Source organism: Heptranchias perlo, chromosome 13, assembly GCF_035084215.1.
Source record: "Heptranchias perlo isolate sHepPer1 chromosome 13, sHepPer1.hap1, whole genome shotgun sequence".
NCBI lineage: Eukaryota > Metazoa > Chordata > Chondrichthyes > Hexanchiformes > Hexanchidae > Heptranchias > Heptranchias perlo.
In genome coordinates, this window is record NC_090337.1 from 35768362 (window position 1) to 36658489 (window position 890128).

General features: G+C 42.0%; 1 protein-coding gene and 1 long non-coding RNA gene across 7 annotated transcripts; one reads left to right on the forward strand and one right to left on the reverse strand.

Annotated features, from left to right (window-relative positions):
* Nucleotides 1-101370: 101370 nt before the first annotated feature.
* On the reverse strand, nt 101371-817070 carry LOC137331497 (inactive N-acetylated-alpha-linked acidic dipeptidase-like protein 2). 6 transcript variants are annotated; one of them, XM_067995329.1, is made up of 17 exons: nt 816941-817070; nt 806475-806566; nt 736647-736724; nt 654174-654274; nt 522300-522834; nt 445669-445954; nt 429990-430109; nt 415450-415600; nt 329542-329682; nt 314327-314419; nt 301004-301200; nt 288058-288189; nt 235503-235649; nt 202059-202154; nt 128550-128643; nt 124171-124369; nt 101371-103675 (listed from the first exon to the last, which is right to left on the reverse strand). In XM_067995329.1, the coding sequence occupies exons 5-17, from the start codon at nt 522824-522826 to the stop codon at nt 103465-103467; spliced, it is 2394 nt and encodes a 797-aa protein (XP_067851430.1). In that variant the 5' UTR covers nt 522827-522834; nt 654174-654274; nt 736647-736724; nt 806475-806566; nt 816941-817070; the 3' UTR covers nt 101371-103464. The 6 variants fall into 6 exon arrangements, with proteins under 6 accessions (XP_067851430.1, XP_067851429.1, XP_067851432.1 ...); XM_067995328.1 differs by having other exon boundaries at nt 736647-736727; XM_067995331.1 differs by lacking the exon at nt 806475-806566.
* Nucleotides 121095-123991, forward strand: LOC137331498 (uncharacterized). The gene is made up of 3 exons (XR_010965510.1): nt 121095-121197; nt 122972-123062; nt 123160-123991. It is a non-coding gene; the product is annotated as an uncharacterized lncRNA (long non-coding RNA).
* Nucleotides 817071-890128: the final 73058 nt, after the last annotated feature.

The following is an 890128-nucleotide window of genomic DNA, read 5'->3' on the forward strand; positions in this document are numbered from 1 at the left end:
TTATGATGGAGGGAAGGTCATTGATGAAGCAGCTGAAGATGGTTGGGCCTAGGACACTGCCCTGAGGAACTCCTGCAGCAATGTCCTGGGGCTGAGATGATTGGCCTCCAACAATCACTACCATCTTCCTTTGTGCTAGGTATGACTCCAGCCACTGAAGAGTTTTCCCCCTGATTCCCATTGACTTCAATTTTACGAGCGTTCCTTGGTGCCACACTCGGTCAAATGCTGCCTTGATGTCAAGGGCATTCACTTTCACCTCACCTCTGGAATTCAGCTCTTTTGTCCATGTTTGGACCAAGGCTGTAATGAGGTCTGGAGCAGAGTGGTCCTGGCGGAACCCAAACTGAGCATCGGTGAGCAGGTTATTGGTGAGTAAGTGCCGCTTGATAGCACTGTTGACGACACCTTCCATCACTTTGCTGATGATTGAGAGTAGGCTGATGGGGCGATAATTGGCTGGATTGGATTTGTCCCAGGACATACCTGGGCAATTTTCCACATTGTCGGGTAGATGCCAGTGTTGTAGCTGTACTGGAACAGCTTGGCTAGAGGCGCAGCTGGTTCTGGAGCACAAGTCTTCAGCACTGCAGCTGGGATGTTGTTGGGGCCCATAGCCTTTGCTGTATCCAGTGTACTCAGCTGTTTCTTGATATCACGTGGAGTGAATCAAATTGGCTGAAGACCAGCTTCTGTGATGGTGGGGATATCGGGAGGAGGCCGAGACTGGTCATCCACTTGGCACTTCTGGCTGAAGATGGTTGCAAACGCTTCAGCCTTGTCTTTTGCACTCATGAGCTCAGCTCTGCCATCATTGAGGATGGGGATGTTCACGGAGCCTTCTCCTCCCGTTAGTTGTCTAATTGTCCACCACCATTCACAACTGGATGTAACATGACTGCAGGGCTTTGATCTGATCCATTGGTTGTGGAATCGCTTAGCTCTGTATATAGCATATTGCTTCCACTGTTTAGTATGCATGCAGTCCTGTGTTGTAGCTTCACCAGGTTGGCACTTCATTTTTAGGTACGCCTGGTGCTGCTCCTGGCATGCTCTTCTCATTGAACCAGGGTTGATCACCTGGCTTGTTGGTATTTAGCAGAATTGGGAAGTAAGGGGTGTTACAGCATAGCAGTGGAGGGATATGTTCTGGCCTTCAGAAGAATTGGGGTGAAGATGCTGGAGTTTTGCAGCACTGAAGATGTGGTCCTGAAATTTGTCAGTACTGGGCAGTGGACCACTGAGAGGTCCTGTGCTTTGGCACCAGTGTCTAAGGGGAACCTGCAGTTTGACAACACTGAGAGGTAAATGTGAGGTTTGGCTCATTGCAGGATTGCTGGGGTCAGACAGCACTGAGGGGAGGAGGTAGGGTCCCAGGGTTTAGCAGCACTGTTTTATAAGATCCCATTGCACTATTCAAAGAACAGCATGGAATTCTCCTGGTGTCCTCGCCAATAATTCTCCCTCAACCAACATCATCGAAGACAGAATATCTGGTCATTTATCTCATTGCTGTTTGTGGGACCTTGCTGTGATGAAGAGGATATAGGATCAGAGACTCAGCTCAGAGTTGAATAGGGCTTCGAGGTTGCAAACAGTTTGGTTTAGCCTGAGACAGTGACCAGGGAGAAGGATGGAATTTGTGGTACGGCTATGGAGTAAGACAATGGCTTTGATCCTCCCACTGTTCAGCTAGAGGAGATTGAGGTTCATCCAAGACCAAATAAGCACACTGACAACACAGAGGCAGTGGAGGGGTCGAGAGCGGTGGTGCAGATGTGGAGCTCGGCATCATCAGCGTACATGTGGAAGCTGATCCCACGACTGCAGATGATGTCATCAAGGGACAGCATGTAGATGAGGAACAGGAGAGGGGCAAAGATATATCCTTGGGGGATCTCCAGAGGTAATGGTGCTGGGGTGGGAAGAGAACCCATTGCTGGAGATCCTCTTACTACGAATGGATAGGTAAGAGTGTAACCAAGTGAGGGCAGTCTCACAGAGCTGAATAACGGAGGAGAGGCATTAGAGGAGGATGGTGTGGTCGACTACGTCAAAGGCTACAGAGAAGTTTAGGAGGACTAGGAGGGATAATGCACCATGGTCATGGTCACAATCAAAGAAAATGTAATTTGTAACTTTGATTGGGGCCATTTCCATGCTGTGCTCGGGCACAAGTCTGATTGGAAAGATTATTTGATTGGAAATATTTTGAAAGGAGTTATGAGGAAAAGTAATAGTGCTCTCAAAATCTGATTTTATGATGTTCTGTATTTATTTTATGATATTTCGTTGTACCAAAAATTAGACCTTTTTTGTTCAACCAAGGGCCTGGATGTATTAATAAACTTTCAGAATTTTAAGTGTAGACGTGTAGATCCATAAATACAAAGTGCTATAAAAAACATTGGGGTGAATTTTAACCCCAAAGAACGGGTGGTTTGGGGGCAGGAGGGGGGTTAAAATAACAGGTTTTTGCAGCAGGACTGCATCCCGGCTCCAACTCACTCACTTCTGGGTTTAACCCAGGCAGGTTTGTATGCTTGTGGAGAGCAGACACCAGGAAGTCCCGCCCCCACTTAAAGCCGGCGGGCTGATACTTAAAAGGGCAACGTATCTCACTGAGATACTAGAGGTACTTAATATTTTGTGTATTGGAACATTAAAATGAATTTAACCTTACCTGTTCGGGCTTCCCATCGCTTCCGAATCACGTCAGATGAAAGCAGGCAGGAAGGGCCAGATCCAAGAGGTGAGTGCCTTCATTGCACTGCTTGTGGGCTGGCGGAGCAGGAGTGCTTCATCCAGGCCCAACAAGCTCACCTGGTCGACAGGAACCCTGCAATCGGCTGCCCACCACCACCGCGCCCCCCACCCCCATCTCTGACTCTTCACCCGACCTCCAGCAACCTCCGATCTTCTTTCCCGGCCCCCTCCCCGATGATCTTCCTCAGCCGATGATCCTTCCCTCCGATCCCTGGCTGCGGCCTGCTACAGCAGGCCTTCCTGCCGGACAGCCAGCCAATCAGGCTGGCTGCTGGACGCGAAACCCGGAAGTGAAATTGATTTGCCTTATTAAGGTTGCGAGCCCACTTACCGTTTATGCCCGTTTAAGACGGAAATTAGGAGAAATTTTTATCTCTCAGAGGGTCATGAATCTTTGGAATTCTTTACCCCAAAAAACTGTGGAGGCTGAGTCATTGAAAACATTCAAGGCTGAGTTAGACAAATTTTTGATCAGCAAGGGAGACAAAGGATATGGGGAAAGGGCGGGAAAGTGGAGTTGAGGTAAAAATCAGATCAGCCATGATCTCATTATATGGCGGAGCAGGCTCGAGGGGCCGAATGGCCTACTCCTGCTCCTATCTGCTATGGTCTTATGGTCATCTGGGTTTCGCACCCGAACATCTTCCCTCCCCACTCCCTTTCCAGCTCGAAGTTAAAATTTACCCCATTCTACCAACAATCTACTGAGCATATGTTGCCATCCCTTATTTTGGTATTCCATTGAAAATGATGGAAGGAAAATAAAGTGGGTTCTAAAAGTGGTGTACGGTCCTCCCCACCAAATTTTCATTTAAAGGTGTCAGCCGTGGTTCAGTGGTAGCACACTTGCTCTGAGTCAGAAGGTTGTGGATTCAAGTTCCACTCCAGAGACTTGAGCACAAAATCTAGGCTGACACTCCGGTGCTGTACTGAAGGAATGCTGCACCGTCAGAGATGCTGTCTTTCGGATGAGACATTACACCAAGGCCCCATTTGCCCCCTCAGGTGGATGTAAAAGATCCCATGGCGCTATTTCGAATAAGAGCAGGGGAGTTCTCCCCGGTTTCCTGGCCATTATTTATCCCTCAATATCACTAAAAAAAATCACATTGCTGTTTGTGGGATCTTGCTGTGCTCAAATTGGATGCCCTGTTTTCTACATTACAACAGTGACTACACTTCAAGAAAGTACTTAATTGACTGTAAAGCGCTTTGGGATGTCCTGAGGCTGTGAAAAGCATTACATAAATACACGTTTTTTTTTGTCTGCACTCCACCCAGGTGATACTTAATGTCCAAGCAGTAAAGTCAAAAATCTACCTCAATAATTTGTAACTGTATGACTGAAAACTGGAAAGAATATAATTAGAATCTGGCAGATTGTTTTCAAAACTGAAACTGAGCTTAAAGATACATAGACATTAATTAACACAAGATGTCATAATTAATTGGTATTGAATTATTGAGAACCAGAGGCACTGGTGCATGTCCTAATTAACTTCTTCCACTTTCAATTGAGAAATTATCTTTGTTCTGTAGAAAAAGCTGCATGCATACTACAAATCATTAATTAGCAATAGCTCTATTAAAAAAGAATACCTTTCTATGAAATTTGCCTTCATCAAATATCTCTGCAACAGTACTAGGCATAACTAAAAAGTGCTGTTTAAATAAACACATAAAATTCAAAATGTCCCTCTTAATTTGATTAATGGTAGTCCTTCCAGAATGTCAAAAGATCACAAAGTAAATAAGGATGAAAAAGCCCGTTTGGCCCATCTTAATTCATCCACACGAGAGTTTGTAATGATCCCCCCCCCAACCCCCCCTCATATTGTACATTCAATTATTTATTAAATGATTCCACGGCTTTTGCCCCCACTATCTGGAAGTCTATTCCACACATCGATCACACTTTATGTGAAGAAGAATTTCTTGATATCAGTCCTAAAATTATCTTTAACTAGTTTGAACCCATGACCCCTTGTTCTATTCCCACAGTGCAATTTAAAGTAATATTCTGGCTTTTTCTATACCCTTATCAACCTTTCATACCTTTATAGCATTACCTCTGTTGAGACATGGATTAGGGGAAGAAACAGTGTGAAGACATATCATTGCCCAGCAATTGACTTTGTATTGTGTAGATGCAAATGATGTCACTCAAAACCACATCTAATCTCGTTAACTGTTAAAATACTTAAGGCATCTTTGAACTTATTACTTGGTGAAAGACAATCAGAGCCATCAAGTCAAAGGGAAGTGGACAAAGACACAGTGATCTGCATAAGATAAAGCCCTGGAAAAATATACATAAGATAATTAGCTTTGAACTTGCTACTTGGTGAACAACAAACGGAGACAGCCAGTCTAGGAAACAAAGATGAATCAAGTAGAGGGAAGTCACACTACTTGAAGTCACATAAAACTGTTGGACTATAACCAGGTGTTGTAAGATTCCTTATATTTGTCCACCCCAGTCCATCACCGGCATCTCCACATCATCACTCTAGACGGGACACAGTAATCTGTGTGAGGGACCTTGGAGTGCATGTCCACAGATCCCTGAAGGTAGCAGGACAGGTAGATAAGGCGGTTAAGAAGGCATATGGAATACTTTCCTTTATTAGCTGAGGCATAGAATAAACATTTGCCTGAGGAAGGAGAAAATCTCCGAAAGCTTGTGAATTTAAAATAAAATTGCTGGACTATAACTTGGTGTTGTAAAATTGTTTAGAATATAAGAGCAGGGAGGTTATGCTGGAACTATATAAAACACTGGTTAGGCCACAGCTTGAGTACTGTGTAGAGTTCTGGTCACCTCATTACAGGAAGGATGTAATTGCACTAGAGACAGTATAGAAGAGGTTTATGAGGATGTCAGCAGGACTGGAGAATTTTAGCTATGAGGAAAGTTTGGATAGGCTGGGCTTGTTCTCTCTGGAACAGTGATGTGGAGATGCCGGTGATGGACTGGGGTGGACAAATGTAAAGAATCTTACAACACCAGGTTATAGTCCAACAATTTTATTTGAAAATCACAAGCTTTCGGAGGCTTTCTCCTTCGTCAGGTGAATGTGGGAATCCTTGAACGTTTCGCATTTATATTCAGAGAACAATACCTGGTGATTACAGAATCTTTCGAACTGCCCGTTGTCAAGGCAATCAAAGTGTTCAGACAGAGAGGTGTTACCTACAGGACCACCGAATATACAAACGGCCAGAACACTAAACAGAGAGAGAGAGGGAGAAACATCCGAAAGGAAGAGAAAGACAGAGAATGACCCGTTGTATTAAAAACAGATAACTTTTATTCGCTGGTGGGGTTACGTGTAGCGTGACCTGAACCCAAGATCCCGGTTGAGGCCGTCCTCATGGGTGCGGAACTTGGCTATCAATTTCCGCTCGACGATTTTGCGTTGTCGTGTGTCTCGAAGGCCGCCTTGGAGAACGCTTACCCGAAGATCGGTGGCTGAATGTCCTTGACTGCTGAAGTGTTCCCCGACTGGGAGGGAACCCTCCTGTCTGGCGATTGTTGCGCGGTGTCCGTTCATCCGTTGTCGCAGTGTCTGCATGGTCTCGCCGATGTACCATGCTCCGGGGCATCCTTTCCTGCAACGTATGAGGTAGACAACGTTGGCCGAGTCACAGGAGTATGAACCATGTACCTGGTGGGTGGTGTCCTCTCGTGCGATGGTGGTATCTGTGTCGATGATCTGGCATGTCTTGCAGAGGTGGCCGTGGCAGGGTTGTGTGGTGTCGTAGACGCTGTTCTCCTGAAAGCTGGGTAATTTGCTGCGAACGATGGTCTGTTTGAGGTTGGGTGGCTGTTTGAAGGTGAGTAGTGGAGGTGTGGGGATGGCCTTAGCGAGGTGTTCGTCGTCATCGATGACATGTTGAAGGCTACTACGCCATGTTCTCCGCAGCCTTCAGACAGAGCGGAGGTTTTAGGAACATAGGAACAGGAGTAGGCCATTCAGCCCCTCGTGCCTGCTCCGCAAAGCGATCACCCAGTCTACATTTGGTCTCCCCAATGTAGAGGAGACCGCATTGTGTGCAGCGAATACAGTATACTAAATTGAAAGAAGTACAAGTAAACCGCTGTTTCACCTGGAAGGAGTGTTTGGGGCCCTGGACGGTGGAGAGGGAGGTGGTGTCGGGGCAGGTGTTGCATCTCCTGCGCTCGCATGGGAAGGTGTCGTGGGGAGGAGAGCGGGTGTTGGGGGTGATAGAAGAGTGGACTACGGTGTCGCGGAGGGAGCGGTCCCTTCGGAATGCTGAAAGGGGAGGGGAAGATGTGTTTGGTGGTGGGATCACGCTAGAGGTGGCGGAAATGGAGGAGGATGATACGTTGAATGTGGAGGCTGATGAGGTGGAAGGTGAGGACAAGGGGGACCCTATCATGGTTCGGGGAGGGAAGGGAAGGGGTGAGGGCAGAAGTGTGGGAAATTGGACGGACTCGGTCGAGGGCCCTGTCAACCATAGAGGAGGCGAATCCTCGGTTGAGGAAAAAGGAAGACACATTGGAAGCACTGGTGCGGAAGGTGGTATCATCAGAACAGATGCGACGGAGACGGCGTAACTGGGAGAAGAGAACAGAGTCCTTACAGGAAATGGGGTGGGGTAAGTGTAATCAAGGTAGCTGTGGGAGTCGGTGGGCTTATAATAGATATTGGTTGACAGCCTAAACCCAGAAATGGAGATAGAGAAGTCGAGGAAGGGAAGAGTCGGAGATATGAACATACGAACTAAGAGCAGGACGAGGCCATTCGGCCCCTCGAGCCTGCTCTGCCACTTGATAAGATCATGGCTGATCTGATTGCAACCTCAACCCTACTTTCCTGTCTACCTACTATAACCTTTGACTCCCTTGTTAATCAGCAATATCTAACTCAGCCTTAAAAATATTCAATGGCCCTACCTCCACCGCTCTATGGGGAAGGGAGTTCCACAGACTCACGACCCTCAGAAAAAAATTTTTTCCTCATCTCCATCTTAAATGGGACACCCCTTATTTTTCAACTGAAGCCCCGAGTTCTAGTCTCTCCCACAAGAGGAAACATCCTCTCAGCATCTACCCCTTCAAGTCCCCTAGGGATCTTATAGGTTTCAATAAGATCACCTCTCATTCTTCTAAACTCCAGTGTATACAGGCCCAACTTGTCCAACCTATCCTCATAAGATAACCCCCTCATCCCAGGAATCAGTCGAGTGAACCTCCTCTGAACCGCCTTTCTTAAATAAGGAGACCAAAACTGCACACAGTATTCTAGATGTGGTCTCACCAATGCCCTGTACAACTGTAGCAAAACATCTCTACTTTTATATTCCATTCCCCTTGCAATAAATGACAACATTCTATTTGCGTTCCTAATCACTTGCTATACCTGCATACTAACTTTTTGTGATTCATGTACCTCAGAGTTGTGCAATCTCGCTCCATTTAAATAATATACTGCTTTTCTATTCCTCCTGCCAAAGTGGACAAGTTCACATTTTCCCACATTATACTCCATCTGCCAAATGTTTGCCCATTCACTTAACCTATCTATATCCCTTTGCAGGCTCCTTATGTCCTCTTCACAACTTACTTTCCTACCTACCTTTGTGTCATCAGCAAATTTAGCAACCATACATTCGGTCCCTTCATCCAAGTCATTGATATAGATTGTAAATAGTTGAGGCCCAAGCACTGATCCCTGTGGCACTCCACTCGTTACATCTTGCCAACCTGAAAATGAGCAATTTATGCCTACTGTCTGTTTCCTGTTAGCTAACCAATCCTTTATCCATGCTAATATGTTACCCCCTACACCATGAGCTCTTATTTTGTGTAGTAGCCTCTGATGTGGCAACTTGTCAAACGCCTTCTGGAAATCCAAGTACACCACATCCACAGGATCCCCTTTATCCACGTTGCTTGTTACTTCCTCAAAGAACTCTAATAAATTAATCAAACACGATTTCCCTTTCACAAAGCCATGTTGACTCTGCCTGATTGCACTAAGATTTTCTAAGTGCCCTGCTATAACCTCCTTGATAATAGATTCTAGCATTTTCCCTATGACAGATGTTAAGCTAACAATTTCCTGCTTTTTCTCCCTCCTTTCTTGAATAGAGAATAGATGGACCATGTGATCAATCCTTTGTTTCTTAACCTGTCCCATTACCGCCTTCCTTGCCTTGTACCATCATCCTTTTTGTCATCTAATCACTCGTGCCCTCTACCCTATCACAGACCTTCCCTTTTGTTCTTTCCTCCCCTCCCTCCCCCATTCCCTGGCTCTCCACTTGCTCAAAAACTTTAACTCTTTTAACATCTTCCAGTTCTGACGAAAGGTCTTCGGCCTGAAACGTTAACTCTGTTTCTTTCTCCACAGATGCTGCCTGACTTGCTGAGTTTCTCCAGCATTTTCTGTTTTTATTTCAGATTTCCAGCATCCGCAGTATTTTGCTTTTGATCCTATTTGCTTTGTTGCTTGCTGCTCTGCAGTAGTTAGATATGCTCAATGTCAAGCCTACTAAGGTCTAATTCAACACATGTCTATTTTTCTTGTCTGCATTAATTTCATCAGTGATTGTTCTGCCTATTTACATATTTTGTAATTTCTGAGCTGCCTCTTCCAGTTTGCTGCCTCTCCTGTTTGGGTATGAAATTTGACCACTTTGCATTCAATTTGTGAACCCAGATCATCAATGTAAATTATTATCCCTGTGGAGAACCTTCACCACACGGACTGCAGCGGTTCAAGAAGGCGGCTCACCACCACCTTCTCAAAGGCAATTAGGGATGGGCAATAAATGCTGGCCTTGCAAGCGACGCCCACATCCCATGAACGAATAAAAAAAAACAAAGCTCCTCAAATGAGTATTTATAATTTCCTACCTTTCAGTTAATTTCTTATCCTTTCCCAAGCTTTACCCTGAATCCCCACAACTTTAAGCTTAATTGACAGCCTTTTCTATGGAGCTTTATAAAAAGGCTTTTAGATGATAAGATACACCAAGTCATAGGGCTTTCCATTGATTTTACTTGGGATATCTTTGTTTGGGGAGGGCATGTTGCTCATGTCTTTCCTTCTGAATAGTTAGGAAAAGTAGTAACTCAACATTTATTATTTTGTGTTTGTCCTACATTGAGTCCATTTGCAACTTTTAATTATGCTCTGATTGCCCTCTTACTGTTGTGGTACTAAAATATTTTTTTTAAAAAGCTGTTATGCTTAGTCTCAGCTGCTATTCCTTTTTTAGGTTTCTCTTTGCCCCTCTGAACACCCTTTTAAAGTTTTCTGCATTTTTTATAATCATTTCAGTAAGCCACTTTCGTTTTCCTCCTGCAGGATTTATAAAGGCATTTTTCCTCTTTAATCGCACTTTGAATTTGTTTTTTAATCCATTGAGGTTCACATTTGTTTCGTCTGAGCTTGCTGGCTTTAAGATTGTGTTTAGCCTGCATGTTCAGCATTATACCTTTAAAGATGTGCCACTCGTATTCTACTAAGTGTTGTTGAAGAAACTTCATTTTATTTACTTTAGTCGTTCTCACATTTCACTGATTTAGCCCTTTTAAAGTTATGTATCTGGCTGCTAGTCTTAGGTATTTCCAACCCCCAGACCATGTTAAACTCCATCATTCTGTGATCAATGTTGCCCAGGGGTACTACACCTTCCATTCCATGTACATTTTATGGATCTTTTATAAATGCCAGATCAAGATGAGCATTGCCCCTTGTGGCTTCTTCAATGCACAGAGTGAAGAAACAGTCGTGCATTACATTTAACAACTCTGACTCTAAACCACTTGGGTTTTCCAGTTTATTTTAGATGTACTTTTTATATTAATCATTTTGAATTCTCTCTCAGCTAAACATAAATAAAAGAAATACAATTGTGACCATTTAGGATACATTACAAAATATAAAGATTAAATAATGTCAAATTTCAAAATGCAATTTTTTTGTTACATGTAAATGTTGTATTTGCTAAATAATTAATCCTTTTACTATAGTAACTTATGTTACCTTTTTCATAAAAGTTGTCACAGAAAAAAGCTGAAGAGCCTGAAACTCCTCAAGCTCAACTCTGGCACTGGAATGACTAGCCTTGTTTTCAATCGTGAAAAAAAAACCTCCACCTCCTGGAGATTGCTTACACATTAGTACTTGCTGGGAGCCGTAGTTTGCCGTCTCATTGAACTGTCATAGTGATAGATCTGAGAACCCCCTGAAATCAAGCCTCAAGCTTCTCAAAGGTTAGATCTCTGACTGAAAATATTATTGTAAACAATTTTACAACACCAAGTTATAGTCCAACAATTTTATTTGAAATTCACTAGCTTTCGGAGGCTTCCTCCTTCCTCAGGTGAATGTTGTGGAATGTTGTGGAATGTTTCCACAACATTCCACAACATTCACCTGAGGAAGGAGGAAGCCTCCAAAAGCTTGTGAATTTCAACTAAAATTGTTGGACTATAACTTGGTGTTGTAAAATTGTTTACAATTGTCAACCCCAGTCCATCACCGGCATCTCCACATCATGAAAATATTATTACAGACATTTCAAATACTTAAGACAACAACTTGCGTTTATATAGCACTTTTAACGTAGTAAAACATCCCAATATGCTTCACAGGAGCGTTATCACACAAAATTTGACACCGAGCCACATAAGGAGATGTTAGGACAGAGCTCAAAGAGGCAGGTTTTAAGGAATGTCTTAAAGGAGGACAGAGAGGTGTAGGGAGGGAATTGCAGGGCTTAGGGCCTCGACAGCTGAAGGCACGGCCGCCAATGGAGGGGTGAAGGAAATCAGGGATGCACAAGAGGCCAGAATTACAGGAATTCAGAGATGTCGGAGGTTTGTAAGGCTGGAGGAGGTTACAGTGATAGGGAGGGGTGAGGTCATGGAGGGATTTGAACACAAGGATGAGAATTTTAAATTTGAGGCATTGCTGGTCCGGGAGTCAATATAGGTCAGCGAACACAGGGGTGATGGGTGAATGGGTGCGAGGCATGATACAGGCACTAGAGCTTTGGATGAGCTGAAGTTTACAAAGGGTGGAAGGTGTGAGGCCGGCCAGTTTAATCAGTTTCTCGTCATTTTTTTGTCTATTATATTACAAACCTTATTTTCAGTACTAAGTTTCTCAGCTACTGAGAGTTAAAGATGGCAGGCAAAAAGATATTTTGAATAGTACTTTGAGCGATTTTATTGCTTGATTTTTTTATTGGTAGCTTTTGTTGCTTTCTGATTCTGGATTGGTTATTTTCATAAGCCTTGAAGAGATTTTAATTTGACATTTGTCTACCTGCTTTTCGCACATTTGATTGGTATGTTGCCTACCTCTTCATATGTAAATTGTGACTGCTTTACAAATGAAATTTCAGCCTATCAAGTGCAAGTGTGACCAAAAATTTCGCATTTAAAAAAGCATAAAATGTGATGGGCAAAACACACACCAGGTGCACTTACTTCCTGTAACACTTTTCTGTCATACTGGCCCAGCATTTCCTGAAAAATTGCGCCGAAACAATCAGATGTGATGTGATGTGATTAACGCAAAAAATCGCATTAAGATCAAGGAAATTCGAGCGTGACTTACGCCCGTTTTTACGCTACGCTCAAATTCCCTTTATGCTGATTTTGTGAAACCTCCACTGAAACACCTTGCCCTTCATTAACGTAATCTGCTCCCCATGTAGAAGTTCAGCTCACATAAATTTCCTCAATTTACGCCAATTCTGAATGGGCTGGGAATTTACACCAAAAATTTTAGACAAATTATCTCACAAATTTTTAAAAAATTTCTCCTCACTAAGATTTAAAATGTATTTTCTGTATCTTAAATGATTTACATTAAAAATGGAAAAACAATTGTATTTGCTGTGCCTCATGCGCATACATTATGGCTTGATGTTTTTAAACTTTGATTTTCATGCATAAAAAGGGATGTAAGGAAGGAATATCGCTTAAGTTTGGTGTTTTTCTCAGTTTGCACTAATTTCCACTTGTTTTACAATCCAGCATCAGCTAACAAATTTCTCAGGAAATTTCAACGTAACTCACTAATGGGAAGATTGGTGTCAATTTCAATGTAAATTTCAGCGTAACCTGCCGGTTATGCCATTTCAGGAAATCCCGGGGCACTATTTCTGTTATATCTGTCGATCACACATAAACGTACTTGCTTTAACCTTATTATTGTTACCTCTGGTTTGCTGATTCTTGACGTGATTCATTCCCACTCTGTCCGCTTTGCGCTAGTCCTCCCAAATACTTACCTCTGAGTGACTCACTGTCACCTGATGGAGCCTTTGTCATGCCAGTTGTGACTCTACAGTCTTTTTGAAAATATTCAGCACAAGTTTATAAGGAACCACACTTGTAAATAAATAAGTCTCCGGGCTCACTGAGCAACTAACACTTCCAACACCTACTTTTTACTAATTTACTTTACACCGTACAAAATCACCCTGCACTCCTCCCTTTCCCATATCTCACCTCCAATTCCCTCTCCATCTACCCACCTTCTTGCCACACTCTGCCTTTCAACCTAGCATACTACTTCCTCTGTTAGCGATCTTCCTATTTCAACAGCTGTTTTCTCCTAACAAATTCAGGTCACATACACAAATTCCAAAACCAACCAACAAGCAATCCTTTTCTCTATCCTTTTCACAGTGAGCTGTCAGCACAAATCAGCTGGTAATTGGACAGTTTGCTCAGGAATTGATTTTGGCCAGACATCAGTTTCTAGTGGCCTGCTCCTCTCAAAGGAGAGGTGCATTGCTGAATGTAGAGCTCAACTGAAGGCTGCTTGTGGACTGGGAGAACATCGAGATTCCTCAATAATGTCCTCGAAGCTTTAGTTGAGGAAGTAATGAGGAGGAAGAATATATTATTTCCATCAAATGGGAGAAGGGTGTTCCACCATACTGCCAGGGAAGCACAATCTGAGGTGGCTGAACATGTCAATGTCCACAGTTTAGCCTCTCAGTGCAGAAAAAAGTTCAATAACCTGACTTGGGCTGCTAAGCTAAGACTCCCATTCACAAGCTTGTTGTCATTGTCAGCACAGCCCAGTACCACTTTACTGTAACAGCACCAATGGCCCTCTGCTGCCACTTCCAACTCTGCTACTGCTCTCACTATTAATGCTCTCTCTTGCTCACGTTTGATGCTTCTGCAGAATACCAAACTATTCTACTCTCATGCACAGATGTTCAAAAGTTTCCAGCACACCACTCACTAACTCCCTTTCTAACTTGATGGGTGAGCTGTCAGCACAAATTGCGCTGGTAATTGGACTAATGAGCTCAGCCAAAACTCTGCTGCCCGTATCCTAACTCACACCGTCCCGTTCACCGGGCTTCCGGTCTGGCAATGACTCGATTTTAAAATTCTCATCGTTGTTTTCAAATCCCTCCATGGTCTTGCCCTCTACCTATCTCTGTAACCTCCTCCAGCCCTACAACCCTCCAAAGTTTCTGCACTCATGCGCATCCTTGATTTTCATTGCTCCATCATTGGCAGACACTTCTTAAAATCTATCTCTTTGACCAAGCTTTTGGTCACCTGTACTAATATCTCCTTATGTGGCTCAGTGTCAAATTTTGCTTGATAATGCTCTTGTGAAGGGCCTTGGGACATTTCACTATGTTAGAGGCGCTATATACATGCTGGTTGTTGTTGTTGTTTCCTCTTGCAGGATAAACTGCTGCACAATGCCAGGAAGAGGATCCACACTGGAGGAGGTACTCCAGCCTTTTACGTGCTCTCATCTGCTGAAGTGGCTGCTATGGATATTGTAGGCAGAGAAAGAGCCACAGCTGTTGCAGAGGGCAAGGCAGGAAGAAGCATTCCACATGGCGCTCAGCCCTATAACCATCCACTTCTCATCGCTTAACTATCCCCCTTGCTCAGTCTATGTCACAGCTTGGTGCTTCATTGAGCACTTTTTTGAAATGATATATCATTGCCTCTAGTTACCAAACATTTTCTCTATTTTCCCTCCAGGCCCTGATAAAGTCCGAGCTCACTGGCAGTAGAGGAGGAGGAGGATGACACTGCGACTGAAGATGCGCCATCACTCACGTTTTGGCTTGCAAGCACCAGCTAGAAAATGAACACCCCAAGACCTTAGAGGTCAGCACCGGACAATGCACTGAGCACGTGTACAGGAGCAAGGGCATGAGGAGATGACCTCTCAAGACACAGCTCACCAGAGGGCTGTAGAGAACAGAGGTGATGACTTCCAGGGTCCAGTTTCAAAAGATGAGTATTAGCTGTGTACCAGGAATTATCAGGTGCAGTGGACTGCCTGTCATGGGGAAGGGGGTGGCTATGCAACATGGTGGACAGTGTGGAGGTGTATACTTCCAACTTGTGTGTGACACTCTTGCCTGGCATGGAGTCACTGCAGTCTACCATGGAGTGTATGGTGATCCCTATGCAGATTCAAGTAGGGTTCACTAACCAGGAGTCTCTGGTGCCAGAGGTAGCATCTCTCAGGGACGCACATACTGAGGCCATGCAGACTCTGGGCTCCACCATTTCCTCCAGATTACGAAGCTTGAAGGAAAACAAGGATAGGGGCTTCCAAGACTTCAAAGCGCCCCTGAAGTCCACTTTCTCGCAAATCAGTGGGAGTGAGATTCAGAAGGCTTGATTTTCGAGAGAAATAGCGAGTGCGTTGGGGGCGGCTCTGAAAATCACAGAAATCCCGAGCGGGTTCAGAACCCGGCTCCAACCCGCAGACTTCCAGGTTCCCCACTGACGCGTCTAGGTCAGTGCGCCGGCGCTTCACGAGTGCAGATGTCCCAGCGGCAATTAAAACCAGCGGGATGATAGTTAAGAGACATCTTTAAATACTTGAAGCACTTAACTTTGTCCACATTGAGGCAGGGGTCCACTTTTTAAACATCCTCAGCGTGTTTCCCATGCTGTGGGAAATATTCCATGTTCTACCAGACGTGTTTCAGCCAGCAGCCAGTTGGACATTCAAATGCTTGTTTGACAGATGTGGGGAAAAGGTGAGTTCTTGCTGCAGGGCACTCAGTTCTTTCACACAAACTTTTGGCTGCGAGATCTTTGTGTTTTCACTGAAAAGTCTTACTTTCCACTCACAATTCTTCTGTTCACACATATTTAACAACTTTTCGGACCCCCTCAAACTCACACCATCAGGATGGGGGGGGGCGCCACGGCTGCATTCACCGCTACATCCGAGGACGAGCAACATTGCAAGCCTCGCCAGGCACGGCGTGCAATTCCGCCACTTGCAACTCCACAACACAGTGCTGCGCCACAGGCACCTGCACAACAGCACAGAGGGCAACGGAGAGAGCGCCACTGCAGGAGGCACTACCCTTGCCAAAGGGTCAACAGACTGAGGCTCAGCTTCCTGGACCTCTCTGAGGAGCAGTGCATACGGAGGCTCAGAGTGAGTCGCCAGGTAGACGCAGACACCTGCAGCCTCCTTCATGCCAAGCTGCTCCTGACTGGGCCGAGTGGCATCTCATTACCCGTCGCCATCAAAGTTACCACTGTCCTCAACTTCTTCGCTTCCGGATCATTCCAGGGTGCCACCGGGGACATCGCCGGGGTCTCTCAGTCGTCTGCACACAAGTGCATAAGGCAGGTCATCGACAGCTTGTTTCGCAGAGCCTCGCAATACGTCAACTTCACCATGGACGACCTCAACCAGATGGAGAGGGCAGCGGGATTCCACTCTGTGGCTGGCTTCCCATGGGTGCAGGGTGTAATCGATTGCACCCTTATAGCAATACAAGCACCTTCACATGAGCCAGGACTGTTCATCAACAGAAAGGGGTATCACTCCATCAACACTCAGCTCGTTTGTGACCACTGCAAAAGATTCCTTCACGTGTGCGCCAGATTCCCTGGCAGCTGCCATAATTCCTTCATTCTGAGGGAATCCAACATCCCGCCCCTCTTCCACACACTAAACACCCTTAAGGGCCGGCTCCTTGGGGACAAGGGGTACCCTCCCCTGCACACGTGGCTCATGGCACCTCTGAGGAACCCCATCACCGAGCAACAGCGTTGCTATAACGACAGCCACATCGCCACCAGGTCTGCAAATGAACATACTACAGAGTGGGATGCATTATAGTAGTGTGTTGCACAACATGGCACAACAGAGAGGGATGCCGCTAGAGGAGGCCCCATCCACATCTGCCATTCACATTGAGGAGGAGGAGGAACCTGTTGGCAGAGCAACAGTTCACCTGGCTGCTCGTGAGGCCAGGGAGTCACTGATATGTGAATGGTTCTCCTAACGTCAGGAAGTGTGAAGAGTCTAGTCCTCAGACCACCTAGAAAGAGCAGTGCCCAAACTAGGCCGCCCAGCCCTCCCTGCACAAAACAGTCCTGCAACTACACATACACCCACTGTGAAGTGACCCAATGGGTGGCATCAAGTGTCGCCGTTTATGGTGAACATCATGAAAGGGTGCTATCACAAAAGTCAGTCAAGAATGGGCAAGACGTGGCAGAAGTGGTGACAATCATAACATTTAATGTGACTTTAACAAAAAATATAAATGAAAAACATGACCATCTGTCAAACACCCTTGTGCATCCCCTTCGTGCTCACAAAACCTTTGCCTTTCTCTTACGACTACTTCTAAGTGGTGCATCCCCTGTGACTGCAGCAGAGGTAGTGGCAGATTGCTCATGTTCAAGCCCTGACTACTTAGATGCTTTGGGACTACACCCTCTGGTTTTCGGAGCCCATGAGGGCTCCACCTGCATCTGTGCAGGGGCAGACTCGGCCACCTGAAGAGGAGGCAGCATTGCGGGTACTGGTTGAGAGCAGGGCAACGGGTGAGACGTGGGAGCGCTTTGAGTGGCATCCCCACTTCCATGTCCCCTTTCGCCATCATCCCTCCCCTGGGCCAGGGTGACATAATTCCTACCACTCTGCTGGACAACAGTTTGGAGGACACGCAATGCCTTGTAAGGCCAGTGTTAGTGTATCTGTCTGCCTAAGGCAACAGAATGTTGTTCACCCTGAGTCCGAACAGCTGTTGTCAGTGCCTGAATGGACTCATTTGTGAGCCATGCTTGAAGCTCAACAGAGGCTAGCCTTCTCTCCATCACAGATATTCCCGCACTTACCTGTGACACTATCTCAAACAGTTGCTCACGTCCCTGCGACACTATCTCAGAGAGTTGCTCAAGTCCCTGTGACAGTATCTCAGAGATTCCATCCCATACCTGTGCCACCATTCCACCCATGCAGGAGTTGGTCTTCTCCATCCTCTGCACTGTGGTGGAGAGTGGGCATGGCACCTGTTCCAGAACCTCGCAAATGTTCTGCTTCTCCTTTTAAAGGATGGCCCCGGGGTTCAGCATCTGCGTCCAGTTCAGCAGAGCCTGGAGAGGAGTGCTCCCACCGATGTGGACTCTCCACAGCTGCTCCTGCCACCAGTGTCTGCTCGTGCTGCGTGTGGTGACACACCAAGTGCCAACCCAACTAACTGAGTACCAGGATCCACCGAGGTGTGAGTATCCATGCTGGTGGATGGTTCGCTAAGATGTGACGATGCGCCCTCAGAGGCCGGGAGCTCCTTTGACGAATCGCCCTCTGCCGTCACTGCAGTCGCTGAAGGCCCTGCAAGAGAACAGAAGGCAATATTAAGCATCATCACAGGTGTGTCATGTTGCGATGAGCATACTCAGGTGTTGAAGATGGCAAGGCATATTAACGTCAATTCATATTGTGTGTGATGAATGTCAAAGTTGTGTCACCAGATGTTTTTGGGGTGCCAGTATCGCCGTCCCCGACGGACAGGCACTCGAGGGTGCGGCTGAGCTCCAGCGCCTCCTGCTCCGTGTCTGTGAAGACCACTACTTGTTGTGGCCCCCCTGCAGTCCTCACCCTCTCCTCCTAGAAGGAGAGAAAGAACAGACACGTGAGTGAGTAATGGTGAAGTGGCCAATTGATGAATATACTGCTTTGGGTGAGGCTGACGGTTAATCCAATGCTATCACATTGGATCAGGATTGGGGTAAGTGGTAGTGGTGAGGTGACTAATGGGGAGGTGAGGAAGTGCAGGTAAGTTGAGGATGAGCCTTAAGTGGGTGTGAGGAATAATGTGCAGAATGAGTTTTGGGGGGGGGGGCGGTAAAGTGCAACACAGAATGCAGGAGAATCAGTAAGTGTACTCACTTTTGCTGACCTAGTTAGGTCGTTGAAGCGCTTCCTGTGCTGGATCTAGGTGCGGGAGATGCTACTGCTACTGGTGACCTCCTCTGCCACCTCGAGCCAGGCCTTCTTGGTGGCAGAGGCAGGGCACGTCCTCTTGTCCGCAGGGTAAAACACTTCCCTCCTCCTCCTCACCCAGTCCAGTAGCACCTGGAGTGAACCTTAGAGCAGCCTTGCCCCTTGCTGCTCCATTGTGGTTTCTGGGACTTTGCTCCAGCAAAAGCCTTTGGATCAATGGCCCTATAAATAGAGCTCCTCCAGCTGGCAGCCTGTGATGCGGGTGCGCAGTCTGCCCGCTGCGCAGCCTTCCGACGGCAAACCCAGAAGCCACGTTAAGTGGCACCAATTCAATTGCGATCACGTGGGAAATGGACATTTTTGATTGGTCGGGTTACCCACGCGCCAATTCACCGCGCCCCCCCCCCCTCCACTGCCATCCCGCCTCCATTCTAATATCTGGGCCCTAGAGTCTGCTCTCCCGCAGATCAGAATGAGAGAGACAGTGGCACTATGGGAGAGGAGCACACTGTCCTCTCGGGATGAATGTTGTCCATAATAAACCTCAGGTTTTTCTCCTGCCATCTCTGAAATAGTGCTCGGAGGTGACTCGTGCAGCTCCCGACACCAAAATATTGTACTAATAATGTAACTCCCCGAGTCTGTGTAAGGCTTCATGGACTTTCACTGGACGGGCCAAATATGCTGTTTCCTTATTGTAGCTTCTATGTATTTCTATATATTTCTCCCTGCATTCCATTTCTGTGCTTGCACCACCATATAGGGGGTACTTGCCTAGATGAGTGGATGACTGGTGTTGCATTTGGATTTAGCTTTACTTTATAGCTTTCCAGCATGCAACCAATACCATCTGTCATATCACTAGACTTTTTAAGTATGTTTGAATGTGAAGTATTTATAACTTGGTCTACCTTAACATTTTTTGTTACCAGGCCAATTTCCATACAAAATTTCTCATTTAGAATCACTTTAATGTCACAGTTAACCACATGAAATTTCAAAACATATTTCTTCCCAGTAGATACCTGCCAGTTTCTTTTGTTGCTCTGGAGTGTTTGATGAATGATTCCAGTAAAATAGGCAGTGAGCCTCCAGGGCCTGATCCAGCTATTCTACACTCCGTCCAGATGGATCCCCTGGTGAAGATCAGTGAGCCTGGCAAAATAATGTAAATGACCACAAGCCTGGAAAATTAGCTGAGGTCGGAAACACAGACTGGTAGTGCGCAGAAATCCCACCACGCCAAAGATGCACCTCAATTCCACAACAGCGAAAAATCTAGACTTTGACGTTTTACTGCTTCTTTCCATTGTATCAGCATCACTGCTGTTTCTAACATCTGATTTGCATCTAACTGTGGACATTCACCCAAAGCCTCGTCTAGTATTCCCGTTGCTAGTTTGTCCGATTATTTCTTCTTTGGGCCTAACTCATCCATACTCAGTTTCTTGCTAATCTGTGAACATCAGTTAAGAATGCTTTTGCAGGCTCTCAGTGTTCCTGTTTTATTTTATAGAATAAGTCCTTTCATAAATCACATCTTTCTTGATGCCAAAATGCCCATCGAACTTTCCTAGCACTGTGACATGCTTTCCATTTCGTCATCTGTCATATTGAATGGTATGAGAATATCCTTTACTTTATCAACCACGCATTAAATCAGTACATTTCATTGTCTAAATTCCATTCTATCAGCCAGTTCTGACACTATATAATAGTATTTCCATCTAATTTTCCAGTTCAGCCATTCCTCAAGCTTGGAAAAATTAAGTTTCCCTGGAGGAGCTATAGCAAATCACTTCAGTCATACTTAGTTTTGCTTGACACTTAATTCATGTTTCAAACATCCTGACACTGTTGCACTGGCAGCACATCTGGCTTTGACTTTCCTGCTTGATGTTTACACTGGCTTCTGTTTTTTTTCTTGTTTAAATGATACATGGATTTTAGCCAGCAGCAAGCAGGGAAACAAACTCCTTGGCTTTATTACAAGTAAAATTAGTTGATCACAAAAACAGGTAAACCTAATGGATCAAAAAGAATAGAGATTCATACAAAGATATCCATTGCACGTGTCTGCTTCTAAGAAGGTGGGAAAACCTTGTTTAACGTTCACACTGGCCTCAGGCAATCTGACTGCGATCAATTGAATGACCATTGAGCTGTTCTGGTGCTAATGATTTTTAAAACCTATGTACATTGAAGGCTGGTGGCACAATTATTAACACATAGAAATTTTACCTAGAGGAACTGCTTTCAAACCCAACCCAGATTAATAGCACCAAAGCATTTTCTCCGTGCCAGCTTCAAGGGTTCTGACTAAAATGAGTTAGGGCAGTCTCAACCAAATTCCTTTGTGGGTAAAGGTCCATAGCAGAAAATTGGCAAGTCATTCAAGGGGCCTCAAGAATGGCTGATGTGGGAATCTGAAAAATTCAAAAAGCAGTTGGCAATGTTCTTCTAAGGTAAAGATACACTATCAGGGCTGAGTACAAAGGTTTTACACTGTACATGATGCATGCTATACCTGACCTGGGAGTGCTAGATATCAGCGTTGCTGCATATGGTGTTAAAATATTGCAGTTCTCAACACTGACATCCTTTATTTTGATAAGCTTAGAAATACATCAAAAATATAAATTAAAAAAATTAGAGGCAGATTTTCCTACACCTGTAGCTGGAGCTAGCGGATTGCTTGGGTGCAGTGAATACAGGCATATCAGGCAGGCCCCTAAGAGCTCCCTCGATTTTCTATCCACTAATTTACAGCCATGCAGACACCAGCACCCCACACCAACCCCACCAACCCCCCCACCACCCTCCCCAACTCCCCCAAACCCTCCCACTCCCTCACCCCACACCTATTTTTCCTATATTCGCTAAGCCTAGGCAATCCAGTAGCCTCAGGCACAGGAAAATCTGCCTCTTAATGTACTGGAATAGAAAGGCAGCAATGTGCAATAGTACATCAATATGCCCTGCCATGAAGTGATAGGGCATTGTTTTTGGCCCTCAATTCCCCACATGGTAAATTTAAATCTTAAATGGGTCTCAGGGAACTCGCCAAGATATGGCAAGGCGCTTCTCCAAAGAGAGGATGTGGAGATGCCGGTGATGGACTGGGGTTGACAATTGTAAACAATTTTACAACACCAAGTTATAGTCCAGCAATTTTATTTTAAATTCACAAGCTTTCGGAGGCTTCCTCCTTACTCAGGTGAACGATGTGAAAAATGGTAAATGATTTTTCACATCGTTCACCTGACGAAGGAGGAAGCCTCCCAAAGAGAGGAATTCAAGCTGTGATGCTCTCACACATTTCCTACTAACCAGCTCAACAACAATATTGCCAGAGGTGGGTGGTGGACGGCCAGATTACCTGTTCACCACTTCCGCTGAAGAAACTGCATGGCAAAGACAGAAGCCTAAACTCAGCAGGAAAAATACATTAAAAAAATTAAATTAAAATACACATTGTAAACATTTATGTACATAAGAATATGCATCTCGCCAAACAATAAGAAAACACATTTTAAACATATATGATTATTTAAAATTCCAAGCCCAAAAACAGGATTTCAACAACCAAATAAGTTAATTTGAACACTGTAAATTGAAGCACACTCCCACAGATGCTTTGCAAATTCCACTGCTCCCTGGTGGATTACTGCTAGAAGGGATGGGGTCAGAAAGACACACTGCTACACATAGTCTAGTTGTACCCCCACATTCGCTGTTCTACACAGCAGTCCAGGAGACCACAAAGAATATGATGGGACTCACAATCCCTGCAGACCAAGGCCAGTACCTATTGAGCTTGCCCACGGGGAAAATAACTCTCCGCTCCCCGCTTCCCCCCTCCACCCCACTCACCAGCAAATCATAAGCTAATGCAGCTGCTAGGAGCAAGAAGATGTGTAACGTCCCTGTGGCAAAGTGCAACCCTCCCCACAACAACATGTGGATGAAACACTCATGCGTCATATGCCAGTCAGAACAGGCTGTATGTGAACTCCAACTGGATCTCTGGAAGCACCAGTCAGTCTGGAGCCCTTGTCTGGAAATCTATTCCATCCAGACATCTGGACCTGCACACCCAAACTGCTCAGAGAATGGAAAGAACAGGTTAACTGGGAACACAAGCTATCAAGGATTCTCTTCCATTCTACTGGACAGTGAAAGTTCCAGATGGAGCAATAACCCTGTCCAGCAAAACCCTTGTACAGGCACAAGCCTACAAATTTCCCTGACTTAGCTGAATCTTGACAAACACAATCAAATAATCCTGACTTCCAAAGTGCATTGTCCCCAGATTATTCTTAACTGTATCATCAACTTCAATGTGTCACTGGACATTTTAACAGGGGAATCTCCTTAGAATTCAAAACTCTGGTGTTTGAACAGGAATCTTAGCAGAAATTACATTGAACAACTAACATGAAACAAAACCTAGCCATTAAACCTCACAATATAAAGGAGTTTAAAAACCTGTTATATGTGATGCTGTTGCATCACGAAATTGTATGGCAAAGAATTTTTTGATTTTGTAATAACTATCAACCTTGCCTGTACTTTTCCAAGGATACGAATTTACAGGCAATGCATGTGCCAAAAGAGCTGTGACAAATAACCCTGTTACATGGAATTGCTTGTACGTACACACTAGAATCTAACAAACCAGTAAATTAAACTGTACATATTCATTGCAAATTAATTCTTATCACAGACTCAATCTCCAGACAGTCATGAAATTATCGAAGTGTTGGTGTCTTTTCTCTTTCACTTCTGTAATCAGAGTTGCCCATTAAATGCAATGAAGAGAAACATTCACAGCTGTACCAACTATAACTTACCAGTTACTCACTAATAATTTGTTAACAACAACCTGCATTTATATAGCACCTTTAATATAGTGAAACGTCCCAAGATGCTTCACAGGAACATGATCAGATCGATACTGAGCCAAAGAAGGATATATTAGGACAGGTGACTTAACGGTTGGTCAAACAGGTAGGTTTTAAGGAGGGTCTTAAAGGAGGAGAGGTTGAGGGAAGGAATTCCAGAGCTTAGGGCCTAGATGGCTGAAAGCATGGCCTTCAATGGTAAGGCAAAGGAATTGGAGGAAGCACTAGAACCAGAGTTGGAGGAACGCAGAGTTCTCGCAACAGGTTACAGAGATAGAAAGGAGTGAGGCCCTGGAGGGATCTGAATGAGGATGAGAATTTAAAAATCGAGACTTTGGTGGATCGGGAGCCAATATAGGTCAGCAAGCACAGGAGTAATGGGTGAACAGGACTTAGTGTGAGTTGGGATACGGGCAGCAGATGAGCTCAAGTTTATGGAATGTGGAAGAATTGGAATAGACGAGCCTTGGTAACAAAAGCATGGATGAGCATTTCAGCAGCAAATCGGCAGAGGCGGAGACGGGCAATGTTACAGAGATGGAAGCAGGTGGTCTTTGTGATGGAGAGGATATGGGGTCGAAAGCTCAGCTCTGAGTTAAATAGGACACTGAGGTTGCCAATGGTCTGGTTCAACCTGAGATAGTGGCCATGGAGGGGGGTGGAATCGGTGGCTATGGAACGGAGTTTGTGGCAGGGGCCAAAGACAATGGCTTCATTATTCCCAATGTTTAATTGGAGGAAATTTTGACTCATTGATGCGGACAAGTAGTCTGACAACACAGTGGCAGTGGAGGGGTCGAGAGATATAGTGGTGAGATAGAGCTGGGCGTCGTCAGCGTACATGTGGAACCTGATGTCATGTCTTAGGATGATGTCACTGAGGGGAGCATGTAGATGAGAAAGAAGAGGGGGACAAGGATAGATCCTTGGGGGACTCCAGAGATAATGGTGCAGGGGTGGGAAGAGAAGCCATTGCAGGAGATTCTCTGGCTATGACTAGAAAGGCATGAGTGGAACCAGGCAAGGGCAGTCCCACTCAGCTGGACAATGGAGGAGAGGCATTGGAGGAGGATGGTGTGGTCAACTGTCAAAGACTGCAAATAGATCAAGAAGAATGAGGAGGCTATAATCCTTTCTTTCCCACATATATACATATCAGCTCCATTAACATCTGAGCTGATGGCTTGTGGACTAAGAAATACAAGGAACAGTTTATCTGCTGAGTGCTATAGATGAGGGAAAGTTAGACATTATTGGCTGGGTTCTTTTCCTGTTGGTGGGTTATTAGCAAAACAGAACTAACACTTGCTCATCCACTGCAATTTCCTCCTGCATCCCTCATTACGTAAGCGAAGGGCAGATTTGCAGCGCAAATACCACTCCTCATAGATTTACCACTGATGAGAGGGAAGGAAATTCAGAGATGCAGTGTTTGTACTGCTATGAGCCTCATTACATGTGTTGTTTCCCACTGTCTGGGGAAGCCTTACTGTAATCATAAGCCATATCTGCAGAGAATAGCTCTGATCATCAATCAACCATGCTGATCATGGGATTAACCCAATTTAATGTCGATAGCCTTCTTGTTCTTTTTTTAAATTCTTACCCTAAATTTTCATTATTGAAAGGGGGAATTTCTGGAATAATGAAAAATTCCAAATTATTCAATCCTGCAGTAATATCACTCATATATGGTTTAAGTCAACTGAAAAACGACAATGTGTGTCAAATGAAGAAAAGGTATTTGAATGAGTACTAAGTAGTACATGTAACCTGTGAAACTCTTTCTTCATAGATCTAAAAAAAGGTCCAAAAACATTTTAACCATCATTATATGAGCATCCCAAATAAAGAGGGTGCCCCTGGGCAATCTTCTTCACTTTGACGCCAGCAGCTTGCGTTTCTATAGCCTCTTTAACACAATAAAATGTCCAAAGGTACCTCACGAGCGGTGGACTGATCAGCAGAGGATTTAGGAGGAAAGGAGAGTTGGCTGGGGGCATAGTCATAAAGGTAGGTTTTGAGTAAGTTTTTAAAGGCAGAGAGGGATGTAACAAAGGGAAGAAGTTTAGCAAGGGAGTTTCAAAGGGTAGTTTCAAGATGGCTGAAAGCTCTGCCACCACATGAGGAATGCTGGGAGAAGGGATGCACAGGAGCCTGGAGTCAGAGTACATAGAGCACAGGCTGGGGCTTAGAGCTGGAGGAAGGTGCAAAGATAAAGTGGGGCATGGCCACAGAAGGATTTTTAAACAAGGACAAAGCTTCAGTATTTGGTGTCGTGGGAGACAGTGGAGGTCCATGAGTACAGGAGTGCTGGATAAGTGAGACCAATTCAAACAAAAAATGTACAAATGGTCCAGTTTTTAAAAAATATTTGTTTATGGGATGTGGGCGTCGCTGGCGAGGCAAGCATTTATTGCCGATCCCTAATTGCCCTTGAGAAGGTGGTGGTGAGCCGCCTTCTTGAACCGCTGCAGTCCGTTTGGTGAAGGTTCTCCTACAGTGCTGTTAGGAAGGGAGTTCCAGGATTTTGACCCAGCGACAAAGAAGGAAAGGCAATATATTTCCAAGTCGGGTTGGTGTGTGACTTGGAGGAGAATGTGCAGGTGATGTTGTTCCCACGTGCCTGCTGCCCTTGTCCTTCTAGGTGGTAGAGGTCGCAGGTTTGGGAGGTGCTGTCGAAGAAGCCTTGGCGAGTTGCTGCAGTACATCCTGTAGATGGTACATACTGCAGCCACGGTGCACCGGTGGTGAAGGGAGTGAATGTTTAGGGTGGTGGATGGGGTGCCAATCAAGTGGGCTGCTTTGTCCTGAATGGTGTCAAGCCTCTTGAGTGTTGTTGGAGCTGCACTCATCCAGGCAAGTGGAGAGTATTCCATCACACTCCTGACTTGTGCCTTGTAGATGGTGGAAAGGCTTTGGGGAGTCAGGGGGTGAGTCACTCACCGCAGAATACCCAGCCTCTGACCTGCTCTTGTAGCCACAGTATTTATGTGGTTGGTCCAGTTAAGTTTCTGGTCAATGGTGACCCAAAGGATGTTGATGGTGGGGGATTCGGCGATGGTAATGCCGTTGAATGTCAAGGGGAGGTGGTTAGACTCTCTCTTGTTGGAGATGGTCATTGCCTGGCACTTGTTGGGCACGAATGTTACTTGCCACTTATCAGCCCAATCCTGGATATTGTCCAGGTCTTGCTGTATGCGGGCACGGACTGCTTCATCATCTGAAGGGTTGCGAATGGAACTGAACACTGTGCAATCATCAGCGAACATCCCCATTTCTGAATAATCATTGCTGTTGACGGAAATGATGGTTTATGAAACATTCTATGGAAATCACCTCTCATAAGTGCCGCAAAAATGAGTTAAAACAGCCACAACTGATTCTCAAAACTACTGCTTCTCGACATTTCCTGTTATGGCCTCTTGCACATCCCCGATTTTAATCGCTCCACCATTGACAGCCGTGCCCTCAGCTGCCTAGGTCCTAAGGTCTGGAATTTCTTCCCTAAACCTCTCTGCCTCTCTCTCTCTCCTCCTTTAAGACGCTCCTTAAGCCTACCTTTTTGGTCAAGCTTTTGGCCACCTGTCCTAATATCTCCTTATGTGGCTCGGTGTGAAATTTTGTTTGATAACGCTCCTGTGAAGCGCCTTGGGACATTTTACTCCATTAAAGGGGCAATATAAATGCGAGTTGTTGTTGTTGTTGTATGCATGCACTTTTGATAATTATTTTGCAGACATAGAAATGTGAACATATTGCAAAACACATATTGTGACCTGTGCAGGAGCCCTGCGTATCTGTTGATGTAACTGCATTTTCAGTTCAAATCTGAAGCCTCCAAAGTGAAGCAGTGCTAGGATTTGCAATGAATGTGATTGCCAGGTGAAAGCCATTGAAATCAGTGGTCCCTTGATGCATTTGTTGAAAATAGCTCTGGCAATAGCTTAACTAAAGACACAAAATGCCTCAATAAAGACAGCCCGAAGCATAGAAACACAAATTCTTATTGGTACAACAAATTATAATGTGAAAATTCTATTGTGGTTTCAGATGCTCAAGAAGAGTGCAGAAAAAGCAGCTAAAACTGGTTCTGCCTCACCAAACCAAAATATTCCTTTGTAACAACATAACATTTTAACAATATTCTCTACCTGCATCCTCAGTTTCTTCCTCCTCTTCTATGGAACTTGGAACAAGATCTTGATCACCAACATCCTGCATTATGATTCTTTCTACTGTTAAATGCTAGAAAATAATGAACATATTTATAAAATCTGGCATGGTTAGAACTTGCCAAGCAACACAAAAAGTCAATAATCGCCTTTCATACTGAACTTTTTAAAAAAAAACATTACAGCATAGATCTGAGACAAAGGTTTCACTGCAATCAAATATCTGTAAACCTCTAGTAATACAAACATGTTCAGCATAAAAATTCTAATGAGCAAACAGCAGTACCCCAAAATATATATGGAAGGGTTGTAATAACTCAACTTCCATTAATGTCCTTTACCAATATTACTGATGAGGAGAGATATTTTTATCCACCAAAATGAGTTCTACAGCAGGCTTTATAAAAGATAGGTCTCCTTGTATTGCACATCATTTCCTTACTGCATTGCAAGACTCAAAGGAGCTAATTTTCCTTTCCATTGGGAATGCTCAGTATCCAATTGCAAAGGACAGGAAAAGGGAACAGAGACCCATGATATCCCCATTTCGTTGCCCTGGGATTTCCAGGGCATTCCCTGGAAGAGGGAGTGGTGGAGTGTCTGCACGTATAACAGGCACAGGCAAAGAGCAATAGTGGAAATGAGGTGGCTTGCAGCATTCCTGCTCTCCTGCTTCAGTCCTCCAGGTTCACCTGAAAGGTGGCCATTTTCAGGTTGTCCAAGAGGTTGGCGATAGATCTTGCACCTCAGATTGGAGGCAGCAAGGCAAGGGAGGCCCAAAAAGGTAAATTAAATCCTTCTATTAGTTTTAACAGTGTCCCCGTGGATCTTTGAGCTCAGGGGCCTTCTCATTATTGTTTTTGTACAGCAGCAAAAACGGCCTCAATTCCAACAAACATTCCCGCTGTTTCAGGCCTTTCAAATTTGCAATACTGACTGTTCTTCCAACTGCCTGAGGCGGATGGCCCTGCCAGGGGGCGGACCTTACATCAGACATGCATCGGGGTAGCATAATAACCTGAACCTGGAAATACAGGCGATTTCAGGTCAATGCAGGTGGAGCACACTTTGGGTGCGCTCCATCTACCAAACACTCAGGCACAGGAAGAAAAGGAAAACTGGTGCCAAAAACCTTTGCTAGTACTGCCCTGTAACGTGAAGTGTGTAAGAGCAACCCTGGGTGATCCACTTGCTGAATTTTCCTTCCTCTGCTATGAGGAAGTACTTAATCTCTGCTTGGTGTTTGTTTTGGCAACTTAATGTATTTTAAAAAGGGAACCCGGCAAGATTTCTAAGTAATATTTTTGATAAAAAGATTCAGAAAACCATCTTTTTAATCACAGTTTTAAAAATGATTATTGTTAAACAGCAGAGATAATTTCAAGGGCTCCATTTTCCCCTCACCGCGTACAAGCATTAATTTGTAGATAAACTTCTGCACTATGACATTTTAATGGGGTTACTGGAGTGAGCCTTTGGCTTAGTAATAGCATACCTGCCTCTGAGTCAGAACCTGCAGAAAAATAAGGCTTCGTGGTGGGGGAGAGAGTTCTAGATTTCCACTACCCTTTGCGGGAAAAATTGCTTCTTGATTTCACTCCTAAATGACCTACCTCTAATTTTAAGATTATGCCCCCTTGTTCTGGATTCCACCAGCAGAGGAAATAGTTTCTCTGTATCTACCCTATCAGATCTCTTTATCATTTTAGGAACATAGGAACAGGAGTAGGCCATTCAGCCCCTCGTGCCTGCTCCGCCATTTGATAAGATCATGGCTGACCTGTGATCTAACTCCATATACCTGCCTTTGGCCCATATCCCTTAATACCTTTGGTTGCCAAAAAGCTATCTATCTCAGATTTAAATTTAGCAATGAGCTAGTATCAATTGCCGTTTGTGGAAGAGAGTTCCAAACTTCTACCACCCTTTGTGTGTAGAAATGTTTTCTAATCTCACTCCTGAAAGGTCTGGCTCTAATTTTTAGACTGTGCCCCCTACTCCTAGAATCCCCAACCAGCGGAAATAGTTTCTCTCTATCCACCCTATCCATTCCCCTTAATATCTTATAAACTTCGATCAGATCACCCCTTAACCTTCGAAACTCCAGAGAATACAACCCCAATTTGTGCAATCTCTCCTCGTAACTTAACCCTTGAAGTCTGAGTATCATTCTAGTAAACCTACGCTGCACTCCCTCCGAGGCCAATATGTCCTTCCAAAGGTGCGGTGCCCAGAACTGCTCACAGTACTCCAGGTGCAGTCTAGAATCATAGAAGTTTACAACATGGAAACAGGCCCTTCGGCCCAACATGTCCATGTTGCCCAGTTTATACCACTAAGCTAGTCCCAATTGTCTAACGAGGGTTTTGTATAGCTGCAGCATAACTTCTGCCCCCTTGTACTCTCGTCCTCTAGATATTAAGGCCAGCATTCTATTTGCCCCCTTGATTATTTTCTGCACCTGTTCATGACACTTCAATGATCTATGTACCTGAACCCCTAAGTCCCTTTGGACATCCACTGTTTTTAACTTTTTACCATTTAGAAAGTGCCCTGTTCTATCCTTTTTTGATCCAAAGTGGATGGCCTCACATTTGTCTACATTGAATTCTATTTGCCACAGTTTTGCCCATTCACCTAATCTATCAATATTGCTTTGTAATTTTATGTTTTCATCTACACTGTTTACAATGCCACCAATCTTTGTGTCAAACACTTTTTTAAACACTTCGATTAGATCACCCCTCAACCTTCTAATTTCAAGGGAATACAAACCAGGTTCATGCAACTTCTCCTTATAATTTAACCCTTTAAGCCCTGGTATCACTCTGGTGAATCTACGCTGTACCCCTCCAAGGCCATTATACCTTTCCTGAGGTTCGGTGCCCAAAACTGAACACGGATCTTCAGATGGGGTCTGACCAAGGCTCTGTACAACTGAAGCATCAATTCTTCACTTTTGTATTCCAACCCCCTTGAGATAAAGGCTAACATAAAGCCTGTTTGCTTACTTTTCATACAAATGCACTAGCTTTTAGTGATATTTGTACATGGACACCTAAATCCCTTTGCTCCTCCACAGCTCCTAGTCTCTCACCATTAATAAAATATTCTGATTTGTCTTTCTCGGATCCAAACTGGATGACCTTACACTTCCCCACATTCAACTCCGTCTGCCATAGTTTTGCCCACTCACCTAGTCTGTCTATGTCCCTTTGTAACTTCCTGCTCCCATCTACACAATTTACTGTGCTTCCTAACTTAATGTCATCTGCAAACTTGGATATTCAACTTTCTTTTCCTTCATCCAAGTCGTTAATGTATATGGTGATATGCTGAGGCCCTTGTACAAAACCACTTTTTACAGCCCAAAAATCAGGGAACGTTCCCTTTATCCCTACTCTCTGTTTCCTACTTCTCAGCAAAGTATCAACCCATGTCAGAAGGGCAGTGGAATTGTTCCATTGGCTCAGATTTTCAGTGGGGGAAGGATATGCTGATGTTTTGCTTGTAATTGGAGTTCCCTTGTAGGGGTAAAGCAGGGATATAAAACCACTTCAATAAGTTTTAGTCAGGAATCAGTTGGTCCTACATGCCAAAGTAAGTCTGAGACACAGCCTGTTAAATTGTGCCTGCTAAAAAGAAGTCTTTTCTTCCTTCCTCAAGAATGCTGTTGAGTCTGTGCAATTCTTATCTGTACCTGGACTGAAGTGTATTAAGGAAGACCAATGTGTTTGTAGCAAATAAACTTGGTTCAGTTGTTTAAGAAAATCTACATCTAACTGGTGCTAATTACTTTGCATCATTCATAAGTCAGAACCTTAAGGGTCTTAAATGTATCCCCAATAAATAGACCTCCTCCCCTTACACTGAAGCACAAAAGCCCTGCAACAGATGTTGCCCTGAATTATGCCTATTTTAGGATCGATTTGGGGCAGATTTGATTTTAATGGGATGAAAATCTTATGGGTTCTACAATGGGCAGAGGATCTGCTTTGGAGGTTACTCCCAGCCAGCTATGTTAAAAATTACCCTCTGACATCTGCACCCACTCCTTACAGCCCACTTTTGGTTGGCATGGGCTCAAAGGAGCTATTGCTTGAATGCACAGTGGCATTCCATTTGAAAAAATAGTTGCTAAGTGTAAGGGCATTGCAATAATTTGAGAATGCACATAAAACTGAGATACTTCTTTACAGAAACATTGGAATTTTATGACATCTGCTGACTGAAGGCTTTCAAGAAATGTAATTTCTTTTGTTGAATATTTCTGAAAAGATTCAATTGGGAAAAATGATATATTCATTTCTTTAGGGAGAGAATGAGTTTTCACGACATGTATCTATTCAATTTTTTAACAAATGTTGTTTCATGTACTTAACAGGGCAGACAGCTAAATGTAATTGAATTGCTTTCTAATTTCTTTTGGAAAAGTTACATTTTAAAATTTTTTTCTATTGGACGCTTTCAACTAATGTGCTTTCTTTGTGCTTTTAAGAAGGCAACTAAATGGAACAAAATTGCTTTACTATTTTTATTTTGGGATGGGTTAGAATTTTTATGATGTACTGTCACACAGTCCTACCGTCTCATCACCGCCTTCGTATGACACACACTAGCCTTCGAACACTCCGTAATTCAAACACTTTTCTTTAAACACCACACAGTACATTTGGTTCAACTATACCTAGAGACTCTCCAATTCCCGTTTCCATTCCCTGCCCCTCTCTGGGCCCTGCACTTTTATTCTCATTTGGCTGGAGAAGGTCTCCGCTGCTCCAGCAGTAATTACTTTTTAAAGGTGAGGTTTATTAAAGAGCCATACCCCTCCTCTTAAAGATGAGATTCCTAAAGGGCCATACCCTTACTCGGGGATCAGGCCCCTCATCAGCCTGTGGCGGACATATCAGCCCTCCATCACCCTGCTACAGTATCTCCTGAAGGTTTTCAACTAATGTCTCCAATACAAACAAGAGCTAGATGAAACAAAAATTGTCTAATTACATGTTTAGAAAGTACTGGAGTTAAGAGAAGAAAAAATATTTTGTGGCCATAAAAGGTACATACTGCTTATATAACTTAATTATATTGACTCCTCTATTGAATCTGGCGTTGTAACAGCAACTCAGTATGCAAATAAATTTAGATCGATACTTTTGTATGTCTACTTCTGCAACTCCTCTTACTGAAGACAATGCAGTATTGCAAATTGCATTGTTGTATTAAAGAGATATTGTGGCTCTTTAAAAATTGTTAAGCAAGCATTTTCTGTCTTTTGAAATAAACGGACAATATAATTGCATAATTTATGCTATTTTGTGTCACTTGCAACGAACTGTCTCATGCAGAATCGTAGAATGATACAGCACAGAAGGAGATCATTCCGCCCATCGTGCCTGTGCTGGCTCTTTGAAAGAGCTATCCAATTAGTCCCACCCCCCTGCTCTTTCCCCATAGCCCTGCAAATTTTTCCTCTTCAAGTATTTATCCAATTCCCTTTTGAAAGTGACTATTGAATCTTCTTCCACCACCCTTTCAGACAGTGCATTCCAGATCATAATGACTCGCTGCATAAATTTTTTTTTCCTCATGTCACCTTGGGTTCTTTGGCCAATTACCTGAAATCTGTCCCTCTGGTTACTGAACCTTCTGTCTCCAGAAACAGTTTCTCCTTACTTACCCTATCAAAACCCTTCATGATTTTGAACACCTCTATCAAATCTGCCCTTAACCTTCTCTGCTCTAAGGAGAACAACCCCAAATTCTGTAACTGAAGTCTTTCATCCCTGGTACCATTCTAGCAAATCTCCTTTGCATCCTCTCTAAGGCCTTGACATCCTTCCTAAAGTGTGGTGCCCAGAATTGGACACAATACTTCAGCTGAGGCCTAACCAGTGTTTTATAAAGGTTTAGCATAACTCCTTTGCTTTTGTGCTCTATGCCTCTATTAATAAAGCCAAGGATCCCATATGCCTTTTTAACAGGCTTCTCAACTTGTCCTGCCACCTTCCAAGACTTGTGTACGTATAACCCCAGGTGTCTCTGTTTCTGTACCCACTTTAAAATTGTACCATTTAGTTCATATTGTCTCTCTTCATTCTTCCTACCAAAATGAATCACTTCACACTTCTCTGCATTAAATTTCATCTGCCATGTGTCTGCCCATTTCACCAGTCTGTCTATGTCTTCCTGAAGTCTGTTATTATCCTCCACATTGTTTACTACATTTTTGAATTTCTTGTGTTCTTTCTCTTCTTATAGCAGTAACTATTCTCTTTTTTGTAATCAGGAAGTGCTGGTGGTGGAAGTGTAAGACCTCCCCATTTTTAAAAATATATCTGATAACTGACATGGAAAGAAGAGGAAGGTGATGGATAGCTGGGAGTTGGATGGAGTGCTATATGAGTTGATAATGATGGAAAGGTAGTTCAGTTTTTGTGGGAGCAGGATTCATGGGGTTTGGGAACATTGAAGGGGTGCAAAAGCTGAAAGAATTGGAATGGGGTTTGCAGGTTGTGATGTTTGTGAGCACTAGGGAGCGATGGTCTGGTAGAAGTGGGAGAGTATTGACAGAGTGTGGTAGCATCTTAGGGAGTCCTGTGGTGTGGAAAATGGAACCTGGTATATGTGAGCACTGGAAGGGTGTTGCGAGTGGAAGGGTGGACTAATGGATGTGGGAATGCTAGAAAGGGATTGCAGGGTGTCACTGATGAAAGCCCAGTGATACACAAATTTTCTCCTGTTGTGGGGTTGGGGGGGGGCGGGGGTTGGAGAATAAGTGCTTGTCACGTGAGAGTAGGAGTAGTGAGAAGTGATGGGGGTGTATGGGTGCTCCTGAGAGGAGAGGAGGGGTGGCTGCCATGACAGGTAGCAGCAGAGAGGGAGGAGGCAGCATTGGAAACCTACTTTTTAGTATCTCCAAGCTAGTTGGCATAATGGACAACAAAGCTACCTACTTGGAATAACAGCTGGGAGATTCCAGAAATAAGTAAGCAACAACATCATGTACTTATGCTTAATCACCAATTTTGTGCCTTCTATTATGAGGCTGCCATTTCCCCCACCCTTCTAGTTCTAAAGAGGGCATGCTATATTTCCTTTGGGAATTTCTTTCTACCTTCATTTTAGGAGGATGAAGAAAAGCAACAGAGACACACCAAGGTGGTCAGTCGGCATCAAAGAAGGAATAGCACCCACTCTGTCCCAAATACCTCCACATCAGAATATAAAGAACAAGGCTCTCCTACCTACAGTTGTTTCATGAGCACAAAGGAAGCCATGAACGAGTTATACTGCAGACAGCAAATCAAATTATAGCTCACCTCCATCATTGGCACCACATTGCTAGTAAAGGTCACAACCACCCTAATCTTTTATGGTAAGGCATCATTCCAAGCTACTACTGGGGGCATTCACAGTGCTCAAATGTATTAAACAAGTCACAGATTCAATTTTTGCTACAGTAAATATTTGGTACACTTCCTTTTGGACAATTTACAGCTACAGGTCAGGGCACTGCAGTTTTGCAGAGTAGCAGGATTTTCCAAAGTCCAAGGACTCAGATGACACTACTTGATTATGCACACCACTTTGACCATTGCCAACAGGACACCAACAGGAAAGGATTCCACTGGCTGAATGTCCAGCTAATTTCTGACTGGAAGCCCTTCATCGTGCAAGTGAATGCTTGCTTTCTTAACAGCTGCCTTAATGCATTCATTTTAAGATAGTCTACCGTGCCAACACTTTAACCCAGAAGGGCAACTCTCTGAGAGGCTCCTCAGAGATCAAGACTATCCCCTTCAGCTATTACTGATTGCACTTGTGTGCTTTCTCAAGAAACCAGCAAAGCATAAGATTCATTCATCCACCACAGTCATCACAGAGCACAGAGTTGGAGTGTTGAGGGTGAGCTAGATCAATCTGCAGGTGCATTGCAATATTGTCCAGCTAGTCTCCAGGATCATGGTTGAGTACTGCCTACTGCACAACTCTGCCCTAAAAAGAGGTCTCATCATGGAGGCCCTGGAGGAGGAACTACAGGCAGCAAAGGAGCAGTAGCAGCTTGAAGGGGATGGGGAGGAGAGACCATTACCAGCTGCAGGAGACATTTATTCTTTTCCCAGAGGAAGCCTTCTCTCGATTGCCACATCGGGACAATGCCTTAACAATCCTGTTTGCATCTTCCCTCCTCCTTCCACAAATATGCCATCAACTACAGATCCTTTCCTGTGAGTGAGTCTCTGGTTAGTCATTTTAGGCTGCGAGTGGGCGTAAGGGCCTTATTTGGCTGTTTTAACTGAGGTAGCTGTTTGAAAAACATTTTGGGGCAGATTTGATTTTTCTTTATGCCCCTCTGGAATACCCCACACAGGTTGGAGCTGTCCAACATTGTGCGCAGGTTTGCTGGCAGGCAGTCCAGTGCACTAAGTAGCTTGTCATGCACAAACATCAGTCTTCTTCTATATGCTGGTCTCTTGAAGTCAGCATCTTTGCCCTCTGCAGAAGAATAGGATGTGGGCTCGCCCTCTAGTGAGTTGGTTCTTGAGCCGTCCTATCCCTCTGCTCTTGCTCACCTGTGCTCGGTGAATCTTCCACTGCAGACCCCTCTACCTGACCCCCTACACTATGTGGGGTGCCAGTTTCTGAGCTGGTGCTTGCAAGAGTAAGGTTGAATGATGGTGTGTGTTGAGAACGGCTGTCCTCCTCTTCCTCTGCTTGAACAGGCCCCTCTATTTCTGCTGAAACTGGAAGGTAAAGGGAACATAGGAATAAGGGTTAGCAATTAGTGCCAAGGGTAAGCAGAGCCAGATGAATGTTAGCTTGAAGCAACACCACTTTGACATTCAGAGTGTGTATATGGAATTATTTAGAATCATAGAATGGTACAGCACAGAAGGGGGTCATTCGGCCTATCGAGCCTGTGCCGGCTCTTTGAAAGAGCTATACAATTAGTCCCACTCCCTGCCCTTTCCTCATAGCCCTGCAAATCCCCTTCAAGTATTTATCCAATTCCCTTTGGAAATTTATTATTGAATCTGCTTCCACCACCCTTTCAGGCAGTGCATTCAGATCATAACAGCTCGCTGCGTAAAAAAATCTCCACATCTCGCCTCTGCTTCTTTTGCCAATTACCTTCAATATGAACAAATCATCTGTCGAATGTTCTAATTTGACAGGCCATCTGTTTGACTTCATTCGTTTCATTGGATTGAATTCAACACAATTGTTTTTTGGATACACTTTGCTGGGTTTTGAAACTGTTCACTGCCTTCCTTCCATTTTTTTTTAAAAAGGACGTACCAGTAAGTCATCAAAAGCAAGAATCTGATAAAATCCTGTTGCTGAAAGGACTACCTGCAGCAGTGATGAAGCCTTCCAGAAAGAAAAGGTTCTTAAGTGATTTGGGACAATGCAAGTGATGTTTGAAATGTGCCTCCAAAGATTTGCCCCTTTACCTCTTATTTGAAATGGTCATCTGACTACAAAAGAAACAGGATGAAGAGAAAATACTTTTTGGAACTTATGTAATTTTGGAATCCAATACTATTATTAATGAATTCTAAAGGGGAATTTATCATAAGAATGTTTTACACACCTGAACTTTTCATGAACATGATAATTAAAGTACTGCTGATAAAATCACCATATCAATGCTGATTCTCAGTGATTCTGCACCAAAAGCATCATTGTGAATTTTACAATAAAGATTTCACCTTTGTGCTATGTATAATGGCTGTCAGCTAGTGTTGCCATGGCAACAGTCTGGCTCTCTCCTACATCTGTCTAACTCAGTCAACCACGTACATCAGGTTGCAATCAAGTGCAGTTCCCCTAGAATCCTGTAGTCAGTATCCAATTATATTTGCATATTCATTTCCTTAAGGCACCAATAAGTTACAAAAAGTGTACCATGAAACTAACATTTGCTGAACGCAATATAAGTAAAACTATGCCCTGATAGTGGATACACAAGCACATTGCCAACTTAGCACATTCAGGCAATTAAAGAGCTCCACATTGAAAAATAAAAATCTAAATATTAACTGCACAAAATTTGATAACAAAAAAGTATTATCATTGAATCTTAACAGGTTGTCAATGTATGTCTTTAATCGATAAATATGCTTTAAGAAATAATAAAACAATAAAAAGGGTAATCAAATCAAAATAGGAAATGTGCACCTTTCCCTTATTTGACAATTTCTAGCAGTAATTTAGTTTGCTACAAAAACAAACAGTAGTGGAACTAAATTATACTCGTATGTATTTTACTACCTCTGTTCCTTCTAGTTCTATGACCGGACTGAATCTGAATTTACTGGCTTACCTTCACAGCTTCAACCTGAGCCAAACGACATCGTTGCAGCAAATCAACAAAAAGATAAATCAATAGCACCTTGGAATGGAAAAAAAACAAGACCGAGGTCAAACCAGTATGATTTGGTCACTCAAATATTTTCTCCCTGGATAAGAATATTAAAGTTCTTACACAATTCAATTTTTCACCCTTACAATTAAAACATTAGAAATATGGATCCATCAAAGAATCTTTAAAAATGCATTATACTTGACCCACGTAAGTAGTCCAAAAAGTAAATGTCATGTGCAGTACTGATTTTTAAAAATGCCCTATAAGGAAAGCAACAAATGGCTTATAAAGAATTTTCCATTATTTGAATTTTGAGCACTCAGAAATGTTGCATTATATGAAATGAACTGAAGTTACAAGTAATTTTGATTGTCAAACATTTTTGTTGCATAGATACTTTCATTTTTTTAAAATTATAATTCATTCCACTGGAATAAATACAAACAAGAAATTAACAAAAATAGACGACACATTTTCTGGAGAGCACCATACCTACACATCCAAAAAACTATGTGAATTAGACAAAAATAAAAATAAATTAACAGTGGAACGAACAGCTAACCAAGATAAGCAAATAAACAAATAAAAAGGTACCTGACTTCATTAACAAATTCTGAAAAGAAATTCTTAGTGATAAGCACATATTAAGTCAATGCCTGGTCAGGAATTTTAATAATGGATGGGCATCCTTTAATGGAATTTGGACATGGTATAATTAAGAACTTCTGAAAAAGTTGGAACCCAAAACCTGATGATAATCAAGTCATTATATTTAAATGTTTTAACAGGCAAATCTAAATATGTCAAGAAAAAAGCATTCCAAAATTGATGAAGAAATGATTGAGAGTCAGGTACTTGACAGGAAAAAAAACCCTCAGTTTCTGGTAAGATATATATAGTTGTGACAGTTGTTAGTTTGTTTATCAATTGGGTTTTTGTCAGTGTTCCTGAAGATTATGTTGAATTCTTAATTGAATAGTGGAATTAGAGAGGTCATCTGCAGAAGCTAAGTGTGAAAGAGAATATGAATACACTTGTGCTAATAAAACCCGCAACACACTGTGAGCAATGCCGTGTGTGTGTGTGTGTGTGTGTGTGTGTGTGTGTGTGTGTGTAAAATCATACAATTAGTTAATTGACACTAATAACAGTCATTCTTCAGACTACTCTACAGGCAGTGAAATAAAATATAGTGCCTACACTTATAGAACAGTTGTGACACAACCAGTGTTTATCAAGTTTCTCTACTCTCCTCGGCAACAAATTAACCCCAAAAATCAATCCATTACAGGTGTCAATTAATGGAAAAATGAATACCCAGCATCTTGCAATGTTTGCTACACTTGGACGGTTTTACAAAATACACTGGTCTTGAATTCTACTTTTTGTATGATTAGACTTCTAAGTTCAATTCCTGTAAATATTCTTTAAATAAATTCAAAATCAAACCAGTTTGATCAATATGGTTTTAATTGTAAGATGCATCTGTCACACTGCTTTCTACAGTCCTAAAACAGTAACAAATTCAACTTTTATAATTTTGGACCTTCAAAGCATAAATGGAAAATAAAAATTATTCGCAGCAACATTTTCAGACACCACTTGACATGGAAACATTTTAACCCAATAGGACTCTACAGTATTTCCTTTTACAATGAATAATTTTTAGGTTAGTATACCAGCTACTCAGACTGGCAAAGGGTGGGAAGTGGTGTTTCACAGGGATCGGTGCTGGGACTACTGTTGTCCACAATTTAGATTAATGATTTGGTCTCGGGAATCGGAAGTACAATTTCAAAATTTGTGGACGACACCAAATTGGGGGGTGTAGTTAATACAAAGGAAGAATGCGTCAAAATGCAAGAAGATATTAATAAACTTGCAGAATGGGCATGTAATTGGCAAATTAAGTGTGAGGTAATGCATTTTGGTAGGAAGAACAAGGAAGCCACATATTGCTTCGATGATAAATGGGGTAGAGGAGCAAAGGGACCTTGGAGTACAGATGCACAAATCACTAAAAGTAGCAATGCAGATTAATCAGGCCATTAAAAAAGGCAAACGAAGCACTAGGGTTCATTTCTAGAGGAATAGAATTGAAAAGCAGAGAAGTTATATTAAACTTGTATAGAACCTTAGTTAGACCACACTTGGGAGTACAATTCTGGTCTCCAAAATACAAAAAGGATATAGAGGCATTGGAGAAGGTGCAAACAAGATTCACAAAGATGTTACCAGAATTGAGAGGATATATTTATCAGGAAAGGCTGAACAGGCTGGGGCTCTTTTCTCTAGAATGTGCTCTTGCGTTTTGACGCATTTTTGCTTTGTATTAACTACACCCCCCAATTTGGTTCCATTTAAGGGGAAGCTAGATAAGCACACGAGGGGGAAAGGAATAGAAGGGTATGCTGATAGGGTTATATGAAGTAGGGAGGGAGGAGGCTCGTGTGGAAAATAAACAGCAAATTTTCAATGTCAAATCAGTTATTTGTGGCAGTCACTGTATGAATTACCTACCTGCATAAAGAATCCAATCATGAATGAAACCAAAAATGGCTGCAGTCCAGCATGTGCAACTGTGCCGGGCAACCCTGCAATAATAAAAAGAAATGCTGTTCACAACTTTTCAGACATAATTTCTTTTACACACAATATCAATTTTTACTGGCATAGATTTCCAACAGGATCAACTGTAATTTTCATGAGAAACATAACACAAGTTTTTCAACACAGAAGGGGGTAATGTAAGAAAAGGCAACAAGGGCATAGATCAAAGATTTCAGATCGGAAAAGCAATGATAGGTGTGAAAAGGCATGGGCCTCTCATTCTTAGCTGGTAATCTGTTCAAAGAACTGGAATTTGTAAAACATCAAATAGTATTGCATCCAGCATATGGTCAAGTGGAATAAGGAATGGATTTGAAACTACTGAAGCAATCAAAATTGGAGACATCAGAACCATTAAGAATGTCTGTGCACAGAAATGAAAGGGGCTATCGCTAGATGAAAGACCATAAACAGAGATAGTAAAGGGGCCTTTTACATTCCATGGTTCGAGTCTTTTCCACATCAAAGGGTCTCCAGTTACATCATCAAAGCCTAAACTATCAGTCATTGAGGTATATTAATGATTGACGCAGAGCAACAGGGAGCGATTGGACAAAAAGAATGACACTCCCCAAACTTACGTCCTATTGGTAAAACAATATAAAAGAATGAGAGAAGAACAGTCTCTTGACCACACAGCAGTCACAAGGAACACACACTGCAGTCGAACATCATGTAAGAAGAGGACCTCGGGACACAAGAAGCTGATCACTTCTGAGCTGCTTTAATGAGTAAAATCCTTGATTTAAAGGTTGTATGATTTGCCTGATGTGTGTATGAATTATTAAGTCATTAAATAATAACATTGCAAATTATTAAGTGTATAACAGGATTTTATAGAGGAAAGTTATATGTATGGTTTGATTTTACTTCATGAATGCTGGTATGAACTATGACGTTAAATAGTTACTTTTGATTAACGAAACTACTGTGAGTGAGAGTGACTTTCTTTGCTTAACTATTCATCCAGTTCCAAGAATCACAGGAAATAAGGAATACCCTACAGGATGCAGCATCTCCCTAAAGCTAACAGAGTGATCGCTCTAATTTTTTCAAGGCAAGCCCTTCCATTTCAATAGGCTCTCTGTGCATGGAAAATGCACATAGGAAAGCAGACCTTTATTTTTGTCTGCTGGGAGTTGCAAAATTTGAGGAACCAGCAGCCTTTAAAGGACACTGCTCATTATTAGAGGGAAGCTCACTATTTTCTCAGCCCATCACTGAAGGAAGGTATGAAAGTAAATATGTGCAATGAAACCAGCATCTAAGATTCCTATAATTTAGTAATCACTCCTTCAAGGTCTTGCTACAGGAGATACAGTAAAGGAGGTATTATTGTATCACCCCTTGGCTTCAGGATCTTGAGACGACTCCTGCAGGTGAGCTCCATATAAACCAGAATATACCTTTACCTGCCCGATATCCTAGTGATTTGTAGTAAATCCATGGATTGGACAGAAAACCCTCATTACTGTATTTCGGCATACTAGTTATATCACATGCTCTTACATGATGTACTTCGATCTCAGATGGCAGTAGAATAAACAGTTCACTAAACTGAGGTTTATGGTAAAGGATTTATTAGACAGGAAATGGATAAGTGAACAGTAGCAACGATGCACCATAGATTTACAGTAGTTACAGGCTTGACGATCCCTCCTCGGAAGATAGAAAATAGCAAGCAGTTGCATCCGCTACACTAAACTGGACCAGACACAAGGGGCATGATTTTGGTTTGGAGCCAGGAATCCAGCGGGTGGGTAGATATGCGCATGGGGAACCCAGAAGTCAAGTGAGTGCGTTGCATTCTGCTATCGCAACTCAATTGAAGATAAGTACTTGTTCCCTACGCACCAGGCAGCCAGATTGACAGCCTGTCGGGAGGGAAAGGAGCCACAAATTGGAGAGGCGGGAGGGAGAGATTCATTGTGGTCCTTGGAAGAAACTAGGGTGGGAGGAGCGGGTGGATGTGGATGACATCGGGTGGGCCTTGGAGAAGATCGGGGGGGATGGGGTCATCCGATCGTGAGGATCCTGTCACGCCAGATGAACTTGTTGGGCCTGGATGTAGCACTCCTGCTTATCCTGGCCCACAAGCAGTCCAGTAAAGGCACTCACCTCATGGATCCGGCCCTTCTCGCCTGCTTTCACCTTAACTGAATCAGAAGCGATGGGAAACCCGAACAGATAAGGTTAAATTCATTTTACATTTCTAATACTCAAAAATTTGAGTGCAACTATCTCAATGAGGTACATTGCCCCTTTAAGTATCGGCCTGCTGGCTTTAAGTGGGGACAGGATTTCTGTTTTTTTGTTGCGGGCGCACCCTATCGCGCCTGGGTTAAACCCAGAAGTGAGCACAATGGAGCCTGGATGCAGTTCCCACTGAAGAATTCAAACATTTTTACCACCCATCCGCCCCATGAAAATTTTACTGAGACAAAGGAAATTTAAATGTTGTCTCTGCAACGCAAATAAAGCAGCCAATGCAACATATACACAAATAAAAGCCACAAGATCATCTATTTGAATTGAATAGCTTGACAGCTTTCTCAGATATATCATTTGTATTCTGGGGCGATTGTGTATCAAAACAGACTGGGTCATTGTCTGTCATTACTACTACAAAATTCCCATCCGACAGCTCAGCAGCGACGATGGGGTCGAACAAATTCACTCCATTGTTTTTGGTTCTGTACTAGCCTGGCCACTTCAGTTATCTGTATCCCTTTCTGTTACAAATCACTCTTGACATTGTCTAACCAGCGCTTCCTTGGACTTCCTCGGCTTGTTTCTTGTCCAAGCCATCTTCTTATATCATTCTCGATTCTTTGCATCCTGGATACTTCCAGTATTTCTTTCAACCAACTCATCTCTGCTGTTGGCATCTTTTGCTCGTCAAAGTTTCTCATGTTCCAACACTCCTCCAATATCATCTTTTAATGCAAGCTTCATCACTGCTTCCAGTACTAGATTAAATAAATCAGGCGACAGTGTGCATCCTTGTCTCACCCTAACTGTTGATATAAACCATTCCATTAGTTTCCTATCCACTCTAACAGTGCTCAGAGACATGTTATAGATGTCTTCTATCAGTCTGACAAGTTTCTCAGGAATACCATACATCCTCAAGACATGCCATATCCCTTCTCGCCATACACTGTCAAAGGCCTGCTTAAAATCTATGAAGTTGTTGTAACAATGGATGTCATGTTCTATAAATGTCTCCAAAATCTGTCTTATCATGAACAGTTTGTTCTTTATTAAGTACCACTTCTATGTATCTTTTCATTCTTCTCTGCGGTATCTTAATAAATGCTTTTCCAGGTATACTCAGTAAGCTGATTCTTCTGTAATTGCTGCATTCACTCTTGTATCCTTTTTTGAAGATTGGCATTATCACCTTTCTCCAGCTTCAGGTACTTGCTCTTCTTCATAAATGTTGTTAAACAGTCACTTTACAGTATGTTCCTCACCCACCTGCAACAACTCTGCAGTTATATCATCAATATCATGAGCCTTGTTCTTAGTCAAACTATCAACAGAAATATTTACATCATCTTCCAAGAAATCCAGCATCAACTCCTCTCCATTTGTACAGGGCAGTTTCTCCCAAATTGATTCATCCACCATGCTCTGTACATTGTATAAATCTTCAAAATATTCTTTCTACCACTTACTCCTCGCCTGTTCATCCTCAATTATTTGACCATTTAGGTCTTTCACTGTAGCCATTTTAAATTTGTAAGATTCACTTAGTTCTCTTATCTTCCGATACAGCTCCTGTGTTTTGTTTCTTTTGACATAATCTTCTGCTTCTTTGCACTGATCGTTTATCCAGTTGCTCTGATCGCTATTGGGTTTAAACTTTATTTGTCTGGTTAACCTGTTGTATTCGCTCTTTACGTTGGGATCTTCTTTATGCTTCTCTTAAGATTTCTTCATTTTTCACTCAACTCAAGGACATCTTCTGTTATCCACTTACATTGTTTTTGAGACCCAATAATTGTTCTGCAGTTCTTAATATTCAACTTTTGATGGTGTTCCACGGCTCTTCTATATCCATTTATTCAGTTATTGCAGGTACAATGGGCTCAATATTAGCACCCACTATCGGGTGCATTCCTGGCGGTGGGGCTCCGAAAATCGGGGAATCCCGGAACGGGTCGGGAGCCCGGCTCCAACCCGCCCACTTCCGGGTTCCCCACAGACGAGCTGATGTGCGCGCGCAGCCCCCACATGTGGGACTCCCGCAGGCAATTAAAGCCAGCGGGGTGCCACTTAAAAGTATTTATTCTGGTATTTCAGCTCGTTAACAGACCTGATTAAGGAGATATTTCAGGAGGGGTGGGATTTTACAAACAACTGGGACTGTTTCCCATACTGGGGGAAACGCTCCCAGTTCAAATGGACGTGTTGCAGCCATCAGCCTGTGGCAGCTGCAAAGGTCCATTTGACAGGTGGGGGGGGGGAGGGGGGGGGAGACCCTCACTCATTGCAGGAGGCCACTCTGTCACTTTGGACAAAGTTTGGCCTCCACCACCCTCCTCCTAACAATAAAATTCACAAACTTGCACACTTGCCCCGGGGTCCAGACACATGTACCTACCTTGCGGACCCCCTCAGATATACATCTTCCGGATGGGGGCCGCCATAGCTGCAGTCATGACCTCCACAGAGGGCGAACACCATCACCAGCCTCGCCGGCCACGCCGTCCACCTCTGACACGTGGAGCTCCACAAAACGGTGCTGTGACACATCCACCTGCACAGCAGGAGGGAGGGCAAAGGCAGAGAGAGATGCGTCGCAGAGGGCACTACCCTCGCCACAGGGTCCACAGACCGAGGCTCAGCTTCCTGGACCTCTCTGAGCAGCAGTGCACACCGAGGCTCAGAGTCACTCGACATGTAGTCGTGGACATCTGCAGCCTCCTTCATGCCGAGCTGCTTCTGGCTGGCCCGAGCACCATCTTCTTACCTGTCGCTGTCAAAGTCACCACTGCCCTCAAAAACTTCTCCTCCGCATCCTTCCAGGGTGCCATCAGGGACATCGCCGACATCTCTCAGTCGTCTGCACAAAAGAGCCCTGCAAATACACCTACACCCACTCTGCAGTGACACAATGGGTGGCATCAGTTGTGGGTTTTCATTGTGATCCTCAGGAAAGGGCATTATTGCACAAACCAGTTAAGATTCGCAAAGACGTGGCAGTAGTGGTGCCAATATAATATGTGATGTGAGTTTCTCAGAAATTAAATAGAAGTAAAAACCATGACAAACCCTCAAACACCCTTGTGCATCCCCTTCATGCTCACAATACGTTTGCCTTACGCTGCCTACTGCACATATGTGATGCATGCCCTGTGGCTGCAGCACAGGTAGTGGCAGGTTCTGTGAGGCTGATCATGAAAGAGATGCATGAGAGGGTGAGTATGAGAAAGATCCATGAGATTGTATGACAATTGGGTTGAGTGGTAGTGGTGGGATGAGTACTGGCGAGGTGAGTAAGTGCAGGTAAGATGAGGATGAGGTTTGAGTGGGTGTGAGGGGTGATGTGGCAGAGTAGAGTTGGCAGTGCAGAAGGAGGTGTGGGGTGGGGGCGGTGATGTGGCAGACGGAGTGTAGGGGAATGAGTAAGTGTACTCACTCTGGCTGACCTACTTAGGTCATTGCAGCGCCTCCTGCACTGTATGCAGGTGGGCGATATGTTGGTAGTGCAGGTGACCTCCTCTGCCACCTTGAGCCAGGCCTTCTTGGTGGCAGAGGCAGGCCGCTTCCTCTCGCCCGCCGGGGGGAAGTTCTCTCTCCTCCCCCTCCTCCTCACCCCATCCAATAAGAGCTGGAGTGAGGCATCATTAAACCTGGGAGCAGCCTTCCCCCTGGGCTGCTCCATGCTGTAATTTTTCCTATTTCTTGCAGCATCAGTCAGTGGAGGACTGCCCCTTTAAATAGAGCTCCTCCAGTTGACAGACCTTACTGCGCATGCGCAGTCCGCCCGATGCACAGCTCAGCAGCGGGGAACCCGGAAGACCAGGTAAGTGGCTCCAATTAGCGTGCGATTGCGCACGGGGCAGACTGATTTCACCGGGCACGTTACCCACGCGAATCCGCCGCCCTGGTAATATCGAGCCCAATGTTTCTCATGTGAGTCAAGAAGTTGTGGATTCAAGCACAATCCATGATTTGAACACATAATCTAAGCAGACACTCCCAGTGAGTGCATTTTGAAAGTGCCTTCCTTTGAATGAGGTCTTATATGCCTGATCCAATACTTCAGGTGGGCATTAGAGATCCCATGGCATTACTCGAAGAAGAGGAAGGAGCTGTCCTAGTATCCTGGCCAACTTTCCTCCCTCAACTTATAAAAAATTAGATTAATTGGCCATTCACTTCATTGCTGTTTGTGAAATCCTGCTGTGCACAAAATGGCTGGTGTGTTCCTACATAACAATAACTACAGTTCAAAGTAGCTGATTGTATGCAAAATGCTTTGCGTTATTTTTGAGAGATGTTATCAGCTGCTGTATAAATGCTTGTCTTTATTTTATTTCACACATCTAGAATAATAAACACTTTTCCTTTATTTACCTAATATGGAAACCAAAATGCTTTGGGGTATTGGCTAGCAAATTGGTAGACTAAGATGTTTGCACTGAAAATAACAAGACAGGTTTATGAACAATTAAAGCTCAGCATATAAATTCCAGCCATTTTCCTTTTATAAGGTGAAATGATATGCCACAATAAGCAGCTCAAGTTATTCAACAGTCACCTTCCATTCATCGGCACCTGGTGGCTTGACACCAACCCTCTGCCTGTAGCTCTTTATGTTCTTTTGCCATAAAGGCTGATTGTTCTGTTCTCCTGTTGAGTTCCACGCCCCTCAGTGACCCAGTATAGAGTGATGGTGCTGCTGAGGGCATACTTCTACACATTAAAAGACTTACTAAGTGGAAGTACTTAAGCTCTACCAAGTGGGTGCACTTAACTCTTACCGCAGGGCTGCAGGCCCTACCATTGTTTAGCTTAATACTGTGAGCCCCTATGTTATCCAGGCTTTAATTAAAGACTGCAGTCCTCAATTTAATTAATGCCTGGATTCTGACACTTCACCTCTGAACCTTAGCCCCAACTTGTTAGTGATAAAGCCTATCTGAATTTGGCTTCACTAAATAAATTGTTGCCCTGACAGGGAATTGCCCCCCTAAACTAACCTCATTAAATTATTTTTTTAAGCAACTGCTGTAAATAAATTCTGATAGGATTCAAATAAATAGCTAGTCAACTGACAGCTATTAAATCATTTATTGCATAGAATCATTAAGTGCATAAATTAACTATAAAACGCAGGGGAGAGATGGCTGAGAGGAGCACTATAAAGCGCGGGAGAAGCAGCTGAGAGGAGCACTATTATGCGCGGGAGAAGCAGCTGAGAGGAGCATTATAAAGTGCGGGAGAAGCAGCTGAGAGGAGCATTATAAAGCGCAGGAGAAACAGCTGAGAGGAGCATTATAAAGCGCAGGAGAAACAGCTGAGAGGAGCACATAAAGTGCGGGAGAAGTGGCCAAGAGGTGTGCAATAAAACAAATGCAGGGAAAAATCTGGAAAAAAAATTTCTGAATCTGAAAAAGTGACGTCAGAGCAGAGGAACCCGAGGAATTACAGATAAGTGCTTAATTTATTATATAATTAAGTCAAGTGTTTAATTAATTCTATAATTACACTAAGTGTTTAATCAATCAGATGTAAGGGATAAAATTAAAATTTAACTCAATAGAGGATACTAACATTAAAGGGTTCCGAATTTCATTAAATTAAAATCTGGTATATATAAATCATAAATAGGAGTTAAGGAAATAACAAAATAAAGAAGAAAGCACAGGTACAGGAAGGGGAGAGTGTGACTGTTAGTCAGCGGGGTAAGGGGAACCAAGGGGAGGTAGAGGAGGTGGTCCCGCAGATACTGGTCCTGTCCAACAGGTACAATGTACTTGCTATCTGTGAGGATAAGGATGCATGCTGTGGGTTGTGGTCAGCTAGAATGCCATGGCACCATGGAGCAGGAGGCAGTCCAAGGTGGTGGGGGTTGTGGGGGGTGGGGGGGGGGGAAAAGAGAGCACAATAGAAAGGCTGTAGTCAAGGGGACTCAATAATTAGGGTGATAGATAGCATCCTCTGCAGTTGCGACCAAGAGTCCAGAAGGACGTGTTGTCTACCTGGTGCAAAGGTGAATGTTATCTCGGAGCAACTGGAAAGGAACTTGGAAAGGGAGGAGTAAGATCCAGTTGTCGTGGTCCATGATGGGACAAATGATGTAGGGAAGAAAAGGGAATATGCCCTGCCACGGGAATATCAGAAGTTAGGAACTAAATTAAGAAACAGGACCTCACGGGTGGTAATCTTGGGATTACTACCCAAACTACGTGTTAATTGGCCTAGGGATAGGCAGATCAGGAAGGTGAATGCGTGGTTGAAAGACTGGTGTGGGAAGGAAGGGTTCCATATCATGGGACACTGGCACCAGTACTGGGACAGGAAGGAGCTGTACCACTGGGATGGGGTCCACCTAAACCGGAGTGGGACCAGTGACATGTGGATAGGATAAATGGGCCTGTCGCTAGGACTTTAAACTAGTAAGACAGGGGAGGGATCTGGTGAAGATAACATAAGTCTGAAGAAAAAAGAAATAGGAGATGAGGGTAAAGGTCAAACCAAGTAAGGAACAAGGGTAACATACAGAGTCAGGGAACAAATACAGTTATAGAACATGAGTACAAAATGACTTAATTGTTCCCCTCACTATTTTTAATAACAAATTAAATTGTCTCTACAGCAACGTGCACAGCATCTGAAACAAAACGGGGGAATTGGAGGCAATAATTCGTAGCGAGGAGCCAGATGTAGTAGGGATAACTGAAACATGGCTACATAAAAACAGGACTGACAGTTAAATATTGCAGGATATAACATATCTAGAAAGGATAGGAAAGGAAGAGGGGGTGGAGTAGCTGTACTAATTAGAGACAACATAATGGCAATAGAAAAAAGGGCATAAATAATATTAAGATTCAAACTGAATCCAGATGGATTGAGACAAAGGATAAGAAGGGATCGATCAGGTTAACAGGCATATTTTACAGACCACCTAATAGTGGAAGGGAAGTAGAAGAAGAAATATGTAGGCAAATCTATGAAATGAGCAAAAAACATCAAATAATAATGAGAGATTTCAACTATCCCCCAAATAAACTGGCAAGAAGAGGTAGAGAAAGGGAATGGAGAATATACAGTGTGCACATGACTCCTTTCTTACCCAGTATATGAGAAGCCCAACAAGAGAGGAATCACTACTGGATCTAGTAACGGGAAATGAACCAGAGCGGGTAAGAGCAGTAAGCACAGGGGAACATCTAGGCAATAGCGACCATACATAATAATGTTTAAAATAATGACTAAGAAAGACATAAGTTAGACAAAGACCAAAGTTATAGATTGGAAAAAAGCTAATTTTGAGGGGATGAGAATGAAACTAGGGAAGGTAAACTGGAAAAAAATTTTGACAGAGAGTGGGAAATATTTAAAACGATAATCAAGAGAGTTCAGGAGAAATATAGTTCTCTAAAAAGCAAGAACAAACTAGCAAATAATGAAATACTCTGGAAGAATAAAGAGATATGAGGAAAATTGAAACTAAATAAAACAGGCATACTCTAAGTACATAGACAATAAAGGAAAGGATGACAAAAGGGAATACGAAGAGTTTAGGAAGAATGTCAAAAAAGCAATTAGGAAAGTAAAAAGGAACTATGAAATTAAGTTATCAAGGAATAGAAAAAGAAATAGTAAAGTATTCTACAGACACAAATAACAAAAGAAAAATCAGGATAGGGATAGGGTCACTAAGGGATGCATAAGATAAACTCACAGGTAATGACAGCAAAATGACTGAAATATTGAATAGTTACTTTGCCTCAATATTTACCGGGGAGACCAACAAGCTGGGCATGACATTAGAAGAGGAGATCAAAAAAAGGTATAAAGACATTGAAGATAGAAAGGGGGGAGATAATTGATAAACTAATCAAACTTAGAGAGGATAAAATGCCTGGTCAAGATCGATTGCATATTAAAAGAAGTTAAGGAAGAGATAGCAGAGGCACTATTACATATATATAAAAATTCATTAGAAAAGGGAACAGTGCCAAAGGACTGGCGGGCAGCTAATATTATTTCTATATTTAAAAAGGGAGATAGAACAAGTCCAGGGAATTATAGACCACTTAGTTTAACGTCGGTGGTAGGAAAGATAATGGAATCTTTACTCAAGATATAATAGAAAAACATCTAGAAAACGAAAAGAATGAGTAGTTAGCACGGATTTCAGAAGGGAAAGTCACCCTTGACCAACCTTATTCAATTCTTTGAAGAAATAATAGAAAGAGTAGGTAAGGGTAATGTAACAGATGTAATATATCTGGATTTTCAAAAGGCCTTTGATAAGGTACTGCATTATAGACTCATGACTAAAGTCACAGCATGTGGAGTCAGGGGACAGGTAGCAGAATGGATTGCCAGCTGGCTGCAAAACAAAAAAGAGACTAGGCGTTAAGGGTAGCTATTCAGACTGGCAAAAGGTGGGAAGTGGTGTTCCACAGGGATCGGTGCTGGGACCACTGTTCACAATTTACACCAACAATTTGGATTTGGGGATCAGAAGTACAATTTCAAAAACTGCCAATGACACGAAATTGGGGGGTGTAGATATAATGCAAAGGAAGAATGCATTAAAATGTAAGAAGACATTAATAAACTGCAGAATGGGCATGTAATTGGCAAATAATTTCAATATAGACAAGCATTTTGATAGGAAGAATAAGGAGGCCACATATTACTTGGATAATAAATGGGGCAGAGGAGCAACCGGATCTCAGGGTAGAGATACACAAATCACTAAAAATAGCGACGCAGGTTAATCAGGCCATAACAAAGGCAAACCAAGCACTGGGGTTCATTTCTAGAGGGATAGAATTGAAAAGCAGAGAAGTTATGTTAAACTTGTATAGAACCTTGGTTCGACCACACTTGGAGTACTGTGCACAGTTCTGGTCTCCATATTATAGAAAGGATATAGAGGCATTGGAGAAGGTGCAAAAAGGATTCACAAGGATGATACCAGAACTGAGAATATTATACTGATCAGGAAAGACTAAACAGGGGCTCTGCTCTCTTAAAAAAAAGAGAAGGCTGGGGGTGACCTGACCAAGGTCTTTAAGATAATGAAGGGGTTTGATAGGGTAGACGTAGAGAAAATGTTTCCACTTGTGGGGGAGTCCAAAACTAGAGGTCATCAATATAAGATAGTCACTAATAAATTCAATAGGGAATTCAGGAGAAACTTCTTTATCCAGAGAGTGATAAGAATGTGGAACGTGCTACCACAAGGAGGCAAATAGCATAGATGCATTTAAGGCAAAGCTAAATAAGCACATGAAGGAGAAAGGAATAGAAGAATGACAAGGTTAAATGAAATAGGGAGGGAGGAGGCTCATGTTGAACATAAACGCCAGCATAGACCAGTTGGGATGAATGGCCTGTTTCTGTTCTGTAGACTCAATGATAAATAATAAAATAAATTCTCAATTGGCTTGAATAAATAAATAACTTCATGAGGATAGGATGGAAAAATGTAAGCAAATAAACACTCATATGCATTGAATAAATTTAGTGACTAGATATTATGCCCAAATGAAACCACTATGCAATGTATCAAATAAATGTAGCTAATCAACTTTGTCCTTTGATTAAGCTGCTACCTTTGATCACACAGCTCCATTTATTTGAGAACATTATTCACATTAACTTATTGCTTCCCTTACCAGAGGCTATTGTCCTCCATTCCTATATGTTATTCGTTGTTTAGCACCACTCTCGACATTCCTCTCATTTATTCTGCTGCTGCTTCACCTGTAATGCCGAGTTCCTTCCTGTTGCATTGTCCATAGGCTCCTGTTCCCCCCCAGAATCCACTGAAAATAGTGTAGTGCTGTAATAATGCTCCAGAACTGCCAATAAAACAAGTATTTCTGGGAATTTGTATTTTAACAATGAGCTCTGATGACCTAATAGAATTTCACAGAATGATAGATTTTACAGCACAAAGGGAGGCTATTCAACTGCAGCTAAAACAATTTCCCTGACCTTTCTCTGTATCTTTTGTATTCTTCCTTTTCAAATACTTATCCATTTCCCACTGGGCATGAGGGAAGTGCATTTCAAATAACATTAATGGAGAAAGATATAAACCCAGGGATTGTACCAATCTTTATGTTAATTTTGTTGTTTTACGAGCCCAGTGATATTAGCCACGTTCATAAAAAAAATTATACATATTTTTGTCACAAAAACATCACCCTATAATGGACACAGCAAAACAAAAGGAGGCTAATATTAACTTGAGACACCCTCTAAGTTTTGTTAGAAATGTAAAACAAACCTGGAAATCAATATTAGATACAGGTTAACAAGATTAATACATTGTAGGTTAAGATGAAATAGCCTTACCTAATATTCCTGTTCCCAAGATACAGGCAATTGAAATGAAATCTGAAAAAAAAACGTAAAAACATGATCCCACTAGCTATTCATATTCATTCACTATTATATGTTGAAACACTGGAGTTTACCATATAAACAATGGAACATAATTATCTCACATAAGATGATAGATTTTCCGATCCCAGTGAAAAATCAGTCCAAAATTTCCAGAAACAAATGCAAAGTTGGCCAGAAGCATGGTATGCCAATGGCATTCATTTGCTCCATGTGCAGCATTGACCTTGTGCACTTTAGGTGAAACCCAAAAAGTGCAGGCACTTAAATTTAAGTGGCCATAATGCATAGAAACATTTCTTAGAGGCTTTGGAAAGACTCAAAACACATTTCAATCCATTGGCAGTCTTTGCCAAAACTGAAGGGGAAGAGGAGAAAGAAATGATAAGGAAAACTGAAGTGAAAGGAAACCCACTGTGCAGCCACCAAACAGAGAGCCTGGAGGCAAGTGGCAGAGCAGCATAGCACCTGACCTCATTTCATGGTTAGTGGCGCTGGTTGTGGTGCTCATGAGGAGGGCTTGCCACTGTCCCTACAGGACAGCACTGCAGCATGCTTAGGAGATGGAAGTAGATTTAAGGCCGCGGTTGACTATTAATATCATTGGCTGTTTCTGTCCTATGATACATGTTAATTGCAGGTGCCCTTGCAGCAGATAACACAGTCTGCCTCTCTGCTGATCTTACACCTATGAAACCAGTTCCCACAATCACCACCAGGCCCTGCAGTTGTGGTTGGTGGTATCATGGCAGTATAAAAATCAGAGATTACTGACTGATGGTTTCCCTAATGTGCCCATTTTTCACCAATGCCACTGCAACAGTTATTCTGTATTTATGTTCAATGTGTAGTTTACAAGAATAGAACAAATATTAACCTTGTCTTATCAAATAAAGCTATCTTCACCCAATGTCTGCAAAATTCAGCCATAAGGAATCAAGGACTTGTCAAATTGTCAAATTAGGGAGAAGCAACAGCAGCCAGAGACCAGGGTCCACAATGTGCTGCTCAAAGGCACTTCACCTGTTGTATCCTTCACATTTCCTTTTCTAGAGTATGCTGTACAAGCTGGTGATGGACTGGGGTTGACAAATGTAAAGAATCTTACAACACCAGGTTATAGAAGAATAATTTTATTTGAAAATCACAAGCTTTCGGAGATTATCTCCTTCGTCAGGTGAGCGTGGGGCTCCTTGAACGTTTCGCATTTATAGTCAGTGAACAATACCTGGTGATTACAGATAATCTTTCCAACTGCCCGTTGTCAAGGCAATCAAAGTGTTCAGACAGAGAGGTGTTACCTACAGGACCACCGAATATACAAACGGCCAGAACACAAGACAGAGAGAGAGAGGGAGAAACATCCGAAAGGAAGAGAAAGACAGAGAATGACCCGTTGTATTAAAAACAGATAACTTTTATTCGCTGGTGGGGTTACGTGTAGCGTGACATGAACCCAAGATCCCGGTTGAGGCCGTCCTCATGGGTGCGGAACTTGGCTATCAATTTCTGCTCGACGATTTTGCGTTGTCGTGTGTCTCGAAGGCCGCCTTGGAGAATGCTTACCCGAAGATCGGTGGCTGAATGTCCTTGACTGCTGAAGTGTTCCCCGACTGGGAGGGAACCCTCCTGCCTGGCGATTGTTGCGCGGTGTCCGTTCATCCGTTGTCACAGTGTCTGCATGGTCTCGCCAATGTACCATGCTCCGGGGCATCCTTTCCTGCAACGTATGAGGTAGACAACGTTGGCCGAGTCACAGGAATATGAACCATACCTGGTGGGTGGTGTCCTCTCGTGTGATGGTGGTATCTGTGTTGATGATCTGGCATGTCTTGCAGAGGTTGCCATGGCAGGGTTGTGTGGTGTCGTGGACGCTGTTCTCCTGAAAGCTGGGTAATTTGCTGCGAACGATGGTCTGTTTGAGGTTGGGTGGCTGTTTGAAGGCGAGTAGTGGAGGTGTGGGGATGGCCTTAGCGAGGTGTTCGTCGTCATCGATGACATGTTGAAGGCTGCGGAGAACATGGCGTAGTTTCTCCGCTCCGGGGAAGTACTGGATGACGAAGGGTACTCTGTTGGTTGGGTCCCGTGTTTGTCTTCTGAGGAGGTCTATGCGATTTTTCGCTGTGGCCCGTCGGAACTGTCGATCGACGAGTCGAGAGTCATATCCCGTTCTTACGTCATATCCTCGTAAGGAAAAGGAGACCTCTAACAAGCCCCCTTTCTCCATTTGCCGTATGTGGGGCCACTCCCACCACAACACTGGGCCTGCCGCCGTGGCTTACCAGGTGGTCCCAGGGAGTGGCAGGAATAGGGGTGGTCGGGAGGGAAACTGGCTGAAAATCTGGGGGGCCCCCACCACCAGCATTTGCAGGAGGTGGGTAGGGAAGGAGCAATTTATTAACCCTTAGCACTGGTGGTCCTGAGGAGGGGTATTAAGGTCGGGCCAGTGAGGTGGCAGTAGACTTCCCTTCACAATTTCGCCCCTTTTCCACTGCTATCTTATCCAATAGCAGAGGACAATTCAGCCCTAAATATGTGGTTGTTAATTGGATTGAAAATTGTAGGCCGAGACAATCAATTACTTCATAGAGCACAATGGTTCTTCTGCTACTAGCACCAAGAACATTTATTTTGTGTAAAGTAATCCTTTAGGATTGAATAGCAGAGCTGTGGGGTGGACAAATGCTCAGGAGTTTCAATTGGTTACCTTTGCAAGTCAGGGAGCAATTATGCAGAGTTTTCCTTCAGACTAAGTGGCATAGAGATCACAATTGTTTACGCATAATCTGTGGAAGCAGCAGGCTTAATAGGCTTTTCTCATTTTATTCTTTTGGCTATATTCTCTGATTTTGTTTCCATGGGAATAGTTTGACAAGAAGCTCATGGAGCTGACTCAACTACATACACCCATCACCCTAATTGAGGCCCCAAAGAAAGAAATAAACTTAATTGGCACAGTATTTGATTCTGAGTAAATCACGATCGCATCAGATACCCTCAAGCTCAGGGTGGTTGTCAAGTTTAATAGATGTGGTAAACCTTGAAAGTATCAGATAAAAAGTTCTATTTCGACAGTTTTCAGATTTGGTCTGGAGGAAAATTCATCTGTAAAACAAAATTTATATACACAGGCACACTACAGTAGAATTCTGAGCTGGGAGAGACCCCTGAAGAAATGCCTCAAATGTGCATTGGTACAGGTCAATTTGAATTTTTTTTGAAGAATGCAGCATAATTATAAAACCATTTTACCTTTTAGCATTTTTTCTGCATAATTGCAAGTGCATGAATTTCACATATTGACTACATGATAAGTACCTCACAGCATTTCCATTAGTTAAATTGAGTTGGAATTAAAAATAAGTTATATATAGATGTGCAGGAATGCTGCCATAATACTGTAGTGATAATGTTACCAAAGGCACATTTAAAATAAGTACTATTCCTGATATTTCAAGGATCTTCATGTAGTTGCACAGAGACTGCTATAGGACAGAACTTACATTGGTTCAATTAATTGAACCAGCTTTTTAAACATATCCTTTGGCTACCATAAAGTTAGACAGTGCAAAATGAATTACCGTGAAATTAAAAATGTCAGTATTAAACACCCAAGACTGGGTTCTCCTCTTCAGGGCTACAAGGGGATCTCCCTCTTCAGGAGGGCCTATGCCACTGTTTCCTGGGGACCACAGCTACTTTTCATGTGGCGGCCCCAGGAAGTGGCAGTAAGTGTAGACAGGAGAGAAATCTTCAGGGACCCCCCACCGCCTCCCCACACTACCATTTGCATGTAGCAGGTGGGGAAGGAGAAGACAGCAGTGGTTCTGGCAATGGTGAAGGGAGGAAAATCCTGGTTGGGGAGGTGATGCAGTAGTAGGCCTCACCGTCTGAACCTTCCCTCATTCTCCACAGCAATTACAGGCAGAATTGCAGTGGTGAATTCCTCCCCAAATCTAGAAAAGAGCACTTTTCACCTAAACAGAAAACCTGTCACTGCAACAACGACCCTGTGGTGGGCTGTTAAACATACAAGTTCAAAACTTAAGCACTGTAGAGCCCACCGAAAAGAAAGGTTCAAACAAGCTTTGGAATTAATTGAAATCATTTGTAATTTATAATTGATGCAATAACAACTTGTATTTATATAGCATCCTTGGTGTAGTGAAATGTCCCAAGGCACCACAGAATCGTAATCAGGAATAAATTGACACCGAGCCAAAAGAGACGACATTAAGACAGGTGACCTTGGTCACAGAGGTAGGTTTTTAGGAGTGCCTTAAAAGGAGGAGGTAGAGGTCACGTCCTGAGGATGTTCTAAAGCGCTTTACAGCCAATAAACTACCTTTGAACCGTAGTCATTATTGTTTTGTAGGGAAATGCAGCAGCCAATTTCCCCACAACAAAAATCCCACAAACAGCAATGAGGTGAATGGCCAGTTACTCTGTTTTGGTGATATTGATTGAGGGATAAATGTTGGCCAAGACAACGGGAGAACTTCCCTGCTCTTCTTCAAATAGTGCCATGGGATCTTTTACATCCACCTAAACAGGTTTAATGTGTTATCCGAAAAACAGCACCTCCAACAATGAAGTACTCCCTCAGTTCTGCTCTTAAATGTCAGCCTAGATTATGTACTCGAGTCTGAAGTGTGACTTGAAAACACGATCTTCTGACTTAGAGGCAAGAGTGCTACCAACTGAGCCAAGCCAACACAAATACCCCTTCATGTCAATTTTGTGCAGGGACATGCTACCAAAGATCATTGTCTTAGGTACAAACTGCATTTTAATTGTTACTCCCCTGAGCATGTTTCATGAGAGTGCTGAGCAGGTAGAGCGAAGAAAGGATAGGTGGCAAAATATGGTCCACAAGCAGAGAAACTAGAACACCCACACCCAGAGGGGGATAGTGTGGGTGAGCAAGTGACCAGACCCAACACTGACAGTGAGGGTTTACAATCAATCAGTGTTATTGTAATAGTTTCTCTGAGCACCAACATGTTCATTTTTAGAGAACTATCGAGGACTGATGACCTATTTTACCTGAGTTATAGGGGAATCACACATAATAGCATAGAGAAAGAAAAGACTTGCATTTATATAGCACCTTTCATGACCTCAGGATGTCCCAAAGCACTTTACAGCCAATGAAGTAGTTTTGAAGTGCAGTCACTGTTGTAATGTAAGAAATGCGGCAGCCAATTTACACACAGCAAGTTCTCACAAACAGCAATGTGATAATGACCAGATAATCTGTTTTTTAGTGAGGTTGGTTTAGGGGTAAATATTGGCCAGGACAACGTGCAGAACTCACCTGCTCTTCTTTGAAATAGTGCCATGGGATTCTTTACATCGAGCTGAGAGGGTAGACAGGGCCTCATTTTAACGTTTCATCCAAAAGACGGCACCTCTGACAGTGCAGCACTCCCTCAGTACTGCACTGGAGTGGCAGCCTAGATTTTGTGCTCAAGTCTCTGGAGTGGGACTCATACCAACAACCTTCTGACTTCTTTTTATTCGTTCACGGGATGTGGGCGTCGCTGGCGAGGCCAGCATTTATTGCCCATCCCTAATTGCCCTCGAGAAGGTGGTGGTGAGCCGCCTTCTTGAACCGCTGCAGTCCGTGTGGTGACGGTTCTCCCACAGTGCTGTTAGGAAGGGAGTTCCAGGATTTTGACCCAGCGACAATGAAGGAACGGCGATATATTTCCAAGTCAGGATGGTGTGTGACTTGGAGGGGAACGTGCAGGTGGTGTTGTTCCCATGTGCCTGCTGCTCTTGTCCTTCTATGTGGTAGAGGTCGCAGGTTTGGGAGGTGCTGTCGAAGAAGCCTTGGCGAGTTGCTGCAGTGCATCCTGTGGATGGTACACACTGCAGCAACTCGCAGAGGCGAGAGTGCTAAAAACTGAGCCACAGCTGACAATGACAAATTGCGGTTCGATAGTTTACTCTATCAGTGAAAGGACTGAGCCAAGCCTTAAAGAGAAAGGAGCCAGCACTGACCCCAACCCAAAACTGGATGCTGTTATAGTGGGATAAAGAATTATTAAGAGGCATATGTCCAACCCTTATGGAGACAAGAATGAGTGCAAAAACTCTTCAACTAACTAGCAGAGCTGACTAGATAGAGTGGTAAGGAAATCCCAGAAAGAGTGGAACCACAAAGCTCCAGCAGAAGTAATGATGTTACCTGCAAACAACGTATTTAGCATGGGAAAGATTGCCTGATAAGATGCCTTTGTTAATGAGTAGAATTGTTGTAGACAAAGCTACCATATCTAAGGCTGCCAACAGGAATATTATTGTACGAATAATAGTGGCTCCTGATGAAGGTTGTCAGCTTATTGGAAAATGAATAATTTTATCCTGTAAAACAAAATTCTGTGCACAGTTGTGGAACATTTGGCAGAGCTAGTTGGCATAGCAGGGAGAGGGAAAAGTGTCTTCACCACCAGTGATAATTTCAGCAGTACACTGAATTTACTTTTTGCAATTTCAAATAAAATTAATTATATTTTGTCCCCAGTACGAGTAAGAGGAGATCACATTCTGGCCTGAGGTCAAAGGTCACTGCATTTTAGAACTGATGCAACTACACAATATAAACATTTCAGATGTTATTTCTTCATTTGAAATAATAACCATGGAGGCATTTACTGGATATTTACAGACTAACAGCCTAAAAGCAATTTTAAAACTTCTGTTTAAAAGAATCATTTTACTGCTCTGATGCTTTTAGGTGGCATGGTATGGAGCAGTGTTGTTTTACTCGATTAAAATTAGAAGGAAAACACTCATCTAAAAACAATTATATTTTAACAACTAAATTAAAATTAGAATGATTTAATTTAGGATTCAAATTATTGCTAAGACTAAGATATTGGTCAGTAGTCTACAACTTTTGGAACAGATGTTGAAAATTGTAACTGACAAATAAAGACATCACTCATTCAAGCACCAATTTATTATTTCTTAACATTTCTTGTGACCTTGTGAAACAATTGATTTTTTTAATATAAAACAAGTTTGATAAGAAAAAATCCTGAAGGCAAATGAAAATGTGGAAAGCTAAAATTATGATTAAAATTTAGGGCAACACACTAGACTAAATCTAAAACTAAATTAGTTTTGAAGACTATTAAAATGACTAAAACTCAAGGTCCAGAGATGAAGCCAAAAGTAGAATTATTTCTAGAACACTGTACTGAGCAATACAAAACAGGAAAGACATATAGTTCAATTTCTAATTAACTCAGCACAGACTATCTCAATTGCAGCAGTTCAGGAGTAATACAATAGCTATTTCATGACTTTACTGGAAGAAAGTGTGGGTGGATGACAGGTAATAAAAGATCAGACTCTATTATGATACTCCTCTCCATGATCATATGGTCACTTGACAGAGGTACTAGAAAGCTCCTAGTGCCCATGCAATCATAGCTCAGTACAAGCCATTGCTTTCAGGAGTGGTGAATAAGAGGAGAAGATTGGAGGGAAAATGAGTCAAATCTACAAATCAGCCCTAGAGAAAAGGAGAAATGAAAAACAGGTAAGCGCATAGCCATTGGCAAGGTTTAACGGTTAATACCTTCTGAGAGAGACAAGTTATCTAAAATCAGGAGTTATTGGTTCAGGTGTCCAAATATACTTCTTATAAGCTACATTTTTCCAATGTTCTGTCCAATAAATTACAACCAGATTTAAAACTGAGTGACTACACAAGGATTAAAAGTTGATCAAATATTGCAGTCTGTAGCAACGAGCCTTGAGGCATCTTGTTTCCTATCTCATACACATCCACACCTCCCATTCTGATGAATCTTATAATGCAAGTCTACAGATTCTACCTAAAGAAATGACAGCAGTTGTAAAGATCTAGTTTATTTGGTATGACTGTGAAAAAAAGTAGCAAATGTCAAGACACGAGGCGATCAACAGTGCTTGACTGATATCATCATGACAGCTGTATTAATGTTCATACAGCTGTCTCATACAAGAGATCTAGTATTACAGATTACAATCTTGATTTGGTCAAAATGACAGAAGGAGACAAATAAGCAGCAGAAATTAAACATGTTAGAGCAACAGAAATGTCAGGGTTTCTGACCAACAATAAAGTAACCAGTGCAAAATGTGTTAAGTCTACCATAAATGCATGGTAGACAGCAACATTTTGCTTGGTTTGCAGACAAAGTAGTCAACCAGAAAACAGATATAAGGATTGTATTCAAGAATTTTGCAATCTTTGCCCACAACTCTTCCTTTGCAAGGTTTGCTTCAGTATTAAATAGAGTTTATTGCAATTAACGAAAAAAAGTTGAAAAAGGCAAAACTGGCATAATTTCCATCCATATGATATTTTCAAAAGTTTATTCCACTGCAAACCACAGACTTGTGTGAGAATGGTCTATACTATTTGTTGCTGTTAAAATCATTCATAAGAGGTGATTATGGGCTGACAATTGAGAAAATTCAACACGTACCTGGAAAGCAACGGAGTCAGTGAGGGGTCGTGAGGTCATGACTTTGTGGTCGGGCAATTTTTTAAGTCAGGTCTTGACCAAAACTAACTGCAAATAATATACTCACTTAACTTTTAAATTCCTGATCATGATCGCATTGCTCTTTTGAGCTCTGACATTAGCAGCAATGGAGAATGTTGTCGTGGCTGTGCTGTGCATGCAGCCGTGAAACATTAGCTCCCTGGGCCCCAGACCCCTCGTCTAAAATTTTGCCTCTGGGGACCAAGTTGGCCAAATCTGGACTTTGACCACTACCACCATCGCCACCTCCCCCACCCCCCACCACGAATACATCTACTGTAGCGTTGCCTCTGTACCTGGATAATCACCAAGCACTCATAAAACAGGAGGCAAGACAGAAGACAGAACTCGAAGGGAATGTACATTTGCTTATGGAAATTCATATACTAGTTAGAATAAGTAGCTTGATGCCCAGGGATAGTGATCCTGTCAGAAATCATGCTTTAAATGCTTTACTGTTGCATTTCTCTGGTAAGTAATGGCACTTTCCAAACACGACAAATAAATTTGCAGTCAGTCTTTCAAAATGTTTTAAGTCATCAGAGTACTGGACAAAACAATATAGCATTACATTGGTTTGCTGCTGATTGAGGGTCAACATTTCCATCACTGCAAAGAGGCTTCAATTTTGCCGCAAAAGAATAACAGCATCAGGTCCCAATCCACTCCAGGGCCAGAGGGTTGGTGTGAGACCCATTAGAGGAGGTCGATCTTCTCTGCTTCAGCTCAACACCCATAGAAAATAACTCCTGTGCAGTGGTCATGTTTAGTTTAAGTGTCTCTGACACTTTATAAACTGAAGCAGAGCTTATTTAAATGTTTTAATATGGCAGATGCTCCTCCTGCCCAAACTCCCGGTACAGTTAAAAATTACTGGCCAGAAGCAAGACTCTGCATATACATGTAAGCATGCATTCACAGAGGTCGCTCCTAGACCTGAGAGTCAAATTTGCAGCCAAGCAATATAAACAAGATATTGCTGGTCACAAATCAACACTGTAGCTGCTGATCTGAGAACCGTAGCCAGAAGGAAAAAGCCGAACAGGAGTCTTGTGCTTTAGTTGGGTTTGCCAGAAGATTAACAATTCCCCATTTCAATTCACAACTTTGTGGTGCAAAAAAGGTAATCTTTAAAACACAACTTCATATTTGAATGAATTTAACAAATAGTCTTTACAATTCAATGCTGCATGTTTTGGAGGGGAAAAAGTGGCAATCTACAGCTAAACAATGAGGAGGCCACTGCCGATACTGCTCTTAATTGGCAACTGGCAAGTATTGATGGTGGTGGTGAGGTGGCTCACCACCACCTTCTAAATGCTGGCCTTGCCAGTGAGGCCCACATCCCATGAACGAATAAAAAAAAAATTCCTGAAAGCAGGATTTCATGGTGGGGGGGGGGGGGGGGGGGTGGCAGGACAAACCTGCCTACCACCACGCTGTGGTCATTTGTACCAAAATTTCACCATTATGTGTCAAAAGTTATTTTGTAAATTTTTTACCATTACAAAATGTTTTTTGCTAACATGCATAAGAAATCCACAGCACAGTAACTGTGACATACCATCAAAATATTGCTTCACCATTTAAAAATAAATTGCAAAAAGAGAATCCTATAAAATACCCTACACCTTTGCTAGGCCAGTGAAAACAAATCTGGGCAAAACTAAATACTGGGGATGAATAAACTTGCACTCACGGTTGCTACAGCTATAGCTATCTACACTGCTGCAATGGCACAAATTCAAAGCTGTCGAAACACAATTCTGGAAATTAACACAATAATAACACATAAGAACAGAAAATGCTAGAAATACTGAGTAACTTAGGCAGCATCTGCAGAGAAAGAAACAGGTCGATGACTCTTCGTCAGAACTGGAAAACTTGTGTTAATGAATCCTTCAATTTGTGTTATAAACTTCTTTTAAAAATAGCTATTGAATATTGCCACTATTTTTTTTAATATAAAGACAGTGGCCTTTGCCAGAAGCACTTATAACATTTAGTTCCTCCAGCCATTTATTCTCTAGTTTTAAATCATTCCATTTTCTGGCAGTTTTCATTTTCAACTCAATGACGTTACAAATAAAATTAAAGATTCTAGGGACAAAGTCAGCAAGTCATTCTGGATGCTCTGAGAAAGCATCTTCACAGCCTTAGGTGATGGCAGTAGCTATTTTGATTTTAATTATTTTTCCTTCTGTTGCCAGGTGCCAAGCCTACTTTTGATTAAATTCCTTATGTCTTTTCTCTCCTGTCAAGAATAAAGAAAGAGCTCCATTAAGACTTTTTACTGGGAGCAGTACGATTTTGATGAACTCCCAAAATATAAAAATTGTGCCCTAAACAAAATGCAATTACAAAACTGTAATCAAAGCATAATATACTGTTGCAAGTTTAAAATAAGTACTAAGAAGCCCTGGCCAAAGGCTAACCTCGCCAACTTCCTTCCCATTCCACTCACCCCAATCACCACTACCCCTTTCATTCTGCCAACGGATCAATCACTGCCCTCCTTCACATTTCCCTGCAGAATGTCCGTTCATTCATGAACATGACCCTTGCATCCATAACATAATCGCGATGATTCCACTGACATCCTGGCTTTGACTGAAACATGGCTCATGGATGGTGGCACCTTGCCCCTTACTAAAGCCTCCCCACCTGGCTACATTTTCCACCATCTGCCACACCCAAACCACCACTGTGGTGGTGTGGCTCTTTTCACAAAATCGCACTTTGGGCCCTCCCTCTACTCCTCTGCCACTGTTCCACACCTCTCACCTCTCCTTTAAAATCATTGTTGTCTATCGCCGGCCGCCGGCCACCCATTTTGCGCTCCCGCTGAAGTTGCATTTCACCCCAAGTCCTTCACATGCTTTACCACCGTATAAGTCAAGTGGTACTTCCCATTTGACAAGTGTTCCATATCTATGGATTTGTACAAGGATCATGAATTGTACCAAGAGTCATTTTACAAACAGAAGTGGGGAATGGTCTTAAATCAGCACAAATAACTTTGTAAAAACCCACAATATTTTCAGGCTGAAAAGGTTGTTACACAATGTAGCTGGCATTTTATTTTAATAAGCTTCAAAACTTCTGACAAGAGTTAACTCTAATCTGAACTTAATTTGGTTTGAGAGTTTCTGTTTCACTTTACATTATCTAGTTTATAGCTATTGACAAATATTTTGTGCAGTTTGAAAAAGTGACAAATGTAAACTTGGACTAAATTAGTTCAAATTAGTCCTTTATTAACAAAAACATATGACCAAGTCCCGATATACTTCCCTGACATAAAGATATTTATATTTCAGCAGCACTAGTTATAACAATATTTTGCACCACTGAATAAATATAAATCACACAAGGATCTCCTGCAGTGTTGTCCATGGAAAGGCAGGACAAAACATAGTTTCCTTAGGGTATTAATGATGTTGTAGGTTTGGCTACGGAGGTGTATAGCGCGCTAAATTGGGCCGTGTAGCACCCATTGTTTCGGCGCTACATGGCCTCTCCGACATTCAAGATGGCGTCTTGGATGCGCACGTTTCCAGCACGACGTGTGCCAGATGCCATCTTGGTATAGGAGTTTGCGCAGGCGCAGATAATGAACGCTGGAATCATGTAAAGTAGGGAGAAAATGGCTTCAATCAGTGTGCAACACTGATTTAAAGTGATACACAGCATTTTGGGACTTAACGCTCAACTCAACACACAAGTCTTAACCCTGGCCATCTGAATGTATTTTAGAGTGCCTGGAGGACCCCCACTAGTGCTATTTAAAGGGGTCGTGCAGGATTTACAGATTAGTTGCTGGATTATTGCTTCTGGCTGCCAAGACATTTGTAACTGTTTTTCGAGATCTCCTACACTTGAATACTAGGACACGGGGACATAGCCTAACATTTAGAGCCAGGATGTCCAGAAGTGAAGTTGGAAATGTTTCTACAGGCAAAGGGTGGGAGACGTTTGGAACACTCTTCTGCAGACGGCAGTTGATGCTGGCTCAATTGTGAAAGTTAAACCTGAGATTGACAGATTTCTGTGAACCAAGGGTATTAAGGGATATGGGACTAAGGCGGGTATATGGAGTTAGGTCACAGGTCCACCATGATCTCAATGAATGGCGGAACAGGCTCGAGGGGCTAAATGCCACTGCCTCTTGATATGTGCCACCTTCTCCTGCAAGAAAGCGGGACGTGTGTCTGGGTGATGGGCCTGTCATGATTGAATAGCTGCCAGTGTGTGTGGCCTGTGAGTTGTGGGTGGGCGGCTTGAAACAGTGGTAATGTGTAATGGTGAGAGAAAGCATCTGGTTGGAAGAGTTGAATACTGATGGAAAGAGTTTGTTCGTATGTGGGAGATGGAGGGGTGTAGTGCGTGGTGCAGTTGGTAGGACACGCCACTTGACAGTTGACCTCACTCACCTTGACCACTCATGTCAGAGCATTGAACTTCTTCCTGCACTACACCCATGTTCATGATGCTGTGCACCTGGCATTAACTTCGTCCTCCGTTGCCCCCCCACTGCCTTTTGGATATATGTCTGGAGGGCCTCAGGTGGGCCAAAACTTGCGTCCTGCCTGCGCAGGGGCCATTGGGCACAGGGTAATAGCACATCGTGCTACGTATGCCCCCCCCCAACCCCCACCTCTGCCTCCCCTGCGGAAATAGGATGTCCCTCCTTCTGTCCACCTCTTGCACCAAGGTCTGTAGTGCATCAGCAGAGAACCTTGGTGCAAGCACTCTCGCAGGCCTGGTACCAACTCAGATTGGCAAATTGGTGAACTCTGGCATGCAGATTGGAGGATGTGGGATTTAACCAGTGCGCAACCTTTATTCAATGTTCTAACCTAATTCATCAGTGTGTAAGAAAAGGTTGGGACCGGCATCTGTGTTTTATGTGTGTGATGTCTGATCTCCATTCAGACTCCATGCAGACAGTAGACTGTCATTTTCAGCAAATAACAGGTACCAGCTACCTTCAAGAGATTTCTAAGAAACATCCTCCCTTTAAGAGATTGAGCTCCCTCTGGTGGTGGAAAGTGCAAATTACATTAATTCCACGTGCAAGGCCTGAAATGGAACGCTGATTGCAGGTAAGTCCTCAGGTGGGCCAAAACTTGCGTCCTGCCTGCGCAGGGGCCATTGGGCGCGGGGTAACAGCACATCTCGCTACCTATGCCCAAAAACGGCCCCTATCCAATTTTTCCCCATAGTTTCTAGAGCTTAAGAAGCTCCATCTGGTAGAAATGTGCACCAGGTGTGACCGGAGGTGGCGGGAACACACAACAGAATGAATCTCTGTAGGCTGTCAAAACAGTCAGGAAAAATTAATTATTGGTAACTGTGACAGGAAAACATTTTTAAAAGGTATTCAGAAGGAGCAGGAAGTGCTAGAGCATGGAAAATAGATCTCATGGGACAAGGAGGATGATGGGAACAAAATTGGTCTCTCAGAGAAAAAAAACTCAGAAAAGTTTCTTACACATAGAAAGGGAAACATTGGTCTGCATCCTTGAGCTATGAGGCTGTCTGAATAGTGTTGCTGTGAGTATAGCAATGGGATTTGTAGCTTCTAGACTCTAGGGAATAACCATGTGCTTCTCTGTGATTTAGTTATCTGCCCATTATTCATCTGGAAACACAAACAAATACTTTGGTTCTGTCTTCATGGGAGAGGACACAAATAACTTCCCAGAAACGCTAGGGAACCAAGGGACTAGTGGGAAGGAGGAATTAAAGGAAATTAGTATTAGTAAAAAAAAAGTGCTGGAGAAATTAATGGGGCTGAAAGCCAATAAATCCCCAGGGCCTGATAATCTGCATCCCAGAGTACTAAAAGAGGTAGCCATGGAAACAGTGGATACATTGGTTGTCATCTTCCAAAATTCTATAATTATGGAACAGTTCCTGCAGATTGGAGGGTGGCAAATGTAACCCGACTATTTAAAAAAAGGAGGGAGAGAGAAAACAGGGAACTACAGACCGGTTAGCCTAACATCAATAGTAGGGAGAATGCTAGAGTTTATTACAAAGGATGTGATAACAGGACACTTAGAAAATATGAACGGGATTAGGCAAAGTCAACATGGATTTAATAAAGGGAAATCATGTTTGACAAACCTACTGGAGTTTTTTTGAGGATGTAACTGGTAGAATAGATAAGGGAGAACCAGTGGATATGGTTTATTTGGATTTTCAGAAGGCCTTTGATAAAGTCCCACTTAAGAGGTTAGTGTGCAAAATTAAAGCACGTGGGATTGGTGATAATATACTGGCATGGATTGAAAATTGGTTAACAGACAGGAAACAGAAAGTAGGAATAAATCGGACTTTTTCGGGGTGGCAGGCTGTGATTAGTGGGGTACCGCAGGCTTGGGCCCCAGCTATTCATATTATATATCAATGATTTGGATGATGGAACCAAATGTAATATTTCCAAGTTTGCTGACGACACAAAACTAGGTGGGATCATGAGTTGTGAGCAGAATGCAAAGAGACTTCAAAGCGATTTAGACAAGTTGAGCGAGTGGGCAAATACATGGCAGATGCAGTATAATGTGGATAAATGTGAAGTTATCCACTTCGGAAGGAAAAACAGAAAGGCAGAGTATTATTTAAATGGTGATAGATTGGGAAATATTGATGTACAAAGGGACCTGGGTGTCCTTGTACACCAGTCACTGAAAGCAAACATGTAGGTGCAGCAAGCGGTTAGGAAGGCAAATGGTACATTGGCCTTCATTGCAAGAGGATTTGAATATAGGAGCATGGATGTCTTACTGCAGTTATACAGAGCCTTGGTGAGACCACACCTGGAGTATTGTATGCAGTTTTGATCTCCTTACCTAAGAAAGGATATACTTGCCATAGAGGGAGTGCAGCGAAGGTTCACCAGACTGATTCCTGGGATGGCAGGACTGTCGTATGAGGAGAGATTGGGTCGACTTGGCCTGTATTCACTCGAGTTTAGAAGAATGAGAGGGGATCTCATTGAAACATATAAAATTCTGACAGGGCTAGACGGACTGGATGCAGGGAGGATGTTTCCCCTGGCTGAGGGGTCCAAAACGAATGGTCACAGTCTCAGGATACGGGGTAGGACATTTAGGACTGAGATGAGGAGAAATTTCTTCACTCAGAGGGTGGTGAACCTGTGGAATTCTCTACCACAGAAAGCTGTGGAGGCCAAGTCACTGAATATATTTAAGAAGGAGCTAGATAGATTTCTAGACACAAAAGGCATCAAGGGGTATGGGGAGAGAGCAGGAATATGGTATTGAGATAGAGGATCAGCCATGATCACAATGAATGGCAGAGCAGGCTCGAAGAGCCGAATGGCCTACTCCTGCTCCTATTTTCTATGTTTCTATGTTTCTATCTTTGCTGACCTAGTGAGATCATTAAACTTCTTCCAATATTGCAAAGGTGTCCTTGCGGTTATAGAGGTCCCATTCATACCCTCAGGCCTTCTACATGGCCCATGCTACTGCATGTGATGGCATCTTCACTAGTATTCGAACTACTGAATCCTCCTTTCACTAATTTAGGAGAGCAGCACTTCCGCATCAGCCCCTGAAAGGTTAGATGGTCACCTTTTTCCTTCTTTAACTCCAGCCATTTTAGTCCCTCTTTCAAGTGCCTGCTCAGTCCTTTAACTGAATGGAGCCTTTTAAATGCAGAAGCTGCACCCTTGCATCAAGTTTATTAAGTAAAATTAAATAGAATCAAGAGCAAGCACAGTCGATTTCAGTAGATTGCATCAAAAAATACTTCATTAATCCACCATGTCCTTATCAGACCATTTTCTGGACAGCTGCTGATGTTGGGACTGCTTGTCTTCTTCTCAGTGCTCCAGGACATGAACTTGGCCTTGAACACTCTTGCTAGCCTCACTTCTGCTGTTCCAATGTTTTACATATCTGTAGCTTGCCAACGTACAGAACACTGGTGAAGGAGTCAAGACCAGCCAGAGTTCCAGCGGATGCCTTTAAATGCTAACGTGATTAACAGTTATGTTTAATTGTGAAATATAACTTTTTGATATTCCTTTTTATGCCTTCTGCTGGACAAGCTGGCTTTACAGACAAACAGCTCAGTGTCGCATTTCCCTAACTCCCCACCATCCCCCAGCTACCACCCAAGATGCACCAATACTGCCGCAGATGCCTGTTGGCTTCATACAAGTTGGCTGACCTTGGAAGCTCCACGGGTCACTGGGTCATCAGGCAGAGCATGACTCCTGCTCCACCGCAGTTACAGCAGCAGAGCGAGATCATAGATTTTCAGCCTCATAATGTGTACACAAAGACTATACCCAGCAAGCAGCAATCAAATCATAACTTCAGCAGATGATCTGCGAAAACTGCAAATGGTGTAAATGGTAAATATATTCCTATGTTTATGGGTTGAAACTAAACAGAGCCCAGATCTGTCACACTACCATCTAAATTCTGGTCATTGACGGTGGCCTGCGCAGGTTAAACAGCTTTTCAGCTCCCCTGAACTGGGCATACAGTCCTTCTGATTTTCTGAAAGAAATATCTTCAGCATGGCAAGCAATAACAGGCAACATGGATCGCAGAATTCATCCCTTTGTGATGGAAAAGCATCATACACCACTTCATTAGCAATCAATCTACCAGGCCTTTCATCGTGGAGCTACTTAATCATGTTGATTGATTGTTGAGAGTCAAACTTGACCAGCAGCTCCCCCAGTTCCCCTTATCTGCTTGCAGTGTCAACGGCATTTGTCAGATTGACTTAAGACGTATGGGTCTCCATTTTGTTTTTATAAAAACATTTTTCCTGAATTTTGTCTTGTGGCAATGATCATGTCCATAATGCTTTGCTTGGATCAAAATCCACACAGGATCTCTGGCAAGACATTGCCTGTGATGGCCTCATTCAGACTGCTCAGGAGTACCCTGGCAAAGATCTTCCCAGTAACAAATAGTATAAGTCATGGTGGTTTTTCACACTCAGAAAGGTCACATTTATGGTTACTGGCCATTGTGAATCTGAACCAGACCATTCACAACTTTGCCATCCTATTTGACCCTGAGCTGAGCTTCCGACCATATATCCTGTCCATTACCAAGACTGCCTACTTCCACCTCCGTAACATCGCCCGTCTCTGCCCCTGCCTCAGCTCATCTGCTGCTGAAACCCTTATCCATGCCTTTATTACCTCTAGACTCGACTATTCCAATGCTCTCCTGGCTGGCCTCCCACCTTACACCCTCCGTAAACTTGAGCTCATCCAAAACTCTGTTGCCCATATCCTAACTCGCACAAGTCCCATTCACCCATCACCCGTGTGCCCACTGCAAAGGCCTTAATGCCTGTTTCAGGCATGAGCCCTGGATGCCTATTCTTTGTGTACACCAATATGGCAGGCACTGCACTTCTGGCTCATAATGAGTGTGTGCCTCCTGCCCACCATATTGGTGGCTTAGGGGCCTGTTTAATGCCCGAAAAATGAGCCAACGCCATTGAATTTAGGGCCATAGTTTGTACTAGAAACTGACCTAACCCAAAAACAGTCTTAAAGAGCAATAATATCCATTTTAAAATAGCATCAATGCAAGGCATAACGTGTCTTATGAGTATAACCGTTACTATTTTTTCCTATTGTTTTCTGACAACACTGTCGTACATTGGATTGCAGTCCCAGAGATATCAAGAATCTGATATCTCACCCAAGTGGCCATATGTATGAGCATAGACAGGGGGTGTCGGTCGGCAGCCTATTCATTCATGGTGGATATTATGGTCGAATGTGATCCTGTCCTACCCTGACACCCATGATCAAATGTTTCACAGCAGTGGGTCAGTAAATAGTGATGAACCCGAGCTGATTTTTCCCTTTCCTTGCAGCACTGAGGCTAACTGTAGTGTTCACTAATGTTGCCATGACTGCTAAGGAAGTCTTGCTGCAATTGTACAGAGCTTTGGTGAGACCACACCTGGAGTATTGAGTGCAGTTTTGGTCTCCTTACCTAAGGAAGGATATACTTGCCTTAGAGGCAGTGCAACGAAGGTTCACTAAATTGATTCCTGGGATGAGAGGGTTGTCCTATGAGGAGAGATTGAGTAGAATGGGCCTAAACTCTCTGGAGTTTAGAAGAATGAGAGGTGATCTCATTGAAACATATAAGATTCTGAGAGGACTTGACAGGGTAGATGCTGAGAGGATGTTTCCCCTGGCTGGAGAATCTAGAACCAGGGGATATAGTCTCAGGATAAGAGGTTGGACATTTAGGACTGGGATGAGGAGGAATTTCTTCACTCAGCGGGTAGTGAATATTTGGAATTCTCTACCCCAGAGGGCTGCGGATGCTCAGTCGTTGAATATATTCAAGGCTGAGATCGATAGATTTTCGGACTCTAAGGGAATCAAGGGATCTGGGGATTAGGCGGGAGAGTGGAGTTGAGGTCGAAGATCAGCCATAATCTTACTGAATGGCGGAACAGACTTGAGGGCTGTATGGCCTACTCTGTTCTTATTTCTTATGTTCTTATGACTGAAATCAGTTCAGTTAGTATGGGCGAGAATCAAACTTGAGGGCCATACAGATCGGAAAGGTAAGAATCACACCAGTTGATGAATTTACTCACCAAGAGTGTGAAAACATGGATTCATATGAAATTCCTTTGTCCGGTATTTTAACAAAGCAACTAAAATAGCAGGCAAAGGAATTTCACATCAACGTGTTCACAAAATCGCAAAGTATAATTTCATTCTCTCGCTTGAAGCTGTAGGACCTGTAGAAGATGAGCATGCCAACAAAAATGCAAGTAAGATATCAGTGGGACTATGGTGCTACTATCAATGTTTTAACAGAGAACAAATATCTGAAACTGGTTGATGATCCAAATGGCAGAGAATGTCAGGATTCTAACACTGCATATCTCATATTAAACAAAAGAGAAGTGTAAGCATTCAGAAAATTGTAGCATTGGGTCTGAAACTGGAGACCATCAAGAATTTTCAGAACCTCTCTGTCATTACTGACCATTTGTCACAATTCTTCCATCTTTTGGCTACCTAACCAGATATGATGCAATTGCCATTGTCCCATATTTTTCCAATATAGACCAGTTCTAGGTATAGTCAACATATATAATGTCTGACAGTAATACAAGAACATTATGATGATAGATGGTTCATGAAAGCCAACAAAACAAGATACCATGGCCAACTACCAAGATGTATTCAAAGCAGCAGGAAAGTTAAAAGGCAATCAGCACTTTCAAGTTGATCCCAAAATCCGACCTAAATAGTTGCCAATCAGAAAACTACCTCTAGCTGTCAAAGGATTTAGCAAGAAACACATTAACGAGCATGTTGATATGAAAGTTCTTGCACGGGTGTCCAAACTGGTTGGATCTCTTCAGTAGTGATGGTAGTGATGAAAGAGAATGCTAAAGTACAGCAACCATGTATGTCAATCCAAAGCCACTTAACAAAGGCCTCAACACAATCACAACCCATTTGGCAACATAAATGTCACTCTGCCTCAACAGCATTCATTCATTGTCATAGTTGTAAAGAACGGGTTGGGCATGTTGTATTGCTTGCTGACTACCTTTTCAACACAAGTTTGGAAGATAGAGATGGTTGCACACAACTTTTGGAAATTATTCAGCTCTTGAGGAATTTCAGAGAAGGCACTGGTAAACCTGTAGGTAATCACTGACATGGCAGCTGACTATGATGCAAATGAACAGGAACACAATTGGAAATTAGAAGCCCTGTTGAAGTTGCCAAAGGTAACCACTCCTCATTGTGACGTACTGAAGAAAGAACATGGCTTTATGCGGAAATGTCACCATGAGAAATGTCTGGATGAGAGCATGGTAATCTCCCTACCGCAGATGCATTTGTCCATGACAGTATTGGTAGGAGTCACCACCGCACAGTCCTCGTTGAGATGAAGTCCCGTCTTCGCACTGAGGACACCATCCAACGTGTTGTGTGGCACTACCACCGTGCTAAATGGGATAGATTCAGAATAAATCTAGCAGCTCAAAACTGGGCATCCATGAGGCGCTGTGGGCTATCAGCAGCATCAGAATTGTATTCCAGCACAATCTGTAACCTCATGGCCTGGCATATTCCTCACTCTACCATTACCAACAAGCCAGGGGATCAACCCTGGTTCAATGAGGAGTGCAGAAGAGCATGCTAGGAGCAGCACCAGCGTACCTAAAAATGAGGTGCCAACCTGGTGAAGCTACAACTCAGGACTACATGCATGCTAAACAGCGGAAGTAACATGCTATAGACAGAGCTAAGCGATTCCACAACCAACGGATCAGATCAAAGCTCTGCAATTCTGCGACAACCAGTCGTGAATGGTGGTGGACAATTAAACAAATAATGGGAGGAGGAGGCTCTGTAAACATTCCCATCCTCAACGATGACGGAGTCCAGCACATGAGTGCAAAAGACAAGGCTGAACCGTTTGCAACCATCTTCAGCCAGAAGTGCAGAGTGGATGATCCATCTCGGCCTCCTCCCGATATCCCCACCATCACAGAAGCCAGTCTTCAGCCAATTCGATTCACTCCACGTGATATCAAGAAACGGCTGAGTGCACTGGATACAGCAAAGGCTATGGGCCCCGACAACATCCCGGCTGTATTGCTGAAGACTTGTGCTCCAGAACTAGCTGTGCCTCTGGCCAAGCTGTTCCAGTACAGCTACAACACTGGCATCTACCCGACAATGTGGAAAATTGCCCAGGTATGTCCTGTCCACAAAAAGCAGGACAAATCCAAACTGGCCAATTACCGCCCCAACAGTCTACTCTCAATCATCAGCAAAGTGATGGAAGGTGTCGTCGACAGTGCTATCAAGCGGCACTTACTCACCAATAACCTGCTCACCGATGCTCAATTTGGGTTCCGCCAGGACCACTCGGCTCCAGACCTCATTACAGCCTTGGTCCAAAAGAGCTGAATTCCAGAGGTGAGGTGAGTGACTGCCCTTGACATCAAGGCAGCATTTGACCGAGTGTGGCACCATGGAGCCCGAGTAAAATTGAAGTCAATGGGAATCAGGGGGAAAACTCTCCAGTGGCTGGAGTCATACCTAGCACAAAGGAAGATGGTAGTGATTGTTGGAGGCCAATCATCTCAGCCCCAGGACATTGCTGCAGGAGTTCCTCAGGGCAGTGTCCGAGGCCCAACCACCTTCAGCTGCTTCATCAATGACCTTCCCTCCATCATAAGGTCAGAAATGGGGATGTTCCCTGATGATTGCACAGTGTTCAGTTCCATTCGCAATCCCTCAGATAATGAATCAGTCCGAGCCCGCATGCAGCAAGACCTGGACAACATCCAGGCTTGGGCTCATAAGTGGCAAGTAACATTCGCGCCAGACAAGTGCCTGGCAATGACCATCTCCAACAAGAGAGAGACTAACCACCTACCCTTGACATTCAACTGCATTACCATCGCCGAATCCCCCACCATCAACATCCTGGGGGTCACCATTGACCAGAAACTTAACTGGACCAGCCATATCAATACTGTGGCTACAAGAGCAGGTCAGAGGCTGGGTATTCTGCGGCGAGTGACTCACCTCCTGACTCCCCAAAGCCTTTCCACCATTTACAAGGCATAAGTCAGGAGTGTGATGGAATACTCTCCACTTCCTTGGATGAGTGCAGCTCCAACAACACTCAAGAAGCTCGACGCCATCCAGGACAAAGCAGCCCGCTTGATTGGCACCCCATCCACCACCCTAAACATTCACTCCCTTCACCACCAGCGCACAGTGGCTACAGTGTGTACCATCCACAGGATGCACTGCAGCAACTCGCCAAGGCTTCTTCGACAGCACCTCCCAAACCCGTGACCTCTACCACCTAGAAGGACAAGAGCAACAGGTACATGGGAACAACATCACCTGCACGTTCCCCTCAAAGTCACACACCGACTTGGAAATATATCGCCGTTCCTTCATCGTCGCTGGGTCAAAATCCTGGAACTCCCTTCCTAACAGCACTGTGGGAGAACCTTCACCACACAGACTGCAACGGTTCAAGAAGGCGGCTCACCACCACCTCTCAAGGCAATTTGGGATGGGCAATAAATGCCAGCCTCGCCAGCGACGCCCACATCCCATGAACAATTTTTTTAAAATCTCTGAATCTTCAGTACAAAAATACAATGAGGATGTTGTTCTACAAGCAACGCTTCCGAAAGATGACGGCACGTATCACATGCAAGGAGGTAGCCTGGGGCTTATATCTCATAGCCTTGTTTTATTTGAAGCCATTTTGAATTTTAAAAATCTAATTATTGCACTCAAGCAGCTACAGAGAATGATGCCACATCTTCAAAAAAATAATTTGATGTGGCTACAAGGGAGAAAATATTGCTTGCTGACATGTTGAGCAGAGTGTACTTACCTCACATGGTCAGAAAGGTTGACAATGAGGAAATCATGTTGACTAATGCACATTGTGCTATAACATTCTTTTATTATATGAAAAAGTAGTTAGAATTTTACAATTGTGAATCTTTACCAGGACAAATATCTTCTACCAGTATCTCTTTCATTGTGCCAAATTTCATAGAAACATTTTTAAAGAGGGCATTCAAACTTATCCTGAAGGGACACAAACAGCAAAATGAAATTCAAGATATATATTTATAAATATCTCGAAACAATCGTCCGTGTTGTCAGCTGTAAACAAAAAATAAACAGTACGTTTTATCCTAAGGTATTGCAATCTAACTGATGATTGTACCTTAAAGCAGGAAAATAAAACTGCAGCTCCCAGAATACACAGCTAATTAGTGAATGTCACGTGGTACATAAAAACAATAAGTCTTCAATAATAGATGACAGTTCTTCTATTTGTATTTATATTAACTATGGAGGCTGGATGAACACCAGATTTTTAATAAAATAGACGTTTATACAATAGTTTGCGTGCCGCTATTATATCAGCAAATATAGATATATATACAATGACATACTGCACATAAAAGACTTACAGCATTGCAGGTATATTATTCGGAGTTTCCACGGTTTATCTTCGTTCTTCCTGGTGGCTTTCCAGGATAACGGTCTGTAGGTGTTTCGTGAGGCAGTGCTGGACTTCTGGTCAGGTGCCATTGCTTCTCTCCAGCTCCGGATCGCACGGAGACTCCCCTCGAGACCGGTGAAGAGCGTGGCGTGCGCTCACCGCTGCGCAACGCACCCGCCGAGGATGCACCGCTTTAATCAGCATTCTGTTGTCTTTAGTTGTTTATTCATTCTAAATCCTGCTGCCTTTTGCGAAAATTAGTTTAGGTCAAAACGTCTGAATTGTTTACAAAATGTTGCAACTTCAGTTTATGTATCCAGTTATAATCCAACTTGTTTTTTTAAAAATAGTTATATTGCTAGTTTACATTACCTAATCTCCAGTATCTATTTCTATGACAATTTTAAAGGAGCATTCATTGCTACCCTTTTGCGAAGTTTTCAGGCTGGAACCATTTTTCTTTCAAAAAGTGTATTTTGGAGTTATCTTTCTACTTTCAGGAAGTTTCTCTTCTGTACATTTCCTAATGGTCAAGAATTGGCAATGGCTAGAATTGAATAATGCAAAGCTCTGTTGGTCTCAATTTCAGATGCAGACTTGTCTTTCACCGTTATGGTGCAGAGTTCTCGAGCATTCCTGGATTGGGGGGAGGGGCACAACAATTTGGGTACATAATCATTCCGTACATGATCGAAATTTTGAGTCCATGGGATTGAATTTCATGTCTGGTGTACATCACAGGGGGCATCCGTTCTGCCCAACCAATGGGCTCGATTTTCGCAACCCCGAGCGGGTGTGTTCGTGGCTGGGGGGCTGCGAAAATCGGGGATTCCCGGGGCGGGTCCGGGATGTCATGGACATCTGCAGCCTCCTTCATGCCGAGCTGCTCCCGGCTGGCCCGAGCACCATCTTCTTACCTGTCGCTGTCAAAGTCACCACTGCCCTCAACAACTTCTCCTCCGCATCCTTCCAGTGTGCCACTAGGACATCACAGGCATCTCTCAGTCATCTGCACAAAAGAGCCCTGCGAATACACCTGCACCCACTCTGCAGTGACACAATGGGTGGCATCAGTTGTGGGTTTTCAAAGTGATCCTCAGGAAAGGGCATTATTGCACAAACCAGACAAGATTCGCAAAGACGTGGCAGCAGTGATGACAATATAATATGTAATGTGAGTTGATCAGAAATTAAATATAAGTAAAAACCATGACAAACTCTCAAACACCCTTGTGCATCCCCTTCATGCTCACAACACATTTGCCTTACACTTCCTACTGCATGCCCTGTGGCTGCAGCGCAGGTAGTGGCAGGTTGAGTGAGGCTGACTGTGAAAGAGATGCATGAGAGGGTGAGTATGAGATAGAGCCATGAGATTGTATGAGGATTGGATTGAGTGGTAGTGGTGGGATGACTACTGGCGAGGTGAGTAAGTGCAGGTAAGATGAGGATGAGCTTTGAGTGGGTATGAGGGGTGATGTGACAGGGTAGTGTTGGCAGTGCAGAAGGAGATGTGGGGTGGGGACGGTGATATGGCAGATGGAGTGTAGGGGAATGAGTAAGTGTACTCACTTCAGCTGACCTACTGAGGTCATTGAAGCGTCTCCTGCACTGTATGCAGGTGCACGATATGTTGGTGGTGCAGGTGACCTCGTCTGCCACCTCGAGCCAGGCCTTCTTGGTGGCAGAGGCAGGCCGCTTCCTCCCGCCCGCCGGGGGGAAGATCTCTGTCCTCCCCCTCCTCCTCACCCCATCCAATAAGACCTGGAGTGAGGCATCATTAAACCTGGGAGCAACCTTCCCCCTGGCTGCTCCATGCTGTAATTTTTCCTATTTTCTGCAGCATCAGTCAGTGGAGGACTGCCCCTTTAAATAGAGCTCCTCCAGCTGACAGCCTATGCTGCGCCCCCTGTGCAGCTTTCCAGCGCGAAACCCGGAAGCAAAGGTAAATGGCTTCAATTAGTCTGCGATTCCGTGCAGAGCACCCCGATTTCACTGGGTGCGTTACCCACGTGCCCAGTTGACCCCCCGCTGCAAACCCGCCGCCCTCCTAATATTGGGCCCAATGAGTCAGTGAGAGGCCCTAGCCATTTTCGGGGTCGGCCCTTATTTAAATATAATCGGTGAGCTGCTGGAAAATCTGGTGGGGTGAGCGCTACTTGAAGGCAGTCTCCACCCCCTTAAAGCAAAGTGCACGTTTCCATGGTGGTTAGTGGAATGTGATAGCCATGCTGCCTGCTGCTTCAGAAAATCACTTTCCTTTGGGGGCCCTGGACAAAGTCATGTTGCCTGCTGCTTCAGAAATTTTATAGGACCCTGAGTTTCTCTGATGTAGCCATGAAGGTACTTATAGAGCAAGTGAGCAGCAGGAAGGATGACCTCTTCCAAGCACATAGGTGACAATTACACAGAAAAATTAATCAGCAGCAATAGAAAGAGCTGATCAATGCCATCAGCGTTGTTCCCAGGATCTGGCTGTACTGCAGGAAAAAACCTAATGACCACACTAGGACTGCTAAGGTAAGATTCCCTTTCACATCTCTCATTCTCTGCACCACCCTACTTCAGTCCCAGCAATCAACAGGGATTCAGAATGAGAAAATCCTGTCTGATCAAACCCTTTGGGGGTAATTTTAACTTTTAGCGATAGTGTAAAACAGGTGTATAATGGATGGGCCGTCCATTATACACCTCTATTGAATCACCTGTTCTACACCATCACCAGAAGTTAAAATGATTCCCCCTTGACTTTTTTGAGGAAGTGACATCCCAGGTGCACTATAATGTGGTGTACCAAGACTTTCAAAAGACATTTGCAAAGTTCCGCACAAAGTTATTATCTGGAAAATGGATAATAAATTGGCTGAAGAATAGAAAACATCAAGTATTTCTTACAGAAATTATGTCAGGGTAATGGGAAGTATTGAATATGATGTCCCAGGGACCACTATTGCTTCTAATTTATATAAATGGCATGGCTTCACAAACTTACAGTAAATTGACCAAATTGCAGCTGATACCAAACTAGGAGGGGCAGTGGATTCAGAGGAGGCAGTTGAGAAAATACAAAATGAGTTGGACAAAATATTCAAATAGGAAATGCGGAAGCCAAATTGCGCACAGCAAGGTCCAACAAACAGCAATGTGTTAATGACCAGATAATCTGTTTTTAGGTGTTGGAAGAACTCCTCTGTTCTTCAAAATAGTGCCATGGGACCTTTTACGTCCACCTGAGAGGGCAGGTGGTGCCTCGGTTTGACCGAGAAGGACTTGAACCAACACTTTCTGACTCAGAAACAAGAGTACTACCACTGAGCCATGGCTGACACCATGCAGATAATTGGCAAAAGAACCAGGGGGGAAATGAAGAGAATTTATTTTATGCAGCGAGTTGTTAAGATCTGGAATGCACTGCCTGAAAGGGAGGTGGAAGGAGACTCAATATAAACTTTCAAAAGGGAATTGTATATATACTTGAAAAGGAAAAAAATTGCAGGGCTATGGGGAAACTGCAGGGGAGTGGGACTAATTGGATATCTCTTTCAAAGAGCCAGCACAATATGATGGGCCGAATGCCCTCCTTCTGTGCTGTATGATTCTAAGATTGTACTTCACAAATCTGCTTTATGTTGCAGTACTGCTAGTGTTGCCTGTACGTACCATTCAATTCAATGCAAGAGTGACAAGTATGCACCCTACAAACTTGTACAAATTTCAGTGAAATTTAACTTTGCATATCACAGGAATGATAAAATTAAATATGGGACTGCCATCTAATTTTCTTTTACACAGTTTAACACTGAAGATTTCATAAGTATTTTAGGGACTGGTCTTGATTTTGGTTTTACGAATTATTTTATAAACAATAGAAATTCAATAAATCTTTAGGCATTATTTACACTCACACACACAATATATATATACCCCTTTGTGACCTGAATTGGATGGTGTGTCTTTTGACACCACACATGCGCCTTTCCAATCTTCCAGTGTGTGGAATGAAAACACTTTAGTGAGATGAGGCCAGATAAAAATTGTTAAGCTGTTTTTACCTTATAGACAGCAAGTGAATGTATAGAGTGACAGTTATAAACAGAACTCACTCACTTCACTTAACTTCCAACCCGTTATCGTGAATAAAATTAAAAATAACAAACCACACCATTCTATCCACATTTGTGGGCTAACAACTTTTTCTGGTCAGCCTTCTGCTCCCTGACTGGCTTTGAGTTTAGAATGAGCAGGTTTTCCATCATGAGGCCAGACTCCCTTCCGACTGACTGATTCTGAACATGGATTTTTCTTCTTCTGACCACAGTGAGCGGGTGGGCCGTCCCTTTGACTCTTCCCTGTTCAGTGACTTAGTGACTTAGTTCAGTGGGTAGCGCGAGAGAGTGGACCTGAGCAGGAGGTCCAGGAACCACTCCCTATAAAAGCAGCAGGGAATGCGGCGGCGGCAGTAATACGAGAGAGCGGATCTGAGCGGGAGGCCCAGAAACCACTCCCTATAAAAGGGTGAAATCAAAAACAAAACAAAAAAAAATCAAGGAGTGAAGTCACAAGACAGCAGGTAAGTGACTGATTGGTGAGCATTACCGTTTATTTGCTCTCTAAGCTTGGGCAGTGGTTTAAACTAAAAGCTGGGAAACTATAACTTGCTATTACTTTATTAAAATAATAACTTAAACTAGATAAAATAACTAATTAACAAAACTAAAAATATCGAGTGAATAAAAACTTTAACTAATTAAACATATAAAACAAGGATAGGTAGGGATAGCAGGGCAGGTAGTGTGTCATAACTGCAGCACATGGGAGTTGGTGGAGACCAGTGAGATCCCGAGCAACCACATCTGCATTAAGTGTCTGCAACTCGAGGAACTTCGGCTCAGAGTTGTTGAGCTGGAGTCCGAGCTGCAGACTTTGTGATGCATCAGGGAGGAGGAGATTTATCTGGACACTTTGATCCAGGAGGCAGTCACACCCCTTAGGTTAGGTAGTAGTTTAGATTTGGTCAGTGGTCGGGGACAGGAGGATGTGACTGCAAGTCAGGGAGATATGGGGACCCAAAATGCAGTGATGGTGGAGTCTCAGCCTTTGAACTTGTCCAACAGGTATAAGGCACTTGCTACCTGTGTGGTTAAGATGTGGAGATGCCGGTGATGGACTGGGGTGGACAAATGTAAGGAATCTTACAACACCAGGTTATAGTCCAACGGTTTTATTTGAAAATCACAAGCTTTCGGAGAATCTCCGAAAGCTTGTGATTTTCAAATAAAACTGTTGGACTATAACCTGGTGTTGTAAGATTCCTTACCTGTGTGGTTAAGAACAAGGACTGCAGTGGGGGGGGGGTTCAGGTAAGGGTAAATTTATAAGTCTAAAGACAAAAGTCAAGGCAATAGAGCAGTGTAGCGATTTGACTAAAGATAAGCAGTGTGTGTCAGGAAGGGACAGAGAGTTTAGCAAATAATGTCAAATTAGGGAAAAATAATAATAAGTTAAAATTAAAGGCACTTTATCTGAATGCACAAAGCATTATAGACGAATTAATGGCACAAATAGAGACAAATGGGTTTGATTCATTTCTGGACTCAGCCATTACTGAGATGTGGGAGTCGATTTTAGGATGGCCGAGTGGGTGCGTTTGTGTGGGGGGGCTCTGAAAATTCAGGATACCCGGGACGGGTCCGGAGCCCGGCTCCAACTCGCCCACTTCCGGGTTCCCCAATGATGCGCTTAGATGCGCGCGCAGCCCCCGCATGTGGGACTCCCACTGGCAATTAAAGCCGGCGGGATCCCACTTAAAGCAATTATTTTGATAGTTCAGGTCGTTTGCAGACCTGATTGGGAGGATATTTTAGGAGGGGTGGGATTTTCATCTAAACTGAGCATGTTTCCCATACTGGGGGAACACTCCCAGTTGAAACAGTGTTGCAGCCACCAGCCTGTGGGAGCTGCAAAGGTCCATTTGACAGGTGGGGGGAGAGACCCTCACTCATTGCAGGAGGCCACTCTGTCACTTTGGACAAAGTTTGGCCTGCACCACCCTCCTCCTAACACTAAAATTCACCAACTTGAAACCTCAACCCCGGTGTGCAGACACATTTACCTACCTTGTGGACCCCTCCATCGTACATCTTCCGGATCGGGGCCACCATAGCTGCAGTCATGACCTCCTCGGAGGATGAACAGCATCACCAGCCTCGGCGGCCACGCCGTCCACCTCAGACACGTGGAGCTCCACAACAGTGCTGTGACACATCCACCTGCACAGCAGGAGGGAGGGCAACCGTAGAGAGAGATGCATCGCAGAAGGCACTACCCTCGCCACAAGATCTAAAGACCGAGGCTCAGTTTCCTGGACCTCTTTGAGGAGCAGTGCATACGGAAGCTCAGAGTCAGTCGCCAGGTAGTCGTGGACATCTGCAGCCTCCTTAATGACGAGCTGCTCCTGGATGGACCGAGCAGCATCTTCTTACCTGTCGCTGTCAAAGTCACCACTGCCCTCAACTTCTTCGCGTCCGGATCCTTCCAGGGAGCCACCGGGGACATCGCCGTGGTCTCTCAGTCGTCTGCACACAATTGCATAAGGCTGGTCACCGACGGCTTGTTCTGCAGGGCCTTGCACGATATCAACTTCCCCATGGATGACCTCAGCCAGACGGAGAGGGCAGTGGGATTCCACACTGTGGCTGGCTTACCACAGGTGCAGGGTGTAATCGATTGCACCCATATAGCAATATGAACACCTCCACACGAGCCAGGACTGTTCATAAACAGGAAGGGCTATCACTCCATCAACACTCAGCTCATCTGTGACCACTGCAAGAGATTCCTTCACGTGTGCGCCAGATACCCTGGCAGCTGCCATGATTCCTTCATCCTCAGGGAGTCCAACATCCGCCCCTCTTCCACGCACCCAACGCCCGCAAGGGCTAGCTCCTCGGGGACAAGGGATACCCCCTGCACACGTAGCTTACGACACCTCTGAGGAACCCCATCACTGAGCCACGGCATCGATATAATGACAGCCACATCGCTACCAGGTCTACAATTGAGCAGGCTATAGGGCTGCTCAAGATGCGCTTCAGGTGCCTTGATCATTCTGGGGGAGCGCTTCAATACGTGCCACACAGAGTGGGACGCATTATAGTCATCTGTTGTGCCCTGCACAACATGGCACAAGAGAGGGGTACCACTGGAGGAGGCCCCATCCACATCTGTCACCCATATTGAGGAGAGGAGGAGGAGGAGGCGGAGGAGGAGAAGCAACCCATGGGCAGAACAACGGCTCACTTGGCTGCTCGTGAGGCCAGGGAGTCACTGATATGTGAACGGTTCTCCTAATATCAGACAGCGTGAAGAGTCCAGTCCTCATCACCTGGACAGAGCAGCAGCCACACCAGCCCCCTCCACTGCCCCTAGCAAGAAACAGTGGTGCAACTACACCTACACCCACTGTAGAATGACCCAGTGGGTGGCATCAAGTGTGCGTGTTCATGGTGAACCTCGTGAAAGAGACTTATTGCACAAGCCAGTCAAGAATGGGCAAGACGTTGTGGTAGTGATGATAATAATAAGATTTAATGTGAATGTGAAAGAAAACAAATATAAATAAAAAACATGACAAATCGTCAAACATCCTTTTGCATCCCCTTCGTGCTCACAAAACCTTTGGCTTACGCTTCCTACTACTCCGTGGTGCTTCCCCTGTGGCTGGAGCAGAGGTAGTGGCAGGTTGCTCTTGTTCACGCCCTGACCAATTAGATGCTTTGGGCCGACGCCCTCTGGGTTTCGGTGCCCGTGAAGACCCCTCCAAAGACTGTTCCACCTGCACCTGTGCAGGGGCAGATTCGACCACCTGGAGAGGAGGCAGCATTGCGGATACTGGTGCTGGTTGAGAGGGGGGCAATGGGTGAGACGCGGAAGCGCTTTGAGCGGCGTCCCCACTTCCATGTCCCCTTTCACCATCATCCCTCTCCTGGGCCTTCTGGCATCTCTTCTCCTGTCAAGGCAAAACACAGAGAGGCGTGATTGAGTGATAGTGACCCGATGCATGCATTGGTGTGGGTGGGGGTGGCCGTGAGGGAGATGCATGGGAGGGCGCGTTTGAGACGTAGCCATGAGATTGTATGAGGATTGGGTTGCGTGGTAGTGTTCGAATGGGAGCGGTGAGTAAGTGCAGGCAAGGTGAGGATGATAGTTGAGTGGATGTGAGGAGCGATGCGAGAGCGTTGTGGTGGCAGTGCAGAAGGAGTTGTGTGGTGGTGGAGGTGATGTGGAAGACGGAGTGTGGGAGAATGCGTAAGTATACTCATTTTGGCTGACCTGGTTAGGTCATTGAAGCACTTCCTGCACTGGACCCAGGTTCGGGAGATGTTACTGCTGCTGCTGACCTCCTCTGCCACCTCGAGCCAAACCTTCTTGGTGTCAGAGGGAGGCCACCTCCTCCAGTCCACTGGGAAAAATGTTTCCCTCCTCCTCCTGACCCCATCGAGCAGCACCTGGAGTGAGGCGTCTGAGAACCTTGGAGCAGCCTTGCCTCTGGGCTGCTCCATGCTCCCAATTTGGTTGTTTGCTGCAGGAGCAGCATTGGAGGACAGCCCCTTTAAATAGGGCTCCTGCTGCTGGCAGCCTGTGATGCGGGTGCGCCGTGCGCCCGCTGCGCAGGTCTGGAACGGGAAACCCGGAAGCACACGTAAGTGCCTTCAATTAGGCTGCAATCGGTGCGGAGCACCCCGATTTCACTGGGCGCGTTACCCACGCACCCAGTCGACCCCCGCTGCCAACCCACCTCCCTCCTAATATCAGGCCCGTGGTTGCAAGGTGACCAAGGTTGGGAACTACATATTCCAGGGTAATTGACTTTTCAATAAAACAGGCAAAATGGAAAAGTGAGGGGGTTGGCCTGATAATAAAGGATGACATAGAGACAGTATTAAGAAAGGATCTAAGATCAGGAAGTAGAATCAGTGTGGGTGGAAATAAGAAATAACAAGGGGCAGAAACATTGGTGGGAGTAATTTATAGGCCTCCTAATAGCAATTATACTGTTGGAGAGTATTAATCAAGAAATAAGAGGAGCTTGTAACAAAGGTAATGTAATAATCATGAGGGACTTTAATCTTCATTTAGACTGGGCAAATCAAATTGGCACAAGTAGTTTGGAGGACGAGTTCATGTAATGCATTCGAGAACAATACGTCATGTAACCAACCAGGGAACAGGCTATTTTAGACCTTGTCTTGTGTAATGAGACAGGGTTAATTAATAATCTCACAGTAAGGGATCCTCTGGGGCAAAGTGATCATAATATGATGGAATTTCACATTGAGTTTGAGAGTGACGAACTTAAGTCCGAAACTAGAATCTTAAACTTAAACAAAGCCAATTACATAGGTATGAGGGGTGAGTTGGCTAAGGTTGATTGGGAAATTAGATTAAAAGATGGCAAACATTTAAATAAATATTTCATAATTCTCAACAAAAATACATTCCCATGAGGAATAAAAAGTCATTGGGAAAAGTGATCCATTGGTGGCTAACTAAAGAAGTTAAGGATGGTATTAGATTAAAAGAAGAGGCTTATAATGTTGCCAAGAAGAGTAGTAAGTCTGAAGATTGGGAGAGTTTTAGAAATCAGCGAAAGATGACCAAAAAATTGATAAAAAGGGAGAAAATAGAATATGAAAGTAAACGAGCAAGTAATATAAAAATGGATTGTAAGAGCTTCTACAAGTATGTAAACAGGAAGAGAGTAGCAAAAGTAAATGTGGGTCCCTTAGAAGCTGAGATAGGAGAAATTATAATGGGGAATAAGGAAATGGCAGAGATGTTAAACAAGTATTTTGTATCTGTCTTCACAATAGAAGACACAAAAAGCATACCAGAAATAGTGGGGAACCAAGAGTCTAATGAGAGTGAGGAACTTAAAGTAATTAATATCAGTAAAGAAAACATACTGGAGAAATTAATGGGACTAAAAGCTGATAAATCCCCTGGACCTGATGGCCTACATCCTAGGGTTCTAAAAGAGGTGGCTGCAGAGATAGTGGATGCATTGGTTGTGATCTTCCAAAATTTCCTTGATTCTAGAATGGTCCCAGCGGATTGGAAAGTAGCAAATGTAACCCCGCTATTCAAGAGGGAGAGAGAGAGAAAACAGGGAACATCAGGCCAGTTAGCCTGATATCAGTGGTCGGGAAAATGCTGGAATCTATTGTTAACAATGTGGTAACGGGGCTTTTAGAAAATCATAATATGATTAGGCAGAGTCAACATTGTTTTATGAAAGGGAAATCGTGCTTGACAAATCTATTAGAGTTTTTTGAGGATGTAACTAGCAGAGTAGATAAAGGGGAACCAGTCATGCAGTATATTTGGATTTTCAAAAGGCATTCGATAAGGTGACACACCAAAGGTGTGGGCTCATGGGGTTGGGGTTAATATATTAGCATGGATTGAGGATTGGTTAACGGACAGAAAACAGAGAGTAGAAATAAACGGGTCATTTTCGGGTTGGCAGGTTGTAACTAGTGGGGTGCCGCAAGGATCAGTGCTTGGGCCGCAGCTATTTACAATCTAAGGAATCTTACAACACCAGGTTATAGTCCAACTGTTTTATTTAAAAATCACAAGCTTTTGGAGGCTTTCTCCTTCGTCAGGTGAGCGAGTGTGGGATTCCATGAAAGGTTACCGCATTTATATTCAGAGAACAATGCCTGGTGATTACAGATAATCTTTCCAACTGCCCGTTGTCAAGGCAATCAAAGTGTTCAGACAGAGTGATGTTACCGACAGGACCACCGAATACACAAACGGCCAGAACACAAAACAGAGAGAGAGGGAGAGAAACATCCGAAAGGAAGAGAAAGACAGAGAATGACCCGTTGTGTTAAAAACAGATAACTTTTATTCGCTGGTGGGGTTACGTGTAGCGTGACATGAACCCAAGATCCCGGTTGAGGCCGTCCTCATGGGTGCGGAACTTGGCTATCAATTTCTGCTCGACGATTTTGCGTTGTCGTGTGTCTCGAAGGCCGCCTTGGAGAACGCTTACCCGAAGATCGGTGGCTGAATGTCCTTGACTGCTGAAGTGTTCCCCGACTGGGAGGGAACCCTCCTGTCTGGCGATTGTTGCGCGGTGTCCGTTCATCTGTTGTCGCAGTGTCTGCATGGTCTCGCCAATGTACCATGCTCCGGGGCATCCTTTCCTGCAACGTATGAGGTCGACAACGTTGGCCGAGTCACAGGAGTATGAACCATGTACCTGGTGGGTGGTGTCCTCTCGTGTGATGGTGGTGTCTGTGTCGATGATCTGGCATGTCTTGCAGAGGTTGCCGTGGCAGGGTTGTGTGGTGTCGTGGACGCTGTTCTCCTGAAAGCTGGGTAATTTGCTGCGAACGATGGTCTGTTTGAGGTTGGGTGGCTGTTTGAAGGCGAGTAGTGGAGGTGTGGGGATGGCCTTAGCGAGGTGTTCATCGTCATCGATGACATGTTGAAGGCTGCGGAGAACATGGCGTAGTTTCTCCGCTCCGGGGAAGTACTGGACGACGAAGGGTACTCTGTTGGTTGCGTCCCGTGTTAGTCTTCTGAGGAGGTCTATGCGATTTTTCGCTGTGGCCCGTCGGAACTGTCGATCGACGAGTCGAGCGTCATATCCCGTTCTTACGAGGGCGTTTTTCAGCGTCTGTAGGTGTCCATCGCGTTCCTCCTCATCTGAGCAGATCCTGTGTATTCGCAGGGCCTGTCCATAGGGGATGGCCTCTTTGACATGGTTAGGGTGGGAGCTGGAAAAGTGGAGCTTCGTGAGGTTGCCCGTGGGCTTGCGGTAGAGTGAGGTGCTGAGGTGCCCGTCTTTGATGGAGATTCGTGTGTCCAAGAAAGAAACCGTTTCTGAGGAGTAGTCCATGGTGAGCTTGATGGTGGGATGGAACATGTTGATGTTATCGTGTAGTCTCTTCGGTGATTCTTCGCCATGGGTCCATAGGAAGAAAATGTCGTAGATGTATCTGGTGTATAGCGTTGGTTGGAGGTCCTGTGCAGTGAAGAAGTCGTGCTCGAACTTGTGCATGAAAATGTTGGCATATTGGGGTGCGAATTTGGTCCCCATGGCTGTTCCGTGTGTTTGGGTAAAGAACTGATTGTCGAAGGTGAAGACATTGTGATCCAGGATGAAACGGATGAGTTGTAGGATGGCATCTGGAGATTGGCTGTTGTTGGTGTTGAGTACTGAGGCTGTTGCAGCGATGCCGTCATCGTGGGGGATACTGGTGTAGAGTGCCGAGACGTCCATCGTGGTGAGAAGTGTTCCTGGTTCAACCGGTCCGTGGGTGCTGAGTTTTTGTAGGAAGTCTGTAGTGTCGCGATAGAAGCTGGGGGTTCCCTGTACGATGGGTTTCAGGATGCCCTCGACGTATCCAGAGAGGTTCTCACACAGGGTTCCGTTGCCTGATACGATAGGACGTCCGGGTGTGTTGGCTTTGTGTATCTTTGGGAGGCAGTAGAAGTCTCCCACGCGGGGAGTACGTGGGATGAGAGCACGTAGGATGCTTTGAAGGTCTGGATCGAAGGTCTTGATCAGTTTGTTGTGCTGGTGGGTGTGTTCCTTGGTCGGATCTGCGGGTAACCGTCTATAGTGTTCCTGGTTGTCCAGTTGTCGGTATGCTTCTTTGCAATAGTCCGTTCTGTTCTGTATGACGATGGCTCCTCCTTTGTCCGCTGGTTTGATGACGATGTTGCGTTTGTTCTTGAGAGCGTCGATGGCGTTGCGTTGTGCTCGGGTGACATTCTGGACTGTCTTGTGAGTGTGGCTGATGAATCTGGCATTGACGCATTTCCTGACAGCTTGAGCATACATGTCATGCTTAGGGCAGCGACCCTCCGGAGGAGTCCAGTTTTACAATCTATCAATCTATCAATCTCGACACCACATTTACAATCTATATTAATGACTTAAATGAAAGGACCAAGTGTAATGTACCCATGTTTGCTGACGATACAAAGCTAGGTGGAAAAGTAAGCTGTGAGTAGGACACAAAGATTGCAAAGGGATATGGACAGGTTAAGTGATTGGGCAAGAAGGTGGCAGATGGAGTATAATGCGGGGAAATGTGAGATTATTCACTTTGGTAGGAAGAAGAGAAAAACAGAATATTTTTAAATGGTGAGAATCTATTAAATGTTGGTGTTCAAAGGGATTTGGGTGTCCTTGTGCACGAACACACAAGTTAACATGCACGTACAGCGAACAATTAGGAAGGCAAATGGTATGTTGGCCTTTATTGCAAGGGGGTTGGAGTACAAGAGTAAAGAAATGTTGCTGCAATTGTACAGGGCCTTGCGAGACCACACTTGGAGTACTGTGTACTGTTTTGGTCTCCTTACCTAAGGAAGGAAATACTTGCCTTAGAGTTGGTGCAACGAAGGTTCACTAGATTGATTCCTGGTATGAGAGGGTTGTCCTATGAGGAGAGATTGAGCAGAATGGGCCTATACTCTCTGGAGCTTAGAAGAATGAGAGGTGATCTCATTGAAACATATAAGATTCTGAGAGGGCTTGTCAGGGTAGATGCTGAGAGGCTGTTGACCCTGGCTGGAGAGTCTAGAATTAGGGGGCTTAGTCTCAGGATAAGGGCCATTTAGGACTGAGATGAGGAGAAATTTCTACACTCAGAGGGTTATGAATCTTTGTAATCCTCTACCCCAGAGAGCTGTGAATACTCAGTCGTTGAGTATATTCGCGGCTGAGATAGATAGATTTGTGGACGCTGGGGGAATCAAGGGATATGAAGATCGGGCAGGAAAGTGGAGTTGAGGTTGAAGATTAGCCATGATCTTACGGAATGGCAGAGCAAGCTCGAGGGGGCATATGGCCTACTCCTGCTCCTATTTCTTATGTTCTTATTTCTTATGACTTGCCAGTAAACCTGTCCATTAAACCAGCTACCTGCACCCTCTCCAAAGGTGGATTCTAACCAGTCTATCTTGGCAACTACCCCGTTGAGCTCACATAAAGTGAGTCATCCCAACAATAATGGGTATAGATGATCATTGAAATATCTAAACTAACTTCCTTTGTGTAAAACACTCTGGTTTAAACACTTCATCTAAATCCTATGCTGTGTCCCATCTCTGCTGCCTTGTGAATTTAACCCCTTGAGAGCTGCATTACTGTTAACAGTAGTATTTTTAACAAAGTACACCAAGATCCTCCCATGGTCGCATGGACTGAAAAATGATAGTAAACAATACATGAAATGTACTTTGGATAAACTAGTGAAGGCAAAAACCCTGGAATCATTTAAGAAATAATCTGATGCGCAATAAGAGGATTTTATGGTCTTGCTGGATGGATTAACTAAAATGGGCCGAACGGTCTTCTCATCCACAATTATTTTACGACCTTGTGAAACAAAAAAATTGAAAACAGTATTAAAAATACTGCAATGTGCACATAACATGATGCCAAGACATAGATGATCACTTGTGGTACCACCACAATCCTACTATCTAACTATGCAGTTAGAATTCTTCAATTGTGGTTTGGGCCACTGATTTGAAATAAACAAAGCTGAGCTGGAAAAAGTTCACTACTTTGTTAGTATCAAGCATTCAGGTGATCACTGTCCCTGTAAAACACCTTTGAACCAACATGTCAGTGGAGCTTAGAGGACCAAACCTTTATGTGATTAACCTTATTGCAAGTCATTAACTTTTAACTCCCACACCATCCTGTCACCAAGGCCCCATTGAAGAATGCACTAAATTTGCAGGCCAAAACTGCTTTAATGCACCACCAGGTTGCATCCTAGGTGCATCCCTGTTGGTACGCACAGCTGCCATTTGGACGCGAACCACAGGATTTCCCCTTGACCTACATACTTCGGTGAGACCATCCCAGCACTTAAGCCAGGATGCATCACTGCTCCACAGATTTTTGGCCTCTTAATTTTTTAACTTCCCATAAAAAATGTCATATATTGAAGCCACAATGTAAATGAATCAGAGAAAAAGAAAACCAGAAGTCAGATTTATAATATATTGGTTTATAATTATTTTCAGTTATTCATTATTGAGAGTTAAATAGGCACAGTCCAGAAAAGATAAATAGACGTTAATATCCTGTGATTAAGTTTTTGCAAATCATTTTATACTGTTTACTGAGCACGTAAATTTGTTGAGACAACAATGGGGCTTCTTTTGGCCTTGCCAGATGTGCAATAAACAGAATATTTGCTAACACTACAGTTCTTTAGCCATCCAGCATTTCCAGTCATTAATAAAGTTATAAAAGTAAATACATTTCAAAATAGATTTAAAAGAGTTGAAATGGTTTATTAATTACCTGATTGTGAGTCCAGCATTCTCAGTAAGAAATATGTTGAAACAGAATTACGTAGTAAGGTCATTCAATTGGATCCAGAATTAGTTTTTTTTTTACAAGTTTTGTATAAAATAGCTTATTTTCTATTGAGAGTATGTATCTGCTGTGACAAAATCATTGTGTTATCAAATCATATAAATTATTTAAAATAACACAAATACTTTGGGTTTTAAGTGATGTTACAAATGGAAATCAAACTCGAAACTTGCCCCATTTTTGGCTGCCACTGCAGATACACAACTGCCCCGATATTTACGGGGAGGCTGGGAAGATGCGGGGGCGTGCGGTTGGACCTCATTATAATATTTTTCTTCTGTTTCCCGCCCGGCAGCTGGCCAAATTGACAGGCCCTTGAGGACTGTCCCCGGCAATCGGGAGGGGATCGTGGGCTGCAGATCGGGGCTTGGGGGGCAGATGGTCAGTGATCGCTGGGCAGGCTGCTGCTCGGGGATTGGGGGGAGGTGTTGGTGATCATGGGGCAGGCTGCAGATCGGGGCTTTGGGTGGTGGGGGGGTGGTGTTTGCTGATCACGACAGGGGCTCGAGAGAGGCCGCGACCGGCAGAAGGCTTCCTTGAGAGGTCGGGGGAGCACTCCTGCTCCTCCTGAAAGGAGTGCTATAAAAACACTTACCTTCTGGAGCTGGCAGCTCCTGCCTCCAATTAGCTGTCAGGTTTCCTGAGCCTTGGCAAACCCGGCCAGCAGCAGTTAAATTTAAATCAGGCACCCAATTGCCTGGTGGGAAGCTGATTTAAATATGTTAATGAAGTGTCCTGCCTCTCCAGGCTTTTCAGTATGTTTTATGAGTTTTGTTTTGATTTCATTCATATGTATACATTTATAAAAATAAATTGATATAAACTCCTGTGTACCAACCTATAGTTATTGCAACTTAAAACATATGTTTAGTGGATGGATTTCAGGACAATTAAATTTTATGCTAAAATCACTACTCTGAAACTATTTTGTGAATTATATGAAATTGGGCTGCAGTAGTGCATCTACCAAGAATTCAATTAACCAAAAATCCAACTATTTACAATAATCAAATCATAATTTTTTTAAACAACTGTTCCAATTTACAGTTAAAACTCCAGGTCAGTGCCACCAATATGCTGTATTATTTTTATCATGAACTAATTTATTTTGTGCTTCTATGTTGTGAGAAAATGTGTGTCTCTGTAGGAGATGAAATTGGTTACTCAGTGTTCTGTACCTGTACTTCAGCTGCCTTTTGGGGTTTAAGCTTTTTGAGAAGTAATGGTGAAAAACACAAATGTGTTAAATACTCAAAATTCCATTAAAAAATGTGTACTTTAATTAAAAATAGAATCCATAACCAATAGTACCTCGTATACATTTTGCTGTGTATAAACTATATATTCCTGATAGTATTCATATATTTTAAAAATGTTTTAGATTTCCATATGTGCAGTGATACAAGGTTCAATCAGTTAGCCTTGTAACTTGCTCAACCAAACAGCATAATTAATATAGTGTGAAAGAAATAGTTGTTTTGTCATATAACAGCATTCTTCCATCAGGATTATTTAGTCAATTAAACCTATTTGTGACTTAATTTACAGAGGAAAATTGCATAGGCTATCTTTCAATGATAACATTTATCAAAAATATATACAGAATGACAACAGACCTTTTTTTGCTGTGCGATGTAATGTGTATGTGATGTGATACACTTCGAAAATAAATCAAACTCAAATTAATTGTAACAACCCATGTAATTTAAAATGTATTATACATTTACCACAGAAATTTTAACTGAGTCTCTGTTTTATCAAATCTTCCTGTTTACAGATGTACTTCTCGTTATGCTTTTCTGTCTCATTGTTGAATGAGGCTGGTTCAAACTCATTGCCTCAAGGGAGATTGAGCCTGCTACCAAACAAAAGATCATTTATTTATGTGAGACATGATCTATGTCAGCAAGAATGCTCCTCCTGGCACCACAAAAATACTGTGGCCCACTGGTAGCCTCGTCCCCCCACCCTACTTTTACAAACTTCAGGCTCGGCTTGCTCAAGGAGCTGCCAAATTTTTGGTCTGCAGTTCAACCGAGCTGCCCGCTAGCGCTCACTGAATGATGCTTAGGGTATTCTAATGAGGCCTGAATCTAAAAATGGTTCAGGCCTCCCAATGAACCCCCTAACTGGCGGGCACAGCAGATGCACCCTCAATTTTGCACTCAATTTGGGCGAAATTTGAAGAGTAAATTCCATTCGTTTTTTTTCCTTTCCCTAGACTTAAAGTAATCTGCCATGAGGTAGTCTGATCAAAAACTAAAGACAGCATATTACCATATCTCAGAAATCAAAACCCTCTATATTATGAAATAAATGCATTGTTTCCCTGCTTTGTCAGGACTTTGCCACGTTTGAGTGATATATACAAAAATGAGCCCATGTTTTCCTGATGCTAATATTAGTTTGTCACACTTAGATAATTCTTCTCTAACCAGTTAGTTTCTATTATCAAACCTGGCTTGTAAATCTCTTATCATGGGTTGAGTTAACCAGCACTGTTCCGTACTGGACAATCGTACTTATTGTCTGCAGATCTTCATAAAAGTACTGTCTATCTTTTTATACTCCTATATCGACAATGATAACAGAAAGTCCTCCATTGGCATTTCTTAAAATTATCTGGCCATTTCAGAACTTCACTCCATTTAGTTATAGAATTCTGCTTAACAGTAGTTCTATTTTTTTTTAAATCAAAGTGACTATATATAAATAGACTTATTTTCCTTGAAATGCATTTGGAAAAAAAAGTAACCATTGCTCTGAAATTATGCTATGGGTTACTGGTGTATGAATGCTTAATATAGTTGACTGGAATTCTATGAATTCCTTCCTCTATTATTTTAATGTAGGCATTAACTTGTTTTAAATGATTGAGGTAACACCTTCACTAACTTTCGCACGCTAGTACCACACATCATAATTTAAGGGCCAAAAGTTTTAACTGTGAATAAGCTGAAAGATCACTTAATATTACAGTAATTGCTTGTTTATGAAGCGAGCAATTCTGCAGGTATCTGAAATTGCATGTAACCCAACATCTTTTGAAAAATCAAATTGTGACATTCAGCCAGAATTTGCTGTTAAAGTAATGGTGAGGCGAATGGCGCTCGCGGTTATTTATGCGTAAATGCTACAGCAACTTCAGGCGAGAGGCAGGCATGCCTTTAAACACGAATATCTAAAAGTTGCTGTCCGAGATGCACCGCTCCAGCGTGAGCTTCGCAAAAACTACATCTCACTGTCTGCCTCACCATTGAAATGCAGTGAACGGCGTGAAGTTGCTGTATTTGCGCGGTAGATATGAACTAACCTCGCCACAGAAAGTTAAGTCTTGTCCATTTCAGTCTAAGTACCCTTTTAATGACATGATAAGCATTAATTACTGTTAGGCAACCTCTCTGACACTGAGAATTAACTATTACAAGTGTGGTGTCTCATTCCTTCAGGTTTTAATTGTTATTGAAGATTTTAAAAGTGTAATATTAAAAACTTTTCCTTTCTGTCTCTTTATTCTCTCTCTCTTAATCCAATCTTTCTTTCCCTCTCTTTATTTCTCTTTCTGCACCTGAATTGACATTGAATTCACCCACTCTAATTTACACTTCCTTCTCAGTCCTTGTGCTGTTAATTTCACAATCCTTCAATCTGATTGGTTAAGGAGATACACAGTTTCTTGCCCTGTTCACTCAGGTCTCAGATGCCCCGTTTCCCTCGTTGCAATGTTATCAGCTCGCACTTTCAGCAACTTGCCACACAAAGTATTTAAAAACCTAAATGGGCAAGGGCAAGTCTAACTAATGGCAGACGCCGTTAGATGCCCTGCCACAGCAAATTATGACCCATTATTCACAACTTTTTTATAACTGTATCGCTAAAATTCTTTCAAATTACTTCCTGATTTTGGAACAACCAAACAAAAATTGGAACTTGCAATTTTTAGTTTCTGTTATATTCATGTCTGATGGTTTATTATTTCTATTAAATTTATCCTCCAGTTTTAAATGCATAGTCTCCTCATTGTTAAGTCCCCTGAAGCATGCATGATTCTTCAAGCAAGAGGTTATGTATGCAGAAAAATTGCTGCCAAGAATTTTACGATGATGTATTGATCTATCCATTGGAACCATATTTTCCTTTGTTTGTTAATTTTTGTGAAAAAAATACACATGCATAAACAGGAGTGTAATCCCAGGAGAAAGCATTAACGTATGTTTAGCGCTGCAATGAGAATTGTTGCCATCAAAAAATGGGTGAAGGAAAACTAGGAAAAAGTAAAATAACATAACTTGTTACATTTTTATTAAGGTCAACTGTAAGCAACATGTGAAGAACTATGCAGTTGGGTGGGGCGGAGGGAGGAGAAGGGATATAAATGAAAAATGAGTACTAAGCTCCAGATCAAACCTGGCATTAGTGAGGTTCATTGTTAGGAAGATTTTAAAATATCAGCAGAGCTGCAGAGGTACTGGAAAAATAAGCAGGAAATTACATGGTCACCTTAACACATAAAATGATTTTGAAAAAATGATCCTAGGTACTGTGCTGCCCATGTGTACACTGTCTGTCTTGTTACTGTACTTCAATGTTTATGACACTGACTTCCAATAACTGTTTATCAAAGTCTACTTTGTTGTTTTTAGCTTCCATCACTTCATATTACAATATTTGTCAATCCTACTACAGAGATTCTAAAGCTTTACTGTGCTGCATTTTAAGCCCCATTTTCAAGTTTTTCTCTTTGAATAGATCAGTAGTTACACGCAGTTACTTTATCATTTTACTGTCCCTGATCTCCATTTTTTGAATGAGACTGCTGATTTCCCCTTGTTACTATTGCAGTAAAAAAACAATGAAAAGTTACCCACTCTAGGGTAGATTTTTTTTCTCTGGGTGGCTGACAGGCACGGTGGACTTCAGTGCCTGTGAGGAAGCGGCAGCCCATATTTTTCTTTCCCGAGACATTTGCATGTTCTGGGCATACTGAAGGTGAAGGCCCACCCAATGGCTGGCAGGTCTGTTGAAAAAACGTATGAAACTAGAGCATAGCTGAAGGGCCTGTGAGATCGGGGCCTTTTGGTTGCTGTTTGGGAACAGCTGTAAAAAGGTCCCAAATTATCCATGGAGGAGGGGAATAAAATAAAGTGCCAAATATGCTTTTCTGTCTCCAGTGTGCCCTACAGATCCTCAATCCCTGGGGAGTCCACTGATAGGCACTGCTGTGCTGGAATGCTGAATGGTCACATCTATAACAGAATTACATGGCCAGCCTGTATCACTCCTTCCATCTCATTTAAATAGCAACACGAGGCCTGCACCTATGACAAGCAAGGGCTCAGTTATGCTTGATGGGAAAGTCCTAGGAGATACTGGGGGAAATGCAATGGGGAAGACCTGATGTGTCAGGTGTTCAGTGTTCTGTTCCATTTGCAACATCGCAGATAATGAAGCAGTCCATGCCCACATGCAGCAAGACCTGGACAACAAATAGGCTTGGGCTGATAAGTGGCAAGTAACATTCGTGCCAGACCAGTACCAGGCAATGACCATCTCCAACAAGAGAGAGTCTAACCACCTCCCCTTGACATTCAACGGCATTACCATTGCCGAATCCCCCACCATCAACATCCTCCGTGTGACCATTGACCAGAAACTTAACTGGACCAGCCACATAAATACTGTGGCTACAAGAGCAGGTCAGAGGTTGGGTATTCTGCAGCGAGTGACTCACCTCCTGACTCTCCAAAGCCTTTCCACTATCTGCAAGGCACAAGTCAGGAGTGTGATGGAGTACTCTCCACTTGCCTGAATAAGTGCAGCTCCAACAACATTCAAGAAGCTCGACACCATCCAGGACAAAGTAGCTCACTTGATTGGCACCCCATCCACCACCTTAAACATTCACTCCCTCCACCACCAGCGCACCATGGCTGCAGGGTGTACCATCGCCAAGGCTTCTTCAACAGCACCTCCCAAACCCGTGACCTCCACCACCTAGAAGGACAAGGGCAGCAGATACGTGGGAACACCACCACCTGCACGTTCCCCTCCAAGTCACACACCATCCTGACTTGGAAATATATTACCGTTCCTTCATCGTCGCTGGGTCAAAATCCTGGAACTCCCTATCTAACAGCACTGTGGGAGTAGCTTCAGCACATGGACTGCAGCAGTTCAAGAAGGGTTCTCACCACCACCTTCTCAAGGGCAATCAGGGATAGGCAATAAATGTTGGACTTGCAAGTGATGCCCACATACCATGAACATCAATTCCCCAGGCACAGGGAGAGGAAAATCTACCTAATAGCTTCAATTTGTCGATCCCATGCTCTTGCTGAGGCATGGGGATCAAGACAGTGCTACAATAATAAAACTCCTGCAAGGAGCATGGGGAATTGGTGAATTTACCCATATAATCAGACTCTAATAAACGTTAAGTCCCTATAGGGTCATGAGGCAATTTGTAACACAGAATATATCTTTTAATTTTCAAAAGACAACAGCAGAGAGACATGGGGCTCGAATTTAGCAGGCCTGCGGGTTCCCAGCGGGTGGTCCTCCGGGAGCGTCGAAAACGCGAACGGCGAAATTAGTGGGTTGCCCACGCGATCGTAGCAGGCAATCCACTAATAGGATCCAATTACCTGCTCCTCCGGGGTCCACGGCGCTGGCCTGCGCGTCGGGCGGGCTGCGCATGCGCAGTACGATCTGTCAGCTGGAGGCTCTCTAGTTAAAGGGGCAGTCCTCCACTGACAGATGCTGCAACCAATGGGACAAATTGCAGCATGGAGCAGCCCAGGGGGAAGGCTGCTCCCAGTTTAATGATGCCTCACCCCAGGTATCATCAGATGGGGTGAGGAGGAGGGGGAGGACACAGATCTTCCCCCCGGCGGGCGGGAGGAAGCGGCCTGCCTCTGCCACCAAGAAGGCCTGGCTCGAGGTGGCAGAGGGGGTCACCTGCGCCACCAACATATCGCCCACCTGCATACAGTGCAGGAGGCGCTGCAATGACCGCAGTAGGTCAGCCACAGTGAGAACACGAAGTCTTTCCCCTACACTCCGTCTGCCACAACACTGCCCCCACCCCAAATCTCCTTCGGCACCGCCAACACTATTCTGTCACATCACCCTTCATGCCCACTCACACCCCATCCTCATCTTACCTCCACCTACTCACCTCGCCAGTACTCATCCTGCCACTAACACGCGACCCAATCCTCATACAATCTCATGGCTCCATCCCATACTCACCCTCTCGTGCATCTCCCTCACGGCCAGCCTCACTCAACCTGCCACCACCTGTGCTGCAGCCACAGGGCATGCATCACATATGTGCAGTAGGCAGGGTAAGGCAAACGTCTCGTCAGCATGAAGGGGGTGCACAAGGGTGTCTGAGGGTTTGTCATGGGTGTTACCCATATTGAATTTCAGAGCCACAAACAGCACACATTATATTGACACCACCACTGCCATGTCTCCGCGAATCCTGTCCATTGTGTCCAATAATGCCCGCTCCTGGGTATCACTATGAGGACCCACCACTGATGCCACCCATCGTGTTACTGCAGAGTAGGTGCAGGTGTATTTGCAGGGCTCGTCCGCGCAGACAACTGAGAGACATCGGCGGTGTTGCCGGCTGCACCCTGGAAGGATGCGGAGGAGAAGGTGTGGAGGACAGTGGTGACTTTGCCAGCGACAGGTAAGCAGTTGGTGCTGGGGCCAGCCAGGAGCAGCTCAGCATGAAAGAGGCTGCAGATCTCCACGACTACATGTCGAGCGAATCTGCGCCTCCCTGTGCACTGCTGCTTGGAGAGGTCCGGGGAGCTGCGCCTCGGTCTGTGGACCCTGTGGCGAGGGTAGTGCCCTCTGCGACGCGTCTCTCTCTGCGGTAGCCCTCCCTCCTGCTGTGCAGGTGGGTGTGCCGCAGCACCGTGTTGGGGGGCCCCACCTCTCCGAGGCGGACGGCGTGGACTGCGAGGCTGCTGGGGCTGGTCATCCTGTTCGTCCTCCGACGATGTCAACGCACCACCCATCTGGCAGGTGTTGGTGTGAGGGGTTGTGCAGGGTAGGTGGGTGGGTCCTCGGACTGGGGCTGCGGTTTCGTGTCGGTCTGTCCTCTGGCTTGGCGGGGGTTGGTGGAGGGCAGGGGTTGCCCTATGTGACGCGGTGGCCTCCTGCATGGGTGAGGGCTCTCCCCCGTGGAGCGCACCTTGGCACCTGCCACAGGCTGCTGGCTGCAACACGCCTGGTTTGAAGGGTCCTGTTTCCCCCAGTGTGGGAAACTGACTGCTTTGACCGTAAAATCCCACACTTCCTCTTTTGACAGCTGCTTCAGCTCATTAACTGACCACAACGAGCAAGGTAAGTACTCTCAAGTGGAACCCCGCTGGCTTTAATTGCCTGCGGGATTCCCACCAGCGGGGCTTGCGCGCGCAGCCCCGCACGTCAGCGCGGTACCCGGAAGTGGCCGGGATTTCGTCCGAATCCGGTCACGTGATCGGAGATCGGGATTTTCGGGGCCCCCCCGCTGGAAACCCGCAGGTAACCCGACCCTAAAATCGAGCCCATGATTTCAGTGAGATTTTCCAGCCTGTCAGTGTGATTTTGTCATCTTGTACTTGTACCCATTCCTTAAAACCCATTCTTCCAAAATAAACATATTTTTAGAATACTGTATTTGTGACAATAGATTACAAGCTATTGTAAAAGTACATTATTTATCTTATGTCAGTGTGTGTATTATGAGATTGTCTATCACATTGTGAAGTTACATTATACAACACTTCTACTGTTATCTCACATTCAATCTCTGCTTTGTTACATTGTATTGTTATATCATACAATTTCTATTGTTATTGTATTCTGTCCCTGTAATTATTAACTCTTATTCTCCAGTATCTTTATCGCAGTGTGTCTCACTCTGTAATATTATGGTAATGTACTATATTATTATCTCTGGTATATTATTTTACCTACACTGAGTTTCTCACTCAATATTGTACAATATTTAATCTCTGTTACATTGTTTTATCTCAGTCATTTTTGATTTCTGTTGTGTTAGATTCTATCTCTGTTACAGTATCTGGATTTATATTATCTATATTATTATTTTCATATTATGTACATCACATTCTGTAACATAAAAATGCAAAGAGTGGTCTGGGAGATTGCAACTGTAATCAGGATGCTGATAGAAAAAAATGGTACCTCCCAGAAATGTTGAGACTTGGAGAACCTAAAATAATCATTTCATTCAGAAAAATGCTGCCAGTGATGACGGTAGTGAATATACAAACAAGGTGCAAAATGGGCTTTTCGCTGCTCAGTCATTTTGCAAATATATTACACACTCCACCACTGGATTCATTAAGTTTTCATCATGTATATAAGCTGCATACTTCCTTAGCTGGTCGAGAAGTGTTACAGGATCATTAATACAGGCCAGTAGTTGTTGATAGCTCCGGTTTGCCCAAACTAAGAACTCATCATTTGATGATGATGTCTGCAAACTCATATCTTACAATAGATGTGGTTTACTGCCCTGATAAGATTATTTATTAAATGAAGAAATAGAGAATCTTCTGTGTATATACATGAGGTGGTCCAAAGACATTTCCTTTTCATGGCTTTGAAGAAGTCAAACTGGTGGAAAAGTGTTTCTAGCATGTTTAGTTTCTCAGTTGGACCTAAAAAAACATATTATGTGGATCTTTCAATTCATTCACAATTAGGAAACAAGTGTACTTCAAATTTAACTTAAGCTGGTAAATGAAAAAATGACACTATAACTTTTAAACTTTTTTGATCACATTGTTGTATAGAAGTGTTGCAGAAATACCCTGAAGGACTGGACAGTGATCTGCCACATTATTGAGTAAAAATCATTATTCCATTGTTTCCTATTGTATATCTTTGACTAGCAAGTACTTTTCGATTTTAAAAAATTAAGTACTGCATATTTAGTTTCACAATATGCATTCAATTGTCAAAATACAATAGTTCAGCTAGAACAGATACTATTACAATAATACACTTTTGCAAATTAATCCAGAGAAAAAAAAAGTATTTCTTGTCTGTTGCATTTGACAGGTAAAAAACGACAATTGTGGGCTCCCTGTTCTAGACAAGATTTTTTTTTTACAAATATTGTACCATTTTATGACATTATTCCACAGGTTGCAATGAATAATACTCTGTACACAAGGTAACATACACCTCAATCTGAAAGGCACATTATGCTTTTATAACCTAATAAAACTCTCTTAAGACTTTGTCAATTTAATTAATTGCCCATTTTGAGGTATCTTATAATGAAAATAATTAAGTGCTTATACAACATTCATTGGCTTCGTTGTTCAGTCTTTTAAATGGATTGAATGAATTATTTCTGTTAATGTGCAATTCCTTTTCCCAATCTTTCCAACCTGACAATTAACTATCTTTGAAGGCTGGATATATCTAGTCATTCCATGACCTAGTCTCCCATAATTAAGATCTACTGCTATTCCATTATTATCCAATGGACTGCAAATAGATAGAACTATTGTGTCTGACTCAGTAGTTAATGCTAACCACTACCTTATCAGTGAAGATCACCATCAAATGGTATTTTGCTTGTGTATTTGAAATCGGCAGCATTTTTCATCCCTGTTATAAGTAACAACATGTCCTTTGGTAAATTTGGGTATCACTTTTCGGTGATGCATCTAACTTTGAAGAGGAAAATGGTCCTCCCTTCACCATTGCACATTTCTAAAAGTCGGTTTGTTTTTTTGTATTTTGAACATTTTCAAACACATCCAAGCCTGCCTTTAAATAAACCTGAGCAGATCTAATGCTGTTCAGCACCATAGACAGCACTGGGAATAGAGTTTGGTTTGTCTGTTGGAGTCTGCAGTGATTAAGGGCCTCTTTCACGACAGAGAATTGGTTTGACGGCTCATCGAGATGATGCAGAATATTTCTGAAATACAAAACAATATATGTTAATTGTAACACATATCCAAAATTGAAATGTTTTCTAATGCTGTTGTCATATTCTAAAATAGTTTGTAAATTGGTTGTATGGAATGTTTATTAGATTTGAAATAATAGAAATAAAAGGAGTTATAATATTTTAATTTTTGCCGTTAGTAAATGTGTATACTGTCCCTTTAAATATGGCCATATGTTTGACTTTCAGGCTGTGTGTATTGTCCTGTTGTACTTATATTTTGCTTGAAATCAGCTTGGGTGGAGAAGGGAGGAGGCTGTGAGTTTAATAGCACAATAATAGTTACTTCTGAATTGAAAAGATATTTCTGTTAGTTTATCAGTGTTTTCACCTGGAGCAGAAGCCTTCAGAAACCATTGCTCTTGTGTTTCAAATCTCACAACAATAAAATAACAAGGTGTAGATATGTTTTGCAACTTGTATTCAGGTATAATCATACTTGAATCATGGAAACAAAGCTGGAACATAATTCCTTCACTAAATTTAAGATAAATAAATGAGATCACAAGTGCTAACTTTATAGGCTGTTAACTGCAATAGTTTAGAACTAGGAGTTAAATGTAAATATGGACAATAAAGAATAGGAAAGGTTTGTGAATAGATACCTCATTTAATCCCGATGTGGAGATGATGGTGATGGACTGGGGTTGACAAATGTAAACAATCTTACAACACCAAGTTATAGTCCAACAATTTTATTTGAAAATCACAAGCTTTCGGAGGCTTCCTCCTTAGTCAGGTGAATGTCAGGAAATCCTTGAACCTTTCGCATTTATATTCAGAGAACAATACCTGGTGATTACAGATAATCATTCCAACTGCCCGTTGTCAAGGCAATCAAAGTGTTCAGACAGAGAGGTGTTACCTACAGGACCACCGAATATACAAACGGCCAGAACACAAAACAGAGAGCGAGAGGGAGAAACATCCGAAAGGAAGAGAAAGACAGAAAATGACCCGTTGAATTAAAAACAGATAACTTTTATTCGCTGGTGGGGTTACGTGTAGCGTGACATGAACCCAAGATCCCGGTTGAGGCCATCCTCATGGGTGCGGAACTTGGCTAACAATTTCTGCTTGACGATTTTGCGTTGTCGTGTGTCTCGAAGGCCGCCTTGGAGTACGCTTACCCAAAGATCGATGGCTGAATGTCCTTGACTGCTGAAGTGTTCCCCGACTGGGAGGGAACCCTCCTGTCTGGCGATTGTTGCGCGGTGTCCGTTCATCCGTTGTCGCAGTGTCTGCATGGTTTCGCCAATGTACCATGCTCCGGGGCATCCTTTCCTGCAATGTATGAGGTAGACAACGTTGGCCGAGTCACAGGAGTATGAACCATGCACCTGGTGGGTGGTGTCCTCTCGTGTGATGGTGGTATCTGTGTCGATGATCTGGCATGTCTTGCAGAGGTTGCCGTGGCAGGATTGTGTGGTGTCGTGGACGCTGTTCTCCTGAAAGCTGGGTAATTTGCTGCGAACGATGGTCTGTTTGAGGTTGGGTGGCTGTTTGAAGGCGAGTAGTGGGGGCGTGGGGATGGCCTTAGCGAGGTGTTCGTCGTCATTGATGACATGTTGAAGGCTGCGGAGAACATGGCGTAGTTTCTCCGCTCCAAGGAAGTACTGGACCACGAAGGGTACTCTGTTGGTTGCGTCCCGTTTTAGTCTTCTGAGGAGGTCTATGCGATTTTTCGCTGTGGCCCGTCGAAACTGTCGATCGACGAGTCGAGCATCATATCCCGTTCTTACGAGGGCGTCTTTCAGCGTCTGTAGGTGTCCATCACGTTCCTCCTCGTCTGAGCAGATCCTGTGTATTCGCGGGGCCTGTCCATAGGGGATGGCCTCTTTGACGTGGTTAGGGTGGGAGCTGGAAAAGTGGAGCATCGTGAGGTTGTCCGTGGGCTTGCGGTAGAGTGAGGTGCTGAGGTGCCCGTCTTTGATGGAGATTCGTGTGTCCAAGAAAGAAACCGTTTCTGAGGAGTAGTCCATGGTGAGCTTGATGGTGGGACGGAACTTGTTGATGTTACCGTGTAGTCTCTTTAGTGATTCCTCGCCGTGGGTCCATAGAAAGAAAATGTTGTCGATGTATCTGGTGTATAGCGTTGGTTGGAGGTCCTGTGCAGTGAAGAAGTCGTGCTCGAACTTGTGCATGCAAATGTTGGCGTATTGGGGTGCGAATTTGGTCCCCATGGCTGTTCCGTGTGTTTGGGTAAAGAACTGGTTATCGAAGGTGAAGACATTGTGATCCAGGATGAAGCGGATGAGTTGTAGGTTGGCGTCTGGAGATTGGCTGTTGTTGGTGTTGAGTATTGATGCTGTTGCAGCGATGCCGTCATCGTGGGGGATACTGGTGTAGAGTGCCGAGACGTCCATCGTGGTGAGAAGTGTTCCTGGTTCAACTGGTCCGTGGGTACTGAGCTTTTGTAGGAAGTCTGTAGTGTACTCCCCACGTGGGAGACTTCTACTGCCTCCCAAAGACACACAAAGCCAACACACCCGGACGTCCTATCGTATCAGGCAACGGAGCCCTGTGTGAGAACCTCTCTGGATACGTCGAGGGCATCCTGAAACCCATCGTACAGGGAACCCCCAGCTTCTGTCGCGACACTACAAAGCCAGAGAGAGAAAGAGACCCGAAAGGCAGAGAGAGAGAATGTCCAGTTGTATTAAAAACAGATAACTTTTTCTTTCTTTCTTTTTCCCTGCTGAGTGGGGTTACATGTAGCGTGACATGAACCCAAGATCCCAGTTGAGGCCGTCCTCATGGGTGCGGAACTTGGCTATCAATTTCTGCTCGACGATTTTGCGTTGTCGTGTGCGCGCAACAATCGCCATACAGGAGGGTCCCCTCCCAGTCGGAGAACACTTTAGCAGTCAAGGACATTCAGCCACCGATCTTCAGGTAAGCGTTCTCCAAGGCGGCCTTCGCGACACATGACACCTGAAGAAGGAGATAATCTCCGAAAGCTTGTGATTTTAAAATAAATTTGTTGGACTATAACCTGGTGTTGTAAGATTCCTTACATTTGTCCACCCCAGTCCATCACCGGCATCTCCACATCAGTTCCTTGGAATAGGGCTTGAACTGGAACTTTCTGTCTCAGGACAGGAGTTCTACCATTCTGCCAAGCAATGTGGAATTGTTGCTTTGTAACTGAAAATATGAACAGAATAAAGGTTAGAACTATAGACGTCTAAAGAACAGAAGGAAGCCATTCAGCCCATCATGCCTGTACCAGCTCTTTGCTCGAGCAATTCAATGTTAATCCCACTGCACCACATTCTCCCCCTAGCCCTGTATCTTCCTCTAATTCAAATGTATATTAAATTTACCATAAAAGATGCGATGGACTCTGCCTCAACCATCCCTATGGCAAGGCAGTATATACTCTAACAACCCATCCTCTCAATCTCTTAGTGACAATTTTAAATTGGTGACTCCTTGTCATTGACTCCCTAACCAGAAGAAAGAATCTTTCCTTATTCATGCATTCAAAATACTTCATAATTTTTTAAAAATCCATACCTTCTCTGCTCCACTGGAAGGAGTTCCAGTATCTGAAGTTACTGCTCATAACTATAGCTTTTTTATCCTGGCATAATCCTGGTCAATGTATGCTGTACACTCTCTATAACTTTAATATTTTTTTTATAATGGGGTGCCAACACTGCACAAGGTTCCAACTGTGGCCTGATTAATATTTTGTTTGATGAGTGGAAATGAAAATCGGCCGGCCAATCCACAACAGTTTTATGCCCGGACAGCAAGTTGAAAATCAACCCTCATGAGTAGCTCAGGGTTAAACAAGATAGACGATGACCTGACATGATTCCAATGCATCTGTGCTAAACATTTATGATCTAAAGCTTTGTTCATAGTGCCATATTCTATGAGAAGCTTTGAAGTATTACAAAAGGCACAATGTTGCAATATATATATATGTTATAATGTTGGCTGGCAAATATAAGAATGAAGTTTAAAATCTGGACTGTATGTTTGTATTTGTGCCTAGGTTTAGTATCACAAAACTCCACAAAACATACCTGATCAGAAGACACATTCAAGCATTTTTATAAACGATATTGGTAAAGAAGTCATTTCTTCTTTACGGCTTAAGAGACATCAAATACCAACTTAGTGACAGATTTTACTGTTCATTTGTAGGTTTTGCCAGCAAACATTACTTTTACACTGTGTGAACAAACAGCAAGCATCAGGATAAAGTTGAAGAAGCTTTCATTGCCAGCTTGTTTAAAAATAATGGTTATTTGACTGGACGATTTAAATTTAAAAATTCGGTCAAATGAGCAAATCCAAAAATGCAGCTCTCTTTGGATATTCTGAATCTAAACAGTAGATATTGTGCTGTCAGTTTAAGCTATTTGCTAACCGATCACAGTGATATCTGAATGGTACAGAACTATTTTATATATAAACCCAAGTTAAGTTCTATGCTGGGTATTTATTTGTTCAAGTTATAAATATAAATGACCACTTGGCTAACAAGATGCATGAAACTGTGATAAGACACCAAAAAGGAAACAAATACATCGTTGATTGAATGTTAATGAAATTAGAACACACGTGTCATTTTAATGAGTTTTTCACAGTGACACAGTGACTGAGGAGAGTCTGGTGCTGAACTTCAAATTTGATTAATAACCTGAGGCTACATTCTTGAAGGAGATAAAGTACCTTGTTGGTGTCTTAATACACCAACTGGTAGACCCGTGCAAAAGGAATCCAAAAAAAGACATTTTCCTCCTTTATGAATCATTTACAAGCTGATAAATGCATACATTATTGATGGAAATACTGGCTTCATTGTCAAATATTCTCTTTGCTATCTACTCTGATTTGTATTGGGTCAGATTTTGCTGTAAAAATAACGGTGAGGCTATGTGCAAATTGGACAGCAACTTCCAGCGACCGCACATGCGTAGTTAAACGGGGAAATACGGAAGTTGCTGTCCGAGATGCGATGTTCCTCCAAAAGCTGCGCGGAAATGGCATCTCGCTGTCTGACTCCCCGCTCAAATGTAAATGTATTAATCAGCATGAAGTTCCTGTACTTACCTCATAGATACGGACTAAACTCGCCAAAAAAGGTTAGGGCTTTTCTATTCCAATGTAAGTACCATTTTAATGGCATGATAAGTCTTATTACTGCCAAACAACCTCTCTGGCTCTGAAAATTAACTTTTACAAGTGTGGAGTCTCATTCCTTCAGGCATTAGTTATTGTTGGACATTCAAAAAAAATTTAAATAACATTTTTTTTTCTTACTGTCTCTTTTATCTCTAACTCTTAATTCAATCTTTCTTTCCCGCTCTTTATTTCGTTTACTGTACCTGATTTGACATTGAATTCACTATCCTAACTTACACTTCCTGGTTCAGTCCTTGTGCTGCACATTAAGGATTCTTCAATCTGATTGGCTAAGGAGATATACAGTTGCTTGTCCTGTTCACACAGGTCCCAGATGCCCTGTAGAGGGTCTCTAGTGGATCTCTAACTTACAATAACTTGCCATAAAAGCTCATAGCTCGATAGGCATGTGCAAGTCAGTTAGCGCCATTTTTTCACCCTCACAGCAAAATCCGGCCCATTATTTACTGCTGCAACAACTGCCAAAATCATAATGCTTTAACTCTTTTATTACCCCATGTTCTTTGCTCTAAAAAGAATTTCTGCAGAAATAATTATGTAAGTCTGTAATGCGAAGTATTGCAGTAGAATTGTTTGGGAATGGAAAATTATGGGATCACAGAGCAAGGCGATATTTTGTAGCATTCTCTACTAATGTATGAACTATAAATGTGCGATTTATTTTCCACTACAGAATGCTACTCACCCTATCTTAAAAGTTTGATTGAAAAAACCCACAAATATTAAAATATTAAAATAAATGGGAGAAAATATATCAGCAGTTGTCCAGTTTTTAATTCTTAGATGGCTAAAATTGCTTTTATCTGCTTATACAAAAAACATTTGTTATATTTTATTGCTTTAAAATGATTCTGATTTGCAACAACTAAATCATTATTAATAAAAGTCTAGACATTCTGCATTTTATTACGACTCTAATTCCACATCAACTAAGGGTACTATGGTCATTGAGAAACTATTGCTTAATATTAGTTGTTTTTGTGAAAGTTTGTAGATTGTGTTCTCATGAAAAGATTCCGGACCTGATCTGCATATTTGAAATAGGACCCCGCTTCCTTCCTGCAGGTGTCCTGCTTGCCTGCTCAAAAGAACAAGTTAATATGGGGACACAGTGGTAGAGAAGCAGGATTGGAGGGGGTAAGTGACTCCCGTTATTTTAATTGCCCTCCTGCCCGTTTTCCCGCCAGATGGAAGCAGTTAAAATTGGGCCCCTTGACTCGGTTTCTCTCTTCATAGATGCTGCCAGACCTGCTGAGTGTTTTTCAGCATTTTCTGTTTTTATTTCAGATTTCCAGCATCCGCAGTGTTTTGCTTTTATATTCAATATGATCTAGGATTCAGAAATACCAGAGGCTAGGAGCCAAGTATATAACTTTCAAGGTGCTCAATGAGGGAACAAGGCCTGGATCTCAACTACCAGGGTTTTTTTGGCAGGAAACCACACTGGCAAGTTAATTTCCTGTGCCTCATTTAAATCCTACCAGCCAACTTCCCACCCATTCCGGGCATAAAGTTGTACTAGCTGCAGGCCTGTCTTCGACACCAGGTAGGTGGTGGGATTGGCTGTCAGGGCTGTCTCGCGGGGGTCTCACAATTGGGATGGGGAGAGGGCGAGTCCACGACAGGGGAGGTTCTAAGCTTTCCTTGTGAGGACTGAAGAAGCACTCCTGCTCCACCTGGCCCCACAAGGAAAGTTACAAAAACATACCTGTTTGGGCCTCCTTAAGCCCCGATCCTCTTCCCCGCTGTCTTCACCTGGTGGGAGGCATCCCGCTCAGGCCGTCCATTGGGACCTGACATGGATATGTGAAAAAGGACCCTGCCAGCTTTGGGTGAGTGTCCTTTCTGCCTGCTGAGTAGGGCAGGTTAAAATTGGGAATGGTCAGCTTCTGGAAGCTCCAGGGCAGGTAAGTAACCTGGATGATTTTAAATGTCACCTGCCTGGTTTCCGCTGGACAGGTAGGGTCAAAATCCTCCCCAAGTTAAGCAAATTAATTGTGGAAGGTTATTCAATAATACTTAAGCAGAACACCTTTAAAGATATGATGCTGAGCATGCAGACCTAGAAGCAGCAAGCTCAAATTAAACATGCATGACTTTAACTGGATTAATAAACAAATCAAAAGTGAAATAATGGGGAAAAATGAACTCTATAAAACCTGCAAGGAGAAAAGGGAAAAGTTGAAAATAAGAACATGCAGAAACTTGTTGAAAGGTTGATCAAAGCTGCAAAGAGAGATCTAGAAAAAAGCAATGCAGTAGATGCAAAATGTAACAGTAAGAAGTTTCATCAGTACTTCAAGAGTAAGAGGACAGTCAGAGAATAGGTGAGAACCATAAAAGACGCAAATGGACTCGAAGCAGAGGATAACTAAACTATGGCAAACAGTCCAAATGATTACTTCCTTCAAGTATTCACAAGGGAAGACTTGAAAAATGAATGATTTTGATATAAATGAGATGGAAGTCTGAGGGCTCAAACCCAGTAAATCAGAGCAATAGGTGGTATTTATCCCAGAGTGTTAAAGGAGAAGATTTGTGAGGCATTGACAATCACTGTAATGGAGTTACTGGACACTGGAGAGGTAGCAGTAGATTGGAAACAGGCTAAGGTGGTGCCCATATTCTAAAAGGGCAGCAAATCAGACACAGACAACTTGACCCATTAGTTTTAGTTCAATCCCATGTAAAATAATGGAATTATCAGGTATAAACTTGAAAATTATCTGTACAATAATAACTTGGTAAACAGCCTTCAACATGGATTCAGAAGGGGAAGATCCTACGTCACCAACCTCCTTAACTTCTTTGAGGAAGTGACATCAAAGTGGACTGTGGTAAGCCTTCTGATGTGTTTTTCCATAAGCTTCCAGAAAGCATTTGAAAGAAAGACTTACATTTATATAGCACCTTTCATAACCTCATGACATCCCAAAGCACTTTACAGCCAATAAAGTATTTTTGAAGTGTAGTCTAAATGGGGTAGAGGAGCAGAGGGATCTGGGGGTACAGATACACAAATCGCAAAGTAGCAATGCAGGTTAATAAGGCCATAAAAAAGCAAACCAAGCACTGGGGTTCATTTCTAGAGGGATAGAATTGAAAAGCAGAGACGTTACATTAAACTTGTATAGAACCTTCATTAGACCACTCTTGGAGTACTGTGAGCAGTTCTGGTCTCCATATTATAAAAAGGACATCGAGGCCTCGGTGAAGGTGCAAAAAAGATGTATTAGAACTGACACCAGAACTGAGAGGTTATACCTATCAGGAAAGATTGAGCAGGCTGGGGCTCTTTGCTCTAGAAAAGAGAAGACTGAGAGGTGACCTGATAGAGGTCTTTAAGATTATGAAAAGGGTAGATGTAGAGAAGATGTTTCCACTTGTGGGAGAGACCAGAACTAGGGCCCATAAATATAAGATAGTCACCAATAAATCCAATAGGGAATTCAGGAGAAACTTCTTTACCCAGAATGTGGTTAGAATGTGGAACTCGCTACCACAAGGAGTAGTTGAGGTGACTAGCATAGATGCATTTAAGGGGCAGCTAGAGGAAGAAACACATGAGGAAGAAAGGAATAGAAGGATATGATGATAGGGTGGATGAAGTAGGGAGGGAGGAGGCTTGTGTGGAGCATAAACACCTGCATGGACCTGTTGGGCTGAATGGCCTGTTTCTGTACTGTACATTCTAAGCAAAAGACAAAAAACCCCATCAGTACTGCACTTCCAGCCCCCTGCCAGTTCTTCCAGATTTATCACAAGTAATGCGAGAGCCCTGCCACTCCAAAGTTCTCCAAGCTCAAGACCACAATCCCTGAGTATTCCCAGACACCAGCGCTCCAACATCCCATTCTCCACAATTATCTGTAGTTCTAGCCCTCTTCCCACTTTCACCAAGGCTGCGGTTCTCCCTACCCACTTCCTCCCATAATATGTGTTGTCTCACATCTTCCTGTGTGTCCAGACCTTAAAAATAAAGGTAAGAGCTAAAGACTGAATACATCAGTAATTGAACATGTTTGCGAGTCAGATTTAGACACTGGAAATGTACAAAAGATAGGGGAGATAGAGGGCAGAAGAGATTCACAGAAAGAGTGAGTCAGAAGCAATGAGGAAAAGAGACAGATTAATGTAGGCACCATAATGAGATAGCAAAGAGAGAAAGAGAGGCGGGGTGGAAGACAAAGACAGAGTGACACAAAAAAGAGAGATTGGGAAAGAAGCAGAGAATTAATTTCAGGAAGAGACACAGTTTTTTGCGTCCATCAGCTATGCCACAGGAGACAAACTATATATTACACTGTGCATTACATAGTATATAATGCTCCTATGATTAAAAAATAGCATATCCTTCTCTTTTGTACCGATATCCCTGAAAGCTCAGCCATAGAGATCTGAGTTGCCAGATTGGCAAAGACTGTCTTTTGTGACTTTGACAAGCTTGGCAATCAGTTGCATAATACCCAAAGGGAGGGCTTCACTGATTTTGTTGATGCCATTAGGTTTATTTTCCTGCAGATTAGTGGCTATACAGAGCAATGCCTAGTACTAGTAGTATGGCAGGAATACGTTCTGATGCTCAGGATAGCAGCATATGGATGACCTCGCTCCAGCGCTCTTGTATGCCTGCACATGTAGCAAGAAAGAAGGCAGGGCGAGGTTACCCATGCAACAGCACAAGATATGCAGCCTGCAGCAGGTCCATCTCAGCACATAGCTTGGATAAGATGAGACACCTTAGTCATATTGATACAAAGTATCTAATCACCTCATGTACTCCTACCACGCAGATAGCATTTAGGAAGAACTCTAATTAGCTTTGAGTTCACATTTCACATAGGGGCACTAAGAGGGTCCAAAGTGGTAAGAGGCATTAGGCATTTACACATTATAGGCAACTCCAAAGTAAGTGTTTTCAAGAATAAATATCCATAAATTGTTTCCAAAAAAAAATCCCCATTTGTAGCCATCACTGGCAGCAGGGCACAGAACGGACTGATTGATAATCCACCTCCTTCCCACCCAAGTCAGTATAGAATGATGGAAAATTTGGTTGGTGATTGATCCTAAAATGACTGAAAATACCATTACGAATGTTTCTAAACAGCCTACACTTGCTTGACCTAGTGGATTTATGCTTACTGTACTCTTGGAATATTATATTCAATGGAGGGGCTCTATTAACAGAGGCTGTCTTTAAAAGAGGAGTTAATTCATAGCTCAGTACTTATCCAAACATCTTTAACTGTAGAGTTAACATCTAATTTAATTTTCCTTTTGGTGACATTGCCTCATAGCATCATAATGTGACACTGCGTCCAGTTTACACTACTATTTGCACTCCCATTATATGTACTGTTATTACTTGCTTGGAGCATTGGCTATTGCTGCATTTTGTGCTATTGCAACAAACCAACAAGTATGTAGTAAGCACCACATGAGGTGTTCAACTAAGCAATCTGGAGAAACTATGTGCTCATTGCCTGTGGTGTAATTAAGACCACATTTTCCACAGCATTAAAGCCTGCAATTGCATATAAAAACCTGCTGTGCCGGGAGCCGCCAATAATCCTATAAAAGCAGCAGACTTCATGCTGATAAGACACTAAGGATTCTGAACTGAGAATCAAGCCAAGGGAAACAGTCTAAATGCATTCATAGACAGCAAGAACATTTCATAGACTGGTCTGATGTTTACTGTTACCATAGATTTAAATTTAATGAACAGATATCATATCATCTCTGCAAATAGTTAAAAGAATTTGCAGTTATTCTACAAATGACTTCTGACCGGTGGCAGTAAAGGTGACTAAAGCCATCACTGCTTTTTAGAGCCCAGCTGGTGCCACTTTTGACATGAGTCAAGCTGCAGTGTTAAGGCAGATCTCTGAGGCTACTTCTGCTTTGTGTAACTGAGCTGATTGCTACATCTGATTTCCTTTGAATCCTCTCCCTTAACAACAAAGAACAAACATAATGGGGCTGATTTTCGGATGGCGGAGCGGGTGCGTTGGGGGCTCCTAAAATGGCGGAATCCCGGAGCGGGTTCAGAGCCTGGCTCCACTCCGCTGACTTCCGGGTTCCCTAGTGACACGTTCGGGTGCGCGAGCAGCTCCCGAATGCGGGACTCCCACCGGCAATTAAAGCTGGCAGGATGCTGCTTTAGATAGTTAGGTAGATAGTTGAGGTACTTGAGAGACCTCATTGAGTGGAGGTTTTGGCAGGGGTGCAATTTTGAAGTATCCTCAGCGTGTTTCCTGTGCTGTGGGAAACACTCCCTGTTGGAGCAGACGTGTTTCGGCCAGCAGCCAGTGGGAGATGCAAAGGATTATTTGACAGGTGGGTGGAAAACCTCATTTATTGCAGTCGGGCACTCTGTCACTTCAGACAAAGTTTTGGCTGCAACACCTTTGTCTTTCCACTCAAAATTCTCAATTTATACCCAAAACTCTTCTGTGCAAACACATTTACCTACTTTGTGGACTCCCTCAAACTCGCACCGTCAGGATGGGGAGCGCCATAGCTGCATTCATCACTTCATCCCAGGACAAGCAACATCACCAGCCTTGCCAGGCACGCCGTCCACCTCCACCACGTGGAGCTCCACAACACAGTGCTGCGCCACAGGCACCTGCACAACAGCACGGAGGGCAACAACAGAGAGAGCGACGTCGCAAGAGGCACTACCCTCGCAACAGGGTCTACAGACCGAGGCTCAGCTTCCTGGACCTCTCTGAGGAGCAGTGCATACGGAGGCTCAAAGTTAGTCGCCAGGTAGTCGCGGACATCCGCAGCCTCCTTAATGACGAGCTGCTCCCGGCTGGCCCGAGCAGCATCTCTTTACCTGTCACTGTCAAAGTCACCATTGCCCTCAACTTCTTCGCCTCCAGATCGTTCCAGGGTGCCGCCGGGGACATCACCGGGGCCTCTCAGTCGTTTGCACACAAGTGCATAAGGCAGGTCACCGACGGCTTGTTTTGCAGGGCCTCGCACTACGTCAACTTCCCCATGGATGACCTCAGCAAGACGGAGAGGGCAGTGGGATTCCATGCTGTGGCTGGCTTCCCATGGGTGCAGGGTGTAATCGATTGCACCTATATAGCAATACGAGCACCTCCACATGAGCCAGGACTGTTCATCAACGGGAAGGGCTATCACTCCATCAACACTCAGCTCATCTGTGACCACCGCAGGAGATTCCTTCACGTGTGCGCCAGATACCCCGGCAGCTGCCACGATTCCTTCATCCTCCGGGAGTCCAACATCCCGACCCTCTTCCACGCACTGAACACCCGCAAGAGCTGGCTCTTCGGGGACAAGGGATACCCCCTGCACACGTGGCTCATGACACCTCTGAGGAACCCCAGCACCGAGCAACTGCATCGATATAACGACGGCCACATCGTTACTAGGTCTTCAATTGAGCATGCTAAAGGGCTGCTCTAGATGCGCTTCAGGTGCCTTGATCGTTCTGGGGGAGCACTTCAATACACACCAGACAGAGTGGGATGCATTATAGTCATGAACATGGCACAACAGAGAGGGGTGCTGCTGGAGGAGGCCCCATCCGCATCTGCCACCCATATTGAGGAGGAGGAGGAGGAGGAGGAGCAAACCATGGGCAGAACAGCGGCTCCCCTGGCTGCTCGTGAGGCCAGGAAGTCACTGATATGTCAACGGTTTTCCTAACACCAGACAGTGAGAAGAATCCAGTCCTCACCACATGGACAGAGCAGCGGCCACACCAGCCCCGCCCCCCCACCCTGTGCACAAAATAGTCGTGCAACTACACATACACCCACTGTGGAGTGACCCAGTGGGTGGCATCAAGTGTGGGTGTTCATGGTGAACTTCATGAAAGGGCCTTATTACACAAACCAGTCACGAATGGCCAAGATGTGGCAGTAGTGGTGACAATAATAATATTTAATGTGCCATAAACAAAAATCAAATATAAATAAAAAACATGACAAACCATCCAACACCCTTGTGCACACCCCTTTGTTCTCACAAAACCTTCGCCTTACGCTTACGACTACTCCTATGTGGTGCCTCCCCTGTCGCTGCAGCAGAGGTAGTGGCAGGTTGCTCTTGTTCATGCCCTGACTGATGAGATGCTTTGCGCCCATACCCTCTGGGTTTTGTTGGCCGTGAGGGCCCCTCCAAAGACTGCTCCACCTGCACCTGTGCAGGGGCAGACTCGGCCGCCTGGAGAAGAGGCAGCATTGCGGGTTCTGGTTGAGAGGGGGGCAACGGGTGAAACGTGGGGGCACTTTGAGTGGTGTACCCACTTCCATGTCCCCTTTCGCCATCTTCCTTCCCCTGGGCCAGGCCCACACCACTCTCACCCACTCTGCTGGACGACAGTTTGGAGGACATGTGTGAAGCCTTGTAAGGCCAGTGCCAAAGTATCTGCCTGCCTGTTTAAGGCAGCAGAATGTTATTCACCCTGAGTCCGAAGGGCCGTTGTCAGGGCCTCAATGGACTCATTGGTGAGCCGTGCTTGAAGCTCCATGGAGGCTAGCCTTCCCTCCATCGCAGACATTCCCGCACTTACCTGCGACATTATCTCCGAGATGCCCTCATGTCCCTGTGACAGTATCTCAGAGATTCCCTCATGTACCTGTGCCATCATTCCACTCATGCAGGAGTTGGACTCCTCCATCCTTTGCGTGATTGTGGAGAGTGCGCGAGGCACCTGTCCAGCCCCTCGCAAATGTGCTGCTGCCCCTAGATCATTCTCCTTTTCATGGATGGCCCCCAGGGTTCAGCATCTGTGTCCAGCTGAGCAGAGCCTAGAGAAGAGTGCTCCCACCGAAGCGGACTCTCCACAGTTGCCCCTGCCACGTGTGTGGTGACTGGCCATGTGCGACACCAACTAAGTGAGGACAGGGACCCACCAAGGTGTATCTGCGTTGGTGGATGGCTTGCTCAGATATGACGGTGCCCCTTCAGAGGCCGGCAGGTCCTCTGAGGAATCGCCCTCCGCCATCACGGCAGTCGCTGAAGGCCCTGTAAGAGAACAGAAGGCAATAATAAGCATAGAAACATAGAAAATAGGAGCAGGAGTAGGCCATTCGGCCCTTCGAGCCTGCTCTGCCGTTCAATATGATCATGGCTGATCCTCTATCTCAATACCATATTCCCGCGCTCTCCCCATACCCCTTGATGCCTTTTGTGTCTAGAAATCTATCTAGCTCCTGCTTAAATATATTCAGTGACTTGGCCTCCACAGCCTTCTGTGGTAGAGAATTCCACAGGTTCACCACCCTCTGAGTGAAGCAATTTCTCCACATCTCAGTCCTAAATGTCCTACCCCGTATCCTGATACTGTGGCCCCTCGTTCTGGACCCCCCAGCCAGGAGAAACATCCTCCCTGCATCCAGTCTATCTAGCCCTGTCAGAATTTTATATGTTTCAACGAGATTCCCTCTCATTCTTCTAAACTCGAGAGAATACAGGCCGAGTCGACCCAATCTCTCCTCATACAACAGTCCTGCCATCCCAGGAATCAGTCTGGTGAACCTTCGCTGCACTCCCTTTATGGCAAGTATATCCTTTCTTAGGTAAGGAGACCAAAACTGCACACAATACTCCAGGTGTTGTCTCACCAAGGCCCTGTATAACTGCAGTAAGACATCCTTGTTCCTGTACTCAAATCCTCTTGCAATGAAGGCCAACATACCATTTGCCTTCCTAACTGCTTGCTGCACCTGCATGTTTGCTTTCAGTGACTGGTATACAAGGACACCCAGGACTCTTTGTACATCAACATTCCCCAATCTATCACCATTTAAATAATACTCTGCCTTTCTGTTTTTCCTTCCGAAGTGGATAACTTCACATTTATCCACATTATATTGCATCTGCCATGTATTTGCCCACTCACAGAACTTGTCTAAATCGCCTTGAAGCCTCTTTGCATCCTCCTCACAACTCACGGTCCCACCTAGTTTTGTGTCATCGGCAAACTTGGAAATATTACATTTGGTTCCCTCATCCAAATCATTGATATATATTGTGAATAGCTGGGGCCCAAGCACTGATCCCTGCGGTACCCCACTAATCACCGCCTGCCATCCCGAAAAAGACCCATTTATTCCTACTCTCTATTTCCTGTCTATTAACCAATTTTCAATCCATGCCAGTATATTACCCCCAATCCCATCTGCTTTGATTTTGCACACTAACCTCTTATGTGGGACTTTATCAAAGGCCTTCTGAAAATCCAAATAAACCACATCAACTGGTTCCCCTTATCTATTCTACCATCCTCAAAAAACTCCAGTAGGTTTGTCAAACATGATATCCCTTTCATAAATCCATGTTGACTCTGTCTAATCCCGTTGATATTTTCTAAGTGTCCTGTAATCACATCCTTTACAATAGACTCTAGTATTTTCCCTACTATTGATGTAAGGCTAACTGGTCTGTAGTTCCCTGTTTTCTCTCTCCCTCCTTTTTTTAAATAGGGGGGTTACATTTGCCACCCTCCAATCTGCAGGAACTGTTCTATAATCTCTAGAATTTTGGAAGATGACAACTAATGCATCCACTATTTCCATGGCTACCTCTTTTAGTACTCTGGGATGCAGATTATCAGGTCCTGGGGATTTATCGGCTTTCAGTCCCATTAATTTCTCCAGCACTATTTTTTTTAACTAATACTAATTTCCTTTAATTCCTACTTCTCACTAGTCCCTTGGTTCCCCAGCATTTCTGGGAAGTTATTTGTTTAATTGCTCTGCCATTTCCTTGTTCCCCATTATAAATTCTCCCGTTTCTGTCTGTAAGGGACCTACATTTGTCTTCACTAATCTTTTTCTTTTTACATACTTGTAGAAGCTTTTACAGTCCACTTTTATGTTCCTTGCAAGTTTACTCATATACTCTATTTTTCCCCTCTTAATCAATCCGTGGGACCTTTTTTGCTGAATTCTAAACTGCTCCCAATCCTCAGGCTTGCTACTTTTTCTGGCAACTTTATATGACTCCTCTTTGGATCTAATATTATCCTTAATTTCTTTTGTTAGCCATGGTTGGGCCGCATTTCCTTTTGTGTTTTTGTGCCAGAAAGGAATGTATAACTGCATGTATAAGCATGTTGACAGATGTTGAGGTGCTGAAGATGGCAAGGCATGTTAACATCAATTGTTATTGTATGTGCTGAATGTTAAAGTTCTGTCACCAGCCGTTTGTCGGGTGCCAGTCTCGGCGTCCCCCGCGGACAGGCACTCGAGGGTGCAGCTCAGTTCCAGAGCCTCCTGCTCCGCATCTGTGAGGATGACTAGATGTTGTGGCCCCCCTTCTTGTCCTTGCCCTCTCCTGTGCATTCTGGGCTCTCTGCCCCCAAAAGGGGAGAAAGTAGAGAGGCGTGAGTGAGTGATGGTGACGTGGCCAACTGCTGAATGCATTGGTTTGGGTGAGGCTGACCATGAAAGAGATGCATCAGAGGGTGAGTATGAGTCAAAGCCCTGACATTGTATGGGGATTGGGTTGAGTGGTAGTGGTGGGATAAGTACTGGGAAGGTGAGAAAATTGTGAGGAAGTGCAGGTAAGTTGAGGATGAACTTTGAATGGGTGTGAGGAGTGATGTGATAGAGTAGTGTTGGCAGTGCAGAAGGAGTTGTGGGGTGGGGGCAGTGATGTGGAAGACGGAGTGTAGGAGAATGAGTAAGTGTACTCACTTTGGATGATCTCGTTAGGTCATTGAAGCGCTTCCTGCACTGTATCCAGGTGCGGGAGATGTTGCTGCTGGTGACCTCCTCTGCCACCTCAAGCCAGGCCTTCTTGGTGGCAGAGGCAGGCCACTTCCTCCCGTCCGCTGGGTAGAATATATCCCTCCTCCCGCTCACCCCATCCAGTAGGATCTGGAGTGAGGCATCAGTAAATCTGGGAGCAGCCTTTCCCCGGGGCTCCTCCATTCTATAATTTTAGGTGTTTGCTCCAGGAGCAGCATTGGAGGACTGCCCCTTTAAACAGGGCTCCTCCAGCTGACAGCCTGTGATGTGGGTGCGCAGTCCGCCCACTGCGCAGGTTGACGACGGGAAACCGGGAAGCCACGGTAAGTGTCTTCAATTTACTCGCGATCGTGTGGGGAACGGACAGATTTTACTGGGTGGGTTACCCATGCGCCCAGTCGCTCGCACCCCTCCCCCCACCGCCATCCTGCCTCCCTGGTAATATCAGGGCCTGTGTGTTTTTTTCTCATTTCAGGATTCCCAGTGAGATGGGACCCACTGACTGCATTTATATGATCTTCATATAAAAGCTGATGAACAATTTCAAAAAAGTTGACACAACCCCCAGGAAGCTATGAAATATAGGTATCAAATTTCAAGATTTTTGCATATTTGTTCTAGGGGCGATTTCAGGTTCATTTATATAAGATGTTCCTATTATGTTAAATTTGGCTAACAAGGGGTTAATTCCCAACACCACACAAGCTATCTAGGAATGTTAACTAGGCCTGTTAGCTGGGACCAGACAAAGTAAAGGTATTTCTCGCATACCATATCAATTTGAGAGAAGAAGGTTCATTAGTACATTTGGAGACATTTGCACCTGCAATGTTAGAGTGGCTTCCTTTCACTGAACACAGCATGCGTCTTAGCTGAACTGGTCATGTAAGTGTCATGTGGGGGGGGGCGGTTTCTGATTAGGAGTTTTGACTGGCAGCTCAACAAGCCAAACCTCATCAAAAGGAGCTTGGGAAGGGTCAGAGGATAGCTTAGTCTTCCCATGGTCTGTCTGGAAAATGCAGTCTGTTGTGAGATGCAGTTTTGAAACAGTCAGAGAGGCAGAGAACTCTTTCTCTAAAATTAGTGTTCGTCAGTTCAGCAAATGCCGACTTGTAAAGTGATGTTACGAGGAGTGAAAGGAAATAGGTTGAATTTCAATGAAAACTGCATTCTGTTCAGTTGTGCACATAAAATAAACCAGTTTGTTAATTTACAATTGACCTCCTCTCACTAGAGTGCTCATCAATCCACTTTCTGGAAGATAACAGAAATATACTTGGGACATATGTGAGATCACAGCACACATACCAGACTCCTGGGTCAGGCTATTGTATGGCTAGATATGGGCAATAAAGGTATATTCATAATCATAGAGGATGCAGTGTTTCCTTACCTAAGTGACTGGTAGCGCTGAACCCAAGAGAACATCCAGTGCTGATTCCAAAATTTGAAACAATTGATTCTGCTAATATAATTAATTTACAGCTCACAGATTACTGGGAATACAAATATTGTCCCAAACTTCTATTCCAATTTATTCTCAAAACAATTGCACTGCATTTAAGCAGATTTGATACTAAAATGATTACAAAATATTTAATGCATGACTATTCCAAATACACGCTACCATAGCCTAATCAGAGTCTGTAATTGGATTTGAAAGCTATGCTATCATATCACTAAAAGCTACTGATGTTAATTGGAGAGTATTGTTTACAGCTTTTATTATCGAGTCAGAATTATATCAAGATAGATTACGAATAGCATTTCTGAAAACTCTTTTCTGGATGACGTGAGGTGAAATTTGTCCAAAGAAGCCAAGGTCATTGACTTCTGCTTCTAAGTGTTGAGCTTTCAACCCTGACAAACAGGAAGGCCTAAAGGGAAAGAATACTTTGATCCAAATTAAAGACTGAATTTAAATTATGGATGTACCCTTAATGATCTAAACTTGCTTTGTTGTCTGAAGGTCACCAGCTGTAAATTACACCTAAGCCTCCCTGTTTACAGATGAAGAATTGCCTTATTTATAATGCTTCAGCTGACAGATCTGGTTTAACCAAATCAATACTCGCTGCAGTACTGTGAAGAAAAATGTCCCGAAGCTTTTCTTTCTTGCCCCACAAATGACTGCACTTCTGCTACTGGGACTAAATACATTGGAAAGGTTTTTGTGTGGGTATCTTCTCAGAGATATCAAGATTGATTCAAAAGCCTATTTCTTCTGACTTACAATCCATTCTTGTTTTTAAATATGATAATAAATTTATAAAATGCACAAAAAAATCAATTTCTCAGAAAGTAGGGCTATTCATCAAAAGAAGCTATTGATTTATTGAAAATGTTACCTTTTTTGCAGAGTCTGGAGTCCCACTAAACAGAAGCTGTAATCAAAGCTATTTACAGCCTTATTCCACATCCCACAATGGACTGTAACAGTTTATTGACTTGTTAGTATAATTCTTATTACTCTAAAAACCTTAATAATGAGACAATTTCTAGAAAGAAAGAACTTGAATACATATAGTGCTTTTTCATGTCTTTCAGGACATTCCGAAGTGCTTGACATACAATGAATTGCTTTGAAGTGTCGTCACTGCTGTTGTGTAGATGAATATGCCAACGATTTTACACATAACAAGATCCCACAAACAGCAGTGAGATCAAAGACCAGTCAATCTCTTTCTGATGGTGTTGGTTGAAGGAAAAATGTTGCCCAGGATACCATGAGAACACTGTTCTTCTTTAAATAGTGCTATGGGATCTTTAACGTCCACCTGAACCACAAGAACAGGAAGGCAGGGCTTTAGTTTAACATCAGCACTGCACCGGTGTGTCAATGTGTTGGCCTAGTTTCATGGAGTGGATAATCCTGTGATATACTGCCCCAGAGATGAGAGTGGTACCAAGTGAGCGCAGTTGACATTTTACAAAGAGCACTTAGAAATGTGTTTAATCATACTCAGAAGGGTAGATTCAAAGAATAAAGTTAAAAAGTAAATAGTTGCTTTGCAGTCCCAGAGCTAATTTGTTATCTATCAATGCTTTAATGTGGAATCAAGTTCCTTTGCAAGATGCACAGTGTATCATTATAGCTGCTTGCTTAGGTTGGATTCTGAGAGATCGATGAATTGGCATCTAGATTTTAAACTACTAAATCCAGCTTCCATATCCCAGCAGCTGAATCATGGAGTCATGAAAAACGGGGTCTACAATTCTACCACTAGGATAGGGAGGAGGATTTAGCGATGTAAACATTTGGAATTATTTTTTGTCCTAAAACTTCAAACTTCTAGCATGTTCCCATTGTGCCTGCTTCACAATTCTAAAATACAAAACAAGAGTTTTGCCTTATCTACACATTATTAAAAAGAAAGCATTGCAGTTAAAGTATTAAATGTTTTAATTATGCATTAATTAACTATGCAAGCATTATGTGCTATTATTTACAATATTTTTCTTTCAATATCTGCAACAGTACTTTATCATGTTCAGAGATTTGAAAACTCAATCATAATCTTGCCTCAGTCTGTGACAAATATAGGAATTTTTCTATACCTATAATAGCCTGGTGGAGCCTGTTGGATGAGGAAGTTTTTCTCCAGGTTCTGCAGCACATTGTTCAACATTCTCACATGGGCAGGGTCTCGCTCCTTTGGATCATTAGCTGGACGCATTTCATCTGATTGAAAAAGTTGCGCAGTTTCCCTCAGTGCACTTGCCAATGCCAGCATTTGATCTGAAGCAATGCTTTCATCTTTAAAAAGTAAAATATATAATTAAGAATTACAACCAAAAGTAACAGCCAAGAGAAACAGCACAAAACATAAAACAAACACAACCTTTTAAAACATTATAATGCTGTCATGAGGTCTTTGCTTATTGTGGCATGATGGATTATGATGGATTATAATTGTTTACAGAAAAAAAGTCAAACTTACAAGAATATCCACATGGTACGAGTATAAAGCATTCAAGAAAATATTCAGGATACATTTAGCACAAAAACTAAATTTGATGTCAACAAATTCTAATGTCATACTCTGGGAAGGACAGGGCAATGGAATGTAAGCAATGAAATAGCCTGAAAAACTGGAGTAATCTATAATTTGGGGCAACAAAGAGGTGAAAAGATGTACAGCAAAGTTGGCATATTCTCTCAGTTCACATTCTGCCAATGGTCAAAATGGCAGGTGTCCCTCTCACTTGAACTTGTAGGCACAATAAGTCCTGAATCACAGTGCCTTCAGCAAGAGTTAATATACACATTGAAATAAATCTAAAATGTAACCATCCCCCAAAAGAGCCACGCTGGGTAAAGGACAGCAGGATACTGAAAATATGCTGCTGCCAAACAAATATGTAGCAATAATTTACCTAATAAGGCCACTTGTCAAACCTTGTGGAATTACACATTGCTCTGAAGTAACTTATTGATTCAACCTTTGCAGTTTGTGATGGGAAGATAGATTTGCTGCTAGTAAATGGTTCCCTCTCTTCAAGTACTGTCCTTCTCCCTTTCAAAACTGTTGTTATTACCCCTTCTCAAAAAAACCACCCTTGGCGCCTCTGTCCTTGCAAGCTACCACCTTATCTCCAACTTCCCTTTCCTCTCTAAAGATCTTGAATGTGTTGCCGACTCCCAAATCTGTGCCCGTCTTTCAAACTTCATGTTTGAATCTCTCCAATCAGGTTTCTGTCCTGCCACATCACTAAACCAGCCCTAATCAAAATCACAAATGGCATCCTTTGTGACTATGACCGTGATACGCTATCCTTCCTTGTCCTTGTCGACCTCTCTGCATCCTTTGACATGGTTGACCACACCATCTACTTGGTCCCCTCCCTTTCCTTATCTACATGCTGCCCCTCTGAAATCCAGTCCTGGATGAGCTGCAATTTCCTTCAGTTAAACATTGGGAACACCAAAGGCATCATCTTTGCCCCCACCACCAGTTCCAACCCACCCCTCCCCTTCAACTGTCCCAGATTGAAGCCAATTGTTCACAACCTCAGCATCCTATATGACCCTGAGCTGAGCTTCCAGCCCCATATTCTCTCCATCACAAAGACTGCCTACTTCCACCTCCGTAACATTGGCTATCTCCACCCCTGCCTCAGTCCATCTGCTGCCAAAATCCTCATCCATGCCTTTGTCACCTCTAGACTTGACTATTCCAATGCTTTCCTGTTCTCCATACTCCAGAAACTTCGGCTCATCCAAAACTCTGATGCCCATATCCTATCCCACACGAAGTCCCGCTCATCCATCACCCCTCTGCTTGCTGACCAATTTAAAATTTTAATTCTCATGTTCAAATCCCTTCATGGCCTCATCTGTGACTATTCCTCAGCAATTAAAATAATTTTTAAAATTATAGACAGTAAGCATAGCATATTTACGTGCTATACCACTGTGCCATTGAGTGCAAAGACACAGACAGGGTAAGATAAGGCAGAAAAGGAAAGCTTATGTCAGACACCGAGAACTCAATACTACAGAAAGCCGAGAGGAGTAGAAAAAGTGCAGGGGTGAAATTAAAAAGGAAATTAGGAAAGCAAAGAGAGGGCATGAAAAAATATTGGCAAGTGAAATCAAGAAAAACCCAAAGATGTTTTGCTTTATAAATACATTAAGAGCAAGAGGATAACTAAGGAAAGAGTAGGGCCTATTAGAGACCAAAAAGGTAAGCTATGTGTGGAAGATGTTAGTATGGTTCTTAATGAATACTTTGCGTCTGTCTTCACAAAAGAGAGGGACAATGCAGAGATTGTAGTTAAGAAGGAGGAGTGTGAAATATTGGATGGGATAAACTTAGTGAGAGAGGAAATATTAAGGGGATTAGCATCTTTGAAAGTAGATGAATCACCAGGGCCGGATGAAATGTATCCCAGGCGGTTAAAAGAAGCAAGGGAGGAAATAGCGGAGGCTCTGACCATCATTTTCCAATCCTCACTGGATATAGACATGGTGCCAGAGGATTGGAGGACTGCTAATGTTGTTTAAAAAGGGAGCAAGGGATAGACCGAGTAATTACAGGCTAGTCAGTCTAACCTCAGTGGTGGGCAAATTATTGGAATCAATTCTGGACAGGATAAACCGTCACTTAGAAAGGCACGGAGTAATCATGGACAGTCAGCATGGATTTGTTAAGGGAAGGTCTTGTCTGACTAACTTCATTGAATTTTTTGAGGAGGTAGCAAGGAGGGTCAATGAGAGTAGTGCATTTGATGTAGTGCACATGGATTTTAGCAAGGCTTTTGACAAGGTCCCACATGGCAGACTGATCAAAAAAGTACAAGACTATGGGATCCAAGGGAGAGTGGCAAGTTGGATCCAAAATCACTTTAAATCTATGCCCCCTGGTTATTGACCTCTCTGCTCTGTCTAGGCCCCTCATAATTTTGTACACCTCAATTAAATCACCCCTTAGCCTCCTCTGTTCCAGTGGCAGGAGGCAAAGAGTAATGGTCAACTGGTATTTTTGTGACTGGAAGGCTGTTTCCAGTGGGGTTCCGCAGGGCTCAGTACTAGGTCCCTTGCTTTTTGTGATATACATTAATGATTTGGACTTAAATATAGGTAGCATGATTAAGAAGTTTGCAGATGATACAAAAAATGGCCGTGTGGTTGATAGTGAGGAGGAAAGCTGTGGACTGCAGGAAGATATCAATGGACTGGTCAGATGGGCAGAAAAATTACAAATGGAATTCAATCTGGAGAAGTGTGAGGTAATGCATTTGGGGAGGGCAAACAAGGCAAGGGAATACACGATAAATGGGAGGATACTGAAAAGTGTAGAGGAAGTGAAGGACCTTGGAGTGCATCTCCACAGATCCCTGAAGGTAGCAGGTCAGGTAAATAAGGTGGTTAAGAAGGCATATGGAATACTTTACTTTATTAGCCGAGGCATAGAATATAAAAGCAGGGAGGTTATGCTGGAACTGTATAAAACACTGGCTAGGCCACAGCTTGAGTACTGTGTATAGTTCTGGTCACCACATTACAGGAAGGATGTAATTGCACTAGAGAGGGTACAGAGGAGATTTACAAGGATATTGCCAGGACTGGAGAATTTTAGCTATGAAGTAAGATTGGATAGGCTGGGGTTGTTCTCATTGGAACAGAGGAGGCTAAGGGGTGATTTAATTGAGGTGTACAAAATTATGAGGGGCCTAGACAGAGCAGAGAGGTCAATAACCAGGGGGCATAGATTTAAAGTGATTGGTAGAAGGATTAGAGGGGAGCTGAGGAAAAGCTTTTTCACCCAGAGGGTGATGAGGTCTGGAACTCACTGCCTGAAAGGATGGTAGAGGCAGAAACCCTCAACTCATTTAAAAAGTATCTGGATGTGCACCTGAAGTGCCGTAACCTACAAGGCTACGGACCAAATGCTGGAAAGTGGGATTAGGGTGGGTGGCTCATTTTTGGCCGGCGCGGACACGATGGGCCGAATGGTGTCCTGAGCCATAAATTTTCTATGATTCTATATTTGACCACCACGATTCCCCACATTGTGAGTCTCTAGAGACTGTCAGACTGTCCAGGGGAGGGATTGCACTGGATGGAACACTGAGCAGAACTAAGTGGAAATCTGAGGGCTTGTCACCCCACACACCACCTAGCAGCAGGGTCAAGAAAAGCACTAGCAGAGGCGGGAAAGAAACAGCTTGCCTGCTTTCTTATTTGGGAAATGAAAATGTTGTTACGAGGATCGAAAGAGCAGTCTTACTAAATGGGAGAAAAATATAAATACAAATTACTAAGTAATTTAGAAAATGAATTTGTCACCTGTATTATGCTTTGATACTGATCAATCACTTGTAACTCTCTCTACATTTTTAATTAAATAGTTTAAAGTTTAACTTCAAATTTAAATTAATAATAATACAATCACTGCACTGTCAAGAGGCCATAACTTAGAAAGAAACACTACCTTTGAGTTGTTGTTGAACCTCCAGGGCTACATCCAGAACACTGAAAGGGAGAACTGGCTCATTGGCGATACGCAGAATCATTTCAGCTGTCAACTGCAACAAACAAATCAAAAGGTGTAGCGCTGGAAAAGGCCTTTACTTAGGAAGAAATCATTCTATCAATAGCATTATATACAGCAACGGGAAAATATAAATATTTTAAACAGAGTAATAATACTGCTTAACCATAGATTATCCCTTTACCATAATGAGCAGACAGAAAAGAGGCAGTGATTTTGTTTTATTAATATAGTCTTACTTTTTGGATAGTTTCTTCATAAAAACCTTAATAGCTCCTCGCAGAATGAAAATTTGGAAACACCCACTCCCTCAAAAAAAACTATTTCAGCTGATTTTCTGAATAATTCAATATAATGGGGTTTTGAAAGTAACCAGTATGGCATGAGTATATATAAGTCCCGAATTTTAATGTCACTTGAATTAATTTCAGAGCTAAAGGTGCTTTCTATTTTGGAGGACGATATTTACACCAAAACGAAAAACATTAAACACAGATCATTTACATTTATTCGGAGACTATTATTTTTTCCATCAGTCAGCTGTCAGACACATCTGGAAACCTAGCACCAAGCTTAGCAATCTCCACATCAATGAGAACTCTACAAAGCAGAATTTCTGTTTACCTGATATGGAGTGCACACCTTCTCCCTGTAGGGACACAACCCACATATCCAAGTCCAGAGGTACAAATTGACAACTGCCAAAAATTTAAGGGAACCCCTAAGAGCATCCAGAGCTACTGCTACCGTTTAACCAGTTTAAATCGTGTTGTTTACCAGGGCACATCATTGGTTTACTTTCTGCTGTTGATCCGGTTAGGACCACCCTACCTGTTTGCGTCAAATTACTCAATAAGAGGAAATGACAACAGTGGAAGAAGTCAAGAGGGATACTATAACAGTTAAGATAGAAAGAAAAGAGATAACAGACAAACTAGCCAAACTTGAGAACATGGCCCTGGGTACTGATGGACTACATCAGCGGATACTCAAAGAAACTAAGGAGGAGACAGCAGAGACACCAGTAACGATATATGGAAAAAGAAATAGTGCCAGAGAACTGGCAAACAGCAAATTTCTAATTTCTATCTTTAAAAAGGGAGATAAAACTAACCCAGGGAACAATAGACCAGTTAACATAACACCATTGGTTGGAAAGATACTAGAATATTGACAAAAAGATCAGATAACAAAACATTTGGAGATGGAGAATACAATAAAAAAGTCAGCATTTCTAAAAGGAAGGTCATGCTTAAAGAATCTTATTGAATTCTTTGAAGAAGTAACAGAGGGGGAGAAATTGAATTGCGTCGTACCTGATTTCTGGGTGTTACGTAAGTGTTTGGAGGTTGAATTTTGGGAGATGAATTTCAGGCGATGGCATCCCACGCCCAACATCTCCGGAGGGCACAGCTGCAAAATTGGAAGTCGGCTGCAAAATTGGAAGTCGGCGACTTCAGAATTTCCAGCGCGCTTTCCTGAAACGTGGTATTGATATATATGGTAATTAGGGGCCCAGCGCCCGTTTTAGGTCCCCACTCCCAAATTCGGCAAAATCTGGGTATAGCATGCGCTGCACATGCTCCACTCAGTTTTTCAGGGTCTACTGCGGCCTAAACAGCGGTCATTATAGAGACCACTGGAGGCAGCCAATGAAATAGTGTCATTTTTTTTTACTTTCCTTAATGTAGTGTCAGGTGGAGCAGGAATGCTTTTCCTGACTCCACAACAGTACTGTGGACTGCTGCAAGCTCGGACTCACCTCCCTCTCGTTTGCCTGCCTCATAGCCAACCAATTTTACAAAGTCCCCAACCTGAAACTGCATTGGGCCACATGATTGGCATCAGCAGCTCACCTGTTTTATGGAAATGAGGGCCAATAACATAAGAACATAAAAAAGGAGTAGGCCAAACGGCCCCCCAAGCTTGCTCCGCCATTCAATAAGATCATGGCTGATCTTTGACCTCACCTCCATTTTCCCGCCCGATCCCCAAATCCCTTGATTCCCAAAAATCTATCGACCTCAGCCTTGAATATACTCAATGACTGAGCAACCACAACCCTCTGGGGTAGAGAATTCTGAAGATTCACAACCTTCTGAGTGAAGAAATTCCTCCTCATCTCAGTCCTAAATGTCAACCCCTTATCCTGAGACTATGCCCCCTAGTTTGAAACTCTAGCCAGGGGAAAAAGCCTCTCAGCATCTACCCTGTCAAACCCCCTCAGAACCTTATATGTTTTAATCTCTCATTCTTCTAAGCTCCAAAGGGTATAGGCTCATTCTACTCAATCTCTCCTCATAGGACAACCCTCACATCCCAGGAATCAATCCAGTGAACCTTTGGTTGCACTGCCTCTAAGGCAAGTGTATACTTCCTTAGGTAAAGAGAGCAAAACTGTAAACAGTACTCCAGGTGTGTTCTCTTCAAAGCTCTGTACAATTGCAGCAAGACCTCCTTTCTCTTATACTCCAACTCCTTTGCAATAAAGGCCAACATACCATTTGCCATCCTAATTGCTTGCTGTATCTGCATGTTAACTTTCTGTGATTGGTGTACAAGGACACCCAAATCCCTCTGAGCACCAACATTTAAAAAATATTCTGTTTTTCTAGTCTTCCTACCAGAGTGAAAAACCTCACATTTCCCCACATAATATTTTTTTATTATTATTCGTTCATGGGATGTGGGCGTTGCTGGCGAGGCCAGCATTTATTGCTCATCCCTAATTGCCCTTGAGAAGGTGGTGGTGAGTCACCTTCTTGAACTGCTGCAGTCCGTGTGGTGAAGGTTCTCCCACAGTGCTGTTAGGAAGGGAGTTCCAGGACTTTGACCCAACGACGATGAAGGAACGACGATATATTTCCAAGTCGGGATGGTGTGTGACTTTGAGGGGAACGTGCAGGTGGTGTTTTTCCCATGTGCCTGCTGCCCTTGTCCTTCTAGGTGGTGAAGTTGCTGGGTTTTGGAGGTGCTGTTGAAGAAGCCTTGGCGAGTTGCTGCAGTGCATCCTGTGGATGGTACACACTGCAACCACGGTGCGCCGGTGGTGAAGGGAGTGAATGTTTAGAGTGGATGGGGAGCCAATCAAGTGGGCTGCCTTGTCCTGGATGGTGTCGAGCTTCTTGAGTGTTGTTGGAGCTGAACTCATCCAGGCAAGTGAAAAGTATTCCATCACACTTCTGACTTGTGCCTTGTGGATGGTGGAAAGGCTTAGGGGAGTCAGGAGGTGAGTCACTCGCTGCAGAATACCCAGCCTCTGATCTGCTGTTGTAGCCACTGTATTTATGTGGCTGGTCCAGTTACATTTCTGGTCAATGGTGACCCCCAGATGTTGATGGTGGGGGATTCAGTGATGGTAATGCCGTTGAATGTCAAGGAGAGGTGGTTAGTCTCTCTCTTGTTGGAGATGGTCATTGCCTGGCACTTTGTCTGGCGTGAATGTTACTTGCCACTTATCAGCCCAAGCCTGGATGTTGTCCAGGTCTTGCTGCATGCAGGCACGGACTGCTTCATTATTTGAGGGGTTGCGAATGGAACTGAACACTGTGTAATCATCAGCGAACATCCCCATTTCTGACCTTACGATGGAGGGAAGGTCATCAATGAAGCAGCTGAAGATGGTTGGGCCTAGGACACTGCCCTGAGGAATTTCTGCAGCAATGTCCTGGGGCTGAGATGATTGGCCTCCAACAACCACTACCATCTTCCTTTGTGCTAGGTATGACTCCAGCCACTGGAGAGTTTTCCCCTGATTCCCATTGACTTCAGTTTTACTAGGGCTCCTTGGTGCCACACTTGTGTCAAATGCTGCCTTGATGTCAAGGGCAGTCACTCTCACCTCACCTCTAGAATTCAGCTCTTTTGTCCATGTTTGGACCCAGGCTGTAATGAGGTCTGGAGCCGAGTGGTCCTGGCGGAACCCAAACTGAGATCGGTGAGCAGGTTATCGGTGAGTAAGTGCTGCTTGATAGCACTATCGACGACACCTTCCATCACACTTCTGATGATTGAGAGTAGACTGGTGGGGCGGTAATTGGCTAAATTGGATTTGTGCTGGTTTTTATGGACAGGACATACCTGGGCAATTTTCCACATTGTCGGGTAGCTGTACTGGAACAGTTTGGCTAGAGGCGCGGTTAGTTCTGGAGCACTACAGCCGGGATGTTATCAGGGCCCACAGCCTTTGTTGGTTCTAGTGCACTCAGCCGTTTCTTGATATCACGTGGAGTGAATAGAATTGGCTGAAGACTGGCTTCTGTGATGGTGGGGATATCGGGAGGAGTCCGAGATGGATCATCCACTCGGCACTTCTGGCTGAAGATGATTGCAAACGCTTCAGCCTTGTCTTTTGCATTCACGTGCTGGACTCTGCTATCATTGAGGATGGGGATGTTTACAGAGCCTCCTCCTTCCTTTAGTTGTTTAACTGTCCACCACCATTCACGACTGGATGTGGCAGGACTGCAGAGCTTTGATCTGATCCGTTGGTTTTGGAATTGCTTAGCTCTGTCTATAGCATGTTGGTTCTGCTGTTTAGCATGCATGTAGTCCTGTGTTGTAGCTTCACCGGGTTGGCACCTCATTTTTAGGTACGCCTGGTGCTGCTCCTGGCGTGCTCTTCTACACTCCTCATTGAACCAGGGTTGATCCCCTGGCTTGTTGGTAATGGTAGAGTGAGGAATATGCTGAGCCATGAGGTTATAGATTGTGCTGGAATACAAATCTGCTGCTGCTGATGGCCCACAGTGCCTCATGGATGCCCAGTTTTGATCTGTTCGATCTGTTCTGAATCTATCCCATTTAGCACGGTAGTAATGCCACACAACACGTTGGATGGTGTCCTCAGTGTGAAGAGGACTTCGTCTCCACAAGGACAGTGCGGTGGTCACTCCTACCAATACTGTCATGGACAGATGTATCTACAACAGGTAGATTGGTAAGGATGAGGTCAAGTAGGTTTTTCCCTCAGGTTGGTTCGCTCACCACCTGCCACAGGCCCAGTCTGGCAGCTATGTCCTTCAGGACTCGGCCAGTAGTGGTGCTATCAAGCCACTCTTGGTGACGGACATTGAAGTCCCCCACCCAGAGTACATTTTGTGCCCTTGCTACCCTCAGTGCTTCCTCCAAGTGTTGTCAACTTGGAGAAGGACTGATTCATCAGCTGAGGTAGGGCAGTAGGTGGTAATCAGCAGGAGGTTTCCTTGCCCATGTTTGTCATGAGATTTCCTGGGGTCTGGAGTCAATGTTGAGGACTCCTAGGGCCACTCCCTCCTCACTGTATATCACTGTACCACCACCTCTGGTCGGTCTCTTCTGCCGGTGGAACAGGACATACCCAGGAATGGTGATGGAAGAGTCTGGGACACTAGCTGAAAGGTATGATTCTGTGAGTATGGCTATGTCAGGCTGATGCTTGACTTGTCTGTGGGACAGCTCTCCCAATTTTGGCACAAGTCCCGAGATGTTAGTGAGGAGGATTTTGCAGGTTCGACTGGGCTTGGTTTACATTTGTCGTGTCCAGTGCCTAGTGGTCCATCCGGTTTTATTCTTATTATGACTTTTTGTAGCGATATTGTACAACTGAGTGGCTTGCTAGGCCATTTCAGAGGGCAATTAAGAATCAACCACATTGCTGTGGGTATGGAGTCACATATAGGCCAGATCAGGAAAGGACAGCAGGTTTTCTTCCCTAAAGGACATTAGTGAACCAAATGGGTTTTTAAGACAATCCGGTTGTTTCATCGCTACCATACCGATACTAGTTTTTTTTATTCCAGGTTTCATTTAATTAATTGAATTTAAATTCCCCAGCTGCCGTGGTGGGATTTGAACTCATGACTCCAGATTATTAGTCCAGTAATATAACCACTATGCTACCATACCCTACCATCTGCCACCTTCTTTCCCACTCACTTAACCTATCTCTATCCCTTTGCAGACTCTTTGTGTCCTACTCACACAGTTTGCTTTCCCACCTAGCTTTGTATCGTCAGCAAACTTGGATGCATTATACCCCAACCCTTCATTCAAGTCATTAATATAGATTGTAAATAGCTGAGGCCCAAGCCTGCCAACCTGAAAATGACCTGCTTATTCCTACTCTCTGTTTTCTGTCCGTTAACCAATCTTCTATCGATGCTAATTTTCCCCCCACCCCATGAGCCGTAATCCTGTGTAACAACCTTTTGTGTGGCACCTTATCGAATGCCTTTTGAAAATCCAAATATACTACATCCACTGGTTCCCTTTTATCTACCCTGCTAGTTACATCCTCAAAAAACTAACAGATTTGTCAAACACGATTTCCCTTTCATAAAACCATTTTGACTCTGCCTAATCATATTATGATTTTCCGAGCCAAGGCTCAATTTGGAGTGAGCCTTGGGCCAACATATTCTGTCGTGCATTCCAGCTGCGCCACCCACTTTGCACTTGCTTCCAGCACAAAACCAATTTCTCGGCCAGAAAGAGTGGACAAGGGCAATGCAATGGATGTTGCACACATGGACTTTCAGAAGGCCTTTGATAAGATGCCAAGTAAGAGGCTCATTGCAAAGATCAGTATATGGGGAGTCAGGGGCCAGGCAGCAGATTGGATGTCTACAAAATAGAAAACAGAGGACAGGATTTGAGGATAGTTTCTCGGCCTGTCAGAAAGCGGGACATGGTATCCCACAGGGATCCGTGCTGGAACCACTGTTGATCATGTATATGTAAAAATGATTTGGACTTAGAATTTTAAGGTATGGTGTCAAAATTTGCAGATGATACCAATTTGGGGAGTATAGCTAATAATAAGGACATGAATAGGCTAGAGTGGACAGATATATGGCAAATAAAATTCAATATCGCAAAGTGTGAGCTGGTTCATTTTAACTGCTCACCTGCCCCGTTCACGCCGGGCGGGTTGGGTTAAAATTAGTGTCTATATGTCTTGATCAAATTGTTACCCATGTAGGAAAAGAGACTCGCCTCATGCTGCTTGATTAAATAATACAGGTTCACTGCAAGCTGAAATTTGCCATTTTCTGTCAGAAGATGGCTCTCCAATTGTTGATGTGAGAGCTACACCTAACATACTGCAGCTATAAACAGAGCCCAAAGTAGCACTTTCAAATGGAACATTTAATTGTAGAACATGTATGTTATTTGCTGAACCAAGGTTTTGATGTAACTTCTCTTAGATTATTACATTTAATTAAATGACATACTGAATTCCCCCACATCGCACACTGTGGGGTAAGTTTTTTTCTTCACCACCTGGATGGTAATATGGCAGTCTGGTAATCCACCCTCCTATTATAGAACCCGTCCGATTTTCATTCCATTGATTTCAATGGGCGATCTGCTCTGGCAGATTACCACCCAGGCAGTGAAGACGCAGATTTACCCTATGTCTTCCCTAGGACTGACATCAGTGTATTTCCTGCTGGTAGCATCCAGGATCTGGATTTTCATCTGAGCAGGTAGTGGATTACTGTTGCCCATAAATCTGTCTATTTACTGTTGGGGTAATTTCCATTATCAGTGCTACCTAGCAGATTACAGTATTTAAATTACAACCTGACTGTTCTGCAGTGTTAACACCAAAAACGTGGCTTGAAAAGACAGGGTTGGGAAGCTGGGAACCAGCTTTTAGTTGTTTAAAGTGGTTAGTGCTCCTGGCTCAGTGCTGGAACAGCTATTTGTGCTAACCTGCCCCTACTACCCGACAGACCTGATTGCCGTGTTCCTGGCCATGCCTGGGAACCAGATTTAAGTTCTTTAAAACACATATTGTCCTTTTACTTTAAGAAACATAAAGCCAGTTGCTGGACTACAGCTGGGAATGCAGCATTCTAGCCTTTCTTGGGGAGGGGCAAGGTAAGCGTGGGAAAATGGCACCAGCTCTCTGAAAAAGCCATGATGCCAATGCAATCATCCATGACAAGGTTATAGATGGCACGGGCCATGTTCACAAGTGCATGGTAAGTCTGGAGGGAAATAGAGAGAGGAGCGGTGATTATCGATCTGCTGGCAGAGTCCAAGGCAGCAGCAGCGGGTGGAATGAGTGGGATAGGAAGCATGTTAGCAAAATTAGCTCCCAGCAAGCATGCTGGACGGGAAGTTTGGTGAGAGAGGAGGATTGTGCAGTTGATGTTGCTGCTTGTAAGAATGCAGACATGGGTGCCTCAATGGACTCATCAGAGATTGCCACGATAGGAACAAAGGGTAGCTGCGAGCTAATCCAAGGGGGATTGAAGCCTGGGACGGCAGTAGGAAAGTAGAAAGGCAAAGGAAGGGTGAGTTTTTAAACAAAATAAATTAAGAGAAAATAATAATATTAAATCCAAATGGTGAAATCACCAGTCACAGAAAACATCTAGAGAGTCAGTATACATATTTGAACTCAACATTCACCTGGTCTCAAAATAAGCATCAGAGAAATTCTGCCCAACAATCGTGCACATCCTGGACCAATAAAAAATTAAAAGGTGCAACTTATTGGGACCGAAATCCTTTAGATCCGTTCCACTATTGTTAATGTGACTGAGTGGGAATGCACCCATGGCCTCCATTCGTGACCCTGTTGAACTATGGTGGGCCAACTGCTACAACCATCACATGATTAAATGTCACATGATCAAAAGTCCAGGAATATGTCCAACCAGAGTTGGTAATTGTATTTTCCACTGGAAAAGCCTCCAGAAGTGCACTCACTGGTAATTCTGCCTCTCAACAGCTTCTGGACTCACTTGCCATCAACAAATGTCTACAAACCTGGACATTGGTTCATCCATGCTCCAAGCTGACTCCACGTGTCTACAAGTTACCTTCATCGCATCACAGGACCTCTGACATTAACTTTTGACTCCTGCATATCACCTCTTCCCTATCTTCTGTTTACTATCTTAATCTTTGGCATACCTATGGGGTAGGGACAGGGGAGTGTGGTAAAGTACATGAGAGGGGAGAAATGAAAGGTGGCATTATTGTGTGACAGAAAGGGGAGGAGGCAGGCAAGAAGGGCCAAGATGGGGGCAAGACAACAGAAAAAAAGGGAAATATAAGTGATAGGCTTGGGTCTGGTGCGGCAGCCAAAATGTGCATGCTCAGAGGGAATTTAGGTTACATAGGTATGCCAAAGATTAAGATAGTAAACAGAGGATAGGGAAGAGGTGATATGCAGGAGTCAAAAGTTAATGTCAGAGGTCCTGTGATGCGATGAAGGTAACTTTAGACACGTGGAGTCAGCTTGGAGCATGGATGAACCAATGTCCAGGTTTGTAGACATTTGTTGATGGTAAGTGAGTCCAAAAGCTGTTGAGGGGCAGAATTATCAGTGAGTGCACTTCTGGAGGCTTTTCCAGTGGAAAATACGATTACCAACTCTGGTTGGACGTATTCCTGGACTTTTGATCATGTGACATTTAATCATGTGATGGTTGTAGCAGTTGGCCCACCATAGTTCAACAGGGTCACGAGCGGAGGTGGATGCATTCCCACTCAGTCACGTTAATAGTGGAACGGATCTAAAGGATTTCGGTCCCAATAAGTTGCACCTTTTAATTTTTTATTAGTCCAGGTTGTGCAAGATTGTTGGGCAGAATTTCTCTGATGCTTATTTTGAGACCAGGTAAACGTTGAGTTCAAATATGTATACTGACTCTCTAGATGTTTTCTGTGACTGGTGATTTCATCATTTGGATTTGATATTATTATTTTCTCTTAATTTATTTTGTTTAAAAATCTCTTTGGGTGAGCCACATGTCCATGAAATTCTAGTGGTGACTCTACCCTTTCAGGGGAAGCTCTTGGTTTATTCTGCTCCATGTAACACCACATTACACCTTAGAGGATACAAAATAGACCAACAATGGAATGAATATACAATTATTCTAGAACTATAGTCCCTTACTGCTCTAATGAGCTAACCATAAATGGCATCACCTGACAAGGGCACACCTTTTATACTAAACAAAACTAAAAACTAGTTACTACTTCTGGTAAGTACGGCAACCACACACGTTGTCATTTTTTGTAATGGCTATCACCAGTTCCAAAATGCTACATGCATTGCTGTGGACTGATCATTCTGATACATGATACTGCACTCCATCAATTTGATCAGCTGAGTTGTCAAATAAAGAAAAGTTCTCATTAAACATATAGCCACAGCTGTGGAATAATATTTATGGAAGCAGCCATGTGCACATGGAGAGATAAAATTTATTCACATTATTACATAAAAATTCTTGATCTATCATGCGCATTATGAAACACTCTACCAGACACTTCACTCAAACTGTTGTTTCATTAAGATTAATTAATAATGCAAGTGGCTTCCCTCAGGTATCAGTATTGTCACAATTATTCAGTGCAGTCCAACTACCAGATGAAGGCACTCTGGGAAGAGAAGGGTGGAATACTTTGTTGATCACTATATTGATTACAATCTCTTAAATTCATTTTTCAAATTGGACACGAGTCAACTGATTAAAGATGATTCCTAGGTCCTTACTCAATGATGCGGTTCAAAGCTAATACACTTACCGTTTAATTATCTTTTTTTTTGATTCATGCGGGCAAACTGAATGAGAAGATTGCCAGTCCTTACACTAAATATATAATTAACAGCATATGAGCATCTTGCTCCAGGCAAGTAAAATTATGTAATCTTGGCTATTAGAAGCTACTTTTTATTTCATTTATTTCTCACAGCTATTGCACAAACTCATATCTTAACCATTCTTGATAGAAGTGACACTACTTTACATAAAGCACGTTAAGTTGAATAGAATTTTGAAACAACAATGGAAAATCTGAAGAGAGTAATGAATGGAGATTTTTGTGCTTTAAATTCATGAGTGGAGAATGTGTCTGGTCAGATATTTTATGAGTTAAATATCCATTATAAGTACCAGGTACTTTCAATTCAGAGAAATATTATGAATTGTAAAGTGCAGCATTTGAAAAAGCCAAAATGGCACTGCTCTAGTGAGCCACAAAGAAACTAACATTACTTTATAATAAATACTATTGCAGAGAAACCAAGCATGACATCATGTAAAAGTTATTTTAGATTTTCCTCCCATGTTGAGTATTTTTGCCCTTTTAAGCACCATCAGGGGATATATTTTGCTCTTTATACAAAGCTATAAAGTTAAAGAAAAACCTCCATGTAAAAAGCAAATAAATTTACAGACAGTGCAGAATATGCTCCCAGCTATTTAATGACTGCTGCCCCAAGTTAGTTTCCCATTTGGATTAAAATAACAAAAGCCTTAAAATCCAAATGTCAAGAATGGTAAAGAATGATTATATGGAAAAGTCATCTTGTCATTTGCTTCCACATATTTACACACTTATTCATATAGACAGAGAAGGTTGCTGAAGCAGTATTGTTTATCTGGTATTCTTTTACCAGGCTCCCAGATGTTCAAGATTGCTGTAATATAACTGTATGGAAGAAAATATGTAGCTGTGGGAACTGTAACAAAATCTAAATCAAAATCATAGAAAGCCTCACTTGCCAGGTCTTTTATTCTGTACAGCATCATACAGCCAATATATTGACACACAACTGAGGATTGCATTTTTGACCTTCTGAATTCAATCCAGTCAGAAAAGACTCAATCACAAATTCCCGAATTAGACAGCACAATTCTCAGAATATGTTTATGAAAGAATATATTTTTCAAAACAGGTAAGTGCAGATCCCCATTCTGTGCACTCACTCATCAGAGTAAATGGGAAAAATCTTGAAGCAATTTGTTAATTTGTGTATAGTGTACAAAGTGAAAAGAAAATGACATTAATATTTACTCATTTAGTCTGTAGGTGCTGTCTTTGTTGATTACTTGAATAAAGTTCACCTTCAGGGAACTACTTTGTCACTGTGCGCATGTCTGCATACTCGTAGATACATCTTAAAAGATGGCTCCTCTATAAACTTTAAACAACTCAATATCAGTAGTAACCAATGTACTATCCGAGCCTGATTATTTATACTCATGGTCTTGTTTACTAAACATTTTAAATTCCACTGAGATTTAATCATGATATTTTAATGAATGACAAACTCATAAATGCACTGTGTATTTGGATAATTACACATTCACTTCAACATAAAAATCAGTCTTAAGTATTGCTTAGTTCAGTGATTTTGGTAAATGAGCCAGGAAATACACACAGTTGTTTAAATCAAGATTGTCTGTGATTAACAAAGGTGTCAACCTTGGCTCAGTGGTAGCACCCTTGTCTCTGAGTCAGAAGGTTGTAGGATCAATGCCCACTTCAGGACTTGAACTTAATCTCGGCTGACATTTCAGTGTAATACTGAACGTGTACTATGATGTCAGAGGTGCCTTCTTTCAGATGAGATGTTAAACCGAGGGCCCCTCTGCCCTCTCAGATGGACATACAAAATCCCAAGGCACCATTCAAAGAGGAGCAGGGGAGTTCCCCACGTGTCCTGGCATTAATCTCATATGTTTGTGGGACCTTACTTTGTACAAAATGACTGCTGTATTTTCCACGATTACAATAGTGACTACACTTCAAAAATAATTAATTGGCTCAGAAGTGCTCTGAAATGTTCTGAGGTCATGAAAGGTGCTATATAAATGTAAGTTCATTCTTTCTTCTTACCCTTCTGCAGCACAATCTTCGCAAGTGCTGCAGACCTGTCCAAGGTTCTGGAGGAGTTTACCAGAATAGTTATTTTTCCATTTTGATAATGGCATTCTTTACTTCATGCCCTATAAAAATGAATCAAACTTAAGTAGTAAAGTCACTTCTTTTATTACTTTGATCATGCTTGTCTTCATATAATTCCTGTTAAAGTACTCTGATGTTTTGTATTTATTCACAGCCCTTTTAGTTTAATTTGTTCAGTTCACCTGGGTCATGATGTATGTTTTTTTCCTTTTAAGAATTGTAGGTAAGTAATTTATAAGGAAGCAGAGAGGGAGAAGTGAATTGCACTGGTCACTATGTAACAATATCGTAAATACATTCAAAAAATGTTTATAATGTCACAACACATACTGACCAAAGCTATTTCCCCCGTAGTTCCCATGAAGGCCATTCCTCTCAAATTATTCTCAGTGCAGTAATAAAACTAACATGGGATGAACTTGCCGCAGGAAGTACAAGTTTTTGGTCATATATAATTTACCAATAATTCTAAGCCGAACAATATATCATGGTAACCCAAAAGTAAGTTAGCACAGAATATGCTCACATGAAAACACAATTCTCACAGTAACCAAATAGACAGAAGAGTGAATAATGCAATAAAAGAAATGACTCTGCCATTGAAGTTTCATTTCCCTTGAAACTTCCGTTCAATGTAATTTCCTTTCTTTCAAAAATTCCTAGAAGACTTTTCCAAGATTACAAATGTTTGGTGAAAAGATGTGTTTAAAATTGGCTGCCATTCATCTGCATTTAATTACATTTCTCTCAATTTTAAATTTCACATGACATCCAAAACTCAATCGAGGTTCTATTTTGAATTATGATTGATGAGCAGTATTACAGTATTTGGATGGGCATGCTACGATAGATGGCTGGGCAGGTTGTGATCTTGTGGTAAATTACATTCCTCGCTACAATGTATGTCAATAGTTTATATGTCAGTATTCATATAAAATATTGCCAGTTTATTTCTCAAAGCAATTCTCTTAGACTAAGGCTTAGATTTGTAGTGTTAGTTGTAATTAAGGACACTTCAGTACCATATTCCCTTAGCTCTGAGGAGGTAATGGCATGGGCAGATGACGGGGTGCACACTGCACCCTCCTGTTAGTGTTGTTTCAGGTAGCAGGTAATATTTGTGCTGTGTGCTCATTGTCATGAGTCAGGCATGCAGCCAATGCTACCTGCACAACTCATTGGCCGCACGTCCGTGTGGGAGGCTGGATATTGGGCTCTCTGATGACACTTAGGGCCCGATGTTAGCAGGGCTGCGGGTTCTCGGCGGGGGGGCTATCGGGCGCGTGGGTAACGCGCCCGGTGAGATTAGTCAGCTCCCCGCGTGATTGTAGCACTAATTGGATCCACTTATCTGCTCCTCCGGGTTCCCCACTGCTGATCTGCACGTCGGGCGGGCTGCGCATGCGCGGTAAGATCTGTCAGCTGGAGGAGCTCTATTTAAAGGGGCAGTCCTCCACTGACTGATGCTGCAACAAACAGAAAAAAATCACAGCATGGAGCAGCCCAGGGGGAAGGCTGCTCCCAGTTTAATGATGCCTCACTCCAGGTATCAATACGTGGGGTGAGGAGGAGGGGGGAGGACAGAGATCTTCCTCCCGGCGGGCGGGAGGAAGCGGCCTGCCTCTGCCACCAAGAAGGCCTGGCTCGAGGCGGCAGAGGAGGTCACCAGCACCACCAACATATCGCCCACCTGCATACAGTGCAGGAGGCGCTCCAATGACCTCAGTAGGTCAGCCAAAGTGAGTACTTACTCTTTCCCCTACACTCTGTCTGCCACATCACCGCCCCCAACCCCCATCTCCTTCTGCACTGCCAAAACTACTGTCACATCACCCCTCATACCCACTCAAACCTCATCCTCATCGTACCTGCACCTACTCACCTCGCCAGTACTCATCCCGCCACTACCACTCAACCCAATCCTCATACAATCTCATGGCTCTATCTCATACTCACCCTCTCATGCATCTCTTTCACGGTCAGCCTCACTCAACCTACCGCTACCTGTGCTGCAGCCACAGGGCATGCATCACATATGTGCAGTAGGCAGCGTAAGGCAAACGTGTCGTGAGCATGAAGGGGATGCACAAGGGTGTTTGAGGGTTTGTCATGGTTGTTACTTATATTGAATTTCTGAACAACTCACATTACATATTATATTGGCACCACTACTGCCATGTCTTCGCGAATCTTGTCTGGTCTGTGCAATAATGCCCTTTCCTGAGGATCGCTATGAAGACCCACAACTGATGCTACCCATTGTGTCACTGCAGAGTGGGTGTAGGTGTATTTGCAGGGCTCTTTTGTGCAGACGGCTGGAAGGATGCGGAGGAGAGGTTGTTGAGGGCAGTGGTGACTTTGACAGCGACAGGTAAGAAGATGGTGCTCGGGCCAGCCAGGAGCAGCTTGGCATGAAGGAGGCTGCAGATGTCCACGACTACATGTCGAGTGACTCTGAGCCTCCGTGTGCACTGCTGCTCAGAGAGGTCCAGGAAGCTGAGCCTCGGTCTGTGGACGCATCTCTCTCTGCGGTAGCCCTCCCTCCTGCTGTGCAGGTGGATGTGTCACAGCACTCTGTTGTGGAGCTCCACGTGTCAGAGGTGGACGGTGTGGATGGCGAGGCTGGTGATGCTGTTCGCCCTCCGAGGAGGTCATGACTGCAGCTATGGCGGCCCCCATCCGGAAGATGTACATCTGAGGGGGTCCGCAAGGTAGGTACATGTGTCTGGACACTGGGGTGAGTGTGCAAGTTGGTGACTTTGATTGTCAGGAGGAGGGTGGTGGAGGCCAAACTTTGTCCCAAGTGACAGAGTGGCCTCCTGCAATGAGTGAGGGTCTCCCCCCACCTGTCAAATGGACCTTTGCAGCTGCCACAGGCTGACAGCTGCAACAGGTCCATTTGAACTGGGAGTGTTTCCCCCAGTGTGGGAAACAGTCCCAGGTTGCTCTAAAATCCCACCCCTCCTCACATAATCCCTTAATCAGGTCAGTTAATGACCTGAACAAGCCAAATAAATACTTTCAAGTGGCATCCAGCTGGCTTTAATTGCCCACGGGATTCCCACCAGTGGGGGCTGCACGCGCACGCCGGCGCGTCAGCGGGGAACCCGGAAGTGCGCGGGTTCGAGGCGGGCTCCGGTCCCGCTCCGGGATTTCACGATTTTCGGGGCTCCCCCGCCAGGAACGCACCCGGTAGCGGGTGCTAAAATGCTGCCCTTAATGGCAGCCAGCACCTCTTGAAGGTGAGGTGCACTCTGGCTGCAAACAACAGGAAGACAGTTCTATACACAAAAATGGCTGCAGCAAGTACTGAGAGGGCATCAAGGTTTTCCGATGCTGTCTTGGAAGCCCTAGTGCAGGAAGTGGATAGGAGGAAGGAGATCCTGATCTCCCACCCCTCCCACCAAGGGAGGCAGAAAACCCCCCTGGCAACAACTCCGCCGCCAATGGGAAGATATCGCAGAGAACATCAATGCCAGGAGCTTGGCTTCCAAGCCGTGGCTGCAATGCCGAAGGAAATTCAATGACCTCACCAGAATTATCAAGAAACTGCTCTCTTACTCTTTGCTCACATCTCTGCCATCTCCAGCCTCACTACTCACAATGCTTCCCATCACTCTTTTACAAACACTGCAACAAACTTCACTACACCTCCTTCTGCTCATACTCACACTTATCCCTCACTTTTCCACATCTCACATCTGACACACTGCATACTATTTATTAAAGCATGACAGGCACATTCTCGAAACACCTCACAAGACTGTCAACAACATACTCCCTTCTTTCTTGCAGGAGAAATACAGCCACAGCTCCAGTTAACAGGCTGCGGAGGAGGCCGAACCTGCCGGCACATCCCTTCCCCCTTGAAGAAAGCGTACTGGAAGGGACGGATTCTATGTTCCTAAAGCATTCTTGGATGAGCTGCTCTCTGAGAGCTCTGGTAGCTAGGGACACTGGTGGTCAATGCTTCTCTTGCTTTTCGTCCTCCTGCACTTCTTGTTGCCCAAGTGATGTAGGGGCTGGTCCCTCACGATGGTGAAGTTATGGAGCATGCAACAGACAACCATAAATCTGGATACCCACTCAGGGGTGTACTGCAAAGCTCCTCCAGAACGGCCCAGGCAGTAGAAGCATTCTTTGAGCACGCCAATTTTTTGTTCGATGATGTTTCTGGTAGTGGATCTCACTGTAGGCATGCTGTGCGTCTGTGCCCAGGTTCCTGACAGGAGTCATGAGCCATATCTATAGGGTATAGCCCTTGTCATTCGGTAGCCAGCCTGTAATGTGACGGTTTGGCTGGAATATAGGCGGCACAGAGGACTGGCTCAGGATGGAACAGTCATGACTGCTGCTGGGATAGCGGGCACAGACCTACATAATGCGCTGCCTGTGGTCACAAAACAGCTGTATGTTGAGGGAGTGGAATGCCTTTCGATTGATAAAGATGCCAGGCTGGTGATAGGGAGCATGCAAGGCAATGTGGGTGCATTCTATGGCACCTTGCACCCTGGGGAAGCCTGCAATGTGGGCGAAGCCCACTGCTCTTTCATCCTGTTTTGCTCTGTCCATGGGAAAAGTAATATAGCTGCTCCTCCTGGTGTAGGAAGCCTTGGTGACCTCCTTGATACAATAGTGGACTGAATACTGCGATATGTTACCTGCTGCAATTTGAAGGTGCCCATCGCATAAAGGTTAAGGGCCACAGTGACCCTGACAGCCAAAGGCTGTGTTGTGCATGCCCTGCAGCAGGTGACATAGCTCGGTGATAGCTTCCTTGGTGAACCAAAGGTGCCTCATACATTGCTCCTCCAAAAAGGTTCATGTAGGAGAAGTGCTCCCTGAATACCCGCTGTGGGTAATGCCTCCTGCGCAATGCCCTTTTCCTGCTCTCTGCTATCTTCCTTGCTGCCATCCCTCCTTCTCCAGCCCCAAAGGCAGCCCTACCAAACCACCATGTTATAAGGCAGCCAAAAACAGTGCAGCACCAGCAAAATCTTCTTCTCAGCAGTCATAATTAAGGTTGCAGTCTGATAACAGGCCAAAAAACACTCACAAGTCAACCAGCAGCCTGGAATTACGTGAAACAAGTTGCTGGGCGAGTTTAGCATGTGGCGAATCGGGCACAGGGGCATACCAAAATCAGAACAGGTTCCTCCAACAAGGATGGCACCCTAGTTTGAATATATTAATCTGTAGTTCTGGCTTGTGCTCTAGACAGCTACAGAGAAGCACGATCCAATACGGTGGAAGGCACACTTCTGGCTTGTAATTAATGCGTGCTTTCTGCCTGCCATATTGGATGCTTATGCGCCCGTTTAGCGCCTGAAAAAGAGGTGCTGCACAATTGAATTTCTGGACTAGTATGTACAAAGATTGTATGCTAACCTTGATAGAACATAATATAGTCATAATTTTAAACAATGTTATGAATAGTAATTTTAACTTAAACATTTTGCTGTGCTGTAAATTGCATCTGCACACATCACCACTTTATTATAACTACTATTTTAAAATTTGTAATTCTGTGCTAAAACATGAAGCCTGACATTTAGGTCATGGTCGAATTTAAGAATACCATTGTAAGGAAGTAAATCTTTGCAATACCACAGCCCTGTCACACTTGGGGAATTCATTACCACTTATTTTATTTTATACTCTTCACCAACCATAGTACTATGATTGTGAGTCTTGCTTCTCACACCTAATAACTGACAATAATGTCACACTATGAAAAATTAAGTTCAGATGTAAGAAGCAGAACAATGCCAATGGCTTTATTTGTAGACATATATATTCCAACTGAATTATAATACAGTATAGATCTGTGCATACAGCAGTTATGTATTGTTCTCCACAGATAACTATTATGTAAATGTGCTGTCAAGTTAAGAAAAGATGTTCACGTTGAAAAGAAGCATAAGTTGTTCAACGTAGGATTATGACTGAGAGCCAGTTCAGTTGCTATTTGTAAAACTGGTTAGTTAGGATTTATTGTATATAAATGACCATTCTCAAACATATCCAGACAACCCAAGTTCATTTTTGAGGTGGGGGGTTTTGCTATAGTGATTTCCAAAATTGCAGCTTTGAACCTTTTTTGTACTTTACATGCACCTATTTTGTGCTATATTACTCACAGCTTGAACAGTTAGGATATGATTTCCAGCATTAGAAAAAAAAAGATTTCGAGCCTACCGATAAAACTAACAGGAAAGGGCATCCAGAAATAAGGCGAAAGGTTGGATATACTTGAAAACTACCAATCTATTCTGTATCGCTTGATACTTACAGCCATAATTTTGTGAGGATGGCAAAAGCGGGATTGAGCTGGTTCATGCACAGGATCACCTGAGCCAGCAATTCACCAGGTATTTTGCATCAAATTTTGCAAACAGGAATCTCACCCAGAATTTAAATAGGCTACTGGAACATGAAAAGCTTACCCAGGGAGCTTAGCATGTAGCACACTTGACTAGGGATCCGAAAATCCAGCACGACAACAGCTCTTGCAGTTTGCCACTAAAGGGAGAGTTGTAGTGATAGAGAAGTGGGCTAATTGTTCACAATTGCACAGTAGCAACATGTGGGAAACAATGCTCTTTAATGCTTAAGAGTTGGAGCTCCTTCGGCAAAGTACGTGTACAAAATGAGAGAACCCTATTTAGGTCTGAAGTAAACATACAAGTGCAAACTGGATAAAGGGAGGTCACCAATTGAGTCAATGTAATCACCCAGGTCCCTCATACCTGGTTGTCAATTGAGGAAGGAAGTTTGTGGTATCAGGTGGAAAGTGATGATAAGTGTGCTTTTCCACACGTCTTGTGGGGCCTTTGGCACATCACAAACCGAACTTGGGAACTATTACACCTTCTAATTCCATTGGTTTCCAGACCTCCCCTTTTAGGTCATCTTCTGCCATGCATCATTCACTGCCCAATAAGATGGCCAGATGACCCCCTCATAGGCCTCTGCATCTTCTACTCTTAAGCTAGCCACTAAGAAATGCACAAGAGAGGCATGGGGTGAACCACTCTTGATTTTCTTTCTCTCCATCCCATTGGGAAAGTTTCTAACCTTCTTTTGGGCTTCTCCTGGAGTGGTACAGACAACTTGCCATGTGGGAAATCGTGGCAGTGAACTGTACAAAAGCACTTTTGGAAAATAAAGCTACTCTTAGCAACATCCTCAGTCTGGTAACATTTTAGTTTTTGTTACCTGCTGACTTTTCATTCTCAGGTTTGTAATGAAATCTACTATATAGTAAGAGGACATACCATATAAAGATAGAAACATTAACAGTTCTTCCTATTAACAGCTCTTTATCATGTCAAATTTTGCTAATCTGCATTTTGAATGATGAAGATACGACCATATATATAAAATACCTACGATATGGATTTTAAATGAGCCATTCTTGCTTAGATTGTTTTTTTTTGTCTCTGATTCTCTAACTCAGTGGTTATGTGCATGAATAGCTTTCACTATGTTGAAGAATATCTGTTATCAACCTTTGAGCTATGGAAAAGTGCCAGTATAGAATCATAGAATCATAGAATCATAGAAGTTACAACATGGAAACAGGCCCTTCGGCCCAACATGTCCATGTCGCCCAGTTTATACCACTAAGCTAGTCCCAATTGCCTGCACTTGGCCCATATCCCTCTATACATATCTTACCCATGTAACTGTCCAAATGCTTTTTAAAAGACAAAATTGTACCCGCCTCTACTACTGCCTCTGGCAGCTCGTTCCAGACACTCACCACCCTTTGAGTGAAAAAATTGCCCCTCTGGACCCTTTTGTATCTCTCCCCTCTCACCTTAAATCTATGCCCCCTCGTTATAGACTCCCCTACCTTTGGGAAAAGATTTTGACTATCGACCTTATCTATGCCCCTCATTATTTTATAGACTTCTATAAGATCACCCCTAAACCTCCTACTCTCCAGGGAAAAAAGTCCCAGTCTGTCTAACCTCTCCCTGTAAGTCAAACCATCAAGTCCCGGTAGCATCCTAGTAAATCTTTTCTGCACTCTTTCTAGTTTAATAATATCCTTTCTATAATAGGGTGACCAGAACTGTACACAGTACTCCAAGTGTGGCCTCACCAATGCCCTGTACAACTTCAACAAGACATCCCAACTCCTGTATTCAATGTTCTGACCAATGAAACCAAGCATGCCGAATGCCTTCTTCACCACCCTATCCACCTGTGACTCCACTTTCAAGGAGCTATGAATCTGTACTCCTAGATCTCTTTGTTCTATAACTCTCCCCAACGCCCTACCATTAACGGAGTAGGTCCTGGCCCGATTCGATCTACCAAAATGCATCACCTCACATTTATCTAAATTAAACTCCATCTGCCATTCATCGGCCCACTGGCCCAATTGATCAAGATCCCGTTGCAATCCCAGATAACCTTCTTCACTGTCCACAATGCCACCAATCTTGGTGTCATCTGCAAACTTACTAACCATGCCTCCTAAATTCTCATCCAAATCATTAATATAAATAACAAATAACAGCGGACCCAGCACCGATCCCTGAGGCACACCGCTGGACACAGGCATCCAGTTTGAAAAACAATCCTCTACAACCACCCTCTGTCTTCTGTCGTCAAGCCAATTTTGTATCCAATTGGCTACCTCACCTTGGATCCCATGAGATTTAACCTTATGTAACAACCTACCATGCGGTACCTTGTCAAATGCTTTGCTGAAGTCCATGTAGACCACGTCTACTGCACAGCCCTCATCTATCTTCTTGGTTACCCCTTCAAAAAACTCAATCAAATTCGTGAGACATGATTTTCCTCTCACAAAACCATGCTGACTGTTCCTAATTAGTCCCTGCCTCTCCAAATGCCTGTAGATCCTGTCCCTCAGAATACCCTCTAACAACTTACCCACTACAGATGTCAGGCTCACTGGTCTGTAGTTCCCAGGCTTTTCCCTGCCGCCCTTCTTAAACAAAGGCACAACATTTGCTACCCTCCAATCTTCAGGCACCTCACCTGTAGCGGTGGATGATTCAAATATCTCTGCTAGGGGACCCGCAATTTCCTCCCTCACCTCCCATAACGTCCTGGGATACATTTCATCAGGTCCCGGAGATTTATCTACCTTGATGCGCGTTAAGACTTCCAGCACCTCCCTCTCTGTAATATGTACACTCCTCAAGACATCACTATTTATTTCCCCAAGTTCCCTAACATCCATGCCTTTCTCAACCGTAAATACCGATGTGAAATATTCATTCAGGATCTCACCCATTTCTTGTGGTTCCGCACATAGATGACCTTGTTGATCCTTAAGAGGCCCTACTCTCTCCCTAGTTACCCTTTTGCCCTTTATGTATTTGTAGAAGCTCTTTGGATTCACCTTTGCCTGATCTGCCAAAGCAATCTCATATCCCCTTTTTGCCCTCCTGATTTCTCTCTGAACTCTACTCCGGCAATCTCTATACTCTTCAAGGGATCCACTTGATCCCAGCTGCCTATGCATGTCATATGCCTCCTTCTTCTTTTTGACTAGTGCCTCAATCTCCCGAGTCATCCAAGGTTCCCTACTTCTACCAGCCTTGCCCTTCACTTTATAAGGAATGTGCTTACCCTGAACCCTGGTTAACACACTTTTGAAAGCCTCCCACTTACCAGACGTCCCTTTGCCTGCCAACAGACTCTCCCAATCAACTTCTGAAAGTTCCTGTCTAATACCATCAAAATTGGCCTTTCCCCAATTTAGAATTTTAACTTTTGGGCCAGACCTATCCTTCTCCATAGCTATCTTAAAACTAATGGAATTATGATCACTTGTCCCAAAGTGATCCCTCACCAACACTTCTGTCACCTGCCCTTCCTTATTTCCCAAGAGGAGGTCAAGTTTTGCCCCCTCTCTAGTCGGGCCATCCACATACTGAATGAGAAATTCCTCCTGAATACACTCAACAAATTTCTCTCCATCCAAGCCCCTAATGCTATGGCTGTCCCAGTCAATGTTGGGAAAGTTAAAGTCCCCTACTATTACCACCCTATTTTTCTTGCAGCTGTCTGTAATCTCCTTACATATTTGCTCCTCAATTTCCCGTTGACTATTTGGGGGTCTGTAGTACAATCCTATCAAAGTGATCTCTCCCTTCTTATTTTTCAGTTCTACCCATATAGACTCAGTGGGCGAACCCTCGGATATATCCCCTCTCACTACTGCCGTGATGTTCTCCCTAATCAGGAACGCAACTCCCCCTCCTCTCTTACCTCCTGCTCTATCTTTCCTATAGCATCTGTACCCTGGAACATTGAGCTGCCAGTCCTGCCCCTCCCTTATCCATGTTTCAGTAATAGCTATAACATCCCAGTCCCATGTACCCATCCATGCCCTGAGTTCATCTGCCTTGCCCATCAGACTTCTTGCATTGAAATAAATGCAGTTTAATCTAGACTTCCCTTGGTCTTTGCCCTGCTTTCTCAGACCATCTGTCCGGTCATGTTTTGTACACTCTCCCTTACTGCCTTTTGTTTCTGTCACCATTTTATTTCCCACTGACTTCCTGCATCGGTTCCCATCCCCCTGCCACATTAGTTTAAACCCTCCCCAACAGCACTGGCAAACACTCCCCCTAGGACATTGGTTCCAGTCCTGCCCAGATGTAGACCATCCAATTTGTACTGGTCCCACCTCCCCCAGAACCGGTTCCAATGGCCCAGGAATTTGAATCCCTCCCTCTTGCACCATCTCTCAAGCCACGTATTCATCTTAGCTATCCTGTCATTCCTACTCTGACTTGCCCGTGGCACTGGTAGCAATCCTGAGATTACTACCTTTGAGGTCCTACTCTTTAGTTTAACTCCTAACTCCCTAAATTCAGCTTGTAGGACCTCATCCTGTTTTTTACCTATATCGTTGGTGCCTATATGCACCACGACAACTGGCTGTTCACCCTCCCCCTCCAGAATGTCCTGCAGCCGCTCCGAGACATCCTTGACCCTTGCACCAGGGAGGCAACATACCATCCTGGAGTCTCGGTTGCGTCCGCAGAAACGCCTGTCTATTCCCCTTACAATCGAGTCCCCTATCACTATAGCTCTGCCACTCTTTTTCCTGCCCTCCTGTGCAGCAGAGCCAGCCACGGTGCCATGAACCTGGCCACTGCCACCTTCCCCTGGTGAGCCATCTCCCCCAACAGTATCCAAAACGGTATACCTGTTTTGGAGGGAGATGACCGCAGGGGACCCCTGCACTGCCTTCCTACTCTTCCTCTGTCTGTTGGTCACCCATTCACTATCTCCCTCAGTAATTTTTATCTGCGGTGTGACCAACTCACTGAACGTGCTATCCACGACTTTCTCAGCATCGCGGATGCTCCAAAGTGAGTCCATCCGCAGCTCCAGAGCCGTCAAGCGGTCAAACAATAGCTGCAGCTGGACACACTTCCCGCAGGTGAAGGAATCAGGGATACAGGAAGGAGCCCTGAATTCCCACATCTCACAAGAGGAACATGACATAGCTCTGGGATCTCCTGCCATGACTTAACCCTTAAGTTAGCTTAACAACAACTGCAATGTCAGTAAGGTTGTGATCTTCACATTTAACTACTTGGAACAGTATTAAGTTGCTCACTGGAATTTTAAACTAGTTCTGTTATCAAAAACATTTGAGGAGAAAAGTGAGACACAACAGGTTGAAAGATAAGTATCAAATATTCTTAGCCCTATGCATAGTGACATTATATTGATGGAAATATGGAAAATATTTCTACAGGTGATTGCCAATACTAATGGTACAAATATATACGCATGCACAAAGATTCACATCCATATCACCAGGAAACCTTAAAGAACATTCAGCTGTAGTTGTTAAAAATTACACTTTAATTTATGTAAGAATTTAAAAATATTAGAAGTCACAATAGATATACTTTATTTAATTATAAAGATTACTGTAAATAAATTTTAGAAAATAGCGCTCTTAAAAACTAGCCCTCATCTTTAGTTTTAAATTTGTAACAACATCCAACTGTGCTATTCATAAAACTTACTTAGCACTTTTGAAACTAAAAAAAAATGAACTGAATTATTTGACTGAAGTCTCACTGACCAAAGTAGCTGCATTTTTTTGATTTCTTTTTGCCGAAAGTGGTAATGCTGTTAGTTTACCATCTTGGTTCCTACCCATGTACTTTGTTGGGAGATGATGATATCATTGCTTACTGGAACGTCAAGTTCAGGCAGTCACTTTGGTAGTCAGGAATCCTTCTGCAATTATTTGCCCTTCTTGCCATCAATAAACTTTATTAAGTCAAGCAGGAAAACAATGAAGATTCAAAATTTCCTGCCGTCATTTACATCATTACCTCTCAACAAAGGACAATGGTGACAACTTTGTTTAAATGAGTTTTTCATAAGAGTTACAAATATGGTTAAGCAACTTGTGTTGCATAAAACTCATAGCAATTAAACATGTAATAACTCTTTGATTTCCATTGAAAATAAGTAGTTCTATCTTTGCCAAGGATGATATTTTAGGAAATTAACCTGAAAAGCACCAGGTATAACTCAAACTATTTTTCAGTTCGTTGTCCCCATAATATTATTGTTTGAGTTCAGAGTTGATTAATTTATAATAATGGAGTAGAATTTCCCCCCCGAGCTAACTCTGGGCAGCTGGCTTGTGGAACATGCTGGCTGGCCGCCCAATAGCCACAGCGGGAAGTCCGGTTCATTTTGAAGGGTGGGCCTCATTAGCACTGAGCTGGCGGGCTGCAGGCGCAAATCAAGCACCCTTGGGCAGTGCAATATGGGATGGCCCTGCCGACCTCCAGGTCACAGGATATTAGGTACAAAACTGCACAAATTCATCTGTTGACCCATCACACTTTAGCAATCACAATATGTAAACTGAAATTGCTGTAGCTGCTAAAATTCACCAGAAAAATCACATACTAATGCTTTCAGCTGAAGATTCATTCAGGTTGATTCATCTCAAATATTTGAGGTTTATTCACTCATTACTGTTCTGATTAGTTAATTCAGTGTGCCATTCAAGTCAGCATACATTTTATTTACACCAGTTTGGTAGCTGTGACTCTCCTATTAGTATTTAATTCTCACCTCAGTATGACTTTTACGCCTATAACTGGAACATTGAAGTTCACGACTTCTTTATGGATTTCAGAAGAAAGCTTTCACAAGCTGTACTGGACTGTCAGTTAAATGTGCTGTATTAGCTGGTGATTACAGACCATGCAAAAAGAAACTTAATAAATCTCTGGACCAGAACGCTTTCAAATATTTCTAAACAAGAAAAAACATTTTCCTACTAACCACCTTTAAGTAAAACAAATTCACACAGATTTGTTTTCCATGTATCTTGATGGCAAAGCACACAGCAAGATATTTAAATAATATAATTGTGCAGTATAACATTGTATTATGTTATGATTCATGGGAAGCATTCAATCATTAATAAAAGATGAATAGCTAATGATTCATATGTTGTGGTCAAAATCAACAAATATTTTGGATCTGTGCTTTCATTTTTTTACTTGATGGGTTTTGAATTCATGCATTATTCACAAAATTTCAACAAGCAGTAAATTAATACCAGGACACCATAAAGCATATTCAAATTAAATCAGTTCAATATTTGAAACACACTTTGAGGCAAGCAAAAAAGAAAGTTTAAAACAATCTTGATTATTTGGCCATTCATAGTTGTGATACAAATGAAGCATTTTGTCTAAGATTTAACATGGTATTGGCTTCTTCAATTCTCTCAATACCCAAGAGGTTAAAAACTAGTTTCACTCACAGAAATGATGTCTCAGCTTAACTTCTCACAAGTCTTACAGATTTTATTTGGTTTCTCTGTGCCTACTGATTGAAGGAGGGAGGCAAGACATTCAATTCAAATACAAACATCTTGTGATAGGAGGCATGGTTAGTAAGTTTGCAGATGACACCAAGATTGGTGGCATCGTGGACAGTGAAGAAGGTTATCTAGGATTGCAACGGGATCTTGATAAATTGGGCCAGTGGGCCGATGAATGGCAGATGGAGTTTAATTTAGATAAATGTGAGGTGATGCATTTTGGGAGATCGAATCGGGCCAGGACCTACTCCGTTAATGGTAGGGCGTTGGGGAGAGTTATAGAACAAAGAGATCTAGGAGTACAGGTTCATAGCTCCTTGAAAGTGGAGTCACAGGTGGATAGGGTGGTGAAGAAGGCATTCAGCTTGCTTGGTTTCATTGGTCAGAACATTGAATACAGGAATTGGGATGTCTTGTTGAAGTTGTACAAGACATTAGTTAGGCCACACTTGGAATACTGTGTACAGTTCTGGTCACCCTATTATAGAAAGGATATTATTAAACTAGAAAGAGTGCAGAAAAGATTTACTAGGATGCTGCCGGGACTTGATGGTTTGACTTATAGGGAGAGGTTAGATAGACTGGGACTTTTTTCCCTGGAGAGTAGGAGGTTGAGGGGTGATCTTATACAAGTCTATAAAATAATGAGGGGCATAGATAAGGTAGATAGTCAAAATCTTTTCCCAAAGGTAGGGGAGTCTATAACGAGGGGACATAGATTTAAGGTGAGAGGGGAGAGATACAAAAGGGTCCAGAGGGGCAATTTTTTCACTCAAAGGGTGGTGAGTGTCTGGAACGAGCTGCCAGAGGCAGTAGTAGAGGCGGGTACAATTTTGTCTTTTAAAAAGCATTTGGACAGTTACATGGGTAAGATGGGTATAGAGGGATATGGGCCAAGTGCAGGCAATTGGGACTAGCTTAGTGGTATAAACTGGGCGACATGGACATGTTGGGCCGAAGGGCCTGTTTCCATGTTGTAAACTTCTATGATTCTATGATTCTATACAACCATTCCCGGTGATAGCCAGATCAGATAGCTCCTACCGAGAGTGAGAAAAGGAAAAGAACCACTATGCAATAATATTACTTACATCATAATTTAGCACAGCAGAACCATTTATTATTTTCTATTACAGGGGGAGCTATCTAAATTTAACTACTATAAACTATGGGCTTTAAATTGGGCCATGTAGCGCTCATTTTGTAGGCGCTTTGCGGCCTCCTAAGGACCCAAAATGGCGTCCGGAATGCATGCGCACTTCTAGCGTGACGTGCGCCAGACACCATCTTGGTAAAGGCATTGACGCATGCACAGATAACGATCGCCAGCAGCATGTAAAGTAGGGAGAATATGCGGTAGATCAGTGTGTAACGCTGATTTAAAGGGACAGATGCGATTTCGAACTCAACACTCCAGCCAACGGATCATGCAAGATTTACAGGTTAGTTACTGGGTTATTGCTTCTGGCTGCTGATGCATCTGTACCTGTTTTTGGAGGTCTCCTGTGCTTGAATACTAGGACTAAGGGACATAGCCTAAAAATTAGAGCCAGGACTTGCAGGAGTGAAGTTAGGTAATGCTTCTACATGCAAAGGGTAGTAGATGTTTGGAACTGCAGTTGATACTAGCTCAACTGTTAATTTTAAATCTGAGATTGATAGATTTTTGTTAACCAAAGGTATTAAGGGATATGGAGCTAAGGCGGATATATGGAGTTAGGTCACAGATCAAACATGATCTTGTTGAATGGTGGATCAGGCTCGAGGGGCTAAATGGCCTACTCCTGCTCCTATCTTCCTATGTTCCTATAATAAAGTTTCAATACGCTACAGGGAGTGGGCTGGCTAGCTGACAGGCGACAACAAGGGCACTGGTGGAGTGGCAGAGGTGGGACAGGAATGTTGTCATCCTGAGAGGGGACAGCAGGTTCATGTTCCATGGAACCACTGCCACTTGCCACCTCCAGTTATGCACCACCTTCTCCTGCAAGAAAGCGGGATGTGTGTCAGAGAGTGTCCTGCAAGGTTGCGTGATGTGCCTGTCATAGGTGAAGTGCCCGTCATGATTGAATAGCTGCCAGTGTGTGTGACCTGTGAGTTGTGGGTGTGCGGCTTGCAACAGTGGTAATGTGTGAGGGTGAGAGGGAGTATCTGATTGGAAGAGTTGAGCACTGATTGAAAGAGTTTGTTGGTAGGCAGATGATGGGGGGCGGGGGGTGTAGTGCATGGAGAGTGGATGTGACTAGTGGTGCAGTTGGTAGGAGATGCCACTGACAGTTGACCTCACTCACCTTGACCACTTGTGTCAAAGCACTGAACTTCTTCCTGCGCTGCAGCAATGTTTGTGGTGCTACGCACCTGGCATTGACTTCGTTCCCTACTGCTTCGGGAGTATATGTATGGAGGGCTTCTTGCCCCGCTGTGGATATAAAAGATGCCCCTCCTTCTGTCCACCTCTTGCACCAAGGCCTCTAGTGCATCATCAGAGAACCTTGGTGCATGCTCTCTCGCAGGCCTGGCACAAACTCAGATTGGCAGATTGGTGAGGTCTGGCGTGCAGATTGGAGGATGTGGGATTTAGTAGTGCGCAACCTTTATTCAATGTTTTAACATAACTCAGCATAGGGATGGGACCTGCATCTGTATTTTACGTGTGCGATGTCTGATCTCCGTTCAGACCCGTATCTAATATTTTGCAATGGCTGCCTTTAAGTGGTGCAAGCCAATTGTGATATCAGGGCCCCCCATGCAGGTGAGCAGCCACTCAACAGTGCAGCTAGGCCTGGTTGCTCGCAGCTATCAGGTAAATCACCAGGCAGCACGAACGTTACGTGTTTTGGGGGTTATCCAATTTAACCCCCTATATATCTTACTGCAACTATCCCAATGGGGGGGAGGTGCCATTTCATAAAAAAGAAAGTACAAGTGAAAACACTGTCTGGGAGATTGCCAGCTCCAGTTCACCTGTGGCAGTAGACTGAAACACAGAAGGCAAAAATATCTAAGGTTAAAAAAAGAGTAAGGAAATCCAACATCAAAACAATAGCCTTCAGCTGTACTTCATAAAAATGGATTTGTGAGGGCCCAGTAGCAGTGTACTGTGTCATAGACTGGGAGACTCGAGTGCTGAGTGTGGCAGAGATTGCAAATTAATTGTCTGGGACAGTTCAAATGCATGTGTCAGAGGAAACTGATTCACCTCTGAGTCTTCCAGTATATAACATAGCCCAGTGGCGTGCATTATCACCAAGTCATTTTTATGAACTACAGCTAAAGGCTATTATTACCACACTTCCATCCTTACCTAAAAGTGCACCTAAACTTAACTTTCATTGAGCTTAAAGGTCACAAATTATTCCAGTCAGGTTGTGGTCCATCTGAGTAATGCTATGGCTTTAGAAATGAGTGTAGCTTATGCAGGTTTCTATTAGTTGGTGGACACGTGAACATACTTTTGTTAACAGCTAACAGTTTAAGAACAGGAGGTCTCATCACAAACCCATCTCATATTGTGAATAAGAATTCACACTGTAGAATTTTAGATTCAGTGATCATTTTTCCTGTATTGTTCGAGATACCAAAACTGATCATATAATGCCAGTTACAAAATGTTAAAAGGGGGAAAAAATCTAATGAGAAAAGTTAAGACAATAGAACAGTGTAGTGACTTGGGTAAAGATAAGCAGAGTGTGGCTGGAAGGGACAGAGAGTTTACCAATAATAGTGCAACAAGAAGTGAGGTCAAAGCAGGAAAAAAAATGGTAAAAAGTCAAAATTAAAGGCTCTATATCTGCATTCGTAACAAGATAGATGAATTAATTGCACATCTCTGTAATGGCTATTAGGGTTTGACCTAATAGCCATTACAGAGATGTGGTTGCAAAATGACCAAGGGTGAGAACTAAATATTCCAGGGTACGTGACATTTAGAAAAGACAGACAGAATGGAAAAGGAGGGGGTGTAACCCTAATAATAAAAGGATGACATAAGGACAGTAGTTGGCTCAGAGGATCAGGAAGCAGAATCAGTATGGGTGGAAATAAGAAATAACAAGGGGCAGAAAACATTGGTGGGAATAGTTTATAGCCCCCTAATAGTAGCTATATTGTTGGACAGAGTATTAATCATTAATCAAGAGTAATACGTCATGGAACCAACCAGGGAATAGGTTATTTTAGATCTTGTATTGTGTAATGAGATAGGGTTAATTAATAATCTCACAGTAAAAGAACCTCTGGGGAAGAGCGATCATAATATGATAGAATTTCACACTGAGTTTGAAAGTAATGTACTCAAGTCAGAAACTAGAGTCTTAAACTTAAATAAAGCCAATTACATAGGTATGAGGGGAAAGTTGTCAAAGATAGATTGAGAACTTAAATTAAAGGTTTGACAGTTGAAAAGCAATGACAAACATTTAAAGAAATATTTCAATATTCTCAACAAATATACATTCCATTGAGAATTAAAAACTTCACAGGAAGAGTGATCCACCCATGGCTAACTAAAGAAGTTAAGGAGAGTATTAGATAGAAAGAAGAGGCCTATAATGTTGCCAAGAAGAGTAATAAGCCTGGGGATTGGGAGAGTTTTAGAAATTAGCAAAGGATGACCAAAAAAATGAAAAAAAGGGAGAAAATAGAATATGAAAGTAAACAAGCAAGACATATAAAAACGGATTGTAAGAGCTTCTACAAGTATGTAAAAAGGAAGAGAGTAGCAAAAGTAAACATTAGTCCCTTGGAGGCAGAGACAGGAGAAATTATAATGGGGAATCAAGAAATGGCAGATGCGTTAAACAAATATTTTTTATCTGTCTTCACAGTAGAAGACACAAAAAGCATACCAAAACTAGTGGGGAACCAAGGGGTAAATGAGAGGGAGGAACTTAAAACAATTAATATCACTAGAGAAATAGTACTGGACAAACTAATGGGACTAAAAGCCGACAAATCTCCTGGACCTGATGGTCTACATCCGAGGGTTCTAAAAGAGGTGGCTGCAGAAATAGTGGATGCATTGGTGATGATCTTCTAAAATTCTCTGGATTCTGGAACGGTCCCAGTGGATTGGAAGGTAGCAAATGTAACCCCGCTATTCAAGAAGGAAGGGAGAGAGATAACAGGGATCTACAGGCCAGTTAGCCTGATATCAGTCGTCGGGAAAATGCTGGAATCCATTATTAAGGAAGTGGCAACAGGGCACTTAGAAAAATCATGATATGATTAGGCAGAGTCAACATGGTTTTATGAAAGGGAAATCGTGTTTGACAAATTTATTAGAGTTTTTTGAGGATATAACTAGTATGGCAGATAAAGGGGAACCAGTGGATGTAGTATATTTGGATGTTTAAAAGGCATTCGATAAGGTGCCATATAAAAGGATGTTACACAAGGGTAAGGGCTCATGGGGTTGGGGTAATATATTAGCATGGATAGAGGATTGGTTAAAGGACAGAAAACAGAGAGTAGGGATAAACGGGTCATTTTCAGGTTGGCAGGCTGTAAGTAGTGGGGTGCCGCAAGGATCGGTGCTGGGGCCTCAGCCACTTACAATCTATATCAATGACTTAGATGAAGGGACTGAGTGTACTGTATCCAAGTTTGCTGACGATACAAAGCTAGGTGGGAGATGGAGCTGTGAGGAGGATACAAAGAATCTGCAAAGTGACAGGTTAAGTGAGTGGGAAAGAAGGTGGCAGATGGAGTATAATGTGGGGAAATGTAAGGTATTCACTTTGGTTGGAAGAGTAGAAAAACAGAATATTTTTTAAATGGTGAGAAACTATTAAATTGAGAGAGACTTGAGTGTCCTCGTATAAGGAACACAAAAATTTAGTATGCAGGTACAACAAGCAATTAGGAAGGCAAATGGTGTGTTGGCCTTTATTGCAAGGCGGTTGGAGTACAAGAGTAAGGAAGTCTTTCTACAGTTGTATAGGGGATTGATGAGACCTCACCTGGAGTATTGCGTACAGTTTTGATCTCCTTATCTAAGGAAGGATATATTTGCCTTAGAGGCGGTGCAACGAAGGTTCACCAGATTAATTCCTGGGATGATAGGGTTGTCCTATGAAGAGAGGTTGAGTAGAATGGGCCTATATTCTCTGGAGTTTAGAAGAATGAGAGGTGATCTCATTGAAACATATAAGATTCTGAGGGGGCTTGACAGGGTAGATGCTGAGATGTTATTTCCCCTGGCTAGAGAGTCTAGAACTGGGGGGCATTATCGCAGGATATGGGGTCAGCCGTTCAAGACTGAGATGAGGAGGAATTTCTTCATGCAGAGGGTTGTGAATCTTTGGAATTTTCTACCCTAGAGGGCAGTGGATGCTGAGTCATTGAATATATTCAAGGCTGAAATGGATAGATTTTTGGACTCTAAGGGAATCAGGTGATATGGGGATTGGGCAGGAAAGTGGAGTTGAGATCGAAGATCAGCCATGATCTGACTGAATGGCGGAGCAGGCTTGAGGGGCCTACTCCTGCTCCTTGTGTCTTATCACATCTCCTTTGTCTTTCACAAAACTTAGCTAATTCAAACCGGTTCCAGCCAGCTCAGGCCAGCGACTGAACTCAGGTTACTTCAGTTCAAAAGTTGCTCTTGCCTGTGTGTTAGCAGCTGATGTCTCAGGTTACTTTCTGCAGCCCCTGGCCAACATCTTCAACATTTTAGTAATACAAAACAACATACTAAAACATATCTTAAGAATTTGTTTCTGTAAGAACTATGAAACATTTCTTTAAGAACATAAGAAATAGGAGCAGGAGTAGGCCCCTCGAGCCTGTTCCGCCATTCAGTCAGATCATGGCTGATCTTCGATCTCAACTCATTGAATATATTCAAGGCTGAAATGGATAGATTTTTGGACTCTAGGGGAATCAGGTGATATGGGGATCGGGCAGGAAAGTGGAGTTGAGATCGAAGATCAGCCATGATCTGACTGAATGGCGGAGCAGGCTCGAGGGGCCTACTCCTGCTCCTATTTCTTATGTTCTTAAAGAAATGTTTCATAGTTCTTACAGAAACAAATTCTTAAGATATGTTTTAGTATGTTGTTTTGTATTACTAAAGTGTTGAAGATGTTGGCCAGGGGCTGCAGAAAGTAACCTGAGACATCAGCTGCTAACACACAGGCAAGAGCAACTTTTGAACCGAAGTAACCTGAGTTCAGTCGCTGGCCTGAGCTGGCTGGAACCGGTTTGAATTAGCTAAGTTTTGTGAAAGACAAAGGAGATGTGATAAGACACAAGTCCTTATTTAGAAAAGGAGTAATGAGGTAATGCTACCTAAGTCCTTGGGACAGAGCCAAGGAGGAGAAGACACAGGCTAAAGCGAGCAAGCCTAAACCAAAGGGAGAGAGACAGCGCAGCTTGAAGAGATAAGATTCGGAATAAGAATGAAGAATCTGGGGCGTGGAGCCAGAGCGAAGACTCCGGAGACCAACCATCGCGGAAGTGGAAGAACCTACGTCAGGGACGTAGAGACGACGTATATTCTGTGACCACTCAGGGAGTGTCAGAGAAACATCAAAAGAGAGAGAGCGAAGACTCCAGAGACCAACCATCGCGGAAGTGGAAGAACCTACATCAGGGACGTAGAGACGACGTCAAGAGAGAGAGAGAACGGAATGCCTGGCCAGCGTCAGCTCTCCTTTTTGGGTATTATCCTTTATATTCTGTGACCACTCAGTGAGTGTCAGAGAAACCTAGTGGGTGTACGTTTAGATCCTAGTTTGGGTATAAAACTGTATAACCTGGTGCAAACTGCATGTCTATATCTAACCAGACGTATAAGCTATATGTATATGATCTAACGGCGTGAATAAAGTGAATTGAGAGTTAAGAGAGAATTGACTCTTCTTCTCTTTGTACTAAGCCAATAACCGTAACCAGTGACCTTCTGTCAACAAAGTATTTCAAATGGAACATTACTGAAACTTAATTCAAGCAATGACTTGCTAAAGGGGTCCCGGTTAAACAATAATGTAGCTATAACTGTCAGCTATCCTGAAACCTTCACCACTCATGCACTTTATCACATGTCCAAACAATAACATGTACTATCCATGATGAATCTGCCTATCTGCCTATCTCCATCCTCAATGATGGCAGAGTCCAGCACGTGAGCGCAAAAGACAAGGCTGAAGCATTTGCAACCATCTTCAGCCAGAAGTGCCGAGTGGACGATCCATCTCGGCCTCCTCCTGATATCCCCACCATTACAGAAGCCAGTCTTCAACCAGTTCGATTCACTCCACTCGTGATATCAAGAAATGGCTGAGTGCACTGGATACAACAAAGGCTATGGGCCCCGACAACATCCCAGCTATAGTGCTGAAGACTTGTGCTCCAGAACTAGCCACGCCTCTAGCCAAACTATTCCAGTACAGTTACAACACTGGCATCTACCCAACAATGTGGAAAATTACACAGGTATGTCCTGTCGACAAAAAGCAGGACAAATCCAATCTGGCCAATTACCGCCCCATCAGTCTACTCTCAATCATTAGAAAAGTGATGGAAGGTGTCGTCGACAGTGCTATCAAGCAGCACTTAATCACCAATAACTCACTTTGGGTTCCGCCAGGACCACTCGGCTCCAGACCTCATTACAGCCTTGGTCCAAACATGGACAAAAGAGCTGAATTCCAGAGGTGAGGTGATAGTGACTGCTCTTGATATCAAGGCAGCATTTGACCGAGTGTGGCACCAAGGAGCCCTAGTAAAATTGAAGTCAGTGGGAATCAGGGGGAAAACTCTCCAGAGGCTGGAGTCATACATAGCACAAAGGAAGATGGTAGTGGTTGTTGGAGGTCAATCATCTCAGCCCCAGGACATTGCTGCAGGAGTTCCTCAGGTCAGAAATGGGGATGTTCGCTGATGATTGCACAGTGTTCAGTTTCATTTGCAACCTCTCAGATAATGAAGCAGTCCGTGCCCGCATGCAGCAAGACCTGGACAACATCCAGGCTTGGGCTGATAAGTGGCAAGTAATCTTCGCGCCAGTCAAAGTGCCAGGCAATGACCATCTCCAACAAGAGAGAGTCTAACCACCTCCTCTTGACATTCAGCGGCAATACCATCGCCGAATCCCCCGCCATCAACAACCTAGGAATCACCATTGACCAGGAGCTTAACTGGACCAGCCACATAAATACTGCGGCTACAAGAGCAGATCAGAGGCTGGGTATTCTGCGGCGAGTGACTCACCTCCTGACTCCCCAAAGCCTTTCCACCATCTAAAAGGCACAAGTCAGGAGTGTGATGGAATACTCTCCACTTGCCTGGATGAGTGCAGCTCCAACAACACTCAAGAAGCTCGACACAATCCAGGGCAAAGCAACCCGCTTGATTGGTACCCCATCCACTACCCTAAACATTCAAACATTCACTCCCTTCACCACCGGCGCACAGTGGCTGCAGTGTGTACCAACCACAGGATGCACTGCAGCAACTCGCCAAGGCTTCTTCGACAACCCCTGCCAAACCCGCGACCTCTACCACCTGGATTGTGGGAGAACCTTCACCACATGGACTGCAGCGGTTCAAGAAGGTGGCTCACCACCACCTTCTCAAGGGCAATTAGGGATGGGCAATAAATACTAGCCTTGCCAGCGACACCCACAACCCCTGAACGAATATTAAAAAGAATCACGCTTTCAGTAGCTACCAAAAAGACAAAGTTTTACAGTATTTTAAGTTTTGGTACCCTGTATGCATGTTTTATTACAATACATGCAAGGTGTTTTATTCCAATATATTTTATGAAAATGATAACCTTGAAAACAGCACAGTTTTGTATCAGAACAGATTATTCTTCTGTGACTTGCCACCTCTGATGCCACACTTCCACTCTCTAATAATCCACATCCATTCTTCTACCTATACCTAAAATTGCAACTGAAGCTAACTTTGATTGAGCTTAAAGGTCACAAATGGCCTCTGGCCCACGTCAGTCTGGTTCAAAAACAGTAGATGGTAATCTTAATTGTCGGGTTTGCAGCACTGACATCTATGTTTGTGTGCCAATTATACATGGGATTTAAATGAAATTGAAATGTGCAATAATGGCACTTTAAATAATCGGAGTCACTTGTCAGGGTCTTCAGATCATGATGCAGAGCCAAAATGGAAAGTAGCAGCAGCAGAAGTGCCAGTGAAAGGCCAAACAGGAAAATTACCCTCTGACAATGTGACAGCAATAACATACAGTGTTTCTGCACTGTGGAGGCAACAGAGTATACACAGGTCTTCCTAAGATCTGCCTCTTATGCAAGAGAAACATTTGAATTTTGTTTTTAAATACTAAATGTTCAGATTGTGGGTATTGTTGTGTTAGTATGTGCTTCACTAACTGTACTGTGCTCTGATTTATGGATTTTGTATTGTAGCACTGTAGTTATGAATCACAGCTTGTCTCTTTGTCATATATCAAGAAAAGAATGACATTAATTAAAAAGAACACAGACACTAAGATCTATAGGTTAATGTCTTACCTAGTAGACTGTTATCAGTCAGTTTTTTGTTCATAAACCTGCTGCCTAGTTTGGAATTAGCAAAGATAAATGAGCCACAAATGAATGGCACATAGTCCATTGGCATCATAAATCACATTAACATTAACTGAATGGAAACTTTCCTTCTTACAGCAGTACGAGTTCATCAAAGATGTAAAAGGGTTTTCTGGGCACAACACTGGAAAAATCATGAATGGTAAAGAACAGTTCTCAGATTTCCTAATCTCAAACAAGGCAATTTAAGAGCCAATAGCATGTTCTCCTCAGGCATGCAGCGATGCCCAGCTGTGCAGCAACACCCAGCCATGAAGCGATGCCATGGGAAATTACTTTGGACATTGCAGGAGTCTGAAAGATATTCACGACTTCATAGAATCATAGAATGATACAGCACAGAAGGAGGCCATTTGGCCAATAGTGCCTTTGCCGTCTATTTGAAACAGCTATACAATTAGTCCCACTCCCCTGGTCTTTCTCCATAGCCCTGCAAATTTTTCCTCTTCAAGTATTTATCCAATTCCCTTTTGAAAGTTATTATTGAATCTTCTTCCACCACCCTTTCAGGAAGTCCATTCCAGATCATAACAACTCGCTGCATAAAAAATGTTTTCCTCATGTCGCCTCTGGTTCCTTTGCCAATTACCTTAAATCTCTCCTCTGGTTGCTGACTCTTCTGCCACTGGAAACGGTTTCTCCTTATTTACTCTATCAAAACCCATCGTGATTTTGAACACCTCTATCAAATCTCCCCTTAACCTTCTCTGCTCTCAGGAGGACAATCCCAGTTCCTCTAGTCTCTCCAAGTAACTAAAGTCTTTCATCCCTGATACCATTCTAGTAAATCTCCTCTGCACCCTCTCTAAGGCCTTGACATCCTTCTTAAAGTGTGGTGTCCAGAATTAGCCACAATATTCCAGCTGGGACCTAACCAGTGTTTTATAAAGGTTTAGCATAACTTCCTTGCCTTTGTACTCTATGCATCTATTTATAAAACCAAGGATCCCCTACGCCTTTTTAAAAGCCTTCTCAACTTGTCCTGCCACCTTCAAAGACTTGTGTACATACACCCCCAGGTCTCTCTGTTCCTGCATCCCCTTTAAAATTGTACCATTTAGTTTATATTGCCTCTCCTCATTCTTCCTACCAAAATGAATAACTTCACACTTCTCTGCGTTAAATTTCATCTGCCATTTCACCAGTCTGTCTATGTCATCATAAAGTCTGTTACTATCCACCTCACTGTTTACTAAATTTCTGAGTTGCGTGTCATTTCCAAACTTTGAATTTGACTCAAGTCCAGGTCATTAATATATATCAAAAACAGTAGCGGTCCCAACACTGACCCCTGGGCGACACCACTCCATACTTCCCTCCAGTCTAAAAAAAACTGTTCACCACTACTCTATGCTTTCTGTCCCATATCCATGCAGCCACTGCCTCTTTAATCCCATGGGCTCATGTCATCTCTGGCTCTTTTGCCAATCACCTTGAATCTGTGCCCTCTGGTTACAGACCTTTCTGCCACTGGAAACAGTTTCTCCTTTTTTACTCTATCAAAACTGTTCATGATTTTGAACAGCTCCTTAAGTCTGTTACTATCCTCCACATTATTTACTGCATTTCCGAGTTTCATGTCATCTGCAAACTTTGAAATTATACCTTCTATACCCAAGTCCAGGTCATTAATATATATCATAAAGAGCAGTGGTCCTAATACTGACCCCTGGGAAACATCACTATATACTTCCCTCTTGTCTGAAAAACAAACATTTACCACTACTCTGCTTTCTGTCCCTTAGCCAATTTTGTATCCATGCTGCCACTGTCCCTTTAATCCCATGGGCTTTAATTTTGCTAACATGTCTATTATGTGGTACTTTATCAAACGTCTTTTGAAAGTCTATATACATAACATCAATCCTCTCTGTTACTTCATCAAAGAACTCAATCAAGTTTACAAGGAGAGCACTGGGGTCACCACAATGGGAATATCTGGTGTTAGCTTAACATTTCTCATTTTCTGTTAGCTTCTCACATTGACCCATCTGGCTGTCAAAAAAGAAAACATTTCAGATTGATCAGCAAAACCTATGCAACACTATAAATACTGAATGATGCCTGCCTTTCTCAAATATTTAATGACCTTACTAGCAATCGTTTGCTTATATTGTGAAGCTGGCAGAACATAAAAAGGTAGCTATATATACCAAGTATCACCCAGTGCAGAATGGAGTAAAGACCATTTTTACCATGTTTAGCTAAGGTTTTTGTGAATAAAATGAAGTTTTGTGTGGCAAATAGAAAAATGTCAGCACATAGAATATCAACTAAAATTATATTGTAAATATAAAGATATTTTTGAACAAAGATGGCTTAAGCTTTCTGGCGCTGTCCCACTGGTTTTCTGATTTGGGCAATTGAGGCTGGAATATGCTCAGGGATGTGCTCCAGAGTGTCCACCTTCCCCTGTCCTGGAAGGCATGCCCGGCAAAATAAAACATGCCCACTCGTATACGGCATGACAAAGGTAGAAATATAGCCTCTGCTATTTTTTCTGCCATTTGTTCAGTTTTAATGCTGGATGCAGAGGCTGTCTGTTAGGTTTTAATGTCTGGCGTTCAATGGTCAGTGGAAGAAGCATTGGAAGTTTAATCACTGAGGGCCTTTTGCAAGCTGTCTTAGAATGACAGTGTGCATTGGCCCAGCAGGAAAATTTTTTAAAAATACATCTTTACATTCTTCAGGCAGTCTTTTTCCTTCTGCTGTGGCAGGCCCTTGAGGCCTAATGCAACAAATCTCCACCCAGTCTGGTCTGACTTCCTGAGGAGGCTGCAGAGCTCGCCTCCAGAATGCAAATGACCCCAGGGCTGAAAAGTTGATCAGGGTAGGGAGGCAGCTCCATAGTGGGTGGAGATCCTGACCCATTGGAAATTTCCCCAATCAGAAAGCCTAAGCCAATATCTTGGATCTTGTAGAAACCAGCTTATACACACGTTTTGCATGTCCAAATGGAATACTCAATAAAACTGATGACCAAGTTCCTATCAAACACAAGAATATTACTAGTAAAATACAACACAGAAAAATACTGATCAAAGGTCACCGTAGTGAGATGAACAATGCCGGTTGGAATGATTAAAAGAAATATAAAAAACAAAATAAATGACATGCTACAGAATTTCTGTGCATTGCTGTTGTTTCAGGATTTTTGACCATAATGTAAGGATTTGAGAATGAATTACTTTTAATGTTGGGATTTTTAAGTAAAGTGTATTTTTTAAGTTTAATAAAAAGGCACTTGGACGAAAGATGGTTAATATGATAATTGGATTTTGTTTCCCCCGGAAGCTAAACAATAAGCAGTTCATTAACTTCTCTTCCCATTACAACAGTAACTGTACTTCAAAAGTACTTCATTGGCTGTGAACCGCTTTGGGACATCCCAAGGTCTTGAAATGCACTATGGTTCGTTCTTTGCCAGTTTGTTCTTTCTTTCTTTTAGCAATTGAAAAACACCTCACACCTATTGTGCTGCAAAGCCCATTGATCCCTGTCAATCTGTGAAGAAGGAGATAAAAAGAGAAAGCCAGGGACACAGGTTGAGAGGCTTTTTGAAACAGGAAGGCTGCAAGGTCAGTCAGGATTTTAAACAGGGAGCTGCAAAAGCTTTAGGCAGACTCAAGTCAGAAATGCTGGAGAAACATTTAGAAGCCATCTTATTTAAGTTAAGTAAAACAGTCTGCTGACGTGAGAAAGCATCATGTGTTCTTTAATTTGCATTATATTTCGCCAAGGTTTCTTCGCCAGCACCTCCCAAACCCGCGACCTCTACCACCTAGAAGGACAAGAGCAGCAGGCACATGGGAACAACACCACCTGCACGTTCCCCTCCAAGTCACACACCATCCTGACTTGGAAATATATCGCTGTTCCTTCATTGTCGCTGGGTCAAAATCCTGGAATTCCCTTCCTAACAGCACTGTGGGAGAACCTTCACCACACGGACTGCAGCGGTTCAAGAAGGCAGCTCACCACCACCTTCTCAAGGGCAATTAGGGATGGGCAATAAATGCTGGCCTCGCCAGTGATGCCCACATCCCATGAACGAATTTTTAAAAAAGATAAGTTGTATTGTTTCAACAAAGTGAATCTGATGCTCAGTACATTCCCTTGCTGTGAAATAAAGCACTTTAATAATTTGTTTCAAGCTTTGCCTCACCAAGTCAGTCTTTGGAAAGATTGATGAAAGACACAAATATCTGGTTCAAGTCACAAGGGGGTACTATTACTCTACCCTGAGGTCATGCAAATATAGGGCAGTATCAGTCAGCAACTGACACCACTGAACTGAAGATGATATCTACAGCAGACCCCAATTTTAACAGTTGCCTACTGCACAAGGTTACATGAATTAACCTTTAGCTGAGTGACTAAATGTATTTATTTGTTGTGCTATTGGCTTTTAAGTCATGATCATGTATATTACTGTACTAATATCAAAGGGATGAATAATTAATTTACCAAGGGTTTCAAACCATTGGAACTGGTGCAGTCATAATATGGGATGTAACAGATGTTTACTTTGTATTTCACTGTTAATAGATAGACAAAAACTGAATGCAAGAGATGCTTATCCTTACAAACAAGGATCCTTAACTTTTTCATGAATCCCCAGTCATTAGTAACTTATCCAGCTGTAGTTAAATCATTACTGAAAGCTTTAGTTTAAAATAAAATACTTTTACTTTCTGCTTAAGCTCACAACCAATCAACTGTCCATTGAGCATCATGTTAGAGGGCAGTAGTTGTATTGACTATTTTCTTCTGAAAGATAGTCAGAAAATTGCTTGCTACAGTGCTTTCACTACTGGCAAACACTGCCCCTCTAATGATACAAGAGTAGCCTCAGGGTATACCACAACAAACTATTTAAAAACAAACTGGGAGAGGGGGAACATTGGGACATGTTATAAATTACAAAATCAATTGCTGTTTGTTTTACTCCACTATAGAGTAAACTAAATGTAACAAGTAATTTTTCGCTGCAAATGATATTCCCTGAAGTGGAGTGTTCCAATGGTACAGTAATGTAGATTGTACTTTATAGTTTAAAACCTTAGAGGTAAAAATTCCAGAAGCATCTTTTTGGAAGTTGGTTTCCTTATTGAAGTGAAATAAATATATTTAGTTAAATTTATTCTTATGGCATTCATTTCAATAATTCATACACCAGACTACTCTGAAAGACATGTTTAAAGTGGCTGAACGTTACATTCCCCTGAGTTAGGTATGGTGAAGAAACAATAACTGAGCTGATGAATTCAACAGGGAAGACTTGTATGTAATTCCATTTACCCTTTTAATAAGTGACAGAACCATAAGTGCCTATAAAAGATAGCACATTGATTCCAATATATAGCTGGATGGCCTTTCAGAAAAGCAACGTTGCAGGATACCTCTGCAATTTAACTTAACTCTGTTATGACAATGTTGGCCCTTTACATGGAAACACTGAAACAGGCATCCAGCTATTTGTTGAGTAGACATGATTGAGATCCTTACAGCCCAACTGCAGAAAATATTTCATACGATGGTAGCTATGGTTTGAATTGTAGGCTTATTTAATTAGAAATGCCATAAAAATTCAAGTTAATTTCTTAAAGGTTATATCAAAATGAACTAAAGTGAAGGGAAAATAGTTCCAACATGCAGTTTTGGAGATAAGCTAGTCAGGATAAATAAACATTTGTACCATTAGTTGGAGGGTTATCTTCCCAGCTAGAATATTGTACTTGTTTAATTCCTCTTTAATTAAGATTAGGTATGTATGAGAAGTACTGATGATAGGATATTATAATGAGCTCTATGATATGTCACATGTACTATTATGTGCAAGTGAACCACTGTGCAGAACAAAGGTGTTTAAAGCTGGAAACTTGAGAAATATTGTACAAAGAGCAGAATGCAGAAAACAGAAATAATTTAAGATTGCTGAAATAATAAATACTATTTTATTCAATATTCTTCATCTGCCATGAATAATTGGTTTCACTGTGTTGTAATCACTACTTTACAGAATCTGCAGAAAAAATATTTTGCTTCATGTGCACTTCTAGGTTGGAGTTTATTCCAAAGACCAATTGGGGTAGAATTTCATCTTCACCACTTGGGCGATAATCTGGTGGAGCGGATCGCCCACCCTCTATGGAACCTGTCCGATTTTTATTTCATTGATTTCAATGGACTGGCAATCCGCTCCACCAGATTATCGCCCAGGCGGTGAAGGTGAAAATCTACCCCATTATGTTAAGGGGCACAAGTAAAAAAAAATACGAGGGAAATCAGGCAGAACTTTTTCACCCAAAGGGTAATAGAATTGTGGAATAATTAGGCAGGAAGGCCATTGCAGCAGACAGTGTAAATCGATTTCAGAGACAATTTGAATGCACTTCTGGAGAGATGGGATTGAAAGATACAGTGAAATGACAAGTAAGTGAGATTGACCTCACTTGTTTGATTTTTTTCCTGTTCCTAAAAATTCTTATGTCCAAATTGAAAATTGTCATTTATTATTGTTATCTTGTACCTTGTAGCATACCTTGTGAAGATGCATCTTACTTTTGAAGTATTGGAATTCTTTTTTGTTCATTAGATACACAGGCTCCTGGGATTGATATTGAACCATTTCCAAATCTCAATACATCTAACAGTACTTAGCACAGCTTTAGCAAGAAGCAGACTTCTTCATTAGTAATGTCAAATGAAAACATTTCAATTAGTCCAGGGATGCTCGCCATTTTAAAAATAAACGTATTTCCACAATTAGGTCCTTCTATACCACGCATCATGTCCATTTGAAGAAGGGAGGGCAGGTATTTTTGTTCCTTTGCCAAAGCTGCTCTTGAAGCAGGACAGTTGTAGGTATGCATGAGTGGCCAAGGTTGATTCAACTAATTTTCTTTTTTCCCCCTAAATAGCCTGCATAAGTTTTGGAATTCAAGAGTATGAGAAATTGATGACATAAATCTACATCCTATTATTTTGTTACAGCTTGTTAGTGCACCAATGTACTTCGCCACCAGGAAGGCTTTACACTGTAAAATAACTGACAGTTCAACAAACACTGGATGGTACAATTACCACACAACTGGCTGTACCAGTCAACGATAGCTAGCTACACTCGAGTTATTGCTTTTTTCCTGCCACTAGAATTAAAATGTCAGGATCAGAGTCAGTTGTTTAAAAATGCAGTTTCAAGACCATCTGCTTCTTGTACGATCATCTGGAGAGAACAGTTGGGTACAGCTCTGAATTGGAGCATTGCCAAAAATTAGCAATAGGACACGCCAGAAGAGGCTAATAGAACTGAGGACCAATAAGACACTGCATCAGTAACTGGAATGCTCTGAAATGAGAGATAAATAATGTAGTGCTTTGGAGATAAACTGTTAGCAGTACCAAAAAATGTTAATAATGTTTTGAATTATTTAGAGGCCACATTTGGTAATATAACTGAAAAAGTTTCCTTCAATGACAATTTTAGCTAACTATTCATATTAACATCATTACCATTTTAAATGTAGCTCCCACCTCTCAATGTGGTTTGTATTCCAATGATGTCAGGACATTAATTGAACAAAATGTTTGACTCCTAGTATTGCAGAAAGCTTAGACGGACTCCTTAATTGCCTGAAGGTGGTTCAGCACTGTCTGCAGCAAAAAAGTTTGGGAGAAAACTGCCAAATAACTTATGATCTTATGACCAATTATTAGTATTTACAATCTCCAGTTTTCAGGTTCCAGTTTTTGTTGGATAATTCCTTCCTTATCCTTTTAACAGATTCATAAAGCTCGAGACAGTAATATGTCTGAGGATTAACTTCATTTATTCTTTCTTCTAAACATTCATCATTCAACATTCCACACAGAATAGCACACATCAGCCTCACGTCTGAAACAATCTGTGCATGGAACTTCTAGGGGGAAATCGCGAGAATGGCTTATCTAAGCCTATTCACGTACCTGGTCTTATCAATGAACACTGAACTGTGGAATTCAATTCCTAAAACACCAAACCAAAATGTCCAGAATTCCATGCAATAAAAATAGAATTTGACATGTTCCGTCACTGTAATCCTGATAAAATGTTATCTAGATATGTAACGCAGCCCATTAAATCAGACCACCTTTCCTCCCCTCTTTGCTGGAGTCTTTCTCCCAGGATTGTAACTCATAAGATTTATATTTTAATTGGAGAAAACTGATATAATTCAATTGATATCATATTTTTGCATAGTTAAACACAGACACTGTTTATAGTTACAGAAATGTGATATACAAAAAAAACAAAAGGCATGTGCAGCACAAATTGATTCAATTATCTGCAGCTACAATTACATTACTGCTTCATATACCATAATACAAGTTTGGCACAATAGCCTCTTCTTAGAACAGGCTGCCATTTCTATCAATAGGAAAATTATATTTTAATTTTATTGGAGAACTATGCCATTATTTTGATATTGTATAACATGTTTTGTACATAATATGCTGAATTTAAAATATTAGACACAAAACATGCTGTAATGTTTCAAAATATAATCATCATGAGAGTTTTTTTCATCTTTCTTTACCAAAGTGAAGACAACTGTCCACCTGAACCCATAGCACTCAAAATAACATGGGGGTAAATTTCTTAGCGGGGCGGGGCGCATCTCTCACAGAAATCCCAGAATAACTGCATAAACTGAAATTCACCCCCAATATACAAGAATGATTCAGTGCAACAGGACTACGTGGATATGTAGGTTAACAATATAAGCAAATTATTTTCACTTCTTTCTTCACATAATGAACTTTTAAAAATTAAAGAAGTGTCCTGTCTGATGGACATCCTGGGGGTGCCATGGGTTGCTGTACCAATCAGCTGTATCACAGAATGGTAGGGTGTGGTTTGTCAAGTACAATTTCCCACATTTCATGTTCTCAATCTTGACCAGGTAATTAGGGGAGGGTAAATGGTGGACAAATAGTTCCTAACTGGGAGGTGTAGGCAAGTCATGTGGGCTGCTCTTGCATACCTCTAAGAAGCTGATGACAGGGTACTGATGGAGGGTTGGCGGGAATCTACTTACATATTTTTACACACCTTTACGTGGTGTAGGAGTAATTTGGGGGAGGACAGAATGGGGGGGGGGGTTGGGAAGGAAGGACACGTTTTTAAAATTAATCTCGGTTTTATGATATTTACAAATCACTTCTAGAATAAATAGTTTAATGGTGCTGGGCTGAACAAAAATCTGTAAATTGTGAAATTATTGCTTGTTAAATTTCTTTAAATTGCCCTGAAGTTTAAGGTTTTTATTGTCCTAATAAAATCTTTTTTTTTACATTAGAAATGTGAACACATTTTATAAATTATTTTATTTTGTTCATCTCCATTGTTCCATATCTAACAAAGTTCTAGTCTTAGGCTGTGAAGGAACATGAAGCTGCTGCAAGTGCAGGAACATCAAACAGGGATGTTCAAGCAACCTGCTATGGAAACAGTCAGCATAAAACATACTGGCAGGGATCATTCGGGTCTCCAACACCAAATTAGCACCGATTCTTGCAGGACTAAGCTAAATGCCACTTATTTTATTTAAAAGAGCCCTTCGTATGACATAAACTCAACAATAATTAGTCACTTCACAACATGCATTATTTAAAATATTACCAAAAAATGTAAAATTAATACATTAATAGGTTTTTAAGTTAAAATGACATTTTACACTAGGTGGCACAGTGAGTTAGAACATGTTCATTTTTCCTCAGGAGACTTGGGTTTCAATTGCACCCACACTAATCCATCTGTATAATTAAAAGCTTTGTGTATAACACACATCTCCAAATCTGTACAAGTCTTAAAGACTGCCACATGTATGTAGCACAAAAACCATCCCTCACATTTTTCTGATTGATGAAAATAATCACTATCTGTTCAGTTCACCATCCTGACTTGTTCAAAAAAGTAGGAACTCTACCACTACTGATCACAAATGAGGAACCAACACAAGCCCAACCTTACCAAACACTTACATGTTTTTCAAAAAGTTACCAATCAGTAATCAGCAACTGCCACAAAATAAACTGATCATATCGCTTAAACAATTTTTTCGACCTGCTATGAACCATCATTTTCCTTTCTCATGCAGAACTGCACATGGAGCTCAAAATAATGAACACCAAAAAGTTACATAATTCTGAGGAAAAATAGCTAAACTCAGCCATTTAGTGTTAGAAATGTTTGCAAGAGATTTCCACAATACAGGTGCCAGAGTTGATAATTGGGCTAGCACTGGGATCTAGCATAGTTGGACTGGAAACAAAGATTGGCCAAGAAAACAGTAAATGAGCAATGGCAGGCCTTCAAGGCGGAGATAGTTTAGGTACACCAAGCATATTCTCATCAGGAGGAAAGATAGAGCATCCAAAGCTAGAGCTCCCTGGAGACAAAGGAACAAATAAAATTACTTGAATCTTAAGCAGATTTTCTAAATTGTAGGTCAAATGTATTAAAATATTTTAGCTGTGTGGTCTGTATCTTCCAGCAACAGTGAGATCTGCAATTTTTTTTTACCTTATGCCAGTCATGTGATATTTTGCTTCAATTCATTTGTGTATTATATTGATGAGCAAATGTTGCTTGCATTCAGGCTCCATAGTAAGCACAAGAAAATACACTGCAGGTCCAGAACTACCCATGAGAAATACCACCGTTGGTCTATTAGTGGGATCAAAATTTCCTCTCTTTTTCCAGTTAAAAGAATGTTAAGTGGAATCAGTTTTAAAACATGCATTGTAGTTCTTATGGACATGAATACATGGCATAAACTGACAATAATTTGATACTCCCTCACTCAGGGAGACCAAAATGAAGGATAATGTAGGAAACTGAAATGTTCTCGGTGCCATGGAGTATGTTCTTCTGAGATTGGGGTTAAGGCATTTCTTTGGACACTGCATAAGACATTTTTCTTTGTATCTGACCCATGTAAAACATTAACCAGATGTGCTTGAGAAATGTTCCTTTCCCCCAAAATTATATCCCTCACCTTGGGCATTTAAAAAAATAAAAGTGTGAATTACTGCAAAATGTGATCACTTTTCCATTGACTGTTACTCTTGCTCTTGTGACTATAACTTTTTTTTAAACTGTTAACCCTTCGGCTTAGAGCATTTCTTGCCAATTAAGGGTGGGCAATAAACACAGCCTTGCCAGCATTACCTCTATCCCAAGAACAAATTTTTAAAAAGATGTGTTAAAAATGTAACGTTATTGTCTAAGATTTAGAATGGTGTTGACTTCTTTAGTTCTGTCAGGAGAAGTGGCTAAAAATTAGCTTCACTCACAGGAATGACATCCCAGCTTAACTTGATACAATTATTACAGATTTTCATCAGCTTTTCTATGTCTGCAGTGCGAGGGAGGGGCTAAGCCTTTCAAACCAAATACAAAGATCTTTTGGTAATTTTTAAAATATCTGTTTATTTAAATATTTTATTTTTTGAGAAATGTTTCCTTTCTTTTGTATTTGTTATGACATAAATGTTATTTTTAGTCATAAAAAGGGGGCTGGGTAGAAAAACCCAATTGGCTGCTGGTAACAATTTGAAAAAATAATTATGTCCAATTTGATTGGTTCATGTTATGATAGCTGTTGGTCACAAATTGGTAGCTTTGAAGAATTGAGTGCTCTGATTGGTTGGCTTTATGCAGTTTCCTCATTCATGATTGGCAATGGTAGCTTTTACTATCTGCCTAATGACAATCATATTTAAGCAAACTAACATGATTAAATGACAGCAATTTTTTTTGCGATCATTAAAGTGCGACAGATGTAACACCCTGAGTGTGATGCAAACATTTAAGATTTGATATACAAAATTAAGGTGCGATGTGTGCAATATGCACTGTTTGTTTATATAGAGTGCTTGTATTATATAGAATTGTATTATATAGATTGTTTGTATTATATAGAATTGTATTATATAAATTGCTTGTATTATATAGAATTGTATTATATAGATTGCTTTTATTATATAGAATTGTATTATTGATTGTTTGTATTATATAGAATTGTATTATATAGATTGTTTGTATTATATAGAATTGTATTATATTGATTGTATTATATAGAATTGTATTATATAGAATTGTATTATATTGATTGTTTGTATTATATAGAATTGTATTATATTGATTGTATTATATAGAATTGTATTATATAAATTGCTTGTATTATATAGAATTGTATTATATAGATTGCTTTTATTATATAGAATTGTATTATTGATTGTTTGTATTATATAGAATTGTATTATATAGATTGTTTGTATTATATAGAATTGTATTATATTGATTGTATTATATAGAATTGTATTATGTGGATTGTTTATATTATATAGAATTGTATTATATTGATTGTATTATATAGAATTGTATTATATTGATTGTATTATATAGAATTGTATTATATTGATTGTATTATATAGAATTGTATTATATAGATTGCTTGTTTCTGTTCCACCGTCAAAGAAAGCTCAAACCAATCAGCCAAGGGAGACAAGAGTTTCAATAAACCTTCCAACAGTTTAAGAGTTATTTCTCAAGTCTATATCTGTCAAGGTGGCAAAAGTGATCTGCAATGGAACTGAGCTGACTGTTAAATATAAGTTCCTTATTCATAAATAAAATACATAACATTATTTATTAGATGAATGAATTACCTCTCACCAACCAGCTGGGTGTACTCGAAACTTTCCAAAATTATATCTTTACCATCATGAGTAAAATAGACATCCAGGCTGCAGTTAATAGTGTATGAGAGGGGACTTTTTTTTCAGTGGTTTTGGAGATGGATTGAAGGCTGTAGCTATCAGCTCTTGAATAGCCAGTGAGTAAGGTGATCCACTCTTACTAGTTCCTGGGTTTTTTACACTAATAATTATTTATGAATGTTTAGTTTCAGCTTAAATCAAGAAAGATTTTGTCCCCTCTTTTACGACAAGACCGTGGACAGATTTTCCTTTGCAGTAACACCAGTTCCTGGCATGACTGCAGCAAGTGATGGAGGAAAATGGTGGGGGGAGCGATTATGCCAGCACCTTGACACTTGACACCACTTCTATAATTTCCCGCTAGAAATTACATTGGATGTACAACATGTCCACTTCAATACGGATAGGAATATTGTAATGAGACACAAATCACATTTAGGCGCCAGTGGGAGCCAAAAAGGATGGCTTAATTTTTACTGACGTTAGTAGACATTTAGGTTCATCAGGGTCTTAGACAATTGGAGGTGTAGCAATAGTCTTTGGATTGATGGATAAGAAAGAGAGGTTGAGCTGGATGTTGTCAGCACACATGTGGAAGTTGACCCTGTAATTCCTGTTGATGTCAACAAAGGATAGCATGTAGATGCTTAAGAGGGGACCAGCTATGCACCCTGGGGATACACTGGATATTCACAACTGAGTCTCAGTGCTGTGGGGTAAGAGAAGCAGTGAAGGAGGCAAGGGGATAGTAGATACGGAAGGAGAAGAGAGCAAAATGCACAGAGCTGGATGTGCAGGCAGGGATGCTCAAATCTAGTTCTGTACCATTATGCATGAAGGGCAGTGGAGCAAGAATCATAGAAAGGTTACAGCACGGAAGGGGGCCATTCGGCCTATCGAGTCCGCGCTGGCTCTATGCAAGAGCAATCCAGCTAGTCCCACTCCCCTACCCTAACACTATAGCCCTGCAATTTTATTTCCTTTCAAGTATTTATCCAGTTCCATTTTGAAGGCCATAATTTAATCTGTCTCCACCACCCCCTCGGGCAGTGCATTCCAAATCCTAACCATTTGCTGTGTAAAAACGTTTTTCCTCATGTCACCTTTGGTTCTTTTGCCAATCACCTTAAATCTATGCCCTCTGATTCTTGACCCTTCTGCCAATGCGAACAGTTTCTCTCTATCTACTCTGTCTAAACCCTTCATGATTTTGAATACCTCTATCAAATCTCCTCGCAACCTTCTCTGTTCCAAGGAGAATAACCCCAGCTTCTCCAGTCTATCCATGTAACTAAAGTCCCTCATCCCAGGCATAATTCTAGTAAATCTCTTCAGCACCCTCTCCAAGGCCTTCACATCTTTCCTAAAGTGTGGTGCCCAGAACTGGACACAATACTCCAGTTGTGGCCAAACCAGTGTTTTACAAAGGTTCATCATGACTTCCATACTTTTGTACTCTATGCCTCTATTTATAAAGCCCAGGATCCCGCATGCTTTTTAACCGCTTTCTCAACCTGCCCTGCCACCTTCAATGATTTGTGCACATATACCCCCAGATCTCTCTGTTCCTGTACCCCTTTTAGAGTTATGCCCTCTAGTTTATATTGCCTCTCCTCATTCTTCCTACCAAAATGTATCACTTCGCATTTTTCTGCGTTAAATTTCATCTGCCACGTGTCCGCCCATGCCATCAGCCTGTCTATATCCTCTTGAAGTCTATCACTACCCTCCTTACTGTTCACTACCCTTCCAAGTTTTGTGTCATCTGCAAATTTTTGAAATTGTGCCCTGTACACCCAAGTCCAAGTCATTAATATACATCAAGAAAAGCTGTGATCCCAGCACCGACCCCTGGGGAACACCACTGTGCACTTCCTTCCAGTCTGATAAACAACCGTTCACCACTACTCTCTGTTTCCTGTCACTTAGTCAATTTCATATCCATGCTGCTACTGCCCCCTTTATTCCATGGGCTGCAATCTTGATGACAAGCCTACCATGCGGCACTTTATCAAACAGAAGTTACAAAATTATCAACAGCACGAGTTCAGATGATAGGGAACACCATTAGGGTACAAAATGTGGGCAGACTCTATAGCTGCCTTGGAATTGTGGGATCAAGGCCAGTTGGAGCTCGGAGGTTCCAGGTTCAATAGAAAGGTCTGGAATCAGCCTGAGGGTGGAGATGTTGGCACAGATTAGATGACAAAGAGTCTGGCGTTTGGTCCAGAAGGAATCCTCCTCAGCGACACAAAAAAACTCATCCCAGAAAACACCTTTAGTTCAGAATTTTTATCAGCTTAAACTGTATAAGGAAACTGAAAAAAAAAACATTGATTCTCATGGTTTTATTCCGCAATTCATGCCTCACAGTTGTCTGTAAGTTGTGTCTGGTTGTCACGTGACATGGCTTGCCATGGTGCACCCCACACACACACAGACACACACACACACACACACACACAAACGGGTTTCCTACCTGTCAATAATATTTCAGGCAATCACCATTGTTCAGTCAACAATGATTTGGTGAAATTTATTCCTTTTTTATGGATATGATATTTTAGCCCATTGATAGGACATATATTTTGCATGTTTGACACGTGCACAGATGCAAATATTTTTAATTATATAATAGACATCAAGGTTCCACCTAATAGTATATGGATTCTTTTAAACAGGTACTCATTAACTAATGTTCAGTTTCAGTTCAAACATTTGTAAGGATTTTGGACATTTGGTCAAACCCCATTTTTCTCTTTTGAACTACTGGATAATTCAACATAAAGGGTTAACCAGTCCCTTTAAGGATTTGGACATTCACTTGGATAGTATATTTACAGTACATTTGAAAGCAAAGGTTAACTTCCTCTGGACATTACAGTACAAATGCACAATTGCAAAACAGCAAAGTTCAGACCGTTTAAACTGGATAGTTGGACATCAGTTTCACACTGCAGGAGCAATACAGTACAGAAACTGTAGACAGGCTGCAATCTTCAATAACAACTGATAAGGAGAAGCTTCCAGAAGGTTTTTGATGTCAACAACAACTGCGAAGGACAAAGAGCTGATAGGACACCTGGCTTCACGTAGAGGGGAGGATATAAGGGGTTCATATGGTCCATGAGTGGTCCAACCAGCCATCCATCTTAATGTTATGGACAAATTGGGCCTTCTTGTAACTTGGTTCACACCTATTTGCTCTGAAGCAGATAAAGATAAGACATCGTAGCAGTCAAAACAACAGACAACCTCGGAAAAGCTGGAAGAAGCTTCAAGAGTTAACGACTGCAGCATGAACTCCTCCAACGAGACTTTGTTTCTGAACTTTGACAAAAAGACTTTGATTCTGAGCTTTGACCAAACCACTTTGTCTCTAATCTTTGATGAAAAGACAAACCTTGATGAGAAGAACCTCGACACATCATTCAACGATGCACCTGTTACTGCAGCAATTGACACCCTACTTCTAGACCTAGACAGCTGCTTTCATGCTTAAGTTGTATATGCTACTTGCTCGCTTTGCTTCATGCCTGCTTATGTGCTCTTTTAAATCATTAAATAAAGAACGTTGCGAACCCCCACTTGTATCATCGGGTAGAGTAATCCACGTATCGATTGAGTTGCTTCATGTTTACGATGTGCTCTTTTTAAATCACAAAATAAAGAATCACTTTGATTCACAAAACGTGTCAGGTGGCTTTCTTTGTCTGAACTATCATCCAGGTCCATGAATCTCTGGGAAAGACCCTAAATTCCCTACATGTTCAAAGGTATACGTCCGCTGTCACCATAAAACCTATATTAACTACCCCATAGAGAATCTACACAACAGAAGGTTAGAGAACAAATTTATGAACCTATTTCAACTTTTGCTCTGATCATTATTTTTAAATTATTTTTGATATCTGGAGAGAGTGCAGCTGTTAGCATTTCCATGTATGCACTCCTTTGGGGTAAGATGAAGATGGTAAATGAACTGAAGTTGTTAAGCATTCATGATCCAGCCTCTGGGCTTCTTTTTCAAGAATTTACCTAATCTACTACAAACTCTTGTGTAATGCCTTCGTTGTGTTTTTGTGTTTTACTCAGATATTTATCTCATGCTCAGAGTCAAGGATCCCTCCTGTAAATGAACCCTCGCCAACCACAAATTAAAGTTTGACCTTGTACACGCCAAATCTGATAATGATGTAAGCCTGGGGGGTCAAAAAGAAATCCTACTACTGCATTTAGCCTGCTGAATGTATCACAAGTCCTCTAATTTCCATCAAGACTTTGGAAAGTGAAGGAATAAACATTCTCTCAGGCTATGAATTGAGCGATAAACTATGAACAGGTTTATTACAAAATGACAGATAACAAAGTATCAATGAACAATTCAGCATTTTACAACGTTTTATGGAATATTTCTATTCCTTCTTGAAGACAGAAGGTAGTAAACAGATGAGATCCGTCGCTAATTCCCTTAGCAATACTGGACTTCAGTTAGCATCCCTTAACAACTTTATGCGGTTCTTAGCCTAATCTCCCCCCAGTTGTCCAGCTTTCCACTTGATGGCCTCAGAAGAAGATATGAACCGGACTGCTCGTGATACACTTTTCAACCTTTTTGAAGTTCAACCATGAACAACGAAAATTAAAAATGAATCTTCTCACAATTGCATCTGGCTGTCAAATATCCACAGGATTTAAAACACTGGAGGTGCTTGCTGGCCAGGGTTTACCTCTCATACCCTCAGAAGTTAAAATTTGGAATATAGGAAAACAAGAGCTAAGTGAGATCAGAGGCGGATAAAGGAGGGCCCGAGAGCGGGAGAGCTGAGCTAAGCGAGATCAGAGGCGGATAAAGGAGGGCCCGAGAGCGGGAGAGCTGAGCTAAGTGAGATCGGAGGCGGATAAAGGAGGGCCCGAGAGCGGGAGAGCTGAGCTAAGTGAGATCGGAGGCAGATAAAGGAGGGCCCGAGAGCGGGAGAGCTGAGCTAAGGGAGATCGGAGGCGGATAAAGGAGGGCCCGAGAGCGGGAGAGCTGAGCTGAGTGAGATCGGAGGCAGATAAAGGAGGGCCCGAGAGCGGGAGAGCTGAGCTAAGGGAGATCGGAGGTGGATAAAGGAGGGCCCGAGAGAGGGAGAGCTGAGCTGAGTGAGATCGGAGGCAGATAAAGGAGGGCCCGAGAGCGGGAGAGCTGAGCTGAGCGAGATCGGAGGCAGATAAAGGAGGGCCAGAGAGCGGGAGAGCTGAGCTGGGCAAGGTCGGAGGCAGATAAAGGAGGGCCAGAGAGCGGGAGAGCTGAGCTGAGCGAGATCGGAGGCAGATAAAGGAGGGCCCGAGAGCGGGAGAGCTGAGCTGAGCGAGATCGGAGGGGGATAAAGGAGGGCCCGAGAGTGGGAGAGCTGAGCTGGGCAAGGTCGGAGGCGGATAAACTGAGACCAGCGGCGGAGTTCCAGAGGTGACGTCACCAGTGAAAAAGTGATGCGGCGCCGGAGAGGCAGCTGATTGGTGAGTAGGTTCAGGTGAGTATTTCTGTTATTCTACAATGTTGTAACTAAAATAAAAAGAAAGATAAGGTCTGCAGGTCTTATAGCAAGTAGGGTTTTTTTAGTGAATCAAGGTCCCTAGTGCAGTTAACATGCTCTAAATTAAGAGTAATTTAAAGGAGTAAACTCCTTCAGGGAGTAACTAACTAACTTAATCTAAGGCAAGTCATGGCAGCAGAGTTTGCAACCATGATATGCTCCTCCTGTGCAAAGTGGGAAGTCATGGACACTACCGGTGTCCCTGGCGACCATCTGTGCAGGAAGTGTGTCCAGCTGCAGCTACTGGCTAACCGCATTTCAGAGTTGGAGCTGTGGGTGGATTCTTTTTTTCATTCGTTCATGGGATGTGGGCGTCACTGGCGAGGCCGGCATTTATTGCCCATCCCTAATTGCCCTTGAGAAGGTGGTGGTGAGCCGCCACCTTGAACCGCTGCAGTCTGTGTGGTAAAGGTTCTCCCACAGTGCTGTTAGGAAGGGAGTTCCAGGATTTTGACCCAGCGACGATGAAGGAACGGCGATATATTTCCGAGTCGGGATTGTGTGTGACTTGGCGGGGAACGTGTAGGTGGTGTTGTTCCCATGTGCCTGCTGCCCTTGTCCTTCTAGGTTGTAAAGGTTGCGGGTTTGGGAGATGCCGTCGAAGAGCCCTTGGCGAGTTGCTGCAGCGTGTCCTGTGGATGGTACACACTGCAACCACTGTGCACCGGTGGTGAAGGGAGTGAACGTTTAGGGTGGTGGATGGGGTGCCAATCAAGCGGGCTGCTTTGTCCTGGATGGCGTCGAGCTTCTTGAGTGTTGTTGGAGCTGCACTCGACCAGGCAAGTGGAGAGTATTCCATCACACTCCTGACTTGTGCCTTGTAGATGGTGGAAAGGCTTTGGGGAGTCAGGAGGTGAGTCACTCGACGCAGAATACCCAGCCTCTGACCTGCTCTTGTAGCCACAGTATTTATATGGCTGGTCCAGTTAAGTTTCTGGTCAATGGTGACCCCCAGGATGTTGATTGTGGGGGATTCGGTGATGGTAATGCCGTTCAATGTCAAGGGGAGGTGGTTAGACTCTCTCTTGTTGGAGATGGTCATTGCCTGGCACTTGTCTATCGTGAATGTTACTTGCCACTTATCAGCCCAAGCCTGGATGTTGTCCACGTCTTGCTGCATGCGGCCTCAGACTGCGTCATTATTTGAGGGGTTGCGAATGGAACTGAACACTGTTCAATCATCAGCAAACATCCCCATTTCTGACCTTATGATGGAGGGAAGGTCATTGATGAAGCAGCTGAAAATGGTTGGGCCTAGGACACTGCCCTGAGGAACTCCTGCAGCAATGTCCTGGGGCTGAGATGATTGGCCTCCAACAACCACTACCATCTTCCTTTGTGCTAGGTATGACTCCAACCACTGGAGAGTTTTCCCCCTGATTCCCATTGACTTCAATTTTACTAGGGCTCCTTGGTGCCACACTCGGGTCAAATGCTGCCTTGATGTCAAGGGCAGTCACTCTCACCTCACCTCACTTTCGGAATTCAGCTCTTCTGTCCATGTTTGGACCAAGGCTGTAATGAGGTCTGGAGCCGAGTGGTCCTGGCGGAACCCAAACTGAGCATCGGTGAGCAGGTTATTGGTGAGTAAGTGCCGCTTGATAGCACTGTCGACGACACCTTCCATCACTTTGCTGATAATTGAGAGTAGACTGATGGGACGGTAATTGACCAGATTGGATTTGTCCTGCTTTTTGTGGACAGGACATACCTGGGCAATTTTCCACATTGTCGGGTAGATGCCAGTGTTGTAGCTGTACTGGAACAGCTTGGCTAGAGGCACAGCTAGTTCTGTGGAATCATCCGCGATGCTGAGATTATCGTGGATAACACGTTCAGTGAGGTGGTCACACCGCAGGTAAAGGTTATGCAGGCAGAAAGGAAATGGGTGACCGCCAGGTAGAGTAAAAGGACTAGGCAGGTACAGCAGGAGTCCCCTGGAGTCATCTCCCTCTCAAACAGATATTCCGCTTTGGATATTATTGGGGGAGATGGCTTATCAGGGGAATGCAGCAAGAGCCAAGACCACGGCACCACGAGTGACTCAGCTGCACAGGAAGGGTGGAAAAAGAATGGGAGAGCAATAGTGATAGGGGATTCCATCGTAAGGGGAACAGATAGGCTTTTATGCGGCTGCAGACGTGACTCCAGGATGGTATGTTGCCTCCCTGGTGCTAGGGTCAAGGATGTCATGGAGCGACTGCAGGACATTCTGAAGGGGGAGTGTGAACAGCCAGAGGTCGTGGTCCATATCGGTACCAACGACATTGGCAAAAAAAGGGATGAGGTCCTGCAAGCAGAATATAGGGAGTTAGGAAATAAATTGAAAAGCAGGACCTCTAAGGTAGTAATCTCAGGATTACTCCCAGTGCCACGTGCTAGCGAGAGCAGAAATAGGAGAATAGACCAGATGAATGCATGGCTTGAGGTAGTAGGAGGGAGGGGTTTAAATTCCTGAGGCATTCGGACCGATTCTGGGAAAGGCGGGACCTGTACAAGCTGGACGGGTTGCACCCAAGCAGAACCGGGACAAAATATCCTCGCGGGGGCATTTGCTAGTTCTGTTGGGGAGGTTTAAACTAGTATGGCAGGGGGATGGGAACCAAAGGGCAGGTAGAGATAGGACAAATTCAGACCAGGAAACGGGAAACAGAAGAGCAGTTAGTGACATAGTTAGCGACTCAGAAAGGCAAAAGAAGCAAAGGTTAAATAGTGTTCAGCAAAGGAATTTGACGGGGTTAAAGGGTATATACTTCAATGCAAGGAGTATTACAAACAAAGCAGATGAGCTAAGGGCACAGATGGACACATGGCAGCATGATATCATTGCTATAACGGAAACCTAGCTTAAAGAGAGGGATAATTGGCAGCTCAATATCCCTGGATATAGAGTTCTCAGGCAGGATAGAGTGGGTGATAAAAAAGGAGGGGTCGGATTATTGGTTGAAGAATCAATTACAGTTGTGAGAAGGGATGATATGCTAAATGGATCATCAATTGAGGCCATATGGGTTGAGCTAAGAAATAAAAAAGGGGCAGTCACTCTACCAGGAGTGTGCTATAGACCCCGAATAGAGAAAGGGAGATAGAAGAACAAATATGTAGGCAAAGTTCTGAGTGCAAAAATAAGAGGGCAATAATAGTAAGGGACTTCAACTACCCTAACATCAACTGGGATTCAAACAGTGTGAGGGGCACAGAGGGCGCAAAATTCTTCATCGGTGTCCAGGAGAACTTTTTTAGCCAGTACGTGACAAGCCCAACAAGAGGGAATACAATTCTAGATTTAGTCCTGGGAAATTAAGATGGGCAAGTGGGTGAGGTGACAGTGGGTGACCATATTGGGGATAGTGACCACAATTCAGTTGGTTTTAGCATTATTATGGAAAAGGACAGAGTTAAATCAGGAGTAAACGTTTTAAATTGGGGGAAGGCAAATTTTACAGAACTAAGAAGTAATTTGGCAGAAGTGGACTGGACACAACTATTTGAGGAGAAATCAGTGGCAATCCAGTGGGAGGCACTAAAAAGTGAAATTCTACGGGTACAATGCAGACACGTCCCCTCAAAGAAAAAGGGTGGCACTGCCAAATCTAGAGCCCCCTGGTTGTCTAGAAGTATATGGGGCAAGATAAAGCAGAAAAAGAAAGCTGATGACTGTCACAGAAAGCAAAATACTGCAGAAAGCCTAGAGGAGTATAGAGAGTACAGGGATGATGTAAAAAAGGAAATAAGGAAAGCAAAGAGAGGGCATGAAAAAAATTAGCTAGTAAGATTAAAGAAAACTCAAAGATGTTTTATCAGTACATTAAGAACAAGAGGATAGCTAAGGAAAAGGTGGGACCTTTCAGGGATGATAAGGGTAACTTGTGTGTAGAAGCAGAGGATATGGGTAGGGTTTTAAATGAATATTTTGTCTCCGTATTCACAAAGGAAAGGGATGATCCCGACATAGTAGTTAAAGAGGAGAGGTGTGAAATATTGGATAAGGTAAACATAATGAGAGAGGAAGTACTAGAGGGACTGAAATCCTTGAAAGTTGATAAGTCACCAGGGCCGGATGGATTGTTTCCTAGGATATTGAAGGAAGCCAGGGAGGAAATAGCAGATGCTCTGAGGATCATTTTCCAATCCTCCCTAGATACAAGGGAGGTACCGGAGGACTGGAAGACTGCAAACGTAGTGCCATTGTTTAAAAAGCGTACGAGGGAAAGGCCGAACAATTATAGGCTAGTCAGTCTTACCTTGGTGGTGGGCAAACTATTAGAATCAATACTGAGAGATAGGATAAACTGTCACTTGGAAAGGCATGGTTTAATCTGGGATAGTCAGCATGGATTTGTTCAGGGAAGGTCATGCCTTACAAATCAGATTGAATTCTTTGAGGAAGTGACACGGAGGATTGATGAGGGTAGTGCAGTGGATGTTGTCTACATGGATTTTAGTAAGGCATTTGACAAGGTCCCACATGGCAGACTGGTCAGAAAGGTAAAAGCCCTTGGGATGCAGGGAAATGTGCCGAATTGGATCCAAAATTGGCTCAGTAACAGGAAACAAAGAGTAAAAGTCGATGGATGTCTTTGCGAATGGAAATCCGTTTCCAGTGATGTGCCACAGGGCTCAGTGTTGGGTCCCTTGCCGTTTGTGGTATATATTTAATGATTTGGACTTGAATGTAGGGGGCATGATTGGCAAATTTGCAGAGGACACAAAAATTGGCCGTGTAGTTGACAGTGAAGAGGATAGCTGTAGATTCCAAGAAGATATCAATGGGTTGGTGGAGTGGGTGGAAAAGTGGCAAATGGAGTTCAACCCGGAGAAGTGTGAGGTAATGCACTTAGGGAGGGCAAACAGTAAAAGGGAATATGCAGTAAACAGGAATATATTGAGAGGGTTAGAGGAAGTGAGAGACCTTGGAGTGCACGTGCACAGGTCCCTGAAGGTGGCAGTACAGGTAGATAAGGTCGTGAAGAAGGCATATGGAATGTTCTCAGTTATTAGCCGAGGTATGGAATACAAAATCAGGGATGTAATGACGGAACTGTATAAAACGCTGGTAAGGCCACAGCTGGAGTATTGTGCACAGTTCTGGTCACCACATTACAGCAAGGAGGTAATTGCTGTGGAGAGAGTGCAGAGAAAATTTACAAGAATGTTGCCAGGGCTTGAAAATTGCAGCTACGAGGAGAGATTGGATAGGCTGGGGTTGTTTTCCTTGGAGCAGAGGAGGCTGAGAGGTGACTTGATTGAGGTGTACAAAATTATGAGGGGCCCAGATAGAGTAGACAGGAAGTACCTGTTTCCCCTAGCGGAGAGTTCAAGAACCAGAGGACATAGATTTAAGCTGATTGGCGGAAGGATTAGAGGGGACATGAGGAAAAACTTCTTTACCCAGAGGGTGGTGGGTGTGTGGAGTTCGCTGCCCAAATTGGTGGTAGAGGCAGGGACCCTAAACTCTTTTAAAAAGTATCTGGACCTGCACGTAAAGTGTTGTAAGCTGCAGGGCTATGGACCAGGGCTGGAAGGTGGGATGAGACTGGGCACCTGGTTGTTCTTCGAGCTGGCGCGGACACGATGGGCCAAATGGCCCCCTTCTGTGCGGTATCTTTTCTATGGTTCTAAAAGGTAACAACACAGTGACTTGGCCAATTCAACAGACTGATAATCCGTACAGCGAATAGGAAATAGTTCCAAAAGCATCTATTCAAAATCACAAAATAGGCGGCAGCCCATCTAAGAGCTGCAAGATATAAATCCATTTGTCACCTAGTTCTAAAACCCCGTTGGACTCAATGGACTCTTGACAGAACAAAGCAAGCAGATTAGCAAGATTGCAATTAAAAATTAACATATTAACACCTTCCAATAGTTTATCTCTGTGAACTTCTGGGGTTGTGAATTTTAATCAATGACTTGGATGGTTTATGTACTAAAGATGTTACTTAAGATATTTACTTATACTCTACACTTTTGGATATGCCACCCATATACATCATGTTGGAAAATAATAAAACAAATATCACCCATTAAGCAGGTGCATTTAACTGAATAACTCAGATCTTAAGTTCCTGCTATTTTAAGGATAGTTTAGAACTATTTCAATGCAGCATAAGTCCCTCCTTATGTAAGTGCTTGAATAGTTAAGTGATCAGAATGTATGAACTCAACAGTTGGTAAAGGTATGGTGGGCTACTATTGCTCAAATGGTTATTCTGTAAGATTATGAAATTAATTTTTTACATTTTAATGAGAAATTATAATGAGATTAGCTCAAATTTATTTCTATAGTAAGATTAATATTGTATTCTGAAATGTTGGGTCTGCAAATAGGAATGATTTTTCTTCCTCAGTTTATTTTCTAGAATAGCAAGAGAATGGATTTTATGTCTCTTATCTCATGATTGAAGAATGGGGTAGACAACTAAAAGACCAGATTGAAGGTGAGACAGTAAAATAAATTCAGTTCCCTTGCATTTAATCATTCATATCAAAATTTTAATATATTGCTTTTGTTACTTGTACTTAAAATTTACAGTATACCAAACACCAAATTAGTTACACAATTCCACACAAACAGCAGTTAAGCCGAGCACAAATCACCAATCAGAATGAACTATACTGAGTCCATCAGCTTCTCAGCTCAGTTTGACTGAACACTCCGTGATAAAAATTGTTCTGCGCCACCGTGCCATAATCTGAAATCATATTTTACGTGCAGAACTATACTTACACTGCACAAGTTCCTTGTGACCTTTGCTGTAGTCTTTATTACTGGTTTAAGCTACAGCAGTCATCCCCTGAGAGAGGTGGTGATCTGTGCTGGAAAGCCTACAAGGGCTACAAGGGCTAACATCACCATTTTTAAACCACCATAAAAAGAACTGAAAGTAGTGAGTGACCTTATTTCTTTTTTGTGCAGTGTTCATCATTCACCGACACTGCAGATATCTGAGGGAAAAGCTCTGGGCAGCAAACTTTCAGGTTTTGGCAATTTCTCTCTGCTGAATGTTGCGCATTTTTCAACTCATCAAAATGTACAGTTACAATGGGAAGAAACTGAATTTTTGTACAACCTTTAACTTAATTATAGAACACTGTATAAAGCTGACAGCCGTTGAGTGATGTATTCACACATCTATGATCATTTTGACTTTTCACTTGTGTGATTTTATCACACCACTGAAAAATATTTTACTACAGAGTAAATAGTGCACCAATTTTTCCCTAAGCAGAGCATCGGGCACTTATGAAAGGGTAAAATGGATACTTCACAGAGTAACATGACACAAAGCAATAATGTTCTTGTGCCTCATCCTTTTTTCAGACCCCTGCTTAAACGCATCCATAGAAATGGGACAAAGGTCTTCCCAGAAAGAAGGCAGGCTGGAATAACAGAGTGATGAAAGTGAATAAAATTACGTTTCTAATGACTGTTAAGGTGCAACACCAAATAAATGGACATTTTTCCACTCTGATTCTGGTGGGTTTGGGGCCTGGTGTAATATCATTGTCCAGGAGCATCAAAATGAACACTCAGAATGTTCTGTGGCAGATTCTAAGGTTAGCTCGAACTTTCTAGGATGGAATAAAATATATTGCCTCAAGGTTTGTGTTGTGATCAAGTGAAAAATGGAAAATGCTCTCTTCCACCAATGGGTGATCATAATGAGGGAAAGAGGTGATACATTTATATAAACTAGTCACCTGTCTAAAAATACATGCCGGTTCTGTGACAAATGAGCTGTCAATTTGGACCCGGAGGCCAAGCAATCAGTGTCAGACATAGGCTAGCAAACAGTTGTTAGGTTTTAATAAACTGATGTGTCAGATCCTGACTATATTTACTGTAGTTACAACACAGATAAAACACCACCAAATTCAGGTTAGCATGGATGAAAGAAGTTCAGGAGTAAATAGGAGAAATAGCTCATTACCCTAGATTTGCGCAGCAAGCACCAATGAGCATCTCAGCTAAGGAGAGTCAGGGAACTTCAGAGACCTCTACTGAGTCCAAAACAAAAAAACAACGCCTGCCAGCAACATAACAACTGGCTCGTGTGCCGCGTAAACACCAGCATGGACCAATTGGGCCGAAGGGCCTGTTTCTGTGTAGTGCATTCTACGTAACAAAAGAGTTTTCTTTGTGATTGAATCTAGAGTTTGTACTTAGGTGTCAAGGATAAATTTACTATATCAGATATTTTATCTTCTGTCTCTTTAATTTAATTCAATTATTTCTTTGGCTGTTTATTTAATTTTTTTTTTAGTTACAATGACTTCCAGAATACTAACTTAAAATGAATGAAGTCTGCTTGCCTGCATGTGGGCGTGACTTCTCTTCCTGACAGACTTTGTGGGCGTATCTTCTATTCTCACAGACATTTCCATGCGCATCAATTTACCCTGTTCAGAGGCTGGGTTGACAGCGCACAATTCTTTAACAGTTCAAAATCACGCAAGTTGATGCCATTGAGCCCGCAGTAAGTACACTTGTAAATTTAATTCACAGGAGCAGCAGTGATCGTTGCTATGCCGCTCTGGCCCAATCTTTTCTTCACTTTCTCCACTTTCTCCAGTGTTTCAATATCCTTATTGTAGTATGGAGACCAGAACTACACACAATACTCCGTGTGGTCTAACCAAGGTTCTATATAAATTTAGCATTACTTTCCTGCTTTTATATTCTATTCCTCTAGAAATGAATCCCAGTACTTTGTTTGCACTCTTTATGGCCTTATCAACTTGTGTTGCTACGTTTAGTGATTTATGTATCTGTATTCCCAGATCTCTTTGCTCCTCTACACCATTTAGTTTTTTACCTATCAAGGAATAAGTGACCTCCTTATTCTTCCTACCGAAATGAACCACCTCATATTTTGCTATATTGAATTTAATTTGTCAATTATCCACCCACTCTACAAGCATATTTATTCCTGTATTTTGGTGCATCCCTCTACATTATTAGCTATACCTCTCAATTTGGCATCATCTACAAATTTCGACACCATACCTCCAATTTCAGAATCCATTTATATATTAAGAGAATAACAGTGGTCCCAGGACAGATCCCTGTGAGCCGCCATTTCACGCTTTCTGACAGACCGAGAAACTTGCCTTAACTCCCAACCTCTGTTTTGTAGACACTTTTCAATCCATTCTGCTACCTGGCCCCTGACTCCAACACCCTGACCTTTGTTCTGAGTCTCTTATGTGGCATTTCATCAAAGGCCTTCTGAAACCCCAGGTATACCACATCCACTACATTGCCCTTGTCTACACTCTCTGTTATTTATTCAAAGAACTAAATACAGTTAGTTAAACGTGGCTCTCCTTTTAAAAATCCATACTAATTTTTTTTATTATATTCTCCAGCTCTAGATGTTCTGCTACCTGACCTTTTGACAAAGATTCCAGTATCTTTCCTACCACTGACGTTTAGCTAACTAGTTATAGTTCCCTGGCGTAGTTCTATTTCCCTTTTTGAAGAGAGGAATTACATTTGCTGTTCGCCAGTAGCTCTGGCACTATTTTTTCCATTGAATTTTTTATATGGAAACTCATTCATCTGCTAACTCCTCCCTAGTTTCTTTGAGTAGCCACGGATGTATTCCATCGAACCTGGGGTTTTGTAATCCTTAAGTTTGGCTAATTTGTCCAGTATCTCCTTTTTTTTCCTATCTGAATTGTTGTAATATCTCTCTTGATAACTTCTACCATTGTCATTTCCTCTTTGTTAGCCTGTTTAGTGAAAATGAGGCAAAGTATCCCTCCCATTTCAGTATCACCTCCTGTGAGTTTATCTTGCTCATCCCTTAGTGGCCCTATCACTATCTTAATTATCCTTTTGCTATTCATGTACCTATAGAATACTTTACTATTTCTTTATATATTCTTTGACATTTTCAATTTATATTTTTATATTTCCTCTTTTCCTTCTAAATTGTCTTTTTAACCTCTTTCTAGTTCCACTTCTAACCTGTTTTAATTTTATACCTGATATAGGAAAATGCACCTGAAATGTAGATTGTCTGTTCTCTCCGTAGATATTGACTGACTTGCTGCGTGTTTCCAGATTTTTATGTTTAAATTTCAGATTTCCAGCATCTGCAGTATTTTCCTTTCTACCTCCACAGAGAGGTATGTTGCTCTTCCTTAAATATATCTCTTTTTTATCAGATGTGATTAGTAAGTTGGGCAATTGCACGTGGGAAATTTGTTAGAGATGCTTGTCCCTTTAAGAGATTTCCATTCTAAACTTTTCCCTTTGCTCATTCTTCATGTAAAGCTTCACATAGTGTTCTAACGAAAGATCATCAACCTGAAAAGTTAACTCTGTTTCTTTCTCCACAGATGCTGCCTGACTTGCTGAGTATGTCCAGTGTTTTCTGTTTTTATTTCAGCTTTCCAGCATCTGCAGTATTTTGCTTTTGACGAAGTGTATCATCCTTTCTTTTCTACCAATGAGACAAAATTATTTGAGGGACTCTAAATAGGGATTTACCACTGACTTCTTTTCAAAATATTAATAAAGCACATTTTTCCCACAGTAAGACTTTTAGTCCTCATTCCACGTCTCCTTCAACCATGCAATATTAGCCAGAGAGGATTAAAATAGCTTGCAGAGGAATTTCAACCTCGTGTATATTAATTTTCAGATTTATTGGACATCTACTTTTCTGCACTAATAAACAGATGCCCTGTGTGTGCAATAATATATAATGGAAACAAGTAATAACACATTTGTAAATTATCTAATTTTTATACTTAGCATAGTGAAAAGCTCATACTTTTAAATTAAAATTAAAAGTAACTAATAAATTAATACTTATTAATACCCTGTTTCTGAAGATGGAGACTGAGGCAAGAGGAGGGAGGACAGACGTATAACTGGCTATTCATTCCTGGAAGCAATATGAGCCACTTAGCGGAATGACGTACTGCAACTAGATATAATCACTGATTAGATATATTTTCATTAATAATAAGAATAAATTATTTATAAGTCTGTCTTTGGGAGTCATATAAAAAATGCATGTAATGAAAGGGCTATTTTGTGTGGGTTTTTTATGCTTGGGGTAAAATAGATGTTGTTATATCAGACAGTCTCATGGAGGAAGTGCTATTCTAGAAGCACCCAAGAGATTAGCACCCTTACTTTATTGGCAATTCATTTTATAACAGCATTTATTTTACCATCAATAATAAATTGCTGGAAAAAATTGCTGTAACATGAAGTATCATAGGTATCAATAACCCTGCATTAACATTTTATGTAACTAAAAATTACATTTTATTATTTAAGGGCAATTCCACCATAATTATAATTTTATGTAACCTCAAAGACCACTTAATGTTGCAACTAGTTTTTATGTTGAATTGAATATATTTTCTGATGTCAGAACCTACAGTTCATTCATTGAGGTTTTAGACTCTGATGGCATTGTACTTGTACCGGGAAATCGTACTGCAATTTTTTCCCCCTTCTTTGTTCAAAATCATATATATAATATCACTATCTGGTCTTCTATTCTTCACTTGCTATAGTTCACACAACATAGCCCAGATTCTTTGGGACATCCCAGGAATCAACACAGAGGATGCTGGTTTCCAATAAGATCTGGGCCAGTTCCAGATACCTGTACTATAACTCCTGTCCAGCAGATGGCAGATGTCATCACACAATCTAGTAGTGACGTACTTCATTTTTGCAATATCTTTAAACGCCTCCAATTAGGGCATGTTCGCATAAACATGTTCATGTTACCGTACTCCAGGCATAAAGACATTTTGGTCGTTAGTAATTTTCTGCTTGAGTGTTACAGTAGATTATGTTACAAGTCTGGCAGGCTGTACTCAGCATGTTGATTCTGCAGCATGTTTGTATTGTGGAGGGTGGAATTGTGCAACACAACATTTGAATCTTGTTCATGCAGTATGTAATTGGGTGCCTGATTGGGATTCCATTGTGTAGATTAAAGATCTGTTTAAAATCTAGAGGCAATGCCATGAGGAGTTATTAGTAAAAGACGTACTTGGTACAGGTGTAGTCTGGCATGGAGTAAATCCTTTGTTAATGACCTCACGAGGATAAACAGATGTTTATTTTATGTGACCAGAGGTGCAGGCCGACACTATAAATGAAATATTTATACCAACCAACTCTGGAACAGGGGCAGCCCATCACTGGCCTTCCAGCTTAAGGCATCCAGACAGTATATATAGTGTTGGCCCTGGCTCACTCCCACCTAGGGGAAGCCCCTTTACTGCAGTTTCTGTCTTCTTCCAAGTACTGGTACTGGTTTCTACCAGCAGTATGTAGGAGCTGGCAGTGGTGCTAAGGGGTGGGGGCGGGGGGCGGGATCAGGAGTGGTGCTGAGGGTGGGGAACACCAAGAGTGGAGCTGAGGAGAGCAGTCGTGTGAGGATGAGGAGAAAGAATAGTACCACTGCGGAATAGGAGGGAGAAGAATACCAGCTTGAACTGGGGGAGGGGGGAAAATGGGTAAGAAACCCTGGGCCATCCGAAGCAGATTTTGAGTGTTAGTAACAGTAGTAGTACCACACAGCTTTTTATATGTGGCCTACATGCTCCAACATAAGCAACTGAGCGGCCCACTAAGAATAAATGTTTGGACATTGCTGCTCTAGAACATAAAAACAAAGGCTATATTTTGTAATATGCACTTTCTGTGGTCTTTAAAAAGCCAATTAAAGTGTTGTACCCACAGTATGACAAAACAATTTTCAATCTAGAAAATTCTTTCCTTCTTATTGACACAATCCTTTCCTCAATTCTTCTCCTCTTCCGAAGGTGCCCAAATTCCCATTCATCATGTGTGAGCCAAGTGAGTATACGCTGGCCATGGGGGTATCTTCACCTGAGGTTCACATTCCTTGTACTTTCCAGCAGGGGTCACTGGATAGCAATCAATGGCAGAAATACTTCCATTCTGCAGTCCAGAGGTGCTGAAGCTAACTATGGTGCCTCCACTGCCATTACCCCATTTTAGATCAACTAACAGCACAGGCCAGTGATTGAACCTGAGACTATCCTGGTCCCTATGGCTCAGTACCACATCACACAACACATTTACCCAGTGAGCTAACAGGGAGTCAGTTCCCTCCCCAACCCCCAACAATGTTTGTTAATCCACAACGAATAGACAGTTAATTCTGTGAATGAAGAAATTGTTAAACAAATGTTACAAGTTGTTAATCTGGAATATGTTTGGAAACAGCTCAATTTTTAAATTCAAAGCAAAATCACATTTAAAGTCTGTTATTTACTGCTGCTCTGCATTACAGGGAATCCATATTATAGCCTATTTTCCAATGAATTAATGTATTCATGGATCATACAACTGCCATATCTGACAGCTGAATTGCTTGATTAGTTTTCAGGTCTCATAGGGTTTATTTTTATCTCTTAACTAATTTTAACAAAAAACATAAACCCTGGTGCAATACCACTAATGGACTATTCATCTGTTTGTGGCGCTGTTCAAGTATTGCTCCCATCCAAAAATTAGGAAATATCTCAACAATCAGCCTCTTTTTGTACACCACTCTATTAAGAAAGCAATCGTAGCCCTGTATTTTCATACACCTAACTACATACACTTCAGCAATGACCACTAGCAGTAACAGCAGAGTAAAGTAAGGGATTACCAAGTTGGTGGCATCCCTATGGTAAAGTGCAACCTTGACAATATCAATTTATACTCCTAGGGGGAGTGTTTGCTAGTGCTGTTGGGGAGGGTTTAAACTAAAGTGGCAGGGGGATGGGAATCGATGCAGGAAGTCAGTGGGAAGTAAAGTGGTGACAGAAACAAAAGGCAGTAAGGGAGAGTGTACAAAACATGACCGGACAAATAGTCTGAGAAAGCACGGCAAAGACCAAGGGAAGTCTAGATTAAACTGCATTTATTTCAATGCAAGAAGTCTGATGGGCAAGGCAGATGAACTCAGGGCATGGATGGGTACATGGGACTGGGATGTTATAGCTATTACTGAAACATGGCTAAGGGAGGGGCAGGACTGGCAGCTAAATATTCCAGGGTACAGATGCTATAGGAAAGATAGAGCAGGAGGTAAGAGAGGAGGGGGAGTTGCGTTCTTGATTAGGGAGAACATCACGGCAGTAGTGAGAGAGGATATATCCGAGGGTTCGCCCACGGAGTCGATATGGGTAGAACTGAAAAATAAGAAGGGAGAGATCACGTTGATAGGATTGTACTACAGACCCCCAAATAGTCAACGGGAAATTGAGGAGCAAATATGTAAGGAGATTACAGACAGCTGCAAGAAAAATAGGGTGGTAATAGTAGGGGACTTTAACTTTCCCAACATTGACTGGGACAGCCATAGCATTAGGGGCTTGGATGGAGAGAAATTTGTTGAGTGTATTCAGGAGGAATTTCTCATTCAGTATGTGGATGGCCCGACTAGAGAGGGGGCAAAACTTGACCTCCTCTTGGGAAATAAGGAAGGGCAGGTGACAGAAGTGTTAGTGAGGGATCACTTTGGGACCAGTGATCATAATTCCATTAGTTTTAAGATAGCTATGGAGAAGGATAGGTCTGGCCCAAAAGTTAAAATTCTAAATTGGGGAAAGGCCAATTTTGATGGTATTAGACAGGAACTTTCAGAAGTTGATTGGGAGAGTCTGTTGGCAGGCAAAGGGATGTCTGGTAAGTGGGAGTCCTTCAAAAATGTGTTAACCAGGGTTCAGGGTAAGCACATTCCTTATAAAGTGAAGGGCAAGGCTGGTAGAAGTAGGGAACCTTGGATGACTCAGGAGATTGAGGCCCAAGTCAGAAAGAAGAAGGAGGCATATGACATGCATAGGCAGCTGGGATCAAGTGGATCCCTTGAAGAGTATAGAGATTGCCGGGGTAGAGTTAAGAGAGAAATCAGGAGGGCAAAAAGGGGACATGAGATTGCTTTGGCAGATAAGGCAAAGGTGAATCCAAAGAGCTTCTACAAATACATAAAGGGCAAAAGAGTAACTAGGGAGAAAGTAGGGCCTCTGAAGGATCAACAAGGTCATCTATGTGTGGAACCACAAGAGATGGGTGAGATTCTAAATGAATATTTCACATCGGTATTTACGGTTGAGAAAGGCATGGATGTTAGGGAACTTGGGGAAATAAATAGTGATGTCTTGAGGAGTGTACATATTACAGAGAGGGAGGTGCTGGAAGTCTTAACGCGCATCAAGGTAGATAAATCTCCGGGACCTGATGAAATGTATCCCAGGACGTTATGGGAGGTGAGGGAGGAAATTGCGGGTCCCCTAGCAGAGATATTTGAATCATCCACCGCTACAGGTGAGGTGCCTGAAGATTGGAGGGTAGCAAATGTTGTACCTTTGTTTAAGAAGGGCGGCAGGGAAAAGCCTGGGAACTACAGACCGGTGAGCCTGACATCTGTAGTGGGTAAGTTGTTAGAGGGTATTCTGAGAGACAGGATCTACGGGCATTTGGAGAGGCAGGGACTGATTAGGAACAGTCAGCACGGTTTTGTGAGAGGAAAATCATGTCTCACGAATTTGATTGAGTTTTTTGAAGGGGTAACCAAGAAGATAGATGAGGGCTGTGCAGTAGACGTGGTCTACATGGACTTTAGCAAAGCCTTTGACAAGGTACCGCATGGTAGGTTGTTACATAAGGTTAAATCTCACGGGATCCAAGGTGAGGTAGCCAATTGGATACAACATTGGCTTGACGACAGAAGACAGAGGGTGGTTGTAGAGGGTTGTTTTTCAAATTGGAGGCCTGTGACCAGCGGTGTGCCTCAGGGATCGGTGCTGGGTCCGCTGTTATTTGTAGTAATGATTTGGATGAGAATTTAGGAGGCATGGTTAGTAAGTTTGCAGATGACACCAAGATTGGTGGCATTGTGGACAGTGAAGAAGGTTATCTAGGATTGCAACGGGATCTTGATAAATTGGGCCAGTGGGCCGATGAATGGCAGATGGAGTTTAATTTAGATAAATGTGAGGTGATGCATTTTGGGAGATCGAATCGGGCCAGGACCTACTCCGTTAATGGTAGGGCGTTGGGGAGAGTTATAGAACAAAGAGATCTAGGAGTACAGGTTCATAGCTCCTTGAAAGTGGAGTCACAGGTGGATAGGGTGGTGAAGAAGGCATTCAGCTTGCTTGGTTTCATTGGTCAGAACATTGAATACAGGAGTTGGGATGTCTTGTTGAAGTTGTACAAGACATTAGTTAGGCCACACTTGGAATACTGTGCACAGTTCTGGTCACCCTATTATAGAAAGGATATTATTAAACTAGAAAGAGTGCAGACAAGATTTACTAGGATGCTGCCGGGACTTGATGGTTTGACTTATAGGGAGAGGTTAGATAGACTGGGACTTTTTTCCCTGGAGAGTAGGAGGTTAAGGGGTGATCTTATACAAGTCTATAAAATAATGAGGGGCATAGATAAGGTAGATAGTCAAAATCTTTTCCCAAAGGTAGGGGAGTCTATAACGAGGGGACATAGATTTAAGGTGAGAGGGGAGAGATACAAAAGGGTCCAGAGGGGCAATTTTTTCACTCAAAGGGTGGTGAGTGTCTGGAACGAGCTGCCAGAGGCAGTAGTAGAGGCGGGTACAATTCTGTCTTTTAAAAAGCATTTGGACAGTTACATGGGTAAGATGGGTATAGAGGGATATGGGCCAAGTACAGGCAATTGGGACTAGCTTAGTGGTATAAACTGGGCGACATGGACATGTTGGGCCGAAGGGCCTGTTTCCATGTTGTAAACGTCTATGATTCTATGGTATACTTAACTAGGAAGAGCGATTATTCAATAAACTGCTAAATAGAATGTAACCGACGTCAGAAAATAATACACAATAGTACAGAAAATAATGCTGATGTATACTTTCATTCTGAGGAAAACATAACACAGCTCTTAGATTTAGTTGGTGGTGATCACGGTCACGTTTTGGGATTTCCGATTCTGTCACTGAGGGATCTTAGTATATTACATGTTAAAAATGCTACTATTGAATGAAATTTAGCTCATGATTAAATCCCTTGATTAAATTTACAGGACAATTTCACAGGTTTCAGACAGGACATCTCAACCAGCATTGCTGAAGACAATAAAGATAATTTGACATTCTAGTCATTGTTCACATTCAGTGCTGCTGCAGCAATGCTATTCAGCTGACAATGGAGTCAGGCTTTTTAGAAAGAAAGAGAACTGTGAAACCTTGAAGCAGAAAGGCAGCAAAGTGCTCTAAGAAGAGTGACATACTAGAGAGAGGTGTTAGAAAATTAGCTTTATGTTGATCAAAACCACACATTGAAGTGAAGTAGAGTAGCTGTGTTCATTACTTTATATTATTATGCAAAGGCAAGTTGTATTGATGGAAATGATTGTAACTGTTCTTCTGTATGCTTAACTGATGGGAAATAAAACAGCTCAATGTTTCGCATCAAGTCTCATCTCACCAAGTGTTTGTTCAGCTCGCCTTGAGAAAAAATGAAGAAATACAGGCAAAAGTTATGAATATCTGGTCCAGATCACAAAGGGATACTATTGTTACATTCCTGGGTTATGCTATCATACAAGTAGATATAGCGCAGTGTGAGCCAACTCCTCTAAAGGACGCTCAGACTGCTTAAGGGAACAACTAACACCACTGAACCCAAGAAGGGATCTACAACAGATCTGAGTTCAAACAATCACCTTTTAAAATGAAACATGTTAATTAAGGAGTCTAAAAATAAAAGCAAATATTCTTGTACTGTTCTGAAGCCACATAAAATCACTTACTGAACATCACATCGTCCATGTGCACCAAATACGCACAATTCATCGTAATGATTCACTGCAGCAATAAAGAAACAAATGCTTTACAAGTTCACACATGGTGAGCCATGTGCACAGAATCAAACTCTAGTCCTTTAGCTTTCAGAGTGCGAGAAATCTTCTTACCTTAGCAACAGTTTCGTGAAGACTAAAGGAGGGATCTAAGGCCTCTATCATTGATGCGTCCTGAATTAGAAACGCTTCAGATAGAAATCCTGGCCCCTGTGAAAAAGCAGAAACAAATACAGCTGAGATAGTGCAATTAATGTGCTTGGTTGGCATTTGCACATCATTTGGAATGTTATACAGTGATGCCCCATTATATACTTCTCCAAACATGGAAGAAGCTTTATGGACAGTGATAAGGAAAGCTCATTACACAGTTTTAGAGGGTATTGTACATCACAAGTTATAAGGAGGCGATCGTCCTATTAATACTTTTGTGAGGTATAACAGTCTATTCTCCAAGCAGGATGGAAACTGAAAGGTAAAGAAAAATTAAATGCAAAGTAGTTCTTTTTCTCTGATTTGACAACCCAGAGTGTATACTTGCATAACACTACCTAAAAATAACATAAGCTACTCTGATTTTAAAGAGGCATTTCTTCATAAAAGTGCTGCAAGACACTGAAATTAGAGTAATTGAGAGACAAACTGAAAGCTCTATTTAGATGTCATAATTATTGAGGCACTGCTACATCTGAAACAAATGTTATGGAAAAGCTCAGATTTTTGTACCCTGTACCCAGAAGTCTACCATTTGATGACAGTCTGGTATGTAAATGTAGCCATCTGAATTTCTTGTATTTGAAATTTTTGTCAAGTTCCGCAGTTACACGCTAAGCAGGTCAGGCAGCATTGGAAGAGAAAGGAAGGTAGGGTTTCAGGTCTTATGACCCTTTGTCAATACTGAAAAAAGCGGCGCAGGGAACGAATCGGCCTGAGGCCCACGTAATATTGGGCCTCAGGCCTCACTACCATCAAGGCGGCGAGCTGCGGATACCTAATGGGCATCTCCAGGCAGCTCACTGGAGAAGAGGACTCTAAGTTCGGGGCACTGTGCTGCCAGCAGCAGCCCTCAGGTAACTCCTTAAAAGGGACTGGGAAGGATGGGCATTGGTCGGCGGCAATCGGGAAGTGTGAATAGCAGGTGGCGGGTGGATAGCAGAGGTGATCGTGTCGTGACCGGTGGGTTGTGGTGGCGGCGAGCGGGAGGGGTGGCGATGGCGAACGTCGTGAGGGGTGGGTTGTGGCAGTGGCGAACGGGAGGAGCGGTGGTGCGAATATGTCATGACGGGGAGGGTGGGGGGGCTGCGATCGGGGGCAGGGGGGGAGGGGAGCGGTGGCTAGCAACGGCCCATGTGGTTTGAATGCGGAGAGGAGCACTCCTGCTCGTCCTGGCTTCACATTCAGGTAAGTGTATTTTAAATACTTACCTTGTTTGTTGCGGCCTGCAGCGGTTCCTTTTAGGACCACCTGTTAGGCCGCACATAGACCTGTTTGCCTCAAGGCAACCCAATATTACAGAGGGGGCCTCAAACAGGTATTAGGCCCATTTTTGCCTGTTTCAGGCGTGGGCCCTGGACGCCCATTGTTTTGTACCTCCAGCTCATAATAAGCGTGCACTTCCTGCCTGCCATATTGGAGGCTTAGCAGGCCGATTTGCTCCCGAAAAACTAAGCCTTAAACTTTTCAGCCTCCAATGGAAGCATCTGAAAGGTGACCTTTTGGAGGTGTACAAGGGTATTGAAAAGGTAAATCTGGAATACTCCTTTAAAATTAAATTGCAAGAATAGGACAAGGGGATAGTTCAAACTAGGAAAAGGTAAATTTAGGACTGATATCGGGAAGTTCTTCTTTACACATGGAATGGATTTCCAGTTAAAATGATGGAGATGCAAAACCCTGGAATCTTTTAGAAATTATTAAATGTTGCAATAGGGAATGTAAGAATTTTCTGGACAAATAAACTAAGATGGGTCTCATCTGTAATAATCTTGTGATCGTTGGCTGGAAAACAGCAACTGAAAATGGTCTGGGTTTAGCTTGCGATCAACACTGAGCATATGTCCAAAATCCTGTTTAGTTTTTCTGGGGAAGGGTTGGGCAGGGCGGAAACATCAACAGCCTATTTGGCAATATGTTATTTTGTGGTTCCATAACCAAATTAAATATCTAATTGTAATTCATTATCCATTATTTTTACATTAAGCAATAAGCTTTATCCATATGGCAGACAGATTGTAGTATTGCCCATGTGAAATCTTGAATATACTCAATGATTTTACACCTGTAAGATCTATTAACATTGCATATGCAAAACCTTAATTCACTTTATGTCCTTATGATCTATGATCATGTATTATTTTCTCATTTACTAAGAATCACTACGTATTCTCCTGTTTACTGATGCAATAATAAAAAAAATTAACTACAAATGAAAAAAGCTAATGGAATTTACCTGCAAGATTAGTCACAAGGCTTTTCAGCATTTCAAAAATAGCATATACAGTTGTTGGAAGCCATAATATTACATGATAAATTATAGTAAACTTATTAATTATCCTAAGTTTTTCCATTGACTGTGCTAAGACCCAATTTTGCGATTTGTAAGAGTCTTTGGAAAGAAAATACAAGTTTCTGGAAGAGCCAAACTAATGGATGGAATTTGCTGAAATTCACTAAGGGCTTTTGAGTTACATTTTATAGTAACGTTAGTGTAGGAAAGTAATTTATATACCACATGTAAGGTGAATTACTTTTGAGTACAGTTTAACTCACTGAGTTCTGAAAGACACTGTCAACTCTCAGAAGTCACTTCTTTTCTACCTTGTAATTTTCATAAAAACATTTTTTTTTACAATTTCCAAATTTGATTATAGTGTGCAATTAGGAAAATGCCAAGGACCATAGAATATTTAATTTATAGACTAAACAATAATTAGCAGTCCTGCTACATTTTTAATTTTGAAGCAGAAATTTAGCCTTGAGCTTCCAAGGATTATTGAAGATAACACATTTGATATTAAGCAGATCTTTGGACCATGACTTTTTTAAACAACAAAGGGAAATAGATATGGAAAGCTACCTAGGTACACAAACAGCGAGTCTTGTCAATGTCTCAGCTGAATAGAGATCACCATTTTAGTTGCAGTATAGCCTGCAGTAATGTACTCTCTCACAGAGACACAAGATGACGAGGAGATAACAAGGCTTTGAGATGTAGCTTTGTGTTAACAACATGTATCTTACGCAGAGCCAATTAATCAGCAAAGTAAGAAAATTAAATACCACTATTTATAAAACTAGATCATGATGAGGGACATTTGAACAGAAGTGAACCAGAATTAAATAACCTTGGATTCAAGAACAGAGGGTAGAAATTTTGCTCCTTCATGGGGTAGAATTCTAGGGCAGGCGTGTTGCAGGAACCACAATTTAGGGTAGAACACAGATCGGCCAGATTTCTTCTACATTAACAAAACTGCAGAATATTCCAATAAAGGAGGAGTGGGTGCTTCTTCAGCTTGCCACATTTACAATGGACACTCCTGGCTACTCTCAAAATCCTGCCGGACGCACTCCTGATAGGTACAGTGGAACCTATGTTTGCTAGGAGCAGGCATAGATTCTGCTGTGTGCTCAACATTCCAGACTGGACCTAGGGAAGAATTTTTTAAAATTTAGCCACGCCTTTATCTGCAGGTCGATGTGGCCTCTACTTGTCCCACTCAGAGTGGACTGCGAAAAAATTCAGACTTTGGGTAGTACTGTTAGATTTCTTAGTGTGATTATCGTTTTCATGTCCACATTTAATTAGTTTTGTTTCACATTTACAAAATGGCAAGTAACTTATGCAAACTGTTGTATAACCTTTAAAACCTTTGTGGAAAATTGATGTCAAATTGTGCAGAACCAAATCAACAGCTGGTGAACGGTGAACTACAAAAATAAATTAAAACTGTAGAGATCAGAAATATTTGTTCTACATAATGTGGCTTACACAGACCAAGCTGTACACTCCTTGATAGTCTCTGGTTTCATTAAACGATCACGAGACATTTATGGTTGAAGGGGCAATTTGGCTCACGCCAGCTTATTCATCCGGAAAACAACCGACAATTCCCCTATCACAGCAGCCAACTGTTTCTTCAATGGCCTCAGGGGAACTCATACCAGCTGATCTCAGGAGGATCAATTACCCTCCTCAAGAAGTCCACTTGATTCATTAGGTGCAGAAGACTGAGAAGAACCTCGGTGGGCCCTTGCCAGGCTTTCTCTCTGTCACAGGGGCACGGTGCCACTCCGACATTATGACTGACAGTTTGGGATGGGCGCCACGGAAGCATCCTGGCAGGCACAATGCTCCCATCCTGGCCACGTAGATGACCACACTCCTGCAATTTGGCACAGGGTATGTGTCTTCAGACAGACGGTGGAGGAAGAGGGGGGCGGTGGAGAGGGGGGTCAGCTTCATGGCAATTGCGCTGGCAGAGTAGAATTCCCAGGAGCTATAGAGCCAGTGCTTTTACTGCTGGTTATATGAAACAGTGGTCCTGCTCTATTTTTCATTTTGCTGCAGGAACTAAACTCCAAGCATTTATCACTATAGTACAGAGTTAGCATGACAAATGAGCTCTCTATATTTTTTCAGATAGTGAGCCTCTTAGACAATGACAAGAAATACAAACTGAAAGCTATCTAATGTTGGGTACAGCTATATACTAGTGAACTTTAGTAGTGTTTTGGCTCACAGCCTAAAGTCCTCTAATTAATTCAGATCAATTGGAAATTGAACGATTTGCACGTTTCAAACACGGGTTATCTCTGAATATACTTTGATTCAGTGCCTGGATTTTTATTGGGAAAAAAATTGCTTTAGATTCTTTTTCAACTTGGACCCACATTCTTCGCTTCTTTTAAGTCCCGTGGTGCTAATTAATTGATTCATTTATCTGTCAGCTAAATATGTTGATCCCCTATAATTACAGTCTATGCATCCCACTGAGAACTGATGCTTTAGTATAATCTCATTGCCAATTTTCCCATTTGCTCTTTAGCTCCAAATGACTGTTTTATATTATATATACTACCAAAGCCCCTCTGGGATTGTTCATGAGTAGTCCTATAGTGTAGTTTCTGAGCCTTACCCCTGTCCAACTATAATCTAAATGTGACACCAATTTGCCCATTATTGTAATCCAGCAAATTTATTGCATCAATTTCCCACATCACTGACATAAGGTAAAAATATTACACATCTTACTGATAGTGAAAAATGCAGGCCTCACAGAAATAATATTTATAATAATGTTTTCTTACCACTTTACAAAACTTGCTTAATGATGCAAGAAATTTAGTTTGATTTTCCATCCCCAAAATCTCTTATTTTGAGTGAATTACATTATAATTTTGTACAATTTTGTCCTACTTTCCATGATGGAATTGCAGTACTGAAGTATTTTTATTTATTTGTAATTATTACACACATGTACTTTTGTCTATGAAATTTCAATATAGCTGCTCAAAGAAATTAAAGAAAATTATTTGAGTGATTTGATTGGTTGGTTTTGTGCTACTTACCGGTTTGTGAATGATACCTTGAAAAACAATTGAGTGATTTTAACCAATTGATTTTGTGGTGGTGACTGGTTATTGATCTGTAACTTTCCTATCTGTCTGGTGAATGGATTTGGCTTTTGATTCATTTCCATTTAGTCAATGCAATATTTTAACCAATCAGTATGTTTAACTTAACAGAGTTGGCAGTTTTCCTATCATGTTGTTTTTGCCCACCATGTCACCCCCTTTAAGGTGCATGAATATATAAAACTGCAAACAGAACATCAATCACAAGAACAATACATTTTTAAAGTGTTGTAAAAATGCTGCAACAAATGGAATTCTGAAATAAAAACAAAAAATGTTGTATTTCCAACATTTTCTATTTTTATTAGATTTCTAATGTTTCACAGTGCAATTAATGAAGACCTACTGGTCAGCAACTATTGAACGGTTATCCAGGCATGATAACATGCAATCTTGGTTGTAGTGACAATTAAGCATCTAATAACAACAGAATCACTATTATATATATATTTGTGATAACTGCAGACTATTACAACAAATAAGTACAAATCAGATAATGAATACATTCAATTACTTTTATACTTAATACTTGAAGCACAAGTCATTGGATTCATTGTGTTATCTGAGTATAGTTCCTTTTTGTTATGCAGGGCGAGAGTTCAAAGTTAATACAATAGGTTGAATCACACAGTGAATTATTTATGGTAGGTATATGTGAACAAGAAATGAACTGCTTTTTTGACAATCCATAAAAAACAACTTTTTTTGCTGAAGGTCTGTCAGACCTTCCATATCATGGAGAAAATATGTCAGCATAATATAATTGTCAAGATTGATGACAGCAAACACAGTGAAATAACACCATCACAACTACACTGCACAAATACCCAGGTTATGTGGTGAAATGTGAGACAGAAAGCTAATTAGAGGAGGAGGCAACAACCTCATGCTTTAATCATCTGTCTGTCTCCTGTTCCAGTGTAGAGCCTGCAATACCAAACATTATAGTCATCAGTAAATAGATCCAGTTGGTTCTTTCAAAGATGAACGTGACAATTGCTACTGCACAGCTAATTGCCCATATTCCCTCTGGAAAGCTGTGGGTTTGTCATTTGAATGATGACCATGGTGACTGTAACACAGCTGCCATCATTTCTTTCTATGTTTCTAACTTTGTTTCTGACACTGCTGAGATCATTAGTAGAGTTAACTGCAATAAAAGCATTACTGTGCCAACCAACAGGAGTGATCAGCTGTGTAGAAATATCAGCAATTGTTACAGGGCTGGTAGTCCTAATCCAACATTGCAACAGGGTGCTACGGCATTTCTTTTTATGATTTATGAACAACTCATCATGAGATAGTTGCTAGAGAGAGAGGTTTATTGTACTTACCTGTAATAATTGGCCCGATTTTAACTCAGGCCAGTTTTCAGCAGGTGAGTAGCTCTTCTTGGCTTCACAAGGAAAGTTAAAAAAAGGTAAATAATAGCTTACCTTTTTGAGCCTCTTTTGGCCCAGATTCTTTTTGCTGGTGATTTGGCCTGGCGGGAAGCTCACTCCAGCTCCTGCTCAGGCTGCCAAGTTAAAATTGCAGCAGGGTCCCGATGATGTCATTGGGAACCAACATGCATATCTAAAAAAGGAGCACGCTTGCTTTGTGTGTCTGGCCTTGCTACCTGCAGGTTAAAATCCCAATCGGTTGTTAATTGTATCCATGTGATTTATATCAATTAGTGCTTATTGTATTCAGATGGTACGTATCAATTGGGAACTCTCTCGTATCCATTGAGAAGAGAGCTGATCTAGGGTGTGGGGATGGTAATGTGGATCTCTGTGAATAAAGGCTTGAAGCAACTGAAGACAAGTCTCTAGTATTCTATCCTTCACCACCTGGCTATCCAGTTTAGAACAACGGTCAGCTTCCAGCAGCTCCAGGGCAGATAAGTAATCTGGGCAATTTTAATTGCACGCCCTCCCTGTTTCCATCAAGTGGGTAGGGTTAAAATCACCCCCAATGATTTCAGCAACATTACAAAAAGAAGACAAAGATGTTACAGCCAACCAATTGAACAGAAATTGTCACAGAGGAGATTTCTTCCTTCTTAGCTTTTTAATGCATAAATATATAAAAACAATAAATCAAAAATAGAAAGAAACCAACACAAACAAAAATATGAAATAAAATATGCAATTTCAAGGAAACAAATCTGAATAAAACAAACTAGGAAATATGAAATATATAAAAACAATGCAAAGACATAAGTTAAACCAAAATACTAAATAAAATATAAAATAAATATTGAAACAACACATCAAAAGGAATATAATGTAGCACCATGTACAGGTTGCAGGTGCTCCTTTGCTATTTCTCACATGGTTTGTATATATTATAGTTGGGGCATTTCGGGGTGGTGTTGAACAGAGATAGGATACTTCCCCAAAGACAGCATCAAGCCACAAAACCTATGAACAAGTCAGTATACAGTGTTACAATTCAGGCTCTTCCCACTCTGTTGATTTTCATCATACTATATTGTAGTTTCCATAAGTGGATTACATCCCCTATGTGAAGATTATGGTTCTTGACATGCTGCAAATGTGAGCTGTGTGTCCTTTTTACCAAGATACTTTGCACTGAATTTTGCACGGATTTCCCACCATTCACTCAACAGGCCAGATTTTGCTCTGAGTGGCAAACGAATGGCGGCCGCCATACGTTAGGCTTGAACTTGCCCATAGACTTTTCATGGGCTTTTGCACTGCAAGTTCCCCTTATCAGGTCCTGAAGCCAGCGGGGTGCCCTCTCCAGGGCATCTGGGACCTGTGTGAATGGGGCAAGCTGCCGTGTATCCCCTTAACCAATCATAATGAAGCATATTAATAAGCCATGCAGACACAGAACCAGGAAGTGTAAGTTAGAATAGTTAATTCAATGTCAAATCAGTTACAGAGAGTGAAATAAAGAGAGGGTGAGAAATATTGAATGAAAAGGCAGAGATAAAAAAGACAGAAAGAAAAAGTAAAAAAAATTAATTTTATTTAAAATGTCCAACAACGATTAAAATGTGAAGGAATGAGACTCCACACTTGTAAAAGTAAATTTTCAGTGCCAGAGAAGTTGTATGGCGGTCATTAAGACTTATCATGCCATTAAAAGTTTGCTTAGACTTAAAAAAACTTGATGTACCTTTTTCTGGCAAGATTATTTCATTTCCATCAGGGCAGTAGAGGAACTTCACGTTGTTGCAGTCATTTCAACAGTGAGATCTCCCCGTGAAGCTTCTGGAGGAGCACAGCATATGGCACAGCAACTTCCGGATTTCCGCGTTTAACTGTGCAAGTGCAGTCACCGGAATTTGCTGTCCAATAGGCACTGAAATAACAGTGAGAGCTGTTAGGCTCGTTGTTATTTTTAGAGCAAAATCTGGCCCTCTTCAATATGTGAAAAAACACCATGATGTCAGGCTGTATTATTCAGGCAAAAACTACACATTGGATTTATTTAGAATAGGATTAGGGTTACACAGATGTAAAAGAATACATCAAAAGTCCAACAGTATGAATACTTACAAACTAACAAAAGTTGAATCTGTCCATTAAATCTTTTAAAAAATCTTCGATAGAGCATAATTCTCTTACAGTCCAATGAACTGCAAGATTTCCTGATCAGACCAATCCAGGTATGGTAGCATAGTGGTTATGTTACTGGACTAGTAATCCAAAGGCCCTGACTAATAATTTGGAGACATGGGGCCCGATTTTAGCAGGCCTGCGGGTTCTCGGCGGATGGGCTAGCGGGCGCGTGGGTAACGCGCCCGGTGAAATTAGTGGGTTTCCCGCGCGATTGTAGCATCCAAACCACTAATTGGATCCACTTACCTGCTCCTCTGGGTTCCCCGCTGCTGATCTGCGCGTCGGGCGGGCTGCACATGCGCAGTAAGATCTGTCAGCTGGAGGCGCTCTATTCAAAGGGGCAGTCCTCCACTGACAGATGCTGCAACCAATAGCAAAGATGACAGCATGGAGCAGCCCAGGGGGAAGGCTGCTCCCAGTTTAATGATGCCTCACTCCAGGTATCAATACATGGGGTGAGGAGGAGGGGGAGGACAGAGATCTTCTCCCGGCGGGCGGGAAGAAGCAGCCTGCCTCCACCAGCAGGAAGGCCTGGCTCGAGGTGGCAGAGGGGGTCACCTGTGCCACCAACATATCGCCCACCTGCACACAGTGCAAGAGGCGCTCCAATGACCTCAGTATGTCAGCCACAGTGAGTACATGTAATCTTTCCCCTACACTCCGTCTGCCACATCACTGCCCCCACCCCACATCTCCTTCGGCACTGCCAACACTACTCTGTCACATCACCCCTCATACCCACTCAAACCCCATCCTCATCTTACCTGCACCTACTCACCACGCCAGTACTCACCCCGCCACTACCACTCAACCCAATCCTCATACAATCTCATGGCTCTATCCCATACTCACCCTCTCGTGCATCTCTCTCACGGCCAGCCTCAATCAACCTGCCACCACCTGTGCTGCAGCCACAGGGCATGCATCACACATGTGCAGTAGGCAGCGTAAGGCAAACGTGTCGTGAGCATGAAGGGGATGCACAAGGGTGTTTGAGGGTTTGTCATGGTTGTTACTTATATTGAATTTCAGAACAACTCACATCACACATTACATTGGCACCACTACTGCCATGTCTTCGCGAATCCTGTCCGGTTTGTGCAATAATGCCCGCTCCTGGGTATCACTATGAGGACCCACCACTGATGCCACCCATTGTGTCACTGCAGAGTGGGTGTAGGTGTATTTGCAGGGCTCTTCTGCGCAGACGACAGAGACATCGACGATGTCCCCGGTTGCACCCTGGAAGGCTGCGGAGGAGAAGTTTGGGAGGGCAGTGGTGACTTTGACAGCGACAGGTAGGAAGATGGTGCACGTGCCAGCCAGGAGCAGCTCGGCATGAAAGAGGCTGCAGATGTCCACGGCTACATGTCGAGTGACTCTGAGCCTCCGTGTGCACTGCTGCTCAGAGAGGTCCAGGAGGCTGAGCCTCAGTCTGTGGAACCTGTGGCGAGGGTAGTGCCCTCTGCGACGCATCTCTCTCTGCGGCTCCCTCCTGCTGTACAGGTGGATGTGTCACAGCACTCTGTTGTGGAGCTCCACGTGTCAGAGGTGGACGGCGTGGATGGCGAGGCTGGTGATGCTGTTCGCCCTCCGAGGAGGTCATGACTGCAGCTACGGCGGCCCCCATCCGCAAGATGTACATCTAAGGGGGTCCGCAAGGTAGGTACATGTCTCCGGACCCCGGGGTAAGTGTGCAGGTTGGTGACTTTGACCGTCAGGAGGAGGGTGGTGGAGGCCAAACTTTGTCCCAAGTGACAGAGTGGCCTCCTGCAATGGGTGAGGGTCTCCCCGCCCCCAACCTGTCAAATGGACCTTTGCAGCTGCCACAGGCTGACAGCTGCAACACGTCCATTCGAGCTGGGAGTGTTTCCCCCAGTGTGGGAAACAGTCCCATGTTGTTCCAAAATCCCACATAGTCCCTTAATCAGGTCAGTTAATGACCTGAAATACCTAACTAAATATTGTCAAGTGGCATCCCGCTGGCTTTAATTGCCTGCGGGATTCCCACCAGCGGGGGCTGCGCGCGCACGCCGGCGCGTCAGTGGGGAACCCGGAAGTGGGCGGGATCGAGGCGGGCTCCGGTCCCACTCCTGGATTTCCCAATTTTCGGGGCCCCCCGCCGAGAACGCACCCAATAGCGGGTGGTAAAATCGAGCCCATGAGTTCAAATCCCGCTATGGCAGCTGGGGAATTTAAATTCAGTTAATTAAATAAAATCTGGAATAAAAAGCTAGTATCAGTAATGGTGACCATTAAATTACCGGTTTGTTGTAAAAACCATCTGGTTCATTAATGTCCTTCAGGGAAAGAAACCTGCCATCCTTGTCCAGACCCTCAGCAATGTGCTTGATTCTTAAATAGCCTAGCTACAATCCTGCTACAAAAACCACACGGACTGCAGCAGTTCAAGAAGCCTTGCTTTCAATGCCTTGCCAGTGATGCCCACAGCCCATGAATTAAAAAAAAGACAAATGTTCCTGCCTTCTGCATATCGTCAATACATTGCCTTTAGACACAACTGAAGCTAAATTGATGATATGGCAGGCAACTTATTGTACATATTTCCTATCAACAGGCCTCTGGATATAGAATTATCAAATCAGAGCAAGGGGTTCATATCCCCTGTGTGTATCAATTGGGGCTCTCTTGTATCCATATATAAGAGAGCTTATCTAGGATATGGTGTGTGTAATGTTGATCTCTGTGAATAAAGGCTTGGAAGCAACTGAAGACCAGGCTCTAATATTCTATCCTTCACCACCAGGCTATCCAGCTTGTAACAACTGACACCCATTGTTTGCTTTACTTAGGTATTTAAACCTGTTTAGAAGAAAGCTCATCTCAATGGCTCAGCAACTAGAGAAAATTAACACATCTGTTAGCTTGTATTCTTTCGCACCTATCAGCCAATAGAAACTATTCCCTGTCTGATTATAATTTACAAATAAGATACCTATTTTTTTTTTAAAAGATCAATAATTTGATTAGTTTAGAGTTCAACACCTATTGGAGCTATAGTCCAGCCAACCCGGATGCATTCCCTAGAGTAGATACAATGAGCTTCCTCGAGGGATATCACTGGCTGAAGTTGATTTTAAATTCATAGTATAACGACCTAAGATTTTATAGGAAAAAAGATATAATGCAGACATTTTATGATATGAAGCCAGATGGAGCTTTGCTAATGTCGGTGGTGAGGAAACTTTTAGAGACAATAATCCAGGACAAAATGAATTGGCACTTGGAAAAGTATGCGCTAATAAATGAAAATCAGCATGGATTTGTTAAAGGAAAATCGTATTTGACTAATTTGATTGAGTTCTTTGATGAAGTAATGGAGAGGGTTGATGAGGGTAGTGCAGTTGATAATGTGCATATGGACTTTCAAAAGGCATTTGATAAAGTACCACATAATAGACTGGTTAGCAAAATTAAAGCCCATGGGATTAAAGGGACAGTGGCATCGTGGATATTAAATTGGCTAAGGGACAGAAAGCAGAGTAGTGGTAAATATTTATTTTTCAGACTAGAGGGAAGTATACAGTGATGTTCCCCGGAGGTCAGTATTAGGACCATTGCTCTTTATGATATATATTAATGACCTGGACTTGGGTATAGAAGGTATAATTTCAAGTTTGCAGATGACATGAAACTCAGAAATGTAGTAAACAATGTGGAGGACAGTAACAGACTTAAGGAGGTGTTCAAAATCATGAACGGTTTTGATAGAGTAATAAAGGAGAAACCGTTTCCAGCGGCAGAAAGGTCGGTAACCAGAGGACACAGTTTTAAGGTGACCGGCAAAAGAGCCAACATGAGGAAACATTTTTTTTTTACACAGCGAGTTGTTATGGTCTGGAATGCACTGCCTGAAAGGGTGGTGGAAGCAGATTCAATCGTAAATTTTAAAAGGGAGTTGGATAAATACTTGAAGGGAAAAAGTTTACAGGGCTATGAGGAAAGAGCAGGGGAATGGGACTAATTGGATAGCTCTTTCAAAGAACCAGCGCAGGGACGTTGGGCTGAATGGCCTCCTCCTGTGCTATGCCTACTATGATACTATGAGAAATATATGCACAGAAATATAGGTCAGTGTCATGTACAAAGATATGGTGCCATATGATTGCATTTTTTTCCACAGTTGAATGTAGATTTATGCTAGGTAAGGCAATCCAACATTTCAATCCCTAATATGAGACATCTATTACTATTTCAAAGAATTGTATGAAACATACATTTCTAATGCAGAATATCATCTTGAGCACAGTAGGATTCCCTGTGTTTACCTGCTTTTAGAGTTTATAAAAAAAAAGAGGCACATCTGCAAGGTTCCCTTCATTCCAATATTTCCATATTCCTGCGGCTTCATTTCCAATCTCTGATTTTTCACTCTTCAAACATTCGGTCCGTTGAACATATTGGTTGTTGTCAGTGTTTAAGCTAAGATAGAACATTTCAATTTCTATCATTTAAATCATCCATATCTTAGTTTCTTTTTAAAGCTTTTCGTTAAGTCTTATCTCTTGCTTCTCCTGGCATAGCAACCTAAACCTGATTTGTGACTGGGTCTTGGATAGTACTGAATCTTTATAAACTATACTGGAGTGTCAAATTGGGCATTTGGGACTGGCAAAGATGCAAAGCCCAGCTCAACATGATTGTAACCAGATGAAAATGGATCTGCCTCATACACCACCTGAGTGGGTCATTCCATTCAGATTTTACATGCTGAGTCTCCAGCAGGTTTCTTTCTTACAGGAAATGTTACACATTTTCCACTCAGATAGCAGAAATTAGAAACACATTTATTTTATAGCATTACAGGTGAAAGACACATTACTTCAGATTTGAAGGATTGATTCTTAGTATAATGTTCTCCTTTAATAGAAATGAATTAAAAACATAAAAATCTTGTTCTATGTTCTAGATTCCAGTTTGTAAATATATTCTGAGGGTATTACATTTTGTGTTCCTGAGGTTCAGTGTCAGAGATGACTTCTGTAAATGAGCTCCTTATTAACTAGAGCGTGCCTTTAATTGCTCAAAATCTAGGTAATTGCAGGGAGTCCAAGAATCAAACAGAGAACCCTTGACAGCTTGGAGGGATTTTAATTGGGTGGGTGGGAGGTGGTGATCATCATACCTACCCTGTGTCATCAGTTTGAGGTCGAGGCTAACTCAGGCCTCATTTACATCCCTCTGGCTAACTGCCTGCTTGAAACAGGTGGAAAGAGACAGCTGACTGGTTTTGGGCAGGTCATAATTGCAGGGCTTGGAAGCTGCCCACCACCACCAAAATATGTTACGGGGTGGGGGGGGGGTCTGTTTCGCGAGTGGGAAGTGGCAGTGAGCCCAGCTAGCAGAGGCCCAAGCGTTTCTTGTGGGGCCTGAAGGAGCACTCCTACTCTTTTGCAAACGCTAAGGAGAATTTTTGACTTATCTTAGAGAGCTTCCTCTTCTTCCTCACCAAGTTTTACTGAGTGGAGTGCCCACAGTGGGCACCCTGCTCAGGAGGCCGTTAAAATGGCTTTGGAGTCCTAATTGCATCATAGGACCCTGATTTGCATGTATTCATGAGGCCCCTGCCTGGGCTGTGCTGAGGCATGGAATATAAAAGTTAAGATCTAATGGTGCATCTAAATAAAACCTTAATAAGAACACGGTACTGTGTGCAGTTTTGCATTCAACACTTGGAAGGAAGTTGAGGCAATAGAGAGGGTACAGCACAGATTCACTAGGATAAATCAGATGCCTGGAATGAGAAATACAAATACGAAGAAAGACTTGAAACAATGAGGCTGTTGTCATGTATGGGTGCTTTGATAGCAGTATTTAAAATTATGAAGGAATGGCAGAGGGTAGATAGAGATAGATTGCTTCCAGTGGTCGAGGGGTCTGGAATCAAGGGACATAGTAAAAAGATTAAATGTAAAAGATGTAGGACAGAGACCGGGAGAAACTGTTTTACACAGAGGTTGTGAGGCTGTGGAATGCATTACCAGTTAGTGATTGAAGTAGAACCCATTTCAACATTTTAAGAATAGGTTAGAGAAAAGCTTAAACTAAACGGAAATAAAGGGACATGGCAATAACTAGACACATGCGATTAGGACTACTGCTGGTGTGAAGGATAAACAACACCATGGGCTGGCTGGACCAAACGGCCAGTTTCTGTGTTGTTATCCGGTCCGGACGGGATGCATCCTAGGTTGCTGAGGGAAGTAAGGGTGGAAATTGCGGAGGTACTGGCCATAAACTTCCAAACATCCTTAGATATGGGGGTGGTGCCAGAGGACTGGAGAATTGCAAAAAAACTGTTCAAAAAAGGGTGTAAGGATAAACCCAGCAACTATAGGCCAGTCAATTTAACCTCAGTTGTAGGGAAACTTTTAGAAACAATAATCCGGGACAGAATTAACAGTTACTTGGATGAATGTGGATTGCCAGCATGGATTTGTTAAAGGCAAATCGTGTTTAACTAATCAGATAGAATTTTTTGATGAGGTAACAGAGAGGGTAGATGAGGGCAATGCAGTTGATGTGATGTATATGGACTTTCAAAAGGCATTTGATAAAGTGCCGCACGGTAGGCTTATCATCGAGATTGCGGCCCATAGAATAAAGAGGGCAGTAGTGACATGGATACAGAATTGGCTAAGGGACAGGAAAAAGAGAGTAGTGGCGAACGGTTGTTTTTCGGACTGGAGGGAGGTGTACAGTGGTGTCCTCAGGGGTTTTCTTGATATATATTAATGACTTGGACTTGGGGTACAGGGCACAATTTCAAAATTTGCAGATGACACAAAACTTGGAAGGGTAGTAAACAGTGAGGAGGATAGTGATAGACTTCAAGAGGATATAGACAGGATGGTGGCATGGGCGGACATGTGGCAGATGAAATTTAACACAGAAAAATGCGAAGTGATACATTTTGGTAGGAAGAACGAGGAGAGGCAATATAAACTAGAGGGCACAATTCTAAAAGGGTACAGGAACAGAGAGATCTGGGGGTTTATGTGCACAAATCATTGAAGGTGACAGGGCAGGTTGAGAAAGCAGTTAAAAAAGCGTATGGGATCCTGGGCTTTATAAATAGAGGCATAGAGTACAAAAGTATGGAAGTCATGATGAACCTTTATAAAACACTGGTTTGAACACAAGTGGAGTATTGTGTCCAGTTCTGGGCACCGCACTTTAGGAAAGTTGTGAAGGCCTTAGAGAGGGTGAAGAAGAGATTTACTAGAATGATTCCAGGGATGAGGGACTTTAGTTACGTGGATAGACTGGAGAAGCTGGGATCGTTCTCCTTGGAACAGAGAAGGTTGCGAGGAGATTTGATAGAGGTATTCAAAATCATGAAGGGTCTAGACACAGTAGATAGAGAGAAACTGTTCCCATTGGCAGAAGGGTCAAGAACCAGAGGACATAGGTTTAAGGTGATTGGCAAAAGAATCAAAGGTGACATGAGGAAAAACTTTTTTACACAGCGAGTGGTTAGGATCTGGAATGCACTGCCTGAGGGGGTGGTGGAGGCAGATCCAATTATGGCTTTCAAAAGGGAACTGGATAAGTACTTGAAAGGAAAAAATTTGCAAGGCCACGGGGATAGAGCGGGGGAGTGGGACTAGCTGGATCGCTCTTGCATAAGGCTAGCGCGGACTCGATGGGCCGAATGGCCGCCTTCAGTGCTGTAACGTTTCTATGATTCTAATGTAATTCCATGTAAAAATACTCCATTAGTCTGTGGCTTAGGCTATAAGTTATTAGACTGATTTATTGAACAGTGAGCAGATAAATGAACGACTACAAGAACCATGAATTATCAGCAATTATACCATTTCAGGATATAGAAAACAATAAAGTCCCTTTGCCTGCATTAACACTCAAAATAAACTGAACCTTGAAACACGACCCCTGATTGGTGGTTCACTGTGGATCTACCATAATGTATCTGGCCGACCCTATCTGTGATGGCTTCAAAGAGACTGCTGACTTGATGCAAATGAACCTGAGAGATAACTTCAAAGCACTTTGGGGATAGAATAGAACAAAGGAAATTAAAAATGTATTTCTCAAAATCAAATAGAGCAGCTCATCAAATATATACTACAAAAAGATCCATACTTGTGTTTAAATTGAATGGCTAGAGACTTACCTGGGAACAAATTATCCTGCCCCACCTATTTGCTGCTGGAACAATCCAATTGATGCCCATTAGTAGGCATATTTCAATGACAATGGACCAATTCCAATTTACATATGTAAGTCCCCCGATATCTATAATTTGACTTTGGGTCAGGGGTGTATTGAAGCTATTTTCTTTAACATACCTTACTTTTAACTCTATGCATAGACAGCAGCAAATAACATAACAAATAACAAGAATGCTTCAATTTTGACACTAAGGGTATCTTATGACAGTGATTTAAAGGAAGAATGAGAGAAGTGCTGTAAGGCAGGGGTTAAAACCCCTTGAGCATTGTGAATTTAAAACCTACTGGACATTTGGACATTCAAGGGTAATACCGTGTCCAACATTTAGACAGAAAACATGGTTTTCCGGGCAGAGGCGGATGCACTATAAAAATGGATGTAGCGGTTCAAAAGTACAGAGAGAAGAAGTTGCCAAGGAAAAAGGAATGGTTTCCCATAGAGGACCATCAGCCATACCCCTCTGAAGTATACGGTGATAGGTGGATATGTATATTAGAAGAGTGGCCACAATTAAAGAAGCAGACGAAAGCCATTTGGCTACTTGCCTATAGTAAACAAAAAGAAAGTGACGAGAAGGAAAAGCAAGGGTTAGAAACAAAGGTATCTAATCTAAAGAGGGAACTGGAAGAGAAGAAAGAACAATTGGGAAAGACACTTGATAGTTGGAAACAGGAGAGACAGAATAGTGAAAAACGTATACAGACTCCACAGGGCCACGTAGTTAAAGAAAGTAATTTGACCCTAAATCAAGCAGCCCAAAAAGAGACATTGGAAAAATAGGGAAAAGTAGAGAAACAAAGAGAAGAGATTGAGAAGGCGTGAGAAAAAGTGTACCAGCAGAATCAAAAAGATGGTAACCCGGGAATGAAAAAGAAACCAGCAAGATGATTGTTAGGCTATGTGGCTCACTTCTGTGTGCAGAAAAGTGAGGCCAAAATGGGTGATGTAATGAAAGAGGAAGAATAGTCTGAGGTGTTATTCATGAATTCAATAAAGGAAGCCGAGGATTTACTGGGACTTTCGACTGGTTTTTCATTGCCTCCTTCCCCCTTTACTCTTTGTCATTACATCCCTCCCATGTACCAACAGAGTAAAGAGTTACGAATTGTGCAGGAGGTAATGGGCTTGGGTGAGGATACAGGCTGTGAGCTGGAAACTTTTTGAATTGGTACAGAATGGGGTTAAGTCGCAAACATCAGAAATTGAAAATTGGTTTAAGTGAAAAAGGATAAATTAGTCTGATGGAATAGAGAAGGAGAAAGCAGAAGATCCGGTCTCTTTTCTGCTGTTCAACAGAAGTTTTTGTTTTCAGTGTACTGTCCCTTTAAAAAGCTGATGTGACTGTTACTGTCTCTTTCAAAAACCCGTGTGACTGTTTCGATGATGCAACTGGCTGTGGCTCTGCCCTCTTTTTTTTAAGACAAAGAACGTTACAAAGATTTTGTTTAACTGTGAAAGCTAACTTTTCCTTCTGTTATATTCAGTAATTTTACAGTCTTTTGGAAAAGACTAAAAAAAAGAACAAAATGAAAGATGATGTAATTTACCGAGTTTAGGTAAGCACGTGCTATTTTTGATAATTTTACCTGTTCTGTGTTATGTTAAGTTTAAGATATTGGAGTTATTGAGGTTAATTAACCTATTAAATTGTGAAAAACAGACTTTTATTGTGGTCTGTGAAATTCTGGTTATGGTAATTTATGTGATAGTCTCTAATTCCGGACATGAGATTATCACATATGGTAATTGGCATTTTGAATTTCTTAAATGCTTAATGATTTGAAGTTTAAGTTGTGTTGGGTATTGGTGAGTGTGAATTGATGTCTTAAAATTTTAGGAGATTGTGATTCTATTGGTTGTGCCGGAATATGATAGCTGTTGGCAAACTGATAGCATCCTTTTGATCTTGTGATTGACTGTGAAAAAAAGTGACTGAGAAAAAAAGGATAAGATTAAAGGGTCTCCCGCTATCTCTCTGACAACAATCTGGAGAAGTCTTGTAGTTGGACTATCTAAGAGTCAATAACATTTTGGACACCTCTTAAATTAATACTAAATGCTTTAAAATGAGATGAATGAACTGAAATGCTGTCTTCCTGACAAGAATGTGTTTAAAATTAATAGCGATGTTACTAATGATATCTGCTTGTTTTAACAGATTTTATTATCCAGAATTCAATCATATTAGGATCTTTGTGCAAGTTATCACTGTTTTAACAACACAAAGACTTTTTTTTGAAGAAAAAGATAAAATGCAGCTTTAAAGAATTACAAGTTACAGTTGCTGGATGGTCTCTGGTTATAAATCAATTTGAACTTCTTCAAAGCATTTTGTGCTATTGTGGGTGACTCCTACCCCATCCCTTAAGGTTTTGACAAGCATGAAGTAATTAACTCTTACTTCTGCATTCTTGAAGTTAATTTGGACTGTACTAGTTTTTTTAACAAATTACTTTGACACCTTTTGAGCTGTCAGCATTTCAATTATAGAATGGTAAGCCAGATCAGCTAGCCAGAAAGTTTGAAATTGCCTAGAAGTGTGGGAACCACCTGCAGCCTTGCAGGGCCAGATATATGAAGGGCAAATTCCTAAGCTATGAGTCCCATGAGCTTTTAAATTTAACATGGGACGATGAGTGAGAGTTCAAACAATCTGAACCCTCCTTACCTGAGGGAATAGATAAAAACAATTAAAAAATAAAGAGAAGGACTTGGAGTTGGAAATTCCAAATTCAGCCATCCTATATATATCTGTGTGTGGGACAGACAGGGTTAATTTCAGACAGGCTGTCAGCTCCAAAAGAGAGAGAAGGCAGAGAAGCTAGGCAGTCTCATGTTGCTCAGGAAATATTTTTCTGGTTTGCTTCAGTTAAAGGGATTATCCTTTAAAACAGATCATTTAGTGCTATTGTCGCAATGCTTTAGTTAAGCGTATAAAGATTTTAAGTTTCTTAATTCAAGTGGATATTTTCCCAGTGACAGAAGGAAATAATGATTTAACAAATTAACCCATTGGGCTCTCAGGAAGAGCCACAATGATTTTTCTGTGTTTTTTTTTTAAACAGGGGACCATGGTTTTCAGGACCATAAAAGTGTTGGTGCAGGAAGTGATCCAGTGCTGTTAAGAATTTAAGACCTTATCTGCAGAGATCAGCAGATATCAAATATCACAGCATGGTGACATTGGGACTAAGACTTTTCCTCTCAAAGGCTCAGCTTTAACCAATTCAGGATTATTTGTTATTTTCCGAGACAGAGTGCTCGAGGAGAGGGGAAATATGGGGGTTACCTTTGGAAGTAATTACAAGCACTTCTGTCTCTACTGTAAAAACACCAAGCCTGGACATAATTTGTTTATGAAATTGAAACTGATAAGATAAATTGGTATGAGTTGCTGTTCAAGCACTTGAGAAGGGAAAATTTACCTGAAGTTTAAGGGGATAATCAAATTTATTTAAAATAAAAAGGAATCCAGTTTAAGTGGTTACTGTCCAAGGCTGTGCATCAAAGAAGAACATTGTACATTGACAAGTCCTGTCAGTCCAATAATACAGCTCTCTAGAATTGGGATAATTTTGAATTGATTAAATGGACTCCAGATATTTTGGGGGAAAAAACAATTCAAGAAGAATTTAGTAAAAATAAACAAAAATGTGTTAAGTATAATTCGTACTTGGTTGGGAACATTTCGTCTTATTGTTTAAGGGTTACTGTAAATATGGTATAGTAAAGTTCCTCCAGCGGTCTCATGAATGAGATGAAATGGTTAATTGATAGCTTTCTCTTGGAGATGTTTGTGTCCTTGCCTATACTGAACAATGAGAAAACTGCATTTGATAGCCTGGCCACTACCCGAGACATCGGAACCACGTAGAGGGAAATGAAATGGTTAATATGGCTTAGGAGAGTGAGAAAACATTTTAACCAAAGCACTGCCACATTTTCCATGGAGAAACCGACTAATTAATGAAACAATCAGGATAGAGCTAAACACACTGATACCTATCAAAGGCATTGAAATTAAAGTAAAGAGGGACATAGAAATTTGGATTTCCAAAGTCAGGGTTGGGTTCTTTTGAGTTAACAATAAAATTAGGACCAAGGCTAGGGAGCTACCCTGCCCAACCCTAAATCCAGGAATCGGAAATGGTCTGGTGACTTTTGAAACTCGTGAATGGTTGTATAATGATGTAAGATAGTAATTATCCAGACTCAGCAAGGAGTTCGTAATGATGTCCATTATGGGTTGGTACTGATGTTAATATCCCTATCAGAGATAGCTTTTCCACCAGGGCTATGTCTCCTGGCCCACAGTAAATTATATAGTGCAATGCTGCAGGAAATAGTACATGACTTCCACCAATGCAATGCAGGTTGGGATTTAGACCAAACATAGCCCCACCACCTTAGAAACCAGGCCATAAAATACAAAAAAGAGGTGTAGCTGAGTGGGCTACTGCAGGAACTTCAGCATGGAATAGATTAGATATTGAATCAGTGTGGGAACATGATGAATCGATGCAGAAACAACTGAAGGGTATTTTACAAGGCATGATTAAGGTGGATAGAGATCTGATATATGAAACTCAACAGGGTACAGTATCAATAGCCGAAATAACAAAAGACACGGAGCAAATAATGGTAAGAGTTAATAACATAATGAATGGAGGTAATCGGAAGCATAAGGACCAGAATGTATCCAAAGCCATCACATGCAGCACGTATGGGGGTTTTGTATTAAATCAGATACAAGGATTGAACAATATAGAGTATAACAAGATCCCAAAATGGGTTACTGAAAAACTTTTACGGGAGTGGTATAAAGCAGACTATGACCTATGTAAGGCTAGAAGATATAGAACAGTATATCTGGTCTGAAAACCATGTAATACCACAACAGGAACAATGGTTCTCCCACTGTTGCTTGTATTGCCTCAAATACGGGACAAATCAAGGGAAGTATTTAGCATACAGTCAGTGGGTGCACTTAAGGGGGATACATTTAAAGAACTCATCACCTTCCCCAAACATCTGATAAGGGGATACGAAGGAGATTGGAACGGGGTGGACCTATCTTGTTGTAGACTGGTGTTGGGACATGGATTTGTTGATGTGACATACTCCAGCGGAATACGTCCACCTGCAGGTTCACCTTGGGGAATGAGGACCTTGAATACCTTATGAAAGTTATCAATAGGTGGGTTGGTACCACGTGGCCTATCAAACCCAAGGTCGGTACTGTATAACCACCAGTGATGTTACATTCAGCCATGGTACCACTGTATGTCCTATCACTTATTTCTCTTTCTTTCTCACCCCCATGGAAATTACTCAGGTTAGGGAACATACTCTCATACCAATGCGACCACACAGTGTAATGGAAATTCACGTTAATCTCACCCTACAGGAGGAGGCATTATAAGCCATAGTACCCTTTGGTCACCCTATTCCTCTGTTATCATTAAGTCTTAAGACAATATTGGCATGTTCACATGCATCACTTCACCAACTGGTTAAAATGAAACAAGCCAAAGTGCTTCTGGAACAAAAGATACAAAAGCTCGGAGACCATGAATGGTGGTAAACAGCATATAATGTGGGACAACACCCTGGGATCAAAATAATTTGTATGGCTTTAATATGTACGCAATGTATACTAGTGTTTATTATGATAATTTGCTTATGTGTAATGTGACATTTAATTAGAAAACACGGAAAGAAAAATTATTTTTGCGTATGTCACATCAAACCTGTCCTAAATGGGAGCCAATAATAATATAAACTTAACAACCAAGGACAATGCTCAAGGCATAAAGTGGATCAGTCCGAAGATCAGGCAGACTAACTTGAGGAGGAACTGTAAGGCAGGGGTTAAAACCCCTTGAACATTGAGAATTTAAAACCTATTGGACTTTTGGACATTCAAGGGTTAACTGTGCCCCTTTGGACATTACACTTTGGATTAAGAAAAGGGTTAATATTACCCCTTTAGATATTTGGACATCAGTATAAATTCAAAACTATAAATGTGCAGAGACTTCAACAAGCTTTGGTTTGCAAAATAGCTGATAAGATTCCATACAATGTAGCCAAAAACTACTGAGGCAGCTATTGTGAAGACACGCAAAGCCTTGAGAGAGAGACAGGTCGCCATGGCAGCACTGATAATAGAAGCCTATCACATTCCGAGTGTCTGGAAAACATGAGACTATTGGACCTGGTTGTAACTGTCAATCACTGAAGCCTGTTTATGGTCGAGGCATGGCAAAAATGGATGATTGGGCAAAATGACACTTTCCATAATATTCAATGCCTCATTGGGCAAAAACATAAAGGCATCATGGTAAATTCGGCACCGCAGTCGATATGGGGCCTAACAGAGCTCACCTAGAGGGAGGAGATCCAACAAAAACAAAGGAAAAAGACTTCAAGAGCTGAACAGCTGATCACCCTTCACGCCTTGAAAAAAAATCCTTGGTTTTAAGATTATATGTATTACTTGATTTGCTTACTGCTCGTTTAAATGTATAACAGGTAGAGTAAGGTTATATGCTTTGCTTGATTTGCTTCATGCTTGTGTGAACTTTTTAAATCATTAAATAATCACTTTTGATTAACGAAACTACTGTGAGTGTGACTTTCTTTGCTTGACTGTTGTCCAGGTTCAAGAATCACTGGAAATCACGTTTATCCTGCATTACTTTCCCTGCAAAGGACAGTCTGTTGGACCTCCTGAGCAACCTATAAACTTAGGCAGAGACTTTTTTAATGTTCAGAGTGCAATTCAGATTCTGCAGCATAAATTGTGTGCTGGCAGCTGCAAAACACATTGTGTAGCTACAGTGGTTTTTTTTATGTACATGCAAAAATTGTTTTATGAGCGAGATGGGCAGCACTTCACATAGAAAGTACTTCCCTTCAGCTTTTCCTTTCTTTAAACAAGAACAAAACTTAATCTACATTTGAAGATGAGAATCACAATGCTATTGAGCTGTGATTAGCTTTTTCTCACTGTCAACATCAGTGGTTTTCTATCAGTCTTCTGACTGCATTTAAGAGCACTGAGTGGCTAACATTTATGTTTTGTAGTATAAATGGAAAATGCATTGGCCTAGATTTTTCATTTTAGTGAAATTGAGATATATCTTCAGCATAGCAGGATTTTGGTCCACCACAAAGTTGAACTCCTGACCTAGGCCGATTTTCCGGACTAGGAGTGGGGGTAGGGGTGGAGAATGGCTGTGATAGGCCGCAGAATGCAGCGCCACAGATATAAATTCACAAAAACATTTTTGAATTTGCTGCAACATTTAGCAATCAATTGCATAGGCGTTTGATCCATTTAAATTTTAAATGGCCCCTGTGCCTTCTATAGCAATGCTGGGAACCAAAGAGGAACAGGAGTCCCTTGAGTCCAGCGTTGCCATGGCACAAATGATGGCAAATATGTTGGATGAATGTTATTACAAATACCCACCCATGCTAATGATGCGCCTTCCCCGTAAACTCACATACTGTGGCAGAGGACAGTGCCGAAGGGTTGGATCTAGTGGATGTCCATGCCACATGGGTGGATATAATAAATATCCCCCATTCCCTCTGGCAGGAGAATTTAGAAGTGGTGATTGGCTACATTTGCAAAACAAAAAGGCACTGGGCTGGAGATGCAATGATTCTTATCCTGTTAAGAAGCACCAATTTATAAAAAAATATTGGAACAGTTGTCAGTGTCCTCTACTCAGAGTATATGCTTTTAATTCTTTGGATGTTAAGAACTTGCTGTGAGGGAGTCTCAATATGACACACTCAAAACCTATCAGAAAAGAGATAATCAAATTACACAAAAAGTATTTTTTTCACATTCCTTAACAAGTCAAATCAGTAGCCATCAGGTTACATGATTTTAGATATTTTCTTATTTTTTGATTTATCAATAAACTTAATTATAACAAAATTTTCTAAGAAATATCTTCACACTGTTAGTTTCTAATTTTTTGTTCCTATCTGAATAATTATACTGGACCGAGTATTGACCAACAGACACTCCTTTACAGTGGAAATAGTTGAGATTTATGACTTTACACTACTGTACTTTTCTACTGTAAAACAGGCATTTTGTCAAGATTAAAGGGCACTATCATCATACAATGGTGGGCTGTGAACCTTTCTTGCTTGTATGTCAGATACATTAGACAATGATGTATTTATATCATAAAAGAGAGACACTGGCCCCAATATTTTGCGAGTGTATGATCCTGGCAGATATGCTGTGACCACACCGGTGCCCTCCAGCACTATCCCCTGCCACAGTATGTGAGTTTAGGGAAAGGCACATCATTAGCATGGATCTTGTAGGTGTCTATGCCACAAGGGGCACACAAGGGAAAGGAAAATCGGGCGAGATGTACAATGGGTGGCCAATCCACTGTTGCCAGTTTTTTGCCCAGTGGTGAATGTACCCCAACATTTTTACAATGCATTTCCTCTTTGAGATCAGGTGAGCTAAGAGTTTTCAGAACATTTTCAAGCAAAATGCAGTGACCTATCCAGGGATTTTAGCTTAAAAAATGAACAATCTGGTATTTCCATTATTGATGTTCACATTAAAATTATAACTGAGAGTGAGAAGAGGGTCAGGAGTAATTTCTTTACACAAACAGTTATTTGAAGCAGAGGAAGATGTAGGGCTATGGGGAAAGAGCAGTGCAGTGGGATTAGTTTTGGATTGCTCTGGAAAGGAGCCAGGGCAGAAACAATGGGCCAAATGGCCTCCTTCTGTGTAAACATCTACAGTATTATGATTAAATTAAATAGGTAGAGTAGAGTCCATGGCAAGAAAGGATTGTAAATGGTCTATGGAAAGAATGAATTCAATGGGTCGAATGGTCTTTTCTCATTGCATGCATTATAACAATGTTCTTAAATTCTTTAGATCTTAAAAAGCCTCTAACTAATCAGCACTAAATTTGCTTCATATGGCAATTCAATGTTTGATTTTAAGAATATTTTTGTACTTGTATTTAGGTTAACTTACTGTTCTTTCACAGAATTATAGTAAATGTGCACAATCTTCGTTTTGAAAAGCTCCTGTAGATGGAGTGAATTATACACAATTCAGTGGCAGGCGATAGTAGGCAGCTGTTCTTTGACTAAGTATGATCCTGTCATTACTAGTATGGCCTTAATCAAGAAGCATCTGTTTTCTTTTGTTTTGTTTTCATGAATATTAAGGTTTTTATGCCTTCTGATGCGCATCAGAAAACAGCTTTACAGATTAATTGTATATTGACCTTTTTACAATCTAAAGCCCAAATTAGAATCAGAATTTGTTGCCATATTAATTTTTTATTCAAGCAGAAAATATGTTATTCTCAGTTTCACTGCAAATAATAACCCATGATTGTTACATTTATTACTTGAAATTTTAAATATAATTCACGACAACAACCTTTATATAGCATTTATATAGTGCCTTTAACGTTGTAAAAATGTCCCAAGGCCCTTCACAGTGTGTTGTCAGACACTGAGCCCCGTAGCGATATAAGGACAGGTGACCAAAAGTTTGGTCAGAGAGATAAGTTTTAAGGAATGTCTTAAAGGAGGAGAAAGAGGTAGAGAGGTGGAGATGTTTAGGCAGCTGAAGGCCCGGCCGTCAATGGTAGAGTGATGAAAATTGGGGATGCGCGAGAGGCAAGAATTGGAGGAACGCAGAGATCTTGGAGGGCTGTAGGAGGTTACAAAGATAGGGAAGAACAAGGCCATGGAGGGATTTGAACACGATGATGAGAATTTTAAAATCAAGGCGCTGCCAGAGCGGGAGCCAATGTAAGTCAGTGAGCACAGTGGTGATGGGTGAACGAGTCTTGGTGCAAGTTAGGATACGGGCAAGTTTATGGAGGGTGGAAGGTGAGAGGCCAGCCAGCACAGCATTGGAATAGTCAAGTCTGGAGGTAACAAGGGCACGGATGAGGGTTTCAGCAGATGAGCTGAGGCAGGGGTGGAGATGGGCGATATTACGGAGGTGGAAGTAGGCAGTTTTGGTGATGGAGAGGATAAGGGGTCAGAAGCTCAGCTCAGGGTCAAATAAGGTTGCGAACAGTTGGGTGGACAGTGGCCAGGGAGGGGGATGGAATTGGTGGCTAGGGAACAGAGTCTGTGGCGGGGACCAAAGACAATGCGTTCTTTTGGAAGGTTGGTTCCTTTTCAATCAAAATAGGCCTGAAACAGGAACCTCCCAATACTATTTGTGGCCCAGGATATGGTAGCAGCTCTTAGCACCCATGATAAAAGACAATTGAAAAAAAAACACAAATTAAAAAGCCATTGCAAAAAAGAGCGGAAAAAATTATTTTGGAGCTCTTTTATGCATACAGATTTACATTTTAAACCCACTCCAGGTAGGTGAGCTGAACGCAAAGCAGGATCAAGTTGTAAACAATAGAAAAATGTGTGCATTAGCACTTAAATGTATTATTGACATATTCAAAGATTCAAATTAAGCTTTTACTCAAAATGGGTAAGGGCAATTCAGGTTGGCCTTAACCCTGAATGGAAAATCAGACTGGCAGAATTTCAGTGAGGACTGGATGGGATTGTACATCACCAAATGTTCTGGTCCTCGTCCACCCTAATTGCACCAGTGGGAGCGATTATGCCAGCTGGAAAATATATAACAACACGACACAGAAATAACTGAACTTTGCAAGAAGTAATTTCAAATAACATATGGTATTTCATAACAATGTTTCATTCAGCCCCTCCTCCTTCACTCTTTGATTTGTGAACTGTGAAGCTATTTTGTGTTTGTATGTTGAGGTTTTGCTAAAAGGTATGGACAGCTACATTAGTTTTCCATATTTTCAGTGCCAATTTAATGAACTGAATGATATGTCAATTATGTCTGTTGTCTGCTATTTCAGTCAGATATTGATTACGCTTTGCTGAAGTACTACCACAAGCTATGTCTGCTACATTGCTGCAACAGCAAACCGGTAACCATTCAATCAGTGCTACATTGTAGTATGAAATTCTGCAATTCACACAAGTAGAGTTTTCGAAGACATGAAGAACAAAATTACATGTAACATATCATACTCACTATACTAAAACTGCCTGAAATCTTTTCATTGAAGGGAAAAGAACATGAACCCTTCCAGCACTAGGGGTGAATTCACTTATCTGGCTGCTGTTGAGTTCCAGAGGCTGTGGTAAGTTTACTTATCTAGTTGCTGCTAGGTCCCTTGTGTTTTTATGTACGAACTAGTCGGGGGAAAAAAATTGGATAGGGCCTATTATTGGGCAGGGATAGCAGGATCCCCTATTACCCCGCGCCCAATGGCCCCTCGCAGGCAGGATGAGACTTTTGTCAGGCCTGAGGACTTACCTGCAAGCAGCGTTCTGAATCAGCGTTGAATGAGGATTCAATACAATTCGCACTTTCCACCAGCAGGGGAAGCTCCAATCTCTTAAAGGCAGGCTGTCTCTTAAAAGTAGCTGGTGCCTGTTATTTGCTGAAAATAACAGTCTGCTGTGTGCATGGAGTCTGAACGGAGATCAGACATCGCACATGCAAAACACAGATGCAGCTCCCATCTCCATGTTTACAAACTGATGAGTTATGTTAAAACATTGAATAAAGGTTGCGTACTACTAAATCCCACATCCTCCAATCTGCATGTCAGTTCTCACCAATCTGCTGATCTGAGTTTGTACCAGGCCTGTGAGAGTGCGTACACCAAGGTTCTCTGTTGATGCACTAGAGGCCTTGGTGCAAGAGGTGGACAGAAGGAGGGACATCCTATATTCACAGGGGGGCAAGAGGCCTCCAGACATATACACAAAAGGCAACGGGAGACAGCAGGGAACAAAGTCAATGTCTGGCGCACAGCATCATGAACATGAATGCAGTGCAGGAAGAAGTTCAATGCTTTGACATGAGTGGTCAAGGTGAGTGAGGTCAACTGTCAAGTGGCGTCTCCTACCAACTGCATCACTAGCCGCATCCACTGCTCCACATACTACACCCCCCCATCACCCACATACCAACAAACTCTTTCCATCAGTACCTCAACTCTTCTAATCAGAAGCTTCCTCTCACCCTTACACATTACCACTGTTGCAAGCTGCCCACCCACAACTCACAGGCTACATACACTGGCAGCTATTCAACATGACAGGCACATCACCCAAACACACATCCCGCTTTCTTGCAGGAGATAGTGGCACATATCAGGAGGCAGCAAATGGCAGTGGCATTTAGCCCCTTGAGCCTGTTCCGCCGTTCAATGAGATCATGGTTGATCTGTGACCTAACTCCATAATCCCTTAATACCCTTGGTTCACAGAAATCTATCAATCTCAGATTTAGAATTCACAATTGAGCAAGCATCAACTGCCATTTACAGAAGAGCATTCCAAACTTCTCCCACCCTTCGCTTGTAGAAGCATTTCCTAACTTCAATCCTGCATGTCCTGACTCTAAATGTTAGGCTATGTCCCTTAGTCCTAGTATTCATGTATAGGACACCTCCAAAAACAGTTACAAATGATTCGGCAGCCAATGCAATAATCCAGTCGCTAACCTGTAAATCCAAGCATTGGTCCCTTTAAATAGTGTTGGTGGGGGTCCTCCAGGCACTCTAAGACACGTTCAGATGGTCGGGGTTAAGACTGTGCGTTGAGTTGAGCGTTAAGTCCCAAAATGGTGTCTATCACTTTAAACCAGTGTTGCACACTGATTGTATCCATTTTCTCCTTACTTTACATACTTCTGGCTAACTCCTATACCAAGATGGTGTCTGGCGCACGTCAAGCTGGAAACATGCGTGCGCAGCCAAGACGCCATCTTGGATGTTGGAGAGGCCGTGTAGCGCCGAAACAATGGGCACTACACGGCCCAATTTAGTGCCCTCAATCTCTTGTGGCATTGCACACAAGGGAGTCAAGACCAAGTGCAGTATTCAGGTCAAGCAGGGTTAGAGGGTGGAGGGGGTGATAATTGGACCAAGGCGGAGAGGAAAGATGGGGAGAAGGGGAAGTTCAGTAGCGGTAACTTAACTTTAAATGCAAAACAACTGTAAGTTTCTACTTAAACTGTTTATATACAAGGTTAATTTTTAAAACAGCAGAAGATACGTAAATCAAACAAACATTGAGGGGAAAAAGATTGTAGTTGTAATGTTTAAAACCGTACCAGAATATTCACAATTGCTATGTGGAACACAAACCTGGGTTTTCTTCATTCATTCATGTGAAATGGGGGAATCGCTGGCGAGGCCAGCATTTATTGCCCATCCCTAGTTGCCCTTGAGGAGGTGGTGGTGAGCCGCCTTCTTGAACCACTGCAGTCCGTGTGGTGAAGGTACTCCCACAGTGCTGTTAGTTAGGGAGTTCCAGGATTTTGACCCAGTGACAATTACAGGCAAGATGTGACACCCTAGACATTGAAAACTTTTACCACAGTGCCACCTTCGGGTATAACTTGTACTATAGGCAGTATCATGGATATGACCATAAGGTAAGATGACCATCAAAATTTCCCAGGCAGCAGTTATGACGCCTTCATTTTAAGTCAATCCACAGTACCCGTATTATTTAATGAAGAAAAAGTGCACGGATGACTTCTGACAACTATGAGATAGCCACAAACAGCAACGGCATACACGAGGCCCATGGAGCCATCAGAATTATCAAAAACATTATTGGATTCTTGAAGCAGCACTTCAGTGGCTTAGTCAGATCAATGGGCATCTTACAATACAGCTTGTTAGAGTATCCAAGATCATCGTAGTCTGCTTCATACTCCATAACTTTAACATCCAAAGAGGCATTAGCATGGAGCATATGGAAGACAATCACACTCAAGTGAGAGTAGAGTAAGACAAAGATGAGAGTCCTTTTGTTGAAGAAACTTTATAGGTTGAAAGAGCCATATGTCAGGCTCTCATTCACAAGACCTTCACTTAAGTACTCCATCCACTTAAAGCAATCTCCACATGTGCAAAATGCAATGGCAAAGGCAACATTGGCTTCTGCACTAAACCACCTGCCATGGGTCCTATTCCTTTCATCGGCTATTATCTTATTCCACATCATCTCAAGTGAAGTCTCTGGATATAGTTGATATGAAGTGACTTCTGTATCTGCCTACTGTTTATTGGCTCAGTGCTTCTTCTTGGTGACAACGTTTGTTGTGTTTGCTCTAGAACCTGTCCTAGTGCTCCTCTCCCAAGGATAGATATAAGTAAGGTGGCTGGCAGTTAGGTATCCATGGCCTCCTCGAATTGTGATGTCCAAATCTCAGGACTCTACAACTGAGGGTTGATGTGAGCTGGTTTCAACACAAATGAAAAAATATCCCTGGAGTCGGAAACTCTCACTTATCCTGTGATATACTGATATTAAATTTGGTCTGCAATTTGTCAAAATTAATATGCAGTAAATTAATCTGAACTTTTTAAAACAGTAGAGGACATTCAAACATATTGATCTCTTTTATTGAGGAGGGGGATAGATTTGGAACAATTAATATTTTATTCAGATTTAATTAATAATACGGGCTTCCTGGAGGTACCAAAATTGACATAAGAACTGACTCTCTATTCAATGACACATTTGCACTCCACACTTGATGTTGGTGCTTCACAGTTGTCACCGTACCAGTGCTAGATATGCAGTATATGCCAGCAATGCAAATTGTGATGCTAATAGTGAAACCACCTGGAAAAGATGGTGCTTGTGACACATATCAGCTGCAATATAACTGAATGTGACTTGACAGTGCAAGTAAACTGTCCACAATGCACTGTGACATTGCATCCACATTAATTACTGTGGTGTTGAATATGCATATTTGCATTAGTGTGAATTTGGTTTGTAAATTGTTGTAGACTGGACGTCACAGACTATTTGCTGTCAACAAACATGGCTGGGAGAGGAATAAGGCTGAATATTTGTTCAGAATTTTACATTTTCAAAAGCAGCTTGGTGCAGGCACAGGATTTATAATATTTTAAAATACAAAGGGCGGGAAATTCATCTTGGGCAAAACGGGTGTTGGCGAATCAGCTGCCCGGCTTACACTCTGCCCGGTTTACGCTCCAATGACTTTTGGAAAAGAAAATCGGGCGGAATGCAAAACAGGCTGCCGATTCGCTATCGCCATTTTGTGCTACTGCGCAAGACGAATTTCAGCCCCAAAGTTTATTCAAACAGGCAGCCCCAGCTTTGTATATTTGTGTTTTATAGGAATGGGTGGTATGTCAGTCAGTGTGTGCTCGAGGGTATGTGAGCAGGACTTATGAGCTCCAGATCTACAACCCCCCCTCTCCCAAGGGGTATGAGTAGATAGTATAGCCCTACATCACTAGCCACACCACTCCAAAAATGTCACCTTTTTGACACAAATAACAATAGTACAATTAGAGTTTACAGAATACATTCCGATACTTGAGCATCTGGGCAAGGTTGGGGTGGGGGGGGGAAAGAGGGGAGAAGCAGCGTAGGGTTAGTTCCACAAGCTTTGTGCCATCGTTTTCTGTAGGATTTTGACCACAAAACACAAGGGAATACAACAAGTTCAACAGTTAAAGTCAATGCCATGATTTACATTGAATCTGAGAGAGGGTAATCCAGGAGATTTCCAGTTCCACCTTGGATGGTACAAAGCCATTCACTGAGCGTAAGGAAGGATTACTAATTGCAAACTGTAAACTTATTCCACATTAAAAAGAAAACCACACACAAATGGGTCAATGCAACATCAGGCTGCAATGCTATATGTGTGTCTGTTAATGAGCTCAATTCAAACGCTGTATAGTGTATGTTTTAACAAACATATCTCCTTTAATTTACAGCTATCCCAATGTATGTATTAAAACAAAGCATTAAGCGATGTAAAACAGGGGAAACCAGCTCACCATTTCACTGCAGCTGCTTCCCCACTAAATAGTTATACTCATAATGAGCTACGGTAATAACTTATGCTATTGTTTTTTTCCCCAATTGGACCATTTGTACAATAAATTCATTTCCTGCAGTATATTTAGCAAAATTGTAAAATGACAAACTGGGTTCCTGTGGGTTCTGACAAACCAAGCAGCACAAGTCAAACCATAAAAAGAATAATTACCATTGATGTTTTTGACTCCTGATATGCAAATTGAACAGTTGGCACTCCAAGATGATTTATGAAGAAATCACTGTTTCCTTCCACCTGCATTGAGTTGACCTTTCTTCCTGAACACTCTTCATGCCTTGTACAGTTTAAAGAAAACCTCTGCAAAACACAAAAGCAGAAGCAAAATATGAACACTACATTCTGGCAAACTTTAAACATAAGCAGAAATTTGACTAAAATCAGTGTGAGTAATGGAAAATTTTATATGAATAATTCACAGATAACAAACTGTTCTAAATTCCTGGATGACAGATCTTTCAAGGGCACTAAGCATGTTCTTCTCAGAAGTGGATGACCGCTTCACGTGTATACCTATATCTCACAGGAGGCTAGAAAGAGGAAAGAAAGTGCCGTCTATGCTGATGGATCATGAAGGCTGAGGCTTTGCCATGGCAACAGAAAATAAGAATAATCGATCATTCCACAGCAAAAATCTTCTCTTTTTAAAAAAAAAAATGATGTGAAAGACAAGGCACAAAGTAGCCACTGTTTAATTTCCCAGAGGTCTTTTTACTAGAAAAGGCCTTTTCTTTTTTTTAAAAAAGGTAACACTTCTGAGTAGGTAGATATGGAAGTGTATTGAGACGAGAATTCTTATTGTTTTATATGTCATATTTTTAGTGCAATTTAGAATTCTGTGACAACTATGTGCCTATATTGTTCTCTCAGTCTAAGTTTAACTGAAGTTGCCATGCGTAAACTGGTGAACAAAACCGTAAGAAACTGGTACAGATCTTTCTTCCATTTTTACAGCAGTTCGTGGCTTTCATGATGCAAACATAAAAATTGGCAAAAGCTGGTCAACAGCTTCAAAAAATCTGAGATGGCACTACAAAGTCCCTAAAATTAAGCCTGCAATATATGAAAAGAAGTAATTGCACTGCAACAGAATCATAGAAAATTTACAGCACAGGAGGAGGTAATTTGGCCCATCGTCTCCACACTGGCCGAATATGAGCCACCCAGCCTAATCCCACTTCCCAGCACTTGGTCCGTAGCCTTGTAGGTCACGGCACTTCAGGTGCACATCCAGGTACTTTTTAAATAAGTTGAGGGTTTCTGCCTCTACCACCCTTTCAGGCAGTGAGTTCCAGACCCCCACCACCCTCTGGGTGAAAACATTTTTCCTCAGCTCCCCTCTAATCCTTCTACCAATCACTTTAAATCTGTGCCCCCTGGTCATTGACCTCTCTGCAAAGGGAAATAGGCCCTTCCTATTCACTCTCTCAAGGCACCTCATAATTTTGTACACCTCAATTAAATCATTCCTCAGCCTCCTCTGTTCCAAAGAGAACAATCCCAGCCTATCCAACCTTTCCTCATAGCTAAAATTCTCTAGTCCTAGCAACATCCTCGTAAATCTCCTCTGTACCCTCTCTAGTGCAATTACATCCTTCCTGTAACGTGGTGACCAGAACTGTACACAGTACTCAAGCTGTGGCCTAAACAGTGTTTTATACAGTTCTAGCATAACCTTTTCTTATAGTCTATACCTCAGTTAATAAAGTATTCCATATGCCTTCTTAACCACCTTATCTACCTGTCCTGCTACTTTCAGTGGATCTACCTGTCCTGCTACTTTCAGTGGACATGCATTCCAAGGTCTCTCATTTCCTCGACACCTTTCAGTATCCTCCCATTTATTGTGTATTCCCTTGCCTTGTTTGCCCTCCCCAAATGCATTACCTCACACTTCTCCGGATTGAATTTCATTTGCCACTTTTCTGCCCACCTGACCAGTCCATTAATATCTGCCTGCAGCCTACAGCTTTTCTCCTCACTATCAACACCCCCACACAGCCAATTTTTATATCATCTGCAAAATTCTTAATCATTAATATATATCACAATAAGCAAGGGACCTGGTACAAAGCCCTGCAGGACCCCACTGGAAATAGTTTTCCAGTCACAAAAACACCAGTCGACCATTACCCTTTGCCTCCTGCCACTCAGCCAATTTTGGATCCAATTTGCTACTCTTCCTTGGATCCCATGGGCTTGTACTTTTTTGACCAGTCTGCCATGTGGGACTTTGTCAAAAGCCTTGCTAAAATCCATGTAGACTACATCAAATACTCTACCCTCCTTGTCACCTCCTCATAAAATTCAATCAAGTTAGTCAGACATGAACTTCCCTTAACAAATCCATGCAGGCTGTCCTTGATTACTCCTTGCCTTTCTAAGTGACTGTTTATCCTGTACCTCAGAATTGATTCCAATAGTTTGCCCACCACCGAGGTTAGACTGACTGGCCTATAATGACTCGGTCTATCCCTCGCTCCCTTTTTAAACAATGGTACAACGTTAGCAGTCCTCCAATCCTCCGGCACCACGCCTGTATCCAGTGAAGATTGGAAAATGATGGTCAGAGCCTCCGCTATTTCCTCCCTTGCTTCTTTTAATAGCCTGGAATACATTTCATCCGGCCCTGGTTATTTATCTACTTTCAAAGATGCTAATCCCCTTAATACTTCCTCTCTCACTATATTTATCCCATCCAATATTTCACACTCCTCCTCCTTAACTACAATATCTGCTTCGTGCCTCTCTTTTGTGAAGGCAGACGCAAAGTATTCATTAAGAACCATACCAACATCTTCTGCCTCCACAAATAGGTTACCTTTTTGGTCTTTAATAGGCCCTTTTCCTTAGTTATCCTCTTGCTCTTAATGTATTTATAAAACATCTTTGGGTTTTCCTTGATTTTACTTGGCAATGTTTTTCATGCCCTCTCTTTGCTTTCCTAATTTCCTTTTTAATTTCACCCCAGCACTTTTTCTACTCCTCTGGGTTTCTGTAGTATTGAGTTCTCGTGTCTGACATAAGCTTTCCTTTTCTGCCTTATCTTACCCTGTATGCTCCTTGACATCCAGGGGGCTCTAGATTTGGCCGCCCCACTCTTATTCTTTGTGGGAACATGTTTACTCTGCACCCCTTGAATCTTCCCCTTGAATGCCTCCCACTGCTCTGACATTGATTTACCTTCAAGTAGCTGTTTCCAGTCCACTTTTGCTAAATCACTTCTTAGCTAAGTAAAATTGGCCTTTCCCCACTTGAGAACTTTAACTCCTGTTCTATCTTTGTCCTTTTCCATAACTATACTAAAACTAACTGAATTATGATCACTACCACCAAAATGCTCTCCCACTGATACTCCTTCCACCTGCTCAGCCTCATTTCCTAAAACTAAATCCAGAACTGCCCCCTCTCTTGTTGGGCTTGCTAAGTGCTGGCTAATATTGGAGGAAAAAAGTCCATGAAAGCCTGAGAACAAAAGCTTTAGTTAATTTTCTTTTCTGTTAAGGAAAAAATGTCTAATAACAGAAAGGCACTTGAACCTGGTCTTACTGAACATAGTCAGGGCTGTATTCAGCAAATTTAGAATTGTACATACACATTCCAAATGCTGTTCCCACCCCTGATGCCATATCCTACAACATCCCCCAGTTCACAAAGGCATTCTCCCTGTCCAACACCTGCAGGTTACAGAGACACACTTTTCCCCCAGCTAAATGCCAGAATAGGTGAAAATGAACTGCCCTCAACATCAAGGCAGCATTCAACTGAATAAGGCACAGCAACAATAACTTGTATTTATGTGGCGCCTTTAATGTATTAAAATGTCCCAAGGCGCTTCACAGGAGTGTTAGCAAACAAAATTTGACACTGAGCCACACAAGGACATACTAGTACAGGTGACGAGAAATTTGGCCAAAGAGGTAGGTTTTAAGGAATGACTTAAAGGAGGGGGGAGAGGTCGAGAGGCGGAGAGGTTTAGGGAGGGAATTCCAGAGATTAGGGCCTAGGCAGCTTGTAAGAGAATGCATTATACAAGCTTTCTGTATAATATTGTAAACCTTGTTAGGGAAAAGCGTTATGCCAGTTTTCCCTGTCCAAGGCTATCCAAAACAAGTTTTTTATGATTGTGTGCAAGAGAAGGACTCTGAGTAATAAGCATCTGATTTCATGCTCATCTCCTGTTCATAACATGGGTAAAGGGGGTTATCCATACTTTACCCATGTATGAGGTACTTTAGACAAAGATAAGAGTTGTTGATATCTCGGAGGCAACTAATCATGAGGGAGGTGGTAAAGTCACATGTTGTGTGTATGAGGGAGTAGGACTGATGGCAACCTCATGAGACAGAGAGAATGAGTGATGGGAGGCCCATATACAGCTAATTGTCTCTAAAACGTACATAAAGTTGGGAGCATCTTTATATTGATTAGAACATTATCGGATCAAGGCTGGACCGCTGAACTAATCAAAGACCTTCAAGAGGTGCACGAGATAAATAGGGCGGGAAAGTGAAGTTGAGGTAGAAGATCAGCCATGATCTTATTAAATGGCGGATCAGGCTCAAGGGGCCGTATGGCCTACTCCTGCTCCTATTTCTTATGTTCTTATCAATCTTTGTAGGAACATAGGAACATTGGAACAGGAGTAGGCCATTCAGCCCCTTGTGCCTGCTCTGCCATTTGATAAGAACTTGGCTGATCTGTGATCTAGCTCCATATACCTGCCTTTGGCCCATATCCCTTAATACCTTTGGTTGCCAAAAAGCTATCCATCTCACATTTGAATTTAGCAATTGAGCTAGTATCAATTGCCGTTTGCGGAAGAGAGTTCCAAACTTCTACCACCCTTTGAGTGTAGAAATGTTTTCTAATCTCACTCCTGAAAGGTCTGGCTCTAATTTTTAGACTGTGCCCCCTACTCCTAGAATCCCCAACCAGTGGAAATAGTTTCTCTCTATCCACCCTATCCGTTCCCCTTAATATCTTATAAACTTCGATCAGATCACCCCTTAACCTTCTAAACTCTAGAGAATACTACCCCAATTTGTGTAATCTCTCCTCGTAACTTAATCCTTGAAGTCCGGGTATCATTCTAGTACATTGATAAACTTTGTCAGGTTGTATTCATCTTATTAGTATGTTTAATTGTATTATTGTATTTTAACATCTTTGTTACTTATTATAACTTCTTAATAAACCTATTATACTATGGAACAAAATACCTTGCAGCCTTTTTGCATAAAATAGATTACATACACAGCTGAAGGCATGTCTGCCAATGGTGGAGCGATTGAAATCGAGGATGTGCAAGAGGCCAGAATTGGAGGAGTGCAGAGATCTCAAAGGGTTGTAGGGCTGGAGGAGGTTACAGATATAGGGAGCGGCGAGGCCACGGAGCGATTTGAAAACAAGGATGAGAATTTTAAAATCAAGGTGTTGCCGGACCGGGAGCCAATGTAGGTTAGTGATCCCATGAGTGTTCAGTGAACTAGAATTGATGTGAGTTAGGATACGGGCAGCAGAGTTTTGGATGATCTCAAGTTTATGGAGGGTGGAGGATAGGAGGCCGACCAGGAGAGCATTGGAATAGTCAAGTTAAGAGGTAACAAAAGCATGGATGAAGGTTTCAGCAGCAGATGTGTGAAGCAGGGGCGGAGATGGGCGATGTTACGGAGGTGGAAGTAGGCGGTCTTGGTGATGGAGTGGATATGGAGTCAGAGGGTCGTCTAAGGATCAAATAGGAACAAGGAGTCTTAGCAAAATTGAGCTCAATGGAGTCAAAGGGAAAACCCTCCAGTGGCTAGAGTGATACCGAGCGCAAAGGAAGATGGTTGCCGTTGTCAAAGGTCAATAACTGCAGCTCCAGGACATTGTGGCAAGAGTTTTTCAGGAAAGCGTTCTTGGTCCAATCATCTTCAGCTGCTTCATTAATGACTTTTCTTCTGTCATAAAATCAGGAGTGGGACTATTCGCTAATGATTCCATTCACAATTCCTCAGATAATGAAGTAGCCCATGCGAGTCTACAACATCCAGGATTAGGGTGACAAATGGTAGCTAACATTCAACAACAACAACTTGTAGTTATATAGCATCTTTAACGTAGTAAAACGTCCCAAGGCATTGCACGGCAGCGTTATTAGACAAAATTTGACACCGAGCCACATAGGAGATATTAGGACAGAGGTCAAAGTGGTAGGTTTTCAGTGGCAGCTTAAAGGAGGAGAGAGGGGTAGAGAGGCGGAGAGGTTTAGGGAGGCAATTCCAGAGCTTAGGGCCTAGGCAGCCAAAGGCATGGCCGCCAGTGGTGGAGCAATTAAAATTGGGGATGCGCAAGAGGCCAGAATGTGCCAGGAATTGACCATTTGAAACAGGAGAAAATCCAGTAATCTCCCCCTGACCTTCAATGGCACCACCATAGCCAAATCCCACATCATCAACATCTTGGATGTCACCACTGACCAGAAGCTTAATTGGACCAGCTATATCAACACCGTGGCTATAAAAGCAGGGCAGAAGTACCAAGACTCAAGTCAGGACTGTGATGGAATGATCATCACTTGCCTGGAAGGATGCAGCTGCAACAACACTGAAGAAGCTCAACACCATTAAGAACAGAGCAGTCTGCTTAACTTGTGCCCTGTTACTAGACCCAATATCTATCATCTCCCTCACGGCGGTTGTAGTAGAATTCACTGCAGCAACTCACCAAGGTGACTTTGACAGCATCTTCCTGCAATCACTACCACAGAGAAGGTCAAGAGCAGAAATTTCATGGGAACCCCATCACCCCCAAGTCATACGTCATTCTGACATGGACATGTCTCACCGTTCCTTCCTCATTGCTGGGTCAATATCCTGGAACTCCCTACTTAACAACATTGTGCAGGCACCATCAGCACGAGGACCATAGCAATCAAGAAGGTTAACCACCACCATCTCAGGGTAACAGAGATGCCACCTTGTCACCGTTGTCCACATTCTGAGATCAAATAAAACAAATCTCCCATTCTTGGTTAACAGAGACACTCTCCCCTTCAACAGCTCTCATTTTACAGAGACACTCTTCTCTCCACCCCCATCAGTGATACTCTCAAGCTTTCCTCTATTCCCGCTCGCCCACCCAGCAGCACTCTTTGCATCCCCTAGGGCAGTTGTTGGACTCCATCCCCTATCCCTGTGCCATCCATGGGCTTTGATCTCTCAGTCTGCATCCAACCCAGTTCAACGCTCAGGCTTTCCTCTGATGCCTAACACCAAGTGTCAGTTGGGCTTTCCTCCCGTTCCCAAAAATGTCTCACTCAGGGTCTCCCCTCTTCCACTCCTCCAGTGGCATTCTTGGCCTTCCATCACTTCTCTCTTGCTACAAAAATGGTGCTTATGCTTGCCTTTCTCCTCCCTCCCCCACAAGTGCAGTTCTCAGCATACTCTGTCTCCCCCACCAGTGCCACTGTCAAGCTTCCCCCTCTCCCTCTCCCCCACAAGTGCAGCTCTTGGACTTTCTTCTCTCTCCTTTCCATTAAGCGCCATTCTCAAGCTTTCCTCTTTCTCTCTCCACCTCAAGTGCAGATCTTGGTCCCTCTCCTCAGCGCTGCTCAATTGTTACTGTTCCAATTTTGAATGCTGCTACACACTGTGGTAGGAACTCTTGATCTTGTAGAATCCCCTAACAACTGCATTCAAAATTGGACCAGCAAAAACAGGAGGTCGCAATCCCACAGTGGCACTATGGAAGGAGCTTCATCCATAAATGTGGATGCATGGATAATGTACATAAAACTCAGCAAACATGGACCTTGAGATGTATGAGCTTTACTCCCATGCTGCAATATTTTAGCAAAAATGAGCTTATTAAATATCACTAAGGCCTTGTTAAAAGCCAATCGGCATAGTATCTTTGCTCAGCTTGGGCTAAAAAAGAGTTTAATTACAAAAACATATTCAGAACTGTGAGCTTGTAGTGCGAAGGGTGAGTAAGATGTCAAAATTTCTCAACAGCACTGGCAGAAAGGGAACAGTGTAACAGAGGTTTCATCCGCAGCCTCCGGCAGCACACAAATCACTGCAGCTGGGGAGACATATTAAGAAGAGGTTAATTGCAAAGAGCTTCTTGTGCACTCTACAGTTGAGTATCATAAAAGTCTATTGGCATATTTATAGTTAAGGAGCTATTAGTTGTTTTACCTTGTGCCTAACAACTGCCCAGGGTCAAATTTGGTGTACTTTGAATAAAAGCAATTTTTTGTCAGCTTCTTTTCAGTATATTGAAAGAATGACAAGCTACAACAAATATTCCAAGCGGCATAATTTTTTTTAGTGAATGAATAGCTGTGATATTTGAGCATAAGTGTTCAATATGCTTTTCTGCAGTGCTTTAAAGTGCTCAAGTGATTTGTGAACTTCAGCTTACTACTTCCTTATGTGCCCTCCACCTAAATGTTCCCCTAGTTGAGGGAACAGTAATGGAGGTTGATGGTGAGCTGAGCAGTGAGCTGCCTGATGCTTTGATGGCCTGCTACCTGCATACAGACTAACCCTATCTGCCAAGTGTATCCCATGCTGTGGACTCAATGCTTTCCCATGTGGTGCCTGCAGTCACGATGTGGCACAGAGCTGGAGGTGACATGATTACCATGTCTCTTTGTTTGCTTTTCCATGCGTGTTGCTGCAGGAGGCTACCACCTCATGAGGTGCAAAGATTTGTTGGAATGTAGAATAGTCTTTGAATCCCTCCCTAATAGTCAGCCCTAAGCTTTATTCACTTTAATTCCTTCTTGGCCCTTGTTTCCTGGGCCCAAAAGCATCCATAGCAGTAGTGTGAGAATTCAAAAGAGATGCTTGTGCTGGGCCCAAAAATCCAGAAGCCACTCTCCTGCTAGTGCCCTCCACCACTGACTGCTGGAGTATGTCGGGTCAGTCAGAGGCAGCATGGTTCCTGCACAATTATAGGCGCATCTTAGGCACCCACCAGTCCCAAGCTGCCAGAAACTGTAAAACAGCAAAGGGGTTGATACAATTTTTAAAAAAATTCTCTTCTTCTTCAGGGTTCAGGCCACTTCTCAGACAGAAGGGCTCATTTGCGTCCTTCTGAGATGAGGTGTACAAGCCTCCAGACTTATGCCAGGTTCTATTTGGGCCGGGGAAGTAGGAAGTAGGCAAGCATAGGGCGTCCCCGCCCCCGGCTTCACTCCGTCCATGTCAGTAGCCTTGTAAGGAGTGGGTGGATACTCTGCCTCTTACAAGGGCAAATGGGAAATTCCAGATTAGGTCAGGACCCGGCAAACGTGGATCGTGGCCTATTTCTGAGCTGTTCCACCAGACCCCTGCCAGAGTTACAGTGAGAGTCCACCAGGAAAGCCGAAAAAATTGCTATGTCTATAGCCTGTGTATGCCACTGATGTTGCACTAACTCAATTGCAGATTATAGTGCAGGCAACTGTTGTTCCATCCCTTGCACTGCCACGGATATGTAGTCAAGTGCTTACTCAACACAAACCATGTACTGTAACATCCTCTTTTCAAAAGAGGGCCACAAGAGGTGAGAACTTCATAAAGTAATTAGTCATTGGGCTGGATTTTGCTCTGAAAATAATGGTGAGGCTTACAGGGCTCACTGTTATTTCAGTGCATCTGGTACAACAACTTCTGGCGACTGCACATGCGCAGTCAAACGTGGAAATCTGGAAGTTTCTGTACCAGATGCCCCACTCCTCCGTAAACTCCGCGAGTACAACATCTCGCCGGCTGACTCACCATTCAAATGAATGGAACAGCGTGAAGCTCCTGCATTGACCTGATGGATATGAAGCAGAGGGCGCCGTTTTGGATTCAGTGCCCCATGAGAGGAACTTGCCATGAGAAATAAGAAGAATAGCTTATGGGTAAGTGCAAGTCTAATGAGTGGCGGGCACCATTCGTTCGCCGCTCAGAGGAGAATCCGGGCAGATGGTTAAAGCACTTTGAGACAATTTCACTACAACGGTATTATATCAATGCAAGTATGATTTTATCCTGAGGCAATTCAGAAGGGCCATGCAGTATGCTGGACTTTCACCAAGGACCAGCTGGCCTCGCTACACACACCACTTCTGCTACACATTCATCACATTGACCTGCTCTTCAAGAACATCACTAAATAATGGGATGAAATGTGTCAGTATCTGGGCTTCTTAAACAGATTATCGTTTCTGTTGAAATAGTGGAAGGAAGAATTTCAAACATGTTTGTAGGTTACTATTCCATAATTTAATTTCAGGACCTATGTGAATCAATAAGTCACATGGCATGACAATCATTTATTTATGTATGCATTTACATTATTATCCTGAAAAACTTTAAACTTCATTTGCCACATATGTCCTTATAAGAAAGGAGAATTTTCTTGCCTTCACTTCATTGCACAGTGGGGTTTTTTTGCAGACCTCCCCCTAAGTCCACATGGTGGTGGATCCCAAATTCATTCTATCAGCAATTGAATATATTTGCTGGGTCGCCCACTGACCCATAAAGTACAATACACCTCTGAATTACATCTTGATTGTTGAACGTTGCTGTACAGAACTTCTACTTAGCCGTTCCCTTTAGGATCAGCGTACTCCATAGCTGGATAAAAGATTACACAATTTATAGCAATTAAATAGCAATTTATAGGTTCAGTGTGAACACAGCATGTTCATAGGTAGTGTCTGCTTGGCTGGTTCATTGTTGCAAATGCAAGTGGATTTGAAAATGATGGAGACCATGATTACAAAATGGCATGCAATTGCCATTTCAAAATGTGTCCGTAAAATGCTACAAAATAAAGGCTATTAACCCATACTTTGCAAAAAGAATAGAATATATAAAGCTGTAAATTGAAGAGGGCTGAGAAGAGTAGTAGATCTATCAACCCATGCTGTGATATGTACCTTGCTTGTCAGCAATCAGTGATATTCATTTTCTGGTCTGGAAATTATCTAACATTTAACTAAGTTCTATTTCATTGTGCTTCAACACATTTTCGTTGGTATTGTGAGGTATTCTGTTCTCCTTGATGCATGTATTTTTTTGTTCACTTTTTTTTTGTTTTGATATGTTGGGCTCAATTTTAAAACCGAGCCAGGAAGGAAGCGGGGGGAGGGTCAAAGTGAGAACTTACGGTTTTGAAGTAAGGATGTCTTTTTTTTGTCAGTTTCCCATCCGACTGACCGGCCTGATTGACAGGCTGGTCCCAGTCAGACGGGAGACCAGCCAGGGACAGGATGTGTTCAGGTAAGTCTTTGTTTGGGGGGGGGGGGGGGGGCGGCACGGGTGGGCACAGGAGCATCGGTTGTCCGCGGTCGTTGGGGGGTTGGTGCAGGTGGGCTTGTTGGGCCTGGGGGAAGCACTCCTACTCCTCCAGGCCCACGAGCTGTGCCTTTCTAGCCACCTACTTGTTAGTCTCGGGCCTTCTCGCCTCCTTTTTAGGAGGCATAATCTTAGAATAAGGGGCTGCTCTTTCAAAACTGAGATGAGGAGAAACTTCTTCACTCAGAGGGTGGTGGGTCTGTGGAATTTGCTGCCCCAGGAAGCTGTGGAAGCTACATCATTAAATAAATTTAAAACAGAAATAGACAGTTTCCTAGAAGGAAGGGGAATTAGGGGTTACAGGGAGCGGGCAGGAAATTGGACATGAATTTCGATTTGAGGTTAGGATCAGATCAGCCATGATCTTATTGAATGGCGGAGCAGGCTCGAGGGGCCGATTGGCCTACTCCTGCTCCTATTTCTTATGTTCTTATGTTCCTTTGACGAGGCATAAAATAGAAGGCCTGGGAATCCCGGACCCCCAGGGTTGAAGTCGGGAAGTCCAGAAAAATGGAGGCCTGAAGACTCCTTGAAAGGTTGTAAGGCCCGGCCCGCCTCCTGGGAGCATGTTGATCCAAGCAGTTAGCATGTCTCTGCAGAGTACAGAAAAGTGTCCACTGTATCACAGATCCAAAGTGTCTGATTGTCTCCAATAGCATATTCATAAAAACAAATCCCTTGTTAACTGAATGGTGGTGATTGCCTCAAATATAACTGCACAGGTAGAAAAACTATCAATGAACAACCAATCACAAAGCCAACCAATGAAGTCATTCAAATGTTTTTCAAAATGGTTTCAGCGGTTATCTTCATTTCTCAACTACCCTAGAGATGGTTCTAAAAATAAGATTTAAATATTCATAACTTCTTTGCCAAATGTTGCACTGCACAGACAGGCTTCAGCTGTCTAATTTAAAATCTATTATATATGGCATTGCAACAGTATTATATCAGTCTCAGCTCTCCTGGTCAAAAGGTCATATTTGTTTTTCTAAACAAAGATTTCTTGGAAGATGAGGAAACTAGAGTGTTCTTAGTCAGGTATAATGGAATTAACACTATTGAGTGGTTTTCCAATGATACTTTAAGTCCTCTTAAATCATAACTAGCAATTCTATTCCCAGATAACTTTTCTCAAAAATAAAATGAAAATGGTACCTTCAAAATATATTCTATAATTAGATGGAATCAGATAGATTTGCTGTAGGATATGGTAGCATAGTGGTTAGTAGGCCTAGACTAATAATCTGGAGACATGAGTTCAAATCCTGCCATGGCAGCTGGGGAATTTAAATTCAGTTTTAAAAAAAAAATCAGGAATAAAAAGCTAGTATCAGTAATGGTGACCATGAAACTACTGGATTGTCATCACCACCACCTTCTCAAGGGCAATTAGGGATGGGCATTAAATGCTGGCCTTGCCAGTGATGCCCACATCCCATGAATGAATAAAAAAAAATTAGTTGTTTTTAAAATTTGAATTAATGTTGTTTGCAATAAATTACATTGTTAAATGTAATTTATTGCAATTTTTAATAGTTCTTTTTCTGAAAACTTTAAACCTATAAAATTAAAAGTTTTGTGCCTGACGTATCTCTGCCATGTTCATAGGGCAGGGGAAAATACTTGAGAAGTCCAAATGGCAAAACATTCAACATGTTCACAAGACATGATGCATATCGATTTATTTAAATTTCACATTTTCTCGCCTGATTGCTGTCATGGTCATGCTGTTACGCATCATGGACTCAAATAAATAAAGCAACAAATCAATGTTAACTGAACCAGACTGAATCACAGGCTGGGAAACTACCAGCAAGCAAAAAAGGGTAACAATCAAAAAGAGCAGCAAGCACCACAAAGCTACCAATGAGTAACCATCAAGTGCCATAAAACCCACCAATCCAATTGCTCAAAATATTGTTCGGCAGTCATTGCTCTTTTTCAAGCCACTGGCAATTAACCAGGCGGGTGAGCAGTTAAAATACCTCGGCTTACTTACCTGCCCGGGACTGCCCGATCATGATTTTTGTTCAGGCTTCTGCATGGGTGGCTATGCCGTGGATTCTTCTGCATCCCTTCTGTGACAGCCTCCCGGAAACCATACCTAACTTCATGCCGGTGGGTGGGCAAGGGCCGCCCTATTTTCTGGAGGCTGGCACGCGATTCCCACCCATTTACTGTCTGGAATGGGCAGGAAGTGGACCGGCAGCATGTCAATAAGGCCCAGGAGTTAAAATACCACAGGTTTTTTTTCTGCTGCCGTGAGTGAGTTTCTAACTCATCCGCCTGCCCAAAACTCACCCGGAGTTAAAGCCGGGGCCTAAATCTCAGCCATAAATGCACTTATTTCATCTTAGAGATACCTGCAATGACTTTTCTCTGCGGAGCCTGACCCTTTTATAGTGGCCTGGAACTCTGCTAGGTTCCCACAGCTTTATTTGCTTAGTTGGGCTGTCCTCTGATATTTCCTGGACTCTGAGCATGCTTCATTTCAGTTCACAGCTTGTGACATTTATAAGTCTGCCATTTTTATGTCTGGTAAAATCTCACTCTTCATTGGCACACTAAATGAAGTTAGGAGTTTATGCAGCTTGACTTTATTTATTTATTTCAACAATGAAGATTTGAAAAATAAGGTTGAAAATTCATGGCCCAATTCTGTTTCTTTATTTTTGCAATCTCCGCTCACTAAATAAAGTCAGGCTGCACAAACTCCCAACTTAAATTTCTTTCCCCCTTAGCCAGTACAATATAAATGGGTGAAGAGTGAAAATGTTTGCAGCTAGCTAAACAACAACTTTGAAGAAGCTATCTGTAGCAGGTCTCAAGCTTTACTGCTTCCTTCTCGGAGCACATATATCAATCCAATCTTTATATAAGTTTTTAATTTGATTACTGGGCAATGAATGGGAATACAGGCACCAGGACAACCCCTTCCCCCACTCAAATCATGCCAGATTACAGAATGCTCCCAGACTCACCAGCCTCCAGGTCCTTGAGTGCTACCAGGCACCAATTCAGCCCCAGCTCCCCTCCTCAAATCATGTCTGACCACAGTCCCTGCCAGTACTATCAAACTCCTTCCCCTTGCTACCTCATCCAGGCACTGCCAGAGCTATTGGGGGCAATTTTAATCTAACCTGCCCATCAGGAAATTAACGGGATCAGGTGGAAAGCTGGATTTGCAGCCCAATCGATATTGAAGTCAGGTGGAACAGGCTCAAGGGGCTGAATGGCCTACTCCTGTTCCTATGTTCCATAGGGTTCTTGCACTTTGTATAATCCTCTGAATTGTTCAGTTACATTATTGCTTTGTAACTCACTTGTACGAAAAATTGCAAGCTAATTATATGAGCCATATTGAGCAGCAAATGAAATTTGAACCATCCTTTTCTCACAGCATAAAGCTAGAAAGATTGATCTAGATCAAAGTTTGCTCTGGAAAATATGAGTTTATGTTAAACATAATGCTGTTGGTGCTGGGGAGATGGAAGGGGAGTTGGGTGTGAGTACCTGGCTGTGTTAGTGTCCCATATCATTTAGAGCAAAATCTACTATGTAAGTGCACTGAGCAAATAATTGCGCTGCCTATGTGGAGCCCCAGAGTCAGCCATTTGAGTGAAGCAAATACATTCCGTAGGTGTCAAACACGGGAATTCCTGTGGAGTGCATCTGTCAGCTTTATATACATGGCAACCAGGAGCTGTTGCTTTACTTTTAAATATGCACCTGCTGAGGTTTGCTCTGTTCTTTAACTAATAATAAAATTCAACAGGGACAGGCTTAAAAATAAACCAATTCCAGACAGGCATGTATACATGGAATACTGTACAAAACTCAGTGGCAAGTCACTGTTCTCCTGAGGGTTTTTGTGTTTCCCCCACACTCTTAGGTCATTAGAGTCTGTCTATTTCACTCACGTGCCTAATTGCAGGACTTTGTGGCTGAGATCTGCAACTGCTAAGCAATTTGTCATGTTTTAAACATTGCATCGCATTTACTGGTTTGGGCACTTAATTTGAAAGTACTTCTCCAACAATATCCTTTAACAACCTTCTCTATGCACACATTTACCTCCAGTCACCAACAGCATTCTATATGACTTTAACTGCAGTGTGTTATCCTTCTTTATTCCCTTTGACCTCTCTATGCTTTCAGCACACCAACCTCTTCGTTACCTCTCCTCCTTTGATTACTCTCACATGGTTCCACTCCTACGTGTCCCAACACTGTTCTTCCTCCAGTGCCTGAACTGTAGCCTCTGTTGTATCCCAGGGTTTGATCCATGTTCCGTTCCTGTTCTTCATCTAAATATTGCCTATAGGCAACATTATACACAAGCGTGGATTCAGCTTTCATATACATGGTGGCGATACCCAGCTTTACCTCTTCACCACCACCATCCGTGACTCTGATTGTCACTCTGCTGTCAGACTAACTATCCAACATCAAGTTGTGGATGAGCCAAAACCTCTTGCAGCTCAAGATTTACAAGACATAAACCATCCTACTCAGCCTCTACCAAACACTCTGCACCTTTTACCCTGATCCCACCTATCTTTCTGGATGCCTGGTCAAGCTCAATCCAGGACTGCACATCCTTAGTGTTCCACTCAACCCTGACCTGAGCTTCAAACCCCACATCCAGCCCATCACCAAGACTACTTACTTCTCCCTCCCAAAGATTGTCCATCTCCATTCCTTTTTCACCTCTCCCACATTGAAACTATCATTCATACCGTTGTCACATCCAGGAATGACTTTCCCAATGCCTTCCTCCTGAGCTCCGCCCTCCATATTCTACAAATCATTCAGTAGTCCATTGCAGGCATTCTATGCTTGATACTCACCTATCATCCCAGTCCTATTCTGCTGCTCTTGGACTTAAGGTAGCAAAGATGGTGGCAGGATCACGTCAGGATGGGAGAGAGCAAAGGTTTTGTTGGGGACAAGGTCATTAAAGGTGAATGTGAGGGAGTGGTTGAACAGATTAATGACTGCAGAAGTATTGCAGTGAATGGAGAGACAAAGGCTAGATTTAGAAATGCAGTTTGAAGTGACTTTGGTGAGAGTTTTTTCCAGGGGCAGACACAGAAAGAAGTGGGATTGGAAGGGTGTAGAGGGACGTGGATGGTGAAGGATATAAGAAAGTGGTCAGAGATAGCCTTGCCTGTGATAGAGAACATGGGAGTAGAGAGGCCACAGGAGATGGCGAGGTCAAGGGGGGATCCATGAATATGGGTAAGAAAGTTTATATGGATAAAGAGATTTAGGGTGGACAGCTGGTCAATCTATTCAGAGGAGAGAGGGCAAGAGGAGCAGAGATGAAGATTGATATCTCCGAAGATGAGGAGGAAAAGAAGGAGAATATATCAATGAGAAACTTGTGAACAGGAACTATCTGGAATAATCTGCCTTTGGATTTTCCGTCCTTCCCTATATGGAAACATATTGTAGGAACTTTCAACGGATGCCCAAAATGGGTTTGAAGTGGGCGAGACCACTGGGTCGCTCGCCCAATGACGTCAGCGCAAGGCACGAATGTTTTTCAGGTTTGTGGCTCATTTTAATTTGATGGCTGAGCGCTCAGTGTGAATCGCACTGGTAATTGAACAGCTCACCCATTAGGGAGAGGGATTTTGGGTGGGACTGACATCAGCTCCTTGTGGCCTACACCTCTTAAAATGGAGATGCAAAGCTGATCTGGGCTACGAAGATAAGCCTTCCATTCACAGTCTTGTCATTGTCAGCACAGCTCTGAACCACTTTACTGTATTAGCACCAATGAAAATCTTGATTGCCCCTGCCTTTCATCCAATCATTCAGTTGCCCTCCTCCTGCTGCCACTTCCAACTCTGTCACTGTTCTCACTATTAATGTTCGCTCTTGCACACACCTGGTACCAGGCAAACTATTCTACCCTCGTGCACAGATTTTCAGAACTCTTCAGCACGCTACTCACTAAAAGACTCCCTATCCTCTTACATTGAAGATAACAGCACAGAAACAGGCCATTTTACCCAAAAGGTCTGTGATGGTGTTTATGCTCCACACGGGCCTCTTCCCACCTTACTTCATCCCACCCAATCAACATATCGTTCTATTCCTTTCTCCCTCATGTACTTATCTAGCTTCCCCTTAAATGCATCTATACTAATCGACTCAACTACTCCATGAGGTAGCAAGTTCCACATTCTCACCACTCTCTGAGTAAAGAAGTTCCCTGAGTTCCTTATTGATTTCACTAGTGACTATCTTATATTTATGGCCCCTAGTTTTGGACTCCCCCACAAGTGGAAACATCTTCTTGTTTACCCCATCCAATTGCTTCATAATTTTAAAGACCTCTATCAGGTCACCTCTCAGTCTTCTCTTTTCGAGAGAAAAGAGCCCCAGCCTGTTCAGTCTTTCCTGATAGTTGTACCCTCTCAGTTCAGGTATCATCCTTGTAAACCTTTTTTGGGCTTTCTCCAGTTCTTCTATATCCTTTTTGTAATATGGAGGCCAGAACGGTGCACAGTATTCTAAATGTGGTCCAAATGTACTCTACCATTACCAACAAGCCAGGAGATCAACCCTGGTTCAATGAGGAGTGTAGAAGAGCATGCCAGGAGCAGCATCACGCGTACCTAAAAATGAGGTGCCAACCTGGTGAAGCTACAACTCAGGACTACATGCGTGCTAAACAGCGGAAGCAACATGCTATAGACAGAGCTAAGCGATTCCACAACCAACGTATCAGATCAAAGCTCTGCAGTCCTGCCACATCCAGTTGTGAATGGTGGTGGACAATTAAACAACTATTGGGAGGATGAGGCTCTGCAAACATCCCCATCCTCAATGATGGTGGAGTCCAGCATGTGAGTGCAAAAGACAAGGCTGAAGCGTTTGCAACCATCTTCAGCCAGAAGTGCCGAGTGGATGATCCATCTCGGCCTCCTCCCGATATCCCCACCATCACAGAAGCCAGTCTTCAGCCAATTCGATTCACTCCACGTGATAACAAGAAACGGCTGAGTGCACTGGATACAGCAAAGGCTATGGGCCCCGTCAATATCCCGGCTGTAGTGCTGAAGAATTGTGCTCCAGAACTAACTGCGCCTCTAGCCAAGCTGTTCCAGTACAGCGACAACAACTGGCATCTACCCGACAATGTGGAAAATTGCCCAGGTATGTCCTGTCCACAAAAAGCAGGACAAATCCAATCTGGCCAATGGCCACCCCATCAGTCTACTCTCAATCATCAGCAAAGTGATGGAAGGTGTCGTCGACAGTGCTATCAAGCGGCACTTACTCACCAATAACCTGCTCACCGATGTTCAGTTTGGGTTCCGCCAGGACCACTCGGCTCCAGACCTCATTACAGCCTTGGTCCAAACATGGACAAAAGAGCTGAATTCCAGAGGTGAGGTGAGAGTGAATGCCCTTGACATCAAGGCAGCATTTGACCGAGTGTGGCACCAAGGAGCCCTAGTAAAATTGAAGTCAATGGGAATCAGGGGGAAAACTCTCCAGTGGCTGGAGTCATACCTAGCACAAAGGAAGATGGTAGTGGTTGTTGGAGGCCAATCATCTCAGCCCCAGGGCATTGCTGCAGGAGTTCCTCAGGGCAGTGTCCTTGGCCCAACCATCTTCAGCTGCTTCATCAATGACCTTCCCTTCATCATAAGGTCAGAAATGGGGACGTTCGCTGATGATTGCACAGTGTTCAGTTCCATTTGCAACCCCTCAAATAATAAAGCAGTCCGAGCCCACATGCAGCAAGACCTGGACAACATCCAGGCTTGGGCTCACAAGTGGCAAGTAACATTCGCGCCAGACAAGTGCCAGGCAATGACCATCTCCAACAAGAGAGAGTCTAACCACCTCCCCTTGACATTCAACGGCATTACCATCGCCGGATCCCCCACCATCAACATCCTGGGGGTCACCATTGACCGAAAACTTAACTGGACCAGCCACATAAATACTGTGGCTACAAGAGCAGGTCAGAGTCTGAGTATTCTGTGGCAAGTGACTCACCTCCTGACTCCCCAAAGCCTTTCCACCATCTACAAGGCACAAGTCAGGAGTGTGATGGAATACTCTCCACTTGCTTGGATGAGTGCAGCTCCAACAACACTCAAGAAGCTCGACGCCATCCAAGATAAAGCAGCCCGCTTGATTGGCACCCCATCCACCACCCTAAACATTCACTCCCTTCACCACCGGCGCACTGTGGCTGCAGTGTGTACCATCCACAGGATGCACTGCAGCAACTCACCAAGGCTTCTTCGACAGCACCTCCCAAACCCGCGACCTCTACCACCTAGAAGGACAAGAGCAGCAAGCACATGGGAACAACACCACCTGCACGTTCCCCTCCAAGTCACACACCATCCCGACTTGGAAATATATCGCTGTTCCTTCATCGTCGCTGGGTCAAAATCCTGGAGCTCCCTTCCTAACAGCACTGTGGGAGAACCGTCACCATACGACTGCAGCGGTTCAAGAAGGTGACTCACCACCACCTTCTCAAGGGCAATTAGGGATGGGCAATAAATGCCGGCCTCGCCAGCGACGCCCACATCCCATGAAGGAATAAATAAAAAAAAACCAAGGTTCTATATAAGTTTAACATAACGTCGCTGCTTTTGAATTCTATTCTCCTAGATATGAACTCCAATGATTTGTTTGCACTTTTTATGACTTTGTTAACTTGCATTGCTACTTTTAATGATTTGTGAATATGTACCCCTAGATCCCTTTGTGCCTCCATGCCATTTAGACTCTTATTTTCCAAGGAGAATGTGGCCTCCTTTCCCTCCTGCCAAAATGCACCATCTCACACTTATCTATATTGACATTCATTTGCAATTTACACGCCCATGCCGCAAGTTTATTAATGTCTTCTTGTATCTTGTCGCAATCTTCCTCAGGATTAACTATACCCCACAATTTGGTGTCATCTGCAAATTTTGATCTTGTGCTTCCGATTCCCAAGTCCAAATCATTTATGTAAATGGTGATCAACGGTGGTCCCAGCACTGATCCCTGTGGAACACCACTTCCCACCTTCTGCCAGTCTAAGTAACTACCTTTAACCCCTACTATCTGTTTTCTGGCCGGTATGCTATCCATTCTGCTACTTGCCCCAGACTCCACATGCTCTGACCTTAGTCGTGAGTCTACTGTGCAGTACTTTATCGAAGGCCTTTTGGAAGTCCATGTATATTACATCCATTGCATTACCCTTGTCTACACTTTCTGTTACATCTTCAAAGAATTCAATAAGGTTGGTCAAGCATGTTCCAATATCTTTCCTACCACTGATGTTAAGCTAACTGGTCCATATTTCCCTGGATTTGTTCTATCTCCCCATTGAATATAGGAATAACATTAGCTGTCTGCCAGTCCTCTGCAACTACTCCCTTTTCTATTGAATTTTTATATATATATCCTAGTGCCTCTACTATATCTTCCTTAGCTTCTTTGAGTATGCGTGGATGTAATCCATCTAGACCCGGGGTTTTATTATGTCTAAGTTTGTCTAGTTTATTAATTATCTCCCTCCTATCTATCTTAAATGTCGAGATATCCTCGACATCTTGCAGAAGAAACTAGTGCAGAAGAGAGGCTCCATCCTTTCACATGTTCTTATCAGCTGAAGAAACCGCTATGGATATTGTGGGCAGAGGGAGTGCTCGAGCTGTTGCAGAGGGCGATGCAGGAGAAAAAATGCCACAGGGTGCTCGGGCCTATAACCATCCACTTCTCATCACTTAACTATCCCCCTCACTCAATCTACATCACAGCCTTGTGCTTCAGTAAGCAAATGCTCCTTTGCAACTATATCCCCTTGCTTCTAACTACTTTTCTATTTCCCCTTTCCAGGTCCTGATGAAATCCCGGACCCTTTGGCAGTAGAGGAGCAGGCGGATGCTGCAGCTGAAGATACACCATTGCTCATTCTTACATTTGCAAGTACCAGCTGAGAAATTGGCAATCTGCCATCTTTAGATGGTGACTTCGAGGGGTCCGCACTGGGTGATGCACTGATCACAAGCGTGCAGGAACAAGGGCAGGAGGAGAGGACTGCTCACCAGAGGGCAAGCTTGTGTCCTAGCCCTGCTGTAGGGGGCAGAGATGATGACTTCCAGGGCCTAGCTTACAAAAGTCAAGTATTAACTGCATATCAGAAATTGTCAGGTACAGTGGACTGCTGTTGGAGGGGCTATACAACGTGTTGGGGAGTGTGGCACTCACGCATATCATGGAGTCTCTGCAGTCTACCATGCAGCATATGGTGATCTCTATACAGACTGCAGTTCGATCCACTAATCAGGCACCAACGCTCATTTTTTGGATGAGTGGGTGTTCCCAAGTCCAAAGCTCCCCCCTCCCCTTGTTTTCAGGCTAACTGTCCTTGATGGTATGGTTAATGTAGGTATGAGGAACTGGGGTTACCAATGCATGTCCTACCACTCAATGATGTGGCATATCATTGCTGTAATACATAGGACCAAAGCATCTCCCTTCATACTATTTCTTAATTACAGACAATTTATAGTAGTAACTCAATATAAGGGCTCAATAAAACGAAACTTTCTATTACTTCAATACTCAGTGGTCCATTTTCTCTAAACAGGAATTTAATTGAATTTGATTTAATAACATGAAGCTGAGACTGGTGGGGAAAAGATTTCCTCTGTGTGCTATGTGTTATGAAAAATGTCTTTCTGCTACTCCTGGTACAGAGAGGAAATCTTCCCTTGGCTCACTTACTTGTACCAGATTATCCACTAGAGAATAAAGGAGATGTTACACTTACATTTTCTGAGCCTTCCTCCTAGATCTCCTTGATAACTCAGCAGGTTTAGGTGCAGAAGCTTAAGCTACATAAAGACAGAAATGTTCCAGGTTCAATCCCCAGTCTGTGCTGAGTTAGCTGATCTTAGCTGAATGTAAGGAGTCTTACAACACCAGGTTATAGTCCAACAGTTTTATTTGAAATCACAAGCTTTCGGAAGATCGGAGGCTGAATGTCCTTGACTGCTGAAGTGTTACCCGACTGGGAGGGAACCCTCCTGTCTGGCGATTGTTGCGCGGTGTCCGTTCATCCGTTGTCACAGTGTCTGCATGGTCTCGCCAATGTACCATGCTCCGGGGCATCCTTTCCTGCAACGTATGAGGTAGACAACGTTGGCCGAGTCGCAGGAGTATGAACCATGTACCTGGTGGGTGGTGTCCTCTCGTGTGATGGTGGTATCTGTGTCGATGATCTGGCATGTCTTGCAGAGGTTGCTGTGGCAGGGTTGTGTGGTGTCGTGGACGCTGTTCCCCTGAAAGCTGGGTAACTTGCTGCAAACGATGGTCTGTTTGAGGTTGGGTGGCTGTTTGAAGGCGAGTAGTGGAGGTGTGGGGATGGCCTTAGCGAGGTGTTCATCGTGGTTAGGGTGGAAGCTGGAAAAGTGGAGCATCGTGAGGTTGTCAACCGCAAGCCCACGGACAACCTCACGATGCTCCACTTTTCCAGCTTACACCCTAACCACGTCAAAGAGGCCATCCCCTATGGACAGGCCCTGCGAATACACAGGATTTGCTCAGACGAGGAGGAACGCGATGGACACCTACAGACGCTGAAAGACGCCCTCGTAAGAACGGGATATGATGCTCGACTCGTCGATCGACAGTTCCGACGGGCCACAGCGAAAAATCGCATAGATCTCCTCAGAAGACAAACACGGGACGCAACCAACAAAGTACCCTTCGTCGTCCAGTAATTCCCAGAAGCAGAGAAACTATGCCATGTTCTTCGCAGCCTTCAACATGTCATCGATGACGACGAACACCTCGCTAAGGCCATCCCCACGCCTCCACTACTCGCCTTCAAACAGCCACCTAACCTCAAACAGACCATCGTTCGCAGCAAATTACCCAGCTTTCAGGAGAACAGCGTCCACGACACCACACAACCCTGCCACAGCAACCTCTGCAGGACATGCCAGATCATCGACACAGATACCACCATCACATGAGAGGACACCACCCACCAGGTATATGGTTCATACTCCTGTGACTCGGCCAACGTTGTCTGCCTCATACGTTGCAGGAAAGGATGCCCCGGAGCATGGTACATCGGCGAGACCATGTAGACACTGCGACAACGGATGAACGGACACCGCACAACAATCACCAGACAGGAGGACTTGAATGGTGTCTGAACACCATTCAAGTCCTTTGATTGCTTTGATAACGGGCAGTTGGAAAGATTATCTGTAATCACCAGGCATTGTTCTCTGACTATATATGCTGTACTTTTATGGAATCCCACACTCACCTGACGAAGGAGGAAGCCTCCGAAAGCTTGTGATTTCAAATAAAACTGTTGGACTATAACCTGGTGTTGTAAGGCTCCTTACATTTGTCCACCCCAGTCCATCACCGGCATCTCCACATCACGATCTTAGCTGAGGCAGAGAAGGGGTGTTACAATTGGGCTCAGAACACCTGAAGCAGGGGAAGAAAAATTAGTCACGGTTCATGCTACTGATCGCTATCCAGTGACCCCTGCTGAAAGTGCACTTGAGGAGAGGATTCCACTTGGTTATGATGACTCTTATGATGGAGTGGCTTGCGAACATCACTGTGAAAGCTCACACATAAATAATGGGTACTTGGGTGAGATACCAAAGGTCGTCTGGCACTGAATAATAAGAGGTCAACACCTCCAGAAAAGAGGTGCAGAAAAAGTTCTCCTGCTGTAAAGCAGGCAAGATTTACTATCGTTCCACTGAGTTTCAATTCAATTGCTGATCAAATTTAAGATTTTCTACATATTGGTTAACATTTGTGTCTGGTCCAATTTGTTTTTCTGCTGAAAATTAACTATTATTTCTGAGGTATATTTATGCAGTTTAAAAGAATACAGTCCTTTTCATGAATCTGAAATTTGCAAAAGGTGTTAGAAAATATACTTTCTTGTAAAAAAAAGTTTCGATAGAAAATCCAAGCTCCTAATCGTCTGGAATCTGACAAAATCTTTTCCCCATGCGTATTTTGGGTCTCAACCCTTTAGCGAATTATGTGCATCTATTTTGATCCTGTGACAATAGAGGAGGTTACCCACACAGGGAAAAATAAAGAACAGTTGATGCTTCACAGAGGCAGGAAGGCTTTGCTCTAGCCTTGACTTAAAACTAAGATTGAAAGGTTTTCTATTAATTCAAATAAATACCTACACTCAAAAATGCTCAAGTAAGTCCAAACATTCTGAAACATGCTTCTAATTATTTACATTTTCAAATCAGTTTTGAAAACAGTTCCATGATTTATGCATTGTCTGGCTGAGAGTGGATAGGAAGACATCAAACTGCACATGAATCTTCCTGATAATACAAGGCTTTCTGTATTACCTGTGAGCCAAACGTAACTTTCTACATCACCAAATTTTTTAAAATTTAAATCCCAAAAGATAAATTCCACTTAATTCTGATCAGGTATTTTAGGTACTTATGAATTACTTGAGCCAATAACTGCTAACAGATTACAATAATTTATGCTTCATTGCATCTTATCCCTAAGAATGTCTTGAACACAGAAACTCCAAAGTTTTGTAAAATTAACACAAAACAGATTTTCTCCAGACTTATTGGGGGTAATTTTAACTCCTAAGGGCAGGTGGGGGATTAAAAATTTCAAAAAGGGAAACCCGACCCTAACCCGCCTCCAAACCACCCACTTCCAGTTTTAACGGAGGCGGGTCGGGGACAACCCGCTCACTAACATATTTTAAGGAGGCTGCGTGTCTCCAATTTAACTCAAGTTTTATTTTTAACACCTGCAGGCTGGGATTCCTGGGCATTGGGAATCCCGGAAAATGAAAGGAGGCAAGAAGAGCTGGATCCATGAGGTAAGTGCTTTTATTGCACTGCTGTGGGCCAGGAGGACCAGGAGTGCATCCCCCCAGCCCAACAAGCTTACCTTTAAAACACTCCCAAGTTGGAGCCCCCGCGATTGGCCAACCCCTGGCCTCCTACGATGTTTGACTTTCCCCAAGCTCCCGTAATGTTCAACCACCACCCCCCCCCCCCCCCCAGCCAATGACCAGACTCTCACGATCCAAAGACCGAAGATCCCGATCCCTCCAACGACACTGATCTCTCCCCGACCCCCCGCGATCCAAACCCTGAAGATCCTGATCTCTCCCCGACCCCCCGCGATCCAAACCCTGAAGATCCTGATCACTCCCCGACCCCCCGCGATCCAAACCCTGAAGATCCTGATCACTCCCCGACCCCCCGCGATCCAAACCCTGAAGATCCTGATCACTCCCCGACCCCCCGCGATCCAAACCCTGAAGATCCTGATCACTCCCCGACCCCCCGCGATCCAAACCCTGAAGATCCTGATCACTCCCCGACCCCCCGCGATCCAAACCCTGAAGATCCTGATCACTCCCCGACCCCCCGCGATCCAAACCCTGAAGATCCTGATCTCTCCCCGACCCCCCGCGATCCAAACTCTGAAGATCCTGATCACTCCCCGACCCCCCGCGATCCAAACCCTGAAGATCCTGATCTCTCCCCTCCTCCCCGCCACGACCCAAACTCTGAAGATCCTGATCTCTCCCCGACCCCCCGCGATCCAAACCTTGACGATCCTGATCTCTCCCCTCCTACCCCCCGCGATCCAAACCCTGAAGATCCCGATCGCTCTCTGATCCCCCGCGATCCAAACCCTGAAGATCCCGATCGCTCCCCGACTTCCGCGATCCAAACCCTGAAGATCCCGATCTCTCTCTGACCCCCCCGCGATCCAAACCCTGAAGATCCCGATCTCTCTCTGACCCCCCTGCGATCCAAACCCTGAAGATCCCGATCGCTCTCTGATCCCCCGCGATCCAAACCCTGAAGATCCCGATCGCTCCCCGACTTCCGCGATCTAAACACAGAAGATCGTGATCGCTCCCCGGCTGCTTTCTCGCCTGACAGGCTGTGAATCTGGCTGGCTGTCAGGTGTGAAAGCTGTTGAAAAAATTTAAAACAAGTCCTGCCGTCAAAATCGGCAGGATCGGCGGGAAACAGTTACTTCCAGGTTTCCCGTCTACAAATCTCTTCCCGCCTCAGAGTTAATATCCAGCCCATTACATTTCAAGATATTATTGATCTCATTTATAATAAATACACCTTCATTTAATTTGTAACATCTAAAATTCTTTTCCATATATCACAAATACCTAAGTGAACTTCAGTAAATTTCATTCAGATTACATTCTGACACATAGGGCCCGATATTAGGAGGGAGGCGGGTTGGCAGCGGGGGTCGACTGGGCGCATGGGTCACAGGCCCAGTGAAATCGGTGTGCTCTGCACGCGATCGCAGCCTAATTGAAGTTACTTACGTGTGCTTCCGGGTTTCCCGTTGCAGACCTGCGCAGCGGGCGCACTGCGCACCCGCATCACAGGCTGCCAGCAGCAGGAGCCCTATTTAAAGGGGCAGTCCTCCAATGCTCCTCCTGCAGCAAACAACCAAAATGGCAGCAGGGAGCAGCCCAGAGGCAAGGCTGCTCCACGGTTCTCAGACTCCTCACTCCAGGTGCTGCTCGATGGGGTCAGGAGGAGGAGGGAAAACGTTTCTCCCAGCGGACAGGAGGAAGTGGCCTGCCTCTGCCACCAAGAAGGCCTGACTCAAGATGGCAGAGGTCAGCAGCAGCAGTAACACCTCCCGAACCTGGGTCCAGTGCAGGAAGCACTTTAATGACCTAACCAGGTCAGCCAAAATGAGTATACTTACTCATTCTCCCACACTCCGTCTTCCACATCACCTCCACCACCACACTACTCCTTCTGCACTGCACCTCAACGCTCCAGCATCACTCCTCACATCCACTCAACCTGACCTTGCCTGCACTTACTCACCGCCCCAGTTCCTATTTGAACACTACCATGCAACCCAATCCTCATACAATCTCATGGCTATGTCTCACACACACCCTCTCCCATGCATCTCCCTCACGGTCACCCCCACCCACACCAATGCATGCAGCGGGTCACTATTCAACCATCACTCAATCATGCCTCTCTGTGTTTTGCCTTGATAGGAGAAGAGATGTCAGAAGCCCAGGAGAGGGATGATGGTGAAAGGGGACATGGAAGAGGGGAAGCCGTCTCACCCATTGCCCCCCTCTCAACCAGTACCCGCAATGCTGCCTCCTCTCCAGGTGGTCGAGTCTGCCCCTGCACAGGTGCAGGTGGAGCAGTCTTTGGAGGGGTCCTCACGGACTCCGAAACCCAGAGGGCGTCGGCACAAAGCATCTAATTGGTTAGGGCGTGAACAAGAGCAACCTGCCACTACCTCTGCTCCAGCCACAGGGGAAGCACCATGGAGTAGTAGGAAGCGTAAGCCAAAGGTTTTGTGAGCACAAAGGGGATGCACAAGGGTGTTTGACGATTTGTCATGTTTTTTTATTTATATTTGTTTTCTTTCACATTCGCAATAAATCTTATTATTATCACCACTACTGCCACCTCTTGCCCATTCTTGACTGGCTTGTGCAATAAGTCCCTTTCATGAGGTTCACCATGAACACGCACACTTGATGCCACCCACTGGGTCATTCTACAGTGGGTGTTGGTGTAGTTGCACCACTGTTTTGTGCAGGGGGCAGGGGAGGGGGCTGGTGTGGCCGCTCCTCTGTCCAGGTGATGAGGACTGGACTCTTCACACTGTCTGATGTTAGGAGAACCGTTCACATACCAGTGACTCCCTGGCCTCACAAGCAGCCAGGTGAGCCGCTGTTCTGCCCATGGGTTGCTCCTCCTCCTCGGCCTCCTCCTCCTCCTCCTCGGCCTCCTCCTCAATATGGGTGGCAGATGTGGATGGGGCCTCCTCCAGCGGCACCCCTCTCTGTTGTGCCATGTTGTGCAGGACACAACACATGACTATAATGTGTCCCACTCTGTGTGGTGTGTATTGATGGGCTCCCCCAGAACGATCAAGGCACCTGAAGTGCATCTTGAGCAGCCCTATAGCATGCTCAATTGTAGCGATGTGGCTGTCGTTATATCGACGCTGTGGCTCAGTGGTGGGGTTCCTCAGAGGTGTCATGAGCCACGTGTGCAGGGGGTATCCCTTGTCCCCGAGGAGCCAGCCCTTGCGGGTGCTAGGTGCGGAAAGAGGGGCACGACATTGGACTCCCTGAGAATGGAGGAATCGTGGCAGCTGCCAGGGTATTTGGCGCATACATGAATGAACCTCATGCGGTGGTCACAGATGAGCTGAGTGTTGATGGAGTGATAACCCTTCCTGTTGATGAACAGTCGTGGCTCGTGTGGAGGTGCTCGTATTGCTATATGGATGCAATCGATTACACCCTGCACCCACGGGAAGCCAGCCACAGCGTGGAATCCCACTGCCCTCTCCGTCTGGCTGAGGTCATCCATGGGGAAGTTGTTACAGTGCAAGGCCCTGCAGAACAATCCATCGGTGACCTGCCTTATGCACTTGTGCGCAGACGACTGAGAGGCCCCGGCGATATCCCCAGTGGCACCCTGCATGGATCCGGAGGTGAAGAAGTTGAGGGCAGTGGTGACTTTGACAGCGACAGGTAAGAAGATGCTGCTCAGTCCAGCTGGGAGCAGCTCGTCATTAAGGAGGCTGCAGATGTCCACGACTACCTGGCGACTGACTCTGAGCCTCCGTATGCACTGCTCCTCAGACAGGTCCAGGAAGCTGAGCCTCGGTCTGTAGACCCTGTGGCGAGGGTAGTGCCTTCTGCGACGCATCTCTCTCTGCCGTTGCCCTCCCTCCTGCTGTGCAGGTGGATGTGTCACAGCACTGTGTTGTGGAGTTCCACATGCCTGAGGTGGACGGCGTGGACAGCGAGGCTGGTGATGCTGTTTGTCCTCCGATGAGGTCATGACTGCAGCTATGGCGGCCACCATCCGGAAGATGTACGTTTGAGGGGGTCCACAAGGTAGGTAAATGTGTCCGCACACCGGGGTTGAAGTTCCAAGTTGGTGAATTTTAGTGTTAGGAGGAGGGTGGTGCAGGCCAAACTTTGTCCAAAGTGACAGAGTGGCCTCCTGCAATGAGTGAGGGTCTCCCCAACCCCCCACAACCTGTCAAATGGACCTTTGCAGCTCCCACAGGCTGGTGGCAGCAACATTTCTGTTTCAACTGGGAGTGTTTCCCCCAGTACGGGAAACACGCTCTGTTGAGATGAAAATCCCACCCCTCCTAAAATATCCTCCCAATCAGGTCTGCAAACGACCTGAACTATGTAAATAATTGCTCTAATTGCCGGTGGGAGTCCCACATGCGGGGGCTGCACGCACATCTAAGCCGGGCTCCGGACCCGCTCCGGGAATCCCCGATTTTAGGAGCCCCCCCAACCATGAACGCACCCGCTCGGCCATCCGAAAATTGACCCCATGATCACAAACAGATGTGCATTTAATACAACAGCTACAAAACATTTCTGAATTCACTTTAAGTACTTACAGGTTTTGAAAACAATAGTTTCTTAACAATGCATATATTATTTCACAACTGTGGCCTAAGTATTTTGATAACTATTAAGAGCATTTAACAAATAAATGCAACATGGTAACTAAAAACCAATGTGAATACCTCAGCCTACTCGTTGTGATTCATCAACACTAAATAAACCTATGCTAACCCCTGACTAACTTTAGTATATTAGGCATGTTTCACTCATTTGTCACCCCTAACTATCATTCATTTCTGCATAATATAGCTCAAAACATAGAGATTTTTAAATATCATTTGATTCATAAGCTCTAAATGGAAGAGCTCAGAAGCTCAATTCAGGAACCGCATTTTCACTGCAATTATAAAACCACCATATTTGCAAACTAGCTGACGACATAAGGACTAATAACTTCAACTCAGGTTGAATCATGACAGAGAAGTTGCAAGTAATTTGTCAAGAGGCCAGCACTTCACTCACGCTCTCAATGAAGCGAGCTGGGGCGTTATTGTTAGACTGTGAATGCTGTGAATGAATAAAGCTGTTGTGAGTAATATGGCTGCCTCTCTTGAGTACACAGCCATCTGTCAGTTGCTGCTGCTTATGTTCCATTGACCTTGGCATCCTTATGCAGCCGTTACTGATAGGAGTTGTCAGTGAAATAGGTGATTCAGGAAAAAAGGCTGCGGGCAATATGCTGAAAATTCAAAGTAAGAGATTAGAATGCTAAAAAAAGAAAGTTCCTATTGAATTGACAGGTGTTTAAATTGTCTTTAAAATACCTCATGATTATAGATTTAAAATATTGATTCCTTGACGTAATTACAGGCTGTATGTTGGTCATTTCTGAGAGCCGAAAAAACATCCAGATTTACCTAAGATGCAATGGCAGGCTTTATATATAAGTCTAATCCAAATTCAGTGTTTCAATATGAATAGTTACAAAATTAATTTAAACCTGTGTAGTGGCAAAGGGAAGAAAAAGACAAATTTATACTTGATGCTGATATATCATTTTACTATAAATGCAAAAGGTTTCATCTTATGTTTTAATTCAAAACTCAAATTTTTATTTAGAGCAAGAGTTCTTCATATCAACTGAGGAAATGGAATATGGAGCAAAAAGATGAAAAGCAATGTTAGCCTCTATTCATGATGTTTGTTTATTGAAGATTTTTGAATATTTTGAAACATTTTGAGAGTTAATTTGTAATGAGATGGCAATTAGACATTGGATCCCAGCAACCAATTTTATAAAAGTATAGCAATTGAGACTTTTTATTCACATTTCAATATCTCATCCCTTTCAACAACATAATGCAGAAATAAGTATTATTTATGTAGAATCTGCATTACAGGCCAACAATATCAACACAGTAAGATTTCATGCAATCGTACAGATTTTTCACTTTATTGCAGCTAGAGATTCAAGTGAAATAGAGGAAAGACCCAATCATAGGATTCTTAAATAGATCATCCAGAACAGATGACACCAAGCCTTTCGCTCTGACAAATTGGGAAAAGTAGCTCACACAATATTTAAAATGGAAGTTTTTTTTAGAAGCCATGAAAATCAAAATAAATTGGTAACAAATGGAGCCATTCTGAACCTATACAAAATATGGATAATGCACAAGGCTGCAACAGTGGTACTTTAATCCAGCTCAATGATGAAATCGTGAGGTTCAAAGTGATACTGTCTGCAGCACCTAGTTCGATTAGAACTAACTAGTGCAATTCTTTACCAAAATCCTATTTTAGGCAATAAATAAAAAATTGAAGGACTAAACCAAAATGGTTTTACTTAAACATTAAAATACCACAGGGTAGAAATTGGTATGCATTGTGCCCATTTGTAGGAGTAAAACGGGCGCGACGCATACCAATTTAGCAGTGTGACGGCCTGCACCGAATCTGCACAGGTATTGGTCCCACTGTTAAATTCGTGGGGCCCATTTTGTGGGCATTCTGAGCGGCCACCTAAAACAAGCATTAGGCACCTTGAATATGTAAAATTAGTTACCGATGGGTAGGGCAGGCCACGTTACTGCCCTGCTCAGGCTTCTTCAGCGGCCCCCTGAAAACCTTTCCGTGCGCCAGGAAGAGCAGTGGTGCTCCCCCGACTCCACAACACCGGTGATCGCCCCCTCCCCACTGTCCGCTCCGACCCCCCCCCCTCCCCCACAAACCCGAGGGCCGCTGCTGGCGAGACACGTAGCCTGAAATTGATTTTTCTCGTGCGGTGAGCTGATTGTGGAAGCGTGGCCAATGCCAGCAGCTCATCCTGAATATGTAGATGAGGCTCAAGGACCAATTCCTCATGATGCTTGGGGCCTCTTGGTTCGGGCACATGTCGCCGCCAAAAACGGGCCCAGGCCAAAATCTACCCTTCTTATTTTTGGAAAATATTTAAATGTAAGGAATTTTTTTTAAAAAACCTTCACTACACCTATGAGCACCATGAAATGCAGCCTAAACCCAATATGTGGTACTTGTTACAAGGGCTATTGTCAGTGGAATTGCTGTTACAATGCAACAGGGATGGGTAATTTATTTGAAGTTTAAATTAAGCCACAATGTCCCTTTTTGGAAATGCTTATTTATATTTGGATAATTTTCCAATTCTCTTTGCTCTTTTGAGGACGGTGACTCATGCTGGAGTATAGTTCCATGGATGCTGTCTCCCTCTGGTACCTCAACCAAGTGAACAATCTTCATGGGCTCAATTTTGAAATGGAGCTGGGAACGGGACGCCGGGGTCAATTTGAGGTCAGGAAACCCATTTGTATGAGTTTCCCGGATGTCCTTACGATTTTGATGTAAGGACATCTTTTATTTTTTTTGTCGGTTTCCCGTCCGACTGACCGGCTGATCTCAGTCGGACAGGAGGCCAGCCAGGGAGAGAACGTCTGCAGGTAAGTCTTTGTTTGCATGGATGGGGGGGGGGGCGGGGGAGCATGGGTGGGCAAAGGGCCAAGGTGGGCAAGAGGCACGGGTGGGCAAAGGGCCAAGGTGGGCAAGAGGCACAGGTGGGCACAGGGGTCGCAAGTCATGGGGGATGGGATCGGGGGTCAGTCACGGGGGAGGGGCGGGATCAGGGGTCATCGCGCGGGCCCGCGATCGTTGAGGGAAAGGGTCAGAGGATCGGGGTCGGAGGCCGCGATCGGGGGGGCGGGGGGGGGGGGAGGGGGGATCGGTGCAGGTAAGCTTGTTGGGCCTGGAGGAAGCACTCCTGCTCCTCCGGGCCCAGAAGATGTGCCTTTCTAGGCACTTACCTGCAGTCTCGGGCCTTCTCGCCTGCTTTCACAAGGCGTAAAACAGAAGACCCGAGAATCCCAGCCCCTCGGGGTTGAAATCGGGAATAAGTTAAAAATGGAGGCCCGCCCCCATGAAAAGCGGAAATGGGGGGGTTAGAGGCAGGTCTGAAATGGTGGCAATTTTCCACCTGTTTTTTACATTTCAAATCAAGCTCCATGAATCAGCATAGATAGGCTAGTGGTCTGTGAGGGAAAAGAATCATAACCAAGAAAGATTCTATCCTCAGAGGCCAGTTGCCCACAAAGTATTTTCTAGCAGAAGTGACAGGATAGCAATCTTGAGTATGAACTCTGACTAACTTCCCCCCATTTATCCCAAAAGCACCAATACCAGCTATAGTATTTCTACTGCCACTCATCACATGCCATGCATGGTCACAGTTTTCCTTCTTTCTTTCCTGTCTGTCCATGGATGTCACTCCAACAAAGATAGGTGACCTCCAAATAAGATAAATAAATAGTTTCATTGTGGTTATTCAATGCTGAGTCTAGTTTGAAAGGCTTTTGGTTTTTTGGCAGCCCTTATAAAGATTATCTGTGCATTCATAGACAAGGGTTTGATATTCCAATCTTAAGTCATGTGCGAATGATCCAAACTTTGGATCAATCAATTTCAAGGTGCACAGCTACCCAATTACTAATTTCTAATGTTCATGTATAAAACACTAGTTAGGCCACAGCTTGAGTACTGTGCACAGTTCTGGTCATCATATTACAGGAAGGAAGTAATTGCACTAGAGAGGGTGCAGAGGAGATTTACGAGGATGTTGCCAGGACTGGAGAATTTTAGCTATGATGACAGATTGGATAGGTTGGGGTTGTTTTCCTTGGAACAGAAGAGGCTGGGGGGTGATTTGATTGAGGTATACAAAATTATGAGGGGCCTAGATAGAGTGGATAGGAAGGACCTATTTCCCTTAGCGGAGGGGTCAATAACCAGGGGTCATAGATTTAAAGTGATTGGTAGAAGGATTAGAGCGGAAATGAGGAAAAGTTTTTTCACCCAGAGGGTGGTAGAGGCAGAAACCCTCAACTCATTTAAAAAAAAACCTGGATGTGCACCTATAGAGCTGTGACCTGCAGGGCTACGGACCAAATGCGGGAAAGTGGAATTAGGCTGGATGGCTCGTTTCTCAGCCGGCGCGGACGTGATGGGCCGAATGGCCTCCTTCTGTGCCTTAAATTTTCTATGATTCTATGTACATGTGCTTGGGAGGGGGATGGGCTTGGTAGCTCCCATACTATATATTCAAACATATTATAAGGTAGTGAGAAAGTAGACCACACAATAAATATCTCTGAAAGTTAAATGATTGCAAAATGGTTATTGTTGGGTAGATGCTGTGAGAGACAGAACTTGGACCTGTCGCTTCTGTGCTAGGAATGAAAGTTCTAGACGCAGAGTCTATTGAGTTATTAGAGGAAATGATACTTAGACAACACTCACATTGATGTGAAGGCTGCAGGAGACCTCATGTTACAGTTGCTGAGGTCAGTCTCAGGGTGATCAGCCCCCAGGTCTTCCTAGTTTTGCGATACAATGGTCTCGTTTTTATCTTGCAACTGAAAGGCCATTAGATCATGATCTGTATTCAATGAACTTTACTCTTGGTCTATACTAACTTCATTCCACAGATTTGGTATCAGTGGTCTCAGGACATAACAAAAACTGTCTTGTCTCCCCACATGTACAGAAAAGATAAACTTATAGTCATCAAACAGATAGATTTATCTACCAGGTCAAACATACGCAAATGACAAAATAACTAACTTTATAACGACAATGATATCAACCTCACAAGGGGCCTTGGAGATTTGGGGTAATTTTTGGACATTTTCCAGAATGCTGTTGCGAAAAGATTCTGGTAAAGTTGTCTGTTACAAAATGGAATCTTTAACATAAAATGGATTTTTTAATAAATCCTTTCCTGCTGGCATTCCTAACAATTATGAGTCAGATTTTTGATAACATGATTTTATTTCCATGTATGTAGCCTATGAAGTCAGATCAGGAATATAGCAAGTCACAAATAGCAATTAAAGTGTCAAAACTTCAGCGATTTATATGTTTTGTAATGTAACTTTATTTTTAGAAACTAGGATTGTTGTGACTTGCAATGGTTGCATTTAAACCTGTATTTTTAATCTGAATTTGTAGAGGATCACTGGTCTGCATTTGGCCTTTTTCTTTTATCTTTTTCATCTGTATAGCTCCTATATGTGGTTATATTGCGTGTGCATGTATCAAAACAGACTAGAATCCAATGAAGTGAATAGAAAAAAATATTTTTTAACCCACTAATTTTTTTCTGTTCAATTTGCATATAAGTAGAGTGGGTTGCATATAACATTTACATAGATTGTCACATTTTGAAGAAATTAGATTTTATGCAAAAAAAATTCCGTTCAACTATATTCTGATTCTTACGCTCTCCAGTGAGCATGGTATACTGTTATTCAACCAGGATGGGAAAGGCACTCTCAGCCAGGCATATCTTTTGATTCAGAAAAGAGGAGTATTTTCATGTTATGGCATAAAACTCAGACATTCTTTCCTCCCCCTTTTCTGAGAATTGGTGAAGTTCAGATATTGAAAATAAACAGATATATACTGTGTCTCGGAGGAAGAGATCAATATTGTCTGCAATTTGAAAAATGGACAATTATAGTTCAACAATAGACAGATGTAGGCTTGAACAACACTGAATTGACTGAGACTATTCCAAGTAGAACACAGTTTTCTTGAAGATACCCAATCTACTATCGATTTTGCAGCCATTTTGTCACCTGCTTGTCCAAGCGTAATGCAGATGTGCTTACCAAGTCTTGGAACTTTTATAGAGTGCTGGGTGGGCAAGCTTTCCCAGCAGTTATTGACTTAGTCTTCCCAGCACTAAAGGTAACATACCATTTGTCAACTCGCTGTCCAATTCTGTCTATATCTGTCTGCAATGAGATGGTGATTAAACACTTTGTAGAGACCAGAACTTGGAATAGGACTTGCTGAATGGGTGATGTACAGATTGACAGAGTAGCTTTTCTGTATATATTTCTACTAGAAAATAATTACAAAATGTGCTAATTTTAGAGTGACTGCACTGATCTTCTCCCAGAAAATGTGAGATATCATCTGACATCTCCCTAGCACCCCTAATGGCACCAAAGAACTCCTTCGCCACAAATTAGTTTATTCAGCAATAAAACCTTCTAAATACATTAACACATTATTTTTTTACAAAGAAGTATTAGAAACTATGGAAGATTATTGACAATATTATATCCAGTTCTTTATGAAAGTCATATCTTCTTTAGCAACAGGGTAACATATAGATCCCCCCCCCCACTCTTCAATTCTAAGGATTCCCTACTTTAAAATTACTGGCCCTTGTCTGATTTTTTATGTTATATTTTAAACTTTGTAATGGAATACTTACTACAGTGCGCATATGATTAAAACAAAAATGAGTGGCTCATCAGAACAATGTGCCGCATTAACTACAGCACATTTTATAATGCTCTGATTTGCCCTCAATTATATTAAATGTGGAACAAACATAATTTGAGAAGGACAGATAAAATGTAGCTGCCGTACATTATAGTCATAATCTGAAATAATCAAAATATTTCAATTCTTTTAATTCTGTCTGTTTGTTCATTAACATCACAGTAATTGGAAGCAAAACTATCCTTAATTGTTTTTTTTAATCCCTGCACCATTGTTTAATTCTGCACTAAATCTTTTAATTGGAACAAGCAAGAAATGCAAGCTTGGAGTGCAGTGGATCCTACATGTGACATCTGCTGGTATAATTAGGACCAAGCAAATTAAATGGAATCTAGCCATTGCCCCTATAGTCTTACCACCAGCAATTATTTTGCTGTGACAGTTAATTTAAATTGATGCTGAGTAAAAAGACTGTGGTTTAATTAATTACAAAAGACTTCAGCTATTAAAGTGCAACTGCTACACAAAATGTTCCATGCTCAATCTTTCAGCAGACAGCTGTGTAATCTTCAAACTCATCCACCACCTTACTCACCAACAGAATTCATCTTACCCTAAGGCCAGGTGATAGCTTTCAAATTTATGCACAGAAAGGGAGAGAAACTCCTTCATTCATTACATTCACCCTCTGCAGAAAATGAGCATTAAAAATGGAGAAATTTATTGATTTTGCACAAACAAAACATGCGTCCACTTTCCAACACATCTCCTAAAATTCCTCTCTTGTAGAAGCTGGTGTAACAACAGTTAGCAAATGTTTCATGAAAAAAGACGTGTTCTTTATTAAGGTGTTGTTGAGATGCAATTAAAGGAAATTCCTGCAAAATTCCACATTATTAGGTTCCCCATGTCAAATGTGTATCATGTTCAGATGAAATGTCATCAACCTGAAACGTTAACTCTGTTTCTCTCTCCACAGGTGCTGCCTGACCTGCTGAGTGTTTCCAGCATTTTCTGTTTTTATTTCAAATTTCCAGCATCCGCAGTATTTTGCTTTTGTTTTAGAGTATTATTGTGTTTGATCAAGCTTGGTATTAGATTAGTAGAAGCAATAGATAAATACGTCATGTGAAACAGCGGGAAAGCAGAGATAAATACATGGGGGTAATTGGAAACCGAACCCGTTTGACTTCAATTGAAAGTAAAATCGGGCGGGGTATAAAATGGTCAGCAGATCAGATCCCATCAATTTCCTGCCAGGCTGATTAGGTTAAAATTAGCCCCACAGGGTGGCCCAGAGCGTGGAGAAAGCCCCAGGCTGTTCTGATGACAAAATGCTCCATATGTCACAAACACCTTGTGGGGCTCCAGGACATGCATCACCATTGATGTCAAGTACATTATTTATATTTCTGTAATACTACATATCTTCATGGGAAGGTAGAACTGAAAAGTAGTACTACACACTTCAATAAATATGTTCACAATGCATTACAAATGATTAAGTACATATGTTAGTAACAGGACTCCCAAAATTTAATAAACCCACTGCATGGTCAGATTACATATTACTTTGCTCTTGATACAGGATTTCAAGTTCAGGACCCAAAATGGATTCCAGAGAATCAGATCTATTTTCAGATTGTGGTATGTCAAAAAGACTCTTCTTTCTAAAGTGACCACAGGAGGTGCTTCTACTGACGAGCTTTTCTCTTCCAAATGTAACAATAAAATGTTGGCAGTGCTAAGCATGTATTGGCAGCTCTGTACGGCAATGAAATCTTCTATTGAGGGCCTATGGAATTCTATATTTTAATTGTGAATTGTGTGCGCAGGTCTAAAATTAAAGATATTAGAAAAGAATATTCTCCATATCCTAATGAGTTACTGATACTGAGGCACAGATCTGTCAAAGGCAGTCAGAATATTGACCTTCAATTTATGTCAGCAAGCAGCAAAGCATATTATTGTTATTTTTTCCATGTCCTATTATATGGTGATCCCACATGATTGGGGGGAGAAAACTGAAAATATTCCTTTTGTAAACATGTTTGATTCAAGTACAGTGAAATGCTTGCATCTTTCATTACTGTATATCTCAGTTTGAAATTGTGTTTGCAAATATGATAAATACATAAACAAAAATTTAAGGCATTGCAATCCGAGCTATAACTTGCATGTTCTTTGTCTCTTGCCACATTACTCCTGATCTCATTTTCTTTTCATTGTTTACAGTAATAACGACCATTCCAGGGGTTGGGGACGTATGTATCTAGGGGCTGTGACAGAAAGGAACGGTCCCATCAATAATAATGCCAACAAGGCTTGCAATTCTATTAATACTAAACAGAAGGGCTGCCGACACAGTCTACTCATGTTAATTCCAAGTCGCTTCATTTTAATTACTGGATAATTAAAATTCGAATTGCACTCAAAAGGGTCCTGTGCAATTGTAATGCAATTGCTTAATTCAAATGACTGGATAATTTGACATTTTTAGACAAAAACAACTTTGAATTATCAGGAGTAGACTGCACAAGACTGAGCACATACAGGGACTTGTGGGTATAATCTAGATTGTCACACTCTCAGCTGAACCATTAAGCGCAAAAACTGCACAGTGCACAGCCGCATTAATAAAGTTTCACAGATTTCATCTCATTAAGTACCTTGTAAGTGGTTTAGCATCAGTATTGCTGATGCATTCTGATTGGTGAATTGTTAGTGATTTCTAACAAAATCAATCTCACAGGAACCACACTGTTCAAAATAATGCATTCCTACAAATTAATTTGCAGGTCATGGAAAATAATAGACCTGATCACATTGTCTGTACAAAATGAGGAATTCCTTCCTCCAAATGTCACAAGTGGACCTAGCTTCATTAAAGAACGTTATTGTTCTATAAAAAAAACACAAGTTTTTTTTCCATCCAAGGACCAGATCAATAGGATTTTAAAAAAAATCTATTTATAACATTAAAATTAGGTAACATTTTAATCTTTTGTTGATATGAAGTAAAACAAGAACTTTCCCCAAAGATCAAATTATGAAACATGTAATTTGTATTGTGCTCAAAAAGCTTGTAACAGCTTGTATCTCTGCCCACATGTCAATAAATCTGACAAGTTTAATGTTCAGTATGCTGTCATGAGAATGTTGGGTTACATTTTGTGCATCTTGTAACACAAAGTTAAAAAATGTTTTGACAAGCAGTCTTAGCAAGAAGCCAAACCAACTGGTGGAATATGTCAACACTGCCTGATGTGCTGACGTAGTGCATGGATTTTGCTGAACTACAAGATTTAAAAAAATCTACTGAGTTGACCCTTATTTAAAACACAGAGTGAATTCACCCACTCGAATTTACACCTCCTTCTTAGTCCTTGCACTGTTAATTTCACAATTCTTCAATCTGATTGGCTAAGGAGATACCCTGTTGGTTGCCCTGTTCCCATCGTTGCAACAGTATCAGCTCGCACTTGCCACGTAAAGAATTAAAAAACCTAAATGTACAAGGGCAAGTCTAGCTAACAGCAGATGCCTTTAGATGCCCTGCCACAGCAAATTTTGGCCCAATAGTTTTAAGTGTCTCGTGTTGATTGTATTATTAGGGGAACTAAGTGTCCAACAGTGTAAGGAAGATGAAATGATAACAACACTAAAGAATCCTAAATTAATAACTATATTTATTGATATTACCTCAACTTCTTCACATAATGTCTCAGTAACCCTTACCAACCAGTTCCTCCAATGACAACATCATTACCATTTATATAAAAATACTCAGCAACAGTTAAACAGTCACACAAAGAGTAGGATGTTAATGCTATATGCACTTTCTAGTTATTTCATTTTTAATAGCAATCCAAATGGCACCAATCCCTCTTTAAGTCAATGTTGCACAGTAAAAAGAGCAACGCATTTACATCAATATTGCTCCAAGATCGACTATAAATGAAATCAAATATAATAGATTTAATTATAATAGGTATCAGTGTCTTGCAAACATTGACCAGTAAGCATTTCAGGAACTGTTTAATCTACATATTCCACTCTCATATGGATAACACATTGTTTGTGAGCCCCAGTGCTTGAAGCGGGATGCTGTGAGCAGGTATGCTGCACACACACTTCTACAAATTAGTAGTCTACTTCTATTCATCGTCTTTATTCCACTTCCATCCCTGTCATCTCTCCTTTTTTCTGTATCCTCTTTCTCAATTTAACATTATACTTATTTTTTTTTATTTATTCAGTTACTGAATGAACTTTTGCTCCTCTTTTTCCAGCATCCCTCCATTAATTCTGGAGTCACAAAAGCAAAAATTGACCTTTAATTGACTAATATATGGTTGCAAAGCTCGTTTTTCACCCAAGTGAGTGAACTGAATATTGAAGTTTAACTGGTTGCAATGATGAGGTCGAACGTCTGACATTTTGGTCAGGCTGAAGCAAGGTATTGTGAGCACTCAGCAGGTTACAACTCAGAAGGTTTTGTGCTAATAGGAATTTGCATATAGAATCATAGAAAGTTATGGCACAGAAGGAGGCCACTCGGCCCACTGTGTCCATGCCGGTTGAAAAAGAGCTATCCAGCTTAATCCCACTTTCCAGCACTTGGTCCGTAGCCCTGGAGGTTACGGCACTTCAAGTGCACATCCAAGTACTTTTTAAATGAGTTGAGGGTTTCTGCCTCTATCACCCTTTCAGGCAGTGAGTTCCAGACCCCCACCGCCCTCTGGGTGAAAAAGTATCTCCTCAGCTCCCCTCAAACCCTTCTACCAATTACTTTAAATCTATGCCCCCTGGTCACTGACCCCTCTGCTAAAGGAAATAGGTGCTCCCTTTCCACTCTATCTCATCCCGTCATAATTTTATATACCTCAATTAAATCTCCCCTCAGCCTCCTTTGTTCCAAAGAAAACAAACCCAGCCTATCAAATCTTTCTCATAGCTAAAATTCTTTAGCCCTAGCAACATCCTCGTAAAATCTCCTCTGTACCCTCTCTAGTGCAATCACATCTTTCCTGTAATGTGGTGACCAGAACTGTATGCAGTACTCAAGCTGTGGCGTAACCAATGTTTTATATAGTTCTAGCATAACCTCCCTGCTCTTATATTCTATGCCTCGGCTAAAAAATGTAATTACCACGTATGCCTTTTTAATCACCTTATCTACCTGTCTGTCCTGCTACCTTCAGGGATCTGTGGACATGCACGCCAAGGTCCCTTTGTTCCTCTACACCTCTCAGTATCCTTCCATTTATTGTGTATGCCCTTGCCTTGTTTGCCCTCCCCAAATGCATTACCTCACACTTTTCCAGATTGAATTCCATTTGCCACTTTTCTGCCCACCTCACCAGTCCATTGATATCTTCCTGCAGTCTACAGTTTTCCTCCTCACTATCAACCACATGGCCAATTTTGGTATCATCTGCAAACTTCTTAATCAAGCCCCCTACATTCAAGTCCAAATCGTTAATATATATCACAAAAAGCAAGGGATTGAGTCTGAGCATTGTGGAACCCCACTGGAAATAGCCTTCCAGTCGCAAAAACACCCGTCAACCATTACGCTTTGCTTCCTGCCACTGAGCCAATTTTGGATCGAACTAGCCACTTTCCCTTGGATCCCATGGGCTTTACTTTTTTGACCAGTCTGCCATGTGGGATCATGTCAAATGCCTTGCTAAAATCCATGTGCACTACATCAAACGCGTTACCCTCATCGACCCTCCTTGTTACCGCCTCAAAAAATTCAATCAAGTTAGTCAGACACGACCTTTCCTTAACAAATCCATGCTAACTGTCCTTGATTAACCCGTGCCTTTCTAAATGACGATTTATGCTGTCTCTCAGAATTGATTCCAATAATTTGCCCACCACTGAGGCTAGACTGACTGGCCTATAATCTCTTGGCCTATCCCTTCTCTCTTTTTAAACAACGGTATAACGTTAGCAGTCCTCCAACCCTCCGGCACTACGCCTGTAGCCGGGGAGGATCGGAAAATGATGGTCAGAGCCTCTGCTATTTCCTCCCTTGCTTCTTTTAACAGCCTGGGATACATTTCATCCTGGCCTGGCAATTTATCTATTTTCAAAGATGTTAAACCCCTTAATACCATTCAATATTTCACACTCCTCCTCCTCCTTAACTACAATCTCTGCATCGTCCCCCTCTTTTGTGAAGACAGATGCAAAGTATTCATTACGAACTATACTCAAGTCTTCCGCCTCCACACATAGGTTACCTTTTTGGTCTCTAATAGGCCCTACTTTTTCCTTAGTTATCCCCTTGATCTTTATATATTTATAAAACATTTTTGGGTTTTCCTTAATTTTACTTGCCAGTATTTTTCATGCCCTCTCTTTGCTTTCCTAATTTCCTTTATAATTTCACCCCTGCACTTTCTATACTCCTCTAGGCTTTCTGCGGTATTGAGCTCTCGGAGTCTGACGTAAGCTTCCCTTTTTGCCTTATCTTGTCCTGTATGCTCCTTGTCATCCAGGGGGCTCTAGATTTGGCAGTCCCACCCTTTTTCTTTGTGGGAACATGTTTACTCCGCCCCCCCTTGAATCTCCCCCTTGAATGCCTCCCACTGCTCTGACATTGATTTACCTTCAAGTAGCTGTTTCCAGTCCACTTTTGCTAAATCACTTCTCAGCTTAGTAAAATTGGCCATTCCCCAATTTAGAATTTTTACTCCTGTTCTTTCTTTGTCCTTTTCCATAACAATGCAAAATCTAACTGAATTATGATCACTACCACCAAAATGCTCTCCCACTGATACTCCTTCTACCTGCCCAGCTTCATTCCCTAATACTAAATCCAGAATTGCCCTCCTCTTGTTGGGCTTGCAACATCCTAGCTGAAAAAAGTTCTCCTGAATGCAATTTAAGAATTCTGCGCCCTCTATACCTTTTGCACTGATTGTCTCCCAGTTAATATTAGGGTAGTTGAAATCCCCTACATTAATGCCCTATTGTTTTTGCACTTCTCAGAAATTTGCCTACATATTTGCTCTTCTATCTCCCTCTGTTTGGGGGTCTATAGTACACTCCCAGCAGTGTGACTGCCCCTTTTTTGTTCTTTCGCTCAAAACATATGGCCTCATTTGATAATCCTTCTAACATATCATCCCTCCTCACAGCCGGAATTGTTTCTTTAACCAATTTTGCCACCCCCTGCCTTTTTTATCCCCCTCTCTATCTCGTCTGAAAACCCCGTAACCAGGAATGTTGAGCTGCCATTCCTGCCCCTGTTTAAGCCATGTTTCAGTAATAGCTAAGATATCAGACTTCCACGTATCTAGTTGTGCCCTTAGCTTGTCTGCCTTATTCACTATACTCTTTGCATTGAGGTATATACCTTTAAGCACTGCCATACTTCTCTGTTGTCTAGTTTCTAACCTTTGTTTCTTCTGCCACAATATGGCACAGAAGATCAAATCTATTTTGTTATTTTTTTGTATAAACTTTATTATTTTCACAAAGAATGGTTGTATAACTAAGTAACCTCAAAGACTTTGAAAGTGCAACATAATTAACCTTAAAGTCTTGTGGTCTCATTTGAGTGATGTACTAACAATATTAAAGAACTGATTTCATTATTCAAATTATGTTTCTATTTCATTTTTTGCTAAACTTGTGAATAGCTACTGAAATTTTTAAATACAAAATGATGTACCGAATTAATTTTTTTCCCCCATTTGTCAGGTTTTACTTTTGACTGTTTCATCTTTTAGTGTATTTGTGTGAACAAATCAAGGGATACCACTACTAGAATGGAACAATTCTCACCTCACACAAGGCCAAAGGAAAATGTACAAACAAACACACAAGGCTAGAATGTTGGAAATATCAGCTGGAGATGAAGGCGTAACATGTTCACATAGAGTGACATCGAAACTACAGCCATTCGGCCCAATAGGTCTATGCCAGCGTTTATGCTCCACACGAGCCTCCTCTCTCCCTACTTCATCTAACCCTATCAGAATACCCTTCTATTCCTTTCTCCCTCATGTGCATATCTAGCTTCTCCTGAAATGCAACTATGCTGTTTGCCTCAACTACTCCTTGTGATAGCGTGTTTCACATTCTTACCACTCTTTGGGTAAAGAAATTTCTCCTGAATTCACTATTGGATTTATTAGCAACTATTTTATATTTATGACCTCTAGTTTTGGACTCCCCCACAAGTGGAAACATTTTCTCCAAGTCTATCCTATCAAACCCTATTATTATCTTAAAGACCTCTATCAGGTCATGCCTCACCCTTCTCTTTTTTTTAAAAAGAGAAAAGAGCACCAGCCTGTTTAGCCATTCCTGATAGGGATATCCTCTCAGTTCTGGCATCATCCTTTTGAATCTTTTTTGCACCCTCTCAATGTCTCTATATCCTTTCTATAATATGGAGACCAGAAATGTGCACAGTACCCCAAGTGTGGTCTAACCAAGGTTCTATACAAGTTTAACATAACTTCTTTGCTTTTCAATTCTATCCCTCTAGAAATGAACCCTAGTGCTTGATTTGCCTTTTTTATGGCCTTATGAATCGCTACTTTTAGTGATTTGTGTATCTGTACCCCTAGATCCCTTTGCTTCTCCACCTGTTTAGACTCTTATTATCCGAGCAGTGTGGCCTCCTTATTCTTCCTATCAAAATACACCACTTGACACCTATAATAAAATTCATTTGCCAATTAAATGCCCATTCTGCAAGTTTATGAATGTCTTCTTGCATTTTAACGCACTTTTCCTTTGTATTAACTACAACCCCCAATTTGATGTCGTCCACAAATTTTGAAATTGTATTTGCAATTCCCGAGTCCAAATCGTTTATATAAATGGTGAACAACAGTGATCCCAGCACCGATCCCTGTGGAACACCACTTCCCACCTTTTGCCAGTCGGAGTAACTACCTTTAACCCCTACTTTCTGTTTCCTGTTTTGTAGCCAGTTTGCTATCCATTCTGCTACCCGTCCCCTGATTCCACATGCTCTGAACTTAGCCATGAGTCTGCAATATGGTACCTTATCGAAGGCCTTTTGAAAATCTAAATATATTACATCTACTACATTGCCCTTGCCTGCTCTTTCTGTTACTTCTTCAAAGAATTCAATAAGATTGGTCAAGCAAAACTTTCCCTTCTGAAATCCGTGCTGACTACTCTTTATCATATTTTTATTCTGTAGATGTCTTCCTATTATATCTTTGAGTAAAGATTCCATTATCTTTCCTACCACCAACGTTAAGCTAACTGGTCTATAGTTCCCTGGATTTGTTCTATCTCACTTTTTAAATATAGGAATAACATTAGCTGTCCACTAGTCCTCTGGCACTATTCCCTTTTCTAGTGAATTTTTATGTATATGTAATAGTGTCTCTGCTATCTTTTCCCCAACGTAATTTAATATTTGCAGATGCAATCCATCCAGACCAGGGGTCTTATCCTCCCTAAGTTTCATTAGTTTATCAATTATCTCCTCCCTATCTACCTTAAATGGTTTAATATCTTTTTCGATCTCTTCTTCTAATGTCCTGCCTAACTTGTTAGTCTCCCTGGCAAATACGGAGGCAAAATACCTATTGAATATTTCTGCCATCTCGCTTTCGTTGCCTGTGAGTTTATCTTGGGCATCCCTTAGTGGCCCTATCCCTTTTCTGATTTTTCTTATGTTATTTATGTGTCTGTAGAATACTTCACTATTTCTTTTTATATTCCTTGATAATTTAATTTTGTAATTCCTCTTTTTTTGACTTCTTTCCTAAACACTTTATATTCCCTTGTGTCATCCTCTACTTTACTGTCTATATAGTTAGAGTATGCCTTTGTCTTTAGTTTCACTTTTACCCTTATCTCTTTATTCATCCATAGTGTTTCATTATTGGCCAGTTTGTTCTTGCTTTTTAGAGGAATATATTTCTCCTGAACTCTATTGATCACTGTTTTAAATATTACCCACTGCTGTTCTGTTTCTTTGTCTGTCAATTTATTTTTTTCCAGTTTACCTTCCCTAGTTCCATTCTTATCCCATCAAAATTAACTTTTTCCCAATCTATTACTTTGGTCTTTGTCTTACTTACATCTTTCCCAATCATTATTTTAAACCTTATTATCTTATCATTGCTATTGCCTAGATGTTCCCCTACATTTACTTCTCTTATCTGTTCTGGTTCATTTCCCATTACTGGATCCAGTAGTGATTCCTCTCTTGTTGGGCTTCTCACATCCTGGGTAAGAAACGAGTCATGTACATACTGTAAAAACTCTATTCCTTTTTCTCCTTTCCCTATCTTTTCTTTCCAGTTTGTTGGGGGGTAGCTGAAATCGCCCAGGATTATTATTCAATGCTTTTTAAAAAAAAAACTCATTTCATAGATTTGTCTACATCTTTCATCCTCTACTTCCCTTCCACCATTAGATGGTCTGTGCAATATACCTATTAACGTGATTGATCTCTTCTTAACCTTTGTCTCAATTCATATGGATTCTGTTTCTATCTTAATGTTACTTATGTCCCTTTTCTCTATTGCCATTATGGTGCCTCTATTTAATATAGATACACCACCCCCACTTCTTCTTTCCCTATCCTTTCTAAATACATTATATCCAGCAATATTTAACTGCCAGTCATGTTCTTTATGTAGCCATGTTTCAATTAACCCTATTGTTAATTGTATCCATGTGATTTATATCAATTAGTGTTAATTCTATTCAGGTGGTGCATATCAATTGGGAACTCTTGTATCCATTTATAAGAGAGCAGATCTAGGGTATGGTGTGGGTGTAATGTGGATCAAAGGCTTGGAAACATCTGAAGACCAGGCTCTAGTATTCTGTCCTTCACCACCTGGCTATTCAGTTTATTAGACCAGGCTCCTTACTATGAATTATTGTCTCCAGTTCCCCCGCTTTGTTTCAGATGCTGTGCACATTGCTGTACAAACAATTTAATTTGTTTTAATAATAGTTCCCCTCCCTTTGTTTTTAAACAGTCATTTTGTACTTCTGTTCTATAACTGTATTTGTTCCCTGACTGTTAATGTTACCCTTATTCCTTAACTTGGTCTGACCTTTACTCTCATTTCATATTTCTTTTTTCTTCAGACTTATGTTATCTGCAACAGATCCCCCCCCCCATCTTACTAGTTTAAAGTCCTATTGACAGTCCAATTTATCCTTTCCGCTAGGACACTGATCCCACTCCAGTTCAGGTGGAGCCTGTCCCAATGGTACAGCTCCTTTCTGTCCCAGTACTTGTGCCAATATCCCATGTTGCTGTCCATTATTTTAACAAATAGGTTGACCTATTTCAGTATGTAGTACGGTAGACATATAGCCTACATAGCTCCACTGAAATATTTTCATAATTCACCTGCATGTAAAAAAGGTTAGATCATTCTGCAAAGTCATATCAGCTTATATTGGTAAGCTGAATGCTTCTTGTACAATAATGTTAATGGATATACCATTGATTGTTTAGTTTACTGACGTGAGTTAAATCTTTATACTCACTCCAGTCATCTTTATCGTAGTACAGTACTCCATTCACTTAAGCCTGACTTTCATTGGAAGATTTTCTTTGTACACCTTATGTAACAAAATCATTAACCCATTTATAAAGAATGGATTCATTATTTTGTTGCACAAAGCACAGAGAAGAAATCTTCTCCAATTGAGTTTTGTTAGTTACCAGTCAGCTGAGAGGACCTCATTAAAACAGATAAAATCTTGCTGAAAAGAAAGCATATTTCATACTAGCCAACCTATAACTCAGCACTGGTTGAGAAGGACTTGCAGAATTCTCAACTGTTCTCCTATCAAGAGAATCATACTAAACGGCAAGGTAACAAGAGTGGAAATAAAAATTTATCGTAAAATCTACTTACCATTTGAACAACATCTAAAATATCTGTATCCATCTCCTGACTCATAACCTGAATCAATGGGGTAAAAAATCGTCCCGGGTGGGAGTGCAAAATGAGCGCTAGCAAATCGGTAGCTCGTTTTACACTCCGTCCGATTTTCTTTTCCATTGTGGCAGAGTGTAAAGCAGGCTTCCGATGTGCTGTTGCCTGTTTTGCACGATTGACCAAGACAAATTTCTACCCTGTTTCTTTTAGTAGACAATGGGAGACCACGGAATGGGGGCTTCCAGTACTCTTTTTGCTTCAGAGTACAGTTCTTCTGTCGGCTGCTTCACGCGCCTGACCGTAAATCCAACCACCAAACTGGGTATAGACCCAAGAGAACTGGATAGAAATGCTCCACTGATGGCAGCTAGGGGCCCCTAACTACAAAGATAAATGCTGATGGCAGAATGTGCTCACTTCCAATGATCAAGTTGTAACCTCCACCTAACTTTAACCAATAACCCTGTGAAAAGCTAATTTGAAACACTACTTCACTTCTGAAGCTTTGCAAGAAATAAATTTGTGAACTTCTAATGTTGAATATCGTGAACAGAACAAATAAATGGGTTAATGCCTTAGTTAAAGTAGGTAAAGGAATTTCATATGAACATATTAAGCATTTCTACACTAATATTCACACAGTGTTATTTCAAGGACAGAATGTTCACACGTACAAACACACACTGAATTCACCCTGTGAATATAGTTGAGTTCCACAACAGTATAACACAATCTAATCCAAGAATTATGGAGCTACATGACTTTTTCAACTAACTCTCAATTGTGGCCTTATCTGCTACTTGTGGCATAGCAATTACACCAGAGAGCAACAAGAAATGGTAATAATGGAGACACTAAAGCTGCCCTGTCATTAATATTTTAATAACTATAAAATTCAGCCATACTTGATATAATGTAATAAATTATTCTCTTCATATTAACATCTAAAGTCCATCAAATAGGTCTGGAATTAGTTTAACAGTCAGCACTCTGCAGTGTTTTATTATCTGTCAAAAATGCAGTGTTCTTATGTTGGATGGTGGGGGGGGGGGGGGGCGGGTGGCGGTCGGGGTTGGTGGGAAGGGAAGAAAAGGAAGATGCATCTTTAAATGCTGCTCCTATAGTGTGTTGGATTTAAAAAATCTCATGCTCCTGAAGCAGAGTATTGCACTGGGAGCATGTATTGAGAATTTGGGTAGGAGGTTAAAATTAATTGATGGAAAATCTCATGAGACCAGCTGGCTTCCTGCCCAACTCCACAGTAGGAGTAAGTATTGTGTACGTTTGGTAAGACCTTATTTGAAATACTGCATTCTGGTTTAGGTGCTCCACTATAGGAAGGTTATATTGGCCTTTGTGAGCAGGACAATACCTGAAATAAAGGAACTTAAGTAAATTTGAGAAAGTGTGTAAATTTGCGTTATATGCCAGGGAATAAGATTAAATGGTGATCTGAATATGATGTTTAAAATAAGGAAAGGAATAGATAGGCTAGTTTTGGCCTCTCTATTTGGGAATCCAGATAAAGGGACAGAAATTGGTTTCAGCATGTTATTGTGCCTGAAATAGGTAACGCGCTCGGAGTGTGAGCCAGAAGCCTGAGGCTAGTCCCAAGTTAGGCCTTGGGCCTCATCTGCATACTTCCGGCAAATTGCGGGTGCCAATCGGGCATCCAGAGGCAGCTCACCGGTTTGAGGATGACTAATTTGGGTTGGCTGCCTTGCTTTAGGTAAATCTTGAGAGAGAGGAGAAAGGGAGGGGGGCTAGCGTGGAAAGGCAGCAGCCCACAGTAGTGCTCTGGAGCCTGGAGAAGCACTCCTGCTCCTCCTGGCTCCACACGAAGGTAAGTTTAAAAGAGAAAACCTATCTTTTAGGTGGCGACTTTCAGCGGTCCCTTTAAGAACCGCTGGTTAGGTCGCTGAAGCATCTAAAAGACTGAGTGGAGCAGGCCCAGTGCATGCTCTGCTCAGTACTGACCAATTTCTGGGATGGCCCCTGAAACAGATGTTAGGCCCCTCATTCGCATATGCAAGGAGGTCTAACGCATGTTTTAGGCGGCCACCAGGAACACCTGAATATTGCCTGACCCAACATGACGCTGGACTTGGAGCATGGGAGACAGCACCCGGAAATTGGTGCTTAATGCTCCCATTCTATGCCCGAAAAATAGGCACAGCAGAGTCCAATTTCTACCCCGTAGTCTTAAAATTTTAATTAAGGCAGTTAATTATAAATCCAGAAAAAATTATTCACACAAAGCATTGTGAGAATATGGAATCCACTACCCCAAGCGGCCATTGATGCAGAATCAACTGAGGTGTTTGGAAAAGGCCAGCTAACAAAATGGGGGAGCAGACTCAATGGGTCGAACGTCCTTATTTTGCTCCTATGTTCCTAAGTGCTGCAAATCACTGTTGTGATGGAAGTTAGCTAACCAAATAGCAGTCATGGTTTTATGTTTACCTCCTGGCACAATCTATACTTATTTAATAAAATGAAGTCAGCACAAATGAAGGAGTAATTTCCACCTCAAAAGAAAAGGAAATAAATGATCACAATGAATGAGGCCATACCTTAGAGTCTTAGTTATGAGGTGGGGCTAATAAAGTCTGTAGACATCTTATGGGTCCTTTTAATGCCACTTCCTGACTAACCAATGACAAAATGTGCTTTAGGAATAAGGGAAGATTGAACTCCCCATACCCAGTTTCCTTTCTCTCCATCGTCTCTCCCCCCTTCAAATTTTGTCTGCCACAAATGGTAAAACTTATTCTTCAAGGAAAGCCCCTCCACCAAACAGGAATACTGGTTATAACTCAGGTTTGAGTTTGGGTCTCCTAGTTAAAGGTGCAGTATTTTCCTGCCAAGACTACTGGGCCATTTACTTGTATAAATATTTCTAAACAAAGTAGATCCACCGATTACAAAGAAAAATGACAGCCAATTACTGAAAATTAGTACCCTATAAATATTCGTGACTGTCAAGTGGCTGAAACACATATGCATGTCCAGCGATTCACTTACTGGAACTGAAATTCCATGCCGAATCCACTGATCTCCTGTCGTAACTCCGACAGAACACCCAGGATAACGTTGTTTCTTCCCATTCCCTGGGGGTTACACTGGTCTCCCGCTGGAGTTATGGCAGGAACCTGGTGGAACCACTGCAGAATTTCAGCCCCACTATTTTTAGTGGACCTCAAGTACACATAAGTAGTAATAAGCAATTTATTTTTCACTATTGTCAATTTATGTCCTCTGGTCCTACTTACTTGGTGTACTTCAAATCAATAATCCAGCTGTACTTCATTTATACCATTTAACATACTGCATTCTTTATAGACTGTAAAATATAAGCTTCTCCAATCTTTTTGCATAGCTTATCGCTATTACACTGGGATCAGTCTTGTTGCTCTTTTCTGCACCCTTTTAATGCAAGTTTATCTCTTTGTGGCTTGGCAATCAAAGTAAACATAATTTATTCCAAAATGAAGAACGATCAGTGCATTGTAAAGCTTTAGCATTACTTCTTTAGATTTATATTCATGTATTCTGGCTATATATTTTAACATTCTATTACCTTTCAAAATTACTTCACCACATTGTGTGAACATTGAAACTGATTACTATTAATCCCAGGTTCCTTTCAAAATCTCCATGTTAATTCAATTCCATTGTATGCGTATGTTCCACATTTGTTTGAATTGTGTGCAATACTTAACAATCATCAGTTTTACATTCCATTTGCATTTGACTGCTGGATTGCATAACCAGTCCATATGCTTTCACAAATCTTTTGCATCATCCTGTGTCTCTACTGTTCTCCCTATTTTCTGTAATCCGCAAAATTCAACGGCTTACCGTTGGTTTGATATCCAGATCATTTTGTACAAGTGGAAAGAATGACAGGTTAAAAAGAGAAACAGTGAAATTAGAAATTTGGAGCATTTAAAAAAGTACCAGAGAAACAAACCAGCAAAGGAGATACAGACTGGAAGAAACAAAAGCACAAATGAAAAAAAGAGAGATATTGCAGAGAGAATGAAGGGAGACAGGTCTCATTATGTGGACTGGCAACAGTCCAGTTTTTGAAAATATCCATTGTCATATATATTATTTTTGACAACAGCATCTACCAGTGTGATCAGTACACACAGATCACAACAAAATTAAATATTTAGTTTTACCATACATGCCATTTTGGCTACCTGTCAAATGGAACATACCGTGTTTATAACATCTGCTGCCAGTTGCCGAAGGGAAGGTGACGCCACTGTGTTCAGGCTTCCATTTCCCACAACAGGTTTGAATAGGTTAATGTAGGCCACAGCATTATTCTGCAGAACATGTTCCATCTCCTGAAAAATAGTAACAAGCCTACTGTATTAAATAAAGAAATAAACCAATTCATTTTCCAGTATTTGTTTCTGCCTATTACATATCCTTCCTACCTGCAAGTTCATGTGCCATTTTCAATGGGAGAGTCAGTAACGTTCCAAACCCCTCACTTCTAACTTAACCCACATATGCAGAGTTTCGACAGTTTTGGAAATCATATGATTAAAGGTAAGACACACGTCGATATTGAAAAACCCACTGCAAATTGAAAATTCTTACTGCACAATCAACTTCTTGTTTTTTTTTAATGGACAAAAATGAATAATAATCCTGATGCTCAATTTCATCTTACTGGATTCAACAATTATATTCCAGTTATGTCATTTGTTAAGGGTGCAATCGACAGGGTGAAAGTAAGTTAATTATTATGCTGGATATTCAAAGCTTAACAATTATGTTACAATTGTTGATATGATGAACATATCAACATATGATGAACATATCAACTCTGTAAAATATGTTCTTTTTTATTTTCATCCTGCCATTTGAAATTATGTTCCACCCACCATTCCCTAACTAAAAGTGCAGCCAGACTGACCTCCTCCCTTATCATGGTGGTATGTATCTGGTCTTTAAGAAATATGCTAGAGTGGGACACGCTAACTCACCGGCAGGAGAAATTACCAAGCACAAACAACGAAAAGTGGATATTGTTATTAATTGTTGCAATGTACTCAGATTTTCAATGTCATTTATAAAATCAGGAAAAATGTCTGGTTAGATGGGCTAGAATAACACTACTCTTTTACATCTGGATTCAAGTCCAGGAAAGAATAGGAAGTCCTAAATTCAAGTCCAGAATAAGAGCAAGATGTGGAGACTATAAGTTTAAACTGAAGAATTTTGACCGTTTCAAACCTAGTGGACACAAATTGCCCTTAAAATCAGCCTTATGATTCCCAATTGATAACTTGTGAGTTAAAAAAAAAGGTGCTTCAAGGGGCTCAGATAATTTCCATTTTCAAGAGGAGCACGTGCCTAATGAGAAAATTCAATGAAGTTCAGTGAAAATCAGACAAAAGGTTTTTAAAGTAAGGGAAAGTAACGTATTCATGAGTCCATAGGGCATAAAGCGCACCAATTATTTGAATTTCTAGAACTTTGTGCAAAATTTGATCACACCCGTAAACCATGCTGGCAGCTGATTATAATGGGCCTTCCTCTGTTGCCCAACCCTAAATGGTCCCGTACTTAAATCCTTCCCAAGTCCACACCCTCCCAGTGCTCCCAGACACCCAATCCCCACTCCGGGGTGCCAACTACCCTCCCCCAAGTATTCTGATGACTTGAGCCTCTCCATGTGCCTACATGACTCACCCTTTCCCCAAGTACATCAAGGCACTAGGCCCAAGTTCCCAGCGACCCCATTGTGATGACCACAAATGGCCCAGGCCCCAACCACTCAGATTTAACTTTTTCTATATTGGTTGGGCATCAAAACTTCCTACCAATGTAAAACAGATGACACATAATAGAGTGATTGTAACTATTGGACGGCCAACTGGCTGAATGCACCGGCAGCCACCCATTTTGGGAGTGAAGAGGCCAGAGCCATTTTGAAGCCTGGGCCTCAATTAAATGCCACTGGTGAGCTGCCCACCCTAAATGGGCGTCCCGATGCAGTTCGCTGGCCGCCGGGCCTTCAGCAAGGTACGTCCAGGAGTGGGGAGATGTTGTGAACGCGGGGGAGGCGGGGAAGCCAATGGTGGCAGCAGCCAGATTATTTTTGTGAGGCTCAAAGGCTATTTTTGTGAGGCTCCACTTGCCCCACAAAAATAATTTAATACTTACCGTTGCTATTTGGCAGCATGGCCAGCGAAAATGGTTGGCGAGTGCACAGCACATGCTCCGATCAGTTCTATCCGAAAATGGCAATTGGGGTCCTATGTACATCATAGGACTCCTATTTGCCTATTAAAAAGGCCGTACAACTTGAAACAGGCAGGGGCTTCAGACAGTCAGTGTTAGACCACACCAAAAGTGTCAGCAGGCACAGCGTCGGTGTTAATGGAGCAGTAAGTCTACCAACCCCATTTTGAGGCTGTTACTGCTCCGTTAACGCCGATTTCAGCAAGTTAAAATCGACCCCACGCAGTGCTCACAGGATACTTTGACAGGAAACTGGTTAGCCCAGAGAAATAGGAGTTTCTTTGAACCTGTGGTAGGCTAAGAGTTAAGATTTAATGTCATATTCTTCCTTCCAAAATCATGAACTTAGGAAATTCTAACAATTTATTTAGGTACAAGGATCATCAAGTATTATTTAAATATTTAAATTGCATTCTAGAAACAGTGCTGCCAACAAGTTTCGTGTTGATCAAGTGGAATGAATAAACATCAATTTTATAGAAATGTGTAAACTGTGTTACTTAGTCTGTCAGAATAAAATATTCTAATTAACAAGTCGCCACTGTGTGCATCCTTTCTGAGTCACCAAAAAAACTTAGAGATACCACTTCCTGACACCCTCGATAATATCTCACATACATTGTAACTTTTTACAGCCTTATTTGTGACTGTCAGTGCACAGTATGAACGGTAAAATTACCATTCACACATAGTGGCGATTAATATTGATGGCGACTAACACAAGCCGACTGTATTGTTGTCCAATTATACAAATGTTATTTCTCGGTACAATTCTTTGAGTGCTAAATATTCTTTGCTGCTTTTAAAATAACACATGTATTTTTCTATCATTTAGCAGATATTAACGTGCTTTTTATATTTTATTCAAAAGGGAGGTAAAGTCTCAGAGCAGTACTTTTTGCTCCAAGTATATAACTATATAAATCTTCTATCTATCATTCATTTTATCCATTACATTTAAAGCCAAGCACTTGAGCATCACATTTTTCTACACACAAATTTTGCCTCACACTTAAATTTTATTTTCATCAAACAGTGACAAATCACAATTGAACAAATAGCAAGCACACCAATTGGAACTGGGCAAAGCAGGTACAGAAACCCCCAATAAAAACTAAGGGCACGTGAAAACAGCCATTCAATAAGGAGCAGTCAGCTAGATTTACCAATATTTTCTGCAAAACCTTTCATCACTAACTTGGACTCTCCGTACAGTCAGAAACTTAGTACTGGAAATAAAGTGTGTAACATAATAAAGACATAAAAAGTTACAAGAATATGATTAAACCTTAATTGCAGCATCTTTGTGTGTTAAAAAAGTGTCGAAAAAACATTTTCTGTCAGAAACCTATGCAACTCGGTGATGCCTGAGGCTTGGGTTCTTGGGGCTTCCAAAAGAATCACTGTCAACTGATGAGCATTAACAAGATAGCAAACTAAGCTTGCAGCATACAACTCCCAGAATTTTTATGTGACTGACAGCAAGACTGCCCATTCACAGTGTGTGTCAGCTGTTGTTTGGAAGTCCAGTGATGGTAAAATACTTGTGGCAGAATGCCAGGAAACCGTTATGTGCGGCTTTAAATTAAATATAAATTTATTTCATTTTGGATTAAAACATCAAAGCAACATAAAAAAATTACTTTTGAACTTATTAATTGGTAATTTTTGACAGAAAAATATGTATATGATGTATGTACAAGGGGTTATTTATACAATTTATGTTTATTTCCTGATCCAAAGACAGGTTTCCTCCCACTCCCCACTCTCTCTTCTCACCCTCTCTCTGGAATGCTACTCTGATTTAATCTCCAGTTGTAATGTGGAGGCCTCCATTTAGGTTTCTGGGGACCCTAGTGCCCCTGCATTGTCTTTGATCAGCAAAAGAACATATTGTCACACTACTCTGGTCCCCAAGAACATTCTACTAGTTAAAATAACAAAGCAGCCATATGATCCCGAGACACCCTTGTCTCCCATATTTCATGCAGAGATATAGTGGCAAGTATGGGGAACAAAATTATTTCTTGATGCATCCACCTACAATGAGTAAATAAAATACTATTTTCCACAAACCAATCAAAACACACTTCCTTCATATCTCATAAATTTCTTTCCAAATAGCTTTAGCAGAAATGTGCTCCCTTCTCCCACTGCTAACCCATTCTGAGCAACATTATGGGCGATCTGATATTTTATACATATATAATGTTTTACATATTAAAATCTCTACATCCTCCTTTATACTTTTCATTGTTAGTTGTGTCCACATCTCTGTCACATTTATTATTCCCTGTGACACCTATCGGTGGTGGTGTAATAGGACATTATAATTGTACATATGCACAAATGTCCTGTCCATCACATACAAATTTCTGTGTCACATGATGTGAAAATAAAGTAAAATGATTGGACCTATTTAGGAATGCAAGTGTCTCCTCCCTATCAGTATTGTCACCAGAGATCTCTGGAGACACGGAGATCCAGAATGGCTGGTTTACATTGTGGTAGGAAACTTCAAAAACAATATTAAATATTTTCAGAACTGTTTTAATGTGAACACTGTAAAATTACTTGGCACAAAATGTACTCCTCTAAATTTCCTTCCCCCTTTAAACTGTACATGACAATGTAGAAGAAAAGGAAATACAAGATCATAGACTACTTCCCTATTCATAGTGTTCCTGAAATAATAAACTACTGTAAAATTTATATAGTATTCTATTTTCAAGCAGAAATGCTACTGAAGCCCTTAAGGAATTAAACCCACTCTAGTCTAAAAAGCCATCTCTGTCAAATTGAGTTTAGGCCTCTAAGCTATGAGATTTTGGCAGGTTAGCTATTAAAACTTGAGCAAGAGCAATTCTATAACAACATGCTTTCCCTGTGCCTGTGACAGTACAGCACAGGAGTTAAGTCAGGCCAGATAATGAAAATCAGTAGCAATTGAAAGCTTGTAAGATTGGTAATGGAACTGCCGGCAGAAAGACATTGCTAGTATTTTGAGCTGGATCAGCCTCGGACTGACTGTTAGCAGGGACTTAGTGAGAAATATCTGAAAACATTTTCTGCAAGTCTCAACGAAGCCCTTGAGCTCATCTTTCCATAGTTTGCTTAAAGGTCGTGTTCGTAGACATACCTGAGCTTGACTAATCTAACTCTGAACTCAGATACATACTACAGAAAACAGCAGCAACATTTTGGAATCTGTCAACTGTATTCCAATTCCCACCAATATCCCTTTGATGACCTCTGTTACATTTTTACAGTAATTGTTTTTAAAATAGTAAGATTCGAAATAGGATAACTGACTGTTGCTTCAGGTATACAGGGTTTATTTTGATAATCATGGAAATGCTGGCAATATTGCAATGGCTGAGTGATTAACTGGTCTAATTGTAAAATGAGTATTGCATCATTGCCATCAACAATATATTTCAATCCAGCCTCCAGAAAAATCCTTTCAATATCATTATTGAATTCATATCCCATTCTGGTCATTAGTAAAGCAAGATTGACAATTTATTGCTGAATTATTGTCAGTTTTGTGTTGTGAATTTGTTTCCAATAATGGATAAGGATTATTAAAGTTCAAAGGGTATTTTAGCATTACAAATAGGAAAAAGTGAAGGAACCTCAAAAAATTTGGGTACATTTTGAAAAAATAAGTTTCTGTTTGGAACATCAGAGGGAATGTTCACAGTTATTTAAATGGAGTTAAAGTTAACATTGCAGCAATATAAACAGTTCCAGCACTGGCATATAACAAAGGTAATGACCCACCTGCCACAAGCACCAAGTCGAAAGTAAAGAGTTAGGTCAAGGTAGTGCAACAGATTCAGGGCAAGAAAAGGCAACAGAGTTTCAATTCGATTTTTTTAAAACTATAGTTTAAACTCTACCGTGGACAAGAATAGGTTTTTACATGGAGGCATTTTAAAAATTATTTAAATTTTAAAATTCATTTTCAGTGCATGCTTTTCATCATCTTCCTAACTTTACATGGCAAGGTGCAAGCAGGAAGGAAATTGCTCAAGGGTGGGATCGATTTCTCCTTATTAAAAATGAAGGATGTTTTTGCAGTGTTAACAAAACAGTTAGATTTATTAACCACTAAAGTAATGTTGAAGACATTTCTCCACACTGGCTAGTCTCTACTACTGGCCCCACTATAATCCCCTATCCAGGCTTTCATTTAATTAATATCTAATCTGACTGACTCTTAAAGTGTTGTGGAGCTACATTTGACGCTACACGGTGTCTCCAACATCTAAGAGGCATCATGGATGCGCACGCACATTTCCAGCGTGACGTGCGCCGGACGGTATCTTGGTATAGGAGTTAGTGCATGCGCAAATACCAAACGCCGGAAGCATGTAAAGTAAGGAGAAAATGGATACAGTGTGCAACGCTGATTTAAAGTGATAGACACCATTTTAGGATTTAACACTCAACTCAATACACAGTCTTAATCCCGGCCATCTGAACGTGTCTTAGAGTGCCTGGAGGACCCCTACCAGTGCAATCTGAAGGGACCATGCAGGATTTACAGGTTAGTGGCTGGATTATTGCTTCTGGCTGCTGAGATTTTTCAGGCTGTTTTTGGAGGTCTCCTATACTTGAATACTAGGACTAGGGGACATAGCCTATCATTTAGAGCCAGGAGTGAAGTTAGGAAATGCTTCTACACACAAAGGGTGAGAGAAGTTTGGAATGCTCTTCTGCAAACAGCAGTTGATGCTAGCTCAACTGTTAATTCTAAATCTGAGATTGATAGATTTCTGTGAACCAAGGGTATTGAGGGATATGGGGTTAAGGCAGGTATATGGAGTTAGGTCACAAGTCCACCATGATCTCATTGAATGGCGGAACAGGTTCGAGGGGCTAAATGCCACTGCCACTTGCTGCCTCCTGATATGCGCCATCTTCTTCTGAAAGAAAGTGAGACGTGTGTCTGGGTGATGTGTCTGTCATGGTTGAATAACTGCCAGTGTATGTGGCCTGTGAGTTGTGGGTGGGCAGCTTGCAACAGTGATAATGTGTAAGGGTGAGAGGAAGCATCTGATTGGAAGAATTGAGTACTGATGGAAAGAGTTTGTTGGTATGTGGATGATGGGGGGTGTAGTGGATGCGGCTAGTGGTGCAGTTGGTAGGAGACGCAACTTGACAGTTGACCTCATCCACCTTGACCACTCAGATCAAAGCATTGAACTTCTTCCTGCACTGCATCCATGTTCATGATGCTGTGCGCCTGGCATTGACTTTGTCCCCGCTGCCTCCCACTGCCTTTTGGGTATATGTCTGGAGGGCCTCTTGCCCCCCACTCCCACCGCCCCCCCCGCCATTCCCCCGTGGATATAGGATGTCCCTCCTTCTGTCCACCTCTTGCACCAAGGTCTCTAGTGCATCAGCAGAGAACCTTGGTGCACGCACTCTCACAGGCCTGGTACCAACTCAGATTGGCGATGTGGGATTTAGTAGTGTGCAACCTTTATTCAATGTTTTAACATAACTCATCAGTTTGTAAACATAGGGATAGGGGCTGCATCTGTGTTTTGCATGTGCGATGTCTGATCTCCGTTCAGACTCCGTGCAGACAGCAGACTGTTATTTTCAGCAATTAACAGATACCAGCTACCTTTAACAGATTTGTTAAGGGACAGCCTGCCTTTAAGAGATTGGGGCTTCCCCTGCTGGTGGAAAGTGCGAATTGTATTGCATCCTCATTCAATGCTGATTTGGAACGGTGCTTGAAGATAAGTCCTCAGGCTTGATGAAAGTCTCATCCAGCCTGCGCAGGGGCTATTGGGCGTGGGGTAATAGCAGATCACGCTAGTCCCTCCCAATAATAGACCCTATCCAGTTTTTCCCCTAAATCTTTAAGATGCTTCTTCTCCCAGGTCAATGAAGCTCACTGAATGGACAAGCAGGGGCTGAGGCCCCATTTCTCTATCAAATACAAAAAAGAACTTATCACAACATGCCAGCCTATGATCACAATCCAGTCACACTAACGTGATGACTGCAGGCCCAGGCTGAGGAATGTTGCTCTACTTTTCTGAGCCAGCAGGAGTATGTTTTAATGCATGTTGTCTCCCCCTGGAAGCTCTTGAGGTAATTCTGCTACTGACAAGAATGTTGAGTTTTAAATATCTATAGAAAGCAATTTTTGCAGGGGTTATATGACAGAAAGGACGTGCATCACTTGGAATCTGCAAAGGGCATTGAGTGCTCTGAGGGATAAACTCCAATCAGACAGAATCCATATTGTAGGAAACTGACTGCTAGATAGGTTATGGGCTTAATTATTCTCTTCAAAAATTGAAGGAAGTTTAAACTTCCACAGCAGAGGTAAACTTTAAAACAAATTCTTGACTTTTACAAGGAACATCAGTGTAAGTATAAATAATTGCTTATGAATTATTTCTATGAGAACACAAGAAAGCATGGGAACAAGAAAGGGCCATTTGGGCCTCATGTCTACTTCTGCCACATACAGTGTACAGTCTACACAAACATTGACTTCATTGCACCCATTTAATCTGCTGAGAAAAAAATTTGCATAAATACTCCGAGATAATCAAATAAAACTACAGGATGCCCATCTGTGCCCACTGTTCAACTCTGATTTGCTCCCCTCCACAAACAACATTCCCATCCACCCCAGCTGCAAACTAACCATTCTGCCACATAGAGTATTTGATCATTTTGTTCTATATTCCTTCCTATAACTTGCAAATGTGCATTTATTTTTTAAAAATTCATTATTAGTATGTGGGCATCGCTGGCAAGGCTGACATTTATGCCCCTATCTAATTGCCCTGAGAGGATGGTGGTGGGCCTTCTTCTTGAACCAATCCAGTTTTTTGAAACCCCTTTGAAAGAGTAAAATTATTCATCCAGCACTGCTTTTGTTGGGAGTCCATTTCAGATGCTCACTACTCTATGGGAAAAATAATAACTTCCAATATCTAATTTAAACTTGTGACCTTTGCTTCTGTATTCACAGTCCAAGTTAAGTAATTTGCTTACATTGACATCACCCAAATCTCTCAGTACTTGGAGGAATCCAGGCTTGGGGATAGTTAAAACGGAGCGAGAGGCTAATCCATTCATTTCCTGTCCCAATCTGATCGGCAGCAAGGAAAGCCACCCAAAGCCATTGGGGTCCTTTTTAAATATGCAGATCAGGCTCTGATGACATCATCAGGGTCCAATCTGTGATTTTAACCTGAGGCTTGAGTGGGGGAGCAGTGGTGGCAGGGCCAGAAGAGACCCAAAGAGGGAAGTTTTTTTTTAGTTTCCTTGTAGGTCAGGAGGAGCAGGAGTGCTCTTCTGGGTCCCACAAGGAAACCATGGGCCTCCCCTGCCAATATATCAATTTGAAAATCCTTTTTCTCATCTACAAATGCCCCCACTGGCTCCCTCCAACTTCATTCCGCTTTATGTTTCTGCTTGCACCTTCCACCCTTTTGACTGTCACCTGCTCTAATCTCCCTTTCTCTTTGTTCCATCTTTATCTGCAGAGCCTTCAGCCTTTTTCAGCCTATACTTTGCAATGCTAACCAGGACATCTGCATCTTGCTCCCTCTCTCCCCTTCAAAGGCCTCCTCAAAATCAACCTCTGATCTTGCTTTTGGTCACAACCCCATATCCTTTTCTCTCCTCTTCTCAATTTCTGGTTATTTTTCACTACTTTAGGGTGTTTCATTACATTAAAGGCACCATAATAAGTGCAAATTGTTGTAGCTTTTATGATCTCTTGCTACCATAATGAAACTACTAACCTTAACCTGGTGTGATACCCTAATAAGTGTAATCTGATCACTACCTTCTGCTATTTTAAGATGTTTGTCCAAGAACACATAGGGTTTTATTTTTGTTGCAGTGCTGCAAAACTGTTCATGAATGCAATCTTGCAGCATACAAGGCTATGTCCTTAAACCCATATTAGCTGTGGCTTGCTGCTAATTATGGAGTGAGGGGGCACAACCACACTGCCTCTTTGGAGCAGTGTTAAGATGCAACATGGTAATTATTCAAAAGAAAATGCTCCTTAAAATATAACTTTTTTTTTTAAAAAAAAGCATTTTCCATTTTTATCATCAACCTTTGTTCTACAATCAGGAAGAACGTTTTTCCTTTAGCTTTTCTTTTCTGTGTGAGACCATCCCATTCCCATCAGACAAATCTAATTATATACCTCAGATGAGAAAATGTGACATAAACACAAGCAAATTAACTGATGACTATCAATGTGGAAGAAAACTGCTCCCTGCTACTGAAAATAATCATTTTTTTTCACCATAAAACCATGTGTCAACATGTAATCCTCCCCCTCCAATTCAGGTCACAGCAATACAGAGTGCAAGTAACAAAGGTGCCATTTAACTGAAAATGTCAGATCACATCAGAAATTGTGAAAGCAAAACATCTAATCCCAAGTTTAATTTACTCGTACCTCACTAATAAATTATTCTTTTAGAATTTACACTATTGTCTTAATAGTATAATCACTGTACGTCTCACTGTGATGTCAATTAAAGGTGAGACTGAAGTATTTTTATGTTGTCATCAATGCAGAATAATACTATCTCAGGCAGTAAAAGAAAGGCATTATTTACAACTGAATAATATAGATCGTATATTTAAAACAATAGATAGCAGAAAGTAATTACATAGCTGTAATCCAATCAAAGCGTCCAGAAGACGTCATAAACCGCAACAGCAGAGCTCAAGGGGTTTAATGAAAGTCATCTAGATTCAATGATTAGGTTACAGCCATGAATTCATTCTCTCTGTCTATTATTATTTGTAATAAATGCTGGACATTTTAGCTCTCTGTAATTAAGTTTGTTTTTTCTCATGTTTCAGTGGCTGAAAGCTGTGTAAGATAATGTTCAATGTCAGTGGATTTCTTTTCTCTGTTTAGGCTGTGATTTTCCTGCTAATGGATAAAAATGCTTTTCTTTTTATCTTGTGATAAGAAGTAATTTGACAGAGCTTTTATTTCTTTATTGCGGTTAAGGTGTTACTTTTTTAGTCCCTTGTGGACTTCTAGTTGACAGATCAGAAAGTGCAATATAATGTTCACAGAAGAGTATTAAAGATTTTCACCAAGGGCATTACCATGGATTTACAGAAAATAGTCTTCGATTACGAGAACTGTTAGGGAGAGAAGTTCGACTTCCATCCGAAATGGATGCTAAGTCGGAGGTGCAGCTGCTCCTTCCACCCATTCGTGATAACATGAGGCCTGAACCAGACCCAGATTTGGGCCTCATCATGTCGCCAGTGAGCTACGGGTGGCAACCAGGCATCCCGTTCCAGCTTGGCGGCTCTGGGCGGTGCAATATCGGGGTGCCACGGAGGCTGACCTAACCAGCAGGAAGGTAGGCCGGGCCCAGGACAGTAGCGACCCAAATTATTCTCGGTAGCCTTGAGCACTCCTGCTCCTTCTAACCCTACAAAAATAATTTTTCACGTACCTTTTTGGGGCCCCTTCCTCTTCACTGCCCACTACAACGAAGCGGAGCGTGCAGGGTGAGCCCTCCGCCCATTTGTATCTGAATTTTGCAACGGGGTCCGACTACCGGCACAGGACCCTGATTTACATATTTAAGATGGCCACCTTTGTGTGCGGCTGCATCAAGCTGTGCATAGACCCTCGGTACGCAAACACAAAGTGTCACTACGTGCTGAGGTTCTACCTGTCCCCGGTGTTGAGAAGGATGGGCCTGGCCACGCTGCCACGGAACGCTCCGTCCAGTTGGACCGTTCCGCCCCACCTGTCCTTCGTGGAAAAGTTTGTGCAGAAAAACACCTTTGACCACAAGGCGATCAGCAAGTGGTCTGCACGTAACGTCCTCGAGACCCTGCGGGAAAAGGAGATGGTGGATCCTGTCGGTTGGTTCCCCGAGCAGACTGTCAATGTCATTTGGCAGAACGCCTCATCGCCAGAGCTTTCAAACAAGCACCAAGACCTAGCTTGGCTGGTGGTGAGAAGGGCCCTTCCCGTCAGATCCTTCATGTACTCCCGGACTCTCAGCGCCACCACGCGCTGTCCCAGAGGAGGCTGCGGTGGAGACGAGACCGTCACCCATCTCCTTCTGGAATGTGCCTTTGCAAAGAAGGTCTGGAGAGAGATGCAGTGGTATCTGTCCAGGTTCGTCCTGAGCAGTTCCGTAACACAGGATTCTGTGCTCTATGGGCTGTTCCTGGGGACGCACACTGAGACGGACATCAACTGCTGCTGGAAGACCATCAACTCGGTGAAAGACGCCCTTTGGTCTGCCCGAAACTTGCTGGTCTTCCAGTACAAGGAGCTGTCCTCGACCGAGTGTTGCAGACTGGCACATTCCAAGGTCCAGGACTACGTGCTGAGGGATGCACTGAGGATGGGTGCGGCCGCTGCAAAGGCTCTGTGAGGAAAGGCAACCATTTAGAGCCTTCCCGCCATTGTATACCGAGGGGCTGCAATCAGGGAAAAACCCCCTTGGGCAGAATGTAAAATTCAAAATTGATGTAATGTACCCGCAATGAATCTGTAATGAATCACCTGTATTGATTGTGATGCAATGATGCACCCTAGAGTGTCATGAACTGTAATGATGTCCAATGTCAGGTGAATGTTTCACCTGAGGAAGGAGGAAGCCTCCGAAAGCTTGTGGATTTTAAAATAAAATTGTTGGACTATAACTTGGTGTTGTAAAATTGTTTACAATAGTCAAGACGCTAAGTGAAGCTGCATATGAGTGAACAGTTTCCAAAATATACTAATTATGATGTATTGTTTTTGCACATTACATTCCTAAATAGCCTGTCTGAATACATTTTGCAATGACAAGATGTGTTCTTCACAAGAAGAAAAGACAATTTTTTTTAAGAGTACATCATAATCCCTACCTCTGCCCACTCATATGAGCCAATATTGCCAAATGTACTTCCTTCCCAGGAACAAAACAAAATGCTGCGGTTTGGCCGCCATCTTCTCCTTATAACCTGGGACATCGTAGTTTTGATTATTTCTGTAATGATGGAAGTACTGCTGGTCCAGAGTTCTTCATTATTGCCATGGTGACTGCCAACAATAACATACTTATCTGGAAAGAAAAAAAATCACTAATCATCTTCATACATGAAAAACAGGAAATAAATTTAATAAATTAGGTATTTAACAACTAAAGCTTATTTTTGATTATCAAAGGACCGTTGATTAATATCTGCACAATTGAACTGTGGAATTGTATGCTGTTCGTAGTCTGAGGTCTCGCAGCAGGACAAGTAGGAACATCTACCACTGAAAATCTCTAAGTTTGATAATCCTGTAACAGCTCATGTTTTCTCTCAATATTTTTGTCTTTTAACACAGCTAAAAAAATGGGTTTCCATCAGTAGACTGACTCTCCTATAAACTGAAACACGCACCATGTCATGAATGAGATAGCATGTCCAGGATTAACAACTGGTTTTAATTTTGATATCAGCCACTGGAGATCACATTGAATGCCCATCATGTTCCCCTTACTCCTTTGAAAGGCGAAAATAGCACACTGTCAGGGCAATTGTAAGGAAATATAGGTTGTTATTTAGGGGAACCAGGCTCGAAAGGGTTGATAAGTCAAAGCTTTAGCAGAAACTACTGTACTATAACATAGACTGCTTTTAAATTAACTTACTACAGCAAAAGGCACTAACAGCCATGAGAATCTTGTTATTGCAAACTAAGGGAAGAACATAATGGTTCCCCCAACTCCTTCAGACATACCGGAATGCTGAAGCTAGCCATCTCCTGTTCACCTTCGAGGCCTATAGGGTGATCTATCAACTACAGGGACTGACGAACATTATGCTATGGATAAAGAGAGATAAGGGGGCCACAAGGCACTGTCTCTTCTATGTGATTGGATAAATTAAAAGGGAGTATTTTGGAAAATGCCTGAGTGGATGTATTTTGCCGCAGTTCTGTTTTTTTTGGGGTATAACTGGGGAGTCTGAGCCTTTGTTAAGTGTAGCGGTCAAAAAAGAAAGTGCAAGGCCGGTAAACGAGAACGAGAATACGTGCATGAAGGAACCGGGAACGAGGTCGTGGCTTCTACCCAAAGGACAACAGGGTAATAAAATTCTCAATTGTGCTTTGTAAACTACTGCTTAAATACTGTAATGTATTGATTCTTGCTTGTACTAAATAAAGTCATATGGCTATTAGCCATTATGGTATCAGTCTCGAACATTGAACAGAGAGTCAAAATTGACTACACAATGTGCTCTAGCTAAAACTAATATTCAGCTTAATTTATAGTAAAATGCACAGAAGCAGTAAAACACAGGATGAAATTTTGGCCCAGTTGCTGGTGGCAAAAACAGGGTAGGGGAATCGGAATTATGGATAAAAATTGCTGCTGTTGGATTTCCACCCATTCAGTGCAGCCCAACCACTTCCATTTGGGAGGGACGTCTGAGCTGGAAGCTCTCACCCAAGGTAGGTGAAAGTTTTACTTAAATATTATAATAGGTAGATATTGTACACAATTGAGTACACACACACATTCCTGATTTTCATAGCAGAAAGCTGAATTGCTCAGCCCATATAAAATGGGTGTTGTCAGTTGCTCGGATGTTGGGTGCTAACAGGAAGTCAGCATTTTCAAGGGAAGCTGCCATTTTTGTCAGACAAATTTTTGGATGCTTTTTTGTCTTTCTTCAATGACAGCAAAGTCCCAATAATTCAACTCCACGATGGCACGTCTGTTGATGGAAGTTTGGACATAAGACATCCAACTGTGGCAGATTCGGTAATCCAACCAGGCATGTTTGCAATACTCCAGGTCACTGTTGTTGATTGACTGGTCAATCTGGTTTACTAATGGAATCTGGAGAGGTAGATCCTTTGCTGGAAACTGGCATTTGCTCCACTTGGCAAAAGCCTGATGGGAAGGTGGCCCTACCTGGACAAGCAACAAGAAGTTTATCGGTGAGCTGTATCTTGTTTTTGCTGATTAAATTCCAACAGTATCTCTACACACATTTGCGTGTCTCTAAACCTTGGTTCTGCCAACCTGCACCAAAGCTTTCTGGGCTTATGTAAATGGGATGTGTTCCAACGTAGTGTGTAAACAACTGGACTAAAAATAGATTTCGTAGTAGCTTGAATTAGAGACTCTTAAACATGGTAATGACTTTCTGAGCATGTCAGACAACCAGTCAACCAACAAAAATCCATTTATTTGAGGTCACTTTTTTAAAATATTGGCAGTATCAATTTCAGTTAATGAAATTTATACTGGCATCGGGTGTGGACAGTCTTTACCCACTATTACCCTTAACCCTGGATCCAAATGTACAGGCCATGTGCATGGACTATGATTTACCAGAGAAACCATGACAGAGTTGTGCTGCTTGCTTGCGCCTGAACTCAAGCCAAACTCCCCCACAGGCACGTCATTGCCAGTGGCAGTAAAGGTCACAACACTTTCAACATTTCACGCTCATTCCAGTATGTATCAGGAGACATAAACAACTTTGTTCATTTGCTATTCACAGATGCATCAAGTCTTATTTGTCAGAGCAGGCAATTCGATAAGGTGCCACACAATAGGTTGTTAGGCAAGATAAGGGCTCATGGGGTTGGGGGTAACATATTAGCTTGGATAGAGCATTGGTTAATGGACAGAAAACAGGGAGTAGGGATAAATGGGTCATTTTCAGGTTGGCAGGCTGTAACTAGTGGGGCACCGCTTGAACCTCAGCTAATTACAAAATATATTAATGACTATGATGAAGGGACTGAGTGAAATGTATCCAAGTTTGCTGATGATACAAAGCTAGGTGGGAAAGTAAGCTATGAGGAGGACACAAAGAGTCTGCAAAGGGATATAGACAGGTTAAGCGAGTGGGCAAGAAGGCGGCAGATGGAATATAATGTGGAGAAATGTGAGGTTATTCACTTTGGTAGGAAGAATAGAAAAACAGAATATTTTTTAAATGTTGAGAAACGATTAAATATTGGTGTTCAGAGAGATTTGGGTGTCCTGGTACAAGAAACACAAAAAGTTAGCATGCAAGTACAGCAAGCAATTAGGAAGGCAAATGGCATGTTGGCCTTTATTGCAAGGGGATTGGAGTACAAGAGTAAGAAAGTCTTACTACAATTGTACAGAGCTTTGGTGAGACCTCACCTGGAGTACTGTGTACAGTTTTGGTCTCCTTATCTAAGGATGGATATATTTGCCTTAGAGTTGGTGCAACGAAGGTTCACTAGATTAATTCCTGGGATGAGAGGGTTGTCCTATGAGGAGAGGTTGAGTAGAATGGGCATATACTCTCTGGAGTTCAGAAAAATGAGAGGTGATCTCATTGAAACATATAAGATTCTGAGGGGGCTTGAGGAGGTAGAAACTGAGAGGTTGTTTCCCCTCGCTGGAGAGTCTAAAACTAGAGGGCATAGTTGCAGAATAAGGGGTCGGCCATTTAAGACCGAGATGAGGAGGCATTTCTTCACTCAGAGGGTTGTGAATCTTTGGAATTCTCTATCCCAGAGGGCTGTGGATGCTGAGTCATTGAATATATTCAAGGCTAAGATAGGATAGATTTTTGGACTCTAGGGGAATCAAGAAATATGGGGATCGGGGCAGGAAAGTGGAGTTGAGTTTGAAGATCGCCCATGATCTGATTGAATGGCGGAGCAGGCTCGAGGGGGCGTATGGCCTATTCCAGGTCCTATTTCTTAAGTTCTTATATCACTTTTCCCCTGGACACTAGGCAACATCATGAGAAGGCCCTACACTTTTATCAAATGGTAGGATTCCCTAAAGGCAAGGACAATGATACCGATGTTGCTGTATCAGCTTCTGCAGTCAATAGTTACGCCTTTATGAACTACAAACCTACCACTCCATTAATGTTTATCTCATCTTTGACCATTAGCATAGCATCAGGCAGATGAATGTTTGCCTTCTAGGCAGCAGTTATGAGATCTTCTTAAGGCAATCTATCATGCCCCCATTATTTGACTCAAAGAAGAAAGCAAGGTTGGCTTCTCCTAGTTAATGGCATCTCTACAACACTGACAAACAGCTGCCAAGCGTAGATACAATGGAGTGCTTTGAGCTATAGAATAACTATTAAACACGCCATAGGCACCTTGAAACAGTACTTCGAATGATTTCCCAGATTGGGGATGTCCTACTCTATAATCCTGCAAATATCTCCAGGATCATCAGGATTTGCTGTGTGCCACATAACTTTGTGATCCCAAGAAGCCTAAGTATGCAGCATCTATAAGAAGAGGACAAACAGCCAGTACGTGCCGCCAAGCCACGTACTGCCCGACCGTGGGCAGGAAGCAGCTACCAACCTCCGGTAAGTTTGGGGAAGGGGGTTTCAGGAGGAGGAAAAGGATGGAATATGGGGAAGCGGAGGCTTAAACTTTCTATGTGGAGCCCAGAGGAGAACACCTGCTCTTTCTGACCCCATAAGGAAAAGTAAGAATTTTATCTGGAGGGCCTTTTCAATTTCTTGATCCTCTTCATACTTGCCTTTACCTGGCAGGAAAGCTGCAGCAGCTTCCCCAATTAGGCCGAAGTTAAAATTACTGTCAAGGCCCAATTACATCATCAGCCCCTTATTAGCAAAGTGAATTAGAATCCTGCTGACTTTGCACGGGCAGCTTAGCCACTTGTCCAGAAGCATCCATTAAAATTGGGAACGGTAGATTCTGGGCTGTTTTCCAGTGGGTAAGTATCCGGGGCATTTTAATTGCCCATCCATCGGGTTTTGTGCTGGGTGGGTAGGATTAAAATCCACCATGTGTTTACCACTAAAATTTCAACTGCGAAGCTTTATGCAATGCATCTGTTTAAAAAAAACATTTTCCCCTTTAAGCCAATGATCTCACACTTTGTGAGGTGTGAATGTTGGGTATTACCATTTTTCTGCAAACATCTGTTTAAATGGTTCAGCAATCAGAGTAATTGAATTTGTCTATTCGACATTCTGTCAATTTACGTACATTCACATTTCAAGCAGTCCAAGCCACAAGGCAACTTTTGACTATTAATGTCTGAACAGAGGTGTTAACACAAACAACGAAAATCCATCCAGGACAGACATCTCCCATTGTTGCGCTGGGATCATGCAGCCGGATTCGTGTATTGGTCTCCACAGGCACAGAAACAATGGGCTTCACCCACAGACATAGCTAGCTAAAACCAAATCACATTTAGCCTGTCTGTCTGAAGTCATAAAAAATATAATATAGAAATCTCATAATTTTGCACAACCCTTTTGATAACACCAGAAAAAAGTCTAAATCGTGTTACATAATGATTGTAGAAAAACTTCGACACATCTGTCTGACTTGTCTCAAACATTCACAAATAGAACCTTTTTAAAAGGCAAACTAGATGATAAACTACAAACGAAAATGCAACTGGATTGCATAGGAGCTGCTCTAAAAGCTAGTGACATTCTTAAGTTGTGAATGAAGGTTGTGAACCTGTAAGTTCATAGGATTCACTCCCACCGCCTCCTCCTCCCACCCTCAAGTACGCAGATACCCCAATCATCAGGATGGGGAAGTGGGATGCTTGCAGACCTTTTTCTATGTTGTTGCATAGCGATAAGTGAAGATCTCCCTCCCTCCTGGCAAGGATATATGTCATTTCATTGTCTTTTCGACTGAAATCTAGAGCAAGCAATAGCAGAACTTGTGGATGCAAACCTATCAACTCAGCAATCACGCAATATAGCAGAGCAATGCACCAAAAACACCATACAACCAGTTTCTTGCCTAACAACTGTGGCTACACTTGAAAAGTAATTCATTGGTTATAATGCATTTTGTGATGTCCTGAGGACATGAAAGATGCTACATGAATGCAAGCTCTTTCATTTTTTTATACTTGTACATCAAATACCTGTTTAATTTTTATATCGTATTTATCAACGTTTGTGGGGGGAGAAAGAACTATGTAGATGATGGATGAAGCCAAAGCAAAGCAGGGAGAAACTTAGGGAGTAATTTTAACCCCCAGGGCAGTTTTAATGGAGGCAGGTTGGGGACGGGTAACCAACCCACTCTCAGGAGGAGAGTCAGTCACTAAAATATTTTGAGGAGGCTGCGTGCCTCCAGTTTAACTTAGCTGTTAGTTTGAAAATTGTAAACAATTTTACAACACCAAGTTATAGTCCAACAATTTTTATTTGAAATCTACAAGCTTTCGGAGGCTTCCTCCTTCCTCAGGTAAATGTTTGAACGCTGACAGGCCAAGTTTCCCAGGCCTCGGGAAATCCGACAGCAGAGGGGAGGCGTGAAGGCCGGATCCATCAGGTAAGTGCCTTTACAGCACTGCTTATGGGCCAGGAAGAACAGGAGTGCTTCCCCCCAAGCCACTAAACTTACCTATTTCCCTCCCCGTGACCGAACCCCCATGATCGGCTGGATCCCTCTGCCCCCACCACGATGGGACCCCTGTGATCAACTGAACCCCATCTCACACTTTGTCTGGCTCTCCTCGCACACCACCCACACCCCCCCCACCCTCGCAATGTCTGACTCCCCCCACCCGACGTCCAACTCCCCCCAGCCCTCCCCAGTGTACGGCTCCTCCCACCCCTCTCCCCGATGTCCGACCTTCCTCCACTCCCCCCCCATGTCGGACTTACCTCTGCTCCGATGTCCAATCCCCCCCCACCCCCATGTTGGACTTACCTTTGCTTTGCTCCCTGGTTGCTTTCCCACCTGACAGCCAGCCAGTCTGTCAATCTGTTAAATTCAACAGGACCTGCAAGAAGCCCTTACTTCCAGTTTTGCCGGACGCAAATCCTTCCCCGTGCTCCCTGCCCGCCTCGCAGTTATTATCGGGGCCTTAGTATCTAATAATGCTCAAGATAATTATCAAGCAGATCACCACTGTAGAAATTCCAACTCAATGTCTCTATGAAATACAAAGCATTATTGCTTTGCTACCAGTATTTTGACCTTCGTTCTAAAAAATTCTCATTAGCATGCTGCCAAACACACCAAACTGCTAAGCCCATTTAAACCACCCCAAATGATGCTGAATGCTAAGTAGTTTCATACTGACAGTGTGAACATTTTAATAGCTAAAGCAGTGTACTTTATCTGGGAATAAAACAAGGTCCCTACAGATCTATTATCTTCACAACTCTAGCAATTTTTAGCCTTTCAGATTTGTGCTTTGTGCAGAAGATAAAGCAGAAGTGATCTTAAAGAAACAGTGCTATCTTTAGCACCAGAGGTCTAAAATGGTCCACTGGTACAAAACATCACAACTGTTAACTATATGTTAATTAGACATCAACTATATAATTACACTATTAATTTTATAGCCATTGTTCAAATGTGTATGCACGTTATGTTACAAATTAGTTTGACATACTTACGTTTAAAACAAACTTACTTTAATGAAGGACAATTATGATGTAATATAATCACATTTACAGATGTAGGTGGTGCAGTTTTTTGGCATAAAATGATGCTTATGAGAAATATTAAAATAATAAGACTTGTTTCAAACTACATCAAAAGAAAGTTTATATATAAACTATAATCTCAGCTGATTCAGATTCAGATTATTTTAAATGGTGCTTAAATGTATTTAACATTGCAGTTTGGGTTCCAGCTAGGCGAAACTCTGTTTACATTGATTGGCTCCCGCATCCCAAATGCTTTGTAAACCAGGTTTGACGCCACACTGGATTTACACTCCACATGGTGCCAAATCGGAGCAGAGTGAGATTAACCCCACATCACCAAAAGAATGAAGGGGAATATTTTACATAGAGGGTTGTTAGGACATTGAATGCCTTTGCAGAAACAACTGTGGAAGCAGAATCCATAGTAACTTTTAAAAGGGGAGTGAATAAATAGTTGGAGAGAAAAAAGAATTAAAAGTTTATGGGGAACGGGACTAAGAGAATAGTTCTTCCAAAGAGTGGAGCACAGGTGCGATGGATTGAATGGCCTCCTACTGGAGCAAGAATAGGCCCTGAATCTGGACTTACACTTCAAGTTGAGTATCAGTGTAAAGCTGAAATTGTTTTGCTAATACTAACCTTGCAGCTAATTGCACATTTTTCCTGTTTTTTTTCTGCTTTTGGAAATTGTACCAAGTCTTTTAGCTTCACTGAGTCTAATAATAAAAAAAATCTTAGTGGAAGTTAGCCAAAACTTGTGATTTAGCAGATGAATAGGGGCTACTATTTGGTAAACTTGTTAATATAACTAATTTTTCAGCTTTATACACTGATTTACTAAATTATAACTAAATTAGATTCATCATTACTTTGAATTAACATATTGTTCCTGTAATAAATCAGGAAACTAAATGTAATTTTTTTGCAAATCTTCCATGGTAGTACACTCTTAAGAATTTCATGCGAGTTTAACAAATTTAAAGGCTTTGAACTTAAAACATTTTTTTCTGGAAGTTTTATTTCTTGTTTTTCAATATCTTCAAGAATATACTTGTCTTATCTGCACTGATGGTGTTTAAATGTCTTTCATGTCTCCCCACATCTTTTGATTACATCAGTCTGAGGTATACAATTTCACAATGACACTCAGTCAAGGAAATGAGAAGGCTTTTAACTGCAGGATTTAATAATCCTATTCCAAAATGTAGCTCTGAATATAAAGCATCAGAGGTTATTTTAAAGCAGCGGACAAATGAAATGGACAACTCATATTGTAAGTACAACATTTTAGTGTAAGATTCATACATACAAGGCATAAACCCTCTTAATAATAAGCAATAAAGCTTCCAGGATAGGGATAGCAAATTCCTTTTTAAATAATTTTATTTGTTAATTAGCAAACACATCTAATCTATCTAGAAATCTACCTGCATCTAGAAATCAGGCAATATATTGTTTGGTCAATTAAATAAACCTTATTTGGATGGTGTAGAATCATAGAATCATAGAATCATAGAAGTTACAACATGGAAACAGGCCCTTCGGCCCAACATGTCCATGTCGCCCAGTTTATACCACTAAGCTAGTCCCAATTGCCTGCACTTGGCCCATATCCCTCGATACCCATCTTCCCCATGTAACTGTCCAAATGCTTTTTAAAAGACAAAATTGTACCCGCCTCTACTACTGCCTCTGGCAGCTCGTTCCAGACACTCACCACCCTTTGAGTGAAAAAATTGCCCCTCTGGATCCTTTTGTATCTCTCCCCTCTCACCTTAAATCTGTGCCCCCTCGTTATAGACTCCCCTACCTTTGGGAAAAGATTTTGACTATCGACCTTATCTATGCCCCTCATTATTTTATAGACTTCTATAAGATCACCCCTTAACCTCCTACTCTCCAGGGAATAAAGTCCCAGTCTGTCTAACCTCTCCCTGTAAGTCAAACCATCAAGTCCCGGTAGCATCCTAGTAAATCTTTTCTGCACTCTTTCTAGTTTAATAATATCCTTTCTATAATAGGGTGACCAGAACTGTACACAGTACTCCAAGTGTGGCCTCACCAATGCCCTGTACAACTTCAACAAGACATCCCAACTCCTGCATTCAATGTTCTGACCAATGAAACCAAGCATGCTGAATGCCTTCTTCACCACCCTATCCACCTGTGACTCCACTTTCAAGGAGCTATGAATCTGTACTCCTAGATCTCTTTGTTCTATAACTCTCCCCAACGCCCTACCATTAACGGAGTAGGTCCTGGCCCGATTCGATCTACCAAAATGCATCACCTCACATTTATCTAAATTAAACTCCATCTGCCATTCATCGGCCCACTGGCCCAATTTATCAAGATCCCGTTGCAATCCTAGATAACCTTCTTCACTGTCCACAATGCCACCAATCTTGGTGTCATCTGCAAACTTACTAACCATGCCTCCTAAATTCTCATCCAAATCATTAATATAAATAACAAATAACAGCGGACCCAGCACCGATCCCTGAGGCACACCGCTGGACACAGGCATCCAGTTTGAAAAACAACCCTCGACAACCACCCTCTGTCTTCTGTCGTCAAGCCAATTTTGTATCCAATTGGCTACCTCACCTTGGATCCCATGAGATTTAACCTTATGTAACAACCTACCATGCGGTACCTTGTCAAATGCTTTGCTGAAGTCCATGTAGACCACGTCTACTGCACAGCCCTCATCTATCTTCTTGGTTACCCCTTCAAAAAACTCAATCAAATTCGTGAGACATGATTTTCCTCTCACAAAACCATGCTGACTGTTCCTAATTAGTCCCTGCCTCTCCAAATGCCTGTAGATTCTGTCCCTCAGAATACCCTCTAACAACTTACCCACTACAGATGTCAGGCTCACTGGTCTGTAGTTCCCAGGCTTTTCCCTGCCGCCCTTCTTAAACAAAGGCACAACATTTGCTACCCTCCAATCTTCAGGCACCTCACCTGTAGCGGTGGATGATTCAAATATCTCTGCTAGGGGACCCGCAATTTCCTCCCTAACCTCCCATAACGTCCTGGGATACATTTCATCAGGTCCCGGAGATTTATCTACCTTGATGCGCGTTAAGACTTCCAGCACCTCCCTCTCTGTAATATGTACACTCCTCAAGACATCACTATTTATTTCCCCAAGTTCCCTAACATCCATGCCTTTCTCAACCGTAAATACCGATGTGAAATATTCATTCAGGATCTCACCCATCTCTTGTGGTTCCGCACATAGATGACCTTGTTGATCCTTAAGAGGCCCTACTCTCTCCCTTGTTACCCTTTTGCCCTTGTAGATGGAAATAAGAATTCACCAGATCACGTGTTCCAAAATAGCTAGTTGAATTATATGAAAATGTGTCACTAACACCTGCTAAGCAGATTTTCATTCAATCAAATTAGCAGCCCACACACGAAACATATGGTTATCTACAATCAGTGCTTGTGTGCAAAAGATTTAGTCTTAGCCCATTTAGTGGACCAAATGTTCATTCAGATTGAACTATGAAAGTAGCAGAAGGAAATGGATTTGTTGGTTGACAGTAATTACATTAGGCTTTGCTTCAGTGCTATGGCTGCAGCACACTTCCAATAGAGATATAAAGATAGTAATCTGAGACAGTGAGGTGGGTCTATAAGGAAAGTTCCAGCAAAATTATTCAGACAAAAAGTGATTAGCATTGGATTTATGTATCTTTATCTTTTGAAATGCATCCTTGATTTACTGCATGAATTTTTTATTTTGTAGGAACTTTATATTCTGGCAAGTGTATTATGCAGCTTCACTTCAATCAGTGTCCTGTTGTTTTTCATTGCCACGAACATGGTCTTTAAAGAGGAAGAGAAATTAAGAGAGAGAACATTCTGTTCAAATGTCTATTTGAAGAAATGAATGGAACCACTCTGGGATGCCTTTCTCCCTCAGTGATATCAGGAAGAAAGGGAAGGTGGAAGATTTCCTTTGAGCAGCAAATTTGAAGTTTTTTTTTAAAAGGCTACAATTGCTTTTATTCATTTTCTTCACTTAGACAGTTGAACAGAATGAATTCCCTCTAGACTTTCCTTGCCCTTTAAGACCATGATTATTGACTATGAAAACACAGTACACTACAAGATGGTAGGACTGCTCACCAAAATGAATTTTTACATCAGTTCCAGCGTGAACTGTGGCTCAGTGGTAGCGCTCTCACCTCTGAGTCAGAAGGTTGTAGGTTCAAGTTCCACTCCAGAGACTTGAGCACAAATCTAGGCTGACAATACTGAGGGAATGCTGCATTATCAGAGGTGCCATCTTTTGATAAGACATTAAACCGAGGCTCCGTCTGACCTCTCAGGTGGACGTAAGAGATCCCATATCGAAGAAAAGCAGGGGAGTTCTTCCCAGTGTCCTGCCAAAATTTATCCCTCAACCAACATCTCTAACAAACAGATTATCTGGTCATTATCACATTGCTGTTTGTGGGACATTGCTGTGTGGAAATTGGCTGCCGTGTTTCCTACATTACAACAGCGACTATACTTCAAAAGTACTTTATTTGCTGTAAAGCGCTTTGGGACATCCTGAGGTCATGAAAGGCATTATATCAATACAAGTCTTTCTTTCTATAACAATAAAATGCCTACTCTCAGGCCATACCCAATGAATAAATGTCCACTATGCACATTATTGCAGATACAAGAATAGGGACATATCTGCTGCCACAGCATTTATTGAAAGGAACATAGGGATTGCTAGACGAAAAAAGACCAAGGTCCATCTAGTTCGCCATCTAGCATTCTGGTAGTCACATGATACAATGATAATAGAGTTGTTGACCAATCATGACAATCAATCTCCATCAATTAACCTACAACAGACCCAGGCATAACACAAGGAAAATTCCATTGGTGGAGAGCTTTGGGAACCATAGGTCTAAAGTTACCTGTTCCTTCCAAACATGCTACTCTTACCACATGTCATGACTCAAATTACTCATATACTGTATCCCAAATGTTATTTTCTGAAAGAAATCCATCTCATTTGCACTTAAATGAATCAATAATAACTGCTTCCACTGTCTCCCTGGAGAGCCTGTTCCATAGATTGACCACTTGCTCACTAAAACAAGGGGAGAAAGGGGCACCAGTGCTGGAGGTGATGAAGTAATATACATGCAACTTTCTTAAAGAGCTGGTTATTCATGGAAAAAATTGGAGTGGACTAAGCACTTCAACTGCTTGACAGATTCAATTTTAATTTAATGGTCATGGTAGAACAAACAATATCTCAAAAGCTGACTTGTGGTACGCTTCCTCTCAGTTAATCACATTTGGTCTAAATGCTGCACTCAGTAAAACCTGCTACAGCAGAAATGAAAGCAATGAAAGGTAGCGAAAAATCATTCTGTACTTGCAAGGAAATTATTTCATGTGAACAGGGATGCTATAAAGCACAGCAAAAGTGCAGCACCAATTACTGTCACACATCCTAAAGATGATATTGTGGCATATCTGATTTTTATAGGTTTCTCTGTAACCAAATTTCCTCTCAATCTGTGATCTGTCATTGAACTGAAAACCACATGCCCAGTGAATTTTACATAGGAAGTATAACTGACTGAGACCATTAGAACAGTACCACACAATAAGATAAATAAATAAGGAATTTAACAAGAAGAAAAGCAATATTTAAAATTGTGGAATATTGTTACTGTTGCAGAATTACTATATGTTTTATTACTATATATTTTATACTAAACATTCCTATAAGTTAGCCTACAACAATAAATAAGTTACCTGGGTTGATAGATCCTTTCAGATAGCCAATTACGTTCTGAATCGTCCTATACTCTGAGAGTGTTCCCACCTCAAGCCTGATGGTTTTACTGACTGTATTCAAAATAAAACAGATAGAGACTTAGTAATGGCTCAGAGACATACACACTTACAGGGAATTCGCCACAAAATTTTGGCATTTTGCTAATCTGTGTTCTCTATGTTATTACCAGTTTCAAACCAATATTTAACACAAACCTGAATGCATAAAAATTGATTAGACTATAGTAGGTTAGTCAAGTATCAGAATCAGACCTAGCACAATAGTGAATCTGTCAATCCTTCTGTCAACAGCATGTACATAAACATGCAGTAGCATTGGCCATTTGAAATTAATTCTTAGTTACATTTTATTATCATTAAATTTTTACATAGACTCTAATTACTTGGTTATTTTTTGTAATTAAAATAACTGGTGTTTGCGTTGGTCAAAGCATCACCTTCACACTATTCAGAAAGTTGTTTTGCAATCATTTATTTTAAATAAATCGTTTGGTTTTGAAGTACCACTGCCAGTGATAAGCATGTCAGTGCAATAGTTTTCTGAATGATTTTGTCCATGTTTTCCAGAAAAATCTTGGGGGTGAACAGTTAAAATGCCGTTAATGTAAAATGATGCTTTCATGAAGCACTACAGCTCTAATGTATAAAATGTCTGGCTTTTAAACATTTTCAGACAGCGGCAATCAGTTAATTCAATTGCTGTCTCATATCTGTTCTTTAAGTTGCTGTCAATCAGTCACCATTTCACTCAGAAGCAGCAATCACTGATTGACTGCTCACAGCTAGTCACAAACAAATGTGCAAATGAAACAATAAAGCAGCTCCTACACCTCTGCTCACATTTGTTTTGAGGGAAAAGCTGTTCGCTGTTATAAAAGTACAATATGAAGAATGAATTTGATTATGTATTTTTTCAGAGTCATTTAAAATACAAAAAAGGGAAAACTTAAACAAAATTAATGAATTAGCTGCACCTTAGAAAATTAACAATAAAGTCAATAGAAAATTAGTTGCATCTTAAATTTAAAATGGACTGTGAGATCAGGCAATGCAAAGGACAGCGTCACTCCAACTTTAACAGGTTACCGAACAAAGGAAAACTCCTTTGCTTTTCTCAAAGGGTGACTTCCGGTGGGATTCAGAAAGTTGTCTTTCACCCATTTATTTTAAATAATATGTTAGATATGGAATTCTCCACAAATTAAATCTAAACAAATTCAAAGATTCCAGAACTTTAAAGGGCCCTTCCCTCCACTCCACCACACATCATGCACCAGACAGGTGCAGCATTCCCAAAGTGTGCTACACCTGTAAAAGCCTAGGCGCACCAAAATTTCCTACCCGAGGGTGCACCAACAATCCAGCTGCACCCTCAATGCAGAGCTGCTCCCTAGTAGGGCCCTGTGCTGGAGACCGGATTGGAAATAAAAGCACAGCTGCAGGTTAAGCACCTTATCATCGACCTCAGGGCCTTCCAGCTGCTCTTGAAGAGCATCAACTAGAGGCCCAGAGCCCCGAAGATTCTGCTAGAAGACAAGAACAACCAGAAAACTGTTGCCAGTTTCTTCTTCGGGTTGCCCTAGAGCATTTCCCAGGCATTCCTGTCTGAGGATGCTCTATACACTAACCCCAGCACCAGCTTTTCTAGAGCATCCCTATGTTTGGGTACCCCATTCCTAAATGTAGTGGAAAATGAGCCTGGTGCACTTTCGTGTCTCATTCCAATATGAACCTATTGCAGTTGCAGGCCCAGTTACACTCATGAAAGTCCCCTGAATCCTGGGTTAGTGTTATGGCGGTGGAGACCTAATGCAATGGGTCTTTGCTCCCTTTTCATCTTCTTTGCACTGTTCCCCAGGCTAAGCAATGGGGAAAATTAGGGTGTTTTTTGGATTTATTTTCTTCCATAACATGAAGTGATAAGAAACAATATTTAAGTGATGAAAGCCAAAATGGCATCACCCCAAATTCTAGGTGATGGGAATAGGAACTTACAAAGGGACATAGACAGATTAAGTGAGTCGGCAAAACTGAAGCAGATGGAGTTTAACGTGGGGAAGTGTGAGGTCATCCACTTTGGATCCAAGAAAGACAAACTGTGAGAGACTAGGAACTATGGAGGAGCAAAGGGATTTGGGTGTACAGATTCACAAATCACTAAAGGCTAGTGCACAGGAAAAAAAAATAAGCAAAAAGGCTTATCTCAAGGGGGCTGGAATACAAAGGGGAGGAAGTTATGCTTCAGCTGTACAAAGCTTTGGTCAGACCCCATCTGGAGTACTACATTCAGTTTTGGGCACCGCACCACAGGAAAGATGCATTGGCCTTGGAGGGGGTGCAGTGCAGATTCACCAGAATGACACCAGGGCTTAAAGGGTTAAATTCTGAAGACAGGTTGCATAAACTTGGCTCGTAACATGGTGAAACAGCCTCGAGGGGCTGAATGACCTACTCCTATTCCCATGTGAACTATTTGCAAATTCTGCCATGAATAGTTAACAACTTGTTTTAAAAAAGCATAAATTAAATCACTGTCTTGGCAAAGGACCTTTCAGTCTACTCACTATTACAATTATTATACAGCTATTCTTTGCTGCCAATAAAATAGAGAATGAAAAATATAGGAACATGGAGAAACACATTAGAAGGGTGGTTAGAGGAGCAAAGAAAAACCAAAGCGAAGTATAGCTGAGGCAAAACACATCAGTACAAAATTCTTTCAGTAGTTCAATAGTAAGAAGGTTGTCAGAGATGAGGCGAGAACCATAAAAGAAGCAAACAAATTTGAAACTGAGGATGACTACAAGATAGTAAATATTCTGAATGATAACTTCCTCCAAGTATTTACAAAGAAAGACATGAGCAGCATGCATTTCCAGAGCCAGCCAAGGCAAAATTAATGACTTTGATATCAATGAGATGGAAGTATCAGATACGCTAGAGGGGTTCAAGGCCAAATAAATTTCTAGGGGTAGATGATATGTATCCTGGAGTGCTAAGACACAAGGGAGGACACTTGTGAGGCACTGACAATCATTATGAGGGAAACAGTGGACATTGGGGAGGTAGTAATGATACAAGCTAATGTGGTGCCCACGTTCAAAATAGGTGACACAGACAAATATAGACCCATTAATCTTTCATCAATCTCCTGCAAAATAATGAAATCAATTATCTGGACTAAACTTGTGAATTATCTGTAAAATATTAACCTGGTAAACTGCAGTCAACAAGGATTTAAAAGAGTGAGATCCTATCTGATCAACCCCTCCTTGAAAATTTTTGGGGAAGTGACAACCCATGGGTCATTCAAAAGTCATATGACATGTACCTAGACTTCCAAAAGTCATTTCACAAAGTTCCATATAAAAATTGATGTACGCACTTGCCATATAGAAGGCTTTTAGTTAAGTTCAAAGCAATGAAAATGTAAGGTAAATCTTGGGAACTGATAAGAAATTGGTTGAAGGGTTAAAAAAAAGACCATTTTTTAGGTGAGTAATGTCAAGGTGGAATAGAAGTACTGAGTGGGGTGCTGCCCAGGGATTGGTGTTGGGACCACTATTGTTACTAATTTACATCACTGACTTGGATTCAGAAATTCAAAGTAAATTGGTTAAATTTGCAAATTATATCAAGCTGGGAGAGACAGTAGATTCAAAGGAAGTAGCTGAGAAATGACAAACTAAGATGGAAAACAAATACAAGTGGGCAGAATGATGGCATTTGAAATCTAATGCCTACAAATGTAAAGTACTACATATAGGAAGGAAAAATGGGCAACACACATACTCCATGAATAGTGATGAAATCGCTCAGGATGACGTTGAGAGAGACCCAGGAGGCTTACTAGACTCAATGTTCAACAAGTCCAACCAATGCAGCAATTAACAAAGTCAATAAATGATGACTGATATAGCCAAAACCGTATAATTCAAGTAAAAGGAAGTCATGACTAAACTGTTCAGACCGCACTTTGAGTACTGTATCTAATCGCCAAGGCACAAGAGAGACATTAGAGTGCTGAAGGCAATGCACAGAAGAACCATATGCCTGATCCCTAGTGTTAGAGGTCTGAATTATGAAGAAAGACTGGATAAACTTGGTCTTTCAACCTTGAAAGGAAGCATCTTACAGGTATATAAGATAGTTAACAGTATGGAAAAGGTAAATCCAGAAAATTACTTTAACTAAATTGCAAGAGCTTGACAAGGGGATGCAAGTTCAAATTATGAAAAGGCAAATTTAGGACTGATTTCTGAAAGTTCCTCTTCACACAAAAAGTGATCAATATACGGAACAGACTTCCAATCGAGAAGTGGAGGTGAAAACTGTGGAATCATTTAAGAAACGACTAGATACTGCAAAGGAAGAACTTTCTGGATGGATGAACTAAGATAGGCCAAACGTCTTTTCATCTGTAATTATCTTGTGATCCTGTGAAATGGTGGAGTTATAAGACAGTAATTTAGCTAAAGTATTCTTATTGGAACATAAACTGAAAGATGCAGCTCAAATGGTAATGAATATTCATAGAACTCAGATTGAATTCTGGCTATGGTTTTGCATAAAATGTTGAAGCAAATCCTCAAATGAGGACTTCATCATGACATCATCCATTTCATGGACTCTGTAAACTAGATGCAATTGTTGCATACAAATTCCATACTGGAAATAAGAGATGTCATAAGCACGGATTCAAATAAAATGTTCATGTTCCTCCAAAAATATTAAGACAGAACTTTGAGCTTGGTCCTCATTCCCTTTTATATTCCTGATGAGACCCTCAGGATCCATTATTTGAACTCCTAATTTCAGCCTTTAGTCTAGACGTCCACAGCTTCTGATGTTTTGGACAATTAAGTTGAATACAAAATACTTTTAAAAGTTTAAAATAATGTACTGTTGACATGAAGTGTTGGGAGACTATTCAGGCCAGTTGTGAGGTGAGTGAGATGTGTTAGGATGACATTTTCTTAAATATCTCAAAGCTGACTGGGATAAACTCAAAATAAAATATCATTTGATTCACAAAGTGAGTCCTTCTTAAGTTGTATGGGCTTATTATAAATAGTAATTCACACATTCTGCAATGGAAATATCCACCACTTCAAAAACCCAGTAGTGCTCTCTCAGCAACTTTCTCGCTTGATTTGTCTGGAGACTTGTAGTTCTGTCCCAATCTGCTGATTTAATTAAGAAGATCCCATGTATTACAGAAATGACTGCTGAGAGCCAATACTAACTCTAACACATATTGCTACTGTTTGACCATGGGCTTTTCAAAGAATTTAAGGCTCTGGCCACACTGTAAAATAAGGTACCATAGTTTTCTGATTTCTACCTTTTAAATGATTGTTATTTACAAATTTTAGTTTGGCAACTGACTCACTCTTCCTTACCCATTTTAACTCTTTACCATTCCTATTGAGCAGAACAGGCAAGTGACTGGCTGGCATGCCCTGACAATGCTGTTTGTTTCAGCCTCTTAAAGTGCAGAAGCAGCCCCTTCACTTTCCTTCCTTTGTGAAAGCAGTTAATACCTTTTAAACATCAAGAACAAGATCAGAAACTTGATGTGCAAGGAATCACTGGTTTCAACTTATGACCTACCACCCCATGGCATAGTATGTCATGACACCAGTGAACTGGGTCACTCACTTTTAAAGGTATTTGTTCAGTGATATAATTTTGACAAACTGCTATACTAGATAATATGGAGACTGAAAGAATAGTCCACTAGTCATGTAGGAAGAGGAGGTTTTCTGAAAATTCTAAAGTCTAGTACAAAATCCTATTGAATTTTAAATATCAAAGGGAACAATTGAGTTACATTTCTCAGATTCTGTACTTAGATATTGAATGTGCTATGCAGCTTTAAATTGAGGACTTCTACAATGGTATTCCCTTTGGCAGTGCTTTAACTATGAGGAATTCAAGTGTGGAAAAATGGTTAAATTCCAACCATAAGCAAACATTTTTTTTTCAGTAAACTAAACAAATGTGTTAATCACACTATTATCTGATGAAATTTCCTGAGCACATTAAATTTCACTGAGGATGGACAAAAGCTGTATGCAAAAATGAGCATGGGAGTAAAATTGTAAAATTCATGAGCTTAAATTCATTTATCAACAATGACATAAATAATCAGAACCAGAATTTAAAAATTAATTGCCTTTATTTAATGATGTTGTTATTAATGCTACAGGTTTATATTGTAATATCTGCCTGTGAATGCAAAATTATGTGTTTTTAAAGCTTACTCATTGAGTTTACATTTATTTTGCCAGTCACAGTTTTGCACATTATTTTCACAGATAATTTAATTTTTCCAACAGTAATTCAAAGGAGACAAATAACATTCATTTACAAAGGAATTTTTAAAAAATCACTATTGATGCTATTTGACTTTCTTCTAATTCTGGTGCTTGGTTTTCAGGTATCATTGCAGCATGCAGGCTGATTGCAGGCCATAGCACGTAGCTTCCCAATAGCAGTGAGAAGTTAATGCACACAGTATTACACATTCAGATGAAAATAAACTACCTTCCAGTTTTTCTTTCAATAGACCATCAGTGTGCACAATATCATATCAGTGTTCAATAGGTGGGATGACTTGTAAAATTGTTGCATAAGACTTGCACACCATCCCATGGGTTTAGTGCAGCCTCTTCATCTTGGAACGTTATCCTACCGCTGAATCAGGTCAATATTTTTTAAAACTAGTAGCTGGAATTTTTTTTTAGAATACAGAGATTATCTCGTGGAACTGGGATACATAGCAATATTTCATCTCAGAATATCACTGAATATTAAACAGTGAACAAAATTTAAAAATATAATATACTTCTATTAAGCTCACAAATGTGACATTTACAGCATTATGCTTGTATAATGATTATAAAAATAGTGCCTTTCATCTTCAGAACAATGAATGTTCCTTTCAGTCTATGCGTATTCAATATATAATTTCTTTTCCTTTCCCCCATTCTTTAATTAATTCCACAATCTCTGTGAAACAAACAGGTGGCATTGGGGATTGCCACCTGTTTGTTTCACAGATCAATACATAAGGCTGTGAAACAGAATCATTGTGGGGGTCTGAGAGGCATTGTCCACTGAGTGCGGAACAAAACGAGATACACAGTGGTGTTCAGCAATTCAGTCTTGGGTATGAGATGATTTGTGACCCAATTTGGAGCAATGATTTGCATGGAGGCTAGCCAGCAGACGGAAGCTAAGAGAAAGAGGCAAACAGAGAAGTAAGATTGGGTTTTCAGGACGATGAAAACTGAGAAAGTCACAAGGAACTAGGGCAATTAAGAAGGAAGAGAAGGGAGAGAATAAATATGGAGGAAGACGAGCTGTGATGGAGAAGCGACAGGTGTCGGCAGCTTGTCCAGAATATTTAGATAAGGCCCAAGGCTGGCCCAAAATTGAGCCTCGGGCCTCATCTGAATTGCATCCCCTTTCCATCAATTCCAATTGTCTTCATTGTTGTTACATTTTTCTATATTATCTGCTTCCCTGGCCAATCTGTTCCCCATGTTCACAACGATTTATAGTTAAAACTGCGTATCATCCCTCTGCTAAGCTTGAGTCAGTGTCCCTTGCTTCCAGACTTTGTGGCCATCTTAAATATATTATCAGGGTTCATTATATCTTTCCCTTAATGATCTTGAAGACTTGAATATCTCCCTTGAGCCTTTTCTTCTCCAGAGTAAATAATCTCATGCTCTTCAACCTCTCTGCATAGTTCAGATGCACTAAGCTAGTTTTCAATTTGGCTGTTTTTTTCAGCACAGTCTTGATCTCCTTGCTATAGTAAAGAAATCAGAATTAAACACAGTATTCCAGGTATGACATCCCAGTTTCTTGTACAGACTCATTATCACCTCCTGGGATTTGTGTTCTACCCCACTGGCTATAAATTTCCAAGATCCGGTCAGCTTTCTTTATTGCTGCTGCAAATTGCACTGTAGATTCAGTGTGCTATGCACCAAATCTCTTTCCTGCGGTGTATACTGTTGCCTACAGCCATTTAGTTTATATTTCCCACTGTTGATTTCCCTTCCTCCGTCCTTTTTACTCTTAAAATATTGTGCCAGAAAAAAAAATAAACTAAAAAGGTTTCTGTGCTTGGTAAACTATGTTCAAGTAGCTTACTACAAAGTATCTCTGTACTCTGAATAACAGTGAAATTAAGCCAATTTGGCATTTGAAAATTTAGCACTAAAAATTTTAAAAGTCTGCTCTCCTAAATCAACAGTGCCTTATGTTTTACTTAGAAGTAAATTCACCTGAAAATACCAGGATTTTGTGCACTATAATTAATAATAAATCCTTAACAGTGAGAACATGGTTTAAAAATCTACTGACCTTCAGAAGTTAGAAGGATTAAAAGATGTGTCCTAGCTCTACATTTAAGAATACAAATAAACCTTGATTAAGGTACTCTGCAGTATTTAGTATTCTAGCTGCAATGCATTAGATGCAATTTCACTATAGGGAAATGCAATGCTTCACCATCAAAGAGGATTCCCACTTATCATCTTTGACAACAGAGAGACAAGTTCTGGGTAAAAACTAGGAGTGCTGAATGCAGCTCAACAGCTAAGGACGCCGGTAGTAAAATTAAACTGGTCAACCATATCAATCGTTCTGTAATGAGGAAAAACAATTTCACTGCAACATCAGCATTGGCTCCCAGATGTTAACAAAGGGAGATGAATGAGATTTATCAATCAATACTGAAAATGAGGATTTAATACAAAGGATTAGGAGAGTTTGTGTAGCAGAATTCTGATTGCAATGAAAAAGAACTGTTTACAGCTACACTTTGATCAAGCTCTGAACAATAAAAAAAATCTGCACAGTACGCCAAACATGGCATCTTTGGTGACTGTCAACTTATCCTAACAAAACAAATGCAGTAACGCAAGATTTGCTTTTGGTGGGATTGACTAGGCTAAGTCAGACTACAAGGGAGGTCTTTAATTATTCCACATGGCAGCAGCATCTGTCAAACAGTTGAGCGTAATTCAATATCTAGTACAACAATGGAAATACAGATTTATAAACAATTAATGGTGTCTCTAGTGCTTTAGTCTGTGTGAAGTAAACAGAATGTGCAAGGAAACAAAAAGCATGACATATATATCAGTCCCTGGTTTGGGAAAACAGCAACAAGTCCAGGTTTGGATCCAGGTCTACCATCTGTACACACTGAACTACATTGCTTCATTAGTGATTCATCTTGTACAATCTTTAAAGGGACAGTTTTGCAGTCACACAATAAAGGAATTTGGGGTTCATTAATCTTAATTTGATCACAGAGTATGATGCATATTAAAACTTGGTCAAGGACAACCAGATTTGAGTGAGAATACCCTAATAACATGTTCCAATGAAACAGGTGTCAAACAATCTTCTGCTTCAACATGTTTGTGGAAATAGAATGCACTTTGCAGTTTGAAGCAATTATAGAGAAAATAGATGGTACATTTTAAGGATCTGCCTGATATAATGAGCCGGACATTGCTTGTAAAATAACAGTGAGCCTAACAGCGCTCACCGTTATTAATGGGCAAATCGAAGAGCAAGTTCCTGCGACTGTACATGCCGGAACTGTACATGCAGTTAAACGCAGAAATCCAGAACTTGATCTTCCTGATTCCCTGCTGATCTGACAGCTGCGCATTAAAGGGACATCGCAGGCACAAATCAATGGACCAGCATGAACCTGCCCGACTGGAAACTAACTAATCTTGCCAGAGAAAAGGTACGCTGAGTTATATCAGGTCTAAACTAACTTTTAACGGCGTGATAAGTATTAATGACTGTCAAACAAACTCTTGGGCACTGAAAATTAACTTTTAAAAATGTAGAGTCTCATTACTCCTGATTTTAATAGTTTTTGGACATTTAAAAAAAATGTAATTAAAAAATTTTAAATTTTATTTTTTTTAACTTGTTCTTTCTGTCTCTTTTATCTCAGTCTTTTAATCTTACCTTCTCTTTATTTCTCTTTCTCTATCTGATTTTACAGTACATTTACTAATCTTATCTGACACTTCCTGGTTCTTTGTGCGGTTTGTGAATGAGATTCACTTCCTGGTTCTCGCAGCATGGTTTGATTCAAGCTGAATGGTGGAGGGGACAGAGAAATCCTTACCCCACTCACATAGCCCGGGAAAGAATGCTGCAGTTTTTTGAACACGCATTCGAAATAAGTTGCTGCCAAAAAGACCACGGTATCTTAGTGGGTGAGTTGAAATCTAAGAAGCACCACTCAGAGCAATTTCTGGGCTAAAATTTATCCAAAGGGCAGACCCATCAAATAACATACAGGTGACAACATAGGACACAAACAAGTAACAGTTTGGAAGTGTCTAAAAAATTGTGAACAAAAAATAGGATAAACAAAGCACACCACATTCTTCTGATGGTCCATTAAGTAAATGCGCTCTGTGGTGTGGCAATGATCCCTACAGATCAGGAAGGCCCAGTATCAATCACTGGTCTGTGCTTAGTTACATCAACAATAAAACATCAATTAGCTAGGGTGGTGATGGGGCACAACAACTGGTCTCTAAGTCTCTGGGTTAGGAAGTCGGGGAAAAAAATTCAGGCAAGATTTTTAAAAAATTCGTTCATGTGATGTGGACAACGCTGGCAAGGCCAGCATTTATTGCCCATCTCTAATTGCCCTTGAGAAAGTGGTGGTAAGCCGCCTTCTTGAACCGCTGCAGTCCATGAGGTGAAGGTTCTCCCACAGTGTTGTTAGGTAGGGAGTTCCAGCATTTTGACCCAGCGATGATGAAGGAACGGCGATATATTTCCAAGTCGGGATGGTGTGTGACTTGGAGGGGAATGTGCAGGCGGTGTTGTTCCAATGTGCCTGCTGCTCTTGACCTTCTAGGTGGTAGAGGTCGCGGGTTTGGAAGATGCTGTCGAAGAAGCCTTGGCAAGTTGCTGCAGTGCATCCTGTGGATGGTACACACTGCAGCCACAGTGCGCCAGCAGTGGAGGGAGTGAATGTTTAAGATGATGGGTGGGGTGCCAATCAAGCGGGCTGCTTTGTCCTGGATGGTGTCGAGCTTCTTGAGTGTTGTTGGAGCTGCACTCAACCAGGCAAGTGGAGAGCATTCCACTGTGCCTTGTAGATGGTGGAAAGGCTTTGGGGAGTCTGGAGATGAATCACTCGCCGCAGAATACCCAGCCTCTGATCTGCTCTTGTATTTACGTGGCTGGTCCAGTTAAGTTTCTGGTCTATGGTGACCCCCAGGATGTTGATGGTGGGGGATTCGACAATGGTAATTCTGACTCCTAATCACTATCTAGTAACCCTGCTAGAAACTGTGCCTGAGCGGATGTTATGTGAAAACATGTCTGGGCTTAGTTGTGATGTCCCATAGTTGAATAGCCTCTAATGGTTACCATCTAGGTTCCCACATAAAGAATGGCCATTTTGACCAAGTGCCAGAGAGCTAAGAGTCTCTGTGAAAATGAACCCCAGCACAAGTTATTGGGTTCAAAACACAAGTGGGAGAGGAGGGGAAAAAAGAGGGAAAGAGGACATTTATGTAAGATTAAAGGGATACAGCACTTAATGATGGCATGATATCATAGCAGCTCTGACAAATTTTCAAAGCAAAAGTATAAATTGGTTCTGTGGTTGTTGCCATGGCTGTGACTGTAAGAGCCACTTTAATCCTTTAGCTTAGCTCTCCTGTTCATCGGTGGCAGCACGGTTGCTAAGGGAATATTTGTGTAGTGCGTGGGTGTGAAGAGAACACAGCTGTTAAGAGTTTAAGCAGTAAGCATGCTGTGTTGTGCCTTCATAAGGAGTGAAAATAGACCTGTAAAATTCATGCCTCGTGGGTGTTATCTCATAGGCTCAATAATGCTGCCCGTGGCATAAAATATAATCTCTCAAACAGGGGCACAAAATTGGATTGAAAAGTAATAATAGGTTCTGTCTGCACTGAATTCAGTAAGATATCAGGCCTGCTGAATGACTGTCTTCAATTACTCAATGTATGTGACATATACAGCATATATATCATTATTTGTTCCTAATTTTATCCATTTTGATTAAAGCATTTTTTTTTAAAGTACTTCAGTTGTCAATGTTGTTCACCGTCTTTCACACTCTGTACAAAATATTTTTCTACAAGTTAGGTCTCTTTCCAATTACTTTTTTATTTATCTTTTTCCCTAAAGTCCTCTTTTACCAAGTTTCCTGATGGGCAACCAGTTTCAAGACTTCCACCTGTACCTCTCTGAACTACTTGATTTGAGGTAAACAAGTGATTTCCCCCCGCCCCACCTCACTCTCAGAAGCATCACCCATCCAGTCATCCCCGCTCCAGACTGAGATCTGGAACCCATTTTCTAATACTCAGAAGTGCAACTTACCAGCACATTAATCAAAAATAAAACTGAAGCAGTCTACCAGCTGCTTCATCCCAGAATCTGAGTACCAACAGCACTAACTGAAAGACTTAACAACAGTCATTACTTTTTCCTGAATAAAATATTCCTAACACTGTTTCTTTCTTTTTCCAAGATATGAGCAGTTACACTCAGTGGTTCTTACCTGGCTTTAAACAACCTCATCTTTCAAAACCTCTCACTTAAAGAGGACAGCTTTGCTGATATCTCATAGCTCTATATTTTATGGGAATCCTTAAGAAGATACTTAATGGCAATATCTACTACATTTTAATTAAAAAGAAAAAAAAAAGTTCAATTTTCCCCTTTATTCTGAATCTGCTTTCCCTGGAGCTTAATTCCAGTTTATTTGTTTCCTAAAATTGTCATCAAAACAACACACAGAGAGGGTGAGTGACAAATGGTTTTCATTCTGTCCCCTCTCCAATACTATCCAGCTCCTGTGTGATGTATGATCAGTTTTGATCACACCACACTGCCTCTGAGCAACTTTTGGTCTCCTCACTAGATATGGGATTTGAGCCTCACCAATTGACACAAACACTGACTTAGCTGGCAGGTAGGGCACTCCAGAGGTCGAACATTTATTTTCAGGAGCAGGATTATCAAGTGAGGTGTATTAGTGGGTAATAGTTACTTTTCTTGATCCTAAAGTTGTTGTTCACAAAACAGGACTATCATTGCTGGTCTGTCAGGGTCAGTACCTGTTATGAATTCAGGTCAGTCATAGGCACCTTCTCAGGTTTAGTGGAGTAAGTCGCTCCCATAAGGGGTTTGCACATCTTACTTTAATGGTAGTTGACTCACACTGCCCTGTATCTATTTGCACGATAGTGGGACCCAGGGCTGTAACAGTGGAGCCCTATTGTGACCTGAACCTGATAGCCACGTCTGTTGCATGTCCATTTCTTCACTCTCTCCAAAAGCAGACTGATGAACACTAGGTGAGGCACGGCTTGGTTTGAATTGTTAAGTTGTTTTAGTCCACAGAACATACAGAGCAATAATTATGACCAGATTTATTTAGTTCAGTCGATACAACTTACCTCCATGCAATAATGTGACAATGACGTACACACCTTGCTACCCACTTCCATGGGTTGCCTTGCTCAACTTAAACAAAATACCTCCTCTGGATTCTGCCTTTCTGCCTCAGCTCCAGCTTCTTTTGTAAAAGCTAGACAGTTTTTTAATGTATCTGACATTCTGTTTTATTTCCTGACTGTTCACAGTAAAAAAATCATAAACCTTCCAACAGGGGTGAAAGGTGTTTATTAATTATGGACAGAAGTCATCAAATTGCTTATTATTTACAGTCTCTGAGGAAACAACATTAACACTATCTCATTAACTTCTTAACTATCTACCACACCCCCCGCCTTTTTCTTTTTACTTATAGTAATACACTATGCTTTTAAATCATTAAAAGTAAGTCTTCTGCAAATCTTCTTTGTGGAAAAATGGTCATAAATTCCTGAAACTTGACAATACCATTTTATATACATGTATAACATTAGAACAACAGGATGACTAGCAGGGATGAAAGAAAAAATATAAAAGAAAGAAGAAGGGAAAATAGTTTGGGGCATTTTTCACTGTGATACAATGACAACGCAGAACCACATGATCTATTGATTTAGAAAACGTTAATGAACTAATGCCAATCAAACTTATTTAGCATGAGCCAGGCCACTACAATCAACAAACTGTGCAGAATGGTAGTGATGACAAATACATAATCAACAAAAACAATATCAAATATTATCCTACTTCTGTGGAATAGCTGATAACACATATACACACAAAACGTGGATTAAGATTACACTTCTGTACTTATTTTCTTAATTACATTTTTGACATGAAAATTTCAGTTTTCCTTCTTCTGAACTCTAACTTGCCTTGCTGCATTGAAAGATAGTATCAGTAATTCAGATACAAATTAACTGACAAAGCACTGACTTGTTGAATTGCTAATGTCAAAAGCAATATCCAGCGAACAGGCAGCATCACTGTGAGCAAGAGTATCAAGGATATTAGAATGCACTTTCAACAAGTAATGCCCCTTTAACTAAGACTATTCATTCTTAAATTAATAAAAATACAAACACATCTATGTCCCTGTAACTCACCAAATATTTAATCACAAAATATAAATCTGTATTTTTTCTTTAAATTGAAATACAGTGCTTTCAGTATTGCAACATTGGTCAGGTGTTCCGCTAGTCTCTGGACCACAGTTTTTATTTCCTTTATCAGTACCATGGCACACAGACATGACTTTCCAAATGTCAAACCCAAACTATGTTCTTTTGACTTCCAAATGGGGAAGAAATTAGTTCTTCCTTCGCTTCTTTTTCTTCTCACTGCATTTGCATTCAATGGTAATTATGCAGATCTGCTCAAATAAACTAATAATTGATGTTAATTCTATCCGCTACAATTTGAAACAAAAGCTCATTACCTCGGATCTGCAGCAAGAAGCTGCTGCGTTATGTAAATCAAAGCAGGAAATCTATGCCAGTTGATTACTAATGTACGTATGAGAACAGTACTGCAAGACTCACTGCTTTTCCCATCTAAAATGGGCATAAATCATGTCACAAGTTTTGTCAAAGACCCGCTGCATAGAAGGATTTGCTCATTTACTTATAAACAAACATGCATCAATAAAAATTCATTAGTTGCATAAAAAGGTGTGTAACTGCGTTTGTTACCTGTGCTTGAATTAGTGAGAGGAAAACATCCATTTCCATTTGCCTCCTCAACTGATGAAAGAAGTGCTTTAGCCAGAGATGCAGCAATTGGTTGAACCAGCAAAGACGTAAGATTTGTTCGATGTTCTCTGAAGCTTCCATCTTTGAAAATCACAAAACACAAATTAAGGCAACATGGGGGCGATTTTGGTCTCTTTACCACCCTATTTTTCAGTGAGAATGGGGCGTTAGTGAGACCTAAATTTTATTTTAAAAACTTAAATCTTCTAGCTCGAGGCCCGCCCGCTGCTGTTTCCAAGCCAGCCTCAACTTAGGCAGCCAGTGCTCCAGCCAGTAACAGGCACGAGCCTCATTACAACACACAAATTGGGGTCCTATGATGTCTTTAAGACCTCAGTGCCATTTTGGTATAATATAGTATGATACCCACACAGTGATGGACCCGCCCACTGCACTGTCAGAATGGCCTTAACGGGATCGCTGGAAGCAGCGTTGTAAAGGTTGAAAAATAGCTTTCTCCGGTTTTCTTAGAAGCAGGATGATGATAATTGCTCTCTCTGCACCTCAAAATTTTAATTTTGATGTTTGCTGCTCCGTTCCGCATGATCAAACTGGCCCTCCCCTTAAACCCATTGCTGTTATCTCTGCTCCACGGATGGGCCAAAGGATTTCCCAAACCCCCAAAATGGTGAGCTTGCTATCAGCACTCAGATCATGCTGGCAGCTTGCCACTTCAATGCAAATGAGGCCCAACCATCAAACTGGTTCAGGCCTCTCACTGGTGACATTGGGCAGGCTAATTTGAATTTATTTGAAAATGAAGGATGAATGAGCCAGCGCAATGTTTTCAGCTTTAAACCCTGGGGTCAAATCCCGCCTCCGCTGTTGAGAGAATGTTGCCTTGCTATTACATACAAACATACAAATTAAGAGCAGGAGCAGGCCATTCGGCCCTTTGAGCCTGCTCTGCCATTTGATAAGATCATGGCTGATCTGATTGTGACCTCAACCCTACTTTCCCGTCTACCTACTATAACCTTTGACTCCCTTCTTAATCAGAAATCTATCTAACTCAGCCTTAAAAATATTCAATGACCCTACCTCCACTGCTGTCTGGGGAAGGGAGCTTCACAGACTCACGACCCTCAGAGAGAAAAAATTTCTCCTCATCTCCATCTTAAATGAAAGACCCCTTATTCTTAAACTGTGTCCCCTAATTCTAGTCTCTCCCACAAGGGGAAACATCCTCTTAGCATCTACCCCTTCAAGTCCCCTCAGGATCTTATATATTTCAACAAGATCACCTCTCATTCTTCTAAACTCCAATGTATACAGGCCCAACTTGTCCAACCTTTCCTCATAAGAAAAAACCCTCATCCCAGGCATCAGTCGAGTGAACCTTCTCTGAACCGTCGCTAAAGCAATTATGTCCTTTCTTAAATAAGGAGACCAAAACTACACACAGTAATCTGTTGGTAATAAGCATCCTCGAAAATAAATTTGGAAAGGCTCAACCTTTTCTTAGTAGGTTTGAGTTTATAACCCACACTAGTAGTTTCAATCAAAGAGTCACAAGGTTAGGGAATGTGTAAATGGGAAATTCATGCTGGGGGTGTGTGTGTGTGTTGGGGGATGGGGTGGGGTGTGTGCTTTTTGGGTTTGAGGCACATAATTGGAGTTTTGAGAGCCTTTTTGCGGGCTTGTTCTGTTGCTGACGTCAGGTGGCAAAAGTGGAAGAATATTCCAGTTATTAATGTTAACTGCTCTTGAAAACATTCACCCAAAAATAAATAATTCTGGACCTACTCTGTAACCGTTTACACTTTTATAGTCCTCCTTTACCTACATAACAACAATGATTGCACTTCAAAACTGAATTGATGTGAAGTGCTTAGAGACATTTTGACATGATAAAGTGCTATATAAATGTATTATTTATTCGCATTTAATTTAATTTTGCAACGCTTTCAATATTTTATTTGATGTCTTCTTCAAAATCTTCGAAGTGTATGTCAACCATTTTTCTCTCTTTTTTCCTTTTTAATTTTCCTCTGTCTTTTTCAGTTTCTTATTTTAAAAAAAATTCCCTTATATCACATCATTTATTTTTTTTAGCTTTTATAGTCGGTTATTTCTGCATTCATAGTCTCTGAGGGGAAGTGCAGCCTTCTGAGGCACTGATGGCAGAAAAGCCTAAGTAAGTCCTTCTTGGTTTGTAGACCCTAGTAAGTGGATATGTGCATGTAGGGAAAAGACACCTTCTCAGAAGCCTCTCTCAGAGCCTCTAATCTAGCATCTTCCATGTCCTCATCCTCCTCCTCTTCATAATATAAGGAAAGAGGTAGTCCCATTAGAAAACCCATGTTCCCAAAGCATAGCAGACCAGGCAGCAAAAATCCTGACCTCCATTTTTCAGTGTGAATGGTGTGGGGTGATAGACAGGTGAGAATTGCCCCCATTAACTTTAACAGTACCAGCTGGAGGAGACAATTACCTGAACAGGGTACCACATATGAAAAAGTGATCCACTATTCAATATTGATATCCTTGTCATTGTTGAGCACAAATATTTGATCTAAAATATAAATAAAACAATCTTGCATGGGGGAGGCAGGGTTAACCGGGTATGGCAGTCTTTTATTTCAAGAACGCAAGTTCAAATCTACCCCAAAACTGATAGAATGAAAGTCACCCTGTCAGCTGGCTGTAAAGATCTTATGTGAAATAAGTCTGGCATTCCTTTCCAGATCCTAGTTGGCATGGGACTACAGCACAAAGCTGACACAAATTTACAGTATCAATCACTCATAGGATAGCTGTTGTGGTAAATAGAAAAATGTCACACTGCTGCAGCAGATGGTGCTGTGGTAAGGTTAGGGCTGAGGCAGAGCAGAGGGAACTTCACTCTGCATCCATATACCTGAGCAAGGGGTGCTCGATTATGACAATAGGCGAGCACAATTTAACTTTGGCAGGGGCATAAAACCGTAGCAGATCGGTCGCCCGTTATACACCCCACCTGATTTCCCTTTCCATTGAAGTCATTTGAAAAGAAAATCAGCAGGTGTGTAATGGGCCACTGATCTGCCAGCACCTGTTTTGAGCTCCTGTCCAAATTGAATTTTGCTCCCTAAGTGCCTGAAATGGAAAAGCACTGACATCCTTCAAATTGTTGCGTAAAAGCTGCACAAAAAGAAGTTAGAGAAAATGAACTTGCATGATGCACTGCAAATGCTTTGGTCATTCCTCTGCTTTTTTTTCAAAAAAATTAATTAAAGAAATAAGCTTTCAGACAAAATCAGATATTTAACAAATGCACCAAACAATACTTTGAGGGATTTGAACATTATGCAATAAAGTAAAAGTTTCAGCTAGAAGTAGAATTTTAATTTTTCTTTTCAAATATTCTATCAAGTCAATCACCATTGTCTCTTTGTAGCATAACAAATAAAAAATGTCTTGCAAATATTTTTTGTTCATTAATCCATCACCATATGTAAGAGTCTCCAAATTAAGTTGCTGAGAATTCCACGCAGGCAGAGTTTCTGTTTGCCTAATACGGAGTACAATCTCTCTCATCCCACTAATACAAGTCCAAAGAGCTTAGGCACAGGTAGAAAAAAGCCCAGAATTAGCAACTTCCAGGTGTACATAGAAACATTTCTGGAGTTTCAACTGTACAAAATCACTAGTAAGCTTCCTGCTGCTTATCCAACTAAAACCACAATAAACGTTAGGGCATTGCATTCCAGGATTATCTGGAGTAATGTAGTAGTGATTCCAGCCCCAGTGACACATCCACCCTTTCAGCCAGGCTGGTTAATCATCAACTTGACTTCAGACACTCAGGTTACCTCTCCTTCACCATCCCCATCTCCCCCCATCCCCACCACAAAGCAGGATAGTCACTAAGTGGTTATTAGACAATTGAGAATCCGACAGACAGCAGGTACCAGGAACTCCTTATGAATAGTATAGTGAACAGGATAACCCACCATAAAACCTGTGTTGCATGGCTAACCTTCTCCTCACTAGAGCTTGGACACCCATTATATCCCACAAAATGGTGGTTCCACCAGTTGGTAGGTGCCGACCCGTGTGTGTTCTCATACCCAGCCTTTTAACAGCTGTTGTGCATGCCGCAGTGTTTCCTTATCAGCTGTACAATGGACACCTACCTTCAACAAGGTGAAAAGACCAATGCATGACACCTTGTGATGTGACAGCCACGTTGATGCCCGAATCCAATGTCATGTACCAGGCATACTTGTCCCCAATTGCTTAATCAAGATCCTCAGGTTTGTGCAAAAAAGTGTGCCCAACATGAGGCTGAATCCCCCTCCAGGGTGATGATTGGCAGATTGGTTTAGGCTGGAGGCCACACTTCTTTTAACTGTTCCTTCCTTTTGCCTCAAATCCACCTCACAGCACGATTCTAGATCTTATATGTAGGCATAAAAAAAAGCTTTCTGTTGCTTTCTTAGGATTTCTGAGCCAATAAGGAGAATTGGTTGGACATGTATCATATACAGCACTTGCTTAACCTGCATTGCTGTCGCTGAAGAAAATGGAGTATTGACCAAAATGATTCTTTCTTCTTATTAGCATAATCCTAAAGCACTGTTCAAGCTAAATTTGGCATTCACCAGAACTTTCAAATACTAATAAAAATTAACAGTTGGTACAGGTGCATCGTGTCTTAATATCTACAAGATTACATTTTGAACTGTGCAAAGTCATAACACAACACATGGGGACACTTACCATCATAACCCACTGGCCAGCCCATTATCTAAGGTGAAGAGTAGACTGCACAAGTTCCTAAGGAAAGTCCGCTAACAACACTTCTGAAAGAACTGCAGCATTCTTTTTTACAGATGAAATTGCACTGTTGGTGGACTGACTTGGGACTATGGCAAATAGGTGAGAATAATGAAAAAATATTCTTGATGTTACGGTAAAAAGCGTTGGTGTTGCTAAATGTGATGCAAACACATTCTTATAGAGATGCTAATGTAAAAGAATTTTGCCTTCTCACCAAGATGCTAGAGGTGATAAATAAAATTAGAAAACAAGATAAAACTTCTACATACTGAATAAGGAACTCCGCCCACGATGAATTAAAATGGCTTATTTTCTGACAAAACACTATTTATTCTTGGTACTTAAAAATGACATCTTTTTTTGCTGTGGAAACAATGACAATTTATAGGAGACTCAAAGTTGACAAGATCCTACTGAAGCACAGGACATTTTTTTTTAAACACACAATAAATTATTGCACATACACATATGGAATCAAAAACATTATTTTGGAACTAATTTCAAAAAAGATGCAATATAGAAAACGCATACAGACAATTTAGGTGACAAATAGTCAAATAGTAATAGATTGTCATTCTTGCATAGTGAGTATTTCTCAGTATTTCTTAAATCAATGACACTGTGACACATTAAAAACATTAAGTCCTGTTAAATGGTTTTATGATTAACTGACACTAACTGCAATCATCATGCCTATCTGCTGTTTGTCAGTAGAATTCACAATGGTTCTTCCAAATATAACGAGCCTACTGTTCCTTGATGAAAATCTTGTAAACAACAGATACTGGCAACGTCTCTACTAAATGCAGAAATATATATTTTAATCAATTTGTAAAAATTACATATAGCTTTTCTAGGTGGGCTTTTGGTAATACATTTTAATAATTTGAATGTAATAATTTTGAAGTAAAAACAGTGTAGGCAAAATAAAATTGTAAAGATAAAAAAGATGCTCCATTAATATCCTGTATATATAACTTGAAGGAGTAACAAATCATACTTCATAAATGCAGTACTCTAACTGTCAGTACAACTGATAACTGCAATACACCTGGCAAGGGAGGTGACATTTATAAAAGGTCTCAAATCATTCAAGAAAATACTTAGTGAATCTTTTATCTGAGGGTTGGGATTTGTCTGGGATAGTATAATTCTTATTTTGAATTTTTCAGCGGGTTCTTTGTAATCCAAGACTGAATAACCTCATTAAGACTTTAAAATGATATTATATACAGCAATTCAGTATCCTCCAATAAAACTTCAACTTCGATGGTCTACGTGGAACAGTCTGCCTCAAACTGATTGTTAATCGATACATTGTCATATAAGGATTGTTACGGGAACATCTCTAATTTACACACTCAAATTGATGTGAAACATTTGCTTACTGAAGTGAACGACATCAACATCACAGGATTTTAACAGTTACCAAATTTGGTAATATTTTTCTTATTCTTTAGGCAAAACACAGGACCCTTCCTTCTGGATCTAATGTTCAATGGTATTCTTACATAAATGAAAGTTGTTTCTGGTTATTGCAGGGAGAAGGAAGATCAGCTGCTTATGGATTTCCATTTGAAGATCACCAAACCATTGAAAGTTTCCTAGCAACTCAGATTTGATTGAAGTGAAAAATTAGTACTTTAATCCTTGTACCATTACAGATAATAGTATCATTATCATTGATGAGTTAATCGCATTTTGTAGTTGAGGAATATGTTTTAGTATGTATTTTATATTGCAAAAGTAATGGGAATAATAAAAATATACATTCTCATTGCTGGTTCATATTTAAAAACAAAATGGTCTTATATACCAAGGGGATTTTTTTCCCCTTTAGAAAGACACTACTAACTGGATATCATTGTCCTATTCCATACACTGTATACAAATGGCTTAGCGTCCAGCTTAAAGTTTTCAGATCTCTTGAATGTTCCAGTTATTTTCATCCCATGAAAAATTAGAACAAGTCATAAAGACTTTGATAGTGTGATGTATGACTTTGGTAGCAGCAACAAACGTACAGCATCAGGTGATTAAATCTGTGCCATTGGGGATACAGAGCGTTCTTGTACGACCAGTCACCTTAGATGACCCACTCCGGTGGCAGGCCAATTCATTGGAGATCTAATTTGAAATGCCAGAAGTTTTTATGTTTGATAAGCAATTCTGTAACCCTTGGAGAACTAATTAGGTATAACAGATTACAAAATATGGAAAACTTACCTCAGATCTTTAAAAAGGATATCATGTAAAACCATGAGAAATATTATAAGACATAGTAAAATTAAAAATATGTTTAATTATCAATGCTGCCCTATGAACAGCATTTCACATCCAACTGTTATGCATTTCTAGCCTTGATACAGAGACATAGAAACAGAAAGAAAGTAGGAAAACTGGAATAAATTGATACTCTATATGGAAAGTTAGTTATTTCTTTTTGACAAACGACTGAGGAACAATTCTTGGTTTGCCCTCGGGGTTTCATGTAAACCATAAAATACTTAGGAATGTGTCCCTTCTCCTTTTGGCTATATTTGCCTTCTGTGCTGGAGAAGACTTCATATATCAATAATTAGAGTATTATTAAAGTGGTAGTAATAAGGAAAGCTTAAAGCAGCTATCAAAACTTGACAGAAGAAACTTACAGAAGCATTCCCAATCCTGCAGTTATAATGTCTACTCATGTACTGTGAGACAGCATGTATTTTCAATCAAACAGATCAGCAAACTGGACCCAATATTAATACAAGTCTAAGACATCAAACAAACTATACGTGACCAAGTCAATAATTCTCAATAAAATAGACCACGATGGTGTCCAATGAGTTGTAAGCTCATTCAGTCCTTGGCTTGGTAATCACATTTGAATAACACTCGTGCAAACAAGTAGTAATAGTAGTTGGGGAAGCTGTAGATAAGTAGGAATCTTCATGAAATGAGAACAAGTTGCGTAAACTTGGTTTGTATTCCCTTGAGTTTAGAAGGTTGAGTGGTGATCTGATCTAGGTCTTGAAAATGATAAAGGGACTTGATAGGATAGATAGAAACTATTTTCTCTCGTGGGGAGAATCCAGAACAGTGGGACATTCAGGAATGAAATTAGGAAGCACTTTTTCACACATAGGGTAGTGGAAATCTGGAACTCTCTAGGTCGGGCTATCAAGGGATATTGATAGCATTTCATTATTTCTGTCATACATGGGCCGAATTTTGCTGTAAGCGCCGTTCGTTAGACTTGCAGTATGTGGGAGTTTGTGGATATCGAGAATGTCCCAAGCAAATGCATCTGCAGTAGATGTCTCTGCCTCGAATCTCTCCAACTCAGAGTCACTGAGCTGCAGTGCGAATGGAGACATTCCAACACATAAGAGAGGAGGAGGAGTATCTGGACAGTTTGCTCCAGACCTTGGTCACACCTCGTAGAGAGGTACAGGATCAGAATGGGGTTGGTGTGACCGATAGTGTACAGAGTAAGGGGAACTCAGGTGAGATCGAGAACGAGGATCTGCAGAAACTGATCCTATCCAATAGATACAATGCACTTGCTACTTGTGAGGATAAGGATCAAGAGTGTCAGAAGGTCAGCCAGAATGCTGACCATGGCACCTTGGAGCAGGAGGCTGTCCAAAGGTGGGGGGTGAGGGGGGGAAAGAGGAGGAGGAGAAGCGTGATGTGGTAGTTGTAGGCGATTCAATAATTAGGGGGACAGATAGCATCCCTTGTAAGCAGGATTGAGAGTCCCACATGGAATGTTCCCTATCTGGGGCCAGGGTGAAGGACATCTCGAAACGGCTTAAAAGAATATTGGAGAGGGAGAGGGAGGATCCAGTAGTTGTTGGGGCCAATAACATAGGAAAGAGTAGGCAAGAAGTTCAGACAGTACCAGGAGCTAGGAGCTAAATTAAAAAACAGGACCTCAATGGTTATAATCTCTGGATTATTACCCAAGCCATGTGCAAATTGGCGTAGGGATAAGCAGATTAGGGAGGTGAATACATGGCTGAAGGAGTGGTGTGGGAAAGAGAGGTTCCATTTCATGGGACACGAGCACCAGTACTGGGACAGGAAGGAACTGCACCATTGGAATGGGCTCCACCTGAAACGGGCTGGGACCGGGGTCCTAACAGAAAGGATAAATAGGGCGGTCACAAGGACTTTAAACTAGTATATATGCGGGGGGAGGGCTCAGGTGGAAAAGGTAGTATAAATAACAATTCAAAAACAAACAAAAAGGAACAGAGTAGAGTGATAGTCAGAAATTATGCTTTAGGCACTACAGGGTAAGGGAAAACTAAAAACTTACATCAGTAGAGAGAAATAAGAAATGTGTGAGAAAAACAACAATACAGCAGAAGGACAGGTTGGGGTGTGTGGCCCACAAAGTATACAAACGTACAAAGTATAAGGAACAAATTGAATGAATTGCAGGCGCAAATGCAACTTAGAGGGTACGACATGATAGCCATTACTGAGACAGGGCTGCAAGATCGTCAAGGCTGGGAACTGAATATACCAGGTTACAAGGTCTAAAGGAAGGATAGGGAAGCTGGTAGAGGGGGAGGGGTAGCCTTACTGATTAAGGATCAAATTACTTCAATGATGAGAGAGGATATAATGACAGGTAAGCAGGCAGTGGAGACTTTATGGGTAGAATTAAGAAAGAGAAAAGGATTTAAGCCTGTAGTGGAAGTTGTGTATAGGCCCCCTGGTAGCAGCTGTGAAGTGGCAGAATGTATAAATGCAGAGATTAGACAAGCATGTAGCAAAGGCAGATTGGTTTTAATGGGGGATTTTAACTTTCATATAGATTGGGATAAGCAGATGAGCTCATGTCAGAAAGATAGTGAATTTCTTGAGTGTGTTCAGGACAACTTTCTGCAACAATATGTCTAGAACCAACAAGGGGGCAGGCCATCTTAGATTTAATAATGAGTAATGAGCCAGATTTAGTTAACAGCCTAATGGAGCATGAACGTTTATCTAATAGCAATCATAATGTGATCGAGTTCATCATTGTGTTTGAAAGGGAGAAACCCGTAACAGCTACTAGATTCTAAATTTAGGTAAGGCCAACTCCAACGGGATGAGACACAGACTGTCCACAGTAAACTGGGCAAATTTGATAATGGGTAAAATGACAGAAGATCAGTGGGACATGTTCAAAAAAGAATTTAACCTGATACAGAACCAGTTTATACCCCTAAGGGGCAAGAGCTCTACTTGCCAAAAAAAAAAAGCCTGGACAACAAAAGAGGTAAGAGACAACATAAAACTAAAAGAAAAAGCACACAAAAAAGCAAAAATTAGCACAGATCCTGGCGACTGGGATACAAAGAACAGCAAAGGGCGACAAAACAGATAGTAAGAGCTACAAAAAGAGTATGAAAAGAAACTTTCAAGGGATATCAAAATCAATGCAAAAAATTTTAATGATTATATTGGGAAAAAGAGGGTGGTCAAGAGCAATGTGGGCCCCTTAAAAACTGATAATGGTGATATTGTAAATGAAAATAAGAAAATGGCAGACATGTTAAATAATTACTTTGCATCAGTTTTTACAGTAGAGAAAGAGGGTATCATGCCGGACACCCCAAGGAAACTAATTTTGAATCAGGGACGAGGATACACCATAATTAACGTAAGCAAATTAACAGTAATGAAAAAAATAATGGCACTAAAGAGTGACAAATCCCCAGGACCAGATGGTTTCCATCCCAGGGTTTTAAAGGAAGTAGTGAGAACATTTTTTTTTATTCGTTCATGGGATGTGGGCGTTGCTGGAAAGGCCAGCATTTATTGCCCATCCCTAATTGCCCTTGAGAAGGTGGTGGTGAGCCTCCTTCTTGAACCGCAGCAGTCCGTGTGGTGAAGGTTCTCCCACAGTGCCGTTAGGAAGGAAGTTCCAGGATTTTGACCCAGCGACGATGAAGGAACGGCAATATATTTCCAAGTCAGGATGGTGTGTGACTTGGAGGGGAACGTGCAGGTGGTGTTGTTCCCGTCTGCCTGCTGCCCTTGTCCTTCTAGGTGGTAGAGGTCGCGGGTTTAGGAGGTGCTGTCGAAGAAGCCTTGGCGAGTTGCTGCAGTGTATCCTGCAGATGGTACACACAGCAGCCACAGTGCACCAGTGGTAAAGGGAGTAAATGTTTAGGGTGGTGGATGGGGTGCCAATCAAGCGGGCTGCTTTGTCCTGGATGGTGTCGAGCTTCTTGAGTGTGGTTCGAGCTGCATTCATCCAGGCAAATGGAGAGTATTCCATCACACTCCTGACTTATGCCTTGTAGATGGTGGAAAGGGTTTAGGGAGTCAGGAGGTGAGTCACTTGCCGCAGAATACCCAGCCTCTGACCTGCTCTTGTAGCCACAGTATTTATATGGCTGGTCCAGTTAAGTTTCTGGTCAATGGTGACCCCCAGGATGTTGATGGTGGGGGATTCAACGATGGTAATGCCATTGAATGTCAAGGGGAGGTGGTTAGACTCTCTCTTGTTGGAGATGGTCATTGCCTGGCACTTGTCTGGTGCGAATGTTACTTGCAACTTATGAGCCCAAGCCTGGATGTTGTCCAGGTCTTGCTGCATGCGGGCACGGACTGCTTCATTATCTGAGGAGTTGCAAATGGAACTGAACACTGTGCAATTGTCAGCGAACATCCCCATTTCTGACCTTATGATGGAGGAAAGGTCATTGATGAAGCAGCTGAAGATGGTTGGGCCAAGGACACTGCCCTGAGGAACTCCAGCAGCAATGTCCTGGGGCTGAGATGATTGGCCTCCAACAACCACTACAGATTGTCGATGCCCCAACTATAATCTTCCAAAGTTTTCTCGATTCAGGAACAGTTCCTTTAGATTGGAAAATTGCACGTCACTCCGCTTTTTAAGAAAGGTGAGAGAGGGAAACCAGGGAATTATAGACCAGTTAGCTTAACATCTGTTGTCGGGAAATTACTAGAGTCTATAATTAAGGATAGTGTGACTGAACACCTTGAAAATTTTCAGTTGATCAGCGAGACCCAGCATGGATTTGTAAAGAGTAGGTCATGCCTGATGAATCTGATTGAATTTGTTGAAGAGGTGACTATAAAGTAGTGGACAGGGGAATGTCTACGCATGTTATTTATATGGACTTCCAGAAGGCATTCGATAAAGTCCCTCATAAGAGACTGTTAGCTAGAGTTGAAGCTCATGGAATTGAGGGCAAATCATTGATCTGGTTAGGAAATTGGTTGAGCGGCAGGAGGCGGAGAGTAGGGATAATAAGCAGATACTCAAATTGGCAGGATGTCACTAATGGTATCCCACAGGGACCTGTGCTGGGGCCTCAACTATTCACTGTATTTATTAACGACTTAGATGACGGGATAGATAGCCACATATCCAAGTTTGCCGATAACACAAAGTTAGGCAGCATTGTAAGCAGTATAGATGGAAGCATAAAATTACAGAGTGATATTAATACATCAAGTGAATGGGCAAAACTGTGGCAAATGGATTTCTATGTAGGCAAGTGTGAGGTCATCCACTTTGGACCTAAAAGGGATAGATCAGAGTACTTTCTCCATGGTGAAAAGCTCAAAACTGTGGAGACCCAAATAGACTTAGGGGTCCATGTACATAGATCGTTAAAATGTCACAGAGAGGTATAGAAAATAATCAAAAAGGCTAATGGAATGCTGGCCTTTATAACTAGAAGACTCGAATACAAGGGGGTAGAAGTTATGCTACAGCTATACAAAGCCCTAATTAGGCCACACCTAGAGTATCGTGTTCAGTTCTGGGCACTGCACCTGAGGAAGGATATATTGGCCTTGAAAGGAGGGCAGCGTAGATTTACTAGAATGATACCTGGACTCCGAGGGTTAAAATACGAGGAGAGAATTCACAATCTAGGGCTGTATTCCCTGGAATTTATAGGATTAAGGGGTGATTTGATCAAAGTTTTCAAGATATTAAGAAGAACAGATAGGGTAGATGGAGAGAAACTATTTCCATTGGTTGGGGAGTCTAGGACTAGGAGACATAGCCTAAAAATTAGAGCCAGGACTTTCAGGAGTGGAAACACTTCTACATGCAAAGGATGGTAGAAGTTTGGTACTCTCTTCCGCAAAAGGCAGTTGATGCCAGCTCAATTATTAATTTTAAATCTGAGATTGATAGATTTTTGTTCACCAAAGGTATTAAGGGATATGGGGCTAAGGAGTGTATGTGGAGTTAGGTCACAGATCAGCCATGATCCTATTGAATGACGGAACAGGCTCAAGAGATTAAATGGCCTACTCCTGTTCCTTTGCACCTGCCCATAGACTTTCTCTGAGCTTTTGCACGGCAAGTTCCTGTAAATTAGAAATCCAAAAAGCACGATGTCCTCTACAGGGCATCTGAGACCTGTGTGAACAGGGCAAGCAGCTGTGTATCTCCTTAACCAATCAGATTGAAGCATCATTAATAACAGCGCAGTCAGAACCAGGAAGTGTAAGTTAGAATAGCGAATTCAATGTCAAATCAGGTACAGAATGCAAAATAAAGAGAGGGTAGGAAAGATTGAATTAAGAGACAGAGATAAAAGAGACAGAAAAAAAATAATGCCCTACAATAATTAAAATCTAAAGGAATGAGACTCCACACTTGTAAAAGTTAATTTTCAGTGCCGGAGAGGTTGTTTGGCAGTAATTAAGATTTATCACGCCGTTAAAATGGTATTTAGACTTGAAATGACACAACTTTTTTTGTGGAGTTTAGTTTGTATCTATCAGGTAAGTACAGAAACTTTACACTGTTCAATGGGGAGTGAGACAGCGAGATGCCATTTTCGCGTAGCTTTTGGAGGAGGATTGCAGCTTGTACAGCAACGTCCAGATTTCCACGTTTAACTGTGCATGTGCTGTCACTGGAAATTACTGTCCGATTTGCAGATGAATAATCATGAGCGCTGTAAGCCTCACCATTACTTTTACAGCAAAAACTGGCCCATTATCTTTAAAACTTTCAATCTCATTCCAATCCAGATATTTACCCATTTCTTTTTTTGAATGGATTAATTGCTTTTGAATTAACTGCTTTGCTAGGAGTCTATCACACGTAGCCACACATCTGTGGGATTAAAAGTTTCTTCTCATATGTAATCTTTATTGAGGCTAGTACTTGTGTCATCATATTCTATGCTCATAGTCTGACCATCCAATCGCTCAGCTGGTTAAGACAGTGAGTAGAACATTTAGAACTGAAAGGCCCAATTCTGATCCCTGGTCTGTGTTATATTAGCTGAACTCAGCTAGGTAGCGATGCAGTCATTGGGCCCAAGAGTCCTGGGTTAGGGAGGAGAAAATCAACTTGAGTTCCCATTTCTGATCACTTTCCTGTTGGAAAAGAATGGGGTAGGTTTTTATCTTTACTGTCTGGGTGTAAAACATTACCTGGGCAGACCACAGAGAGGAAAATTGGGTAGAGAGGATCACATGCTCGTAACTGAGCCTATCCAATTTTCTTTCAACTTATTTAAAAAAGAAACAAAGATGTTTAAGAATAAATCTATGTCTCTCAGCATTTTAAAGAACTGCTACAGCTCTCATAAGAAACATAAGAAATAGGAGCAGGAGTAGGCCATACGGCCCCTTGAGCCTGCACCGCCATTCAATCAGATCATGGCTGATCTTCGACCTCAGCTCCACTTTCCCGTCCGATCCACATATCCCTTGATTCCCTTAGAGTCCAAAAATCTATCGATCTCAGCCTTGAATATACTCAACGACTGAGCATCCACAGCACTCTGGGGTAGAGAATTCCAAAGATTCACACCCTTTGAGTGAAGAAATTTCTCCTCATCTCAGTCCTAAATAGCTGACCTCTTACCCTGAGACTATGTCCCCTAGTTCGAGATTCTCCAGCCAGGGGAAACGGCTTCTCAGCATCTACCCTGTCAAGGCCTCTCAGAGTCTTAAATGTTTCAATGAGATCACCTCTCATTCTTCTAAACTCCAGAGAGTATAGATCCAGTCTACTCAATCTCTCCTCATAAGACAACCTTCTCATCCCAGGAATCAATCTAGTGAACCCTCATTGCACCGCCTCTCAGGTAAGTATGTTCTTTCTTAGGTATGGAGACCAAAACTATACACAGTACTCCTGGTGTGGTTTCACCAAAGCCCTGTACAATTGCAGCAAGACTTCCTTACTCTTGTATTCCAATCCCCTTGCAATAAAGGCCAACATACTATTTGCCTTCCTAATTGCTTGCTGTACCTGCATGTTAACTTTCTGTGTTTCGTGTACAGGGACACTCAAATCCCTCTGAACACCAACATTTAATGGTTTCTCACCATTTCAAAAATATTTTGTTTTTCTATTCTTCCGACAAAAGTGAATAGCTTCACATTTCCCCACATTATACTCCATCTGCCACCTTCACTCACTTAACCTGCCTATATCCCTTTGCAAACTCTTTGTGTCCTCCTCACAGCTTACTTTCCCATCTAGCTTTGTATCGTCAGCAAACTTAGATACATTACACTTGGTCCCTTCATCTAAATAATTAATACAGATTGTAAATAGCTGAGGCCCCAGCACCGATCCTTGCGGCACCCCACTAATTACAGCCTGCCAACCTGAAAATGACCCGTTTATTCCTAATCTCTGTTTTCTGTCCGTTAACCAATCCTCTATCCATGCTAATATATTATCCCCAACCCCATGAACCCTTATCTTGTGTAACAACCTTTCGTGTGGCACCTTATCACATGCCTTTTGAAAATCCAAATATACTACATCCACTTGTTCCCCTTTATCTATCCTGCTAGTTACATCCTCAAAAAACTCTAATAGATTTGCCATACACGATTTCCCTTTCATAACACCATGTTGTCTCTGCCTAATCATATTATGATTTTCTAAGTGCCCTGTTACCACATCCTTTATAATGGATTCCAGCATTTTTCCAACGACTTGTGTCAGGCTAACTGGCCTGTAGTTCCCTGTTTTCTCTCTCCCTCCTTTCTTGAATAGCGGGGTTACATTTGCTACCTTCCAATCCACTGGGACCATTCTAGAATCTAGGGAATTTTGGAAGATCACAACCAATGCATCCACTATCTCTGCAGCCACCTTTTTTAGAACCCTAGGATGTAGGGCACCAGGTCCAGGGGATTTGTAAGCTTTTAGTCATTTTAATTTCTCCAGTACCTTTTCTTTACTAATATTAATTACTTTAACCAGGTGTGTGGGGCCTAAATGGCAGAAGGGGCTGCACAAGAGGCTGGGGTCAAAGGAATGGAGAGTTTGGGCGGGTTTGTAGGACTGAAGGAGATTACAAGGATAGGGATGAGTGAAGCCATGGAGGGATTTAAGCACAAGGATTAGAATTTTGAATTTGAGGCATTATGGGACCATAAGATAATGTTGGTCACCAAGATCAGGGATGTTCAATGAGCAGGATTTGGTGTGGGATGGAAACGAACTGCAGAGTTTTGGATCAACTGAAGTTTACAGAGTGTCAATGATGGGAGTCCGGCCACGAGAAAATTAGAATAGTCGAATCTGGAGATGACAAAGGCATAAATGAGTATAATTACCTAAGCAGTGAGGAAACAGTTTCTGGAAATGGTGCTACCAAAAATGTACCAATGCTTTACCAAAAATGTCGAAGTCACAACCTTGTGTAAAGATAGGACAACCTTGATTTAAGGGTTTTGTTTTCTTTCTCATGCAATTTGCTGGTTATCAGTAGAACTGAATGTCAATGGTATTGAAGCCATTCCAGTGGGTACTAAGTATAAATGTGGTGGTTTGGATCAGACTGTACACCTTGGTAGCCATCTTTTCCTGGTGTATAGTTAGTTGTTGTAATTAAATCTGATACAGTAAGTGAGAATATGTGAATACCTGAACTCTCATTTATGACTGGCATGGAAGTGTGTGATATTATCTCAGCATGTCATTGCAATCTTGGAAAGAATTCCAGGATGGTAGTTTCAAATCATATAGACTGTATGACATTCTGTATTTTGAGACATATTCACAATATGTTCAGCTATGTAAGTAAAACAGATATTAACATAACCAGGTTCATACCACAAGTACTTGTGGGTAAGATAAGCTTACACCATTCAATAATTGAATGTGGGGGTGACGTAGCTGATGTGCACATTCATTGATTAATCATAATTTCCACTGAACTCTGGCCATTATTGTAGAAAATGGATTGTACACTGTGTGAAGGCATATTCACTCATTGTGTACTATAATGACAGAACTGTGAGAATTGTAAGCAGCATAATTGAGCAATCTACAATAAAAAAAAGTCTTCAAATGAAACTGTAATACAGCAACATTTTTTCCTCCTAAAATACATGAAGCCTTGTCAAAATTATTTATTGGAGGCACTGAGACAAAATTGTTGCACTGAAAGCAGTTTAAAGCAGTTAGTACAACAAGAACTCTCAATTAGTGTCACTTCCTCTGCACTTACATTGAAAGCAGATTTAAAGCAGTTGGAACACAGTCATTAAGGAAGCCTTAAACTTTCAGGGAATATTTCAGGCAGAAACAGCCTGTTCATAGTATTGACTGTTAGGACACTTTGCACTGGAGTCTGTATGACATTTTGTAGATAACATTTTCACAGTTACTGAAGCCAACAACCACCTAGAGTTTTCTTTTCCCTCAGCTAGCTACATGCAGAGCTATACAGAATTAATCTCTACTAAACTGTGATACAACATTATAAAATTTTGCTTAGGGATTTCTTTGATCATTGCTATAAATGATAATTTTTCTGTCATGGCTTAGTTCCAAGTAACAAAGTCTCATAATCATGTAGTTCTGTTCATCCTAAACTTATCCCATGTGACTGGAGCACAGATCCGATCTGATTGTTTTAGTGCACTTCTGATGGTTTTCTGAGGCAGCTGTATTTAAGCTTAATCTAAGTAAAACTGCACTTGATCTGGCCTGATTGGCTTCGCAATGGGGATGTGATTGAATCCCCGGCCCAGATTTGTGAACAGATTGTTCTGTGTCTAAATGGTTCATGTTTTTGTGACTTGTGAAGTAGCTGGCAAAGACTTGATTCCCTCCGTATATAAAGGAGAATGGCAGTAATGAATAAATGACAAAGGATTTTAGTGTCTAAAGAAAATGCCTGTACTCAAAGTAAAGCATTTGATATATTTTTTGTAATCATGTTTCCACACATATTATAGGGGTAGTCACATTAAAGGCTGATTAACCCATGAGCATTGATTCTTTGGCATCTCGCACTATGTTATAAATTCTTGCAGTAGTAGCAGAAGAGGATTGCTCCTGATCCTAATGTAATTGATCTAACAGGGATAAATTCCATTTTTTTTTCAATTAATGAAGGAAAATAAAAATACCCAATATATAGGATTATGTTAAATTCAAACAGCAATGAGGATTTTGTCTGTAAAAGGTTTTTTCTTAAACATTCTATTTTTCAATTAACGTTCATGATTTCACTTAAATTCTGTGGTTCAAATCCATTTTGTTAACGCAGTTAAGATACAGTGTCCTGTGTTTCTTTCAGTTTATCTCCTCGTGCTGCGTGCTTTGTATTATTTTTGTAAATTAGGATGCATAACAACAAAGTGCAGACAGAGACAACTGTAACAATGATGAGTATCTTACACATTTCACTTGTGGCTTCCACTCAGTGTGCGGCTGTTATTAACATAGCTATTAAGGACTGGAATGTATTTTGAGGGTATATGATTAGAAGTCAAAACAAATTATTCTAAACTTGCAAAGATAATTGGTGAGGTCACATTTGGAATAGTTTGGGCAACCTATCTTCAACAGGACGACATGTTGTAGAAGGCTCAGCGAAGAACAGCAAGGATGATTCCGGGCTGTGTGTTATGAGGAGAGACATAGTCTTAATAAGTCTTATTAGAAATAATAATAAGAGACTTAGAGAGACTCAAGATATGGGGTATGCCATTTAGGACTGAGATGAGGAGAAATTTCTTCACTCAGAGGGTGGTGAACCTGTGGAATTCTCTACCACAGAAGGCAGTGGAGGCCCAGTCATTAGATGTATTCAAGAAGGAGATAGATATATTTCTTAATGCAAAAGGGATCAAGGGATATGGGAAAAAAGCGGGAACAAGGTACTGAGTTAGACGATCAGCCATGATCATTTTGAATGGCGGAGCAGGCCCGAAGGGCCGAATGGGCTACTCTTGCTCCTATTTTCTATGTTTCTATGAAATAACGTATTTTCCATGGAGGAAAGGAGAGGTATGGGTGGAGCTAAGAAATAACAAGGGGCAGAAAACACTGGTGGGAGTAGTTTATAGGCCCCCTATTAGTAGTTATACTTTTGGACAGAGTATTAATCAAGAAATAAGAGAAGCTTGTAACAACGAAAATGCAATAATCGTGGGGGACTTCAATCTTCATACAGACAGGGCAAATCAAATTGGCAAAAGTAGTTTGGAGGATGAGTTCATAGAATGCATTCAAGACAGTTTCCAAGAACAAAATGTCGTGGAACCAACCAGGGAACAGGCTATTTTGCATCTTGTCTTGTGTAATGAGACAGGGTTAATTAGTAATCTCAGAGTAAGGGATCCACTGGGGAAGAGTGAACATAATATGATATAATTTCACATTGAGTTCAAGAGTGATGCACTTAAGTCCAAAACTAGAGTTCTAAACTTAAACAAAGCAAATCATATAGGTTTGAAGGGTGAGCTGGCTAAGATTGATTGGGAATTTAGATTAAAAGATATGATGGTAGATAAGCAATGGCAAACATTTAAAGAAATATTTCATAATTCTCAAGAATATACATTCCATTAAGAAATAAAAACTCCACGGGAAAAGTGATCCATCCATGGCTAACTAAAGAAGTTAAAGGGATGACGTAGAGATGCCGGTGATGGACTGGGGTGGACAAATGTAAGGAGTCGTACAACACCAGGTTATAGTCCAACAGTTTTATTTGAAATCACAAGCTTTCGGAGCTTTGCTCCTTCGTCAGGTGAGTGCAGGGTTCCATAAAGGCACAGGATATATAGTCAGAGAACAATGCCTGGTGATTACAGATAATCTTTCCAACTGCCCGTTATCACACCTCGGCAGAGAGATAATCACAGCAATCAAAGGAGTGGATGGTCAGACAGGTTAGTCAGGGAAACATGACATCCAAGAATACTGAATACACAAGGGGTCAGATAACAAAGAGAGAGAGAGAGAGAGAGAGAGACCCAAAAGGCAGAGAGAGAGAGAGAGAATGACCAGTTGTATTAAAAACAGATAACTTTTTTTCGCTGGTGGGGTTACATGTAGCGTGACATGAACCCAAGATCCCGGTTGAGGCCGTCCTCATGGGGGCGGAACTTGGCTATCAATTTCTGCTCGACGATTTTGCGTTGTCGTGTGTCTCAAAGGCCGCCTTGGAGAACGCTTACCCGAAGATCGGAGGTTGAATGTCCTTGACTGCTGAAGTGTTCCCCGACTGGGAGGGAACCCTCCTGTCTGGCGATTGTTGTGCGGTGTCCGTTCATCCGTTGTTGCAGTGTCTGCATGGTCTCACCAATGTACCGTGCTCCGGGGCATCCTTTCCTGCAACGTATGAGGTAGACAACGTTGGCCGAGTCACAGGAGTATGAACCATGTACCTGGTGGGTGGTGTCCTCTTGTGTGATGGTGGTATCTGTGTCGATGATCTGGCATGTCTTGCAGAGGTTGCTGCGGCAGGGTTGTGTGGTGTCGTGGACGCTGTTCTCCTGAAAGCTAGGTAATTTGCTGCGAACGATGGTCTGTTTGAGGTTAGGTGGCTGTTTGAAGGCGAGTAGTGGAGGTGTGGGGATGGCCTTGGCGAGGTGTTCGTTGTCATCAATGACATGTTGAAGGCTGCGAAGAACATGGCGTAGTTTCTCCGCTCCGGGGAAGTACTGGATGACGAAGGGTACTCTGTTGGTTGCGTCCCGTGTTTGTCTTCTGAGGAGGTCTATGCGATTTTTCGCTGTGGACCGTCGGAACTGTCGATCGACAAGTCGAGCGTCATATCCCGTTCTTACGAGGGCGTCTTTCAGCGTCTGTAGGTGTCCATCGCGTTCCTCCTCGTCTGAGCAGATCCTGTGTATTCGTATGGCCTGTCCATAGGGGATGGCCTCTTTGACGTGGTTAGGGTGGAAGCTGGAAAAGTGGAGCATCGTGAGGTTGTCCGTGGGCTTGCGGTAGAATGAGGTGCTGAGGTGCCCGTCTTTGATGAAGATTCGTGTGTCCAAGAATGAAACCGATTCTGAGGAGTAGTCCATGGTGAGTTTGATGGTGGGATGGAACTTGTTGATGTTATCGTGTAGTCTCTTCAGTGATTCTTCGCCGTGGGTCCATAGGAAGAAAATGTCGTCGATGTATCTGGTGTATAGCGTTGGTTGGAGGTCCTGTGCAATGAAGAAGTCGCGCTCGAACTTGTGCATGAAAATGTTGGCGTATTGGGGTGCGAATTTTGTCCCCATGGCTGTTCTGTGTGTTTGGGTAAAGAACTGGTTATCGAAGGTGAAGACATTGTGATCCAGGCTGAAGCAGATGAGTTGTAGGATAGCGTCTGGAGATCGGCTGTTGTTGGTGTTGAGTACTGAGGCTGTCGCAGCGATGCCGTCATCGTGGGGGATACTGGTGTAGAGTGCCGAGACGTCCATCGTGGTGAGAAGTGTTCCTCGTTCAACTGGTCCGTGCGGCTGAGTTTTTGTAGGAAGTCTGTAGTGTCGCGACAGAAGCTGGGGGTTCCCTGTACGATGGGTTTCAGGATGGGATTAGGTTAAAAGAAGAGGCGTATAATGTTGCCGCGAACAGTAGTAAGCCTGAGGATTGGGAGAGTTTTAGAAACCAGCAAAGGATGACCAAAAAATTGATAAAAATGGAGAAAATAGAATGAGAGTAAACTAGCAAGAAATATAAAAACAGATTATAAGAGCTTCTACAAGTATATAAAAAGAGTAGCGAAAGTAAACGTGGGTCCCTTAGAGGCTGAGACAGAAGAAATTATAATGGGGAATAAGGAAATGGCAGAGATGTTGAACAGATATTTTGTGTCTGTCTTCACAGTAGAAGACACAAAAAACATACCAGAAATAATTAGGAACCAAAAGTCTAATGAGAGTGAGAAATCTGTCCCTAAACCCCTCATCACCTTTAAGACCTTCTTTAAAACCCACTTCTTTGACATGATCCTCGTCAGCCCTGCTAATATTTCCTTCTTTGGTTGGGCACCCATTTTCTTGATTACAACTCTGTGAAGCGCCTTGGGACCTTTCTCAACATTAAAGGTGCTATATAAATGCAACTTGTTGTTGTTATGATACTGCTCTGTCATTACTTCATTCAGTAGCAATCAAATCAAGAGCTGTAAAGGTGCATCATGTACATCGGTCACCAGTGCAAAGCTTGAATCAGTGCTTGGTTTTGTGTGACTCAGACTTAAAGTAGAAAGGAGCTGAATCAACATCAGTTATTAATCCAGGGTGCCCCATCAATAAAGTTACTTCATCAGCGTGTATTAATTCAGCTTGCTAATATTATTGGGTTCAGTAATTCCTTTCAGCCACTTATTCCGATATCATCGAAACTGAGATGAACAATAAATAAAGGGGAGAGTAAACATAATTGTGATTCAGAACCTCGACTATTGTTGGCTTCACCCTGCACAAACAATTGGGAATGAGAATGGAATCCGAGGCCAAGGGGTAGTTTCTGTCTGGAGCCAAACAGGATAGCTTCAATCTTACTAAAATTAAGCTGGAGAAAGTTCTGGCCTAACTGAGCTGGGGAAAGTTCTGGCCGAACTACAACTTGACGTCCAACAAACAGTCAGACAGCAGAGTATTAGTGATAGTGTTGAAGGGGGTTGTGAAGATTACATAAAATGTACAGCACAGAAACAGGCCATTTGGCCCAATAGATCCATGCCTGTGTTTATGCTCCAGAAGAGCCTCCTTCCTCCCTACAAAATCTAATCCTATCAGCATATCATTCTATTCCTTCCTCCCTCATGTGTTTATCTGGCTTCCCCTTAAATGCATCTATGCTAGTTACCTCAACTACTCCTTGTGGTAGCGAGTTCCACATTCTAAACACTCTCTGGGTAAAGAAGTTTCTCCTGAATTCCCTATTGGATTTATTAGTGACGACCTTGTATTTATGGCCCCTGGTTCTGGTCTTCCCCACAAGTGGAAACATCTTCTCTACGTTTACCCCATCAAACCCTTTCATAATCTTAAAGACCTCTATCAGGTCACCCCTCAGTCCTCTCTTTTCTAGAGAAAAGAGCCCCAGCCTGTTCAATCTTTCCTGATAGGTATAACATGTCAGTTCTGGTATCATCCTAGTAAACCTTTTTTGCATCTTCTCCAATGCCTTCCAAATCCTTTTTATATTATGGAGACCAGAACTGTTCACAGTACTCCAAGTGTGATCTAACCAAGGTTCTGCAAGATGAACATAACTTCTCTGCTTTTCAATTCTATCCCTCTAGAAATTAACCCTAGTGCTTTGTTTGCTTTTTTATGGCCTTATTAACCTGCGTCGTTACTTTTAGTGATTTGTGCATTAGTACCCCCAGATAATTCTGCTCCTCTCCTCCATTTAGATTCTTACTTTCCAAGGAGTATGTGGCCTCCTTATTCTTCCTACCAAAATGTACCACCTTACTCTTATCTATAATGAAATTCATTTGCCAATTACACACTCATTCTGCAAGTTTATTAATGTCTTCCAGTATTTTGTCGCCGTCCTCCTCAGTATTAAGCAGTGAAATTAAGATGTGAAAGCTGAAAGCTGACCCATACTTATGACGTTCCATCATAAGGTCAGAAGTGGGGATGTTTGCTGATGATTGCACAGTGTTCAGTTCCATTCACAACCCCACATATAATGAAGCAGCCCGTGCCCACATTCAGCAAGACCTGGACAACATCCAGGCTTGGGCTGATAAGTGGCAAGTAACATTCGCGACACACAAGTGCCAGGCAATGACCATCTCCAACAAGAGAGAATCTAACCACTTCCCCTTGACATTCAATGGTACTACCATCACCAAATCCCCCACCGTCATCATCCTGGGGGTCACCACTGACCAGAAACTTAACTGGATCAGCCACATAAATACTGTGGCTACAAGAGCAAGTCAGAGGCTGGGTATTCTGTGGCGAGTTACTCACCTCCTGACTCCCCAAAGCCTTTCCACCATCTACAAGGCACAAGTCAGGAGCGTGATGGAATACTCTCCACTTGCCTGGATGAGTGCAGCTCCAACAACACTCAAGAAGCTCGACACCATCCAGGACAAAGTAGCCTGCTTGATTGGCATCCCATCCACCACCCTAAACATTCACTCCGTTCACCACCGGCACACCATGGTTGCAGTGTGTACCATCTACAAGATACATTGCAGCAACTCGCCAAGGTTTCTTCGACAGCACCTCCCAAATCCACGACCTCTACCACCTAGAAGGACAAGGGCAGCAGGCACATGGGAACAACACCACCTGCACGTTCCCCTCCAAGTCACACACCATCATGACTTGGAAATATATCACCGTTCCTTCATCGTTGCTGGGTCAAAATCCTGGAACTCCCTACTAACAGCACTGTGGGAGAACCTTCACCACACGGACTGTAGCGGTTCAAGAAGGCGGCTCATCACCGCCTTCTCAAGGGCAATTAGGATTGGGCAATAAATGCTGGCCTTACCAACGCCGCCCACATCCCATAAATGAATTTTTAAAAATTAGAATGTAGAAAGAAAAATGTTATTTCATTTTTATTTGAAATTGTTTAGTCTTCTACTATGGGTTAAAATTATAGTAATGAAGTTACTAATTGAGCTTTTTGACTATAATTGTAACACATTTGTTTCATAAGAAATAGGAACAGGAGTAGGCCGTACGGCCCCTTGAGCCTGCTCCGCCATTCAATAAGATCATGGCTGATCTTCTGCCTCAAGTCCACTTTCTCGCTCTATCCTCATATCCCTTGATTTCTTTAGTGTCCAATAATCTATCGATCTCAGACTTGAACATATGCAACGACTGAGCATCTACAGCCCTCTGGGGTAGAGAATTCCAAAGATTCGCAACCCTCTGGTTGAAGAAATTTTTCCTCATCTCGGTCCTAAATGGTCGATCCCTTATTATCAGACTATGCCCCCTACTTCTAGATTCTCCAGCCAGGGGAAACGACCTCTCAGCATCTATCCTGTCAAGCCCTCTAAGAATTTTATATGTTTCAATGAGATCACTCTCATTCTTCTGAACTCCAGAGAATATAGGCCCATTTTACACAATCTCTCCTCATAGGACAACCCTCTGATCCCAGGAATCAATTTGCAACCTTTGTTGCACCCCCCATCTAAGGCAAGTATATACTTCCTTAGGTAAGTAGACTAAAACAGTACACAGTACTGCAGGTTTGGTCGCACCAGAGCCCTATATAACGGTGGTGTAGTGGTTATGTTACTGGACTAGTAATCCAGAGACCTAGACTAATAATCCAGAGTCAAGAGTTCAAATCCCACCACAGTAACTAGGGAATTGAAATTCAATTAATTCAATAAAATCTGGAATAAAAAAAAACTAGTACCAGTAATGGTGGCCATGAAACTACCGGATTGTCGTAAAAACCCATCTGGTTTACTAATGTCCTTTAGGAAAGGAAACCTGCTGTCCTTACCTGGGCTAGATCTATATGTGACTCCAGACCCACAGCAATGTGGTGATTCTGAAATGACCTAGCATTCAAGAAGGTGGCTCAGCACCACCTTCTCAAGGGCAATTAGGGATGGGCAATAAATGCTGGTCTTGGCAGCAATGCCCACATCCCATGAATGAATTTTAAAAAAAATTGCAGCAAGACCTCCTTACTCTTATACTCCAACCCCCTTGCAATAAAGGCTAACATACTAATTGCTTGCTGCACCTGCATGTTAACTTTTTGTGATTCGTGTACAAGGACATAAGGACACAGGAGCAGGAGGTACGGCCCCTCAAGTCTGCTACGCCATTCACTAAGATCATGGTCAACTCCACTTTCCTGCCCGATCCCCACAGCCCTTGATTCCCCTAGAGTCCAAAAATCTATCTATCACAGCCTTGAATATACTCAACAACTCCGCAACCACAGCCCTCTGGGGAAGAGAATTCCAAAGATTAACAACCCTCTGAGTGAAGAAATTCCTCCTCATCCTCTTTAACAATTTCTTGGTCATCCTTTGCTGATTTCTAAAACCCTTCCAATCCTCAGGCTTACTACTCTTTTGGCAACATTGTAAGCCTCTTCTTTCAATCTAATACTATCCTTAACTTCTCTAGTTAGCCACGTTTGGATCACTTTTCCCTTGGAGTTCTTATTTCTCAAGGGAATGTATATTCGTTGAGAATTATGAATTATTTCTTTAAATGTTAGCCATTGCTTATCTACTATCATATCTTTTAATCTAATTTTCTAATCTACCTTTGCCAACATGACCCTCGTACCTACGTAATTGGCTTTGTTTAAATTTAAGACCCTAGTTTCAGACTTAACTACATCACTGTCAAACTCAATATGAAATTCTATCATGTTCGGATCTCTCTGCCCCAGAGGATCCTTAACTTTATTACTAATTAAACTTGTCTCATTACACAATACTCGATCTAAAGTAACCTGTTCCCTATATGGTTCCTCTTGACATATTGTTCCAGAAAACTGTCTCGAATGCATTCCATGAACTCATCCTCCAAACTACTTTTGCCAATTTGGTTTGCCCAGTCTATATGAAGATTAAAGTCCCCCACGACTATTGCATTGCCCTTGTTACATGCTCCTCTAATTTCCTGATTCATATTATGTCCAACACTATAACTACTGTTAGGGGTCCATAAACTACTCCCACCAGTGATTTCTGCCCCTTGTTATTTCTTAGCTCCACCCATACTGATTCTACATCCTGATTTTCTGAGCTAAGATCATTTCTCACTACTGTCTTTATCTCATCCTTTATTATCAGGACTACCCACCGCCCCCCCCCCCCACCACCTCTTTTCCAATTTGTCTATCTTTTCTAAAAATCAAATACCCTCGAATATTTAGTTCCCAACCTTGGTCACCTCGCAACAACGCCTCAGTAATGGCTACTAGATCAAACCATTTATCTCTATTTGTGCCATTAACTCATCTATCTTGTTACGAATGCTTCATGCATTCAGACATAGCGCCTTAAATTTTAACTTTTCACTATTTTTCCCTGACGTGACCTTACTCACTAATGCCCTATTACCTTTGTCCCTTCATGACACATTCTGCTTGTTTTTACCCAAATCACTGCTCTGCTCTACTGCCTTGACTTTTCTCTTTCGGCTTATAAATTCACCCTTACCTGAACCCTCCCTCCCCTCCACCAAACCCCTCCCCCACCCCGCCCTTGTTAGTTTAAAGCCCTATCTACTGCCCTAGTTATTCAATTCACCAGGACACTGGTCCCAGCCCAGTTTAAGTGGAGCCCGTCCCAACGGAGCAGCTCTCTCTTTCCCCAGTACTGGCACGAGTGCCCCATGAATTGAAACCCCTGTTTCCCACACCACTGTTTCAGCCACGCATTTAACCATCTAATCTGTTTGTCCCTATGCCAATTTGCGCATGGCTCGGGTAGTAATCCAGAGATTATTACCTTTGAGGTTCTGCTTTTTAATTTGGACCCTAGCTCCTTAAACCCCTCTCAGCAGAATTTCATTCCGAGTTCTACCTATGTCGTTGGTTTCTATTTGGACCATGACAACTAGATCCTCCCCCTCCTGCTCCAAGTTCTTCTCCAGCTGCGAGGAGATGTCCTTAACCCTGGCACTGGACAGGCAACACAGCGTTTGGGACTCCCGGTCACAGCTGCAGTGAACAGTATCTATCCCCCTGACAATACTACCCCTAATGCTACCACATTCCTTTTCACTCCCCCCGACTTGAATGGCCCCCTGTGCCAAGGTGCCGTGGTCAATTTGCCTATCCTCCCTGCAGTCCTTGTTCTCATCCACACAGGTAGCAAGTACCTTGTACCTGTTGAACAAAGGCAAAGTCTGAGGCTCCTCCATCACTGCATCTGGCGTCCTCACAGTCACATCCTCCTGTCCCTAACCACTGACTAGCCTAAGAAGTGTGATTGCCTCCTGGGTCAAAGTGTCCAGATAACTCTCCCCCTTCCTGATGCATCGTAATGTCTGCACCTCAAACTCCAGCTCAACACTTACTGCAGAAGTGGTTGCCTGGGATCACACTGCTCTCCACAAATTCTCACATGCTGTAGTTACGGCACATCACCTGCACTGCCAGACCCATCCAACCTTGTTTTATTTATTTAATCATTCAATGTGTTTATGTAATTAATTGACTTGGTTTATTTTTAGTTTATTTTTAAACTGATTAATTTATCTAGTTTAAACTGAACTAGTTTCCTGCCCTTTTTAACTGTTTAGTTTTAAGGCTTTTCAACTAACACTAACAGACTAACCACCATTAAAGACACTAACCATTAAACACAATAACCACTAAAAACACTTACCAATAAACTAAATACTTACGCTGACTTACCCTCGGCGCTCCTCTGTGACGTCACTTTGTCTTTCTCTTGATTTTTTTAAATTTCACTGCTCAGATCTGCTCCTTTTATTGGCCAATCAGGTCCGCTATCCCCACTCTGTGGATTGGCCGCTCAGATCCGCTCTCCCTGCTCCTTTTATTGGCCGCTCAGGTCCGCTATCCCTGCTCCTTTTATTAGCCACTCAGGTCTGCACTCTTTATTGGCCGCTCAAGTCCACTCTCCCCGCTCCTTTTATTAGCCGCTCAGGTCCGCCATCTCCGCTCTGTTTATTGGCCGCTCAGGTCCGCTATCCCCGCTCTGTTTATTGGCCACTCAGATCCACTCTCCCTACTCCTTTTACTGGCCGCTCAGGAGCGCACTCCTTATTGGCCACTCAGGTCCACTCTCCCCGCTCCTTTTATTGGCCGCTCAGGTCCGCTCTTCCTGCTTCTTTTATTGGCCGCTCAGGTCCGCTCTCCCTGCTTCTTTTATTGGCCACTCAGGTCCGTTCTCCCTGCTCCGTTTACTGGCTGCTCAGGTCTGCTCCCTGCTCCTTTCAATGTTTAGCGTGGTGTTGTGCACAAATATTCATAATTAAACACTACCCACTACAAGGTTGTGTTCTTAGCTGCCAATCAAAGGTAAATTGAATTCTTTGATTTGGATTCTGTAGGCTTTGCAGATAAGGATATATCTTTAGCAGATATTCTAAAGGTTTATGTGAAAAACTTTCAGGAGATGGTCTGCAACAAGTCTCAATGTCTGCTTCTGTCTGAGCATGTAACATTTTTATTTCAATCCGAACTCTGACCACTTTATACAACATTATAAAAATGTGATGCTGATCAACACCTCTTTGAAGTTCCTTAGCTAAAGATGTTGGAGTAGAGTTTCTATTTTGGGCGCAATCAACAAATTGGGCGCAAATTGCGCTTGAAATTGCACTTGGTAGGTTACAGTTCACGTTTCCGCTAAAATTCATTTGCACAATCACGAACGTAAAATTCGCGCAATCTAGCAGAAACTCTAGGCCATTGCATTGGTTGTTTTGGCACATGCTTTCCACCACATTACAATACTAAAGAAATAGATTTAAGAATTCTAAATTTAATCTTGATATCACTAATCATTAAATTCCATACAACGTGCGCATTTTTATTGGGGTAGGGAATGTTAACTTGCAGCGGGTTTCCACTGCTGGTTTCAGTTAGATTTTTGGGTGCCAGTTTTTTGGGTGGAAATTAGCATTGGGGGAATCAATTTTGTGGCACGATCGCTCGCACCCGATCTCACCCAGAAGTCAGCTGGCTGCCAAATTGGAAGCTGGCAACATCCAAAGCGTCCACATTGCCCACCCAAAACAGGCATTAGGCACTTTGAACAGGACTCCGCTCAACATTCATCATATATTGGGTGGAGCTTGCACTGCGCAGGAGTGCTCCTCCTGGCTTCACAACAATACTGCGGCCCCCCCAGGACCTACCCGCAGGCCGGCTCGATTTTGGAGTCAGCCCATTTCCCTCAGGCCCCAACCAGCGAGCTGAATTGGAATGCCCGATTTGGATTTGCAGCTCACTAGTTTTATGCAGATGAGACCCGAGGCACAATTTCCAGCGAGCTTTGGCCCGATGTCATCGGGCGCGCGTTCTAGTCACGTTGTCCATTTCACGCCAGTTTCTGACACGACGCAAAATTCTCTCCTGACCGTTCTTAATCTCTTTCTGGTGGAATTTTCAAGTTGTTTTGCCTTACAGTAATTTTGCTACCGGTCAATGTGATTAGAATTGATTTCTGAAATGAAGAACTTTTTATGAATTTTTTGAGTTATACTGGATCTGAATATAGTATTCAGAAATTGCAGTTGAAGCTGTCGTGTAATTATAAAAGTTTTGTTTGAGCATATAAATCACAGCACAGACTTAACAGTAACCACTGCTGCTGGCATGATAGAGTGCATTGGACTTAAATGCACCATACCATGCAACAGCACTGGTCAGTTGCAGCTTTGATTCTAGCTCTGATCTCAGCTGCTCTTCTGTGTAGTGGTGGGGAGAACCTTAAGGGGAAGAATCCTCAGGTTGATTCAAAGTGGCATAGGCAGATGTCTGGGAACAGGTTACCTATCTGGGCATCCTCTGTGTATGGCATTGGAAAATTAATGCGAGGAATAAATAAAATAATTTCACACCAATGAGCAAAGAAAATTCCGTTAATACAGACAGGAGACCTGTTTTACTGGTATACTTTTCTCAGCTGGTTTTTGTGCCTTAATCTCAGCTGTAGGAGACAGAGCTGTTATGAACCTCATTATGAACAATGAAGTTCTCAATGTATGTTTTGATCTTTGTATTTGATTTCAATACTTTACATACAATGTAATCCTGAGATCAGGGAACGTAATTGTTCTGAACAAGGATCAAGCCTAATGTTCTAATAATAGAGCCTTCAGTGATATTGAATTATAAAATATAGCTCACATTGCTCAGTAGCTTGCCTGTGTGTTAACATCCACTGCTGATAATACCAATATGACTGGTGATCAGGCCAAAGCTGGATAAAAGGTCCTAGACCAGTTTTGGAAAGTAAAACTAATATTTATTTCAGTTATAGATCATTTACTCTTGAATTTGAGTTCACGTCCTAAATATTTTTACTTTCCTTTTTGTGTTTAGCATCTTGTACAAAACATAATGTATTCCCGTCCACTTGTCTCCATTTGGAAGGTTGATATCTCCCCGTTTTAGGTTGTAGCTCTTCTCATCCTGAAATTTTCACTACAGGCCAAACATAATGAATTTATAATGGTCTGGGTCCCAGGAGCTACTTTTCATGCAGTTATTCAATGATTTCATCAGACAGTCTGTCAGCCACTTTATGCCTCATGCCCTTGTTTTTTTAAAAAAACTACTTTTGTTTGATCTTCAAATGTCTTCTGTCTTTGGCAAAAATAGGCTCAGTTGTTTTGCACTGCTCATAGTTTTCTGTGGCATGGGTCGTGACAATACAGCAGATTCTACTTGTGTTCAGAATACAACAACTTGCACTTCCATAGTGCCTTTAACGTAGAGTTAGGTTAAAAAACATTCCTTGTACCTGCTGCATAGAGCAGGAACTGTACTAGTGAGAGGGAGATCCCTTCTTCTTATGGAGAAGGTTCTTTCTCTCATGTCTCTACATACACCATTGTAGACACTGGGCTGGAAATCAGCGGCAATGACTGCCAAGCCTAAACTAATGGGCGAGGACCATGCAATATTGGTCCTCGAGTCATCAGGAGGCGACCGGTGTACTGCGGGCACTAGTCGCGCTGAAAGAGGCAGTGCTCACTCCGACTTAAAACCATAGAGACAGGTACTGGTAAAAAGCAAATTTAGGACAAATTTACAAGTTTTCCGCACAAAGTGATCAACACATGGAATGGACTTCCAAGTACAACTGTGAAGGCAAAAAACTTTGGAGTGATTTAGGAGACTGTTGGATACTGTGATGTGGGTATTGTAGGATTTTTTAGATGTGTGTGTTAAGAGGAGCTGAAAGGCCTTCCTCATCCATATTTATCTGGGGTATGGAAGAGACTGGACTATGAAGAAAAATGTGTTTAATATCTAATTCATCAGTCTCAAACATCAGCTGTGAAAAAACAACATATTCTGTGAAAAAGAGATTTTCCATTCTTCTGAAATGGTTTATTTTAAGATATTACCAAGCCTACAGCTTTAATATTACATGTACATTCTAAGGAAACAAGAGTTTCATTACAGTACTACACAATCTACTCTAAAGGAGAAATTCTACAAAGGTCTACATTGCCGAATGTTGCACATATAATATGATGCCTAGGTGGGAAGAAGATAGCTGTAGAGAAGGAAGAAATTGCCATTGATTAATTAATTAAGCTGAATGATAGGATATTTGCCTGTAAACTGTTTTCAACAGTGTGCAGTAATGTTATCCACAAATCAATGTTATCTTCTGGCTACTTCTGTGCTTGGTATAAACTTTAGTGTTCATGGATCTCCTCCATTACTGCATCATGAAATTATAGAGCTGCAAAGTGAATTGCTAATGACTGTGGGCCATGTTTCCATCAATACCTCACAAGCACAGAATTCAGTTCAATAAGGTTTGACTTTAAAATTAGATACAAATGGTAAACAACCTCTTCACATAGTCAACTATACAATTTGCATTTAGGAAAATACGGCTATGTATTTGATTGGAAAATCCTGTAGACATTAATACTTTCAGTTTGGAATTTGTTTTGTTTCCATATACAAAAAAGGGTAGGGCAACAGAATGCAGAAAGAAATTATTTGAAACTGCAAAGCTTCCAAATATCTGTGTAGTGTCAGTATTTAGCTATATTTATACTACCATGTCATACAGGATTCCATTCACATTAAATTACCAGCCCCACACATGAACCATTTTACTTGACCAACCAAAACATTAATGATTTTCATTAGACACTTATAACAACCTAATGTCAATGCTAATTTATTAAAATATAGGAGTTTTTTCTCTTAAGTAAAATTAATGTTGTATGCTGTTTATTGGAGATTTTCTGCAAATTCACAACATATACAGACCAGAAGCAACGGCATAAATCAAGCACCATTTCACTTCTTACAGTCTATGCAATTTTCTTCTTTCTAAGATGGCAGTCAGCAATCATTACTAGGCTGAGGCTTGCTCTGGTACTACTAGGTTATTTACCATAACAGAAAAAAATGCATTAGTAATGAGTGCTCATCTACAGTATCCATATTCATTACAAAATGAAGACAACTCTACAGTGCAAAATCATTTATCAATAAAGTACTTTACAGGGCATCTTCCACATCAGATACAATTTGTTTTCATTATGCAAGTCTGATGTGCCACCCTCTCCATTCTTTAGCCATTTCAGTACACTGACATCCACAGCGGTACAGGTTCTCTTCAGCATTCCACCGTTATCCTGACAATACATCTTCTAGAGAAAGTGATGTCAACAATGTATTATGCAGACACGAGTAAATATGGCTTCATTAAACCATTAACTCAACTGTATTCAGCTTCAGGTCATCCAGATACATTACTGTCCATTTAATGGTGGCAAATGAGTGTTCCTGGTGTAGATATCTCATTTTTTTTTATTGAGCTCTGCAGTGAATATTTCTACATTACAATTAGTTACACTTCAGCCAGTTTTTCATTGAATCCATAACAGTTCATTCACAACCGTTTTATTCCTGCTGCCATGGTAACAAGGGTAAAGTGTTCCCGAAGAAAGTCTATTAATACTATTGCGACATGGAGAATTTCCATTCGTTAATAATACAAATAACTTGTGCACGAAGTGGTTCCTATGACATACAAGTATAATTACTATGTGCAGTGAGGGTTGAAAATATAATATAATAACCATTCATTTTAATGAAGAACATTTTGAATGCCTCTTTTGAGCTTTAATTTGGAAGAGCCAACATTTATTGAAGTATAGGGAATGATGAGGGAGAAAAATAGAAATACGAATTATATAATTTTTGAAGCAGAATGCAAAATAAGAAAAAAAAGTCCCACTCATAATGAGGGAAACAGAAGGTTTATTCATCAGTAATCTATTTAACTGTTGACAAATATTGGGTGCATGATCTACATGCTTGCTTATGCTTCTAACACATAAGACAAGCTTAGCGGAGAAGTCTGGATCTCAAACACTCTATAAAATAATAGGCACATCAAATGACAAGTTTAGTGCAAGTTTGGCACTAAATGAATACTTTGCATTGGTCTTCAGTAGAGAAGAGGATGCTGCCAATGTAGCAATAAAGGAGGAGATAGTAATGATATTGGATAGGATAAAAATAGATGAAGAGGAGGTACTTAAAAGGTTGGAAGAACTCAAAGCAGAAAAGTCACCCGGTCCAGATGGGATCCATCCTAGATTAATGAAGGAAGGGTAAAAATTGCAGAGGCACTGGCCACAATCTTCTAATCCTCCTTAGATATGGGGGTGGTGCCAGAGGACTGGAGAATTGCAAACCCCTGTTCAAAAAAGGGGAGAGGGAATTACAGGCCAGTCAGCCTAATTTCAGTGGTGCGGAAACTTTTAGAGACAATAATCTAGGACAAAATGAACTGGCACTTGGAAAAGTATGGGCTAATAAGTGAAAGTCAGCATGGATTTGTTAAAGGAAAATCGTGTTTGACTAAATTGATTGAGTTCTTTGATCACGTAATGGAAAGCGTTTAGAGGGTAGTGCGGTTGATGTGTATATGGACTTTCAAAAGGCATTTGATAAAGTAACACATAATAGACTTATAAGTAAAATTAAAGCCCATGGGATTAAAGGGACAGTGGCAGCGTAGATATAAAATTGGGCAAGGTACAGAAAGCAGAGAGTAGTAGTGAACAGGCTGAAGGGAGGTACACAGTGGTGTTCCCCAGGTTTTGGTATTAGGACCACTGTTCTTTTTGATATTATACCCAAGTCCAGGTCATTAATATATATTAAAGTTTGGTAGATGACACGAAACTCGGAAATGTAGTAAACAATGTGGAAGATAGTAACAGACTTCAGGAGGACATAGACAGACTGGTGAAATGGGCAGACACATGGCAGGTGAAATTTAACGCAGAGAAGCGTGTGATATATTTTGGTAGGAAGAATGAGGAGAGGCAATATAAGCTACATGGTACAATTTTAAAGGAAGTGCAGGAAGAGAGAGACCCGGGGGTGTATGTACACAAATCTTTGATGGTGGCAGGACAAGTCGAGAAGGCTGTTACAAAAGCATTTGGGATCCTGAGCTTTATTAATAGAGTCAGAGTACAAAAGCAAAGAAGTTATGCTAATCCTTTATAAAACACTGGTTAGGCCGCAGTTGGAGTAGTGTGTTCAATTCTGGGCACCACACTTTAGCAAGCATGTCAATGCCCTCAAGAGGGTGCAGAGAGATTTACCAGACTGGTATCAGAGATGAGGCACTTCAGATATGTGGAGAGACTGAAGAAGCTGGGGTTGTTCTCCTTAGAGCAGAGAAGGTTAAGAGGAGATTTGATTGAGGTGTTCAAAATCATGAAGGGTTTTGACAGAGTAAATAAGGAGAAACTGTTTCCAGTGGCAGAAGGGTCGATAACCAGAGGACACAGATTTAAGGTGACTGGCAGAAGAACCAGAGGTGACATGAGGAAACATTTTTTTTAAGCAGCGAGTTGTTATGAATTGGAATACACTACCTGAAAGAGTGGTGGAAACAGATTCAATAATAACTTTCTAAAGGATAAATACTTGAAGGGTAAAAATGTATATGGCTATGGGAAAAGAGCAGGGGAATGGGACTAATTGGATAGCTCCACCAAAGAGCTGGCACAGGCACAATGGGCTGAATGGATCAAAATGGTGCAATCCTAAATATATATTACTGCTCACTATCATAGCTCAATAAACAGTTTACACTTCTTTTTATATAGGATAGGGAAAACCCTACATTACTGGAAGAGAAAACAAAAGAATTGCCAACTGTTTAATGACCATCTTACAATTAGTTTTTTTCTGATTGTGTAATTTTATTAAAAAGAGTTTAGTTTGAAGAAGCAGATTATAATATTTCATCATTGTTATAATAAATTTGATTTCTTCTATCTACAAGTGAAATATAATGATATTTCAGGACACCACGATATAAAAAGAAATCACAAATGTGTCATGGAGTTTGTAGATCTGAATATACAACTGCACAGAACGCTTCATATCCAATGAGATACTTTTCAAGTGTAGTTACTGTTGTTTTGTAGACAAATGCGGCAGCCAATTTGTCAACAGTAAGATGCCACAAACAGCACAGAAATAAATGGCCAACTCTACTATGTTAGTGATGTTGGTTGAGGGACAAATGTTGGCCATACACCACAAGAACTGCACTTCTTCGAATATGCCATGGGATTTTTAAATCCACCTGGTTTCATATCTCATCTAAAGACAGCACCTCTGACATTGAAGTACTCCCTTGGTACCAAGGGAGTACTCCAATCTAGTGTCAGTCTAGATTACATGCTCAAGTCCTTGGGAGTAATTTTCACCTTCACCATGGAACTGACAAGAGCAAACCACCTGTCTGAAAATTGGGCGGGTTCTATAATGGGTGGGCAATCCACTCTGCCAGTTTACTGTCCATGCGGATGATGGTAAATATTACTCCCCCCTGAAATGGAGCTTGAACTGTGACCTTCTGATGCAGAGGCAACAGCACTAACACTGAGACAAGGCTAACACTTGAATTAGAATGAAATATGCAAGCGTTGCCAATGTTGTAGGTACTCCCAAAGAGATGGTCTGTTTGGAACTATGAAAAATACAAGATAATGCTGTACTGTTTAGAGCACTTGATCGTATTTCACTGATTTAAAACTATAACATAACAATTACAAACCCATTTACAATATTTTGGTAGAAATCAAGCACCTGGACTACAAAATTCCATGGCCTGGAATTTCCTCCTTCGAAAGGTAAACTCAAAATGCACCCATTCTGTTGAAGTTAGTATACGTGAATTAAGACCTCGTCGACTTTAGATGGGAGGCTTAGCCATCTGTCCATAAGCATTCATTAAAATCAGAAACAGTCGGATCCGGGTGGCTTTTCAGTGAATAAGTAACCCAGGGCATTTTTACTGCCCACCTGCCCTGTTTAGGATTAAAATTCCGCCCCCCCTTTCCCCCAGACAAAGGTGGCTTCTAGGATCACTCTGCTCTCTCAAAGCCCAGATTTAAGAATAAAAATGTCTTTGGATCTGTTTCAGGCTAGAGTGTTATAACGCTTGTGCCTCATAAACAAAATTACAAGTAGCACAGAAACAAAACATAATATTGATCCTCTATTTCTAAAAGCAGAAATTTTATACTTATGCCATAAATTTGCAATATTGATCAAGGTAGATTTAATAAGAAAGCTGCTGTGATCTGGTTAAAGAACTACACATTCCAAAAGCAAATAACAATACCATGCTGGTGAATCTTGAGATGACAGCTGACTGCCTTCCTAGCAACAGGGACATTTCAGACACTAACTGGTTACATAGCGGGCATCAGCCAATTTGCCATGCTGAAGTACATCTCTTAATGTACGCTGCTGTAGTGAAGCATGTTGATCAATATACACCCTTCCCATGACAGTTCAACAATGGATTAATAAAATACAGCCTATGCAGGTTTGTTACACTTCACGAAGGCAAGAGATTATGTCCACATCACACTCCACTACAATTGTGACAGCACACAAGATTCTGAAGGAGTTTAATTTTCCAGACAGCAGCATCATGACAACTGCCAACTAGTTAATATTGTTGCCAAATACGCTCCTTTCTGCTATAACTTGCACATTCTGTATACTCTGGCAAAAGCTGGAAAGCGGTGTTCTATAGGAATCGGTGCTGAGACCACTGTTGCTCACAATTTACATTAACAATTTGGATTCAGGAATCGGAAGTACAATTTCAAAATTTGCAGGCGACACCAAATTGGGGGGGAGTGTAGTTAATACGAAGGAAGAATGCGTTAAAATGCAAGAGGACATTAATAAATTTGCAGAATGGGCTTGTAACTGGCAAATGAATTTCAATATAGATAAGTGTGAGGTGGTGCATTATGGTAGGAAGAATAAGGAGGCCACATACTGCTTGGATAATAAGAGTCTAAACGGGATAGAGGAGCAAAGGGATCTAGGGGCACAGATACAAAGTCATTAAATGTAGAGACACAGGTTAATAAGGCCATAAAAAGACAAATCATGTACAGGGGTTAATTTCTAGAGAGATAGAATTGAAAAGCAGAAAAGTTATGTTAACCTTGTATAGAACCTTGGTTAGACCACACTTGAAGTACTATACACAGTTCTGGTCACCATATTAGAGAAAGGATATAGAGGCACTGGAGAGGGTGCAAAAAAGATTCATTAGGATGACACCAGAACTGAGAGGGTATCCTTATCAGGAAAGGCTGAACAGGCTGGGGCTCTTTTCTCTAGAAAAGAGAAGGCTGAGGGATGACCTGATAGAGGTCTTTAAGATAATGAAAGGGTTTGATAGGATAGACGTAGAGAAAATGTTTCCAAGTGTGGGGTTGTCCAAAACTAGAGGTCATCAATATAAAATAGTTGCTAATAAATCCAATAGGGAATTAAAGAGAAATTTCTTTATCCAAAGAATGGTAAGAATGTGGAACACGCTACCACAAGGAGCAGTTGAGGTAAACAGCATAGATACATTTAAGGGGAAGCTAGATAAGCATGAGGGAGAAAGAAATAGAAGGGTATGCTGATAGGGTTAGATGAAGTAGGGAGGGAAGAGGCTTGTGTAGAGCATAAACACTGGCATAGACCTGTTGGGCTAACTGGCCTGTTTCTGTGCTGTAGTTTCGATGTAACTCAGATTAAGGACTAGAGTTGTGGCCTTTTGACAAGGTCAAACTGTCAGTGGGTAGGGAAGGGTTCTGAAAATGGGCATTGCATAAGTTTTTTTTATACATACTAGTCGATTCCCTGTGGCATTGCTCATGTTGAGTAACAGGACATGTTGTTTTATAACAATCAGGGTGTTAGGAACAAAATGTGATGGGTGGGCAGGTGGCTGGAGCCCAATGAGTCCGTGGCGGGAGGCAAGGCATTGAGGTCAGGGAGAGAAGATACTGAAGAAAACTTTTGGGGCAGGAAGGAGGCCAGGACCACGAAGGTGCAGGGAGGCCACACAAGCTACAGCGGGGCCAGTGGCAGAGTGAGATTCCTTCCATTCACCCCAGGTAACCTTAGAATGCGATGCCCTAATGGATAGGGTGATACTATCTGGAGAAACAGCAAAAGACTTACCAGCTTACTAGCTTGGTTTAGAGATTCTAAAGCAAGGTTATAAGTTTCCAAACGTCAACACCTGCATACCCCCCAAAAAATTCTCCAGTCACATTTCAATTGCAAATTTAGAATCAACATAGGAGAGAGGTTTATATTAGTTTTATTATTTACAATAAAACGCAATCAGGACATTGACAATGGATTGCACAAAAATAGAAACTTCCAAATGTTCACAACAATAGTCGGGATAGAGTTTCACACCTCATTCAATAGTTTACCAAGCTTTGTTCACTGAACAAGCTCTGGTTCTGGGAACATTAGTGCCGATTAACTAATTCCACGGACCATAAACTGATTCAAGTTTTTCACTCTGTTTATTGCGAAAACCCATTCTGGTGCATTCGCAGAGCACTTTACTAAATAGCTAATGATACCAGATTTTTACTGTCTGGTTTTATCTTCTACTGAACAATGGATAGCCCACTGGGAAAAAAAAACACACTGCCATTTGAAAAGCAAACTGATGGCAACCGTAATTAGGACAGATGTATAAAATTAGAGGACTAAGCTGGGCTGAACTGGATAACCAAACTCGATGTGAACATTTATGTACTACATAGAATGGTTATAGCATAGGAGGTGGCCATTTGGCTCATTGAGCCCGTGCCAGCTCTTTATAAGAGCAATCCAGTTAGTCCCATTCCTCTGCTCTTTTGCCTCCAATTCCTTTTTGAAAGCCACGATTGAATCTGCTTCCACCACCCTTCCAGGTAGCACGTTCCAGATCATAACTACTCACGGCGTAAAAAATGTTTTCTTCATGTCGCCTTTGGTTCTTTTGCCAATCACCTTAAATCTGTGTCCTCTGGTTACCAACCCTTCCGTCAATGGGAACAGTTCCTCTCTATTTACTTAATTTAAACCCTTCATGATTTTGAACACTTCTATCAAATCTTCTCTTAAACTTCCCTGCTCTAAGGAAAACAACCCCAGCTTCTCCAGTCTATCCACGTAACTGAAGTCCCTCATCCCTGGATCCATCTTAGTAAATATTTTCTGTACCCTCTCTAAGGCCTTCACATCCTTCCTAAAGTGGACACAATACTCCAGTTGTAGCCGAACCAGCGTTTTAGAAAGGTTTAACATAATTTCCTTGCTTTTGTACTCTATGCCTCTATTTATAAAGCCTAAGATCCATTCTGCTTTTTTAACCGCTTTCTCAACCTGTCCTACCACTTTCAAAGATTTGTGCACAGATACCTCCAGGTCTCTCTGTTCCTGCAATTCCCCCTTTAGAATTGTACCACTGGAACTACAGTCACATTGGATCTTGTAACAATCAATTCCAAATATTTTTATCTTGTGGTGCCATTTTTTACGCATTAAAACCCTTTATATTGGCACTAGTCAAACTCCCCCCAACACCTTTGAATAACACTTACATGTATCTTCGCATGTTACTCAGTTGTTAATACAGCATATGTTTGGATCAATGGAAATTAGATTCATCTACCTAGAAAGATTTGAGGATAGGAGGAGCCGTGGTGTAGATCTGAGGAGCTGTACCAAATTACAATAACCGTCTACTTTTGAACAATCAAGCCAAAGATAAGCAAACCCAGACCCACAACCTGATAGTTTTAATATCCATGGTCCTTAGGCTGCATTCAACCTAAACTCAGGAATTACATGACAAATTATGTTTATTTCCAGGTTAGGCAAAGCCCATCACAATTCCCCATAAAACTTGGACTACACCGTAAGTCTAAGTCGCATAATGATGTACCAATGTAGTATACATTAATAAGCAGTATGGTATCCTCAGATTGTGCTATGTAACCTTTCCCCGATAATTAAAATTCAGTGGTAAGTGCTTGGAAATGTTCTTGTGGTATCATTATTAGTGTACATGTCACTTGCCTTTGGTTACCCTTGTAGATGTGAATTCACAGACTATTAATAACATATTTCATGTGCATAGTATAACTCACGTATAATTTCTATCCCTGCAGTACATTGTTTTCTCCCACTTTTGCCATAGAACAAACAAAAACAAAGGCAAGGAATGACTGTTGGGTCAATCAATGCTCACTCTACCCACTGGATGGTGCGATCTCTTAGAACGCCCTCCCCAATCACTAGTAATGGTAACTACTCCGGGAGGTAAAAAGCAAAGCAAAAAACCTGTGACCAGTTTCAAGAAAAAGTTTGGGAAATTCCTGCCTGACTCCATGAGTAAAATCCAGGAAACAACTGTCATGATGCATCACTAAACAAAGTCCTCCTCTCTAAAGAACTTGTGAAGTCCCTTTCGAAAGGGATGCAACCATATCTACCGGTAACCTATTCCAGAGGGACCAAGCCTTCAAGAAAATAAATATTTCCAAGTCTTTAAGCCTGATTCTTTGCCTACAGATTTTGTAGGCATATCATCTAGTCCTACTATCTTATCTATTTTGGTTATTTAAATCTGCTTTATCCAATGTCTTTATAGTTTTAAAAACTCAGACATATTCCCTCTAAAACAAAAACAGAAAATGCTGGAAACACTCAGACAGCATCTGTTGAGAGAACACAAGTCAATGTTGCCATGCTTCCTCTGAGCCTCTCTCCAATGTGAATGATCCTAATTGTCTAAGCGTATCTCCATGACTAAAAGATCTAACTTGTTTACTGATGTAATATTCTTTTTCAAAGTGTCTGTGAAAATAGCACAGTGGTTCAGGTGGTGGGATTCTAGTTGTTTCAATGGTGAAGCGGTTCCCTGGTCTTGTCAATGATGATGCAGACTTTCTGGAATACACCTGAGATTGCCATCCATGGACAAATACTATTTCTTGGGATTATTATTTCTTGGGATCTCCAAGTGAAACCTGACCTTAGTATCACAAACAATATAGGTACAGTTCTCGCAAACTCATTTATCCCGCTTATATCATCAGAAAGTGAAGTCCCAGTCCCTTCTCTGCACATTAATACCAAACACTTACTATGTATGTTGACGTCAATATAAACTCTGGCACACTTAATTCAACAATTATCATCATTTATATGGCCCTTATCTTCGTGTGTGACACAGTAATATAATTTTGACCATATTTATAATGCGAATGAGAAAGCCTTGTTTCTTTTAAGTGCACTAGGCTAAAAATTACTGCATCAAGGGACAACCATGTATTGGGGGTAAACAACGTAAAGACTGTGTTTCAATTCTTGTCACCGCTGTGAGCCAAATGATATACCACGTCTCTAAATATAACTTGGGTTTAGGCCTGTCGATCACACATAACTACATATGTGTTTAAAAATCAATTTAACCTTTGTTTATGACAGACTTCAAGTTTACCAGCGTAGGTGCAATATGACCCTAGCAGTAAGACGACACCGCACTACATTCCCACTATGGGGAAACCTTACCAACAGGACACAGTGATTATGTCTGTCCTAGGAACTAGGCCAGCCGAGGTTTTCTTTCTTCCTTGGAGGATTCACTGTAGCTCCCCGTCTCGGTATAGACCCTTTCCCAGCTCTTCTAATCACTGCTACGTGACAGCTCTGATTCAACTTTCTTTTGCTTCCTCTGCTTTCACATGAACTTCATGACACATTTCTGAGCAGATAGAGCTCCAATGCTGCTGGTGTCCTTGCAACCAGCATTGGTAAACAATAACTACCTTTCATGCAGCGTATTCTCTGCTTTCAAGTTTAGGAGTCATTCAACTTACAGGTCCACAGACCCTTTTCATACATCCAACCTCAGCATTTCCCAGAAGGGCATTTGCATGCTCTCTTATTTGTTTCCACAGGCTTTATTCCCATACAGCACCATCTGCTCAAGTATTCCAGACATTGATTAGGTTATTTTACAATATTATGGCCTAAACTACATTATGATGTTCTTTAAATGAAAGGTTAACATGTCACGCAGTTACAATATAAAAACAGCAGTGATATCACACTAAAAGGTCTTTGGAGAATCAATCAGGCCTGCTGTCATCCTGATTAACCCTTTCGATCTTAGTCTCTGACATTAATCCAAAACTATTATCCAGTACCACCAACATGACTGGAAGAGATAAGCAACAGTTTTTCTTAAGTCAAAAAGAACATGATTCGCTTATGTTGACAAAATTAGAATGGTTTCCCATGTTGACATACGTGGGTAGGACTATATTTGGTCTGAAGTCTTGCTGGCAATTCTTTAAATCAATCTCAATAGGCTCTACTTCTCTCCTAAATGACTGGTGGTGATTTTAGTTTTGACAGCAGTGACACCTTCGTGACGTCAGCAATTTCAAGTGCTCATGACAGGGAAGCAGTTTTTCTCTTGTTGGTTTGTAGGTTGCAGCCTCAGATGAAGGTTACAGCCACTGGACGAGAGTTACAAAACCAGCTTGCACACGCACAGTTGTTTTAATATGGACCCAGCTACTTTACGAAGTGCTCCACAATACAAGTGGGGCTGTTTCAACAGCAATGGGAGCTACAGCTGCTATCGCAGAACTGCTTCAGGAATTGGGTTCTGCAATGTAAACGCAGAATTACTGGAATCCTGCAGCTTGTTACTGCTTGATATTGGTATGGCTTTTTAATTTGTTTTTAAAACATGTGTTGGGTCATACACTACATATGGCATACACAAGATGCTTACAAAATCTGCTCTATTTAAATTTAGATTCTTGAAAGTGCTAGGATGAGAGTGCTGAGATGGGAAATGAGAAAGTATGCACAAATCTAACGAGGGGAAATGAGTTATGAAAAGCTTAGCTAAAATTGAATGATCTCTCTGGGAGTTAATTCAGTGACATCTTAATACTAATAGACTGATCAACAGAACATACCAAAAATAAAAAAGGCCAATTTCTACCAGTGTGATAGAATTAAAATACAGTAAACCAAAGTTATAAGATTCATTCCTTTAACAACACTTGAGATATACTGGGGCAGAAATCGCTCCGAGTGGCGAGGCAATGTTCACCGCAGCTCCTGCAAATTAAATTAATTGCTTGAAATGAACTTTTAAAAAATTTGCACTATCAACCCAGCCTCTGAATAGTGTGAGTTGTTGCACAGCTGAGAAGTGTGTGAGGAGAGGACACGCCCACAAAATCTGTCAGGAAGAGATGTCACGCCCAGAGATTCAGGCGGCATTGCTCAAGCAGGCGAGCAGACTTCATTCATTTAAAGTTATATTCTGTATGTCATTGTAAATAAAAATTTTAATTTTTTTTATAAAAAGCCAAAGAAATAATTGGATTAAAGAGATATTGGGAAAAATAAAAAAACACAATTTTTTTTAATTTAAATTTTTTTTTAATGACCAAAAATTAAAATAAGTAGTAATATGAGAGTCCATATTTTTAAAAGTTAATTTTTAGTTGCTTGGCAGTCATTAAGACTTAAAGATTTAGTTTAGACCTGTTTTTTTTTATTCGTTCATGGGATGTGGGCGTCGCTGGAAAGGCCAGCATTTATAGCCCATCCCTAATTGCCCTTGAGAAGGTGGTGGTGAGCCGCCTTCTTGAACCGCTGCAGTCCGTGTGGTGAAGGTTCTCCCACAATGCTGTTAGGTATGGAGTTCCAGGATTTTGACCCAGCGACGATGAAGGAACGGCGATATATTTCCAAGTCGGGATGGTGTGTGACTTGGAGGGGAACGTGCAGGTGGTGTTGTTCCCATGTGCCTGTTGCCCTTGTCCTTCTAGGTGGTAGAGGTCGCGGGTTTGGGAGGTGCTGTCGAAGAAGCCTTGGTGAGTTGCTGCAGTGCATCCTGTGGATGGTACACACTGCAGCCACGGTGCGCCGGTGGTGAAGGGAGTGAATGTCTAGGGTGGTGGATGGGGTGCCAATCAAGCGGGCTGCTTTATCTTGGATGGTGTCGAGCTTCTTGAGTGTTGTTCGAGCTGCACTCATCCAGGCAAGTGGAGAGTATTCCATCACACTCCTGACTTGTGCCTTGTAGATGGTGGAAAGGCTTTGGGGAGTCAGGAGGTGAGTCATTCACCGCAGAATATCCAGCCTCTGACATGCTCTTGTAGCCACAGTATTTATATGGCTGGTCCAGTTAAGTTTCTGGTCAATGGTGACCCCCAGGATGTTGATGGTGGGGAATTCGGCCATGGTAATGCCGTTGAATGTCAAGGGGAGGTGGTTAGACCCTCTCTTGTTGGAGATGGTCATTGCCTGGCACTTTGTCTGGCGCGAATGTTACTTGCCACTTATCAGCCCAAGCCTGGATGTTGTCCAGGTCTTGCTTCATGTGGGCTCGGACTGCTTCATTATTTGAGGGGTTGCGAATGGAACTGAACACTGCAATCGTCAGCGAACATCCCCATTTCTGACCTTATGATGGAGGGAAGGTCATTAATGAAGCAGCTGATGATGGTTGGGCCTAGGACACTGCCCTGGGGAATACCTGCAGCAATATCCTCGGGCTGAGATGATTGGCCTCCAACACCCACTACCATCTTCCTTTGTGCTAGGTATGACTCCAGCCACTGGTAAGTTTTCTCCCTGATTCCCATTGATTTCAATTTTAGTAGGACTCCTTGGTGCCACACTCGGTCAAATGCTGCCTTGATGTCAAGGGCAGTCACTCTCACCTCACTTCTGAAATTCAGCTCTTTTGTCCATGTTTGGACCAAGGCTGTAATGAGGTCTGGAGCCGAATGGTCCTGGCGGAACTCAAACTGAGCATCGGTGAGCAGGTTATTGGTGAGTAAGTGCTGCTTGATAGCACTTTTGACGACATCTTCCATCACTTTGCTGATGATTGAGAGTAGACTGATGGGGCGGTAATTGGCCGGATTGGAATTGTCCTGCTTTTTGTGGACAGGACATACCTGGGCAATTTTCCACATTGTCGGGTAGATGCCAGTGTTGTAGCTGTACTGGAACAGTTTGGCTAGAGGCGCGGCTAGCTCTGGAGCACAAATCTTCAGCACTACAGCTGGGATGTTGTCAGGGCCCACAGCCTTTCCTTTATCCAGTGCACTCAGCCGTTTTTTGATATCACGTGGTATTATTAAGCGTAGCTGTTTGGTGGCGTAATTAATTATTTTCCAGCTGGCAAGTTGGCGCTTTTTCAATGATTTCCCCGATTGCAGCGTGCGATGTCCCTTTAATTCGAAGCTGTCATATTGCCAGCGAACCACTAGGAGCAAGTTCCGGATTTACTGAGCGTGTGCGAACGCATACTTGCTCCTCCATTTCGCCACTAACAACGGAGAGTACTGTTGAGCTCTCCGTTATTTCGGGAGAGATTTCTGCCCCAACATTCCTCATTAATAGCTTCCCTTTCTCACACCTAAATATATTCAGAAAATATAAAATAAAACTAAAACATAAAAGGGATTGAGCAATGTTTAGTCCACGTTCATTGCTTTTTCCAAGACCAAATGATTTATATGTTCTCTTTTATTTTTATTGTTTAAAGCTTTGGTTCTGACAGAAGCAACTTGAGAGAATTGCTTAGAGCTGTGATTTTTATGTTTTTGTTTGAGCTAACACACTAAAAGGTGAAAGTGAGTTGAAGATAACCATCAACGGGAGGCAATGTAAACAGCTTGTGGTGGAAGCTCCTGTTCCCAGACTTGCAACTCTGTTGTCGTACTTACTCTGAATGGAGTATTGGGAAGTAAGGTATATAAAGTTGCAAAGGTACTAAACTCAGGCAAGATGAGGCAAACTGGTTGCACTCCTAGCTCTCCAAGTGGCACCTAAAGATTTGAAGGATTAACAGTTGATGCATAGCTAAAAGTGGCGAGTAGCAATATTATCTGTGGTATTATCAGGAACATAGTGTCAAAATACATTTACACTTGGTTAAAAAAATTCACAGGTGCCATACAGTGGTAATGAGAAGTACAGATTTAAAACATGGAACAAGGCATTAATTGTAATACTGATCAGAAGGATTAAGAAGCAAACCATGTTTACTTTAAGAGTTCTGAAATCGCAAATAATAAAATTAATTTGTTTGCCCGAAGCCTAAGTTAGGTGCTGGTATATAACTGATTCATTCAGTTTAGACTTTAATGTATCAATTTTTTAAAAAACGTGTAGAGGTTTTGTGATTATCAAGCTGATGAATGTCATTTCTGTATCTTAAGATATAACTAGGTATTTCCTGATTCTACATTTATCACAAGTTTGGATTAGTCCCCCAGCAGGAATTTCCTCAAGGCTTCCTGCTCCTGCTCCAACATAACTTTGGCGGAAGTTTAGTGGAAACTCCGTATATGCATATATACAGGATGGAGCAGGAGAAGCCGTGAGGAAATTCCCAGTGCCCATATTTAAATCTGTTGACTAAGAATCATGAAAAAAACAAATTGAATACATTTCAGACCAAAACTTCCTTAATCTACGTACCATCAAATACAATAAGGTATCAATCCATCTGAATGAGAGTGTGAAAGAAATAAATTAAGGACATTCCAGACAGAAATTCTTTTTTTCTCTGAAAGACTGCACTTGACTCCTGATAAGAGCAAGTTGAAATGATAATAATGATGTTCTCCACCTTCAGTTATATTTCTAATATTTTTCCATCATATCTGCATTTGCCACTTGGATACCTAGAAGTAAAATCGTGCATATTATAGTTGGCAATGGACCACTTTTTTATTTTGAGCATTACCTTTTCTACTTTAGAGGGAATAGGCTTGATAGGTTGAATGGTGTTTTCTCATTTCGTAACTTTGTTATTACTTTGCCCAACAACATGCCTTAATTCCAAGCTCAAAATAGCTTATTGATGCTCTTTTCAGGTTGTCCTCCGATCCCCCACCCTCTGTAAACTTCAGCTCATCCAAAATCCTGCTGCCTATATCCCATTCTGTGCCAAGTCTCACTCACCCATCAATTCTGTCCTTGCTGACCTACATTGCTTCTCGGTCCAATACCTCAACTTTAAAATTCTCATCCTTCTGTTTAAGTCGCTCCACAGTTTCATTCCATTCTATCTGTGCAATCTCTCCATTGCTCTGACCTTGGCCTCCTGTTTATCCTCTCGTCTTCCACTCACCTAGACCACATATTCTAGAATTCCCTCTCTAAACCCTGTCAACTCTCCATTTCCCTCGCCTGCTTTTAGACCCTCCTGAAACCTCATCTCTTGGACCAAGCGTTTTGGTCACCTCCCCTAATAACTCTGTCAAATTTTGTTCTTTCTGACTCTGAGAGACACTTTGGGATGTTTTTCTACCTTAGAGGTGCTACATATATCTAAGTATGTTTTAGGTTAAAATGGCTACTGTGTTTAAAACGTATCATGTATTGTGACCCCTTTGGTTATATAGCATGTTATCTTTCATAAGCATCCTGCCGCAAATTATTCTGTTATAGATGAAAAGTGCAAAAATACTTTGTCAGTCTAGACGGAAAGTTACTTATAATTTCCAATTAAGCTCAACTGAAATGCCACCTTGATACCTTCTGGATAATAATATTTACTAATTTCTTCCACATATTGATCAAATAATTATCATCTTCAGCTAAGTTTACCAAAACACTTTCAAATGTACAAGAATTATGGAGCAAAACAAATATGTTGGGATTATTTTTCCCAATCCAAAACACACACATCATAAAGGAGGTTTATGTAAATGAAAAATTCAAGTAGATTTAACTTCCCTTGTCCCAACCACATGGTGTTAGCACCTGCTTTTTTTTACAAGTGACATTTATTAAATAAACTAATGCATGCATCTTATAAGAAGAGGTGTACTTACATCAACCAGTAATACAGCAAGCACTCTCTGACATCATATGTATGATCATACTGCTGTGACAGGATTGATTTAGAAGAAAACAGACACTCAGTGTGGAAATCCAGTTCAGGATGAATATGGAACAGGGACCACACAGAAAGATGGAGATACAGAAGAGAGAGAAAAGGATTAGTTTAGAATAGAAACTAATACTGTGAGCATAAGATATAGGAAACAAATAATGCAAGCTTCATGCAGTTTGCAGTGATTTTGAAACTCCATTTATGAATAAAACTGTTTGCACTTACAACACAATGAAAAGACATTCAATGCAAAAATAAAAACCTGTACACTTTAAGAAACACGACATTTTAAAGATATGGCAAAGTATTTTCACTTTTAGACTCTATTTATATCTCAAATACCAGTATGGGCCATGACTTTGATGTATGATGGAAAATAGTCCCATATTGTACAGGAATGTTTAGATTTGAATTTTTTTACAAATTTTCTGTTGAAAACTTTTAGAATTGTTGCACTTGCACTCTGTTAAATTTCCAAAATGTGTGCACTCATTCCCATGCGGAGGTTTTCAGCAGTAACCAAACTCAAACACATCAATGCACAACAGGGCCAATTTTCAAAATATTCAGATGCTGACAGGCCATTTGGACTTTTTGAAAGTATCAGCAGTGAAAAAGCTGCTTTTCAGTTGGAAGTTTTCAGACAAAAAGAACAATAATATTGTGAAGATACGTGACACAAGGCAAAGCTAAACAGTGAGGCATCCGCCTTTGATATGTATATGGTGGAAATGGCAATTTTGGAATTTGGGTGGACTTTCAAAAATCCTCATTCATTGATACATCAACAAGCCATTTCTTCATAAGTTACTTTCACAGAAATGACATTTATTGATTATGGTGATTCTGAGGCTTGTCAAAGTATCTTTGAAGAGGGACTTCATTATGTGGAGAGACTGGAGAAGCTGGGGTTGTTCTCCTTAGAGCAGAGGAGACTTGATAGAGGTGTTCAAAATCATGAATCGTTTTGATAGATTAAAAAAGGAGAAACTGTTTCCGATGGCAGGCGACTTGAGAAAACATTTTTTTTTACGTAGAGTTGTTATGATCTGGAATGCACTGCCTGAAAAGGTGGTGGAAGCAGATTCAATAACAACTTTCAAAAGGGAATTAGATAAATACTTGAAGGGAATAAATTTACAGGGCTATGGGGAAAGAGCAGGGGAGTGGGACTAATTGGATAGTCCTTTCAAAGAGCCAGCACAGGCACGATGGGCCAAATGGCCTCCTTCTTTGCTGTAACTAACATGGAGCTGCTTTCCCTGGCAGTTTGAATATGCTACTTATGTTTTCCAAAAATACAAGTTTTTTTGGCAAAATCAACGATTAGGGCACAATTTACAGAATCCAACAGTAATTTATACAGCCAAACTTTGTGCGTGAAGCATTTAAACCATGTTGGAAAATGTTCTCTGGTTTGCTGCTTTCTGCTTGATTCCCATGTCACTGACTCTACCCATCCTTCAGAGCTCCTCTGTTAACCTTCGCTGGACTAGATTAGACCAGCCCCTCAAGCTTCTATTGCTGCTCCTGATCTTGTGTGCACCTTCCTACTGTTGTTCCTCAGACAAGCGCTCTCATCTGCACTGATCACATGCATTTACCTTTCACCCTCTCCTGGCTCCCTGGACTTCACTGCTGTCAATTAAATGCAATATAAATGCAAGTTCGTGCTGTTGAAAAGTCTTTTTTAGTTTCGGACTACCCCAACTACTTCTGTTTTCACTTTTACTAAAACACCTCTGGAAAACAAGTCAGAAAACAATAAGAAATAATACATTTAAAACAGCACTGAATGCAGGCTCACTGTGCAATCGCACGTTAAATAGTGCAAAGGGAAAATGTAAAATCCTGAAATGACATCACCAATGTTTAGATTATTGTCTTGTAATCTTCTGCAAGTAGTGACAATGGAGCATTAAATTCACAAAGGAGATGGAATGAGGATTTTTACTTCAAAGACACAAACAAGATGGAGATAATGAGGGATAATTCATTTGAAATGAATTAGAATTATGGAAACTTGCTTGGTTTAAATATTTGAAGCTCAAGAAGATGTGTTCAAAGCAAAAAAAATTGCATTTACTGCTGCAGAACAGCAGATTTCTGGTTGACAGCTCACCCATTGAGCAAAATTTGCAGTGAGATTTACTTGTAAAAATGACCTTCCATTAGACAATACCAACTTTAATCTACCTTTGTTGTCAACTGTTGTTCCCTGTGGAAATTCTCACACTGCAGAGTTCTTAGTCAGAAGACAAGGGGCGACATAGTCTGCAGATAAGGCTGCACTTCAGAGGCCATATATGTGAACAATGCTGTTTAATCAAGTGCTTTGGTGAAAAATTCTAAGCAAGATTTTTATCACTTTGAAAAGAAATCTATGCCAGAGATAATAGAAAAGCTAAAGATCAGTGTGCGTTTTAGTTGTTTCCTGCCTTTATAGTCACAAATTTAAATTTAGTTGGATACGAACACTGGGACAAATGACGTCAGTTTTTGGTCAGACCTTGCTGATGAGCTGCATGGACTCAGATTCTTCCTTGCATTGTATCATTACAAGCTTTGTACAAGATGTTATAGTTCAGCTCATTATGCTCATCCAGTAAGTGACTCTCTGCGGGGGTAGTGACTCTCTGCGGGGTTAGTGAGAAGGGTTATGGAAGTTAGTTGTTCAAAAAATAAAGAAAATAAAGGCAGTGTCACATTTTGGGACTTTTGATCATTTTTTCTTCACAGAAAGGATTTGGAAACAAGTTTAAGTGTTGGGTTTTAAAACAAAGTGAATTTGCACAGATGATTAAAAAAGCTGCAGACATTAAAGATGTGCATTAAAGGCCGGTGAGGGAGATTGCAGAATGTCACAGCTCAAGGTTTATTTCAAGCTGTTACAACGAAGAACCCTTGGCGAGTTGCTGCAGCGCATCCTGTGGATGGTACACACTGCAGCCACGGTGCGCCGGTGGTGAAGGCAGTGAATGTCTAGGGTGATGGATGGAGTGCCGATCAAGCGGGTTGCTTTGTCCTGGATGGTGTCGAGCTTCTTGAGTGTTGCTGAGCAACATAAAGAGATATTAGGACACATGACCAAAAGCTTGGTCAAAGAGGTAGGTTTTAAGGAGCGTCTTAAAGGAGGAGAGGTAGAGAGGTGGAGAGGTTTAGGGAGGGAATTCCAGAGCTTAGGGTCTAGGCAGCTGAAGGCACGGCCGCCAATGGTGGAGCGATTAAAATCGGGGATGCACAAGAGGCAAGAATTGGAAAAGCGCAGAGATCTTGGAGGACTGTAGAGCTGGAGGAGGTTAGAGAGATAGGGAGGGGCGAGGCCAAGGAGGGATTGGAAAACAAGCATGAGAATTTTAAAATCGGGATGTTCCTGGACCGGGACCAAATGTAGGTCAGCAAGCACAGGGGTGATGGGTGAACGGGACTTGGTGCGAGTTAGAATATGGGCAGAGTTTTGGATGAGGGTGGAAGATGGGAGGCTGGCCAGGAGAGCAGTGGAATAGTCGAGACTAGAGATAACAAAGGCATTGATGAAGGTTTCAGCAGCAGATGAGCTGAGGCAGGAGCGGAGACGGGCGATATTATGGAGGTGGAAGTAGGCAATGTTGATCATGGAGAGGATATGTGGTCAGAAGCTCATCTCAGGGTCAGATAGGACACCAAGGTGGTGAAGGGTCTGATTCAGCCTCAAACAGTGGCCAGGGAGAGGGATTGAGTCGGTGGCTAGGGAATGGAGTTTGTAGTGGGGACCGAAGTCAATGGTTTTGGTGTTCCCAATATTTAGTTGGAGGAAATTTTTGCTCATCTAGTACCGGACAAGCAGTGTGACAAATGAGAGACAGTGGAGGGGTCGAGCGAGGTGGTGAGGTAGAGCTGGGTGTCGTCAGCATACATGTGGAATCTGATGTGTGTTCGGATGATGTTGCCAAGGGGCAGTATGTGAATGAGAAATTGGAGGGGACCATGGATAGAGATCCTTGGGGGACTCCAGAGGTAACAGTGTGGGAGCAGGAAGAGAAGCCATTGCAGGTGATTCTCCGGCTACGATTGGATAGATAAGAATGGAACCAGACGAGCGCAGTCCCACCCAGCTGGACGACGGAGGAGAGGCATTGGAGGAGGATGGTATGGTCATCCGTGTCAAAGGCTGCAGACAGGTCGAGAAGGATGAGATAGTTTACCATGGTCACAGTCACATAGGATGTCATTTGTGACTTTGATTAGGGCCGTTTCAGTACTGTGGCATGGGCGGAAACCCGATTGGGAGGGATTCAAAAATGGAGTTGCGCGTAAGACGGGCACGGATTTGGGAGGCGACAACACGTTCAAGGACTTGACAGGAAAGGGAGGTTGGAGATGCGACGGTAGTTTGCAAGGACAGAGGGATCAAGGGTGCGTTTTTTAAGGAGGTGGGTGGTGATGGCAGATTTGAAGGGGAGGGGGACAGTACCTAAGGAGAGGGAACTATTAACAACGTCAGCTAACATGGGGGCCAGGAAGGGAAGTTGGGTGGTCAACAGTTGGGTGGGAATAGGGTCAAGCGAGCAGGAGGTGGGTCTCATGGTCAAGATGAGCTTGGAGAGGGCATGAGGAGAGATAGGAGAGAAACTAGAGAAAGATGCAAGTTCAGGGCTAAGTATTTCAGTTCAACTTTGGAAGGATAGAGGAGGGCCTGATATGCAGTTCAGAACACGAGGGGGTCTTATTGTTACACCTTCAGGTTATGCTATCTTATAATTAGAAATTGGGCAGTATGGGAAACTTCCTGAACATGGGCAGCTTACAAGAATGGCTCGCACTGCTGTACCCCATAAAATATCTAAGACAGATCCAAAATTTGGAACAGATATTCTTATACTGCCCTAACTGCTTGACGGCATGTTAGGACCATTCTAATTTTGTTGACATAAGTGCCTTAAGTGAAGCACGTTTTTTTTGACTTACAAGAAGCTGTTGGCGGTGACAAGAATTGAAACACAGTCTTTATGTTGTTTTCCCCCAGTACACGGTTGCCCCTTGTGCAGTAAGTTTTGTCCTGGGTGCACTTAAAAAGCACTGCTTTCTCGTCCAAGGTATAAATATGGTCTAAATTGTAGTCCCATGACACACATGAAGATAAGAAGCCCGCGACATAAGTGGTAATAAAAGAAGCCTTTAAAACAGTCAGGAAGTTAAAAAATTGTCGAATTAAATGTGCTAGAGTTCACGTTATTGACGTTGGTATACTTGGTAAGTATTTGATGTTAATGTGCAGAGAAGGGACTGGGACTTCACTTTTCTGTCAATATAAGTAGGATGTCGACATAAACCAGTTCGAGACAAGTAGGTAGGTCAGTATAATTCAAAATTATGCATGTTGTTTCATTTTAAAAATAAGTTCTTTCTGTACCATCAAACTGAATCTAGTACATGTAAAACAACCAATATTTTCAAGCTCTGAAGTCAGTTTGCACTACTCTGTAAATTGGAGAGTTTTCACACAATCTACTTTTGTGTCCAAATATAACCACTACTTCCGAATTTACAGTGCCTTCTCTTCTACTTTTATTATCCTTGGTGCTATCCTGCATATTAGGCCTTGGTGCTTCAGTTTGGTTTCTCAATTAAACAAAATGTGTTTTAAAGCCAGAATTTTAAGATAGAGCATCAGCCATATCACCAAAACAGCTGCATTTAATAAAATATTAACAAGTACACTGTATATATTAGCATGTCTGGGGAAAAGTAATTTCTTACATAGTCAGTACATTGGAAGTTCAAATGTGTCCCAAAGCCATTGCTTCTGTGCCCTTAGTGGTTTAATTTTGCAAATAAACGTGGTTGCTATTTTATAATCTTCAAAGTTATTTTATTTAAAGTGGCAGTAATAGCTTTTGTGTGCTAATATTTTTCCTCATTTATTGTCTGAATGTGGTCAGCATTTATTGCCCATTCCTATTTGTCCTTGAGAAGGTAGTGGCGGTGGGCCACCTTCTTGAACCGCATTAGTCAATGTGGAAGATGCTCCACAATGCTGTTAGGTAGGGAGTTCCAGGATTTTGACTCAGCAATGCTGAAGAAACGGAAATATATGTCCATGTCAGAATGGTGCAGAAAATCAGCACCATATTCTCATATATTGTGATGTTTTAGTTTAGCATGACTCACAATTTTACAATTTTGAGCCACTCCTACACATCAAGAAAAATGCATCATTTTCAACATTTTTGGCCGTTCTATAGAGCTGAGTTATACAAGCATTAATACACATGCACATGCTCTTCCATGCACAGAATAAACTTAAGGGCTGGTTCCTTGGAGACAAGAGATACCCCCTGCAGACGTGGCTCATGACACCTCTGAGAAACCTGTGGGAGAACCTTCACCACACGGACTGCAGGGGTTCAAGAAGGCGGCTCACCACCACCTTCTCAATGGCAATTAGGGATGGGCAATAAATGCTGGCTTTGCCAGCGACGCCCACATCCCATGAATGAATTTTTTTTTAAATTACAATATAGCTTGGAGATTCCTGCAATCATAAGTGTTTACAGTGGGTCAGTAGTGGCCCCCTTGCGGTCATTGGGGCCCTTAGTCACAAAGCATTGGTCGACATGAATAGAAAGGGGCTTTTCTCCAACAATGTGCAGCAATTATTGACAATGTAATATGCAGATTGGTGCCCATTTCCCAGAAGCTACTTTCATTTTACTGCAATCATCTATGCCAGACTCATTTGACTGTAAAGGAAGACTGAAAAGACAAATCCTTTTTTTAGGACTGATTAATGACATCCTTGCAGCAGCCATGGAAAGAAGCAGGCTGCAGATAAAATGAGGCTGGACAAGAGTAGATTAAAGCCCAAAGCCTCCATAAGCGTTCCCAAGAGAGAACTGACTTGGCTTAGGACCTATGTCAGGGCATTCTGCTATAGATGCCCCTGGACTTGCCACATGCACAATGGTGGATGATGGTGTCAAGCACTCTTCCTGCCTGACTGCATAGGTTTGGCAAGTGGACTCGATCATGCTCCTATTTGGTACTTTGGACAGACTCAAGTGATTCTTGTGGTACAATTTTAGCCCCCAAGATCAGGTGGGTTGGGGGCAATCAAAATCGGAGAGTGGGAACGAATCCCGGCTCCAAGCCGCCGACTTCCGCTTTCGACCCAGAAGCATCTGGGTACGCGCCTGCTTCAGGAAGCCAGAAGTCCCGCTGGCAATTAAAGCTGGCGGGCCAATATTTAAAGCAGTAATTAAGAGAGTTGAAATTGTTAAAGTATTTAATTTTATGTTTATTGAGGCAGGGAAAGGATTTTAACTCTGCCTCAACTTGTTTCCCGTGACCTCTGAAAGACACCATGGAAACGGAGGCGAGATGGAAACGGAGGCGAGTTGCAGCCGGCAGCCATCTGGACATTTAAACCAGTGTTTGGCAGATGGGGATGAAAAGTGAGTTTTTGCAGCAGGGCAATCAGTTCTCTCAGACAAACCTTTGGCTGGGAATTCTGTGTGTTCAGACTGAGATTTCTTTGTTCACACTCAGAATTCTTTTGTTCACACATATTTGCCTACATTTTGGACCCTCTCCAACTGAGATCATCAGGATGAGGGGCGCAATGGATGTATTCACCACGACATCTGAGGAAGAGACACATCACCATCCACGCACAAAACAGACTTAAGTGCTGGCTCCTTGGAGACAAGGGGTAATCCCTGCAGACGTGGCTCATGGCACCTCTGAGAAAACCCACCAGCGAGACACAGCATCGGTACAACAGTCACATCACCACCAGGTCTGTCATTGAACATGCCAGAGGACTGCTCAAGATGTGGTTCTGTTGCCTGGATTGATCTGGGGAGCCCGTCAATGCTCACCAGAAAGAGCGTGTAGAGTAATAGTCGTCTATTGCGTCCTGCACAACATCACTCAACAGAGAGGGTCACAGGTGGATGAGATCCCATGCGCTCAACAAGCAGTTGCAACTGCCATCAACATTAAAGAAGACGAAGAGGAGGATGTGCAACCCATCGGTAGAGCAGCGGCTCACCTGGCAGCTCACGATGCCAGGGAGTCACTCATATTTGATAGATTCCCATAAGGAGATCTGCAAAGTGAAGATAGTCAAGTTCTCAGACCACCTGGAATGAGCACCAGCCCCCCCGCTCACCCCCCCCACCAACCCCGGAACTAAACATTCCTACAACCAGACATACGCCCACCGTAAATGAGTGGCATCAAGGCTCGCCATTCAGGATGAAGCACGTGAAAGGGCGCTTTCACCAAATGGACTCAAGAATGGTGGTGAGAATTTTTTTTTAAACAGTTCATGGGATGTGGGCGTCGCTGGCAAGGCTGGCATTTATTGCCCATCCCTAATTGCCCTTGAGAAGGTGGTGGTAAGCCGCCTTCTTGAACTGCTGCAGTCCGTGTGGTGAAGGTTCTCCCACAGTGCTGTTAGGAAGGGAGTTCCAGGATTTTGACCCAGCGACGATGAAGGAACAGCGATATATTTCCAAGTTGCCATGGTGTGTGACTTGGAGGGGAACGTGCAGGTGGTGTTGTTCCCATGTGCCTGCTGCCCTTGTCCTTCTAGGTGGTAGAGGTCGCGGGTTTGTGAGGTGCTGTCGAAGAAGCCTTGGCGAGTTGCTGCAGTGCATCCTGTGGATGGTACACACTGCAGCCACGGTGCGCCGGTGGTGAAGGGAGTGAATGTTTAGGGTGGTGGATGGGGTGCCAATCAAGCGGGCTGCTTTGTCCTGGATGGTGTCGAGCTTCTTGAGTCTTGTTGGAGCTGCACTCATCCAGGTAAGTGGAGAGTATTCCATCACACTCCTGACTTGTGCCTTGTAGATGGTGGAAAGGCTTTGGGGAGTCAGGAGGTGAGTCACTCGCCGCAGAATACCCAGCCTCTGACCTGCTCTTGTAGCCACAGTATTTATATGTCTGGTCCAGTTAGGTTTCTGGTCAATGGTGACCCCCAGGATGTTGATGGTGGGGGATTCGGTGATGGTAATGCCATTGAATGTCAAGGGGAGGTGGTTAGACCCTCTCTTGTTGGAGATGGTCATCGCCTGGGACTTGTCTGGCATGAATGTTATTTGCCACTTATGAGCCCAAGCCTGGATATTGTCCAGGTCTTGCTGCATGCGGGCTCGGACTGCTTCATTATTTGAGGGGTTGCGAATGGAACTGAACACTGTGCAATCATCAGCGAACATCCCCATTTCTGACCTTATGATGGAGGGAAGGTCATTGATGAAGCAGCTGAAGATGGTTGGGCCTACGACACTGCCCTGAGGAACTCCTGCAGCAATGCCCTGGGGCTGAGATGATTGGCCTCCAACAACCACTACCATCTTCCTTTGTGCTAGGTATGACTCCAGCCACTGGAGAGTTTTCCCCCTGATTCTCGTTGATTTCAATTTTACTAGGACTCCTTGGTGCCACACTCGGTCAAATGCTGCCTTGATGTCAAGGGCAGTCACTCTCACCTCACCTCTGGAATTCAGCTCTTTTGTCCATGTTTGGACCAAGGCTGTAATGAGGTCTGGAGCTGAGTGGTCTTGGCGGAACCCAAACTGAGCATCGGTGAGCAGGTTATTGGTGAGTAAGTGCCGCTTGATCGTACTATCGACGACACCTTCCATCACTTTGCTGCTGATTGAGAGTAGACTGATGGGGCGGTAATTGGCCGGATTGGATTTGTCCTGCTTTTTGTGGACAGGACATACCTGGGCAATTTTCCACATTGTCGGGTAGATGCCAGTGTTGTAGCTGTACTGGAACAGCTTGGCTGGAGGCACGGCTAGTTCTGGAGCACAATTCTTCAGCACTACAGCCAGGATGTTGTCGGGGCCTATAGCCTTTGCTGTATCCAGTGCACTCAGCCATTTCTTGATATCACGTGGAGCGAATCGAATTGGTGAAGACTGGCTTCTGTGATGGTGGGGATATTGGGAGGAGGCCGAAATGGATCATCCACTCGGCACTTCTGGCTGAAGATGGTTGCAAACGCTTCAGCCTTGTCTTTTGCACTCACGTGCTGGGCTCCACCATCATTGAGGATGAGGATGTTTGCAGAGCCTCCTCCTCCCATTAGTTGTTTAATTGTCCACCACCATTCACGACGGGATGTGGCAGGACTGCAGAGCTTTGATCTGATCCGTTGGTTGTGGAATCACTTAGCTCTGTCTGTAGCATGTTGCTTCCGCTGTTTAGCATGCATGCAGTCCTGAGATGTAGCTTCACCAGGTTGCGCCTCATTTTTAGTTGCGCCTGGTGCTGCTCCTGGCATGCTCTTCTGCACTCCTCATTGAACCAGGGTTGATCCCCTGGCTTGTTGGTAATGGTAGAGTGAGGAATATGCCGGGCCATGAGGTTACAGATTGTGCTGGAATACAATTCTGCTGCTGCTGATGGCCCACAGCTCCTCATGGATGCTCAATTTTGAGCTGCTAGATCTGTTCTGAATCTATCCCATTTAGCACGGTTGTAGTGCTACACAACACATTGGATGGTGTCCTCAGTGCGAAGACGGGACTTCGTCTCCACGAGGACTGTGCGGTGGTCACTCCTACCAACACTGTCATGGACAGATGCATTTGCGACAGGTAGGTTGGTGAGGACGAGGTCAAGTAAGTTTTTCCCTCGTGTTGGTTCGCTCACCACCTGCCGCAGGCCCAGTATGGCAGCTATGTCCTTCAGGACTCGGCCAGCTCGGTCAGTAATGGTGCTACCAAGCCACTCTTGGTGATGGACATTGAAGCCCCCACCCAGAGTATATTCTGTGCCCTTGCTACCCTCAGTGCTTCCTCCAAGTGGTGTTCAACATGGAGGAGGATTGATTCATCAACTGAGGGAGGACGGTAGGTGGCAATCAGCAGGAGGTTTCCTTGCCCATGTTTGACCTGATGCTATGAGATTTCATGGGGTCCAGAGTCAATGTTGAGGACTCCCAGGGCCACTCTCTCCTGACTGTATATCACTGTACCGCCACCTCTGGTGGGACAGGACATACCCAGGGATGGTGATGGAAGAGTCTGGGACGTTGGCTGAAAGGTATGATTCTGTGAGTATGGCTATGTCAGGCTGTTGCTTGACTAGTCTGTGGGACAGCTCTCCCAATTTTGGTACAATTCCCCAGATGTTAGTGAGGAGGGCTTTGCAGGGTCGACTGGGCTTGGTTTGCCTTTGTTGTGTCCGGTGCCGAGTGGTCCGATTAAATTCAACGATTTAATGTGCATTTAACAAAAAACAAAGAGAAATGAAAAACATGACATTTTGTCAGACGCCCTGTTTGCATACCCTTCGTGTTCACAAAACCTTAGTCTTTCTCTTCCTACTACTTCTACATGGCTGCATCAGAGGTAGTGGCAGGTTGCTCATGTTCATGCCCTGACTGATTAGATGATTTCAACCTACGCCCTCTGGGATTTAGAGCTCGTGAGGGCTCCGCCAAAGACTGCTCCACCTGCAGAGGGATAGTCTCTGCCATCTGGAGAGAAGGCAGTATTGCGGATACTGGTTGAGAGGGGGCCAACAAGTGAGACATGGGAGCGCTTTGAGTGGAGTTCCCACTTTCATGTCCCCTTTCGCCATCATCCCTCTCCTGGGCCAGGGCCACATCACTCCTACCACTCTGCTGGAAAACAGCTTGGAGGACATGTGTGATGCCATGGAAGGCCATTTCTAATGTATCTGTCAGTCTGTTTAAGGCGGTAGAATGTTGTTCACCCTGTGTCCTCATGGCCGTTGTCAGGGCCTGAATGGACTCATTTGCGACCTGCGCATGAAGCGCAGTGGAGGCTACCATTCCCTCACGTATCTCCACCACTAGTCCACTAATGCTGGAGGTGGACTCCTCCATCCTCTGTGCTAATGTGAAGACTGAGGGTGGCACCTCTTCCAGTATGTCGCAAAGGTGCTGCTGTACCTCAATCATTCTCCTTTTCATCGATGGACCCCGGGGTTCAGCATCTGCGCCCAGCTGAGCAGAGCCTGGAGAGGAGTGTGCCTACCGACGCGGATTCTCCACAGCTGCCCCAGCCACCAGTGTCTGCTCGCGCTCATTTGTAAGTGGTGCCTCATCAGGTGACAACCCAACTAACTCTCTAGTAGGACCAACCAAGGTGTGAGTATCTGCGCTGGTGGATGGCTCACTAAGACATGACGGTGCACCCTCAGAGGCAGGGAGCTCCTCTGAGGAATCGCCCTCTTCCACAGCTTCTGTCCTTGAAGGGCCTGGAAGAGAACAGAAGACAATATTAAGAATCATCACAGATGTAATATTGCGGTGAGCATACTGAGATGTGCAACATGTGAATCATTAATAACATCAATTCATGTTGCGTGTGATGAGTGTTAAAGTTCTGTCACCAGACGTTTGTGGGGTGCCAGTCTCGGCAGTCCCGATGGCCAGGCACTCCACCGTCCGGCTCAGTTCCCAGGCCTCCTCCTCTGCCTCTGTGAGGACTACTATTTATAGTGGCCCCCCTCCAGTCCTCACCCCCTCCCGAGCATTCTGAGCTCTCTTTTCCTACAAGGGGAGAAAGTACAGATGTGTGAGTGAGTGAGGGTGAAGTGGTCACTCGATCGATGAATTGCTCTGGGTGAGGCTGACAATGATAAAGAGGTGCCTCAGAGGGTGAGTACACGACAGATTTATCACATTGTATCAGGATTGGGGCGAGTGGGAGTGGTGGGTTCACAATGGGGAGGTGAGGAAGAAAGTAAAGGTAAGTTGACGATGAGCCTTAAGTGGATGTGAGGAGTGATGTGATGGAGTCGGCTTCGCAGGGCAGAGTGTGAGGGGGTTGGGCGGGGGGGGAGGGGGGGGGCGGGGGAGTGAAATGCACCATAGAATGCAAGTGAATCAGTAACTGTACTCACTTTTCCTGACCTGGTCAGGTCATTGAAGCGCTTCCTGCACTGAACCCAACTGCATGAGATGGTGCAGCTGCTGGTCATCTGGGCACTTCCTCCTGTCCGCTGGATACAGAATCTCCCTCCTCCTCCTCACCCCAGCAGCACCTCAAGTGAGGAGTCACTGAACCTCGGCGCCGGCTTAGTCATCTGCTGCTCCATTTTCAACATAGACTTCTCACTCCCACAAAAGCCATTTGTGCAATGGCCCTTTAAATACTCCAGCTGACAGCATGTCATTCAGGTGTACAGTGTGTCTGCTGTGCAGCTTGGAGACGCCAAACCCGGAAGCCACATTAATTCCCATCAATTATGTCGCGATTGCCTGAGAAAAGGTAGGAAATTTTTTCCTGGGTTTCCCACACGCCCATTGCCCCTCCCCCCACAACTGACATCATACCCCTGCAGCGATTTTGTTCAGACCACAATATGAAAGTCCTGTAAGATCCAAATCCCTCGGCCTCGTGGTTAAGAAAGAAACCAAACTGACTTTCTGGGCAAATTCCTTCTGCTTTTATGCCAGCACTACTTGCTCATCATCACTTGTGTACTGTAACTCATCTGATGTTACCTCCTCAAGCTCACTATGTAAATCCGATTGGGGATGTGTAGAGTTTCTGCTGTTTTTGAAACTTGGTGAGAGTAATATGGGTTGACGTGAGGTACTGGTTTGCTTAGAGCAAGTAACAGTGCAAACTGGGTGTTCCTCCAGGCCTAAAACGAGAGGAACATATGTTATAATGTTGTCTCCAAGAACGCTTTCAAAAAACACTTTCAAAATCCCAAGACTACTTCTTTGATTATAGCAGAAGATGGCACATAATAAAAGGGACTAGATCCAAACTGGAAGAGGGCCTTATATTTATTATGTGTCAACTTGTGGTGTAAACAGAGAAGTAGTCTTGGGATGTTGCCAGTTTAAGGAGCATGTAACAGTGACAGACTTGTGCCCAACCTGTAGTCCATGGTGTGTGTCATGCATCGTGCAGCTAGATTGTGTTAGAAGATTTGCTGTGTGAAGCCCCTTTAAGATTTTAATGAGACAACAGTTGCAGTTTCAGATGTAAACTGTAGCTTGTTTTTGTGGCATGTTTGCAATATGGTCATGCATGGTGAGTATTCAAAGGGCTGTAAAGTCATACAAATTCTTTGGATGGGGCAGCAGTAAAAGACCAACAGACTAAGAGGAAACATGTTGTGGCATGCACATGTGGGATGGCTACTTAGCATTGGAAGATGTAGGGCAGTCTTACCTTGACCATTTTTTCAGGTATGGCATCTTCTTACTCGCTTGGAGCCCAGTCTTTTGGGTGTTGTTGGCTGCACTCATCCATTAGCTATCATCTGCCAGCTTTGATGCACCAATCACTTCTGTGGAGGATGGCCTTCAGTGCCAAAGAGGACAGCTTTCCTTTTCCTCACTTCCTGCAGCAGCTGCTCAGGTGCAACATCAGTAAATCTGGCAGTGTGCAATTCATGAGCTACTGGAATTCTTTAAATCAGTGGCCCTCATGCCAATGCTGTACTAGGCAGTTCAATATGCAGGTGAATGCTCACACAGACCAATCGTTTACATCCTATTATTGCACAAGAACGTGAATTTCCAAGCTTATATTCTTGCAGATGATGATGACAAAAAGTATTAATAGCTCAAGAGAAATTCTATTCTCCAAAGTTATAATTTTAACATTCCTTTTTCCCATGTCAGAAATATAATTTCTTTATCTTCAGGTGTGCAATCACATTCATCTTGTGAAATGTTTTATAATTTAAATACTCTGTGTAAGTTCTGAGAGGAACGACATCAAAGCTAACTAACAGCATCACCTTTGAAATTACCAGGCCATTATTGCTAGAACTCATCCTTAACCTCTTTGAAATGTATGTGTGCACAGCAGTTTAGAATTAACACTGCAGTGTTGTAGTATTGTAATAATAACAGCATGAAAAAACTATGAAAAGACAATAACTTGCATTTATATACATGATAAGACCATTAAGAGCTATTTAGCTTATATTGATTTTGGCAGAACAGCAACAACTTGCATTTAAATGGGACTTTTAATGTAGAAAAAATGTTCCAAGGTACTTCACAGAAGCATAATCAGACAAAAAAGGAGTCATTAGGAGACGTGACCGAAGGCTTGGTCAAAGAGGTAGGTTTCGTGGAGGATCTTAAAGGTGTAAAGCAGAGAGGTATTTAGGGAGGGAATTCTACAGCATGTCCTAGTTGGCTGAATGTACGGCCACCAATGATAAGTTAAAGGGAGGGAGGGATGCTGAAGTCGGAGGAACGGAGAATATTGGGAGGAGGAGTTTGTAGGGCTGTAAGAGGTTACTGAGATAGAGGGGCCAAGGCCATGTAGGGATTTAATCATAAGGATGAGAATTTTAAATTAGAGGTATTGGGGACCGAGAGCTAATGTAGGTTAGCAAGGACAGGAGTGATAAATAAGCTGGATTTAGTGCGGGATAGGATTATGGGCAGCTGAGTTTTGGATAAGCTGAAGTTTACAGGTCGTGGAGGATAAGAGATGGGCCAGGAGAGCATTGGAATAGTCAAGGCTGGAGGCAACAGAGAGTTATAGCAGCAGATTGGTTAATGCAGAGGCAGAGGCAGGCAATGTTACAGCACAATCCAAGCCTGTACTTCCCCCTATCTCCCTCCTACCAGGAACCCACTTACCTTCTTCTCAGATGATTTAACAAATTCTACACTGACTGAGCTTAGCAGTTTACTCTATATGGACAATTTTACTGGGAGTGCATATTGGGAAATCACGGATTTGCTTTTCTTAATTTTAAAAGAAATTGAAAAGAAAAGTCAGACCGCTCTCACAAATCCACAACTCTACAGATGAAGTAATTCCACCACAGCTCACACTTAGTCTGCAGTTTCTTCAGCATATAATCATGTATTCTGGTTCTTTGCTCCTGATTGCTCAAATAACTTCCCCGTTTCTAATATAATTTTAAATACTTCAACTGATTCCACACAAATCTCTTCGCTAGTGCAGACAAACTAAGGTCTCCAAGCTTATCTTGATAGGACATATTCTAGCATTTAGATTAAGTCCTAGAATTATTCTTGTTTTCATTCTTTGTACCCTTTCAAATACCTGTTCTCATGGAGACCTCATGAGGTTGATTTTAACCCTGGGTGGATATTGGGCAATGCAATTGTACTGCCTGTTCGATGTCCTTGACATGGGCCCTGTGTCGTTTTGAGGGCCAGGCCTCATTTCAACATTGCTGGTCAGCTGCAAGTGCTATTATGGTGCTCACAGGCAGCTCACCAGTTGAAAAGAGGCAGGAATTCCAGCGGCTCCAATGCAGAGCCGAGCCAGAGATTTTGTCCTCGAGGGTGGGGCAACACGGCAGTGGGCTGGAAGATTTTGGTGGGGCCAGGAGGAACACACATGCTCTTCCTCGCCCCACAAAGATCTTTTTTATCTGAAAACAAAAACTTAACCTATTCCTGAGCGGCCTGCAGCGGTCCTTTTAAGAACCTCTCATTGGGCCACTCAACACTTGATGCCATGTGACGAACGCATTGCCATTAAAATTGTGTCAGGATCCTATATGTCATAAGACTCTGATTAGCATACTAGAAATTGGCTTGCAACTGAAACAAATGGGCACCAGGGCTGCCCAAGCAGAGACCCCAACCAAAATGGCGATGGGCAGGAATGGTACAACAAAATTATTTCCTTGGATTTATATCATCTGGCTATATACACCAACCTATTGGTTGCTTTAACAGTCACAGCCTTATATTGTAAACACATATTGAATGACTGGTTGTCTATCATGCACACGATTTCTCTCCCTCCACATTCTTCAAGGTTAAACCCCTTATAAATATCTAAAATTTTCAGCATGTTTTAATTACCGTACATTTTTTAATGCTGAATGTTATTTGCAACTTGTCTACCCAGAAGTAAGGTTTTTGAAAATCTACATAAATGATATCCAATTGATTGGCACAGCCTGGCTTGTCACACAATTTTGTATTATCAGCAAAGGTAGACATACTACTTCGAATTACCTTATCAAGGTCATTGTAATAGGAGAGACCACAGGAATGATCCTTTGGGATTTCACTAGTCATGACTGACAACTCGACAATTACTATTAATAACTACCCCCTGGTTTCTATTGTCAAGTCAATTTCCTATTTGACAAGTAACTTCTCCCTTGATCTTTTACTTCAGCTATGAGGCTTTTGTCAAACGCTTTCTTGATATAAAATTGCAGATCATCTGCTGCATTTCCTTCAGAATTAAATTCACTTCCATCAAAAAATTCCAGAAGCTCCTTTGTGGATAAGTGCACCACTGTTGAGCCATGCAGATCAGAAGGACCCAGGTTCCCGCTAAGTTGGTATATCTCAGCTGAGGTGCTACAATTGATCTCAGTGTTCCTCGGCTCGGGAGGAGAAAAAAAATCAGCCAAGGTTCCCAAATATGATCTCTATCTACTGACCCTGCTGGAAAGTGTGCACATGGGACATGGATGAAAACATGACTGTGGTGCCTCTATAGTTGAATAATCTGCCAATATGCAGTTAAAGAATAACCACTTGGGAAAGGTATCGATGAGCAGCTGGCACCCATGAAACAGTATTCCATCAATATTTAATGACTTCAAGCATGGAGGGGAGAAACATGCAGGACAAAATAACACAACACAGATTATTAAAGCACTTAACAATAAATGTAGTGAACAACAAAATTTCAGAATAGGTCTGTTATAGAGGTGATAATTTATCATCAGACTTTAAGATAAATAAACCATGATTCATAATGTTGCCATACTGTTCTTCATAACAGACCCTGAAAATAATGTAATGCAAGAGACTCTGACCTCTTCTACACCAGTGATGTCTAATGCTGACAGACAACAATTTATACAAGACAAGGAAAAGAAGAACACTCCAAGAAGAAACTGAAAGTGATTTAAAATTAATACGATATTTGTCAACCAATGAGGAACAGACAGATTTGTAATACCACAACAGCTTTGACACAGTTGTCACATTTTTATTTTGACTGTCAGATAACAGCAGGGATTTATTCCAGGGGCCTTAAGAGGCATCGTAGGGAGATAAGACATGTGGCTAAGAAACCATGAATAAGAACATGCAAAACATATATTAACAGCAACATTTTAGACTTCAAAAGACAAAGTCAAGACAATGAAGCAAATAAAGTTGAATCAATTTCTGAAATAGTTACTTGAGCACCGAGTACTTTGGAGTACATGTTCCCAAGTCAATTATTAAAACTTTCTGGCTGCATAATATACATTGAGTTGGGGTTATGGACACTTAAATTTGGAGATATTACCATATATACAATGGTTGATGGAGAGGGACCCACTAGAATTAATAAACATCAGAGCATAGGAAGTAACAGTTTCTTTCCACTGCCCTCACTTACAATTAATCTATCAAGGCCCAAGCATCAACATTAAACCACTGGGGCCTAACCCTTAACAATCAAACTAAATATGGCCAGATATTAAATTTTCCATGCTGCTTATGGAAAGTAGCTTGAAATAATTTCAATCATAAGACAATGGGGCTTTCATTATACGCTCCTTGTTTATATTATGAGCTCTGGCTAATTCCACTTTCATGCACAAAAATGTGCCCGGGGAATCTCCTTTCCTTCGTTCATAATGAACATCATGCACAGTTCTTCTGACTTCTCTGCCTCCCAAACACATTTATGAGGACAGTAGGGCTGTTTTTCTTCTGCCCTGCTCCCAACATGCGCCTAAAAACAGATGTAATGCAGAAAAAAATGGGCACTAACCATTTGCTCCCATTCTGATCCTGAATACTGCTGCAATCAAATTTCCTCTTATCACCTTTCTGGTGTCTGCACCTGACTGTGCCTGAAGAGGGCGCAGCAAAACAAATTGCACGCAAATGTCTAACAGAACCTTTTAAAATTTTAACCAACTTGCCCAGCGGGATCAGATCACTTCAATGGAAAGTAAAATCGGATGGAGTGTAAGACAGGCGGCCGATTCGATCCCATCAGTTTCCCGCTGAGCAGGCTACGTTAAAATGACTCCCCCCAAACCCGGCACTCAAATTTCCTGCTCTAGCACTTGGTACAGTTCAGGGACTGTATGTTCTCCGTGCTTTCCGTCAAATGCCATATGGGAAAATAAAGTTCTGCATCTTTCCAAAAGCACAAAATCTCAGGATTAGAGTTATTTTCTTTTGAGAGACTCAAAAACCATTGGTGCCTTGTTAAATCTTCTGTCAATAGAACTACCAGACTGTCCATTGAAAGCAAGAGGTAGCAAAAGATTTTGCAAGCTAAAGCTAAGCAATGTCATGTCTCAGTACTGCCATGAAGATGAGGCTCTAGTTTGGAAGCCAAGCATTGCAAGGCTAAGTTAAAAAAAATTCTAGCAGATCTCCCTTAGCATTGATCACAGGTAGTTTGGGGTCAGAAGCATGGTTGCGATGTCTAGCTGGCGAGCAAGTCTGTGTCTTTAAGGCACTGCTCTAAACAGGTAAATCCAGGTAACTGTAGCTATTTGTAACCTGCTAAGGTCAATCAGAGGATAGTTGTAGCTGCTTGTCATTCAGGTTCCAGGTCAACGACAGCCTTCTTTTTCTCTTTTTAAAAACAAATTGTTTTAAACTTGTAATGAAGTGTAATATTGTGAAGCGTTATGTCTCGTGTGATGTTTGTAACGTGATAGATATATGCTAAATTCAAGGCTTTTATATATATTTGGATTAAGGGGGAAAGAGTATCTTTCTGATTAAACCATTATATTACTACCTTATTCTGGAGTATTACTTTAACAACTTATCAGCAACTATCATGATTGCATGTAATTTCAATCAGGAAAGGTGACTAATTTACTTTCAACTTAAAAGTGTGTTTTGAGAAAACAAAAGATTTTCATAAAATACTACAAAAATGGGTTTTAGTTTATTCTGTGAATTAGGGCAGCTGTTCTGTGATCCTATGTAGTTTTATGGCATGAAACATTATAAATATATGGAATATTGTATTTCAAACATCATCTGACAGAAAACCATTTAATCTTCTAACTGCAAACGATATTTAGTTCTAAAAGTATTAAGGTATTAGCATAATTTCCCCATACTGCAAAAGAATGAGCTTCAAACTAAAAGTAAAATGCAAGATGATCCAAAATTTGGGCAAATTCAGGTGATCAAAATATTGTGTGCTATTTGCTAAAAGGTTTCATTTCACATGTATGGGCCTTCATTATTCCAAAAATACATAATACCACGTAGTAACATGGAAAAAGCTTTTGTATTTCCATGGAGCATATTTTCTCCATTCACTAGTAACAAAAAAATGGCCATGAGCAAAAAATAGGGAAATCTACTAAATAATCATACCAACTTTCTTTGCAAACATTAGTGTAAACAGAAGAAAATATACCTATGTCTCTAGGTGGTATCTATAGTCAACAACCAAAAGACAATGACCTTTATATGTCTGCATTCTATGTTAAGCATTATATTAAATCAGTTGTCACTGGCATACCATCAGGTGACTAATTTGAGTGTAATTACTAAATGAGACCCTTATCTTCCTTCTTGCTTGCTCCTTTGTCTTTGGGGGTGTTTGTGAGGGAGCCCACCAATGGGTGCAAACTGCTTGATACTTCCTCAGTCTTAAATGGAGGTTGAACAGGTTAAGATGAAGGTTGAACATCACTTACTCCAACTAGCTAATGCCCTATAGATGCTCTATGCCCATGTTTGTTGTGAAGGAAACTTTTCTGACATTAGTAGCTGTGCTAGGCAATGCATTGCAGGAGGCCCTTAATATCTTTAATTCAGATGACTTCCTATTTATTTAGATAACACATATTCTCATTTCTTGGCTGGCTAATGTCACCCAAGTGACTGGTTTAATGGAAAGAACAGTAATGTAACAGGTGTCAGCATTCGAAAGAACATTCATACCCACGATAGGAATGTTAATACATAGCACATAAACTTAAGTGGTTTCAGGTCTCAGATTTACCAGCATATTAGTTTGATATCAATTACAATGCTCATTCATATTCCCTTTTTTTAAAAAGCAGTCAAAGCAGCCACATGTTCAATAAAAAGGGTTGGAATGACAACTCTCAAAAGTATGTAATATTCAAATAAGAATGCAAATTTGAAAGCATAAGGCAATGCCACTGTGCAACTTATAACAAGATTTCTAAATAACCCAAGAGACACTTTTTTTCACTGAGTAGGCATACCTGTCAGTGGTGTTAAATTAACATGGAAAACCAGTTTGAATTTCTCACATCTTGAGATAAATTAAACAATTTTAAAATAAAGAGATGGAGTTTTCAAAGTCTAATTCCAATTAAATAGATTTTTAAAATGTTATCTCAAGGTTACTGCCTATGCACCTATATAAGAGGACACAAATCATTTTACATAAAGAAACAAAGTGCATCTTAAAGTCCTTGTTGACTTCTGTTTTTGACGATAAGACAGTTCCATAATCAATACCACTAGCATTTAAATATATGCGAGTTTGATTCTGTCTAAAAATCCAAATCATCTACCAAATTAATAGTTAGCAACCAGCTATTTATTTATATTATTAGAAGTCTTGCATCAAGTGTGCAACCGCAGGGTTTCACACCTCAAAAGTTTCAATAGTGCAAAAAATCCTGATTGGCTCAAATAGCCCATTAAATTAAAAAAAACACACAAATCATAAACCATGCTGATAAGTTCAAATGTACCATTACCTTTTTTAAAAAAGAACTAAAACCAATATATTTGGGGGAAAAAGTGTTATTACATCTCTTTGTAAACATGTGATTCACACAGAAGCGAAGAAGAAAACTCAGAAATACCCACCAATTAAAGATAAAATTAAATCAGTCAAATCACTCAAATTGTTGTGACTTCTTTAAGCAGCCATGTTGATTCCTCACCTGGCTGATTATATATACCAAGAAATACAGGTTAGAATGTAACAAGCACACAAAAAAAACAGAAATGTACAAAAAAATCTTCTGACTTTTAATACAATTGTCCATTGAAATCTTTGATGTACCCTCATAGCTACCTCCTCTCAGTGACATTGGGCTTGAATTATTTTCTTTTCCTAGAGCTTGCTTTATTTCACTGGGCCTTCCCTCCAAAAAAATGTTGGGTTCCTGAGCCTGCGCAACCTCAGGACAATAGATCCAACAACAACAAAAATGAATTGATTTTACCACCCAAGTTAATAACTCTAACCAGTTATTCAAAGAAGGAAGCTCTATAAATGTCTATACCAGTCCATTTTGAAGAGAGAAAGTTTTCGCTAAGCCGTGACAGTCCAGATTTAGCTGGCATCTGTACTGGATTCAAACAGAGATGGAGGGAGAGAGCTGGTGGGGGGCGGGGGGAGAGGGAGAGAGGAGAGAGAGAGAGAAATAGGCCATCAATCTTATAAAAGAATGAGCTAATTTCATGCTGAGTGCTGCCCAATTGGCCTCCATTACCCTGAATATTAATTCTGTCCATTTACTTTTATTATTTAAGAGGAGCTTTCTTTTGTATGTGGAGAGTGTTTTGGGCAATGCTTCAAGAACTCCTCCATCTACTATCTCTATTATTTACTTCAGAGTTTAGACAGTGTACTCAGAGTGTGCTAGGTTGTTTAATTTATAATCCATAATGTTTATGTTCAGTGTTAGGTCCTGGAAAAATGAATTAAGTTTTTACATTTTGCAAAATGAATATTAGTATATTAATATTGAATGGTTGTCACTCAGCGTGGGTAAATTATAGAGATGATTATTCCACATTATTTTAAACAAATTGTCAGCTCTCCGTTCTTCTTCTTTATCTGTTATTTCTCACAAGCTGATTGGGCTGCCAGATTTCTTATGTCTCTTTGGTCTCCCTACCTAAGGAAGGATATAGGAACAGAAGTAGGCCATTCAGTGCCTGCTCCGCCATTTGATAAGATCATGGTTGATCTGTGATCTAACTCCATATACCTGCCTTTGGCCCATATCCCTTAATACCTTTGGTTGCCAGAAAGCAATCTATCTCAGATTTAAATTTATAAATTGAGCTAGTATCAATTGCCGTTTGCGGAAGAGAGTTCCAAACTTCTACAACCCTTTGTGTGTAGAAATGTTTTCTAATCTCGCTCCTGAAAGGTCTGGCTCTAATTTTTAGACTGTACCCCCTACTCCCAAAATCCCCAACCAGCGGAAATAGTTTCTCTCTATCCACCCTATCTGTTCCCCTTAATATCTTATAAACTTCGATCAGATCACCCCTTAACCTTCGAAACTCTAGAGGATACAACCCCAATTTGTGTAATCTCTCCTCGTAACTTAACCCTTGAAGTCCTTGGAGGGGGTGCAACAAAGGTTCACTAGACTGATGCCTGGGATGAGAGGTTTGTCCTATGTGGAGAGATTGTGTATAATAGGCCTGTAATCTCTGCAGTTTAGGAGAATGAGAGGTGATCTCATTGAAACGCAAAAAATCCTTAGAGGACTCGACAGGGTAGATGCTGAGAGGCTGTTTCCCCCGGCTGGCGAGTCTAGAATTAGGTGGGGGGGGGGTCATAGTCTCATGATAAGGGGTCAGCCATTTAGGAACGATATGAGGAAAAATTTCTTCACTCAGAGGGTTGTGAATCTTTGGCATTCTCTACCCCAGCGGGCTGTGAATGCTCAGTCGTTGAGTATGTTCAAGACTGAGATCGATAGATTTTTGGACACTAAGGGAATCAAGGGATTTGGGGATAGGGGGGAAACTGGAGTTGAGGTAGAAGATCAGCCATGATCTTATTAAATGGCGGAGCAAGCTCGAGGGGCCATATGGCCTACTCTTGTTCCTATTTCTTATGTTCTTATGTCATTGAACATTTAAAGGCCTCTGGAAAAAATTTCCTGCTCAGCAACAGATGCATTATGAGGTCAACAGGTTATGTGGTGGTCAAGGACCATTATTTTTCCTGCTATTTTGTGAGAGTTTTTGGGTGCAAAACAGGGGCATGGCCTATCAACTTCAATACAATTAAATTAAAGGGAATGATCCACTTTCTAAAGGTGGGATGGAAGTTGTAAGAGATGAGCAAATAACTGAAAAAAGTAGTTATAAATAGCAAAAACATAAAATGTTACAAATCTACAGAACCATCACTTTTGTAATACATTTAATTATGAGTATGAATGGTTATAAATATAATTTTGTATAGCACCAATGTTAAATATTTAATATAATAGGCATAAGAGGGATACAGTGGGAGAAATACAGAAAAAAGAACAGATGTGAGGAAAAAGAGACATCGAGTAAAAATCAGGCAAGCAAAGAGATAGAGATACAATAAACAGAGAAAGCATGTCAGAGCCATTTATAATGAGAGTTTTAAAGAGTGGAAGAGAAACAAAGACAGAGAGGTGGAAAGAATTGAAAGACCAAAAGACAAGCAGAGACATAGTTAAATGAAGACAGAAATATAACCCGTTACATTTTTTTGTCTGTAAACAACACGATAGGAAATTTAATTCTTTTATTCTGATCCTTGGATCAACAAGTCAGTTTACTGATGAAGCCCACCAATTTTGACCAGTTGGCAGAGCTCCATTGGGAAGCTGCCACCCTTTTGAAATTTACTGCAGCCGTTCCTGGGAAAGAGCTAGTGCCAGAGCAGCACAAGGCAAGCCATTGACCAGGCCCGACAGTCTTCCTTGCTTCTCAATTCCCTTATCCCCACCTCATCTCCCCCAAAATAAGCCAACTGTTTATTATTAAGACACCCAGATTTTGGTTAATTTTCATCTTAATCCAAAAATGTGACTAAACCAAAAGTCCCAGAAAAGATCCACAACAAATAGATCTATTGTGGCCGAGTACAGTATTTCAATACTGGGATAAGAGGTAGAAGGCTGGTTAAAGCACAAGCTTCGGCTCAGCTTCCATAATACATTTTAATCGTTAATAGAGAAACACACACACTGTCCAATTTCAGACAAGAAGATAATGTTTTGGAAATTTAAATTACAGTCTAAAAACATCTGACTTAATAGGGACTAATGCTCATTCAGGAACTGAATAAAACAATTTCAATATTCTCTGTATTAATAAATGTCAAATTCCTCATTATTTATCCGCTAGTATGCAACTCCGTCTGCTGACGGTAACTGGCAGGACTGAAACCGAACGTCCCAAAACTTTCCAAGTTGCAGTAATACTTTGCATTGAGCTTGTTCAAAATATAAGATACGAGCCCTGATTTTGCATGGCTGCACTGGTAGTGCCGAGGCTAGCTGGGAACAGCACACCTGATTTGCAGCACGCTGCATATCATAATGAAGAAAACTGGCATGCAAATGGGAGCTGCATTGCCAGCCTGCACACGTTTTGTTTTAAAACTGGTATTATTCAAATTTCAACTTCCAGTGAGTTCCACCCTCAATGCTCACCTCGCCCATATAAAACTGGTGCATGACTATCCTGGCCTGAAGCTGATATTTAAAGCTAGGAAGAAAAAGTAAATTCTAAATTGGTGTATTTTCTTGAAGAAGCAGTGACATCCAGTTGCATTTTGTTCCCTACATTAGTTTCCATGACTGGAGGGCACCCATGTTTGTATATTAAAGTTTTTTTTAAAACAATACTTTCTCACAATATTGTTAAATTGCAGCAATCACAGTGCTGAAGGTGGGAATTCTTTTGGACGTTTCTATAGTACCCCAGAATTTAGATGAGTAAGATGATGTCATGAGAGCGCACTGAATAATGGTTTGATAACACTGGAGGCATTGGGCCGGAAATTGCTCTGAGCAGCGAACCAGCAATGCTCGTTGCTCATTAGATTTAGAGTTGTCCACAAAGTTACCGCGTTTCTTTTGGTGGCAACTTCCTTGAACTGCGAGTTCAAAAAACTTCAGCGCTCTTTCCTGGGCTGTGTGCGTGGTGAAAGGATCTCTAAGGCCCCTCAACCAATCAGCTTGAAGCAAGCCACGCTGTGAGAACCAGGAAGTGCAGTTCATTAACAAACCGCGCAGACTAAAAACCAGGAAGTGCCTGATAAGGTTAGTAAATGTATTTTAAAATGACAGAGAAAACAAAATAAAGAGAGGATAAGATTAAAAGACTGAGATAAAAGAGACAGAAGGAAAAAGTTTTTAAAAATTTAAATTTTTTTAAGAACATTTTTTAAATGTCCAAAAACTATTAAAATCAAGAGTAATGAGACTCCAAATTTTTAAGTTAATTTTTAGTTGTTTGGCAGTCATTAAGACATAACACGCCATTAAAAGTAAGTTTAGACCTGATATAACTGAGCGTACCTGTTTTGTGGCGAGTTTAGTTAGTTTCCAGCTGGGCAGGAGAGCAAGTTGGCGCTGGTCCACTGGTCGCAATCGGTAAGGTCCCTTTAACGCAAAGCTTTCAGATCACCGGCGAACCAGGAAGAACAAGTTCCATCTGTGTTTAATTGCGCATGTGCGGTCACCAGAACTTGATCTTCTCTTTTGCCATTAATAATGATGAACACTGTTAGGCTCACGTTATTTTAAAAGCAATTTCCGGCCCATCATTTCCACATCCACCTCAGGATCCTCATTTACTGACCCAAGTAGCCCTTCCTGAGTTCTCAGTGGAGACCAGTCAGCTATCAAACAGGGGGCCGGGTGCTATGCCACTCAGTCATTTGTCCTCAGATACCATATTGTGCCTCCACCTTGTGTTTCCCTTTGCAATGTTGGCAAAGGCTATCAAATACTTAAAATCCAATGTATGAATAATAAAGGTTGAAATAATATGTCACCTTTTAGTGGATGCATCCCTTTAAATTTGAACTGCTGGTCAGATTTTCACATACCACATTAGGCTAGCTACCAGCACCAGGCCCAATCTATATTGGGAGCTGATGTTAATTGTTCAACCCACAAATTGCATGTATCAGTGCAGTGTGCTATGGGATAGCCTTGCTCTGATGACCATCCATCTTAGCACAGGTTTGCCTGGGGGTGGAAAATCAATGTTTTATGGGTAAGTTTTATGAATGCATGCTCCCAGGCTGAAGCCTTAAAATTAGTGAGCAGAAAATTTTGGAGAGCATGCCCCCAATTTCCCAATATGTGCTCATGGCAGTTGATCTTTCAAAAACAGGCATCAGATTTCCTCATGGCAACTAAAACAAAGCAATTGAAATTGCCATTATTTGAATGACTGAAGACAACTACACTGATCAGAAAGGTAGCAGGGTTGGAAAAATCTCAACTTAAAAATATGGTCTGCAAGGTACTGTTAGTTCAATGTTTGGTAAAACGAATCTGCTGACAGCTTCAAAGGATAATGCAGCTTGATAGAAAGAACTTGTATTTATATACCACCTTTAATGATCTCAGGACATCCCAAAATGCTTCACAGCCAATGAAATACTATTGAAGTGTAGTCACTGTTGTAATATAGGGAAACCCAGCAGCCAATTTGTGCACAGCAAGGTCGCACAAACAACATTGGTCAAGGGATAGATATTGACCAGGACACTGGGAGAACTCCCCAGCACTTCTTCAAAAGCACCATGGGATCTTTTACATCCACCTGAGAACGCAGACGGGGCGTCGGCTTAACTTTTCATCTGAAGGACGGCACCTATGAGAGTGCAGCAGTCCCTCAGTAGTGCACTGGAGTGTTAGCCTAGATTATGTGCTTAAGTCGCTGAAGTTGGGCTTGAACCCACAACCTTCTCACTTAGAGGCAAGAGTGCTACCACTGAGCAAAGGCCGACTGTTCATGGCCTATTATTATTCTAATCAAACATTTAATGTTTTACAAAACATAAGGTTCAATCATATAAATTCAGATGTAATACAAGATGAGTTGAGCTCAGTCTCAAGTAAAAAAATTGTGATTGTGCATTCAACAGAACTCAAAGGCTCAGTTTATATAAAGGCTACACACAGAGTTTGCAGTTCCCTCTTCATCGATTTCATCAATTCTTTCCTCCACCTCCTTAAAGTCACTCCCCAACCCCCCAAAACACACAGTACCCCATCCTTGAGGAATGGCCGACTTCGAGGAGGGACACAATAGGAACTATGTTTCTTTACAAATCTTCATTTACGTCTGAAACATTATGCAAAAAATTAACATTCCAGCAAGTCAGTACAATTAAAATGTACTTGAACCCATTAATATTACAATTACATTGAATCCTTTCATGAATACAATTATGAGCTCATCAACTAAGGAAAAGCAATCCACATCAAAACTGTTAAGATCTGATTTGACTCTTTATGAAAACAGCTGTCTTCATGTGAGCAAAAAAACCCATAAAAAGATCAAAACACCATGCAATGTCATTATTTTTGTCAAAATAGATATGCAATATTGATCAAAAAGAGAGAAAACCACAAAGAAATAAACATTTCAGCTGCAAATAACTTGTGAACAGCTTGCTCCTCACCATCAACACCATTTGAGCAATAATGCAGCAGGTGCATCTCTATTACACCAGCTTCATATTCCATCAAGTTCCCTTTCAGGATGCTCTAATATATGAACTTTTTTTAAAAATCAGGTGCATTATATATACATGGACTACAGTATTTGTAAGGCTCTTTGCAGGTGGATCTTACCTCAGTCAGAAACTTTGCAAAGTTCATCCAACATAACCCTGAAGTAAAGATGTAATTTACAACATAAATACTGCTTTTTAATTTTTCAGAGTTTTGCGATGATTTACACATTGGTGGAATTCTTGAACTTTTTACTTACATAGAATATGTGGGAGCGCAAATGTATGTAGAGACTGTTGGCACAGTTGCACATACTTTTTGTGTGTTACATGCACGAGGATTATGGTATTTAATTGGCAGTGGCCATAGAAGGAAGAGTTGCTATTTTTGTGTTGTGGAGGGCTTGTATTGTTACCTTCCCTTGTGCTTGCGCCTCCCTCTATGGGGATGTGCTTTGACGTTATTTAAAGGAAAAGAATGAGTCAAAGACACAGGAAACAGCAATGTAGAAATGAGAGAAGGAGAAGAGTGTAGCAAAAGAGTGTCATACCAACATGTTAAGTGTTCGTTCATTAATATTGCCAACAGCAATTTTAGCCACGTGTGTACTGGACAAATTCTTTCAAATTGGCCACCAATTGGCGATTAGGAATTTTCTGATTTTCCATGTTAACTGGTCAAGCACCAAAAATTATTTGAATTTTTTTGGTAATGTAAATAAACAATTTCTAAAAAGGAATTAAATACTTTAGTATAGATGAGGAGATAGTTAATAGGGTCTGGAAAAGTTGCAACAGTTCACAAATGTTCAGATAAAGTTTAAGAACACAAAACAATGAAGGGGAATGGATCTGGTGGAACAAACAAAAATGATGTTGCTTGCCAGCTGATACATTGCTTACCAAAGCTGGAAAGTAAGCCATCCCTAAGCTTTAGGCAAATTCAGCTATACAGGAAAGGGTTAATAGAAAATTACTGTACCATAAAAAAGGGGAAGCCTACTCTGCTGAAGATTAAGAATACAAACTGGGGTTGAAAGCAGAAAATAGCAAAGTAATTACAGCTAAATTACTTGAAATGTTGCAACAATGGAGCTGTGATTAGTCATTTTTCAAATGAACTACTTAATGTTCTGTAAGAGTGACTTTAACTGTTGCACGAACAGCACTATATCATGAAGGAGCTTTCCACACAGACAAAACCATCTGCTTTGAATGCACTTAAATGAAGAATGTTGAAAATGCTGAAGGGTTGATATGCTGTGCAAAAACCCATGCCTTACACATTCATTGGGGTGACTGACAACTCAGCTCATTATGGTTTTGTTTACATAGCTAATTTTGCTCCAGAGAACGGAGCAATTTGGATGTACCTGAGGTTATGAATATATTATACACACACACACGCGCGATTGTAATTGCAGGAATAATTCTAAACCAGGTGAATTTTGCAGTATCATGTGCAGAAACAAAGACGGGAATTAATTAAGGTAAACATTTTCACACTATGGAGCATCTCTTATATACATTTATGGTTAAGTGTGAGCACTTCTTGGCTAAATAAGTACTTGTATCAAGCAGTGACCCAAGTTGGTGCAAGAAACTGTTTTGTAGCTAAGGGTACTCATAAATGCCATTATAAATCTGGAAATTTAGAATACTATCATAGAACTTTGCAGCATAGAAGAAAGCCATTCGGCCCATTGTACCCGTACCAGCTCTCTCTATTTCGTCCCAATCCCCTGGTTTTCCCAATACTTTTTAAATTTTTCTTTTTCAAGTATTTATTAATTTCCCTTTTAAAAGCTATTAGACATACTATGTCCTAACAACCTTCTGCATAAAAAATTCTCCTAATCTCTCTAGTTACCAACTCACCAACCGGTGCAAATTGATTTTCCCTAGTTACCTCAACAAAACCCCTTATAATATGAACATCTCTATCAATTCTCCATTTAAACTTTTTTTGTTCCAATAAAAAGAGCCCCAGCTTCTCTAATCTCGCCTCATAAATGGTACCATACCAGTAAATCTCTTCTGCACCCTCTCCATGAGTTGACACCTTAAACTGTTGAAGCCCTCATACATGCCTCTGTCACCTCCAAACTCGATTACTCCAATGCTCTCTTTTGTTGGCCTCCCACTGTTGATATCAATGAATGAGGCTGCGCAAATTAACACAAGGTGTGATGGTGTGTTGGTTCAAAGTGGCGCTTAGCTATTTTAATAGAGATATATTTATCATAACTGTGTTGTACAAGACACATTTTGTTTATACCATTTAATATTAGTTTTGAAGTAAGCCATCTGTGTCTATTAATTTTCAATTTGAATTATTGTGAAGACCATTTAATATTGCTCACTAGGTTATGAGTTTATTCGTGCTTTGCTCCATAGGCCAGAAATGGCCGATCCAACAATAACAGGAAGATTCTCGTCAAAAAATTTACCTTCATTGCATTAGTTATTTCTCAAAAAAAATACCACGGAATACAAATTGCTGCCCCTTAATAAAATGTGTCAGGTATGATTTGAAAACCTTTTATTCATCTGAAAATAGAGAAACAAAAGGGAAAAAGGGACTGCTGGTTAAAGAGAGAGCCTAGATTTAGATAAGTATGTGTGAGACTGCTTGATGAAAGTGCAGTGTACACAATTCCAAGTAGAAAATGTACAGTTTTCACCATTGGGAACTCATTTGAAATTTGTACAAGAGGTTGCTTCTCCTCTGGTGTAATGAAAATGATTTCCAGGCACTTGTCCCACCTCCAGCCCCATCAATGACTGACTAAACAATGAAAATGTTTCTGATTATAAACAAGCATGTGCAGAGCAGTTCACGAGATCATAGTCCATTTATCTCCGGGAGTCAAAGTATGCTGTTCAGATTCTGTAGAGAGATTTAATATGCACTTATAACCTGTGATATACCTACAGTGCTTGATAGTGATACTAAATGCAAAAAGTGAAAAAATATTTTCTTCCCTGGCACTGATATCCCTCATTTTGATAAGCACATATATCCTCACCACACTGTAACCCCAGAGAAAAATTAAGTAGGATTCTCAATAAACCTCATTCAAATATATAAACATGTCCCTGTGGGATTGAACTCCTCCGATCCAACATTAACAGGAAAGGGCTGCCAAGACATTGGGCTCGATTTTTCGCACCCCCGAGCGGGTGCGTTCATGGCGGGGGGGCTGCGAAAATCGGGGATTCCCGGGGCGGGTCTGGAGCCCGGCTCCAACCCGCCCACTTCCGGGTTCCCCAGTGACGCGCTGACATGCGTGCGCAGCCCCCGCATGTGGGACTCCCACCGGCAATTAAAGCCGGCGGGGTGCCACTTAAAGTAATCATTAAGGTATTTCAGGTCGTTTAGAGACCTGATTAACATGACATTTTAGGAGGGGTGGGATTTTGCGAACAACTGGGACTGTTTCCCGTACTGGGGGAAACACTCTCAGTTGAAATGGACGTGTTGCAGCCATCAGCCTGTGGCAGCTGCAAAGGTCCATTTGACAGGTGCGGGGGAGACCCTCACTCATTGCAGGAGGCCACTCTGTCACTTTGGACAAAGTTTGGCCTCCACCACCCTCCTCCTAACAATAAAATTCACAAACTTGCACCTACCCTCAGATGTACATCTTCCAGATGGGGGCCGCCGTAGCTGCAGTCATGACCTCCTCGGAGGGTGAACAGCCTCACCAGCCTCGCCGGCCACGCCATCCACCTCAGACACGTGGAGCCCCACAACACAGTGCTGTGACACATCCACCTGCACAGCAGGAGGGAGGGCAACGGCAGAGAGAGATGCGTCGCAGAAGGCACTACCCTCGCCACAGGGTCTACAGACCGAGGCTCAGCTTCCTGGACCTCTCTGAGCAGCAGTGCACACGGAGGCTCAGAGTCACTCGACATGTAGTCGTGGACATCATGCACCCTCCTTCATGCCGAGCTGCTCCCGGCTGGCCTGAGCACCATCTTCTTACCTGTCGCTGTCAAAGTCACCACTGCCCTCAACAACTTCTCCTCTGCATCCTTCCAGGGTGCCACTGGGGACATTGCCGACGTCTCTCAGTCGTCTGCACAAAAGAGCCCTGCAAATACATCTACACCCACTCTGCAGTGACACAATGGGTGGCATCAGTTGTGGGTCTTCACTGTGATCCTCAGGAAAGAGCATTATTGCACAAACCAGACAAGATTTGCAAAGATGCGGCAGTAGTGGTGACAATATGTGATGTGAGTTGATCAGAAATTAAATATAGGTAAAAAACCATGACAAACTCTCAAACACCCTTGTGCATCCCCTTCATGCTCATGACACGTTTGCCTTACGCTTCCTGCTGCACATATGTGATGCATGCCCTGTGGCTGCAGCACAGGTAGTGGCAGGTTGAGTGAGGCTGACCGTGAAAGAGATGCATGACAGGGTGAATATGAGATAGAGCCATGAAATTGTATGATGATTGGGTTGAGTGGTAGTGGCGGGATGAGTACTGGCGAGGTGAGTAAGTGTAGGTAAGATGAGGATGAGCTTTGAGTGAGTGTGAGGAGTGATATGACAGAGTAGTGTTGGCAGTGCAGAAGGAGATGTGGGGTGGGGGCGGTGATGTGGCAGATGGAGTGTAGGGGAATGAGTAAGTGTACTCACTTCGGCTGACCTACTTAGGTCATTGAAGTGCCTCCTGCACTGTATGCAGGTGCGTGATATGTTAGTGCTGCAGGTGACCTCCTCTGCCACCTCGAGCCAGGCCTTCTTGGTGGCAGAGACGGGCCGCTTCCTCCCGCCCACCGGGGGGAAGATCTCTGTCCTCCCCCTCCTCCTCACCCCATCGAATAATACCTGGAGTGAGGCATCATTAAACCTGGGAGCAGCCTTCCCCCTGGGCTGCTCCATGCTGTAATTTTTCCTATTTCCTGCAGCATCAGTCAGTGGAGGACTGTCCCTTTAAATAGGGCTCCTCCAGCTGACAGCCTATGCTGCGCACGCGCAGTCCGTCCGCTGCGCAGCTTTCCAGCGGGAAACCCGGAAGCACAGGTAAGTGGCTCCAACTAGCCTGCGATTCCGTGCAGAGCAGCCCAATTTCACAGGGTGCGTTACCCACGCGCCCAGTCGACCCCCCGCTGCGAACCCGCCGCCCTCCTAATATCGGGCCCATTATGTTTGGTAGACACACTTCAAACCACACAAATCATCATCAGTTAAGAGGAAATCATAGAATCATAGAATGATACAGCACAGAAGGAGGCCATTTGGCCCATCCTACCTGTGCTGACTCTTTGAAAGAGCTGTCCAATTAGTCCCCATTCCTCTGCACTTTCCCTATACCCCTGCAAATTTTTCCCCATCAAGTATTTATCCAATTCCCTTTTGAAAGTTATTATTGAATCTGCTTCCACCAGTGAATTCCAGATCATAACAACTTTCCACGTAAAAAAAATTCTCCTCATCTCGCCTCTGGTTCTTTTCCCAATTATCTTAAATCTGCGTCCTCTGGTTACCAACCCTTCTGCCACTGGAAACAGTTTCTCCTTATTTATCATATCAAAACCCTTCATGACTTTGAACACCTCAGTTAAATCTCCCCATAACTTTCTCTGCCCTAAGGAGAACAACCCCAGCTTCTCTAGTCTCTCCATGTAATTGAAGTCTCTCATCCCTGGTACCACTCTAGTAAATCTCTTCTGCTCTCTCTCAAGTACTTCCTAAAGTATGGTGGCCAGAATTGGACACAATATTCCAGCTGAGGCCTAACCAGTGATTTATAAAGGTTTAGCATAACTTCCTTGCTTTTGTGCTCGATGCATTTTTAAAAAAATAAAGCCAAGGATCCCATGTGCTTCTTTTTTTAAACAGCCTTCTCAACTTGCCCTGCCACTTTCAAAGATTTGTGTACATACACCCCTAGGTGTCTCTGTTCCTGCATCCCCTTTAAAATTGTACCATTTAGTTTATATTATCTCTCCTCATTCTTCCTACCAAAATGCATCACTTCACACTTCGCTGCATTAAATTGCACCTGCCATGTATCTGCCTATTTCACCAGAATGTCTATGTCCTCCTGAAGTCTATTACTAACCTCCTCAAAGTTTACTACATTTCTGAGTTTCATATCATATGAAAACTTTGAAATTATGCCTTGTATACCCAAGTCCAGGTCATTAATATATATCAAAAAGAGCAGCGGTCCTAATACCGACCCATGGGGAATACCGCTATATATTAAACTCGAGTCTGAAAAACAACCGTTCACCATTACACCCTGCCTTCTGTCTCTTAGCCAATTTCATATCCATGCTGCCACTGTTGCTTTAATCCCACGGGTGTCAATTTTGCTAACAAGTGAATACATGAACTTAAATATAATCAGACTTCAATCCCACTCTTTTTGGGAGGTTAAGATGGCAAAATCGCAGAGGAACCACAGTGAAATATGTCATTTTTAATTATAAGACTGAAATATAATTGTTTATTTAATTATGTAACTGTTGAAACATTACTTAATGATTATTTTCATTCCAAAAGGGAACACAAAATTGTTCTGAACTGTTTGAAATAAAAATAATGATATTTGATTTGATTTAATTAATTATATTTGGGCTTTGTCAGCCTAAGGAATGGAACATTTTCCTCCTTTGACACCCTTGCCAAAGGTCTCTGAGCATGTACCATTGTGGATAGGAAAATCACAAGCAACACACCCTTGATTTTTTGATATTTGCTCACTGTTGACAAGTACTTGGAAAATTTACCCCACAGTGTCACCAAACATTCCAGGATAGTTACGGTATAGGCCAGGTAAAGAGTAAAATACCCACTACTCTGTTACAATAATTGCCAGGAATTTTCTCAGAGCTTCTCCCACTCCACTACCGTAACTTTGGCAGAAATCGCAGAACTGGGGTTTCATCTGTAGCTATGGTGGTAAATCAGGGGAAACCGAAGAAATTCCTGGTAAATGTGCCTTAATCCCAACTTCAGCACACCTTGTACTGCATCAGTGTGAATTTTTCCATTTTCCACAGCAATTATCCTTGTAGTCTCTCAGAATAATAGATATAGAAATTTTATGAGATTAATCAAACACTAAAGTCTACACAAAATCAGTTGTTAGCGTCAAGTATCTTGAAATAAGTCTCTTCAGGATTAAGACTCCTTCAATCAAGTAGCTCGGCAAATTTTTTAAAAGTGCTTTTCTCATAACCAAAAAACATCAATAAGATTTTTTAAATTGATAAACTTCAATTAAACTCCAATGGAGATCACTAAACTCTATATAGAAATTACAGAAATGAAACTAGAACTATTGAGCATGCTGGGGTACTTTAGAGGTCATTTGATGTAAGGTCACTTCCCAATGAGTCTTGAGGTCCCTTTTATCCATCCCTTCTTCATCAGACTCATATTCTACAATGTATGTATATAAGGAGAACTTCAGTGAGTCAGAACTCTAAAATATTTTGTATAATTATTTAGGAGCACACTGTAGTTCGGTAGAGCATTGTTCTTTCACTGCTGGGAATATGATTCAAAAGCAATCGAGACTGGTTAAGTGTCTACTGATGGCTGTTACCATTCTAAGTTATGATGTGGAGATGCCGGTGATGGACTGGGTTTGACAATTGTAAACAATTTTACAACACCAAGTTATAGTCCAGCAATTTTATTTTAAATTCACAAGCTTTCGGAGACTTCCTCCTTCCTCAGGTAAATGTTTCAGGAGCTCCTTGAAGCCTACGCATTTATACATCATGTATAAATGCGTAGGCTTCAAGGAGCTCCGGAAACATTTACCTGAGGAAGGAGGAAGTCTCCGAAAGCTTGTGAATTTAAAATAAAATTGCTGGACTATAACTTGGCATTCTAAGTTAAGTGAAGAGATTGGAGAGTCAGTTCCTACTAGATGTAAGTACATAGCACAAAACTATATAATTTAGCAATAATTGGCACTAAACAGTCTTACTCGATGAGCTCAGTAAGAGAAATGGGAATGTCACAATGATTCAACAGGGTTTGTGTTTTAAAGCTGACATTAGTACTATAACAATCAAGTTTAGAGAGAAAGCTTTTCCTTACATTTGCGACAGACCTGCACATACCTGCTGCTGACACAAATGCCAAAACCGGAAAAATATTCAATTTCTCAGTGCTGACAACGTGTTATTCTCCTCCATCAAGAGCAAATATTGTGTGCCAAACACAAACCTTATGAATCACTGGTAATTATTTTTTTCCAGTAGTTATTGCTAGGACAAATGATATGTTGCTGCAAGTGATTTGTTATCACTCAGATATTGTGATTTTCATTGCTTCTGGGACTTTTTATGTAAAATTGCAGTATCCAGGCAGCAAATCATACAGCACTTGTTTGAGTTTAGAAAATCACAGTATTTGCCAAAAGATCTCCGTTGTGCCATTTTCTCCTCTAGTTGTTACATTTTAACAACAAATATCAAAACTCTCTTTCACTTACTGATACTAGGATAGCCTGGTGTAGATGGATCTCCTCCAGGGTTCAAAGAAATCCAAAATGTTTCATCACCAATCCTCTCTGTTTGGGGTGAATCACAGGGGTCAATGTAGACCAATGCTCCTCCAAAACCAGCCTCCAATAATAAAGACAACTGTAACGACAGAAAGCACAATTTGATTATGTAGTTATAGGTTCAAAATCTTTTAGTTAATTTAGTGGAGCTAAATAAATAATTCTAAATGTTTGTTAGCCTTTCCAATTGGAACCTTAATTTGCAATCCAATTAATCATATGTTGTGTTAATCCAGGTCATTCTAGTCATTTCAAATGCATTTTCTGATGACTTGTTATTATGGAAATTGTGGAAACGTCATTATGAAAACATGCCAACATGTTCGGAACAAACAGTCCCAATTTTCACTGCTTACTTATTTCTTGACTTCAGCATTGAAGACAAATATATTTAGTGGTCCATGAGATATGCTCAGGAAATCCAAAGACCAACTATTCATGAAATATGTCTGAAATAGTGTTTGGTAATTCCACACAGTTTCTAATGAAATATGCTTCACTTGAAGCTGGCTGGAGATGAAAACAGTTACATGTAAGACTACAGTGTACGCTGAAACCATGATTTAGCTTTTAGCTATGACAGCTGCACACACTGTACTGATTATTAGTGACATACGGAGCACTTAAAACATGTTAACTTTTATGTATCTGTTTTATTCATAGGAGTGATATTACCATGGCATCAAGTTACACTTGTTACAAAGCCAAATTTGAACACTATCACTTCACAAAAATGCTTCCAACTGAGTCTGCTGGAGTGGAATGTTTAGCAAGATTCATAAGCTTTATTTAAAAAAAAGTTTATTTTAACGGGGTAAGATTTTATTAAGACTGTATGGTAATTAACAAACTTTTGAAAAATATAATTATAGTCTGGAAGATGGTCTTAAATTGTCTCCACTGATACAAATCAGAATGAATTACATCTCTTCCATGTACAGTTAATTCTCGGCTTTCTGCGGATACTACAATGGTCAAAATTTCAAGCAATGCTAAAAAGACTATTCTGATCAATAAAAGGGTTACATTCAGAATAATTTTTATTGTACTGTCCTTGTAACAGATTTTGTGCATACTTGAAAAAAAATTGCATGAAAAATGGATTAAGTTAACTAAAACATTTATTTTTCATGAAATCCATTTACATGCTAGGATTAGAGGAAACGAATGTTGATACCACTGAAATCAATTAATTACATGGGGTTTTACCATTTTAATCCTAGGGATAAAGCAGCTCTTCTAGAAACAAGATTTGGTGGAGGGGGAAGACAATTAGTGCTCCAATTATCAAGCCAAATAGACCAAGGGATGAGGAACAGCTTTGGTACAATGAGAACAGAAATGCCTCTCATACAATTATGATGAGGCAAGCTTGGAAATATCAACTTCACAATCAGTATGTGGAGGAAACTGAAAGCAAAACAAAGATTTACTATAAAAGATCTTTCCAACAAAATTGAATACCAGTGAGGGAACAGAAGTGGTGTTGATATTTTAGCATTGTTTTACCAGAATAAATCCTTTGCATTACAATCCATAGAAATATAAAATGTTCAGTTTCATTAACCATAAACCACAATCGGACGGAGACTTAGCAACATAGGAACAGGAGTAGTCCAGTCAGCCTCTTGTACCTGTTCCGCCATTCAATTAGATCATGGCTGATCTGTATCTACCCGCCTTGGTTCCATAACCCTTAATACCCTTGCCTAATAAAAATCTATCAAATGCAGTTCTGAAATTTTCAATTGACCTAGCCTCAACAGCTTTTTGGGGAGAGTGTTCCAGACTTTCACTACCCTTTGTGTGAAGAAGTGCTTCCTGACATCACCCCAGAACAGCCTAGCTCTAATTTTAAGGTTATGCCCTCTTGTTCTGACTCCCCCACCAGAGGAAATAGTTTCTATCTACCCTATCAACACCTTTAATCATCCTAAACATCTCGATTAGGGAACACAAGCCTGGACTATACAACTGTCCTCATAATTTAACCATTTTAGCGCCAGTATCATTCTGGTGAATCTGCGCTGCACCCCCTTCAAGACCAATATATCCTTCCTGAGACATAGGCTGAGATTCTTTTCCCAGCATTGGTTCCGGAAGGGCAGGGTCTCCACCTATCCCTCTGACACCGCTGGAATCCCGACCAAGTTTCCTGGATCATGAGTCATCTCGTATGCAAGGTAAAAAGCATGTCAGTGTGCTCATTCTGCGAGCTTCAACGATATTGGAAGACTATGTTATAACCCTGTGTGATTCCCCATTGCAACAAATACACATTCTTTCAGATGAGACGTTAAAACGAGGCCTGGTCTGCCTGTTTCAATGGATGTAATCAATCCTATGGCACCAGTCAAACAACAGGGGTGTTCTCCCAGTGACTCTCAACATTATGAAAAGAAAACTATTTTAAACTAGAACAGTAAAGAAAAATATAAAAAACATTTATCCCTCAAACATCACCACCAAAACAGATTACCTGGTTATTCATTGCATTGTGGGATGTTGCTATGTGCAAACTGGCTGCTGTGCTTGCTTACACAACAGTAACGACACTTCAAAAGTAATTCATTGAATGTGAAAGACTTTAGATTGTCCTAAGGATATCATAGGTATGAAAGATGCTTTATAAATGCAAGTTCCATCCTTCTGTGGCATGCCAATTTTAACTAAACTAAAAGCGATTGTCAGAATAATGATAAATGTGATTCCATGTATTGTAATTTTTGCAACACCCAGGTATACTTAATTGCTGAATACACAATTTTTGTGGCAGTAGCTTATGGCTCAGGTAGACAACCAGATGCTCCTCTGACATATACATGTGGACCATTAAGTCTCGGGTATAGTCTGGATTGGTTTGCGCTGGATCTGCGCACATGTTTACAAGTGGATTTGCATCATTGTAATCCATTATAAATATTAAACGCCCAATGAACTGAAGGAGGCCATGTGGAATGGAGGTGGCTGTTGGAGCAACTGGAAAATGCGATGGGCAAGTTTTGTTTAAGTCTTAAATGCACTTTTGATTTTTTTTTTATGTTCTTTCAATTTTAAATGTTATTTTGAGAAGTATACAGTGTAGTAGATGAGAAATGGTCATGGCGGCAATATGCCAGAGATTTTCTGTTTTTGGTAGAATGTAACTGATTTACTTAAACACAAGCATCAGAAATGATACTGCAGCAAGGGTTCTGGAATCTGAATGGTTCCCAGTCACGATTGTGGGATCTGATTGACTGAACACACAGATTGAAGGACAGTGGTCTCTGGGACATAATTAGGTGAAGGAACTCTCCTACACCACAGCATTATACCACATAGATATACATTCATACAGACACAAGCTATTTTTCTATAATATAAAAAATTTCGGCTAGTAAATGCTGAATGCTTCTTACCTGGAGCCTGGAAGTTACAAGTATTTTCCAATTCCCTCAGCAAACAGCAATTAAATTTTGATTGACCTGAAGCTGTGTTTACTTAATAACAATGATAGCTTTTTTCTTAAACGAACACAGCTCCATTTCAGCAGGAGAAATTATGTCGTATAACACTCCTGTCCTTATAAAGTGGTGTTTCATCTGACTGATCACCAGCAATGCCACAGGAGATCCGCTGTATCTTACATCTGCACACACTTCTGGTCTGCATCACTTTCTGCTGTAACTTTTTTGTCACACCTTTGTGTCAATTTTCTCCCATTATATATTCCTATTTATAATGGGATTAACCTATATATGCTTGTTAAGCTGCACTTACAGCCTCCTTTGCTGGAAGACTGACGGAACCCCTGGAGAAATGACATAAATAGCTGTTTATATTGCTTTAATGCTGTTTCTCCGAGATTTCCGCTGATGAGAACTCCTACGGAAACTGCAGGCACAGATATCTAATTCCAATAGCCATATTTTGCATATCATCTTTGAGTGCATCCTCAGCATTAAGACTGTATCTTAATTAAAGGCCACTCATTTATGGTTTCTGCAGATTCACAGAATAATGACCAAATTTGTGGTACTGAATTCTCAAAGCACCAATAAAAATCACAGAATTCGAAATATTCAACCAGTGGCCCTGATGTTACCTCCTACATGGCATAAACACCCCATTTCTATAAAATGGTGTATCCTATGACTCACTGCTATGGGAGATCTCCCATAAAAAATACATACAAATCTATTCTAGTACACATACATATTTTAGATAAACACACAGCTTTCCCATGGCATTGTTCATAGTGAGTCAGAGATTACAAAGTTTTATAACAGTAAGAGGGTTACATGAATAATGTACTGTCAGGATCACTGATTTATGGTGACCGAATAAGTTAAATTTTGTTTACATTACATAGCATTCTTCGAATTTTGTTGTTTTGAAGACTGAATTTTGCAACTGCTCAAAACTGCAAAGCAGTAACCTTAATTATTCTTGTATTCCTAAAAGGAGGTCTTTTTAAATGTATGTTTAATTTTTTTTTATATCTCTTAGCATCTCTTAATGCTGAGAACACACAGAAAGATAGTATGCAAGAGGAACCAGGTTAGAGGTAAGTACAACAGGAGGACACAATCTAGGGCCTGACTTTCCTCGGTTTCTGATAGACCTCTGCGAATATTGAATTAATTGGTTTGCAATGGTTCCTGAAGAAAAATATAATGCTCATTGGATAAATAAAAAGCACAGCTACATTAATAAATATATAGATTGCACTCTCACAGTCTCTGCCTCTCTGGAACAGTTAATAAAATGTATTTTATTTTCAAGCACCTAAGCTCAGTTGGCAATTTTTAAGTCTAATGGGAAACAGATTGGAGGGGACGGGGCTTGCAACCAACATCTTCTATATATGGCCAGTTTTCTGTCAATCATAAATACTTCCAGTCACGTCCGAAATCATTAGCTACTTGAGATAAGAGTCCCAAAGAATTTTTAGAGAGATACGGTTAATATACAAAAAGATTAACTCACACAACTTTTTGATATTTTCCGCTCCAAAGCTAATATTATTGGATTGTGCTGTGCTGTTTTACATGTATAAATGGGTGCCTGAGGTTCCAATATGGTGGGAAGCACTCATTCTGGCTAGACGTGCACCACCCATCGTATTGGTAAATCTCCTTCAGGGCATGTGCCTGAAACAGGCATTAAGACCTTTGCATATGCAAATAGGGGGCCTAATGCCTGTGCATGCTGCAGTCAGTTTCTTCAGTTGCTTGGCAGCCAAACTAGCAGTTCTTAAAGGGACCGCTGGAGGTTGTCACCGGAAAGGTAAATGTGATGTTTTTTTTTTAAACTTACCTTATCTTGGGGCCGGGAGGAGCAGAAGTGTTCCTCCCGGTTCTACATTAAATCCACAGGCCACTGTCAGCCACCACTTGCCCCCTCCCAATTGCTTCCCCCACCACCCCTCCCCCAGGATTCTCCAGAGGAACTCAATCGGAATCTAAGCCAGCCGAACTTGCTGCCTCTTGGCACTGGCAAGCTGCCTCTCGGGCTGCAGCTAGCACCCGCAGCTTGCCAGTAATAAGCAGGAAAGGCCAGTAGACCAATTTGCCATGGTCCTAGTGCCAGCCTCATGAGAAGCTTGCAGCATGCGCTGCAATGGATCGTGCCACGATTCGGGCACGATTCAATTTCTAGGCCGACATGTTCAGATTAGCCTTCACCTAATATTCAGTTCTCTGGGCAATGACATCAAATGTAAATTCAAACTTTTGTGAGGCTAAAGCCTTAAAAAAAATCAATAAATTTATTCAAAGGCCGTTAAGAATTAAGTTTAATCCTCTTATTGTGAAATATGTACATTTTAATGTCTTTATGTCATGAATCTTATTTTGGACATTAAGAATTTCAGTTACTGAGGAAAGGTGTTTTGAGTGATTCAATTGGTTCATCTGCTTCTTTGCACTGAGAAAATTGGTAGGCTCTCATGACTGGTCATTTAGGATTTGTTGTTTTCGTAAGTCCTTAGTCGGTTTTCGTTGATAGTTTTCGAGCCACTTTCTTCACTTTTGATTTTGTATGTGCTATACCACTTCAGTTCTGATTTTTTGCAGTTTAATTTTTGGCCAATCAACCAAGAGCGATGGACAAAGTAAGATGTTAGAGGAAGTGTTACACAACTGGAAGGTTGTGCAAATGAAAGACGTACATGCACACACGCACATGATACACTTTGTTAGTGTAATTATTTTTATTCACAATATCTATGCCCATCTGTTATGCAATGAAGATCAATTCTTTGTTCTTCAGATCAAGCTTATGTGTTTTATTTTAATCTCAGTCAGCAGTTACTCTCTCGACGACACAGTGAAAGTACTGCCATTTATATGCTTACCCAAAATCCATTACAAAAAACTCTAATCTCTGTTAATTGATTATTAATTACAAAACCCTTTGTTTTTCCTAACAAAATTGGATTTGAGATTTTTACAAATATCATAAAAGGATTATAAATTGCTTGAAGTGTGACAATGATCTACAATGTGATTCTGACTTGTAATACTGAGTGTTGAAGTTCCTGACATTAACCATCTGCCCCATCTCACCTGCTTAACTAAGTCATCAAATGTCTGATCTCATAAAATTATCTTGCTGGGATAGAGTGACAAATTTGAACAGGAGTACAGCTGTAGGACTTTTCTCAATCTATATGGTTGACATAACAAAATAGACAGCAAAAGTAGGTTCATTCAGTTAATTCACATGCTGAAAATTTCACGTTGCTGTTGATTTTCAAATATATTGTACAAAACTATATTGATCGTTGTACCAAGTTAAAAGGTCTTGATTCTCAAATTCCACTGTCATTTACTGCTGCCTACCATTTGTTAAAAGTAAATGTCTAAGGCAAAAGTGCCTCCTAAATACAATAAAAAATAAATCCGTTATGTACTCGCCCACTTTAAACATTTTGAACATTTCCTGCTCTTTGGAGTTTTTACTTACATCAGAAATATTTTGTATTGTAATAAATCAATTGTGATGACATTAAATGACAGTATGTTAAGTCTGAGAGTGATGATTGCCTTTTGTGAGAGGAAAACACCAGTAAAATGATAAATGAAGTTCTTCACATGGATTTAGTCTACACTTCCCAGTTCTATTGTAAACAAACTACGATATGCCTTCGAAAACAGTTTCAAAAGTCACATTCTCAGACGTTACCTATGCTTTTGGAAAAAATAAAGACATGCTCGTTGGTTTTAATTTTTGAAAACATGGTAGTGTATTATAATTTTTATGTCCCTTCATTCATAAACCTAAAATTTATCTCACTATAAAATTAAAACAAAAATTATATATTGATTTCCAGGCTGGTGACAAATGTCTTCTGTCTGAGTGAGTTCAGCCAGTATACCATGAGATGAATACGCTCAATTCTGCCATTTATAAATAATGCAGTTAATGTTTACAGGCTTTACTCTTTGTTATCTTCTGATATTCATTTATGTAGTGCCCGTTTAATCAACAACCAGTTCTGAATAAAAGAGAACAGATGTATCTGTCTTTATGATTTAGACCTATATGTATAATATATAAATATATATGTATGTTCAGTATTTCCTAAGTTTACCTTTCAACCATAATACTAGTTGACTTCTGACAGTTTTGTTGATTGTAGAGTTGCCACATTTCCAGGTCCACCACTGTTGCTGGAGAATGCAGTAGTTACGTCTCAATGGTTATAATGTCACTCATTTTTCTTATTAGAGGAAAAACTATAGTAGGTGCACATTGTTTTCTTCTAGGATTCAGGTCACTGCTCCAACTGCCCCCAAAGGTCAACTCCAGGTCACTGCTCCCTTCCAGTATCTGTGCCCCTTCATGATTGACTTCAATCCTGTGGTTGCATCTGAAATTCCCCACCTTTAATGGACGTGCACCCAGAGATACACCTGTGCTTAGAGCATGCCCCAAACAATCAAATGAGCAGTCACCCGAATTACAAATGTAAGGACTCTTACAACACCAGGTTGTAGTCCAACAGTTTTATTTGAAATCACAAGCTTTCGGAGGCTTCCTCCTTTGTCAGGTGAGTGTGGGATTCCATAAAAGTATATATATAGTCAGAGAACAATGCCTGGTGATTACAGATAATCTTTCCAACTGCCCGTTATCAAAGCAATCAAAGGACTTGAATGGTGTTCAGACAGGGAAACATTACATACAAGACTACCGAATACACAATCGGTCACAACTCACAGACAGACAGAGAGAGAGAGCGAGAGAGAGAGAGAGAGAGCGAGAGAGAGAAACCCAAAAGGCAGAGAAAGAGATAGAAAGAGATAGATGCATTAAAAACGGATAACTTTCTTCGCTGGTGGGGTAACGTGTAGCGTGACATGAACCCAAGGTCCCGGTTGAGGCCGTCCTCATGGGGGCGGAACTTGGCTATCAATTTCTGCTCAACGATTTTGCGTTGTTGTGTGTCTCGAAGGCCGCCTTGGAGAACGCTTACCCGAAGATCGGAGGCTGAATGTCCTTGACTGCTGAAGTGTTCCCCGACTGGGAGGGGACCCTCCTGTCTGGCGATTGTTGTGCGGTGTCCGTTCATCTGTTGTCGCAGTGTCTGCATGGTCTCGCCGATGTACCATGCTCCGGGGCATCCTTTCCTGCAACGTATGAGGTAGACAACGTTGGCCGAGTCACAGGAGTATGAACCATATACCTGGTGGGTGGTGTCCTGTCGTGTGATAGTGGTATCTGTGTCGATGATCTGGCATGTCTTGCAGAGGTTGCCGTGGCAGGGTTGTGTGGTGTCGTGGACGCTGTTCTCCTGAAAGCTAGGTAATTTGCTGCGAACGATGGTCTGTTTGAGGTTAGGTGGCTGTTTGAAGGCGAGTAGTGGAGGTGTGGGGATGGCCTTAGCGAGGTGTTCGTCGTCATCGATGACATGTTGAAGGCTGCGAAGAACATGGCGTAGTTTCTCCGCTCCGGGGAAGTACTGGACGACGAAGGGTACTCTGTTGGTTGTGTCCCGTGTTTGTCTTCCGAGGAGGTCTATGCGATTTGTCGCTGTGGCCCGTCAGAACTGTCGATCGACGAGTCGAGCGTCATATCCCGTTCTTATGAGGGCGTCTTTCAGCGTCTGTCGGTGTCCATCGCGTTCTTCCTTGTCTGAGCAAATCCTGTGTATTCGTAGGGCCTGTCCATAGGGGATGACCTCTTTGACATGGTTAGGGTGAAAGCTGGAAAAGTGGAGCATCGTGAGGTTGTCCGTGGGCTTGCGGTAGAGTGAGGTGCTGAGGTGCCCGTTTTTGATGGAGATTCGTGTGTCCAAGAATGAAACCGATTCTGAGGAGTAGTCCATGGTGAGTTTGATGGTGGGATGGAACTTATTGATGTTATCGTGTAGTCTCTTCAGTGATTCTTCGCCGTGGGTCCATAGGAAGAAAATGTCGTTGATGTATCTGGTGTATAGCGTTGGTTGGAGGTTCTGTGCAGTGAAGAAGTCGTGCTCGAACTTGTGCATGAAAATGTTGGCGTATTGGGGTGCGAATTTGGTCCCCATGGCTGTTCCGTGTGTTTGGGTAAAGAACTGGTTATCGAAGGTGAAGACATTGTGATCCAGGATGAAGCGGATGAGTTGTAGGATGGTGTCTGGAGATTGGCTGTTGTTGGTGTTGAGTACTGAGGCTATTGCAGCGATGCCGTCATCGTGGGGGATACTGGTGTAGAGTGCCGAGACGTCCATCGTGGTGAGAAGTGTTCCTGGTTCAACTGGCCCGTGGGTACTGAGTTTTTGTAGGAAGTCTGTAGTGTCGCGACAGAAGCTGGGGGTTCCCTGTACGATGGGTTTCAGGATGCCCTCGACGTATCCAGAGAGGTTCTCACACAGGGTTCCGTTGCCTGATACGATAGGATGTCCGGGTGTGTTGGATTTGTGTATCTTTGAAGTCCCTCATCTCTGGTACAATTCTAGTAAATCTCTTCTGTACCATCTCTATTGAACACAATACTCCAGCTGAAGCCTAACCAGTGTTTTATAAAGGTTTAGCATAACTTCCATGCTTTCATACTCTATGCCTTTATTAATAAAGCCCAGGATCCCTTATGCTCTTTTAACAGCCTTCTCAACTTGTTCTGCCACCTTCAAAGATTTGTGTACATACACCCCCAGGTCTCTCTGTTCCTGTACCCCCTTTAAAATTGTACCATTTCATTTATATTGCCTCTCCTCATTCTTCCTACCAATATGTATCACTTCACACTTCTCTGCATTAAATTTCATCTGCCATGTGTCTGCCCAGTTCACCAGTCTGTCTATGTCTTCCAATAGTCTGTTACTATCCTCCACATTGTTTACTACATTTCTGAGTTTCGTGTCATCTGCAAACTTTGAAATTATACCCTGTATACCCAAGTCTAGGAAATTAATATATATCGAAAAGAGCAGTGGTCCTAATACCAACCCCTGGGGAACACCACCCTATATTTCCCTCCAGTTTGAAAAACACCCGTTCACTACTACTCTCTGCTTTCTGTCCCTTAGCCAATTTCGTATCCACGCTGCCACTGTCCCTTTAATTCCAAGGGCTTTAATTTTGCTAACTAGTCTATTATGTGGTTCTTTATCAAACCCCCTTTGAAAGTACATATACAAAGCATCAACCGCACTTGCGTTTCAACCCTTTCTGTTACTTCATCGAAGAACTCAATCAAGTTAGTCAAACACAATTTGCCTTTAACAAATCCGTGCTGACTTTCATTTATTAGCCCATACTTTTCCAAGTGCCAATAAATTAGGCCCTACACGGCATAAACACCCCTATTGTTTTAGAACTGCAATATCCTCTGACGCACGGTGAGCAATGTGCTAGTAATATATTAAAGTCTTCCATATATCATATGCATCCTGTAAGCTTCATACTTATTCCTCTCACACTTTAGCCATCACACGTCAGTGTATCTTTTGATTTATCGTGAGCAGCCCCATGGGAAATCTGCTAGCATTTATATTTTCTGTTACAGTACAATGATGAATGACTAAATAAAAATACATTCAAATTTGAGTTATTGCCTATGCATATTGGAAGATTACATCAAGACAAGGCGAGGAGTTACAAAATAGCATCCTTGCGGTGGAACTTAAAAGGAGGTATCAGCTTTATTTCCTCATTCAAGATTTGCATAATCTGTGCTTCATTTACTTTTATTTTTGAATTTTAACTCATAAAAAGATTGAAAATTCTATTACATTTCTATCTATATTACAAAACTGATCACGCAATATAGAATAAAGTAGTGTATTTTTTGGACTTAATGGTTTTTCCCTTTGGTAAAAATGCAGTACCTGGTTGGTCAGACTATGGGTACTTCCAACACTGTGCATCAGCAACGTCCATTTCCATTAAATTTGAAGTCATTATTCAGGCATATCACTCCAACTGCATTTGTGTGATTGTTTCCATTTCTTGTATCAGCCATAATTTATGGCACCCGAGTGTCGATTTAGTGCTAATTTGTGCTAACTTATGGGTGTTTTCATGCCCAGACAAGCATTTGGAGCCACAGTACCTAATTATCTTCCAACTTAATCATATCAGGGTGAAAAAGGTAGGTGACCTATCTGCCTCAAGTGGTTAATTTTTCTTTTTATGAGCTGGCACTATACTCCGAAAACGCTCGTTACTGGTTGATGATTGGGGTCAAAGCAAGACTGAAACATAGCAGTCAGCTCATTCATTATATCTGGAAACAATAATGTCCTTTGTAAATTAACACCCAATTGGTCTTGTAGGTCCAAATCAGGCTTTATCAAAGCCTTTATCTAAGGTTCAAAAAGAGCTTCCTTGATGTTCTTTGCTTATATCTTTTATCCTTCAGCTGACCAAAAGGATTTAACTGGCATTGTATCTGGACTAACATAGTTAATACTTTATTTCTTTAGTGAGAACCATGGAAACCTTCTCTCAAAAGCTTTGATCCCATATTGAAAAACATCAAATTTACAGAGGTTGCAGGAAGTAACCTGCACATGTGTTTTTCTTAATACCTCTGATAGACCTCTTGTGGTCATGATAAGGTAGAGGATGCACTGTTTTACAAGGACAGGAGCATTATACAATGCAACACACAATGTATTATTTTTCTGCTGAAGTGTGGTGTGTTGTCCCTTTAAGACTACCGGATATAATGTTGTTCATTCTTGAAATGAATGCTTGGATTTACTACAGGTCAGACAGGCTTTCTTTCTCTTTCTTTTATAAGACAGTTAAGGCGACAAAGTCTAATTGTTTAAGTGAACAAAGGCTGAGGTCACTCAGATTATTTGTTGGTTGGTGAGGGAACTGTAGAGATATGAATGTACTTGTCAGTTTCAGGTTGCAGTTCAGAAAAGAACGTTTTAAGATTGTTTTAAACTGTAAGAAAGTGTGATGTCTGAAGTGTGACAGTTGCATGTGCAAACATACTTTTAAAAAATTTACACTAGCAGATCACCAGAGGCAATACTCACAGTAAGTCAAACGATTTGCAGTTTTATAAGGACAGGTGTTTTATACTATGTAATGCACAATGTATTATTCTACTAAATATGAAACTATGATTAAGATCACAATCAAGACTTGCATAAGGGGAACAATGTAACAGTTTACACACTGAAATATTTAAGTACTTCTGAACATACCACAATAGGACAGAATATCATAGATGGATGGATCCATTTTTTAAAAATCAAATATGATAAACATACGAGACCAACAAAAATACACAGACTAGCTTTCTGAAAAATGCCATTAAAACTTTGGGGGAAGAGCTGAACTGAAGTTGACTGGTGAAAAATTAGATAATCACTTAGTTACCATTATATGGGACTGAACGATATTTCAACAATATGTATAGCCTGTTGCAATTATTCTATATTGTTTCCCACCACCTCCATTCCTCTGGTGGAACTTTGGTGGGGGTTGGGGGGTGAGTGTTATCATTGTGCAAACATCTGACCCACCAACAGCTATCTGGCTACCCTGGCCGCTGTCACTGTGCGATCCTCCGGAGGCCACAACCCATGGGCTCAGGGACATGCAGGTCAGGATCCTTCAGTTTCATGGGCATCTTGTCTGACCACTAGAATTTTGCCACTTTAATCAGTGTACTGTAGAGCACTCCCTGACCTATTCAGGCATCAGAAGCATGCTATAAGCACTCCAATGGTCCTCTTGACCACGTGCAGGTCGTCGCATGTGCACAGTTGTACCTTTCCTGTGCTGCGTTGCTTGTGATGCGGAATGGTGTCATTAGGTAGGTTTCAGTGGTTACGCTTTGTCCCCCAGAAATCATCCACGTCCTTCTCCCTCCCCGCTGAATAAAGTTATTGACGACGGAGCGGCGAAGGACAAAGGCATTGTGAGCGCTTTCCTGATGTTCTGCGTTGATGCAGGATCCTCAGATGGGCATCACCGACAATTAGACTCTTTAACGAGTGGTAACCCTTCTTGTTGATGTTAGGTGACAGGTTCCTAAAGTGGGGCCATCTACTTTGTAGATTTATCTGACTTAGCACCTTTGGGTATATGTCTTCCATCTCAAGAATTTATCAGGTTTAAATCTGTCTAGGACCTTCTTGCAAGTGACATCAACGTTATTGAGCTTAGTTGCAGAATCTCCTATTTCAGCTGTGACTCAGTTGGTAGAACTCTCGCCTCTGAGTCAGAAGGACCTGAGTACAAAATCTAGGCTGACACTCCAGTGCAGTACTAAGGGAGCACTGCACTGTTGAAGATGCCGTCTTTGGATAAAACATTAAACCAAGGCCCCGTCTGCCCCCTCAGGTGAATGTAAAAGATCCCATCTCCTATTTCGAAAAAGAGCAGGGGAGTTATCTTTGGTGTCCTGGCCAATATTTATCCCTCAACCAACATCACTAAAAATAGATTATCTGGTCATTATCACATTGCTGTTTGTGGGAGCTTGCTGTGTGCAAATTGGCTGCCGCGTTTCCTGCATTACAACAGTGACTGCACCTCAAAAGTGTTTGATTGGCTGTTAAGCACTTTGGGATGGCTCAAGATCGTGAAAGGCGCTATATAAATGCAAGTTTTTCTTTATGTCGGCACTCTACTGGTGTCTTCTTTAGTGACAATTTCCAGGAAAAAGAAATACTGCACCAATTGGGTCAATTGAGACATTTGAAGGAGAATAAAAGTTTTCACCCAAAGAACCCATTTGTAAACAAATCTCTGAAATTAAAAAGGATGTATTAATGGATAGCTTTTATACCATAAATGCTAAATTACTGATGAGTACAAAATGCAATTGGGTATTATTTTACAAATGAAAATAGCATTTTATGAAAATATTTTATTAACTTTGTCTTTCATGTTCATATTCTTTTCAATGGTTTTCTGATTGATTATCTGTCATTTTGCATTTCAAATAAAATCAGTTAAAAGCAATTAGCATATTAGGAATTTTTTCTTAATGTAAAAAGTAAATCCCAGAATATTTTTAATTTACTTTACCTTATACAATAAAGGCACCTGTCCAAGTTTAATTAGTGCAATTTTTTTGGTAACAATGGTACTTGATTGAAGTCGGAGCAGATCATCAATTGTTCCATACTGTACATCTATGATCTCCGCCTGAAAAATCACAAGACATAGGAAGTGTTTTCAACATTCATGAAACAGTTTCTGCTGTTGCATTTGTCAGTGTGGCCCATTAATTGTCTAGTTATCAGTAACGCAATCAAAACTGGTACAGGTATTAGTTGAATACTTAAGTTTTGAGTAGTGAAAAATATGAATGGAGTGTTTCTAATCTCTGTCAAAAAAAAAGGTAATATAATTAATTTAATACACCATGAAAGTTAAACATTTGAAAGTTCTATGGAAAAAGGAAAAATAAACAATAATGTTCTTTCTAGTTAGGAAAGAAAACTATCCTTATTAATGTAATTATTTTTTATTATCCAGTTAGCATTGTTAATATAGTTGTACCCGTTTATTTGCAACTCGCCTGATTGCAATTCCCGTTTTAACGCAACCAATTCTAAAGTCTGTTTCTTTCCTTATACTTACAATTGTGAAAAGTTTATTTTATAGCAATCTCATTTATTGCACTTCCTGCTTATATGCAAGTGTGGTGCGCAGGAATTCTACTTTATTGAGACTTATCACCTTTGAACCTGAGACTTTCACTTTTCAGTCTGATTGGGTTTGGTGGTCAATACACCCAAGAACCGGTTTGACCTGGTTTCCATCTGTTTATTAGTGTTGTGTGGTTGAGGAAGGAATGGAAGTCAAATTTCCAGATGGCTCAACAAAAAAAGTGCTGTGACTTATCGTTGTGTGAGCAAATGGCTGTTTTGAACAGAGTGAAGGAGTTGAGGATTCAAAAGTTAATCACACAGATACATGGCATTTCTCAATCTCGTGTTTCTAGACTCTGAAAAGGAAAGCGGACATCTTGAAGGACTGGGGAAAAAAATAAGAACCAGGATAAGAAAGAGACACATGAAAGTAAGATGGCTGGTGTTGATGAAGCACTGCTTAGGTAGTTTAATCATAAAAGAGCTCAGAAAATCCCGCTTGACGGCTGCCCGTTAAAAGCTAAAGCTAATGAACTGAGCATGGAAAGCTTTGAAGCATCAAATGGATTCCTGTGCCACTGGAAAGTGAGACACAACCTTGTTTACAAAAAGCTGTGTGCTGCAAAAGCGGACAGTGATAGACTCGCTGCTGATACATAGACTGAGGAAATGTTGCTGGGTTTGTTAAGCAGATTATCCACCCGACTGCATTTACAATGTGATGAGACCAGACTTTTCTATCTTGCCTTGCCTGATCAAACCTACGCAAAAAAAAAAGGTGAGTGGTGGCAAAATTAAAAAAGAATGCCCAACATTGTTGCTGTGAGCTAACAAAATGAGCTCAGACACGGTGAAACCTCTCGTGATCGGGAAAAACAATTAAGCAGGTTCCACTGTTTTCAAACAGATTTCACTAAGGGAAAACTTTCACTAACAAACAATCCAAGTGATAGTGGCAAAATATTCATTGCCTTACTGAAATTATTTTGTATCTTTTGGAACAGAAAGAAATGGGAGGTGAATATTAAAATTTAAATTTTTAATTAAGGCAGGTGTTAGCCTTGGCTCAGTGGTAGCCTGCTCGCCTCTGAAGCCAGAAGGTTGTAGGTTCAAGTCCCTCTGCAGGACTTGAGTACATATTGAAAGAGCCGGTCACTGTGTAAAGATACACCAGGAAATGTCGCCTGTCTGTCGTTGAGAAGTGCCCTTCTTCTCAGGGGATTCCCACACACATGTGATTGCTCAGATCTGTGATTTTGTCCCACTCCGTCTCATTCCTTCAATGTCAGCCTTACTTCAGTTTACAACCTTGGTTTGTGTGTGAGCATTCTCGTGATTTACAAGGGTGATATCAGAACAAAGATGATACCAGATGGGCATGTAATTGCCAAATGAATTTCAATATAGATAAGTGTGAGGTATTAGATTTTGGTAGGGAGAATAAGAGGACCACATACTGCTTGGATAATAACAGTCTAAATGGGGTAGAGAAGCAGGGGGATCTGGGGTACAGATATACAAATCACTAAAAGTAGCGATGCAGGTTAAAAAGGCCACAAAAATGCAAATCAAGCACTGGGGTTCATTTCTAGAGGAATAGAATTGAAAAGCAGAGACATTATGTTAAAATTGTGTAGAAACTCGGTTAGACCACATTTGAAGTACTGTGAACAGTTCTGGTCTCCATATTCTAAAAAGGATATAGAGGCTCTGGAGAAGGTGCAACAAAGATTTGCACGGATGATTCCAGAACTGAGAGGTTATACCTAGCATGAAAAATTGAGCAGGGTGGGGCTCTTTTCTCTAGAAAAGAGAAAGCTGAGGGGTGGCCTGATAGAAGTCTTTAAGATTATGAAAGGGTTTGATAGGGTAGATGTGGAGAAGATGTTTCCATTTGTGGGCCATATATATAAGATAGTCACTAACAAATCCAATAGGGAATTCAGGAGAATCTTCTTTACCCAGAGAGTGGTTAGAATGTGGAACTCATTACCACAAGGACTAGTTGAGGTGACTAGCGTAGATGCATTTAAGGGGAAGGTGGATGAACACATGAGGGAGAAAGGAATAGAAGGATATGCTGATAGGGTTGGATAAAGTAGGGAGGGAGGAGGCTCGTGTGGAGCATAAACACCGGCACAGACCAGTTGGGCCGAATGACCTGTTTCTGTGCTGCACATTCTATGTAATTCTACATAATCTAGGCTGACACTTCAGTGCAGTACTGAGGGAGTGCTGCACTGTCAGAGGTGCCTTCGTTTGGAGGAGACATTAAACTGAGATCCTGTCTGCCCTCTCAAGTGGACGTCAAAGATCCCATGGCACTATTCGAAGAACAACAGGGGTGTTCTCCTAACACCACAAAAACAGCTTAATTTGTTCATTTATCTTCTTGCTGTTTGTGGGGCTTTGCTGCGTGCAAATTGGCTGCCACGTTTCCCTACATTATAATGGTGACTACAGTACTTCATTGGCTATGAAGCGCTTTGGGATGTCTTGAGGTCATAAATGGTGCTATATAAATGCAAGTTCATTCTTTCTTTTAATTTGCTTTAATTTTAAAGGAACACAGAATATCTATAATCCATGCAATTTAATTAAATACCTGTTGCTGACAATGTACAGTGGGAAGCATTCATTTCACAGTAATAATCAGATCAGGAGATTGTTAAATGAGTGTGGGTTTGACAAGTAATATCAGCCACCAAGGAACAATTAGAGCTATTAAGGAACTTTTTAGTCAGTTAGTCTATTTGTTTATTGGTGAGAAGACATATCTTTCTGCATTTATTTTTCCCCTTACCTTGGTCTACTTGGGCCATGCACTAACTGTGGCTGACCAGCTCACAAGCCTCACCCTGAATTAGTTGCTATCACATGCATAACAGTGTAGAGTGATGCCTATCCAGCTGACTGTCTCTTTCCTAAAAAAATTGCCCAAGTTGTGCTCAGCATTTCCTCACAGTGGCATGACTGAGATCAAAAACTTAGATAGCAGATTGTGGCCACAAACCCACTTTGTGGCACTGGCCACTGTTTCTCTAACATAACATCCAGTTAGAACAATTTATGATTCATGTCTACTTTGGGATTATTGTAATTGTGTCAGTTCAGCAATTTTTGCCAGGCAAGTGAATATACGAAAGATGCATCTTACAACCCCGACATTAGTCAACGAAGAACATATCCCTCCAGATCAGATACAAAGAAATTAGTGGTATAAATTCTGGACCTACTTTGTCTGTTATTTCAGTTGGCCCAATTTAAAAGAGTAGTCTTTCTCTTATGGTGAATTTGAAACCCGTTTACATAATATTGGCTGGAAATATCTCCTATTAATGTTTTCAAACTTTGTTCAAATACAGCTGTATATACCAATTCATTTAATCAAGGATAATAATTCTAAAAGGGGAAATAATTACCCAGGAGCAGCAGAAGGGATACCTAGCCGATTTGAACAGCTGGACCTCATTAACATGCCGCTGGGCAACTTCCTGACCAAAGCGGCCTTGAAGTCGGCTGCCCACTCATTAAAATGGGAAAGCAGGAGGCCGCCACCGGGAACCAGAGGGAATGGTCCCTGACACTCAGGTAAGTCTTTAGGATTGTGGTTTGAAAGGGATCGCGGTCAGGAAAGTGAGGGAAGCTCGGGGCAGGAGAGGCCCAAGATTTTTCTGTGGGGCTACGAGGCTCCAGTTTCACTGCCCCACGCCCGTATTTTTGCCCGGGGGGGGGCGGGGGTTAAAATTCCCCTGAACCACCCCCCAACCCACCACCAAGAGTTGCTGGGTTAACAGCTACCTTGAAGAAAAATAAATGCAAATTCAAAATTGTATTCCCATGTATTTCAGACAGTGATAGTAAGTAATATCAATCCATCATCCAGTTAAAAAAATTGCCACTCATCTTTTCAACACAGTAAAATGATGACTTCTAAAATAATTTTCAAATAACTTTCAGCTATGTCATTTCTTAAATCCTTTGGTGTAGACCTCGATTTATGGAGTGGACTAATATCTAATATTGCTAGGTGTTACAATGAGATGTGTGGCATTGCTTTAACATGTTACTAATAGCCCTGAGGAAACATTAATCTTCACATTCAGTGGTAACATTTAGCAGGGTACTTTCATAACATAAAACTGAACCTGGCTGAAAGCTGGACTTTTTAATTAGCTTTATTATCTGTACGGCCCGCATTTCCACTCCAAGGACAGCTTTAAAGGAAAACCGCACTGATGTTAAGAGTTTGAGATTTTTTTCCAATACTTAACAATTTTAATATTAAATTAGCTGAAATCTGCTCTCCATCAGATTTGTAAAACTAGCTGTAGTTCATTCAACTGAAATGGATGTATTCAAACTGAAAGTAAAAAATGGGCAATATTTTAAAGAGTATATTAAAACTTCATTATGGCAAGTTGAAAATTGTTATATTCTAAATTATTTACTGTGCAGAGGGCCTTGTATAGTTATCAGAGATACCTTAACCAGAATTTCTTAAGCACCAAAAGGCAAGTACTGGTATACATCACATGCAAGGTATATTCCATTCTACTCGAGATACACAATTTATACAGAGAATCATAACATTTACACAGCTCAGGATCTGAGATACTTGACAGATTAATTTCAACTCCTTCATCACCATCATTGCCCATCCTGCTCACAAATATCGGCTTATTTGCCATTGTGTGTTTATAATTTACTCAGTTTACACAAGCAAGTTTTCAAAATGTAAACCAATTAGTCTGTCACAGGATAATATCAAATATCACATGGGCAGCTCTATCTTTCCATCACAGTCATACAACTTTGGATTTGAATTATTCAATTAAATCTATAAATCCAACATACAAAGCTTGTGCCTTATTGATGATTGGACATTAAGTTAAAGCAATTATTTTTAATTTTGCATCCAAGAATCTATAAGTACCGACTGTACAAATGTGCACTACCAGCGGGGAGACTTGCCGACTGACATTGTACATCAGGAAACTGTGGGTGCACGCCCCACAATTTTGCAACCATTACAGTTAATAGATGCAAAATCATGGGTGGCACTCATCATTTCCCTAATATATGTTGCCAACAGACAAGGCTCCCTCAGCTGCAGTAACCATTTATAAACTTGGTCCTTTAACATCTACAGAAGTGTATACATTAAAAGTTAGCATGCACTTGTACATCTACACGTTTATAGTTAGCGTGCACTTGTACATCTACGCCACTTCTATAGCTCTGCACAAGAACAGCGTGCAGGAGTGATGTGACTTTCTGGAAGTCAATGTCAACAATGGCCCTCCGAGCCAAGAAAACAGCTGTATGAGCTTCCATGGCAGCATTGTCAGCTACCATGGAAGCTGTCAAAGCCATCAGCAGAAGTTCCATCATGGTGGGCGCCATTGCCATGTTCATGGAGCTGATCACTCTCTCCATGTTGGACAGAATGGTCTCCATGCTCTACGCAAAACCTCAACATGAGTTGGAACTGGACTCCTCCATTCTCTGAGCCTTTACACACAGGTTCGCTGGAAGGATACCCCGTGAACCTAGCATTTCCTGGTATATGCGCATCAGCCTTCTTCAGTAGCCTGGGCCCTCGAAGCCTGCATCTAAGTCCTCTGCAGCAGAGCTAGTATGTGACCTTGCCTTCTGGCAAACTAGCACCTGTGGCATCCTATTCCCCTATCCTACCTCCTGCACACTTGTGGCCATGGACTACCCCCTAAATTACATGTGGTGCCAGTCTCTGAGCTGGTGCTTGCTAAGGTCAGATCGAGTGACACTACATCTGCAGGAAGGCTGGCCTCCTCTTCCTTAAGTGTCACAGAGACATCAACATTTTCAGGACCTGAAATGAAAGAGAGGGACAAGGGTAAGCTTTTAGTGTGAAGCGAGAGCAGAGAGAGATGAGTGGCTGCTGAATGCAAGTGCAGTTTGTCATCCAGTGTATATAGGGTGACATAGAAGTAAGAAGGGAAAAAGAGGAAAAGGTGTGAGTAAACCCTGCGAAAAGTCTCCTCCAGCATTGCCACTCGCCATGGCTTGACTCTGCCCCTGCTCATGATAATCAGCATATTATCTTCCACAAGGGACAAGGTACGTACACTGGCTTAGCCTCCTCTGGTCGCAGCCTCCTGCCGCATGTTCTGTGGCGACCTTCTCTTGCAAGAAAAAAGGGAGTTTCTTAGTGACAGCCTTCTGAGGTGTTTAGAGAATGTGCCTGTCATGATTGAATACATCATATGTTGTGTGTAAGGTATGAGGAAATGAGATAGTTGTGAGAGCAGGAAGTGCAAGTGTGTTAGAAGTAGGTGGAGTGGTGTCGTGCAATGACTGTAGAAGAGTGAAGGGAAGCGGAGGAGGGGAATATTGTGAAGGTGTGAGAGCAGAGCAGGAGGGCAGTATTCTTACCTTGACAACTCTGGTGAGGTTATCGAACTTCTTTTGGCACTGGAGCTATGTCCTGGGAGATAAGATCCTGGCATTAACCTCTTCTGTGACCTCTTCCCAATGGTGATAGAGGTGTTGCCTGGAGGGCTTTCTGGCCTCTGTGGGAACAGGATCTCCATTATCCTGTGCACCGCCTGGACCAGGACCTCTTAAGTGTCATCAGAGAACTTAGCGGCCAAATCTACAAATCTTGCAGCCATTTCTTTCTTATGAAGTGTTCTCTGCTGTCTGCAGTCAGAGTGCACCTCTGCTTTAAGAGGTGCTGGCTGCCTTTAAGTGGCGTCAGTTAAATCCGATTTCTGCCCCGTGCCCGCAAACAGACGTGTAGCCAATGAATAGCGGGTACCACTGGCTGCATGCCTGACTCATTATAACAAGCTGACAGCTCCAATTTAATATAGTCCCTGCGGCCACGTGAACGGGCATGTTTTTGGGCTTAATCGAATTTGTAGGTCTTCAGCTTGGATCAGAAAGCGAATAATGCTTTGTTTACATTTGTGTTTATCCAGCTTTCCTTTGAACCATAGTATCATAGTAGGTACAGCACAGGAAGAGGCCCATTCGGCCCATCGTGCCTGTGCCAGCTCTTTGATAGAACTATCCAATTAGTCCCATTCCCTTGCTCTTTCCCCATAGCCCTGTAAACCATGTCTCAATTTTCAATTGTTGTTCTCAATTGTTTGTCTTGCTTTACAATAATCAGATATCTGCAATGGATTCAAAATACTGAATTAAATTTTATCCACAAACAAAGCACATATCAACACTTGGTCATGCTCCCCTCTCTCCAGGGTATAATCTCTGATGGATGCATCCTAGTGAAACACATCAAATCAGCCACAGACACTGAAAGATCCCCTAAAAATCGTTGTTTCACAGCCAGAGATGGGAGTCATGATACGATTTTTTTTGATAACAGTAATTGTTAATACAACTGTGATCAGGCAGCAGGGCTTCACCTGCAGAAACTCTTTAGAAGAATCACAAATATTTTCCTCTGCTGACAGCAGCGGTACAAGTGAAATGTGTTAATTTGAAATTGGCAGCATGCAGGCATCTATGCTGAATGCTTGCTGTTGTAGACTGCATAGAAGTGCTATCCATTGTTTTTGGAGGGGGATAATAAATAAATCACAGAACATTAATGAACCATCCACTCCTCCCAGCAGAGAAGTTAGAAAGTGAGATTCCTGCCTGATGACCACATAATTTCAGCAATGTCCTGAAGGAGAACAATATAACTGGTCCTCTTATTGGGCAATCATAACGATGCATTGATAGCAGTCGCACGTTACTCTTATCTAGACTGTGCCACATTTCTTGGTAATAAATCCTCCCAATTGCACAAGGAGTTTGCATGGACTCCCAGCACAACACTAGAATACAAACAAAATAAAAATGTTGTCAAGGTGGTCCAGTGGGAGCAATGATTTAATTTAGAATGTAAAAGTGAGTGCTTTTGACCTTTGAAATAAAATGATTTGGAACACTGAGTACACTGTTAATGGACTTTCTCCTGTTAACCCATTGCCATTGTTTATTGTAAATTCATAACTGCAGGCCACATTCATAAAAATAACAGACTGACATCTCCATAACTGAAAAGTGTGTGTTAGATGTGAACTAAACACGTCCCAAACTACCAAATTTTCTAGCATAACTCCTGCAACTCCACCTCACAAGTATTTGTATGTTATTTCTTTTCTTTTATTACGCCCTTCTTAAACCTGTTACCAGGGAGACAATAACAAACAATCTCACAATATGTATGATGAAATAGGTTTGAGGCCGCAGGTGGCTTTCCAAAATCTCATGTATTCTGCTTGAATTAAAAGGACAGCTACCAGACCAAAGCAAGACCAAATTGTTTCATATTTTTCACAGTACTCTCATAGATACTAACAAAACATGTCTTGAATCAAACATTTTAGTATAACAACCTCACCTCGAAAAAATTCTTACATTATTTTCTCTTCTTCTAGGAGGCCCTTAACGCCTCTCATCATTCTGTGACAGAGGCAATAATCAGGTAGCTTGTACCCAGGATTATCTTGCTACTGCTCTTGAACAAGCCACTAAGGTATATGAGAGTACAGGTTTATTGGCCTCCCTTTAGGAGCAGTAATGCAAAATCATTGCACAGTAAAGAAATCAGACCCAGTGTGCCACACAACTGATTGCAAAAGGCTTAAATGTTAAAAATGATGAAACATCTAAATTATATTAACATAATACTGTGATAATAGTAATCAATATCACCCAAAACTTGGAAGTGTAGTGAACAGTGAGGAGGATAGTAATAGACTTCAAGAGGACATAGACAGGCTGGTGGAATGGGCGGACATGTGGCAGATGAAATTTAACACTGAGAAGTGTGAGGTGATACATTTTGGTAGGAAGAATGAGGAGAGGCAGTATAAGCAAAAGGGTGCAACTCTAAAGGGGGTGCAGGAACAGAGAGACCTGGGGGTATATGTGCATATGTCGTTGAAGATGGCAGGACAGGTTGAGAAAGCGGTTAAGAAAGCATACGGGATCCTGGGCTTTATAAATAGAGGCTTAGAGTACAAAAGCGAGGAAGTTATGTTGAACCTTTATAAAACACTGGCTCGGCCACAATTGCAGTATTGTGTCCAATACTGGGCACTGCACTTTAGGAAAGATGTGAAAGCCTTAGGGAGGGTGCAGAAAAGATTTACTAGAATGGTTCCAAGGATGAGGGACCTCAGTTACGTGGATAGACTGGAGAAGCTGGGATTGTTCTCCTTAGAGCAGAGAAAGTTGAGAGGAGATTTGATAGAGATGTTCAAAATCATGAAGGGTCTAGACAAATAAAGAAAAACTGTTTCCACTGGCGGAAGGGCCGCAAACCAGAGGACACAGGTTTAAGGTGATAGGCAAAAGAACCAAAGGCAACATGAGGAAAAACTTTTTTGCGCAGCGTGTGGTTAGGATCTGGAATGCACTGCCTGAAAGGGTGGTGGAAGCAGGGTCAATTGTGGCTTTCAAAAAAGAATTAGATAGGTACCTGAAGGAGAAAAATTTGCAGGGCTACAGGGAAAGAGCGGGGGAGGGGACTAGCTGGATTTCTCTGGGAGAGAGCCGACGCAGGCTCGATGGGCCGAATGGTCTCCTTCCGCGCCGTAACCATTCTATGATTCTATAACCATCTACTCTTCTCTATCCAGTATCTAGATTTAATCCAGTTGCTCTTCCAAAGTCTACAGCCACCTCCAACGTGAGTGGGAAAGCCCTCCAGTGGTTGGAGTCATACTTGACATTAATGAAGGCGATTGTGGTTGTCAAAGGCCTATCATCGCAGCCCAAGGATATTGCTGTGGGAGTTCCTCAGGGAAGTGTTCTCTGCTTAACTATCATCAGCTGCTTGATCAATGACTTTCCCTCCATCATAAGCCCAGGAGTGGGGCTGTTTACCAACGATTCCACAGTGTTCAGATCCATTCACAATTCCACCAATAGATGAAACTGCCCACGCCAGCCTATAGCAGGACTTGAACAACATCCAGGCTTGGGCTGATGAGTGGCGGGTAACTTTTGTGCCACATAAGTGCTAGGTAATAATCATCTTGAACAAGAGAAAGACCATCAATCTCCTCTGAACTTCAATGATACCAGCATCGCTGACTCTGCAGCATCTATATCTTGGGGGTCACTGTTGACCAGAAGCTTAACTGGACCAGCCATTTCAACAACATGACTACAAGAGCACGGCAGAGGCTGGGTTCTCTGCAACAAATGACTCACCTCCTGACCCTGCAAAGTCTTTCCACCATCTATGAGACTCAAATCAGGAGGGCGATGGAATACTCACTTGTCACATAGATGGGTGCAACTGCAACAACGCTCAAGAAACTCAACACCATCCAGGACAGAGCAGTTCGCTTAATCAGAGCCCCTGCCACTGGACTGAATATCCACTCTTTCCACCACTGGGGCAAAGTGGGTACTGCATGTTCTGTCAACAGGAGGCACTGCAGCAACTCATAAAGGTTATTATGACAGCAGCTCCTTCCCCTGCAACCTCGACCACAAAGAAGGACATGCAGCAATGTCAGAGGAACATTTACACACCATCCTGACATGGGCATTCATTCTTCGTAATTCTGTTCCTTCATTGTTGCTGTATCAGTTTTCTGGAACTCCTTACCTACCACCATGGGAGCACCATTAGCACAAGGACGGCGGCGGTTCAAGAAGTCATCCACTGCATTCTCAAGTCAACTAGGGATGGCAATAAGGAAGGTCTTGCTCATGTTGCAAAAAGTACAAATACTAGTTGTACAATCTGATTTTCCTATATCAATAAGATCAGGACAATGGAGAAAATAAATTTGAGACTCCTAGTCCACAAAATTGAAAGAATTCGCCACATGTAACGAAACATCACATAAAGTAACATTAAGAGCTACATTTGGTGCCACACCTCAAGCCAATAAAAGTCATTGAATCTACTGCAGGAGCAAATCTCATCTGTAGAGCTAAACTGATCTGCTCACGACATGTACAATTACATGCTTTTCCTGCTCTGTTATAAGTTGAAATTTAATAGAGTTGAACATGTACCCTTGCCAGAATTATCAGGCTTCCTAGCAGGGGGAAACAACATACACAGCTGGAACAAGATCACCTGCTGCTTCTGTAATATCCCTTAGCACCATGTACACAGATGTTAACTAAAACTTGTTAACACAGCAACTTGACCATCAATTGGCCCACTGAATTTAATTTATCCTTTGTGTGTGCATCTTTTCTTCACTCACTCAACCTGGTAGAATGTGTGTGTACTCATCACTCCCTTAAAATATAACCTTTAAGATAGATTACCACTGGTCCTCATAATGATATACCCTCAAATTTTTCACAATGTGGAGAGGGTCCAAGGTCGCCACATTTGGAGATCCATCTGACTATGGGCTATTTGCCTTACAGATTGGAGAAAAGCTGAACTCTAAGAGTGGCAAACTTTAAGTGGTCCGCAAACTCTTAACAGCTTCTGTGAAGGAATTAGTTGTGAAACTTTTATTTGTTCACCTAAGATTTAAGTGTTAAAGATGTTCCATACACTAAAAAGGCATAACCTAGATCAAATCTAGGCCAGGAAATCAGCAATATAGTGGGCACCGGCATTAAGCTATAGATAAGATACAATGGTTGACAGATATTTTGTGAATAGCCTTGTGTCTGTTCATATGGTGGCAGAGCATGTAGAGGGAATTTACAATTAGAGTTTGGGAAAAATATCCTCGGCGTATAGGTTGTTTAAGCACAAGACTTAATTCAGATAACCGATTAATTTAATAACAAACTGTAGGAAACACCATACGTAAATGCATACTTTTGGACTACAGACTGCAACCATTCCGACAGGTACGCTACCAAGATATTGTTCAGAACTTTTGCTTTTTTTAAGTATTAAACTATTATGGCAAATATATACTAAGATTGAATCTTTCAATTTTTTAGGGCTCATACCTAAATCTGGAGCAGAGCCTCCTGTGTGATTGATTTTTGGGTAGTAGCTCTACAGTACTTGACTGCAGTCAGATGCATGCCTAATAATTTAGACAGAAGATTATTTAACCCAATTCTGACTGCAAAACTAGAAGATATGAATACAAAAATTGGTAAACTTCAAACAAGATGAGACATGAAAAGAAACTTATCCCCTCACCACAGAGTACTGGATGTGTGGAAGAGACTCCCAGTAAAAGCAATTAATACAATGCCATTCATTTATTTAAAAAGATAAATATCTAAAATTATGATTCTAAATTATAATGATAAAAATGAATGATGAAATACTCTATGGTAAACAATGGTTCATAAAATCATAGAATCGTAGATCACAGAATGTTGTGATTATGGATGAGATACCTGTGAAATGTAACTAGGCAAGAGTTGTAAGTATGGGTTTTAAGGTACAATTAATAATCTGGACTTTTATTCGATTAGCTTTGGGAATAGGGGATAAATGTGTCCAGCTTTATCTTCTTTGATGTTTATGTGTGGTTAGTTACTTCCTTCAGGACAGAAAGTGAATTGGGTAGTCTTATTCACGACTTCTGCTCGAAACAGAATCTATGGACTGAATGGCCTTTTCCCATTGTAAACACATAACTGGATCACTAATGTCCTCCAGGGAAGGAAATCTACCACCCCTATTCAGTCTTGCTGACATGTAACTCCAGTTCCATATTATGTGGGTGACTCTTACACCCTCAGGACACCCAGGGATAGACAATAAATTCTGCCTTGCCAGTTTGCCCACATCCCAAAAATGAGGGGAAAAAAAATCACTGAACTTATACATAGTAGTCATGGATTCATATGAATGTATTCATGAAGAAAGAGTGCTTGAAAATCTGAAGGTGCAGGCATTCACTTTCTGATCTACAAACCAGAGGCTACTACAAACCTGACATTGTGGAGGTGGCTATCTGTGAAAAATGATCATTTGTGAAATCTGGTATCAAAAATGCACTAAACAGAAGAATAACTATTGTGGGATTAAAGACTATTAAACACTTAATGAAATACAAACATGCATAAAGTACAAATATACAATTTTCTTACAAGTATGTCAATAATTACCAAAAACTTGATATACGACTATGTTCAACTGTTTTTTTTAACACACACTATGACTTTTGATTCATAGCAATCTTTTTATAGACATGCAATTAAAAACAACAAGAAATGTAATTGTCTTATTGAGTTCCAAACAACTTGTCATGCTGATGCTATTGTAAGAACTTTGACACAGGATCACTAGGTACCAACATCCCTACTGGTAAAGCTGTTAAGCCAACTAAGTATATATCCAGCCTGTGAAATCATTGAAAAGTGACACCAATTTAACTGCTGGAGGGGTAACACTAGTCCCTTTCACTTTGATGAATTCGGTTTATTGACAAAAGAGCTACATTGCAATAGAGATCTTCTGTTTCTTGCACCCAAATAGTTGGGGGATGAGGTTTTAGTTGACTGGAGAAAGGACCAAGAATACATAAAAGCTAAATCTACAATCAATTCATAGTGATTAAAAAGTTTAGCATCCACCTTTCTGAAAGCATTTATTACTTTTATGTAGATAATTTATTTTACTGTTAAATAGGAACATGAAGTCAAATTGCTGTTATTTGGTAGTATTATTTAGAGGAAATAGCATCCAGAAAATATCTTCATTTAAGTCTAATCACCTCTTGTTTATGAAAAAAATAATGAAAAGATATACCTTTATTGCTAATTGTGAATATCCTTTTAAATTTGGGTTGAAATTAGGCAGTGAGAAAAAGAGACCTTAAACTGGAAGATGGGATCATGCATTGGGTCATATTTACATGTGAAAATTGGGTTATTTTGAAAAACAATACTTAAAATTGATGACAAATCTGGGTAATATCATTGGAGAAAGAAGGGGAGAACTGGGGAAAAGGAATTAGAACGTGAAGTGAGATAAACACATTGTACACTGCCTGTCCATCAAAGGTGTTACTAACACTAAAAGGTGTTATGTTGCCTTACAAACAATGTAGAAAATAAAATTAAAGAGACAATTTAAGTCATGACTCATGACTAAAACCTAAGGAATAGAAATACTCCCTCTACGTTCTTAAATAACTGGGCAATATCACTGAACTGAGGAAATAAAGGTGAACTTATCAAGCAATGTAATTATTCAAATAAAGAATTCATAGTCCCATGCACTACTGTGACCATTTCTAAACAGTATAATATGTACACTTACTGCAAGTCATATACATGAACCCACTTAGTGCTGTGCAGATTGTTCCCCAACACTGGAATGGTTCAGGTTCTGCAATGCTATAAATATTTTTTAATGTTCTAAAACAAAGCATTTATGGATTTTAAGTTCTGTAATGATTATGAAATAAATATCACAGTCTCAATTTTACAAAAATAGAGACACAACTGTCAGAGGGAGAGTATCTCATCTTATCATGTAAATATTTTCCAGATTCCTATCTACAACCCAGTACCTCAAATTAGTCTTGCAAATTCCCAACACGACAAGTTTCAATCATTCACAAGGATTTTATACCTTATGAGTATTGTTGCAGTTGAAGTGGAAAATACAGATAATGGCAGGAAATAACATTGTTGCCTGTAATTTTGTTAAATATATTTTCTGCCAAAATATAAAAATATGTACACAAAAATGTTCGATTTTAGTGCATTGCTGACCACTCCCTCCAGCATTACACATAGAACTTTGTTATTTCACTCTTAAAAACTGATAGGTATGGGTTATATGGAAAAGGCTGTTGACCTACATATCACTGAACTGAAGATAAATGTCACCTTTCTTTGCACAACAAATTACAACTAAGTTCCAGTGTATACCATTTATCTTGATGGCATTAAGTAGGTTTTTGAGGTGGATTTTAAGAATTATGAATATTATTTAGACTGTTACCAGGGACCACAAATTGGATCTCTCACAAAGACTGACTTATGATAGATGTACATGACTGAACTGCAAAGGAAGATCATACAGCTCTGCTATGCAGAACAAATAACCTTGTCAAAATATTTGGAGCAATTCCGATTTTACCAGGCAAATGAAATACCCTAAAATGACAGGGGGAATTGGTTTCTAACACTTTCATTACCTCCAGAGATCCTTTGGCAGAATATGCTGCATAGGAATAGGGAAGGTCATTGTTTTCCTTCTTCACACGTGGGGCTGAGTATAGAGTACTGCATTGCTGTCCGCTGGGATAAAAGCACTGGCTGCTATTTGTCAGAATGATTTTGTTTTGGTCTGTATCAGGCAAGCTGAGAAGAACTGTGTAATTTACTAAGTGGATTTCTGTTAAACCAGATGCAGTCCACTGCTCCATAACATGTGCGGCAGAAGTCCCCCGGTCTGACTCAGCAGCAAACCGTGTAAAATTCCTAAACAAGAAAAACAGAATAATTACTTTCAAAAGATATATTTATCACAATTATGTAAAAATATCTACATATAACACTGATATTATATATATATATATTTATATGGATTGAAACACATACAAGTCAACATTTCATCAAATAAAAATTGCACTGTTTTCATTTTTTATGTTGCAAATGCAAAACTGTTCATTTTTAACTTTAGCTAGTCAATTTCCCATGACATTGCACAGGGGAAATGGATGACAAAGTGCAATATTCCAGCAAACAGGGTTTGAGGGAGGGGAGATACTGGAATATGGGAAGGGAAGGATAGATAAAGGGGAAGTATAGAGCGAGGGGAAGGAAAGGGCAGGAGAGGATGTGGGAGAGAGGGAGGAGAAATAGAGGGAGGAGAAAGAGAGGGAGGAGAAAGGGAGGGAGGAGAAAGGGAGAGAAGAGTGGAAAAGGGAGAGAGATGGGGTAATGGGAGAGAGATGAGGTAAAGGGAGAGAGATGAAGTAAAGGTAGAGAGATGAGGTAAAGGGAGAGAGATGAGGAGGAGGGGAGGGGAAGAAGGAAGTGGGGGCTGAAGGGAAGGGTGAAAGAGGAGGTTAGAGGTTCAGACGGAAAGGGGAGATTAGAGGATGGAGAGGAAAACAGATGAGAAGAGAGGAGAGGAAGCGAGGGGGGATGGGGAACAGGAGGGTGACAAGGGTAGGAGGAGGGAATGGGGACGAGTATAGGCTAAAAAACAATCTCGGCTAGGGAGTGCAGGTAGACCAAACCCTTTCAGTGGCAGGGAGGGGCGAGCCAACAAGTTCCTCAGATGGGACTCGAAACTCTTTCAGTGAGGCGTGGGCTTCCAAGGGTGGTGGGGTGGGGTGGGGCACAGAATCGCCTTCCATTAGTTACAGATTCACAAAAAGTGGGGGGGGGGAAGAGAGATGATAGAGGGAGCTCAGAGATTCATGAGTAGAGATCCTAAACACTAAGCATTCACAATATTCAAAAAAGGGCTTGGACCAATCTTTTGTATTACAAAGTCAGTTAACAATTTGACATTACTGCTGTGAAAATACAACAATAGTGGACAGGCAGTTAGGGAGTGGAATAGATACTGGAGGTCACAAAGATAAGGGACTGTCTGAAGAAACATTCCAGCTTACTATAAAGGTTTGCTTTGGTTAGAAAAAGACCATTAGAGTAATTATTTTCTTGTACAAATTGAATACAATTCACACCTAACTTATGAATCATCATCGTAGTCTGTCTTTGTGGCTATTGCAAACACATGGAAAGCCACTTGGTGACCAGGGTGAGGAAATGCATTCAGACTCATATCAATTGCACAGTGCTTTGGCATCTAACATGATATGACATTTGTACTGAAAGGACCTGCCACAGTACCACCTACAGGTGTAAAAAATACGGCCACTTTTATAGTGGATTTCCTCAGAGATTAGGGTTTTCAATATAATTTGCAATGGAATGTGGTGATCCACCTATGGATTTTTATAATATATTTTACCTTTTATAAATAAAGGTCATGTTTCTGGAACAGTCACATTCTTGCTGATCGATAGTGTCCTCATTCAAACCAGGACATAATTGCTGTAAAGGGCTGTATTACAGGGATATTCTTTCATGAAAGGATGATTCAACTCTTACTGTGCCAGCTACTAAATTTTGGAACAAAACATGAAGAAAATTCAGGCAGTATCTCATGTTGCCGTGACATGCACTTCATTTTGTGTGGTGCAGCATGAAGGGCTGAGCATATCCAACACACTGCAGACAACACTCACCAAAGGTTATGTATCTGCCAAAAACAATGGAGCTGGGACAACGCTCGACAATGGGAGACTCGTGAACTTTGCAAGGTGATTTTTCAGGTTTGTTTTTTTGTGTTAATTTTCATTTAGAGTCCCTTATACAGCCTGGTTAAAGTACTTGAAAAACTGAACCATACTTGAAATAGCACCAAATGTTAATATTGATTATTTACAGGTCGTCTGACACTACAATCCTTGTCTGTTTGTAAAAGTGACTGATACATGATGCCCAAGTTGAACAACCGCATTTAACAGCACAAGCCAGAGTGAAAAATAAGCTTTTTCTTCTGTTATACTTATCAAACAAACCACAGTATAGCAGTCTCATCTATCTCGGGTTACTATCTTCTGAAACACTGTGATTGCAATATCTGTTAACATGCTTTCCCTATTGCAGGGTTCAATTTGACTAATTCTGAAAAAACTGGCTGTGCTTCCAATGCTGTGCACTAAATTAGCAGAGTACTGTGAGCAGTTTTGCACAGGAGGATCAACTACCTCAGACAGCTGTTCTCGTTTATTCTTAAATCTTGCCAATATTGGAACTTTTCAGGTTGTGATCTTCTGGCAGCCACTCAATGGCTGCCGTGACAGCAACAACAGCATCACAATATAGGTTCAGGCAGCATAAGAAGTAGGATCCCAGGCAGGGGCAGAGTCACATAGTTAAAGGTCCAGTGTTTCCAAAAATGTACGTCATTCAAAATAAATAAAACTGAGTGTGTTCAAGGCTGCTACACACGCCATGGGTTCAGATGCTTTGCTGACACGATTTATGCGATTACCCAAATCCCATTTGTAAGGCATTATTTTTTTTAATGGCGAGAGACTGGGAACTGTGGAGGAGCAAAGGGATTTAGGTATCCATGTAGACAAATCACTAAAAGCTAGTGCACAGGTACAAAAAGTAATCAAAAAGGCTAATGGAATGTTGGCCTCTATCTCAAGGGGACTGGAATTCAAAAGTGAGGAAGTGATGTTTCAGTTGTAGAGAGCCTTGGACGGGCCCCATCTGGAGAACTGCATTCAGTTTTGGGGCACTAAACCTCAGGAAATATATATTGGCCTTGGAGGGGGGGGTACTGTGCAGAATCACCAGAATGATACCAGGGCTTAAAGGGTTAAATTATGAGAACAGGTTGCATAAACCTGACCTGCACTCCCTTGAGTTTGGAAAGTTGAGCGGTGATCTGATCGAGGTATTAAAAATGATTGAGGGATTTGATAGTGTAGATACAGAAAAACTATTTCTTCTGTTAGGAGAATCCATATCAAGGTGGTACAATCTTAAAATTAGAGCCAGACCAGGAGTGAAATCAGGAAGCACATAGGGTAGTGAAAATCTAGAATTTTCTCTCTGATAAGGTTGTGGATGTTGGATCAATTGAAATTTTAAAAATTGATATGGACAGATTTTTGTTAGATAATGTTATCAAGAAATGTGGAACAAAGGTAAGTAAATGGAATTGAGGTACCGATTAGCCATGATCTAATTGAATAGTGGAACAGGCTTGAGGGGCTGAGTAGCCCGTTCTTATCTTCCTGTTCTTTTGAAACAGATTTAACAGTATAAATGCCAGGAGCCAGCTCACAGCTGCCAGATTACAAGAATCCAATTAAAAGAAGAAATTACACAAGCAGTTAAGAGAAGGAAAATTCCAAGGTTAAATCTATAAACAGGGAGTAACCCATACATGGGCAGTTAGAGCCCATGGTGAAGGAAACAACAATGAAGACAGAACAACCCTCTGAAGATCCATGGGGTCAACCACAGAGGGACAATGAGAACCCACCATGTTTTTTTTATTGCCGTAACCATGAAGAATGTTCGCCATTGAGGTCACCAATCTCCGACTGGAGAGAACAGCCATTGGCTCTCAGTTTTCACAAAAAAACAAACTGAATTGCAGAATGTGATCCCAAAACATTAATATGAATCCTAAATCCAATGTAATGAAAAGGAATTTAACTTATCTAGTTGTCTTGAAGTAGAGTCTCAGGTCTTTCGAGTGCTGTTTTTCAGTTGTACATTGTTTTGTTTTGAGTTGCCAGCTTTTATGAGTTTCGTAGGTTAGTGTGAATTGACTAGCTGTATCCACTGCAATTTTTTTGACAATTGCGGAAAGGATTGGGATGGGGAAATCACAGAGAAGGGTCCGTGCATTCCACCCTGTGATGCAGCATGTTTGTGAACTGTGCAGTAGTTTTTGCCTTGAACAAAAGAGGGCATGCTTTGCAGATGTTAAGGGAGTGAAATGCTAAGTTGATACAAAAAAGAAAAAAAAAGCTTTAACCATGCAGACGAAAATGAATGTCCCACTCAGAAAGCACTTGTAACTCTGAACACAGTGTAACCTGATAAAAACCAAAATGAGATTCAAAGCCTTAGAGCCATAAATTTGCCTTGTTGGGAAAAATGACGTTTCAAAGGTCACTCTTCAGAATTAATCAGCTTTTATTATCTAAGATGAGAACCCAAAGGGACAAGTCATTCACACGACCTGTTAACACAATCACTAATAAATAACACATAGAATCATAGAAAGGTTACCAGCATGGAAGGAGGCCATTCGGCCCATCGAGTCCGTGCCAGCTCTATGCATGAGCAATCCAGCTAGTCCCACTCCCCCGCCCTAGCCCCGTCGCCCTGCAAATTTTTTCGTTTCAAGTACTTATCCAGTTCCCTTTTGAAAGCCATGATTGAATCTGCCTCCACCACCCCCTCAGGCAATGCATTACAGATCCCAACCACTCGCGATGTAAAAAAGTTTTTCCTCATGTCACCTTTGATTCTTTTGTCAATCATCTTAAATCTATGCCCTCTGGTTCTTGACCCTTCCACCAGTGGGAACAGTTTCTCTCTATCTATTCTGTCTAGACCCTTCATGATATTGAATACCTCCATCAAATCTCCTCTCATCCTTCTCTGTTCCAAGGAGAACAATCCCAGCTTCTCCAGTCTATCCATGTAATTTAAGTCCCTCATCCCTGGAATCATTCTAGTAAATCTCCTCTGCACCCTCTCTAAGGCCTTCACATCCTTCCTAAAGTGCGGTGCCCAGAACTGGATACAATACTCCAGTTGTGGCCGAACCAGTGTTTTACAAAGGTTCATCATGACTTCCTTGTTTTTGTACTCTATGCCTCTATTTATAAAGCCTAGGACACCGTATGCTTTTTTAACTGCTTTCTCAACCTGCCCTGTCACCTTCAACGATTTGTGCACATATACCCCCAGATCCCTCTGTTCCTCTACTCCTTTTCGAATTGTGCCCTCTAGTTTATATTGCCTCTCCTCATTTTTCCTACCGAAATGCATCACCTCTCATTTTTCCACATTAAACTTCATCTGCCACGTGTCTGCCCATGCCACCAGTGTGTCTATATCCTCTTGAAGTCTATCACTATCCTCCTCACTGTTCACTACCCTTCCAAGTTTTGTGTCATTTGCAAATTTTGTAATTATGCCCTGTACTCCCAAGTCCAAGTCATTAATATATATCAAGAAAAGCAAGGCCCCAGCACCGACCCCAGGGGAACACCACTGTAAACCTCCCTCCAGTCTGAAAAACAACCGTTCGCCACTACTCTCTGTTTCCTGTCATTTAGCCAATTCTGGATCCATGTTGCTATTGCCCCCTTTATTCCATGGGCCGCAATCTTAATAACAAGCTTACCATGTGGCACTTTATCAAACGCTTTTTGAAAATCCTTTTACACCATATCAACTGTATTGCCCTCATCTACCCTCTCTGTTACCTCATCAAAAAACTCTATCAAGTTGGTTAAATACGATTTGTCTTTAGCAAATCCGTGCTGGCTTTCCCTAATCAACCCACACTCATCCAAGTGACTGTTAATTCTGTCCCAGATTATCGTTTCCAAAAGTTTGCCCACCACCAAGGATAAACTGACTGGCCTAAAGTTGCTGGGTTTATCTTTACATCCTTTTTTGAAATTTGATTTTAAAATATCAATTTTATCCACTAATGGACATTTGTATGTGAGGCAATCAAATGTATAATAAACAACTTCTGACAAAAATGTTTTGTTTATGCTGATGCAACAGTTCTAATATACCATGTGACTCATAGTAGGATATTTAAAAGTTTGAAACTGGTATATTCAGTGCCTTGTATGGGAATTCTATATCAATACTGTAGAAGCAACAAAGTTGCAAGTCCTCAGCACACAGTAAACAATTCCCTTGCCTCCTGAGTATTGGGAGTAATTGCAACCAGATAATGGGTAATCTGGATCAACATTTACAGAGCAAAGATAATCGGTCACTCAAGGCCACTGAAGGGAAAAACAAATTAGATGAAAAATTAAATGTTGCAGAGATTCAAATAAATGAGTCGTCTCATATAATTGATTAATGACAAAATAAAAGTTGGAGTAACAAGAATTAATGAAAAACAAAGATTGTAGACAGGAATAAAGAGCTGAAAAGCTTGGCCGAGATACCTGTTGGACAAACTGCAAACATGACCACCTTGCCTAGTGAATAATAACTAATGCTTTTAAAAAAAAATGTAATTGGAAGATTGTCCTTTTGCAGATATTGTACTCTATAACTGGAAACACTGAAGTTGAATGATAAGCGAAGAATAGAAATTTGGAAAATTATTCCACAGCTTTATTGATCAAGAAAAGGGAGATCAGTGTTCAGATTTTAATTTTAAGGAGGCACAAATTCTGATACATAAAAATACAGACCAAGCGACAACATTTAGTTGTTGGTACTATATTAAGAAGCAAATGTATTTCTGACTCACCTGACATACCTGGTTAATTAAGAAATTACCCATAATGATCGCTATTTCATTCAGATGAAAAAAAGTGAGTTAGTGGGTTAGCATAAATCTATGGAGCGGCGAATATTGTTGGTTTGCCGCTCTGAGCAATTTCTGGCAATGTGTCAATAATTAGCGGGAGAGTTGGAAAACATTTAGAAGCACTTTTCATGGCGAGAAAAGGGTTATAAATAAAGTCACAAGGGTGCAGTCTTTAACTTTGCCTACATTTTGAAGTAATGATTCACTGAGCTAGAATTTTACATAGCTCTGTGACAAATAATTAAAATTTAATTTTTATGAGTTGTCACAAGTCAACTTTTATGAGTTGTCATTAGTTTTTTTTAAATTTCACTACCCGCCAAGAGAATTTTCAATATTGTGCCTAAATATCTTTGTAATGTGTTGTACACAATGTCCTGTGAAAACACAGGAGTATATTCAGATGCCGTCAGTACTCAATCATATGGATAATGGGAGGTGGAAGAAGGTAGGAAAAATCTGAATAATATAGTGAATAATTCTTCTGTTCCTTCACCTCTGGCAGGTAGGTTGAATCCAACCCAGGTCAACATGATGAAAATATTCTCTTTCTGCAGGAAAGGATCCTAAATAAGATTTGTTTGGGTAATTTCAACCCAGATCTCAATGGGCTGGAATCCCACTAACAGGCAGGTTTTACAAGCTGGTAAGAGCATGGGCATTGGATTCAACTCATGAATCTGACATGCAACACTGAACAAAGTGCTGGACCTTTAGACCAGTTTCCTTTATCACAAATGTACTGGAGGACTTGAGAATGCGGACCTTTTTCCACACTTGCATCTGTTTTGAATTCATCATTACGCGGTCACACACAATTCAGTTTGGTATACTTTAGAGAAAGGTGGAAATCCAATTGCCAGGAATTTCCTCGGGGCTTCTCACGCTCACTGCCGTAACTTTGGCAGAAGTTCGGCAGAAACCCTGTTTACATGGAGAGCTTCCATTGAAGTTACGTCGACAAAGCAGGAGGAACCCTGAGGAAATTCTTGACACTCGTGTTAGATAAGGAGTGCAGCATTCAGGCTTAAAGATGTACAGCTACCCTTTACAACTGTCCTTTGGATAACTTGTCACTTAGTTCTTCAAATTAGTCTTTAATTATTGATGAAGGAAGCGCTTTATAGATTTAGTTTCAGGAAACATGCAGAAATGGTTTGTTGTTAAATCAAGTAATTAAATATGAGGCCACATCAGTTACCAAGGTCCTTGTGAAATATGCCCAAAAGAGAAGTAGAATTTAAACATCTCTTAATCAATGTCTTAGTGATAGGATTTTCTTATGGTTTTATAGCCGTTACATGATTTTCAGTCAATGCCTTCCATTCAGAGCCACTTTATCTAAGTTATGCCGGTACCTCATTCCGTACCGTCTTGTATGGATTTAAATAGTTAATCTGCATCCCTGACTATTTTGTGTACAAAAATAAGCATTTTCTGTTAAACGTTTGTTCATCTTTTGTGTCCAAAAAAATGAACTAGCACTGTTGTATGATACATACAACATATACTAATAATTTCAATCGCCAAATATTTTCTTACAGCACAACTTACTTTAATCCTCAGGTGACTGGCCATTATCTTTCAAATGTAAATACTGTACTCTAAAGAACTTAATATGGTCACTCACTAATACTATAGATTTATATTAATGTACCATGAATTTAACTTTTTTTTTGCAAATGTGATGTTTAACTTGGTCCATTTGTGGACAATTATGGTTAAAAATTTCAAGGTAAATTGGACTGGTATAAAGCAAATATACTACTTGCTTGCAAATGTTGAATACATACGGAAGAAAAACCTTCTTCCTTTATTTGTTTTAAAGAACACATAGCAGCTTAGATTATGCACTTTTATTTCCAAATGGTAAACAGCTAACTTAATTAACAGTAGTGAAATAGTGGTGATTGACAGCTGGCCTATTCCCTCATGAGGAAAATGGACACCAACATCGGATTCTGAGAAGCTCATGGTGTTTGTTATCAGACTTCTGAATGGGTATTGAATGACAAATGTTATTATGGCAGATAATAAATCACTACTGGAGCCTTTGGATCTTTACTGCTGCACTTTATTTCATCCCACTGCCCCTGCAGAGGGCCTGTGTTTACTGAGAAACGCAAAGACATAAGATACCCTTCAAAAAGTCCTCTCAATAGCTGAAAAAAGAGCTTGGCATACACATTTCTTCCTTCTTGTTCTTTCAACATGAAAGGTCTAAAGGAAAGGACTTTGATATGCTGGGCAGAATCTAATCCCATCGGATTACCTGACAGTGAGATACTATTACGTTCAGCTAGACTTCAGAAGCCAAATAATCTCAATTAAAATACGACTGCCCTACTTACACTATTCAACTAAAAATTCCACAGTATTAAAAACGTATGGGTTTTGACACTGTGTGCTGAGTACAGCTGTATAGAATATGTTAGTATTCTTTCACCATGTATACAGAAACAAAGGTTCAATCAATTTCTCTCTTTATATGAATGATCACATTGCAGTGGATAATTTTGCAAGTTAATTTATTATTCTGCTACGCCACATAAGAAATTAGTAAGCTACGAGTCTTTTTCAGCCAAAATGAATTTTTTAAAATATTAATATATTGCTCCCAAGTTGGAACTCAACATAGTGGCCTAGGTTTTCCATTCTGCTGTTACGCCGGTGGAAGTGATGTGGGCAAATACTTCTGCCTCCCCCACGGATGCGCTGCTGTTCTTGGTCTGATTTCCAGGGTTAGCTCATTGGAATAAGAATGGATTGACTCCTGCTGTAACACTGTCAAGGATTAGACTTTCATGCGGGTATCCTCACGCAGCACGGGATTTGGAGTTCTGCAGCTGCTTAAAGAGGCAGTCTGAAATGGAGGAAGGAGGAGGCTTGAGAATGGTTGCCAAGGCACAGCCAGGACGATGCTCAGCAAACTTCGGAGATGGATGCTGGGGATTCTGTTCGAGGAGATTGGGAGAAGGGATGGCCTGTTTGGGGGAAGGGGAAAGTGGCTTTCCGGAGTAGTGGTGGACGTCTGGTGGAGAAAGGTTGCATTGGCACACATCCTAGTTCAATGATCTGATTAAGATGGGTAAGACAAGAGTGTCCACCTAAACCTGCACAGATCATCTGTGCTACCATTTAATGTTTTCTCTTCATTACCTAACCACAATGCACTTCATTTCTCATTAAGATGAAAAAACTGTTTCCCAAGGTCACAGGCACCTTGGAACCCTCTCCTTCAACTCATACCCATTATTTCATAACCATGTCTGCACGCTCCCAATTAAAAGTGTGATTTCTGATTTCAGAATTGGCAACCATTATTATTCGCTCTCTACGGTGCCCGGTACTGTTGATGTCTGTGGTCTCAACTACTTTTATGTGTCTCACACTACCTGCATTTCCTTTTCAGGAAAGGATGGCCTACAACGTAAGGGAAAAGGTAGCCACACATGGAGGACAAGCTTTCAGCAGGCCTTTGATCCCCAACAAGGAGGCAGTAATATTAATTCTGGGGAGGTCAGTGGCAGAAAAGGAGAAGTGGAAGAGCCTGTGTCAGCTGAAGGGTTGTTTCCCAGATCTGAAGCTGTCCATTTGCTGCAGAAACTCTCCAAACCCCAAAAAGACAACATGAACAGACTCCAGAGCAGGACTCGTGCAGGTGAGTACACAGCATTCCAGCTCCTACACCATACTAATCTCCCTTCCTGTGTTTCTCTCCTGGGTTGTCCAGATTCCCAAGAAGCAATGGAGGGGGGAGGAAAATCAGCCAGATCCATCGTGGTCTTATCCTGCAACCACCACATCACCATCACCGTCTTGCATCCTATGACCTCCAAGCAACAGCCCATAGACAAAACAGCTGGGGGACCTTTAGGTAGTTCTCAGAAGGGAGCAGCACGGGTAACTCACAAAGAAACAATGAGAGGAGGCAGGCTTGGAAAATGAAGAGACTGTTGCTGTTGATTGGAGGGTCATGCGAGGTCAACCTCTGGTTGAAGAGCCAGTAGAACCTGATCTTATGGGCACTGCATTCAAAAGAACGCTGACTGAGATCAAAATTACATGGATGCTCTGTGTGCAGTCTCCCATCGTATTTACACATCCAACAAGCCACCTAAAGAAGTCCATGGCAGACATGTGTCTGACCACGAGGGAGGGTTTCATATCATTGCAGCAAATGATACGAAATGTCATTATGTAGCAAACCACTCCAAGCAGAGGATGCATGAAGCAGGACTGGGTTGTTGTCCGGCAACTCGTACTAATGCTATGGATCCTTGGGTGATTGGGTTGAGAGGGCTGTCTCAAAGTTCTTCCTGAAATTGGTGATAGGCTGCAGACAACATTTGCCTGTGGCTTGGCAGATTTCAGGGTCTATTGTTACTGCATGCACTCAGTTCAATGGCCTTGTTGGAGCAGTGCTAGGAACCAGTGGATAGGCAGTATGATCACACTGTCTCTCAGGTCAGCAGGACATCTCTTTTTTTCTACAAGGAGACTGTGTGGTTGTGTGGGGACTCAAGGGGGTGGTGGGGTGGACTGAAGTTACACCATTCCAGGATGGGACAAGCTCACTGGACCAGCTGATCCATACCCTGTCTGCACTGTTCCTTGTAAGCTGCGCGAGTGCGCGACCGCGCAGCAGTTTGTTGTGTGCCACGCACTTCGGCACTCGGTCTGCGCACCAAACTTGGGCCAGGACTCCCAGGAGCTGGATTGTCACATCGGGGGGGCGCATGCGCTGGAGTATCGTAGGCCCCGGTTGTACTCGTGGTGTTCAGAATCGGATCCGGTTCTGTGCGCATCGAGGTGTGTGTTTGGAGTTCGGGGGCTTTTTATTCCTTTTCTCTGCTTCATAAAATCCCTGGTGTAAGCTTCTGGCTCTCTAAGCGTTAAGTGCAGGTGGTAACAGTCAAGTGAAGTAGTTTCATTGACAAGGGCAGTGCTGGTGTGGGGGATTAGTCTGCTCTTGTTGCACACGTGACCACTGAATTGTGAAAGGGTTGTATCTCGCACTTAATGTTTGATCCAGCGGCACAGCCACTGACTGCTTGATGCACCCTGTAATAAGCAGAGGTAATCGTTCAATTGGAGTGATGCGATCAGGTCTGCTGCACGGCTGGGGGCTCAGAACCATTACATTCCTTCACCCCCCCCCCCCCACCGATACTATAAAAGTTATGTTACTATTGAGGGTCTGATTGCTTGTAAACATCTGGCCCTCTGAAGAGAGGCCAAGTCGAGAGCCTTTCCATTTTCTCCCCCTTTGTTTTGATTTGGCCTTGTGAGTATGTGTTTAAGTCTGTGTGGTCTTCAGATTGCCAATGTTACGAGTGTTGGAATCTCACTGATACAGTGCAGCACACAGTCCATCCTTTAAAGGATGAGCATTGTTACATAAGAACATAAGAGATAGGAGCAGGAGTAGGCCATTTGGCCCTTCGAGCCTGCTCCGCCATTCAATGAGCTCATGGATGATCTGATTCTGGCCTCAACTCCACTTTCCCGCCTGTTCCCCATATCCTTTGACTCAAAAATTTGTCTAACTCAGCCTTGAATATATTCAGTGACTCAGCCTCCACTGCTCTTTGGGGCAAAAAATTCCAAAGGTTCACAACCCTCCGACAGCAGAAATTTCTCCTCATCTCCGTCTTAAATGGGCGACCCCTTATTCTGACACTATGCCCCCGAGTTCTAGATTCCCCTATGAGGGAAAACATCTCAGCATTTACCCTGTCAAGCCCCTCAGAATCTTATATGTTTCAATAAGATCTCCTCTCATTCTTCTAAACTCCAGTGAGCATAGGCCCAACCTGCTCAATCTTCCCTCATAAGAAAACCCTTCCATACCCGGAATCAACCTAGTGAACCTTCTCTGAACCGCCTCCAATGCAAGTATATCAACCATTAGAAAAGGAGAGAAGCAAGGGAAGGGAACATTCCGAGTTCGAGAGGAGTTTGCAGTGCAGCGCCTCGGCCATCTTACACACTGCTCACCGGCAAAGGGAGGGAGGGGAGACGGTCGATGAGATAAGACACGTAAGCGCAGCTTCGGAGTTGCCGTCCATTTCTCTCCCCCACCCGGTGCCTCAACTTAGGATCCCGGTGCTGGCGTTAAGCCCCGCAGGCTGGATCAGGCCAGGAGAGAGGTAGAAGAGACAACACAAACAAGTGTTGGGAAGTTATTGATGACGCTTTCTAACCACCTTTCTAAAAACTCAACCTTCGCGACTCCGAAACACCATCACAAAAGTGTCTCCAGAGATATGTATAATCCAGAGAAAATGTTTTCACTTGTGGGAGAGTCCAAAATCGAAGGTCATGACTCGGGGCTGGGATCGGGGCACACAATGTGCTAATTAATCATGGGCAGCAGGACGTTCTTCGGTCAGGTATCCTCGCAGTCGCCTTCTTTACAGGCTAAGGAGCCCGATTTCTGTAAAGTTCACTCACAGTCCCTGCATTATAACCTCGCAAGTACATATAATAATGACTTGTACTATTCGTTATCACTCCAGGTCCCTCTGTTCCTGCACCCCCTTTAAAATGTTGCCATTTAATTTATACGGGGGGGGGGGGTTGGGCCTCTTTGTAGGCTAGGCTGAGTTTTGCCCTTTGGTGTACTTAAGATGGTGATTCTTGCTGCGGTGTGGTTTCACATGTGTAAGCCTGATCATTGGGGGCACTATTGGCTGGGCTGAGTTTTGTTGGGGACACTATATCAATGATACATTGCTTGTGTGTGTCCACCAGCATCTACAGCTAACAAAGCCCCCTTCCCAACAGTGTATGTTACATATATATATATATAAAAAAAGTATAATAGGTATTTGATTCATGATTATCTGACTATCACTGTTGTATCTACAATCACACCTGCTTCACTCTTGTAGATTACAGCATTGTCTGAATACTGAGGTACATTATTGGCATGCAATCAACTTGGAGTTCCATTATTATTTTAGATTTTGTAATTTTAAGATTACCCATAGTGAAGTGTGTGTGCTGTTTGTATTTATGGGTATATGATTGCTTTTGCACTTTGGTGTACTTAAGATGGTGATTCTTGCTGCGATGTGGTTTCTCGTGTGTAAGCCTTATCGTTGGGGGCATTGGTGGCTGGGCTGAGTTTTGTTGGGGGCACTGGTGGCTGGGCTGAGTTTTGTTGGGGCTTCTATGTAAGGCAGGGAGCAGTTTGCTCATGCACAGTGTGCATGACCAAACCACTCCCTGTCTTACATAGAGGCAGCCAAAACTAATGAAAACTGCAAGATGTGCAATTGTAATGCAATAATTTTTTAAAACTCCGCTGAGGATTCAATGGAGGGGGTGGGGGGGGGAGGGTGCTTAAATTAAGCTGTTCCCTATCCCCAAACTCACACTGATTGATTTGATAGCTGTTTTGTATATCTGACTCAATTTAAAAATTCTGATTGCACACGATTTATTTCAGTTTGAATCAGTCATTAAGCTGATTCAATAAAAAGCTCGGGAGTCTTGAGTCACTGCAACACCAAACCTTCATACCCATGTTTAAGTGGAAGGCAATAGCATCAGCCAACAATGGAGTCAGCACTAAGAAGAAATCCTGTCTCACATTCAAAGAACAGTGACTAGATGAAATTGTAGAGGTGGAATCAAGAAGCAAGATCTGTATACAACTCAGGGAGACATTCCAATATAGTGCAAATGTGGGATTGATCTGCAAAATTTGTGCTGGAGCAAAATACAAGGTGATTTTTCCACTGGCAAGAAATGGGAAGACGGATGGAAATTAGACTATACGAGGAGGCATTTATCAAGCAAATCACATGAATCTGCTGTGGTTGTTCTTGGAAACAGAAATTCCCGCCCACTGGGATTCGGCTTGCAGAAAATGTTAACAGAAACTGCTGCTGACAGAGAGAATAGAATGGACCTGATGGTGAGACAGCGATCGAAGACAGATGAAATAAAGATTCTCATAGACAATGTACTGCTTGGAGTACAAATGAACAACTCCATGCACTCTGTGCAACATATACACAACCACATGGCTAAATATCTCCAGGTACCAGCAAGCTGGCCTAGCAAAAACAATACCTTTGAATTTTTGGAATCAATCAACAGTGTCGTACATGCAGAAATTATGTCGGAGATTCACCAATCTCTATTTCATACACTAATTGTTGATGAGAGCACGGATATTTCAGTCAGCAAGATGATTATCATTTATTTCAAGTTCAGGGAAGCGGATTCTGCAGTGCACAAGACAGTGTTCAGTGGAATTGTTAAGTTAACTTCTTGCAATGCACTGGTTATTACAACGGCTATCAAAGACTTCTACACACTGAATCAGCTGGACATGATGAAAATGGTAATGTTCACTTCAGATGGTGCTTCTGTCATGCTGGGAAAAAACGATGGCGTTGCCACACTGTTTAAGCAATCCATTCCACATTTAGTACAGCAACACTGTGTGGCCCATCGAGAAGGTTTGGGAATAGTTGATGCCCGGAACAAAGTACCAATGATAAATGAAACAGACACATTGCTGAGAACCATTTATACAGTCTTCTGCAGATCTTCAGTTGGAAAAGGACAATTTGAGGAAATTGCAAATGTCACAGAATGTGAAGCTGTGTCCTTTCAACCTCTAAATAAAGTGAGGTAGCTATCGAGACATTTTGCTGTTAGTGCTTTGATGCGAAATTACGATGCTCTTCTTCAATACTTTGAGTTTGAAGAAACAGAGAACAATGACCCAGTTGCCAAGTGTTGCCTGAAGAATCTCTCAGACTCTACTTACCGTATCACTAGTGGCATTGAATGATATTCTGATTGAGCTAGCAGAATTGTGCAAATACTTTCAGAAGAGCTGTTTAAAAACATTCAAAGCTGTGCAGTTAATGAGGGTCAAGATCTGCAGGATCAGAGGACAGTATCTCAGCAAGACAGTCTTCTGGTACAACACAGTGAAACATCTAATTGCATCATGTACAAGAGATGAACCATTCAAGGGAGATTCCATTCTGACATTCATATCCCTACTATGTGATCATCTGGAAAAAAGGTTCCCAGAAAATGAACTCAATGAATGGTCCACTTTTGAATTTGCTTCACTTGCACCACAACAAATCAGCTATGAATTTGGTACTGAGAATATTGAAAAGCCGGTTGACAAATACAGACAAATCCTGATCCTTGGTCAAGTAAGGTCTTCTGGGCAAAATATCATAGATGAGAAGGAGCTCATTGTGAGCCAATACAATGACTACAAGTACTTAATTGCAGAGAAGATTGAAACAAAGTCATTGAAAACATTTCAGGACATGGTGACTTTCACTCTACAAAATGCAGAACGGTACAATGTGGTTTCACAACTAGTGGAAAAATGTGCAACGTTTCAAGCTTCAAGTGCTGATTATGAGCATGGCTTCAGTTTTATGAATTTACAAAAACAAAATCACAAAACAGTTTGAAGAAAAATCACCTTGTTATGCTTATGCGGATCAAATCTCATTTGTCAAGTGGTAGAGAAGTAAACCTGGACAAAATATAATAACACTGGAAGAGAAGAGACAGAAGAGAAAAACATCCAAACCAGAGACTATCACCCTCTCCTCCATCATCTGGCCTGTTACCTACAGACTCTGGGGGCTTAATTTTAAACTTTAATTGTGAGTGCATTGGGGGCTGTGAAAATTGCAGAAATGCAGAGCGGGTTCGGAAGCCGGCTGCAACCCGCTGAGTTCCCAGTGTCCCACAGATGCACCTGTGTGCGAGTGGGCGTCCCAAATCCGGAAGTCCTGCTGGCAATTAAAGCTGGCGGGATGATAGTTAAAGAACCAAATGTACCTCATTGAGGTACTTAAGGCACTTTACATGTGACATATTAGGTAGTTAGAACGATTTTTAACTTACCTGGGCGGCTTCTGATTCACACCTGGTGAAACCAGGCAAGAAGGGATGGATCAAGAAAAAATAAATTAAATTACAAACCATAGCACAAAGTTAAAACACAAAATCAACCTACCTTTCCACCCTGCTCCAATGTCTCCCTCTCCGATCTCCCCCTCTTCCCCCCCCAATGTCTCCCTCTCCGATCTCCCCCTCTTCCCCCCCAATGTCTCCCTCTCCGATCTCCCCCTCTTCCCCCCCAATGTCTCCCTCTCCGATCTCCCCCTCTTCCCCCCCCAATGTCTCCCTCTCCGATCTCCCCCTCTTCCCCCCCAATGTCTCCCTCTCCGATCTCCCCCTCTTCCCCCCCCAATGTCTCCCTCTCCGATCTCCCCCTCTTCCCCCTCCAATGTCTCCCTCTCCGATCTCCCCCTCTTCCCCTCCCAATGTCTCCCTCTCCGATCTCCCCCTCTTCCCCCCCCAATGTCTCCCTCTCTGATCTCCCCCTCTTCCCCCCCCAATGTCTCCCTCTCCGATCTCCCCCTCTTCCCCCCCAATGTCCCCCAAAATCTCCCCCCCAATGTCCCCACGATCTCCACCTCTTCACCCCCTTGATCTCGCCCTCTTCACCCCCCGATCTCGCCCTCTTCACCCCCCGATCTCGCCCTCTTCACCCCCCGATCTCGCCCTCTTCACCCCCCGATCTCGCCCTCTTCACCCCCCGATCTCACCCAGATCTTGCCCTCTTCACCCCCCCTGATATCTACCCCTGATTTCCTCTTCCACACCCCCCCCCCCCATCTTCCCCTCTGCCCCGCCCCTGATCTTCCGTTCCAGCGCCGGATGACGTCTTGCTCTCTCTCTTTCTCTCCCCCCCAACCCCCCCCCGCCCCCCCAACCTCGGTGTTACAGCTCCTGTCGGCAGCCAGCCTTTCAATCAGGGGCTGCCGGGCACAAAACCCAGAAAGAACTTTAATCACCATCAATTATATTGTGATCGCGTCGTTTTTTTAAAATTTGGGTTTGCCATACGCACCTTCACCCCCCCGCTGCCAACCCGCCACCATTTCAAAATTGAGCCCTGGGTCTCAATCAGGATGTCCCCATTCCTATGGTGACAGTGTTTATTTCTATATGCAACTCCTAGGAGGCTGTGGGATGTGGAGAAGATGGAAGAGAACTGTCAGATTCAGGTTAGTAATGGGTGGAGTGCTTTTAGAATCGAGAGCTTTTGCTGTCTGCAAACATTCTGATGACTTATCATAGTATCATAGCAGGTAGGGCATAGAAGGAGGTCATTCAGCCCATCGCGCCCGTGCCGGTTCTTTGAAAGAGCTATCCAACTAGTCCCATTCCCTTGCTCTTTCCCCATAGCCCTGTAATTTTTTCCCCTTCAAGTATTTATCCAATTCCCTTTTGAAAGTTACTATTGAATCTACTTCCACCAACCTATCAGGCAGTGCGTTCCAGATCATTACAACTCGCTGTATAAAAAAATGTTTACTCATTTCGCCTGTCTCTCTTGCTGATCACATTAAATCCTCAGATTACTGACCAATCTGCCACTGGAAACAGTTTCTCCTTATTTACTCTGTCAAAACCATTCATGATTTTGAACACCTCTATCAAATCTCCCCGTAACTTTCTCTGTTCTAAGGAGAACAACCCCAACTTCTCCAGTCTCTCCACATAACTGAAGTCCCTTATCCCTGGTACCATTCTAGTAAATCTCTTCTGCACCCTCTCTAAGGCCTTGACATCCTTCCTAAAGTGTGGTGCCCAGAATTGAACACAATGCTCCATCTGCAGCCTAACCAGTGTTTTATAAACGTTTAGCATAACTTCCTTGATTTTGTACTCTATGCCTCTATTAATAAAGCCTAGGATCCCAACGGCCTTTTTGACAGCATCCTCAACTTGTCCTGTCACCTTCAAAGATTTGTGTACATACACCCCCAGGTCTCTCTGTTCCTGCACTTGCTTTAAAACTGTACCATTTAATCTACATTGCCTCTCCTCATTCTTCCTATCAAAATGTATCACTTCACACTTCTCTGCGCTAAATTTCATCTGCCATGTGTCTGCCCATATCTCCAGTTTGCCCATGTCCTCCTGAACTATGTTACGATCCTCCACATTGTTTACATTTCCAAGTTTTGTGTGATCTTCAAATTTTGAAATTATACCCTGTATGCCCAAGTCCAGGTCATTCATATATATCAAAAAGAGCAGTGGTCCTAATACTGACCCCTGGGGAACACCACTGTGTACTTCCCTTCAGTCTAAAAAACAACCTATCAACCACTACTCTCTGCTTTTTGTCCCATAGGCAATTTTGTATCCACACTGTCACTGTCCTTTTAACCCCATGGGCTTTAATTTTGCTAACAAGTCTATTATGTGGTACGTTATCAAATGCCTTTTGAAAGTCCACATACACAACATTAACTGCATTACCCTCATCAACCCTATCCATTACGTCAAAGAACTCAATCAAGTTAGTCAAACACGACTTTCCTTTAACAAATCCGTGCTGACTTACATTTATTAGCCCATACTTTTCTAAGTGCCAATTTATTTTGTCCCAGATTATTGTCTCAAAGTTTCCCTACCACCAACGTTAGGCTGACTGGCCTGTAATTGCCGGGTTTATCCCTCTCCCCTTTTTTGAACAGGGGTGTAACATTTGCAATCCTCCAGTCCTCTGGCACCGTCCCCAAATCTAAGGAAGATTGTGGCCAGAGCTTCCACAATTTCCAGCCTTACTTCAATCTTACTGTAACCTTGGATGCATTCCTTCTGAACCAGGTGACTTTTCTACTTTGAGTACTGCCAATCTTTTAAGTACCTCCTCTTTATCTTTTTTATCCAATCCAGTATTGCTACTACCTCCTCCTTTACTGCTACAATGGTAGCATCCCCTCCTCTACTGAAGACCGATGTGAAGTATTCATTTAGTACCTCAGCCATGCCCTCTACCTCCACAAGAAGATCTCCTTTTTGTCCCGAATCAGTCCCACCCTTCCTTTGACTACCCTTTTATTATTTATATATTTATAAAAGACTTTTGGACTCCCTTTTATGTTAGCCGCTAATCTATTCTAATACTCTCTCTCTGCCCGTTTCATTTAGTTTTTTAGATCTCCTCTGTACTTTCTGTAATAAGCCTGGTTCTCTGCTGTATTATGAACCTTACATTCGTCATAAGCCTCCATTTTCTGTTTCATTTTAATCTCTATATCTTCAGTCATCCAGGGAGCTCTAGTTTTGTCTGCCCTTCCTTTCCCTCTCGTGGGAATGTGTCTACTCTGTACCTGAATCATCTCCTCCTTAAAGGCCTCCCATTGTTCAATTACTGTTTTACCTACCAATTTTTGATTCCAATCTACCTGGGCAAGATTCCTTTTTAACTCACTGAAATTAATCGTCCTCCAGTGAAGTATTTTCATATTTGATTGTTCTCTGGCCTTTTCCATATCTATTCCAAACCTAATGACATTATGATCACTGTTGCCCAAATGCTCCACTTCACTCCCCAGAATTAGATCCAGCACTACTTCCTTCCTTGTTGGGCTGGAAACACACTGTTCAAGAAAGTTCTCTTGTACACATTTCAGGAATTCCTCCCCTTCTTTGGCCTTTACACTGTCTATATTGGGATAATTGAAGTTCCCCATTATAACTTCTCTATAGTTCTTGCATCTTTCTATAATTTGCCTGCAAATTTGCTCCTCTATCTCCTTCACACTATTTGATGGCCTATATTATACACCCAGTCGCGTAATAACTCCTCTATTGTTCCTTAATTCTAACTAAATAGGTTCTGTCTTTGACCCCTCAACTACATTATCCCTTTCCAGTGCTATAATAGTTTATTTGATCAATACTGGCACCCCCCTCGTTTCTTTCCTTCCCTATCTTTCCTGAATACCTTGTAGCCAGGAATATTAATTACCCAATCCTCTCCTTCTTTGATCCAGATCTCTGTTATTGTGACTATATCATAGTCCCATGTAGCGACTTGAGCCTGCAGTTCACCAACTTTATTTACCACGCTACGTGCATTTACGCACATGCACTCTAAATTCATCTTAGATTGCCTCGCATTTGCCCCGTCTGATCCCTCCTATTTCTGAACTAGTTTATTTACTCTAATTCTAATCCCAGTCCTCTGTGCACCTTGTTTCTCCTCTCTAATGTTTCATCCTGGTGCCCATCCCCCTGCCATATTAGTTTAAACCCTCCCCGACAGCACTAGGTAACCTCACCGGGAGGACAATGGTCCCAGCTCTGCTGATGTGCAACCTGTCCATCTTGAACAGATCTCTCCTGCCCCAGAACTAGTCCCAATGCCCCAGGAATCTGAAGCCCTCCCTCCTGCACCATTCCTCTAGCCACACATTAACCTGTCTTATCCTATTATTCCTATACTCACTAGCACGTGGCACTGGGAGTAATCCAGAATTTACTACCTTTGAGATCCTGCTTTTTGCTTCCTCCCTAGCTCCTGAAACTCTAACCTTTCCCCTTTTCCTTTCTATATCATTGGTTCGCACATGGACCACAACTTCATCTGTTCCCCTTCCCCCCTTAAAATGTTTTGCACCCTCTCAATGATGTCCTTTACCCTGGCACCAGGGAGGAAACACCATGCGGGACTCACGTTGGCAGTAGCAAGGTCTTTTGTTATTGCTCAATCACATCTTTTGATTCACAACTCTCAGTACACCCACCTAAAATGTTCTTTGTGTGACTCATATGTGCTGAATGCCTACAGAAGAAATCATTAACAAATGCCTGGCCCTTCCAGGGGGCCTATTCCACCACCTGATTCACCCACTCCATCATGGCACATTATTCAAGCATCAGCACATCGACTCAAGATGTGGTCACTACTGAGACACTACTGGTTCACTACTGAGTGAATCGTAGAGCATCAATGAGTTGGAGGAGCTGGGAGAGAATGATAAGGAAACAGCTGTCTCTCCACAGATAGGGCAGAAATTGCAAAACATGTTGAGGGCAAAAATCTGCACATCTGGTGGTACGCTCCTGATGTAGTTCTGCAGTGTCTCTATTGACATCACTGTGTCAGCCAACGTGTTCGATGCGGGGCGGCACTTAAGGAAGGGCTTACAGCAAACAGTCTATCTACAGAGTCTATGAACTGCAGCAAACAGAACTCATAACTGAAACTGCAGTAACTTCTCCCGATAAATGCAAGGTGATTTCTCCAGCAAAATGCAGTGATTGGAGTATAGTTACATAATTAAGTGCGGAAAATCAATCCCAATCACTGACAGCAGTCTCCAGGTGTGATTGACGGGGGAATGACCCAATCATCTCCATTCTGGCTGGGAATAGTGGTGTCACTATATGCAGCTGTAATTCTGCTGTGAATGCAGCGAAGGGGCCGGAACCCGGAGACGCGCATCCCAGCCTCCTCTGGCAGTTTCAAACCTGGGCCTGTTCGGGGAGGAACTTCTGTCCACCCAAACATGGCCCCTGATGTCAGAGGGGGTGAGCTTGGGAGGGGGGGAAAGAGAGGGAATTCTCAAGCTAGGTTATGCCGAGTGGCGGTGTACCAGATTCAACAAGTACACTGGCTCTTGACTGGGGTGGGGGGGTGTGGGGGGTGGATATAGGCTGGAGTACTGTTCTGACTCTCTGAAGAAAATAGCCATCTGTAAAGGAGGGATCAATCTCCTTATAAAGGGAGCTGATAAGCCCTTTGAAATCTTCTGTTAGACTAGGGCCAGGACTGCTGGCTGAAGAGACAGTGACTGTCCAGTGCCACATTACCGGTGCACCCACTCTGGCAAGTGCCCGAGATGCGGCCATAGTGGTGTGGGTGTCCGCCAGCCAATTCAAATTAACAAACCTCCCCCCGAGTCTTAATACTCTGGCAAGGTCAAGAGTTGAAGTTCCCGATAAGTTCACCGCAACACTTACACAGGGAAAGCAGGCCTGCAGATTTTTGGGCCAACTGCATTTCAAGTTTTGTAAGTAAGTAAGGGATAAGTTAATTGTGGGCCTGTTTTTAAATTCCCAAATTTGCATAGTATATTTGTTTCAAAAATACTTGAGCATTCTCTTAAAAAAAATTCTCTCATTCCCAAAGCATGGCATGTGACAAATAGATTTATAATTCAATAGAATTAAAACATTGAAATTCACTATCGAAGTTTGAAATAGTATAGACGGATAACGAATGACAGAACTACCCCTTGGTTTAAACATACACACTACCATTCCGCAAATTGAATTTCAAGAATCTGAACTCTGGAGAGAAACAACACACATCGAAGTCAGAACACACATCAAAACCACGAGTAAATCTGAAGCTGATGTTACTGCACTACTGAATTCTCAAAATTTCCACACACCATCAGACTCAAATCAGCAGATCAATCAATAAACTCTATTTACAGCTGAGAGAAAAAAAAATCCTAGCATCTACAAACTAACGATTCCCTGTCTCCAAAGATCTGTTGAAATTAGTCAGGTTTCCAAATAAGGCTAAGAAACAAAATCTCCATAATTTTAATTTAAAAAAACACTGAGTAATCTGGATATACAGTTCCCAGAAAACATTAAAAGATTGCATTAAATGTATAAAATGATCATGTTAAACCAGTCGGTATACACGACCTTTATATTAACGGATGCACATAAGAGGTAACAATTTAGTCACATTTAATGGTGACTGGCAAAAAGCCATAAATTTAAGTGGTGTCTGGTCAGTTAATATTTTATTTTGAATTAAGATGGGGCTGTTATTTAGAGCTGTTTTTCACTGTCAGAAGCATAAAGTATGCACTCAATCATCTCTTAAATATGTAAGTCTTCACTGCTGTATCTATCTGACAGACTGCAAAAAGTAGATAGAGCAGACTGATCCAACTCAGATAGTTGTACAACAGATTGTTTGAGCAGAAAGGAGTAAGTATATGTAATCTTACTACAACAGACTTTGTGACATGATAAGAGCAGAAACAATCACAATGAACAGCACAGGCTGATATTAGAGCAATTTTGAAGTTGTAAGAAATACTTATTGGGGCTTAATGCAGGTCTTGTGTTAAAGGAAAAATCTGTGTCTGGATTTAGCCAGATAGAACGAGAGTAATGCTTTCTAGAAAGCTAAGGTTGTTGAAGTTGAGGCAACTATAGCATTGTCTTCATCAGTCTATTTCTGATCAAAGCATCCTCGTCGCTATCACCAGAGACAGACTAGTAAGTAATTCACATCCCAACATCCAGTCAACCTTCACAATAACATACACTGTATCCTAAATCCATTGCATGCTGCATTTCCAAATATCTTTCATATTTTATTTTTTGACTGTGTGAGAGCAAGAGAAGGAAAAAATTGCATTATTTTAACACCATGATGGCAACAAACCAACTCAAATGTATAAATATACCTTTCCAACTGGTAGGAATTTAAAATGCGCACCCACAACAGAGCCATTGTACAAGGAATGTCTGAACATAATTGTTGCAATTCTATTGCTGCAATTCTAACTCAGGATGGTCACTAAAACAAAAGTGTGAAATTTCAGTTCTATTCAAAAAAGATCTCAATATTTAGGTCTTACCAGTATTTGTCCTTTTAAAAGAATGGTGGTGTTTCTGGTGCCTGGGGTACAGTGCAAGCGAGATGGTTATTTTTGGCTATTTGTTTTCATTTTAAAATGTTTTACTCACTATGAAGTGAGGATGGAAATATGTCTTATTCCTGAGGTGGTATGTTTTTTTCCTTTTCCTCCAAAAGTAGTGACTCATGCAGTGGTATGGTATGGTTCCTCTCCCAAGAGCCTAGTCAGTGAGAGCCAGTCTGACTATGTGGCCATCACAGCTAAAACTGACCCTGCCCTCACTTAGCATTTGCACACGTGTGCTTCCCCCATGGTTAGTCTACCTCCAATCATGGTATTGACCAGGAATAGGAGGAAAGTCCAGTTGCAAACATTTCCATGCTACTTTTTGTTGACCTGTCAGAAGGTACACCTGATTGGTAAAGAAATAAACCTCCTGAGCACATGAACCATTGCACTGCAAATAGCCTTGCCAAGAAAAATTGAATCTGTTTCCCAGTGGATGGTGATGGTGAATGACAGTGAAGCCTGGGATCCAAAAACAGATTTCATATCCAAATGTCATTGACTCCTGCCAATTCTGCATGATTTTTGGATAATTATCTAGAAACAGGTGATACAGCTTCCATTTCATACACTTTGCCTTATTAATGTTTCATTTCCTAAGATGGCACCAGTGATACAAATTTTACATTTATAAATTACACCAACAGGACTCCCTCAAAGCTCAGTGGGTAAATACAATATATGTGTGTAACCAGAAAGGTCTGAGTGTCAACTTCTGTGCAATCTGTGCAAATTTCACCAATGTTGATCAAGTTGCAGTAGGACAATCATCACTTATTGAATGCTGTAAACTGCACATGTTGATGTGTGGACTCTGACGCCCTGGTTAAATAGTTGCCAACAATTACCACGTATGATGAATGACCACTTGGATGAGTTGTCTGAGCGCTGTAACTGCCCACATAACCATATCCCAACATGAGCTGGGGGAAGTAAGAAAGATCTTTGCTCTACACTAATTTATACGATTGAGTTTTTATGCAACTAAGTTCCATCAAGATTTCTTCTCAAAAAAACTGTCACTTCCAAATGTTTTGATAAGGTAGATTACTTCTGTTTTTTCTATGTAACATTGTGACTGTGTGGGAGATGGTCCAATACACTAAGTTGTACCTCACTGAATTCATTGCACAAAAAGTGCATCAATGCAGTTACTGGACATTCATTTTGAAAAACTAACAATTTTAATTAAAGCAGAGTTATTTGATCTCAGTTCAAACAAATTCAAATAAAGTATCACTTAGAGTTACATAATTTTTAACAAATCCATGACTACAGGTATTGCCACAGAGAATATACTTGCACTGCACCTTACAGAATAGAGAAACAAAGTTGAAAACTGAATAGAAGAAAACAGTTCCAATTGGGTTGAACCAATGACGTCAAGATGAAAAGATTGCAATGATAGTTAGATCTAAAAAAACTGTGACAGCTTCTGACCCTTTTCTCAGAAATATATAAGTTTCTGTTCACAAAAGCTAATGGCACTGCTTTTAAAGAATAAAAGCTTGCATCACATGTAAGAAACTAATGGTGGTTGTCACTTCTGAATAAAGAAGTGACACTTTTCCTACAATCTTCCCTAAAAAAAATGTTTAGAATTGAATGAGTCGATGATCCTGTTGCCACAGTATGTTATTATGTTGCTAATGCTTCTCCCATTGGGAAATATTATTGTGCTTCTGCTTTCCTTCTTATCACTGTACTGGATGATTGCTTCAACCATCATGATCGTTATAATAATATTTCCTTGAGCTCCAATTCTACAGTCACCAATTCATAGGGCCAACTGAACACATGGATATTGTATCGTGGCTTGGGACTGGATGGCTCATTCTTACTAATAGTGGGTAATCAGTGGTAAATAAATGACAAACAGCTCATGTCACTGAGAAAGAAACACAATCCATAAATAAGTTATGCCAGGTTTTCTTTAACTTCAAAATTTTCAAAAATGTGTGTAAGGTCATTCAATTTGAAAATGTATATTTTGGAAGCATTGACATTCTCAGCACAAAAGGAGACCATTTGGCCCATCGTCTCCGTGCCGGGTCTTTTATAGAGGAACCCAAAACTAGTATCACAGCCCTATACTCTCCCCACAGCCCTATATCTTCCTTTGCTTCAAACATTCATCTACTCAACCCTTTAAAGATGCAATGGTCTCCACCTGAACTATCTCCCTGTAGCAAGGAGTTCCATGCTCTAATAACTCTTGGTAAAGAAATTTCTCCTACCCTCTCTCCTCACGGTGACAATTTTAAATTGATGACACCTAGTCACTGACTCCCCAATCAGAAGAAATAGTACTTTAACCTATTGTTAAAGTAGGTTTTTAAGTATATTAATGTACAAAACTGCAGCATACGTTTAATTACATAACAAATCTAAAGTAATATTCAAAGAGGAATTTCACTGAAAAAAATTGATCAGATTTTACATATCCAACATACACACAGTAACTATCAGTCCATGGTTTTTGAACATAATAGATAACTATGATATAATTTTACTCCCTGATAGTGTGAATAGCCCTTAAAAATTGGCAGCCAACTAAGCCTAAGGGAACAGGAACAGGCTCAACTCCAATGTGTGTTTTACACAAGAAGGGTGAAGAGTCTTCTGACACCAAATTGTACATCACCTGTATTAAAAAGAGACACTGCCATAGGCCTGGCAATAAATCACTTTCCCACTGTGCTGCACAGGAAATGGGTTGTAATGTGAGAGCATCCAAAGACTGGAAGACAAATCCACTAAAAATTAAATAAGTTTTTTTGTTTAAATGAATTATTGCAAACATTTCTCCAAACTCCACCTTAATGGATTGTTTGGCTGGCTCCCAGGTACTACCTTACAGCAAGACGCTGTTGCACTCACAGTGTATTAGTCTTGCTGAGACATGGAAATACATATCGCTCTTGTTGATGGCATCCAGCCAGTCCTTGGGCAGAACTGCCTTCATCACACTTTCTAGAAAGATAATTTTTAATGCCTGTTTTGTGTGTTGGTTTAAAAGTCCCACCAGGAATTTCCACTTCTGCACTCCCTAGCCTTTAATTTTCTAATTAATTCAAATGAATAGTTAGAAAATTGCAGACGTGGGAGCACAGAAATGGAAAATCCCAGCTCAGCCTATGTTCAGAATAGGGGATAAATTAAAAATGTATCAAACCCTCGAGCATTTTGGGAATGATAGATGATGAATTCAGCTGGATAATCTATATTTCCAGCAACTTTAACAAAAGATGCATCACTTTAAATCCAGTTCCCAAGGTGAAGGCACTACCAAAAATTGTAAATGTTGTCCCAGTTGGAAAAACAAATTGGTGTTGAAATATGTGAGGCAGCATCAAATACACTTTCTACCACCCTGTCTTACAAATTTTGAAATGAATAACAATAATTGCACTCATTGGGCCACGAAAAACAATGAATGTCAATACCAAATGATCACAGCTGGGTTTGGAGAACAATCAATTTGGTTTGAGATGTTGCTTTTTCCCCAACAATTGACAAATTTCCTTCCCTATTATGGCCCCTCAATATTGAGTTAGAGGAATAGCTTTAGCCACAAAAACACAGACAAAATGGCTTCTTCTCTCCTTCCTTGATTTCTGCTGAGCATTCTGGATAAACAAGAACCAAAGAGCAGTTTTCAGCATCTGTTGGGATATGGAGAATGGATATCTTGACATGCAGGCGCTATAGACAATTTTGCTAGGGTAAGTGCCTTCATTTATTGCCCAGACAGCAATACTGAAAATTCTAGAACACAGCATCTTAATTTACCACTGGGGACAAGTTCAAATGTCAAGGCTGACCTGATTTATGGAGGCAGATGGTGATCCTGATTGTGAAGGCGGCAATATTCAGAACTGTTATCTATATTTCTATCTCCCCCAATCTACACACTTGGAGGGAGACTTCGAATGATGTTAAATGCTGATTGAATATAATGCCAAGACTAAGCAGGAGGTCAGGAAGAACCACACTAACTCAGAAGAATCATAGCAACTGAAGGAAAAGCAGAAAAGGTGGTGTAACTCTTCACCCAGAAATGTGCAGAGGGGTGACTTCAGTTGATGAGGGTTTCCAATGTTAACTCAACAGATTTTCTTAGTATCAACAGGTACAGCAAATGTACATCAATGCTGTCTCATCTTGCACCAGCACAGGCTATTGAAGTCCTCAACATCCATTGGACCATACCCAACTGATTTTGAGCTAGATGTGCTCATGAATGGTGATCTAATGCCATATGACATGCAACACAAAAAGGTACAACTTTGAAAGGCTCATGCTGCAAAACCTCCTCACTCTCACTCAGGTGATCTATACACTGAAATCAGTGTGAGAGAACACAAAACATTTTGTCCATAATACATTCAATCATTTAGAGTGTTTGGTTATATCTGCATTTAATTGATATCCATTAATGTGCAGTGGAATCATGAGGCACCTTTGTTAGCTATAACCACAATCACCTAAAGACCTTCTAGTTGTTTATCCTGTCAAAACAACCTAGGGTCCTTTGACAAAAATTGATGGGATCATGTGTTAACCTTTGGTATTGCAGATTTATCAACAGAATTATTTTCTTGGCATGATAGACCATCTCTACCTTGAGAAAATGAAATCCCTTATGGTTGACATACTGCCATTGGATTGAAAGTCAGTAATTGTATCTACATGTTGGCAATACTCAACAATTTGGGGAAGACAGTAATTGTGTGGAATTGTTGCTGATTTTCCAGTTATGTTTCCACATTCTGTAGAAATAATAGTCATCTGGTGCACTGCATCAATAGACTCTTCAATGGAGATGAACATGATACATAATGGAATTTGCTGAAAAAAATAACGGCATGAGCGATGCATGGTGTTATTAATGTGCAAATCGGTCAGCAACTTGTGGCAAGGAAGAGATACCCTGTGAATTGCGAATCGCCACAAATTGCTGGACGATTTGCACGGCTCCACCATTAACTTTGCAAAAACAGCATCTCGCCCTTAACCTCCCTGTGCTTTTCATGAAGTTGCTGCATTTGCACAGTAATTGCCCATTAAACTCGCCACAGAAAGTGAAATCTAGTAATTAATAGCCTAAGTACTCTTAACGACATGATAATTGTTAATGACTGCACAGAAAGTGAACAATTAAAAGTATGTAGTCTCATTCCTTCAGGTAATGAATTGTTGTTGGAGATTTTAAAAAATGTCAAATTTAAAATGTTTTACTTTTTTTTAAACTTTTGCTTTCTGTCTTTTTTTCTCTCTTTCTTAATCCAATCTTTCTTTCCCTCTCTTTATTTCTCTTTCTGTACCTGATTTGACATTCAATTCACCCACTCTGATTCACTCTCCTTCTTAGTCCTTCCTCTGTTTATTTCTCAATCCTTATATCTCATTGGTTAAGAAGATACACTGTTGGTCCCATCATTCACCAAGGTCCTGGATGCCATTTCCCTCGCCGTGATGTTATCAGCTCGCACTTCCAGCACCTTACAGGGCAAAAAATTTTTGAGCTGAAAGGTGCAGGAAATAGTCTAAATAACCAGGCACGCCGCGAGATGTCCTGCTCAGCAAATTCCAGCCCAATACCTTGTCAATGTGCGTCAACTTCAAAATCTTGCCTACGTTTGAAGTTTCCTCTCGTCCAACATCCTTGCTCGCACCCTCTATTCATCCAACTCTGGTCTACAGTGTGTTTTCAATTACCTTACTCTTACCAACCTTCAGCCATCTTGCCCCCACACTAAAACTCTCTCTCTAAACTCCTCTGCCTTTCTTTATCCCTCCCTACCTTCAAAAAGTTTCTCAAAATCTACTTCTTTGACTGCACCTGTTAGAGGGTGATTTTTATTTGTGATTAAATGTTCTATTCATTCCTCAAAATCAATAAGGTACTTGAAATGTTGAGGTCAAGCATTCATAGACTTATTAAATATATAGTCATACACTTAAAACAGTACTTATAAACCACACCTGATTGTTGGAGATTAACACATTACAGTTCTGAGCTCCGTATTCAGGTGGATTGAACCATTCTAATTTTAGGCAATATCATTTCTGTACTCTCTCTCTCATGCCATGTTACAGGTGCAGATGTTTGTTTACCTCGCTCTCTTTAGCCTTTGGGAGAGATGGCACTGTGATTCACTGCCTGTGATTCACTGAATGCTAAAGTTAGACGTCTACATTTTAACTGTTTCGTACCGATGTCTTCTTACACATCTTAGCCACCAGCCCTATTACCCTCGCACTAACGACCAACCCGAACTGCAAAGTGCCATACATATGTTTTTCGCTATGCAAAAGGCGCTATAACAACAATCAGTATTAGCAGCTATACTGAAATCAATTGGATCTACCCCATTCAAATTTATTGGCAAAAATACTGTCCTTATCCCACTGGTTTTCATCCAGTTTAAAGCTGTCTCACATTATGTGAACTGGAATTAATATGGCCCAAATAGTCTTGATGCCCAGTCTATGATTTTTCACATGGATTCCAAGCAAGTAACATAATGACCAACGTTCAGGATACCACCATATTTTGCCTTCATATGATAGCACCAAAAATTAAAATAATTTTTAGTTTTACTGAAATTTCAACCGTTTCTGTGGTGGTGTTTCTTTATGAACATCTGTAAATAGAAGAAACTTAACAAATGGACTCTAGTTAATGACTTCTTTTATAGGCACGTCATTTTGTGAGATCTTAAAACCATATCAGAATTGAGAACTTAAGAACTGATTTCAGGCACAAATTTAATTTTCTTTCTCCCACAGAGCAAACTACTGTATGGACCAGAACAGACCCCAAGTGTGTGGAAGAGACATGAATAGAGACAAGGATGTACACTTAAACCTGAAGCAACAACAAAATGAAAAATGTAGTGCATACACAAGTAAGATTTTGCCAGGGAGACAACCAACAGTAAGAAGCAGGGAATAAAAAGCCGTCGTTAGAATTAGTAGAACTTTCCTGGAAAAAGTGAAGTTTAAAATTATGCCAAAAGGCAGAGAAGGTGACAAAATATTTGACTTCCTTGCAGTATGTAACAAAATGTTTCCCATACAAAAGCAAAGATCCTTCAAAATCTTACTACTACTAAGTGTGTTGGCAATATGACAAGAAATTTTGTGACACATAGTGCACATGTAATAAAAGATGCCTGAAATACACTGGCATCTTTCTGCTTTTCACAGTATTCGCTACAGTTCAATTTGTCTCCTGCTATCTGAAGCATGAATCTCTAGTGACATTAATACAATGGTATTGCTGGTACAGCTGAGCACAATTATGCATGCCATGCCACTCAACAATACCATGGACAATGCAAAATGATCACTTCAGCTGCTGCTGCCACATATACTTCTTAAATAACAATAAATTGCTACTTCCACCTCAAAGGTCATGGTTTATTTTCTTCACAAAAGTTTCAGGAAATCCTTCAGTGCACCCAACATATTTTTTTAATAAAGACCAACTTTCAAAGTAGCAATACTAATATATATATATATATATATATATATCTCAACATAGAATCATAGAATGACACAGCATAAAAGAGGTCATTTGGCCCTTCGTGCCTGTGCTGGCTCTTTGAAAGAGCTATCCGATTAGTGACACTCCCCTGCTCTTTTCCCATAACCCTGCAAATTTTTCCTCTTCAAGCGTTTATCCAATTCCCTTTTGAAAGTTACTTTGAATCTGCCTCCACCACCCTTTCAGGAAGTGCATTCCAGATCATAACAACTCATTGTGTAAAAATGTCACTTCTCATGTCGTCTCCGGTTCTTTTGCCAATTACCTTAAATCTGTGTCCTCTGGTTACCGACCCTTCTGCCACTGGAAACAGTTTCTCCTTATTTACTCTATCAAAACCCTTCATGATTTTGAGCACCTCTATCAAATCTCCCCTTAATCTTCTCTGCTCTAAGGAGAACAACCCCAATTCCTCTAGTCTCTCCACGTAACTGAAGTCTTTCATCTCTGGTACCATTCTAGTAAATCTCCTCTGCACCCTCTCCAATGCCTCAACATTCTTAAAGTATGGTGGCCAGAATTGGCGACAATACATCAGCTGGGGCCTAACCAGTGTTTTATAAATGTTTAGCGTAACTTCCTTGCTTTTGTCTTCTTATGCCTCTATTTATCAAGCCAAGGATCCCGTATGCTTTTTTAACAGCTTTCTCAACTTGTCCTACCACCCTCAAAGACTTGTATATGTACACTCTCAGGTCTCTCTGTTCCTGCACCCCCTTTAAAATTGTACCATTTAGGTTTATATTGCCTCTCCTCATTCTTCCTACCAAAATGAATCACTTCGCACTTCTCTGCATTAAATTTCATCTGCCATGTGTTTGCCTATTTCACCAGTATGTCCATGTCCTCTGAAGCCTGTTGCTATCCTCCTCACTGTTTACTGCTTTTCCAAGTTTCATGACATCTTCAAACTTTAAAATTAAGCCCTGTCTACCCAAATCCAGGTCATTAACATACACCAAAAAAAACAGTGGTCCCAACTCCAACCCCTGGGGAACACCAATGCACACTTCCCTCCAGTCTGAAAAACAACCATTCACCACTTCTCTCTGCTTTCTGTCCCTTAGTCAATTTCGTATTCAGCAGCCACTGCCCCTTTAATCCCATGGGCTTCAAATGGGATTGATAGACAATAGCTAAGAAGAAACTGCCATTTTTTCAGTATATATTCAGTACTATCAGCAAGGTTAGCTATCCCCTCACTCAGATGCTTCCAATTGCTAGGCTTAAAATGCTGAATTCTTATCTGCAGGGATCACTTGTCCCAAAGATCAGAGTGCAGTGATGCGGCAGAAAGCTGGGGCCTCTAGGGAATGAGTTTCAGTTTGTTTTTTCTAAACTGTTCTCACTGTTTCATGTCCTTTCATAAGTTATTGGTTATTCACCCACTAACTTTAAAATCCTGAGTTCTGATGCTTTTAACAGTGTAGACAATTAAAAGTGAAGGTAACGACAAAAACGTAAACAGGTGTCTCAAAGATGAATTAAAATAACAAAAATATTGCCACGTTCCATGAGCATGTCAATAGCATCCTCGAGGCTACTACTACAATTGTCTATTTTGTGAGTCTGTCATGGTTATCCCCTTCTTCATTTTCCAAATCTCCCTACAATCTAGGAGCACACCTCATCCTTTGCCTAATTTATATCCACTGCTGTTATCTACGAGGACGTTGTCAAATTATACAAAAGTATTGTAAGAAGCCTCCGCTAGGTTACTATAACCATTCATGAAGATGATTGTGTGTGTGCTGGCATAAAACACACATTCACAGTTAGTTCTCTACAAAGCCAACATCACTATCCACAAACATGGCAACAGCTGGAGACTACTGCTCCCTCTAGGAAGGTGCTAAAACCATCCATGGGCTGCCAGCATCAGCACTCCCACCCAAGAATTGCCCATAAGCATGATAATAGCTACTTAAGTTGTCACTATCCTCATGAATGAGCCATCTGAAGACTTGTTAAATGCACCAATATAACACAATGGAATGTGGCAATATTTATGTACAGCAAACCTAATCTGACAATGATGCTACTCTCGTCCAGATACTCAATTTACATCAGTGTGATATGCAATGCACTGGATGAGAAAGTATACATCCCAAATCTTTATACAGAATAATAAACATCTGGAAAATCTAAAAGGCAGCATAAGATGATTAGAATAATAATGCTCTTGTTTGCTTTCTAACTGATAATTGAATATTTATTCTATAATTGTTAGGAAGGTATTAAATCACTCTCGTTTCTCTCCAGGCCACACATTAGCTGTTGCCGAGAGTCCTGGGTGGTGGGGGTGGAGCCAGGGGTCGATCTGTTCTCAGGTCTCGGCCAATGCCACTTTGAGTTGGTTGTCAGGATACATGTAAATGACCTGGGGAGAGCTGTGTCTATCTTCCCTCCACATTAATGGGGTTTCTGATCTCGACTGGGCTCTTCCCCACAGCAGCATGGTAATCATTTGGAATTCACTGGAATGGGGGACTGAACACACATCCTTATCTTCTCTGATGCTTTGAAGCTCTGACAAGATGTAGTTCACAAAATACAGTGCTGTGTTTTAGGAAGTTTATATGCTGAATTGTACAAAAAATAATCAATAAATATTACCCAAAGATTGCACTTCAATACATTTGTCAATACCTCATTATGAACTTGAATAGCTGAGCAGAAATAAAATAGTTCCTTGTGTTTTGGTGATTGAAGTAAAATCTAAGATTGAGAGAATGAATAGATAATCAGGTACAGTAGTTAACAACCAGTATTTGTACGCAAAGCACGGGATCGTGAATTTCTAGTGGCCTTTTTAGACTTCCTCACCTCTTCTCTGCATTATTTCCAACATAAGCATGTTCAGTCTCTCTCATTTTTCTTCTTTTACTTCTTTTCTGAGCTTTTTCATGTCATTAAAGCTCCTGTGGCTTCACCTGTGCATCAAATTAGAATCCGCTCTCAGTTGAGAGCTATGGTAGAGGAATTTAAATTAAGTGCTTAGCATGCACGACGACTGGTCTAGTGTTTACTAGATTTTAGGAAACTCTTTACATTAGCATACCGCATGATTTTTGTCTGTTGTTTTCATTATTGCAACCAACTAACAAAATAATCATTTACTTTTAACTCAGCGGCTGGCCTTTCAATATTTTTTAAAGTATTTACTTCCTGAAAATGTTGCAAGATCATGAATTGCTTTTCCTCAACAAAAACTATTAACAATTAAATGCTAGGGTTGAGAAACTGAGGCACTATCAGACATTTTTACAAGTTCCTGATTCCTTGGCATATATTTTATATTGGCTACATTACAACAGTGACTACACTTCAAAAGTACTCACTGGCTATAAAGTGCTTTGGAACATCCTGAGGTCATGAAAGGCGCTATATAAATGCAAGTTTTTTCTCTCTTTCAGTCTTGCCCGATCTACTGCATATCTAGACAATGCACATCAGGGACCCATTGGATACAATATGTAATTGGTCAATAACCAAATAATGCATGAGGAACTAAGTTGTGTGTGCATTATCACACTGAGATCTCCTGTTCATTGGAAAGCAAATGGAACTGGTCCTGACATGTATCCCATTTATATTCTGGCTATAAACAGAAATGACTATAAATAATAAATAGGTCTGGAAATAGATCTAAAAATTGAAGCAGAATAACAGGAGATTAAGATGATGCAGAACAGTCATAAGAGGTGGAATATCAGCTGAAAGCATAAATAAAACAACTGAAGGACATTCTTACATAGAGTTTTACACCACAGAAACAGGCCATTTGGCCCAACAGGTCTATGCCGATGTTTATGCTCCACACGAGCCTCCTCCCACCTTACTTTGTGTTACCCTATAAACATGCCCTTCTATTCCTTTCTTCCTCATGTACTAACTGTGGGGGGATTTTACTTGGCTAACTGTGGTCTCTTCAATATTGGCAACATTGTTAATATTTTTGAAACAGTTGAAAGAAGCGCAGCGATTAGACCAAAGACAGGTAAAAATAATTTTTCATCGTTGTTATCTTCTGGGTTGAACAATGTGGATGTACCTGACAATGTGGAAAATTGCCCAGGTATGTCCTGTCCACAAAAAGCAGGACAAATCCAATCCGGCCAATTATCGCCCCATCAGTCTACTCTCAATCATCAGCAAAGTGATGGAAGGTGTCATCGACAGTGCTATCAAGCGGCACTTACTCACCAATAACCTGCTCACCGATGTTCAGTTTGGGTTCCGCCAGGACCACTTGGCTCCAGACCTCATTACAGCCTTGGTCCAAACATGGACAAAAGAGCTGAATTCCAGAGGTGAGGTGAGAGTGACTGTCCTTGACATCAAGGCAGCATTTGACCGAGTGTGGCACCAAGGAGCCCTAGTAAAGTTGAAGTCAATGGGAATCAGGGGGAAAACTCTCCAGTGGCTGCAGTCATACCTAGCACAAAGGAAGATGGTAGTGGTTGTTGGAGGCCAATCATCTCAGCCCCAGGACATTGCTGCAGGAGTTCCTCAGGGCAGTGTCCTAGGCTCAACCATCTTCAGCTGCTTCATCAATGACCTTCCCTCCATCATAAGGTCAGAAATGGGGATGTTCGCTGATGATTGCAGTGTTCAGTTCGATTCAAAACCCCTCAAATAATGAAGCAGTCTGAGCCCGCATGCAGCAAGATCTGGACAACATCCAGGCTTGGGCTCATAAGTGGCAAGTAATATTCACGCCAGACAAGTGCCAGGCAATGACCATCTCCAACAAGAGAGAGTCTAACCACCTCCCCTTGACATTCAACGGCATTACCATCAACATCCTGGGGGTCACCATTGACCAGAAACTTAACTGGACCAGCCATATAAATACTGTGGCTACAAGGGCAGGTCAGAGGCTAGGTATTCTGCGGCGAGTGACTCACCTCCTGACTCCCCAAAGCCTTTCCACCATCTACAAGGCACAAGTTAGGAGTGGAATACTCTCCACTTGCCTGGGTGAGTGCAGCTCCAACAACACTCAAGAAGCTCGACACCATCCTTAAACATTAACTCCCTTCACCACCGGCACACTGTGGCTGCAGTGTGTACCATCCATAGCAACTCACCAAGGCTTCTTCGACAGCACCTACCAAACCCCAACCTCTACCACATAGAAGGACAAGAGCAGCAAGCACATGGGAACAACATCACCTGCACGTTCCCCTCCAAGTCACACACCATCCCGACTTGGAAATATATCGCCGTTCCTTCATCGTCGCTGGGTTAAAATCCTGGAACTCCCTTCCTAACAGCACTGTGGGAGAACCTTCACCACACGGACTGCAGCGGTTCAAGAAGGCAGCTCACCACCACCTTCTCAAGGGCAATTAGGGATGGGCAATAAATGCTGGCCTCGCCAGCGACGCCCACATCCCATGAATGAATAAAAAAAAAAGCTTATAGTAGCAAATAGATCTCCACTGCACATTTTTTATTATTATTCGGCATATAGATAACTTACAGAAATAATATTATACACAAATGAAAATACTGCAGGGAAAGACCAGTGTGTACTGTGGGGACTGCTATCCTTCACGTTAATATTCAATATTGGCTCCAGTAAGTGCTCCTTCCATACCTCACATCTTCCATAGTGTTAAAATGAACTTTAAAAAAAATCATATTATTTGTACTTATTTTCATGACTGCGTAAGAAAGGTTCAAAAAATGCAATTTATAGGCAAGTAGCCTCAGGAGCAAAGAAACCTTCAAAGAGCATTTTAAGACATTTACAAAACCTTTCATTTTCTACAATCTCTAAATCACACAACCAGTTAGTCTCATTTTATTTTGAAAAAGAAAACAAATAAATATATCAGTGCAATAACCCATGGTTAAAAATGCTCATTCCTCTCCATGCCTGAGGCCATGATGTGCCACATTCTTTTATGGATCAGTAGGTAATAATGTCAGAATACAATTTTAAGAAGCTATGATCATAGGAGAAAATATGTTATGTCTGTACTCTGGAGTTTGGCCGCCGATATATACTCTGCCACTATCTGCAAACACACAAATAAACATATTCACCATATTACATGCCGTTGACTTAATCACTTATACTTCAAGTTCATAAACTGACATCATATTTGGGACACCAAAAAGGGAGGACCAAATTGCAGGTCTCACTTGCATTCTATTCTGCAGGTTCAATTCGGCTGGAATGAAACAAAAAACAAAAGAATAAACTTTGTTTTCAAAGCTTGGTTCCAGCTCCTTTCCGCAAAATAATTCCAGATGTTGTTCTGAAAATGCCCAAAATTTGTGATTTCATCTATTCTGCAGAATTTATATCCGTGTGTTTCAGCCCTGTTATACACTATCCAATGTTTTGCCTGAGTATTTACCTGAAAAAATATTAGTGCTGCTGTCAGTCTGAAGAGTCTACTGCGAAATTGTGCTGCAAATTTTAAGAAGCCAAGAATGTCAGTCAATTCAGAAGCTGTGAAGTGTCAATCAGAGGAAGTCAGCAAGTTTAACAAAATAAGCTGAGAAATCCAAAAAGGAAGCATGGATGTAAACATAATTAAAGGTGATTATCTTCAAGGCACCCGTACATAGGATTCCTGGTATATCTTTGTCAAAGGGAAGGTTTGTGTAAGACTGAGAGAAATTTACCATGGACTATTATAATACTTACAATTATATAATGCCGCATCATGTTAAAACATCTCAAAGTGCTTCTCAAAAACAATTATATTTGAAGTGCTGTAACATTCTGTAGTGTAGAGTTAGATACTTGAATGTGTAGTGTCAAGTTAACAATGGATACATAAGCCTTTGAAAGCATTTTAGATAATGGTGCGGTTAATAAGTTATAGCAGGTATGATATTGACCAAATCGAGCCTTGAACCCAAGCTAATTCATTCAACACCATCACAATTGCACCAAATAAATGCTCAAATAGTTGCATCGATAAAACATTCAAAACTGCTCAAATTAAGAATCAGCCCTTATGTGCTGTAAGACAATAAATAATGACTCATATCACTGAGCACGTGCTTTCAGTAATTTATTTCAGAATCTGAGAATCCATAGGGATCTTATGAAAAATATCTTTAGCTGTTAACGATTGAAGCCCCTACATACTGTTGTTAAACTTGAATTATTGCCCAATTATTTCACTTTCTCAGTAAAAGTCAGGGCAGAATAGGTTGCAGGTATACCTAGAATTAACAGTAGTCCCCTAACCTTTGTGAGCCTGTTAAACCAGATCCTTCAAGTGGCATTAAAATAATCTTTGAACTCAGGTATTCTGATAAATAGGTCTCATGTCACATACAATCAATATAGTTAACACATATTTACTGCAATTGATAGCCTGGCAAACACATGAAGCTGTGAAATTTCGCTGTTACACAACTGATGTAAAATCAACTGCCATCTTAAGTGTGGTTTGTATCGATGTATTATTCCTTGAATGCCAGCAACATTTAGAAAGCCAATGTCACATGTGTCTGGAAATACTGTTGGAAATATTGCCTGATAGATATTCCAATTTTTAGGTTCAGTGTGATGATCAAATCTCTAGTGCCACATTCCAACATTTCATACCACCCTTGTTTTTTGATAAATATGATCTAATACAGTTTGCAGATGTTTCACTGAAAGTGACATAAGTGGACATAATACTAAAAATGATTTTTTCCAGGAAAATACTTCTTTGCCAAAGTAATGTAATTCATTTTCAAAAAATAAAGGAATTAGAAAGATAATTAATTACAAAGAATATACAGCACAGAATCAGGCCATTCGGTCCAACAGGTCTATGCCGGTGTTTATGCTCCACACGAGCCTCCTCCCAACCGTCTTCATCTAACCTTCTATTCCTTTCTCCCTCATGTGTTTATCTAGCTTCCTCTTAAATGTATCTATGCTATTCGCCTCAAATACTCCTATAATATATAATTAATATAACATCTGTAAAAGAAAAATAGATTAACTAATCATTTAACTCACTGCTGTTTGTGGGAACTTGCTGACCACAAATTGGCTGTGTGTTTGCCTACGTAACAACAGTGACTGCTCTTCAAAAGTACTTCAACGGCTGTAAAGGATTTTAGGATGCCTTGAGAATGTAAAATATGCTGTATAAATGCAAGTTCTTTCTTTTCTTTAATCTAAAGGGACAGGAGAAGAATATATTTAATGTGCTTGCAGTAAGACACCTTTTGAAACATATCTTCACATGGCAAGAGATTGCACCATGTCGGACTGAAATGCTGCAATGTTTGTGACAAAAAATGAATTTTTGTTTGTGCTGAACTTTTAACTTGTATTCAGTATTGCTAGAAACAGCATGCGAGGAGTTAAAAGAAAGGATTACCAAGGGTATTTCTTAAACGAAAAGCCAAGAGCTCAGTGACCAGACAGGTTGACTTTTTTAGGCTTCACGGGGTGCAATTTGTTACATAAAACACAATAGTAAGTCTAAAGTGTTAATTGGGCTAAATGATCTTCGATCTCACAATTCACGGCAAACATTATATGAAATGATGCTCGTCAAAGACTGGTTTCAGCATTTAATATTGATGAGGGAAATACAGCCTTTCGTTTTAGTAAAATAGCAAATAAGTTTAAATTATATTTCTACGGGGAGTATGAGTCAGTTTTAGATTTCCAGCCCGTAGAAAGGTTCTGTATTTAAGTTAATGTCGGCCAAGAGAAGCTGGATCCGTTTTAAACTGTAGTATCTTTCAAAGCTTAAGAAGTGAGCCTAAAGTCTATGTACAGTGAGAAAGCGAGTGACTTCTTTCTCATTGCATAGATCGACAATAATGACATGTATACTCTTATATAGGGTAAACTGTTTATTTGCCCGTTTTATATAAATAAAACCATCTGTGGTTTAGAGCTTGAATCTTAGTCTGATAACGGGTATGTTCAGTCCACCTTTTGAAGAGATACACTTTAGTAGTCAGTGTACAGACTCAGGGCTCTCTGCTGTGATCCCTGGTCATTTACCTAGATATTGGGCAGAGAATAATTCCCTCCAGATCATAGAGAATACGACATCCACTTATGGAAGTAGCCAGCCATACTAAACCCAAGAAAATATCTAATCTAAAAACCCAAAAACGTAAGTGAAGGAGTGAATCAGGAGATAGGAAAGAAAAGCGAAGGATATTTGTTACATGGTGCACAATGTTTACAGTAAACTGCAGTTATGATGTGTTTCAAGTCATTTTAAAACAAAGCTCCAAATTAGCACATTTACTTTAGAAACCTTGCGTAACCAGCAAGTTTCTTCCTCATCTGCTCCCAGGCTTGGACAACAGGTGAGACAGGGTTCATACTCTCCGTCACCTCCATCCATGCTGCTCTGGTGCTGATCTTAGTTGCAGGGTAGCCCTCATCTTGAAAAAGAAACACCCTTCTCTGCAAGAGCTCCAAAGTTAAATAAGCAGTTCTCCTTCCTTTTTTGCCTTCAGCTTTCTCCCCCCCCCCCCCCCACAGTTGCAAGGCACCTTTAAGGGTGACTCGTAGCTTTAGAAGAGCTGCTGGTGCCCAATAACCTGCCCTCTGATCCCACGATGCTCAGCTCACGATGGACTAAGCAACCAAATGTTTACTCTTACGAGATGACTTCTTATTATAGCACAAGGTCAGCAAGATGCACCACCAGAGCATACAGTACCTGTCGAGCAGTGGTCCTGCCACATATTGCCTGTCCATTTTACTTTCATCTGTTATAGATCTATTTGTAGTGTGCAATGTATTTGAGTGAACTGGAGAGTGAAATGATTCTACTTATTGAAAGGAGCAACCATCAATACAGTTTTTGGAACTTGTCTCACAACTATTAAGTACAAAAATGCAGGTGACTTGTATTGCCAACCCCTGGATAAGAACGATGCTATAGTAAATAACAAAACAACTCACTCACAACAAAATAGATACCTAGAGACTACTAGCCCAGAATAAAATAACTGCTCATTCACATCCATATAGTAAACTACCATTAAAATAAAAAATAGTAGATTTACATTTTTAAAAACACCCTCAAATGATAGAGCTGAGTTAAAGAAAGATAAACTCTCCTTCAGAAATGTTCTTTGTAATTATTTTAACTGTTCTAAAATTACAGAAAGGCAAAAGCATATCCCTGCAAATTTTCCTTGTGTGTTCTGGGCTTAAGCAGATAAGCACAGCGCTGTCGGACTGTATCAAACACAGCCAAGAATAGGTAGCAGAAAGTACGCATATCGATTTCCTCAATTTAAAGAAGAAATGTAATAATGCTCTAATAACAGTAAAAATGCTATCCATGATCAACAAACCACAAGTGAAAGGAGTGTAAACTGATCAAACACGGTGCTGGAATCAGTGACAGATACTAGGAGTTCTGCAGCACATCGGTTTCCAGCAGCTTCAACTTACACTGTATAAAAATACTGCAAATATATTCCTGACTTCTATTTTTTTCCCCTTACCTTTTCACTGGTCTCTGCATGCTACATATTATATAGAAAATCCCCAGATGGTTTCTCCTCCAATTCCCCTCCTTCTGTGTGGCAAAGTACTCAGTACCTCACCTGGAAGGAACAATAAAAATAGGAACTTTGGGAAATTGCAGGATCAAACCACATCTTGCCCCTCTATGATGTAACAACGTATATCACCAACACAATGTACCTCCTCTACCTGACACAACTAAACTGTCACTGAGCATTCCAACCAAACAAAACAACCACGGGCAAAGTATTCTTTTACATGTTGTTATACTTTGCATAACAGTGATAATTTTGGCAGGGTCTAACTTTTAACAAATGAACTCAACATTTATACACACACACAAACGCATACATATACACGCGCAAATGCCTATACACGCATGCGCATGCACACACATGTACGCACACACACCTATGTACACATGCACGTACATACACACGAACATCTACGCACATACATCTACATACACACGCACATACACATCTACACACACACACTACGTATGCAGATACATACATGCACATCTACACAGACACGTACACACACATCTACACACAGACACACACATACATCTACGCACACAGACACACAAACACATACACGCCTATATACGCACTTGCGCACATGCCTATGCACGCACGCACATCTACGCATACATGTATACATGCACATGCATTCACATACACATCTACGCACACAAACATACACACGCACATCTACGTGCACACACACCTACACCTATCCATGCACACACCCACAAGCACACACATGCGCACATCACACAAGTACATACATGTGCACATCTACGCACACTGACATACTTGCGCACATCAGCACAACGTACATACGTGCGCACCTCTATGAACATACGCGCACACATCTACGCACACATGTTCATACGTGTGCACATCTACCCACATACGCAGACCCGCGCACGCATATGTATGCGAGTGCACACGTCCCCGCATGTGCGCACATGTCCATGTTCCCGCCCGTGCGCAAGCACACAGCACCCCCCCACGCACACATCCCTGCACATAAATGCATTTATACACACACACACGTGCACATTACACACACGTTACACACATCTATACACACACACAGAGTGGTCTCAAAATTCTGTTGGTGGTGATGTGAGCACATCATCACCTGACTGAATTCCCACCTAATGTGGCTCAGCAATGCTGCCCCATTATTTTCACACTCTTGCTGCAGCGTAGTTGCTGATCCGGTGTTGCATTTCCACTGCTGCATCTATTGATCTGGCCACATGGTCTGACAGAGGTCTGTCTCTTCACCCTTCACCCCGCAAAATCAATTGATCCCTTTTGATGTTCTCCCAGCATAATTTCTGGCAAGCCATTAATTTTATTTATTTAATTCCTCTGCCCATTCCGGGAGTCTGACGCTGATTCCCGCTCACTTCCACCTTCGGCCTTCATCAGCCTTTGCTTCCCCATGGCCCATTTCGACACACCCTCAGAAGTTGACTGCTATGCCCTGCCTGCCTTGGACCAGTTATTGGTTACTACCACTCCCCTCCCTGTACAAAGAGGTGGCAGTCTCCGTCCTCTGTTGACTTGCCATTTGACCCATGGCCCACTATGGCTGGTAAAAACAGCATTTCATAACATCCATGCCACAGCTAAGGGAACAGTACTAAGCTGCCATCACAAGGTAAGGTGATCACCCGTTTAATTCAGGAAAGAGAGATTTAGGAAATCCTATTTGCACCAGCTTCTTCACACTTAAAAGAAAGAATTTTTCTTGACCTTGGCTCCCCCTTGACATCCACCTCCCTCCCTCCCCTTTCTACCCCCTCTTCCCTCGACATGAACGCCTCCTCCCTACACCCTCCTCCTCTTTCTCCCATCATACCTGTAAATCTTCTTACTCCTGAATTGCTGATCACAGCCACATGACCGTGGAGGAAGCAGAAAGCACTGTAGCACTGCGCCTGTACAACATTTATGACTGTTAAGTTTTCTGGCTCCTGTAAGTTGGCTCCATTGCATATCAGTCATTCACCATGGTTTGGACTTTTATAAAATTCTCTGACTTACCATGCCATTAACTTTCTTGCGCAACCGCTGCCACCTCCTGAGTGCAGTCATAAAATACCAAGGTAGCTGCAGTGATAAGTATTTCCTGTGAACATGCCAAGAGTTGGCTCAATAAAGTTTATATTCTGAGCTGTTTCTTAGATGCCTATGAATAAAGATGGCAACAAGACACCACTGGACTGCCAATATCAATAGCACAGTGTCTTGGTGTACAGAATTTGCAGAGAAGGCTGCAATATGAGAAAATGTGATGATGTTGCACATAAAGACAGTCAAAGCAAAATAAATAAAGTGTCTCATTGGAGAAAAGTAATTCTTTCAAAACTGCCTTTGGTGAAGGAAATTAAGTCATTTTTAGGTAGGAAACCACTACCTATAAATGGCATGAAGGATAACAAATCTTCTAACTCTCTGGGTTTGCTACACGAGTTCTATTTTGCCAAAATCTTATGTGTTATGTCATTAATGAGCTTGTACATTCCTCAAGTAAAAAAAAAATCAGAAGCAATCAATTGCATCTTCTCTGAAGCTTATCTACAGCAGTACAAACTGTTCTCTGATTAGCCTGAATATGCCTTTCTATAAGCCACCAGAATGGGCATTGTTAAATGACAGCAATAATTAGCAGTATGAAGGGAGGGTTACTTAAGCCTGCTTCTATTGATGCTGGTTGACAAAAATGTATTTGGTATCAACAGCATTAAATCATAGATGGTGAATGAATTACATTTCCTGATTTCAACAGACTTGCATTACTGGGAAATAAAGAGCTTTAGGTTAAAGACTGAGTTTTTAAGATATAAATGCACTAACAATGAAAGACGGTGACTCAGGTGGTACAACAAACTATCAAACGATGGTACGTGGTTTCATAATAGTGATAGCCCACACTGTTGAATTACTGATCTCAGCAATATCACTGTGGGGAAATGGCGAGTGGAGTGTAGTAGTACGATATATGTGAGATATTTGTTACTTTTCCCTTCAGTGGGCTCCATTGTACATTAGACATTCACTATCTTCCATTAAACCTACCTTAGCTATCCACCGGAACTAACGCCACCTCCTGAGTTGGTCAAAAAGTGTCAAGATATGTGTTGTAATAAAGATGTTTTTTTTTATTCGTTCACGGGATGTGGGCGTCGCTGGCAAGGCCGGCATTTATTGCCCATCCCTAATTGCCCTCGAGAAGGTGGTGGTGAGCCGCCTTCTTGAACCGCTGCAGTCCGTGTGGTGACGGTTCTCCCACAGTGCTGTTAGGAAGGGAGTTCCAGGATTTTGACCCAGCGACTATGAAGGAACGGCGATATATTTCCAAGTCGGGATGGTGTGTGACTTGGAGGGGAACGTGCAGGTGGTGTTGTTCCCATGCGCCTGCTGCTCTTGTCCTTCTAGGTGGTAGAGGTCGCGGGTTTGGGAGGTGCTGTCGAAGAAGTCTTGGCGAGTTGCTGCAGTGCATCCTGTGGATGGTGTACACTGCAGCCACTGTGCGCCGGTGGTGAAGGGAGTGAATGTTTAGGGTGGTGGATGGGGTGCCAATCAAGCGGGCTGCTTTATCTTGGATGGTGTTGAGCTTCTTGAGTGTTGTTGGAGCTGCACTCATCCAGGCAAGTGGAGAGTATTCCATCACACTCCTGACTTGTGCCTTGTAGATGGTGGAAAGGCTTTGGGGAGTCAGGAGGTGAGTCACTCGCCGCAGAATACCCAGCCTCTGACCTGCTCTCGTAGCCACAGTATTTATATGGCTGGTCCAGTTAAGTTTCTGGTCAATGGTGACCCCCAGGATGTTGATGGTGGGGGATTCGGCGATGGTAATGCCGTTGAATGTCAAGGGGAGGTGGTTAGACTCTCTCTTGTTGGAGATGGTCATTGCCTGGCACTTATCTGGCGCGAATGTTACTTGCCACTTATGAGCCCAAGCCTGGATGTTGTCCAGGTCTTGCTGCATGCAGGCTCGGACTGCTTCATTATCTGAGGGGTTGCGAATGGAACTGAAAACTGTGCAGTCATCAGCGAACATCCCCATTTCTGACCTTATGATGGAGGGAAGGTCATTGATGAAGCAGCTGAAGATGGTTGGGCCTAGGACACTGCCCTGAGGAACTCCTGCAGCAATGCCCTGGGGCTGAGATGATTGGCCTGCAACAACCACTACCATCTTCCTTTGTGCTAGGTATGACTCCAGCCACTGGAGAGTTTTCCCCTTGATTCCCATTGACTTCAATTTTACTAGGGCTCCTTGGTGCCACACTCGGTCAAATGCTGCCTTGATGTCAAGGGCAGTCACTCTCACCTCACCTCTGGAATTCAGCTCTTTTGTCCATGTTTGGACCAAGGCTGTAATGAGGTCTGGAGCCGAGTGGTCCTGGCGGAACCCAAACTGAGCATCGGTGAGCAGGTTATTGGTGAGTAAGTGCCGCTTGATAGCACTGTCGACGACACCTTCCATCACTTTGCTGATGATTGAGAGTAGGCTGATGGGGCGGTAATTGGCCGGATTGGATTTGTCCTGCTTTTTGTGGACAGGACATACCTGGGCAATTTTCCACATTGTCGGGTAGATGCCAGTGTTGTAGCTGTACTGGAACAGCTTGGCTAGAGGCGCAGCTAGTTCTGGAGCATGTCAAGAATTTTTATTTGGAATGAATTAAAAAGAAATTCTGTTTTCATAGAATAATGCCAATGTTTCGACATTGAAATTCATGTGAAAGATTACAGTTGCCTAAGTGTAAAATTAAGTACACATTAAAATGGTTCACAGCACACAAAGTGGCAAATCCCCATTATTGAAGTTTTGAACTTAAAGAACTTTTTAGTTTGAAAATGACTTCATTCTTGTTTTTCAAAATCCATGCGGAACACTGACACACAACTCACACAACTTTAGAAATTTGCAATCAGACAAATGCTGAGGCACAAAAAAAATTATATCCGCAGTGTTCTGTAAACATCGTGATAACTTGGCAGCACCTCTGACTTTAATGCTGAAATGCTTCTGCACTGTAGACCTCAAGGGGTTAAGAAGGAAGTCTGTTTCTGACAGCTTGTGAGAAGAGCTGTCTGGCCTCCTTTCCTTGATGTGCTGAGCTTCTGGACAAATAAAACTTACTGTGATCTCACAGCTTAGGTCTCATAGGAATTTACAATCCGAGGATCAAGACCAAGTTATAAAAAGTATGATAATCAAACTGTTGTCAGTAACTTTCAGAAGTTTTGTCTAAAAGAAATATCCATAGTTGAGAGTGACAATTCAACTCATTCTTGTCATTTAAATGGTATTTAAAGCTTCATTGTCCATCCTCCCTCCACATTTTCCCCCTTGGGGGTCATACTGGATCACATACTTCTGCTACCAAGAGGACAGGCTGGTGGCTTGTTTCTGGACCAGCACCAATACTGCTGAAGACATCCAGTCTACTTTTCCTTCCCTGCACAAGACAATACCTGACTTTCAGTCAGTCTCTCTCTCTCTACTTAGCATGGCTCTGAGCAGGCACTGTGTAGTGTCATATTTAACCTGCATCTTTTGCTCTATGGCAGTGCATAATGATGTCCCAAACCTCTTTTATATTTTTTGTGAATAATTTTATTTGATTTACAGCCAGGTCAGGCTGAAGCAGGTCTGCAGCTGGCCTGTAGACAGAGGAAGCCCTCCATGGTAAGTGTAAAACTTTCCTTTGTGGGGCCAGGAGGAGCAGGAGTGCTCCACTTAGTCCCACAAGGAAAGTCGTGGCCTCCCTTGCCCCAGACGCCCCCCTTCTGTCCCTCTCCGTTTCTAACCTGCTTTTTGGCAAACTTTCCCATAGTTTTGTCAGGGAACCTCTGGCTGCCCAAACTTCCACTCCCACCCTGTTTTGGGCAGGCAGATGACTGGCAGCATGTAGATAAGATCCAGGAGTTAAAATCGCCTGGGCCTGAACCTTAGGCCAGCAAGTGCGTTTCACACTCGCCCCGTCCCCACCTGCTCGAGGTTAAAATCAACTCCACTAACACATACGTGGCCTCAAGCCCTTTACACTCGGAAACAGCAGCGTTAATTTTCCTCTAGCTTCAGAGAACTGCACAGTCCAAGCAACAGGAACTTTCCAAAGCTCCCAATAATTCAGACTTTGAGAGTAGAAATCAGTTAGCCCAGTCATGCTCAGTTCAGAATGGCCTGCTCATCTGATTTCATTCGCTCAGTTCTATATTTTACATTATAAGGAATTCCTTCAAAATCCAATTTTCATTCACAACTAATCTCACCCCTTGTCACTTCCTCCTGACAGGGAGAGCTTTAAGCTCAAACTCCAACAGTACAATTCATAGGCAAGTGATCCTATTCATAATCTGCAGGGCCAGGAGGTGATTACCCTCATGTAAATAACCCAGAAAACGCAATGCAGAAAATCTGCTTTGCAGAATATGCAAGATTAAGTATGGAGCTCTGTGCAGCTGGGGAGAAGAAACATCACGGCAGTGTTTTTTTCAACAGAAAATCTGTACAGAAAATAAATAAAAATCAGTACGAGCATCAGACCAAAATTGTCTCATTACAAGAAACTTTACACTTTACAATGTAACCCCACTATTTAAAAAGGGAGGGAGAAAACAGGGAACTACAGACCGGTTAGCCTAACATCAGTAGTATGGAACATGTACAGTCTATTATAAAGGATGTGATAACAGGACACTTAGAAAATATCAATGGGATTAGACAAAGTCAATATGGATTTATGAAAGGGAAATCATGTTTGACAAACCTCCTGGAGTTTTTTGAGGATGTAACTGGTAGAATAGATAAGGGAGAACCAATGGATGTGGTTTATTTGGATTTTCAAAAGGCCTTTGATAAAGTCCCACATAAGAGGTTAGCGTGCAAAATTAAAGCACATGGGATTGTGGTAATATACTGGCATGGATTGAAAATTGGTTAACAGGAAACAGAGAGTAGGAATAAATGGGTCTTTTTCAGGGTGGCAGACAGTGACTAGTGGGGTACCACAGGGATCAGTGCTTGGGCCCCAGCTATTCACAATATATATCAATGATTTGGATGAGGGAACCAAATGTAATATTTCCAAATTTGCTGACGACACAAAACTAGGTGGGATCGTGAGTTGTGAGGAGGATGCAAAGGAGCTAGATAGATTTCTAGACACAAAAGGCATCAAGGGGTATGGGGAGAGAGCGAGAATATGGTATTGAGATATAGGATCAGCCATGATCATATTGAATGGCGGAGCAGGCTCGAAGGGCTGCATGGCCTACTCTTGCTCCTATTTTCTATGTTTCTATGTCTCAATGGACCTTCCATTACCACCAGCAGAAAAGCTCAAATTGTGTTCAAGACAAATCCCAGCAAAAGAAATCAAAAAAGAGAAATGCTGAAAATGCACAGTTCTGTCAGCATCTGGATGATGAAAGTCAGGTGAACGCTTTGCGTGGAAACTCTCCGTTCTTCCCAAACACTTCACAAAGGCTCGCATCTGAAATGTCACCTTTATTTTCTCTTTCCAGGTGATGGCGGACAGACCTGCTGTGTATTTCTAACATTTCATGTTTTTAATTCAGATTTCTAGTGCCCCTGATAAAAGAACTGTTATTGTCTAAATCTTCAAAGCTAAAATGTGACTTGTTTATGTAACCCTAAAAAAATAATGGAAGGTTAAAATCTAGGAACAGATATTTGTACTGTCTTTTAAAAAAAGAGGTTAACAATCGTTCTTTGTCTGACTTTCTTTCCTTTCACCCCATTGGTTTACCCAACGTCACACACTATACATGTGGTGGTGGGATGGGGCAGGCAGGTGATCAGCCCCATCAATGCAGTTCTAAACCAGGCACTAAGGGCTGGATCTTTGTCCCTTGTAAGACCCGAAATTGGGCAGCATTGTGGCGTAAAATGAAACATGGAAGGCTACTGCCGCATCCCCTGGACCACCAGGAAAGGGGTGGCGGTTGTCCCTATAGCTGTGGCAGAAATCCTACTGGTGTTTTTTTTTAAATGGAGGGAGAGGGCCCAGTACAGGCCATCTCTCCCCCGCCCCACAACCATATCTTTTTAAGGCTTGGCTGAGTCCAAATCCTAAAAAAAAAATCAATGTGTCAATTTTTGGATTCTTCTAGCCTTTTAGGTGGCCTTCTGTCTTCTAGTGTTGCAACTGTTGTCATAATGCAGCACTTACCACCTTCTTCCATCTTCAACAGTTGCAGCCTTTACCTTGGTGGCAGGGTTCTCTCTGGGAGCCCACCCAGCATAGATAATGAAAACTGAGTCGGGGTCATGGCAAAATCGAACAGTGGACGTAAGTCTGGTCCACAACCTTCCTCCAGTGACAACAGTGAAATCCAGCCCTAAGTGTGCAAAACTGCCCCAGACGAATTATTCTTCTGATATTTCCACCAATAGCCTCCGCACTCACCTACCCCCCCCCCCCCCCCCCCCCGCCCAATGCCAGGAAGTCTCTGCTAGGTAATACCCCACAGTGAGTTAAGAGATTAAAAACTGAGCAAACAATTGAAGTGCAAAATCAAATCCCTTTACTCCATGATGCAGGTGCGCCATTATGTTACTGTATACTTCAGCGTATATTTTTATTGTTTCTGTGAACTGGTATTCTGCCGCTTAAGTGGAAAGTGCTAAACATTTTGCCGATTCAAAGAAGAATTCAAAGTCAGGCCCTGATAAATGTGTTGCTATTGTTATGATGTCAATGCACATGGAAACATGAATGAGAAGTTGTTTCAACATGTCAGTCACAATAACCTGCTGTCCAGTTGGCAATTTAGCTTCAGAGCAAATTGGTCTGAATGTTGCGCAATCTTTTTATAGGCCAGAAATAAAGATTCTTTCCTGCCCAGGATGGAGCCAGATAAATAACCCTCAACTTTGATCTTCAACAGTACATGGTATCCACCTACACTGAGAAGCTTGGCTTTTATTGCCATATCTTTTGAGGTGGATACATGACTTTCTAGATGATCATAAGTGGATATTCATCTTCTGATTGCAATACCTACATAACAGTGCTTCACTCCACTTTGTTCAATCTCAGTCAATGTTCTGCTGATTGGGTTAAAAAGTATTTTTGATCTTACTGATTGCACCATCCTCTGTAGAATGGTGAACTCCCTAGATCGTTGTGGCTGGACACAGACGGTGCTTGCATTAGGTGGACAGATGCATTCTATTAAGTGCAAAGATAACCAAGTCAACAATGATGTTTAAAAATGATCCGACCATCATTACTGTGCAAGCTCCATTCAGTTATAAACATTCACTCTTTGGCCATCAGAGCCTAGTTATCAACATTTGTAATTTAAATATTCTAAAAAAGCTTTGCTGGACTATGGAGTAAACTTATCACTTGATTCAGGAGTCAGTAAAGTTCAAAATCATGGAGATCTGTGGACTGCGAGTGTAGAAATCTGCTTCATGTCCAAGTCCAGTTTCTACCATATTGAAGAGATGTGTCTGAGCTCACAGTTTTGAAAAAGCTGCTGGAGCTCAAGCCAGATCTTCTCATTTACACCAAAAACACTAGAGTTACTGCAGCTGGGCTTCAACAGTTTTAAAAAACAAATCAATTCAAACATTCCATGTGAATTAACAACAGCCAAACTACTTCTGCCTGTGGAATTCCTTCCCATACTTGTTTCGCTGGTTGAAATACACTCACTTGTATGAAAACATTCAAATTAAAAGCTAACTATCACTTGTAGAAGTTATCTTTTGGGATATTTGTTTCATTTTTGTAGTCTTGGTACAATGGTGTGACCAGCTGTCACCACATGACATGACAGGGAAGAATCAAGAGTGGTTATTGGTGAAGCCTGGAACTTCTTGTCCATGAGTGAGCAGGAAATTTTGTAGCCTAGTTCTTATGGATCAGAGTCTTGAGTTTTCTTTTAACTGTTTTGAGAAACTTGAGATTCAATAAGAATTTCAATTCAGCAGCATAGTAACAAAAATTTTAAAAACATTTTCGAAAGTATACAATTTTATCAGCATCTGAAAGGATAGGATAATGTTTCATCATAACTATTCTGACAAACACTTGTCACACAAAATGTCAACTTTTGTTTTCCTGTACAGATGTTGACAGGTCTAAAGTGTATTTTCAACATTTTCTGCTTTTAATTTAGGTTCCTAGCATTCACAGTTTTCCCCTGATTTCTAACCTATTAATACATTTTAACAGTATCTTTGTTTTGTCACCTCTGGACTCATTACTCTGATGCTCTCCTGATTGGCCTTCTGTCCTCTATCCTCCATAAGCTTCAATTCATTTAAGACTCTGCTGCTTACATCCTATTCTGCACCAAGTCATACTTACCCATCCTCACTGACCTACATTGGCTCCCCATCCCCTAACATAAGAATTTTAAATTCTTATCTTTGTGTTTAAATCCCTCCATGGCCTCATCCTTCCCTATTTCTGTAATCTCATCCAGTCCTACAACTTTCCCCCCAACACTCCATTTCTTATTTTCAAGTACTAGTTGTTCTTGGTAAAGACAGACAAAATACAGAAAGAATCCATTTTATCTACCCTGCTGCGTCCCACTGGCTGATGTGTCTCACATTCTGTATCATATTCAATCCTGGCTCTTTGATCTACATCACAGTTATATCTTCTTCTACCCCAGTTCTCAATTCTCTTCCCCAGCACCCTGACCTTTGTCCTGGCATCAGCCCATCAATCAATGTAGCAGTGAGGAGATCATAGCCTGACAACTGAAAGGCCTCAACCTGTCAGCACAGCTGAATTCTGTGCAGATGATTTGGAAGGAAAAGATGCAATAACAAAAAGACTAAATGTAAGAGAATAAAAGATTAGAATGAAAACAAGTAAGTCTTTTGGAAATCAAAGAAAGAAAAGAAAAATTGAAGAATGAAGACAAAAGGCCAGAGTGGCCGGATAGTATAAAGGCAGAATTGAAGAAAAATATATACTGTGTGAACTACCATCATTTTTTTAAAATCTCATTGGTTTCAATATTTTGTTTTTTCATTGAAAAAAAGGTTCTGATTCTTTCTACTAAAGTTTTTGCCTCCTCATATCCTACAAACTAGACACACATCATTTCTCAAAATTTCCAGGAAACCTGCTCACAAACTTCTTCCCATGCTACTCGAGTAGGTCCCAAGAGTTGCACTCTGGAAACATAGTGTGACTTGACTTGCCCTGAAACTTTCGCTCTCTCAGTGACCTGGCTTAGTGGGAAATCATTGTGTGGTGACAATGGATACAAAGCCAAATGTTAGCACTCTGAAAGGATTGTCCTTCAATTACTATTCTTACTTCAACTTACACATCCCTGGCATGATTTTGTTTTTAAATCAGGGCCTAACTATTTTTATTTATTACTGATGAATAGATTTTCCAGTAACAGAAATCATTATTCAAGGAATTCCAGGCTGTTCGGAGTCAGGAACTCCACACTTCTGCCTGTATCAGCTGATCATGGCAGCTGCTGTGCCTTATATAATGCAGTGTAACTTATCGCGAGTGCATAGGTAGTGCAAACCCAGGAAACTCGGAGCTGCTACACCCCTGACTCACTGACATATGCAAATGAGGCTACTGGTGACTCGGTGGGCAGATGATGGCTCAAAAAGCACGAGGAAACTTTAGGGAAGCATTTTAAAGGCACACCAGCGGCGGAAATGCCATCCACCTGAATTTCCTCACTAAAAAAATTTCTGAGCCATATTTGTACAGTAAGTATGCCAAAAACAGTGAGGAAATTCACACCTACAATGTATTACAGTTAATAATCTCACTTTGATTCATTGCAAATATCTGTACATCCAGTACATTCTGCACATGATCTCCATAGCTCAACTGTTGTAACCGTTCGCAGCGTTAATGCTAATTTGTCCGACATTATTGAATTTGCAAACTCAAATGTAATTTTAGCAGACAAGAGACTGCATCTGATTTCATCAGATCCATGATATTCCAGTTCCCACTACAACCTAATTAACAAAAAGTTTGCAGCCAAAAGAAGTGCATCCTTGCACTGCCTGTGCTTCACATTTATTCATTTGTTGTATCAATCATTATTTTATTCCAACTGCTGTTTCTACTGAAGACGAACAAGTGCCATCCCTGGTCACAACAACTGGCAAAAAAAACTGCACCCGAGTAAAAATGTAATTCAAAGCTGAAGAATGCAACACAGCCACTCAATTTGTTTTGCATATTGTGATTGGAGATAGGCATATTATATCAATAGAAGATACCAAGTAAATAGAGACCAGTTTGCGGTCAAATTATGGAATTCAGGTGATGACAGAACTCATAAAAATGAAGCTTGAGTAGTTTACAATCAAAGGTTAAACTGCAATCTTGAACTCACTCCCTGAAACCAGTTTATTCTAATCTGCACCTATTTCCCAGCAATTAACCAGGACTGCTACAGTAGATGTCAATGTCTGCCATGACACCCTGTTAGCATAAATAGAATCTGCTCATGAACTGCACAGCACGTTATTACAAAAAGATACAAATGATTAATTCTGTGTTTCAATTCCATCTTGTATTTAGGTGACTCAATTTTTCTGCCATCTCAAATCCTTGATGAGATGATTCATATAATTGCTCCCAGTTATATCATGTTCTCTATCATTTCACTGGCTTGTGGACTACATACTTCATTTTCCAGCTGATATTTTGCTACCAATGCTGACTGCAAGCCTTGTGTAATCATGCATTGCAACTCAGTACCAGATTAACAATCTTTTCTCACTCCCCGCCTTCACCAATTTCTTTTCCTTCTCCTAAAGGCACTGACTTATGCTACGGCACAGTTCTACAGGCACCAGCAGCACTCCAGTAACACAGTCAGGTGACCATTCTTCATGTTTTGAGTATCGATCACAAGTGTCGATGGACTATCGGGGTGAAGGGCCATCAGAACGCATCCTAGAATCATAGAAAATTTACGGCTCAGAAGGAGGCCATTCGGCCCATCGTGTCCGTGCCAGCCAAAAATGAGTCACTCAGCCGAATCCCACTTTACAGCACTTGATCCGTAGCCTTGTAGGTTACGGCACTTCAGGTGCACATCCAGGTACTTTTTAAATGAGTTGAGGGTTTCTGCTTCTACCACCCTTTCAGGCAGTGAGTTCCAGACCCCTGCCACCCGCTGGGTGAAAACATTTTTCCTCAGCTCCCCTTTAATCCTTCTACCAATCACTTTAAATCTACGCCCCCCGCCGGCAATTGACCTCTCTGCTAATGGAAATAGGTCCTTCATATCCACTCTATCTAGGCCCTACATAATTTTGTACACCTCAATTAAATCACCCCTCAGCCTCCTCTGTTTCAAAGATAACAACCCCAGCCTATCCAATCTTTCCTCATAGCTAAAATTCTCCAGTCCTGGCAACATCCTCATAAATCTCCTCTGTACCTTCTCTGGTGCAATAACATCCTTCCTGTAATGTGGTGACCAGAACTGTACACAGTTCTCAAGCTGTGGCCTAACTAGTGTTTTATAACCTCCCTGTTCTTAAATTCTATGCCTCAGCTAATAAAGGAAAGTATTCCATATGCCTTCTTAACCACCATATCTACCTGTCCTGCTACCTTCAGGGATCTGTGGACATGCACTCCAAGGTCCCTCACTTCCTCTACACCTTTCAGTATCCTTCCATTTATTGTATTCCCTTGCCTGTTTGCCTTCCCCAAATACACTACCTCACACTTCTCTGGATTGAATTCCATTTGCCACTTTTCTGCGCAACTGACCAGTCCATTGATATCTTCCTGCAGTCTACAGCTTTCCTCCTCACTATCAACCACATGGCCAATTTTTGTATCATCTGAAAACTTCTTAATCTTGCCCCCTACTCCTAAGTCCAAATTATTAATACACATCACAAAAAGCAAGAGACCGAGTACTGAGCCCTGAGGAACCCCACTGGAAACAGCCTCCCAGTCACAAAAACATCCGTCGACCATTACCCTTTGCTTCCTGCCATTGAGCCAATTTTGGATGCAACTTGCCACTCTCCCTTGGATCCCATGGGTTTGTACTTTTTTGACCAGTCTCCCATGTGGGACCTTGTCAAAAGCCTTGCTAAAATCCATGTTGACCACATCAAAGACACTACCCTTATTGACCCTCCTTGTTATCTCCTCAAAAAATTCAATCAAGTTAGTCAGACACAACCTTCCCATAACAAATCCATGCTGTCTGTCCTTGATTACTCCGTGCCTTTCTAAGTGACGGTTTATCGTGTCCCTCAGAATTGATCCCAATAATTTGCCCACCGCCAAAGTTAGTCTGACCGGCCTGTAATTACTCGGTCTATCCCTCGCTCCCTTTTTAAACAATGGTACAACATTAGCAGTCCTCCAATCCTCTGCACCACGCCTGTATCCAGTGAGGATGGGAAAATGATGGTCAGAGCATCTGCTATTTCCTCCCTTGCTCCTTTTAACAGCCTGGGATACATTTCATCCGGCCCTGGTGATTTATCTACTTTCAAAGATGCTAATCCCCTTAATACTTTCTCTCTCACTATATTTATCCCATCCAATATTTCACACTCCTCCTCAATTACAATCTCTGCATTGTCCCTCTCTTTTGTGAAGACAGACGCAAAGTATTCATTAAGAACCATACTAACATCTTCCTCCTCCACACCATAGGTTACCTTTTTGATCTCTAATAGACCCTACCTTTCCTTAGTTAACCTCTTGCTCTTTATGTATTTATAAAAAATCTTTGGGTATTCCTTGATTTTAATATTTTCAATATTTTTTCATGCCCTCTCTTTGCTTTCCTAATTTCCTTTTTAATTTCACCCCTGCAATTTTTCTACTCCTCTGGGTTTCTGTAGTATTTAGTTCTCGGTGAATGACGTAAGCTTTCCTTTTCTGTCTTATCTTACCCTGTATGCTCCTTGACATCCAGGGGGCTCTAGATTTGGTAGCCCCACCCTTTTTTTCTTTGTGGGAACATGTTTACTCCGCCCCCCTTGAATCTCCCCCTTGAATGCCTCCCACTGCTCTGACATTGATTTACCTTCAAGTAGCTGTTTCCAGTCCACTTTTGCTAAATCACTTCTTAGCTTAGTAAAATTGGCCTTTCCCCAATTGAGAACTTTAACTCCTGTTCTATCTTTGTCCTTTTCCATAGCTATGCTAAAACTAACTGAATTATGATCACTACCACCAAAATGCTCTCCCACTGATACTCCTTTCACCTGCCCAGCCTCATTTCCTAAAACTAAATCCAGAACTGCCCCCTCTCTTGTTGGGCTTGCTACGTACGGGCTAAAAAAGTTCTCCTGAATGCAATTTAAGAATTTTGCGCCCTCTATACCCTTCACGCCGTTTGTGTCCCAGTTAATATTAGGCTAGTTGAAATTCCGTATTATTACTGCCCTGCTGTTTTTGCACTTCAGAAATTTGCCTATATATTTGCTCTTCTATCTCCCTCTGACTGTTTGGGGGTCGATAGTACACTCCTAGTGTGACTGCCCCTTTTTTGTTCCTTAGCTCAACCCATATGGCCTCATTTGATAATCCTTCTAACAGCTGTAATTGTTTCGTTAACCAAAACTGCCAGCCCCCCTCCTTTTTTATCCCCATTCTCTATCTCGTCTGAAAATCCTGCAACCAGGAACGTTGAGCTGCCATTCCTGCCCCTTTTTAAGCCATGCTTCTGAATTGCTAAGATATCGTACTGCCATGTGTCTATCTGTGCCCTCAGCTCATCTGCCTTATTCACTATACTCCTTGCAATGAGGAATATACCTGTAAGCACTGCCAAACTCCCTTGCTGTTTATTTTCTAACCTTTGTTTTCTCTGGCTTCCTAAGTCAATTACTAATTTTCTGCCTTCTATCTCCAGTTCTGATTCTGTCCCATCTGAATCTACACTCAGACATGTACATTGGAGAGCTTTCCAGTGGGCGTCACCCTGACTGATTTGATCCCTCTCCAGCCTACGTACTGAGACCAACCATATTGGCCACATTGCTGGTCTGACCAAGATTCACGAACTCAGCACTGACTAGAAAATGTACCTGGGGCTGATTATGAATGTGTTGAATGAAATGAAGAGAAATCACTACTTTTACAATACCACCATCTGTGCCTGTATTCCTCCACAATCACTATTTTGACAGCCATGTTCTAACCTGTGGATCTTCTGTATCTTAACTACAGCTGACCAAAGGAATGGCAGCTTCACCTCCATGATTTGACTCCACTTACTAGATACATTATCAATGACATTTAAAATGGTCTTAAGCGCTACTTCTCCGCTGGTAATTGAGTTTGAATTTATCAAGGAGGCAGTAACAGCATACATTTACACAGCATCTTTAAAGTAGAAAAATATCCCAAGATGCCTCAGAAGCAGAAAGAAAAAGCACACCAAGCCAAAAAAGATTATGAAGGGTCTTGGTCAAAAAATTGAGTTTTCAGGAGGGTCTTAAAGGAGGAAATGAGGTGGAAAGGCAGAGGCATTTAGGGATGGAATTCCAGGGAGTCGAAGGCCACTGAAGGCATGGGCACAATTGGTGAGGCAAAGGGACTGGGATATGCACAAGAGGTTGGAGTCAGAAGAACAGGTGGAGGGGAAGAGGTTTGTTGGGCTGGAGGAGGTTCAGCGATAAGGAGCAGGGAGGCCATTTAAGGATGAGAATTTTACATTTAAAATGTTGGGGGGACCTGGAGCCAATGTAGGTCAGCGAAGACGAATGGGATGGGTGAGCATGATTTAGTATGAGAAAGGACATGTGCATGAGAGTTTTGGATGAACTGAAGTATATAGAGGGTGGAGGATGGGACGCTGACCAGGCGAGCAGTGGAAAAGTCAAGTCTGGAGATGACCAAGGCATGAATCATCAAAGGTTATCGACCTGAAACGTGAACTCTGTTGCTCTTTCCACAGATGCTGCCTGCCCTGCTGAGTGTTTTCAGCATTTTCTGTTTTTATTACTACCTTTAAGGGTTTCCCAAGAAGAGGGAACCAATATAAAAGGGCCAACAATCAGACAGGGATGAGACATCAGAATTCAAATTTATTTGCCACTTTCAGGAAAAAAGATGACTTCAAAAACAAGGGTCCACACCTGTCTAACTACATTAATAACAGGCAATTTACCGCCCCACTGAACACTAAGCCATGTTCTCTGTGATGAGGGCAGAACTCATTAGCAATATTCCAGGGTTGATCTTATGTAGATTCAGTCTTTGTAATGATAAATTCTACAAGTGCCAGACCCACTGCAGTAGTTAGCATAAAATTTCAATGCAGTTGGAAAAAAATCAATCCGGAATTTGCCAGCATCTTTCCTACTTGGTTGCAATTTCATTCATCAATATGGGGCCACAATTGGGCCATGTGATCAAGTGTAATTCAGTAAGAGATGTTGGGTATCCCACAGTAAAAAGGAAAGCTACTCAGAAACAAAGTTCAAAGTCCAGTCAAACAGAAATCTGCAGATAGTTCCATCAACCCCACAGAATCCATTGGCTATGTTTGCTCTGCAACAGACAGGGAAGTTCTTCTACTACTACTTATGCCACTACTGATACCGCTATTACTATTCTGTCGCTACTACTACTACTGCTGCCACGACTACTACTGCAACAACAGCCACCGCTACTACTACTGCCGCCACTACTGCTACAGCTGCCACTACTATCTCAGCCGTTACTATCGCCGCCCCACTACTACTACTGCCAGTATTATTGCCGCTACCACCACTACTGCAATAACGTGCATTTATATAGTACCTTTAACACAGGAAAACATCCCAAGGCACTTCACAGAGGTGTAAGGAAAACAATGGACGCAGAGCCAAAGTAGGAAATATCAAAAAATTGATCGAAGAGGTGGATTTTAAAGGGGGTCTTAGAGGAAGAGAGGGTGTTGGAGGCAGAGAATGCAACAGTGTGGGGCCTCGGCGGTTGAAGTCATGACCATCAATAATGGGTAGAACTGCAGGTGGGGATGCACAATATATTGGAATCAAAGGAACAAAGCGTTCAGGGGGGTTTGTCACCCTGGAGCAAGTTATAGGAAAAGGTAGGGGTTATACCATTGAGAGATTGAGGACAATTTTAAATTTCAGCTGTTGGGACTAGAAGCTAATGGAGGCCAGCAAGGGACAGAGTTGGTGGGCAAGTGAGATTTGCTGCAGTATAGGCTATGTAAAGAATCTTACAACACCAGGTTAGAGTCCAACAAATTTGTTTGAAAATCACAAGCTTTCGGAGGCTTTATCCTTCGTTAGGTGAATGTGGAAATGAAATCCTTGAACGTTTCGCATTTATATTCAGAGAACAATACCTGGTGATTACAGATAATCTTTCCAACTGCCCGTTGTCAAGGCAATCAAAGTGATCAGACAGAGAGGTGTTACCTACACGACCACCGAATATACAAATGGCCAGAACACAAAACAGAGAGAGAGGGAGAAACATTCTAAAGGAAGAGAAAGACAGAAAATGACCCGTTGTATTAAAAACAGATAACTTTTATTCGCTGGTGGGGTTACGTGTAGCGTGACATGAACCCAAGATCCCGGTTGAGGCCGTCCTCATGGGTGCGGAACTTGGCTATCAATTTCTGCTCGACGATTTTGCGTTGTCGTGTGTCTCGAAGGCTGCCTTGGAGAACGCTTACCCGAAGATCGGTAGCTGAATGTCCTTGACTGCTGAAGTGTTCCCCGACTGGGAGGGAACCCACCTGTCTGGCGATTGTTGCGCGGTGTCCGTTCATCCGTTGTCGCAGTGTCTGCGTGGTCTCGCCAATGTACCATGCTCCGGGGCATCCTTTCCTGCAACGTATGAGGAAGACAACGTTGGCCGAGTCACAGGAGTATGAACCATGTACCTGGTGGGTGGTGTCCTGTCGTGTGATGTTGGTATCTGTGTCGATGATCTGGCATGTCTTGCAGAGGTTGCCGTGGCAGGGTTGTGTGGTGTCGTGGACGCTGTTCTCCTGAAAGCTGGGTAATTTGCTGCGAACGATGGTCTGTTTGAGGTTGGGTGGCTGTTTGAAGGCGAGTAGTGGAGCTCACCATGGACTACTCCTCAGAATTGGTTTCTTTCTTGGACACACGAATCTCCATCAAAGACGGGCACCTCAGCACCTCACTCTACCGCAAGCCCACGGACAACCTCACGATGCTCCACTTTTCCAGCTTCCACCCCAACCACGTCAAAGAGGCCATCCTCTATGGACAGGCCCTGCGAATACACAGGATCTGCTCAGACGAGGAGGAACGCGATGGACACCTACAGACGCTGAAAGACGCCCTCGTAAGAACGGGATATGACGCTCGACTCGTCGATCGACAGTTCCGACGGGCCACAGCGAAAAATCGCATAGACCTCCTCAGAAGACTAACACGGGACGCAACTAACAGAGTACCCTTCGTCGTCCAGTACTTCCCCGGAGCGGAGAAACTACGCCATGTTCTCCGCAGCCTTCAACATGTCATCGATGACGACGAACACCACGCTAAGGCCATCCCCACACCTCCACTACTCGCCTTCAAGCAGCCACCCAACCTCAAACAGACCATCGTTCGCAGCTAATTACCCAGCTTTCAGGAGAACAGCATCCACGACACCACACAACCCTGCCACGGCAACCTCTGCAAGACATGCCAGATCATCGACACAGATACCAACATCACACGACAGGACACCACCCACTAGGTACATGGTTCATACTCCTGTGACTCGGCCAACGTTGTCTACCTCATACATTGCAGGAAAGGATGCCCCGGAGCATGGTACATTGGCGAGACCATGCAGACACTGCGACAACGGATGAACGGACACCACGCAACAATCGCCAGACAGGAGGGTTCCCTCCCAGTCGGGGAACACTTCAGCAGTCAAGGACATTCAGCCACCGATCTTCGGGTAAGCGTTCTCCAAGGCGGCCTTCGAGACACACGACAACGCAAAATCGTCGAGCAGAAATTGATAGCCAAGTTCCGCATCCATGAGGACGGCCTCAACCGGGATCTTGGGTTCAGGTCACGCTACACGTAACCCCACCAGCGAATAAAAGTTATCTGTTTTTAATACAACGGGTCATTTTCGGTCTTTCTCTTCCTTTAGAATGTTTCTCCCTCTCTCTCTCTGTTTTGTGTTCTGGCCATTTGTACATTCGGTGGTCGTGTAGGTAACACCTCTCTGTCTGAACACTTTGATTGCCTTGACAACGGGCAGTTGGAAAGATTATCTGTAATCACCAGGTATTGTTCTCTGAATATAAATGCGAAACGTTCAAGGATTTAATTTCCACATTCACCTGACGAAGGAGAAAGCCTCCGAAAGCTTGTGATTTTCAAATAAATTTGTTGGACTCTAACCTGGTGTTGTAAGATTCTTTACATTTGCCAACCCCAGTCCATCACCGGCATCTCCACATCATGTATAGGATATGGGCAGCAGTTTTCATTGAGCTGAAGTTTATGGTGGATGGTGCTTCGTAGCCGGCTAAGAGAGCATTGAAGTTTCAACAGCAGATGGTCTGAGATGAGAGAGGAAACAGGCAACGTTTCAGAGGTGGAAATAGCTGGTCTTTGTGATGGAGAGGATGTGGGATCAGACGTTCAGCTTGGGATTGAATAGGACGTTTACGGTATCATGTGATTTATAACAATTGGTGTTAATTGTATTCAGATGGTGTGTGTCAATTGAGGACTCTCTTGTATCCTTTTTATATGAGAGCTTATCTGGAGCGTGGTGTGGGTGTAATGTGGAGCTCTGTGAATAAAGGCTTGGAAGCAACTGAAGACCAGGCTCTGGTATTCTTTCCTTCACCACTTGGCTTTCCAGTTTATAACATAGGACATTGATATTCCAGTCTGGTTTAGTTTGAGACAGCAACTGAGGAGAGGGATGGAGATTGTGGTGAGGTTACTCAGTTTGTGGAGAGGGTACTGAGTTTATGACATTGGCTGAAGACAATAGCTTTGGTCTTCTCAGTGTTTAGTGGGAGGTACAAAGGTAGCCAGACAATTACTTGGGGATTTGATTTTACTCAGAATATTGAACAACGGTTTGAATTAATTGCTGAACAAACCTCAAGTAATGTCTCAGAGATAAATGATTTTCTGACAAATTATGATAGACTTATATGATTTTATTTTATATCGACAGGGGGAAGGTTGCTCCCAGTGCAACCACACATCACAGGGCAATGGCACAAAGAGCAATGCTACACCAACATTTGGGAAAATGCTCGCAGATGATATTATTGAGCCCATCTCAGGCCAGTGTATGTTTGCTATAGACATAAGCCCAAGGCCATTTGGGGAAACTTGATTTTGCATTGACTACAGAAGATTAAAATAGATGACCACAAAAGACATGCCTAATGCCACAAATGGATTACTCTTTAAACTTTCTGTCAGAGGTCAAGTGTATTATCACACTGGACCTAGTTTCTCATCATTGGCAAGTGGTGATGCATCCTGACAGCAACTCCAAGACAACATTTCACTCCAACCAAGTATTGCCCTCAGGCTTTCCAATGCTCCTGCAATATTGTGCCACCTTATGAATAATTTTCTGGCTGCTCTGATGTACAATTACTTGGGGATATGATTTTACTCAGAATATTGAACAACAGTTTGAATTAATTGCTGAACAAGCCTCAAGTTGTGTCTCAGAGCTCCAAATTTTCTACACTCCATGTACACCTTATCAGTTAGTCTCTGTAAATCTTCTTTTACATGTTGCTATAAGATCAATGTCATCAGCATATCTGAGATTGGAACTGGAACACTGGTATTTAAGTGCTACACCTTGATCTACCTAAATCTTAGATTCCTGGAGCCACCCCAAATCTTAAGTATAATGTTTAGTTCAGTTTATATCCCCTCAAACAATAATATGCTAACCCTACTTTATCTGTTAGAGATTTGGCAATGTTCCAGTTAGACTCCAGCACCACCTTTTGAACTGGTAAACTGACAACAATATTTAATATGAGAATCAACAGTTGTTAATAAATGGTCACTGGCTATGGAGACACATTGGATTGTGGGCACCAGAATAATAAAATCAGATGTCACATCATACATGTAGCAGCAGTTAATCTAAAGATGTATCATTATTCGGACTCATTCAACTTTAAGATAAACCAACATGACGACCTTCAAAACACACTACTGCAAATGAGTAACATGTTATTGTATTAACCTGATGTGTTATTGCAAAATACCGTTTATAGGTACACAATACTCATTTAATAGCTTCTCTTGTATACACAAGCATGGTGTGAGCAGTTGTGTTTGAGCAGGTCTACTCAAAACTGATTTAAAGTGGAATAAAATGTGCCCAAATGGTGAACTTTCATTACTCACTTGATCTCAATCATGACAATTTGTCTGGCAAAGCAAGAAACTTTCATTTGAAATCACTTCCCAAGAGAACCATCAATTTAATCCAACAGCAAATTTACTGTTTTCATTTGCAATGCACCTCAGCAGCTTCAAGACCAGCTTTCCCCATTCCTTTTAAAATGCACCCAATTAGCACAATGATACTACATTAAATATGTTTCTATATTGCAAAGGCTTTCTTCATTTATTTTTACTGTGGTTTCTGCAATAATGAATGATGAAAGAAAATAAGGCAGCTTATGATCATCAGATAGGTTTGTAACATGAAGCAGCATTGCAAATGCATGAAACCATTTCATCTCATCAACAGAACTGTTGCTAGACTGAAGTTCTTAATCTTCTCAGTACACAGGGTCATACAGTACAGCTATAAAACTGACAAAAGGTTTTGATCAGCCCAAAGATTACCATCACAATTTTCAATCGACGCAGCATTTACTGGTGGAAGTCTAATCCTCCATCCTGTGATCCAGTGGACCGCTATGTGGTATAAACCATTGATCCACAACTTTCAAGTGATTATGCAATAGCAGCTCAAGTCCTGTACATTACGATTTTGAAGGGTTTTGATCAGAGGGTCAGTATCTAATTTATCAATAGGTTTCTATGAATACAAATTACATAATTCAAAACCAATACTTCACAATACAGACACTGCTTATTTGTAAATTGTACCTCCCACCACCAGAAAAACATACAATACACATGCAATCCCCTCGTTCAGATCTATCACTATCAAACTAGGCTAACTAATGTTAATTAATGCCAATCACTTAAGAACTGTATCAGGTATCCTATTTTTTGCATACATTTTGTGGACAATAATGCCCATTTGTATGCAATTCGCTATATAAATTCTGTTTGCATAATAGTTTCTGGAATTCCCTAACCAGCACCATCCATAAACCAATTTTACTTACTTATAAGCTAGTTGTTTATATGTGAAATCTATTTGTATGCAAATAAACAATTCGCTTTCTGGGCCCCTGGTCTATTCTTTATACTGCTCATCCTGTTCTCCAGAACTCAGTCTGCTCCCTATGTGGTGTTTACTTTAAGCTCCATCAGTAAGAAAGAGAGGAGACTTTAGAGCTTAAAACATGTTTAATGTTCAGCCATTTTCAGTAACTACATGTAGATGTCAGTCATACAAACACAAGTAGGTCAGAGGTAACAGTTAGGGAACTTCATGTACTTGACTCGAAGCAGTTACACGAATATCAATACTTCTCTCTCCTCAAAAGAAAATATACCTTTAAGTAAAAACATTGCACCAACTCTTAATAGCTCCTTCTTTAGCTGAGCACCCATTTTTTTGATTATGCATCTGTGAAGCACCTTGGAACCTTTTTCTTTACATTAAAGTTGTTATATACATGGAAGTTGTTGCTTAGTGTAGAATCTTGGATATTGGTGCTGCTTAAGAGAACTCCACGTTTCATCTTTTCTCTCACATGGGGGATGATTTTAAACCCCAAGACCGAGTGCATTGGGGGCATTTGGGAGTTGAAAACAGTTGTTTTTTCGGGTCGCAACTGCTAAATTTTTACAGAAACATAGAAAATAGGAGCAGGAATAGGCCATTCGGCCCTTCGAGCCTACTCCACCATTCAATATGATCATGGCTGATCCTTTATCTCAATACCATATTCCCGATCTCTCCCCATACCCCTTGATGTCATTTGTGTCTAGAAATCTATTTAACTCCTTCTTAAGTATATTCAGTGACTTGGCCTCCACAGCCTTCTGTGGTAGAGAATTCCACAGGTTCTCCACTCTCTGAGTGAAGAAATTTCTCCTCATCTCAGTCCTAAATGTCCTACCCCGTATCCTGAGACTGTGACCCCTCGTTCTGGATCCCCCAGCCAGGGGAAACATCCTCCCTGCATCCAGTCTGTCAAGCCCTGTCAGAATTTTATATATTTCAGTGAGATCCCCTCTCATTCTTCTAAATTCGAGTGAATAAGGCCGAGTCGACCCAATCTCTCCTCATACGACAGTCCTGCCATCCCAGGGATCAGTCTGGTGAATCTTCGCTGCACTCCCTCTATGGCAGGTATATCCTTTCTTAGGTAAGGAGACCAAAACTGCACACAATACTCCAGGTGTGGTCTCACCAAGGTCCTGTATAACTGCAGTAAGACATCCTTGCTCCTATGCTCAAATCCTCTTGCAATGAAGGCCAACATACCATTTGCCTTCCTAACTGCTTGCTGCACCTGCATGTTTGCTTTCAGTAACTGGTGTACAAGGACACCCAGGTCCCTTTGTACATCAACATTCCCCAATCCATCACCATTTAAATAATACTCTACCTTTCTGTTTTTCCTACCGAAGTGGGTAACTTCACATTTATCCATATTACACTGCATCTGCCGTGTATTTGCCCACTCACTCAACTTGTCTAAATCGCCTTGAAGCCTCTTTGCATCCTCCTCACAACTCACGATCCCACCTAGTTTTGTGTCGTCACCAAACTTGGAAATATTACATTTGGCTCCCTTATCCAAATCATGGATATATATTGTGAATAGTTGGGGCCCAAGCACTGATGCTTGCGGTATCCCACTAGTCACTGTCCGTCACCCCAAAAAAGACCCATTTATTCCTACTCTCTGTTTCCTGTCTGTTAACCAATTTTCAATCCATGCCAGTATATTATCACCAATCCCACGTGCTTTAATTTTGCACACTAACCTCTTATGTGGGACTTTATCAAAGGCCTTCTGAAAACCAAATAAACCACATCCACTGGTTCTTCCTTATCAATACTACCAGTTACATCCTCAAAAAATTCCAGGAGGTTTGTCAAACATGATTTCCCTTTCATAAATCCATGTTGACTTTGTCTAATCCCGTTGATATTTTCTAAGTGTCCGGTTATCACATCCTTTATAATAGACTCTAGCATTTTCCCTACTACTGATGTTAGGCTAACCGGTCTGTAGTTCCCTGTTTTCTCTCTCCCTCCTTTTTTAAATAGTTGGGTTACATTTGCCACTCTCCAATCTGCAGGAACTGTTCCATAATCTATAAAATTTTGGAAGATGACAACTATTGCATCCACTATTTCCATGGCTACCTCTTTTAGTATTCTGGGATGCAGATTATCAGGTCCTGGGGATTTATCGGCTTTCAGTCCCATTAATTTCTCCAGCACTATTTTTTACGAATACTAATTTCCTTTAATTCCTACTTCTCACTAGTCCCTTGGTTCCCTAGCATTTCTGGGAAGTTATTTGTGTCCTCTTCTGTGAAGACAGAATCAAAGTATTTGTTTAATTGCTCTGCCATTTCCCTGTTCCCCATTATAAATTCTCCCGTTTCTGTCTGTAAGGGACCTACATTTGTCTTCACTAATCTTTTTCTTTTTACAATCTTGTAGAAGCTTTTACAGTCCACTTTTATGTTCCTTGCAAGTTTACTCTCATACTCTATTTTTCCCCTCTTAATCAATCTCTTGGTCCTTTTTTGCTGAATTCTAAACTGCTCCCAATCCTCAGGCTTGCTACTTTTTATGGCAACTTTATATGACTCCTCTTTGGATCGAATACTATCCTTAATTAATTTTGTTAGCCATGGTTGGGCCGCATTTCCTTTTGTGTTTTTGCGCCAGAAAGGAATGTATAATTGTTGCAATTCATGCATTTGATCCTTAAATGTTAGCCATTGCCTATCTACCGTCATGCCTTTTAATGAAGCTTCCCAATCTATCATAGCCAACTCACTCCTCATACCTTTGTAGTTTCCTTTGTTTAGATTTAGGACCCTAGTTTCGGATGGGACTACTTCGCTTTCCATCTTAATGAAGAATTCTATCATGTTATGGTCACTCTTCCCTCAAGGATCCCGCACAACAAGATTATTAATTAACCCCTTCTCATTGCACAATACCCAATCTAGGATAGCCTGTTCCCTGGTTGGCTCCTCAACGTATGGTCTAAAAAACCATCTCATACACACTCCAGGAATTCATCCTCCACAGTATTATTGCTAATTTGATTTGGCCAGTCTATATATAGATTAAAGTCACCCACAATTACTGTAGTACCCTTGTTACATGCATCTCTAATTTACTGTTTGATCCCATCCCCTATATTACCACTACTGTTTGGAGGCCTATAGACAACTCACACCAGTGTTTTCTGCCCCTTGGTGCTTCTTAACTCCACCCAGGCTGATTCTACATCTTGATTTTCTGAGCCAATATCCTTTCTCACTATTGCTCTGATTTCATACTTTTCTAACACGCCACCCCACCTCCTTTTCCTTTTGGCCTGTCCTTCCTAAATATCGATTACCCTTGGCTTTCAGCTCCCAGCCTTGGTCACCCTGCAACCATGTCTCTGTAATTGCTATTATATCATATCCATTTACATCTATTTGTCCTGTTAATTCATCTACCTTACTACGAATGCTTCGTGCATTCAGATACAGTGCCTTTAGATTTGTCTTTTTAACATTTTGAGACATCTTAACATTTTTTTGTACTCTGGCCCTATTTGTCTTATTACCATTTTTTCTTACCCAGACGCTATTTGTTGTCTTTTGTCTGTCACTTCCTGACACAATCTGGTTCTCCTTACTCCTATCACTTTCCTGCACTGCTTCTTTGTCTTGGCATTCCCAGCGGGAAGCCTGTACTTTTCCGTGCCGACGTTAAACCCGGAAATAAGTGAGAAGGTGCAAGTGCAGGTTGAATTGAAAGATCCCCTCGGTTGAGAGCTCCTTCAGCTGCTGAGTCAGGGGATTTGGACCTCACAGGGCCTGCTTACAAACAAAGTTTAGCAGCTCGACATGAACTGATATGAGACAATGCCAATCAGCTTGTACAGTGTGGAAGCATCTATGGAGGAGTCAACAACCTGCATCAATACAGTTCTTGACAACAGCCTGACTGAAATGCAGACGCCACCATGGTGAATATATCCACTCCAGTGTCCTCTGCAGCAGAGCATCCCTTGGCTAAGGTCATAAGCTCAGACTCGGCTGCCATAGCACAAATACTTTGACTGGCTCTTTGGATATATAAAGCTCCAAGTTACATCAGGTTGTCTGTCTGGATTCACCATACTGAGGAACCATACTGAAGGACTGCTCAGCAGTAAATGAATGGCAGGAGTTACCATGGATGACAGATGTCTCTCAAGGTAATGCTACATTAGTAAGAGCCAGCCATCCTGCTCAAATAACAACAGATGTATTAAAGAGCATTTAGGCCCAGGCAACCAACGCCTCAAAGCTCATAACACCTGTAGTTATAGGGCCAACTACTGATCCAGTACAAGAAAGGGGCTGGAACACCTTAAACCCTGGAGGTAGAAACTAACCTGCAGCAGCCATGCACCTCATTTCCTTCTTCCAGTTAGGAGAAGCACATAGTTAGGAAGTAGAAGACATGCACCATACAGTCTAACAAAGGGGAAATACTGGGGTTCAACACACTGAACCACACACTCTAAGCTCAATAAATGTGTCACAATTGGAATTATAACGTGCCCTGAGATGGGGCAGAATAATAGTTAGAGAGAAAAACGTCTGCATTCATGAGTACTGATGTAAAGCTGTGGGCAATGGCTGTGATGGTTTATTTGGCTCGGATGTGAGAGATGACTGTTGTGCAGTGGATGTTTTAGGCACTTAAGTGAACGTGTCATCTATTACAAACTGTCTTTACACAGTAGCTGAGTGACCAGTTGGCTGGGTAGTTATCTCTTTTGGCTCTTAATCAGAGTTGTATTCTGATTAATGCAGTCTCTTTATGCCTGCCTGCCCCATGGTATGTCTCCTTTCCAGTGCAAAATTCCATTACCACGTGTTTTCCATGAAAAAAAATGAAAAATTGAGTTGCCAAGCAAACAAGACAACTGTGCCATGCAGGTTGGAGAGTTTGGCAAACATCTGATATGGTTTGGAAAAATCTGGGAAGTCGAAGTTCAAGGCATGTTGCTAACCACTGACAGAGTCATCCCTGTTGTCGAAGTAGATTGCAAATGTGGCTGCATGATTGTGTTCAGTTTGGTAACAACTTCCTTTGTTGTCATCCTGCATTTCCAAGTGCAAATATCTGGGACTATATTATCCAGCTCTGCAGGGTAGGTGCAAATGTCTGGGCCTATATCACCCAGCTCTGCAGTAGGAGATAAAGGTAAGGGATAAAGGGTTTGTTCTCTGGTGACTGAATGTGACAAGTGGTGGAAATCTGGAACTTGCTCCCCCAAAAAGCTGTGGATGCTGGGTCAATTGAAATTTTCAATTCTAAATAGATTTTTCTTAGGGAAGGGTATCAAAGGTGGATAAATGGAGTTGATGCACAGATCAGCCATGATCTAATTGACTGGTGGAACATGCTCGAGGGGCTGAGTGGCCTACTTCTATTCCTATCCACAGCCTTTTGGGGAAAGAGTTTTCCAGATTTCCACAACCATTTGTGTGAAAACGTACTTCCTGATATCACTTCTAATTTAAAGATGGTGCCCACTTTTTCCACCAGAGGAAATAATCTCAGTATCTACCCAATGGAAACCCTTCATCTTTTTAAACACTCCAATTAAGTCACTAATCAAACTTCTAAACTAGTCTCTCACCATTTAGAAAATATTAATCATTCTTGGATCCAAAGTGGATGACCTTACATTGAACTCCATCTACCACAATTTTACCCACTCATTTAGTCTGTCTCTTTGCAATGTCTTGTTCCCAACTTGGTGTCATCTGCAAACTTGGATGTACAACTCTCTATTCCATCATCCTGTTGCAGGAGGCTGCGTATATCTGCAATAGCCTGCCACATGAAGCACAGCCTCCTGATGTAGTGCTCCTTAGTCATATCAGGGTAAGTGACTCCTGCCTATAGGTCCTGTGAGCTGGGTAATACCTTCTCTGAGCAGCTCCCTTCACCTACTGTGTTCTAACAAGCCCACCTGCTGCTCATCTTGGTTGTTGAGGCTACTGTTGCTGTTCTTTTAACTGTTCTTACCTCCAAAGCAATGAAGCAAAATTGCAGCTATAATAAACAATGAGAACTTAATCAGGGTATGATAAAAATAAGAGATACAGACAAGCAATCACCAAGCTCAAAAACTCCTTGGTACTCCACAGAGCACAATGGCACACAGATCCCTATGACCCAAGCGCCTGCAGCTGAGTGTCCCTTTAAATAGTGTTTCCAGTGAGTCAGTTGGCGCCTGAAGCCACTGGGTTGGCCAGTGGGTGGGGCTTCTGACCCGCCCAGTTAAAATTGCTTTGAAGTCCTAATTACAGCCTACATCGATGCATTCATGAAGCATCTGCCTGATTTTGGCCTCAGCTACCTAAATGAAGTGAGCAATTAAAATGGTGGCCAGCGTGATTACGGAAGACACAGGATGGTAAGTCAAATTAATCAATTTTAATGGCCCCGGCCCATTCCCAATGGGTGGGGTGGGTTAAAAATCAACCCCCACAAGTGTACAGTGCAGTACTCAAATCATGTGCGACTTAAGCAGAATTCTATTCAACACACTCAGAAGGGCAGCACCAAGGGAAGGTATGGCTCGTGACACTGTTCCCTCACTTTGGCCAAAATATCTTTTAGGAATTGAGCATCAATACCATCCACACTTGCTGCTCCATCATTAACTAGGCAAAGTAGCATGGAGTCCATTCCCTCCCAGTGAACGGGATTATTATGGCCTTCTATCTGCAGCCTTTTCCAAATCGGCATGCAGAGTATCCATACTGTGGCTTGTTGGGTGAGGTACAATGCTCGCTCCAGACCCTGATGATACCCTTGCAGACTTGTCAAACGTTGGCCCACAGGAACACTTTTGACCGTGATATGCAATAGAGTTTAGCTAACATAAAAATTATTTGATATATCCTTGCACGTGATTGCAACCTGCAGATTCTGCGTAATCTCTCAGGCCCACCAGGCTTCACAATGCACTGCATCACAATCAATCTTTGCAATAGCTCTTCATTGTTCCAATGAGGCTTCAAGTACCACAGTCACATGGACCAGTTCATTGCAAGAGTCCTGTATGAAATAAATTTGGGTCAACTATCCACAATTCACACAAAATTAGCATTTCATTAAGGAGACACACAAGGATGGTTGGTGTGGGAATGGAAAAAAAATTACATTGGTGGAGTGAGAGGTGCTTTTCTGAGGTTGGGTTTAAGGCACATTGTTGGAGCAGAGTCAAAGCAGCTTTCTGCATTTGGTCCTCGCTATAACTAATATGGGGAGTGCTTGATGCCGACAATATGTGACAAAAATTGAGAAGTCCTCATTCCCCAGAACTGACATCGCTCACCTTGATTTGTGCAAAAAACATCAAGTTTTTAAAAAACTCCTTGTTACAAATGTCATTCCCGTGTCAGAGCAGTACAAACACTCACCCCAGGACTTGTCAGTTGAGTACCAGTTTCACACAGGAAAAGAGGAAGTGGAAACATTTTCCCAATTCAGCACTGAATACTAATTACCCACCAACTGTGGTGCTGTCTGAAGCAGCATATTTGCAGTTTACATAAATAAAAATGGGACAAAATATTAGCAGTATTCCAATATCAACGAGAAAATTGCACATCGGCACTAAATCATACATTTACCTTACTCTAATTTGTAGGTTTTAACAACAAATTATCCTAATTTCACAGATTACCAATCATATTTGACCTCTTTGTTATGGAATGATGCGGTAATACATTTTTCCTCGTTATATTTTAAAATCCAATACATTGAGGGCTGCACTGGCACCATTCACCCTCTAGTACCTTTCCCAAGTATCTATTATTTATTTGTGACCTTCAGCAGATTATTTGATTTGCAGTTTGCGATCACCTGAAATCCATGTATGCTGAATCTTTCAAACATCTTTAAATATGGAAGTTGTGCCAGAGGACTGGAGGGTTGCCAATGTAACAACTGTGTTCAAAAAGGGAGAAAGCAGCTGTTACAAATTTGGGTCTATTGTGGTTTGCAGCGATAGACCAACAAATTACTTATTGTTTACAGTCTATGGAGAAACAACATCAAAGCTAGCTCATTAACATCTTAATAATTCATTGCCTCAGAGTAGTGGTTAATGAATATTGTTTGGACCAGAGGGATATAAAAAGTGATGTCCTTAACAGGTCAGTGTTGGGAGCATTGCTCTTCTAAATATATATAAATGATCTGGACTTGAGTATGAGGGCACAATATTAACATTTGCAGATGATACAAAACTATGAAGTGTGGTTAACTAATAAAAGAAATGTAAACAACTTCAGGATAACGTAGGTAGGTTAGTAGATTGGGCATATAGACGTCAGATGAAATTTCATGTTGAGAAATGCAAGATAATACATTTTGGGAGGACAAATATGAAGAAGACATATGCTAAATGGTAAAACTTTAAAAGGGGTAGAGGAGCAGAGAGACTTTGGGATTCAGATACACAAGTATTTATACGGGATGCTAGGTTTTATAAATAGATGTATAGAGTGCAAAAGCAAAAAGGTAATGCTAAACCTATACAAATCAATGGATAGACTGCAGATAGATTATTGTGCCCAGGTTTGGGTGTTTGCCTTTAGGAAAGACACCAAGGGCAAGGTGAGGGTGCTGAAGAGATTCACTGAGATGATACCAGGGATGAGAGGGTTTAGTTATAAGGAGAATCAGGGCTTCTTAATTAGAACCAATAACCATCGTACTGGTGTTCAAAATTATGAGAGGATTTGATAAAGTAAATCAAGGAAAAATATTTCCACTGGTCAGTCAGTCAGTCAGGAGGGCATAAATTTAAGATCACCACCAAAGAACAAAGAAAGAGGTTAAGAATTTTTTTTAAATACAGAGGGTTATTAGGACATGGAATGCCCTACCCAAAACAGCAGTGTAAGCAGAATGCATAATGTTTTTAAAGGGGAAGTGGATAAATATTTGAAAAAGAAAAATTTAAATGAGTAAGGGGGAAGCGTAGAGGAATGGGATTAAGTGGATAACTCTTTCAGAGAACCAGCACAGCATAATAGCTGAACTGCCTCCTTCTGTGCTGTAAAATTCTACAATTCTACTCTAACTGTTTCAACATACAGAATTATAGAAACAAAGCTTTGGCTGTTGCTTTGTGTCAATACAAAATTTGTATTACAACTTGGGTGTCAGAGTGCAACATTTTGGTCTGACAACTGAAAGGGTTTTACATCCCTCTGGCTTTGTACGAAGTGTGGTGCAACTCTGGTCCACAAAGTCAATTTTAGAAACCATTCAGGCTGCTCAGTAGGCACTTTGTAAAATTAAGCCGTCTTTTGCAATGTTATGAGAATGTGGGCATTCCTACCTGAGCTCTCAAGCATTAAAAATTTAACAGGGTGCAGAGCTCTGAGCATGTACTCAGACCGTAGGTGTACGATATCGGCAGCTGAAGATACTCAACAGATATATTTGTTATGTTCATTGTTTAATTTTTAAATACATGCCAATTTGCCAGCAAAGGGATACTGCTCTGTCATGACAAGAAAAGATCCAACAACTTCCTCCAGACCTTAAACAACATCACCATTGTCAAGCCCTCACTGTCAACATCCTGGGGTCACCAATAACTAGCCATATCAACAACGTGACTACAAAATCAGGGCGTATAATGGTGATGAGTGAGTCACCACCTCCCCAACAACCCCATAACCTCTCCACCATCAACAAGGCTGAAGTCAGGAGTAATGGAATACTCACTAGCTTGCCTGGATTGGTACAACTGCAGCAATACTCAAGAAGTTCGACACCATCAAGGGCAGAGCAGTCCACTTCATTAGCACCCCTGCTAATAGGCCTAACATCCACTCCCTCCACCACCCGGTGCACTGTGGCATTTCTACTAACTACTATTTCCTATCTATAGGACGAACTACAGCTACTCACGAAGCTTACTTTGACAGCACCTCCCAGGCCTGCGACCTCTATCACCAAGAAGGAAAAGAGCAACAAGATTATAGAAACACCACTACTTTGAAGTTCTCCTCCAAGTCACACACCATCCTGATTTGGATATATGTCGCTGTTCCTTCATTATCGCAGGGTCAAAATCCTGGAGTTCCCTCATTAACACCATCATGGGAGCAGCGTCATCACAAGGACTGCAGTTATTCACAAAGGTCCACTATGACCACATTCTCAGAGCAACTAGGGAGTGGCAATTAATGCAACTTGCCAGTGTCACCCACATCCCAAGGTCAAATATTAAAAGGTGACACTTAAATTTCACAATCACGGAAAGTCACTGTCATGAAAATCTGAAGTGTTTCTCTTTTTTTAATCTGTAGTGTTTCTCTTTTTTTAATCTGTTGTAACAGGAAACATGGTAAAGTCTCTGGCTATTAGTTGAAAATGATTTGTACAATCTTTTAATTCTAATTTTAAAAGCCATAACTTAATGGAAAATTTATTTCTAAATAAAATTCAGTGTTCTTAAATATAACCCACAGATAAATATTTTAACTTTTTTAAAAAAACCTTCAAATGTCATCTAAAGTATAACTCATAAATGTAATTAAAATTAAAAATATATTAACAATAAATGTGCCAATCTTGGAAAACTGTATGAAAAAACATTAAGTTGACTTTCTTCTTTTTTTGCTTTGGTATCAAAGTTATCATGCCCAACATGCTACATCACAATTATACTCACCTGAAAAAGTTCCTGATACTGTAGCCTTCGATTGCCCGAACAATATCCTGGCGGATGCTGCTGTCATCGGGTACAGCAGTTGAGGATGCAGGCGGTATTGGTGTTGTTACGTTATTTGGCAAAACTTTTTTTGAGCTACCTTTCTGCCCATAGTAACCTATTAGAAGACCACAAATAAATATAATAATGCCTGCAGCAAAGAGTTTTGCTATTTTAGAAAAGTTGCCCTGCTGGTTTTTTGGTCCTGATCTTATATGTTCCACATAATCAGAGTCTTCTTCTAGACGTTCAAATCTTCCCCGGGGTGATGCTGAAGGCTGCATGAATTCCATGTCAAGATCAGTGTTTCCAGTGGAGTTGCTCAAATGGTGTTGGCCCGAATCATCTGGTTCAAAGCCATCAAATCCACTTTCTTCCAGCTCTTTTTCCATGTCCCACTCTAACTCCAGAGAAGTGACTGGAAGCTCTTCAGTGTCCAGATCTTGGGAGTGTACTGGAAACCTTTGCTCCACTTTCTGATAGGCCATTTCTGTACCTATATTCAAAAGTGAAAACCAAAATCAATAAGGCATTTTCTTTAGCAATGTCAGTTACCAAGTTCCGGACACAAATTTCAATGCGATGGTGTAGCACTTGGCCCATGCAGGAAAGTTATTTGCATGTTGTATGGATATCTGCACTGTGCGTGCAGCAAAAGAATTGACTCCAACAGAATATGGTGTTTATTCCAAAATTTTAATATTAGAAGGAATGAAGAAGTAATTCTCATGAAGCAGATTTTAACAATTTTCTGTCACCTTCAGACTAAATTTTACTTTTGGATTTGAAACAAAAAGATAATTATAGGGCCAAATATGCATTACCATCTCTCATATACACCTGTGCCCACCACAAAATTTTATTGCACCATAATATATTCCACATAGATTTTTCCTGCAATCTAATACAAACAACTCAATAGCAGAACTAGTGTAATTATGCCACAAAGAAAATTAATAGCTTTTGGTGAACATCTGGGAGACAGTGGATTGCTGCTGACAATTTAAAGAGAAGTTATCATTCCTAACGTTGAAAACAAACAGCGCATACATTTATATAAATTAATAGCAAGTTATGTGTTCAAGGCTATAGTATAATGTCAGGATTCAGATGACAAAAATTCAGATAACATGCACATTGGATTGAAGCTCGAAGAGTTTTGTTATTCCATACCTAAACATGTTTTGTAAGTTTGAACTGCAACACAAATCTTAACCAATGGGGGTATGTGCAATAAGTATTCGCTTTCATAAACTTGCTCCCTAGATCCCGAGAAAGAATTGACAAATTGAGCATCGAAATACATTGTTTTGTTTAATGGGCAGGTGTATTCTGTTGTTTGGGTTGAGATTGCCCAAATCATTGGTCTTAGAATTTTTAACAGCCTATTGAGAGCCACATTCAACTCTCAACCAATGCTAACATGTTACAACAAGCACAGTGTGACCACAGGTAATGCAAGATAAACTATATTTGTATTAGAACTCGAAGAAAAGGTTTGAAATCAACATGCTGTTCAGTACCACAGTGCGAGGAGGTCAGGAAATCACAGATTGAAAAAATTAAATGCCAAAATAGTCCATCAATCTACAGAACAGTTCTTTTAGTATAATATGGTGTAAGCGCAATGGTTGCTGGGACAGTTAAGGGCCATTATGGTTTATAAAAGTTTTCACATTAAGCCATGCCTAGGATCTTCTCCAATGTCACAGCTGTAGTATGTGCTTCACAGAATTTTGAAAGAAGAGAAACAATAATGAAGACAAATCTTGTTCTGCTGTTACAAGAATGTTTCAGAAACAAAAGTTTCTTATCTTTCTATGATAAGAAACAAAAGTGTAACAATTCATAAAAATTATTTTCAATATTTTTTTGAAAAGCGTGTATTTTTAGCACCCTCTTCTTCTTCAAAGTGAACAGAACCGAAACAGTAAACCTAAAAACGTCAACCAGATCAGAAGAGGCAGAAACTGAAATCGCACAATTAGCGGTGGCAGAAGTGACAGGGAATTTCAGGAGCGAAAGTTTCAACTGAAGGAGAGAGCGCTTCAGCTGGAGAAAGAACAAGAGCAATGTAGGCAGGAAGAAGAGTGACACAAATGGAAAGGAGAGAACACAAAGCAAACTTGAGGCCAATGAGAGGGTGAAAGAGCATTGCCAGCACATCAGCAGCAGATCTGGAAAGTGGGGTCACAGAACTAAGGACCCTCCAACTTACTGAAGTTAATCTGATTCCAAATTTTCAAGAGGGAGATGATACTGATAATTTTATTTGAATTGTTAGTGACCACAAATTATACAAAAACAAATGGTCTAGCCGACTTGTGACTTAATTAAACAGAAAGATGCTTGCAATGTTTTATCATGTCGACCCTGCCAATAGAATGGACTGTGATATTGTAAGCCCTGCTGTTCTCAGGGCTTAAGATTTAATGCCTGACAGGTACAGGCAGCAAATTTTAGATACAGAAGAATCAGTTTGGACCTTACATAGATATGGTTATCAGGCTTGAGGATGTGATTGGAAAGCATTTGCCATTAATGCTCAGGGACAGGTTTCTGGAAATAATTCCAGATGACTTAAGAATCTGGTTATTTGATCAGGAGTGTAAAATACTCATCAGCTAGGAGCACATGCTAAACATTTTATGGCCACGCAAGCACAGGTGAGCCATCACAGGAGACCAGGTACCTCATGTCGTCCCACCAGCTGCTCAGTCTGCCCTGGGCAAGGTCGGGGGGTGGGGCCAGCCAAGCAGAAGTCAGTTCTTTCACAATAATATGTGGCAGCCTGGTGAAGCACTACCAACAAGTAAAGGACAAACCTGCCAACATTTGGGGACTATGGATGACCACAGAGATATCTGTAGTTATAGACTGACTGGAATATATTGGTTATGTAGGGCTCATGGAAATGGGAGTTTATTCTTCCCTGCCCTTTAATGTTTTAAAAGGGGGCGATGTAGATACTAAGGGAGCCAAAGATGAGCAGATGAGTGAAACGGAGATTAGGGCAATGCAGCACAGGGTTGAATTTAATGGATCAGTGCAGGCAGAAGTCACTGTTAGAGCTGTACATGGACTCAGGCGCCGCACATCTAAAAAGAAAGCTCAGGGTGAAGGCACTTTCAGGAGAAAGGCTCGCTGAGTCAGTTCTGAGTACTATGGAGATGGGCGGTACGGCGGCAATTGGCACAACAAATGATTCTGGAGGTTTCATAGTCCAGGGAGGCCTGGACAGCACAAGCCGAGGTTGAAAGAGGTACAGCTGGCCAACTGCACCACAAGGCTCAGGAAAAGGCAAGACAAAGCTCAGTCTGCAGCTCACAGACTCAATTTCGAAAGGCACCATATCCTCAGAGAGTGTTCAGGAAGCAGGCCTGCTCCACGCCTCATGCATGATGAGATAACCTTATGTGTCTTACTCGGTCAAAGGGGAGGCATGGGGGGGCCATGTGGTACACCACCGAGCCGGTTGCAGAGCAAGCCAGTCACTGGGTGCGGCTGCCTTGTCTAGGTGGTCAGGTGGAGGCAGCCCATGGTAGAACCCAATAGCAGCATAGGTTCTGGCAACACTGGCTTGTAAGCGATCTTCCTAGAGACATTGAATTAAGTTCTTTTTGGATTGGTTTCTGGAAAATATATCTTGTTTTCCTTAGGTAAGTAAATACCACAGCAGCATAAATCAATATAAGGATTCATCCCTCTGAGTATCCACAACTGTAAATAAATACTTGGTTGCCTTAGTAAACAAACTTTTAAAAAATTTTTAACCTGCAAAGTTCTATGGGTAAATTTTGAAACTCTTGGAAAGAGGGTAAGGATGGTGCTATCTGACAGCTTTGAATGACATCTATCTATTAACCGATGTCACCTGGCATTGCTCATGGGGAATTGATTTTATAACATTTTATAACAATGAAGCCGTTTAAGTTTTTAATTATAAAAATATTTTTGAATATAAATTAAATTTTTGAATATACATAAAAATAAATAGCCTGTCACCTTCCCCATTTATCTCTTGGCTGCCGTTGCATTTTATTCTCTGTTTTGTTTTTCTCCCCGGGGCCCATTCCTGTGCCTTTTTTTCTTTATTTTTCAAAGTCCGTTCCTGTCCCAAAAATTGAATAAACACAGGGCCTGCTGCTCCCCACTCTTGAGTCTTGGGACTTATGGCTGTATTAAATTTAAAATAAGCACCGCCTACTGCTTGTTCTTTGAAGGAGAACAAGTAAGATCTGGCGGGGGAAGAATGGAAAGAGATCAGGGGGACAGAGAAAGAAAAATCGGGGAGAGAGAAATTGAAAGAACGGAGAGAAAGATGACAAGATCGTGGGAGAAAGAGGAGACGGAAACAGATCAGTGGAGGTAAAGAGAGAGATTGGCGGTGATATAGAGAGGGATCAAGAGAGAAATCAGAGCAGATGCAGAGAGCAAGCAAAAGTGATCAAGGAAACAGGGAAGAGAGAAAGAGAGAGAGAAAGAAAGAGAGATACACACACGCCAAGGAGGACAGTGATCAGGTAAAAGAAAAGGGAGAGGCTTGGGGAAAGAAAGAGACAAGAGAAAAGTCATGGCAACAGAATGAGATAAACACAAAGATCCAGAGAGAAGAGGACTCAACATAAATTACGCCACCGAATATCTACTAGAATTATAGATAGATGAAGATAGATAAAGGCTGATTTTATGAATTTTCACAACTGGCATGGCATTTTGCCTGCCAGGAATCCATATTGGAAAATAGTGGGTGCACTCTCCACAATTCGGTCTTTACACTTTGTGTAAAATGCCAACAAACAATTTAACAAATCTTTAAACAAGTTTGTGAGTATTCGAAAATGTTAGACAAGAAAAGACTAGCTGGTCCATATAGCCTGTCCCATACAGTTGTGATACCTTATGCATCACAATTAAGTCACGATGAAGGTGTCAGCCGTGGCTCAGTTGGTAGCACTCTAGCCTCTAAGTCAGAAGGTTGTGGGTTCAAGTCCCACTCCAGAGACTTGAGCACAAAATCTAGGCTGACACTCCAGTGCAGTACTGAGGAAGTGCTGCACTGTCGGAGGTGCCGTCATTCAGATGAGATGTTAAACTGAGGCCCTGTCTGCCCTCTCAAGTGGATGCAAAAGAGCCCATAGCACTATTTCGAAGAGCAGGGGAGTTCTCCTGGCCAATATTTAGCCCTCAACCAACACCTAAAAGAGGTTATCTGGCACTTATCTCATTGCTGTTTGTGGGACCTTGCTGTATGCATTTCTTACATTACAACAGTGATGACAAAAAGTACTGTAAATAGCTTTGGGACATCCTGAGGTCATGAAAGGTGGTATACATTTTTCTTTTTCTTTTGACATTCCCGACTCACTAGGTGCCATGTAATCTCCTGGAAGAGCCGAAAAATCAGATAAGAACCAGAGCCCAATTGGGGGGGGGGGGGAGGGGGGGGAGAAATCTGCAAACTTCCTCTCCGATTCCCCAAGGTGATTGAAACTAGTCCAGGAAACCACACTTACCATGTCTTATACTACATCGTACCTAGCTCTTGTACACAAGAAGTGTGCAAAAAGAGAAAGAAAGCGTGTGGGTTTTATGACTAAGATAATCTGGCCTCTCATGAAGAGAAGCCAAGGAGCAATTAATCTAGAGAAACATCCCTTACCAAATGCCCTCATGGTGTGCCTATTTAGACTACTTCCCCACAAAATGCATGCTGTGTGTTCTTAAAGATACAGGCCAGATAAAACACAATCCAACTTCCAGACCCCAAACAATACATGATCATCACAAGAGATTACCTAATTCTTGTTAAGTATTTGTGCATTTCTTGTTCGTAGAATCATAGGAAAGTTACAGCACGGAAGGAGTCCATTCGGCCCATCGAATCTGCGCCGGCTCTATGCAAGAGCAATCCAGCTAGTCCCACTCTCCCGCCCTTTCCCCGTAGCCCTGCTTTTGCCAAAATATACATCTATTAGCTCATTGGTGCTCAATTTATATGCACATGGTATACAGAGCAGATTTCAACACCACTCCTTAACTTCCAGGATATTCATTTATAATACAAAAATAAATCCCTGCAAGGTTTCCCTCTCCTCAAGACAACTGGCACATTCACCCCTAGGAAACGCATGTAGCAAAGTCGGTCGCTAAAATTCAATCTTAACCCTTCTTGTCTGACCATACCTGCATATTTCCAAGAAAACATTCCAAAACTAGAAGTTATCATAGATTTCCATGTGGCAATTACTTAAAACAATTACATTTTGGAAAATGATGGAGAAACTATTAATGCTATAGTTCAGTATTACATCTTCAACATTGTGTAAAGCTTTGACAGAACACTGAAACTGAATAGTATCGACAGAACAAAAATGTTCTAATGTATCAATTCTTTTAAGTTCAGTATAAAATAAAGATGAAGAACATCTTGCACTCTATTACAGTACAACACAAGGAGGCATTACCACTATTGCTGATCTTGTTGAACTAATATATTGAACAGTCACCTCAAGCTATTCGTATTGAAACTATGTTGTGTTATATCTCGGGTAAAACCATTTTTCTTCAAAGCTTTGCTGGTTGGCAAAGTTTTTTTTTAACCTTTCGAGTATTAAAAATCAACCATCCACTTCTCTTTCTCTTTGTGTGTGTGTGTGTGAGGAGGCAGGGGGAAGGAAGTAATCTCATGAAAAAGCTGACAGAGAGCAATATAAGCAAAGGTTCAAAGAAAATAGATCGAAGGATATAATGACATATTGTCAGTGATTTTTGCCTTGCCTGTCAAAAAAATTCCAACATGCAAAACACGAACAAAGGCAGGAGCAGCCAGGCAAGCTTGCCCTAATTTTACCAATAAGGGGAACAATTTCAAAAGCCATTATAAACCATGTATAGAATTGTTGAAACTGTTAAAAATGAATGTTATAATGAAGATTACAGTGGGCTCATACGACCCACTTCCATCGTCAGTACCTTAAAATTGTGTGGATGGTGGTAGAGTGTGTGAATTGTACAGCACGAATAATATAGAATACAGAAAATAATTGGATTAATGAGAAACAAGAAGTTAATGCCACAAAAGACTACTCGGGCTGTGTAATTTAATACAGTTTATAAATTTAATTTAATTTATACTGCCATTTAGAGAAGTTTGGAAAAACTTGATTTCATGGCACCTATTCAGTACACATAATGGCACTGAGGTGTGTGCTTTTTTGGACAAAGAAACAGCTGCAAGGGCAGAAGGCATGAAACCATGGCAACAGCTGCTATATAGTGAAAATGCAGAAGGAATGCATTTCTACCTAATGATAGATTCAAAAGGACCGACAGAGCCTCAGGGTACACAAATGCCCCAGGATATGGAAATATGGGAACAAATGACACAGCATGGCCTAGAATGCTCAGGTCTCTGGGTAGTACTAATGCAAGCTAAGGGTAAAACCGCATCACTTAGCATGAACTTTGATCTACCTTGCAATTTTTGTCTGCCTCTGATGCAATAAGTGGTCATATCCCACAAATGTCAAAAGTTAAAAGTGTGCCATAAGTGTGCAATTCATCATAGCAATGAAAACCATGGCATCATTGTAGGTTCTTTAACATTCACAAAGACAAAATGCCTCAGGGTAGTTCTGTATCACACAGATGTTTATACCATATATGCAGTATGTACACTGAAAATTAATTTCCAATAAAAATCTATGTTTGTTATGCAAGATGCATTCTAAATTATTCTACAGTAACTGGGAGTTATCCAAACTGTGTGTTAGCTGGCATTTTTAATCCTTGGCTACTTCGGATCAATATTTTATTCCTACCTGGTGCATCTAAGTCCAAACTGGTTAAAATACACTACAATACCAATACATCCTGTTTGACCTATGCCATTTTCAACACAAAGCACTGTTCTTTGCTGATGAGTAAATAGCAGGAGATTTAATTACATTCCTAGCATATTCTTTTGCATTGTAATTTCATTGGGGAATGGCCTAATCGTGTCTTAAAAAAAAAATCCATGGCCACTTAGAAAGGCTGAAGATTTAAACACAAGGCTTTTTGGATGATTCAGCCAATGGAGAGGGAGTATAAAACATGTCTCACAGCTGAAACCTTCATATAATTTTAAAAAAACTATACAGCATGCACAGCTTTACCGTTTCCCAGTAATCCAATGACGACTAATTCTGGTTAACTATTGTCGTTAAGAATTGTCTTTCAGCTTCAGCATTAGGTATCAACTCAATTGGATTTCCTGATCCGATGATTGTACCAACTCCACTGCCAACAAAGGAAAACATCTTCTACAAACAGGAGCACACAGTTACAACTAACGGCAGATTTTTTTAATAATTAAAAATGAATTGCTAATATTACATTAAAAAGGGACATTAAAGTCATTTTAATGAAAATCATCTCTGCAGTATTCAGATGACAAGACATCAATTCAGCTTTGTTCTTGTGGTTCATGGCTTTCTGTAAATCCCTCAACAAGATAATTTTTCTGGGATGAACTTCCATCCATTATTATTCTAATTCTATATGTGGGAATTGCACAGCACAGTGCACATTTTCTTAAATGGTGCATTACAGTGAGGATATGGTACTTCTTCACGGACAACACATTAGATCATTTTCCAATCTTTTAAATTAGATAAAAATATTAGCTACTATTCATTCTTCTTCACACTGTGAAAGGTTTTCCATGTCTCTTATTTTGACAAGATGAGTAAACTTTTAAATACATCGAGTCCAGAGTTGCTCATTTTGGTCTTAACCTAAATGCTGCACTGTTTATAAAACTAAAACAAAGGTATCTGTGACTGGTGCCAGAGTAAAATTTTCCATTTGCCATACCAAGCACTCTTGTTGTGGTCCTTCCAAGATGACCAATTCAGTGTTAATTTGGGCCCAGTTTTGTGTTAAGGCCACATCCTCAATTTGCTGGGTGGAGATGGGTTAATGCCATTTTATCTAAAACTTTCATAGGCAACAAGGAAATAAGATTTTCAATCCATCATTTTGGGCTGAATTTGAACCCCCAAGTCTCAGTGCTGGAAGACCTATGTCCTGTACCAGTCTAAAACATGTGTTTATTAAAAATATTTTATATCCTCAAAATTAACTCCAAATTTATGATTTTTAAGAAGTTCTTTTGGATAACTGCTCCTAAATATCCAATGGATACTAAGCAACTGTTTTGTAGGTTACATGGTGCTTACAGATATTTACACAGCCTGGATGTGTTATTAATTGACAGATCATAGAAATTCTTGATTTTATGAACAAGATATTTGGAAAATAATGATGGGGCTCATCAGTTTTGAGTGCAAAATAAAAAGGGAAAAATGAAGGCGAGAACAAAGAAACCAGGATATATAGAAAAAGTGGAAATCAGAACAAAATATCAAAAACGGCAGTTTTTTGCAGCTGTCAAGACTTATTCAAACAAGAGGAGTCAGCTTTCTGCAAATGCTCCTTGCACAAAACAGAAATCCTCCTTCCTATTTCAAGATGCAACTGCATTGGTATAATGTATCCTAGAATTCAAGCCACCCATACAGTCACAGGATTGGGCTGTAGCATAATTTGATTCACGCACACAAAGAACTCATGGTGAACATTTAAAGAAATAATTCATCATTCCCAATGAATATACATACCCTTGAGGAATAAAAACTCCACAGGAAAAGTGATCCAACTGTGGCTAACTAGAGAAGTTAAGGATAGTATTACATTAAAAGAGTCTTACAATGCTGTCAAAAAGAGTAGTAAGCCTGAGGATTGGGAGGGTTTTAGAAATCAGCAAAGGATAAACAAGAAATTGATAAAGAGGGAGAAAACTGAATATGAGAGTAAAGTAGCAAGAAATATAAAAACAGATTGTAAGAGATTCTACAAGTATGTAAAAAGGAAGAGATTAACAAAATGAAACATAGGTCCCTTAGAGGCAGAAACAGTAGAAATTATAATGGGGTACAAGAAAATGGCAGCGACGTTAAACAAATATTTTATATCTGTCTTCACAGTAGAAGACATAAAAAAAAATACCAGAAATACTGGGGAACCAACGGTCTAATGAGAGGGAGGAACTTAAAGTAATTAATATTAGTAAAGAAAAAGTTTTAGAAAAATGAATGGGACTAAAAGTCCACAAATCCCCTGGATCTGATGGCCGACATCCTAGGTTTTAAAAAAGAGGTGGCTGCAGAGATAGTGGATGCATTGGTTTTGATCTTCCAGAATTCACTAGACTCTAGAATGGTCACCATGGATTGGAAGGTAGAAAATGTAACCTCGCTATTCAAGAAAGGAGGGAGCAAGAAAACATGGAACGACAGGCCAGTTAGCCTGACATCAGTAGTAGGGAAAATGGTAGAATCTATTATTAAGGACGTAGTAACAGGGCATTTAGAAAATCATAATATGATTAGGCAGAATCATGTTTGACAAATCTATTGGAGTTTTTTGTGGGTGTAACTCGCAGGGAAAATAAGGGAGAACCAGTGGATGTAGTATATTTGAATTTTCAAAAAGTATTCAATAAGGTGGCATATAAGAGGTTGTTACACAGGATTAGGGCTCCTGGGATTGGAGGTAATATATTAGCACGAATTGAGTATTGGTTAACAGACAGAAAACAGAGAGTAGGAATAAACAGGTCATTTTTGGGTTGGCAGGTTGTATTAGTGGGGTGCCACAGGGATCGTTGCTTGGGCCTCAGCTATTTACAATCCATATTAATGACTAAGATGAAGGGACTGAGCGTAATGTATCCAGGTTTGCTGATGATACAAAGTTAGGTGGGAAAGTAAGATGTGAGGAGGATGCAAAGAGTCTGCAAAGGGATATAGACAGGTTACGTGAGTGGACGAGAAGGTGGCAGGTAGACTATAATGTGGGGAAATGTGAGGTTATTCACTTTGGTAGAAAAAATAGAAAAACAGAATATTTTTAAATGGTGAGAAACTATTAAATGTTGGTGTTCAGATGGATTTGGGTGTCCTTGTACAAGAAATACAGAAAGTTAACATGCAGGTACAGCAAGCAATTAGGAAAGCAAATGGTATGTTGGCCTTTATTGCAAGAGGTTTGGAGTACAAGAGTAAGGAAGTCTTGCTGCAATTGTATAGGGCTTTGATGAGACCACACTTAGTACTGTGTGCAATTTTGGTCTCCTTATCTAAGGGAGGATATACTTGCCTTGGAGGTGGTACAACGAAGTTTCACTAGATTGATTCCTGGGATGGGAGGGTTGTCCTACAAGGAAAGATTGAGTAGAATGGGCCTATACTCAATGGAGTTTAGAAGAATGAGAGGTGATCTCATTGAAACATATAAGATTCTAAGAGGGCTTGACAAGATAGATGCTGAGAGGATGTTTCCCCTGGCTGGAGATTATAGAACGAGGGGCTATGTCTCAGGATAAGGGGTCAGACACTTAGGACTGAAATGAAGAGGAATTTCTTCACTCATAGGGTAGTGAATATTTGGAATTCTCTACCTCAGAATGCTGCAGATGCTCAGTCATTGAGTATATTCAAGATTGAGATCAACAGATTTTTGAACTCTATGGGAATCAAGGGATATGCGGATCAGGCGGGAAAGTGGAGTTGAAGTTGAAGATCAGCCATGATCTTATTGAATGGTGAGGCAGGCTCGAGAGGCCATAAGGCCTACTCCTGCTCCTATTTATTATGTTCTTAATGTGTTGTGCAAGATGAGTACCTCAAACAGATGAAATAATTATTTTTAAATATGTATTTTGGTAAAACTTGGCTTATTCAAAAAAAAATTCAACTTACCTCCTACACAAACACATGAATAAACTTTATCTTTCTGCGGACTCACTGATCACTACAGATAATCTAGTTTTTAAAAACTATTTGCCAATTTTTCCCTTCTTGAAGGAACTGCCTACTGCTGGGATAAGAGACCCTCAGGAACATTTTGAACCTCAGTTTCTAAAATAACTACACTTGTAGTATTAACTGTGAGATTACATAGAATTACATAGAATGTACAGCACAGGAAAAGGCCATTCGGCCCAACAGATCCATGCTTATGCTCCAGACGAGCCTCCTCCCACCCTTCTCAATCTAACCCTATCAACAAATCCTTCTATTCCTTTCTCCCTCATGTGTTTATCTAGCTTCCCCTTAAATACATCTATGCTAGTCGCCTCAACTACTCCTTGTGGTAGCAAGTTCTACATTCTAACTACTCACTGGGTAAAGAAATTTGAAGGTTCAAGCAGTTAAAGGTCTTGGAGAGGGTGCAGAAGAGATTCACGAAGATGCTACCAGTAATGACAGGTTTTAGTCATGAGGAAAGACAAGAGAAACTGGGGCTCTTTAGAACAAAGAAAGTTAAGAGTAGATCTAATTCTGATATTCAACATTGTGGGAGGTAACTTGGTAACAACATCCACAGACATGGGTTCAGTTTCCACGTGTACACTGATGACATCCAGCTCCACTTCTCAACACCTCTCTCAATCCCTACACTGCCTCTGTGCTAACAGACTACTTGTCTAATATCCTGTCTTGGATTAGCCATAAATTTATCCGGCTAAACAATGGAAAGACTGAAGTCATCGTCCTCAGCCCTTACCACCAACTCTGTACTCTCGTCACTGACTCCATCCCCTCCCCAGCCATTGCCTCAGGTTGAACCATACTTTCGCAACATCAGCATCTTATTCAACTCTGAGCTGAGCTTCTGACCCCGTATTCTTTTCATCACAAAGACTTTCACCTCTGTAACATCGTCCGCTTCTGCCCCTCCCTCAGCCCGTCTGCCTCTGAAACTATGCCCATGTCATCTCGAGTTTCAACTATTGCAATGCATTCCTGGCCAGTCTCCCATTCTCCACACTCTGTAAATGACAACTCATCTAGAACTCTGCTACCCGTTTCCTATTCCACACCAAAGTCCTGCTCGCCCATCATCCCTGTCCTCATTGACCTACATTGGCTCCTGCTCCCACAATGCCTCAAATTTAAAGTTCTCATCCTTGTGTTTAAATTCCTCCATGGTCTCACCCATCGAAAACTCTAACTTTTCAGTGCTACAACCTCCCCCCTCCCCCTGCCCCCCAAGAACTCTCTGTTCCTCTGCCTCCGGCAATCTCCCTACCATTATCAGTTTTACCTCAGGCTGCCTAGACCCTGCATTGTGGAATTCACTCCATCTCCTAAACATCTCCATCTCTCTACCTCTCTCTTGTATGACCCTCCTTAAAACCTACTTTTCGACCAAGCTTTTGGTCACCCCTTCTAATATCTGCTTCATTGTCCATTTTTCCTGACAATTCTGTGAAGCACTTTGGCATGTCTTTCTATGTCAAGGGTGCTATATAAATGCAAGTAGTTATTGTTTCTTCATCTTCATCATCTTTTTCTTCTTTATTTTCATCTTCATCTTTTGTAGATGTTTCTGGCAGCTCCCCTGATGTCTCAGTAACTTTATCCGTGAGGACCTGAGCCATACAGATTAGGAAGAAAACTGATTTATCCCTGGTCTGTGCTAAGTTAGTTGATCTCGGTGGGGGTGGTAGTTGAGCACTACAATTGGCCACAGCACCTTTGGATTAAGGAAGGGGTTACAGGCCAGGGTTTTCACTCCTGAATGCTATTCAATTACCTCAGCTGCAAGGGCATGTATATCGATGTCAGGTGAGGACTGGATTGGGCCTGGCTGTGATGATCTTTATGATCAAAAACTCTGCCAGACTTAGAATCTATATTCCCAGGACACTTTTTGGAGAAGAGCATGGAGTTCTCCTGGTGTCCTTACCAATGTTCTTCCCTCAATCAACAACACCAAACACAGATCAACTAGTCAGTCATTTCATTTGGCTTTTTGAGACTGGCTGCCCTGTTTGCCTACAAAACAACAGTGACAATATCTCAAAGGTATGGTTGTGAAGCATTTTGGCATGTCCTAACAATATAAGTACAAGTTTGTTCGTTCACGTCGCAGAAATTGGCTTTGTTACCACAGAATTCTAGGGGTCCAGTTTATCGTAGAATAAACCTTTCTGTATTTTTGTCCACTGAAGTAATGTTAGTACCTGTGGGGCAATGTTAGTACTGGGGAATTACAAAGTTTTTGTTTTCATAGATTTACCTTTTATTTTAGTAATTTTAATTGTATGTGTGAAATTTTTGCACAAAAATATTTGATTTTTTTAAAAAAAATCTTTTTTTTAAATCACCTCGTGGGGTTGAGCCTATTTGAAGTAAATTGTAGTGGTTGTTATTTTTATACATAGCAAATTAATGCAAGAGCAGACAATAGATCACAGTCTAGTTTAGTTTATCACGCATATTTGGAGGCCTTCATGCTATCTGTCATCATTTCAAAATCTGGATGGTTACAGATTCACCTGCACAAATGACGAATTTCAGGCCCTGGTGAGTAGGATCTGAGAAATATTTAATAAATGGAGTAAATAACCTCTAAATTACCAATAAGTTCTCAAGCTGTTTGTTTTTTAATTCATAAACAAGAAGTGTAATTTTTTTTTACATGCAGTTTTATTTATTTGGAATACGTGAGGAAAAATGTGTATTAAATCCCATAGTTTAAGTAAGTTAGACTATATAGTCCAACGTTGTGGAGATGCCGGTGATGGACTGGGGTGGACAAATGTAAGGAATCTTACAACACCAGGTTATAGTCCAACAGTAATCCCCACCATCACAGAAGCCAGTCTTCAGCCAATTTGATTCACTCCACGTGATATCAAGAAACGGCTGAGTGCACTGGATACAGCAAAGGCTATGGGCCCCCACAACATCCCGGTTGTCGTGCTGAAGACTTGTGCTCCAGAACTAGCTGCACCTCTAGCCAAACTGTTCCAGTATAGCTACAACACTGGCATCTTCCCGACAATGTGGAAAATTGCCCAGGTATGTCCTGGCCACAAAAAGCAGGACAAATCCAATCCAGCCAATTACCGCCCCATCAGTCTACTCTCAATCATCAGCAAAGTGATGGAAGGTGTCGTCGACAGTGCTATCAAGCGGCACTTACTCACCAATAACCTGCTCACCGATGCTCAGTTTGGGTGCCGCCAGGACCACTCAGCTCCAGACCTCATTACAGCCTTGGTCCAAACATGAACAAAAGAGCTGAATTCCAGAGGTGAGGTGAGGTGAGAGTGACTGCCCTTGACATCAAGGCAGCATTTGACTGAGTGTGGCACCAAGGAGCCCTAGTAAAATTGAAGTCAATGGGAATCAGGGGGAAAACTCTCCAATGGCTGGAGTCATACCTAACACAAAGGAAGATGGTAGTGGTTGTTGGAGACCAATCATCTCAGCCCCAGGACATTGCTGCAGGAGTTGCTCAGGGCATTGTCCTAGACCCAACCATCTTCAGCTGCTTCATCAATGACCTTCCCTCCATCATAAGGTCAGAAATGGGGATGTTCGCTGATGATTGCACAGTGTTCAGTTCCATTCGTAACCCCTCAAATAATAAAGCAGTTGGAGCCCGCATGCAGCAAGACCTGGACAACATCCAGGTTTGGGCTGATAAGTGGCAAGTAACATTCGCGACCTCTACCACCTAGAAGGACAAGGGCAGCAGGCACATGGGAACACCACCACCTGCACTTTCCCCTCCAAGTCACACACCATCCCGACTTGGAAATATATCGCCGTTCCTCGCCGGCCTCGCCAACATCCAGGGGATCACCATTGACTAGAAACTAAATTGGACTAGCCACATAAATATTGTGGCTACAAGACCAGGTCAGAGGCTGGGTATTCTCTGGCAAGTGACTCACCTCCTGATTCCCCAAAACCTTTTCACCATCTACAAGGCACAAGTCAGGAGTGTGATGGAATACTCTCCACTTGCCTGGATGAGTGCAGCTCCAACAACACTTAAGAAGCTCAACACCATCCAGGACAAAGCAGCCTCCTTGATTGGCACCCCATCCACCATCTTAAACATTCACTCCCTTCACCACCGATGCACCGTGGCTGCAGTGTGTACCATTTACAAGATGTATTGCAGCAACTTGCCAAGGCTTCTTCGACAGCACCTCCAAAACTCGCGACCTCTACCACCTAGAAGGACAAGGGCAGCAGGCACATGGGAACACCACCACCTGCACTTTCCCCTCCAAGTCACACACCATCCCGACTTGGAAATATATCGCCGTTCCTTCATCATCGCTGGGTCAAAATCCTGGAACTCTTAACAGCACTGTGGGAGTACCTTCGTCATACAGACTGCAGCGGTTCAAGGCGGCGGCTCACCACTACCCTCTCAAGCGCAAATAGAGATGGGCAATAAATGCCGGCCTCGCCAGCAACACCCACATCCCGTGAATGAATAAAAAATAAAGTGAGTTGCAGGAACGATGAGCATGGATCGGAACCACAATAACACACTCAAGGACTTGAGAGGAAAGAAAGGGTGGAAATGGACAAAGGGATCTAGGGTGTTTTATGAGGAAAGGGGTCAAGATAATGGGTTTGAAAGAGACGAGGTCAGTGCTCGAGGAGAAATAGTCATTTTCAGTGTTGGCTAGCATGGGGGCCAGAAAAGGAAGTTGGGATAGTCAGCGGTTTAGTGGGAATGGGGGTCAAGAGAGCAGAAGGCGATTCTCAAGGACAAAAGGAATTCATGGGTGAAATGGGCGAGAGACCAGAGAGCAAAATGTTCTGTTCCTTATATAATGCATCCAGAATGATTTGAATTTTCTTTGTAATGATTTAATTAGTGTGCACACCATTGATCTGAGGCATTTAAAAGCTAATAACATTGAATACACTCATCTAGAACAACATCAACTTGCATTTATATAGTGCCTTTAACGTAGTAAAACGTCCCAAGGCGCTTCACATGAGCGATTATCAAACAAAATTTGACACTGAGCCACATAAGGAGATATTAAGACAGGTGACCAAAAGCTTGGTCAAAGAGGTAGGTTTTGTGGAGTGCCTTAAAGGAGGAGAGAGAGTTAGAGAGGCGGAGAGGTTTCACGAGGGAATTCCAGAGCTTAAGGCCGAGGCAGCTGAAGGTATGGCCTCCGACGGTGCAGTGATTAAGATTGGGGATGAGCAAGAGGCCAGAATTGGAGGAGTGCAGAGAGCTCAGAGGGTTGTAGAGCTGGAGGAGGTTATAGAGATAGAGAGGGACAAGGCTATAGAGGGATTTGAAAACAAGGATAAGAATTTTAAAATCGAGGCCTTGCTGGACTGAGAGTCAATGTAGGTCAGCGAGCACAGATGGTGATGGACGAATGACATTCAACAGCATTACCATTACCGAATCCCCCACCATCAACATCCTGGGAGTCACCATTGACCAGAAACTTAACTGGACCAGCCATATAAATACTGTGGCTACAAGAGCAGGTCAGGGGCTGGGTATTCTGCGGCGAGTGACTCACCTCCTGACTCCCCGAAGCCTTTCTACCATCTACACGGCACAAATCAGAAGTTTGATGGAATACTCTCCACTTGCCTGGATGAGTTCAGCTCCAACAACACTCAAGAAGCTCGACACAATCCAGGACAAAGCAGCCGCTTGATTGGCACCCCATCCACCACCCTAAACATTCACTCCCTCCACCACCAGCGCACAGTGGCTGCAGTGTGCACCATCCACAGGATGCACTGCAGCAACTCACCAAGTCTTCTTCGACAGTGGTGCGAGTTAGGATATGGACAGCAGAGTTTTGGATGAGCTCAGGTTTATGTACAGTGGAAGATGGGAGGCCGACCAGGAGAGCATTGGAATACTCAAGTCTGGAGGAAATGAAGGCATGGATGAGGGTTTCAGTAGCAGATAAGCTGAGACAGGGACGGCGACAGGAGATGTTACAGAGGTGGAAGTAGGCGGTCTTGGTGATGGAGCGGATATGGGGTCGGAAGCTCATCTCAGGGTCAAGGCTGCAAACAGTCTGGGTCAGCCACAGACAGTGGCCGGGGAGAGGAATGGAGTTGGTGGATAGGGAACGGAAATTGTGGTGGGGACCGAAGACAATGGCTTGATCTTCCCAATATTTAATTGGAGAAAATTTCTGCTCATCCAGTACTAGATGTCAGTCAGGCAGCATGACTAATCAAAATCAGTAGAGGGGTCAAGGGAGGTAGTGAGGTAAAGCTGGGTGCCATCAGCAAACATGTGGAACTTGACATTGTGTTTTTGGATGATGTTGCCGAAGGGCAGCATGTAAATGAGAAATAAGAGGGGTCCAAGGATCGATCCTTGGAATACTCCAGAGGTAATGGCGCAGGAGCAGGAACAGAAGCCATTGCAGGTGATTCTCTGGCTTCAACTGGATAAAGAGGAATGGAACCAGGCGAGGGCAGTCCTACCCAGCTGGTTAAATGCAATTCTACTCCAGTATCAAATTGCAAATGAAAGATTTCAAAAGGTTAACAAAAAAAACCTCCTTCTACAGAGTTCTTTCTCTGCAATACGATTATATCATCAAAGCAAGCTTTCATTTTCAGCAACTAAATCCATATTGTATTGTAGCTCTCCACATCGATCAAATGACACACCTAAGTATACACAACAAATGTCAAAATTCATCCAGATTTCAATCTTTTTCCCTCTCAGCAGAATCACTCAATCTAAAAATGCCCCCAGCTTGCACACAATAATCTGGGGTTTCATTACTCTGTCAAGAGAGACATTGGACATGCTCGGAATGAGTGTATCAGTAGTTATCTGTCAATCAGCAGATCTGACAGTGGGTAACCAGCTATATCTCAAAAGTCACAAAGCCATAAATATGAGTAATTACCATTTAATTGTGATCAGATACTAATATATTCTTCACATCTGTCAACAGATTTCCAAAGCCCAAATTGTTAGCTGCGATGCCAATTTGAGGTAAGTGCAAAACACCTTCTGCCAATTACAGTAGAACAACTGCATGCAACAACAGCTGTTTCAGCACATTGGTTAAGTTGATCTCATTTGCAAGTTTGCTCTTATGATTATTGTTATTTTTAAAAAATCATCAAATAGTGAACAAGTGGTCCAGGAACAGAAATTCTACCTGACAGCAAGACACAACCTGCCAGCTGTTGATTTCTGGACACCAAGTCCGTATGAACATAGCTGTTAATGGAATTGTGTGCTTTTGTTAAATAGCACATGTTTAAATTGCAATTACTTGGAATTCTCTCATTCCAGGTCTCATACAAACATTATCCCCAAGCCTAGGTTTTCTAGATTCATTCTGTACTTGCTGGTTTGTCATTAAGGAGTATATATGATATATGAAACAAGTAAAAGGAAAAACATTTTGGGCACAATTAATTTACTAAGAGTGATTACTCTTTTGTATATGAGCGCTCAGTATGATAAGTCAAAGGAAAACAGTAATTACTGTCAATAGTATGCTGTTACTATTGGCTTTACATCAAAGAAGTACTTTTTTATAGCATTTAAACAGCTATATGCAATGCTTATATTAACCTATTGCTGCCCTTGGTTTATTGTCAATTTTCTGAAAATGAGGTGCAAAGTATATATTTTCAGTCAACCCAAAGGATTAGCTGACATAACAGGTTAGGTTTGGTATATTTGGGCAAATTATCTGCTTTGGGCAATAAACTCACACTGTAATGAAGTGGTAAACTTTGTATTCACTGCAATCTCACAGGACTTTCCATGGTCAGCCTAATTATCTGCACGCAGCAAACTCCCTTGCTGGGTTGAATCTGCCTGCAGTGGGTGGGGGTAACATGGGAAATGTTGGCACAGCTGCAGCTGTTACTTAAAGAGCCACATGAATTGTTGCTGGACAGAGGAGAAGAAATTACTCCGTGAAGGAGCATTTTATACTTAAAGATAAAAAGGAAAATCAAAGTGATATTTGGATTTTCAACAGACATACCGGACCATCAATTGCTCAAAGGTTACCTCATCCCACCGCCCTACTTCACGAATCCACTGTCCCCTCTGGATCTAGTCACAGAAACATTCATTGTATCTAGGGTTCCCAACCCTCCCGCTTTGGGCAAGACTTTCCGGGAATGGGCGATTGGTCTCCCGAGAGTTGCTGCTGGCGACCCAGAAGAAACGGTCCTTGTATGCGCGGTTCACGCATGCGCAGTACCCTGGCTGTCGTGGTTTGCAGCCAAACCGCGTTATCTACGCCCTGCTGGTCTCCCCACTATTCGGAACATCACTGCTTCCTTAATGGCCCTGAGGATGACCCCATTGGGGCCAATGAAAATCGCCTCGAAACTCCATGAATCCTGATTACGGATAGAGAGAGAAATCCAACGGCAGGGCGGGGGGGCGACGTTTGGGGAGAGAGAATCAAACTGGAGGGAGGGAGAGTTCATGTCAGCCTATGGTGTACGCTGTTGTGTGTTTTATTTCGGGAGTCAGAGAGCTTTGGTGCTGCTCCCTGTGGATTGAGCCTCTCCTCCCTGAAGCTGGGCTTCAGTGTTGGGGTGTGGGAGTCAGTAAATTGAATTAGGTTTGGTTTTAGTTTGATTTATTATTTTTATAACTTGCTATATTGTAAAAAGTCATAAAATTGTACGAAAACTTTAGTTAGGAGTTACTTATCTCGATTTTTTTTGTTGTATCATTTGTATTTACTTGGTGTTTCTCATTGCGGTAGACACTGTAGGAACATCGCAGAATTAGTTTTTAATTTAAACATTACTTATCCTTAAATCTTCCTGTTCTTTTTTGTTCTTTGATTTATAACGTATGTTATCCATCTCACTATAAAGCAAAAGTTAAATATTTTATTCAGGGCTTGGTGATACTGGGACACCCAACTAAAATAAATGCAATAACATTTGTAAACAGTGGGCAAATCTTTAAGCAGCACACGAGCGGTATCATCGAATGTCATCTAATCAAATGTCACATGATCAAATCTCCAGGAATACGTCAAACCAGAGTTGGCAACCCTAACTGTACCCCATCAGAGACACATGCTTCTCCTCCAACTTTCCCAGTTCATAATGGCACTTTTCTCAATATCCCTCTCAATTCAACTTGGGATTCTTCCACCCCTTCAACATGGTTAAGCTGGTACTCGTTTTGCAGCCTCCCAGTTCATGCTGGAACTCTCCTCCTCACTCCCTTCCCTCCTCCCTTTCCCTTCCCCCCCACCCCACCAACAGTTCAGGCTGGAACTCTTTTCTCCCCGACCACAAGTTGCCGTTCCCAGTTTCACTCCTCTTCCCCCGCAAAATTATCCATTTCACCCCTTTCTGTTTGCCAGCATTGGCGGTAACCATTCGCCAGTAACCATCCATTTGCTCCTTTCACTGCCTTTCGTTTTTCCCTTTCACTGTCATCCATTCCCACCTTCAATGCCACCTAATTCCTTCTTCTCATTACCATCCATTTTCACCTTCACTGTCTTTCATTTTTCCCATTTCATTGCCATTCATTTCCCGCCCGCCCTCCCTCCCTTATTCAGATTCAAGTCAGGCTGCCACCAAAGGGGGCCCCTTTTCCTCCAAGTGGTGCTTCCAATGCTAATTGCAACGGAGGCCTCTGTATACTGCAGGCAGGAAATTTTGTTATTGCAAAAATTGCTTCCTACAATATAGAGATTCTGCAATCCCTCTCATTTGCACTGGGAGCAGCGCATGGAGGGGTGAGGGACCAGACATGGTGTTAATAGCGGTCAGCCTCAAGTAGGAGTGGGACTGGAGCTAGGTTTGCACTGCTTTGTCAGCAAATGCTTACACATTAACCAAGTCCAAAAATGCTGACCATGGTTGGCATGTACAGCTATTAGATTTAGTGCATCAAAGGACACTGCCAATGTCGCTCTGTAAATGACAGATAATAGATTTACTTACAGAAAGCAAATGAACTGGATCGGTCTCTCCCTTCCCTCCTTTTCTGAAAAAGGAGCCGTCTCATTACCCAGCCAAGAACTGTTGAAAGCTGCTCCCAATAGTAACAGATACATTCAAAAAGCTAGCTCCAGGACTCTAGCTATCAATCACCTGTCTGGAGGACAGGTGTTCTACCACCTGTATCACTTGCCTGCTATGGAATTATGTAACCTGGCTAACAGACTCCTTATGGCTGCACTGGGTTCAAGATGCATTTTCATTCAGTAATATTATATAATAGCAGCATGAAAGCTGATGCAGAGTTATAAATAACCTAGCATTAAGGGTAAAAAGGACCGTGTCCATAATCCAGAAATCATATGCCCAAGCTGAAAGCTTCAGTCACAATGAGTTTTGTCAATTCTCAGCCTGACCACTAGAGTGAAATACATTGTGATTGTGAAGCATTCAACCTCAAGCTGAGGGTAATATGCTATTGCTCATTTTCCCTCTTTGCAAGTCAATGGGCACAGAGATGTGTACTTTACCATCTGGACTCTTTCTATGCCTTTATCAAGAGGCTGCATAGCTGAGCGGGGGAAGGAATCTATGAGAAATAAGCAGAATATATATCTTTATATATTAAAAGCATTGCATATAGTGTGAAATTCCTGTAACCTGGGCCAAAATCCTGAACACCCTACCTAACAGCACTATGGGAGTACCTTCACCACACGGACTGCAGCGGTTCAAGAAGGCAGCTCACCATCACTTTCACAAGGGCAATTAGGGATGGGCAATAAATGCCGGCCTTGCCAGCGATGCCCACATCCCATGAATGAATTAAGAAAAACCATCACACTTAAATTTACCCATGCTTACCTCCCAATGAGACGTCCCCGCTCCATCTCCAAGTTAAGCAACACTGTTGTTCAAAGTAGCACTCTCCTCAGGCCTATTGCCCAATGATCAGTCCTGCTCCTTTCTCCACGCTTTCCTCACTGCTCTATTTTCCCTCTTTCTGCTATCGGAGGTGGTCTTACAGGTGCTCCATACTGCACGCTCTGACCCAACCTGATTCAACTCAACTCACAATGCAAAAGCTATATTCCCCAGTCTGATCAGAAAAGGACTTTGAGTTGTTAATGAAAGCGCAGAAAATACTTCAACAACTTAAAGCAGCTCATATCTTTTCCACAGGTGCAGGATTCGCTAAATGGCCACTGGCCTAAACCATCCTCACAACACTACCAAAATCACATCAGGCCTCCCACCCTCCTCAGCTAACTGCAACCTGGGGCATCCATCCGACCACTGTATTCTGGATAGCGGCCATTTTAAACAAACATCAGTTATTTAATTTTATATAAACAAAAATATAATAAGGCCACTGAGGTACTATTTTTACAAAAATGTAAGGATAACCACGTCATTTGAATCCAAAAATATCGCTAATACTCCCATAATATTGTAATAAAATTTAATTCCAATTGTTCAATCACCATATAGCAATGGTCCTGATAACATATTGAATGCTACATCGCATAAAACAGCACATCCTCACTGTTTGTGCAGACACAGATCCGTTAATAAATAGAAATACAAATGTGATTTAACCACTGGGCTTCAATAATTGAAAAAGTTTTACTGAAAATACTACCAATCCTCCAATGTGTACTTTTGTTAATACTTAACTTTGGATTTTTTAAAGATACATGTACATATGACACTCTCAAATAGACCTTCACATTACTCTGATATAATCCCAGTTCAGACTGGTAATTCTATACTTATACCATCACCAGAGCAACATATCTATCCACAAGTAATCTCAATGAAGCAGTTTACAGCATAGAACTTAAAACAAAAGACTACCAGCAGAGATCAGAAAGTGTGCAACTCTCCTTTTCTTAACATTTATAATTGTCTATTTTTTCCCAATTAATCGTACAACGAATCTGTCACATCTGTCCTTATACCACTTGCTGTCAGGGAAATCAGGAAGTGGGACAAAAGAGGTTAGTCTGCAAGCAGAAGGGGCAGCTATTAGTGCCCGTACAGTACTTGTCTAAAAAGACAGACCTTCAAGAAGGAAGGCTTGCATTTTATTTTGCATGCATTTTTTTTAAAGTTCAGTATTTCAAAAGAAAATGTTTAAAGGAGAAAAACAAAAACAATGTTACCTACAGTTAATATTAGAATTGGCAATATAATAATGAAGTATTTAAAAATATTTGGAAAAACAAATACCTGATTCCATAAAACTGATTACATCTCCAAGGTAGACCAGTGCAGCAGTTGTAAAACATCCACTGGAGCTGGAGGGACAAGCTCTAGCATATGGGCACAAGGAAACAAACACATGCAACCTCCAAAACCCCAAGTCATAGAGTCATAGAGTCATAGAGTTACACAGCATGGATAGAGGCCCTTCGGCCCATCGTGTCCGCGCCGGCCATCAGCCCTGTCTACTCTAATCCCATATTCCAGCATTTGGTCCGTAGCCTTGTATGCTATGGCATTTCAAGTGCTCATCCAAATGCTTCTTGAATGTTGTGAGGGTTCCTGCCTCCACAACCCTTTCAGGCAGTGAGTTCCAGACTCCAACCACCCTCTGGGTGAAAAAGTTCTTTCTCAAATCCCCTCTAAACCTCCCGCCTTTTACCTTGAATCTATGTCCCCTTGTTATAGAACCCTCAACGAAGGGAAAAAGCTCCTTAGTATCCATCCTATCTGTGCCCCTCATAATTTTGTACACCTCAATCATGTCCCCCCTCAGCCTCCTCTGCTCCAAGGAAAACAAACCCAATCTTCCCAGTCTCTCTTCATAGCTGAAGCGCTCCAGCCCTGGTAACATCCTGGTGAATCTCCTCTGCACCCTCTCCAAAGCGATCACATCCCTCCTGTAGTGTGGCGACCAGAACTGCACACAGTACTCCAGCTGTGGCCTAACCAGTGTTTTATACAGCTCCATCATAACCTCCTTGCTCTTATATTCTATGCCTCGGCTAATAAAGGCAAGTATCCCATATGCCTTCTTTACCACCTTATCTACCTGTTCCGCCGCCTTCAGGGATCTGTGAACTTGCACACCAAGATCCCTCTGACCCTCTGTCTTGCCTAGGGTCCTCCCATTCATTGTGTATTCCCTTGCCTTGTTAGTCCCTCCAAAGTGCATCACCTCGCACTTTTCCGGGTTAAATTCCATTTGCCACTGTTCCGCCCATCTGACCAACCCATCTATATCGTCCTGCAGACTGAGGCTATCCTCCTCGCTATTTACCACCCTACCAATTTTTGTATCATCAGCGAACTTACAGATCATACCTTTTACATTCATATCCAAGTCATTAATGTAGACCACAAACAGCAAGGGACCCAGCACCGATCCCTGTGGTACCCCACTGGCCACAGGCTTCCAGTCACAAAAACAACCTTCGGCCATCACCCTCTGCCTTCTGCCACTAAGCCAGTTTTGTATCCAAAGTGCCAAGGCACCCTGGATTCCATGGGCTCGTACCTTCTTGACCAGTCTCCTGTGGGGGACTTTATCGAAGGCCTTACTGAAATCCATGTATACCACATCCACTGCGTTACCCTCATCCACACGCCTAGTCACCCCCTCAAAAAATTCAATCAAATTAGTCAGACATGATCTTCCCTTGACAAAGCCATGTTGACTATCCCTGATTAATCCTTGCTTCTCCAAGTGGAGACTAATTTTGTCCTTCAGAATTTTTTCCAATAATTTTCCTACCACTGATGTTAGGCTCACTGGCCTGTAGTTCCCCGGTTTTTCCCTACTCCCCTTCTTGAATAATGGTATTACATTAGCGGTTCTCCAGTCCTCTGGCACATCCCCTGTGGCCAGAGAGGTTCTGAATATATGTGTCAGAGCCCCCGCAATCTCCTCCTTTGCCTCACACAGTAGCCTGGGATACATTTCATCCGGGCCTGGGGATTTATCCATTTTTAGGCCTGCTAAAACCGCCAATACCTCCTCCCGCTCGATGTTAATATGTTCGAGTATATCACAGTCCCCCTGCCGTATTTCTATGTCTACATCGTCCTTCTCCATAGTGAAAACAGATGCAAAAAATTCATTTAGAACCCCTCCTACATCTGCCGGCTCCACACACACATTGCCATTTTTGTCCCTAATGGGCCCTATTTTTTCCCTAGTCATCCTCTTACCCTTAATATACTTATAAAACATCTTAGGATTTTCCTTTATTTTGCTCGCCAGTGTTATTTCATGGCCCCTCCTTGATCTCCTAATTTCTTTTTTAAGTATCCCCCTGCACTTTTTGTACTCCTCTAGGGCTTCCTCCGTCTTTAGCCTTTTGTATCTGCCAAAAGCCCTCCTTTTTTTCCTAATCCATTCTCGTATATCCCCTGACATCCAAGGTTCCCTGGAGTTCTTGGAACCACCCTTGACCAAGAACTCCGACAACAGCAGCCATTACATACCAGAGATCAGCGCAATACCACCTTCTCTTTCTCCAATTCCCCGCAACAAGGTTTAGTGTTAGCAAAATTTTTTTTAAAACCAACCCTGGCAGTTCTGGTCACAGATGCTGAGCATGAATGTATTTTTAATGTGAAATTGATTGCACATGCATAAAAGAGGTATCTCTTTACATCTGTTACTCATGCAGTTTTGCCAATATGCATGGACAGAGAAAATGTTGTTTCTCTGAGCAGACAGATGCATATTTGTTTTAACATTCTAACTAATCAGCATTCACCTTGGCCTAGAATTTCCTCAGTGAATTACATGGCTGTTGGCCCTTTGAAAAATATCTGTACCCACTCGTGGCCTGTAAAGTGAGTTTACACACAAGTGATCTGGGTCTGCTCATAGAAACAGGAATAGGCAATTTGGCCTGTTCCGCCATTCAATGAGATCATGGCTAATCTGTGACCTAACTCCATATACCCTCCTTAGCCCATATCCCTTAATACCTTTGGTTAACAAAAATCTATCAATCTCAAATTTAAAATTAACATTTGAGCTATTTGCAGAAGAGAGTTCCAAAACTTCTACCACCCTTTGCGTGTAGAAGTGTTTCCTAACTTCACTCCTGAAAGTCCTAGCTCTAATTTTTAGGCTACATCCTCTAGTCCTAGACTCCCCAACTAGCGGGAATAGTTTCTCTCTATCTACCCTATCAGTTCCCCTTAATATCTTGAAAACTTCGATCATATCACCCCTTAATATTCTAAATTCCAGGGAATACAACCCTAGTTTGTGTAATTTCTCCTCGTTGTTAATTGATATAAATCACATGGCTACAACTAACACTCGTAATTCCCTTGGAGTCCAGGTATCATTCTAGTAAATCTACGCTGCAGTCCCTCCAAGGCCAATATATCCTTCCTAAAGTGCAGTGCCCAGAACTGAACACAGTAGTCCAAGTGTGGTCTAACTAGGGCTTTGTATTACTGTAGCATAACTTCTACCCTCTTGTATTCTAGTCCTCTGGATATAAAGGCCAGCATTCCATTAGCCTTTTTTGATTATTTTCTGTACCTGTCCATGACATTTTAATGATCTATGTACATGGACCGTGAAGTCTCTTTGGACATCCACTGTTTCGAGCCTCTCACCACTTAGAAAGTACTCTGATCTATCCTTTTTAGGTCCGAAGTGGATGACCTCACACTTGCCTACACTGAAATCCATTTGCCACAGTTTTGTCCATTCACTTAATCTATTAATATCTCTCTCTAATTTTATGCTTCCATCTACACTGCTTACAATACTGCCTATCTTTGTGCCATCAGCAAACTTGGATATGTGGCTCTCTATCCCGTCGTCTAAGTCATTAAGAAATAGTGAATAATTGAGGCCCCAACACAGATCCATTTGGGACACCGCTAGTCACATCCTGCCCATTATCCCTACTCTTTGTCTCCTGCCACTCAACCAATTTCCTAACCAGGTCAATAACTTGCCCTCAAGGGAGGGATCTAAGAAGAGAGTTGCAGTGCATAAAAGTAGCTGGGGCTAATCTTTGCTCTCCAGGATAATCCTAGAGTAGTGTACAATTTTGGCAGAGGAGACCAAGGCATGGTAGAGTTTGACGTGGTCAAGCCAGATTTGGTGATAAACAGCTAAGCCAGTTGTGCACCAAATAGGCTCAAGACTGCATCCCTTGGACTTGAGCGAGTGAAAATGGGGTCCACACTGGGAGACAGAAAAACAAGTGTTAGCAAGTGCATATAATACACTGATATAGAAGTTGTACCTGCAACATTCATTTCAGGTGACTCAGCTGTAAAGCCCAGGGGGTGGAGTTTTGGGCACAATCGGGAAATTGGACCAAAATTGCACTTGAAATTGCGCTGGTTAGGTTACAGTTCAAGTGTCCGCTAAAATACATTTGCATAATTACAAACATAAAATCTTCCATGAACCAGCGCAATCGGTCAACGTAATAGAAAATAATCATTTTTTCTTCTTTGCATCAAACAATATTCATTGATGTACTTAAGGGTGGTAACCTGGTGCAGTATTATTAATACAGCTGAAAATGGATTTATCACAAAAAAATAAGCATTTTTAATCAGTAGCCAGTCCTCCACATGCATGTAACCTGATTTTAAATCACTGAAAATGACTTACAAAAACAATACTGAACAATTTATTAATTTCATTGGTGTACACTAAATCAGCTTTTTAGTAAATTAAATATTTTTTTATTAAGTAAAAACTTTTAAAATGTGTCTACTAGCGCCTGTGCACCTAAAACACAAGCTGAATTTGAAGACCCTCCTCCAATAGCCGCAATGGCGGTAACTCGCCATCCTCGTTATTTCAATTTGGGGGTGTGGCTTGTCTTGTGGGGGGGGGCGCTGGGCCGGATTCGGACACAATGATTTTTCAACCAGTGTAAAAGATCGTGGAAACTCAAGCGTAATTGAGTTTTGGGCGTAACTCCCTAACACTTAAAATTCCGCGGTCTTTGTCACTGGTTCGGCAGATTGAGCTGATATAACTAGTACAAACAAGCGAAAACTCTAAGCCCTAATGTACAGATTATGAAAACCTATGTTAAGATGCATTTTGTGCACCAGATTTTGATACTACTGTGCTACTCATGACTACCAGACATAATTACTTTAAAAAAAATTTGACAATATAATACTTGCATATGAAGCCATATATCCCTTCCTTCTCTCTCCTCTCCCCCTTCACCATTTCTCTCCCCAGTAAAAAAAAATCTGAAATTAAGGTATTAAAACATTGATCGTAAAACGTATAGAATTTGAAGTTGTGATATAAGACAGATGATCCTTCCTTGTGCACAGTAAGGTGTTAGGAATCTTGTCGTCCAGTCAAAATTTTGAATTTTAGTCTGCTTTCTCCTTTTTGAAAATTCAACCAGTGTTGTGTACATGGCCCCTGATGTATTATGATCTTAGATGCCACTTAACCTATTTCAAACTGTCAGTATATGCTCCTTTGAAGCCTTCATCTTTCTTGCTGATTCATATCCTGCAGGAAATTGGCTTCGGCCTGACCAATAAATAGGGCAAGTGATTTGTCACGAAACAACATCCTATGAATTTCTACACTTTGTGTGTAGCGTGATTTGCTACTTGAGTACCACAATTTTCTGTTGATTCCGAGGAACAGTGGAAGTGCTGTTTTCTGAGCAGATCCAAGTAAAAACAAATCACTTGCCCTACCAATCACGTATGTGCTGGTCATACTCACGTTTCTATAGCTCCCTGCACTTTAACATTACATAATTCTTGCAGCAAATTAGTTTATAATAGCTAAGGACTTAATTTAACAACATAGAGAAATGAGAAAGAAAAAAAATTGAGGAACAGGTAAAAAGTGCAATATAAAGTAAAAAGAAAACAAAATGAAAAAAATAATCCAAGGGACAGAAACAAAGAGAAATACAAAATCTGAACAAGTATAAAGACAGAAAAGTTCTCAAAAGAACATGGAGAAAATAAAAGCTTCTTAGTATATTCTATTTTGTGGTGAATTAACAGTAAACTATGAAAAATGCTAAACTGAACAAAGCATATCGTAGTTAATGAGAGGAACTCTTATAGTAGCAGGTTTAATACAAATTATGATTTTCTGGCAATAGGTCACAGGGTACAAGAGAAGCCTCCTAGCACAGAGCACAGTTGTTACCGTTTAGCTACACTGTGATAAATCACCACATAAATCTTGGGGCAATACAGTATGTCAATAGTCTTCTTCAGTAGCTGTAACGATCTGTATTCTGTTTTCATTCATACAAGTACACAGTTGTTAAATACACAGCTCAGTGTTGGAGCAAACCATATAAACCAGGAAGATCCCTGGTTCAGCTACTGGTCTGTGCGGAGTTAACTGATCTCAGCTACTATCTAAACTATCTAATGACATAACTAGCTAAAAGATTCAAATCCATCTGAATTTTTTAGATTTTTGTATTATATTTTGAGCTTGAATGGCAGCCCTTGAATTGGTGAGGACCATGGAAAAGGTGGTGCATTTATCACTAGGTCTAGAAAAGGAAGCTAAAAAAATTCTCATGAATTGGCAGACAAAATCTTTCATATCCCCAGACAGATGATACACTCAGATGAGAGAGCTGGTGCTGCTGCTGTAGGAAGCTACCTCCCTTGTCAGAGGCAAATTGACTATTTTCAGTCAACGTGCAGGTGCTTTACCTGAACTCTATTCTCTATTTCCACTTTGGAGACCACTCATCACTTGAATAATATATTCCTTATATCGTTCCTCCCTAGGGAGTAGAATGGTTTGACTCATTCCCCTCATGGTTGCAAAGGCCGGGCCTTATGCTACTTATCTATTTTTGCAAACATAGGAACAGTTGTAGGCCATTTAGTCCCTTGAGCCTGTTCCACCATTCTATTAGATCATGGCTGATCTGCACCTCAGCTCCATTTACCTACCTTTTCCCTACATTCCCTAATACCCTTATCTAACAAAAATCTATCAATCTCAGTCTTGAAAATGTCAATTGACTCAACATCCAAAGCCTTTTGGGGGGAGAAAGAGTGTTCCATATTTCCACTACCCTTTGTTTGGAAAAAACGCTTCCTGATTTCACGCCTAACTGGCCACTTGTCCAATTAAGCAAATTTCCAAGTTTTGCCTTAGTGGTTTTGTATATACGATAACGTTTAAATTTAGCTGGATCAGCTATTGGAAGTACTATAAATGAAACCCACCAAACAAATAGACAGTTTAAAAATATAAGTTCATAGAAATCACAACATAACACAGGATCTACAAATATTATATTTTTAAGGATTAAATTACAATGTTTAAAATGGTTCATCATTTTATTGAGAAAGCTATAGATATACACTAGATAGTTATGTTTTCCTCTTTTATAACCTATTTAACTTGGGTTATAAACAAATGTCTTTGATTGCTTTCTTCCTCCATACAGAATAACTTAGCTTGGGGTGTGTTCGTCATTATCTGGAAGAGAAAAGTTAATTTATACATTCATCAGTTTTGCCATTCTTGTTTTATAATACAGGTTTGCATCTTTAGCTACTACTATCAAGACTATTGTTTATTTTAATAAAATAGTTTGAAGAGGTGATGTGTGCGCTGCAACAAAAAGTCTCATTTGTGTTAGTGTTGTACAATTGAAAGGGGCAGCAATATAGGAACTTGTTTTGCAGGAAATAATCTCTATGTTGCATACATTGAGTAATGGTGGGCTAAGACACATTAGTTCTATTCCTCTGCCCATTCTAAAAAGCTGCCTCATCATCTATATAAAATGGGCCTCCCGTATCAGAAAAAAAGGTTAATAACAGGATTGAAAAAAAACTAGATTTGTTTAACTAATAAGAGGTGAAGTCTCTTGCAAAGAAACCCAGATGGTATAAAATCATTAAAAATTTATTTTAAAGTCAGTGAGCCTTGATACACATTCTTTTGAACTACAGTAGTCCAATGGTGTTTCATGCATCTGGCTTACATTTCTTAATGAGCACAATTTATTCACTCATTAAACTGTAGACCACAATGAAAACAGAAAACACAGCAAGTATGACCATTAAGTATTAGAAAATTTAAAAAACTGTTTTAAATTTGAAAGTTAACACATAAATGGGCGATCTATGGCACTGAAAATAAAATACATTAAATAAATGTAGCCTTTTTGACAATGTAGTTTAAACAATTCAGTGTATTTAGAACATAAAAAATGTAGAATCATTGAAATTATAGCACAGGAGGCCATTCAGCCCATCATGCCAGTGCCAGTTCCAGCTCTTCAACAGGAGCTATCTACTCCCATCCCAATTCCTTCTTTCCAAGATTCTCTTTATATTCCTCCTTTTGAAATAATTATCCGTTTTTCTTTTAAGTGATGTCATGGTTTGTGTCTCAATATCCACTTATAGTTGAGCACTCTGTGTTCGAATAAGTGTGAAAAAAAATTCTTCTAACTTCCGTCTTCATTCTTTAAGTGATAATCCTACTCTGTGTCCCATTATTACCAATTCACCAACCAGTGTAAACAATCTTTCACTTTTACCTTCAAAACCTTTCATGCTTCAAAAAGCTCTACTACATTACCTCTTAACTTCTTCTATTTCATCTACCCATATCTGCTCATTCACACAAACTTGTCTATGACCTCTTGCAACGTCCCCACAGCTTGCCACGGCCCTCATTGTCTATCAGCAAACTTCAAAATCATTCCTCTTGTGCCCATGTGCAAATCATTTCTATAAATGGGAAACAAATGAGGTCCCAACACAGATCCCAATGTCACTACATATATCCTGTCAATCCAAAAATATCCATTTACCCCCACTCATTTCATTTTGCCCCCTAACCATCTCTCTGTTGTTATATTCCCTTTAATACCATGTGCCTTAATTTTTGTAACAAATCTCTGATGTGGCACCTTATCAAACACCAAATGAAAATCCACATGTATATCATGTGTAGTAACTTTATCTGTACATTTTGTGACTTCCAATCATGTCCTGTCTTTTACTAATCTATGCATGCTGATTAGCAAATGTCTTTCAAAATGTTCACTAATTTCATCTCATTATGAACTCTAGAAGATTACCCCCAAAGTAAGACTAATTGAGCTGTAATTTTCGGTCTTATCCCTTCCCCCCTCCTTGAACATGGGTGTACTGGTTGTTATCCTTTAGCACTATTTCCATTTCCAAAAATATTGGAAAATCATTAATGGTGTTTTGTTATCCCCACCCAACTTTCTTCAGTATTCTGGAACACATACCTTTTGGGCCCAGTATTTTCTTATTAATCTCATTAACATTTTTTTTGGTGTGCTTTAGATATTTATATCCAGTAAAGGCTCTGCCACAGTCTCCCCAGGTACTCCTTTCATCTTCCTCTGTGAAATACTTGTTAAACACCTGCACCATTCCTTTACTCTAAAGTACTTGCATTTATATAATGCTTAGGCTTGTGGGACGGGTCTCAATTTTTTTTACTTTTTTGAGTAAGAACTTATAAATATTACTGCTTTCACACTTTAAATGAAAAAGGAAATGGAATTTTATAAAGAGTGAGTCTAGTTTTTACTCTATGCATGTGATCAGTGCATTTTTTTTGTGTCTGGATTAATCTTGTAAGATATCTAAATGTTTTGTATTTTTTTAATTAAAGTAATATTACAACAGAAACATAAATTGTTGTAGTTTGAATTTCAGTTCCATTTCACAAGGTAGTTAAATAAACAAGATAAATATGCACTTTATTTGGTGCATTTTCCAACATTTTTGAGTAGACTTTATGTATATAAATTACTTTATGCAAGAGAAAATATCCCACATAAGCTGGACTGAAAATTACAATGGTGAATCATGTGTGCGTGCTAATCTATTAATAAAAATAATATACTTGTCTCTTGTTGCACTATTATGCTTTTATGGGGCTAAAATTACCAATGGCAATATTAGTAGGATATTTCTGGGTCCACTATTTTAACACACATATAACATCTTTATTAGGGAACACAGTTGCTGCCTGACCTACTGAGTCTTTCCAGCATTTTCTATCTTTGTGAGAGGAGCTGATGAAAGACTGTCATACAAACATGTATGTGTTCAGCTGCTAATAACCACAGTAATTTCTAGGCTTTGGTCTCAAAATTCAACACTGATAATATAACAGCATTGTATAAAACTAACTTTTTTTTAAAACAGTAACTGCTAGAGAACCTAACAATGTTCATCAGGAGAAGGCTGCCTAAAGCACCATGACCTTGTTGTCATCGTGTGTTTTTGGAACCAGGAATCTGATTAATTTGTTTGGATATGCATAGCGTATACAATGTTGAAGGAATGAAGGGGCTAAGGTGTGAATGAGAATTAAACAGAACAGTGGACAACTATGTGGAAGATACGTTGATGAGGACTAAGCATAACACACCGTCCCCGAATTTCCTGAAACAACGTAATTGGCAAGTTACATCAAGATTTATGAGTTACGCCAAAATTTCCTAAGAATCGCATTATCGTGCGCCAGAATGTAAAAGTTGGCGTTAAACAAGTGGAAATCAACATAAATAATCGGGGACTGAGGGAAGCACCGAACTTATGACATGTTCCTTCTTCAAGTCCCTCTTTATGCATAAAAAATTAAAGTTTGAAGCCATCAAACAATCATTTATACATATTAGGCATTAAATGTTTAAAAAAATGCAGTTGTGGAAGTTTTTCAATTTTAATGCAAATTATACTGGTGCCAAAAAGATTACTTCAAAGATGCAATAAATACATTTTACAAAATTGGCATAAAACACTTACCACACCCAAAATTCTAAGTGTAAATTTACAGCCCCATCAAAACTGGCGTAAATTCAGGAAATATATGCTGCACTTTTGCATGAGCTTTTGGAGACTTCCTCCTTCCTCAGGTACCTGAGGAAGGAGGAAGTCTCCGAAAGCTTGTGAATTTAAAATAAAATTGCTGGACTATAACTTGGTGTTGTAAAATTGTTTACAATTGTCAACCCCAGTCCATCACCGGCATCTCCACATTTTGCATGAGGGCAGAGCTATGTTAATTAGCAGCAGAGGTGCTAGTTTTGAAGAACCAGCGTAAAAGATCAAGGAAATTTGGGCGTAGCGTAAAAATGGACATAAGTCACCTGTGCCCAAATTTGCTCGATCTTTTACGCCAAAAATTGGCATTACGCCGTACTGAGGCTGTTGTTTCAGTGTAAGTTTTCAGGAAATCCTGGGCCACGTTGTTTAGTTCTCATTTATAATCTAGCCTGTAATTTTAAAAACTGGATATACTCAGTGAACCTTCCACTACTTCTCTTATGTACAGTGGAACACAACACAATAAAAGCAAATCTCGCAGAATCTATGTTTAAACACAAATACATTGGGCTCAATTTTGAAATGGTGGCAGGTTGGCAGCGGGGCCGGGTGAAGGTGCGCGTGGCAAATCCGAATAAACAAAACTTACCGTTTCCGACGTGATCGCATCGTAATTGATGGTAATTGAAGTTCTGTCCGGGTGTCGCGCCCGGCAGTCAGCCTGATTGACAGGCTAGCTGCCGACAGGAGCTGCAATGCGGGGTGGCGGGGGGTGGAGGGGAGAGAGAGAGAGAGAGAGAGAGAGAGAGAGAGAGATGTCATCCGGCACTGGAACAGAAGATCGGAGGGGGAGGGAGCAAGAGAGGAAGATCGGGGGGTGGGGGGGAGAGGGGGACATCAGGGAGGGTGAAGAGGGGGCGATCGGGGGGGACAAAGGGAGAGGTGGAGAGGGGGAGATCGGAGAGGGAGACATCGGACATCGGAGCAAGGTGGAAAGGTGGGTTGATTTTGTGTTTTAACTTTGTGCTATGATTTGTTATTTAATTTATTTTGTTTCTTTTTGCCTGATCCGGCCCTTCATGCCTGGTTTCCAGGTGTGAATCAGAAGCCGTGAGAAAGCCACCCAGGTAAGTTAAAAATCGTTCTGACTACCTACCATGTCACAAGTAAAGTGCCTTAAGTACCTCAATGAGGTACATTTGGCTATTTAACTATCATCCCGCTGGCAATTAAAGCCGATGGGACTTCCGGATTCAGGATACCCGCACGCACACAGGTGCGTCCGTGGAGAACTCGGAAGTCGGCGGGTTGGAGCCGGCTTCCAAACCCGCTCTGCATTTCTGCAATTTTCACAGCCCCCCGCCCCCAACGCACCTGCAATTTACATGTAAAATTGAGCCCCTTGCTTTTACAGATTATGATGAGCAAACACTAAAATTGCCAGGTAAGTAAAAGGGTTTGGGGTGTAAAAAGTAAATGGCACTGATTATTATTGTCTTATAAGATAATATGACTAAGAGGAGGATGTTCCAATACTGAGCAGCATTTCTGCTGCAAGTTCAGATATGATTTGCTAATATGCAAGGTTACAGAAATAGATAAGATAAAATGATACAATCATAACTCAATTTTAAAATGTTACTAGCATTTACTGTACTCTTTAAAAAATAATCAGATAATTTATATCCAAAGCATTGAGTCTATACAGTTTTATTCAAAATTTAGTGTTAAATGCTAGGATTAGATCTTATCACATATGTAATCCCAAGCTTTATTATGATTTCACAATACAGCACCCAGGCAAATGACTGATTCTCAAGGGGGTTTGATATATCTCAAGCCTATTGCAGGCAGAAATCATAAAATTGCTACAATCATTTATGTGATTACAGGTCACACAGCATTACTTTCTTTCACCACTGATTGGTTCTGTAGGCTCTCAATGCAAAAAAAATGTCTACGCCTTATGATTTTTGATTAATATATGATCGGATTGCTTACACTGAATTTCTGTCAAGGCAGCAAAGCACAAGGTGGTTATCTTTGAACGCAAAAGAGGCAGACAGAACTCTTTCCCCCTCCCTGTGCACACGTTATTTGTGAAAGGTCTTACAATCACAAACTGTAACAACACTTTATACTGCATAAATAGTTCCAATCACATTTCAGGAGAATAAATTTCACTAGAAACCATGATATGTCCATTCAAGAAGCTAGAAAGCAATCGGCTCACAGGAAAGGTGAAGATTATCTGTACAAATGTAGATGTGTAGATGACCAATAAATCTTTGGCTCTCAGTCCTGTTGTTAACCAATTATGTTCGGATTGAATAACACGTGTTTACTGATCTCCTGGAATTTGATTTGACTGCAGACAAGATGTTAGAGAGAAATTTCAGAATTTTCTCTTGTAACTTTTACCTGCATTACTTGACACCCTCGGGAGCTTAAATACGTTCAGAAGTTCACGATTCTGAAAACTGTCTGGTTTGTTAAAGCAGAGGGCTTTGATAAGCTTAATGACTTCCTCTGGTTTCATGCTTTCTAATGTTCTTACACATGTTTGAACATTTAAAATTGCAAAAGAGTAATTCTGTGTTATAAACACACCTACTGGGACCAAACACTTTCTATATCAATCAAGGCAAATATGCCATGACCATTCCAAATTTAAACAATGGAAATTTCTCAAACTCAAAGGCTTACTGAAACTGCACCACATTGCCTGCAACCCTGTTTTGGTGATTGTGCAGAAGTGATCTATTACTTCATATAACCAGGAGCTGAGTTCTAATTTGAGACATGGGCAATAGATGAAAGTAAATCTCTCAGAAAACTGCACTATTTCACCAATTATTAAAATAAGGATTTACAGTTTTAATAATTAATGCATTCATCAAATATAACCAGAAGTAGTTCCTCTTCTTATGTATTTTATTGCTCTGATCTTTCTTGTGCCAAAGGCAAAAGTTATATGATGTTGACATCTTCAGTACTACATCTTCTTATCATGGCTGTGCTTCCTTGTTATGGCAGCAGTGTGAAAAATCTGCACACATCAATATTTAAAAATCCTCTGCTCATTAAGTGAATTTTTCACACTTCTCACAGCACATGCAGGAGTAATACATGGTACTGCAGGAAGGGTTTACCAACCAACTTTATTAAGATGTTTGATATTAAGGATGCACTAGAAGTATTCAGTATTGCCATTTCTGTCTTTGTCGTGTATCCTTTAAAATGAATTAGGCCGGAGACTATACTTTCTCCAAAATTTAAAAAAAATCCCTTGTGTATGTTTGTGTGCCGCTTATGTATTTTTTTTAGTCAGCACTGCAGTTTAAGACTACCTCAAGAGTACAATGACTTAAATTTCCATTTATTGAAATATAACAAATGCAATTCTGAACACTATAGGGCAAACTCAGCGATTCTGTGCTCAAAGGCAGCACAGAGTTGGAGACAGGACTACAACACAGTAGTGACTATTCGCCAACACACACTTCTTTCAAGCTCAGCTCACCACTTTGGATGGTTTAAATTTACCCTTATTTCATCATTATTACAACATCATGAGTATTTTCAATCCATTTTTGTAAACCTTGTGCTCATCAGAATATACAATGTGAACACTAAAGAATGGAACATTTCTTGCTTTTTGCAGCCAGTTTTTGTATCATGCGCTCCCAGGTCAGGTACTAAAAGGTTAAATGCTATATCCTGCCCTAACAATGCTGCTTAACCCAAACCTTAGAACAGTACTGCTCCCCAGTGCACCAGCCAGCACTCAAAGGAATACTGTCCAATTAATGCTGAATTAAGGGCAGTTCTATGCCATTGAGTCAGATGCACAAGTAAGTTAGTTACAGCTGCCAAAACTAATTTCCCCTGGTTCCCTTAACAGCTGTCAGAGAGTGGAGATCCCCAACCCAGAAGTCTTCACTGGATCTGACCCAAGTTCCACTAGCCAAAGGACTGAGCTCTAAACCTACTACTTGTGATGCTCTACCCAACACTATCCATGATGAAGCATGAAAATATTGTCACATTTTTGACACTGAAATACCATCAGTTTAAATAAACCTGTTCATGTTAAAATCAACAAACAAATACACGTTAAGACATTTCTTTAGATATCTATCTGTGACAAAAAGCTCCATTTGTCAAAAGCAGGCTTGGTTGCAAACATCTCATTAAACAACAAGTAAAGAAAAAAAACACCTCCAGGGCACATTAATTATCTCAGGGTCAAAACTACAAGGAAATCCGCCTGCCAGTTCTAACGCAGTCGACTGGCAACATCAACATACTCAGATGTCCCCAGGGTCTCCCACTACAGTACTGTCATACATTTGGTGATGGGCAATACTTATGAACATACAACAGTTAACCTCTTGAATTAGATTCAATGTCAAATTTTTAATACGCATGAATTGCTAATTTTCACCACATATCTAACTTTTGACTAATTAGGCTTTATTGCTAGGTTTTGTTTTGAATGCTGGACAGCAAAGAGCATTTAAACAACCACAGCCCACAATGAATGCAGAATAGTACTTAGAGCACTCGGTGCCTACTCGGTCAGTATTTGGTGAGAGCACAAATTTGTGCAAACAAGCATTTGGCAGCTACCCAGACAATTATATTTCAGCCTCGAGGCCAAAATTCTTTTGGGGTTCCACCAGTCTACCGCCATAATTCTGGCTAGCGCCCTTGTCATTTCTGGGAGTTTCAACTTGTCTTGTGAGCGGCGGAAGTTCTGATCTCCTCTGATAAGGCAAATGTCATCAGAGGAGGGAGTGATGAACAAGTACGCTGGGAGTTCCCACTCCAGTGGCTCAGCCAGGAGCCGGTGCATCTGTGAAGACTTGTACACCCAATGAGGCAGATGTGGACTCCACCAGTGTGTCCCAGACCAGGGAAGCCGCTGGAATCTGAAGAGAAGTTTATTTTTTTTAAAAATTATTGATCAAATCCCTTGCACACCAGGCCAAGGGGAACATGGGGTGGGAGTCCTGAGCAACATCTTGCCAATGGTGGATGGGCATCATAGTTTACAGACACATGGGACTAGGTGACAGGGATGCACCCCAGTTCTGCTTGCGTCTGCCTGCTTCATGCTAATTCATTACGCTCCCACTGATCCCGCAAACTCCAATGGGTCAACGCTGGAGGGCATTGGCAAGCACAATAACCACCAGGATGGTATCCTGAGGAAATTCGGTCCCCTTATGTCATTCTGGTTTTCAGAAAAAGCTGACCGGCAACAGCATAGCTACATACCTACCACCAAATAAAAACAGAAAATTCTGGAAATACACAACAGGTACATCTGTATCTGAAGAGGGGAAAAGACAAGGTTTTGATGAACAATCTCTACTCAAAATGTCTTCTATTTTCAGTTGCTGACAAACCTGGTGCATACTTTTATATTTCTAGCATCCCCCTTTTTTATGTTACTCTGTTACCTAACCTCAAGCTTTAGTTGTGTCACTGAAAAATCTTAACAAATTTCAAAATATGAACTTCTCGTAGGCATTGGGAGCACTAAACAATTCTACTGGCACTTCCCTCAAATGAGCCAAAGTTGTAGCCGTCATCATGAAAGAGAAAAAGAAAGAAGGAAAGTGAGAGGAAAACATGATAAAGGAATGAGATTCAGAGAATTAAAAAAAACAAAAGAGGGGGAAAAAAACAGAAAACAGAAAGAACAGATTTGCATTCATATAGCACCTTATCATATCTCTCAATATGCTTCACATGCAGTCAACAGGAACTTCCTCAGACACGTCACCGAATGGGGGTGGGGCAGAAGACCCATCCAGGGCCTCCCCATTTGAATTTAAAGGGCCACAGCTTTGAGTTCAATTAATAGCTTCCTAGAATCCAAGTGAAACTGGACACTGCCCCAAATTCCTGACCCCCCTCCCAGTGGAAATCAGGATTTCTGCCCTTTCCATCCCTCACTTGGAATGTTGGGGCCTTAATATTTTCCTCAAAGGGACATTTTGGGTTATGCCCAGTTGTTATCTTATTTGAAGATTTATTTTCTTCAACACTAATTGCAGACATGTTTTGAGATAAGGAAGATGTTCTCTGAGGTGAATCCATTAACTTGCTTTCTTTGAGCACTCCTGTCACTGCACTTATGGAATTATAAGGATTTGGAAATAAAATATGGAATAATGAGTTTCAATTAATTTGAAAAATTACACTGGCAATCCCATATATTTAGGAAAAATGGCTACTTCCTCTGAATATTTACAAAGGAAGACATGAGCAAAATACCCTCCTCCAAAAAAAAGAGATCCCATGTATCACGAATGAGACGGAAGTCTTAAACAGGCTAAATGAGTTTAAAACAAACAAATCCCCAGGAATAGATGGTGTATATCCCAGAGTGCTGAGAGGGCGCAGGGAGGAGATTTGTGAGGGAGCCAATGCACAATAGGAAGATATCAGTCGATTCAAAACAGGCTAATGTGGTGTCAATATTCAAAGAGGGTGACAAAGCAGACACAGGCTATTACAGATCCATTATTCATACTTCCAGCCCATGTAAAATAATGGAATTGATTGACCATTAACTTGAGGATCATTATGCAACAATAACCTTGTTAATAGCAGTCAGCATGGATTCACAAGAGGAAAATCCAACCTGACCAATCTCCTCAGCTCCTTTGAGGAAGAGACAATGCAAGTGAACTGTGGTAAGCCCTATGGATTTGTGTACTTTGACTTCAAAAAAGCTTATGATAAAGTTCCACAAGAAAGCTATTAATTCAACTCAATGCTCGGAGAATCCAGGGTAGCCTCTGGGAACAAATACAAAACTGTCTGAAGGAGGGGAGTAATCGTTAGAGGAATTAAGTCAGTGAAGGGAAATACTAATTGAAGCACCTCAGGCTGAGTGCGAGATTCACTATTGTTTCTAATTTATATCAATAACCTGGATTCAGAAACTCAATGTGAAGTGGTCAAATTTGCAGATAATACCAAACTAGGAGGAGCAATGGAAGAGGCAACTCATAAATTACAGAATGAGTTGGCCAAAATGTGCAAGTGGGCAGAACGCTGGCAGATTAAATTTAATGCATATAAGTGTAAAGTGTTAACATAGAAAGGAAAATAGACAACATGTATACTCCATAAATGGTGTTGGAATAGCTGTGGATGAAGCTGAAAGAGATCTTGGAGGCTTAGTAGCCTTGACACTAAATATGTTCAATGAATGAAAATGCAGGAATAGAACTAGGGGACACAGTTTGAAACTAGTAGGTGGTCATTTTAGGACTGATATCAGGAACTTCCTCAGATGGCAATGTGTGTGTGGAGCCGGCAGATGTAGGAGGGGTTCTAAATGAATTTTTTGCATCTGTTTTCACTATGGAGAAGGACGATGTAGACACAGAAATACGGCAGGGGGACTGTGATATACTCGAACATATTAACATCGAGCGGGAGGAGGTATTGGCGGTTTTAGCAGGCCTAAAAATGGATAAATCTCCAGGCCCGGACGAAATGTATCCCAGGCTACTGTGTGAGGCAAAGGAGGAGATTGCGGGGGCTCTAACACATATATTCAGAACCTCTCTGGCCACAGGGGATGTGCCAGAGGACTGGAGAACCGCTAATGTAGTACCATTATTCAAGAAGGGGAGTAGGGAAAAACCAGGGAACTACAGGCCAGTGAGCCTAACATCAGTGGTAGGAAAATTATTGGAAAAAATTCTGAAGGACAAAATTAGTCTCCACTTGGAGAAGCAAGGATTAATCAGGGATAGTCAACATGGCTTTGTCAAGGGAAGATCATGTCTGACTAATTTGATTGAATTTTTTGAGGGGGTGACTAAGCGTGTGGATGAGGGTAACGCAGTGGATGTGGTATACATGGATTTCAGTAAGGCCTTCGATAAAGTCCCCCACAGGAGACTGGTCAAGAAGGTACGAGCCCATGGAATCCAGGGTGCCTTGGCACTTTGGATACAAAACTGGCTTAGTGGCAGAAGGCAGAGGGTGATGGTCGAAGGTTGTTTTTGTGACTGGAAGCCTGTGGCCAGTGGGGTACCACAGGGATCGGTACTGGGTCCCTTGCTGTTTGTGGTCTACATTAACGACTTGGATATGAATGTAAAAGGTATGATCAGTAAGTTCGCTGATGATACAAAAATTGGTAGGGTGGTAAATAGCGAGGAGGATAGCCTCAGTCTGCAGGACGATATAGATGGGTTGGTCAGATGGGCGGAACAGTGGCAAATGGAATTTAACCCGGAAAAGTGCGAGGTGATGCACTTTGGAGGGACTAACAAGGCAAGGGAATACACAATGAATGGGAGGACCCTAGGCAAGACAGAGGGTCAGAGGGATCTTGGTCTGCAAGTTCACAGATCCCTGAAGGCGGCGGAACAGGTAGATAAGGTGGTAAAGAAGGCATATGGGATACTTGCCTTTATTAGCCGAGGCATAGAATATAAGAGCAAGGAGGTTATGATGGAGCTGTATAAAACACTGGTTAGGCCACAGCTGGAGTACTGTGTGCAGTTCTGGTCGCCACACTACAGGAAGGATGTGATCGCTTTGGAGAGGGTGCAGAGGAGATTCACCAGGATGTTTCCAGGGCTGGAGCGCTTCAGCTATGAAGAGAGACTGGGAAGATTGGGTTTGTTTTCCTTGGAGCAGAGGAGGCTGAGGGGGGACATGATTGAGGTGTACAAAATTATGAGGGGCACAGATAGGATGGATACTAAGGAGCTTTTTCCCTTCGTTGAGGGTTCTATAACAAGGGGACATAGATTCAAGGTAAAAGGCGGGAGGTTTAGAGGGGATTTGAGAAAGAACTTTTTCACCCAGAGGGTGGTTGGAGTCTGGAACTCACTGCCTGAAAGGGTTGTGGAGGCAGGAACCCTCACAACATTCAAGAAGCATTTGGATGAGCACTTGAAATGCCATAGCATACAAGGCTACGGACCAAATGCTGGAATATGGGATTAGAGTAGACAGGGCTTGATGGCCGGCGTGGACACGATGGGCCAAAGGGCCTCTATCCGTGCTGTGTAACTCTATGACTCTATGACTCTAGCTTCTTCTCAACACCAAGAGTGATCAATATGTGGAATAAATTTCAAAATAGAGTAGTGGAAGCAAAAGCCGTGGAATTCAGAAATAATTAGATATTAGAATGGGCAAATTAAGATGAGCCAGATGGTATATCTCATCTGTAATTATCTTGTGATTACTGTGATGTGTGATGTGGACCATTGGGCCTTTTGTGTGCAAGTGTAGCACCTGGTTAAATTTTGTAAATTTTAAAGCTGTTTTTAGTTTGTTACCATGTAGTAATCAGAGAGAAAACCCGTTACATCCATTGGAAATAAATGTGAGGGATGACATTAAAAATAAGTGTATGTATAATAGATTTTTGAACTCCAGAGGTGGTTAGTTGGGTCCATTATTAGAGCTATTCTGCAAATTACATTTTCAGGCATTTCAGGTATTTTTTGCAAATGATATCACTCTAATGATTTTTATTTCCATTCTGACAGCTTCAAAAGCAACACAGATTAGAAATTACTGGTGCTGATAATAGCAATGAATAATAGCTTTCAAATTTACAGAATCCTTCTGTTCCGAGGCTAGTATATATGCGAGGGGCTCACAGAGCACAGACCCCATTTCTTTGAGCACCTGAAAGCCACAGCCAGCAGTTTGACCAGTTATTCTAGCTAGGACTATATCCACATCCATTTTGACGGTTTCAACTTTAGCAACAACCCTATGATGTATTATTAGTAACTCAGCATCATCTTTTGTTGTGAAGACAGATGCAAAGCAGCCATTTAAAATCTCTGCAATATCCTGGGATCCACCTAAATCTGCCCTGAGGAATCCTCTGATGGCCCCATAATGGCACTCTGACTCATAAAATAGTTGAAAAAGACCTTACTATTATAACCACAGCTATTCCCTGTCAACTTTTCTAATGTCCTTTCGGCATCTCTAAAAAAGTTTCATTTCCTTAAGCTCACAACAATATGTATTCCTCTTTTCCTGAGATTCATTTTCTTTAAGCTTGTAACAATAATTGTGCTTAAATCTAATGTGTCTTTCAATATGACCTGTTTGCTAATATAGATCTTACCTGAATAAAACTTTTAAAAATTGTTCTCTACCTTTTCTTCAAATAATTTTTAAAAACAGTGAAGCAGAAATTGTTAGAATCTAAACAAAAATATTCCATCAGTATATCCTGGGAAATTAGGTATATTGAACAAGCTCAGGCTGCACACACAAATTTAGCTCATATCATCACAGTCCTGGGCAAAAATATCAAGTCTGAGAAAAAAATGTCCGATAAAAATTTTCAGAAAGCATTTTGAGCAATTTGTAAGGAAAGCCACTTGGTGGCCAGGTGGTGCAATTACAGGGTGATGCGTTTAAGCAATTTTCATCATAAATGTGAACACTGGAATTTATAATGGAAAAAATGTTGACACAAAAGTATACCAAAAAAGAGTGACAACAGGAAATAAGATTTTTCAGATGGGATGTGCATGCAGACTTAAGACTTTACTAAGATATAGGTAGACATATATATTTCTTCCAACATTTAGAAGTCACATTTCCTTTTGACAAAGGGCATAAATAACAGAAAGGTTGCTTTGCAGGGCAAATGCCACTGGTCACCTGTAATTATAGGTGTTGAGGAAAAGTCAGGAAACAAACCTTGATTAAAAACTCATCATGATTCTGAGCGCTCACACTAATCATTTCTGATGTTGAGAATGGTCTGGGAAATCACAAATTCAAGTGTGCCAAATTACAAAGAATGTACTACCACTACCGAAGACATTTTACCTCATGTAAGTGCAAAGCTCGAGTTGCTGATGTGAATTCCTAACTCATAGTATTCAACCAGCATTGTTTTCACTGGGGTTAAAGGTTACTGGCTTTTTCCAGGCAATGTAAAACTGACTGTAATTTTACTCAAATCCCAAGTGGATGCTGTGTGCACCTTATGATCTACAAACATATTTGTAATTTGTATGTAATGCGGACAGAACTTTTGTAAAGGAAAAATAAGTCACGTAAAGTTCCACAAGTTTTAATAGTAAATATAAATGGGGACTTCCATGTCAGCACTGTGTTTTGCTTAGCTCTCACACTGATTCATTTCAATATTTATCACAAAAATATTTCTTCCTACTTTTTTGTTTTACTAAGGACGGGAAATGTTATAGAATACCACATTTCATAAGCAATACCAGATTTGTAATATTTAACCTGATGGGACACAATGCTAAATTCATTTATGAAATATGAGCTTGTTCTAAATCACATATTTTTGTTGCATTATTTTAATGCCTCCTATAGACAATATTCTGTTAAAAAAGTCACCAAATCTCAAAATCTGATAACATCACATCCTTAAAGGCTTCAATTCAGCTTTGAGATTGAACTGATGCATCTTTAAGTCAAATTTTATATTCAATAAAATGTGTTCTAGCAAGGCAAAATTGGTCTCAAGACATTAACATAGCTATTTCAATGGATGGATGGGGGTCAATTTTGGTCTCCCAGAAGGAAACTGGTGGGTCAGTGGACGAGGCGAGAGCAACAGTCGCCCATCGGAATCAGCAGGGGATCCATCCCAATTTCTAGGTCGTCCCTAATTTACACGAGAGGGGCGAACTGCAAGCACGAAATGCACTCCCCATAGGCAGCTTGTCGTTCAGGAAGCAGGAAATCGGGTGCTGCTGCTGATTCTTAAAGGTCCATAGCACCTTAAAGGGAGGTCCATTTTTTTTGTCCAAAGCAGGGAAGCAACACTGTGGAGCTACAGAAAGATGTCTGTGGCCAAGAATAGTTCCAGACGGGCCCTGAGTTTTTCAAATATAGTTGCAGAGAGGTTGGGCAATTAAGTTCAGAACAGAAACAACGTCCTCCTCCCTCAGATGCCTGATAGTTCATATTTTCTGCAGAGCCCTGCAGGACCCTACTTTTGCCTCAGCACTATCAATACTTCCCTTCTCCGCTTGCCATGACTGTCCATAAGTCAGCGGGGAAGACATCACTGCGCCTTGCTGAATCTTTACACCATCAAAAGCTGCTACTGTCTTCCGAACTACTTCTCCCACTTGGTCACACTTGCTGCTTCTTCCTGTCATCATGTACATGATAGTAAGCTGGCTCATACATGGTGAGGAATGAAAGCACTTGCCCAGGGCACTTTAAAATCAACTTCCACTCTTCATGCAGGAAAAGCTACTACACAGAGGGAGACAACTAGCAAACACTCATCCCTACGGCAGAGGCTGTCAATGGCATGATAGGAAGACGCACAGCAGTCAGCATCGGACAGAGATAATGAGGCTGGATGCCTAGCACAGTACAGTTGGCTTTATCTACTCTTTCTACTTAACTCTTTCAGTCTCACACACACACTAACCTTCAGAACTTTGCTGCTGCATTCCTCTGCCATTGATGTGCTCGTGCTTGTCCTCGCAAATACATCCTAACCCTTTTTCTAGCTAAATCAGAGGATTCAGTCACTAATGCCAGACAGACCGATGATGAAAACCCTGATAACATTGTACCATCACTTACCCTTCCCATGCCAAGCACCAGAACAGAAACTGGCATCCTGCATACCTTCTATAGTGAGTTTGAGGAGACTGCACTGGAGCATTCACCGAGCACAAGTAAGCAGGAGCTGATGGAGATGACAGGGAAGGCCAAGGGAAATGCTAATCAGCAGGCCAGCTGACATCCTAGCTTTGCTGAAGAGGACAGAGATGCAGACTTTAGGGGCTGAGCAATTTTTTAAAAATGATTTCTGTGCACTAGGAATTAATGAATGCATTGGACTGCTGTCGGGGAGCTTCCAAAACTTATCAGATAGTATGGAGTCCATAATCCACTTATGTGGGGCTCTCACGCATGATACTGACTCTCTGCACTCAAGCATGGAGTGTGTGGTCACCTTGATGGCCACTGCACCTGAGTGCCCATTTCCAATGCAAGAGTCTGTGACATGAGTAATAGCATCTCTCAGGAAAGCCTCGCAGTTCTTTGCGGCTCAACCATTTCCTCCATCCTGTACAGGCTGGAATAGCAAATGGATAGGGGTTTCACTCAGATCCTGCTCCTGGATTTCCTGGAACCTGCTCTCCTTCAGATCAGAGGGAGTGTTGAGCCACAGCCTGGTAACAGGGACAGTCGTGCGTTGAGCAGGGAGCATGATTTCATCTCTCATGATAACACAACACTTCTGTACTCTTGCAACCCTCTGAACCAATGCCCACTCTGGTGCCAACAAGCAAGCATGGCCAGATTACCCTGGCAGAAGTCAATTTATTGCAATCCGCTGCTAGGCCCTTTCAGGCGTGAGCTCCTAGAGGTCACCAACCACAAACATCTCATGAGCCCTTGAATGAGCCACAGTAGCCTCCTTTCTCTGATGTTACAGCTGCTGGGGAAGCACCTCGTTGAGGTCGGTAAAAGAGCTCTTTGGACAGGCTCCAGGGTGAGAAATAGTTTGTAGGCCTTTTTGTAAGCCAGTAAAACCACAATGCTGTTTGAAATCTTTGTGTGCAGGGAATGTTCCTGTAGTAACTGGTACCTTGTTATGTTAAGTGACATAATATCAATTTTGCTATTTGGGCAGATGCTATTGATTGTAGTGTGAAAGGACTGGACATATGTTGGACATGACCGTTAATGTAGGGGAGCATGGATTGTTCAGCTGAAGTTCTCTTCAATGAGTTGCTGACAAACGGTGCCAGCTGCAGGCACTATGGGACTCGTACCGCTTCCTTGTCACGTTCTATGTCGTCAGTGTCCTTTTCTCACCATGCTGAAAACCCTCCTCCAATAGTGGTACCATGTGTTATACAAGTTATGCAGCAAACAGCTAACCACAATTAGAAAGACACTGTTTCTAGGCTGTATTGCAGGAAGCCATCAGAACTGTCCAGCCATCTGAATTGTTATTTGAGGATTCCAATGGTCTGGTGAATGAGAGCTCTAGCCCTTAAGAGGAGCCATAAGCTAAGTATGGAAGCGATAGCCTGTGTCTCTAAGCAGACAGCCTCTAACTTGCTGCTCAGGGGCAATTGATGCAATATTAAAATATCATGTCAGCTGCATGACACACACCTGCTTGATGCCCTGCTGGTCAATATACACTGGACGCACATTAATAAAGTGGTACCCTTTACAATTCATGGAGGTGGTCACATTGTGGGAAAGATCCCACAGGACATCGTGGGTGCAGTCAATGATGCCCTGGACATGAGGAATCCTGCAATCTGTGTGAACACCAGAGCCCTATCCTGATTTCAGATGTCCACGGGTAAAGTGATATATGTGCTCACTCTAGCAAACAAGGCATCAGTAAGCTGTTTAAAATGGACAGCAGACTAACTGATGTTGCTGATATCCCCTGTGGCAGCCTGGAAGGAGCTAGAGGCAATGCAGTTCAGGGTGGCAGCGACTTTGCACCAAGCAATGCTGTATTAACTACAGCACTTGGCTGCAGGACTTCTTGCAGGATTTGAAATTACTCTCATCGCTGACTCTCTGGGGAATTGAAGCCACCTAAAGCAACGTTTCTCTGAGAATTGCAGGTATGTTGTTCTGGGCCGAAAAACACTATTGGGAGGGTAAGCATTTCTCTGAACACATCTACTTCTCTCTACTTTCCCTCCAGGTGCAGCTCTGTTTGATCCTTCCTCCTTCCAGAGTGATATTTCTAGAAGAACCTCCTTTAAGATACAACTGCAATGCCTGAAGCCCTTCAACAGTTCAGAACATTCAATAGCCTATACAAGTACTTTCAAATCCTTTAAAGGTCAAAACCCCCGCAAGCTATTGCAGAAAAAAAGCTCTATAAAACTTTCCTGGAGAATAACTCAGGGTCTTAAGTAGTGTTTTAAATGGCCGCCTCAGGACATGTACTACTCATGGTTGCTGGGCAGGAGCAGGTAGTGACCTTAGTCAGGCAGTAAGGTCGGAAAATGGCATTGGTGTTGTAATAACGTCACACAGGACCCCAATTTGAATACATTCATGAGGTTCCTGCCTATTTTAAACACTAGGGATTATGCCCCTGGAAAATCAAGTGAGTTGCAAAATCAGCAATAACTCTGCAGAGAAACAGACCTTTAATTTCCCGCTCCTTGTTACCTTGTTTGAGCAGATAAAGGTAACACTATCTGCAAGATCGCTGCAAATACTAGTCTAAGGTGCTTAAAAATATCCGTTTCACTTCATTGAAACTATTAAGTATGGGAGTGAAAGGAATTGATCCTAGCTGAAAATATGAACACAGCGGAACACTACACAAGCATCTTTGAACAAAGATACTTGATGATATCATTAATTACTTCAAAAATGAAAAATGCAGTCTCTTTAGTTCTGGCCACCCATTTTCAAGGTGTATCCTCATTCGCCTACTGTCCACCACCCCTCCCCCCACATCCTGCCCAATGCCCACAAAAAAAATGATAGAAAAAGGAAAATTATTTATTTACCCTAGTTGAAAGATGCAAAAAGAGATTGATGGAAATGTCAGTCCTCGAGAATATGCCCTTCTAGGGGAGGAATGATCGTACAGACACACGCACAGCCCTCTGCTGCCCTTGCTAAATTGGAAAAAGGGATGGGAATATTTGAATAGCTTTTGTCCATTCTTCACTTAATCCCCAGATGAAGGTCTAACCCTGTACATTTGGTTGAATTTTATCAGGAATTCTCTCTCAGATTTAAAGATCAATGATTATTCTTTTCTTCGACACAATTAAAAGAAAGTCTTTTTGTTTTGAAAAGACAAATCATTTTTTCATGAAAAAGTGACAATGTTTTTAAAAAATGTATTTAAAATTACCACAGCTCAATTATTTTTAGATCAAATGGTTCGTCACCCAAGGAAAGCAGCTGTACATTCTTTGATGTTGGCAGTCCTTCATTGGTACAGTACTATGCCTCCAGAGCTGCTTTTACTTCCCCCTTTCTTCCATCACAAACAAATCTCTGTGGATCAATCCACTACTCATTGCTCAGGGAACTATCCTGCATTGCCATGGCAACCTATGCAATTTTGCACTTTATGGGTCTACAGCAATTACTGTATATAGTTTCTCCTTCTTTTCCTTGCTATGCTTTATTACCTCTGCATCCTTAAAATGCATAAATAATGAAATCACTGTATACTAGACTGTTAATTATGAATAAACATTTTAATCCTGTAATTCTGAATAGAAGCCTACATCCATCTTGTTGAAAAAATGCTACTCTTACTGTTTTAGCTACAGCTGCAGCAAACAAGGATTGCATGTATCGCCTCATTAGTGGGTGCATTTTATTTATTATTGCAAAAGCACTCATTCTATTATGTTATGCTGAAATCTGCATCCCTCAAATGATGCTGGCATATTCCACCAACAGACTCCCCAGTGGTTCTGATATTGAATGAGTTACCTGACAGCAAAAAGTACTCTTATATGAAAACATTTCACTCCCAATATATTTTCTGTCCTGTTGTGTCAATTAAAACAAATTAATTTTTGTTTCATCTTGCTTGATCTATCAAATTCAAAACTGGTTTGTTCCACCAGCGCGTTTCATAACATTATCCTTGGTTTCAACATTAAAACAACAAGTTTACTTTGTACTGCTTACAGCCTTACACGCAACATTCATATTTTGTTCTCACCGAAGTTTTGCAGAAAATTTTTTTGAGTGTTTAAAAGGCTGGGAATCCCAAAGCTGTACATAATCCTTGAAACAATCACATGCCCATCTGAAATTCAAGTGGTCACATACAACAATAATAAATTACTCTGTTTATCAGCAGTGTTTAGAAATTTTGTTCTGAAGTTGAAATCACATTCCAACAATTAACATTTCTGTAATGTTCCTTGTGTACAGAAAGAAGTTTCAAAGTGTATTACCGGGCAGAAGAAAACAGTGGAGGAAGAAAAGGAAAAATAAAAAAGAGTTTGAGAGTCAAAGGAAAAAGTTTTGGAGGAAGTTTTAGCTGAAAGAGTGAGCACCGATTGTGGAGTAGGGGGAGTAGCAAGCATGGAATAAACCTGCATCAGATGAGTGGAAGTTGTGCGCTGGGACATATGGCTGGAGGAGACCACAGGTCGAAGGAGGTCACAGAGGGATTTGAAAACAAAATGAAGGCTATTAAAGGCAATGCCTTGAAGCATGGAGAGTCGATGGAATTTGACAAGTATAGGAGTGATGGGGTTGCCAGACTGTACACTTAAATGCTCAGTATCTAAAGTAATTTGTAGTGAGCCCAGAGGTTGAACCAAAAACCCTCATCACTGCATTGTGGATTAAAGGTCATATTACATGATTATCTTTGACTTTGGAAGACTTTAAGGACTTCACTAGTCGAAAGACCAGCAAAACTGTGCTGATGTATGTGTCAATTTCTGTACAGTGTCCAGTTGAAGTGTGAGAAACACCGAACAGTACAATTGTGGATTTTGTTCTCAAAACTTGGGTTGTATCTGCAGACAGCTTTCTGATCTGTGCATCCCTAGAATGATGTCTTGGTAGTTACATCAGTGAGCCGACCAACTTGAGATAGTAAGTTAACAGTAGCTTACATAAAGCATTTTAGCACAAATGTGATTTTTCTGTAGTGTACTCAATTAGGAGGGTGACCAGGCATGAGTTATTGATTTTATCAGGTCCTCTTCATGGCAGTATACCCATCATTGAATTGCCTCATTTAACAACTGCTCTTCATTGAAGCCAGCACATTCTTGGATTCAGCATTATGTTTGCTGATACCAGATTCAGTGTGAAAATTAAATTACATACAATTAACCTTGAAGATTGCTTCCAACTATTCTGATTGCTTCATGAGTGAAGGTACCAATGTGCCACATGGACCAGAAGGTCCCAACTTCGACTCCTGGTCTATGCTGAGTAAGCTGATCTCAGCCAGAGTAGCAATTCTACGTGGTTATTATTGGCCTGAGCCTCCCTAGGCTAAGCAGGGAAAAACAAAATCAGCCAGGGGCCCCAAACCTTTGTGCTCTCCAGTGACTTCTACTGGAGAGTGCTCCTATAAGGGCAGGATTTGGCTGGACTGTATTGCCCCCTCTGTGGAATAGCCTAATCGTCCCTGTCAACGTTCACACATGAAGAATGGTGTCACTTGGACCAGACAATGGGAGATGGCTTATCAGGAGAAAGCAACAAGAGCCAGGTTCGGGGCACCACGGGTGGCTCTGCTGCACAGGAGGGGAGGAATAAGAGTGGCAGGCCTCTAGTGATAGGGAATTCAATTGGAAGGGGAATAGATAGGCGTTTCTGCGGCCGCAAACGTGACTCCAGGATGGTATGTTGCCTCCCTGGTGCTAGGGTCAAGGATGTCACGGAGCAGGCTGCAGAGCATTCTGGAGGGGGAGGGTGAACAGCCAGTAGTCATGGTCCATATCGGTACCAACGACATAGGTAAAGAAAGGGATGAGGTCCTGCAAGGTGAATTTAAGGAGTTAGGAGATAAATTAAAAAGCAGGACCTCAAAGGTAGTGATCTCAGGATTACTACCAGTGCCACGTGCTAGTAAGTATAGGAACAGGAGAATAGACCAGATGAATGCGTGGCTGCAGGGATGGTGTAGGAGGGAGGGATTTAGATTCCTGGGACATTGGGACCAGTTCTGGGGAACGTAGGACCTGTACAAGCGGGACGGGTTATACCCAAGCAGGACCAGGACCAATGTCCTCGCAGAGGTGTTTGCGAGTGCTGTTGGGGAAGGTTTAAACTAGAATGGCAGGGGGATGTGAACCTGAGCAGGGAGACTGAGGAAGGGGAAACAAGGACAGAAACAAAAGACAGAAAGGGAAGAAGCAATAGTGGAAGGCAGAGAAAACAAGGGCGATAAACAAATGGGGCCATAGTGCAAAATAATACTAAGATGACTAGCAATCTTAAAAAGACAAGTCTAAAGGCATTGTGTTTTAATGCGCGGAGCATTTCCAATAAGGTGGATGAATTAACATCGCAGATAGATATTAACGGGTATGATATAGTTGCGATTACGGAGACATGGCTGCAGGGTGACCAAGGATGGAAACTGAACATCCCGGGTATTCAATATTTAGGAAGGATAGGCAAAAAGAGAAAGGAGGTGGGCTAGTGTTGCTAGTAAAGGAGGAAATCAATGCAACAGCGAAGAATGATATTGGCTTGGAAAATCACGATGTGGAATCTGTATGGGTGGAGCCAAGAAGCACCAAGGGGCAGAAAACGTTAGTGGGGGTTTTCTATAGGCCCCCAAACAGTAGTGGAGATGTAGGGGAGGGCATTAAACAGGAAATTAGAGACGCATGCAAGAAGGGTACAACTATAATCATGGGTGACTTTAATTTACATATAGATTGGTCAAACCAAATTAGCAATAATACTGTGGGGGAGGAAATCCTGGAGTGTGTACGTGATGGTTTTCTAGACCAATACGTTGAGGAACCAACTAGAGAACAGGCGATCCTAGACTGGGTATTGTGCAATGAGAAAGGATTAATTAAAAATCTTGTTGTGTGGAGTCCCTTAGGGAAGAGCGACCATAACATGATCATTAAGATGGAGAGTGAAGTAGTCGAATCCGAAACTAGGGTCCTGAATCTAAATAAAGGAAATTACGAAAGTATGAGATGTGAGTTGGCTAGGATAGATTGGGGAACTTTACTAAAAGGGATGACGGTGGATAGGCAATGGCTAATATTTAAAGAACGTGTGCAGGAATTACAACAATTATTCATTCCTGTCTGGCGCAAAAATAAAACAGGAAAGGTGGCTCAACCGTGGCTTACAAAAGAAAATAGGGATAGTATTAGATCCAAAGAGGAGACATATAAAATTGCCAGAAAAAGCGGCAAGCCTGAGGATTGGGAGCAGTTTAGAATTCAGCAAAGGAGAACAAAGAGATTGATTCAGAGGGAAAAAATAGAGTATGAAAGTAAACTAGCAGGGAACATAAAAACTGACTGTAAAAGTTTCTATAAATATGTCAAGAGAAAAAGATTAGTGAAGACAAATGTAGGTCCCTTACAGTCAGAAATGGGGGAAATTATAATGGGGAACAAAGAAATGGCAGAATAAATAAACACATACTTTGGTTCTGTCTTCACAAAGGAGGACACAAATAACCTCCCAGAAATTTAAGGGAACCAAGGGTCTAGTGAGAGGGAGGAACTGAAGGAAATCAGTATTAGTAAAAAAAAAGTGCTAGGGAAATTAATGGGGCTAAAGGCTGACAAATCCCCAGGGCCTGATAATCTACATCCCAGAGTACTAAAGGAAGTGGCCCTGGAAATAGTGGATGATTATCTATGCCTGTACCTACTTTTAATCTTCAATCTCATTTTAGTATGGAACTGCGCCATACAAGAAGGTACTAGGTTTTGATCCAAAGCCTATGCTGAGCTAGCTGATTTCAGGCAGATGAGATTGATTTTAGTGCCTCTGGGCTGTTCATTCAGCCAGGATTCCCCTTTGCTGTTCATTCAACTATAATTCCAAATTTTCAAACTATTTCTTGATAGCCTTGTGATAATTCATTCTGCTTTAGGGACATTTGACATGGAGCTCACTTGGCAGTTGCCTTCCAATAATTGATACGAGTTTTGGACTAATTAAGGTGAATCATCAACTATACAAGGAAAAGATACATAATTTTATGCAGTAAAAGAACAATGTTAATTAACTTGTACTCTTTTTTTTTTAAGCAGTGACTACACCAGAATGGGTTAACACCATTTTCTACAATACGACTATGCATCCGAGTATATAGCCTACATTTTCAAATGTTCTATTTTAATGAGCATTATAGCGTTACCACAATTATTATTTACATTACCTTGCAACCTGTACTGTAACAGCTGAACTAAGATTTCTTTAAAGGCCACATAAAATGCAATGTAACATCTGGTCCAAAACATAGAATCTGTCATAACAGTTTTTATTGGTTTCTGCAATATGAGCAAACATCTGAACACTTTGAGACGACAGATGAGGTGGACAATTATTAGCTCCAAAAATATGTTTTTTAGTTTTGAACAATGCCTTTGGCAAAGTGCAAACCTACTTTTAGGCTTGCAGTGGGTTTTATTTTGTTTTGTTTCATAACACTTTTGTGCAGTTCAACAAAATTTTTCTTCTGTCTATCATTCTGGGGCTGAATAACACTTGAATCAAATAGAAAACCTTAAGGACCACAACAGTGGAAAATAGGCAAACATTAATGATACTTTCTGACAGCACACGTTTTATGATGCAGCAGGTTATTTTACAGCCTGAAACTAATACAAAAGTAGCATTGTTTTAGGTTAAATGATGTCATATGATCAGCATTCATAACTAACTGAAGATTTAATTTCTGTATTATTGAAAATGTCTGGTATGAATAGGATTGCTGACTTGCAGCTGGTGTGCAAGACATAATTCAGCTTGTGATGTCAGGAAACACGTGCCTCACACACCCCTCGTGCCTGCAACTCACCTCAAAATCACTGGATTAAACTGTTCCAAATTCTCAGGAGGAGCAGGGGAAAACAGCAGCCTTAAGCAAATAGAGAAGTGACAAAGGAATGACACCACCAATGGCATTTAGTTTTCCTTTAAATTCATATATATGCAAAAAATAAAGTCACAGACGGGGCAATCTATAAATTAAATTTTCGGTTGAGATCTTTGTATAAAGGACACCACTCATTGAAGAATATTGAAACACAAATGTCACAATATAGTATAATTGATGATTTCAAGATATGACTCCCTGCCTTATGGAACAGATAGAAAAAATGTCTGGAGTGGGATGTGCTGTTGTGCATATTGGAACTATAAACATAGATAGAAGTAGGTTTGAGGTTTTTCAGAGGGGGTTTAAGGAGTTCGGCATCACATTGAAAAACAAAACCTCAAGGATGGTAATCTCCAGATTGCTTCCTGTACCACAACACGGAGAGGCCAAAGAGAGATAGATTGGGAATGTCAATATGTGGCTGAAGGGCTGGTGCAGAATGAAAGGGTTCATGTTCTTGGAACATTGGAGTGAGTTCTGGAACAAGGGGGAGCCTACTAAAGGGACTGCCTTCATTTGAATCAAAATGGCACCAGTGTCATTTGGAGGCCGTTGGGCCCATGGTGCCTGTGCCTGCTCTTTGCATGAGCTATCCAATTGGACCCATTCGCCTGCCTTTTCCCCGTAATCCTGCAATTTTACCTTTTTAAGTATATATCCAAATACCCTTTTGAAAGTTACTACTGAATCTGCTTCCACCACCCCTTCAGGTAGCATGATATAGTTTGGGCTAAAGAAAATCATGAAGAAAATAAAGAATTTTGTGGAGAAGTGAAAAGAGCGCTTGGGGTTAAAGGGAATATAAAAAAGGCGAGCAAATAATATGAAAGGAAAAAGTAAAGGTTTTATATACATACAAAAAGTAGAATAGTTAAAAAGAGGATAGGACTACTCAGGGATGACGCGGTGAGTCTCATGATGGAAGATGAAGGAATGGCAGAGATACTAAATAAATATTTTGCATTGGTTTTTAAAAATGATATTGGAAGTGAAAATGCAGGTGCATAGAGGAGGATGTGGAACAGCTGTTATGAGATAACAACAGAAAATTAATTGGTTCTAAAAAAAAATTAACAGAACTCAAGATGGCTAAGTCACCAGACCCCAGTAGCATGTAGCTTAAGCTGTTGGGTCAAAGAGATAGCAGAGGCTCTGACCAATTTTTAAACCTCCCTAAATATGCCAATTGTGCCATGGGATTGGAGAGTAGCCAATGTAATAGCTTTGTTCAAGGAGGGAGAGAAGGATAAGCCGGGTACTTATGTTCTTATGTAACTACAGACCAATTAATCCAATATCAGTTGTCAACAAGTTCTTAGAATTCATAATTCAAGATAAAATTAGTGAGTATTTAGAAATTCAAGGGTTAATCAAGGTCTACTTTTGTTCTGTCTATAAAGATAGTTTTGGACTTGGGAATAGGGAACATAATCTCAGAATTTGCTGATGATGCAAAAGTAAGGGGCTTGGCAGACAGTAAGGAGGATTGTAAAATACTTTGCTCCCAGGCCTGTACCATATGTCAGGTATAACTAACTGCTAGGAGATCAGCATGATCAAGATTGATTCACTCTGATTTCCTTTTTCTGGCCAGTGGAAAATGCCTCCCCTATATATTCCAGCTCATATTGGAAAATCACAGAATGGGGAACTGTCAGGAAACAATGTTCCACCATTTTACAGCCCAGTACACCCACGCACTGACCCACTGGTACAGCTGTGATTTGCAATTTAGAAATTTATGAGTAATTGCTATCAGTATGTTTCTAAATTTCGCAAAGCATGCTAACAAATCTGGTGATTATGATAAAAGTTTTGAACTTCTATATATCTATAAAGGTTTTAATCATGTTAAAATAAAGATCATACACAATTGGAAGATATCATCTAATTACCATGGCATGCTGTCAATAAATGTTTCCTTTTCCTAATTTACTTTCCATCTAGCCCAGTGTACCTACATACAGTGAAGGGCAACATTAATATTCATATTCTGGAAAGATTTTAGTTAACTGCAGGAGCAAAAGGATATTTTCACTGATTATACCTTTACCAGGAACAAATTTACACAAATGCTCGTTGTAAACCTGACAAAAGAAATTAATCATTTCAAATGCTCAGTATAACTGCAAGGAAAAGAAACCAGCAACTGTCCACACAAGATTTTGGTGGAAATATCTCCATATGCATTCAAACATCGTGCAAGAACTCTGTTGGAGGTCTGGGGTAAATTTTAACTGAGATCCGGGAAGGAAAATTTCCGGGGGCAAAACCCGAAAGGTAAGAGGGCAGGTCGCAAACACAGATTTCACTTCCAGTTTTCGCACCCGGCAGCTAGCCTGATTGATAGGCTGGCTGGCTGTCGGCCAGGAAGGCCTACTGCAACAGGCCGCAGCTGGGGATAGGAGGGAGGGAGGGAAGGATCATGGGCCAGATAGAAGGGGCAGCAAGAAGATCGGAAGGGGGCCAAGCAAGGACATTGGAGGTCGCTGGAGGTCCGGCGCAGAGTTGGAGGTAGGTGTGGGTCCGCCATGGGGGAGGGCCGGGCTGCCATTGGGGCGGAGGGGGGTGTCGGCCGGCCGATCATGGGGGGTCCTGTCGACCTGGTCAGCTTGTTGGGCCTGGAAAAAGCACTACTGCTCCTCTGAGCCCACAAGCAGTGCAATAAAGGCACTCAACTCATGGATCCGGCCCTTCCTGTTTGCTTTCGTTGGCCGTGAATGGGAAGTGATGGGAAACCTGAACAGGGGAGGTTAAATTTGTTTCAATTGTCCACTGCACAAAATATTAAGTACCTCAAATATCTCAATGAGGTACATTGCCCTTTTAAGTATTGACCCATCAGATTTAAGTGGGGGCGGGACTTCCCGGTGTCTGCTCTCCACACGCAAATCTGCCTGGGTCAAACCCAGAAGTGGGCGAGTTGGAGCCGGCATGTGGTCGCGCTCTGAAAACGTGGAATTTTCACTGCCCATCTGCCCAACCCACCCATTTTTTGGGGTTAAAATTTACCCCCTGATGTCACATCACCATATTCAAGTTAGCACAAGGAGCCCCATAATCTAGCTCAACACTAATGTAATCAATTTATTTCAGAATAAATGTTTTGTTTTAATGAGTCTTTGTTTCCTGTGAGGGAGGTAAGCATAAATGTAAATGTGCCACACCATGGCACACAACCAAGCAGCATCTGTCCATCCAAGAATTCAGTTCAGACAAGAACGGCTTGCTTGAGCCAGGAAAAATAAACTGCTTTAAAATACTACCTTGAAGCAGAATGCATTAAACAGGATTTCTAGTCCTGTGACTTTATACATGTCTTTTTGACAGAACAATAATCAACATGTACACTCAGTTGTGTTTTACAACATTCCATGCTGTGATCCCATATTAAACATTATCTAAAAGTGCCTCCTAAACAATTGTAAGGTGCCAGGAAAGTACTTAGGGAAAAATTACCTACTTGTAAGTGAGCTATTTCATTAAAAGTCTGGCTCAGAAAGAGCCGAGTGGTACAGTGGGTTAGCAGTTTGTCCTTTCACCTCTGTGGCCTGGGTTGAATTTAGCCCGGACAAAGATGAAAGTCTCTTGTCTCTGCACAAAATGTCCTTGGGCAGTTTCAACTTAGTTCGCAATGTCATGGCACCACTGAACAAAAACTACCCATAATTCAGTTCAAACAGGAATGTAAATCAGAGGCCACAAGGATGGCTGGCACAGGAAATGAAAAAGAAAATACCCTGATGCAGTTGGTGGTGTTTCTGTAATGTTGCGATTAAGGCATACTACCGTGTTAGGGGGCAGAGAGATCTTTCACTTGCATATGGTATTGGTATCTTCAAACTGAAAGAAATCAATACTGACTCTGGGTGCCCAAAATGGGACAAGTGTTCCATTTCCCATTGAGAATCCTAATCTAATAGAGTGGTTAAGTAAGAAAGAAAGAATGGCTTACATATTGGATCACCCATGAATCCGGGTGCAGTGTATGCTGCACGCACCTAATGGGACCGGTGGCAGGATCAAGGGAATTAGATTTATTACCAGCAAGCTGCAGGTAGCAATCACAGCCCCAAAGGCAGCAGGGAAGCAAGAAAGTCAGCCAGCTCGCATACCGGCTGAGGTGGAAAGCAGAGTCCGGGGGTGGGGAGGGGGGAATAGAGCAGGGGGGCTAGCGGTGGCCGGCTACAGCCGCAAAATTAATGTTGAGCAGGGAGCAGCACTCCTGGCTTCAAAATGTGGTAAGTAAAAAAGTTACAACTTACCCTTCGGGAGGCAGCCTCCAGCAGTCCCTTTAAGGACTACTGGTTTGGCTGCCAAATGTCTGAGAATACTAATCGCAGCACATGCATGCTGCAGTCAGTCGCTAACCAATAAGGGGACCTCAAACAGACGTCAGGCTCCTTATTTGCATATGCAAAGGCCTAATGCCTGTTTCAGGAGTGGGCCGTGGATGGCTAAGTAGGAGCCTTTACCCATGTAGCAGGCAGCGCATTTCCGGCAAGGAGTGTGCGGATGCATGCTGCCCATCATATTGGACCCATAGGCGCCCATTTTACACCTGAAAAATGGGCACAGCGCCAACGGATTTCTAGGCCAATATTTCTAAATATTGCTATTGGTAGATATCTAAAAGAAACTGTTTTATAACTTTGTATGAAAGCAAACGTAGCTCACAAAAATTTCACTGGGTAAGGAGGAAGTGAAAACCAATAACACCTGAAAGTTTCATTTATATGTCTCGCTCAATTACAGTACTGTTCCATTGTCATGAATTTCCGAATATAAAAATATCCACGTGCTACAGAGAGTTTCTTCCCAAGTTACTTTAAAAGAGATGTTTCTGAAAAGTTTCATGACAGATCTTTGATTGAATCTTCTTACATAAAGATCACATCTTTGAAACTCTACAAAACTAACTTTGTCAATGAGGAGCAGGGAGTCATTTCTGCTGTCAATAAGGTAATACAGTAGCTATAGTTTTTCAAGGCTGTTGCCGTAATTGCACTCTATCCTCACCATTCCTTAGGGGTCAATATAGTGACTTTAAAAGCAAAGTCTGAAATATCTGTACAAGTTCCCAAGGAAAAAATTATAAACTTTTAAAATCTTGATCTATTGAATAATGGTTGCCTAGTGACAAATTACATAGAATTACATAAAATCTATAGCAAAGAAGCAGGCTATTCAGCCCTTCTGGTTTACATTGGTATTTATCACAGTAGCTACAGCACAGGAGGCGGCCATTCAGCTCATCGTGTCTGTGCTGGCTCTTTGAATGAGCTATCCAATTAGTCCCATTCCCCCGCTCTTTCTGCATAGCCCTGTAAATTTTTTCCCTTCAAGTATTTATCCAATTCCCTTTTGAAAGTTACTATTGAATTTGCTTCCATCACCCTTTCAGGTATTGCATTCCAGATCATTACAACTTGCTGCGTTAAAAAATGTTTCCTCATGTTGCCTCTGGCTCGTTTGCCGATCACCTTAAATCTGTGTCCTCTGATTACCAACCCTTCTGCCACTGGAAGCAGTTTCTTCTTATTTACTCTGTCAAAACCGTTCATGATTTTGAACGCCTCCATCAAATCTCCACATGAGCCTCCACCCATTCTAATTATCTATTCCCACTCTGCCTCCATATCCCACTATTCCCTTCTCCCTTATGTATGCATCAAGTCGCCCCTTAAATGCATCAATGCTATCTGCTTGAACCACTCCATGTGGCAGAAAGTTCCACATTCTCACCACTGTGTAAAGAAATTCCTCCTAAATTCTTTCTTTGATCTGCTAGTGGCTATTTTATATTTATGCCCCAGTGGAAACAGTTTCTCCACATTCACGCTATCAAACCCCATCATAATTTTGAAGACCTCTATCAGGTCTCCTCTTAGTCTTCTCTTTTCCAGAAAAAAAGAGCTCCAGCCTGCTCAATCTTTTCTGATAGTTGCATTCTCTTAATTCTGCTCACATCTTGTAAATTTTTTCTGTACTTTCTACAATGCTTCAATAGCCTTTTTGTAGTATGGAAACCAGAACTGCACACAATACTCCAAGTGTGGTCTAATCAAGGTTCTATACAAATTTAGCATTACCTCCCTGCCTTTGTGTTCTATTCCTCTAGAATTGGACACCAGTGCTTTGTTTGTATCATTTATTGCATTATCAACTTGTGATGCTACTTTTGGTGATTTATGTATCTGTATTCCCAAATCTCTTGGCATCTCTATTACATTTAGTTTCTTACCTTTCAAGGAATAAGTGGTCTCCTTATTCCTCATTCGATCACAAAAATGTTATCGGCAATCAATAAATGTCAACAAGCAGAGTTATACTGGAACATACTAAAAGGTGTTTTAAACATTTACACTTTTGTTTTCACCATTAAAAGTACACACTCAAACTTCTTTATATAAAGTTTCCAAGTATTACTTTCCAGGTTACTTGAAGAATTACTGTAATTGCTGATGTTTTGTCTGCTTCCCAACAACATACTACTAAAAATAGACAGAATTATAGGATTAACTCAAAACTTTTAGTATTCATAAAACAAACACACTTTATGCTAAAATTACAATTTGACACTTGAACTCTTCCATTAATTGTGAACAAAGCAGCCTAGTCACTTCAGCTTCAAGTCCAGTCTAGGTTCACCCCAAAGAAAGTTTATAATTTGCTATCACAAATCAATGGGAATTTGATTAATTCTTCACAGTATCAATTGTTTTCAGCTGCTGGTGTTGAATTTGATACCCATAACTAAGAAACGCTTGTATTGAAAATCCACCAAATATGTAGTAATTAGTCTGGCCAGTTTACCCACAACATTTCCCACTATTTGCAATATATCTTCTACCTACAGTAAATGACTCGACGGGAGCAAGGCTAAGCAGAAATGTACACTGACTTCTACTTTAGCCTCAGTAAATCATGTTTATTGATCTGTGCTTTTAAAAAGTACCCTTTCCACCCCCTCTCCTGCAATGATGGCTCAGTGTGTAAAAGTGGCATGGTACAGGGATAATACGAGCAACATAAACCAAGAAAGTGCAAAATTAAATTCTGGCTAAGTTAGCTGAGGCAGTAGTGGACCACAGTTGGCCCCAGTATCACTGCGTAGGGAGGGTAAACAAAATCATTCAGGATTTCCACTCCTGATATTAGCTAGTTTTAATAGGTGCTTGTGTGGTTGCCAATTGAGGATAGTATTGTGCTCTGCTGTGATAATCCCACAACAGAATATATCACTGATACTCACTATTCAAGCTCACACATGGCAAATGGCTGAGAGGGCAACTGCTGCTGTGTACAAACTATGCCCAGCATTAGTTATAAATGTAGCAGCTTGCAGCACAGAAGGCCACCATTTGGTCCATCGTGTGTGCTGGCTTATTGCTGGAACAATCCAAAACTAGATTCAGAAACTGTCCCTCTAGATTGGAAAACTGCACATGTCACTCCGCTTCTTAGGAAAGGAGAGAGAGGGAAACCAGGGAATTATAGACCAGTTAGCCTAACATCTGTTGTGGGGAAAATGCTGGAGTCTGTAATTAAGGATAGGGTGACTGAAAAATCTGGAGAATTTTCAGTTAATCAGAGAGAGCCAGCATGGATTTGTGAAAGGTAGGTCGTGCCTGACAAACCTGATTGAATTTTTTGAAGAGGTGACTAAAATAGTGGACAGGAGAATGTCAATGGATGTTTTTTATATGGACTTCCAGAAGGCATTTGATAAGGTCCCACATAAGAGACTGTTAGCTAAGATAGAAGCCGATGTAATCGAGGGAAAAGTACGGACTTGGATAGGAAGTTGGCTGAGCGAAAGGCGACAGAGAGTAGGGATAATGGGTAGGTACTCACATTGGCAGGATGTGACTGGTGGAGTCCCACAGGGATCTGTCTTGGGGCCTCAATTATTCACAATATTTATTAACGACTTAGGTGAAGGCATAGAAAGTCTCATATCTAAGTTTGCTGATGACACAAAGATTGGTGGCATTGTAAGCAGTGTAGATGAAAACATAAAATTACAAAGCGATATTGATAGATTAGGTGAATGGGCAAAACTGTGGCGAATGGAATTCAATGTAGACAAATGTGAGGTCATCGACTTTGGATCAAAAAAGGATAGAACAGGGTACTTTCTAAATGGTAAAAAGTTAAAAACAGTGGATGTCCAAAGGGACCTAGGGGTACAGGTACATAGATCATTGAAGTGACATGAACAGGTGCAGAAAATAATCAATAAGGCTAATGGAATGCTGGTCTTTATATCTAGAGGACTAGAGCACAAGGGGGCAGAAGTTATGCTGCAGCTATACAAAACCCTGGTTAGACCGCACCTGGAGTACTGTGAGCAGTTCTGGGCACCGCACCTTCGGAAGGACATATTGGCCTTGGAGGGAGTGCAGCGTAGGTTTACTAGAATGATACTCAGACTTCAAGGGTTAAGTTACGAGGAGAGATTACACAAATTGGGGTTGTATTCTCTAGAGTTTCGAAGGTTAAGGGGTGATCTGATTGAAGTTTATAAGATATTAAGGGGAACAGATAGGGTAGATAGAGAGAAACCATTTCCGCTGGTTAGGGATTCTAGGAGTAGGGGGCATAGTCTAAAAATTAGAGCCAGACCTCTCACGAGCGAGATTAGAAAACATTTCTACACACAAAGGGTGGTAGAAGTTTGGAACTCTCTTCCGCAAAAGGCAATTGATACTAGCTCAATTGCTAAATTTAAATCTGAGATAGATAGCTTTTTGGCAACCAAAGGTATTAAGGGATATGGGCCAAAGGCGGGTATATGGAGTTAGATCACAGATCAGCCATGATCTTATCAAATGGCGGAGCAGGCACGAGGGGCTGAATGGCCTACTCCTGTTCCTATGTACTCCCACTACACGTTTCTCTCCCTAGATCTCCAGATCTTCCTCTGCTTCAAGTATTTGTCCTATTTTATCTTAAAAATGCAATTATCTGCCTCAATGACTCCCTATGTTAACATGTTCCTTACTCCAACAATTCACTGCATAAAGAAATTTCTTCTAACCTCTCTCGTCACTCTTCTGATGATTTTAAATCTATGACCCCTCATCACTGACTCCTCAGTAAGAAGAAATAGACTTTCCCCATTCACTCGATCAAGACTCATTGGAACGAAAATTGGAGAGAGTAGTTGGAGAGGTTGGGTATTCCTCTTTGCCTATGTTGATGTATGCAAGTCCTAACAGGAGAGGCAATTTTGAAGTCTCTTGCCAATTTCTGCAAATACTGAAATTTTGTATGCAGTCCTTCCAAACTGTAGCCCCTCCCAAATCCTAAAAAATACCCCCAACAAGTTGTACCAGAATAATGAAACACAAGTCTCTGCCTGAAATTTAAGAACATAAGCATATTGCTGTGGCAGATTGCTGAGTTGTGGTGAGACACTTCCCCACAGGTACCAGTCACCCAAGGCCACCCTACATGCACCTCCAAGTGGATAGCTAGAGGATGGCGTTGAATGAGTTCATGATGCAAATCTCCATCTCATCCTTACAGATAAAAAAGGTAAGAGACCGAGGAAAGGAAACAAGACTAAAATAAATTACCTAGAGGAAGGTTTAAAATATTTGCCTTTCTCTATCTATGTCATTTCTCTATTTGCAATCACTGTCCATCTCTATTTAACATAATGAAGGTAGGGCTTCTTCTTGTAAGTGCTGGGAAATCCTATGTTGTCATCATGCCAAAACGTCAATTTTGGGGCATGATGTGGTAATAAGCAAAAAATGGAGCAACGGTTTGCCTGGCAAGCACTGTATGAAATACAGTGCATTGATCGCATTAATAAATATCACAAAGATCTGTTGTTACTAACCAATAAAATGGAATCTTGCAATTAATTTCATTGATTAAAGCTGTGTTAGGAACATGTTTCTTTACATCACGTCAGGGAAAACAGCAAATATCACCCAATCCACAAGAAATCAAAGTCAAATCTGACAACCAGAAATCACTGCTGCAAATGGTGATTCGCCAATCATGCAAAAGTACATACAAACATATTGGCCACTGAAAGCAAGCTAAAATCAGAAGAATTCAGAAAGCTTGAAGTGGGGGGAACAATTTTTTGACTAAGCAATGACGTTCACAATTATAATATTAAATTTACAGTGATTTCAGTCATCTGCCACAGCATCCATTTTCACTGTGAGGTGAGGATCAGTCAGTGTAAATGTTTGTCTGGATGCACTACCAGAGAATATTTACTGTGAGCATACAGAGGAGAACCCTTAGCTCCCTGTTGTTGAAATAGTCACAGTTGTCCATAACCTTTTCTATCAAGTACTGTATCTTGACCGAGATGGCTTTGTGATATTGAAGAGTTGTAGCTAATTTATTTGATGAATAGCTGCTCTCCTACTTGTGACTAAGTGATCTGAGCAATGAGAGTGTCCATTTGAGCTCACAACGGTCGAGGGATCCTTCTGAATATGTTGTTGGCAGGTGGTCCACTAATAAGCTGAACATAAAAGACTCAGGTTGCTATGAATTTTTGATCAAGGCAACAAAAGGATGCCAACTCACGATGAATGTAGTCTGTAATTTTCACCTTAACAGATACACAAGAGCAGAGGGACTTGGGGTGCATATTCACAAATCTTTGAAGGTGGCAGGGCAAGTTGATAAGGCAGTTAAGAAAGTGTACGGGATACTTGGCTTTGTAAATAGGGGCAATGAATACAAAAACAAAGAAATGATAAAGCTTTACCAATCACTGGTTAGGCCTCAGCTGGAGTACTGTGTACAATTCTGGGCACCACACTTTAGGAAGGATGTCAAGGCCTTGGAGAGGGTACAGAGGTGGTTTACCAGGATGATACCAGGGATGAGGGACTTCAGTTATGTGGAGAGATTGATGAAGCTGGGACTGTTCTCCTTAGAGCAGAGGAAGATAAGGGAAGACCTGATCGAGGTATTCAAAATAATGAGAGGATTTTGACAGAGCAAATAGGGAGAAACTTTTTCCTCTGGCAAGTGAGTTGGTAACCAGAGGTCATAGATTTAAAATAATTAGCAAAAGAACTAGAGGAGAAATGAGGAGAAACTTTTTCACACAGAGGGTTGTTAACGTCTGGAACGCATTACCTGAATGGGCGGTGGAAGCAGACTTCATAGGAAGTTTCAAAAGGCAATTGGACATGTACTTAAAATGGACTAATTTGCAGGATTATGGGGAAATCTGGGGTGTGGGACTAAATTGGACAGCTCTTTCAAACAGCCGGCACAGACACAACAGGCCGAATGACCTCTTTCTGTGCTGTCAGATTCTATGATTCTACGATATCCTACCGTACAAACAGGCAGACCTCAAACTGCAGTTAAATAGATAACCTTTTGGAAATGTCACCAAGTCCTATTAGCTAGGAAGTAAGCTGTGAAGATTTAGAATGGGTTTGAAACTTATTATAAACCCCATTCAGTGAAGGAAGTCTGAATGCTACTCACTAATTTCATTTACAGAATGATCTTTTGTACAGTTTTCAAACTGATCAGACATGTTTTAATAAGTACAGAAAAAACCTAACAGCCTATGAATGGTCTGTAATCAGAACAATATCATTAACAATGAAGTTATTTAACAAACATGTTGCAAGGAGATCACTCAAGCTTTGCTTCACTGAATCAGATGAATATTAGCTCTACAGAAAAACAATGTAAATAGGATTACTACATGTAAATGCTATAATTCCAAGGGATTTATCCAAGGGTAAAGTCACAACATTTCAAGTGTTTAGCCCTATATGAGGTCTGTTTTCAATTTTATTACAAGTGGCAAATCTTTTTGATTTATAAAAACCATTCACCTTATTTCAGCCACTTCGGACATGCATTAAATTATCAAACTAAACCATAATTCCCACACAACGACAGATAATATGATATTAAATCCTTTCAGGTCTCACTTAAGTATATAAAAGTAAAATGAACTCATGTTAACAACAATGGTAATCACCTTAACTGCATATGACTTTCTGTAATATTTATTACTTTATCAATTAACATTCCTCAACTTTAAACCATTGCATTAAACTTTTAATGCAAAATAAAATTTTGAAAAACATTCCATGTATCAAACAGTTGAAATATGACCAGCATCTCAATTATTAATGGTGCAAAGACTACTATGAAAGATAGACAATATGATAGAGTACAGAGTTAGACACTCTTTTAAAAACTCCTTTGGGTTGAATCAGAGTTTTTTTTTAAAGTTATGATTTCTATCAGCCTCATAGGTTTGCCTGTAAGCGACAAGGCATAAAAATTATCTGCACAGCTTCTTGTGCTCCGTCAAACTCAATAAATTCACGGCAGCACGAAGTCTGCTAAATGTAACAAATATTTTATAAAGTACTATTTCCTCCTGCCCCAAGATCGCACATAAATGGTTCAAAAGATAGTGCTAAAAAAGTGTGGTCTATTACTATAACCAGACCCATTCCTAATAAGAAAACACTTCACATCTGATTACTTCCTGAACTTCTTCCAAAATATACACCTACAGTAGTGTCTTGGCAAATAAATTAATAGCATCAAATATTATTTCGCAAGTTGATATAAAAATGTCATTCAATATAGCTATAGCATCATAACAATACTTGAGCTCAGTACAAATGCTTATAAAAAAAAAGAATGGTGAATCAGAAGATATTCAAGAGTTGGTATCCATTTCTGACTCACTGCCAGTTACGGAGCATCACACCACATATGTAATACCCAGCTCCCACTCAATAATTATAAATATTAAAGCCAAGAAAAGGTGAACAGCCATGTCAACTGAAAGAAATTAACTACACAGTAGAGCAAACCAACTCTTGCTACAACAATCCTCTAACCCCACCCAATAATACACTGAACACTAACATCAACTACCAGAATCATCAACAGATATGGCCTTAACCAGTCATGAATAACATACACTGCGATTGTGACCATAGTGTATTATTCCTCCTCCTCCTCGTTCTCGACCTCTCTGCAGCCTTTGACATGGTCGACCATATCATCCTCCTCCACTACCTTTCCAGCTCAGTGGGATTGTCCTTACTTGGTTCCAGTTATTTTTATAATTCATACCATAACAAAAAGTCATAAATACATTCACATGCACTCAAATTGTTAATATGCTCTATGAATAAGTATTTTGTCAGTGATGTGGGGGAAAGGGAGGCTTCCTTGTTGATCCATCAGGTTTGTATAGTAAATAGTTGAATCACATTAGAGACACTAGAGAAGCTGGGATAGTCCTCCTTAAAGCAGAGGAGGATAAGGGGAGATTTAATACAGGTGTTCAAAATCATGAAGGGTTTTGATAGCGTAAATAAGGAGAAACTGATTCCACTGGCAGGAGGGTTGGTAACCAGAGGACACAAATTTAAGGTAACTGGCAAAAGAACCAGAGGAGAGATGAGAATTTTTTTTATGCAGCGAGTTGTTATGGTCTGGAATGCACTGCCTGAAAGAGTGGTGGAAGCAGATTCAATAGTAACTTTCAAAAGGGAGTTAGATATCATAGTCATAGTATCAAAGTAGGTACAACACGGGAGGAGGACATGCAGCCCATCATGCCTGTGCCGGCTCTTTGAAAGAGCTGTCCAATTAGTCCCTTTTAGGCTCTTTCCATGGCCTTGTAAATTTTTTCCCTTCATGTTTCCTCATGTTGCCTCTGACTCTTGCCAACCACCTTAAATCTGTGTTCTCTGGTTACCGACCCTTCTGCCACTGGTAACAGTTTTTCTTTATTTACTCAGTTCATGATTTTGAACCCCTCTGTCAAATCTCCCCTTAGCCTTCTCTGTTCTAAGGAGAACAACCCCAGCTTCTCCAGTCTCTCCACATAACTAAAATCCCTCATCCCTAGTCCCATTCTAGTAAATCTCTTCTGCACCCTCTCTAACGTCTTGACATCCTTCTTCCAGTGTGGTGCCCAGAATTGAACACAATACTCCAGCTGAGGCCTAACCAATGTTTTATAAGGGTTTAGCATAACTTCCTTGTTTTTGTACTCTATGCCTCTGTTAATGAAGCCCAGGATCCCATATGCTTTTTAACAGCCTTCTCAACTTGTCCTGCCACCTTCAAAGGTTTGTGTATATGCAGCCCCAGGTCTCTCTGTTCCTGCATTCCCTTTAAAATTGTACCATTCAGTTTATATTGCCTCTCCTCAATCTTCCTACCAAAATGCATCACTTCACACTTCCCTGCGTTAAATTTCATCGGCCACGTCTATTACTATCCTCCACATTGTTTACTACATTCCCGAGTTTCGTGTCATCTGCAAACTTTGAAATTATACCCTCTGTACTCAAGTACATGTCATTAATATATGTCAAAAAGAGCAGTGGTCCCAATACTGACCCCTGGGAAACATCACTGTATACTTCCCTTCAAGTCTGATAAACAACCATTCACCACTACTCTCTGCTTTCTGTTCCCTAGACAATTTTGTATCCACACTGCCACTGTCCCTTTAAACCCATGGGCTTTAATTTGGCTAACAAGTCTATTACGTGGTACTTCATCAAATGCCTTTTTAAAGTCCGTATATGCAACAACAACCCTCTATGTTATTTCATCAAAGAACCCAATCAAGTTAGTCAAACACGATTTTCCTTTAACAAATCGGTACTGTCTTTCATTTATTAGCCCATACTTTTCCAAGTGCCAATTAATTTTGTCCCGGGTTATTATCTCTAAAAATTTCCCCATCACCGATGTTGGGCTGACTGGCCTGTAACTGCTGGGTTTATCCCTCTCTCCTTTTTGAACAGGGGTGTAACGTTTGCAATCCACTAGTCGTCCTGCATCATCCCCATATCAAAGGAGGATTGAAAGATTGTGGCCAGAGCCTCCGCAATTTCCACCATTACTTCCCTCAGTAACCTAGGATGCATCCCATCTGGACCAGGTGACGTTTCTACTTTGAGTACTGCCAATCTTTTAAGTACCTCCTCTTAATCTATTTTTATCCTATCCAATATTGCTACTACCTCCTTCTTTGCTGCTACAATGGAAATACTAGAAAAGGAAAAATTTGCTGTGCTATGGGGAACAAGCAGGGGAGTGGGACGAATCGGATAGCTCTTTTAAAGAGCCTGCACTGACACGAAGCGCCAAATGGCCACCTTCTGTGCTGTAAGATTCCATGATTCATACAGCTATGGAAGGTCTTAGGCTTGATATTAATTGCTGCTGGGTTACCTGATCTCAGTCAAAGTGGCAGTAGGTGCAGTTCAATTGGCCTCAGTGCCCTCGGGCCAGTTGTAATGTAATTAGTATTTGTAAATTTGAAGTTTGGCCCTGTTCAAACTGAGCTTAATAGATTTTTGTTAGGCAAGCATGTCAAGGGATATGGAGCAAAAGGGGGTAAATGGAGTTGAAGTACAGATCAATTATGATTTAATTGAATGGTGGAGCAGACTTGAGGGGCTGAATGGCCGACTCCTCTTCCTATGAGAGGGAACCAGAACCCAAGAAGAAATGAATACCCACAAAAGAGGACAGAGAAATTGGCAGGGAAAAAATAACTTGCTAAACACTTATTAAAATGTCCATGGAAGTCCAATGAAAGGTTATGTTGACAAATTGCTCATTATCACCAGTCTTACAGTGTGCTTTCCATGAGTGCACTGCAATGAGCACAAGTTAAATGTTATGATAACTAGTTCTTATAATGAGAACACAGAGGGGCATTCTGGGAGAAGTCGGCTCAGTCACCTCCACTGAACAGTGGGCAGCAGAAGAACTGGTGTCGAGGAGCAGTGATTGGCTAGTGACTGGTAAGTAGTTTTTCTTTCCTTTTTTTTCTTGACATTGTAGTTGTTGTTAAGCTAATTTAAGGGTTAAGTCATGGCAGGAGATCCCAAACCCGTGTCATGTTCCTCTTGTGGGATGTGGGAATTCAGGGATCCTTCCTGTGTCCCTGGTTCCTTCACCTGCGGGAAGTGTGTCCAGCTGCAGCTACTGTTTGACCGCTTGACGGCTCTGGAGCTGCGGATGGACAAACTTTGGGGCATCCGCGATGCTGAGGAAGTCATGGATAGCACGTTCAGTGAGTTGGTCACACCACAGATAAAAATTACTGAGGGAGATAGTGAATGGGTGACCAACAGACAGAGGAAGAGTAGGAAGGTAGTGCAGGGGTCCCCTGCGGTCATCTCCCTCCAAAACAGGTATACCGTTTTGGATACTGTTGGGGGAGATGGCTCACCAGGGGAAGGTGACAGCGGCCAGGTTCATGGCACCGTGGCTGGCTCTGCTGCACGGGAGGGCAGGAAAAAGAGTGGCAGAGCTATAGTGATAGGGGACTCGATTGTAAGGGGAATAGACAGGCGTTTCTGCGGACGCAACCGAGACTCCAGGATGGTATCTTGCCTCCCTGGTGCAAGGGTCAGGGATGTCTCGGAGCGGCTGCAGGACATTCTGGAGGGGGAGGGTGAACAGCCAGTTGTTGTGGTGCATATAGGTACCAACGATATCGGTAAAAAACGGGATGAGGTCCTACAAGCTGAATTTAGGGAGTTAGGAGTTAAACTAAAAAGTAGGACCTCGAAGGTAGTAATCTCAGGATTGCTACCAGTGCCACGGGCTAGTCAGAGTAGGGATGACACAATAGCTAGGATGAATACGTGGCTTGAGAGATGGTGCAAGAGGGAGGGATTCAAATTCCTGGGCCATTGGAACCGGTTCTGGGGGAGGTGGGACCAGTACAAATTGGACGGTCTGCATCTGGGCAGGACTGGAACCAATGTCCTAGGGGGAGTGTTTGCTAGTGCTGTTGGGGAGGGTTTAAACTAATGTGGCAGGGGGATGGGAACCGATGCAGGAAGTCAGTGGGAAATAAAGTGGTGACAGAAACAAAAGGCAGTAAGGGAGAGTGTACAAAACATGACCGGACAGATGGTCTGAGAAAGCAGGGCAAAGACCAAGGGAAGTCTAGATTAAACTGCATTTATTTCAATGCAAGAAGTCTGATGGGCAAGGCAGATGAACTCAGGGCATGGATGGGTACATGGGACTGGGATGTTATAGCTATTACTGAAACATGGCTAAGGGAGGGGCAGGACTGGCAGCTCAATGTTCCAGGGTACAGATGCTATAGGAAAGATAGAGCAGGAGGTAGGAGAGGAGGGGGAGTTGCGTTCTTGATTAGGGAGAACATCACAGCAGTAGTGAGAGGGGATATATCCGAGGGTTCGCCCACTGAGTCTATATGGGTAGAACTGAAAAATAAGAAGGGAGAGATCACTTTGATAGGATTGTACTACAGACCCCCAAATAGTCAACGGGAAATTGAGGAGCAAATATGTAAGGAGATTACAGACAGCTGCAAGAAAAATAGGGTGGTAATAGTAGGGGACTTTAACTTTCCCAACATTGACTGGGACAGCCATAGCATTAGGGGCTTGGATGGGGAGAAATTTGTTGAGTGTATTCAGGAGGAATTTCTCATTCAGTATGTGGATGGCCCGACTAGAGAGGGGGCAAAACTTGACCTCCTCTTGGGAAATAAGGAAGGGCAGGTGACAGAAGTGTTAGTGAGGGATCTCTTTGGGACCAGTGATCATAATTCCATTAGTTTTAAGATAGCTATGGAGAATGATAGGTCTGGCCCAAAAGTTAAAATTCTAAATTGGGGAAAGGCCAATTTTGATGGTATTAGACAGGAACTTTCAGAAGTTGATTGGGAGAGTCTGTTGGCAGGCAAAGGGACGTCTGGTAAGTGGGAGGCTTTCAAAAGTGTGTTAACCAGGGTTCAGGGTAAGCACATTCCTTATAAAGTGAAGGGCAAGGCTGGTAGAAGTAGGGAACCTTGGATGACTCGGGAGATTGAGGCCCTAGTCAAAAAGAAGAAGGAGGCATATGACATGCATAGGCAGCTGGGATCAAGTGGATCCCTTGAAGAGTATAGAGATTGCCGGAGTAGAGTTAAGAGAGAAATCAGGAGGGCAAAAAGGGGACATGAGATTGCTTTGGCAGATAAGGCAAAGGAGAATCCAAAGAGCTTCGACAAATACATAAAGGGCAAAAGAGTAACTTGGGAGAGAGTAGGGCCTCTTAAGGATCAACAAGGTCATCTATGTGCGGAACCATAAGAGATGGGTGAGATCCTGAATGAATATTTCACATCGGTATTTACGGTTGAGAAAGGCATGGATCTTAGGGAACTTGAGGAAATAAATAGTGATGTCTTGAGGAGTGTAAATATTATAGAGAGGGAGGTGCTGGAAGTCTTAACGCGCATCAAGGTAGATAAATCTCCGGGACCTGATGAAATGTATCCCAGGACGTTATGGGAGGTTAGGGAGGAAATTGCGGGTCCCCTAGCAGAGATATTTGAATCATCGACAGCTACAGGTGAGGTGCCTGAAGATTGGAGGGTAGCAAATGTTGTGCCTTTGTTTAAGAAGGGTGGCGGGGAAAAGCCTGGGAACTACAGACCGGTGAGCCTGACATCTGTAGTGGGTAAGTTGTTAGAGGGTATTCTGAGAGACAGGATCTACAGGCATTTGGAGAGGCAGAGACTGATTAGGAACAGTCAGCATGGTTTTGTGAGAGGAAAATCATGTCTCACCAATTTGATTGAGTTTTTTGAAGGGGTAACCAAGAAGATAGATGAGGGCTGTGCAGTAGACGTGGTCTACATGGACTTTAGCAAAGCCTTTGACAAGGTATCGCATGGTAGGTTGTTACATAAGGTTAAATCTCACGGGATCCAAGGTGAGGTAGCCAATTGGATACAAAATTGGCTTGACGACAGAAGACAGAGGGTGGTTGTAGAGGGTTGTTTTTCAAACTGGAGGCCTGTGACCAGCGGTATGCCTCAGGGATCGGTGCTGGGTCCGCTCTTATTTGTTATTTATATTAATGATTTGGATGAGAATTTAGGAGGCATGGTTAGTAAGTTTGCAGATGACACCAAGATTGGTGGCATTGTGGACAGTGAAGAAGGTTATCTAGGATTGCAACGGGATCTTGATCAATTGGGCCAGTGGGCCGATGAATGGCAGATGGAGTTTAATTTAGATAAATGTGAGGTGATGCATTTTGGTAGATCAAATTGGGCCAGGACCTACTCCGTTAATGGTAGGGCGTTGGGGAGAGTTATAGAACAAAGAGATCTAGGAGTACAGGTTCATAGCTCCTTGAAAGTGGAGTCACAGGTGGATAGGGTGGTGAAGAAGGCATTCGGCATGCTTGGTTTCATTGGTCAGAACATTGAATACAGGAGTTGGGATGTCTTGTTGAAGTTGTACAAGACATTAGTAAGGCCACACTTGGAATACTGTGTACAGTTCTGGTCACCCTACTATAGAAAGGATATTATTAAACTAGAAAGAGTGCAGAAAAGATTTACTAGGATGCTACCGGGACTTGATGGTTTGACTTATAGGGAGAGGTTAGATAGACTGGGACTTTTTTCCCTGGAGAGTAGGAGGTTTAGGGGTGTTCTTATAGAAGTCTATAAAATAATGAGGGGCATAGATAAGGTAGATAGTCAAAATCTTTTCCCAAAGGTAGGGGAGTCTATAACGAGGGGACATAGATTTAAGGTGAGAGGGGAGAGATACAAAAGGGTCCAGAGGGGCAATTTTTTCACTCAAAGGGTGGTGAGTGTCTGGAACGAGCTGCCAGAGGCAGTAGTAGAGGCGGGTACAATTTTGTCTTTTAAAAAGCATTTGGACAGTTACATGGGTAAGATAAGAATAGAGGGATATGGGCCAAGTGCAGGCAATTGGGACTAGCTTAGTGGTATAAACTGGGCGACATGGACATGTTGGGCCGAAGGGCCTGTTTCCATGTTGTAAACTTCTATGATTCTATGAAACTATTGGGGAAAATTTAAAAGGATTCATTTTAAAGCCAAGAAAGGAAAGATATGCAATGAGCGAAAAAGTACAATAAGGGAGAAATGGGGAAAGGCTCCTGATATGTGATGATACGAGCAACTTCATCGGCACACAACCAAAGGACAGTTGGGAAACTTTGAAGGGAAAGTGGAAATTAGAAAAGGAAATTCAAGACAATAACGTATGTGTGTCAAAAGGATGCCTTAAAGGATCAAAGTAATGGCAGAGATTAGAGCCAGCTTTAGGTACTTCTATAAGGGGACCAAGAATATCATGGCTTTAGGATGAAATAACAGGCACATAATTATGATTTTAAGAGCACACTGAAATCATTAAATCACCAGACTCAGAAGACAAACATTAAATTACAAAGAAATGTTAAAAAAAGAGGTAGGTACAATGTTAGCAGTGATATCCATTTAATCTCTTTTTAGTTAGTGGGGAGATACTGAAGGAATGGACTATTTATCTGGGGCCCTCTCCACAAAATAGAGTAAAAATATAATCCTGGGACAGCATGTTAGTTGCCTTTCAAACAGACACAAATTAATGGAAGTTACTTTAGGAAATGTAATTCAGCAGAATTAGAAAAACTGAAGGTGATAAATAGACTATCAGCAGAGACGAAGTGACTGGGCACTTCAACAAATACGAGCTGATCAAAGAGTCCACATGGATTTGTGAAGGGAAGGTCATGTCTGACTAATCTAGTTGAATTTTCTGAGGAGGTCACTAACATGGTGGACAGGGGAGTGTCAATGGATGTTGCCTATATGGACTTCCAGAAGGTATCTGATAAGGTTCTGCATTAGAGATTATTAGCAAAAATAAAAGCACATGGAATTAGAGGTAACAATGTGACATGGGTTGGTAATTAGTTGGAAGGTAGAGAATAGAGTAGGAATAAAGGGAATGTACTCTGATTGGTGGGATGTGACAAGTGGTGCTCCCCAGGGACCTGTACTGGGGCCTCATCTTTTCACCATATATATCAATGACTTAGAAGAGAGAGTTGTACATCCAAGTTTACAGAAGACACTAAGTTGTTTAGGTGGGAGTAGGAAATTACAAAGGGACATAGACAGACTAACTGAGTAGGCAAAATCATGGCAGATGGAGTTCAATGTGGGGAAGTGTGAGATCATCCACTTTAGATTCAAGAAAATCAGATCGGAATACTTTCTTAATGGCGAGAGACTAGGAACCGTGAAGAAGCAAAGGGATTTGGGTGTCCATGTACATAAATCACTAAAAGCTAGTGCTCAGGTGCAAAAAAGTAATCAAAAATGCGAATAGAATGTTAGCCTTTCTCTCAAGGGGTCTGGAATACAAAGAGGAGTAAGGAATGCTTCAGTTGTATAAAGCCTTGGTCAGGCGTCATCTGCGATCTGCAAACTGTATTGAGTTTTGGGTACCGCATTTCAGGAAGGATGTATTGTCCCTGGAGAGGGTACAGCGTAGAGTCATCAGAATGATGCCGGGGCTAAAAGGGTTAGATTATGAGGATATGTTGCATAAACTTGGCTTGTATTCCCTTGAGTTCAGAACGTCGAGGGGTGATTTAATGGAGGTGTTTAAAATGATTGAAGGATTTAAAAGGGTACAGAGAAACTGCTTCCTCTGGTGGGGGAAATTGAGAACAAGAGGACATAATCTTAAAATTATAGCTGGGCCATTCAGGAATGAAATCAGGAGGCATTTTTTCCACACAAAGGGTAGTGCAAATCTGGAAGCTGCTCCCGCAAAAGGCTGTGGATATTGGGTGAACTGAAATTTTCAAGATGTGGAGAAGCCGGTGATGGACTGGGGTTGACAAATGTAAGGAATCTTACAACACCAGGTTATAGTCCAACTGTTTTATTTAAAAATCACAAGCTTTCGGAGGCTTTCTCCTTCGTCACTCGCTCACCTGACGAAGGAGAAAGCCTCCGAAAGCTTGTGATTTTTAAATAAAACAGTTGGACTATAACCTGGTGTTGTAAGATTCCTTACATTTGAAATTTTCAAGACCGAGATCGACAGATTTTAATTAGGAAAGGGTATCAAAGGATATTGATCAAAGGCGGGTAAATTTTTAAGACTGAGAACGATAGATTTTTGTTGGTTACGGGTATCAAAGGATATGGAACAAAGGCAGGTAAATGGAGTTGAGACACAGATCAGCGATGACCTAATTAAACTGGGGAACAGGCTCAAGGAGCTGAATGACCTCCTCTCATTCCTAGGATACTCTAATTTTACGCAAAAGAAATGGGGCCAATATTTCTCGAGATGCCTGCCATTCCCCTCCAGCGCTGGTGCTGCCAGAGTTTGTGGGGTCAGTGAGAGAGCACCTAATTTGCATGAAGCAGCTGGGTGCAAGTGCTGCTGCAAGTTTTTGCAGTGTCCACTGTCCCCGCACGGCCGTAAGCTCCAGCACCCACCCACCTGCAGCTGGCTCTGTCTTCCTGACGACATTTGCCTTGCAAAGGGGCAGAGAGAGGCTCTTCCCCGTACAAGGCAATTTGCAAACTCCTCAAAACGGCAGAGACCCGACACAACGGGGTCCCCTTCATATTCCAGGGTTTCCAACTGTTGCCTGCTGGAATTACACTGGGAGACCAGAAAGGAATTTCAGCCCCATGAAAATTAAGTTTTTTTTAATTATTTAAAGTTTCGATGAGGTGACTCAGTGGTTTGAATAATCTCCAACATTACATTCTCTTTTACAAAGAGCCCACAAATATGGTTACAAAGTAGAAAGCATTGATGTGAACAAGAACATTTAGTCATACTATTTAAATGTTATTTACTCTTCAAGGATGTAATCCATCACAGCAATAATCAGGTGCCCACACTGTGCAATCTTCAAATACTGACTTATTCTGAACTTACCATTAGTATTGCAAACAATACCAAGCGCACAATATTTCAAATTTTCATGTTGGTGAACCTTATTGAACTGTCATTGTTGTAGCCTTCTGGAAATATACCTTTCCTCAAGGTCACCAGGCTTACTGAATAACTTTTAAATAAGGCCACAATAGTCATCCTGTACTATAGTTAACTTTATCGAACATTTATTATCTAAATCCAGACAGTATCAGATGTATTAGGATAGTGCCATTTACAATAAATACATCAACGGTCTGCATTATCAGTTGGCTGGTTTGGCCATAGTTCTATCCACTCTGTTACAGTTTGGATATTAAGTACACGGAAAACATAGTGAAGAATCACCAGAATGACAAGGTACGGTTATGAAGTCTCAAAAATGGGTGTTTTTTTAACGGAGAGAGAAACCTAAGAAAAAACCTGGATTTATATAATGGTTCTCACATCCTCACGATGTCCCAAAGTGCATAGCAGCTAATAAATTACTTTTGAAACGTAGTCACTGTTTTATAGGCAAACGCCGTAGCCAATTTGCACATAGCATATCTCACAAACAGCAGAGATAAATGCTCAGTTAATCATTTTTGGCAGAGTTGAGAGATAAATGTTGGCCGGAAGAACTCCCCTGCTCTTCGTTAAATAGTGCCATGGGACCTTTTATTCCATGGTGCCATGGAATATCAGAACCACTAGGCACTCCCTCAGTACTGCACTGGCTAAGATCAAGTGTGTTCCTATTCGGGCTTATTTGGATCTGAGCGGATTGGAACGCTGGCTGCGACTTCATGCGCTCGCAAAGTGTGGACTTTCTGTGATTGGTCGTTTCGTGTGCTGGCTCCGCCCCTAAATTTGCATAAGGACCACATCAACACTGCAATGGCAGGGAAGGGCACCCGGGCAGTCGGCCATGGTGTGCCAAACACCGTCAGGGTGACGGCAACGACAGTTGATTGTGTCACGTCAGTGGATCGTGAGTTCTTCGTCAAACGAGTTTTGATCGACTGCTGTGGATTCAAAGCGACGGACATCTTCTGCCTACAGGATTTCCCTCAAAGCGGACATTTTGACGTCACCTTTAAGACCGTCGCTGGATGCCAGAAGCTTCTTCAAGTTTTCGAGGAGAAGGGGAGCGAAGGACCGCTGGCGATTCTCGCTGCGGAGCCGCTCTTCACCCTCCCAACGCAGAGGAATCGGAAGCTGATTGTACACATGTACAACCCACACGTCCCGGTCGTCGATGTGCTGACGTTCCTCGCCAGACACGTCAACGGGGCGGAGAACAGCGTCGACGTCACCGACCAGTTTGGGATCTGGACCAGCAAGATGGAGGTCACGGCAACGTTGAGAGTGGACGACCACGGCAACATCCTCCACCCTCCCTCCAGCTTCCACATCGGAGGAAGTCGAGGGTACATCATGTACGTGGGGCAACCCAGAGTCTTTCGCACCTGCGGCAAATCCGGCCACGTGGCGGCCTCCTGCACTGCAACCGTCTGCAAGAACTGCAAGCAGGAAGGACACCAGACTAAGGACTGCAAGGAGAGCAAGCGCTGCAACCTGTGCGGGGAGGAAGGCCATCTCTACAGGGTCTGCCCCAAACGCAGCTTCAGCTACGCCCAGGCGGCCAAGAGCAACACAGCAGAGGAGGAGGAGGGGGCAACAAGCAAGGCTGCCCCAAAGAAGGCCAAGAGTCATCGCCCGGCCGCGACCTCCTCCACGAAGTCCCTGGCCCAGGAGCGAGGAAAGGGTCAAGCCGAAAACTGCCAGACCCCGACACCCAGCTCCGAGCCTCCCCACCAGACGACAGAGTCCATGGACGAGGAGGCAGCAGAGGGAGAATGGCAGCTGGTGAGCAAGAAAAACAGAAAGAGGAAGCCAGAGGAAAGGAAACGAGCCCCTGCCGACACTACACCAGGGGTTAAAAGAGCACTCGAGTCGCAGTCGGACTGCAGCGACTACCCCGTGTCTGACGAGGAGGGACGACAGGAGCGAAGTGGTCAGACGTCCCACCGAAAGCGGCAAAATGTCCAAGGTGACACCGACGCGATCGGCAGCCCCCATCTCCAGAACACTGGGAGCGACAACGCCTCCAGTACCCTCCAGCTCCGGGAAGCCGGCAGCATCGCAGTGCCCAGCGCACACCAGCTCCGGGACACCAGGAGCAGCACCGTAGACAGCGAAGAACGGCTCCGGGAAACCCGGAGAAGCAACAACGAGGAGCCCCAACCGATCGAGGATCGCACGGACTCTTCACCTGACACCACGCTGACGATGACACCCCGGCGGAACGACGACCCCCTCTCTGAGGCAGAACAGAACTCATACCTCAGCTCAGGGGGGCGTGGAACACTTTGCACAGATCACCGGGATGCAGGGACACGGCCAAGAGCTGGAAACAGCAAACGGACTGTCGGGTGAGACTTTAAACTGTTGTTAAAATGGGTCTGAAAGTCGCATCCATTAACGTGCATAGCGTTAAATGCACTTCGCGATGTGTGTCGACCTTGGACTACCTGGCCAAGGTCAAGAGCGACCTGCTGTTCTTACAGGAGTGCGGCCTGCCGCATCTCAGCAATTATCGGCAATGGTTGCAGCGGTGGGCCCACGGGCCGTCGATCTGGTCGGGAGGCAACGATAACCGTGCCTCCGGCCTGGGGATTCTGCTGCGGGGAGGCAACTTCACCATCACCGCAGTAAAGGAGGTGATGGGGGGTCGTCTCCTCGTAGCAGACGTAATGTACAAAAACGCTCCGCTCCGGCTGATCAACGTGTACGCCCCGGCTCTGAAGAGCGAGCGACTGGCCGTCTTCCAGCAGCTCCCACTACTGCTGGCGACGTCCAAGCCGGTCATTCTCGGTGGTGACTTCAACTGCATCATCGATGCGGCTGGACGATCCGGCAGAGCCGACAGCAAACTGGACTCCACGTCCAAACTCCTGATGGAGGCGGTGAAAGACGCCAAGCTGTGCAACGTCTTCAGCAACCCTGCAGACGGAGCGGCGCGTCAATACACTTGGTCCAGACCAGACGGGTCCGTCCGTTCCAGGATAGACTTCCTGTTTGTGTCCCCGAAGCTCAAGGTCAGATCCACCAAGGTCACACCGGTGTTCTTCTCTGACCACTGCCTCCTCCTGGCCGACTGTCACCTACAGGACGATCAGAGAGTGGGCAGGGGGACATGGAAGCTGAACGTGAAACTGTTGACCCCGGGAAACATTGAGGAACTGACGAGGGATTACAAAGGTTGGAGAACCACAAAGCCCCTCTTTGATTCCCCAGTGCACTGGTGGGAAGCCATCAAGGCGAACATCAAGAGGTTCTTCATCCTCAAAGGTGTTCAGAAGGCGAGAGAGAGGCAGAGGGAAACGTCCCGACTCCAGAAAAGCATGCAGAATCTTCTCCTGCTGCAGTCGATGGGGATTGATATCTGGGAGGAACTCAGAGAGGTGAAGGACCAGCAAGCCTCGCTCTTTGCCTCCGAGGCCTCCAAGATCATCTTCCGGTCCAGAGTCCGCTCCGTGAAGCAGGACGAGACTTGCTCGCGCTTCTTCTTCCAAAAGGTGCACAGAGAGAGCTCTGTGATCAGCAGCCTGAAGGAAGAGGACGGCTCGGTCACGTCCTCGCAGCCCAACATACTGAGGATCTGCAAATCCTTTTATGCCGGACTGTACGACGCGAAGCCCACAGACAGCGCGGCCTCCCAGTCCTTCTTGTCGTCTATCACGGAGGTTCTAGACGACAGCAAGCGGGAGAGTCTGGATCACCCGCTAACTCTGGACGAACTGACAAAGGCCGTCCGTTCCTTCGAGAAGAGTAAGACTCCCGGAAGCGACGGCTTACCGGTGGAGTTGTACTCGGCTCTGTGGGACTGGATAGGCCCAGACCTGCTGGAAGTGTACGGGGGTATGCTCCTGGCAGGCAGCATGTCAGACTCCATGAGGAAAGGCATCATCACCCTCATCTACAAGCGGAAGGGGGAGAGAGAAGAAATCAAAAATTGGCGACCCATCTCACTACTTAACGTGGACTACAAAATTCTGTCCAAGGTCATCGCCAATCGGGTCAAGTCAGCCCTGGAGGTGGTGATCCACCCCGATCAGACCTGCGCCGTACCCGGCAGGAAGATCTTGATAGCCTGGCGCTACTCAGGGATACGATTGCCTACGTACAGGACAGGGGGGTGAACACCTGCCTGATCAGCCTGGACCAGGAGAAGGCCTTTGACAGAATATCCCACACGTACATGATGGACGTGCTCTCCAAAATGGGGTTTGGGGAGGGAATCCGCAATTGGATCCAACTGCTTTACACAAACATCAGTAGCGCAGTTTCAATCAACAGGTGGGAATCAGAAAGCTTTCCGATCAAATCTGGAGTCAGGCAGGGCTGTCCTCTCTCCTCCGTCTTGTTCGTGTGTTGCATCGAACCCTTTGCATAGTCCATCAGGAGGGATGCGGGCATAAGAGGGGTGACGATCCCAGGCAGCGGAGGTACTCAGGTCAAGGCCTCCCTGTACATGGATGATGTCACCGTCTTTTGCTCAGATCAGCTCTCGGTCCGCAGATTGATGAGCATCTGCGACCAGTTCGAACTGGCCTCGGGGGCCAGGGTAAATCGTAGCAAGAGCGAGGCCATGTTCTTTGGGAACTGGACCGACTGATCCTTTGTCCCCTTCACCGTCAGGTCGGATTACCTGAAGGTGCTGGGGATCTGGTTCGGGGGGGCCGGGGCATGCACCAAAAACTGGGAGGAGCATATTTCCAAGGTTAAGCAGAAACTGGGACTGTGGGATCAACGATCCCTCTCGATCGTGGGCAAGAACCTGGTCATCAGGTGGGAGGTGCTCTCGGTGTTGCTGTACGTGGCGCAGGTCTGGCCCATACCTCGCTCCTGCGCCGCGACAGTCACCCGAGCCATCTTCCGCTTTGTCTGGAGATCAAAAATGGACCATGTCCGCAGGGCCACGATGTACAAATCTCCAGAGAAAGGGGGGAAAGGCGTGCCCAACGTGGCCCTCATCCTAATGGCCACCTTTGTGTGCGGCTGAATCAAGCTGTGCATAGACCCTCAGTACGCAAACACAAAGTGTCACTATGTGCTGAGGTTCTACCTGTCCCCGGTGTTGAGAAGGATGGGCCTGGCCACGCTGCCACGGAATGCTCCGTCCAGTTGGACCGTTCCGCTCCACCTGTCCTTCGTGGAACAGTTTGTGCAGAAAAACACCTTTGACCACAAGGCGATCAGCAAGTGGTCCGCACGTAACGTCCTCGAGACCCTGCGGGAAAAGGAGATGGGGGATCCTGTCGGTTGGTTCCCCGAGCAGACTGTCAATGTCATTTCGCAGAACGCCTCAACGCCAGAGCTTTCAAACAAGCACCAAGACCTAGCTTGGCTGGTGGTGAGAAGGGCCCTTCCCGTCAGATCCTTCATGTACTCCTGGACTCTCAGCGCCACCGCGCGCTGTCCCAGAGGAGGCTGCGGTGGAGACGAGACCGTCACCCATCTCCTTCTGGAATGTGCCTTTGCAAAGAAGGTCTGGAGAGAGATGCAGTGGTATCTGTCCAGGTTCGTCCTGAGCAGTTCCGTAACACAGGATTCTGTGCTCTACGGGCTGTTCCCGGGGACGCACACTGAGACGGACATCAGGTGCTGCTGGAAGACCATCAACTCGGTGAAAGACGCCCTTTGGTCTGCCCGAAACTTGCTGGTCTTCCAGTACAAGGAGCTGTCCTCGACCGAGTGTTGCAGACTGGCACATTCCAAGGTCCAGGACTACGTGCTGAAAGACGCACTGAGGATGGGTGCGGCCGCTGCAAAGGCTCTGTGGGGAAAGGAAACCGTTTAGAGCCTTCCCGCCATTGTATACCGAGGGGCTGCAATCAGGGAAAAACCCCCTCGGGCAGAATGTAAAATTCAAAATTGATGTAATGTACCCGCAATAAATCTGTAATGAATCTGTAATGAATCACCTGTATTGATTGTGATGCAATGAGGCACCCTAGAGTGTCATGAACTGTAATGATGTCCAATGTGTTTCATTGAACTGTACTTGATGAAACCTGCAAATTGCATAATCGATATTGTGTATGTTTGGAATGTGATATGACAACTGTATTGTATGAACTGCTGCAAATTTTATGAATAAAGTATATTTTTTGAAAAAAGAAAACCTAGAATATGAGCTCAAGTTCCTGGAGTGGAGCTTGAGCCCACAACCTTTCAACTCAAAATCTACTACTGGCCATAACTGGTTTAGATAGGGTAAACTGTGAAAGGTAGATTCCACTGGTCACAAGGTGGAAGTTAGAAGAAACCTTTTTTTTTAAAAGAGAGAGTTTATTAAGAACATGAAATGCTTTACCACATGTTACTATTGAGGCAGAATGATACTGTTCAAAAGAGATTGGGCTAAGTATTTGAAAATAAATATAAAAAGATATGGGGAATGATCAGGGAAATAGGATCAGACTCGATAGCTACAGTTGGAGAGGTAACATCTGCACAAGTGTGAGGGGCTGAATGGCTTCCTTCAGTGCTGCAATTTCTGTGATTCAATTATGACTGCTTAAAGTGCAGAGCATAAATGCCTTCATATTTCCAGAGGTGCAAAGTTTAGCTTAGCTCTCCTTTTCAAACATGTGAAGGCCCAAACACTGAAGTTAACTGGTTTGAAGGTCACAGCAATCAGATTTTTGTTGGAATTTTTTTTTATTCGTTCATGGGATGTGGGCGTCACTGGCGAGGCCGGCATTTATTGCCCATCCCTAATTGCCCATCCCTAATTGCCCTCGAGAAGGTGAGCCGTCTTCTTGAACCGCTGCAGTCTGTGTGGTGAAGGTTCTCCCACTGTGCTGTTAGGAAGGGAGTTCCAGGATTTTGACCCAGCGACGATGAAGGAACGGCGATATATTTCCAAGTCGGGATGGTGTGTGACTTGGAGGGGAACGTGCAGGTGGTGCTGTTCCCATGTACCTGCTGCTCTTGTCCTTCTAGGTGGTAGAGGTCGTGGGTTTGGGAGGTGCTGTCGAAGAAGCCTTGGCGAGTTGCTGCAGTGCATCCTGTGGATGGTACTCACTGCAGCCACTGTGCGCCGGTGGTGAAGGGAGTGAATGTTTAGGGTGGTGGATGGGGTGCCAATCAATCGGGCTGCTTTGTCCTGGATGCTGCCGAGCTTCTTGAATGTTGTTGGAGCTGCACTCATCCAGGCAAGTGGAGAGTATTCCATCACACTCCTGACTTGAGCCTTGTAGATGGTGGAAAGGCTTTGGGGAGTCAGGAGGTGAGTCACTTGCTGCAGAATACCCAGCCTCTGACCTGCTCTTGTAGCCACAGTATTTATATGGCTGATCCAGTTAATTTTCTGGTCAATGGTGACCCCCAGGATGTTGATGGTGGGGGATTCGGCGATGGTGATGCCGTTGAATGTCAAGGGGAGGTGGTTAGACTCTCTCTTTTTGGAGATGGTCATTGCCTGGCACTTGTCTGGCACGAATGTTACTTGCCACTTATCAGCCCAAGCCTGGATGTTGTCCAGGTCTTGCTGTATGCGGGCTCGGACTGCTTCATTATTTGAGGGGTTGTGAATGGAACTGAACACTGTGCAATCATCAGCGAACATCCCCATTTCTGACCTTATGACGGAGGGAAGGTCATTGATGAAGCAGCTGAAGATGGTTGGGCCTAGGACACTGCCTTGAGGAACTCCTGCAGCAATGTCTTGCAGCTGAGTTGATTGGCCTCCAACAACCACTACCATCTTCCTTTGTGCTAGGTATGACTCCAGCCACTGGAGAGTTTTCCCCCCGATTCCCATTGACTTCAATTTTACTAGGACTCCTCGGTGCCACACTCGGTCAAATGCTGCCTTGATGTCAAGGGAAGTCACTCTCACCTCTTTTGTCCATGTTTGGACCAACGCTGTAATGAGGTCTGGAGCCGAGTGGTCCTGGCGGAACCCAAACTGAGCATCGGTAAGCAGGTTATTGGTAAGTGCCGCTTGATAGCACTGTCGACGACACCTTCCATCACTTTGCTGATGATTGAGAGTAGACTGATGAGGCGGTAATTTGGCCGGAATGGATTTGTCCTGCTTTTTGTGGACAGGACATACCTGGGCAATTTTCCACATTGTCGGGTAGATGCTAGTGTTGTAGCTGTACTGGAACAGCTTGGCTCGAGGCGCAGCTAGTTAATAAAGCAAATAAACAAAGAAACTAAGTATTAGTTAGCTCACTTTTCTTTCAATACATGAAAATACCAGTGTATGTTTAATCTGGTTAATATTGGCCCAGATTTTCCTGCAATGGAGGGATCGGCAAAGTACACCGGAATCTTGCCGTCAATAACGTCCTCCATATTTTCCAGAATTTCTAATTAGAATACGTCGCAGCAAGCATGTTCGCCATTTTTTCCCCAGCGATTCAATGAATACATTAAACAGGCTGGCAATGTAAAGACTTAAAACCGGCTTTAATGAGAAGCCTAAGTATGGCACTCATCCAAAGCGTTAAACCCACCAAGCCGATCTCTTCTTGGTGGAATCGGTCGGCCTGCTACTGTTTAAACCACATTGTTGAAGTGTTATGAATTTCAGTAGGGAAATTCCATAGGTTTGCTGAGTCCACTTTCTGGCCACAGGCAGCTAATGCCATGGTTTTCGATAATCGTGCGAGTAATTTTTAAAGAAAATGATCTATGAGCAATAAATCACGTCGCTGGCAGGCCACTAGCACCATTATTTTTGTCTACGTGGCAGCAGTGTAACAACTGTCGACAATCCATGGCGATCACCGTTGTTTTTTTTAAATGGAGGACGGAGCTATGAAAATTATCTTCCAACTGTTTTCGGGTGGGGGTAATGGCAGATCGGTGCCAAAGTCCCAGGAAAATGTGAAGCACCATAAGCGAAGGTGTAAGTCACTTACTCCATAATTTCCTCTTTCTCTTGTGCAAGGGTCCCCACGTCGTAGATATGCCATTATAATGGCGCAAGTCTCCAGGAAAATCTGGGCCATTATGTTCAAATGATTATTCAGTGTATTGAAAACTATAGCTACCATATAGCATTTCAGAAATCATACAACGAGCCATAGCTGTCAACAATGCAATTCTTCCATTAATAAATCTACATGAGGTTAATGAAAGTTAAACATAGACTGAGTTTGTACGTGGTTATTTTTTTTACAAATATGCAATTCAATCAATAATTCAGTATGAAACTGTGAAATTAAAGCTTATCATTTATGTTGACTTATTTCCCAATAGCCTGAACTATCACTCAAACGATTATTGATCCTTCAGTAAGGCTGTCATCACACATCACTACTTGCAGTATTCTTGCCATTGATATCTACCAGGAATAGCAAACAAGTATAATTTCATGTAAGGCTGCATTGCACAACTACAGGCTCCATGCAGTCATGGTCTCATCACGAACCATTGCACAGAAGAAGCTAAATAAAGAAGAAGCAATGTTGTTCTCCCAGTTGCAATGACACAAATTAGATGTTTCAACAATACGGCAGAGAATGGTTCAGAACGCTTGAGCCTATGAGTAGATGGTCAGCATTCATCGCCTTTTCTCACTTTTTTTTTTATTCGTTCATGGGATATAGGCATCGCTGGCGAAGCCGGCATTTATTGCCCATCCCTAATTGCCCTTGAGAAGGTGGTGGTGAGCCGCCTTCTTGAATCGCTGCAGTCCGTGTGGTGAAGGTTCTCCCACAGTGCTGTTAGGAAGGGAGTTCCAGGATTTCGACCCAGCGACGATGAAGGAACGGCGATATATTTCCAAGTCGGGATGGTGTGCGACTTGGAGGGGAACATGCAGGTGGTGATGTTCTCCATGTGCCTGCTGCTCTTGTCCTTCTATGTGGTAGAGGTCGCAGGTTTGGGAGGTGCTGTCGAAGAAGCCTTGGCGAGTTGCTGCAGTGCATCCTGTGGATGGTACACACTGCAGCCACTGTGCGCCGGTGGTGGAGGGAGTGAATGTTTAGGATGGTGGATGGGGTGCCAATCAAGCGAGCAGCTTTGTCCTGGATGCTGTCGAGCTTCTTGAGTGTTGTTGGAGCTGCACTCATCCAGGCAAGTGGAGAGTATTCCATCACACTACTGACTTGTACCTTGTAGATGGTGGAAAGGCTTTGGGGAGTCAGGAGGTGAGTCACTCGAAACAGAATACCCAGCCTCTGACCTGCTCTTGTAGCCACAGTATTTATATGGTTGGTCCAGTTCAGTTTCTGGTCAATGGTGACCCCCAGGATGTTGATGGTGGGGGATTCGGTGATGGTAATGCCGTTGAATGTCAAGGGAAGGTGGTTAGACTCTCTCTTATTGGAGATGGTCATTGCCTGGCACGAATGTTACTTGCCACTTATCAGCCCACGCCTGGATGTTGTCCAGGTCTTGCTGCACGCGGGCTCGGGCTGCTTCATTATTTGAGGGGTTGCGAATGGAACTGAACACTGTGCAATCATCAGCGAACATCCCCATTTCTGACCTTATGATGGAGGGAAGGTCATTGATGAAGCAGCTGAAGATGGTTGGGCCTAGGACACTGCCCTGAGGAACTTCTGCAGCAATGCCCTGGGGCTGAGATGATTGGCCTCCAACAACCACAACCATCTTCCTTTGTGCTCGGTATGACCCCAGCCATTGGAGAGTTTTCCCCCCGATTCCCATTGACTTCAATTTTACTCGGGCTCCTTGGTGCCACACTCGGTCAAATGCTGCCTTGATGTCAAGGGCAGTCACTCTCACCTCACCTCTGGAATTCAGCTCTTTTGTCCATGTTTGGACCAAGGCTGTAATGAGGTCTGGAGCCGAGTGGCCCTGGCGGAACCCAAACTGAGCACCAGTGAGCAGGTTATTAGTGAGTAAGTGCCGCTTGATAGCACTGTCGATGACACCTTCCATCACTTTGCTGATGATTGAGAGTAGACTGATGGGGCGGTAATTGGCCGGATTGGGTTTGTCCTGCTTTTTGTGGACAGGACATACCTGGGCAATTTTCCACATTGTCGGGTAGATGCCAGTGTTGTAGCTGTACTGGAACAACTTGGCTGGAGGCGCAGCTAGTTCTGGAGCACAAGTCTTCAGCACGACAGCCGGGATGTTGTTGGGGCCCATAACCTTTGCTGTATCCAGTGCACTCAGCCGTTTCTTGATATCACGTGGAGTGAATCGAATTGGCTGAAGACTGGCTTCTGTGATGGTGGGGATATCGGGAGGAGGCCGAGATGGATCATCCACTCGGCACTTCTGGCTGAAGATGGTTGCAAGCGCTTCAGCCTTGTCTTTTGCACTCACGTGCTGGACTTATCTTCATCTCAGCAACCCTTGCCCTCTCTACTCTGAATTCACTGACCTCCTGTCCTCCGTAAGCCTTTCCCTCCATATAAACTCTCCTACCCATAATCACGCTCTGCCCCAACCTTGCCATCTCCCACGGCCTCTCGACTCCAATGGTCTCTGTCACATACAAGGCCATTGCATAACACTTTCTTGTATCCCTCACCACCTACATCCCCCAAACCCCTTCCAACTCCATTTCCTTCTGTGTCCGTCCCTGGATAATAGTCTCCCCTAAGTAATTTACAATTGGATTAGCTAAATCCTATCTGCCTAGCCTTTAGCCCTCTGTCTACCACAATACTTCTGCACGTAACGATCTGCATAACCACTTTTTAATGCCCACCTTCCATGCCCTTGTCCCCAACAAAACCCCATTTTCGCTCCCTCAAATCCAAGTGGTGCAGACATGAGCCTGTCTGGCACAGTTTAGCCATCTATAACCAGATCTGAATATTGTATACAATTTTACAACACCAAGTTATAGTCCAGCAATTTTATTTTAAATTCACAAGCTTTCGGAGGCTTCCTCCTTCCTCAGGTAAATGTACAGGAGCTCCTCGAAGCCTACGCATTTATACATATAGAACAATACATGGTGTTTACAGAATGCCCCTGCAACTGCCCGTTGCCAAGGCAATCACCGTGTTCAGACAGAGAGGTGTCACCTGCAGAACCCCCGAATACACATTCAACAAAAAAACAAACAGGAAAAAAAACAGAGAGAGGCAGAAACATCCGGAAGGCAGAGAAAGCCAGCAAATGACCCATTATATTAAAAACAGATAACATTTGTTCGCTGGTGGGGTAACGTGTAGCGTGACATGAACCCAAGATCCCGGTTGAGGCCGTCCTCATGGGTGCGGAACTTGGCTATCAATTTCTGCTCGACGATTTTGCGTTGTCGTGTGTCTCGAAGGCCGCCTTGGAGTACGCTTACCCGAAGGTCGGTGGATGAATGTCCATGACTGCTGAAGTGTTCCCCGACTGGGAGGGAACCCTCCTGTTTGGCGATTGTTGCGCGGTGTCCGTTCATCCGTTGTCGCAGCGTCTGCATGGTCTCGCCAATGTACCATGCTCTGGGGCATCCTTTCCTGCAACGTATGAGGTAGACAACGTTGGCTGAGTCACAGGAGTATGAACCATGCACCTGGTGGGTGGTGTCATCTCGTGTGATGGTGGTATCTGTGTCGATGATCTGGCATGTCTTGCAGAGGTTACCGTGGCAGGGTTGTGTGGCGTCGTGGACGCTGTTCTCTTGAAAGCTAGGTAGTTTGCTGCGAACGATGGTCTGTTTGAGGTTGGGTGGCTGTTTAAAGGCGAGTAGTGGAGGTGTGGGGATGGCCATAGCGAGGTGTTTGTCCTCATTGATGACATGTTGAAGGCTGCGGAGAACATGGCGTAGTTTCTCCGCTCCGGGGAAGTACTGGACGACAAAGGGTACTCTGTTGGTTGCGTCCCGTGTTAGTCTCCTGAGGAGGTCTATGCGATTTTTTGCTGTGGCCCGTCGGAACTGTCGATCGATGAGTCGAGCGTCATATCCCGTTCTTACTAGGGCGTCTTTCAGCGTCTGTAGGTGTCCATCGCGTTCCTCCTCGTCTGAGCAGACCCTGTGTATTCGCAGGGCCTGTCCATAGGGGATGGCCTCTTTGACGTGGTTAGGGTGGAAGCTGGAAAAGTGGAGCATCGTGAGGTTGTCCGTGGGCTTGCGGTAGAGTGAGGTGCTGAGGTGCCCGTCTTTGATGGAGATTCGTGTGTCCAAGAAAGAAACTGATTCTGAGGAGTAGTCCATGGTGAGCTTGATGGTGGGATGGAACTTGTTGATGTTATCGTGTAGTCTCTTTAGTGATTCCTTGCCGTGGGTCCATAGAAAGAAAATGTCGTCGATGTATCTGGTGTATAGTGTTGGTTGGAGGTCTTGTGCAGTGAAGAAGTCCTGCTCGAACTTGTGCATGAAAATGTTGGCGTATTGGGGTGCGAATTTGGTCCCCATGGCTGTTCCGTGTGTTTGGGTAAAGAACTGGTTATCGAAGGTGAAGACATTGTGATCCAGGATGAAGCGGATGAGTTGTAGGATGGCTTCCGGAGATTGGCTGTTGTTGGTGTTGAGTATTGATGCTGTCGCAGCGATGCCGTCATCGTGGGGGATACTGGTGTATAGTGCCGAGACGTCCATCGTGGTGAGAAGTGTTCCTGGTTCAACTGGTCCGTGGGTACTGAGTTTTTGTAGGAAGTCTGTAGTGTCGCGACAGAAGCTGGGGGTTCCCTGTACGATGGGTTTCAGGATGCCCTCGATGTATCCAGAGAGGTTCTCACACAGGGTTCCGTTGCCTGATACGATGGGACGTCCGGGTGTGTTGGCTTTGTGTATCTTTGGGAGGCAGTAGAAGTCTCCCACGCGAATAGACCACATGAAGCAATATCTGGCCTCGCCTATGTCAAAACTACTCCAAGATCATCCTATAGAGCAAAGATAACCCCCAGTTTCTTTTCTCCACCACCAACCATCTCCTTAAGCCTTACTTTCCTGCCCCCGCCACCTTCACCTCCAAGTGCGAGGAGCTCATTGAAATTTTCAGCACTAATCTGTTCAGCTGTCTCTGCTACTTGCCCCTTTTCCCTTACCCACTAAGCCAAACCTCCTCGTAGCTCCTTCCTGCCCTAGTCCTGAACCCATGTCTTTCTCTAGTTTCTCTCCAATCATCCTCATGCCCTTTCCAGCTCATCTTGTCCATGAGACTCACCTCCTGTCTCCTTCGCCCTATTCCCACTAAAATGCTGACCACCCACCGTCCCTTCTTGGCACCTATGCTGGCTGGCATTGTAAACAGTTCCCTCTCCTCAGGTACTGTCCATCTCACTTTCAAAACCACTGTCGTAACCCTCCTCCTTAAAAACTCCACCCTCAACCCCTCTGTTCTTTCAACTTACTGCCCCCGCTCCAACCCCCTTTTTCCTCACAAAAATTCTTGAACATGTCGTCATCTATCAAATCCGTGCCCATCTTTCCTGCAACTTCATGTCTAATAAGGTTTCTACACCTGCCACAGCACTAAAATGGCCCTAACGAAAGTCACAAATGACATCCTCTATGACTGTGACCATGGCACACTTTCCGTCCTCGTCCTCCTAAACCTCTCTGAAGGCTTTGACCACATCTTCCTCCTACAAAGCTTTTTCTCTGTTCACCAGCTCAGTGGGATTGATCGCGCGTGATTCCACTCTTACCTATCCAATCATAGTCATAGCATCGCCCGCAAAGGCTTCTCTTCCTGTCCCTACATTGTGACCTCCAGAGTTCCCCAAGGATATATCTTTGGTCCCCTCCTCTTCCTGATCTGTATGCTGCCCCTTGGCGACATCATCCGCAGACATGGAGTCATGGTTTCATATGTTCGCTGACAGGCAGTCTGGCTACATTGGAAATCAGGAGATTTCCTGAGTGCCCCCGTGAATGGTTCCATAGCACTGTTCTTTTGGCCCCATCTTTTTCAGCAAGAATCCTTCACCCTTTTAAGGCAGCCAATCCACCCGTTGACTAACAGCTAGCTCTACCTCTCCGCCATCTCTCGACTCCTTCACTACCTGTGTGTTGTCAGACTGCTCTTCCACTATCAGTATTGAATAAGGCACAATTTCCTCCAGTTAACCATTGGGAAGATTGAAGCCATCATTTTCAGCCCCTGCCACAAAGTCCACACCCTCGCAACCCATTCCACCCCCTTCCATTGTTTCAGGCTGAACCAGACAGTTCACAATCTTGGCATCCTATTCGACCACAAGTTGAAGTTCCAACCCCATATACTCAAAGTCAGCACACTTCCACCTCCCTAACATTGCCCACCTCAGCCCCTGCCTCCACCCATCTGCTGCTGAAACCCTCAACTACGCTGTTATCACTCTCAGACATGACTATTCCAATGACCTCCGAGCTAGCTTGCCATCTTCTACCCTCTGTAAACACCAGTTCATCCAATACGCAGATGGCCGTATTCTATCCCACACCAAGTCCTGCTCATCCAGTATCCCTATCCTCACTGACCTACGTTGGCTCTGGTCCCCCAATGCCTCCAATTTAAAATTCTTATCTTTTCATTTGAATTCTTTCATGGCCTCACTCCTCCTCATCTCCAAACCTACTACACTTCATCCAAAATCTCTGTTCCTGTAACTCTGGCCTTTTATGCACCTCCTTCCCTTAATCCCACCATTGGTGGTCTTCAACCACATGCTCTGGAATTCCCTTGCTAAATCCCTCCACCTCCATCTCCTCCTTTAAGACTCTCCTTAAAACCTCCCTCTCACCCCCCCAACTCCTCCACTAATATCTCTTTCTTTAGATCGGTGTCAATTTTTGTCTGATTACACCTCTGTGAAGTGCCTTGGGACGTTTTTCAACATTAAAGGTGCTATATAAAGGCAAGTTGTTGTTGTTTTAAATAATGTTGAGGATCTTTTAAGTTCACCTACTGTGGACTGAAGACATGCTGGACTGATTGGGCAGACAGAGAGGATGCAAATAATGCTGAAAATCAAATATATGCAACTTGGGGAGATCAAGTGCTCAAGTGGGAAGGGAAGAAATATTAACATAAAACATTTGTTGTCTGTGATCAGAAAGTTACGGCAACATCACTTTCTGTACAAACTAACTTTCTGCTGAATCCACTGGACATTCAGATTACAAATACTTAGGCCACAATACAAGACTTCAGAATCATACTGATCATTGCGAATTAAGTAATAATCTGCAGGCTTTTTCAACGCCGAACATAAAATATCTATCAAAATAATTTATGTAGAGGTAACATAAATTGAACAAAATGTACTTTAAAACCATAAGGAACTATTCAATAGTTGTGGTCAATATAATGTTCAAATATAGTTTAATTATTAATGACAGAATAAAAGATAATGCCCAATATTGAAAGTTGAGTGTAGATGCTGGATCTTTCCTGTTTTGTTCCATAGTAATGCACACATTATTCAATTAGCAGTTCATAAACAGTAGAAATATTCACATTGAAAATGTGTAATTGTCCCCTAGTTTATTATTTTAACATTTTGATAAAACACTCTGTCAGAGGCTCCAATAAGTTTGATAAACAGTACACATACTTCCGTAGCCTAATTAGTTGTTAATAGGAATTCAAAATTCCAAATGGTGTGCTTAATGGCTAAACTAATCCATAAATAATTTGTCAATGTGAAAACATTTGTACGTTGTTAGACAGTAATACAGACTCATAAAGGGTAAGGGTAAGTTTAGAATGCAAATAGCCATGGCAATATTTCAAGACTTACTGCTGTTCATGCTCAAAGACCTTTAATTCCACATTTACAATGTGAATGCAATTTAGTTATACTCCCAAAAACAATGGCTGCTCCAGATTCCTTCAAAAGCCTGTAGTGCTTTTGGTGGATTTTGAAGATTCCACTGACTGAAAATCACTTCATCTTTTGCCTTCTGATCATTACTTATTTGCAATATTACTGAACTGTTTTTCTCTTTTTCCTTTCCTGCACCTCTTATCCCTTTTGCTTTACTTTCTATTTCCTCATCTTGTTTCTTCCCTTCTCCCTGCCACATTAGCCGAGTCATACAGAGCAGTAAGGTCCCATGTTCGACGGCTCTTCTTCCCATCCTACTTATCACTTCAGTTTCTACTACTTGAGCAGCTGGAATGGCAGGGCATGGAAGGGGATGAAACATTCATGATAAGAGAACTGCAATGTGCTTTCTATAGTATATCTGTTACCTTTTCACTTTTTTTTTTCAAAACAATTTTTTCCCACCAATTTTCTTGCCTTGCCTCAAGGTATTGACTGCTTGCTGGGGTATGGTTCAAAGGGCACCAGGTACTCTCCAATACCTTGCCTGAGTTCTTCATGTATGAACCCAGACAATGAGTTTCAGAAGCATCACAGCCGAATCTTATCCTGCTCTCATCCAACGTACACACATGCCCTTAGAGCAGGGGTCACTGAATCAGAACTACAAGCCCCAGCATATTTTCTCTTCCCTAACCAGGGGCACCTCGGCTGACTTTAGCATGCCTACTGCCACCTTAATGAAATGAGGTGGTAGCTCAGACCGGGGATCGAACGTGGGACCTTACCGCTCTGTATGACTCAGCTAATGTGGTGGGGGGAGGGAGAAAAAAACAAGATGAGGAAATAGAAAGTGAAGCAAAAGGAATAAGAGGTGTAGGAAAGGAAAGAGAGAAAAACACAAAAGTAATAAAGAAAAACAGATCACAAGGAGGAATTAAAACAGTAATATAGCCCAAAAATTGAAGTCAGAATTCAGTGTTGTGTGTGTAAATGCACAAAGCATCATGGAATGAGACAATATTTTTTATACGTAAGCTGAGATCATTTCTCCCCAGTGCACAATATCGTGTTTGTAAACTAACCCAAGGACATTAAAATCAGGGTATTAAACAAAGATAATGGAATATCATTCTAAATAGAAGCAATTCAGTTATTTGTTCCAAACTTCATTTTCTATGCATTTTAAAACGCACATTAAAATTTTACACCTAAAGTAAAAATGAACTTCAGTTAAAAAGGGAGCTGGTTAACTGTTTAATAAAAGAAAGAGGAAAAAAGCACTGAGGATAGAACTTGCAAAGACATTTTGGACTGCAGGAGCAGAACTGATTTTCTTTTCCCCCCAAGGTAATTTGATTTTTTTTCTAGTATTGGTTTCTTTTTCCACGCCACTGGTTCCATTATATGAGCTGCTGGAAACTCCAGTTGCTCACCTACTTTTCACCCAAAGAGAATTCACTCTGGAAAAAAAATAACCACCATACTTACAAAGTTCATGACTTTTATTGTAAATGTGCGGTTTTGGTTAGGGGATACCATATTATACCAAATTGCTACGTGTTGGTGTCTTTTGTCAATGGTCCTTGTCTGATTGTTAGTGACTAAACATAAAATCCAAAGGCACCCATTTTCAAAAGGAACCTTGTACCATCTAATACCACATTTTCTACTTATTGAAGCAACACATGTTATTGATAGAGATGTGTACATATGGGTTCAAATAAGAACACTTTTGGAAAGAAAAAACAAATTGGAGAAAACTGCAATATGAGAAAAATTGAAACCGGAAATCACTAATTTCTCATCATTTTTCAAGATCACATTCAATAATTTGAACCAACTGCAATTTTCTTTCAGCTTTAATGTGCTGCACACATGGATCCTAACTTCTGCCTTCCAAAATATCAGGTCAAATACATAACTTTAGAACATTTAGATAAACTCCCAACATTGTATCTTACCTCCAAACTGAGAGGAGGGTACTACATTATGCCATTATTAATTGTTCCATATTTTACACTAACCATCCTTATTGATTCCCTCTGATTAATGCAAGCTGATGCAAATTTGAAGACCTTGTCTATATAAGGTATTGGTGAGACCGCACCTGGAATACTGCATACAGTTTTGGTGTCCATACTTAAGAAAAGACATACTTGCTCTCGAGGCAGTACAAAGAAGGTTCACTCGGTTAATCCCGGGGATGAGGGGGCGGACATATGAGGAGAGGTTGAGTAGATTGGGACTCTACTCATTGGAGTTCAGAAGAATGAGAGGCGATCTTATTGAAACATATAAGATTGTGAAGGGGCTTGATCGGGTGGATGCGGTAAGGATGTTCCCAAGGATGGGTGAAACTAGAACTAGGGGGCATAATCTTAGAATAAGGGGCTGCTCTTTCAAAACTGAGATGAGGAGAAACTTCTTCACTCAGAGGGTAGTAGGTCTGTGGAATTTGCTGCCCCAGGAAGCTACATCATTAAATAAATTTAAAACAGAAATCGACAGTTTTCGAGAAGTAAAGGGAATTAGGGGTTACGGGGAGCGGGCAGGAAATTGGACATGAATTTAGATTTGAGATTAGGATCAGATCAGCCATGATCTTATTGAATGGCGGAGCAGGCTCGAGGGGCCGATTGGCCTACTCCTGCTCCTATTTCTTATGTTCGTATGTTCTTATAAACTGGTTTGAAAGACTGCCCAAAATCACTTCACACAGAACCCATTATAGCAAATAGAGGGGAAAGATTTTCATCCATTGATCTGAGCTGGATTTAAACCTATGTCCTAAAGGTATAAGAGTAAAAGCACACATTCAAAGTACTGACCAAATGATCACACACACCCCTGCCGTCCAGCAACTTGATTGGATTATCCATTTCAAGGTAAACTTGAAATCGATCCAACTCAAGAAAAGCAGTACAGAGAAAAACAGCTACACTTCTCATTGACAAGCAACAGTCAGTATACAGATTATTAAAATATTTTTGACAAGAGATTCAAAGTATCAACTTCCACTGTCAATTCATAAAAACAATGAAGAACTATTTACTATTTCCAGTTGTGTGAGTACTCTACTCAATTACACCTGGTGTTGTAGCTGTTTAAATTTATCAAATCCATTATAACTATCACATTGCATAGTCACCTTGATTATTTGTGTACATAACAGGTGTGTTCCCTTCAATGTCCTGCCCTACTGCAGTCACTGCTTTAACTTATCATCTGCAATCCATGTTTTACACAAGTCCCTTAACTCTCATGGCTCTGTGGCATTAATTTTATTTTACAAGTTAGTTGTATTTAAATTGGTTTGTACAATAGTGATAATATAGATGGTGCAGGTTACAACACTCTTCATTGAAGACTGAAGCTACACTGACAATTTCTGAAATAGATGGAGTGCATTTGGTAATTTGGGTCACTGGCTGGCTATGTCATTTATCAGGTACTGATGACTTTCCGTAACAGGTCCTGACTAGATACCCCTGGCAACTGCAGTGCCATGTTCTTGGATGAATGAAGTGAACAATGAGATCATTTTTTTCTGTAGTACACTGAAACACTGCATACAGAAAAATTGTGCCTGACAAATGCACTTTTCTTGCTGTACTCCACTCTTGGAAAAAATGGGTTAATGTATATCTAATAGAGGCATTTTCTAAATTTCTTGCCATTTAGTTTCTGCAAAACCTCTATTATGAGGAGATTTCACTGGATTTATTTTTAGTCCACTATGTTTTCCCAATGATATTTTAAACTGCAGAGTAAATATGTCAATTTAATCCTGCTGAATATCTGTCTTCCTCCATATTCAGATGCAATTTAATTGCAGATTTTTGTTCTAAAATAAAAAGAAAAACTATTGTTCCTCCAAAGCATCCAAAAAAATGGTCCCTCATGCTTTAAACAATAGGAAATATAATAGGTTTTAACATGATTCCATTAAATAAATACAATTTCAAAATATATTAATGATAGACTCCAATTTGATGCAAGTGTTCAGGGAACCAGCAGATATAATCAATAGAAAAAGAAAAGCTTAAATGTGAAATCATTCTGTCAGGACAAGAATTCAAGAGAAACCATTAATTACCAAAAGCACTTGGTCTAAAACCTTTTATTTGTTTAAGAAGTCTAATTTACAATTTTATTCTACAATGCAACGAAGCAGTAAGTTGTGAGCTGAAGTAAATTATATGCATAAATCTTCCAGATCCGAGAGCCTTCCTAGGGAAATTAAAAATTGCACTGTCCATAAAATAGAAAAGTGCAGCAATTTATTCTGTGTGGATGAATAATCTTTCATAATATAAAATGTTACCCATTGCAATGTACAGACACCTGCAGGTTACCTAATATTAAAAGAATCACTTGATATTATCATGGATTCACCCATTGCCGCACTACAGTTTCTAACTGATATGCATGACAAAAAAGATTTTCAAACTGCTAAGTACTGCACACTTACCCTCATTTTTATTTCTAAAATTATATTTTGCAGAAGAGGAGTTGCGGGATTCTCGACACAAAAAAAATGAATAACTATAATTTTGCATTTCTGAATGCAATGCTCAAATGTTACTGCTATTTTCAAAAGAATTTGAAGAAAATAGCAAAATCAAGTAAATTCAATTACAAGGAGTTAAGAAATATTCAATGAGTTGATGCATTTCTACTGCACAAAATTGAGCACTATATATGCACAGAAAAACATTTGTTTTAACTGGTGTTAAGACAGAACATACACATTTCCTATGGGGCAAGCTTAATTGACTGCAATAACTGTCAAGTGATGATGCCTTTAATCCAGAAATGTCAATATTCTCAAATACCTCTTTGAAAACTAAAATATAGGCATCAGCCAGTCAATATTCAGTGCCCAGCTTCCTTTCGAGCTATTATACAATCATCACCTATGGTAGGTTTCCAGTGAGATTGTCACCTACTTTTCCTAAATCACTCCAAGTTCTGGATTTTCAAAATATAACATTCTAAACTACTTATCTTTTTAATATTTACTCCGTTGGTAATGCACCCAGTCAGAGTCGCTATTCCAGGTAATGTAATGAGTGAGTTACAACCATACATACAACTTGCCACAATCCATGTCGATTCCCAAAAAAAACTTGTGACAACTATTTAAAGATACCCTTGCAATTTGCCTTACGAGCATACAAAAATGGCAAGCAGGAAAAGACCAGCTGGTCCATCAAGTGTGACATGACACTTCCTACCTCCCCCAGCAGCCATATAATCTCCAGGGAGAGACAAAAAAAAACACGAAAAAAAAACAGGATCAAAAGGGGGAAAAAAGGAGGGGAAAGGAGGAGGAGAAATGAGGGGAGGGAGCAGGGTTTGGGGAGAATGGAGGAGGGGGAGCTAAGCTTTGGGGAGGGTGAGCTGCATTGCCATTTTATCGAGTTTCTTAAATAGCCTTTTCAATACTTTGGGGTGAAATTCAATTTCGGCCAGGGTACAAAATGGGCGATTTTGGATTGGCTGCCCATTATACATCCCACCCAATTTTTGTTTTGAGTCCCGGCTGAAGCTGAATTTCATCCTCTTTGAGTTTAAGCTTCTTCCTGATTTTTTTTTTAGAAAGGTGGTCAACATTTCCTTCTACTTACAATGGGATTTGTAAATAAAAAATAAACATGTTGTGATTTTGTTTTTTTCTGAATACCTTTTCTTGAAAAAACCTTTTTCCTCCATTTCAAAGGTGGACTAATTATTTTTGCTTTAGGAGGCTGTCACATAATGTTATGCTCACAACATCACCTACAGATGCAATACCTATGGTCTTTGGAATGTTGCAACTGAGGATCCATTTTTTAATGATACTGTTAAATGAATTATGACTACTTGCATAATCCCAATACCTAGTTAGAACATAATACTAAATAATAAGCCCTGTGGCACACCTCACTATGTTCTGCAAATTTAACATCCTATAAATTCAGAAAAGTTAAAGAACAATCAAGAGATTACAGTACAAGCCTCTCAATGAAAGATTTTAATAGCACATTATAGTGTATTCTAAAGCGCTGTTTCATGAAGAGAGAGTCTTTCAGACAAAAACTGACAACTTTACACCCAAGACCAATTCAAACTATTCAAAAACATTACAATAATTTCTAAACTGTTGGTCCCAATTAATCTGTCACCCAAGTTTCAACCTTGAAAGACAATTCAGTTTCTTTAATTAAAATTAATTACTAATGACAGTAACTTACTTACAGCCAACATTAAAAAGCAAAATTCGTAGCTACTTCCCAATACCCTGCTGTCAGCAGAAATCTCAAAACCTGAATCACTTTCCTACAAGTTAAAGATGACAATTGTGTTTGTTTTCAGCCAGATACAGAATTCTAATATAATTAACTGGAGAATCTGATTGAGCGGGACATCAGTTTGACTAAGCTTTGTATAAACAATGTTATTATTGGAATCATGATTATAACCTCTCAATCTGACAGCAGAATCAATATTAATGTCTGAATTCAGTAAGACAACTGAAGGTCTGCTGGATAAAAGAAAACAGCAGGCAGTAGAATTACAACGTAGTTTCAAATTTTTTAAAGCTGCAGTTATGAATTCTCCATGCTTGAATTAAGTAAATTCCACTATTTTATGCTTTTAAAATCATACATATATTGTGCAATAAGTTATATATATTGGGCAATAAGTTGGGTAAATATAACCTTTCATAAATCTACTGCCAAAACTGAAATGGAAGTGGTTATACTGACAGAAAAAGCTATTTCCTTCTTCCAATAAAAATATAACACACCATCGTGAACAATGCTGCTGTGATTTTGTGAAATTGAATATGGCTATAACTATAAATTACAATCATGTTACACTCCTTCTCTAGCACTCAGGAGGCTTAACAAACCTTCATCAAGGTACTAACTTGAATAATTATTGTTAACTATGCACACTGTAAAGCATGAAAAATCCTGGCAGAGATCATTATTTTTGTCAGCTAATTATTACAGCAATACATCAACTCGGGACCAGCAATACAATGACTCTGAACTACAATATAAAGAAACCAAGCTTCAAAATGGAAGACCCTTGTTAACATAAAGTATTTTGACCCAATTAAAATTGCAAGAGAAAATTTCTCATTTCGAGTTTCTATCATGCATAAGTAAAGCATGGTACAAAAACACTCTTTTGAACTGTATGATACTTTGCTGTTATAGACTATATATTAAAGGTATTTTGTTTGCTGAAAATGCAACTATTTAAAGTAGTAATGTGTTTTAAGTAAAAAAAAAATCTTATGGCACCATTAATCAGGTCTCATGCCACCATTATATGTGATTGCCCTTTACAAGGTGGTTTCACTGCAGACTTTGTGTTGCTGTAAAGGGGTTTCTTCTATGCAGCAATTCAAGAACAGTATAATTGCAGCAAAACTGGTATCCGTTCAAGATTTTGCTTTGGGTGCCACACCATCTGAAGAAAGTAATCTCACATTATTTGAGGTTCACATTGGCTGTAACATAACTACAAATGGCGTGAATTCAACTGTTCAAAGTTAAATTTTAAAGTTTAAAAAGAGCCCAGAGATGCGCTGGTCAGCCCCTAAAGTTTTAATGCAAGTAAAAGATAGGGTCACTCTTTAATAACGCTAAAATTTCATTGGTATCTGGGTGCTAGCAAGCAGAGCTCAGTGCATATGTTTACGTAAACATGCACAAAACCCTGACAAAAATGGGAATTTCTGTCATTAGTTTTATATACTTTGAAATAGTTAAGGTCTAAAATGAAACTATTCACTTGGTCTCAGCATGTTTGAAATCTTAATGGATGCAGTTTTTGCTGTCTGACAAAAGCTATGTGGTGAAAATGCAGAAGTACTGGAGCAATAGGAGTATGATGATCTCTTCATTGCCTGTATCAATAAATGGCAGCCAAATGCAAAACCTAGATCAGCCAGCACTGGGAATTTTTGATGTGATCACTGTTCACAAAAAACTGTGTTGAATTGGCTACATTAAAACAACATTACTACTATTTTCATTGCAGCTGGTTGCACCAGAGATTTGCATCTTACAATCAACTCAAATCTGCATCAAAGGAAGAATTCACACATTGGCGCATAAGTGCTGCAACATCTGACCACTGGTCACCACCTTCCATACAAGAAATCAATCCATGCTCGTGTACTCTAAAGCCGTTGCACGCTAGATCGATGGTAACCACCCACAATCACCTGAAAGCTGAACACAAACTTGAGGTATTAAATCTCACACTTGGAACAGTAAAATCTACCCTAGAGTATTCTACATTACTAACACTGAACATCAACATAGGTGGCATTAACATTGTACTTATTCAGTTTTGTATTTTCAGTAACACTAATGTTAGTTTTGCATGTTCAAGGTTTAGAGCTAGAAGCACCATTAATATTTTCCAGAACCTATCTTTGAAAGTGCCAATCAAGACCATTTGTTGAAACTTTTCCTGAAGCCTTTTTTGTGCCAAAATTATAAGTACCAAATGGCAAAACTAAAACCAAAAATGTTATATTATGTCAGAGCACAGGTTAAACTTCCAATCACTCTAAACTATTAGGTCAAATTCCTAGTGTAGGAGGTTAAATTGAACTTGGACCAATATTCATCTCATCCCGACCTCTGACAATGATTATTCAACATTATATTGCCTGCAAAATTGTTTTTTTCAGTAGTATCTAGCCTATCTTCTTGCAAGTTCTTTGAAAAGAACTATGTACAGCCATATTAGTTGGAAGTCTAAATGCCTAAGGTAAAATATTGATCAACTATACATAAGTAACGAGGATAATTTGGCCTTACTTATATGGAACCATGGGTGAAATACAATCCAATTTTATTCCTTTAATTGCTACAATTGATACATATTCTGCCTAATTTTCATGTAACACCTCTAGTGATATGATCACAGAGCTGTTGGAAATATTAACCATAGCATAGCATTCTTTTCACAACAGCAGCATTCTTCCTTCACAACTTTGTAATATAACAATGTCAGCAAGCATTCTTGCACACAACTTTATTGTGTAAGTAGCATCAGGATACCTCCATGAGAGCCATTTATAAACTGAAGCCACATCCCATGCCTGTACTGACTAACTCAATACAAAAAGCTTTAGTTAAACCTATAATCGCATGGAATTCTGAAAATTGAATGTTCATTCATAGCTGTTAAAAATGAAATTCCAATAGCAATCAGACCAAGTAAATACAACCCACATGGGCAAATTGGAATTGATTACTCAACATCAACTGTTTTTTTAAATAATCTAACAAGATTAGCTCCCCAATTATAGAACATTAAACAATTGTTTTCAGACATTTGTAATGACCTTGGTGTTGATGCTGGGCCCTTGAAATCAAAATGACACCACAGTTTATAACATTCCAAGCCCAGATGCAAAATTATTAGTATTTTACTGTAAAAGACTAAAATATAATTTATAGAATCTAAGGTTTTTGCACTTCTCTTGCAAACTAAACATCAGTATCACTTCTGACCTAATCATCTTGCACATAATTACTGGACCTCCTGTCAGCCATTGTACTATCACCAGCAAAACAAAGGAAAGCCCAAACAGTAAGATAAACACAGGAAAAAGTAAGAAACATTTATTTCTATATAAAATAACGGTTTAGATTGCATTGATAAACTGCATGCTTCCCTCTTGTAGCTGATGACTAATCTTATCCCCTGAATGTGTTACAGCCTTGTGGCACCCTGCATTATATTTGTTATCCAGCACAAATAAAACCACATTTTTTTCAGTATACTCATTGCCTTGTACAAAAATCTTGGTAGCCCATTCTACACTATGTTTTTTAAAAATGTATCTTCAAATCAGTATTGCAAGAAAAGCAGAGTGGGTACTAAAACAAGAACTAACACAGAAGCATTTATAGTCCATTGTTAATTTGATGTCACTTAATTCAAATTACTGGTTAATTCATTTTTTTAATGGAAAAACAACTGAATTAACAACAGTAGGCTGTACCTAAAGGTTCATTACATTGTACATGGCACTTCCAATTATATTTTTCTATACAGTTGCTAAATATAATATTCTGTTAAAAAACGCACAATGAGGAGAGATTCCTTCTATTTGCATAAACAACCTGCGTGATTTCACTAAAAATCGCAAAGTGCGGTTATCTTCCGCAATTCTTTCTTATAATAGAATCCTTCCAAAATTTTCTTTCAATAGCATTTCTTTTGCTAGAACATATAAATCCTGAAGAGAGCCTGAACAAGGGGCTTTAACAATCATTTTCCAAACTTCACTGGATACAGGCATAGTGCCGGAGGATTGGAGGATTGCAAACATTGTACCATTGTTTAAAAAGGGAATGAAGAATAGACCAAGTAATTACAGACCAGTCAGCCTAACCTCGGTGGTGGGCAAATTATTGGAATCAATTCTGAGGGACAGGATAAACTGTCACTTAGAAAGGCACGGACTAATCAAGGACAGTCAGCACGGATTTGTTAAGGGGAGGTCGTGTCTGACTAACTTGTTTGAATTTTTCGAGGAGGTGACACGGAGGATCGATGAGGGTAGTGTAATTGATGTAGTCTACATGGATTTTAGCAAGGCTTTTGACAAGGTCCCACATGGCAGATTGGTCAAAAAAGTAAAGGCCCATGGGGTCCAAGGGAATGTGGCAAATTGGATCCAAAATTGGCTCAGTGGCAGGAAGCAAAGGGTAATGGTCGACGGGTGTTTTTGGGACTGGAAGGCTGTTTCGAGTGGGGTGCTGCAGGGCTCGGTACTAGGTCCTTTGATTTTTGTGGTATACGTTAACGATTTGGACTTAAACGACGGGGGCATGATTAAGAAATTTGCAGATTTCACAAAGATAGGCCGTGTGGTTGATAGTGAGGAGGAAAGCTGTAGACTGCAGGAAGATATCAATGGACTAGTCAGATGGGCAGAAAAGTGGTAATGGAGTTCAATCCGGAGAAGTGTGAGGTAGTGCATTTGGGGAGGGCAAACAAGGCAAGGGAATACGCAATAAATGGGAGGATTCTGAGAGGTGTAGAGGAAGTGAGGGACTTTGGAGTGCATGGCCACAGATCCCTGAAGGTAGCAGCAGGACAGGTAAATAAGGTGGTTAAAGAAGGCATATCGAATGCTTTCCTTTATTAGCCGAGGCATAGAATATAAAAGCAGGGATGTTATGCTGGAACTGTATAAAACATTGCACTAGAGAGGGTGCAGAGGAGATTTACGAGGATGTTGCCAGGACTGCAGAATTTTAGCTATGATGACAGTTTGAATAGGCTGGGGTTGTTTTCCTTGGAACAGAGGAGGCTGAGGGATGATTTGATTGAGGTATACAAAATTATGAGAGGCCTAGATAGAGTGGTTAGGAAGGACCCATTTCCCTTGCGGAGGGGTCAATAACCAGGGGGCACAGATTTAAAGTGATTGGTAGAAGGATTAGAGCAGAAATGAGGAAAAAAAATTTCACCCACAGGGTGGTGGAGGTCTAGAACTCACTGCCTGAGAGGGTGGTAGAGGCAGAAACCCTCAACTCATTTAAAAAATACCTGGATGTGCACCTGAAGAGCCGTGACCTGCAGGGTTACAGACCAAAAGCAGGAAAGAGGGATTAGGCTGGGTGGCTCATTTCTCAGCCGGCACGGACACGATGGGCCGAATGGCCTCCTTCTGTGCCGTAAATTCTCTATGATTCTAAGAGGTTTATCATGCTTATGTCAGTGGTGGATGGATGGAAAGGAAAAATTTGCAGGGCCAGAGAGAAGGCGCAGGGGAGTGGAGCTAATCAGATAGATCTTTCATAGAGCAGGCACAGGCATGATGGGTCGAATGGCCTCCTTCTGTGCTGTATGATTCTATGATGAGAACCACATACATTGCCTGTCATGTGCAGCACTTATCCTTAATGCAATACACAAAGGAAGATTTTAAACATAGACAATAGAGCCAATTTTCCTCTGAGGAATACTCAGTTCCAATGTAGATGAAAAGGGTGACCTTATATTGCCCTAGGATTTCTGGAGCTGCCCCCAAGTAGAAGTGGGGAGAAGATGACGTGCCTGCGCCTACGATAGGCAAAACATAGCCATTCCAGTGAGGCAGAGGGGACATTCCCTGCCCTGTCACTTTATTTTCTGCCCCCAACATTAGATGAGTGCCAATTTAACGGCCAGAAGAAATGCACTTTAGGTCCTACACCTAGCCCCTCTCCGACCTGAGCACCGGCAGCCAAGACAACAGACCCAACATAAGTCCCGTTTTTCTTTCAGGTGTAGGGATTAGTAATGGAGGCAGTAATACCTTGCGCCTCAATTCATATGTTAATGGTGTTGTCTATTCAAAAACAAGTAGCCCAGAGGAACATGATGCTTGGGGGAGAATATAGGGAGATAGGTTGGGCCATGGCGGGAATTAAAAACAAGAATTTCAAATTTGAATGGTTTAGGTTGGGGAACCAGTGCAGGTCAGCGAGGACAATAGTAATGGGCAAGTAGGACTTAGTGTGGGGCAGGAGATACGTGGCAGAGTTTTGGATACGTTAGAGTTTATGGAGGGTGGCGCATGATAGGCCAACAAGGAGAGCAATGTAGTTCACAAAGGAATGCGTAAGGGTTTCGATGGCAGGGAGGCTGAGGCGGGACACAAACAAGCAAAGTTGCAGAGGTGCAAACATACAGTCTTCGTGATGAAGATATGGATTCTGAAGCTCAGCTCAGAATCAAACAGGACTCGGAGGTTGTGAACAGTCTGGTTCAGCCTGAGTCAGTGTCGGGGATAGGATGGAAGGGAATAAGGGCAAGGGAGCAGAGTTTTGGCAGGAGGTCAATATGGTGGCTACAGTCTTCCCAATGTTGAACTTGAGAAAATTAAGAATCATCCACGAGTGGACGTCAGATAAGTAGTCTGACAGCATGAAAGTAGTGGAGGGGTTGAGAGAGGTGGTGAAGTGGTAGAGCTGGACATCATCGGTGTACATATGGAATCTGATCCTTGTCTGCAGATGATGTCACCAAGGGGCAACTTAGATGAGGAAGAGCGGAGTACTAATGATCGATCCTCGGGGAACTCTGGGGGTGGCTGTTAGGGGGTGAGTAAAGAAGCCATTATTAGAGACAAGTGAAGGATGTCATTCATTACTTTAATTAGGGCTGTTTCAGTACTATGAGAGAGGTAGAAGCTAAACTGGAGAGATTCAAACAAATCATTCCAGATTTTACATAGGAATGAGTAGGCCCCTGGAGCCTATAAGATAGATGAGATTAACTTTCCCGATAACTCAATAGGTTCAGGTGTAGGAGTATGTGAGCCACACAGACCAGGTCCAATCCGCGGTCCATGCGGAGTTAACCGATTTTAGGTGGGAGTGTAGTGGGACACTATAATTGGCTCTGCAACTGAGTTAGAGAAGAAAACATGGCCCGCTGGCAGTGTGTGGATGTTGGATGAGAACAGGATTATACTTGGCCTTGATGCCTCCTATACTTGAATGGCCTATCAACACTTCTCATCAAGGCTCTTACATGAAGAATAGTCACTTAGACAAGGTATCAGAGGGCATCCAGCACCCATGGAACCATACCACAAGCAAGGAGTCAAGATGTAGAAGGGAGGAGAGCAAAACTGGCTAAAAATAAAAGATGAATGAAGTAAGATATGTTATGGACAGCCACAATAGGAGTACCAGAAAAAAAAATGTACACAAAACCACAAACTAAATTTAATTTAAGAAATAGATTTTTTTCACATTGGAGTCACTCACAGAACAGTCTGCCACCTCATGCAGTTAATACCAACTCATTTGAAGCATTAAGAGAATTGAACCAATTCCTGCGTCAGCAAGGAGCAGACATATATGAGGATATAGAAAAAAGGTTAATTAAGTCAGGTGACAAGATTTGACAGAGGGAGTTGGCTGTGTTGGAAATCCCAAACCATTATGTTTTTGAGTGTTGTGTTTTGTGATGTATGAGTATACACCATGGAATATTGATGAACCCTGGCCTAGACTATCATCTTGTGGTTTCCTATTTTTTTCCAATCACACTATAATCCAAGACACAAATTTAATACAAATATTTATTCATAGTTGTCTGCACATTTCTATTTGCTTATTCTCCAGGTGGTAATGTTCTAAGATAAATTCAAATTCAATACCCGAAAAACATTGTTTACAATTCAACCTTTTTAATGTAATTTGAGCCATTAAAGGTAACAAGAGATATAACATATTGGTCCTGTTTATACTATTTGTACTTGCAATGCTCCACGGTATTGATGTTATAGATGTGTGGGAAGGGGTGGGGGAGGCTTTCACCCTCAAAGTGTTAAAGCAAAGTTGTCAATATTTACCACCAGCAACTTCCTCACACAATGTCCACAATCTATTCAGTTACATATTACCTCTAAGAAAAAGGTGAAACTGATTAACTGATTAACTGATCCTGAACATTTACCTGAGGAAGGAGGAAGTCTCCGAAAGCTTGTGAATTTAAAATAAAATTGCTGGACTATAACTTGGTGTTGTAAAATTGTTTACAATTGTCAACCCCAGTCCATCACCGGCATCTCCACATCCTGATTAAGTTTGTAATTGATGCCAGAGGATTGAATTTTCCATCACTTTGATCTTAACTATTTCTTCAATCACTTGTACTTGTGTGGCAAAATTAATTTAACATTGTGTTTTTAATAAATTATCCTGCACAATCACTTCAAGCATCAGCAAGAGAGAATCCATAAACTCAAACGACTTCATATTTATATGTTCGAATTACCAAAAAGCAGTCGGAAAATATCGTTGATAAAACTAATGGCTGTTCAGTGTACATTACACATCCATTATTGTATTACTGTTGTAGCACTCTCGCTGCTGAGTCAGAAGTTGTAGAACCCAGCCCCACTCCAGACTTGAGCACATAATCTAGGCTGACACTTCAGTGCAGTACTGAGGAAGTGCTGCACTGTCGGAGATGCCAACTTTTGGATGAGACGTTAAACCAAAGCCTCACCTGCCCACTCAAGTGAACATAAATGCACTTTTTGAAGAATAGCAGGGAGTTGTCTCGCTGTCCAGGTCAATATTTATCACTTAACCAACGCCACCAAAAAACAGATTATCTTTTCATTTTATCTCATTGCTGTTTGTGGGATTTTCCAGTGTGCAAATTGGCTTCTGCGTTTTCCTACATTACAGCAACGACTACACTTCAAAACTACTACATTGGTTATGAAATACTTTGTGACGTCCTGAGTTTGTGAACGGTGCTATATAAATGCGAGTTTGTTCTTTCTTTCTTTGCAATTTGAATATCTCTGTTTACCAGAAAGGTGGGAGCATCAATTGCAAGTCTTATTAAATATATTTTTCCAACAATAAAATGTGTTACCCAATGACCATGAAGGTCTTGAGCCAACATAGTTATCAGTTTATGTAACAGTGTGTATTTTGTATACATGTATAATTTTTGGTGCTCATCAAGGTGAGGGATGTTAGTGCTGGGGAATGGAATACTTTCCATTTCAGGCACCTAGTCCTACATCTTCCATTTGGCCATAACACTGAAAGAGGTGTAGCGGGGTGGAACTTTCACCCATCACACAGATGTGCCCAATGCTGCTTCAGTTTCCAGGGACAGGGTCATTTAAATAATTCTGCTTGGGAGTATGACAGCAGCAGGCCTCAGATACATGCAGCAGTCAGTGTGTCGTGGCCAGTAGTCTCTAGGGCAGCCAAAGAAGGCAGAATTTTTTTTTAAATTTCCAATTAACGGGTATGGGGAGTTTAATCAATCGCCGTACATCCAGCATTGCTAATGCACAAATTAGAGCAAATACGTTGTATGTCATATTCCCATCATTTGTCTAATTGTAATACATTTGGACAGATGTATTATTTTCCCAATGTCATGTCTAGCACTTTTCTGGCAGAAAATGCAGTAAGTAGCAGGGCACTAGCAAAGAAGCAGCCAAAAAATTACCAGACACACACTGTTCAAGTTACATCTGGGAACCAGTGTAACTCAAATGCAAAATCTACACACCATTGTCAGTATCAAGCATTGACCAGGTCAGATATATGCAAAATAAAGATCCCACTACTCTGTCCCAACAAATTTCTTCAGGCCCAACCTCTGAAAGCACCCCAACTGCACCAGTGTGGAAATTATTTCCATTATCCAAATCAGCCATCGTTAGGCCTGTCTGAGAGATGCAGCAGTTTTGGCGTTGGCATGGGCCCCACTAGGAACTGGGTTGAGCCCGACCAAACTCAATTCACGTCGAAATGAAGAGGCTTTCATCCCATCAGTCTGGGCTGAATTTAAACCCAGGTCCCAGAGGTGAAAAGTGCATGTTCAACCCACTGTGCCACCCATTCCCAATACATACATTTTTCAAATTACTTTTATGCAACACTACACATCAACATATCCAATATTATTACAAAATATTTGAGATTCATTTAATCATCTGTTAATAATGAATAACTTAGTTGTTGAGTTCTATAATGTGTACTTCTTCCAATTTCTGCTTCAGAGAATTTGACAGGAATAGAATTGTCTAATAAACAAGAGATCTTCTAAATAACATAGGTAGAAAACTGGGACTTAATGTCCTTCATAGTTCACCAACAGCCTTGGCAGTTTCGTTACATCATTGTTTAGAGAGAAGTATTTTTTATTTGAGTACCTTGCTTATAGTTTTTAATTACTAAATATATATGTTTGAGAGTACAATTCTACATGCTTCATCCTTTTTGACTGAAATTATTTTTAAAACTGGAAAATGGTTAAATATGAACCATTTGAAAAGGAAATCACACACATGCTTTCATTTGATTTTTGAATACTCATAGCTTTTATCAGTGCCAAAAGGAGAAGTGTTTCCAATAATTATCCCATGTATTGGTGTCCGTATGATTTTTTTAAAATTGAGAAATGTAGATGAAGGGCCAAGATTCAAATTGCAGGACACAATGTTGAAAAGAGAAGACAAGGTAAATCAGGAAGTTTTTCAAAAACAAACTCCTGTGTGAACAGTTTATAAGTACGTACATCACTGTGAAAATGTGACTAGCTAATCCTCATATTATTCTCAAAAGAACATAGTTACTATTTTCAGAAACCTTTCATCAACAGTAGTGCAATTTTGTTATTCAGTCCGTACAAATGGAACGCAATTTAAACTATGCACCAGCTTCCATATCCAAAGGTGTTTTGTAACTGCTAAAAACAGTATTTAAATAAAAGAGACCAATAATAAACTCACTTACCTTTGGTTTAAAATGTTCAGGTCAGAGACTTTTTTGTTTAGGCACTTTGAGCATCAGACATGATTGACAGCAAATCACTTCCAACAATCACCTTCCAATGTTTAAGATCAGGTTGGTGAAAGGAGGGGCGTCCAGCTTCTCCAGAGTTGGTCTTCTCTGCCCCATCCCCCACTGTTATTTTAGCAATACCAGTCCTAATAAAGTCAGACTCCTTCACCTTTTCATTGTGAGATTAGAGGGGTGTGTATGTATGTACGTGTGAGTCAATAATCAACACTGATATCAACTGTAATATCTCATCTCTAAATCTGGTGACGTGATAGTTAAACATACAAAGAAAATCAAGGAGAATTTTGAACTCAGCAACACTGAGCATTAAAAATATTGCAACATGCAATGTCATACAGGTGAAAACAGAAATTATATGCATCACCTTAAGAACAAAAAATTACTTACTACATCACCGTTTCAGCGAAGTGGAATGGCATATGACATTACTGACAAGGCAATCTCCGAGAACCCATTACAAGCTGGAACTAGACTTTTATCCCCACAACAGAAGGCAACTTCTAAGGACTTATTTTTATAAATCCCTCAAATCAGATTTTACACATATTTTCACACAAACATGTATAGCAGATGAAGTTAAGAAGATTAATATTTGTAAGATATACACATTCTGGAACATCCAAAGACATAAAAAGCATGTGTGCTTTTTGGTATAACCAGGTGTAGCTAATTAGTAACCCTTATACCAGCTTGAGCTAGGGACCTATCAAACATTGAAGAACAAAGCCAGAAATTTGCATCATGGTTCTTGGACAGGTAACCTTTAACAAGGGCTTTGAGAGTGTTATTATCAGAGTGTTGTCTTCTTCGGAGTAATTTATGCACTCGGAAGAAAAAAAAGAGGGAAGAGATAACTGGAAGTGTAATTTTTGTTATCTACAGGATAACAGCAACAAAGAACTATAGTACGTGCAAAACTAGCTAAAGCTAGGGAGAAAAGGGGCCGCTGAAGAAACACAATAATGACAACAGATGATCACCCACCACAGAAATCTTCAGAGGTGAAGCCAGAACATCCCAGAGGAAGACAGTATTGTTCGACACCAAAGCAGCCTACTACTCATGGAGAGATGTTGTATGATATCTTCCTCACACTACAAAGGGGCAGTTTTCACACAGGAAACCTACCAATGATACACTGAATACCAACTGTAAATAAGACCTTGCTAAGTCTGTACAGTAATCTTAGACATTCAATATAACTTTGTATTGTAAGAAAGAATTAACTTGCATTTATATAGCATCTTTTACAATTTCAGGGTGTCCCAAAGCACTTTTCAGTCAATTAAGTACTTTTGAAGTGTAGTTACTGTTGTACTGTGAGGCAATGTGGCACACAATTTGCACATAGCAAGGTCCCACAAACAGCAATAAGAGGTATAAACAACGAGATAATCTGTTATGATAGCATTGATTGCATGATAAATGTTGGCTAGGGCACCAGAACTCCCTGCTCTTCTTCGAATAATGCCATAGAATATTTTACGTCCACCTCACTTTAACCTCTCAACTGAAAGACAGCACCTCCGACAATGCAGCACTCCCTCAGTACTGCATTGAAGTGTCACTCTAGATTATGTGCTCAAGTCTCCGGAATGGGGCTTGAACCAGTGACGTTTTGACTCAGCAGCAAGAGTGTTAGCAGATGTCAGCCTTGACAGAGTTGTAAGTGAAGGCCAGCTACGTCTGAGATATTGTGATATACTTTATTACGCTGATGATGATTTAGCTTCTGTTGATTTGATATTAAGTATATTTACTTTCACTGTAATTATTTAACCTTGTGATGGTACTAATTATATTACTACAGAGCTACTTATAGTAGTATTGGTTAATGCATCTCTGTTCTGACTCAGTCTTTAATGCCTCTGGTAAGAAGGAATTAAGTTGCACTTAACTGTGTTGTACTATGAGCTTGCTGTGTACAAAACCGACTTGGTTAACAATCACTTAAGTAGCCGGGTTTTGCTGTGAGCAGCGAACAGGCGTTAGGAAGTCAATGGATAAATGCAAGTCTATGAGCTTTTGCACGGCAAGTTCCTGAAAATTAGAGATCTAGTCAGCGCGGCACCCTCTACAGGGCATATGGGACCTGTGTGAATAATTAAAATCTGAAGGAATGAGACTCCACACTTGTAAAAGTTAATTTTCAATACCAGAGAATTTGGTTGACAGTAATTAAGACATAGCACGCTGTTAAAATGGTACTTAGATTTGAAATGACTTGACTTCAATTTTTTTGGCAAGTTTAGTTCATATCTATCAGGTAAGTACAGGAACTTCACGTCGTTGGGGAGCCAGACAGCGAGACGCCGGTTTTGCGCAGCTTGCAGAGGGGCATTGCATCTCGTACAGCAACTTTCGGATTTCCGCGTTTAACTACGCATGTGCGGTCACCAAAAGTTACTGTCCAATTTGCACATGAATAATGGTGAGCGCTGTTAGCCTCACTGTTATTTTTACAGCAAAATCCGGCCCATTATCTTTTGGACTAGGGTAAATTCAAAGCAAGCTAAATTAGGCATCATATAATGGACTCCAGATAATCTAATTTTTCAATATGTACATGTTAGTAAAAAGGAAGATGATTCATCTGATACCCTTTCAACTAATATCCATTTCATTTTGGAATTTTCCAGCATAATATTTCTTCCAGATTGTGGGCAGTGTGCATGATTTAGCATTTATTCATATTTCCTATACAAGAAAAAATATGCAAATATACTAGTGCAGGAAGTCCCTTCGCTAGGAATGCCCCATCCTGAATTAAAATACCACCTCTCAAGAAAAAAAAAAGCACATTTAACATCTGGTGATCAAAACCATTTGCTGGTACGGAGAAACTGTTTTTACTCAACCAAGCACAGCAGGAAATCATCTTTCACTTTGTGCACCATTATAATTCAGGGGAGTCACCTTCACAAATTACAAACCATTCATACTGTTTTTTCATGAAAACTAGAGAGGCAATTTGCTCCTTGTACCAGGTACATTGCACCTGAAGTATATTCGGTCTGCAATTACCTGAACCACCCCCTCCTCTGTATTTCTTCATTCAGGTTATTTACAGGAGCCAGACATTCCCCTGGCGAGGTGTGCCCCGGAATCAAGGGCAGAAAGTCAGCCACTGCAGCAACCCTGAGAGTTCAACAGCAGCAGCCAGGCGGCCTCCAGCATTGATCCCAGTTCCCAGGAAAAAAAGGGGTTTACTTTGTATCCTGTATCTTTGCTGCCTGCCCTTCTCTGTTCGGAGAGAGGTTGGGTGCATCACCTAAGACCCAATTCTTCTCGGTACCCTGCTGGCAATCCAAGAAGGAAATATGGTGGGAGGTCTGGAAATGTCTCCTCCTGTCTCATTAATGTGGCTGTGCATAAGGGTCATTAGGACCCTGAAAAATATTAAAATTATCCAGCCTCCCCATAATATAACTGTAACACCCAAGTAGCACAGCAATCATTTGGAATAGGCACTGAAGGGGAGGCCTCAATTAAAATAAAAAGAAACCCTGCCTGCATGCACTTCAATGGCTACTGGTGCTTGAAATGTCATCCCTAGCACTCCCTGCGCGGCATAAGCACTAAATTATTCTAATGAGCTGATTTTGTGTTATTGAGCGAGATCAGTTCATTCCCACACAGAGGCATGGAGTACTAGGAGTGCTATCCAATGGCTTGATTTTCAAATCCACAGCGCATTCCTGCGTAATAAGTTGATCTCTTTTGGCATTGCTGATGGACATAAAAGCAACTGTGTCATTTTCCGTAACTGTTTCTCTGCTACTTTCCCATTTTCTAATTCTTTGTGTCCCTCTCTGTCTCTATTTGTGTTCAGCTCCTTTCCTCCTTCTCTTTCTCTCTGTCTGTATGGGTCTCACAAACATTTCTCATTTTGGTATTTTTATCTTTATGTTAAACACTTTATTAGCCTTTGTCAAACACTCATTCCCCCTTTCCTCTCTCTTTTATATGGCTCTCAATGTCACTGTATGGTTCCCACAAATGTTCTTTAATGATATACTGAATTTCTGGATTTTACCTTTGTTAAAAACTAAGATAAACAGTAAAATGACAGCTAATATGTGGTGGGAGAGCTGCATATTGGCTCAGAAGATCAAGATGTCGAATCAATTTGGGTGGAGGTAAGAAATAGCAAGGGAAATAAACCACTGGTGGGAGTAGTATATAGGCCCCCTAACAGTAGCTACACTGTAGGGCAAAATAATAATCAGGAAATAAGGAGGGCTTGTAAAAAAGGTAATGCAATAATCATGGGCGATTTTAACTTTCACATAGACTGGACAAATCAAATTGGCAAAAATAGCCCTGAGGAGGAGTTCATAGAGTGTATTAGGGACTGTTTCTTAGACCAATACGTCGGGGAACCAACCAGGGAACAGGCCATTTTGGATCTGGTAATGGGTAACGAAACAGGATTAATTAATGATCTCAAAGTAAAGGATCCCTTGGGAAGCAATGATCATAACATGATCGAAGTTCACATCCAGTTTGAGAGTGAGGATCTTGGGTCTGAAACTACTGGATTAAACTTAAATAAGGGCAATAATAAAGCAATGAGGGCGGAATTGGCGAAAGTGGACTGGGTAAACAGATTTGATGGTATGATGGTGAATAAGCAGTGGCAAACATTTAAAAAGATATCTTATGACTCGCAACAAAAATATATACCTGTGAGGAGGAAAGACTCCACAAAAAGGGTGAACCAACCATGGCTAACTAAGGAAGTCAAGGATGGTATCAGGTTAAAAGAAAAAGCATACAACATGGCAAAGATTACTGGTAAGCCCGAAGATTGGGAAAACTTTAAAAACCAGCAAAGGATGACTAAAAGAATAATAAAGAGGGAGAAAATAAATTATGAGAGTAAACTAGCAAGAAATATAAAAACTGACAGTAAAAGCTTCTACAAGTATATAAATAGGAAGAGGGTAGCTAAAGTAAACATTGGTCCCTTAGACGATGAGACTGGGGAAATAATAATGGAAAACAAGGAAATGGCAGAGGAATTGAACAGATATTTTGTATCTGTCTTCACAGTAGAAGACACTAATAATATACCAATAATAGTAGAAAATCAAGGGGCAAAGGGGAGGGAGGAACTGAAAACAATCACTATCACTAGAGAAAAAGTAGTATGTAAACTAATGGGTCTAAAGGTTGACAAGTCCCCTGGACCTGATGGCTTGCATCCGAGGGTCTTAAAAGGAAGTGGCTACAGAGATAGTGAATGCATTGGTTGTAATCTTCCAGAATTCACTAGATTCTGGAAAGGTCCCAGCGGATTGGAAAACCGCAAACGTAACACCCCTATTCAAGAAGGGAGTGAGACAGAAAGCAGGTATCTACAGACCAGTTAGCCTAACATCTGTCGTTGGGAAAATGCTAGAATCCATTATTAAGGAAGTAGTAGCAGGACATTTGGAGACTCATAATACAATCAAGGAGAGTCAACATGGTTTTATGAAGGGGAAATCATGTCTGACAAATTTATTAGAGTTCTTTGAGGAGGTAACGGGCAGGGTGGATAAAGGGGAACCAATGGATGCAGTATATTTGGATTTCCAAAAGGCATTCGATAAGATGCCACATAAAAGACTACTGCTCAAGATAAGAGCTCATGGTGTTGGGGGCAATATACTGGCATGGATAGAGGATTGGCTAACTAACAGAAAACAAAGAGTCAGGATAAAAGGGTCATTTTCAAAATGGCAATCTGTAACTATTGGGGTGCCGCAGGGATCAGTGCTGGGCCTCAACTATTTACAATATATATCAATGACTTGGATGAAGGAACAGAGTGTCTTGTGGCCAAACTTGCTGATGATACAAAGATAGGTGGAAAAGCAAGTTGCGATGAGAACACAAAGTGTCTGCAAAGGGATATTGGCAGGTTAAGTGAATGGGCAAAAATTTGGCAGATGGAATATAATGTGGGAAAATGTGAAGTCATCCACTTTGGGAGGAAGAATAAAAAAGCAAAATATTATTTGAATGGAGAAATACTACAAAATGCTGCGGTGCAGAGGGATCTGGGTGGCCTCGTACATGAAACACAAAAAGTCAACATACAGGTGCAGCAGGTAATCCGGAAGGCAAACGGAATATTGGCCTTTATTTCTAGAGGGATGGAGTATAAAAGCAGGGAAGTCATGCTACAATTGTACAGGGTGCTGGTGAGACCACACCTGGAGTACTGTTCTGCATACAGTTCTGGTGCCCTTATTTAAGGAAAGGTTTAACAGGTTGGGTCTATATTCATTGGAGTTTAGAAGAATGAGAGGAGACCTTATTGAAACGCACAAGATTCTGAGGGGGCTCGATAGGGTAGATGCTGAGAGGATGTTACCCCCTCATGGGGGAATCTAAAACTAGGGGGCATAGTCTCAGAATAAGGGCTCGCCCGTTTAAGACGGAAATGAGGAGGAATTTCTTCTCCCAGAGGGTTGTGAATCTTTGGAATTCTTTACCCCAAAAAGCTGTGGAGGCTGAGTCATTGAATACATTCAAGGCTGACTTAGACAAATTTTTGATCAGCAAGGGAGTCAAACGACATGGGGAAAAGGCGGGAAAGTGGAGTTGAGGTAAAAATCAGATCAGCCATGACCTCATTGAATGGCGGAGCAGGCTCGAGGGGCCGAATGGCCTACTCCTGCTCCTATCTCTTATGGTCTTATGGTCATATCGGGTTCAGGTGAGGAGAGGCTGTCCAGCAGCTTGTGCATCAGGTGCAAATGAAAGGGAAAAATGGGGCCGGAAGGTTAATGCCAGAAGAAAGTATGGGTGGGAGTGATATATGGGTGGAGTGGGCAGAGGCAGCAGTGGGCTAGAAGGGAATGTGTGGTCTGTAGCAGACATGAGCCTGACATGACTTTGGGGCAGGGAACCTTGGAAGCACTGTGGGAGAGGGTGTCTGGCAATATTCAGAGGGGAGAGAGATGAGTTAAGATCTGTTGGCATTCAAGGAGGAATTGGGGTCTGGCAACAATTTTGGAATAGAAGATGTCAACCTTTTGATGGCTGGTTTTGTGTGGGTTCCTGTTTCAGGTTGGTTGGTGGAATTAATTATTTGAGCTAATAAAGTGTGACCAATGATTTATGATGCTACAGACATATTTAAGATGTGATGGTGCCAGACACAAGACTTTGAATTATACATACACACAAGGGCTGATTTTCCTAACATGCACTCCTGACTGGAAGCCTAGCCCACTGATAGTACATAGTGGGATACTGTAGGTGTGATCCCACAATTTTCTGTGCATTAACGTTAACAGATGGAGAATTTTGAAGATCACACTTGTGATTTCCTGATGTAACCTATCAGTGAGCAAGGAGCCCCACTAGTTGTACACATCTGGAAAACTGGCATTGCAGGGAATTTGCTACTGTTTTTTCTAATGCTGATTTAGTACAATGAAGCTCATCGCACAACTACAGCAGTGGGTCACTGGCTGACAAAATTCCTGAACCCATTCAGAGTCGAGCAGTAAGCTAATGAGACACTGTGGACCCTCACAGAATAACAAGGCACATTAATTAATGACTAATGTAGATTAGTCCAAGTTTATTGTTGTTTTACAAATTTGGAATACTTTTAAGGTGATAAATTATAGCCTCCAAATCACCAACGGCATATTATAGAGTAGTGAAATGTAGGCTATATCACAAATTCATACTGAACAAAATTTGCCAAAATAATTTCACATACTTCGTTCCAAGGTCACACTAATGTGCTCAGTGACCCACAAGAATATTTAACCACTTATCACAAACACGCCTATCTACAATACGATTAATGATTCTCAAAGCTATATTCAGAATATACATTGGCTGATCTCTATGGAAAATAGCCATCCTAAATGACAAATTGAACCATAGGCATCAGTAAGGCAAACCCTGCAGTACCGCATACTGCTGAATATAAACATCTCTGTTCAAAAGAAATCCGGCTCCTTTATCCCATTCAAACACATCTGATCTTGTGATCTGGTCAATCACAACTTGAGTTTTTTTTAATAACTTCTTATAAAGCAGTGTTTGTATTCAGCAAAACACTGTTAAATACTGTTGCTAGGTTGGTCAACTAAAAGTCAGAATACTCGAGCATTTAAGGAAGGTATCCCTTCCCTAAATGAAGTAGCCAAGACGGGAACCTGCTCCTTACCCCAAGAAGCCAGGGGCCGAACGTCAGTTAAAATTTGCATTCAAATGTTTTGAATAAAACAGTCCAGCACTCTAACTGTTGGGCCACATTAGTCAGAAGAGAGATACACTTTAAAACTATACTCGCTGTTGATAATTACTGGGGCAACCTGATAAGAGAAATACTTCAATAATATGAGGAAAGAAGAATAAACACTGGAACAATAAACTAAATGGGGGTACTCTACAGGATACAGCACAGGAAAAGGTGGTGGGGTTATAGAAGGGTTATTGGTGGACAGATTGTTGAAACCATCTGCATAGTTTGCAGCAGCACTAAATAGTCAAATAGCATCTTGGTTTGTAAAGCATATGGAATAGAACACAAAACAAAGGATGTAATATTGAGCGTGTAAGGGTATAGGTTTATCCGCTGCTGGAGTAATGCGAGAAGTTCTGGCCACCATATTGTGTACTCGAAAAAGGTGCAGAAAAGGGCTACCCATCTGACACTTGAGCGACAAAGAAAAACTACAGAAGCTGAGTTTGTTTGCACTAGTGAAGACCTTACTGAAGTATTCAAGATCATTAAGGATTTCAACAAATTGAATCCTGACAAACGCTTTACCATAACCCCAAGAACAACAAGGAGTGGGCAGGGGATTGAGCTCAGAAGACAGGAGGTGAATGTTTGGAATGTACTGCCCAGGGAAAAGATCAAAGATGATAACATCAGTAATTTCAAGAGGGAGTCAGACAGGCATTTGGCAAGAAAATCAATTGAGTGATACATGTAGTGAACTGTATATTCTGTTTTTTGACTCTGGGGCCAGTACATTCTTATGTTCCACAAATGTCTTTTAAACCAGAGGTTTCAATGGCATTAATTTTCCACTATAGTATATCTTGTCTCTTAAATTTAACTAAAAACATGAATATAAGATTAAATTTAAACTATTTTTAGTGATTAGCTTTAGCCAAGATGTATCTGCACTCACTCATTTTGGTTTAAAAATGTCACTTATTTTGGCATACCTCACTCCTTAAAATAAACAATCCTTTACATATCTAACTGGGTTCATTATGAACTATTTATGATGATTTCATGATGATAAATCACACAAGATTTCCTTGATGTTGAGACCTCTGCTTTGGTCCCCTCCAACTTCCACTGATATAAATTCAATTTTAAGAAAAAGTTATCCAGAAAAGTCAAATTGAAGAAGTTATCCAGATCACGAATGCAGTCATCAAAGGAGTTGAAACTACCCAAAATGTATTTGTAAATAAAACCAATTTCATCAATACACATTGGGGTACCTCCATCACAAATACAAGAATCTGATACCTCATTAAACCTTAAGCAAAATGACACTTGCAGCCTGGAAGAAACAGACAGTTATGATTTTTAGTGCTAATTGCGTATTTCAATTTTGCAAAAAAGTTATCAACTTCAAAATGATAAAACAACAACGAGTAAGAAAAATATTGGAGAGAAAGTTTTAAATAATTTATATTTGGAAATTTGACCTATAAAAATTAATGAGAAAATGTAACAAATTAGTTATCAGACCAGCTATTCTGTAAAGGTCAAATTCAACCTTTGCTAATACACAGTAAGTCAGATCAGAACCAATACAAACACAATGCCAGCCTTTCATGTTTTTACAGCAGTTTCATACTCTGGTTTTCTATAACCATAGTGATTGGATTTGTTTCAGCATTGAATTCCATGCTTTGAAATTGCAGTCCTTGTTTTAAAAAGATACTTTTCTCAAAAGTTCAATATCTGCCTTGACCTATGTCTAAATCAAAGCAATTACATTCACAAGGAAAACAGGTAATCTTGTAGACGTCAGTGAGAAAATACTTTGGACATTCTGTTTGGATATATCAACTTCTAATAGGCCAAGTTGCAACACTGCAACTAGAACAATTATCCAGTTCAAACACTCGCACATCAAAATGGAATCCACAATTTGGTCAATAGTTACAGCTGCGAAGTACATTTAGCCTGACTGACTGACTAACTAGCATAAAGATCCAAGCTGACACTTTAGAAAACTATAAGCAAAGCAAGAAAAACCCTTTTTAGTGAGGTGTAGGAGGGCCCACAATGACCTTGTCTAGTTAGAAGTGTTTGGCTATGGCATATCTACATGAAATGAACTGAAATAAAATGAAATTATACTCAATCAAATAAGCACATGCTTTAAATTTCAGCCTGCTCCAAATTCATTAACAAAAACAGATTCTGTGCATGTATTTAAGGTACCATCAAAATAAATAAGTCCATGTGTATCTCCTTTATAGAGATTCTGTAAATCATGCATAGAATGGTTAATAAAAACAGAAAATGCTGGAGATGCTCAGCAAGTCAGGCAGTATCTGTGGAGAAAGAAACAGAGTTAACGTTTCAGGTCAAAGACCTTTCGTCAGAACTGGAAGATGTTAAGAGTTAAAGTTTTTGAGCAAGTACAGAGCCAGGGAAAGGGGGGGGGGAGGGAGGAGAGGGAGGAAAGAACAAAAGGGAAGGTCTGTGATAGGGTAGAGGGCACTGGTGATTAAATGACAAAAGGGATGATGGTGCAAGGGAAGAAAGGTGGTAATGGGACAGGTGAAGAAACAAAAGATTGATCAGGGGTAGCTGTAAATGGCAGCAGCAGAACCATTACCTGCACTAGCTGACCGAAAAAATGGGAGCAGTGGTTGTGATCTGAAGTTATTAAAATCAATGTTGAGTCTGGAAGGTTGTAAAGTGCCTAAACGAAAGATTATGTGCTGTACTTGGAGCTTACATTGAGCTTCATTGGAACACTGTAAGAGGCCGAGGATAGAGAGGTCAGAGTAGGAGTGGGAAGGGGAATTAAAATGGCAAGCGACCAGTAGGTCAGGGTCACGCTTGCGGACAGAGCAGAGGTGTTCAGCAAAGCGATCACCCAGTCTACGTTTGGTCTCCCTAATGTAGGGGAGTCTGCATTGTGTGCAGCGAATACAGTATACTAAATTGAAAGAAGTACAAGTAAACCGCTGTTTCACCTGGAAGGAGTGTTTGGGGCCCTGGACGGTGGGAAGGGAGGTGGTGAAGGGGCAGGTGTTGTATCTCCTCTGTTCACACGGGAAGGAGCCGTGGGGAGGAGGGCGGGTGTTGGGGGTGATGGAAGAGTGGACTAGGGTGTTGTGGAGGGAACGGTCCCTTCAGAATGCTGAAAGGGGAGGGGAGGGAAAGATGTGTTTGGTGGTGGGATCGCGTGGAGGTGCCGGAAATGGCGTTGGATGATTCGCTGAGGCTGGTGGGGTGGAAGGTGAGGACAAGGGGGACCCTATCACGATCCTGGGAGGGAAGGGAAGAGGTGAGGGCAGAAGTGCAGGAAATAGGACGGACATGGTCGAGGACCCTGTCAACTACAGTGGCGGGGAATCCTCGGTTGAGGATAAAGGAAGACATCTTCAGTCACCTCCAGCGCAATCCCATCACCAACCTGAAATGTTAACTCTGTTTCTTTCTCCACAGATGCTGCCTGACTTGCTGAGCTTCTCCAGCATTTTCTGTTTTATTTCAGATTTCCAGCATCTGCAGTATTTTGCTTTTGATATAGAATAGTTTAGCTGTGTACCGTGTGAGAGGCCACATTAGTTATAATGCAGTCCTTTCCCTCTATGATCTATTGCTAATCTATGGATAATACAGTTACTTGGAGTTTTCAATGTAAAAGCAGGAATTCTATCTAAATGTTGAAGCCATTTGATGTGTATATATCATGGGCATATTCTGTGTTAACTTCTAAATTTAGTTCAATGAAGGAATTCTTCATTCCTCCGCCTTCCTTTGAAAATAAAACAACCTTTGCACCATAAAAGCAACAAAAATAATCTGGTTGAATGATGAAGCTTAGATGATCATTAACCCCAACTCCTTTTCTGCATCAATTTCAGAAAATGTTATACAGGTTTGAAAGTTATAATAATAAGTATTTGAAACTGGCTCAGAGTTGTTTGGAAACAAAAGATGTTAACCATGAAGCTGATTTTTTCAATCAGCTTCTTATGGGATTTTCCATCAAATAGTATGCAATGACCATTATTAAATAGACGTTACTATTATAAAGGGAAAGATAATAGGATAGTTTGTGTGCTCGACTGCGAGATTACTATTTGATGTATCATTGTCATGTGCAATAGTGTTACCACATCGTAATTATCTTCTGTAATCAAGTTTGGATAAAGTGATCATTGCATTTAGCAAATTTTTACTCAAGTCTTTGAACCAGTTCAGCTTTCTCTCAGAGCTTTACATACCTCAAAATGTTATTGACTGGATTTATGGTTCGTAAATCACTAACAGCACAATAACCACACATCACTGGTTGTGTCCTTAAAAATGTTTCATCCATTTTCAGGTCACTAACACAATAACGTATTAAACAGGTCTGGATAGTCACAAATGGTTTAAGAAGAAAGATACATTCGATAACAACAGCAGGCCTCTGCACTTGATCAGTGAATTACATCAACTCAAACACTTTTGTTCTGTTTAAATGGCTTGGTTAGAAGTTATCAAACATTAGCTCTGTAATATTAGCTCTTCACCAATGTAACTAATAAAAATGAAAAAAATTTTTTTTAAGTGTATCGGTCACTAAGTTTCTTTCTTGAAAGAAAACCAATTAAAATTAAAACCAGGTGGCTAAATAAACCCAGAATCAGAAACAACAGAAGGGTAAATAAAAAGAAGAAACTGGAAATCTGAAATGAAAATCAAAAATGCTGGAGCACAAAGTCACTGAGCATCGATAAAGACATAAGACAGTTAATGACATTTCAGGTGTGTACTCTTCCTCAGAACAAGACTGAAAGATAAACAGGCAATCCATTCCCCACTATTTGCACATTCGTTTTTTCTTTTCATATCTCTGCATCATTTCTCTGATGATCTTTTATATCATCTAAAAATCTTACAGGTCATTTTAACCATTAACTCCTTCTCTGTGATTGCTGTTCCTGTCAATCCATCTCCCCCTCCCCCTTTTTTCTATTTATTTCCAACCTTCCCTAAAGCATCACATCAAATGCTGACTGACCTTCACTGTCTTGCTGCACTTTCTATTTCTACCACAGAAACTTTACATGGCTACAAATATTTTGCTTTTTACTACATTCCTAGCATCATTTGATATCAAAAATTACTGTGGAAATGTGCTAAAGCTCTTGAAGTTCACAATAATAACTATCAACACCAGTTAAAATGTTTAAATAAAATCTCGATTTGTGAAAAAAAACCTCCCAGCAAAAATCATAGGTACTTCAGCAGCAGTCTGAGGACGAAGGCCCTTTTACAACTAGAGCTGGTAGACTTAGGCTGTCAAGATCACAAACCCAGAGATAAAGTATAAGTTATGCTGTTTGGGGAAGATAAGTGATACCAGGAGGGACTCAAAGAAATGTCCCCTTTACCCAGTGTTGTCCAGGTTTGACATCATTTATGGCTGAGAAAGTAAAGGAATTGCTAGTTATAAGCAAGTCTGATTTTTGTCTTATAATTAAAATTTGATCATTATAAGTCCCCAACATGTGTATGTTTAAAGTCACTGACACCTAAAATGTGAATCCGAGCAATAAAATATTGCCATAAATGTATCAGTCAGAGAGAGAGAAAGAAAGAAAGTAAGTTATAGGAGTTGAGAGGGGTTTGGATACACCTGAAGAAGATCTCAGAAGGTTAAGGAATGAGTAGCTTATGAAACAAGATTTCTATGATGAAAAAGTGTTAAAAGTGAGACTTCAAGTTTAAGAGGTCTGGTCAGATATAGGGAAATATTTATATATATTTCTTGTACGTAAGAGTTACATTTCTCTCAGCACAATGGAAACAGCAATTAGAACTAGCTCTAGTCCAGATATTAAAACAGACATGCAAGTTTGGATCTATCCAGAAGAGAGGCAGATGGAGGGAATGGATGCCACATCTATGGTCAAAGATTCGTCACACCTCAGAGATTCATCACGCCAGAATTGAACATCAGTGACCAAATGGAGGCGAGACAGTCAACTCTACAATGCCGACTCACAAGGACGAGGTTGTACAAGATCAAGGAATCACATCATTACAGATATGATATTATCAGCAAAACACTGAACTAGACTTTAAACTTATCTGGTAGATTTGTTATTTGAAGTTGTTAACTTGTCAGCTATACAAGGAGCCTAACCATAAATTTAGATCAATTGAACAGTCTTACATTAACTGGTCCAAATTATATTAACAGCTACTCAAACCTGTTTAGGACACATGATATGCTGTGGAGTGAATGAGTTAACCTCCTTGTGCCAAAATGGGCAAAGACAAAGTCGGACAGTAAAATTATAAACCAACATTTCTTTTTAAATACACTCATGATAACACAATTAGCAGCATCTTAAGACGAAACATCTGCCCAACTTTGTGCCAATCTTGGACACTGAACGTAACTTCATTTTGTACGAAGTAGAGTCCTGTGATGCTGAATTATTGTGATGCCTTTGTACCCGATTCTGGTAGTTAACAACATTTGCTCAAGTGCATCACATACTATTTAATGTTTAGTTTTTGGCGATTTTGGCAGGCATTTGGTGAGTATTCAATAACCACAGAGCATGTTTTGTCAAGAAGCTCCATGCATGTGTGTGAGTTGAGTGCATTCCTAAGGATGACTGAAGGACTGGGACTGATCTTGGGAGGTAGTATTGGTGTACAGGAATAGTATGTTTTCAACTGAAGCATTCCGAGGTAAGCTGCTGTCGAAGAGATCTTGCATCTGGCAGGAGAGGTGGAGCTTACTCTTCCTGATCATCCTGAGTGTCTGCCTGTTCTTCATGCTTCTCCACCTCAATGTCTTCCTATGTAGCTGGATCGATGGGTTGGCCTCTCTGGATGGTAAAGTTGTGCAGCCTGCAGAAGACAATGACAATCCTAGAGACTCCCTGGAGGCTATACTGCAGCACACTTCCAGACCTATCTAAGCAGCGAAAACATTGCTTCAGGAAGCCTACAGTCTCCCCTATCAGGGCTTAAGTGCAGGGATGGCATTGATTGGACCTCACCTTCGCCATCTGTGCTCGGGTCTGAAGAGGATAGCCTTTGTCTCCAAGCAGCTATCCTCCGACCCGATGCTCAGGGTCAGAGAGAAGAGGGGTTCAGGACTGGCGCACAATGAAGGCAACGTGACAGCAGCCAAGAAAACTGGCATGATGCTCTGCATGCATTTGCACACCAGCTGGACATTCATTCAATCCTATCCAGGCTCTTCTCTTGGAGAATGCAAGACTATGTGTGTGCAATCATTGATGCAATCCTGGCAAAGCCCAGAACGCTGTCCTCCTGCTTCGCAGCATCCATGGGTAAGGATGTGAAGTCACTGACTTTGGCAAAGAGCCCATCTGTCACCTGCCGAATACAGACCTGATTTTGCAGATGTCACCTGCTGCAGATTGGAATGACCCTGAGGCATAAAAGTTCAGGCCCACTATGACATTGCTAGCCACAGTGATCTTGTCCTGGATTGTAGTTGGTGTTGCAGCAGGTGACAGGGCTCTGTGACAACCTCCCTGGTAAAAAGGGGCCTCTTCGCACCCTGCTCCTCAGTGAGCTGCAGATCAGAAGTTCTGGGTCTGTAAACTTGAGTGGGGAAAGGCTTTGCCATAAGTTGAAAAAGACAATTCAGCGACCCAAATAAAAACTATGCTATCATTTCAGAAAACATTTTTATTAGTATTCAGCAATAGAAATAGCGAGTTAGTGAAAGAAAAATCTAGAAATCTGATGACCTTGAGGATTGAAAACCTATGACCTAAATATCATGCTGAACTTGTACAGGAATATCTGTGCTTTTTGCAGTTTTCCTTTTAAAAAAAATAAAGCTGAAAATGTCAGTTTAGGGATTTTTTTGGTCAGCAATAAACAACATATTTCAGAAAGCCAAGCAGTGATGTAGCCTCACTTCTCAGGCAAGATTCTGATCAGAGCACAAAACAACAAAGTTGAAAAATCTATTTGCATTTTCCTTGTAAGTCAGCATTAAATACAAGATCTGAATATAGTGGATATTATTTGCTTTTCACAACTTAAAACTCATTTCTATTTTGCTTTAGTTCTGAAAAGACAGACGTGACAGGATAATTTACATTGTTCTTGGTTTCTAAGCACCTGAACAATTGTGGCTCATGCTACATCTCAACCATACTACTACACAACCTAATATTTTTGTACATTTCTGTCAGTTTTTTTTTGAGCCATAAAATAATCCTCCCTATTTTAAATAGTTATCTCTCACTTTACTGTGCTACAGTTTGGCAAAATAAATACTTGCTAATTGAAAAAGCACAAAACGCCTATTGTCCTCTTATCTCTAAGGACCACTCATTCCCATGTAACCATTTTTAGAGGAAGGACAGAAAGCTTTGTGATGTAGGCTACTTCACAAATGCTATATAAAATATTTTAAATATCTTCCTACTGAGTGGTAACAGCATGAGCTCTGCAGTATAGTGAGAATACATGCAAAATATGCAAATATCCCAGCATGATCCTAGATTTTGAAAATACATTCCTGAATAATGCAGTTCAGTGATAATATTCCAAACTTTAAAGGTTGGTATATGATTAAGATTCAAAGCTCTGAAGGAAAATGTTCCCTCCTTGATGTCACTTTACTTGAAGCACTATAGTGCATCAATTGCCAATTGCTTCACAAAATTCAAACTTAATGAAGCCAATCTTTCTAAATGACTGAAGGTTACTAAGTGTGCAAGAAAGTCAACATACCCAAGGTTAATTAATCCCCTATGTGAACATAAATAATTGCTCCAACACTCATTTTTATTAAACATTATCCCACTGCAAATTCTAAAATTTAACTTCATCTTTATAGTATTGCAAGAGTGCCTACAGAAAGCAAATCATCTCTCAAACCCAGCATGTCATCAGTTTTAAAATGGCTTGTGAGTCCAAAGATAGCGAAGGAAGTCAGCTAAGCAGGCCAGCAGTAATTACCTCCACAGTTCACCAGCTATGCCCAATATCTGTACTTGCCTGACTATTTATGGTGAAGAAACTATGCATGATTGATGGTTTATAAAACTTTTTACAATTCTGACATTTCTTTGACACATGCAGGTCTGAACTTTCCATCTGGCATCCCTGCCCCACTATCTTCACTTGTCCTTGAACAATGAAACACAGTTTTGGTCACATTTCTCAGACAAGGACAAAAAGCACAAGGATTAATACTACTGTGCAGATGAAAACAAGCTCATTGGTCCCTTCATCATCATCATCAAAGGTGAACTATATGCGCATGAAGTATTCACGGCTATCTGCAAGCACTGCTGACATTGTCAGTTTACTTTTGACAAAATTAATTTGAAAAACAGAATTGTATTGATTGATAAAATTCAACAAAAAATATATTGCTCAAAGTGAAGGATGTCATCAGAAAATAGAATACTTTCCTACTTTGAGCAACTAGCACAGAATCAAGCACTCCCAGGTTAGATATCACATGGTCAATTGAAGTGTAAAGCCCCCTCCGTTCTGGTTCAGCAATGTACATCAACCACATCCACCTTCCATTTCTCATCATCCTGTGGTCTCTGAGTGAAATTGTCAGTTTAGTGCCAAATTAAGGACAATATTGGACTTTGGACCCCTGCCCAATAGGGATTGAGTTGACGCTGCCTGGACTCATTTCACGTAGGACCATTACAATCAACAAATAAATCAGACTGGCCTCTTGTTGTTCTTGGCTGGTTTTGAACACAGGTCACAGAGGTCAAAGGCCACCACATCACCCAGTTCCCCAAACTGTGCAATGCTTTTATTTGGAGGTCTGCCTTGAAAAAATGTTTCATTTTCAATGCTAGAATTTAAGCTGTTTAGTAAATTATACAAAATGGAATCCCAAAATTCCAAATTTGTTTTGTGTCCATGCAAATCATATAATGTTTCAGGTATAGTGTGGTGGTTATGTCACAGGACCGGCAATGCAGAAGCTTGAACTGATAATCCAGAGACATTGGGGGTGATTTTAAACCCCAAGAACGGGTGGGAGTTGAAAATAGCTGTTTTTTTGGGGTCGCAACCGCAAAATTTTCAGACTTTGCATTCCCAGTGGGAAGCCTGTACTTTTACGCGCCGACGTTAAACCCGGAAATAAAGCCGGGTTGCGGTCGCCACCCAAAAAACAACTATTTTCATCTCCCACCCACCCCCAACCCACCCCCATTGAGTTCAAGTCCCACCATGGCAGTTTGAGAATTTGAATTCAGCTTAAAAGAAATCTGGAAATAAAAAGTTGGTATCAGTAAAAGTGACCACGAAGCTGTCAAATTGTCGTAAAAATCCAACTGGTTTAGTTGTCCTTTAGGGGAAGGAAACCTGCCGTCCTTATCAGGTCTGACCTATATGTGACTCCAGTATCACACCAATGTGGTTGACTCTTAACTGCCCTCTGAGGTGGCCTAGAAAGCCACTCAGTTGCATCAAACCTCAAAAGGAAGGTAGCTACTTCCTCCATAAAGACAAGAAATTTACTTCTTAATTCACCCTTCTGCATTCACTACACTTCACAGTGGTAACTCACAAGGAGGAAAGATGATTCATTTACCTGAGACCCAAAGCTCCTTTTCAGCAGCAAGATCCAAGTGGTTAAGCCCGAGGAAAGTATGCTGATTACATGACTGCTTCAGTGGTAGTATCCAATGTTATCTGCAGACAGAGGCAATTGCAATCATCAAATGGCCCGTATAAAAATGTGCCAAAGCACTTCATAGAGGTGTAATTTTTTTTTAAATGGATACCAAGCCAAAGGTGATATTATGAGAGGAAAGGTGTGGATTTTAAAGAAGGCCTTAAAAGGAAGAGAGAGGTGGAGCGGCAGAGGGGTTGAAGAAGGGACTTGCTGAGTGTGGGGCACAGGCAGCTGAAGATACGGCCGAAGGTGAGGCGAAGGGAACCGGTGATGCACAAAAATCGAGAGTCAGAGGAACAGAGTTCAGAGGGAGGCAAGTTATACCACTGTAGAAGGTTGCAGAGATAGGGAAGATCGAGGTCATAAAGGGATTTACACAAGGATGAGAAATTTAAATTTTAAGCCTTGGGAAACCTGAAAGCAATGTAGGTCAGTGAGGACAGGATGATGGGCGAGCAGAATGGTTCAGGAAAGGATACAGGCAGCAAAATTTTGGATGAGCTGAAGTTTACAGAGGGTAGAGGGTGATAGGCTAGCCAGGAAAACATTGAAATTGTCAAGCCTGGAGATAACAAAAGCAAAGATGAGGGGTTGAGCAAAAGATGAGGCAGGTGATGTTTCTGCAGGCAACTTTTGTGATGGAGAGGATATGGGGTCAGAAGCTTAGCTCAAGATTGGATGGGACGCTGAGGTTGTAAACAGTCTAGTTCAGCCAGAGGCGGTGGCCAGGGAGGGGCAATGGAATAGTTTACAAAGTTGTGGTGGGGCCGAAGATGATGGCTTCAGTCTTCCCAATGTTTAGCTGCAGGAAATTAAAGCTCATTTGAGATTGGATGGCTGACAACACAGAGGCAATGGAGAGGCTGAGAAAGGTGTTGGAGAGGTAGGGCTAGGTGTAATCAGCATATATGTGGAAGCCACTGATATTACAAAGGTGCAGTATGTAGATGAGGAAGAGGAGGAAGAGCTAAAGCCAGGTCCTTGGGGACTTTAGGGGTAACACGGTGAGGGCAGGAAGAGAAGTCATTTCGGGAGATGCTCTGGCTGCAATCGGATAAGAATGAATCCAAGTGAGGACAGTCCCACCAAGCTGGGCAATGGAGGAGAGGCACTTTAGGGGGATGGTGTGGTCAACAGTGTCAAAAGCTGCAGAGAAGTCGAGGAAGGATAATGCACCAGTCATAGTGAATGTTGTTTGTGACTTTGGGTAGGGCTGTTCAGGTGCTATGAGAGGGGTAGAAATCTGATTGGTGAGATTCAAACAGGAAGTTGCAGAGAAGATAGGCACAGATTTGGAAGCCAACAACACAACCAAGGACAGAGGGGTGGAGAGTGAATGACAGAAGTTTTGAAAGGGAGCAGGGACAGTGTCTGAGGAAAGGGAATCATTTTCAATGTCAGTTAGCCAGGAAGGGAAATTGGGTAGTCTGCAGTTTATGAGAATGAGATCAAGGGAGCTGGAGGTGGGTCTCATGGATGAGATAAGCTCAGGAAGGTCATGCAGGGATATGGTAGAGAAACTAAAGAGTGATGGGGTTCAGAACAAGAACGGTGGGAGGGGGGGGCGGGGGGGTTGGAAAGATGTTTGGCTTGGTGGGCAAGGGTAAAGGGGTGTAGGTAGCAGAGGCAGCTGAGCAGATGGTCTCTAGCTTGGTGACAAAGCAAACCATGAACTACTTGTATTTATTAAGAGATGAAGGTGCTGAGGGCAACAGAGAGGTATTTAAGGAGATGGTTGGTAGTGAAGAAATATAGCTGGGGGTAACCTTGCTCTCCAGGATGATCCTGGAGTAGTGTGCAGTTTTGCCTGAAGAGAGTGAGGCCCAGTAGAGCTTAATGTTGCCCAGCTGGTGATTGGCAGCTAAGCCAGTTATGTGCCAGATCTCCTTAAGTCTGCGCCCCTTGGACTTGAAGGATCAAGGAACAGAGGCATATCAGGGAGAATGATCAAGGTGAGAGACAGTGAAGGTTTTGCTGGGGACAAAGGCATCAAAGGCGGATGCAAGGGCGTGCTTAAGCAGAGTAACAGCTGCAGAAGTATCGTGGTGAATAGAGGATCAAAGGTTAGGCAATAGTTCCTATGTTTCATTGTATAACATAAGCCAATGGCACCATGACCCTGGTTCAAATGTTCAAAATGGCTGATTATAAAAGAAATAGGAGCAGGAGTAGGCCATACAGCCCCTTAAGCCTGCTCCGCCATTCAACAAGATCATGGCTGATCTTCAACCTCAACTCCACTTTCCTGCCCGATCCTCATATCTCTTGATTCCCCTATTACCTTGTTTAGAACATGCAACTGTTTCAACTGAATTTTATTACAGCTGTATGATGTCATCTTATATTGTGCTGCTACCATTGTAATGGCAAGGAATATTATACAACAGCACACAAATCAAATCTGTCAATTGTCAGCTCAATTTGCTGTTACCATCAAGTGAGAGAAAAAACTAATACATAATGCTTATTTGCCTTAACTACATTCGGGTGGCAACACATTTTAAAACTGATATTACTGCCACATTCTTTTCGATATCAATCATAATTTATAAAAGAAAGGATTAAAAAGTGATCCAGCAGGATACAGGAGATAAAAGTAAATGCTAGAGATTAAAAGATGTGAGATCAATATGGCTGAAATGCTATTCACTTACAAAAGATGTTCAAGTCAAGTTATACATATTAAAAACAAAAAAAGACATAAACTAGGCTAATCCACTGGCTCCAGGGTTATGCAGCTCATGTTCTACAACTAGCATGTTTTATAAACATTATATACAACTATGGGCCGGAATTTGCGGAAAAATTAACGGCGCATGAACGACACACACTGTTATTAATATGCAAATCATCCAGCAACTTGTGGCAAGAAGGACAAACCCTGCGAATTGCAAATCGCCACAAGTTGCTGGACAATTTGCGCCACTCCGCCATTAGCTTCACGAAAATGGCATCTCGCCCTTAACCTCCCCATTAGTCATGAAGTTGCTGCATTTGAACATTAATTGCCCATTAAACTCACCGCATATGAAGGAACATAAGAACAGGAATAGGCCATTCAGCCCCTCGAGCCTGTTCCGCCATTCAATTAAATCACGGCTGATCTGTATCTTAACTTCATCTACCCACCATGGCTCTGTAACCCTTAATACTCTTGCCTAACGAAAATCTATCATTCTCAGTTTTGACATTTTCAATTGCCCTTGCCTCAACAGCTTTTTGGGGGAACAGAGTTCCAGATTTCCACTACACTTTGTGTGAAGAAGTGCTTTCTGACATCACCCCTGAACGGCCAACTCTAATTTTAAGACTATGCCCCTTGTTCTGGACTCTCCCACCAGAGGAAATAGTTTCTCTCTATCTACCCTATCAAATCCTTTAATCATCTTAAACACTTCAATTAGATCACCCCTCAATCTTCTATATTCAGGAATATAAGCCTAGTTTATGAACCTGTCCTCATAATTTAACCCTTTTAGCCCGGTATCACTCTGGGTGAATCTGCGCTGTACCCCCTCTAAGGCCAATATAGCCTTCCTGAAGTGCAGTGCCCAGAACTGAATGCGGGAGTTCTGATGGGGTCACACCAGAGCTCTGTTCAGCTATGACATAACTTCCACCCGTTTGTATTCCAGCCCTCTTGAGATAAAGGCCAACATTCTATTTGCCTTTATAATTATTTTTTGTACCTGTCCACTAGCTTTTAGTGATTTCTGTACTTGGACCCCTAAATCTCTCTGCTCATTCACAGATCCTAGCTTCTCGCCATTTAGAAAATACCTTGATCTATCTTTCTTCGGTCCAAAATGGATGACCCCTCACTCTATCACCTTGAACCCCATCTGACACAGTTTTGCCCACTCACTTAATCGATCAGTGTCCTTTTGCAACTTTCTTCTCTCAGGTGGCACAATAAATCGTGTAGCTAACTTAGTGTTATCAGCTCTCTATTTCCTTCATCTAAGTCATTTTTTTTTTTATTCGTTCAAGGGATGTGGGCGTCGCTGGCAAGGCCGGCATTTATTGCCCATCCCTAATTGCCCTTGAGAAGGTGGTGGTGAGCCGCCGCCTTGAACCGCTGCAGTCCGTGTGGTGACGGTTCTCCCACAGTGCTGTTAGGAAGGGAGTTCCAGGATTTTGACCCAGCGACAATGAAGGAACGGCGATATATTTCCAAGTCGGGATGGTGTGTGACTTGGAGGGGAACGTGCAGGTGGTGTTGTTCCCATGCGCCTGCTGCCCTTGTCCTTCTAGGTGGTAGAGGTCGCGGGTTTGGGAGGTGCTGTCGAAGAAGCCTTGGCGAGTTGCTGCAGTGCATCCTGTGGATGCACAGCTTTTCACTACATTTATAAATGTAGTGAAAAGCTGTGGCTCCAGTACAGATCCCTGGGGCCACAACTTTTCCCACTAGATCACATCCTGCCAATTTGAGCCTCTACTCCCTGCCTCCTGCCTCCTAACCAATTCCCTATCCAACCCAACAGGTTAAACCACAGAAAGTTAAGTCTGGTAATTAATAGTACAAGTACCCTTTCAACAATGTGATAATTGTTACTGACTGCCAATCAACCTCTCTAGTCCAGAAAGTGAACAATTAAAAGTGTCGTGTCTGATTCCTTCAGGTTGTGAATTGTTGTTGGAGATTTTAAAAATGTCAAATATTAAATTTTTAAAAATTTAATTACTTTTCCTTTCTGTCACTTTTTTTCTCTCTCTTACTCCAATCTTTCTTTCCCTCTCTTCATTTCTCTTTCTGTACCTGATTTGACATTGAATTCACCCAGGTTAATTAGCATTGCATTAACAATTATCACGTCGTTAAAAAGGTACTTACGCTATTAAGTTTCAGCCCTAACTTTCTGCCGTGAGTTTAATGGGCAATTAATGAGCAAATCCAGCAAGTTCTTAAAAATAACGGGAGGCTAAGGGAGAGATGCCATTTATGCAAAGCAAACAGCAGAGTGGCATAAATCGACCTGCAAGCTCTGGAGATTTGTAACACAGCATATCACTTAATCCCCTTAAATTGCTGGCCAATTTGCGCATTAATAATAGTTTGCATCATTAACATGCCGTTATTTTTCCAGCAAGATCCGGCCCATTATAGGGAAGGAAAAGTCATGTAACCCATGGAGTCTGCTCCTTCCAATAGACTTCCTCTGTACAATTGGCATAATTATTGGTTTTCCCCAACCAACCTTTTTGAGGAACGTGAATAACCACAGTCAATTGTCCAATTTCTGAAATCTTGCACTTCTGAATTGTTATTTTTGGGCTTCACCTTTTGATCCCCCCCATATACTAAATATAAATCTAGAATGATCAATCAAGACTAATTTCCAGTTAAAGCTACATATAAAATCTAATAGAGCATCTTCCTTAGTATTCCGGTCTGTAAGAAAGCAATTTATTACCTCTGAGAAGTTATTTGCACTTTGACACCTCCTTTACAGGCAGCTCTACTCTGTCCACTTTAATGCAGAGATGTTAACATTGCTCCCAGTTACAGATTTTTTTCTGATTCTACAAAGAAAGTGAGCATACATGAATTACAGGTGGGAAAGCTGGGTTCCGCCAGGACCACTCGGCTCCAGATCTCATTACAGCCTTGGTCCAAACATGGACAAAAGAGCTGAATTCCAGAGGTGAGGTGAGAGTGACTGTCCTTAACATCAAGGCAGCATTTGACCGAGTGTGGCACCAAGGAGCCCTACTAAAATTGAAATCAATGGGAATCAAGGGGAAAACTCTCCAGTGGCTGGAGTCATACCTAGCACAAAAGATGGCAGTGGTTGTTGGAGGCCAATCATCTCAGTCCCCGGGGCATTGCTGCAGGAGTTCCTCAGGGCAGTGTCCTTGGCCCAACCATCTTCAGCTGCTTCATCAACGATCTTCCCTCCATCAGAAGGTCAGAAATGGGGATGTTCGCTGATGATTGCAGAGTGTTCAGTTCCATTCGCAACCCCTCAAATAATGAAGCAGTCCAAGCCCGCATGCAGCAAGACCTGGACAACATCCAGGCTTGGGCTGATAAGTGGCAAGTAACATTCGCGCCAGACAAGTGCCAGGCAATGACCACCTCCCCTTGACATTCAACGGCATTACCATCGCCGAATCCCCCACCATCAACATTCTGGGCGTCACCATTGACCAGAAACTTAACTGGACCAGCCATATAAATACTGTGGCTACAAGAGCAGGTCAGAGGCTGGATATTCTGCAGCGAGTGACTCACCTCCTGACTCCCCAAAGCCTTTCTACCATCTACAAGGCACAAGTCAGGAGTGTGATGGAATACTCTCCACTTGCCTGGATGAGTGCAGCTCCAACAACACTCAAGAAGACACCATCCAGGACAAAGCAGCCCGCTTGATTGGCACCCCGTCCACCACCCTAAACATTCACTCCCTTCACCACCGGTGCACAGTGGGTACCATCCACAGGATGCACTGCAGCAACTCGCCAAGGCTTCTTCAACAGCACCTCCCAAACCCGCGACCTCTGCCACCTAGAAGGACAAGAGCAGCAGGCACATGGGAACAGCACCACCTGCACATTCCCCTCCAAGTCACACACCATCCCGACTTGGAAATATATTGCCATTCCTTCATTGTCGCTGGGTCAAAATCCTGGAACTCCCTTCCCAACAGCACTGGGGGAGAACCTTCATCATACGGATTGCAGCAGTTCAAGGCGGCGGCTCACCACCACCTTCTCAAGGGCAATTAGGGATGGGCAATAAATGCTGGCTTCGCCAGCGACGCCCACATCCCATGAACGAATAAAAAAACCCAGAATAATTAAAAAGTCATAGGATTTTGTATTTGTTTATTGTCCAATTAAGCTTCTGCATGTTTCCCAATTCAAAAGTGGCACCAATAAACCTGTATGTACAGTATTGCTTCATTAATACTATTGGTTGACTGAACCTAGTATGTAATGCATAGTATGTGATGCCTTGCATCATCATCCCATTTAATCACTCCTGCCCTCCACCCTGTCACAGACCTTCCCTTTTGTTCTTTCCTCCTCTCCCCTTCTTCCCCCCCTACCCCCCGCTGTTTCCCTGGCTCTGTACTTACTTAAAACCTGTTCAATTTTTACTTCTAGTTCTGACGAAGTCATCTACCTGAAACGTTAACTATGTTCTCTCCACAGATGCTGCCTGACCTGCTGAGTATTTCTAACATTTTCTGTTTTTATTTCAGATTTCCAGCATCCACAGTATTTTGATTTTGATATAGTCTGTGATTTTTCACCTCCCTGCCCCTATTGATATGCCGCTGGCAGCCTAAGGTTTAAACTGCAAAACACAGCAGCCATGTTTCTAGTTCTCTTTGTTCTGACTTTCTTGTACTCAGCTGCCACACAAAGGAATGCAGGGAAGATTTTCAAGGTTTTTCCACAACATCTTTCCAAAGTATGATATTTTAAAATCAATTCTAGAGTCTTTCTTTAGTACAATACGTAAGAAATTTATGTAGCTTTCTTTAAGTTAAAATCAGCAGTAACTGTTCTGGTAGTTCTGGTTATATAATATCAGTGAACTATTTTAACAAATTACTGTTACTATGTTAGTTACTATTTTTGACACCTTTCCAAAAGCATTTACATTTAGAAGAGTACATAAAAAATATGATCAAGGATACGTCGGAAAAGTACAAGGAACTGTCGGTAATACAGGTAAAGTGGCAATACTGAATTAAAATCCCACACTATCACATTAAAAAATGGTGTCATCTTATTTGCATAAACAACTTGACATCTACCTGCTGACCTGAACCGGTATCATTGTTACTATCAATAATTATTTCAATTTAAATTGCTGTTTACATCTCACCATCTACTGTTACATCCACCTGATTTACAACTTAAAATTACTCTTACTAGGAAGCTGATGAGGAATAGCTTTAGCATTAAGAGGCCCATATCTCTATACCTCCTTAGCTCCATCTCTCATTTTAGCCTCCAGCATCTCTCCCAAGTGGCCATTATTCATGTGTGAGCATTGATAGGCTATTTAACCACAGGGAGCATCACAGCCGAGCCTGATTCTGTCCTTGTTTGATAACCACAGATGTGCACTTCCAGCAGGGATTAGCTAGGTAGCAATCATGAACAGAGACTTGGTTGATTTTCCCCACCTTAACACAGGGGCACTGTAGCCAAATATAGCTGACATCATCTCACTCAGCATTGACTGGGATTCGAACGTAGGACCATCATGCAGTGTATGATTCATCTATAAACTTGTAGAACCATTAGAGGAGCCTGTAACTCTGTTTCCTGCCCACAGTTTGCTCACAGCCACAATTCTGTTTATTCCTAATATTGCTCACATCAGTATAAGAGCATTTAAGCTTATCCTTCTCTTATCCTCATACCCTTTGATCTTAGTATCATAGTTGCATTAACATCTTTACCCCGAAGATTATGTAAACACTGATTTTAGTAACAATTCATGCAGTCAGTGATTCTGTTAATTTTCTTCATGCACTGGAAGCAATCCAGATACAATCAAATTTAGGCCTTTAAAACATTTCTCCCATTCAGTTCCCCCAAGTCAACCACCTTCAAACTTCTGCCAATGAGCATGTTCACTGTATCATTCATCCCTGAACGTAATAACAATACTGAATCAAACTTTTTTCCTCAAGTAAAATTCAGCTTCAGCAGGAGCGCAAACAGGCAGTAGCGGATCAGCTGCCCATTTTACATCCCCCCAATTTCCCTTTCATTTACTTCAATGGTGGGGAGAATCAGGTGCGGTGTATAATGGGCACCTGATCCACCAAAGTTGGATTTTACCCCCCATGTTTCTATAGCACTTATTTGAGTGGTGGAACAGAAGAAGTAACACGAACAATTTTTCGTGTTATAGTTCTGTTTTCATCAGAGACTGTACTGACTTCAAATTTTTAATTTAGTTCAAAAAGCTCCTGCTTTTGCTGGATCTTGAAAAACAGTCCACCTTTGTGCTGTCCTCTGACAAAGTTGCAGTTCAACGAGATAACGTGAAGCATGTGAACAGAAATCGATTCAGCTGAAGCAATGTTCATGAATGAGATACCTTTGGCCTCCAGGCTTGTATCTGTCATCACAAATACAGTTTGTACAGAATAGTTAATGCTTACAAACATGAAGAAGAAATATGAGCAAACCATCCAACTCCTAGCAAAATATGTTAACAGAAAATGTTGTCAAAACATCAAAAAACAATCAAAATTACATCAGAAAGAAATACAGGTATGTAAATTATATTACATCAAATGACCCGTTAAAAAAATACTTGAATTCTGTAGTTGAAAATAAATTTCCTTTTTGTGAACTATGGATTTACAATTGCACTGCTGTTTAAAAAGCCAACCTAAGCATACAAATGGTTTCAGTATTCTATCCTTTTTTGGGGAGAATTGTTAGTGAAATTTTCAAACAGAGCCCAATATCTAATAAGTGTCCTGCGAAGTTGAAGAATTATTAACTTGAGGTCTGGGGTATTGTAGAATCATTGGCCTTGGAATTTGATGGTCCACTTCCGTGTTACAGATGTGAAACGGGCACCTAATATGGCGGATGGCATGCACACGGTCATTCCGCTGCAGAAGTGCACCACCCGCCATATTGCATCAGGTGCTTCCAATGGTGAACAACGCATGCACACAGGGCATATTAAAAAGCATTACTAAAATGTTTAAATGAAAGGTCCTACATCCCCTTTCCTGTGGACAGGGCAAAGCAGGATCGCCCACATTGTAGGCTTCCCAGGATGCAAGCTACCATAGACTGCATCCACATGGCCCTGCATGCTTCCCATCACCAGCCTGACATCTTTCTGAATAGAAAGGATTCCACTCCTTCAACATACAGCTTGTTTGTGACCACAGGCAACACGTCATGAAGGTCCGTGTCCTGTTTCCTGGTAGCAGTCATGATTCATTCGTCCTGGGCCAGTCCTCTGTGCCGCTTTTATTCCAACAAGACCATCACGTCACAGCCTGGGTAATGGGCAACAAGGGATCATGACTCCAGTCAGGAACCTGGGCACAGCTGCAGGGCTGGCGTTCGAGAGCCATGCCGCCACCAGAAATGTCATCGAGCAGACAGTCGGCGTGCTCACGTAATGCTTCTGCTGCCTGGACCGTTTGGAAGGAGCTTTGCTGTACAGCCCTGACCTTGTTTCCAGATTTGTGGTTGTGTGCTGCATAGCTTTGCTATAATGAGAGACCAGTCCTTACCACCAACTGGGCAGCAAGAGGTGCAGGAGGAGGAAGAGCAGGAGGAACATTGACCACTAGTGCCCATAGCTACCAGAGTTCTTAGAGATCACCTCATCTAAGAGCGCTTCACATGAACCATCCCCAATACAACAACAATCCAGCAATCCTTATCACCACCGTCCGATTACCTTCCTTCAGTCCAGCCTTATGGATCTTGTCCTCACTTCACTACAAATATTAACACCAACACCAAATCCAGAAAAAAACATTAATCCAACAATTCAATTCCATCTGTGTCTAATATTTATCAGGAATAATTAAGAATCAGCCTTGTGAAACCCTTCAGTGCCAGTCTTGTGTGCTTGTTTTCTTTTCCTAGTGCTCCTTCGAGGTGTATCCCCAGTGACTACAGCTTGGGCAGCTTCCATTGAGGCCACTTCAGATGGCTGTGGTGGGCAACCTCGAGCAGCTGTGGACCCAGCTGCAGCATCTCAGTGAGGGCCTTGAGGGCTTGGCTGAAGACTGCAGCATCTCGGTGTGGGCCGGGGCAGTCTGGGCCAGCTGCCTGTATAGTACTAACAAGGGTACTGGCAGAGTGCATGGCGGGGGAGCAGGCATGCTGTCATCCTGAGAGAGGACAGCAGGTGCCTCAACCATTAAGCCAACGGAACTCCTAGGACTGTGTCTCGGCACTCCTAAGGCTTTGTATGAGAAGAGTGCAGGAGTTATATGATGTTCTGGAAGTCCCTACCAACACTGGCTCCCAGAACCAAGATGTCAGCTGGCTCACACTGCTGCAATGGAAGCTGTCAGCAGAAATTCCATCATGTTGAGCTCTACTGTTGTGTTCATGGCGTTGAGCTCCCACTGCAGGTGGTGGAGGTGTAAGCGGAGATTAAGAGAGCGGTATTCTTACCTAGACAGCATTAACCTGCTCTGCAACCTCTTCCCACTGGTGATGGAGGTATTGCCTGGAGGGTTTTCTGTCCTCCGGGGAAAATATGATCTCCATCCTCCTGTCCACCTCCTGGATCAGGGCCTCTAAAGTGGCACTGTAGAACTTGGGGGCTCAACCTGCAGGTCTGGCAGATATTTCTTTCTTCAGAAATGTTACCTGCTGTCTGCAGCCAGAATACACACCCCCCACCCCTCCTTAAGAGGTGCTGGCTGTCTTTAAGTGGCATCAGCAAAGCCTGAATTCCTGCACCCCGCAAACCCCCCCCCGCCCACCAAAAAAGGCATGTAGCTAATAAAAAGTGCAGGTAACACTGGCTCCACCCGAGTCATTGAAATGAGCTGGCATTACCAATTTAATGTGAACACTGTGCCCATATGAATAAGCACATTCCCTGCACTCCCGGTTTCTGGCATGATCGAATATCTAGGCCACAGAATTTTGCGCCACAGAAAGAAGCCATTCAGCCCTTTGCACCTGAGCCAGCTATCTACTTAGTCCCATTCACCTGTCCTTTCCCAATATCCTTTAAAATTTTTCTCATTCAAATATTTATCCACCTCTCTGTTAAAAGCTATTATGTATTCTTCTGTTTCTACTAGGGCATTCCATATCCCAACAACCCTCTGCATAAAAAAAAATCTAACTTTTCCCATTATGCTTTAAATGATAATCTTAAATTTACACCCTCTAGTTACCAATTCAGTGACCAGTTTATCTTATCAAAACCTCTCATATTCTTGAACACCTCGATCACATTTTATCTTAATATTTTTTATTCTAATTGAAAGAGCTCCAGTTTCTCTAGTCTTTCCTCATAAATGAAGAGTCTCATCCTTGATGTCATCTTAGTGAATCCCTTCTGTACTCTCTCCATGGCCTTGACATCTATCCTAAAATAAAGTACCCAGAACTGGGCATGATATTCGAACTGCAGCCTAACCACATTTTTCTATAGATTTGGTGTTACCTCTTTGCTTTTGTACTCTATACTCCTTTTTATAAAACTTGGGATTCCATATATGTTTTTTATTTTCCAGGTTTATCAACTTGTCCTCCCACTTTTAAAGATTTATGTATCTGAACCTCTAAGACTCTCTGCTCCTCTACTCCTAAGTTGAAGAACAACAAATTCAAGTCATGAATCACATATAATTTGTCCTTCATTTACTTTTGTTAACAAGAAGTTGATTCTTTTGGATGCAAAATCTTTTGGTGCAATATCTTCCAGCCTTTGGCCAGTGGCTGCCAGGCCGTAAGCTCTGGAATTCCCTCCCTAAACCTCTTCACATCTCAACCTCTCTCTCCTCCTTTAAGACGCTCCTTAAAGCCTGCCTCTTTAAGAAAGCTTTTGGTTACCTGTCCTTGTTTGGCTCGGTGTCAAATTTTGTTTGATAATGTTCCTATGAAGTGCCTTGGGACGTTTTACTACGTTAAAGACGCTATATACATGCAAGTTGTTGTTGTTGGTGACTTCTTCTGCCCAGTCTGTTCTGGGGTGCTCTTTTGAACACCTGTTTTCCCCATTCTGGAAGGTGATAACATATGTTCCAGAGGAGTACACACAGTGTGAGATAACTAATGCATTGCAAAGCCAAGCTACTCTATTAATAACTTACTAAATGTAAGGAGCAAAGTGTATCTGAATTTTAACATTTTCCCTGTATAAATAATAGCACTGAAGCAAAAATTAAGAGTTTGGGATAGAAATGTCAGGCTTGAATTTAAAGTACTTGTTACATAATGGGGGGCCTTATTAAAGTGGCCTGAAGGCTTCATGCTGTAATACTCTGGTTTTGCAGTCTTAAAATAAATCATAAATCTTAACTGCAAATGCAAACACAAGCAACCCTGGAACACATTATTTTCAATTTTAAAATAAGGACTCATCAGGCCACTTTCACCATTACACTTAAAGCAGAATTACACATAGAACCTAAAATAATTACCATTCATGCAGCAGTCAACTTTAAACAGATTGTTTCTAGTATTATAATCCAATTGTGTTAATAAAAAAAGAAAAAAATAATGTATTAATTTCAATAGCATTTTAGGCTTCACAAATAGGGGTCTAAAGTAAAGGGCAAAGAAGCAATGATAAATTTCTACAAAACAATAGTTAAGCCATAGTGAGAGTACTGTGTGCTATTTTAGGCATTCCATTATACAAAAGGACAGTAAAGCCAGAGACCATGCAGTGTAGATTTACCAGAATGATACCCGGGATGGGAAACTATAGCTATCAGTTGAGAGCGCTATAATTGAGATACTGGAACATTTCCACTGGAGTAGAGAAAGCTAAGTGGAGATTTAACAGAGGTTTTTAACATTATGAAGTGTTTTGATGGGGTAAACAGGGGAAGATTATTTCTTCTGGTTGAAGAGGCCAATTTTAAATTTTAAATTCTTACGAAGTGAATGAGGAAAGGGGGTTAGAGAAAAAATCTTTATGTGGAGAATTGTTGGAGCATGAAATGCTTTGGCAAAGGGTGTAATTCAGTTAGTGATCACTCCATCTTCTATAAGGAAAATCAGAAGAAAATTCCAGGGGGGCTATGCAGTGGAATGAGTTTTGGATTGCTCCATCAAAGAGCTAGCACAGACACAGTGAGGTAAATATCCTCCTTCTATGATTCTGTAAAATATCCACATTCAACCCCTTCTGTACAAATCAGAAAGTGCTAGTCCATTTTAATTGAAAGTAAAGAAAATTTAGAAATTCTTAGTTCATTTCAATGCATGTTTACACAAGGGACTACTGTATTGGATGCAACAGTCAGTATCTCATATTCAATCTCCAATGAACTATATCAATGAGCTGCACTACAAGCAATTACTGATGTTCGAAATCCTACCAAGGGAGCAGAGTGTTAAAGCTGATAAACCAAATGCGCTGAATGAATTCAGCTGCATAATCGAAGTTAAATTTGTAAGCACCGGTAATTCTAGAAATAACAAAATGCACTGTGGCCATTTCTTTCAACATTCTTCCGAAAACCCATTGCTTCTGTAGTCCTGAAAAAAATGCAACGTAGAAAACATACATCCAACTCAACAACAATGACTTGTCTGGAGCCAAATTTCTACACTCATGTAAGACTTTTAATAACACTCGAGACTGCTGTCGCATTTCTGGACTAAACTTAAAAAAAATAACAAAACTATTCACTGGGAATTAAGAGAAGTTTCATTGTTTTGTAGGTTCACTGCTAAGATTAGGCATAACAAATTTAGCAAATGGACTTAAAACTCTTGGGACACTGATACATTGACGAGACTCACGGAAGAGGAACAAGGATGATTCCAGGACTTCGGGCTCTATGATGTAAGCAGTCTTTTTGCCTTGGACTGTGAGCACAGAATTAGAGGACAAAAGTTAAAAACTAACAAACTGGAAGAAATTAGAGCCATGGATAGGCTCCCAAAAAAAGCAGCAGTCATTGTTTCGATAGACTCTTTCTAAATGAGTTGAATAAATATCTTGTTGGGAATGAATGCTACAGGGATAAGGTGTAGGCTGAGATGACTAAACACTGTACAGGACATGATGGTTCTTCTGCTGCTAGGGCCATCTAATGGGGATGTCATCTGTGGAGGATGAGCCAAAACCTAAGTGCTGTTGGAAAAAATAGCTAACTATTCAACAAGTTAGAAAAAATAGCTAACTATTCAACAAGCAGGTGGCTTCTTTCACATGGCTCCATTCTGTCAACTTTCAGAAGTGGAAAGTTACATATCTATCCTTTTATGCGTTCCAAATATAAAATGTTGTCTTTATACACCATGACAGTCCTTTGCCTTACATTTTGCTTTGTTCTGTTAGCGACAAGCATCCACAAACCAACTATGAAATGTCTTAACATATTAGATTGGTGTAAACTTCTCTTGGAAGGATGAATGTTCTACCATTTTTTTCTGGAAGGGGGAAATGACTACATTGTAGACTCATGGCTATTGTTAGAGCATATGTAGCCGATGGCCATATCAGTCTGAAAATATCTGATCTTGTCTGGTCGCGGCAGCTAAGCAGAGTCAGGCCTGGTTAGTACTTAGATGGGAGACCGCCTGGGAATACCAGGTACAGGAGACAAGATGGACCGAATGGCCGCCTTCTGTGCCGTATGATTCTATGGAGTCACGGGGCAGGTAGCAGAATGGATAGCAAGCTGGCTAGAAAACAACTAGCAAAAGGTGGGAAGTGATGTTCCACAGGAATCGGTGCTGGGACCACGATTGTTCACAATTTACATTAACGATTTGGAATCGGAAGTGCAATTTCAAAATGTGCAGACTGTAGTTAATACAAAGGAAGGTGCGTCAAAATGCAAGAAGACATTAATAAACGGGCAGAATGGACGTGTAATTGTCAAAAGAATTTCAATGTAGATAAGTGAGGAGGTGCATTTTGGTTGTAAGAATTTTTTTTTTTTTTCAAAAAATATACTTTATTCATAAAATTTGCAGCAGTACATACAATACAGTTGTCATATCACTTTCCAAACGTACACAATACAGATTATACAATTTGCAGGTTACGTCAAGTACAGTTCAATGAACACATTGGACATAATTACAGTTCATGACACTCTAGGGTGTCTCATTGCATCATACTCAACACAGATTATTGCTTACAGATTCATTTCAGATTCATTACAGGTACATTACAGCAATTTGAATTTTACATTCTGCCCGAGGGGGTTTTTCCCTGATTGCAGCCCCTCGGTTTACAATGGCGGGAAGGCTCTAAACGGTTGCCTTTCCCCACAGGGCCTTTGCGGCGGCCGCACCCATCCTCAGTGCATCCCTCAGCACGTAGTCCTGGACCTTGGAATGTGCCAGTCTGCAACACTCGGTCGAGGACAGCTCCTTGTGCTGGAAGACCAGCAAGTTTCGGGCAGACCAAAGGGCATCTTTCACCGAGTTGATGGTCTTCCAGCAGCAGCTGATGTCCGTCTCAGTGTGCGTCCCCGGGAACAGCCCGTAGAGCACAGAAACCTGTGTTACGGAACTGCTCGGGACGAACCTGGACAGATACCACTGCATCTCTCTCCAGACCTTCTTTGCAAAGGCACATTCCATAAGGAGATGGGTGACGGTCTCGTCTCCACCGCAGCCTCCTCTGGGACAGCGCGCGGTGGCGCTGAGAGCCCGGGAGTGCATGAAGGATCTGACGGGAAGGGCCCTTCTCACCACCAGCCAAGCAAGGTCTTGGTGCTTGTTTGAAAGCTCTGGCGATGAGGCGTTCTGCCAAATGACATTGACAGTCTGCTCGGGGAACCAACCGACAGGATCCACCATCTCCTTTTCCCGCAGGGTCTCGAGGACGTTACGTGCGGACCACTTGCTGATCGCCTTGTGGTCAAAGGTGTTTTCCTGCACAAACCTTTCCACGAAGGACAGGTGGGGCGGAACGGTCCAACTGGACGGAGCGTTCCGTGGCAGCGTGGCCAGGCCCATCCTTCTCAACACCGGGGACAGGTAGAACCTCAGCACGTAGTGACACTTTGTGTTTGCGTACTGAGGGTCTATGCACAGCTTGATGCAGCCGCACACAAAGGTGGCCATCAGGATGAGGGCCACGTTGGGCACGCCTTTCCCTCCTTTCTCTGGAGATTTGTACATCGTGACCCTGCGGACACGGTCCATTTTTGATCTCCAGACAAAGTGGAAGATGGCTCGGGTGACTGTCGCGGCGCAGGAGCGAGGTATGGGCCAGACCTGCGCCACGTACAGCAACACCGAGAGCACCTCGGTGTTGCTGTACATTGAGCATTTTGGTTGTAAGAATAAGGAGGCCACAGATTGCTTGGATAATAAGAGCCTAAACAGAATAGAGGAGCAAAGGGATCTAGCAGTACAGATACACAAATCACTAAAAGTAGTGACGAAGGTTAATAAGGCCATAAAAAGGGCGAATCAAGCACTAGGGTTCATTTCTATCGGGACAGAATTGAAAAGCAAAGAAGTTATGTTAAACTTGTATAGAACCCTGGTTAGACCACACGGAGTATTGTGCAGAGTTCTGGTCTCCATATTATAGAAAGGATATAGAGGCATTGGAGAGGGTGCAAAAAAGATTCACAAGGATGATACCAGAACTGAGAGGATATCCTTATCAGGAACAGGCTGGGACTCTTTTCTCTAGAAAAGAGAAGGCTAAAGATAGGGGTCTTTAAGATAATGAAAGGGGTTGATAGGGTAGACAGAGAAAATATTTCCACTTGTGGGGGAGTCCAAAACTAGAGGTCATAGATATAAAAATAGTCACTAATAAATCCAATAGGGAATTGAGGAGAAACTCCTTCACCCAAAGAGTGGTAAGAATGTGAAACACGCTACCACAAGAAGTAGTTGAGGCAAATAGCATAGATGCATTTAAGGGGAAGCTAGATAAGCACATGAGGGAGAAAGGAATAGAAGGCTATCCCAAATAGGGTTAGATGAAGTAGGGAGGGAGGAGGCTCGTGTGGAGCATAAACGCCAGCATAGACCAGTTGGGCCAAATGGCCTGTTTCTGCGCTGTAGTTTCGATGTAACATTTTTATGTTTCTATGTCCTAGGATACAAGAGATTCAGGAGGAGAATGTTAGGAATGCAGATACAGGGGAGCCTTGATTATCCATTACTGATTATCCACGGAAGATTTGGAGATTCAGGGCTTCAGGCCTGCTAGAATTTATTTTAAAAAATTTAAAAATCTTCCAGTTTAAAATAAAACAGATAAATTGAAGTTCATTTAGAATGCATCTGATAATCAATGATCCATCATATACCAAACCCACATAACCGGCTTTGTGCCCTTCCCAAGAATGAAATAAAAATGTTAATGCAAAACTTTTAAAGCTTTTTTGCACAAGCTTATTATGTTAATGAACACTTTGGATAATGCATTATCAAAAACCAAACCAATTTACTAGAGCAGAGTAAGTCTCTGAACCTGTAAGATCCTTTGAAAATTCATGAGAGTTTGTTAAAGGATGATATTGTGGGATGTTTAATTCAAACCAGAAACACAACAGCTGAGGTGGAACGATTTTTCTGAATATTACCAACAAATTATATAGGTTTCAGATAAAACTCAACAATATAAGAGCTCAGATGGGAAATCTCTTATTCTGCTCACCCTCCCCCTAAATTGAATGTTTACAGCATGTGATAAATTACAAAACCCAATTCATGCATCAGAATGTGGATTTTTAAAAAAAGTATAAATCTCTCTGGGACTTGTTACCATGATCCACCAGCAAACAGCTTTTCTGTAGCTGCAAATGGTGCTATTTACACTTGCAACATGAACTATAACTGAAGAAACAGTTTGACCTTCCATTTTGTATCACTGATTTACATTTCAGAATGATGCTGGCTTCTAGAATTTGCACAAAAAAAAAGAGACACAGAATTGATCCAAACAGTCTGGTTAACTAGGTGAAATCAAACACTTGAAAAGGTTCAATTTCCCCTTCACACCCTTGGGTTAGGATGGGAAAAACTGTTCAAGGTTTCCACTCCTAACAGTTCCCCCATTTGTGTGAGAAACTACCCTCGAGAAACCTTGATGGATAGGTGGGAAATGATAAAGGGGGGAAATTTTAACCCCCAAGAACGGGTAGGTTGGGGACTGGTGGGAAGTGAATGATTTTTCCAATGCGCCCACTTCCGGAATTAACAGTGGCGCGTTTGGGTGCGTGCGAGTAACCTACTCGCCACAAGTCCCTAATTAGTGCAGTTGGGTGGAAAGTTATCGGAGAAACTAATGTGATCATGAGACGTTAATTAGGTCTTTGTAAATTGATTTTAAGAGACCTTCAAATTTAACGCCTCCAGCACGGGTTTCCCGGGGCTCGTGTATCTTGCCAGTGAAACAGGGGCGAGAAGGGCCGAATCATGAGGTAAGTGCCTTTATTGCACTGCTTGTGGGCCAGGAGGAGCAGGAGCGCTTCCCCATGGCTCACCAAACTTACCTTTTAAAGAACCCACAATCGGCCAACCCCCCCCAACCCCGATGTCGGACTTCCCCACCACCCTCTGCGATCGCCCCATTATATAAACCCCGAAGACTCTGATCTCTCCCCGACCTCCCCCTATACAAACCCCAAAAATTCTGATCTCTCCCCGACCTCCCCCTATACAAACTCTGAAAACTCTGATCTCTCCCCGATACAAACCCTGAAGACTCTGATCTCTCCCCAGCTGCTTTCCCGCCTGACAGACAGCCCGCCTGTCAATCTGGCTGGCTGCCGGGCGTGAAGCCCGGAAGAAAAAATGTAATCCTTCAATTAAGGTGCAATCGCAGAATCCGACCCTCTAACTTCACTTTTGGGTTTCGTGCCCACTCTCTTCCCGACTCCAAGTAAATATCGGGGCCATGAAGTCTGTCATGCACTGGGTAAAGCCATGCTTCAATAGCTCAATGACATTCACAGGTCATTGAGCTATTTATGAAAGCTGATTGACAGGAAAAGGGCAAGTGTCATTCAGATTGCACAGGAATTGTTGGAAACTTCCCTTTGAAATTAGATACAGATATAGGAGGAGGCTTTGCAACCCTGTAGTAGTTTACATACAATCTGTAATAGTGTCTGGAGCAGTGCCTCTCTTTGCATCTTGGAAGAAGTAGCAATAGACACAGAATCTTTGTCTTTCTCAGACTCTCTGAGCTTCTCTGTGTTATTGGAAAGAGACTCTTAGTTTAACTTGTACCTATCACATGTAAAGGAAGCACTTTTACAAGTACGAAATATATCAAGACAGAAAGGAAGAAGCTATATTACAAGGCTCCATTAGCCAGTTACAGGCAGAGATAAGTATTTCACTCACTGTACAAGTGTCTGTGATCAATAAAGGTGAGTGAAACCAGCTCAGACATCGTCGCTCATGCGCCAGGTGGGTTCAGCCAAAACTGAAGACCCAAGTGGAACAAATAACCCCAATGCTAAAAGGGGGCTTCATTGACTCAATGCTCCAGAAGCTAACCCTTGCACCTCAAGGAAGGAAGGAGATTGACTTAAGTACAAAAGGGTGCTATCAATACAATTCCACAAGCAATACTGATAAGCTTACTCACAAGTAACAAATTAAAAGTGGATTTATGGCCACCTTAGGAGCAGAGACATTTAGATCCAGTAACTTTCACTGCTCAAGATTCATGAACTTAGCAGCTCAGTGAAGAGCAGTTCTTCCAGAGGGCATGGAAAGCAAAATAACACTTGGCTGAAACAGTTTTTTAATTCACCAATTTTCCTTTTGCTTTCACAGATCCAACAGTGCCCTGCAAGCCTCCTGGACTGCACCAGATGCACTCCTTTAAGCCCATACCAATGCCATTATATGTAGGACATGTTTCCTAGCTGCCGTATCATTTCTAGCATGTTTGATTCATCATACATTTTAGTTTAAAATCCCTCCCAAACACTTGAAATCTTCAAAATTACTTGCAGTTCAAACAGTCTAAACACATGAAATTAACTGCCTTTCATTGAATTGCAAAATTTGTGATTTGGTTTTGCACTTGCGCTACAAAAAAGAATAAAAATTTATTTTAAATTTATTTCATTATATAGTAGCGAATATCCCATATATGGGTATATGGGTACGGTAGCATAGTGGTTATGTTACTGGACTAGTAATCCAGAGGCCTGTACTAAAAATCCCACCACGGCAGCTGGGGAATTTAAATTCAATTAATTAAATAAAATCTGGAATTAAAATACTAGTATCAGTAATACAACCAGATAGTCATAAAAACCCATCTGGTTCACTAATGTCCTTTAGAGAAGGAAACCTGCCGTCCTTACCCGGTCTAGCCTATATGTGACTCCAGACCCACAGCAATGTGGATGATTCTTAATTGCCCTCCGAAATGGCCGAGCAAGCCACTCAGTTGTACAATTCTCGCTAAAAAAGTCACAATAAGAATAAAACCGGACAGACCACCCGGCTTGTGCCAAAATTGGGAGCGCTGTCCCACAGACTAGTCAAGCAACAGCCTGACATAGCCATACTCACAGAATCATACCTTTCAGCCAACGTCCCAGACTCTTCCATCACCATCCCTGGGTATGTCCTGTCCCACCGGCAGGACAGACCCACCAGAGGTGGCGGTACAGTGATATACAGTCAGGAGGGAGTGGCCCTGGGAGTCCTCAACATTGACTCCGGACCCCATGAAATCTCATGGCATCAGGTCAAACATGGGCAAGGAAACCTCCTGCTGATTACCACCTATCGCCCTCCTTCAGCTGATGAATCAGTCCTCCTCCATGTTGAACACCACTCAGAGGAAACACTGGGGGTAGCAAGGGCACAGAATGTACTCTGGGTGGGGGACTTCAATGTCCATCACCAAGAGTGGCTCGGTAGCACCACTACTGGCCGGGTCCCGAAGGACATAGCTGCCAGACTGGGTCTGTGGCAGGTGGTGAGCGAACCAACACGAGGGAAAATCTTACTTGATCTCGTCCTCACCAATCGACCTGTCGCAAATGCGTCTGTCCGTGACAGTATCGGTAGGAGTGACCACCGCACAGTCCTCATGGAGACAAAGTCCCATCTTTGCACTGAGGACACCAACCAACGTGTTGTGTGGCACTACCACCATGCTAAATGGGATAGATTCAGAACAGATCTAGCAGCTCAAAACTCGGCATCCATGAGGCGCTGTGGGCCATCAGCAGCAGCAGAATTGTATTCCAGCACAATCTGTAACCTCATGGCCCGGCATATCCCTCACTCCTCCATTACCAACAAGCCAGGGGATCAACCCTGGTTCAATGAGGAGTGTAGAAGAGCATGCCAGGAGCAGCACCAGGCGCATCTAAAAATGAGGTGCCAACCTGGTGAAGAATTGTAAACAATTTTACAACACCAAGTTATAGTCCAACAATTTTATTTGAAATTCACAAGCTTTCGGAGGCTTCCTCCTTCCTCAGGTGAATGTTGTGGAAATGAAATCCTCGAACCCTTCGCATTTATAAATCACAGAACAATACATGGTGATTACAGATAGTCTTTCCAACTGCCCGTTGCCAAGGCAATCACAGTGTGCAGACAGAGAGGTGTTACCTAAAGGCTACCGAATATACAAACCACCAAAAAAAAGAGGCAGAAACAAAGAAAAGACAGCAAATGACCCGTTATATTAAAAACAGATAACATTTGTTCACTGGTGGGGTTACGTGTAGCGTGACATGAACCCAAGATCCCGGTTGAGGCCGTCCTCATGGGTGCGGAACTCCTCAGAATCAGTTTCTTTCTTGAACACACGAATCTCCATCAAGGCCGGGCACCTCAGCACCTCACTCTACTGCAAACCCACGGACAACCTCACGATGCTCCACTTTTCCAGCTTCCACCCTAACCACGTCAAAGAGGCCATCCCCTATGGACAGGCCCTGCGAATACACAGGGTCTGCTCAGACGAGGAGGAACGCGATAGACACCTACAGACGCTAAAAGACGCCCTCGTAAGAACGGGATATGACGCTCGACTCATCGATCGACAGTTCCGACGGGACACAGCGAAAAATCGCATAGACCTCCTCAGAAGACAAACACGGGACGCAACCAACAGAGTACCCTTCGTCGTCCAGTACTTCCCCGGAGCAGAGAAACTACGCCATGTTCTCCGCAGCCTTCAACATGTCATCAATGACGACGAACACCTCGCTAAGGCCATCCCCACACCTCCACTACTCGCCTTTAAACGGCCACCCAACCTCAAACAGACCATCGTTCGCAGCAAATTACCCAGCTTTCAGGAGAACAGCGTCCACGACACCACACAACCCTGCCACGGCAACCTCTGCAAGACATGCCAGATCATCGACACAGATATCACCATCACACGAGAGGACACCACCCACCAGGTGCATGGTTCATACTCCTGTGACTCGGCCAACGTTGTCTACCTCATACGTTGCAGGAAAGGATGCCCCAGAGCATGGTACATTGGCGAGACCATGCAGACGCTGCGATAACGGATGAACGGACACTGCGCAACAATCGCCAGACAGGAGGGTTCCCTCCCAGTCGGGGAACACTTCAGCAGTCAAGGGCATTCAGCCACCGACCTTCGGGTAAGCATACTCCAAGGCGGCCTTCGAGACACACGACAACGCAAAATCGTCGAGCAGAAATTGATAGCCAAGTTCCGCACCCATGAGGACGGCCTCAACCGGGATCTTGGGTTCATGTCACGCTACACGTAACCCCACCAGCGAACAAATGTTATCTGTTTTTAATATAACGGGTCATTTGCTGTCTTTTCTATGTTTCTGCCTCTCTCTGTTTTTTTTTGGTGGTTTGTATATTCGGTGGCCTTTTAGGTAACACCTCTCTGTCTGCACACTGTGATTGCCTTGGCAACGGGCAGTTGGAACGACTATCTGTAATCACCAGGCATTGTTCTGTGATTTATAAATGCGAAGGGTTCGAGGATTTCATTTCCACAACATTCACCTGAGGAAGGAGGAAGCCTCCAAAAGCTTGTGAATTTCAAATAAAATTGTTGGACTATAACTTGGTGTTGTAAAATTGTTTACAATTGTCAACCCCAGTCCATCACCGGCATCTCCACATCAACCTGGTGAAGCTACAACTCTGGACTATATGCATGCTAAACAGCGGAAGCAACATGCTATCGACAGAGCTAAGCGATTCCACAACCAATGGATCAGATCAAAGCTCTGCAGTCCTGCCACATCCAGTCGTGAATGGTGGTGGACAATTAAACAACTAACGGGAGGAGGCGGCTCTGTAAGCATCCCCATCCTCAACGATGGCGGAGTCCAGCACGTGAGTGCAAAAGACAAGGCTGAAACGTTTGCAACCATCTTCAGCCAGAAATGCCGAGTGGATGAACCATCTCGGCCTCCTCCCGATATCCCCACCATCACAGAAGCCAGTCTTCAGCCAATTTGATTCACTCTACATGATATCAAGAAATGGCTGAGTGCACTGGATACAGCAAAGGCTGTGGGCCCCGACAACATCCCGGCTGTAGTGCTGAAGTCTTGTGCTCCAGAACTAGCTGCGCCTCTAGCCAAGCTGTTCCAGTACAGCTACAACACTGGCATCTAACCGACAATGTGGAAAATTGCCCAGGTATGTCCTGTTCAAAAAAAGCAGGACAAATCCAATCCAGCCAATTACCGCCCCACCAGTCTACTCTCAATCATCAGCAAAGTGATGGAAGGTGTCGTCGACAGTGCTATCAAGCGGCACTTACTCACCAATAACCTGCTCACTGATGCTCAGTTTGGGTTTTGCCAGGACCACTCCGCTCCAGACCTCATTACAGCCTTGGTCCAAACATGGACAAAAGAGCTGAATTCCAGAGATGAGAGTGACTGCCCTTGACATCAAGGCAGCATTTGACCGAGTGTGGCACCAAGGAGCCCTAGTAAAATTGAAGTCAATGGGAATCAGGGGAAAACTCTCTAGTGGCTGCAGTCATACCTAGCAAAAGGAAGATGGTAGTGGTTGTTGGAGGCCAATCATCTCAGCACCAGGACACTGCTGCAGGAGTTGCTCAGTGCAGTGTCCTGGGCCCAACCATCTTCAGCTGCTTCATCAATGACCTTCCCTCCATCATAAGGTCAGAAATGGGGATGTTCGCTGGTGATTGCACAGTGTTCAGTTCCATTCGCAATCCCTCAAATAATGAAGCAGTCCGAGCCCGCATGCAGCAAGACCTGGACAACATCCAGGCTTGGGCTGATAAGTGGCAAGTAACATTCGCGCCAGATAAGTGCCAAGCAATGACCATCTCCAACAAGAGAGAGTCTAATCACCTCCCCTTGACATTCAACAGCATTACCATCGCCGAATCCCCCACCATCAACATTCTGGGGGTCACCATTGACCAGAAACTTAACTGGACCAGCCATATAAATACTGTCAGAGGCTGGGTATTCTGTGGCGAGTGACTCACCTCCTGACTCCCCAAAGCCTTTCCACTATCTACAAGGCACAAGTCAGGAGTGTGATGGAATACTCTCCACTTGCCTGGATGAGTGCAGCTCCAACAACACTCAAGAAGCTCGACACCATCCAGGACAAAGCAGCCTGCTTGATTGGCACCCCATCCACCACCCTAAACATTCACTCCCTTCACCACCTGCGCACAGTGGCTGCAGTGGGTACCATCCACAGGATGCACTGCAGCAACTCGCCAAGGCTTCTTCGACAGCACCTCCCAAACCCGCGACCTCTACCACCTAGAAGGACAAGAGCAGCAGGCACATGGGAACAACACCACCTGCACGTTCCCCTCCAAGTCACACACCACTTGGAGAAGCAAGGATTAATCAGGGATAGTCAACATGGCTTTGTCAAGGGAAGATCATGTCTGACTAATTTGATTGAATTTTTTGAGGGGGTGACTAGGCGTGTGGATGAGGGTAACGCAGTGGATGTGGTATACATGGATTTCAGTAAGGCCTTCGATAAAGTCCCCCACAGGAGACTGGTCAAGAAGGTACGAGCCCATGGAATCCAGGGTGCCTTGGCACTTTGGATACAAAACTGGTTTAGTGGCAGAAGGCAGAGGGTGATGGCCGAAGGTTGTTTTTGTGACTGGAAGCCTGTGGCCAGTGGGGTACCACAGGGATCGGTGCTGGGTCCCTTGCTGTTTGTGGTCTACATTAATGACTTGGATATGAATGTAAAAGGTATGATCAGTAAGTTCGCTGATGATACAAAGATTGGTAGGGTGGTAAATAGCGAGGAGGATAGCCTCAGTCTGCAGGACGATATAGATGGGTTGGTCAGATGGGCGGAACAGTGGCAAATGGAATTTAACCCGGAAAAGTGCGAGGTGATGCACTTTGGAGGGACTAACAAGGCAAGGGAATACACAATGAATGGGAGGACCCTAGGCAAGACAGAGGGTCAGAGGGATCTTGGTGTGCAAGTTCACAGATCCCTGAAGGCAGCGGAACAGGTAGATAAGGTGGTAAAGAAGGCATATGGGATACTTGCCTTTATTAGCCGAGGCATAGAATATAAGAGCAAGGAGGTTATGATGGAGCTGTATAAAACACTGGTTAGGCCACAGCTGGAGTACTGTGTGCAGTTCTGGTCGCCACACTACAGGAAGGATGTGATCGCTTTGGAGAGGGTGCAGAGGAGATTCACCAGGATGTTACCAGGGCTGGAGCGCTTCAGCTATGAAGAGAGACTGGGAAGATTGGGTTTGTTTTCCTTGGAGCAGAGGAGGCTGAGGGGGGACATGATTGAGGTGTACAAAATTATGAGGGGCACAGATAGGATGGATACTAAAGAGCTTTTTCCCTTCGTTGAGGGTTCTATAACAAGGGGACATAGATTCAAGGTAAAAGGCGGGAGGTTTAGAGGGGATTTGAGAAAGAACTTTTTCACCCAGAGGGTGGTTGGAGTCTGGAACTCACTGTCTGAAAGGGTTGTGGAGGCAGGAACCCTCACAACATTCAAGAAGCATTTGGATGAGCACTTGAAATGCCATAGCATACAAGGCTACGGACCAAATGCTGGAATATGGGATTAGAGTAGACAGGGCTGATGGCCGGCGCGGACACGATGGGCCGAAGGGCCTCTATCCGTGCTGTATAACTCTATGACTCTATGACTCTATGACCATCCCCACTTGGAAATATATTGCTGTTCCCTCATCGTCGCTGGGTGAAAATCCTGGAACTCCCTTCTTAACAGCACTGTGGGAGAACCTTCACCGCACGGACTGCAGCGGTTCAAGGTGGCGGCTTACCACCACCTTCTCAAGGGCAATTAGGGATGGGCAATAAATGCCAGCCTGGCCAGCAATGCCCACATCCCATGAACAAATAAAAAAAGAAATCCCATGGCAGCATTTAAGTGAGTTACAGGAATATTTATCTTACCCATCTCTATCATCTTTGTATTGCTGCTTGTCTCTTGACATAAATACAGATGACAGCTGAATATAGCGAATAAGTACGAGGAATGGTGAACAATCTTCATTTTAACTATTGTTTTTCTTTATCCGGAGAGAGGACGGTGTGTTTTGTGCCAAGTAACGTTCAATATATTGTCCTGGCCACTGCTTTGTGGTGAGTGGTTCCCAAGCCAAGCTTCTAACCCCATATTTTTCCATTACTAAGCTCGACTAAATCTACGTCTGTAGCATCACCTTCTTCTCCCCCACCTCAAACGTTGGGGTAAGAGAGGCACAGCAGCAGTGGCAATACTGCCACTAAAGAGAAAGTGGAGCAGGACGCAAGAGTTGAACCCAAGCTATCCGGCAACAGGAGTGGGGGAACCTGAGGTAATGCAACAGACTTGCCGTACTTATCTTTGGCAAGATGTCCGCCATTCCGGGAAATGCCCTGCTACTGCACCACTCTGTGACAAATGTTAAGTACTGCAATTATAATCAACAAAGGTTTGAGTTCAGTTGCTGGTCGCATAAGGTTAGGTGACATAACATTATGCTTACAGAACCAACTAATATTTCACATTACAAATCTGAACATATATGTAAATGGGCTTACTATAAAAAGGATATTATTAAACTAGAAAGAGTGCAGAAAAGATTTACTAGGATGCTACCGGGACTTGATGGTTTGACTTATAGGGAGAGGTTGGATGGACTGAGACTTTTTTCCCTGGAGAGTAGGAGGTTAAGGGGTGATCTTATAGAAGTCTATAAAATAATGAGGGGCATAGATAAGGTAGATAGTCAAAATCTTTTCCCAAAGGTAGGGGAGTCTATAACGAGGGGACATAGATTTAAGGTGAGAGGGGAGAGATACAAAAGGGTCCAGAGGGGCAATTTTTTCACTCAAAGGGTGGTGAATGTCTGGAACGAGCTGCCAGAGGCAGTAGTAGAGGCGGGTACAATTCTGTCTTTTAAAAAGCATTTGGACAGTTACATGGGTAAGATGGGTATAGAGGGATATGGGCCAAGTGCAGGCAATTGGGACTAGCTTAGTGGTATAAACTGGGCGACATGGACATGTTGGGCCGAAGGGCCTGTTTCCAGGTTGTAAACTTCTATGATTCTATGATTCTACTTCTTGGCATAATGATATAATTTCACAAACCCATGAGAAAATTTTGTTTTAACGGTATGGAAAATTAGTTTTTTTGAGAGATTTTTGCAACAAAGGCAGTTAATTTCATGCCTTTGGTCTATTTAATCTGAATGATTTTAAAGGCACCTGTGGTTGGGAGGAGAGGTGAACTACAATTAGCATATTCTGTGTTTAAGTCATTAAGAGGAGGAAAACATAATAATTTACTTCACAAACAAATTCTAACTATTTTTCAATAATGTCAGCATGGCAACCTCATCCAAGCTGCAATGTCAAACATGCAGTTGCATTAACTAACCAAGGCAATCATACTCCATCACCTGTTGTGGCACTGAGCAAAGACAATAGGGAAAAAATTAGGAATGAAAACTCCAGGCGTGCAGCATTTTGGAGTATTGTGTGCACAAATGCCCCACAATTTTCTGCTCATAAACAGAAAAGCGTTAAGGACCACACCCACCATTTCCCAATATGTGTTCCTGGTCGGCAAGGCTGTGCGCTCAGAATGCGCATTCCTAAAACTTTCTTGAAAGCGTTCATTTGCCTGGTAAATATCTTGGCAAATCATTTTCCGATGGCACTATCTACTGAACACCGAGAATATTTGTGAACTTTGAATGAGGCTATCAAATCCCAAAGAGACATCAAACTATGTATTCTAGTTTGAACTTCATTATATTTAATCAATCAAATCACCTCACATTGCAGTACAGCCAAATCAGTTTAATATCTTCAAAGCTGCCCCATGGATTACATTTTCCATGAAGAAATTGTTTAGTGTTTTTGAACACATTTGTAGTACAGCTTTGGATTTAGCAAGCCCTCAACCAGCATTGCAACATCGTATAGTGACAAAAAGGTTGTGATAAAACTATAAAGTAGTTGCTACGGATCATGGTTACAACCAAATCAATGGACAGTATTTACTGGGAGGCTTGTTTTACTTTGTTCTACGATCTAGAAAACAGAAAACTGTTGTGTCCATTAAATTTGTTTCTCACCTAGAATTTTTATTTTGTTTAACTTTCATTCATGAACATTAAAAATACATTTCAAATAAAATCAAGTTGGGAGTAGGTGTTCTTACCCATCTATGAGTACAGCCTTAAAACTCCCACATCTTTGCTGGAACCAATGCTCGGCTAGAAGATACCATAACATTGTCACAGTCACAATGACCAGGTTGTACTGGAAACTTGGAGCATCACAGTGCATCTACAGTCATGTTTTCTCATATAAATGTCATATACATGTGCCTGTAAATCTATGGCCATTCTGAAACCCTGAGTGTCCATTGTGGTTACACACATTGTACTATATTTCTTTTACTTTACTGTTATTTCTGGATGAAAACCACCAAAACTTGTTTATGCCAGCAAATATCTTCAGAATGAATGAATACTAAATTAACATACACCAAGAAAACACTGGATTTAAATTCTGAAAATAAATTTGCACATTCAGAGCTTACTGACAACATTTTATGTTCAAACACCAACTAAATAAGATAACTCCATTCGATTCTCTTTTTAGCATCATTGCTGAAGTACATGTATAACATACTGCTAATAATTTTACTGACAACTATAATAGCTACAGAGGAAACAGAACATGGTATTACAGGAACAATCTATTTGCCTAATAACCTTAACTGATCTCAATCTCACCTAACCACCATATCTTCCAACCCCCTTCTCTGGAAATGCAATCAGTTGTCTCTTTGCCTTGTTGTCTGATTTCAATCTTCAATACCTGTCATAAGCCAGTGATCATTCACACACACAACTTTGCCTTTACCTCAATCAACAGCCACGTGAGTGAGCTGCATAAACATGGCTGTTCAATTACTCTGCTATTATACACGGTGCAGTATAGTCGAGGTAACAGATATTAAAAAAGATCACAGTTTGGAACACCATTAAAGACACTGGGATAGCTCATTACTGTCAATATCTGGTCCACGACAATTCAGTTGGATGATATGTTAAACCTGTAAATAGATGATCTCTTGGTTCTATTCAAAGAGGAATGAGGAGTCCTTCTGGTGTCCTGGACAAACCTCTACCATCATTAAAAACAAGTTAACTGGTCATTCATCTCATTTACTGTTTATCAGATCTTACTGGGTGAAAATGGGCTGCTGTGTTTGACAACATGACAATCGTGACCACAATTCAAAAGTAACTCACTGACTATGAAACACTTTGGATTCTGTAACCTGCTGGACAGAACAGTTCACTTCTTGTTTTTTTCCCATTATATCTTCCTACTTAATTTTGATGAGACATTCTGCTGTGTGGACTGAGACCTAGCGATAGACTTATTAAAGTGCAATTTCTTCTGGTGTGCTCTGGTGTGGACAGTTTAAATCCTTTTGTTTTCATTTTATGAGTGTACTCGTGCATCAAGAAAATACACTTTGCATTTTGTTATTCACTAAAGGAAATGTGTTCAATTTTGCAAAATAAAAAATATCTAAAATGAAAAGCTTACTCACCATCATTTGCCTTCCTATAATTATTTATATTTTCCAGCTGTGACAAAATAAGTGTGGTTAGATGGTCCTGACACCACAATGAAATAAATACTTTGTTGAAGGCTCACTTCAATCAGCTGCAAGAAGTGCTGGACAGCATTAGAGCCTTACGCAGGCATTTGATGCTGAATTTCAGAAGACCTTACTTGATAGATCGGCGTCATCATCGTGGTCATCATCAACTATTTATATGAGCACCTTTAACAAACAAAATACCCCATGGTAATTTACGGAATAGTGTTACAGAGGGATGACAGAGGGATGGAATGCTAAGCCACGGGAGCAAGTTTAAGAGGGGTGACTGAAGGTTGGGGAAGAGATGGGCTTTGAGAAGGCTTTTAAAAGGAGAGAAAGAAGTAGCGATGTGGAGGGGTTTAGAGAAGAATTTCCAGAGAACAGGAAAAAAGTGGCTGAAAGCTCTGCCATCAAACTTGGGATGAAAGAACAGGAATGTATAGGAGGCCAGAGTTGGAAGACAAAGAAAAGCTTACATCAGGCACCAAGAACTTAATACTACAGAAAGCCTAGAGGAGTATGAAAAATGCAGGGGTGAAATTAAAAAGGAAATTAGGAAAGCAAAGAGAGGGCATGAAAAAATATTGGCACGTAAAATCAAGGAAAACCCAAATATGTTTTATAAATACATTGAGAGCAAGAGGATAACTAAGGAAAGAGTAGGGCCTATTAGAGACCAAAAAAGGTAACCTACGTGTGGAGGCGGGAGATGTTGGTATGGTTATTAATGAATACTTTGCGTCTGCCTTCACAAAAGAGAGACGATGCAGTCATTGTAGTTAAGGAGGAGGAGTGTGAAATATTGGATGGGATAAACTTAGAGAGAGGAAATATTAAGGGGATTAGCATCTTTGAAAGTAGATGAATCACCAGGTCCGGATGAAATGTATCCCAGGTTGTTAAAAGAAGCAAGGGAGAAAATAACGGAGGCTCTGACCATCATTTTCCAATCCTCCCTGGATACAGGTATGGCGCCGGAGGATTGGAGGACTGCTAACATTGTACCATTGCATGGATTTGTTAAGGGAAGGTCGTGTCTGACTAATTTGATTGAATTTTTTTGAGGAGGTAACAAGGAGGGCTGATGAGAGTAGTGCATTTGATGTAGTCTACATGGATTTTAGCAAGGCTTTTGAAAAGGTCCCACATGGCAAGCTGGTCAAAAAAGTACAAGCCCATGGGATCCAAGGGAGAGTGGCAAGTTGGGTCCAAAATTGGCTCAGTGGCAGGAAGCAAAGGATAATGGTCGACGGGTGTTTTTGTAACTGGAAGGTTGTTTCCAGTGGGGTTCCGCAGGGCTCAGTACTAGGTTCCATGTTTTTTGTGGCATATATTAATGATCTGGACTTAAATGTAGGTGGCATGATTAAGAAGTTTGCAGATGATACAAAAATTGGCCGTGTGTTTGATAGTGAGGAGGAAAGCTGTAGACTGCAGGAAGATATCAATGGACTGGTGAGGTGGGCAGAAAAGTGGCAAATGGAATTCAATCCAGAGAAGTGTGAGGTAATACATTCGGGGAGGGCAAACAAGGCAAGGGAATACAATAAATGGGATGATACTGAAAGGTGTAGAGGAAGTGAGGGACCTTGGAGTGCATGTCCACAGATCCCTGAAGTAGCAGGATAGGTAGCTAAGGTGGTTAAGAAGGTATATGGAATACTTTCCTTCATTAGCCAAGGCACAGAATATAAGAGCAGAGAGGTTATGCTGGAACTGTATAAAACACTAGTTAGGTCACAGCTTGAGTACTGTGTACAGTTCTGGTCACCACATTACAGGAAAGATGTAATTGCACTAGAGAAGGTACAGAGGAGATTTACAAGGATGTTGCCAGGACTGGAGAATTTTAGCTATGAGAAAAGGTTGGATAGGCTGGGATTGTTCTCTTTGGAACAGAGGAGGCTGAGGGGTGATTTAATTGAAGTGTACAAAATTATGAGGGGCCTAGATAGAGTGGATAGGAAGGACCTATCTCCCTTAGCAGAGAGGTCAATAACCGGGGGGCGTAGATTTGAAGTGATTGGTAGAAGGATTAGAGGGGAGCTGAGGAAAAATGTTTTCCCCCATAGGTTGGTAGGGGACTGGAACTCACTGCCTGAAAGGATGGTAGAGGCAGAAACCCTCAACTCATTTAAAAAGTACCTGGATGTGCACCTGAAGTGCCGTGACCTACAAGGCTATGGACCAAATGCTAGAAAATGGGATTAGGCTAGGTGGCTCATTTTTGGCCAGCGCGGACATGATGGGCCAAATGGCCTCCTTCTATGCCATAAATTTTCTATGATCCTATGAAAGGGGTACAGAAAGAAAATGCAGTCTGGAAAAGGTTGCAAAAAAAGGGTGGAGCAAGGCCATGGAGGGATTTGAAGACAAGGACAAGGATTTTAAATTTAATGTTCTAGGAGACAGAGCGTTATGACTTGCACATTATATTATGTATATTTTAAATGTTGAGAAATAAAATGTGCTTGGGTCACTTTGACATGTTTACTCCACGTTTAACCCTGTCTGAAATACAGCCCTAGTAACCCTTTGAAAATACAAACCTAGTCACTAGGAAGCAAGCCCTTCTGTAAATCTCAAGGAGAGACACTGCTTCCTTTGATCTCATGTTGGTTAAAGATGTCCGAAGTCAGGCGTGAATTAATTTTGCATCTAGCATCAATTATGAGGCTGCCAAGCTAAAGGTAACCAGGTGCTATTTTACTTTTTGTTTGATAACAGTCTATAAAATTGGACTCAAGTAAACTGGTGCGCTTGTGGGAGGAGGTCCGCAGAGTGTGTCTGGGGATAGGAGTCAACTGACAATTCCTTGCCCAGGTACAAAGATATATTTGGCTGCTTTCTGCCACTTCTTCTAAGCCCATGAAAATAGATGCTAGAGAGTACTTGTTTAAGTTTTATGTTACAGACGCTGGTCCAGATTTAATATTGAGAGTTAGTTAAATGTCACATCTTTAATTATTTTTTATATTTGACAACCTCCTAAGCCTGCCTTGTTCTTCTCTACAGCAGTTTACCTATTTATACATATTGCATATGCAGTCTTCTGCCAGTGCCCACAAAGTAGGCAGCACAAGTATAAAATGTTACCTTTGCGACTCAAATTCATAAATGGAAGTTAAGATCACAAAATGGAAGTATTTTGGGTTAGAATTTTCATTTCAGATTACAAATGGATTTCCAGATTAATTTTCTTTCAGAAAATTACATTTTTGGAGATAGCACATGAGTAATCTGAAACATTCCAGGTGGTAAATCTGTCATGCTTGGGAGGGAAAAGGTGACTTTGGAACTATGGTTCCCAAAGCTCTCCACCACTGTGGTTCTCCTAGTGTCATTTCTGGGTCTGTTGAAAACAAATTGATTGCTATGATTAGATAACAACTCCATTATCAATGTATCATGTGACTACCAGGAAGGTAGAAGGCGAACTAGATGGACCTTGGTCTTTTCTCATCTAGCAATTCCTATATTCCTGCTTGTCCGACATCCAGTGCTGGATGAGCAAAAATTTCCTCCAACTAAATACTAGGAGGGAAGGAAAGAAAGAAAGACTTGAGGCCTTTCTTGACTTCAGGACATCTCAAACCGCTGTACGATCAATGAAGTACATTTGAAGTGTAGTCACTGTTGTAATGTAGGAAACGCGACAGCCAATTTGCACACAGTAAGCTCCTACAGGATCAGATCTTCTGTTTTTGGTGCTTGATTGAGGGCCAAATATTGGCCAGGGCACCGGGGTGAACTCCACTGCGCTTCTTCTAATAGCACTATGGGATCTTTTATGTCCACCTGAGAGGGTACACATGGCATTGGTTTAACGTCTTATCCGAAAGACGGCACCTCCAACAGTGCAGCACTCCTTCAGTATTGCACTGGAGTGCCAGCTTAGATTATGTGCTCAGGTTTCTGGAATGGGACTTGAACCCACAGCCTTCTGAATCTGAGGCGAGAGTGCTACCAACTGAGCTATGGCTGACACCGAGGGGTAAATTTTTAAACAGAGCCGGGAGGGGAGCAGGGGCTGGTTTTCCAGGTGTGAAACACAAAAGGTAAGCATGCTGCGATAGCGACCTTAATGGGGCCCATCGATGGCACTTCCGGGTTTTGAGCACGGCAGCCAGCATGATTGTAAGGCTGGCTGGCTGGCGGCCAGGAAGGCCTCTGCAGCAGGATGCAGCCAGGGATCAGAGGGAGGGAGGGAGTGCAGGATCATAGGCTAGGGAGAAGAACGGAAGGGTGGGGGGGGCTGAGAACAAGATCGGAAGCCGGTGGGGTCCACCATCAGAGGGTGGGGCATCAACGGGGGCAGCTGATCCCGGGGATCCTGTTGCGCCAGGTGAGCTTGTTGGGCCTTGGTGAAGCACTCCTGCTCCTCCGGGCACAAAAGCAGTGCAATAAAGGCACTCACCTCATGGATCCAGCCCGTTCCATTCACCTGACGTGAATGGGAAGCAATGGGAAACCAGAACAGGTAAGGTTAAATTCATTTTATTATTCCAATACACAAAATATTTAGTACCTCAAGTATCTCACCGATGTACATTGCCCTTTTAAGTATCGGCCTGCTGGATTTAAGTGGGGGCGGGACTTCCTGGTGTCTGCTCTCCACACACAGACAAACCTGCCTGGGTTAAACCCCCAAACTCACCCATTCTTGGGGGTTAAAATTTACCCCCTAATCCCGAAGCCATTGTCTTTGGTCCCTGCCACAAAATCCGTTCCCTCGTCACCAACTCCATCCCTCTCCCTGGCCACGGTCTGAGGCTGAACCAGAACATTCGCATCCTTCTGCCCCCCCCCCCCCCACCACCTGACTCTGAGATGGGCTTCCAAACCCATATCCGCTCCATCACCAAGGCCGCCTAGTTCCACATCCGTAACATTGCCCATCTCCACCCGTGCCTCAGCTCATCTGCTGCTGAAACCTTCATCCATGTCTTTGTTACCTCTAGACAGGCGGCTGTGCCTTCAGCTGCCTAGGCTCTAATCTCTGGAATTCCCTCCCTAAACCTCTCCACTTCTCTCTCCTCCTTTAAGACGGTCCTTAAAACCTATATCTTTGACCAAGCTTCTGGTTACCTGTCCTAATAGTTCCTTATGTGGCTCGGAGTCAAATTTTATAGAATCATAGAATCATAGAAATTTACAACATGGAAACAGGCCCTTCGGCCCAACATGTCCATGTCGCCCAGTTTATACCACTAAGCTAGTCCCAATTGCCTGCACTTGGCCCATATCCCTCTATACCCCTCTTACCCATGTAACTGTCCAAATGCTTTTTAAAAGACAAAATTGTACCCGCCTCTCCTACTGCCTCTGGCAGCTTGTTCCAGACACTCACCACACTTTGAATAAAAAAATTGCTCCTCTGGACCCTTTTGTATCTCTCCCCTCTCACCTTAAATCTATGTCCCCTCGTTATAGACTCCCCTACCTTTGGGAAAAGATTTTGACTATCTACCTTATCTATGCCCCTCATTATTTTATAGACTTCTATAAGATCACCCCTAAACCTCCTACTCTCCAGGGAAAAAAGTCTCAGTCTATCCAACCTCTCCCTATAAGTCAAACCATCAAGTCCCGGTAGCATCCTAGTAAATCTTTTCTGCACTCTTTCTAGTTTAATAATATCCTTTCTATAATAGGAGAGCAGGCATGGAGACATAAAGAAAAAGAAGAATAAATCAACATGTGTCCCAATTGCTCAGTAGGCCAAGAAGGTGAGCAACTGCTATGAAGACCAGAAAGGTCCTAACTTTGATCCTCAGTCTGTGTCAAGTTGACTAATCTCAATTAGGATAGTAGTAGGACTAGTGCTCTGGGTTAGGGGAGGTGAGGGGGGAGGGGGGAAATCTATCAGCTGGAGTTTCTCATCACAACTAATATCCAGTGCCTCTGCTAAAAGTGCATGTGTCAACAAGATCAGGCTCAGCTGTGATGCCATTCACAGTTTAATAGCCTGCCAATTTTCATTGTCCAGGCCTGTTTATTAAGAATGGCCACTTCTGAGAGATATCAAATGATATCCAGCAGATTTGGAACCATATCTCAGCAAAGAGTCAATGACATTTTCTGGCAGGGTTGGGAAGGGGAAAATATGCAAACACTTCAAAAAAATTGATGTCTTATCAGGATTAATGTTATACTGAATTTAACTGAACGTGAAACATTTTAGCACCAAGTCTGCTCTTAAATTGACAGTCAACCAAAAGAGCATGCTTATTGAAACTGCAACATGGAATTCAAGTCAACTTACAGTAAATTCTCCACATCTTCAAAAAAGCTCCATGGTGAGCAGTAGCTTTTTAAATTCTATTTTTACATGTTGTTAAAAAAAAGAATCAAGTTATGGCTTGCAGTATGAGTTTTGTTCCTTCTCTGGCGCTATGGTAGCTGGGTGTACTGTCAAATTCTGCCAATGAGAATATTTTTCATCGTGTGGTATGCTGAATTCAGCAGAGGGAGAACAGAACCTGTCTTACTTTTCTACAACCTGCAGCTTTCAATCCCAATTATTAGAACTTTAATAAACTAGAGCTCACCAAGGAAATTCTTGATGGAATACCTTTAAAGGAGAAATGGAGAATTTGCTTGAATTTGAATTAAAATTCTATGTGCAAATGTGAGAAAGTCACAAGAGGTCTTGCAAGAGATGATCATTTTAAACTGAATCTACTTTTTTTTCAGACATCTATGCATTTATTCAGAGTGGTAGGTTGTTTGCACAGATAATAAGCTATTTAAAATAGCTGCTTTGCGGTCTCCAAATCGATCCTTTTACCTTGCGTAAACTATTTCTATATGGTGTTGTTGCTACAAATGGCAAAATGAAGAGCAAACTCTGTGCGGTACTTTTTACCCACTAGGATATCAGGGGTGCCAGTATTTAACTTTTAACACAAATTTAATTTTAAAAATAACATTGTAGATGATTTGAAACAGATTTATATCCTTGAATTTTAGCTTGCAGTATAAGCATATGCAATAGGAAAACTGAACTCCTGTGAAGTGCCTTGAGGTGATTTACTATGTTAAAGGCGCTATATAAATGCAAGTTGTTGCTGTTGTTAGATATATTAAAACATTAAAACTTCATGGTTCTTATTGTTACTCAAATAAAAGGAATGCATTTCAAGTGCTTTAATGTTGTATCTTATTTGCTGACTGGCTTTTTAAAAAAATACCAATTTTACATTTTTGCAAATTAGCAAACTTTAAGATCTAAGTGTTGAAGATCTGACTATTCTTGATTTAAAATGATAGCTCAAGCATTAATGTGCAAAAGTACAGCAAGGTGCTGCTGACTCCGTTTACAATCTATATACCTTCTAGCCACTAGTTTAAAAGGGAAAAAATTAACCAGAACATTAAAATATATTTAATATATGGGACATACATATCCACCCATCAAACTAAAGTGAATAGAAAAGATGATTAAAAGTTGTGTCAGAAGGCAAGAAAAAAATGGCAAATCAAATTAAAAGCCAATTTGATTGAGTCAGAAAAACCCAAGTCTGGTCCAATCTGCATCACTTCAGCACATCTAGCTGGGTAGGTAGTAGGGTAGTAGGTGTCTATGTTCCTGGGTAATTAAATGTTAAGAATCCAATTAGTCCCATGGCAAGAAAGCATGTGAAACTAATCCCCTGCAATCCAGTGTAAAATTTCATCCTTGCAAATATTTGAATTTCTGCCCTGCCAAATCTGAAAAAAAATCTATATGGTCATCCCTCGTTGAAGGCAAATTGTATTCTTACACACTATTCTCAATTTGGCAGGAAAGTAAGTACAAGTTGACCTTTGCTGTTCAAACTCATTTGAAAATTTTCTAAACTTCTGTCCAAATTTGAACATGTTTTAAGTTCATCAAATATTGGATGTTTATTTAATCTTCTCCATTTCTCAAGTATATCAAAACTGTGAGCACTTTTTCAATCAAGCAGTCCTCAATTGAAATGCAAGGTTAAACTTCAACTAAAAAGCATAAATCAAATGACATACAATTGAATCAATAATCTGCAATAGCAGTGACGACGGACTTGACTATTGAATTTCTGTACAAAATCTGTGTTCTTGGCCTTCAGTAAGCAGCGAATCCTTAATCTCACACAATACATGCAGATGTTCATTGTTCCTTCATTTCTAGCACTTGAACACGTTTAGTTATATACAAGACACTTCAATATTTACAATCCATATAACTGGAGTAAAAAAATAAAAACTGAGAACAACGCAATTAGGCTTTCTTCCAGAGAACAACATCTTTTGAATTAGAGAACTTTTCAGCTAATTACATAATTGGTTTATTAAAAAAGGTCACCCCTTGCATAGTATTTTAGAAAGTAGAATGCAGGTTTGTGCACAAGAGGTGTGATTTGTTTGACAACACCCTCAAATGACAATTAGTTTTGAGCAGACAGTTAACAACCAAACAGAAGATGTATTTTGATAAGCATGACTGAATTTATTATGAAGGACATCTAGGTTCACAGTAAAACACCTCGGTACCTTTACGCGATGGCCATCAGGTTGAACAAAAAATATTTCTACACAGATGAAGGTAAATTTGTAACCTGTACTTTTACTTATTCAATCACCATAAATCAGTGACCCGAATATAATCTAAACCACATAGCCCCAACTTACCATGGAAGATCCATTAGAGAGTGGGGGAGTGAGAGGGAGAGAGGTGGGGGGAGAGAGAGAGAGAGAAAGACACACACTACCAGATCTCCCAAGGTGTTGCTCATGGTGAGCTGGAGGATATGCTGTTTTATAACAATAAAAGATGTCTTGCAAGTAATGCATAATGTATTATCAAAGTCATTAATGGTGATTGAGTATGACAAATTCTGTTTTTCTAACAGAGTATTCTGGGATTTCTATCAGTGTTCTGGGAATTAGACTCCATGCATACTATTTTCTCTGTAAAAACTGCACATCAGTGACCTTAATTATTCTTATAGTCACAAATAACTGGAGGGAGACAATCCTGGAGACTGACAGCACTGATCTTAGTAGGTCTCGGCAAACATTGAATTCATCATTTTGAGATTATTTTTCTTTAGATAAATAAATAGACAGATTCCACTTTCTTGTATCTCAGCCTGTCTTAAATGGCAAATGAGCAAACAGCTGTTTTAATAAAATTTATTTTTATACTTGAACCAGTAAAATTCAGTCTGCAATTTTTGCATCTCTTTGAAAGTGGGAGGGGTGGGGCTCGCAACCGACAAAGGAATGAAGGAGCATAGAAACAGGAGTAGGCCATTCGAACCCTCATGCCTGTTCCGCCATTCAATTAGATAATTGCTGATCCGTACCTCAACTGCATTTATCTGCCTTGCTCCATCTCTCTTGATGCAATTATCTAACATCTATTGGCCTCAATCTTGAAAATTTCAATTGGTCCAGCAACCACAGCCTTTTGGAGGAGCAAGCTGCAGAGTTCCACTACCCTTTGTGTGAAAAAGTGCTCCCTGAATTCACTCCCAAATGGCCGAGCACTAATTTTAAGATTATGTTCCCACCAGAGGAAATAGTTTCTGTCTATGTAACCTATCAAATCCTTTTATCATTTAAACACCTAGATAAGATCACCCCTCAATCTTCTACAACTGAAGCATCACTTCCTCACTTTTGTATTCCAAGCCCCTTGAGATAAAGGCTAACATTCCACTAGCATTTTTGATTACTTTTTGTCCCTGTGCACTAGCTTTTAGTGATTTGTGTACCTGAACACCCAAATCTCTTTGCTCCTCCACAGCTCTTAGTCTCTCACTATTAAGAAAATATTCCAATTTATCTTTCTCAGATCCAAAGTGGATGACTTCACACTTCCCCACATTGAACTCCATCTGCATAGTTTTTCCCACTCTCTTAGTCTATGTCCCTTTGTAGCTTTCTGCTCCCATCTACACAACTTACCGTGTCTCCTAACGTAATGTCATCATTACCAACTTTGATATACAACTCTCTATTCCTTCATCCAAGTCAAGAATATATAGTGTGAAAAGCTGAGTCCCCAGTACAGATCCCTGGGGAACACCACTTGTCACATCCCGCCAATCAGAGAACATTTCCTTTATCCTTACTCTGTCTCCTACCTCCAAACCAACTATCGACCCAGTCGCTAGGTTACCTCCAATTCCATGCATGTTCATGTTTGTTAATAATCTCCTGTGCAGAATCTTAAAATCTGCCTTCCATAGACACTCCTCCATTAATCCTCTGTAAATGGCCAGTCTTTCTCTCAATCTTGACCACTTCCAAACATTACCTCAGAATCCATTAATTTTCTTTTGAAGGCTGGTCTCCTGAAGTCAGCTTCTCTATCCTCCTCAGCAGAGCTGGGGGACGAGCTTGCCTTCCAGCGAATCATCTCCTGGGCTGTCCTTTTCACTATTCCCTGCTCCTGCTCACTTGTGCTGGGTGCTTCACCAAGTACAGCCCCCTCTAGCTCACTCTCCAACCTACTCAGGTCAATCCTTGTGCTGGTGCTTCGGAGGGATGGAGTGTGTGATATGCATCGTTTGAATCCTCTTCGACAGGAACCAGGTATCACGATGTCATCCCCTAATCTTTTTCTCTCCCCTACCCTGATCTCTATTTTTGTCCCCCATCTTTCACCTCTTCTTGCAGGAGAGCACAGGGCCACATTTTTTGAATGCTTTTTATAGCTGGAACACAGAACAGGAGAGAAAAAGGGCAAAAATTACAATGAATGGATATGCTCAGCATTCAAACTTCAGAATAATTTGGGATAGTGGATTCCCCAAAAAAAATCCTGAAAGAGAATGTAGTTCAGCAAAGATTTTGTTTTCTGTAAACTACAGTGCATCTTTCATAGCGACAGAGCTCCTTTCAATTGGTTGTACAAAATGAATTAGTGCAGAAAACACTCTTCCTCTTACGGAAAGGGAATCATTCCAAACACTCAGATATTTTATGCAGTGCTTTAGAAACATCACTACATTCACATGTTCTTCAAGTTAATAAAATTCTACTGGAAATGCAACTATAAGCATCTTAGAAATGCCACAGGCTAATAAAACCCTCCCAAACTACCCTCTGCAATCTAATGTATTTCACAAGAAAAAGAGAGAGTAAAGTAATGAAGTGGAATGACCTTTTCTGGAAATGTCTGCATGCATATTAAATGGTAATCATGTATCTTCACAGCCAAGAGCAACTGAATTTGTGTTCAAAATTTCTATGGTTGATACATAAAATACTTACCTTTGACATCAACAGAACTTTTACATTTACAGAACTGAAATGACACTTTCAGTATTCCCTTAATTTATATAGTTCATTGCATTGTACACAGATTTAACTGCACTAGATCACAAAAACATCAAGAAAACAGGAGCTTGCATACAATTTGATAGAAAATATGTAGGATTTTATGTGGAATAATATAGAAATTAATAGTAAATCTGGAAATCAGCAATGCAGTTTGATGTGGTTGGTAAACTTACATTAATCTCTCAAAGAAAACAATTTTTTTTGAGCTGGTATGACACACATCTGGAAAAGGAAAGCAAGCTTCTGATTACAAAATGGACACAAGGTTGGAACAGGGAATCTTGAGCAGACTAACGCACCCAACTACTGCCTTGTGATTTAAGCAGCTCGGTCGCTTGTAACACCACCACCTGCACACGCTTACATAATAAAAACAGAAAATGCTGGAGAAGCTCAGCAAGTGAGGCAGTATCTGTGGAGGAAGAAACAGAGTTAACATTTCAGGTCGAAGACCTTTCATCAGAACGGGAAGATGTTAAAAGAGTTAAAGTTTTTGAGCAAGTACAGAGCCAGGGAAAGTGGGGGGAGGGAGGGGAGAGGAGGAAAGAACAAAAGGGAAGGTCTGTGATAGTGTAGAGGGCACGAGTGACTAAAAAACAAAAGGGATGATGGTGCAAGGCAAGGAAGGTGGTAATGGGACAGGTTAAGAAACAAAAGGTTGATCAGGAGTAGCTGTAAATGGCAGCAGCAGAACCATACCCAGCACTAACTGACCGAAAAAATGGGAACAGTGGTTATGATCTGAAGTTATTGAAATCAATGTTGAGTCTGGAAATTTGTAAAGTGCCTAAACGAAAGATGAGGTGCTGTTTCTCAAGGTTATATTGAAATTCATTGGAACAGCGTAAGAGGCCAAGAGGTCAGAGTAGGAATGGGAAGGGGAATTAAAATGGCAAGCGACCGGCAGGTCAGGGTCATGCTTGCGGACAGAGCGAAGGTGTTCAGCAAAGCAATCACCCAGCCTGCATTTGGTCTCCCCAGTGTAGAGGAGACCGCATAGTGTGCAGCAGATACAGTATACTAAATTGAAAGTACATGTAAACCGCTGTTTCACCTGGAAGGAGTGTTTGGGGCCCTGGACTGTGGGAAGGGAGAAGGTGGAGGGGCAGGTGTTACATCTCCTGCGCTCGCAGCAGAAGGTGCCTTACTTTACAAATGAAATAAGAAGTCATCAACTGACAGTCCATTTGTGCTCTGTGTAACGGAGAATAGATTGTGACAAGTAATAGATACAAAGCACTGGCAAAAATGTGTGGATTTTACTTTTTTATTTTAGAGCGCAGATGCTGAGTATTGCTGAAGAGATCAAAAGCAGTCCTTTAACATTAATTACGTGCAATGCAATATGGACAGATTTAACAGCACTAAATCACAAAAGTCTGGAGACAATTGAATCATTACAAACTTTCTCATTGCATTTATATTTTATATTGTATTTTAATGGTACTTTATTGTACTTTTGTGCTTCATGTCTCAATAGTATGTAATTGTAAATATGTTAGTTGTTGTAGCCTATAAAATCTGATTTAGAGTTTCATGTCTGACATTCTGAAGTGAGTGCCATGGTTTGCATGAAACAATATTTTAATCAAGTCATTGTTAATCCTAATGCAGCTTTGCAAAGCACAAATTATTAAGATAAAACTTCTGGGTTATAGGGAAAGAATCAACTGTGAAACTGTTGAGCGAGAAAACAATTCTATAAACACCCAAAATTATAATTAGTCTATTCTCAATTGCCCAAATTAACAAATAAAATTGAAGAGTACATGTAGTAAATTTTAATTATACTAAAACTAAATTTGGAAAACCCATGATCTATGTGACAAAATGCCATTGACAACAACATAGTTTACCTTGCAAATAAACTACATACACATTGAATAAATTAGGAACTTTTTAAATAAAATATTGGCAAATAAATAACAGAGTGCACTAGTCAGGGGGATCAGATGAGCTGCAAATTCCTCCAGCGAACCATTGGGAAGAATGAAGACATCATCTTCAGCTCCCACCACAAATTCTGTGCCCGAGCTACTAATTCCGTGCCCGGCCACAGTCTCAGGCTGAACTAGACTGTTCACAACTGTAACATCCTATTTGACCATTAGCTGAGTTTCTGATCACATATTCTCTCCATCACAAAGGCCGTCTACTTCCACCTCCGTACCATTGCCCACCTCCACCCCAGCCTCAGTCTATCTGCTGCTGAAACCCTCATCCTTGCTTTTGCCACCTCTAGATTTGACTATCCCAATCCTCTCCTGGCCAGTCTCCTATCCTCCATGCTCTGTAAACCTCAGCTCATCCAATACACTGCTGACCGTACCCTATCCCACATCAAGTCCTCGGTGACCTACATTCGCTCCAGGGCCCCCAAAGCAACAAATTTAAAATTCTTCAAATCACTTCATGATCTTGCCCCTCCAATCTCTAACCTCCTCCAGCCGTACAACCCCACTCCTTTCATTCTGGCCTCGTGTACATCCCCCCCTTCCTTTACCCCACCACTGGCAGCTATGCCTTCAGCCACCTAGGCCCCAGAATATGGAATAACCTCCCTAAACCCAATCACTTTGAGGTCGGCAATTTTGCTGGTCAGGACTCGGCCAAAACTGACAGCAAATCATTTACTCACTTAACTTTTAAATTTCCAATTGCGTTGCAGTTTTGAGTTCGACGCAAGCAACTACACAACATTGAAGGACATCACCATGGCTATGCTTTGCCTATTTGGCCAAATCCGGATTTCGACCGCCATCCCCACGCCCCATGAAGTACCTTTTGACTTTTTTTCCTATGTTAAAGGTGCTATATAAATGCAAGTTGTTGTTTCGTCACTAAGAAGCGTTAAATAAAATTGTTACTGATCAATGTTTTCTCATTTGCATAAATTTAATCCACAAAGATACCTTGCATACTACTTCCTCAGTCCCTGGAGCTGCCACATACATATCTCTGAAAATTTTGGGGGTCATTTTCCTCGCAGCATCTCCTGCTCTGCTGCCGCATATAACGGGGGTTCAGCTGCACCTCCACCCAAGTGATGGTGGGGGAGCTGGAGAAGCCCCGGAGAAATTCCTGCACTTGTGTTTTAGAACCTGTCACAGAAGCACATTGCTGAATTGTTTAATAGAAAATAGGGCCTTTTAAAAAAACGTTTGAGTTACACAAAGCTTACACACTTCATTGGGTCGTGGTACAGATAATATGGTAATTATGAATCTATTGCGATTCTCAGACAGTTATGAACATTTAAATAATCTCCCCCTTCCTCACATAATATGAAGTCATTAATTAGGCAAACATGCTAAAAGCATCGTACTCCCACTGAAATAGAGAGCCTGATATATACACTGACTGTGGTCGAATTTTTGTTTTTCCTTTCAGCAAGAGTACGGCTATTCCCTACTTAAGCAATATATTCTTCTCTCAAATAAGATCACGCAACTCTGCGCATTATTTTACCCAAGGGGTTAACAGAAAACAGGTTTTTCCAAGAGTTTGCCAATGCTGCTCTTGAATTATCTGACAGGTGGTGCATGACGTTATTGAGGGGACTTTCGTAGAATCATACAATGATACAGCACAGTAGGAGGCTATTTGGCCCATCGTGCCTGTGCCAGCTCTTTGAAAGAGCTATCCAATTAGTCTCACTCCCCTGCTCTTTCCCCAAAGCCCTGCAAATTTTTCCACTTCAGAGTAGGGATAATGGGCAGGTACTCAAATTGACAGGATGTGACTAGTGGTGTCCCACAGGGAGTGTTGGGGTCTCAATTATTCACTATTTCTTAACGACTTAGATGACGAGATAGAGAGCCACATATCCAAGTTTGCTGATTGCAGCATGAGCCTTCCCCCTAGGCTGCTCCATGCTGTAATATTTCCTATTTCTTGCAGCATCAGTCAGTGGAGGACTGCCCCTTTAAATAGTGCTCCTCCAGCTGACAGACCTTACTGCGCATGCGCAGTCCGCCCAACGCGCAGCTCAGCAGCGGGGAACGCGAAAGACCAGGTAAGTGGATCCAATTAGGCTGCGATCGCGCACGGGGCAGACTGATTTCACCAGGCGCGTTACCCACGTGCCCAATCGCCCCCCCCCGCCGCGAACCCGCAGCCCTGGTAATATCGAGCCCTGTGTCTCTATTTATAAAGCTCAGGATCCTGTATGCTTTTTTAATCCCTTTCTCAATCTGCCCTGCCACCTTCAATGACCTGTGCATATAAATCACCAGGTCTCTCTGTTCCTGCACCCTGTTTAGAATTGTACCCTTTAGTTTATAGATCATGGCTAATCTGTGACCTAACTCCATATACCCGCCTTAACCCATATCCCTTAATCCCCTTTGGTTAACAAAAAATCTATCAATCTCAGATTTAAAATTAACAATTGAGCTAGCGTCAAGTGCCGTTGCCGAAGAGAGTTTCAAATTTCTACCGCCCTTTGCGTGTAAAAGTGTTTTCTAACTTTACTCCTGAAAGTCCTGACTCTAATTTTTAGACTGTGTCCCCTAGTCCTAGACTCCCCAACCAGCGGAAATAGTTTCTCTCTATCTACCCTGTTGATTCCCCTTAATATCTTGAAAACTTTGATCGAATCACCCCGTAATCTTCTAAATTCCATGGAATACTACACTAGTTTGTGTAATCTCTCTCTGTAATTTAACCCTTGAAGTCCAGGTATTATTCTAGTAAATCTACACTGCACTCCCTTCAGGGCCATTATATCCTTTCTATGGTGCAGTGCCCAGAACTGGATACAGTACTCCAGGTGTGGTCTAACCAGGGCTTTGTATACCTGTAGCATAACTTCTACCCCCATGTATTCTATTCCTCTAAATATAAAAGCCAGCAGTTCAGTAGCCTTTTTGATTATTTTCTGTACCTGTCCATGACATTTTAATAATCTATGTACATGGATCCCTCAGTCTATTTGGACCTCCACTGTTTTGAGCTTTTCACCATTTAGAAAGTACTCTGATTTATCCTTTTTAGATCCAAAGTGGATGACCTCGCAATTGCCTACATTGACCTCAAATTGCCTACATTGAAATCCATTTGCCACAGTTTTGTCCATTCACTTAATCAATTAATATCTCTTTGTAATTTTATGCTTCCATCTATACTGTTTACAATGCTGCCTATCTTTGTGCAATCAGCAAACTTGGATATGTGGCTCTCTATCTCATCATCTAAGTCGTTAAGAAATAGTGAATAATTGAGACCCCAACACTCCCTGTGGGACACCACTAGTCACATCCTGTCAATTTGAGTACCTGCCCATTATCCCTACTCTGAAGTGGAAAAATTTGGTTTATTGATGCCTCACTCCAGGTCCTACTGGATGGGGTGAGGAGGAGGAGGGAGAGGACAGAGATCTTCCCCCCGGCGGACGGGAGGAAGCGGCCTGCCTCTGCCACCAAGAAGGCCTGGCTCAAGGTGGCAGAGGAGGTCACCTGCACCACCAACATATCGCCCACCTGCATACAGTGCAGGAGGTGCTGCAATGACCTAAGTAGGTCAGCCAAAGTGAGTACACTTACTCATTCCCCTACACTCCGTCTGCCACATCACCGCCCCCACCCCATACCTCCTTCTGCACTGCCAACACTACTCTGTCACATCACCCCTCACACCCACTCAAACCTCATCCTCATCTTACCTGCACTTACTCACCTCGCCAGTCCTAATCCCACCACTACCACTCAATCCAATCCTCAGACAATCTCATGGCTCTATCTCATACTCACCCTCTCGTGCATCTCTTTCACGGTCAGCCTCACTCAACCTGCCACTACCTGTGCTGCAGCCACAGGGCATGCATCACATATGTGCAGTAGGCAGCGTAAGGCAAAGTTGTTGTGAGCATGAAGGGGATGCACAAGGGTGTTTGAGGGTTTGTCATGGTTTTTACTTATATTTAATTTCTGACCAACTCACATTACATATTATATTGGCACCATTACTGCCACGTCTGTGCGAATCTTGTCCGGTTCGTGCAATAATGCCCTTTCCTGAGGATCACTATGAAGACCCACACCTGATGCCACCCATTGTGTCACTGCAGAGTGGGTGTCGGTGTATTTGCAGGGCTCTTTTGTGCAGACGACTGAGAGACGTCGGTGGTGTCCCCGGTGGCACCCTGGAAGGATGCGGAGGAGAAGTTGTTGAGGGCAGTGGTGACTTTGACAGTGACAGGTAAGAAGATGGTGCTCGGGCCAGCCAGGAGCAGCTCGGCATCAAGGAGGCTGCAGATGTCCACGACTATATGTCAAGTGACTCTGAGCCTCCGTGTGCACTGCTGCTCAGAGAGGTCCAGGAAGCTGAGCCTCGGTCTGTGGACCCTGTGGCGAGGGTGGTGCCCTCTGCGTCGCATCTCTCTCTGCGGTTGCCATCCTTCCTGCTCTGCAGGTGGATGTGTCACAGCACTCTGTTGTGGAGCTCCACTTGTCAGAGGTGGACAGCGTGGCTGGCGAGGCTGGTGATGCTGTTCGCCCTCCGAGGAGGTCATGACCGCAGCTACGGTGGCCCCCATCCAGAAGATGTACATCTGAGGGGGTCCGCAAGGTAGGTACATGTGGCTGGACCCCGGGGTAAGTGTGCAAGTTGGTGAATTTGATTGTTAGGAGGAGGGTGGTGGAGGCCAAACTTTGTCCCACGTGACAGAGTGGCCTCCTGCAATGAGTGAGGGTCTCCCCCCACCAACTGTCAAATGGACCTTTGCAGCTGCCACAGGCTGATGGCTGCAACACGTCCATTTGAACTGGGAGTGTTTCCCCCAGTACGGGAAACAGTCCCAGTTGTTTGTAAAATCCCACCCCTCCTAATATAACAGATCAATCAGGTCTGTAAACGACCTGAACTGGTAAGATAAATACTGTTAAGTGGTACCCCGCCGGCTTTAATTGCCTGCGGGAGTCCCACATGCGGGTGCTGCGCGCACACGTCGGCGCGTCAGTGGGGAACCCAGAAGTGGGCGGGTTGGAGCCGGGCTCCCGACCCGCTCCGGGATTCCCCGATTTTCGGAGCCCCCCCGCCAGGAACGCACCCGATAGCGGGTGCTAATATCGGGCCCGTAGAGCACAAAAGCAAGAAGGTTATGATGAACTTTTATAAAACACTGGTTCGGCCACAACTGGAGTATTGTGTCCAATTCTGGGCACCTCACTTTAGGAAGGATGTGAAGGCCTTAGAGGGTGCAGGAAAGATTTACTAGAATGGTTCCAGGGATGAGGGACTTCAGTTACGTGAATAGACTGGAGAAGCTGTGGTTATTCCTCTTAGTGAAGGTTAAGAGGAGATTTGATAGAAGTGTTCAAAATAATGAAGGGTTTAGATCAAGTAAATAAAGAGAAACTGTTCCCATTGGCAGAAGGGTCGAGAACCAGAAGACACAGAGTTAAGGTGATTGGCAAAAGATCCAAAGACGACACGAGGAAAAACTTTTTTACGCAGCAAGTGGTTACGATCTGGAATGCTCTGCCTGAAAAGGTGGTGGAAGCAGATTCAATCATGGCTGTCAAAAAGGAGTTGGATAAATACTTGCAGGGCTATGGGGAAGGAGTATGGGAATGGGACTAACTGGATTCCTCTCACCAAAAGCGCTGGCACGAGCTCAATGAGCCGAATGGCCTCCTTCTGTGCAGTAACCATTCTAACACCTCTATCAAGTGTCCCATTAACCTTCTCTCATCTAAGGAGAACAATCCTAGCTTCTCCAGTACGTGGTACCACTCTGATAAATCTTATCTGCACCCTCTTTAAGGCCTTCACATCCTTCCTAAAGTGTGGTGCCCAGAATTGGAGTCAATACTCCAGCTGGGGCCTAACCAGTTTTTGAGAGGATTAGCATAACTTCCTTGATTTTGTGTTCTATGCCTCTGTTTATAAATTGTAAACAATTTTACAACACCAAGTTATAGTCCAGCAATTTTATTTTAAATTCACAAGCTTTCGGAGGCTACCTCCTTCGTCAGGTGAACGATGTGAAAAATGTTCACCTGACGAAGGAGGTAGCCTCCGAAAGCTTGTGAATTTAAAATAAAATTGCTGGACTATAACTTGGTGTTGTAAAATTGTTTACAATTGTCAACCCCAGTCCATCACCGGCATCTCCACATCTGTTTACAAAGCCATGGATCCCCTATGCCTTTTTAAACAGCCTTTTCAACTGATCCTGCCACCTTCAAAGACTTGTGTACACACACGCCCAGGTCTCTGTTTCTGCACTCCCCTTAAAATTGTACCATTTAGTTTATATTGCCTCTCCTCATTCTTCCTACCAAAATGCATCAATTCTCTGCATTAAATTTCATCTACCATATGTCTGCCCATTTCTTTCTACGTCCTCCTGAAGTCTGTTACTATCTTCTTCATTGTTTACTACATTTCCGAGTTTAAGGTCATCTGCAAACTTAGAAATTATACCCTGTATACCCAAGTCCAGGTCGTTAATATATATCAAAACGAGCAGTGGTCCTAAGACCGAACTCTGGGGGGACATCACTGTACACTTCCTGCCAGTCTGAAAAACAACCGTTCACCGCCACTGTGCTTTCTGTCCAATTTGGCACGTTATTTTATCAAAGAGGTTAATAGAAAACAGTTTTTTCCAAGAGTTTGCCACTGCTGCTCTTGAATTATCTGTCAGGTGGTGCATGACTTTATTTCGGGGATGTAGAGAGCATATTTCTCCAGTTACATGGAGAGACTAGAGAAACTGGGGTTGATCTCCTTACGGCAGAGAAGGTTGAGGAGAGATTTGACAGAGATGTTCATTCTGGTTTTCTCTGTCTCCGTGTGGGGAAGTGCCTTATCACCTCTTGGCACTGCTGACAGTGAAGTAGCTGAGGCTGGCCACTCAGTGAAAACAAGGTTACTGATGGGACTCCATGCATTATCACATGCGGCAAGACCTGGACAACATCCGGGCTTGGGCTGATAAGTGGCAAGTAACATTGGCGCGGGAGAAGTGCCACGGAATGACCATCTTCAACAAGAGAGAATCTAACCACTTCCCCTTGACATTCAACGGCATTACCATCGCCAAATCCCCCACCATCAACATCCTGGGGGTCACCATTGACCAGAAACTAAATTGGACCAGCCACATAAATACTGTGGCTATAAGAGCAGGTCAGAGGCTGGGTATTCTGCAGCGAGTGACTTACCTCCTGACTCCACAAAGCCTTTCGACCATCGACAAGGCACAAGTCAGGAGTGTGATGGAATACTCTCCACTTGCCTGGATGAGTGCAGCTCCAACAACATTCAAGAAGCTCAACACCATCCAGGACAAAACAGCCCGCTTGATTGGCATCTCATCCACCACCTTAAACATTCACTCCCTCTATCGGCGCACCGTGGCTGCAGTGTGTACCATCTACAAGATGCACTGCAGCACTCGCCAAGGCTTCTTCGACAGCACCTCCCAAACCCGCGACCTCTACCACCTAGAAGAACAAGGGCAGCAGGCGCATGGGAACACCACCACCTATACGTTCCCTTCCAAGTCACACAACATCCTTACTTGGAAATATATCGTCGTTCCTTCATTGTCGCTTGGTCAAAATCATGGAACTCCCTACCTAACAGCACTGTGGGAGAACCTTCACCACACGGACTGCAGCGGTTCAAGAAGGTGCTCACCATCACCTTCTCAAGGGCAATTAGGGATGGGCAATAAATGCTGGCCTTGCCAGCGATGCCCACATCCCATGAATGAATAAAAAAAAACATTCTATCACCATGCACTGGTGCTCCAATGCACTGAACTTGTGCTAGCCCAGAGCTAGAAATTCTTAAAATTTACTGTTTCAGGGATTGTTCTTATTCTCAGTATACGACTACAGCCCTTTACCTAATGTCATGCAGAATATTAAACCACTTTTTCTATCAGAGCCTGCTCCAACATTCAATTAGATCATGGCTGATCTGTACATCAGCCTTTGTTCAATATCTCATGACACCCTTGCCCAACAAAAATCTATCGATTTCAATCTTGAAAATTTCAATTGACCAAGTATCCACAGCCTTTTCGGGAACGAGATTTCCACTACCCGTTGCGTCAAAAAATGCTTCCTGATTTCACTCTTAAGTGGCCCAGCTCTAAATTTAAGATTATGACCCCTCGTTCTGGAATCACCCATCGGAGGAAATAGTTTCTCTGTATCTACCTAATCGACTCCCTTTATCAGTTTAAAGACCTTGGGCGGGTCCGGAGCCCGGCTCCAACCTGCCCACTTCCGGGTTCCCCAGTGACGCATTGACATGGACGCGCAGCCCCTGCATGTGGGACTCCCGCTGGCAATTAAAGCCGGCGGGGTGCCACTTGAAGTAATTAAACAGGTACTTCAGGTCGTTTACAGACCTGATATTTTAGGAGGGGTGGGATTTTGCAATGCACTGAGACTGTTTCCCGCACTGGGGGAAACATTCCCAGTTCAAATGGACGTGTGGCAGCCATCAGCCTGTGGCAGCTGCAAAGGTCCACTTGACAGGTGGGGGTGGGGGGTGGGGGGGGAGGCGGGGAACCCTCACTCATTGCAGGAGGCCACTCTGTCACTTGGGACAAAGTTTGGCCTCCACCACCCTCCTCCTAACAATCAAATTCACCAACTTGCACACGCTTACCCCAGCGTCCAGACACATGTACCACCTTGCGGACCCCCTCAGATGTACATCTTCTGGATGGGGGCCGCCGTAGCTGCAGTCATGACCTCCTCGGAGGGTGAACAGCATCACCAGCCTCGCCGGCCACGCCGTCCACCTTTGACACGTGGAGCTCCACAACACAGTGCTGTGACACATCCAGCTGCACAGCAGGAGAGAGGGCAACTGCAGAGAGAGATGCAACGCAGAAGGCACTACCCTCGCCACAGGGTCCACAGACCAAGGCTCAGCTTCCTGGACCTCTCTGAGCAGCAGTGCACACGGAGGCTCAGAGTCACTCGACATGTAGTCGTGGACATCTGCACCCTCCTTCATGCCAAGCTGCTCCTCGCTGGCCCGAGCACCATCTTCTTACCTGGCGCTGTCAAATTCACCACTGCCCTCAACAACTTCCCCTCCGCATCCTTCCAGGGTGCCACCGGGGACATCGCCGACATCTCTCAGTCGTCTGCACAAAAGAGCCCTGCAAATACACCGACACCCACTCTGCAGTGACACAATGGGTGGCATCAGGTGTGGGTCTTCATGGTGATCCTCAGGAAAGGGCATTATTGCACAAACCAGACAAGATTCGCAAAGACGTGGCAGTAGTGGTGCCAATATAATATGTTATGTGAGTTGATCAGAAATTAAATATAGGTAAAAACCATGACAAACCCTCAAACACCCTTGTGCATCCCCTTCATGCTCACGACAAGTTTGCCTTACACTTCCTACTGCACATATGTGATGCATGCCCTGTGGCTGCAGCACAGGTAGTGGCAGGTTGAATGAGGTTGACCGTGAAAGAAATGCATGAGAGGGTGAGTATGAGATAGAGCCATGAGATAGTATGAGGATTGGGTTGAGTGGTAGTGGTGGAATGAGTACTGGCGAGGTGAGTAAGTGCAGGTAAGATGAGGATGAGCTTTGAGTGGGTGTGAGGAGTGATGTGATAGAGTAGTGTTGGCAGTGCAGAAGGAGATGTGGGGTGGGGGCGCTGATGTGGCAGACGGAGTGTAGGGGAATGAGTAAGTGTACTCACTTTGGCTGACCTACTTAGGAAATTGCAGCACCTCCTGCACTGTATGCAGGTGCGCAATATGTTGGTGCTGCTGGTGACCTCCTCTGCCACCTCGAGCCAGGCCTTCTTGGTGGCAGAGGCAGGCCGCTTCCTCCCGCTCGCCTTTAAATAAGGCTCCTCCAGCTGACAGTCTACGCTGCGTATGAGCAGTCCGCCTGCTGCTCAGCTTTCCAGCGCAAAACCCCGAAGCACAGGTAAGTGGCTCCAATTAGCCTGCGATTCCGTGCGGAGCACCCCGATTTCACTGACCCCCCCCCCGCTGAGAACCCGCCGCCCTCCTAATATCGGTCCCCTTGCCATTTTTATTAAGTGCCACTTGAAATCCACAGAAATCTTCCTTGTGACGTAAAGGAACATTCAACAAGACCTATTCCATATGCGGCTTCATTACTTGATTTTCCCTCATACTCAAGTCATTCATGCACCCATTTCCATTGAGCATCTTCCATGTATCCCTCCCAGTACCAGTATATAGCTTTCAGTAATGAGAAAGTTTGGAACCACAGTGATAGTTGGCGTCACTTTCCTATGATGCTGTCAATATAATAAGATTTTATACAAACACTTATAACATGCAAAGGAATTTTTAATAACGCAACCATAGATTGCTTGTGAAGTCTAAATGCATTTAGGTGGAGAGAAAATAATCCTATATTTGTTCAACCAGTGAAGAGTGGCAATTATCTATCAAATAATAAAGAATTGCAATATGGTATTAAGATTTATAAATTGTCAACTCTATTCACTTTTTTTTGCATTGCATGATAAGTCTGTGTTACAGAAACATTACAAAAGGAAATAAGCTGGCATCATTACTGGACTGAGACAGAGAGTTTTCTGACATTTGTGAAATCATGATAGGTTAGAAACCATTGTAAAATAATCTAAACCAGATATTGAGATACTGCAGCATTGTGCTTAACCTACCAAATGTATTGCTTCGTTCACTAAATACAGTGCCTGGGATAATGCATTTCACTGTCAGAGTAGGGAGTATGATAAGAATTTTACTGCTAGAATTGCAATTATACCTGGGCCTACCTAAACCTCACTGACTTGTTATATAAGTGATCTAGTAATTGGGAATTACAAAGTTACAATAAAACAAAACACATTTAGACAGTATAACAGTTTTACAAGTTATAAGACTATTACTACTTGTTTCGAAAAATCATTGGAAAAAATTGCAAATTGAAAGTATAATGACACTTCAAAGCTATACCACGATAGTTTGCCTGTGGAAAGAACATATACAACAACAACAAAGAAATGACAGCCATCCGTGGCTAAGTAAAGAAATCAAGGATAGTATCCGACTAAAAACAAGGACATATAAGGTAGCCAAACTTAGTGGGAGGATAGAAGATTGGGAATTCTTCAAAAGACAGCAAAAAGTAACTAAAGGATTGATTAAGAAAGGGAAGTTAGATTATGAAAAGAAATTAGCAAAAAATATAAAAACAGATAGCAAGAGTTTCTATAGTTATATAAAAAGAAAAAGGGTGGCTAAGGCAAACATAGGTCCCTTAGAGGATGAGACCGGGAAATTAATGGTGGGAAACATGGAGATGGCAAAAATGCTGAACAAATATTTTGTTTCAGTCTTTACAGTAGAGGACACTAAGAATATCCCAACACTGGACAAACAGGGGACTCTCGGGGGGGAGGAGCTAAATATGATTAAAATCACTCAAGAGATGGTACTCAGTAAAATAATGGGACTCAAGGCGGATAAATCCCCTGGACCTGATGGCTTCCATCCTAGGGTCTTGAGGGAAGTGGCAGTAGGGATTGTGGATGCTTTGGTGATAGTTTTCCAAAATTCCCTGGACTCAGGAGAGGTCCCGGCAGATTGGAAAACTGCTAATGTAACACCGTTATTTAAAAAGGGTAGTAGGCAGAAGGCTGGAAATTATAGGCCAGTTAGCTTAACATCTGAGGTGGGTAAAATTTTGGAGTCTATTATTAAGGAGACAGTAACGGAACATTTAGATAAGCATAATTTAATAGGACAAAGTCAGCATGGCTTTATGAAGGGGAAGTCATGTCTGACAAATTTGCTTGAGTTCTTCGAGGATATAACGTATAGGGTGGATAAAGGGGAACCAGTGGACATAGTGTATTTCGACTTCCAGAAGGCATTCGACAAGGTGCCACATAAAAGATTATTACTTAAGATAAAAAATCACGGGATTGGAGGTAATATTCTGGCATGGGTGGAGGATTGGTTATCGAACAGGAAGCAGAGAGTTGGGATAAATGGTTCATTTTCGGACTGGCAACCAGTAACCAGTGGTGTTCCACAGGGGTCGGTGCTGGGTCCCCAACTCTTTACAATCTATATTAACGATTTGGAGGAGGGGACCGAGTGCAACATATCAAAATTTGCAGATGATACAAAGATGGGAGGGAAAGTAGAGAGTGAGGAGGACATAAAAAACCTGCAAGGGGATATAGACAGGCTGGGTGAGTGGGCGGAGATTTGGCAGATGCAATATAATATTGGAAAATGTGAGGTTATGCACTTTGGCAGGAAAAATCAGAGAGCAAGTTATTTTCTTAATGGCGAGAGACTGGAAAGTACTGCAGTACAAAGGGATCTGGGGGTCCTAGTGCAAGAAAATCAAAAAGTTGGTATGCAGGTGCAGCAGGTGATCAAGAAAGCCAACGGAATGTTGGCTTTTATTGCTAGGGGGATAGAATATAAAAACAAGGAGGTATTGCTGCAGTTATATAAGGTATTGGTGAGACCGCACCTGGAATACTGCATACAGTTTTGGTCTCCATACTTAAGAAAAGACATACTTGCTCTCGAGGCAGTACAAAGAAGGTTCACTCGGTTAATCCCGGGGATGAGGGGGCGGACATATGAGGAGAGGTTGAGTAGATTGGGACTCTACTCATTGGAGTTCAGAAGAATGAGAGGCGATCTTATTGAAACATATAAGATTGTGAAGGGTCTTGATCGGGTGGATGCAGTAAGGATGTTCCCAAGGATGGGTGAAACTAGAACTAGGGGGCATAATCTTAGAATAAGGGGCTGCTCTTTCAAAACTGAGATGAGGAGAAACTTCTTCACTCAGAGGGTGGTAGGTCTGTGGAATTTGCTGCCCCAGGAAGCTGTGGAAGCTACATCATTAGATAAATTTAAAACAGAAATAGACAGTTTCCTAGAAGTAAAGGGAATTAGGGGTTATGGGGAGCGGGCAGGAAATTGGACATGAAGCTGAGTTCGGATCGGTCAATGCCCTGTGGGTGGCGGAGAGGGCCCAGGGGCTATGTGGCCGGGTCCTGCTCCGACTTCTTGTGTTCTTTAGATTTGTGGTTGGGATCAGATCAGCCATGATCTTATTGAATGGCGGAGCAGGCTCGAGGGGCCGATTGGCCTACTCCTGCTCCAATTTCTTCTGTTCTTATGTTCTTATATAGTGCCTTTAATGTAGTAAAGCATCCCAAGGTACTTCACAGGAGCGTTATCAAACAAAATTTGACACTCAGCCACATAAACAGATATTAGGACAGGTGACCAAAAGCTTGGTCAAAGAGGTAGGTTTTAAGGAGTATCTTAGAGGAGGAGAGAGGTAGAGAGATTTAGGGGGGGAAATCCAGAGCTTAGGGCCTAGGCAGCTGAAGGCACAGCCGCAATGGTGAAACGATTAAAATCAGGGATGCGCAAGAGACAAGAAATGGAAGAGCGCAGAGATCTGGAAGGGTTGTAGGGCTGAAAAGGTTGCAGAGATAGGGAGGGGCGAGACCACGGAGGGATTTGAAAACAAGGATGAGAATTTTAAAATCGAGGCATCTCTGGACCAGGAGCCAATGTAGGTCAGTAAGCTCTGGAATGATGGGAGAACAGGACTTGATGCGAGTTAGGAAACAGGCAAGAGAGTTTTGGATGAGCTCAAGTTTATGAAGGGTGGAAGATGGGAGGCCAGCCAGGAGTACTTGAGTTACCACAGAAAATCTTTGAAGTCACTTGTGTGTAAATTAGATGTATTAATTCTTTCATAGATCGTCCCAGCAGCATAGCAACTGGTTCACCCCATGACATTAAAATCAATACCAGCTTTAATTATATATTTACCAATGTCTGAATTAACACGGGTACTTAGGCTTCACCTAGTGATCACTTTATTGATCAGTTTATACTGCAAGAACCAGTTTAAGACCGATACCTACTGTGGAATGGTGCAACAAACTGCCTCTCCATGAAATCTCTGTGCACACATTCTTAAAAGCACATGTGACAAGCTCCCCTCATCGCACCAGTGATTTTATTATTTTATTTGTTTATTTTTTTAAGTGCGAGGAGCTCATGGACCTCTTTGTCACCAAGATTGAGACCGTCCATTCAGCTGCCTCTGCTGCAGTCCTCTCTTCTTGTGCACCAAGCCAAGTTTTCCCCTCTGCCCTAGCCCTGAACCCACATCTCCCTTCATGACCACTGCAAGCTCATCTTGTCCATGCTCCACCTCCTGCTCTCTCAACCCTATTCCCACTAAAACGCTGACCACCCAACTTCCTTTCCTGGCCCCCATGCTAGCTGACAATGCAAACGGTTCCCTCTCCCTTTCACATCTGACGTCATCACCTCCTTCCTCAAAAAATCCATCCTTGAGACTCCTCTATCATTGCAAACTATTGTCCTAACTCCAACCTCCCTTTCTTTTCCAAAGTTCTTGAACGTGTTGTCGCCTCCCAAATCCATGCCCATCTTTTCTGCAACTCGATGTTTGAACCTCTCTAATCAGGTTTCCGCCGTCACAGCACTGGAACGGCCCTAATCAAAGTCACAAATGACTTCTTATGGTGTCTGCGGCTGTGATGCACAATCCTTCCTCATCCTTCTCAACCTCTCTGCAGCCTTTGACACAGTCAACCATGCCATCCTCCTCCAACACCTCTCCTCTGCTAACCAGCTGAGTGGAACTGCCCTCACCTGATTCCATTCTTGCCTATCCAGCCATGGCCAGAGAATCACCTGCTACAGCTTCAGTACACGCCCCGCACCATTATTGCTCGAGTCCCCCGAAGATCTACCCTTGGCCCCCTCCTATTTCTCATCTACATGTTGCGCCTCGGCGACATCATCCGAAGACATGACGTCAGGTCCCACATATACACTGACAACACCCAGCTTTACCTCACCAGTACTCCTCTCAACCCCTCCAATGCCTCTGCATTGTCAGCCTGCTTGTTAACATCCAGTTCCAAATGAGCCACAATTTCCTCCAATTGGGAAGAACGAAGCCAATGTCCATGGCCCCCGCCACAATCTCTGTTCCCTCACCACCGATTACCTTCCCCAGCTTCTGCCTCAGATGGTACAAGCCTATTTGCAATCTCAGTATCCTTTTTGACCCTGAGCTGAACTTCCGGATCCATGTCCTCTCCATTACAAAGATCGCCTACTTCCACTTATGTAACATGCTGAGTGGGTGGTCTCTGCTGCTACCATAGCCCACCTTCTGCTGAAACCTTCATCCTGGCTGGCCTCCTATTTTCTGCTCTCCATAAACTTAATATCATCCAAAGTTCTGCTGCCCGTATCCTAACCCGCACAAAGACCTGCTCACCCATCACCTCTGTGCTCCCGTTGCACCAATGCCTCAAATTTAAATGCTCATCCTCGTGTTCAAATCGCTCCATGGCCTCGCCCCTCCCTATCTCTAATATCCTCCAGCCCTACAACCCACCAATATCTCTGCACTCCTGCAACTCTGGCCTCATCAGCATCCCCCATTACCTTCGCCCCACCATTGGCAGCAGACTAGGCCCTAACTCTAGAATTCTCTCCCTAAACTTCTCCGCCTCTGTCTCCTCCTTCAAGACCTGCCTTGAAACCCACCTCTTTGGCCAAGCTTTTAGTCAACCCTTGTATTGGCTCCTTCTTTGGCTTGGTGTCAATTTTTGTCTGATTATGGTCGTATGAAGTGCCTTTACATTAAAAGGTACTATATAAATGAAAGTTGTTGTTCTTGTTGCCCACTCTTTATTAACATTAAAAATGCAAAGACAGTTCCGTGGCCTCTCAGATAATTTTTTTTTAAATTAAAAGGGAAATTCCAAAAATGAAAAGAAAACTTTTATTCCCATTTCTTAAGTTTTCAAAATCACAACTGGAATACTGATGAGAACTGGATATGTCTGCATCTTGACAATGTCTAAGTCAGTCTTCCAGTGGGTCCTGAAGATCATTAATCCATGTCACTGCTATAAAACATGCTCATCACTGTCAGTCTTTTCTTACATCGTACAAAGGTTTTACTTCCTTGAACAATAAAAAATTTAAGCAGTTTCTTTGCAGCAGTCTTCAATTTCACTTCTCACAAGAGCAGGTGTCACTTTTCAGGATTTTTTTTTTTACCATTTTTCCATAGAAAGGATTTGAAAATAAGAGTTGCATTTCATGTTGTCTGAAGCAAAGCATGCTTAAACCAGTTTTTAAAAAGGTACCTGGACAAAAGGTAGTTAATACACTGAATAGATGTTGTGTTTCCCCAGAGATGAAACAATAAGGAATTTGTAGCTTGTCCAGGTGATTGAAACACATCTCACGCACACTCTATTGGAAAGTCCATTGATCCTTGTCTGTCAAGAAATAGATAGAGAGAGAGGCTTCTTGAAACAAAAGGAAGTCAGGCTTTTAAAAAGAGAGCTGTGAAAACTTTAGGCAGGCTCACAAAATCAGAAACGCAGGAGGACAGTAAATGCCATCTTATCGAAGTCAAGCAAGGTGACCTATTGATGTGGAGCAGTGTATTATTTTTCATTATTTCAGTGTATTATTTTTCGTATTATTATAGAAAGAGTAGATGTGACAGTTGAACTAAGTGAATCTGATCATAACTGTTGCTCTGTATGTTCAGCCACTTTGAAATAAAGCAGCTTAACGATTCTGCCCAACCCTCATCCCCCCGGTGGTTTGCTTGGTCCACTTTCAGAGAGATTGAAGAAGCACACAAGGGGGCATTTTAGTTTCAGCCCTAGGTTACACCATCATGTAAGTAGATATAGGACAGTATGAGTTGACTCTGATAAAAGGAAGATGCTCAGACCACTTATGGGAGTGACTGAAGCCACTGAGCCTGAAAAGGTATCTACAGCAAACCCAAATTTGGGACAACAGTGGGAATCAAAAGAAATGACAAGAGAGAGACCCATTCACAAGATAAGTGAAGAGCAGTAAGTATGGGCACCTCCAAATGAAAAAAATGTACAACAATGTAGCATATTTGAAAATAAACAGAAAAAAATGAAATTATAAAACTCTAATGTAAATGTAACAAAGCAAAAAAAAAGTTGACAAATTACAACACATGGAATGATTATTGCCGATTTTGTTCCCATGTTTACAATTTTTGCCTTTTCAGTACCTGTTATTACACTTAAGAGAGATCACATAAATACAAGTAAGGATTCCACCAGAATGGCATGAGCTCATTTCAACTCAACGGTCATCTTTTGGACATATTTTGGCGCACGCACATTATTACAATACACTTTTGCAAACTGTACTATAGTTGAAATACACCCAGAAAGAGATAAACACAAGTCCTGCTCAGAATGACTAGAAATGCATGCACTGAATCAACAGCATGATCTTGACAAGCCAGTTTCCATTTCAAACTACAGACTGCTTACACAGCTTTATGTGCTCTTTTATCTTTGGCTTTAAAAACGAGACCATTAATCTTTAGACTCTGATGATAATTTTAGGTACCATCTTTTCTCAGAAATGAAATATCAATAATATTAGGCTTTTTTTTTAAAAAAGTGAAAACAAGTCCTTTAGGCAAGCTTTTTACAGCAGACTCGAGCATAGTTCAATTTATGGCATTGCTAGATGCTGCTGTCACAACTGTACATGATTTTATAGAAATTTCCATAAGCATCAACTGGCAATAAAGCATTTTCAAATTCACTGATATTTTTGAACTGCAAAATGTACTGAAACAATAATCTCTTAGCCAGCCACTGAACTACACAGCTCTGTCAGCTGCACACCAGATACTACAAACTAAAAAGGAATGTGGGCTTGAAACACAAGACTTTGTCCAATCATCCAGAAAATAAACCATCACTGGAGTTCATTTGTAAGATCATACATTTGAATTAAGGCACTGTTATCACTGTTCTTTCAAACACGTGTCTTGAAAGCTACAATATATTTGAAACTATTTCAACTTCACAGAAGTGAAGCTTCAAACAAAATTACCTGATGAGCACATCAACGAGACATTAAATATTTCCGCTAAAAAGCATCTAAGAGCCACAATTGATAATAGGAAAGTGGTTTTACAACTGTCTCCAAAATTCTAGTTTATTTTGATTAAGCTGTCCCAGGGACAAACGTGTGTCTTAATGCATTGTGGCAAAGACTAACAGAAGGTGGAATCATGCAACCACCCTAACGCAATGCATTCCTTTTCTCAGCCACACTAAGAAGAAGAGAGAGTTTCAAGATAACAAGCCAACCTGTATCACATAGCTGTAGGCAATCATTTTAAGATCAGCACCGACAAAAGCCTCAAAAACAGGTCCCCCAAATAGATTGAGGGAACAGTGAAAGTTAGTTTCAAAGAAGGGGAAGGTTGAAAATAATAAAAGGGGCAGGAAACAGAAGAACGAGGGAGTTATATAAGAGGAAGCATTATCTAATGATTAGTTCAGTTACTTTTGATTGCAAATAAACTCATTATATGCAGTACTACTTGCATCTGTCTCCCTCCCCCTTCCCTGTCTCTCTCCCGTTTCATTCACTCCCCCTCCGAACCTCTCTGAAATGTGCTAACTGTCTCAAACTAAACTGGTAAATGAGAAACCAAATTCTGAGATGGGTGAGTTTTGCAGCTAATTTGCCCAAAACAATAACTCATCTAGCTTTTGTGTTTCTCAAAGTTAACCCTGTGTGAACTGATTTTAATTTATGTTACGATGATACTCTGAAATTAACACAAAATCCCTTCTAGGCCAATTATCTCAAAATTTAAATCGTACACTGCAAGTGTCGTCTCTTGTAATCATCCCCAAGCCCAAGAATCCCAATTATATACACCTTTGTGTCAATATGCAAGCAGCAAATAAAGCAATTAAACAGGAATGATCCAACTGAGCTCATCCAAAACTCTGCTGCCCATATCCTAGCTCACACCAAGTCCCATTCACCCATCACGCCGTGCTTGCTGACCTACATTGGCTCCCAGTCCAGTAATACCTCGATTTTAAAATTCTCATCCTTGTTTTCAAATCTCTCCATGGCCTTGCCCCTTCTTATCTATGTTACTTCCTCCAACCCTAAAACCCTCCAAGATCTCTGCATGCCTCCAATTCTGGCCTCTTGCGCATCCCCAATTTTAAGCACTCCACCACTGGCAGCCATGCCTTCAACTGCCTTGGCCCTAAGCTCTGGAAATCCCCCCCTAAACCTCTCCACCTCTCTCTCCTCCTTTAAGATGCTCTTTAAAACCTACCTGTTCTAGTATCTCCTTCTGTCGCTCGGTGTCAAATTTTGTTTGATAACGCTCCTGTGAAGCGCCTTGGGATGTTTTACGATGTTAAAGGCGCTATATAATTGCTAGTTGTTATTGATACTCCAATCCTGGATGATATTACAGAGAGGTAAACAGATCACATGTTTTCTCAAAGCTAGACTTAGATCTCAATGAAGAGAGCCACTATATTACAATGTTTACAACACCTGTTGGTTTGAAGTATATTGGGGCAGAACTTAGTCAGCTTGTGTGTCGTTCCTCAATGGCGTCCTGTCCAACCGCTGTCAAATCCATCACAGCAAGTTCGCGAATGTGCACGTGTGCATTTAAACCCCAAAATCGTAAACTTGCTCCGATTGGTTCACCGGCATTTTGACAGTTACGAATTAAAGGGCCACCTACGTACAATCCATACAATCAGCAAACATCCGTAAACTTACCCATCTGGAACAGAGATACTTACACCTCAAGAAGGTACGCTGGAAAATACCAGCCCTACACTACTTTTTAAAAGCGCGGTGACTTATAATGACTGCAAAACAACAAAAAAATATATTTAAAAAATGTGGAATATCTAATTATTCTTAATTTAATATTTTTTGATCATTAAAAAAATGTTTTTAAACTTTTAATTTCTGTATGTTTCAGTACATTATAAATCATTTCCTTGCCTTTTTATAATAAGGTATGTTATGTTAAATTTTTATTTCGACTAACATAGGGAATGTCACTTTAAATGAATGAATATTACTTGCCCACATGTGGGCAGGGTTTGCAGTCCCACAGTCTTTGCATGCTCACATGGCCTGCGCTGATCTCGGAGCGCACCACTGGAGAAGATTTCAAAATTCAGCAAATGGACATCGTGGCCTACGCAGTGAGTACATTCGTACTTTTTATCCGCAGGATGTGCGGAGAGCCTTGCCACACCGGTCGGAGCAAGTTCCGGCCCATTGTCAACAGCAGAGGTATTTCAACCTATCATCTCACAAGATATTGAAGAAATTCCAAATGTCTCGAATGTAAGCAATGATCCTGATATTTGCATCCAAGCAAGAATACAATACGCACATTCGCAGCGTTCTTCACAAGCTACTAGAAATTGGACTCCCACCTTCACTCAAGAAGTGTGAATTTGGTAAGGAACATCAAATATTTTGGCCTTGTCACCTTAAAGCAGGGAATGCCACTGGACTCCAAACCACAATCACAAGTAACAAGACAGGAATCCCCAAGTCTCCAAGGCACAGTTACTTACTGTATCCATTTCATTTCAAATTTGGCTACAATTACAGTGCCACTGCAAAAACTAACTCAAGGTAGCATCTTCAAGTGTGAAGAAGACACCCATTATCAAGCCCTGCTTAGATCAACACATTGCTATCTGGTCATACAGTTATGGCTAATTTTCACATTAACTGAAATCTATGTTGATACCAATTCAGTGGACATTGGGACCATCCTTATACAAAATGATGCCCTTGGTGCATCATTATCTGTACCCCTTGTTCACTCAATTTCACACAGTTAAGCTACAGCCAGATTGAACATGAGAAATTGGCATAACATGGGCTGTGTGCTGAAGCCATCTATACATTTGTAATTAACAATTTTCGGAGTTTAAAGATCACAAGCCTTTCATCCTCATATGCTCCAAGCCAGAGGATCTAGGACTGATCATTGAAAGTCCAGTCTTCTGCCATATTTGTTAATTACTGCAGATCCCTGGCTGCCATTAGGGCATTAAGAGTCAACCACATAGGTTGGAACTGGAGTCATACATAGTCCAGACCAGGTAGGAGTGGCAGGTTCCTTTCCTGAAGGACTTTGGTGAGCCAGTTAGGATTTTACAACAAACCAGCAGCTTGCATGGTCATTTTTCTGGTGCTAACCCACAAATTACCAGATTTCTTGAACTTGCCATAGAGTGATTTGAACTCAGTCTCTGGATTGCTCGTCCAATAGGCTACTGTACCTATCACAAGATGTTATTCAAAGAGAGGTGACTGCATGATTAGTGTAGCAGTTGCTCAGGAGGTCTCCCACGATCTTCAAAGCTATCCGGAAGCATCTAGGCACACAGACATTGAAGAACATATAATTGGCAACAGAATAATAAGTGGATAATAGACTCCATCAGAAGCTGAGAGTAATGGTTGGGTGCAGTGTAACAGTTCCACTCTCCTAGGCCCTTGGAATGACGTAAAGCTTCAGCTGGAACCAGGTGATTCAAAAGGGGATCCACTGCCTGAGGAAATTTAAACCCCTCATATAGTGCTAGGCAGAAACAAATTTGAAGTGAAGTAAGAGAGAAATAGAAGCGTGCGAGGAAACCCAAACGGGTAGCATCAGAGGAAAGCAACATTTAAAGGAAGCACTAGAGTGAAGTTAAATAAAAAAAGGAGCACCCAAGAGAAGTAAAATATAAAAGAGAGAACACTCAAAAGAAACAACATTAAAAGGAAGAGGATCCAAGAGAGGCATAATATGAAAGGGAGCATCTGATGGCAGTAAATTTAAAAGGAGCCACTTGAGAGAAGTAAATTTATAGCTTAATAGTCTACACCCAAGACAATCACTCTAGTTAATATTGAGCAAGCTACACAGAACCCTTAGAATGCAAGGAGCCATACAGTGTCTATGCATAAATCAATTGCACAAGTTGAAAACTGGCTAATGGCAGCTATGCCACGTACTCCATGAGTTATCTCTCTCTGAGGAGTGTGTACTCGTTCCAATGGAGCTGTAGGGTTGAGTACTATCTCTCACATTGGTTTTAACTATCCCTTGTCGACCAAAATGTAGTTCCAAGCATAGACAATAGGGTAGAAGAAGCTATCGAAAGATATCTCAGCTTTCAGGCGACAACCGTTGAACACAAGAAAGCACCACTCACCATGTCAAATCTGCCTGATTATCCAAGATCGTTAGTGTTGATTTCTGTGAATTGGTCTAAATTTCCAAAGTTGAAATAACCAAATCTACAGCACCTAGAGCACTATTCCATGTCTACACAAGCTTTTTGACATACACAGAATTCCAGACCACAACGGTGGCTGTAAATGCTGAGGCTTAAAAATTCAAGGAGAGTCAAGAAGTGCATCCAGCCCCACACCTCCCCCGCCCCAATCGTGGCCTCCCCCACCGACCTCTGACTCTTCACTCGACCTCAAGCGACCTCCGATCTTTTTCCCCAGCCCCCTGATCTCCTCCCCGACCCCCCCCCCCACCACCGATCTTCTTCCCCGGCCCATGATCCCTCCCTCCGATTCTTGGCTGCGTCCTGCTGCAGCAGGCCTTCCTGCTCCACAGCCAGCCAGCCTGTCAATCAGGGATTTGCACCCGAAAATCTCCCCCCCCTGCAGATCCCTTCCCAGCTCAAAGTTAAAATTCACCCCATATACTCACTTGAGAAAAGAAGGAAAATGATGGTTGCAAACACGGCAAAGAAATTATTTGAACTATATGATTAATATACGAATTGAGGGATTTGATTGCTGATTACTTGTTCCTCATTGGTACTTTTGATATTTACTCATTTAATCAATTGGACACTTGATTATTCTTTGTCCAATCAGCACGTGAGGCAGTGGAGGTATGATACCCTGACGTTTGACACTTTCGAAGTGTGACGCCACCGAATCCACATTTTTAAGTGTGATGCCTTTGAAAGATTTATTGCTACTGACACATGCTGGGACTTTCAATTATTTAGATATAGCAAACTGACAAAAAAAAATCCATGAGATACAAGCTATATATTGTGCTTTATTCTTCAACTTTACATACACCTCCATGGGCTTCAATGTGACCTCCACCTTTACCAACACCTTCTACTGAGACTGTATTCCTCTGCTGGACTACCTCTATTCCAGTACCAGGCTTGCTTCTGAAGAATCAGTTCTGTACCCCTCCACTGGGACTTTTCACTCTATTCTGATCCACCTCAGATTCGTTCCTGATGGATCCCATTCTGCCCTGGATTCTGCTGCCTTAATCTGAAAGGTCTCTGCCTTGCCACTATTTGCTTGCTTTCCTTGACTACTAAGTCTGCTCTGCTCCACTATCTTTCAGAACTATTCCAACATCCTTCGCTGAACTGGGCTAGACCAGTTCCTCAAACTCCTGTTGCTGCTCCCAATCTTCTGTGCTCCTCACTTCCCTGCAGCTGTTCCTTGGAGCCCTTATCTGCATTGATCCCGGTGGATTTACCTTTCACCCTTCCCGAGCCTTCATTGCTCTTGGTTTCGATCCCATAGTTCCTTGCTCCTCTGCTGGTACACTGGATCCACTGGTGTGCACTGTTAACACCTGAGACCACAATGCACTTCCACTCCTCGGCCCTTTGTCTCTACTGGACAAACTCCAGCAATCCCCCCACTAATTCTCTGCCTCAAACGGTTTCTGGATCCACACCCTCTCCACAACTATCTCCAAATCTGGACAATGGTTTGTGGATGCTCTAAGCTGACTCCATTGTTCACAAGTCCACTTCAACCTACCGCATGCCCTCAGACTTCAACTTTGGACTCTTTCATATGATCTCCTCCCAGTCCTCTGCTTACGATCAGGGCATGTGTCTTCTAATCTCCGCCATGCCTGTGTAATCTGACTTTCCTCTGTGTCCATTCATGTGCATACTTTGGCTGCCACTCTGGACCTGAGCCAGTTAATTCTATCTCCATTTTTTTAAAACCTTACTGTCCCTTTATCCCACCCACCGCTGCTCGTTGGACAGTGTCAGCAAACCAAAAATCACTGCCCCTATCTGCATTTCCCTCTAGAATGTCTGTTCACTCACATAAAAGCTCCTTGCCATCCAATGGAGTGGTGAAAGAGCTGCAATTGACCTCAGTGTCATGAGTCAGGGAAAGTGGGGGAGAAGAAAATAGAGTAGATGGGAATCAACCAGGGTTTCGCCTACTGAGTACAATGCAGTGACCAGTGCTGGAAAGTGTGTATGTGTATGTCAGGTGAGGACAGGATCAGACTCGACCATTAACAAGCAATTCTACAGCAGGATCTGAGACCAGCTTTCAGGATTGTTGTGGTCTCTGAGTGAAATTGCCAATTTAGTGACAATTGGTGCTGAATTAGGAGTAGTTTTGTGCTGTCGGACCTAATCACTGTACCACAAAGCCACCATGCTGAGTTATATAAAATGTCCTGTAAGCATAACCTCCTGTCACAACCATTCAATTTCTTTGATTCCTTCATCGAGTAATTTTCTTTAGATTGACTTGGATTGATGAGCTACTTTGGACAAAGGCATGCTGTTTTCAAAGGAAAATTCTATAAGACAAGCAAAATTTAAAGCCTTGTAAATGCACATATTGAATCACTTTTAAGTTTCAATAAAACCAATAAAATACTCTATTGAAGATAAGATCCCAAGATACTTTTGCCAAGTTAATAGGGAGGAAGCTATCAAGACTACATAGGTTCGAAACAGACTAATTCTGGAGATGCAGACTTTTCTGAAAACCTTTCTAATAGGGAGAGAACAGCAAACACAATCACTGAAAAAGGGAGGGAAAAACAGAAGGGTAGTGAGCAGGGTTATCAGACAGATTGGGATTGAGGAAAAAAATCAGGAGATTCTCAACTGACTTCTGTTACAAACCCCCTGAATGAATCACCCTGTGTGGTGTTATCCCCAAACTGGATAAATTACTTATTCTGTAGTTATATGAAGGATAAATGCAAAAGGAAAAAAGTAGCTATCAAAAGCTAACTGCACAGAACAGGTATATAATGTACAATAAAAAAAATCACATCTATCAAAATTATCTTAAATTTATATTGATATCCTCTGTATGCTCAGGGATATGTAAAAAGTTATTGATTAAATTCTAATATTGTGAATGATCATATCGTTTGACAACTGGAACAGCAAATTAATATGAGGAAATTAAGAGTTCCATCAATAAAACAGGAAATAATTCATACTAGGAGCAGTATTTGTGCAGTTTGCATGAAAAATTTCAATCTTTCTACATATTAACCCACGTTGAAAATTTGGGCACAGCATTGATATCTTCTCTGGTTCAGTGGCTCCAGTAAGCAGATCCCACATCCCAAGTTCCAGAGTGGACACAGTTACCAAGATAGGTTAGCAAATTGTTTATTGTTTTCAGTCTTTGGGATATCAAATTCATGGCCTAGATCATTAGCATTTTAACCACCTTTGTTTCAGAGCTTTTTTTTTAGAAGCTTGTGTGCATATAATGCTTTAAAAGCCCATCATTTAAATGTAACTCTTTTCCAAATCCTTTCATTGAAAAATGGTCAAAAAATTCAAAAATTTAACAACCCACCTTTCCAAAAAAAACTCCAAATAGAATTTGAGCAACGTTTTAAAACATAAAACCTCAGGTATGAAGGGAAAACCAGAGTTTCATTTAGATTCGTAGCGTAAGTCTACAATCCACACCAGTACAGAGCTCCGAAGCAAAGGTAATGTTGCCTTTATTTTGTGGGTCCTGCTTGCAGAAGATATGACAAACTTTTCATATTATGCATTGCCTCAACCCAAATGCTCCCCCTGTCTTGCTTAGTCCCCTTGGGATTTAGCTGCTTCTATTTAAGTTGGCAAGCTTAGTTCCAGCAGTATCTAGGGGACTGGAAAAGGCAGGAAGACTGTCTTTTTCCAGACACTGTGCATTTCAAAGAGCATGACAAATTTCTGCTGAAATCAACAAAAACAAACACAAGACTGGATCTAATTGACAAAATATTTCACTAAAAAGGTTAATAGGGTTGTTTGAACACTGGTGAAGGCTTGCCGATTTGAGACAATTAGCCCGCATGTGCATTTTGTGTATTAATACATGACAAGAAATGGATTGGACTTGCAAAAAAAACCCCGCAAGTACCACCACAGCCCTGTCACTATGTCCTTTGGATATCTGCAACCCACAGCATTATTCTTCACGCTCGAATGGGCTGACATCCAGTCTCTGGTGCATCAAAACCAATACCAAACTGCCTGCATTAATTAGTTCCTTCAGTTGTAGCTCTATAATAAGTCTCTTTGGGAATCGAGAGATTAAGGAAAGAAAAAAAGTTGAGATAAGTCTATGCGAGGACGAAAGATGTTATAGCAATAGTACTGGAAGAGCAAGCCTTCAACCTGTTTCTTTCCCATTTTTCAAAGCATTCACACGACAACCAGTCAAAGAGTTCTTTTAGGTTCTCAATATACCTACATTTCTTCTCTGTGACATCTGACATTTAGGAACTGTTTTAACAATATTCAGCTGCAACCTTACCAAGACAGCAAATAATATAGAATTTTCGACAGCAAGACAGCAAACATTTGGTATTGCAGAATTCTTGGAAGCTGCATGCCAGTTTTCTTCTATTCACAGGAATCCTCACAGTCACAAAACAGACAAATATTCAACAATTTGGATCCCAAAATACAATCCAAATCTCAAGGCCAAAGAAGAGCAAAAGACCTAGCTGCAAAACCAATCATTCGCACTGCTCAAACAACATAGGAAGAAAGTTAATTAGCAGTCCTAGGTTTTCTACAGAAGATTACAATTCCCTTTAATGGTCCCAGAGCTGCCAAACTGTCCACTAACTTAGTAAGAGCACAATTTGGTCAGAAGGTCAAATTTGCTTTACTTAGGAGTGTCATTAGAGAAAGAAGTGTAGAGAGGAGAGAGGGGGGAATGGGGAAAGGAAGAGATGTAGCGAGAGAAGTGGAACAAGAATGAGAAGCTAGACAGCCACTTCAATAATTCTACTCTGCTGCAACTGCTGATCTCCCCTCGTGTGCCACTTATTCATCACTGTTTGCGTAGGTGAAGGAGCGTGGAAGCATTATTGTTTACCAGAGTTTCCTCAGTTCAAAAAAAACTCCTTCTTCTTTAGAACCGAACCAGCTAGTACTAATAAGAAAATTATTCAACCAGTCAAATCATGCAAGAAAACACAGAACCTGGAAACATAGTCCATGAGAGGCTGGAGATAATACCTGGGGTTCTTAGCACCTACTTTAGCACTCACAGCTGTGGAACACAAATGGCAAAAAAGTGCAACAATTGTGCATGAATGCATTTTATGTATACAATCACTGTTAACTTAAAAGTATATCAATGACGTAGAACAACAGTTACGTAGACAAATATAGTATATATATACGACTTGAATTTCATCAGTTGGCAAAGGATTCAAAGTAGTTGAATATTACTGCTAAATATATTACAATTAACACAAAGCAATGTAAAGTATGATTTATATCAATGCATGTTAACTGTATTCAGGTGGTGGATATCAACTAGGGACTCGCTTGTATCCTTTTTATAGGAGAGCTTATCGAGCCTCCAGTATTCTATCCTTCACCACATGGCTATCCAATTATAACATGGTAGCAGAGAATAGTTACCTAAAGGTGGAGGTTGGAAACTACAATTTTTTTCTGAGAGAGAGAAGGGAATCTGTGACTTTGGACATCCTGCGGACCTGTTAAAGTACTATACAAATGCAAATTCTTTCTTTAATGCAATATAGTGTCCTAAAATATTTCAACTGGACAAAAATAAGTGGTCACTGAGCAGTGCTTGGAAAAGACTTGGGACTGCAACAATAGGCAAGATTAAAATAAATTGGTTTTGAGTAGCCTTTTGAGGGTGAAGAAAAAAGTAGCAGAGCAGTCAATAGAGTCTGTTCTATTGACAATAGAGTGTGGGGCCGAAATTCAATAGTCGAATTTCATTGTTTGGCAAACAAAATCTCTAATTAGCTTTAAAATAAAGAATAGCAGAATATTACTGCATTACATGTTACTAAAAAGCATTTGCACACGAGAAGTTTATAAATTTTCATATTGCAACCAAAATCAGCAAGTCTTACTCAGAATGGCAAACAGTAAAAATAGGAAACATTATAAGTAACTCATACATACAGGGAGGAAAGATTTCCTCTGTATGCTATAGAAACATAGAAAATAGGAGCAAGAGTAGGCCATTCGGCCCTTCGGGCCTGCTCCGCCATTCAAAATGATCATAGCTGATCATCTAACTCAGTACCCTGTTCCTGCTTTTTCCCCATATCCCTTGATCCCTTTAGCATTAAGAAATATATCTATCTCCTTCTTGAATACATCTAATGACTTGGCCTCCACTGCCTTCTGTGGTAGAGAATTCCACAGGTTCACCACCCTCTGAGTGAAGAAATTTCTCCTCGTCACGGTTCTAAATGGCATACCCCGAATCCTGAGACTGTGACCCCTGGTTCTGGACTCCCCAGCCATCGGGAACATCCTCCCTGCATCTAGTCTGTCTAGTCCTGTTAGAATTTTATATGTTTTGATGAGATCACCTCTCATTCTTCTAAACTCTAGTGAATAAAGGCCTAGTCGACCCAATGACTCCTCATAAGTCAGTCCTGCCATCCCAGGAATCAGTCCGGTAAACCTTCGTTGCACTCCCTCCATGGCAAGGGCATCATTCCTCAGATAAGGAGACCAAAACTGCACACGATGCTCCAGAGATGTGGTCTCACCAAGGACCTGGACAGCTGCAGTAAGATATTCCTGTTCCTGTACTCAAATCCTCTTGCAATGAACACCAACATACCATTCGCCTTTCTAACTGCTTGCTGCACCTGAATGCTCGCTTTCAGCGACTGGTGTACAAGGACACCCAGGTCTCTTTGCACCTCCCTTTTTCCCAATCTATCACCATTCAGATAATAATCTGCCTTTCTGTTTTTACAACCAAAGTGGATAACCTCACATTTATCCACATTATACTGCATCTGCCACATTCTTGCCCACCCACCCAACTTGTCTAAATCACATTGGAGCTTCTTTGCATCCTCCTCACTGCTCACATTCCACTCCAGCTTTGTGTCGTCTGCAAACTTGGAAATGTTACATTCCGTTCCCTCATCCAAATCATTGATATATATTGTGAATAGCTGGGGCCCAAGCACTGATCCTTGCGGTACCCCACTCGTCACTGCCTGCCACCCAGAAAAAGACCCGTTTATTCCTACTCTCTGTTTCTTGTCTGTCAACCAATTCTCAATCCATGCCAGTATATCCCCCCCAATCCCATGTGCTTTAATTTTGCACACTAACCTCTTGTTTGGGACCTTATCAAAAGCCTTCTGAAAATCCAAGTACACCACATCCACTGGTTCTCCACTATCTATTCTACTAGTTACCTCCTCAAAAAACTCCAGAAGATTTGTTAAGCATGATTTCCCTTTCATAAACCCATGCTGACTTTGTCCAATCCCATTAATGCCTTCCAAGTGTTCTGTTAGCACATCCTTTATAATAGACTCTAGCATTTTCCCCACTACTGATGTTAGGCTAACTGGTCTGCAATTCCCTGTTTTTTCTCTCCCTCCTTTTTTAAATAGTGGGGTTACATTTGCCACCCTCCAATCTGTAGGAACTGTTCCAGAGCCTATAGAATTTTGGAAGATGACCACCAATGCATCCACTATTTCCAGGGCCACTTCCTTTAGTACTCTGGGATGTAGATTATCAGGCCCTGGGGATTTGTCAGCCTTTAGCCCCATTAATTTTCCTAGCACTATTTTTTTTTACTAATACTGATTTCCTTCAGCTCCTCTCTCTCACTAGACCCTTGGTTCCCTTACATTTCTGGGAGGTTATTTGTGTCCTCCTTTGTGAAGACAGAACCAAAGTATGTGTTTAATTGTTCTGCCATTTCTTTGTTCCCCATTATAATTTCCCCCATTTCTGACTGTAAGGGACCTACATTTGTCTTCACTAATCTTTTACTCTTGACATATTTATAGAAGCTTTTACAGTCAGTTTTTATGTTCCCTGCTAGTTTACTCTCATGCTCTATTTTTCCCTTCTTAATCAATCTCTTTGTTCTCCTTTGCTGAATTCTGAACTGCTCCCAATCCTCAGGCTTGCAGCTTTTTCTGGCAATTTTATATGTCTCCTCTTTGGATCTAATACTATCCCTAATTTCTTTTGTAAGCCACGGTTGAGCCACCTTTCCTGCTTTAGTTTTGCGCCAGACAGGAATGAATAATTGTTGTAATTCCTGCACACGTTCTTTAAATATTAGCCATTGCCTATCCACCGTCATCCCTTTTAGTAAAGTTTCCCAATCTATCCTAGCCAACTCACACCTCATACTTTCATAATTTCCTTTATTTAGATTCAGGACCCTAGTTTCGGATTCGACTACTTCACTCTCCATCTTAATGAGGAATTCTATCATGTTATGGTCGCTCTTCCCTAAGGGACTCCGCACAACAAGATTGTTAATTAATCCTTTCTCATTGCACAATACCCAGTCTAGGATCGCCTGTTCTCTAGTTGGTTCCTCAACGTATTGGTCTAGAAATCCATCACGTACACACTTCAGGAAACCATGAACAAGTTCTTTATAAACACATTTACAATTTCACTGCATAAAAATACATAGATAATATTCCCTCACGATTTTTTTAAAAATCACAATGCTGGAGTTGCAAATGTATATCCTCAAAATGTTTTTTTCTGGTATTAGTGAATCATGTTCTGGTGTTTCTTTTTCCCCAGCAACACAGTAGATGTGCAACAGAAAGAGAATCATGTAACAATCAGTATACTGGTGAAAAATATCTGAGGTGGTTGGCAATATACAGTGTGCAATTTGTAAGCTCAAGTCTATCAACTAGCATCAGAAAATAAAAACAAGTGACTGGTCATGGAAATACACTGAAACTGAGTAAATGGTTGAGTGATTAACAATGTTAGCAATTACACACTATCAAGTGGTCACAACCTAACTAAATACTGATGGAAAGTATTCCCAAACAAACCATATTTAGACAAGTCAACCACTGTCGGTCATCTGAGTTGCTAGATAACCCACCTTCAACAAAGATCTTTCTCATTCTTTGATACAGTTCATTCACAAGATACATAGAGAAATCTAAATGCCAAGCACCAAAGAAAAAATAAGCTTTGTAATTGCTGAGAAAAATGAAATTTGTAAGTAATTTTAGACAAAAGAAAAATCTGAGATTTGGCCTCATGACCAAGTATCAGATGCAACAGGATGATCTATAAAACTTACTTACTCAGCGCTTGGTTATCAGAATAAAAATTTTGAACATTTTGGAAGTGAGGAAAACAAAATCAGAAGTTCAAACTGAATCAGTCACAAGACTGCATAGAATAATTTCAGGTCAGAATCTAACCATGTTGGATGAATATAAGGCTTAACTTATTGGTAAACCTCAATAACATTAAATATTCTCCCACCGAGTTTTCCCGCGAAAAATGGTGACAAGCTGTGATGACTACTTTGTAAACCCTCGGTGATTGATCTTGATTGGACAATAAACAAGAGTGAACAGAGTACACAGGATTTTAAATCCCAAAAGGGTTTAATAAAAATGTTACACTGGCATCAAAAGACAAACCTTTTTAATTCAGCATTGTAAACTTTTAAGTTAAGAGTAATCACAGACAGTCCCTGAAGGGAGTCATCTGACCCTTCATCTGCAATAAGTCTGTTAGATCCCACCTTTAGGATCTTGGGTATGGGCAGCTCCAGCAGGCTAAAAGAACTAGGTTTTCCATTCGACCAATAAGTCGGTGTTAGGGTTACAATCCTCCTCTGCTCAGATCTTATACACAGCTCTCTGGATTAGAGGAAATGGAGGCACCTGAACATTTAGGAGATTCTATTCTAGAAGATTAACAGACCAATGACTGGCTCAATTCCTGCAACAAAATCTTGGCAGTCATTTATTTGGGAAGGAGATCTTGTGATCTATCTCCCGGTAACGCAATGTTGACAGCAACATGGAGTGTCTCAAGCTGGAGATTTTCAACTAAAAAGCTAACGAGGTCCTGACAATGTCAATGATACATCTATATTGTGTATTTTCACATGGAGCCTAATGAGTCGCTTCCCTACATACATGACATACCACTGTGATCATATTTGATAAAAATCTCGCCGCTGCCTGTGTATTCATTTCCTAATAACGGGGCCAATGACACAGCTCAAGGGTGGAGTCTTTTGACATGCCACCTTGCATTTGGTTGCATCTGTCCATCACCCTGGTTGCTCATGGGAGGCAGCCAGCTGGCAGGAAACAACTCAATTCCCCAACGACACTAAGAAAGCTATCTCCCCTCAGGCATATACCCTCATTATTTCAATATTTGGATTCAGAGGCAACTAGCCCAAAATTTATCAGCATGTTCATATCCTTACTTTTAAGAAAAATAAAATGCAACAGGTACCATACATCTATAGGGAAGCTAAACAGTCATGGGCTTCTTCATTTGAAAGTAGGATTTTAGATGTCCAGCATTAAATTTTTAAAAATCAACATTTGGCCAAAATTCATTGTCGGATCTCCTAGATTCCCACATAATTACATACAGTAAAAAAGGCAGGAATCAGGATGTAGTGCCAGCCTTGGCTCAGTGGTTGCACTCTCACCTCTGACGCAGAAGGTCACGGGTTCAAACTCCACTCGAGACTTGAGCACATAATCTAGGCTGACAGTTCAATGCAGTTCTGAAGGAGTGCTGCACTGTCAGAGGTGACATCTTTCAAAGGAGACATTAAACTGAGGCCCTATTTGCCCTCTCAGGTGGACATAAAGGATCCCATGCCATTATTTGAAGAGCAGCAGGGGAGTTCACCCTGGCTGACATTTATCCCTCAACCAACATCACTAAAACAGATTATCTGATCATTTATCCCATTACTGTTTTGGGACCTTGCTGCATACAAAGCGGCAGCGACATTGCCCTACATTACAACAGTGACTACACTCCAAAAGTACTAAATTAACTGTGAAGCGATTTGGGATGTTTTGAGATCATGAAAGGCACTATATAAATGCAAGTTCTTTCCTTTTTCTAAAGATCAACAAATTACTTTCTTCACGTCCTATTTTTCCTCTAATGACAGAAGACTAAATAAAAAGGACATTGATAATAAGATGCATGTGTTGAATAAATACTTTCATCACCCTGAATGAATAAATGTAACGACTGAGCCTTAGATACAGTTCAAGTTAAAAGCATCACTAAGTGTTTAAAACAGAAACTTTTAGCATTACCAGGATTCAATACATCCTAGCCTAAAGGTACACAGCATTTTTTATGATGAGTCAAGACTGTAGATGCATTGAGGATAATATTTCTTTTCATATAATGACAGTATTTCTCTTAAATATGAGCTATTTCTATGTTTAATCTAATGTTTTGATCTAACTGAATGGATCTAATTGAACAGGCTCAAGAGGCTGAATGGCCTACTTCTGTTCCCATGTTGATCTCATTTAGTACTCTGCACATTCAGACATTTTAAGTCTCAAATATACTTGCTTTTCACAGAACATCTAGAATCCTGAAATATTTTGTAAATAAGACAATTACAAAACAGAATGTGTGTTTTCTTTCATTTAATATTTCCTAACTCATACTGTTATAACGTTACAAATTTGATTCCGAAGCCCCTCAAAAGAAACAAACAGTTCCATTCTGGCGGGATTTGTAAACCATGTAGCTTTCCTGTAGAGCTGTCAATCAAGACGCAGAGTAATTACAAAATTCACGCAATTCTTTCTCGTAATTCACTAGGTTGAAAACCAAGCCTGCTAATAACAAGTTTACACAGTCACAGCCAAGGACCAGAAAGTATTTTAGCACAATTACAACCACACAAGCTCCTCACAACAATTATATGAAAAACCATATAGGAATTGCTGGTCTTTGTTGAATAAATAAAAAGCAGCATCATGCAGAGAAAAGGAGAAAGGAAAAAGACAAGGCAAGCATGTTGTCTCATGGGATTACCCTTTTGGAATTCTCAGCAGTCAGTTACAAAGTATCACTGGCAAAGTTGTCGGAACACGTCACCTGAACACCCTCCTGGTTGGTGAATAATACATGGTGACAGGTAAATCAAAAATTGGTAAAACTAATGACATGAAATTGATCATATGAAATAGTAGAATTGAGGGATTATAACTAATAAGAACATTCTATAACTAACGTAAATAACTAAACAGTGTTATCAGAACAGCTAATTGATGCTGTAAACATATTCACACCAGTCAATCATAGTATTCATGAAAGAACTTGAACCAGCTTAATTTTTGATCACGGTTGACTTTTTAAAAAAATATCCAGCAATAACCTCCCACAAGCAACTTGATTAGCAAGATGATTGAATCTCTTATGGGGATTTTACCACAGACATAAATGGGCTTGACTTTTCAGCAATACAGTTGGGCCTATCCTTAAGGAATCTAACACACAGTCAGCACCTGAGACTGTGGTCTGAAATCACATGGATCTCATTCTGAATGATTGATTGATTGGTGAAATAATTGGATTGAATCACTGCACAAAGTTTTTTTTGCCAAGTTAATAGAAAAATATAGCACAACAACATACTTGGCATGTACCTTAGAGTTTAAAAAAAACATGCTGTGCATTCTGGTACTCTCCATAGATGGCTGCTGTATTTGGAAGCTGTATCAATTTTTCCCTTGCACAGACATGCAAAGTATATACATTTAAGCACTTGAAAAAATAAAACCTTTTTGATTTGCAGCAATTAACTTGTAGTTTAGTGTCACCACGTCTAAATGCTATTTGCCACTTCTGATTGCAACTAAATCGGACTCCATGGGTACGCCACATGCCTGGTTCCAGCATTTGTTACACACATCCCCATTATGAACCGGTTACATTAATTAATGTATTACAAATTGTTTAGCACATCACGGAATGGGCACCATGGGGCTGATTTGCTTTTGAATAACGCTCCATTTGCTGCAGTTTCTATTTGCAGTTGACACACATTTCCTGGGGAACTCCAGCATGGGCAGGAAGCTCCTGCTTGAAACAAGCATGAACATTTAAACTGGATGTAAGTGATGGGGAAATGATAGAATAATATCATCCACATCAAAGACTCGGCCGAAGCTCTGGGTAACAGAACGCTCATGATACACATTGCTAGGCTACCCTTTCAGATCAGAAGAAGAGAAAACAGCAACTTCCTGGGACCTCAAGGGCGTTTTTTTTTAAATGATACATTACAACAGCAGGGTTGCACTACTGGAAAGCCATTCGCTGCTGTAGCCAGCATACCTAAAGTCTGCCCAAGCTTGTGCTGCTACTGCCCTTTATGACCTGCAGCAACATACAGCTTCCCGCTCCCAACTGAGTCAGCGCTGAATCCCTGGCTGCAGCCCTGCCCAGCACTCACCCAACATACGAGCTAATCCCAGAAATCCGGACAGGCTCAGCTATGTACGAGTTGGACTCATGCAAAATGCACACCGCCCGACTTGCAGTAACCAGAGAGAGTGAGGAGGAAAATTGATCCTGTGTGTACTATAGTTAATTTTCATACAAGCTAATCAGTATTGATTAAGGAGAATATTGCAGTGCTGGAGATAGAGGATGTCCTGGAAGGGTCAAGGACAGAATCTATTTGGTTAGAGTTAAAAGAACAATAGAGGTGCCATTACACTACTGGGAATAGTCTTATAGACCACTAACTAGTGGGAAGGACATAGAGGAGCAAATTTGCAGGAAAATTACAGAGATGTGCAAGAACCATAGAGTAGTGATAATGGGGGACTCTGACTATCCTAATATAGACTGGGATAGTAATAGTGTAAGGGGCAAAGAGGGGTTGGAATTTTTGATGTGTGTTCAGGAGAACTTTCTTGACCAGTATGTTTCTGGTCCAACGAAATGAGGTGGGCCAAGTGGAGCAAGTGTCAGTGGGGGAACATTTAGGGAACAATGATCATAGTAACATGAGGTTTAGATTAGTTATGGAAAAGGACGATAACCACTCTAAAGTAAAAATACTCAATTGGAGGAGGGCCAATTTCAATGGGATGAGAACGGATCTGGCCCGGGTAAATTGGAATCAAAGATTGGCAGGCAAAACTGTAATTGAACAATGGCCGGCCTTTAAAGAAGAGATGGTTAGGGTACAGTCTAGGTACATTTCCACGAGGGAGAAAGGTAGGGCAACTAAAACCAGAGCTCCCTGGATGACAAAAGAGGTAGAGAGTAAGATGAAGCAGAAAAAAGGGGCATATGACAGGTGTCAGGTTGATAATACAAGTGAGAACCAGGCTGAATGTAAAAAGTTCAGAGGGGAGGCGAAAAAGGAAATAAGAGGGGCAAAGAGAGAGTATGAGAATAGACTGGTGGCTAACATAAAAGGGAATCCATCAGTCTTCTATAGGTATGTAAACAGTAAACGAGTAGTAAGAGGAGGGGTGGGGCCGATTAAGGGCCAAAAAAGAGATCTACTTATGGAGGCAGAGGGCATGGATGAGGTACTGAATGAGTACTTTGCATCTGTCTTTACCAAGGAAGAAGATGCTGCCAAAGTCACAGTAAATGAAGAGTTACTGGATGGGCTAAAAATTGATGAAGGGGAGGTACAAGTGAGGCTAGCTTAAAATAGATAAATCACCCGGTCCGGATGGGATGCATCCTAGGTTGCTGAGGGAAGTAAGGGTGGAAATTGCAGAGGTACTGACCATAATCTTCCAATCATCCTTGGATACGGGGGTGGTGCCAGAGGACTGGAGAATTGCAAATGTTACACCCTTGTTCAAAAAAGGGTGTAAGGATAAACCCAGCAACTACAGGCCAGTCAGTTTAACCTCGGTGGTGGGGAAACTTTTAGAAATGATAATCCGGGACAAAATTAACAGTCACTTGGACAAGTGTGGATAAATTAAGGAAAGCCAGCATGGATTTGTTGACGGCAAATCGTGTCTAACCAACTTGATTGAGTTATTTGATGAGGTAACAGAAAGGGCCGGTGAGGGGTTGATGTGGTGTAGTATATGGACTTCTAAAAGTTTGATAAAGTGCCACATAATAGGCGTCATCAAAGTTGAAGCTCATGGAATAAAGGGGGCAGTGGCAGCATGGATACGAAATTGGCTAATAGGAAAGAGAGAGTAGTGGTGAATGGTTGTTTTTCGTACTGGAGGGAACAGTACAGTGGTGTTCCCCAGGGGCCAGTACTAGGACCATTGCTTTTCTTGATATATATCAATGACTTGGGTGTACAGAACACAATTTCAAAATTTGCGGATGACACAAAACTTGGAAGGGTAGTGAACAGTGAGAAGGATAGTGATAAACTTCAAGAAGACAGAGACAGGCTGGTGGAATGGGCGGACACGTGGCAGATTAAACTACGCAGAAAAGTGTGAAGCGACACATTTCGGTAGGAAGAATGAGGAGAGGCAATATAAACTAAAGAGTACAATTCTAAAAAGGGTGCAGGAACAGAGAAATCTGGAGGTATATGTGCACAAATCGTTGAAGGTGGCAGGGCTGGTTGAAAAAGCTAATAAGAAAGCTTACAGGATCCTGGGCTTTATAAATGGAGGCATAGAGTACAAAAGCAAGGAGGATATGATGAACCTTTAGAATACACTGGTTCAGCCACAACTGGAGTATTGTGTCCAATTCTGGGCACCGCACTTCAGGGAGGATGTGAAGGCCTTAAAGAGGGTGCAGAAGAGATTTACTAGAATGATTCAGGGATGAGGAGCTTCAGTTACGTGGATAGACTGGAAAAACTGGGGTTGTTCTCCATAGAGCAGAGAAGGTTGAGAGGAGATTTGATCGAGGTATTCAAAATCATGAAGGGTCTGGACCTAGTAGATAGAGAGAAACTGTTCCCATTGGTGGAAGGGTCAAGAACCAGAGGATTTAAGGTGATTGACGAAAGAACCAAAGGTTATATGAGAAAAAACTTTTTACACAGTGAGTGGTTGTGATCTGCAATGCACTGCCTGAGGGGGTGGTGGAGGCAGATTTAATCGTGACTTTGAAAAGGGAATTGGATAAGTACTTGAAGGGAAAAAATTTGCAGGGCTACGGGAATAGGGCGGAGAGTGGGACTAACTGGACTGCTCTTGCAGAGAGCCGGCACGGACTGGACGGGCCAAATGGCCTCGTTCCATGCTGTAACCATTCTATGATTCTTTATCAGTGTACAGTCTCTTGTATCAGTATCTAAAAATGGAACATGTAATAAGTTAGAAAGAACTTACATTTATATTGCACCTTTCACATCCTCAGGATTTCCCAAAGTGCTTCGCAGTCAATGAATTACTTTTGAAGTGCAGTCACTGCTGAAATGTAGGCAAATGTAACAATCAATTTGTGCACAGCAGGGACCCACAAAAAGCAATAAGATAAATGACAAGTTAATCTGTTTATAGTGCTGTTGGTTGAGGGATTACTTTTGGCAGGACCACAGAAGGAGCTCCCGTGCACTTCTTTGAATAATACCATTGGATCTTATACATCCACTAAAAGGGTAGATGTTTAATGTCTCAGCTGAAAGACGGCATCTCCAACAATGCAGCGCTCCCTCAGCCTAGATAATGCGCTCAAGTCTCTGGAATCTGGCTTGAACCTATGACCTTCTAACTCAGAGGCAAGAGTGCTACCACTGAGCCAATGCTGACAAGTTTTGTGGTGAATAAAAATAACTTTTCTTGGTTAACTCAAAATGGGATAATCCATCGAAAAATTTGTCAACTGTATCTTCTTCCTTCAGAAAGGGCATATTGCAATTTCTGACAAAAAATTGGATTTTGCAAAACATCTGGTTTTACTCCCACTTTATAAAGAGCTAGGATGATTATACTGGCAAGTAAGCTGGCAAACCTGTCGACGAGTAATCCTCCCAAAGAACACCATTGACAACCAAGTCTCGCAATCTTTTCTCTCCTGCAGTCAAATTGCAAACAATGTTCCACAAATAGCAATGAGATAACTGACCAAGTAATCTGTTTTTTGGTGGTGTTTGTTGGGGCATATATGTTAGCCAGAACACTGGGAGAACATTCCTGCTCTTCTTCAAACAGTGTCATGGATCGTTTATATCCACCTGAACAGGCAAACAGGATTCTCAATTTAACATGTCATCTGAAGGACAATTGCAGCTGTACTGCAATAAAACGTCTGCCTCAATTATGGGCTCAAATCCTGACATGGGGCTTGAATCCGTGACCCTCTGAGACAGAGTAATCGAGCTGTTTTGTAAGGTCATGAGCTCAAATATTCAACTGATTGTGGTAGACCTACTAATACTGAAGATACTTCTTCACATCTGAAAGCTCCCTGGTTATGAAACTTTTTATACATGTAAAGAAAAAGAACAATGTTACATTGGCTGACTGGGAACGTACGCGCACCAGGAGAGCACAGAATTCAGAGGGAGGCCCTCTGAAAACACAAATTACAGTAGCCTATAGCACAAGAACTTTTGAAATATCTCTTGTTCCAATGTACCATGTGAGGTTGTCTCCACCCAACTCATTCTTTGATTTGTCAATTTTCTTGAATATTATAGTCTTACCTTTTGAGTTTTTATTGACTAATATTTGAAAGGCTGAACTGTGATCACATAAAGTGTAACATTTTATGAATTAATTGTACTCCTTGAATAAGTGCCGGAGATAATTTACAAATTTATTTTACAATACAGGCAAAAAAAACGTGAAAAAAGCTGCTGTATCTTTTTACGTGAAAAAGGATTTTGGGAGAAACTAGGAAGAGACAATCACTTACAACTCAAAATATTTTCAGTTGAAGTAACAGCAATCTTGGAAAATTAAATGTTCCTCATGCAGCTTACTTAAAAAAAATTACAAAACATTTCTCAATCAAATCAAAAGTTTTTTTTAAAAAGTTATCATATTTAGTTACCCCTGGTATATTTTTTGCTCATTTTTGTGAATTTATCTGTAAACTTCATTTTGTACAACTTTAATAAAATGTAATTCATACAAAAATTCTATATACTTGCTTTACTAAAACCTTCAAGTGAATAAGTACTATAAAAGATCAAAGTAAATGATTTTTATTGTAAAATATTACAGTACATGTCACCACTGTGAATATTTGGTAATGAGAATAGATTAACACCTTATGTTCTACAAAATCTGTTCAGTAAGAACAAATGGATTTGGAGAGGATTTCCTAAGATTACATTTGGTTGTCTCTACTTTTAAGCCGCAATTATACTGCAGCTACCAGTTTTGCATTTGTAAGTGTGCAAATAGGTAGAACAGAATTATACTGCCAACTGCACCTTAGTGAAGGTCACATGAAGGTCAGCCACAAAGAAGCTCTGCGTATGCACAGTTGGATGCATATGCAGAGCTCTGTTCCCCAAACGACTAATTTTTAATGTTTGAAAAGGAAGTTTCAGCCCTCTATCAGCATTAAAAGGATTTCACACAATTTTTTTTAAACATTCAGGCAGTCCAATGTACTGTCTGGGCAGTTTTATACTTTGTTGGATTTATCCTGTACCTAGTGCAAACTAAGGTCAGTGTGAGCTGGCCTTCTGGAAGGAGTCTCACAGAACACTTTAGTGCACTCCAGAGTCACGTTATACGACTATTTTTGTGCTGATACACACCCAAAATCATTTTAGGCCGATTCAGAAGTGGCAATACAACTGCATCATTAAACAGACATAAAACCATTGTTGCAGTCTGACAATGAAGGCCACTGCCTCCATGAAAAAAAGAATCAGACAGACTTTTTGTCTTGTGTCATTTTCATCAATTATCACGTGAAAGTGATGAGAAATACTGACATGATTAAATGTCACATTATGTGTTTGCAAATAAAAAACATTTTCGCTAAAGTACTGCCTTTTTAAAAGGAGAAAATGTCTTAACTGTGACCTAGGGCTGCCAACCCTCCAGCATTGTCCTGGAGTCTCCAGGAATTAAAGATTAATCTCCAGGATACTGCTACAAGCTACCTAGGAAAATCATAGGGAGATTAAAAAAAAGTGTTTTTTGTTTTCTTTGAACATTTTCGTTTATTAGTTATGACAATATTGGGAGTTGGGAAAAAAGGCTATTTGACTATAAGAATCATCCAATCGGGTAGCAAAGAGACTGTTCACTTTCCAACTGGAGTGGGTAGGCGGTGCGCCCAGAGGATGGGCATATTGGTGTGACCAATGGTAGGAGCATGGCAGTGGGGCAGGGCGGTTGGAGGCAAGAGGTCATGTGATGAAACCTCTTGGACTACGTCCAGAGTTGGCAACCCTACTGTGGCCCGAGACCTTTTTAAGCTAAAGCAATCTGAATGTTTATTTTTTTAAAATCATCTTCCAACAGTACAATTAACTTGAAAACAATTTTATAAATTATCATGGTTTTTAATTAAATGCAAATGATAGTAATCTTAAAAAAATGCAAAATGCAAATTTCATTTTGAAAATGGAGGTCTTGACAACTTTAGGTAAAAATAAGTTCGACAAAACAGTCACTAAATATATACATATTTAAATGAGCTGCCTGAAGTTTTTTTTAATTGTAAAAAAATTGCTTGCCATGGAGCAAAACATTAAATCAGTGTAGTTAATTACTTTAATTGTAGTACATACCTCCTTTAATGAGAAGTAGAAAATAAATTCTTCACATTACAGGTATATGACATCAATTTCAGGGCTCGATGAATTCACTATGCGCCAAAAAAAGTCTACAGTGCAAATTTAAATCTACAGTGCACATTTTTATGGATCAATGCTGGATTACTAAAACTCCCATCATACCCAAATTACATACTATTACATTCATAGAAAATTCATCGGATGCATTGAATTGTAATAATTCAATGCTACACATTAACTGCAATATGGTTTCAGTTAGTGGGTAATAAATGAGATCGCTGTCACCTTCAAGTGCAGAACTAATACCCCATTTTCACAGGAGATCAAAATCTATTCAGGGATCCAAGCTGAACATTTTCCTCAGTGTTTTGTCTCTGAGGTAACTTATGCACTGGACAGTTGAATTACTGTACAACTGAGGCACTCTTTAAATGGCAGTGGGGATTCAAATTAGGTTATTTACATCAATTAGGTTAAAAATAGTTCAAGAGGGAAACATTTTTAAATGTACAGATACAGGGAAGTTAAAAAGATGCAGACAGAAACATTTTTGCAAACTCAGTTCTGAACAAAATTACCAATGCTAAATCTGATGATACAGTGGCTAAGAAAGAAAAAAGCTTGCAACTCAGTCTTTGTGTATATATTTTTATTTGAATGAAATCAGCACCAAATGGCAACACATACTTCCTTAAATGAAAAGTTCATATAAACAATTAATATTTTTCTTCACGATTGTCACAAACGTACACGTGCATTCAGTGGGTAGCAGGGGTCTCCAGCAATTAAAACAAGTTTTGTCAGGTCTCAAAAGCTCAAGAAATTATAGAAAGAAACAAATGTCTGAATTAAACAATCAGGGAAGTAATTTTGGTTTCATGAGAAAGCTAGGTGAAAGAACAAATATCAAAGTGCAGGATTCTAGTGTTGAATTAGTAGAAGGCAAAATAAATTAGCAAGTAATGATAAAGTGACGGTAAGCTTTAAAAGCCTATAAATTGTAGGAAGATGCAAAGACTGATGAAGGAAGGAGTCCCAAATTTTGAGGTCCTGGAGTAAGTCAATGAAAGGAAGGGAGGGACAGAGACAAGGAAAGAGACAGAGGGGAAAGGGAGAAGAAAGTAGAGGGATGGAAGGAAGGAGAAAGAAGAGAGAGAATGAAGGAGGGGAAGAGTAAGAAGTAAGGAGAGAGAGGAGGAAGGACAGATGGAGGGCGGAAGAAAGGCTAAAGGGAAGGAAGAAAAACAAGAGCAAGTGCAGAAAAAAGAGAGGATGGAGAGATAATTACCCACCATTTACATAACCACGTACAGACAGTCCAACACTAGGGAAGGTCACAGCCATCAAATTACATTTTAAATCGAGCCTGCCGGGTTGACTTTGGTGGTCTGAAATCTGGTCTGCAATATAAATTGTCTGTTGCGCATTGCATCATTTTTCTATATATCTGTTCCATCTACAAAGATCTGCAATAACCACTGGTCATGGATCAGGACTCTGCATTAATGGCACTTACAGAGAAATGTAAGGAATCTTACAACACCAGGTTATTTTAAAATCACAAGCTTTCGGAGATTATCCCCTTCGTCAGATGAATGAGTGAAAAGGTTCTCAAATTGCATATCTTATACAATGCTGGGACAGCATCACACCAATCAAAAGGTGTTGTTGTTATTCAAACAGGCCAGTCACGGAGAACAGCACGTCCCAGTACACTGGATATACATTGTGTCAATTACACAGGCAGGCAGAAAGAAACCCAAAATGGCAGAGAGAGAGAGAATATTAAAAAACATATAATTTTTTTCCCCCTTTTTGCTGGTGGGGTTACGTGTAGCATGACATGAACCCAAGATCCCGGTTGAGGCCGTCCTCATGGGTGCGGAACTTGGCTATCAACTTCTGCTGAGAAGGCACTGATCTTAACTATTTCAGGTTAATATTCTGTTCAATTATGGTGTAATTTATTTCAGGTGGGAGTTCCTCTCTTCTCCTGAAGGTGTTGGCTGGGTTTTCCACTTCCGGGTTCACCAGCCCATAATATTCTGCCCATTCATTTTAATGAGCAGAAAAGTCACAAGCTGGTGGGTGCAGAGGTAGTTATGCTGCCACCTGTCATGCTCTCACCTGTGACGCCGTCTCACAAGTTCCAATATCTCATGTGTGAGCCTAGTTAGCAAGGGTCAGAAAACTGTTTACAGAGGTGTCATAGCCAACCGCAATTCTGTCCTTTTCAAGCATGGGTTTGCTGAATCAGGAGCAGGAATCCTTCCTTAATCCAAGGCGACTGAATCAAATGGTTGCACTTCTGCTGCTACCAAGATGGGGGAAAAGTTAATTAAAAATTACTTTGTAAACTCACATCCTTATTTTCACTTCACAAAGAACATGAGATCAACAGTGGTTCATCAATCCTCTGCGTTATCTAGGAGCGACAATTTGTAAATTATTAGAAACACTATTAACTGTGATGATGTGACTGTGATTCTGATGATGAACACATTCTCATTAGACACTAACTCGTGCAAAAATCTCTGCTGTAGAGCTGGTGCAACGAAATAATTAACATGTACAAGATTTAAAACTGCTTTAAGTTGACACTAAGTCAACTGCAGTATTTCTTAAAACTTTGGTCTTGATCTCCAAATGCAAATGCTTTTCATGAGTGCTTCTCCACTCCCTGCCCTCCTTAAAAAAAAAACTTCTCAATCCACAGCTATACTCTTGATGTATTATGGCTGTAGATGTACAAAACTCTTGCAATCATCCATGACCAAAGGAATGGAAGCAATAAAAATATTTAAATCAAATTTACAAAGTTTACTTACATTCTTTTCAATTAAAATAATTTTTGGTTGCCTCTTATTTTGCCCCTGCAAAGGTCTATCCTGAGGCATTTTAAAATATATGCAATTGAGACAGAACAGCTCATCTGGTCTCAGCATGTTTTCTTCTGCACACATTCCTTCCTTCTTTCCCTCCTCACACCCCATACATGCCTTTCAAATACACACTAAGAATACTGGGGATAGGAGTAAAATGGACATCTCTTATTTGGCCATATTAACCATCCTGCATTGCGAATCATTCTTGAGAACAACCAACATTCACTTGATATTTTAGTTTTTATTTCACAACAGTTATCCACCTCATTTTGAGTTGCCGAGTTGATATCGGTACTCAAGGCAGTCAAGACACCATATGAGGCAGTGAAGAATTGGATTCAAGGATTAGTAGACGAAAAGAAACTGAAGCTCAAGGCAGCATATAAATTGTTGATGAATGCAACTCATCTTTGCACAGAAAGCAAAAAGCGGGTGGTGGAATTATGTGAAAAAGAGGGATGAGAAAACATTTTTAAAAATGGAAAAGTTAACCAAAGGAATGGGGATTTAAGTACAATGCTGAGATGTGCCCAAATGGCTGCAGCCACAGCCATGGCACAGAGCTAGGGGTCCCAAAAGCTTAAACATCAGGTAGACCAGTTAACTGGGGAAAATCATCAGTTGAAACAATGACTAGAAGATGCTCAGGGAGCACCATGGGAGATGAGGAACTGAGCCACGAGAGGCAGTGTAGGCTAAAAATCTACAAGTTGCAGGGAAGGCTCGGAAGGCATCTCAATGGGAGAATATGCAGGAGATGGGGATGATGATAATAGAGACTGCAATGAACTAGACAGGAAAGCAGTCTGCTATCACAACCGGGATTGTGATGGCGGAGACTCTGGCACCTTATCACAAGGGATGCCAGTGAATGTGATAATAACAAGTGTTCAGTGAAATGCTCAGGGACAAGTCACCTCACAGTGACTGAGGAATGACCCCTGAAGGCAGAAGAGACTAGTGCATTGGCATGGGAGCTTGGTGCTTTAAAAGACGGGGATCACCCAATGGTCGTAACCCAAGCATGGGGCGACGTTGGGAAGGGCACCCGGAACTGAGTGATGAGGAGGTAGACCAGCTGCTTCGAAAGAAGGGCCCCAATATAGAAGGCAACGGGTAAACGATGGGTCTGCTCGATCGGAAGGCCTTTTCCCAGACAGAGGTGAGCCCCACTGCTTCCATTGTGACTGTAATGGACATTTCGCCAAGATTGTAGGAGTGGGGTGAGGCTTTAGGGACATCAAAGAGCCGCAGAACAGGCCGCCTCCGATATATACTCCCAGGGCGAACATCCAAACACCCATCCGATGCAAAATCGAGTAAACTATTGGCTTTAATAACCGAGCAACAACTAACGCAAAAAGAGGGACAGAGAGCGACAGCTGCCGCTTCGGCTCCACTGCTACCTCACGTACCAGAGGGGAACCAATGAAAATTTCCCCCCGCCCCACCCCAAACCAGCCAGTAGTGAGATTCCGGCAAGATCATGATGCACGCCCCTTTGTCTCTGTTGCTTTAGATGGGGCCCAGCAGCAGCAAATGTTGGTAGTCTCTTAGCCATTCCACCTGGAGGTGGAGTCTACCGATAGGGGCCTGGCGGCCGTCCTCTGTCAGCAGATTCAAGGGAGGCCTTTCCCCACTGCATATGCATCCAGAATCCTTACTGGAGTGGAAAAGGCTTACAAACTCTGTGAACACTACCTGTTGGCCACATTTTGGGCAGTCAAGCACTTCAACTTTATAACCGGACTCCAGATTCTAGTTCTTCACTCCCTGCATACGCCACTGAACCTGCTCATGTGACCTGGCAATATGCTAGTATCTAACGCCCAGTTGAGCCACTGGACCTGTTACTCATAGAAAGACACTTGGACATCACCCCAAAACAAACCATGCTACTACCACAGTTAACGTTATATGAAGGGGAACCTCATGAATGCCCAATTCCCCTGTTACAATTCAAAATCCATCCCGTTCAGAATAATCCACTCCAGTAAGGATTCTGGATGCGTATGCAATGGGGAAGGGTTTCCCTTGAGCCTCCTGACAGAGGACGGCCGCATGGCTCCCATCGGTAGATGTCACCTCCAGGTGGAATGGCTAGGAATCTACCAATATTTGCTGCTACTGGCCCCCAGCTAAAGCAAGAGGCAAAGGGTCGTGCATCATGATCTCGCCGGAACCTAATAACTGGCTGGTTCGGGGTGAGGTGGGGTGGGGAGGGGGGATGAAAATTTTCATTGGCTCCCCTCTGGAACGTGAAGTAGCGGTGGAGCCGAAGTGATAGCTGCCACTCTCTGTCCCTCTTTTTGCGCAGATGTATACATCAATGGGTCGTCATTCCACAAGCAAGGATCCCTTATACCGGTTTTGCTGTCGTCTTCCCAGACCAGACATTACAGTATAAATGTAACATTCATTCAGCCCAGTATAGAGAACTTGCAGTTCTCCTAACTGCGGTCCCAGTTACTTCTCAACAGTCCATGAACATTTGGTCTGATAATACCTAAACCATTAACACCATGTTATCTCTGCTGCTATATCAGAAAAATCAGTTTAATACCACTGATGGTAAACCCCTTATTCATGCCCATCTTTTCCAGAAATTGCAGCAAGCTCTTAAAACCTGCTAAGTCACTTGCTTTATTGGAAAAGTTAAAGCCCATTCTAAGGCTACGGATCCCCAATCCCCAGGTAATTCAGCGGCACACCATGTGGCCAAAGAGGCAGCATGTATCGGTGATCCCTAGCAACCGCCCTGGCAATGGTAGCGTCCATATCCCGGGTCAAACCCTCACTAGATTTACATGCCCTCCAAACATAGAAGCATAGAAAATAGGAGCAGGAGTAGGCCATTCAGCTCGGCCATTCAATATGATCATGGCTGATCCTATATCTCAACACCATATTCCCACTCTCTTCCCATACCCCTTGATGCCTTATGTGTCTTGAAATCTATCTAGTTCCTTCTTAAATATATTCTGTGACTTGGCCTCCACAACCTTCTGTGGTAGAGAATTCCACAGGTTCACCACCCTCTGAGTGAAGAAATTTATCCTCATCTCAGTCCTAAATGTCCTACTCCGTATCCTGAGACTGTGACCCCTTGTTCCAGACGCCCCCCCCAAGCCAGGGGAAACATCCTCCCTGCATCCAGTCTGTCAAGCCCTGTCAGAATTTCATGTTTCAATGAGATCCCCTCTCATTCTTCTAAACTCGAGTGAATACAGGCCGAGTCGACCCAATCTCTCCTCATACGACAGTCCTGCCATCCCAGGAATCAGTCTGGTGAACCTTCGCTGCACTCCCTCTATGACAAGTATATCCTTTCTTAGGTAAGGAGACCAAAACTGCACACAATACTCCAGGTGTGGTCTCAACAAGGCCCTGTATAACTGCAGTAAGACATCCTTGCTCCTGTACTCAAATCCTCTTGCAATGAAGGCCAACATACCATTTGCCTTCCTAACTGCTTGCTGCACCTACACGTTTGCTTTCAGTGACTGGCGTACAAAGACACCCAAGTCCCTTTGTACATCAACATTTCCCAATCTATCACTATTTAAATAATATTCTGCCTTTCTGTTTTTCCTTCCGAAGTGGATAACTTCACATTTATCCACGTTATCTGCATCTGCCATGTATTTGCCCACTCACTCAACTTGTCTAAATTGCCTTGAAGCCTCTTTGCATGCTCCTCACAACTCACAATCTACCTAGTTTTGTGTCATCAGCAAACTTGGAAATATTACATTTGGTTCCCTCATCCAAATCATTGATATATATTGTGAATAGCTGGGGCCCAAGCACTGATCCCTGCGGTACTCCACTAGTCACCGCCTGCCACCCCGAAAAAAAACCCATTTATTCCTACTCTCTGTTGCCTGTCTGTTAACCAATTTTCAATCCATGCCAGTATGTTACCCCCAATCCCATGTGCACACCAACCTCTTAGGTGGGACTTTATCAAAGGCCTTCTAAAAATCCAAATAAACCACATCCACTGGTTCTCCCTTATCTGTACTACCAGTTACATTCTCAAAAAAATCCAGTAGGTTTGTCAAACATGATTTCCCTTTCATAAATCCATGTTGACTTTTTCTAATCCCGTTGATATTTTCTAAGTGTCCTGTTATCACGTCCTTTATAATAGATTCTAGCATTTTCCCTACTACTGGTGTTAGGCTAACCAGGTTGTAGTTCCCCGTTTTCTCTCCCTCCTTTTTTAAATAGTCGGGTTACATTTGCCACCCTCCAATCTGCAGGAACTGTTCCATAATCTATAGAATTTTGGAAGATGACAACTAATGCATTCACTATTTCCATGGCTACCTCTTTTAATATTCTGGGATGCAGATCATCAGGTCCTGGGGATTTATCGGCTTTCAGTCCCATTAAATTCTCCAGCACTATTTTTTTTTACTAATACTAATTTCCTTTAATTCCTCCTTCTCACTAGTCCCTTGGTTACCTAGCATTTCTGGTATGTTATTTATGTCCTCTTCCGTGAAGACAGAACCAAAGTATTTGTTTAATTGCTCTGCCATTTCCTTGTTCCCCATTATAAATTCTCCCTTTTCTGACTGTAAAGGACCTACATTTGTCTTCACTAATCTTTTTCCTTTTACATACTTGTGGAAGCTTTTACAGTCCACTTTTATGTTCCTTGCAAGTTTACTCTCATACTCTCTTTTTCCCCTCTTAATTAATCCCTTGGTCCTTTTTTTGCTGAATTCCAAACTGCTCCCAATCCTCAGGCTTGCTACTTTTACTGGCAACTTTATATGACTCCTCTTTGGATCGAATATTATCCTTAATTTGTTTTGTTAGCCATGGTTGGGCTGCTTTTCCTTTTGTGTTTATGCACCAGAAAGGAATGTATAATTGTTGCAATTCATGCGTTTTTTCCTTAAATGTTAGCCATTGCCTATCCACTGTCATGCCTTTTAATGAAGCTTCCCAATCATAGCCAACTCACTCCTCATACCTTTGTAGTTTCCTTTGTTTAGATTTAGGACCCTAGTTTCGGATTGGACTACTTCACTTTCCATCTTAATGAAGAATTCTATCATGTTATCGTCACTCTTCCCTAAAGGACCCCGCACAACAAGATTATTAATTAACCCCTTCTCATTGCACAATACCCAATCTAGGATAGCCTGTTCCCTGGTTGGCTCCTCAACGTTCTGATCTAAAAAACCATCTCATACACACTCCAGGAATTCATCCTCCACAGTATTATTGCTAATTTGGTTTGACCAGTCTATATGTAGATTAAAGTCACCCATGATTACTGTAGTATCCTTGTTACATGGGTCTCTAATTTCCTGTTTGATCCCATCCCTACATTTGGAGGCCTATAGACAACTCCCACCAGTGTTTTCTGCCCCTTGGTGCTTCTTAACTCCATCCAGACTGATTCTACATCTTGATTTTCTGAGCCAATATCCTCTTTCACTATTGCTCTGATTTCATCCTTTACTAACACCACCACCCCACCTCCTTTTCTTTTTTGCCTGTCCTTCCTAAATATCGAATACCCTTAGATATTCAGCTCCTAGCCTTGGTCACCCTGCAGCCATGGGCCCGATTTTAGCACCCGGTTCCGGGTGCGTTCTCGGCGGGGGGGCCTCTAAAATCCCGGTTTCGAGGAGCGGGACCAGATCGCGCCTCGATCCCGCCCACTTCCGGGTTGCGCGCTAACGTGCGGGGGTGCGTGCGTTGGCCCCGCTGGTGGGAATCCCGCAGGCAATTAAAGCCAGCGGGGTTCCACTTGAGTGTATTTATCTTGGTATTTCAGGTCATTAAATGACCTGATTGAGCTGTTTATTTAACAGGTGTCGGATTTTACAGTGAAATGAGACTGTTTCCCATACTGGGGGAAACACTCACACTCTCAACGGACGTGTTGCAGCCAGCAGCCTGTGGCAGCTGCCAAGGTGCATTCCACAGGTGGGGGCGGGGGGGGGGGGGGGGGGGGGAGAGCCTTCACCAACGCAGGAGGATACTTCGTAACATTGGGCAACGCCTGCCGTCCACCACCCTCCTCCAAGCAAGAAGATTCACCGGTGTGGAAGTCCAACCCCTGTGCGAGGACACACTTTTCTAGCGTGCACAACCCCGCAAACCTAAACCTGCCAGATGGGTGCTGCGTTGACATCCTCGGAGGACGAACAGCATGACCAGCCTCAGCAGCCTCGCAGTCCACGCCGTCCGCCTCAGAGACGTGCATCCCCACAACACGGTGCTGCGGCACATCCACCTGCACAGCAGGATGGAGGGCATCCGCAGAGAGAGCTGCGTCGCAGGAGGCACTACCCTCCGCACAGGGTCTACAGACCGAGGCTCAGCTTCATGGACCTCTCTGAGCAGCAGTGCATACGGAGGCTCAGAGTCACTCGCCAGGTAGTCGCCGACATCTGCAGCCTCCTCAATGACGAGCTGCTCCCGGATGGACCAAGCAGCATCTTCTTACCCGTCGCCGTCAAAGTCACCACTGCCCTCAACTTCTTCGCCTCCGGATCCTTCCAGGGTGCCACGGGGGACATCACCGGGGTCTGTCAGTCGTCTGCACACAAGTGCATAAGGCAGGTCACCGATGGGTTGTTCCGCAGGGCCTCGACCTACATCAACTTCGCCATGGATGAGCGCAGCCAGACGGAGAGGGCGGTTGGATTCCATGCTGTGGCTGGCTTCCCACGGGTGCAGGGTGTAATCGATTGCACCCACATAGCAATACGGGCACCTCCACATGAGCCAGGGCTGTTTATCAACAGGAAAGGGTATCACTCCATGAACGCCCAGCTCATTTGTGACCACCGCCAGAGATTCCTACACGTGTGCGCCAGATACCCTGGCAGCTGCCACGATGCCTTCGTCCTCAGGGAGTCCACCGTCCCGCCCCTCTTCCACGCACCCAACGCCGGCAACGGCTGGCTCCTCGGCGACAAGGGATATCCCCTGCACATGTGGCTTATGACACCTCTGAGGAACCCCATTACCGAGCCACAGCGTCGGTATAATGACAGCCACATTGCTACCAGGTCTACAAATGAGCAGGCTATAGGGCTGCTCAAGATGCGCTTCAGGTGCCTTGATCGTTCCGGGGGAGCGCTCCAATACACGCCATTCAGAGTGGGACGAATTATAGTTGTCTGCTGTGCCCTGCATAACATGGCACTACAGAGAGGGGTGCCGCTGGAGGAGGCCCCATGCACACCCGCCACCCACATTGAGGACGACAATGAGGAGGAGGAGGAGGAAGAGGGAGAGGAGGAGGAACAACCCATGCGCCGAACACCGGCTCACCTGCGTGCTCGTCAGGCCAGGGAGGCACTCATATGCCAACGGTTCTCCTAACATCACACTGTGTGAGACGTTCACATGTCATAACGTGCACAGACGAGGGTCCATACAGGCTCCCTCCACAGAAGAGTGGTGCCTGTACACCTGCACCCACTGGATTATGCCCAATGGGTGGGACGGGGTGGTCGTCGTCATGATGAGGCGCACGGAAGGGACATATTGCACAAGCCGCAGAATTATGGACAAGAGGTGGCAGCATTGGTGAGAAAAAGTGAGTTTATTTTGTGGTGACATTCAAAGAGTAGAAAATTTAAAAAAAAACGACAAACACCCTGGTGCAATCCCTGTGTGCTCACGGAACTTTAGGCGTTCGTTTTCGGGACCCCCTACGTGGTGCTACCCCTGTGGCTCCAGCAGAGGTGGTGGCAGGTTGCTCCTGTTCGTGCCCTGACTGGGTAGATGCTTTGGGCCGACGCCCCCTGGGTTTCGGTGCCGGTGAGGGCACCTCCACAGACTGCTCCTCCTGCACCTGTGCAGGGGCAGACTCGGCCACCTGGAGAGGATGGACTATTGCGGGCACTGGTTGAGAGGGGGGCAACGGGTGAGACTTGGGGGCGCCTTGAGTAGCGTCCACACTTCCATTTCCCCGTTCACCATCTTCCCTCTCATGGCCAAGGCCCACATCACCCCTTCCACCCTGCTGGACGGCAGTTTGGATGACGTGGGTGAGACCTTGCAAGGCCACCTCCAACGTATCTGTCAACCTGTTGATGGCGGCAGAATGTTGTTCACCCTGAATCCGAACAGCCGTTGTGAGGGCCTGGATGGACTCATTGGTGAGCTGTGCGTGACGCTCGAGGGAGGCTAGCCTGTCCTCCACCGCAGACGTTCCCACACCTACCCGCGACACTATCTCAGAGATGCCTTCACGTCCCTGCGACACTATCTCGGCGATACCCTCCTGCACCTGTGCCACCATTCCCCTCATGCAGGAGTTGGACTCCTCCATCCTCCGTGCGATTGTGGAGTGCGCGCGTGGCACCTCTCCCAGTACCTCAGCAATGTTCTGGTGCCCCTCGACGACTCTCCTTTTGACAGGTGGCCCCCTGGGTTCAGCATCTGGGTCCGGCTGAGCAAAGCCTGGAGAAGAGTGCTCCCACCGACGCGGACCCTCCGCGGCTGACCCTGCCACCAGGGTCTGCTCATGCTCACGTGTGCGCGGTGACTCACCATGTGCAATCCCAACTAGCTGAGGGGGGGGACCCACCGAGGTGTGTGTATCTGCGCTGGTGGATGCAAGGCTCATGTGTGACGATGCACCCTCAGAGACGGGCATGTCCTCTGAGGAATCGCCCTCAACCGAGACGTCGATCGCAGACGGTCCTGCAAGAGAACAGAGGGAAATATCAGGCATGTGACCAAATGTGGCGGTGCGGCATATGCCATGTGATGCTAAGATCATTCACGATCATGAGTGATGAGTGCCAGCTTTCCCTTACCGGCCGTTTCGCCAGAACCAGACTCACCATCCGCCATCGACAGGCAATGCAGCGTGCGGCTGATCTCCAGTGCCTCGACTTCGGCGTCTGTCAGGGCCATCTCGTGTGGCGGGCCTCCTCCGGTGCGTGCCCTATCGCGTGCGTTCCTGGCCCTCTTCTCCTGTGAGGGCAAAACACAAAAACGTTATTGAGTGATGATTACAATGTGAGACGCTTCAAGCATTGGTGTGAGTGGGTTGAGCGTGCGGCAGATGGATGGGAGGATGCATGTGCCACATGGCCATCCCATTGTATGGGCATTGGGGTGTGTGGTAGTGGTCGAGTGGGGACAGGGACGGTGGGTACGTGCAGGCACTGTGAGGATGATAGTTGGGTGGCTGTGAGGATTGGTGCAGGAGCGCAGTGCTGTCAGTGGAGATGGGGTTGTGAGGTGTTTGAGGTGATGTGGAAGACGGAGTGATGCAGAGTGCGTTAGTGTACTCACTTTTCCGGACCTGGTGAGGTCATTGAATCTCTTGCGGCACTGAATCCAAGTGCGGGTGGTGTTTCCCCTGCTTGTGACCTCCACGGCCACCTCCTCCTATGCCCTCTTGGTGGCGCTGGCAGGGCACCTCCTTCCATCCGTGGGGAACAGCGTCTCCCTCCTCATGCGGACCCCGTCCAGCAGCACCTGGAGGGCGTGGTCCGTGAAACGGGGAGCAACCTTACCCCTGTGCTCCTCCATCCTTGATGGAGTGTAGTTTGTGGCTGGAGGGGCTTTGGTGGACTGCCCCTTTAAATAGAGCGCAACCATCGCTCAGACATCAATGCGCATGCGCAGGCCGCCGGCACGCAGCTGAGAAGCGCGGAACCCGTAACTGCCGGCTAATCACATCAATCATCCCGCGATCGCGTGCGCAACGCACTCAATTTGGCCGGCGCGTTTTCCTCGAGCCCGCCCGACCACCCGCTGCCAACCCGCACCCCTGGTAAAATCGGGCCCCATGTCTCTAATTGCAATTATATCGTATCCGTTTACATCTATTTGCGCTGTTAATTCGTCTACCTTATTACGAATGCTTCGTGCATTCAGATACAGCGCCTTTAGATTTGTGTTTTTAACATTTTTAGACATCTTAACATTTTTTTGCACTATGGCCCTATTTGTCTTATTACCATTTTTTCTTACTTGGACCCTATTTGTTGTCTTTTGTTTGTACGCTCTGTCACTTCCTGATACAATCTGGTTATCCTTACCCCAATCACTTTCCTGCACTGCTTCTTTGTCTTTTCTCTTTAGCATTCTAGATTTCTCTCCACCGGGACCCTCCCGCACCCTCTTCCCCCCCCCCCCCCCCATTTAGTTTAATGCCCTATCTACCTCCCTAGTTATTAGATTCGCTAGAACTCTGGTCCCAGCATCGTTCAAGTGTCGTCCATCCCAACGGAACAGCTCTCTCTTTCCCCAGTACTGGTGCCAGTGCCCCATGAATCGAAACTCACTTCTCCCACACCAATCTTTGAACCATGCATTCATCTCTCTGATCTTATTTACCCTATGCCAATTTGCTCATGGCTCAAGTAATAATCCAGAGATTATTACCTTTGTGCTTCTGCTTTTTACTTTAGTCCCTAGCTGCTCAAACTCTCTCAGCAGAACCTTTTTCTTCGTCCTCCCTATGTCGTTGGTACCTACATGGACCACGACAACTGGATTCTTCCCCTCCCACTCCAAGTTCTTCTCCAGCCCGGAGGAGATGTCCTTAACCCTGGCACCCCAGGTAGGCAACATAACCTTCAGGATTCATGCTCCTGGCTGCAGAGAATAGTGTCTATCCCCCTAACTATACTGTCGCCTACTACAACCACCTTCCTTTTTACTCCCCCCACTTCAATGGCTTCCTGTACCACGGTGCCGTGGTCAGTTTGCTCGTCCTCCCCGCAATCCCCGCACTTGTCCACAAGGGTTGCAAGAGCCTCAAATTTATTGGACAAGCGCAGGGACTGAGGCTCTTGACTGCCACGACTATATAACCAACGCATCCAACAATGTTTGGTCTGCTTGCAGCATAACCCAACCTCGCATTTCTTACGAACCACCCCAGAAGGTCCATGGACCCACATTCAGGATCAATTTTATAGGTCCATTGCACAAGACACCGTCTGGACATCCCTATTGTCTCGTCATTATTGATACGTTCACTAAATGGATGGAGGCGTTCCATGGCAAGAGAAATACCGCAATTACAGCCGCTCGCATACTACTGAGTGATGTAATCTGCAGGTGGGGAGTGCCAATGCACGTGGACAGTAACCAAGGGTCCCACTTTATTTTTTTTATATAGCGTTACAAAAGGCTATGGGGATTACTCTAAAATTGAACATTTCACACCATGCACAATCATCAGGGGCGGTAGAGAAAGGGAACAGGATCTAAAAAAATGTTGAGGAAATTTTGCAGATCGAACATGTCCAAACCGATTAGTTTGTTTGGACATGTTTGATCATCTTTTCCATCCATGCTCCACCAACTAGCCCCTGTAACAGCGAGGTTGTTGCTGTCCTGGCATGCAAATAAGTCGGCCTGTCATTGCTTGGTAGGGAAAAACTCCTGTGGCGACACCCACTCACTGGGTGTTATCATTGGTAGCATGCTAGCACCCCACATTGATAACACCCAGTGAGTGGGTGTCACCACAGGAGTTTCTCCCTACCAAGCAATGACAGGCCGACTTATTTGCATGCTAGGACAGCTACTACCACCAGCAACAACCCCGCTGTTACAGGGGATAGTTGGTGGAGCATAGATGGAAAAGATGATCGAACATGTCCAAACAAACTAATCGGTATATAGCCCAGAATATTGGGGGAATCAAAGAAACAAATTAAGAAGTAGTTTGACAAAAAATGCGACCATTTGAGTAGGAGGTGGGAATGTGATAATGGTGCTGGTCTACAGGAAACAAGCTCACTTGTTTGAGCCAAAGTGGAAAGAGCCGTTTCCAATTGTAGATGAGGCAAGTCTGGGTGTTTATTTGGTTCAGTTTAAAGGAACAGAGAGGGCAAAACACAACCGATGGCACCATATTAACCAACTGAAAACTGTAGAAGTGCACGGGAAGATGGAAAATTAATTGATAAGTAACCAAACACTGTGCTAACCAGACACTGTGCTTGATTTACAGAAGTTCGAGGATAAGAATTTGGATAACAAATGCGAGCGGGGCACTTCCCCTCACCACCATTGTAGGACTAATTGGACTGAATAAAGGAGAACAGGGGTGTGTGAGTTGGTGTACAGTAACTGGATCACGCTGTGCATGGAGCTCCATCTGGAAGACTAACCTCATGTCCCAGAGACAGGAAGAAGCTCGGGCAGTATACCAGATGGGCATTACTTTGTCCATGGAAGGAACTATCACCAACAATACACTGGTGGTCAGGATTGAACCAGGATATCCCTTGATTCTCACTTGTAAATATAATAAGACCTCCCCGTACCAACAATGGATTCGCAAATTCCTCAAGGATGGAGAATATCTGATTTTGGGATACCCAATGAAGGGATCCCCATCAGTAATCAGGATGGGATGGTTCGCACCCTGCAGTTTCCCTATGTGCACAAAAGGTATGAAGGGCAAAAGGTATGAAGGAAACTATTCATGTGGCCAATATGTAAATACCACAGGAGACCAGGCCAGCCTGAAGGAAAATAGCACATGGAATGGGCAGTGGGCTTTTGGGACAAGGTGGCTAATTCTCAAGATTGCTATTGAATTTAATTAAACCAATACCACCATGAAACGAAATAACCAAAGTGCCCCTTAATGCAACCAGGATTCAGCAATGGGTTGGTAGTCATACGCATTCATCAGAAATTATACAACAACATCGATACGACCTGGCACCAGTACTAGTTTCCCTCTCAAAGGGCCACGTACCCCCTGGCCTGTGGCGCGCACCTATGTAAGATTGTACAAAAATTGGTACGCACCTTCCACCAATGGAATGCCGGAAGGGAGGATAGCAAGGAAGGAACCCCTTCGGAACAAGAGAACACAAATACGCAGAAAAAGTGTAGCGTGGCAGAATGGATAGGAATAGGGGTCACTGCAGGAATTGTCATTGGGAACAGAACAGACAGAGAATGCTTCTGGGAATGTGATGAGATCACAACTTAAAAGTATACTCAGAGGACTGAATCAGGCAGACCGAGACTTAATATACGAGACTGGGCAGGGAATGATGTCCATCCAGCAATTGACTAGGGAGATGGGCAAAAATCAATTAGATGTTTAACGCCATAAATGAGGACTATGAAAATCAGAAGGTTTCTACAGGAATTACCTGTATGGAAGTTTTGTGCTAGGACAAATGCAGCAAGGATTGAATTATTTTGAGAATAATAACGTGCCAAAGTGGGTAAGGAGAATGGTATAAAGCAGACTATGACCTATGCAAGGCAAGAAGGTATTGAAGTGTCTATCTGGTCAGGAAACCTCGTAATATCACAAAGGGAACGATGGTCCAGCCCTTACTATTCACCCTACCCTGTTTTAACGGATATCCTATAGAAGTGTTTAGTGTGGATTCGGTGGGAACATTAGATGGGGATGCCCTTAAGGAATTTGAGACCTACCCAAAACATTTAGTAAAGGGGCACCATGGAGAATGGCACGCCACCGACCTATCCTGTTACTGATTGATAGCGGGGTCTTGGATTTGCCGTTGTGATGTGCTCCAAGGGAACATATCACCATGTGGGTTCACAATGGGAGGAGGGGATCCGGAATGTACTGTCCAGGTGACCAATCGTTGGAGGAGACGAGGTCAGCTTATCAAAATAAAAGATAGACACCGCATCATCACTAGTGCCACTATGTTCACTTATGGGGGTGTGACCTGTCCTGTAAGTAGCCCCTTCCTTCTGCCTGACCCCTACTGAAATTACCCGGGTGGGAGACCACACCCTTATACTGGTCCAAATTCACAATGTAACTGAGATCCAGGTCAACATTTCATTGCAGACAGAGGCCACAGGTATCCACACAGCAACTAGTAGAGATGAAGCAGGACAATGAGGCAGGCAGCTGAGCTAAAAGTATAAAGGTTCGGGGATCACGAGTGGTGGGAATTGGTTCAAATGCAGGAACGCACCCACGGTATCGAATAATCTCCATGTGCTTTATAATAGTGCAAGGGATTGTATTAATTGTTTTAATTATGTTGGTATGTTGGCTTAAGTGTGTGATGCGGCGATTGTCATGGCAAATGTATAACTATGAATTAGCTTAATTGATTGAGTAATAAGGGATCAGAAATGGTTCTTCAACCTCAAAGTGGGGTGTCTGTAAGAATATTGGGGATAGGAGTAAAATGGACATTTCTTGTTTGGCCATATTAACCATCCTGCATTGCAAACCATTCTTGATTGCTTTTTCTTAAAGTGGAAGATTACTGGCTTAACACAATTACTGAATTTAAGATGACTCAAATCACAAGACCGTTACCAAGCTGCCTGCTTGACTCAGGAAAGATTGCATAACAATGGTTCTGAGGTAGCAGCAGAAAAAAAACATTGGCTTTAGGAACAGAGTTATGACAATTAAGGGGAAAACCATTGACTTTGCTAGATAACCACCTGGAAGTTTGTGAGAAACAAATTCTTGTTTGAAGGGGTGGACGCGACTAGAACTGTATAAAAGGAAGGGCACATCGCTGGATCGAGTTGTAGAGGTCGAGACTCCACACCGGAAGGGGCCAGCTGGACTACACGCTCTACCCAGAGGAGGAACAGGGTAATATAGTTTTACTTCTCTGTAAATTACTGCTTAAATACTGAAATGTATTAATACTCACTTGTGCTTGAAATAAAGACCTGTTGTACCCGATTTGGTGTCACCTCCAAATCTCTTACAACACCTTCCCTTCCAGTGTCACTCACTGAAGAATGGTAGAAGTACAGAACAAGATTTTAAGACATCAAAGAAATACTCCAGGGAAGTGTTTTTTTTTTAAAGTGTTATTGAATTATGATAAAAGATTTGAAAAACTGAGGCGGTATTCACTAGAACCTACAATGGTGATTGCAATTTAGAATGCATAACTACAAGTGTTCGGAGGCTTCCTCCTTCGTCAGGTGAACGATGTGAAGTAAAACGATGGGATAGCTGTTGTGAAATAAAAACTAAAATATCAAATGAATATTTGTTATAACTTCACATGTTACTTTTCACATCGTTCACCTCACGAAGGAGGAAGCCTCCGAAAGCTTGTGAATTTAAAATAAAATTGCTGGACTATAACTTGGTGTTGTAAAATTGTTTACAATAACTACAAGTGAGTATTGAAGCTAAGTCAATCAATACAAATTAAGGGGAGATTAGTTATGTACTTGTAGAAGAAAATATTAAAGAACTTAGATTATCTGGTGCTGTGGAAATACGTTTTTTGATGGTGTTGGTTGGAAAAATGTTGCCCAGGACACTGGGGAAAATCCTAGCACTTCTTTGAACAGTATCAAGGGATCTTTTATGAGTACCTGAACAATTTTACATCTCATCTGAAAACCATTACCCAACATCATACTCCCTCAGTACTGCACTGAAGCATCAGCCTAGTTTACACGCTAGTATTAGTACTACGTACTAGTGCTGGAACCCACGTTCTTCTGACTCAAAGGTGAAAATGCTACCACCGAGCCAAGGCTGACCCTCAGAAGTGGAGGAGGCGGCAGAGTCCAATGTACAAACTCATAGCAATCTGTGTCATTCACTCCTACAGTGGCAGTGAGCCCACTACCACACATGAGTCAAGCTGAATCAGAGTAGATCTCAGGTGGAGATAGCACTGGCCCAAGCACAATTCTATGATGATGTTTCTATGATTTATGATAAATGATTGAAGGCAAGGTGAGACAATATTCAAGTACGCAAGATCCTTAAGGAAATAGAAAAATTGAAACCAAATAATATATTTGAGATTGTCCCAAACTCTAGAACCCCGGGGGACACGGGCTCAAGCTTAGAAGAGGGGAGCTTGGATTTAACTGTTTTACGCAGAAGGTGATGAACATGTGGCATGGACTGCCCAGGATTGCATTGGAGTCAGATAGACTAGAAAAAATGAGAGTGAATTGGATAGATCATTTGAGGGAGTGGACACTTGGGGGGAATCTGTTTTTGCAATCAGTCAGTCAGACAGATTTGAGTCTTTGTCAGTCCTGTACTTTCTCAAGTCCCTATAAATCATGGTTGTAAGATTTTGCCGGTAACATCCAGTTAAAATGTGAAGTTATAACAAATATTCATTTGATATTTTGGTTTTTATTTCACAACAGCTATCCACCTCATCTTGATCATGGTGTCCAATAGACTCATTTCCCCAGAGTATTCCAGAAATTCCAGTTACGCCACTGCTGCATCAGAAGTGCACTGGGACTTCCACCTGCCAGTCTCCCCAGTGTCAACCCCATACCAAATCCAGGGGACAGGGACATTTGCAGAAAAGGGGCAAGCACCATGGCATACAGCACTCCCTGGTCACCTGCCCAGCAGCAGGTCCAGAATTTCAGAGTGGCATCTTTCTCCTTTGTTGGGAGTGGGGGAGGAATGGAAGAGAGAGGAGAGTAAGCCAAAGGCAAAATGTTCAATCCTCGGCTGCTCCTTATTGTTGTTGCCACTTTTCTAATGACGATCAATCGCAGAGATGGGAAACAGCATTGTGGGCCCCCGAATGCAGCAGTTGCATGGCAAGTACCCCTGCATCATACATACATACATACTTTACATTGGCCACACGCTCGGTAGAACTTGAGGGGTTTCCAACAAGGAACAGCATCCTGCCAGTCCCTTACTGCTAGTTGCCATAACAGAGAGGGAGGACACCCCGCAGAAATAGTGCTCATCGAACCACTTTAAAAGATTCGGCCCCCACCCAGATTGTGATTTCCATGCCAAAAATAGGCCAGGATTTCAGGGCTCAGATCTCCTTTCCACACTTCATAACATCCTTCCCACCATTCTGCATTTCTGAGTGCTTCATGCATCGCTAGCATTTCTCCGATCCCCTCCCCTTTCTTTTGCAAATGGTGCAAAGTGCCACTTGTGCAATAGCATGTCATCCAGCAATTCCCACAGCAAAATTTCAGAGGGCTGTAAAAGTTTGAGGATCTTCAGGGTACTGAAATTTCCTGCAAAGCAAATCCAAATTGCCCTAGTTACCTATTGTTTGATAATCTGGGCTTCCTTTCCCCAAAATGTCATATCTTTATATTTCAATATATATAATATTCCTTACAAATCTGATATTTTCACTGACTTGTACTTCTAGAAGTGAAAGTCTAGCAATTTTGCAAAGAAGTAACTTTCCCAATCTGAACAACCAACAAAAATTAAAATGATTCACAGGTTTGACAAGAAACACAGGAGTCTGTATTTCACTATTCAACACATTCTTAAGCAAATAAATCATAGCGGTCAGTCATGAACAAAACACATCACAGCATCAGAATTTTATTTACTTTCATTAATCCTGTTTGTAGTTTTTTTTTACTTCATTTGATACCTCTTAGAATTTCACATGCAGTGGTGTTCATCGATATACTGGTACAATGGGTGTAAAATTCAGTAATCCATCACTATACTGATACACCATACTGGGGTTGATGATGGAAGCAACATTTTTTATAGCCATCTATTAAAACTAACAAAATACCCCTTTCTATATTGACGTTTTTATACAATTCCAAAGACAGTTTCGACTACAGTGGATTCAACTGTTGATAGTAAAAGAAAAATATCATGAGGTTTCCAACACAGTGTTTGCAAGTTCAATTTACCAAATTTCCATACCTACAACAGTACAAATGTACAAAATTATGCTGCTTTCAGGATTCGTAAGAGATTACTGTGGCAAAAAGACTCAACAAATATATTGTTTCCAATAAACAACTTTGCAGAAGTATGACCATGGTTTGGAAAATAAGGAAGAAATTCAGCATTCAAGTGATGCAAGAATTTTGACAAATAGATTGATGTCATCAGACCAGATATACTTGTATATTGTAACTAGTGGGGTGCCACAAGGATCAGTGTTTGGGCCTCAGCTGTTTACAATATATATCAATGACTTAGATGAAGGGACAGAGTATAACGTATCCAAGTTTGCTGACGATGCAAAGCTAGGTGGGAAAGTAAGCTGTGAGGAGGACGCAAAGAGGCTGAAAAGGGATATAGACAGGTTAAGCGAATGAGCGAGAAGGTGGCAGATGGAGAATAATGTGAGGAAATGTGAAATTATCCACTTTGGAAGGAAGAATAGAAAAGCAGAATGTTTTTTTAAAAGGTGAGAGACGAAGAAATATTGGTAGGGGGGATTTGGGCGTCCTTGTACATGAATCACAGAAAGTTCACATGCAGGTACAGCAAGCACTTAGAAAGGCAAATGGTGTTAGCCTTTATTGCAAGAGGTTGGAGTATAAGAGAAAGGAAGTTTTGCTGCAATTATATCGGGCTCTGGTGAGACCACACCTGGAGTACTGTGTATGGTTTTGGTCTTCTTACATAAGGAAGGATATACTTGCCTTAGAGGGGGTGCAACGAAGGTTCACTAAATTGATTCCTGGGATGAGAGGAGAGATGGAGTAAAATGGGCCTATATTCTCTGGAGTTTAGAAGAATGAGAGGCGATCTCATTAAAACGTATAAAATTCATAGAGGGCTTGACAGGGTAGATGCTGAGAGCCTGTTTCTCCTGGCTGCAGAGTCTAAAACTAGAGGCCATAGTTTCAAGATAAGGGGTCGGCCATTTCGGACCGAGATGAGGAAAAATGTCTTCACTCAGAGGGTTGTGAATCTTTGGAATTCAAGACGGAGATCGATGCATATTTGGACACTAAGGGAATCAAGGGATATGGAGATAGGGCAGGAAAGTGGAGTTGAGGTAGAAGATCAGCCATGATCTTATTGAATGGCGGAGCAGACTCGAGGGGTCGTATGGCCTACTCCTGCTCCTATTTCTCATGTTCTTATAGCCCACTCTACTGCACCGAAGAATTGCCTTAACCCAATCTACCACTACGCTGGCATGATTTTTTCTCACATCAGCACACCATCTGTCCTCAGGACTTCTGTGCAAAACTCCAAAATTTAGTGCCAATGTTTTCGCCGATGACCATTAGAATCCAGGTTGGGACTACCAAAACTCATTTCAATTTGGACCATTAGAGCTATCAGACAAGGTTTTTAATCTGACTGAATTCAAACACACTCATTCTTTTTGCATTAGGACTTTGGCATTTGTTTCAGGGACTATATGTTCCAATGGGTGCAAGAAGAGCTTAGTGCAGATCTCCATATCATTTGTAGCTGGAGCCCCAAGGAGGCAACATCAAGTGGCAGATTAGAATGGTGAGAGCAGAAAAAAGCAGAAGAGCAAGACTGAATGTCTCAGAAATGCAGATCATTAGGTATCAGCTGAAAAGATAGACACCATTCTTCAGGCTTCATTGGGCTGAAAGCTCAGTAATGTACAGCATGATTTATTTTCTAATCACAGTATCATTTTATACAGCAATTTTTAAAGCAACAACGCAGCAAAGGTTAGCAGTGTGTCTAGCTAGAGTTATGCAATGTACTAGACAGCTAACATTGTGCCCGAGGAAAGCAATAGCAATGTAAGGGACGTGTCTGGACTGGGTAAGGATGCAGTAGTGGAAGATTTGTGGTATGTTTTGTCCAAGTTTTACAATGCCATAAAAATCTTATCTAACAAAACAACAGCTCTAGAAAAGCAAACTGTTGAAAACTTTTTACTTTCTGGAGAACATTTTATTTTATCATTGTTGGTCATAATCTACATTATATATAGCACCTTTAATGTTGAAAAATGTTCCAAGGTGCTTGATCAAAGAGATGGGTTTTAATGAGGGTCTTAAATGAGGGAAAGGAAGTAGGGAGTGGAGGGATTTAGGAAGGTAATTCCAGGGCGTAAGGACTGGGCAGCTGAAGATACAGCCATCAATGGTGGAGCAAAGGAGGGGGGGGGGGGTACGCACGAGGCTGAAGTCAGAGGAATGAAGAGATCAGGGAGCGGGGTTCATCAGTACCCATTATAGTAGTTAAAAAGCAGTTTATTTCATTTTAAGAATAAGGAGATATTAGGACTTGTGACCAAAAGCTTGGTCCAAGAGGTGGGTTTTAAGGAGAGGGATGTAGAAAGGCAGAGGGGTACAGGGAAGGTATTCCAGAGTGTGGGGCCTAGATGGCTGAAGGCACAACCACTAATGGTGGGCAAAAGGGGGTTGTACAAGAGGCCAGAGTCAAAGGAACAAAGATCTCATAATGGGAGGGGGGGGGGGGGTGGCGCTGTAGGATTACAGGAGTTGAGATTGGGAGGGGCGAAGCTATGAAGGGATTCTTCCAACGGCAGATTCAGGGACACAATTTTTTCCCCCAATGAAAATAAAGGTGACTATTAGTGCACTAAATATATGATTGGATAAGTCCAACTTTTCAGAAATTGAATTCCAAAATGACAGTTTTTGTAGTGTATGTCAATAAAATAACTACCTTTAGTATTTTTTAAACAAAAGATTGCTTAAGCAAGGTCTGTAAATTCTGTAAACTCCAGGGACTTGAGCACAAAATCTAGGCCACTGCTCCCAGTGCAGTACTGAGGGAGTGCTGTTGGAGGTGCCGTCTTTCAGATGAGACGTTAAACTCTCAGGTGGATATAAAAGATCCTGTGGTACTATTCGAAGAAGAGCAGGAGTGTTCTCCCCAGTGTACCGACAAATATTTATCCCTCAACCAATATCACTAGAAACAGATTATCGGGTCATCACATTGCTGTTTGTGGGGCCTTGTTGTGCGCAAATTGGCTGCCACGTTTCCTACATTACAACAGTGATTACACTTCAAAGATTGTAAAGTTCTTTGGGATGTTTTGAGGTTGTTAAGTGCGCTATATAAATACAAGATCTTTCTTTACGTGGTCTTTAACCCCTTAATCAACCAGTCCTGAGTCTGCCAAAGGTCATAGTAGAGAACTAACTCTATTGTACTTACATTATCTTTCAATGTTTACAGTCTGCTAGCTGGGAACTGTTAGCTTGGAGACTGGAGTTCAAATCCCAGTCCTGACTGATCATCTTATTCAGGATTCTGTTAATTCACAGAGTGCAGAATGTTATCTGAACTTCTCAAATTTGTGACCATATGTAACACACACCCACCCATCACTTAGTTCCTGTGAGTGTTAAAACTAAAACAAATATTTTTTTTTTAAAAACATGTTAACTAAAACCAGCTGTTTTGAAAGTCTACGTAATAGGCACTTTCAACAGTTACAAAAGGTCATGTGTTAATGTTTCTAACATATGGGTGTGAAAGGAAGAATACCAAGACTCTCGTTCATATTGCAAGCTTGATTCACCTGCTCTCGTTAGACAAGTTTCACCAGTGTCTGGCCGGGCAACCAGATACAGCACAGTCTGACAACATAATGCTCCATCTCAGCAGGAACAAAAGGAACTGAAAAGGCCAAGTACTGCTCCAAAGAATCACACCTCCTGAAGGCCAATCATCGGGCAGCCTTTCTGGTGTCCATGAAGACAAGAACCCATCAGCCCTTTCTGTGTCAATTTCATGAGCTTGTCAACATGGGAATAAATTATTCCATTTGATCCGAAACCACTGGGAGTGAAAAATCAACTTTGGTCAGGGTGCAAAATGGGCAGCAGTGGATTAGCCGCCTGTTATACACCCTGTCAGATTTTACTTTCCACTGATTCACCCCCATTATGTGTCTTGCTGTAACGGAGATATTTCAGAGAGTAATTAGCAGCAAAGCAGCTTGAAAACTGGCTGCAACTGTAAACTGCCATTGAGCTAAATGGAACTAAACCACATTTTTAAATCACAACTAGTCATTTCCATACCATGCATGAAAACACCATTTCTAACAATCACTAAGTATTTAAACATCCAAATACTACAACAAACTTTGGACTGAAGCATTGCATTAGCCAGACAGGCACATAATTATATTATTCCCACTTTTTAATCTGCATTAAAAAATCATTGGTGAGTTTTACAAGCATATTATTGACTCAATGTTGTGCCATAGATTCCAGACAGAAAGGGGACAATTTTAAACCAACCTGCCCATCGGGAACTGACAAAATCAGGTGCAACGCTGGTTTTACACCCCACCTGATTTTACTGTCCAGTGAAGTCAACAGAGAGTTATATTGGGCAGGGTGTTAAAGCTGTGTTCCACATGATTCCGTGGGTTTCCTGTCCGGTGAGTTAGGTTAAAATTACCCCCAAAGTTCTTGATTTTAACCAAGTTGACTGGACAAAGTACTCTCAGTTAGCAACGGTGTCTGGTATTATGGGTGAAGGGGAGGAATATATGTAAAATTTACAAAAACGTGGATTTGTTTGCAACTTGAATTTCCAGCATGTTTAGCTAATAGCCATAGTTTGTAGAGTTAGTTGTATACTTGCATGAACCAGCAATTCAGTTCCACAGCATAATTACCACTATATCTCTATATACTTTCAATTCCAGAACTCAATACAATAATCAACATCTCATCAAATCCAATTGTCTGCAGCAGGCTTAAGACTGTTGGATATTTTCAAATCGTAAGTATTATAGTTGGGTGCTAATTGCATGATGATTATTTTCATCAACATGCCTTATCTGCACAAATTCAAACATTAGTGGGCAGGTTCTCAAGCTCCCATTCCTGGACAGGTAACTGAGAGCCACATCAATACCAAGAGATAGTCGTAAGGAATCTTACAACACCAGGTTATAGTCCAACAGTTTTATTTGAAAATCACAAGCTTTCGGAGCTTACCTCCTTCGTCAGGTGAGTGAGTGAAGGGTTCTAAGATCTCATAGCATATATTAGCCTGGGAGACGATCACAGCAATCAAAGGTGTCGTTGGTGTTCAGACAGGTTAGCCACGGCTATATATGCTATAAGATCTTCAAACCCTTCACTCACTCACCTGACGAAGGAGGTAAGCTCCGAAAGCTTGAGATTTTCAAATAAAACTGTTGGACTATAACCTGGTGTTGTAAGATTCCTTACATTTGTCCACCCCAGTCCATCACTGGCATCTCCACATCAAGAGATAGTCACAAGACTTTAAAAAAAAGTTTTAAAATCTTTTTTTCTATTTTGCTGCGTTTTGAATTCACACACAGGCAAGTAATCTTCAGGACATCTTAACCTTCCAACTGTGAATCCGGGCACAAGATGTGGACTGCTTGTAACTTCAGAATCTGTCTTGGTGACTACTCAGTTACTCACTCACTATATGTCACCACTGAAAGGCTCCAGCAAGTTACTCATACATTTCAATCTCAGATATAGTAAACATTAAGCAAATATTTGTAATTTGATCTCTGGGATCTACAAGTGACATTGGTGGCATTTCCCTCTGAAAATTTTAGTCAGTTAAAAACAATAGCTTTCTCACACTTAACAGAATTTAAATTTGTACTTGCAGTTTTCATTTATCCTTCTGAATGGTGAAAAATCTTTTCTGTTTTCAAAGTATGTACAAACGCTTTTCATACTACTATGCAAAAATCATTTCCTGTAAGTTTCTAATGATTTTAAGATAGATTGGAGAAATGTACAAGCACAAAAGTTTTCTGAATTAATGACAGATTTTCTTGTTGAAATGTCACTGAAATCCTTAAAGGATTAAATGCATAATCGAACATGCCAAACTCTCTTTGAAAATATATTGTTTAAAAGAAAGACTGCGTAACTGTCAGGGTTGTTGTGATGATGTGAGATGATATGTAGTGTTGTTAGATATTACTTTCGGTATATACTGTGGAATTCTACTTTAGCAACATTAGTCATGAGCATTCAACTATGGGGTGTTCCTGTTACGCATCACAGGTCACAGGTCACATGACATGCCATGCCATGTTGGAGTACAAATGCATTGGAATACAGTTTCAAACAATCGGAGTTAAATAAAAACTCAAGTTACTGGTACCTGGGTCACATTGCTAGCGTTTGCTACTTTCCCACGTTCAGTATATTTTACATATTTAACCCATAACACAACACAAAAGCAAAGTCAATATATATATTAATATATATATATAGATATAGAGAGAGAGAGAGAGAGAGACAATATTTAGATAAAGCGCTTTAGCTGAGTATAATCTCACAGGCAAGCTCAAAGCACATTTTATAGGACAAATCTACCAACGTCCATCGATTCATAGTGCTCTGACAGTTTATTTCTACACTGTTTACTTTATGTTGAAAAAGACCAGACAACCTGCCAAGAATGTTTATGAACAAAAACTTTTTTTTTTAAAGTACACAAAGGACTTTAGTTCAGAACATGGACTATCCATTGTGCAAAGATTTGTGGGTAGAATCTGAAGTGCAATCAGTTTACAGGTGAAATGCAAGAGACCAAAAAATACCCACTCTGAAATTGCCCAGATCAAGAATAACCTAAAGGAAGGACTGTGTCGCCAGTTTTAATAGTCCATTATTCTAGCCTAAATATTGTTCTTTAGTTGATGAGTCTTAAATTGTTTACGTTCATTAATAAACTGAAACAGGTAGGTTTAGACTGAATCACCTACAAACCAATTTTTTAATTAAAGAAAATGATTACACTATCGAATAATCAAAAATAATTATTGGGCAATTTTCACAGAGTGTTTGAAAGTTTATGAAGCAATTAAATATTAACAGTAAAACATATCTAACAGACCAAATCAAACACAAAGGGGGTGATTTTAAACCCCAAGAACGGGTGGGTTGGGGGCAGGTGGGAACTGAAAACAGTTGTTTTTTGGGTCACAACCACAACATTTTCGGACTTTGCATTCCCAGCGGGAAGCCTGTACTTTTACGCGCTGACGCTAAATCCGGAAATAACGCCGGGTTGCGGTTGCAACCCAAAAAACAACTATTTTCAACTCCCACCCACCCCCAACCCACCCGTTCTTGGGGTTTAAAATCACCCCCAAAGATTCTGATCACTGGTTGTTTTATAACAATCTGATCAGGAAATGTTGGCAAATGAGAAGAAGTATTGCTAAACTTTATTAAACTTACACTGTGTTAAAGGTTGAAAATAATCCTTCCTAAAATATTTAAAAAGGAGTTACATGCCCTTTATTTTGGGATCATTCACATTTACACAACGTTATTAATACTATAAAAAAAACAGTACGACTGCTGAATATTTTACCTCCAGACAAGCGGAGAGGCAATTTGATGAAGGGATAAAATAAAGTTCACTTTCAAGTTGTACTGGAACCTTCGAAACTAACTCCAAACACAAGAAATAAATGATTATGCCTGTTTACATTTTATTTGTGAATCAAATGAAAATTGTATCCCTACAGTTTGACATTTTCACCGAGTACAGATCCTGATCCGGAATGGCTTCTAGATTTTTTGGTTCTGCCCAAGATCACAAAATAGGAAAATTCACTCATCAAATGAACACATAACACATCCCTTTTTTTAGAAACACAATTTAACACGCGTTTCTAGCCGCCTTGTAATCCAACATGGCCATCAGAGGTTATTGAGTGACGTCATTAGGAACACCCTGTACGAATCAAATCTTACTTTCCAAATCTGTTTCCTATTTGTGTTTTTTTTTAATTCGTTCATGGGATATGGGCATCGCTGGCAAGGCCAGCATTTATTGCCCATCCCTAATTGCCCTCGAGAAGGTGGTGATGAACCACCTTCTTGAACTGCTGCAGTCCGTGTGGTGAAGGTTCTCCCACAGTACGTTTGCCTTAGTTTACAATGATCAGCAGGCTTTTGGTTGCAAGGATCAGATTAGAAATTATTTTCAAGTTTCACAGGCAGAAAAGATTTCTGCACCTCACTGAGAACAATTCAGCCACAGGTAAAGAATTTAACAGCTCATAAGAATGCTAATTAGAGCCAATTAGTTCTGGATTGATTTCAACAACTTCAGATCATAACCACTGCTCACATTTTTTCGGCCAGCAGGTGCTAGTAATTGTTCTGCTGTTGCCATTTACAGCTCCTCTGGACCCATCTTTCATTTCTTTACGTGTCCCATGACTACTCCCTTTTGCCTCGCACCAATCATCTCTTTTGTCATTTAATGAATCCTGTCCTCCAACCTATCACAGACCTTCCCTTTTGTCCTTTCCTCCCCTTCCCTCCTCCCTCCCTCCCCCCATTCCAATTCTTTCCCTGGCTCTATACTTGCTATAAACTATTAAATCCCTAACTTCTCATCGATCTGAAACGTCAACTCTGTTTCTCTCTTCACAGATACTAACTGACCTGTTGAGTATTTCCAGCATTTTCTGTTTTTATTTCTGGATTGACCTCCTTTGGTGATAAAAAAAATTAGCCTTGCAGATTTGTGTGGAGCATCTTTTTATTGGCCAATCAGTATTCCTTGCCAATTTAAAATGTGAAGCAAGATGGAGATTTTGCAGGGCATTGAGATATTGAGCACTGCTCTGAGAGCTAACTTAAATGAAATAAACAAATGGAAGTCTACCAGGTAGATGGTGATTATATTTTAATTCACCTTCCCCTTTCCTCTGGAGATCCTCCCTTTTGAGCCCCCATGCCAAGTTGGAAGCCAATTCACTTGGGTCAGCAAGTCCTCATCAGCGAGCAGTTCAACTAGAAATCCCGCAGGTCAGCAACCATGCCAGCGTACGATGCCAACTCAGAGCAACCCTGTCTGGAAAATTCAGTCCACTTCCAGCCAAACATACAGCTTTACTTAATTTTCCTGACACAAACATCACCTGAGTCAGCATCCAGGACATTAGAACAACTGCTCCCAGCTTTATATGGAGAGGGCTTCTATGGGGATGAAAAGGCGATAAAATAAAACACAAACATCTAAGGGGTAAAGGAATGCTTCATTTAAAAAAAAATCTGAAGAGCACAGGAAGGAAGCAACCCCTAAGCAAATCAGAAGCCATGAACCTCCAACCACCAAACTCAAGGGAAAGGAGCAATGAACAAACTCAAGGGAAAGGCACCCCAACTGGAATGCCTCGCATGAAACGTCTCTCTCAAAGCTCCAACAGAACAGCCAGCATTGAAAACTCCGTTCAACTAAGGGGGAATAATCCAAATTCCGTCCGGTTAATAAATGCCATTGTGTGCAATTCACCAAAATCAACTTGAGCTGAATATGGGAAATAAGGAAAATATAAGGAAAAAATACATATAGAAAAGCTACATGAAAATTGTACAATCGCCAGGAAAAGCCCCATCACGATGCAGGAGCACCATACAGGTCACTGGTCCATTTTTCACAAATTTAATTTTCAATGATAACAAAATATTTTAGGTTACTATAGTTTTTACAAGTGCTATTTGTCATTATAATAATATTTATCCAGTAGCACAGTTGCTATATATGGTAGTGAACTGACAGATATATACATTGTTCAGTGTTAAAGAAATGCCAAATTACTCTGGAAATCCCTTAATACTGTATTTCTTCCACACGTTTCCTAAGCAGAGATCCCAGTAGCACATTAGTTACCCAATCATTAAACGATATGCTACCAAGCATATTCAACTCAGATTCAAAAGCGTGAAGTTGAACAGCTTCTAGTAATCTCTTTAATCTTGTAACAAATGATCTAAGCACTATTTTTATTTGACTTTTTTTCCCCAGAAGCTCTGGCTTGCCCTAAATCACGTCTTCAGTCTGAAAATCCTCTTAGCATCTTGTAATCGTTTTCTCAAATGAAGTCCCTGTGGGGCTCAGTTGATTGCATCAACTTATCCTAACCTTAAAAGGTGGTAGAAAGCTAGGGGTAAGTCTTTGCCAAGATGTACAAAAACAAGGGCTAGTATGTCAAAAGCACAATACTCAGATGCTAAAACTTCAGTGCCAAACAGTTTTTTTCAACTATGATGAAAACAAACTTCAACTTTCACAATGCATCTGGCATTCAAAATCAGAGGAACAGCAACTAAAAGGCATAACAGTGAATTCAAATCTGATGATACACCAACCACAGAGAGGGATTTAACGGACTGAATGATCTGCAAACTGCTTAATGGAAACTGTTAAGATGATATAAGAAGGTGATGGAGACATATAAAAGGACAAAAGAATGTGCAAATAGTAGGGAATGCAAACACACGGAAGAGGCCCACACAAAAAAGGTGAAAAAATGGGGGGAAAACGGAGAAAGAAAAAAGGCAAGCCACAAATGCAGATCTGAAATTAAAAACAGAAAATGCTAGAAAAACATTGGGTCTACCAGTCCAGAGATGATGAAAAAAATGGGTCAACACCACAGGCACAGACCACCTCCTAGCGCTGTTCTGATGAAGGGTCCCCATCCTAAATGTCAACCCACCTCCTTTCCCCTGGAGACCGACAGACCCATCCCATGTCACAAGCACCCCCTGCTACAAAGAAAATGGAGAATATAGCTAAGGTCAGTTATTATAGTCAGATCTAAGGTCACAAAAGTCAGTGTTTAAATTAAAAGGCTGCAAAGTGCTCAGAGGAAAAATAAGGCACTATTCCTGAAGCTTGCGTTAATCTTAGTTGAAACAGTGTAGGAGACGAAAGATGGAAAGGTAAGAGTGGGAATGGAAGTTGGGGGGGGGGGGGGCGGAGGAAGAGAAAGAGATAAAGTGGTGAACCACAGGGTCAGGGAGATACTTGTGGACAGAATGGAGAAGTTCAGCAAAGCAGCCATCTAAGCTGTGTTTGATCTCCCTAGTGCAGATGAGACCACACCATTCGCAGAAAAGACAGAATACTAAATTAGAGGAAATGCACATGAATTGCTGTCTCAAATGAAAGGAGTATTAGGGGCTTGGACAATGGTGTAAAAGGAGATAAATGGACAGGTGTTGAAGTGCCTGTGGTTACACGGAAAGCTGCCAAGGGAAGACAAGCTGGAAATAATGGTGATGGAGGGGCCAATACCTCCGGAAAGAAGAGAGGGGAGGGGAAAATGTGCTTGGTGGTAGGATAGTGTTGAAGGTTGCAGACATGGTGGGATAAAAAATAACGATAACTGGGATGGTGTTGTTGCTTTGTTGAGGGGAGAGGGAGGGGTAAGAGCAGAGGCCTAAGAATTGGCACATATCCTATTGACCACTTTGGAATGGAAGCCCCCCAGAGGAAAAAGAAGGAAATTGCTGAAGCTCTGGTGTGGAAAGTGGGGTCATCAGAACAATTGCGACGGAGACAGGGAAACTTGCAAGAAAGGAATGGCGTCTTTATAGGAAGCTGGGTGGAAAGAAGCATAATTCAGGTACTTGTGGGAATTGTAATAGATGTTTATGATGGAGAATGAGAGAGAAGTCCAGAAAGGGAAGAGTCAGAGATTAACAACATGAAGATAAGGAATGGGTGAAAATTGAAAGTGTAGTTAATGGAAGGGAAAATTGGTGGGGTGTATAACAGGCAGCCCATCTGTTCCACGCATTTTGCGCCCCTGCCAAAGTTGAATTTTACCCCAGTATGTCTGTCTTAAAGTTGTCTACTTTTAGAAAATGTTGAAAAGTTAATTGTTTCGCACAGATGGTGAATTGTTTCCCAGCCCTGGTCTTCTGTTTCCAAATTGTTTCTGGCTGCCTTTAATCAGCTTTCTTGCTTTGCTGTCTTTATACATTTCCCATCCCCCTTTTTTTTCCAGTTACTCTGCCTTGCTGACGAGCATAGAGATGCAGGCAAGAAACGGCTTGTGCAGCATACAAGTGTTTTTTATTTTATGAATGTAAATACAGTAATTGCAAAAAAAAATGCTCTTTGTTCAAACTAGCTAAGTACTTTTTAAACTATGCTTTCTTCAACCTATTGATTTATTTCATTTTAATCTGGGTGTTCAGTCACTTCTGTTAATGATGTGAAAATAAAATGGAAAAAGGGGCGATGTCCCTGTCAAAGATCAGAGGGAGTCTAATGTCTCTTGGCAATCCTAAAGTCTTTTTTAATGATTGCCTCATGATTTTCTCTCTCTGGAGTTTGACAGTCCTGATATTGTTTAATTTGAAAAAGATCAGCATCTACATGGTTTATTACAACATGATTCAAAGAGCAGGAGGATTCTCAATAAATCATCTGAGCTGTACGGGGATTATAAAATTTACAGAGGTAGCAGGAAGCATCTGATTTTCAGGTACGATTAATTAGGACTCTCAAATGTACAGTACTACCTTAATATTCTCCTTGTGTAGGCATGGATAATTGAAATCAGCAAGGGGAAAACAGAATTTTAAATGCATTTTTCTGCTGATTTTGAATCTTCCCTGCTGTATAGATTCCAACAGAGATTTCCAAGAGGAAGGTGGAACCTATCACATTTACATAACAGATAGATGTGTTGCTAATACAAATGTAATGAAACGTGTCAAAGGCAACAGCATGCTGAATAGCCCTAAATGGATAAAATTGTAACTTTTTCCCTCCAAATGTTTTCTCTGATTTCAGTACAAGAATTGAAAGTAAGATGTGCACAATGATCTAGCTGCCATTTTTCTACATAATTTCCTTCTAGTCATATCTTGCCACCATTCCTTAGCTCCAGTTACCACCCCCTTCCTAATACTAAAGTCAAAATGACAACATCTAGAGGTTAATCCACAAAGAAGCTTAGGAACCAGAAGTTCTGGTTGCTCAACAGAGTGCAGTATAAGTGATTCTCAGCATTCCTGATCATCTCCCCACCCCCCCACCCACCACCATCACCACCCCACTGAGCTGAGAAATAAAAAGGTTGGCCCTGGCAAAATTATCCTCAGACAGATGTGCAATTGGATATAATCATTTTAGCCAAAATAACTGGAATTGTTTTGCTTAAGTAAAATATTTGCTAGGGTCTAACTACCCATTCCATCACTGATGTTTTAGCTATTTTAATTAATATATACATTATTCCAGGTCTTTCCACTATAATTTGCTTTTTTAAAAAAAATTAATACTGTTCCTTGCAGCCATGCTTCATAAGAAAAATGGACCCAGATGGGATTGTCCAAACCGCTCAGTCACAAATGATGGTCTTGTGGTCAGAGGATAAAGTTATTTGAATCCTGACACTATATGCTGTACATTAACTGTGGCTCGGTTTTCCAGCAAAAAGAGCTCCAGCAGAATTATCAAGTTGAAGAAATTTGCCACAACTCTTGTTCCATGACTGTTTATGAGCAAACAAAATATCATTGTTCAAAATACATTTTCCCACTAATTTGTAAAATATTTCTACCATTAATAATGCTGGCATAAACCAAACAGGGGAGGCAGTGATTTGTGTCAACAAACACTGACACACTGACTGGAGCCCTCAAAACGATAACGACTGACATGTTGACAAGGGGCCATCTTCGAAGGAGAAATTAGGGGTGTGTGAGGTAAGTAGTAGCAAATGCACAGGATAGGAGCATAAAAGGAAGTAGTGTGAGTCAGTGAAGTAAAGGCAAATGCTTCTCAACATTTTGTTTTTTTTAAAAAAAAGGGTGAGTGGGCTACAGCAGCCAGCATGGGTGCGAGGGGCTTAGAAAAGATGGGGCTGAGGTGTGAAAATGCAGGGTTGGGATGGCAGTATTGGGTCAAGGAATGGGCCCAGAAGCTGAGGAGGCCAAAGAGCAGGGAAGCTGGGTGATGGGAAGGGGAGGTGTCAGTGCATCACCAGTGATGGAATGTCTGCAAATACACAGTGACAGGCAAGTTTTTATATTAAAAACTTCCATTATAAATGTTTACCTAAAAAGTGTTACTCAAAAATGATGACAACAGGAAGTACAGTTTGTGGATATTAAGTGTGCCTCATATGCATGGCTTAATAACAGATATAAAACATTTACACCTATTCTGGGCAGCTTGTGCTTTGGACCAAATCAATTTCGGAAAAGTTATGTATCAGGTGTTCGATTATCATTGTGAAAAGATGTCATAATCTGGACCCTCCAAAATAAAAATGTAAAAATCAATCCTCCTGGTCAGAGTACAGATCTCCAACGCACCTATCCAATTCAATTTACTGTACTGAAGTTCTCATCCAACCACAATCTTGAATCTCACACAATATTTCTTAGCAACTTTTAATACATTTATCAGTATTCGACTGTACAAGAAACAAACTGCCCCAATGTCAGGACAGCCTGTTATCAGTAATGATGTAGGTCAGGAAAGTTGCATTTATCCAGAAAGTCTTGGACAGTTAATTACTGCATCTTGACAGTTTAATTGCAAGTGTAGCTGTCTAAAGACAACTAATACTAGAATTTTGCGCAAAGACTCCATGGAGGTTGTCAACATGTTGCACAATCCATCATTTGCTAACAAATACGGTGCAAGCTGCAGTATTCAGAGTACTTTTCAAAAAATAACAAATCTTTCAATCTGTGAAACACGATCATCTATGCCAGAGTCATGATTAATCACCTTGACCTTAGTCTATCCATAAAGAAACAAGATTAACTTAAATTGCATCGTAGTCACTTGCCTTGAAGAACACCTAAAATGTTATCATTGTTTCTGTGGTTTAGAAAGACTACACACTTTTTCTTTAAAAGGCAAATAATAAGCAGAAATAAATGTAATAGTGTTTTCTTAACCCAAGTTTCCCATAGCAGTTAAGCTACCAATGAATGCTATTTCAGTGACTAAATGTTTTTGCACACATTTTCCATCAGTAGTAACTGGAGAAGAAAAAAAAATCAAAAGACTGAAGTAACTTATTAATAGAAAATAAAAATATGCTTAGTTATGAGAAAAGTATAATTGAACTTTGGAACATTTCCAACAAACATCTAAACTTAAAACAGTTAATTTTTTTCAAAAATGGACAGTGGCATTGGAATTAGTAAAAGGGAGTTATGCTTTTGTAATCAGAGACTGCTAAGTGTCTTGCACTGAAATGGTCTAGTTATATCAACCTAGTTTCAGCCTGGGATCAGTGGTTGCACTCTCCACTCGGAGTCAGAAAGTCATGGGTTCAAGCTACTCCCATATTCAGTTTAACTTCTCATCTGAAAGACTGCACCTCCAACAGTGTACCACTCCCTCAGTATTGCACTGAACTGTCAGCCTAGATTATGTGCTCATGTCTCTGGAGTGGGTCTTGAGGCAGTGCAAAGAGCTACGAGGCTGACCCAGTGTCAGTTGTCTGAGTTACGAGGAAAGACTGGACAGACTTATGCTTTGTGGAAAGGAGGCATCTGATATGTGATTTAGATATATATGTGATTTTTGCTTTCCTGAGAAAATGCTAATTTTCTAAATAATTGCCTATTTTTTTCAATTTACTTTATTCATAATATTTGCAACAATACATACAATAGCTGTCATATCACATTTCAAACATACACAATACAGATTATACAATTTGCAAGATGGAATCATATTTAAACTGTACTTTAACAATACAGTTACACATCATACATAATTGCAGTTCATGACACTCTAGGGTGCCACATTGCATTAAAATCAATACAGCTTATTGATTACAGATTCATTACAGATACATTATATCAATTTAAATTTTACATTCTGCCCGAGGTTTTTTTTCCCTGATTGCAGCCTCTCGGTATACAATGACAGGAAGGCTCTTAACGGTTGCCTTTCCCCACAGAGCCTTTGTGGCGGCCACATCCAACTTCAGTGCGTCCCTGAGCACGTAGTCCTGGACCTTGGAACGTGCCAATCTACAACACTCGGTCGAGGACAGCTCCTTGCACTGGAAGACCAGCAAGTTTCGGGCAGATCAAAGTTGATGGTCTTCCAGCAGCAGTTGATGTCTGTCTCTGTGTCCCCCTGGGAACAGCCCGTACAGCAGAGAGTCCTGTGTTACGGGACAGCACGGGACGAGACGAACCTGGACAGATACCACTGCATCTCTCTCCAGACCTTTGCAAAGGCACATTCCAGAAGGAGATGGGTGATGATCTCGTCCTAGCTGGCAGTGATGAAACCACCTTTGTGGCTGAATAAAAATAGTTGAATTTAGGCACACCTGGTTGACTCCCACTCCTAAGTGTGTGTGAGAGAACTAGAGCTAGAGTAACATATGATAAAAATAGATAACAAACAAGCTGCATAAATGCAATACTGAGTAGAGTGTGGAAGACCAATTCCCAGTTTTAATTTCTATAAGTTCTTTTAAGTTCACCTACCCTATGAGAGGCATTGATTTATTTTTATATTTAAGTGATATGGGAGTGACATAAATTTATTTATTTTCGAGGAACCAATGAAAAAACAACTTTTTATTGTCCAAGCACATATCCCACACTTATTTTGTCTGCATGCTGTCCCTCAGCAACATCTATTAGAACATAAAAGGGAACCCAAAAGTCTTTTATAAACATATAAATAGTAAAAGGGTAGTCAAAGGAAGGGTGGGGCCGATTACAGACCAAAAAGGAGACCTTCTTGTGGAGGCAGAGAGCATGGCTGAGGTACTAAACGAGTACTTTGCATCAGTCTTCACTAAAGATGAGGACGCTGTCAATGTCACAGTAAAAGGAGGAGGTAGTAGAGAAATTGGATAGAACAAAAATAGATAAAGGAGGTACTAAAAAGGTTGGCAGTGCTCAAAGTAGAAAAGTCACCCGGCCCGGATGGGATGCATCCTAGGTTGCTGAGGGAAGGGTGGATATTGTAGCGGCTCGGGCCACAATCTTCCAATCCTCCTTAGATATGGGAGTGGTGCCAGAGGACTGGAGGATTCCAATTGTTACACCCTTGTTCAAAAAAAGGGGCAACTACAAGCCGGTTAGCTTAACATCGGTGGTAGAGAAACGTTTGGGGACAATAATCTGGGACAAAATTAACTGTCGCTTGGAAAAATATGGGTTAATAAATGAAAGCCAGCACGGATTTGTTAAAGGCAAATGTTTGACTAACTTGATTCAGTTCTTTGATGGAAGTAACAGAGCAGGTTGATGAGGGTAGCGCAGTTGATGTTGTGTATATAGACTTTCAAAAGGCATTTGATAAAGTACCACACAATGGACTTGTTAGCAAAATTGAAGCCCATGGGATTAAAAGAGGCAGTGGCTGAATCGATACAAAATTGGCAAGGGACAGAAAGTAGAGAACAGTGGTGAACAATTGTTTTTCAGACTGGTGGGAAGTGTGCTGTGGTGTCCCTAGGGGTCGGTGTTGGGACCACTGTTCTTTATAATATATATTAATGACCTGGACTTGGGTATACAGGGTATAATTTTAAGGTTTGCTGATAACACAAAACTCTGAAATGTAGTAACAGACTTCAGAAGGACATAGCCAGACTGGTGAAATAGGCAGAGACATGGCAGATGAAATTTAACGCAGAGAAGTGTGAAGTGATTCACTTTGGTAGGAAGAATGAGGAGAGGCAATATAAACTAAATGGTACAATTTTAAAGGGGGTGCAGGAGCAGGCACATGGGAACAACACCACCTGCACGTTCCCCTCCAAGTCGCACACCATCCCGACTTGGAAATATATCGCCGTTCCTTCATCATCGCTGGGTCAAAATCCTGGAACTCCCTTCCTAACAGCACTGTGGGAGAACCGTCACCACACGGACTGCAGCGGTTCAAGAAGGCAGCTCACCACCACCTTCTCAAGGTCAATTAGGGATGGGCAATAAAAGCCGGCCTCGCCAGCGACGCCCACATCCCATGAACGAATAAACAAAGAGACCTGGACGCGTATGTACACAAGTCCTTGAAGGTGGCACGACAAGTTGAGAAGGCTGTTAAAAAGGCATACAGGATCCTTGGCTTTATAAATAGAGGCTTAGAGTACAAAAGTAAGGAAGTTACGTTAAACCTTTACAAAACACTGGTTAGGCCCCAGCTGGAGAACTGTGTCCAATTCTGGGAACCACACTTTAGGCAAGATGTCAAGGCTTTAGAGAGAGTGCAGAGGTGGTTTATTAGAATTGTACCAGGGATGAAACACTTCAGTTATGTGGAGAGACTAGAGATATTGGGGTTGTTCTCCTTAGAGCAGAGAAGGTTAACGGGAGATTTGATAGAGGTGTTCAAAATCATGAAGGATTTTAAGAGAGTAAATAAGGTGAAACTGTTTCCAGTGGCAGAAGGGTCAGTAACCAGAAGACACAGATTTAAGGTCATTGGCAAAAGAACCAGAGGTGACATGAGGAAAAAAAAATTATGCAGCGAGTTATAATTATCTGGAATGCACTGACTAAAAGGGTGATGGAAGCAGATTCAATTATAACTTTCAAAAGAGAATTGGATAAATACTTGAAGTGGAAAAATTTGAAGGGGGATGGGGAAAGGACAGTAAGAGCCGACACAGGCACGATGGGCCAAATGGCCTCCTTCTGTGCTGTTTCATTCTATGATTCTATCCACGATTCAGGCTTTATTAGTGAAGTCAAAATTTGAAAGCGAAAAATGAATTTAATGGACTTAATGGACATAGCCACCACATATTTGTACAAATGTCGAAAACTGATCCACTGATAGCTGTACTATGATGAAAATTTTTTCTAAAACTTTTACAAACTCATAACCTGTGAGTCAATTTCCTTCAGTCATTCAGGACAGGCAAAGCTGAGGCCAAGTTTAACTACATACACATAGTCAAACAATATTGAAGATCATCAAATAAGTAACGATGACTGGAGTTATAAGTGATACATTAACTCAAACTTTATATTAAAATGGTTCCAGGGATAAAGGCTAAGCTTCATTTTTCAAACAGCTGAAAAGATTGACCAAAGAAACTCTTCTTCCCTAAAATATTCTGCACCTGCCTGATGAGTGCCCATACTCAGAGGAATCCTATGTTTTGGGATTAACTGGCAACTGCTTCCAATATCCGTGAGACAGCAAGTGGCAGGCAGTTCATTTTAGAAAGGTTTAATGGAGCGCAATGCTCCAGCTATTTAATACAGACAACGTCAAGGTACCTAAGCAAAAGCCTCAGCTGTCACCTTTGACAGTCTTTGCTGAATTATTTGTCACGCAAGGCTAGATAAGGGTATGCTGCAGTGCCATACAGCAGTACTACCAGCAGTCTTCATGTTCCTTAATCACACTGCAGGCAACTGAGAAGAACTGGCTTGGTTGATTAAAATCACAAGTCATCTGCACCACAGCGTAACAAATTATTTTACGTCTGTTGAGACCTAAAACTGCAAACTAAAACTAATGTCAGAAACAGTAAACAAGAAACTTACAGCATGAAATTTAATACCCAATCTGAAATAAAGATACTAGGCGTAACACTACTCTACATTTTCAAGAATAGAAGAGACGCTGTTTCTGATGGTACAACACTGTAACTCACAATAAGATGGGAAAAGTGGAGTGCTTGACCATTTACATTTTAAGCCCTACAATTTTTTTGGACAACTGAACATTTTAGGAGTTCTGACAAAGCTTGTAAATAGGAGGTCACTCCTACAATTTTAAGTTCTGAAAATCAACACTGACATGAAAAAAATAGCTTTTTACAACTCTCACCTTCAAAGTCTACTTTTGATGCAATTAAAAATATTAGAAAACAAATGAAGCAAGAATTCAATAAAATTCCCTGTGTTAAAATTCAGAATTATTTACCATTAAAGCATTCATGTTAAAGCTGTGGCATGCAGTGCTAGCAATTTGTGCCCTTGCAGATCACCAAAATGATTCCCAATAAGGGAAGCTCCAAATCCTGTCTGCGTCACTGGGAAGGGCAATTTTTTTTTAAAGTTCAAAATTATTGGACAACTCACCCCCATTATGAACAATAACTTACATTTTTATAAGCTTCTTTGATGTAAAAAAAAAGTCCCAAAGCACGTCACAGAGGCAGATACAGAATGTCAATGACAGACAATTGGGAGCAGGTTATACTGCCTGCCTTTTCACCAGGAACTGATACATTTGGGGGGGGGGGGGGGGGGGGGGAGTAACCTAAAGAGGGAGGGGAAGTTTTTAAAAAGTTCCAAAACAAACTGTATGCTACGATCATAATTTTACAGCATATGGTTTTCCTCCACTAAATTAGAGTTTCATGTTGAACAATAGCAAAAGCCACACAATTAATATTTGGTATGTCTAGGTATGCTGAGGGTGAGAGAAGCAATGGTTAAGCACTCATATTTCTGGTCACCAACCCAGTTACTAAAATAGATCACACTGTCAAAAGGTATTTCCCTCCACTGTGTTTTGCACTTGCCCCGTAACAAATGCAGGCCATCCCGGCTTTGAAAAACAGACTATACAAAACCCCAAAGAACAATACTGACAATGTTCTCAGTGAGCTTGACAAAACACTCCTCATTCTTCGAAAGTTCTGGGCAAAAAGTAGAGTGCTCTATGGTGAATATATTCTGCTATGACACGCATTTTAAAAAAATTTTACATACTTGAATTAAATCATTGTTGCGTTGAGAGATAAATAAATTAGGTTACTTTATGGGGAAACAATTTTACAAATTTATATCACTAAAGAAACCAGAATCAAGGAGGGGCACTGAAAAGATTGTATTCAAACATTGAATGTACTTCCTTTGGTTCCTGACTATTGCTCTGTAAAAATCACTTCTCTTCACTTCCAACAATGTCCCCACCTCCTTCAAGACTGACCTGATCAGCCCCACTCCTCAAGAAATCCATCCTTATCCCCTCGACTCTCCAACCAGACTTTCGCTCTGCCCACAGCTTTGGTCAAAATCATGGACGATGTTATACATGAACGCAATTGTGGTTTGTTGTCTCTCATCTGCCTTGAGCTTTCTGCTGCCTTCAATACTACTGATCATCCCAACCTCCTCCAGCATCTCTCCATGGCACTGCTCTCTTCTGGTTCTACTCATACCCATCACAATGCAAGTACTATGTTACCTACAATGGCTTCTCTTCTTCTGTCCATATAGTCACCTCTAGTAGTCTATCATTGGTTCTCTCGTCCTCACCATTTAAATGCTATCCCTTCATGACATCAAGAAGTATGGGAAACTTCCACATATATGCTGACAACAGCCAGCTCTGCTTCCTCCATCGATTCAAAAACCATTGTTAGACTCTCCAACTGCCTACTAACAAAGACTTGGATAAATCAAAATTATCCCCACCTCAATGTTGGCAAAACTGAAGCCATTCTTACAAGTGCCTGCCAGCACCTACATACTTCTGACCTTGACTCCAACCTCCCTAGTGCCACTGAGTTAAGAAGTGCAGCATCTTAGCATGCTGCCAATCCCCAAGTTCAGCTTCCTCTCAACTGGCCTCCCTGCCTTGACCCGCCACAAGCTTCAACTGATTCAAAACACGTAGCCCGTATCCTCACTCGCAAAAAGTCCTGCACATCATCCCCCTTCTCTCAAGTTTCACTGCCTTCTTATGCCTCAGCAAGTTAAGTTCAACATTCTCATCCTTGTTTTCAATCTCCACTCGGCCTTGTTCCACTCTAAGTTTGTTATTTCCTGCTGCCTTGCGTCGTCACATTCACCCTTTGCTCCATAACACTGGGTTTCTCCTGGACCCGCCCACTCCACCACTGGTGACCACTTGCTTAACCACTAAACTCCCTGGCCAGATCCCTCCATATTTTGGAAAACCTCCTCTTCCACCATGCTTTTAGTTCCCTCCTAAATATCTCAATTTTTCCCCTTTCTCTTCCTGCTCAACATCCACCGTTTTGTCCTCCTAATGTTAAGCACTTTGAGACATTCTCCTACAGATGAAGAGCACTGTGGAAATGCCGCTTTCAAATTATGTTTATTTAGTTCCGTTGAGCTAATATAAGACAGTGGAATAAAATATTTTACCATATTTGAATGAAGAGAGGTGGTTGATGCATATAAAACTCTTAGCATTACATCTCAAAGGATGCTGCATGGCTTAACAGGATTTCAGGATTTTTCCATTCTCCCCCGAGGTTTATGCTGGTTGACACAGTCGTTGTACATTCTGTACATATGCTTGTAACATTTTGGGACTTCTATCTCTATGGCCTATAAAGGATTTGTGTTAATTTATATTATGGTATTGCTATAATGTAAGATTCAGCTTACAAGAAGTTAACTCCCAGGGAAATACATTATTTCTGACTTAACATTAAAGCCAGCAGACTTGCAATCAAGGCCGTTGCCACAGCATTGGGAATGTTAATTGCAAAACAATGGGAAATCATCGAGTACATTCCCCAGCAGTTCAAGCCACGGTGATTGAATGGTTCCTGACTGGACACTAAGCAGGCCACCCGTGAGACAGGTTATTTCTGTGGCTTTGAGACCATGGGGATCCCTGGAGGCGAGTCTCAGCATTTTTAGCCATTGTGACAGAATTGATCTTCCACAACAACTAATTAACCAAGAATGGTTTTCATTAAATATAGAGGGTTTAGCTAAACATTTAGAGTCCAGAAGACATCAAAAGGGGTTACATTTTGGGCAATGCCAACTTTGATTAACAACTCATCTGACCAAACATCTGCACAGAGTTAAGAGGGGGGTCTCTCTTCGAGGTCAGACAGAGACACAAGGGTGCCTACAAGGACGTTAATGCACAAATGTTTTATGCCATTATGACTGATGGAAAATGATGAACAGATTCATTTGCAGATAAGTCCACCTACAGTTTACACAGAATGAACATGGGCATGAAGCCAACCCCAAAAGGTAGGTTTATTTAAAAAAATCAGCACCAATTTAGCAAGCAAATGTCATGCAGTCTGTACCTACAACAAATGCTGGATATCAGGTTCAATCCAAATTCCGAATGCCAGTATAAAGGGGGTAACAGTGATCTCTTCTAATTTGGTGCGGTAGTGGATAAATATCACCTACAGCTCACAGACTTCAGACAATTTTGTTTATGAGTAGTACTGTTTGCTTTTCAAACTTATAATAACTCTTTTTGCTTCCCTCTCCTCTTCTGAAAGTACCAGCTCATGCTGGGGGTACAGCTCCATATATGCCAGCAGCCCTCTGTTACGTTGCATGGTCAAGTGTAAACCAGAGAGCAAGTGGCATCGGGCTATTCCATCCTAGGGGAGCACCACAGCCAAGCCCAATTACATCCTCACCTTGCACATGTTCACCTTCCAACCAAGGTCACTGGATAGTAACCTGAAGTAGGAATGCTCCCTGAATGTTCCCCTCCCTCGCTCAGGGCAATGAGAATTGTAGCATATGTACCACTATCCCAGTTAAAATCACTTAATCCAGCACAGATTGAATTGGGGACTTTCCTGGCCACTTTGAACAAACCTCTAACATAACTTCTTTATTGAATAATAAATTGCAGTAAGGCGGAGGGTCCCAGTGATACAAAACAATTCAATCTGAAATATTCCGTAATTCATGGCAGCAGCTACAGCTGTTTTGAAAAATGACTCAATTGCAGAAGTAAATGCAATAGCAACAGCAGTTAAAATTGAACCTCTCTGTAAATATTAGCCATGGCTCAGTGGTAGCACTCTTGCCTCCAAGTCAGAAGGTTGTGGGTTCAAGTCACACTCCAGAGACTTGAGCACAAATATCTAGGCTAGCACTTCAGTGCAGTACTGAGGGGGGTGACGCATTGTCAGAGATGTCGTGTTTCGGATGAGACGTTAAACCTGCCCACTCAGATGGATGTAAAAGATCCCCCGTGGCACTATTTTGAATAAGAGCAAAGGAGTTTTCCCCAGTGTCCTGGCCAATATTTATCCCTCAACCAACATCACAAGCAGATTATCTGGTCATAATCACATTGCTGCTTGTGGGACTATGCAGTGCACAAATTGGTTGCCATGTTTCCTACATTACAATGGTGAATACACTTCAAAATTACTTCATTGGCTGAGAAGTGCTTTGGGACGTCCCGAGGTCATGAAAGGCACTGTATAAATGCAAATCTTTCTTCTTTTTATTGTGCAGCCAAACGTAATTAAGAGGCACAGAAGCTTTAACCATTTCCATTTTTATAGTGAGTAAACCTGGCACTTTCTGCATCCATTGGGCGCCCAAATAGGAGGGACACTTCAAAAATAAAAACTGGCAGTGGGGTTTGCACCAGGTCACTCCGTGGGGTGAAGGGGGGGGAAGAAGGGTCCCAGGAGCCCTGCAAGGGTTGAAGAGTAATGGAAGCAGTCGGTAAGTAGAAATGCAGGCCGCTCAGACCTTTTCCTCCCCACCCCCGCCCCAGCACAAGGCCCTACAATGGAATGGATCTGCACTGGGAGAACGTCCAGCCCACGTAAAATTGGAAAATTCCTCCCCTCATAGGTACTGTACTCGTCCAGTACACTGTTCCTATCTGGAGTTCAGCGGTGGTCCTATTTCTTCTGGGCTAATCATCAGAAAGTCTGCTATCCAGACCTTCCGACCCTTCTGGACTAAAGACTTTGGGGTATGAACTCATCTTGGGCAGTACTGCAAAATGGGTGATAACTAATCGGTAGTCTGTTTTGCATTCCGCCAAATTTTCTTTTCCACTGAAGTCAAATTGGGCTGAGTGCATAACAGGCAGCCGATTTGCCTTCACCCATTTTGCACTACTGCCCAGGATGAATTTGTATCCCAAAAAGTGTGTAAGCAGGACATTATTAGGAGTGCTCATGCCAAGAAAAACAGGTGGAGAAAGGGATGAATTTATGAAGTGTCGTGAATAAATGAGTTAACTGTAAAAACTGTGAATGAACAAAAATATCTCAAATGTTTACGTTATTACATTCATTGGACAGAAATAGTTGACCGTCTGCATACAGAAATTCTCTCTCAGAGCTATGTATTTTCAGAAAAAAATATAATAGCACACTTCACTCGGTGGGATTTTCCTTTTTTTAAAAAAAAACTTACCCCTCCCCTCTGAAATAGAATGCTCCATCTTTCCACCTTGCCATTTGTTTGCAAAATTTACCAACAAACCATTTGATAGTCAAACCTTGGATTCCAGCAAAAGGGCTATCTCTACTACTAGAAATAATCACCCACCAGCATCAACCACTTATCATTTCTGTTATGGTGGAGCTTTTTCTTCAATACAGCCGCTTAGCTGTACTGTTTTCAGCTTGGCCTGTCAATATACTGCAGCTATAATTAACAACCAAATTATTTTACACAAGTGTCCAGAGTACTTGCCTCAAGATACTCTACTCATCTCTGACCCTGCCTAATAAAAAGACTGTCTGAATCATTTGCTATCTTACCTTTATTAACGCATATTCTGAATATTTTCCACTAAAATTTGTCTCCATAAATTACTTGACACTACATGATTTGCTGGTGTTACTATTCATTGTCTTAGCATGAAACTGGAGATACATCTTCATTAAATTAAAACACAATTAGGTTTTGACAAGAAAAATCAACTAATTCCGCATAACACAACTCACATTGGTTTAGAAAGAATGGGGCTTCAATATAATTGTATTGCGCTTAATCTCATTAATTATGTTTAATGTCCGAAGTTAATGATGATTCATATCTGCATATTTTAGGTGCACTACTCAATTACTGTACAAACTACAGAACACCAGAAATATTCAGCCTTCTGTACTCAATTGAATTATATTAAACTGTATAATCTGTTTACCATGAATGCAGATGCAACAAAAGCTAATCATCTTTATTGTGCTATAATTCCAAGCTTCAAAATTCTAAATTATAAAAGTAATGTTGTCCCCACCTTCTTTCATATCTCTTATTTTGCAATTTCACCCGTGTTACTCCTTCCGTTAGATAAATATGATGAATCGATGTGGTGTACGGCAATATTAATAGTCCATGGCATCAGTTAGGAAGCACACATGACAGTAAAATGAGACCAACGTTATTTTTTCTTCATCTCCAAGTTGGCAAATATATAGGATACAAGCAGCTCCGGAACTGTGACCAACAAGCTTCAAACTCTCCCCTTTTGACAGAGACTCACTTGTGAGGTTACAATCTGAAGCTAACGAAAGGCCCATTTTCCATGGAGCAGAAGGGCTCAAAGCACTATCTGCATTATGTGTTAATCTGTGTCATACGCACAAGGGTCCCGTAGTTGAGGTAGGTTTTGAGCACAAATATATTCTGTATCAGGAGGGAAGCAAGATGACTTTGCACCCAGAAGAGAACCTACATCTGAACTCTCATCCTTGTGTTCAAATTCCTCCATGACCTTGCCCCTCCCTATCTCTGTAACTTCCTCCAGCCCTACAACCCTCCAAGTTCTCAGCGCTCCTCCAATTGTGGCCTCTTGCGCATTCCCAATTTTAATCGCTCCACCACTGGCGGCCATGCCTTCAGTTGCCTAGGCCCTAAGTTCTGGAATTCCCTCCCTAACCCATTCCATCTCTCTCCTCCTTAAAACCTACCTCTTTGACCAAGCTTTTGGTCATCGATCCCAAGACCTCTTTATGTGGCTTGGTGTCAAATTCTGTCTGATAACACTCCTGTGAAGCGCCTTGGGATGTTTTTACGTTAAAGGTGCTATATCAATGCAAGTTATTGTTGTTGTGGTTGCAGGTAGAAAATACGTAGCAAAATCCTCAAAGAGGGAATCAGCAGTTATGTATGGAGAAAGAGAGAAAACAATGAGAAATCAGTTAGAGACTCCAGTAAGAAGAAAAAGTCAACCATATATATTAGTTTTTATATATGAATTGAGAGAAAAAAGAGGTAAGAGAAAGGGAGGAGAAAGTAAATGGTGAAAAAAGGCCATTTTAAATTTCAGTTTCACCCTGTACTGAGGCCACTTGGGTAAGCTACAGGAGGGCAACTAGCACCCATTGAACCTGCACCTTCAGGGGTGGTGGTAACATTTTGGAAAAACAATTTATAAGCAAGCTTAACCACATTTATATTTAAGTTAATATAACATTTAAACAAAATGCTATTTGAAATGAGGATCTACTTAAAAAATCATTCCTATATAGTAATTTGCGAGTGTTGACATACCACTCATGCAAAACAGCTACTATTTTTCTAAGTACGCCTGACAAATAAAAGGCAATTGTTAAAGAGCTTACTTCTAACAAAATGGAGGAGACTCCACCCTGTCAAAACCTATTGACTGCTGAAGACTGCAAAACCTGAAATATAAAGCAACAAGGGCAGTTTGTGGCAAAGCTGACACACTGTAAGCTTTAAAGAGTGATATCAAATGTGACATTTTTCATTTATTTGTAAATGCCTCTTTTACAGCGCACTGACTAGAAGCGACAGTTGCCTCTTACAGGATAACCCAGGTGATGGCAAAGTGGAGGAGTCCTGACAGTTTCTTTAATGAGACTCTGCATTAGGGCCACCGTCTAATACTTTTCGCCAACAAAGATCAAGTTCTTTGCTTTCAATCTTATATCCTGATAATTTAACAAACATTAACCTTATAAAAAGCCAAATTAACCCATTGAGTACTTGTTTTATTTTCTATTACTTCAATACCTTTGTATTATTCAAGAGGGCTTAATCCTCACACTGTTCATATCGTCAAATATTAAAGAATTGATAAATTCAACAAATCTCTTTCAGCTCCATTCAAGCACTGGAAAAAATTACAAATGCACTGTCAGAGTGCAGTAATTAAAACAGAATCTCTAAGGCTCAATAGAAATACATTAAATATTGTAGAAGTTACACTGGAGACATTATATGCATTTCAAAACTTTACATGAGAGGAAATGATTGATCATATCTACTCATCATTCCGTGCCAACCCATTTGGCTTGGTTTTGGATAATGTCCCCCTACATATTCTATACATCTACAATCAGCACATAATGAATCAGACTATGAGAAAGAGAGAAGTTTAAAGATAAGAAGCTACGGGTAAGGTATAAAGATAACAAACGGTCAAGGAACAAATACAGTTATAAAACAGAAGTATAAAAGGATTGTTAAAAATAAAGTAAAAGGAACAACTATTAAAGATGAATTAAACTAACTGTACAGCAATGTACACACCATCCAAAACAAGATGGAAGAACTGGAGGCAATAGTCTATGGCGAGGAACCAGATGTAGTAGGAATAACTGAAATATGGCTACATAAAGAACAGGACTGGCAACTAAATACTGCAGGTTATAACATAATCAGAAAGGATAGGGAAGGAAGGAGGTGGGGGGAGGGGGGAGTAGCTGTACTAATTAGAGATAACATAATGGCAGTAGAAAAGAGGGACATAACTAGGTAATGAAGTCAAAAAAAATTAGGAAGGCAAAGGGAAGCTACAAAATTATCAAGAAATACAAAAAGAAATAGTAAAGTATTCTACAGACACATAAATAACAAAAGAAAAATCAGGATAGGGATAGGGCCACTAAGGGATACTCACGATAAACTCCACAGGTAATGACTGCGAAATGGCAGAAATATTAAATAATTACTTTGCTTCAGTATTTACCAGGGAGACTAACATGGTGGGTATGACATTAGAAGAAGAAGAGATCAAAAAAGATAATGACATTTAAGATAGAAAGGGGGAAAATAATTGATAAAGTAATCAATCTGGCCAACAAATCTTAGAGAGGATAAAACCACTAGTTTGTATCCGTGCATATTAAAACAAGTTAGGGAAGAGATTCAGAGGCACTATTACATATATCTATAAAAAATCATTAGAAAAGGGAATAGTGCCAGAGGACTGGTGGACAGCTAATGTGATTCTTATATTTAAAAAGGAAGATAGAACAAGTCCAGGGAACTATAGACCAATTAGCTTAACATCAGTGGTAGGAAAGATAATGGAATCCTTACTTAAAAGATGTAATAGAAAAACATCTAGAAAACAAAAAAAGAAAGAATAGTCAGCACAGATTTCAAAAGGGATGGAAATGCTTGACCAACCTTATTGAATTCTTTGAAGAAGTAACAGAAAGGGTAGACGGGGTAATGCAGTAGATGTGATATATTTGGATTTTCAAAAAGGTCTTTGCTAAGGTACTGCATAGTAGACTCATGGCTAAGGTCAGAGCATGTGGAGTCAGGGGACAAGCAGCAGAATGGATAGCAAGCTGGCTATAAACCAGAAAAGAGAGTAGGGGTTAAAGGTAGTTACTCAGACTGGCAAAAGGTGGGAACTGATGTTCCACAAGGATTGGTGCGGGGACTGCTGTTGTTCACCGTTTACATAAACAATTTGGACTCAGGAATCGGGAGTACAATTTCAAAATTTGCGGACAACACCAAATTGGGGGGTATAGTTAATACTGAGGAGGACTGCGACAAGATCTTGGTCAGGCCTCGTTTGGAATACTGTGTCCAGTTTTGGTCTCCTCACATGGTGGATGATATTGAAGCTGTGGAAAGGGTGCAGAGGAGGGTCACCAGACTAATTCCCAGCTTAAAGATAGGCTAACAGAGCTGGGACTCTACACTTTAGAGAAGCGTAGACTTAAGAGTGATTTGATTGAGGTTTAAAAGATGATGAAAGGAATAGATTATGTTCCAGTTGACAGTTTGTTCCAATTAAATACATTAGGGAGGAGCAGGAGTCACAATTTTAAGTTGTACAAGGCAAGATCTAGGTTAGACGATAGGAGGTGGTTCTTTTCCCAGAGAATAGTAGATATCCGGAACAGGCTGCCGGCTCGTGCAGTGGACGCTGATTCACTGATTTCCTTCAAGCGAGAGCTGGACCTGTTTCTGGCGGAGATCACCTCTTACAAAAAAATAGGTAATGTAATGCATAGAATTATCAGGGCCAGAATGATCTCCTGGACTAGTTTTGATCGCCAAAGGAGTCGGAGAGGAATTTCTCAGATTCTTTTCCCCCCCAAATTGGCCTGAGATTTTATCTGGTTTTTCGCCTCTCCCAGAAGATCACATGGTATGGGGTGGGGAGTATATATATTGTGATACACAAGGTATCACAATTGTGTGGGACAGGTCGGATGGACCAGAGAGTCTTATTCTGTCCGTCATTATTCATATGTTTGTACATTTGTTCGTAAAATACAGGAAGACAATAATAAGCTTGCAGAATGGGCGTGTAATTAGCAAATGAAGTTCAATATAGATAAGTGTGAGGTGGTACATTTTGGTCAGAAGAATAAGGAGGCCACATGCTCCTTGGAAAATAAGAGTCTAAATGGGGCAGAGGAGCAGAGGGATCTGAGGGTACAAATACACATCGTTACAAGTAGTCATGCAGGTTAATAAGGTCATAAAAAAAAAAGCAAACAAAGCACTGAGGCTCATTCCAGGGGGATAGAATTGAAAAGCAGGGAAGTTAAGTTAAACTTGTACAGAACCTTGGTTAGACCACACTTGGGAGTACTGGGAACAGTTCTGGTCTCCATATTATAAAAAGAATACAGAGGCACTGGAGAAGGCACATAAAAGATTTACTAGGATGATACAAGAACTGAGAGGTTATACCTATCAGGAAAGATTGGAAAGGCTGGGGCTCTTTTCTCTAGAAAAGAGAGGACTGAGGGGTGACCTGATAGAGGTCTTTAAGATTATGAAAGGGTTTGATAGGGTAGACAGAGAGAAGATGTTTCCACTTGTGGGGGAGGCCAGAAATAGGGGCCATTAATATAAGACAGTCACTAATAAATCCTGAGAATTCAGGAGAAACTTCTTTACCCAGATTGTGATTAGAATGTGGAACTCGCTACCACAAGGTTGAGGCGACAAGCATAGATGCTGGTAAGGGGAAGCTAGATAAACACATGAGGGAGAAAGGAATAGAAGGGTATGCTGATGGGGTTAGATGGAGAAGGGTGGGAGGAGGCTCATGTGGAGCACAAACACTGGCATGGACCTGTTGGGCTGAATAGCCTATTTCTGTGCTGTACGTTATGTAATTCTACATAATATTTTGTTTTTGCTGTTAACAGTAGAAGGGGGTCTGGAATTTAAAAGCCTCCACTAAAGAAAAGATACATTTCCAAAATACAAACTTATTGGAGAAGTTTTTGTATCAACTGTACACTAAAAATACATGTTCACAGTGAATATAATGTACTGTTCAATTAATAAATAAAAGTGGAGTATTCTTTCAAGAAGCAAGGCGTTTTAATTTTGGATGACTGTTACAAATCTGTTTTTATTTAACAAATATAAATTTTATCTAACAGTAGAATGCAGGTTGCACCACACATTCCCCATCAGTCCAATTGCCTGATCTGGGTCATCTGGGGGAGGTAGGGACAAGAGGCTTCTGCAAGAGAAGAATTGGAGGGGAATCAGCCGAGGCCAGTCTTGCATGCCTCCTAATAATTACACTACAGCATCAGTAGACGTATGGGTACAATATACCTATCTATCTTCCCGGCCAGAGAGAGGCATGTATCCCTGGATTTTTGCAGTATTTCTACTCTGCCGCTTTTAAATTACTACATCAATTTAAAGAAACATCTTAAATTTATTTCTAGTACAGATGCACTTGCACTCTCCTGCAGTGTGTTTTCACCAGGAGGAAAAGAAGCAGGCAACAATGTAGAAATCAAAAAAAGTCAACACCTGCCGCACTGCCTCCCGTCTGTTCCGGAAATCTCACACTTTTTGTTCCACCTGCATCTTGTTTAAGTGAGCTGAGGTTGCTGCACCATGGAATGTCAGAATGCACGTTTTCAAACAATTTCCTACATACTGGAGATTTTTTTTAAATGCAAATGCTGGAGATCTCAAGTGAAAAGAGAACATGCTGAAAATGAGGTCTGTCAGCTTCTGAAATAAGAAAAGATGGGTTAAAATGGAGCAGACCATCATCAGAACTGAAAGATAAATAAGCCCCTTTATAGCACTAAATGGGAGGGGGCGAAGAGATGAAGAACAACATTAAAAAGTCAAAAATGAGGTGTGCAAATTACTATCACAAAGAAGCAGTTAAGCTGTGAACACCCTTTTTCAGAGAATTGAAAAAAAGGTAAAAACTCAAGGATGAAATAGAAAGAGCACCTCAGGCTGTGAAAGGATTTTAAAAAGGGAAATGTAAAGGGCTTCCGAAGGGAAAAATGAAGTAGAGGATGATGGTTGAAGCAGGCAGGAAAATGTGGGAGACAGCGAAGTTTGAAATTGCTGAAGTCAATGTTCAGACTAGAAAGCAGCAAAGTTCAATGGAAAAAGAGGAAATATTGCTCTCCAAGTTTGCGTTGAGCTTGGTTGAAACAGTGTAGGAGGCCAAAAATGAAATGGTCAAAGTCGAAACAGGAGGGGGAGTTGAAGTGAAAAGTCACAAGAAGGACATGATCATACTTGAAGACAGAACAAAGATGTTCAGCAAAGCGGTCACTCAATCTGCATTTGATCTCCCACTGCAGAGGAGATTGCACCATAAATAGTGATTACACTATATTAGATTAGAGGATGCATATGTAAACTACTATCTCATGCAGAAAGCATCTTTGGAGTCCCGGATAGTGATGAAAATAGGAAGATGTTGCATCTGCTCTGGTTCCATCATGCATTATTCCTGAAATCCTGGGCTCTGGAAAGGTGGCGTTGTGACTCCTGCTATCCTTTGGCAAGGGTGGGGTGGTTGGGTATATCAGGCAAAACTCAAAAGGTTTGTTGGAGGAGGGAGGAAAGTTGTAGTTGCAGTTGCTGACTTGCATCATTGTTACCGTTTATTATTAAATACTCTCTGTTCTATCTAAATAAATGTTTGGAGTTTTGTCTGAATAAGTTGAAGACCCTATCATCCAGTACAAAAATGTGAGCTTTACAATTGGAAAATGCCAGAAGGACAGTGAGAATTGGGGTCATGGAAAAGTGAACAAAAAAGTGTCCCAGAGAAATTGGTACCTCTGGAAAGCCGGGAGGAGTGGGGAGGAAAGACACAGTTGGAGATGCCAAAAATGACAATGATTTAGCAAGTACAGAGGCTAATGGGATGGAAGGCAATGACAAGAGACACCCTGTCACTGTTGTGAAAGGAAGCAAGAGTACAGAAATAAGAAATGGAGTGGACTTGGTCAAGGGCCTCAATAACCAAATGACAGAAAATTTCATCCAAGGAACTGTGTTTTGGTCTCCTTATCTAAGCAGGACAAATCCAATCCGGCCAATTACCACCCCATCAGTCTATTCCCAATCATCAGCAAAGTGATGGAAGGTGTCGTCAACAGTGCTATCAAGCGGCACTTACTCACCAATAACCTGCTCACCGATGCTCAGTTTGGGTTTCGCCAGGACCACTCGGCTCTAGACCGCATTACAGCCTTGGTCCTAACAAGGACAAAAGAGCTGAATTCCAGAGGTGAGGTGAGAGTGACTGCCCTTGATATCAAGGCAGCATTTGACCGAGTGTGACACCAAGGAGCCCTAGTAAAATTGAATGGATTGAATGATTTAAATGGGAATCAGGGGGAAAACTCTCCAGTGGCTGGAGTCATACCTGGCACAAAGGAAGATGGTAGTGGTTGTTGGAGGCCAATCATCTCAGCCCCAGGGCATTGCTGCAGGAGTTCCTCAGGGCAGTGTCCTAGGCCCAACCAACTTCAGCTGCTTCATCAATGACCTTCCCTCCATCTTAGGTCAGAAATGGGATGATCGCTGACGATTGCACAGTGTTCAGTTCCATTCGCAACCCCTCACATAATGAAGTAGTCCGTGACCGCATGCAGCAAGACCTGGACAGCATCCAAGCTTGGGCTGATAAGTGGCAAGTAACATTCGCGCCAGACAAGTGCCAGGCAATGACCATCTCCAACAAGAGAGAGTCTAACCACCTCCCCTTGACATTCAATGGCATTACCATTGCCGAATCCCCCACCATCAACATCCTGGGGGTCACCATTGTCCAGAAACTTAACTGGACCAGACATATAAATACTGTGGCAACAAGAGCAGGTCAGAGGCTGGGTATTCTGCGGCGAGTGACTCACCTCCTGACTCCCTAAAGCATTTCCGCCATCTACAAGGCACAAGTCAGGAGTGTGATGGAATACTCTCCACTTGCCTGGATGAGTGCAGCTCCAACAACACTCAAGAAGTTCGACACCATCCAGGACAAAGCAGCCCGTTTGATTGGCACCCCATCCACCACCCTAAACATGCACTCCCTTCACCACCGGCGCACCGAGGCTGCGGTGTGTACCATCCACAGGATGCACTGCAGCAACTCACTGAGGCTTCTTCGACAGCACCTCCCAAACCCGCGACCTCTACCACCTAGAAGGACAAGGGCAGCAGGCATATGGGAACAACACCACCTGTACGTTCCCCTCCAAGTCACACACCATCCCGACTTGGAAATATATTGCCGTTCCTTCATCATTGCTGGGTCAAAATCCTGGAACTCCCTACCTAACAACACTGTGGGAGAACCTTCACCACACGGACTGCAGTAGTCACCACCACCTTCTCAAGGGCAATGAGGGATGGGCAATAAATGCTGGCCTTGCCAGCAACACCCGCATCCCATGAACGAATAAAAAAAAAACGTGCCTTAGAGGCAGTGCAACAAAGGTTCATTAGATTGGTTCTTGAGATGAGAGGGTTGTCCTATGAGAAGGGATTGAGTAGAATGGGCTTATACTCTCTGGAGTTTAGAAGAATGAGAGGTATCTCATTGAAATGTATGAAATTCGGAGAGGGCTTAACAGGGTAGATGCTGAGAGGCTGTTTCCCCTGACTGCAGAGTCTAGAACTAGGGGACATAGTCTCAGGATAAGGGGTTGGCCATTTAGGACATAGATGAGGAGGAATTTCTTCACTCAGAGGGTCGTGAATCTTTGGAATTCTCTACCCCAGGGCTGTGGGTGCTCAGTTGTTGAGTATATTCAAGGCTGAGATAGATAGATTTTTGAACTCTAGGGGAATCAAGGTATATGGGGATCGGCGGGAAAGGGAATTGAGGTCGAAGATCAGCCATGATCTTATTGAATGGCAGAGCAGGTTTGAGGGGCCGTATGGCCTTCACCTGCTTCTGTTTCCTATGTCGGGAAAAGGAGGACATTTCAGAAGGTATGGTGCAAAAGTGAAACCTATATACCAGACACAATGCATTCCAAAAAAACTGGAAGAATGAGGTAACGTCTTCAAATGAAGGGGATTGGAAGAAACCTAATCTAGGTAGTTGTGGGAGTCAGTGGGCTTTTAGCAGGAGGTATGGAGATGGAGATAGAAAGATAAATCCAGAGAGGAAATGGAGTCAGTAAAATTCTTCAGATTGGAGAAACAGGAAGAAGTGGCACCAACAAAAGTCGTTAGTATGGTGAAAGAAAACATGAGCGAGCAGCCCCAAGTAGGATTGGAAGATATCTCCTACAAATCTACAAGCATATTTGGCACCACATGTGAGATTTGCAGGCAAGTCAGAAATCTCCCTTTCCTCTATTGGATAGAATGGTGTTGCCAAGAATTTCTTGGAAAGAGATGTGAGGCTGAAACAGGAAAATAATTTTAAAACTGTTGTTAGAAGGAGGAGAATGAATGATTTCCCCCCACCCTACTTTTTACAGGCTCAATTACTAAAAGCACATTGTTGCCACACCCAAAGTATAATTTACATGTCATTTGTACCACCACTTGATTCACTTACATGTTCATGCCAGAGAGAACACATTACTAATCTGTCCCCAAGGTCATACAGATAATTACCACTGTAGGTTATTGTTCTTTACTTAATTGTGGACTTCTAAACTCAGACCAGATCTCTACCAATAAAAAAAAATCAGCAGTAAATACAGGATTACTGCTCTGATTAGTAAGTTGCTGTAACACAAAGAAGGAGGACAATGAATTTGATCCCAAGGATAAATCACTCACGTTTGTCAATTTTTCTTTAATCTTAAGCAGGATTTAAATTTTCTGGTACTGATGTTAAAGTCGATACACAGTTTTTAAAATCTGAAGCAGGGGCTTTATCTCATCAGAAAATGGATTGTGAACATTACGCTAATTATGTTCTTTCTGAGGCAAATCATTGGCTTAGCATATTCAAACTCTGCCCTTATACCATTTGAATCATAAGAAAAAGTGTTCAAATCGAGCACATAATAGATTCTCCCAACCCTAACCCAGTCATTTTGAAAGGTCAGAGATCACACTGAATACAGTTCCTGGTGGACATGATCTCACAAATGACTTGTAATAAGCACTTTGAATGGTTAAAAATTCGTGCACAGTACACATCTGAACTTACAATGTGCACTTCTGGATCCAGATCAGAAATGAAGTTGGTAAATAAGCCCTTTTAGTTTACAATATCTTGCTGTTGCATTGCAAGAGGGAAAAAATACAATCACAGGGATTGGTGCTGGTATTCTTAATTAATTTTAAAAATTAATATTGGCCTTAAAGACAGAAAAGGAAAAATTTTCAAGTTATTCACAAATTCCTGTAAACAGATCTGTGTAGAAAGGGGGGGTGGGGTCATTTATGTCTGTCTCGCTATAATCAGGACATTGCTAACTGGAACCTTTAGAAACTAAGAAATCTGATACTGTTGACTATTTCAATTATTAACAGCTCCAGCATTTCAACAATCATATTTATTATGTTTCCAGCAATTTCAGAAGTACAACTTTGAAACACTAAATAAAGTGCCACCATCGTGTAGATTGACAAATGAAAAAAGACAATACAATGCTCTAAATCATGTTCAAAAGCATTACATCACAAAATCACCAAAAGAAAAATCTACTTTTACGTTGCATGTGTCTACTTCAGAAAATAAACATCCGAAGCTATGAACCAAGTCAACCATAACCAATTACTGTACTAAAATAAACACAGAAAATGCTGGAGAAGCTCAGCAAGTCAGGCAGCATCTGTGGAGAAAGAAACAGAGTTAACTTTTCAGGTCGAAGACCTTTCGTCTGACCTAGCTTTTGACCAACTGTTGTACTGCTGATTGAAAAACAATGGCGTTCTGTCAAGAGAGTTTACGTTTTATATTGTAAAGAAAGTCAACATTAATATCATGGATCAAAAGGAATAACTATCCAAAAACAAACACAGGGTCCACTAATAAAGATAAGTTTGGCATTTCAGTTGAAACTGCTTGCCAAATAGAAATTGTTGATTTGAATTTTGCAATGTTACTGCACATTGCTAGATTCTGTATGAAACAATATCAACCCACAATTAAATTCCACAAATAAACCACAAAAATTTAACACTAGCTCATTATAATTTGTGCACTGTTTTTCAGTTAGTTAATGTTGCAAGAGTCCAAAAAAGATTTTTGTCAAAATTACCATCTTCAATATCCCAAACTGGCTATTTGTGTATCTGAATTTCTGGCCTGGAAGCCACAAACTCCATTCGGTTACAGCTCACCAAATTACAAAAGATTGGCTGAAAAGTAATTTCTGCTGTACAATGAGAATAATGAACCTTTCAAAAACTTGAGGAAGCAATTAAAAGTACTATCACTTAGATAATAAACCAATGGAAGCTGATAGTTTACTAGAGACTCATAATGATCAGGCAAAACATCCAATGGATGTTCATTCTATAAATTGACTCACTAGTCAGGCCTCAATCATCAGATCCCTTAAGAACCCCAGAAATCCTCCCATGTTGTGCTTGCAAACTAAATTGAGACCAAGTCATATCCTCTTCCCAGAACTCAAAACAATCTGAAATGTGGTCAGTTACTAGCCTATTTCAAAATTAAATTAGTGGCTACTGAATAATTCAATCTCTAATAATTTGGTACAATCTTGCTGCTCCCTACATTCTTTTCCAACAACTAGAAGATGCTGAAACCAACACTACCAGTGCATATAGATAACACAATGATTAGGCCTCACAAGGATGGATCCTTATTCCAATTCTGTTCACAATTTCCTTCCCTAATGCAGCACCACTCTTTGCTGGCATGCTCACAATTATCATTTGCGTACTGCAGATGGGAGACATTATACTGATAATGCTCGTACTGAGAGATGTGTTAGTCAAATCTGACACTGAACGACATCTTATTTTAAGATATCAATAAGGATGAGTGCCTTGAATCTAAATGGATTCATCTAAATTGAAAAGACCACCATGGCACAGTCTCCTCATTACTGGAATACGTTTGAATACTCATCATAATATATATATAAAGATACTCGGAACATTACTGGTACAGTGCCTTTTTATTTGGTATTTTTAATCAAGTTTTTAAGAAGGCCGATTCACTATAGATATGGAAAAAGTTTGGGATTTAATTAGGCTCATTTCATTTTAAGGATAAAGCAACCGTGCAATGTACTGTACGAGCAAGCTGTAAGTTTACTTTGAATGAAATAACCAACTATGCAGCAGTAGGGTCAAAAAATTCTACTATTCCAAAATCTTGGACTTTGTGATTTTAGGTTCAGACTAGCAGAAAATACTGTGTGTAAGCCCAGTAATCAGCTCAAAACTCTTTATTAATTTGTAACCAAGATTTAAAAGCATCAGTCTGAAGAAATACAAAGTAAAAGAAACAAGAACAGAAAAAGTGAGAAGAGAAACATCAAAGCAGCCATGAACTTAGACAATACTTGACAGTAATCGAGAACAAAAATCACAGCGGGAGGGTAAGATACCTGCTTGTGATTACATAATTGCAGCTAGTTCTTAGAAACCAAGATAGGCAATTTTCTGTGCATACTGGTCCTGGACCAATAACGCAAAGTTTAATCCCATCTCTTGAGTATACTGTAACTATTTACATGCATAAGGCTTTATGAACACTGATGCAAGGAAAAGAATTCTAGGTTAAAACAAATCTTGTAGACTTTTAAATTAAGCTGTGTGAATATCAGCGTATGAACATTAACACTTCCTCCACCACCTAAAAGCTATTATTTAAGTTTATAGGAGATTTGGGATTGGTTTTCCTTCTTTTAAATTTTGAATATCAATACTTTTAAATCTAGCCCTTTGTTTAAGTTATGATTTTTTTTTTAAAGTTTACCATGACATTTTCAATATTCCCCTGGTAGAGTAATAGATGCTCTTCTGAAGTTAGTTTCAAGGCACGTTGTTGCGGCAGAGTAGAGGGCTTTACCTTAAGCCTCTAATTTCTGATTTTAGGAGTATTTCTTGTTGACACTGGTTGTTTTAAAAAAAACCTGCGTTAGGGTATTTTATGCTCCAGCATTAACATCTCTCATCTTGAACACAATTCATGCCTTCCTCTCAATATGGAAAGTTATGTATCGCAGTTAATAATAAACAAATTGCAAATAAAAATATTAAGCAGTTTCAAACTCCAACATTTATTCCAAAAGTTGTGGACTATTGACCAGTGTTTTTGTGTTGCTAAAAACAGTTTTAGTCAATGACTATTTACCTCATTATATTTGATGAAAACAGTACTGCTCTAAATGCCATGTACATTCAAATATTTTCCAAACAATTGATTAAAAACTCTAAAGGACACTTCTCTAGAAGCCTGCAGCAATCCATAAGGATTATGACAAAAAGATTCCGTTCAACTACTCTGTCATCTATATTCAGTGTATCTTAAATGCCAAATCTGACTAAAGTAGAATTTAAAGGAAAACATGTAGAACATTTGTTGACTCACTGGATAAGATCAAACCATTCTTCTTTTAACCATATCAAAATGCTTACTGACATATTGGGGCCGGTTTTAAAATGGAATTGCGGGTGCGTTGGGGGCTCTGAAAATCCCCAGTGGGTTTGGAAGCCGGCACCAACCCGCCAACTTCCAGGGTTGCCACAGACACATCTGTGTGTGCGCGCGCTTCACAAATCCAGATGATAGTTAAACCACTTATTGACATCTTTGATCTTGTTTAAGTCGTTAATTTTGTGGAGATTGAGGCAGGGGTGCGATTTTAATTCGACCTCAGCGTGTTTCCCGTGCTGTGGGAAACACTCCATGTTCAAGGAGATGTGTTTCAGGCAGCAGCCAGTTCGACATTTGAATGCCTGTTTGACAGATGGGGATAAAAGGTAAGTTATTGCAGCAGGGCACCCAGGTGTCTCAGACAAACCTTTGGCTGGGAGATCTTTGTGTTTAGACTGAGAATTCTGAGTGTAAACCAAGAATTTTTCTGTTTACACATATTTACCAACTTCTTGGATCCACCTCAAACTGACACCATCAGGATGGGGGGTGGGGGGTGGGCGCCATGGCTGCATTCACCACTACATCCGAGGAACGAGCAACATCACCATACTCGCCAGGCACGGCGTGCACTTTCGCAACTTGGAGCTCCACAACACAGTGCCGCACCACAGGGACCTGCACAAGAGCACAGAGGGGAACAACCGAGGGAGTGCTGTCGCAGGAGGCACTACCCTCGTCAGAAGGTCTACAGACTGAGGCTCAGCTTCCTGGACCTCTCTGAGGAGCAGTGCATACGGAGGTTCAGAGTGAGTTGCCAGGTGGTCGAAGACATCTGCAGCCTCCTTCATGCCGAGCTGCTCCCGGCTGGGCCTGGCGGCATCTCATTACCCACTGTTAAAGTTACCACTGCCCTCAACTTCTTCGCCTCTGGATCATTCCAGGGTGCCACCGGTGACATCGCTGGGGTCTCTCAGTCATCTGCACACAAGTGCATAAGGCAGATCACCGACGGCTTGTTTCGCAGAGCCTCTCAATACGTCAAATTCCCCATGGACGACCTCAGCCAGACAGAGAGGGGAGTGGGATACCACGCTGTGGCTGGCTTCCCATGGGTACAGGGTGCAATCGATTGCACCCATTTAGCAATATTAACACCTCCACACAAGCCAGGACTGTACATCAACAGAAAGGGGTATCACTCCATCAACACTCAGCTTGTTTGTGACCACCACAAAAGATTCCCAGGCAGCTGTCACGATTCATTCATTCTGAGGGCATCCAACATCCCGGGGCTCTTCCACGCACCGGACACCCTTAAGGGCTGACTCCTCGGGGACAAGGGATACCCCCTGCACATGTGGCTCACGATACCTCTGAGGAACCCCATCACCGAGCAACAGAGTCGATACAAAGACATCCACGTCACCACCAGGTCTACAATTGAGCATGCTATAGGGCTGCTCAAGATGCGATTTAGGTGCCTTGATCGTTCTGGGGGAGTACTTGAATACGGACCAGACAGGGTGGGACGCACTATAGTAGTGTGTTGTGTCCTGTACAACATGGCAAAACAGAGAGTGGTGCCGCTTGAGGAGACCCCATCCACATCTGCCATCCACATTGAGGAGAAGGAGGAGGCAGAGGAGGAGGCCGAACCCATAGCCAGAGCAGCGGCTCACCTGGCTGCTCGTGAGGCCAGGGAGTCACTGATATGTGAACGGTTCTCCTAACATCAGAAAGTGAGAAGAGTCCAGTCCTCAGGCCACCTGGAAAGAGCAGCGCCAACACCAGCAACCCCTCCTCTCTGAACAAAACAGTTCAGCAACTACACATGCACCTACTGTAAAGTGACCCAATGGGTGGAATCAATGTCGCCGTTCATGGTGAAGCTCACGAAAGGGCGCTATTGCAAAAGGCAGTCAAGAATGGGCAAGACGTGGCAGTAGTGATGAGAATGATAACATTTAATGTGAATAAAACAAAAAACAAATATAAATGAAAAACATGACAGTCTGTCGGACACCCTTGTGCATACCCTTCGTGATCACAAAACCTTAGCCTTTCTCTTATGACTACTTGTGGTGCATCCCCTGTGGCTGCAGAGGTAGTGGCAAGTTGCTCATGTTCATGCCCTGACTGCTTAGATGCTTTTCGCCTATGCCCTCTAGGTTTTGGAGCCCATGAGGACCCCTCCAAAGACTGCTCCACCCGCACCTGTGCAGGGGCAGACTCGGCCACCTGGAGAGGAGGCAGCATTGTGGGTACTGGTTGAGTGGGGGCAACGGGTGAGACGTGGAAGCGCTGTGAGCGGCAACCCCACTTCCATGTCCCCTTTCGCCATCATCCCTCTCCTGGGCTAGGCCCACATCACTCCTACCACCCTGCTGGACAACAGTTTGGAGGACATGTATGATGCCTTGGAAGGCCACTTCTAAAGTATCTGTCAACCTGTCTAAGGCGGCAGAATTATGTTCACAGAGTCCGAACGGCTTGTCAGGGGCTGAATGGATTCATCTGTGAGCCGTGTTTGAAGCTCAACGGTGGCTAGCCTTCTCTCCATCGCAGACATTCCTGCACTTACCTGCGAGACTGTCTCAGACAGTTGCGCACATTCCTGTGACAGTATCTCAGAGATTCCCTCCCGTACTTGTGCCACCATTCCACTCATGCAGCAGTTGGGCATCACCGTCCTCTGTGCTGTTATGGAGAGTGCGTGTGGCACCTGTTCCAGTACCTTCGCAAATGTGCGGCTGTCCTTCAATCATTCTCCTTTTCAGCACCTGTATCCAGCTGAGTAGAACCTGGAGAGGAGTGCGTCCACCTATGCGGACTCTCCACAGCTGCCCCTGCCACCAGTGTCAGCTCATGCAAACTTGTGTGTGGTGATTCACCAGGTACCGACCCAACCAACTGATGACTAGGACCCACCGAGGTGTGAGTATCTGCGCTGGTGGATGGCTCGCTAAGATGTGACAGTGCACCCTCAGAGGCCAGGAGCTCCTCTGAGGAATCGCCCTCTGCCAGCACTGCGGTCATTGAATGGCCTATACGAGAACAGAAGGCAATATTAAGCATCCTCACAGAAGTGTCATGTTGCAATGAGCATACTGAGATGTTCAACATGCCAAGCATTGTTAACATCAGTTCATGTTGTGTGTGATGAATGTTAAAGTTGTGTCACCAGACATTTGTGGGGTGCCAGTCTCAACGTCCCCTACAGACAGGCACTCGAGGGTGCGGCTGATCTGCAGGGCCTCCTCCTCCGAGTCAGTGAGGACCACTATTTGTTGTGGCCCCCTTCCAGTCCTCGCCCTCTCGCGTGCATTTTGCGCTCTCTTCTCCTAGAAGGGGAGAAAGTACAGGCGTGTGAGTGAGTGATGGTGAACTGGTCAGCCGATGAATGCATTGCTTTGGGTGAGGCTGATTGTGAAAGACAGTGCAACAGAGCGTGAGTACGAGACAGTGCCATCACATCGGATGAGGATTGGGGTGAGTGGTAGTGGTGGGGTGACTAATGGGGAGGTGAGGAAGTGTAGGTAAGTTGTGGATGAGCCTTAAGTGGGTGTGAGGAGTGATGTGATGGAGTAGTCTTGGCAGTGCAGAATGAGTTTGGTGGCGGGGCCGGGGGGGGGGGGGGGGGGGGGGGGGGCAGCAGAATCAGTGAGTGTACTCACTTTTGCTGACCTAGTTAGGTCATTGAAGCGCTTCCTGCACTGGACCTAGGAGCGGGAGATGTTGCTGCTGCTGGTGACCTCCTCTGCCACCTCGAGCCAGGCCTTCTTGGTGGCAGAGGCAGGGTACTTCCTTCTGTCCTCGGGGTAAAACACTTCCCTCTTCTTCCTCACCCCGTACAGTAGCTGCTGCAGTGAGGCATCATTAAACCTGGAAGCACCCTAGCCCCTGTGCTGCTCCATTATGTTTTTGGTGTTTGCTGCAGCAAAAGCCTTTGGAGCAATGGCCCTTTAAATAGAGCCGCTCTAGCTGACAGCCTGACGCGGGCGCGCAGTCCGCCCACTGCTCAGCTTTCGGACGGCAAACCCAGAAGCCACGTTAAGGGCGACCAATTAACTTGCGATTGCATGAGAAACGGTAAGATTTTAGTAGGTCGGGTTGCTCATTGACCCCCCCCCCCCCACCACCACTGCCATCCCACCACCCTTTCAAAATCGAGCCCATTGTATCTTTAAAACAAAAAGATAAACTGAAACGTAAGTTCTGTCATCAAATAGGCAAAACTACATTTGTATGATGATTGAAGAAAGTATAACTAAAGTCCATTGAAAAAAAAATCACCAGGACAGACACAAACAAGGGAGACCATGAGGCCCATCTGAGCTACACCATCTGAAAGGCCAACATCTCCTCTTAAATGAGTCTAAGGTTTTCAACTCCACTACTCCATCGAGGAAGACCATTCCAGGTGTTGATCGCTCTGACTGAAGTCCTTCCGTACCTCTGACCTAAAATTTCCCATCACTAGTTTCACTCTATGTTCTGTATTTCCAGTATCCTCGCATACATTGAACCAGTACTACAAATTAGAATTATCTATGTCATTTAACCTCTTGTATTCTACTATAAGGTGTCCTTTCAAGGCTGAAGAGAACTAGTTTCTCCAGTGTTGCCTCCTAAATTGATGCTGGGGATCAGCCTCATGAAGCTTCTCTCCATCGCCTCCATGGCTTGAATACTTCCCAAGAGCCTTGGTAGCCAAAAACGAACACAATGCTGAAGGTATGGTCTGAACAAGGCAATAGCATGACATATTGCGACTTATAGTCAACAGACCTAACAATATAATCAAACATTCCATTCACTTTGTTTATTGCTGGCTCACAATGATTTGACTTAAGTACAGAATCTACCATCACCCTCAGATCCTTTCTGCTTCACCTTCAGCTATTTCTACCCCCTCCATAGTACACTTATAACATCCATTTTAAATCCAACAAAAAAATTACATTTCCAAATGTTCCAGGTATCAAGGCAGTTGCTCTCAGTCACGTAACAATCTATTGGTCAAGAACAATAATTTCTCAACAACAAACTCTGCTCAATATTGAAGTGTGTTTATGATGAACAAATGTAATCTACAATGCAACACCACTAAATATCAAGCTTCTGGCAGTACATTCTGGGTGTATTTGGCCTGCAAGTGCCCCATTATGTGCAGCACATCATAATTTCATAGACATTTTGGCTTCTAAGAGAGACAGGATTTTTACAAAATAATTAACCTTCACAAAGCAGACGACAGAGAATTTCATCCCAGTCAGAATGTAATTCAGGAAATAGGGACCCACCTTTCAAATAGATTTTTTTAAAAACTGTAGATTACAAATATAACAGAACACATTTTCTTAAAAAAATACACTCCAAACATTTTTATTTGACTTTATAACAAAAAAAAATTGAGATCTATTGCAAATCAATCATACATGTAATAATACTGCACATTGTTTTCTGATTTGAGATGTAGGGAGGAATGAAGACACCGTTCCAAAGGTTCAACACACAACTGCACATAAGGTGAGTTTCTCAGTGAGTTCTCAATGACAGTGAGATGCAAACTGCAGGATTCACACTGGACAATTCCAGGTTATACTAGATGTTTTCCAGCTTAACTAAGTTCTAACAAATGTAAACAACAACCAGGGATCCTGGGCTTTATTAACAGAGGCTTTGAGTACAAAAGCAAGGAAGTTATGCTAAACCTTTATAAATCACTGGTTAGGCCGCAGCTGGAGTATTGTGTTCAATTCTGGGCACCACACTTTAGGAAGGATGTCAAGGCCTTAGAGAGGGTGCAGAGGAGATTTACTAAAATGGTACCAGGCATGAGGGATTTTAGTTATGTGGAGAGACTGGAGAAGCTGGGGTTGTTCTCCTTAGAACAGAGAAGGTTAAGGGGAGATTTGATGGAGGTGTTCAAAATCATGAATGGTTTTGACAGTAAATAAGGAGAAACTGCTTCCAGTGGCAGTAGGATCGGTAAACAGAGGACACAGATTTAAGGCGATCGGCAAAAGAGCCAGAGGCGACATGAGGAAACATTTTTTTATGCAGCGGGTTGTAATGATCTGGAACGCACTACCTCAAAAGGATGGTGGAAACAGATTCAATAGTAACTTTTAAAAGGGAATTGGATAAATACTTGAAGGGAAAAAAATTACAGGACTATGGAGAAAGAGCAGGGGAATGCGACTAATTGGATAGGTCTTTCAAAGAGCCGGCCATAGGCACGATGGGCCGAGAGGTAAGCTACTGCACTGAGACAATGTTATTACGGTGAAGAATCATGTTGTGGATTCAAGACACCATGGTCAATGGCTTCAACTATTTCTGGTTAGCTGAACTACAACTGCTATTTGTTTAGTAAGTGAATTGGTCAAAGACTTACCATAAATTGTGCTTGGCAAACTCTTCCCTTATTTAAGGTTTCTGTTTTCCTAGGAACCCTTCATTCCCTACAAGCACAACTCACTCTCTTACCTTTAAAAGACATAAAAAATACATCATGATATTGTTTTATACACTAGATTTCACAATGCCACTTTGTGGACAGTTTGGAATTGATTTAATACTTTCATCCAAGTACAAATAGTGCCTAAAAAAGATTTCAGTATATTGTACCTTGCATTTCAAATGCACTTATAAATCTCATTCAGTATCTTAAAGCAGGTCTGCTTATTTTTTTTTTAAAAGTTTTAATATCTATTTATCCATTTTGCAAATACTGCGACAAGTCAAAAAAGATGCACTGACCTCTTTTCACATTTTTCTCATGCTGAATTAGGGGAGTGAACCTGTACAACACAATGGCTTGGTTTTGCCTTCGTCTTACATTTCTCTGTATTATATAAATCTGCCTGGAACTGAGGAAATGCCAAAACACCACTTGGTAACAAGATTGAAAAACTACCTTAAGATACGGCAAAAAATGGTCTGAATAAATTTTGCATGTAACAAAAACATTAGCCTATTTTCCCAGTTATGGGAATGTATGCCAATATTGCAAATTATTCAAGTGACCACCCAGGCAGTGGGCCAACTCATGAAAATTTAGAATAGACCAAGCCAGCAGAAAACTCTCCAAATGGTATAGGAAGATGCTTTAGACCACAAAACTGGTTTAAACCACCTTGAAAGTTGGGCCCAATTAGTATGAAGTCATCCGCTTCGTTTTATCCAAATTATGATGCCTATCAGCTCTTTAAATTATTGCTAATAACAAATTTGCAGGACAAATCCACTGACTGCTCAACAATTAAACATGGACGACGTTTCTATCCGCCAGTTCAGTGCTCGGTTCTCAACTGATTAATTCAATTGATCCAGCACTTTCGAAACTCATTAACATTTCCCTACATTTAAATTGAATTTACAAAACCTATTCTCGTTCCCGTTATTAGTCACCTTATTCAAGAGATGAAATTATCTCTGAAGCATGCATTTGACACAATATTGTGACTTGCAAAACTCAAGATTCTACAAGTTTCTCTCTATAATCTCTATAGAGGGCATTTTAGGTCGTCTTCAAATAGGCTCTAATTCACTGCAAAATTCTACATCAAATTCAAAAAAAAGCAAGGTAAATATTAAATATTTTTGAAAAATTAAGAGGTGCAACATTTCTTGTGTGTGGTATTCTTGACTAACTAGATCACAAATGGATGTCATATAAATAACATGATGCTAATGAAGACATTTTTATTAATTATTAGTGTTCTATGGACTCACATCAAGTCAGAGTTCACACTGCTTAAAAGCAACACGAACAGTATACAACATAACTAACTGCGTTACATATATTTTCAAATTTCCCATGGCATTACTTATGATGAGTTGGAGGTTTCATAAGAAAAGGGGTGTTTTGCCAAGAATACCAGACATATCAGCATTGGGGGCAGGCCTGGAAACTGAAGGCACTGGGAAGAAGGCATGGGATATGACAGTACGCGGATGAAGTCTCAGGGTGTTTAACTATTTTGAAGGGTGCTCCAAGGGACTAGCAGCACTAGGAGAGAATACCATGGTTATGGGAACATGAAAAAGCATTGGTGCCTAAATATACAGATTCCACTTTACATCTGGAACAGTAAATAAACACATTGGCTGCTTTAATATAAATGTATATTTAATTAGCAAAATTGACTCAGCAATTTTGTATCTTTTAGAAAGTGGGGTAGAAGGAGGCATAGCTTAGAACCAACACCCTTGGTAAATGGTCAGTCTTCCTCCAGTCAATCATAACACTTTGATAAATTACCTGAGAAAACATTATGTACTCAGATTAACAGAACAAATTGAATACTTTTAGGACTAAGCATAATATACAAAAAAAACTTATCCAACTTCTGCAATTTTGCAAATAATTAGATTTTCACTCACCCACAGCAACTGTAAATATGTAATTTGTTTTCAAATTATAAATGTGATATGGTTAGATCTACCCCATGCCTAGTAGATAGATTTCTACCACACCATAAGGAAGATGGTGCTACCAGACCATAAAGAAAATGATACTAGCTAATTTAAAAGGGTTCAAGGTAGAAAAAGCAGCAGGAGCAGACAATTCTGGAAAACCAATCAGATACTATTAGAGGCTGAAGAGAAGCATTTTAACAGTTGGGCTGACAAAATTCCATGAATCATACTAAGTAACAGTGTAAATTGCACATGCTTAGATTGCAGGATCTGCCTTCAGCTAAGAAAGTCACATCTCTGGGACAAAAATATCAAAAAAAAATCCTGGACTTGGGCTTGAGAGGCTAATGTCAAGTAAAACCATTAATTAAGAGTACTGAAAGACAACAGACAGTTTATGAGCTCCATTTATTAGCTTATTGTGAAATATGTACATTTTTACTTATTTCTGTTACATAGAATGTTCATTTGCCAAGAAAAACACCGCTGCATTTTAAGTGATTCATTTGGTTCACCTTTCTTCTCCTGGCTGATCATTCAGGATTGGTTGTTTTCATGAATCCTTAGCAGCTTCTCATTGGGAATTTTTAGCCACTTTCTTCACTTCATAATTTCTACCTCTACAGTTCAGATTTACTACTGTTTTACTTTGTGCCAAAGCACGACAGCCAAAGTGTGATGTTACAGGAAGTACATACAAATGCAAAGTTTTTAATATATTAACATATGCAAATCTCTCATGGTGCGACTGATGGTAAGTCAGAGGGTGTGTTGTTTTATAAGGTCAGGAACAACATACCAAGTAAATTGTAGTGATGAATACTGGGTAAGCTAAACTAAGATGTTGTAGAAATTGTGGCTCAAGTATTTTGCATTCCTGATGAGCTCTTGTTTCTTTATACATTTTCTTGAAGTAAGACGTGGTAAGACTTGGAGTCTGACCAAGAAGTGTGATAGAGGAAATTACTGATTTGTAATATAGTAGCAGATCTCCCCTGGCATTGCTCAGAATTGAATCAGAGGATACACTGTTTTGCACCAAATAATGTACAAGATATTATCAGAGCCACTGATTTAATGAAAATACAATTTGACTAATTCAGAGTATTTTCTAGTCACAAATATTTCAAGCTCGAATTCCATAATTGTGCACATATTTGTACATCAGTGGCCTGGATTACTATTAAAATGTTAATAATGCAGTTGCAAAAGCTGTGTTGCAGGCTGCTTCTAGTACTGGCTCAAAAGTGACAAAAGCCATGTTCCAGTCCATTGCTGGGACCATCTTAAAGTACCTTAAATACCCTTTCAGCACTTCTATTTTTTTAAATTGTCGAAAGCACGCTATGAGCCACTGGTCAGGGTTTGGTCCTGGTGGGGATGGAGTAGGGGTGAATAGGCCGAATTTCAAAATCTGACAACAGCACCACACAGTTGGCTCTGCAACGTACAAAAAAAAATCTATATTCCATTTCGCCTAGCAAAGGTAAATTCATATGCATCTGGGTCTCAGGTTCTGTCAAAGGGGAGATTTATATGCTTATGTTGTTTGAATGCAGAGGCTTTGGGTTGTGCTTGTTTTATGGAATCTTTATGGTTTTCTAGTCACAAATATTTCAACTGGCAACAAACATCCTTAACGGACAATCGACTGTTTACTGTTAATTTTTTTAATGCTCAAGCTATCACATTCAATTGCCAAACATGTATGTAAATAACAAAGAATGGCAGCCAAGCAAAGGAAGCAAATCTATTAATGTTTTCCATTCTAACATGTCTACATAAGTAGCTTAGTCATCTGGCACAGATCAAGGAATCAGGCCCAGTCTGTGGTAACGATTCTTTGATTAGCAGATGACTCTTGGGTGAAGACATGGGTCACTCAGGCCTGCAAGGAGGCCAAAATCAAAACGTTGATTTGTACTCCTTTTAACTGATAACTCTTGTGTCCAGGGTTCCAACTACAGGTTTATTTGGTTGGAGTTAAGAAACAATAGAGACGCCATTACACTGGATGTATTCTATAGTCCACCAACTAGTGGGAAGGATTTGGAGGAGCAAATTTGCAGGAAAATTACAGAAAGGTGTAAGAACTATAGAGTAGCGATAATGGGGACTTCAACTATCCTAATATAGACTGGGATAGTAATAGCATAAAAGGACAAAGAGCGGGAGGAATTTCTGAATTGTGCTCAGTATGTTTCCAGCCCAATGAGGAAGCAAGCATTGTTGGATCTAGTTCTGGTGAATGAAGTGGGTCAAGTGGAGCAAGTTTCAGTGGGGTAACACTTAGGGAACAATGATCATAGTATCATAAGGTTTAGATTAGTTATGGAAAAGGACAAGGGGTAATCTAGAGTAAAAATACTTAATCAGAGGAGGGCCAATTTCAGTGGGTTGAGAACGGATCTGGCCCGGGTAAATTGGAATCAAAGATTGGCAGGCAAAACTGTAATCGAACAATGGGCTGCCTTTAAAGAGGAGATGGTTCGGGTACAGTCTAGGTACATTCCCACAAGGGGGAAAAGGTAGGGCAACTAAAACCAGAGTTCCCTGGATGACGAAAGAGGTAGAGAGTAAGATGAAGCAGGAAAAGAGGGTGTATGAAAGATGTTGAAATGCAAGGGAGAATGAGGCTGAATATAGAAAGTAGAGGAGAAGTGAAAAAGAGGGGTAAAGAGAGAGTATGAGAATAGACTGGCAGCTAACATAAAAGGGAATCCAAAAGTCTTCTATAGGCATATAAATAGTAAACAGGTAGTAACAGAAGAGGTGGGGCAGATTGGGGACCAAAAAGGAGATCTACTCATGGAGGCAGAGGGCATGGTGGAGGTACTAAATGAGTACTTTGCATCTGTCTTCACTAAGGAAGAAGATGCTGCCAAAGTCACAGTAAAATAGGAAGTTGTTGAGATACTGGATAGGCTAAAAATTGAAAAAGGAGGTACTAGAAAGGCTGGCTGTACTTAAAGTAGACAAGGCACCCGGTCCGGATGCGATGCATTCTAGGATGCCGAGGGAAGTAAGGTTGGTAATTGCAAAGGTGCTGGCCATAATCTTCCAATCCTCCTTAGGTATGAGGGTGGTGCCAGAGGACTAGAGAATTGCAAATGTTACACCCTTGTTAAAATAAGGGTGTAAGGATAAACCCAGCAACTACAGGGCAGTCAGTTTAACCTCGGTGGTGGGGAAGCTTTTAGCAACGATAATCCGGGACAAAATTAATAGTCATTTGGACAAGTGTGGATTAATAAAGGAATGCCAACATGGATTTGTTAAAGTCAAATCGTGTTTAACTGACTTGATTGAGTTTTTTTGATGAGGTAACAGAGAGGGTTGATGAGGGCAATGCTGTTGATGTTGTGTATATGGACTTTCAAAAGGCGTTTGATAAAGTGCCACATAATAGGCTTGTCAGCAAAGTTGAAGCCCATGGAATAAAAGGGGCAGAGGTAGCATGGATACAAAGTTGGCTGCAACAACAACTTGCATTTATTTAGCGCCTTTAATGTAGTAAAACGTCCCCAAAGCACTTCACAGGAACGTTATCAAACAAAATTTGACACCGAGCCACATAAGGAGGTATAAGGCCAATTACCAAAAGCAAAGAGGTAGGATTTAAGGATTGTCTTAAAAAGTAGAGAGGGGTCGAGGGGTTTAGGGAGGGAATTCCAGTGCTTAGGGCCTAGGCAGCTGAAGGCACGGCCGCCAATGGTGGAGCGATTAAAATCGAGGATGCGCAAGAGGCAAGAATTGGAGGAGCACAGAGATCTCGGAGGGTTGTTGTATTGGAGGAGGTTACAGAGATAGGGAGAGGTGAGGCCATGGAGGGATTTGAAAACAAGGCGTTCTCGGACTGGGAGCCAACGTAGGTCAGCAAGCACAGGGGTGATGGGAGAATGGGAGAATGGGACTCGGTGCGAGTTAGGATATGGACAGCAGAGTTTTGGATGAGCTCAAGTTTATGGAGGGTGGAAGATGAGAGGCCTGCCAGGAGACCATTGGAATGGTCCAGTCTGGAGATAACAAAGGCATGGATAAGGGTTTCAGCAGTAGATAAGTTGAGGCAGGGGCGGAGACGGGCGATGTTACGGAGGTGGAAGTAGGCAGTCTTGGTGAGAAGCTCATCCCAGGGTCAAATAGGATGCCAAGGTTGCAAGCAGTCTGGTTCAGCCTAGACAGTAGCCAGGGAGAGAGATGGAGTTGGTGACTAAGGAATGGAGTTTGTAGCGGGGACCAAAGACGATGGCTTTGGTCTTCCCGATATTTAGTTGGAGGAAATTTTTGCTCATCCGGTGACAGGAAACAGAGAGCAGTGGTGAACAGTTGATTTTCGGACTGGAGGAAGGCATGCAGTGTTGTTCCCCAGGACTGCTGCTTTTTTTGATATATGTTAATGAATTGGACTTGGCTGTACAGGGAACAATTTCAAAATTTGCAGATGTCACAAAACTTGGAAGTGTAGTAAACAGTGAGGATAGTAATAGACTTCAAGAGGACATAGACAGGCTGGTGGAATGGGCAGAGACATGGCAGATGAAATTTAACACAGAGAAGTGCGAAATAATACATTCTGGCAGGAAGAATGAGGAGGCAATATAAACTAAATGGTACAATTCTAATGGGGGTGCAGAAACAGAGAGACCTGGGAGTATATGTGCACAAATCTTTGAAGGAGGCAGGACAAGTTGAGAAACTGGTTAAAAAAAGCATATGAGATCCTGGGCTTTATAAATAGAGATATAGAGTACAAAAGCAAGGAAGTTATGTTGAACCTTTATAAAACCCTGGTTCGGCCACAGCTGGAATCTTGTGTCCAATTCTGGGCAACGCACATTAGGAAGGATATGAAGGCTTGAGAGAGGGTGCAGAAAAGATTTACTAGGATGGTTCCAAGGATGAGGGACTTCAGTTATGTGGATAAACTGGAGAAGCTGGGGTTGTTCTCCTTCGAGCAGAGAAGGATAAGAGGTTTGATAGAGGTGTTCATAGTCATGAAGGGTTTAGATAGCGTAAATAAAGAGAAACTATTCCCACTAGCGGAAGGGTTGTGAACCAGAAGACACAGATTTAAGGTCACTGGCAAAAGAACCAAAGGCGACATGAGGAAAAACTTTTTTATGCAGCAAGTAGTTATGATCAGGAATGTGCTGCCTGAAAGGGTGACAGTAGCAGATTCAATCGTGGCTTTTAAAAAGGAATTGGATAAATACTTAAAAGGGAAAAAATTTGCAGGGCTACAGGGAAAGAGCGGGGGAATTGGACCAACTGGATTGCTCTTACAAAGAGCCGGCACGGGCTCGATGGGTCGAATGGTTACAGCACAGAAGGAAGCCATTCTATGATTTTGGGCAACTGCGTTTAGCTCATCATAGTCTGAAGCCAGGAGAGAAAATTGGCTAGTTTGACTCAGGGGCAGTGGTTCACTTTGTAAAAATGCAATATAACACATTTGCAGTAATTGCAACAGTAACCTCAGACACTGACTGGAGTTTAGTCAACTAATCAGGCCCGGAGCACAGCTAATCACCATCCGTTGAGATGCTGGAGACTCAACAGTGCGAAAGGCCACATCAATGACAACTTCCACAAGAACAACATGTTAATTGTAAGAACCAAGAGGGAGAATTTTTTTAAAATCATGTAAATAACTGAAATGGGAGGAGGGGAAGAATAAATAAAGTCCCTGAATCTTAAATATAGTGCAATTCAACATGGGAGGTACAGGAAAACATTACAATGTAAATAACTGGGAATAAGAGGATTTAGCAGACGAACATTTATTTGCATCTTACGCAAGTTTTGTAGAGGCACCGACTCAATCCCTCTCGCTGGCTACAATCTGAGGCTGAAACAGACCGTTCGCAATCTTAGCATCCTATCTGACCCTGCGATAAGCTTCCAACTACATATCTACTCCATCACCAAGACCGCCTACTTCCACCTCCGTAACATAGCCCGTCTCCGCCCCTGCCTCAGCTCATCCGTTGCTAAAACCCTCATCCATGCCTTTGTTCCTCTAGATTTGACTATTCCGATGCTCTCCTGGCAGGCCTCCCATCGTCCATCCTCCATACACTCGAGCTCATCCAAAACTCTGCTGCTTGTATCCTAACTCACACCAAGTCCCGTTCTCCCAGCGCCTCTGTGCTCGCTGACCTACACTGGCTCCCGGAACACCTCGATTTTAAAATTCTCATCCTTGTTTTCAAATCCTCCATGGCCTCGCCCCTCCCTATCTCTGTAACCTCCTCCAGCCCTACAACCCAAGATCTCTGCCCTACAACCAGCCCTACAACCCAATTCTTGCCTCTGCACATCCCCAATTTTAAATCGCTCCACCATTGACGGCCATGCCTTCAGCTGCCTAGGCCCGAAGCTCTGGAATTCCCTCTCAACCTCTACTTCTCTCTCCTCCTTTAAGACACTCCTTAAAAACCTACCTCTTTGACCAAGCTTTTGGTCACCTGTCCTAATATCTCATGTGCCTTGATGTCAAATTTTGATTGATAAAGCGTCCATGAAGCGCTTTGGGATGTTTTACTACGTTAAAGACGCTATATAAATGCAAGTTGTTGTTTTGAGGGCTGCATCTTTCACTATCAGAAAGGCATGAAATATTAAGTCATTCATATGATTTATTATTCCAGTAAATTTGCTGTGATACAGCAATGGGTTGTTGTCGCACTTAGGTGTGGCAGAACCAGGGTGTGAACTACCCATCAGCAACCAGAAATCTGCTAAGTTTCCAGTTCTGATGAAAGATCGTCGACCTGAAACGTTAACTCTGTTTCTCGCTCCACAGATGCTGCCTGCCTTAGGAACAGGAGTAGGCCTCGAGCCTGTTTCGCCATTCAATGAGATCATGGCTGATCTGTGACCTAACTCCATAAACCCACCTTAACCAAAGGTATTAAGAGATTTGGGGCTAACAAAGATCTATCAATCTCAGATTTAAAATTAACAATTGAGCCAGCATCAACTGCCCTTTGCGAAAGAGAGTTCCAAACTTCTACCAACCTTTGAGTGTATAAGTGTTTCCTAACTTCACGCCTGATAGCCTAAAAATTAGAGCCAGGACTATGTCCTCTAGTCCTAGACTCCCCAACCAGCTGAGTATTTCCAGCAATTTCTGTTTTTATTTCAGATATCTGCTGGGTCAGGTCTAATTGAAGTATGAAAAATTAAGCATTTCAAACTTGCTTTGCTCCCCTCCAAAACAAAACTTTCAGGCCATAGAGGGCATTAAAAACTGAGAATATCACCGCAAAGCAGGGACAGTATTCAAATTCACCTGCAAAATCAGAAAGTCACAATTAAATTGGACAGCTAAGAAGTGCAGTGTTAGCAAAACCGGTTTCTCCAGTTTACCCTTCAACTAATTTTGGCAATTATTTTGACAGTATGTGGACGTATGTTTAGTGCACATGCATTCAAAATTTCTCTTCAGCTTTTCTTTGGTCTTGCCACATATGTGCAAGCATGGTAGAGGCTGAACATCAGTGCAAGAGTGCCTCAAGTTACTGCATGGCAGTGACTGGTACTATAATGTGGTGACTTGCTGGCATCAAAGAATCAGAAAGGTGTGTAAGATTTAACAGTACCTGTTATCGGAAGAGGATATTAAGTTAGTGTACAATGACTCTATGCTTACTGTAGCCGGCGAAATATCTTTCTTGCTCAATTGGAACCAGCCTCGCTCATTTTGGTTTAAAAAGGTGTGACTTATTTAGATTATCTCACTCTTAAAAACAAACACAACTCACTCTCTTCAAGTGGGTTAGTGATCAGCTTTACTCTTTTTAAAAAAATCATAAATCTCCTAGTAATAGATCGATCCCTGATCCCGACACTGAGACAATTTACTCAACAATAAACTGAATGAATTTAGGACAACCGGGACGGGACGGGACGAGACGGGCTACTCCGTTCCGCCGCCGCGGCCTAACGTAAACAGAGGCGGCAGCGGCCTCGCTTATTCCACCGTCCGCCCTTACAACGCCTGGGCGCCGTTGGCGGGGAGCCGCTCCCGGTAACCTTAAAAGCCGGGGTGGGGTAGAAAGGGAGTGTGGCCCCGGCCCCGGCCCCGGCCCCGGCCCCGGCCCCGCACACCGCAGCAGAGTCACCGACAGCAAAAAAAAAAATAAGAGAAGCGGAGCCGGAGAGCGGCAGCGTCCTCCTCGGCCGGGAGTCGGGTTTAACCCCCGGGGGGCTGCGGGCAGAGACCCCCCCTCCTCAGCACAAAGGCTGAGCCCCCGCACGGTGCCGGGGAATCAGCACTGGGAGCAAAAACGCCCTCACACACCCTCAGGAAACTGCAGCCCAACACCTCACATCCAACAACTACTAATCCGCACTTTAGCAACAAAACTCAGCAGCCAACTAACTCCAGGGTCCAACTCTGGATCAGTCAGTTTGTTTACAGAAGTAATTACCAACCTTCTACAAGGAAGTTGTGTGTTGGTGCCATTTCTTTTCTTTTTTTCCGTGTTTCTCTCAGTTACAGTCCGACACACCCCTCCAATTTACTTGATTCCCTATAGCAGGTTCCCAAACTCGCTCCCCTCCCACTTCACTTATTAGAAACAGCATTAAAAAAGGAGGAATGGCACTGCACACATAGGACAAACTTCGAGGAAACTAGCCTTTAAAAAGCCCACTGGCTGCAGGGACTACACAATCTCCAGTTTCAACAACGAATTGAGATTTTGAAGGCTTCAATCTACTATTAAAAATCACTTAAAATACACTGATAATATATTCTTGAAGATATACAGTAGTTGGGCAGAATATCTACAAAAATTTCAATGAGCCCCTCTTGTGCAACACTCGGCATACAAAAGAAACTACAAATGCTGGAAATCTGAAATAAAAGTGGTTATTTCTGGCATTTCTAGTCTTTTCTCTTTACAAATGCTGATGGAGCAGCTATGTATTTGGGATTTTGCTTTTATATTACAAAATAGTTTTGTTTTTATTCTGGATTGTTCATTTTCTGTTTCCTAGTTGGCCATCACACCAATCACATTTTCATTTTTTCTTTTCTGATTCACTAATCACAATCATGTTGTATAAAAACAGATACACTTGTGGCAGTTTGCTGCCAGAATAACCTCAGACAAACATGTAGAGCTGAGTGGGAAGGCCACTGGAAGAATTAAGCCCACTTCACCCATAAGACATTAAAGGTCGCATGATGTCCAGAGACTGTTCATGTAATGATATTGCAAATTGTATCATCAGGTGGAAGTAATAGTATGCTTGGCAGTTTGGGAGTAAATATCAAATTCTGTAGATGAAGACATATTTGCTGAACATATGGCAAGGGTGGAGGGAGGACTGTTCTTACAAGGAGTTGCTTGGGTAATAATTTGAAGGAATCCTCAATCAGAGCATAGCAAATATAGGTCGCCAATAGCAGCCTTGGTCCTCTGTATGTCATCACCTTTATGAGGCTCAGGACCCTCTTCCTGTAGGTGCTCTTTGCAGTTTTTCCCCTCCCATGGTCAAATAATGTGGGCACAGTGTATTGGTATAAAATAGAAGCTTCACTACTGCTGTGTGGAAAGCAGGCATCCATCTGCATAAACTTGTGCAAATAGCTACAGACTAGTTCCATAAGTGGAAGTTCTTGGAAATAAAGGCTCCATTATTGTGTGCAGGAGCACACAGGACTACAAATCCTGTAATCTGAAAAAAAAACCCAGATACCTTTCCTGCTTTCTCTAGTTGTCCATTAGAAAATTGATGAAATGGTGGCAAACCACCCATCTGTCACCTACTTAATGTTAGTTGAACTGCAAAGTGATTAATATTGCTAATGTCCCCTATAGCAGCCTGTAATGAGACCGAGGCAAAAAAGTCCAAGGTTTCAGTGATCTGTGCAGCAAAAGGCAGTACCTTGCCGGTCCATAAGTTTAGCTGTAGATTATCTTGTATAATGTGACAACTCTATTACAGACTTTCTAATGGCATATACCCTCTGCATGCATTGCTGTTCTGACAAGTCCAGATAAATCTGATTTTGCCTGTATTCTTGGTTAAAAGGGAGGCACAGTCTTCTACAAATTTATGCAGCTCAACCAGCCTCCATGCATTCTTCACCCTCCCCTTCTTTATCCAAGTAAGCTAAATGAAAAGGGATTTCCATAGGGAGACGCAATGTAAAAGGGTTGGGTAGTTTTTAAAAATTGGCACACCAATAGTCACCTCTACAAATGTCCTTTGCACAGAGCAAAAACAAAAAGTTTTGATGCAGACAAAAAATTGTAAACATTGTCATATTTTGGGATTTTACACTAGATATTCTACTCAATTTTGGCATCACCAGCCACTTCTGTGAGTGAAACTTGCAAACCCTACCATCTGGAATGCCCAATATCCAGATAAATAATAGCGAGACCCAGGGATCAAATTGAAAATTCTTGCTGCCATACGCCAGTTTACTGGAACATATATGTGATTCTTCTCATTTTTGGTGGGCAGATTATATATACACTATCACATTCAGGCTGATTATAAGCCAACATTTTATTTAACATGTGCTCCAACTGGCAGGATGTGTATTGGAAATCTGGAACTCTCTCCCTCAAAAAGCTGTTGAGGCTAGGTCAACTGAAAAATTCAAAACTGAGATAAATAGATTTTTATTAGGTAAGGGTATTAAGGGATATGGAGCAATTGAATGGCAGAACAGGTTTGAGGGGCTGAATGGCCTACTCCTGTCCCTGTGTTCCTAACATAAAACAAGTAAATGAGAAGAATTACAGTGCAACACAAAATACATTACAGTAATTGCAAACTTTGCCATCCTCTTCAAACTATTAAAATAATAAAGATGCTGCTCCTCAGCTATCTTTCAACTTACACCAAAACTTGAAAGCTGATGTTCACTTCTGATGGTAAACCACTACGATGGAATCAAACCAGTCCAGTTTCTCTGCTGGCTACAGACTGTAGATTGCTGAGCTAAATGCAGGCAGCAAAATATAACCTTGTAATTGGAAACCCCTGACCACAGAATTTTCCGTCACAAAGATTGTAAACAAACATTGGTTCCACCCCTACTCAGGTATTCACCCCAGACACAAATGTTAATCAAAGAATCATTATCATGTGATGTCCTGATACTTTGATTTGTGTCAGATGTCTCAAAACTATCAGATCAAGAACCTGACAGAAGAAAAAAAACTGCACTTTTAAATATAATTGTCATTCTTTGCCAGTTACAGAGGATTTTTTTTGTCCACCACTCCCCCCAAATACTTATAATAGCTGGAACTTAATACCTTATCCATCTAAACAACAAAGATGTTATAAAACAAGTGCAACCCAATTCCTTTGCATCCCACCTGAATTAGCATATTAGAAACCTAATTTTGCTTCATCAGGAACCAGTCAGAGACTTTCTAAATATTCCACCATCGATACCTATTCAGGAACATGTCTGGGCTCCCATTCACATATAATAGCAGCGATCATACCACAAATACCAAAGACTTCCAAGATTATTGAGGTGTATTTGCTTTCTGGCTTGCTGTCATACTGCAGGACAGTTTGGAACCTATTTGGGATTTATGTTGAATCTGCTACCGAAGCTTGTGACATATTAAACTTTCCTTGTCATTGCCATTCATCCTGCCACTATGACTGGAACAAATTGAACCTCATTCACAGACATTTCCTTTTAACTCTGAGACTTGCCATTAATAAATAAATATATGAATCAATATTCCTACGATCCTCAATTCCGTTAATATAGTATTCTCAGAATAATTTATCCTTCATGATTGGATTGTTTGAAATTAATTTGTTTAACCTTACTTCCATAGTAACAAATTACTTTCCTCATAAATAATTTTAAATTGCTCGTCATCATTGCATTATCGGAGATTCACTTTGATTGTATTCGCCTGACATTGTTTCATCCACTCCCATGCTCACCTCATTTACTCACTTTAATGCTTCTCATTCACCCTCTCCTTAAATCAATTCACCATCTGTTCTCACAAAATTGCATTGCACTCACCAACCCACCTGCTACAATCTCAGTAATAACTTAGCCCTGAACAAACTAATTGTTTGCTCTCTGCTCCCACTTTATAAGTTACTTCTGTGCCCGAACTTAATTTTTTTCAATCTCCAGTGCAGCGAGTCAATACTGAACAATTAATCAAGCTCACCTCAGACTCCAATTTAATAATTTAGTAAGGATAATAAATTAAGCTCCTCTCAAATTCTGGTGCAGCAAACTAAACTGAATAATAAATTAATCTCCCTTCACACCCCAATTCTATAATTTAGTGCTGCATAATAAATAGATATCTTACACAGTACCATTGGTTAACAGATTCAAACTGTTCCACTCCTATGCTCATACTTCCTTGCCCTATTAATCACTTCATTATGTTTGTTGATCTGATCTCATTGCTTCCTTCTTCTTTAATACCTTTGCTTTACTTTTCCTCATGATGTGGAGATGCCGGTGATGGACTGGGGTGGACAAATGTAAGGAATCTTACAACACCAGGTTATAGTCCAACAATTTTATTTTAAAATCACAAGCTTTCGAAGATTATCTCCTTCGTCAGGTGAGTGAGTGAGTGAGTGAAAGGTTCTCAAATCGCATATCTTATATTAGGCTGGGACACCCTCACACCAATCAAAGGTGTCGTTGGTGTTCAGACAGGTTAGCTACGGAAAACAGTTCTGAATACACAATGGGTCAGATTACAAAGCCAGAGAGAGAAAGAGACCCGAAAGGCAGAGAGAGAGAGAATGTCCAGTTGTATTAAAAAGAGATAACTTTTTTTCCCCCCTGCTGGTGGGGTTACGTGTAGCGTGACATGAACCCAAGAACCCTGTTGAGGCCGTCCTCATGGGTGCGGAACTTGGCTATCAATTTCTGCTCGACGATTTTGTGTTGTCGTGTGTCTCGAAGGCCGCCTTGGAGGACGCTTACCCGAAGATCGGTGGCTGAATGTCCTTGACTGCTAAAGTGTTCCCCGACTGGGAGGGAACCCTCCTGTCTGGCGATTGTTGCGCGGTGTCCGTTCATCCGTTGTCGCAGTGTCTGCATGGTCTCGCCAATGTACCATGCTCCGGGGCATCCTTTCCTGCAACGTATGAGGTAGACAACGTTGGCCAAGTCACAGGAGTATGAACCATGTACCTGGTGGGTGGTGTCCTCTCGTGTGATGGTGGTGTCTGTGTCGATGATCTGGCATGTCTTGCAGAAGTTGCTGTGGCAGGGTTGTGTGGTGTCGTGGACGCTGTTCTCCTGAAAGCTGGGTAATTTGCTGTGAACGATGGTCTGTTTGAGGTTGGGTGGCTGTTTGAAGGCGAGTAGTGGAGGCGTGGGGATGGCCTTAGCAAGGTGTTCGTCGTCATCGATGACATGTTGAAGGCTGCGGAGAACATGGCGTAGTTTCTCCGCTCCGGGGAAGTACTGGACGACGAAGGGTACTCGGTTGATTGTGTCCCGTGTTTGTCTTCTGAGGAGGTCTATGCGATTCTTCGCTGTGGCCCGTCGGAACTGTCGATCGACAAGTCGAGTGTCATATCCTGTTCTTACCAGGGCATCTTTCAGCGTCTGTAGGTGTCCATCGCATTCCTCCTTGTCTGAGCAGATCCTGTATATTCGTAGGGCCTGTCCATAGTGGATGGCCTCTTTGACGTGGTTAGGGTGGAAGCTGGAAAAGTGGAGCATCGTGAGGTTGTCCGTGGGCTTGCGGTAGAGTGAGGTGCTGAGGTGCCCGTCTTTGATGGAGATTTGTGTGTCCAAGAAAGAAACCGATTCTGAGGAGTAGTCCATGGTGAGTTTGATGGTGGGATGGAACTTGTTGATGTTATCGTGTAGTCTCTTCAGTGATTCTTTGCCGTGGGTCCATAGGAAGAAAATGTCGTCGATGTATCTGGTGTATAGCGTTGGTTGGAGGTCCTGTGCAGTGAAGAAGTCGTGCTCGAACTTGTGCATGAAAATGTTGGCGTATTGGGGTGCGAATTTGGTCCCCATGGCTGTTCCGTGTGTTTGGGTAAAGAACTGGTTATCGAAGGTGAAGACATTGTGATCCAGGATGATACCGACAACTGGACAACCAGGAACACTACAGACGGTTACCCGCAGATCCGACCAAAGAACACACCCACCAGCTCAACAAACTGATCAAGACCTTCGATCCAGGCCTTCAAAGCATCCTACGTGCTCTCATCCCACATACTCCCCGCGTGGGAGACTTCTACTGCCTCCCAAAGATACACAAAGCCAACACACCCGGACGTCCTATCGTATCAGGCAACAGAACCCTGTGTGAGAACCTCTCTGGATATGTCGAGGGCATCCTGAAACCCATCGTACAGGGAACCCCCAGCTTCTGTCGCGACACTACAGACTTCCTAAAAAACTCAGCACCCACGGACCAGTTGAACCGGGAACACTTCTCACCACGATAGACGTCTCGGCACTCTACACCAGTATCCCCCACGATGACGGCATCGCTGCAACAGCCTCAGTACTCAACACCAACAACAGCCAATCTCCAGACGCCATCCTACAAATCATCCACTTCAGCCTGGATCACAATGTCTTCACCTTCGATAACCAGTTCTTTACCCAAACACACGGAACAGCCATGGGGACCAAATTCACACCCCAATACGCCAACATTTTCATGCACAAGTTCGAGCACGACTTCTTCACTGCACAGGATCTCCAACCAACGCTATACACCAGATACATCGACGACATTTTCTTCCTATGGACCCACGGCGAAGAATCACTGAAGAGACTACACGATAACATTAACAAGTTCCATCCCACCATCAAACTCACTATGGACGACTCCTCAGAATCGGTTTCTTTCTTGGACACACAAATCTCCATCAAAGACGGGCATCTCAGCACCTCAGCACCTCACTCTACCGCAAGCCCACGGACAACCTCACGATGCTCCACTTTTCCAGCTTCCACCCTATGGACAGGCCCTACGAATACATATGATCTGCTTAGACGAGGAGGAGCGCGATGGACACCTACAGACACTGAAAGACGCCCTCGTAAGAACAGGATATGACGCTCGACTTGTCGATCGACAGTTCCGACGGGCCACAGCGAAGAATCGCATAGACCTCCTCAGAAGACAAACACGGGACACAACCAACAGAGTACCCTTCGTCGTCCAGTACTTCCCCGGAGCGGAGAAACTACGCCATGTTCTCCGCAGCCTTCAACATGTCATCGATGACGACGAACACCTCGCTAAGGCCATCCCCACACCTCCACTACTCGCCTTCAAACAGCCACCCAACCTCAAACAGACCATCGTTCACAACAAATTACCCAGCTTTCAGGAGAACAGCGTCCACGACACCACACAACCCTGCCACGGCAACCTCTGCAAGACATGCCAGATCATCGACACAGATACCACCATCACACGAGAGGACACCACCCACCAGGTACATGGTTCATACTCCTGTGACTCGTCCAACATTGTCTACCTCATATGTTGCAGGAGAGGATGCCCAGGAGCATGGTACATTGGTGAGACCATGCAGACACTGCGACAACGGATGAACGGACACCGCGCAACAATCGCCAGACAGGAGGGTTCCCTCCCAGTCGGGGAACACTTCAGCAGTCAAGGACATTCAGCCACCGATCTTCGGGTAAGCGTCCTCCAAGGCGGCCTTCGAGACACATGACAATGCAAAATCGTCGAGCAGAAATTGATAGCCAAGTTCCGCACCCATGAGGACGGCCTCAACCGGGATCTTGGGTTCATGTCACGCTACACGTAACCCCACCAGCAGGGGAAAAAAAAGTTATCTGTTTTTAATACAACTGGACATTCTCTCTCCCTCTCTCTCTCTCTGCCTTTCGGGTCTTTTTTCTCTCTCTGGCTTTGTAATCTGACCCATTGTGTATTCAGAACTGTTTTCCGTGGCTAACCTGTCTGAACACCAACGACACCTTTGATTGGTGTGAGCGTGTCCCAGCCTAATATAAGATATGCGATTTGAGAACCTTTCACTCACTCACTCACCTGACGAAGGAGATAATCTCCGAAAGGTTGTGATTTTAAAATAAAATTGTTGGACTATAACCTGGTGTTGTAAGATTCCTTACATTTACTTTTCCTCAGGTTAGGTTTTAGTTGATCTGCAATCCATTCCTCCAAAGGGAGTGGCAACCAGGCTGAATTTTGAGTACAGTATCTGCAGGACCTGAGAACAGATGTGGGAAAAGGCAGCATACTTTAAGGAAATTGACATGGTCAGACTACTCATCAGTACCATGCATCAGGTAGATGACCAAAAATCGCATGCCACAAAATATTGCTTGTTAACCTGTTCCATATTTTCTGCTTCCCCTCACAAAGTGGAAAACCTGGACATGCCTATTTGCTTTTTTATGGCCTGATTACCACCCCCAGGTCCCTCTCCTGCTCTGCAACTTTTAGCATGGTATACAAATATCTGAATTACCCAGATCCAAAATTATCACGCTGGATTTATCCACATCATAGTAGGTACAGCGCAGGAGGAGGCCATTTGGCCCATCATGCCTGTACCAGCTCTTTGAAAGAGCTATCCAATTAGTCCCATTCCCCTGCTCTTTTCCCATAGCCCTGTAAATTGTTTTCCTTCAAGTATTTATCCAATTCCCTTTTGAAAGTTACTATTGAATCTGCTTCCACTACCCTTTCAGGCAGCGCATTCCAGATCATTACAACTCACTGCGTTTAAAAAAAATGCTCTCCTGTCACCTCTGGCTCTTTTGCCAATCACCTTAAATCTGCGTCCTTTAGTTATCAACGCTTCTGCCACTGCAAACAGTTTCTCCTTATTTACTCTATCAAAACCCTTCATGATTTTGAACACCTCCCCTTAACCTTCTCTGCTGTAAGAAGAACAATCCCAGTTTCTCCAGCCTCTCCACATAACTGAAGTCCCCCATCCCTGGTATCATTCTAATAAATCTCTTCTGCACGCCACCCCCCTAAGGCCTTGACATTCTTCCTAAAGTGTAGTACCCAGAATTGAGCACAATATTCCAGCTGAGGCCTAACCAGTGTTTTATAAAGGTTTAGCATAACTTCCTTACTTTTGTATTCTATGCCTCTGTCAATAAAGCACAGGATCCCATATGCTTGTTTAACAGCCTTCTCAACATGTCCTGCCACCTTCAAAGACTTGTGTTTATACACCCCAAGGTGTCTCTGTTCCTGCAACCCCTTTAAAATTGTACCATTTAGTTTGTATTGCCTCTCCTCATTCTTCCTACCAAAATGCATCACTTCACACTTCTCTGCATTAAATTTCATCTGCCATGTGTCTGCCTATTTCCCAAGTCTGCTTATGTCCTCCTGAAGTCTGTTACTATCCTTCACATTGTTTACTACATTTCCAAGTTTCATGTCATCTTCAAACTTTGAAATCATACCAAAGTCCAGGTCATTAATATATATATCAAAAAGAGCAGTGATCCTAATGCTGACACCCAAGGAACACCACTGAATACTTCCCTCCAGTCTGAAAAACAACCGCTCACCACTACTATCTGCTTTCTGTCCCCGAGCCAATTTTGTATCCACACTGCCACTGTCCCTTTAATCCCATGGGCTTTAATTTTGCTAACAAATCTATTATGTGGCACTTTATCAAAAGCCTTTTGAAAGTCCATATACACAGCATCAACTGCACTACCCTCATCAACCCTCTCCATTACTTCAACTCGATCAAGTCAGTCAAACATGATTTTCCTTCAACAAATCCATGCTGACTTTCATTTATTAGCCCATACTTTTCCACGTATCAATTGATTTTGTCCCAGATTATTGTCTCTAAAAGTTTCCCCACCACCGACGTTGGGCTGACTGGCCTGTAATTGACGGGTTTATCCCTCTCCCCTTTTTTGAACAGGGGTGTAACATTTGCAATCCTCCAGTCCTCCAGCACCATCCCCATATCTAAGGAGGATTGGAAAATTGTGGCCAGAGACTCTGCAATTTCCATCCTTACTTCTTCAGTAACCAAGGATTAATCCCATCTGGACTTGGTAACTTTTCTACTTTGAGTACTGCCAATCTTTTAAGCGCCTCCTCTTCATCTATTTTTCTCCTATCCAATATCACTACTACCTCCTCCTTTACTGCTACAAGGCAGCATCCTCTTCTCCAGTGAAGACAAACGCAAAGTATTGATTTTAGTACCCCAGCCTGGTTTAGTGCTCACAATTTATATGTTTATAAAAGACTTTTGGGTTCCCTTTTATGTTAGCCACTAATCTATTCTCATTTTTTTTATTCGTTCATGGGATGTGGGCGTCGCTGGCGAGGCCGGCATTTATTGCCCATCCCTAATTGCCCTTGAGAAGGTGGTGGTGAGCCGCCTTCTTGAACCGCTGCAGTCCGTGTGGTGAAAGTTCTCCCACAGTGCTGTTAGGAAGGGAGTTCCAGGATTTTGACCCAGCGACAATGAAGGAACGGCGATATAATTCCAAGTCGGGATGGTGTGTGACTTGGAGGGGAACGTGCAGGTGGTGGTGTTCCCATGTACCTGCTGCTCTTGTCCTTCTAGGTGGTAGAGGTCTCGGGTTTGGGAGGTGCTGTCAAAGAAGCCTTGGCGAGTTGCTGCAGTGCATCCTGTGGATCGTACACACTGCAGCCACGGTGCGCCGGTGGTGAAGGGAGTGAATGTTTAGGGTGGTGGATGGGGTGCCAATCAAGCAGGCTGCTTTGTCCTGGATGGTGTCGAGCTTCTTGAGTGTTGTTGGAGCTGCACTCATCCAGGCAAGTGGAGAGTATTCCATCACACTCCTGACTTGTGCCTTGTAGATGGTGGAAAGGCTTTGGGGAGTCAGGAGGTGAGTCACTCGCCGCAGAATACCCAGCCTCTGACCTGCTCTTGTAGCCACAGTATTTATATGGCTGGTCCAGTTAAGTTTCTGGTCAATGGTGACCCCAAGGATGTTGATGGTGGGGGATTCAGCGATGGTAATGCCGTTGAATGTCAAGGGGAGATGGTTAGACTCGCTCTTGTTGGAGATGGTAATTGCCTGGCACTTGTCTGTCCCGAATGTTACTTGCCACTTATCAGCCCAAGTCTGAACGTTGTCCAGGTCTTGCTGCATACGGGCTCAGACTGCTTCATTATTTGAGAGGTTGCGAATGGAACTGAACACTGTGCAATCATCAGCGAACATCCCCATTTCTGACATTATGATGGAGGGAAGGTCATTGATGAAGCAGCTGAAGATGGTTGGGCCTAGGACACTGCCCTGAGGAACTCCAGCAGCAATGCCCTGGGGCTGAGATGATTGGCCTCCAACAATCACTACCATCGTCCTTTGTGCTAGGTATGACTCCAGCTACTGGAGAGTTTTCCCCGATTCCCACTGATTTCAATTTTACTAGGGCTCCTTGGCGCCACACTCGGTCAAATGCTGCCTTGATGTCAAGGGCAGTCACTCTCACCTCACCTCTGGAATTCAGCTCTTTTATCCATGTTTGGACCAAGGCTGTAATGAGTCCAGGAGCTGAGTGGTCCTGGCGCAACCGAAACTGAGCATTGGTGAGTAAGTGCCGCTTGATAGCACTGTTGACGACACCTTCCATCACTTTGCTGATGATTGAGAGTAGACTGATGGGACAGTAATTGGCCGGATTGGATTTGTCCTTCTTTTTGTGGACAGGACATACCTGGGCAATTTTCCACATTGTCGGGTAGATGCCAGTGTTGTAGCTGTACTGGAACAGCTTGGCTCGAGGCGCAGCTAGTTCTGGAGCAAAAGTCTTCAGCACTACAGCTGGGATGTTGTCGGGGCCCATAGCCTTTGCTGTATCCAGTGCACTCAGTTTCTTGATATTACGTGGATTGAATCGAATTGGCTGAAGACTGGCTTCTGTGATGGTGGGGATATCGGGAGGAGGCCCAGATGGATCATCCACTCAGCACTTCTGGCTGAAGATGGTTGCAAACGCTTCAGCCTTATCTTTTGCACCCACGTGCTGGACTCCGCCATCACTGAGGATGGGGATGTTTGCAGAGCCTCCTCCTCCCGTTAGTTGTTTAATTGTCCACCACCATTCATGACTGGATGTAGCAGGACTGCAGAACTTTGATCTGATCCGTTGGTTGTGGAATCACTTAGCTCTGTCTATAGCATGTTGCTTCTGCTGTTTAGCATGCATGTAGTCCTGAGTTGTAGCTTCACTAGGTTGGCACGTCATTTTTAGGTACGCCTGGTGCTGCTCCTGGCATGCTCTTCTACACTTCTCATTGAACCAGGGTTGATCCCCTGACTTGTTGGTAATGGTAGAATGAGGAATATGCCAGGCCATGAGGTTGCAGATTGTGCAGGAATACAATTCTGCTGCAGCTGATGGCCCACAGCGCCTCATGGATGCCCAGTTTTGAGCTGCTGGATCTGTTCTGAATCTATCCCGTTTAGCACAGTGATAGTGCCACACAAAACGTTGGATGGTGTCCTCAGTGCGAAGACGGGACTTCGTCTCCACGAGGACTGTTTGGTGGTCACTCCTACCTATACTGTCATGGACAGATGCATTAGTGACAGGTAGATTGGTGAGGACGAGGTCAAGTAAGTTTTTCCCTCGTGTTGGTTCGCTCACCACCTGCCGCAGGCCCGGTCTTTCAGGACTCGGCCAGCTCGGTCAGTAGTGGTGCTACCGAACCACTCTTGGTGATGGATATTGAAGTCCCCCACCCAGAGTACATTCTGTGCCCTTGCCACCCTCAGTGCTTCCTCCAAGTGGTGTTCAACATGGAGGAGGACTGATTCATCAGCTGAGGGAGGGCAGTAGTTGGTAATCAGCAGGAGGTTTCCTTGCCCATGTTTGACCTGATGCCATGAAGATTTCATGGGGTCCAGAGTCAATGTTGAGGACTCCCAGACCACTCCCTCCTGACTGTATATCACTGTACCACCAGCTCTGGTGGGTCTGTCCTGCCAGTTGGACAGGACCTATCTAGGGATGGTGATGGAAGAGTCTGGGACATTGGCTGAAAGGTATGATCCTGTGGCTTGACTAGTCTGTGGGACAGCTCTCCCAATTTGGCACACCCCCAGATGTTAGTGAGGAGGACTTTGCAGGATCGACCGGGCTTGGTTTGCCTTTGTTATGTCCCGTGCCGGGTGGTCCGTCCGGTTTTATTCTTATGATTTTTATTTAGCGAGATTTTACAAATGAGTGGCTTGCTAGGCCATTTCAGAGGGCGATTAAGAATCAACCACATTGCTGTGGGTCTGGAGTCACATATGGGCCAGACCGGGTAAGGACGGCAGGTTTCCTTCCCATTAGTGAACTCGATGGGTTTTTACAACAATCCAGTAGCTTCATGGCCACCATTACTGATACTAGTATTTTAATTCTAGATTTTTATTTAATTAATTGAATTTAATTAATTGAATTTTAAATTCCCCAGCTGCCGTGGCGGGATTTGAACTCTTGACTCTGGATTATTAGTCCAGGCCTCTAGGATTACTAGTCCAGTAACATAACCACTATGTTACCGTACCCCCATATCACATACTCTCTCTTTGCCCCTTTTATTCCCTTTTTTAGATCGCCTCTGTACTTTCTGTATTCAGCCTGGTTCTCTACTATATTATGAACCATACATTTGTCATAAGCCTCCTTTTTCTGTTTCATTTTAATCTTTATATCTTTAGTCATCCAGGGAGCTCTTACTTTGGACACCCTTCCTTTTCCCCCTCGTATGGATGTGTCTACTCTGTAACTGAACCAACTGCTCCTTGAAGGCCTCCCATTGTTCAATTACTGTTTTGCCTACCAACTTTTGATTCCAATACACCTGGGCAAAATCCCTTTTTAAGTCACTGAAATTTGCCCTCCTCCAGTTAAGCATTTTCACATTTGATTGTTCTTTGTCCTTTTCCATAACTATTCTAAACCTAATGACATTATGATCACTGTTCCCCAAATGCTCCCCCACTGAAACATGCTCCACCTGCCCCACTTCATTCCCCAGAACTAGATCCAGCACTGTTTCCTTTCTAGTTTGGCTGCAAACACACTGTTCCAGAAAGTTCTCGAACATATTTCAGGAATTCCTCCCCCTCTTTGCCCTTTACACTGTTACTGTCCCAGTCTATATTGGGGATAATTGAAGTCCCCCATTATCATTACTCTATAATTCTTGCATCTTTCTGTAATTTGCCTGCAAATTTGTTCCTTTATCTACTTACTACTATTTGGTGGCCTATAGTATACTCCTAGAAGCGGAACAGCTCCTTTATTGTTCCTTAATTCTAAACAAATAGATTCTATCTTTGACCCCCTCAACTATATAATCCCTTTTCTGTGCTATAATAGTTTCTTTGATCAATACTGCCACCCTGCTCCTCTCTTTCCTTCCCTATCTTTCCTGAGTACCTTGTAGCCAGGAATATTAAGTACCCAATCCTCCCTTTCTTTAGCCAGGTTTCTGTTATTGCCACTATATCATAGTCCCATGTGGCGACTTCAGCCTGCAGCTCACCGACCTTATTTACCACGCTACATGCATTTACGCACATGCACTCTAAGTTCAGCTTAGATTGCCTCGCATTTGCCCCCTGTCTGATCCCTCATTGAAGGAAATTTGCCACAAACAGCCCATTCCCTCAAGTATCTCAATCAGCCTGTACCGTATTTATTTGACCTATGTTCAAAACTCCTGCATATATTTTTGTGTAATCAGCAAACTTGAAAATTGTTCTTTTAATTTCTTTATCCAAGTAATTTATGCAGATGGTGAAGAGCAGCAGTTGCACAACAGATTTCGGTGGAAGTCCACATATGACTTAACCTCATTCAAAGCTGTTTCCATTATTTATGACCTGTTGCCTCCAAGAATGCAACCAATTTGCTATCCAAGTTAAAATCTTCCCTCCAATCCCACACAATGAGATCTTACTTAGTAATCTTCTGTGAAGCACTTTATTGAAGGCTCTGGAAATTAAGATGTACAAGATTAACTGGGCTACCATCATCCATCAGAGTATTCAACCAGGTTAGTGAAACAGGCCTTCCATTTCCTAAAGCCATGTTGAGATTCTCTAATAACTGCTGAGCTCTCAAGGTGATCATACAACACAACTCTACTAATGCATTCCAGCATCTTATCTTCAACTGATGGCAAACTAAAAGACCCATAATTCCCAGGGTCTGATACATTCCCTTTCTTAATAATTGGAACTACATGAGCTTCCCTCCAGTTCATAGGAATAATCACAGACCTCAACAAGTCATTAAATAGGTGGCTCACATAATACATCCCCTATTTCTTTCAGCAATCTGATCACAGCTCTACAATACACTGTTGGGGTGAATGCAAATTTGGTTGACTGGAGCTCTAGTTGTAATCGTTCTTTTAGGATGGGGCACGATAAAGTCACGATAAAGGAATGCTGTTGTATTCATGGGTGCTGGTATAAAGCTGTGAGCAGTGATGGTGATGGATATATGCAGATGACAGTTGTACATTGGATGCTTCAGGCACTTAATTGAAATATCCAATGTATAGCAGTCATCTGAAAACATGTCTTCTATTGTGGTCATCCTCTATGTCTGGTTGCTGCTGTCACTCCTCTACTGCCTGCGTTGTGGGATGTGTGATGTTGTGTAGGATGCGGCAGTTAACATTAATTTTGGGTTGTACTGCACCAATCCTCTATCAGTCCAGGCATTTGAACCTTTGTTTAAAGATGCATTCTTGCTCCTCCTGGCCTCAAGTTTAAAAAAAAGCTTACCTTAAATGGCGTCTTCTGGTCCACAATCCTCTTCACATCTTGAGGTCGTGAAAGGTGCTATATAAATGCAAGTTTTTTCTTTCTTTAAAATAATTTCAAATGCCAAAAGTGGTGAGACTATGTGGTGCGTGGCTTTCGAATACAGAAAATATTCCATGATAACCCTGTTATGTTTTTGAATTCGGAGTCTAAGGCCTTGAAAATCTGTGGGCCTTTTTGGCTCACCCCTGGTGTGAGACCCCAGGAGTGTGGTAGAGGGCCCAGGAATTATGTTGAGACCTGAATATGCCAAGTCCAGACTTGGTCAGTGTGTTTCTGTGGAAGGGGCCTGTTTGGGGATTGCTGATTATCTCAGAAGCCTTCACGTGATCTCTCTAAACATTGGAAGGCAGAAGAATGAACATATCACCAGGCAGTGACGTAGGCAATAAATTGCCAAACCAGATTTATTAAACAATAAATGGATAAGTGAACTGAAACAATGACTCACTGGAAATGTTTAGTAGTTACATCCTTAACTATCCTTCTTTAGAAAATAGAAAGTAAAAGTTGCATTTGCTGCACTAAACAGCAATGTAAATTGGACCAGACACAAAGGGGAGTAATTTTCACCCCAAAGAACAGGTGGGTTGGGGGCAGGTGGGCAATAAAAAGTTAGTTTTTGGAGCGGGACTGCATCCCGGCTCCAACGTGCCCACTTACGGGTTTAACCCAGGCGCATTTGGATGCACGCGCAACAGAGACCCGGAATCCTGTCGCCACTTAAAGCTGGCGGGCCGATATTTAAAGGGTCAATTCAGGTACTTGAAACATTTGAGCTGCTTAACTTTTTGTGGATTCGGCAACAGAAACTGATTTAATTACTCCTGAATGTGTCTCCGTGGCTTCTGAAACACACCATAGAAATGGAGGCGAGTTTCAGCCAAACCTCATTTGGCCCTTTAAACCAGTGATTGACAGATCTCAATAAAAGGTGAGGTTTTGCAGCTGGGCACTCAGTTCTCTTGGATAAACCTTTGGCTGGGTGTTCTGGCTGAGATTTCTTTGCTGAGACTGAGAATTCTTGAGTTCAGACAAATTTACCTACATTTTGGAGCCCCTCAAACTGACAAGATCAGGATGGGAGGGGCGCAATGGATCCATTCCACGGTGCATCTGAGGAGGAGGCACATCACCATCCGCGGCAGGCATGACATGCAGTTCTGGGATCTGCGGGTGAACAAGACAGAAGTGCACAACAAGGACCTGGAGAAGATCAGGGAGGGGACCAACAGAGGGGCCGAGGTCACAGGAGGCACTACCCACTTGAGAGGGTCTACAGTCAGAAGGTAAGCTTCCTGGGCCTCTGAGGAGCAGTGCCTACGCAGGCTCAGATTGAGTCGGCAGGTGGTCGCAGACATCTGCATGCTCCTTCATTAAGAGCTGCTCCCGGCTGGACCTGGTGGCCATGCATTGCCTGTCGCAGTTAAAGTAATCACTGCCCTCAATTTCTTCACCTCTGGATCCTTCTAGGGCGCCACTGGTGACATCTCCAGGGTGTCTCAGACGTCTTCACATAAGTGTATACAACAGGTGACGTATGGCTAATTCATCCGACTAGGTCCACTTCCCCTGCGATGACATCAGCCAGACTGAGAGGGCAGGGGGTTTCAACTCTCTGGCTGGCTTCCCACGGGTGCAGGGCACAATTGATTGCAAACACGTAGCAATCCGAGGACCTCCACATGGGTCAAGACTGTTCATAAGCCAAAAGGGATATCGCTCCATCAATGCACAGCTGGTGTGCGACCAACGGAGGAGGTTTCTGCAGGTGTGCACCATATTCCCTGGCAGCTGCCATGATTCATTCATTTTACGTGAGTCCAACATCCCGGACCTCTTCCACACAGAAGGCAGACTTAAGGGCTGGCTCCTTGGAGACAAGGGATACCTCCTACAGAAGTAGCTCATGACATCTGTGAGAAACTCCACCAACGAGGCACAGCAGCGGTACAACCAGAACCACATCACCATTGAGCAAGCCATAGGAATGTTGGAAATGCCTGGATAGATTTGGGTGAGCCCTTCAGTACTAGCCAGTGAGGGTGCACAGAATAATCGTTGTGTGCTGCGTCCTGCACAACATAGCGCAGCAAAGAGGGTTACTGGTGGAGGAAGACGGAGACCCTCATAAAGCAGCCTCATCTGCCGACAACATTGAAGAAGAGGATGAGGAGGAGGAGGACGAGGACGAAAATCAAGATGGGGAACCCATCACTCGAACAGCAGTGCACATAGCTGCCTGTGATGCCAGGCATTCCCTCATCTCTAACAGTTTCTCATAACGAGATCTGCAAATTAAAGACTTTGAAATACTTAGGCCACCTGGAACAGCCACCAATCCCCCCCCGCCTTCCATTTGCACAAACCAGTCCCTCAACCACATGTACACCCACTGCATATGCGCCCAATGGGTGGCATAATGTCTTGGCATTCATGTGAAAGGGCGAATTCACAAAAAGGACTCAATAATGGGCAAGACATCGTAGCAGTGGTGATAATTATTAAATTTAATTTGACATAAACAAAAATATATAACTTAACATGACATTTCGTCAAACACCCTTGTGCAAACCCTTGGTGAATTACAATTGCTTAGTCTTTCTCTTTCTAGGTGGTGCATCCCCTGTGGCTTCAGCAGAGGTAGAGGCAGGCTGCTCAGATCCCTGCCCTGACTGCTGAGATGACTCAGCCATTGGGAGAGAAGGCAGCATGATGGGTACTGGTTGAAGTGTGGCAACGGGTGAGAGGTGGGAACGCTTTGAGTGGAGTCCCCACTTCCATGTCCCCTTTCACCATCATCCCTCTCCCTGGCCAGCGCAACATCACTCCTACCACTCTGCTGGCCAGCAGGCTGGTGAGCAAATGTGTCGCATTCTAAGGCCATGGCCAATGTACCTGTCTGCTTGTTTAAGGCAGCAGACATGTTGGCATCCAGAATCCGCACAGCCGTTGTCATGGCCTGCATGGATTCACGAGAGCGTCATGCTGGAAGCTCAACGGGGGCCTTCGCAGACATTCCTGCATTTACCTGCACCATGAATCCACTAGCGATGGAGTTGGACTCCTCCATCCTCTCTGCTATTGTGTAGAGTGTGCATGGCACATTTTCTCGTACTTCGCAAAAGGAACAGCTGTACCTCTATCATACTCATTCTGAATGACGGCCCCCAGGGTTCAGCATTTGTGACCAGCTGAGCAGAGCTTGGAGAGGAGTGCACCCCCCCACCGACGCGGATTCTCCACAGCTGCCCGGCCACCAGCGTCAGCTCATGAACACTTGTGAGTGGTGAACGTTAGGTGACAACCCAATTATCTGATTAACAGGACCCATCGAAGTGCCAGTATCCCCAATGGTGCATGGCTGTATGTCATGTGACGGCACACCCTCAGAATGAATGAGCTCCTCTGAGGAATTGCCTTCTTCCATTTTGGCTGATTGTCATTGAAGGCCCTGGAGGACAACAGAAACCAATATTAACTATTCATCGGAAAAGTGACAATCTTTCCAATGACCATCCTGAGGTCTGGAACAGTTCAATCATTGATAAAATCATCACGTGTGTGAAAGATGTTAAAGTTCTGTCACCAGCCATCTGCGGGTTGCCAGTCCCTCCACCTCCGATGGATAGGTATGCAATGATGCTGCAGACGTCTGCATCTGTCACCTGAACTATTTGTGGTGGCCCACCTCCAGTTCTGCTACTGTCCCTTGCATTTTGCACTTTCTTCTCCTACAAGGGGAGAAAGAACAGATCTGTGAGTGACAGAAGGTGACAAAATCACCCGACGGATGCATTGCTTTGGGTGAGGCTGACAATGAAACAGATGCATCAGAGGGTGACTATCAGACAGATGCATCACATTGCATCTGAATTGGGGTGAGTGACATTGGTGGGTGCACAAATGGGGAGGTGAAAAAGTGCACAGAAAGTGAAGGTTAGTTGATGCTGAAACTTAAGTGGGTGTGACAAGTGATGTGATGGAGTAGGCTTGCCAAGACAGAGTGAGGGCGGGGAGAGGGGGCTGCATTTCACAGGATGTGGGTAAATCAGCAAATGTACTCACTTTTCCTGACCTGGTTAGGTCATTAAAGCGCTTCCTGCACTGAACCCAAGATCTGGGCATCGTGTTCCTGCTGCTCACCTCTTAGAATCATAGAAAAGGTTACATCATGGAAAGAGGCCATTTGGCCCATTGAGTCCGTGCCGGCTCTATGCAAGACCAATCCAGCTAGTCCCACTCCCCCGCCCTATTCCCGTAGCCCTGCAAATTTTTTACTTTCAAGTACTTATCCAGTTCCCTTTTGAAGGCCATGATTGAATCTTCCTCCACCACTCCCTCAGGCAGTGCATTCCAGATCCGAACCACTTACCGTGTAAAAAGGTTTATCCTCATGTCACCTTTGGCTCTTTTGCCATTCACCTTAAATCTATGACCTCTAATTCTTGACCCTTCCGCCAATGGGAACATCTCTCCATCTGCTCTGTCCAGACCCTTCATGATTTTGAAAACCTCTATCAAATCTCCTCGCAACCGTCTCTAATCCAAGGAGAACAACCCCAGCTTCTCCAGTCTATCCATGTAACTGAAGTCCTTCATTCCCGGAATGTTCTGCCACCTCCAGCCACGCCTTCTCGGTGACAGAACCAGGCTTCTTCCTCCCCATCGTTGGAATAAATTACCTCCCTTCTGGCTCTCAGTGCAGCCAGTATCACATCTAGGGGGGGGCATCAGTAAATCTAGGCGCTACCTTTGCTCTCCTGGGCTCCACTTGTCCCTTCTCCTTCAAAATCCATTGTTGCGTCATTCGGGTTCGCAGTAGGCCTGCTGCGCAGCTTAGAGTAGTGAAATCCGGAAACAAAGGTAATTACCTACAATCAAGTTACAATCGCAGATTTAAATGCGCTCACTTTGCCTCCAGGTTCCCCTTGCGCAAATCCACCCGCTGACTTCCTGCCGCCATGCTAAAATCATGCCAAAGGTTCCTGACCATTCATGGAATCTACCTCTGGCCTAACTGCCTCGCTCCAATGGTTTCAGACGGACTACCCAATCTGAACAAGACAGGTTGAAAAATACCTTTAAAACTTTAATTGGAACTGTCTGTGGCCCTTCAGCCTTACTGGGGAATTGCAAAGCTGGAGTTATAATTAATTTTTACTCTTTGGCATAGTGGGCATGTCCAAACAGAGCTTATTTCATCCCTATATATACAGCGAATAGAAACAAAATCTAATTCCATTTATCTAATTTCCTACTCTCAAACCCTGTACTGCTAATGTTTTGTAATCACTGTACAGATAACAGGTTCAAGTGTGGAAACAGCAATGAAACGATGGGACTGAATGTGAAAGAATGTGTTGAAAGATACAGTACACACCATGCAAAATTTGGTAATGGTGTTTGTGAGATATTTAATATAAAAAAAACTGTGCATCATTTACATAGGAGAGATACACCATGTGTATGCAAAATGTCTGCCACTTATAACACTGCTACATCCATTAGAAAATGACAAATTAATACGAGCACTTTTACCAGCACAGTCTGTCCTCCTCTCCAGGATCACCTCCTTTGCCTGGACTGTAAATTTCATGCAGTTTACACACAGATCTTGATACCAATTAGGACAGGAATCACACAGTGAACAATCTATTGGGAGAATGGGAATCTGATGGGACGGCCACCAGTTAAAGGCGGCCTGCAGCCCCTTAAAGGGGAAGCACACTTTTCAAAGGCAGTGAGGAGCAGTTACAATGAGTTACATCGAGTCTACAGCATAGAAACAGGCCATACGGCCCATAGGAACAGGAGTAGGCCATTTAGCCCCTCGAGCCCGTTCCGCCAGGCAATGAGATCATGGCTAATCTTGTGACCTAACTGGCCTATGCTGGTGTTTATGCTCCACATGAGCCTCCTCCTTCCCTACTCCATCTACCCCTACCAGCATATCCTTCTATTCCTTTCCCTTTCATGTACTTATCTAACTTCCCCTTAACTACATCTGTTATTTGCCTTGTGGTAGCACGTTCCACATTCTAATCACTCTCTGGGTAAAGAAGTTTCTCCTGAATTCCCAATTCGATTTACTAGTGGCTATCTTATATTTATCACCTCTAGTTTTGGACTCCCACACAACTGGAAACATTTTCTCTACGGCTACCCTATCAAATCCTTTCATTATCTTAAAGACCTCTATCAGGTCACCCGTCAGCCTTCTCATTTCTAAAGAAAAGAACTTTAGTCTTTCCTGATGAGTATATCCTCTCAGTTCTGGTATCATCCTAGTAAATCTTTTTTGCACCTTCTCCAATGCCTCTATATCCTTTTTATAATATGGAGACCAGAACTGAGCACAATACGCCAAGTGTGGTCTAACCAAGGTTCTATACAGTTTATTGAAGCAGCATGACAATGTTCAGGGCCAGCTGATTCTCTGATGCAGCCATGGAGGTGCCCATGGAGCAAATGAGGAAGAGGAAGGAGGTCGTCTTCCCCTCCAATGGGTGTTGACTGTCTAGCCAAATTATCCGGGAGCAATGAAGAGAGGAAGCTGAGCAGGTTAATGGCAGAAGCATCGTTCCAAGGACCTGACTGCAGTGCAGGAAGAAATTTAACAACCTCACCAGGACTGCCAAGGTAAGTCTCCCCTTCACATCTCTCTGTACAGCCCTGCACCATTTGACTTTACTCCCAGCACTATCAGTCCTTCTCTCCTCCAATCACAATGGGACACTTAACTACACCTATTTCTGCTTGCACTCACCCGCTTGTCACCTGCTACTGCCCTGGCCAAACTTGCTGCTTCTTCCTCTCAGTGTACATACAATGCCAAGCTGCCTCACACATCTTCAAAACCTTTCAACAGAACACACACGAACTCACTGCTCCTCTTGTTGCAAGAGAAGCTGGCACACAGCTGAAGCAAACTTCAAGGACAGATAAGGTTCTGCTAGGCTTCAAACTCAGTGGGAGCACAGGGCCATAGCCTGAAAGCAGGAGCAAACATGCAATGAAAATGGAACATGTTGCTTTTTCTCAGGATGACTGTGTCTGCACCCTTGTCACCCTGTCAACTAATGCCCGCCCTGGTGCCAGAAAGCCAGCTGGGCTAGACTACCCTGGAAGTCATCAAGTTGCTACAATGTGCAGTGGTGCTCTTTCAGGCTCAAGCTCCTAGAAGGTGCTGACCACGAACATCTCAGAGCCATTGACTGAGTCAAAGCAGCTTTCCACATCTGAAACTACAGAAGGAACACCTCATTGGAGCACTAGAATAGATAAGAGAGTATGGGCATTCAGGGTTATTAGTTGCTGCAGTAAAGGAAGAAATGGATCTAAAGAGCCAAGTAGGTACTTAGAAATCAATTTTATGTAAATTCTTACAAAGTCAATTTTGGTGATTTTGTCGTTTTGAGGGGGTTGACAACTATTTTACTATCTACCTTTGTTCTTTTTGTTGAGAGGCCTCCATTTATCACTTCTGATTTCAAAGAGGGTTTCCCACTGGGAATTTCTATGTTTGTTTGTTGGAGGAAGAGGAAAGTCAACAGACAGATGCCACACTGGTCAGGCTGCAGTGGAGGCATAGAGCATCCATCCACCATTACGCCCACAGCAGAATATATAGACTGAGACGTTCTTACCTCCAGTTGTCATTGGAACAATGATTGTGGGGGCTGTGCTTCACAAAAGAAGCCATCAATGAGTTATGTCATATGTTGTAACCTGACCAATAGCTCACATGCACCATTGACGCCTCACTGCCAGCGGGTGTAAAGGTCAGAACTGCCCTGTGTGTTCGAGTTATTCCAGGCTGCCACTGAGAACATCAGTAACATTTGCCAAACTTCTGTGTACTGATGCATAAAGAAAGTTACAAATGCTTTGTTTGCTGGAGCAAGCCATTTCACCCATTCTATTATGGGCAGCTGGTGGCAGTGTGACAAGGCACTGTAATTCTATAGAGTGGCAGGATTCCTCAAGTTCCAAGAAGTCATAGGTTTCGCCCACATCCCTTGATTAATTCCAAAACCTATGCCAACAGGAAAGGATTCCAATCTCTGAATGTCCAATTTGTTTGTGACGATCAGCACCAAAACTCGCAAGTGAATATTCACTTCTCTGGCAGCTGCCACAATGCATTCATTTTTAGTCAATCCAGTGTTCCAGCACAATCTCACCATGAAAGGGAAATATTGGGATGATTCCTGGGAGATCAGACCTATCGTCTGCAATCATGGCTGATGAAACTTGTGCGGCATCCCAGGACACGAGCTGAGTGTTGGTACAATAAGGTGCATGCAGCCACCAGAGTCGTAGAACTCACCACTGACATGTTGACATGCTTTGCATGCCGAGACCCCAGCTTGCCCTGGGTCCCTAAGGTTTTGTGCTGCCTGGTGCAGAACTTTGCATTACAAAACCAGTGGAGGAAGGCATCCAAAGACAGCAGAGGACCAGTCAAAGGTGTAGCATAGTGGTTATGTTACTGGACGAGTAATCCAGAGGCCTGGACTAAAATCCAGAGTCATGAGTTCAAATCCTGCCACGGCAGCTGGCGAATTTAAATTCAATTAATTAATTAATTAAATTCAATTAAATAAAAATCTGGAATTAAAATACTAGTATCAGTAATGATGGCCATGAAACTACCGGATTGTCGTAAAAACCCATCTGGTTCACGAATGTCCTTTAGGGAAGGAAACCTGCCGTCCTTACCCGGTCTGGCCGATATGTGACTCCAGACCCACAGCAATGTGGTTGATTCTTAATTGCCCTCTGAAATGGCCTAGCAAGCCACTCAGTTGTAAAATCTCGCTACGAAAAGTCACAATAAGAATAAAACCGGACGGACCACCCGGCATCGGATCACTAGGCACCGGACACGACAACGGCAAAACACCAAGCCCAGTCGACCCTGCAAGGTCCTCCTTACTAACATCTGGGGACTTGTGCCAAAATTGGGAGAGCTGTCCCACAGTCTCGTCAAGCAACAGCCTGACCAAGCCATACTGACAGAATCATACCTTTCAGCCAACGTCCCAGACTCTTCCATCACCATCCCTGGGTATGTCCTGTCCCACCGGCAGGACAGACCCACCAGAGGTGGCGGTACAGTGATATACAGTCAGGAGGGAGTGGCCCTGGGAGTCCTCAACATTGACTCTGGACCCCATGAAATCTCATGGCATCAGGTCAAACATGGGCAAGGAAATCTCCTGCTGATTACCACCTACCGTCCTCCCACAGCTGATGAATCAGTCCTCCTCCATGTTGAGCACCACTTGGAGGAAGCACTGAGGGTAGCAAGGGCACAAAATGTACTCTGGGTGGGGGACTTCAATGTCCATCACCAAGAGTGGCTCGGCAGCACCACCACTGGCCGAGTCCTGAAGGACATAGCTGCTAGACTGGGCCTGCGGCAGGTGGTGAGCGAACCAACACGAGGGAAAAACTTACTTGACCTCTTCCTCACCAATCTACCTGTCGCAAATGCATCTGTCCATGACAGTATTGGTAGGAGTGACCACCGCACAGTCCTCGTGGAGATGAAGTCCCGTCTTCGCACTGAGGACACCATCCAACGTGTTGTGTGGCACTACCACCGTGCTAAATGGGATAGATTCAGAACTGATCTCGCAGCTCAAAACTGGGCATCCATGAGGCGCTGTGGGCCATCAGCAGCAGCAGAATTGTATTCCAGCACAATCTGTAACATCATGGCCCGGCATATTCCTCACTCTACCATTACCAACAAGCCAGGGGATCAACCCTGGTTCAATGAGGAGTGTAGAAGAGCATGCCAGGAGCAGCACCAGGCGTACCTAAAAATGAGGTGCCAACCTGGTGAAGCTACAACTCAGGACTACATGCATGCTAAACAGCGGAAGCAACATGCTATAGACAGAGCTAAGCGATTCCACAACCAACGGATCAGATCAAAGCTCTGCAGTCCTGCACATCCAGTCGTGAATGGTGGTGGACAATTAAACAACTAACGGGAGGAGGAGGCTCTGCAAACATCCCCATCCTCAATGATGGCGGAGTCCAGCACGTGAGTGCAAAAGACAAGGCTGAAGCGTTTGCAACCATCTTCAGCCAGAAGTGCCGAGTGGATGATCCATCTCAGCCTCCTCCCGATATCCCCACCATCACAGAAGCCAGTCTTCAGCCAATTCGATTCACTCCATGTGATATCAAGAAACAGATGAGTGCACTGGATACAGCAAAGGCTATGGGCCCCGACAACATCCCAACTGTAGTGCTGAAGACTTGTGCTCCAGAACTAGCTGCGCCTCTAGCCAAGCTGTTCCAGTACAGCTACAACACTGGCATCTACCCGACAATGTGGAAAATTGCCCAGGTATGTCCTGTCCACAAAAAGCAGGACAAATCCAATCCGGCCAACTACCGCCCCATCAGTCTACTCTCAATCATCAGCAAAGTGATGGAAGGTGTCGTCGACAGTGCTATCAAGCGACACTTACTCACCAATAACCTGCTCACCGATGCTCAGTTTGGGTTCCGCCAGGACCACTCGGCTCCAGACCTCATTACAGTGTTGGTCCAAACATGGACAAAAGAGCTGAATTCCAGAGGTGAGGTGAGAGTGACTGCCCTTGACATCAAGGCAGCATTTGACCGAGTGTGGCACCAAGGAGCCCTAGTAAAATTGAAGTCAATGGGAATCAGGGGAAAAACTCTCCAGTGGCTGGAGTCATACCTAGCACAAAGGAAGATGGTAGTGGTTATTGGAGGCCAATCATCTCAGCCCCATGGACATTGCTGCAGGAGTTCCTCAGGGCAGTGTCCTAGGCTCAACCATCTTCAGCTGCTTCATCAATGACCTTCCCTCCATCATAAGGTCAGAAATGGGGATGTTCGCTGATGACTGCACAGTGTTCAGTTCCATTCGCAACCCCTCAAATAATGAAGCAGTCCGAGCCCGCATGCAGCAAGACCTGGACAACATCCAGGCTTGGGCTCACAAGTGGCAAGTAACATTCGCGCCAGATAAGTGCCAGGCAATGACCATCTCCAACAAGAGAGAGTCTAACCACCTCCCCTTGACATTCAATGGCATTACCATCGCCGAATCCCCCACCATCAACATCCTGGGGGTCACCATTGACCAGAAACTTAACTGGACCAGCCATATAAATACTGTGGCTACTAGAGCAGGTCAGAGGCTGGGTATTCTGCGGCGAGTGACTCACCTCCTGACTCCCCAAAGCCTTTCCACCATCTACAAGGCACAAGTCAGGAGTGTGATGGAATACTCCCCACTTGCCTGGATGAGTGCAGCTCCAACAACACTCAAGAAGCTCGACACCATCCAAGATAAAGCAGCCCGGTTGATTGGCACCCCATCCACCACCCTGAACATTCACCACCGGCGCACCGTGGCTGCAGTGTGCACTATCCACAGGATGCACTGCAGCAACTCGCCAAGGCTTCTCCGACAGCACCTCCCAAACCCGCGACCTCTACCACCTAGAAGGACAAGAGCAGCAGGCACATGGGAACAACACCACCTGCACGTTCCCCTCCAAGTCACACACCATCCCGACTTGGAAATATATCGCCGTTCCTTCATTGTCGCTGGGTCAAAATCCTGGAACTCCCTTCCTAACAGCACTGTGGGAGAACCGTCACCACACGGACTGCAGCGGTTCAAGAAGGCGGCTCACCACCACCTTCTCAAGGGCAATTAGGGATGGGCAATAAATGCTGGCCTCGCCAGCGACGCCCACATCCCATGAACGAATAAAAAAAAAGAAGCCTGAAGATGATGCAGAGGGAATCTGTTGCGGGTTACAAGACACATTCATACTGCTCTCATAGGGAGCCTTTCTCTTGACTCACATCTGGCCACTGCATTAACAGTTCTGACTACAATTCTCTCCACAAGTGTGCTATCATCTACAGGCCTTTCCCTGTGCAAAACAACATGCACAACTCCCATTCATACCCCCTGATCAAAGCCACTTGCAATCCTTGCCAAGAACAATGTCTGCAGATAACAACTATAGTACAACAATATTTTTTCACATCTAATCCTTTTTAATTACTTCCAAACAGATTTAAAGTAAAGAATTCTTATGTTTGTTACCAGGATTTCAGCAAAAACGGGAGTCATCACACAACGGCCAGGATTATCTTCTTCAAGACAGAGTTCCAGCAGGATGAGACATCTTCCCGCCCTGCCGACTCTGCTCTAACTCCGACCCATTACCCTGGGTTAAGAGTCATTGAATATGCATGGCAGGCACCTAGCAGGATTCCTGCAACCACAAGGGAGCCTTTCATTGGCACCAAGGAAATGCTGGCAGTGCTGCAGCAGACTGGAGATGCAAGAACAGTGCTAAAGGGGCAAAAGCATTCTAAAGACAGCAGGAGCTACGGTCTTGCAAGCCTTGGATGAGACCAAGGCCCACACAGATAAGTCATTGGGGCCCAGATTGGAGAGAGAGGAGACTGCTACAAGGGATAACCCAGGACCGTTACCTCCGCTTCCCAGGGCCTACTGCCACCTTATTACAATGTGGAGATGCCGGTGATGGACTGGGGTTGACAATTGTAAACAATTTTACACCTTATTACAAGGCAGCCCGAGGAAGCAATGGTGAGTGGGTCAGTTGGGAGGGCTAGGGCTAGGGCTAGGGCTAGGGCCCAGCCACGCCCCCCCCACCACCACCACCACTTGCATGTAGTGGATGTGGAAGGAGTGACATGGCAGGACTGGGGGAGGGACATTTTGATCACAGTGGTGATTTTTTTTGTTATTTGTTCATGGGATGTGGGCGTCGCTGGCGACGCCAGCATTTATTGCCCATCCCTAGTTGCCCTTGAGAAGGTGGTGGTGGTAGGCTCAGCACCCACGTTTTCCGTGATTCTCCTCTGTGATACCAGCCAACATATTTTCACATGACCGCTTAATGTTGCACAAAAGACATGGAAATATTTTCAAGCATTTTGCCCAATTATTCATGAAGTGCAGTCATAAAAGTATGGTATAACTTTAAAGCACAAAGGTACTACATTACCTAGGATATCATATGACAATGGGCTTATTCGTTCCAAAACAAAGATATTGTTTTAAGTGATACAATTCCATTTTCAGTAGAACAGGATAGAAAAGTAGTTCATAGAGAGGGAAAGAATCATTTGCCATTTTAAAACCTTTTGGATTTGGCCTCTGTTAATCAATAGAAATAAATTCCTTGGCAATGCAGTGGTAATGATGTATGTAAGCACAGAAGGTCAGTTAAGGCTGAAAAATGGTCACCATTTCAATCCAATAAGCTCTTTTTAAAAAAAAATTGCTACCTAAAGATTGTTGCCATCTTACCACTTATCACAAGTATTCTACTGCTACATCCTATTCATTCGGAATGAAATCAAAGCATATTGCACGATCATTCAAGTATAAATGCATCAGACTGAAGGGGGGTGAAATTGGTCTTGGGTGGTGGTACAAAACATGCAATAGTGAACTGGCAGTCTCTTTTGCACTCCGTCCACATGTATGAGGGGTAATGAAACAATCAAAGTTTAAAGCAACCGTCATTTTAATGAAAATCCAGTGTGTTGGTGTTCCGGTATTAATCACACCATGCTTTGCCTTGGTTCGAGTGTATGAAATATGACCTCAACAATAATCCAGCAGTCCTCCGAGGTGCTACCTGAATGTTAATTTGGGTCAGGGAAGATGAGGCGGGATAGTGCACCATGGTCACAGTCACAGTGGATATCATTTGTTACTTTGATTAGGGCCATTTCAGTGCTGCAGCAAGGGTGGAAACCTGATTGGAGAGGTTCAAACATGGAGTTCCAGGAAAGATAGGCACGGATTTGGGAGGAGACAACATGGTCAAAGACTCGGGAGAGGAAAGGAAAGTTGGAGATGTTGTGGTTGTTTGCAAAGACAAAGGGGTCAAGGGTAGGTTTTTTTGAGGTGGTGGGGGGTGGGGGTGGTGGTGGTGGGTGGGGGAGTGATGAAGACAGATTTGAAAGTGGGTGCCAGTACCTGAGGAGAGGGAACCATTTACAGTATCAGCTAGCATGGGGACCAACACAGGTCTTCAACAACTTCATTGTCGTGCAAAGGTCACATTTTGGGATTTATAATTTTGCCACAGAAGGGGGCATGGTATAATTTGCACTTTTAGTAACATAAGAACAAGAGTAGGCCATTTAGCCCCCTGTGCCTGTTCCACCATTCAATGAGATGATGGCTGATCTGTGTCCTAACTCCATAGTCCCATATCCCGGAATACCTTTGGTTAACAATAATTTATCAATCTCAGATTTAAAATGAACAATTGAGCTGCCGATTGCGGTAGAGTTTTCCAAACTTCTACCACCCTTTGTGTGTAGAAGTGTTTCCTAACTTCACTCCTGAAAGTCCGAGCTCTAATTTTTAGGCTATGTCCCCTAGTCCTAGACTCCCCAACCAGCAGAAATAGTTTCTTTCTATCTACCCTTCAGTTCCCCTTAATATCTTGTAAACTTCAATCATATCACCCCTTAATCTTCTAAATTCCAGGGACTACAACCCTAGTTTGTGTAATCTCTCCTTGTAATTTAACCCTTGGAGTCCAGGTATCATTCTAGTAAATCTACGCTGCACTCCCTCCAAGGCCAATATATCCTTCCTAAAGGTGCAGTGCCCAGAACTGAACACAGTACTCCAGGTGTGGTCTAACCAGGACTTTGTATACCTGTAGCATAACTTCTACCCTCTTGTATTCCATTCCTCTAGATATAAAGGCAAGCATCCCATTAGCTTTTAAAATTATTTTCTGAACCTGTCCATGACATTTTAATGATCCATGTACATGGACCCCTAAGTTTCTTTGGACCTCCATTGTTTCAAGCTTTTCATCATTTAGAAAGTACACTGATCTATCTCATTTAGGTCCAAAGTGGATGACCTCATACTTGCCTACATTGAAATCCATTTGCCACAGTTTTGCCCATTCACTGAATCTGTTAATATCTCTCTGTAATATTATGTTTCCATCTACACTGCTTGCAATGTTGCCTATCTTTGTGTCATCGGCAAACTTGGATATGTGGCTCTCTATCCCGTCATCTAAGTCGTTTATAAATACAGTGAATAGTTGAGGCCCCAACACAGATCTATGTGGGACACCACTAGTCACATCCTGCCAATTTGAGTACCTGCCCATTATCTCTACTCTCTGCCTCCTGCCGCTCAGCCAATTTCCTAACCAGGTCAATAATTTACCCTCAATTCCATGAGCTTCAACTTTAGCCAACAGTCTCTTATGAGGGACTTTAACAAATGCCTTCTGGAAGTCCATATAAACAACATGCATAGACATCCCCCTGTACACTACTCTAGTCACCTCTTCAACAAATTCAATCAGGTTCATCAGGCATAACCCACCCTTTACAAATCCATGCTGGCTGTCTCTCATCAGCTGAAAATTTTCAAGGTGTTCAGTCACTATCTTTAATTATAGATTCTAGTAATTTCCCAACAGATGTTAGGCTAACTGATCTATAATTCCCTGGTTTCCCTTGCTCACCTTTCTCAAATAGCAGAGTGACATATGCAATTTTCCAATCCAAGGGAATGGTTCCTGAATCAAGAGAACTTTGGAAGATTATAGTTCAAAAATTAATTTTTAAGTTAAATTTTGTTCTCAAGTGGTGAGTTTCATGGAACAACCGCATGCAGATCAGAGAGCAGACAAAGCATCTATCTAGATTGCCTGAGGTAGTGAAGGTTTGTTAAAAAAAAAATCCCAGTAAACATTCACAAATTAGGGACTAGAGTGTTTTATCCTTTCGAGCTGGTTTAGTTGGCAGTTCCACTGGAGGTCAAGCGCTGAACTTCCTCTCCAGAGAGGACATGGGAACAAATGTTCTCGGTCAGTTGGTAAATTTCGCAGAGAGAGGTAGGTAAGGGCCTGGTCCAGTCTACCTTAAGAGGAGAGCTCACTGGGCTCAGAGAAAGTTTTGGTGATTCATAAGGCTGACCAAAAGAAAGTGTTACTTAGTCCACTATTTAGGACAGTGTGTGATGGTTTCTTACTAAAATATGGTGGGATTTGCTATAGTTGTTACGCTATGTGTTTGTTTGTGAACTGTAAAATAAGCCAGCTTGATGATTTGTATATGACCTTGCCTCACTGAAGTGTCAATCAGTCTGCATTTCAGAAGATTGGAGAAGTGCAGAGGACTACAATATCCAGTCTCACTGTTACATCCCCAGGTCACATTACCATGCATCTAGATAATGGATAGTGAAAGTAAACTCCTGGCCATAAGGGACATTGGATCTGCTCATGGACGAGACCAGTGCTGCTTAATCTGAGAGAATATCTAGGAAAGACATGAAATTTGTAATAGACTGAAGCAATGTTGCCCAAACAAATGACAGCAAATGTACATACAGGAGCCAACAGCCGTCAGGATGGAAAATGATGGGCAGCACGTCTGCAATTTCCTGATATCCCTGGCTGGCCAGTGAGCCCACCCCGTAACCCTTCCAGTAGTTTGAACTCAAAATTGTGCCCTGCATATATGGGCTTGTCTTCCAAGGCTCGACTGGTGGTGAGGAATCTTGTTAAGGGTGAGTGTTGGTTGGAAAATAAAGTACATAATTTAGTGCCTGATTTACAGCAGGCCATATTTTGTGGCCAAGAAAAATGCTGGGATTTGGAAGACACATGCCTCATTAAGGTTCCAAAAGTGATTTAAATATAAATCCCTTGAAGAATCCTTCAGCTTTGTGACCGCTTCCTTACTGGATGCACAACTCAGCCATTTGAAACAAGTGCAGCAGTGTGTGGGTGGCCTGGCCTGTAAGGAGAAGGCTTCTTAAAGGTGAGTGTCTCTTTTTAATTTTTGTTTGGAATTTTTTTTTGTTTATTGTATGGCTTTATCTGCTATTTTCTGTATGCATTTTTGTTGCTGTTTAGGCCTGATTTTTTGCATTTTGAACATTTATTTCCAACCATGTGGATTTTCTTATCTCTCTTGCTAATTTAGTCCCTGGTGATCTGCTCTCAAAGTTAATGAGCACAATGAGCAAAAATTTTCACCAAATATATAGTAACTTTTGAAACATTTTGTAAAATATCACATTTAAGTATTTAAATCCAATGCTGAAAGCTCACAATGAGAGTTGCCATGGAAACAGAACATTACTTGACTCAGTGTACATTTTAAGCATCTCGGAGTATTGAGATGTCTTCTGAGGTCAAACAAAAGGTTGTCTAATTTAGTCAGGAATTTCATACAAAACAAGATGAAAAAGAATGATGAGAAAAGGTCAGCTGGTCCATCCAGTGAGTCCCATCCAGGCACAGCGCAGCCTACATACACCATCAACCTATCCCCCTGTTCTCTGGGACAGGAAAAAACCTTGGACCAATTGAGGCAAAATCTTTGGGAAATTCCTCTCTGAGCCCTGAAGGCAATTGCGCAAGCTGCAGGAGACTATGCAGAGCAGCAATGAACAAAGCCAACAGAATGTTGAGTTACATAGCCAAACCAGTAGAATACAAGTCAGAGGAAATCATGATCAAACTGTACAGTGCACTGGTCAGACCACACCTTGAGAACTGTGTCTAGTTCTGGTCACCGCGATACAAGGGAGACTTTCAAGCACTAGAAGCAATGCAGAGAAGAACTACAAGGCTGATCTCCAGGGTCAGGGGTCTGAGTTGTGAAGAAAGACTTGGGCTTTTCAACCTGGAAAGGAAGCATCTGAGAGGTGATCTTAGAGGTGTATTATATAGTAAATGATATAGAAAACATCCATACAGAATACTACTTTAAACTAAGTTGAGAGTAGAATAAGTGGACATACATTTAAACTAGTAAAAGGTAACTTTAGGACTAATATCAGGGGGTGCTTCTGCACATAGAAGATGTACTTGGAATGGTCTTCCAGGTGAAAACCCTGGGATTATTTAAGAAACAATCAACTGCAGCAATGACTATACAATTGTTCTGGGTGGATGAATTAAGATGGGTCAAATGGGTTTCCTCATCCATAAGTATCCAGTGATCTTTTGACTGCAATAAATAATACTAGTCACTGCTAACTCTATCTACATTCTATAACTTGAGATGTCTTCCACTTTCGGGAACTCATCCAGCTCCCTTTTGAAGGCCTGTAGCAAATCTACACTCAATGCAAGTTCTGGTGACTTATTCCAGAGGCTGATGACTCTCTGCAAAAAGAAGTACTTCCTGGCATCTAGCCTAGCTCTATGTTTTAAGTTGTACTGATGACTCCTAATCCTCCCCTCCCTGTTTAACCTATGCACCAAAACAGAATCTATGCCCTTCATCATTTTAAAGACCTTTATTATTTCCTCTCAAAGTCTGTATTTCTTCAGTGAAAAAGTCCCAAATTACAGAGCCTATCCTGATAACTAAGAATTGCTATTATTCTGGTGGCCTTTCTCTGGATCTTCTCCAGATCTTTGATATTCCCCACTATGTTGGAGACAGAATTTTTAATACAGCCATACTAAGGTAAGTATTTTATTTCTAGTTTTATATTTAACTATTAATTAGGTATATATCCTAATACCCTTTCTCTACAACCTTGCAAAATTGGTCATGGACTTTGAGTGTTTTATGAACTACAACCCAAGGGTCCTCTCCTGCTTGGCAGCCTTAAAAAGATAACCCTGCATGGTATACATATGTCTGCATCATGCTGCATTTATCCACGTTGAAGTACATCTGTCACACCCGGGCCCATTCCCCCAGTACATCTAAATCAGCCTGCTGTCTATTTATTTTGTGTAAAGTCTTAACTCCTGCACACATTATTAGCATGGAACCCCGCGGGACTGTACGTGTGATTGGACATCACGCAGAGCTGCTACCATTAATAGCCACCCTCTGTTTACACAAATGTAACCAATTTGCAATCTAGTTTAAAATTTGACTGCCAATCCCACAGGAGGGAACCTTACTTAACAGCTTTCTGTGTAGTACTTTTTCAAAGGCTTTTTGAAAATCAAGGTATACAATATCTACCGGGCTACCATCATCCACCAACTTTGTGACCTCTTCAAAAAAAAGAGCTAAATTGGTGAGACAGGACCTCCATTTCCAAAAGCCATGTTGGGATTCCCTAATAACCACTCGTCTTTCCAAATGATTGTACAGAGCCTCTCTTATAATTCTATCCAGCAACTTGCCTAGAACTGACATCAAAATAACTGGCCGATAATTCCTAGGTTCTGACTTGCTCCTTTTAAAAAAAATATAGGCACCACATGGGCCTCCCTCCAGTCCGTCAGAACAATCCCAGACCTCAATGGACTGCTAAATATGTGAGCCAGTGACTGGCATAACAGACCCAATGGGCAGGATTTTAACTGCCAAGTCCAGGTGAGTTTGGGGCAGGGGGAGGGGTGTGGTCAAACAAAATCGCATTTTTATGGAGCAGGAGGGAATCCCGGCTCGAAGCTGCTGAAAAACGCGTACGACCCAGACACATCTGGGTTCTCGTGTGGATCAGGAAGACAGAAGTCCCGCCAGCAATTAAATCCGGCAGGCTGATAATTAAAGGGGCAAATGTACCTCATTGGTACTTAAGATGGTTTATTTTTTGTATATTGGACACGTAAAATGATTTTAACCATACCTGGGTGGCTTTCCCATGGCTTCCGATTCACGCCTGGTGAAACCAAGAGTGAAGGGCCAGGTCAATGAAAAATAGACTAAAGAAATTAAATAAATTTACATTTCCCACTGTAAAAAAAAATAAACAAACATACCTTAAAACGGATGTCACCTGCACCTCCCCCCACCCCCGATGTCCCCCACCTCCCAGGTTTCTCCCAACGGCTGATGAAGTCTCTCTTTCTCCACCTCCACCCGCTCCTCCCACTTCTCGGATGTGTAACTCCTCTCTGCCGGGCACAAAGCCCAGAAGAGGCATTGATTGGCCTCATTAAGGTCGCAATCTGTGATCGCAACCCACCCACATCCCTTCCGGGTTTTGCACCCGCAAATCCTCCCACCCCACGCTCCTCCCCCCGGCATGATAAAATCATGCCCAATATCTTTTAGTATTCTAGGATGAATAGCATCAGTGCCAGCATCCAAATCTGCTTTAAGAGTCCCAATCCTAGCCAGGACTATCCTGCATCAATTTCAACGGATTCAATCTTAGCATCTATCACATCACGTCATGGCATTCCCTCCTAAAATTTCATACTGCTGGACAACCAACATCCAAACCAGCTAAAAAGAGATTACTCAAAGAGGACATGATTGTGTGGAACGTGCAGCTCTGACATTGGAGCAGCAAGACTTCACCGCTTAGGTTGTGGTGGACACCTGCACTGACAAGTGCTATCAGAACAAACACAGAACAGGCCTCGACATGAAATTGAAACAGTTTGTACTACAAATAACAAGTTACCGGGGAAAAATTACAAGATTTTGGGGTTCAATGACACTTATCAGCAGCTTGATCATCAGTCTTCTGGATTATATTAGTGTCTTATAATCAATTCTGAGTATCCAATATTCTGAGAGATTAAGATTTCTGGTGTTACTTTGATTTTTCTTAGAAAAAAAGTGCTTCAAAATAGTAATATTTTCATACTTTTATTGGCTTTATCAATACAAATTATGTTTTTTTTCTATTCCGTTAGATGCCTTGAAGACATCAATAACTTATGCATTAATCATTTTTTTTAAAATCTTAGAACATAGGATTGCCAAACAGTGCATCACTTCCATAAAATCAAAGTGATTTCTTTGGAATAGGTCCTGTAATGAAAGAATTTTTCTATGAAATGTTTTGCTTTTAGCACACGTCTAGGGAAAAGTTTCAAATGTAATCATATATGGCATATTGTTACTGCAAGCCTAAAGGATGGTGGAATGAAGTTAGTGCAGCCCTGAGGTAGCTCTTTTTTGATAACCTTTCTCAATCTCTACACTGTTCAATCCTACTTTTGTACTGATTTATAAGACAGTCTTCTGCATTATTATGTGCATCAATACTTTAAAAGCCAATATCTTCCTCACGTTTATTTCTTTTGTTTTCTTGTCTTATATCATTTTCATGAATGTATAGGTAATGATTCTCATTCCCACCTTTGCAGCTGCTAATCCAATCACATCGCTAAATGACTCACCTTAATACTTTATATGCAGAAAAATTGATGTCTGGGAGTAAATTGTGAATCTTTTGTGCCCTTTAATACCTTCACTAAAGTTTATATTTCAAGGCTGAAGTTGGTCCCAAAAGTCAGGGTTTCAAATGAATTTTTTTCCTCCAGAACAATTGAAGGGAGTTACCAACCACACTTGTACAATCCAGGCGCATCTAGTTTGCAGAATTTCCCTGAATAATCAGTGTTTTTCTCTCTGGATTTTGCAAGTACAATTTTTCCCTCCTCATTCTATAGTATCATTTCTATGTTGCTTTATATTTGAAAATGATTAGAAAATCTCCATGAGAACTCTCAAACACTAAATTTAGGTAATAATTCATATTCAAACTATTATTAAATGATTTTTTTTTACTTGAGAGAAGTATAGTGCATATTTTCCTCTTCTGCACCTGGACCCAAGAGGTTGGTGGGGAGGGAATGATTATCATAAATTCAGGCATAAGCTGCCCAGGATTTTCTGTTCATTAAAAGGAATGGATGGAAAACGTGTCTGAAATTGTGATAAGCACTTCCATCCTTCCAGAGTCTTATACTCAGATGCAGCACAAAAAAAAATCTACACCCATGAGTTAGACACAGCTAGAGAGAGAGACAGAGATGTGCAAGGAATTTCCTTGGGGGTTCTCCTGATTGGCTGCTGTAACTTGTGGCAGATGGGCAGAAACCCTGGCTGGACCTGTAAACGAGTTGTTCGCTGATCTTCCGTCGAAGTTATGGTGGCAAATCAGGACAATCCCTGAGGAAATTCCAGGCGACAATTACAAAGAGATGGATAGAGAGAGAGAGAAAGAGAGACATCATCTGTGGTAGTTATTGGAGAAACAAAGCACATATTTAATCCTAATTGTGAAATATGCTTTTGTGTGTTTATTATCCTAGAAAACTTATTTCTAATTTTATTTCTTAAAAGACAAACAAATTGAATTTGGAAATGTTCCAGTTGAGCAGAAAATGGCTAATTACATCACCTGTATTTTAACCTTTGTATTTGAGAAGGATATTACTTTACTTGTGCTTGTTTATTTTTACCCACTGTCTTTGAGAAGCTAATTACACCGTTTGTGTTATCCAATTGTAAACATCCTAATTAATTATAGCTGTGCTAGTTATAGAATAAGTGCATATTCAGTAACTATAATATTAAGCGCATCTTGTACTTCTAAAGCCCATGAACACAGTGAGGGTTGCCAATTGGGTGAAAATGGGAACAAGAGCTGTCCTGGATTACGTTCCCTTAACTGTGTATTTAATTTTCATCTTTTTAAAAAAATTCATGACATATTGGAAGATTGTAGTCAATATGCAACAGATTGGAGGCAAGAATGAGCAGTTTAGAAGTAGGGTAAAGGGATTTTTGATCAGTTATATGGGTTGTTGGGCTTTGATGGCAATGGGGTGGTTATGGTATGCAATACTGTGATGAGGTAATCTTCAGTTTGTTAACACTACGGCTTCTACAGTGTGGCACACTGATGGGAACAAGAGCTGGCAGGAATTCCACTGGATCAGTGGTGTGTATGTTCTTTGTATTTGCCCATCTCAGTGGATGTGCTAGGATCAGGCTCATTTTAATTTTTATGGTGGGTTCCTGCCAGGTTATCCACCTCAAGTAGAAGGAGGGAAATCGTCATGTCAGGTGCCTCAGCATAATATGGCTGGTGATGCTGCCTGAAGGAAAAAATTAATCTTTAGAGTTTCCTGCTTTGCAATTGATAACTGAGCAATTGTCCTCATAAGAGCATAAGAAATAGGAGCAGGAGTAGACCATACGGCCCCTCGAGCCTGCTCTGCCATTCAATCAGATCATGGCTGATTTTCAACTTCAACTCCACTTTCCTGCCTGATCCCCATATCCCTTGATTCCCCTAGAGTCCAAAAATCTATCCATCTCAGCCTTGAATATATTCAATGACTCAGCATCCACAGCCCTCTGGGATAAAGAATTCCAAAGATTCACAACCCTCTGAGTGAAGAAATTCCTCCTTATCTCGGTCTTGAATGGCCGACCCCTCATCCTGCGACTATGCCCCCTAGTTCTAGACTCTAGCCAGGGGAAACAATCTCTCAGCATCTACCCTGTCAAACCCCCTCAGAATCTTACATGTTTCAATGAGATTATCTCTCATTCTTCTAAACTCCAAAGAGAATAGGCCTATTCTACTCAACCTCTTTTCATAGGAAAACCATTTCATTCCATGAATTAATCTAGTGAACCTTTGTTGTACCACCTGCAAAGCAGGTATATCCTTCCTTAGGTAAGGAGACCAAAACTGTACACAGTACTCCAGGTGTGGTCTCACTAAAGCCCTGTACAACTGTAATAAGACTTCCTTACTCTTGTACTCCAACCCCCTTGCAATAAAGGCCACCATGTTATTTGCTTTCCTATTTGCCTGCTGTACCTGCATACCAACTTTTTGTGTTTCTTGTACGAGGACACCCAAGTCTCTCTGAACACCAACATTTAATAGTTTCTCACCATTTAAAAAATATTCTGTTTTTCTATTCTTCCTACCAAAGTGAATAACCTCACATTTCCCCACATTATACTCCATCTGCCACCTTCTTGCCCACTCACTTAATTTGTCTATATTCCTTTGCAGACTCTGTATCCTCCTCACAGCTTACTTCCCCACCTAGCTTTGTATAGTCAGCAAACTTGGATACATTACACTTGGTCCCTTCATCTAAGTCAGTAATGTAGATTGTAAATAACTGAGGCCAAAGCACCGATCCTTGTGGCACCCCACTAGTTACAGCTTGCCAACCTGAAAATGACGCGTTTATCCCTACTCTCTGCTTTCTGTCCTTTACCCAATCCTCTATCTATGCTATTATATTACCCCCAACCCCATGAGCCCTTACCTTGTGTAACAACCTTTTATGTGGTACCTTATTGAATGCCTTTTGAAAATCCAAATATAAGAACTTAAGAAATAGGAGCAGGAGTAGGCCATTTGGTCATTCGAGCCTGCTCTGCCATTCAATGAGATCATGGCTGGTCTGATTCTGGCCTCAACTCCACTTTCCCGCCTGTTCCCCATATCCTTTGACTCCCTTGCTGATCAAAAATTTGTCGAACTCAGCCTTGAATATATTCAATGACTCAGCTTCCACCGTTCTTTAGGACAAAGAATTCCAAAGGTTCACAACGTTCAGAGAAGAAATTTCTCCTCATCTCCATCTTAAATGGGCAACCCCTTATTCTGAGACTATGCCCCCTAGTTCTAGATTCCCCTATGAGGGGTAGCATCTTCTCAGCATTTACCTTGTCAAGCCCCCTCCAAATCTTATATGTTTCAATAAGATCTCCTCTCATTCTTCTAAACTCCAGTGAGTATAGGCCCAACCTGCTCAATCTTTCCTCATAAGAAAATCCTCCCATACCCGGAATCAACCGAGTGAACTTTCTCTGAACCGCCTCCAATGCAAGTATATCCTTCCTTCAATAAGGGGACCAAAACTGTATGCAGTACTCTAGGTGTGGCCTCACCAGCACCCTGTACAGTTGCAGCAAGACATCCCTGCTTTTATACTCCAATCCCCTTGAAATAAAGGTCAATATTCCATTTGCCTTCCCAATTACTTGCTGCACCTGTATGCTAACTTCTTGGGTTTCATGTACGAGGACACCCAAATCCCTCTGTACTGCAGCATTCTGAAGTCTTTCTCCATTTATATAATATTTTTTATTCTTCCTACCAAAGTGGATTACTTCACGTTTTCCCACATTATACTTCATCTGCCAAATTTTTGCCCACTTGCTTAACCTATCTATATCCCTTTGCAGACACTTTGTAAACAATTTTACAACACCAAGTTATAGTCCAGCAATTTTATTTTAAATTCACAAGCTTTCGGAGGCTACCTCCTTCCTCAGGTGAACGATGTGGAAATGACACTTTGTGCCCTCCTTAGAACTTACTTTTCCAACTATATTTGTATCATCAGCAAATTTGGCAACAGCACAATCGCTTCCTTCATCCAAGTCATTGATATAGATTGTAAATAGTTGAGGCCCCAGCACTGATCCCTGCTAGTTACAGATTGCAATCCTGAAAATGACCCCTTTATCGCGACTCTCTATTTTCTGTTAGTTAGCCAATCCTCTATCCATGCTAATATATTACCTCCAACACCATGAGTTCTTACCTTGTGCAGTAACCTTTTATGTGGCACCTTATCGAATGCCTTTTGGAAATGCAAATACACTACATCCACTGGTTCCCTTTTATCCACCCTTCTCGTTACTTCCCCGAAGAACTAATAAATTTGTCAAACATGATTTCTCTTTCATAAAACCATGTTGACTCTCCTTGTTTTTATTTTGAGTCTCTAAATGTCCTGCTACTACTTCCTTAACAATCGATTCTAGCATTTTCCCAATGACAGATGTTAGACTAATTGGCCTATACTTACTTGCTTTCTGTCTCCCTCCTTTCTTGAATAGGGGCGTTACATTTGCGGTTTTCCAATCCACTGGGACCTTTCCAGAATCTAGTGAATTTTGGAAGATTACAACCAATGCATCCATTAAGTCTGTAGCCACTTCTTTTAAGACCCTCGGATGCAAGCCATTGGGTCTAGGGGACTTGTCAGCCTGCAGACCCATTAGTTTGCCAAGTACTTTTTCTCTAGTGATATTAATTGTTTTAAGTTCCTCACTCTCATTTACCCCTTGGTTCCCCACTATTTTTGGTATGCTTTTTGTGTTTTCTACTGTGAAGGCAGATACAAAGGGCTCGATATTAGCACCCGCTATCGGGTGCGTTCCTGGCAGGGGGGGGGGCTCCGAAAATCGAGGATTCCTGGGGCGGGTCCGGAGCCCGGCTCCAACCCGCCCACTTCTGGGTTTCCCACAGACGCGCTGACGTGCGCGCGCAGCCCCCGCATGTGGGACTCCCGCAGGCAATTAAAGCCGGCGGGGTGCCACTTAAAGTATTTATTTAGGTATTTCAGGTCATTTAGAGACCTGATTAAGAAGATATTTTACATGGGGTAGGATTTTGCAAACAACTGGGACCGTTTCCCGTACTGGGGGAAACACTCACAGTTCAAATGGACGTGTTGCAGCCATCAGCCTGTGGCAGCTGCAAAGGTCCATTTGACAGTTGGGGGGGGGGGTGGTGGGGGAGACCCTCACTCATTGCAGGAGGCCACTCTGTCACTTGGGACAAAGTTTGGCCTCCACCACCCTCCTCCTAACAATCAAATTCACCAACTTGCACACTTACCCCGGGGTCCAGAGACATGTATCTACCTTGCGGACCCCCTCAGATGTATATCTTCCAGATGGGGGCCGCCGTAGCTGCAGTCATGACCTCCTCAGAGGGTGAACAGCATCACCAGCCTCGCCGGCCACGCCGTCCACCTCTGACATGTGGAGCCCCACAACACAGTGCCGTGACGCATCCACCTACACAGCAGGAGGGAAGGCAACCGCAGAGAGAGATGCGTCGCAGAGGGCACTACCCTCGCCACAGGGTCTACAGACCGAGGCTCAGCTTCCTGGACCTCTCTGAGCAGCAGTGCACACGGAGGCTCAGAGTCACTCGACATATAGTCGTGGATATCTGCAGCCTCCTTCATGCCGAGCTGCTCCCGGCTGGCCCAAGCACCATCTTCTTACCTGTCGCTATCAAAGTCACCACTGCCCTCAACAACCTCTCCTCCGCATCCTTCCAGGGTGCCACCGGGGACATCGCCGACGTCTCTGTTGTCTGCACAAAAAAGCCCTGCAAATACACCTACACCCACTCTGCAGTGACACAATGGGTGGCATCAGGTATGGGTCTTCATTGTGATCCTCAGGAAAGGGCATTATTGCACAAACCAGACAAGATTCGCAAAGACATGGCAGCAGTGGTGCCAATATAATATGTAATGTGAGTTGATCAGAAATTAAATAGAAGTAAAAACCATGACAAACCCTCAAACACCCTTGTGCATCCCCTTCATGCTCACGACACGTTTGCCTTACGCTGCCTATTGCACATATCTGATGCATGCCCTGTGGCTGCAGCACAGGTAGTGGCAGGTTGAGTGAGGCTGACAGTGAAAGAGATGCACGAGAAGGTGAGTATGAGATAGATCCATGAGATTGTATGAGGATTGGGTTGAGTGGTAGTGGCGGGATGAGTACTGGCGAGGTGAGTAAGTGCAGGTAAGATGAGGATGAGGTTTGAGTGGGTGTGAGGGGTGATGTGACAGAGTAGTGTTGGCAGTGCAAAGGAGGTGTGGGGTGGGGGCGGTGATGTGGCAGACAGAGTGTAGGGGAATGAGTAAGTGTACTCACTTTCGCTGATCTACTTAGGTCATTGCAGCGCCTCCTGCACTGTATGCAGGTAGGCGATATGTTGATGGTGCAGGTGACCTCCTCTGCCACCTCGAGCCAGGCCTTCTTGGTGGCAGAGGCAGGCGGCTTCCTCCCACCCGCCGGGGGGAAGATCTCTGGCCTCCCCCTCCTCCTCACCCCATCCAATGATACCTGGAGTGAGGCATCATTAACCTGGGAGCAGCCTTCCCCGTGGGCTGCTCCATGCTGTCATTTTTCCTATTTCTTGCAGCATCAGTCAGTGGAGGACTGCCCCTTTAAATAGAGCTCCTCCAGTTGACAGACCTTACTGCGCAGTCCGCCCGACGCGCAGCTCAGCAGCGGGGAACCCGGAAGAACAGGTAAGTGGATCCAATCAGCCTGCGATTTCGCGTGGAGCAGACTGATTTCACCGGGCGCGTTACCCACGCGCCCAATGGACCCCCCGCCGCGAACCCGCCACCCTGGTAATATCGAGCCCAAAATGTTTGTTTAACACATCTTCCATTTCCTGATTTCCCCATTATAATTTCTCCTGTCTCAGCCTCTAATGGATCCACGTTTACTTTTGCTGCTACTCTTCCTTTTTACATCCTTGTTGAAACTCTTATAATCTGTTTTTATATTTCTTGCTAGTTTACTTTCATATTCTATTTTCTCCCTTTTTATCAATTTTTTGGTCAGCCTTTGTTGGTTTCTTAAACTCTCGCAATCCCCAGGCTTATTATTCTTGGCAACATTATAGGCCTCTTCTTTCAATCTAATACTCTCCTTAACTTCTTTAGTTAGCCACGGGTGGATCACTTTTCCCATGGAGTTTTTATTTCTCAACGGAATGTATACTTGTTGAGAATATTGAAATATTTCTTTAAATGTTTGCCGTTGCTCTTCAATTGTCAAACCCTTTAATTTAATTTCCCAATCTACCTTTTACAATTCGCCCCTCATACCTATGTAATTGGCTTTATTTAAGTTTAAGACTCTAGTTCCTGACTTAAGTACATTACTTTCAAACTCAATGTGAAATTCTATCATATTATGATCACTCTTCCCCAGAGGTACTTTTACTGCGAGATTACTAATTAACCCTATCTCATTAAATAATACAAGATCTAAAATTGCCTATTCCCTGGTTGGTTCCATGACGTCTTGCTCTAGGAAACCGTCTTGAATACATTCCATGAACTCGTCTTCCAAACTATCTTTCCCAATTTGATTTGCACAGTCTATATGCAGATTAAAGTCCCCCATGATGACTGCATTTCCTTTGTTCCAAGCTCCCATTATTTCATGATTAATACTCTATCCAACAGTATTGCTACTATTAAGGGGCCTATAAACTACTCCCATTAGTGTTTTCTACCCCTAGTTATTTCTAATTTCCACCCATATTGATTCTACTTCCTGATCTTCTGAGCCAAGATCCTTTCTCACCACTGTCCTTATGTCATCCTTTATTATTAGGGCTACACCCCCTCCTTTTCCATTCTGTCTGTCTTTTTTAAACGTCACGTACCCTGGAATATTTAGTTCCCAACCGTGATCATTTTGCAACCATGTCTCTGCAATGGCTATTAGGTCAAACCCATTTATCTCTATTTATACAATTAATTCATCTATCTTGTTACGAATGCTCCATGCAGATAAAGAGTCTTTAATTTTGACTTTTTACCATTTTTTCTGCTTTGAACTTACTTCTTGTTCCAGTATCATTGGTAAACTCTCTGTCCCTTGCCACACTCTGCTTATCTTTACTCAAGTCAGTACACTATTCTATTGTCTCAACTTTTCTCATTATATTTCTAAATTTCCCCTTACCTGACAACCTCTGCGCGCCACCCCACGCCCCCCCCCACCATTGCCAGAAATGCAATGGTGTTTGTGATGTCTAGTGTTGTTAAAGTGTTAATGATGGAAAATATATCAGATAACGTATTCATCATTAACACTTCATTTTACCATGGCTGCCCAAATAAGGGTGGGGAAAGTCAGCGCCCATCACTTCTATGGCCCATTTGTACATTAAAGAAATTAGATTTCCCCAGTCACATTTCTCACTCGTGCACTCAGAAACTGCTAGTATATAGGTTCTATATCCATGGTAAATAAAGGCCATTGTGCATTACGTGGCATAACACTTATTATTATAAAACAGCATAGCCTCCAATTTACAGTGAACAATGCCACGAGACATCCACTAACAGATATACATACATAAAGTAATGATATACACTGTGTATCACTTTTTTTGTTGAAATAATAGTAGTGTTTTTTTTCCAAAGTTAGTAATTTTGAAAGCATTCTAGAGTCTCGCTAACCAAGGAATGAATAGTTCATAGAGAAGTGCTGCTTCCAAATCCCTGATTGGAGCAAGACTGAATCACCAGCATAGACCAACGAGGTTAGGTACTTGCAGCTTCTTCAGAAGGGCAAATGACAGAAAGGTTATACTCAGACTTGTTAGTGAAGGATTTACAAACAAAGCATTCCAAGCAAGGCTATCTATGAATACATTGGAGCTATGGCCCAGTGGTCTTCCAATTAGGACCCACCATTCTTATTTTTCAGGTCAGTGGGATGTTTGAATGCTTGCACCCCCTCAAGCAGCTGGACTTTTTCATTGTGGGGTGGGGGGGTGGGGGAAGGTTATAAGATTCCTATGTGAATTGTTAGACTAATTCCAAGGTCTACTTATATTTCAATATAACTCTCAATGAAGACACAGCTTATATTAGTGCCCCTCTAAGGTCAGGCTTTATTTAAAAATTAGATTCCATAGTAACAAAAATTCATATGATAAAACAAGTAACAAATCATTTACTATGCAAGAGTTTCGACAGGAACTATTATTTACTCAGCACAAAACTCATATAATGAGACAATACATGTAATAACATTCTTCATCTAAGAAGCTATATTTGCAAAATGAACACATTGATAGTTACCAAATCTGGGAGGCACTGGAAGACATTACACTGTGACTGTAGCTGTCAGCTTTCTTGTCCCGGGGGCACACACCCAACTAGGCTACTAACTGCCCCTCTACTTAAGGCCTGAAACTACAGCCTACATGACCTTCGGCACATTTGTTGGCCATATCATTATACCAGGAGAAAGTTAAGGAAAAACAATCCTGCACAGGGTAAAATTAATGAGCTTGCAAAGACCATCTATCTAATTAAAGGAGTGAACGCTCTTGCCTGTTCTCTTATCAGCTGGTATATTCTTTTCCCAGATGGTTGGCTTTTTAAATGTGTTTTGTAACTGACAGTTCTATAGCACATCCTCCATCCCACAACTAAATGCTGGGGCTCCAGAAACTAATTTGAACTATAAAACCTCTGAACTAACAACTAAACCAGATGGTTTCTCAGTTAATTAAACAACAAGGTAATGCTTATGTATATACACAAAACATTTCTTACTGTGAAGGGAATGTCAGTTTGTCACTGCGCCAACCCACAATATCACTTAGTGAATATAAAGATGTCATACATCCTCCATACCTCTGTGAAGCTCCCTTGGTGTTAGGGGAGATTGATAAGTTGACAAGGAGACACACAATCTTGCACGCTCAGGGTACAGATATTCCCAAGACCTTTGTATGTTTGTCAGAAGATTATTAACACCTAAAGGGTAATTAAACTGCCGGAGCTGCAAGGGTCAGCTTAAATTCAAAAATTCAGTGGTTTACATGATACTTTTAATTCAGAATCCAACAGCCTCTATCTTAGACAGGCCTCTATACAATACAAAGCCAAATTGTCCTGTTGCTAAAATATCACTTACTTACAGGATGAACATCAGAGTCTGGAAGTAACAATTTAATTTTTCTGCAGTGGGGAAAGAAATAGAAAATTTTACACAGGAGGAATGTCGGCAAAATATGGATACATGTAGCAGCAGGAAAGAGCCAGTAAACTACATGGATTATTTAAACAAAATACTCTTCTACTGAGAGGTCCCAAACATATTCAAAGAACATCTATCCTTCCATTGTTTAAAGTAGCTATCAATCCACAGCTATTCAGTAGAGAATTTTAAATATAATGAAACATGTTAAGCATGTTAGAAAGATGTTACGCAAATAGGTTAAGCTGTGCCTTCAGCTTATACAGGAAGATCGATCAAATATGGTCAGAAAATATGTACTTTAAGATCGTGCTTTTTTCCCTGACTAATCTTAGTTCTTCTTGGAGAGTCATGAGAATCCTGTTAATTCACATCTATGAATCAGTAAAGTTTTCTGCTACCCAGTGGCTCTACATTTTATAACCCCTCTTTAGCTCAGACAAAGTAATGAGAAGGCTCCTGCCCTTTGAATTGTGCTGCAGTAACGTATGGAGATGCTGGTCTACAAAAAGAAATCTAACAAGCGTTTGCCAATATTCTTACTGCATAAAATCTAATTTATTTCTATACAAATGGGCCATAGGGAAATCAATTGCAATTGTGAACCTTTAGCCACATTAACCAGCAGTCACAAGAGCAGGAGAATGCCCTGTTTTTCAGGTGGGGCTGTAGAATCTTCATTAGATCAAATGCACCAGAGAAGGAAGCTACTAGGTGGTCAGAAGAGTGGGTCATAATGCCTGACAGGAGGTAGGGGCACATTTTAATGCAAACAGCACTATGCAGTGGTTCTGTTTAGAGTGCTGCAGGAAGTTTACTGACTTCATCAGATGTGCCAAGATAGGAGAGCTCACTGTAACCTCATAAAATGGACTGTATTAAACATGCATGGCATAAGTAGTTACCTTCCATTCACATAGTCTTCAGTACTTTGTTAGCTTCTCATTATTGCCTATTTCATACCTAGAATCATAGAATGGTTACAGCATAGAAGGAGGCCGTTCAGCCCATCGAACCCGTGCCGGCTCTCTGCAAGAGCAGTCCAGCTAGTCCCACACCTCCGCCCTTTCCCCACAGCCATGCAAATTTTTTCCCTTTATGTACTTATCCAATTCCCTTTTGAAAGCCACGATTGAATCTGCCTCCACCACCCTTTCAGGCGGTGTATTCCAGATCATTACCACTCGCTGCGTAAAAAAGTTTTCCCTCATGTTGCCTTTGGTTCTTTTGCCAATCACCTTAAATCTGTGTCCCCTGGTTACCGATCCTTCTGCCAACGAGAACAGTTTCTCTATCTACTCTGTCTAGACCCCTCATGATTTTGAACACCTCTATCAAATCTCCTCTCAACCTTTTCTGTTCCAAGGAGAACAACCCCAGCTTCTCCAGTCTATTCACTTAACTGAAGTCCCTCATCCCTGGAACCATTCTAGTAAATCTTTTCTGCACCCTCTCTAAGGCCTTCATATCCTTCCTAAAGTGCAATCCCCGGAATTGGACACAATGGGCTCAATTTTAAAATTAAATTGTGGGGGTGGGGGGGGCTGTGAAAAAGGCAAAAATCCCAAGCAGGTTCGGAAGCCAGCTCCAACCCACCAGGATAACAAAGTTAAAAAAACAAAATAAACCTACCTTTCCATCCTGCTCTGATGTCCGGGGTGCCCCTCGCCGATCTCCCTCTCTTTCCCCCCCCATCCCCGGTGCCCCCCTCCAATATCCCCCTCTCTCCCCTGATCTTCTGTTCCAGCATGGATGACATCTATCTTTCTCTCCCCCCGGCCCGCCCCCCCCCACCTCCCCCTCCTCAGCATTGCAGCTCCTGTCGGCAGCCAGCCTGTCAATCGGGCTGCCGGGCGCAAAACCCGGAAAGAACTTTAATCACCATCAATTATACCGCGACCACGTCGGTAAAGGTAAGTTTTTTTTAAATTCGGCACATTCAGCACACCCCCCCCCACACCCTTGCTGGCAACCCGCCACCATTTCAAAACTGAGTCTAATATTCCAGTTGTGGCCGAACCAGTGTTTTATAAAAGTTCCTTGCTTTTGTACTCTATGCCTCTTTTTATAAAGCCCAACTGTACATGGGTTCATTTTGCAGCAGTTCCTTTTCCCACTAACAGCGCCTTTCTTAACATCCTCAATTGCCGTTCTCCCTGTCAATTTCTTCCATGTACTGTACTTACATGATGCATGATCCTGTCATTACACTCCCTGTGGGCAGCACACTGATAGATGGTTTTCCATGTATGTCCTTTAGGCAAACTCAATTAGGCAATCCCTCCTATTGTTTTTGCAGTACCATATTGCACATAACAAATGGGAAAGAAGCCACATGGGAAAAGGACCTCCCCAACCTTCGTGCTCTTACATCTTTTGAGGAGATGCGTGGCAGATCCAGGGCAGAGAGACGATTGAGGAAGCAGGGATTGCAAAGTTGAAAGCCTGATCTCAGTTCAGAGTATGTCCTAAATTTATCCTTTTTTCCCAACCTACTTATTTACTCACTCACTACAGCAAAAGCATAAAGTGAAGAACAATTCCATTTCACTCATTCAATGGAATACAGCATTTCAGCAAGTTGCCAAATAGACATCATTGGCACACTTGTTCCTCTTCATTTTCAGTGACAGAGGAAACTTGCACATCACAACACACTGTATACCTCAAACTAACTGTGCAATAACACAGGTACATCCACCCTGAGGGCAGTTGATAGCAAGTTGAAGGAGAGTACATTGGGTGATACCCAAAGCAAAAGTGAGCAGGAGGAGGCGGCAGTAACAGAGGAGTAACGGGAGCCTGTTGTCCGGAAGTCAACTTAATCCCTGTCCTCAAAAGCTGAGGATGGATGTAAGACTCCAAGAGACTTACTTTTTTTTAAAAAAGGATGCTTTCTGAGAATCCAAGATCGCTGTAGTTATTGGAGAATTTGTACAGCATCTTTCACCACATTGCAGCTACTGTGGAGGAGTCTACAGTTTGCATGTTGTTGTGTTGATGCATAGAATAGAAATTCTGCAATGCAGTATGTGCTAACTCCAGGGTCATCTGCAGCAAAGACTCCCCTCCCCATCCCCCATGACAGAGCCTTTAAGGCCAGTCTTTGCACCTCTCATGAATGTTCAGACTTCTGCCATACAGTCCTTGGGCTTCACTGTCTTTCCTCCTTGGAGATGGCATGGAGACAGTCATTGATAGCAGTTTCACTAATCTCCATAGTGTCAATGGATCTGCTGTCATGCAGATCAGTGGCACATTGAAATGGTGCTCAGTAGCAGGGCATTGATTAATCCTCGGATAATATGACTATTCCTCATTATCCTGAGAGACAATGAAGACAAAAGTTGACTGCAAAGTTTTATCTGTTTTAAAGAGACAATCTTCAGGTGCTACAGTTTCTTGATTTGTGGTGCAGCATACATCACATCAGTGTTTTTGAGGACAGACAAATGTGATTAATAATTCACATTTGATCAAATACCAAGGAGCTTAATAAAGCACTTAAAAATATTGTTATTTAAACTTATTTCCAGTTGAAGAAAATTGTTTTCAGATACAATGAGGAATTAAATTGTGAAATACGGAAATTCTTCATTTAAAAAAAATCATTTTATTTTCTATACCATTTAGTTTTAATTGTGCGAGCAATATTCCATTGCCAAGAGGGCATTCATAGACCTCTTCAAATGTTGCTCTTGAGCTGATTATTATAAGAGTGAACCGGGATGATTTGTACTTCGATTTGTGGGAAACACCCAGTCTTCACTTGGAAGGGGTACAGCTCAGAATCACCAGAATGATACCAGGCCTAAAGGGTTAAATTAGGAGGACGGGTTGCATAAACATGTGTTGTACCCTTGAGTTTAGGAGGTTGAGTGGTGATCATCAAGCTGTTTAAAATGATAAAGGGATTCAATAGAGTATATATGGAGGTGTTATTTCCTCTGGTGGGGGAATCCAGAACAAGGGGGCACAATCTTAAATTCAGAGCTAGGCTGCTGAGGAGTGAAATCGGGAAGTACTTTTTCACACAAAGGGTAGTGGAAATCTAAAACTTGCTCTCCAAAAGGCTGTGGGTGTTAGGTTAATTGAATTTTTGTTGGGTAAAGGTATCAAAGGATATGGAACAAAGGCAGGTAAACGGAATTGAGGTACAGATCAGCCATGATATAACTGAATCGCAGAACAGGCTCGAGGAGCTGAATAGCCAACTGCTGTTCTTATGTTCTTCTGCTTCTGTTGCTTTCTTTCTCTTCACTTTCCCTAACTCTTCATTTTGCTTCTCTCTCTCTCTGTCTTTTTCTTCTTTAATTTTTGGTGGGAGATGTTGTGTGGTGTGTTGGTGAGAAGAGACACTGCAGGTTACATTATCCAGTAGGGACTATCAGAAAATGTGGCCTGCAGTCCTCAGTAGCTTCTTTTCCATCCCCTCCCTCAATTACTTGCGCTTTTCCAACCCCTTCACTCCCATGACATTCCCTACGCCTTTCCCTTTCCAATGTCCCTTCACCTTCTTTCCACCCCTCACTCCCATTGCATACCCTACTTCTCTTTTGAACTACCTCTTCAACTCCTGTATTCTCCCTTTCCCTCACTCCACTGTCACTCCTCACCCTTAACACTCCATTCACTTTTCCTCATTCAAAATCACTCCTCCCACGCTAAGTGGTTTGAGGTAAGAGCGTCCCAACCCTCAACCTGTTTCCCTCCTACCCTGCCCACTCATACCTTCCCCTGCTATCCATCTCAACTTGCTTGTTTTTTTTAAAAAATAACTCAAATTAAGAAGAGGGAAGACACACTTAATTGCAACATGTAAACAGGCTGCTCGGCCCTACCAGTCCATACAGTTTGAACAAGGTAATGCACTGCACCACAAAGATCTAATTAATAAATGTTCTCAATAAGTGATTTCCAGAATTGTCTTCTGACCTACTGTGCACACGCAGAGGAAGATTAGGGTGTAATGAAGAGAACACATCAATAATATTTTTGCTATTATGTGCAAGTAACAGTCTTCTTTAAAGGTTAGTAGGTATCATAAGTTCTATAACCCTATCAGAAGCTAATGTATTGTTACCAATAAATCAATAAATGTAGATTTTTCATGGCCAAAATTGTCATAGCTTTTAGTGGTTCAAACAAGTGATAGCAAAACAACAATATAAATTGACCAATCATTAACACAATTCAGAACAACCTAACAATTCATAGAAAGCAAATGAGCAAAGTATGTATGCAGCATTTCAAGTGAAGGTAGTGATTCATGATAGTCCCAAAACCCAGACATGTTTGTTATGCATTACTGGATTGTTTTTACAAATAGCCTGCACGGGCTTGATGGACTGAATGGCCCCATTCTATGATTCTAAATAATACCATCTTTACTGTAAGACATTACAAACTAACAAGCATCAACTGTTTTCTAGTTATTTTAAGAAACTTGATTGACTGGTTAGATATACCATGTGACAAAAGACGCTCTGAAATATTCTTTTGCGGGTTTTTCCATTCAAAGAGTTAATGTTGTGAGCAATTATTCCTAACCCCTGTATTGTGGTAAAAACATTGTGAACCACTCGCTGTAATGAAAATATGAACAGCAATAAATTTCATAGATGGAATATACTGAGTATGCAGAATGTACAACAGTAATGCATAACAAACATGTCTGGCTTACCGGGGGTTTTGGGACTATCATGAATCACTACCTTCACTTGAAACAATCTTTTTGTTTTCAATATCTGTACTCCCTCCCCAAACCCATATAAATATAATCTAATCCTACTGTAATGAAATATTAACCGTGAATACCATATGATTTCTAAACAGAAAACATAAAATATGAACTTAATAAATTGGTCAACATGGACTTTTGTTTTGTGGTGTCAATTCAACAGCAAAAAATTGATTTAAATGCTAAGTGTTCCTAACAAGGTCTTAATCATGGGTCACTGCAAATTCCCCTAACTACCATGAGCCAAATTCTACAGATTATCATACATAATATTTGCTGTAATGAAAACGAATGACACTCACGTGCTTCATGCTAAAAAAAAGTGTAGTCACTTAAATTATTAACATGTTGGTGAAATGCCAATTGATAACAAGATCTGTGTGGTTGCTGAGCATGATAATATCATGTGTCCATTTTCCATTTTCCCTGCACATACTATTAATGCAGTTTATTTTATTTTTCCACAAGCACTCGTGCTCTCAGTTAACTGGGCAGATATTGAATCAAACAATGTGTTTCAATATGACAGTTTAAGTAGAGGAGTTCACCAGCAGCTTGAACAGTACATTGGAGGACAATTTAACAGCATTGCAGTCCACGATAGTGCATGTGGCAGCTCTAGAAACATCTATAATGGAGGTATCCACGACAGGCCATGGGCAGTCTATGCTTCCTCCATGGCTGCTCAGACTATTGCTATTGAGGTCTTGGGTGTCATATTGAAGAGGGTTGTTGCTTCTGATTTGGACACGTTTGAAAACCAGTTGCTGACAATCCCCACACTGGGTTTCACTGAACTTATTAGTATCATTAGGTCTGCTTCCTACAAATCAGTGCCCATACAGTCAGTGCCCAGTATAAACATCATGGCAGAAGGTGCTCAGATGAAGTTACTGCACAAAATTTTGGGCCACTATTTTTTTTTGTTTAAATAATAGTGGCACTAAAGTTGTGCATGCAAACCTTGTTTTTGGAAAGGTGTGCAAGCTACTTTTATGACGTTACATGAATGGGAGATTAGTAAGCTGATCACAGAACAACAACTTGCATTTTTATAGTGCCTTTAATGTTAAAAAAGTCCCAAGGCACTTCACAAAGCCATGAGGAAAATGGATGCCGATCTAAAGAAGGAGGTTAGTTGAGGTGACCAAAAGCCTTGTCTGAAAGGTGGATTTCAGGAGAGTCTTAAAGGAGAGGCAAGTGGATAGGCAGAGACATTTAGGAAGGGAATTCCAGAGACTGGGACTTAGGTGGTTAAAGGCACAGTGCTAATGATGGGTGTGGAGGGAGGACAGGAGCATAAGAGGCTGGAGTCAGGGGAATGGAAAGTTTGGGAGGGTGGGGTTTAGGGCTCAAAACGTTTACAGAGATGAGGACCAGGTAGAGGTATGGCCACTGACAAATTTACCAAGAGCCCCTATTCATGGCATGGTAGGCTTATCGCATGATAATAGCGGCACTAGCTGAATCGGGGAATCATATTTGCTATGGACATTCATCAGAGGAACATTAATTGGAACACTTACATACATGCAGTATAAGAGGAGGGAGACTTGTGCGCCGTATGTGGACCCAATAATGGCCTAATCATGTCTCTATACTAAGTGTGTGTTCATAAATGCCTGCTACACAGTGAATAAGGAAAATAAAGAAAAAAGATGTAAAGGGTACTGAGATGTGAAGTGTAAGAATTAAAAGGTTAAACAGAAACTTGTGAGTGAAAATGAAAATGGCAAACGTGGCAAGAAGAAAAAAAATCTTGAAACATAATGTATATATTTTTTGAAACAATAAAATACTAGCAACTTTTTGGAGATGGCGACGACTTTGAGGGACATAGTTAGCTCAGGAACTGTGGTGGGAATATTTAATATCAATTATTTTACTAAATAATATCGCTGAAAGTCTTTTCTTGTACTATGATCTTCCTGTGCCGTTTACAAGTGCTCCACATCAGAAAATAATAAATAGAACAGTCAGTAAGAATATGTGGGGTGGGATATCGGTGTCTAAAATAACTACAAAAATTAACTGCAAATATTGAAGCTGTAGGCACAAATTCCCCAAATCCCTTGGGGATTTTTTTTTAGAAAAAGTATTAAATCCTCCAATCTCAAGCACCTGGCAGCACAAATTAAATTGACTGAACAGCTGGTTTACATTTTGTTAACAAATGAATACAAAATGTGCTTAATTATATAGTTAATGTAAAACAAAACAATGAGGATTTTTCATTGCTTTAAATTTTTTTATTAAAAGCAAGATAAATGTTGATCAAACCAAAACAATGGGGGTGATTTTTGTCTCACTACCACTCTTTTTATGCCTAAAAACAGGGTAGCAGCAGAACCAAAATCACTTAAGAAACTGAACCATCGACTGTTGGAGGTCCACCTGTTCTGATTTGAGTGAACCCCGATCTAGGTGGCCAGAGCTCCTGCCGGAAACAGCTGGGGGCCTCAATTAAACGCAAATCAGGGTCAAATGACATTGACAGGAGTCAGTGTCATTTTCATCTCCACCCACATTGCTACCACCAGTTCCCCAACCTGCCCACAAACCATGGGTGGTACAAATTGGTACCATTTCCAATGGTGTTTAAAAGGATCCTCACCAGCTCTCAGGTAAAACGCTGTAAAAGGTTTGAGAGACATTTTGCTTGTATTAGAGATAATGGGTTTTTTGCTACTTAGATGACTTTAAATTGCTTGTCGTAGCTATACAACGTTCTGAACTCTTAAGGGGCATCTGGCAAAGCACATTTTTCTTCAAGGGAGCCCTTCAGACAGTTCCACTCTGGCTAGAGGATGAGAAGGAGGAGGAGCAGCAGTAGAAAGGATCAAGCACAGCTGCAACAAGACCCGATAGAAGGAGACATGCTCGCAGGAATCCTTACCCTCGCAACAGAGTGTAAATGCCCAGAACAACATACCTGCACTTCTCTGAGGAGCAGTGCATGATGAGGATGCACTTCTCTAGGGAGGCTGCACCATGTGGAAATGGCTTCACAGGCTCTAGGTCAACCAGATGGAGAACTGTGCCATCTGCTGCAAGGACATCTGCAGTTAGCATGTATCATACGGCTGGCATGGCCAGTAACAGTCAACAACAGCCTCAAATTGGCCTCCACCTCTTCCGGGCATGCTGCAATGCTGATCTATGGGGATGATATTGTGGAGTGGCAAACAAGCAACCTCATGTGGCATCACCTCCACGTCGCCAGAAAACAGAGGCTCGGGTGCTGACTGCTCCATCAATTGTTCTGTTTTGTGCTTCCACGTTAGTTTTCCTTTCTCTTCATTTTTGTCTATTATTTTTTTCCTTCTCTCCTTTAGTGTCGGCAAAGGCCGTCAATGGTTTGAAATACATTTCCAGCCTTTACTAAAGCTCTGAGAATTTTTACCCCTATGCTCCCATTTACCTTCATGTGTCCAAATCCCTAAAAGTGCGATTTTTCAATCCCTGCACTAACTGTCTTCGTCCACAAGGCCAAAGCTGCACATCGAAACTACAGCATAGAAACAGGCCATTTAGCGCAGCTGGTCTATGCCAGCGTTTATGAAGTAGGGCGGGGAGGCTCATGTGGAGCATAGAGAATTATGAGTAATCAGCACATTATACTTCTGGCCAGCTTTGCACTGGTTTCGAGCCATTCTAGTTTGAATTTCACTAAGATAGGAAAGCCCAGGCTAATGAAACGTTGGACATGCTGTTAGCATTCCTAGAGCTAAGTGCACAAGTTCATACGATGGTTATTCCAGCCAATTGGCGGTGAATGAATGATTCTGATGTTGCTTGATGGATCCTACCTTCGTAAAAGTAATTTTCCTTTGTCTCTTCCTCACTGTACACTTACTCTTTTACTTGTCATCTTCTTTCATTCCTTCTCTAATCTTCTGGACAGCTGGTGTTGAACCTTTAAATCAATGCTGATGACCAGTTCACCACTACCACTGATTCTGCTGGTAACAAGCTGTCAAAGATCAGAGCTCAGGCTAACCCGAATTAGAAAATCGGAAAGCTGGAAGAGACAGCAGCCAGGATGGAGCAAGATACAGCCAGGACATAAATCCTAGTAAAAAGATGGGAGAATCAAGGCAGGATGAGATACAGCTGGGAATGAGATCAAAGAACCAGAATACAGACAGTCAGGAGAGAGGTAAAAGAGGGAGCATTATGAAACACTACCAAGAGACAAATCAGAGAGTTGGGACAGAGTCAAAATATTTTTATTAATTCCATATTTTACCTTTCTCTTCAAAATATCCTCAATGGGCACTTTAAAATGCAAAAACTATCCATGTGCCACAATCTTCTAATGGCCTGGATTTTGCGCTGAAAATAACGGTAAGCCTAATAGCGGTCACCGTTATTTTAGTGCAAATGGTAGAGCAACTCCCAGCAAGTGCACATACGCAGTTAAACGTGGAAATCTGGAAGTTGCTCTACCAGATACCCCGCTCCTCCGTAAGCTTTGCGGGAAGGACATCTCACTGGCTGACTCACCGTTCAGATGAATGGAACGGCGTGAAGGTCCTGCACTGACCTGATGGATACGACATAATCTCGCCAAAAAACGGTACATCAAGCCATTTAAGTCTCAGCACACTGAATGGTGCTGTGGTACCATTCAGTGTGCTGAGACTTAAATGAGGTAAGTCTTAAGTGTGGTAAGTCTCAATGACTGCCAGTCAACTTCTCTGGCACTGAAAATTAACTTTTACAAGTGTGGAGTCTCATTCCTTCAGATTTTAATTGTTGTTGGACATTTAAAAACAATATTTTTAAAACTTCTTCTTTATCCCTTTTATCTGTCCCTTAATTCAATATTTCTTACCCTCTCTTTATTTTGCTTTCTGGACCTGATCTGACATTGAATTTACTATTCTAACTTACTCTGACTCTGCGTGGCTTGTTTCAATCTGATTGGTTAAGGGGATACACAGTTGCTTTTCCCATTCACACGGGTCCCAGATACCTGGGGAGAGGGCACCGCGCTGGACCATGAGAGGAACTTGCTGTGAAAAAAAATCAAGAAAAGTCTATAGGCAAGTGCAAGTCTAACAAACGGCAGGCACCGTTTGTTCACCATTCAGAGCAAAATCCAGCCCATCGTCTTTTAATTTCATGAGAAATTAGTTGTGATAATATTTAAAGTTACTATAAACATTAGGTACCTGATTTGTTTTCAAAAGTCATATGACATTTATAATTGACATACTTTCCCTTTGCCATAACACACCTGAAATCTTGTTTTTGTTTCTTGTTACTTTTTAAATTTGTAAATTTTCCCCCCCTCTAACCACTGAACTCAGAATTGCTGAAGAAGGTCAACAAAATGAAGCAGGCAAGTGGCTGATAAATAGTCCTAAGATTCAAGATCATTTGCATTCTGCTGGAAGTCCAAGATTCAACCTCTTGAGCATCCAGTCTGCCTTTTGTGCTATATCCTTTCATCTTTTTAGTTGATTTATCATGTCATGGTAATCATAACTGAGAAGTAGTTCAATATTTCTAAAGTAATATGGGAATTCATCTCAGTGCTGAATACAGTTATATTAATAGGAGTAATTCTTTACATCCACAGTGCTGATTTTATAAATGCACATTCCTGGTAGACAGCTTTGCCCACTGGGCATGTAAATCAGGAAACTGCTTCCCACATGTTTCTACCCATTGTCGATGGAAAATTATAGAGAGCACGCCCACAATTTCACAATATACACCCCTGGTGGATGACGCTCAATGTTGGAAGTGCACATTTGTAAAGCTAGTCCAATTGGGCTTTGAACCCAACACCAAAAAATGGCTTTTTTGTTCATTTGCCAACTGAAAGGATGAATCTTACACAGCAGGAAGCTCTTAGGTTCAATCAATTAGTTTGGACTGGGTCAGCTGAGCTCAGCTGAGATGGTGGTAGGGGTCTTGCATATGGGTTAGAGAGCAGAAAATCGACCAGTTTTCCAGCTCCTGATTATTATCCAGCAACCCCTCCCGGAAATACCTGTGTGTAGATGTCGAGTGAAGTTAGGATTGGGCTTGGCAAAGCACTGAGAAGGAGAAAGGACAGAGAAAATTGGCAAGAAAAAAACTAAGGACTTTTGTACACAATTCTAAAATACAGAGGCGATAAATACTGGCTCAATGAAAAATATATTCATCTGATTTGGATTGTATATCCTTTAAGTTTAGCAAGCAACTCGACTAAATACATTGAATATCATGGGGCAGTTTATTTTTAGGTGAATTGTCATTCTCAAGTCAGATCATATTTGTATCATACATTGTTACTTTTGGTAAATTTAACCACAGTTCAAATTTTATGTCAACTTTCAAAATGCCAATAATGTAATCAGAAAACATATCAAGCATCAGTTTAATATGCAACTTATCCAATTGTCCAATCCAACTTCATAATACACAATCAATGCTTGAAGTCAGGTTAGCATATTGGATAATAATTGTAGTCGGCCTCACATCTGCCACATAGCTTCCTTTTCCTTACCACCTGTAGGAATGGCTCATGTGGAGCATAAATGCCGGCATTGACTCGTTGAGCCGAATGGCCTGATTCTGTGCTGTAGACTCTATGTAAATAGATGGGAGAGTAAAGGATCATCATAGGCCCTGTAGGCCAAATCCTGAGGGAATTTAAATCAATTGTGATAGTGGCAAAATTGGGAGATTGGTAACTCATGCACTTTTTCCTCACAACTAATGCAAGTGATTATTGTAAGTAGTCTTTCAACATACCAATAATTTTTTTTTAAAAATAACAATTTCAAGCTGCTGTGTTAGTATTTGTTTCACAGAATTCATTGTAAAATGATTTTTTTTTAAAAAAGAGGCAAGGTCTTGGTATAACAAACATTTAATCACTTACAATGCTGAGTTTCCAGCATCAACGGAGGAGACAGAGTCACAGAACGTACTTCTATCAAAAATTGTTAATGTACGCTCACTAATCAATGCAATGAAGTGTATTGAAGACACCATTGTGTCATTAAGTTGGGTTAAAGAAGTCTCTTGAAGACCTGGAATTCTGAAAATAGCAATCAAGTTATAAGCCTGTGACTTGATTTGAACAAGATGCTGGGGCATTGGAAGTGGAGTTCTTATTATGCTTAGACCAATTATATGATAAAACAAAATTCAAATTACTACAGATACTAGAAATTGGAAACAAAAAAAGTGCTGGAAACACTCAGAAGGTCAGACAGCAGCTGTAAAGAAAGGAAAAAACGTTCCGAAAGAGGGCTATACCCGAAATGGTGACTTTTTTTTCCTTTTCTTTACAAATGCTGCCTGACTTGTTGAATGTTTCCAGCATTTTTGGTTTTTGTACCTGTTGTATGGTGTTTTCTTTAAAAAAAATTTGGTGAGCACAACCGTCAATCACCATTAAATTCTTATTGTTTGGGTGTGTCTACCTGCTTGCCATCTAGGCAGTGAATTTGTAACACCAGAAATAGCTTTCACAGTGCTCATAACAACTTTAAATAGTCATAAAACTCCACCATGATGGTTGTAGTAGTTGTTCTTTGGTTCCAAGCACCTGTGTAGCATTATACAGTAGTAGGCCCAACCAATATTTTCATAGAACTTTTAACTTTCCTTTGTCACCCCAAAGGTCACAGCAGTAACATTTTCAAATGTTTTGCATTCACAATACTTTTAGTTAAGAATATGCACAAGGACGGTGAAGCAGGAGCTGAGCAATCTTTCAGCAAGAGCTATTTGTCTGCAGTTCATGTATAGGGTTATCCCCTACTTTCTCCTACAAAACAATCTTATTATTCCAGTAATCATTTATGCAAGTCAAAGCACAACAATAAAATGCATTTTTATAGCATCTTCATGTGGACAAACGTCTGAGTATTTTACAAGAGGGATGTGGGAAATCAAAAGCATAGATATTAAAGTGCACAAACATTTTAAAATTCATCAGATTAAACAACACAAGATATTCCAAAGAACTTAATTAAAGGAGTATTCAAAGATAGTAAATGTTGATAAACTTGACTCACAGATATCATCCTCTACCAGGTGTGCTGACCCATGTGGTGCTTTGGTTAAGAAATCTAACTTGTAATATTGCATTCTGGGTAATTGTCCAGTGAGGTCATTACTCTGTGCAGTTTGCAGTTTGATTGGGATTTTTGCACATAATGTTGGCTCAAAAAAGATTTCATTAAAAACTTATCAGATAAAGTGATTAAAACTATATATTTTTACAAAAATTCCAAATACATACTTTTTAATTGAAACACAACCTTATATTTTCCCTTCTGGTAATTTTAATCGCCCCATTCTGTTTATGTCTTTTTCCCAGAACTTATGCTACTTTTCTGCAATTTTAAATACTGCCTGATTTGATTGCCTTTTTCTGGAAGCTTTTAGTTCTTGATTGTTTCTTTTGTATCAATGCAAAGGTTTTAGGTGGATGATGTTAATAGGCTTGATTACAATGCTCAAAAAAATACAGTATTCTGATCGGCTGAATGCTGTTCTTTCAAACTTAGTAGATGTTGGTTCTAAACCAGTTGCCTTCTGCAGTATTCTCCAGCCAGCAATGCAGTGTTATTCCAGCTGCAAACCCTTGGAGCTGGGAAAGTAATGGAAGGCAGCTGTATACATCAGCAGAATGTTTGAATGAGAAAAAACATTTAATTTGGTTTATTATTCAGATCCCGGTTTAGAACCTCGATCGCACAGTTTATCATGTTTTGTCGACCCTGTAACCATATCCCAAAATCTGTTATTGCAAGAGGGAGTTCCCTTTTGAATGTTTCAATCTAGCCAGTATTGACTGCAGTCAGTAGCACTCTATTTCATAAGTTGATGATTGTAATGCCTTTGATAGATTTATGGATGTTGATTTTATTGTGTGAGCTTTAAAGTGGTAGGAGGAGAGTGTGGTAGGATTCACACCCGTCCAAGACAACATGCACTCAGCTTGGCTGATTTTCTGTATTCAGCATCATTTACATAATGCAAGCAAGCTGCAGGTCTGAGTAACACTTGGGATGGGCAGCTTGCTTATTTGTGGGCAGGCAATCATATGCTGCTGCAGATCTTAAAGGCCAGCAGCAGCTTAAAGGGATAGTCTACTTTTTAAAGCCAAGGAGGAGAAGAATTTGCTGGAGCTAACCTAACATGTCCACCAGCAGTCAAGGGAGCGGGAAGGTACTTGGTTTGCTGATGGAGCAGTCTAAGTCCTTCTTGAGAAAGTTTGGCTGAAGAGGGATATTCTGTCCTCTGGGATGGGGAGGGGGTGTGTCCCATAACGAGTTAGGAAAGAGGCCTGGTAGGAGGTTACCACCCATGCCAATGCCTGCAATATTTATTCAAGGACCTGGCTGCAGTGGTGCAAGAAATTCAATGATCATGTCAGATGTACAAAGGTAGGAAAGCCTATTCAGATCTCTCGTTGTTTCAACTGCTTTTCCCTACACCCAATCTGTCAGTTCTTTGGAAGATTCCCACGATTGAGTAGGGAAGACTTCCTTGCATATTCCTTGTGCTTTTCCTCACCAGCTCATCAATATTCACCCTGTGGGATTTAGATAGTAAAGACTGAGCAGAGTGCACTGGGTGATATGTGAAACAAAAGTGACCAGGACCATCTGGAAATACCAGCTGGCTGCAAAGACAACTCACATCCATTCTCTGCTGAACAGGGCACATATGCAGACCTCGGGGGCCCAGCTTTAAGGAAACAAATGGTTTATGAGCATGATAGATTGCTGGATGCATTAAAAGAGTTGCCTAGGAGCTTTCAGCACATGATAGCATGTGGTGGATTCCACAAGAGTGGAGTAGAGGTCAATCCCTGACTCAGTCAGCAGAGCCCTCCATGACAAAGCCTGTAAACCCAGTAATAGCATCCCTCAGAAATGGTCTTACTGTTGCCAAGCAAGCACTGGATTCTGCTACCTCCTTCTCCTTGGGCAGGCTTGGAGTTCACATGGATAAGGGCTTCAGTCAGATAAATGCTCTCTTTCAGTCTGCTGTCTTAAAAATCAGTGGACATGTTGAGACAGCCCAGTTGCAGGGCTAGGTGTGCAGTGGACTCTGCAATGCCAACTCTGTGGATGACAACACCTCTGTTTCCTTGCATTCCCCTCAACCAATGCCTGCACAGGTGCCAGAAAACATGCAGGCCTACGTTGGCACTGCAGACACCAAAGTAGTGCAGCCTGCAGCTGGGCGGAACTGGCTTGTGCTCACAGAGGTTGACAATCACCATCATTGACAGAGACATAGCAGTAAGGCACCTCCCATACTCCAATCATTGGGAGAGCACATTGAAGAAGCAGTCCACCAAGGAGTGTGTGGTGACTCATAGGTCATCTGCAGCAGTGCCCACCTTTGACAAAGAATGGAGATTAAAGCACTGCAGTCAGGCGCCAAGGGAAAATATCAGAGTGGCAAACTGAACAGCAGAACAGGTAGGGCAATAAAATGTGGTGGCACTTCTTTTGCATTGTGTCCTGTAATGGCATTGGAGATTGTAACCTGTTATGAGATGAATGGTCTGTTGGCAGCTGTGGAGCAGTTGTTAATTATTGTGCCGAGAAGGCATACTTCCAGAAAATGGTGAAGAAGTTTCGGCTAAGGCGTTATTATGTCAAAGACTCCTAAATCAAATTTTAACAAAGAATCTGATTCCTGGCAACTGTTGTTCACTGGGGTATTCTCAAAATCCTCAATATCGTGTGTGCCTTCACCTCCGAAGGGTTAGGGTTCTCCTCAGGCCTGTATTGGAGGAAGCCCTCAGATCTGTAATAGAAAAAAAGACACAAAGAACTTATATTTATATAGCACCTTTCACAACCTCAGGATGTCCCAAAATACTTCATAGCCAATGAAGTACTTTTACATTGTAGTCACTGTTGTAATCTATGAAACCCAGCAGCCAATTTATGCACAGCAAGGTCCCACTAACAGTAATAAGATAAATGACCAAATGATTTGTTTTAGTGGTGTTGGTTAAGGGATAAATGTTGGCCAGGACACTGGGGGAACTTCCCTGTCACAGGATGTTTTATGTTCACCTGAGAGGGCAGATTTAACTTCTCATCTAAAAGATGGTTAAAGCTCTGAAATTGTTGCTTCAACATTCTATTGGTGTGCTTGATGACTGCTCTTATAAACATTAAATTTGTGTTCAGCAGGTGTATGTGAATTGTGCACAGGTGTCATAAAGCAGGCAGTGGATAGCCTTGGTTTTCAACCTTGCATTTATTATCTAGGATCAAACAATGGAAGAATGGAGAACTGGCATAGGATAAAGGCTTAATAACAACTGTTGAGAATACAAGCATTGACCTGCATGATCGTGTGTAGATGGTCACAGACTACCTTCACATTGATGGAGTGAAAGCCCTTGTGATTCATGTAAGCTGCACTATTGTGGCCCGGAGCATTCAAAGGGAACATGCATGCAGTCAATGATACCCTGGACTTTGGGAAATCCTGCAATCTAAGTAAAACACAGGGCACACCCCTGCTGTTTCTAGCTGTCCACTGAGAAAGCGATATGGGAGTGTGCTCTGGTGAACGTCCTGTTAATCACCTATTTGATACTTGTACAGGCTGCAGATTAGCTGATGTTACTCATGTCCTTTGTGGCAACCCGGAAAGAGCAGGACACCAAAAAAGTTGAGGAATGCAGCGACATTTACTGCAACAGGCAGTGCTGTGCTTGCCTTGGTGGTTCGCTGTAAGTTATTACGCAGTCTGTATCTGCCTTCCTGGTGAATTGTAGCCTCCATGTTGCTCTTATGTTTCATGCAGGAATGTTTACCTTGGTCTGTACACTCAACTTGGAGGGTAAAGATAGGAACGAGCACTCCTTCTCTGCCACCCTGGATCTTTTCAACAGTATTCTTGATTCTTTTTCTTTCTCCTCCTCCTAAAACTATGCCAAGTAAAATGGAATTTCCAGAGCGGTCCCATAGCGCAAAGGCTATGGGACCGCAAAATGGTTGCACCAAAATCCCTCTTAAAAACCGCTTTCAGACACAGAGGGGGTGAACTTCCACAAAGGTTCTCTCAATCATCTGCCATATCTTTGGTGGAAGAGCCGTGGAAACCCTGGAAAATTGGAAACCCTGCCGAAGGTACTGCAGAGGAGTGGGAGAACCCCCATGGAAATTCACTCCCAGAGTGCCTGAAGATATCTATAAGTCACCTTCAGTGTGTAAAAAAAGAGTTGTACAAATACTTGATATCAGCTGCATTATATTACTTTTTAATAGTTCCCAGTTGAAAAGGCTGCTTGATTTCTCACGATGCTCCATGTTTGTGGGCATTAACAGGAACTGGTGTAATGGTGGACATTATGTGTAATCAAATATCGAAATGATGTTATTTTCCACTCATTATTGTACTTTATTGAAGCTCCTATCTGATTTGGGTGGGAGCTTCATCTGCCCACCTAAGAAGCCATCAGAAATTAGAATGGGATGCAGAGCGGCCAAATATCAGGCAGAACTGTTTGCTGCCCAATTTACTGCTCAGTTACTTCCCGTCTGAGCCTGTTGGGAAGTATAATGGAGACTAATCCGTCCATGCACTTCAGATGATGTTGTTTAATGCGTCTCACTTGCACTGACCGCAGTTGCATTCTAGTTCCCTGTAAAACTCAGAATACCAGTGTGCACGTATCAACATCTATATATTGTGTCTTATATAAGTACATGTGGAGTTGCAAACCGAGCCTGATTTTCATCTGATCCAGCAGGCAGGAATGGGATGGTAACATGATTAAAGTAGCAGCGTAGCACTTGATACCCCTAACATTGGCTCTCTGCCATTTTGATGGGGGCCTTAAAAATGGGCGGCCCAGGTGCACCCCATAAATGGGCAGGAGCCTCATTAGCCAACTCAAATCAGAGTCTCGTAATGTCAATAGGATCCTGAAGGAATTTTGAGGTACCTTCAGGGCAGAGTCTGCATATGCTCTGTGCTTTGGTACTTGTAGTTGAGTGGCCTAATCAGTGGTCCTTAATGGGACCAGTGCACTCAGGAAAAGTTTCAAAAAAGGTTTGTAAATGATTTTTGTTCTCCACCTGGCCCCACAAAAGCTGACCCCACTGATGCCCAACCCTCAATGGCCCTTCGCCAGGATCACCTCCCCCCCTTAACTTGCCGAGACAGGCTGGGGTCTGCAGTGGAGCCACTGGATTTTTGGCCCACTCCGATCAACGAGGTGCTCCAAAAGCGCAAGCATCCTGCCGATGAAATGGCAATGAAGTCTGGTCACACAAAAATCTACCCTCTTGTTTTGGAGGAAACTGAAGTTTATCTAGTTTCACAAATGTTGAACTTGCTTACTGGCATGAATCCATTCGCATGAGGAAGGGGGAGGTCCAGACTTACTTTTCCAAACAGATTGGGTGATTTCAACGCATGTCAAAATTTCAAGAGCTATATTTAGTTTCAGGCATAGTATTGGCTCCTGCTCTTATATTGGAACTGGCACAGTGCTTCTCCAAGTTATGTGTTTGGGTGATGGGTCTTAGGGAAGCAGAAGCATTGAATCAGTGCAATTCAGAAATTCAGATACTCTATATTATGATTTCTGCAACAAATCTACAGCACTATAGGCAGAAATTCAGTGCAAATTCCCTGGGATAACACAAGCAGAAGTGTAAAGTAGTAGTAGATCTTCCATTTCAATCAGGTTGTGGCTTTATTGGCTTATATTTGTCTCCGCCAATGCTCATTTCCTGGTCTTGCACAAAATATTCCCTAACCCTACTTTAAACATTCCTTTTACTGTTTTAAAAACTTAAATCGTTCCCCTCTCCCACATGAAAGCTGTTTCCCAATTGGAAACAATTGGATAAAACAATCAAGTGGCTGAAATTGTGTTTATGCCATTCTCCGCCATCTATCTTGACCCCTCAACTGCTTTTGTGCTTTCAGACTCTTGTCTGACATCCAGTCTTACATAAGCTGTAATTTCTTCCAGTTAAACAATGGGCAGACCAAAACCAATGTCTTTTCCCCCAGCACTAACTTCATCCGCCTCCCTGGCCACTGTCTCAGGCAGAACCAGAATGTTTATAATGTCCTGTTCAACCCCAAACTGATTTCCCAAACCCATTTCCCCTCCATCATAAAGGCCATGTATTTTCACCTCTGTATCATCATCTGCCTTTTCCGCCAACCTCAGCCCATCTACCACTGAATCCTTCATCCATACCGTTGTCACCTCCAGACTCGATTACTGCAATGTTCTCCTGGCTGGCCTTCCATCCTTCAATGTCTGCAAACTTCAGCTCATCCTGTCCAGATCATCCTGTTATTATCCGATCCCATACCAAGTCCCAATCTTCCAACATCCCTGCCCTTACTGACTTGCATGGCTCCTGGTCTCAACATTCTTATCTTACGTTTAAATCCCTCCATGTCCTCACACTTCCCTATCTCTGTAATCTGCTCCACCTCTGAACTCTCCATTGTTCTGACTCCAGCTTCCTGTGCATCCCCCCACTCCTTCTCTCTGCCTCACCACTGGCAGCTACACTTTCAGCTGTCCAAACTCCATGTTCTAGAATTGCATCCCATACCTCTCTGGAGGTTAAATTGGATAACCCCTGAAAATGGGCACGGGGATCATGTTACATTCATGCTGCCTGCTGTTTTAAATAATTGCTGCATGCAGCCAGCTATCTGCGCTGTTGATTGGCTTCATGCATCAGCAGGGGGCCCCGATATTGCGAGTGGCTCGTGTTTCTTAAAGGCAACCTGCACCTCTTAAAGGGGAGGTGCATTGTGGCTGTAAGAAGTGGTGGGAGTCGTTCCAAAACTGAATCTGTGCTGTGATACTTTGAAGAATGGCTGCACCTGGGAGAGAGTGTACACCAAGGTTCTCTGATGATGCACTGGAGGCCTTGGTGCAAGAGTGGAGAGAAGGAAGGGAGCAGGAGGCCCTCCAGACAAATGCTGAAGAGGCAGTGGGAGGAAGTAGGGGAGGAGGTAAATGCCAGGGGCACAGTTCCAAGAACACGAATGCAGTGCAGGAAAAAAATTCAATGATTTAAAACAAGTTATCAAGGTGAGTGAGTTCAAGCTTCAAGTGGCATATTGTACCGACTGCACAACTAGCCTCATCCACTGACCAATTCACTACACCCCCATCACCCACCTACCAACAATCTCTTTCAGTCAGTACGCAACCATTCAAATCATACGCTTTATCTCACCCTCGCACACTTAGCACTGTTGCAAGCCTCACACCCACAACTCACAGTTCAAACACATTGGTAACTATTCAACATGACAGTCACATCACCCAACCATCTTGCAGGACATTCACTGACACACTTCCCTCTTTCTTGCAGGTGAAGGTGGTGCATAACAGGTGGCAGCAATTGGCAGTGGCTCCATGAAACATGTACCTGCTGTCCTCTCTAAGAATGACAGCATTCCTTCTCCCACCCCTGCCCTTACTGTTGCCTGTCAAGCCAGCCAGCCCACTCTCTGTAGAGTATTGAAACTTTAACCATGTGTAGGAAACCTCCAAAAACACATACAAAAGCACCAGCAGCCAGAAGAAATAATCCAGCAATTAACCTGTAACTCCTTCACGATCCCATTAAATAGCGCTGGTGGGGAGTCCTTCATGCCCTTTAAGTCATGTTCAACTATGTGAGGTTGGATGGAGTGTGGCATTCCAAAATAGCAACGGTCCCTTTAAATCAACTTTGCACACTGATTCGTGTCATAATCTCCCTACTCTGCATGCTGCTGGCGGTCGTTAGGTGTGCGCAAGCAAGCCCCTTTACCAAGATGGTGTCCTGCATACTTCCCGTCGGAAGTCTGTGTACGCATCTCGGACCCCATTTTTGAGGCTAAGTTGGCTGCATAGTGCCTAAAAAATGGGCACTAAATGCCCCAATTTCACCCCCATTGTCTTTCTACCTCTCTCTCCTCCTTTATGACCCTCCTTAAAACCCACCTTTTTGATCAGCTTCTGGTCACCTTTCCTAATCGTTTCTCCTTTGGCTCAACATCGTTGTTTTCTTTACGCCTCTGTGAAGCATCTTGGGACTTTTTTAATATATTAAACATGCTATAAATAAATGGCTGTTGTTGAATAGCAAGAACAGAACTCACCTCCACTGTACTGGGGAATTGAGGCCAAATGAAAACTCAGTCTGACGTCATGTCCTTTTTTCATTATGTCCCTAGTGTAATACAAGTAGAAATCCAGTTTTAATAAAGTAACCAATAGTGTAAAAGTTTGCCATGAAGGACTATGGTTAACATCTAACAAGAATCTATATCAGGAGCATAACTGTATCAATCAAAGAGAGAAGCTTTAAATTATTGTTTTTACAAATTTTATTTGTACAATAATAAAACTATATACAGATATAAACACTGTAAACTGACAGTATAATACGGCACAGAGTTTAAACTGCACTGATCATCAGGCTCGGCAGCATCAGCAAAGACATCAACATGTCGAACCACTGGCTACACAATAACATTTGTTTCTGTAAAAGATTTTTAGGTTAATAATGTGCTCTTAAAGGTGAGAGATGTTGATTCTGGGATTGGGTAGTTTTGCATTTTTATCCACTTTTTGGACCCAGTGTCAGTATACACTCCAGGTCAGAGATACAATGGGTGGAACTCCCAACCTCCATTGACTTCAATGGAAAGGAAAATCAGGCTGATGTAGAGCAGGCAGACGATCTGATACTGCCTGCTTTATGCCCCGGCCAAAGTTGGAAGTTAGATATTGAATAGAATTTCTGCTACATTGTTCCAACAATGCATTTTAATCTCATTCAGAAGACCATTCCCCTACTATACCTGTGTCATTTTTTCATTTCTCCCAACAGCTATCCTCAACGGACTCTCTGAATAACACTGTCAGTCATTTCTGTAGGCCAGTGCCCAAAAGCCAATAAATTGACACTGCCCAAACTAATTTCACTTTAACAAGCAGGAGAGAGACTTTGATCGTGCCAGTCCAGGAAGGATTTAAATCCAGGTTATGGAGGTAAGCGAGCAGGGTTCTAACTGCCCACACTATACAGTTCCTGTAAAATAACAACTCTAAAGTAACATCCATCTGTTATATCTGAGGCTCCTATAATGGATCAGGGGTACATTGCATGGTAGTGAACCATACAGACCAGGAAGAGTGCAGGCTTGATCCTTGGTCTATACTGGGCTGGCAGTGGGAGTGCTGCAAAATTAACCAAGGTTCCTGTTCTGGATAGCTATCCAGTGACTGCTGCTGGCAAATATATGTGTCCGTGTGGTGTGTGTGTACATGGGATGAGAACAGGATTAGGCTCAGGTGTGATGCATTCCATAGTCAAATAGCCTGCAGATACTTGCTGTCTGGACTCACACATGAAAAACTGCCACTTGGGCAAAATATCAGAAGGCTGTGGGCATCTGTTGAACAACAGTCCAGCATAAGTCACCAGCTTTGAGAGAGGCAGGGAGAATATTGAAAAAATATATTACATCTCAAATAGAAAATAAAGACATTTTAACATCAAAACATTCCTTCTTTAAACTTCTGGAAAAGATTTTAGCCTACGTTAAGTGCACATGGTAAAACAGGTGCTCTAGTCACAAAGTAGCAAGTGACTAATGAACAATGAGGAACAGCCTGGACAAGTTAAAAAATATGATAATATTTATTAATGATATTAAAAAATTCTCAAAAGACATGGATGTTCAAACACAAATTGTAGTCACTTGAGGCTATCAAGCCTTTACAAATAAAATGAAATGACTGTATCTGCTCGTGCCAAATGGCAGGGAACTGTTTGATAAATACAAATGACAAAATCATTGGATGTATATGCCAAAAACTTACAAACACATACAGGCTGTGCATTATACTGTGAACTCTGGCTGTGAAAAGATCCTTAGCAAATGATTTTTGTGCACTTTAATAATCAAATGTTTTTGGCGTATGTTCCACAAGAAGAACCATTGAGTCAAATTATCGAATGCCGCTTACATTAAGAAGCAATATTCCAATACAATTTATCACTGGAAAATTAAAAAGGCAAATTACCTCAAACAAACAGCACAGGAGAAACAATTTACAAGCAACAAAGAAGTGTCAGGGCACTTTCGACTGCCTTCTTATTTTAATTTCCCCAGTTGTGTCACAATATTCATGTGAAATACACGCAACAAATCTCAGTGACTGTCTTCTTACAACAATTAAAGCTGCAAGATGTCATAAGTTCAGTCTGAGTTTATGATAACACTTCATAATTTTAATGTGAAAATGATGAAATCATAATATTGCATGAAAAAGTTTCATAAGGTGTAAGTATTCGTTCAGACGCCAAACCTTCTCCAAAGAACTCTTTCAACATTGTATGATTTCATAAATAGCACATCCATACAGAATGTAACGGGAATTTCAACTGTTGCCATTTTGCATGCCCTCAACTATGAACGTCTTTAAACCTTCTACATACATTTCACAGATAACGTCACTGATAGCTGTCAGAGCAGAGTGCTCATCTTCTAATATTTACAAAATATTTAGATTTTTCACACAGTTCTGTTAATTCTCAAGGAACCTCAGAGCAAGCTTTTTTTGTGTGAACAAAATATAAAAAACTGTTGTTTGCTACAGGGTGATTCCAGTTTTAATGATGTCAGCTATTAAGTAGTTTTTGTATGCCATCCTTTTGAAGTTTAACACAATAAAAGCCATATGCTATAAAATTACAGCAGTTCCAAGGTAACCAATTTACAGAAAATACACCATATTTTATTATATAATATATATAATATATATTAATCAACTAAACAATATTACAGAAGGCAGAAATTTCTGTATCCTAATTTTAAATGAATTTCAGATCACCATTGCATGTTATCAAAAGTAAACTTATGCAAAAAAATGTCCAAGGTCAACTATTTTTACAATGGACGAAACCAATTAAACAATTGCTTATCAAATCTCAACCTATTATATAAGAGTTAATTAACTGTGTTAAGAGTCCAGGGAAACCATAAAACTCAAAAACATTCTTTTATTTTTTAACAATGAATCAAGTAATTAGCGAGCGTTATCCCTTCCCTTTACAAATTGTCTCACAAATCCCAAACCTGTTTGGTGGATTTTCTTCCACTTACTCCTATTTTCAGATTATTAATGAGAAACATTTGTCAGGAAAAACAATTCCAAATCAGTTTTGATACTTGTGGTTACAAGAAAATACTTTAAATGACAACAAATATGTATGCAGCACTAAATTATTTATTTGAATTGTTCTCTTTTAGGTTTATGTGATTTATAGTGAACCACATAGAATCTTTTACATACTGATTGTAAATATGGAGCAGATGTTCAGAAGAAGAATTTTAAATGACTGTAAGACAAAGATACTAGCAATTAATATTTGAAAAGGGGCAAAAGATGAATTTTACTGTAACATGCTTTCAGATAAATAAAAGTGCTTTAGGCATGCACAACAAATCAAACAAATGTAAGCCATTCATACCACAGAAAATAAAAATAATTCGGCAAAAACTTCTGGCGACATTAATATCCTCTTACTTAAAAAGTGGCAGTGGTGTTACATCCAATCAATGCTACATGGTAACATTATATTGAGCAAATTGTAAACTTTCAATTCACATAACTAGTAGAAACAAGGATGATTAACAATAAGAATGTTCTGCCATTTTGCCATATATCATATGCCAATATTAGTACAACATGACTGACCTCACCTTCATTGTTCTGGATTATTAGGAAGCGTAATATCCTCCTCACTGCATATGCAGTCTTTTAAAATCCTATCAAATTGTCCATTAATAAAACTAATTCTGACTCGACATTTATTGGAACTTTCACTTATTTTGGCATAGGGGCTGGTTCCTCATCAGCCTCTGCACAAACTTATAGGGCAAACATACTCCTGTCAACCACTTCAAGAATATCTATAGATAAATTACAGCAAACAAGACTTCCCTTACTGCATGGTCTGTTTGATAAATTTGCACTAAATAATGTTAGAAAAGGGAAGGAATTTGATGAAGAGTTACAACACTGAAAACTCCCTTTTTAGAATTTATGACTGTGGGTGTTCACTTTAACAATTATTCTAGCACACATTTATACAAAACTACTTTCTTTGATCTTTTTCATTGAAACTACTAAGAACTTATTGTATTGGATTTGCACCAAACTCTTCCTTAGTTTGTGCCATTCGATGAAGGAAGCATCTTTTTAATAAGAATTTGAATGGGGATGCAAAGTATGTTCTTATCACAGCTTATTGAGCAGCACAGTCACCAAGCAGATAAATAATCATGCGTATCGTGCTAAAAATGTCCAGTTCCCATGTTTGCCAAAATTGTGTTGATAGCACTTTGCAAAAAGCTGTTCATGGCAGTAATTGGTTTATTCTTCTGTCTTACTGAAAGAGAGCAGTCATATCCTTGTGCATGAATACTCTACCCAGAACTTAATAGCATGTACTTCATGTACATTTCATATGTAAATTTGTACAATGGCATTGTTCCAAAAATAAAATAAACAGAATTTGTGTCATCCTATGAATCTGCTCCTTGTGCATTTGTGTAGTCTTCAATGTTCATTTTTTAAATCCTTCTTCATTTGTGTCACACATGCCTAATGGTACAACATTGCTTTTGGCACCAAAGCAGAACGCGTAGTTCCAAGTCTTCA

What these genes read in the sequence shown, in the direction of transcription:
- LOC137331497 (XM_067995331.1), bottom strand. Translation starts at nt 522,826, where the DNA reads ATGGCCTATCAGAAAGTGGAGCAAAGGTTTCCAGTACACTCCCAAGAT. An exon ending in GGTTCAACAACAACTCAAAG is followed by an intron (nt 124,370 to 128,549) that starts GTAGTGTTTCTT and finishes TACTTTTTAAAG; the next exon opens with ATGAAAGCATTGCTTCAGAT. An exon ending in GCTCCACCAGGCTATTATAG is followed by an intron (nt 103,676 to 124,170) that starts GTATAGAAAAAT and finishes TTTGTATTTCAG; the next exon opens with AAATATTCTGCATCATCTCG.